This window comes from Eulemur rufifrons, chromosome 18 (genome assembly GCF_041146395.1).
Source record: "Eulemur rufifrons isolate Redbay chromosome 18, OSU_ERuf_1, whole genome shotgun sequence".
NCBI lineage: Eukaryota > Metazoa > Chordata > Mammalia > Primates > Lemuridae > Eulemur > Eulemur rufifrons.
This window is the reverse complement of record NC_091000.1, coordinates 68,799,234-69,952,666: the sequence shown is the minus strand read 5'-3', so window position 1 is coordinate 69,952,666 and position 1,153,433 is coordinate 68,799,234. Positions and strand designations below refer to the sequence as shown.

The 1,153,433-nt window shown below is 42.3% G+C and overlaps 4 protein-coding genes and 2 non-coding genes across 8 annotated transcripts; 3 read left to right on the top strand and 3 right to left on the bottom strand.

Moving 5' to 3' along the window:
• Positions 1-7,817: 7,817 nt before the first annotated feature.
• Positions 7,818-9,032, top strand: FOXQ1 (forkhead box Q1). The gene has a single exon (XM_069493523.1). The coding sequence runs from the start codon at positions 7,818-7,820 to the stop codon at positions 9,030-9,032; it is 1,215 nt and encodes a 404-aa protein (XP_069349624.1).
• A 71,842-nt stretch (positions 9,033-80,874) lies between these two features.
• On the top strand, positions 80,875-86,794 carry FOXF2 (forkhead box F2). The gene is made up of 2 exons (XM_069493486.1): positions 80,875-82,436; positions 85,865-86,794. The coding sequence occupies exons 1-2, from the start codon at positions 81,254-81,256 to the stop codon at positions 86,026-86,028; spliced, it is 1,347 nt and encodes a 448-aa protein (XP_069349587.1). The 5' UTR covers positions 80,875-81,253; the 3' UTR covers positions 86,029-86,794.
• Positions 86,795-252,553: 165,759 nt separating this feature from the next.
• Positions 252,554-256,539, top strand: FOXC1 (forkhead box C1). Its single transcript, XM_069493416.1, has one exon. It carries the CDS (start codon positions 253,106-253,108, stop codon positions 254,753-254,755), a length of 1,650 nt encoding a protein of 549 aa, XP_069349517.1. The 5' UTR covers positions 252,554-253,105; the 3' UTR covers positions 254,756-256,539.
• A 9,943-nt stretch (positions 256,540-266,482) lies between these two features.
• Positions 266,483-869,463, bottom strand: GMDS (GDP-mannose 4,6-dehydratase). Of its 3 annotated transcripts, none has more exons than XM_069493190.1 (11): positions 869,296-869,463; positions 745,161-745,205; positions 737,030-737,117; positions 734,086-734,195; positions 593,045-593,237; positions 592,131-592,235; positions 560,273-560,400; positions 384,603-384,721; positions 367,677-367,773; positions 267,233-267,301; positions 266,483-266,967 (listed from the first exon to the last, which is right to left on the bottom strand). In XM_069493190.1, exons 1-11 carry the CDS (start codon positions 869,395-869,397, stop codon positions 266,905-266,907), a joined length of 1,119 nt encoding a protein of 372 aa, XP_069349291.1. In that variant the 5' UTR covers positions 869,398-869,463; the 3' UTR covers positions 266,483-266,904. The 3 variants fall into 3 exon arrangements, with proteins under 3 accessions (XP_069349291.1, XP_069349289.1, XP_069349290.1); XM_069493188.1 differs by lacking the exon at positions 869,296-869,463 and adding an exon at positions 836,707-836,752; XM_069493189.1 differs by lacking the exon at positions 869,296-869,463 and adding an exon at positions 830,245-830,290.
• An 82,431-nt stretch (positions 869,464-951,894) lies between these two features.
• Positions 951,895-952,026, bottom strand: LOC138399250 (small nucleolar RNA SNORA51). The gene has a single exon (XR_011236140.1). It is a non-coding gene; the product is annotated as a small nucleolar RNA SNORA51 (small nucleolar RNA).
• A 54,986-nt stretch (positions 952,027-1,007,012) lies between these two features.
• LOC138399236 (U7 small nuclear RNA) lies at positions 1,007,013-1,007,075 on the bottom strand. The gene has a single exon (XR_011236126.1). It is a non-coding gene; the product is annotated as a U7 small nuclear RNA (small nuclear RNA).
• Positions 1,007,076-1,153,433: the final 146,358 nt, after the last annotated feature.

The following is a 1,153,433-nucleotide window of genomic DNA, read 5'->3' as shown; positions in this document are numbered from 1 at the left end:
ATCTTTCAAGTAGAAATATATCTATAAACTGCCATGGAGTGATCTCCAGGATATTTTATAAAGTTAAGAAGATAAAGCAGAGAGAACTAATTGTATATAATATTTTAACACTATCTACATGAAGGGAAATATGAATACATACCTGTGTGTGTACATGTACATATATATATGTGTGTTGGCTTAGTTATTTTAAATATAAGTGTATTATGGGCTGAATTATGTCCCTCCCAAAATTTATATGTTGAAGTCCTAACCCCCAGTACCTCAGAATAAGACTGTATTAGGGGTAAGTTCTTTAAAGAGGTAATGAAGTTAAAATGAAGTCTTTAGGGTCGGCCTTAACCCAATCCGGCTGTTGTCCTTAAAAGAAAAGGAAATTTGGACATACAGAAAGATGCACACGAACAGAGGGAATACCATGCGAGGACATGGTGACAAGGTCCTGCTGCAAGCCAAGGAGGGAGGCCTCAGATGAACCCAACCCTGCCAACACCTTGATCTTGAATTTCTAGACTCTAGACTGTGAGAAAATAAATTTCTGTTGTTCAAGCCACCCAATCTGTGGCATTCTGTATAGCAGCCCTAGTAAATTAACATGAAGGGTAATTTTAAAACTATTATCAAATGGTTACCTATAGGGTAGAGGAGGGAGCAAGACAGAAAAAAAAGGATGAGAACTACATTTCCCCGAACATGTCTCATTCTATAACTTTGACTTTAAAGCCAGGTCAATATTACATAATTATGAAACAAACTCAAAATAAATGAAGGAAATAAAAACCAAATGCACCAAATGATGCTAACTGAACACTATGGTTTCAATGTGCTCCCCTAAGTGCATGTTTTAGAAACGTAATTGCCACTGTGATGGTGGTAAGAGGTGAGGCCCTCAAGCAGCAAGCAGGCCATGAGCGCTCCTCCCTCAGGAATGGATTCCTGCCGTCATTGTGAGTAGGTTCCTGGTAAGTTCGCCCCCTTTCCCTCCCTCCCTCTCTCTCCCTCCACGCGCCCCTCACAGCTGCACTCGCGTCCACCTTCCTCCCCTGCACTGTGGGACAGCTGTCACCAGATGCCCGCACCATGATCTGGGACTTCCCATCCTCCAGAACTGTGCAAAGTAAATTTCTTATCCTTATAAATTACTCAGTCTCATGTATTCTGTTATAGCAGCAGAAAATGGACCAAGGCACTGACTCATCAAGTTGGTGGCTTAATCACTAGAGGACAATTATCTCAAATTATTTTAAAATTTGGTAATATGTGAAGATAATGGAATATATGAACTAAAGGCCAAAAAAAAAAAAAAAAAACAAACAAACAAAAAAACCCCAGCAAGTAAAACTCAAACTGTTTTCCATTATCATATTGTTAGTAATAAAACTGGAATCGAGATCTTGAAATAAAAATAGATTGAGAGATATATATACACAGGAATGATAAAGCAAATCAGTAATTTCACTGATACGATAGCATAAGGAAAAAGAGACACACACACAAAATCAAAAAAGTTAAATAAAAACCTTTTAATCTTATAATTAAATAGGAAACATCATGTATATTCTTTTTTTTTTTTTTTTTTTTTTTGAGACAGAGTCTCACTCTGTTGCCCAGGCTAGAGTGAGTGCCGTGGCGTCAGCCTAGCTCACAGCAACCTCAAACTCCTGAGCTCAAGCGATCCTCCTGTCTCAGCCTCCCGAGTAGCTGGGACTACAGGCACGCGCCACCATGCCCGGCTAATTTTTTCTATATATATATTTTTAGCTGTCCATATAATTTCTTTCTATTTTTAGTAGAGGTGGGGTCTCGCTCTTGCTCAGGCTGGTCTCGAACTCCTGAGCTCAAACGATCCGCCCACCTCGGCCTCCCAGAGTGCTAGGATTACAGGCGTGAGCCACCGCGCCCGGCCTACATCATGTATATTCTTTAAGAAAATTTTTTCTTCCTACCACTGTAAAGTCCTAGAAACAATAACCAATGTCGAAGAAGTGAACACTATTCTCAATGAACACTATTTATTGTACTATTCTCTTTACTTTTGTATATGTTTGAAATTTCCCATGATAAAAGGCACACAGATGGACAGATAGATAATTCACTTCACAGTTCTACCACAGTCTTTCCTGTACGATCTGCTAGCACGGGTTTTACCTGCTCTGTATAACCCCACCATGCAGTCAACTCCTGCCCAAATTTTGAACAAGGAGCTTGTTCAAAATTGAACAAGGCCTTCTGAATTTTCTTTCTTTCTGCAACATGGCTAGGTATTAGCCAGAGACTAGGATTAAACGGCCCCAAGAAATTTTCCATTCACCCAGGGACTTTTTTTTCACTTTTCCAGTTTTCACCTGGAAAGTTTACTTGGTTGATTAATGCCAGCAAATTTACCTATCTGGGTTAACAAAAACAATCTATCCATCCAAGATGACCTTCCAAGTACGAAAGGGAATGGGAGACCCAAAGAACATTCAATAAAGGCCTAGAATCTAGTAGTTCGGTTTTTAAATTTCTTACAACTGTTCTTTATCTAGATTAAAAAGAAAAAGTGAGGTTCAGTAATGCGCCTGACAGAGCAGAACTATAAACCCAAGGTTATCTGTCTCCAAAGTCCACACCTCTCCAAAGAGTGGCAATGCCTTCTCTGGAGTTAAATGTCCCCATGTCCACCCCATATGCACAAACCCAGACTGTGGGCCCAGCTGCTGGGGACTACTGGCCAAAACACGGGACACAAGACCCTTCTCTAGCTCCATGGGAAGGGCTGACAAGAAGCCCTGCAAGGACTCTATTTTGTTTTGTTTGTTGATACGTCTTGATATTTAAGGATACCAACTAGATCTCCTCTGCCACCTGTCCCTCTTTGGCCTGGATTTGTATGAGAGTGTGATAATGGAGCTCTCCTCAAGTGTGCGAGAGTCAGTTCTCCATACAGAAAGACAGTCTCCTTCCCCTGACAAACATCAGGAAGGGTCTGATTTTTAATTTATTGTGGAAGGTGACAGCTTCAAAGTAAAAAAGAGAAGACTGGGCAACTCATTGCAAAGGGAAGTTAAATTTTTCTTGTTCCACTTGTAAAACTCAAAATTTAAAGAACTTCAGGTAATAGTGAAACTGGACTAAACCGAACCACGAAGGTCCCTCAGATCTGTTCAACTCTGAGGCATGGACTCCATGACCCCAGTTTCAAAGCTGTCATCTTGCTGTAATAAATCCGCCCTGGGGCTTTCATTCTCTGATGACATTTTCACGTGCAGGGCCAGAGCGTGGAGGATTTTGTCTCTGAGCTACGGAATCAGGCAGCTTTCTCAATGGCCCCAGTGTTGCACAGTGGATGACCTAGTTTGTATCCTCACATCTTCTCTCCTCCTTTTATCCTTCCCCATTTGCCTTTAGCTACTTTCCCTCTTCTCCACCAGTATTAGGCCTGCTCCCCGCCACTCCCCTCTCCCCGGGACCCACCACCTAGAGATAGCATTCATTTAGCCCAACAATTCCTTAATTCAAGGGGTGCCTGAAGGGTTCTTGGAAGGGTTTCTTGCTGGTTGTGGTCCCTGGGCTCTTAAAAGGGAACTTGAAGCACAGTCTTGGGTTTGCACCTGGTCCACAATGCCCAGGCAGATCCTGGGATTCTTTGATTAAATCATGCCCACGGGCCAGAGGACCAGAAGATGACTGTTCAAAGAAATGTGGCAAATGTGCAAGCAAATGAGCGAGATCCTATCAAAACATTTTTTGGAAAGAAATGGAAATACAGATATGTAAAAATGCCAAGGTTTTATCTAACTATTCCCACGCCCCCCCTCAACCTCTGCAGGAATCTTCCAAAGTGTTCAACATGTATGAAAGAATCAGCCAAACAATGGAGATGTGGGTTAGAACAGAGGACAAAGTACTCCTTTTCACCTGACTTCTAGGCCCCAAGTCAGGCCCCCCTCCTGCCCCAAGAAAGACTCCGTGCTTTCAAAGCCATCCATTTTGCCCTGGGGCTCTCCATTTGCCTGTTCTCTATGCATGGGGCTCTTCAGTTCTTAACAGCAGTATACTGTAGACTTATCCAGAGACCTAGGGCCCCAGGGGAAGGTAATTTTAAGTTTACCTTCTCTTTAGATCCAGAGGTCAACAACAGGGCTACTGGCAGACGTTAACACGGCAAGAAACTGACAGCTTTGTCCAGATGGCCAGGTGGGTGCTGCTATCAAGATAGTTCTGTAGTCCCTTTGTGCTGGGAAGCTGCATGCTCTTCTAATGCATGGAGCAAGTCATCAATATTTCTACTGGGAGGCCACGTCCAGTCTACTAAATCACCTTAGGTATTTTAGAAATAAAATTATTTCCTTGTCAGATTAGTGTTTAGGAACTAGGTCAGTGAAGCACTATCAAATTATGAAAGCTTTAAATTTGCAGATAGTTTCCATAGTTGATTAAGATAGCTCTTGGTGCCTGGAGACATATGCATTATCTTCCTTTGCCTAAAACCACTTCATAGAGGCCACCAGAAGTGTGAACTGATCCTTTGCCACAGTTTACTCACTTATCTCCCTGGAAATTAAAGGGCAAGGGGGAAAATGAGCTAACAGGTCTTTCTTACCTGCAACTATTTGGTCAGCTCCACCTACAGGCATTTATGATTAACCCATCAATGGCATACTCCCCAAGGATTGAGAATTAGGGAGCAGAAATCTCCAAGCATTTCTGGGAAGTGTTATGAAGGAACACAATAATCCAAGTGACTTTTTTGCAGTGTCTGGGCTCTTAAACTGTACTCAGCCTTCAGGGCATTGTGGACAGACATGCAGGGAATGGATGCCTTTCTCCATCCTTTCCTGGTTTCTCTCATAGCTGCAAAATGGGAATGATTTCTGGGCTCTAAAACAACAGCTAAAAATGATAATACCAACATCAACTGAAAAAGGAAAGAGCAGTTTTATTTCTGATTGTAACTGAAGACAATGATTTTATCCTCAGCAAACGGCATATTTGTGTGGCAAGGATCGGGGAATACAGCCACGAAGGAAAAAAAAAACAAAAACTGCACTCCTAGAGGTTACATTTTAGTTGGGGGGGGGATCCTTTCCAGGTAGCCCACCTCCCACCGTTCTCACCCAGGGACCTTCCTTCCCAAAGTCCACTTAGATGGCTGCACACAGCTCTTCACCTGACCATGCCCTGAGTCATTCTGAAAATAGAATTGGTTTTCCTGCTGAGAATTCTCCCACTCCACCCCACTCCCTTGGCCCCAAACTTTTCAGGTTCCCAACCTGCAGACAGCAGCCTACCTGATAGGAGTGACAGGTGGAGCAGAACTTTGCCCCACCTGAGATCCACGTAAGGGGAGGCCCTGCTGCCGCTGGAGAGGGTAAAGGAGCTAAGTAAGAAAAAGGAAAAGTGAGACATGGAGGGGGGTAGTACCTTCCCTGGTAGCAGCCAACACTCCTTGGCCACAGGACACACTGGCCCTGGAGTCTCACAGTGGCCTCCCTTAGACTATGTAGTGACCATGGGACCCCACCTCAACCCCCCTTGGGCTTATCTCCCTCATAAAATAGGCATGCACCCTCCTGTCCTGCCCACCCCTGGCGTTCAAGGAGGATGACACACTATGAATGCCTTTTATCCCTGGCCAAATCAATGCCTCTTCACCTCGCTGATTTCTTTCTTGTCGGAGCTCACTTTCCTCCCCAGGTCGGGGGACCACCAAGTCTCAGGGCTAGCGCTGAGCAGACCCCCTGTGGGGCAGCTCATCTCCCTAGAAGCCACTCCCCACCCTATCCGCCAAGCGCAGACGTCATAAATGTCAGTGTAATCTCCAAAGGCGATCATTCCCCCCAAAACACAAAAACAACAGAGCCGCGGATGGCTCTGTCATTCCGTCTGCCCCATTGTGAATGCCTTCAAAACTCCTAGAATAAAGACAAGAGAGGACTGTGTACGTTTTCTACACAAATGGTGGAAAGTAATAAAATAAACATCAAAGGTGAGCTCCCACCTACTCCCGGCTCCGTCGCTGTTTGCAACAAAGGCAGGAAAAAGGAGGAAACTTCGGCGTGGTAGGGCAGCGGGTTAGAGTGCACCCTTCCCAGAGGGCGGGGCGTCCTTTCCCTGGACTGTGGACTCTCCGGTGGGATCAGGCCCCTAGCGATGGAGAATGGTTTCCCCTTTCGATACCTTCCAACATCGGTGTCACTGAAGCCACAGCAAAAGTTCTAAAGGAGTTTTGGAAAGAAATGGCCATTAACACGTCTCGCTCTCGCCCCGGCCCGGGAACACGCCCTCCCAGTCGTTCCTGTTGACCGTCGAGACCGGGAAAAGCGCGGCTGAGCTCGGCGGCTTCTGAGGCTTCCGCAAGGGCCCAAGCGTAGGCAAAGCCTGGCACCCGCGCCAGACACAGCGGCCCCACGGGAAGAGGGGGATGCTGCTGCCCTGCCCCAAGAGCCACCAACCAGGTAAAGAAAAAGGTAAAGTAAGACAAAAGAAAAGTGAAAGTCAGAGCCCATTTAGTGAGCAAGAATCAAGGTCATCCGAAAGGCGCGCACAATTTCAAGCCCAGTATTTTAGAAAACAAAGATAGATAGTCTCTGAAATGAAAACATATGAAGGGGCAGCACGTGGCTCCGGAAAGGGATCACTGCCAAGTATGTCCCGCGCGGTTCCTGCTGTTCGACACCTGGCGGAGACCAGGGAGGTTGGGTTCCTAGGAAGCACCATTTCACTGCTGGAGAAGCAAGCAACGCCGCGCGCGGCTTAGGCCCAGCCCTTTCAGGTGTCCCCCTAGGGGTACCATGCAGTTTTCCTGTGCCAGGCACACACGCCCAAATCGCCTCCCGGAACGCCAGGGCGCGGGAACCTCCCCCCTCCCCCCCCCCCCGCGGGATACCAGGGGCCGGGCGCTCTCACCTGAGCGGAGGAGCGGGCGGGCGGGGCCGCCCCGCGCGCGCACACGCACACTCGCAGACACGCGCACAGCCCAGCGGCGCGCGCGCTCCCCATTGGCGGGAGGAGGAGGGCGGGGCCGGCCGGACCCAAAACAAACACCTGCGCGGGGCGACTTCGTCGCCGCGCCGTAGCCTGGCCTCGGCCTGGTGAGAGCCCGCGTGGGAGCCGCGGCCACCTTGGCCACCTAGTTCCGCCAACCGCTTGCCGTCGCCGCCCAGGCTCCGCCCCCGCGGTGCTGCCGCAGGGTTATATTGGGCCGGGCCGAAGGTGGAGGCGACACGCAGCCGCGGCTGGCCAGCGCGGATATGCTGCCCCGGAGGCCGGGGGCGGGAAGGCGGCTGCGGGCGCTGCGGCCCCGCGGACTCGGCTCCGAGGGTGCTCAGGCCTAAAAGCGCCGGACCTTTCCCCGGCCGAGGCGCGCACGGCATCCAGCACCATATCCGCGCCCGAGGACGCCTGCACGGGACCTGGGACTGCCAGTGAAGAACCCCTCCTAGGCTCTTTTAACGAATAGCAGATGCGAACGCTTCTTCCCTCCAGCAGGAAATTCTAAGCCCGGAGCGCTCGGGCACCAGAGGGTGGAACCGCAGCCACCCTCAACTCACCTCAAAGTCTCTAATCCTCGAACTGAAGGTGGCACCCACCCAACTCCTCCCTCTCCGCTCCTCTCAGTCCACCCAACACTCACAGGCCCTCCAAAGAAAATTTCTAGCGGAAGACGACTCTTCTACGGAAAAGTGACTGTCTCGCAAGACCAGGGAAAGCTCCCGGGAGAGAAAGTCAAGGCCCCCCGGCCCTGGGATCGCAATCCCAGTCCCGGGCGCCAGCTTCCCAAGACCGCGCGAAGGAGAAGGGTACGGCGCCCGGCGGGGACTGGGTGCGCGGGCATGAAGTTGGAGGTGTTCGCCCCGCGCTCGGCCCACGGGAACAAGCCGGGCAGCGACCTGGAGGGCGCGGGCGGCAGCGACGTGCCGTCTCCGCTGTCGGCCGGCGACGACTCCTTGGGCTCGGACGGGGACTGCGCGGCCAACAGCCCGGCAGCGGGCGGCGGCGCCAGCGCCGGGGATCTGGCCGCCTGTAGCGAGCGGAGCGCGGGCGGCGGGACGGGCGCGGAGGAGGAGGGCCCCGCTGCGGCGGAGGAGGGGGGCGCGGCGGCCGGCGCGGCGGGGCCCGGCGCTGGGGGCGGCGAGGGCGCGCGCAGCAAGCCGTACACGCGGCGGCCCAAGCCCCCGTACTCGTACATCGCGCTTATCGCCATGGCTATCCGCGACTCAGCCGGGGGGCGGTTGACGCTGGCCGAGATCAACGAGTACCTCATGGGCAAGTTCCCCTTTTTCCGCGGCAGCTACACGGGCTGGCGCAACTCGGTGCGCCACAACCTCTCGCTCAACGACTGCTTCGTCAAGGTGCTGCGCGACCCCTCGCGGCCCTGGGGCAAGGACAACTACTGGATGCTCAACCCCAACAGCGAATACACCTTCGCCGACGGCGTCTTCCGCCGCCGCCGCAAGCGCCTGAGCCACCGAGCGACAGCTCCCGCGCCCGGGCTGCGGCCCGAAGAGGCCTCGACCCAGCCCGCCGCGGCGCCCCCGCCGCCCGCGCCCACCGCCCCGGCCTCGCCCCGCGCGCGCTCGCCCGCCCGCCAGGAGGAGCGCGCCAGCCCCGCGGGCAAGTTCTCCAGCTCCTTCGCCATCGACAGCATCCTCAGCAAGCCCTTCCGCAGCCGCCACGACCGGAACGCGGCCCCCAGGGCGCAGCTACCGTGGGCCGCCGCGCCCTGCCCGCCGCTGCCCGCGTACCCTGCGCTCCTGCCGGCGGCGCCCGGCGGGCCCCTGCTGCCGCTCTGCGCGTACGGCACGGGCGAGCCACCGCTGCTGGGCACGCGCGGGGCCGAGGCGACGTCCGCCGCGCCACCGCCCGCGCCGCACCTCCTGCTCGCGCCCCTCTCGGCCCCGGCCCCCGCCAAGCAGTTCCGAGGCCCGGCGGCCGGCGGTGGTCCGCACCTGTACTGCCCCCTGCGGCTGCCCGCGACCCTGCAGGCGGCCTCGGCCTGCGGCCCCGGCCCGCACCTGCCCTACCCGGTGGAGACGCTCCTGGCCTGAGCCGTGCTGTGGCGGCTGAGTCCCGCAGGGGTGGCGCCGTCGGGGAGCCGAGGAGCGCAGGCTCCCGGGCTTTGCACTTTCTATCCAGAGGAAATGGGACTTTTAGAAAAAAATCTCCATCAAACGTGCCTTAAAGCTAAAGCATTTTGACAGAAATGTTATAACTTAGTCCAGAATATTTTCCTTCAACTTTCATAGCTTTACAGAGGACCAAAGCAGTTCTTAATTGTTTTAGTTTCTTGGCCAAGCCTGTTCCTTCCTCCCTTCATAAAGATTTTTCTCTCTCCTTGCCGCCCAAGATCCCTTTATTCCTACTATTTTTGTCCCACCCTTATTGATTTATCCCCCTCCTCCCCAAAAAAGTACATCAGGGAACCATTCCATATGATAAACGATATGACTACTGTTTGGGGTTTACTGGGCCCCATCCGTGTACGTATGTGGCATTTACAGGTATGACTGAGCGTGAGAAAGGTGTCAGAGAATCTTAGGTCATTTCTCTGCTATCGACCAATGCTTCACTGTGCCAAAAGGGAAAAAAATGTTGTTGGGTTTTGTAATTAAATTATTTATATATTTTTGAGACCTGAATTGAAAATGTTGCAGGCAACGGGCCACAGCTTTATTAGTGGTTCTCTAACTGTGGTCTCCTTGGGCCAAGTAATCTCTTTAAAGGAAAAGTTAGCATTATGTGTGTGGGGTGCCAGGACCACTGCCACTGAAAAGCAAGTGTGATTTTTATTTTTAATATTATTTTATTTGTGTCTGTGTATATATTCGTGTGTGAATTTTATGAAACCCAAGCATAGTGCTTATTTTTTAATAAAACGTACAGCTGACTTAAACACTTTGTCGTGATAGATTGGAGGTGGGGAGTTTTTACCTTCCCCCAAAATATGGGTTCAGGTTTGGGTCTCAAGAGACTTCCTTTGGGGATCAAAATATTTTCCTGAATAATTTAATAAAAATAGAATGGCCCTCCAGATTTCCTTACCAGACACATTGCTGTACAAATTTCCAGGATAGGACTTCCACTAGTGGGATTTCTTAAACTGTAAACCAGTTACCTCTGTAAGTATTCACCTAAGAATTACCAGGAAAAAAATGATAAGGTAAGTGTCCCTCTGTCCCCCAAGCATCCTTTAGCAGGCAAGCTGAGCTCTCGACAAGCCTATAGGCAAGCAGACATTTTCAGGTAAATTGGTTAGGATTAAGGGCTCAAAAAGCTAGAAAGTTAATCTTGTGGTAAGACTATCTCAACACACCAAAGATGTCTTCAGAGCAGTTTTGAGAGCAACTTGAATGTCAATGTTTTTGTCAAAACAAAACTACCCACCATTTTAGGAATGCAAAATCCAATTGGTTGTGAACCAATCCGTAGTATTTTTTTTTTTTTCATTCTCCTGCTCATTTGTGAAGGTATCCTTTGTAAAGGTGGAGGTGCCCCGCATATTTCACTTGAGGTCTGAAGAGAAAATGCCTCTTGCAGAGGAGGAGGAGGAGACAATTTCCCATACTAAAAATGTAAGGGAAGCTTTTCATCAGTGTAACTACTAGAAAATAGTGTGAACACCTGTTTCTCAGTAAGTTCCAAGCAGTGGGGCTCCAACAAAGTATGGACTGCAAAATTCTAGAGAGTAATGCAAACTGAGCAATTCAGAGACTGGAAACTTAGGCCTCAATGTCATCTCTGCCATTCTTGGGTAAATCCCATAGATCCAAGACAGGAGGAGGATCCGAGTTCTACACATAATGAGGTGGGCAAAGAGAGTGGTGCTTATTTCAGAATGCTGCATTTTGGCAGGAATAGGGGAGAGAAGATCATCCTAAGTCTAGTTAACAAGTAACAAGTCTTGACTGATTTGGGTTATATCTACTTAGTAGTCATAAAGAATGGTAATAATAGGGTTGAATTATGACAAAAGGTGGACATTTGCACCCACAAGGCCAATAATTAGGTTTCAAAACAAACACACTGGGCGGCTGGGGGCAGGGGACAACAGGTTGGCTGGGCTGAAATGATCAGACTGGACACCGCTTTCCTCTGGAAAACACTCTCAGGCTGAGGGCGAGCGCAGTCAGCAACGCCAGAGGCTGCCCACAGCGCACTTTTTCTCTCCAACCATGTGCCTGGCCTCCAGACGCAAAGTGCCGCCTACTTTTGACTCTTTTTTGAAAAGCCACTATTTTCATTTCTACATAGACATGTGAAGACGGTCCTGCTTCTAATTTATTCATACCGAAGAACACAGAAACAGCTACGTAAAAGAGGAAAAGAGAAAGGTGGTGTTTTAGAAATCACAGGCGTTTTCCTCTTCCCTCAAAATAGAAATCCTCCTTCCTAAACCATGGAGCCTGGCAGACTGCGGGCCCTTCCCTGGCTTCTGGTCTCCTGCTGTCTCCCCAGGACTGTAAGGTTTTCTAGAAAAAAGGAGCCGCCTGAGCTTCGCGCCCCTAATTAGGGTTACAGGACCAGCCCCAGGCCCCGCCGCTGGCCCAAAGGACAGTCTCTCGGCTGTCGCCCCTCCCCGGCCCTCCTCGCGCCCTCAGCCCGGGGAGTTTCGGTTCCTCGGTGCTGGGCCCGGAGGCCGCTCACAGAACGGCGACAGCACAGGCTCGTGTCCCCTCCGTGAACGCGGAAAGGTGCACAGACGCTTTTATAATGCTTCAGGCGACGCTGGGATTCCGCAGGAACCGCACGTCGCGGCGGACAGAGACACGGGTCTTCCGAGCTGAGGCTCGCTCCTGCTAGCAGGACCCAGGCCTCGGCAGGAGTCTGGACCGTGTGACATCGCTAGCCCGCCAAAGACAGTGCCTTCTAGCATCCGCTCAGAAAACCGGATCCCTCGCAGGCGCCGGAGGAACTCTGGGGCTCTGAGTGTCTAGGCCAGCAAGCCCAGACGTGTCCACGTGGCCCCCTCCGCCAAGGGCAGGGCGCGCCCCTCCCCCAGTCCCCAGCCCCCAGCTCCCTGCCCGCCCCAACTCCCTGCCACCCCTCCTCCAGCCCGCTCCTCCCCAGACCTCAGCGGGCCCCTCCCGGGCCAAAGGGGCAGGGGCCCAGCTGTGCAAACACCAGGCAGTGGGGCAGCCGAGCTGACCCTGGGCCATGGCGGGGATGCTGGACTGGGGGGCGGGGGTGAGAGGCCTGTTTGGTTTGGGAAACGCCCTTTGACACCTGTCAGTCCTGCCTGGAGCAGGAGCTGTGGGCGGAGGGCTCGGTGGGTCAGTTTTCAAAGCACTCCACTCCAGGACCCCCACAGTCGCAAGCCAGCTCGCCCTGTGGGCGCTTTGTGGCCACGGTTCCCTTCAACCCCCTAGAAAAACTTCCCAGGCTCCGGCGGGCAAATGAGTGGAGAAAAATGCCCAGCCACGACACCCGTCTCAGCCCAGCCTCTGTTTATGGTGCGGAGACCTGCCCTGGTCTGCCCTGCCAGGCCCCCTCGGCAGCCAGGGACCAAGTCGGCTGCCTTTGGGGACTGGAAACATCTCTGGGCCGCAGCACACACGTTGTGATCAGTCTCCTCAGCCTAAAGCTCCCTTTCTGCAGTAGAGCACTGTTCTCATCAATACGAAGCTGGGGCTCGATGGTGACCGTGCCTGGTTATCAGCCAAGGGAAGCCCCGGGCTCCCCCAGGCTCTGCTGTCCGCGAGTGAGCCAGAGCCGGGAAGAGCTTCAACCATCGCTGGGATGTTTGACTCCAAGCCCCTCAGCTTAAGGATGAGAAACCTAACTAACGCCCCTTCTAGAATTGTGCCTCAGATTCTTGATCCCACATGAATTTTCCAAAAAGAAAAAAAAAAAAAAAAAGCAGAAACTCCCCCGACCCACAGCAGATCAGGTGGGTTCTCCTAGGGGCAGCCCTGAGGTTGACCTTACTGATCTGGAAGTGATTCATCCCCGAGGAGAATCACCTGTGCCCACTCTGGTTCCACGGTTGCAGTTTCACAAACTTAACAGTTTTTTTCTGCCTCAGGGAACATGTGTTCACACACAAAATACAAAGCTAAATTAATTGAGTCTCTTGGATAGACTCACATACTTTCAAGCTAAGTAAGAAACCTTAAATTAGAAAAAAAAATTTTTTTTGAGACAGGACTTTCTCTATCACCCAGACTAGAGTGCAGTGGCATCATCACAGCTTACTGCAACCTCAAACTCCTGGGCTCAAGTGATCCTCCTGCCTCAGCCTCCCAAGTAGCTGGGACTATGCGCACTCACCGCCAGGCCCCACTAATTTTTTTTTTTTTTAATTGCTCAGGCTGGTCTCAAACTCCTGGCCTCAAGCAATCCTCCCACCTCAGCCTCCCAAAGTGCTAGGATTATAGGCATGAGCCACTGCACCCAGCCAGAAACCCTAATTTTACACATGAGAAATGGGATCCCACAGAGTGTCTTTAAACACTCTTTAGTAGCAGACGTGGGTCTGGAACCCAGAGGTTCCAACTTGCTTGCAGCTCAGAATTCTTTCCACTGTAACACAACTGTCAAGAGACTTCAGACCCAAACATACTTTGGCCTGAACTTAGTTGAATTGTTCAGATAATTGTCTCAATTCACTCTTACTACAGTTGTCAGCAGATTACCCATACTGGTAAATAGCTTCTTCCACTGCTAGGAACTTGTCTCCCCTCACCACCCAAAATTGCCCTTTGCCAGAGGACATTTGCCTGGGAGACCTGGATTCGGGCATCTTAGACCCTTTCGCTTCGCTTCAACATGTTAAGCAATGCAACCCTCTACAGTGGAATGTGGCATCGCCTCCTCTCACTTCTGCAGAGTGTCAGATATCGCTGCCAAGGGCAGCAAACAGGATTCTGCTTAGAAAGAAGGGTCTGCAAGGAACTGAGAGTGACCCAGCAGCTCCTGCTCTCTGGTGACAAGCACTGCTGTTTTCCCACACCAGGCCCCGAACAGCAAAAACGGCCTCTTTCCCATGATGGGGACAAAGTAGAACTTCTTACAATAATTCATGTTCCTTTTTTAGCTTTAAAAATGTCAGTTCAATGCGCTCACATTGCTGACAGCTTTCTTAGGTGTCAGGGGCTTGGTCAGCATCCAACACATGAGGATTTTCCTCCTCTTTTTTACTGTTTTTAATTTTTTTGACCACAATAGCTGAGATTTGCTTCAGTTCTAGAAATTAGACCCTGAGGAGTCCTTCAGTAAATCTTTCTTGCTTTCAAACAGCATGATATTTCTCCCTTAAGTAACAGACTTTATAGTTCTCTAATGAAACCATTTAACATTTTATCCTTTAAGAACATAATTTGTTAATTCTTAATGTTGTCAACAAATGGCCCTAATAAGTATCTTCCAAGAAGATCATGATCGAAAACATAAAAATGTAACTCTCCCTGGATACAGGGACCTCTTCAAATTGGCAAAGATTCCTATGTCATGAAATGCTAGTGGTTGTGCAATAGTTTCTGCACTATATCTGTTCAACATTATTAAGATGGATGGGTGATTAGAAACAAATGTTGTTCCTGTCATTTGCCAAATTATACACAGCCTGGAAGAGAGAACTGGATCAACCTTCATTTTTGGAGAACTACAGCCAAACATAAACATTAACGGAACGCCACACTGCCCTGACCATTGGACCCTCTTTGCCACTCTTTTCAGGAACACTTTACCTTTGTAGACTTGCCACAATTGAGTTTTTTTTTTTTTTTTCTTTTTTGATCACATCTATTTGAAGCCCAGAATAATATACGGATTCAACATCCTTGACATGTATTTGTTGTTTCCGATCGCCAATTTGTGACCACTAAGGAAAAGGTAGGAAAGTTTTGCAGTCTTTGGCTGGCTCTGCCCACTGTGGTTGAAGTGTCTGCTAATGTCCAAAATCACAGAAGTGGCCCATTCAAGAAAGAACTGAGAATGAAAACGTAAGCAAGGAGACCCAAGTCTGAATCCCAGCCTCGTCTCACGCAACTGGTGACCTCAGGGAAGTGGGTGATTCCTCTGAGCCTCAGTAGGACAAGGCTTGGGCTAGAACATGTCTCACACACCCCGCTTCACAGTTCACGTCCATGAAAATTCTCATATAATGTCAGAGATGACATGCTAATGAGTTTTTTCTTTTCTCTAAACTCAATCAATTTGGAATCAAGTCTGTATTCCAGGGACAAGTTTCATTGTGGCATTCTCCAACACTATTGAGGTACTCACAGACACAACAAATTATATTGGAGGCCGTTAAGGTACAGTGGACACACAAATTTGTCATTCTAATGGATCATAACATGTATTTCCAGTGACATTTCTCCCAGTGTGCTCTCGCCAACTTAAGTTTCTCACAAAATCCCAGCTTTCTGAACCAGACTAACGTGCTTATTTTACAGGCAGGAGACAAAGGTGAGAGAGGTTGGGCTACTTTCAAGAGATTTCATCATAAACAAGGCATTTAGGGCTGCTTTCCTCAGTCGCGTGGTGGCTCCCAGGTCAGTGCTCAGACCCTGGGCTCAGAGGATCAGATCAGTCTTCATTTGTTTATTTAAGAACAAAGTCCAGAGGCAATTCTCAAGGTAGCAGAGCTGATATAACCTAAAAGTGCAACTAGCACTGAGGAACTCAAGGTGTGGAAACAAGTGTTGTATATGTGTGGGTATAATTATAACATGAAAATACTAATACTAACTACTAAATGTGGAAACACTAAAGGAAGATGAATCTGGAAATTAGAGAGGAGCTCTGAAAATAACAACTCAAATAATAATAGATAACATTATTTAATAAAAATGTATTCCAGGTAAATTCTCAGGCCCAGGGAATGCATGAATAGTAAAGATTACACAATCTACAGATAGACCCACCCTTATTTGGAGGAGCTGGTAATTTTCTGGGAGAGTCAACATTTGTAGCTGGCATGTTCTGGTGCCAGAACCCCAATTTCCTCTGGTGGAGCCCCTCTCCGTGGCATGCATGGTGCGGCGGGGCCCTCCTAAACCGGTCCTCTCTTCCCCAGAACTCTGAAACTCTGGCATTAGTACTGAAGGGCCAGATACAGCCGGGATTGATTTGTTCCCGGTGCCCCGATGAAATGGTCCATCGGGTCCTGCTGCAGGATTCCTGAGCTGCCGCAGCTCTTCTCTGTTCTGGGGAAATGCTTCCAATTCTGCTCATTTGTCCTATTCCGTTTCTGCCATTGGTTAGCTCCTCACCACCCTCGCTGTCAGCCAGGCATAATTCAAGGAAGCCAAGGTGGTTTGCAGATTCTTGCCTGCTGTCCTCCTGCTGGGCCTCCTTGGCACCCTCAGTGCCCCAGCTGGAGGATGCAGGGATGCAGAAGCTGGGGGGAGTGTGAAGCGGGAGCAGCAGCTCTCCCCATCTCTGGGGACAACCCTCGCGGGCTACTGCTCCCCAATACAAAGGATGCTTGGCCACATGGAGGGCTCTCCAAAGCACTGAGCTGAGTGAAAGGTTACCTCCAGAGAATGCCATATATATGACACGCTGGAAAAGGCAAAAAAGACAGAAATCAGATCAGTGGTTGCCAGGGGCTGGGATGGGGGTGCTCTAAAGGGCACAAGGGGACTCTTGGGGTGATGGAAACACTACGTCTTGAAGGTGGTTCATGACTGTTTATGCTGGTCAAACTGGGTACTGTACATGTAGAAAGTGGAAGTTTTTGCTAATATGTAAATTATACTTCTGTAACCCAACTTCACAAACTCATTCTTAGAGAGAATGAATGCTAACACTGTGTTGCCCAAACCAGGGATCTTTCCCAATAACAGCTTACATTACAGGAACACAGCTTTATCTGTGGCATTTCGGCCATCGGGAACTAGCTAGAGGAGTGTTTTCTGGGGACAATACCCCTTAAATCATACACAGTGTCTAGCTGCCCCTTTGCACCCTGGGCAAAGCCATCTACAGCCCTGGTGCCCACTGCACTTCAGTGCCAAGGATCACCATCTAAAGGGACCCTGTGCCAGCATGTGGCCTACCTCCACCCTCCCCACATGCAGACACGCTGTCTTCTCCAGCTGGCATGTTGGCTGAGAAAGGACGAAGGGACAGCCTAAGTGGAAGGGGACACAGCACTTCCACATGTTTCCTGGAGCCTGGATTTGTTCACAAAAGGATGCTGCCAACTTTTAAGACCTGAATCAATGCTCAGCACCCTGCAAGGAAAAGTCCCCAAAGAGGGCCCCGAGATTGAATCAGCAGGACTCTGTGGCCCCACCCAAATTGTCACACACACCCACCCCCCACACCAGGTTTTCCAAAGCAGCTCCAATTTGAACAAGACCATGCAAAGGCAATTCCCTCTGCTCCTGACCCCTACCTGCACCCGATTCCGTAACTGCAACCGTAAGAATGACGGGGAGCTGTTGCGTAAACTGGGCACTTCTGACCCCGCCGCAGTCACACATCGTCAGCAATCTGAAACAAGATAATTATTAGTTCTCCTATTTGTTAGCTGAACCCTTTTGAGTAATAGCCTCTGGGGACATTTATAAATGCAATAAAAGACCTCATCATGGCCACATGGGAAGTGATGCTCACCCTAGATGTTGGCTGAAACAGCCCCTCAAGCCCAGGTGGTGCCTCTCTCCAGATTCAAGAGGGGCAAGGGCCTCGGTGTGCACCTCTCCGCTCCTGTGCGTGAATCCGGCACCTGCTTCAGAAATACCCGTTGAACTCACGCAGGAGTTCGAAACTAGGAAGATACATGAGCAGACTTGAATCCAGCAGAGAGAATCTGAGCCCATGTTTTCCAAAGGGTAGCCTCAGAATGACTTGTGACTGAAAAGAGACGGCTGGTGGCCCAAGTCCCCTCTTCCAGTTGTGTTCATGACCAAAGCTGAAGGGTTTGGGCCAAAGATTGGGGCCCAGAAACAAGTCTTGCCCAACAGGGCTCTTTCATGAGTCACAGGAAATTAAAACTACCATATCTTTTAGTCACAGTCGATTCAATAGACTCAAGACCCAGCCCACATGCAGGCCCAGCGGCTGGGTGTTTGCACAAAGTGATTCATGAAGGGGCCCAAATTCTCTGCCCGATAAGATCTCTCTCCACACACTTTTCTGTTTCCCTCACCAACCTCCAACCCCGACCGCAGCTCACTGGATTGCCTGAAACATCACCCTTTCAGTCATTGTTAGCAGTTATGTAATAAAAAATGGGACATGAGTTCTACCAAAAGAAAAAAAAACGGGAAGAGGAGACACAGGTAATCTTTGTTCCATTACAAACGCAACGTCCCCTTCCTCACACCTCTGCTGACTGCAAGGTCCACGTGGCCTGGCTTCCGGCCTTGGTGAACCCAGTCTCTGTACTGAACACATCAGTCCACAGACGAACACAAACGACAGTCCTCAAAAAAAACTCCTACTGCCAAGCTAAACCTTTTACCTTCTGTGCCTCACTAGCAGAGAGAGGTATTAGGTCTTAATGAAACAATCCATGACATTTCTGTTAGCCAGCAGTGAACTGAATTCATACAGAGAAGACAGTGTTTAAGTTCTGCAGCCCATTGGTCACAATCAGCCTTCCCTTCCAGTGGACACTTTTCTTTTGTCCCAGGACATGAGATAATGCCACAGTATGTACAGACATTCCACGACTTACGAGGGGGCCACGCCCCATGAAGCCAAAGCAAGTCGAGAAATTGTAAGTCGAAACATCACAAGTCAGGGACCGTTTGTACTTGAATAAATGTGCTTTCAGATTCCTTTGACAGATCCTTTTTCTCCTGCCTACAGCTTTTTACTGCAGTTAGAAGGCACATACAGGACTTAATAAAATACGCAATCTGTCTTTAGAACTCAGGCTTGAGGAGGAATGGGAGTGGCACCAGACAAAGGAGGTGGGATTGCAGCGAGTTGGGGAGGTGGGCCCCCTGCGCACCCCTCTAGCCCAGCTCTGGGCTCTCGGGTCGGCCAGTGCTCTGAGGTCCTGGTTCCTCCATTCCTCCCCTCACTTCCTCTCTTTGCCCTTTTGGAGAATGAAACCATGTTGTCAGTGCCGAGCACACCCAGTAGCCAAAGCCAGGCTTTAGCTCTAAGTCAGAAGGATTCTAAAGGATAAACGAGATCGCTGTACTCAAACATATCAGCTCCAATCTCTGCTCCCTGCAAGACCCAGGGAACAGGCCCATTCAAACAGCTTCTCTGGAACGTCCTGCTAGAAGAATCTGTGGTTCTGACACTTCCAGCACTGTTTCTCTTGCCCTTCCAGGGGGTGTCCAGGTGAAGTCTACTTTAGGGCTGAGAGCCCAACCCCTCTCAGCCATGTCAGAATGACGGCAATGAGTGCATGTCACCCCTTTCCTTGAGGGTAACTCTTTTAGATGCTACCATATTTTCCCTGGGAGAAAGGGCTTCTCCCCTGGCCTGCCGGTGGGCAGTCAGCCATGCAGTTGTCTTGGAGAAGGAAAGGAGGCATGGCGGGCAGACAAGGTCCCAGCAGCAGGGCCAGCAAGGCCGCAGAATCGATTTTCAAAGGGAGCAGGGGGCCCAGGGGCAGCCTTGGCACTGGGGAGGAGCGCTAAGGCAACCAAGCTTCGTGGCCCCAATGTGGAGATGAAGCCAGGTTGCACCCCCAGCTGTCAGAGGACTCCCTGCCTTGGCATGCAGAGCCCCAGGGCCTGCCCGCTCAGCCCTTCTTAGTTGGGGTCCCCCCAGAAGCAAAGTCTCAGAAAAGAATTCGAGTACAAGTTAATTTTGTAGGTGCAAGAAATACCAGTAGGGGAGGAAGTGAGCCAGTGAACAGAAAGCAGCAAATCCAGAGTGAGTTATCAAGCCAGCTGCTGCTATGACCAGAGCTTCAGGCCAGGAGGCAACTCTGGGAATGGGTGTAATGTGTCTGCTCAGAATGACCCCCCAGGGACCAGAGGGACAAGGGGTTCTGCAGTTGGTGGGGACAGAGGGAGGTTGGTCCCTTGCAACATGTGGGCTGCCATGCATTAGGCTGAGTGGCTTCCCAAGCCTCCAAAGAGAGCCTTCGAGCAGATGCCAGTAGTTGAAAACATCTCACAGAACCCCGGCCCCACCCAGGCTTGCCCTGCAAGCCCTCTGTGCCACATCAGGCCCTTTCGGTCAAGACTGGGATCCTCCAGCAGGGACACTGATTTGGGATGTGGCTTCTGACTTGTAGCATTTGCCAACTTCCAAGGTGTAAATACTCCCACAATGGCCATTCTCAAGCCATCCGCAGCCAAACTCTGGATACCGCATTCCTAAACATGTAACAGCTGGCAGTTGCACCGTGAGCTGGGAGGAGCCTGCTCCAGCACACTGCAGAGGCTGCGGGCATCCCCACGCCTTGAGGCTCAGGTGTTGAGTCACTGGCCTTGGCCTCATCATGTGCTGTCATCTGGGGACAGGGGCCTTTGGTCACAGTGACCCTACAATGGATCCTCAATCCCGTAGTAGCTCTGTGTCTAGAGCTGATTTCTAGAGTGCAAAGGTTGACTCTAGGGTTAAGTGGCTACACAGTTCGGTGATTAAGAGCACACACTCTGAACCAGCCTGTCCAGGTCTGACCCTCAGCTCCACCAAGTTACCATCTGTTGTGGCCTTGAGCAAGTTATGTAACCTCTCTCTGCCTCAGTTCCCTCACCCATAAAATGGGGATAATAATAGTAATGACCTCACAGGTCCTTGTAAAGGTTAAAGTCATTATATGCAAAGTTCTTAAGCCAGTGCCTGACACATGATGAGCACTACTTAGAGTTAGCTGTTATTATTTAGGGATGGAAATGAGCAGTTGATAAGCCTGGACCATCACAAAGCTGTCTTATTCATCCTGAATGAAGATTCTGCATTTCCCTCAGTTATACCCAGAATTAATTCTGGAAGAGAGAAGAAGATACAGGGAGATGGAGAGAGATTACCGCTCTCCTTTATGAGAGAAATTTTGAAACGCCACCGCGAACGAAGCAGGGACCGTGCAGGGCAGCCCTCCCCTGCATGGGCGTTTACAGGGCACCAGGCTCAGATTAAAGGCTTGTTGTTTTAATTGTCTATATCACAGTGTACTAACTGGTGATCTGATAGGTGTATGCATCGCGAAATGATTAAATCAAGCTAACTAACATGCCCATCACCTCACATACTTATCATTTGTTTGTGGTGAGAACATTTAAGATCTACTCTCTTAGCAATTTTCGAATATACAGTGCGTTGTTATTTACTGTAGTCACCATGCTGTATAATATTAATAGATCTCCAGAACTTACTTTTCCTGTCTCACTGAAACTTTGTACACTTTGGCCAACATCTCTCCAACCCCTCCTCACCAGCCTCTGTTAACCACCATTCTCTTCTCTGTTTCTGTGAGTTCAACTTTTTTAGATTCCACAGGTAAGTGCAGTACTCACCTTTCTGTGCCTGGTTTATTTCACTTAGTGTAATGTCCTCCAGGTTTACCCATGTTGTCTGAAATGACAGAATTTCCTTCTTTCATAAGGCTGAATACTATTCCATTGTGTGTGTGTATAGCACATTTTCCTTATCCATTCGTCGATTTGTGGGCACAGATTGATTTCATATCTTGGCTATTGTGAACAGTGCTGCAATGAACATGGGGTGCAGACATCTCTTCAACACACTGATTTCATTTCCTTTGGATACACACCCAGCAGTGGGCTTGTTGGATCACATAGTAGTTCTGTTCTCAATTTTTTGAGGAACCTCCATACTGTTTTCTGTAATGGATATACCAGTTTACATTCCAACCAGCAGTGTACAAGGGTCCCCTTTTCTCCACACCCTTGCCAACATCTACCTTTTGTCTTTTTGATAATAGACATTCTAACAGGTGTGAGGTGATATCTCATTGTGGTTTTAATTTGCATTCCCTGATGATCAGTGATGTTGAGCATTTTCTCATATACCTGTTGGCCATTTGTATTTGTGTCTTCCGAAAAACATCTATTCAGATCCTTTGCCTGTCTTTTAATCTGGTAATTTGTTTTCTTGCTATTGAGTTGAGTTCCTTATATAGTTTAATAATGGATGCCATACCTTTCTTTTATATCTATGGCTTTTTAGCCTGTCGTATGCTTTCAACAAAATAAGATGACTCCAGTTGGATTATATGAGAAGGCAATCAATCCAAGGGTGAGATGAAGTTCTTCCATGGACCTTAGCTCAGCTGCAAATCTTTGTGAGCACCCACTGCATGCCAGGCACCACAGCACTGAAGAACAAGCAACGACACAGCAGACGCCCTGCCCTCCAGATCTCCCTGTCAACATAACAGAGGCGAGTCTTGGGTATGATGTGGGCAAATAAGAGGTGAGTTGCTCCCAGGCTCTAGGGATTCACAGCAGGCTTCCTGGAAGCAGTGGTTTTACAGCTGAAATCTGAACCACGAATCAGCTGCAGTCAAGGGCCAGGGAGTGGAAGCTTTGCAGGTGGAAGGAACGGCACACACATGGGCGGAACCAAGGGAGAGCAAGGCACATGCAGGGAGGAGCTGCAGAGCCATGGAGTGCAGGAAAGGAGGCCGGGCTAGAGGCAAGCATCAGCCAGATCTTACAGGACCCTGGTCACAGTCTGAGGACACTGTCCCCTACAAAGATGACTCCAGCTGCTCTGTCAAGAACAGACTGGAGGGGACAAAAACATTGGCAACCCTAGAGGCTGCTGCTTTGAATCAAGGTGCCACAGTGGGGAGGAACAGCAGGCAGGTTCCCAACAGGCTTTGGAGGCGGAGCCCCAGGACTAGGTGCCAACCAGATGTGGAAGTCAGGAGAAGCCTGGTGGGCAGTGAGGCCCCTCCTCAGCCTGGACAGCAAGGAGCAGCTGGCTTTGCTTGTGTGTGTGTGCACGTGAGTGCAACTGTGCAGGTCGTTCACGCAGTGCACAACTAAGAGGGGTGCCTTTCGTAACAGTCATAATAATTCTGTGTATCAATTACAACAGTTTCTCACCAATGAAAGCAAATATTTTGAGGAAAGCATGAAATTAGCAACAAGCAGACTGTAGCACTGATGAAGGGGGTGTCGGGGGAACAGGGAAGGTGATAGATTGTGACTCCTTAAGCTAATGTGAAATTAAACTTTCCCTGGAAATTGCCCTGCCTCTCATTGTGTCTGGGCCTGTCTTTGGGGGAAGGGACAGTATGAAATCACGGGAAGAGCACAGAGTTTGGGGCCAAACGGTCCTGGATTAGGGCTCCAGTCTGCACCCAGCAGTCACCTGATCTCACACTAGGTGCTTAGTCAACTTGAGCCTCTGTTTCTTCATCTCTAGTGGACACAATAGACTTGGGTGTGTAAGCCTTGTAGGGGGCATTAGGATTAAATTCCAATTTGCATATTAAAATATAAATATGTATTTTAAACTTATGTAATTTATAAATGTATATACCGTATACCCATCCCTATTTGTTGGGTACGGTACCTGGCACAGAGTGGATACTCACAAACGGTGATCAGTAGTAGTGGCAGTGACAGTGCCCCTTAGCCTTTAATGATGAGACCACATCCTCGTCAATCAACATGTAATTATTATGCAAATTGTGCCATTCACCATGAGGTAGACACTTGGGGGGAAGTAACTTCAGTAACTTTTAACTAAATTACCTGGAATTTGATTTCCAGGGTTATATTATTTATGCTGCAAATCAAAATCAGTAGGTCTTTACCAACACACATATCATATCACTCGTGCCAAGAAATATAAAACTCTAACGTTATTCATTGTGCAATTAACTTTTAGTCTTTAAAAACAAAATGCCCCACACATTTAGGAACTATGGGAGGAACATTAAAACCCAGACTATTTACTGAATGAGAATTTTCATCTATTAAACGAAGAAAATATACTGCAGTATTTTCATCTGTTAAACCAGGAAAATACACTACAGAAATATTATTTAAATAAGAGTAACAAAAAAAGTTGTACGTTCCTTTTATGTTCCTGATTTCCTTTTCCAGCAGAACTGGATGAGAAAAGATAGAGAGAGCTCATCTGCTTGGCTGTTTCCGGCCCAGTGACCCTGTCTTCTGTGCACATCGCTACAGTGGGAGTAGGCACTGCCAGCCCCAAGGCGTGTGCACGAGCGAGGGTCCCACTGACATCTGAGTGTCACCCTTCCCCTAGAAGCCCTCAGTTTCCACTTTCCCCTCACCATCTTCTTGCGATCTTTCTCTTGACTCTGTGAGGCCTCCTTCAGAGGTCAGCCAAGTATCCTTCTGCCTGGAAAAGGGCAGAATTTTTGACCCAGGAAGGAAAGAGAATGAGGTGAGCTCCTGCCTGGGTCTTGCAAAAAGCCTGTCTGGGCCCGTCTAACTTCCAGGGGCTCACACCACCTACACGCTGCAGCAGAGGCCCCGCAGCAGCAAGCTCATCTGCGACACCGCGTGGGTCAACAGCACCTCCTCAAACCAGTCCCAGCCGCACTCCCTGCACCAGAACACCTGTCTACAATAGCAATGGCAAAGACGTGCATGTGCAAAGCAAGCCGGAAAGAGAACTAGGAAAAAACGTGAAGAACTGTAAGGCTTTCTTGTCCACGCAGGGCTCAGCTGAGCACGGCACAAAGCCTAAATGCTACGCAAGAAAATGTGGGTAGGTGTGACTCCACAAGTATTGTAAACTTCTGTTGGTTTAAAAACCAGACAAATGGGGAACGTATCTGCAGCCTGTCTGACAGATAAAGGTAGTGGCAAATCAAAGCTTTCTAAATCAATTTTTAAGGTACAAAAAACCCAATAGAAATGGACAGTAGTCAAGACCAGATCATTTCCACTAAAAAAAAAATAAGAAAGAAAGAAATGCAAATAGGACATAAACGTGAAAAAAGTATTCAATCTTTCATAAGTGACATGTGAATTAAAACAATAATGATTGGCCATTTGTTGCCTATTGGCAAAGATTTGAAAGTCCAATAGTACATGGAGTTGGTGAGGTTTTGAGGAAACAGGCAGTTCCTGTAATGTTAATGGAGTTGTAAATTGGTACAACCTTTTTTGCAGGGCAATTTGGCAATATCTATTAAAATGTAAAACGTAGGTACCCTTTGACCCAGCAATTTCCACTGCCAGGAATTTATCCTGAGGGTGTGTTCTCTCAACTGCAAAACCTGCGTGTGTGCTAGGACACGTGTTGCAGGATCTTCAAACGGGGATTAAAAAAGCAAACTTGTTGATATCAATTTAAGAAACTGGTGGAATGAACTAGGAAGCGATCACACAGTGGACCACTAAGCAGCTAGGAAGTGCGTGGTGGACCCCTGTACGCTGTGGAAAGGTGACTGAGAGCTGTCACGTGGGGAAAAGCAGGTTGCAGAACACACCGGGGACAGCCCCGTTCACACCAAAGCTCTTTAAATAAACGAATAAACATGTGTGTGTATATATCCATATGTTTGAATGTTTGCACAGGCAGAGGAAATTTTCAGAAAGACTCTAAATTGAAAGAAAGGCTTCAATGGTAGCTACTTCTGGTAAGGCTGGGAAGGCCAAGGGTGTGAGAAGTATTTTATCTTTCACTTTACACCCTTGAATTCTATTTGGAAGGAATGGGTTTGGGGGGTTTGTTTTTTGTTTTTTTTTTTCTTTTTGACGCTTCTTACACATTACTTTGCAATTTAAACAAATATTGTCTATTAAAAAGGAAAGAACACAAAAGGGGAAAAGGGGGAAAACAAGAGAGGGAGGGAAGGAGGGAAAAAAGGAGTGAGGGAGGATAGAAGGGAGGAAGGAAAGGAAAAGAGAAGAAACACCCCCCTTCTGTGGGGCAGAAGCCCTTTACCTGTTTCCATGGAGACAGACTAGTAGCACATGTAAAAACTAGCAATTTCACCCAACTTCACTAACTTGTTTCTTTTAGAAATTACAACAAGGAAGTATTCTACAGTTGGCTTTGTCCACACTTTTCCTTAGTCTTTGCAAACCGCCCTGGGATAAAGTCCTTATGCAGCAGAAGCCAAGGGTGACTCCAGGGAGCCAGGCGCCGTTTCCTCCCATAATACACAAATTCGTATTTTGCCTGATGTTTTTGTCTCTGAGCCTAGATCCCACAGTGATAGGCGCCACAGAAGTACACAGCCCACAGAGGACGCGCCCTGGCTTTGCAGAGAGGAGACAGATACCTGGAGGTCAAGAGGCGGCCTCTCTGAGGGCCAGGGAGTCGGGCGGGGAGGTGGTGGTCTGGGCAGATTGGGGCAGCAGGCTGTCACCAGTGGGGGAGGTGTGTGTTTGGGGGTGGGATGCGTTTGAACCAGATAAAAATGTTTCTTTCTTCCCTTTAAGATTCTGGTAGCTGACCAGAAACTACCTGAAATTTTTTTACACTTACTTTTGAAAGTTAAAATCATATTTGAGGTCTATTTTATAAGATAATGGGTTATTGCAAAGGATTTTTTTAAAGAACTGGTTTTTAAAATTTGAGACACTTTAACAGGGCTTTTATAATTTTTGACTTCTTTTCCATGGTAAAGGAGGAAAGTTTAGACCTACCACAGGCCCAGCATCTGCAGGACAAAAGTCTTCTGGAAGCAAAGGGACCCCCTCCTCTGTCCCTTCTCCTGCCCACCATTCCTCGTCCCGCCCGCTCTGAACTCTGCAACCATTACGGAAGCTTACAAAATACTCTGCTACTACTCAACTGCTTAAATATTAACAAGCATGTAAAACTACTGGGGGTAAAAGCCCAGAGCCTGTAGCGAGCAAGCCTCGGCTGGATTCTGTAGTTATTTCTTACGCAACTCCCGGTCGCAGTCACAGCCTTCTGAAGATCACACACTCCAGGGCTGGCTGGGCTCAGGCAGGAGGGCCTGACTCTGCCAGAGTTGCATAAGCCTCTCATAGCATCCTAATTAGTCACTAAGACGCAGAACAAAGGGCCATTCTGACCAAGGTGGCACTATTGCATTTATTTGCTTTCAGGAAAGAAGACATTTCTCGCACATTCTGTACCGGGAGGATGTGAATGGGATTAGGAAGGGAAGACGGAGATGTGGAGAGAAGGGGAGGGCCAAAGAGTTAGTTGCGGAACACGACTTCCTGGGGACTTTCTGTCCTTGTATTTCTTGTTGCTGCTGCTGCTGCTGCTGTTTAAGCTCCCACCAGGCCAGCCTTGGCTGTTCAAGGGAAAGACACCTCCCGTAGGGCCGCCATGTCGACCTGGTTTCCAGCTCTGTCCCAGGCTTTTCCTCATTGGTAAAATCACCGTTCTCGCGTCCACACATTTTATGTTTCATCAGACTAAATAGCTATGAGATCAAGGTTCTAAACTACGGATGCTCTGGTTACTTTAAAAGAAATGTACACATAGAACCTGAGTCTCAAGGGTAGAGAACTAGATTAAAGAAATAATCAGGGCGAGTCTGGGTGGCTCGAAACTGCAGTCCCAGCTATTCCAGAGGCTGAGGCAGGAGGATTGATCGCGTGCACCCAGGAGTTTGAGGCTGCAGTGAGCTATGGCGATGCCACTGCACTCCAGAAAGATCCCGTCGAAAGAAAAAGAAAGAAGGAAGGAGAGGAAAGAAAAAAAGGAAGGAAGGAAGGAAGGAAGGAAGGAAGGAAGGAAGGAAGGAACCAACCAAGACTAGTCCACTGAGTCTACAGATGAGGAAACTGAGGCCGGAAAGCCCAGAGGTGAGCTTTCTCACAAACACTGTGGGGCCCTAGCAGAGGCACTTGGCTCTACTCTGTTTTGGAGCTCGGAGCTAACCTGGCGAGCTTCCTTTGTCTGCTCTATCAGTGTCTACCTGAAGCCTCCGCCCAACCTGTCAGCAGTTGGAAAGCCCCGCTGGCTGCAGAGGCCGGGAGATACTCATGGCAACACTGCAGCCTGCAGGTAAGTGTGCAGATAACAGCAGGACGCCCGGAGAGGCCAGGCCGGCCCGGTGCGCCCAGCTCATCCCTACGCAGAGAAAGATGTGCCCCCGAGAGGAGGGAGTTCAGTGAAAAACTGGGTTCAGGCTGAAATGGTTTAGCCAGAGGAGTGGTTTGTTATCCAGAATTACATTTGTCAAAGTTTACAGGGGAAAAAATTTCATTTCCCACAGTATTGCCAAGAGGATTGAGTCTTTCTACCTGTGCTTTAGAGATCAGTTCCCTGAAGATGGAAAATGGCCCGAGGGTCATCGTTCAGCCCTGCACACAGCAGCCTGCCAGATCAATGGTGGCACTTGGCGCTGGAAGCTACTCCAAGTGGACAAGGGAAAAAACAGTCTTTTCACGTTAAACTCACTTCCCTATGTGAGAGTTTTACTAGACGACATCAGAGAAATGCCACAGATGCTAAATATCCAGTTTTAATACATCTCAAAACATCTTTTAAGACAGTATAGAGAAATGTAGGCTGGACAAGAAAGTTACAGAGAAATTCAGGGCATTAATCAGTTGTAACCCAAAGATGCCAGGAATGGATTAATGTCAACCTATGTGGGGGTCCCTAGTGACACATCAATGAATTCTTTATCACCACATGAAGTAGGTAGAAACATCCAATGAATTGAATAGAAGGAATTGCATAGAAACATCATCAGATCTCTGCTCAAATGTTACCATTTCCGGTGAGGTTTTCTCTAGCTGCCATATCTAAAATTGTAAAAACAATCCTCCCCTCACTTCCCATCCCTCTCTCTGCTTTCTTTTTCTTCTTGGCACTTGGAGTTACTAAATATATCATACATGTAGCTTATTTATCCTTAGTTAATGTCTGTCTTCCACATTTGAATGAAAGCTCCAGGAGAACAGGGATTTCTTTCTGTTTTACTCACTGCTGTCTGTCGAGCTCAGAACAGTGTCTGGCACATCGAAGGGCCCTCAGTAGATAGTCACTGAATGAGCCGATGGCTGGAGATAACACGCTTATCAAATGTAAAGACAGCACAAACCCAGCAGGGTTGGAGAAAATATTAGACGGCAAAGTCAACAACCGAAATTATCTTGACAGGTAAGAACAATAGTCTGAAGCTGGCAAGATGGAATTTAACAGGCCATGTAAATCAATCCCACACTTAGATTTCAGAAAAACAATTGCATAAGAACAAGATGGGAAAGATAATGTGGCGAAATAATAGCTCGTGCAAAACTGACAGGGCCTCGGATGACAGCCAGCTCAATCTGAGTCAAAAATAAAACCATCCCGTCCAAAAAGTGTGATCTTTGCTGCCATCACTAACTAAAATAATCATAGTTTTCAGTACACGTGTGCTCGTGTTCGTTCCTTCATCAGAACTCGCATCTTTTCTTACACACAAGCAGTGCGGCTGCGAACAAGGTGACTCACTGCAGCTGGCTCTGCAGGGGCACGGGGAGAAGCCACTGCAGCGCCCGTCCTCGGGGAGCTGATTGAGTGAATGAGGGAAAGGTCTGGCACGGAAACGCCACAGCCCTGAAACAAGAACAGGGAAAGCCTCCATCTACTGATATGGAGAGATCTTTAAGGTAAAGATCTGGGAGCAGGGGTGCCGAGACTGGTGGATTTAACAAAAAGAAAATAAATGCCAAGCTTTATTTAGATTTGACTTAGAGCCTTGTTACTCAGGGTGACCCTTGACCATTAGCTTGGGCATCAGCTGGAAGCTCGTCAGACGTGCAGAGTAGCAGGACCAATCTCAGACCTACTGACACAGAACTTGCAATTTATTATAATAAGATTCCCAAGTGATTCCTGTGCACACTGACATTTGAAAAGTGCTGTTTTATTTTTTTAAATTTCTGAACATTTTTATAGTGGCAAACTATATATGATATAAAATTTACCATTTTAACTATTTTTAAGGGTACAATTCAGTTGCATTAAGTATGTTCATAATGCTGCTCAACCATCAGCTAGCTCCATCTGTCTCCAGAACTTACATAGATTATAGTAGAGGCTTTGAACTACTTGGGTGACCTTATATATAATTATAATTACATCTTCCTTTTTTGTTCCTTGAGACACATCTCCCATTTGTTGATTCCTCATTCATTGAGTGTGTATCTCTTGAGTGTTTATGCTACTCCAGGCATAGTTCTAGGCACAGAGGACCACAGCGATAACTGAAAAGACATGAGCTTATACCCTAGTTACTTGGCTGGAGTGATTTACGGGTCTTCCTTTTATCCAGCTTTATTGAAGTATAAGGGCAAGCAAAAAATGGAAAACAGTATAGTGTTTCCTCAAAAAATTAGAAACAGAACTAACATTTGATCCAGCAATCCCACTACTGGGTATACACCCAAAGGCAAGGAAATGAGCGTGTTGAGGTGTTTGCACCCTGCGCTCACTGCAGCACTATTTATGACAGCCAAGAGACGGAAGCAACCTCAGTGTCCATCAGTGAATGAATAAAGAAAACGTGGTATGTACACAGTGGAATACTGTTCAGCCTTTAAAAAGAAGAAAATCTTGCCATGGGCACCAACACGGATGGAACTAGAGAAACGGGCGAGGCCCAGAAAGATAAACCCTGCATGATCTCACTTACATGTGGAATCTGAACGGTCCAACTTGCAGAAGCAGAAACAGCATGGTGGTTACTGGGATGTGGGGGAAATGGGGAGATGCTGGTCACAGGGTACAAACTTGCAATTGTAGGATGAAGTTCTGGGATCCGCATGGTGACCATAGTTAAGAATGCCATACCGCACGCTTGAATGTTGCTAAGAGAGTCAACCTGAAGCTTTCCCACCACGAAAGGAAAAAAAAGGTAACTGTGTGAGGTGGTGGATGTATTAACCAATTTGATCGTGGTATTCATTTCACGGTCTATACATGCATCAGATCATCATGCCGGATAGTTTAGAACAGAGATGCTATTTCAGAGAAGAAATTTAACCCAGCCTGTCTCACACCGTCCACACACTTCAGAGGATGCAGCCACCCTTCCCCCCACCTCACTTCTTGTAGCCCTCCCTCCTGTTCTGGAGGCCAGGGAGCTTGTAACATTTCTGACAGCCTCGAGTCCCTGCCCAGGAGGTTCTCCGGGATGTCAGGGAACACTGGTTTTGCGGGGTCCTCCTCCTTCATTCACTCAGAAGTGTTCATGATTGCACTGATGCCAATGCCAGCTGAGTTTGCCCAGCCAAAGCCTGCTTACCAAGGGATGTCTGTAAGCGTGAGTCTTTGCTCATCTTTGGTCACCCTGCTCACATCAGGGGTGAGCAACTGCTGCAGTCAATCCCTGCTGGCGTGGGGTAATTTCCAGCAGCTACCGCCTAAGTGTTCAGCCGGCTGGCAGAATCCTGGCCTTAGCTGTGCATTCTCCTGCAAGGGCACACAGGGTAATCTCAAAACCAGCCCAGGAATTCTTTCCAAATTCAAGGTCACTGACACTGCAAGCAGCATGACACCACCATCACCTGGCAGAATTAGGAACCTGATAAGGGCACTGAGCAATACCGTCGTCAAGTGGGAACCTACCCATCACAGAGCTCCTGCGGGTTACCTCCTCTTCCAGAATTGTGATGTCCACGGTCACCTTCCCCTCCTTCAGCCATGTGGCCAGTCTCACTCCTTTGTCCTCTGCCTTCTCTGCTACACACCCAACCCAGGCAACCATGCTTCCTTGCCTGTGATCCTTACCCTGTCAGTATTTCAGGGCCAGAAGCACCACACAGATGGCCACATGTATGAAGAGCTTGCCTTTGGGTTGTGTAGTATGGGGTGTGGGTGGGATTTGGCTCGTGCCGTGCAGCCACTGGCCAAAAGGATGAGGTCCACTCTGTTCACCAGCTTGCTGGGGTGTTCAAGGTCACATGAATTTGGCTGCGTCCTACAGGATCTGCAGCCCAGTGATGAACAGGTCCCCATGCTGCCCACACTGGCTGCAGCTTCCCACACCATGTGCTCTTCAGCCGCATGTTGCCTCCCTTCTTTACCTTCAAGAGGTATTTTTAAGTTAAAAAAAAAAAAAAGAAAAGGCAAGGTGTAGAATAGCACGTCAGTACAGTGCTGTTAGCATGAGGGAGGGCAGAGGTGTATTATGGGCACACAGACGTGTGTGGCCACACGCACAGAGCAGCCCCGAGAGAACACACACAGGGGTCTTGGCGACCCCACAGATGCGGTGGAGGGAAGAGCGGGGCCACGGACACGCCGTCACATGCCTGCGATCCCTTTGTATTTGGCACTGTGTGCACATATTGCTGAGTCAAAAAATTAAATTTGAATTGTAAATAAATGAAAAGACTTTTCTACCGTAACACCTATACTTTTATACTTTATTTAACCAACATACAGTGCCTAAAGAAGTTATTGCCCTGTTTTTTACAATGAAGCAGTCAAGCCTTTCTCCTCATGGAATGTTCAAATTTTAGTGCCGTACTTTCAAAAACTTATTTTTGGTGTTTATATAATAAACACAGTTTATGTGGTTTCTTCTTCCTCAAAACGAGAAGCAGGCCAAGGAAGCTCTCATCTCCAGGATCAAATTATTTCTTTGCAATCTGTCAGCACATCTACATGTCATCCTCGCCTGTACGACTGTCATTTCTGCACATGGCCCCACGGTGCGGCCATCCTATAAGAAGATCCTGCCCCAGCAAACGACACATGAATTCAAGAGAATATTCTAGGTATGCATCCGGTAGTAAAGGTATCTGTTAGCAGCGGGGCATTTCCAGTTTCCAGTCCAGCAGGTGGGGAGATTGGAAGTCATCGCTTCCATCCTCACAACAGGAAAAAAGCTGAACAAACTAAAAATCAGCAACTCTTCTTAGATCCATGAGGGAACTGCAGTCCCAGGGCAGACTGCTGGCCTCAGAATGGGAGCGATAGATAGGCAGACGCGGAGACTCACAGTCTACAGAGGCAGAAGCAGCTATAGGAGCCTGGAACAGTGCCTTTTCCTCAGTGTATCATGTCCGGCTTTCAACAAAAAATTACAAGGCTTATTAAAGGACTAAAAACACAGTTTAAAGAGACAGAGAAAGCATCAGAAACAGACCTGGATACAACAGAGATGTTGGAATTATCAGACCATGAATTTTAAATAACTACAGTTAATATGCTGCATGTTCTAATGGGAAATGTAGGCAACATTCAAGGAAAGATGGACAACGTAAGCAAAGAGATGGAAACAATAAGAAAGATTCAAAAGGAAATGCTAGAAATCGAAAACACTACAACTGAAACGAATGCCTCTGATAGGCACATCAGTAGACTGTATGTGGCCAAGGAAAGAATCAGTGAGCTTAAGGACATATCAGTAGAAACTTCCAAAACTCAAATGCAAAGATTATATAGAAAATGAAAAACAAAAAAGGAACAGAATATCCAAAAACTGTGAGACAATTACAAAAGCTGTAACATATACATAATGAGAATACCAGAAAGAGAAGAAAGAGAGAAGAGAGCAGAAGAAATATTTAACTGAGAATATTTCAAAATTAATAATAGACATAAAACCACAGAGCCAAGAATCTCAGAGAACACCAAGCAAGATAAATACCAAAAACTACAATTAGTTATATCATATGCAAGCTGCAAAAAATCAAAAAGAAAATCTTGAAAGAAGGCAGAGGGGAAAAAAAAACATCTTACCCACAGAGGAGCAAGAATAAGAATTACATAGAACTTATTTTTAGAAACCGTGCAAGCAGGGAGAGAATGGAGTGAAATATTTAAAGTGTTGACAGAAAAACAGCAGTAACAACAAACTAGAATCATGTATCCAGCAAAAGTGTCCTTACAAAGAAAAGGAGAAATAAAGACTATCTTAGACAAATAAAAATTGGAACTCCTCTCCAGTAGCCCTGCCTTGTACTTCATGTTGAAAGAAGTTCTTCGGAGAAAAGGAAAATGATATAGGGCAGAAAATTATAAAGAAAGGAAGAGCATTAAAGAAGTAATAAGTGAATGTTTATTCACTTTACTTCACATTAAAGAAGTAATAAGTGAATGAAGTAAATAAGAAAAATTTTTTTATTTTTCTTACCCTTAATTTCTGTAACATTTAATAGTTTGTTCAAAAAATAATAGCAAAATGTATTCTGTGATTATAGCTTATGGAAAAGTGAAATGAATGACAACAATGCTATAAGGAATGGGAGGGAAGAATCAGGAATTCTCTGTTATAAGGTACTTGTACTACCCATGAAGTGGTATAGTGTTACTTGAAGAGGACTTGGAATAGTTGTGCATATATTAATATATTGCAAATTCAGGGCACCCACTAAAGAAAGTTTTAAAAATAGTATAAGTGATATGCTAAAAGGAAAAAAAAAAACAGAATCCTATAAAATGCTCAATTAAAGCCAGAGAAGGAAGAAAAAGAGTGGAAGACAAAAAAAGAAAAAAGCAAGAAATAAAACTATGGCAACAAATAGAAAACAGTAACAAATAATATGACAGCTATTACCAGCCATATCAATAATTACTTTAAATGTGGATGGCCTAAATGCACCAATTAAGAGAGAGAGACTGTCAGAGTAGACTAAAATACAAGACCAACTATATGTTGTTGCTGCTGTTTTTTTTTTGTTTTTTTTTTGTTTTTTTTTTTTGAGACAGAGTCTCACTCTGTTGCCCAGGCTAGAGTGAGTGCCGTGGCGTTAGCCTAGCTCACAGCAACCTCAAACTCCTGAGCTCAAGGGATGCTCCTGTCTCAGCCTCCCGAGTAGCTGGGACTACAGGCATGCACCACCATGCCCGGCTAATTTTTTCTATATATATTTTTAGCTGTCCATATAATTTCTTTCTATTTTTTTTAGTAGAGATGGGGTCTCGCTCTTGTTCAGGCTGGTCTCGAACTCCTGAGCTCAAACGATCCGCCCACCTCGGCCTCCCAGAGTGCTAGGATTACAGGCGTGAGCCACCGCGCCTGGCCATATTGTTTACAAGAAACCCACTTTAAATACAAAGATACAGATAGATTAAAAGTGAAGGGATAGAGAAAGATATACCATGCTAACACTATTCAAAAGAAAATGGGAACAGCTATATTAATTTCAGACAGAGGAGACTTCAGAGCAAGGAAGATTATAAAGGATAAAGAAGGGCATTACATAATGATAGAGGGGCCAATTCTCCAAGAAGACATAACAATCCTTAACATGCATGCATCTAACAACAGAGTGTCAAAATATGTGAGACAAAAACTGCAAGAGTAGATAGATAAATTCACTATGATAGGTGGAGATGTCAACACCCCTCTATCAACAATTAATAGATCCAGCAGACAGAAAATCATTAAGGACATAGTTGACATGAACAGTACCATCAATCAACTGGATATAATTGACATTTGTAATACTTTATCCAACAACAGAATACAGATTCTTCTCAAGCTCATGTGAGTATTCACCAAGATAGACCACATTCTTGGCTATGAAAGAAGCCACAAAAAAGGTAAAAGAATAGAAATCATACAAAGTCTGCTCTCAGACCACAATTGAATTAAACTAGAAACCAGTAACAGAAAGACAGCTGAAAGCCCAAAATCATATGATAAAAATCAATAGATGCAGAAGAAGCGTTTGACAAAATCCAACAACCATTCATGATAAAAACTCTTAGCAAACTAGGAATAGAGGGAAATTTCCTCAACTCAACAAAGAACAACCACAAAAAAGAAAAGAAAGAAAAATCTCCAGCTAAAGTCATGCTTAATGGTGAAAAACTAGGTGTTTTCCCACTAAGATCAGGAAAAAGGCAAGGATTTCCACTCTTAATACTCTTATTCAGCATTGTACTGGAAGTCCTAGCTAATGCAATAAGACAAGAAAAGGAAAAAAAGGGGTACAGATTGAGAAAGAAGCAATAAAACTTCCATGATTGTCTATGTAGAAAATACCAAAGAATCAACAAAATACTCCTGCAACTAATAATGAATTATAGCCAGGTTGCAGGATTCAAGATTAATACGCAAAAAAACAATTGCTTTCCTCTATACTGTTAAGAAACAACTGGAATTTTTAAAGTTAAAACACAATACTGTAATACCATTAGCATCTCCAAAAATGAAATATTTTGGTATAAATCCAGCAAAATATCTATAAGATCTATATGAGGAAAACTATAAAACTCTGATGAAAGAAAGCAAAGCAGATCTAAATTAATGGAGAGATAGTCCATGCACATGGATAGGAAAACTCAATATTGTTAAGGTATCAGTTCTTCCAAGCTCGATCTATGGATTCAATGCAATCCCAAACAACATCACAGCAAGTTTTTTGTGAATATTGACAAACTGATGCTAATATGTATGTGGAAAGGCTAAAGACCCAGAATAGCCAACACAGTATCAAAAGAAAAGAACTAAGTCAGAGGACTGACACTCCCTGACTTCAAGACTTACTGGAAAACTAGTAATCAAGGCAGTGTGGTACTGGAGAAAGAAAAGACAAATAGAACAGAGAGCCCAGAAGTAGACCCCCATAAATATAGTCAAATGATCTTTGACAAAAGAGCAAAGGCATTTTAGTGGAGCAAGGATAGTTTTTTCAATAAATGGTGCTGGAATAGCTGGACAGCAACAAAAACAAAAAATAATAATCTAGACAGACCTCATATCCTTCACAAAAATTAACTCAAAATGGATCATAGATCTAAATGTAAAATGCAAAAAAGACTCACAGATGATAAAATAGGAGAAAATCTAGATTACTTTGGCTTTGGTGATGACTGCTTAGCAATGACCACAAAAGAATAATCTATGAAAGAAATAATTGATAAGCCAGACTTTGTTAAAATTAAAAATTTCTCTGTGAAAGACACTGTTAAGAGAATGAGAAGATAAGCCACAGACTGGGAAAAAATCTTTACAAAGCACATATCTGATAAAGAAAAAAATATATAAAGAACTCTTAAAACTCAATGATGAGAAAACAAATAACCCAGCTAAAAAATGGGCAAGAGATCTGAACAAGCACCTCATCAAAGAAGATACACAGGTGACAAATAGGCATATGAGAAGATATTAAACACCATATGTTATTAGCAAATTACAAACTAAAACTATGAAATATTATTACAAACCTATTAGAATAGCCAAAGTCTGAAACCCTGATGACGACAGATGGTGGCAAGGATGTGGAGCAACAGGAACTCTCATTCATCCCTGGTAGGAGGCAAAATAGCACAGCCACTTTGCAATACTGTTTGGCAGTTTTTTACAAAACTAAATATACTCTTACCATGTCAGCAGCAATTACGCTCCTTTGTATTTACCCAAATGAGTTTAAAACTTTTGTCTACACAAAAACCTACACATGGATGTTTACAGCAGCCTTATTCATAATTTCCAAAACTTGCTAACACCAAAATGTCCTTCAATAGGTGATTGATAAACAAACTGTGGCACGTCCACACAAAAGACTATTATTCAGCAATAAAAAGAACTGAATCATCAAGCCACAAAAAGACATGGAGGAAGCACAAATGCATATTACTTAATGAAAGAAGACAGTGTGAAAAGGCTGCATACTCCATAATGTCAACAATATGATATTCCAGAAAAGGTAAAACTGTGAAGACAGTAAAAAGATAAGTGGTTTCCAGGGGTTAGAGGGAAGGGAGGGATGAATAGGCAGTGCACAGAGGATGTTTAGGGCAGTGAAATTATTCTGTATGGTACTGTGCTGGTGGATACGTGTCAGTATATAGTTGTCAAAACCCAGGGACTATACAACACCAAGAGTAAACCCTAATGTAAGCTATGAATTTTGGTTAATAACAAAGTATCAGGACAGGCCTGGTGGCTCACACTTGGAATCCGAGCTTTCTGGGAGGCCAAAATGGGAGGATTGTTTGAGGCCAGGAGTTCAAGACCAGCCTGAGCAAGAGCGAGGCCTTGTCTCTACAAAAAATAGAAAAATAGCCCGCGTGGTGGCGTGTGCTGTAGTCCCAGCTACTCAGGAGGCTGAGCCAGGAGTGAGAGGTTGCAGTAAGCTATGACACCACTGCACTCTAGCCCGGGTGACAGAATGAGACTGTGTCTCAAAAATAAAAATAATAATAATGTATCAACACTGACCCATCAGTGGTAATAAATGACCACACTAATGCAATAGTAATAGGAGAAGGGTAAGGAGGTATTTGAGAACTCTGTACTTTCCACTCAATTGTTCTGTAAATGTAAAACTGCTCAAAAGAAATCTATTAAAAAATGAGCCCTGGCCAGGCACGGTGGCTCATACCTATAATCCTAGCACTCTGGGAGGCCAAGGCAGGAGGATCACTCGAGGTCAGGAGTTCAAGACCAGCCTGACCAAGAGCAAGACCCTGTCTCTACTAAAAATAGAAAGAAATTAACTGGACGACTAAAAATATATATAGAAAAATTAGCCGGGCATGGTGGTGCATGCCTGTAGTCCCAGCTACTCGGGAGGCTGAGACAGGAGGATTGCTTGAGCCCAGGAGTTTGAGGTTGCTGTGAGCTAGGCTGATGCCATGGCACTCTATTCCAGACAACAGAGAGAGACTCTGTCTCAAAAAAAAATAAATAAATAAAAAATGAGCCCTCAAAATAATTAAAAATAGTATTACCACATGATCCAGAAATTCCACTTGTGTGTCTGTATTCAAAAGAATTGAAAGCAGGGGCTCCAACAAATATTTGTGCACTCACGCTTATGGCAGCTAAGTTACAAGAGCCAAAACGTGGAGGTGGCCCAAGTATCCACTGAAGGAAGAGTGGACAAACACAATGTGATACAGGCACACAATGGAATATTACTCAGCCTTCCTTCAAAAGGAAGGAAATGCTAGCACATGCTACAACACGGATGAACCTTGATGACATCATGCTGAGTGAAATAAACCAGTCACAAAAGCACAAATGCTGTAGGATTCCACTTATGTGAGGTACCTAGAATGGGAAACTGATAGAGATAGAAATAGAATGGTGGTTGCCAGGGACTGCGGAGAGGAGGAAAGTGGGAGCTGTTCCATGGGTGCAGAGTTTCAGTTTTGCAAGATGAAAAGGTTCTGGAAACGGCTGGTGGTGATGTTTGCACAGCAAAGCGAACGCACTTAACGCCACTGAACTGTAAACTTAGAGTGGCTGATATGGAAACCTTTATGTTATGTGTATTTTAACAGAAAATTTTTAAAAATAATGAGAGTATAAGTAGATATTTGGCATAAATTTTTCTCCTGACAAATTATTCCTGGGGAAAAAAAACGCTGACAATGTAGTTATTATTTCTGGGGAGAAGGACTCAGAGCCTGAGCCGGGGAGATTTTTCATACGTTTTGAACTCTTAGCACTTTTTAAACATAAGCATTTCTCAACCTTTCATTTCAAAAAGGGTGGGGGCTGTCAACAACTCCACGTCCCTTTCAAACAAAAGCAGGGAGTTCAAAACCAGATAGGGTTTTTTTTTCATATACATTTGTCAATTTTTAAATGGAGACCCTATATTTAGGGCTTAATTCTTTTATTTACATCACTGTAAGTGAAACTTTCTCAAAATTTAGAAAAGTCATTTATTCATAGGGATCCACATTTGCCGCCATTGGCACGTGAAAAGAGCAAAGCTTGTCTGTTATTTTTAATGGCAGTGATGGATTTTTGCAAATTCATCCCCACCATGTCCCCAGGCATATCCAGTAATAACAACAACTAGTGTTTATTGAGGGTTCTTTAACTGTTAAGCCGAGCTCAGTTCTTTCACAAATGTGTTTTAACATATCTCTTTAATATATCTCCTTTCATCATCTAATAATCCTAGGATCTTGGTGCTACCATGCTCTCCATTTTACCTGTAAGGAAGCTGGTACCTACAGAGGTTAAATAACCTTTCTGAGGCCTCACTGCATCGGGATACAATTTTGTAGCAGCTTTGCTGTGAATCCAAAGCCTGTGTGATAAACCATTACACTGTGCTGCCTCTGATGGTTTTTAGGGCAGGGATGGATTTAAGCCTATTGCTGCGAGACCCACCAGGACAGCTGCGTGCAAGCCTCCCACCCTGCTCACGGCGGCATCCCTAGCAAACTGCACGGCACCTGGCACGAGGTACTCAAATGACTAGATAAACTAACTGGACTCACCAGGACCAAGAGCTGTTCACCTGACAGTGCAAATAAGAGGACGACTCCAGAGGAACTGAACATACGAACCCCTCTGATGTCCCGAGTAACCGAGAAACCACTGCTGGAAAGCACCCCCGGCATGTCTGGAGGCCTTTCCAACCCCCAGCTACTTGCTCTAACAAGCAAGACATTCTAACTCCCGAGAGACTTGTACGATCCAACCGCGTGTTGGTAAGGTGTGCCCTTAACTCCTGTCACCAGTGAGTGAGCAATTACTGATCACCGATCCCCACATGAAGCCAAGATGCCTCTTAAAGGAGTCGCTAAATATTTCAGCAAATGCTGTCAGCATGTTTAACAAAAGTAATCTACACAGAAGGACACACGCATCACTGCCTTCTTCTCGTGCCCCACAGAAGGCTCCCAAGTGGGATCCTCACCTGAAATATGAAGCCTGCGATCAACCTCCTCCCCCACGGCTTGTTAATAACACGGTGCATCTACCGAGTGTTCCCAAACATGGATGGACACACACATGGTAGTATGAACACTCAGGTTCTCATCGAACCCCCTCCCCCTCTGCTCCTCCACTCAACCAGTCCCCTAGTGTCGTCAGTGACTCTTAAAATAAAATTCCCAAAGCAGCAAGTTAAACATGCCAAACACATCATCAGTGCCGTATAGACCTATACATTTGTTAAAGTCACAGCTTGCAATCAATGTATTCTTTTAAATTATCATTACTGATGGCAGATTATTCTGCATGATAATCCTCTTTTGTTTGAGGTCTTTTCTCTGACAGAGACATACTGAAACTCTAACTTATCTAAACAAATCTATTCATCACTGTCCAGGGAGTTCTGTTCTGATGTTTCCAGGGGCATAGGTTTACTCCTCGTGCCCATTAGCTTATGAAACACCAGTGCTGCCAGCCTCCCGTTGTCCAGGGCAAGACATGCTTACTCCTTCTCACTTCTTCATAGATAGATACATAGCTAGACATAGACATAGACATAGAGAGAGATCACAAATTCAGAATAGAAAATACATCACTGGTCTGCCATCTACACCTTGTTACTTTTCACTTTAGACCAATAGCTCTCAAGCTTAGGCTTGCCTCAGCACCACTGCCGCGAAAACACACTGCGGGCCCCACCCCAGAGATTCTGATTCAGCAGGTCTGGGGGGGCCTGAAAACTTGAATTTCAAACAAGTTCCTGGGTGACGTGGATGATGCTGACCCGGAGCTCACACTTTGAAAACTGCTGCCTGGGTGTCGTGGCTTCAAAATCCAGCAAAATGGCTGACAATGCTGAACAGAGAGAATTAAAAGAAATTGGAAAAAGTTCAAAAGCATGTTCAACTGTTGGAAGAACATTGTCGAAACAGTGAAAGTTACATAGTACTGAAGTCACTAAGACAGAAGGGCTTTGTGGTGAACTTTCAAAGTCATCATCATCCTCACAGTCGCTGGAGCTCTCCCGACAAGGCTCCTCTTAGTGTGAGTCTGCGACTTCTGCTCAACTCGAACCCAACGCAGGGGAAAGCTTTGTGACTTTGAAGGTAAGATGGACAAACTTGTGCATCTTTCTCTGAGCCTGGGCCTTCTTCCTGGGTCCTCCTTGCTCCTCACTGTTAGCTTGCGTTTCCTCCTCGCATCTCCTCCCACCCAAAGTCGGAGCACCAGGATAGGTTCTTTGCTCACACGGAAACCTGCTCTCAGAAGAAAACAGGTGTAAAATGGCTGATAGGTTTCAATATGTGACTTCTCTTAAGAGAAACTGATTTAAAATTTATTGTTTTCTCACCTACTTATAAATGTTATAGATGTTTAAAATTGACACTGGTGTAGAAAATCTGCAACATGTGGTTGTCCTGTTCATTGGTCCCCAAAATCCTGAGGGCAGCCCTGTCCATAAGGAATGTGCAACCAAGCTGCCCTTTCACACTTTGTGGACATGACTGCTGTCGCGAGAGAGAACATCACACGGAACAACCCATAAAGGCAGGCCCCTTCGCCAGGCCTGCAAGGCAGCACATGCCACAGACTCCGCCTTCAGAGGGTTCCCAACCTGGCTGTGCCTCCAGGGACCCATCAGATTCTTCTGAGGGACAGTTGAGCAGCAGCTCTGACGTGCTCACAGTCCTCCAGGTGACGACGGGCCTGAGACCACGTCCCCATATATTCGCGTCTATAGTGCAGCCTACGCACAGGTGACGCCACCTGCATCTTCTCCAGATCCGAGTGCGGTCTTCACTCGTGCCCCGAGCAGTCGGCCGCACCGAGCCCGCCCCACAGCCCAGCGCCTCTTCCCCCTCTCACAACACCACGGCCTTGGGGACAAGCTCCAGGCAACATAATGAAAACATCTGCAACCTGAATACAGTGACCTTTAAATCATCTATTTGCTGTAACAAAAGGAAGGGCATAAAAGAGCTTGGAGGGGAAAAAGAGAAGGAAAAGCAGCAAGAAAAGCAACAGGCAAGAGTAATGGCGTGGAACGTGGTCCCCAAGCAAAAACACCAGGCCGCACACGCTGCCCTGGAGCCTGGGACACAGTGGGTGCCCGTGCGTGTCCTGCTAAAGACGAAGCGTCAGGGGTGGCGACACTGCCGGGAAGTATTACTACGCTTACCAACTGTCTAGGGAGTCAGGGGGAAGCAGAGAGCGCTCAAGAAGCCGAGCAAAGACCATCAGTCAGGGGGGCAGAAACCCTCGGTGCGGTGCCGAGGCTGCCCCGGGCATCCCTGAACCTGCACGTCCCCCGGCACAGGCCGGGCCCCGGGCAGCGCGGCCGGAGTCAGACCGTGGAGGACTTCGGGCTCCTCCTGCAGCCTCCCCTCCAGGGCAGAGAGCATCTCCTGAAAGTCTCGGGGGACTACAGACTTTAGAGTGGTCACTTGAGAACTGAGTACACAAGACAACACAGTCCAGAAGCTTCCACAAGATACAGGCAAGCGCCTGTAACGCTCTGCCTTCCCTGTCGTCACCCCCGGAGCGTTTTGAGTGGCTGGAAGGGGGCGAGAGCTGCAGGGCACCCCTCCACCACCACACCGCATGCAAGCACAGCTGCGGGTCCCGGCATCGCCGAACCGCACATCTCTCTGGAGTCTGAAAAATAGTCCTAGCAAACATGGACAGAGAGTGCAATATTTAATTTTTTAAGCTACGAAGTCTTGCAGTGCACATGAAAAAGAATACAAATTTATTCATGCTGTGACTGAAAATGTATTTATATGCTGTAAAAAAAAAAAGTACAGAAAAAAACAGAAAACTTTATATGTAAAATTCTTTAGATTGTAAAACAATGAATGGTTTTGTCCCCATAAATATTTCTTAAGATAACGTCTCCTTTAGAAATGAGGACTGTAACGCGTGCTCACCACAATCTCTGAAACAATGAAAGATAATAGGGAAAAAGCTGACTGGCTTTTCCGCATATCTTCTTCTCTGTTTATTCTCAAAATCTCACTATGATCAACCTTGACACCCCAGTATTATCCTTACACACCTGTCCCCATACTTCAAAGAAAACACAGACATGTAGGAACTTTTGGTTGTTATGTTTTTTTTTTGTTTGTTTGTTTTTTTTTTTTTTTTTTTTTTTTGTTGAGACAGAGTCTCACTTTGTTGCCCAGGCTAGAGTGAGTGCCGTGGCGTCAGCTTAGCTCACAGCAACCTCAGACTCCTCGGCTTAAGCGATCCTACTGCCTCAGCCTCCCGAGTAGCTGGGACTACAGGCATGCGCCACTATGCCCGGCTAATTTTTTCTATATAGATTTTTAGTTGTCCATATAATGTCTTTCTATTTTTAGTAGAGACGGGGTCTCGCTCAGGCTGGCCTCGAACTCCTGACGTCGAGCGATCCACCCGCCTCGGCCTCCCAGAGTGCTAGGATTACAGGCGTGAGCCACCGCGCCCGGCCGGTTGTTATGTTTTTAGGAAAATTAAAGATATATACATACACACATACAGGCATACGTGTCCACATACACGCACACACACGTGTGCACTCATGCTCTCTCTCTGTCTCTAATTTTTCTCATTTAAAACATCATGGATCCATGTAGAACTTTGAAATAAAATAAATATTAAATAAAAATTTTAAATTATCTATATCCCCCATAACAATAAGATGAAATAAAAAAAATTTTAAATTAAAAAGAAAATTTTTAAAATAAATAAAACATCATGGACACCCCTCCATGTCAAGCAACATAACTAAAACTCATTCTTTGAGTAGTTTCACAATACTCCATGGTATGGATGTTCTTGTTGATGGACCAACAAGTTGTCAGCTTGTTTTCAGGATTTTACTGTTAAAACCAATGCAGATATCACTACGAATGGCAGAGTAATGACCTTCCCAAATCCTTTTCTCCATAAAACATCAGCACAAACTGTCATAATCAACCTTTCCTAATCTCTGGAAATTAACCAAGGCTTGCAATAATCCAGGGATGCTTTGTTCAAGCAAAATAGCTGGATCTCAGCAAGAACAGAAGCTTTGTGGAATTTTAACTCATCCTATTCCCATCTCCTCCCTGGATCCTCAGTAGCCTTGAAAACCACAGTGGAAAGCAGCAGCCTGCAGCCTCCAAAGGGGAAAGAAAGGAACTTAGAGTCCTTCAAAGCCCTGTACCCAGAGAATTGTCATTATGTGACTTCTTAGGTGGTTCACTGAAAGATCCCTCTCACAAGGCTTGTCTTTATTTGACCTGACTGAAATAAAGTGCAAATAGTGCAAACAGCTTTTTCCTGGGACATGGGAGAGAGGTGGTTGCGGAAAACAGATGGGTAGCAATTGTTTCTCGTCCTGACCGCATGGGGCAGTGGTAAAGGGTGCAGCAAAACACAAGCTAACCAAAAAGGTGAAAGTAAGAGCAGGGTAATGAGATGTCCAGAAGCCTCTGAAAAGCTCTACATATTCCCAGGGCTCTAGAAGGCCACAAGTGTGTGCAGGGCTATGTACACACCCAGAGCTATGAGCATGTTCAGAACAGACTTGACATGTTCCCATGTTCTCATCTCTGGCTGACCTTGAGGCTCCGTGTGAGCAGCAGGTGACAGGTAGGACAGACATGACAACTGCACTGCTGAGTTTTAAAGGCATGTCCCAACACACACCAAACCCTTTGGCAAAGACTGGAAAACTTATTGGTTCCAGATATTTAAGGCAATTGCTGTCCAACCATTAGCTGCTCACTGAGATAACTGAGCAGAGATGTCAAGGGCCATGCATGACAGAGAACCCAGACTTGACAGAATCTGTTCAGAAAAGGCACTAAACAAACAAACAACAAAAACAACAACAAACCCTGGGTGAGAAGGAGGAAATAATTTGACTTACAGAGTTGCTACATTATATTATTTTAAATGTTCATTTAAAAAAAATTACACGCCATGCAAAGAAACAATAAATTATGGCCCAGATATAGGAAAAAGAATAATCAAAAGAAACTATATCTGAGGAAGTCTGACATTAGACTTAGTAGACAACGACTTTAACTGAGCAATTTTAAATATGGCCGAAGAACTAAAGGCAACCATACTTTAAAAAGTAAACGAAAGTCTAAGAATGACATCTCATGAAATATAGAATACCAACAAGGAGATAGAAATTATTTTTTGAAAGAACCAAATAGCAACTCTGGAATAAAAAAATATAAAAACTGAAATGAAAATTCACTAGAGGAGCTAAACAGCAGATTTGAGCAGGTAGAAGAAGAAATCAGGACTTTGGAAGATAGGTTAATAGAATAACTTCCAGTATGAGGAACAGAAAGAAAAAAAGAATGAAGAAAAATAAGCAGTCTCAAAAGCCTCTAGGACAGTATGAAGCATATGAACACATGCATAATGGGAGTCCAAAAAGAAGAGGAGAACAAGGAACAAAAAGCATATTTGAAGAAATAATGACCACAATCATTCCAAATTTGATAAAAAAACATTAATCTCCACATTCAAGAAGCTCAATAAACTCCAACTAGAATAAACACAAAGAAAGTAAGACCTAGATATATCATAATCAAACTGTCAAAAGACAAAGAGAGCATCTGAAAAGCAGCAAGAAAGAAGCAACTCATCATATACATGGGCTCCTCGATAACATTAACAGCTGATTTTGCATCAAAAACAGTGGAGGCCATAAGGCAATGGAATGACACATTCAAAATGATGAATGAAAAAGACCGTCAATCAAGAATCATATATAAGAGCATTCAAAAATAAAGGAGAAATTAAGATGATTCAAAACCAAGAGAATCCATTGCTAGCAGACCTGCTTTACAACAAACATTACAAGATGTCCCTTGGACTAAAATGAAAGGACACCAGACAGTAACTCAAATCTATGTGAAAAAATGAAGAGTTCAGGTAAAGGTCACTACATACATAAATATAAAAAAGAGTACAGATGTATGTTTTTGTTGTAACTCTTTTTTTGCCTACCTAATTTAAAAGACATTCATAAAGCAATATCCATAAACCCATGCTGATGGGCATACAAAAATAGAAATTTATAACAATAACATGACAAAGGAGAGGCAAGTGAATAGAGTTATATAGCAGTAAAGTTTTTACATACTACTGAAATTATTTGGTATTAATCTGAAGTAGATTGTTATAATTTAGGGTGTTGATTGTAATCTCGAGGGCAACAACTAGGAAAACAGCTCAAAAAAATGTAGCTAAAACAATGACATGGGATTTAAATGGTACACTAGAAATGTCTACATAACACAAAAGAAAGGGTTACTAGTACAACAGAGGAACAAAAAGATATAACATAGAAGAAATAGACAGTAAAATGGTAGACATAAATCCTAGCTTATCTTTAATTACATTAAATGTAAATAGATATTAATAAAACAATCCAATTCAAAGAAAGAGATTGGCTGAATGAATTTATGTACACAAAGGAATATTACTTAGCCATGAAAAGAAGGAAATTTTGTCATTTGCAGAAACATGGATAGATCTGGAGGACATTATTTTAAGTGAAATAAACCAGGCACAGAAAGACAAATATTTCATTTTGACACTCAAATATGGGACCTAAAAAAAAATTGATCTCAAGGAAGTAGTGAATAGAATGGTGGCCACTAGAGATTGGTCAGGGTGGTGGGATGGGGTAATGATGAGGTGTTGGTAAAGGGGTAATTCTGTTTAATAGAAGGAAGAAGTTCTGAAGTTCAGTGGTACAATGGGGCAATTATAGTTGACAATAGTTTCCCATATTTCAGAATAGCTAGAAGTTTTCAAATGCTCTCAACATAAAGCAATGATGAATGTTTCAGGTGAATCTTGCCCCAGTTACCCTGATTTGATCATTGTATGTTGTGTGCTTGTTTCAAGATGTAACATGTAATCCATGAATATGTACAACTAGTATGTATCAATAAAAAAATTAAAAAAAAACATGATCAAACTGTATGTTGTCATATACATCACATATAAGTGCATCACACATTGTGTGTCAGCCAAGTATATGCTCACACATTTTACATTCAAATACACAAATAGTTTGTAAATAAATGTATGGAAGAAGATGTAACATGCAACAATAAAAAGAGAGGCTGGGCGCGGTGGCTCACGCCTGTAATCCGAGCACTCTGGGAGGCCAGGGCGGGTGGGTTGATTGAGCTCAGGATTTTGAGACCAGCCTGAGCAAGAGTGAGACCTCATCTCTACCAAAAATAGAAAAAAAAAAAAATTAACCAGGCATTGTGGTGCACGCTTATAGTCCCAGCTACTCAGGAGGCTGAGGCAGAAGGATCATTTGAGCCCAGGAGTTGGAGGTTGCAGTGAGGTACAATGATGCCACTGCACTCTACCCAGGGTGACAGTGAGGACTCTGTCTCAGCAACAAAAAAAAACAAGGCAACAATAAAAATAAAAAGAGCTATTGTGACTATATCAATATCAGACAAAAATACATTTAAGACAAAAATGTTACTAGAAGGAAAGATGACATTTCATAATGATAAAAGTCAATTCATCAAAAATACATAATAATCATAAACATATGTGTATCTAACATATGCACCTATCAACAGGGTCCCCAAAATACATAAAGCAAAAACTGACAAAATTGAAGGGAGAAATAAACAAATCAACAATAATGATTGGAGACTTCAATACTCTAATTTTAATAGTGTATTTAACAACTAGAGAGAAGGAAATGGTAGAATTAAACAACCCTGTAACCTAACAGACATCTATAGAAAATTCCACTCAACAATAGAAGAATACACATTTTTCTTCTCAAATGCACATGGAACATTCTCCAGGACAGACCATATGTTAATCCATAAAACAAGTCTCAATAAATCTAAAGTAATTGACATCATACAGAATATGTTTTCTGAAAGAAATGCAATAAAATGAAAAATCAATAACAGAAGGAAGTTTGAGGAATTCACAAATATGTGGAAAGAAAATAACACATGCCTAAATAACCAATAAGTCAAAGAAGAAATCACAAAGGAAATCTGAAAATACTTTGAGATGAATAAACACAAAACCAAAATATACTAAAAATTATGAGAAGCAGTGAGATCAGTACTTAAAAGTAAATTTATAGCTGTAAACACTTATGTCAAAAAATAAAAAGATCTCAAGTCAAGGCCAGGCACGGTGGCTCACGCCTGTAATCCTAGCATTCTGGGAGGCTGAGGCAGGCGGATCATTGGAGCTCAGGAGTTCGAGACCAGCCTGAGCAAGAGCAAGACCCCGTCTCTATTAAAAAAATAGAAAGAAACTAGCCAGACAACTAAAAAATATATAGAAAAAATTAGCTGGGCATGGTGGCGCATGCCTGTAGTCCCAGCTACTTGGAAGGCTGAGGCAGAAGGATTGCTTGAGCCCAGGATTTTTGAGGTTGCTGTGAGCTAGGCTGACGCCACAGCACTCTAGCCCAGGCAACAGAGTGAGACTCTGTCTCAAAAAAAAAAAAAGATCTCAAGTAAACAACCTAACTTTGCATCTTAAGAAACTGGAAAAAGGAGAAAAAAACTAAAAATAAAGCAGAAGGAAGAAAATAATAAAGATTATTTATTGGAAATTAATTTAATTCATTAATTTCCACTAATAATTTATTAGTGGAAATTAATGAAATAAAGGATAGAAAAATAAGACAAAACAAAAAAAGAAAAAATTATTTATTTGAAAAAATCAACAGAATTAACAAACCTTTAGCTAGACTGATCAAAAATGAGAGAGAGAGAGAGAGAGAGAGAAAGAGAAAAGGCTCAAATAACAAAAAAATTAGGAATGTAAGAGAAAACATCACTATTGAACCCCTTCCTTACACCATGTAAAAAATGTTAACTCCATATGGATCATAGGCTAAACGTAAGAGCTAAAACTCTAAATCTCTTAGAAGAAAACAAAGGAGAAATCTTCATGACCTTGATTAGGCAAATCCTTCTTACCTACAACCCCAAAAGCACAAGTGGCAAAAGAAAAAAACAGATAAATTGGACTTCATCAAAATTACAAACTTTAGTGCTTCTAAAGACACTATCAAGAAGGGGAAAAGATAGCCCACACAGTAGGAGACAATATCCATAAATAATGTATCTGATCAGGGACTTGTATCCAGAAGATAGATAGATAGATAGATAGATATATGAAGAAGTCTTACAACACAACAAAAAAATTAAAAACTCATTTTTTAAAATGGGCAAAGTACTTGAATAGACATTTCTCCAAATATGTACAAATAGTAAACAAATACATAAACAGATGTTTGTTATCACTAGTCATTATAGAAATGAAGAACCACGCTGTACACCCACTGGGATGGCTAGAATCAAAAAGAACAGCAAGTGTTGGTAAGGGTTCAGAGAAAGCGGGACCATTTACATTGCTGGTGGGAATGGAAAATTGTGCAGTCACTTTGGAAAAGTTTGTACAGTTCCTCAAAAACATGGAGTTAAATATAGAGCTACCATTTAACTGAGCAATTCTCCCTCTAGGTGTATACTCAAAAGAACGGAAAACATATTTCACACAAAAACCTGCACATGAATGTTCAGAGCAGCATAATTTATAATAGCCAAAAAGTAGAAACAGCCCAAATGACTGTCAACTGATAAGTAGATAAGCAAAATGTGCTACATTCATAAAATGAAATATTATTGGCCATGAAAAGGAATGACGTACTGACACATGCTAACACGGATGAACCCTGAAAACATTATACCAAATGAAAAAAGCCAATTATAAATCACCACATATTGTTTTATCTCATTTATATGAAATGTCAAGTATGGGCAAATTCCTACAGAAAGAAAGTAGATTAGTGGTTCCCAGGGGCTGGGGGAGGGAGAGAATGGTGAATGATTGCCTGCCAGTGGGTACTGGGTTTCTTTTAACATGATGACTATGTTCTGAAGTTAGATAGTGATGATAGTTGCACAACTTTTGAATATAGTTGATCCTTGAACAACACAGGTTTGAACTGTGTGGGTCCACTTGTAAGAGGATTTCCTTCCACCTCTGCCGCCCTTGATAAAACAACACCAACCTCTCCTCCTCCTCCTCCTCCTCCTCCTCAGCCTACTCAACATGAAGACACGAGGATGAAGACCTTTGTGGGGATCCACTTCCACTTCATGAATAGTAAATATATTTTCTCTTCCTTATGATTTTCTTAATAACATTTTATTTTCTCTAGCTTACTTTATTGTAAGAATACAGTGTATAATATATATAACAAACAAAACATGTATTAATCGACTGTTTAGGTTATCAGTAAGGCTTCCAGTCAATAGTAGGCTATCAGTAGTTAAGTTTTGGAGGAGTCAAAATTATATGTGCATTTTCAACCGTGCAGGAATAAGTCCCCTAACCCCCATGTTGAGTTAAGGGGCAATGGTTAATAAAACCACTGAAATGTACACTCTAAATGGGTGGATTTTATGGAATGTGAACTATAATATACCTCAACAAAAGGAAAAATGTAGCAATAAACATCTTTGTACATGTATTGTTGCATACTGGAGACTTTCTTTCTCAAGGACAGATTCCCAAATGTGATATTTCTGTGTCAAGGGTCTACTGGGTTTTTCTCCCCCTAAATTTTTAGACATTGCTAGGTTATTTTTCAAAAGTGGTACATTAATTCACATTCACAACAAAAATGTATTGACGGTTTTATTTCTCTAAATTCTGTCTGTCCCACTGTTTGAAATATTTGCCAAGAGGATGGGTGAAGACAATACCATTATTATTTAAACTACATTTTCTTCTTTCATTTTCTTCTTTTCATATTTCTGTGTAATTTGGATTTCTCCAACTATAAAGTGCCAAACTGATTCTCTGCCTATTTTTTTATTAGGTTGTTTGTCTTTTTCTTAACAATTTATGAGAGCTCTTTGTACATTTGAGGTATTAACCCTTTATATGTCTTATGCATTGCACGTTTACCCCTTTTGCTTATGTTATCTGTATCTTTAAATGTCCATTGAGATCATTACAATATGGTTTGAGTAATTTGAAGAAAACAAGAAATAACCAAGACTACTTCATACCTCCTCTTTCCTTAAACCCCCATACCCTGCTCTTCACTCTCACTATTAAAATAGAAGCCTTCCATTCTCACTGGAGATAAGCGATACCTCATTGTGGTTTTGATTTGCATTTCCCTGATGATTAGTGATGTTGAGCATTTTTTCATATGTTTCTTAGCCATTAGTCTGTCTTCTTTTGAAAAGTTTCTGTTCATGTCCTTTGCCCACTTTTTGATATGGTTGTTTTATTTTTTCTTGCTGATTTTCCTGAGTTCTATATAGATTCTAGTTATCAGCCCTTTATCATGTGAATATTTCCATTTAGCATGCAAATATTTCCTCCCATTCTGTAGGTTCTGTTTGCTCTCGTCACAGTTTCTTTGGCTGTGCAGAAGCTTTTTAATTTGATCAGGTCCCATTTATTTATTTTTGTTGTTGCTGTGATTGCCTGTGGGGTCTTGTTCATAAATTCTTTGCCTAGGCCAATGTCTATAAGAGTTTTTCCAACATTTTCTTCTAGAATTCTTATAATTTCACAAAAACAATAAATCCTGGTGTGGATGAGGAGAGATAGGAACACTCATATATTGCTGGTGAGACTGCAAACTAGTGCAACCCCTGTGGAAAGTAATGTGGAGATACCTCAAAGAGCTACAAGTAGAACTACCATTTGATCCAGCAATCCCATTACTGGGCATCTACCCAAAAGAACAAAAGACATTCTATAAAAAAGACATCTGCACTCAAATGTTTATAGCAGCACAATTCACAATTGCAAAGATGTGGAAACAACCCAAGTGCCCATCAATACATGAGTGAATTAATAAAATGTGGTATATCTATACCATGGAGCACTACTCAGCCACAAAAAACAATGGTGATCTAGCACCTCTTGTATTATCCTGGATAGAGCTGGAACCCATTCTACTAAGTGAAGTATCCCAAGATTGGAAAAACAAGCACCACATGTACTCACCATCAAATTGGAATTAACTGATCAACACTTAAGTGCACATACAGTAATAACATTCATCGGGTGTCAGGCAGATGGGAGGGCGGAGGAGGGGATGAGTATATACACACCTAATGGGTGCAGTGTGCACCGTCTGGGGGATGGACACGCTTGGGGCTCTGACTCAGGTGGGATAAGGGCAATACACGTAACCTAAACATTTGTACTCCTGTAATATGCTGAAATAATAAATAATTATGAAAAAAATAAAATTGATTTATAATAAAAAAAATAGAAGCCCTCCAAAAAGATGGCCCTTCTCTCCCCACCACCAAATACACCAAACTGCCTGAATCTGTGCTCCCCCTTAAATTCTCAAAGTGGTCTTTCTTGGGATCCAAGGAGCACTCTCCCCTTTGCATAGTTCCTTGAGATTTAAATTCAAACTTCTGGCTTTGTACCATCAGTTACCATACCCCAAACTTAGTAGGCATCAAAAACACTGGGTGAATTGAATGGACCAGTTAGGATCAAGACAAGTTAGGGACTGCTCAAAGATATAAGAAATCCATTTCCTGAATTAGCAAGACTGGGCTTGATGGGGTCTAGTCAAAACTCTAGAGCAGTGTTTCTCATACTTTTTTTCTGGTCTCAAGACCTCTTTACACTCTTAAAAACTGAGAACCCAAGAGATCTTTTGTATACATAGTTTATACCCACCCATTTTTACTATATTTGAAATTAAAACTAAGTTTTAAAAATATTTATTCATTAATTTATTTTAAAATAACAATAAGCTCATTACATATTAGCATAAATATTTTATGAAAAATAACTGTATTTTCTAAAGCAAAAAAATTAGTGAAAAAGGTGGCATTGTTTTATATCTTTGCAAACCTCTTTACTGTCTGGCTTGCCAGAAGACAGTTGACGTCTCATATCTGTTGTATTTAATCTGTTGCAATACATTGTTTTCCTTTAGGTATTAGAAAACCCAACCTTACAATAGATATGTACTTGGGATGGGGAATATTTTAATTGCCTTTTCAGGTAATTGTGAATATTCACCTTTGATACTATATCAAAACTTGACAAGTGGCCATTTTTTAAAGATTAGTTACAAAGTGGAATCTGAAACCCTATCAATGAACTTTTTAACTCTTTGACAAAAATCTACTGGTCTATCTTGCATGATTTTGTGACATTATACGCTGGTCATTTGGAAAAATTAGTTCAATGAAGCATAGAGATTTTCCAAATTTGACACATTCCATTATACAAAATTTTTCACAAAAACATTTATTAATATCACCTCTGATTTGAGCTGAAAAGCCTGTAGTAAGTTTTAGTAATCTGTCAAGCTCACAGTGGTAGATACAAGTCTTACAAAATTCTATTTTTTACTAGAATTCCCAAATTTTACCGCTGGCAACAAATACAATAGGTTATTGTTTCCCTTGAAGTGACAGGCTCACTTCATTGGTTTTTAAAGAAAAGTCCCCTAAATATCTGAGTCAGAATAACCACAGTTTTTCAGTCATTCTTTCAAGCAAAAATGGTGTCCTGTGAAAAAGCAGCTAATGCAGCTAGCAACTCAAACAACTGTACATGTGCTTCGTTGGAGACAAGCCCTGTAGCTGAACATGCAGTGGAAGGGACTGATGTGTACTTCCTTCCCATTTTGTCACATAGAGTATTCAAAAAATGTTTCATAAAATTGATGGCTTCTACTTCTTCACCAAAATGATCGTAAGGAAAGCTGGCTTTTCTTTACTAGGACTGCGTGGTCGTGAAGGACACAGTAATTACAAGCACAGCACAGTTCAGCCTGGCTGCCTTGGTGTGTGACATCCGCCACTTGACCCACCACTGCACACACACCAAGTGTCAACACAGTCGTTCCAGAATAAACCAAGAGATCCAAAAAGATTACCCAGCAAGCCTATCAAAGAAGCTTCCTTTGATGAATCATTTATCTGATACCAGGTGAATACAAACGAGGGAGTAAGTCCAGCCTTCATTTATCAGCTGAAACGCACAACTTTGCAGACTGCATATTAACTCGGGCTTCATGTTTGCAGCTAAGGACTTCATTCAACAGGTTGTAGTACTGCTGGACAGTGGCAGCCCCACACCTCTCTGCAGGCCCTTCAACCGGCAGACATCCAGCGAAGCCGGCTGCGCAGGGTTCCTGCTCCCTTCAGCTGCCGTGTGTGCTGCCCCGGCCTGTGCAACACGGTCGCTTACCCAGCGAAATGCTTCCGAGGCCCCTTCACGGCTCCTTTGAAATACTGTAACAAACAGTTTTGCGGTTTTAAAGGAACTCATCACGTCTATGTTTAAAATGCTCAATTCTGGTTTTCTTTAAACTCTGAATAATTGGTCTAAAAATGATGTCATAATTATGTAACTAGCACCATGATACAATTTGAATTACGTTCCCTTGCATAAGACACAATAAGGTAAATTCTTAACATCTATAGAGCTGATGTTCATCTCATTTTCATTTCCAATTTTACCCAGTTTCTTTGATTAGATTTCTCCTTTAATGAGTAAGACAATGCCCTGAGACAATGCCCTTCAGCGTAATATAGACAGTACAGCTACACACTGAGAAAGCAGGTCTTCCAAGCTCCCTTTTTAAAGCCAATGATCCACCCTCAAGTGCAGCAAAAATGCATTAAAAATAAATTTCATTTTATTTTAGAAAAAGATATTAGATTCTAGAATACTAACCATTTTAGATAATATTATAAAATTTAGGAAAGTCTTCAGAATTAAAATATTATTGAAACAAGACAAAAACTCTACTTACTTTTGGTTGCATTTCCGCATAGGTGCAATGAAACTGTTGGGACTTCCAAATAACAATTTATAAAGATGATAGTAGGTTTAGGGAAGATAGCAGGAGGAACACAGTGGAAGTACTGAGAACAAACTGAGGTCATCCCTGAAAATGCACATATGTGCACGTCAACCCCACTAACTTGGAAAATTCTAGAGAACATAAAAATACACAAGCACACATTCCATTAGCCATCGTCCCACACCATTTAGCCTCTGGAAAGCCCTGCTGTGATAAGAGAGTGATGGTGAGGGGGGCAGATATTGTCTTAGTATCATTATGAAAATAATTTCAACCTTGCAGACCACCCAAAAGGGTCACAGAGACCCCAGGGATCCACAGACCACATTGTGAGAACCACTGTTCTAGGTGACCCCCTTTGGAGGCTTAAAAGATGCTGGATTGTACTGGTCTTGAACGTGGAGTCCAGGAAGGGAAGGAAGAAAATCAAGGCATGGGAAGCTGGGCTTTCCTACAGCCTGTGGGGCTCTAACCAGGCTTAGGGGGGTGATTCTTTGAACAGGAAAAGTCTCCTCCACGCTCACACGCTGCTGGCCTTCTGCAGCTGCAGGCATCCACGACAGAAAAGACGTTCAAGGCAGCCGGCACGTCCTTCCTGCTTCTCTGCAGCTTTTCCCTCCATTCCTGGGGACATGTTCCACTGCACTGTCAACCTCTCACATGTGCACGCCATTCTGGAGATGGGTCATAAACATTTGAACTGTATTGGCTCAATAATGGGGACATTCTGGCTCCAGACTGTGCTGAACTTTGCCCATTCCAGAAATATCCCGTAAGACATTCCCAAGGCACTGAGTGATGCAAACCACATTTATCCACTTACCATGGACAAATATGCGACTGCAAAGCAGAACCTGAACTTCTTCCCAGATGAAAGAGATGACGTGAACGGCGTTCACAGTACAGCGTCTCCCTTTCCCTCACTTGAGAATGGCTTCCCATGGCCAGCGACGGGCTCGTTCAGTGTTAACAATGATGTTGTTTAGAATTCATATCAAGTATTAATAGCTGCCCTTAGCATGGGGTTGGGGCAATCAGGTGCAGCAGACGGTGTCATTCCCATGCTTCAGGAGTTTGCAAATCATCCCAATAACAGGCGGCAGGAAAAGCAGTAACAACACTCTGCCTCATTTATCGCAGCACGGTCGCCAAGCATTAGCATTATCCCGCACATATTTTTAAAAATTGTGTTGTATTTGGCCCTAAAACCAGATGACAGTAGGCTGACATTTAACCCAATCTCCGTAAGCACTTTTCCCCTTTCTGTTTAATCAGGGAGCTGTCTATCTGGGTTAGCCTGCTCGGGCTGCAGTAACACAGCACCGCGAACCGGGGGCTTCACAACAGACACTTAGTTCCTCACAGTTCTGGAGGCTGGAAGTTGAGATCAGGTGTCTGCAGGGCTGGTTCCTTCTGGGGCCTTTCTCCTTGCCTTGTAGATGGCCGCCTACCCGCTGTGTCCTTCCTGGGTGTGTGTCTGTGTCCTCATCTCCTCTTCCAGTGAGGACACCTGTCAGATGGGATTACGGCCCACCCTAAAGATCTCATTTTAACTTAATTGCCTCTTTTAAGATTCTGTCTCCAAACACAGTCACATTCTGAGGTCTAGGGGTTTGGGCTTCAACATGTGAAGTTTAGGAGGACACAATTCAACTCAGAACACTGTCTGTTACCTCTTTGTGCTCCCTTAAATTTTTTCAGTGAGGGCTGGGGCAGTAAATATGGACGCCTTGTTTACCCCTGAATGGACAGCCCCTTAGCAAAGATTCCTGGCATGTAGCAATAGTTCCATAAACATTTGTTGATGATATTAAAGCTTAGGGGTTTTTTGTCTTTTTTTTTTTTTTTTTTTTTTTTTTTTGATAAAGAGTCTCACTCTATTGCCAAGGCTAGAGTATACTATGGTGTCAACCTAGGTCACTGCAACTGCAAACTCCTGGGCTCAGGTGATCCTCCTGCCTCAGCCTCCCAAGAAGCTGTGACTACAGGCACGTGCCACCACGCCACACCCGGCTAATTTTTTCAGTAGAGATGGGGTCTCACTCTTGCTTGGGCTGGTCTCAAATTCCTGAGCTCAAGTGAACCTCCTGCCTTGGCCTCCTAGAATGCTAGGATTACAGGCCTGAGCCAAAAATATGAAAGTTTTATAAACGTTCACTTGTAGATCCACCAGCATCGCAAAGATGAAAAATATTAAAACCCAAAAATCCTATTCTGAAGTGACTCAATTCTATAATTTTATTACAACAAATAATCATTTATTCTCACACAAAGTACCCCAAAGCATCAGACCCAAAAGATTATTGCATGATACCATTATTAAGCCTTAAATTATTTTCTGAATGGCAACTAAAAATAATTCTGTGAATATATTTAATGTCTTTACCGTTTTTTTGAAGATAAGAGAACTAAATAAACTTCTTTCATTTCAGAATGAGGTTTAGGACCAATTTACCATCTTGCTTATTTAGTATTGTTTATTTTAAATTGTGCTGTACGTGGATTTAAGCCTTCCATATTGATAAGCAATTCTGTGTATGAACACACACTTTCAGAAACCACAGCATGTGCAGATTAAAGGAAAGTGGTTTTTTGTCAAAATTTCTCACATATTACTATCACATGATTCAATTTCATACATAAATGAGCTCCTTTAAAGCGTAAATGTTTAAAGCAGGAAATTAAGCAAATCTGGATTGTTGGGGTTTTTTTTTTTTTTTTTTCCTCTCTCTCTTTCTAAATAGAAAAACGGATGCTTCTCAAGGCATACAGCAAAGTCAGGACATTTATATCTTCCATTCCATGAACTCATAAACATCTGCATTTGCATCTGGAGTTATATGGCCTGCGTATCTAAACTCAACTTCATCCACACACTGTATCTGGAAAATTATTCATCAAAAGGGAAAGCATCGCAAAATGTAGCTGGCTTCTTGAAGGTCATGGAAAAATTCTTTAAAAAAATAAATAAATAAAAAGTTGTTCTGAACTCTGCAGAATTGGCAGGAAACTTAAGAAGTCCAGGATTTTTCTCTGCTGACTTTAGTCTTCTTAAATACCATGGAGCCTTAAAATACCTTCACGGGGGGTGACGGGGAGAAACAGAAACAGCAGCGTTGTCGGCCTCGGCGGGCCTGCTCGCAGAGCCGCCTGCAAACAATCTCTTGTGCCACATTTAGAGAAAAGCACAATTTTAGGAAATCCAAACAACCTGTAAACCCACTGACCTACAGATAACCTATTCAACAACAATGAAACTTGAAAAAAGATTTCACTTGAAAAAAGTAAAAGGGAAAAGAAACTCACAAAGGAAAAAAAAGGCTTCCCTATCTCAGGAACTAAGTCGATGAAATCTCAGATATTTTCAACCCCTGCCTTACTGGGTCTGCTCTGGTTTTGAAGTCTTGTTGGGGTAATTGTCCTGTGCTATGTAAGCAGCTGTGGAGGAGAGCTCAGCACCGCGGTTCCAAGTGCAGGAAATGCCACGGGTGCAGCTGGCACAGAGAAGCAGGTCTCCACCACGCAGATGGGCTGTGCCTTGAATTTCACCTCAAAGCACAGAGGAGCATCGCCAAGACTGTCTGCGAGATGCTCACCCACTGCAGGAAATCATGCAAGGAGAACCACTGTGGAGCCTGCAGCTCTTTCCCAAGCTAAGAGGACATCTCAGAGAGAAGAGACCCATAGTCGCTCTCAAGTGCCGTCCACAAGAGGCGAAGATCCAGGCACGAGAGGGGAAGAAACCCAAACGCATGTGGAGTTCTCCTGGAATCCTCTCCTGCTTTATGAAAAGGCAGGTGGCCAGACGACCATGCATCCAAATTTCATTTAAAACAGAAAGCATTTGAAAATCTTGTTTCCACATCCAAACTGTAATGACCTAGAAAAGCAAGAAAACTTTTATTTGTTTGTCTGTTTGTTTTACTTTTCTCTTCGTCCTAAGGACAGGGGAAACTCTTTAAAAAAAAATTAGCAAACTTTCATCAAGGTATCTAAACCAAAGCAAGGAGGGCAGCTCTAGGCCTTGGAATAACACCCCGAAGAACCGGTGTTCTCTCCAAATCAAAACAGGAAAACAGGAAACTTTTTTACATGAGAAGAGTTTGAAGCAAAGATGAGGATGTTGAGCAAAGTTTGTCCAGCAAAGAGAAGAAGCTGGACAAACAATCGTTGGTTGTAGCATCAGCAGCCCAAAACAACAGGACAAAGGAGGGAACAGGCCCCTCCAGGCTCTACCTCGTGGGCAGAAGCCCAGCACCAGTGACCCCCCCCCACCCCTCGTGACCCCTCACCCCTCCAGGTGTTCACTTGTGGAGGAACCAGGCGTGCAAGCTATGACCCAGCCCAGGGAGACCCCACGACGGCCCAGTCCACAGGGGCCAGTGCCGAAGGGGGACCCCAAGGCTCCAGTGTCCCTCACCTCACACCCTCCCATACCCCCGACACCCTCATTGTGGTGAAAGTGAGTCCTGAGCTAGGCGACCTCCCATCCACACTTCACCAAGATGCTGTCTGGCCGCAGCCCCTAAAGCACAGGCCCTAGGGCAGACATTTCCTATTTTAAAAGGAAAATTGTAGAATCTCGGGAATGTAAAACACAGACCTTTGGGTGTCATTTTAAATAAACACTCTCAGGTTGGAAAGGACAATTTATGCTCGCTCAACAATAAGCCAATGTTTATATTTTAAGCAGTTTATATGTAATTGTTGGACATTTTGTGACCAATGGTCTGCCCTATGTAGAGGAACCATAAATCCATTCCCTTAATCCCCCTTAAATTATAGTAATTAAACCAGGTGGGTCGCCAGTGCCTCGTGGATACCAGTGAGACCCACTTGCACACATTCCAACCCGTTGTTCCAGCTGTCCTCGTCAGCGCGCCAGACCTGGGGACAGGAAGGCCGAGCTCGACACAGCAGAAAATCAACACTTCGGTCCCTCTGTGCCTTCATCACTGTGGGTTCGAAAATGAAGCTTCCTCTACTCACAAGAAAACGATATGTTTTCTGTCCTAATTTCTTTGAAACCTTTTCAATCTCACCAAAAAAGGCACATTAAGAACTACTGCTTCATCACCAATCCCCAGCCCTTTCTCCTTCACCTATTTTTCAGCTTATATTTTCTTCCCTCATTCATATAAAATTTCCAAAATTTCACAGGTCCTGGGTTGGGGACCAATAGCAAGAGGAAACGTAGAAGTCACCAGGCTTTGTCAAGGAGATCTGAAAAGCTGGCCCTTACTCTGTCTTCCTCCTAGATTAGGACTACATAGCTTCTCCACAAACCACCTTGCACCCACAGCCAAAATTGAGAATGTGCCTGCACCAGGCTCGTGTAATCTGACTGCATCTGATCCTAACAACGCTCAGTGTGGGGAGGGGGTGAGGAAATTACTTGGACCATGAAAAAGCATCCTCACTGAAGACAGAGAAAGGCTAGGAAGGTTTTATGGTAAGGTTTATAATAGCACTTTTGGACAGGGATGGGCTAGTTGTTGGCCCCAGGCTGTGCTGCCAATAAAAGCGCTGTTTGGCCTGCTGTTTTTAAGTGCCACAGACCTATGATGTCAGAATTCATTATGCACACAGGGGCTATTTACTGTCTTATAAACTAGTAGACCAGGAAATTGTTGGGCAAAAAAAAAAAAATGGTCTCCAAAGCCTAAATGCACTCATTTCTTGAGCAGTACCCTCCAAGGACCACCAAGCACATCTCCAAGGATCTCTCCAGACAAAAGCAAAGTACTGTGTCCAGAGTAGTAAAAAATCTTCCTGCACTAGTTCTATCTTGAATACTTATGCTGCATTTGAGCCAGGCCTGGGCCTGGTCAAAGGGTGCTTAGTGTGTATCTCTAAGGGAAAGACGCTTGTCCACACCGTGGCTGCACCCAGCAGACACTCAACATGGCTAAGGTGAGAAGGGGGAGGAGGAGAGATAAGGGGGAGAAAGGGGGAGACCAGAGAGACCAGAAATCCCCACATCATTAATCCTCTTGGCATGGGGGCATGCAAATAACCTCACACGAAGGCCAACTCTCTAAACCCTGGCTTAGATTGACAATGTTTATAGGGCACCACCATGTGCTAAATACTGTCAGAGACATAGCACCCAAAACTGAGGCCTGGCACCTAGCAGATACTCAAAAACTATTTGCTGAATGAATGATGAATGAGGAAATGTCATCCCTATTCTCCAGCCTATAGTAAAGATGGTAAACAAATCCAAACACCACCCTTCTGGGAGAAATGCGTGTGCCTTTCCCAAGCGCACAGCAGGCCCGGGGTTGTTGCATGAGCACTGGGAAGGATCCCCAGCCCATCGCAAGTATTGTGTGTTTACTGAACTAACAGCCCCCCATTGAGTCTCCCCCCTCCTTTGAGGAGTTGGTTTCTTTGTATTCGACATCCATTTCTGGTTCTGTAAGGAAGAAAATAAGAAACAAGGGATTCTTCTTTAAGATAAAAAGTAATATCTGTATCTATCTTAAACCCATGGCCAACATAATACTTAACGATTAAATACTAAGAACATTCTCATTAAATCAAGGGGGCAATAAAATGCTATCACCAATATCATTTACCACTGTCCAGATGTTCTAGCCAATGCAATAAAACATGAAACAAAAATAAGAGGTACAATGCTTGGCATTATTTCCCCAAAACACGTTCCTTGGAACACTAGTTCTCTGGAATGTTAAACAGAGTCAAACAGTTTCTTTGCTGTAAGACTTCTCAATGACTTAGATACCCTGATAGTCAATATGAGTCTCTCCAAGAAGTAAAACATTATCTGGTGTTTCTCAATTCTTTAAACATTGAATTGTTTTGGGTTGTTTTTTTTTTCCAAAAGGATTTCAAAAGTCCCATGTTCCTTGGAACACTCTTTGAGAAACTCAAACTAAATCTATTTTTGATCTTCAGATATTTTCATTTATGAATTTAATCAAATATATTAATAGCTATTACCCATGAATGAGAGCAGTAGTTTCTTAAGGGCTTTAGAGTCAGAAAAACTTGGGTTTGAATCCTACATCTTCTCCTGACTAAGGGACTGAGGGAAGGTGGTTTTGTCTTTCTTGACCTTCAACTTTCTCATCTGTAAAGTGGAGATCATGATATCTACCTTATAAAACATTGTAAATATTAGATTATGTGATATATGGCAAATTGCTCACCGTTAGGCATTTTTCAAAATTCTAAATACAACAACGGTGAGGTACCACCTGTTATGAAGTAAAGCTGGGAGTGATGCCGGAAGATGGAACCTCTCTTATCACGGCTGGCGAGGCTGTAAATGATTACAACTGTCCACAAAAGTAATTTGACAGCTTAATCAAAAGCCTTAAAATTACAGATGATTATGATCCAGTCATTTTACTTCAAAGAAACAAAAAGATGACAAAGACATTTATTGAAGTTTTTATAGTAATGAAATACTGGAAAGAATATAAATCGATAACATACTAGTGAAATCACTCACATTATAGGTACTAGATATTTGCCACTTGTTGGATGCCCGTTCGGGTATTTCCTGTTGTGTATAGTCTAAAACTGCTGCTATTTGGAAGGCTGTGCCTGCCAATCCAGAAATCAGCAGGGCAGAACCCAGAATGCCCGGGGGCAGACATCCAAGGCAGCCGGGCCGCCACTGTCTCTACCCCAGCACTGGGAATCTTGTGTGAGCGAAAAATTGTTAGTTTATAAATTATAAGTCTTCTAGCTATTTACTATTTTGGGGGTGTGTGTGTGCACACACACATGTGTAACATCAATTTTTTCTAACTTTTACCAGAGGTGTGTCTATCTTTGGATTTCTTTCAAAGAAAAATCATTTTGTTCTGTGAATTACCTCAATATTGCAGCGAGATTTGGCCATTTCATTGATTTCTGCCTGTATCTTTATTACATCCTTCCTTCTTGAATGCAGAAGACATTTGCCATGCACCCCTACCCCCTCCCTCATGTCTTGGAAATTTTCTGTATAATGAGCTCTGTCTCCCAAAGTGAAAGACAAATACTCATCTTCCCAGTCTCCTGTAGTTAGAATGCACACAAGCAACCCAGACTTTGCCAATTGGACCCACCCATGTGAGACTTCTGTTGGAGAGAGAGCAACATGAGGAACTAGGCGCCATGCCTGGCTTGTAGAATCTCCTTTCTGACCAGGTTGACCTCAGGGAACCCTGGCATCTGACAGCCAGTGTTGGGTGGTGCTGGGTGGTGCTGGGTTGTGGCAGTGACTGTGGATCGGGGGTCTTTCTGCAGCTGTTTTGTGGTGGAGTTCAGAGTTACTCATGGTGATGCAGATTCCGAAACTGACTCTATGGCCCTCCCAAGGAACCAGAGCATCTGTAAATGTCTGGTAATAAATGCATCTTCTGCTGAATCCAGCCAGTGTGGGCTCTGCTGCTTCTAAGTAAGAACTCAGGCTAACATATTATTTCTTTGGATTTGTTCTACTGTCTTTGTTCTACCTTCTGGAGAGGAACATTAGCTTCTTTGTTACCATCTTTCTTACTTTCTGATCATTGATTTCAAAGCTATAAATTTCCCTGTAAGTAATGCTTTAGCTGCACTTTGACATGGAGTGCCTTCTGCAACTCTCTGTATTGCATAATTTCCCTTATGAAAAGCTTCTTAACTCAATTGTTATTTCACAGTTTTGTTTTGGCTTTTTTTGAGGGGGAGTGCTCCCAAACATACTTTTAAAGCTATGCTTTTTATGTCCTTGTTATAAGCATCCAAATTTGTGGCACTGTGGTGAGTGAATAAGGTTCATATGGTGTTAATTCTTTGGGATTTATTGAGACTTCTTTTATGGCCTAGGACAGGGTCAATTTTTGTGTATGTTCCTCATGTGCTCAAAAAAATATGTCTATTCTGTATTCATCACCCGTGGTTTCCAAATGAGGTTCAGCTGACAGGCTAATCAGACTCATATGAACTATTGTTTAGAAACAGAGTGCCCTAGACCTCACCCTAAACTACTGCATCTGGGTGTTAACCAGCACCTAAGAGAACACTCATGGTAATTTTAGGGAGCACTCACCTTTGCTCCTACCCCACCATGCTCCCCACTCACACAGGATCAAAGACATAGAATCCTATCTTCCTAAACAAAGAGATCCTCATCCTTCCATGTTATGTTTTTCCAACATTTAATATCATCTGTACCAGATTATTCTTTCTTATCTCTACCCTAAATGCTTCATGCAAGGATATCGACCCACTGTCTATGTGTAGGATGCATACTCCTTCCTTCCTAAAGACCCAGACTTCATTTCTTAACCACGTAAGACCCATGAGCCCATATGATTTAGGGAAAGTTGACCCCATTCCCACCGTCAGAGGCGTGTCCTGAGTAGCCCAAGTGAACTCTACTGCACTTGCCCGTGATTGGCTTAGATAATCTGTAAGTGACTTTCCCCTGGAAACTGTCACTGGTTCAGGGAGAAGCATGGATCTAAACTGGTCCAAAAAAATAAAGAGAAGAATTTTCATTCCACTGTTGGAAGAGAGGATTTTTTTCTCCATGTATATCCTTTTTGGTACAATGAAGCACATACTCCTGCTGATGCTACCTTACAAAGGATACATAAAAAGTTCTAGGATGAGGTGGATTCTGTAGCCAGAAAAGTAGAAAGACAGAAAGAATTTGGGTCCTTGATGACATCATTGAGCTGCTAATACAACTCACTCCAAAACCTGCCCTCCTCCAAGATTTCCTGTTACAGGAGCTAATACACTTAGTGTTTGTGTCTCCTTGAGTAAGGATTTCTGTTGCTTGCAGCCTAAATCATCCTAACTGATAATGTTCTTGGTTTTTATTCACTGTAGGTTAAAAATTAAATAAACCACTTTTGATATGGAAAGTATGAATCTCTCATCTACTGAAAGACCACAAATAAAATCCCTCTTTAGCTTTCTCGAAACCTAAGGCTCCTCAACCCTGTGAGCTTTTCACCATGAGCGCCATCCTTCATCCCTTTAATCAGAGGCACCATTCTCTTCTGAACCCACTCCAGGTCCTCCCCTGGCATTCTGAACTCCAGATTGGATGCACCTTTTGGAAGTGCTGAACCTAACAAGAATTTCCTCTGACCTGTCACATACCTGTAATAATCCTACAGCCAGATTTCAGTGGCTACAGAGTTTAGGAATAATGTGACTCTGTGACTGAAATGGAGAAAAACAACATATCTACAAACAATGCCACTCAAATGTGAGTGTCTCATAGAAAAGTGGGGAAAGTCAGGTAGTGTTGAAAGCATGGCAACCAAGTGCACTATATCAAAAAAGTCTGTGGCAATGTCATGCGGCTGTAACAGAATGACCAAGAGTTCAAAAGTCAGACTTTACTGCTGTTTATTAACACTGTTTGTTTCATTCTGAACAACCGGCACGTAGAGTGGAGAGGGGCAGTCCAGGCTCCCTGGTCCTCTGATGTCCTTTGAAAGTGCCAGGAGCATTTCTTAGGGCCTTGGCATCTTTACCTCCCTCTGCCAGATCTTCCCATAACTGCCTTCTCTCACCCATCAAGCCTCAGATCAGCGTCACCCCAGGGGGGCTTTCCTGATCACCCCAACGTCCACTTCTCTACCGCATCGCCCTTGTGCAGCATCAAGGTGGTACTCATTTTCTTGTTTAGATGTTATCTCTCCTCATGCCACTTCTCTCTGTCTGGAAGTTTTCATGTATTGGCTCATCATCAGTCTCCCCATTCCTCCAAACTGAGCTTTGAAAGCAGAGGCCCCAACTGTCCTCCCTGAACATTTCCCCAGAATCTAGAATAGCACCTGGACCTAAGGAATTGGATGATAAAGTGAGAGCTACCAGGCCCAGGCAGTCCCAGCCTCCAACAGTGTTGTCAGGCCAGCGTCTATGTCTTCTGCTTCCTCTTGTAAGTGGGCTTCCCCTAAGAAGCCAGAGAAGTAATGAGACAGCCACAGAGAGCTCCGAGTCTACATCCTTAATGCTCATAATCTAGGAGGGAAAAGAGTGAGCCTCTCTCTTGTTATCTTCACTAACAATCCCAGGGAAGGACTGTAAGTGACAGAGGGTGATCATGTGCCTATACTTGGCCAGCCACTGTGGCCGGAGGATAGGTGATGCAGACAGGCATAGATCACATGACCCCCCCATGTCTGGGGTGGGGATCATAGTAGTGTGATGCAACAGGATGACACTGAGTGGGAGGAACAGAATTCTCTGCAAGGAGACAGTGATGCTGACACCAGCAGAAGGAAGGAAGAAATGCCAGGCAAACCAATGAAACATACTTCTACAAAATTGTGTAGGTGTAGCAAGGTCCTTACATTTTTATCATATCTTACAACATATTGCTCTCTTTCAAAACTCCCAATTGTTAATGACAACATCAAACTGTATTGACCTTAGGGTTTAATCTTCCAGTGACTCCATTTTCCTCATTTCAAACAGTGAAGATAACTTTACCCTCTCCCTCTTCGAAAGATTAATATGAAGGTTAATAGGAGATTTGTCAAGTTGTCTGTGTTCTCTAGAAAAGACAAAGTGAATGGCAAGTATATGCGATGCAGGTTATCACATAAAAAGAAGAGTGAAATTTAGAATCTTTTAAAATCACTTACATTTTTGAAGTTTAATCCTTAATGTAATATTTAAAGCTTTAAGAACTACCTTAATATTTATGATATTTTGTTATGTAAGAAAAAAAGCTAAAGAGGGATAGAGACAGAATAATTCCACTTTTGTAATATATTCACATTTATGCCCAGAAGAGCAAAAAATATAATCAGGGCTATGTTGTAAATTCCATGGGCCTGAGGCATTTATGCCTTTGTAGGCCACTTCCTTCATTAAAAAATATTAAAAGTTATATTTTTGCAAAGGCATTACTATAAGGACAAATATATTAATCTTACATTTCTTTTTTAAAAAGACCTAGTTAAATGGCAGCCTTGAAGCTTACTTTAATGATGCAAATGAACTTCTCTGCACTATTTGAGTAGCATGATTTCCTCAACTGAAATTCCACTTTTAACTTAAGGTATGAAAGAAAATTGCACTATGTCATTATATTAGAGAAGCGAGAACAATCAGAAAAATGAATGAAAATTTGGAGAAAAAGTAAAAATAATACAGTCCAGAAATAAATGTTTTTATGTGGCGTTACCTATACTGCCAACTCTGATCTTCACTTTGTGGACACATCCAAAGTCCAGACATCAATCAAAATTTGGCTTTGCAATAACTTCCTAGTTAGAAAGCAATCAGGAACATATCATAATTAATTCAAGACACCCAAAATTGCTTATTTTCACGTTGCTATAAACTTATACATTCTGATGTTAGAAAATAAAAGCAGAACAACACAAAATGAAAAATAAAACTTACTCTCCGGTCATGCTTACCTAGCATATGCACCTTTATTCTTTCCCTTTTTATTAAATCTCTGTGGCCATAAAACACACAACTCAACTGCATTTTTTGGTAACTGATTTACAAATGGAAAGGTTTTCCATTTCTGATCTTTTCTGAGAACCTCCAACTGCAGAAAAGTTTTCCATAGGTAGAAACCACAAAACAAAAGAAGCTTATTAAATTCCTTCTTAGCTGAGCTCAGTAAGGCAGACTCCCTCAGCCAACATACACCCTTCCACCTACACAAAGCATCTTACCAGAGATGGGTGATGGATGCTTAAACCTGCTTTCCAGATGGAAAATTCTCCTAAACAGAATCTGTCACTCCCTGCCTTCTTTACTTTGCCCTCTCTCTGACGCCAGCACAGCACCCCAAATGTGTTCTGTCCCCTCCTTATTCAGATGGGCACCACTGTCCAAAAAATCTACACAGTGTCCTGCCTCCTCCAGCCTCCATCCCACATCCTGTCTGCCCGATTGGCCTGCTTAGCTTTCTGTGCCCATTTGGTTTCAAGACATGGGTTCTGGAGGTTTAGTTTGTATTTTCATGTCCCGGAACAGTCTTCCCTTTCAAGGGAGGGGAAAACACTTTAAGAGCTCCCCACTTTTGCTGAATGAAAAGTTGACATATGGAAACAGCTAACAGCTTCTCAGATTCTTAACATATTTTAACTCCAGAGACTTGAAGAGTAAATAGGTGAATATCTGGCTCATCAAGTAGGTCAGAGTCTTTTTTAAAGCCAAGAACTAATCACAGCTGCGACTCTCATTAGGGTTGCCGCAGCCAAAGGCTCCACCGGCACTAGTGAATAACCAACAAGGGCCAAACAAAAGGGACATTTGCTTTTTCCAAAAAGATATTATCCATCCAATTGGGAAAATAAAATTCTGAATCTGCCCTGTGTCTACCACATCGATATACTCGGTACAGTACAATAGAACAGCCAGTCGAGTGACACATAAAAAGACTTTGGCCACCAGCCTGGAGATGAAACCCAAGCTGCAAAAGCCAATAAGTAAAAGGCAGGAGGTGCTGGCAGGGGGGATCTGAGATAAAGGAAAGCTATTTTGTGCCAGACCCTTTCAAGAGTCTATATGAATGATTTATTTAAATAGTTATTGAACTGCAAAGGTGTTTGTACATGTAAAATATGCATATTGGAGGAAGTCAGGTGGTAGCTCCACCCTCCTGAGGGAAAATCCGAAGTTCATTACCAATAGTCGGTCTACCGCAGAGAGGTATGCAAACCCCAGGGGTCTGGAACTCTTAAAAGGCCTTTCAAGCCTCAGGTGGACTCCGTGTTTCTCCATTTCCCAACCCTTCTGTTTCTTTCCTTTAAAAATTTCTTACATCATTTGCATTTGATGAGGTTCAAGAGATCACTTCCCCTCTCACTCTCCCCGCTCCTGGCCCGGCGGAGCCGCAGCGTCCGTACCGCGAGCGCCGTCCAGGCCGGCAGTGCCGCAGCCTCTGCGCTGCCTGAGGTCCCGCGCCCCGCGCCGCCGCTGCTGGGGCCGGTTTCACCCACGGCGGGTGAGGTCCTCCTGCCCGTCCCACTCGGCCCGGCGCCGCTTCTCGAGTCCTGGAGAGGCCAGCCCTGATAAAAGGCCGACGGCCAAAGGGGCCGTTTATTGCCTGCCCTTTCCAAGCAATATTTGGAGACGGGTCCTAGCCAAGGACGAATCTGGCCAAGGGTCAGACATGGAAGAGAAGCCACTAAAACGGAAATTCTCTCCCCGCTTTCCACCTCCAGTTCCTAGAGTTGCCCTCTACGATACTCTACGCGCCCAGGGTACCGCTCCACTCGGGTCCCCACGCAGCACTTCTGCCCAAAGCACTCCGCACCCCCAAGCAATTCCGGGCATTGAGCGAACAGGGTGGCGCGCCAAAGCCTGGAAAGGCAGCTCTGACCAAGTCCGACAGCAGCCACCAGGCCCCTTCTAGGACGACCAGAGGGGCCCCAACACACAGGAGCCCTGCCGAGCCCACTGTGCCCCTCGAGACCGCGCGCGCGTACATGCTTGGCGCCGCCGCTGCTCCCGGCTTGACCCTTAGGCCCCGGGCTCCTGCCCCTGCCTTTTCGTACTTTCTCCCTGCTTCGTTTCTAACTCAGTTCTTCATCAAATCCTAAAACAAAGCGCAGGAGTTTGGTTGGGGCTGGGACAGGGGCAGGGGCCAAATTCTCCCCAAACCCTGCAGGCCGCAGCCGCAAATCACCCCGGGGAAAGCCAGCCCACGCCGGCCCATGCTGGCCCACGCGGGTCCAAGTTCAAAGGAATCTGCCTCAATTTCAGGGTTGCCATTTGTTGAGCGCTTCCCACGTGCTGCACGCTGTGTTAAGCGCTTGGCTGGTATTAAGTCGTTTAATCCTCCCAACAACTTTACTAGCTATTATTATGATCCCAATGATAAAAATGACAAAACTGAGGTAGAAAATGATAAGGTAAGTTGTTCAAAGTCACGTAACTAGTAAGTTCAGGGTGTGTTGATAAGGGAAGGGAGGGGAAAAGCACCCACAAAAAAATTAAATGGGCACAAAGCATTTACGACCTTAGGATTTCGTACTGCAGGTTACATTTTCAAAGCCAGAGCTGCGAGCCTGCGCGAATATAGTAGGGGTGCCCGGCGGCAGCCCCTTGTGCCCTGGCGCACTGGGGGCTGCGGACACACACCGGCTGCCCGGGCTCCTGCGCTGCTGTGTGCAGGTGGACGGTGCGAGCTCTCCGCCTGCCCCTCGTTCGCTCCCTGGGTGATCCAGACCCTGCGTCTCTTGGCAAAAGGAAGTGGGACCGAAAGGACGAAAATCCCGCTTGAAACAAACAAGCGCCGAGTGGCTGCCTTGCGGGCGGGGTGTCTGCGAGGAACCCTCTAGGCGCCCACGCCGCTCCTGCAACAGCGTGAGGAAAGTTTCGTTCCGCGACGCTTTCCGGGATGGAATCTCCTCGGGGGCGAAGGATTCTTCCAATGAAGACCCACTGTCTGTTGCTCCAGCCCGGGGCCCACGAACGCGGGTCGCCAGCACGCCTGGCATTGTAAAGCGGTGTTTCCGCTAGGCTCTTCGCTTCGGAGCCGAGACAAGTAACGCTCTACACTGCTGCTTCTGCGCTCACACCCAGTGATGAGCCGCTTTGATGGAGCTCAACTGCGCACCACCACACACACACACACACACACACACTCACACACACGCACATCTCACCCTAGCCACCGTGTCCTGAGCGAGTCTGCAAGAGGGAGCCTCGCAGACACCGCGCTGCGAAGGTTCGAGTCTCCACCCCGGTGCTGCGAAGGAGTTCGATCCGACCCAGGGAAACAGCCCCCCTTCCTCCCCCAGAATTCGCCCTTTCTGGCGGAGCCCACCTACAGCCCTAAAACACAGGAGAGCAGGGACCCCAGTATTCCTGGGTAGGCTTAAACTTGTAAACAATGGATCTATCTTTTTCTTATGAAGGACAAAACAAACGCCCATTTAAAAGATTGCTCAGGTAAGGAAAGATCCCAAGCACACAGGCAACTTAGAGGGTGCCTTAAAACTAAAGTGTTTTTATTAAACTGGGCCAAAAATAAAAGTATGAAAGTTCATATGTCAAAATGTTAATACCTTTTCATAACAATGATTTCATCTTTATAGTCACTGTGGTAGGGGACATTACTATTTTCTTCTTCTTTTTGTTTTCCTGATTGCTATTTTACATATATATATAAACAAACTTAGAGACATTAAGTGACTTACCCAAGGTAACTGGGAGCAGGTGCAATTGTCAAACCGTAAGTCTAAGGCGACTTCTGACCACTATATCGCCATTTACCTGCTCAGGGTTGCAGTGAAGATGAGGGAAATGCTAAGAACCATAATATGTATTGTTTGGGGGAGCAAAAAATCAGGTAAATCAATGAGCAAATATTTGTGAAGTATTTCTACACTGTCCTGGGAGCAGGGGTCTGGAGATAAACCAACCACTGCCTCCAGTGTCTCCAGGTCCACTCCCCAGGACTCCTTCACCCCTCCAGCCTGGTCCAAAATTCTCCCACAGGCACTTTCATATGATATGAAAAATTCTTCCATAGCCAGCCACGGCCTGAATAAATGATTTGGAAAGTACTGTATGGTCCACATGGATGAACATATACACATACATACCTATAGATATTTTCAAAGGACATGCGTGATCTTGCAATAAACTCCGTTGTCATGTACATATGGAAGGCAATGTGGGGTTCACTCTGGTAGCTGAACAAAACAAAGCACCCCTTTTCAGAGCTTACAGTCACTGCACACATTCTGGCCTGCAGTGAGGGTGGGGAGGGAAATTTGTCAACATCTCCCAAGGTCCAGCAGCCAGAGGAAAGCCAAGAAACGCAAGGCTTAAAGTCACTTGAGGGAAGGAAACGCCAGGATGGAAAGTTCTGTCTGTAAAATACACACCCAGAACAACATCCTAGTCCTGTTTTCACCTTCCCCAAGGGAAAGTGTGCTTGTTTATACCAAAATGTAATCTTAGGTATGAGAGAGCTAGCACTGGAGGGTGCTGGAGGAGTAATAAGGTAAATTTTAAAACATGAGATCTAGATTTGCTCTAAAACAGTTCAGCAAGAAATGAGAATAGAAAAGGGATGAATGAAGCAAGTGTGGCAAAACCTTGGTAATTGTTACGTCTAGGTGATGCATATAAGAGGGATTACTGGACACTCTCTCCACTTTGGTGTACTATGAAACTTTTCATAACAAAAAATATAAAAAGATAAAAATGAAAATTCAACCTCCTTACTTATAAAAGTTTTATGGTATGTAAATTATACCTCACCTTGATAAAACTACTTTTTAGAGGTTTTTTTTAAAAAAGTCAGTTTCTATGGAGAATGTCCTCTTATAAAAGACAAAGTCCAGTTCATTCTCAGACACCATGTCGCAGAGAGAGGTCGGTGGGAGACATCTTGGTCTCTGGTTCCAAATCCTGCAACCTGATGGAGCCTGTTACCTCCCTTTTGTATGAAACTGGCCCCAGGAGGTCCCCCAAGTTCCTTTTACCTTGCAGACTCTCACCAGGACAAGTTTAGAGAGCTGCAAGGCTTCACCTAAGGTAAAAGGACTGAGAAATAATAAGAGTAAAGGAGCTTCCTCGGGGGCAAGAACGATGCGGTCCAGAGACGAAGGCGCGTTCCCCAGGCACATCGCTGCAGAGCCGCCTGGACCGACTGCTCCGGACGCTCGGTGGTTTTGCAGACAGTTTGTTTTCTGCTGGACCGCAGGAGACCTCCGAAAGCTCCAGGAGTAACTTAAAAATGAAGACACAGCGCCCCTGTTCCTTGCTTCGGGAACCAAAACAGCAACTGGACTCTGAACTTCTTCCAAGAGGCCCGAAGAAGCCTGTGTACTGCGACGGGGCGTGTTCCAACGGGGGGGGGGGGGGGGCACCACGCACGTGACTGTCTCCTCTTCCCCACCAGGAGCGGTTAGGGCAGGAAAGGTAGAACGTGCCCGGGGATGGACAACGGAGGACAAGGTTAGCGACAATCTTTGAAGGATTCTGTCCACCTGAGGGCCAAACCCCGGCCGGTCCAGGCCAGGGCTGGTGCCTGGCCGCGGACGCTGAGGGCCCCAGAGCAGGTGGCCCCGAGCCGCGAGGGACCGACCGCGGGCCCTGCAGCCCGGGGGCCGCGATTCCCGAGAGCCTGGCGCCACCCAGCGGAAGCGAGAGGAACTCCTGCGTCTTCCCGCGCCGCGGCCAGAGGGAAAGGAGGGACAACCCGCAAGACCGCAAAATCCCAAGACGCTGCGAGGAGGGGACGATGACATATGTGAGGACTCCAAAAGGCCACTCCCGGCCTTGCCAGTCCACCCCTCTCCACCAACAAGGACACCGTAACCAGGCCCGGAAAGTACGTTGGCCAGGCCAAGACGCCTTTCCCCGCGAAACCCCAAGAAGAAAAGCACTTTCTCCTAAAATACAAACTGCCCACCCGGGAGCATTAGGGTAGAAGCTCAACGCAGAGCATGGGAGCGCGTTGACAGTGTGGGCCGCGCGACTGCAGGCGCCGGGCAGAACTTAACGGAGGGTGGGCGAGAGGGGCCACGTAAATCATTTGGAGGGATTTTTGGCCCGAGGCCCTGTTTCCGATAGGTTGCGGGACGGCTTTGACGTTGATTATATAGCTGTTCTCTTTTCAAGTGCGCGCCCCTCCCCACCGCAGCCGGTCTGGCGTGCGAGGATTGTGTTTGAAAGGGAGGAAGCATTCTTGAAGTGGTGGGTGATGGATTGTCTAAACCCTTCTGGGACGTTTTGGGCGGGGGTTTCAAGGCAGCTCATCAATAAAGACCCCCCCAGAGATAGGGGGCGGCTGGAGAACAGCCCCGCAGTGCAGCCCCAGGCCTGGAAACGAGCCTTTGGTCAGCAGGGCAGGGAGTGAGAGGAGGGAGTGTGGGGACGGGCAGGTGGAGACTTCTTGCCTGGATCCCTTGGCCCACCAGAGCCTTTTCAGATTGGCCTCGTGGGTGCCACCGGATGATTGATTGGGGAACGGGGCCAGCAGAAAGACTGGTTCGCTCCCAATGCCATGGTGTTAGGGGAGCAGGAGGAAGGGGCACACCTTCAGGCCAGCTTGCTCCGCTAGGAGTATTTTACCTTTACTTCATCTCCTTTAGGCTCCTACTAGTTTCTCAACCACCCTTGCTGTATGTGGTTTGCCTTGCTATAGATTTCTTTTCCAAGCCCCTACAGAAAACCTGTTCACCTCTCCCAAGTTGGAAGAGAGAGTTCGTGTGTGTGTGTGTGTGTGTGTGTGTGTAAGAGGGGTGCTTAAGGATGAGCCCGCTGAAGCCATCCCCAGAATCTGACCAGCTGAGAGCCGGGAGGACCAAGCCCCTGGCAGGCTGCATGCTTTCAGGCTGCAAAGCCCTCTGACTGCTCGAGGAGGAGCAGCCCTCAGAGATGCCCCAGCCTCAAAGAGGAGGCTGCCCTGGGGTCAGGAACCCCAACAGGGAACGAAGGGGAGAAGGACCCACAGTCCCAGGGACAACCTGGAGAGGCAGCTTTGGGGCCCAAACCCATCTAGGACTCGGGCTCCACGCAGGACCGAACACTGCCCTCTCGGGCCAGCCTCAGGAGCATTTCGCCCCCCAAGGCCCAGGGTTCCACCGAGGGTCTGTCTTCCTCCCTCCTGCGGCGGAGGATCAGCTGCCTTCCGCGACCGACCGCCAGGCTGGGGGGGAGGAGTAATGGGGGTGGGGACTCTCGAAAGGCAGCTCCTCCAAGGCGGCGTCTGGACGCCCCGAGGTCCCCAGTCGGCCTCTGGGCGCCGAGCACGTTTTATTTATCCCCACAGAGGATGCTGGAGGACAAAAGAAATATTTGGACGTCAGACCTGATTTATATTTTTGGAAGAGCTACGTTTCCTTTTCTGAAGAGAAGCGAGCGCGCCCCATATCCTGAGCTCGGCGGGAAGACTGGAGGGGAGTTTTGATGCTCCAGGAAGTTCATCTATCGCTGAGCGCGCAGGGCCCGGCGCCCCGCCGAGTTCGCTGCCCTTGGAGATATTTATTTATCTGGGGGGAAGGGAGGGCCGGAAAGAGGAGACCAGCTAGACAAGAGAAGAAAACCCGATCCGGGCTGGGTTGGGACCTTCAGGGTTCTTCTCCGTATGCGGGCGCGCAGCCGGCTGGCCTCGGGTCTCTGTCGGCCGCGCTTGGTTGGTGCCTTCCGCAGCCCTCAGCGGGCATCCTTCCGCGATCTGTGCGCGAAATGACCCCTCCAGCCCCTCGGGCGCTTCCCGGGTGGGCCCGGCCCGCACCCCGGCCCGCACCCCGGCCCGCACCCCGGCCCTGCTCAGCGTGCGACCAAGACCTAGCCCTCTGCCTCCCGAGCCTGGGAAGGCGGGACGCTAGGCCTCCCAAGGCCTGGGTCCACAGAGCAAGAGGCTTGCGGGTCCCTAGGCGACCCTAGGCCGCTGGCACCTCCGAGAGGGGCAGTGAAGATGTGCGGGGCTGGAGGGGTCCTCAGGGCTCCTGCGCTGCAGGCCGGTTCCCAAGACGCAACCTGGGTCCCACCGGTTCCCATCGCATCCGCATGTTCTGTCTTGCCACCTAAAGCATGGGGACTTCCCTTCCAGCAGCACAAGTGGACGCAAAATTAACGCGCTGACGAGCACCCACACTTGCTTCCCAGAGTGTGTGGCACAGGCTTCCTTACTTATTTTCTTTCGCCGCTGGGAGCCGCTCGGTCGGGCCTTCTCCCCCGCCCCCGCCCCCGCCCCCAGACACACAGACCAACTCTGTTCTAACCCAGGCCTCTTTTCTCTGTCCTTTTAGGCCATTGCCTTGTCCCTGCCATAGAAACCCTCTTCTCGAGCTCCACCCCCACCCGCCCTCTCGGCTTCTAACCGAAGCAGGCTGTAAGCGAAACGTAAGCCGGGCTTCTCCAGGTACTGCCGCATCTGCACCTGGGTCGGGGCCTGCGGGCCTGGCTCCCGGAAACATCCCAAGGTTTCAGTCTCCCAATCAAAGGGACGGGCCATCTCAGATTCTGAGAAGTGCGGAGATAGGATGAGAGGGGTCTGGTAGGTTAGACCCCTTTCTCCTCCCTCCCCAAGCACCCTCCGACCTGGCCAAGTGGGTCATCAGGTCATGCCTACCGCCAAACCCGGGAGATTGGGGGGCAGGGGGGAGCAGTTATCTGCGGATGTCTCAGGAAGGTGGCTATAAAAAGATCCGCGCCCGGGACACTAGTGCTTGGAGAGCGGAAGACTCTATCCAAATAAACATTTGGAATTGGGTGGCTGGTGTTCAGACCCGGAGGTCTGGGGGTTTCTGGACCCAGGGAGGACAGCAGATGCCAGGAGAGGTGTAAAATTCCCATTCCTCCCCACGTTCCTCTCTCCAGTCCCAACCTCATCGTGGCCTCCTTATGCTGTTTCCGTCTGCATTTTCTGTTGTAACTTGAAGTTGTCTCTGTGGCGTGCAGGCTGGTGCTTTTCCATCCTTTCCTCAAACACACTGACACCCCTAGGCCCCAGCACACAGTTCCCACCATCCACACTTAGGCCTTGCAGGAGTTGGAGGATCCTCTACACACATTAACTTTGTACCTAAACACAGGGCGCAAACAGTGGTCAGTTTCATACTGAATTGGGAAGAGACTCTCCTCGCCCAGGCCCAGGCGGAAGGAAGGGAGGGGAGCAGCGGGCGTGAACTGCCCTGAGGAGACATCTTAAATGGCGGTAAACATCTCAATCAAATGCGCCTCTCCCTCCTGTTGGTAACTGGTTTAGTCTAAGCCATTTCATGTAAAACCCACGAAGCAGAGGAAGCATGCTAAGAACATAAAATTTAAACCGCAATAATGAAGAGATTTCCTAGAATAAAATGCCAATTAGAACAAAATCGGAGAAACCCAAGCTTGCCCAAGTTCACATTCCCTTGAGCTGGAGCAGGGGTGGGACCTAAGGGTTTGGAGCAGGAAAGGAACCCACGGCCCAGACGGAGACAGCCACACAGGGATGGACGGGGATCCACGGCACCAGAGGCTATATATTTCTGGTTAACCCAGGAGTGCCTGGGATGATCTAGAAGAATCATTTAAATGAACCATAACTTTCCTTACCATTAAAAAAAAATCAAGATTTTTGTTGTTTATAGGGAGAGAAAGTCAGTGGAGAAGAGCTCACCGCCATAAGGAACCTCAGAGAGAGAGGGAATCCACCCTAAGTTAGGCTGTGTTTCAGAGACAAACACAACTTTCCTTTTAAACCCTGCCTGCTTACCAGAAATTAAGATATTCTTGACACAAATAAGGAATCTGAGATAATTTGTTATCACATGTATTCTTACTCAAGAGATTTGTGTAAATCAGTGATTAAAACAAAGCTCAGAGAGATTTTGCTATAACCTAACGGAAGGAACACTGAATTTGGAGTCCCAGGCCCAGACTACAGGCCAGCTTTGTCACTTGCCTTTGCGTGACTCCTAGCAAGTCTTCTGGTCTTTCTGAGCCTCAGTTTCTTCACCTCTAATGGGGGATGATGGTACCTGGGCCACATGGTAATGACCTGATGTGAATGGAATAGCTCATACCTGTGAAGTCTATAACAAACAGATGTAGGGCTCTAGTAATTCTAGACCTGGGTGGTCTCTGCCAGGGGAACAGTTTCCATAAGCAGAAGTGGGATCTCCAAGAAAGAGTTTTGGAGAGGTGCCTTCCTGCTCAGATAACTTAAGAAGGCCCCCAACCTCCACATCTGTCTGGAGTTCAGAAGCTACAGGGGCAGTATATAGACCCCTGGAGAGAAAGAAAGCTGCAAGTCTGCAGGCCTCCTCCTGGCTCTAACTAATCTCCAACACCTACCTGGCTGGGCCCCCATAACACTCACCAAACTGTAAGTGGAATTTCTTACCATTTTAGAAAGTTTAGGTAAAATGGATACCATTGTCACTTGGATGGAGAAGGAAGCCTTTAGAAAATCTCTCATAATTTAACCAGCTAAACTGGTAGAAGCCAAAAATATGTAGAATACAGGTTTTTAAAATGAGTATCTGTGGACCGCCTAAAACCCTACACAAAGTGGAAGTATTTTTCTGGACACAGAGTCTGTATCTTCCATCATATTATCAAAGAGACCCATGATCCCAATACTAGAAGCTACTGGCATAGAAGGCTATCGCTGATCCTGCCTGGATTTTAGGGCGAGTGCCTTTTATTCTTCAGTCTCTGGGTCCTAAAACCTTATAGGGCCTGCTCTTAAAGCACGTACTCCCTGAGATCCAACACACACAGAATTTCCAGGTGCAGAAAATCAGAGAAGTTCCATGGCTGAATGGCAATGATATTGACTTGCTTGTTGAAGTTCCCCCCAACCCACTGACCACAATTCCCCCTTACAAATGAGATGGTCTTCTTTCTTCTCCCCTGAGTTGATGCTCTTCTCACTTGAAAACACACACACACACTTACACACTGAACTCTATGTCAGTGGAGCTCCTTTTAGATACTATCTGGCCTTCCCCCCCACCCCCGCAGTTTCTATTTTATTTAAATAAATTATTTTAATTAAATAATTACTTAAAGCATTCGTTTAGTGAACACATTATATTTACTTCTATATTTACTTATTTTTAAATTATTCCACATAAAATGACAAATGGAGGCAAGAAAAAACAATATCATGAAATAGAGACCCATCCCCAAAAACCATTCACTAGTCAATCAGAAAGAAATTCTTAGAAAGTAGAAACAACTGAAAACGCCCTACCCCAACCCAATCAAAACATCCCATCCGGAAAAGAGCGACTTGTTTCTTTTTTCTATTGGAAATGAGTGGTAAACTGAGTTCGGCTTGGCGGTGTTTTCTTAGCTGACTCTGGGCTACAATCAAGCCATTTTCGGACACATTCCCATGTAGGTACCAGGGGTGCTCTGGAGGAAGCTGTCGACGCCTGTTCAGCTAATTTAGGTTTGCTTTGTCTAATTACTGTGGAGCTTAGGAAAAAGGAGCCGGCTCAGGGCAGTAAACTGACACTCGGTCTCCGTGTGTGGTATCCAGGCAGGGTTTGATGGAAAAAGCCTGCTTCCACTCAACTTCAGGTCACTGTCTGGGGCCAGCCCCGGCCCAGCCCCCTCCCACCTCTCCCTCCCCACCCCGCCCTCTCCTCTGTGCCTACAGACCCTTCAGCTCACTCAGCCAGGAGCAGTCCCTGGAGCACTACAGGGACACTGAAAGCCAGTGCCAGCCTCAAGGGGCCTGCCTCAGCTCTGTCCCACCAAAGCTCTTTGCTTCTTGCCTCCCTCCAGATCCCTGCACAAATCTCCCTTTCTCTCGCCTCCCCCATCTCCCCAGCACACACACCCTGTGCCTTGGTCCTTTCAGGGGAGACGCAGCGGTGCGCCCCGCTCTGCCTCCCATTTGGTCCTCTGGTCTGCAGCGCCTCCTCTCCAGCCCTCCCCTCGGCCCTTGTGTGGCCCCACCAGTCCCAGCCTCCCGCTCTCCTCCCTCTCCCCAGCCCCTAGCCCTGCGCAGACTACATTTCCCCGCACGTGTAATCCAATCACTAACTGTCGGGTCTCATTGGAAATGATTTCTCCCCAGGGTACATCTCTCTCTCTCCTCTCTCTCTCTCTCTCTCTCTCTCTCTCTCGGAGCCTGACTCGTACTTAGAGAGGAATTGGCCACAACTGGGGTGACGTGACGAGTTCTCGGATAGAAGTTAGCTTAGAGATGGTACATTTTTTTGGTGGGCAATGTTGAGACTGGGGATGTAAACCTAGTGACAGTTGCACACCCCTTCCGGACTGAATATAAATACGGCTATCTCGCTTATCTCGGGGTCGGCCTTCTTTTTGCATTTTTTTCCCTACAAAACACGAAGTGGAAAATGAAAAGTGGAAGCGAATGCAAACTTGAGTCCTGTATGACCCAGGTTTCCAGAGTCTGTAAAACTTGGCCTAGGTTTCTCGGTCCAAATCCCTCTGCTCAAAGTTCGCAAACGTCAGTGAATGTCTGGGGACCCGCAACACTGCTCCCACACCCGGCGCTCTCCCTCTACTGACAATTGTCGCGAAACCTGCAGGCCCTGCCAGAAAGGGAGGATTGGCGCGTTACCTTTGGGCGTCTGGCACCCCGGCGTGCGGCTGAGGGCGGCAACGTCTAAACGAAGTTGACAGATGGAGTCAATGCGGGCACTGGGGAAGGCGGCTTAGGAGGGTCCGGTGGCGGCACCGGCCGCAGCACCGCTCCGCCTGGGCTGGGCCAAGACAAGTGGGGAGGGGAGGTGGGGGAGGGGGAGAGAAGAGGCTGGGGAGGAGAGAGGCGGAGGTGGGTCCACTGGTGGGGGGGCCCTCTAGTTTCTGGAACCAGAAGCCCGGGCTGCTGCAAGGGATAAAGAGAAGGAAGATTTCACAAAGTCAGAGGTGGTCGAGTTTGGCTAGGGGTGGGGGTCCTCCTTAGCAAAACGTTAGTCCGCGATTTGCCTCTGTTAGAAAGAGGCTGGGTGGGGGAAAGGGAAAGAGGCCGAGAGAGGAATTAAAAGCCGAAGAGGACCCTGCGAGCTAGGACCACGATAAGAGAGGGCGCCGGCCGCCAGGTTGGGAGGGGGAGGAGTGAGCGCGGCGGCCGAGCGCGCCCTCCCCGCCGCAGCGCGACGCGAGGAGGGGGCAGGGGGGAGGGGGAGGGGGGAGGGAGGGAGCAGGGGAGGGAGGCCGGGGGAGGGAGCGGGAGGGAGGAAGTCCGAGAGACAGAGCGAGGAGCTCTCCTGAAGGGAGACGTCGGGCTCGTCCCCGGGGTCCGGGCCGAGGTCCCAGCTCGCGGGCGCAGTTGCCCGGCGTCCGGCCACCTCGGCTCCGCGGCCTGGGAGGCCGTTGCGCAAGGCAGGGGCCCGAGGCTCGGGCAGTGATGCGCCGGGCGTTGCCTCCAGCCCGCCGCCGCCGCCGCCGCCGCCAGAAGCCCCAGAGAAGCTGAGGGAGGCGACGCCGAAGCGCTGGCCCGGAGTGGCCACGGCTGCAGCCCGGGCGGCGGGCTAGGGCGCACGCCCGGCTTCTGGGCCGACCCCGCTCCGGCGCCTCCGCTCCCGGCCCGGGGCTTGCCCCCGCGGCCCGGCCTCGCTCGCAGGTCCCAGATGACCACCGAGGGCGGGCCGCCGCCGCCCCCGCCGCGCCCGCCGCCCGCCCCGCTCCGCCGTGCGTGCAGCCCGGCCCCCGGCGCGCTCCAGGCCGCCCTGATGAGCCCGCCGCCTGCAGCGGCCGCCGCCGCCCTGGAGACCACCTCGTCGTCGTCGTCCTCCGCCTCCTGCGCCTCGTCCTCGTCCTCCTCCAACTCGGCCAGCGCCCCCTCGGCCGCCTGCAAGAGCGCGGGTAGTGGCGGCGGCGCGGGCGCGGGAAGCGGGGCCACCAAGAAGGCGAGCTCGGGGCTGCGGCGGCCAGAGAAGCCGCCCTACTCGTACATCGCGCTCATCGTCATGGCCATCCAGAGCTCGCCCAGCAAGCGCCTGACGCTCAGCGAGATCTACCAGTTCCTGCAGGCGCGCTTCCCCTTCTTCCGCGGCGCCTACCAGGGCTGGAAGAACTCCGTGCGCCACAACCTCTCGCTCAACGAGTGCTTCATCAAGCTGCCCAAGGGGCTCGGGCGGCCCGGCAAGGGCCACTACTGGACCATCGACCCGGCCAGCGAGTTCATGTTCGAGGAGGGCTCGTTCCGCCGCCGGCCGCGCGGCTTCAGGCGGAAGTGCCAGGCGCTCAAGCCCATGTACCACCGCGTGGTGAGCGGCTTGGGCTTTGGGGCCTCGCTGCTGCCCCAGGGCTTCGACTTCCAGGCGCCTCCGTCGGCGCCGCTGGGCTGCCACGGCCAGGGCGGCTATGGCGGCCTCGACATGATGCCCGCGGGCTATGACGCCGGCGCGGGCGCCCCGAGCCACGCTCACCCCCACCACCATCACCACCACCACGTCCCGCACATGTCGCCCAACCCGGGCTCCACCTACATGGCCAGCTGCCCGGTGCCCGCAGGGCCCGGGGGCGTCGGTGCGGCCGGCGGTGGCGGCGGCGGCGGGGACTACGGCCCAGACAGCAGCAGCAGCCCAGTGCCCTCGTCCCCGGCCATGGCGAGCGCCATCGAGTGCCACTCACCCTACACGAGCCCTGCGGCGCACTGGAGCTCGCCCGGCGCCTCGCCTTACCTCAAGCAGCCGCCCACCCTGACGCCAAGCAGCAACCCGGCGGCCTCTGCAGGCCTGCACTCCAGCATGTCCTCCTACTCTCTGGAGCAGAGCTACTTGCACCAGAACGCCCGCGAAGAACTCTCAGGTAACGCAGTGCGCCCAGGAGCGGCCCGCTGGGGGCGTCGCTGCCAGGCCTCCAGACCCCGCGCCTACTGCCAGTCCCACCCGGACGCAGCAGTCTGGGGTCCAAGGGCACTGGGAGAAACTGATGCTGGGGGAAGCTAACACTTTATTCATGGGGGTGGGGATCAGGGTCTTACTGTCCTCCCAAGTACCCCGTGGTCAGGAGCCTGGCCTCCAGAATTGCCCGGCTGCTAGGAAGATGGTGCAAAGTCGCCCGCCTTGCTGGGGTGGATGGACTAACTGCAGGTCTCCCATTTCGAGCCTGACTTAGCTTTGACTGAAGGCATTTGGCCTTTGGGGCCCTTAGCCAAGGAGCTATGTCTAGTTTCTTTTGTCCTTTTTAAAAAAGTTTGTTTGCTATACTTTTGTATGTTCTGTATGCTGAGGTGTGAGTGGAGAGTTTTTAGCTGGGCAAGTGTTGTGAGGAGGGAAAGGGAAGAGCCCAGAGGAAAGCAGAGTGGGGTCCCAGGATCTTTCACTACAGGGACATATTGTGGGTGGAGAGGGATACTCAGTTGTTGAGTAATCTCCTCCCGCCTCTGCCCCCAACAGTGAACCCACAGTGATGACACCCCACTCTGTCCTAGGCAGCAGGACTTGAGGGCCCTGATGTGACTCCTCTGGGAAGTGTGCCTGCCCTTTGGGTGCCACTTGTTCTGTGGCTGGTTTAAATCGTGTTGATCGCAGACTATGAAAATGTATTGACTTGCTAGAGGTGGTGAAAGGTGGGAGGGGATCATGGGGGTGGAGAAAGGAATTTGAATATTTGGCTGGGTTTATCTGGAGAATGGAGATGCACCCTTACATTAAACCCCTCCAAAGCCCCCACGGGCTGTAGATTGAAGTCAGGCTAGCCTTCGAGACAAAGGCAAGGGCCCAAGATGCTCTATCACACTTACACACTTACCTCCCACAGCAGTTAGAAAACCGTTGAAGGATGATGCATATTTTCTATATAATGTTCGTGAGTTGGTGAGCAACAGGAGCATGGGGACAAAGGAAGCTCAAAAATGTGCAGAAGATGTTGGTTCCCTGGACGGTGAAATTTCCCAAATAGGCCTTTTAAATGTGGGTCTCAGAGGTTAACTAAACAAAGACAGTCTCGGCAGGACCACACCGGAGAGGATTTTAGCCTGACTTAACCCACTGAGAGTGAAGTCTTGTTCAATTTTATGGGAATTTCTCCAAGTAACCAATACAGGCGCCCTCCCCTCTTATTTTTGTATCCCCTCGGGCTGGCTTGTCAATCACACACACCCGCAGGCCCCATGGCCACACTCGCCTCCTTCCCTTCTCGCAGCCCTCTCCAGACAGGCCCTTCTCAACTTCAGCCTAGACTCTGAGGCCTCACAGCCGCAGCGAAACAGTACTTTAAGAAGAAAAAACGCAGGAAAGAGACTCCCTGACCTTTCTTCGAGGCCACCCTCGCCCCACTCCACACACTAAGTGCACGCACAAGCCCCCCAGAGAGTCGGGGATCTGGAAATGCGACTCTGCCTTGGAAAGGATGACAACTCCGCACCCCTGCCCACTGGCCTGCTGCGGCTGGCCTTCCCCCGAGCCTCGCACGAACTCCCGGCCGAACCTCCGAGTGCTCCGGAGGCTACGGCTGGGGCCTGACGCCCGACCGGGACGCTCTGCCCCCTCCTTCCTCACCCTCTTGCTCCTTCCCCTCTTGAATACCTCCGCCCCCCTTCACACTCTCTCTTTCTCTCTCTCTCTCATGCCCCTGTTGGCATCTCTTGGGGGGCCTGAGGCGGGGGCTCCCAGGGAGCCGGCCGGTGCGGAGGCCCTTTGGGGCCGTCCCCCAGCACACCGCCCAGCGCACGCACTCACACCCAGCACCCGCTTCTTCCCCAGCACACCCGCCGCGCCGATCCCTCCCACTCCTGTGCGGGGTCGCCTAGGCCAGGCCCGACCTGCGCTCTTCATTAATCCCTGGGAGCGTTTTAGAAAGGAGCGCGGACTCTTAACGTCCCGCCCGGCACATCAAAGCACCGACGGCAGCCTTCGGTCTACAGGTGTGAGTGCAGGCTCTCTGTGCTGCCGAGACCTGCCATGTTGTGGTCCGGGAATTGGCAGCAGGACGTGCTTTAACGCGATGAGCGAACGCACCTGTGTGCAGAGTGGCACGCGTGTGCCAGTTGCTGCTTTATTAGAGCAGCGCAGCGCATACTAGGTTAGGTGTTAGCGGGCAATAAAGTAGGCTGGGTCACTGGCCACTGAGTAGCCTGGTCGTTCCCTAAATGTTGGGACCCGAACCGGCCAAGGCAACCGCAACCGAAGCAGGGCCCGAGGTCCTCTGCCCCGGCCGGCCGACGGGTACAGCTTTCTTGCACTGAAAAAGCGAATCTGGCCCAGCACAAGTGTGCGTTTTATGATCCCCACACCGCTGGTGTGACTAGAAAAGACCCAGGCGAACTGGCTTAACCCAGCCAGTAGCAGAGAGGGGCCCTGGTCCAGGAGATGCCTGAGCCCAGCAACCGGTCACCCCAGGCCGACTGCGCCTCGGGGCCAGGAGGCCCCAGAAAGCAAAAGCGGGAGGCGGGTTGGGCGCCGAACAGCCTGGCTAAGGCCCTGGGCGGAGGAGCCACCGGAGGGAGTGGGCGACAGGCCGTCTCTGTGCTTCCGCAGCTGGGGCTCTCTCAGGGACTCCCCCGTGCTGCGGGATGCCTTGGACTGAAGGGCACTTCTCTTCGCCCTGAAGTCCTGGCTTCTCTAGACTAAGCCTGAGACCTTGGGAACCTAACGAGATGCCTGCAGAAGGAAAAGAGAGGTGCGCTTTTATTTCCTATCCCTTTCTCTTGTGATGAGGTTGTTTCTATCACCCTCTTTGGGCACAGGTAATATCCCTCTGCACCTGTTACTCAAACCGGGCTAGTTGGAAAATAAGGCTCAAAACAAGCCGTGAAGGTGGCAGTGGTGTTTCTGGGGCAGGGTGCTTGGTGCTCCCTGCAGCGGGAGCTCAGGCCTGCACAGGCCAGGAGCTCTGCACTGAGGAACCCGGCCAGAGTCTGGGTGTTGTTCCTGCTGCGGCAGCCCATCCTGAGATTAAAGTACTGACCCCAGCCGCAGAGAGTAATATTTGAATTCAGGGACATAAGCACCCCCCTTGTGGGGAACTTGCTCTGTATCTGTGTGTGCACAGCATGGACAAGAGACAAAGCATGATGAGTCCGAGTTGTCCGATGACCTAGGGTTGGAAACTTTGAGACATTGGCTGGAGCTAGGTTTTGTCAACCAGTTTGATAGTAATGTGCCAAAAGAAACGCCAGCACCTTTTGTCTTGAGTCAAAATCGGTCTCAATGAATTGAAATTTTAAATATAATATACCCAGTCATCAGCTGGACGATTTTGTTTCTGAAAAATCTTTGTCTTTCTTCTTTCAGTGGGACTGCCTCGTTACCAGCATCACTCCGCTCCAGTGTGTGACAGGAAAGATTTTGTCCTCAATTTCAACGGCATTTCTTCTTTCCACCCCTCAGCTAGCGGGTCGTACTATCACCATCACCACCAGAGCGTCTGTCAGGACATTAAGCCCTGTGTCATGTGAATGGAGGCCCTGCCGAGGAGGCCCTCCCCTCTCCTGTCCTGCCCTTGGTGGGGCAGATAGGAGCTGGGACAGACTCACGTAACGTGCATGCAGATAGCAGGAAGTAGCACACCCGTCACTTACCCACAATGCCCAGGAGAGCCTCGTTCACCATTGTTTGCCGACCCGCTGGCAGAGGGACAGACCTTGGCAAGGTAATGCCCCAAATCTGAACACCTGCAGGCTCCCAGATGAGGGTGAGAGTGAACTGAGATGGTAGAAATTACCACGTGTAAAACATGAACATGCAACTCTGGGATCTTCCTTGCCTTCAGTAATCAGGGTCTCAAAAAAAGCAGACAAGTTGTTTGTGTGTGTGTGTGTGTGTGTGTGTGTGTCTGTCTATGAAAACTTGTGTGCTTTTCAAAAAGGCAGTGCTAAGCACAAGATTTCAAAAAGCCTCATAGTGTCGCCTGGCTAAGTAGGAGACTTTTGTTTCCCCCTGAACAATACGTTTGGAAACAGGTGCCAAAGAACATTACTAAGAAAATATTTAGAAACAATGTGTCTAGTTTAAAAAAGTGGTCTTCAGTATTGTGACAATACAACATTTTTACAAGGTTGTTTTCTATCACCATATTTTAAAGATATTTTTATGATCTTCGTGTATACTCACACTTGGCTTGTATTTTAAAAGGAGGATATATTTGCACTTCTGTATACTTTTACAGTTTGCCAAAATATTTTGATGTAAAATTTTTTCAATAAAATGTATATAACAAATAGTTGTTTTAGGGCCTGATTTCCTCTGCGGGCACCCTTGGAGAAATCTGTGGCGGTCCTAGTCCTCACCAGGCGGCGGTGCAACTCTACACTGCCCCCGCCCCACGGTGCATAATTGACGTGGTGTGGGGTCTGTGCCTGAGTAACACAGGCCAGGTTCTGATTGTGGGTCTTCTCAGGAGAGAAAAAGAAGGAACGTTTTCTGTTATTTCTTTCTTTACTTCACCCTAGCTTTTTCTGGCTAAACAAAAACCAGAAGGTGAAACTAACTTAAAAGAAAACCAGGCAAAATAATGAGAGGCAAGGGTTTGATTTGAGGAAACCAAGTTTTGGTGCCCCTTTTGTTTTCTTTCCTGTGCCCAGGGAGAGTTCTGCCCTTTGCCCTTTCCTCTTCCCCACGCTGGTGGGGAGGCAGATGTGGGGCACAGTAGGAGGCCCCCACCGCAGCCCCCACCGCAGCTCCCCTGCTCTGGGCTTCGCAGCCTGGGGAGGATTAGGGGCCGGAGGAACGAGTCCGCTTCCCGCTTCCCGCTTGGCCGAGGAAGTTTGGCTACGGGTGGGGAAAGGTCTGAAAAGTGGTAGTGGGGGAGGTCTGCTGAATATAGTAAGCAGTCTCTGAGCCTGGGGGGTTGAAACTTCCTTGGAGAATTTAAGACAGAAGCTGGACCCCCCTCCACACACACACACAAACACACGGCTGCTGACTGTCCTCACCCTCCAGCTGAGAGCCTGCCGGCCCTGCCTAGCAGCTGTACCCACCAACCTCCTTCCTCCCTGATCTCTCCGCACTCCTTCCCCTTAACAAGGGATTTGATGGTTTTCCCTCAAGGATCCCTCAGCCCCTTTTCCCTTTCTTGCTAGGTTTCCCAAGCATGAGTGTTACAGGCAGAGCTGGTGAGCTCTCTGTTAGACAGAGACAACACAGACCAAGCAGGCAGGAGGGCTGTTTCCCACCCAGCCCACCTTCTATCTGGCCAGCCCTTCAAACTCTCCGGCGGTGTCAGCCACCATAGGTCTGAGCAGGGACAGAAATTCTCAACCACAATTATGCTGTGGTGGTCCTCTCCAGCTCAGGGCTGCAGCTTTATTTTTTGTTTTTATTTTTTATTTTATTTTTTTTTTATTTTTTTGCGTTTTCTTTCCTGAATGAAACATTCACCTTTGTCTCTCATTCCCTAAAAGGTCTTTCTGGCAATCAATCACCAGGCACTTAATACCACTCAGGAGGTATCTCATCCCCGTGCGTTTTGTATTCCAAGTGAATTTCAGTCCAACGACAGTCTCATAAGTAAAATATCTTGTTTCAAAAAGTCTTAACCATGTTCCTAATCATTCCTTAGGCTTCCTTCCTATAGTTTCCAAAATTAAGCAGTGATTTAAACATTTTTTTGTCTCTCCATTATCGTATTTACAGTGAAATAGGGCCTTTTTTTTTTTCTTTTATAGTGAGCTACTCGGGGGCCTGCTATAAATTATGAAGTCAGTTTCAGAGTTTGCTCCGACCACAGTGCTGTGTTTACATTCCTTCCGAGGCAGCCGGCATGGTCGTAATTTATATCCTAAACACTTGAACGTAACTTGTTTATACAGAGAATGACAGGACCTCAAAGACGAAAGCTCCGCGTCTGTCCGGCTGGCCGCGTTGGGCGGCCCGGCGCGCCCCCTGGCGGCGGGAGCGGACCTGCGCGGGGGTCGCGGTTCCCGCCAGCGGGGCCAGAGCTTCACAGAGCACCGCGCTTGGCGGCGCTTGGTGGCGCTTTCCCAACAGGCGCATCCCTAAGTGTCTCGCTCTCAGGAATTATGCTTTCCAGTTTCAGCAAATATTTTTGCTGTTTTCTATTTTACTCTTTCCATCTCATGTCTCATCCTAAAACCAGATCAAGATGCAGTAACAACAGGCCTGACCATACTTAGTAGGTGCTAAAATCCCGACTTGCTACTTTTATTTCTAGATTTCTCCCCAAACAAGGGAGAATTTGTTTTGTTTCCCTTTGAGTCAAAACTGCTTCTCTCCTAACTGCTCCTCCCTCAAAAACACATAGGTACACGGACACATTTACATTTACCTCTCTCTCTCTTTTTTTTTTTTTTTGTTGTTGTTGTTGTTTTGTTGTTGTTGTTGTTGTTGTTGTTTTTGAGGAACGGGAGAAAGTGCTTAGCTTTAACTGTTGCCCAAATGTTAGTGATTCATTCTAACACAAGTGTTGCAGTGTCTTTAGAGGTGAAAATAAACGAACTGATCCAACTGGGGGTCAATGCCTCAACTATTTTTTTTTTTTTTTGGTCAAATGTATTTTGAGCTTAGAGTTTCTGCTCATTGGCAGAATAAAGTGATATATGAAAAGACCTTGCATTGTTTTGTGTAAGAATTACTGGGTTTTGTTCATGTGTTCAATTAGGGCTATATAAATAAAGAAGGAAGAAACCAGGTAAATGCTGAGCATGGATGGACCAAGTGCTGGCACTGTGATCATCTTATTACGCCTCATGTGGTTCTCTTATTTAATCCGTTCAGTATCTCTGTGATCTGAGGATTTTGATTTTATTTACAGATCTGTACCAGGTCTTGGCTTTCAGGGGTTTGCCCCATGTCTTCTGATGTCAGGTCATTCCATGCCTCCCCCCAACTTGCCTGTAAGAACTCTGCACCTGACGCTGCAGGCATGTGACAGGTGGCACTCTAAAGCAGCACTTCTCAAACTTGAGTGCACATCAGAATCATCTGGAGGACTTGTTAAACAGGCTATGGCGTCCACCCCCAGTTTCTGATTCAGTGAGCCTAGGATTGGGCTCAAGAATTTGTATTCCTAATAAATTCCCAGGTGATGATGTTGGTCCAGGGATCACGCTTTGAAAACCACAGCTCTAGAAAGGCAGTTGGAATTATACATATTTTTATAGGTTCCGATGAGTAGGTATTAAGGTTAGCCCACTAATTAATTAAGCAAGGATCTAAAAAAGTTTTTGAAATAGTTTGTCTGTCCAAATGCCTCTGTGATTGATTACTGGCCCCTGGGAAAATGCAAGGCCTAATTTTGAGCCCCATGCCAGAAAGTAGGACCTCCCATTTTTATTCAAAGTAAGGAAGCTTCTTGTTTTTTGTAATAGACATTGCAAAGAACAGTCAGGTAGAATCACTAAAGTCCACCTGCCTCAGTGAAACAGTAAGTCTGGTACTTGCACACAGCAGCTACATTGGAATTCTCCAAACAGAAGGAGGTGGCCATTGGAGCAGGCAGGAAAAAAAATTCTCTTATGGGTTATAAGGCTTTTGAGGGTGGAACAGAGAGAGGGCAAAGAAAGGGGGCTGTAGTCTCAGAGTACAGCAATGGTGATCCCCAGACAGAACCCCAGTGGGGGAGGGAGAGAGACTTAGGTAGGGAGAGATGGAGACAGAGAGAGAGAAACATAGGCAGAGAGAGAGAGAGAGAAAGGAAGAAAGAGGTGACAGGGAGAAGAAGGGAGGTAGAGGGAAAGAGAGAGGAAGAAGGGGAAGGGAGGGAGGGAGGCAGAGAGATAGAGAGAGGAGAAGAGGGGAGAGGGGAAGGAACATACAGGGGAGAGAGAGAGAGAGAAAGAAAGAGGAAGAGGAAGGGAGAGAGAGAAGAGAAAGGGAGAAAGGGAGGAAGAGGAAAAGAGAGAAAGGGAGAGAGGGAGGGAGAGAAAAGGTCTAGGGAGGAGCCTAAAACTATTTCCTTCGCTGCTGCCCCAGGGAGCAGGAGTCCTGAACGCCGGATTCCTGTCCCATTCTCTCTCCAGGTCTCTGGTGCCAGTGCTTTGGCAGAAAGGCCCAGGGACTTCTGTTTTACTTGGCTTCTGCCTGAATCCTGGGGAAGTAAGTGAATTCTCTAGTTGTACATGCTCAAATTTTCTGAACTACTGCAGCAACTTCTCGAGAATTTAGGGAGAATAATCTAGACTTACATTTTAGAAAGTGGAAGTCTGATTTCTGGGAAAAATCTTCAGGCTCCTAGGACTGGCCACTGTACAGCATTCAATGGAATTAGTGGCTCCTTCCCGAAAGAACAGCTCTCTTTGTAGATTCTTATATACCTAATTACTGTGCATCATGGTGATTAATTCAAAACAGGCACCAGACTTATTTAGAATGGAAATATATTGTAATATATTTTATCGAAGCGGAAATACATTTTACCAAACCTGCCTCTATGAAACACTATCTTAGCAAGGAAAACACCACAGATATAGACACTGGGCCAGGGAGGGCCACAGCACACAGACGTCAAGGTCATTGGGGAAAAAATGAAAGTTCTGGAAGTTCTTTCAGAGTTCAGAGTGCGCCAAGTCTACAGCAATCCAACTGATAAATATTCAGCTCTTCATTTCCTGGGGGACGTGTGTGCTGCGGAGCCCTGGCCACCCCACGCTGGGCGGCCAGTGCTCTCGGCATAAACGTGTTCATGAGAGCACGGAGAGGAGTCCTGAGGAGCAGAGGAGGCCGCCCACAGCAGCTCTCCCTCCCAAGGGCCCTTCTCAGCCCAGGAACAGCCCCTGGAGCCACTCATGTCACACCCAGGGAGCCTCAGCCACAGCTGGGCGTCCGCCAGGCAGCACCGTACCATGCCACCTCCCAGAGCTGGCAGGGCACCTTCACCATCTAGAATCTGAAACAGCTTTGAATTGGGTTGAGTTTGGGCCTGGACCGTGAAGAGGAGGGACCAGCTTTCTTGCTGCCCCTCAGCAGGTCCCCCTGGCACTGAACCTGCAGGAAGCGTAGACCGTGTGGATTCAATGGCCAAAGCACAGGACCACCGTGTGCCCATACACCTGCATAGCTGTCCTTCAAGCAGGAGGAATGGGACTGGACCTGCTCTGAGAACAGAATTGCTGTGCTGGGGGGAGACATAGGGAACCCCACCAGGATTTGGCGTCTGAACAGGGATTCCAAAGACACCCAGTCGGCTAATAGACTCACTGTGGGGCCCGCCGTGTACTGGGCCTTGCATTTGCGTGCACAGCACTGGCTCCCAGCCCCAGTGAGAGTAAGTCACCTGCGGAGCTTTGGAAAAATACCCGTGGCTGTGCCGTGGCCACCACTGAGTCAGTCGTCTAGGGTGGGGCCTGGGCTCAATGTTTTTTGAAAGTTCCCCAGATATGGCCAAAAGGCGAATGACAAAAGGCTCAGCATCTCTAATCATCAGTGAAATGTAAATTAAACCACAGTGAGATATCAGTTCACACCAATTAGAATGGCTGTCATCAAAAAGACAAAAAATAACAAATGTTGGTGAGGATGTGGAGAGAAGGGAACACGGCACACTCTTGGGGGTGATGTAAATTGGTGCGGCCATTATGGAAAACAGAAAGGAGGTTCCTCAAAAACCTAAAAATAGAACTACCATGTGACCCAGCAATCCCACTAATGGGTATTTATCCAAAAGAGAGGAATCAGTGTGTGGAGGAGACACCTGCACTCCCATGTTCGTTGCAGCTCTGCTCACGGTAGCCAAGGTACGGAGTCAACCCCAGTGTCCCTCGGTGGATGAGTGATAAAGAAATGGTGGTGCCGGGTGTGGTGGCTCACGCCTGTAATCCTAGCACTCTGGGAGGCCGAGGCGGGTGGATTGTTTGAGTTCAGGAGTTCAAGACCAGCCTGAGCAAGAGCGAGATCCCATCTCTACTAAAAATAGAAAGAAATTATATGGACAGCTAAAAATATATATATAAAAAATTAGCCGGGCATGGTGGCGCATGCCTGTAGTCCCAGCTACTCGGGAGGCTGGGGCAGGAGGATCCCTTGAGCCCAGGAGTTTGAGGTTGCTGTGAGCTAGGCTGACGCCACGGCACTCTAGCCCGGGGAACAGAGTGAGACTCTGTCTCAAAAAAAAAAAAAAAAGAAAGAAAGAAATGGTGATAATATACACAAGCGAATACTATTCAGCCTTAAAAAAGAAGGAAATTTGTCATTCAAGACAACATGGATGAAAGTGGAGGGTGTAATGTTAAGTGAAATAAGCCAGGAACAGAAAGACAAATACTGTGTGATCTCACATGTGAAATCTAAACAACTCGATCTCGTAGAAACAGAGAATAGAGGGGTGGTTACCAGAGGCCGGGGTGGGAAAGGGGAGATGCTGATCAAAGGGTACAAAGTCTCAGTGAGATTGGAGGAATACCTTTTAGTGAGCTCTTGCACTGGATGGTGACGCAGTTAAAAATAATAGGTTTTTTAACATTCTCACCACAAAAAAAATGTGAAGTTGGTGAAGTGATAGATATGTTAATTACTTTGATTGACGCTTTCTACAATGCATACATAGATCAAAACATTACATTGCACCCATAAATAAACACAACTATTATCTCTCAGTTAAAAATTTAAAGAACAACAGAAGCTCCCCGGGACTCCCTACGCCCCGCCAGGACCCCTGGCTGGCAGCAGTGCCATCTCTGCAACTGACGAGCCCCCTTCAAGGAGGCAGCTCACAGGTGCACAAGCGCAGCCTCAGTGCTCACAGGCGCACTCTCCCGTCCTAAGGCACGACCTCTGCACCCTGTGGGCCAGCCGGACGCCCGCCTTCACCCAGGCCATGACTTCAGGATCTCTGGGCGGCCTGAGGGGGCAGAAGTTTCTGGGGTCCCCCAGGTGACGCCAGTAAGCGGAACAGCTGCTCTAGAGCCACGGAGGGTGCAGCTCCAGACCCTCAGCCCCTTCCTTCCTGCCAGGGCAAAGGCCACAGAGAAGGCGGCACAGCCCAGCCGGCTGCCGCATGTAACTTTACATTAACCAGTTACTCGGGCCCTTTTCTAAGAGAAAAGTCACACCGAGGGGAGGGACTGAGGGTGAGAATAGGCAGCAGGAGCTGGGAGGGACACAGAGAAGGAAAAGCAAGGGAGCACTAAGGCGGGGTCACCTGAGTGAGGCTGTGGGGACCCCAGGTCCCTGGGACATGTCCTTTTGCACCTGGGATGTCTGGACAATGAGTCCAGCGACCCGGCCTCACCTGTCAGTACACTCACTGTGCTCAGACCCTCGCACTACGATACAACCGTCTAGCAGTGGTGGCCACGCTGCAGGCCCCACGCTAAGGACTGGGAGAGAGCAGAGCCAAGGAAGCAGGGGGCTGTCGAAGCCACAGCTTAAAGAAAACATATGCATGCACAAACACACACACACACTCACACTCACACAGATGTTCACATGCAGACAGAGACCCAGACACCCAACACACACAGACTTGGGGACACACAAAAACATGCACACATGAACAGATGCATAGACACACATGCATATAGACTCACACAGAGACCCATGCACACAGACATACACCTAGACATGCAGACACGCAGATGCAGAGACACAGACACACCCACACTTGCACACCATCTCCTATCCAGTGGTGGGTCTGGCTCCAAGCACCAAAGACTGATGTCCTATCACGCCTGCCGCCTTTCCAAATCTCCAAATCCATATGGCAGTTTCATCGCCACCTTATGAAACTTCCTTTCTTTTCTAATGGCAGGACTTTCCCCTGCTCTAATCCCAGAAGTGGACAACACTGCCTCTTTTAAATTAAAATGTTGCTTTTGTTCTCAATGGCCAAGCCAAGCCCCCAGCCATGGACAAGGCCACCAGCTGGAATCCCCAAGACAGTACTGGAGACAGTTGCTCCTCCATGAGCACTGAGAGGAGGCGGGCTGCCTGCTGGCACAGGGGTGGAGAGGGCCCGGCGGGCCTGTGAGGTGGCTGGGTCCGGGCTCTGACTGAGCCTGTGAACGTGGGTGTGCCCCTTGCGGTGAGAAGAGCAGGGTCTGGTCAGCAAAGGCAGCCCGTCTTCCTTTGGGATGACCCCTTCTTTCCAAGCAGGCCCAAGGCCCAGGAAGAACCAGACAGGTGACGAGGCTGGGAGTCCTCAGTCTGGACGTGAATCTCAGCCAAGGAACACCTGAGCAGCAGTGTGCTCGCCAAAGAGGCTGCTCTGGCCTCAGGTCTCGCGGTGGAGGCCAGCCTGCAGGTCAGTGAAACCCATAAACAGCCCACTCAGGCTGGAGGGAGCCCTGTTCCTCCTTGTGCCCTGGGAAATAGCTCATGGGGAAAGCACCTGCTCTACAGAAAACGTCCCAGCCCTCTGCCCCATGAGTCACTTCCAGACAGCAGCCTGTTCCCTGACATCCTGGCCCTGACACTGACAGCAGGACCTAAGTAAGCTCTGTGCCTCCATTTCCTAAACGGGGCAAAGGGGGTTACTGACGGGATGATCAACTGGCCTACAAAGCAGGTAGTTGCTGGCCTAAGGTTGCAGATCGCAGTACAGTGCCCACACACGGTTTCTACAGTCACGGAAGCCTGGGATGGTGAAGTCAAAACAGGCCTCTCCCCTGTGATATGCATACACAGAGTCCTGGAGAAGTCCTGGATAGAGGCAGGACATGGGTTGCGTCACCAATGTGCACAGGTGGAGGAATCGAGGCACAGAAAAGCTGTAAGGTTATTTGGTGTCTGCCAGGACTGCCACAACAAAGTGCCACACGCTGGGTGGTCTGCACAACAGAACTCTATTGTCCCAGTCCCAGAGGCTGGAAGCCCTAGATCACAGTGTTGGCAGGTTGGTTCCTTCTGAGGCCTCTCCGTGGCTGGTGTGTGTTTTCTCTCTGTGCCCTCACATGGTCCTCCTCTCTGCGTGTCTGTGTCCTCATCTCCCTTTTTTACGGGGGCCCAGTCATGTTGGATTAGAGCCCACCCTAATGACTTTATGTTAACTTGATTACCTCTGTAAAGAGCTTATCTCCAAATACGGTCACTGGGAGTCAGGACTCCAGCATAGCTTTCTTTAGGGGAGGAGCAGAGGGGACACAATTCAACACATAGCAGTTATAAGCCAAGCTCCCTGCTAGACAGAAATACACCCGGTTTCTATAGTTCTCAGCCCATAGCCTTCTGCAATGCCCTAGATGGCTCCAGGTTAAACAAGCTCTCTGGGGAACACCAGTGAGGGCCAGACCATTGAGGCACAGCCTTCTCTGCATCTCTCCCTTGAGCATCAAGTGGCCGGAAGCTAGAATTTATTTCCTGCAGAGAAAGCCCTCTAGAGCCAGCGTGCTCAGCAGCTCCAGGCTCCAGTCTGACTGCATACTTTTGAGGAGGGCAACACCTATAGTTACAGTCCCTGGGAGAAGCTGTATTGTCCCTGAGACTACATCAGACCTAGTCCCTGCATCAAGGATCACACGTGCCCGAAGAGAAAGAAGAGCAGGACAAAGATTGTTTCCCCTTTTTTGAAGTGGGGAAGAGCCAGTGCTATTGCACAGCATTGGAAACACCGAGCGTTCACAAAAGCAGCCCTCTGCCCACTGTCTGCGTGCAGGATCTCGGCCAGCGTAGGAGGTGGGCATTGCCAACCCACCTCCTGGAGGAGCAAGCTCATTCACGGCCCCACAGCTGGGAACTAGGATTGCTGAAACCCCAACTTGAATCCATCAGACTCCACACATCAGAAATCAGGCAGGTCCGGGAAAGGATGGGGTGGCAGCCAATGCAGAGGAGGCTTCCTAGAAGGATCTGTGTGCCCCAAGAGCTGGGCAGCCACCATATTCAACCTGGCAATTCATGAGATGCACTTGGCCTGTGTCTCCACATGTCAGGGCATTTGTCCCTGAAGCTCACAGATGGCCCGAGACACAGCCCACAGCATCCACCCTCATCCCACACAAACAGAGTAGACCCCAGCCACCAGGTCCTCCCAGGAAGCCAGGCAAAGGCAGCATGCATGGCCTCCAGGACTCTAGCACTTTCTCCTAAGGTCTCAGGTGGAAACCAGCTCTCTGAGAGCCCCCAGGCTGTGCCTCCATCAGCTTAACCCCAGCGGGAGCCAGGCATGTCCAGGGCACAGGCTGGGTCTGCTGGAGAGAAGCAAAGCAGGAATCCCCTGGCAGAGATCTGGCCTGGTGGGAAGGGACTTGGTAGGAAAAGCCACCCCAGGGATGCCTGGAGAAGGGGGGGACTGGTCTCTGTGTCCAGAATGAGAGCCTGGCCCAGAGTCTCTTACTAAGGATTGGAGCTTCACTCCAGCGGGAGGGTGGGGGGTGTCATTGTCCTATTATCTCTGGGGAACTAACTGAACTATTCCCCACAGGCTTCAGGGGAGACAAGCTCTGCCCTCCCTTGGAGAGGGGATGGAGCAGGCGCTTGCGGGGCCTGCAGTTTTCCTGAGCTTCCCTCCGATCTCTGCAGCCTGAGCATTCTCTTGAGTTCTGATTTCTCCTGCTAGACTCTTTGTTTCTCAGACCGCAGCAGAAGCTGAGTCACCGAGGGGTTTTAATTTGGAAAACAAGATTACAAAAGAAAGAAAGAAACCACAATTCTATTAACAATTATATGCAGAACAAGGCCAGGGTTACAACTTTCTTTTTCCTTCCCCAAATTCAGTGCTGACATTAGATGAGGCTTTTCAGAATTTCCAAGCAGGCTCTAGTCTCCTGGAACAAATGAGAGGTGACTTCGGGGTTGCAGGGCTGGGGAGGATGGTTTGATTCTATTACTTTTATTTTTGTTACCATCAAAGCCCAGATGAAAATGTGAAATCTGATTAAACATTAGGGGCAAGAATAGCCTTTTTTAGACTGAATTAGAGTAGAGGGATGCTCTCTGAAAAACAGGGATGCTCTCTGAGAAACAGACATTAAAAACCTGAGAGCGAGTGTTCCTGGGTGAAAAAGAACTGGTACAATAAACTGAAATCCTCAAGGTCACCCCAGGTTTTTGTTTTGGACCCTGGAGGAGGAATGAGGGACCCTCAATGGACTGTGACTTGAAGACCATCCCACGTTCTTGATTTTGCAGTATTTAACAGCAGCCCCCGACTCTGAGGGTGGCAGCTCAGTGCCGTGGCGGCCGCCAGCTCCGTCTTCCTGTCCTCCCTGCCAGTCCTCTGCAAAGCCCAGCTGCCTCTGTCACTGCGTTGTTTGATATTTTCAAATCCGGCCTGAAGCAGATGATGGGGCCACAGGAGGAGAGTCCTTCAGGGTGTCTTGTTTGGTTTGGAAATATTTAAATGTCTGCTGCATTTCCTCCGAGAGGGGAGAAGCCAGGGCCTGTGGGAGAGCCCGGCACTCCGGCCATAGCCCCACAGGGTCCCCAGCTTCTGTGCGGCCCCCTCCCTGGGACCGGATCTTTGGTCCTCCGCCCCCACCCCCACCCCTGCCCACCACACTCCCACCCTGCACCATGAGAAAGGCAAGAAGAGCCCAGACATTCCCCACCACGTGTCTGCAGTCAAGTGACTCTGCTCAGCACGGATGGAAGCCCACATAGCGATTGTCCGTGATTACAGAAAGCTTCTCAGCTCCTGGAAGGATCGCCAGAGGCCAGACATGCGTTTTCCACAGATTTATTTAAATGCTAGTGGCCGCCGCAGATGAACATAGCCTTTTAGAATGAAGAGCGTGTAATTAAGACATCTTCTCTTCTGCTTTGTAATATATGGAGCAGCAAATGGCTACTGAGATTAATTAAATATTCCAGCTTCCCTTTGGCACCTGTGCAACCCCGAGCTGTTGGGACACCTCATGCTCGAGGTTCATGGCACACGGGGGTGTGGACCTGCAGCAAAAGGCCCTCCTTGGGGGTCCTGATGGGGACAACCTGGAACTGACACCGAGGCCCCTGGGAGCACGGATGCGTGGACAGAGGAGCGAGGAAGAGCAGGACAGGGCACCGATTCACGGATGGGAAGGGGCTTTGCTTAGGCCAAATGCAGACCGGGCAGGGGCTTGCGGTGAGAGGAGCTTTGATTGTGTGAACACACAGCTCCCACCGAATCCTCCTACACTGGACCCAAGCTGCCGGTGTTGTAGGGGAAAAAAAGCACAGCCTGGTTTTTACATGTTGTCAGGAGTTTTCTGAGGCCTGCCCTTGACAGGTTAAAAAACTGAACCCTTTTCACCTTGGATTCCTCCACTTGAGAGAAAACCCAGCAGTTTTACACGTCTGTGTGCAGAGAGTGGGCACGAGCTGCGGTCAGTCATCCAAGACGTGGCTTTGCCCCTCTCTGGCCAGCCGGGGTCTCTGTGCTAAGGTCCCTGCCAGAGGGTATAACCTTAAGCTTTGCTGCTCAAATCTTATTACAAAGCTAACTTTTAGGAAATAGCATTCATGAAAGGTCACCCCAGGACATGTAGCCCACCTACTCCGAATCCGGGCGTAGCTCACCAGTGCACCAGACAGCTGCGTATCTGGGGCAGAGTTTGCGGCGCACATGGTTGGCCGTCCACGTGGAACCCAGCGTGAGCCTGAGCCCACACTGAGGGGCGTTACAGAGAGCAACTGGGTGCTCACTGGGGGTGTATCGCGGGAAGCTTATTAAGGTCACACTCGCTTTCATCAAGGCTATCGCTTAGGCACCAGTTTGCTTCTAACTGAGGGACTTCAAATCACGTAAGTGACGGCCACACCTCACTAGTAGTTCTGGCCATGAGAGCGTTTCTGGGCTCAGCCCCCACAACCATAGGGCTCTTTGGTGTGCCCCTCCCATGCCGGTCCCGCCAGTCTTGTCTCGCCCCCGACTTCCTCTCTGCTGTTAAATATATCTCTGCAAGCTGCGGCGACCTTTCTTTCTTTTTTCCTCTTTATCATAGAAAGCTTCTGTGTCAATTTTCAGTTCCTTTGATTTGATATTTTATGTTTTGAATTTTATTCTACTTTTAATGAATGCGTGCGCATTGCTGAGCTGCGGTGGTTTACACGCGCAGACGTTGAGTGAAGCCACAGCGTCCTGCCTCCGCAGCAGCGGCAACCTCTGCATTGTCCCTGCGCATCCTTCTGAGATGATCTGCGGGGCTTCAAGCCTATACTTGCACATTAATTTAACTTTTTTACTAGAATTTTGATATGTACTAAAACTACGTAACAATTTCCCCAACTTTCCAGTTAGTTGTTTCCTTTTTATGCACTTATGATAAGGCCTTAGATGTCTTGCTGAAAAGAGCTGTGAATTTTCTTAGACACACACACACACACACACACACGAATCATTTTTTTAGTGTGTAGAAATGGATAACACTTTTTCTGCCTCAACTGTTACCCAAACAAGATTCCAAATATAAGAGGGAGGAGAGAGGAAGCCCAGTGGCCCCGGAGCCTCCACGGTTGAAGGCAGATCACGAGAGCAACCCCATTTCTGAAAGCTCGGTCGGTCTTTGAATTCGAGCAGAGGACATACAAGGACATGTGCAGCCTGGTGCATTCATCCCCTCCCTCAGGCCGAGGGACCCAACTGGGACAGAGCAGGGCTCTGCCGGCCGCCTGTCCAAGTGGGGGAAGGAGAATGCGCCACGGGAGGAAAACCTCAAGTCATTGGTTTTGGAGCTTCAAACACGATCTTGTGGCTTTGGGTTTTCTTACAAGAATCAGAAAAATAAATACACTTTATTTATATGTAGATGCAGAAACCACCGAACTGCATTAGAAAATGGCAATCTCGGGAGAGTGTGGGAGGGTGGACAGCAGAGCTGTCTGTGTGCCCAGGGGCGCCGGCCTGAGCGCTGAGTCACTGCGGTCATTCAGGTGAGGTGGGCAGAGTCCTCACTCCACCCTTCTAGACAACAACACACAAATCTGCCCAGGTTTGAGGCGAGAAGGGCTCCAGGTCTCTTTGTCTGGGTGGCCAAGTAACCAGGGTACCACGTAACTCGAATGCCTGGAAGTGGAGACAGGACTCTGTGGTCTAACCCAGCGGGGCTCGTGTTCCACTAACAGCAGATCATTCCCGCGTGGGAGCTGACTGGGGGCAGGTAGGGGCGGAGCGAGGGGCACCCAAGCCCTCCGTGTGGCAGCCCATCCACGTATGTTATCTCTTTAGTCTTTAATTTACCCTTAGCAGACGGGTCTCATGGTATTTAGGCATGAAAAATAAAAGATGAAAAAGGAAAGGAAGCTGGGAAAGCTGAAGTGACTCGCCCAGCAGCAGTAGGACATGCTCCGGAGAACAGAGAGGGAAGCAGCTCTGTGTTTTGATTTTGCAAATGAGTCCACTGCCCTTCGGGGATCCAGAGAGAAACAGTTTTTCTGACTTTCACGTCCCTTTTGAGATCTTTGATGACAAAATCTGAACTGTTCTTGCCAAATCAAAAGATCGCAGAGGGTCAACAGCAGGGGTTCTCAACCAGGGAGAACTTTGCTCTCCAGGGCCCATTTTGCACTGTTTGGGGAGGTTTCTTAGTTGTCACACCTGGGGTAGGGGCCGTGGGTTTCTCCTGGCATTTAGTAGGTAGAAGCCAGGGATGCCGTTGAAAAACGCGTCTATTGGCATAAAGAAGCCAAACCTTATAACTATTTCAACACTTTTTAAGCAATGTTGAAAATCTTTACGGGGAGCATGCCCCTGTAGCCACCTGGTACCACCAAATTAAATTTTCTGTGTCTCTTGGTGAAAAGTGTACTCCTGTTGGTGCCTGTCACTGGAGACGTTATTGACCAAATTAGTGTATTTTCAATAGCTTCTACCCAAAGAAAAATTCCTCGTTTTGCTACAAATCTACGCAACATGATGAAGGCGAAGCTCTGCAGGATATGGATGCCACCTGGCAGTGATCTGTGTCACTCTGCAAGAGAAACGACGGGAGACACAGACAACAGGGCATTTCTTGTGCCAGAAGCGTAGGGACTTTGAAAACACTGAAACCTTAAATGTGAGTAATTGTGTGGGGCTCTTGATGAAATGATGTTCCCAGAGTGGTCTGGGCTCAGGGATTTTAGCCTCACTTCTCAGGGCAGCTAGTTCACCGGCATTCCCATCTATCCCAGACACGGATGCGGCTCGAGCGGAACAAGCCCACAGGGGACCCACGAGGAACTGCCGCACAGTGACAGCTCATCCCCCAGATGAAAAAGGAGATGTTTGTGACGCGGCTGCTTCCCCGCCTCGGCACCCCGGGGCATTCTTACATCTGGCAACACTGGAAACCACAAGTCAAACACAGAATAACTCAACTAGCTAACAAAGAAACGATCAAGGAAGACTTTGGTAGTCTAATCGTCATCATTTCATTTCTCTTCCTCTTACTGTTCCATTCCAAAATTTTCACTAATTCGCAAAGTACAGTTTGAGAAGAATATATACAGATTAATCCTCAAACCAATAGCTGAAGCTCCTCTAAAGCTATTTTTTCTTCAGTATTATAAAATATCTTTGAAACAACATTAATTAAAACTTGAACAAAAAAACACAAATCACGCCTAGTCCCACACTTCCAGGATTCAAATACCAGACACCGAAGGCACGAGGAGCAGAGAGCTGAGCCTGCAGGCCGGGGTGGGCCCAGCCTGCGGGGGCCCCACTCAACCACGGTCGGCTGGGGACATGCAGGGATGTCAGTTTTCTAGAAATCTAGATTCTTATGTAAGATCTCCTGATTTTTAAATATTGGCTCATATTTTTTAAGCACTGTGCTAGCTAAATAAAACACATCTGCAAGTTAAATGCAAGTGATAGGCCACCAGCTAAAAACCTTTGTTATAGAATTTGTCATCCAAACAAGGTGAACAGAAGAAATTGGTGTGAGTCTGTATATTTTACACTTTTAATAATTAGAACACATTTGAAGGAATATTCTCAATAATATTAATGGGTCTTAGCCTTTGAACATATTAAGAGAATATTGAAATAATAAGGCAGCTAAGGAAAAGATGTCGGTGAATCAAAACTCCTTATCATCTATTTTTACCAGGAAAACATGTCTCAACCCACCATAGTTGCATGCATATAATTAAAAACTCATCTTCACCAAGAGGATCTATTGGTAATGTAAGTGTACATCAACAAACGATGAAATTGAGAAGCTTCTCGGGCAGGCACAAAATCACCATAATACCACAGAGCCAGGGCTCCTGGTGCCAACACAACTGGAAAGAACACCTTTGAAGGATTATTAAGTTATTAAGAATAACAGAAAATCCCTTTTTAATGCTCTAGCCGTAGCCCATTTCAGAAGTGCATGTAACCGCGGAGAAAGCCGAGGTGTCACGAGCCCGTCTGTATGGTAGGGGACGAGGCTGGCCATTTCAGGCACTATCTGCCATAACCTACAGTTCTAAATTTATTTGTTCATAACCCAAGCTCACTCAGGTGCTGACGTTTACCTGTTCATTACTCTTCGAGCACCTCAACGTCTTACACCCCGGGAATGTAGACAGGAAGAAAGCAGACATGGCTCCGCCCTCGGAGGGCTCACGGTCCGGGAGAGGAGAAGCGAGATCCTTCCGTAAGGATCCACATATTTCTACAATTGTGAAAAAGTGATAAGGCAATGAAGGCGCCAAGCAGCCTGTAGAAATGCCCGTGGGTCCCGTCTGCATAAGCAATCTTTAAATAAGTGAAACCAAGTCAAGACAGCCAGCCGTGGGGCTGTGATGTGCACCCACCTCACAGCCCAGGACTCTTGCCTGAAGCTGTTCAAGGCGCAGGGTCTTTCTGGGGAGAACCCTGGGAGTATGAAGGTGAGGGTCTGATGATGGATTATTTAGATGCCGTCCTTAAAGGCGATTATACCACGTGAAGGAGGTAACTTACAGCCACACTGAGATGAGTTCGGGATGCCCTAATCAGGCGATATCAGGACCCTCCCGTTCACGGCAGCGGCATCGCAGGCTGCAGGTGAGGAGAGAGAGTGACTGTGACCCTTGCTGCCAGACCTGTTAAGTCCCCCCATAGACCAGTATTTTAGAATAGACTGCTAGTCCCGAGGGGGTCTTGGAGGTCATCCCCCACCCCCAAACTCTAGGACGAGGCAACCTCCATCCAACCCCAGATGATTTATGAAGTACCTGTTCTTCTGAGGCAGTTTCCTCTTGAGATAATGATCTATCGTCACCAAAATGACTTGCCACGAAAGACGCACAGACAACTAACCCTGGACGTAACAGAGGAGCACACCCAAATGAAGATTTATTGCTGTTTCCTGCCGTGCACTCTTTGAGCTGGGGATTGTTAATGACGTGCTACCGAGTGTCAGACCTGTAGCATCTCCTGATGCCTGTGAGGGACCGAGACCCGAAGTTCTTTCTGTAACTCCTCCATTTTCTTCATGAATGGAAGCGAGAATTAGGCTGTGTGGTTTTCACAAGCAACACGGATCTTAAACAAGAGTCTAGCTGCTTCCTCCCTGGGCTGTTGTGTTGCCAATCACAATAGGATCCTCGCAGGGCTGCCAGAGAACATGCAGGTCACAGCTTCTGGGGCCACAGCCACAGCCGACTGTGGACTACAGGAAGGCCGAGCAAGGAGCGGTAAAGACTGGCGGCTGCTGCAGATTTGTGTGCATCTCCTGAACACCCGCAGTGTGTGAGTCCCTTCCACACAGCTGGGCGGAGGTGACATCTGTGATGGAAAAACACGGGAGCTGGAGGCCAAACACTCAGCTGTTCCTACTCCTTATCGGTATCATGGGGACAAAACAGGCTGCAGAGAAGACTCAATGAGAAGATCCAAGTGAGGTGCTTCCCACAGTGCCTGGCACATAGTAAATGCTCAATAAATTTGGCCATGACTATGATTTCCTGCACACTAATCGCTTAACTTCTCTAGGTCTTTCCTTATCGAAAGCAAAGAGAGTGGGCTGGGTCACCTCTAAATGTCTTTCTGGCTCTAAAACTCTATAACTTGAAGACAAGAGCTTATTTCAAGGACTTTCAGAACAGAAATCTCTTTTGAAATTATAGGAGCCCACCCCACGCCCCGGCAAGGATCCCAAGCTCCAGAATAAGATGGGGGCGGGGGCTGGGAATCAAACAGCTTCATTTGATGCCAAGGTTTGGCACAACCCCAGACTCATGTGGGAGTATAAAGTATCTCGGATGATGCAGGTAGCAGAAATCATCTACTGGCCCTACATTCACCAAGCAAGAAAAATGACTAATTCATAATTTGTCACACTTGCATATATAATTTTTATCTTTTATAATAGTTAATCATTCTTAAAGGCTTTTACAGGCTAGATGCCATAGTAGGTGCTCTCTCTATATTTTCTTTAATCCTTCCAATAGTTCTGTCAGGCAGATTTTTATAGATGAGGACACAAGGCTCGAAAAGGGCAAGCATCTTGCCCAAGGACGCAGAGCTATTCCCCCCACGTGCAGCCTGGAATTGCACTCAAGTCTGTGAAGCTCCCAAGCCACTCTCTTTTCACCAAGCCACGTGCCTCAGGTGCTTGCTGAGTGTTTTCACAGGTGGACCTTTTACTAACGTGCACTGAACAATGCCCTGGCCGCTTCCATCCTGCTCCCCGAGAGCGGGTACGGGTGAAGGGCACCACGCCCCACGGACCGCAGGGGCAGCATGGTCTGGTCAGACCTGTCCCAGGGGGCAGCCGCCTCGGCAGGGCCACGCAGCCCCTGGGGAGCTGTCATCGTCACGCAGAGAGCAGGGAGGCCGGCGATGCTGCTTGTGCAGTGAGGAGAAGCCCCTCTCAAATTTCTATCCCACGTAGCTTCTCACGGTTAGAAAAGCCAAGGCTGCCAGTATCATCCACCACTGAAGAGAAAAGCGCCCCAAGGCCCTGGGAGATGGACCACCCACCAGAAGGCCTAATCAAGATCAGGCTTCCCAGCACCGAGGACACGGGGTGCACAGAGATGAGAAAGTCACCGCTGTGAAATGCCTTCCATGCCTCCCCTCTGAGCAGAAGCCCACGGCGCCCACACGGGCAGGGAGCTCGCTGTCAGGGGCCTTCCCCCGGGTGCTGCCCCCGAGCAGGTGGCTCCACCCAGCTCACCAGGGCACTGTCCCACCTCTTCGCTCAGAACCTCGCTCTCCTTCCAGTGGGCAGCCTCGCGCTGCTCTTTGCCCTTTCCCCAGCTCAGTCATCGTTGGACTCTTCCGCAAACACCTGACTGAGCCAATCCTTAGGAAGCACCTACTGTGTTGTGCTGAGGTCTTCCGCCCACAGAGGTGTCCCTAGCTGTGTCTTACAGCCGAGCCAACTGCGGCTCTGTCTGCCCCCAGCCACAGAGCAAGCAAGTGGTAGAAGTGACTGTTGGCCACATCCAGGTGCCTCACTTCTAGACCAAGGATGAGCAGATACAAACACATGAGAAGCTGAACAGTTAAAAAAGAAAAAAAAAAGACAATTTGAAATCAGAGACACGCTGCAGGCTTGACCCAGTGCTTCCCTGAGATTCCCATGAGGCTGGGTGTCCAGCAACAGAGGGGACTCGGGGCCTGGGGTGGCCCTGGGGTTATTTGAAGCGTTTGCTTCTTAGAAAAGGGATCTCTGCCTTCATCTTTGTCCCCTTGGCCTTATAGACGAAGCCCTGTTGCTCCAGGTTTGAGGAGGCGCAGGTGTGCCCTCTCCTGTCCTGCACCCCAAACCTCCATCCCAGCCCCAGCTGTGCTGCGCACAGGTCGTGCATCACACGCGTCAGTGCGCAAATGCTCCCGGTGGTTTCTTCCCTGTTGATTCGGTCCCACTTAGACTGTTAGGTAACCTGATTTTAGAGAACACATTTTATATATTTTAGAAGCTACAGTGCTCAGTGCCTAGTAACTACAACTAACTAGTAGACAATTTTGTCAAACTGCCCTAAGCCAGTATCTACCAAATTCTGTCTACAAACATTTATTAGCAAGTCTCTTTGAGTTTGCTGTAGCCTGATAAGGTTCCTACATTCTGTCCTTTCGGAGACTTGAGCAGCACACTGGAGGGATGCGACACTCTCAGGCCTAGCACATCAGCTACCTGTCCAGTGGCATCAAGAAACAGAATCCTGAGAGATTGGGGGCATGGGGTACAGGGCCGACCAGAGGCTAGGCCGGGGGTGCTCCTTCAAGAGGCCAGGCCAGTGGCCTCACCTTATGCTTACAGTCCTTTCCTGCACCTGTAGAATCTTCCCAGCTAACTCATTTAACTAGGGAAGCTTATTTTTAACATTCCTTATTGCTAGCTAAATAACAAGCTCTCGGGTGCAGATTTGGACGGCGGCTTTTGAAAGACTTACTCTAGAGCAGGGTTTGGCAAACTTTTTCTGCAAATGATCAGATAGTAAATAGTTTAGCTTTGCAAGACATATGGTCTCTGTTGCAGCTAGCCAACTCTACCACTGTAGAAGAAAAGCAGTCTTAGACAATACATAAATAAATGGCCTGGTTGCGTTCCAATAAAGCAGGCTTGCCAACCCTGCTCTACAGTGTAGATGTTTGATTGAGATCTTTCAAAAGTTAACCAGTGTAAATTACAGATTAGGGTACTTCAAACTTAACTAATTGCTGCTAGGATGTAGTTTTTAGGCACACATACCCACAAATCACAGTGGGGACACTGCGGGACCTGAGTAAACCACAGACGACACTGCAGTGACGCACTATCGATAGGTAAGATTTATTGCATGTTGACCGTACGCTGGCTGAAGCACTTTAGAGGACTTACTCTTTTAAACTGCAATAACAATCACCTGAAATAGGTACTACTGTTATTACTCCTATTTTACAGATGAGGAAACTGAGGCTCCAGTGATGACAACTGGCTTGCCCGGCATTACAGAGGCAGCAGGGGTCACGTCAGACAGACAGGCTGCAGAGTCCACATGCAGGCTGCCCCCTGCCCCCAAAGGGCAGGTGAAAGCCAAGGTCTGGCTCCCTGCCCCCCACACTAGCTGTGGGACTCTGGGCACATCACTCTGAGTCTTGTTTTCCTCGTCTTCAAAATGGGGATGATCGGGGCTCTTTGGGGGAGCTTTTGAGTGTAATATACAATACACATGAAAATGCCTGAGCCAGGCGGTGGGTGTCAAGTACAAGCTCGTTGAAACTGGCTTGTTTCACAGCTTTATTGATATACACAGTAGTCCTCCCTTACCCACGGTTTGAGTTACCTGCAGCCAACTGTGGTTTGGAAACAGGTGAGTATAGTACAGTAAGATATTTAGAGAAAGAGAGAGAGAGACTCGTTCTTATAACTTTTATTACAGTATATTGTTATAATTGTTCTATTTTATTATCAGTTGTTATTATTAATCTCTTACTGTGCCTCATGTATAAATTAAACTTTATCATAGGTATGTAGGTATAGAAAAAAACATAGTGTATAGTTCGATACTATCCTCAGTTTTGGGAATTCACTGGGGGTCTTGGATTGTATGCCCCACAGATAAGAGGAGACTACTGTAATTCACCTACCACACAAAGCACACAACTGAATGATTGTTAGTATATTTGCACAGTTGCACAACCATCACCACAGTCGATTTTCGATTCATCCATCACCGCAGAGGGAAACTCCGACACCCTGTCTGCTCTGACACCTTAATCCCAGCCCCAGGCAACAACTAACCCACTCTCTGGCTCTGCGGGTTTGTCCGTTCTGGACCATTCCATGTGGAATGGAATCATACACTACGTGGGCTTTTGTGTCTGACATCTATCAATTTAGCATAACATTTCTGAGGTTTATCCATGTTGTGTGCACCAGCACTTCACTTCTGTTTACTGCCAAATAATATCCCACTATATGGACATACAATATTTTATTTATCCATTCATCAGTTGTTGAACATTTGGGTTGTTTCCACTTTTGGGCTATTAAGAGCATTGCTGCTATAAATATTCCTGTACAAGTTTTTGTATGAACATGTATTTTCATTGCTCTTGGTCATATGCCTAAAATTGGAATTGCTGGGTCATATGGTTGCTAACCTTTTGAGGAACTGTCAGAAGGATTTCCAAAGTGGCTGCACCACTTTACATTCCTACCAACAATATATGAGGGTTCTGATTTCTCCACAGCTTCTCCAACACTTGTTATTGTCTGTCTGTCTTTTTACTTACAGCCATCCTAGTGGGTATGAAGTAGAATCTCATTGTGCTTTTGATTCACGTTTTCCTAGTGGCTAACGATTTTGAGCATTTTTTCATGTGCTTATTGGCTATTTGTATATCTTCTTTGGAGAAATGTGTATTTAGTTCCTTTGCCCATTTTTAATTTACTTTTCTTTTTATTAAGTTGTTCTTTATGTAATCTGGCTACAAGATCCTTTTCAGATACATGGTTTGAAAATATTTTCTCCTATTCTGTGGGTTGTCTTCTCACTTTCTTGAAGGTGTCATTCATAGCATAAAGTTTTTTAACTTTGATGAAGTCCAATTCATCCATTATCTTTTCTTGGTTGTATTTTTGGTGTCATATCTAAGAAGGGTTTACCTAACCCAAAGTCACAAGATTTACACCTATATTTTTCTTCTGAAAGTTTTATAGTTTTAACTCTTACATACAGGCCTTTGATTCATTTTGAGTTCAGTTTTAAAAAATAGTTTGAGACGGGGGTCTAACTTCCTTCCTTTGCATTCTTTTGCACTATTTGATGAAAAGACTGTTCTTTCCCTCATCCAATTGCCTTGGTATTGTCCACAAATGTGAGGGTTCATTTCTGGATTCTCAGCTCTGTCCCCCTAAACTACATATTTGTTCTTATGCCAGAATCTCACTGTCCTGATTATTGTAGCTTTGTAGTAAGTTTTGAAATTGCAAAGTGTGACACCACCAACTTTGCTCTACTTTTTCAAGAATGTTTAGCTATTCTGAGTCAGTACTTGCATTTCTGTATGAATTTTAGGATCAGCTTGTTAATTTCTGTAATGAAGCCAGCTGGGATTTTGATAAGGATTGCATTTAATCTGTAGGTCAACTTGGGGAGGATTGCCACCTTAAGAATAATGTTTTCTGATCCATGGCCATGGGATGCCTTTCCATTAATTTAGATCTTTAACTTTTTTCAACAATGTATTGTAGTTTTAAGAGTAAAAGCTTTGTGATTCTTCTGTTAAATTTACCCCTAGGTATTTTATTCTTTGATACTCGTGTAACTGAAATTATTTTATTAAACACATTTTCAGATTATTCATTTCTATATAGAAATATAATTAATTTTGTACATTGATCTTGTACACTACAATGTCTGAATTCCCATTTTAAAAAAAATATCAAAAGAAAGTAAACTGTATTATCAGGAGGCTAAGGAACAATTTCATTTTTATAAGGAAAAAAAGAAGTGTTACCAGTGGGGATTACTCAGCAGAAATTCTTCCCTGTACTGAGAGAGCCCTGCTGCAGCAAGAGAATTAAGAAGTTCATCTATTTATTTGTTTATTTATTAAACAATATTTATTGAGTACCCACTAGGAGCCAGTTTGCCTGGATTTAAATACCAGCTCTGCTACGTAATAGCTGTGTTACCCTTGGCAAGTTACTGAACCTGCCAGTGCTTCAATTTCCTCATCTGTAAAATGGGCATAATAGTACCTACCTCACAAATTTTCTGTAAGGAGTAAACAAAGCCCTTAAATGGTCGCTGGCTGGTGATAAGTGCCAGATATTATTTGCATTATGGCCAAACACTGGGCACAAAGTGAGGCCTGGTTCAGGGTGTGCTCACCAGGAGGTGGGGCGGCTTCTGTGCTCTAGGCACCCAGGAGGCCAGGAGGGGTCGAGCCAGGGCAAAGGGCAAAGGTGGGAGGCACAGAGGGGCTGGGTACAGTCACACAGGGCCTTCTAAGGAAAGAACTTTTTTTTTTTTTTGCAGATATAAATGCAGCTGATATATTCAAACTTTGGATTTGGGAGTAGGTCTAATCATTTTTTCCTTGTATTTTTAGTTGAAAATAATTGTACATATTTACAGGGTGTACATATTTTGACAGGTGTATACAATGTGTAATGCTCAAATCTGGGTAATGAGCGTATCCATCCCTTCTATCATTCATCATTTCTTTGTGTTGCCAACATTCAAAATCCTCTCTTCTGGCTTTTTAAAAATATACAATAAATTATTGTTAACCATGTTCACCCTAGGGTGCTGCAGAGCACAGATCCTCCGGTCTAACTGTAATTTTGTGTCCGTTCACGACCTCTTTCCCTCCTTGCCTCCCCCCACCCCCCCAGCCCCTCCCACTCAGGGAAAGAACTTTGCCTTTTATGCATCCCAGACTTTCCCAGCAGGGAGGAGGGTTAGTCATCTCCCCATGTAGCAAACCACATCAAAACGAGTGGCTCACAACAGCCACAGTCTGGCCTTCCTCCCGTTCTCGGGATGCCTGGACTCCCCGGGAGGCTGCACTCCGCCGGGGTGGTCCCCAGGGCCTCACGCCCAGGCTTGGGCCTCGCACCTGGCCTCCTCCACGTGTGCTCCCGTGGCTGCTGTGTCTGAGCTGCGGCTTCACGACCCGTCGAGAGAGCGTTCCTAGAAGTTACAGGGGGACGCGCCCCGGGAGGCCCAGGCTCTGAGATGGGCACGTTGCTCACGCTGCGTACAATCCATCGGCCAAAGCGCATTAAGGCCCAGCGCCATTCGAGGCAGGGGAAGGGCCCAGAACGTGCCCGACGCGGGCTGCGCGTTGCGGGCTGCGGGCTGCGGGGTGACTGCTCGGAGACTTGCCTCTTGGGCGTGCGTTAGACGAGGCAGTGAGACCCAAGAGTGCAGCCATGGATCCGTGATTGCCGCAGGCCTTCACGGTGCAAGTTTTGCCCAAGACTCTCTCTTTTTTCCAGCCCTTAGTGGATCGAAGATGCGTTCTTTGGCTGGGGTCCTTGAAGAGATGCCGTTTCTCTAAGCCCACTCCTTCCTTTTGAGGTTTTGACAGGTCGTATTTTGCTATTTTTCCCCTGAGTACGGTGACCCAAGTCATGCCACGGAAGTGATCCCGATGTTTGGGCTGGAAGCCTGGGCGCGCTCACTGCTAAGGGGACCCGCCATGTGACTCCCTGTGACTCCGGGGCCCCCAGCCGGCCAGGCTGACACCGCAGTCCAGCGGCGGTGCCCTTAGCTGGCGGGATTCCGTCCGGGTGGGCACTGGCCCAGTTGGAATGTGGAAGTCGGGATAGAATTTTAATTCAGTTTTCCTTGAGAGGCAGTAAAGAATTAGTTGGCTGGGACTTGGGTCTGGAGTCTGACTATTGGGTTTGGGTCCCAGCTCTGGCGCTTAACAGCTGTGTGGCCTTGGGGATGTTAAGTAACCTTTCTGTGCCCCGATGTTCTCGCCTAGGAAGTGGGTAGATAATAGTACGTGATTCACAGGGTAGCTGTGCAGACTAATGACCTGACACATGTTGAAGTATCTAGAATACCGTGTGCACATAGCGCCATAGCAGTGTTAGCTACTGCAGGTAATTACCGCTAATCTAAAAACCCCAATCCAAAACACTACAAAATCTGAAACGTTTTCAGTGCTCCTAAGTGGAAAATTCCTCTTGTGACAGGTCACAGTCAAAATGCAACTGCACAACACACAGTTTATTCAGCGTCCCCTGGGGCAAAAAGACCCTCCCAGCCCCCTTCAGCTGTGATGTATCTTTTCCACACAGGCCAAACATATATGTCAGGTTTTTTATAATGTTAAGCACTTATATGAGAATAAGTGCCAGAAAATGATTGTTTATTGGTAGAGTATAAATTCATAGTCAAGAATGGTGGTGACGCCAAACAACCACAGATTGTCCACATGGGTGGCTGAGAGTGACACCTTTGCTTTCCAATGGTTCGATGTACACACACTTTGTGTCAGACACAAAATTATTAAAAATATTGCATAAAATTACCTTTAGGCTATGTATGTAAGGCATATATGAAAGCTAAATGAATTTCGTGTTTAGACTTGGGTCCCATTGCCAAGATATCTCATTAAGGATATGCAAATAATCCAAAAAATCTAAAATACTTCTGATCTCAAGCATTTCAGAAAAGGGATACTCAACCTGCATTAGTAATGGTCTTGAAAACACAGGTGGAAAATTATTATCCCATGGTAGCGTAGGTGTGCGTAGCTTAGCAGTGCTTACAAGAATGATCTGAACAGCACTGGTGAGGCTGTGGAGAAACTGGAACCCTTGTGCATTGCTGGTGGGAAGATAAAATGGTGCAGCCGCTGTGGAAAACTGTATGGAGATTACTCAAAAACTGTAACCGTACGATCCTGCAATTGCACTTCTGGGTCTATATGCTGAAGCACTGAACGCAGCGCCTCAGATAGATGTTTGCACCCCCCTGTCCATAGCAGCATTATTCACCGTAGCCCAGGAGAGGGGGCAGCCGTGTCCATTCAGAGATGAATGGGCAGTAAAACACGGTCTAGCCATACAATGCAATGTGATTCAGCCTTAGCAAGGAAGGAAATCCTGACACACGCTAGAACATGGATGAACCTGGAGGACATTATTCTAAGTGAGACAAGCCAGTCCCAGAAAGGACAAACACTGTATGATTCCACTGACGTGAGGTACCCAGAGGAATCAAATCCATAGAGACAGAAAGGAGAATGGGGGACGACAGGGCTGCGGGAGGGGAGTGGGGAGTTAGTGGTAATGGGGACAGAGTTTCAGTTTTACAAGATGAACAAGTGCTGGAGACGGATGGTGATGACAGTTGCACAACAGTGTGAATGTACGAGGGGATGACCCCTCCGTTCCTGGCACAGTCCGGTGCTGAAAGGAAGACCCTCTCAGACGCCAGCTGGGCACCTCAGCCGGGTGGGCCCCAGGGTGCAGGGAAGTCTGCAGGTCCAGTGGCCACAGTAAAGCCTATGTCTGCTCCCCAGCACTCCAGAATTATTTTCATTAGGGCAAAGAGACAAGATTATCCTCAGAAACAAAACAGCAACAGAGAAGACATTGAGGAAACGGTGGGAACACACTTTGCAAACAACTAGATTCAAGAGAATGTGTGCAGTATAAACATTGGAAAAAACCCAGGTGCCTGCTCAGAATGCGAGGTTAGAAGACAAGAGAAGTAGGCTCCTAGTTTTATGAAAAATTAAGGGAGGTGTTAGATGGGGGAGGATGGTTTCTTTGGGGAAAAAAAAAAAAAGTTGTTCTTGGGTTTTTCAGAGCAATAGTTATTAAGAAGCGATGTGTTTTTTGGTGGTACAACAGCGCCACCTCATGGACAAAGTGTATATGGCGCTGTTTCCCCGAATAGAACGTGTATTCTACTGGGAGCTCCTTGAGTTGACCCACTCCTTACATTAAATGTCCGGTATTTTCAGAGGGAGTCCGTTGAGTAAAGTTCCACCTTTGAAAGCCAAATTTTTGGGGCAAAAATCAGATTCTCATGCTGGCTCCACTTCCCCCTAAAGGTTAAAAAGTCCTTTTTCGGCACTTGGATTTCAGGTGAGTGGTGTGGATTTGTCTCACACCAAAACTTCCCACTGAAGTGGGCACCACAAAAACGTTCCACCCTGGCTACAGGAAAAGGCAAGAGTCAACTGTATCACATTCAGCAAAATGAAACACTGTGTAAGGAAAAATACCCCCTCCATCCTCATCACCATTAAAAGCCAAATTTCTCTTATTTTCCAATTTTAAACTTTATAGGATGTTTCTAAGGGTCTCTGGTCTGCCCTTATGCTGTTGTTGAGTTTTGTTTTTTCCCTTTTCTTTCTTTTTTTCTTTTTCTTTTCTTTTCTTTTTTTTCTTTTCTTTTTTTTTTTTTTTTTTTTTTTTTTTTTTTGCCTTGTTTTAAAATTGCTGTGTGGAAATTTATTTTGGAATATCTTGGATGTGTTTGTCCAAATGAAGGCTTGTCAGGGCTTAAACGAAGAACATGTTTTGAAAGTGAGCCCTGCAATTGGTTCGGCAAAGACGCCTGCGCTCCTGGTCTGCACCAGGCACGCGGCGAGCTGCCCCGGAAGCAGCAGAGGGCGAGCACGCAGAGCCGGCCCCTGCCCACAAAAACGAGATGGGGGAGAGTCGGTCTACAGTCTGAATCTGCCCCGTGGTAACTCTGCCCTAAACTGTAAGCAACGCCCTGCGGGCAGGTACGGACGCCGGACCCAGTGCGGGCCTGGTCTCCCAGGACCTCGATGTGGGGTCCCTGGGGAGAAAGGCAAAATTGTCGAAGGTGCTGGAGGCAGCTGTGTCTCTGAATGACTTCGGTGTCTCTCTTGCTCTCTCTGGTGAGGTCTCTTGGGCAACTTGGAAAGAATCTGGAAAGTTCTGCGAGTCCAGTGGCAGAGACAGTGGGAGCTCAGGGTGTGCGGGGTGCCTCACATCTGGGCCCTAAGCCTCCCTCTTTGTAGGATTATTCCCATCAACACACACTCATGCTGTCATTTCTCCTATCTTAAAAAAATAATTTAAAAAACCAACCAGCCCGCAAACAGCCGCTCTCTCCTCGGCCCGCCCCACTGGCCTGCAGGACTCCGCGGTGGCTCCTGCCTCGCCTGCCCTGGGGTCTCCTTTGCTGCTTCTTCCCCAGGACGCCCCGGAGCGCCCTAGGCTCCTCCCCCCCCCCCCCCTGCGTGAGACTGGGGGGCTTGTCAGGCCCTGCATTTAAAGACCCTCCACCTGCTAACGACCCCCGACTCCTGGTCCCCCGCCCCCAGCTCAGCTGCCCGCCCACCCGCGCCCCGACCCTAAATGGAACCGGTCCGCGACTCCACTCCTCCCTGCCCGGCAAAGCCCGTCCCTCGCGGCCCACCCGCCTCCGGGCACAGCAGCTTCGACCCCTTTCCCCTCGGGCCACGTCTAAGCCGCCAGAGAACCCTTCGGCTGGATCTTCAAAATAGCCCAAATGCAGCCACGGTCCCCGCACGTCCACCACCCCGCCCGGGTCGTCGCCAAAGCCTCTCAGGGTCGCCAGGTCAATCCTGCCACGGCTCGGAGCCCCCCCTCGGACCCCCATCACCTGCTGGCCACCCCTTCGCTGCGCGTGTCGCGCCCCACCGCCGCCAGCCAACGCGCTTTTACCCGGGCGTCTTTGTGCCCCGGGGGAGCGCCGGCCGCTTCACCAGGCGGTGCTGTCGCTGGTCGTGTTCACCGCTGCGTCCCCGGTGCCTGGCACACGCTCCCGTCAACACTGCTGCCAAACTATGGGCACAACGTGGGCTGAGTGGGGTGGTGGAAAGTGCTCGGCCTTTGGAGCCGACATAGAGGCTGGAGACCTGGCGTTGACCCTTGTTCAACAGATATTTCTAAGACACAACACCGAGAGCACGATCCTTCAAATTGCAAGTTAATAAATTGGATTTTATCAAAATTTAAGACTTCTGCTCTTCAAAAACACCGTGAGAATGAAAAGACAAGCCACAGATTGGGAGGAAATATTTACAAGTTATATATCTGCCAAAGGACTTGTATCCGGCATATTTAAAGAAGTCTCAAAACTCAATAATTTTTTTTAGAAACCCAAGTTTTTAACGTGGGTCAAAGAGATAAACAGACATTTCACCAAAGAAGATATAAGGATGGCAAATAGGGAATGAAAGATATTCAACAGCCATAGTCACTAAAGAAATACAAATTAAAATGCAATAATCACCACTGAGATGTACCTTAAAAATGGTAAAGATGATAAATTTTGTATGTATATTTTACCTCAATAAAACATTAAAAAAAAAAAAAAGAAATACAAATTAAAACTACAGCAACGTACCACCACACACCCGTCAGTAGCTCACTGAATAGGCCGCAGCCGGCGGTGACGAGGCGGTAGAGGAACCAGAGCGCTAAGACATCGCAAATGCCATGAAAATGGTGTGGTCACTTGGGAAAAGAGTTTGGCAGGGTCTTAAAAATCCAAACAGACCCCCGTCATGTGACCCAGATAGTAGTCCACCCTTAGGTTTTATCCGAAAGAAATGACAGTATACGTTCACACAAACATTTGTCCTTGAAGGCTCATAGCAGCTTTATTTGTAAGAGCCGCAATCTGGAAACAACCTAAATGTCCCTCAGTGGATAGAAGGGTAAACAAAGTGTCATTTATCCGTGCAGTGGGATACTACTCAGCAATAAAAAGCAATGAACTATTGAATACATGCTGCAGTAAATCTCCAAATAATTACACTGAGTGAAAGAAGTCAGACCAAAAAGAGTATATACTGTCTGGTTCCATTTTTATGAACTTTTAGAAAATGAGAACTAATCTTCAGTGAGCGACAGCACATGAATGGTCGCTGGGCCTGCGGCGGAGGAGGCCGGGGTGGTGGGGTGAGAGGGTCAGATTGCAAAGAGGCCCCGGGAGGCTTGCGGAATGGCGGACGTATTCGTCCTCTCGACTGTGAGTTCAAGGCTCTACCTCTGGCGAGAATTTGAAGTTATCAAAAATTTAGCAAGGCTTTGGGAGTGACAAATCTGGCTTTACCCCACAGTCATTCTGGTTTGGATTTACCACGGTCATAGTTCTTTATGAGCCCAAACACTCCCCAAAGCAAGGCCAGCTTCATGGGGCAATACCCACCCAGTCACATAGGGCTCCGAGCTTGGAAGGCCCCCACACTCGGTTTAATGCTCTGTCACCATCTCAAAATGCTTCACGATTTTTGAACAAGGTGCCTCACGTTTTTATTTCACACTGGGCCCAACAAATTATGCAGCTGGGCCTGCCTCCAAGTGTGCTCCACAGAGCGACTTCATTAATTCAGGTAAGTTTATGTTAATCGGTGTCATGAAAAGGGGGCCATTTGGGAAATGCTGATTTAAACAAAATTAAATAGCTTCCTTTTCTGCAGGACAATTTGTAGCAACAGTTCAGATGAGAAACTAATATTTAGTCATATTATTGCTAATGGAAAAGTCCTAGTCAGTCTCACACGGAGATATCCGCAGGGGATTGGTTCGAGGACCAGGCGGATACCGAATCCCAGGGATGCTCAAGTTCCGGACATAAAGTGGAGTAGTGTTTGCACAGAACCTAAGCATATCCTCCGCATACCTTAAATCCTTTCTAGATTACTTCTGATACCCAACACAACACCTACACATCACTTCACTGGCGCGGATTCCACCTAGCACTCTACACGGCAAATGCAAGCTTTGCTTTTGGAACCTTGTGGAATCTGCAGCTGGGTGAATCCGTGGATGTAGAACCCCTGGATGCGGATGGCCAACTGTACTATCAATCAGACTATGTCCCATAAAATCGTGCTTCTCCCCCTTTGATGTGCACACGAATCACTTGGGGATCTTGTTGAAGTACAAATTCTGTTCAATTAGATTGGGCCCGTCTGGGGGCTCGACTGCCCACTGCCTTTCTCAGGTGGTTCTGGGTGTGCCGGTCGTCTGGCCACATTTTGAGAAGCAAATCTCTAAAATGCACCTGTGCATAGGTGGATGTAACCCTCAGAGGAGGGTTAGTTCCGTCTCTCCCATTTATATCTTTTTTTTTTTTTTGAGACAGAGTCTCACTCCATTGCCCAGGCTAGAGTGCCATGGCATCAGCCTAGCTCACAGCAACCTCAAACTCCTGAGCTCAAGCCATCCTCCTGCCTCAGCCTCCTGAGTAGCTGGGATTACAGGCATGCACCATCATGCCCGGCTAATTTTTCTATATATATTTTTAGCTGTCCAGATAATTTCTTTCTATTTTTAGTAGAGACGGGGTCTTGCTTTTGCTCAGGCTGGTCTCGAACTCCTGACCTTGAATGATCCTCCCGCCTTGGCCTCCCAGAGTGCTAGGATTACAGGCGTGAGCCACCTTGCCCGGCCCCCATTTATACCTTGATTCCATCACTTAGTGACCGTGTGACCCAGGGGAAAGTTATTTACGTTGTCTGACCATCAAATTCTTCAAGGTATCCAAGGTAACTTTTCTTAAAATTATTGCAAGAATTCAAGCAAAGTCATTTTACACTGATAGTCAAATTTTAACAGCCACTTTTGGCGAGTGAGGCAAGGTAGATATTATTATCTCCATTTTACAGGTGAGAAAACTAAGGCTTAGGGAGGTTAAACAATGTGTCCAATGTCACAAATCAGGTAAGCCACAGTGAGGGCTCAAACTTCTGCCTTTTTACTCTGAACCTCTTGATCTTTGGTTCACTCAAACATTTTGAGGTCTATTATATACCAGGCTCTTGTCATTACATCAAGCTGACTTACAAAAAAGTTTTCTTTACAGTAAAGTTTTAAGTTACTCTTATAACATTGGATCCTTTTTCTTCCTTTTGAAAACAGGTGTATTATTCTTTATCAAAATGATAAATGTTCATTGTTTAAAGAATTCAAGCAATACAGAAGAGTACAAAGAAGTGAATAAAATCTCACCATCTCAGATTTGGCCTCCATTAACATTCTAATGACTATTGTTCCAGCCATCTCTTTATGACCTATGAGGGACCCATATGGGGAAAAGAAAAAGGTAGGAAGAGGGGTTCCTCTGGTCAAGTAATTTTGAGACCCTTCTGGATATGATATTCCCCACCTGGAAGTCACAGAGAATATTAGCATTTTAAAGGCTCACAAAACTATTACAGCAAAAAATACTGATATTGCAAGCAATGCCACCACAAGTATCCTTGACCAGTTATTTTTTCAATTGTATTGTTACTTCCTCAGGGGAAAGGAGGTAGAATGCATGATGCCTTTCATAAAGACTGTGCAACTTTACACTCCCACATATTGCTCATGAAAGTTCTCATTTTATCAACCCCTTTGGTCTTTGTCACTCTGACAGTGCAGACAAAGCTACCTGCTGTTTCTGTTTCCTCAGTCATTAATGAGGTATTTATTGGTTAATTTGTAAGTTGCCTAGTTATGCTCTTTCTAAATTTTTATTTGTATATCTTTTACTTTTTTCTGTTTTGAGTTCTTTGTTTAATAGGAAAATTGATCTTTTAGTATGTGGGTTGCAATTATTTTCACCAATTTAGTTTTCAACATGCTTACTTTATTTTATTTTGCTATACTGTAGTTTTCAATTTGTATATCATCAGATACACGGATTGAGTGATTTCTGAGGTGCTTATTTAAAAGAGCTTTCTCAATCAGTGTTATAAAAATATTCACCCATGTTTTCTTATGACATTTTATAATTTCTATGTTTATCCCTCTAGACTTTATTGTCATGTGCGATCTGAAATACGGGTCTGCCTCTATTTTTGTCTAAGTTGCTAGCCTGTTATCACACTTCATATATTGGATAATTTATTTTTTTATACCAAAGATAACAATGATGTCTTTTTTTTTGAGACAGAGTCTCACTCTGTTGCCCGGGCTAGAGTGCTGTGGTGTCAGCCTAGCACACAGCAACCTCAAACTCCTGGGCTTAAGCAATCATTCTGCCTCAGCCTCCCGAGTAGCTGGGATAACAGGCATGTGCCACCAGGCATGTGCCACCAGGCCCGGCTAATTTTTTTCTATATATATTTTTTAGCTGTCCAGATAATTTCTTTCTATTTTTAGTAGAGACGAGGTCTCGCTCTTGTTCAGGCTGGTCTCCAACTCCTGACCTTGAGCGATCCTCCCGCCTTGGCCTCCCAGAGTGCTAGGATTACAGGCATGAGCCACCGCGCCCAGCCTAACATCATGTCTTCTTAAATTTATTTTATTTGTGGTCAATCCCCACCCCATTCCCAACTCATGGAAACCTACAATCTCTTCTCCATCCCTATAGTGTTGCCTCTTCCAGAATATCATAAAGATGGAATAACATGGTGTGTGGTTTCTGAGTATGGCATCTTCCACTTAGTATAACACGTGACATCCATCTGTGCTGTCGGTGTGTAAATCAACAGTTCATGCTTTTTTACTAATGAATAATATCATATTACACCACAGTTTGTTTATCCATTCATCAGTTGAAGAACACTTGAGGTGTTTCTGTCTTTTGTGATTAGGAATTAAGTTGCTATGAACATTTGCCTACAGGTTTTTGTGAGAACATACATCTTCGTTTCTCTTGGGTAAATACCTAGGAGTGGGATTACTGGACTGTAACATATAAGAAGTGTTTCCTGCCTCCCTAAGAGACTGCCTCGCTGTTTCCAGAGCAGGGGAACCACCGTGCCTGCCCAGCATTCTCATTGGCACTTGGTGTTTTCAGTTGCTGTGTTGTTCCGGGTTTTATCTTAGTCCACTCTAATAGGTGTGTAATGGTATCTCATTGTGTTTTTAATTTACGTTTCCCTAACAGCTAATGATGTCGAGCATCTTTTCATGTGTTTATATTCCATTTGTAGATCTTTGGTGAAGTGTCTCTTTAAATCTTGTGCCAAATTTTTTATTAGGCTGTTTACTTATTTCTGAATTGACCTGGTCTCTTTTCTTCTGTGCTGCATGTTCAGATCTGTGTGAGTCTACTTCTGGGTCCTCTGTTCCAGTCCATTAATCTACCTGTCTATTCCTGAGCCAGGACTGCACTGTTTTTATTACTGTAACTGTTTTATTACTCTAAGAATGTATTTCATTTGTACAAGATCAGTCTTCCCTTTTTATTCTTTTTCAAAATACTCCGTTATTTTCAAATATTTGTTTTCCAGCTCAACTCTAGAATAATTTTGTCAAGTTTTCCCCCAATTCTATTCAGATGTTTACCTGAAATGATATTGAATTAAATAGAATAACTTAGGGAAAATGACCCTTTTGTCTTCTAGTCCAAGAAAAGAAAGATCCTTCCCTTTATTGAAGTCTTTATCTGTGTCCTATAAGTTGATTTCTTTGTAGGTGTTTCTATTTTGTCTGTTTTCATAGTCAGCGTGCACAGAATCAGGGATAAAATCAGAAATGAAAACAGGACACTCTTTGGCAGAGCTCTGGTTCAGTTGCAGACTGGATGGGCTTGAGACCAGACAATGTCAATGATGTTTTTACATTTGTCCTAATTTTAGCTATTTGTAAAACTCAGAGCATTACATTTGAGGATTAGGAAAGCAAATAGCCCCCGTTAAAGTTCAGGCTCCACCCCTTTAAGCAGCCCATAACTCTTTGCAATGAATGAAAACTCTTTCAGTTCATTTTTCACCCAAGGGAGAACTGGACTCTTACTGAGGCGTTTCAGGAGGCGTCCACACTGCGGCTGTGGATTGCAGCCCCGAATATGTAGCCACACGTGTGACACACACAAATGTCACTTTCTTGGTTTTTAATACAAGCATCACCCCATGGGGATACTTTTTTTTTTCCTTTTGAAAAGAGCTATTTTAGCCTGATCTGCAAAAGAATTCTTGTGATTAGAAAGAAGGCCAGTCATCAGCCTGCCCGCAGAGCTGCCAAAGTGATCAGTTCCACCCCCAGGCTCCTCTTCCAGACCTTCCCAAGTTTAGCCCCTGCTTCATTTTCAAGAGACCAGTTTCTGTAGTCTACAATTTTGGAGGAAGAAAATGACTCTTACATATCTGACTTCAAGTGTCTTGGTAAACTTTCAGTAACATAAGCGTTCTCAGCTTCTCTGAAGAAGCTTGGTCCCAAGACATTTTGCTTCCTGGAGCCTTCCCATCTAACAAATTCTTTACAAGAGACCCAAAATGGCAATGGCTTAAATGAGAGGGAAGCTTATTTCTCTCTTACACAAAAATCCAAGCTTATGTGACCTGTCATTCAGCTCCATGAAATTGTCAGGGGCCAGGCCCCTTCTGCCTTGGAGCTCTGCCATCTTTCAGCATTCTCCCTTGTGTGCTTGGTCTGATGGTTCTGCTAGGACATTCTAGCCATTGGGAACACAGAGAGGGGAGTGTGTGCCCGTTCCCTTTAGTGGCATAAATCAGAAATGGCACATGCCACTACTATGTGTATCTTTTTGGCTGGTTCATTAATTCTGTATCATGTAACATATTGCCCCCCAAACTTAGTTGTTTGAAACAACAAACATTTATTGTTTCACAGTTTCTATGGGTCGGAATCTGGGTGTAGCTGAGCTGGATGTCTCTGGCTCAAGGTCTCTCATGAAGTCACAGTCAAGCTGTCAGTCAGGATAGCAGGGTCAACTGGACCTCTGACTGGGAGAGGATCTGTTCTGAGCTCACTCCCATGGTGTGGGCAGGGTCAGCCCCTTGTGGGCATGGGACTGAGAGCCCAGTTCCTTGCTGGCTGTTGGCCAGAGGCCACCCTCAGTCTCCTGCCACTTGGACCTCTCCACGGGGCAGCTGACAGTACAGCACCCGGCTCCCCTCAGAGCCAGGGAGTAAAAGAGCCCCAGATGGAAGGCGCTGTGGAGGAGAGGAACTCCCCTTTTCCCCCAACAGTTCACTGAAAGATCAACTCATAATTAAGGCAGATTAATAAGAGGAAGAGGTTTATTTGCTGTGTGCACGGAGAGAATCACAGTGATTGCCCAATACCCCAATGGGATCCAGATATTTTTATGCACATCTTTTAGAGGGGAGGTGGGGCATGAGGAGTATGGTAATTCTGTTTAGGGGCATTAAAGGGTTCCTAGGGAGGATGAATAGATACTTGGGAGAATGAATAGATGGGAGTGGGGGAAACAGATTGATTTGTAAATTAATCTGAGACAGGTATTATATTTAAAATAATTTGGGCCAGGTCTGGTTGCATTCTTCATTATTTTTCCTGCAATATATTGAGATAACAGGGAGGAGGGGGGAAGTCAATTGTTCTTTTGATGGGTCCGTCTGGTTAATGCAGATAGAAGGAATAGCCCCTTCTAATGCCTTGTGATCTCGAAGAGTCTTTAATTTAAAATATTCTTTATACCACAGAGTCATATTTTGGGGTGAAATTTCCTGAGCTCCTTCAGCACCATCTTATAACCTAATCTTCTAAGTGACATTTCTTTCTGCTTCAGATACAGGAACAGGAAGCCAGGTGGCAAAGCAGGGCACAGTGGGGACATACCTAGTTCATCCCAATCAGCTTGATTTTTGCTCAGATGACACAATGATGAATAGGAAAGACATAAAGCATGGCTGCATAGGACACAGCAGGCTGTCCCCGTGAGGACTCAGTTATGTAGCCATGTCTGGCTCTGAGGGAGGTTGCAGAATGTCATCTTTATTCTATGCACCTACATGCCCAGCTAAAAATTCTCTAGTAACCTGAGCAAAACAAGAAGAGCAGATGTTGGGGGACAAGGAGCAGTCTCAGTACCCAGTGGGCATTAGGAGGCGTTTGCAGGGCTATGTTGAGCTTTAGTCAGGATGGGCAAAGTTAAGCAGGAACTAAAGAACCCCAAAGTCTCAGTGGCTGAGACCACTGCAGGTCTGGGACACCTTCTCAGACAACTGCCTCCTCGAGGGAGCTCAGCATTCCAGGCTGCTTCACTCGCACCAACACGGGCTCCACCGTCACCCGGGCCAGGAAGACACGGCAGGGTGAGCCAGGTGCTGGCTCCTGAATGTGCCCACCCAGAAGTGGCATTCCCATATGTCTGCTCAAATTTCACTGACCAAAGCAAGCCACAGGGCCACGCCCAACTTCAAGGTGGCAGGGAAGCACAACCCCCCTGTGAACTTGGAAGGAGAGAGAGCCACTGGCACGACAAAGGGTGCTGTGCCTGCGATATCTTGAGGGGCTTCAGGTCAGCCCTGCAATGCAGGGTGGTCCCGGAGAGGGGGCGAGCAGCCTGGCACCGGCAGATGGCTCCACACCAGGGCTCCGCTCCCAGCTGGCCACACTGAGGCTGGGTGCTCGTGGGCTCCCAGGCGTGGGCGTCAGATCATTCATTCACTCACAGCAAAGTACAGTTTTTGGTTTTAGCTCCAGATGAACTTCGTGAACACAGAACTCATTCCAACAGCAGGAACTAAAAGGACCACAGATAAATTCAATTGTTTACCCATCAACATAGGCCACCTACCTCTTAATTACTCGGGTTCTTTGGTGCATTATTACATAACTTGGAAAAGGTCATACACAATACACTCAGCGGGAAAAGCCCCAGCGGTGGAAGCCACCATAAACACGAACTGCGTGCCCTGCCGTGGCTGGCGAGCGGCAGCATGGAGCCCACAGTTTTTCAAATGAGAATCATTCCCCCAAGGTTTCCAGTCCCGGGCGGGGCCATGGTATCTTCCTTGCGGTATCCTGTGGCTTTGGCATTTGCTTCCGCGCCACTCCCAGGTCCACGTGGTAGGAAATGAGACACCTTGTTCACTTTAATCCATCCCTCCCAGCGCGCCCCCCCCCCCCCCCCGCAGTGCTCTGTGGCTCGGGACAACAGCCCATTGCTGCGGGCTCTTCCTGGGGTGGCCGTCAGGACCTCAGCCCCGTGGAGGGCTTCCCCGCTGGGGAGAGTATCTCTGGCCATCGAATGGATAGACCTCAAAATCACCGTGGCGTCACATGATCCACGTTTATTTCTCATTTACTTAAAATCCCAGATGGATGTTCCTGGTGGCCATGGACAGCAGGCTCCAGTCCACGGAGGGGCCCGGAAGCCCCGGCTAACGGAGGATGCCCACCTTCGGCAGCGCTTCCGCGTGCCTCCGGGCGCCGAAGCCCTCCCGGCGGGGATGGGAGGAAGGAGAGCAAGCGCAGCGCCCTGTGTGTGCCGGCCGCTTCCATCGCAAAGGCCCGCAGACGAGAGGCTTAAATACAGAGGTCTGTTCTCCCGCGGCCGCGGAGGCTGGAAGTCCAAGATCAAAGCGTCAGCAGGGCTGATTCCTCCGGACAGGAGGCAGGGCCGCCTCTCCCCCTGGCTTGCGGGTGCCGTCTTCTCCCCGAGTCCTCGCATGGTCTTTCCTCGGTGCCCTAATTTCCTCTTCGTATAAAAACATCAGTCATGTTGGATTATGAAGGAAACCAAAATATCCTTCCTTTGACATACTTTGAGGTGGCCGTTCAGAGGGCCAGCAGACAGAAGTAGCCCTGCCACTCTGGCTTTCGCGGGGAGGCTGGCATCTGCAGGGACTCTGCACCGAGGCGGCCAGGCTTGCTCTGAGGCCCCCCTTGTCTGAACCTAAGAAAGACTAGCTGAGAGTCTGACCCTTTAAAGAAACTGTCCTGGCTATCCTCTCTGATGGCTGCTCCTGCCAGGTTTCCTCAGCATGAGAGGACCCCTCTGCCAGCCAGGCCTCCTCTCCCCCTGGCCGCAGCCTGTCTTGCCATGGCAGCCTGACTGCCACCGCACCCTGCTGGGGCCACGCTCCGAGCCCCCCACGTTCTGTAACCCCAGGACGGTGTGCAAGCTGCTGCACTCCATCGGAGGGTCGGGGCAGCCACTCTGTGATTCCCCCTGTGAACGTTAATAAATGTTATGCCATTTGCCTAGTCATTAGTCTTTCGTCTGTTGATTTCTCAGTGAAACTTCAGAGGGTGAGGAGACGTTTGCCTTGGCCCCGGCAGTTCTGGTGCTGTGACCAGGAGCCCAGATCCGCGGTCAAGGGAACCAGGACCCGGCAAGCCGGCAGAGGGGTCAGAATTCTTACCTCTCTCTGTGGAACTCCGTCAAGCAGACAGCAAAAATCACTGTCTCTTTTCCTCTGCAAAGTTTTGATTGATGGGAGAAAAGGACGTGTGAGTAGCCTTGGTTGTAGCAACTCTGCTGTACCTTTTGGTATGAATATTCATATTGTTTGATCCCCTTTTTCCCCCAGAAATAGTCCTTTCCTTTGTCTATGTTGTTCTTTCACAAAGAAGGGTGCCAGAGGGTAGACCATGGGCCTAACCCCCTGCCCCACAAGCCCCTTGTTCAAGCCAGTCCTGTCCACTGGTCAGTTTTCATGTTTGAATCAGACTGACATTACTTAGACAAAATCTCACTGTGGGTTCCCAAAATAAAAACCGAAAGAAGTTCCCCTCAGCTTGACTTGTGGCCAGGTGGGAATACTCTCTCTTGTTCTCTGCCATCTGGGGGGGTGTGAATTTTGGGTCATACCCCCTGGCCAGTCTGGAAATGGTTGGGAACCTGAGACACTGAAGATTTTAAGCAGCACATTTTTTGTTCTGAACATGTCAAGCTGTCAGGGAGTTTTGTCTTAACAGGAAGTCCTATCCTTAGGGCCTTGGTCATCAGGCTTGTTGCCTGACTGGTCCTGGGAACATTCAGTCCCAGGAGGGCCTGCCTGGCGTGGCAGGTCACGGGGTCTGTGGCTGCACCCGCCTCCCCGTTTGCGGGGTACTCAGTGCTCTGTATGCACAAAGCCCGCCCTTAACCTTGTGGGACGGAAACAGGCTTTTGCTATCTTAGCCTGTTCCTGACAGTGAATTTTTGGGTGAAACTGCCTCTTCTATGCCTTATCTGGTAAACACCCCTTAGATGCTAAAAACTTCATCTAAACCTGGAAAATTACCTTCTGGTTTTCCAATGAAGAGGCTATTGGATTGTGTCTCTATTAGAAGAAGTACACCATTGGAAATTCTAAGCATTAGTGGCCAAAGGATAGAGCCTTTAAATTATAAAGACTTCTAAATTACAAAAAAAAAAAAAAAAAAAAAGGATTTTAGAGATCTCTTATTCTAAACAATTGCTTTATTTGTAAGACTAAATTAAATAAAAGACAAATAATAGTGTCATGGTTAGCCTTAGACATTCTCTTGACAAAATTGAGAGCAAAAATCTCACCTAAAAGCATTTTTAAAATCCTTTGTGTGCTCAAACTTCTTGCTTTGGATCTTCCAGGGGAGTCACAGTGGAGGCCACTCCGCCCTGCAGTCTGGCAGGCAAAGAGTCCTGCTTTCACCGCCCAGGCCTGTGCTCGCCTCCCACCAGGGAACCAGTCCTGGCTCAAATCTGATAATAAAATATTTGAAAAGATTATTTTAAAAAGCTCTATGGTCAGAAGTCAGCTTAATTAAAAGCTGGTATTCAAGCTATATATATATATATATATATATTTTTTTTTTTTTTCTTCTTCTTCTTCTTATTCTTAAGCCTTTCTGCTTTTTTTCTTTTGGATCCTCTTTCTGGGAACTTTTTTTTCAGTTGACTGAAACCCCCTTTTTAAAATATGTTTGGTCCTTCTGATGGCTTTCTTTCTTGTTGGTGTGATTTTTGTTGAGAAAAATGTAAAATTCTATTGGCCTTTTAGAAATCTAGCTTAAAATCTCCCCAAATTGCCTCCTCTGAGAATTGATCTTCCATTTTCTTCCACTTCTGCTCCTTCCTCCTTTTGCCATCCTCAGTACCACATGAAGGGATCAAGAGGGGACTTCTAACGACTCTGAGACCCGTTGAGGAACACAGAAAAAAGTGTCACTCACTCTCTTTTTGGCATCTTCTCTCTTCCTTGTGAAGTCCAAAGAGTTGTGGGCAGGTTCCTCTCAGGTCTAAAGCTCTGCTCTCTTGTGTATTGTCTATTTCTTCAGCTTGCGGGGCACCAGGGATTAGTTTGTGCCACGTGAGGGCACTTAACCTTTGTGTGTGACAGCTGGCAGGTCACGGGCAAGGGCTGCAGTTTTGGAGGTGGCTGACAGCAGCTGCAGTAAACAGTTATCACTGCAGGGCTGCTCGTTTCTCTGTGCACTTGGGTAAGAGAAGCAGGGTCTGAACACGCAGAGGCCGTGGGAGTGCCCATTGCCAAGGACTAAGACACCTGTAGGGGATGAGCTGCTCACACAGGGGGCTGACTGGCACTGGGTCATCTTTGCAGCTGGGTTCACTGTGGGCGCATTGTGCAACCCAGCCCCATGGAGTTGCTCTCTTTTGGGGGGATTCAGGATTCCGTGTAAAAGTGGGATCCTTGATTTTTAAATGTAGACACTCTACCTTCTGGCTGTGCCTGCGTTTCACATTTCTAAATAGTAGGCCCTGAAAACTGCAGTCACTTTCTTAGCTCTGCTGGTTAATGAGCTCAGTGGCTCAGTTGGAAAGCAGACATTAAATTAGAAGCTAACTATCTAAATAAAATTAGTCTGTTTATAAAACCCTTTGGCGAATTTCTATGACTTTTTGGTACCTTATCATCCATTCTTAATCTTCCCCTAACACACTCAAACTCCTTCTTGAAAAAGCTTCTTGAAAAATACTCTCTCTGTGTTTTGAGATATAAATTTGCTACCTTGTTTCCTCTAAAACTTGGTAAGGGCTTTGGCCATGTATGACAGATTAACTTCTTTCATTTACAGAGACACAGTTTAATCCAATTGCTCTTTTATACAAGTGATTTTTACGGGTCTTAATGACTAGCATTTTAAAATCAAACCTATAAAGTATTTGTGTTTGTATTTTTATGTATACATATCTGTGTTTCTATATTGTCTACATGGTACCAAATTAACATAAATAAATGAGTACCCATAAATAAAGTAAATAAGTACAAATGCTTTTCAAGTTTGGGGGACTTTAGTAATCTTAGGAAAATAAAAATAGTTTTTAAAATTGTTGCTAAAATAAAATAGAAATATCTTCAGAATTTAATTATAAACATTTTTGCCTGAGTCTATTGGTTAGACAGGTTTGTACTTTTCCTAATAGATGTTTTAAGGTCATAAAACTGTTGCTTCTGTGATATTTTTTTATACTGGCTTTATTTGTCTGTGAGCTTATATCTTTGGTTTTGGGCTTTTAGATTCCAGGTTCTAGACAACTGGTCACAGTGAGGCCCAGGGACCCCCCCCCCCAGCTCAGCTGTGCCTCTTGGCCATGCTGGGAGGGGTCAGATCCCCCAGGGATTGTCTTCACAACTCTGTCCTTTATTCTGGGCTCTGCATCTTGTACATAACAATTAAAATTGATTACTTCCTAGGTTTTTCACTGAAAATTAGGGTTGCTAAAGGTTAACATTATAATTAATATATGTAATTAAAACTGCTAGATATAAGAGAAACACTGCTGTATGCAAAATGTACAAGAAAAGTAAGATGTATTTTTGGTAAGGAAGGTTATAAAGAAGGCATGAGAACGTGGTTTTTGTTAAAGAAAAGGTAATTTTGTCTAGTTCATATGGGAAATGTTGTCAAATAAGAAATGGTGTTTAACTTTCTTTGAGTTATATTTGTATAAATGTGTTATTAATATATGTTCCAAAATTGTATGGGATTCCTAAAATTCTGATATGTCTTGGTATATGTTATCATTATGATTATTATATTAAATTGATGTGTGCCACAGAAATAGCCAAATTTCCTTGTCAATTGTGTCCTTAATCATGGCTATGCTAAGTCTTTTGTCATCCACAATTATTGCTTTACTTTGATTCATCTCAAAAAATAGTTCATAATCAGCTATAGTTCAAAATTTGCTTCTTCTTCAAAGCAATTCATGGAAAGGACCCTGACAAGCACTCTTGAATACAAGTTTCTGATAACTTTGGAGATCATGCCATTGGACTAGGCAAAAACTTACAGGACTCTAATTTAAAAGCCGATGTGTTCATGAGGATTGCTAACCCAACATCAAGCAAAACAAAAGTTAATTACATAGGACTGAACTGATAGAGGACTTAAATGGTTTTGTAAGACTTTTTATTTGAAACATTGCTGATTCTTTTTATGTTTTATTTTCCAGAATCAAGAAAACTTTTTTATGAGATACTTATATCTTACAACAGTTGGGTAAAGTATACTTTTGTGAGCAAAATTGAAACATTTACCTTTATCTCTACCTGATTTCTCCAGAATTCAGAAAATATTTGTGAGTATTCTTATTTTATGGCAATAGAGTTATTTGCATAACTCCAGTCAGAATCTGCAATCTGTTTTCTTCTAGAATAGAATACAATTAGAGACACTGGTTATCCTACCAAGGCTTTGAAGGAATGGCATATTTTCAGATATAACCAGACTGCTTTGAGGAATTGAGGTTGACTTTATGGAGCCAATAAAAATCTTCTTAAAAAGACTGGCTTGGCATCTTCTCTACATGGTTCTGTTACAAAGTTCCTGACCTTGCAGTAAGTAATGAATGTCACTTTCTGACAAGCCTAGATACCTCAAGATATTTGGGAAACATTGAGAAGAGAATAATTTACCGAATTCATACAGGTATTACAGGCACAGACTGATGACAAATCCTTGGCTTAGCTTCCTAGGCTGGAGAGGCTTTTAAAAGTCTAATTTCGAATAGACAACCTATAGAATAGGAGAAAAAATTTGCTTTATACACATTCAATAAACGGCTGATAACAACAATCTATATAGAACTTAAGAAATCAACAAGAAAAAATCAAACAACCTCATCAATAAATGGATAAAGGACATGAACAGAAACTTTTCAAAAGAAGACAGACTAATGGCCAATAAACATATGAAAAAATGCTCAACATCTCTAATCATTAGGGAAATGCAAATAAAAACTACAATGAGATATCACCTAACTCTAGTGAGAACAGCCTCTATCAAAAAGTCCCAAAATAACAAATGCTGGCATGAATGTGGAAAGATTGGAACACTCTTACACTGCTGGTGGGACTGCAAATTAGTACAACTCCTGTGGAACGTAATTTGGAGATACCTCAAAGAGCTAAAACTAGAAATACCATTTGATCCAGCAATCCCACTACTAGGCATCTATCCAAAGTAAAAAAAGACATTCTATAAAAAAGACATCTGCACTTGAATGTTTATGGCAGCACAATTCACAATTGCAAAGATGCGGAAACAACCCAAGTGCCCATCAAATCATGAGTGGATTAATAAAATGTAGTACATGTGTACCATGGAGTTCTACTCAACTACAAAAAACAATGGTGATCTGGCACCTCTAACATTATCCTGGATAGAGCTTGAGCCCATCCTTCGAAGTGAGGTATCACGAGGATGGAAAAACATGCACCACATGTACTCGCCATCGAATTGGTACTAACTGATCAACACTAAGGTGCTCACATGGTAGTAACACTCACTGGGTGCTGGTCAGGTGGGGGGGTGGAGGAGGTGGGAGGGCAAACCCACAGCTGATGGAGACGGAGCACACCGTATGGGGGAAGGACAAGTTTGTAGCCCCGGCTTGGGCGAGGCAAACACATTTCATGTAACCAAAATGTTTGTACCCACCTAATATCCTGAATTGAAAACATAAATAAATTTTTAAAAAGTCTAATTTGAGATTCCTTATGAAAACGTTCCAGCAAAGCCAACTTAAAAAGAACCCGTATGACCAGTTACTATTCTTGCTGCACTTTAGTAAATAATCAGGCCAAGTATGATTAAAAACTTATTTTGCAGGTAAAGTAGTCTTACTATGACTTATCCTTGGTAGAAAGGGGGCACTGAGCAGAGAAAAATTACTTTTCAGAAGAGAACAATAGTGCATACCTTCTATTAGATTTTAGCCTTGTCCATGGTTTTTGAGTTTTTATTATTTGCCTACAATTTGAACTGAATGCTGAATTATTTCCTGGCTACAAGTCTTCAAACTAACATTTTCAAATTTTTCTCCCATTTTTTCTGTCTTGGAATCACTAGAAATTAAAACTGTGCTTTTCTTGAAGCCCAGCAAACTGAAGGTAGACAACTTGATGTAAACTTCGAGAGAAATCACCACAGCAACTTATACATCAGCAGCCTTCACTCCTGTTGATGTATGGGCTACCCAGAAAGTTCACTTGAACTGCAATCCAGAAAAATCTGTCAGATTGCCCCTGCAATCTGAAGGTGTTTAGAGGCTCAAGGAAAACTAGCCTATAGACTACTCCACACATTAACCTTTGTTTTTCTTCTGTTTCCATAGAAATGCCTCTTATTTCTTTTTTTCTCTTTTTGACCTCATTCTTTTTTTTTTTTCTTATTTCAGCATATTGTGGGGGTACAAAAGTTTAGGTTACGTATATTGCCCTGGCCTCCCCCACCCCCTCGAGTCAGAGCTTCAGACGTGTCCATCCCCCAGACAGCGCGCATGGCACTTGCCTCTTAGTAAAGATCTGTTTGCTGCGTCACAGACAGAGGTCCAGCTGTGAGAGTCCATCTGCAAGGGCAAGGCCACTTCCTGGGGTGAGACGTCACTGTCTGCCTGGACTGATCTATCACCAGAACTAGGAGACTGACTCCAGAAGGCATGGGGTGGTGTATTTACATTTGCTCTTTCCTGCTCATCCCAATTTGTTTTCCCCTCCTTTGACTCTTATCTAACAACCTCTAACCCAATTTTCTCCACAGCTACCAACTTGGATTTTATGTGAAACTTTCTGAATGTAAAGTTTCAGAGTAGGGACTAGAGGAAACCAAAATATTTCACCCTGAAATATACTTCTTTGACGTATGTTGAGATGGCTGTTCGGAGAGCCAGCAAACAGCAGTAGCCCTGCAAAGCTGTCGCTTGGGAGGGAGATTTGCATCTTGCATCTGCAGAGAGGCTGTGGTGATGCAGCCAGGCTGTCTCTGAAGCCTCCCCTGTCCAAACCTAGGGAATATTCCCGACAGTCTGACACCTTAAACGTCTGAAAGAAACACTTGCCATCTATTTTCTCTGATGGCTGCGACCTGAGTTTTCATCACATAACGAGAGAATCATTGCTAGCCAGGCCTCCTCCTCACTCTTTCTCAGAACCTGCCTTGCCACCATAAACAGAGTTCCCACCATCGCTTGTTTGGAGCCATGCTCTGAGCCCCCATTCTTTCGGTAACCTCAAGATGGTATATAAACTTCTGCACCCCATTGGAGGTTTGGGGTAATTACTCTGTGATTTTCCCTGCATACACATTAATAAATTTGTATGCCTTTTCCTATTAACATGCCTTTTGTCAGTTGATTTTCCAGTGAAACTTCAGAGGGAGAAGGGGAAGTTTTCCTTTGACCCCTACAATTAGGACCTGCCCTGATGACCTCCTTTAACCTCATTTAGCTTTAATTACTTCTTTAAAGACCCCCCTCTCTAAATATAGCACAGTGACATATGGAGATACTGGAGATTAAGACTTCAACATACAAATTTTGCAGGCAATGCGTTCAGCCAATAACTTGCCCTGAGTTCCGTTAGGCCAAGAAGCGGTTTCCCACTGGCCAGAGCCAGTCACACAGCCCAGCTAGATGCAAGGCCAGCAGTGACATCTGGCCAGCTATGCCACAGCAGGAACACTTTCCGTTGGGCCATTTTATCCTAATTGTCACAACCATCACAAGCATGTCGTCCAGTGCAGGGACTTTAAAGCCTCAGAGGATATCACAGAATGCTAAAATAAGCCAACTCACTGCACACATTTCTTTACTTTATCGTGTGATGAAGACCAGGCACAAGTTCCAGTTTTTTCCATTGCATGCTTAATGCAGAATAGACTTTTAAAGTTTTTATTTATGCACTGAGATAGTAATTACTTTCCTGGGTGTTATCATCAAAAAGAACAGCAAACAGTGTGGCTGAAAGAGAGAAACCTAGGAGAGGTGGACGCTGAAAAAGGCCATCCGTTAATCCCACCCAATAGGCAGGGTAAGAATGTTCCAAATGCTGCCCTAATCCTAACCCTTATATCCCGCCTCACAAAAATGTCAGCCCTCCCAGAGCTCCAACTTTCCAGATGTCTGTGAAACACCAGCCAATGTCAGGATCAGCTGCGTGATCCTCTGACGAGCCACGGCTTACCTGTCAGCTGAGAGGGTGCAGGTATGCACGAGCTCCCATTCGAGCTCACGGCCAGTAAATGGAGAGCAAGTCTCAGAGATGCATCAGGGCAAGTTGAAATGGCTGGGGCCACGGTCCATTTGTTTACGCTGAAGCCCAGCTTATTAGATGCCACTGCCTGTTCTGTGAACCTCCCAGTCACACGTGAATTGTAACACAGAACAGCAAGAAAGGGGTTTCAACCAAAAGAATGATCATCTGTCAACACAGGACCCTGCCTAATCAATTTTTAGTAGCTGTTTTATCTCCAACTTGAGGACTTTGTATAGCGTCTTTTTTCTGGGCAAAATGGTCAGATAGTGTAGGGGCCAAGGTAAAACTTCCTCTTTATCCTTTGAAGGTTCACTGAAAAATCAGCTGACTAAAGGCAGATTAACAGGAGAAAAGGCATACAAATTTATTAATGTGCACGAGAGTCAAAGAAAATATAGGAGCCCTTTAAATTCCTATGAATGGACAAATGGTTGATGCTTTTATACCATCTTGAAGTTACAGAAAGAATGGGGGCTTGGATTGTGGCAAAGCAGGTTATGGGATGCAGGGAAAAGGAGGCCTGGCTAGCAAAGGTGGTCTTGTTCTGTAGGTGAACCTCACAGGTAGCAGCCCGGAGACAGAATAGACAATGAAGTTGCCTTCAGACCTTTAAAAGTGTCAGACTGTCAGTTATCTAGCTCTGGACAAGGGGGGCCTCAGAGAAAGCCTGGCTGCACCGATGCAGATTCTCTACAGGTGCGAATCTTCCCCGCAAAAGACAGCTCTGCAGGGCTACTTTCGTTTGCTGGCCTTCTGAACGGCCATCTAAAATATGTCACGAAAGGATACTTTGGGGTTCACTAGTGAGGGGAACTTTTCCATGTGCCTCAAAAGACCTCTATTTCGGAAGACAAATGTATATTAAAACAACATAAGGCTGCAGTCTCTGACCCCGGTCCTACCGGTGGCCTGTTAGGAACTGGGAGGGCCACACAGCAGGAGGTGAGCAGCGGGTGAGCAAGCGAAGCTTCCTCTGTACTCACAGCCGCCCGTGGCTGGCATCGCTGCATAAGCTCCACCTCCTGTCACATCAGCGGAGACATTAGATCCTCACAGGAACGCCCCTAGTGTAAACTCACATGCGAGGGATCTAGGTTGTAAGTTCCTTGTGCGAACCTAATGCCTGATGATCTGAGGTGGAGCTGAGACGGTGGCTGGGGAGCGGCTGCAAATACAGATTATCATCAGCAGAGAGGTTTCACTGAACAATAAATGTAATGTGCCTAAATCATCCCCAAACCATCCCCCTCACCCCCAGTCCGTGGAAAAATTATCTTCCATGAAACCGATCCCTGGTGCCAAAAAAGGTTGGGGACTGCTGCGCTAAGGCACCCTTCTTAAAAACCTGATAAACATGTCTCCACAGTTTCTCCTTGCTTATAAACAGATATAAACAAATATCTGTATAATAAAGATATTGTTTGTTTTTATGGATCTGGATTCATTGTATACATACTAATTTGCAATAAGCCCTTTTGACTTAATATATTTGACTTAATGTATCTCCTGCCAGTTTGGAGAAATCAAGCTCCTTTGTCTAATTTCTTTTTGCAGAAAGATAGATGACATTTTACATGAATGGGATCCTATCATATAGATCAAGTTTTATTGTTGATGTTACCAAAAGTTCGGCACTTGTCCCCGAGGCTGCATCAGAAGAACGAGGACAAGTGGTTTGAGGAGAAGGAAAAGGAAGTTTATTATTAATAATATGCCGGCAAATGAGGAAGATGGAGACTTGAGTCTTAAAGTACCACCATCCTATCTATAAGCAGAAATACAGAGCTTCAGTTGTTAAACTGCTGTTTAACTACAGTTGATGGTTCTGACTGATCCCATCTCCAGCGAAGACAATCTCATGACCTCTGCCTGGAGAGTTCTGTGAAGCCACCTCCTGTGGTACAAAGAACAAAGGATACTCCCCCCCCCCACCCACCCCAACCACTGGCCTGGGGCGGGGATGCAGATTTTAATTCCCAAAAAGAGTGGGGGAGGTTTTAAAGAGATAGCTCATAAGACATTTTTACCCCTTTCAGGCCGTTCCCTCTGTGACGTTGGCAGTGTTCTTTTTCTTTCTTGTGTGCTCCTCTGCCTGTCTCTTTGCTGTGGCACCTCTTCCCTGCCCCCTCTTCAGGTGACAACCTGGCAGGTGTCCTTTGGGACTCTGCCCATGCTGTGTAACCATCTGGATCTATGAAATGGCCTGTGTACACACATGTCAAGGATTTTCACTGGTTATTTTTTTTTAAATAAATATGGGATCATAGTATTCATACTTCTCCATACCTTCTTTCTTCCCCCAAATGCTCCTTGTGGAAATAGCTCAAGGTGAATTGACAGGATGACTGTCATTGTTTTTAGTGGCTGCATAAAATTCCACAGTGTGGATGTATCCCAATTTATTTATTCATTCTTCTGCTAATGGGCATTTACTTCGCTTACATCTTTACCACACAGAATAATAGAACAGTGATACTAAATTTTCTTTAACAAGTTAATTTTCGGAAATTTCACAATATATGCAAATACATATTCATTGTGTAACAAACAAAGTGGAGATTTTATCAGGCCAGGTGAACATCTTTCTTATTTCAGGGCTTTTCTACCCCAGGATTCCCTCAGGTGCTGCGAATGCTGTGAGCTCTTGAACTATGGCACCCCAGCCACACCTCCATCTTACATCCAGAACCCTCACTTCTTTCCTTGCTCTCTCTTTTAAACATCTTTGGGTGTGCCTGTTGTGGTCTGAGACTCGAGAAATGACCACCTAAAGACCAAATTGAGCCAAATTAGGAGTCTTTATTAGCTGGCCAGTGACTAAAGGTGGCAGCACAGAGAGCAGTCACTGGCCAGCTAATAAAGACCCCTAATTTGGCTCAATTTGGTCTTTAGGTGGTCATTTCTCGCGTCTCAGACCATAACAGTGCCAAGCTCTAATCTTCCTCTTTCACTCCTCTGACCCCAAAGATTTGCATTATTGAATTCTAACATAATGGTTTGGTTCCAAAAAGCATCTGGAACAGTAATTTTGAAAAGTGGGACTCTGGGAAAGTTTGTATTTTTCACCAACCGGCTTCTTGAGGAAAGAGTAGGGATTTCATCAGAGCCCTGGGTGGAGGAGGGGACAAAGACAGCATGTGGTGAGTTGAAATTGCTCTTGTTTGAAGATGACCACCCAAGGACAACCCCAGAAAGTCACAATGAAAGTTCTGCTGCCCGGAGCCTCTGCCTCCCGCCCACCCCAGGGAATGGGAAACGGCTCAGGAGCGCCCTCCTTGTCCTTTAATGCACGGGGTCTCCCAAGCCCATTCCTGCCGGGTTCCAGCTGGAGCTCCTCAGGAGGCCCCCAGATCGATTCACAGAGGGACTTTTCCACTGGTTCTAGTACTGGACGGATTAACACCTTTCTCCCTGGCTCATATTCTTCTCTTTTCAGTCTGTCTTAAACGTTCCTGGTGAAGTACCTTATTTTTAATTCACTTTAAACCTGCAAATTTGCTCCTCTCAAGTCTTCACTTGTTTCTGTTTGCTGAGTGAAATTCCAGCAGACACCAACCGACCCTATCTCGTTTTGACTTTTTTTCCCTGAGCGGAAATGATCAAAATGAGCGTCCGGATGAAAAGGCACAACCGTGTATACAATGGAATATGACTCAATTATAAGAAACGACGGGGATCTAGCACCTCTTATATTTTCCTGGGTGGAGCTTGAGCCCATTACCCCAAGTGAGGTCTCACAAGATCGGAAGCACAGGGTCCACAGGTGCTCGCCATCAAACCGGCACCGACCGGTCAACACCATGGTGCTCACACGGCAGTGACATTCTCCAGGGATTGGGGGGTTGGGGGCAAACTCACAACTAACGGACGCGGTGAGCATTGTAGAGGGAAAGTGAATGCCTCTAATCCTCGCTTGGGTGAGGCAAAGACACAGAATGTCACCAAAATGTTTGTACCCTCATAATATTCTGAAATGAAAAATTTAAAAAAGGTAAAAAAAAAAAGGCACAACCGGGCAGTAAAGCGACGCAGGTGTGTGAGGAGCGATGACCTCGTTCGCCGGCAGCGGAGGAACAGGGAGCGAGACGACGGTGTCATTCCCACGCACGACGGCTCTCCTGTGGGAGCAAACTTTGAAAAATAGGAAAAAAAGTTATATAGAGCGGGCAAGGGAGAGAGCGACACGGTACGAGCTGAAGGTGGTAAGCGGGTCTCAAAATCAACCTGTGAGCGGTGGGGTCCCGTGCGAGCCCCCAGGTGCCCGGTGCCCACCCCGAGGAGGGTCTCCGGCCTGGGGTCCGCAGGGCCATCTGCGAACGCGGCCCAGGACCGAGAGCCCGGCGGCTCTGGAAGACGCTTTCCTGGCCCAGCGGGTCCCCGCGCCCTTGCGCTGAGCCTCGGCACAGCCCTGGGCAGGAGCGCGGTGACGCGTCGGGTTTTACAAAAGAGGACACTTGAAGGCGGTTAAGGGCTTCGCAAGGTCGTGCTACTGCAAGAGCACCAGCACTCCAGCTCAGACCCATCCTCCACCAGAGAGCCCTGTGCGGCAGCGCCTGACTTTCCAGGGTTGTTGCAAGGAGTAAGGGGAATAATTCCGTGGCGAGAGCTCTCCAGAGAACGCAGCCGCTCCCTGTAGGTGACACGCCGGATCTCCGAGTGCCGCCCTCGGCCTCCTTGGCCCTCCGTGTTCGGCCTGCACCCTCAGGGCTGTGCTCTGGGGCTCGGCCCCCCGCACATCTCTGGGGTTCAGCCTCGCCCCGGCACAGGCCTCTCTCTCACACACGCAGGCCACTAGAACAGCCCTACGAAGGTCTCCCTGGCCCCCAGGTCCAGCCCAGCAAGAGTCTCCTCTGAATACCGTTTTACCGTTTTCCTTTACTCCCTCCCTACCAGCGTGGCTGCTCCCCGCCTGGCTCCTGGGGCGGGGTTTGACCAGCTGCTGCTCCAGAAGGCGAGTAGAGCAACTCTCCGGTGACCAGACCGACCGAGGGGAGCTAAGTCACTCCAAGAACATGAGAGGGGTGTCTGGGAACACAGCTGAAGCCCCCAGAGCCGACGTGAATCCAGGCCTGGGACCCCTCACTGTCCCCTTCCCACTGCGTCTCCATTCTGGGAGTGCGTCCCCAGAGCTGGGGACAGAGTTGCAGGTGGGGAGATGGAAACGCCCTGGAGAAGGATGGTGTGATGGAGGCACAACAGTGTGAATGTGCTTAATGCCACTGAACTGTTCACCTTAAAATGGTTGAAATGGTGAATTTTATGTGCGTTAGACCAGGGTGATAGACAGACGGACCCTCACACCTGCCTTCTGGGCCCTCTTGGCCAGCCCTTCCCATCCCGTGCCACCTCCCACCACGGGCCCACAGTCCCAGTGTCCACACCGACCCTCGCCATTCCCTGCCCACCCCCTGCTCAGAGGCCTCCAGGCATTTCCTTCTTCCTGCCCGCTTGCCTTGAAGTCACACACTTGCCTCTCCAACCACTACAGTCCCCAGGGTTCCCGCCAGGCTCAGTGTACAGCAGACCTCTGGGAAGCCTCCTGCACTGCTCCTCCTTGAGACAGGCCTTCCACTCACGCCGAGCCCCGGCGACCCTGCTGCATGGCCTCCTCCGCACCACTGAACATTTCACCATGGTTAAGTGGACAGTTCAGTGGCATTAAGTACATCCACATTGTTGTAGAGCCATCACCACCATCCATCTCCGGGACCCTTTTTTTATCTGCCCAAAATTGAAACTCTGCTCCCATTAACCAAGAACTTCTCATCCCTTCCTCCCCTGGCCCCTGGAAACTACCATTTTGTTTTTCTGTCTCTCTGAATTCGACCACTCTAGGTAACTCAAATAAGTGGAATCATGTAGCATTTGTCTTTTTGTAACTGGATTATTTCACTGGGCATGATGTCCTCAAGGCTTATCCATGTTGCAGCATGTGTCAGAATTTCCTTCCTTTTTAAGGCTGAATAATATTCTCTTGCATGCATACGAAACATTTCGTTTAGCCATTCACCGTTGATGAATACTTGGATTATTTCCACCTTTTCCTATTGCAAATAATGTTGCTATGAACATGAGTGTACAAGTATCTGTTAGAGTCCCTGCTTTCAATTCTTTGTGGTGTATAGTTAGAAACAGGATTGCTGGATCATATGGTAATTCTATGATTAATTTTTTGAGATCAAGAATTTTTTAGTAACCCAAGGAGACAGAACCAACATACACAAGACCACTCAAGGCTCAAGAGCAGAAGGAGCTTTCTGGTCAGGCCAGACCCTGACAGCTGTGCAGAGCCTGACTCTACCATGCATACATCCAGGGGATGGGAACCTGTGGCCTCAAGGCCATATGTGGCCCTCCAGATCCCCAAGTGTGGCCCCTGTTCTGTGAAGTTTGGATTTAGTCAAAAGGCTGTATTCAAGGGTACAGAAGGCCACATGTGGCCGAGCCTTACTATAAAAGTGATGTCTACATAATATATCCTCTTTTCCTATTCTAAGATGCACATTGCCCTCACATTTTAGCATCTCTAAAATAAGCATGTGTTCTCTTGGATGGTGTGCCATATTTTAATTACAACATTCTTTTCTTCCTTTAATGGGACATAAAAGAGTAGTGCATTCTTCTTGCAACTCTTGGGGACTTAGACTCCAAATACAGCACCATGCATGTGAAAGCAGATTATAGAATAAGTACTCAAAACCTTAATTTTCCCTTATATAGTGTGGTAACAACTATATAAATGCAATCAAAGTCAGGAAAAGATCAACGTCACAACCTACCCTAACTGGAACAGACATTTCACCAAAGAGGATATTGCAAATATGCAATGAAAAGTTGTTCAAAGTCATTAGCCATTAGGGAAATGCAAATTAAAACCACAATGTGGTATCTGAGATATCACTGCACACCTATTAGAGCAGGTAAAACAAAAAGTAGAGAAAATACCAAATGCTGACAAGGAGGCAGACATACTGCATCTCTCAGACGTTGCAGGTGGGAATGCAAAAAGTTGCGGCCACTCTGGAAAATATTTTTCCAGTTTCTTATAAAACTAAACATATGCTTGTCACATAGTGCGGCAATTGTCCTTCTCAGCATTTATCCCAGAGAAGTGAGAAGTTATATCCATGCAAAAACCTACATACAAATGTTTGTAGAAGCTTTATTTGTGACAACAAAAACCAGGAAACAATGCAAATGCCTGTCAAAGGGCAAATAGTTAAAGTGGTACACCCACACGGTGGTACGCTGCTTAGCAATAAAAAGGAGTGAACTGCTGATACATGCAGTGACTCGATCGGATCTCATGACTTTATGCTGAGTGTAAAAAGTCAATCTTGGAAGGTTCCATACTATATGATACCACTTGTATAACATTCTTGAAATGACAGAATTATAGAGATGGAGAAAAAATATAGTGGTTGTCAGGGGCCAGGGATGCAGGGGGAGCGTGTGTGTGCGGCAGCATGTGATTACAAAGAAGTAGTGTGAGAGAGCGACTTTGTGCAGATAGGACAGTTGGGAATTCAGTTGTGATGCTGTTACATGAATCTACACATGGGACCAAACTGCAGGAGTTATACACACACATCTACACAAAGGACTGCAGGCAAAAGCTGAGGGAACATGCCTCGGTTCTATAGTCTAGTTAACAGTATTATCCTAACGTCAGTTTCCTGGCTTTGTATTACGCTCATGTAAACTGTTACTATTGGGGGAAGATGGGGGAAGGGTACACAGGACTCTAAAATTTTTTACAACTTGCTGTGAGTCTATGATTAATTTAAAGTAAAAAGTTAAAATATTTTTCTTTAAAAAAATCTAGGAGATAATTGGCTAGATAATCAAGACTCTGTAAGTATGTCCAGATCCTTTGAGTCAGGGACCCTATCCTGACGAAGGGCATCTCCTCCAGGACTCCAGAGGAGATTCTTCACTCTTCACATGAGTTCTCTTAACTCCTCTGAAGCTGCAGGTAGTTCATGCCCACTCTGGGCTGGCCCAAAGTCTGCCTGCTGGAAGTAGGGACTTCCTACCCGCCAATCCTAGTGCTAGCAGGAGTTGTGAAGAAGCCTTGGCCTCCTGGGGAGGAGAGAAAGGCAAAACCTAGAGATATGGGGATGGGGATGTGGCTGCGTGTGTGTTTGTGTGCAAGTGTGTGTGCATGTGTGTGTATGTGTGCACATGCACGCACGTGTGCAGGGTATGGGAGAAGGGAGCTGCCAGTAGATAACAGTGGCTCCAGGTAGATAACAGTGGTACCAGGACTAATCCAAGATTCCGGGTCCACTTCCTCCAGTCTACCTTAGGGCGACATTTCCTCTCGCTCCACTTTTCTTAAAGGGTCCTGGGAATGGAATAAGAGTGGATCCATACTAGTCCCTTGATAACCCCTAGTATAGGTGTGTGATCTGTCATGGGGGGAACATCCCTGGTGAGTTGGAAAGGTGAGTTTTAGAGTCACATAGACCTGGATTTGAATTCTGCCCCTAACACTCACTGACTGTGGCACCAGGAGCGTGTGCTGTAACTTCTCTGGGCCAGAACATTATAATCATAGCTTATATTTCTCCAGCACCTTCTATGTATTAGGCATTGTGCAAAGCACTCACCAACCTCATAATTTTCTTGGAGAACTAAATGAGCTTACGAATCTTAAATTGTCTGGCAGAATACTGATATCAAGAAGGTGATTGATAAACTTTGCAGTTAAATAACTATTACCCCTACCATCATAGTAACCAAGAGGGAAAAAGAAGCACACTTCTCAAAGGGTACAAAGAACTCCGAAAATAGCACCAAAGGCTCATTTTCAAATGTTGAAAAAAGGCTAATTCTGCTACGTGATTTCTATTTATTAAGTGTGCTCTGCACTAGACATTAGTCATGATCCCTGAAAATTTCGGCACAGAGAATACATGTGTTCACTGACACGTATCTTGAACTTGGATTTCTCCTCATGATACTCAAAAGATTAAATGCTCCCCTTAGCGTCAGCAACTTAGAAGACACAGAGCTATTTCCTTTCGTCTAACTATGTGGCGTGGCATCAGCCAAAATAAACACGGAGAACACAGTCAGGTAAGAAGGCAGAACACCAGCGAGATGTAGACTTGAAATAAATTAAATTCCCCCAGTAAGGGTTTGGCTGAATTGTGGACAAAAATGCCAAACAAGACCCGACTTTGATGTATAATCTTGACATAAGAGAAGGGATGGTTTGGAGGAATTTTGTAACAGATGGCTGGTAAATTGGGATTTTAATCCCCTTAAGCAGATCGAGTAAATATAAATCCAGGGTGGGCTGACTTCTGCATGCTAACATTTTTTGTCCTCATTTTTTGCCTGGGATGTCCGGCTTTAAACACTGAGGGTGGTGTTTTGGTGATGGTGGTGGTGCTGATGATAATTTCGATGGCGGTGGCAGTGGTGCGGGTGGCGACGGCGATGAGAACGGTGACTGGTGACGGTAGTGGTGTGGGGGTGTTTTAGTTATGACCAGCACCTTAGAATGAGACACACAACATGGCCAGCCCTTACTACAAAAGACCCCACGGACAACATAGAGTAAAATACCAAGTTAAACAGACAAAGTCCAGGGCTTTTCAGGTCTTTCCCTCAAATATTCTACCCTTTCCCTACCTCTCCCACCTTCTCCTTCTCTGAAGTTCAATCACATCTGCGAATTACCATGTTTAATTTTGCACTCAGTTTTTATGAAACTCAGTACATGTTTTCAAAGCCATTTGCGGACAACTTGATTTGGGTTTGAGTCTTTCCCAATCTGGAGGGAAATAAGATAAATGGCGCTATCACAGAGGGGCCCGGCTTTCCGGGGGTTATGTGTCACTTTCCCCTGCAGAGGATCAGGCGTGGTCTTTTGGGAGAACGTTTGAAATCGAACACATCTGTTTGTAGTTATTTGGAACATAGAGGTTCCAAGCCCTAAGTAAAATGGAAAAACTATTTTGTGTGGTTTTCAAAGCAAGTAAAGTGGCCAGAATCACTCATGTCCCTTAATCCCCAGCACCACCAGGCCCTTCCATCTTCATGTGAGCCTTTTCCAAGGCAGCGACTTGAAGTTTGGTCTCTTTAATCTTCTTCTTCAGCCATGCCTTCAACGTGATTGGAGGGTCTATAGACTCACCCAAAGTCTCTGCACCTAGCTACATCTATTGACAAGTACATGCCTCCCAATTTGTTTCTTAAGTTACATTCTGGGCCCTTAGGCCCAGAAAGAAAACACCTGGAAGGCAGGAGCATCTTAGAGATTCACCGAGCAACTTGAAGAACAATTCGAGTGCGCTTGATTCCTGCGCTGAGGCTGTTACTAGCCAATGTTAGCGTCTCCCTCTCCATCTATTTCTATACATTTTCTAATAGACTCAAGTACAAGTATATTGGCGTTTACGTACCAAATGCTTAAAAGAAACTTTGAACTGCAATGGCTTATCCCACTCCACTTTTAGGAAAAACAAGAAAAACAACAAGACGAAAATCAGCTAATGTTAGGGATTTTTGTGAGAGGAATTAGCAAGAAAAAAAAAAAAAAGAAATAATCTCCTAGGGAATTTTCTAGAGCCCGTATATGATAAGCCCAGTCTCTTGTGCCTGCTACTCCTCCAGTAACAAGGCTTTAAAAAGAGAGTTACTGCTCGGAACAAGAATCATTGAGGCCCCTCAAAATCTTCAACTATGAAAACTAAAGTCTGCTACTATGTAGCAAATCAATCTTTATTCACTTGACATGTGACTATTGAGCGCCTGCCATGTCCCAGGCCTGGGGCTAGGTGCTCAGGACAGAGCGGTCCTTTTCGTGGTGGGGCTAGGTCCGAGAGAGGGGTTGGCAGGCTCCCTTCTGCCTTGAGGTCTGGTCCTAAGCTGCTGACTGGGCAGCTCCACCTGGTTCTGCAAACTCCGCCTGCCTAAAGCTAAAATCATTACTTCCTCAGTGTGCCCCTCTTCCTTTCTTTACAAGTAACAGAAAGGCATTACAAATAGATTGAGAAAAAAAAAATTGGTTCCCATAAGGATACAGGGGGAGCCCCATAGAACCCCAGGACAAGAGGTATAGTCTCGCAAGGGATGAGAAGCAAGAAATGGAGAAACTCTAAAACCAGGACAGTCACCTTCCCTGTTCAGCTCTCTGGAATCCCATGGTTCTCTTGTCCCTGCTTCTCTTTCTCTCTGCCTCTCCTTTCTCTCTGTCTCAGTCTGTCTCTCTGTCTGTCTCTGTATTAGTTTCTAGGGCTGCCAAAATGAAATACTACAGACCATGTGGCTTATATTTCTCACAGTTCCAGAGGCTGGAAGTCCAAGATCAAAGTGTCGGTGGGGCTGGGTTCATCTGAGGCCTCTGTCCTTGGCTTGCAGACAGCCTCCTTCTTGCTGTGTCCTCACACGGTCTGTTCTCTGTGCGTGTCCATCCCTGGTGTCTCTTTTTCTTGTTACAAGTACTCTAGTCCTACTGAATCAGAGCTCTGCTCTTATGACCTCATTTAATTTTAACTACCTCTGTGAAGACTCCGTCGCCACATACACATTGGAGGTTAGGGCTTCTACATATGAATTTTGGGGAAATAGAATCCAATCCCTAAGATTCAGTCTCTCTCTCTCTCTCCCCCCACCCCCATCTTTGCCCCTCTCTCTCTGCCATCTTTCTGTGCTTATCAATGCATAGGACAAAGGATGGCTGCTTCTCTGGTCCCAAAATTTTATGTCTTTCCAATTCAAGTTGTAATCAAGTCTTTTTAGTCCCTCCAGTTTCAATTCCAAATTCTGAAGAGGGAAACTCTTCCTGGCACAGTACGGCTATGGAGCTGTGGGCACTGACCAGCTGTGCCCTTAATGAAAAGGATCACACATTGGTACAAACACAGCCACAGGCTGGGTGCGCTGGCTCACGTCTGTAATCCTAGCACTCTGGGAGGCCGAGGCGGGAGGACCGCTTGAGCCCAGGAGTTTGAGGTTGCAATGAGCTATGATGACACCACTGCACTCTACCAGGGAGACAGAGTGAGACCCTGTCTCACAAAAAAAAAAGAAAGAAAGAAAGAAAGAAAGAAGAGAAGAGAAGAGAAGAGAAGAGAAGAGAAGAGAAGAGAAGAGAAGAGAAGAGAAAATATAAAGGCCATTCTCACTGGAGTTAAGTGATATCTCATTGTGGTTTTGATTTGCATTTCCCTGATGATTAGAGATGTTGAGCATTTTTTCATATGTTTGTTAGCCATTCTTATATCTTCTTTTGAAAAATTTCTATTTATGTCGTTTGCCCACTTTTTGATAGGGTTGTTTGATTTTTTTCTTAATGATTTTCCTGAGTTCTAAATAGATTCTTGTTATCAGTCCTTTATCTGATGTGTAGTATGTGAAAAATTTTTCCCATTCTGTAGGTTGTCTGTTTATTCTCGTGACTGTTTCTTTGGCTGTGCAGAAGCTTTCTAATTTAATCAGGTCCCATTCATTTATTTTGTTGTTTCTGTGATTGCCTTAGGGGTCTTCTCCATAAATTCTTTGCCTAGGACAACACATGTTGGCGTGGATGCGGAGAGACAGGAACATTCATACACTGCTGGTGGGACTGCAAACTAGTGCAACCCCTATGGAAAGCATTATGGAGATACCTTAAACAGATTCAAGTAGACCTACCATTCGATCCAGCAATCCCATTATTGGGCATCTACCCAGAGGAACAAAAGTCATTCTATAAAAAAGACACCTGCACCCGAATGTTTATAACAGCACAATTCACAATTGCAAAGATGTGGAAACAACCCAAATGCCCATCAATTCATGAGTGGATTAGTAAAATGTGGTATATGTATACCATAGAGTATTACTCAGCTGTAAGAAATAACGGTGATATAGAATCCCTTTTGTTCTCCTGGAGAGAGTTGGAACCCATTCTATTAAGTGAAGTATCCCAAGAATGGAAAAACAAGCACCACATGTACTCACCAGCAAATTGGTTTCCCTGATCATCACCTAAGTGCACATTTGGGAATAACACCAATTGGGTATCGGACAGAGGTGGGGGGTGGGGAGAGGGGATGGGGGTATGCCTACATGATGAGTGCGATGTGCACTGTCTGGGGAATGGACACGCTTGAAGTTCCGACTCGGGGGGATGGGCGGGACATGGGCAGTGTATGTGGCCTGAAGTTTTGTACCCTCATGATGATAAACTGAAATAAAAAAAAAAAAAAAAAGAAAAGAAAAACCACACAGTCTTATTCCCACAATCAGGGAACAGGAGGGCTGAAGAGGGGGATGCACAGAAAAAAACACCCAAATTCCTCAGACTGATACAGAAGAGCTTTGGGACCTTCATGCCAGTCTACCTCCTCAGGCTTCCTCCTGCGCCCTCTGACGTGCAGCCACTCTCGGGTCCCTGTCTGACCCTCACGCCCTCACACGGTCCCACTCTTCCACCTTTCGAGCACCCGAGGAGCCCATCTTCGCAGACGCGGCTGAGACACTGCTCCTCTACGAAGTCTTCCAGAATGTCTCCAGATGCGTTGCCATCCTCCTTCCTCTGTGACCCGCTGTTGGAGCACACGAGGACACAACTGTTTGTATTGCCTTCCCGTTGGCTTATACATCGTATGCGTTGACTGCTTCTTATTATTTGTGGTACTTATGTCCCATAAAGTCACTGCAAACACTGGATTAGTGAATACGGAAGCATTGCTCCTAGAGGAAATGCAGGCTTAGGTTCCTACGAGCTCCTGGCCACAACACTTTTATCAGCTGATCAATACATAACCTTGTCTTGTATGTGTACCTGTTCAAAGACACCCTACTTAATATATAGCATGGACTCATTAACGTTGACCTCACGGCCAATAGCACTATAGCTCATACTTGAACAAAGCTCATCTAACACACACGTTACCTCCCTGAGGAAATCACAGCCTTCTCATTCTCAGAAACACTAGCCGGCACTTCAGTGCTATGCCTGGAGGCCATTTTAAACAGCTAAATCACCAAGAAAAAGTCCAAAAAATGTAAAAATGTGACACCAAATGGATCGCAAAAAGGCCACTTATTTACAGTACAAGAACTGAAATAAGAAGGCAGAGAATTGCCTTGTCCCACCCCAGCTGGGTACTTGTGTGCTGGTGACTCCAGTTTTTCGTTACTCCACACATGCACATGTCCATGAATGACCATGAAAGCACTTAAAGCACTGATTTGGGGATTTTAGCAAGTAGGTAAATTCACAAATACAAAATCCACAAATAATGAGGAAAAACATACCCTTAAAATGTTATATTACATGCTATATAATAGACTCCAGGGATGAGGCATATAGCTCAGAATAAATTAATCAACATATTCCTATCCTTAGTGAGGTTACTAGTTTAGACAAGAGCATATGGCTCAGTTTGGGCCAGCATGTAATAGGAAATCCAAATTAAAGTAATATGAACAATAAAGACACCTGTCTTGTCTCACACCAAAAGATCTAGATGTAGGTCAGTTCCTGAGTTGCTTAATTCCACAATTCAGGAATGTCATCAAGGACCAAATTTCCTTTCTACTTTCAATTCTGTCATTGTCCTCATATTCTTACCACGTTGTGATTTATCCTATGCAAACAGCATAACATCCAGCAAAAATTAAAAAAAAAAATTTCTTCCTTGTATGCCTTCTTTTAAGAGTGCAGAAGGCTTTCCTAGATTCCTACACACTGTGCATTGCCCAGCATTGCATGACAAGCCCAGGACTGAACCATGACTTAGGAAAACAACAATCTTCCCCGCAGAGCAGGGACCTGCCTCCCCAGGAGCACAGAGAATGTGATAAACTGCGCCACATCAAAATATTCTCAGCAAGGATGAAGGGGAGGACCAACTTTTGTGTAGAAGTTGGTCTTCTACACAATGTCTGCGACTCTGTGTGATACCATTAAATATTACTCCAGGCTGAACCAGCTCAGAAATGTGACCTTTAAATCATTTTATGTATTATAATTGCATGGGGTGATGTGTGATAAGGCTTCAAAGGTTGATATGTGCATTGATAGGAATTTTCATCAGGTGGCTGTTAAGGGTGATGAGAAAGGCACTTCAGACCCAGGGGACAGTGTGTGTAAAGGTACAGAGACTTAAAACAGAAAGCCATAGCCAAAGAATTTCAAGCACTGTGATTCAGCATACCTGGAGTAAAGAATGCAAGCAGAGAGGAGAGGCAGATATAGCTAGAGAGGTAGGCAGGGGCTAGATCATGAAAGACTTGGAGCACTCTGCTAAGGAGTTGGGATTGTACCCTCTGGGCAGGAGACTGCTGTGTTGGATGGGCACTTTAGAAAAATCACACTAGACTGGTGTGGTGGCAAGCACCTGTATTCCCAGCACTTTAGGAGGCTGAGGTGGGAGGATTGCTTAAGCCCCAGAGTTGGAGACCAGCCTGGGCAACATACTGAGACCCCGCCTCTACAAAAAAATTCACAGAATTAGCCAGGTGTGGTGGTGCATGCTTATAGTCCCAGCTACTCGGGAGGCTGAGGCAGGAGGATCGCTTGAGCCCAGGAGTCTGAGGCCACAATGCGCCATGATGACACCACTGCACTCCAGTCTGCACAACAGAGTAGGACCGTGTCTCCAAAAAGCAATAAAGAAAAGAAAACTCACACCGGCACACTGGTAGTGGTGTGGAAGAAGAGTGAGACCGGAGGCTAAAAGATGAGTGGGAAGCCCTGCCGATGAGACAGGTAGGCGAGAGGGGGAAGCGGGTGGAGCGGAGCGGGTGGGTTTGAGGGATATCTAGTAGGTGGGACCGACAGAACCTGGTGGCCGATGAGACAGAATGGGCTGCAGCTATGTGACACGGGAAGTACCTTTTTTACTGAAGGAGAAGTAAGATTTTGTTTTAATCTGTTTTTATTCAAATGAAATGGACTAAAAGCATTGGTTCGAGCCTGTGCTTCATGACTGGTAAAGTTGGCCTTAATATCACAGGACTTGGCACAAACTCTTGACAGAATTGTGACATTTAACTGCCAATGTTGCCAGTGTCACCTTCCTGTTTTGTGGTATCCTCACCTTCAGGAAGCACCTATACAATCAGTCAACCACTATTTTTCGAGCATTTCCTCTGCGCTGATGTCTTACCATACAGTACTTAACACAATACTCAGTCTCTTTGGTGGGGAAACACAGCAGACTGTCTGAAAGGCGGCGCCCTGAATCCTCCCGCCTCTCAACGCACGTGCACCTCTCCCAGCAACAGGTGCAGCCTCTTCCCCTGCGCCAGTCCTGTGGCATCCTGACTCGTGGTGGCCACCAGAGTGCAGCGGAAGTGATGGGGCAGCGTTCTGGAGCCCAGACCCCACAAGGCACTGCAGCCACCACGGCTGCCCTCCGAGTCCGGAGCTACCGCGGTCAGCAGTCTGGGAACCCCGCTGGAAAGAGAACTGCTGGAGAGAGAGTGGGGCTCAGGCGGCCCCAGGCAGTCCCAGCTGGGGTGCCGGCCATGCCCGTGAGGCTCGCGTGGATCATCCAGCCCCAGTCAAGCCACCAGACCACTGTCCTTCAAAAGTGAGCCCAGGGGAGACCAGCAGAAGCCCACCCGGCAGAGCAGGGGGTTAGGGTCAATCAGCGCAGCGTCTCAGCCTGAGAACAGGAAAAGAGTTCTGGAGACGGTGGTGGTGATGATAGCACAACAGTGTGGATGCATCTGATACCACTGAACTCTACATTTTAAAATGGCTAAAAGGGTACCTTTTATGTTATATGTATTGTACCACAATTTAAAAAGTAAAAAATATAAAAATAAAAAAACATCAGTAGCAGCCCATTCATGATGAGATGGATTGCCCACAGCCTCAGCAGGATAAGGATTCGGAGTCAGGTTTGATTGAGAAGTAAAGAAAAGCGACCTCTCCTTCCTGAGTTCGTGTGGCCAGGTTCACGCTTGTTACAAAGCTAAGGACCCTCCCACCCCCTCCCCAGGCCTGAGCCCCCCATCCACTCCCTGGGGGTGGGCCTGGGTGGGGCGGACAGGCAGGCAGGGAGGGAGGACATCGTTCTCATTCATTACATTATAATAATTTCTTTTGTAAGATGAAATCTTAATGATTTGTGTTTTGGGTCACTTCAGAATGTCCCCAAGTCATCCCTGGAGCTACCTAATAAAGGTCGTTCTCCATTACAAGGTGGATGAGTTTGTTAGGGCTGCCATAGCAAAATACCACAGGCTGCGTGTTTAAACAGAAATTCGTTTCCTCACAGTCCTGGAGGCTGGAAGTCTGAGACCCAGGTGTCGGCAGGCTGGTTTCTCCCGAGGCCTCTCTCCTTGGCTGGTAGGTGGCGTCTTCTCCCTGTGTCCTCGCATGGTCCTGCCTCTGTGTGTGTCTGTGTCCTCACCTCCTCCTCTTATGAGGACACTGGTCAGGTTGGAGTAGGGCCCACCCTAACGGCCTCGTTTTACCTTATGACCTATTTCAAGGCTCTGTCTCCAAGTCAGTCGCATTCTGACGTACGGGGCGGTGGGGGCGGGGCAGCAGGAACATCCAGATGGGAGTGGGTGGGGACGCATTTCAGCCCACAGCTCAAAGAGGATGGGCACCTTCATCCAGAGCCCTGAAAGTCCCTCCCTGCGCGTAAACCCAGGTCCGGTTGTGCCACATCCCACACCAGCTGAGTCCTTCGCAGTTTTAGGTCCCTGAACTTGCCCCGCCTTTGTGTTGAAGGAAATCCGCAACGTGTCTGTCTGAACGTTCTCATTGCTGGACAGACCGCTGCACAATGGTGGGGCCTCTTCAGACCTGTGGCATGTTCAAAACGAAAGGCTCTCTAGTTTTCCCAATGAAATCTTTACAGTCAGTTCTGAGGCCGATCTTCCCAAAAGCCTTTGTCAGCACAAAGCCTCTGGATTTACATAGGGGCCCCTTGGGAAGGCCGCATGGTGTCAAGAAGAAGCTGGACTGTGGCCTCTTTTTTGGTAACCAGATTGATATATAATACCCTTCATAGTCTTGTTTTTCAGCTTAAATTGTATATTCCCCAAGACCCCGGCTGAATAAATAAGCCGGGTGGGGTGGGGGTGTCCGACTCCGAGTCCGATGGCTCTGAAACTCTAGATGGCTCTGTGTGGTACCGAGGCCAGCTGTTCCTGCTTGGTAACGATGGCTTGATTCTCACATCAAACTTATTAGTTTGATAAAGGGCCAAGAAGCGCAGACTGAAGAATCTGAAATGACCCATTTTCCTGCGCAGAGCCAGTTATCTGCGGGAGGCGGAACGGGGGATATTTTTGTGGTCTCCCCAAGGCACAAGCGTTTCTTTTATGTACACTTTGATGTAGAAATAAAAGGGTACTTATGCATCACTGATGCCTTAGCATGAGCATTCTGTGTCTGCCCAGGTATTGAGGTCTGGGAGAAGATGACTGGCCCAAGCGATCCCCGGAGCACGGGCGGAAGGGCTCCCCTGCGGCTCGGCCCGCGGCACAGGACCCTCTCGCCACTGGTGCGGCTGCTCCTCTGTGTCCTCCCTCCCGGGGGGGGGGGGGGCACTCACAAGGGAATTTCCAGGAAGACAGGAAGGAGGACTTTCTTGCGAACTGCACAGGGTCCCCACTAATGTGCATTTGGGAATCAAGGTGAGACACTGGGGAAGGCACAGTAAAGCCACCCAAGCTGCCTGGGTCAGGTCCCAGCCTGAGCAAGGGCTGTGTGTGCCCCACAGGCCTGCGTGCCGAGCTGCTGGCCCTGCCCCGGCTGGGCTGCCTTTGCCCGCCCCAGCGCGCAGAGGGCGGCACAGAGCAGGGCGGGGGATGCAGACTGGGCCGGGAATGCTAAACCCCACCCCCACGGCCTTCCAGCCAAGGCTCAGTTTCCTTTCGTGCTCCTCCCTTCCTTGGGAGCCGCCTCAGACCCCACCCATGGGCAGGGCTAAGGGTTCGAATCCTAGCTCTGCTGTGAGATCTTAGGCAAGCCGTGCCGTGCTTTGCGGGGCCAGGTGCACCCCGGGTTAGCAGAAGAGTTTTCCCAGGTCTGGGGGTGGTGTCTCGTGTGCTGCAGCCCCTCTGGGTATGTTTACTTTATCATGCTGCAAAGGCTTCACCTAAAAAACAAGCTCCTGAGTGAAAAGCCCAGACCCACATAAGCCTGATATTGATTATTTGAAGGTAGAGAAACCACAGTTAGGACTAAATTGGTCTCCTCTCAGGGGACACATAAACACATACCCCAGAACCTTTTTTTTAAAAAAAAATGGCAGGCAAGGCCTGTAGTTTCCACGTGAAGGTCTTGGATCCAAAGGCTTATCTTCGGAGGAGAGAAGCTGAGGCCTGGATTATAGAATCGCAAGCTCTTGGAATAAGGCAGAACCTCAGAAATCACTGATCAGCCCCACGCACAATCCCCTTTGCCAGGTCACCTCCCAGCTAGGGGGTCCTGCTTCCTGCCAAGACAGCCCATTCCGCTCTGATCAGCAATCACTGGGCACATTTTTTATTTGAATAATTTATATATTTTGCATTTTATCCAATACAAAACCCCGCTTCTATCACTCTCAATTATTGATCCTAAAAGCCACAGAGAAAAGAATTCTGTTCCCATATAAAATCCTTCATCAACTTATTCTAAAAAGACGTATTGACTTAAAATTTTTTGATAGCCGAGTGGCTGCACAACCCTCTGAATGCAGCCCTGCCTGTGTCATCCTGAGGGGCTCGATCCTAACCCCAGCTGTCCTGCGGCCAGCTCGTCTTTACCGTTGGCTGTGGTTTTACAGAAAACAACAAGAGTCACAAAGCTGAAAGGGCCAATACGGGATGTAAGGAAATCAAACACCCACAAAGATGAGCTTGACGGGCGCTGCCAACGTCCAGCCTCCGTCTCGCTTGTGAAGAACTGAGCTTCTGAAGCCCCAGCAGAGAAGGGCTTCGGCAAGAGATCACATCTCCAGGTGGACAGAGGAGCTGGCTGCGTGGCCCCACACCACGTATGTCCTCCTTCCCCGTGGGGGCTCCGTGCCGACTTCCGCTGCGGAAGCTCCCCCGTCTCCGCACACGCGGCACTGCTCACCCCACGGCCCTCCTTAAGCAAGCGCAAAGCACTCTTTCCTTGGATGCTCTGAGCACTGGAGAGCGAGGAGTTCACCCCCACTGCACAAGAATGAAACAGGAAATGGACTCGAGGCATGGCTGCTGGCACTGCGGGGCCCTAGAGTTCTCAGGCCCGTCTGGGCCCCGACTCTATCCAGTTCTGCCCAACATGACACCATCGATCCAGCCCCTGCTCAATCCTGAGTAAGGAAAGCACTTCCCTTTACACCCTCAAAGGTTCCGTGTGGTCTCCGGGCTTCCCCATCCGTCCCGGACCCACTTGTCCTGCATCACTGGCCAGCTGGGTCTCCTCTGCAGCAGCCTCAGCTCTTTCTCCTACCAGCTCAGCAGGATCTAGGTCTTGCCGCACGGGTCACCGCGGGACCCTGTGGATGACCCAGCACTGTGATCCAGTGGCCTTGTTGCTTCACTTCCTCCCTCTGCTGCCATAGAAGGTGGAAGGCTGCCTTCTCCAGGTTTAAGAAAACTGCTGCCCACGTTTCTGTGTTCACTCTGAGGGACCCTATTGGGCACATCCTTCCTTACTCAGAGACACCCCCTGCCCCACTCAGATGTCCCTGGGAACCCACCTCAGCATCTCCCCCTCCCCGAGCCCACCAGCCTAACAGTCATCAGTCCACCCTAACCCCTTGTTCTGGGGCTCACGTTTGCCCCTCTGCACTGTGCCCCAGAGCCCCAGGCATTGTGATGGTGTCCCAGGTTGGCTACCTTTGTCCTCACATGGGACCCTCCCTTCCACCTTCCAGCAGCACATTAGCCACAGACCCAGAGAGAACCACATAGCAGAGGCTGCCCAAAATATGGTCCCAGTCACTCATTCAGCCACAAACACAGAGCAAAGTGCATCCCTCCACCTCAGAGGCCACACCCTTGACTTCCCAGGAGACATTACGCACTTAGCGTCCCATTTGAATAAGACTTTCCTAGATGTATATGCCATTCCTAGAATCTTAGTGTTGGAAACATCCCTGAGATACTTTGATCTAATCCTATCTTTTTTACAGGATGGTAAACTAAAATCCAAGTGATTTGCCCAAAGCTATTCTGCTTATTACTGAAATGATGAGGGCTACTACACCCTGAACACCAACGCACCTCCCATGTTCTCCCCAAGGTACCACACAGAGAATTCGGAAAACACGGCCGCACATTCTTGGCCCTTCTTCCTGCTGAGAGGTGGGGACTATCTACCACTCCCTTTAGAGCTGGGTAGGCTTGTGGCTCTTCTGACTAGGAGAGTATGGTGGAAATGATGCTATATTTCAAGGTTAGGTCATAAATGACTGTGCGGTGTCCCTTTTGCTAGCTGAACACTCACTCTTAGATCCCTGAGCCACCATATAAGAAGTCCAGCTACCCTGAAGCTGTGGAGGCCAAGTATACTCACTCCAGGCTTTAGGCCCAGCCAAGCCCAAATGGCTCACCATCTGCAGCCCACCCTGGGCATCAGACATATGAGTCGTAGACCATCCATACCAGCTCAGTCACCCACTGAATAACACCAAGTGACCTCAGGCAATTCCACATGAAGCAGAAGAATTGCCCGCTGAGCCCTTCCCAAACTCCTGACCCGAAAAGTCATGGGCTGTAAAAAAAAAATGGTCATTGATTTAAGCCACTAGGTTTTGGAGTACTATAGATTGTTGTGTGTCAATAAATAACTAGAACACTGCATGACCTGCTACATTAGTTTGCTAGGGCTGCCATAATAAAGTACCACAAGTACTAGTGGGTGGCTTAAACAACAGAGATTTATTTTCTCACAGTGTGAAGGCTAGAAGTCCGAGATTAAGGTGTCCTCAGGGTTGGTTCATTCTGGGCCTCTCTCTTTGGTGTGTAGATGGCTGCCTACTCCCTGTGTCTTCACATGGCCTTTCATCTGTGTATGTCTGTGTCGTCATCTCCTCTTCTCATAAGGACACCAGTCATATTGAGTTAAAGCACACCATAAATATCTCATTTTTACTTGATTACCTCTGTAAAGATCCCATCTCCAAATAAGGTCACAGTCTGAGGTACTGGGGCTTAGGACTTCAACACAGGAATTGCGGGGGGTGGGACACAGTTCAACCCATAATACCTCCTTAAAAGAACGAATGGCCTGGCTATAGTCTCCATTCCCAAATATCCAGTTATCCCTGCTCTGATAGGAATACCAACTCACTACATATTCTTGCTTAGATTATTCAACAATAATATGTACTGAACTCAAAATGAAATGATACACAGGGACAAGAATGAAAATCAGTTATGTGGACTCTTCCCTTGGGGTACCGTGGAAACACCAGTGCCCAGCTTCTGTGATGGTGAGAATAAGAGAAGCCCCAGGGGTGTGATGACAACTGGCTCAGAAGGCTGGACCCCAGAGCCAATTCTGCAGGATACTGGGGGAAGGGTCAAGCTTGTCAGGGGGGTCAGTGGTTAGGCACCAACACAAATGGCTATGCTGTGAGCCTGGCTCCAGCCATTGGGCTCTTAGGTGAGGCACGAGTCCCACCTGCTGCAAACAGGGACGCACAGGACACTCAGTATTCCATTAAGAAGCCCGTGTTTCATTCAGCAGCTCTGCAAGCTCTCGTCCTGAATGATGTGTGGGGTGCTTGCAGCCAGCTGGGTGGCAGCAGAGGGGCATGCTGACCTTCCCTCTGCTGGGCCTGCATTCGAGCCCCAGCCCCTGCCCCCAGCCCCACAGCAAAAGTGGGCTTGGCAAGCAGAGCCCACATCTGGTTTATGTAGAGCAAGAAAACCACTGGCAAACAGCTGTCTTAATCCAGGCTGTGGGAAATGGCCCAGACCCAGATTGCAGGGGTGTCCAGGACTAGCCACGAGGGACTCTGCCATAGTCTGCAGGGAGAGCACCTTTCCTTGGAGTCAGAGTTCCGACCAGTGTTCATGGCAATGGAACTAAATCCCTCTGTTTTGGCAAAAGCTCTGCTTCTTCTGTCAGGCCGCCTCACAGCATCCTACCTACCTACCGGTGTGCTTGTTTCCAATAACCAAGCTTCCCCAGGTGGCCCCTTGGCCTCTGGAACTGAAGTTCTGCCATGCTTTCACCCTGCTATCAAACTCTTCGAGAAGAAGGGAACTGGCTGGCTCTGACCTCAGCTCAGTCTTCTGTGCCCAGCCCCCGCTCCTCCTGTCAGATGGCCAGTCCCACTGTGGGGCCTGGAGACCCCTGTCGCGGTTTGGGATGCCCCTCATTCTCTGTCCATGCTACCTTCTCATTCAAGGTGGGCAAGATCCTGGTTGTCGGTCCCCATTCCTCCAAGGCCCTTTTCGCTGCAGCAACTTGTTAGGCACAGAGCAGACACGCTTCGGTGTGACTGGGGGAGTTGGTGTCATGAAGTATGCCTTAGGACAGGAAAGGGGCTGAGACACCGGCAACGGACGAGCACATCTAACTCCCTCAATTACTTTATTTAATTCACAACATTACTTTCCTCCACCATGGGCTCTTCCTCAGAAGCAGGAAGCCATCCGTCAACAAAGACCACCCCGGAAGCTCAGTTTACTAGTATTACTAGCAGGAAATAATCATGCCTGTAAACTGCTCTCTCGTCGTCTCACTTGACAGTTACCTGGGACTTAAGAAGACCAGAACCTCTCCGCATTTGACAGAGGTCACATGTCCAGCCCCTGCAAGGTCATTGAGCTGGGTGGGAAGTGGCCAGGGTGAGGAGAGGGAGGGATATGGATTCATAGTCCAGTGCTCTTTCCCTGACATCTACCACCTGGGGCCCGTGAGTCAATGACTCTCACAGCCTGCACCCCTGGGCAGCTCTGTCTTATGTTCCTTCACAGAGGGGGAAGGGAGTCTGCCCACTCCACATGCTTCCCTCTGGCCCAAAGTGTCCACAGCACCAAGGTGACTCAGCCTCAGCAGAAAGCAGAGATGTGGGCAAGCACAGGGATGTCGTCACGGCATGAGCCCAAGCCGCCTGCATATCACCTATGCCCACTGTCAGTTTACCAGCAGCTCCAAGTGCACCCTTCATAGCCTGCCTGTGAAAACATAGTCGGGCCCATTAAATCTTCTTTTGCCAGCTGGCATCACATTGAGCTTTATCAGCAGAGGGTGTTAGAGAACAGTTACAGGAGGAAGGGGATTTTCCCTCCTGGTCCCCTGTGCTCTCTTGTCAGGCTCCTGCAGGGCATGATGGCTAGCAGCCCTCAGTGGTCAGGGGTGCCCCTTCCAGATCCCCACCTTGGGTTTCAGGCCTCTGGCAAGATGTCTCCTTGTGAGCAGCTTTTCCTGGCTGGGAGAGGGCAGTTTCCATCCTTCAGCAAGCTCTGAAGGATGGATTTCCAGAAAGTCCAACTCATGCAGCACTGGGACAGCTCTCTGCCATTCAGGGAGCCACACCAGAGCTGGTTAGATCTTTCTAACCAGGTCTGGACCTCAGGCTGGGCACCAGAAGCCCCTTCTGGGGCATTCCATCTCAGCCTGAGGAGTGGTGGCCACTCCTCATACACCTGCAGTTTCCTTATTCTTTAGCATTCTCTTCACTCCTAACTAGCCAATCCTTCAGGACTCCAATCTTCAATTATATTTAATACTGCTTTATATTAAACTTTCCCTGTTCAAATTACTAAGCGGCTTCTGTCTCCTGGTTGGGTCCTGACTGATACATTGCCTGAGTGGCTCTCATTTTCCCCCAGAAAAACAGTACAGATTTCCTAGACTCCAAGAAGAGAGACCAAGCCAGTGAAGGCGGTGGAAGATCACGCCACGCTGGGGATGACTGGCTAGAAGCAAGAGCAGCTGAAGGACACTCAGGACCATGTGATCTGCTGCCTTCAAATTCCTGGTGAGCTGGCATGAAGGAATGGTCTGGGCCTTGCTCTGCTGGACTCAGACGTCACGTTAGAGAGAATGCCAAGAGGCAAAAGCTGTGGGGCCGGGGGCAGATTCCAACTCAACATGAGTGAGGACCTCCTAGTCATTCTAGCTGCCGGGGCACGAGGTCTGCTGCTTCCACCAGGCCCAGCACCCACCAGTGAGGGGGTACAGGCTAGGTGACCGCTTGGAGTGGGGCAGTATGGAGGGGACTGGGGTCCATGAAGGGGATATCTAAGAGTCAATTATTCTGAGATATTTTAACAAATAAAATATAGGGCAGGGCATTGCAAAGATAAAACAATAAGAAAAAGCTAAATAATAATATTAGACATCCCTGACCTAAAATCTGGGCCTCCATGTCATTCTAACATAGTTATAACTAATAAAGTTATTATAAAATTTGTTTCCTCTAGGTTTTAATATTTTGGTATAATATATCTAGCTGTATCAATAATGTATCAATAATCACACTACAAATATGGTTATGTTAGTACTCTAAATATATTAAAACATATGAGCAAAATATATTTTCAACTAAGGTAAAAATAGTTGCCCGAATTTATATATTGTATAGTTCTACAATTTAATTTTCAATTTGATCATAAAATCCCATTTGCTGTTTTTTATCTTAGGAACCCAAGGGCTGTTTAACTTAGACATTTATGATGTACTAAAGTTACTGTAAGACTATTTAAATAGTTAGCATTAAGTGCACGTGGATTTATGGTTCTATAAATGTCCCCTTGAACTGTACAAGATATAGTACCCCTGGAAACCTAGCTGAGAAATGCAAACCCAGTTTCACACTGCCAAATAGCTAACTTGCAATCAAGAAGCAATATTTTCATCTTCACTGATTTAAGTTAATGAGCTTGGCCATTACATAGAAAATGTCTGATTAATCAATCTGATAATTTAGCAAATATTTACTGCTTGTCTGTCACCAGGTACTCAGCATACAGCAGCGAGAAAGACAAATGCAGCCCCTGCCCTCTTGGAGCGAGAACATCACATTGCACTATGTAAGTGATGCACAGAGTGTGAGAGTTAGTGGGGTGACCTGAGCTGAGGCTGGAGGGGAGGGAGTGCCAGGCGAGGCCTCCCTGAGAGGGCACATTTAAGATAAGCCCTAAGGGTTGGGGTGAAAGAGGTGAGGAGGATGCTTGGCAAGGGATGGATGGGCCCTGTGGCAGGTGGAGGAAACCCCGTGCCACACCACGTGGGAAGACAGCACATGCAAGGACCGGAAACCCCCCAGACCTGCATGGAAAGAGGCCAGAGTGGACAAGCGGACAAGACCTGTGGGGAGAGGGCTTTACTCTTTACCTTACTAATTTATCTTTATCCTATTCATCCTGATGCTTTATGATAGCATCACAATCCAATGAAGTGTGCACACATGTGTGTGCGTGTGTGTGTGCCCATGCATGTTTCCATGTGTTTATTGGGTGTAGGTGTGAGGAATGTTGGGTGGTCGAGGAATGAACCTAGAAGGCAGCCAGGCAGCTGCAGTGGACGGAGCAATGCTGCCTTGCACGCAGGCAGTGCCAACCGGGATGGAGCGACGTGGGCAAGTCCAGGAGGTATTTAAGAAGAACAATATATTAGTAAAAACAAAAAATGTTAACAATATATTAGTAAAAACAAAAAGGTTCTCTATCACTAGTAAATCAAAAAAAATCTATTAAAAAAAAAAAAAAAGAAGGAGGAGCAGCCAGCTGGAGTGACAGATTGAATCAAAGTGAGGGAGTGGGCCAGGAAGCTGGCCCGCACAGTGGTTTATGCAGTAGGGACATTTTCTAAAACAGGGACCCTGGAGAGGAAGCTCACTGGCCCGGGAAATGAGACGTTCAGTTTGGGAAATGTCAATTTTGGGGTTTCTGCTAGACGTCAATTTGGAGATGTTGAGCAAGTAGTAAGATACCTGTTCTGGAGCTTGAAGAGAGGGATGGGTATTTCCTGAGCTCTGAGCGTGTGCCAGGCACTGTGCATTATGTCCTGGAGAGGAGTTAGGAAGAGAGCAGAAATTAACACTGCCCCTGGGATGCAGAGCAATTGCCAATGAAATGAAATGAAGTCATAGGCATGGATATGTTTACCTAGGGCACGAGTTTTAAATCAGAAGAAATGGGCTTTACATCTAAGATTGAAGTAGAAGGGCAGTCAGCAGAGCAGACCAAGATAGGGAAAAACCAGCAGCACTTTCTGCCCTCAAGGGCCGAGATGACAAAGCACTGCAAAGAGGAATGTGTTGGTGCCAGAGTCAATGCAAATCAAGTTGAAATGACACAGAGGTTGCCCCCTGGACAGAGGTGCTACCACTTTTTCTCTCCTACTTCCTAGGTATGCTCTTAGGGTGAACAAAGGAACAGATATTAAAGTTCTATGAGTTCAAGGGTAGAAACTGCTTATAACATAGCAGTTATCATCACCTTTATTATCATCATTATAACAGTAACATCAAGGGTCAATGCCAGAAGCCACAACTGCAAAAAGTTAAAGTGTCACCATCCAAAACGACTTTTGTTTTGGAGATTAAAAACAGAGCAGGGGGCTGTACGAAAAGATAAAACATGAAAGATAGTGTAATTGTAAAAAGAGGAAACAGAAAAATAAACCGGATGCATATGTCGCGGCATTCCTAGTAAACTGTAGTTATTGTTTGTTGATGTGTTTAATTATTTGCTGTTCTCTCTATGAAGATGTATAGAATGTAATTAGTGCTTTTCTGATACTGAATGGCATCACAAATCGAAGAAATGCCACTCTCTCCTGATAGCTAGCAAGTCTCACGAACACAGGGAAGCTATCAGAGAGCTTCATGCCAGAGAAGCTAGCTCCCAGAGCTTTGCCTTCCGAGATGACGCACTGTGATATGGAATCCTACATCCCTGGGGCGAAATCTAAGTAGTACATCCCAGTGAGGTGCAGTGGAAATACAAAGCATGATGACTGTCATTGTTATTATTAAGGTCTCTGTGATAATTAGAAGAGACGAAGGACATGTGACAACTAACTGCAATGTGGGACCCTGAGTCACAACTTGGAATAGAAAGAAAGGACATAATTCACAGAAAACCAACTAAGGGTCTGTACTTTAGTTAATAGTATTAGACTGATGTTAATTACCTGGTTTTGACTGTTTTAATACAAATGTGTCAGATGTTAACATTAGGGGAAGCTGGATGAAGGGTTTACTGTACAGGAATTCTTTTTTTTCAACTTTAAGTGGAAAATTATTTTTAAATGAAAAAGTGCTCAAATTTGAAGAAATTTTTAAAATCATTCAATAAAATTCTAGTTAACTGAGACTCTCTAAATCCTCAAAGCAGGTTGCAAAGTCTGAATGTCTGATAACTATTTCCTAAGGAATTTTCTTAGTTTGGGTCCCCATGATAAGCTTAGGGGAGGGTCACCTCACATCTATGACATCAGTCTAAGTCTGCAAAATATTTTGACACTTCAATTGGTTTTGGTTGTTTTTTCAAGGTTTTCTGCACCCCCATATAGCAAGTCACTGCATTCAGACCCAATTCCACACACAAGCTTACAATAAGAAATAAAATAGCTTCACTGGCTCCTAAAAAACATGAATCTGTCTTTTTTATTTTATTGTTTCAAATCTACTGCCTATTACTTCCATAAAATATATTTTGTGTACTGATTTTTAAAATATCTACATTAAACAATTCTCTGCACGTAGCCACTTTCTTTGTACCAATCTGCAAATGGTCCAGTGTAGTGTATAAACCATCTCAATTGTGAAGAATTTGTCAGTGCATATGCCTGCACCCACACAACACTCATCCCCATTTGCTACTAATTCATTCCCCAAAAACTCATTATCAAAACCGTGCCTGATGTGCACGACACTAGATTGCCTCTTATTGTGGTGGTATCGTACACAATGAAATCTGACTGTATCATCAGGAAACACTCGCCCTCCTATCTCAGCTCACTTTATTATTTGTAAATGCACTAAGTGTTCTAAGTGGAAGCATTTGCCAAAATCAGCAAAGTCAGTTAAAAAAAAAAAAAAACCTAGCTATTTGGCTCTGAAAATCTTCTCTGGCCAGATCCTTAAGATTTTTTCCCAGCCCAGAACTTGCATGAAAACCACAAGAGGATCTGTGCTGAGGCCTGTGGGCTGGGACCCCCGGCACAGAGCAGGGGATGGGCTAGCAGGGACCCTCAGCAGCTGGGAGGCCCCTTTATCTAATCTCTCTTAATGTAAACGCATTTCATCAGCACATAATGCACTTCAACATCTCACTCAGACACAGAAAAATGAATTCCAGAGGGAAAAGCATTATTCAGAATAACCTTGATTTAACAAGAATGATTTCATTGGACAAGCATTGACCCATCCATCTAAAGGATAATTTGCTCAAAGAAACCACCAATAAAGAACTACTCCAGTCAAAACACTAATGAAGTAAGAAAGGAACCTGTGCCCTTTGGGACGACGAAGGTGCAGAGCACCAGGGCCAGCTATGTGCCAGGACAGTGTGACGGACGTAGCATTGACGGATCAGCATATCCAAGGCACAACTACAGAGCCTCCAGGGAAGACAGCGACTGACCTGGAAGCCACAACATGTGGTTTTCCTTACAAGGCTTTCCACCGCGGAATTCTCACTTTTCCACTTAGCAGAAAGTGTTCATGTTGCAGATTTTTCAGGGTGCACAAGGTGGCCTAATCCTGTTCAGTCACCAAAAGTACGTCGTTTATTTTTCAGTGAGATTTACAAGAGAGACTCCTCAGCAAACTCACCTTGCAGAGCGTGCACCCCTCCACGCACAGGCAGAGCGCTTAAGGACGGCGGGGCGGGGGCGAGGGAGCGTCGATGCAGGAAGCGTTGCAAACTGAAGGATGGAATTCTGTTGAAGCATGTTATGGAGAAGCTATTAAAGCCAACAGTCCACGTCTGAATCCCTGCAAGGGCTCATTTATTTCTGCTAGCTACATAAAGATAGTCCCTTCAGAGCACAAGTGTGTAGCGTTTGTCAAAAACAGTATCATCGAAACTAGACTGTCAGAAATGGGGGGAAATGGGGGCGCTAGCTTCATCGCCGCCCCTCGCAGACATCCAGCCGGGTTGAGCCGGGAAGAACCGGCGTTACCGGCTCCGGCGCAGCCCGGGCGCAGAGCCCCTCGGCGGCGGGCGGCGGGCGGCCGGCAGGGGGCGGCGTGAGCACGCGCAGCCCGGCCGGGAAGGCGGGCGCAGGTCGTGCGGGGCTGCCTTCTGCGCAGACCCGCGGCGCGCAGGCCGGACGTAGCCAATTGCCCCGCTCGCTGTCCTTCGGCTCAGGTTAAGGAAGAAAGACCTCCCGTTACCTAGGACGGAACAGCTCGCCTCGCAGAGAACCAGGGCCACGCGGACGGCTCGCGGTGGCCCAGAGCGTGCGATTTAGAACGAGAAGGGCTCCATCCCGTGCATCTGCTCCAGTTCCCTCTCCTGCCAAAATCATAAGTTTGTTTGTTTGTTTGCTTTTTTTTAATGGGACCGGGATCTTGGTCTGCAGGTGCCTTCTATTTTAGTGGAAATGTCTCCCTCAGCCCTAGCAGCTAAGATTATGTTTAGTGGGATGAGACTCAAGCTCCTTAGTGTTGGAGGACGGTCCGGTCTGTGACTCCTGTCTTTGCACCCCGTGGCCAACCCGTGAGCAGGTCCTGTCAGCTCTGCCTTGAAAATAGATCCTAATGCCACCACCGCTCCCGGTTCTGCTGCTCCCACCCTCGTCTCCCCTGAACGGCTGCAGAGCTTTCTAATTGGCCAGTCTGGGTCCTTCTTTGCCCCCCTTTCAGTCTAATCTCCATGGAGCAGCCCTAGTGATCCTGTTAAAATGTGTGTCAGATCCTGTCAGCCCACTACCCAGAACTCTCCAATGGCTTCTCGTCTTTTACATAGCAAAAGCCAAGCCATCTTACAGTGGGCCGCAAGGCCCTGTATAACCTGATCCTGTTATTTCTCTGACCCCTCTCTTACTGTTGCTCCTCTTGCGCAGTTCACCCCAGCCATTCTGTCCTTGCTATTCCTTGAACTTTCCAGGCATGGTTCTACCACAGGGCCTTTGCACATGCTGCTCCCGCTGCCTGTAAGGCTCTTCCCCAACATATTTTTGTGGCTCATTTCTCACCTCTTTGTGATCTTTACTCATATGCACACCCACAAATCCCCCCATCCCCATTTCCTGGCTTTATTTTCTTCATAGCGCCTATCACCATATAAGAAGTGATAAATTTCACTTATTTACCTTGTTTAATATCTGTCTCGCTCAACCAGAATGTAAGGATCATGAGAGCAGGGACCTGTTTGTTCATTTTGTTCAGTGATGTATCCCCAGAGGTGAGAGCAGTGTTTGGTATATGGGTAGTGCTCAGTGGTTCATTCCCTGGTGAAATACATGAATACTGAATGCATCGCACAGCTCAGGTGAGATAAAAGAGCACCAAAAAGCAGGCAAGAGATGCTGAGAACATGCTGGCTCTGCAGGGCAAGATGTTTCTTAATCTGTTGGTTCAGAGTGGGCGAAGCATCCCCTAGCATAGTGTTTCTCATCCAGCAAGTTGCCCAGTAGGCGATCGTGAGATAATTTCGGTGGACCATGACCATCAGTATAAATAATATTTTAAAAGAAATAGCCAGGCATGATAGTGCATGCCTGTAGTCCGTGCTACTAGGGAGACTGAGGCAGGAGGATCGCTTGAGCCCAGGAGTTCTGGGCTGTAGTGTGCTGTGCCATTCAGTGTCCACACCAAGTTCAACATCAGTATGGTGACCTACCGGGAGCGTGGGACCACCAGGTTGCCAGAAGAGGGGTGGACCAGCCTGGGTCAGATACGGAGCAGGTCCCAACTCCTGTGCTGACCAGCAGTGGGACACAGCCTGTGAATAGCCACTTACTCCAGCCTGGGCAACGCAGTGAAATCCTGACTCAAAAAAATTAAATATAAAAAATGTAAAAATAAAAATAAAATAAAAGAATTACAAATAAAACTTTTAAAAATTTTAAAGAAATAGAGTTTTTTAAACTGAAGCAAATTATATGTAGTAAGAATAAGTATTATTTCATGAAATCTCTGTTTCTGAGCCATACACACACATACACGCTAGACTGTTGCAGTGTAAAAATGTTTTGCTTATTGTAGTTCTCCGTCAAAAAAGTTTGGAAAATCTGTTCTAGATAACACCCCCTGGAGTAGCTCAAATAATCTCAATTTGCCAGTCCTACAGAGAAAGATCTCCGGCAGCCGCGCTGGTGTTCCTGGTACGTGCATGTTGCGTACTTTCCAACATTCCTCTGAGCCTCTGTTCAGTTTGCTTCATTCTTTTTTCTTTGTGTTCTTCAGGTTGCATAATCTCTCCCTATCCCCCTTCAAAGTTTGCTGATTCTTTCTTCTGCCAACCCAAATCTACTGTTGAGCCTCTCTAGTGAATTTTTTTTTTTATTTTTGTCTTTGTGCTTTTCAACTTCAGAATTCCCATTTGGTTCCTTTCTTATACTTTCTGTCTCTTTAGTGATATTCTCTGTGTATGAGTCATTGTTACCGTACTCTCTTTTAATTCTTTACACATGGTTTCCTTAGTTCTTTGTACAGATTTATATTTCTTGCTTCGAAATATTTACCTGCTTAGTCTGACACCCGGGCCCCCTCAAAGGCAGTTCCTATTGCTTGTTCTTTTCCAGTGTATTGGCCATACTTTTCTGTTGCTTTGTATGCCTCATAGTTTTTTGTTGAAAACTGGACATGTGAGATAGTATGTTGTAGTAACTCTGGATACTGAGGTCCCATTGATGGCTTGATTTTCTTATTTAGTTGTTTACTTGGTTAGTGACTTGGCTGGGCTAAATCTGAGATTTTATTTTCCTTGCAGTGTGATGTTCCTGCTCAGATATTTTCCCCTTGCATATGTCCCTTAGCCTGGCTTCCTAGGGGTCACCCTCGCGCTGCATAAACCACTTGTTGGTCAAAGGTTGTGCTTAAGCCCCTCAGCCAATTGGATTTTCACCCTTGTCCTTGGATCTGTGTGTGGCTTGGAGGCTGCTTTCACTCTTCTGAGAGTTGATGATTTGGCCCTGTCTTCAGCCAGGGCCTGGTAGCTCATGGTTTCTCTTTCCTGAAAGGTACATCCTTGGGCATGCGCACAGTCTTTCAGATGACCAGGGGTAAGTGTGATTTTATTTTTGGACTTGGCTTCCTAGGAGTCGCTGTTGGGTCAGAGTAACTTCTGTTTAGCCAGTATTTGGTCAGAGGTTGTGCTTAAGCCCGTGGAGCAAGAAAGGCTCAAGGCCTTTTGATGATGGTCTGTGTGTGGCTTGGGGGATGCTTTCAAGTCTGTCCCTTGTCCCGGAGTGGTGCCCATGACTGTACGAGCAGGCACCGGGAGGATGGCGGCCCCTGATTTCCCAGCTAGCCTCTTCCTGTGCAGAAGCTCCTTCCTACCAGTGAGCTGGAGGGAGGCAATCGGTCCCTGTGTTCTTGCTCTGTTGCTCTGGGCCAACCCTCGCCCCACCAGTGGAGGCCATGTGGGGGAGGGACCTCCGTTCTCTAGGCTGTGCCCGCCCGATAGCACTTCCACAACACAAGCCTGGGGTGAATGAGAGACGCAGATGACCTGGCCCTCCTGGGGTGGAGTTGCAGCCCTAGGCTGGGAGCTGGGGGAGAGTGAGACCCCATCTTCTCTGCTCCGCCAGCCCAAAGAAGAGCTGGTGGGAAGGGCTGTGGGGAAGTGGGGACAAGTGTGGCTCTTGCTATTCTCATCAAGATTTAGTAGATTTTCTTGAATGCTGATTCTCTCTGTGCTGTATGCCCTTAGAACAATTATTAGATGCTTTAAACGGTTGGTCTGCATTTTACTTTAAAAGATTGTTCTGCTGGGGGGTAGGTCTCCCTCCTTCCTCCCAGTGCCTTTCTGGAAGTCCTGTTCCCAGGCCTTTTGTGCAATCCACACCACGGTCTTACTCTACGAGAGGGGTTTTCCGTGTGGCACTCGAGGCTGATGTGCCCGGGGCCATCCTGCCACCTTTCAGCAGGCGCCTGTGCAATGGGGTGTGCCCAGCCTAAAATCCCTCAGGCCTGCCTCAAAGGGGGGCCAGAGGAGAATGAGGAGGAGTGTGGGTGCAGAGCTCTGCTCAGGGGTGGTGGGGCCCTGTGGTGGAGAATTCGGTCCCAGACAATGAGTATTATTGATGGAGTTTCTATACTTCAGTCCTGATGGACGGTTTCCTTCCATCAGATGTGAGGACCAGGAGGGTGGGGATCTTTGTCTTGTCCAGTGCTGTGCCCCAGGGCCTGGACAAGCGCCTCATACACAGTAGGGTACCCACTGACTGGGTGCAGGTCAGGGCCACCACCCCTGGCTAACTGTGATTGGAGACAAGACAGTAATGAGGCCAGGATTCTTCAAAAGTACCTTGAACTTCCCGACACAGAGCTGTGCAGCCTGTTCTCTGACCCTGTCATTTACCCCTGTCCCAGCGCCAGCCCGCAGGGCTCACACACCGCTCCATGGCAAGTTGCACAGAGCACCAGACTCGCGTCCATGTGTGTCACCAGAAAACTGAGAAAGACGCTTCCCCTTCCACTATGTCACTCTTGCCTTGGTGCCCCACGTGTAGGAGGGGACAGCCAAGTGGGGGAGACCCTTCTGCCCCCAGGCCAGCAGGCAAGGAGAAAGGAATACCGTTGACCCTCGAGCAACGCAGGTCTGAACTACAGGGGTCCACTTCCAAGTGGGTTTCCTTCCGTCTCTGCCACCCCGAGACAGCAACACCAACCCTGCTCCTCCGCCTCAGCCTGCTCAACGTGAAGACGATGAGGATGAAGGCCTTTATGATGATCCACTTCCACTTAATTAATAGTGGATATATTTTCTGTCCATGTGATTTTCCTAATAATATTGTCTTCCCTCTAGCTTACTTTATTGTAAGAACCCAGTATATAATACATATACATACAAAATCTGTGTTAACCAACTGTTGATGTTAGGGGTGAGGCTTCCAGTCAACAGTGGGCTATGAGTACTTAAGTTTTGGGAGGGTCAAAAGTTATATGCACATTTTTGACTGCACAGGGGTCAGGGTCCCCAATCCCTGCATTGTTTTACAGTCAACTCTATATCCACTGCACTTTATAAAATGATCATTGGGAAATGCATTTTGTGCCACACATACTGGGCGAATTGGGGAAAGGCTCTTTATGTGATAGTTCATTTAAGCCTTGATACCACCTCATAAGATAAGAATATCAGGCCATTTTCAAGACAAGGAAATGAAGTTTAGAGGGGAAGTAATTTTAAAATCACAAGACCAGCAAGTCGAAGACCCAGGATAGAATCCAGACATATGTGACTCCAAAGCTCATGTTCTTCCTATTGTATATGCTATAAAATGTCCTCATAGTTGGAAAGGACCTTATGGATAATCTAGACAGAAGGCTCTCCATTTTTGCATTAAACTACATAAAGTCTTCCTTTAAAATTATCTAAGTTTCAATTATGTTAACTGTAATAAAAAAATCATCCATCATCCGATCAGCGTTATCATGGGACCCGTATAACTTGCTAGACGCCACCGCAGCCCTTTGCTGGGCCCTCTCTCAGCCCCAAGCCCACCTCTAATCATCACGTGGCCTTATAGTTACTTGTGAACTTCGTTTTTTACAAATTGCAATTGTAGCTTTGGTAGCTTTGGTGGTTTTCTGTGACTTATGCTCAAAAATACTCATCTGAAGCCACTGGCATCCATTACATTCATTACTGTCGCTAGAAAAGTTGGAAGCTGTTATTTTTAATTCAGATAATAGGGTCTAAATGCCCGAGTCCTCAGCAGCATGCACATTAAGTAATATTTCTAAACAACCATTAACTCAGCATTTCCCCCATTAAAGATGGTTTTTTTTGGTTATTTATTTGTAATCATGTCACATCTATGAAACACAATTTGCCAAAAACAAGCCCCTTAGAGGCTTCTGAGCCCTGAGCTGGGACCACAGAGGAGGGAGCTGTGTAACCACCCTGCATGCTTTCCAGGATCCCAGAGACCTGCCCTTCTGCTCTGAGCAGAAGGTTCCCTCTGCTGGGCCAGGGGCCTGCCAGCCTCAAGGCACAGACGCAGCAAGGGCCCCTGTGCACACTCAAGTCTGGTGCTGTGGCCAGAAGCATAGGCTGCAGGTTATGCTGAGCTGCAGTTAATTAAGTAATAGTTTTATGAGGTGGAGGGCAATACCCCAGGGGCCAACTCAAGGCCACAGGATTTACTGAGCTCTAACTGCAAGCTGACAGTCGCCAGCATGCACACAACAGAGCCTATTTGACGGGAAAGTTAATGTTGCTAGAGAATTCTTCCAGGGTAACACGAGGGACCCATCTTTGTTCTGCGGTTAAGGTCTCTGCCCCATGAAGCACCAGCTCTTCTGACAAGAGCTTGGTGGACACCAGCTGGAGATGCGAGGAAGGAAACAGAAGGAGCAATGATCCAAAAGCATGTTTAGGTCCCGCCGAATCGGGGAAGGCAGAGGTGGCGGAGTTCTGAAAGAGGAAGCCGCCTTACCGAGGAACACCAAGAGCAATGGGACTCCAGAGAAGAGAAGACAGGGAACGGGCAGACAGGGAACGAGCAGAGGCACGATGATTAAGTTCTGCTTCAAGAGTGAGAGGACCAGGGTCAGTGGGCTCCAGTCTCCACCAGCCAGATACGCGGAAGGAAGCAGGAAGGAATGATGCAGCAACTGAAGCTGGCAGCTCACCCTGGGAGCACCACGTTGAGCTGCGGGGAACGTTCTTGAATGTGGATGTTAGGATCCAAAGAAGCACACTGGTAGACTCACAAGTCTACAAATTTTAGACCATAAAGGAGTCAGAAACTCCATTAGGATTTAAAAGTATCTGCCTTTGGGAATTTTATACTTATCTTCCTTGCCACCACTCTGGGTAGCTCTCCCTGCAAGACCACAGGAAGAAAGGCTAAACGTAAACAAAGCATTTGTTTGCTTGGGACACTTAATGGAAATATGAAGGCTTTGTGTATTCCTTTTGTTAATCTATAACATTGCAACCTGACTCAAAGCAAACACATAAAGAAGCACAGGGCCATTCTGTATGGAAAAGACATTAAGGAGGGGTCCTTAGAGGTGCTCACAGGTTTAGGCCAATGTGTCAAGGCGGAGACTCTTGTAGGACCCGGGGACGATCCATCATAGCTTGCCTGAGCAGTATCATTTGACCCGTTTGTCTCAGGTCACCGTGAATATTGCTCCCTTTCATTCTGAAAGGCATCCCAGTTTGGACAAGATGTTATGCAGTGGCCGGGAGCTGGGAACTAGCTTCTCGCCCTTCAGATGAAGGCTCCAGCCACCACCACTAGCCTAGCTCCCTTGACTGGCCTCGGCTGCAAAGCAGGCAGTGGGAGAGCAATAGTCCAAGGCACCCCTGAGGCCTGAGGTCCTGTCAGCCGCTGTGCTTGCCTGGAGTGGCTCTGTCTGCCCGGTGTACAGCAGAGGCCAGCCATGTGGCCACTCTGCCATGGCCCCCAAGCCTATCGTTTTGGATGGATGTCATCATGCTGACAGTAAGAAGCATTTCCCCAGCTTTGTGATTTGAAGGGCAAGACGTTGCTTTTTCCCTGCCCATCTAAGGAGCACTTTTTAAATTTGCGATACCTCTCAGCCTATTTAGTAGCCATGGAAACCAAAACGAAAGATCCTCATTCTCATCAGGATCCCATAACACTCAGACATCTTGAAGACAGGCTTTGGGAATCAAGTTTCCCAGAAATCCTGAAGAACTGAGCATGGCTCACATGGAAGGTAGAAGAGCCAGTGTACATGACCTGTGCCGGGTCCCCCCGCATAGGTACTGTGACTGGTAGGAAGACCTGCAACTCGTCTACACTGCTTCTCTGGGGCATGAGCTGTACAGGCCACATGCTCTTCGATCACCTCCACTCAATGGCAGGACTTGCTTCTCGCCGCTCTCAGCAGGCTGTGCTTACAGGGCTGGCTCTGACTTGGGCCCCGCACACTCCACTGCCGCAGTCTCCCTCTCAGTCTTTATTGGTCTGATCCAACAGATGGGCCCAGGTTTTAAAATTAGATGAGACAATATTTGGATCTTAGCTATGTGCTCTTGGGTACCTTATTTAACTCCTCCCAACACCCATGAAATGGTAATATTACATACCGCAGAATAAACTGCTGTAACAAAGAAACCAACAGAATTCAGGAGCTTAAAGAACAACAGAGTTGATTGCTCTGTCACGTGATAGTCTGACATGAGTGCTACAGCTTGGCAGGTGGTTCTGACCCGTGCAATCAATGAAGGTCCCTGGCTGAGAGCCATCTTTGGCCCAGGGCTTCCAAGGTAGCTGTGGTCATTGCCATTTTTTTCAGTAAGGAGGGGGCAGAGAGTGCAGACGACGCACTCGCACTGTCTTACGGGCCCCAGTCTGGAAGTGGCCCCATTACTTCTACTCACACTCCAGCTGTTGGCCCACGTACCGCAAGGAGGGCTGGGAGAGGTAGTACCCAGCTGGTATCCAAATCCCAGGTAAAATTTACTTCTATGAATGAAGGGAAGAGTGGATCTTGGCTTACCATTAGCATTTTCTATCACAATGGTACACTTCCTACCCCTTAGGCTGTTGCAATGACTAAGTTAGATCAAAAGCACCCAGCACACGTGGTATTCAAAAGACAGGGACTCTTCCTGTTTCTAATACGCTCTTGTTGGGTCTTGAGTCTGTAAATATCATCTACATGCTGTTAATTTCTAAGTTCTCCCCTGAGCTCCAGATCCAAATATCCAACTGACCTCCTGTCATATCCACTTGGATATTTAACAGACATCTCAAATTTAGTAGGTACATAAGTCAAAACTTATCAAATCATGCCTTTTAAATTTGTGTGGTTTATCATCTGTCAACCATATCTCAGTGAAGTGGGTTTGGAAATGTTAGTATGTACAAAAAGGAGGACTTGCTTATTTCCTGTACTTCATCCCTTCCCCAGCTGCCACCGTGTCAACAAATGGTACCACATAGTTGTATGGATCAAAAACTAAGGCCTCTCTTTGGGTCTTGCTCCTCCTCACCCCTGCATTCGGTCCTTGGCCATCCTGTCAACGCTATGTCTCGAGTCCATCTGCCCCTGCCCTGTCCACTGCCACCTCCAGCAGCCTGCCTGTTTGTTCCGGCTCCAGGCTCGCTGCTCTCCAATCCTTTCTCTGTGTGTGTGTGTGTGTGTGTGTGTGTGTGTGTGGTTAACATATATACACACCATAAAATTTACCATCCTAACCTTTTTTTTTTTTTTTTTTTTTTGAGACAGAGTCTCACTCTGTTGCCTGGGCTAGAGTGCCATGGCGTCAGCCTAGCTCACAGCAACCTCAAACTCCTGGGCTTAAGCAATCCTTCTGCCTCAGCCTCCCGACTAGCTGGGACTACAGGCACGTGCCACCATGCCCGGCTAATTTTTTTTCTATATATATAATTTTAGCTGTCCAGATGATTTCTTTCTATTTTTAGTAGAGATGGGGTCTTGCTCTTGCTCAGGCTGGTCTCGAACTCCTGAGCTCAAACGATCCGCCCACCTTGGCCTCCCAGAGTGCTAGGATTACAGGCGTGAGCCACCGTGCCCAGCCCATCCTAACCATTTTTAAGTGTACAGTTCAATGTCACTGAGGACATTCATGATCTTATGCAGCCATCACCACCATCCACCTCCAGAACCGTCTCATCCTCCCAGACTGAAACTCTGTCCTCAGCGAACACCAACCCCCCATCCCCCCCAACCCTCAGCAATACCATTCTACTTTCTGTCTCTATGAGTCTGACTACTCTGGGAACCTCATCTAAGTGGAATCACATAATACAACATTTGTTTCCTTTTGACTGGTTTATTTCCCTTAGCACAACATCCTCATCCATGTTGTAGCATGTGACATAATATCCTTCCTTTTTAGGACTGAATAATATTCCACTGCCAGTATATACCACATTTTGTTTATCCATCCACAAACTTGGGTTGTTTCTACCTTTTGGCTGCTATGAATAATGCTGCTATGAACATGGGAATATAAGTATCTGTTTGAGTCCCCGCTTTCAACTTTTGTGAGCATATACTCAGAAGTGGGATTGCTGGATAATACGGTAGTTCTAGGTGTAATCTTTTGAGGAACCACCATACAGTTTTCCATATCAGCTGTCCCATGGTACATTCCCACCAATAATGCACAAGAGTTCCAATTTCTCCACATCCTCATCAATATTTGTTGTTTTCTGGTTTTTTGATAGTAGACGTGTGCGAGATGGTATCTCATTGTGGCCTGGGTTTGCATTTCCCTAATGACTGGTGATGTAGAGCATCTTTTCACATGGTTATTTACATATCTTCTTTGGGGAAAAGTCTATTCAAGTCCTTTGCCCATTTTTAAGTGATTTTTTTGTTGCTGTTGAGTTTTAGGCTATCTTTTAAAGCATAAATCAGACCACATCATCTCCCACCTCAGCCCCTATACTGGATTCCCAGTGCGTTTCAAATGCAGTCCCAGCTCCTCCTCTGGCTGCTGAGCCCTCCAAACCACCTCTCTCCACCTCCTGCTGGCTCTCTGGGGAGCCCCAGGGTTTCCTTTCTCTTCCCCAGTCACACCGAGCTCGTTCCCGGATCTCTTCTCCGCAGCCCCCTCCTGGCTCTCCCTTCTGTCCCCTGCCCACCTAGGTACCCACCTACGTAACCACCTTAAGTTATTCTCAACGCATCGTCCTATTTATTACAACCTTACGGTCTTGCTTATGGTTACATCATTTTGCTCTTTCATACATCACCTCCCTCTTCACATGGCTCCTCAATGCAGGCCTCTTGCTTGTCCTCTCACAAACCTTTAACACCTCCCCCGGTGCCGGGCTCACAACAGGCCACAATAAGTATTAACATTTGTTAAACGAACAAACACATCTTCTATTACTCTCCTGCTACTATTACACTATTTCTACTTCTACGATTTCTACTATTTCTTGAGAATCCCCTAAATGCCAGGCACTGTGGTAGGCACTTCAAATACATTAACACCCTCAAAAATCTGAAAATCAGGCACTAGTATGTCCATTCCATAGATGGGAACATTGTGTCTCAAGTTATTAAGTAATATGCCCAAGGTTGAAGAGTTCAAAGCAGCAGAAAAATCCAGATCTTTCCAATTTCAGAGCTCATGGTTTTTCTTGATACAGCACCACAAAATTGGCTTTCTAAAGTTCCATGCAAAAGGAAACCTGATCCGTGAGAAAGCAGAAAGTCACCTTAAACTGTCCATTTCAGAAAGATCTGGAAATAAATATTCACTGACTGTGAGGGCAGGTTGCTGCTCACCTCCCTGCTGCTTGGCCTGCCCTGTGTCCTCCTCCCCCACCAACTCTCTGGCCCTCCCCCTTCCAGCTGAAGTCCTGCGGCCTCCTCTGAGAAGTGCCCCCAGCCCCCGGGTTCCCTCTAGGGCCACAGAGCTCTCTCCTTTCTGGGAGCACCTGTAGCCATGAAGAGCTGGCCTGGCCTGTCTAGGCACAGTCCTGTCGTGTTCACTGGACACGCGGCCTAGGCTCAGCCCCTCACTGGACTGCAGACTCTAGAAGAGGAGAAACCCCCTGAGGCAAAGCCACGCAACCCAGCAGCAGAAGGAAGGGAGACCACATTTGCCTGGCTGGCTTCTCCAACGCACCCACAGTAAGTTCCACTTCCTCAGTGGTCTTCTAGGCACATATGGAACGTGAGCCTTGAAAATCAAGGAAATCCCGTCACACACCACAACAAGGATGAACCTTGAGGACATTATGCTAAATAAGCCAGCCACAAGAGGACAGGTACTGTGCGACTCCACTTACCCGAGGTGTACAGAGAAGTCAAATCCCTAGAGAAAGCAGAACGGTGGTTGCCAGGAGTTGGTGGCGGGTGACGGGGAAGTGGCAGAGCAGAGTTTCAGTTCCGGAAATCGGAAAACTCTTGGAGATGGACGGTGCCGATGGTTGCACGACATTGAATGTTGCGCACTTTAAAAATGGTTAGGACGGTGCCTTCTATGGTGTGCACATTTTATCGCGCGCGCGCGCACACACACGCTTTCTTTAAAAACTCCTCTGTGGAGCAGGGCTTGGCTGCCCAGTGGCGGTCTGTCCCTGCCGCCCCCGAGCACCCGCGGCCTCGCCCTTCTGCAGGGCGCCCCGCACGGCCCTCGGGCAGGAGCGCTCGCCAGCGGCTCCACTCCGGTCCTCCTGCCCGGACGGGGCGGGAGTCTGCCCCGCGGCCGCGTGCTCTTTCCGTCCTTTCAACGGCGTCCCCAGGCCTGCGGCCCGGGGGCGGGCGCGGACGGCCATGGCAGCCCAGTGTCTCCAGTCCCTGCTCACCTGGCTCCCACCCCAGCCCCCTTTCCTTGTCAAATTTCACCCCGTTGTTTCTGGGCATTTCCAGGGGTGTGTGACGTGAATGAGAGAAAAGGAACCTTCGGGATGGCCCGCCCAGGCGCTCACCTGGAAGGTACCTGCCGCACCCCTGCGCGCAGGCGTCACCGGGGTCACCGGGGTGGCGGCGGCGGCCCACCGCCGGACGGAGGAAAGCGCAGCACACAGACATCATCAAGGTCTGGCGTTAAGTGAGCTGTTTGAAACCATGTTCTCTAAAATACTTAATGTTCACTTATGAAAACCCAGGAAAGACGCTTACAGCCACACCGACATTCTATATCTTACGAGAAAGTGGGGCAAGCCCCACCTTCAGCAGCTTTCTCCTCCACGCAGCGGGGTCCCAGTTCTTCCTGTGCGAACCGGCAAACTGAGCAAACCGCGGAGGAACCCATTGCTCACCCACCAGCTCAGAGCCAGGACGCGAGGGGCGCGGAGGCCCAGAGGCCCAGGGCTGCGCCAGGGCTGCCCTGGTCCCGGGGATGCCAGAGGCCCAGCGCGCGGCGGGCGAGCGATCGGCTGTGCTGCCCGCGGTTCTGAAACTGCCGACTGGCGAGAAAAAGAGTCTCCAAAACATGTGGCCCCCCTAGAACGTGGTTTTTGTCTTTATCTCTGTGTGGGCTCTTTTTTGTTTTGGTGGATCTTCAATTTGGATATTTGGAGGAATGAACATCATTGTTCCGGAGGGAAGTTCTTGATGGTCTTTCTTTCCTCCAAAATTGACTTAGACATTACAATTTGGTGCTTGTAAGAGTTTTAAAAAATGAATAATAATGCGTCAATTAAAATTACAAAAGAGACAAAAAAAGTCGAGTTTAAAATCCAAGGCCACAGGGGCCTGACAGCTCCTGCCGGTCATCCCAGCACTTCCGGAGGCTGAGGCAGGAGGATTGCTTGAGCCCAGGGGTTGCAGTTCAGCCTGGGCAACATAGTAAGGCCCCTTGTCTCCACTAAAAATAATAATTAAAAAAAAATTAGCCAGGCGTGGTGGTACACACCTCCCGAAGGTCCTACCTCCTAAATACCATCACCATGGGGGTTGGGATTTCAATATATGAATGGGGGACGGGGGCTGGGGTGTAGAAACATACAGTTCATTGCACTAGAGCAGTCAGACTCACAGAAACAGAAGGTAGCTTGGTGGTTCCCAGGGACTGGAGGAGGCGGAGACAGGGAGTGTTTAATGGGTATATAGCTTCAGTTTTGCAAGATGAAAAGAGTTTTGAATACAGGTAGTGGTGATGGCTGCACAACAGTGTGAATGTGCTTAATGCCACTGAATCATCCACCTAAAAATGGTTACAATGGCGAATTTTATATTATGTGTATTTTGACAAAGTAAAAAATTGAAAGTGGCTAATTCCCATTCTGCCCCAATTTCAGAGAAACACATAAGCAAATACAGGGAAGGGTGACTGTCTACACCGCCTGAGTTCTGCCTTCCAGACCGCTTGCACCAGGGCCCTTTCTAGCTCCCTCTCCAGAAGAGGACATCAGCGACCTGCACAGGCCCCTTCCTGGGTCCACCTGGGCTGCCACCCACAGCAGTGATCATGTAGAGAGCCTAGGTGTGGACAGGGAGTGGCTCTTCCCCATTTCCCTCCAGCTTATCACTCTTATTGTTGCCAACACAGGGTATTTCCACACTTTATTTAATATTCTCGTGCTGCAGTGTGCTTCCCTGAGCTCCTCAATCTCCAGGACAGCCTAACTCCAAGACTGGTGGCAAAAAGCTGCAGAAATAACAGGGCATCACCTGGGGATACCTAGCTCCCTGGTCCAGCTCACTGTCCCTTTATTGCCCTACAACCTCCCTGAGCCTCAGGTGCCTCTTTGGTAAAATGAAAGGTTTGGACAAGATGATCCCAGAGAGCCCCCGGAGCGCCACCGTTCTGAGAAACGGCCTGGCACAACACGTGCGGTTCAGCACATACAGAGCCAAACATCGAGGAAAAGCGTCCAGGCAGGAGGAGGCAAAAAGCCAGCTCAGAGCATGCTTCTTAGAAAAGGACATAAGAGGCAAGGGGCACCGTGACCTTCCAAGTGGCAGGAAGGGCACAGAGCTCTGTAATTCCTTGCTCTCTTTCCAGTAGAACATCTCACTCTCCCTGGGAGAATATTCAGGAAGTGCAGAAATACACCCGGGCCCTGCCTCCTCAGCTCCTGGCTGATTCCAGAGGGCCTGCCCTCTAGCAGCCGTGTAGGCACCTGCCCACCCACCAGCCTGGGGATGGCCTCTGAGCCAGTCCCACCTGCAGGCCCTTCAGGGATGCTCTGGCCCCCAGCCCTCCCCGGTCTCTCCGCTTGTCCTGCCACAGTCTCTGCCCACCTCAGTTTCACCCTCCAGGCCTCCCTGGGTGGCCGATGGGGAACAGAGCCACACCCACCCTGGAGCTGCACTGCCTTTGACTAGGCAGCAGTTTTATGAGGGGGACGCATGTGAGAGGCCTGATTTACGGAGCTTTCCCTCTGACCCATCCAGCTGGCTCCCTGAGAGGTGCCCCAGGGCCCTTTCCGCCTGGCCCTACCTCTCTGGGGCTAGTCCTGCCTGAGGAATACCCAATACGCTCATAGCATGGAGAAAAGAGCCATGAGGATGGGGGCATCCAGGAGCAAACCCACCACTGGGCCCTCGAAACCCCACGACTCCATATCATCTTCTCCATTCAGGCCCCTGCTGAAGCATGGTTTCTGAACCAGCCAACAATGACCTTCTTCACTTACCAGTAGGATAAGCAGGGAGTTCCTTCTCACAGAAGCCTGTTGCCCTGCTCAGAACCAGTCCGAGCAGCCGTTCCAAGTGCGGCCTTCAGCCCATGCCAAACTTAGCTCAACTGCAGGCTCAGAGCTTTCTGAGGAGAGAACAGAAATGTGCGTGCCATGGGTAGCGTATGCGTGTGTGCATGGGTGCTTGTAGGTAGGGCGTTGGCACACACCCAACGACGGGCATGCTGACCTGTGTGCACACGCTGAAAGCTTTGGGAGGCAGCAAGCGCTCCATGTGCAGAGGATGGAAAAACTATCACATTTATTGTCTGTCCTTATGCGGTATTTAAAATACAACTTCGAATGTGTGTGCAGGTTTTTAGATGTTATTAGACCACTTGGGTTTTTTTGGAAACCAGGCTGAGTCCAAGCCAGACTGCATCTGTCTGCATTCAAAGGGACCATTCTTTCCTCCAGCTCTCAGCCCTGCCCCCTCCACACACCCTCCTTCAAGTGAAACCCAAGCGTTTCCTTTCCCGTAAGGCTTCTTCTAGAAGTCTGTGCTCAGCACAGGGGCCAAGCCCTGCGGCTCAGGCAGGCCCATGTGACTCTTGAATTGCAAACTCAGGTCCCAAGGTGGGAAACCGTTTGTCAACAGCCCTCATATTTACGACGATGAGGCCAGCCTGGTCTTGGGGTGCAAAGCTATTGTTCAAACCACCACTCATGTAAGGAGTTCCTAGGATTTTTGGTTTTCCTGTCCAAAAACCTCCTTTAGCTTTGAAAAAGTGCTTTTTTTTCCCCCTTGGATACTTCTGCCCAATAATCATTCTGATTTGTGGATTCAAGCAAGGTGCGGACCACAGAGCACATTCTCTCTGTGTAAGAGGGCACCCCCTTTAAGAAGGATGGCTGCAAGTGCCTGAGTTTTTCTCAGTCCTCATCGGCATGATGGTAAGCCAGAGAGTTCCCTTTGGTTAGGAGATCAGTCCTTCTACTTTCTTCATTAGACACCATGTGCTGTATTTCCTGAAATATGTTTTTTAATCTTCTATTTTTATTGCAAAACAATTTTGTATCATTAAAGAAATCTGTGAAAAAAGGAAAGCTATAACCCACAATATTGCTTTGTTAACCCCATGATTTTCATTTGCTCAAATTTTCCGATCCTGACCATAGGAACGCGTATTTTACCAAGTTTCAACCGGACATCCAATGTTTCCACTTAACATATTATTTAAAGCCACTTCCATTTTCAGTACAGGCCGAACAATTATAATTTCTAATGCTTAGTTACTGTTCCATTCAAAGAATGTCCTGGGATTTATTTTCCTTTCCCCTATTGCTGGGCATTTAGGTGCAACATGTGTAGACAGGTTGCTTTTTCCATTGAATTATTTCCTTAAGATGAATTTCCATGAACAAGATGATTGGATCGACTAGTATAATCATTTTCAGGACTTGGTATATTCCAACTTGCTTTCTGAAAAGCTTTTAACAACTTGCAATGCCACCAAGAGTGATCATAATTTTTTTCTATTGCAAAGTTGCCAGGAATTAAGTTAGCTTTCACTGACTTAGTAGATAAAAATTGATAACCTCAAAAGGTTATTTTAATTTTCATTTCTTTGATGACTAGTGAAGGTTTTGTTGTTTTGGTGGGGTTTTTCTTCACTCCATGCATTTTTAAAATAGCCTGTGGCTACACCTTCATCCTACTTCTCTGGACTCCAACTTCAAAGCGAAGGATACAGATGAGGGTGGAAAGGCAGCGGGATTGTGGGCATGGCCTGTTCTTTGGCTTTCCAGTGCAAGTGGCACACTTGGTCCTCCCAGCTGTGAGAGAACGAGCGACTGAGCTAGGAGATGGGGGCTGGCGTAGGGGCCGTGCAAAGAACTAACTTCGGGGAGAGCAGTGGTCAATGGTCGTGGCATCTTCCCTCCCCTTCTTGGGTGATGATAGGTTGTTCTGTGCGGACACCTGCTTCGTCCTGAGCTGCTTCTCACAACCTGGCGGCCTGGGTACCTTCCTAACCACGTGGCCCCAGCACTTAACGCGCTCCATGCAGCTGTTGTGTATTGAAAGACAACACTTCTAAACCACCAGTAGTGGTGACAGGTTTACGAAGTCCTTCTCCCTCATGAAAGGGAGGCTCAGGGCCACCGGCCGAAGCCTCCGGGGGTTGTGTGTTGGGAATCTGCTGGCAACCAGGCCTCCGGCTTCTCCGTTATGACACAAACACACGTGTCAGGCCCAGAGCGCCTGCAGCCATCAGGGGCTCTGTGGGTTGTCCACATGGAGCTGCCTTCTCAGTGCCCCCGAATGGCTCTTCCTGAGGCCTGCGGGGACTGCTGTTGTCTTTTGAGGAAGTTAAGGGACAGTTTTCAGTGATGAGAAAGAGAAACTGGGCGAGAAATTAGGGGCAGGGTATCCGCCACATTCCCCGGATGTTGGGGCATCTAAGGAGATTTCTACTTGTGAGGATCTTAATTCAGACATTCAGGGCTCTTTATCCTGATATTAAATAAAAAGCTTCCCTGCTGTCCCAGAGGATATTTCCCCCTGTACATCAGACGTAGTCCCTGGGACGGTTTTGTTCCTGAGCTCCTGGCAGTTCCTGTGCTGTGCCGTGACTTTTCCCTCGAGCATGGCAAGAACCACCCACATTGCACGTGTCTGCTGGAGTCTCTGTTTCCCCATTAGACTGTGCTGAGAACCAAAAGCATCTCTTACTTTTCATATTCCCAGCATGCGGCAGGCGCAGGTATGTGGAATGAATGAAGGGCTTTGGGCAGACAGACCTAACCCTGACCCTCCCCGAGCAAGCAGGTGGCTGCGGAGCAGGGGCCACAATCTGCCACAGAGAAGGTAACAGCACCAAGACCCTTTCTAACCATCCACCCCAAACAGCTCCCTTGTTCAGAACCCCACGTGACAAAGGGCCCGAGGGAACCCAGCACAGCCCATAGGAACAAAACCCTTGACACCAGCTTCCTGGGAACGAGCCTGCCACCTCCTGAGCCAACCAGCCACCACCTGGGAATTAGTCCCTGGAGCAGTGGTGCTCATGGAGGGGCTTCCTCAGCCCCAGCAGGGTACTCACACCACCCCAGGGGGCCTTCCTGGGATCAGCAGTGACAACCTGATAACAAAATTACTAGGCCCTGGCTGCAACAAGCTTCCTTGAGGACCCTAGCCCACTCTTTTTATCTATTATGAGAGATAATCATTTTCATTTGGTTTTGGGGTTTGTTTTTAAAGGTCCCCCTGCCCTGAAACATTCAGATCATCATCTGTACCCTGTGCCTTGCTTCAGCTTTACCCAATTGGTCTTAGAGACTGCTGTGTGTTCACCAAGCCTTGGATAGCTTTTCAAAGACGTTTTATGCATATATAGTATAGGCATGTATATAGCTTTTATTTTTTTGCATATGGTAGCATAATATTACTTGTTCTTTTCACTTAGCATTATGTCTTGGAGCTCATTCTGTACTAGTACATTTAGAGCTGCATTGTTCTTTTTCATGGCTGCGTAGTATTCCCTGTGTGGATTTACACATTTAACATGCCCCCCTTTTCATAGACATTTAAGTTGTTCCCAGCCTTGTGCTGTTATGAATAATGCTGCATATTCTTATGAAATTATATCTGTAGGATATACCCCTGAAGTGGGATTGCTGGGTCCAAAAGCATGTGCATTTTTTAAATGGGTAGGAATTGCCCAGTTGCTCTGCATGGATGTTGTACCAGTTCACACTCAAGTTGAACCTGTGGGAATGTGCCTGTCTCCCCTCATACTTATGATATTCTACCACCTGTTTAATCTTTGCTAATCTGACAAATGAAAAAAATCTCATTGAAGTTTTGAGTTTTATTTCTTACATTATGACACTGGGTGTCTTTTCCTAGGCTTCTGGGCCACTGGTTCTGCTTGGTCTTTAAGGTCTCACTTCACCTTCTTCATCCATGTTTCTACTAGGTTCTTTTCTTACTAATTTGTAAGAACTCTTTATGTATCAAGGGCATTAGATCACTGAATGGTATGAGTTCAAGTGTTTTTTCCCCTTTGACTCCTAGGTATGTGGGGAACTTTGCTGTGTTGTTTTCTGCCGTGCAAAAGGTTTTTCTCATTTACATTCAGCTGGGTTCTGTATCCACAGATTCAGTCAAGTGAGGATTGAAAATATTTGGAAAAAAACAATTAAAAATAACAAGACAACAATAAAAAGTAATACAAATTAAAAACAATAAAGTATAACAACTATTTACATAGAGGTGATTGAAAGTATACGGGAAGATGTGTATAGGTCAAATGCAAACATACTCCATTTTATATCAGCATCTCGAGCACCCACAGATTCTGGTATCTGCAGGAATCCTGGACCCAATCTTGCAGATACCAAGGAGCACTACTTATTTTTCTTTTAGACATTTTGCATTTCTGTCATTCTTACAGCACAAATACTAAATTCTAATATGTATTTGGGTGTTTCTGTACTTTTTAGACTATTCCTTTGAGCTATGTCTCCACATCAGAAATTTAGTTTTCATTACTGTAGCTCAATGTATGTTTAATATTTGGCACAGATAGTCCCCTCCCATTATCCCTTTTTTCCTAGAACTTTCCTGCCTATACTCACTTATTTATCTTTCCATAAGAGCTTTCGCATTAACTGTCTAGTTCCAAAAAAATTCTATTGAAATCTTTAACTTATAGAAAATTCACCTCTAAACAATATTGAGTCTTCTACAATAACATGGTATGTGGGGTTCTGGTTTTTATTAATATTATTTGATTCTGAGGGGGATGTTTTGTTTGTTTGGGTTTTTTTGGTTATTCGGATGGTTGGTTTTGGTTTTGGGTGGTGGTTGTTTGCTTTTAGCTAAGTCCTATTTGAATTTCTTCAGTAGCATTTTGATGTTTTTTTTGCACATTTCTGATTAAGTTTACCCCTAGGAGGCCTTTTTGATGGGTGTGCTATTGTATGTGGAGTATTTGTTTCATTATGTCTGAGACTAAGTAGTTTTCATTTGTATATATGACAACAATGACTGCAGTGTGTAAATATTGGATCCAGCCACCTTACTAAAGTTTGTCACTGTTTGTAATTCTCTGAAAACCCCAAGAAAATCTGCTAGGAAAAAAAACTATTATAGAAGCTGCAAATGATTAGTTTGCTTTCTCCTTTTTTATTTTTATATATCATTTCTTTCTTGTGTGTTATATTGATGATTGATCTCTAGAACAGTGTTACATGATATTTGTGAAAGTGTATATATTTGTCTTACTCATTACTTTAATGTCAATGATGCAAGCGTTTCTGCAATTTTAAGTATGATACTGTCTTTGGGATTGAAATATATGTTTATATCATGCTAAGGAAACATCTACCTTTATTTTTAAGAGATTTTATCAAGAATAAATAATGGTAATGAATTAATGGAGAAAAAATGGCTGCTACCATCTCAAAAGAGCCAACCAGGAACCATATAGCTTCTGATGGAAAAACACACAACACCTAAAAAGTAGTTTTGCCTAAAAATATCAAAGCTGGATCTGATCAAGTCTTGGGATCTAACTATTAATACCAACATGCAAACACAGAGGACAGAGAAACCGTCTACACTACACCAAAGGGAAGAATTCAGCAAAATCCAGACTATGGGAAACTCTACAGGACACATAACCCATGTCTTCCAACAAATAAATCCCAAGGTGGGGGGAAGAGAAAGGTGGAGGGAGATACCTCTAAGTGAAGGGAAACTTAAAATGTATCAACCAATCACAATGTGTGGCCTTGCTGGGATCCTGATTCAAATAAACAAGAGGTCAAAAAAGTATTCGTGAGACAATTAGAAATTGAACACTTACAGAATATTTGATGACATTAAGAAAGTATTATTAATTATTTTTGGTGTGCTAATGTCATTGGGGTTATTTTATAAAAATCCTCATTTTTAAGAGACATGTACTAAAGTAATGATGGATAAAATTATATGGTGTCTTGGATTTGGTTCAAAATCCTATGAGGGGAGGGATGTGTATGGGTACAGATGTAACAAGAGTGTCCATGGCCGAAGCTGTGCAGTGGGTACCTGGGGGTGCATTATACTGTCTACTTTTGTATTTGTTTGAAATTTTCCATTGTACAAAGTTTAAAAAATTAATAATGCATTTTAATGAATGCCTTTTGGAATCTGTGGAATAGCAAAAGTATTTTTCTTTTGTGCTCTATTAATGTGTTGAATGTGATTAATAGGTTTCCTATTATTGAGCCAACCTTTCCTTCCTGGGAAAAAAGCCCCTCAGTTATGGTCCATCGTTCTCCTGATGAGCTTCTAGGTTCTCTTTGCTGCTGTTTCGATGAGAATTTTTGAATTGTTATTTGTAAGTGAGATTAATGAAGACTTTTGTTTCAAAGTAAATCCAAGGATGGATGCCTGTATGGCACCGTGAGGTCCTTTAGAATTGTAATAGTAATGGCGGCAGGTATTGATTACAGGCCACTATGCTGAGATTGGACATCTCAGCTAGTCCTGCCCTTCATCTTAGGGATCCCGACTGCCAGGGACAAGAAGACTAGGGCAGAGCAGCACACACTAGGGGGCCACACGCCCTCCATGTCTGCGTCATTCCCAAAGCCAACCCTACCAAAGCTGCTGAGTGCCCTGCACACTTTCCTAGTCTCAGAGTTGTACAGCTAAAGACACTCCGGTCCTAATGTGAGATCTTTGCCTAGAAAGTGACCTAAATCAGGATAGAAGTTGTTCCTTGACAGTCTTTTCCTTGCCCAATCTCCTGCTTCATTCACCAATAATGCCATTTTAGTAAAGTTGAAAATAGTCCATTGGAATATCTTGAGAATCCTTGAAAAATGAAATGTACTTGGAAATTAAAATTCCTATCCTGGCACAGTGTTGTCTCTCATGAAAAATAGCATCAGGCTGGGCACAGTGGCTCACCCCTGTAATCTCAACACTCTGAGAGGCCAAAGGAGAGAATCACTTGAGGTCAGGAGTTCGAGACCAGCCTGGGCAACATAGTAAGACCCTATATCTACAAAAAATTTGAAAATATTAGCCAGGCATGGTAGCACATGCCTGTAGTACCAGCTACTCAGGAAGCTGAGGTAAGAGGATCTCTTGATCCCAGGAATTCGAGGTTATAGTGAGCTATGATCGTGCCACTGCACTCCAGCCTGGGTAACAGAGCAAGACTCTGTCTCTGGGGAAAAAAAAAGCTTTATTCAATATTTGACCCAAATATTTCCCTTACATAGGCAGTTTTTTCTGTTTTTATTCTTACTACTTTGTGATGTGCTTGTGTTAGCTATTTCTCTGTATGCAGAAGCTGCACACAGACACTAATGCTGTCTTGAAAACTGTACAATAGGTAGGCACAAGAACATCTGACATTTCCTTTTACCTCTCTTGTGAGCATAAATAATTGACTAGGGAGCACACTGAGCTTTCCGATGTCTTGTTCTCAGGAAAACCTCCTCTCTCTCCGCCCTCAACAAACCCGGCATGTGCAAGCCATGAGGAAGGGCTGCTAGGCTTATTTCCTGTGTCTGCTTTTATTACATAGCATGGACTCTGCTCCAAAGACACCTCAAATCAACTGTGGCCACTATTGTTTCAGAAACATTCACATCAAGATCAAGGGTCAGAACCAACATGATGACCCCAAGAGAGCCCACACCTTTGAGATCGGGGAAACTAGCCTATGTAAAACCAATTACACACCACTTACAAATACACAAGCCAAGGTATATAACAGATACTGCCAAGTAAATAATCCCCTTTTAAAGAACAGCTTTCAGTGGTCTGGAAGAAATGAAGGTTCGCCTAAAAAAGGAAGAAATGAAATAGTTTGGCTTTCCTCTCAGTACCAACTATGCCCTTTATAAAAATAACAGAGACCTCAAAATTGTTCTAAGTTCACTCCTCTGGGTTGCCGGGGCAAGATTCCAGGCACTTGGGTGGTCAGCTTCGCATAAAGCCAAGGGAAATTGTGGGAGGAAGTGCTTCGTACAGACCAGGGAGGACTATTTGGGAACATTATTAGGAGTTATGTGGTGATAATAGGTTGCATTTAAACCAGGCCATGGGAGCTTAAGTATCTCCTGAAGAAGCTCGTGCACTTTCAATAGAAAGAGAGTAGTGTTTTAAGATCCATTTTACGGAAGAAGTAATGGATTTTTCCATTGTCTGCAAAGCACAGAGTAGGTGTGATAATTATCTTTTTTACTTGATTACTCTGTAGTTTGTTGCAAGACTGTTCATTTGATAAAATCTATTTTGAGGTCTAAAGCAGCCAAATAGGCAGTGGAATAGGATCAAAATAACTGGTGGATCACTGCCCCGTTCTGTTTTTAAGTTTGTGTTTGGTGGTCATGGCTTTGAAGAATTGCATGTCTACTTAATAAAAGATCAAGAATTTTTAAACAAACAAAAAATAGACCTTATGATTGCCTTAATTTACAAAGCAATGAATAGACAAAGACCAAAGGAAAGGCCTGCCCAGGGAGGTGACAGGGAGTGCACCCCGGGTCCCGCCTCACTCCCCTGGCCGCCGTCTTCCCAGTGTGCAGATCCGACCTCATTCACGTTCTCAGCCCCTCGAGGGCAGAGGCTGCTGAAGTATATATGTTAGTGTGACCGGTACCAGATGAAGGGCACCAAAAGGCTTATTAGATATCAATGACTAGTGACTAATTTCCTAAGATGAGTTTCCCTTTGTTGGTGAAAGACTTTGACACAGATGCCCATGTTGGTCTCCTCAGAGCCTCCCTGGCCTGCGCCCATCCCACAGACATCAGCAATCCTGCCCGGATGAAGTGTCTCCCCAAGTAAGGTGGGCTCAAAGCATCCTTTCCCAAACTGACTGGATCATGGGGGAATTTTTCCCTTTTCTGATAGGAATGACTCATTTCCCTGGAGTTGGTGTCAGAAGGAACACATCCTGGGAAGTGCTGTGCCCGGCTGTGTTCCAACCTAGGAACCCTCTGACAGCCCGGGTTCTGGGTGGGGCGGGTTTGCCGCCAGCTGAATTTTGCTGGAATGCGCTGATTGGAGGCACTGGGGGAAAGAGAGATGAAGACAGGATGATTGCATTGCAACCACAGGGACACGTGTACACAGGCAACAAGGCAGCCCTGGGGAAGTTTTGTGCAGATACACTTGTCCCCATCCTCGTTACTTGCGAGTCCCTGGGTAAAAATCCTTGGAAGAGCCAAGATCTCAGAGCCAGAGAGCTGAGAGGCCTGTGGTTCCTCTTCCAGAGCAGTAGGCTGGGCTTGAACAAGGACCATGAGCCCAAATGTTTTTCCTTACGTAAGCCTGAGGGCGTCCCAGGCAGCTCCCTGTGTCTCGGTTTCCTGGCTGACGTCTGACAAACCAGAAAGATGGCCAGAAAGCAGCTCTGATGGGCCCACAGAGACAGCAGGCCCACTTTCAGTGTTACGGCTTCGATGTCGAAACCATATGTACTCGAAGGTTTGCAAAGCCTCTAGACAACCCAGTAAAGACATGACGTCCTCATCACTGTGCATGATCATGCACGTAAACACACTTGGATGACCTCCCAGCATCTATTAATCCATGGCTGCTGCAGAGGAAAACATAGAACACATCCATGGCTGTCGCACTGCAGTAGAAACTGTTAGTGAATGTCAAAGGCCAGTGTCATTACAAGCTGTCTTTACTACTATGTGACCCAAAAGACTTCACCGAACGTCTCTAAGTTCAGCCTACACAATGTCAAACTCTCCAGATGTTCCCAAGTATAAAGATGTAAACCATGTCGACACAGTGTACTCTCCATATCCAGATGTTTTGCTGTACTTAAAATATAGTGCTGAAATTATAACTTTTAACTTGTTTTAATAGTTAAGGTACTATTTGCTGAGGACCTACTAAGCTCTATGAATCCTGCTGCGTGCTTTACTTAAGCATGATTTCTCATCTTTACAACCAACTTACAAGGCAAATATGATTTGTCCTTTTCCTTACCTCAGTCTTGCGACTAGGAGGGCGCCTACCATTTTACGGGGACAAAACCAAAGTCAGGAGGTCCATTATTCACCTCGGATCATGTGTTCAGCCACTGACAAGAGCAGGATTGGAGGGCAGGTCTGCCAACTCCAAAATCCACTCTCTGACCCTGTTTCTTCCTCAGTACCACGGGAAGAGTGCCATCTTTGCAAGCTTGTTAAGAAAATAAAATAAGGTATTTGTGTTTGCCTGGACTAGGAGGCCACAAACTCAAGGCCTCTTTGGCCAATTTAGCAGGACTGTGTTTAATTTGGCCAGTGCAGTGCTTTTAAATATATTTCAGTCTAAATCAAATAGGCAGGGGCTCTTGTCTCCCATGAAGCACAACTCCCTCTGCGCCATGATGTCCCACCCCGCTGACCCGCTAATTCACCTTAGCCCGTGGCCCCCAAAGTCACAGGTGTTTGCAAGCCCCCACCACACAGAGCACAGGGAGAAGTGGAGAGGAGGCGCTCTGCTCCCCAGTGGGCTGAGGATGGGGCTAAGAAACACAGGTGGGGCTGCGAGACAGGGACTCTCTTCCCCACCCTCCACTCCCAAGCGTCTGCTTTCCCAGTAGCACGCCGGGGACCACAGCTGCTCCTCCCCTCACAGAAGAGAGGAATCTCTTTTTTTATTTATATTTTATTGTGGTAAAATATACACGACATAAAATGTACCCTCTTAACCATTTTTGAGTGCACAGTTCAGTGACATGAAGTTCATTCACACTGTTGTGCAGCCATCACCACCATCCATCTCCAGAGCCTTCTCGTCTTCCCAACCTGAGACTCCGTCCCCATTAAACACCACCTCCCCATTCCCATCCCCACCCCCACCTGCAGACTCTGGAAACCCTCATGCTACTTTCTGTGCAAAACACAGTGAGCTTCATGTAGAAGACTGAAACAGGACCCGCACCTTTCACCTCTCACAAAAATCAAATCACGGTGGATAACAGACTTAAACCTTAGGTGTGAAACTATTAGAATTCTAGAAGAAAATGTGGGAAAGACTCTTACAGACATTGGCCTAGGCAAAGAATTTATGAAGAAGACCCCAAAGGCAATCACAGCAACAACAAAAATAAATGAATGGGACCTGATTAAATTAAAAAGCTTCTGCACAGCCAAGGAAACTGTCACCAGAGCAAACAGACAATCTACAGAATGGGAAAAAATTTTCGCATGCTACACATTCGATAAGGGACTGATAACTAGAATCTATTTAGAACTCAGGAAAATCAGCAAGAAAAAAATCAAACAACCCTATCAAAAAGTGGGTCAAGGACATGAATAGAAATTTTTCAAAAGAAGATAGAAGAATGGCCAACAAACATATGAAAAAATGCTCAGCATCTCTAATCATCAGGGAAATGCAAATCAAAACCACAATGAGATATCACTTAACTCCAGTGAGAATGGCCTTTATCAAAAAGTCCCAAAACAACACATGTTGGCGTGGATGCGGAGAGACAGGAACACGCATACACTGCTGGTGGGACTGCAAACTAGTGCAACCCCTGTGGAAAGCAATATGGAGATACCTTAAACAGATACAAGTAGACCTACCATTCGATCCAGCAATCCCATTATTGGGCATCTACCCAAAAGAACAAAAGTCATTCTATAAAAAAGACATCTGCACCAAGATGTGGAAACAACCCAAATGCCCATCAATCCATGAGTGGATTAATAAAATGTGGTATATGTATACTATGGAGTATTACTCAGCTATAAGAAATAATGGTGATATAGAATCTCTTTTGTTCTCCTGGATAGAGTTGGAACCCATTCTACTAAGTGAAGTATGCCAAGAATGGAAAAATAAGCACCATATGTACTCACCAGCAAATTGGTTTCCCTGATCATCACCTAAGTGCACATTTGGGAATAACACCAATTGGGTGTCGGGCAGATGTTGGGGGAGAGGGGATGGATGTATACCTACATGATGAGTGCGATGCGCACTGTCTGGGGAATGGACACGCTTGAAGCTCTGACTCGGGGCGGGGGGGGGGGGGACAAGGGCAATATATGTAACCTAAACTTTTGTACCCCCACAATATGCTGAAATAAAAAAAGAGAGAGAATGAGCTAACTCACTCTTCCCAAATGGGAGCGCCCTGGTTAGCAATTAAACAGCACCAGGACTTCCCACGTTCCCCTATCTCATGCTGAGTCTGTGAAGGGTAAGGCTGTTTGAGAAATTGAACATTTTGGCCCGTGTTAGAATGTGCTGTATTCACATAGATGATGGAGTGGGGTGATAGTTTTTTTAATAACTTTATTCTTGTATTCCTCAACTACTCACCCTGGAGGAAGACCCCTGGGAGCCAAACTCCCAGGATAGATCAGGATTGCGGCCCAAAAGCCAGAGCTCAAATAAGCCTGAGATGGGAACAGCGGAGGGGGCTGAGAGTCCCTCCTCCATCACGGGGGATGTGGTCTGTCTTTGCTCATAAGGGGAAATTCTATATTTCTGGGTCCCCTATTAAATGCTCAGAATCACCCAATTAATTGAGCAGCAGTCCGCAAATATTAAAATATATTGTGATTGCTCACAATATAGCAGCAATATCTGCAAGAAATAGAAGACCTACCTGGTTCCAGGCCTCAGAAGCTTATAGCTCTGTCACTGGGAGATGGACCTCGAGACCTCCTCCCCAGGGCACTGCCACCTAGAACGGCGTTTCAGGAAGTGTGTTCCATGGAACGGTAATTCCAGGAAATGCTCAGGGAGAAAGCTTCAGTGGTCAAACGATTTAGGAAAACATTATCTGTGGAAAGTCACAGAGCCCAGTAGCATATTAAAGTTTTGGAGAAAATCAATTTAAAATTTATTTGGAATTTTCTTTTCAAGTTGCATCATTGACAGCCCATGAAACTAGGTGTTGTCACAACCTCCTCTGGAAACACCATCCTATAACAAACAGCTGCCTAAGAACGGTTCCTTCCTTAAATTATGAAAATCTTAGAGTTTAGAGCCAATGGACCATTTTCTCTATTGCCAATTTAGTACGCTTGAAGATTTCTGACTATACAACTGAAGTCAGTAGTCATCCCATAGACAGCAGATGGAAAGTATAAAGTGGCAGAAGCTCTTAGTTGCCTCATAATATCCTTTCTTCCCTTCTTATTTAGCCACAGAACCTTGATTTTATTTGGGGATTGCAACATGCCCAACTTAAAAGCCACATTTCCCACCCTCCTTTGCAGATGGATACCTTTACAGATATTTTCAAGAACTGTGGATACATTCTGGCCAATGAGGCAGTGCTGGTGGGACTTCAGGGAAGACTTCTTAAAAGGAGCTAACTCAGCTGGCTAGCAAGCCCATTTTGCCCTTTCATGGCTCCTTTTCTTCTGTCTGGGATGCAGATGTGATGATAGGCACTCCGTCAGCCACTTCGGACCATGATAATACCCTGGAAATGGAAGCTATGCACTGAGGACGTGGGATCAGAAATGCAGAAGGGGCCTTGGCCCCTGCCGACCTCGTGAAGCTGCCGTGCCAGCCCAGGAATGCCTGTATCTGGACCTGACGACACAACATTCGTATGTTTAAGTCGCTCCGACTGGGGATTTTCTTCTACATGCAGTGGAGCCAAATCTTAACCAAAGAAAAGAGAGTAACTCCTGGAGAGAGTTTATTAATATTTCTGGTGCAAGAGATCTGACCATCTCTCCGATAAACTTCCACCTTCCCAGCTGTTGATCCAAGCGAACCCTGATCTATTACCTGATAGGATCTCCTCCTCACCCCGGAACCTTGGCCTGTGGCCCTTGTCCTTTCTACACGACAAGAATTATGTTTGCCTTGCCAGACTCCTCAGAGTTTCACACGCCTTCCCGCCGATCTTTGCTTTCATGGTATAAATTTCATCTGTAAATCTTATTCTCATTTTCCTGCATGCGTCTCCCTTTTGGATGGAGGCTCTCACCACAAGGTTGCATGTCACTGGGCTGTGATATTTTCTCCAGGTTCCTACCCTTTTCTCTCCATCTGTCAGGAATTGAGTTTCCAGTAAGAGGAAGTTTCTTTTTGATTCAGTAAATTGATGTAAGAAGAGGAATAAAACTATATTGATTAGAATATGTTTGATCAGATACCTTTTCCAGCTGTCTGACCGAAATTCAAGAGCTCCTTATTTAATTCCGTGTGTAAACAAAAATGAATCAAGGCCCCCCAGAGACACAAAAGGTGTTTTCAGAGTGAAAATATTTGATTCTGCTTCATCTCAGAAATAATGTCATCTAAGAAAAAGTCCAGGACAAAGTTTGTTTTCTTCTTTTTTTTAGAGAGAGAAGCGTTCTCTTGCTCTGTCACCCAGGTTGCAGTAGCACGAGCGTGGCTCATTGCAGCCTCAAACTCCTGGGCTCAAGCTATCTTGAGTGGATGGATGGAGAGGTGGAGGGGTGGCTGGGTGGGCGCAGGGATGGGTGCACGGATGGTGAGTGGGTGGATGGTGGGTGGATGGGTGGAAGGGGGAAAGGAGAGAGAGAGGGAGAGAGAGAGAAACTATTAGAATCGCAAGATGACTGAGAGAAAATCTAGTTCAATTCCCTTCATTTACTGATGAGGAAACTGAAGCCTAGAGAGCTCCCCCAGTGACACCTAAAATCCAAGACTCCTGACTCCTAGCCCAGAGGTCTACCACTGCTACTTTGCCTTGTTCCCAATGCAATTAACCAGGTTAAACTAACTTATTCTGCAATGCGAAGAAGCAACCACCAAATCTAGATGGCTCAAAACAATAATGGTTGATGTCTTGCCACACTGCACGTCCACAGCTGGTTGGCAGGAGGGGCTGTCATCTCAGCCAGTCAGGAACTCAGGCTGACAAGGTTCCACCATCTGAGGTCACAGCCATGTCCACAAGTCTTCAAGGTCACAGCCACAGGGAAAGGGGGGGTGGGGCGGGGGTTCTCTCACCAGCTCTTCCATGCCTCTGCCCAGGAGTGACCTGTGCCACTGTCACTTCCATCTCATTAGCCACAGCAAGTCCCTGGGCAGCTGGGGAAAGGTGGTGCCCCCTTATGTCCAAGAAGGGGAGAATAAAAGTATCGGGGAGCACTAGAAATATCTTCCTCTAGCCTTGTCTGCAGTCACTATCTAATGACCCACAGGGCAGCTTTCAGAAAGGTCCACACCTGCCACGTGTGTCTTACAAAGGTGGGGGGAAGCAAAGGCAAGACTGACCTGCAAAACTTATCAAGATGACGTGGACTGACCTCCGATGGAGGCTTGGAGAAATCACAGCCCAAAGCCACGGAGACCCCTCATTACCTCTGGCTCTTTGTCACCAAACCTGTGAATGGGGAGATGGAGACTGAAGGCCTTAACGCACGACCCCACAGCCATGGAGAGCCGTGTTTTTAGAGCGAGCCGTGTGGCTGAGCTAGATGGTCTTTGGGGAACGTTAGAGCTGGAAGGAGCCTTTGCCCCCTTTATGTCCTTTGACTGTAACCGGCTCTGCGAACAAACCTCAGTGACCTCTACCTGTCCTAGGGTCCCCTCCCTCTCGTGCTCTACACTCTCAGGCCAGCAGGGCTTGATGACCAGAACCCGGGAACTTCTAACTAACTACTTGACCTTTTTCAATTGTTTCCCAGAAACAGCAGAATTTCTATGAGACAAAGGAGCTGAGATTCTGAAGGGCCCAGAACAGACTTCCTGACACCAACACGCTCCTAAAAAGTTCCAAGTCCGAACTTCCTGTGAGCCCAGAGATGGGTCCGAGGCTGCCCCTCCCGCTGTCCCGGCGCCACCAGTAGCAGCAAACCCTTCCCTCCCTGCAGCACCCGCCCGGCAACTGGCTTTCCGTGCCGCGAACAGGGCCTAGGCCACACCCCTTTGGGGTTTGGCAACATCCCCATTAATAGTATATGTTATTGTTATCATTTTACAGATTAAAACTGAGACTCAGAGCATTGAATAGAGTTGACCAAGTGCATCAGTCAGAATAAGCTGAGTTGTCCTATGGTAAAAAAAAAAAAAAAAAAAATTCTAAAATCCCGGTGTCTGAACACACGTGCGTGTGTCCTTGCTCACAGTGTCCGACGTGGGCTGACAGAGAATTCTACTCTCCGCCCCCGCGGCGGACCCAGCGTGACGGAGCTTTGCCATCCTGCAGCCCCAGCGTCAGAGCACACGTCCTTCTGCGTCACCAGGGCAGAAGAAAAGGAGTAGACCAGCGGTCAAAATGTTTCACCAGCACGTGACACAAGTCATTTCCACTCACTGCCCATTGGGCAGAATTGGCTGTGTGACTCCACCAGCAGTGGCCAGGAAGTGCATTCTCTGTGTGGGCAAGACAGGAGAGAGGCTGGCAACGTCCACCAAGCCAGGGCGGTCAGGAGCAGAGCTGGGTCCGAACCCAAGTCGTGTATGTTTCCTTTCAGTGTTCCTTTTAAGTAGGCAGAGTAAATGGCTTAAAGTAAAAATTCAGCTAGGGTCTAGTGCAATGACCTTGGGTCAGTTGCTTTACTTGCCTGACATTCAGTTTGCTCACTTGTAAGTAGGAATAATAAAAACTGCCTAAAGCTTGCTGTGTTGCGAGGATTACACTAGCTCGTGAATAGTAAGCGCTGCACGTAGCACCCAGCACACAGTAGGCACACATTGTTGCTGCAGTTGTACGGGAGTCAGAGTCACTCTACCCCCGGAATCTCCTCTGTGGACTCTTGGGCTGGATCTAGAAACCAGACTGACTCCAGGCAGAGGGACAAGAGGAAAGCTGACAAGCCATCTTCACAGGAGAGTGGAGTCTGAAGGAGTAGCCAAAGCAAGATGTTTTCACACTTTTAGACGAAGAAAGAGAAATTGGAGAAGAAACGACAGGACAAAGGGGATGCAGCCAGAAGCAGCAAATTTCTAGGGGAGTCATAGGAGATATGTGGGGAGTGTAAACAGCTGGTAGATAAGCATTGCCTCATTGAGCATGTGTGTTCGGGTCCACTGTAGCCTTCAATGCCCAGTCTCTGGTGATGGGGGCCATTTTCTCACCCTGGTATGGGGAGGGTGCCCTCCCGGAAGAATCTTCACGGCTTGCTGCAGGCAGGAAGAGAGAGGTCAGCGCACTCTTTCTAAAACTACAATTTCTCCAATGTTTTCACCTCGACATAATCAATGCACCAGTTGGGCATATTTTGGGATGGCACATCCTTCACTCCTTCACTGTTGAGGTTGTAGTTTCGAAGCCATACAGTACCGTTGTGGCCTTTTCTTTGATGTCAGGAGCAGACAGTGTTGGTGTTGGCCGGGTGATAAAAACACCATAGATCTCAGAGCTTGTCAGAATGACCCTCTGATGGCCTAACTTTACCTATGACACCCTGCTGGAGCTGACAGTTTGTCACACCATCACTAAGGAAAACCTTCTCCTGGATGCACCAATGAGTCTAGGTTCCTATGATGAACTCACTATTTTATCCATCAATTTAGCATGTACTTCTTAAGCACCTCCCTGCACTAGGTCCTACTCTCTGTGCTGAAAATAAAGTGGGGGAGAAAACCAACAAGACTCATGCTCTCATGGTGCTTCCAGTTGAAGAATCACAGAGTTCTCTCGCAGTGGCTTTGGAAATACTGGAAGAGAAAACACCCCTTGCATGGGAAGTGAACTGGGAGCTCTCAGGCAACCACCACTGTCATGTTCTGTATCCATGCTGGAGTGTGGCTTCGGGCCCACTCATCTGGGGCATCTTGTGGGTGAGTCCTGCTGCAGCGCGCTGACCACCCCGGCCCCCCGGGAAGCTGCACTCGCCCAGCCTCAAAGCATTCACCCTCTTCTAACTTACCAGTCACAGAATTCAAATAAACCCTGGCACCTTCTGACCCTCTGCCAAGTTACCCTCCACCCCAGCTCGGTGGATGGCGTGTCCTCCTCTATGCAGTGGCCGGAAACCTAAACCCCACCTGGCTCAGGTTGGTGGCTTGGCGGAAGCAGCAGCTCCGGCAGCAGCTCTCCCAGTTGCCAGAGACGAGCCACAAGCTTCCTGGCTGCACGGGACTCCGGGAGCCACTTAGGGGAGCTCAGGCTGGAGTCTGTTTGCTCACCTTCCCCAGGGATTCCATGAGCCATTTAATATCCTGTAATAAATCCCTTTCTTCCCAGGCTACCAAGAGTGGATTCGGTGCTGTAACCGAACCTAACCGATTCTGAGCATGGTCTCAGGAGGGGCTGGAGGAGAGAGCCTTGGGAAAGAAAATCTAAGATCCATTAGCTCAGTGGTTTTCACACTCCTGGGTCCAAATGTATACAGATATTTTTTTAATGACTCTCTTTCCAGATCCTCACCTTCTATATATACTCTTGCCTCAAGGATGTGGTTGAATGCATACTTTACAAAAGAAAGCAATCGCCCTGGGCCTTCCCAAACTTATTCGAGGGTTTAGAAACCTCAAATGCCGAACACAAGGAAAGGCTTTCCTGATAACTAACCAGGCACCCTACACCCTCCTGCCTGTCCGTCTCTCCTTGTCTCTTGGTACTTCCTGATAAGGAAGGGGCTTGGCTTTAGTAACTGAGTATTTTTGCCTGTGCTGGGCTGTCCTGAATTCAGACACACAATAAAGTGAGGTGGCGAGAGGAACGACCAGCATTGTGTAATGACTTCATCTCTGACGCCCTTCAACTACCGTCTGCTGTCAAAGAAGGCATCTTTCCAGAGGAGTCCTGTGAGTACTCAGCTAAGAAATGCTATGTGATTTTGGAAATAGAACTAGAAAAGAATTGGAAGAATTGACTGACATTTCTATAACAAAACTCTTCCCATTCCCATCAGCTTTATATTTGTGATCCGGTCTTTCCAAAGCACAAAAAGTAGGAAAAGACTCGATGCAGGACCACATTGCATTCTGGCAGGGTGTATTTGTCCTGCTACCTTTTTTAAAATTCATCACATAAATGATGCATTTCCAATAAAATTTTGTTCCTTGTATTTAGTAACACAATTGTGTTTCATCAATATGTGTAATAGACGTATGTCGTTCTCATTAGTTCCGTATATAGCAACAATTGTAGTGACGACTCAGCCTAGAAGACACCTTACACTCCTAAAGTCTTTTGGTCACAGAAAATAGAGAACATTTTAAAATTTCAGTTCACATACAATTTTTGGTTGCAGAAAAGGGTTATCAATAAATTTTTCAAGCATAAATCCAAGATGAACCTTGAAACCATTACGCTTACTAACGGAAGCCAGTAACAAAGGACCAGTAACACAGTGTATGGTTCCATTTACATGAAATTTCCAGAACGGGCAACTCTATAGAGACGGAAAGCAGACCGGTGGTTGTCTAGAACTGGGTGAGGGAGGAGGAGAGATGGAGGAATTGTGGGTGACTGTTAAGGGGTGCAGTGCTTCTTTTGAAATGAAAATGATCTAAAACATATCGTGGTCGTGGATGCACAGCTCTGTGAATCCACTAAGACCCATTGAATTGTGCACTTGGAGCGAATTCTATGGTGTGTGAGTTATATCCCAACAAAGCCGTTTGCAAATACACAGTGCATTAGGACAGAATTCTGAGGAGAATGCGGAATGCAAATATAAGCTCAAAGGGTAGAAAGAAAAATGTAAAATTTTCAAATACTAAAGAGATGGTTCAAATATTTTTACAGTGGATAGTAAGTAGTATATCATCATAGTGTTTAGGTTCCATGGATACTTTTTTAAAAGTTACATAATATTAATAGTTGTGTCATAATGTCACTATTTACAGTTCAGAGGAAGATTTGCCATGAAGCTAACAAACCCTAAACTTCAGTCTTTCACTGGCATGGGCCACCTACCTCCAAAGCCTAGAGATGGCCCTTCTGGGTCCCATATTTTAGTAAAATTTGCAGGAGTAAGGTCTTTCAACCATGAAGGATTAATACCTCCTTTTATACTTTCTTTTGTCTTCTCCTCACATGAGGTGACATTGCTGGCTCTTTTGAAAGTCCACTGACTGAATCGGGATAAATAACTTAGTTTGGATTTAATGGGCTGTATTTATTGGTTTACAGTCACCTACACACATAGAGTTGAGTTACTGCTAGCCACCCTGGTGTATGAGCAACTTCCAGAAACATTTCTCCTGCACCTGGTGCTGAGGGCCAGAAGTTATACTGTGATGCTCATTTTCTCTGGTACCTGCATCATAAACACATGGACAGCGGAGACAAAATAAGGGTGGAAATGTACAAAACCAGAAGTAAGTCTGTACAAAAATAGTATAGAGATGCAGCAGGCAGATCATGAAAAAAATATATTTTTCTTGGATTTTTGTCATGTCAGATTTTTAAATTTTATAATGTTCTGTGATCCATTTTAACTATTTACATTTAGAAAAATGTGAAATGTCAAATTAAAAATGTGTGAAGGGTACTTTGCTTTTCAAAAACATTTTCAGGCATATATGAGGGGGAAAAAAAGAATGAAGACCACAAGTCATCAAACTTGGCTGGTTTGAAGCACTTAAGGTCCCGTTCACATCAGAAGATACGACACTGGTGCTCCGTGGCAAGGCCACAGAGCAGTTACTTGAACTTTGCCTTTCAGAGTTGAGTTATGGGAGTCAAGTGACAAATGGAGTTTGAGCTCAAGTTATTTTCATTGTTAACCTGGTAGGTCTATAAACTTATCCCATGATTATTTCCCTAGCTTCTGAATGCAGAGCATTCTCTAGGGAGGAACCGTGCGTAGAGAACCACCTCAACTGCAGGACCCCCACTCTCATCCCTGGCACGAGAAGTGAGGAGGACTTCTCACTAAGGTAAGAAGGTCCACGTGGAAGACCCTGGAACTACTTCTTCCCAGCAAAACAGTCAATCAACAGCAATATCGCATCCCTGGATGAACCGCCAAAGACTTGAAAGGTGTAGGGATGACGATCTCTATTACATCCACTTAACTCACCTACTTGGCCTACGTAGGATACAGATAGTTGTTGGAGGGTAACAGTGGTTTACTACTAATGTATTAATAATAAGCTGATGGCTCCAATTGTAGCTACTGTTCTACATATAGTTTCATGACTACAGCAAATTGACACAGCCTCTGCACCCAATATGCAGTTTCTAATTTGGTAAATGTTTCTTCTATTTCCCAATAAATCCACCAGAAGCAATATTCTTTTACCTGGTAGGGATAGCAATACATCTTCACAGCCTGTTATCAGGCTCTGCCTTCTCTCCTAATTACATCTGCAGGGAACCACATTCATGTCACTGTCCCAGAAGATGCCACATTGGTGCTGTCATTCTTACAGCATCTAGTGAGCAGGAACAAGTATGTTAGGTGCCTGGATGTTTGTCAAAGAGTAGAATGTTATGCCACAAGAAGTCAAGGACCTGCTCTCTCAGCAGAATTACTGTGCACAGGAATCTGGGGAGTGGTCCCTTTATTAGCATCCCCTACTGCTAATAAAGAGCCAAACCACTTGATCCAACACTTCAGATTGAGAAACTAGTCTGTCTACATGTGCATTGCAGCTCTGACCCATTTTCTGAATAATCTGTTAGATTGCCAGCTTTGAGAAGACCCCAGGGCAAGTTGTTCAAGCCATGTTCAAGCAGCTTTACCACTTGGACCTACGATGGCTCTAACAGTGCCCGAAGTGTCTATGGCAGATCAGGATTCTAATGGTGCCTGCAGAAGCCCTAAAGGAAACCCTCAGCCAAGGCCATAACCCAGTCATAGACCTTAATGGAAGACTGAAGCATCTCAATACAAGAAAAATTGTACAGAAATAGGACCTCTCAGGAATGTAGACTTAGATCACTCTGCTAGATAAAGAGCTCTAACTGGCAGAGGTGCTGGATGACGGGAAAGGGAAAAGATTATTAAAAAAGTAAAGGATTTTGAAGAGTCCAACCTCAGACTCACAAGTGTTGGAAAAAAGAGGACTCTAATAGCATTATTTTTTCTTCTTTTCTCCATTACATCCAATTTACGGTTTTCCTCCCCTTTTCCCTTAATATTTTATATTGGATGTGTTTTATATAAGATGTGACTTTATAATTTGGTCTGTAGCTTACATCAAGGTAGGATTAAGATGGAAATAGAATAGAATGCAGAAGAGAGACTAGACTGTAGAGGCTCCATGAGAAAAGGATACAGTGGCTGAAGGGACTTATGTCTCCACTTCTGGGAAGAAAATGAGTTAAATTTTTCATTGCATGAGGAAGTATTGACATTTGAAATCTTAAATTTGGGAAGGAGGGAGTGTGTGGGAGTTGGCTAACCCGGAGGAAGACTGTGCTACATGCTGTGGATTGAGCCAACCAGTGGCCCTGCCGATGACCTCCCAGTGCACCCTCACGTACTGCAGGAGCTGGAACACCAGAGAGTTTTTACTACGTTCCTTCAACACCCTTGCGTCTAGGTTCACATAGCAATTTAAGTTCCACTACTCAGGAAGAGTAATGCAAGATTAGGAAGACATGTTTCTAATATTTTGCTGACAAGAACCATCATGGAGGCATCAGGCTTCCCCTGAAAGCATGAGGAGGGGTCTCGGTGTCTGCTTTGTGGGGTATTACAAAGCACTGCTCAGGGAACCTATTTTGCGGGCGTGCATTGCACCAGGCACGGCACTAGCAGCAGCTTCCTCCTCGTGGGAGTTTGCGGATTGTGCCAACTACCTGGGCAGCTTCCTGGCCATGGCAGGTGGTTCTGGAGCTAGCAGCTGTGGCCGCCATCTCCCTAACTGGTTGGTGTCTCTGAATTAGAGAAGAGGCAATAGCTTCTTCAGTTCTTCAGGGTGGCTTTGAGTAGTGTCCTTAAAAGATCAGTCTGGAATCTGAGTCTTCAGTCTTCCCAAGGAGTCTGTAAACCACTTAATATCCTGCCATAAATCCCTCTCTGCTTAAGCTAACTAGACCGAATTCTGTTCTCTGCAGACAAACCTGGGCAATAGACCATGTAACCCTCTTTGCTATTCCTTTCCCTATATAGCATTTCTTCCCCCAAACCAAATCACTACACATGGATCTAGAATATATTATTAATTCTTCTTGGCCAAACCACAGGCCTCTTTTAAAAATTTCAACTTGAGATTTGCCCTCTGTGAAGCCATTTAAGATGGGTTCAAAACACACCCCATTTCCTCTGAAACTGTAACCCAGACACTCAGTAACGACTCCTTGGGGGCTCTGAGAATTATAATCAGTTTCAGAACCTGAGTCAGAGTGCTTCCCTTGGGAAGCATTTTTCACATAAAGTAAAAAGTACTTTGACCTTAGCGGGGCAGACGAGGACTTAAAAACTGAAATCTAAGGCTGGGATGGCAAGAGATGTGAACATTCCTTCCTGTAGTCTTTCAAACTGTTTCTCTTCTGCTTTCCTTCTCTCTGGGCAATTGGCAGCAAAGCTAGATGGTAGTTTATCGCCAGTGAGGATGTACATTGAGGGGAAAAACGTCCAAATCTGTCAGCAAAGTATCTCCACCTTCCAGGAGACCTGGGCCCAGAGCTAGCCTCCGGCACACCGGCCACTTCTGCGACATGCAGGCACTGGAGCACCTACGGGTCGCACACCGCCCCTGGGGCAGGGCCTGGCATCGCTTCCACCGTGCTGACCGTGTTCAGGAAAACTAATTGAGGAGTGGTCATTCCAATAAATACAGCACGCGATGGCTCAAATATGTGAGAAATCATTAGAAAATGCATCAAATGTATTTCCCTTTATCTGCCATTTTCATTCCAACTTGTTGCTTTTTTTTAACCTGTTCCTGCCCTACTCCAAAGCTGTGTCATGGCCCTTCCGTGAACACTAGCATCTCACTGACAGCGGCACCAAGAGACTTAGAAATTTAAAAGAGATGATAATTGGCAAGTAATAACATCATCTATGTTTTGATATATTTTTTTAAAAACTAAAGAAAAATGCAAGGCAAACTAGCTGGCGAATTCTGTGTGTCCACGTGTTGTTTCCAAAACTCAATATTCTTTAAATAATAAAACCAACACTTTCTCTAGCAATTTGTATGAAATGTCCTTCAATCAAAATTTAGGATTTGAAACTAAAACATATTTGAAGAGATCCCTTAATTGGAAGGTTGGCTTCCTTGTTCCTACTTTAGTCTCTCCTTTAATGAATGGATTGTATTACATCCCTTTTTGTTATATTTTGTATTCACATATGTATAAAACGCTTGCCTCACCAGGAATCAACCAGATAGTAAAAGAATGTACACATATTCTGGCCATAAATGATAAAAGCTGTATTTTTGGACATTCTAAGCATATTTGTTGTTGGACGCTTGATCATGTTGTAAACATGGACAAGGAGAAAGGCTCTAGTGCACCTGAGCTCGAGAATTCCCAAGAAAAGTCCCTACCTGTTTGGAAAAGCTGACGGAGTCTGTAACCTGGAAACATCACAGGCACTGACCACCCTAAGTATACTGCCTCCTACAAGATGTAAAAATAAATGGTGGGCATCTAGAAAGTCAATGGCTTCCCACTCCTGCAACTTTATCTTTAAAAATAAAAAACCCTGAAAACCCTTTAAAAGGTATCCGTGATTTTATGCAAAAGTCACATGTGACCAAAAGGCACTCCAAATTATGTTTACTTAAAGGCAAAGGTCCAGATATATTTTAGTATCCTCTTTTTAAAAAATGAAAACAAAACAAAAAAATACAGTCTTCTTAATGAAAACTAAAATCTAGACACAAACATGAACGTGTGTCTTGACTGCTACCTAAAATGTGAGTATATACATGATTGAAATCCCTTCTTTTCATCCTTTTCAGAGGCAAATTTTCAATTTCCTGCTCTGAAACATGTGGAATATCGTTTTAAACAGAAGCGCACTCTCACGGACTCACGGGCTTGGTGTGGCCGGCCGGTGCCAGAGAATGTTCAGAACCTGGTGTCTCACCTCGCTGCACGCGAGCCTCAGACACAGCAAGTGCCCTGCAGAGTGATCCCTTGCTTTTCACTTTAGGTGACAAACCAGAAGATGGTGCTGTGTCTTCCATACGCTTAGTAACTGCCCCACGGTTGCCTGTATGATCTTTATAACACACACAGGGATCCCAGAAATTAATAAGAGCTGGTACCTGCAGAGCATATTCCTTGTGCCAGGCATGCATTATTACATGGACTGTCACAGAATTCCTGGGATACAACATCTGCTTTTGTCTCCATTTGCCACCTGAGCACACTGAGGCTTAAAGATATTACTGCCCAAGGCACCGGAGCCCAAGGGTCCAACCCAGGTCTGTCTGGTGCCAGTACACTTAGGCTTAACCATGATATTGTTACCTTTTAGTAACCGCCTGTAATTAATTAATCAGACACATCATTCTTCTATTAGGCTTATATGCACTCAACATTCTGTAAATGTGAAATAGGATTGATGGTTACAAAGCCAAATAACACCAATATGCTGAAATAAAAGAGTTTTTAAAGTGTAGTTCTTACTTGAGACATTTCTAAAGAGCTTTACAATTAACTTATAAATTTAGACTCTCTATCAACTTAACTCATAGTCACACATTTCAGCAAGTATTTAATTATTTCAGGTTAAATTAAGTCTACATGGATGAGGAAGTATTTATGCTTCCCCTGCAAATCAAAAATGGGGTCTGCATATTTTGTACACTTGAAAGATTGAAGCTTTACAATGCCGTATAACAAAGAGATTTCCTAGCCCAAGACAATACCTCCAAGGAAATTAAGCTTTCCCTCCTCCACCAAAATGATTTACCTTTAAAAAAAAAAACAAAAAACACTAAACTTTAAAGAGAGAAAAATAGGTTAAAAAGAATGGAAGAATGGATGAGTTCACACTTCAGAAAAGTAATACTCCATAAAGGGGCTTCAAGCATCAGTGAGAGAATTAAACAAGATAATCTCTATTGCCTTCCCATTTGTTCTAGCTTTTTATGCAAAAAGATGTCAAATATATACAAAAAGTAGAGAGAATAGTGTAATGATCCCTGAACTCTTCACACAGTTCGACAGTTATCAATACATTGTACACACTTATACATAGCCTTACCTAATACCCATCTCCCTCAATGACTTTGAAGCAAAACAAGATATATTATTTCATATAAAAATATTTCTGTGGGTATTTCTAAAATATAATGACACTTTTGAAAAACATAAATATAATATAATTATCACACGTAAAAAAAAGTGAGAGCAATTCCTAACATCATTAAATATCCTAACATTATCACACTTTTTTTTTTTAAGTGTGATAATTTCATCATTTCTTTGTATGGTCTGTTTAAATCAGGCCCAAAGTCTGATGAGGATTTTTTCTTGTGGAATCCCTTGGTAGGAAGGATACATAGGTCTTGCATGGTCTAATGCAAAGAGCTCAAAATTGAGAGCCCAACAGACCCCAGGAGAAGACCCATAGCCCATGAGTTACGTGATCTTGAGCAAGTTGTTTAAACCTCAGTTATTTCATTTATAAAATAGGAACAATAATGATTGACTTAAAAGTTTGCTGTATGAGGAAGACCCCAAAGGCAATCACAGCAACAACAAAAATAAATAAATGGGACCTGATTAAATTAAAAAGCTTCTGCACAGCCAAAGAAACAGTCACAAGAGCAAACAGACAACCTACAGAATGGGAAAAAATTTTTGCATGCTACATATCCAATAAAGGACTGATAACTAGAATCTATTTAGAACTCAGGAAAATCAGCAAGAAAAAATCAAACAACCCTATCAAAAAGTGGGCCAATGACATGAATAGAAATTTTTCAAAAGAAGATAGAAGAATGGCCAACAAACATATGAAAAAATGCTCAGCATCTCTAATCATCAGGGAAATGCAAATCAAAACCACAGTGAGGTATCACTTAACTCCAGTGAGAATGGCCTTTATCAAAAAGTCCCATAACAATACATGTTGGCATGGATGCGGAGAGACAGGAACACTCATACACTGCTGGTGGGACTGCAAACTAGTGCAACCCCTGTGGAAAGCAATATGGAGATACCTTAAACAGATACAAGTAGACCTACCATTCGATCCAGCAATCCCATTATTGGGCATCTACCCAAAAGAACAAAAGTCATTCTATAAAAAAGACATCTGCACCCGAATGTTTATAACAGCACAATTCACAATCGCAAAGATGTGGAAACAACCCAAATGCCCATCAATACATGAGTGGATTAGTAAAATGTGGTATATGTATACCATGGAGTATTACTCAGCTAAGAAATAATGGTGATATAGAATCTCTTATGTTCTCCTGGATAGAGTTGGAACCCATTCTACTAAGTGAAGTATCCCAAGAATGGAAAAATAAGCACCACATGTACTCACCAGCAAATTGGTTTCCCTGATCATCACCTAAGTGCACATTTGGGAATAACACCAATTGGGTATTGGACAGAGGTGGGGGCTGCAGGGAGGGGATGGGTGTACACCTACTTGATGAGTGCGATGTACACTGTCTGGGGAATGGACACGCTTGAAGCTCTGACTCGGGGGAGGGGCATGGGCAATATACATAACCTAAACTTTTGTACCCCCATAATAAGATGAAATTAAAGAAAAACCTGATTCCCATTAAAAAAAAAAGTTTGCTGTAAAGATTACACAGAGTAACACATACAGAGCATTGAGCACACCATAAGTTCTTCATAGTGGCTGTTATTACCCTAATGCTCTAGTGTGATCAGTCATGGCTCTATCTTCTGCCTGAATGTCCTTCCCCAATCTGTCCTCCTAACCCCATCTTGCTTTTTGACACTCCATGCAACCATTACCTCTTCCAGGACACCCTCTCAAACCCCAAGGCTGAGCTGTCAGCAGCTCCTCTCTCTGCCTTTTGTGTATCAGCATTTATCAAACCACTATTAGTTTGCTTGTTTCTCTTCCTCACTAAAATGCAAATTACTTACATATAATACCTCTGTGTTTTTTATTTAAATGTTGCTTTAATTATAAAATATTTCGTACATAAAAATACAGAAAAAATATGTAACTGACACTTAAGTACCCACCACCAAAATTAAGCAGCTTTTAATAATTTATCTAATTGGCTCCATTCTTCTCAAAACAAAATAAAGATTCATCCCTATACTTCCCCCATTCTTTTGTTCCCAGAGGAAATGCCCATCCTAAAATATATTTTTGTACTTTTATTTCATATACATGAATTCCTGATCAAGATGTCCTATTGCATATGTTGGATCTTTAAGGTTTACATAAAAGGTTTCAGTTTTATGTATCCTTTTGCTATTTGCTTTTTTTACTGGTTTGTTTTTGAGATTTGTCCATGGTGTAGTATGTACCTTTCTTCAGTTATTTTAACTTCTGTATAGTATTCCTTTATACAAATAAACTACCATTTATTTAGCCATTTCCCTACTGTGGGACAGTTGACTGGTTCCTCCTTTGTGCTACCACAGTGTTCCAGTGGACAGCAGTGAGTGTCTGTCCTTGTGAGCAAATGTGTGGGAGCTTATAGTTGTTAGGGTTTCTCTGGGGGAGGAGGAATAACACGGGGCTCTAATCTCTGCATGCCAAAGTCCCAACACAGTGCCTGAAACAGCAAGTGCTCAGTCAATGTTTGCTGAAGGAAGAAATGAAAATATGAAGCTTTTCATTCATTTATTCAATACTGAAACACTGATGGACATAAAACTAAAACATTACTAGGGCCCAATTATTAGAGATATAAAGCTATTTAGGAGCATTTACAAATGTGAACAGCCTGCTATTTCTTGGCTTATGCCACAGAAATTCCCATTCAAATGAATTGCAGGGGAAATGAAGACATAATACCAGAGTGAGGCAATCACTCCTTGAGTTGACTTTAGCTATGTACTCTGTTCAGTTCTGAAGACAGAGCTTCAATTGTTACCATGGATGAAACCAGAGGGCCAAGTCAACAACAGGGCTCTGATTTACGGCAGCATGAGCTGCAGAGGGATCTAACCCTGCATCACAATGAGGCCTTATTCACGTTCACAGGAATGATCAAGAGCTGGGTCGGACATAAACAGATACACTGCACCCTAAGAGGATACTTGGGGCACATTATGCCACATGTTAGAAGCCAACACTGAGACCACTGAACTGCCTAAACTAAACACTACTCAGCTTCTGATATTGCTTTGAAAACTAAATTAGAAAACCTCATAACTTTGTCAACCTTCCCAGCTATGAATCTCCTACATGCAAAGGTAGCTTTAAGAATCCATCCATCACAAACCATAGAACATGCTGTGTTTTCCTTAACGAAATCGTTGGCAACAGAGAGGAAATTATACTTAGACTAATTAGACCCACTCTATGGAGCTAAGAAGGGAAATAGCTTTCCTAAGACATATGGTAACATGTGGGAAGGTGGATGCCTGAACAAATCTAAAATTCTCTTTGGAGGAAAGCAGCAAGGAATAAATACCGAGTAGACAACCAACAGTGTCAGCTACAGTCCACCCCTTTAATTCCCAATATCCATACACTTTCCTCTTGCCATAAAGTAAGATGTTCATGACCACATAAAATGTACTCATGATAACCCCAGAACTCTGTGTGATGTGCAATCTTATTCATCAAGTAGTTTTCACATTCAAACAATGCACAGAGAAAAACCAAGAAGGCTGCAAATAAAAACAAAAACCATTTGAGTATAATAATGGGAAGCCATGATAGGTCAACACTTCTGCTGCAGTTTGAAAAGCTAGGTTGCAATGACCACATTTTTAAAGACATTGGAGAGTCATAGAAGCAACAAGGACTAGATGAGTTAAATTTCAAATAGAAAGGAGCCCTTTCGAGGTAAGCCAAAGATCACAGGTCATTTTCTTTCCTAGGAACATTTGCTGACTCTGGGCCCTAACAGAAATACTGGGCTGGGGTAAAAAGAAGCCATCAGGGCTTTGGGCAGTTGCATGGAACCAGCCCAAAGAATTGAAAATGAGAGAAGGCCAAATGCAAGTTGCTTTCCTCACTAGCCTTGGCTGAGTGCTGGGATGGTGTAGAAGTCTGGGGAGATTGACCAGAAAGACAGAGGGAGATCTTCCACAGTCTCACAGTGCTTTTAACATAATGTACAGCTAGAGAGAAGGGGCCTAAAAAAATGAAAATAAAAATAACAGGTTTGTCAGATGTTTGTTAGATTTTGAAGCTGCATGTAACAGTGGGTTGGGTCGGGGAACTAAGCTAAAACCTTAGAATGGCAAAACTTCCAAGGCTGAAGGACAAAGAACAGCTAGACTCAATTCAAAGCCTAAAAGGACCACACCCAAGGAAGACAGACAAACTAGAGCTGAACCAAGTTTTACTGAAACTGCAGCAATCCGCAACCCAGCTTCATCCCTGATTTCACTGAGGTCACAATTCCTTTATCCTATATGGTACATAAAAGCAAATAAAGGTTGATGCTAATGAAAAATATTATATGGAGCTACTGTAGCTCTTTTATACACAATATCCAGCATACAACAAAGAGGCAGGAAAATATGGTCAATAATAAAGACAAAAACAATAGAAGCAGACTGACCAAAAATCTAGATTTTGGCATTAGAAGAGAAGGGGATGAAAATAAGGAACATTATATTAAGGAAAGTAGAGGAAAAGATGGACAGAAATCAATGGGGAAAATGGTTAATTCAACAGAGAATTAGAATTTATACAGAACAATCAAGTGAGCATGTTAAAATTAAAAAACAGAATACCTGAAATTAAGAATTCATTGATTGGGTATTATCGCAGGCTAGAAACAAGAGAAGTGAAGTTGAAGACAAATCAATAGAAAACATATAAATTGAAACACAGAGAGGGAAAAGAATAATATAAGAGGCATGTGGGGGACATAGGGGGAAAATATATATATATATATATATATATGATCAAAGTCCCAGAAGGAGAAGAGCAAGAGATCAGAGCAGAAACAATATATATGGCAGAAGAAATAATGGCCAAGAATGTTCCAAAATTGGTGAAAAGACATCAAACCACAGATTTTAAAATCTCAGAAACCCCAAGCAGGATAAATTAAAAAAAAAAAATGATGCCTACCATACCATCATCAAACTACTGAAAAACATGAGGAAAAGTGAAAAATCACAGGAAAAGGGACATATTACTTTCAAAGAAGCAGAGATAAAAACCAATGGTTGACTTTTTAACATAAACTATGGAAACCAGAAGACAATAGAATGACATGTGTACCATGTTGAAAGAAAAAAAAAAAAAAACTGTCAACCTTGAGTTCTATACCCAGTAAAAATGATCTTTGAAAATTGAGGTAAAACAAAGACACTTTACTAACAAACAAAAGCTGAGTGATTTATTACAAGTATACTGGCACTATAAGAAATGCTAAGGAAGTTCTTGGGTTGAAAGAAGATTATTAATATCATAGATGGAAACATAAAACTGCAGTAAAGAATTCAAGAGCATTGAAAAGGGTAAGAACTACTCACAAGAGACCAGCTTTGAAAGAATGGGTCCTGGCTCACAAAGCGTAAGTGTGAGGAAGTACTTCACTGATGATGAACTGAACCACCCTCTCAGGAAAATAGTGATTGCTTCCTGTCACCCAATGGCTCCTCCCCTTTTCAGGACCTTGAACAAATGCAGAAGCATCAAAACCTTATCACAGGCATCATAAACCTTGCTAATAGGGTCTCCCGGAATATTCTCCAATGTGCCAGATAATTAGTTTCTTGGGGAAAAAAAAAAGAAATCAAAAGAAATTCATGTTAAGCCTTCTGTGTGTGTGCTCATTTAAAAAATTTTTTCTCTTACATTTTTAATGTAACAGCACCATTGAGATATAATTTACATGCCACATAATTCACTCATTTAAAGGGTATAATTCAAAGGTTTTTAGCTCATTAACAGAGTTCTGAAAACACCACCAAAATCAATTTTAGGACATTTATCACTTCAAAAAGAAACCCCATACTCATTAGCAATCATTGCTCATCCCCCCGACCCCATGCTCACCTTTCCAGGCCTAGGCACAACTAATTTACTTTCTGTTTCTACAGATTTGCCTATTCTGGACATTTTGTACAAACGAATCATACAATAGGTGTTATTTCATGACTGGCTTCTTTCACTTAGCAAAATATTTTCAAGGTACAGCCATGTTGTAGCATGTACCAGTACTACTTTTCTTTCTTTCTTTTTTTTTCTAATTAGGATAAAATACACATAATATGAAAGTTATCATCTTAACCATTTTTAAGTATACAGATAAATAGTACTAAGTGTATTCACCTTGTTGTTCAACCAATCTCCAGAACTTTTTCATCTTGTAAAACTGAAACTCTGTACATATAAACAACAATTCTCTATTTCCCTCACCCTACCCCCAGCCCCTGGTAACCACCATTCTACTTTCTGTTTCTATGAATTTGACTGTTCTAATACCTCACATAAGTAGAATCACATGGCATTTGTCATTGTGCGACTGGCATATTTCATTTAGTATAATGTCCTCCAGTTTTGTCCATGTTGTAGCATGTGTCAGAATTTCCTTCTTTTTAAGGATAAGTGATATTTCATTGTATGTATATGCCACATTTTGTTTGCCCATTCATCTGTCAACAGATAATTAGATTGCTTCCACCTTTTGGCTATTGTGAATAATGCTGCTATGAACATGGTTATACAAGTATCTCCAACCCTGCTTTCAAGTCTTTTGGATATATTCTCAGAACTTGAATTGCTGGATCATATGGTAATTATATGTTTAATTTTTTGAGGAACTGCCATACTGTTTTCTATAACAGCTGCATCATTTTACATTCCCATCAGCAGTGCAAAAGAATTCCAACTTCTCCACCTCCTTGGCAATACTTGTTATTTTCTGATTTTTTGATATAGCCATCCTAATGGATATTAGATGATATCTCATCATGTTTTGATTTATTTTTTCCTAATGATTATTTATGTGGAGCATTTTTTCACATGCTTGTTGGCTATTTGTCTCTACTCTTTGAAGAAATGTCTATTCAAGTCCTTTGCCCATTTTTTAATCAGCTTGTTTGGTTTTCTTGTTGTTGAATTATAGGAGGTTTTTAAATATATTCTGGATATCAACCCCTTAGCAGACATATGATTTGCAAATATTTTCTCCAATTCAGTATATTGCCTTTTCATTCTATTGATTTTAACTTTTGATGAATTTTAATGTAGTCTAAGTTAGGGGTGTGTTTAATTTCCACATATTTGTAAATTTCCCAAATTTTCTGTTATTGATGTCTAGTTTCATTTCACTGTAGTCAGAGAACATACTTTATATGATTTTAGTCCTTTTAAATCTATTGAAGTTTGTTTTATGGTCTAGTATATGGTCTATGATGGAGAATGTTCCATGTACATTTGAGAGAAATGTGTATTCTGCTATAGTTGGGTCAAGTAGATATCTGTTAGATCTAGTTGATTTATAGGGTTGTTCAAGTCTTCTATTTCCTTGTTGATATTCTGTCTAGTTGTTCTATTCATTGTTGAAAGTGGGATATTGAAGTCTCCAACCCCTATTGTTAAATTGTCTATTTCTCCTTTCAATTCTCAGGTTTTGCTTCATGTGTTTGGGAGATTCTATTATTAGGCACATATACATTAATAATTATTATATCTTTCTGATGGATATTATCAATATAAAATGTCTGTCTTTCTCTCTAGCAACATTTTTTGTGTTAAAGTCTATTTTGTCTGATAATAGTATAGTCATTGCTGCTTTCTTATGGTTCCTGCTTACATGACATATATTTTTCCCTATTCCTATTTGTAGTTTTGATTCTAAGATGAGTTTCCTGTAGGCAGCATATGATTAGATCTTGGTTTCTTATCCAGTCTACAATATCCACCTTTTAATTGGATTGTTTAATTCATTCACATTTAATTTTATTTTAAAATAATTTGGATTTACATCTGCCATTTTCATTTTTGTTTTCTACATATCTTATGTATTTTTTGTTTCTCTATTTCTTCTTTAAAAATTTTCTTAATTTTTTAATTTTTAATTATCATGGGTACAAAATAGTTTTATATCTTTATAGGGTACATGTGATGTGATGTTTTGATACAGGCATACAACATGCATTAATCAAATCAGGGTAACTGGGGTATCCATCGCTGTAGGCATTTAACATATCTTTGTATTAGGAACATTCCAATTCCACTTTTTTAGTTACTTTACAGTATACCGTAACTTATTATTGATTATAGTCACTTTGTTGTGCTATCAAATATTGTTCATTCTATCTAACTATATTTTTGCACCCAATAGCCATCCCCACTTTATCCCTACCTCCCCACTACCCATCCCAGCCTCTGGTAACCATCATTCTAATCTCTGTCTACATGAAATCAATTGTTTTAATATTTAGCTCCCACAAGAGTGAGACCACGTGAGATTTGTCTTTTCTGTGCTTGGCTTATTTCACTTAACATAATGTTTTCTAGCTCCATCCATGTTTCAAATGGCAGGATTTCATTATTTTTTGTAGCTACATAATACAGCCTTGTGTACATGTGCCACAATTTCTTTATCCATTCATCCATTGATGGACACTTAGGTTGATTCCATATCTTGGCTATTGTGAATAATGCTGCAATAAACACAAGACTGCAGATATCTTTTATATATACCAAACTCACATCTTTTAGATATATACTCGGCAGTGGGATTGCTGTGTCACATGATAGTTCTATTTTCAGTTTTTTGAAAAACCTCCACACTGTTTTCCATAGTGGTTACACTAATTTGCATTTCCACCAACAGTGTACAAGGGTTCCCCTTTCTGCACATCCTCATCAGCATTCATTATTGCTTGTCTTTTTGATAAGTGGAGTGAGATGCTATCTCATGGTAGTTTTGGTTTACATTTCCCTGATAATTAATGGTGTTTATCATTTTTTTCATATACCTTTTGGCCACTTGTATGTCTTCTTTTGAGAAATGTCCATTCTAATCCCTTGCCTATTTTTTAATTGTATTACTTGATTTTTTCCTATCAAGGTGTTGGAGCTCCTTAGTATGTATTCTAGTCATTAATTCCTTCTCAGATGAGTAGTTTGCAAATATCTTCTCTCATTCTGTGGGTTATCTTTTCACTTTGTTGATTGTTTCCTTTGCTGTGCAGAAACTTTTTAGCTTGATGTGATCTCATTTGTCCAATTTTGCTTTGGTTGCCTATGCTTTGGGGCTATTACTGAAGAAGTCCTTGCCCAGACCAATGTCCTGAAGTATTTCCCCAATGTTTTCTTTTAGTAGTTAAGTAGCATCAGGTCTTAGAATTAAGTCTTTAATCTATTTTGATTTGATCATTTTATATGGTGAGAAATAATGGTTCCAGTTTCCGTCTTCTACATATGGATATACAGTTTTTCCAGCACCATTTATTGAAGAGACTGTTCTTTCCCCACTGTATGTTCTTGGCACCTTTGTTGAAGATAAGTTTACTATAGATGTGTGGGGTTATTTTGGGGTTCTCTATTCTGTTCCATTGGTCTATGTGTCTGTTTTTATGTCAGTACCATGCTGTTTTGGTTACTACAGCTCAGTAGCAGAATTCAAAGTCAAGTAGTATGATTCCTCCAGTTTTATTCTTTTTGCTGAGGGTAGCTTTGGCAATTCTGGGTCTTTTTTGGTTCCATACAAATTTTAGGATTATTTTTGCTATTTCTGTGAAGAATGGCATTGGTATTTTGAGGAGGATTACATTGAATCTGTAGATTGCTTTGGGTAGTATGGACATTTTAACAATACTGATTCTTCCAATCCATGAGCATTACTGCTTTCTTTTGCATTAAGTGATATTTTCCTATGTAACATTTTAATTCTTTTAATGATTTTTCACTGTATTTTTGAGTTATTTTCTTAGTGGTTTTTCTATGGTTTATTACGTACACCTTGACTTTCAGAATCTACTTCAGATTTATATTAACTTAATTTCAGTGAGATAGAAGTGTTATGTACTTTGCCCCTTTTGTGCTATTATTGATATATGGATACAGACATAAAATCTATGTATATTATAAACTTAACAGTACCTTGTTATCATTATTATATTACATAATTTTATCTCCTAAAGAAGTTAGCAGAAGAAAGGAGAACAAGTATATAAGTATAGAGTTTGTTATATTAACCTTTTTATTTACCATTTGTGGCTCTCTTCATTTGTTTTTGTGGACTCCAGTTGCCATCTGGTGTCATTTTCTTACACTAATACAGCTTTGCTCATAATTATTTCCTTGGTATGCTCATGTCAAATAAATTACATTTCTATATGTTATTGTCTGAACAACATAATTATGTACATATTGTTTTATATCACTGCTTTTTAAATAGGCTAAGAAAGGATAAGAAATATTCATTTATATTGTCTTTCATAATTACATAATTACCTTTATCAGTGCCCTTTTTTGTCATATGAATTCAAAATTCCATCTGGGGTCAATTGCTCCCAATCAGAAAATTTTCCTTTTAGTATTTCTTGTGAGGTAGGTCTTTCGGTAATGAAATCTCTTAGTTTTTGTTTATCTGGGAATATTTTTGTTGTACCTTTTCTTTTAAAAGATAATTTTGCTGGATATAAGATTCTTGGTTAACTTTTTTCTTTCAGTACTTTGAATATGGCCATTGCCTTCTAGCCTCCACTGTTTCTGATGAAAAGTCAACTGTTAATATTTTGGGGGTTTGACATTTTTAATATGATGTGTCTGGGTATGAAACTATTTACATTTATCCTACTTGGAGTTTGTTGGGATTCTTGGGTGTGTATATTAATGTTTTTCATCAAATTTGGTAAATTTCAGCCATTATTTCTTTGAATTTTTTTTCTGCTTTTTTTCTTCTTCTTGTACAATCGCCAAGTATATTGGTTTACTTTATGGTGCCCCACATTTCTCTGAGGCTTTGTTTATTTTTCTTCATTTTTCATCTCTTTGTTTTTTAGGTTGTGTAGTCTTTATTAATCTATTTTCAAGTTTCCTGATTCTTTTTTTCTGGAAGTTCAAATCTACTGCCAAGCTTTTCTAGTAAATTTTCTATTTTAGTTATTATACTTTTCAACACAAGAATTTTCATTTGGATCTTTTTTGTAATTTCTCTCTATTGGTATTCTCTATTTGATGAGACAGCATAATCATATCTTCTTTTACTCCCTTAAGCATGGTTTTCTTTAGTTTTTTTTTTTTAAATATATTTGTAATGGCTGCTTTGAAGTCTTTGTTGGTTAAATCTGATGTCTGGGCCCTCTGGCAGTCAGCTTGTGTTACCTGCTTTTCCCAGTGTATGGTTCACACTGTCATGTTTATTTGCATGTCTTATAACTTTTTGTTGAAAACTGGACATTTTAGATCATATATTATAGTGACTCCCTCTGGGGATTATTGTTGATGTTGTTCGCTTGTTCATCTATTTAGCAGTTTGGGTGGCCCATTTGAGTGAAGTCTACTTCCCTGCAGTATAAAGCCACTGATATTGCCCCACAGAGAGCATAGCCTTGAGCATGTGCGTGGTCACTGTGGATGACAGTGGTTTTAGCAAGGCTCTCTTTCACTGTTTCTTTTCTTTTCTTTCTTTCTTTCTTTTTTTTTTTAAGAAACAGGTATGTCTCACTATGTTGCCCAGACCAGACTTGAAGTCTTCAGTACGAGCAGATCTTCCCACCTCAGCCTCCTGAATACCTGGAACTGTTCCACCATTTTTTTCACCTGATCTGTCTGTAAGATGTCTGCCTCTGTTGATGCCACTTCTGGATGTTAGACTAGACCAATTGCCTGCTGATTGTTTTATTGTTTTCGATAATGTCCTGTTGCATAAATTTGTCCACAGTTGCAGGCAATCAAGTTCAAGTCCCTCTGCAAGGATAGTTTTTAAGGCTAGTCTATGAGATTTTTTTTTTATCCCAAGAAGGCCCTTTAGTTGTCTATTTACCTGGCTCTTCTCATTAAACTAGCCGACCTACGAATTAGCTTGTTGCTGTCATGGAGCTACCAGCTACTAGCTTATCACTAGAATCTCCATGTATTGGACAGTTCCCTCAGGTTTGAACTTCCCCACCCTCTTTTCTAAATAAAGTCAGTTCATTTAAGGAGAGCTTCAGAGTTCTCTATTCTTAAGGTCCTCCCTCCTGCTAAGCAAAACCTCTGCCCACTGCTATGGAGCTGAGGACAAAGACAGTGGCCTATTTCTCTCTGAGCAACACCCCATCTTCGTAAGCAGTATGCTGGGCTGGGAAGGTAGCCTCTGATCTTTTCATCCTGCTTCACCCAGCATGGAATGTCTACACTATGAGTGAGCAGGGTCAAGGACAGCCGGGGCCCCAGCAGTCTTTGCCTGCTATACTTGGGGTAAATCTTCCCCTCCATGAATGAGAGCTGAATGGAGAAAGGGAGCCCCCAACTTCAGCCACATCATTTGGAATTTAACCTGTTCAACACAGAACTGGAAGAACTGAGAAATGCTAGCGTTCTGCCCCTCATGGAGAGACACTGTAACCTTTGACTGCGAGCTGATAGGAGAGGAAGCCCTATGTTCTCGGGCACACCCACCTACAGTGTAGCTGTTGCCACACTGAGCTGATTGGGTGGCAGGGGCAGATTGTGGCTTAAGTTCCACAGTCTGTTGCTCTTCTTACAGAGACTTAGTAGAGTTTCTTGAATAAATATTTGTTAATTTACTCTATTCTTAAAACAACTTCCAGAGATTTTAAATGGTTAAGGTTTTTAAAAATAATTTTCATCAATTATGGTTGTTTTGCTAAGAAACAGGTCCATGGAGTTCCTCACACAACCATTCCCAAAGTGAATCAATCATATATGTTCATTTAAGCATGATTCTTAGGGAAGAAAATTCAAGAAATTATATATAGAAAAAGATGAAAGCAGAGATTAAATTGTTTTCATTTAATACCAATTTGTATCGGAATATGCTTTTTCTTTTAAATATAAACAATAAAAATAACCAATTTCAAAGCTAGATTATAACATACTATGCAGATTCTGTTTGTTTGGTGAAGACGTGCTGTAGCAGTGCTCAGCCATCTTAGAGGAAGTCTGTCTGTCCTGAGGCTGCCATGCTGGGAGGGAGCCCAAGCCGCAGGGAGAGACCCAGCACAGCCCTGCTACCAAGGCATCCCAACCCAGGAGACAGCCACAAACATTCAAATCCTCCCCACCTGTTCAGCGAAGGCACCAGACATTGTACAGCAGAGAAAAGCTGTCTCTGCTGTGTCCCATCCAAAATCTGACGCACAGAAGGTGTCAGAAAAAAAAAATGGCTGTTTTAGGCCACAGCGTTTGGGGTGGTTCATTACACAGCAATAGATAACTAGATCCAGAGAGAAACATTCAGGATGTGTTCAAATAACAGTTCTGCACTCAGATTTGTTTCCGTCTCTTATATCTCTCGATCAGCAAGTGGAAGTTAAGAGAGCACTGTGAGCTGCAAGGAAGGTCCAGGACCACTTGCCACTGTGCTGGGGCGTCTCCCAGGCCAGGGAGCTGGCATGAGTCAGAGCCATTTTTTCAAGTGGCGTCAGTCTGGGCCCCTCAGATGCCAGACAGATGCCAGTTCCTACAGTTGTGGATACTAAAAGAAAGGGGCCCAGTGAGGCAGGCAGCTGATGAGTTTCGAGAGGTGGAGTGTACCCCGCTACATTCACCACCATGCAGAGATCTGAAGCCTTCTCTTATTCAAGGTGGTTTGGTGTTGAAGCCAAACTGTAACTGGGAGATTGTTTCGTGGACAAAGGATCAAAGCAAGGGGTAGGATAAGTCACGCAAACCTTCCGTGGGGATCAGATTCAAGCAGGCCGGCAGACCCAGCTGCACAGAGCACAGGGGCCAGGGGCAGGCGCGGGCCTCTCTGGTAGCCCCATCTGAATGAGGGTCACCTGTGGATGTGTTACTGCCTCTCCCTGAGTTCACAAGGGCTTCCCACAGCTGTCATGAGGAACACAGGTGCCAGATCTTGCCAGATCTTCTAAGTTTTGGAACAGAAGCCAGAAATTCAGACTATAATTTAAAAATTCCTGATTTTTAAATAATGACTTAGAATGTTTGGAAACACTATGTGGATCCAACAAAACACATCTGCAGAATGAATCCACCCTGTGGGCTGCCAGGCTGCGATCCCCAGCTGAAAAGTCAGGTCTCCTACGGTGGCGTGGGGCACAGGCAGGCCTGTGCGTGGAAAGCCCAGCAGCCATCAGAGGGACACTCCTGGGCCCGGAGAAGGGAGGCAGCCCAGCACGCGCTCCACAGAAACCCCGCGCCCCTTACACCAGGTGCAGGGACACGGCTCTTGCCTTCTATGGTTGTCTCTGCTTTTTCCGGAGCTGGTGTGGCTGGAAACATACACGGCGTGAGCACACAGTTCAGGTCCTCCCGACTGGCAGACAGCCCGCGCTGTGCGGCCTGCACGGCCGGGGAGCTCTGCGCCGGCGCTGGGAGGCTCAAGGGGCAATGGGGAACCGCTACCCCCATCTGCACCGTCTCGCTTTTCCTCTCTTCACCGCCATTCCTACGTCCAGAGCAAAGGAAAGGAAAGCAGTGTTGCACCGACTAGGCCCCATTCTTGCCCATCCTACATCCCGGGCCAGATCTCACGGCCAGGGAACAGGAACTGGCAACTCTGAATACTCCTCACCCAGACTCCCCGCCTGACGCGGCTGCCCCCGAAGCGTCCACTCTCAACTGGACCCGCTGCAGGCCTCGCACCCAGAGGGGCCCGCGTCCACACCAGCGGCCTTGGCACATGACCGAGCCCTATCCTTTTCCCATAATCACAGCCTGGGTTTCTGGGACAGTTTCAGTTGTAAACAATGGTTCCTTTATCAGATCACAATCAGATTTGTTGGTTCAGAAAATTTCTCCGATGGCCCTAGAAAGGCAGTTCCCATAGGGTAACGGGCAGGGCGGCGGTCAGCCTTTACCAGCTCTGTGCCCCCCTGGGGTCTCAGCTTCCTCACGGTGAACACATACCGCAGCACCTTCCCGCACAGTTGCTTGGAGAGTCTGGGAAATGCAGGGAGGGGTGACTTAGCATTTGCGCTCACTAGGTCTCCCCTTGAAGTGTCAATCATGGTCCCTACCTGGCAACTCCATAAACCTGAGCTCCCTTCCTCCTAGTCCCCTCACAGGTCTTATCTCCGCGTGAACCCTGGCCAGTTCCTCAGGGCAGAGCCGAGTTAGGGCTCTGGGCTCGCCCTGTGAGTCAGGGCGACCACCCAGCAACACAGCGGCCTGCAGCCCTCCTGCCGCTGGGGCCGCACCCCCAGTGCCCTCCCCTTGCCCGGGAGCCAGGCCCCAGCAGCCCCAGACCCGGCTGGGACTACAAAACTCACAACCTCCGAGTTCCCAGGCTCTTTGTCAGCCCACAGAGCCCTGTCACCTCACACCTAATGCGGACTGTGGCCGGCAGTCCCCTGGGAAAGGTTTAAAAGCACAAGTCTGGTTTCTAGAAAACGTAAGCAGCTGACAGTTCCCTGCGGTTTCCAGCCGTAAGCAGCAACGCGACAGGAAAGAGGGCAGAGCGCCTCCGGAGTGGCATGCTCACCGGAGACAGTGTTCCGGCCTGTGCTGTTCTGCCGGGAAGAGGCCCAGGCCCCGCTGCATCCCCAGCCCTGTCCCCACACTGACCCCACACCGGCCCAGTCGGCCTCAGGGCTTCAGGCTCCATTTGCTCCTGTCACAAAGAAAGGGACTCGAGTAACACTGGGAGTTCTCTCTCCAAAGCCAGCAAGCCCAGATGCCCTATTCTGAAACACAGCTTCACACCCAGACCCGGGCCGACGCAGGGCAGACGGCACCTCTCTACCCCGTGCTCCGCCGGGAATGAAAGGCTGGCCTTGTTCTGACGGGAAGCAGGGCTGTGGCTCCCCACAATCTGCAAACGCAGTTTTGGTGATTAAAGTGCACATTTCAACAGGCTTTGTGAGGGAAGTTCCTGGCAGGGGAGGCCTGGGAAGAGGAGGCTGCCCGTGAACTGCCTGCCAGCCTTGTTTTCTCTGAACTTCTGGCCTCAGTGGGAAAGGAAATTAAAACTTCATTTTTAATTTTCAGTTATAACCCACAGTGCCGAAGGTCACGGCCTGGGTTTAGAAAATCTAGCCGTGAGATGCTATATTCGAGGTCAGTTCACAAGCCAAGGGCCCCTTCTAGCTCGGAAGCACCGAAGACACAGGAAGGACAGGATTCGTGTACAGGACAGAGACCTTGCTCCGCTAGGAAGATCCCAGAAACATCCGGAAAGTCATACATGTATGTTTGCAATTTGCGTAATGATTTCTACAGTTCTTTTGCACTCGGACTGACAGCCCACCCTCAGCTCTCAAATTCTGCCATGTTATTTTAAGAGCAAGCACGGGTGTTTATTGTGCGTTTCTTAAAGGTCAGTTTATGAAATGACATGCAGAACAACGAGTCCTGGCAATAAATGAAAGAGGAGAAATTGGAGAGAGAGACAGCCAGGCTCGGATGCACTCACTGCTCAATGGATAACTTAACTTAATGGGTAACTTAACTCCCAGTAACTTAAGAAGACAAAGCTCTTCAAAAACGACTAGCTGATGTCTCTCCTTGGATCACGAATGGATGCTAGGTGACCACAAGGAAGCAGACAGACCCCAAATGGTCTTGTTTGGCTGTCAGGGCATTTTTTTTCTTTTGCAAGAGTTGGAATTAGTTGCCACCATCCCAAAGACATCACACTTAGCAAATCTGTTTCCTGCTCCTCTCTGGTAATCAGAACAGGAAACTTCACTGGGCCCATTATCCTACATGGCAACAACCTGCTGGGGCCCAGAGCACCTGCCCCCAGGTGAGCTGTCCCATCCCCAGTCATTACAGCCACCATGCCAGTTTGCCAGAAGCTTCCACACTTTGGAATCCCATTCTGGAGCAAATGGAATCTACTCTACATACTTGGACCAGAGCAATTGAGATGGAAAAATTTTAAATGCACGTTAGAGTTCTCTGAGGAAATTCCTTAAAATGCATTCTTAGCCATGCTTAATGCATAACAGGCAAGGAGCAGACGGCAAAGAGCACAGGGCCCCGGCATCCACCCCCAGCCTCCAGGTACACCTCGCACCACTGCTTTCGCATGAGCATCCCCTAATTCTGACGCTCCTGGTCAGCAGCCCTTCCAGCTTCTGCCAGCAAACACCTCCTAGGGGACCTTCTCCCTGGACACTCACTGCCCGGACCTCCTGGGCCTGCACTGCAGCCAGGGCCCTGAATCAGTGTCTGTCCGCTGGCCTGTTCAGGCCACGGGAGCCCCTGCCCGCTGCAAGGCAACTCTAGGAAAGACCCGTGGAAACAAAGTTGTGCCCCCAGCTGGTTGTTCACTACTGTCACAAGGTGCTGCACCTGGGACTGAGACCCAAGGCTGCCAGCCCCTCCTGCCTCCCACCTCAGCCGCAGCACTCCTACCAGGCCCGGAGCTGGAAAGTCCCGGATAGGGGTGGGTATCTGAACATGCGCACCAAAGGGAGAGGAAGACACGATTACAGAATTGCATCTAGCTGTCAAAGCATTTGGAAGCACTAACAGCAGCCTCAAAGCCCGTTATGTTTTCACATTGTGGTCTTCAAAGCATAAGAAACTGTATGAGGAAGGACGAAGAGAACCTTGGATACCATTCATGTCAAGATATCCCTGGAACAAAGGAACGGAGAGTCCTGAGGGCAAAGGCAAGGATAAACACCAAGACACAGTCAGCCCAGGGAAGTCTGGACGCCCGGCCTTTGACAATGATGTCCAACTTTTAGAAGAGAAGCTGGTGCTAAGGTACACAGCAACCTGCTTCAAAAGCCGTCGGTGGGATTTATTTTTGCATTTATGTTTTATGATCTTATGTAGAACATTCTGGTTTTGAACAAACCAAAAAAGGACTAGCAAGGAAAGACTGGGGAGATGCAGGGAGGGATGGGCGTCACTAAGCGAAGCACCTAGCATTTTCGAGAAGACAGCTTACCGCTCTGCTTTCTGCATTTCTTTGCTGGAATTTATTACTCATCCAAGCACAACTGATAATTGAGTGGGCTATTCCACCATCTTTCCAAAAACAATAATGCCACATGTCCAAAATTCCATGGTTGCAAAAACCTTGTATTCAACAAATTATAAAGAGTCCCTCTATGGTAACCATCTCAGACCAAATAAATCCTGCTGTTGTCACTGCCATGGTTCTTTCCATGTCTTACGTGGGCTTTGAACAGACCATAAATCCATTGATGAATTAGTCAGATTTCGACCACAAAGTCTAGGCTGTGTATGATGAATTTAAGCCTAGTGGCTATGCACAGGAAAAATCATACAAATTCTCTCTTCATAAATTGAGGATGAGACATTGCAGGGAAATGCCCAGCAAGTTCTCACTTATATCCAAATTAATCGATCATTTATTAGCTGTTTGGACAAATGGCAGGGAAAATTCATGCTTCGTAGGTTCGGATCCAGTGTCCTAGCAACTAATCTTGCTGTGGTCAAGGCACATCTCTGGCATTCAGATGCCTGGTCTCCAAAATCAGTCCCTAATAGGCGTCTGGCTCTGAGACTCCACGATTTTACCTTGTAATGTGCAAGAAGCAGAAAAAATAACCAGGTAAGATCTCGGAAGAAGTGAGCAGAAGAGATTGAAGAGAAACTGTGATGGGAATGGCAGACAGACCTCGCTCCCCTAACGGGAGGGAGGAAGGGTCCCTCTGAATTCTGAAATCAGAAATTCAGCCTTTCTGATTTCTGGAGAGATTCTGCAGCCTGACTGTAGCACCCCAACAAAGAGATGTTGGCCTGAGACACATCACCCCAGGCTGAAAAGAGACCCCAAAGGACACACGCCTTTGCCTGGGAAGAACACATTGCCACATCGAAGCCCCCTGGAAAGGAGAGAGGCCACGTTATTGTTAGTTAACTTCGATCTGTAGCAGATATAGGGAAACAGTGGTGAGATGACAGGGGCAGCAAGGTTCCAGGCAAGGTCTGGGTGTCTCTGTGAGCAGCGAGGTGCTCATAAACACATGGTGCAATGCAATCACGAGGAGCACATGTGTGCTGGGTGCGCAGAGATGCAGAAACACTGTGGGCGGAGGTAACAAGGCGTCCTTTCTTCTGCAGATCCCAACCAGCCCGCCCGGTAAGGAGACCGCAGACAGTTTGGAGCACCCCAACTTCAGAGAAACACTGAGACACTGGAAGCCTTCCAGCAAGGAGCCGCAGAGTTGAGTTACAGGCTGCAAGGGCTGAGCAGCGCAGAGAGGGGCAACGGCCTGAGACGCTAAGTACAGCGGCTGTCAGTCAGCTGGGGCAGGCCCGGCCTAAAAATAACCCCAGGGCCTCCGCCGTGAAGAAGGTTTCCATTCTCCTCAGGACGGGGACCTGGGCAGCTGCAGACCACACCCAGGCCCTTGGCCAAAGCACCAACGGTGTATTTATAACCTGCAGCTTGCAGGGCCCGTGGCTGCTGGTCTGCCTGTACCCGGATTAGCAGAGTCAACTGTCAGGGCCATTGTCCCACAGAGGGGTGACAAGCTCACACAGAAGCAGTCCCTGGCACAGAGGAATGAGCCCCAGTGGGGTCGAGTGTGTTCACCCCCTCCTCATCCCTCCTGCATTGAGCCCTCTTCCTCTTGTTCTTGTCCCTTCCTCTCTCCTCCCCACCCCCCTGCAATGATCCTTCAGTGACATCAGCTTCCCCCAGTCCAGGAAGACAATGAGATGACAAAACGGGTCCCCCTGAAGGTGCCAGCGCCTCTGCAGACTCACCTCCAAGGGGGCAGCGTCCGTGGAGACGGGCAGGCCGGCAGACCCGATGGCCCTGGGAGCTGTCGCGGAGGTCGCTGCCGGTGCCCCGGCCCGGCCTCCCCGGCGAGAGCTCCCGGCTCCCAGAGCCGCAGCAGCAGCTGACTGAGGCCAAGGCCTGCAGTCTCTGGGTACGAGCTGTCCATCCTCGCCACTCAGCCAGCCCGAACCTATCCTGGCCTGAAATTAACAACCACTAACTCTAAATTTAAAAAAAAAAAAAAAAAAAAAGACACAGAAAGATGTAGGACAGTTACCTGCCACTGCATAGCTTTGAAATCGGTGATCTGAGAAAAAGCGGCTTTCTGGTGCGCTGATATGGGGGTTACCTGGACTAGCTTAGGGAGGGCTTACTCATGCTGAGGAAAGCTCTCTTGAGGCTACTTAAAAATAACAACACTATGTTGACTAAAAACAAGCTACGATCTTCTATGAAGTGATAAGACCAGTGTAGAGAACAACCCATTAGCCGGCACACCTGGGGGAGCGGGCCAGCAGGAGGTTAACGGATAGCTGGGTGCCCAGCCTGAAGGGCAGCCGGGAACCCCCTTCCCCCATCCCCACCCACAGCCTGCCTGTGACACTGGGGCACGAAAGGACTTCACGCCCTGGGAAGCTACAATTCTTTCAGACTCTTCCGAACCCACATCCACTGTTCTGCCTTAGAAACAAATCTTCATAAACATGAGAATTCTCCTGAAATTCACATTTGATCAAGAACGCAGGTCCATCCCACTGTGGTCCCCCGTGATGTGAGGACACACACAGGAAAGGCATCTACTGACCCCCAGACACAGAATGCGCCGAGGGGAGTGGGGAGCGGTGCAGCGGTGCAGCGGGTCAGTGACTCCAGGCTGCCGCCGCGCTTCCCAGCTTCCTCTGGGCCCTGCAGCGCCCTCGGCCTCCTCCCGCCGGAGCCTTTGTCTTGTAGGCTGCGGTGGTGGTGAGGGTCTACACCCCTCCTTCTCCCGCTGGAGCCTTTGTCTTGCAGGCTGCGGTGGTGGTGAGGGTCTACACCCCTGCTTCTCCCGCCGGAGCCTTTGTCTTGCAGGCTGGGGTGGTGGTGAGGGTCTACACCAGGCCCCTGCTCACCCTTGCACTAAAGCAGCCGGCTGCGGGACAGATTCCAGCATGCGGCAGGTGAGGGCTGATGTCCTGTGGGACCAGGTGAGCAGGTAAAGGCCCCAGGGCCTGGAGAGGACACTGCCTGCCTGGAGGTTCCTGGGATGCCTGAGGAGCTGAGGCTGGGACAGTTCGTGGAGGCTAAGCCCCAAGGACCCCCGTGGAAGGCCAGGGGCAGAAAGCCCCCAGCCACCCCTCTGTCAGGGCTGGCCACCTGAGCGCCCTGCAAGCACAGCCGGCGCCTGAGGTCCTGTAAGGTGCCCGCTGCTGGGGGCAGCTCTGCGCACGCGCCAGCTCTGCGCACGCGCCCTCCCCCTTTCTGCCTTCTGAGCAAGTCCTGTCTCACCAGCTCCCATCCTTTCAATGTGGCGCGTCCCTAGGACAATGGCCGAAGCCACTGTTGCCTCCCTGACCACGTAGCTTTCAGGCTGGTGAGAAGCCCCCAATGGGAGGTGGGACCATCCAGAGAGGGGACAGGTGCAGGACTCGGGAGCTGCGGACACACTTGGCATCGAGGTGCGCGAGAGAGGAAGCCGGCTGTGCGGAGGCCCCACCCGGGAGGGCGTGGACTGTCAGGACCTCACCTGCACTGCTCCTGGGAGTGTGAAGCATTGGTGACATCCAGGACGACGCACACGCCTGCGGCCCAACAACTCCACACCCAGCGTACTCTCAGCACAGGATTCACACTCGAGGATTTCACAGGCGGCTGCTCATGACGTCCCCAAACTGGAAACAACCCCAACATCCGGCAGTGACGGAAATGACTGAATAATGAGTGCAAAGGAATAGTATAAGCAGAGGAAACAATAAACGGCTGCCCACAACAAGAAGGCATCCACCTCACAAGCAGGACATTGAAGAAGAGGAGCAAGCCCCCTGACAACGTGACACCGTTTATGTAAAATTCAAAGACAGGTACATACACAAAAAACACCCTATATATACAGGTGGTAAAACTAGCGAAAGAAAACCAACCGTCTCCAGAGAGGGGGACAAAGATGTGATTGGGAATGGCCCATGGCACCCTCTTCCCGGGCTGTTGGCAATGTCCCACTTCCCGATCAGGGGTGGTTTCGGGAGCTTTACATACACAGTGTCCCCTCTGAGTGGATGCTTACAAAGCCACCTCTTGTGTTGTCACAGCCCCTTGGGCATGACCAGGGAACGGCAGGCTGAGCCCCAGCCCCACACCTGCTCAGCCAAGTGGTCTGTGCCGGGACACAGGTACATACAGGCTGCGTGCAATGGCTCATGCCTGTGATCCTAGCTCTCTGGGATGCCAAGGCGGGAGCATCTTCTGAGACCAGGAATTCAAGACCAGCCTGGGCAACATGGTGAGAACCTGTCTCTATGAAAAATTAGCTGGGCATAGTGGCGTGACCCTATAGTCCCAGCTACTGGAGATCACTTGAGCCCAGGCATTTGAGGTTACAGTAAGCTATGATGATGCCACTGCACTCCATTTGGACAACACAGCAAGACCCTATCTGGAAAAGAGAGAGAGAGAGAGAGAAATTAACATATAGAAATTGACGGCTTCATACATAACAAGCAGCACTCCTTTAAAAGAGCCTGTGAAAGACAGTGGGAAAGGCAATGCCGTTTACAAGAGCGACAAAGAAAGACAAAGCATCTAGGAAAAACTTAACAAGAAATGTGCAAACCTTTAGGATAAAACTTCAAAATCCCCCCGAAGAGTACAAAGGCAGAACTTTGTGAGTAGGAGGACACACCTTCCTAACAAGACATCAGCCCTCTCTAAATTCATTTCTCAAACATAGATAAAATCTCAAGTTCTAAAAGGGAATTTTTCTGCAACTAGACAAGTAATTCTAAAGTTTATATGAAAAAAAAGAAATGAGCAAGGAAATTCTGAAAAGTAAGAAAAATTAAAATGGACCAGCCCCAAGAGGTATTAAAACATGTCTAAAGATCTACTAATTAAAACCAAAAGGCAGACTGGTGGGAAAGGGTAGGAAGCTGGGCAATGGAGTGAGAGGAGCGCGTGGGATACAGCAGCCACACCTTGAATCTGTGGCACCGGTTCGTCGCTTGGAAACAGGTGAACAGGACCCACCCTCACAGAGCGGGCCAGAATGAACCCCAAATGTTTCATAGATTTAAATATAAGAAAATTAAAGTATAAAAAGTACTAAAAAAATTCAAGGGCAGATATCTTTATAACCTTGAATAGGGAGATCTTTTTAACTAAGACTCAAAAAGTCAGTAGCCATTAATCTAAACATGTAAAACTCAAAAACTTCTATAAGGCAAAAATACCACACATAGTGTGGACATTAGATGATATTAGGGAATTGTTGTGAACTTTCTTGGCTGTGATAGTGGTGCGGCGATTGTGTAAGACGATGCGACTTTGGGGAGCTGCATGCTGAAGTCCGTGCGGTCTGTGCACACAGAGGCACGGCGCGCGGGAACGGCGGTCAGCGAAAATCGTTGAATTTAGGGGGTAGATTCACAGCTGATTTCTTTCAATGATTTATGCATAATAGAAAATTGAAAAAAACCATCAGTAAAATCAAAAGACAAATGACAAGCTGGGAAAAAAAATTGTAATTCATATCAGAGACGAGGGCGAATCTTCCTAATACATACAGAACTTCTATAAACCAAGAAGACAATGTCCGATAACCCAACAGAGAAATGGGCAGAAGAAGAAATAGTTCTGGGAAAAAGAAATACGAATATATAGAAAACTGTGCAATCTCACTCAAAGGAAATTCAAATTAAACTACGTCAAGATAACATTTCTCACTTATCAGATCGGCAAAAAATGCAAAAGTTGGTCAACACCTTAGACTGGTGAGGCTGTGAGGAGGGCCGGTCTCCTCACAGCTGGAGGGAGGGCTGGAGCGAGTGGTTATAACTATCGAAATCAGATGTGCATTTACCCTTTGCCCTGGCAGCCTGACCTCTAGGAATTCACCCTGTGGCTGCGCCTGCGTACACAGTGATGACTTATGTCCACGGTGCTCTGTTGAGGCGTGGTTTGTTATAGTAAAAGGCCCAGGCCGGCCACAACACAAGCATCCAACTACAGTGCACTGGTCACCCCCGCCTGGGCGTACCCACGCCCTGGAGCTCCAGACAGCTCTGGAGGAGAAACTCCCTGTGTACTAAGAAGGAATCAACAGGATACAATGTTAAGTAAAAAAAAGCAAGGTGTTTTTGCTTATGACAAGAAGGAAAATAAGAATTTTTTAGCAATTTCTTTATATTTTTGTAATGAATGCACGTGCTCTCGCCCCCTCCTCCCAAAAAGCTAATTCAAGTAGTTATGTTTGGGGTGGTTTGGGGTCAGGATGCGAGTAAACTTCCCCATGTCTATCTTTTACCTTTTTTTTTTCTATTTAAACTGCATTCATGTTTTGCCTAAACAATTTAATTTAATTTAAAAGGAAATAAGAGAAGATCCTCAAGAAGTTTTGATTTTTAAATAAGGATTTCCTAAATGTTGGTAATACTTATTCTGAAGATTGTTCTATGGGTTACTGGTGGAAACCCTTATTCTCAGCATTCTTTGTCATCCCTTCTAAACTGTGCAAAATAACAAGCCAGCTTTTCACCTGGTGAATTTGGTCCATGCGGAGAATTCAGAGCAAAAAGAAACCCCTTTCTTCAGTGACTAGGAACAGGGGATTTCCTCTGTGCCTTCCGGCTGGCTGTCTCGCACGGCTCTGCCTGGCTTCTCCCGGGTGAGCCACGCAGCCGCCTTCCCCGATCACTCACAAACAAACATGGAGGTGAGAAAATCAACAGCGCCAGGGCGCTGGCAGCTGTTCAATAAGCAGAGGGTAGGCACTGCTCCCTTGGGTGTCCTCCAAAATGCCAGCCCCAAACACATCCACACCCTTCCGAGCCACCCAGATGCCAGAAGGCCACACGCACTGGCTCCATTCATTTGACTTCTCGTCTTAGGAAGAAGAGCCCAGGTTTCGAATGACTATAACATGTGCAGGGGCCTCTAGGTCCATTTGAAACCCACCAGCCTCTCCCAGAAGTTTCCGGCATGAAAACAGACTATTTTGCAGAATGTAGCTGCCTGCTGAGATGCTGTCCCTCATCTGCCATACTCCCCAGGGAGGGGACAGGACTCAGGCAATCCCATTGGCTGTCTCCATGGCCTCCCCACACTCTGCTGTGTGCTTTCAGGTGAAGTCAGGTTAAAAGAAACAGCTTGGAAGGGAACAAAACATCCCCTAAAGAGCACCTGCAGCCTGAAGGAAGCGTCCCGGAAGGGAGGAGGTGCATGTGGCGGGGGGGGGGGGGGAGCACTGGCTTGGCTGGCTCGCTCTAGGGGAGCTGACTCGCTCTAGCTGCCACGGCTGGAGTGGCAAAGGCCACTGTGTCAGGCGACCCCAGCCACCGCCCAGTGCAAGGGAGCAGGACCCTCCCATTGGCTGCTCCCTGGGCCAGCTTTGGGTTGTGCCCTTCTCTGCAGTCTCAGTTCCCCGCCCCGGGGACAGACCAGACACCGGCTCTCTGGAGGGTGAGTGCAGTCTCTGAATCCCCAGTGAACACCCTGCTGTGCCAGCCAGTGCCCTGGGACAAACCAAACCGACCTCAAATTGTATTTTCTTCTTCAATTCATCTTCCTAAATTCTTTGGCTTTTTTCCTTCCCATGACTTTTAGCTTTTTCTATTTTCCTTTTGCAAAATAAAAGCATACAGGGCAATTAAATATTTAAAGAGAGAAAATGAGAGACTTCAGTTTTTCCCAAATCAGGTAATGTTCATATCCAATTATTATCCAGAGCCCTTCCAAAGAGGACTTGGAGTCATAAAAAGAGCTGTTTAAAAAAAAAAAAAAAGGCTATTAATTCTGATGGTAGCTCTTCCAGAACCAGGACACTGACTAGAAGTCATGTCATTAACAAGGCCAGCCCCGTTTCCCCCAGAAAATTGGAGATAACAATTGCTACTGATGATAGCCATTGACAAGTAGCATCAACTCAATCTAGTGTTGAGGCGTTGAGGATGGTCCAGAGGCAGGTTAGAGGCAGAGTGGTGGTCCCCGCACGACTCTGCTCTAGCCAGGTGTCCCCTCCTTCCTCTTGTTTCCAGGGCAACTATTTCCTATCAACATAAAAACACAAGTGCTCTGCAACTAGAAAGGGGGTGACAGAGAGCAAGATGGGTGAGGGCTGATGGAGTGGCCTGTGGCGAGAGAGCAGACCCTGCCCCTCTCCCCCTGCCCTGCGCAGCAGACACTGATGCCCACTGTCAGGACTGACCTTCACTCCCCTGTCACACGAGCAATGCCGCCCATCAAGCTCCTTACCCATTCTGACTTCACACTCCTGCTTTTGAAGCAACAAGCGAGTGTATTTGTTTATGCTGAAAAGTGACATGGTCATGGTCTGGTGAGTCCATCTGCCCCTCCAGTCTCCCTCTTTCCTGTCACATATGACCACGCAGGGAGAGCCTTTGGTTCCCCCGTGGGGAAAATGACCCTTTGGTTCAGGATTTGCCTGGGTCAGTCCTGTGTGTGTGTGTGTGTGTCAGTGTGTGGTGTGTAAGCATATTGGATGCACGAGTGTGAGTGTGAGTGGCGGGGTTTGGGTGTGGGTGAGTATGTGGTGTGTGTTGGGTATGTGAGTGAGAGTGTGCACGTGTGTGCATGTCTGTAAGTTGTGTGAGTGTGTATTAGTGTGTGTCTGAGTATGTGTGTGTTGGATGTGCATATGTGTGTCTTGGGTGTGCATATGTGTGTTCAAGTGCTGGTGTTTTCCTGGATGTGTGTGAGAGGGAGGGAGAGAGAAAAAGAGAGAGAGAGAGAGAGAGAGAACATCTCTTAGGTGACTGGGCTAAGTTTTGAATTCCTGGAGAACTGAAGCCAACCAAATCAAATGAAGAATTTCTTTTTTCATTGACTCATGAAAGGCTTAATAGCTCTGGCAGAAACTCTCCAGAAAAATTTACCTTTGGGCAGACATGGCCCGGCACCAGACAAGAAAGGTTTCAGCCCCAAAGAATTTGGCAGAAAGTTATGAGCAAGTGAATAAAGAAGCTGGGAAATGAGGCTCCATAGATCGCTGTAGCGAACCTGTTTGCTCCTGTTGACACGGGGCAGCGCTGGTTCTGCACTCGTGACTCGGGCACAGTCCCCGGCCGCAGGACTTGGCAGCTGCAGGCTTGCATCCCATGAAGGTATGGGTGATCTTATGCTAAGTGACCTTTACGGGAATTTCAAATACCACAGACACAGACAGACAAGCCTATCTACATATCCTAAAGCTCTCTCCTTTGCGCACAACCTCGCCTGCTCAGAAGACCATGACGATGCTTCCTGCAAAATACAGACCCACAGACAAGAGCGTGTTTGTCTTTAAGTTGGTGGGAAGAGCTTATAATGTTCCAGAACATCTGAGTACCCACAATGTGAGATTTCACAACATAAAAGTGAGGACTTTTTCAAATATATGACACCAAAACATTTGTGCCTGAATTATGTAGATAATTCACAGAAATGCATGGTACTGGCTTGATTTATCTTGCAAATTGACTCAAGTCTCCACTTCAATGTGCATATGTCATTAGTTCCCCAAATGAGCAAAAAGAACAAATCTTCTAAAAACTAAGAGTGCAAAAGTGACCTCATATCTACTCTGTTCTGCTGAGTAGTCAATTACGTTTCTTCTTGGAGTCACCACTATTTGTTTAACAAACACTGGCCCAGCATGTGTTCTGGGCCAGGTGTAGAGAAGACAAAGACGAATAAGAAACAGATGCTGCCTGTGTTATCATTACAACGCACAGTAAAAGTGACTTTTCCTAGGACCCTACCACGAGACAGACGCGGTACCAGGTACTTTGCAATTTCATGTATTTCCCTAACAATTATAGTCAATCCCAATCAAAAAAAATTTGTACCAAACATTGCCAGAAACATCAGAGTCATTGTTCAGAGCAAACCTGCAGGGGTGTGGCACAGAGTGGGTATCTGAGGAATGGCAGCTGCAATTGTTACTGTTTACTTATAATCGCAAGCCCTTCCTCCAGCTGGGAAAGGAACTGAACCACACTGGCCAGCCACTGTACTTAGCACACGCCTGGCCCATGGGAGATGTTGGATAACAACCTCATCGCGCTTTTCTCATGGACAGAGGTGATCGACATCGAGTCGCAAATTGATTGCACAAAGCTAAGGAGGGTCGTTGAGGACCCATGTGACGGACTGATTGACTCCCCTTCCAAAAGCCCATTTGGGGGCAATTTTAAAAATGAATTACTATTATCTGGTGGCTGTGCACGTGACGCTGTCTACGTGAGAAATGTGAAAGCAGAAAGAAATGCCACAGTATTTCATCAATGGTAATTAAAAGACTGGCATCGGCCAGCGGTGAACTTCTGCCCAGGCACCTCCTGAAATATTTGTATTGGTAACTGAGGTTGAGATGATTATCAAGGCACCACGAAAAACAAGATCAAAGGCAAGTCACTGTGAGTTTCTTTCTTATTTTGAAACTTTTCAAAGTTTCATTTATCTTTGCGCTGCCCACCCCAAGCACAGTGTCTCTTCACACTCAGTGGTTCGTAAATGTTTCTTGCAAAATCACAAATGAGAGAGCAGCATGTCCATTTCGGTACTTAAAAACCGTGAAATGATCCCCCAATGTCTACATACTGAGCATAAACTCATTTACACAAGACAATGGGAGGAGGTTCTTTAATTTCCATGTGGCTGCCCTCCATGGGGGACGAGGGGGAAGCAACCCCCAAGCCCAGGCACCAGGGGCAGCACCTCAGTCTCAGACACTCCCTGTATGTAAGTGTTTCCCAAAAGGATCCCAGAGAACTCCCGTCCAGGAGGTCATTCCATGGTCAACTCAGTGTGGGACACACTCCATACCTCATGGGATTCAAAGTGTACACCAGCTGCTGAAGGCTCTGAGAAGGTCTGCAGCAGAGAAACAAGTTCAACTTTGCTCAGAATTTCCCAAGTTTAAGCAATTGCATGACCCACATTACTGGTATTTTATGGCACTCAGCTTAAGCAATGGTGCCCTATTGAAGGGACAGCTTCATAATCTCACTCTGAGAGGACCCAAAAGAGGTCGTTTACTTGAAATATTTTTCCTAATATAGCAAAAAAGGGCAAAAACATCACTGATAAGTGAAATTATTTACCCCTTCTAATATATTGAACACATTCACATTCATAGTGCAACAGTGATGAAATTCTGGTCTTTAGGACATCCCCAAACCCTGTCACTGTTGACGGGTAAATGAAGCTCCAAACCCTGTCACTGTTGACGGGTAAATGAAGCTCGACACCAAGGCCTGGCGCACCCAGAGATGCAGAATGTCTTGTGAGTGATTTTCTTACTGGGTGTGGAAAGACAAGCCAGAGAGGCGCCCTGGATTTTGAGGGAAGAGTGGAGTAAAGAGCTATTTCCAAAATCATGTGTCTTCGTTAACAAAACACTGTATAAATGCAGTTAATTTTTAAATGATGTGACATCAGATAAGACCAAAAATTAAATTATGAAGAATTACCGTTGTCTTTAAGATGTGTGCTGGCTTCGTCAGTATACTGTCGGCCCTCATTATTCACAGATTCTATATTTGCAAATTCTCCTACTCACTCACATTTATCTGTAGCCCCCAAATGGCACTCAGCCTGCTCTCGTGGTCACTCCCGGGCACACACGGAGCGGCGCAAAGTTTGGGTGGCCGGGTGTGCGATCCCAGCCCCCCTTTCTGTGTCAGCTCTCATGCTACAGACAAGACCCCTTCCTCGGTCTACTGAGTGCCCCGTTTTCACACTTTGTGCTTTGGTTGGTTTCGCTGTTCAAAATGGCCCAACCACAGAGCTGAAGTGGCGGCTCGTGTCTCTGAGCGCAGGAGGCTGCGGTCCCTGCAGAGAAAGTCGGTGTGCTAGATGCTTCCTGCAGGCACGCGTCACAGTGCTGTTAGCGGTGAGGTCCACGCTAACGAGTGAACAGCATATGCTGACTAAGACGTCTATAAACAGACACACACGGAACAAGGGCACGCATTTATCGGTGGATGAAAATTCCACCAGAGGCTCACGGGAACCTAACCCTGTGCCCCCCCAGGAGCGACAGCTCAGCATTCGCTGATCCAGCGTCCGTGGCGACTCTCCAGAACACAACTGCCGAGGTCGTGAGGACCGAGGGTTTTATTTGGATAGCAATGAGCAAAGTTGCCATTAAGAAAGTCTTAATGGAAGTTGAACGGCATGATGTCAGGAAGGCGAACAAGCGACAGAGGAATCTAGGTGCTGCAAGAGGCCAAACCTTGGGACACAGGGAAATAGAACCTGCCACAGCAGCCAGCTCTTCTTCTTCTTGGTCCTTCGGACAGAGCAAGCAGGGAAACACACTGTTCACATTAAATCTGCAGCCGGTTTGTTGCCTCAGCTCCACGTGTGACTCTGTCTTCCTAATCCTACCTCCAGCAAATTTTTGTTCAATTCCTAGTTGAAGCAATCAAATGGTGCCCTAGAAGGCAAAATTTCATTCTCACCAGGGAGTCTGCAACTCTCAAATATTGTTCTTTCCTTGGCTTATTTGAAGTTGAGATCTACTGTGTTTAAAACATCATGAAAATTAAGTACAACTGTCACTTCAAGTAACTTTATAAGGGTCTGCTGATTCATCAAACATTTTTTTCATGCTACAACTTCACTCTCTTCTCTAAAGAATCTAGGAGATTGCTCTTTAATGAGGCCCATGCTAATATAACATTGTCTCCTGTCCCCAACCGTATTGCCCACAGCTGTGTGCCAGGCCAGGCCACAAAGCCGCCATCAACTTCAAAGAGAACTTGCCAGCATGGAGGAGCTGTCTGGTCCACAAGGACAAAGCTCGAGGACAATATCAGCTGTTGCAGTTCAGCCACCTTGGAGCTCCACAGCTGCCAAAGGGGCCACATTCGGTTTGAAGGAGGAAACGTTCGAAATCCATACTCCTACTTCCTTCCTGGCCCCTTCCGCACACAGAGAGATTAAAAAAAATTCTCAGCAACATTGATCTTGTTCAAACTTTAAAAAAATACGTGCTCCCATGAACAGAAGTTTCCAGCCAAGTAAGCCTGATTTCAAGGTATATTCAGTGGAAAATATACTACCCAAAAGAAACCCACTTTATGATCATCCCCTCCCGCCCCCAGGTGTGGCATTCATGCTGCATGGCGTGACAATTCTCCAGCTGTAAAGAGATATGCATAGACCAAAATAGCACATTTTTCCTTTGAACTGATGAAAAGATCCTTGGGCGATGTAGAAGGCTGTGCTGAGCATTTGCTAGGAGTGAAGCAATTCACAAGGGGTTTTGCTAGGCTTGTGCAAACACACAAAGGGCGCGGGAAAAACGGGCACGGAATCAGCCTCCTCGGTTCCATCAGCCTGAGGAGGAACTTTTTCTTTGGCCAGTTTTCTGGAAGCCCCGCCAAGGCTACTCTCAACCCACCCACCCATCTGACCCACCAAGCACCTGTGCTAACCTGTTGCATCGGTGCCATCTCTTTGCTAAACCAAAGGAGCCCTGGACCCTGCCATCCTTGTGCAGAAGAACTGGCCTCAGAGGGCTGGCCACGCAGCCCCGCGCCCAGGAGCAGAATCACAGGTAGGTGACACCCAGCCCTCACCGGCCCCACCCGCTGGCAAAGGCAATGCGTCCTGGCTGTTCTCCAGGGGGCAAAAGGGGACTGTGACAAAGAAAGGGAAAAGACTTTTCTTTGGGGAAGAAACACATGAGGAGAGTACTGGAAGTTTTCGTTCATTTGGAGTTTTAACAAAAGCAGATTCCTGGGAGGAGGTGCAGGAAAAGGAGGCGTTCCCTGGCTTCATTGTCTTCATTTTCCTGTCCCTTGAATCCGCTTGGTAGCGGAGGGCCACAGCATCTCTCCAGTGTGTGTGTGTGAAAGAGAGAGAGAGAGAGAGAGAAAGAGATGATAATTAAAAACGTTGTTTTCGTTTTTGCCCTCCTAAAAAAAAAGTCAGACGAAGGTACAAAAATGACTGTCTGGCCAAGAAACTGCTGGCAAGTGCAGACTGCTCGCTTTCTTGCAGCTGCTTAACCTGCCTCCAGAACACTTAGATCATCCGCGGGACAGATTTGCTTTCTTGCTGAGGGCTCTCCCTGTTAGGATGTCCGTGGAGCGAACTGTGACCTTTCCCTGCGAATTGCAAACCGAAAGTTGAGAAACTACCTGCATTTAACGTTTCCATTTGAGTGTGTCTAAACACTTCTGATTAAAAAAATAAATTTTCAGGTTGTATGATGAATTACATACGATTCGAAATGCCAAGGAAACAAGGAAACTTGTCATTTTGGTCAGCCTTCAATAGAATACTTTTCTAAAAATTGTAAGAAGGAGAGAAAGCTCTGATTTCTCTTTCATTCTGAAAGGGGTAGAGTTCTGTTGTCTCAAAACTGCCTCGAGGAAGCCCATGGAAAGTGTGCCCGTGGCAATGAGACCAGGTAGTGAGGGTTCGTACAGGCCGACGGAGCCGAGAGTAACACACAGCTGAAGGAAAACAATGAACTTTATGTTCTTCCAGAACAAATTGCACACTCTCCGCAGCGCATAAAGACTTTTTATGTAACTCCGCTCTAGCAATACCTGGGCAGGGAGAGTCTGCGGGAGCTCCCGCGTCCCGCCCGCGAGGCCGCACCCTGGCTCAGCCCCCGGGGCCTTCCGGGCAGGCCCACTCCGGGCCCTTCTCCCGTCTGGGATCCGGACTCCTGCTGCCCTGGGCCAGGGCAGGCCAAGGAGAGAGGGCAGACACCGCGCAGGGGAAGGCTCTCTGCGAGACTTGGTGAGGCAAGGTGGCCTCCTGGCACACAAGCCGGTGGTGCCGAGGACGACAGCATAGCCAGCTGTAAGGACAGAAGCAGCTTTGGGACTTAGAAGTCAGAATTCAGAACGGGCACCCTGAAAGCTTCCACTCGAGCTCCAGCCTTCTCACGGGAGACGTTAAATTAGTCGCGCTCTGTCCTCCTCTGGGTGGATGTCGCCATTTCCTCCCACGCCACCGCCACCCCAAGCCTTCCCGCCCCTCTGGCCACCCACCGGGCAAGCAGCAGCCTCCCCCACACTGTCGTGCTGTGCAGGGGTGCCTGGCCATGGGACACAGGAGCGCTGAAGCCCACGGGCTTTATTGAGGATTCTGTGTTGAATGAACCAGTGGCCAAGAGAGATGAGTTCATGCGCTGGGAGACCAAGGTGAGAGTTCCGCAACCCCAGGAGTCACTTGGGACAGTTAGGAACATGGTGTTTTATTAGTTAATTTGGCCCCTCGGGGCCCCTGGTGGTTGAGGTCTCTCCAAGGGCTGGATTTTCAGGGGACACATCCAACGCCAAGGCTGCCGGGATGGTCAGGACATGTCAGCTGGCTGGACAGGGCCTCCTGAGAAGCACCCATCTCCCATGGGAGGCCCTTGCCAGGGCACCACTGGCAGGGGCGAGTGGCTCCTTCTGGGCACGGCATGTGCCTGTCCCCCCACAGCAGGGCCTGGCACCCCAGGTCCACTCTGAGTTCAGAAACCAGCCCTGCATCAGGCGAGGTAAAAAAGGCACCTTCCTCACTCGGATGGCCTCTCCGACAGCCCGTATGTCAAGGATCTGTACCCTGGGGAGCCCGGGCCCCACCCAGACTTTCCCGGAACAGCCTGGGTGTGGGTAACGTTAGCAAACACAACCTCTAGCTCCTGAACTTCTCTACACACTGTCCTCTAAGCCTCATCTGCCTGGGCTGCCCGGCAGGGCTCTGCTTCCCCTCCCTCCATGGGGCCGGCCTGCGGGCCACCAAGAGGCAGGGACCTCCCGCCCCTCCCACCCGCCCTGCACACACTCGCTGGAGCTTACCCTGCACCAGACAGAGGCACAGCTTGGTTTAAGGCGCCTTCTTCAAGGCCGGGCAACTAAGTGTCCAAAGTTAGTTCAGGAACTAGTGTGAGCCGGTCTGTAGCCCGCAGAGCGCTGTGAGCGCACTCGCCCTTGGAACCTGTCCGGGCCTCGGTTGCGTTTCGTGGGTATATTTGGATTTGGAAATGGAGATGACCGAAGTACAAAGCAAGGGAATCCAAGTTCATGTAAGGCTTTTTCCCCACAATAGGGAAACAGGCTCACCCAAACAGACCCCAATTTGATACCATGACATTTCAGCCGCTCTCTCTCCCTAATCAGCTGAAGTCTTTCTAAGGAGCCAGCAGCAAAGCCCATGCGGTATATTGCTACCCCAAATCCTGTGGTAAGGCTTTTGGCTTGCATATACTTAGTCACAAAGCTCAGGGACTTCACCTGGCCAACACACCTCACCTTCCTGGGGTCAACCCGCCTAGACTTGGAGGTGGCTTCGAAGTGCACTTCTCCATTCTTGCCACTTGGTGGCGCCAGAGCTCCATCACAGTCCCCGCAGACTGGCTTTTTAAAGGCCCCCTCCCCTCCCGCAGCCTGCGTGGGGGAGGGGGAGAAAAGAAAACGAAGAAAACGACAGGGGATCCGGCTTCGGAAATATCTCTGTTAATACATTCTTATGATGTCAAGAAATAACTGAAACTATCGGTTTCAGTCTTCAAACTCGAGGTCCGATTCTAGTTTATTTTGAATCAAAAGAGAACATTAAACCCATAAAAACTCAATTTGCAACAAATAAGTACAAAAGATGGAATCTATCTTTAATTTTCAATCCCACATAAAACACCCCTGATTGCATTCAGCATGTTTAAAATAAGCTGATAATGGATCTTTTTAAATGATTGTTTTTCTGTAAATGCTAATGGGCAATAAAAATCATCTTGGCCATCACTGACCACAGGAATTTTGGTTCTTCTCACACTCCGCTAGTTGCTAGTCGCAGAGCCTCTCCTCTGTGTGACAATGACATCCCAGGAGAGCCCGTGCTCTGCCTCCCCCTGGTAACAGTGCACACAGTGGAGCTCCAAGTCTTTGCGAAAATTCTTCTCTCAGTGGGGAAGCCAGAGCCTTTTGCCCTGGAGGCTCACAGGTACACACAAACACACGCACACACAGACAGGCCCAGAAAAACCAGAACTGCAGCCACCTGCCCTCCCCGGCCAGCCTGCATCCTCCCAGCTCTGCCCTCACCCCTTCCCGCCTCACTCCTGTCTGACAAGCCCAGGAGATAAGAGTCCTGCAAAATGACAGGGGAAATCCGTTCTCCCTGAATCCTCCGTCCTCACCTTAATTCCAGCGCCTCATTTTGTGAACCAGCAAATGTTATATAAGCGATTTACCATTTTAAAGGTGAGATAACATCAGGCCAGAGGGAGATAAGGAGCTTTGTGTGAAACTCAATGCTTGTCTTGGGAGTAGCGGGAGGCTTTCCTTCTCTGCCTCCCCAGGGGCTTTATCTCTTCCTCTCACCAAATTACTCTGGGCCATTTTCCCCTCTCCTTCCCCCACCCGCTTATTTCTCTTCCCACGCCCCCAGTGAGGCCCTGCCTGTCCCACAGAATGTCCCACCCTGGTTCACGGGGGTCTTTCTAAGAGGCTTCTCTGGATGTGATCTGATATCTCCAATTGCAAACAGTGTTTTCCCAATGCCGTTTTTCCACTGTGTAATTTAAAAACCTTCACATTCACACAGGCATTAGCCCCTTACATGACGGCCATTTTCATTCTGCATTTTCTTTAACGATCTCTGTCCAAACGAATCCATCTGGAATCCACACTTTGCAAAGTCCTCATTATTCTTTTTCATGATCCCTTCAAGTTGATGTTTTTTGGTAATGGACATCTAGTTTGCTTCAAATATTTCACTATTAAAAACTCCACTTGTGTTTAACACTGACTCACACTGGACTAAACAAGGATATTATGTATGCTAGTAATGTACGTATATTTACAGATCTAAGTATCTATTGCAACACATAAAGGACTATTTTTCCTAGACTCAGAGCCTCCTTGTTTCCAACTGTAACGTTACTTCTATAAAGCTCCGTGAGATGTTTATACACAAACCATGACAAGGAGGTGCAGGCAGGTGCCCTGAGCAGGGAGCTCTTCCCACCCACGTCTGACCTTCCCCCCATTCAGGCTCTGTGTGGCGGCTTCCTTCCAGGCAGAACCAGACTGGAGCACAGAGCTCCCGTCCGGGTAGAGCACGGCCCTTCAACTCCAGCGGAGTTAGCTAGAACTTCAGAGCACTACGAGCTCTCTCATTTACTATTTATACTCCTCATTTTTTAATTTCCTGTATTTACACAATTTCTTTTTTCAAAGGCATTCCAAAGTTTCTCCATTAAATCCTCTCATAAAAACCCTTCTTAAAAAAGAGTTAAGCCTTTTTAGGTTAAGAGACAGATAGTATTCATTCCTTTGAGGAAAGGTAAACTGAGGCACGACTGAGCACCTTCTGCCAGCCCTGTGCCTGAGTGGTGGGCAGGGCCTTAGCACCCGTAATGCAAGGCCCTCAGAGAGCCTCGAAGTGCCCCCCTCTCCGGGACCTTAGAGAGGGGGTTTCGTTTCTCAGTCAGATTTTACTTGGAGAGTCCAGCCATTTTGTTCCATTGAAATAATTGAGAGAAGTTCTTTCTTTCCACGGGCACCCTGCCTGCACTTCATCATGTGTATTATTTTGGATCTGCTTCAGAAAGAAAAATGACCTTTCATGGCATATACTGAATGTGGGCAGAAATTGGACCAGGCAGATACAGAGCTCCGTGTAGGGACGGAAAGTATTCTCTGAGCACACCCACGCTCGCAGAGGGGCGAGCGCAGGGACTCCCAGTCCCGGTGGAAGGTGAGGCCCCACCTGTGCGGGAGACCCCCGCCCCCTCAGGCCAGGTGGCCAGAGGGTGGCTCTCCCCTCCCCAGGACGGCCTTCGCACAGGATTTAGCCCCCCTTGGGTGGCTGAGAAGGCCCCAGGAGTTTCCTCCACGTGTGCACAAATACGTTTTCTCCCAGGTGTGAATACCTGCCCTGTGAGCCTGAGCTCTGTCGGCCCTGGAGAGAGACAGCTGCCGCCACTCTGGCCTCCTGTGCCTCCCTAGAAAGGGGGAGCTGCCCTGCGCTCAGCTGCTGGAGGGCTTGGGATGCCCCAGCCCCGAGGGTCCCTCTTCTGGGCCTCCATCTGGCCTTCTCTCCACTGCCCAGCTCTCTGGCCTGTCCAGTCCCCTCCTCGGGGACACAATGTCTCTAATGAAGAAAAACCAAAACAATTTGCACTAAAGAGTTACAGAGTTCATGTATCTTAAAAAAAAAAAAAAAGAAAGAAAGAAAGAAAAAAAAAAGAGAAGGCATGTTTGAACAGCAATAACTCTACACTCTCTCCAGCAAAAAAAAATCCAGCCAACAGACAGAAAGACCACCTGTGTCTCCCTGTGCACCAAGGGGCATGTTGGGGAGGGGGATTTCGGAGGGACCCCCAGCCAGGAGGGGCTTCCCTGCAACACTCCTTTCAGACGTTTTGCCCCACAGGAGCATTAATAAACCCTTCAAAATATGAGAGAGTTAATAACTGCAGTCCTTATGCTTTCTAAGAGAAAGGGTTATCCATAAAAGACCCATCAGACTTTTTCTTCAAAATTTTGGACCTCAGTTTTGTCTCTTTTCTGGTCCCACACCCATTCTCTCCTCCGGCCCCTCCACACCCGCCTAACTTCGGATTTTTAAAATAATATTAAATGCCCAGCAATGGAGCTCAGTGGGGGAGGATGCATTGAAGCCATAATGACACACATTAGCGTGAACTATTCAAACTTCCATAAACTTTTCCTAAGAGAAGGAACAAAGTATGCATGCATCATTTTCTTTTTCCCTGAAATGTAGACACTTACCCTATTTGTTTGTCTGGTGGATGAAACTGAAAGTTATGCTAATGTTGGAAAAGCACATCTGGGCATATCAGAGAAATTTGTTTTTGAAGGGGCATTGCCAAGAACTCTGACTCCAGCACTTGACCTGGATTTAATATTACTCTGGTCTGTTCAGGGACACCTTCTGGGTTCTAAATACCTACTTGGAAAATGTCTAGCACCGTCAGAAAGTAAAGTACTACTCTCCTTTTATGAGATTTACAACAGACTGTCGATACCATCTGATAACCAAATCCCCTTGAAATCCGCAGCGCTGTGTAGACACCATCAGGAAAGCTGATGTACAAACCGGCGAGGAGGAAAAACAGAGTGAGGAAAACTTGTTTATTTTACTCCATTTAATGCATAGTTGAAGGAAATTCAAAATTTGCTGAACTAAGAAAAAATGTGAAATCCAATTTTCTGAAACTTCATTTAAAAGTAAAAGGAAATGTTATTGCAATGCACCAGCTCTCCCAGAATATCCAAGGGCGAGCTGAGACGAACAAAGCCCAGGACCTGCGGAGTCTGAGCCCATTCCAGAAAAAACAGTTGGCATCAATGAGAGTGTGTTTACTAGAAAACTAACCTGCTTCACCAGACGGTAGACACTGCGACTGATATTAAACAAAATACGCGCATGTGTTTGCCTTGATGCGAGGAGGGTGGAGCTCCGTTTGTTTTCCTATTATGTAAAACCCCTGCCCCACTCCTGCCAAAACATTTTCCCAGTGACACGTCTGCCTGCCCTTGGACGTGTTCCCTACCAAAACAAATACGCCTAACAGATCATCTTTGATAGCAAATACTCATAAAGGCAAACAATGAAAACTACTATGGAGCGTTTCCTAAGATGGCACGATGCACAATGCCACACACAGAAGCAAACAGCTCTGCCTTGCGACTGAGCCAGTTCCCAGAAGTCAGCAACTTTTAGCAACTTACTCTTTCTTGGCGAGTAACTGTTAATAATTTTCCCCATTTTGGGCAGTAAATGGTCCTCCCCCTAAGAAGTCACAGTGTGTATAGATGCAGTCTCTTTGAGAAGAGAGATAACTATAAAAACAAACTGTTATTGTAAGTGCACACTGTCACAAATGAAGGAGAATGTCTCATAGACGATACTGGCACTTTATAAAAGTGTAATTTAACCTCATCTAATCGGGTGCCTGTTTCATCCTGGGGCTATCCAATACTGTCAGCCTTTGTGTTAAAGGAATAGGACAGCACACAGGCTGGGTGGTGGTGGACCGTCCCGTGGCCTGGCCTGTGCTTTCTGCTGCTAAACACTCAGTGAAGACTTTGCCATCCTGGGGACAGTAGGTGAGAAAATGATGGATGGGCTAGGGTACGGTGAAGGCAAAAATGGCTGAGAGAATCATTTCCTCTTCCCATCTGCTCAGGAAGGACGTCAGTGAGCCAGACTAAACACAGGCCTGCTCAGGACTACATGTGCACGCCTGTGTGAATAGAGCAGCCCAGCTCTTAAAAGAACCTTCCTCTGCAGGCCGGGGAAAGACAAAGCCAGACCAGACACCCTGACCGGCTGGTCTTGAAGAGAAGCAGGACAGTCCCAGACTGTCGCCATGGCCAGCAGGGGCTGGGCGATCCCTGAAGAATGTGGCTTTTTTGCCCCTGACTGAGCTGGCCACCAGCGGGGAACACACCCCAGCTGGGGCTAGGACTCACTCCTCCACTGCTGCAGGGAAGACAGGGCACAGAGTGGCCACGGGCACCCCTGTTGTGGGCTGGGACCCCAATGCTGTCCTGTTCCCTGGGAGAGCAGAGCTGCCCCGAGTCCCCTGAAACACCCCCAGGGAATTGGTTTGCTGCCCCAGGCCTGGCGGAGGTCTTAGGGCCTCCTCTGGCTCTGCGCCCTAGGTGCTCTCTTGTTGCTGCTCGCCTTTGGATCAACCCTGCAGGTCCGGACCAAGTCTGGGTTGGGCAGGGGAAGAGATTCCTGGAAAGGAAAAGAAGCCCTGCCACCCTTCACTCATCTTCCCTCCCACCCACCTCTCTCCCCTTGCTCCTACCGCACCCTCACCCCCTGCGAGGCAACCAAGCCAAAGGCCTCCATCACTTTTAGATGATAGAGCCCCCATAGGACATGAGACTGAGGAGCCAGGGCCGTGCTGGGGGGAAGCTGGGCTGAACTCCGCTCACCCTGTGTGGGAGCTCCACCTCTTGGGCCAGGGCTGGTCTGCGAGCCTCAGTTTCCCTCTCTGTGATTCCAAGGTCTTAAAGTTGGTGGCCTCTGAAGGGTGCCTGCGTGGGGTCCACAGCTGGAAACCCACCTTCCACAGCCCCATCCCTCCCCAGCAGGCTTTGCTCCAGTGTTGTGATGGGAACTGAAGGGAGATGCCCCTGTGTCCTCCCTGCGGCCTGAGCGCTCCTGCCCTGCAGGATCCCGTCTGGCTGGGCCCTCAGACCAGGGGCTGGAGCTAAGGGCAGGTCCCCCACGGAGGCAGGGGCAGAAACAATCACCTCTTGTTTGTTCCCTGCGTTTCCTGGAGAACCATCCTTGGGGAAACTAAATGGAAGGAAAACCAGGAGAGCAGCCACCAGATTGCACACAAGAAAGAGAGAAAAATGCATCAGCTAGCAGGACCTTTATTCATTTATGCAGAATGTACATGCCCAAATACATACCATTTTCCTGTGCATGTACTTACACGACTTCTCCTCCTATCACTGCTGTGAACATCTCTAGAGTCATATGTAAGCATGCAAATAAACCAGCCCAGTGCAAGTTAAATATATTTATGTGTATGTAATAAATTCAAGGATCCATGTGGATGAACCTTCTTCCCGTAATCACTGGTATTTACCTTCACATGGATGTCCAGCAGAGGGAATTCTTTTATATACCCAGCTGCTAGAATAATGCCAAACACAGAGAAGGTCTCCATGTGTTTGCTCATTAAGTGGACAAGTAAACGTATCATTGATCTGAAATGCTCGTTTTTTACATGTTAACATCTGAACTAGAGATGAGACTTATCACTGATGATATTTAATCATTTTAGTTTTTCCTCTCTTAGTGACGTACCTTATCATAAATGGTATCTTAGAACCAAGGAGACACAGCAAAGTAAAATTGTAAGGGCTCCAGAACCTTGAGCAAGTTATTTATTCTCTTTAAGCTTCAGTTTCCTCAGGTATAAGATGCAGATAGCAGTATCCATGTCGGCAGCCTTGTAAGGATGAAAAGAAGTGACTAACGTATTAGGTGGAGTGAGGACACCTTGTGTCCTTATTATCGTGGTCATTAGTGTCTGTGCTTATGAGCAGACGAATACCATGTCAACAAGTGCACCTTTTAGTAGTACATATGCTCTGCCCAAAACCAAGCTTTGGAGAGGAAAAGGAGTTCCCCGTTTTGTAAGTGAAGAGACTTTCTAATTCCAACTGGGACATTTGTGACCCCAAGCAAAAGGGCCATTTGGTAAAAGTAAATTTTGGATTTGACTGTTGCCTTACTGTATAGTTTAATCCTAGTCAACTCCATTGGCCTAAAGAAACCTACTAGGGAAATGATAGCTAAATACTATGGAGCAAGTGCTTCCTTTTCTTGCATACATTTATTTCTGTTTAATATTCTGTGGAAATTTGTCTCTCTGTTTGCCATAGTTTGTATTTTCTTGTACCTTCACTTCCAAACTAAATAGCACTGATCCGAATGCATACCTCTCCGTGTGCCAGCCTGCAGCCCCAGTCTGTCTGCGGCGTATGTAAATATGGGCAAGCCTCTCTGTGGGTAAAGCTGTAGGTGTGCGTGGTCTGTGTTCTCATACGGTGACTTTGGGGTGTGTAACTGTGCGTGGGGGTGTGAGACTTCACTAGCAGCCACTGTCACTGCCACTGACTTGTCCTGTTCTCCAAACCGGTTCTTTGGAGGTTCAAAGAACCTTTTTGGTAATTAAGACTAAGGAGTGGTTAAAAAACAGAAGTACATTTTTCCTGGAAACCAGCAGTCTTTATTTGCAACTTTTATTGGCAAACCTGGCTGCCAGTAAATACATTCCTTGGCATCTCCCAGAATGTAATTCACTTGATGAAGCGGCCTTGCTTTTTCTGTAACATGTTCATCAATTAAAAGGGGCCGCCTGGAAAGGAATGTGTAGCCAGTGGCTAAAATCCCCAGTCTCAGGTCACCTCCCTCCATTCCAGGAACAAAAACGTCCCCGGTCTGTACCTGGGAGCCTGAGATGGTCTTCCCGATGAGACTATTCCCGCGTGGACCTCGGGTAGATGAGAGCTGCATGGTGTGAGAACAAGGAGCCAAGCTCTGCGGGGTCCCACTCCAGCGGCGTGGTCTTCCCGAGCCCCCTCCCCCAGACCCCTTCCCCTGGGGTGGCTCCAGGGCCCACCGGCGCTCGGTGGAGCCCGGCGGCGGCGGGGGCGCCGCGGAGATGAGGCCGCGGCCGGCAGGGGGCGCGCGGAGCACGCGCAAGGCCCGGAGCGGCCGGCTGGCCCCAGGCCCCCGAGACGCCGGGCTGGCCCGGGATCTGTGCCCCTCAGCCGGGGCGCCCCAGGCCCGGTCCGCCAAGCGCCCTCGGGGATTCCACACCCTCTCTTCTGTGCCTGGGCTTGCGGGGAAGAGGCGGGAAGCCTGTGGAGGGCGGCAGGGGCGCCGGGCCTCCATGCCACTGCTTCCAGGCGGCGTCGAGCCTCGGGCCCTCCCGGGAGGCCGGCTCACCAACCCAATTGCCAGCCTTGTTTCTGCTCCGAGAGGTGCACACACTCAGTTCCAGGACAGAGTCCCGAGCCCGCTCCCCAGGAGGAGCGGGTGCGAGGCTCAAGTGTGCCTTACGCACAACAGGCCCAGCCGTGCGTCCGCGCGGCGGGACGCCCTGGGCTGGGGTGAGGGACATAAGGAGGAATGTCCTAGAGCTCAGGCAGGCAGGGCGCGCGGAGGGGCTGAGGGCGCTAAGACTCGGGTACCACGAAGGTCGCCGTCGCAGGGGCGGGAAGAAAGGCTCATCGCAGCCCTAGCGCCTGGGTCCGCGGCGGCGCGGGGCCAGAGACGCGAGAAGAGCCCGCTGCCTGCAAGGTGCAGCCGACCTCACCCTCTGCAGTTCCGGAACTGTCTGTGGGTCTGTCCCGCGGATCAAAGGTTTTCCTCCAACACTCATAGCCAGGGCGCATCCGTGCTGGAACGCACGCTTTCCGCTCCGGCCCGGGGAAGGCGCCTTTGCCCCACTGTCTTCCGACGGCTGGCGCCCGCCGGCACCCGCAGTCTCTGGTTTGGTAGTCCGTGGGGCCTGGGGACCGGGCTGGCTCTGCGCGGCAGGCGCCCCAGGTGAGCAGAGGTTGGGAGGCAGCCGGGCCTCAGCTCTTCCAGGCCCTGGACCGCGACAGCTGCCCTGGGTCTGCTGCGGACCTGGATGAGGAGAAACCCAGACCCGCGCGAACACGCACGCACACAGAATTTGTCCTTTCTGACCATTTACCCCTCTACAAATTTTATTATCCCGGATTGTTAATAAAGGGTGGCAGTTCAGATCTTCATCTACCTCTGCCTGGACAAAGCAAGTCCTGAGTCCTTTGTAGCCGGCACCAAAGTTTAAGATTCACTTCCCTCATGCCCTGTGGCCTCTTCTTGCTGCTCTGCTCTGCTCTGAGCCCGGGAAAGCTGAGGCTGGGGCTTCCCTGCAGAGGGGCGACAGACAGGTGGGCCGACCCGAGGGGGAAAGGAGCAGGTGTCGGCGGCTCGCTCTCTCGCGTGTAATTAGGGGAACGCCCGTCTTGGGGACTTGGAGGAGGATATTAAATTATCCCATCATACAAACCTCCCGTGGAGGGCCGCCGCATCCGATTAAGTCAATAATATAGATAGGCAAGATGGATTACTTTGTCTTTAAAACAATCGAAAGCCAAACGCTCTTTTCGTTTGTTGTAGAATTATTTTTCTGCTAAAGAGGTAGCTGCATTGGAGAGACTGCATTAACAAAACTTCTACTCGAAAACCCCCCAACTAAGAGAAGAGGAAGTCTCTGCCGGAGTCGAGGTCACCCAGACGTTCGGTCCCCGCCTCTCCTCGGTCCGCTGAAAAGTCACACCGATGACAAACGCTACCTGCCGGCCTGGTTTGATAACGAATAACGGGTACTGACAAGACGATATTCTCCCCTACCCCTGGGCTTCTGGTCTACGCAAACGAGGCCAAATGGAGAACTAAACAATTATCTAAATAGTGCAAAGGCACCCCCTAAACGGACTTGGCTCCAGTTGTTTGTGATGGCAGCCTAGTGGGAAGTCTTACAGTCGCATTGTCGGATAATTGCCTTAGTCTTCCACTTCTCCCCACTTCGGAGGGAAAGGCAGTAGAACCAGGGTGGACAAACAGCCTCCCTCCTGGGTGCGCAGAGCCCCCAGGAATCACTGCTCCGTGCTGAGCAGGAGAAGCCCCTTCCCTCATCTTCTAAGCCCGGCTTTCCTGTGTACCTCAGCTCCTGGGCCAGGCAGGGCCCCCCGGAGCCGCACGCGGCGTCCTAGCCCGGTGATGCTGGGCCTTCAGCGCTGAACCCAGAGCTCCGGGCGCGGAGAAGCCAGAAAAGTGGGGAGGAGCAGTCTGGGCACATTACGGGAGCGATTTGGCCGGCCTAGGCTTAGGGGGACGCTGGAAGGTTTCCGAGGGGTCTCTGACAGGGAGGACAATCTTCACCCTTCGGGAGTGATTTTCTGGACTCGGAGCCCCTACCCTAAACCCCACTCCCTCTACTTTACTTGAAGAAAAAGAAAAGGAGCTCCTTCTGGCTCCTAGTGACCCGCCTTAGGGCACCATCCCTTCCCCCACACCCACCCCCACATTCCTGCGGTGTCACCACGTCCCCAATCCGGGTATTTCCTGGAGTGCTCGCCACCTCCCCCTTCCTGGCACTTTTGTGCAGTAGGGCCCCGGGGAGGCCTCGTTTTAAACGTCGCTGTGACGTCACGCCCCGTCCTGGCAGCTGGGAACCCTTCGGTGGGCCCTGGGAATTGTAACCCCGCCTGGTGGGTCGGGGAGAGGATGAGGGGGGCGGGGTGCAGGCCCAGCGACGGTTCCACCAAACATCCATTACTGCTGTCGCCTGCAGGGCCTTCAGGCTGCAGTCAGTAGAGGTGTCAGAAAAGTAGCCGAAGGGTTCCTGCGAGGGCATTTCTGCCAGTTGAGTCAAGAGTTGTGGAGGAGACGGTTGATTGAAGTGCTCTGCAGAGCAGCAGAAAGGGGCATCAAAAACTGTAACCTGAAAATGAAAACTTTAACCTGTTCCCCAAAAGACTTCGCGTCTGCGTCTTAATGTTCAAATAACACCACTAACAACAATTATAAAATAAGTAAAATGGTTGAAATACAATCGATCCGTTTACTGGAGATTTCCTTCCGAGTAAGCTTATAAAACACAAATGCAAATATCTTTTCCTGGCGAATATCCATAGCTAAACCAGTGGAAAGTTGATCTTTATAAAACTGCAGCCCTCCATCCCGCCCCCCGCATGCCAGATACTAATTTTACAACAGCAACTTTTATATCCGAAGTGGGAAGCTGAGAACACTGCTGCTGTTCGATTTTCAATTTACATAACAAGCGGGGCTGGAGGAGGGAAGAGGTGAGGGAAGGGCAGGAGGCGAGGGCCAGGGGTGTGGGCGATACTGCGGGGGTGGGCTGGGATTGGGGGGGGGGGTGCACAAGTATCCATTGCAAAGCCCGGGGCCCGCTGGCGTTTCCGGATTCGGAAAACAAGTCGCTGATCGCTGCGTCCATCTCCGCGCACCGCTAGCAGCGCAAAAGCAGTTTAAAGAGCGAATTCACCAAATGCTGAGGTGTTGAGAAAGACAACTTAATTGTCCTCCAGGCTGAAGCCAAAGGGCCACTAAAAGCCTCGAACAGGGTACTGATAAGACCGTCCGTGTGCAGGGCTGAGGGTTGAAGACAAATTCCTTTTAAAATCATGGCGCTTCACTCCCACCTCCTCCCCACCCACTTCGCCCTGTGTTTTGGGGAACCAAGTTCTAAGCTTCCTGCTGACAAATCTGGTGTGTTTCCCAACTCACCAGTGATTTGGCCCTGCCAAAACCTGGAAAAGGATCTCAAAAGCCCCTTGTGCACAGCAGGCCAGGAGGTAACTGCCTCGGGATTCGGAACTTCCGGCACCCCTCCCTCAAAAGCCTAATTCTAGAAGTAGCAGGTCTTCCTTTTCTCAATGTAAATGTTCATTCTGAAATACAAGAATTTTGCAAAAATGTTCCAGTGACACGGAGCTGTGCCTACCACAGAAGTCAGCGTCCTTGACATCTAACTACCAAAGCTGCAATTTGAATTTTCCTGCAGAAGTGAGGAAGCCACTATTAGAGCCAGGCAGCCAAAAGGGGCTCCCCACACGTTTTAGAGCTAATAGATTGCCACAAATCTGAGGAGCCTAGGTGTTAAATGCGTCACCCCACTTCTTCACAGTCTCCCGAACTCTCCACTTCCCCTGGGTTCTAGTAAATGACCTGGGGTTTAGTCTCCCCGGGGGTCTTTTCTAGAGTTGCCGAAAATGCAGAATCGCGCTGCAGAAGAAGGGAGGCCCGCCCTCCCCCCCCACCCCGCTTGTTCATTTATTTCCCTCTCATTTCTCTTCTTCCTATCCCATGCCAGTCACCCAGCGCCTGCAAATCTCATGCCTATGCGCAAGGCGAGAGGTCCTTCTGTGCTTATCCTCCCAGAATCCTTGGGCCGCCCTGCAGGTGCGATCCTGAACATTCCCCCAGACACACCCGTTATCTCCGAGAGTCGGCAGCCTCGCGCGTGTGGAGATGGAGATTATCTCGGGGAAGCGTTAAGCTCTTGGACGTATTTATTAGTTTCTTGTCATCACACCTGCTAATGTCACAGAGCCCGCAGCCTGACCCCTCCTCTGAGTCCAAACGTGTCAGGCCGGACAAGAGGAGGCTGTGCCGGCGAGCTAATGAGACCCCTCACGGGCGAGCAAGGGAAGCCGCCCGGCTCGGGCAGCCCGCGTCGCCCGCACCCTCGGGCCGCCAAGGACCCTGGGGCCGAGGAGCCGGGCAGCCCGTAGCGGGGGCGGGGGTGGAGGCACAGTCTACGCAGGCGAAGGACGGTGGGATGCTCCCAGCAGGGCCCCGTATCTCCCTCCCTTATTTCGACAGGGGAGGGGTCACGGCGCGGGCGACGTGGGGCAACAACACCTTCTTCCCCACCAGCAACAGAGCGCGGCTGTAACTGAGCCCTCCAAATTGTGTCCTTTGTAACTGAGTTCAGGACAGGAGAACCTCCAGGTGAGGAAACACTGGAGCCATCTGTGAACCCAGTGAGATTGGCGATCGGAAGGAGAGGGAAGGGGAGGTGAGAGGAGGAGTGGAGCGAGAAGAAAGGTGAGGGGGATAGGTGGATGGGAGGAGAGGCCCGAGAAACCCCAGCGCTGGAGTCGGCGGGATCGGCGAACGAACGGAAGAGCCAGCGCGAGGCAGGGCTGGAGGACTCGGTGGACATCTTGGAGCGGTGGACGGAGGAAGGGTCTGCGTGGGGCCCAGGAGGACCCGGGAAGTCTGCGCAGGGCTAGGGGAGGAGGGCAGCGCTGGGCGCCGGCAGCAGACAGGGAGGGTGCGAGGGTTGGGTCGACTGCGGGCGCAGGCCCGACGCGGGCGCGGGCGCGGGGCCCGGGCGGCCGGCGCGCGTGTGGTCAGCGCGGCGTTCCTCTGGCCTCCGGGCGCGGGCCGGCGGGGCTCGGCCTCCAGCTCATTCAGAGGCGGTTCTCGCCCGCTATTGGCTGCCGCCGCCGTGGCGGGGCGGGGCTCCGCTGCCCGGAAAAAATGTAACTGCGTAAAAAAGTCCTCGCCTGGGTGACGGATGCTTCAAAGTTCAGAAGTTTTCCCAATGCTTCCTTAAGCGGCTGGCGCGCGAGAGACTGAAAAAAGGTGACGCGGGGCCCGAGAAGGAGGCCGGCGCGCTGCCCCCCACCCCCGCCCTGGTTATTTGGCCGCCTTCGCCGGCAGCTCGGGACAGTCTCCTGGAAGGCGCAGGCAGTGTGGCGAGAAGGACGCCTTCTTGTTCTGTGTTTTTGGCTGCTTTTTCCCGTCTGCGCCTAGAAGTGGTTCCTCGAGTTCCTCCGAGGCGGTCTGCTGTGTCCGCGTCGGCCCTCTCCCCTTGCAGCGACCCTCGCTCGCGCCCGGCGCGGGCCCCGAGGTAGCCGGAGGCGCGGAGGAGCCGGAGCCAGCGCTGGGAGAGGCCGCGCACGGCCGGCGGCGGGGGAGGCGGCGGCCGAGCGGGGCGCAGCGCGGCGGGCCGGCACCAGCTCGGCGGGGCCCGGACTCGGACTCGGCGGCCGGCGCGGCGCGGCCCGGCCGGAGCGAGGGTGGGGGGCGGCGGGCGGCGCGGGGCGGCGGCGGCGGCGAGCGGGGGCCATGCAGGCGCGCTACTCCGTGTCCAGCCCCAACTCCCTGGGAGTGGTGCCGTACCTCGGCGGCGAGCAGAGCTACTACCGCGCGGCCGCGGCAGCGGCCGGGGGCGGCTACACCGCCATGCCGGCCCCCATGAGCGTGTACTCCCACCCCGCGCACGCCGAGCAGTACCCGGGCGGCATGGCCCGCGCCTACGGGCCCTACACGCCGCAGCCGCAGCCCAAGGACATGGTGAAGCCGCCCTACAGCTACATCGCGCTCATCACCATGGCCATCCAGAACGCCCCAGACAAGAAGATCACCCTCAACGGCATCTACCAGTTCATCATGGACCGCTTTCCCTTCTACCGGGACAATAAGCAGGGCTGGCAGAACAGCATCCGCCACAACCTCTCGCTCAACGAGTGCTTCGTCAAGGTGCCTCGCGACGACAAGAAGCCGGGCAAGGGCAGCTACTGGACGCTGGACCCGGACTCATACAATATGTTCGAGAACGGCAGCTTCCTGCGGCGGCGACGGCGCTTCAAGAAGAAGGACGCGGTGAAGGACAAGGAGGAGAAGGACCGGCTGCACCTCAAGGAGCCGCCGCCGCCCGGCCGCCAGCCCCCGCCCGCACCGCCGGAGCAGGCCGACGGTGCCGTGCCCGGACCGCAGCCGCCGCCCGTGCGCATCCAGGACATCAAGACCGAGAACGGTACGTGCCCCTCGCCGCCCCAGCCCCTGTCCCCGGCCGCCGCCCTGGGCAGCGGCAGCGCAGCCGCGGTGCCCAAAATCGAAAGCCCCGACAGCAGCAGCAGCAGCCTGTCTAGCGGGAGCAGTCCCCCGGGCAGTCTGCCGTCGGCGCGGCCGCTGAGCCTGGACGGTGCGGAGTCCGCGCCGCCGCCGCCGCCGCCGCCCGCGCAATCCGCGCCGCCGCCGCACCACAGCCAGGGCTTCAGCGTGGACAACATAATGACGTCGCTGCGGGGGTCGCCACAGGGCGCGGCCGCCGAGCTCAGCTCCGGCCTTCTGGCCTCTGCGGCCGCGTCCTCACGCGCGGGCATCGCACCCCCGCTGGCGCTTGGCGCCTACTCGCCGGGCCAGAGCTCCCTCTACAGCTCCCCCTGCAGCCAGAGCTCCAGCGCAGGCAGCTCGGGCGGGGGCGGCGGCGGCGGCGGCGCGGGGGGCGCGGGCGGTGCCGGGACCTACCACTGCAACCTGCAGGCCATGAGCCTGTACGCCGCTGGCGAGCGCGCCGGCCACTTGCAGGGCGCGCCCGGGGGCGCGGGCGGCTCAGCGGTGGACGACCCCCTGCCCGACTACTCTTTGCCTCCGGTCACCAGCAGCAGCTCGTCCTCCCTGAGTCACGGTGGCGGCGGCAGCGGCCAGGAGGCCGGCCACCACCCTGCGGCCCACCAAGGCCGTCTCACCTCGTGGTACCTGAACCAGGCGGGCGGAGACCTGGGCCACTTGGCGAGCGCGGCGGCAGCGGCCGCGGGCTACCCGAGCCAGCAGCAGAACTTCCACTCGGTGCGGGAGATGTTCGAGTCGCAGAGGATCGGCTTGAACAACTCTCCGGTGAACGGGAATAGTAGCTGTCAGATGGCCTTCCCTTCCAGCCAGTCTCTGTACCGCACGTCCGGAGCCTTCGTCTATGACTGTAGCAAGTTTTGACACCGCCCTCTCCCCCCAGCACACACACCCTCAAAGCCGAACTGAATCGAACCGCAAAGCAAAAACAGCCAAAGGACCCCCATCAATGCAAAATCGAAACTAAAAAGATCCAACTTAAAAAACTTGAGAACATTCACCACTCCAGCGAACAGAATCCTCCAGAAATTCAGCTCACCAGCACAAAGAAAACTCTATTTTCGTAAAAGGTTAATTCGGAGCCACCTCCACTTTGCCTTATCTAAATAAACAAAACCGTAAACTATTTTGTACAGAGACACGAAAAGCATGGTTTATTAAAGGACAGTGTTACTCCAGATAACACGTAAGTTTCTTCTTGCTTTTCAGAGACCCACTTTCCTCCTCTCCTCTCACTTCCCTGCCATCTTCCTTGCCTCTCACCTGTAAGATATTATTTTATCCTATGTTGAAAGGAGAGGGGAGTCCCCTTATATGACAATCGCATTCTTTTTATTCATGGACTTGTTTTAAAATGTAAATTGCAACATAGTAATTTATTTTTAATTTGTAGTTGGATGTTGTGGACCAAACGCCAGAAAGTGTTTCCAAAACCTGACGTTAAATTGCGTGAAACTTTAAATTGTGCTTTTTTCTCATTATAAAAAGGGAAACTGTATTAATCTTACTCTATCGTCTTTTCTTTCTTTTTGTTGAACATATTCATTGTTTGTTTATTAATAAATCACCATTCAGTTGAATGAGACCTATATGTCTGGATACTTTAATGTAGCCTTAATTATTGAAAAAGATTTCAGAGATAAAACACTAGAAGTTACCTATTTTCCACCTAAATCTCTGAAAAATAGAGAAACCCTCTGACTAGTCCGTGTCGAATTTCACAAAAAGTCTTTCTGTTTAGATTTCTTTTCCTCTAGCATCTTCTGCAAAGTGTACTATTATAGTCAGCTTGCTTTGTGGCTAGTAAAAAAAATATTTTCCTAAACCTATCTGAGTTGGCATATAAAGAAATAAGTTTTCTCAGTCACAACAGAATCTGATTTGGAAATTTTAAGCCCATGAATCAGTAGCGGTCTTTCCACAGTGATACCTGTGTGCAGAGACAGGCGAATGTGCCTGCAGATATGCACAGATCCGTATTTGGCTTGTGCATCCCATATAAAATTGCCATGCATATTATACATCCCTGTGAGCCAGACGCTGAATGAATTTTTTTCCTATTAATTTCAGTCCTTTGTAAGAGGAAAAATAAACCAGTTTTTAAATGTATATATATAACTGATCCACATTTACAGTCCTTCATGTATTACATAGAAGGATTCATTTTTTAGAAAATATATTGCGGGTTGGAAAGGGATATTTAATCTTTGGGAAACTATTTTAGAAGATATGTTTGTAGAACAATTATTTTTGGAAAAGATTTAAGGCAATAATAAGGAAGGAAGGAGAGAAGAGCAGAACATTTTAGTCTAGGGTGGTTTCTTTTTAAACCAATTTTTCTTGTTAATTTACAGTTAAACCTAGGGGGCAATCCGGATTGGCCCTCCCCCCTTTGTAAATAACCCAGGAAATGTAATAAATTCATTATCTTAGGGTGATCTGCCCTGTCAATCAGACTTTGGGGAGATGGCGATTTGATTACAGACATTCAGGGCCTTTCAGTTTGTTTTCGAGATAATACAGTTTCCTGCTATCTGCCGCTCCTATCTAGAGGCAACAATTAAGCAATAATTGCTGTTGCTTGTGTCAAAATTTGATCATTGTTAAAGGATTGCTGCAAATAAATACACTCTAATTTCAGTCAAAAACTGCTTTACGTGGCCTCTGATTCGCTCGGTCCCCTCCCCCAGAGTGGTAACCTAATAGCCAGGGAAGATCGCGGCGACGCTGGCGCGGGTGTCTCCTCGGGTCAGGTCGGCTGGGGCTGGCCTCGCTGCCGGTTTAAATCTTGCTGGCTGTCGCAGCCCTAGGTCTTGGGGCTGCCTTCAGCTTCCTCGGGTTACCTCTTTTGGGACGGCGGGTGGGAGGGGGTCGTGGGGGTGAAGGCAAAGAATCCGTCCCCACAGCCCGTGGAGTAGTGCATTGCTCCACTTTTGAGAGCCGAGCATGGAGCTGCGATTTGCGAATAAGGGTCCGGTGGCCAGAGCCGGGTTGTCTGGGCCCAGAAGGGGAGCTGCAGCAGGTGACCCACGGCCACGTCCCCGCGGACGGGATGACCCACCCGAGGCCGGGCAGCCAGAGACGGTACTGTTCTCTACTTGTCTGGTTCAACTTTTTGGAGTAGGGGGTGGCGAGTGGAGACCCGTGGGCCCCCCCTCCGGGCTTCCCAGCTGGGGCGTTTCTCGGGGACCCAGACCTTTCGGAGTCCGGCCCCGACGCCGGCCTCCCTGCCGCTTCCAGGCGGGAACGCTCTCCAGCTAATTAGCTGTAATTGCCCGCCGCGGCCCGGGGCGGGCTTCTGTTTGCGTTTGGGGCTCCTTCCTCCCCCCTCGCCTGCCGCCCCGCCGCCTCCCTTCCCAGATTCCAGCTCCGGTCTCCACCGCCTCCTCCCCAAATAGGTGACTGGGGGATAAAAGAGTCACTGCAGACCGCTGCTAGCTTGGACGGTTCCGCACAGGGTGGGGCGGGTGCCGGGAAGACCGCGCTGAGGGGAAGGTGGCGAAGGGCAGGCCGTGTGCGTGCAGGCGACGAGGGGCGTCGCGCCGGGAGAAGCACCTTCGGGGCTCTGGCCGCGACGCCCAGGCGGAGTCGAGAGGAGCCCGCCGGCGCGGCCCGCCCCACTGTGGTCCCGTTTCCTCCTCACTCGCCGTCCTTGTTTTGAAGACACACGTGTGTTTAGGAGCCCAGCCGGGGTGGAAAGGTCAGAGGCACTTCATTGCTCACGGGTGACAGCTCGCCCCGCAGCCTCAAGGCGCGGGGCCCAGAGCCGCGCGTTTGCAGGATCCCCCAGCCCGCCCCGGCCCCCCGCCCACCGGTTTACCCGCCTCGGCCGGGCCAGGCCGGACCTGCCCAGGCCAACAACGGGGTAGCGGCCTTCTTGGCAGGGCTGTGTCCCCGCGCGGTGTGTGAGGTCGGTTTGCAGAGGCCACCAACCACTGGGCAGTAGCCGTGCGGGGAGTCGCTCGACCTAATGGACGGGAGAGGCCTTTGGGCGTGCGTCGGGCTTGGTGTGTTTGGGGTCCACGTGCCCACGGCCCTCCGCGTCTCCTCGGGCCTTGGCTTTGGAGCCCTGAGGACGTCGCATGGTCTAGGCCCAGCCCAGGCCTGAGAGTTCGGCCGGCTTTCTGCTCTGCTGCTCCGCTCTGAGGGGTGGGCTGCAGGGCGGCCGGAGCAGGGCTGCCTCGGCCCCGCGGTCCGGGGAGCGCACGCGGCCGGCGCCCCAGCAGGCTGTCGGGGCGAGCTTGGCGAGGGGAAGAACCGGCTCACTCCAGGCTGGATGCAGAGTGGGCTGCATGCCGGCCTTTCCTGTCCTTGGAGAAAAGAGCGGTGTGAATGCGGAGCTCCAGCTTGTGCGGGCCGGCCGCGAGGAGCCCAAGAGCTTGTGGGAGGAAAGCTGCTTAGCAACTACTCTCACCCTCTTTGATTCGAATGTTTGACAATTAGGCATGGAAGATATATGTGTCCAAGAAGGTGCTTGTGTTATACATATCTAGAGAAAGTAGTTATTTCTGCACGAGTTGCCTGCATGGTGGTTCAGAAGCTGTATTTGAGTGGAAAGAGAGAATCACTATTCCGATTTATAAAAAACTATGTCTATGTGATGTCTTCCATTATCAATAGATTAGCTTTTGGATTCTCACCCTATTTAAGAAAACCAACTTCTTGCCTACTTTATTTAACCTGGAACTACTTATTCCTTAGAGGTTTGCATGTTTGATTTGTACTTTTTTTTTTTTTTAGAAATAAGGATAACTTTTCTGTGAAATATTCTGAGAAAAACTCCTTGATATTTTAAGTAATAGCTGGTACATTTTGAAATGAGCTTGTGATAGCAGTCCAGACCCAGGGTGGGGCATCAGCTAATTGGGAAAATAGCCTCTGTAGAAAGCTTTAGGATAATAAGTATTTTGTCCTTTATGTAGAAGTAGGAGCATTTATTTTCTTAGCAATTTATACCATGAGCACGTAAATGCCAGCATGTTACATGCCGTATAAAATCTTGCATTTGGCATATTGCACGTGTGCTAGGAACGCGTGCTGTTTTTCAGAGTTATGTAGTTAGCAGGCCTTTTAGACCAGACTGCATGCAAACAAGCATGCATTTTACAATTTATTATTCCATGCAGTTTGTGTCATTAATAATCAATGTTTGCAGAGGAATAAGGCTGGATTGTACTGGTGGCTTGTAAGCTCTTGGCTGTTTCCTGCGGGGTCAGAAACAAGGGTCAGGAAACAAGAGTGCCTTATAGCCCTTTTGGGCTCCCCCTAACTTTGATAGGTGAGGAAGGGACTTAGGACCTTTTCTCTCCCACCCAGTACACTTGGGGCGAGGAGTTTCAGTTTTTAAGGTGGAGTGTCGTTCATTTTGTTCTTAATGGGGTAAAATCTGAGAGTCCCTGAACCCTCTGCTGGTTCATGCCGCCTGGCTGGACTGCCCAGGAGGGACAGGAGGTGTCCATCCTCCATCAGGCCTCAGGCACCTACTCCAGTGCTCTCAGCAGCTGGTAGTGGCACCTGAAGCAAGGCCAGTTGGAGTGACAGTTTCTCTCTATCTCCGCCCCACATCTTGGTGCTCTAGGAGAGGGGCCCCATTTGCTTCTGAGCCCAGCTGAGTCCCCTGCCACTGAGTCCTGCCTGGTGTTTGCAAGGCCTTCTCTATTTCCCTCTACTCATTTCACATTTCATGGCTGGTTCATGAAGCCATTAGCCCTTCCCACCCGATGTAAACAAATGTCGTGTTAGGGGCAAGATTGATGGTGGCCAAGTAATGAAGCTGGCCAGGCAGGACAGAATATGATTCTGTGTGGGCAGCCATTCTTCAGCCTAGCAGAGGGACTGGGGTGTGGGGAGAAAAGGGACCAGAAGACTATGTCAGAGTCATCACCCCATTAAGGTCGGGGGAACACAAGCTCAGGAGAGCTCCCAGCAAGGGAAGTCCAATTTATTCAGACAAAGGTCACTTCAGCAGGAAGAGAAACACACTGAGATTTCCTATGGGGCCCTAAATGCCAGCTTCAGAAACCTCACTTTTCTAAAATCTCCTATGTCAATTTATAACATGGCCAAAAGATTCCCCGCAAGGAGCTTTCATTAATGGAGCTTTCACTACCACCTTAACAGAATGTTTTCCTTTGCTGTTGGGCTCTATTTTCAGAGCTGGGACTTCTGTGGCCCTGATTCCCCAACCCCTTTATTCCCTCTCTTTCTTTTAGAGTGTGAATCCAACATAACCATGAAGTTCAGTGTGTCTTTGTGTCTCTATCCCTCTGTCTCTTTGTCACTTTCTTTCCTTCACCCCTTCTCCCTCCCAGCCCCCCAAAAGGCCCTGGGGCCCTGAAATTTCTCCAGGATGTCCCCACTCCCAGCTTGCCACCCTGGTGGTCTGCACGCCCACCCTCCACTGGGCCAACTGGGGGATGGGCCGGATGTGGGCCTGACCTGAGTGAGCTTATGTCCAGGCCTTGGACAGACCTGGGGCCACATGGGAGCAGCACTGGCTGGTTCCAGGTCTGAGTGGAGTCCCACTGGGAGAGGAACAATACTTAAGTAAATGAATTTCAGCTCCAAAACTCATTTGGGAGAATGAAAGCTGCTTCTCACGAACATTCTCAACATGATTAGGAGTGGAAAATTGAGCAAAATGTACCATGTCCGCCTTATTGGGAACCAAAATAAGGCACAGACAGCGTAAGGCTCAACTCAAGACCTTTATTGTGCTCCTTTCCCATCTTACTGTGGCTCCAAAGAAACCCTCTGTTTTTTATTATTATTGGTTGTTTACTTGATTTTTTTCCCCCTCACTGATTTTAAATTTGCAGTATATTGAGCATATTATGGGTGATGCACCAAGATCTGGAATTTCTTTGCATATGGACCTGGGCCTGTCTTCGTGTCTCAGAGAAGGGTACTCCCAGTGGGAGACATAGCCAGAGAGAAGAGGTCAGATCTGGCATTGCATCAGCTCAGAATCCTGGTTGAGGTTGGGAGGTGACCCGGCAGGCCTCCTGGATCTTCCCTAGCCCCTCACCTTTCCAGATGATGCCTCCTTCTCTTCTCCCAAAGAGCATCTTCTTTCTCTGCCTGACCTTGGGCCCCTCCAAGCCTGCTGGTCCCCACGTGTGTCATTTAGACTAGATTGCCCACCCTCTCCCCGCAGCTGCTCCTGAAAGTTGCTCCCAGGAAGGGGACTAGGTGGGCTGCTCATTTGTCCTAAGTCAGCACAGCTTGGTGCTACTTGGGTGAGCATGGGAGAGCAATTTGTGAGCTCAGCAAGTGAGCTAAGGAGTGGGTGGCAAGGGCCTGGCAATGTTGACCTAAATGGTGGGATCCCAGCCAGGGCCAAGGGTCTCAGAAGTGGCTCCAGTGAGGGGCTTGGGCAGGGACATGGAACTCAACCTTGGGGAATGAAGGCGTTTGCTGAAAGGCTTTGAGGACGACTTAGATCCAGTGATGGAGGGGGAGAGACGGAGAGGGAGAAAAGACAGACATCCCCCTTCCCATTACCTACTCCAGGGGAAAAGCAGGAAAACCAACACATTTAGTGCCATTAACTCTTAAGGCCTTTGCATTTCCTTCAGAATAAAAGCCGGTCATTGGTCCCAGAGGCTGGGCTAGGGTTCCTTTATGGCTACGGAGATACAAACTAGACAGGGATGGGGAGCACATGATTCAGCGGCCATTGAATTGTTTAAAATCTGCTGGCAGATGGAAAACGCAAACTCTGTCCTCTGACTTAGCAAATTGGCATCCCGGAAGGTGCGCAGGAGGGCCCTCCGAGGGTGTCCCCGGAGCCAGGTGCGTGCGGGGGGTCACAGCGGTCCCCTAGGCCTGGCTGGGCACGCAGCAGGGAGATTCACGCGCGGCGGGTCGGCGCGGGGCGGGGCTTTCCGGAGCCCGGGCACCCAGGACAGCAGCGGCCGCGGAGCCAGGGCTGGGGCGAGGAGGGTTCCTTGCGATTCCAAGGCTGATTCTTACTATCGCCCACAAAAAATCCACGCGGACTAGGCCGGGCCTCACAGCAGCTGTGCGGACCACGGCGAGGAGGAGTGTGGGCCTCTGCCCGAAGTGTCCCGGGGAGAGCTTACGGGACGAGGTTCCACCGTGGTTCCCACAGCCAGGGCGGTGTAGGCGCTAGAAATTCCCAGAGAGAACTCAAGGGGTTGACGTCTGGGTCGCCAGTCTCTGGTCCCTCCGGGGGCTTCTCCCGCCCTCCCCAACTCCTGCTCGGTTGGACGGATTATCAGGTTGTAGGGAGGTGTAGGACAGTGATTTAGAGTGTGTTTGGTGCCAGAGGAATAATGTGACATTCCGCTGCATTTGCCCGCTGGCTCCTCGGCGCAGGCCCCAACCTCGCAGCCGGGTCCTCAGAGAGCCAGGAGACGGCCTCCCTCCCTCCCTGGTGCAGCCCCGCGCTGCCTGTCCCGGCGCTGCCGGGGAAAAGTGGCACAACAGGAAAGCCTCGCCAAAAGGCCCTTCCCAGTCGGTTTCCTCGCCATAAAAAGCCAGACTCCAGCCGAGGTCCTGACCCCTTCCAAATATACATTCCCTCGCCCGGGGCCCGCCACTCCCGCCCGGGCCTTGGGCCGTGCAGCTTCCTTCCAGGCCTGCCCGGGCCGGGTGCCTCACTCCGACTTCGATTGCCTTTCCCAGTTCACCAACCCGCCCGCACTCCTGCTAGCGACCTGGAGGCTGCTGCGTGCCTGTCTCTGCGTGCGCCCTAAGCGCACGGCGCATTGGCGAGGCCGGGGCTGCGGACGGTGAGGGCTTTGTTTTTATGGACGGTGCTTCGTCACCACCTCAGCTCTACGCCTGAGCTTGGGGGTCTGGGAGCGCTTGGTGGCCAGCGCTGGACACGTGCGCGGGCTGGAGCCCGAGCCTGCTCAGGGCTACGCCGAGGCACTCGCGACCAGCGCATGCGCACGCGCGGCAGTGGCGGTCCGCTGCAGTCCGCGGGCCCAATGGCCTGGCCTCCTCCCTCAAGGCCGAAGCCGAGAAGCAGGGAGACTTAGAGCCTCGTCCGAGGTCGCAGAGCTAGTGAGCGAGGAGCGAGGGCAAGGTTAGGCCTTCCCTCCCACCGTCGGGGCTCTTCACCGCAGCAGCAAAGTCCGGGTGCCAGTGGCCATAGAAGCCGGCTGCCTGCCCAAGCGGGCACCTTGGCGCACTAATTCAGAAATCAAAGGGGCAGCTGAGTCAGGGGCGTCCGCTGTGTGTGACCCCTGACCTGGAGGAAGGGCGGGAACCGGGGAGTGAGGCCTGGGGTCAGGCCGCGGTCGTCCGCTTCCAGCAGAGACTCAGTGACCGAGGAAGCGGTTGAGGGTGGGGTTGCCCAGCCGTGTAACCAGGCCGTTGGAGAGGTCTCAGAAGTGCGCGTCCCGCAGCCGGCAGCTCGGGCCTGGGGGTGGCAGTGGAGGCCTTGAGCCGTGTAGATCCCTGGACCAACTCAATACAGGCAGGACAGAGAAAGGACTCTTGTGGTCCAGTTGTGGGTAATGACTCCGATGGCACAGCCCCTGAAGATGTGTCTAACTCACTGGGAGTGAGAATGGGGGAGGCCACGGCCTTCAGGCCACTTGGCACAGGGCAGGGGCGTCTCCTCGACTCCTGGAAGAAAACAGGCTCAGACCCCGTGTGTTCTCAAAGGACGCTGTGGAAACCGGACTGCGGAGCGTGGGCCATTTCCCAGAACCGCTTTGTGTCCTAGCTGTTACTGCCGCTTGTGAACATTCTCGGCGCCCCCAGTGATGAAAACCCACAATTTCTGAAGAGGTGCGGGTGGCATGTAGGGATGTGTAGACCTGTGTCTAAGACACATCCACCCGCACGCAGACACAATTGTTTTGTAAAACCTGGATGGGTGCTGCCCCCCACCCCCATGCCGTGCACTGGCCAATCAAGGTAGCAGCGCAGTCCTGGAAAATACATGAGTGAACTTGGACTCTTTGGGATACACCTTAAAATTGAGAATACCCCGTTGGAATTTCCAAATACAAATAAGGTGTCTTTGAGAGTTCTTTTGGGAGCTTAGAAAGTTATTTGTAAACAATACATTTAAGGTTATTATTTTAAAATGAAATTTTAAAGTATTGCTTCCTGCTCCAAGCTTTAAAAACACAAGAAAGGTCGCATTTGCCAGCTGCTCACCGACTGGCTGCCAGGGATTCCACGGTGTTTGTGGTGGTTGGTGTTGATAAAAGGGATGAAAAAGGACCCAAAGTAATTTCTGTACCAGTTTCCAAGTGCTGGACCCACGCCTGTCCCGCGCACAATCCACACCAGAAATCGGGCTTCCCGAGGAGCCATCTTGCTGGAGCATTATCTACCAAAACCCTCTAGCACTTCCCTTAAGGTCGCGCAGCCTGCGCCTGCTCCTGCGCCCCTAAACAGCTGCAGAGGTGTGACAGGTTTATTGTGCTGGGCCTAGCTCGCTAGTAATTCCTTAAAGACAAAGGGCAGCAGAGCCCAAGACAGGGTCTGGCAGGCATGTCAGATGGAAAGCAAGGCTGCTGGGAGGCTGGGTTCTGTGCACCTTGTGCACAAACGCCCGTGTGACTGTTTTGCGTTATATCAGAGTGTACTGCAAGTTTAGCTTTCTTAGTTTTTAACAAAAAAATCAAGGTGGAAAATGTCTTATAGCACTTGAATAGCCAAAATTTGCAGAGCAGAAGAAAATTCACTAAAATTGTGTTGAGATTTAAGATAGAAGAAACCCTTTAATAAGAACAGTCTTGAAGTCTGCCCAAATGAAATTTTCTCAGCACAGAAAGGAAGGAAAATATTGAAGCAAATCTGTTCTCTTTTTCTCCTTTTAAACACCCTCTCCAGGCCAGGCAGCCAAATGAGCAACCCCCCCATCCCCACCCAGGATGCAGAAATACTGAGAATGTTGCAACCAAAAATACTTTTTGTTTTCTTCAAAAGCTGATGCTCCAGTCCATCTTGATAAGTATAATTCAACATTATGGCTCCACTGGAGTCACATCAAGTCCCTGCCTAGAATCTCGCCTGATCTTCACGCAGAGGCTTATTATGGCTTTGGGCTAAAACGCCAAAAAACTTTGAATTAAATGGGGCCACTGCAAGCCTGAAGGCCCTGCCAATGGCCTGTCCTGGGTGCAGGGTTGGGGGTTCAGGAGGTCAGAGGAGATGGGGTGCCTGTCCATCAGGGTCAAAGCTAAAGAGAATGTGATTATTTGTGGGAGTATGTGTTTGACAGTGTGTTTGTGATCATGGGTTTGTGAGTTGTGTTTGCAAGTATTTATGAGAATGTGTGTGACTGTGTGAGATGGCATGTTTGTGAGTGTATGTGTATTTGTGAGTGGATGTTTGCATTTGAGTCCATGTGTGACAGTGTGCCTGTGTGTGACAGTGTGTATGTGTGAGTGTGCGTGTGCCCACCAGCCCACCCAGTCCTGGAGGCCCAGACTCTGCGGAACCATGTGTTTCCAATTAGCAGCATCCCGCTTGGGAGTGGGGGAGAAGGCGCGTCCTGGGGCAGCTTCTGAGGAGCCGGTGGGCCAGCTGAGGCCGCCCCTGGCCAGCATGCTTTCCAGCGACTGGGGCAGCCACACAAAGAGCCCTCTCTCCTGCGCCAGCCATTGGAGCCTCGGTCCTCCCCCAGATCATAAACCTGCCTGTGAAGACGTTCAGAAATAGTTTACCCGCACTCAGGCATGTGCAAAGGCTGCAGTTCTATTTGCTATAAAGTTTTATTTTACTTTGCTTGGAAGAGGAATGAGGGGGAGAAGAAGAGTACTGACCTAATTTGTTCTAGGGCAAAATATTGTATTTCATGCAGAGGTGTACACCTGTACACAAATCCCATTTGCTTGCTGCCTGTGGGTGTTCTGTACGTTTGTGTGTCTACCAACCTATAGCTGTACACTGGTACACACATGTCCTCCCCTCAGGAGCACATACCTGTGGTCATCCCAGGCCACCTAAATGATGCACTTAATGAAACCGAATCTAGTGATCTGAGGTTGTGCCTTAAACCCTTTATTTTAACTTCTAATTAACGCTGATGGAGTTCAAGTGTGCAGCACAATGTCTGGCATATATTAGGCACTTAATATAAATTGGTTAAATGAATAAATCAAAATTAGATTTAAAAGTGATCTAGTACTGATGAGAAGAGGTAAGAAATAAGCACTGTGTGAAAGATTCTAGACGCCAAGGAAAGGCATGGGCTCAGAGACCTCTGGGTAACCCAGGGGCTTTGGCATGGAATGTTCTAACAATATTTACTTACTTTTCCTAAGCCCCATTTCTCAAGCCTTCTTTTGAGATAGCCAGAGCCCTTGGGTTCTAATTATAGTCCCCAGAGACCAGAGGGGGTGTGAATGCCTCACTTCTGCAGGAACTGAGTTTCCAGAGTGACTTATTGTCACCAGGAAAGGAAAGAAATGTCCCAGCAGACACTTTGGCGGAGGATCCGCCTAGCAGGGCTCAGGCCTTGCAGGGATCCTTCTAGCAGGGCTTTCTCAAAAGGCCTGAAGAAGCTACCTCACTCCAAGGCATGGATTTTGGAATTAGCGTCTTTATCGCGATTTTATAACTTGGAGAAAACATCAACACTGACCCTGTTAATGCTAGTTCACAGAAAGGCCATTTTTTAATAAGAAAAGAGAAAAACAATTTGAAGGCCCCACAATTTGTTGTCTAACGACATAATTTCAAGTAAAGTGAGTATGTGATTAAAACATCTTGATTTCAACTTCAAGTAAAATGAATATGTGATTAAACATCTTGATTTCCCAAAACCATTCAGAGGAGGCTTCGACAAAAGCAAAGAGGCCCAAACCCCGGAGTGTCACGTCCCGGCTGCTACAAATTTCGGCGGTCCCCGCTCCGGCCGGCTGGGACAACGCAGTGGCGGCGGGGGTCGCAGGGAACCCGCGGGATCCGCGCGTCCCTCCCCGGATCCCCGCAGCGTGCGCCCGGGCCGGCAGCCCCGCACCCGCAACTCCACGCGGGGGCCGCAGGCGGGAGGGCGGCGCCGGGCTCCGCAGCCGCGCTCAGGCGTTGGGGTTGGTCCTCATGAGCTCCACGTCGGCGCGCACCATCTCCCTCACCAGCTCCTGCGACCGGAGACACGGGGTGGGTGTGAGGGAGGAGCTTCTGCCACTCTCTCCTGGTGACACCCCCACCCCGGCGGCTGCCCCGGAGAGGCCCCCCGGCACCCCGCCCGCGGACCCCTCCCCTTCCCTTCCCCTCCCCCAACCCCTCCGGGCCCGGGGGACGGCGGGCTCCTGGCCCGGCCTCAGCCGGGGAGCTGCGGCCCAGCCGCCCGGGGCGCCCAGTTGTCCCGCCCGCTCCCGCCCGCTGCGGGAAGGCCAAACTTACATCAAAAGCGACCCGGGGCTTCCAGTTCAGCTTCTGTTTCGCTTTGGTGCAATCTCCCTGCAGAAAGTCCTGGGGGGGAGGGGAGGAGAGAGGGAGGTGAAGCAGGCGTGGGTCGGGGTCGGCGGCGTCCCGAGTCGGGGGACCCCCGCCCGCCTCTCTTGGTGCCCACGACTCCCAGTTTCCCTCTTTTCCGCCCCTGCTGGGCCGGCCAGCCGCGGCTCGGGGAGCCGTAAATCTCCCGGAGGTCGCGGGCAAGAATGCGTGAACGCGCTGTACAGGCCGGGGAGGTCTGCGACAGCGAGCCGTCCCCAGCTCGCCGCAGCCACCTCCTCCCGTCCTCCCCCTTCTCCCCACCGCGTCCCAAAGACTCTTAATGACTTTTTTTTTTTTTTTTACATTAAGTTGTCAGGGACGCTACTGTGAGAACTGTTTCGAATTACTGCACTTCTCAGGCAAGAGAAGAGAGTAAATCACCAGTCCCCCGCCCTCGGCCGCCTTCGCAGCCGCAGCCCCGGGCGCGCGGGAGGGCCCGGCCCGCTCTCGGCACAGGGCACGGTTCCTCCCGGGCGGTAGCCCCGAGCTCTTCGGACCCACGGTAGAGGCAGTCACGCTGCCTCCGCACACCTACAGGCTCATAAAACGAAACCAGAGTTTGAAGAAGCAATACTTACCCTTACTGTCCAGGGGCACCATAAACACTCTGTTCTACTCTACTATTCTATTCTGTTCCTTGGAAAATGTGCTCTCGACCCACTTACTTCATTCCACGGCCCACAAGAGTTGCACCAGCACTTGCAGCCAACGCTGCTCCCCGGGGCGCCCCGCAGCTTCCTCAGCTACCTGCCTTCTGGGGGCTTCTTCCCTCTGCTGGGTCCCCAACAGCTCCGGAGGATCAAGGTAATTTTCTAAAGAACCTCCAGCTCCTACCCAGATGCTGGGGCTGCCATTTGCTTGATCCTTGAGTTTCTCATCCCATCCAACAGGGCCTTACCAAAATATAAAAAACGAGGCCAATGACTCTGTGGCTTTGCTCGCCCGGCTGTTCTCTACAGGGAAGGGGATGAACGCGCCGCCGGCCTTGTGGGTAGCTTGAGGGAAGCAAGGGGAGTTCATTTCTATCCACTTGAAAGCTGTTGTCCTTGGAAGGAAATGGCCCCAACGCCACCAGTCCTGCACCTCGGCCCTCACTCACCAATTATTTTTATTACAGTTCTCTTCAGACTGATTTAGATGAAAATGGAGATGAGAATTTCAAGATGAGTTGCAAAAAAGAAGGAAGGAAGGAAGGGAAGAAAGGAGGAAAGGAGAAAGGGAGGAAGCAATGAAAAGAGGGAAGAAAGGAAGAAAAAGAAGAAAAAAGACTTTGAAATAATGTCATCTTTAGAAGTGAGATAAACATTTAGCTTTTCCATTCACAAATGTGTTCATCAAATAGTGCACAAGATGTGAATCCTCAAAATAAACAAGAGAATGTGAAGGCCGTATGAAAACAGCCAATCTTTCATGGCGATAAATACTTGATAAAAATACTCCGTGTCAGCTATGCACAATATAAAGAACAATCTAAAAACCAGTTACATCATGTGAAAGTAACAGATAATAAAGCTGCAATCGAAAGCCTTTCCCTGTTGTTTTCTTCAGACTCCCCGGAAACTCGGCAGGCAAGCGGAATTTGTTCTAGCTTCAGGATGGAAAGGCCAGGAGTGCCTGTGTTGAGCTTGGTGCTCACCTTCTCTGCTAAGCCTCCTATCTCAGGATAGAGGGCTGCATTCTCCTGGACGTCTGTAGTCAGTACCGCTGGCTTGAAACTGTGCTCTAGCAGACTGCATTCAGCCACTCATTCTCAATCATCCATCATTACTTTTTCAAAGGCGTTGCATTTCACAATACACTAAAGTACCGATTTCCTCCCCAGAGTGTTAATAGTAAAACAAATTATTTCTGCTGGCCCTAAAAGTCCATATACAGATTCTTCAGGAAAAGTAGAATACAAAAATTAGTAATTAACAATTTAACATAGAGACAGCAATATAAGTGGGAAGACAAAGTCATTTATTTCTCTTACCTTTCCCTAAATAAATTTGTATATACTTCTACAGTGCTTCTATTTTACTATAAGCATCACAGAAAGATATTCATTCTTTTTCCTGCAGAGGCAGCTGTGCAATGTGCAGTCATGAAGCTCGTCTCTCCCCTCCCTCAACCCTATAGCAGCTTGGAGAAACATGGCTATTGTTTAATCACATAACACTGGCTGGCTGCAAATCAACCAACATGGCAGAGGGTGCAATTCATGGCTGTGCATTTATAGTTAGCAAAACCCTAAAACCCACTCTAGCAAAACCCTAAAACCCAAATAATCTTGGTAGGCTTGGGAAAGGGAGCTTCGTATTGTAATTATGTTTCCTGTATTTTTCTACAAGTAGCTCATAATATAAAAACAACCAGGGAACTACAATTAAGGAAAAAGAAAAATGCTTTTCAAAAGCTTAGAAATAAGCATTGCTACCGCGCACTGTCAAAGTATTTCATTGAAACCAGAGACGTGCGCGTGCCCAGTTAAACTTCCCAATTTAGTTTTGAGCCCAGCTCCTACACTGCAGTCTAGCAGCTTCCTTTAACCTTCTGCCAAGGCTCTGTCTCCCTGAAATTTAATTAGACCAAGAGACCTTGGGAAGGAAAAGGATAAGGTCCCATCAGAACAAAACAGCGGCTCCCTATGCCAGCGGCTACCGAGCTGCATCTGGACCAGGCAACATGCTTGTGCTCCGGTCAGCTTTTAAGGAGAGATTAAGGACATCCCAGCTTGTCTTACATTTAACTGTTCCTGAAGGAGTTTCTTACTTCTTCCCATTGTGTTATTTATAGAAAAGAGATGGTCGATGGTTCCTTCTGTAAGGTTCTGGGCACAGAGCACACTTAAGGGCTGGCGTGGGGCAGGCCTGTGTGGGAGAGTGCACGCAGCTCTGCAATGAGGGCAAGGACGTGGAATTGCTTCTTTAAAAGACTTCCTCCGGCCTGAAGAGAAATCAGACAGTGGAAACTCCTCTTACAAGGAAGTCAAGAATGCTGTGCTCAGACAGGGGACTGCGCGGAGCAGCGGGGAGTGAGAGAGAAGTGTGAGGCCACAGTGTATGCTCTGCTTATGTGTAACTCTCTTTTAAACTCTTTTGAACTCCCACAAACTCCCTCCACTGGAGTGTGATCAGCTCCTAAGGACAAGAGAGAAAAATGAACTTATCTAATTTGCTCTTTTCTTCTTTTTTTGACAGTTCAGTTCCTTCATTATTTATAGAGTTTCAGCCATAGTATGACAACAGGGGCAAAAGCTGAATTAAAGTGATGATTTTATGTGGAGTTTCCAAAAAGGACTCTGTGCATTGGGTGGTCTGGAGCTTTTCTTGAAAAAAGAGACAATAAAGCTCTGAGAAACATTTAAAGCATTTCTATGTGAATATGACATTTCCTGAACTCTGGCTTCTGGTGTCTTCACTGTTTTCATTGCTATTCCTTAGGTGAACTATTCGGTTTCAATATGTAATTTATTATTGTCAAATTCAATTACGTTTAACTGAGCATTTTACGGCAGCAAAACAGCATGAGCGAAATGTCTATGTCCAGACCCCCCCTTGACATTTCTCTGAATTGCCAACTACTGTTTATTCATTTGACCTTCAGGAGTTGTCCCTTAAACTGCATCACCCGGGCATACCCCTCAAAAGCTCAACACCGATGGTCGAAGTTGCAAACAGCAGCGTGGTAGGAGGCATGTTTTGCTACAGCAGTTTTTCAGGCTTTCCTGGCTTATGTTCATTAGAGTGAACTGATAAAGCGCCAGACCAAATTCTGGAAAAGTCATTAAGCCAGTTCCTGAGCCCATAGTAGTTAACGTAAAGTCCAGAAAAGGAGAGAGCAAACCGTGCCTTGATCTTCCACCCTAACTACAGTTCTCTTTCCTCAGCTCTCTTCCATCAAGATGACAACACATCTTTGAATCCCACTGGTCAGTTTTCTTTCCTTCCCCCGATCTTATTTTGATAATTCCTTAACACATTAAATCCCTTTGATGCCCCACCCCCACTTTCTCCAAAATCATTGTGGGGAATGCTATTAAATAGACTGTATAATTTTTAGAAGGCCACAGTCCTGTTTCTTTTTCTTCCTTTTTCACTGAGTTTGCTTTGGGAAAATTTTAATATTTAGTTGAAACTATGTGTTGGATACCATGTTTCCTCAACAGGTCTGCAAAGAACATCTGCTTAGGTGGAGAAACGCTGTACGAGTGTGAGATCTTTTGGCAGGATGTTGTTAAATTTCTAGTGTACATCTTGGAAGGAATCAACTCTTGAGTGCTATGAATAGAAGGTGTATGGGCAGGGCATGCTAAAGAAAACCAAGACTGGTGAAAGCCCTGGTGAAACATCTTCAGGAATTTAAGGTATGGAGCTGTGAGTGGCACTCAGTATTCATTTTTTCCCTTCTACTTTTCTTGGAAAAGCAAAATGGAGGAATAGCTCACGTTCCAAGAGAATAAAAGAATGCCAATGAATTTGGTTCTTGATCTAACTTTATGCTAGCGTTGAGTGAGTAGAAAAGTTGACTCGGGATAATGCTTCTTTTTTAGAAAGAGCTGCTAAAAACACATAAACACACACACACACACACACAAGAAAAACCTCAGGGAAAAGCTTTAAATTTGCACACAATATCATAGTCAAGATACAAGAGAGGCAGCTGAGAGTAAGACTGGGAAAAACAAACAATGAAGTCTGAAAGTTCCCCTAGAAAGTTTCCAATATACTATCTCTCTTACCGGTTGCAGTTTAAACTCTTACATGCTTACAAATTTATCCTATGGTTTAACCCTTCCTAAAGAGGGAGTGAATGTCAGAGCAGTAAGAAATGTGGCGGTGTTAATAACGGTAATGAATATTCCCCTCTCTCTGCCCCTTGACGGCTGGCTGTGTAGCAGCACAAACTGCAGCTGAAGCCAGGCCTCTCCTTTAATGACAAGGGGTGATAAAAGACAAGAAGAAAACAGCAGGCAGTCTCCTCTGCTCAGGAAGCGGGACTGTCCATCAGCAAGGGCTGACAGAATGTCAGGGCTCAAACAATGCTGGCGCAACCTCAGGGAAATGGAGCCATCAGCGCTGGGCGAGGAGCAGTGGCAACGGAGCAGGAGAGCGAGCAGGCCCTGAACCATGTCCTTGGCTTCAGCCACCCGTATGGGGGCCTCGTGTGGCAATCGGCACAGGGCAGCCACCGCACATGTGCCTTGGCCTAACACCATCACCAGGCACTCCTACTGTCACCACTGTCACCTCCACTGGTGGCCTCACATATGAGCCCCATTAGCATGACTCAGGACATGCAGTCCTGTCCTCCTGGTGGTGCCTAAGGGGTCTTTAGCGGGACCCCCTCACTGATCCTCCTTTTCTGGGTTGGGGGCCACTTATTCTCAATTGGCAGAATTTGTCCTTTGGGATCAGCAGCTATTAAAAGCTACTAAACAAAGGAAAAGAAATGTACCCATCCCACGTGTGCCCCAGACACCCGTGAGGAGGCCTGGCCAGCATGGCGGACCTTTCCTGGAAAGTGAATGAGAACACCGTCTCCTTATCTGTCTCTTTGTCAATATGGCTTCAGCGTGGTGAAAAAATTAAGAAGTATTCACTTTGAAAAAGGATAACTTACTTAATGACACTTATAGTGCAGCCTTCATATAAGTGCTTCTTTTTTTCACTTATATTTTAAAATATGGTTAGCATAAAAACAGAAATGTAATTAGGCAAAAAGGGCTCTATAAATTATACAAACATGATTATTTAGGAAATACACTGCATTTAAGCATATGAATTTACTTTTAAACAGAGTTTTAAGAAATAACTTGGAGAAAGCCCTTTCTGGCGGGCATACTTGGGCGGCGTGGAATGAGGGCAGTGTGCTCTCCACGCCATGGGGCGCACCGTGTGTGCTGTGTGCAGCTGGGGCCACCTCGAGGCTCGCCCCTCTCCCCAGACGGCAGCCCACAGGTTGCCCTGGCTGCCCAGCCTTTGACTGGGGCAGAGGAGTAGGGTGCCCTAGAGTGGGGTCTAGCCCCAGGAACATGCCTGCTGTCTGCCCAGTCAGCCCTGTGTGATTTTGGGGCCCACCCTGTTCAACCAGGCATCGGTCTGAGCCAGCTGAGCAGAAGAAAGCAGTTCTTAGAAGCTGTGCCAGTAGCTCTGCGGAGGTGCCCACTAACAGATAGATATCTAATAGGTTGCATTAAATGAAATCAGCATAGACGACCTTAGGCATGTCGTCTTGCATCATATGTATTTATGAGGTGCTATGTCTTTCTGTACCTGTTCTACAATTGCAACCACAGAATTAATTTTTTTTTGTTAGCTTTATTTCTTGATCCCTGGTGATTACAGTAGCATCAACACAGGAAAAGCTAGAATAATTACTGTAACTGGAGGCACTTGGTTCTGATTACTTCACTGATCTCCATTCTGACCAGCTGATATTGGGGGGGGGAGCTGCTGACTCACAGTTGTAATGTGGGGGCCACTTCAATGAAAGGGAGATAAGATTGTTAGCGACCTCAGCATTCCAGGCTTCAAAGCCAGCACCATCTTTGTCGGAAATTACTGGTTGCTGTTAATAGCTGGATCTAGGGTGCAAAGATTTACTCATTCTGGTAGGAGGTGACACAAACCCTGAGGACAGGAGATAAAGCACCTTTAAGTGGACTGATTAGGGACTGTTGTGACATCACTGGCAAGTGGCACTCTGGACACAAGATGCAGGCTGCTTTGCTTCTGCCACTTAGTGCTTTCTGTCCTCCAAGCACTTTACAGACATCATCTAATTAAACCTCAACACAATCACATTCAAGATGCAACTCAAGAGATTTTGTATCTATTCAGGTGGCCTCTTTCCTAGAGATGAAAGTTCTGTATGTTGTTTTGGAGATGGAAGCCAGGCTGTCATCTGGCTTATCTTTAGCCTGGGCCTCCTCATCCAGGAAGGCCGACCCAGGCCAGGGGGATCCGGAATTGCACAAGATAAGGTAATTTGTTTCCTTCTAGCTTGTTAGGAAATCTAGCCTGCCTCTTAGAAAATGCCTCCCCCACCACCCTGGCTTTGAACATTACTACTACAGAGTACAATATGGATGGAATATTTTTTTCTTTGTGGTTTTTCTCAACTTGTATATTAGGTTCTCCAAGTCAAAAACCTCACTTCAATAATTCATCCATCCATCCATTAATCCATCCATCCATCCCTCTGCTCAACCCAAATAAAAATAACATAACGGGGCCATTCAAACATACACCCTACATGTTCATTCAAACACCTCATTCCCTCAGTAACTTCTTAAGAACCTACAGGACTAACTAGGCAACTGACCGCATCCAAATTCTCGGTTTTTGGCCATTTCTCTGGGGACTTTTATATTTGAGGAAAAATTGAAACAACTGCTGTGACATTTGTTAGTAAGTTTTTTGAGAGGCACAGAGAAATGATGAGCATTAAGATGAATCTTTTGGTTTCCTATCATTCTCTTGTCCTTTCATCTGGCTTCCTGTTGTGGTAGGAAGGGTAACAGAATTCTCCCAGGCTGTGGGTATCTACACTACATGATCACCTGGCATTATTTCTTTCATATCTTCATGAGAGGAAGAGTCCTACACCTGAATGCATCTTTAGAGATAGTTAAGCCAAATAACTTGATGAATGTCACAAAGCCATCCAGCGGTAGGATTCTGGACTAGAAGTCAGACTTCTGATTCTTAGTCCAGCAGTCACAACGTTCAGGACAAAACCCTCTGTAGAAAGTGCTGTAAGTAATATACTTTCGTACGCTGATTTGAGTGGCAGAGAGGTCTCTAAATAATAAAGACTGTATTAACATATAGGATACCAACACACCACAGTGCTGGATGGAGACCAACACAGAAGAGTCCATATGGTATGATTCAGTGTATGCGAGGTTGCAGAACAGACAAACTCATCCATGGTGACAGAAATGAGATCAGTGGTCACAGGGCAAGAGCACTGACTGTACACCAAGGAACTTTCTGGGGTGATGAAACGTTCCTTATGTTGACAGGAGTGTAGGTTACATAACTGCATGCATTTCTTAGACTGATCAAACTGCAGTTAACATCTATGCATTTCACTGTACATAGATTGTATCTCAATAAAAAAATTCTTCGAAACCACTGGAGAGACCTGGATCTGTAACGTGGCTCAACCACTTAGCTGTTTCTTAACTCCTCTGAGTCTCAGGTTTTAAACCTGCAAGGTTGTGAGAATTCAAGATTACATATGAAAAGTAGCTAGCACCCTTTCTAATTCACCCTACACAAGTCTTCTGGTAAGGCTAGGTATTATTCCTTTTTATTCACTAAGATGTAGGAAAAATTATTCTTTAGCTGCTGTAGTAATATCGTGGATGAGGATGTAAGTGGCTGTGGGTGGGCTGTCTCAGAGTTTTTCTATAATACTTCTGTGCTGCTTTTTTTACCCTGTACCCTGACTCAACTTCTCCTAGTTTTAGATCATCATTTTCTAAATAGCTGTAACCAGAGTGTAGAGGGTTTTGTATTCTGCTTTTCCTCAGTTATTGTCCACATTTCACACGCTGCTGTTTGTTGCCAGCATTTACTATTTCGGGCACTGGGGAAGCAACCGTGGACGAGATGAGGCCCTGGATGTCCAGGGAGAGACAGCGGGAGAGCAGGACGCCTGCTGGGGTTGTGGGGAGGCAGCCTGCAGAGGGGCTGCCCGGCGGGTGAGGGAGGGCGCTCTGGACTGGCGGGAAGGAAGGCCCTCCATCGAGGTCTGAATGACACATAGGGGCCAGTCATGTGAAGATCTGGGGTGAAAAGGTTTCTCAGGGGACACCACAGGGGCAAAGGCCTTAGGAAGCAGCACACTGGCTCCAAGGAGCAGGGAGACACGTGACAGGACACCTGCTGGGGTGCCTGGGCAGGTGAGCCACAGGGAGAGCAGCCCACCACGAGGCTAGAGAGGGGCAAAGATCCCTGCCAAGGAGCCCAGGCCTTTGCCAGCAAAGGCCATGTGGTCATGAGACTCCACTGTCTAGTCACACCTACTGTGGCATAGAAATCCCGCAGCCTGCAGGGGTGGGAAAACGGCAAGCTCAGCTTGATGGAGCCCACAGTCTGATTTTCTAGTGTCAATTTTTGGAAGTATGGGGCTGACTATAAACTGACAGCTAGCTATATGTTTTCAAAAGGTGGATGAGTTATTTTTGCCTTGCCTGCCCAACTCTAAGGCGTAAGTCCTCTCCCCCATGGAAAATCTGCCACTCTTTGATGTGTTTGGGCCACTCTTGCAGGGATTGGGTCTGGGCTACTACAGTGAGAGTCAGGACCATGCCCAGCTGGTCCTGTAAGACGCAGGGGCCAGGGACCACCGGAGGCCAGAGGCAGGGGCCTGGCTGTGCTGAGTGGGCACCCGCTGGGGTGTGCGGTGGAGGGTCTGTCCCTCTTCTAGACAAATGAGAACACAGCCAGCGTCCGTGGGCCGCTCAGTTGATGTCCCCCTACTTCCTCCTGGCTGGGGTGACACTACAACCCTGAGCTCCTGAGACTGAGGACCTCCTCCTTCCTCCTCACTGGCTCTCAGGAGGATGAGACACAGCATTTATGCTTGCTCCAGTTTTTAAAACATTTTCACCGTACTCTGTGTGTGTGTGTGTGTGTGTGTGTGTGTCTTTGTAGGTGTGTCTCTCTCTGAGTGTGTGAGGGTGTGTCTCTCTGTGTCTGGCTCTCTGGGTGTGTGTGTCCCCTTCTCTCTCCGTGTGTTTGTGTCCATGTGTGTTGTGTAAAAGCCCACGCATCTACATGGAAAGAACCAGCTGGACTTTGACCCCCATCCTTCACCAGCCTAGAACATAAAGAATGGAGTTTGGGTTTTGTTCTGAGCCCCTGGAGGGTTTCGAGCACAGGGGCAGACAGTGTCGTGTGTCCTCAAGGACAACCGTGACGCTGCCCTAGACTGGAGCGAGTGGCGGCAGCAGGACAGGAGACCAGCCAAGAGACTCCAGCCGCAGATGTGGGACGAGGTGCGGGTGGTGTGCGCACGTGGCGTGGGAGGCCCGGGCGGCTCCGGAAGATTCTGGAGGGAGCGCAGAACAGGACGTGCCATGGGACGGGGTAGGGTGTGGGAGGCGGATTCACAGAAAACCAGGATTTTGGCTGGAATGAGAACCTTCTTGTTGCTTTCAAAGGCATTATATGAATTTCCAATGCTACGAGCAAAGTTCTAGCAAAGTATGAGCCTGACCTCTCTCTACAACCTTGCCAGCATTACACAGTATCTGCTTTTTAAGGAAACCTCTCATTTTCATGATTATAAAACAAGACTCTTTCAAAAGATCACTTTTTGTGAAATTACCTACCCTCTCTCCTATCATTCCATGGAACTCACTTTCTTGTTTTGAATCTCGATTTGACGCCACAGGCTCTCAGCCGAGGAAGCCTGCTGAACTCGGAGAAAGGAGCCCTGTTTCCACACGCCCGGCTCCGCGTGTGAAAGGAAGGCCTAGGGCAGACAGCGCCAGCCGCCCTCAGGACCAGCAAGGCAAGGGTTAAGTCAAGCCGCGTCCCCTGCCCCCACCAGCACAGCCCACTTTCATCCTCCGCCTGCGGGAGGAAGTCCGAGAGGTGGCTTTTCACATGACATCATAAAAGGCTGATTTATCGCCGGCCACCAAACATCTAGAAAATCATAACATCCTTTCAGGAAAATGCAGTGGAAAATAATCAGGTTGACTTTGATGGCAGCGCTGGTGGGGGCGCAAGCGCGACAGTCTGCGCCGTGACTCCTGGCAGGTGCTTTGTTTGCCCGGAGCCGCCTCGCCGGCCAGGCCGGGTGTCCGCGCGGCCCACGGCGAGCGCGGCTTTCATGGCCACAAATCAAGCGACACTTGGGTTCGTACTCTGCCCGCGTGCCTCAGATAACACATCAGTGTATGTGAAAACACTTTGGAAATGATAGTTCTGTCCAAATATGGGAAATTATTGATTATAAGAATATAAACATCACGCTGTGTCACACAACCCCTGGCCGCCCGCGGAGCCCGGCGTCGCCCGGCGTCGCCCGGCGTCGCCCGGCGTCGCCCGGCGCGTCCTGACTGCACCTGCGGTCCGCTCGGCCGGGGCTCGGCCGGGCGTCTTCAGAACACTGCCCCTCGGCTGGGACCCGTCCTCGCAAGGCACTTTTCCCGACGCAGTGTTTCCGGAGAACTGTGCCGCTGTGGCAGTGTTCACTAACAAAGGGCCCAAGAGATGCCAGAGAAGAGAAACCCCGAGACGGCAGAGGAGATAAAGGGATGAGTCCTCATGCCACCAGGAATCTGTCCCAGCAATCAGGAAAGTGATCTCTCTGTTGCTTCTCTTGCTCAATAACTGGATAAAACCACCAAGCAGGAACCTCTTCTTCTTTGATGTACACAACATGTTCTGTAAATAAACACAGGAAAGAGGGACGGGGTGGCCTACAGCGCCAGATAGTTCTAGAATTCTGGCCACATCAATTCTACAAAAGTCTGTTGTTGTCAAAAGTGGGCCTATCTTTGCAAAGTAATGCCCACTCTGAAGTTCTTGGGCTTCCTGAATTGAGGAAGAAAAAAAACGTGATAAAGATTGAGCCCTGGCTGACAAAGGGTTAAGTCTGGGTTTGAAGGTTGGGAGAATGAGCACAGACTCAGTTCAAAGTTACTTTCACTTCATTTTACTGCTACCCCAGCAAGCATGCAGCACGAAGACGATGAACAGGTCAAAGACCCAAGTGAGTAGCACAGCTGCCAACACCCCTCGCCAGGAAGCTCCCAGGAAGGTTGGTGCTGACGCAGCCCCATGCAGGGAGGAGCCCCCAGGCTGGGGAGCTCAGAGCCTGGGCTGACACCATCGGCCTAGGAGAGGGGCCACCCACTGCCACACAGGCAGCCTTTACCACGCCACCATCACCTCCTGGTGAGTTTGACTTCTTAACGGCATCGCTGGGCCCTAGGAGGCCCGCCCATGCCTTATCTTCCTGACGTTCTGTACGGGGAAGGGGAATGACATGGAAGGTGGCAGGGAGGAGAGGTGAGGCCCAGGCCTGGCCCTGCCGCACAAACTCTGACCTTGAGCTTGCCTCACCTGCACGCGAGGGATTGGTGGGTCTAGAAGAATTTGAAGGCCCTTCCCCAACTCACTGCTTGCCATTCTTCTAGGCTTGCTGGTTTTCCCATAGTGCTCTGGGCCTTCTCCCATGCCTCAGGAACCCCGCACTGGGACCCTGCCCTGTGTCACCTAGCCTAATGCCAATCATCACTCCGTCGCGGCTGTGGCAGCAGAGCAGCAGGACGCAAGCTCTGTTCCAGCTGGGCTTGGTCAGGCTTGTTCTCAGCACGGAGCCTGAGTCAGCCGGTGGCCAGGGGAGCTGGGTGACTCAGCACACAGCCAGGTGGCAGATGGTGGCTGAGAGGCCTCTCCTGCCCCAGTCTCCCTGAGCCTCTGCTCAGTAAGGCCTTTACGGCACCTGGCTCGAGCCGCGGCGGGGCGCGTGCTTCCTGGAGAGCTGCATGCAGACAGCACTCCTGTGGAGGTCGGTGGCCGGGGTGGAGGCCTGGTTTGGGTGCCAGTGTGATGATGCACAAGGCCCTGAGGAAACTAGAGCTTCACACTCTCCCCAAGAACACCCCTGGACATTTGGGGAGCTCCTACCTGTGACAAATCAGGCTCTCTGAGTACTTACACTGTCTCATGGCTGCAGACACTTGTGGCACCTCATTGCCCTGGAATGAAACCTGTCACCGAGGCACCTGCATAATGAATAAATACTGGCAGAAGGGGCTGAGCCAATTCCCCACTGATGCAAACCCTAATCAAATGGCCGGGCCTAGTGGAGACTGCTGTGGCCTGTACTTGGGGGGCTTGTAAGTGAGGTTCCCTCTGCAGTGGGCCAGTGAGGACCCCCTCTCTCGACCCCTACCAGCTTCTCAGGATGGGCTCTCGACTGGTTTGGGGGGTGGGAGAACTGGATCCTTTAGAGTCAGCAATACCAACATCTATTTGTTGGGCTCTTCTTTGGGCCATACACTAAACACTTTGCACAGCCCTGTTGTTTAACCTCCTGACAATCCTACAAGGCGGGTGAGGAAACTGAGGCACCAGTAAATTAGGTGACTGGCCAGATGCCTCTCCCTGGGGGAGGCTAGATTCAAACCAGGCTTGTCCAGCTTCCCACACTGGGCACAGGCCAGGTACAAGCCCATTGGTCCACACCACCTTCCGCAGGGCCTTCTCCCCGGCCCAGTGGCCGACAGCGGAGAGCGAGAGCTCCGCGCTCCTGATGAGGATGGACTGCGTACCCTGGAAAAGAGGAACTTGGGCAAGACACAGAGAGAAGGAAGAGAACACGCTTTCACGCTACGGAGGTCCAGAAACACCAAGCCGTTGGCTAGACCGCTTGTGTGGCTCAGACGGGGGCAGAGATGGGAGTGCGAACCTAGGAGTGAGGAGGCGGAGGGTGCCTGTCTCGAGATGCCGCTGAAACAGCACAGGGCTTCTTCACGCCAAAGCCTCGGCCTGTGCAAAAGCTGGATGCGGCTTGGATTTTAGAACAAAAAAATTTCATGCTCTTTCTCCAGGCGGAGATGAACAGTTTATAGAGGGAAGCCTGGCTAAAGAGAGAGCATTTTTGATTTGGCTGATATGATTAATACAGCTTTCTCAAAAACAGTGATTGATTTCTGAAGTGCCATTTTAGGAAAGGCCATGATCTAAGACTTTGGAGCTATGAGCAGCTAAAACACAGACCAGTGGGCCTTTTGCCTGTGGAAGGGCTCCCGTCTATAACCCCCGACGCAACAAGCCATCGGACTCCCAGTGGACTTCGGCTGGCAGATTTGGGCTTTGGGCAAATTCTTCAAGGACTGCTGCTTTCTAGGATGGCAAGGAATGCCATGGGAACTCTGGGGTTTGGGAAACTTCCAAGGGGCCCTGCTTGGTGTCTAGCCCCTTTCCAACGCCCTTTTCTGTGAAAAGAGTTCAATTTAAAGAGTTAAAAAGAACTGTCTGGGTCTTATTTATGCCACCACCGTGATTACTACTAACAGAAACACAAGTATTCCTTAGAGCATGTATTTTTTCAGTCCTTAGGGTCTGAAGAGTGAAGGAGACCACATTATCAGCCTCTGCTGGACCTGGAAATAAGTAGAGCAAGTCTGGAGAACACGAAGTTATCTAAAGACTTTATCCAAATCTACCTAGTTCATGAGTTTGGATAGTGAGAGTTCATCAAGAAAGGGATACCTCAAATTATCGCCACCATAGCAACAGTGGTAATGATAGCAATAGTTACCACAAAAACAACAGCTGCATAGCACTTTGCTATGTAAAAAGGACCTTCCAGCCTACTTCTCATTCAATGCTGGCAACATTCACTCATTCGTGCTCTCAGCAGCCATAAACACCTGGCCCCCAGAAGCTCAAGGTCAATGGGGGTGACTGGCACGCAGAGGCTGATCTCCAACATGTGTGCACGTCTGGGGCGGGCGACAGAGAGCAGGCCAGCAGAGGAGGAGGGTGCCTATAGGTGTAGGGAGAGGGCTGAGCCTTGGATGGCCCGGGGGGAGGAGGGCGAGCTCTGTGGAGGCCGGAGCAGCTTAAGCATGTCACTGAAGCACTGGCAGAAATCAGTACTAAATGGCTGTCTAGCATTTTCCCACTGGGTAAGGTGCCAGGATTAAGCTACCTTCACAGGAGGGGCGCAGAGCCCAGGGTGGCCTGGGGACTCCAGAAATGCTTCCCAGAGTAGACGTTCTCTGGGCTGGGCTGGGGGCATGAGCAGGAGGTGGGAAAGCAAAGTGCAAGGGCAAAGTGGTCCCAACACAGACAGGTGTTCAAGGGCAGGAAGTGGTAGAGAACCTCCCAAGAAGTGCAGTGTTTGGTAGGGCTGGGGGATGGCACAGGGACAGAGCGGGACCCTCCCTCTTGCTGGGACCCCCGGGTGCACAGCAGTTATCACCAACTAAGCCGGAACTTGGGAGTCACTCAGATCTAAGCTGAATCCTAGTTCTGCCACTTCCTTCCTGGGTACCCCGAACCTCATTGGGCCTATTTCATCATTTATAGAGCTGTGGACTTGTACGTACCACTGACAGGGGTCAGCAACAATGGAAGTGCCCGACGTTGAGTAGGTACTCAATGAACGGCAGCTACTGTCAGTGCCATCAGTGACAGCTCAGCCAGGGCCCAGGGAGTGCAGTCAGAGCCCTGGATGCACTCGGGGCCTCGGCACTAGCTCCGCAACCCAGCCTGCGGCCGAGGCTCCCGACAGCATCACCCTTCGATTCTAGTGGTCTGCAGCCCCATAGCCTGGAATATTCTTCATCTATGTAAACTGTGCTCATATCAAAGCACATGGGATTTAGGGTGGCAGAGACCTAGGTTGACATTCTACAGTCCCCACACACCAGGTGAGTCTCAGCATCCTCACAGGTGCCACACCTGCAGGCACAGTAAGGACCTGGGTGTCTCACCTGTCGTGGAGTAAGGCCCTCTGCACAGGCTCGCTCTCCCCTGCGTGTCCCTCCTCCCGGGCCGGCCCTCTCCCTGCCTCATGCTCACTCCGACCTCCTTCTCTGTCGAGCTGCTCCCTTCGCCTTACCCTGGGCCCGTGGCACATGTCAGATGTGGCCGTACCTTCTGTGACTGTTTTGGAGGTGACATATTACTAATGAACTGCAGGGTGGCCGCCTTGGGAGGTGGTGTCAGACCACATGGAATATGCCTTTGCATCTCCACAGCACAGGTCCAGGGCTGCTGCCACAGCAGGTGATGGGGCAGCCCGGTGGCTCTGCTCTACTGCGGGGGTCCTGGCCACAAACAAACAAGCCAGGGAAAAGCCAGGGAGCTCCAAGGGCCATAATGGAGTAATTCATTTCACTGGGGGTCAGGAACGCCGACAGGTGAGGTTTAGGCAGAGTCCTCCGGGGAAGCCCTCCAGGCGTGGGGAGCAGCCGGGCTGGAGCCCACGGGAGCTGCTGCTCAGAAACCCGGGAGGTTGGGGTGAGGGAAGTTGTCACAGGGGGCAGTGACTCCGGGATGTGATAATGATTTCTGACTTTGCCAGGAAAGATCCCTGGATAAATTTCTTCCCCTGGGTGCTCGTCAGACCCTCTGCCTGCAGGTGGTCTTAGGTGCTCCTTTGGGGAACCTGGTGGCCACCCAAACACTGGCGATCGGATGGGACTCATTTTGGGATATCCTGGGACAGGCTGCCTCTGTCAGGAGTTCCAAAGCCCAGAAGACCTAAAGGGAGCCACTGGGGCTCACTTGGGCCCTCGTCCATTCCTGTGCACCCAGAATCCCTCAGGGACAACCTACGTCACTGTCACTATGTTAGCAAAGGCAAATGGATAGAACTACGCTCTGCCAGTTGACAGCACTCAGAAAGTGCCCGGGAGCCACCCCTGGGTCATGGAATGGAGGAGGTCTTCTGGGAGAAAAGACTTATCTTCTTCCTGTCAGAGGAGGGGGAATCCTTTGTGGAACGTCAGGGTGCGGTGCAGCCCAGCCAGTGGCAGAACCTGAAGGGCCACTCTGATCTTTATGGGGTGACTCAGCTCGCGGCACTGGGGCCTGTGCGTGGCAGGCCACCAGCTCTGCCATCGGAGCCTCTCCTTCAGCAGCCAACTGCTGACAGCTCGTTTCTCTTGGGCGATTCCCCGTCTCTCCCAGCCCTCTTCCCTGTCTCCTTTCCCTCTGCAGGATTCGATTAACAAATGGCTGCCACACAAGAGAAAATTTTTTTCCTTAGGGGCCATGGTGTTTTATTATGAAAATAAAATAAAAACTTCGAAAACAAAACGATCCTTTCTAATTTAATAAAAAATTTGCTATTTTTTATTGTTTTTTTGTGCATGAGTTATATGCAACTTGAAAAATAGGTCTCATGGTTCCCAAGGTGAAGAGATGTGTGAGTTACACATGCTTCGCGGGGCCCCGGGCTCAAAACTAGCGTGAGTTAAATACAACTCACATGGCAGTTAATATGTTAATTTAAAGGAAAGGTTTCCAGTGTTGGTCAGCCTTCTGTTGAACACTCTGTGCCTGTCCCGATGGGTCCCTAGCATCCCTCTGGCCGACCTTCGTGAGAGGGGAGATGAAACACTCTCACGACCTTACGTTAGGAAGTTCCTCAGAACCCAGAAGCAGGCCCTTCTTCCCCTTCCCTTCAGGGTCCCCATCCTTTCTTACAGGTCCCCACAGCTCGGAAAGTGCCCTGCACAGCGCTCTCCTTTCCCTCCTGCTCTCTCCACCGGGAGTCGTGCTCTCCGGCTACGGGTGGATGGCCCCAAGCCCCATCTCTGTTGACATCCGGGTGGTTTCCATCCTTAAACCTTCCCCAGAGGCATTAGTTTTTTTAACTGTTACTCTGGTTTGCCTGAAAATTTTGATTTTGTTGCGGAGAAAATGAATCCCTCCATCAAAATCCTCCCTTATCCTGAGGTGAAGGTCAAGCTGGCCTTTGTCCTCTAGGCTGGAGGACGGGGTTTCACACTGACCATACCCTGAGCTATACACGGAGTGTTTATACATCCCTACCTATAAACAGGGACACGAGTGGCATCTTGACTTCATAAAACCTGCCTTTAGCATCTGTCTCCAGAGTCGCGATGCCTGGCACAGCTGGTCCGCTGCAGTCAGAGTGTGCAGGTCGGCGGCACCCAGGGATGGGACGCGGGCCCCCGACAGCTGGGCCTCACGGGAGCCCCTTCACATTGCTACTCACGTGGTCCCCATTCTCACTGTGTTTTTCCGTCTTTTCCTGTCACTTAGTTATTTTCCTGCTTTGAAGTAGCTGTTCACAGGGACTGGCCCTCACAGCGTGACACACAGCTACGTCACGGGGCGCCTGCCGACACCTCCCTTCACTGCCTCCCCTTGGTCTCCTGAGAGAAATGGGTGATTCTCAGCATGTCTTGTGGGGTTTGTGAAAAACAGAGTTGGGGACTCCTCAGCCCAGTGGGATGAACCAGCCCTCTGGGGGAACCCCCAGAAAGAGCACCTAGAATGGCTTCCTCAGACCACACGCATTTTGAGGGCAGGGCGACATCTTGCTGGCCTTGTCTGCTCCCCGCTGCTCCCACTCTCCACGTCCCAGGTCCCGCCCTTGCTGTTTGGGCTCTGTGGCAGCAGGGTTTTGGAGGCGGCCCCTTCCCGCCCACGATGCCAACCATCAGCTCCATGTGGGGACACCACTGTCTCCATCTTCCGCCTTCGCCTGTCTCCAGTGCCAGGGCCCTGGGCCCCCAGGAGTCCCGGCAGAGGGCGCTGCCTGGGGAAGTCTCTCCACGTACCACCCTGCTGCTCACTGTCTTATCCTCGTCTTCTCCCTGGGGGCTTTCCCAGTCTGTGATCAGCTGTCAAGCCACCTGCTGCCCTGTCCTCTGCCTCCCTAGAACTCAGGTCCGTGGGGGCTGGCGCTGTCTGTCTATGGACATCTGTCTTCAGGACCTGGCGCTGAGCCTGGCACGCAGCAGGCACTCAACCAATGTTTGCTGAGTGGATGAGGGGATGTTTCAAACACCCCCCCCCCTCCTAAATACACCTGTCCCCTTTCCTACTGCATTGTCACCATTCCCCTCATCCCAACCCCCATCACTGAGGCTTAAAACCTTGGTTGCCGTTAGCACCTTCTCCTCTATTTTGCCCACTTCCCGTGTCTTCTGCACTCAGGCTCCGCTTTTGCCTCTCCTCCCTTCTGTTGAGGCCCATGCCCTCTGCTCATGTGTCCTTGGACGATGACAGCATCCTCCTCCTTCACAGACCAGCCCTCTCCTGCTCTGGGGTCCCTGCTCTTCCTGGGGCCCTGCCCATTCTTCCTAGGGCTCTTCTGGGACATTCTCCCATCAGAAACCTCAATTACTTGCCAAATAAAAGCCAAACTCTCACCCTGACTTTCTATATCTTTGATTATCTGATCCCAATCTATTTTTCCAGGTTTATTTCCCATTACTTTCCAACCACGTCCTGCATTCAGGACAAGTTGGATTAAACAGGGATCAAGCGCAGGGGGAGGACTCCCCACCTCTGCATATTTAGAAACTCACTGAAGAAGCATTAATCAAATGCCTGCCACCTCCCAGGTCCTGGATGCTAACACACCCAGCTACATGTGGTGGGGGTGGGATCAGAGGTTAGTTCAAAAGCCAGGTCAGAGGGAGCCTGTTGGCCTCCATCAGTCTCTCTCCAGAGAAGCACCTCCATGGATCCCCTGGGCATGGGGGCCTTGGCCTGGCTCGGTGGGGGTCAAGGAGAAAGGGCTGGGCTGCTTTGCATACAGGTGACAAGAGTTGGTCAGGGCAGCTGGGCAGATACAGTGGGAGAGGAGTGCAAGCCCCCTCCAGGGGAACCAGTGTTCTGCAGGAAACAATGACCAGGGATCTTCAAGAATGGGCCTGTCCACCATGTGGCTTTAGAGTGGTTTATTAGCCAAGATGTAACCCCTCTACCAAAGCCCTGCGATTACAGAGCATCTTAGTTGCTCTGCCATGTGGGAAATGAAAGTTGTAGGACATCCAGAGCATGGGCTGGGCTCCGGCGCAGCCAGGTACTTCTTAGAGGCACAGACATGGTGCTTCCTGCTGTATGTGGGACAGGAATTCAAACAGCTTTAAAAAAAAAAAAAAAAAGTTTTAAAACACAGTGTCCCCAGCAGGCTGAAGGGTCTTGAAGCATCCATGTGGCTGATACTTTGGCTTCTGAAATAAGCCAGAGGTAACAGCCCCAGCTGCACACACAGTGGTAGGGGACACAGGGGCACATAGCTGCAATCCAGTGTGACAGGACACTGATGGGGTAGTTACTTTGTATGGTGGAAGGGAAAAGGGAAGGGGTGGTGGATCCCCACTCTTGCATGGGGCAGGCAACACTCTGCAGAGGAGGGGTGTCTAGCCTGAGTCCTGAAGAGTCACAGAAACCTTCTCAGGCCAGGCTGGGGAAGGACAAGCCATCCCTTCTTCTTGGCCCACCCATCTCTCCATCCCGACCTACCAACAGTGCACCCCCCAGGGCTGGCCTAACGCCCCTCCTCCCCGAGCACGCCGTGCAGCGCCAGCCTTGCTTTGCACCGCGCAGCTCTCGGCTCATCTCACTGTCGGGCAGGTGTCCCGCATCCCTGGTGCTCAGGTGTTCTGCGCTTGCAGAGCCCTCACCATGGTAAAGGAATTCTGTCTTAGTCATTGGCCACCCCATTCAGAGCCTAGCACCTACTTTACCTACAGTGAGTGCTGAAAATATACCTCTTGAAAGAGTAACCATAGTCATCATTCAAAGCTCCTCCTTATTTGATGAGAATAGGCCTGAAGTTCTGTAATTTGGGCACTGGTTCATTTCATCCACTGTTTTCAGATCTCTTTACTATTATTCCTTAGAAGTGACAATATAAGCAGTGTGGTCCATGGGGCAGAGTATCAGTGGATGTTATGCTGGACGGAAATTCATGTCTCCAGCAAATCTGGACATTTCAGCATCGACCTCGACCTGCAGGAAACCTTTCTCTCTAATGTCAGTCATGCCTTCTGGTGTGGCTGCCTGCTTACCTGAAGCTGCCCCTGAGCTGTGTTCAGTGACACTGGAGGCTCTAAGGGTTATTTTACATCACCACTAAGGGCTGCTCCATAAGGTGTGGCTTCGCTTCACAACTAGCAACACAATGTTACTGTAATGTATGAGAAAACACACAGAGCAAGCATCAATCTGCTAAACTCTTATTCCTTGCTATTATAGTAAGGGATCGTTGAAGCACACATTAAGAATATACAATTAAATTTTCCTCCACACACGACAAAGCATGGCTTTTGCCTCCTCCATAAAAAGGCAAAGTAGTTTTGCATAGAGAACTGTCAGATTTGTTAGTTTCATAATACTTTAATTCATAGGTCATCTAGCTAATTACCACTCCCAAATAATAAAATGTTGTAACTATTAACAATTTTAAATGAGATCATTTTTGTAAAATGGCTACATTTTATTGGTCTAATTGTAAAAATATTTGGTAATCATTGGCCAGGTGCCTCCCTGCTTAATTTTTCTGCTGGCTGTCCTGAAGACTTGCTGATAAAAGATCTAAAACAAAAACAGTCTTCTCCTTGGAGCTCTTATCTGAAATTACTGCTCTAAATTTCCAGATATAACGGTTGTAAAGGCAACACTATACAGAATCAGAAATAAAAAGAATATGAGCTTATTTATTTATTTATTTATTTGAGACAGAGTTTTGCTCTATTGCCCGGGCTAGAGTGCCGTGGCATCAGTCTAGCTCACAGCAACCTCAGACCCCTGGGCTCAAGTGATCCTTCTGCCTCAGCCTCCCGAGTAGCTGGGACTACAGGCGTGCACCATCATGCCTGGCTAATTTTTCTATTTTTAGTAGAGATTCGGTCTCACTCTTGCTCAGGCTGATCTCAAACTCCTGAGCTCAAGCGATCCTCCCAGAGTGCTAGGATTACAGGTGTGAGCCACCTTGCCCGGCTTAGAATATGAGCTTATTTTCAAGGCAATCTTTAAAATTTACAAATGTAATTATAATTTTCACTTTTAAAAAAGTGTTAACACTGTCCTCAAAATATGATTTACAAGCTAGGTGTTGGGTTATGCTGCATATCACTTGCCGTAAGGCTGGGGTTTACGGGCAGGTTCACATTAACCCTCTCTAGCCATTAGGGCCGGTTTTAGAATAATATTGCACTGCAGTCCTCCCAGGAAGTAAATGTGGGCACTGGGGAGGAAAGAGCCCATTATTCTTCTGGGGGTTTAGATAGTCTTGCCATGACTCACCTCAACCCATGTTCAAGTACACATTATTAACTCTTCTTAACAGATAGGAAAACTCAGTCTCAGAGGTCAATGGACTGGCATGTAGTTCAAATTCAGGAGGTCAGAATATTTGATAATTTCTTAATCTGTAAATTTACCACATTATACTTATGCTAAGAGCATTACAAATGTCTGTAACACTGTGTGTCTAGTCTCTTTCAGAGAACATTTAATAATACACTTTAATTTTCTAACAATGCACCCACTAAACTAAGATTCCTAGAGGAACTGAAATCCTCTGTTATTGCACCTTGTAACATGAAAGCACATTACACAAGGCACGGATGCAACAGATCCAAATGTTCTCACCCTAATTACTACATCTTCTTTACGTACAGGCCAAAGGGCTTTGTTTTCCTTTTGCTACATTCCAACTCATTCTCAAACACAAGGTCAATTACCCCAGGTTCTTTCCAGACCATCTCCTCCTTCTTTTTGAAGAAAGTTTATTGCATCCTTCTCCAATCAAGACATATTTACTGTGCTCCAAGGTATCCCTCAGATATCATGCTCCTAATGGCCCTGTAGGAAAACAGTTCTGACAAGTCTTGTACCCTTATGTGGGTGACCAGTGCCTGGTTTCACAGAGTTTTCCAAATCCATCTATCACAGAACCCTAGAAAGAGCAGAATGGAGCTTTCCAGCAGGTCTCCTGGCCAGCGAATCTGCACCTCACCTTGGAGAGTAACTTCCTAAGAGACTACCTAGCGGTCTGCCCTTGGGCAGGAATGACTTCCGCGGGCCTCACTCTCTGCAGCTATAAAGTGGCAACGTTGGATTTAATCATCTGGAGCTCTCTCAGCCACACAGCTCTGAGACTATGGCCTTTTCCTTTCCTCCTCCATCTCATGGAGACTGGTGTCAACAGCACCAACAGCCGCACTATAGCACAGAGTTTTAATTGTCAAGGCAGCCACGGCCCAGGAGAGACGGAAAGATTAACTCACACGTGCAGCCCCAGCACCTCTCCTCCGATCCAGCTCATGCCAAGGAAAAAAACCAACCAGGAATTCTATGCTAGTTTCTTTTTGTAAAACATAAGAGACTCCTTTAGTCCTACAGCACTCTCCCAAAGTGTCCCATCAGATGGCCTGGTAGAGTGGCACCCTTTTAAGAAAAATGCGTGAAATATGCCAGGGTCCATGAGTAAGGGCAGAACCTGAACCACTCAAAGGATTCTCCTACCAATTCTTACTTCATTTCTTAAAACCTTCTTAACCCTCACTGTCCACTGATTAAATGATTGAAAGAATCTTCTTATTAATACATTGAAAAGCAAATGAGATGACTGAAACAAAACTACCCAGCCACCCTGCCGTGCCCCGTGAGAGGCAGGGTCAGCTCCACCACGAAGACAGGTGAGTGGTTTTCCTGAGTCCTTCCCGGGACGAAAACTGGGCTCGGCCTTGAGCAGGTGCGCCCACCCCTCTGTGCAGCAAGCTGAAGGACGATGGCCACGCTAGGCCACACGGCCATCAGGAGTCTGGCAGTGTGTTCGGTCTGACTGGGCAGCCCTGTGCCTGTGGCGACACACACGCTGTGGCTCCTTCTCACCGTGTCTTCAGCCCATGCCTGTCAGGAGGGCAGGAAAACTCAGTGACAAGTTCAAAGAGTGTCCAAGGGAGCAGAAGCCTGGCCTGGCTCACTGTGGCCAGCACGGCATCGCCCATGTGCCCTCCTGTGCACACTGTCCTGGGATTAGCATTTCTAGACCTTCCTCTCCCAACAGAGAAGGGAGGTAGACGTTCTCCTGGAACGTCCTTCTTAGCTGCACAGTGAGTTTTGATTTCTGGGTCCTGTGTCACCAGGGCTCCAGCCCTTCTGTGTGTACACCCTCCTTAAAGCAGAAGAGCAGCTGTGGGGGTCTGTGCCCAGGGCTTGGACACACTCGGCTCACCCTGTCCAGGAAGTCAGTCTGAAGCCAGACTTGTACCCTTGCTCCATCTCTGACCTGGGAGAGAGTAGACGAAGATGTGAGCCTTTGTTTGGTTTCACACAAGCATTGACTGTTCAGTTTTTACTACTCTGAGGTGATCTCTGTGCTGACCTCTTCATCCCTGGATGGAACCGAGATTCCTACCCTGCAGAGTTGTAAGTAGGGAAGCCTCTAGACCTGACACTTGATAAACGACAGTATTCATTCTTCCTCCCTGTTCTAAACGTGTAACTGCCCAGACGCCTTGTTTTCCAAGCATGCATTAGAGAAAAAACTATGAACTTCAAAGTCACATGCTCATGGGGCTGTCCTCCGCACGGCACATGCTGGGGACCGAAAGTTCCTTGTATGGTGCTATCTGTACCGGCAGCAGTGCAGAGCTGACAAATGTTAATCTGAGTTTTATCTTTACAGAACAGAGAGATCTGAGATCAGGAGACAGCTTCGAAGAAGATTAACCTTAATAACCTGGATGTTTCTTTGGCCAACTCAGACACCGTTCACGGCCTCCCTCCTGTCTGCATTCTGCTGCAGCCCTCCCTCTGGGCGTTGGCTTGCGCAGGCTGCTGCACTCACCCAGGTGCTGCCCGGGCCTTCTTCGCACCCTACCTAGGTTACCCGTGTCTGCTTTAACTCCCCCTTGGTTTGTCTGTGTTGTATTTTGGCCCTCCAGGCCACTTTCACTTGTCCAGGTCACCAACCCACTTGGCTTGTGCCACCCCTGTTGGTCTCCCATGGGTTCTAATACTTGGCAGCCTCACAGAGAACAGAGACATGCCTTCCGTTTCAGACACCCACGGCATGGCCTGGAGGTGCAGGTGTCACTTCCTTTGTACACTCTTGATCTATGCCCATAATTTGTCTTACCGTTGAACCTGGACTATAAGCTGCTGTAGGATAAAGATTAGAGTTTTCTTTTTTCCCTAACCAAAGATCATGCTGCGCTTATAAAGGGCCTTCAAAACCAAGTGCAAAAGACCCTGATAAATGGAAAGACATTCTGTGTTCATGGACTGGCAGACTTACTATTGTTGGGGTAGTAAAGCTCATACCCAAAGTGACCTACGGATTCAAAGCAATCCCTATCAAAATCCCAGTGGTGTTTTTGCAGAAATAGAAATCCATCTTAAACTTTACATGGAATCTCAAGGGACTCTGAATAGCCAAAACAATCTTGAAAAAGAAGAACAAAGTCGGAGGTCTCACACGTCCCGATTTCAAAACTTACTACAAAGATACAGTAATAACAACAGTTGTACCAGCATAAAGACAGACGTATAGGCCAACAGACAGAACAGAGAGACCAGAAATAAACCCTTATATTCATAGTCAATTGATTTCAACAAGGGTTCCAAGACCACACAATGGGGGAAAGAACAGTCTCTGCAACAAATGGTCCTAGGAAAACTGAATATCCACAAGCAAAAGAATAAAGCTGGACCTTTGCCTTACTCCATATACGAAAATAAGTTGGAGAAGGAGAGGCAAGATGGCAGACTAGAAGCCGACCATGCATGCGACTCTCAAGGAGAGGATCGGAAGTTGTGGGTGGATGCCCACCTATGGATAGGCCTTCTTGAAAAGAGCATTGTGAATCACTGGAGAAGTGACAGGGAACATTCAGAGTGAAGGAGAAGGTGGCGGGGGTGATCCACTTGGCAAGATCACAAGGTACCTGGAGGAGGCGTCCACATGTAGGGAAGGACAGGACGAGAGTCCTGGGGCAGCACACTCCCCCCGCAGACACTGCAGCCCAGCTGTGAGGGGGCCCCCACCACCACTGCAGACCTCCAGACTGATCAGGAAGCTTGGAGTCTGTGTAGCAACATTGCACCAGAGAGTGGGCACAGCAGGGACCTGGGGGCTCCTGTTCCTGGGTTACTACAACTGATGCCATTCTGGGCTTTCAGGTCCAGAGCAACAGGTCTACACAGGGCTTGGCTTTGCTGTAGCTGCCTCTGCATTGCCCAGGCTGGCTGGGGACGGAGCAGGAGAGTGGACACTCTTGTACATCCCATGACAGGGAGCCAAAAACCCCTTCCCCCACAAGGGATCTGAACAGACTGGGCACCACAGATGCCACCTGAGAAGCCCTGTGGTGGCTGCCTCCACAGGACTGGCCACAAGAAAGCTCTGGCTGCCCAGTGGCCCAGCCCCATGGACTTGCCCCTCTGATCCCTAAGCTGCCACCTGGCCCATGGCTCTGCACTTGTGGTTCTTATGCTGTTGCTTGGCCCTGATCCCAAGGCTTCAGCATTATCATTGGGCTGTGTGGCTCCACCCCTGAGGTTTTAGCACTCCTGCTGGGCATGTGGCCCCAGCTCACAGGCGGCCCTGCTTCCTTGGGGCCCTAGGCCCTCCCCTGAGGCTTCCCTGCCACTCCTGGGCCCCGTGCCCCACACGCAAGGCTCTAGTGCCACTGCCATGCCTCGTGGCTCTGCCCTGTGGCTCCCACCAGCTGCCTGGTGGGAACTACCCCCATGGTCCAACGCTCTGCCAGTGACCTGCTAGCCTTGAGCTGCCATTGCACCTGGACCCAGTTGGTGTGAACACCCTCAGCCCTGACACCCACGTCCACTGCCTAGATAGCCTTGTCCAGCTGCCACTGTTACCACTGCATGGAGACCTAGGCAGAGCAATCTCCTACAACATCAGCCTTTGTGGAGAGGGACTCGCCTAACTCCCAACCCGAGCTTCCAACAGTAACCTGAGGAACAATTCACCACTCCACATGACGATCACCCAGCATCAACTTAGATTGTGACAATCACAGGGGAACAGAACAACACAGATCAGCTGCATTACAGGCTCTCAGTGAATCCACCCCTCCCCTGCTAGGTCAATCTTCCATGGTAGGTCACAAAAGCACCATCTAGGGACCTCTCCTTCTTCTCACTAAGTAGGTGAGTTCTCAGCAAAGGAAAATAGGTGTGCTGCAAACCTATCAGCCCTGAGCTGAGAGAAGAGGATTCAGATGAGAATAAACCAGCAGAACTCTGGCAACATGAAAAAACAAGCTAGTTTGACACCCCCAAGAGATCACAATGGATTTACATCAATGGACCCCAACCAAAAGGCAATTAGCAAAATATCAGAAATGGAATTTAGTATATGGATGGCAAATAAGATGAATGGGATTGAAGAGAAAGTTGAAAATCAACACAAAGAAGCCCAAAAAATGTTTCAGGACATCAATGAAAAAAATGAAAAAGTCACTAAAGAGCTAGACAACATAATAAAGAATATAATAGAACTTAAATAAATGCAAGAGTCATTTAGATAATTTCAAAATATAGCAAAAAGCTTCAGCAACAGAGTAGACCAAGCAAAAGAAAGAATTCCAGAGCTTGAAGATAAGGTTCTTGAACTAACCCAGTCAGTCAAAGATGCAGAAAAATGAATAAAGAGTGAACAATCACTCAGAGAAATATGGGACTATGTGAAGTGAACCAATGTACAAATTATAGGTATTCCTGAGGGAGAAGAAAGAAGGCAAAAAGCATTGATGACTTATTTGAGGAAATTATTGAAGAAAACTTCCCTGGTATCAACAGAGATTCAGATATCAAGAAACAAAATGGTCATCAAACACCAGAAAGATTCATAGCAAATAGGACATTGCCAGGACACATAATCATCAACCTGGCCAAAGTCAAAATGAAGGAGAAAATTCTACAAGCAACAAGATGAAAGCAACAACTAGCCTACAAAGGAAAACCCATCAGGCTAACTGCAGACTTCTCAGTAGAGACCTTATAAGCCAGAAGGGATTGGGGCACCATTTTTAGTCTTCTTAAACAGAACAATTGCCAATCAAGATTTTTGCATCCTGCAAAAATAAGATTCATAAATGATGGAGAAAAAAAGACCTGTTCAGACATGCAAACACTAAGGGAATTTGTTACTCCTAGATCTGCTCTACAGGCAATACTCAGAACTGCATTATACATGGAACAACACAACAGATACCCATAGGTATAGAAACACCCAAAAGTTAAAGCTCACAGATCTTATAAAATAGTAGTACAAGAGGGAAAACAAAACAACAAGGTATGATCCAACATGATGAACAGAATAGTATCCCACATATCAATATTAACACTGAATAAGAACAGTCTTAATGCCCCACTTAAAAGACAGAGACTGGATGAATGGATGAAAAAACATACACCAAGTAAGTATGTGCTGTCTCCAAGAAACATATCGAACTCACAAGGACTTGCACAGACTCAAGGTAAATAGATGGGGAAAAAAATCCACACAAATGGAAAGCAAAAGTGAGCAGGTGTAGCCATTCTCATATTAACATTGTTAAAATGTTAAGAATCAGCATTGTTAAAATGTCCATACTGCCCAAAGTGATTTATAGATTCAACCCAAATCCCCATCAAAATACCAACATCATATTTCATAGATCTAGAAAAAATAATCTTATGCTTCATTTGGAACCAAAAAAGAGCCCAAATAGCCAAAGTAATCTTAAGCAAAAAGAAAAAATCTGGAGGCATCACATTATCTGACTTCTAATTATATTATGGGGCTATAGTAACCAAAACAGCATGGTAATGGTATAAAAGTGAGACACAGACCAATGGGACAGAATGGAGAACCCAGAAATAAAACCATCTACCTATAACCATCTTTGATCTTCGACGAAGATGACAACAACACACACTGGGGAAAGGAAGCCCTATTCAATACATGGTGCTGGGAAAACTGGGTAGCCACACGCAGAAGAATGAAACAGGACCCCTCTCTATCACCATATACAAAAATTAATTCAAAAAATGTATAAGAGACTTAAATGTATGGCATGAAACCATAAAAATTCTAGAAGAAAACACAGAAAAAACTCTTCTTAGATATCAGCCTAGACAAAGAATTTATGACTAAGACGCCCAAAGCAAATATAGCAACAATAGAAACAAATAAAATAGACTTAATTAAATTAAAAAGCTTCTACACAGCACAAGAAATAATCAAAAGAGTAAATAGACAACCTACAGAAAGGGAGAAAATATTCGCAAACTATACATCCCATAAAGGGGCTAATATCCAAAATCTACAAAGAACTCAAAAAAACCAACAAGAAAAAAATGAACAACCCCATTAAAAAGTGGGCAAAAGTCTCAAAGTACTTCACAATCTGTACATGGCCTGGTATGCAGAAAACCAGTCTTAATTCTGGTGTCAGAGGATATATCTTGGGGCTGGCAGAGCAGCTGGAAAGTTCAGGGAGAAATTCTGGAAAAAAGGGAGCCACAAGGGGTATATATCAAAAGGTATATAGGTTTCCTTCAAATAATTGCTAGATGTTTGACGTACACATGGGCAGGACACCCCAGTCTAAAAACAGCATTTGGAAGATGAAAGAACTGAATGAGTATTTCAGCTATGTTCACCGTAGGGTAGATAAAGATTGGAGTTTAAATCCTGTCAAGTTAATTCCCTGCTATAAAAAATAACAATACTCTTAAAAGGAATACAACAGAATCCAGAGTCTCTATAAATATCATTCATATTTTCTAATATGCAATTTAAAAAATCATGAGCTATATGAAGAAACATAAAAATGTAATCCATTCATAAGACAAAATGCAGGCAATAGAAACTACTCCAAAGATGTCCAGGATGTTGCAATTAGCAGACAAGAATTTGAAAACAGCTATTATAAATATGTTCATAGGGGTAAAGGAAAATATTCTTCATAATAAATGAACAGATGTGGAAACTCAACAGAGAAATAGAATTATAAAAGAGAACCAAATAGAAAGATGATGAAGTTAAAATATTTCCCTTTGGGCTTATCAGCAGATAAGAAACAGTAGAAGAAAGAAGCTTGAAGACACAGCAATAGAAATTATCCAATATGATTCACTGATGACCGCGAAAATTGTGGGTAAAACTTAAAGGAGAAACAGTATATGTCCATGGCCTTGAAGTATATCCCTCCAAATACTTCTAAATACCTCTTTTCTCTTAATTTATTTAAAAAACCCGTGACTAAAGCAAAATACTAACACTGTATTGCGGGGTTTATAACGTGCAGATGTAAAATTCATGGCAACAGCAGCACAGAGGATAGGAGATAAAGGTACTATTTTGTAGTAGAGTTTTTATATTTTACATTTATTAAAATAGTACAACATTAACTGTAAATAGGCTGTGGTAACGTTAAAGGAGCACATTGTAATCCCTGGAGCAACCACTAAAAAACTGCAAAATGGTGTCACTTCTATTAATAAAGGAATTAGGCAGAATATAAAAAAGTATTTGTATGAGAACGTTCACAGACTCTTTAGGCATAATAGGCCCAAACAGGAAATAACCCAAATGTGCCGCAATAGGAAAATGTAGGAACAAATTGTAGGGCATTCACACCACAGAATACCATTCAGCAATGCAAAGGAACAAACTTCCAAAACACACACTATGGGTGAATCTCATGGACATGCTGAGGTTGCTGGACACAAAATAACACATATCGTGTGTTCTTTCAGACACTGCCATCTCCATGGCGAGCAGCCCACGTTGGCCCGCTGGGGATGACACAGCGGATAGATAGAACCAAGGATAGGTAAGTTCATAAGGCAAATGAGTTTCAGGTAAAAAAAAATCACAACCTTCCTCTGGGGGAGGAAAACATTGGCTGGGAAGGAACACAAGGGAATTTTTTTCTGGGAATGATGAAGGTTATATGGCTACGTTTATTTGTCGAAACAGTACAATTAAGATTTGTGCCTTTCAATATAGGTATATCTTACACCTTATGAAAAAAAAAGAACTAAAAAAGTAATAAAGTGAGGGGGTAGGGAATGGGTTGAGGTACAGATGAAACAAAAATGGCACGTGACTAGTAGTTGTTGAAGCTGCGTGACAGGTCTATTATACTATTTTGTTCATTTTATATTTGTTTAAAATTTTCTGTAATGAAGCACTTGTATTAAAAGCCAAAACTGATCTACAAAAAAAGTGGGCAAAAGGCATGAACAGAAGTTTTTCAAAAGAAGGTAGACAAATGGCCTACAAACATATGAAAAAATGCTTAATATCACTAATTATAAGGGAAATGCAAATTAAAACCACAATGAGATACTACCGTACCCCTGTCAGAACAACCATTATTAAAAAGTCAAAAAACAATAGATGTTGGCTTGGATGCAGACAAAAAGGAATGTTATACACAGTTCATGGGACTGTAAATTAGTACAACCTCTACAGAAAACAGTATGGAGATACCACAAAGAAATAAAAGTAGACTTACCATTAGGATCTAGCAATCCCACTACTGGGTATCTACCCAAAGGAAAAGAAGTCATATTACCAAAAAGACACCTATACCCAATGTTTATCACAGCACAATTCACAATTTCAAAGATTTGGAACCAACCTAAGTGCCCATCAATTCATGAGTGGATAAAGAAAATGTGGGCGGGGTGTGTGTGTGTATATATAAATACATATATATGTATATATACATGTATATATGTGTGTGTATATATATGAATATATACACTGTAAGGCTGGTGGCAGGCACCCCTCCCTTTCCTAATGAAAAAGAAGCCCCTCCTATTCCTGAATACCCACCCTAAAGCTGAAACAAAGAAATTCCTCACTCCTCGCCCCGACATCTCCTGGCCAAAGAAGCTCCCATCTCCCATCCCTAAAAAACGTATATAAACCCACTCAGACTTCTGGGCGGGGCGGCTTCTCTAGTTCCACTCGTGGGACTGTGAGACTCGCCTGGGTCCCTCTCTTGGGACTCGCTACCCCCACCCGGGAGTGCTCGAATAAAGCCTCTTTACTTATCCCTTTCAACTCTGCTCGTCTTTCTTTCTCTGGCGCTGGCTACTTCAAAAAAACCTTACATACACCATGGAATACTACTCAGCCAGAAAAAGGAATAAATTAATGTCTTTTTCAGCAACTTGGATGGAACTGGAGACCACTAACCTAAGGTATCTCCAGAATAGAGAAACAAACACTACATATACTCTGAGATAATTGGGAGCTATTTACTGGGCACACATGGGTGCAATGAGATGTAAAGGCCATTGGGTTAGGCATGGTGGCTGAAGCATGTAATCCTAGCACTTTGGGAGGCGGAGGTGGGAGGATCACTTGAGGTTAGGAGTTCAAAACCAGCCTGAGTTAGAGCGAGAGCCCATCTCTACCAAAAATAGAAAAAAATTATCCAGGTGTGGTGGTATGCATCTGTAGTCCCAGCTACCCAGGAGGCTGAGGCAGGAGGATTGCTTGAGCCCAGGAGTTTGAGGTTGCAGTGAGCTATGATGACAACACTGCACTCTACCCAGGGAGACTCTGTCTCAAAAAAAAAAAAAAAAAAAAAAAAATCATTAGAATCCGAGAAGGGAGGGGGGTAGGAGGGAGTAAAGGGTGAAAACTTACTTTTTGGGTACAATGAACACTATTCTAGTGATGGCCATACTAAAAGCCCCAACTTAAGCATTTATATAAGGTATCCATGTAACAAAAACATTTGTACCCCTTTCACATTTGGAAATTAAAAAAATCAAGTCAAAATATATTGAAGACCTGAGTGTAAGATCTAAAACTATAAAACTATTAGAAGAAAACAGGAGAAAAGCTTCATGATGTTGGATTTAGCAATGATTTCTTGGATATGACACCAAAAGTATAGGCAACAGAAGTAAAAATCGATAAATTGAACTACATCAAAATTAAAAACTGCTGTGCATCAAAGGATACAATCAATAGAGTGAAAAGGCAACCTATAGAATGGGAGAAAACATGTGCAAATCACATATCTGATAAAGGGATGATATTCAGAATATATCATATAAAGAACTTCTACAACTCAACAACAAAAAACAAATAAAAAATGGGCAAATGACTTAAATAGACATTTCTCCATAGAATATATACAAATGGACAAAAAGCAAACAAAACGATGCTCAACAGCACTACTCATTAGGAAAGAGCAAATCAAAACCACAATGAGATACCATCTCACACCCATTAGGAAGGCCATTCTAAAGAAAAAACAGAAAATAACAAGTGCCGGCAATAACGTGTAGAAACTGGAATCCTTGCGCATTGGTGATTGGAATGTAAAATTACGCAGCCATTATGGAAGACAGTATGGTGGTTCCTCAAAAAATTAACCATAGATTTACCATATGATCCAGCAGTTCCACTTCTGGACCTTTAACTAAAAAAACTGGAAAGCAGAACATTGAACAGATATTTCTATACCCATATTTATACGTGCATCATTCAAAATAGTCAAAATATGGAGGCAGCCCACGTGTCCATCGATGGACAAATGAATAAACAGAATGTGGTCCATATATACAATGAAATATTATTCAGCCTTAAAGAGGATGTAAATTCAGACAAATGCTACAACATAAATAAACCTTGTATACATCATGCTAAGTGAAATAAGGCCATTACAAAAAGGCACATACTCTATGGTTCCATTTATACGAGGCGCCTAGCATGGTCAAATTCATAAATAGAAAGAATGGTGGTTGCCGGGGCTTGGCATAGGAGAAATGGGGAGTTAGCGTTTAACGGGTAGAGTTTTAGTTTTACGAGACGAAAACAGTTCTGGAGATGGATGGCGCTGATGCTGCACAACAAGGTGAACATACTAATGCCACTGAACTGCAAACTTGAAAATGCTTAAGATGGCAAATCTTATGTGTCTTTCACCACAATTTAAAAAAGTGCTCCACTAATATTTAACTTAAAAATAAATAAATCTTCATTATACCGAATCACTAACTCTCCTTTATCTATTCAAAAACGATTAAAAGTATAAGTTTTAGAAAATACATCTTTCAAAAAATATCACAATAGAGCTACTTCTTTAAGGGGTATCTGAGCCTTAATTGTTGTATCATTAGCACCTAGCACAGTGCTGATTACATCGTGGGAACTCAATGAACTGAATTAAAAAAAGAAGTGTAGGGGGCCAGGCGTGGTGGTTCACACCTGTAATCCTAGGACTTTGGGAGGCTGAGGCAGGAGGATCGCTTGAGCCCAGGAGTTTGAGGCTGCAGTGAGCTGTGATGATGCCACTGCACTCTACCTGGGAGACAGAGTGAGACCCTGTCTCAAAACAAAACAAAACAACCTAGTATTTTGAAGACAATAATAAACCTGGAAAATCTCTGCAAACAAATAGAAAGCAAAAAACGTATAGGGATGAATGCATGGATTCTGCTTCTGATACATATACTGACATGTATATATTCTTTAATTGAAAATTTTCCTACTTATGTAAAATATTTACATTAGTTTTTTTTTTTTATTCGGGTTGAAGGCCTGTAACATTTTTTACACAAAACTAGAAAGAAGAGCATACATAATGAACCTCCATCTACATCCCCAGATTCAACAATTCAGAGAGTTTTTCACTTGGCCACGGTGCAAGTTATATGCGTTAAGGATACAGTCCTCAGAGTCAGGGTCACACTGGCATGTCAAGCACACCCCACTGCCCAGGGTACACATGCAGAGGCCAAAACTCAGGGAAGTGAGCAACTAGACTGAGGTGACAGGGCCAGGGAAACCAGGGACATTGGTCTCCATATGACAGCATCTGCAGACGCATTAGGTTAAATCTTACTTATGCAAATTAATTATCTTAACTGATGACATTCATTTTCTAAGACAACTTGGCCAATTTCTCAGCTAAGGTTAATGAAAATTTTCTAAACACAGAAAACTAATGCCTTATGAGTCAGTGGTCTCCTGGCACTGGTGCTTGAACTTCGGAGCTGTCGGAACTGTCCCCAAGAGCACAGTTTTGCTTGGGAGCAATGCCGTCTCTGAAGCAGGTGCTGGGGGTCTGAGGGGCAGGAGAGAGTGCTGCCACCTCCACAGTCTGGTACAGCTGGAGCTGCTAAATTAGACCCAGATTTACCCTTTTTTTGGTCAATGAGGAAGCAATTTATTCATCTTGGAAAATTGTTTTATGCCCTACTCTTTTCGTTCACTCTGTTCCCCAGACAGATTTACCACCACATATCACAAAATCAGGCTGAAATGAGGTAACACCTGTGAGTGGTGAATCAGTATACAGAGGGAGGGGCTGACCTGACCGCTAGACAACATCAGTCTACACCCTGCGGGTCTGGCCATGCTGCTGGCTGCACACTGGGCCCCTTTCCACTGTGTACCCGAGACACCGCTGAGCAAGGGCTGGAGGTCCTCGGCGTGCACTGTTCTGGAGAAGGGCTGAGGATCCCTTCAAGCGGCCCCCTGCCAGGAGGCAGCCTGTACCTGCATAAGCCCCTGGCCTCCAGAGCACCCTGCTGGAAGCTCCCTGGGGTGGAGTGGGAGACAACAGGTGCAGGTGTGCAGCCCGCCAGGGCCACGTCTCACCCAGGGCCCCTCTGCCCTGCCCAGTTGCAGAGGGGGCTCCCTGGGAACCGGGTCCTCTTGACTGATTCATGCATATCTGACCAGGAAATCCTCACACAGAGATCTTTGATGCCACCAGACTCCTGACAGGCCTGAAGTCCATGATGATGGGTCTCACAGCCCTGGTGGAGTCTCTGCTTGACAGATGTTCTTCCCCAGACACACCTGAGAGTGAGGTATGAAGGGAGAAGGACACAGGGCGGGCCCGGGTGGACAGCGCCACAGCCGAACTGGCTGGCACAGGCCTGCAGACATAGCCCATTAGCCTCGGTGCTGGAAGTGGCGCTTACGCACTTAGGCAGGTGCTGAAACGAGAGAGGCTGAGCCTGAAGATGGCTGGCCGGGTCTTAATATGACAGTTACATCGCAGATCATAAAAACCAGATGAGCCAGCAGATAACCACTATATGGTAACTCATGTCACAATAAAAATGCCAGTTTTCTGTATTATTTTACAACATCGACTGGCTTAGGAATGCTTTCAAGCAGGACATCGATAGCCTCTATTGTTAGAAACAGCCCTAGGCATTTATTAACTGGTATTCACACGGCTCCTGCACCACCCGAGTTTGTGGAGCGAGGCCAGATTTCCTGTCCTTAGTATTCCTTCAGGAGCAGCAGCCATTCGGGAGCTGCGAGGCATTTGCAACAGATGTGGACAGACACCACAGTCGGGGCAGCTGCCGCACCTTCACCCATTCCTATCCCACTCACTTTCTCTCTCCCTGGAGAGCCAAGCAAAGTTCTCTGTCATTAATTTTATTCTTTACTCATGAAAAGGTCCCTGTAACGAAGAACTAAAGTACATACACACAAAAATCACATGGTTATAGTAAGCAAGCCCTCCTCTTTTTCTTTTCTAAAGGAAGGCGAGCTCTGGGGACAGCAGGGCACCGGCCTGGGCCACTCTCTGCAGTCCTGCCTCGCACAGCGCTGCGCTCAGTGTTTCTGGAGCATTCTCATGGAACAGCTCAGAGGCTGGGAGTGCCGGGGTGTGTGTTTGCAAATAGATACCTAAATGATTATCTAGAAAACGTGTCCCTGAATTCTAAACGGAAAGACATTATTTTGAGGGTCATTTGTCTTCTCTCCAATTAAGATGGTCTGACTTCATGCATGGGACTGTTCCTCATACTGAAGCTGTACACGATGCCAGCTCTTTGTGTGGATTTACGGGAAAATGCAATTAATACCCAGCAGTTGCTTCTCCAGCGAGGATTCCTCAACGTGTTTATTGTTTCAAAGCTGAAGCTTCAATTTGCGAAGTCTGGTTTTACTCCCGGCTTTTCCCCTCGCACCCATGGAGGAACGTACAGTACAGCCCTGCTGACTGCCGGCCACTCCGCCCCGCCCGCAGCAGAGCCCAGAGCCGCGACCACCTTTGCCAGGTGAGGACGCATCACGGGCAGCACCGACACGTGGAAAGCGAGCTCTCCCCTGCCGTCCAATGCTTCCTCTGCCGTAGGATGCACGCACTCACACGAAGTCTACTGAGCGTGAAGAAAAGAAATCGATTTCTCTGAATGGCTAATTATATTCTTTTTTTAAAGAATACTTTAAAATAAAAAACATACTTTTAGAGTAAGATTAAAAAATCAGCATATACATCCATCATTCTTTGTCTGAAAACATAGAATCGGGAATGTTTAAAGCACCTGGGAGATTATTTAGCTCAACTTTCTGCTCACAGACAGGGCCTGAGGCACAGGCTCGGGAAGGACGTCTTGACTGAAGTCACCTTGCCGACATGGCGTTGTTACCCCAGCCAAGCTTGCGATTAAAGCATGCAGGGAACAGGGAGGTGCAATTAGAGTTTGCTCAGAGAAGAGAACCCCAGGGCGGGGCATGGGGCCACCTGAGCGTCGTCCTGGGATACCCAACCACTGCCACGAGGGCAGGGATAGGCCTGCATGGGGTGGACAAATGCAGAAGTTACATGGAGGCAGGTTTTAGTTTAACAGAAAAAACCCCAAACAACTTTCTAAGAACAACTTTCTGAGAGTGGAAAGGGCTGCCTGGTGAGCTAGTGACCAACTCCCTCATCACTGGGGCAAAACAGACGCTGTGGCTCTGTGGGGACATGGGGCAGGAGGCTGGGAAGGCCACTGCGGACTGGGAGATCTGTGTGCTGGGGGCAGGGCTTTGTCCTTTACAGCGTTACGGCTGCATGTGTCACATGTCATATCATTCACTCATTTCAACTGTACAGTTCAATGGCCTGTATGTAGTGACCTTACCAAGTTATGCACTCATCATCATAAATAAATTTTAGAAAATTCTGAACATTTTCACCCCAGTGAGATCCCACTGGGACAGCAGTTTTAACTAAAGCACGTCTCTCGGGCAGTGGCTATCTTATAGGATCATTAAGTCCTAATGATCCTCTCAGTCACGCCTGGGTACCCTGCTTTGGCCATGCTTAGGTGCTGACCAACGAGCAACATCCACGGTGCCTGCCCAGATAGATCCAGGGGCTGGACGGAGAGGAAGGACTGGCCAGCGGTGACAGCAGGCCCACGGTGGGCCACAGGGAAGGCACCACAAGAGGGCAGCAAGGCAGGGGCAGGTTCCTGTCACTGGTCCTCCTCCAACCCCATATGATGCTCTAGTCATAATAAATCTGTTTAAGGGAGTGGACACTTTTCACTCTGACAGTTTACCATAGTGAACTTTAGAAGGCCTTCAAGAATACTGAATCACTTGAAAAAGACTTTGTTATTCAGGAAACTGAAGATAGCCTCTAGCAACGGGATGGTCATAATTATTGCTTAATGTCCATTTTAAAAAAATAACATCTATTTTAAACTCAATTTATTTCTCCGACAAGTTAGCACATGTTAACCAGAAAACGGGAGTCTTCCTTAAACTTGGGCTCTCTCTGTGGTGTACCCTGAAAGGAAGTCTTGATGGCCTGGACTAGGACACTCGGCCAGAGTGGAGCATGCCAGGCTGCGTGCCCTAGCTGTGTGTCACTCCGGCCCGCAGCCCAAAGGGCCTGTTTGTGTTCTTAAAGCAGGTGCTTAAGTAGCACCTTGAAGACAGCGAGGTGCTCGCTGTTGTATGTACGTGCTCGGACTTCCTTGCTAAAGCTTGCCTGGAAAGCTAATCAGATCTGGGGCGATAAACACGGAACAGGCAAGGTAAAGCCACCGACTCACAGGCCAATTAAATCCCAAGGGGTCCTAATGGGACCAGAATAATTTTTTTTAAGGTAAAGCCTAGGACTTCAGCTATGGGAGTTTGAATACTTGGGAGTTAATATTTCCATACGAAACTTGAAGAGTGGGGCTCCTAGTGTTCTAGGTTGGTAGCACCTGACATCCAAAACGAACAAAAACAACACAAAGGACCCAGAAAAACTAAGAATGCCAGTTCAGCTTTCTGAAACTTTGAAAATATTGCAGACATAGGATGCATTTCTCCGGAGAGGCTGGGAGGAAAAGGACGTAGGGGCGCGTGTGGCACGTCCGGCAGGAGAAAATGACGTGTGCCAGCAAGGAAGATGCTCGGGAATCGCCACTGTGGTTCATCAGGCAGGGTGTGACCACAGCCGCCAACGCCGGGTGCGGCCTGCTCTGTGAATGCCCACGTCAGTCAAAAGCCAAAGCTCTGCCAAGACTTGCGAATGGATTATTCTATTTTGATTAGTAGCGACTAGTATCTGAGTTCATCCGATCTATTTGTTTTGTGAGATATAGGCAATATGACATCACAGAAGACAGTGGTCACAAATCTAAAATCCAAATCCCACTATGAAGTCTTTTAAAAATAGATGCAGCCGCGCCAGAGAGGTGGCAGGAAATATCACACACGGCACCTGGGGTCTTTCAGAGCTGCCTAGAAGACAAGTCTGTTAGGAACTCTCTCTCTTCCCAGCGTAGTTCCACGGATTCATAAGTAACTCGGTGCTGGTCACACCAGATGGCCTCCATTGTCTCCCGTCTTGACCTTGAGATACGGCCTGAGCGGCCCACAAGCCCCAGCAAGGAGTTTTCAATCTGGACTCGAGCAGCACCACGTAAGAGACGAAAGCAAGTACAGCGAGCACCGTTCGCAGCAAACACCATGACGCAGTCCTCCCGGCTTCTGGAAAATTGCTAGGGAGCCCTGTAACTGGTCTGATGTTTTGGGCACAGGCCTCACTGACATCTTTTTCAAATTATAAATCCATTTGAGTTAAATTCTTGGGGTAGTACCTTAGATCCCTGCTGGATTGCACAGCAGGTGCTATTAGATCCTAGTTGTAATCGGTGAGTGATGGTCCAGGAACCTGGGAAGGTTCTAATAATACACAGGGACTATCATCAGAATACTTAAACACTTAGGCAGCTTTGCATCTTCAAAGCTCTTTACAAACATTAATTAATTACTATATACTACACCCCTGCGATGTCGTTAAGTATTATTATCTCCATTTGACATATAAGGAAAAAGACAGGTTAAGTGGCTTGCTTGAGGCCACACAACAAGCCTGAGTGGGTCTGGGAATGTCAATTAGAAGCACCTGATCCAACGTGCGCGCAGGTGGCGAGGGTCCACGGGCTGGCCCCCTCCCCGGCCCTCGCAGCCCCAACCTGCTGACAAGCTGTCAGAGGGGCCAGGCTGTCTGCTGAGCCCTGTCCCACTCCTCCTCAGTCACGTCCCAACCAAGAAGAGTAAGAGTGTGACCGACAGCAAGGCGCTCACTGCCGAGTCCAGCCACCGCGCTCCCTGCGACCCGGGGACGCCCACTGGCTGGAAGGCACGGGGCAGGCAGGCCGGCAGCTGGACGGTCAGAAGCCACGGCTGAAGGGCGAGTGCCTGCAGCAGGAGAAAATGGAGGCGATGTGGGCAGGAGGAGCCTCTCAGTCCAAGGGTCATTAAAAAAAGACAGGACAGAAACCTACGCCGGGTAATGAAGGACGTGCTCCAGGAGGCCCCGTCCGCCGTGGGTCGTGAATGGCAACTTGTCCTGGCAACCGGAGGCGCTGGGAGGCGTGTGCACAGCCGGGAAAGGGGGAGGAGGGACCCGGCACCTCTCGTGTGCCTTCCGTGCCCCGACACCTCACCACACGCACGCGGTCCTCCAGTCAGCCCCCAGGTGAGTAGCACTTCATTTCTATCCTTATCTTAAGAATGGGAAGTTGAGGAAACGGTGGTCAATTTTCAGGCAGAGTTAGAATCAAAGCCAGGCCTGGGTGACAGTGACCATCCCACGCATGTGAGTCAGGTGAGGATGCCGGGCACTGTGACAGACATCACGGAACAGGGGCCACCGGGAAAGCCAGAGAGGGTGCAGCCTGGGAGATGCCGCAGCAATGGCAGCAGCACTGCGTGCTGGGGGCTTGGCTTTGAATTCTGGAAACTGTGGCTGGGGTGACTGGCATCCAAGCATTAGAGTTCCCAGACAAAGAAGTGTGTTGGCTTGAGGACAGAGCCTCAGGGAAGCGGAGTTCCCGGGGGGAGAAGGGCAGTTCTGGCCCATGGCAGGCAAATGCCTTCTCAGGAATCTAGTCTGAACCTCTTGGGGTAACTCACTGGAACATCCGAGGAGAAAACAGAGTACACACGACACACACCGCTGCCAGGAGAGCCAAGGAAAATGCCTTGACTTCTTAAAAAAGATGAAAGAAGTCACCGCAACATTTTCCTGGTTATTTGACAGAAACAGAAATTTGGGGCTTACTGCCGCATACCATACAGTGTTCTCTCCTGCCCGGATGCTCAGGCGATGCGAGGAGGAATGCTACTTTGGGGATGAATGGAAGTTTACTGAATATATGAAAGAGCAAGGATTCAGAAGCAAAACCTCCACAGCCCATGACAGTCTTCCTCACAACAAGACAGTCAGAATAAGGATATAGGTTTGCATTTATTTATTTTACTAAAGCCTTCCTCATTTCCCTCCTTTATGGATATTGTGTGAGAGGTTGGACCCTTTCCTTTCAAATATGATCTTTAGGGAGATGTCAAACCCAAAACCGAGTTTCTTATTTTCATAGAATCCACTGCTGAAATATAATAGAGTGTAGCTTTTCTAGAACATGCATGGAAAAGGAAAAGGGAGAGAAATTCAACTCAGGATGTCTTTGAAATTTATTTATTTATTTATTTATTTTTGAGACAGAGTCTCGCTCTGTTGCCCTGGCTAGAGTGCTGTGGCGTCAGCCTAGCTCACAGCAACCTCAAACTCTTGGGCTCAAGCAATCCTCCTGCCTCAGCCTCCCGAGTAGCTGGGACTACAGGTATGTGCCACCATGCCCGGCTAAGTTTTTCTATATATTTTTAGTTGTTCAGGTAATTTCCTTCTATTTTTAGTAGAGATGGGGTCTTGCTCTTGCTCAGGCTGGTCTCGAACTGCTGACCTCGAGTGATCCTCCTGCCTCGGCCTCCCAGAGTGCTAGACTTACAGGCGTGAGCCACCGCGCCCGGCCAGGCTTTGAAATCTTTGTTAGGGATACTGAGAAATGATGGGAGCAAGGAGGGCACGGAACCTCTGCAGGGAGGTCACACGGGAGCAGCTAGAGGTGGTTGGCTCAGAAAAGACAGCCACTGCTTTCCTTCCCAGCTGAGTTTAACTGTGGGACCTCCTCCACCAAAGCACCCTCAAATTGCCCTTCTCACCTATTTAAGTGAAACGTCCCAAAATTCCCTACAAGAAATTTTACCCTCTCTTCTAGAATAGCAGGAAACCTGCTTCCACTGTTTCTCCTACAGAGTTCTTCCCATAGCACCAGGGCGATGCTTTTATGAATTGAAGTCACACTGCAATGCTCCCCCCGAAAGCAACTCCAAAGCTCTCCTTCTCACCCACACTAGAACTCTAAACCCTAACGCTGGCCTGCTACACCTTATGTGACAAGCCTGTGGATTTTTCCCCCACTCCCTCTCCCCCTCCAGCCCTTGCTCACTCTGTGCCAGGCACACTGGCCCCACTGTCGTTCCTTCAACTGGCAAAGCACACACCTGCCACAGGGCCTTTGCATGTGTGCCCCCTTTGTCTGGAACACCCTCCCCCTGAAGATCTATCTGCGTGGCCTGCTCCCTCACACCCTTCATGGCTCTGCTGAAATGTCTCATTATTAGAGAGGCCTTCCTTGACCACCCGCACCCTGCTTTGTTTTTCTTCATGGCACAAGTCCCCACCTGATGTGTTACTCCTGCATTTGTGGTCTGTGCCCTCCCGCTGGAATGTGAGCATCCTAAGAGTAGGCGACTTTGCAACCCCAGGCACCCAGTAAGCTTCCAGTAAGAATTATTACGTATTCACCACCTATTATAGTTTCTTTACAATAATTATTAATATTAGGCTAAAAGTTGCTTACAATAAGAAAAAAAGTAATCCAGTCGAATTTTACTTTGGTGATTCTTTTTTATCAAATTAACTGTGAAATGTTACCTATTCTTACTCTAAAAACTAACTCTTGGGATCTTTATAATTTTTTTAAGATCACGAGTCTGCTCTTTGCTACTTGACTCATGTATCAGCCTTTGGTAAAACTAATAGAAGTCTGGGCCAACCTGTTGGCCTCAGAGATTTCTGGATCATCCATGCATCTCTGCTGCCCCCAGGACCCTGGCCTCACCAGCCTGGCCCTGTAGCCCACTGTGTGTGTCACCAAGCGTGGGGCTGGGGTGAGCTCTCACAACTTCATCACTCACGCACGGGGAAGACTGGGAGCTTTCTCTCCCAGGGGAGAGGAGTCACTCTCCTTAGAGAGGCCCGAGAGGCATGAGTGTCCCCTCTCCTGGGCGTTCCCAGCGCTCCTGTCCGGCCAGCCTCGGCACTGCAACACGGCAGCACACAGGAAGCTGCACGCCAGGCTGTTTCCAGCGTGAGGCGGACAGATCAGTGACTTCCTGTGCGAGTGTCATACTGAAGTAAACTCACGTAAACTGTCCCCTGGTCAGCTGCAGTTCTGTCCTAACAATTGGGAGAAATGCTAATGTTTAATATTTAAGCATAATATTTAACTGGGAAAACCCTAGTGCCTGTATAGCAGTAAAGAGGCTGCGCATATAGGTAGAAATGTTTTTAAAATCTCATTGATATCCAAGGTATAGGGAAATCATCCTAACTGTAAAACTGACATACTTTACTTCACTAGTGTTCATCAGGATCACTTACACAAGACACATGTGCTGTGTGAATATATTTAATATATATCCTTCTGCACACACAGTCCGCTTTGCATGTCCCTAGCACTCCCAGACAGAGCCTGATTCGTGGAAGTGGCAGCTGGCAGTTTATCTTTGGCCACTGTATTCAAAGGTGGCTTATGCTTTTAAGGGCACAAAATGTGTAACCACAGTTAATTTAAATGGTTTCAATTCCATGTGTGAGCAGGGTAATGGGCCAGCCTGAGGATAATCAAAAGTGGTGGTGCAACAGTAACGTACGTGGAGAAGGGGGCCAGAGCCTTGGCCTGCTAGTGCAACAGAGAATATGCACTTCTCTTTGGTTTATTTTATATATTCCTTCCCTGCTTTTTTCTTCCAGGGTAGGAGTGAGATTCTGACAGGGATATGTATAGGGCAGAAAGTTTTGCTGTTGTTTTTGGCATCTTGGTTTTTCTCTTTCACCAGGACCAGAACAAGAGCTCTTCCCTCCTCTCTCTGACGGCTGCATATTCCTGCGTCCACAGGCAGTGCCTGGATGAAGGCGAGGGCCACACACGTGCCTTGCTTCGTCCAATGGCTATGGCCCTGGAAAACCTGAACCTGTGTACATATAATTATGTCTTAAGTGCGACGAGGAAGCCAGCTCTGTGGAAAAGATCCTACTGAGCTCAAATAAGCACTGCTCTATAAATATCATCTGAATGTATCTGTTTGGTGTGTCTGGATGTGGTATATCAAGTTGAGTCCTAAAATAGGTAGACTATATTTCCTTCTGGGAACTGTATTCTAATTTCAGTGACTTACAGGAGTTAACCTTGACCTCTGGTCACACTAACAGGTGCAGCCAAGTTGGCCATCAGTGGAGGAGTGACAATGGCACTTCCACTGGGGCAGGGCATCCAGTCTGCAGAGGGGCTTTCCCATGCCTCCCTTTTGCATGTCCTAAGATGCAGGGATAAGCACATGAAGTCAAAGGTTAGGCGTCTGCCCCGTGTTATGGATAAAGAAGCAAAGGCTCTGCGAGTCCCCAGGGCTCAGACAGCGATGGGGCCTAGATGAGGGAGCTCGGATCTGCCCTCATTCCTCTCCCCTGCACCACAACGCCCACCTCCTTCCTCTCTTGCACGCTCTTTATTTGACCTGTGCATCTGGTGGGCTAGGCCTCCTCTCCTGTTGGAGAAGGACCAAGACCAAGACCATTTCCTTTTGAGGAGCAAACATGGCAAGTTCTAAGTGTAGACAACTGACCAACCTCCCCTCTCTCAGCCTACCTGTACCAGGAGGTAAACCCTTGCTTTAGTGTTTGTCTACCTGCTGGTTTCTGTTAAAAGGAAGTTCTTACAAATGTAAAAGTTTATACAGGTAGTCAGTGATCCAAGGGTAAATCTGGGAAGACTATAAAAGACCTTAAGCAACATGAAATTGTACTTATATAGTCAGCGTTTCATGTGATAGTGATGGCGTCAGTAATGGAGTTTACCGAGTTTCCACAGAACGCAAAGGACCCTCGGACCCTGGGGTACAGTCTGAATTGCTCCCTCACTGGAGGAGTTGTGCAGTAGGCTTCTCCTATAATGTCTACAGCTGACTTATGACACGTTTGCATTTTGTTCCTCAAGGTCACATTGTCCTTGTAACTGGAACAATGGTGGAGATTGGGAGCTAACTTTCTCACTTCTTTTCTGTTGACAACAAGAACTGCGATGAGCACCAGCTTTCTCCCCACCTTCTGTCTAGCCGTAGGTGTAATCAACTCTCCCAGCTGGTCAGCAGCCATCTAGGAAGCACCCCCCAGGGCAGGGCCCCGTGTTTTCTGCTGAGCTCTATACCCTCGGCGTCCTCACAGAGCAACGAGTCAGAGCTTAGTGAGATGAGCAACACCAAACAGCAGGCCCTGAGTGTGGACTGACACGAGCCTAAAGCAGCGCTGCCCACACTGGGCCCCTGCCATGGACTCAGAGAGGATGGTCATCGTCGAGGGTGGTGGCAGGTAGGGATGAAAGAACAAGTCTGCTCAACGGTCTTGGAGATGGCCAGACCCAGATTGATCAAAGTCTACCATTTTGCCTTATCTATCTGGAACCATAATTCAACAATGAAATTGCCCTAGGTTTTCTCCTCCCACCATTAAATTCCATTCAATCATAGGAGGCAAAATGCAGTCACGCTCAGGCAGCCAGATGTTATCATCACAGACCTCTCTTTATAAACCCAGGCTGAAACCTGAGTGGTTGATGAGACCAGCTAAGCAGTTGTACCTTTGACCTGATTGCATTAAACTTGCCCTATCAATTTAAGCTCAGTATAAACACCATTTCCCAGAGCCCCTTGTGAAGTCAGCGGTGAGAAGAAGCTGACTAAGCCTAAACATTTTTTAACAGCAATCTTGTCTTACAACACCAAGGGGATTTGAGGGTATCTGGGGCTTTATAAAACCATATGAACATGCTGAAAGAATTAAAATCCTTTAAAAATGAAAAATTGATGGTGACAGACCTTTCTGAAGACTAGCTGGTATAATGGCAGCAAGGAATGGGCAGGAGTTGGTCTGAAACACTTTCACATTTTTTAAGTGACATATTTTTATTGATTTTTTCTTCTTTCTCAAATGTTTAAGGTGGTCATTCCAATCAAAAATGAAGAAAATGTGTCCCACTTATCAGTAACTGGACATTTTAAGAGGAATTGAACATATTTACTATCCTGGTTAAGTTTCTTTCTAATGAAGTTGGGACTCTCTTCCCATTCAAATATTTTAGGTACTGCTATCATAAGTCTTTCCACATCACACGTAGCTGACATTCCAGCAAAGTCTGCACTACACACATGCCCCAGGACGAGTGAACGCAGTGACCATGACCTTGTTATTGGTTTGTTAATATTTCAAATGAATGAAACTCAGATGTTCGATAAAATGTAAAAATATATTTATGTTTTATAAACAAATATACTTCAATGTAAGGCTATTTCAAAAGAGAAGACCAATGTTGGAAGTATTCATTTACTTTTTGTTTTGTATAAAAAAATTATTCAGTCATTTTGTAACTTAGCTTCCAAATAAATAGGATATTGTTACTTCTGTTAAAATGCTAAAATAGGACATTGGTGAGCACATAAATGTATGATTATAAGATTTATAAACTCATATAGAAATTACTTTGAAATATGTCTTATCAATAGGATAAAGATATCTTTGAATTATAAATTATAAAAGCTACATAGAACATATAAATATTTTAAGAGACATAGGAGGAGAAAGGAACCCAAACATTGAAACAGCACATTCCCCATTAAAAGGAAAAAATGCTATTAATTTAGAAATAACGTTTCCTGGAATATGTGTAAAGATGTATAATTAGAGAAATCAACATATCATTTGATTTTGGCCAAGTCCAGCACCAAGGCATCCACTCAGGAAAACAAAGCCGGTTAGCTGCCAAAGGGAGTTTCATACTGAACTTGACACAGGCTGGACAGACGTGAATGAGATAACTTCTAACGCAATTCAATCGTGTTTTAACCAGTGAAGAACTCTTTGCCACCTTAAAATCTAACACCGAGGTCTAAGAAAACTTTGTCAAATGTCTTGGTAGGCTGAGTAAAAGTATTATAATTCCTCTCTTGAGAAGGAAGAGGCAGAAAAGACAGTAAGCCCATGGGCTAGAGGGGGAAACCCTGAGGCAGGCCTTGGCAGGGCGGGGCTGGGCTTGGAGTGGGTCGCAGGGGGGCTTTTGGGCAATTTCATGAGCATCTATGAGGCTCCACGTGCGCACCTCAGAGGGGGGCAGCTCAGGTTATTTCAGGGTCTACAACTGTGATGCTAAGCTCCCAAGGCACATGTTCTCTCTCAGGTACACTTCAGAATCAATCACCTTTGAGGCTCTTTGCATCTTCAGGATTCAACAAATGTATGGAACATTTGTTTAGAGAGAAAGTGCCCTTGGTGAATAACATCTTCCTCTGTCACGTAAATAAAATGAAACGACACGCAATGCATGTCGTTAAATGGGGCGTTGAAGATGAGGCTGCCACATTCTGCAGCTCTTCATGGTGAGCTCTGCCACCCCCTGTGGAAGCAGGGGCCTGCCACCGAGAGCTGTCACTGCCTTTCCCACGACAGCCAGGTGACCTCATCAGGAGTGGAGGTGGTCAGGAAGGGCTGGGTGGCCACTGGAACGTCTCCTTAGTGTACAAATGAGGGGAGATGTTGAGCAATGTTTGGAGACTCCCATGAAGTCTCCCGGGAGGCGCCAGCAAGATTGGGCTCAGTCGGGACAGGAAAGCCTCACTGCGGTGCTGGCCTCCGCGATTAGGGGCGAGAGGGCAGGAAATGTTTGTAATGAGGACCAGAGGCAAGAAGGGATGCCCTGTTTGTAGGCATTGCACACAACTTTCAAGAGTAATATTTTTCCTGCCTTAATTAGAAAGTGCTATTTCAAAATCAAGTGGTTCTGTTTCTTTGTTTTTTTCACCTAAACTAAAAGCGAGAAGAGCATGCTTTAGGGAAACTTTCTGGTAATTAGACAACCCTTTTCCACTTAAGGTAACATGCTGGCATGTGGAATTTGTGTTTTTGAGACATTGTGACTGGTAACTGACGTTTAGTTTTTCTTAATTAATGAGCAACTCAGATATTTAAAAGGAATGGGTTTATCTATACTAGGATGAGATAGAAAAAAAACACAAAAAGCTAGAATATTTTCCAAGTGGCTTTATAATTAAAAAGGACATTTAAAATGAGGAAAAGTTAATAAACTTATGCTCTATAAAGACGGTCTTCCTAAGGTGATAGTTCAGTAGTACTAGGGAGATAATCATCTCCTCATGCCTTTTGTCTTTACATTTCTAGTTTTCATTCTACATTCCATGGTTCCAAAAGCTGAAGTCATCTGCAGGTCAAACCATGGCCTGAGGTAAGTACCTAGTGCCTCTTAAAAAAATGCATCTTCATTCTGAAAACATGAAAACTCTTGCTCTGAGGCTGGATTCAATGAACCACACCTCTTACAAGTTGTTCATCGCCCCCCCTCGCCTGGGCAGACTCCTGCTCGAGTTTTGCTGTCACCTCGTAGCTGCGAGGCTTTTTGAAATTCTACACAATGAAGCTCATTTCCCTGTTGCTCACCTCCCAGAAACCCTGGGGGCCTTCAGAAGGCTTGAGACTCGGGCCCAGATCTGATAGCAGTTCCCCGGCAAACCACAGTAACCTACGAAGGCCCCCAACAACAGAACTGCCGCAAGGTGTCAATCAGCTGGACCGAGCTTACCTTTCTTAGCAACCTGTGACCTACACAGATGCCAGCCTGTCAGAGCCTGGTGGCAAGCTTATCGCTCTCAATTATGAGTTTACAGACACGTTCGTGTTGGAGCATGTGTTTGAGAGGCTGCTTCTCACTTGACGCCCTGTTGAGAGGAAGCAAGCGACTGAAGACAGCTTTCCTGCCAGGCTGCTCTTGTGGGAAGCCCGACCATGATCAGGCCAAAAGCAACACCCCCAACCCACTCCACCACAAAAGGCTACTCCCAATAAAGGGCATTATTATTTTCTGGGCTTATAGTCACAAATATATACATGTAAGCCACTAAGTAAATAAACAGAAATACTGAATTAATGATATTCTGACAATTTGAGAGGTAAGCATTTTGTGCATTCCTAAATATGTCTAAGATAAATGAAAAATCGGCAAAACTGCAGATCCAACACCACCACACACTTCCCTATTGTATTTCTACAAAACATTTTGTCCTGGAGTAGACGATGCCCAGTAGCCACCAAGACAACTGCATTCTGGTCTGGCTTCGGGGATGATGAGCGTGCGGTAATTTGTGATGTACTAGCAGACTTGAAGCCACTGCTATGCTATGTTTTCCCAAATGATGAAGCGGCCTGCTGCCCAAGCCCTGATGCATGATGAGAGAGGAAGGACAAGACTGGAGTGGAAGAGGGGAGGTAAGTGGAGAGAGAAAGTTGGGCGGCCGTGATAGAACGTGGTCCGTGAGCGAGCGACTAGGTGGTGTGTGCGTGTGTGTGAGTGTGTGTGTGAGTATGCATAAATAGACGCAGACCAAGTGTTTCCTGTAGTTCTCGCAGTACAGTGGTGATTCTCAGAAACAAAAGTCTGTGAAATTTCCAGCTGAAGCTGGAACGTTCTCTGCCAGTGTTTACATCTTTACGATTAGTGTACAAAGAGGCATTTCACAATTCGTGGTTTCCCTATTAAGCAAAATCCTGATTCTGAGAGATAATTCTAAGATTGGTTAAGGGGATTCACATGAGAGTGAGAAATTATCTCATCACCAGACTAAGTATCTTCCCAGAAAGTGAGAGCCCTCCTATTAAAATGGGACTTCCAGAGAATCTAAACACCTCAGCAGGGAACGGAACAGTGGAGACATGAACTTCTGGGGTTAACTGTGCCCTGTCTAATGCTGCATTCTTCTGAGCCTTTCTTAGGAAACTGCCCAGAGATGCTTTCCAGGCCCTGCTGGTCACAAGCCGGAGATGTCACAGGGCTGGAGAGAAGACTGGTCCCCGGCATGCTTTCTGGGAGTGTCAGAAAACACATCTTATTGCTGGCTCTGCGCTCCCTACCACCCCAAGCTGGGCATTTCAGCGGGGATTCGGAACGTGCCAGCCAATTCCTGATTCCACACTGTATTTCAAGCACAACATGAAACAAACCAGCGACCAGCCCACAGCAAGCTGGCAGCAGATCAAGCAGGCCCACCAGTGGCTCAAACGCTGGTGACAACAAATGAGGTTTAGGATTTCAGAGAGGCCTCTCCAATTTTGGGCCATTGCTAACACTGGCTCTATTTTCTCTCTACCATCTCAGGCCACCCAGTCCGCTCACCCCAGCTGACTGACCTGGTACAGACCCATGGCTGCTTAGTTCCAGAAATTATAGGGCCAAGTGATCAGGGTACCACCATATTCCTTTTCCCCTCCCTACTATTTTGTAGCAAGATAAGACTCTCAGTTTCCCAATTCTGACTTTCTCTCAGTTAGGTTACCGAAAGCTTATTTTTTTAAAAAAGTAGACTTAATTTTTTAAAGCAGCTTTAGCTTTACAGAAAAATTATACAGAAAGTACAGAGTTCCCAAGATCCCTCTCCTCCCTCCCACTTCCGCATAATTTCCCTTATTATTAATATCTTGCCTTAGATTGTTATATTTGTTACAAATTATGCACCCATACGGATTCTTTGTTATTAACTAATGCCCATAGTTTACATCAGGGTTCACTCTTTGTATTGTACAGTTCTATAGGTTTTGACAAATGTATAATGTCACGTATCCACGGTTACAGTACCATACGGAATACCTTCACTGCCTAAGAAAACCCCTGTGCTCTTTCAATCATCCCTCCCCCTGAACCATGGGCAACCACTAAGCTTTTCACTCTGTAGTTTCACCTTTTCCAAAATGTCGTATAGTTGGAATTATACAGTAACGAAGCTTTTGCAGATTGGTTTCTTTCACTTAGCAATATGCATTTAAGTTTCCTCCAAGTCTTTAAACAATTTTTTTTAAAGGAACACATGCCAAACCTATGTCCATGTCTTTTTGTGGCTGATTTCTTTCTATATCTGAATAATATTCCATTGTATAAATGTACCACAGTCTGTCTATTCACCAACATAGAGGATGTCTTTTTCTTGCTTCCAGTTTTTATCAGTAATGAACGAAGGCGCTATAGACATCCATGTGCAGGTTGTTATGTGGACATACATTTTCAACTTAATTGGATAAATACCTAGCAGCATGATTGCTGGATTGTGTGGTAAAACTATGTTTAGGTTTTCAAGAAACTGCAAACTTTCCTCCAAAAGTAGCTGTACTATTTTGCATTCCCACCGGCAATAAATGAGAGTTCCTGTTGCTCCACATCCTTGTCAGCATTTGGTGTTGTCAGTGTTCTAAAGTTTTGCCATCTAATAAGTTTGTCATGGTAGCTCATTGTTTTGGTTTGTAATTCCCTAAGGCATATGATGTTGAGCACATTTTCATATGCTTACTTGCCACCTGTATATCTTTTTTGGTGAGGTGTCTGTTAGGGTTTTTAGCTCATTTTAAAATCAGGGTGTTCATCTTCCTATTGTTGAGTTTTTGGAGTTCTTTGCATTATTTTGGATACCAGTCCTTTATCAGATATGTGTTTTGCAAAGATTTTTCTCCCAGCGTATGATTTGTCTTTTCATTCTCTTACCAGTGTCTTCCACAGAGCAGCAGCTTTTAGTTTTACTGAAGTTCTGGTCATCACCACCTTCTTCCATGGATTGTGCTTTTGGTGTTAGAACTAAAACTCATCATCAAAACCAAAGTCACCTGGATTTTCTGTTATCTCCTAGAAGTTTTTTAGTTTTACATTTAGGTCTATGATGCATTTTGAATTAATTCTTGTGAATGGTATAAAGTGTCTGTGTCTGGTCTCATGTTTTGCATGTGGATATCCACTTGTTCCAGCACCACCTGATGAAGACTACACTTTTTCTATTCAATGGCCTTTGCTCCTTTGTCAAAGGCCAGTTGAGTATATTTGTGTGGGTCTCTTTCTGGGCTCTCTATTATACTCCACTGATCTATTTGTCTATTCTTTTGTCAATACCACCCTGTCTTGATCATTATAACTTTATGATAAGACTTGAAGTCAGGTAGTGTCAGTTTTCGACTTTGTTATTCTTCTGTATTATGTTGACTTGTCTTTCCATATAAACTTTATGTTCTTGTCTTTAAAACTATATGTTCTTGTCTTTCCATATAAACTTTAGAATCTTTTTGTTAATATCCACAAACTAACTTGCTAGGATTTTGATTAGGATTGCATCTATAGATCAAGTTGGGATAAACTCAAATCTTAACAATATCAAGTCTTCCTAACCACAAACATGGAATATCGCTCCATTTATTTAGATCTTCTTTGATTCCTTTATCAGAGCTTTGCATTTTTCCTCAGAACTCTTGTACATATTTTGTTAGACTTATAATTAAGTATTTCTTTTTTGGGTGTTAATGTAAATGTTGTGTTTCTAATTTCAAATTGCACTTGTTCATTTTTGGTATATATAAAAATGACTGATTTTTTATATTTATCTTATATCCTACAACCTTGCTATGATTTCATATTAGTTACAGGAATTTTTTTTGTCCATTCTTTGGGATTTTTTATATAGACCATCATGTCCATCTGTGAACAAAGACAGAGTTATTTCTTCCTTCCCAATCTGCATACCTTTCATTCCTTTTCTTATATTATTGTATTGGCAAGGACTTCCAGTATGCTGTTGAATACTAGTGAGAAGGGACATCCTTGCCTTGTTCCTAATCTTAAAGGAGAACATCTAGTTTTTCACCATTTAGTATAATGTAGCTGTAAGTTTTTTGTATATGTTCTTTATCGATAAAGTTAAGTAAGGTCCCCTATATTCCTAATTTGCTGAGAGTTTTTTTTAAAGGCATGAACAGGTGTTTGATTTTGTCAAATATTTTTCCTATTAATATGCTCATGATTTTTCTTTTTTGCCTGTAGATATGATAGATTATATTGACTAATTATCTAACGATGAACTAGCCTTACATACCTGGAATAAATCCTGCTTGGTTGTGGTATTTAATTCTTTTTATACACAGTTAGATTTGATTTATAATATCCTTTGAAATTTCTGCATCTACATTCATGAGAGATAATGGCCTGTAATTTTCTTTCTTTCTCCCGTTTTGGTATTAGGGTAATGCTGGCCTCATAGATTGTTTAGGAAGTTTTCACTCTGCTTCTATTTTCTGGAAGAGACTGTAGAGAATTGGTATAAATTCTTCTTTAAATGGTGGAATTCACTAGTGAAACCATTTACCCTCATTCTTTCTGTTTTGGGAGGCTATTAATCATTGATTCAATTTCTCTAATAGATACAGGTCTATTCAGATTATCTATTTCTTCTTGTGTTTTGGTAGATCACATCTTTCAGGGAATTGGTTTATTTCACCTAAGTGATCAAACTTGTGGGCATAGAGTTGTTCATAATAGTCATTTGTTATCCTTTTAACATCCATGGAATTAATATCAGCAGGGATTTGGAACATACCACTCAATTCCTGATTCCACACTGTATTTCAAGCACAGCATGAAATAAACCATCAATCAGCCCACAGCAGCTAGCCCAAGCAGGCCCACCAGTGGCTTGAATGTTGGTGACAACAAGTGAGGTTTAGGATTTCAAATGGGACCTCCCTCATTTTCTTTTTTTTTCTCCCTCCCCTCCGCCCCTCATTTTCTGATATTAGTAATTTGCATCTTTATTTTTGGTTAGCATGACTAGTGGTTTATCAATTTCATTGATCTTTTAAAGAAAAAATTTTTGAGTTATTGATTTTTCTACTAATTTCCTGTTTTCATTTTTATTGATTTCTGTTCTAATTTTTATTTCTTTTCTTCTGCTTACTTTGGATTTAATTTGCTCTTTTTTTGTCTAGTTTCCTAAGGTGGAAGCTTAGATTATTGATGTTAGATATTTTTCTTTTCTAATATATGCATTCAATGATATAAATTTCCTCTTAAGTTCTGCTTTTATATCATCCCACAAATTTAGATTAGTTTTATTTTCACTTTCATTTAGTTCAAAATATTTTAAAATTTATCCTGATAATTCTTTGACCAATGTGTTATTTAGAAGTATATCAGTCAATCAATGAATATTTTTGGATTTCCCAGCTATTTTTCTGTTATTGATTTCTAGTTTAATTCCATTGTGGTCTGATGGCACAGATCACATGATTCCTATTCTTTTAAACTTGTTAAGGTGCATTGTATGGCCCAGAATGTGGTCTCTCTCAGTGAATATTTCATGTGAGTTTGAAAAGAATGTGTATTCTGTTGCTCTTGGATAAATTATTCTATAAATGTCCATTAGATCCACTTGATTGATGGGTGACATTCAGTTCAATTATATCCTTCCTTATTTTCTGCCTGGCGGATCTGTCTATTACTGGCTGAAGTGTATTAAAGTCTAAAACTATAATAGGGGACTTGTCCATTTCTCTTTGCAGTTCTATCAGTTTTTTGCCTCATGTACTTTGGCACGCCATTCTTAGGTGCATGCATTAAGGATTGTTATGTTTTCTTGAAGAATTCACCTCATTATCATTATGTAATGCCCTTCTTTGTCCCTGATAATTTTCTATTCTGAAGTCTGCCTTGTCTGAAATTAATATAGCTCCTTAAGTTTTCTTTTGATTAGTGTTAAAAACTGTCCACAAAGTGTTCTCCATCCCTGTACTTTTCATCTATCTGTGCTTTTACTTTAAAGTGGGTTTATTATTGACAACATATAGTTGGAAAATTCTCAGCCATTTTTTCTTCAAATATTTCTTCTATTTTTTTCTCACTGTATTCTCATTCTAATATTCCCACTATGTATATGTTACATCTTTTGTAATTGTCCTACAGTTCTTGGATATTCTGTTCATTTTTTTCCATTCTTTTTCTCCTTGCTTTTCAGTTTTGGAAGTTTCTCCTGACATATCTTCAAGCTCATTGATTCTTTCCTTGGCCAAGTCCAATCTACTGATGAGCCCATTCAAGGCGTTCTTCATTTCTGTTACAACGTTTTTTATTTCTAGCATTTTCCTTTGATTCTTTCTTAGAGTTTCCATCTCTCTCCTTACATTACCCATCTGTTCTTGCATGTCATCCCCATTTTCCATTAGAGAACTTTTCATATGTAATCATAGGTATTTTAAATTTCCAGTCAGATAATTCCAAAATCTCATCTGTATCTGAATCTGGTTCTGACACTTGCTTTGTCTCTTCAGCCTATTTTTTTTTTTTTTTTTTTGCATGCCTTGTAGTTGAAAGCTGGACTGATGTATCAGGTTAAAGAAACTGAGGCAAACAGCCCTGTAGTGTGAGGTTTTGTTTCTCTGGCTAGAAGACAGGCTGTGTTTACTGTTTGCTACAGCTGTGTTAGAGGCTAAAAGTTCCTCCAGTGTCCTTATTTTTGTTTCCCTTTTTGTCTTTGCATTTCCCTAGAGATCCCTTCTTAAGCAGTCTGAGCTGGCGGTTCCTTCAGCTGTGATCTGTCACCCTACAGGACGCTGCTGACTGGTGACAAGGTGTGTGGGGAGGGCAAGTGGTCTGTAAGCCTACGATTAGTTCCCATTTTTTTTAGTGAGTCTATATCCCTAGGCTGTGACCTTCACAAGCACTTCTCAGCTTTCTTGCTCTCCTCCTCAAGTGAGACGAGAGGGATAGAGGAGGCTGGAGTTAGGTATTTCCCTTTTCCCATCAGTTAGGCTCTGGTAAGTAGCTTTCCTTGAGAGAAGGCCTCTGTTAGGGAGAACAGAGTGCTCTGGGTTTACTTCAAAATGGTTACTATTCTCCTCCCCCTCCCAGAGGCACAAGGCGATTTTTTTTTTTCTCCTGATCTTCACCTTGAGAACCTAGTAGGAGGAAAACTTGTGCTAGTAGGGGTCCCCCCCCCCCCCGAGGGCTGGGCTCCTAAGAGTTTTGATCTCTCAAGCTGGTCCACACTCAGTCTACAGCAAGTAGTCAATTATCCTCCCAGTGTCTCTGCCCCATGCTGGCTCCAGGGGCAGTTTCTGCTCCTGGTAAGCTCTGATTCTTTGTGTTCATCTCTCTCTCCAATCTGGGGGGAGAGGGAAGCAGTTTGCCTGGTAACCTGGATTATCTAATGGATCTAGGAAGAGTTGCTGATTTTCAGTTTGTTCAGCTTTCTCCTTGCTCCTTACATGGTGGGCTGCAAAGGGAAGTGAGTTCGGTGGATTTTTAATTTCTTTTTCTCCTCAAGTGAATGCAACTCAGATCAAGCATGGAAAGGTAACACATAAGGCAGTAATAGTAGCAAAACCCAGACTGGATTCCAGATAGAACATTTTAACTTAAGATGCAGTCAGAGATAAAAGAGTAAAATAAATTTTGTAATTATCTTTCCACATGACACATTTATAAATTCCTGTAAGAGGGATTTCCCTGTGCCAAAATATATTTTCAAGCATCTCTTTTGATCATGCAAACTTACTAAAAAAAACCTTTAAATATTTTCACTTACACAAGCAATGGAGCACAGCCTGGTTAGCTGCATTGCTAAACACTACCAGCATATCATATTCGTCTTAAGTAAGTATCTGCCTCTGCAGTTCTGATCCCTGGAATATGATTCTGATAGCAAAAGAGCATATTGATTAAATGAGCGACTTTTACCAAAACAACCCCAGACAAAAGCTACTTCTCAGAAGATTCACATAACCATAAACACGCACGTGCACACACAGAGTATTCTCTCTCTCTCACACACACTCACTATGCAAACCAAGGAAGATACTGCTTTGCTTGTGCCTCTGTGTGGAGAGCAGACAGATGGTAGTTATCAATACTTCTGCGCTGAGGTACTGGAGGCAGGAACCTGTGTGAAGCCTAACTTTGGCACTGGCTTCAAACCTGTGCAAACAGTCCGCGAAGCATATGGATTGTTTCAGGTCATGGGGGGGTGGGGGTAGGAAAGAGTTTTAAAATGTAAATAGAGACCAGTACAATGACTGTATTTATTTAGAGGTGACAACATCATTAAATCATTTAGGTCAGCTGATACAAGAGCTGAGAAGCTGAACCTTTACAACTGACATGGTAGGGCCGGGCGCGGTGGCTCACACCTGTAATTCTAGCACTCTGGGAGGCCAAGGCAGGAGGATCGCTCGAGCCCAGGAGTTTGAGGTTGCTGTGAGCTAGGCTGACGCCACAGCACTCTAGCCCGGGCAACAGAGAGATACTCTTGTCTCAACAACAACAACAACCCCCCCCCCAACAAAAACAGAAACCCACAAAAAAACAACTGACATAGTGCTCTATCTGAGTGATCAGGCCAGGCAGTGTGCCCCGCTAATCTTGTCAGTTTGTTCAGATTTGCTCTCTCTTCTTACACTTGCTGTGTCAACCTTGCAAGGAGGTTCAGATCCACGAATGGCCCGTGGAGTAATGACTGCACAGCAAACAGAGGTGGGAAACAGCTCATCCTTCTGTGCTATGCGCTCCACTCACGCAGGACACCCCTACTCCTGTCGGGGTCCGGCCACTGCAAGTTGCTACAGTTCGGTGTGTACCATATTTTGATAATACACAGAGAGTGTTTTATTGCAGTCAAATAATATCTTGAGCTCTCACAACAGCAAACTGCAGGAACTTCAAAGGGATTCCAGTCCAACTGGAACTGTCATTACAAAACAAATTTTAGCTTTATTGTTAGCCAGACCACAAAGGGGCAGAGATTGTGCCAAAGTAAATGCTCTTGAAATCTCCTCTATATATTACCTTTGAACAATTAATTGGTCTCCTGGAGACAAGGAAAAAAAGGAAAGAAAACAAAATAAAAGATTGACAATGGAATATATTGTTCTTGGATGTCATAGCATGGATAAGCCACAGCCATATTGCACGAATACCTGCCAGATTGATCATGAATTTCAACTAGTCTGTGATTTCACACATCAGGCTAGGTGTTGCAAGCTGAAATTATGCTTACTTTGTAGATTACAGTTTCAGTTGGTCACAAAGAGAAGATCCTACCGTCTAGGAGAATATACTGTATTCAACATCCAGATGTTCAAAAAACTGTCATCACCAGGCCTCAGAGGTGAATTTCACGCGTGAGGCATTTCTCTGTGGCAACACAAATACTCGACACGTGTGCCCTTCATCAACCTGCCTCCGTCCAGCACCTCGCAAAGCAGTAAGACATGGCTCTGGGTAGTCAGCTTAATAAACAGGACGGGGAGGAAGCTGAGTGACAGTGAATAAATGGGATCTTGACCCATAATCAATATTTAAATGTTTTGGGGTTCCACCCCCAACTATCAGAATCCCTTTGCCTGGATTGCTATTTCTCCTCTCACACCTTCTGCCTTCCAAAGTACCAGACAGCCTAAGCCTCAGACAAGACTTTGGTTCTGATGCTGTACTAGGGCCTGACTTGTCTCATTTGGGAACGGTGCCTGCCTCCCTTGGTAGCTGGGCAATGAAAAGCAAAGTCACACTGATAAGGCCCTTTGAGACCTTCATGGTAAAGGGGCTTGTAAAGGCACAGTGTCTGTTCTAGGTGCATCACTGGAGCTGCCGGAAACATACAATGGTTTCCCTGATAATTACTTTTGCCCAGGATGTGCCCTACTGGGCACACCACAGAAATAAGACTGCAAAGGCATCTCGTTATAACAGGGCCTGGTGCCCAGTGGGTGCCCAAGGGTGCTTGTCATTTCTGAAACTGATATATGTAATCTGAAAGGCTACTTTTCATGACAAATTATTCTGGATGATGTTTCCTACAGAAAAGTCATACGTGGGCTAGATAATGTAACAAGTGGTCTGCTCTCTCTGGCAGCTCATGTTTACCATGTTTCCTTCTTAGAAAGAAGCTATACATACTCACATACATATACATGCACACATGCGCGCTCACACACATATGTGCACAACACAGTCTCTCGCATACACACTCTTACTCCCCCCCAGAGGTGATGGACACGGGGTGTGTACCGATGCAGGAGATGAATGTGTCTGCGTTTCTGCCTCTTGGCGGTGTGCTGCCACCCTGTTACCCTGCCACCCAGACACGCCGGTACTTGTCATATTGTGACAAAAGCTTCCACTTAACTGACATGCATGACATCACACTGCAAATTCTGTCACATGGTTGTATAAGTCATTTATTTTTTGATCTGCTGTGTTCTAGCATGCAGGGTCCCAAAATAGCACACAAAGAAAGTAATCCTACCATGTTCAGAACCTTAAGTTGTTAGAAATTATGAAAAGTTCTCCACTCAGGACAAAGATGGAAACCAGAGTGTGGCTCTGGGTGAGGAGGACTGACCTGGGCACGCAACAGGAGCAGCCTGTGACTGTCAGACAGGGCTTCCTGCAGAGAGCGATGCTCCACCAGGCCCCAGGTCAGCCCCAGGCAGTGGGGCCATCGGATCCTACTAGTGACCCCATAGTGAAGTGCTGGAAGGTGACCACAGAGCACGCTGTGAATCTGATGTTCAAAAAACCACTTAGTGTGTCTGTATGGAAATTTCTCTCTCTTTTTAATGTGGAAAGATTATGGTATTTAGATTTAGAAGACTGGCTCCAAGTTACCGCCCCTTCGTTTACAAGCCTCCAGCCTTCCGTATTGCACATGAGATGTTCTTTCCTTCTAAAACTTTGATGTTTGCTAACCATCTACAAGTCCCCTTCCCAAGATGCAATTATGAGTAATTTGATGGGTTTCACTTATTTTATTCTCTAATTTATTCTAAGACAAATATGGAAAAAAAAAAAAAAAGAGAGAGAAAAAGGAGTCTATGTCCCAGAAGATCCCTGCATACTTCTCAGCATGTCACACCTCTGACAGGAAAAGCCAGCAGGGGCTGAAAGCCCGAACAAGCTCCACTCCACCCCTACCATCTCCAGCCCTCTACTCCCACCACGCTGGCAGCCAAGCAGCCAAAGAGTGGCCTTTCTGGCCAGGCTCACAGACAGAGACTTGCAAATTAAAGGAACCCAGGTTTTCCCCCTTTGGCTGCTCTGGCACCTTTGCCGTTGGTGGGGCAGGATCACAGCATGGCCGCAGCGCCAGGCCAGCAGGCAGACAAGCCAGCGACGAGTGCGCACCAGCGTCAACCGGCTTCAGCTGTTTCAGAAACAGGAATCTGGATTTCTTGTGAAATCTGCTGACATCTAAATTCAATTAAAGGTAGCACCTCTGTTGGCCTCGTTGGTCCTAGAGGACCCCAATTTGAGACCTGTGGGTAGACCTGTGTCCTTGTGACTGGTTCCTACAGCACATGTTTTACCCCACTGATGGCTCTAGTTTTAAAGGTCTTAGGACACCTGCCTTAAACCCTATCACAAAGGAGAAATCATTGTAACCCAAGAAATTCTAGCAGGAAGGCTAAGGACGGAGGCCCAGGAAGCCTGGCTGTAGTGCCAGATTTTCTCCCAACTGCAGCAAATAGGATGTGACTATTTACCCTCTTGGCTTTCAAGAACAGAGGTCAGTTATTATATAGAAATGACATGATATGCTAATTTGGGGGGACAAAAGCTTTAGACATGAGAGGTGTTTTTGTCTCACTTGTGTTTTCCATAAACTTGTTTTTCAGTTAATTAAAAAGAGTTCCTTTTTGCATATTCAGCTTTGTATTTGTAACTTATGACATGAAGTAGATTTGGCTTTTGACATGTAACTAACCATCTTATACCTGTCCAAAAATCCTCTAGATTATCAAGAGAAGTTTTTCTAACTTTAAGTACGAGTTTTATACTGTAACAGAAAGAGGGTGGGTTTTTGGCATCAATAAACCTGAGTCTGTCATCTATTAGCTATGCATTCTACAAAGACATTTATTTTCTTTAGGCCTCAGTTTCCTCATCTGTAAAATGGGAATAGTAGCAACAGTGCCTAACTTCACAGTACTGATGTGAGGATGAACTGACATGATGTGTAAGCACCAGGCTGCGGGACGAGTGGAGGTCCCCCGTGCTGCCGTGCGCGTGCAAAAGGAAAGGCAACGTTGCAAACAGACTGGCAATGTCCTGTAAAGTTACAAATACACCTCCCGCATGAACCAGCAAACCCACTCACAAGGATTTACCCAAGAGGAATGAAAACGTATGTCCACACAAACCTGTGTGTGAATATTCACAGCAGCGTGTTCACGTCATCCCAGAGAACCCAAATGACCTTCAGGCGGTAAATGGATACGCGGTATCACGCCACACGGTGGGAAACCGCTCAGCAATGCAAAGAAATCGACTACTGACGGCCTCGGAATGTGGGTGAGTCTCGGACATGAGGCTCTGGCGCATGCTCTCCCTTATACGCGGGAGCTAAGCCGTGGCTATGCAAGGACACTGGACACGCAGGAGTGGTGTCATGGACACTGGAGACTTAAAAGGGAGGAGGGGCTGAAGGATGAAAAATTACCGATTGGGTACAATGTACACTGTTTGGATGGTGGGTACATTAAAAGCCCAGACCTTACCACTATACAATATATGCATGTAATGGAATTCAACTTGTACCCCCTAAATCTATTTTTAAAAAATTAGGCCAGGTGAAAGATTCAAACACAAAAGTCACATACTGAACGATTCCATTTATATGACGTTCTAGAAAAGGCAAACTTATAGTGACAAAAAAAAAAAAAAAAGGGCGGTGTTGGGGGAGGGACTGACTGCAAAGGGGGAGAGAGTTGTCTGTGGTGCTGGCAATATCCCGTCTTGGCTGTGGTGGCGGCTACACAGTGAGTTTATACATTGCCAAAACTCATCAATTGTACGCTGAAAGTGGGTGAATTTTATTTTAAGTAAATTCTACCTCATTAGAGCTGGGGGCTCACACCACGCACAGCACCTGGCACCAAGTAAATACACACAGTAAACTGTTGATCTCTCACTGTCAAATGTCATTTAGAATTACAAACCTCTGCCGATCTGTGTCAGTGTTACCTGTCACCGAAGCCACACTGATCCTGGGTTTATGTGCTGCTTTTCTCCTTCAAGTACTTATGACATAAAACTGCCTCTTTCTCTCTCTCTCTCTCTCTCTCTCTTTTTACTACTTAGTTACCTAAAAAAAAATGTAGTGAGTCTTAACGTCTGTAAAGCACCTTGAGATACTTGGATAAAACGTGATACAGGAGGGCCAGGCGTTGTTATTACTCTTCTGTTTTCAACTATACAAATAGTATAGTTCTTTGTTCTCTCAGTGACTTTAGTAATAAAAGAGACCTGTTTAATCTGAAAGTGTAATTAAAGGCCATCCGATGATATAGTCCTCACCTCCTTTTGTGCTGACAGACCACTGTGCTCTCATTGGCAGAGCGATGCCCGTGGGCTCCTGCACGCAGAGCTTAGTCTCCAGTGCCCACCCTCTTGCACTGGCAGCTCCAGGCTGGCGGCCCCGCGGTTAGTCTGGCGCTAAGCACAGGGAGGTGGGCTGTGCAGGTGCCTGGGCGTGACGTTCCACAGGAAGGACGGAGCGCAGAGGGAAGATGAGAGGAACTGAGGGGCATGACATAGAGATTTTAGGATCAAGTTGAGAAAAAGTATGACGCTCAACATTTCTTAGCCTTGCTAGTTACTAATGCGTTTTTGTTTTGAGATAGGGCTCGCTCTCTGGCTCAGGTGGGAGTGCAGTGGCAAGATCGTAGTTCACTGCGGCCTCCAACTCCTGGGCTCCAGCGATCCTTGGCTTCCCAAAGAGCTGGGATTATAAGCATGAATCATGGCTCCCAGCCGAATGTTTTTTAAATTTTTAACAGATAACAATTTGCAACAATCTTCTCAAGCTTATCAGTAAGTTTATGAATAGCATATACTGGTCTTCTTTTGGCACAGAGGGGCATGCCCACGTTGCAATTTCTCTTTGCTATCCTGGGTGATCACGCATGGAGAAGATATAGTCATGTTCTGAGACAAGAAGTTGCTCCACACTGAGGACTTTCTGGCTGGTTCTTTTTGGCCATGGGTCTTGTATGGAGGTGGCAGGAGAAGAGGCGTCTGTAACCCTCATTACAAACCCTTTCCTGGCTGGAGGCGCACGGCCGTGAGAGCAGAGCGGAGCTGAAGCAGGTTTCTCATGCTCTGCACTCTGGAACCCGAGATGACGCGGCCTCTGTCCTGCACAACAGCGCAGAGTGTTCAACTGGTGTTATGACTTGTCTGGTTCCCACAGAGGAGGACTCCTGCCAAATATTTGTTAATCTGCATTTAAGTATGCAATCAGGGAAACCACACCCAGAAGCAAGTGCATGGCTGCATAATTAAAACGATCTTGCTGGAAGACCAGCTGGAAACGTGGGTCAGGGCTGGACGTCAACGGGGTCTCTGGCACTCTGGCTGTCGTCTTCTGCAAAACACTTTCTCCTTAGACTCTGGTAGGCTGCATCTTTATCCAAGCCTACTGACTAATCATAGTATTTTTCTTAGTGCCTGTAGCCATTTAAGAAAATATTGGTGTCTATTTAAAGTATCCAGATAAGTAGATTCCCCAGGTTGGTTTGTATTTGTCATAGGCCAAAATGAACTGTACTTACATACGAATGATCTTTTCTTTTCCTCTAAGTAAAGCATTTTGGCACGTTTTCTGAGAGCACTGGGGGGAAGTGCACGATATATTAATGCAGATGACTTTAGAGACTGAGCTGCCCAGGTTCAGGGTTGGGTTTACAAAAGGGTTAAAACCATTTACTCTGTGGTATCGGGAAGATGACTGACCAAATTAATGTATCACCTCAGGATGCAATAAAAGTTTTAAAAAATGAATGATTAAAATTAGTAAAGATTAAATTTATTTTTATAGTCAGATAATAGTTACCAGCAGCGCCATCTGTTGAAATATTGCAAAACTTCATTTCCTCCATCCCAAATAATATTTACTTAAAGTTAAGGAAGATAAAAATGTTTGGAATCACGGTAAGACTAGAACTCCAACCCCAGTCTTAGGCAAAATCACGACTATGATATTCTCCAGGACAAGAGGGGCACCCCATTTGTAAAGCCCGGAGAGACATCCCTACCTACACGGCAACCTCCAGCCTCCTCGCTGGCAGAACCTCCCACAACAGAACCGCGAACAGCCCGGGCTTCGTCCCCTGTACACTCGGGAGCTTTAGCATCAGGGAAGACAGTGAGCAGCGGGCAGCACCTGCTACCCAGACTCTCCCGTACGTCACAGCCTCCTTGGGTTGCAGAGCTGGAAGCGGCCCCGGCCCCATCTCACAGGGGAGGAGGATGAGGCCCATGTTCTAGGTCTAGGTCTTGCCCAAGATCAGGCAGGTGGTAAATATCAAGGTCAGCACTTGAATTCAGGCCCCAGGTGTTCTGAATTTCAGCCTAGAACTCTTCCCATTGCATTCCAGGCCTCTCCTCAATGGTGTGTAGGGGTCCATGCAAACTCAGCCCGGCTCCACAAGTAGCCACGGAGCACCTCTGTGTTCCTGGCACAGGCAGGACACTACGGAGGGAGCCTCGAGCATGTAGGACAGGCTCTGACCTGGCAGCTGGCATGGTGGCAGAGACACAAAAGGCAGGCTGGGGGTGAGGTGGGGTTCTCTTTCCTGAGGTTTCTCTGATACAGGGACTGAAGGATCAAGGGGGCAGCCCTGCCCTCCAGCTTTCTGGGGGCGGAGCAGGTGTCTGTGCCCTGAGGCGAGGTCAGGGTGTGGCTGGAGAGAGGTCAGCTGGGGGCGGGGGAGAGGGAGCAGCTCAGTGAGGGGCGTTCACAGAGAACACCAGGCTGCGGGATTTCATTCTGAGTGAGATGGAAAGCCACAGGAGGGTTTTCAGTAAGAGGCAGTGTGGCCTTGCTTCACGTAAGAAGTGCCACTCTGGCGGCTGTCTTGAGAACGGGCTGTGGGAGGGCAGGGCAGAGGCTGAGGCAGCAATGGAAAAATCCACAGCAGGGAGGACGGCAGCTTAGTCCTGGGGGATGGTGACGGTGGCCGGCCCTGCTGGATCCTGGATTCATTTCCAAAGGCAGTTTCTGATGGATAAGATGTGGGGTGAGAGATGGGGGGAGTCAAGTTGATGCCAAGGTTTTGGGGGTTCAGCAAAAATAATCATGCCATTTGCTGAGCACCTGCTATGTGTCAGGCATATTATTTCTAGCAGTCTCAGAAACTCTGAAAGGTGGGTATTGCCCCCATTACACAGATGAAAAAAGGCTCCGGGAAACCCAGTAGCTTGCTGCGGTCACCCAGGTGGGACGTGCCTAGTGGAACACATGTCTGCCTCCAAAGTGCTGTCCTTTCTCCTCCTTGGATCTGCCACCAGCAATCAAGCAACTTCAATTCCCTCTACCTTCTAAAGTCTGTGTGTTTCTGCTTTATACCCTCTGTGGTTCTTTTCTGAAACCTGTCCACGCTCCCCAAAGTGCACCTACAGTTGCTGGGCCACCCACAGATCCAACACAGCTCTCCTGAGGTCTCCATCTTAAACACGAGCCCAACAGGGGGACTCTATACGCCTGTGTGTTCTGTAGTTTATGTTAAAGATACTGCAGCAATAGTCTTCATTAGGGGCACCAAGGTGGGATATGATAGCAATTCTATAAAGACAGCCAACTAACACTTTTGAGGTTTATGCAGATTTTTTGGGGTAGTGCCTTTTCCAACTTCTGGCATCTATTTGGGGAATGCAAGTTTATAATAAGTCAGCTCTCTACAAATACACATAAGTTTTGGAAGGAAAATAAATGACAGGACTTTAACATATTGTCATTTGCCCTAGGAAGCACTTAAAACTGACATTAGAGAATGTATATGTGTATGATCATTGCTGTAAAGATTACTTTCCTTTAAAATGGTCTTGTTATGAAAAATGATGCTCTAAAACTATAACTTTTGTGCCATCACCAGCACTAGTGGCCCATTACGTGGACAGACAAGTGTCTGGTCTTTTTATCAAGCTGAGCTGCTGGTTGTGTCCGATACATATTTTTAACCACCGTAGAGATGCACAAAGAACGGCCTGCAGTGGGATCCCAGAGTTCACATTTGGTTGGCTGCAATCAGAGAAGGATTCGTCAACCACTTCCCTCTTCCTCTCCATCTGACTGCTCCACGCCCAATACTGCAAACATGAGCCAAGACAGCCCATAAAATTACTTAAGTGTAGGCCTTTAAAACTACCTTGCAATGAATACTTAAAAGCTTTCACTAGCTATTATAAAGTAACTTTTTATTCTCTGAATGACCTGTCTCATGATTAATGTCACCTAGCAATGTAGCAATCAAGGACACTCCCCCTGAATCACAAACAGTATAGAACTCAAATAGAGATATTGTGGTTAAAAACTGCACCCACCTCTTTGAATCAGATACATTTGTATCTTCTGATATAAGACACCGGCTATTAGGAGTAACTATGTTCCTGGCAACCCCACACAGGTAAACTGGAAACTCCAGGGCAGCGACCGTCACTCATTGACACAGAAATTTTCCTCTTTTGCTTTTGTGTCCCCTAAAGATTTCATTTTCCAGGGTTTTTGTCCAAGTTGCCTTTCCCTTGTCCACGTATAATTCTAATTTGAGGGATGTCTCAGCACAGGATTTATATATTGTAGTATCATGCAAATGGACACTTCATAAATGTTTTCTGAAAAAGTATAATAAAGTTAAAGAAGAGCCATTATTTCCTCAAGTGGATCATACCTGGCTTAATCTTAAATGAATATTCAAACTGGCTTTCGACAGCACAGAAGCCAGGTTGCAATACATGTAGGGAATATACAAAGCATGACCACCAAGTAAAAAGATTGCCTTTTTTTTTTTTTTTTTTTTTTTGAGACAGAGTCTCACTCTGTTGCCCAGCCAGGCTAGAGTGAGTGCCGTGGCGTCAGCCTAGCTCACAGCAACCTCAAACCCCTGGGCTCAAGCGATCCTCCTGCCTCAGCCTCCCGAGTAGCTGGGACTACAGGCATGCGCCACCATGCCCGGCTAATTTTTTTTCTATATATATTTTTGGCTGTCTATATAATTTCTTTCTATTTTTTAGTAGAGATGGGGTCTCGCTCTTGCTCAGGCTGGTCTCGAACTCCTGAACTCAAACGATCCGCCCACCTCGGCCTCCCAGAGAGCTAGGATTACAGGCGTGAGCCACCGCGCCTGGCCTGCTTTTGTTAATCAAAATAAACCTGGACACATTTATACAAAGGAATTGAGCATTGTTTCTTTTAAAGAACTCATCTTGGAAGTCTAACATTACTTATACCAGGCTTGATTCAAAATATGTCTGGAATGTCTCTTTGGGAACTGCCTTAACAGTGAGTCTACAAGTCACATTAGAAAATCAGTTTTATATGGTACAGTTACAGTATTTTTAAATTTGTTTTGCTTTAACAGCTTCACTAAGGTATATAACTGTCATACAATGGAGATCTGGCACCCTCATCTTTGTTCCCATGTAAGTTCTGTGTCCTTTTTCTCTGGCCACCTTTAACAATTTCTCCTTATCGCTGGTTTTGTGCTATTTGATTACAAGGGACCTCAGTATAGTTTCCTTGATGTTTCTTGTGCTTGGGGTTTGTTGAGCTTCTTAGATCTTTGTGTTTATAGTTTTTATGAAATCTGGGAACACTTCACTCGTTACTTCTTCAAATATCTTTTCTGTCCTCCCTTCTTTTTCGGGGACTCCAATTACATGTATTTTAGGGCACTTGAAGTTGTCCCCAGAACTGATTCTCTGTCCATTTTTTTGAAAATTCTTTTTTTCTGTGTTTCACTTTGGACAGTCCCTATTGCTGTTTCTTCAAGTTCACCAATCTTTTCTTTTGCAATGTCTGATATGCCGTTAGTTCTATCCAAAATAATTTTCATGCCAGACATTATAGATTTCATCTCTGTAAGTTCAAGTGTCTTCTTTCTATCTAACTTTCTTAGCATATGGAATAGAGTTCAAACATTGGTTTAACATCTCTGCCACTAATTCTAACATCTGTGTCAGTTCTGGGTTGGTGTTGATTAATTCTTTTTCTCTTCCTTCAAAGGTAAATTTTCCTGCTTCTTTGCAAGCTTGGTAACTTTTCATTGGATGCCACGAATTCTGAAATGTGCCCTGTGGGTGGTAGATCATTTTGTATTCCTGCATATACTCTTGAACTTTGTTCTGGGACACAGTCAAGTTACTTGGAAGCAGCGTGGTCCTTCTGGGTCTTCCAGTTACGATTTATGAGGCAGGTGTGGAACAGTGTCCAATCTAGGACTAATAAATCCCTACCACAGAGGCAAGACCCTTCTGAACACCGTAACCAATGCCCTGTGGATTTTTATCTTTTCCAGGCTGGCAGAACAGGCGACACTCCCAGCCCTGTGTGAACACTCAGTGCTGTTCCCTCTAATCCTTTTGGGTGGCTCTTCCCCGCCGGAGGCAGTTTGCTCACCGGCACATGCTGATCAGCACCCTCCTGGCTACGCTAGGGACCTCTGATGTCTCTGGAGCAATCTGTACAATTCTCCACTCTCCTCTCCTCCTCTGTCCTTCGCTCTCTTGCCAGTCTGGCCGCCCTGAACTGATCTCTCCGCTCTGTCTAATGCTTGTTTGTGCCCGTTAACTCTCCCAGCAGCGAGCTGGGCCAACTGCACGGCTCACCCTGTTTGTTTCCTCTGTTTCAGAGACCATGGTCCTCTGTTGCCTGATATCCAGTGTACTGAAAATCATTTTTCCCATATAGTTTGTATTTCTCGTTTTGTCTTCTTTCAGGTAGGAGGGTAAATCTGTCCCTGTCACTCTGTCTTGGCTGGAAGTGGATGTCCCCCATGCTTAGTCTTTCTTATCACTAAATGTGGCCATCAACTTGGCAGGGGTTGACTTTGGATTACTTTTGCTTCTTTCAAGAAAATTAAATAAAACGGCAAAGAGTAAAGGTCTGCCACTAGCAAGCATGGTTACTAGTTTGTTTTTCCCCTTACCATTTGCCTAGCATGTACCCGCCCCCCAAGTAGGCTGTGTTTTATGTACATTATCTCATTTTAATCTTTATAACAACCCCACAAAATAAAGACTATTACTCCCATTTTATATATGAGGAAATGGAAACCTGGGGAGTTGAATAACTTGCCCAAGGTTATACAGCTAGTATGTAATAGGGCTGAGAGCTGAAACTATGTTTCTCCAATTCCAAAGCTTGTGTTCTTATTCACTGCACTTCTGAATGCACTAAAGAGAAATTCTTGGGCCACAGAAAATACGTTGGGAGAATGGTAGCGTTATTAAAACACATATGTGCACGGCACATTCTCTGATAACTTGACAAAGCATAATGATAACAACTACTCTTTTTCATTGATTTTAAGATGCCACTGACTGTCAGAGGTACCGCTATTTTATCTACCCTAAGAAAGAAAAAACCTGCCCATTAAACCATGGCACAGTGTTTTAGATGTCATCAATTTTAGGATGGATTTCAATTTTAGGGTTGTTAAAAAATGAAAAGGTTTCCATGTTAAGAATAAAATGGTACAGTATCATTTACTGGGTACCTATTATGTACCACTATTGCATTTGATTCTTTCAACAACCCTAAAAAGTAGGCATTACAATCTGCATTTTATAGAAGTAGAAACTGAGGCTCAGAGAGGTAGGTGACATGTCCAAGGTCACATAGCCAATAAATGGCAGTGCCAAGCTTTTGCTATTTCTTAGCTGCTTGTTAAAAAAATAATCTTATTATATTAAAATCTAACATATATTTTGTAATGGCCTGTTAATCCCATGTGCGTACACATACATGTGTCTGCACACCCATGTTCCTGTGAGCTCCGTGGAATTAGATCTGCTTTAGTAGGATGGGGAGCTGGAACTGGGATTAGTGAACGTTGGCAGAATGAAATTTCTCATCTGCCTGCAATTTAGTGAATGAACAATTATGCCATGAATGTTACATAAAGCTTACAGGGTTTTATAATTGTGGCAATAAACTAATTTTTAAATTAGGACATACATCTGTTCAAATGAAAAATATCTATTGCTTTTATAGATTCCTACCTAGTCTGAGTGCACCAGGACTCAAGACAAACTCTGCTTTGTGAGTACAATTGTTCTTGGGATAGGGAATGCCGCTTCACAACACTACAGAGGAGGATGCCACTAAAGTTGAACTTCTTTTTGTTTTCTTGTTATTTTTGTATAAAAAACAGTTGGAGAACAGATTCATACTTTTGTCTATGAGCAAATGGGTTTTTTAAAAACCCAATCTTTCCTAAGGGTAAAAGTGAGAGGCTGATCATTTACTCTGACAACTGTGGCCCTCCGTGACCCATCCAGGACAGCTCATCCACAAGACATCACAGTTCAGTGAGCGAAGACTGAGGAGTCAGCCTGCTACTCAGGATCCTCACATCTGATAAAAGTTATCAATCTCCTCAGTGAGTTAATCTCAGAAGCAAATGCCATCTGAGCTTTCTGTAGAAACTCCGAGCCAATGAATAGCTTTGAAGCAGTTTGAGGCCTCACATCAGTAATGCCCTTACGGAATTATAGGTATCTCAATGCAAAGACTGCTATAATCTGGGCCTAGCAACACCTTGAATACGAATGGTTCAATTATGTGCCCTATTTCAGAACAGGAAGGGATAGTGACATCCAAGCCACAGCTTTTCTGAACGTGAGATGTGGTAGTGACAGAGCCTCACTCTCACGGTCACAGACGATGTCTAACATGCCAGTTCTTTCTTGACCAACACCACCGCCATGGCGAATGGAGTTTGAGGGCAGCTCTTGGCAGAGTCCCCAGGGTTGCGAGCAGGAGATGCATGCTTTTCCCTCTAAGGTCCCTGTGCTCTGAGATTCTGGCACCTCCTCTTCTGAGCCCCACGTGTTCCTCTCCTGACTCTAATTCAGACCTTGGCACCTAGTGACTCAGCCCTGAGAGCAAGCAGTGCTGAGATGAAGCCTGTGGCTCCGAGAGCAAGCTACAGCTGACGGGAAGACAATCGCAGTCTTCCTTTCTTTCTTCTTTAAGTTGAAAGTTTGATGACGAAGACAATGAGAGGGCCCATGTGGACCAGCTTTGATGGTGAAGCTACAGGCAGCCACTTACAGAGAAATGGAACATACAACACACATACAGACAAAATGGAAGCAGACGTGAAAACACGCAGAAGAGGGCGATGCTTGGTTCAGTGCTCTAGGGTTCCTAAGGTTTTAAGTAAAAAGAAAATAACTGTAATGAAATGTAATGAGGCCCTTTGACATTGAGCAGGTGATAGCTCAGGCCTGGCCTTCTACCACACACCTGTAATGTGTGACTTGGAAAGGAACGTTTCCCAGAGAGGGCCGTCCTCCCCGAACACGGGCCACGACCAGTCCCCCGAGCTGCTGCTCGGCAAAGGGGTCACGTGTTGCTAATCCTTGTAAAACCAGCTGAAGGACCATCTTTCCCCTGAGAATTTTCTTCTGTTTCTTGCTAATTCTGGCTACTTTCATTGCTTTGTTTCTCCTCCACTTAAATAAATATTCCTTCATCTGATGTGTCCAATCTTTCTTTTGGAGCAGCAGCAGCTTTGACATGTGTACGCACATTCGGACAGGCTTCCGCAGCTCACTGACAGCTTCGCAAACAGCGTTTCTGTTTCTCCTCAAGACAAGCTAAGGCAGGGCAGCCATTATTATGCCCATTTCACAGATGAGGAAAGCGAGACCCAGAGGGGTTAAAAGGTGACGTGACCCAAGTTACATAACTGGGAGCTGGAAGAAGCAGAAGCATAGAGCAGGCATCCTGATGCCAACTAAATCCACCGCCTCCACTCTGGGGCAGCTTCATCTCCAAGAGAAGAAGAGTCATGAGCGGTTCGAAGAACAAGCAGTTACAATAAAGAGACTCAGATTTAATGTTCTTTGGGGTCATATGGTAAAAGAACAAGTGTTTGGCCTGTGGTTCTGCCATTTACGGGATCTGTGACCACGGGGTAAATAAAAGCATCTTTACGTATCGGCTTTTGAGAGACGGAAACGACAATGATGAGCCGGCAGGGCTGCGGCGGGAAGGGGCCGGGCCAGCGCACGGCAGGTGCGGAGCAGCGGGTCTGTCATGGCAGGTCCCCGGCGGCCCCTGCGTCCCTGACAACCACGGCAGCTGTCTGGCTGCGGGAGCCTAAATGCCACAAGTCCACGTACATACGGTGGCTGTGGTTCCTGTGTACTCCTCAGGAGTGTGACTGACATCTCTGAGGACTGTCTCTGTGTCTTGAGGGCAGGTGGCCCGCACATTCTGAGTGTCCTGTGGAACCCGAGGGCGGCACACTCACTGCCCTCGTAGTGGGGCTGGCCAGACACCAGCAATGCCGATAAAGCATTTTGGGACGCTAGATCAATAATTAAGGTGACCAACTCATCTTGGTTTGCCCAGGATTTCCCCCCCCAGCATTAGAAGTCCGATGTCTCAAGAACCCCTCAGTTCTGGGCAGAGTGGGAGCACTGGTCACTCTTTCAATCAGAGAGACTGAACTAGTACCAAAATAAAAAAACCCAAAAATATATTTCTTTTTAGCTATTCCTTAATAGAAAATGTAAAAACCTTGGACGGCTGCAGCCCCATGTTCTAAACCAGTGGTTCTCAAAGTGTGGTCCCCAGGCTGGGCCAGCAGCAGCAGCAGCACCTGAGAACTTAGAAAAACAAATCTGGTGGCACCACACCACACTTTACATGAGTCAGAAACTGTGGGGATCAGGCCTGGGAATCTGGTGGTTTTTTCTTTTTGTTTGTTTTGTTTTGTTTTGAGACAGAGTCTCACTCTGTCACACTGGGTAGAGTGCCGTGGTGTCAGCCTAGCTCACAGCAACCTCAGACTCCTGGGCTCAAGCGATCCTTCTGCCTCAGCCTCCGAGTAGCTGGGACTGCAGGCATGTGCCACCATGCCTGTCTAATTTTTTCTATATGTTTTTAGTTGCCCAGCTAATTTCATTCTATTTTTAGTAGAGACGGGGTCTCGCTCTTGCTCAGGCTGGTGTTGAACTCCTGAGCTCAAATGATCGGCCTCCCAGAGTGCTAGGATTACAGGCGTGAGCCACCGTGCCTGACCTGATTTTTTTTTTTTTTTTTTTAAATACAGTCTCCCTCTGTCACCTAGGCTGGAGTGCAGGGGTGTCATCATAGCTCACCACAACCTCAAACTCTTAGGCTCAAGCGCCCTTCCTGCCTCAGCCTCCTGAGTAGCTAGGACCCCAGGCACGCACCACAATGCCCGCTAAGTTTTAAATTTTTTGTAGAGATGTCGTCTTGGTCTTGCCCAGGCTGGTCTTGAACTCCTGGGCTCAAATGATCCTCCCACCTCAGCCTCCCACAGTGCTGGGATGACAGGTGTGAGCTGTAGGTGAGGGTTTTAACAAGCCCTTGGAGTGATTCTGATGGTCAAGTTTGAGAACCACTGGTCCAGACCATAAGTAGAAGTTAGACTAGATGCCAAGTAGAATTAAAAATGGTAAAAGTTCATGAGAGAAAACTTTTTTCCTTTGTCCATTATCACTTCCATTTTTTGCTCGTGTTCAGACTGAACAGGGGACTTCTTGCTCCTTTGTTCCACAAGAATCTAGTGCGACTTGGAGATTATCAAGTGTAGAGTGTCTCCAGAAGGTACCATGCGGACGAGAAACGCATCTCTGGGGGCAAATCATACATGTTACGTCCCTTGTGGTCACATGAATGCTATTTATATGCATGTGCTCTGAAAAGAAACTGACGGACAAAGCAGGGCTCCTCCCAGTCTCCGAACGCCAGGGTCTAGTTTCCTCTCCTCAGCTGGCGTGCACGGCCTGACTCCAGTAATAACAGCCTCCTGGGGAGATTAAAGCCCCGGCAAACACGGTTCATCTTAGAGGGTGTATACTCTAGCTTTGTGTATGTACACACGTATAACGCACTGCAGTATTTGTATGTGATGCACGTGTGAATATCACTGGCGGTGAGCCTGGAGGGGGCACACCTACGAAGTTGGGACCGACATTTCTTAAACGCAAACTTGGTTTCCCTGAACCGTCCTCCGCCCCTGTGTGGTCCAGACACACACAGAGCATCAGGAAGAACACCCTCCCTCCCTGCAAACAAGGCGGCAGAGTCTTTCTTCTGTTTCCAGAAAGAGTGGAGTATTTTATGGTGGCTTCTTTTACCTCTAGGGACTCTGCATATTAGAAAAATACATGGACTCACCGATCTCCTGCATAAGGAAATGATATGATCAGGAGATGAGCTGACTCAGATCACTGCCTTAAGTCAAGCCCACAAAGCTGGGGCTGCAGCGGAAAAGCAGTGAGCGCCCTCGAACCTGGCACTGAGAAAGGCCAGCGCAGGCTCCTCCGGGCCACAGCGCCCGTGTGTGCAGCCCAGGCGGGAGGGCCGTGGCCTGGTGGGGGTGCAGCCTCCTGGTTTCCTTTTTGTTTTTGGCCGGGGCACATATTCCCTCAGGAAGCACCCTCCTTAGGCTGTGGGTGCTTTCTTGTCACCTGGCCAAATAAAAATTACAAAAGTCTTCTGAATAGGCAGTGCCATTAGGATTCACAGTACATGTGCGCAACAAGCTACAATCACTGGGTGATAAAAACTCCCAATCTCCACTTTCATGCAAAGCTGAATGGGTGGCGTGGACCTTTACACGATGTTGTATAAATGCTCTATGAGCTCTGTCTGCCCAATGGACAAGATCCCAGTCTCCGTGCGTGACTGAACAGCACACACTCGCCTGTGCTAAGCAAGGGAGGCCGCCCCGCGCGCAGTGTGGCACTCCGCTCTCGCGGCGCAGCTGCTCAGAGGCTAAACAGAACAGAGCAGAGGAAGAGGCTGGGAAAATAAGCCTGAGGGTTTATGTTTCAAAAATGGAAAGAAATGAGAAAAGCGAAGATGAAGGCAGAGAGAAGAAACAGGTGCTCTGGGGGGGGGGGGGGGTGTTAGGGACTTCGGGAAGGCAGGGCCTCAGGGCTGTGCTGGAGTGGGCGGGGGAGCCAGGGAAGACCTGGCTTTTGGAGGGCTGCCTGCCCTGACCAATTGCCACAGGCTTAAAAGGATGCATGTTTATCCTCTACAGTTCTGAGTGTGGGCAGGGCTGGTCCCCTCTGCGGGGTGTGGGGAGAATGTGTCCCTTGCCTTTTCCAGCGTCCAGCGGCCGCAGCAGCCCTCGGCTCACGGCCCCTTCCTCACGTCAGTCTGACCCCTCTTCCATCCCTGCCCTCCTGCCCTCCTGTGGGCGGGACCCTGTGATTACAGTCAGGGCCCACCTGCATTGTCCAGGACTGTCTCCTCAGTTCCTGTCCTTAATTTGATCCCATGTGCAAAGTCTCTTTGTCATTTAAGGAGACACAGTCACAGGTTCCGGGATTAGGATGAGGACATCCTTGCGGGCGGGGGTTGTCACCTGTGTCCCCTTCTCCCTGGCAGCTTCCCTCTGCTCAGAGGCGGGCGGCCTGAGGCCCCTTACCTACTGCTCTCCAGGCTCAGGCAGGGGCCAAGAAACAGTATATGCTTTTGCGAAAAATCTGCAAAAGTGAGATACTTTTGCATTCTTTTTCTACAAGGGAGGATCCCCAAATGCATGAACTCCCACAAAAACTGGGTCTTCCCCTGCTTACCCATTTTGTCCATCTATTCAAAGACTCTCAGTTGGAAGCTACTGTTTAATTTGAAATATCTTGTATTTAATAACATGGCAGAAATAATACAATGTCTAGAAGTGCAGCAAAAGGAACATTTCCTTAGGGAAGAGTCTTCATGCTCTTTTGAATTTATTTGTGTATGAGAATTTTTAAAATTATTTAAGAAAACTTCTTTTATTCTCTTTGAAAGGTTTTATTTTTATTTTGAATTTTTTATTATGATCGTCAATCCCTTAATTCTATTTTCATATGGTAACAGAATCATCAGAAGAACATGAACTTTTCTGTTCAGATTACGGGGGGCTCCCAGTGCCACTTAAAGCAGGGGGAAGGGGAGAGCCTGGGCCAGTTTCATAAACTACAGATTATTAGTTTCTCCCTTGTGGGGACAAAGCACATTTGTGGTCTTCTGGTTCCTAGCCACGCTGAACTGAGACAGAAGCTGCATAGGAAAGATTCTACATCACATTTAAAATTCTTACCGGTGGCTAAGAAAGGATGACCTGAAGTTTGCTTGGGTATCGGGGACGCTGACTTGCGGAGAAAGATGGCGACGCAGGGCAACAGCGTCTGCTTTTGGTGTCTTGTAAGCCCAGCTCTTTTGTCTGATGCGTGTCTACAGGACCAACAAGAAAGAAGACCCCGGGCCCAGCACAGCTGTGTCGCCCCGCCCCGCCCTGGCACTGGGACTAGGCTGAGCAGCAGCTCACCAGGCACAGACGTGCCCAAGACTCTCACTCACCACAGCCCTCTCCTGGAAATCTGAGGCCCTCACTGTACTTTAAAAGATAATTGACAAAAAGCAGCAGGAGTCGAGAGTGGCAGTCATAAGTTATCCTGTTCATAAATCACAATAGCAAAGCACAAAATGCCAAGAGGAAGCCAGCCGAGGCTGAGGATCCTGGCAGGGTTACAGAGCAGACTCTTCACAAGTCTGGGTTCGGGAAGCTTCAGGTAATCAGCTGTGTGTTGACCAGAGAGCCCTTCCTCATATTTACAGTGTAGGCCTTTGTAACCCATTCTCCCGCCCTCCCCTCATGGGGGGCGCACCATTTTGTCTAACGGGAGAAACTATATTTGTGTTAAGCTCTGGTTTATAATTGACCAGCTGACCCCAATTCTTCACATAGATTATATTTAACATTAAAAATACAGATTACCTTTTTTTCATTGTTGAACGTTTCACTATACACACATGATGTTTTCTTCCCACAGAAAATGAAATACAAATGACAGAAGTTCTGTCCTGCAGCCCCAATGTCTCCACAGTGTCCCCACCCAGCCTGGTGACACACTGCCTGCCGGGGCGGCGTCAGGGTGTGCGGCCCACGTCCACTTTGACTCTCTCCCATTCATCGGCAGAGCAACTTCACTCCTTAGCTAGGGCAATGTTTCAATTTAAAGACAAGTCTATACAACTGAAAAGATGCATACTCAAATTTAGGATAGAGTCATCTCTTGGTCTATGATGACAAATTAAAAATAAAATAATTTGGTACATTTTATTTTCCTACATTAGGCTGTCAAATCTAAAATCACTGGAGCAGAGGTCTTATTACTTTCAAATGATATATAAATATTGATTATAAGTAATAAATTTATTTATAAATAGATTTCTTCCTTTCCATACCTCTATATTATGCTCTGGTTTCTCTTCAGGTAGTATAAATCTTTTGCCTTTTACCAAACCTCTATAAATGTCTTCCACTTCTGTAAGCTTAAATTCCTTAGAACTAATTATTTTTGTTTACTGATGGTGCATATGATAGATAATTTTATTTGGAGCAATAAATATTCTGATTCAAAGAGAAACAGTTCTTCCAAATTAGCTAAGAGCAAATTCACAACATGTGAGTTTGCCTTTTTCAGGCAGACGTGATGTTATAAAATGTCAGCTATCCAAAATTTTTGAGATGGGGGTGAGAGATTCCTGCTAAATGACACATCACTCTCTTGGGTATTATTGGACTTGAAACTGGAATGCCCCCTTTAAGACCAGATAGATTGGGAGAAAGGCGCCACACACAACATGGTCAAAGTTGGCTATTTTCTCAGCAATGCCTGACACCATCTCATGTTTTGGCAGGAGGAGCTTGAATCTGACTTTTTGTAAAGGTGCAGCTTAACTCAGGCACCCGCTGGAGATCCTTCAAGTTTAGAGTGACAGGCACTCCCCACAGGGCTCTGCGGTTATGCAGGCAGGACCACAGAGATAAAGAAATACACACTTAGCTGCTGGCAGAACCAAGACTAAAACATAGAGTGCCTTCTGCTCTTTCACCCCAAATCTTGATTAAAAATACCCTTTGCCCACTCAAGAGCTTAATGTGCCGAACCCTTTCCCGATAGCACTGATGCTGGTTATGTTCTAGCGTTTCGCTGTGGGGAGGGGGTAGTTAGCAAGGCAGAGAAAGGAGCACCGAAAGGGCAGCACTGGAGAGGCATTAAGAGCTTCTGGGAAAAACTTTCTGCGGGTTTCTAGGCTGTTGCATTGAACATGAACACTCAGGGTCTTAGAGCTCAAGAATACGGCATGGTAGATAACCACACTGCCTCACTGCCCTTCTGATGACCCCAACCTCGATCTGGGAAAATCACTTCTCGGGGAAAGATAACTTCGTCTCTGTGACAATTCCGCCCCAGTCCATGCTAAGAAGAGAGACGACCAATCGTGTTGACTTACGATTGCTGCTTTTTGTGTTCCAGATCGCTATCCGCAGAGGATTTCCTAACGCAGTTGGACTGGAGCCCATATGTGCAAAGACAAGTTGAAGTGCTAAACAAAACGCATACCCCGAGTTACAGCTGCGGCAGTACATTTTGGTCGAGGAAGCTGGAATCTTTCTAAAGTGTAATGAGGACGGTACATGTGTAGTGGGTCCCTTGGTGGTGGTGACTCCTCGGTGGAACGACGGGGCTGGCAGCCTCCCGAGGCATGAGGCACAGGGAGCACGGAGCTGGGGTGCGGGGGTGTGTTCACTTTGATTCCGCTCGTCCCTCCCTCTCTCCTCCCTCCCTCTGGCTCTCTCTCTTCCTCAGGGAGGGCAGATGTTTCAACTGATAGTTTGTAAATATTCCGAAGGCAGGCGGTTGTTACCTGAGCTCACCTTTGCTATCTCCAGTCCCACCCTAAAGTGATTTTACAACATATCTAAACATGTCTTGTCATACCACAGAGGAGTCTGTAGCTCAACTAGTTAGAGGGTTTCATTCAAAAAGTTTTTTTTTTTTTAAAGTTGCTTTCTATATTGCCTTTTCTGTACTGGCTAGAAGTCCATTCAAAGATATTTTGTATCAGTAAAGAAATACAACTCTCTTCCCCGTTCCCCAATACAGCTGTGGTGCAGCACGCCGGCCACTGTCCCTGCCTGCGTGTGTCAGAGCCTCTGCCTGCCCTGTAACTCCCAGGGCCGCCGTGAGGGCCGTGGCTCAGCCCCTGAGCCTCACGCTGCTACGAGAGCAGCCCCGGCCTGAACCGCACTCTCGAGGGTCCCACGACACACTCTGGGCTCACGCTCAGCTCACGGGCCACTACAGTGCCAAGGCTCTTCCCATGTGCAGTGCTGTTAGGTTGTGTCTCTTCCACAATTTCAGGTCCACGTTTAGGACTTAAAGTCGTCATACTCTTTTCTTTTACTTTTGGCACAGGCTTCTTGAAAAAATGAATTGAAGAACGTGGTCCTTGCAAGCCAGATGTGCCTTTGAAAGTCTGTGCACTACAGCTCTCTAAGATTCATCAACTACCGTATCGATCACCTGTCATTTGTCTACCACAGTGATAGGCACCATGGAAGATTCAACAGCAAGACCAGACACGGTTCTTGACTCCAACAAGGTAACATTTTTGCTAGGGAGAAAAGATCAACATTGATGATGCAATTAGTTAACAACACAAGGTTGTCTACAGGGCTGCAGTGGGGGATGCTGTCCACAGGACAGTGCAATCAAAAGGAGGTGAGCCCTCCTTCTCGGGGGTCAGCCTGAGCGAAGGCACCGGAGACGGTGGCACGTCTGGTGCACGGGATGCGTGTACCCACAGGGAAATCAGAGTCTGGGGAGCTCTAAAGGCGGGTGAATAGCGTGGGCTCCATGGGGTGGGCAAGGCGGAACCTGCAGGTAACCAGGCCAGCACGTGCCTGTGAAGGAGGGCCGGCAGGGTAGCCCTATGCAAGATGCTCTGTTGGAAGAAGAGGCTGAAGGCAGCAAGAACAACTAGAAAGAAACGCCAGGAAATCAGAGGGCCAGGACAGGTCAATGGTGAGCATACAATTATCTGCCTCGGAACGTCACTGGGAAGATTAAATGAGCAGATGCACACGGAGTGCTGAGCACAGCGCCCAGTATGCAGGATGTGCTCGGCAAACGCTACCTACTGGTCATGTTGCTGTTGTTGTTATTTTCATGTGTGAGAAGAGAGACAAACAAATAGGAAGTAAATAAACATAGTCCCTGCTTGCATGGAGCCTGTTTTGTGGACTGACATGAGGGCTGCCTGGCCGTGACAGCCTTGCTGCTGCTTCTCAGGGTCAGCCTGTGCAAGGGCACAGCAGACAGGTGGCACGTGTCTGGTGCGGAGGATGTGTGTATCCACAGGGAAACCAGATTCAAGAACACTTGTCCTACCTAAAAAGTACCTTTAAAACGCAATCCTTAAATGGTTTTGGTATTAAAGCATTTAATGACAATACTCATGGTTAAAATGCTGGACAAAGCCCATGTGGACATTTCCTACATCAGTGACTTTTGAGGATGTTAGTTCAATAGATAATTATTAAATACCACTAGACTACAAAGTGACGACTATTTAAGTTCAATTCAACCAGCAAGAACTTGTAGCTTTCTGTAAGTCAGGCAAGGCACTGGGGATACAAATTTTAAGCTCATTTAAGCCCAATACTTAACGAGCTTAAAATACAGTGGTGGAAACAGATACATAAACCAGCAATTGGAACACAAGTGCACAGTCCCCTTTGCAAAGCCTCTCGGAAGCATTTGGAGCGAGATGTTCTGGTTTGCAGAAAGACAAGGTGACTGTCGTAGCACACACAGCCTGCCAGGACAGTCCCAGTTAGACTTGCCCTGGTGCTGCATCTGACATGTTCCCCCTTTACTGTCAATAGTTAGATGGTACATTTATGGTTACTCTAATCTCGTCTCTCTGAGCACCCCAGGCAAAGTCTAGGCAGCACCCCATAATCAAACATGAATATTCCTTCAGCATATTCAGTATGAGTAATCACAATAAATGATAAAAACACAGATTATAAGTAGTCTTGTGTCAGTTCAGGCCAGGTTTTGAGGCCAAATGGGTTACAAGAGAAGTTGTGATGTCCCCTGAGCTCTTTGATTGTTGGCATCATGGATAAAGGACTGCAGAGGGCGTGGGTGGGGCTGTAAGTGCAGGTGTGGGACGGGACAGAAGAGGGACCGAGGTGTCCTCAGTCCTGGGAAGTTGGGGGAGTTTCCAGAGAAAGTACCAGTATCCTTGAGACCGGGGGGAGGAGGAGTAGGAGCTCGAGGAGAGTTTGGGAACTAAGGAGGGCTGGAATGACTGTCAGGTCCAAGTCCTGGGAGTGCAGATACCCAGCGATCCAGGGCTAGAGCCAGACAGAGACCTGGAAAGGCAGGTGGCGTGGCAGGAAGGCCCTTGCTCGAACGGTGCGGCTGGGGCACTGGGCATGGGGGACACGTCAGATCTCGACGTCTTCCAGCAGTGGCTGCTGCGCCTGAGGGAGGCCGGCAGGACCAGCGAGAGGCCAAGGTGCTGCATCAAGAGACCGCCGCGGCCGGCGGTGAGGGCAAGGGGGCACGAGGGTAGACAGTGGGTTGCTCTGCCCACTCGTTCTGGGCTAACCTGAGTCCTGTGAAAACTACCTGTGTCTTCCTCATGCTCTTCTTTATTCTAACTGACGAAAGGAACGCTGAGGCCGGACTAGCGTGTTTCCTATCTTCTTCTTTTCGTTTTAAAGCAATACACGTTCACAAATGAACATGTGAAAATGCAGAAGACTGGGGGGAGCCCCCCCTGCCACACCTCCGCCGTCGGCAGTTCTGCGGGCACGAGGCCGGGGGCACGGGGGGTCTGCAGAGCACGGCTGGTGATCTTTTCCCTCCAGCTCTTTCTTACCAGTGTGTGGCTTTCTTATGTGCTTGTGACCACACTGTCTGGACAATTTTTACACTTCCTTTTTCACTCAGCATTTCATCTCAGACATTTTCCTGAGTCACTCCGTAGTCTGAATGAAAGCAGTTCTTAATAGCTTTGCTGTATTATGCCACTGTGAAGCACCAAGCTCCGTTATCCCCCCTGGCTGGACATAGTGCTGCCTAACAGATCTCTAAACCCAAAGGAAATTATTTTAAAGGCATAGTCTCATGCCAATATTTTAGGGAAGGCAAGGAAACATTTGGCATCTCTTACTGGTTCCTAGCTTATGACTTTCCAAATTCTCTTGCTATCAACTGAACTGGGCATGGAAACATTTATAACTGGTGGTTTGTGGATAACGGAGTAGTATTTTAGCAGTTAAGTGAATCTCAAGTTTCAGTGCTTCTCAAATGTTGCTTACCCCAAATTTCAATATTATTATTGGTTGGGAATAGAAGGAATTAAAATTACATCTCCATTGTGCCCACCAGAACCACGTCTCTCTTAACCATACTTTTTTTTTACATGACTTTAAGAAAGCAAAATCCAAGTCATAAGGTTTCGAGGTCAAGACATGGGCTGAAAAGATCCTGATTTTTTAAAATATCTATCTGTTCATCCATCTACCTACGCATTGCTTAGAAATACTTCTCAGTCCCATAGAAGGGGAGGAAAGGCTATAATGGGAGATTGAATACCCACATGGTTGAAAGTAACGACAGGGCAGGAAAGGCGGGCTCAGGGCCCTCTCACACTGGGCCGTCCAGGGGACGCGCCAGGCGGAAGTGGCCTCCTGCCTTCCTCTCCCGGGCAGCCCGGCACAGCCAGCCACAGCCAGCCACGCGAAGGGCTGCGGGGAAGCTCTGCCGCGCCTGGTCCCCCCTCACCCACCCCCTCTTCCTGAAAGACACGTGCTACCAGCATTCAGATCTGGAACGTGGACCCGGCACTTACACAGAAAACAATTTCATGTACGGTAACCAGATAAAGTTAAAATGTTTTTATCAGTATTTTAGCTATGTCATATTGGGAAAATAGACGTTGGTTGGCAGGGCTAGGACCTTAATATTATTTAAAACATGCTTTCTGAGATAAAAATGTTTTCAAGTACCAAATCTGTTATGGCACTAAAGATTTCACAAAATAGCCTGCACTTTTACCAGTCATATGGATGATTAAATTTTCTTAAACATTTTCTGGAATAAGGTAAGCCATAAATAAATGAAATAAGAATAAATTAATAAACAAATGCACTGCTCATCCAAATTTCATGGCATGGAAAGGAAACATCCAACAGTACCCAGCGGGAAAGGGGCCCGTCCACACCCTCCTGGGGCACGGGGGGGCCACAAAGAGCGAGCCGCTTGTTCACCATCCACGGAAAAGCGAAACAGAATACGGCTTCTTTATATATCTCAATGGTATCTGTAACTAGAAGGCTGTAACTTTTTCGACACTTGAAACGTCACTGGCTTGCGAGGCAGCATTCCCAGCGAGCAGTGAAGCGTGTCCAGAGAAGCTCCAGGCAGATGCGGAGGACGGAGGGATGGGTGGGAAGTGGGCTTGCAGTTGGAGTCCCCTCGGCGGGGCTGTTAATACTGCAACAGCAACAGGGGCGGACAGGCCACACAGGTGGTCCAAACCCAAACTGCTCATGGATAAATAAGTCATTGTGCATTACAGTATGATCTTAATAATACAGTTTAAGTCCAAAGAAAGTATCAGGGAGAAAGCCTCAATATATCAAATAGCCGGTAGACAGAATGGTTTAGACCCTGGGAAGAGTAGTTTTGGGTTTTCCTCAAACTATGCCTATCATAAACTCATTAGTAAAATATTCCTTTTAAATTAAAATCACATCGTCTCGTCTAAGAAATCCAAGGGCACATGAAGGCCAGGCCAGTGACTGCCACGGGGGCCTTCTGGGCCTTGGCCACACTCCCCTGCGCACAGCTGCCTGAAACGCAAGAGGCCAGCGGCGGTCACCTCTCCCTCTGCTGCATCTCCCAACTTTGGTTTTTCTTTTCAATGCAAACCATAGGCACCTCGATGTGGTAAGTAAATGTGTGCCAATCACACACTTTATAAACGGACACAGAGCCAGTGTCAGGCTGTGTGGTGACACCCTTTAGCTGGGCCCTGACCCTTCCTGCTCCCAGAGAATTCTTCAGAGGCTCCTTGCTTGGTGTCTGCCCCGCTGGGGGAGATGGGCAGCAATGTGCCATGTTGCCTGAGCACGTTTCACACTGCTTCCACTCCGCAGGTCGGCAGGACAGGTTTATGTGCCCTGAAACTAGTGGCGGGTCTCTGACTGCTGGTTTATAGTTTCAGGCCATTAAGTAGGTGCAAACACACCCACTGCAGCAAAGACAAGCTGCACTGTGAAAAGGCAGGGAGGTTCACAGAATCAGAAGTCAGAGGGCCAGCTGCCCTTTCTGTGCTGCAGCTGAGGGCCTGGCTAGAAGAGGCCAAGCGCAGGTTTCCCTGAAGGCCAGGGGGCAGCAGGGCAAAGTTTTCAGGTGACCTAGTGCACATGATCCCAGCAGAAAGAGAGGGAGCTCAGTGGGAAAGCGTAGCCTGGAAACCAGCCGAGCCACTGCCACGCAGTGCCACCTCAGGCAAGTCACTTGGTCTCCTGGTGGCCCAGTTTCCACATCTGCGCTCCATGAGCTGCTGGCGGAAATGACAAAGAGGCTTTGTGCTGGGGAAGTTGCAGAGATGACTGGCAGCAGATGCCTCACGCCCACGAAATGGCGGCAAAAGGCCGACAGCCTGGCAAGGACCAGGGGGAAGCCCTCGATGTTCGGAGCTGATCATCACAGAAGCAAAGAGAAGTGAACCAGCGACGTGGGCCAAGGCCCCGGCTCCTCTCTGTTTCCCAAGGCAAGAGCTCAATTCCTGGCTACCCTCACGCAGCTAGTGAGAGAGGGGCTTACACCAGAGAATAAAGGAAAAGGGGAATTTATTGAGAATTAAGGCTGTAACTAGGATTTAGAGCTGGACTGACAGTTACATTGCAAAACCAGAACTTGACGTGTGGGGAGAAAGAAAGTGTCTTTTCTCTCAATGAACACGATCCTTCAGCTGAGCTAACCCTGCCTGGCTGGACCGGGACAGGGAGCCTGAGAATGGAGACTTTGCACCTCACGCAGCAGCTTCTGGCTTAACTGCAGAATTATTTCTGGAAATGGTCAATAAAAATTACATACGTACATAAACCGATAACATAAAACCCAAAACCATACAAGTATACTTAATGTAAATGACTTCAGATCTTAAAAAATTATTTTTATACGGCCTAAGTCCCTGAAGTCGGAGCCCGTGCTGCAGCTGGATGCGTCCCAAGAATCACTGCTTGTCAACACCACTCCTGCCGCAGGAAGCCTGTTTACCTCCCCTCTGCCTGTCAGGCCGACTCTGTCTCTGAGCGCTCTGCTTTACGTCACCACCCCTACCCCTGGGAAACACGCTGTCTGTGTGTGCATTCCCGAGAAGGTTAACCGCACGGCAGATTTATTCATCAACTCAGTAACGCAAATCAATCACACTGATTGATCAGATGCCCGAAACAGCTAGCTCATTTTCTCTTCCAGGGTTTTCTTTTCCATGTAAATCAGGGAACTCATTCAATCATCAAACCCTCAGTGGCCACCTGCTCTGGGCCTGGCGTGGCAGGGACAGGCACGGGGTCAGATCCCACGGAGCTTCAGCCTGTTGGAGGACCATGTGGGGGCCGTGCCAAGCGAGGCCTCACCACAACACGACCGAAACGCACGTCCACCCAGACACGGCAGCACAAGCCTGTGATGCTCTTGTTGGAAATGGCCCCCTTGGACCTGGGGCTCCCTGAGGATGAGGTTGAGGAAGCCAAGGTCATCTAAGCACAAGACTGACTTTTTATTTCTATCACCAATTTAACTTTAATCAGTAAATAATCTAGTGACGTTGCCTAGTTCAATGTCTAGGTCCTAAGCACACCCGTGAGAGGTGAAAGGCCTTGATGTTCCGTTGCGGAGGGGAAGACGTTAAGTACTTGTTAAGTACTTCCAAAGCACCTATGTGAGTCTGTGGTGAGTTTAACAACAGATTTGAAGGAGTTGACTACGCATGATCAGAAATTATACAAATGAAAGTTTTAATCACTCAAAACAAGCATTTGTAAAATAAGCACACTTACAAAAGGATACTCCAAGCCAAGCTAAACTTGGGACAGGAGAAGAAAGGAACCAGGCTTTGAATTCAGTTTGATTTTCTGAGCATGGATGGCTGGGTAGGCATGATGTTCCCTACAACTGCATTCACATGTTGTATTCTAAGCATTTTCCCCCTGGTAGAATGAGCTTTTGTCTAATTCTCAAAGAGGTTAATGAAACCAAAAACACTGGGGGCAAACTGAACTGTTTGCATCACACCCTGACTACAGACCAAGGGTGTAGCTGCCCTCAACTCTCCGCCAGGCTGAAAGCTGGCCGCCTCAGGGTCCTGCAGAGTCCCGTGTTTCCAGAGACCACTGCTCAGCTGGTTTGAGGATGAGCCCTGGATCACTATATTTTAACAGCTTTCCTGATGAGTCTCATGCACCAGGCTTAACACTCACGGACTATGGTGGCCACCCTTAACAAAATATGCCTGCAGATTTGCTGAGTAGAGATGGGTCTCTGCCCGGGCACAGTAGTTCATGCCTATAGTCCCAACTACTAGGGAAGCTGAGGGGGAAGGTCACTTGGAGCCAGGAGTTTGAGATCAGCCTGGGTGATGTAGTGAGACCTTGTTTCCAAAAAAAGAAAAGAAAAGAAAAGAAAGGAAAAGAAAAAAGAGAAGAGAAGAGAAAAGGAAGGAAGGAAGGGAGGGAGGCAGGGAAAGAAAGAAAGGAAGGAAGGGAGGGAGAAAGAATGAAATGGGTGCCTTTGGTTGCTTCTCTAAGAATGCAATTGGGAAACCCATGTATCCACAGTGACAAATGCAAGGGCTCTGATTTTTACAGGCAGAGTGTACACATTGGTGGGAAATCAGCGGAGAAGCTCATTTTGCCACTGTTTGTACTGGACCTGTCGTGCATGTGGCCCGTGGTTTCGGAGGTATTCCTCTGCCATTTTCATACACATTAAGGTCTGTTTTTCATTGACCTTGCTCATCTCGGCACTATCCATCTGCCTTTGTCTCTAACACCCTGGCTGTCTGAATCCCTCCTTCCCCACCCTTAGGTGACTTGGGAAACTTGTGAAAGCCATCTTTTCAGTCAGGTTCTGTGCAGTGTGGATGAAGTCCCTGCTGTCCACATGGGCAGAGTCAGGTGGAGGGACTGTTTTCTTGGCACAGCAAAGACCCTCTCCCGCCCCCGAGCACTCAGGGCTGACGTGCTGTGCCAGACACCCCGCGCCTGCTAAGAGCTGCACTGCAGTCACCAGCAGAACATGTCCTGAAAACTAGTCCAGTTCCTCACCTGGGCCTTTACTAGCACCTGACACATTTCCTCTGTTTATGATTCTGTGACTGTGACCTACTCTCTAATCCATTGCGACAGCTGGAAACAGGCTCCAGGATCAAGAGAGAAAACTGCAAGAGATTGGAGGTTTGGGGCTTCATGGCAGATATAGAAGATGCTGGATAATTCAGACTCCTTGTTTGAGAAGTTCCTTTCTCTGATACTAATCACATCAGTTTGCAATAATATGGTATCTCTAATCATAAGATCTCAACATGTTTCACAAACACTAATTTAACCTCCCACTACTTTTGTGAAGTTTATCATAATCATCATTCATTTAGGAGATAGGGAAACTGAGATGATGTATAAAGTGGAAGATGTAGATAGCTAAAGGTGGAACTTTCAAACGCTGTGTTCTTCTCTTAACGCCTAATTATTTCAACCAAAGTGTTTTTCCTTGGTTCCTTCAAATGAATAAACTAATATTATTGCCAACGGTTTACATAAATAACAATAACTGCAAAAAACCACATTCCTAACTTACTACCTGTGGCTCATGATGAGACACAAAATGTCACTCACATGGAGAGAAGATGTGGAAGAAATAATGACAGTATCAACTCATGTTCTCAAACAAATATCCGCTTTACTTTGAAGTCTCTGATGCCATCCGCAAAGCATGAGGCTATCGGAAAGTTCAGAAGTTCAGACAGAAGTTCAACTGTCTGAAAAAATTATAAAGGTGGAGAATGGAAGAAAAAAAGAGGTTGAATTCTTAAAAAAAAAAAAATAGTAAGATCATGAGAAAGGCAGGAAAGCAAAGGAGAATCTAGTGAGCAATGGGTTACTCGGCTTGGATTTTGATAGAGGTCGGTAGTGGAACCGTACAGGTATTATTTAGCTGAGACGTGAGTCAAGAAGTCTGACAAACGCACGCGGAGGACGGGGATGACGGCACGGACAGGAGAGGCTGTTTCTGCTGCAGAAAGTGAGAAAGCCACGGCCGTCATACCTGTGTTTATCCCCGCGTGGTCACGCTGTAAACACAAGGCTATACAGCACCCAGCCGCTGACGTGAGCCTGACAATGGGAACAAACGTGGTGGGGCCACGGTGGAGTCTCCCCACGGACAAACAACTCACTCTGTGTTATGTTTTGCCAGATAAACCAAAATGCCAGGGAGCACGCACCAGCCTTTTCATAAATATGTTAAATCAAACCACCATTAAGACCCTCCCTCGGCCACTGTTCTCCAGTGGGCTCTTTCCAGCTCCCTTCTGCGGTGGGAGGGAGGCTGCTCGGCATCACACGTAGCGCCGGGCACAAGGCCCGGCCACGCCCAGCGCCCACCGTCTGCCCACGCCAGGAGCCGGGCTCGGCGCTGTGTCTTGGCGTCTCCACCCTGCGGCTGCCTCCCACTGCCTGCCTCGCCACCTGACAGGAGACAATGCACTGGCACCGCCAGCCACCTTCAGGGCCGGTGGGAGGAGCTGACTCACGGAGATGATATTTCATTTCGCCAACAGCACAGCAGGCTTAAAATCAACGGACTTCCCTCAAGCATACACCCCCCACCCACACACGCACACACACCCACATGCACACACACACGCACACACACCCACATGCACGCGCGCGCGCACACACACACACACACACACACACACACGCTGCCTTCTACGGATGTGCCAAACTTCACAGAAACAGCTTTTCTCACGTCTCATTTTGGCAGCACAAAGCACAAGGATCTCAGAGAAAAGTCAGTACCTGTTTTGATCCACATTCTCTTCACTTTTTCTCATCCTTCTGAACCACAGACCCATTAGCATGCTTATTTCTTCCTATCCTCGCTATAAGTTAACATTTTTGGCAAGAGAGCCATTTCTCTTCATGTGGGAAACATAATATTAAAGAAAACTATATTTTAGATACCTGTTTCCAAAGCCTCTTCCGGGGAATCTGACTGAATTTTTCACCAAAATGAACACGTAAAAAGGAAACCATTGCAAGCCTTATTAGGAAAATCTCTGTAAGCCCAACACTTATTTCAGAAAATTTAAAAACATTGTTCTAAATGACTGTTATCTTACACAATTATATATTTAGGTTATTTGTCTGCACTTAAATAAAAAAAAAAAAAAAACCCAGAAGATTCTAAGTGAGGAAAAGAAGTGGTATCCTGCCATTAGGTTTCTGGCAGACTCTGGCTCCATAGCAAAGACACCAGCCATTACAGCCATTCACTGAGTGATATTTATTTCTCACTTTTTTATCCAGAAAGTTCTAGAGCTAGAGTAGCAGAGGAACACATGCCAGGGACAAAGCCAACAGCATGTTAGGTGATACTTTGCTCCACGAATGCAGTCTCAGAGTGGGTAAAGGAAAGAAAGATGGCAGCTGCCAATGGGACATTTCTTATCGAGGCTCAGAGCTGGAAAAGCCATGTGGCAGGTGCGCTTTCTTCAGACAGAGGCAACCTAGGGTGCCTTTTGCACATGCATTGCTATTGGTGCAAACTTCTAGGACACTGTAAGTTTTTTCATACAGTGTGTACACAGCGTGTGGTGTGGGTGCTGGAGGAACCTGGCTCTATCGGGTCTAAAGGGCAAGCCAGGTGTGCTGCAATACGGCCATCACCAGCCCTTCCTGGAAACTCCTCAGTGCACTGAGCTCGTGAGATGGTTGGGATACATTAACACGAAGTTGCAAGGAGAATTTATGAAAACAAGAGTTTCAGAACAGATGAAGAAAAGAGGAGGGAATACAAGGGAATAATAAAGGAGAAGAAAATGAAAGAGCTAGTAAAAAGAGGTGTATAGAGATAAGGGAATAGAAATGGATTAAGAATTCCTTTCAAGGTTGAACATACAAGTTTACGCTGTGAATGAACTTAACACTCATCTTGCCATAGAATCTCAAATAGAAACAAAAAGAAGAACATTAGCATTATTTTCTTTTCTAGTTAGCATTTACTTATAGCTTAATACATTGGTTTGAGTAATTTGGGTTCCACCAGATCTGGCTGGAAAGCAGGAAAACAATTCTTTGATGATGTGCACATGTCCATTCATTGATCCCCTCCTGCAGGCCAGGTACTCTCCAAGGCCATCGGATGTCATTCTTGCCCCCCAAGCTCCCAGGTGGAAATTACATATCACAGTACAGTGGGACAGGTGGTAAGTGCTGACTTTGCCCAGGGGAATAGGAGCAGGCTTCACCAAAGGGCTGACATTTGTGCAGGGTCTTGAAACTAATAGTTCATCAGTTTCTTCAATATAACCATTGAGATCAGAGGGAAAATATTCACTGTTACGTTACAGTGGGAAAAGCAGAAGTAAGTAGGGGTTAGGAGCTTTAAGAAGACTTGTAAAAGTCTGAGAGCTGGAAATAAAAGGTGTTGAGATTTATCCCTTTTAAATTTACAATGCAAGCCCTTAGGCCACATTCAAATTATCACTGAACTTTTTTTTTTTTTTTTTAAAGATTTTAGAATTTCAATAAGGGAATATAGCACTTTCTAATCTTCCAAAATAAAACCTAATTCAGAAACAAATACATCCTATTAACTTCAACATCTTAGTAACTTGCCTTAGAGAAAACTTGACATATTTTTCAAACAACTGGTTGTAGATGATGATGTTAGGCACATTTTCCCTGTTGACTTATTTTCAAAAAAATAACAGAAACAATCTGAATTTAAAATGTACAGTCTCTTTCTAATACCACTGAGAAACACTTCACAAAAAATTCATTTCATTCTGAACAAAATCTCTGTAAAATAGGGAAACATTTCATTATTAAGTTGAAGAAAATGTAAAAAAATAAAAATGAAAAGCATCTTTAGATTTGTTTTCTCAGACTTGCTGTTAAGGATCCATGTTTATGAGATAAATAAATGTTTCTTATGAAAGTAAGATCCTCCCTACTCCTGACTCTGCCCTCTGATCACTAAAACAGCTGGGAACTGTCTAAGAATTTGTCTCAATCACAAAACTGGTTTAACTAACTTAATGCAACAGGTGAGGAGACACTCTTCCTGCATTTGAACCCACCAGGGGTCAGATGACAGGTATCAGAAAACAGATTAGTGCTCTCAGAATAGCGGCTATGTGGAGTTTAAGGATGATGTATGGCTGGCTTTAAGAATCATGACAGCAAGAAAGGAGAAGGGAAGAAAAGAGGAGGTAAAAATAAAGAAAGGAAAATACTAGAAGGTGAAAATAACAGAAGAGAAGAGAAGAGGAGAAAGGAAGAGCAGCTAAGCCGCTGCTCAGACAGGCTGGAGGTGAGGCAGTGCGGAGCAGAGGGCACTGAAGGCAGCGCCACGCAAGGCCCGGCCAGGCAGGTGGTGACATTGCTCCTGCCATCCGCCATGCTCCTTTCTCAGGGTTCCCCACGGGGCCCGCGCTCTCCAGGACAGGGTCCTTGCCGTATGTCCGTACATGTTGTTGGGCCATTCTCATGGCACCACCTGCCCCACCGGAAACAGCCCCCCCCATCCCTATGCTCTCCCCGCCCCTCCCCAGATCTCTCTTTTAAGCACAAATCTTTCCTAAACCCTACTCCAAAACTCCCCTCCCCTAGGAAGCCTGTTCTCATCCCTCCGCCTGGTGTTTCCTCAGCCCTAAGCATGGTCTGTCCTCGCTTCCAGTTGCCCAAGTGCATGTTAGTGGTGTTTTTTGAGCGTGTACGTGATGAAACTTCAAATAGATGACGAGTCAGAGTCTTCCATTCATTTTTCTCCTCAAAGTGATTAATAACGTGCTTCCCAATTGATAAAGAACACTGTGGTCCAGCATCAGTTCAAAGTGATTAATTCAGTACTCTCTGCCAACAGAATACTTTATAGTCCAAGAACCCTTGAGCCTCCAGAGGGAACGTAGCTCTGCCAACACCTTGATTTTAGCCCAGTGGAACTCAGGTCAGTCCTCTGACCTCCAGAACTGTAAGATGATGAATTTGGGTAATTTTAAGCTGCTAAGTTTGTGATAATTTGTTATAGTAGCAACAGGAAACCAACATAGATTTCAGACTATAAAAGTGGCATCCCGCTGGATCTATGGAACAAGTACAAAGACAGGTTTCTGCAGGAAGATTTCTTAGGCAGGAGCATGGGGTGGGCGGCAGGTAAACAGGGAAGCACATGGCAGCCTGAGGTCTGCTCCTAGGTGGCTGCACTCCAGCCTGCTGGGGGTACTGAGGTTCCAGGAGGAGTCACAGAACATGCTACCTCTTGGGGCCTGTCACAGCCCGTAGGAACATATAGTTGAGGCAGAATCATCAATTCAACACATCTCAAGCTTCCACCATGATCATCATTTCTACCACTGGATCAAGAAGTACAGAGCTGGCAGTACTAAGTGGCAAGTAACTATCTGCATGAAGCTGTATAGGTACAAAACAGTATAAATATTTAAATAAAAGAAAATCTCAGGAGTTGAAGAGCCCAAAGTATCCCTTCAGAAGATGTCTTCTGATAACTAATGATTTCACAGGAGTATATGATGATGCTTATAATTAGTTATGATGACAGTAATAAAAATGATAATATATAGCACAAAGTACCTTATACTTATATAAGCCCTTTCATCTTTAAGAATTCTAAAATGCTTTGCAACCTGACTTCTAGGACACATTAATTTGAAATTGGGTCTCTGCTTGCCCCTGAAACTCAGTTTTGCCTGGATTGAGACGCAGTAATCATCTGCCAGGTAATGTAAACTCTGGTATTAGCCCTTTAAATCTCGAAGAGCCCGAAGGCAGGGAATAATTATCTAGGGTGGGAGACACATTAGTCTGGCCCTAAGGCTCTTGGATATAAGTGCTTAGTTTGTGAATTCTGTGAATTCTTAACCTAGTTTTCCAAAATGTGTTTCTGAGACCTACCTCCTGGAATTCAAATTTGCCTGGTTTGGTGACCAGCTCCCGGTGAGCGCTCTCCCCCTGCGGAAATGTTCTTTTGGGGAGCTCAGCTCAGGGCTTCTGCCCTCACATCTTGCACGTCTGGCCCCGGCCTTGCCCTCTTTCCTCTACACCCGGTGTCCAGCTCCAACTGCCTCCTCGAGATTGCTCCATGGACATCCCCAAGCACCGTGACCATGACGGAACTCCTCAAAACGTCCCCTGCAAAGTCAGTCCTCTCTCTGGATCTCTGATCAGGGCTGTGGCCTCATCACCTCCCCACCACCCTGCAGGTTCAGCCTGTATCCCAGGAGTCACCCTCAGCTGGGGCTTCTCTTCCATATGTCTCTGCCCAATCTGATTCCTAATTCTGTGGTTTTCATCTCTGCAATGTCCTGGCATCTGTCACTGTTTCTCTTGCCTTCATCTGCTGTTCAGTTAGCCCCTCATTACACAGCCCCCCAATGGTCCAGGAGCTCCAGAGCAGTTCCCCTGCCACTTGGTTGAGAGTTACTATTGGACAAAGACCTTAATTTATGCATCTTTCTTTTCTTTTTTTTTTAAATAGAGACAGGGTCTTTCTCTTGCCCAGCCTGGTCTCGAACTCCTGAGCTCAAGCAATCTGCCTGCCTCGGCTTTCCAGAGTGCTAGGATTACAGGTGTGAACCACCACACCCGGCCTCATGCATCTTTCTATTTCTTGGTATTAGACTGGGACTTACCTCCACAGTAATGAAATATTCAATAAACCTTCTGTTCAAACTGAATCTCTAAGACCTCAATCATATATTTTATTTTTATATATACTGATATATTTCCGAGAAGCTGAATGTAAATCAGAATTATATCTTAAGGTACATGGTGAATGTACTATCTAAAGATTCCTTCAATGAATCCTAGCAATTGGAGAATCTTTTAGTACCTACACACCTACTCATTTTCAGTTTAGATATTTTTGTCCCAAGTTTTCATGAAGCTGTGCACATCTGACTTACCCAGGAACCTAGCAAATTTATGACAGTAATACAAACTGTAAACTGGATTTTGCTATTAAGGGCAGTTCCTATTTCTGAACAACAGCTGTTTAGAACCAGGTATTTACCAGCATGCCAAGCACATTAAGCATTAAAAATGACTAGGAGGCAGATCAGAGCTACTACGTTAGGAAGTAAGACCATAAGCTGTGGACATGTCACCTTGGAGGTTTATGACAAAAGTAGCCAGATGAGTTCTCAACTTTTGCTTGTAGATGTCACAGTGAATGAGGAAAGAGGTCTGGCATGAGCTGCTGGTGTGGGCAGTGAGGCAAGAGGTGGTGAGTTTATAAAGGCAAAGCAGAGCCCGGAGGAGATGTACATGGACTGAATTTTGGTAGACCCAGAATATTTTGTGACTAAAGAGCAACTGTGTCCAAGTAAAGAATGTGCTAGGAAAAAAAATCAAATTTGGTAAGGAATAATTAACCTATTGTGAACATGAGGCAGAATCAGGTGAAGGAAGGAAACTACAGACAGTATTGTCTATGAAATCTCCTTGAATAGAGATTTTTGAATTATAGTTATTTTAGAAGATAAGTATGGCTTTATAGAACAGGAAGAACATTGTTGATTTGTTAAAAAACAAACAGCAAATAGAGATTTTAAAAATTATGAATGGGTACGGTGCATACTGTCTGGGGGATGGGCACTCTTATAGCTGTAACTCAGGCAGTGCAAAGGCAATATATGTAACCTAAACATTTGTAGCTACATAATATATGAAATAAAAAAATTAAAAAACAAGATAAAATAAAAATAAATTCAAAGAAAATAAAAAAAAAAATTCCAGAATATAGATCTCATTTATAAGGACGAAAATAAAGATGGAAAAGATAACCACATTGGAGCTGGATGGATTTCTCATAAGTAATTCTATACTTTGGGTATAGAATTATGACCTGCATCAGCACCAGTTTAGGCAGAAGCTGAGCTCAACTACTAATTGTTCTTCCTAGGCAAAATAGCTGCTGATGCTAAAACAAATTTCTAAGATAATAAAAAGATTTTAGAAGTTACTTTGTAGATGTTAAGAGGTCAACACTATGATTATAAATGAGGATAGTTATTACCTGGATAGCTTTTGAAAAAGAGGTATAGATTTTATAGGAATTCCCTATTGGGGCAAGTAATGAAAGCATCTATATTAACAATACCAGAGAGTCTTAAGGCTAAGTACAAAAATATTTTTAAATAAGAGAATGTATATAGCTATGTATATTTATAAAGATTTTTGAGTCTTTAATGACATCATTCTAATTCAGATCTGATCATAAGAGAAGAACCTTCAAGGGAAAAAACAGAAAGAAGTTGCGGGTATTATAATCAGCACACAATTACTATTTCATTAGATGTGAAATGCTCTCAAGGCGGACAGCAGTCAAGGAAAGATCGTAGGCTTCAGGAGAAATGTTATACACCCCTGGGGGTTTCGTATGGGATCCCATGACGTATGGAAAACATACAGCAGAATATTTGAGAATCAACGAAGAGACTGAAACTTAAAGCTCTCTTGGTTAAGTCCAAGGAAGGAAAAGGGCAGGAAAGGCCAATGTGATTAAGGAAGGATATAAAGATTAGTATGAGGAGACTAAGAGGGAGGCTTAAAATTATATAAACAGTGATTTAGAGATATAAACTATTTATAAAATACAAGTAGTAAGAAGTTCAGAGAATAATTACAAAAGAGGAAGCATTATGACCGGGCATTAGTGACAGCATTCCACACCATTGTGGTCTGATGGTTCTGAGAGCAGAGGATGCGAGGGTATCGCAGTTGGAAGGAACCTTACAGAACAAGTAGCCCAGCCGCTCTTTCTGTAGGTCCAGGAGGGCAGGAAGAAAGGCACTCGCCCTCAGTCTGCTCTCTCGGTATCCTCTGACCTCCGCTCCCACCGGCCCCCACCAGACAGAGGAAGGAACAAAGAAGAGCAGGAGTGGAGGGAGGGTTAGAGCCTCAGAGGTCAGAAGGATCAGGATGGGGAGGGACGACTGGCTTCTAACGGAGCCGGCACAGATGCAGCTAGAGCAGGGGATCCAATTTCCTGCTTTGGGAGGGGAAGTAGGAGAAGGCGGTGAGAACAGCTATGAGCGAAAAGGGGGACACTTTGAGGACAAAAGACCAGCCTGGTAAACACATTGAGGGCTTTTCACCCCCAAATACACAGAGACAGTGCTGAGGGAAGCTCTAACTGGTATTTATATAAGTCCTCTGATGACAGATCAGATTCCTGAGGTCTGGAAAGTGTTACATATCATTATTCTAAACAGGGCTATGAGATAGAGCAAGCAATTATAGGCCATTTAGCTTAACATCATTTACAGAAAAATATTAGGAAAAGTTTGCAGGGGGTGAGGAGGACAACTCCACAAGCATATGGTAATTTGATCAGAAACAGGCTACATGTTTTTACCGTAGGAAGGTGTTTTAACTAGCTTGTTGGGCTTCTTTGAAGTTATTGTTGTCTTGCTCTAGATTTTAACCATGATTTTTTTCTAGTATCTATAAAGATTAGGAATATATGTAAGTAAATAAAAGAAAAGCCAATCACAACTGAGGACATTAGAAATAAAATGAGAAGAAAAATGAATGTTAAAGACAAATTGTATAGCAAGAAAAAAACTTAGTAAATATTAGCTAGTAGAGTTTGAGCTATTTTTCATGAAAAATACTTCATTTTGATCAGTGAATGTGTCCCTATACCATTTCCTAAAATGCTCTGCATTAAAAACAGTGGGCTTTTTGTTTGTTTCACTGAAAAAAAAATGCTTAGTGTTTTTTTTTCTTTTGTTCTTTTTTAGTGGATTGATCATTTGATGTGGTTAAACATTTGGCACATTAGGATGAATACTTCATTCGTCTTTCCTTTGTGAATTTTCCAAGTTAAAAATTATTAAAAATACATCTTTGTGGTTATTTTACATTAAGTAACAGGTCAATATCAATTTTCTCATATTTACATGATATTTCTGTACATTGAATAGCTATTGAACCTTCAGAAAGAGGATTAGAAAGAATAAAAACCAAGATCAAACAAACATAAAAAATCAAATTACATATTAATGTTTACTAGAGGCCCGGATTATCCCTTTATTTTCATTTTTGACTGTTACTCTGTGCAATTCACTAGTGATGCTATTCTCCTTCTCCAAAGGTCCTGGGTTCCAGCAGCTGGTATCAACTCTACATTTCCAATCTCCACAAGGGTGGAGACTGTGTCCGTCTTGTTCACCACTGTGTTCTCAGGGTTTAGCACAGTGTTTGATAAATATTTAGTGAATTATTAAGCCCATTTTTAAAGATAAGGAAACAGAGGCACTGAGAAGTTAAGTAACTTGCCTAAGGTCACACAGTTAGTAACTGATAGGTTTTGAACTCAGGCAGTCTGGCCCATACCCCCACGTTTAAGCAGAATACTACTTCCTCCTTCTCCTGGAAGGAATGCACAATGCAATAAATCTGTGCATCATGTATGCATGTACAGAAAACTATACACAAGGCAGGAGTCTTCACTGGCACATCATTCAAGTATTAATACTGTCATCACTAAATACTGAATGGAATTCAGGAGCAAACGGAAATTTAAAGTCTAATTTCCAGGATTAAACTCTCTGCAGTAGCTCCACAGGTAGAGTACCAAAAAATGTTGCTTGATTCAGCTCTAATTGGATGCTTAGTCCTGAACAAAAATTTTCAAGACTTTTCATGTCGATATAGAAGCAATATTTAAGGTTTTGTGGTGGCCATATCGAGGAAAAACACCAGAGGTGCGTGTGGAACTGCGTTCTCTATGGAATCACTGGTGGCCTCTTTCAGGCGAGGACCTGCCTTTGCTGTGTCAAGGGCCTTTCTTAAGACCAGCCTGAGTGTTACTCAAAACACAACATAAAGCTCTATTTTCCTTCAGTCTTGCTTTAGGATATCGATGTTCTGAAACCTGATATGGCCTCATCACTTTTATTTTTCCAAATTTTCTTTTTGGTTTTCTTTTCCCTGTTAGTCATTCTGGAATCATTTGACTCTAAGATTTAGTTTTTGGCTTCAAGTGTTCCTATGTGCTGCAGATCTTGTGGGATACATGGCCAAGGCTGATCAGGAGATTGCACTTTTCTGGAATCCTGGAAATCCTATGGAATTCTATGGACTGAGAAGCAGCCTCTGGCAGGCTGGCCTGACACCGAGAAGAGAAGGATGCAGGTTGGGTGTGGGAGAATGCCACATCTACGCTGCGCCAAGGGCTGACAAACCTCAGAGAAGCTCTGTGCCTTTGAGGACTCCTACAGAACGACTCTCTAGATGCTACTGGCTGTTAGAACCCCGCACCCACAAAAAGCTCATTTACAACGTGGTCTCCAGTTCTGGTCACCTTTCAGCTGGAAGAATATTCTCACCCCTCAGGCAACTCAACAGAAGACTGTCAAGTTGATCCAAGTTTTGGGAAAACTGCTTGTTCTGAGGAATGAGGTTAAAAGTTTAGTCTCACTATACAAGGAAAGCTTGCCCAGGTGGAATATTAAGTTGAAGTAGAGTGAACAAAATTAATGCAGCCTAGAGGCTCAGAAAGATGAAATCCAGTTCAAGATCCAAAATCTGACAGTAAAGGGAATCCCAGGGGAGAGCTTGATCGGTGGAAAAATAAAGCAAGCACATGAAATTAGACACCACTCTCACATTCAAGCAATGCTGGTGTCCACAGACTCGCAGAACAGGTATGATGATACCACTTGAATGAACAAAGAAACGGGAGGGATGCAGTGTCGGTTTGGCAGGAAAGGGGGTCGATAAGGATTCAAGAACAGTCTCGTTAGTCCGAGGGTCCTTTTCCTGTTCAGCGAATTCTTTTGTTCTGTGTCCTTATCAATCCCACACCTTGCCTAAGTAAGAATGACAGACAAGCCATTCTTAATGACTTCCTAGCTTTTGAAACTATTTTGGTGTTGGAGAGGGAAAGAGCCACATTTTAGCTGTTGGAAGAACTGAGGTTTCTGTTGGCTTAGTAAATTTTCCACTCTGAGAGGACCATTTTTGCTTGGGAGCACAGAAATGCATTTGCCCATATAAGTCATCTGAGCAATGTTCCAGAAAAATGACACCCCTGTGGTATCTCGTCAGGCCTCGGAAACAAATGGCGGCATGGCCTGGGGCTCCCGCGGCAGCCCCTGCTGTGTCAGCAGTGTGGCTGGCACCTTCCTCCCCCAGGGCCAGCGCACATCCTCTCCTGGGCACACCCACTCCCCATAAGCTCGGGAACAATGGTTGGCTGTGTCAGAGCCCCGGCCACGCCCTGTGTGGGGACAATGCACAGCCCCACAGCCCTGCCTCTCCCAAGCACTGGCTACTTCCTTTCCTTCTTATTCCCTCCTGTGTGTGAGAGTGCCCAAAACACATTCTTTCCTTCTGTTTGGAACCAGACATTTTAAAGGGTGGTTAATGATGACCTATTCACTTTTCAATCTCTCTTCACTGGGGGTTTCCTAATCTCTGAAAGATCGTACAACAGATAAGAATTTGGTTCAGGACTCGGGGAAAACAGGTTCAAAAGGATTCTGTTTTCACAGTTAATGTGCACTTCATTAGGTAACCGTCGTGTCTGAACATTTCTCTTTAAAGATGATGCCTTCTATTATTTTTAGGTGTATTTAATCTGTTGAGTTTTGTCACCATAGTGAGGGTGGACCACATTAAAGTAATAACACCAAGGGGGCGGTTCGGTTCTAACAATCTACAGGTCATTTTTAAATATAGGAACTTCTGTACTTAGAAATTCATCCATTTATCTACCAATCACTCAATATTTATTAAGCATCTACCTTGTTATAATCTAAGATATTTTTAAAAGATCCCTGCTTTCAAAGAGCTCCCAGTTTGGTAATGGTAGAATGACACATAACAATGATAATAAATTGTAATAGGTATTATAATAGAATTATGTAGAGCATACAATACGGATATAAGGAAGGAGTGGAAATTTCAGTGGTAGTGGCACATTGGCCAAGGAAGGGTTCCTGGACACGGTGGTTCCTGAGCTGAGTCTTAAAAAATGTAGGCGAGACGCTGTGTGGCTTAGGTGTGTGTGAGCGTGCACCCACGAACGGGCTGTGTGTGCACAGGCCGAGCTGGCGAGGTAGGCAGGCCCTCCGGGTCCCGGAGGTCTGCGGCTCTGGGAGGTGTCAGGAGTCGGACACCCTGTGGGTATCAGGGACCAGGCACCAGAACAGGAGACTAGCATGATGCGATCTGCCTACGACATGAGTCTCCATTTCTGAAATCACCAACTTCCTTGGGTGTGTTTTACTATTTTTTTCCTTTATAGAGCAATGAATTTTGTGGTGAGAATAACATCTCAAATCTAATTCACCGTGTTCTGGTTTGGGAGCTGCCAGAGAGCGAAACAACTCGGCAGGCTGCAGCCGGCATTCTGCGAGAGCCCTTTCCCAGCCAGCCGCGGGGGGTCCTTACCACTTCAGTTGGCCGGTAGTACTTGAGATCCACAGTCACGTGAACTTTGCCGGTCTCTTTACATCTGCCCACTTCGTTTTCATTCTTTCCTTCCCACCTGTAAAGAGGACAAACACCTAATCAGCTCCTAATTGCTTGGGAGCGTTTGGCACCTCAGGATGGCTCCGCCTTCTCCCTGCAGAAGCCCAAGCTTATTAACCGGCAGCACAGGCTGACAGGTAACTTTATCATTCCTGCAACAGGGACTTTCACAGCCTCTCTGGATCTGTTTTGGAGGGGTAGGGTTCTTTCCCCTGTCTTTTTAAGAAAATCATGATGAATTCAGAAGTGAGGCATTAGAAATGAACAGATTAGCCAGTAAAAGGAATTGGACAACTTTCAGAGATTTCACAGATTTTGCATTTCTTTAGACTATTCTTGATACAGTCAATTATTGTGAATTCATTAATGAATGTCCTTTGTCCTTCCCTTTCTTTCTTTCTTCCTTTTGTAGTTTTAGGGATATTTAGTGTTAATTCAATGCATTCCATTTGAGAGTTTCATGCCCTAATTAACCATTCAATTCATCCCTAGATTACGTACACGTTCCCCTGTTCTCCCCAGTCAGGGTGGGTCTCGTTAATAAATATCAAGTGATGAAACCTCCAAAAAGTACACAACTTATTGTTCATATCTTGCTAAGAGAGGGCATATCAGCATCTCTCTACCATAACCTCCTGTGACTTAGCTAATATGTTAAGGAAACTTGAGTTTCCTTTCCTGAACATCCACAGGTGACATCAGTGAGGGTACCAGGATTGACTCCTCAAGTTTACACAGTGCAGGATACACTCGTGTGCCTTAAGACCAGCTTCTCGCTAAAATTCGACTTCTCCATTTTATGTTCTCATTTTTTATAAATCAAGCCACTGGCTTAATGTTGACTTCTGGATCTCTACAATCTAATATCCAAATGATAGCCTATACTATATAATTGGAAGTACTTATTTTTACAAATGAAATCTTTTGGCAAAGAAAGAAAAGAAATTAAAAAGTATGACTTATATTTGACCTCAATGTTTGTCCTTAGAAGGACTTTGCTTTATCAGCTGGAGACAAATCCTAGAACACAGGACAGTTCTGTGTGCTCCCTGGATCCCAGTCACCATGGGGGACCAAAGGGAAGAACAGAACACTAGACTCGTTACTGAACTATGGAAGTCACAGGTGCCATTGAAGATGAACATTAAATTTTGATCACAGTTATATTTTGGAATAGGTTGAGAGACATAAACTGGCCTCACAAGTTTATTTCTGATTAATCATCTGAATGTTCTGTCAAATCACTTCTTGACAGCAAAGGCAACTATTTCATGGTTGGAAGAATAATCAGTTTATTAGTGTGCTGAATTTTCCAGTGGACTCAAGGCAAATATGAGAAATGTCCCATGACACAGAGATTATACCAGAATATGTCAAACAATATAAAACTGCACAACTAGTCATTTTCCCAGGCTTTTATATTAATTAATTAACTTAAAAAGGCGTGTTTGTTAATTTATTTATTTGGTTCAACTTCTTTCTAAGTGTTGATTAGATCAATTCAACAGATCATGTAGGTCTGAGAATTTCAAAGCAAAGGGACTGGTAGGATTAGAGCTAAATTTTTGGAAGATTCACCTGAAAATGATAAGTGAATTTTTGGAGCATAGAGATCGAAAACGTTTTAAAATGAGATAACCTAAAGTAGTGATGACCCTTGCCCATCATTATGGGCAAAGACCATAATGAACAAAGACCAAATGTTGGCTCATGTGGCCAATACCCACAGCAAAGGAGGATAATTGGTTAAATCATGATTTAAAACAAGTTACAAATTTAATTCTAAAAATTGTTTAAGTAGAACTTTTCTTTGGTTAGGCTTTCAGTAAGTGAAAGGATATCTGTATTTCTTAGGCATGTTTTAACTTTATTTTTGTTCGCATTTCATACTTCACAAAGAGAAAGGAGCTCGGCAGAGACCTTCGCTACAGTGTCTCCACCTGAGCCACAGGGCGAACAGGATCACTATTTGCAGCTGGCTGACCGGCTTCTCCATTTGCAGCAGGTGTTTAGTCCACGATGGGCCATGCTGACTTACGTGCACAAATATATCCCACTGTCCTTCGTATTGGCAAATCTCCTCAGATGCCACAGATTTGAGACCTGGTGATTCAAATCTATTTATGATCCGGTTTTTAAAAATCACACACAAACACACACACATTTAAATTGATAACGCCTTGGTAAAGACGTGGAGAGCTGTCCCTTTGTGGGAGGGAGTGGCGGGTCAGGAAAGGACTGAGGCCGTGCCAGTGGGCTCTCCGACTTCAGTGGGGTCTGCAGGCTTTCTGTGAAGAGCCAGACAGGAAATACTTCACGCTTGTCAGGTCACATACAGTCCCTGTTATATATCTTTCCTTTTTCCTTCTTCATCATTGTCATCTTCTTTTTTCTTAACTATTCTTTTAAACTGTAAAACCCATCTTTACCTCTAGGACAGCAAAAAAACCAGGTCTCAGCTGGGATCTGGCCTGCAGGCCACAGGTGCCCACCCCGACTCTGGCCCATTAGGTTAAGGGTGCCCCCTCACCCTCAACTGCAGGAAAGTATTTAATTCCTGTTTATACCAACAGGATGCAAGGTTGGACCGCTTCACTGTGTCTTCTACTGGTTCTCTGATTGTTTTGCTAGTCACAGGCTAACACTTGGGGTTTGTAACACTAGCTGAAATGGGAAAAGGCTGAAGGAAGGACATTTCCCCTCTCAGGGGCTTATATAAGTACAGCCTGCAAGTCAGACTTGGGTTTCATGCTACTTTGGCACTTACAGGCACGAGCTCCCAGCAAGCCTTTTTTGCTGCTGTCTGAATGCTGCTTGCCATCTTGCAAATGCTTGTCCTCGGTCAAAACAGTCTCTGAGGGCATGGCATTGCCCCCTACAGTTAGTATAGCTACACTGAGTAATCAAATGTAACCAGGAGATGGCTCAAAGCAGAACTGAGTTGGCAAAAACCACTTTCTAATTTACACCAGGTCTGCATGAGGGCAGTAAGCAAAAGTTTCTGCCAAGGGCCAAAAACCACTCAGTTACAACAATACATGAAACACTTGTATTAACAAATAAAAGGTAACAGCTAACTTGTCCTAACAAGTAGTGTTATGACTCAGGGCAGAGCTGCAATGTTAATGAAATTACGGTGGCTTGACAGAGAGGAGAGGATTCGACTAATTAACAGGAATTACTGCCCCTAATTTAGATCAACAGCTCGCTGAGCAGGGATCCTATATAATTCCATTTTTAAAATAAATTGTTGGCTCCTAGTAAGCACTAAACAGCAATAGAAAGCACTGAAGAATAACAGAATCAAGCACAATAAGGCAAGATAAGGTGCTATTAAAATCTACTCCACTAGGAATCCCTTTAACGGAACAACAAAAGCAAAGTCAATCGCTTACTTAAGTCAAGTTTGGGGAACTACTGGACCTAAGTGGGAGGCGGGCAATGCACTCCTTGCAGTGAGCCAAATATCACAAAACCTCTCGGGAATTAGTCTTAAGAAAGCCTACTTTATTAGGGCGTGGATATGGAAGTAGGAGGCTGAAGTAGGTGAAATTTAGTAAACGGCATAAACTGGTCCTGGAAGAAGCATCAGCTTCTGGATGAAGACAGTGGTTTGCACACTTTTGCTCCCTCCGCAGACCCCTTTCAAAAAAGGAATAAACTCACAAGGGCTAATAGAACAGGAAGGAGATGAGAGACGCCAAATTCTGGAAGCTTGAAAGCAGATGGATGAGTGTTGAAGGACTTAGCAGAAGCCCTAGAAAAGCCTCCTAAGCCAACAGTGGGAGAGCTGAGACTGGGCCCAATTTACATTTGCAGAAGCCCCCAAATGTTCAGGAAGTGAGGGCTGATTGCAAGTCTCCTTGGGAAGCAGTCTGGTGCCCAAACCCCTTCCTGACTTCTCATTTGGCAACTGTCTCACCCTTGCTGGGGTAGAAGGTCGCTGGACTGAAGGCTGCAGGCCCAGTGAAGACGGGTCACCATGCTGAAGATGGCGGAATTCAGGGAATGTATGCATGCTGAATGCTGAGACCACCCCCAGCCCCAGCCCCTGGTGGGCTGGCAGGCCTACCTCCCTCCAGCCAGGACACTGGGGCGTCTCCTCTGGGCATCAGAGATTCTTCACCTCAATGGCCCTCTCTGGTCATCCTACAATGACATAGTCAACAAGCTCTAACTATGCTCTCAAAGCTCCTAATTAGCTTTTTAGGCCCCCACCTTTAACCATAAGCAGAAAACCAAGTATTACCAGATAGATGAGGAAAACTGCGTACATGAAAGATAGAAATCAAAACAAACAAATTGAAAAAAGGCAACTTGAAGGAAACAGAACAAGCAGGGGGAAGAGAACTAAAAACCAAAACAAACTGAAAGCCACCACACAAGCCACCTTTAATATCCCCACGCGAGCGATCAGGAATGATATCAAAGAAACAAGAATAGGATGTTACATAAAAAAAGACAATGTGAAACAAGAGACTTTAGAAATTTAAAAAGGAAAACCAGAGAGCTGCTTGGATGGCGTGTCCGAAGCTGAACAGGGAAGGCAGGCAACACGGGGAGGTGGCTCCTGGATGCCTTTTAGCAGAGCAGGGGGGGAGAGAGCCGGGCAGTGCCCAAGGGGGCATCTGCAAGGGAGGGAGGACGCTATGGAGGCTGGGTGACAGCTCTCTTGAGAGGAAAGAGGGCTGGAGCCACAGGTCAGGAGGAGGCTCTGCCCCGAGGGTGTCAGGAGCAACCTGCTGTTGAGCCAGGAGGGTGAGGAGTGGGCAATCTTTATGCCCAGGGACCACTGTTTAGTCATAAACCCTGCTCCAACGTTGACAAGACATCACTAGTCTAAAGGGTGTACCCTGGACCTAGGAGCATCAGTTTGTACGGCGCCCTTGTACTGCTGTTGAGATGGGGACTGGTTTGCCTCTCCCCATGCTCAGAATTCTGCCATTTTATTTATATTAGTGATGATAATAGTTCTGGCAGCAACAAGCCCAGCTGTTATGTTGTGGTTAATGAATAATCAACTACAACAACAACAACAAAAATGTAAAATTTCAGTCCACTATACAGCTGTTCACATAGAAGGCACTTCTTAAGATTGACATCTGCATTAACTGTGTGCTTCCAGATCATGGGCCCTTATAAACGCTAATCGCCGAATCTGGATGCCAGGAGTCAGGCAGGCAGCATAACCTGCAGTTTATGACGGGAAAGAAGAAGTGTGGCGGGCACAGCAACTCACAGCCCCATGGGAGGGGGCTGCAGCCGACACTGCCAGGCAAGGCCCCAGGCGGCACCGCTGTTTCACACTGGACGTGAGCCCAGGGGTGTGGTATCCTCTCCAAAGGGTGCTGCCATTGTTATGGGGAAGCCCCTCCCAACATAAGTTTCGGTAAGAACCGTCCACGGGTCAGTGTTTCCCCGGCTTTCTTCTCTGTGTCACTATCACGGAGACACTAACAGAGAGGCTCTACTGGCAAACAGTCTTTTCTTACGCGTTGTCTCTAGGAAATCAACTGGCGAAATGAACGGAACGGAAAAAGCCTTGTGTGGTGGTGCCTACTGAGGGTGGCTCAAGGGATCAAAATGAAAAAAAAAGAAAAGACTGGAGGTGCCTCTCAGCTGTGGAAATGGCAGTGAAAGAATTTTCAGATGCACAGCCTGTGTTTCAATGAGCCCCGGTCTCCCTAGGCTACCCTTACATGGATTGCCAGATGTGCTTCCCCCGCCTCCTTTGTCTTTATTTACTTCAATGCAACTGGGCATACTATCCACCCCCAAAGGACATGGGTGGAGCGTCTCCTGCTTTGCAGGAGAGGGTGAAAGGTATGGGGGCCTCACTCCAGGGCTGCAGTCAGGAGGCAGCGCTTTGGGCTGCACTCAAGCCCCTGCGGAGTGGGGAGTGGCAGCCACGCGCTGGGCCTGCGGCAGCTCCTCCACCTGGACAGCCGTGTCCGTCCTCCTCCCTCCCTTCCACTCCCATAGTCTCCACCGAGCACCCACCAAGTGCCAGCCAGTAAGCCAAGCCAGGTGCTAAGGACACAGGCATGAGTCAGCTAGACGTGGTCTCTGTCCCTAAGAAGCTTAAAGTCTGTGGCCCCCACAATCTTGTGGGGGGACGATGCAGAGAGCCAGGGTGCTGTCAGAGCCCGGGGACTCAGTTGAGGGAGGGTGCTGGCCGGAGGCAGGATGCCAGAGCTAAGACCTGCAGGAAGTGGGAAGTGGTAGTGGAACTGCAGGCGTCTCTGGATGAGCCCAGTGTGGTCAGGCTGGTCCACCCCAGCTCGTCAGCTTGCCCAGCGCCCACACAGTCCCCTAACTCCCGCCTCCAGCCTCCCACCTGGGATGCTTTCCTTCTTCCTGACTATCTCGGTCTCCCACTTCAGGCAAGGGCCAGCCTGCATCTACCTTTCTGCAGACGCCACTCGAGTCTTCAGCGTGGCACTTCTGCTTTGGTACGGATACAATCAACGTGCACAGTGCCATCATCTATGTGCAGATGGTTGTGAATGATGTGTTCTTATTAATTATCATCCAGTTAGACTCTATACTTCTCAAGGGCAAGGAAATGTCTTTTGAGTCTCTTCAGTGAGTTTAGCTTTGAGATAAAACGAGGTGGGCAGAGAGCACACTTACTGAGCATCTGCTAGGTGTCAGGTACGAGGTGTCAGGCTGCTTAATTACGTGATTATGAAGCCAGCAGTTATTTTGAGGCTCTGCTAGATCCTTAGCTAAGAACTAAAGCGGACCTGCTACCTAGTGAGTTCATCAGCTGCGTCTGAGACGGAATGAGGGCTGCCTCGGACGCCACAGGCCAGCACGACGCCCGGGCTCGCACGGGATCCTATGCGTGCTAATAATTCACAGCCTGCTGCTTCCCCAGAGGCACACATCACCCAGCTTACTGTAGTCGTTTCGTTCTTAAGGGTTGAACATTCAAGTATCTTAGAATTTCATAAATGTAAATGACAGTAGGGCTTAGATTTCCAGGGGGACAGGAGAGAGGGTAGGAGGGAGGGAGACAGAGAAAGCGAGAGGCGAAAGGGGCAGAAAGGGACCCCCTTTAAATGGTGACTTGACGCTTATGTGATAAGTCCAACCTCTTTACTATGACTAAATAGAACGTGAATACTCTTGAAGGTCTAAGTCTACTTAGAGTCTCTCCAGAAAGCTCTCATGGTACCTACACTCAAGAGTCGGCTTTACTGTGCAGGTTTTCTCACCAGGACTGATTTCTGTAGCTCGAATGGCAGACTCCGAGAGGAGAGTGCAGGCGAGTTACTTTTCTACCACGAAGTCGCGCAGGTTTCACTCAGCCCATCACACAGCACAGACATCAAAGGAAGGCTCAGCAAGAGATTGAGGTGGGAGTTAAAGCCATCAGCGGGCTCAGAGGTGGCTGAAATTTCCTACAAGGAGAGTGCAAAGCCACAGTGATCGTCCCTCTCCTGACGTTCCCCCTGCAGAGGCCCCCTTGGACGTGCTGCACATTGTGGGAAAATCCTGTCTGTCCACAGTGGCTGACCGGAAGGACCTGTTTTCCCACAGTGCAGCGTCCAAGCCCCACAGACGCTCAAGGAACGCCTTCTAGCAGCTGTGCTGGCCACGGGGATGCTGGATTCCTGTCCTACCCTGGGGCCTGCATCCAGTGGCTGTCCTTTCATACCGTGTTTTCAGGATCAGCCTCCAAGGGCTCAGGCGCAGGTGCCGGGTCCAGAAATCCCACCCACCAGGAAACAACATCAAGTGAGGGAGGATCGTGCATGAGCACAAAATGGCTTGTTATCTACGCCAGCAGGATTTTAGAAATGAGCTTCTTTCTTAAAGTATAATAAGTTTACCCTTCTTGTTTTTACTGAAAATGTAAATACAATACCACAAACTATACTAAATATTTCCACCATCTGAAACATGTCCCCCTCCCTGCAAGCGGCAGATGTGGGTTCTCACATGGTTGCAGGCTATTCTTACAACTCTCTTCTTAAAATTTAACTAGATTAATGACAGAAAATTAGTCAAGACAAGTATTTGCCTGTTTGGCTTATCCTACTGTCACTCTAATTGTAGTGGAAAAGTGTTTCCTTTGCACATTTTGTATTTAGCAATAAACTGGTGGGAAAGTGAGAAACAAAACAGATCCTCAACAATGCAACCTCCTTCAAACAGCCGACTGGCAATGCTCTTAGAAGAACACAGCTGTTGTCATGAGGCTGCCTTCTCGATACACACGACTGCATGAGAATTTAATTAACAAACACTACCTTAAATTTTATCAGGATTGTATGTGGTACTGACCTATTCCCTTGAATATCTTCTACTGACCCAAACTCAAATTAATTAATGTACTGTTTTCTGATAAATTCAAAGCAAATATTACTCAAATTATGTCAAGACTTCAAGAGGGAATATTTGTGCAGATTCTAAATATATAGATGGCAACACATTTGTCAAGCCTTTTCGGTGAACATTACAACAGATATTTTTAAAAATAGTCGCAGAAATGGGAAGAGACAACAGATCTTAAAACAGCAAAAGTGAGACTGTTTCAGATATCGACTTGCCTGTCTCATAAAGCAGGTAAAAACTATGACAGGACAGAAAGCTTTCTATCTTAATGGCACCACTAATGAGCTAGAAACCTTGGTGCTCCTTCACCTTCTATTAATAAGTCCAATTGTTCACCAAATCCTGTTGATTCTAAGTCTCTCTTGAATCAATGCCTCTGTTTTCCATGCCCTTTGCTGAATTTAGGTCCTCGTCATCCCTTCTTAGTAGGACAGCTGACAGCCCTCTAGGGAGGAAGCATGGTGGCTTCTCTCTAGCTGTCACCGCCATGCTAACTGTGAAACCGAGGGAAATCAGGGTGACAGTGGGCATTCTTGGAAGGACTTTCTGGACCAGCTGGCTTTGGGGATAGCCACTTGTGCTCACTTGAGTGTTTACGGAACACCCACCGTGGACAGACCGGGAACGAGACGCTGTTTCTATCTCAACTGCTCACAGCTGCAGACCTGCAGCCCCAAAGGGGTGGCAGGCGCTCAGGGAGCTGAGAGGTGCTGTGGTTTAGGAGAGAATTTGTTTCTGACAGGGCTTAAGACCGTTATAGTGAAAATTATCACTGGCAAAATCCTTCAAATCTTGCTTTATTTCATCAGAACTTGGGTTTTTGAAAGCTCAAAAGCCAAGATTTAGGTGCTTTTGTTCTCTTTGCATTTGGTTATGGCTTCCCTCTCCCCAGGCATGCAGGCCTGGGTCTGTTTTCACTGCAAATGCCACATCACAAAGGTTTTTGAAAGGATATGAATGAGAAGGATGAAAAGTGCAACATAAAGGAACGAGGGGCCTCTTGGGTCAGAAAACACTCATTTCAGATCCTGGCTCTACTCCTCTCTGGCTTAGTGATCTGGGGAAGACACTGAACTGCACTGTGCCTCAGTTTCCTCCTCAGTGCAACAGTGCCCCAGACGTGGAATGAAACTGGGTAGGCGCACGGCTCCTGGCACGCTTCCGGGCCCACACTGCATACTGCAGGCCGCGGGGAGCTCGTGCTGTCTGCCTGCCTCACAGCCCATTTGCAGGGGCGTCCCGGGGTGGTGGGGACCCTGCTCCTCCCCCAACGCACCCCCATTCAAACTGGAGACTTCCAGCTGCGCCTCCCCGCCCCAGAGGTCTCTCTCCCCGACAACAGGCCCGCGGCTGGGGATACCGCCACACTAGCTACAGTGGCCGGTCTGGACATGACGACAGGTCTCCCACGGGGCCAGTCACAGTCCTTCCTCAGGGTCTTCTAAATGGATTGCTCTCAGAGGCTCTATCCTCTCTGACTGTGCCAGGCTGTGTCCCCAGAAACGCAGTCAATGATGCCCTCCGCCCCGAGGAGCAGCTGCAGGACGGAGGCGACGCTGCAGGCGCAGGGGAGCCCAGGAGGAGAGGGCCCGACGGAGGCCATCCCAGACCCCGGTCCCCGAGGCCACTCTGACTACCGAAAATGTCCACTCACTTTTCTTCCTTTCTTAATATAAAAACTTTCATTATGTTTAAATCTTTGTTTTATTAGCATAATAACATGTCACACATTTAAAAATCATTCATATATATCATCCTTCACAACTTTTGGAGCTTAATAGAATACTCCTAATAATAAAATACCATGTTTGATTCCTAAAGAAAACACAAACAAAAATGCACATATTTTTAAAGAATAAGATGTTATGCTTCCTACATCTTATTTTTCTCATTAGACTAGCTTAACTATAAACTGTGATAGTTACATATATAATATAAATTTGTTAAATTATCTTTGGGAGTTTCTTCATTTAAAAAAGTGATTACTATAGAGTATTGGATGTTAATTTCTGTTAAACTATACATTTTAATAAAAATTTGGGGGGTTATTTAGAAGCAACATAAATTTTAATAAAAATATGTAAAAAATCTCAATCACAAACACAATCAATCCAGCAATATGTTTTTAAGTCCACAAAAGCATATGGACAATATTTTTGAAACATGAAATAGTTTCTTCAAAAAATAAAGGGCCTAAACATAATCTTCATGACCAAATTACACTGCAAAGATTATTTTACATCCTCTTGGTTTTTATTTTTATGCCATTTTTCAACTCCCCATATTGTATTTAACGTTTGAAAAAAAAAAAGCTTATTTTTGCCTTCCCACTCTTTATTTTCTCTAATATAGTTTCCTGAATGATGTTTTTATGCCAAACAAATTTATTTATTTTTAGGCCATGAATTGATAACATTTATTCATAAACTTGGATCTATATTGGGACAAAATGTCACAAAATAATAATTGGGCAGTATCTCTTTTTATCCTGAGTATTCTTATTTTAGTTTCCTTAATTTTTTATGTGACACATTATAATTATATATTTATGGAGTATAATTTGATATTTTGTTATATATGTATATTGTATAATGATCAAATCAGGGTATTTTATCCATCACCTCATGCATTTATCACTTCTTTGTGGTGGCAACATTCAAAATCCTCCCTTCTAGCTATTTTGACGTGTACCACACAGTACTGTCAGTTTTAGTCACTCTGCTGTGCAACAGAGCACCAGCACTTCTCTCTGCTGTCTCATCGTAACTTCTTGGACATTGAGCAGTGTCTCCCCATCCTCGGCTCCCCTCCCCCCACAGTCTCTGGTAGTCACCACTGTACTCTCTGCTTATATGATATCATCTTTTTGTTTAAGATTTCGTAAGTGATATCATAGAGTATTTCTCTTTCTGTGTCTGGCTTATTTCACTTCACATGATATCCTCCAGATTCATCCATGTTATGACAAAGGACAGGACTTTATTCTTTGTTATGGTAGAATAGTATTCCATTGTGTATATATTACCACATCTTCTTTACCCATTCATCATTATTGGCCACTTAGATTGATTCCATATCTTGGCTGTTGTAAATAGTGCCACAATAACATGAATGTGCAGAGACATCTCTTTGAGGCACTGATTTCATTTCCTTTGGATACACATCCACAAGTGGGATTGCTGGATCGTACGGTAATTCTATTTTCAATATTTTGAGGAATCTCCATACGTTTTCCACAACGGCTGCACTAATTTACCTTTCCACCTGCAGTGTGCGAGGGTTCCCTTTTCTCCACACCCTCGCCAACAGGTTTCCTAATTTGTGAGTCAGCTGGCTCAGTAAGGAAGAAAATGTAGGTGAATGAAAAATGACTTTTATAAATTGATTCTAATTAAAAGTATTTGCTGTACCTAATTACAATTCAGAAACAAAATTACCTTAAGACTACTAGAAACAAGGATACCAGCTGTGGCTTTATGGACTTTCACTTATTGTTGGGATTTAAGCAATGTCAAAGATTTTAACATGCAAAACATTATAGGAAAGCATGTTAAATGTTTTCCCCAAAATAAGCTTTTGGACATTCTCTCATTTCCAAGGCCATTTTTGACAGATTGCCTACTGTAATTTTTGAAGTAAGCAAACTACTCAATAAATTAAATAGTTGATTTGAAAACACCTGGCTCATCAAGACCTGGTGGGATTGGGTACTTAATGATTGCTGAATAAACCACGTGGTTCCTCCAGCTCTGGGTGACTTGCCTTATCAGAGCGTAGCATCTCTTCTCACATTAGAGACCAGTTCAGTCATGGATGACAGAAGAATTTCTGGAAACTGTGGCTGTGTACTTGGGAACTCCCAGTTATCTTTTAGCCTGTCTCTCTCCAAACCACAGGAGGAGAGGGGAGGTGCCACTCTTGCTTTTGTGGGTCTCTTTGTCTTGCCCGAGAGCATTCCTTACTGATTAATGACAGAGACAGGAAGTCCAGAGAACTCTTCTTACCTCTATTTATCAGATGATAAATTCAATTCAACTGCAATTAAATTCAATTAGCACTTAAATAATCTTATGAATACTGGAGATGTGAGGAACAGACACAAAACAAGGGAAGGGAACTAAGCCAGTTGCAGATGCCCCCTGACCTGTTCTCACAGGAAGCCCTAGAATTTGTAAGTCTTTTCATTTTTGAGCAACATTTCCCCCACCAGAAAAAACCTCAAATCACATTTCCCAACTTCCAAAAATTCTATTTCCATTATTGATTCACTGAAGTCTCTATTTAATTACCATATGTCTGACACTGTGCTAGGCACAATAAAAGGTACAGAAAGGAATCAGACACCAAATTCTGCCCGAAAGAGCCTATTTTCTAGTCTACCAGGAAAGGTAAAATCCCAAGTGACAAAAATAAGGTAGAACAAGAAAAAGGTAACTGTCAAGGTTCATTTCGAACTTGAGGCTCTATAACTCTCTCAGGCCTGGCTCCTCAAAACATGGTCCCCAGACCTGCAGTGTCTGCATCACCCTGGATTTTGTTAGAACTGTGGAGTCTCAGCCCCACCCAGACCTGACTCAGCACCCGCATCTTAACAAGATCCCAAGTGATTCACAGCATACTGAGGTTTGAGAAACCCTGCTCTGCGGGAGATGGATTCGCACAAAGGTGTTCTAACTCTAATAAATGGCCAAGTCTTCTCCGAAGGAGTCAGCTGTTACAGAGGAAGAGAAGTCTCACCAGATCCACCACATTTACACAACAAAATCCAAACAAGCTTGTTCCTCCTCCTGCAATTGCCTATCTTTCCTAAGTGTGTTAAATTTCTTCTGGTCATGCAGGCATGAAATGCTAGTCTGATTTTTTTTTTTTTTACACTGTTTCTTGTCCCGAAACATAATCAGTTGCCCAAATTTATTGTTTCTGTATTTTCTTGACCACTTGAATTCACTGTTGACAAATGTTTTCAATCAATCACCCACTTCATTAATAGCAAATACTTATAGAGAGCTTACGATGTGTCAGGTGCTGTTTTAAAAGTGATTACATATAGTTACCTATCTAATCTTCACCCCATTCCTGGGGGTAGGGACTCTTCTATCGCCCATTTTAAAGTTGGGAAAGTGGAGAAACAGAGAGGATACGTAAATACCCTAATAAGAAGTTACAGAGCTGGGATTCAGGCCCAGGAAGGGTGGCGCTGGACGTGTGCTTTTAACCACGGTATTATACCATATGGTATAGAGGACGGAATTGGCCAAGTCAGGAAATAAAGAAATTAAAGGAGTGTCCTTGGGAGAATGAAGCATGTGCTCCTGAAGTTCTATAAAAGTGTGTTTCCCCAAATGGTCATAAAACTGAGTTTCACTGTAAATAATTATTTTTCTTTTCTGGCTGCTTTTAAGATTTTCAGAATTTTGAGTATGAGGCATACTGGTGTGACTTTCTTTGTGCTTATTCTGCTTGAAGTTTATTATGCCTCTTAGATCTATGATTTTATTGTTTTCATTAAATTTGGGAAAAATTTGGCTATTATTTAATTCTTTTTCTGTGTCCCTCCCCTGCTTCCCCTGGGACTCCAATTACACATGTTAAGTTGTTTGGTAATTGTCCCATAGGTCAGTGAAACTGCTCTTTCTGTGCTTCATCTTAAATCATTTCTAGTATTCTGTCTCCCTTCACTAGTCTCTTCTTCTACAGTATCTAATCTTCTCTCAATGCCAACAGTGAATTTTTCATTTCAGATACTTCATTTTTCATCTCTATAAGTTCCAGCTGGTTCTTTTTAAAATATATGTTCCCTCTCTCTCTTCAATATATTATTGTCTTTCTTAAAATACTTGAACATAGTTATAATAGTTATTTTAACATCCTCATGTGCTCAAATCATCTTTATTATTTCTCAGTCTGTTCTTATTGATTGATTTTTCTCTTGGTTATAGGTCATGTTTTCCTGCTTCTTGACATGCCTCTTAATTTTTGACTGAATGCTGAACATTGCAGATTTTACATTGTTGAGTGACTAGATTTTCTGTCTTCTCTTGAAGAATATTGGGCTTTGTCATGGCAGGAAGCTAAGTTATTTGTGCCCAGTTTGATCCTTTTGAAACTTATATTTAGCCCCATTACTGAGGCACAGCCCTTCCAGAGTCTATATTGCAATCTCTGAGAAATCAACAAGGCCTCCCCATCACGGCTGGCTGAAACCTGGATGCCTTCCAGTTTGGGGCGAGCTCTAGGAAACACTCAACCCCCAGCTCCCAGGTGATTCTCTGTCCAAGCTTGGGGAGTTTCTTGCATACATGCATCTTACTATTTTGTAAAGACTCAAGGGTACCCCTATGCAGATTTCTGGAGCTCTTTTTCTTTGCAGAGCCCATCTTTCTAGAACTCTGCCCCACAAAGTCCAGGTACCTCAGACTTGACCCCTGAATTCTGGTTGCTGCCTCTTTAACTCAGCAAGACAGTAGTTGTTCTCTGCTTGATGGCCTCTTCCCTGCTACAGGGTCCAGACTGTGCCCACAGGAAGAAAGCCAAGGTGATTGCAGGGTTCCCTTGTTTCTTTCTTTTCTGTCAGGGAACACAGTCCTGTACTGCCTGTTGTTCTATGTCTAAAACAGTTGCTTCATGTATTTTGTCTAGTTTCCTAGTTTTTTAAAATAGAAGGTTAAATCTGGTTTCTCTTATTCCATCATGGCCAGAAGTGAAAGTCCTTTTTATGTTTTTAAAATGAATCCTGGAAAATAATTTGGTAGTTCCTCAAAATGTTAAGCTATAGAATTACCACATGATCCAGTAATTTCACTTTTTTTTTTTTTGAGACAGAGTCTCACTCTGTTGCCCCGGCTAGAGTGAGTGCCATGGCATCAGCCTAGCTCACAGCAACCTCAAATTCCTGGGCTCAGGGGATCCTCCTGCCTCAGCCTCCCGAGTAGCTGGGACTGCAGGCATGCGCCACCATGCCCAGCTAATTTTTCAATATATATATATATTTTAGCTGTGCATATAATTTCTTTCTATTTTTAGTAGAGACGGGGTCTCGCTCTTGCTCAGGCTGGTCTCGAACTCCTGAGCTCAAACAATCCACCTGCCTCGGCCTCTCCAGAGTGCTAGGATTACAGGCGTGAGCCACCGCGCCCGGCTAGTAATTTCACTTTGAAGTATATATCCCAAAGAACTCAAAGTGGGAATTCAAACAGGTATCTGTACATGCATGGACACAGCAGAATTATTTACATTAGACAAAAGGAGGAAACAATCCAGTGTCCATCACCAGATGAATGGATAACCAAAATGTACATGGTATACACATACAATAGAATATTGTTCAACCTTTAAGAAAGGAAAGAAATGCTGAAATATGAACTATAAAAACATTATGGTAAATGAAGTAAGCCAGACACAAAAGGACAAATATTATATAATTCCACTTATATGAAGTATAAGTGGACGAATTCATTGAAACAGCAAGTGGAACAGAGGTTACCAGGTGCTGGGGGAAGGGAGAATGAGGAATTATTATTTAATGGGCACACAGTTTCTGCTTGAAATCATTTTTAAAAGATATGGAAATGGATAGTAATGATGGTTGCATAACACTGTGAATGTACTTAATACTACTGAATTATATACTTAAAAATGGTTCAACTGGTAAATTTTATGTAATCTGTATTTTACCACAATGAAAAAAATCACCAAAAATGAAAAAGAATCTTTTATCTATAATCAAGGATTTCCCACAAATCTTTCAAATATTTCAATAAAAATCTGACTTCAAAATTCATATACTGTAACAAAACAAGTAAATGTAGTGCATGATTATAAACTGGATCATTTCAATATAAAGTATAACATTGGCCCAACTGCCAAATCTCAAATAGAATCTGTGGATTAGACGATAATAATTTATCTCTGTGAATTTCCTGAGTTTGATGGTGCATTGAGTTTCTGTAGGAGAATGTCCCTGTTTGTAGGAAATAAGTCACAGAAGTTCAGGGTGACGGGACATTAGGTAGGCAAATGAGTCTCAGTGGTTCAGAGAAAAAAGATTACAATGTCTCTGAAACTTTTTTGTAAGTTTTTGATGATTTCAAATTTTAAAAATATCAAGTGAAGGTATTAAAAAGATTGTTTAATGTTATGATATTGATCTGGTAAGAGTAGAATGAGCCACAGTAAAATCACAGAAGATGGTATTTACACCAAGATAAAAAAATTTAAAACTTAAGAAACAAAAATAAAATTTAAAAGTAAATAAAAATTTAAAAATATTTTAAAAATAAGAAAGATAAAAGAAATTTTAATAAGACATGGTTTAGACGCTGACCAACATTTAACATATAATGTAAGTGGGGTTGGATGCAGCGAAGAACCAAGTCCCTTTTCCGCACTGGAACTCCCTGTATTGCTTTACAAAGGAAGGAACCGGGAAGAAGACGAACAGAACCAAGGCAGAACAGCAAGCATCTGGCCATCAAGCAGCAATCAACTCTCAGGTATACTTACACGATGGTTTTTCCAATGTGCAAGAATGATTTCTCGACAAATTCCCGGACACTGTGGACTTCCCCAGTAGCTATGACAAAGTCCTCTGGCTCATCATTCTGCAACATCAGCCACATTGCCTAGGGACAAAAAGAGGCAAATTCATGTCAAAGTTGCATTCAGCAGCCACTTTGGAAATACAATGTTATCCACTGCACGTAACTGGATATGGACGTGTAGCTAGAAAATAAGTGTGATTTTATTACAGTATTCTAACCACTGTCACAACAGTTCTCAAACTATCATGTGCATCAGAATCATGTGGGGAACATGTTTGTTCCTAAAAATCAACGAGGCAGAGGAGTGAACTCAGAGACCTGGGAAATGGGTCTTAGGAATCTTTATCTTTAACATCCCAGGGGATTCTCATGCAGCAGATCCTCAGACCACAATCTGGAGGAATGTGATGTCAAGCAGCATCTCTGGCTAATAACCTTTTTATGGTATTATTTACAAAAAGAACAGTTTTAAAAGTATTGTCTAATTTTTTTTATATAATATATGGGAGGCAAGGAAAAATCATTTAAAGACAGATGTTTGTCCTCAAAAGTTAACCTAATTTTGAACAGTAAATTTGAAAATTTACCAATCAAAAAGCAAAATAAACAAGATTAATAGAAAAAGGATCATGCAATGAATAGTACTAGTATTTTTAAAAAGTTGTCTGAGAATGAAAACATTTACACCAGAGTTAAGGGTTTCATACGGCAGCATTTCAGGGTAAGGTACTCAGTCTCCACACTGTGATCTAAATCAGTGGTCCCCAACCCCCGGGCTGGAGCCTGTTAGGAACTGGGCCACACATCACCATCACCACCTGAACTCTGCCCTTCCCCCCCTGCACCCTTCCACCCCACCTCCCCCTGCCCTCCATGGAAAAATTATCTTCCATGAAACTTAGGAACACGGCTGCCCAGCAGGAGGTGAGCAGTGGGCTAGCAAGCGAAGCTTCAAAGCTTCATCTGTATTTACTGCCACTCCCCATCACTTGCATCACCGCTGGAGCTCTGCCGACCCCCTCCATGGAAAATTGTCTTCTACGAAACCAATCCCTGGTACCAAAAAGGTTGGGGATCACTGATCTAAATGGATGTATCATACAGGTATACGTTCTCCACAAGAACCAGGAATCCGGTTGGGTAAAAATGCAGCTGTGTGTCCAAGACACAAACTGGTGGTACCGTCACAGCCTGGCTCCCCCTGGTTAGAAGACTGTTATCAATAGCACACAGGTGTATTGTTTCTGTATCTTGGAATTTCACATTAATTATGAAGATTTTTTTAATGGATAGGAGATACAGATTTTAAAAAATTAAGTGCAGCAGCCATCCAACAGGAACACGTCTCTAAGAAAAATCCAAGCCAAATTGAAAAAAAAGTCAATATTTTTTATCACTGGCACCCACTTCTCAAAATAAAAAAGGTAAAAAGAATACACACTTCATTATAACACAGACCCTAATGTTATATGCATTGAACTGTTGTCCTAACATTTAAACGAAACTATTTTGGTTGGTGTCTGCCTAGCTGCTACTGGATAAGTTGAAAACAGGTTGCTAAAATCAATGAGGCAGCCTATTTTCTCCTAGAAAATGCCACCAAAAAAGTTTAATCCTGCTTTATTCATTTGAATTTGTGGCAGCTTTCTAAAAAAGAAAAATAAATCTTTTTTACTTGAAGTTACTTCTTATAGATATTTTTGGCCTGTTACAAGACTGTTTTAAATTATATTTTTTTCTGTAGAAGATGAGATCTTAGGCAATTTTACATGCCTTGAAGATATGGCACGCTGCTTGGGACAATGACAATAGCTTCAAGTTTAGTGATATACTGTAAAGTAACTGACAGATGAAATTATCTTGGCTGGGAGAAAGTTTTGCTCATATTAGTGAAATATCTATAGTTTCATTTTGCATTAAGAGATCATGGTTGATGAATTAAGTCACAGCACTCTTTAAATGTTATACCACTACTACCACTGTTACTAATAAAGTTTGAGCAGTTTTTAAAAGGCACATAATACAAGCTGCTCTCTTTCTTGGGACAGGCCACCCAGCAGGAGTCTACAATGGCTTGGTAGCTTCCTGAATGCCGTTAAATGCTGGGGGCCAAGAGGAGGAGCCGGGCCTGGAATGCAGCGCAGGCCCTGCTGCCAAAGCCCCTGGCCAACACCACATGTCACGAAGCCCCTCAGAGGGGTGCTTTTTTGGAAGGGGCGCCAAGGCCTGAGCACTAGCGGGGGCCCAGTGGGGTGGCTGCTCCGCAGGTCTGTGCCTGCGTGTGAAGTTCCCGCGGCCTGGCGCGCCCCATCCCCTCATCTGTCTGGGAATGCCGATCTCGCGACTCCGCACCGGAGTCCCAAGTCTAGCCATTGGAATGAATTCCTGCCGTCTCGCCGGGTTTCCCTGTGACCAGCAGCACACAGCATGGTGGCTTCCCTGGGACCCAGCCTGCCCTCCGGCTACCCTTCCCAACTAAGGCAACCTTCCCACCGCACCGGCGAGAGCGCATGCGTGTGCCCATGCGCGCGCATACACAGGCACGTGTGCGTGCACACTCACACAAACTGATTTTACCAAAATACTTTCAGAGTTTTTAGGAAAAATTAAATTATGCGTCTGGCTAGAATTTCTATTTGAACATTCTTCTGCAGGGATTAGATGCAAGGGGGTAAATACACTTAAATGTGTTTGACTCAAATTTCCATTCTAAAAATAACATTTCAAATAGGTCTTTCAGGACCACTCAGCTTATTTTATTTCTTTAGAAACACTCTGCTGTGCTAGAATGGTCTCAAAAAATAAAAATCCTATTTTTAGTCATGCGAAAGAAAGCAAGGATTTGCTAAAAAGTGAAAGGAGAAAATATGATTGCTGGTTAATGGTGGACCACTTTAAACATGGGCATCGGGCCCCTGGTGCTTGTCGTGTTCCCGGCAGGAATCTGGGGATCAGTAAGGAGCCTCTCTTTGCAGGACAGCAAGAGCCAAGAATCTGCTCTTTTCTTCTCCATCAGACTATCTGTGGCCTTTGACCTATCAATTTCTAGGCATTTCCTCTCAAGTTCATATTGTACCAGACTCCAGTCTGGGAATGGGAAGGGAAAGGATATACAACTCCAGATTTATTTGTTATTACTGAATAGTTTACTGGTTTTAACAGAGGGAAAGGGCTTTGTTTAAATTTCCACTGAGCATAATTAATGGTTATTGACTGGTAAATGAAGAACAGGTGACACTCTGGATTAGAAGATAAATGATCCTGTGTTCTGGTGTGATAATGGGTTAGTAATTTGCCACAAAGCCCAGGCCGAGTACATCCCGCCGTAATGCTAGATCATGTCCCGGAGACAAAGGCCCCTGTGTGAGAAGGACGCAGCCGTCGCCGCCTCATACAGCTGCACCCTCGGATCTGCTCCATTTATCCTCTGATGGATGGCACAACTGAGGCAAAAGTTGCCCTGCTCTCACCTTCCTGTTCACAGGCTGGACCACATGACCCATGACTCGGCCAGACCACGATCTGTGATCACATCGCCACCCAGCTCTGGCTTCTGACAGAAGAGCAATTTTGAGGTTACATGTTTTAGATGTCAGTCTTCTCTCTTTGTCTCTGAAGGAATGAAGGAGGAAAAAGACAGAGTCTTCCCGCATTCCTTCAGTGCCCTCTGAGGATGTGCCTGGCTTATCCACTTCCTCAGATACTTATTTACTTTTAGTCCTGACCTGATTACCACTGCACATGAAAAAACTCTCCTGCTTTTTAATCCAGCTCACAGGGAGGAAAGAAAATCAGTGAAGGAATGTACTAGGGCTTCAGATTCTTTCTGCAACATAAAAATGTCCCTTAATGGCCAACGAACAGTGCAGTTTTTAAATCATGTCTTACATTCATTTTGCTTTTAAGGCACATGAAGTTTAAGGAAAATGTGACTCCACACTATCGACATTTGACAGCCACGTCGAGATGGGCATAAATATTAAATTTGGACGTGTGCTCTCCTGTAACTATATAATTGACCTGTCTGCTTTACAAATCGAATTTAGAGAAGTCAAAATAAAATTTTAATTAAAAAATTTTCAAATAAAAATACTCCTCTCTCACAGTCTCCCATTTGGCCATTCAAATGTTGAATGCGGAAATGCCACGGAGGTTCACGGTGAAGTTCCTCTTTGCTTGACAAGTCGCCAGCTCTGGAGGCTGTTCACAGCTGGACCAGTGAAGGAGAACACCCAAAGTACATCACCACAGCCGACTGACTACACCTGATTCCATGCATGCCTTTCGTGGCGTGATGTGTGTTTGTCTTAAAAATCTGGATTCTACAATTGCTTATACCTTGCCATTAACCTCCAGTTCAGCATCCAAGCCACAAACACTTATTAACTGAGCTGGCATCCATGAATAACAAGAAATGTTAATCAAGGTTATGTTTAACTCTGTGTATTTGACTGCTGCTGCTTTTTCAGCCTTGTGCTTTTGTGCTTTACATGCTACTGTCATAAAAATCTTAGAATAGTAGCTCTATATATGTTTTCTTCCAGAGGAGAAAGTCCATGAAATAATTCCAATAAAAATTATGGGAATTTGTTTATTGGCCATTAGTCTATCTTCTTCTGAAAAGCTTCTGTTCATGTCTTTTGCTCACTTTTTAATGGGGTTGTTTGATGTTTTCCTGCTGATTTACTTGAATTCTTTGTAGATTCTGGTTATTAGCCCTTTATCAGATGTGTAGCATGCAAATATTTTCTCCCATTCTGTAGGTTGTCTATTCGCTCTATTGATTGTTTCTTGGCTGTGCAGAAGCCTTTTAATTTAATCAAGTCCCATTTATTCATTTTTGTTGTTGTGATTGTCTTTGGTGTCTTCTTCAAAAATTCTTTGCCTAGGTGGATATCTATAAGAGTTTTTCCAATCTCTTCCTCTAGAGTTCTTATTGTTTCATGCCTTAGGTTTAAGTCTTTTATCCATCGTGAATTAATTTTTGTGAGTGGTGAGAGGGGCAGATCCTGTTTCAGTCTTCTACATGTTGTAATCCAATTTTCCCACACCATTTATTGAATAGGAATTCTTTTCCCCATTGTTTTTGTCTGCTTTGTCAAAGATCATATGGCAATATGAAAATGGTTTTATATCTGGGTTCTCTGTTCTGATCCATTGGTCTATGTCTCTGTTCTTGTGCCAGTACCATGCTGTTTTAGTTACTATACACTTGTAGTATAGCTTGAAGTCTGGTAAAGCGATGCCTCCCGATTTGTTCTTTTTCCTTAAGGTTGCTATTCGGGGTCTTTTCTGGTTTCATATGAAGCATAGAACTATTTTTTCTTATTTTTTCTAGATCTACAAAAAAATGACATTGGTATTTTTGCTTAACGTCTCTAATCGTCAGGGAAATGCAAATGAAAACCACAATGAGATATCACCTATCTCCAGTTAGAATGGCTTTTATCAAAAAGTCCCAAAACAACAGTTGCTGGCGTGGATGCAGAGAGAAAGGAACACCTATACACTGTTGGTGGGACTGCAAACTAGTTCAATCTCTATGGAAAGTAGTATGGAGATACTTCAAAGAACTATTAATAAAAGTAGACCTACCATTTGATCCACCAATCCCACTACTGGGTATTTACCCAAAGGAAAAAAAAGACATTTTATAAAAAAAGACACACGCACTTGAATGTTTATAACAGCACAATTCACAATCACAAAGATGTGGAAACAACCCAAGTGCCCATCAATACATGAGTGGATTAATAAAATACGGTATATGTATACCATGGAGTATTAATCAGCCATAAAAAAGGTGAACTAGGCCCCGTGCGGTGGCTCACGCCTGTAATCCTAGCACTCTGGGAGGCCGAGGCAGGTGGATCGCTTGAGGTCAGGAGTTTGAGACCAGCCTGAGCATGGGTGAGACCTCGTCTCTACTAAAAATAGAAGGAAATTATCTGGCCAACTAAAAATATATAGAAAAAATTAGCCGGGCATGGTGGCGCATGCCTGTAGTCTCAGCTACTCGGGAGGCTGAGGCAGTAGGATCGCTTAAAGCCCAGCAGTTTGAGGTTGCTGTGAGCTAGGCTGATGCCACGGCACTCACTCTAGCCTGGGCAACAAAGTGAGACTCTGTCTCAAAAAAAAAAAAAAAAAAAGTGAACTAATATCTTTTGTAACAACCTGGATAGAACTGGAGACCAGCTTCCTAAGTGAAGTCTCAGAAGAGTGGAAAAACAAACACCACATGAACTCACTGTTAAATTGGAACTAAATGATCAACACTCACATGTACATATGGTAGTAAAATTCAACAGAAATCAAGCAGGTGGGAGGGGAGTGGAGGGGATGAGTAAATTCACACATAACGGGTACAATGCACATTATCTGGGTGATAGACACACTTATAAAATTATATTAACAAAATCAAATGGCATAAAACCAAAGTCTAGCTTTATGGCCCTCTCAGTCTATTAGTTTTCTTCACTGGCAAAAATGCTGTGGCATGTGGACTCCTTAGTTTAAGGATGTTTCAGACATTTTAATGATATAAAGTTACTGAACAGAAAAAAATTAGGTAAGAAAAACACCAAAAATAGAACACAATATAGAAAGCTATAATAGCTCTTTGCTTCTTTTTTTGAGGCTAACATATTCTTCTGCATTGACACCACATGTACTGACAGAGGCTATGTCAAAATCCGCCTTGCCCTTTATCTTGTTATTCTCGCCAGGTACTCTCAGCTACAAGCTCCAAAGCTGGGGTTAACTTTTCTCTTTCCTGGAACAATACAAAACCTAAAAGCTCCTAGTCTTGTATTACTCTGAGTCAACTTTTCTGAGATATCATCTGTTCTTTCAATATGCAGATTCTAACTATGAATTTATTTCTTAAATTTATCTTCGAATATATTTTATCTCTTTGTTCCATTTCTGTTTCAGGCACACCAATTATACATATGTTGTACCTCTTTTTGTTCTATCTTCTCCATCATCTCCTATTTAATCTTTTTTGTTTATTTTTTCCCATATGATTTTATGTGATTTCCTCCAGCCTGTTCAACTGATTGTTTTAGTAACATTTACTTTAAATTTTGGTGCCAATGTGGCTTCAATTTCTGTAATGATTTTCTTTTTCTCTTCCATACTTTTCATTATCACTACCAACTTACTTTTTATCTCTTTCAGTTATTTTATTTAAGCGAGGGTGACAGTAAAGTTTTTTCTTACCGGGCCAGATAGTAAATATTTAGACTTGTGAACCATATGGTCTCTGTTGTAACTACTCAGCTCTGCTGTCAATAGCACGAAACAGCCATGGACAATATGGAATCAAATGGCTATCACTGTGCTCCAGTAAAACAGTTACAAAGCCCATGGACTGCAATTTGTCCGCCTTTGCTTTAAGTAAACCTAAAAAAAAAAAAATGCTGCCTGTAATTTCTTTGAATATGTGGAGGACAATTATCTGAGCTCCAGCTACTTACTCTATTTGAATGATACCCTCCATGATACATACTGTTCATCTGCTTCACTTATTCTCCTTTTCTTCTCCTGGCAATCCTCGCCCCACTCCCATCCGGGCGTAGGTTCTGCGGCAGTGCCTTTCTTATGGTACTATGCTTGAACCAGGCTGGCTGTTTGCTCAAGAATCTCAGGAGGAGGATCAGGAAAGTGCACTGAGGGAAGCCTACAGCTTCAATTCAGACTGCTCTAAACCCTCCCAGCAAATTCATGACGTGCTTTGCCCCAGGACATAGCTGCCATAACCTCAGCATTTCGCTAGGTAGTGTGGCTCACAGAAGAGCCCATTAATCACAGGGCGCTTTCATGCCATCTGGCGATGTTTGCTTTCCCTCCAGATCACAATCTGCAGTGTCCCTCACCTAGGAGGCTGTGCTAGTGACAATAAAATAGGCTTCTCCTTCAGCAACACCTTCCTGCCATTCTGCAGTGTAGAAGTAGATGTCGCCACTTCAATGTGGCATTATTTTGTGGGCCTTTTAGGATTGAAATTATTTTGAGCAAAATCCACAGCAGAGACTCTCCCCTTTATGAGGGGAGGGAGTGGTACAGTCATACTGAAAAGGGCATGCAGCATGGGAGAGGTTACTGCTGCCGCAATCTACCACAAAGCACTATCTTGTGACGACTACCACATCAGCTGATTGTTTCAACATAGCAATGAAACTACTATATTTGTCTTTAATATAAGCATTATTGCTTCCTCTTGCAGTTTCTATGCAAAGCTCCATCTGTCTTTAACACTGTGCAGTGACAGGTTTACATGAGGGCAAAAATAATTCACTGGCTGACACCTGGGATATAGAAGCTCACTTTCAAGTCACTATAATTTAACAAACGCTCTAACTGGCGCTAACATCACCCTCTGTCACAACATACTTCCCAGAAGTGGTTGTTTCCTGGAGCGTGCCCAGCCACCCACCTCCACCAGGTGTTTTCAATTACCTGCTCCCACTCAAGTGCCCAGGTAAGCCATTCTAGAATCAGTTCCTGGCCCAGCAGGAACAATGTAAATGCTCTGGGTAGGCAGGAGGAAGTTTCTTTACACTCATGACCACCTGATGGTCCATCTCCTGCTCTTGGTTCCTGGTCATGCTGCCTAAACCTGTTCCTGGGAAGCCAGTTCTGACCTTTGGATGACTTTATTCTTCAAGCTTGTCATCCTGACCACCTGATTCTGCCTCTTGGTCTGACTCTGACCTTGAGAATCTAACTTCTAGGCTGGTTGTGGGCTCTTTTGAATAGCAGGTCCTAGCCTTGCCACAGGTCTCTCGAATCTAATGCTGACAATCATTGTTACCAGTAAATAAAACCTACATACACATCGTATTACATGCATTAAGGCAGATGTAAACAGGACCTTACAGGATTAGTCTAGAACAGCACCATGCAAATACAATGCAAACCACATATGTAATTTAAAATTTCCTGTTAGCCACACTAAAAAAACAAAAAGAAAAGATGAAGCTAATTTTGGTATGTTTTACTTAACCCAATATATCCAGTATGTTATCGTTTCAATATAAAATATTATTCAGATACTTCACATTCCTTTTCTATGTACTAAGTCTTTGAAGTCCAGCGTGTATTTTGTCTTTACAGCGCATCTCAATTCAGAAGAGTTACACTTTGAGTGCTCAGTAGCCACATGAGGCTGTGGCTACTGCATTGGGCCATGCAGGGCTAAAGAACCAGCCTTGTGTTCAAGAGGGAGACTAGACCTTGCCAGGTGACACACCACCCCAGTCCTGTTCGCTCGACCTGCTGGGAGGCTCTCTGGTGCTTCATGGAGGAGGCCTCCTCGTCTTCTCCTCCGTGTTTGCAGTTATCTCCACCACCTGACTTCGTCCATAGTGCTTTCAGCAGTGATGACAATGGGCAGAGAGAGCTTGATCAGTACAACTAGCTCCTAACTTACAGGCATTTGACATCTGAATGCCTGCCTCATTCTTCCATGGGCCGCCACATCACACCCTCTCCCCAGTTGGAATACCTGGGGGCAAACACCTAAGAAGTACTTAAGGATTTGGTGAAATGTAGCGCTGAAGAGAGGAGGCAGGCATTTTCAAATTTTAGCATGCATTAGAATCATCTGGAAGGTTAGAACACAGATTGCCAGCACCTTTTTAGCCCCAGAGTTTCTGATTCAATAGGCCTAGGTGGAGCCAGAGAGTGTGCCTTTGTCACAGGTTCCAGGCTGAAGCTGGGGCTGCCGGTCTGGGAATCATTCTGAGAACTACTCAGTGGCCAGGGCTCAGGCTTGGCATCAGACACCTGTGTGTAAACCCCAGCCCCACTACCTACTGGGTACCTTCTGGAGCATTACTGACTCTTCTATTGCCTCATTAAAATGAGAATAATAATAATACCTCGTGGGGCTGTTTTTAAGATTAAATTAGTTAACATATGTAAAGTGCCTGCGACATAGGAAGTGCTCAGGAACTATAATTTATCATCAGGTTGATGACGGCAGTGATGATTACATATCTTGAGAGAGTTATTGGTGCCTGGGAGAATGTAGTTCATCTCCATGACCAAGCCTCGCACCCATAAATAGCATGGGGAAGGAAGACTGATAGGGTGGGGTGAATTAAGTCCTGATCTGTTAGTCAGAGCCACAGAACTTTATAGCTGGAAGGGGCCTCAGAGATGCTCTTATTCAATTCAACTCATTTTAAAGATGAAGCAACTGAAACTAGAGAAATTAAGTGGCTTGCCTAGTCACACACCTACTAAGAAAGTGCCAGAGCTAGGGCTAGAACCCAGACTCCCTTTCTGGTGGTCCTCCTACTGCATCATGGTAACAGGCATTTTCCTGATGGCTGGGTCTAGGAATGCATTTTCCTGTAGAAACTCTGTTGTACATGGTGGTTAGGAATAGCCGCATAGACTCCCGTAAGCTAGCCTGGGGGCCTGGCCAGGCAGTTGGTAAATATTCAGGGTGTGCCTACTAGGTGCCAGGCACAGTGCTAGAGTCTGGGCATATACTATGTAGGGACAGATAAAGAAGACACCGTGCCTGGCCTAGGGACTTCCAACATTTATATAGGAAAAAGGGTTTTAAAAGTTCAACATGTGATTTAAGAAAGAACTTCTGGGACAGAGCCACCAGGTAGTATCAGGGAGCCATCAAGCGTGGTTCCATTCTAAAACCTTCCTCCCAATAAGTAAGACTATCTCTGCCCGCCCCACCCACCACTCTTGCTAAAGGGGTGAGTCACGGCAAGTGGATTTCAAACAGGTGATCTGTCCCTGTGCCTGCTGCTCCCTGGTCCCTCAACTCCTTGTCACAGATGGAGACCTGACACATTCTGGATCAGTCAGAGTCTCAGGGCATTTGCAGTAAGAGACACAGACTGAACCAGCAGGACAGTGCTGAGCACTGGAGCTGTGGGCCTGTCAGCAGGGTCAGAGCCGGCCAGAGCCCAGTCCCCGCCGATGCTAATGAGAGGCACGCAGGGCCCAGCCCGAAGGAGACCCTGTGTGGGGAGAGGAGTGGGGGGAGTAAGCCCACAGAGAGGGGTAGTGAGGGGAGAGACATAGAGGAAAGCAGATCTCACGCCCTCATTCCTGTGAAGTATCCTGATGCTCCTTATGGTAAATCCCATTTTCCTTGAATTTCTTTTAGTTAGTTTCTGCTCCTTGTGCCAACAAGCTCGGATGAAGACAGCTAAAGACCAAAGAAGACTGGCCCACAGGCCTATGGGACCAGTCCTGCACCAGCTCTGTGCCCGTGCGGAGGAGGCAGTTCCAAGGGGGATTGGCACCACCTGTGGCATCAGGATCCAGTGGGAAAGACTGCCGCGGGCCCAGCCAGCCGCCAAAATAAGCTCGGCCCATGGGAGAGGCGACAGCATGAAAGGAGGGTGGAGCGCAGAGAAGACAATCAAAGCACAGCAGAGGTGGAGCACCCAGAGATTCCCCACCAGGGGCCGTTAATCCTCGGCCTCCCTCAGTCCCTGCCACCTAAGACCACCCACCCTTCGGTGCCTCTGAGGACAGAAGGCCAGGGCAGGCGCCACCTCTGTTATTGTAACCCAGTGTCCCACGCAGCTTGCTCGTTGAGACACATTTCAAATGTGTTTCCCCAGGTTCTCATTCACAAAATCAGGATGGCAAGTTAAACATCACCCTTCCACTTGGTACTCCTTAAAAATATACTTGAACAGAATTAGATTTAATCATTCTTCCTTTAATTTTTGTTTGCTAAATGTAAAAATATCCCACTATAAAGAGCATATGAGCTTTGTTCTTTTGGGCAGTCAAATCGCTTTTACTGACTTGATCTTACCCATGACTGTGATGTTTCTGTCGTCACGGTGATTTCCTAGATGCTGACTCTGCAATGTCCTTGATCAACACAGATTAAAAAGGAAGCTGGTTACATTTAAGAAAACATCAATTTTAACAGTAATATTTGAGTGGAGACGTACAGGAGGAAAGAAATTCTACTGTATGTGTGAGTACACACACACACACACACACACACAAGCAGTGATCTCGAGAGAACTCCCCCGTCCCCACAGGGGCCTGTCCACACTACTGAAAACCAAGCAAAAGCCCCTTTGTCTGCTTTAAGATTTAAAATAAAAATCAAGAGTGTCCTAGAAGTTCAATTATTTTAAAAGCACATAGATGGTCAAAGGAGATTTTTTTTTATTAAGTTTATTTAACTCTAGATGAAATCTAGAAAAACAAGTAGAAAAACAAGCCTATGATTAACAGTTTCAAAATATTTAACTTATCACGTATTTAAAAACTCTCAAATATCCAAAAACATTTTTAAAAAGTCTTTAGAGAAACTTAAATTATCAGACTCTGAGAATGAACATTTATATTTTGGTGACTAAAATTTTCAATAGTCCGACAAGTATCAACAACTGCTCAAGATTGTTAACAAAAAAACTTGTCTATTGCTGTACAACGCCATAAGTAATGTCATCTAGGCAAATGCTAAAGGTCGAGTTCTGAGGAGCAACCTTTCCTGTTAATATAACACTACATTTTCCACATTCATTTCATGTGAATGAACAATGTCTTCATTGTTTTCCTGAACACTAATTTAGTGTTGTATTTTTTGCTTGTGTCAATGAGTGTCAAAATATTGTTCTTTTAATACATGAAAGTATTTGCATAGAGCTTTATTACTGATCTTCAGATGTTAGCCAGAGGCAAAATAAGACAGACGCTCCAGTTGGGAAATCTCACAGGCAACGAAAAGCAAGAGTCCGTCGCATACTCTGCTTTCCTGCCAATTCTTCTCCCAAGTACAAAATTCTTTATTTACCTCACAACTGGTGAAATTAAAAGCAACGTTCCAGACAACAAAACTATAAAAATCCCTTTCCTTAAAAATGAAACAAAACATTAGCAAGAAGGAATATAAAGACTCTAAGAGGAAGTTATAAGATCTCAGTTCCTGACACGAATTAAAAGATAGTATGATATAAACTAATTACAGAATAGCCAAGAAGCGTGATATGTTTTAATAATGAACTGAGAAACATGGGGGCAATTTTTATTAACTTACGCTTTCCTGTATCAGCTCATCATTAAATGCTTAATTGCTTATGATTGTTTGCATTTATCCCAATTATTCAGAAAAAGAAAGCCAGCACATTTTCTGTCTCCTCAAAGCTGAAGAAGAGTCCACAGCCAGGTATTGGATGTGGTTTTCAATTCTGTTTTTTCCCTCCCTGACACTAATTATCCTGCCATGTGGTACTGTCTGAAAAGACAAAATGCCCTTTCAGAGAAGCGCGGCTCCAGCGGATGGGTTACTCACAACGAAACTCAAGGGCTGTACCCAGGTTGCGGTCAGGAGCGAGCAGTCCCAGCGCCGGCTGCCAGGCGGGCTGGAAAGGCCACGCTCGCACGGCAAGCAACCAGACCAGCCCTTCAAGTCAAGTGTTGGCTTGTAGACATATAAGTTAATCAGCTATGAAATAACCACCACAATGTACTTATTGATCACACAGGGCTTATGACGCAACTTTTGGCCCCGAGAGGATTTGTGCTTCATTCTTTCAGCCTCCAACCTTCAGAGAAAGAGCGCTTTGAGGACGGTGTTTATGAAAAGGCAGATGTTAACTTCGTGACTGGAGCCTTCCTAGGGAGATGAGCAACGTGCTGGGTCTTCAAAATAAAGCACAGCAAGCTCATCACATTCACATCCCTGCTCGTTTTTCAAAGAACGTGATAGTGCTTTCACTGCTCTGTACTTAGTGAGAGTATTTAGAAAGCCTCAAACTGATAAATTTCGAAACTAAATTTAAAATGTAGTCCCCTAACTTTTTTCTTTGCTTTGAAACCCTCTGGAATGTTAATCATCTTGCTTGTAAATCAATAACATCAAAGAACAGCTATTGAATATTTGCTACACAGATCATAAATTAATATTTTAAGATGCTGGTATTAGTAGCTTTAAAATACTGCTATGTGTGCAGGCAGAATATTTAGTGCACTTTCACTGCTTCTGACAATGAGTGGGGAACACACGGGGTAATCAGGCTTTCTGCTCCATCTTCGGTTCCCATTTCTACTAAATTCTTTCTAAGATCACCGAGGGAACAAGGTGGGTGAGCGTGACTTGTGCTTCTGGAGCTTGAGGACTTGTTCTAAGACGCTGGCCAATGTGAGCCACGGGTCATCCAGACACGTGACAGTAAATGAGTCTTTTCCTATTAGGCCAGCTTCTCTGCCTGAGCTGTCCTCTAGAGTGTGTCCTCTTAACCAAAAATGAAAAAGAACAAATTCGGTTCTGAGTTCAGTGAGAGGACTACACAAGTGGGCGGAAGAATCAGTGAATTAAGTCTTTGAGAGAAATATTCAGGAAATCAATTCTCCAAGGGCACAAAGATAAAACCCCAGTGTCTCCCCGAGAGTAAACCGCCTGCCAAGTGATAAATCCCCCACTCCCAAGGCGCTATCTGGCTAGGCCCACAGACTGCGTGTGGACAGATATTCGAGAGCTCGGTCAGTGTGAGAATGAACACACGTGATGGTATGACAGTTACATAATTTCTCCTTCCTTTCTTTTTTCTTTGACATAGATTGCCCTGTGTGTGACTGACTCCAGAAAAAACAGGGATGAAAAAAAAATCCAGTATTGTATTTCTAACAGTGGAATGGACCGCAGGTTTGCCTAGAGGGAATAATGGGACGTCCCAGTCATCATGGTGGCAGGAAGATCCAGAAGGCAGTAAGAACCAGTTTCTTAGTTTGAATGACTCTTTCTGTCTCCCACTCCATAGATTAGTGTAAAACTTTGCTAGGCCCACTAGCAAAACAATGAGTACTGAATATCTGCTCCCAAGAGTGAACAGTACCCCCAGCTGGGGGCACAGGTGTGCGGCTCGCCTGGAGCAAACAGCGCCACCTGCCGAAGCTGCAGTTCACTAGAGCTGAGACACCCACGCTTGCCAGGCTCCCCCCTTCCAGTTTGGAGGGTCTGTAGGGGACAGTGGGGCACTGCAGACCTTCCTGATTCTCATCTGGTCCAAATCCTCACAGCTCTACTGGGGCTGAGGGTTAAGAGTGAAGGAGTGAAGGAAAAAAAAGTTGGGTTTGTTTGTTTGAAACGATCTTGTTCCCAGCAGTAAAAACAGTGCTGGTAACTTAGGAGGTCTTTCTGTGATCACATGTATACTTTTATACAACATGGGAGACAACTCTTTAAAGCTGGGAGTGTGCTGTGAGGGTGAATAAGAAAACACATCCAGAATGAGAAGCTGTATGTAGGACATGAGAGCTGAGAGACTCACAAAGGCAAGAGATTAAGGCCTTAGGTGTTTATTTATATTTCCAGATGAATTATTTTTACAGGAAAATAGGCAACGATAAAAGACAGTCTTAATGTTATATAGTGAATAGAACTCAGATTGAAGTCCTAAGAATCTGTGCCCTGCCACCAAATAGGCTTGTCACTTTAGACAACTTACTTATTTCATCCTTGATTTTCTTACACAGGCTCCAGGGTTTTAGGTATACCATCAGATAATATATTGAAAGCACTTTGTGATCTACAGAATGTTATTGCTATTATAAATGATGGTGTTATTGGAGAAAATTCCTGGGTCAATGCCTACAAGATCAGTGTTCCAGAATGATCATTGAGACACGACGTGATAATTCCATGGGCTGTTATCATACTAAACATAAAAATGCAACATTTTTCAGAGCACTAATTCTTTTTTAGAAAGGTGTTTTAGGATGGAATCTGGGGTTTCAACATTTCTCTCCTTAAGAATTTCTGATTTCCTGCCCAATATTCAAGTTTTGAAAGAGTATAAAAATTCTGGGAATTTATATATTTGTCTTATGTGTGGGTTTTTGTCATTTTGAGAAAATTAATTTGTATTATATAAGTAGATATTTCAGAGGAGCTGTCTTTTTTTCCCCAAATAGTTAGCTTCATGGGAGTGTTCCTTTGTTTAATAGTGTTGCTAAATAGTAAATAGCCGTGGGCAATTTTTTTTCCAACATGACTTCTCAATGAAGAAGGAAAACCCATCAGTGGAGCCTAAACTGAAGAGTGATCAGAGATTGAAACAAATTAAATCTTTCAAAAAACAAAACAAAACCAAAAAGAAAAAAACTTTTAAAATGGATCAGTTAACTGGAGGATTGTGCTTTTGGGAATCAGATTCTAACTTAAGCATAATAGTAATACTAATGCAGTCCTTTATTCAACATCATTTTCCTAATTATTTTAATCTACGTGTTTCCAAATTTTATTGTTTATTTTGGCATAGAGAGCTCCCAACTCCGCAGCCTCTCTTCCTAGAGCGGGGGATGGTATTAACAGAAAGGCTGGGTGGGAACACACCCAGTAACAGGCAGCAAGAAACCCCCTCCAGCAGGTAAGGCAGTAGACAAGAGTGAACCCAGGCAGAACCCCATGAAAATATTCATTTGCCATAGTTTCGGTGAAAATAATCAGAAGGATTTCCCCAGCATTTCTTATAAACAGCATTCATTTCATTGTCTAATTTTACAGATGGAGAAACTGAGACATGCTTGGAGGACTGACCTGCAACGGGGTCACACGGCGGCTGAGCAGGAACAGAAGTCAAATTTCCTGGTCCCTGAGCCAGTTTTCCACCCAATCCACCTCGTCTAAATGAAACGGCAGAAGCTTAGTTTTGATAAGCAGTTCCATGAAAACACATCCTGTGCCAGATTCTCTCCGGTGCCCAAGACACTCCCCGATGGTGGGTGAGGGCTCGGGCCCTTTAACTCCTTCGGAAACAGCAGAAAAACAAGGCCTTGGGAAGGCACTTCCGAGACCCGACACGGGACCTTTCTCTCTGTCCCACCTTTCACCCCTGATGCCAAGGGGTGAGGGTGTGGAAGCCTCATGCATAGGCCCCCAAAACATGCCTGGTGCCCCTCTTAACTTCTCTACTTCAGACATGGACTGCACGCCTCCTAACGGTGGTCAGACTGGCCGCACTACGGAAACTAGGTACGTGAAATGGGAGGTGAGTATATAAGTACAGAATGATCCTTATCTCTGCAAAGAGAGTCTCTGCCCGGTCTGTTTAAATATAATGTTTCTTCAGTGCATCAAAATGCTTGGTTCTATGCTTAATGCTTTTGTGTGACCGGGAAGCAACGGGGAGCTGGGACGCCGAAGCCGACGTGTGCTCAGTCGCTGTAAACTGAACAGCAGCAAAGGGCACAGGACTCCTGAGAGCTGGCAGGTTCCTTTGGGTTTTAGAGATAAATAAGGAAACTGGGGTCCCAAGAGTTAGTCGTTCCAGATGGCTGGAGACGGGCCCCTCATTAGAACCCACTCGTTCCATCTTCTGGGCCAAGTCTCTTCCCAGGTTCACCACGGAGAAGAAAAGCATCTTAAGAATCATAATGTAAGCAAACAAAGACATGAGTGCCATATATTTATATATCTGCTATAACTAACTTTCTAATGAACAAAGTACCGTACTTGGAAAAGTGATTTTTCTCTTCTATATGGTACCAGGAAGAGGGTCTAAGACAGGCCTCACTACGTGGGTGCCGCCAGGGCCCGCTGGGCTCACCTTAGTGGCCTGTAGGGTCTCTCCCCGTCCGGAAGGCACAGTGAGCCCCGCACTCCAGCAGACGGCCCCCCACGTGGGGATGTGGGACCCGTCTCACTAGATCACCTGGCTACACAGGGGAGCTGCACATCGAACATGCTAAAAATTGAGAGTTACGTTCAAAAAACCCCCCCAAAACTCTAAAAATTCTAACTATTGGCTGAAACATTGACAGGACGAAACAAAGCCAACCAATGGGCCAGATCTGGGCTGGTAGGGGTCCCTGCTTCGCAATATTACCCAAAAGAGTACTCTGATAAGAGTTATTTTTTTCCTTGAGGAATCTGACAAGTGTAAAAATTGAAAAGGGACCCAAAACCTTCTTCTCACGCCACCACTGCAGGGCACACTGAACTTGATTCACTTCAGTAGAAAATAAAATGGACAAATTATAAAATGTGGCTTCTTGGATTTGTTTACAATATAAATCCAGTATGTAATAATACTCTTGTTTTCTTGCTTTTCTGAAATTCTTCATACAGAAAATGTAAACCACAAAGGGAATATGATTTTAAAACCGGAAACATATTTTCCAACCCCCTCCCCCAATTTCATTAAATGTGCAAGAGAAAACATCCTTTGTAAAATAGCTAATATAATTATAAAATAATTAGGCACAGAGGTCCTATATAATAAAAACAACCACCACCACCCTTAAATTTCAGTCATCAAGAATCAGGGAACTCATTATTTGAGAAATAAAAATACCAGTTCACCTAAAGCAAATGTTTTTAGTAGTAAAAAAGACAGTCAAACAAAATCAAGTATTAGTTCAACTTTATGCTCTCTCCGTCTTTTTGAATGTTCTTCAGATGACAACAAATGACAAAAACAGAACGTGCTATTGCTGAGCCTCCCTTGAATTCTTTTCTGAGCTGCCACCTCTCCCCAGTCCCCAGACTGACCTCTGAGTCAAGCCAGATGGGACTGAGAGAGACGTCAGGCAAGTGCTGAAAAGGTGACTTGAGTCTCTGGCAGCCAAGTCTGGAGCGAGTTTCTCTGCAAATTCTCAGGGGGTTGCTGCTTTCCAATTTCTCAGGAATGTTTAATTCTCCTCATCCCTTTGCTGAATCTCTCTCTGGAGAGGTCAGGGAAGCCTGTGACATCCCCGGAGGGCACTGCCTAACTAAATTAGCATGAGATAACTTTGGACTCTGTCCCAAACATGAAAATACAAGGGAGAGAATTTCATTAAAAGCAGAAGACTAGGTGATCCAAGTTAATCCCGGCTCTAAGCTGCTGTAGAAAGGTTCGGTGTTTATATTTTGACTCTCCTCTCTGGGACAGTTCACTGACTATAATGCCAGCTATGTTATGTGTACAACTTGACCTCAGCTGACCAAACCTTAGTTTCATAATAAAGGTAAAAAGTGGGTTTGGTGGTATTAAAATAAGTATTTAGCTTGTTTATGTGTTACTATATGAAGCAGAGGATCCAGAGGACAAAAACAAACATTTTAGTACTCTGGCCTTTAAATATCTTTTAAATTAGGAAACAGGAAACTTTAATAGGTAACATGAGTCACTAACCATATATATGTGTGTAAACAGGGGTTATATCTAATATCAATTTAGTAAGGCATATAATGTCATGGAGCCATGCTTTCTATTATATCTACAAATATTTGAAAGAATACATTGTAAATATTTAGAATGACAGTATAATTAATGAGATATGTTCAAAATGTGCAAGAATGATGATGTCATCATTTGCTTCTAAAAAATGTAATTGGAAGGATAGCTCCAGAAAAGGTGTCAATGTAGCCAGCTGTCTACAAAATATGATAGATAAAATATTAAAGAATTCAAACTGCAGTGCATATCTTAGAACTCTTCTGCTTCAACCAAGGAAGTACTATATTACTAATTCTTTGATGAATAAATATTTCTTGTTAGCCACCATCCCATGATGTACAGGCTGAGTATCCCTAATCCCCAAATTTGAAATCTGAAATACTACAAAACCTGAAACTTTCTGAGTGCCAACTTAACACCCAAAGATGTTTTAGATTTGGGATACTCAACCCATAAGTATAGAATAAGTATTCAGAGATCCAAAACATTTCTATTCCCAAGTATTTTAGATAAGGGATACTCAACCCATGTGTTAGGTTTTGCTTTGATTAAAAAATCTCTTTTTCTTTTGAATAGTAATAATTTGTAAAAATTGGCACTTCATTAACTATTGTAACTGTTATTCATCTATTTATACTTTACAGACTAAGAGTTAAACTTGTATTACTAATTTTTGTGTACATTTTTCATTTTGGATTCCTTTTAATATTCCTTGCTTATCATTAGAGATAAAAAATACAGAATAGTATGCCCAGGATGAGGGATCATGATAGACTCTGTCAGATTATATTCATATTACATTCCACAATGTAATATTGTAAATATAATAAAGTATTTTGTGATAAAAGTTATTTGCTAGCATATTATACTTTAAATTAGGTTATCTATTGATGTAATTAGTTTCCTAAAAAGTCCTCTGTTTTGACTTGGTGGTTCTGTGTAATATGCCCCCAACTATTTCACTAAAGCTTCACAATAATAACTGGCACTAACTGAACACATGCTATACACTGGCATTGGGTTTATAGAGACAAAGAGGAAATGGACCTGTCTCTCAGAAGCACCCAGTGTGGTAGAAGGTATGCACTCTAACCTGTGGGCAAAGAAAATTCCTGAATGTCATACATTAGGTTCAGAAACTCCAAGCTGGGGGATATAAAGAAAATGATATTTTAGCCTGTGGTGAGTTACTTCCTAGCTAAAATACCAGTTATATTCAGACTGAAGCCATGAAAACACAAACTATACAGGAAACACAGTGATGGAACTGATTGGCATACTGTAATTTCTTGCCTTTTTTTTTTTAAACTTTCATGGGCATTTTCAAGACGGCTGGTGGGCCTCACTGAAATCCCCCTGTAGAACTCGGCTCTGCTATTACTTTGCCTATAGGAAGACTGAAGTCCAAGCTTCAACCTCAAAAGTTTTAAGCTCTAAGAAACCAAAATCAATTAGCTCAGACATAAAATGTTGATACCCTTTAGGTAATACAGAGGTTAATCTAACTTTTTAATGATTTCTATCTTTTGTTATGAATGCTAAATATAATCTTAAAACAGTTTGTGGCTATCTGTTTAATTTTTTAAAGCAGTCATTATTAACTTTACATGAGTCATGGAACCCCCCTTTGAGAATCTGATGAAAAATAAACAGGATATCTTCCTCCCTGAGAAATACACACGTACATAAGCCTGCACTTGGACATATTTTTGACTAAGATTTCAGTAGATTCACATACATTTTTAGACCCCGGGTTAGGAAATTTTGATTTTCAGAGATAAGGCCACAATTTCTACTGATCCCTCACTCATCCATGCTTCCGTCTTGTACGTGTTTACTGAACGCCATGTTTAAGACACTGTACTAAAAGCTGTGTGGGACACCAGGGAATACCGAATCTAGCCCTGCAGTAGCGATTCTGCCCGGGGAGCAGACACAGGGTGACGCTGCAGCAGGGCTGCACGGCTACTGCCCCTGGGACGGCAGTTTCTTCCTGGGTGATCTGGAGTCCTCTGACACAGGACAGGCAGCGAGACAATGAGAGTGAACAGGGCTTGCTTTGTAAATGGGAAATCACTGTGCAAATGTTAGTTGTTGGTTTTACAAAGTCAAACTTGCCTTCCTGTTTTGAGAGCCAACCACTGAGTAGTAAAGCAACAACATATACCAGGAAAGTGAGAGCAAGATGGCCGAGAATTGCTCAGATGCACCCATAAGGGCCTTCTTGATGAGAAGATCCTTCACTCCAGGAGTCTAAACACCAAGAGTATCCAGCTAACAGTCCTGAAAAGATCGTTCAAAATGATTATCCAATAAGAAAAAAACTGCCAAGGTAATAATGGAAGAAGTATTTGCTAGAGAGTGTAGCATGGAGCTCTGCTTGTGATTTTACATAAAGTGTTATTTTTGTTTCCATTTTTAGGCAATCCCAGCCATTTCTGGCCTATGTAAAATAATGAGTTATTTATGTATTCTTCATTTGTTTCATAGGATATATAAACTAAAATTAAATAAATTAAATAAGTGAAATATTTATAAGACACAGTCACTTTTGAAGTCAACTTATTTCTTGTACCTTATATGCTAAAACACCAGCCCTTCCCTGGTACTCAAATATCATATTTTTTGGAGCTAAGACATCTCAGCCCGAAAGCATGATTTATCTGGAGCATGTCAGCTACTAGACAGTGAAGCAAATCATACTCAGCTCCAGCTGCAACCAACTGAGGACGGCTGTGCTGGGGGCTTCTTTTGCCTTCTGTTCCTCCTAACTCAAGATGCGGACAGAGGCCGTGAGGAAAGCCTGGGCCTCAACAGACCCTGGTTTGAATCCCAGCTCTGCTACTTAATGACTAGGATGCTGGGCCAGTCAAATCAGCTTTAAAATAAAAATAACAATGTCTCCTTTGCAGGCTTAAACACAAATGAGAAAATGAGTGTAAAGTGCCCATAACAGTGGCAGGCACATGGCGGTGGCTAAATAAAACGGTAGCTGCCATAATGCACACTAATGATGCCATTCACTCTGAACAAATCAGTTGCAAATAGCCTACAGTTATATAGCACTATATGTTTTGCAAAACACCCTCACAATATGTCATTTGCTCTTCAAGACAAAACGCTTGAGTTTTATGCAGGTCTTACTGTTTCTCTTTTACCTGTGAAAAAACAATGAAGGAGAGATGATCGCTGATTTGCTGAAGTCACAGAGTGTAGAAATAAGAAGTGGTCCAACTGAAAACTGATGGTTTTATAATATCTGATATGCCCAGGCAAGAGAGCATCCTATGTTAGCAGCATCTACTGGTACAGTCTGATATCCGAGCCCAGCTCAATGAATATTGTAAAAATTCAAGAAAAGGAAAAAGAGAAGAGCTACCTGGGAAATGTGACTGTATAATAAAGAGGCAGTTAGTCTCGAGAAACTTCTTAAGAGTGTAGGAAAGAAATAAAAGAGCAGGCAAAGAGGGTTTTGCTGACTTTCAACAGCAATGGAAAGGACAGTTCTGCCCGTGGAAACCTGTGGGGTTTCCTGCAAGCGCTGGGCTCACAGAAACTAAAGGAATGATATTTATGAAGACAGTATAATAATGTGTCCAAGTACACACTGCCCTTTTGTAAGCTCCAGAATCTCATGCTATGTTCAGTTACTGTTACAAGGAAAATGAAGTAGGAGACAATGAATTGAAGACCACAATCAAAACCCAGTGCTCTTTCTTTTTTATACTCTCGAGGGTGGGGCAAGGAAGAAATACACAAAGGAACAAGAAAAATATGCCCTTTATAATTGGAAAGTGCTTATAGTATATATAGAGAAATTTTGATGTACATAATTTCCCAAATCTCTCTTTCCATCCCCAGTGAAAAGCAAGGCACGCCTGTTGATGATTTGAATCTGTGTGTAAAGAGAAAAGGCAATTTTCATATGCAAAGAGGGCTGTTAAAGAATTTCAGCGGTTGAGTATTGGGACTGCATCCCGAGAGACAGACGTTTTACAAATTCTATACAGCTCTTCCATTAAAATGAACACAGCTTGAACAGAGATGCACAGCAGACAGACACGCATTTGGGGTCCACAGTCTACCATCACATTCCAGCTGATGTAGACTGAACGAAGCACAGAGGATTGCACATCCCTGGGACCAGGTTATAAGAACTTTGAAAACAAGCTGGTGACTGTGGAAGAGCCTGAGAGAACAGTTGGTAGAGGCCTGTGATGACACCAAAGGCAAAAGCTGAAAAGAGCGTGGACTCGGGTCCCCTTCGTTTCCTCTCCGCCACTCTGCAGGTGGCAGCTTGTCAGCCACAACTAGTTTCTGGAGGGAGAGTTTTACTGAAAACATGACCTCTGTGTTCCTATTTGATATTCCTCACGTTTAAGCTGGGATGTATGTTTCAGGGCGAAATAGAAGGTAAAGAGATCACACAGGGAAGCTTTTGATTGTCACTAGCTGGGACTAATACTGCAAAATCACATTCTTCCTCCTTTGTGAATGGCAGCGCCTGCTGACCCCTAATTGCAAACATTAGGCTCCAACAGCAGGGTTAAAGCAAACCACAAGGGCGAAGGAGGCTCTCAGCAAGGAGGGTTTAAGACTATCTCACTGGAAAATGGAAAAATGCAGGAAAAATTCAAGGGAAAAAAGAGTGTGGGCTTTAAACTTTATATGAATTCAGGGCAGTTAGAGAACAGAGGGTCTTCTATTTTAACTTCAAGGGAAGTATACAATTTGAGAGAAATATCTAAGTTATTTGGTTAACCAAGGTCTTTCTCAATACTTATGATATCCCTTGAAAGTATTAGCATCAACTGAAGTAATAGTTCCTCCAATACAACTCTCTTAACAAAATAATTAATGAAAGCTCTGTCCATTGCTCAGAATATGTAGCACTCAACAATGTCAAACTGTTGGGCAGGAAATACGTATCTGCGCTCAACCGTTTCACAAAGGTTATGGGTGCCTGGGACTACAGTAGGCAGGGCGGTACTACCGGAGAAACAGGGCAGGTGTGCGCACCGCAGAGGGAAATCCGAGTCTCTCTGGGGGACACCTGTGCAGTGTGGGCAAGAGGAGCATGCGACTCCCTCGGACACGGGCCAGCCGTGGACCGGGGACCTGTGCTGCGCAGCTCAGGCTGCCGTCTGAAGGGCTGGCCCAGCTCTGCATCAGCAACGTCTGGCGGAGGAATCGTCACCATTTGTTTCAATCTTCTTGAGAAAACGTGGGGAAGAAACGACTATGCAGGTTGTCACATCTTATTCCAAGAAGGAAAGAGTTAGACTTCGTTCTCCTTGGGAAGCACAGAAGAGAGTTTAACATAAAAGAGTGCAGGCTTGTTTTGAAGAAATATCAAATCCATTAACAGTTTATAAGTGTCTCAGACTTCAAATATTCATTGTTGGGTCAAAAGTTCAAACCACTATACACTGTACATTTTTGAAAAATAGAAACCCTAAACTGAATTTTGGAGTAGTAGCTTCACTTTAAAGCACAGAAATGACTACGACTATTTGAAATCAACATTAGAATGACATACAAAAAATTAATTAAAGGAAATCTTGAAAGAAGGCAGCCATGGCCGTTGTTGCTTTTTGCAAAATTCCCAGAGAGCACTGAATATATCAGAAGAAAAGCCTTATAAATAAATGAATCAAAACTGTAAGAGTTTTCCTTCCCCATCTCTTCCCTCAGCTGTGCTGCCAGTGCAGACGCAGCTGCAGGATCAGGGTCGTCTACCATTTGGTGTGGAGACATGTGCTGTCTTCTCTGCTCACTGGAGCCTCATCACTCACGTGCTGCGGGCCTCACTGCCCGCTGTGGGAATGACATCCTTGTTTCGCAGCATCTGTCATGCGATCTTTCTGCATCCGCGGGGCACACACAAAGCAAAGAGCTGAGATGAGATACGGAGGATATCTCACAAGTAACAGAGGCAGGCTCTCTGATGAATTATGAGGGTTATTCCTTCACAGCTGCAGATAGTTTTCATATTTTGTAAAACAAAACATGATGCAATCTCTCACTATGTTATTAAAGTGGATTAGGGCCCATCAGCATCCCCAAATGATGGCTGTGTGTAAATGTGCAGACACAGACAAACACGCATGTGAACACACACACTCAGTCCTTCCGTCTCGCCAAAAATCTAGGAAAGATGTTTCAGGCTGTGATCACATTGGAAACACACGTGTGCAGCAATTTCTGGTTCAGAAAGACGAGCTAACTCATGTCAGGGTGGAAATGAATTGACCCAAACTAAAAAAGGAATAGCTTCCAAAGTTCTCCTTTGTGATTATAAAGAAGCCAAACTTTCATATTTCATCACTGCAGCTATCTTTACCTGCCACTCTGATTGAATCAGTGATGCGTAATAATTCCAAAGGATGGAAAGACCTTAGAAGACTATAGACTGAGGAAGGGAAACTGAGTTTCAGCGAGCTGAGGTGAACAGCCCATCAGAGGCACAGCCGGGCTGACTGATGAAGAAGGCCTCTGGGACTAGACGAATGACTCCCTGTTCCCTGAGGAAGTCGAAGGGGACGAGGGATTTGCAAGTTTAGGCCACTCAACGGCCTCTTGTCCCTCTTGTCTTTGGCTCCTTCCAAAGGACAGTCTGTTAGAGGCAACTGCTTAATTCCACCACTGCACAACTACTACCAAAGACATAGGGTGCTGCCAGCTCAAAGGGCATCTTTGTGTGCATTAGAAAAAGGTGCCTTTTCCTTCTACTCTGTTGAAAAATTGTCTTACTATGTTGATAGTTACAATAAAATGCTTTACTGTCACTTGCTAGAAAATATACAAGCATACAAATCGAAGAGGTAAGAGTGGCACCCATACTAGACACGATGTGCTTGAACCTATTGTATTCTGAAGCCTCCTTGCCCTCATGTTTAGCAGGGTCAAAGCACATCACTTTGAAGCCTGTGTATATGGAGCGAGTCACAGCTGGCCCGATGCCCTTCCAGGAATCCAGGGACAGAAGACAGCAGTGCCTGTCAGATCTTCTCCATGTTGCTGTGAAATGAGATGCAAGTTGTTTTTTTTTTCTTTCCCTCTAGAAACTTTTGTGGATTGCAGTTTAAAATGGTGTTCTTTAGATTCAACAATTTTCAAAAATATGAGTGACAGATGGCTACCTTTAAGTAATGGGTATTTTCTTCAACTTATCTAAATCTTCTAAAAAGAATGTGTACTCTTTTCTGTCTTTATAGTGTAAAAGAAAAGTTTATTTTTAAGAAATAAAAAGGGGAGTCATGAGGTATGTGGGGTTTTATGGCCATATTCTACTGAGCAATACAGTGTGCGTTTTGTCACCTCCCTTGTGCTTGCATAGGCCTTTGTGCCGCCACCATCATGGAAATACACAGGCAGCCAGGAAGCAAACCAGCTGGACTCCGAGGCTCAGTACCTGCATTCAAAATCTGGAGTTGCTATGCGCCAGGATCAAGACGACAGAGACTTTTCTTAGCCATTTACGGCAGGGCAATGAATAAATACTATTTCTCTGTTTCCTTTAAGTTTTGAAAGTCATGGGACAATTGTTGCCTCTTTAGACAAATTACGCTAAAATGCATAGAATTTCCATTTAAATCTAAGGCATTCCTATTGTTACGAAGACTTAGGTCCCACACAGAACTTGCAGAATCTTATATCCTTGGTACTCAAAGAATGGTCTGTGGCCCAGCAGTGCTGGCATCGCCCGAGAGCAAATATGTGGAACCTCAGGCTTTGCTTTGAATTTACAAAATTGAAACCTGCACTTAAATAAATCTTTGAAGCACTGTCTTATTTCTTTTCTGTCTGGGCATTCAACCTGCCCGCCCATTTCAAAGGAAATACATAGATATACAGGTGAAGGCTGACTCTCTTTTCCATCAAGACCTGCCAAGTAAATCCTGGGGGACATGAACCAAACCTCATCAACTGAGGAAGCAACAATAAGAACATCTGTGGGCAGTGATCTGTCAGTGGGCCACAGATGACAGATGAGGTGACGGACAACCACCAGTGTGAAAACAAATGGCTTCAGACACTAATTCTGGGCACCTTTTTCCCCAGAAGCCCCTCACTGATGAACGCCTGCCCTGGGCTAGGAACCACACAGGCATTTTCCATACCCTCTAGTCCTCACACCAGCACTGAAACAGGTTGTGCTGCTCCTGCTGGGTGGAAGAAGAAACGGAGGTGAGACGCGGCTCTGCGCTGACATCACACGACTCCCATCAGCCAGGGACCCTGCCCGCTCCAAGGCCAGGTCTGCTCCTCCAAGCTGCCCCCTTAGGGTTCACGCTGCCTTGGGGGGATGGGTAGAACTTCTTTCTTTTTTTAACATGGCAATTCTAGAAAGAAAAATAACCTGCTTGCATTTCTATTTTATATTATTTCTGTATTTCTTCTTGATGTACTTCCAAATTTATTGCTGAAGGCTGAAGTCACTTTGTTTTGAGAAATTAAAAAAAAATAACACACACATGTACACCATCAGCTTCATGCGGGAGACGCTGCTTCAACAGTGTATCTTATACCATCACTCTCATAAGAGTTTTCTAAGACTGTAATGACATTAATACTTCTAGAAAAAAGGGGAACGTTGAGCAAGTCTCTGCTTCTGAAATGCAATAATGTGCATTCAGCAGCCATGCGCAGGGGACAGAACTTGAGTTTAATTAGATGTTCTTTGGATGAAATTTACATTTTAGGACTTTCTTCTTTGGGGGATGAAGGAGGGATAGCAAGAGAGTATAAAATGCCTTCTTCATTATAAAACACAAACTGTTCTCATCAGATGGCTCACCGTGAATAATGAACCAGGGAATTAAAAGCTTTAAACCTGTTAAAGAAGCAATATTAAGTTTGGTATAAATATAGCCGAAATAATCCAGACAGTTTTATGATCTTACACCCCAAATAAAGGTGAAATGCTGAATTCTTTCTCTAGAAATAGAGGTAAACACAGCTAACAGATGGAAGAGCTGAATGGAAATTTCAATAAAGAAGGCCACAAAGAAGCATTTGTAAGCTCAGGGGTGCACGCATTAAAAAAAGAAGCTGAAAAATGGAACTTTGTTTTATTTTGATAGAGTGCCAAAACAGTGCTGCATTCCTTAAAGAGCTGAATAAAGGATTGAGTTAGACTGGCCTTCTCAACACCTCACCAAAAGCCCCCTTGGGTCTCATTTTGCTGGGATGACTATTTATATGACAGGTAAGGGAATAATTTTGGTGGATTCTGTTACACTAGGGCCTCTGTGACCCCTGGGTCAAAAGAGCAAATGCAAAAGTGACAATGTGGATAATTGCCTGTTTAGGATAATGGAATACTGATTGAAGTCAATTATTATAACACCTGAAAGATAAATGAGCTGATGTGAAAGGTTCAGTGGAGATAGCGGCCGGGTGGAACAGCGGGCCTGGCGCGGAGCAGTGGCCGAGGAGCTCTGGAATGCAAGAGGGGGGCAGCTTTCCTGACCTGGAGCTCACTCCAGCCTGGAGCGTTCCAAGATCTAAAATAGGTTAGTTTGTAAAACATGCCATAAAACAGAAATTTAGCCCAATGTCCCAAACTGCAGGATTAGAGTAACATTAGTTAACGTGGCCCTCCATTAATTTTCACTATAACCTCTGAAGGCCTAGACTTGCCCCAAATCCATTATTTTTGTCTGTCACTGGAGGAACTTTCCCTTCCTGCCAGCCAGGAAAAAGCCTGCTGACGTTTGCAGCTCAGACCTCAAAGTGCGTGGACAGCAGCGGCCTGATCAGTGTGGGCCAGGGCTGTACCAGCTCCGCAGTCAGAACCTGGTCCCTTGGATTTTCTCGTTTTTTCTCTTACGGCCAAAAAATGCCTGAAAATGTTTTTCCAACCCCAACAGCCCCGCTGCCCTCCTGGTTCAGGTTTCTTGTTGCTGCGCCTGGCCCCTCAGAGGTCTGCCCCGTCACCTTCCTTAGGTGGCACGGCCTCCCAGGCTGTTCCCTGGGCTGGCCCTGGCTGAGTGGGAGTGAGGGGTGAGGAGGGGCGCTCACTGGGGCCTTCCAGGGAAGAGCTACATTCTGTTTACAGATCACACCAGAGGAGTCACCACCATCGCCATGCTGCTGGGCACAGAGATGGCCCTCTCCCAGCAGCCCTCCCTTGGTGTCATGCTGGGGCCCCGTCTGTGCAAGACCCGAGGTTCCACTTGCTAGAAACCTTCAGAGGTGGGTCTCTTATCCCCCGGTGCTCCCTTCTGACCTAGGCCCAGTTTGGACCCTTTTTGCCCAGGCCTGATGATACGGTCTCCTGACCAAGGGCGGTCACAGTGCTTCCGAGCTGGACACCCTCCCGTGGCTCCTGGGTCCCAGGTTTGGTGAGTCAGCACTTTGGAATCTACCCGCGCCCTCTGCCTCCAACCCTTCTCCAAGAGCCAACAAACATAAAGGTACTTTTACTACTGAGTGGAACCATGAGCGACTTGAGAAGCTTCTGGAGGTGATGGCTCTGGAAGGAGACCGCAATTTTCCAGTGAGAGACAATGCAGCTTACCCCCACAGAGACATTCCATCTCCTCTGTGTAAAAGGAACGTCCCCTGACGGGAAGCGTCCCGAAAGTGCTCTTTGGTTTCTCGCCGCCCTGAGAACCGCGAGTGAGCCGCTGGGCGAGCCTAATGCCTGCTGCTCTGCTTCTCGTCTACACTGGCAAAGTAAACACCACGGATCAAATTCGGTCTCTTTAATTCATTGAGGGCCACAGATTTAATTAAACTAAGTATCAGTGTTAACTGCCGGAACCCTGAGGGGGCGCCGGCCCTATAACTGTAACATCAGGCATATTCAACGAACAGCAGACGCAGCCAGGCTGGTTCCGAAGCCGCTGGATAGAACCACATTTCCCAGAGAGTCCTGTGCGGTTGGTTCAAGGCCACCATAGGCACGGTGTGACTGCAATTCTCAGTTTAGTTTTTTGAGGACACATTCCACCAAACAGCTCCCTCAGGCCAGGAGCCACAGATAAGCATGCCTGAAGAAGAGCTGGTGATGGGTGCCAAACATAAAAGGATTTGATACACTCCCTCCATTTGCAGCCCACTGTTGGCATATATGAAAAGGTATGTTTTGGTAACAGCATTGGGCATATATGAGTAAAAGCTTTGTTTTCCAAATAATGATTTCTAATCCTTTGGAAGTGCGTGACTTTGGGCGAATCACTTCTCTGAGTCCTTAGTCTCATCATCTGTGAAATGGCGATGATACCATGCAGTCAGTACCACAGAGATTCTTATTAGGATTAAATCACAGTACTTAGCATGGCAGGAGACACACAGAATGTATTCAATAAATGGCAACGATGGTTGTTACCATGAACCCGCAGCCTCCTAGGAGTACCGCCACTGGCCTGTGAGAGGGACAAAGGTCTCCACCCCTCTGCCCCATGGCTCCCTGCAACATTCAGCCTGTCTGCAGCACCAAGAGCCTGTACTGGTCAGCCATAAACCCCTCCTTTTCCTCCTGCTCCCCAGCCCATGGCAGCGGGGCGTCCCTGCCTGCCTGCTTGACGGGAGCAGTGCGCTGCACGCCAGGCCCAGGAGCTGGCTGCCTTTGCTGCGCTGCCCGTGTGCACTCAGCATCAACGTGGAACCATTCCCTGCCATCTCCCGAAGCTGTGTGTCTTGCTTGTGCCATGACAGTAGTCCAGGTGCTCAGTGGTATGTCAGACGCAGAAGGACCTTGCCGTCTTTTTTTTGCATGATTACACACCAACGTGACGTTTCCATTTGATCAGAGACTGAATAGCAAGCCAAGATTTACAAGCACAAAGCCCGTGAACAGATCTGGAGTGGTGCAGACGTTATGAGGTAGCATCGCTTCTCCACATCTTTTTTTTCCATGTATAAATTTAAAACCATCATATCAAGGAACCACACTCTAAGGTTTAAAGACTACAACCAGATTTTCCTTTTTCTTTCACAACTCATTCCAAACACAATTTGAGTTCAAAGAATTATCTGTGGGAATTGAGTTTTTCTCTGCAACTGTTGCAGTTGGACAAAAACTGATTTGTGCTGTAAAACCATCAGGTTCACAAGTACTGCCTCGAGTGGGAAATCACATGATCTGAGAGATGCAGGAATCAGAGAAGGCATTCGACAACTTGCCGGCTAGAAGAAGCCCTTTGCTAACCGACAGTAAGAACATGGGCCATGGTGCGGGCACCAAGGCAGTCCCTCAGAAAGGGGTCTCTCCGGGTGCCCGGCTCCCTGCCTTTGTGGGCCTTCCTCTAGGTATACTTGCTGCCGACTCCAGTCCCTGGCAAAGGACAGAGCTCGGAATGGGCTCTGTTCCTGCTGCTGGTCCTTGCCTGGTACGCAGGCCTGCCCCCGGCTCCTGACTTGCTGCGTGTTCTCTCTGGCGTGGGCTCCCGGTGTTGTGTTACGCTGGAGCTTGGCGTGGGCTCCTAACCCTTTGCTCCTCATGCTTACTCTGCAGAAACTTTTGCCTCTTCCTTGAGAGCTTTGCTCCCACAGGGCTTTGGGTGGCTTGAGTGCCCCTGTGGGAAGACCGAGCTCCAGCCTCGTCCCCTCTGCTGTCCCCTGCCCTCTCATTCCCAGGCGGGGCTGCCTCATTTAGAATGTGGTGGTGGCTCTTCCACGGGGACTTGAACCCTCTGAATTGTCAGCTGGGAGAATAACATCCCACGGTGAATATCCTCTGGAATAAACCCTCCTGGTCATAACTTCCTTTCCTTTCAACTTAGTACTGAAAGATGAGTCACCAGATTCCAATATTCTTAATGGTTGTGGGACTTTTCTACAATTTTATAGTATTGTAGAAATAAAATAATAATTTAGAAGTGGTGCAATCCTCTCAAACCAATTTTATTTTATTTATTTATTTTTTTGGCAAAAGCTGATTTTCAGAGAATCCCAGCTGTCCTGAAATACTGATGAGCAGGGGTAAAATGGGCCAACTTCAAACACAAACGCTGGTCCCTACGCTTTGCCGCCAAGTTCAATAGACTGCCCAGCAACAGCCTGTTGTGCTTGGATCAAAAGCATCTGAGAGTCTTGAGGCAGGTTGGAAATACAACGGATTTGATTATGAGTAAAATTAATTCAATGGAATTCTATTGAAACTGCATGGGGGAAAGAGAATTTGGCCCAGTTTTTTCCAGGCTCACAGAATTTGATCTAATTCCTTCACTTATTTCCTTATTCCAACTTAGCCCCAAAGAAATTTCTAGCAAAAGACCTAGTTACATATCTAAAAAGCAAAGAGAAAAAATAAGAACACCCAAACCAACACACTTAAACCTAGGTGTGCTCTAAGAGTCACTGTTTTGAGATGCACATACCAAATACACTAATCTTCAATCAAGCTTTGTGAACGTTGATTTTTCTTACTTATCTTGAGTGAGGACAAATAGATAACTTTTTTTATTATCTCACCAGAGGGCATAAAAAGCCCCAAAACCTTAATCTTCTAATAATGTCTTTCAAGTCCAAGCCTTAAGACCAACTTTGTTAGGACCAATAAAAACCTGATTTCAGAGCAAATAGGATCATCATCAAATACAAATTTTGTATCAACCATAGGAGGATGAACGTTCTTTATCAAGAGTCTTTGGATAGGAATGCTCCATGGCTAAATGTCTGATTCTTAGAACTTACTAATTTTAATTCAATTTTGGCAAGAACAAATATTAGGAGTTGTTAGGAAGGAATGAACAAGGGTGAAACGGCCATGTATTAATATATCAAAATGAAGAACACAGAACAATTTGCCTTACTGCCTGCAGTAGGCCAGACACCATCTATACCCACATGACAACCTGTCTGACTCTCAGAACAACACTGCAAAGGAGGCATTATTAATCCTGTCAAGAAAGGATCAGAAACTGGCTTAATTGGCGGAGTAACTGGGAAGTTGCTTTAACAAGTCTTTTTAACATCAAACTTCAAACAGGACTTGGTCACTCAACTCAAAGTGCTTCAACATCCCCGCCTTTAGGAAGTTTTGCCCCTGAGTTTGCATGGGTGCTGGTGCAACTCTTACGGGACTCTGATGTTTTAATCATCTATTTACTTGGGTATGCCCCACAAAACTGTCTGTGCCCTGAGGATAGCATGTGTGTTGTTGACCATGGTATCCCTAATGCCTGACTCAAGAAAAACCGGATGAACAACGAATACTGAAGTCAGGATCCACATATCCAAAAGAATCCAAATGAAGGGGCACGTTTCTCTTACTCTTTAGAATACAAAATCTGAATAAAGTTTGTGAATCAAAATAACAAAATGCATATTGAATAAACTTAACTTTTCCTTGTTGCTTAAGAGAAGCCATGATATTTTACACAGCTAATGAGCAGAGTCTGGGCCCGAGATGAATAAACAGAACCAGGAAACATTTGGGGAGATGGATGGTGAAGAGGGACTTTCAGACTCACTGCTCTTTGCCACTTCTTCTAGAGACTACCGCAAAGAATAAAACCATTTTTCCATGTTTCTATGGAGTGGGGTTTATGCGTCTTTTGGATGCGACACCAGACTAAGACTGACCACGCAGCAGCTGAGCCTCCCTTGCTCACGGGTAAAGTGGCCAATTACATTCTCTGATCTGTTAGATATGCCTCTGCAGGCCTAAATAATGAATCGCTGCAGCATACCAACAATTAAAATTGAACAATTAAAACTTTACAAATCTATTTTGAACTTTAATTTAGAGAGCATGCAAAAAGAAAAAGTTACTTAGAAAGTTTTCCAGAGCAGTTCTGATATAGAAATAATCTGTGTTATAACATACATTTTTGTCTAAAAAAGCATAAAGGATGGCTTTTTAGTCTAATAAGGCAAGGATCAACATAAAAATGTGCTGGGAAAGCTGCAGTAATACCTCAAAGTCCTAAGAAGTTGACCCATTATTTTCTAGCTGAGAGTTATATTAGCCAAACAGGGTTAGGGGTTTTATTCATGAAGCTCTTTGTCTGGCTCTAACAAATCCAGATGGTTAATAATTGAAAAACAAGATTAAAACATGTTTTTATTTGTACTCCTAATAAATCTTCAGCATGGAGTACAAAAATATAAAAAAAAGCTACAGATGACGGGTTACGAAAAATTCTAATAAGTAGCAAGCACAAATTTCCCCAAAACTTAGTGGCCATTTTTTATGGTCCTGAATTCTTTGGGTCGGCAACTTGGACAGAGCTGTCGCCTGGGGCCCGAGCTGGAAGACGCTGGCGGTCAGGCTCATTTGAAAGACAGTTCACTCCTGTTTCTGGAGGTCAATGCTGACTTCTGGTTGGGAGCCCCAGGCCCTCTCCAGGTGGCCCTCTCCATGTGACCTACTGTGGGCTCCCTCCCAGGACAGTGGCCGGATCACATGGGAGAAGCCAGGTTGGGCCCCACCGCCTCCACGACCTGTCTCAGCACTGGCCCTGCCATGTTTTCTTCATGGAGACAGCCATAACGTTTCACCCAGTATCCAGGGCAGGGGACAGAGGCTCTACCTTTTGATACGGGGATGGCAAGGCTCTGGAAGAGCATGTGGGACTGCCCATACGGCTGTGGCCATTTTTAGAACCACACTCTGCCGTGGTGACTTGGCCAAGCTGATATCTCTGGGAGCTTCAGAAGGGCTCTGCTCTCTGCTCCTTGCTCAGCGCCCACTTAATCCCAAGAAAGGATGAATTATCCTTTGTAAAAGTATTCCTGGAAATAAAGCCAAATGCAAGTGCTGATGGAGGAGGTGAAGAGGTGCAGCAGAGATGGTTCTTAGTAAAAAACCTGAAATATTCTAAAGAGTGAGATGTTAAATATGATGGTGGTAAAGGAAAAAAATCCACCTAAAACCAGTGTGCTGCTATTTCAGCATGATGTTACGGTGCTGTCTGATAATTTGGAGACCGAAAAAGTCTTAGAAAGTCTCTCTAGTGATGCTCAAGGTCATACCATCTATCCTACACAGAATATTATTTTAATAACTTTACAAAAATGGTAAAATGATGAGGCGATAGTACAGTTCAATTCAGTTCACCAAAATTCATTAAACCACAGCCATCAATGAGGTTCATAAATATGGTCCAGAAAGATAGAAATGGCAATGCCTCGGCAAAAAGCATCCAGTTGGTCTATAGCCCCGGCTGAGGGCAAGTAGTGCAAAAGTAGAGTCGGCTGCCAGCAAGCCCTGATAAGAACCCAAGCCCAGCAAGCCATGGAAAGCGCAGGGCTCTCGCCTGGAATGCAAAGCCTCAAGACAGAGGTCAGGCGAGCAGCCACGGCAAGTGCAGTGGAGGATTCGTGTGCAGGAGGGGCCTCAGCATCCACACTCGCCGCCACGCACTGGGGCGGAAGGGACCCAAGCCTGGCCCTTGCCTGTTGGTGCGTGTGTGATCGCTTAGGCACTGCCTGAAGTGGGAGCTGGGCAGGCTTCTTCCTGCAGCCTGGGCACAGCAGAGGCCAGCAGCCTCTGGGCCCAGGAGCGCAGAGAAGTGCCACCCAGCGCCCCAGGAGACTGGTTTTGTTGTAAGAGCAGGGCTGGCATCTCCCAGATGAGAGAGTTACACAGTGAAATTACTACAATTAAGGAAATTTTTCAAGAATTTGTGGCATTTTTATCATTACAATAAGTTGAAAATTATGATTACATTGGAAAAGAAAAAAGAACAAAAGAATAAGTACCAACTATTCAAGAAATAAGATGGAACGGGGTGCGCTGTCATGGCCCGCTGTGGGACACGTCTCCCATTATTCCACCACCTGCACCCCCGCAGCAATGTGCCCATCGGCAGACACAATCCTGCAGTCATTCGCGACTCTCCAAACTCATTTGTGTCAAAACAAAACTAAAGTTTCCCACTTAATAAAAGCGCAAGGCTAATAGACTTGAACATTTACTGCATGTGTTTTGGGTCTGCCTTAATCTCCCCCTTGGCTAGGTTGCCATCATATAAATCAGAGCCTTAAGTTATCATTGTTATAGTAGCAATAAAAATAATAATAAAAGTACTGTGAGGTCAGAAAATGTCAAGAACAGTCAGAAAAATGAGAGAGACATAAAACAAAGTTAAAAGACCAGCTAGGATTGGAAAAATTCAGGTACTGTACCTCCAAGTGTACTCCAGCAGGAGGTAGCTGCCACTGCTGTTTTATTTAATGAGGCTCCACATAAATCCCAGCTGCTAACCATGTGATAAGTCCATCTCGGAACACGAGAGGCCCCGTTCTCTATCGCGTTCAGTCCTGGCTGCCACTAATGGGAATTTCACTCATAATAAGGGAAGAAACAGATCTTGTGTTGTTCCTTCGGATTTAAGTTGGTTTTTTAAAATTTTTATTTTAATATTTTTTTTTTTTTTCTCCCCAGCAAAACCAATATGCAAAGTCTCTCAGTCCAAATACATGAAAAAGGAAGGAGAGCAAGCCCTAGATATTTGGAATATTTTTAATGTGGAGAAGGCAGAAAGACATTTTCCTGGATACCAGAGAGAGAATTTAGACTCTAGAGTAGAAATAAATTTCATAAGCTGCCTGAAATGAGTGAATAAAGAGGGAATTTTGTTTGGAATATCTTTTGTGGGGCACATACACTTTTGTAAACTTCTTAATCCTAAGGCTTCGGTGGCCAATGCATCATTTTTCCCAGGGAAGTGTGTAGGGGACCGAAATGTGGGCTTCCAGCTGGAAAGCGAGGCGCGGCGGTGGGAGGCGCGTGGTTGAGAGGAGAAGGCGGCCCGGGGGTGCGGGGAGCCCAGCCTGCAGCCTGCGTGCCCGAGGCTCAGTCGCCCCGGTGACAGATCGGAGCGTTATGCACAGGAGTTAGGACAGGCAGCGAGGAAAGGCCTGGCGCGCAAGGCAGAGCAGGCACAGGGGGGCCGCCGTGAGTCACAAGTAAGGGAGGCAGCAGCAAGGACTGAGCCGACCGAGGCCACAGTCGGGAGGGCGAGCCAGAGTTCAGACAGGGAGGTGGAGGAACAGGGCAGGCTGGAAGGACCCAGAGCAGAATTACAGATAGAGGATGCCTTACGTGTACTGTGTAGTCCAACAGATTCTTCTGTTTCTTCAAAATTAAAAAGCAGTGGGGGGAGGAGAGGCAGTAGCACAAGAATGGCCTCATCTGGGGGCTTTTTGTTGGTTCCTAAGAGGTGCGGCATGTTTCTGGGGATTCTTGGCAGAAACGCCTGAGAAGATGTGATTAGAAATGATGGGAGAAAGGAAGAGGCCGTTTCTGATACTAACCAGCAACGGAGGGAACAAAGCCTGCAGGTGATGACTTCACTACGTCAGAGAAGAGAGCAAGAGCTTCTGCCAGAATTCCCCTCTTTTACCAACCTCTAATTTGGGGCCAAACTTCAATTTAGCTCATTAAGAAGTATCCAAGTTCTTTAAATGCTAAAATTTGGTTCAAATGCTGTTAGTGGAAATGAGTACTCTATATTTTAGGTCAAATAGTTTTAACTCTTTCAAAAACCATGCGTTTCATTTTAATTAAAATCAAATTAAAATTAAAATTAATTGATTGTTTTAGATTTCTGGACATCCTTTCATTTGCCTCAATGTGTTAGTGTCATGCTGCAACGCAACTCTGATGCTAACCACCTGCAGTTAGTGTCCGATTCCACACATGAAAGGACACAGTCCCCACCAGACAGCCCTCATTTCTGACACCAGCCACACGTTCGGGGGTTCCCAGGTCATCTGTACAAACAACTAACTGGCCACAAACTTAGTGGGGAGGGTCCCTACAACTGTCTCAGGTTTGATAACTATCTAGAATGACTCACAGAACTCAGGAAAGCGCTACATGAATGGAGACTGTTTTATTATAAAGGACACAAGTCAGGACCAACTAAATGAAGCAACACCAGGGCGTAGTCTGGGAGGCTTCCAAAGGCACAGCTTCCAATTACTTGAGACGTGTCACCGTCTTATTACATCATGTGTTCTCCAACTAGGAAGCGTGACTGAGCATCGTGTTCAGTTATTTTTGAGGTTTCATTCTGCAGTCGTGATTGGTTGAAACGCTGGCCATGGGGCTGAACTCAGTCTCCACCCTAGCCCCTCCCTGGAGGTCAGGAGGCTGGGCTGACCTCACACGCTCAAAGCCCTGACCCTCTAAGCACCTGCTTGGTCTGTCTTTCTGGCATGACCAGCCCTTACTCCAAAGGGCCCACCATGAATAGCAGAGACACTCCTATTATTCGGGAAATTCCAAGGATTTGGTCTCCCTCCCAGGAACCAGGACAAAGGCCAAATTCTTTATCATACAAGTGAGACAGAACTGGATAAAAAATATTTTCTAATTGTATCTTACTGCTGGTAACATAGCTAAATATGCCAGAATTTAAAAGAGTGGCATGTAATTCCACTGCTGTTTAAATAATATCACCCAATGTTATTAGCTTCTTATCATTAAGATAATTTGTGATCTATTCTGGTATATTTTATCATTCTTACCCCATCATTTTTGTTCATAAAGATACATTTTTCTGTTCACAAATATATGATTTTGCATTTGTTGCTGTTGAAGTTCTTATTATTTTTGATGAAATGTTTCTCCCATTTTCAAGGTCATTCTAAAAACCTCACTCTTTCTGTCAACATTCTTATTAATCCTATTCACTTAGTGACAGATCCAGACATAAACAGCTTCACTCCAGCGTGACAGCTCAGGAATAAACTTTCAGGGTTTAGGGGTTATTAGATAAGCTCCTCTTGTCAAAAAGAAGATGAGCCAATAATAATAATGATAACAAAATGAGTAAATTAGAGCTCACATTTTTGAACGCCTCCAATGTGTCAATGTGTTAGGCATGGTGTTATAACAACCAGCGAGACAGATACTATTATTTTCTTTGTTTTACCAAGAAGTAAACTGAGATTTAGAGAAGTTGAGTAAATTATCCAAACTCACATAGAAAGTGATAGAGTTAGCTTTTAAACTCAGTTGTTTGACTCTAGCACCTAAACTCTTAAGTGCCATTGACTTATCTACCTCTAAAGAAGATAATTTATCATTTCATAAGGCAATTTTTCCATGAAGTTTCCTAATTTTCCAAAATATCAAGGTTTTCTATAGTAGTTATGACTGAAATTAAATTTGAATTTTCATTTACATCCAAATACAACAAGGAACATTTGGTTTTAAACTAATTTCAATTCATTGACAACAATCCTGATTCTTTGGGACTAAGTGTAAAGAAGTTCTCCCGATGCCTCCTGTTATCTCTTGTAGTAGGCTGAATAATGCCTCCCCAAAGATGTTCCTCCCCTAATCCCCTAATCACTCGATATATGACCTTACATGGCAAAAGGGGTATTGCAGATGTGACGACAGATCTTGAGTTGGGGAGATGATCCTGGTTGTCTAGGTGGGTCCAGTGTCATCACAAGGCTGTAAGAGAGGTGAGAAGTCAGAGGAGGCAGAGAAGATGAAGTGATGATGGAAGCAGAGGACGGAGGAAGGAACAAGTCAACGAATGCTCTAGAAGCTGGAAAAAACAAGGAAACATATTCTCCTCTAGAGCCTCCAGAAGAGACGGAGCTCTGCTGGATACCTTGATTTCAGCCTTAAGGCTTATTTGGACTTCTGACTTCCAGAATTATAAGACAGTAAATTCTTGTTTGTCTTAGTTTGCTTGGGCTGCCATAACAAAATACCTTATACTGGGTGGCTGAAACACAAAAAAATTTATTTCTTTTCTCAGTTTTGGAGGCAGGAATTCTGGGAGATCAGGGTGCCAGCATGGTCGTTTTGTAGTGAGAATCCTCTTCCTGGTTTGTAGACAGTGGCTGTCTTCTCACTGTGTCCTCGCAGGGTAGGAGGTGGGAGGTGGAGCTCTGGTGTGTGTCTTCCTGTTCCTATAGGGATGCTAATCCCATTATGGAGCCTCAACCTTCTCAACTCACCTAAACCTAATGATCTCCCAAAGACCCCATCTCCAAATACCATCACACTGGGAGTTAAGACTTCAACATGCAAATTTTGGGGAGACATAATTCAGTTCACAGCAGTGATGTTTTAAGTCACTAGGTTTGTGACAATTTGTCACAGCAGCAATAAAAACCTAATATGACTCTTTCCCTTTTTCTTTCTCTAGATAAATTAAATTAAAATCTTATTTTCTATTCCTAGAATACACTGTGCATGTTGCTGTTTTTAGTAAAGATGAATGCTTAGTATATTTTTTAACTTTACTACTATCTATAATAGTCAAATTCATTTTTACATTTTTAACCTAATCAAAAATATTACATGTAAATAATATAAAAAGTCAAACAGTGATGAAAGACTTACAGTAATAAAAACCAGAAATCCCTTGTTCCCTGTTCCTCCTACCTTGTCAGACTCTCCAAAGTCCCCTTTCAGCACTTATAACAGCTTGCTAAATGATGTGTCTATTCTGTTATCTCCTGATTGATCAATTTGAGGCATTAACTATTAACTTCCTATTATAGCACTAGGGGATTTTTGATATATTTATACACTTTTTTATTCTACTTCTGCTGTATAATTACTTCTCAATTTTGGGGTAAAACTATATTCATAGTAGCCATTATTAATTTCTAATTAAGTATTAGTCATGCCTGAATCAACTAGTATATCATGATTTCATTCCTTTCTTTAAAAACCATCCCCTTCTCCCCCACCAGACTTAGTAACTATTGTTGTTTTTTATTTGACTAGTTTTCCTTGTATATCAGTTTTCTCACACCCTCCTACTCTCTATAACACATTGCAATATAATTTCCAATGTCCTCAAACCTGTCAGAGAACTTGCTCCTTTTTTTATCTCCTGGAGATGTCCCGCACAAAGCCCTCCACCTTTGATACTGATTTTTTGACCTAAACTTTATACTGTTGTCTTTTTGGGACTATCTTTACTGGAATCCCAAGAATTCCCTTCTTTTCTCTGTGTTGGATCCCCTATTCTTAAATACTATACTTTCATCTTTCTTGGATAATTATGTTAAAAACGATGCATGTCTGAAATTGTCTGTAATATTTTGACTCATTCTAGAATTTCAAATTAAAAACCATTTTCAAAATTTAGACTTTGTTTCACTGGCTTCTCATTTTAATATTGATAGAATGCTGTATTTATTACTGATCATTTATCTGAAATCTGTACTCCTGGAAGTTTTTAGGATTTTTTCTTTAACCCAATGTTGAAACTTCACAATAATGGTATTTGTTCATACACTGAGCTGGACATTCACACAGTCTTTGCAATATCAAGATTCATATTCTTTGGTTCTGGGAAACTTTCTTCAAATATTCATTTGATAATTTCCTTCTATTTTCCATCTCCTCTCATTATGAAGTTCTTATCAGGAGCTTTCACTCTTTGATGGATCCCCTAGTCCTCTGTAATCTTTATCCCTTTCTGGATGCCCTTTCTCTCTCTCTCTCTCTCTCTCTTTTTTTTTTTTCTCTGAGATAGAGTCTCACTCTGTTGCCTGGGCTAGAGTGCCATGGCATCAGCCTAACTCACAGCAACCTCAAATGCCTGGGCTCAAGCAATCCTACTGCCTCAGCCTCCCGAGTAGCTGGGACTATGAACATGCACTATCATGCCCGGCTAATTTTTTTTCTATATATTTTTAGTTGTCCAGATAATTTCTTTCTTTCTTTTTTTTTTTTTTTAGTAGAGATGGGGTCTCTCTCTTGCTCAGGCTGGTCTCGAACTCTTGAGCTCAAACAATCCACCCGCCTCAGCCTCCCAGAGTGCTAAGATTACAGGCGTGAACCCCCGCGCCTGGTAGATGCCGTTTCTCTACTTACACTCACCCCAGTGGTGATCTCTTCCAGTCTCAACAAATGATTACTGGAGGTTTCCTCTGGAGGCACTGTGGGGCATTTTTCTGGGTCATTATAAATTCCCAGATGCCCTGTGTTTTATGAAAGCCTCAGAACCCATGATAAAATGACTATGAATTTGTGATGCACTTCTCTACTCTAGAGTGGCTTTAGGAACCCATGAGGCTGTTCTAGGGATACAGATATGGGTTAAGGATGACCCTAAGAGTTCCAGCTCACTTCAGAACAGTTATAAGAAAATCAGATGAATGAATAAATTCCTATGTTCTTTTACAGTGGGTCTGATCTAGGGTGGAAAAGTATAAAGATGACCTCTTTCTAGAAGTTCATGAAATGAAAATCTGACTTATGACCTTAAGTTGTCCTTGGACTTGAGTCTGCTCTTACGTCAAGTGAATGACATCAGCTCCAGGTCATCTGGGTGATTCTGAACCACTCCAGGTAGAGGCTGGGGTATCTCGTGCAGAGGTGATAGATGCAGTTTATTGTGAAGGCAGCTAATCTTCCTACTGTCAAATGCCAAAGGGAAGTCAAAAGCCCTGTGGGGGATAATAACTATCATTTCTCTTCATGCTCAGCCATTTTATGGTCACCTGGAATTCTCGTCTCTCATTTTACTTAGTATTCCTGAATGCACACAAATTCTCCGCCAGTATATCTCAAGTCTCAGTGCTTCTCTCCAACGGCCAAGTCTTAAAAGAATAGTTTGATAGTTCAGGACCCAAAATGAAGACGTCTCTGCTCAGCTTGAAGTAAAATGTGCCTGAGTCTAGCAGGACAAGGAGTCCCCAGTGATGGCAGAAAGTGAAATAATGGAAAAGGCTTTAAATGCTTGAGTGGGAATGGCTTAGTTTTAAAAGGATGGGAGACGGAGGTAGATACTTCTAAACAAAGGGTAAGGCAGTGAACAACGATCCTCAGAGGGCATGTATGATGAGAAGAAAGAAGAAACAAGAACACAAAACCCCCCCCACAGAATTTAGATTGATATGAGTTTATCCTAACCCTCTAAAATGAATTTATCAGCCACTTTCCCAATGCTGTATCAACACCTAGCGGGTTCTTTCTTCTTTTATGATAAACCCATGGAGATTTCCACAATTAAATAACTGCATTCCAAACCCCACTTCTTTATATTCATATCTACTACTGTACTCCAAGGATTTCTCAATCTCAAATATTCTCTAAGACTAGTACATTGAGGAAAAACTTGGAAAACTGCAGCACAATATAAACCGCTGAGGTGGTGCAAAACATTTAAATAAACAAAGACACATGTATATCAGCAAAAATCACAGGGAAAGGAAATTGTGGCATTATATAGAGAGCTGGGTGTTTGGTGGTTAAAACCATGGAATGTTCTATGTCTAGGGATAGAATTAGAGGTCAGGTCTGGTACCAAGAAGCTGCAGGAAATGTACTAGCCTTGGGAGAATTTGGCCTCAGTTTGACTTTATAAAAGAGTAGGATTAACACTGTTGTCTTGGGTTGAAGGAATGATTACATATCACTTTCAAAGCTTATCAACTCTGAAGATTAACAATACAACCAAATCATTTTATAGATTGATTAAAAGCTGTATGTATTTAGTGAAAGAATCTTTATGTGTGTACTATTTGGGACATGTCATTCTTACCATGGAGACATAAAATTCATTTGGAACTTCTGAAAAGGAGACAGAAATTTCCTATTCTAGACTAACTGTATTTAGACATTCATAATATCCTAGTCTAAAATGTATTTTCATACACAGATTTCTATATGCTACCAAAGACTCTGAGGTAGAAACTTTTTATATTTTAAGGAACTCTCAGTTATACCTAAAATCTACAAGGCATCAAAATTACAAGAATGCACACAATGTTGGTTTCATGGGTAAAATGACTATGTGGAGTCTAACTATTGATTTTCCTTTGGAAGATCTCGATTTCTTTTTCTATATAAGTGCATGTATGTATATGTGTATATACACACACATACATGTATATATGTATATCTTTTAAATCAGCTGTTAGAAAGAGGGATCCATATACACTTCATAAACTATATTTCCTCACTGGAGAACAAGTAAAAGCTGAACAAAAACCTTATACATTTTAAAAAAAAGAATCATGCAGTGACAAATGGATAAATCAGTAGGAACTATGCCTTGGATTCAAATAAAATTTAAAGATCAAGTATGTCAAAATATGAAATTCACATGAAATGCTTTAATGGTGGAATGAACTTTGTGATTTAAGGAACACGTAAACAGATGCTCTTAGTCTGAAAGCAGTTCATTCACATTAACAGCCATCTATTAGACATTTAAACAACTCTTTAATTTAAAGATATTCAAGAAATATTTGCAACATGACCCTAAGGAAGCACTCAGATAGATGTTACTGATTTATCATAAGTATATAATCTGTATTTCCAATGATCTAATAGCCAGTGGAGCCAGAGGTGGGACAAAGGCAGGGCCTGGCCAGTTCGCTTCTCTCTATGTACCCTACCAAATGAGCAGGATGTCTGTTCCCCAGAGAGAAAGTGGTGGGCAGAGCTGTGGCTTCTGCAGTTCCTCTCCCCGTATTGAGCACAGGCGTGCACGTCTGCTTCCCTATGTATGAGAAACAATCCCCTAAAGACCCGGGAGGGCTCTGGGGAGGGAACGCTGGCTCTGGAAGTCCACCCAACCTCATCGTTCCTCCTTGTAGGTGTTCGGAGAACAGGGATCCCCGGTCACTTTATCTTATGTAAGAAGATATGTAGGGAAAAAAAAAACTTATGAAATTTGTTATTTTTCAATAAGATCTATTGATCTTCAAAAAATAGAATGAAAAACAAAGCTGGTCTGGGTTATAAACTATACTCTTACCATGTGTGTTTTAAATCCCTTCTGGTGCTTTTAAAAAATACAAATTCTCAGGCTTCACTCCTGCAGATTGCAATTAGGTAAGCTGGAGAGGGGCCTAGGAACCTGTAATTTTATAAAGCTCCCCAAATGCTCTTAATAATCAAGGCATGTTTATTTCAGATTTGAGGCTGTTTTGAAAAATTTCCTTGGGATAATACGACTTACCAAATCACAACCTTCAAGTTTTATTTCAGTTTTGAAATACTGAACTCCTACATATACTTGCTCCTCTAGCAATGTAGTAACTCACTGATTTATCCTCCCTCACTTCAGTTAAAATTAACAAATATATTAACTTGCTGTGCCTTCCATACAAGTGATTACTTTGTTTTAGCAGTAAAAAACTTGAGAATGCAGAACAAGTTTTTCCCTTTCTCAGCACTTAGTGCAGATCTTGCTCCCTCAAAATGTAGTGATTTTTACTGATTTGATATGCTCATCCGATTCTTTGCCCATTCATGCATAAGTCAGAAAAAGTTATCTTGTTTCTGATAAGAAATGTTTATTCATATGGCTCAAAAAAGTAGGAAGAATGGTATTTCTAAACATACAACAAATGACCCCTAGATCATGATTCTGCTGTGAAGGATTTAAAATTTAAATTTTACAGGTAGCATGATAAATGCATAGGTGTATCTAGTAAATTCCATATGCGATAGAAAGGCAAAAAGAATTCTGTCACTTCCCTCTTTAGCGTAGGTCATGAACAGTATAATAGACTTGTCTCTATCTTTGCTGACTTTCTATGAGATTAAAAGCTCCTCTTGAGGAAGTATTTTATGATGTTCTGATTTGTACAATGCAAAACACAGTGGCAAGGCCATGGCAACATTGTCCCCATTATCATCATCATAGTTGCTAACATTTAAGAATATTACTAGTTCCAAGCATTTTACATACATTAATGTGCTTAATCCCCCATTGGAGTCCTGTGAGTTATGTACTAATATTATCTTCATTTTACAAGTGGAGAAACTGAGGCACAAAGACCTTAATAGACTTGGCCAGCATTTCACAGCTAGGAAGTGGCAGTGCTGGTCTCTGAACCTAGGAAGTCTGGTTCCTGAGTTGATACTCTGAAATTATGCTCCAAGGGACATCATTTACATAGAGTACAAAAGAAGTTGTGCAACTGGGGCCCCAGGGAGCACTGCCTGGAGCGTCCTTTATAATCACCGGACCCCATGCCCTGGTGTTTACCAGGACGGGTTTGCTAACATGTCAAGGTACTTGTGCTTTGACGACAGGCAGGGCACTCTAATTTTCTGTTTGAACTTTGTCTCTAACTCAATATTTGGTTCTAATTCTAGGAATGTCACATAGTTATTTCCTGGTTTTATATACTCAAAAGCACTCCTAGAAAACACCTTCCTGCAATTCTTGAGCAAAGTCGTCAAAGGAGAGAAAGTTTTCACATTTTCCAAGTTTTGGTTTCAATCTTCGTTTGTACCAGCTTCAGACAAGCACTCATTCCATAATTCTAGAAATTTCATTAACGGTGACTGCACACTGAAGGAGATCAACCTTGCCTCAATTTTGATTTATGAGTTGACTTCGAATTACACAGCAATCACCACCCCCCTCCCACAAACATACACGCACACCCCTGCCTTAAGGTAAAAGTTTTAAGGATTTAGAAGCTATCATTGCAAAATGCAGCTCCGCATTTTGTTATGATTTTCAAATAAGTGACTGTAACGGCTCATTTTAAAAGAAACCAGATTTTTAAGGAAGTATTAAGAAACCTTTTCTGTACTTAGTGCTTCTCGGGTGAGAGTAGAACCTGTAGAGCCACTGAGTCTTGTGCAAGCCCTTTGTGTGGGAGGCTCTGCAACAGCATCCGGGCTCTCTCGCAGCTGGAATGCGAGCGGGGCACCTGGGAGGTAGGAGCCTGAGTCTCCTTTTGATCAGAAGGGCCCCATAATTCTCCCCCAAGCCAGCAACCCACTGAATCTCCAAGAGAAGGCGTTCCTTCTCTTGGCATACTATGAGTTTGGGAGTCCTCCAAGTGAATGTCCCCTAAATGTCAAACAGAACCAAGCACTATAAAGTTCTGTTTTGCCAGCGCCTTCCTTGCAACCAGATCCCATTTTCTGGTTTTGGCACCGCATACCACTGGGGAGCACAAGACAGCTTTGTTGACACCTACACTGGGGGTGTGAACTGCAGGCTATGACACATATGTGGCAACACAAACCTGCATTTTGCTTGCTTCAAAATATGCCTCTTACTTATAGGAAGTAGTCATAAGAATTTAGTAATGCAGGAAGCTGGATACAAATAACTTAGAAATCTCCAAATTTACTTCTGTCAAATGTATGGTTGTTCTGGGCCTGGTCAATACTGGATAAGCCAGCAAAGAGGCATTTCAATCACCACTACTTATTTTTAAGTACAAACTTTCAAAACCTACTCCTCCCAATTCCCAGGATACCTTGTAGGTCAAAGACAAGTGAAGGGAGCATCTAGAGCCAGGGTGGCCGGCCCTGCACTTCCCTCTGGTCGAGGAGTCTGCTGTTCCCTCTTTCTTCCCCTCAAAGTTTAGATAATTAAAAACAGGTTCTGTTTAAAATGTCGAATTTATCACAGATTTAAGCCCCAGTGAGAAAAGTGAGTGGCCTTGCTATGCTGGAGCAGACAGTGTGTACTACGAGGGCCAAGCTTCGGCAGCCCAGTCCTCTGCGGAAGGGTAAGGTGTCACACACGAACCCAGCCACTTACCTTCAGTCTAGTTTTCATTTTCAAATGGTTGTACCTCTGATGGGAGAATTTTTTAATTAGGAAAGTTGTAATCAAGATACAGTTTTAAGGCTGAAGGTCTTCATTATTATCAAAATAGCCTAAAGAAGGTAAGAAAATAGGGCTGTGGTTCTCCTTCCTCACTTTCTAGTCACATTCTAGAATAAGACAAGTCATGTCCCCCTAACAGGAAAAGAAGGAGGCAGGCAAAGTAGAAACACCAACAGCAACTGGCTGGGGAGGTGGGCAGGATGGAGAATGGAATTAGAGAGCGACACCAGAGAAGAGGGTTCGTGGACGTATGTGCATGCTACCCACTTAATGCCGTATCATTATTAACACACACCGTTGATTTCAGGGTTATATCCTACCAAGCAAACTCCATGTACTTTATTCCTAGACACACTGATTTTGGGACTTTCTCTCTGAACAGACAAGAAAACCCAACCACTACTTCAAATACTTCCCTACACATTTATATGAGTCGGGAGATTTATTTGGATAACAAACTCTCCATCCAAGGCATAAGCTTGTAGGACATTCATACATTAGTGTCTCTTTTATTTTTTTTTTAAATAAAAATCACAGCTAGCTGAGATGGGCTCAGCCATTCAGAGCTTTGTGCCAGGGAAGAGAGCAGAAGGCGGAGGGGCGAAGAGAAGGATGGAGAACTGCCCTGTGAGGGGCCGCCGTCCTGCCCACCTGGAGCAGGCGGCCTGTGCCCCTGTAGAGGCTGGCCTCCACGCCATTCCTTCTTAACAACAAGGTCTCCCGAAATAAAGTCTAGGTTTTAAAGGTAAATAAAGTCTAGTTTAAGTAAAGTGATATATGGAAATAAAAAGGCTCCTGATTCTGAGAACTCTGTGTGACTCCTAGCAACCCCAGGTACAGAATAGTATTGATATTGGTGAATTCCTTAAACTCTCTAAGTTTCAGTTTACTCATTTGTAAAAAGTGGATAATAATACCAACCCTTCTCAGGAGGGCTGGCCATCTGTATCATCTATAAAGGCCCACACAGCGCTCTTACAGTTCCTACTAACGCTCATTTCTTTATGGCACTGCAAGACGGTCATCAACTCCTCGGAACCTGGGCAAAGCAGGCACAGCCATATAAACAACTGCAAGGAGCAGATGACTTTGCATCTGAATGCACAGGCTTGGGTTTGGGCCTTCAAGAACACAGTCTCACCAAAAAAGGTCAAGCATTGGACCTTCTGGGAAGAACTGCTGAAGGAGGGAGCTCTGAGGACTGGTGATGCCCTAAGGGTGTGTCCTGGTTTAGGGCTGTGAATGACACAGATCTCTGCAGCAGGCAGCTGCCACTTCATCCTTGCTCCTGAAAAGTGATGCTCTGGGGACAAAATCTGCTTCCAAGTGCTCCTTGGAACAGTTGGAACCATGAGAACCAGCGTGGTTAGAATAGCCTGTCCTGAGCTGTAAAATATCCTCATTCTTTGAGACCAATGTTGAAATTAGCTTTCAGGAATGGAGAAATATTCTTTCTGTGAGGAAGTCATGCAAGGTAGCCTTTGGGCTAAGGGGACAAGTATACATTTCCAGTGTGTTCCTTTGAGTTTTAAAAATGCAAGCTATGCTCTTTACAGGAATGAGAATAATGCCTTGTTGAAGAATACTAAGTATATAGATTTTGTTGTTGTTATTCAAGTTGCCGATCCTAGTAGCTATTCAGTAGATAAGTAATTAGTAACAGTTTTGTTGGACTATGACTATCAGAGATTCATAGCCTTTGCGTAGAACTGTAACACAGCAGTAAAGGTTTATAGCTGCATAAAGCTGTCCAGCTGGAGTGGAAGCAACCCACAACATTTTCCATGCAAAACCCACTCACATGATGCATTCCCCGCCCCACCTCGCTCCCATCCGAGAGGGAGGGCAAATGAAGCAGATGTTTGCACGGGAATTTTCCCAGGGCTTAATTCAAGAAGCTAAAACAGTGAGCACACCTGAGCAAATGAGGCCTGGCTCTGGCGGGCAGCCCTGGGCAGAAACCCCACATTTCTCTAAGACTATGGTTCACGCACACAGAGAGCCACAGAGAGTAGGAAAGAAAGGTGTTTTCAACCTTTAAAGTTGGAATTCTATCCACTTGCTATAGTTATGTTTAACTTTATCAGCTTTCACGAGGGGACAATGAAGACCTATAGTACTTTTTAGCTTGCCAAATTGTGTAATATGTGTTTATACTAATACATCTCAGAGAAAACACCTCGTCCAGTGTCACCCCTCCCACATACGACACTGGCTACTATATGCTGACATGGGCACTGACCTTAAAAAGCAGTGTCTCTAGCAGTGCCCACAGCAAACTCTGGAGTTGGATATTTAAGCAAATTGTGTTTAAAAAGGCCATCTTGGCCTAAATAGAAAAACTGAGATAGAGTACCATATAAGGAGGGTAATAAACAAAATGCTGAAACAGTTTCTGTAGATTATTTGAATGCAAAATAAAATCTACTTTCTAAAATATTCAAGCAAAGGATAACTTATCACTTGAGAATTTAAATTGCATATAGGTTAATATTATCTTAATGACGTACAAATATGCAGACACCAATTAGCCCCAAGCCTTGCATACGGTCGGTACTCAATAGATGTCACCTGAACTGAAGGACAAGACAGCATTCTGTGAGATCAAAAGGAGAAAAAGAAAGTTTCTGCAAAGCAAGCGTTTTCTATAATAGGCATATCTCAAACTAATAGGCAGGAAGTATATTTAAAAAAATGTTTTTGCTTTAGGTCTAAAAGATTTTCGTTTCCAACTATAAAACAGCTGAAATCATGTATCCTCAGCCCAACATAATTTCACGCCTAATTTACGGAAATAGAATACCAAAGGCCTCTGAGAGGGAGAGGGCAGGCAGGAGGGAGAGGATAGTGTGACTTTAACACAGGGACCTGCTCCGTTGTTGTTTGGCAGGAGAGAGGCCTGGGCGAGTCTGCCCTACAGGGCGGCAGAGTGAGATTCCAGCAAAAACATGTGTTATGAGGGGAGGAGGGGGCGCTCTGCTGAATGAACTTACTGTTACCTTTTTCCCCCTCTAACATAAGTCTTCTTTTTCCTGATACTGTCTGAATTTGAAACATCTAATTTAATCCATTGGAGGGCCAGTCTTCCTTTTATTTCCTGTCTGTACTGCAGCAGTCGCCTGTTTCAATTACGACTTTCTCCAGCTCCTACAGTTCTCCTGCTCCAGCTGGCTCAAAGTGCACTTCCTTGGAAGGTAAAATGCACTAACTGTGCTGATCGGAGACTGATAGCTGGAAAGCCACAATATTTAATAGCTGCACTGATAAGAAGGTTTAAAAAAATCCATTTTTGAGCCTAAACAAAAGGATATTATGTAGCTGTATGTTCAATTAAGATCTAGTTAAATTCTTTTTTCCCATAATGTGGAACCTCATGCAGGCAGCCGACATAATTCATAGTGTTATGGCAAATTTCATCGGCACTGTATGTTTGAGAAATGTTACCCTCCTGCTTTTCAGTTAGTTACTGCTGATTTGGGACCAGCTTGGTGCAATTATTTCAAAGAACAGAACTGTGGGATTGATACGGCATTCTTGCAAAACCTTGGCTGGCTAAAAATAAGACTGTTTTGTAGTTGAGAAGGCAAAAAAAGGTCTCTGGGCTGTAAACACCAGTCAATGTATTTCTTTTCTGCTTTACGAAAACCACAATTTTTTTCCTTTTTCCATCTCTCCTTACTCATAGTGTAGTTTAATTACAGTTTAATCTCTTTCAGCAAGCAGCCTTTGAGACCTTATTGTTCAACCACAGTATTATCAAGGCTATAGCTACAATTTATGGCAAAAGGTAGAGGCTCCCTTTAGAAAAACCAAAACGCTCCCTCTTGGCCCCAAATAAATAAATAATAAATAAATAAATAAATAGTTACTTTATTACTAACTCACATTACAAATTTTTATTAGGCCCCAGAGATGCCAGGCCAATAATTAAAGAAATACCTGAGAGGTGTTGATCAACACTTACCCTGTTTAACTCTGCTGGGTCAATAAATCTGCAGGAAAACTTTTAAGTTAACAAGATTGTTTGGGCCTCCAGTTGCTGAAAGTATTTGGTTACACTGAGGGGAAATGAGGTGGGAGAGAGTGGAGGAGAGGTTCAGAGGTAAAAAAACGAACTCTCCACACGCCTTAGGTACAGGAAACAGACAGTCAAGAGTTTGCTGCAACTGAAGGGGTGAATAAGGTCAGTAAATAATTTTTGCTGCTTTAAGCTCACAGGTGTAATTTAGTGTCTCTGAGTTTTAGTACATATTTTGAAAGAGTGGCTAAAATCCTGGGGGTTTCAATTAAAGGAAAGGTAAAAGTTGACTGTTTACCAGGAGAAGAAAAGAGATTATAAGCATAAGGTGATGATGAACGAAGTTCAAGATGGAACTTTAACCATCACTTTGTCTGTTGTTTCTTCTATTGTCTTCATCATATTTGATTTATGAATTCATTTGTTCTAAAGAAGCAAGAACAATCAAAACCCTGTATGCAGTTTGCCAGTGCTCACCCGGACGTGGACAGTTTAACCTTTTGCACACTCACTTGGCTGTAGTAGAAGCCTTTGGAATGCCACGTGCTCCCCTTCGGTCTGAAACCAGGGCTGGCAACACAGGGCACACCCGGGCACACTGCAGCCATCTCTGAGGCTTGTCCCCACCATTGGTAACTGTGGCCTCTGCCACCTCCACTGCTACTGTCATTCTTTGCTTTTCTCTCCAGTGCTCAGATTTTGGGTACAAACCACAGGCTTTATGCTAATTTTGCCGGTGAGTCAGAAGTGCAGTGCATGCTGGTCCTCTCAGCTGATGACACCAGGCTGCCAGGTTCCCCTGCTGCCACAGAACACTTATCTCTCTTATTGATCATGAATTGTAGATATTTTCATTTCAAATGTAGAACTTCATTATAGACTAGCCTTTATGGAAAGAACCCTACAAACAGAAAATTCTAAAAACTTACTAAACTCCCTTTGAATCCTTATCAACAGAAATGTGTTTATTCTATTTTGTGTTTTCTAAAAATCTTTAGCATCCTACACTCATTTCAAAGGTAGCCGAAATAGTTTATATTTTCTAGGCTAAAGTCATCTCTGCCAAACTTTAAGGCACAGAACCCTAGGATCTCAAAGGAATATTTTTCCCAGTGCTTCAAAAGAATCAAAGCTTTTGTCTGAGGAAAAACACTGGTCTCCAGGTATCGCTATTTCAAAAATAGAACCATAAATACCACTCAACTTTAAGAATCAGCTAATGGTTCTCCCCTTGAGTTGACGGATACTGTTCAGTTTGCATACAAGTTGTCATGTTTAGGACAAAGAAATCTCATTGTTCAAGCACATCAGCTTTGTGAATTACTGTAGCCAATTTTCTAAAGAAGGTGAGTGGCTTTCTAGTTCAAAGAGAAATTAAGACAGGTATCTTAAGGTCCACAATAGAGTGTCAACTTTCCTCCCTGTTTTATCTTGTTTTGGGAGCTGATGGCTCTCTTCAGTAACATAGAACTTATAGCACTATCTTTATATTGTTAGATTTCCATAAGGTAACTTATTGGTTTAGCTCTTTGAGACGGCTCAATGCTAAGCTGTTTGATTTTTTTAAGTACTGATATAAGAAGGGCTCTGATATGTATACTTTATCTTTATTTTCCCTGTTGTGGTCTATATGCATTTAAATATATACTATGTATGGTTTGTTTACTGAGAAGGAAGAACATGCATTATTAAAAGTTAATTTTGACATAATGGCAGGTTCCACATACCTGCCATTTTACAGGGTCATATGGCATTCTGTTGGACTGCTCCAGGCAGTTCACATAAACATTCCAATAGCAGAGGGCAGCAGTTCTCAAAGTGTGGTCCGGGGATCCCTGGAGGTCCCTGAGACCCTTTCATTTGCAAGAGCAAAACTATCTTTATAATAATACTAGGACCTCATGCCTTTGCCATTCTCATGGGAGTTCTCTAAACACTACCTGAGTCATGACACTGCAGGAGACTGAATATTGAAGCAGATAAGAGAATCCAACTGTCTTCTATTAACGTAGACATTAATGAGATTTTCAAAATTGTGAAACAATGCCACTTTTCTTACTAATTCTTTTGTCTTGGAAAATACAGGTGTTTTTCATAAAAATATTATTTATGTTATGCTATTTTTAAGTGAATTAATAAATGTCTTTTAAATATTACAGTTTTATTTGTTAATATGGTTGGTAGATATAACTCACATAAGCAAAAGTGCTTTGGGATAGCAGTAATTTTTAAGAGTGTAAAGGGGGGTTCTGGGACAAAAAAATGGTTTGAGAAACTCTGGTTTAAGGTATTTAGGTTGTTTCTAATTTTGGGCTACTCTATTGTGCAGCTTCATTGTATATGACAATGCAGATACATGTAATGTGGTGTGTATAAAAACGTATCTGGGTAATCCACTTTTCTCCAAGTCCAAATTAGTCCCTCACACAGTGGAGAATTTAGCTATTCGAAAATCAACTTTAGGAGTTTGAAATAGAGTTATTCCCATTTAAAAAATAGGTGGTCCTAGTATTTGTTTACCATAGACTAGTTAAAATATTGACTATTACAAAATTACTTATAAATTGAGGACTCAGTTTTACACTAGAGAGGCAGATTCCTTTTGATTAGCGTTTATGCTGTCAAGGTAATTCAAGTCAGAAAAAGACTGAATTTGGGGATGGTGCTCTAGCCATCGTCAAAAGACCTTGTACACGTGGACACACACATGCAGCCGCACACACATTTACACAAAATCCTAAGTGAGACCTGAGTCTGGCAGGCACTTGTGTAACTGAACAAATTTTGGACTTTGGAAACATTATTTCTAGCTCTCTCCATTTTATTATTTGGCACCAAAGCCTTCTGTTGTTACAGCCATTAGTCAGTGACATATACTGGATTTGCATTTGCCTAGGTTAGAATTTAGGATTCTTACATTTCAAAACAGGAAAGAGGCTCTTCTGATATTTTCACACACTGATACCTATCATCGAAGCACAGGGTTTTATTTAAGCAATGGTTATCTTTCAAAAATAGAACCACAAATACCACTCAACTTTAAGAATTAGCTAATGGTTCTCCCTTTGAGTTGACAGCCACTGTTAAGTTTCTATACAAGTTTAGGACAAAGAAATCTCATTGTTCAACCACATCAGCCTTCTCAATTACTGATATATTCTGTCCCTATGATATAAATATAATCTGCATACCTGTCTTAATTCAGACCAGTACATTTCAATATGGGTGGGGGGAGAAAGGCAGTTTGGAAAAGCATTTTCAGAAGTATAATGTTTTGTCTTAGTCACAATATTTAGTTTAAAAATATAAAGAACAGATTAGAGGCAGTGAGATGTAGTGACAGGCATCTTATGCCTACAATGATAGATTTTTTACTCTCCTACACAATCCCCTCCCTGCTTCAATCTTAATAAAAGGGCAGAACCATGGACTGTGAACCCACAAGGGCAAGGAACCGTGTCTGGTTTTCACCCTTGTTTTGACAATGACCATACCAAGAACTCATTAAAATTCATTAGAAGAATTTATGAATGAAAGAAGAAATTTTAATCATGGAACTAGTATGCTGATTTTTAACCGAGCAAAAGTACCAAAGCAATTCATTGGTGGAAAGGAAGGTATTTTCAGTAAGGTCCTAGAGCAATTGGATGTCCATATGGAAAGGAATGAATCTTCATCCCTACCTCACATCATAGACAAAATCAACTTGAGGTGGATAATGGAGGTATATGTGAAACTGAAGCTATAAAGCTTCTCGAAGAAATAATATCTTCATCACCATGGGGATAGGCCCACGTGCCCGTCCCTGCGTGCCGCTGTGTGGGCGGCCGGTCTCTCTCCTCCGCACCCTTGGCTACACTGAGTGAAGTTTTGGGTCCTTGTCTTCTTCTTTCTCAAAGATGATTTTACATCAGTATTTTCCACAAACACATCTGGTGTTTCTTTATAACCTGAATTTACTAAATGTCATATCTAATGAAAGAGGGATTTATGTTTTTTTGGCATAAATTCATTTTATTTTCTCCAGGCTCCTCCCTCACTACTCAAAGCTGCTGACTTCTTAAACCAAAATGGTTGGTCAGAATCCAATCAGGAATATAAAGGCAACTGAATAAATAAAACCATGAAGTAAGTGTAAAATATTCGTGTGCAGACATCCGAGATGTATGTGGCTCCTATGAAACTTCCACAGCTGTAGCAGCCTGGAGCTCACGTGGTTCCTCAGATTTAACAGAACCCATTACCAGTAAGAGTTTTATTTGCTTAATAAATTACATTCTAAAGCACAATAGCCTAGGTTCATAGCTGCAAAATTGCCAAATATTGTCAATGACCACTCTGGTCATAAATAACAAAATAATCTATGACTCACTGGATTTTTGATTCCCAGGGCAATTCTTTCTCGCCATTACTCAAAAAATGTAAAAAAGCACTTCTACGTGGCATTTTATGGAGGTTATAAATTACTCAAAGGAGATGACATAGGACAGATTTGTAGGCCGAGTAACAGGAACCAGCCAACCAAATGTGTAAATTAAAGAACTAGTGACAAAGAAGAGTTTTAGTAGAAGAATTCTGAAAGCCTAAGAATAGATCAGGATTAAGACCCTGAAGAGAGAATCTCTTCTCTTTTCAGGGGAGGGGAAGGAAAGTGATGCAACAACCACTCACGCAACATTTATGTTGATTGGTAGAGCAACATATTAAATAATTGAGCTATCACCTGGTGATTTCAAAAGGCAAAACTCAGGTTAACCTTGAAATATATTTTACGTTCGGTCTTATCTGAACTCATCAAAGGGAAAACACTGGTAAACTAACAGGTGCCACAGAGATAAACCTTGGGAGGTTATTTTTTAATAACTGATATAAATTCTTAAATATGGTTAATAGTTTTTTCATTTATGCAACTAAACCATACTGCGAAGTTGCGGCATGCTAGCCCCTTGGCCCGGGGCACAGAAATTAATAAGGCATAGTCCCGCCCTCCCTGGAGGAGCTCACATTCCAGAGAGGAGGGAGCTGGTTAAATCAGCTTGTCACAGTGTGTCACTGTGCACTGTCACCGGGCAGTCCCCCCAGGCATGGGATGGTGTACGCTAGAGGCTTCAGGCTCAGCTGGAGACAGGTGGACAGGACAAGTGGGAGGAAATCAGGGGGAAAAGGAACAGATGAAGAGTTTTCCTGGCAGATGGAACAGGGTGGGTAAAAGAGGCATGAAGAGCCTACTCTGTCTGGGAACAGACGGGGAGAAGGGAAGGTGGGGGAATCACCAAGGGTCTCCTTAGCTACAGGAGGCGGTGAACATCACCTTGCAGGCAAGCGGGCCAATGACAGGATCAGACTGGCATTTAGAAAGATTATTCTTTCAGCACTGTGGCTAATTTCATTAGAATGCCATTTAATGATCAAAGTCTAACATTTTTAGCTTTTAAATAGTATAATCATGGAAACTAAAAATGTATTTTTGCAGCAATTATGGCATTTTCTGTGGAAATGGAAGGCATCTGTCTCACAATGATAATTAGGCAAGAGCTTGCCCTCTCTCTTCTTTCATTGTGGTTTTCTAGGGTTTTTTTTTTCCTCCACCAGTATTCCGTAGAATGATTTATAACAGTTTTAGGAAGAATCTGACAACATGAGATAGAATCTTGCTGATTAGTTGGTTGCATGTTGAGAGGATAGATTTTTTAAATCGTCTTTTAGTCTCTTGATTACTTAATTGACTGCAAAAGACAATGCTGTGCCAGGTAAACTTTCATTTCTCTCTAAGGTTGAAATGTCAAAGTAGTTATTTAAAATCTTTTACCTTTGTCAAAGAGAAATATGTTCTCTTTCATAGAAACCATCTAAGAACATAGACTTGAGGTCTTTTCTATTTTAATAATATTCAGTATGATGTTATGAAATTTGAACTCCCATGAACAGATACTCTGACAAACAAATCATGTGTTGTCAGCTAAGTTTTATACATGTTTATGTTACCATTATCCATAATATTATGTACAGAGTAGGTGATTAAAAACACCTTCAATAAATAAAGAAATGAGTACTGCTTTTAATTGTAGTAGATTCTTACATTTTGATATAGCTTTAATATATACAATTTTATTTGTACAATCACTAAAAATATTTTGATTGTCCAAACATTTTTTTTTTTTAAACTGAAGACCTTCACAGCGCTTTTGGGGGGCTTACTGGAAAGAGGAGTGTTGCTTCTTGTTACAACAAACATTTGAAACAGCTATGGGCACGATCTTTGTGCCTCACTAAAGATGCAAATACTGCAAATCCTCTACTGTCATTGCACACAGTGGGCACTCATTTCTTAATGATAGTGACACACTGGCATTCTCTGAGTGACTTTGATGGTCCATTAAAGTAAGGACTTTGTCCATAGAATTCAATTTGAATATTTAACACAAACGCACTGTAAATTAAGCACCTAATTTTAAAATGCTCTGTTTCCATAATTTTAGAATTGGAAACTCTGATATTCATTAAACTAACCTTTATTGTGAACCTACTATTTTGTAGGTACCATGCTGGAAATATAAAAATAATGATACCATCTACTGTCCTGGGAATCATAGTCAAGTAGAGGAAGAGAATTATAATTAAGATCTGATAAATGTTAAAATACAGATCTGCTCATAATGTCATGGAAGCACAGTGAAGAAAGAAATTAGTTTTGAATTCTATAAAAGGTGGGTTGGAGCTAAGCTCACAGAAGTAAAATTTCAGGACCTTGTAGAAGGAAGAGGAGTTCACAAGGCAGAGAGAGGCTGTGCAGTGCAGGCAATATAAAAAGGACCAGCAAAGATTTACAGGACTGAGAGCACAGAGTAAGGTTGAGGAGCACCAAGTTCTCCTGATGGTTTATATGAAGGGTACATGAGAAGGGAGATCTGAGTCAATAAGCTGGGACCAGAAGATTACGAAGGCTCTTGACTTTTGTTACTAATAGTTAATTTAGAAAGGTACAGCAAACTGGAGGCTCCTGGCATTGGCAGCTACAGAACATTTTAGGAAATTCAGGAGGAGGATACAAGGGAGAAAAAGAAGAAAGGGCAGAGGAAAGGGAGGGAAGGGGGAGAGGGTGAGATGGGGGCATAGGGGGACAGAGAGGAGAGGGCAGAGGAGGAAGACAGCAGATCAGAGGCAGGAGAACAGGAGGAGGACAACCAGATCCTAGGCCCCAATCCCCAGGGACTGAACCAGGATTTGCAAGCCAGGGGCCAAGGAGGCTGCAGTCCCCGTGTACCCGAGCAGCCAAGTTTAGGGTCTGTTGGTATAAATCTCCAGTCTCATCGGGAGGGAGGCAGTCTTCTTTCTAAATTTGTTTTTGAAAAGCAAAAAAGAAAGGCCCAGTTTGATGTAGATTTGTTGGACTCTAGTACGAAAAGAATGTACACTGAAAATAGAATTTTATTTTTGTTAGAGCTTTCCTTGCTTTATGTCTTTGATAATTCTCTGCATCTATGTGTTTCTAAAATGAGATATTAAGGATCAATATATGTTTTCAAGAATCTTGGGAAAGAATACAAAACCATTTTCTAAGCTAATCATTTTAAAGGGTTCTTTAGATAAAGGTTCAGAAGGGAAACCCAGAGCTCTACAGCCAAAGTGAGGTTATTTTAGAAACTGCTATTTCTGAGCCAATCCTATCTTCATCTGACTTGAGAAAAATAAAGAATTTTGGGGGGCTTCATTTTTCATCTGAAAACTTTACATGATGTCCCAGGAGACAGAGGGAATCATAAAATCCCTAAAGTGGGGCCTGGAGAGTAACTAGTTCTAGACAGCTAGTAGTGAGTGGCGGAGAAAGCAGGGCGGGCTCCAGAGGATTCAGTAAGAGCATCTTTCCAAGGATTACAGCATCCCCATGAGACACTTACGATCTTTAAGTAAGAGAGAAAAGGCAATTCACTGACTTTTCTTTTTGTAATGAAACCTCTACTAATTATGCTCGTCATGTATGATTTAAAACAAAAACTCCTTTTAGATTTGTCTTAGCACAGGTCAACCAAATACAGAATTGTTCATCCTGTTGTTTTATAATCAGAAACCGAAACATTAGAGGGAGGAATCAGAATAAATTCCATACATTGCTTAACATCAACAATACTATTTGGTTTCAAATAAAGAAATGCAGAGACAATGATAAAGCCTGCTTGCTGCCTGCGAACACACTGTGAGCTCCGGCGCGTGGAAGCCGTGCGTGCGGACTTCAACACCAAGCTTGGGGCTCCACGGCGCCCTGGCACCTACTCATCCTTTTTGTGTTCGTTTCATTTCAGCAGATTCTGACATGTTGATAAGAGAAACAAACACTGACCACACAATTTTAAACCAAATCAGAATGTCCATCCTGGCATCCGAGTCTGAGGAAATCCACCGCCGCTACAGAGAGGCTTTGCTAGCAAACTGGGGAGGTTTCCATTCTCCTCGGCCGCAGGACTGCCCCTGGCAGAGAGGAACTTTCTCCACAACAGGAAAGAGCACTCCACACTCAAAGGACCACAGCTAGAATGGGGTGTTTTGTTCTTTCTTTCGAACGGAGGTGTGCATTTTGGGACCAGAAAGCCCATCAGAACATTCTGAGAAGTCTTACAATGTTTTCAGCCCAAGATAAGGGTACCCAGAGGATGAAAGAGGGAAGCTGCCTTTGGAAGCTTTAGGGACCACACAAGCTGCATTTTTCTAAGTTTGTGATTATACCACATGAGTCAAAAGAGCAATTTAAACATGTGTGGGATATTAAGAAGACTTAAATAATGTAAGATTTAATATAAAAGAGCAACTTAATGTCTATCGTTTTAAAGAACTCGGAAGTGGAAGATGAACAGATATAATTTGAAGGCATTTTATGTTTTTATAGAGGAATAGCGCATGAATGTGATATATATATTTAATTAATGATAATCTAAAATTATATATTCACATTTAATTTAATTATACTAAATCTTTAGATGCCACATATAAACACACAGATATATTCAAAATTAACTCATATGAAACAATTCTCTAAACTTTGTTATCCAAGCCAATTAAACTACTGGCATTTATTTCATGATTTTGTAAAATTTCCTGATATTTCAGTTTCCAATTAAAAATGATAGTAGTAACAGTTCCGTATTTAACTGACTTGTACTAAGAAAAATAGGTGTTTCTTTTAATTCAATGAGAAAAGAAAACAGGTCACATTTGGGGACAATAGGCCTACAAGGAAACATCATAAATTCTAAAATAAAACAAATAACTATGTTCTAAAATACCCCTCTTTGAGATGAAATAAATTTTGTTGCGGGCAAATCCCTCATGTACATAGTACGTCTTTTTCACATAGAAAGCTAGGGATCCTCTGTAGGCTGAGTCATTTAAGATTTTTTTCTACAGTCCATGTTTTGTCTGCAATAAAAAAGCAACTCATCTACTGAAAACATTCAGCAATTCACCTTAGGTTTGAGGCAAGCTTAGAGTCTCAGTCAGCCCTATAAATAACATCTTTACTTTAACAAGTTATATGCAAACGTGTAAAATAAGCAATACTTTCACAAAGTAAACATCAGATAACTTCTTTAATTCTGGAGAAAAATAGTTATGGCAAAAATTTTCAATGCCTTTATTTTTGCTGTTAAATTCTAAAAGCAGGCTACTTGTGGTCCCAGCCTTATTGATCACAAATGAATAGGTACCTGGACAAGGGCAACAGCTCTATGTGGACATGAAGGGGAACCTTCCACTCAGTGAACAAGGCCAGGCAATAATTCGTTTCTTGGAAAACCAGAAGAAAAAATAGTCTGTATTTTTGTTTTTCTCCTTTGTGATATGCCACATGTTTGCAAACATCTTATGTTAAAAAGAATCTGTAAGGCTGTCCCAGTGAGATTTTAAAAATGAACCCACTCCCATTCACACAGGCAAAGGATGAGCCTGTCTTCCTTTCTTTTTTCTTTCTTTTTTAATGGAAAGGAGCACCAGTAGTAAGAAGGCCAAAACACACTACATAGACAGCTTGCTGTGATGAGCTCACCTGTTTCTCATGGCCCTCCACCTGCTTTACACCTGTCAAGTCCTGTCTTCAGATTTGGTTCACGAGAAAACACTGGCCAACAGAGTATTGCAAAATAGAGTCAAAAAGAAAGAACTTCAGATGGGAAAAAAGTCTTCATCTATGACACCAAATACATTTCCCACCTCTGATCCGCTATGTTCACTAACAATCCTGGCTATTTGTGATGAGAAGTAAATGAGTAAGATCAGTAAAGAAGATGGCTCACTGTGCCACCAGTGAGGGCCCTGAGCCATGTGGCGGGCTGGGCCTCCTGCCGTGATCTGACCCTGTAGGCAGTAGGACCGGGCAGGCGGAGTAGGGTGGGAGGAGAAGTCACCACCCACTCATCTATTCACTCAGTATTTAGGGGAGCCTACTATGTGCTTGGCAACAACCCAGCTGATATTTTTGGAAGATCTGCTATGTGATAGCAGCTTTAATTATCTCCATTCATCTTGTATGACCTTACAGAAATGATATTTTTATGACTAGTAGATAAGGAAACAGGTTCAGAGAGCTTATTTACTAATAGCTGTCTTAAATCACATCAAATAAGGACTGAGCTGTGACTGGATCCCAATTCTGTCTCGTTCCAAAGCTCAGGTGTTTTCTATACCATGGGGGGGCCCATGAAATACCATTAGCTTTATTCATATACAATAACAGCACCTTCTTTTAAAATACAGATATTATCAAGAGAGGCAGACTGTTGGTCATTTATAGTATGTTGTAAACCATTTCAACATGTTTTTAATGTTTTACAAATTTAATATAACATAATACATATTCACTGTAATTAATCAAAGTAAACAGAAGTGTAAATAGAGTTAACAAGTTTTCTTTGCCCCTTTCAACCAATGTTCAATTGAACTATTAACCAACATCTAAAGTTTGGTGTATTTTTTGTTGTTGTTGTTCCATATCTTTCACTCTGCTTATAAACTGCAACACAGATACATACAGATTTGGGATTTTTATAATAAGTTGTGGAAGTTTTTCTTTTTGCCTCTTGACCATAAGGTGCTGCTTGGATAGGCGTTTCAACGGGAGGGTGGTGATAGTGTTTTGGAGGTCTGGGGAAACCTCGGGAGGAAAGCAGATCTGGGTGGGGTTATCAGAGTTCAACATTTCATCAAGAAAATATATTTTTCCTGTCTTCTAAAGCAGTACTTAGAAAATTAGTCATTAGTAAATTAGCAGTGACCATATCTAAGAAAAGCAGCACTACTATAAGCTGGAATTTACATGTATATATTTAATATATCATGCTCCTTTGTACGCATACACACGTACACAAGATGCTAGTGATAGATTGCAATCTAGAACATGCCTTCCTGTTCTAATACAAATGGGTCTGAATTTTCTTTTAACTTGGCAGGGTTAAAAAACAGACTCGTCATAAGTGTGTAATGTCTTGAACCAAAATAGACTTCCTTAATGATTTGTTTTCTCCAATTTCACCACAAAATGTAATGCAGCCAACAAAAGAACTATTCTTCCCCCACGTATAATAACATGTTATTCAACAATCATGTAAGAAAGCCTATACATAAGACTGCCAAGGATCTGAAATTGAGTTTCTAACTGAAATGTTTGGGAAGAAATCTTTTTTTTTTTTTTAAGTTTTACTCCAAGGGTTTGAGTGAAGTGATATAAATATCTAGGAATATACAGTTTTGCTTTACTACTGTAACATGCTTACAGAAGTAGTTATGGTTTACTTTATAACATGGGTCACTGAAAACATTAACCATAAAAACATATAAAAGTACAAACAAGTTCTCAGTAGGCCATTTACTCTGTAGCAGAACAAACAATTTAATTGCTTCTGTCCTTGTCAGGGCAAACAGCTCCTGATGAAGCTGGGTCTGGAGCACCCCTTGAATTTGTGGCCTCTAAAACCTGCATGCTTTTCACCCTGACTCTCAACACATCAAAGGGGCTACAACTTGGGACAGAGGTAAAAAGCCTGGTTAACAGGAGAAAAAGCAACCCATGCCTAGTATACTGTAAAGGAGATTATAACAGAATGACAAACTATTTTTCTTTTTCTTTCTTTCTTTTATTAAAGGAGAACTGCAAAAGAAAGAAAAATTTTAATGCTGTAAAAAGCTAAAAAAGGGAAAAAAGCGAATCTACTATTTAGCTTTCTGAAATACAGAGTTGGTTTTAAAAGTATACCTCATAATCACTAGCTCAACAGAATACTATAGAAACTACATAAGACTCAAGAATGTAAACACATCATCTGAATATACCTTGATGCATGTGTATTCAGATGCATATTGCACATTGATGGTATCAAAATGATGATGGGTATAAATATTACAAAAAATGAATGTGTCCTATATCTGTTATATTTCTGGGAAATAACTGGGTAAATTAAAACATGTTAGCCAAGACAAGGCATAGCTAATGGATTGAAAAAATTAGGATATCAAGGACAGATTGTTGTAACAACTGAAAGTTAAGCTTCTCTAAATAGAAGTTTTCTTCCTTGAGCAAGTGGGAGAAGGAATGCTGACTATCTGGGGAGAAAAATACTAGTACAGCACATATATGTGTACGTCTGTACATAAATACACATGCACATATATACTATCACATATCATATGTCATACATATAAACATACACTAGATCATCAAAATAAGTGGTATATTTTGCATTTTGGAGTTAGGTGGGCAGCCTGGATTTAAATCCCAGGTACACTATTTATCATTTATGTGGCCTTGGGTAAATCACTTCATTTCTCTTTGTCTCAAACTAGGATAAATGCCACTCACCTTACAGGGCTACTGAGAGAAAAAGTTAATGTAGGCAAGGCCCTAGTGTTGTACCCTACAATGAGCAGGTATTTATTTTAATAAACTCAAGATGGAATAATTCAATGGATTTCATTATTTTATGTGAAAAGTATCAAGATGTACCTTGTCATATCAGGAAAGTCACTTGGAAAAGTTCTGCTCCTTGAAAGATATTTCTTTATTTCCATTTAAAAATCTGTACTTTGGGTTAGGTTTCTCATACAGACAGCATATTTTGGGGTTAATCTTATTGCTCCACTGTGATAATAAAGATATTAAAGAAACAAAATAGTATGATACAAAATAGGAATCTTCATGCTAAGCAAAAAGTATTACTATAACTTTGAGTGTTTATTTTGGCAATCTGCACAACAATAAATATATATATCACATAAAAATTTGTGTCTGGTACTAATCTGTTGTTATAGTTTATAAACTACATATCTTTGACTCAACATTAATGAAATGAAACTTAATATCTTTAAACATTTAGTATAAATTGTAAATACAGGAAAAGTACTTAGGGTAGTTAGCTACTATTCATATGTTACTAAAAGAAGAGGAATCAACGGTATTATGCAAAAATAAAATGTGGATAAAGAATCCTTTGGTAATAAAAACACACATACAAAAAGTGTTGGATTTCACAATCAAAATCCAATGAGAATTTCCCCCTTTGGCAGTCAAACAAAAATTCCAGGAAAATAGTTTAAATTCCCTTCACAAAGTTCAAATGTAGCTGTTGGTTATTAACTTGCAAAAACAAGAAATAACATTTTGGTATGGAGATCTGACCAATGATTGCTTATGCAACCTATAAAATTTAGAATAATTTTTACATTTGATATATTTAATATGCAATTATTGATTGTTATAGTACTCCAAGATCTACTTACTTAAAGCAATTCCATACAGATGTAATTCCATACAAATGTATTATAATTCTAAATAGAATCCTAAAATTCTATTTAAATTTTAGGGTAGACAATTTGCCTAGAGGAATAAGCAGTGTTCATGATTTTTCTACAGAAGAACAATGTTTTAAAGAGGGGTAACAACTCATTTATGCAATGAAGAATAAGTTCATTTAATTTTTAAAATTCTGATACTATAATTTTACATAATGCTTTATAAAAGCAATCCTGCAGGTTTTTAAAAAATCATGCATTTCCCTAAATTCGTATCTTACAAATATGAATTATCAATTAAGATTTCTCTGCCTGTAAGCCTCATGAACACAGAGATCTGGTCACCTGGTCACTGGGTGGTTCTAGCTCAGATCTGACTGTCATTAACTTTTTTGTAACTTCAGGGAAAGTCACAGAGCTAATATGTTCTAAATAAGATTTTTAAAAAAAAAGTTATGGAAAGTGCTTACAAAATGCCACTTCATTGTGTCTTATATATGTGGACTCTATATATGGACACATATATTGTGCCCAATTATAGCTATCCCAGAGCAAAAGGATATTTGAGAAGCAATTATTACAGCAAATGAGACTGGAAACATCCTTTTTCATTGCTCAAGGAACACAGACATTTGTTTCTTGTCTCCCAGCAAAAATGGGAAAACTCTCTAGCATTTCAGAAGTTAATAGGTCTCCCCAGAGGTTCTGAGAAGGGTCTATGCTAAATAATCCTAACCTGAGTAAACCCTCCTGGCTCCTTTTGAGCTGGGAGACGCCATTCAATATGAGTCTTGCATACTGCCAAGAGCCACCGCTGGTGAGTGGTGGACAGGGACAGCCCGCTGCAGGCTTCAGGGAGCCAGCTCCACCAGGCTGGGACAGGCAGGGATGAGGAGGGAGAGACGGCATTTCTTTGGTAATAAAAATGCAGTTTAAATAAACTATAGGAGACTTGGTGAGAAAGTAAAAGAGGTAATTGTTCGCATTCCAAATGTTTTAATGTATAAACTGTGTAACCATCACTCATGAACAGCGCAGCTGCTAACAATTTATTTCTTTTTTTTTTTTTTTTCCCCAGGATAAAAATCATGCTAAAGCCAAGAGATGTTTCTCTAGTGAATGATATTTTGAAACTCTGGTCAAAACATAACTGTGACATAATAAATTTTTTACGAAGTCGTGAAAGCTTATAGTCTGAAATTTGAAAGAAGACTCAGTTTTTTCTCCAATTAAGAAGGACCACATTTCAGCTTTCAATACAGTGGCAGCCTCAGTCTTCGGAGGGGGAAAAAAAGGCCAATTCTGCGTGCACATCTGTTTCCAGTGTGATGTTGGTATGCAAACTATTGTCTATTGGAAGTGTGTTGTGGTAACGTTTGCCAGGGTTAAAGGCTGGGTCAATTTGATCAAGAAGCTAAAATTAGCTTCTGTGTGTTTTCCTGAAAAGAAAAAAAAAATACTGTAAAGCTCTTTGTTTTCCTTCAAGTGCCATTCTCAGATTTCAGTTTCTGGTGTGTAAACTACTAGGAAACAGACAGCTATGACAACTGACTTCTTGTTCATTGAGTTCTGCATAATGAAGTGGTGCCCACGTCACCAAGCTGGAGGACACAGGGAAAGAGCAACCCTTCTGACCCAACTCGCATTTTCTCATTTAAAAAAATATTAACAATATAAAATTATTTAATGTGAATGTATTTAGAAATTCAAAACCATAGCTATATTTTAAAGTGTGTGGATGGCTTGGCAAAGCCCAAACTCATTAAGAAACTCATCATTCTGAGAAGTATTGGGGTAAGATTTAGGTCACATATTCCTGGTAGTCTTGACAGTGCTCTGATTATTTTCACAGGAAGTGAGTTCCTTAAGACAAAAAAAGAGAGAAAAGATACATACAAAAATTCCAAAGCAGTAATAATCTGACGAATTCAAAGCGCAGAAGGGAATCGTGGAAACAATGCACATAGTCATGAGATAGTTCAAGAAAAGTATCACTACATTTCTAGATGAGCAAAATTACTTAGAAAATTACTTAATAGTTAATGTTCCAACAGATATGAGATGAAAAAAGGAGAAACAGAATTATTTGTTTAAGCCTTTCTGATGAGTATATACATAAATCAAAAACAGAAGCATGTTTAAAATTTATTTGCATTCTCAGAGACTTGCTTTTTGTTATATTAAATGCTATGTTAGATTACTATGACATGTTTTTTATTTCAGCAAAATGCCTCTTTAAAAGTATTTTTATGTGTTTTACTACATATACTTCCCTGATAAAGTCTGAGTGAAGAAATAAATAGGTTTTCCCCAAAATATAAAATATGATAGAAAAATACTTCACCCTAGTTACAGCATGGTGAAATATTGTGTATTTGGGTCATTTATACCACAGGATTTCCTTCCTTCCAAACATCCTCTCAATTTCGGTGACTTTTTGTACTTTTGATATTTAGAGTTCATTAAAAAGATCTGGTATGGATACTAGAAGTGTGTAAAGTATTTGGCAAAACTCATTTACAAATAAAATTTACTTATTTGTAGAATATATATAAAATTACCCAATTTTTCTATTTAATGCCCTCTAGAACCTAACACAGCATGGTAGGTACCTACTAATTGCTTGATTTTTTTCTTGGGTCAGAAATTAGTGGAAAAATCTATTCACCATATATTTTGACATCAACTTAATAAGATTCTGTTTTTTCTCAAATTTCATCTCATATTTATTGGAACATTAGGTAATTTTCTAAATAATTTTGCTTATCTAGAAATATAGCAATATTTTTCTTAAACTGTCTCATGACCAGGATCCTGGGGCTCCTAAGACACCACTGAGTGAGGGTCTGTCCTCTGCCACCTCCTCCGCGCTCCCAGTGATTCCCCCACCTGGTACCTTAATTTCCTAAAGTTGTGACCTTATGTCCCATTCTTTTCCTTTTACATACTGTTTTTCAGTCAATTTGTCTACTAATATGGCTTCAAATTATCTATGTTTCTAGCCAGGGATCTATAACCTAGGCACAGAAGGCCCATGAATAGACTTTAGGGGATTCATTAGACCCCTGAAATGTTAAAATGTATGAGTAAATAGGTGCATTATTTTATAGGGACTATAAAATTGTCGTTGAAAGTTGTCCATGACTCAAAAACAAACAAACAAACAAACCAACCACACAAACCAAAATCTAACACTCCTACCATTTTTCCACAGCAGAATGGCTATTTCTAATAGCCTAATTGAACCCTTGGGTGTTCCCAGCGTCACCAGCACTTCAAAGGCAAGCCCTTTCCCCCATCTGCCTTCTCCTGTCTCCTATTTGGTTACAACATTACCATCCTACCATCTCTCAGACTCTCCTTTCTCCCTCATCCACTCTAGTTAGCTGTAAGTCCAGAGGATTCTCTGCAATATTCTTGCCTGTTCCCACCACCACCCTTTACTTCAGCACCCTTGAAGTATAGTAAGTGATGATTTTGTCCCCTGTCTCCCTGTCCAGGGTGGCCACGTTGCACAAGTTGCAGGGGCTGCAATTCAGGTCACACTCTGTCAATTCAACACATCTTCATGCAAATGTGACAGATGCTCCAAGGCTGTGTGCACTGCCAGTAAATCCAGGAGTATATGTCTATACTTTCCAAAACATCAGTCTCACTTTCCTCTGCAGCCTATTTTCAGCTACACCCCCTCCTCAATCCACAATTAACTATTCACATTCCCTGAATATGTCCACACCTTTAAAAAAAAAAAAAAAATCCTTTGTGCCACTTCTCCCGCTGATCTCAGTGTTTTGGAAAAACCCACCAAATCCCCACCTCTCATAACGCCCCGTGTTCTTTCTTCTCTTCGTCTCTCCCACGAGGCTTTCAGCAGGGCAGAGTGTAAGAGTGTGGGTGATCTGAACCCCAGCTCTAGCATGGATGACGCAAGTAGCCTTCTGTAAACTATTTAACACATTGACTGCCACACTAGAAAAAAATTTTTCCCTGGGGCCATGGTGTCTAATTACAAAAATAGAATAAAAACTTTGAAAACAAAATGATCCTTTCTAATTTGATGAAAAATTTGTTACTTTTTATTTTCTGCGCGTGAGTTATATGCAACTTGAAAAATAGTTCACGTGGCTCAAGGTAAAGAGACGTGTGAGTTACATACGCTTCACGAGGCCCGGGTCTCCAAAACTAGCGTGAGTTAAATACAACTCACATGGTAGTTAATGTGTTAAATTCTCCACACTGAGGGTCTCCTTTCAAAGTACAGATAAAATTTAACAGTCAGGATGTGAGTATTAAATGGAATAATGCATGTTAAGTGTCTGGTACATTTTAGGCTTGAAATTTTTTACTTATTATTTTAAAATCCTCACTCCCAGTAATGATTTCATTCTCCTCTATCCTCTGCTTTAGACTCTGGTACTATACACATGTTTTCTCATCTTCCAAATATGACTTTGGATGTCAGGGGCATGTATTATTATATTAAATATTTAAATCACCTTGACCATCAAGCACGGTGCCTTACACATAGTGGGTGCTTACCAAATACGTGGTTGTTTTTCTAAAGTCACTCTTTCTTGGGCCAGAAGCTACTAGAGGGCAAAGGAGCAAAAGGATAGGAGAATTACTACATGGGGTTTTTGAAAACTTTTTTTTTTTTTTTTTTTTTTTTTTTTTACTTTTTGTTGTTTTACATCTAAATTCTTTACTTGCAAATAAATAAATCCCCGTGTGGAAGTCAGTCACAATTTCAGAGTTGCACGTAAGACAGAATGCCTGGGGGTCTCTACATGTACCAAAGCAAAGCATCAGCTGAGAATATGGCTGACGCAGTTTAACTTGTACAGCATCCTTCGAAACATCCTGATTTTGTGAGGACACGTTCATAGGAGGTACAGAAAACCTTAAAATTTCACAAAACATTTATTAACTTAAAAAAAAAGTACCAAACCAAATGCATTACAAAACATCAGGTTTGCAAAATAGCAGACAAATAAATTAAAAATTGGCCTAATTAAGCTATGTTGAATAAATAAAGCCAGTTTAATTTGAGGAACTAGTTTGAACACAGTCATGCATCACTTAACAACGGGGATATGTTCTGAGAAATGCCTTGTTAGGTGACTTTGTTGTGCCCACCTCATGGAGTGTACTAACACACCTAGATGGCATAGCCTCCTACACACCTGGGCTATATGGTATGGCCTGTTGGTCCTAGGTTACAAACTTGTCCAGCTTCTTGCTGTACTGAATTCCATAGGCAACTGTAACACAATGGTAAGTATTTATGTATCTAAACATAGCAAAGGTACAATAAAAATATAATATAAAAAATAAACAAGGCTACACCTGTATGGGGGCACTTACCGTGAATAGAGCTTTCAGGACTGGGAGTTGCTCTGGCTGAGTCAGTGAGTGAGCGGTGAGTGAATGTGAAGGCTTAGGACATTCCTGTGCACTACTACAGGCTTTATAAACACTGTACACTTAGGCTACACTAAATTTATGAAAAAAAAAAAAAAAAAAAAAAAAAAACCCAAGGTAATTGTACTACGATGTTATGATGGCTACGACATCACTGGGTGATAGGATGTTTTCAGCTCCATTATAATCTTATGGAATCACCATTATATTCGCAGTCTGCCATTGACCGAGATGTCACTATGCAGCACATAACGGTATCGGTAGTAAGTGGATCATGGAATGTTTCTAAGTAGAGACCCTGTGACATCTACCTTTATAAACAGACATAACATTTATATTAGCAGATTGTTTTCATGAAAATGGAAGTTCCTAAAATTATTTTAGATGCTTAAAAGTTTGTTGTGGGTATGCATTATTTGTACTTTGTTTAAATTGTTAATATGCTAAACAAATCCTTTCTACAGATATTGTAAAGGTATAGTTATAAACTCCAAGTTAATGAGGTAAGGTAAATAGCCTGGCTTTAATTATATGTAATATCTGACTGCATTTTCAATTCTGAAGTCTTATCAAGAATGACCTAAGGCCCTATATGACCTTCAAATTGCTATCTGAAATCAAACCTAATATGTACAAAATGAAGAGTTTGTAGAGCTATTGTTTACTATAATTTAACAAATATCTACTGAATACACACTGGCTTCAAGGAACTGTAGTATATGTTTTGGAAAAGAGTCCTAAGGTAGAATCCTTGGCTTTAACAACCTTGTAAGTTAGTTTTATTAAAAGATAAGGCTTTGTCACCACTGTTTCAACCTCCACTGGCTGATTCAGCTTCTAGGGGATTCGAAAGAACTGCACCTGTTTTTTTAGTTATTCAAAAACAACTACATACATGAAGGGATTTAGAAATCCACTATACACAGCCAGGGAAACATGCAGGCTGAGAAAAGACCTCAGAAGACCTTAAGGTTTCACCGCAGGATGGTCCCCAGCACAGACACAGACATACCCTATAATAATACAGAAAAAAATCCAGGCAAATCCCAGAAAAGGGGAAGAATATGATTTCCAGAACTATTATATTATGAGATTAAAATGTTCAGGTTTCAACAATGACAAAAATCATAAGACATAAAAATAAACAGGAAAGTATGGCCTACTCAAAGGAACAAAATGACAGAAAACATACCTGACAAAGCCTGCACTTTGGACTTATTAGACTCAACAACTATCTTAAAGAGCTATGATCTAAAGAAAGTCATGGAAAAAGACAAGAAAACAATATATGAACAAAATAAGAATATTGACAGAGATAGAAATTTTAAAAAAGGAACCAAAGAAATTCTGGAGCTAAAAAATAACTGAAATGAAAAATACAGTAGAGAGGTTCAAAAGCAGATCTGAGCAAGCAAAAGAATCAGCAAACTTGAAGATAGGACAATGGAATTTTTGAATTTGAAAAACAGAAAGATAAAAGGATGAAGAAAAGTGAATAGAGCTAAGGGGACCTGTGGGACACCATCAAATGGACTGACATACACATGGTGGGAGTCAGAGAAGCAGCAGCAGAAAAGGGGCCAGAAAGAATATTTGAAGAAATAATGGCTGAAAATTTCCCAAATTTGATGAAAGAGATTACAAATCCAAGAAGCAAAATGAACAAATAGGATAAACTCAAAGGTAACTAGCCTGAGACCTAATCAAACTGTTGAAAGACAAAGACAGAGAATCTTGAAAGTCGCAAGACAGAAGCAATTCATCACATACAAGAGATCCTCAATAAGATTATCAGCCAATTTCTTATTAGATATCTTGGAAATAAGAAGATGTTTCTGGCTTTGACTATATCAGCACTTGGCTGAAAGAAAAACATTGTTAATCAAGAATTCTATATCTAGCAAAATTGTCCTAGGAAATGAGGGAGAAATTAGGGCATTCCCAGATAAATAAAAGCTAAGTTCATTATCACTAAACCTGTTCTACAAGAAATGCTAAAGGTAGTTCCTTCAGGTTGAAATGCAAAAAAAAGCAGTAAAGGTTACCCTTAACACAGGGGGTTTAGGGGTACCAATCCCCTGCAGAGTTGAAAATTCATATTCAGCTTCAAAAACTTAACTACTAATAGCTACTGCTAATTGGAAGCCTTCCTGATAACATAAATGTCAATTAACGCACATTTTGTATGTTGTATGTATTATATACTGTATTCTTACAATAAAGTAAGCTACAGGAAAGAAAATGTTATTAAGGAAATCATAAGGAAGAGATAATATATTTGCTATTTATTAAGTGGAAGTGGATTATCATAAAAGTCATCGTCTTCTCTGTCATCTTCACATTGAGTAGGCATAGGGGGAGGAGAAAGAAGGGTTGGTCTTGCTGTCTCAGGAATGGCAGAAGTGGAAGGAAATCCATGTATAAGTCAACCTGCACAATTCAAACCCATGTTGATCAAGGGTAAACTATATATATATATATATATGTGTCTAAATGTATATGTGCACATATGTATATATGCAGGTGCATATATATTTTAAATGTGTATACAACTAAAATTTAAAAAGTTAAATATTACAAGTAGACATTTTCCTCTAAAAGTTTATTTATTCATGTTGTCCCTCCACCCAATCATTTTAGTGATTCTTCTCATTAGGTAATTAGGAAAATCATCTTACATCATCTTTTATTCCGAATCATTTTTATGTATAGTCATGCATGGTACTTTTAAATTCTTCAATATTCAGCTCAAGAATCACTCCCTGTATGATACGTTCCTAAAAAGCCACCTCTTGCTTCGGCCTTATTCAGATTTCTTTTTTTCTGTGTTCTCATAACTCCTCTCACGAGCCTTGGTTTTAAGAGTTATCTGACACAGAGCTATGATCGCTGGTCAACTCATTAGTCTCTTCTTTTAGATTGGTTGTCCAATATGGTAGACATTAGTAGCATTTTAAGTTGAAATTAATCAAAATTAAATAAATTTAAAAATTCGATTCCTTAGTTATACTAGCCGCATTTCAAGTGCTTGAAATCTGCATGCAGCCAGTGGCTGCCATCTGGGACAGTGCAGATATAGAACATACCCATCATCAGGTAAAGTTCTATTCAATATAGCTGTTCTAGATCAAGGTTGGTCAGCCTTGGTACTACTGACATTTTGTGCCAAATAATTTTTATGGTGGGGTCTGTCCTATGTATTTAGGATGCTTAGCAGCTTCTACCCACTAGATGTCAATAGCATTCCCTAATAGTGACAACCAAGATGTCTCCAGACATTGCCCCTGACTGAGAACCACTGTTTTAGACTCTAACATCTTAACAAGAGAGAATATGTTTATTCAGCTTTGTATTCCATATAACCAACCACACAGGGGTTCAATGAATGTCTAGGAAGAAAGAAAAAAAGGGGAGGAGCTGGGCACAGTGGTTCACTCCCCTAAGCCTAATAACTCAGGAGGCTGAGGGGGGAGGATCACTTGAGGCCAGGCGTTCAAAACCAGCCTAGGCAACACAGTGAGGCTCAGTTTCTTTAAAAAAAAAGGTGCGACAGAAAGCAAGCCAGAGAAATTAGTATTTTTTACTCTAGCAAAAACTCTAGTTAAAAAAAAAGCCAACAATAAATACACTTTGATATAGTTATTTTTGCCTTGAACATAAGCAAATGATAAACTATAACTGGTGCCTGTTCAGAAATCTATACTGGATAATTATTAATATTATTAATAAGATACTAAAGTCTGATATTGATATAAAATCAAATCCTCTGCACTATACCAGGGCATTTGAGGGATAAGAAAATAGAGATAACTCTTGTAGCCTCTTTGAGCATATGCCTACTTTTTATGCTGATATATGAAAATTTACCCAAACACTCCACAAAATATAGTCCCTTTCTCTCATATCTAGGAAACTATTTGCCAAAATCATTATAATTTTTAAATTGTTCTTCAAAAGCAATTCCACAAACATAAATGTGTTGATCCTATTGGCTTTATTTTGCCAATGTAGATGCAGGTTTCATGTTTACAAATCAGAATGATCTAGCAGAGTATTGTGTCATGGCCATTTGTAAATTGTTTCCTGATTGGCTACAAAGGTAATACTGCCACTGTAGGATTAGAGTAGGTCAGCGTCTTTCTTCCCTCTAAATCATTCCACTGGTCACACTGGCCTCCTACACATTATGCAAAGCCTTCCCATTCTAAAGTCAAGGAGAATTCAGTGGCTCTGTTCCTTCTGCCATTTGTGACAAGTGATAAAAGCAAGAAGGCCTTATATTCTGGATCTGCCACTCACCACTGTGCCATTTCTCAGTTTCTTTAGTAATATGAGGAATTGAGATAATTCCCTCTTTACATGGGTGGGTAAAGGGAAAGTCTGTATGAACGGCAAAACACTAAATACATGCAGATTTTCATTTTATTTTAGTATTTCAGGTATGGTTATAAAGTTTTTCAGATAGGAACTAGAAAAGAGCACTTCTCAATGAGAATTACAAATCCCAGAGGCAGTTTTTAGAGAAGCATGATATAGTAAAATAAAACAAACAATGTAGAATGCCATCATATAGCAAAAGAAAGTTTTTTTATTCCAGCTTTCTGAGGATCCATCTGAACAAAGATATTCCTACCCTTTTTAAGCTTTTGATGAAATTTTGAAAGCTCCTTAAGCATCTGTAGGGATTATTTATTTGAGGCGTTGAAGCCTGCTTCTGGAGGCACTTGCCGCAGCAAGCTTGCACGTCGAAAAATCAGATGTTCCATCTGTAGAAGCCCAGTTCAGGCCCACCCTAACCATCTATCCCCAGGTCTCTACACAGCCCAGGCACGAGGGCCACAGGGTTGTTTTGGCTACATTTACCCTCCCCCTGAGAGTTTTTATAAATAAGTAATTTGAAGGAAGAGTTTCTTCATGGTTGCAGTTGATCTGTCCCAAAACAAGTAACTACACGGTGGTTTTGAAAATGTGTTCAGAAATTTAATAAATATATGAAAACTACCATCTTACATGGTTAGGCTAGAACTAAGTGAAGGTTGGGGTGCAGAATATAAAAACTACTTAGCAGTTAGTTTTTATTTATAGCATTTTGATGCAATGGTCTAAGTGGTGACTTTGTGTTGTTTTGAAGAACGTGCAGATGTGCTGACATTCATGAAGTGGCCATCTACTGCCTTTTGTGCAGACTACGCGAGCAATACCTGGCTGTTCAGGACTCACTGGCTGTTCAGAATGAAAAAACGGAAAACTGGAAAAGGATAGGTAAAGCTAAGAGAGAGCCAAAGACTCTCTGGTCTTAAAAATAGTCCCCCACGTGAATTGTTAGCTTGACTATAAACATTCAATAAGAAAAAGAACTAACAAAGGGAGGCCATCACATTTCAGAGAGCACTTTTGTAAAAAGCCTGCAAGGGAAAAGTGAACTTTTCATTTTCTCTCTTTTAAGTTGAGCTTTGTCTGCAATAGACCTGACGAGTTTCAGCAGAACAGTCCGCAGTGGACTGTGAGCACACAACGGACTTTATCAGGCTGTGTCTCTGTGGCGACTTTCCAAATCACACATTTACCCAGCAAAAATGTTCAGGCTGCACGAGGAAGGAAGTCTTCGGCTACTGAAGATCATTAGTAGCACTGAGCGCAGCCACTGTCAGTTTCTTGGGGTTGGCCTCTGATCACTCATACAAAGGACGGAAAATCGCTGGCGCCGCTGGACCTGTGCCCAGCTCACCCGGCAGCGGAGCGTATGAAAGCCTCCTTTTTTATAAGTAACGCACTAGAAGGGGGCAAAGGGTGGCATGGACCCTCAGGCACATTAATCATCGGGGGAATCGGCCAAATGTCACCTCCTGCTGGGCTTCAATGCCAAAACTACACATGTCAGTGACTCCCAGAACGGGGGAGGCCCCAGAACAACACTGGACGCATCAAATGTCCTCCCTTTCTTCATATGGAAAGCTCATCTCGGAGGCGTTAGGATAAAACATGAGAACAGCATCTGTCCTCAGAGACCAACAAGAGTGATTCACTGTTTCATGGCACAACGAGGGGAGGAGGACACTGTAATAAAAACTTTATAAGGTGAAATCTAAATCTTGAGTGCAGTCAGTACACATTTTAAAAACCTTTTATTTTTTGCCTTTTCTTCCTTTCACTTCTCCTCCCCTTCCTGAGGGAATATAATACAATGTAATTAAACAGTAAATTACTTGAGAGAGAAATGTTTAGACTCATGACAAATCTTTGCGCAGAATACAACCTTCATGCCCAAGACATATTTTAGATGACCTAGTTCTTCTAGCAAAGTTTAAAACTATAGCCCAGGTTGTTTAAAAAATCATTTTCGGAGGGAAGGGCAGCGAGCTGAAAGATCTTCATTATTCAAGAGTAAGGTAATTTATGGAGCCAGAAAACAACACCAAACCCAAGCTACTATCAAATAAAGTAAATTAAGAAGCCGTTGGTTAGCTTTTCTCTAGTTCTAGTCAATGTCAAAATACTCTGTCCTTAAAATCACAATGCATATATCCCGTCAAATCCTTAGATCCATTCCAGCATTCTTATTCATTCAAAAATGAAGACTTGTATATACGAACATGACTAAAATCAAGGCAGAATTTAGGTTTTGGCTAAAATTTAAATAGAAATTATTAAGGATTAGTATTTTAAAATCCAGTAGTTAAAACTGCAACCAAGAAAGTTGCAGATACGCAAGTTAAAATGTTTGAAATTAAACTAGATGATATTAATTTCATCAATTAGCAAGAAACTGGAAGATATTCTACAAGGTTTCATTAAGTATCCCTTGAAGGTTAAAAAATATTTAAATCTAAAAGAGATTCCATTTAAAATGTTCTCAGTGCTGGGGGAAAAAGTTGGGCTATTTTAAGATACCAATTTCCATCTAGCAGAACAGATCCAGACCTACAGTGTTGCATTTCCCTGAGCAATTGCTCTGAGGTCCCGAGGGCTCCAGGGGGTTACGAAATGTCAGAGGCACCATGATACATCTTCTGCCTCTTGGCTCCAGTTGGGATCCATCTTTTCTTAGTGCATGACATCTATGTGGAGAGTCAGCAACTCCCTCTTTCATTAAATAACCAAACACAACAAAACCCTTTATTTACAGTGCTTTTGTAGGATTTGGTTTAAGCACTAGCGTTTGGTTTTGAATATACTTCTAATTTATACATACTAGATTAATCTGTTCTTAAAGAGAATTGATTGAAGGACAATTTTTTTATTAAACTGTATCATGCAATAATTCCAGAATACCTCATTTTTAAAGTATATATACATAATGACCGCAATGCGCACCGTCTAGGGGATGGACATGCTTGAAGCTCTGATTCGGGGGTGGGGGGGGGGAAGGGCAATATATGTAACCTAAACTTTTGTACCCCCATAATATGCTGAAATAAAAAAAAAAAGAAAAAAAAATCAGATATCGCATTCATATGGTCAAAATCTCAGAAATGAACAAAGCATACGCTGCATTGTCCCTATGCAGTCCCTGCGAACCCCCTTCTGCTCAGTCCCCTGTCCTCCCCCAACCAAGCAACCACAGTAACATTCTTATCTCCCTCCGTCCACCCTTTTACTACTATGCTAGAGACACTAGACTGATCTTGTTTCTTCAACTTAGCATCTCTTCAAGGTGTTTCTCCAGTTTCATGGAGAATGTTCTTGTACTCTTCTACAGCTGCAAGCAAATCATATTATAGATTTATCAAAATTTACTGAATTATGTTTTATTTAGACATTAACTATTCCTCCACTGACAGAGAGGGAAGGAGGGAGGGAATACCAAGTGCGCGCTAAGTGCTAAGATGGGGTGAATGCTATGGGCAGGAGGGGTGCAGAGCCTGTGTTGAGTAGGGGGGTCTGTCAGGGAAATTGCCCTGACAGTTGACACATTTCAACTGGCTGAAGACTAAGGAAGGAGTCGGCCATGCAAAGAGTACACAGGGCCAACAAATGGGGACAGGGTAGAGAAGCTTGCGCTGACGCAGCTTGGAATCTAGCGTGGCGGTGGACAAGCTCCATCCTGTGGAAGTAAATTCCTACCTGGGAGGGCAGCAGCATTCTTTGTGGAGGGTTATTATATCAAATTTGGGGAATTTTTACTCTGCTTTTATAGGAAATAATGTGAAACAAAGTTTAAATAAAAGAAGATATGTTACTACGAAATAGTAATAATAAACCTAGTAATAGTCACATTTAAATTACTAAATTAGATTTACGTCATTTTAGGCTCGATGAATCCAACTATTTTATAAATTCTTAGACATTTTTTATATTTCTAATTCAAAAACTAAGTGCAGGTAGGTGGGCATGTATCATCTGAATAGTTAATTGTGAGGAACCATGAATAAAATTAAATGTAACAGGTGCTTTTTGATGACAACAATTATTTAAGGTATCAATTTGCTAATATGGTTAAAAAAATACCTATCATATCAAGGAAAGAAGAGACTTTCAATTTAATGTTCATGAGGATCATTAGGAATATTTTCATTTGCTTTATTTTTTAATATATTTTTTCATTCCCTAGTGTCCTGTCATGGCGTAATAGATTCAAGTCTCTTTTCTGAGTGGTTTTGTTGTGTCAATGAAAGAACAATGCGTAAACCTGAACTCAAATTTTTATATATGAAAGCTAGTAGAGGCCAAATAAAATACTTACAGATTGGCATATGTATCTTACCACACCATCATCAACTTAACAACTGCTACGCTATCTTGCTAAACTGAAGAAAGCATCTTGCTCTAATTCTGCTTATGGCTAGATATCTGTCACTGTATTTTCTATGATGTTTCCAGGTAAAGACATTTTAGAATTTCACTGAATCCTCAAAGCATTTGGAGAGTGCTGCTATGTATTTTATGATAAAACAGCTGATGTCCTTTCATTAGTACAATGAAATCTATTAGCTATTCCAGTTTGCAGAGAAATATTCTTAGGAAAGTACCTATAAAAGGGAGTTTGAGTAAAAGTGGTGGATGAACTGGTTATGTTAACATGTGTTTCTTCAATGAATTTTGTAGCATTTGCCCGTTTCTTCTTATAAAATTCTATGGACTCTTGCAAACTCTTCATTCTTTGCAGCCAAGCTCTCATTCAGGATAGGGGACACCTGAATTACATAAATCTCTATCACAAAGTTACATTTTCCGCGCAGAGCAAGAGCTGTCAGGAAAAAGGTAATGAAGAAGAATAGCTTAGACAGAGGGATTTAATGATATCCAGCTGCTACTCCATGTTACTTGCTGATAAGACTTTACGTTTACAATAGAGAAAAGTTTGGGAAAAGGCTAAAAATTCATATACAGGAAGTGGAAGTCTTTATATTTCATTTGTTCAATTTCCGCTAACTCTTGCAGTTATGTTCATAAAAGTTTTAATTTTCAGAATGTTCAAATGTGCCACTGTAAGACTTTGAAAATAAAATTTAAATTGTATTGAAAATGTAGAAATATTGCACCTTAGGGGACAACCTTTTTGAGCTCACCACGTGTTAGGAGGATAACATAAACTGGGAAAGCTCATGATTGTTAAATGTTTACTATAATTGTATGCCATTATTGTGGTGAGTTTTCTGCATTTACAAATGAGCATGAGGTGGGTGAAGAGAGACAGAGAGCTCTTTTTCAATGGAGGGCACATGGCCATTTCTTTATAACATACAATTAATATAAAATTAGACAAATGCAGTCTTTGCAGAATATAAAACCCCAAATAAATTATATTTTATTCAGGATTCAGATCCCAGTAATAATGTGGCCTTTTAGTTTCCTAATTTATTATTTGCATGCACAATGCTTAATGGTATTACTCAAAGTGCTGATCAGTGTGATAGACTCTTGTACTGAAACTTGAATTTTCTATGGACAGGAATGCATTATGGTAAACCTTTGTCCAGTAAAGGAAGTCACTGGGAAAATTCTCTGTGGGAGCTGAGCAAGGATGACTCTCTTAAGAACTTCAATGTATTAAATGCAAATACTGCACTCAATGGACTGGCTGCCTGCCATAGGAGCCAAAGAGTTAAAGCGAAGGCTAATGAAGCTTTCCTGTGGGGAGTTCCTTCCCCAGTGAGTGGGAAAGACAAGGGATGAATGGCTGGGGCTTTGTGCGCTTTCCCACAGGTCTGGACAGGATCTCCAGCTCAGCATCTACACTCAGAGAGGAAGGAGACCCAGGCCTCACAGGGAGCAGACGAGAGGACTGGGGGGATGCAGCTGCCCAGGCTCAGGCTGCCCAGAGGCTCCACTGCCCGCTAAGCACTCTGAAAGGCTTCACAAAGTAAAGCACTGCTCTTTCTTTCTTTCTTTCTTTTTTTTTTAAAGGGCAAAAGGTGCATGAAGGTCAGTGGCAGGTACCTGTCTGGAGGCATTTTATGCTATTGGTGCAAACCTCCCACGAGTTGAACTTAAAGGAATGTTCCATCCGTGCAGGAAGTCTCCAGATACAGGAAAAGCTAATAAAAGGAAAAGGGAGGAGGCTTTGCTCTCCTTCCCCAACTCAGCTCCTACAAAATCTCACATTACAAATTTGCAAACTAATTACTCAGAGCCAGACGTATTAAAAAATTTCCCTTTACAACCAAGTGAATACAGAGAGATTCAAAATAGGGTATTTGGCTCCAGACTTAGATAGGGCTGTGAATTTAAAAGTCTAATTAAGGCGAATCATGTTTGCTATGTAGTTCTCTCAAACACTAGCATTACTGAAATTACTCCTAACAACTTAATTGATTTAACCAATACCTCAAGTAAAGATTATGCAGTAATTAGTTCAGCCTGCAGAAGCTGAAATATTAGAGATGACGAGGTTTTCTATAATGGCTTTGGCTATTTTTTTTCCACATTAATTTATCTCTGTGAAATTCTGGGTTAGACAATTTTACTTTAAACAGAATTAGCGATGGAAATAAAATATCAAAAACAGCTGAAATGATAATGTAGATGGGATGATTTCTTGGTTAGTATTAAGAGGAGTGGTGGAATTCCGTTTCTGTCTCTTCCCCTTGGAGCTCTCTTTTGGAAGGAGATAGAGGAGATGGCAGTATTTTGTGACTCATTCTTTGGAACAGCATCCCAAGTGTGATTTACTCAATATAGTCCTATAAATCACCTAATGCAGAAATAATCTCAAGATCTGCATGTAAACATAGCTATTAAAATATTACAATTACTTTGTTTGCTTAGTGCTCATGAGGTATATCTCATCTTAAGGTAAATAGCTTTTTCCCTGAGGTGGGGCATCCAAAGTAGCGTCCAAAATACGCACTCATCTAAGAATGCTGAACTTAAGTAAAATATGGTAATGCCTAAGTACAGGACAAGTGCGTGGCTAGGAAAGGTACTAATAAACCCTGAGCTGACATTTTTCTGCCTTTAATTTGCTGTACCGGTTTGGAAATCCAATTCATCTAATTTCATAGTTTACTACAGCACCGGTTGGTAATTATTAATCACAGAGAAAATTTTCAGCTCAAGGAAAAAAAGTGAGCCTGTCTTTTGACTACATTTGTTTTAGTGATTTGCTCTGCAACAGCCAGAGGGCATTTATTTTTAAACAAAAAGTGAGCCAGGGGACCCAAATATATATTCCTTTTGGTAATACTTATTTTTGGCTCACAAGACTTAACTTTGTTTAGTGTGGTAATCTGTAACTGTAAGCAATCATCCTCCCGATTAGTACTGGGTTAAAAACTGTAAACCACCTACAATTACTAGCATGATCCCTAACCTCTGTAAGGTGGTAATCCAGTATTGGTTGTTAGCTGTCAAATTTATTTCCCTTTGGTGAAATATACCCTGGATTTAATTAGCAGTCATTCTTGATACTTTATGGAGCTGAGCCCAAGTACTGTGGCTTTGACATTTAACCCCTGACCCTTAAATATTTACCAGCTTTTAAACTGGTTGTGTACAATTATCCCTTCAAGGATATCTCAGATCCATCATTCTGACCACTCTGGTCAATTCCAAGTCAGATGTACTCTTCCAACTGATGCTGTAATTTTCACCCTGGAAGGGGAAATAAACTCATGTTGTTCCATGGTGAGCTCTGTCGGGCAGAGCTGGAAGCGCTTGTCGCTAGACACTGCCCACGGAGGGGACAGGCTGCTACACTGCTGTCAGGAGCCACGATGACAGCCAGACAGGCAGGCAGCGGGCAGAGGCGGACGTGGGCTGCTCTGTTGGCTCTGGCCAGCCCTCGGAGCCTCTGCGGGGTTGCTTTAGAACCAATTTCATCTTCAGCTCACAATAGGGAAAGCAGTATTTTAGAAACTGTTTTTGTTTGTTTGAAATCCACTTTCAAACTCACTTTGGTTGGGTTTTACCCAACCAAACAGTGATTGTTGGGTAAAATGCCTTAGTGGCAGTTTGGTGCTCACCGGATCTGGAAGCCACTTACTGCTTTATTGAGGTAGAATTTGGGGGTGTATTTTTAAAAATTTCCCTGAGTTTTACTAGTCAGAAGATGCCCGCATGGAAGCAATGTGAGGCTAGGACTGTGTTTTTTCTACCATGGTGTAAACCTCCTATGGCATCTAATATACAAAAGGATGCTAGAATTTTAGAAATGGTCTTTAACCCAGAAGACTGGGGAAGAAAGGACCTTCATTAGGCAATATCCGATGTAAACAGATAAATGGATGCTGTTCTGTTGAGGACTTTGCAAGACCTTCCACCTGGAAAGTGCACCCAGGCCTTTACTTCAGGAATGACGATGCTGCTCCCATGCTCCGCCTGCCCTAGCTGCTTCCAGAACATACACAATGTGCCCGGCACATAGTATGTCCTCAATAACCTTTTGAATGTGTGTTAAATAAACATGGCAGTCATAAAAACAGCTTACAAAGGCAAATGTGACAACCAGAAATGTCAACTAGGCTCGTGCAAGTAGAAAGAAGAACCCTGGAAGTGAGAGAGACGTAGCTAGAAAAACAGGAGCATGTATCACTGATACCGTCCCCCCTCCACCACCTCCTGGCAGAGAGAGAGAAGGAAGAGAACAGGAGATGTATTTGCTGCTAGTGGGGAGCCCATAAGCTGAGTCTAAATTAGGGCCAGATGCTAGTTTTTGGCTACTTTAAGAAACCAAAGTCTGGGTCAGCTGCACTTCCAAGTAGAACACACAGCGGAGACGCTGGGCTCTGGTGGCCAGCTGATCCAGAGCTCTGTTTTCTGAAAGGAGCCAAAACCAGCATGTGAATCAGCCGGATTTAAGAAAAAGAAAAATCTGTAGAATAGCCGTAATGTGTGGTCTTGAGTGTAATCTCAATAAACAGTGATCTGGTTGGGTAAAATGCCTTAGTGGCAGTTTGGTGCTCACCGGATCTGGCAGCCACTTACCGCTTTATAAGCTTGGACTGCTGCATCCTTAAGCTACACGGTATGCATAATACAAGTTAAAAACGAATAGTGTGGAGTGAGGCTTAAGAGTCAGCGCCCTTTTACATTTCTGGCTGACACACTGGATAGACAGTTACAGAATTTAGGTATCAGAAATGAGCAGGCTAGACATTTTAAATTCTCTGGAATTTTTTCAAGCTTTGTTGACTAATGTTTTGGTGATATAAAAAGATCCTAAGTAGTAAAAGAATAAAGCTGATAAGTCATGGGCATTTATGTTTAAGTAGTGCTAAAGTGCTAAAAATCCAATGAACTCCCCCTCCTATAATCCTTTGCTTTCAGAACATCCCGAAATATTTCAAGGCGTTCCTTGTTTCCAGTTTGGTCTTAGTTCAAAGGTGAACTTTATAAAGGGAGGAGGTTGGCTAAGCATATTTCAGCCATTTGTAAGAAACATGATACCAGAAAGTAGTATGTTTCCTCCCAAACTCTAAGTGCAAAGTGAAACTTCCATGGAACCCAACAAATTCACAAGTAGCTGATAACCAAATGCTGAGAGTTTTGAAATGATTGATTCTTACTAAGATCAGTGTCATAGCTAATTAGAAATCACCACATCCTTTTTTTTAAAGGAGCCTCCTTTTTGTATCCTCACATAAGTACAATTGTTCATTTAAAATATTTCCAAAAATTGGGAAAGGGGAAGCTGTTAATACTAGAATGGGGAGAACAAACTAACAATTAATATTTTGCACATATGTCCCTATTTTTGCTGTTATTCACTGACATAGAAATTCATTCTGACTATACAGGTACAGGTACAGGTGTGGGTGTGTGTGTAAGACAGAGAGAGAGAGACAGAGAGGGAGGAAGGAAGACCATGGGCATGAGGAAGGATGCTGGCACAGGTGGGTACAGTGGCTGGAGGACCTACGACTTATTCAGATCCATCACCTGACTCCTTTCTTCTCACTCATATCCTAACACCTATTTCCCTAAATACACTTCTTCTCCATTTCCCCACCATTGTCTTAATTAAGGACCTGTCTCCTATTTGAATTTTCAAATTTAACACTTGGCATATTTCTTACATTTAGCTTGAGATTTCCTAGAATCAATGACAGATAGCCTTCATTATCATAAAAAATATTTTAAAACTTTGTATCAAGGTATATAATAACCTATACTTTTTTCTTGAGGGATCTAAAAAAAGTCAGACTTTAGCAGTGTCTTTTGTTGCTGTTTAAAATATACTTTGGCCTATAATTATGGCAAAGAAAATGGATGTACAAGCTGCCTATATTATATCTATCTATCAACTTTTAGTGGCATTAGTACATGACAATACATTGCAAAATAACTTATGGCCTAAGTCCAAACATATACTTCTATGAATAGGGTAGCTTCTTTCTCAGAAAACTTTAAGTAGAAGAAATTAACAATAGAGAGTTGCATTTATAATCTTAAGGTAATTTTTCTTTATGTGAATGGAAAATAACTAAACTAAGTGGCCCTCTTCAAACAAAAGGGAAATTTGGCCTCAAAAGAAATCTTTAGGTTTTACGGTACCAGTAAGTAAATGCTGCTAATGCTCAATGCATTTAAATCATGTATTCTTAATATTTTGCTCATGTTCAAACTGATTATGAAATGTGACTCCGGTTATAAGAGAAAAGTAGAAACATCTGAAATAATGGCAAGACAAATTGTTTTCATGTCACATAGCATTTTACATTTGAGGTTGAAGCAATTTGTCAATGTCATGATCTGACTCTTTAATGATTTCGCTATTATACATTAAAAGTAAAATAAGTGACTTATATAATGTCACAGACTGAGTTAATGGTGCAAAGTATAATAGATTTTACATTCATAGTTTATTACCCCATACTCAAGATTGTACTTAAGGCTTTTAGGAGAAGAAAAGTATATCTAGATTCTCTTTGCATTGTTCCTCGATGATAAACATAGCTACATACACATATATACATGTATATACATAAATAACATAGATCTCACAGAAAATGCACATAAAAGATTATAGAAGAATAATGCTCTGGCCCATAATTTTGTTTATTAGCCAACCACTTCATTGCTTATAAACAGTACCTGCATATCTAACATATTTGAGACCTTCTCAGATAGCTCTCTATTGTTTTAAACTGTTCATAGGATATCCTTCTTTTGAATGCTCTAAGTCATCACAGTGATATTCATGCATGATGACACAGTGGAGTGAGTTTGAACCCCAGGCTTACAGTGTGTGAATCCCTGGGAAGCCACTTGTCCTGTGGTCTCCTTGATAATATTAGGTGGGAGTCAGGGTATATGGCCAGATACCATGATTTCTAATGCCCCTTTAGCTCCAAAATTCTCAAAACCAATAAAAAGAAACAAAACTACTACAACACTGGGTTAAAGTGAACCATAGTTTATAAAAAAATAATGAATACATTTCTATCCATAGAGAGTAGGAAAGATGGGAAAACTCTGAGTCTGGAAGGGATGGGGAAACAGAACTTAGAAGGAAAGGGAACACAGACAGAGAAGACAGTTTCTATAGTCCTCAAAATCCTAGATTGTGAACCACTATTTTCTCCACAGAATCATTGAAATTGCAACCTGTAATCTGAAAACCTAAGGCTGGGCAAGGCCGAGCTCTGAGGAGGGACGCGCTCAGTGAGAGTCGGAGACGTGCCCAGCAGCAAGACCACATCTGCAGCAGAGCAAAGGCCCAGCTAGAGCACCTGAGCAGATAGTTTTAAAAACTTAGAACATTTACAACTCATATCTTTTAGGACATATCAAATTTATCAGTGTGGACTCAGCTAAACCAAGAAGGCAAAAACTCAGGCAAAATAAATGATGACAAGCATTAAAGTGGAAAAGACTCTTCGTAATGGTTAAGATCCAGGAAAAAATAAAGCGTATGAAATCATGCTTGATCTTTCAGATGTATTCAATAAGCATTACCAAGTAACTTTTATTGGAGAGAGGGTAAATAATCTTGAAGAAATATAGAAGATGGTGAAAAAGATCATAGGGGCAGCAATGAAATCTCCATTCTTGGCAATGTTCAGAAGATCAAAATAGCAGACACCTACCTGCTCATTTTGTCTTGGAGCGGTTTGAAATACCACCACCTCAGTGGATTTTCACATCTAAGTCTGCATCTCTAGTTCCCTTGGACATATCCTACGCTTGCTAAATCTCTCCAAACTAATACTAACCAGCACTTCAATCTCAGCATGTCCAATACGGAACTCAGCTTCCTTCCTGCTGAACATGTATCAACTCATGTTTCCTAGATAGGAATATTAATGTTAATATTACTAATGCACCACACGCTCGCTGTTAGGAGGGCTTAAAACCTTGGAGTCAATCTTAATTCATTCTTGTACTTTGACCCAATATCAATTAGTTGGTAATTTCTACAGCATCTACCAAGGCACCATCTCTGTCAACCACGGCTAAAATTCTGGTTTGCGCAGGTCAGAGTATTTGGGCATATCAAGACGGACCTGCTGGGTGTACAGTCTAAGGGGAAGATCAGTACTTTAGGAGGGGGAACGTGTGAGACAAGAGTTATGGAAGAGCAGCGAAAGACACCATGGGAGTGCACAGCAAGGGCACTGAGCCAAGCCTTGGGTGCTGGGGAAGCCTCTCTGAGGAAGCGACATTGAAATGGAACTTGAAGGACGCAAGGTGGGAGGCAGGGGGTGGTCCAGGCACTGCTGTGAGTTTAAGCCTCCTGAAATCCACAAATCATGTCGACTTCCAATCTTTGTGGCTCCCCACTGCCTACAGAGTGACTTGCAGACTTCTTACCTTTGTATTTAAATCCCCCACAATGAGACGCCAGCGTTTGCCCCCCATTTCATCATCCACTGTGCTTCCTTTAAGTATAGCATGCTGCAGTCAGCATGCTCCATTGTAGTCCCTGCTCACCACCCAATTTCCAGGCTCTGTGCCTCTGTTCATCAGTCCTCCACCCAGAATCCCACGTGTCTAAATGCTACATATCCTTCATGCCCAGATCATAGGGCACCTTCTCTACAAAATCCTCATGCATCCCTGGCCTCCCACAGCACCCCGGCTCCCCACTGCCCTTAAAGTGAAAAGTGCTTTATCTTTACCCTGAACTCCTAGTATCTCCCTTGACACTGACTACTCTGCCCTGGGTCCCTTATACAATTTGATATAACAGAGCTTTCTTTTTCTTTTCTTGTAAGTACCAACCATGTGTCCAGCAGAGCTCTGTAAACAAATGTTTGGGGGAAAGATGGTGAATTCCATTTTAGTTGCTCCGTGCTTGAGAAAGCCTTTGAAGAAACCAGGGTGGGATGTCCGGAGGGCAGGGCTATACAAGGCTGGACTCAGGGAGAGGTCTGGGCTGGAGACAAAAATCTGGAAATGACTAGAGTGCATACGGCTGTTGAAACCCCCAGAAGTAGAGGAATCACCTACGAGGCTGTGTGAAGTATGGCAAAGACGGCTGATGGGTGGACAGGGGTGAGTACATGTTGTCTGTTCTAGTAGAGCAGACTCTTCCAGCAGCAGCAAGCACTACTGACATTTGGGGGCGTACGGCTCTTTGTGGGGGAGGCCGTCCTGTGCAGTGCAGGATGTTTTCAGCAGCATCCCTGACCTCAACCCACAGATGCCAGTAGCACCTACTCCTCCCTGCACCACCCCCACCCCTCAATTCCCCAGTTAAAATAATCAAAACTGTCTCCAGACACTGCCAGTTGTCCTCTGGGAGGCAAAACTGCCACCAATTGAGAACTACTGGCCTAGACCTATAAGTGCAGGTTCTAATTATGTTTTTTTTCTTCCAGTGACTTAGTCACACATCGACTGAGTTAATTATTAAGCAAATACTCATTGTCTATTATGCATAGGGCACACTGGAGGCCTATGCTAGTTGTTAATAAATATTTGGTAAATAAACGAAAAAATGTTCCATTTCAGGAAAAAAATCTGATAATATAAATCTGGGGTTTCATAAAGGAATATGACCACCATAAGCATTTAAATCAAACTGTTTCATATTCACGCATCTATAGGCCACACGTCCTAAAGAATGAACAGCATGGGGGGTTGGACTAAGTGGCAAGTATATAATGACCTTTCTTAAAGGAGGTGACAGGGTGAAACAGCAAACGACACTGCTATTCCTTCTACTCTCCAGATACAAAAAGTTTATTGACTTGCTAATAAGCACACAAAATATGAAGGCTTTTAATTTGTGAATACTCGGTAAATGTTCTCAAGTTATATGGAATAAAATAATTTGTCATTGCAAAACAAATCCTAGAATTACTGTTACTGTAGCTTTCCCTGAATTTGACTTTCCTAAATCTTTATTATAACCTCCTTATTCTGAAGAGTATAAGAATTACCCTATTATGTCCAGAGAATCAACAGTGCAGATTGAAGCTCTTTGCCATATTATGTAAAACAGCAACACGTCAGTATTATTATGACACAGTTTTGCAATCCCTTCTATCTAACAAAGAACTTTTCAAAACCCTTTCGTGGAGCTAGAATTGCTCAGAAAAAGTGGGTATTCTTTGCAAAATATGAAGTTCATTTTTCACAATAAGGAAGCTAGGTCTTAAAGAGCTTTTTGTACCTAAAGATATTCATTGCATGTAAAATACCATTTGTTTCCCTCTAAATGATCCTTATGTGTCCCAGTGTAGAGTATCAGAGACATCCTCTTTCTCCCGGTGCCTTTTCTTCCTAACCCTCCTCGTGCAGGTTTATGGTTCTTCTGCTAACTACCTCCAAATAAGGGCATAAACTGGCAGCAAACAGATGGCCAAACTTCTGAATAGTTTCTTCCTTGTGCCAAGCTGCAGTATCGGATGTAAATACATTCGCAGACTGTGTTAAGAGCCTGAAAGCGGGCTCTTTTTGGCTGAGCTTCAGTGTCTGTTATCTAGGTTCTGTTCATTAGAAACTCATTACTATGGAAGCAAGTGTCAGACTATGTGTTGTAGTGAGGCTCTCTGCATGCACACAGTAAAACTTTTATCTCGGCCACTAAATATTGCTTTTTATCTTTGTCAGTTTTCAATTAATTTACAATGCTCACTTGTTTATCAGAACTGGAAAGAGGCCAGGCGTTCAGTGTATTTGATGAGCGTTACAATAACCCTGAATGCACCTGTTAATTTTGCCTCTGGGTAAACAGTTGAAAACTCCTCAGCTATTTCCTCAAATTGGGTGGAAACAAAGAAACATGAGATTAAAAAAAAAAAGTCTAGATTAGGGAATTGGAGATGCATTAATTTAAAAAGGGAACAGGGTCAAACGAGGGCTAGGAGGCTAATAAGCACAGAGCACACAGCAAAAAAGCTCCCAGCAGGGTAAGAGTTCACTCAATTTATCCTGCGATCTATTCCAGACGCAGGCAATGATACGTTATTGGATCCAGACCTACAACCGCTTCCCAAGACCAACCTCACTTAAGTGTCACTGCCCTCCCTTTCAGAAATATTGCTATTACCCAAATCCATTCGCAGGGCGGCTGGCTCAGCTGGCAGCCCACTGACTTTTGTTCTTTATGATGCGCCCTCTAACTCCCCTCTCTGCTGTGGGAATTAGGCATAACAACCAGCATGCAAACCGCAGAACACCCAAGTTGATCCTACTCTAAGAGATTTTCAGTACTTTATTACACGGAAAGCCAATCCCAGGGATAACAGACTATAAACAACAGCAAATGCTCTATCAGGCAGCCTGTGCAAGGTTAAGGACTTTGAGAGATTTACTGGAGGAGTTGTGGACGAGGATGGCCCATCAATCAAACATGCTTTCTTACACATTAGATAAACTTTAAAAAAAAAAAAAAGAAGAAGAAGAAGAATGGAATTTAAGACATTCTGGTTAAGATACTTAGAAAACTGTGTGTGTTTGTTGCAAAAATGAGGGGAAAGGCCGAGTGATTAGTTGTAATTAAAGCTGTCTTCTAACCTTTTAATTATTATTAATATGCAGAGTTGTAAGACTGAGAAACCGTATTTTATTGCAACAGGAAATAAGTTTTAGGTGTTTGCTGATATCATTTAAACATTTGAATATTTAAATGCATTTGGCATACTATATAATAATATCCTCATATTAAAGGGGTTTATTGGAAGTAACATACTACATTAAAGTTAGTTCTTTGGGGCAGGAATTCACTTCTTGCCTATGCTATCTAACTGTTTGAAAACACACACACTGTACCACAGACCCCACAGTGAATGGCAGAACACAGGCATTTAATAAGGGACCGTGTTTGTAGGGCTATAAATACGGGTCAGCTAGTGAGGAACTGATCAACAGTACTCAAGTGCTGGGGAGCTTCCCTTCACCCTGGATTTTGCCACTAAACACCATATTTAAAAAAAAAAAAATTAAACAAAAGAAAACCTGGAATCGAGAACTGTTTGCAGAACATGGGATGGCAATCCGAGACGACTGTGTTTCTTATTCAGAACAAGTGCCTTGTATGTGTTGAGATGAACCCTGAAGCACGTGCACGCATGGGCATCCCATTGTCGCCTGGGCTTCTTCTATTAACGCACAGCACCACCGTCTCCCTGCCCTTGTCCACAGCAGGCAACAGGGAAGAAGAGAAGCTTCCAGACACTAAATTAGGTAGCACCTCAGAAGGGAACCAGAGATGTGCTTCTGCATACTGTCACCTACTCTGCTGTGGGCCATGGCATAGGCTCTAAGATATGTCACTTCCATAATGGTCACTCCACCCACCACAGTTTTGGAGGCAACTGGAATTCAAAGATTCGCGCTGGCTCTGCAGTAGCAGAGGAAGACTCCGGGCATTCTGCACTTCCTGCAAAGCCATGGGCCTCAAGAGCTCAAAAACACCTTTCGAATGAAGGAATAGTAGTAGGTATGACAAGAACTTAAAATCAAACAACAAATTTACCTTCCTTTTGGTCAAAGCCTTTCAAGTGCATTTTCTCTAACAATAAAAGTTTTTGCTTAATAAGTAAACTAAAAAATGGAAGTCAATATTCATACGGAAAAGCTTTAGTAGTCTTTCCATTCTCGACACAGTGATACATTTTCTGCCCCGTGCCTGACAGTAAACCGCTTTAAAAGGACTATTTCACTAATTCTTTTATTTTCCACAAGCTTCCTCCTTCATTAAAAAGATGTGTTTCCTCATAATTCTTGCTTTGATAATTTAGCATTTTATTTTTCTTATCCTCATTTTTTTTCTCTTAACTTTTGCTAACTACCCTGAATTATTGCTATTATTTTTTTGTCCCCGGGAATGGTGGAAGGATGGTGTGAAGTGGGATAAGCCATACAGTCTGTTATGTCCTGGAGAATGTTCTCATTTCTGCCCTAGTTGAGAGAACAGGGAAATGCAGGTGGGCCCTGCTAGGATAATTCCTTCCGTTTTTTTCCTTTCTTCCTCACTAAGTGCACATAGGAAACTCTGAAAAGTATCTGAGACCTGCAATGTTGCCAACACTAAGCACAAAACATGGTGCTTTTTTTGTAAAAGGATGTCTCAAGATTGCACAAGTAGGGGTTTGTGTGTGTGCGCATATGCACACACTTGGATGACACATGTATGGGGCAAGACGAAAAACATTATTTCAATCTGTTTAGAGCTATAGAGCCTGCCAAAATGTCAAATATTAAGTTAGACTACAATAAAGTGATTAGTTTACTGATGGGAACTCTCATAACTGGGCAGTCATTTTAGCAACTCACGACTTAGCTAAGATAGTCTGGAAGATGTAACCAAAAGGCATTATTATCAGTTTGGGTTACCCACATGTGGTGAAACATATAAATCCTATGTGGATCAAGCCTACTTATTCATTCTAGAAAATCCCCTGAGTTGAATGAATGAGTCATACATGCAAGGTGTATTTTTTATTTTAAGTTATTTCCCCACTCTGATATCAGTGCCAAATCCTTCCCCTCCTTGCTCCTTCAGCACTATTCAGAGGCAGACAATGCTACCACTGTTTTCAGAACACGGACACGGGCAAGAGTGGAATAATATAATGATGCCATTTGAAGCAGGGCAGCTAAGGCTGTGTCAGCATTTCCATTATAAAAATCTCTTTTTAAGGATTAATATCTCAGTTGTAAAAATTCACACCCAGGCAAAATGTGGTAGCAGAAATGATTTCATTTTGTTTAATAAAACTGGAAAATGTGTTTGTCTTAAAAGTCGTATTTTTAATGTGCACCAATATTCCACCTTCAGATATGTGATCGCAGAGCTTAGAGAAAGACAAGTGTGTGTCTGTGTGTATGGATGAGGCCACTGGTGCTGAGGCTACCTTGATGGTATTAATTTACCAAAATCAAGGGCAGAAATACCATGTACGAAATTGGAATTTTAGACTTAAAAACTCAGATTTTGTTGTAAAAATCAAAATACAAGTCTAATGACAAACTTCCAATATCTTCTGTTAACATCATCCTCCAGCACTATCTTGTCCCTACTGGTCCTTCTAGAACAGTGGTTCTCAACTGGGAGTGATTTTATCGCCCAAGAGACATTTGGCAATATCTGGAGACATCTGTGATTGTCACAACTGGGGTGCTCTGGGTGCTACTAGTGGGTGGAAGCCAGGGATCCTTCTGGACAGAACAGCTCAAATTGTTCAGCACAGCCTGTCAGGGCCTGCCCGCAGGGCCACCCTCGCTCTGCTGCGGGCACACCAGGGAGCTTCGTCCCCGATGTCCTGACATGGTCATTTGTTTTCTGTTTTCCTTTTTAAGTTTAGAGAGGAGATACTTCAAAATCTCAGATTAATTATCCTGGAATATTTCCTTTATTATTGTACTTTCTTGCTAAGGGATGACTTCTTCTAAAGTACAGAGATAATTAGAAAAAGGAAAGAAAAAGAAAATGAGAAACAAGTGACCCTGTGCTGGGAACTGATGGGTATTTCTGTGTTTTCCTCAGAGAAAGAGGGAAACGCTGAGGGGCTGGAGTGTGTAGCTGTCTGAAAAAAGCAAAAGTTCCTGGTTTACAGTTGGCACACATTTGGCATTTAAAATCCCTTCTGCATTCACTTTGTCTACAACAAATAGATAGCTACATCCCATACTTTATGTGTTAGTCAAGCACACAGTCTGTCTCCCCACACTGTGTCAGTACAGATGGCAGGGGGTCCCGGGCACCTGGAAGCTCTACCCTGGAGAAGCAGGTAGAGGAACAGGGGGCTGCAGACAGGAACACTCAGGGGAGACCCCAACCGTCAGGCACTATCGCGGGCATCTTCTCTAGGCGCCACCCATTTGCTCAAACCAGTAATCGAGAAACAAATTTTGGTGACTTAAATTTCAACTCATTTTCTTTCTTACTTCTGAAAGCAAGAAGCTGCAGGCTGGGCAAGGATTTTTCAGTTAACGCTAAACAGAATAGAGTTGTCTTCCGGAATAGAGACCGTTGTAGACTCCAGAATTCAAATGTTCAGAGGTAGCTGGCACCATTCTTCAAAAGTGTCAAGATGGTGCATGATTCATTTGTTATCTAGACAGTTGGCATGAGGGAGTGGCAAATACTGTCCCATATCAGAGAAAAAAAGAACTGAAGGATCTGTTGAGAAAAATATTCAACTGGATGAAGCAATAAAAAATTACTTTCATTAAGCAAAATACAGTCGGAGAGCAGGAGGCTGATGAGTACATTGACAAACAATATTTTTCGGGGAAAAATGTTCGCAAATTCATCCTTCTAGAAACAGAAATATTTGAAAACGGAATTTAAATTTACCTTCTAAACAAATCTTAGGCACCGTATCTCCTATCCTTCTCCTTTCCCTTACTATAAATATACACAAACACACAAATGTATGGATAGAACGTGTGCATGTACATTATGGGAAAGTTTTGGAGGTGAGAATTTGGATTTATAAACATATATTCACACATACCGTGTGCTTGTGTATCTAGTCCCTCAACTCCAAAATCTCCCCATGTTGGTTTCAACATCCTCCAGAATTCTGAACGTCTGAACAATGAACAGCTGGGTATCTTGGGAACTCTAAACCCTCCTGGAAGGGCATAGACTGCCTTGGGGGTCAGTTTTGTATTTTGGAGTCATGGCTAGTGAGGATCAAACACGTTAGCTGTCAGTGGTCATGGTGATAATGATGGCATATGTGTGTTTAACTTTTTCATCTCCTAATTTTGGTGAATAAAGTTGCTGAAAATGAAAACCTTTTTTATAATTCACTTGGGCCTGCTATCACGTTACAGAAAACAGCACCTTAACCTACCTACGAGAGGGTGCCTATACCTGTTCCTACTTACAACTCAGCACCTACACTCTCTCCCATAAATCAGAAAACTCCTCCTGGCCCTAAAAACATTAGCTACCATATGGAGTGCCAAGTTCTGCCACCGAGGTAGACATTAGCTCTTTAAATGGCTGAGAGCTAACCTATGTGTGCAATTTGCATTTTAACAGTCTGCAGCTGCACTTGACTCCATTCGCTTTATGACGGGGATGTCCCAGGTTTGCTCAGGATAGGCTGTCCTGGCATGCTGCCCAGAGCAGGAAAGCTGTAGCTCACTTGGACAAAATGCAAACGAGTATAGTGCCTCTCATGTACAAAAGAGTTCAACAGGTAGGGGGCTCCACTGTGGACCCAACAGCTAGCATAGAATAGCTTAGAGTAGAAAACCTTATTAGACTGCATAGTTTTGATAGTGCTTCCTAGATATCCTACCCTTGTGACCAACCATTTCATTCTCTACAGAGCCATGTGGCAGTGAGCAGACACATTCCTTAAGTCTATCGTGGAGGCGAGGGATATCAATTCTTAAGTGAGGGCAAAATATTGAAAACCCTTCCTGGGAAGACACCCTGTGAGTTCATGAGTTGTTTTTTCTTTTTTTTAGAGAAAGGGTTTCACTTTGTTGTCCCAGCTGGAGTGCAGCAGTGCGATCATAGCTCACTGCAGCCTTGAACTCCTGGGCTCAAGCGATCCTCCTACCTCAGCCACCTGAGTAGCTGGGACTACAGGTGTACACCACCACAGCCAGCTAATTTTTTTATATTTTGTAGAGACAAGGTCTCGCTACGTTGTCCAGGCTGGTCTTGAATTCCTGGCCTCAAACAATCCTCCTGCCTCAGTCTCCCAAAGTGCTGGGATTATAGGTATTAGCCACTGCACCTGGCCAGTTTATGAGTTTTTAAGCACACTCATAATCTGAGGAACTAAACAAACTTAGTCCCAAAATGCATGGAGTTGCCCCACATGCTAATAGATTTCTGCCTCTCTTAAAGGAGTTCCCTGTGCTTTCCAGAAGGAATGAGCACACCATGCACACACACCACAGCATCAGCACTTGCCATTCTAATTTGTCCTGGACATGCCCCAAGGCTTTTGTCTTAGAAAATATTGACTCCATTACCAAGTTACAAAGTATAAACAGACTGGGTTTTAGAAATGGTACAGAGGAAAATGCTGGCGAAACATACATGGTAGTGAATGTAACTGAGTCTTGCTGTTTTCACGTGTCAAGAAATCACTTGAGGGCTGGTCGAGGTGGCTCACGCCTGTAATCCTAGCATTCTGGGAGGCCGAGGTGGGCAGATCGTTTGAGCTCAGGAGTTCGAGACCAGCCTGAGCAAGAGCGAGACCCCCGTCTCTACTAAAAATAGAAAGAAATTATCTGGCCAACTAAAAAATATATATAGAAAAAATTAGCCAGGCATGGTGGCGCATGCCTGTAGTCCCAGCTACTCGGGAGGCTGAGGCAGGAGGATCGCTTGAGCCCAGGAGTTTGAGGTTGCTGTGAGCTAGGCTGACGCCACGGCACTCACTCTAGCCTGGGCAACAGAGTGAGACTCTGTTTCAAAAAAAAAAAAAAAGAAATCACTTGACACTCTATATGCTGAGTTTAGTTCCAGCCATCATAACGGGAAGCACAGGATGGGGCAGCAGCTTCCAATGCCCATGAACAATAAATGAGGCTGGGGATTCGCAGAGACAGCAGACTCTGTGGTGTGCTTATGCTGGATCTGGGCTGAGGGTGGTTGTCCATTCCAGTATCTTTAGCTCTTCACACCTCGGAAATTACCATTTGGCTCTGGCTAATAGTTCACAGACTTTAGGGTCACAGTGGGGGCTAATTTGGAAAGTGCTCCTAAAATCCTTTTTATCAGGATGCCTACTAAGGTTAAATATATTTGCTGCCTGTTTGTGAGTCTGAGGACAGTCAAGCAGAATGCAAATGTCCCTAAGCCTTGAGAAGATGGATGTCTCTACCTTTTTTGTATTCCCACCGATAAGATAAAATGTATTTGTGTTATTCAGTATATTTTATAGCAGGAGTGAGCCATGGTCCATGTGCAGACTTTTGGTTTTATTTATTAATAAAAGTCATAAATACGGCTGCAACTATTCTGATACTCTAGAAGTTGCCACTATTGTTATGAATTGCATTTCTGTGATTACAACCAAATATGCTAAGGCCATCATTTATAATCATCATCTTGGAAAATTCATCAGACCCATTCTAAGATAAAGTACTGCCATATCCACCATCAGTTTGTGCTGTGCTGATGAACATCCGTCACACCACGTAAGAGTAAAGTGCATACATTTAAGAAGATCAATGTCACCCTATATGAGCAAGGTGTGTATTATTATGCTTATGAAAACCTATGTCATACTACGTAAGAGTAAAGTTACAGAGCTGAGAGTTGGGAGTATTATATCCAATTAGCCTACAACTCCAAGTATCTCAGTGCCTTAAATAAAACATATAAAAACAGACAAAAAGGAGCCATAATGTAAAATCTTAGAAGAATAATAAAATCTAGAGAAAAGCGCTTAGACGTTACCCCTCATTTCTTGCAAAGTAAGCTCATATTTAAGTTCAGATGGACCGGGTTAACAATCACTATTTTTAATGTTAAAATGCCCTAGGGAAGTTATAAACGCACCAAATATGCTGTTAACCTTACTTTATATTGTGTGCAGCTGTATGGCTTTGTACCAGGGACCAAACTTCCTAACTGAGCCAGCAAAGTGAAAGAGGCTTTTTTTCCAAAATCTTTCAATAACAATGCTTTGCTTGTCACTAGATTTCCATTTCATTTTTTCTACTACTTCACACTAGTATTTGGTTTAGATTTTATTAATATTTATTTCCAATTACTTTCACTGGTTGTCATTTTCACTGAGAAGTGCATACTTTATATTACTGAATAAGGATAAAAACAGGCAAAGAAACATATAGGAGGGAGGGAAGAAAATTCAAATCAACACCCAGAGTCAACGCTTTTTTAACTCCTGAGATCATTCTACCGGCAAGTCTAAAAAGACATTTTAACATTTCTATAGCCCTTCCTGGGACTATTAATATTGAGAATCATCTATTGATCTAAAGATGATAATTTTTTCTTTTTCCTTACTGTTTACATGAGAAGTTAAAATCTATTCAACTCTTAAAAAGAGAACTTTAATGGTTTTAGATCATTTACAAGTGCCGGCAGCATATATTAAAGGGACAAATCTTAGCCATATCTCAGTGCTAAGATGAAATCAGAAGCGCTGTGGTCAGGTTCTCAGGTCTGAGCCGACGGAGCCTGCCCTACGGGTCTGCACTTCGTGAACCTTGTACTCCGACCTGTACAGAGATGGCGCTTCCGGCCAGCCCTGGCTCCCTGGCAGTGATTAATTGACTAGCACACTTCGCATGATTCTTGTTGACATCCAGACACAGTACTTCCCTAGGAGACTGACTGTAGATATTGATACCTCATCAGAAAATAGGATTCCAACTAAAAACCCTTGGCCTATTTTTGTGCTGCTGACAGAAATGATATCTTCAAATGCTCCTGCTTGGACGATGGCCCCCTACAAACTATTTATTAAAATGTCTTTCATGAGAGAACAATTAAAACAAAAATCTTCTAGACAGAAGATCAAATTGGGCTAAGCTGTAGTTTGTTGAATGAAAAAAATTAATACAATAAATTAACTCAACATAAAACTACAACATTTTAGTTGTAATGGCTGTCAAAAGTGCAATGAAATAAATGCAATTACCTTAACAAGTCTATGCCTCATTATGATGCTGAACTTAAAACTTTGCCTTTTTTGTTTTTGATTTTTTTAAGTCAAGGAGAAATGATCCTAAAGCTCTTGTTTCTAAATGGTCTGTCAAAACACCGGCAGCCTGGGAGAGAGCTGAAGAGCATCTGGACGAGGCAATCTGGACGAGGCAGCCTGGACTGGCAGCCTGGATGGGGTCTGCCCTCCCCGAGCGACGGCTGCGTGGCCCTGGCATCCCCGGAGATTCACTCCTGCAAAAACGGGGGACTGACCAGGAGATTTCTTCAGCCTTTATAACAGTCACATTTCAATTGTCAATCAGAACACTCGACTGTATCCAGCGAACAAAGGTCATAATTTACTTAGTAAATTCAAACACATTCAGTCCTTATTTTAAGAACATAATACTTAAGTAAAAAAATTTAAAAAATTAGAAAATCTTACTTTAATACTATTGGACCAGAAGCCTGTAATACAGATTGACCTATACGTTGACCTGAAGTCTGTCTTGTTCCCCTCCCCCCTGCCCCATGGCCTTCAGGACTTCAGATTGTAGTGAGGAAGTACTGAGAAAATAAAACAAAGCAGTAAAACAAAATAAAACAGTGAAACCAAACAAAACAAAATTCTACATAACAATGGTGTTAAGAAAAGGAATACAGGAATTATAAACTAACCATTGTATCTCAGCTTTTAATTGTATGTAATTTAAAATGTTGAAAATATATACGAATTTGATATAAAAGTTATATAACGGAGTTCTGCAATTCTGGTTTTTCAGTTTAAAAAAGTTGATCCACACAACAGATTACTACTGAGCAATAAAAAAGGAATGAACTACTGATATACACAACATGGATGAATCTCAGATGCTCATGCTAAGTGAAAGAAATCAGACTCCAAAAGGTACCTGCTGGATAATTCCACCTCTATGACATTCTGTAAAAGGGAAAACTGTAGGAACAGAAAACAGATCAGAGATTGAAAGGGAAGAGGGGAGAAAACCGAATATGAAGAGGCTCAGAGGAATTCTGTGGGTGATGGACTGTTCTACATCTTGATTATGGTGGTGGTTGCACGCCTACATGCAGGTTTTTTTTTTTTTTTTTAGACAGAGTCTCCCTTTGTTGCCCGGGCTAGAGTGCCGTGGCATCAGCCTAGCTCACAGCAACCTCACACTCCTGGGCTCAAGGGATCCTCCTGCCTCAGCCTCCTGAGTAGCTGGGACTACAGACATGCGCCATCATGCCCGGCTAATTTTTTGTATATATATATTTTAGTTGTCCATATAATTTCTTTCTATTTTTAGTAGAGACGGGGTCTCGCTCTTGCTCAGGCTGGGCTCGAACTCCTGACCTCGAGCGATCCACCCGCCTCGGCCTCCCAGAGTGCTAGGATTACAGGCGTCAGCCCCCACGCCTGGCCTACATGGAGTTTTAAGATCATAGAACTAGTGTACTAAAAAGCGTAAATTTAACTGCATATAAGTTACACCTCAATAGACCTGACTTTAAAAACAAAAAAGCTGATATTTTTCACTAATAGATGTATAGTGCCCCAGAAAAGGGACAAAAAGAGTCTTCCTTCTTATGTTGTCAGCTGGGAAGGAAGAGAGGGCCTGATCCACAGGTTTGGATTTTAGAAACTTGATGAGGAAGGCAAAAGCCAATGGTACTTTTAGAAGATTAAATAAGTTAAGAAGTTCTCCGACTAGCTGAGTTACACGGCAAGCAAACCCCATGAGAGGGAGATCGGAATCTGCGTCCATGACGCCTGCCCACGTGGGCAAGGCCTTTCCGCAACCTGCTCTGCTAGCGGTTGGTCAGTTAGCAGCACACTTGCACGCACACACCTGGGCCCCGACGCCACAGTGGGAGCAATGAAACACCATGTTTCTCGATTCAAGAACATGACTTACAGAAACAAGATCTGTCTTTTCTCTGCCTTCCAGGTAGTGTACTGTTAAGACGACTGCTTCTGAGCTAGATCACTGGAGGAAAGTTTTACAAATCACCTGGAGGGTGACATGCACACACGGTGAAGGCACCCTTAGTGAGTGAAGGACCGGGACACCAGACTGATGACACTGAAGTTCTGGGCTCACATTCCTGTGTTGAGTTATTGTTTACTCTAGAAGGATATATGCACATAAAAATGGGAAGAGATGATGAAACAAATTTAAACAAAACCAAAAAATAATGAACAAACAGGCTTGAGAATCACAGGGTCTACGGGGCGGTGCAACTGGGGATGGTGGGGAGGTTTCATTTTACCCCATAGCCAGTGGAGAAGCATTTTGGGTCCTGCATTTTGGGGGGAAATCAGGAGAGCCTGATCCTGTGGGAATGCCAGCCTACAGGGTCAGATTGCTAGCACTAACCAGGCTGATCAAATTCCTCTAATTTCAGGGCATGAAGCAGAAATGTCAGTGGCTAAAGGTCATTACTGCTTTTTTCTCCTCTAAAAAAAGTTAAAAACCAGGAGGTATCCCACAGGTCACAGGGAAATTGGCTAATTGGCCAAGAGTGGTCTGGCCTTCCATCGTTCTCCTGACTTGCTGTTGTGGCCTCTCCTACGGAGAAGCCAACAGAAGAGAATTTGAACAGACACACTTTAGTTCCCAGTCACAGGTGAGTCTAGCGGTCTTATAAACATACTCTGTCCCTTTCTGACTTCACTTTGGAAAAAGTTAGTCTAGATTACAAAGACAAAATACATATTATCTATTGCATGAAAATTATTTTTGCTAAAATCCAAACTGAAAGCAGGTTATTATTGAATAGGAACAGAGAACAATGAAATTACACAAACCTTAAAATAATAAAAGAACTTCAGAGAGACTATCCACCTCAACCACTTTCCCAACCATATAAGTTTTAGTCACACTTTAAACTTTCAAGTATTTAACTGGGATTTACAGAAAATAACTTGAACAGGAAGGCAGATAATGATGATGAAAGAACAGATACTTCTACACTAGGACTTCTCATCCTTCATAAACCAGACCAACAAAAACAATGTTTTGTTTGATGACTTAAACTCATTTATTTATCTTTGAGGCTGTGGGTGATCCATCAGTACTGAAATAGAAATAAAAATTATTTTGTTTAATATTTTAAACTAAAATAATTGTTCTCCCTTTATAAAAACACACCTTGAACAAGAAGCAATAGGAAAGACAAAGGATCCTGCCGGCACAGCTTTGGATCCCAGCACAACAGCAGCAAAGTACAATGTATCAGCAACACACACCATTGCTGTAGTAAGTGCTGGGTGCATCACATCAAGCTATTAAAAAGAATTCGCAGAATATACCAAAAGTGTGTCTCAAATTCTTTGTGTTAGCAAGAACAAGATTAAGAAATATTAAAAGCTTTCATAAAAGGATTCTGTGATTGATATATTTCCACAACTTGCTAGAGCTTGCATTGATTAATCTCTGCCAAAGAATCTTTCCCAGCTGTACTCAGTGATATCCTGAATTGACAACCCTGTCAACTTAACTTGAAAGCACCTAACATTTTATTCATATAATATTTCCCTAAGTAAAAAATATCTGGATTTATCAGTTTGTACTTGTTAGCTATATTCTTCTTCTTTGTCTTTTTTTTTTTTTTTTTGAGACAGAGTCTCACTCTGTTGCCTGGGCTAGAGTGCCATGGCGTCAGCCTAGCTCACAGCAACCTCAAACTCCTAGGCTCAAGCGATCCTCCTGCCTCAGCCTCCCGAGTAGCTGGGACTACAGGCATGCGCCACCATGCCCAGCTAATTTTTTCCATATATTTTTAGTTGTCCATATAATTTCTTTCTATTTTTAGTAGAGATGGGGTCTCGCTCTTGCTCAGGCTGGTCTCGAACTCCTGAGCTCAAACAATCCGCCCGCCTCGGTCTCCCAGAGTGCTAAGATTACAGGCGTGAGCCACCGTGCCCGGCCCTATATTCTTCTTTAGGATAAATAAAAGGCATAACATAAAAGCTATTGGTGGAAAGCTATAATTTTTATGCATACAATATTTATAACACTGTTAAGAATAAGTCTTTCCAAGCAGGAATATCTCTTCCAAATATAAAACCTGCATAAACAACTTACATAAAACACTGAAAAAAATCCCTAAAATTAGAGTAGTTAAATATTGAAGGTACAGATAATTCATTGAGTAATAACTGTTTAGAAGCTAAATTAACTGCATTATTCTATTTTTTAACATGTAAAAAAAGTTTGCATTCTTACCTGTAGAACAGGAAGAAAGATTTGTTTAGGAAATCTGATTTTAAACATTAAATTCAAAAGCTTCTCACTGTTGTCTGCTGCTTCAATAATCTTTATTATCTGTTTGACTGTAAGGGAGGCGGTGGGGATCTTAACAAATTGATGATATCGATTAGCTCCCAGGAGGTGTTAAAATCATACACAACCATTAGTTTCTTCTACATGTTAGGAAAACTCACCATAGGGAAAATTCTAGCAAGCAAGAAAGAAAATGTCTTAGGATTTCACCTTAGAGGGTATATTTTTCCCTATTTAAGTGCATATTTGTGTATAAGAGTGGGAGTGGAAACAGTACCCACAAATGCTTGGCTGCAAAACTCTACGGCATTATGTAATGTGTCCACATATTAATCCTTATATAATATTTCTAAACACAGAAAAACATTTGTGTGTGTGTGTGTGTGTTTTCCAATATAAATAGGAGGGAAAAAGTCTCCTACTAATTTTATTCAACACCTCTAAATTTATATGAAGTACCCAGCTTTTTTTTTAATGGAATGAGAATAAGATATTTTATTTTATTTGTAGTAATTTAAAGATTCTGACACCTCCTAAAAGCTTCTTTTAAATCTTATAAGTTAAATTCATCTTTAAGTTAAAAATTTAGACAGGTTTACATGTTGTTTCATATGTAATAAGAACATCTTAATATACATGTCAACAGTGTAACAGTTTGATAATCTGGAGATCACTTTATCTTTGCCACTATTACAAAGCCAATGAAATGCAAACACCTCACATACATATACATTTCTTCATATCTGTGCATTTTAGTAAACCTCAAATTACCAAACTTTAAAGTTATCACATATTTATCTCAAATTAAAAAACAAGTTTGAGAATATATTTTCTATTGTGTCATTTAAAGAGACAATTAAGTGATTTCAAACAAATTAGCCAATATACCAGCAAAACATACAAATATCAAAAGAGTTATTTCAATAAACTTTTCCCATTAGTTACTGGTACTACTACATAGGAATGACACTTGAATTAATGTTTCAAAGCAGGGATTTGAGAAGCTACTGTTAACTTCTGCACTGGAAAAAAAAGAATTTCAATACCATGCATTTCTACATATTGTAGATCCTAACGGCGCTTTTCAAAACAGAAGAATAAATTTAAAGAACCATGACAAAAGAAAAATGATGAATTAATAAAACAGCACTCAATTCTTACTTTCAAACATTAAAATTATTAAATTATTTACTTTAACTATAAATAAGAAATAACTGGACATTTTAATTACCAGACTACTTATCAACACTATGAAGCAAGGGCCACTGCTCAATGACATGAACTTTTCTTTCCAGGTACGGATGCTCTCGCATAACCAGGAAGGCAAACAAACCCATGATCCCATTTCTGGTCTTCATTCATTTGCTAGTGTTGACTAAATGCGACAAAGGCAGATTTGCTGGTGAGGAACTCAGGATAAAATGGGAAAAATCTGACCCCTGACCTTTTTAACACCACCTAAAAATCAGAACCAGATCCGTCAGAGCACCCCCCATTTGCCTACAGCCTAACAAACTGCAAAGCTGACTTCCCCTCATCCAAGCAGAAAGTGCGCTTGCCAGACGCTAGGCTGGTGACGCTGGCTCGCTGTTGGCTGCGTCCTCCAGACCAACAGCACAGAGACAGCTTGAATAAAGCTGAATTCCATTTGGTATCTAGAATTTCCAACAATGTTGAATGCAAAAAAATAGTTTTGAACTCACTGTTTCCTTTGCTTTGTTTTCATATTTCACTTGTAAAGCATAATATAAAAGATAGAAATTTTGATTGAACATGAAAGAATGTTTAAATTTTTATTGCTGGCGCACAGAAACTGCATCCTCTGTGCTTACTAGCTGCACTCTTCAATCTCACTCTCTTCACAGCATCTCTTTTGGTCCATTATTTTAAATGGACCAAAATATCCTAACTTAATCGGGCGGCACTTGCCACAGACATCAACCGCTTTCTGTAAGAAATATTCGTCCCCATTTGTCCTTGAATATAGAATCTTTTATTGTATATCTCCTTTTCACTTCTCTGACCTGGTAGATTTATAATAGCAGAAAAAGTACTACTAGAAAGATTAAAACTAATTGGTATAAAGTCTAGTACAGAATTGTGTTTGTGTTTATTTCAAGGAAAAACAAAGACTGCTGAAAATACCTGATGTCCTCTATTTTTTCAAACTGCAAAACCTGGTACTAGGCAAAAAGGGTGTGCAATTTTACAACAAATTAAGCTAGAGTGATAAAAATCTGTGGGGAAGAGGAGGGAAAAGCAAATTAAACGACATTAAAAAATATCCAAGTCTTCATTTGATTAACTTTAATCTAATTATAGAAAGTCACTGCTCAGTTCCCCATCAAACAAGGAGACTTCAGAACATTTAGGTGAAAGAAAAGAAAGAAAGAAAGGAAAAGAGAGGCTAGAGAAGCAAAAATAATGTTGAATTAAAGCACTTGGAGGCCAATGGCTTTGAACCTGGTCTCCACCAGTCATTCCAACCAGCCACGCAGCCTGCAGAAGTTTGGGCTCTTGCTAACAGAGCCCTCATTGTTTTCAAAGGCAGTTAGAAAAATGCTGCTTTATATCTCCTCACACCACAGGCTCTGCTCGCAGCCCCGAGAAAATGCGGCTGAGAGTATACAATCCACAGGAAGAAAAAAAAAATGCATGGCTATATATACACAACCCCCAATCTCCCCTCCACCACACCAATACAGAAAAACACATTTTTCTGCTATAAACTACCCAAAACTCAATTCCTGGCTGGCAAACTGTGGTAAAGGATGTTATGGTGGTGCATAATTTATAACTGGAAATTTCTGATTCATGTGGGACTTGGGGCATTTCTTTGCCCTCTACCCACCGCCTCTCCATTTCCACCTCAAGCGCAGGGAGGTGAGAGCTGTCAGGCGCTGGGGCCGATGCCATCAGGCAGTGAGGAGATAAACACTGCATTTTTGAGAGTGCAGTTATTCCACACCTGTTTAAAATGTTTATATAGTAATTAAAGATTAATGCTTATTCCAGACCAGATAAATATTAGACAGTGCATGTGTGTATATACATATATGAATCTGCAATGCTGCAGAGAACAAAGATTTTATTGTATCAAGCTTACTTAGTGAATGGTGTACGTTTTTAAAAAGCCTGAGCTTCACAAAGTTTACATTACAGAGGGGAAAAAAGGCTTAAAAATGTTAAGTGGTTGGAACTACCGAGTGCCATACAGAAAGCAGGTAGTTAGTAGTGACTATGAGCTAATTCTGCTGCTAATCATTTGGTTTTCTATTTATTGAGGGGTGGGCCTCAGTTCACTCCTACAGGGCAGTTAGTTCAATGGGTCACTAGGAATTGCTTACTGAAGTTCAACGCTTAAACCTGCTGACCAAGAAAAAGAAAATATTTAAGCTTTAGAATAATTAGTAATTATGTGTTTTTTATTTTTAATTTTTGAAAAGGTAATGCATGAACTGTGTTCAGTTAAGAGGTCTGGGCCATACTACAGCGTCATCATCGTCCCAGAAAACAGAAGCCTGGTGCCCCAGGGCGCCTCTAAATTCCTACGGGCAGCATGTCTTGGGCAGTATGACCTGCTCATGTCCCTTCCGGGAAGGAAAATCCGCCAACACACACCACACTCATTGAATGATAACATAAATATATTTCTTAGTTTATAATATATTGATTGTTTTGTTAACTTTTTAATTAACAACAACAAAAAAGTTAAAAGAATCAATCAGTGTTGTCTTTCGGTTTATGCAAAAAATAAGTCTCTGACAAATTGCAGGGATATATTTTGCTATATTTCCCAATTTACTTACAATAATTTACAGATTCTTTGCATTCCCTTCTGGTGATATTAATTCTGGTAAAGTCCTTAATAAATGCAAAAATTACTTTGAACTTAAAACACTTGTCAATTATTAATAATTTTGTAAAGTTAAAATATTCACATACAGCATTTTCTTAAAGAACATGCTAGGCAGATCAACGAAGGATGACTTTAAAAAGTGATTAAATAAATCCCATAAAATAACCTTCAAATGTTTTCTATAGCGAAAAGAGGTTTTTCTCCCCTCATGAAATGTTAACCAAGACATATTTTACTTATACTATTATATGGCAACACAAGCAATTAGGCATGAGTTTAAAAAGGTATCAATAAGGTTATGTCTGACAAATTTGATAGAGTTTGCCGGCAAATACAGACAGAATAATTCTGCCAAACCTAGAATCCATTCATCTGGATTTTAACACATCGTGGACACAGACCACCAGAACACTTTACATCCTAACATCCATCACTTACTGACACTCAGCCAGCCCCTAACTGGAACTCTGAAAGCTCCCTGAGCATTGAACAAGAAGGTCCTGCCACAGAGGTCTCTAGGAATAAGTGGACACGTATGGTGGAGGATGGGGAGACAAGAGGAAATTTCCCTCTATTGCTTGAGTAATTGTGAATTATTCATAAGCATGACTAAGATGTTTAATAAAAATAAGTCAGTAAATCAAAAGACAAATCTGAGAAAACAAATCAGAATACAGGTTAAAATTGGCTGAGAGGTGAAATGATGAAGAAAACACACATTCAGGAACACTGGCAACAGAAAACAGAATTTGCGCAGGTGCAAGAAACATATCGCTCTGTTATTTGTTGGTGTCCCTCCCTCATGTCTGTGGATTGATGTTTCCTCCTGCAAGACAGCCTTGGGAAGGGAGGCTCCTCAATGCTCTCTCCTTCTCAACAGCTGTTCTGCCATCTTAGATGTTTACCTCCTAACTATGTTTATTCACCAGTCTACTCTAAATGGTTAATCAGGTAACCTGGGGAATGTCTTCCTGTACTGATGAAGTACATATAGGGTGGATGCATGGAGGACCTAAGCCAGACAGCAGTGATTTGCACTGATGGCACTTGGTTTCACAGACTGAGTATACTTCATCACAAGACTTCCTCTAGCCCAGGGAGCAAAAAAGGGTGGAAGAAAATTGAGAGCCACTATTTTGCAGAGCACTGAGGTAGGCATTTCTATATTCCTTATCTCATTTAATAATTTTTAAGATTCTTTGACTTTAAGAATTTTACAGATGACAAATTATATCTCCGAGGTGTCAAAAGTGACAGAGTTGGGAATTCATTCCTAAATCTTTGAATTCAAGTTTAGGGCTCTTTTCTAGTATATTGTGCTGCAACGGTTACAAATAAATGCTTAATAACTCTAGAATGTGCAGGATATAATATGTATAATTGTGAATTCAGAGGCTCAATATCCATGTAAAGTAGCTCTATAACTCAGAATCTTACAAAGCAATATTTGTGTATTATTTAAAATCATGAGATTCTTTATGGATATTTTAAGTTTAAAATGTTCATTTTTAATTACTCATAATTTATATCCATTTTCCTTCTAAAGCTGATTTATGACATCTTACAATGTGTATGCCTACAACAAAATAATAAAGTGCAAAAGAAATGTTAAAATAGGGATCTGGAGCCCCACCGTGACTGGGAAAACGTAACAGGGCTTCGAGTACTCTCTGAGCAGATGAGGCAACTGAAGCAAGAAGGGAGCCCTGCTGGGTTGTATAGTTCACACTGCTTGGATAAAAGAAAAACACTAGTTCTCCAAGAGTGCTTTCCTCTGGTACTAAGTGCATGAGTTGTCATACACGGACTCTGAGTAACACAAATGGGAAGGTTTTCAAAGGTGTGCTATAGATGCAAGTGTTGGTTTGTTTGTGTTTTGTTTTTGTTTTTTAAGTAACATCCCTAAATAAAAGACAAAGGCTTAAATTACACTCTAGGCAGGCCATTCTAAAGGGAAGAGCTAACGCAGCTATGGATCAGGTATGCTTCTCTATCTTAATCTACTTTGAAGCAGGTAGAGGGATTAGAAAGCAAAGAAGATGTTGGTATGGTATCATTCTTTCATCAGCAATGACTGCAGGCTCACATTTGGCATAAGGGCCGTCAAGGTCTTGCTCCCTGGTGAATGTCTGGTATTTAGGTATTCGGAATTGTTGATCTACGTGCAAGCCATAGCTTTTATAATAGATGTTCATGCAGTGATGTTTCTGACAATGGTTACCAACAATGAAAACCCTGGGACCATCTTACCCCTGCTTTCTTAGCAGGGGAGGAAAGGAGATAGCAGAAATGCTTATAGGCAGAAAAAACTTTTAAAGTTTTTTTTTTTTTTTTAAGCTGAGGATTTATAGAAAAAGAAACTGGCACAGAACCCAGTGTTTGGGATCACACTGCAGAAAAGGAACACTTTTAGTGGGTGATTTCCCCTTCACACTCTGTGGAGGACTCACTAAGGACAGGAGGGAGTCTTTAGATTTGGGGAGCCCCACTGTTCCCTGGATCTTTCTCCTGGATGTGCTACTGTCATAAGTACAAGCAGACTGATTTCTTGGGACATTTTCGCTCACTCAGACATAGGTGCAGGCAGCCAAGTCGCCCTGCATGCCCTGGAGGAGTCCTGCTGCTGCAGGGTGGGCTGGGATGCAGGGACAATGACCAGCTTATCTGCCGCCCACTGCCCCTAAGGAAGTGGTGCTTGCTCTCTCCCAGGTCATGCCTGGCACCTGCTTTCTTGGACAGAGGGGAGGACAAGGCCATGGCAAGCAGCCACATGTGGCTGGGTGTCTGCCAGCATGCTGTCTCTGGCTCTCGAGTTGGAAGGTTTTAATTCAGTGGCCACTTTAAGATAATTTTTCTTGAGGAATAAGCAGTGAAATCAGCACTGATTTCTTTCTGTCCCTCCTGGCTGCTCAGTGCCGGATGACAGCTGGTGGTTGGTAGGGCAGGTTTGTACAGAGACATGCACTTTGCAGTGACTACTATGTCAATGGACAATGAAAAAGAAAACTAGGACTTCCGTGAGAAGAGCTAAGGATGGGCACTTCATCCAGTTTGTACCTTCACCAGTGATGCTACACCCAACCCTTAGAAGCAGGATATATACGTGTGCCGATCAATCCATAATCTCCATCTTTCTCTGCCCCACCATCCCTGTTCCCAAACAACCCCCACACGTATACACAGCACAGCAGCAAAACGACCCAAGCCAAAATCATCATAGTGGCTCTTTGCTTGTGATTTAGAAAGTCTCAGATTGGCTGTGTGAGTACAATCTCAGCACATTTTATCTTTTAAGGGAGGTAACTATTTAGTTCAGTGCCAGTTACCTTGAGATAAATATCTTTAAATATACTTCCTTACACAGACTCCTTTTAATAAAATAATTATTTTCGTTACACCCAAGACACACCTATGAAGTTTAAGAAGTCACTTAGAAATAGTATTCAAAACAAATGCAAAACACATACTATTCAGAGTTTTATTTTTTTATATATTGCTTCTCACAGAAGGCAGAAATGATACATTTGCACCAACTGATTAACTTATATAAGCAAAAATAAACATGAATAGGGTCCAGAGAACTAAGAATGTCACCTCTTCCACAAGCTGAATAAGCCTCTGGCCTGGCTGAAGACATTCACTATTTTGCATATGAAACAAATCCATGCTTGGGTGGCTTCCCCTAATTAGAGTAAATGTTTCCCTTTTCTAAACTGAATACACCCATCCACATCCCATCCCCTCCACCCCAAACCATTATCTAATCACACTGAGCATCCGCAAGGAGAGTTAACAGGTATCAAGGGGTAAAAGAAGCGGGCCAGGATGGGGGAGGGGGAGGGAGAGCACGCTGGGGACCCTCCAGCTGGGATCTGTTGGTGACTTCTGGGCCTCACTGTTTGAGACTTTCTGGCATTTTTATTGCCTGTTGTCTCAGTGATAATGTGCAAGCATAGAGATATATTAAAATCCTAAGTAAATATATTCAAAGAGAGAAAAAGAATAGGTCATTAGAGAAAATAGCAAAAAAAAAAAAACCCATTAATTTTGAAGTGACATGTACAGAGAATGCAATATTTTAATTTTAAAAATTGCCATAAAAAGTATTAGTTAAGGCCATTATTATTTCAACTGAGTACTTTGGGGAGCACAACCAAATAAATAATTATAAATGATGTCCCCTGAAATGAAAAGCAGGAAGAAACATTTGGTTAAGCTGGACTTTTCCTATTCTTCTTTGTTACAGAAATTACTTTTCTCAAGAAATTGTAAAAGGCTTCCTCTACCAATTTTACAAAAGCATAATTATCCTTGTTTTAGACATACTTGTTCCATGCTAAACACAATAAAATTGCTGTTCTAAGCTGCTGTTGCTAATAATAAGGAAAGCCAATTGCAATGTATTCTTTAAAAACAAATACAAACAGTTCAATTCTTTTATTAGTCACATAATAGTACTTTCTACAAGAACACAGTCCAGATTAACAGCACGGTAAGCTACTTGCCTTTTTTTTCTTTTTCTTTTCCTGAATGGAGATAAATATATCATACTGACGCCAAAGCCAGCCCGCCCAGATGTGCTGGCACCATCCTCTTTCCGTGAGATGCTCTGAGCACCTTTAGGCAACAGATTATTTATTGTGCAAATGAAGCAATTAATTCTAACTAGCATCCTCCCTCCCCTATGACTAGACAATTACCTTTCCAGATCCCTTCTTACAAATCATTCTCTCCCTGATCCGTGGTCCTGTCTCTCCCAGTTAGCACCCTCTGTCTTCTGACAGCAGAAAGCAATGCCCTCCCCTGGCACAGCTCACAGCCCAAACGCCGCCGCCACTGGCTGGATGCTGAGCTGAGCTGAGGACATCCACCAGGATGGCTAGCAGGGATTGATTATTTTCAAAAAAGGAATAAACACTATTTAAACTGTAATAATTCAGCCCATATTAACTAGAATAATTCAATACTTATTATTTATATTCTTTCATCTATGACTTGCATGACGTGTGATGTATGTGCCTAATATCCAAAAAAATGATGATTCATGCTTTATGGAAAGGCTGAAGTAGTGAACACATCTGCCTGTAACTGGACTCCTTTTAACATTTCCCCCCCAGTTGCTCTGTCAGAACTTACTCTTTTTGCAGGGATATGATAGTCCTATGGATAAAACAGCCCACATTAGCTGGCTACATGTGACAACATCCAAACAAGGTACAATATATCACCGAAACAGCTCACAAACTGGCTAGTCACATTATTTATTACGAGCCACACATGTGACAAATTATTTAACTCAGTTGATCCTAATAAGTCAAAGAGCAAGCAATTAGCTAACTCAGTCAGAGGGCTGTTTGTGGCAATTTATAGATGCGCTCAAGCTGTCCCAGCACTTCAAAGCCCCATTAAGGGGAAACCTTTTAATGACTCACTTGAGATGACAAGTATTACACAGCACATATGGCAGTCAGGAATTTGGCAGCCTATTCTGTTACACTGCACCCGCCCCAGCCCCCAGCAGCTGTTTACAAGTCTCCAGTCCCTGCCTGGCCTTGTAAGCAGCCACAGAGCTTGCGAGCAGGAGAGCAACAAGTGGCGTTAGATTCTCGCAGCACGCAGGTTTCTGGGAACCAGTGGAATCCCCACACCTTCGTGGGTTTGCGCAGTTGTTTCGCAGCAGGGGAAAGGCAGAGGCACCTAGACAGGGAGGGATGGCTCCGGCACTTTCGGCACGTGGCTCACTGCTACGCTGTCCTAAGGTCTCACGGGCAGTGCGAAGACAATAAAACCTACTGCACGGGGGTGTTGGCAGAATCAGCTGCACAGTAAGATGCTCCGAAGATGAAAGGCTCATCTGTGCGAGTCCTAAGGACTATCATGTATTATGGCACTGACTGTGCCTGTCAGAGGTGTTTTGCATTTTGACCTCCTCCTCCTACTTTTCCTTAAGAAAATTTTCACTTGGGCTGAGCAACAACTTCCCAGAGGTATGCCAATATTGGGGTCACCTTTTCCCTAGAAACAGGGCACGCAACAAGCTTAGACACTGAGACATGAAAGACCAGCTGACACACTCGTTAAATTTATAACACAATATTCAGACAACACTGAAGAAATTAATGCTAAGAGAGAAGAGCAGAAAAAGACAGGAGGTTAAAGATGTTTACTATGTAAAAAGCTGAGAGACCCAAACACCAAAGCAGTATACTTCATTTTTTAAGGGGTAAAAATCTGTGGTTATCTGTGGTTTCAAGTACTTCTGTAAGGCCAGCTTGGTGAAAGACAAGCTTAATTGACAGAAGCTGGTGACAGCAGGAAAACACAACACCCTGCCTTGTTTGGATGGGACCACAATTTCCTGAGAAAAGACAAGTCTCAACCTCTTCCAAAGTATCGACAACCACCAGAACTCATCAAATCCTTACACCATGCACTCCAGGTATTCACATGTAACAATCGATTGTGCTTTTGCATTCCCCAAGAGCCACAGCTGTACAAGAGCCACGCTGTAATTACAGCTTACAGGAGGCAGACGGACCAGCAAGAGGAAGGGTGACCACTGTCTCTGACGGGGCACCAGGCCCCTCGTGACAGCATGCTTGGGGGTGTGCCACCCACAGGGGCTGCCCAGCACGCAGCTTCCAGTGCTGGGAGTCACTTTGTTCTTGAGTTAGATTTAGTTTTTCACTTTGGCTTGATAGAGTTCCAATTTTATTAATTTCATGATATAGAAAAGCTTTGTGATAAAAGAATTGTGAAAATCCACAGGGGATATAGAAAAAAACAGCTGAGAGGTGAACATTTTTTCTAAGTTGTAATTGAAACTTTCAAGTCTCTCTCCCAAAACTCCTTAACAAAAAGAGAGTCACCTTATATTCAAGTACTAACAAATTCCCATGTATTATGGGGTAGTCTCTCAATCATATTATTTTGAACAACTAAGTCCTGCGTTTGGGTGGTGGAGAGGGAGGGTGGACATGTGAGTTTGAAATGACATCCATCAATATTAGTTTCCCTGCTTCCAGGGTCACGTGAGAGAATCCGCTGAAAGCAAGAGGTAAAAATTTAGCTGTAATTATTATGGGTATGACCTCATAATTAGAAGAGTTTCATGTCAACAACTCTTTAAAAATCACTTTGAAAAGCAACATATTAGGAGGCTGGAGGAGCATAACTGTGTATGTATATAGTTTATACACATAAAAGCATGCACTGAATGAAGTAGCAGATGTCCTCAAGTTACACACTGGAGAATCCTGGCTTGGGACAGACATCCCTGTGGCAGCACCGGCAAGGGATTCAGAAATTGCATGAAAATGTGCTCTGGAAAACAGACGACTCGAGAAAGCGCCTGGCAGTAACAGAGACATCGATGTCAAAGGTCTGTTAAAGGATATTGAATGAAATTGTTTTAAAAAATGTGAGTAGGAACAAACCCCGATACTTGGAAATATTTTAATGTTATTTAAAAAATATATGTGCTTAACTAATTTAGTAAATTAAACATTTATAGTCACTTGACCATTTTGTCCACATTCCTAAATGTTTAAATATTCAGTTGGCTTAGAACATTTTTTGTTTCTTCTCAACTGGAAAACATGGGGCTGCTTCATTATTTGAGGATACCTATTCTTGGGCATATAAAATTCAAAATACAAGGAATACTGAACTATGAAATAGTGTAAGAATATCCAATAAAATTTTATTCAAAGAAGTCCTTTGAAGTTAATACATTTAAAGAGAACATCAATTTTGATGTTTATGATTGAAATTTTAGTTACAGAAAATATTTAAACAACTTTGATTTAACCAAATGTAGTTTATATTCCAGTAGCTTTTCTATTTGCACATACACACATACACACAGACTGTAAGGATATGTACCAATCCTCTCTGAATGTTAGGATTAAAAAGATTTTTAAGTGTAAATAAGTGCCATAAGATATGTTGTAGAAAAATCTGTCATTAACACACATACATACACGCACAATAAAACCCACAGCACTCTATTACTGTTTCAAAACCTTTAAATATCAGAATTGCAGGGGTAAATTTAAAATCTTAAGAAATAGAAATTGTCAGAATATAGTATCCTTGTCATCTTTCTTTTTTTTTTTTTTTAAGAGATGAGGATCTTGCTCTGTCACCCAGTCTGGAGTGCAGTGGCATGATCATAGCTCACGGTAGCCTCAAACTCCTGGGCTCAAGCGATTTGTCATTATTCTTAAAGTCCCTATGTGGTATTTCAAGATGTTTTCAATGATTTCTTTCCTTGTAATATTGCCAAATATTTTCATAATTTCTATTATCAAATATTATGCCAAAGTAAAATTTGCACAAAACAAGAATATCACATTATTAATCGCATGTTTTAAAATATGTGAGCATAAATAACTTTATGCAGTCTTCTACTATATCTTCATTTAAAAAAATAAAAAGAATTCTGTTAGTAAGGCTAATTAACTGTGCTTTCTGTTGTGCTCAAGAACGGACGGTTCTTTCTTTATGAGAAAAGATGTTTAAAGTGAAACACAGAAGAGATGATGTATTGATTTATACATTCTTTAACCTAAGGATCTTTAACCTCATGACATAAGAAGTAGATTCTCAAAATAAATGTGATGATTTGTTAAAGAAACAAACCTATACTCAGATTGTTGGGAGGCTGTGGTGTCAGGCCATAGAAAACAGAGGAGGTTGGAGTAGTAAGTTATTCATAGGAAAGATTTCTGGAAACTCTGACACACAATATAAATCCTAGGTATTACATTTCCATTTGTTCATTCAGCAAACTTTTATTTGGTATATATCATAAAATCAAATAGTTTCCTTCTTTTTAAATTTTTTAGTAAAAAAGAAGATAATTCTCCTACGTGAAGAGGTTCTCTGAACATCTTTGCCTCTCCCTGTGGTGGGCAAACCAGGAGAAAGTGACTGTTCTGTAGGAAAAATGCCCTGGGGAACAGAAATGGCTCAAAGGCCAGTGTGATTCACTGTTCTGCTCCTACTTTGTTTCAGAACCATGGTCCTCTTAGAAGCTCCAGCTCTGGTTTCTGCAATGCTGATAGCCAGCAGAGCGAGACTTTCTTCCCTCTTAAAGGCTGCTTTTGCTCCCGCCCGTGGAGGGAAGGGCTGAGTTCATGTAACTTTTCTTATGTCTTCCAGCCAGAGCCACAGAAGAGTGGTCTCAGCCTGCAGTAGATTCCCAGGCGTTCAGCAGAACTACTGATGGAAAGTATTATATGGGGGCCTAAAAAACGGGAAGGATGGAAGGTAGACTTCTTCTGTCAAGTCTCCAGTTTCCCTCTCTAGACCCTGGATACTCTGTATAAAGTACATTTTGGAGGGGGAAAAGCAGAATTAAGACACATCCATTATAGGTCATTTGTAATATACAGAGAGATTTAAAGACTAAAAAGGTTGGCAGGTGTACTGTTTCTTTGGCCACACGGTATGAGGGATCTTTATCAAGTACATCCTAGGATGTGGGATTTAGAGGAATTTCACATTTTCTGAAGGATGCTTCATTTGGGGAATAAAATTATACAAACTATATGATCTCTAAGCAAAAAACTTTTGCTTTTTGGAACAAACTTTTACGATTTAGAGGTTAGCCACACCTATTTGCTCCCCTCAGCTCTCCTGGGCATGTGATTGGCTACATCCCTATTCCCAGGAGCTGTAACATACAACTATATGCAGAAATGTCATCTCTTTAAAATGTGCATAAATTAGCTAGGCAAAATAATCTACATTAATTTATTCCCCAGAGATATCCTTCCATTTTTATAACCATGGATGTTCTAATGGATTATTGTGATGTGTTAACCCTCAGAAATGTAACTAGCAACCAAGGGAGAATTCTTGGCTCTACAGATGTACCCTGGGGTACACAGATGTAGACATGTGATTTTGATTCCTGTAGGCTAGTTCAAACATTTCTGCTGGCCATGTGGGACTTTGCTTGTGTGAAAAAAGAAAGTTACATTTAAGGAAATGCAAATGTACACATGTTAATATTCTTAACAGATATTATTTAATCCTTAAAAATATGAAGTATAGGCAAACAGAGTATATTTTCTGCAGAATCAAGTGGGGTAAATGATTAGATATATGGAAAATAGCACTTAACAATATAATTTAAAAGACTTTAAGATGGTGAAGATTTTCCCAGCAGATATATACTGAAGAGGGCAAATGATAAAAACTAGGGTTTGAAAAAGGCCTAACCTTTTCTAAACATGCCTGGGCCCAGAGCTATCATCATCCTGCCCACCCCTTATTATGCTGGTTTGGGTGAGCATGTTCTGTGCTACGCAGGGGCCTCGTCAGGTCAGAGGCTCTGTTGTATTTACCTTGTCATCGACTCCAGCGCAAGGCAGTAAAGTCTCTAAAATGGCTGGTATTTTAGTTGCTAAATAGATAATTATACAAAGTCATGAATAAAGAAAAAGAGGAAGAAGAATAATTCAAGCATTATTTCTAAAATTTCATTATAGACATAGAAAACAATTAAGTGGTTATTTTCTATTTAAAGAGAAATTGGGTATAAAATTTAGATATAAGTGAAAAGGACTTCTTGACTCCAGGAAGGGCAAAACACAAAATAGGCTACCAAGAAAGGTAATGAGATTTCTCAGAATCCTCAGCACCTTTTGAAGTGCATACCTTGGACAGGCTGGATATTGACCTGCTAAGGAAGCTTGCTGGGAGGGTAAACTTCAAGGGACTTAGAGCCAAATGTGGGCCAATATGAGCCAATGTGGGCATTTTTCTGATGAATAAAACTCAATTACAAGCCAATATGTGCATTTTTATGTTAAATTAAAAAACTAAATATTTCTTAAAGACAGAAATTTCTTCCTATTTCTCAGCATATTACCAGATTCTTTTTTTAAAATATTGAGATAATATAGAGAAGTTCCTTCCGCTATAGACTTCCTCTCATTTTTACCTTTCTGTGTTTAAGCAGCAAAATCCCTAGTACTGGATGACAAACGAATCCAGATCCATCCACTGGCTCTTGCCAGACGAGGCGGTGTCAGTGTCTCAATTCAGAAATCTGCTGTATTTTTAAAACATCTGTAAAAACTGTCCCCACACTGAGTGAGCTCTGATCTGAATATTGTATATGAGACCTCAATAGTGCTCTGAGACATGGAAAAGTACCATAGGCATCAGGTTCATTTCTAAACCCTAATACTATATTTAAGGGTCCGGAGAAGTACTACTTATTTTGCGTCAAGAACATATGGCCTTGTTCCACATACGAGATGTGGAGAGAACTTCGTAAACATGAGGAGAAAGATAATGAATTGATTTTATTATTCAATATATATTTGATTTGTCATGTGGGAGAAGAGTGAATAACAATGAGCGATGATGTATGTTCTTTTTTTTTTTTTTTTTTTGAGACAGAGTCTCACTCTGTTGCCCAGGCTAGAGTGAGTGCCGTGGCATCAGCCTAGCTCACAGCAACCTCAAACTCCTGAGCTCAAGCAATCCTCCTGCCTCAGCCTCCCGAGTAGCTGGGACTACAGGTATGCACCACCATGCCCGGCTAATTTTTTTCTATATATATTTTTAGCTGTCCATATAATTTCTTTCTATTTTTAGTAGAGATGGGGTCTCACTCTTGCTCAGGCTGGTCTCGAACTCCTGAGCTCAAATGATCCGCCACCTCGGCCTCCCAGAGTGCTAGGATTACAGGCGTGAGCCACCGCGCCCGGCCGATGTATGTTCTTAAACAGAGTTTATATCACAGGGGTAGAAAGGCACAGCATGAAAATAAAAAGGAGGGGAAGGAAAAGTTGCTGAAGTATTTTACTGCTATAGGAAATTTTTTAAAACTTAACTGGACTAAGTTGGGGGCTCAGAACTCTTATTTAATCCCACATTGCTCAGTATTCTTGCTCTACCTAATACTGTAAGTGTACTGCTTTGGATCCTAGCCATTTTGGTTAACATCCAAGTAGCTGCTAGAGTTGGTTATTTCTGCCAGGATAACCAGCAAGCGTGCACTTATATGGTATCTTTCAATGCAAAGGCAAAAGGCAATATAATGGGTTCTAGTATTTTCCCAATTCCAACAAAACACCGTGAATATACTTTGCAAATATTCAGAAACAAAGATAACTTTCAGCGGAAGCAATGCCCATAGCCAGTTGGAAATCTCAAACACTGCCTACCCACAACCTTTGTCTGTATTCAGGTGAACATTAAAATAAATAAGTAAATATATATCACTATCAGACAGAGATGGGTATTTGGTGGAAAATTAAACTAGAAAGAATAATATGAATTGTTGATGAAACATGGAAGTAGAAATCAAGAAAAAAGAACCAAAAAAGGAACATCCTGTTATCTTGAAAATACTAGACTGCACCAAAAGTAGTATCATTCCTGAAGTATATTTCTGAGATGGAAAAAGAGGAAAGTTTAGAAATGAATATTTTTTCTGTTCTTGGTAAAGAAGGCATTCAACTATTAATTTAAAAAGTAGGCAGGAGGGCCATAGAGAAATAAAAATTACTAAACACAATTAGAAAAGCAGCCTTTACCTACAGAAATAGAACCACTGATACAGAAAATAAACTTGGGATGTATACCCAAAACATGGGAGAAACAAATAAGCAGATGAGATTTAAAAAAGAGAAGCTATAATATTCCACACTGTATTTTAACCCATCTGTAGCCAACCCTTTGTCTTGAAAAAAAAAAAATCTAACTCATAAGAACTATCCTCCCCCTGCTAAAAAAATCATTAAGAGATTAAAAAGAGAGAGATTGAAAATTAAAATGAGTTACTTTCTAGGAAAAAAGAAGGCTGAATATAGGTTTAAATAAAGTGACTTTGAAGAACTGCCTAAAGTATGTCATCATACATCTCTGTCACGCAGCCTTGCAAAGGCAATATTAATATAGTCAAAAGAAGTGAATCTGAAGAAACAATGTGTTCTACCTAAAACTGCAAAGATGTGATTAAAATAAGAGCCAGATAAAAGAGACAAATTAATTTACGAAAAAAAGCCTGTTCTGTTTTCAGCAAACCTCTCATCTCTCATCCCAGTTTTCGGCAGGACTGCTCCAACTCTCATCCCAGAAATCCTACTGAGTTTACTGGAAATAACAGGATTCAGGTTACTCAAATGATCAAGAGCATCTGCTTTCCTGCAAGATGCACAGCGGGATGAAGCAAAAGACATCACTCAAGATCTGGCAAGTCAACCAACAGTCAGCGAGAGATCTGGTAAGAATTACCAGTGGAAGGAGGCAGACAAAACCTTCCCGAACCACAGGCAGCAGTGCGATTCAAAGTCTTGCAAACTAGGGTAAAAGTTATACAACTTTTTCCCAGACAAGGTCCTATGTCAATGAACCTCTGTTCACAAAAGATCATCAAAATGATTGTTTTTGAATACACATATAAGTAGGTTTATTTATGGTGAGTATTTTATTTTTAGAACTTCTTTTCTAACACAAAGGAAGGCATGAGCTTAAAAACATGGTATGGCATTTTCAAACTGGAACAGATAGTTTATGCTGTCTAAATTAAGCATATTTACCAGCAGCAGGGGTCTGAGAATTCTTCATAGCCCTTGATCCCTTAGAACTGGAGGGAGAGAAAACTCATGTGCAGTGGTCTCAGTACGGTTGACCAAAAAGCTATTTATCTTTTTAAAGTAAAGATAAAATACTGCTTAGAAATATAAATATTGGTTATAATTTAAAATCATCTCCAGTTTCCATGAAGATGTATGAGGAAATACATATGTATGTGCACAGATAAGCATATACATGTACAATCAAATATGAATAAATGGCTAAAATGAAATAAACCAAAATATAATCAGGGATGCTCTTAGAATAGGATGGCAAGTTAACTAAAAGATTCACATTTTGCAATTAGAATGATCATGAAATAGAAGCAATTAAAAGAGAGGAAAATAATGAAATGAAAGGATTCTATGTTTTGGGTTAGGAGGAGACAAAAACTCTAAAATTCAATCTTAAAAAACTGAACACCAATACACGACCTAGCTGGAAGCCAGTGATCAAGAGAAAACTAACACAATTCTTGCTGCTGATTATTTAATAAGCACTAACATGGCTACCAATAGGATCTTTAAATTCTTCATCATATTCTTGTGAGGTTGTTATTTGATCATGTCCAAGAATGGATTTATAAGGACAAGGCAACCTGATAAATAATAGAAAAATCACAGCCTATCTAAGTTCAGAATTCCCGTTTTTATACTTTTTGGGTTTAGCTCCATTTTTTTCTAACTGTAAAACAGAGCTAATGATAATCTATCATGAGGGATTGCTGTAAGGATAAGATGAAATGGTGTACATAATTTGCCCTGGTTCCTTCTAGGAGCTGGCAGTAGCAGTGCTCTATTATATAGAGAAAAGAATTACTCTTTCCACACATATGAAATCTATGATAGTAAAATAAATACATATGTAGGGACTTAATTTAAAATCATAATTTGGCTGGACACAGCGGCTCATGCCTGTAATCCTAGCACTCTGGGAGGCCAAGATCGGAGGATCGCTTGAGCTCAGGAGTTCGAGACCAGCCTGAGTGAGAGTGAGACCCTGTATCCAGTAAAAATAGAAAAATTAGCCGGGCATAATGGTGTGAGTCTGTAGTCCCAGCTACTCAGGAGGCTGAGACAGGAGGATCACTTGAGCCCAGGAGTTTGAGGTAACTGTGAGCTAGGCTGACACCACGACACTCTACCCAGGGCAACAGGGTGAGACTGTTGTCTCAAAAAAAAAAAAAAAAAAAATTAATTCAACCAACCGCCCTCCTCACTCCCCCACTTCATATTCTTAAAGAAAAATCATAATTTTATGGAAATCACAATTGTCCATTGACCTAAATTTTTCATACATTTATCAATAGGTTTTAGAGGTTAGCAATAAAAAATTAAATATCTTAAAGACTATTTGAATAAAAAGAACTTTCAACATATATTACAAAATCATAGATTTTAAAAGCTAGAAAGACTCTCAGATATATGATCTGTTACTCTAAAACCCTGTTTTACCGAAGCACATTTAGGTAAGTTTTTCACTTGCACAAAGACACATATATACTCAAGGGGCATACATAGGACAAGTTAGCTCTGCGGCACCTAAAGAGAGACTTTTCCTCTTACTTAAATACATACAAATTATTTTGTATACTGAGCCAAGTGATAAAAAAAACCTTCATTAAAATATCAACATTAAAATTTGAACATTAATTTAAATAGACCAAAAAGGAATTTTGACCCCATGTTTTATGTTTCATTATTAACCAAATACAATTTGTGAGACTCAAATATATTATTACATGTTTATTTAATCAAAACTAAGTATTTTCCAATCATAATAAAATTTACTACCTAGTTTTCATTCCAGTTCATCTAGAATTGATGGATAGAACGTGGTCACCTAAATAATATTTAGTACGCAATTTTCAACTAACAAAGATTTTGATTTAATGGAGCTATAATTAGAGTGAGAGCCTCAATTAAGAAAAAGAGCTGTGATCAAACTACATATAGGAACTTGAATTACTCATTTTCCTTCCACCCCATGCATCTTACTTTTCCCACCAACTGGTCCCAAGTATCAATCAAATATTTATGTGAAAAACAGATCAATACAACCATTCATTACACTTACATAGTTGAGGACTTCCTTTGGGAGAATTATCCAAAGATCAGAACACTCCCAACAAAGGAAATATAAATGATATAAGAGGACAATTTATATATAACTCAAATGATCACATTTAATAAAAAGCACAAATCCCAGCGTTCTGGGGGAGGAAATGATGCGGCATCAACTAGGGAAAGTCTACAAATAGGACTGGTGGGCAGTTATGTCTTCACCAAAGTGGCATTTTTGCCAGCAAGACTCTTGGCAGCCCTTAAGGGGCTAAGCTAGTACAATTTGCCAAATATGGTGGGGAATGTGAAAACTTCCCAGATATTAACATTTATTTTTGAGGCTAACATAATGCAGTCCACAGGCCTGCCACCAAAGCCTGCAGCCATTAAGTGATAACTGAAGCAGAGGAATGCAAATAATCCATTGGTTCACATTAGTGTCATGCTCATTTGTAAATGTTCTCCCAGTCCCCTTCTGGCCCACAGGGTACCTCACTTGCTTTTTAGGGGCATAACCCATGGGCAGTATATTAAAAAAGGAGTTAAATTACAAGCACACCAGTTAGCAATGATTTACTCATTAAAAAGTGCATTAGGCTACAGTGCCCTGAGCTGCTCGACCTTGTAGCTGATCACTTCCAAACTGCTTGAATAGAAGGTATTTATCTACTGACAGTGGCCCAAGATTTATCTATTTAAGTCACAAAGTTCTACAATTTATCTATAAGGTGCCTACTCAATGTTAAATTCTGAAAAGCTGATTTAACTATAGGAAGAAACTATATTGAAATGAGTGAAAAATGAATGTAGAACTCTGATAAAACAGGAAATATTTAAGCAATCTGGCACCTCTCCTCTGAGAAGTTAAAAGGATGTTTCAAATAATTTATGGATTTAAGGGGATAAAGCCTTTGTTATAAAGAAATAAGGTCAGAAGGCTCAGAGCACTTGACCCAGAGATACCATATTGGACTTCTGATTCTGGAAAAGAGTAAAACTCTGTAATTTATTAGAAAAGCATGCACGGAAATTAATTTACAGCCTAGTTATCTCCATTCTACAGAGATAAATATAATTATTTCTCATTTTGAAGTTGAAAAAGAAAAGCTATCTTAAAATAAGTGGATTCTCCCACTCACTCTCTGGTTCTACTTGTTTATCTTCATCATATATCAAATTAATGTGTCTGCAAATCCAAGTAAAGAAGTGAAATGTTTAATCTGAACTTTATGTCACTTTCTCATACCAAGGAAGGAAGAGTAGGAGAAATGCTAGGATACATCTAAACTGATATTGACTGGAGACTACACAGGCAAAAGGACAAAGCAGTGTTTCCACAGTGTTAAGGCACTATGTTTCAGTTTATAAAGATCACAGTGGAAAGTGAGGAGACAATGTCGTGATTGTTTCCTGGTCTCTGGGCTCCCCCAGGGTGTCCAAGGGCAAATAGTTCATGGGCTGCCAGGTTCCCTGCAATGTTTCCCATCCTTTTTGTCCTCCTATGTTACCATCCACCTGCCATTCCAGGAGACACTGCTCCTCCTTTGGGATAGAGAGCAAAGACTGCAGACCTTGTTTAAACCATGGCATCAGCGGGCTGGCCTGGGGCGCTGTGCCACATCCAACCACAGCAAAGGGGCCAGTTTCACTCTTTCCTCCTGTTCTGCATCCCAAAACAAAGGAGACTTCTGAACCCACTAGGCTATACTGACACAGACTGTGAGTGGCTCCCATACTGCTCTGATCACTGCTGTCTGCAGAAATACGAAAGGCAGGGTGTAATAAAGTGACGGGGCCGGAAATCACAGTATGCTATTCAAACTAAATGTTTCTATAATTTACAAAAAAATTTCCCAGTTGGTCATTTGTCTGAGAAAAAAAGAAAAATTTTGATCTTCCTCCTTCTCCCTGCAAAAGGTAAAAGCAATGCCAAGAATGTCCCCTAAAAATATAACATTAATTTTTAACTTCAAGAAGTTAGCATACTGCTTTCAAGTTCAATCTCCATCAGAAATCCATTAGGGTATATACTTCTAGGACCTACCAGCTCATTCTTTCTCAGTTGTGTAATTCTGTTGGAATTTAACTGTAACAACTAAAATATCAATGGAAAAATGATAATGAGCAGAAATGGCACAGATTTTTTTCTGTGATAAATCAAATAATTTCACTGGATATCAGAGTTGGAAACATACATAGAGACCCTGTTGTTGCAAACACAAGTAGGCTTTATGTTATTAAGACATATCATTTACAGAGGTCTATAAATGTGATAGTTACTTTATTAATAGCATCCTAAGTAAGAAATGTACCATTAGGATTACTTGTTAGTGCATCTTACCTTCCCTGATCCAGGCATTTTGCAGCAAACAATGACCACTTTACTAACTTCATTTTAATTAATTACACTGATTTTTTAAAAATCAAGAAAACAATATTTATTTTATTATATTTATCAATACCAGTGACTGAGGGAATAAAGACTAAAGTTTCCAGGTCAAAGGTAATAATGTCTGGCTACTGTAATAGGAAACTTTATCATAGCAGCTCCAGGCTTTAATTTGAATAATAATTAAGTCAGTAAAGCTAATTCTTATTGGTTAGTTTTCATTAACAACTGGCAAAATTTTTCCCATTTATTTTCTTGTTTGTTCTCAGCGTTTTTACTCTGCGTAGTAGTAAAAAATGTGTTTCCAAATGTGTGGCCTTTCCAAAATTACAAGTTAGCATCCATGGGTATATTTTTCATTAACTAGAAAAACCAAATTTCCACTGTACTTTTTGCCTGCCTCCAAAATGGGAAGAAGGGGCCACAGAGGCGAGGGTGGAGTATCAGATGTTTATAATACCTGGATCTAGAGTTTTATTTTGTTGTGAATTTTCTTCAGCTCTGCTTTTACTATCAATGATCCTTCTCTGCTGGCTCTTTTCCCTCTGCCTCTAAATCTTAAGATTTGTCCTTCTAAACAATATCATTATCATTACCAACAAGACTTTTCTTCAACCCTCTACATTTTCTTCTTCCTTTTTCCACCCAAACTTCTTGAAAAACTAGTCTGTACACTTGTCCCTTGGTATTTCTGGGTGCCCTGCACATACCAAAATCCAAGGCTGCTCAAGTCCCTGATATAAAATGGTACAATGTTTGCATATAACCCACGCAATACTCTTGTATACTTTAAATCATCTCCAGATTACTCATAATACCCACTACAATGTAAATGTTATACAAATGATTGTCATGCTGTATTTTAAAATTTGTATTTTTTTATTGTTATATTATTATTTTTTACTGTTTTCTCCCCAATGTTTTGGAAGTACCAGTTGAATCTGCAGATATCGAGGGCCAACTACACTACTTTCCTTAAGCTGTCACTCATTTTCAAGGCATTCAGTAAAACTTTGTATTTGGCTTTCACTTTCACTGCACTTAACTGAAAAATTACCAACTCCCAAACATCACATTCAATGCCATGGTTCACTCTCATCTCCCTTTGTAACTGCCTCTTCTGTAACTCTACCTCTCTCCTTTATTTCCATTATTCTGCACCATCCTGGTTTTCCCTCATCTGTTAGACCATTCTTCATCTAACTTCTTCCTGGTCCTCAAAGAAAGCGCTGTGCTCGCAAGCAATGCATTCCAATGACTTCACTATCCCCCATGGACGTTCTCCCTGCACTTGACTCACTTCCATGGCTTCACCTACTCCTCTCTGCATGAGTGTCACACGTCTCGCCCAGCCCAGACCTCTCTCCCAAATTCCAAACATCCACTGGACTTTATCCTGGCATGTACTCTGGGTTTCTTAAGATTAATAATTTTATTACTTTTAAAACATCTTCATTGATATATATATAATTCACATACCATAAAATTCACTCAAAGTATACAATTAAAAGGATTTTAATATAGTCACAGAGCTGTATAATCATCCTCACAACCTAACTTTAGAACATTTCATTACCCCAAAAAGAAACCTTGTACCCATTGGAAGTCATTCTCCATGTCTGGTACCCAGCCCCTGGCAACCACTAATCTACTTTTGGTCTCTATGGATTTCCATATTCTGGACATTTCCTATCAGTGGAATCACATAATATGTTGCCTTTTAGGTGTCTCTTCTTTTACTTAGCATAATGGTTTCAAGGTTCATCTATGTTGTAGTGTGCATCACTACCTCATTCTTTTTATGACTGAATATAAGCCATTGTATGGATATACCACATTTTGTTTACCTATTTATCAATTATTCCACCAAAAGTACACTTTTTGGCTATTGTCAAGAATGCTGCCATAAACACTCCTGTGCAAGTTTTTGTGGGGACACGTGTCTCCATTTCTCTTAGATATGTAGCTATATCAAACATTTTGAGAATCTGCCAAACTGTAAAAGTAGCTAAGCCATTACATTACCTATGTGCCAAGGTTCCAATTTCTCCATGTCCTTGCCAATACTTCTTATGGTCTGTCTTTTTGGTTACAGCCAGTCTATTGGGCATGAAGTGGTATTTCACTGTGGTTTTAATTTGCCTTTCCTTAATGACTAATGATGAACATCTTTTCATGTGCTTACCGGTCAACTGAATATCTTCACTGGAGAAATGTCTATTCAAGTCCTTTGTCTATTATTAATTGGGTTATTTGTTTTCTTATTATCGAGTTGTAAGAATTCTTTAGATATTCCGGATACTAGTCCCTCATCAGATACCTGATTTGCAAAAATCTTCTCCCATTCTACAGGTTGCTGTTTCACTTTTTTTATGGTATCCTATGAGACACAACAGTTTTTAATTTTGATACAGTCCATTTTATCAATTTTTTTCTTTTGCTGCTTATGCTTTATGTGTCATATCTAAGAAGCTTTGCCTAACTAAAGGTCAGGAAGACTCTCTCCTAGGTTTTTCTCTAAGAGTGTGATAGTTTTAGCACTTGAATTTGGGGCCATGCTCAATCCATTTGAGTTCATTCTGAGTTAATTTTTGTGTATGGTGTAAGGTTCTTTCCCCACTGATCTGCCTGGGTACCCTTTTTGAAAACCAAACAATTACAAATGTATTGGCTAACATTTTAAAAATCAATACCATTTTCTTTCTCAAAGCCAACTTGTCACTTTTCCTTTTTTTAGAGACAAGATCTTGCTTTGTCACCCAGACTTGGGTGCAGTGGAGCGATCATAGCTCAATGTAACCTTGAACTCCTGGGCTCAAGCAATCCTGCTGCCTCAGCCTCCTGAGCGGCTGGAATTAAAAGTGCATGCCACCAGACCCAGCTAATTTTTTAAATTTTTTGGTAGAGGTGACGTCTTGCTGTGTCGCCCAGGCTAGTCTCGAACTCCTGGTCTCAAGCTATCCTCCTGCCTCGGCCTCCCAAAGTGCTGGGATTACAGGTATAAGCCACCATGCCTGGTGTCACTTTTCCTTTAATGGTACTGCCATCTACACTCCTGGTCTGATACATGAAATCGTCTTTGATTCTTCACTTTGCCTCCCATGCACAAGCATTTGTCAAACCATGTGGTTTCCATTTCTGTAAGATGTTTTCATTCATCCTTTCCTTTCTATGCTATTATGCCGTATCAAATCCTTACTACTGCTACCTTCAGGAGAGTTAAAAGACAAATTCACATCCAACATGGCATACTGTGCTGTCACAATTCCAGCTGTCATACCTCTAACGGCCAAGGCAGAGGAGTCAAATGCGCTGGGATAGGAAATAAGCCAGTTCTATGAGTGGACTGTGTTAGAGCAAGGGCCACTCATATTCCAGCCTAATCCCTGAACTGCTAGGACACGTTATGCTAACCTGGAGAACTTCCAGGGGTAGTACTGTAGGGTCAGAAAACGTTCAGTTTATTTAGGAGAAACTGTCAATTTAGTATAAACATATGATCCCCTAATTTTGCCAGAGAGGCTAATTTTTAAAACTTGGCTAGTACTTCCTTACTGTTGGGTCAGGACAAGGATGAACCATTAGGACAGTGGTTCTCACAATGTGGTAGCGAGAGTAGCAGCATCACCTGGGAATTGTTAAAAACGCAGATTAAAAATCAGTGTTTTAACAAGACTTCCAGGTCATTCCCATGCAAGCTAGAAATTCGAGAACCACTGGGCTAGGATGATGGATGCGGATCTAGGGCCTGAGGTTCTATGACAACATCAACACCTCTTCCAAATGCTGAAATGGTCAATGAAACCGAAGAACTCTGAAAATTCAATCAACTATCAGCATTCAGGAGTTTTAAGCCTTAATGATATGGCTAAACATATAAATTGTTATCATCAGTGGTTAACTTCTGAAGGTATTAGGCTTTTGAAATTATTCAAAATTTAGTGTTCTTTGAAGGAAAAACTATAAATAATAAACTTGCTTATTTTGATACTATAAATCCTATGTAACAGAAACAACATAGTAGTGCTATCAGTAGCACCCATTATTTTAAGTATGACATTTCTTTTCTCTTGGGAAAGACTGAAGTATGTAACCAAAGAGAAAAGCAATGCCACACATACAACTTTTACCTAGAAATATGTCCTTCCTAGACTTGAAATCAACTAGCCTTAGGAATCTAAAATCTGCCCACATGCATTTCAATCACATATCTTTTACCAAAGCCCACAATAAATCCACTTTCAATTAAGCTTTTGTCACCTTGAATGAATTACTTAAAAATAATTTCAGATCTAATAGGCAGACTCAAATTTAGCAGGGTGGCTTTAAGTTAAATTGGTGTGTTTGCAACGGGCTGATGGCTCAGCCGGGTCTGACTGGACGTGCATCCTCACTCAGCTGCACACGGCCTTCCTGTCCTCCGGCGGCTCCCAGGGAAGGCCACGCACCGGGCCTCGTCCTGGCCACCGCGGCCCGCTCCCCTCCCGCACCCCCGTCATTCCACACCAGTCCCTTGTTTCTATCAGTCCTGCAACGAAACTGGGGCCAAGAAGAGCAGTGCCAACGAGGGTGACAAAAGTGCAAGGCTAAGAATTGACTTGGAGCTTTAGCTCCCGCTCCACCTCATCCCCACCTGACCTTGATTTAAGAGGACGGAAGAGGGGGCCTGGTGGGGAAGAAGGAACACTGGAAGAAAATGACAAAGTTTCCCATCTCTGCTTCCCCATCCCAACCTTCTCCATCACTTTTCATTCTCTGTTGCCATTTTGGGCTTTCCTCACAAATTGGATCCTGTTTTCCAAATTGGCCAGTGAAAAGTTTTTGCCATGTTGAAATCATTTCCAGAGCTAAATCGGGAAACCTGAGGCAGGCGGGCAGCCTCCAGCTGGCTGGAATGTGGCCTGCAATAAAAGGCAGTGTGAATAAGGTGTATTGAGGCTAAATTGGATTCGTGTGAAGGGCCGTTTATTCAGAGGGGGGTGGAGGTGAGAGGAGAGGAATTAATGAACATAAGAAATTAAATTAGCTCAACCAAGCCTTTAAAAAATATACTGAAACATACTTGACCTGCCATGAACCTTTTTACCAAACGGAGACCTTTGGGTTTACTCCTTGCCCAAGGGAAGCCCCCCGGCAGGAGACGCCCTGAGTTAGATAAGACAGAGCCCAGAGGGCTGGGGAGAATCTGGTTTCTCTTACTGCAGCCAGGAGGATGGAAGGCACAGTTGAGAAAGTCAACGTGCAGCTGAGAGACAAGAGGTCACCGGAACTGATGAAAATATTTAATTAACTAATCACAGAATGCCTGGCACAAAAATAAACATGTCTTTTCATCTTAACTATCACATTTTTCTTCAATAAAATGAAAAGACATCACGACTTATCATGTTCTTGAAAAATTACTGATCGATTTATGAGCCTAATGCTTTAATTCGTTGCAATAATATTTTACTCACACTTCTAATCTGATCTTACTGCCAACCTGAGAAAAGCCACGGGAAAATTCCACTGGAAGGATGCTGTACTTACGAGCAAAAGCGTCTTTATACTAGAGGTGTATTTAATATTTTATATTGGAGGTATTTATATATTTTGTATTAGGTATTTATATATTTTACATTATAGGTATTTAATAGGACAGTATATTAAAAAGTAACCATCTAATTTTAATATTAAGACATTTAATAATATTAAAAAATCACTAGAATGGGAGTGAATAATGGTATTAAACATTTTAAATATTGCTTAGTGCTTTCTTTGCAGTTTCAAAGAAAGAATATAAATTTATCTCACCTAAATCTTATTACACAGAAAGTAAGATATTACACGTATTGTTTTATGTCCAGAATCAGATATCCAGTAGGGGAATAAACATATACCAAATACCACAGGCCATTTTGCCAAAAGCATTAGAGAAAAATAGGATAGGAATAAAAACGATCTTATCTTTAATTACATTTTATGTAAAAGATTGTGAGGCTCACGGAGTTTGGGGTTGTGTCCAATAGCGCTATGTCTGACAGTGCCCTAAACGTTCCCCAGTGCCTACGGATACTGGGGCCACAGTAACAGGCATTCAGTTGGTATTTGTTGGTTGATGTATGAGATTTTACTTTATGTATCACCAACTGAAAAATCTTAACAAAAGAAATCATATCTCATCAAAGTAAATTCCAAACAAAAGATGTTCTTTTCTCCACATTAGGGTCTATGATTTATTGACAAGTTGGGTCTCTTCTAGAATTAATTTATATTCACTCCTGTTTGAACACAGCACACCGTGAACCCAAAGGTCAGAATGGTTCCTGTAGTCCTTGTAACACATCGTTGGAGCACCGATTAGCACTTGGGGTAATTCCGCTCCATGGGCTATGAGTTTCAGGAGTGCCTGAGGCTGGTGCCTGCTTACGGCTGCCTGTGGTCCTCCTTGGATGGCTGCGTAGCTAAACCTGCCTTCCATGTGCCACACACTCACCATGTGACTCAGAACAGTTGGGGTCTCTAGGGAAAATGGACTGTTTCTCCACTGCATTTTCATTTCTTAAAATTTTGTGTCAATTGTCTTTTGCTGCCACAAATGAACCATGATAAGAGCAACACAACATTCCCAAGACCACCATGTGTAGTGGGTCAGCCTAAAGACAGACTTCAGTTCTGCACTGTCCATTATGGTAACCACTGGCCATATGTGACCATTTAAGTTCACATTAATTAAAGTAAATAAAATTAAAAATTGAGTTTCTCAGTTACACTAGCCACACTTCAAGGGCTCAACAGCCACATGTGACCAGAGCTATTGTATTAAATAGCACTGACAGAGAACATTTCTATCACTGCAGAATCTTCTATTGGGCAGCGGTGCTTTAAATAATTATCCCTTTTGTATACTCCTATATAAATTCTAGTTAATACAGAGCAGAAATGCATAACAAAATGAACTTGCATGCCAATTATCCAGTGTCCCTTTGAAACTAGTATCCTGGCCAATAGGTTCTTGCATGTAGTTCTCGGTTTACTCTTCACCTGGCCCCGCTCTGTGTTCTAATCAGAACCACGAGAGACAGATATACAATTGACCTATATTTAAAACACTTGAGAGGTGAAATATGCCATTAGCTTCTTCTCCCACTCCTTTCTTCCTCCATTCTTCTACTCAACCATTGCTTACTGAGCCACAGTGCAGGCACTGCAGACACAAAGCGGAGTGATTCATGGTTCCTGACCTCAAGGAGCACCATCTAACAGGGGATATGGAAAAGTAAAGTGATGATCAGAGAGGAATTTCCCAGGAGCTACAATAAAGGCACAAGCAGAACTGGGAGAGCAAGGAGTTTGGCTTGGAGGACGATTACCCAAGGGACGAAAGCTAAGGTGGAGTTTCTCAACCTTGGCAGTATCGACATTTTGGACTGGATCATTCTCCGTTGTCATGTGAATTGGAGGAGGTTTTGTGGCATCCCTGGCCTCAACCCACTAGATATGTGCACCTCCCTACAAAAATATCTCCAGACACTGGCAATGTCCCCTGGGTGCAAAACTGACCCTTTTAGAGAAGCACTGAGCTAAGGCCTTTTGGGTATATTCATTTATTTACTCAGCAAAATTACTGGGGCAACTGCTAAAAATTAGGTGGTGAGAAGAACCAGAGGGAAGGGCAAAGTCTTCACACTAAGGAGGTTAAAGTCTGGTGGGAATTAGAGTGGACAGGTGGGGTGAAGGAAGAGGTTACTTCAAAACAAGGGGACAGCAGAGGGCTGACAAAGCCTGTGGAAAGCAGCGTGGTGCTGTCAGGAGGTGTGTGTGAGGCAGGACCCACGTGAGATCAGAGCCGGATCACGAAAGTGTACATATTTTGTGGGCTGTCATATCAACTTTAGATTTTGCTGTGAGGGAAACTGAACAAAGGAATAAATGGCCAGAATTTATTTATTTTGGATTTTCTGCCATCAAAGTGTGACCCACAAACACAAGTGCCATCAAATACCTAAACTGCAGACAGACAGGTTGGGAGCCTTTGTCCAGTGTGATGGTAACAGGGATGCGCGGGGAGGCAGTTTGGCTGATGTCTCTGAAAGGGGAACTGACGGACTTGGAGACTCACTGCTGGGGTCGGTGGGAGCAGGAGGGAGGATCTCTAGGATGACTTCCCCATTTTTGGTAAGGACAACTACATATACGGTGGTCACATGAACAAAGGCGACAGACTCGGGAGGAGGCGCAGGTGGTGGGCGGAGAGTCGTCTGCACCAGTGGGGCAGATGCAAGCTCTCAGCACACAGTGCTGGGCGCAGCCAGGAGCGGCGCTCTGTGAATGGAGAGTGCCCAGGGCAAGAAGGCTGCATTAGTCTGCGAGGGCTGCCGTGGCGACATGCGGGACTGGCCAGCTGAAACAACAGAAATGTATTTCCACACAGTTCTTGAGGCTGGAAGTCCAAGATCAAGGTGCTAGCAGGTTTGTTTTTTCCTGAGGCCTCTCTCCTTGGCTGCCAGATGGCCACATTCTCCCCGTGTCCTCACGTGGTCTTTCCTCTGTGTGCATGTGCCCCTGGTGTCTCTTTCTCTTCTCAGGACACCAGTCCTATTGGATTAGATTCCCACCCTAACAGCCTCATTTTAACTTAACCACCTCTTTACAGAACTTATCTCTAAATATGGTTACATTCTGAGGTATCAGGGGTTAGGACTTCAACATCTGACTTTTGGGGGGATCTAGTTCAGTCCAAAACAGAGGCCAAGGATAGAATCCTGGAAATATATTAGTGCTTTCTTTACAGTTTCAAAGTAAGAATACAAATTTATCTCATTTTCACCCAAATCTTTCTTGTTACACAGAAAGTAAGATATTACACCTATTGTTTTATTTCCACAGCCAGTTCCATAGCTGCCCACAGCTTCCCAACCAGCCTCCCTCTTTCCACAGGAGTTTGGTGTGGGGTTGAGAGCATGGCAGACTTGGCTTGAGTCCAGGTTTTGTCTCCTCTAGCTTTGGGACCTTGACAAATCGCATGCCAATATTTAAGGGACAGTCAGAAGGAACAAAGCTTGTAGTAAAGATGGAAAATGAGAGGCCCAGAAGCACAAGGATAATGGGGAGGCCTTGGCATTACAGAATCACAGGAGGTGTTTCAGGAAGCTTAAACCCTCATGTCCAAGAGGGACACTTTATTCTGTCTCCCTCAATCTCCACTACCTCAGCAATACACCCACCATCCAACCTTAGTTGTTTAAACACAAAACCTGGCAAACAATTCCCCTTACCCCTAACTCCCACATTTCAATCCATCATCACGTACACCCAGTTTTACCTTCAAATATATCCCCATATGCTCACATCTCTTCACCTCCACTGCTATCATCCTGTTCAGCTCATTATAACAACATGATAGCAGCTTCCCAACCGGCCTTCTTCTTTCCACACTGGCCCTCCTGTAATCCACAGTCCCCGTGGAACTAAGAGTAACCTTCTCGTAACATAAATCAAATGATGACACCCCTGCTTAACTTCCTTCAAGGGGTTTCTGACTGCTTGATTTGGGTTCAGCTATAAAGAGTAGGAAACCTAAAAAAACTTTGGCTCATACAACATAGAAGTTTTCTCTCATGTAAACGATGCCTAAAGAGAAGCACAATAGAGCTAAGCTGGCGGTTTGCTTCCATGACATTGTCATGGGCCCAGACTCCTATTTCTTTTCATTGCTTCCCCATCCCCCAAGTAGGGCTCTTATTTTCTCACGGTCCAGCATAGCTGCTGGAGCTCTGGCCATCACAGCCACATTCTACATAGCAAGCAGCAGCAAAGAATGAAGACAGGGCAATGGACAGCACTTAACAGAGGTTTCCTAGAAGCTGCCACCCAACTTCTGTGCTTACATATTACTAGCCAGAACTTATCCACAGCCACACCTCTCTGCAAGGAAGGCAAGGAAGTGTGATCTTAATTCTGGGTGGCTGGCACCTGGCTTAAAATCAGGGATTCTGTGAAAAAGATATAAGGAAAAAAAACAGATATTGTGGTGGATACCTGCAATCCACTACAGTTTACCACGGTGCTTAGAATAACATTGAAACGTCTTACACGACCTGTAAGGCTCAGCCTGGCCTGACTCCTCTCACCTCCCAACCTCATTCTCTAGCACCTTCCTCACTAATTTTTTCCCAGAAACTATGGCTTATTTTATGTTCCTCAAATGAAACAACCCCACTCATATTTCAGGGCCTCTGTACTTGTCCATATTTCTGGAAAGTGCTTGTCCTGGTTCTCTGCTTTGCTGGCTCCTTCTCATCATTGCACTTTCAAGCAAAGTGGCAGCTTTCAGAGAGGCCCCCACCGCTTTCCCTGACTACCCAGTGCCAGCCACTCCCTGTCACAGCACATACTTAACTAACTTCCTCCACAGCTCGGGCAGGACTGATCTCTTAGTGTGAATCTCCTCTCATTAAACTGTGAGCTCATGGGACGCAGTGCTGAGAACAGTGCTTACACAGCAAAGGGGCTCAGTGCGCTGCTGGGGTGGAGGGAGGGAGGGGGCTGAGAGGGAGAGGGAGAGAAAAGGATGCAGGGGAGAAAGGGGCCAAATGCAAATAAGTCAATGAAGACAAATCCTAGATGTGGCCACTGGGAGGTCCACTGGGGACACAGCTGAGCTGGCGGGACAGAAGCAGCACCAGGCGGACGGTGCAGGGGGTGTGGAGCTGGAGACTGCACTTAAAGGAACCCGGTGGGGAAGAAAATGAGTAGCAGATTAGGCTAAAGGAAACTTAATCTGAGAGAATCACTGCAATGATTTGGGCTTTGATCTCATTCCCACTGAAATTACTCTAACACTGTTGTCTCTTGCCTTCCCTCAGGCCATCACCAGCTTTCCACAGGAGCTGCGAAGAGTTTCTTCATTCTCCTCAAATAAGCTATACGCTGTGCCTGGCAGACCTCTTTTGCATCTTCAACGTTTGTCTTTAATAAGAATTAAAGAAATATGAATTTACAGAAATTTAATGGGAGGGGTCATTAGGCTGCTAGAATGAAGCTGCCTTCCAGTGCATTTCTTTAGAGCCAGTCTAATGGTAATAAATTCCCTCAAGGTTTTGCTCGTCTAGGAACAACTTCATTTCTCCTTCATTAGTGAAAGATAACTTTGCTGGGTATAGTATTCTTGGCAGACAATTTTATTATTAAAGCAATTTGAACATGGCACCCTATTTTCTCCTGGCCTGTAAGGTTTCTGATGAGAAATCTGCTGTTACGCTGATGGGAATTCCCACATATGTTAATTGACATTTTTCTCTTGTTGTTTCGAGAATTTTGTTTTGGTCTTTGATTTTTGACAGCTTAACTATAAGGTGCCTTGGAGAAACCTTTTTGAGTTGAATGTACTTGGGATTCTTTGAGCTTCCTATATCTGGATGTCTATATCTCTTGCAATACTTGGCAAGTTTTCAGCTATTATTTCATTAAATAGGTTTTCTATGGCTTTGCACATCTCTTCTCCTTCTGGAACACCCAAAATTCTAATATTTGGTTGCTTCATAGTATCCCATATGACAACATAGGTTTTCTTCATTTGTTTTTGTTCTTTGTTGCTGTTGTTGTTGTTGTTGTTGTCTTACTGGGATATTTCAGAAGACCTGCCTTCAAGTTTAGAAATTCTTGTTTCCCTTGATCTAATCTATTGCTGAAGCTCTCAAGTGCATTTTTTATTTCATTCACTGAATTCTTCAGTTCCAGAATTTCTGGTGTTTTTTTTTTTTTTTTAATATCTCTTGGTTGAATTTCTCATTGACATAATTAATTGTTTTCCTAATTTTGTTGTATTATTTATTTATGTCCTCTCATTTCTCACTGAGTTTCTTCAATATCATTATTTTGAATTCTTTTATGGGCATTTCACAAATTTCCTTTCTGCTTGGATCTGTTTTTGAAGAATTATTGTGTTCCCCTGGAGGTGTCATGTTTCCTTACTTTCTGATATCTTGTGTGACCTTATGTTGGCATCTCTGCATCTGTTGTTACAGTCATTTCTTCCAATTTTATGAATTAAATTTCATATGAAGAGACTTTTTCCTACAGAAAAATCAATAGTGTTAGTTGAAAGAGGGGCCATTTTTGTCTTTTCTTAATTTCAGAATATTATGGGGACACAAACATTTTGGTTACATATGATGCCTTTACTTTGCCTAAGCCAGAGCTACAAGCATGTCTGTTCCCCATACAGTGCATTCTGAACCCATTAGTTATGGTTTTACCTACCCCTACAACCCCCCTCCCACCTGACTGACACCTGATGAATATTACTTCCATGTGAGCAGCTTAGTGTTAATATGTTAGTACCAATTTGATGGCAAGTACATGTAGGTGCTCGTTTTTCCACTCTTGTGATACCTCACTTTGAAGGATGGACTCCAGCTCTATCCAGGATAATATAAGAGGTGCTAGATCACCACTGTTTTTTGTGGCTGTGTAGAACTCCATGGTGTACATACACCACATTTTATTAATCCATTCATGTATTGATCGGCACGCGGGTTGGTTCCACATCTTTGCAATTGTGAATTGTGCTGCCATAAACATTCAAGTGCAGATGTATTTTTTATAGAATGTCTTTTTTTCCTTTGAGTAGATGCCCAGTAGTGGGATTGCTGGATCAAATGCTAGTTGTACTTTTAGTTCTTTGAGGTATATCCAAATTCTTTTCCACAGGGGTTGTACTAACTTGCAGTCCCACCAGCAGTGTAAGAGTGTTCCTGTCTCTCCACATCCATGCCAGCATTTGTTGTTTGGGACTTTTTGATAAAGGCCATTCTCACTGGAGATAAGTGATATCTCCTTGTGGGTTTGATTTGCAGTTCCCTGATGATTAAAGATGTTGATTACTTTTTTATATGTTTGCTGGCAATTATTCTGTCTTCTTTTTATTATCAGCCCTTTATTGGATGTGTAGCATGCAAATATTTTCTCCCATTCTGCAAGTTGTCTACTCGCTCTAGTGATAGTGTCCTTGGCTGTGCAGAAGCTTTTTAATTTGATCAGGTCCCATTTCTTTTTGTTGCTGCTGTGATTGCTTTGGGGGTCTTCTTCATAAATTCTTTGCCTAGGCCAACATCTATAAGAGTTTTCCCAACATTTTCTAGAATTCTTAAGGTTTCATGTCTTAGGTTTAAGTCTGTTATCCAACGTGAGTTGATTTTTGTGAGAGGTGAGAGGTGGGGATCCAGTTTCAATCTTCTGCATGTGGTTATCCAGTTTCCCAGCACCACTTATTGAATAGAGATTTTCTACCCAGTGTATATTTTTGTCTGCTTTTTCAAAGATTAGATGACAATATGAGGATGGTTTTATATCCGGGTTCTCAGTCCTGTTCCAAAGGTCTACATCTCTGTGCTTGTGCCAGTACCATGCTATTTTGGTTACTATGGCCTTGTGGTAAAGCTTGAAGTCGGTAGACTGATGCCTCCCAATTTGTCCTTTTTGCTTAAGATTGCTTTGGCTATACGAGGTCTTCTCTGGTTCCATACGAAGCATAGAATTATTTTTTCTAGATCTGCAAAGAATGATGATAGGATTTTGATAGGGATTGCATTCATTCTGTAGATTACTTTGGGCAGTAAAGACACTTCAACAATATTGATTCTACCAATCCATGAGCATCGTAGGGGTTTACATCTTCTACAATTTCCTTTTGCAGTGTTTTGTAGTTCTCCCTATATAGGTCTCTCACCTCTTTTGTTAAATATATTCCTAAATATTTAATTTTCTTTGATACTATTATGAAAGGTGTTGCATGTTTGATTTGATTTTCGGCTTGAGTGGTACTGGCGTATATGAATGCCACTGATTTGTGTGCATTGATTTGTATCCTGTGACTTTACTGAATTCATTTTTCAGTTCCAGGAGTCTCTTGGTTGAATCCTTGAGATTTTCTAGATATAGTATCATATCACCAGGAAAGAGAGAATTTCACCTTTTCTGCTCCCATTTTGTCACCCTTAACTCCCCTCTCTTGTCTGATGGCTCTGGCAAGGACTTCCAGCACTGTGCTGAATAGAAGTGGAGATAGTGGGCAACCTTGTCTGGTTCCAGTTCTAAATGGGAATGGTTTTAATTTTCCCCCATTGAGTATGATATTGCCTGTGGCTTTATCATATATGGCTTTAATAATTTTAACGTATGACCCATCTATGCCTATTTTGTTAAGAGTTTTTATCATAAAAGTGTGCTGGATTTTGTCAAATGCTTTTTCTGCATCTATTGAGAGAATCATATGGTCTTTGCTGTTGCTTTTATTTATGTGGTGAATTGCATTTATAAATTTGCATATTTTGAACCATCCTTCAATCTCTGGGAAAAGCCCACCTGGTCATGATTAATTATGTTTTTGATGTGTTATGGAATTCAGTTTGCTAAGATCTTGTTGAGATTTTTGCATCTATATTCATGAAGGATATTGGTCTGTAGTTTTCTTTTTTGGTCGTGTCCTTTCCTGGCTTTGGTATCAAGGTGATATTGGCTTCACAGAATCAGTTGGGGAGGATAACATCCTTCTCAATGTTGTGGAATAATTTCTGCAGGATAGGTATGAGTTCTTCTTTATAAATTTGGTAATCCGGTGTGAACCCATCTGTTCTGGGACTTTTTTGTTGGAAGACTTTTAATTCCTGCTTCAATTTCTGTGCTTAATATTGGTCTGTTGAGGAATTCTGTTTCTTCCAGATTGAGCCTAGGGAGTTTGTGCATTTCTAAGAATTTGTCTATTTTCTCCACATTTTGTAGTTTGGGGGCATATAGATTTTTATAGTATTCAAAGATAATGTTTTATATTTCCATGATGTCTGTAGTGACCTCTTCTTTTTCCTTTCTAATTGAGCTTATTAGAGTCCTTTCCTTTCTGGTTCTAGTCAATGTACCAAGAGGGCTGTCAATTTTGTTTATCTTTTCAAATAACCAACTTTTGGTTTTATTGATCTTCTGTATAGTTCTATTATTGTCAATTTCATTTAGTTCTGCTCTGATCTTAATTATTTCTTTTCTTCTGCTAGGTTTAGTATTGATTTGCTCTTCCTTTTCCAGTTCCATGAGATGGTTTTCTAGTTTTTTGATTTGTGAAGTTTCTGTCTTTTGGATGTGAGCATTTAATGCTATTAGTTTTCCTCTCAGGAATGCTTTTGCTGTATAACTTTTGATAACTTTTGTCCCCGGGATCATTTAGTTCAAAGAATCTTTTGATTTCCATCTGGACCTCATCCTTGACCCAATAATCATTCAGCAATAGATTTTTAATTTCCATGACTTTGTGAAGTGGTATTTCTGTTGGAATTGATTTCTAATTTTATATCGCTGTTGTCTGAGAAGATATATGGTATAATTTCCATTTTCTTAAATTTGTTGAGATCTGATTTGTGGCCTAGGATGTGATCGATTTTAGAGAAACTTCCATGAGCTGATGTGAAGAATGTATATTCAGCTTTATTTGAGTGAAATGTCCTGTAGATGTCTGTTGGACCCAGTTGTTCTAGAGCTCTGTTTAAGTCCATTGTTTCTTTGCTTATTTTCTTCTTGGAGGATCTGTCCAGTTCAGTCAGTGCAGTGTTAAAATCCCCAGCTACTATGGCATTACTGTTTATTATGTTATTTAGATCAAACAGCATTTGCTATATGTATCTGGACACTCCTGTGTTGGGTGCATAAATATTAAGAATTGTTAAGTCTTCTTGTTGGATTTTTCCCTCCACCATTATATAGTGACCATTTCTGTCTTTCTTTACTTTTGCTGTTTTAAAGTTTATGTTATCTGATATAAGAATAGCTACCCCAGTTTCTTTTGGTTTCCTTTTGCCTAGAAGTTGTTTTCCAACCCTTCACCTTCAGTCTGAAAGCATCTTTGTAGGTAAGATGTGTTTCCTGGAGACAGCAGATACTTGTCTTGTGTTTTTTTAATCCATTCAGCCAGCCTATTTCTCTTCAGTGAACGATTCAAGCCATTCACACTTATTGAGAGAATTGACATTTGGGGTAGATTTCTGTTCATACTGTTGGGTAAATTCTTATTGTTTTGTTTTACTTCTTGAGCCATGTGGAATCACAGTTCTGGACTTTATCTCGAGTGATTTTTACTTTGGTGGGTGTCTATTGTGTTGTTCAGTGCATAATGCAGGTCTGAGTACTTCCTGCAGGGCAGGTCTGGTTTTCACAAATTCCATCAATGATTGCTTATCTGGGGAAGTCTTTATTTGTCCTCATAAATGAAGCTTAGCTTTGCCAGGTAAAGAATTCTAGGTTGGTCATTATTCTGTTTTAGAAGATTGAGGGTGGGTCTCCAGTTCCTTCTGGCTCGTAAGGTTTCAGTTGAGAAGTCTGCAGTTACTCTGATAGTTTTTCCTTTGTAGGTTATCTGCTATTTTCCTCTGACTGCTTGAAAAATTGACTCTTTCATGTTTACTTTGGCAACCCTAATAACTATGTGACATGGTGATTGCCTTTTCACATTGAGTCTCCCAGTAGTTCTGTGTGCTTCTTGTACCTGGATATCTAGATTTCTGGCCAGGCTAGGTAGGTTTTCCTCCATTATTTAACGAAATAGATTTTATAGCTCTTGTGTATTTCTTCTTCTCTCTCTGGGATGCCTATAATTCTTATGTTTTGTTTCTTTACATAATCCCACATTTCTTGTATGTTTTGTTCATGTTTCTTGCTTCTATTTTCTTTTTCTTCATCTGGTTTGTTTAGCATATAGGCATTGTCTTTAAGTTCTGAGATTCTTTCCTCTGTGTGATCCACCCTATTCTTAAGGCTTTCCACTGTGTTTTGTAGTTCCTTGAATGCCTCTCTTTCATTTCCAATATTTTTGTTTGGTTCTTTCATAATACTTCAATGTCTTTTTTTTTTTTTTTTTTTTTTTGTTGAGACAGAGTCTCACTTTGCTGCCCAGGCTAGAGTGAGTGCCGTGGCGTCAGCTTAGCTCACAGCAACCTCAGACTCCTGGGCTCAAGCGATCCTACTGCCTCAGCCTCCCGAGTAGCTGGGACTACAGGCATGCGCCACTATGCCCGGCTAATTTTTTCTATATATAGATTTTTAGTTGTCCATATAATGTCTTTCTATTTTTAGTAGAGACGGGGTCTCGCTCAGGCTGGTCTCGAACTCCTGACCTTGAGCGATCCACCTGCCTCGGCCTCCCAGAGTGCTAGGATTACAGGCGTGAGCCACCACGCCCGGCCAATACTTCAATGTCTTTAGAGAACTTTTCATTCACTTCCTTTATTGTTCTTGTGGCTTCTATGTGTTGGGTTTCTATTTTCTCTTCAATTCCACTGAGTTTTCTTACAATCCATATTCAGAATTCTTCCTGTGTCATTTTAATCATTTCATTTAAGTTGGTATCCATTGACAAGGATCTAATGATTTCTTTTGGGGGTGACTTTTCTCTCTGATCTTTCATGTTTCCTGCGTTCTTTTGCTGATTCTTTCTCATCAGACTATTTGGTCAAGAACTGGGAGTGGTATGACTAGTTTATGGCCCTATCTCCAAGTGTCTACGGGTCATTCATTGACAGTGCTGGCGGGTGCTGGTCCTGCATTGCCTTAGGGGTATTTTAGCAAGTTGGGTTACCTCTGACTTGTCTTCACTTCTTGCCAATGGAGACTAGTGAGTTTGGTACCCCAGCTTAAGCTCCCAGCTGGGGTATTACACTTGTGGGTATGACTCCACTGCCCTCTAACATCTTGAAATGGAAGGCACTGTGTTAAGCTATGGGGTTACCCTCTCTGTCATTGATTGTAGTTTGTGCAGAGGAACCAGTTATCGAGGTAATCTGATGTCTGTGTGGTAGGCTGTGGTCCCCTGGATGGGGTATACGATGGGACCATTTTTCTTACCAGAGTGTCTTCTGATTCTGGGAGGGGCACCTGAGAGGGTGAGTCATTTTTATCATTTTTTTTTTCTTTATTTTTATTTTTTAAGAGACAGAGTCTTGCCCAGGGTAGACTCAAACTCCTAGGCTCAAACAATCTTCCCACCTCAGCCTCCTGAGTAGCTTGGAGTATAGGTGCCACCACTGTGACTAGCTGACTGTTTTTAAGTGAGAATTCAGTTGAAGTTCTGCTGTAAGACAAAGATGACAAACGTTACAAAAATCTAAATAAAAAGCAGGTTGCTAGCAGATGGCAAAACTCAGGTAGACAAAAGTTATGGAGGACTGAGTTTCATCTGCAGCTTTAAAGCACCAACACATGCAGAGAAGACAAGACTATCTGACTTGCTGTGGACTCTGGGCCCATGACCACACCACACAGCATGCAGGTGTCAACGTGGGGAAGTCCAGGTCAACCACAGGCTCAGGGCCCCAGGACCACAAGTACCCTGGAGTCTTTCAGGGAATTAAGCTCCTGATTACTGAAGTGGGACACCTTCTGTCAACTACTGTATTGCAAGACAAGTTTGGTAAGTAATTCCTAAGGCATGATGCTTGCTTTTACTAGGCCACTAGATGTTTTTACAGCAAAATGGGGAGCTTTAAATTTCATGAAAGTCTGATGCATCATATGAGGCACAGAGAGAAGCAAGGGATATGTGCTTTAAAAATGTATGTAAATCAAAGGGTATTGCTTTATATTTTTACTGTACTGGGAGAGCTTATGATTTCAAAGTACCCTGCAGTGAGTCCTTTTGTAAAATGAACTTCCACTCCCTGAGACATATAATTTTGAAGTATGAATTTTTATAAATCAAGTGGTTGTATCTTTTCCCTCCTCACTCCAGGAAACATTTCTAAGTATTCATACTATAAAAAGAAAGACCTTTTGAAGTCTCAATGCAAATGGCAATAGACAGTGTTGTCAGAAGACAATCCCAAGCTTCCTATGGCAAAGCACTGGTTCATGAGGAGCCAAAAATGAATACCTCCCAGAGATGACAGGGACCCCGGCACAATTCCCTGCACTCAGGATCAATGTTCTCAACCTGTCCAATGCTGAATGACCATCAGACAACCTTTGATGGAAAAGAAGCTCCTAATACTTAGGCTATCCGTTTCTTCCTGCAGGCCGGATTCACTCCATGGCCACCCCTCATGCTCTGGACACCTATCTCCTCCACTGTCCCTCTTCTGCTCAGGGCTCACTACTGACCAATAGACTCCACTCCACAAGAGACCCTCGAGGACTTTCCCCTTGCTTCAGCCCACAAGAAAACTTACTAAAAAAATAAACCTCTTAAATTAAATTACTGGAAACTTTTACAATTAGAATTGCAAGATAACTTTAGAATCTACCTAGTTCAGTCTTTTTACTTTACGGTGAGGAAACTCATGCTCACAGGTGTAAACAGTTTTTGTTCCAGCGCCAATAATGGGTCATACCATGTCATGTGATCACAATCAGCCATCTCACTCCCCAAGGTCCAACCTCCTTTTTTATAGTATGGGCAAAATAATAGTTCCACCCTCCGTGTCTAGAGGGCATTTACTTGCCCCTAAGTCCCTAGGGACTCAGTAATGAAGAATCACATGCTAGCCAAGCCCTCCTGAACCTTACAGCTTAGCACCAAGGAGAGATTTTGTACAACTAACTACAAGATAAAGAACCAGATGCAATGAGAGTTTGCAAACAAGGTACCAAGTTAGTTTGGGGAATCAGGACAGCTTCCTAAGGGAGTTACACATAGAGTGAGGGTGCTGTGAGAATCAAACTTCATCACTCATGATTTAAGAGCTAGTACCACCAGCCCATGCTGGGCCAGGAAGTGTGCCAGTGGCTGGGGATTTCAGAGACGTGGCCCCTGCCCTGATGGAGCTTGCAATACAGTGAACAAGAAAGAACATCACAGATTACACAAATAATGAATTAATGACAGCTGTGATAAATGTCATGAAAGAAAAGAACATACATAAAAATGCTTCATTACCTTCTGTATTCCTTAAAAATGCTCCTCTCTACTGAGAATACTAGTAATAGAATGGCAATGGGAGAGAGAATAAAGTTAGAAGGAAAGCTTCCTTATCCCCCTTCCCTCTGACACTTCCTCCATTTTCCCATCCATCTACCCTGTCTGTCTAGGGAGCTGGCAAGTCAACTATGGTGAAGATACCAGGTACACGGTAAATAATTAGATAGTCATTTGTGGTGTTGCTTTTATTCTCCAAGCTCTATTTTTACTTAGATTGTCAGATTTCAATGTTACCAATGTTATTTTTTTTTTCTGAATGCTTTCATCCAATGCTGATGCACTGGCATAATTAATAATATCTAACTATTACCAGTACAAAATTTAAGACCATAGTCCCCATGCATCCTGGCCATGTCAAGAGGAGTAAAGTGAGTAGGGGTTACAACACTCAATATGACAAAGTAGGATAAGGTTGACTGTGAGATTTTTAAGAAGTAGCCTCCCCTTGAAAAGAGAAAACCTTCACCAAGAAAGCCCAGTGCTAAAGCTGCACAGAACCAAGAGAGAAAAGCCTCAGGCCATTCCAGGAAATGAGGGAAGAAAGTAGAAGTCTTAATAAGTTTACTATAAAAAATATTATATTTCAAAGCCAAAAAACAATCTCCTAAGGCTTCAGTAGAACCTTAGCTCAGACTGTTTTGTAAACATGACCTAATCTTTATTAAAGACTGCATCAGTTGGGATTTGGCAGCAAAGTGGAGCAAAGAGAACACAGTCACCTCTCTAGGGCCACATGGAAACCTGTGACAGGGCACCCCATCCTTAGTTGCTGGAGAAAGTCCATATATCCACCCACACACTTTGAGGCAGTGTTCAGGGTTTAAGTCACCCTATTTTCTATATAAACTGTCCTTTCCCTAGAAAGGAGAGCCCAGAAGAGCAGGGAGCCCTATCTGTGCCAAAGGAGTCACTCTGAAGTCCTGCTCAACAGATGGGGGAGCCTGGGGTTCCAGCATGGGGGCAGACGGCCACCCAAGCGGAGGCAGTTCCTGAGCAGATGCTGCTAAAATAGAACAACATAATACTTTTACCATGCAGAGTCTATGAACATTGTCAACAATGTGTGAAGGGAAAAACCTTTAAAATGTCTGATATTTTAGCGCATAACACATAGTGACAATCAAATCCATCTTTTTATAACCACCTCCTCAACTTTAAGAGCTAAGCATTTGTTATTATTAAAAATGTGTTCATAAAGAGTGCATGTTGGTTAAGTACGATGTCAAATTTCATAAACCATGAAGTTTTTAAGATAACTTATATTGCAGTATAATATACAAATTAAAAGGTACACATATCATGAGCACATGGCTTGATGTATTTTCAGAAACTAATTGTGAAGTTTTATGGCCAACTTCTACTAATCTTTCAAATAACATGACAATAAGAAGCCGTTTGGAATAGTGGAAAGGAAAGAATAGTAGCCAAAGAGGCTGTTGGTTCCTTTTATTTCATTCTGGCTATCTAACATTGGATAAATCAGTGACCTCTTTGGTTTTCATTTCTATATCTAATCAGAGTAGACAATGTCTAAGTGCAACTTCTAGTCTAAAATGTTATACTTTGAGAATGCAGGTTGTCTTAACTTCGAACAAAGTACTCTAGATGACATCACTTAAAGGGTGTCTCAGACAACTCAGTTATGCCAACACATTATGCTAACTCACTACTGTGCTAGGGTGAAAGTAAAATTATGCTGCAATCTTTCTTTTTTCTTTCCTAGGCCATTTCCCCATACATTTACTAGCAAGAAATGCTTATCTTCAGCAACCATCAAAATTAAAGAGAGGCAAAAGCACTAGCAGCAGAGCCCAAGTAGGCCCTTGGCACCTGTGCCAGCTTCCTAGTGAGCTGAGTGTCAAACGCCTGGGCTCCCTGGTCCTGGGCTCCCAGCTCTCAGCCCCCAGGGGCAAGCAGGCTGGAGTCACTGCCCAGTGCCCGGTATTCCGGGCCACAGGCAGCCTGTGCTCATTACAGTAGGTTTCACTCCTCAGTTGTGGAATATGATTCTGATTTTGACTAAAGCAAGCTCTTACAGTCGGTCTTTTCTGAATTTTAACCACATATTACTATTAATACTTGGGCTCAGTACTAAGATGTTCTTGCTGGCACAGGTAGTGTTAACTGTAATGGTGCACGTACTGACACTTACCAAAACCGCATTTAGGTCTGTTAAGTCAGCTTTTCCCCTCACTGTGATTTAAAAAACGTGAAAGAAAAATATATAATGAAAAAGATTATTCTAGGAGTCAGACCATCTATTTTAGGGAAGTGCAGTAACCCCTTCAGATCAGTTCAGGACCACATACTACTGTTTCCACAACACATCTTTCAAAAATACTTTATGTACCATAAGAATTTTGTTGCTCTTTCCTGCAGGGCTGGTTTTGAAGGGCTGTCAAAGGACTCTGCGGTGGCCCATGATATGCTGTAGGTGTGATGATATGCTGTAGGTGTGACACCCCAAACTGTTCCTCACTAGCCTGAAAAGACAAATGGCAGCCTTTGCCCATTCAGTCGCCAGTATTTATTGAGTTCATCCTATGTCACTGAGTTAGACTCTGAGGAAATAAAGTGAAATACACCATTCTTGCCCTTGAGGAATCAGTACTCTATGTGGATAGGCAGATACGTAAACATACACGTAAGTGATAGACTGTTGCTATGGGGGCCATGTGAACAAAGAGGTGAGACAGGGAGAAGGGCTACTGGGGGTGCTCAGAAGACTTCAGCCCAAAGGTAAAGGGTGAAGCTTTATTGAAAGGTGAAAACACTCCAAAATTAAAACACAAGAGAACAACCTAATGGATTAGAAAATTCTCCCTGAAGCACCACATATGCTATGCCATTTACCAAATGACAACTGGCTCAAAGTTCTAAAAGTGTGTAATTAAAGTCTGTCTATTGAGAGTTGAATATGCGAGGGTGTTTAAAATGGGCAATGGGGAAGGCTTATTTCTCTCTGAATTTCCTGACTCTTAAACTCAATCCTCACTTTGGAGACACATTGCCCTAAGCCCTTCAATCTTAGTGCATTAAAATTAAAATGTAGAATAAAAGGCAACGGTAAATATAAAAGTTAGTTATGGACAAAGCAATAATGCATGAAATGGCAATTCTTCTGAAAACATCAATTATCTGAACTATTAGAAATGTAAATTCGCAGTAAATTATTTTTCCCGGATTATTGACTAAAATAACTAAAGGGTCCTTGACAAGAGCCCTTAGAAAACCAAATATCATCCTAGTAGATAATTAACAACTCAAAATAATCTATTAATCCTCAATAATCTCAATACAAATATGTGGCAGATCATCTGGAAAACACGTGAAATTGCTATTTCTGAGAAATTACACAGGTATGTTAAAGCTTATTTAAATTGCTACTTCAAGATAAGCAGATTATAGGATAAAAAATACTAAGAAGCTACATATGACCATTTATAATGTGACTATTAAAAGGCGAATGGATTGTTAAAAATTCTTTACAACTGGACATGGTTGTACATTTAAATACTTGGGCCACATAATGGATAAAAACATTCAGATCACTCAAATTAAACCACAATATTTCTGTTAAATCTGATTAACATATATGCTATTTCATTAAGTTTGTAATAAAGCAAAATTTTCATGTCTAGAATTTAAACATCAACAAACATTGTGAGGAAATATGTCATTTTTAAGAAAAGTTGAATTTTCCTTGTTAAAAAGCTTAACATTAACATAAAAGTATGCTGTATAAAACAGCAAGGTCTCCTAGTCACAAAGAGCTTATTTTTCCTATCAAAATATTCCAATTAGTATCAATTGTCTATAACAGACTGCACAGCAATCAGGAAATTTATTTATGAAGTCTCCAAATAGCTGAATTTCAGATATTCAGTACAGAAATTATACACATTACCATAAGAAAGGACTGCTAATGTGTTAGTCTTTGACGGTGTCTTTTTTCCTTCCAACTTCAGCATCACATTTCTACAAACAGTGGTAAATCTTAAGTTTAATGCCACACAACATGGCCACTATATATGGTTTTGGACTATCAGTTATATCTTGTACATATGGAGAATTTTAGCTCAAGTTCTGTACTCCTTTTCATATAGATTTGTTCAATGGAAATTTAATCAAGTACCTTTTTTGGATAATTATGTGGAATCACATAGAACTAAAGGAATAACTGGGAATAAATCCTAATACAAAGGCTATCCCTGTCTAATTCAACTTTCTGTGAATAAAAATACCTCAAAAGTGTTTTATCTACACGGCTTCCCTGGTCTAAAAAATTTACAAGCTCAGTGCAAACCAGGCATTAATCTCATGTTTCTTTTAAACAGTGAAACCTCTTTTACTTAGTTTTCTTTTGTCTCAATTAAAATACAACTTCTGATAGGTAGTCATTTTCCTTCGTTTAAATACTGTGTACACATAGCCTGACAGATTTTATTTTTTGCCTTCTTGGGTAGCTTGTCCTGTTTTCTTCCAACTGCAGAAAGCCCACTCAGATGCACTGATGGGCGCCTCCCTCCCCTGGGTGCCCTCCAACCCTGGATGCCTTTCTCGTCCTCCCCCTCCATACTCTTGGGTGGGCAGAAACCTGGGGAGACGCAGCCACCGGGCAGCTCGCTCCTCTCCTGAAGCACATCTGGGCTTTATATCAGGCCTTTAATTAATCCTCAATGAAAGCCAAGCTATGACATTTTGACTGGGCAGGCTCCAGTTCTGGACAGGTCTTGATTTATTGCGACTGAGTCTCAAGCAACTTTGATTTATTTCAGCTTCGGGGAGGAGGGCAAGCTCAGAACAGAAAAGCGCTGTTGAATGTCGAGCACGTGATGTCAGGACAGGCCCTCCAGACTTCCAAGGGCCGCGGGACAAGCGGTTCAGAAGAGAATGGCCTCTGAGAAAGCTGTTTTAAAAACCCTAAGATTTAAAAAACATGAAATTGCACAAAACAAAATAAATGCAATCATGGAGGACAAAAATGGGTCCTGAAACAACTGGTTGATGGTGGCAGGGTAAGAAGTCCCAGTCTTATCTCTGGGAAAAGGATGAGTCCCTGGGGGCCTCAGTGTTAATCAGGACTCTCATTTGCATTCAGGGGCTGCTTCAAGAGGCCGCCCCTCCTTCCTGAGAGGAAAGGTGGAGGAGAACTGCTCTTCTCTGCAGCAACACCAACTGTTAGCCCACTGGATAAGGGCAGATTTCCTTTCTTCAGGCAGACAGAGTAAGTCGAAAGAAGGCAAAGTTATTTGATTAAGCAAAGGCAAAGGGGTCAGGCCCTTTGTCTTTGCATAATCAGGGTTTCTGTCCTAGGCAGGCTATGCCGATTGAAGCCTTGACCATGCGCGGTGCCCTGGGCTGCGTTCTCGAGCCCGGCCACCCAGCCTCCATCCCAGCGCTGCGCAGCATCTGCAACCAGCCAAGAGCTTGCAGGTCAGCACCCTGCCGATACCTCTCTGCGGCCTTCAGTGGGCCTGGCTTAATTGTTGGGCACACAGCAGGAGCCCCCAGCCCAGCATCTCTGACTGCTGGCAAAGCCCCTCCAACCTCCCTGGAGGGGACAGACTGAGTACATGAGATGGATCTGTCCCCAGTGTCACCGGGTTGACAAAAGACAAGTGTTAACAATCATTAGAGGCAAAGTTAAGTTCCCTAAAAGGGAGATAACAGTAGGAAAAATGAGTTGCAAAAGAAAGAAGAGGGGAAGTAGAGGAAAAGGGAAAGGGGGAAAAGACAGATAGAGGCAGGTGGCCTAAGAAAGTGGGAGGAGTGTAAGTGCAGACATAGGCGGCACAGAAACTCAGACTGCGTTACAGCTACCAACCTGGCATGTGCTCTGGGCTGGTTAATTAAGGAAGATGAGTCTCCTACTCTTCGCGTGCAAAATGGGGATCAAATACTTATTCTACAGGGCAGCTGTGAGGACCAGAGGAAAGGCCTTCAGAGCTCTTACCACACTGGACCTCATACTCCTGGGGCCAAGGACGTAGGCTGGTGTTACTGGAGGTGGGGACCTTGAGGTACCTGTGCACCTGTGTGGTGCCAACACAGCTGTGGGTGCTGGCATGGGAGAATCCCACAGATCACCTGCGAACATGTGTGCAGGTGCCTCTGAGAAGGAGCACTCAGGTGACTCCATGCCATCTGCCTGCTCATATGGAAATGGAAAGTACTCACCAAGTCTTTCTTCACAGATCCACAAAGAGTGGCTGTTCCTAAAGATACAACAATCTTTACCTAGAACTACCAAATGAGTGACTCTTGTGACAAATATTAATGTAATCATTAACTCTGTGACTAGACTTAAAGGCTGATCAGCACGTTAGGGACTTCAGAGAAGTGCTATTGCATTTCAAAGCTGGCTTCATGACAACATGCACATGTACATAAACCATCTTGTGGGTGGTCAATTCCTCATTCTGGCACATAGTCAAGTGCCCACTTTGAACAGTGGTGTGCCAGGATTCTGTAAGCCAGTTCCAAACACGGGGTGAACCTCTGAACTACAAAATCCACAGACTCCCCAGATTCTTAGGTATTATTTCGCCCACACCAAAACAAATTGCCGTGAAGAAAATAACCAGGGTCAAAGTCAACAACTGCACAAAATGCAATTGTTTTGTCATTGAAGTCAGCGTATTTTAATTTTTATTGCCTTTTTTTAACCTAAAGTCAAAGTGATTAGAATATCATTTATTCGCTGATTTTGGGAATCAAACTCTTTTCACATCTCTATTATACTCTAGTTTCTCAAAGAGATTCTAAATAGGTTGGGTGGGGCGGGGAGGGGTGGAGTATAGAGCCCAAAGTGCTAGGCATTCACAAGATCTGTGAGACCTAAGAATCCTGGGTCTGCACACCAGGGGGCTTCCTGCAACTCCAGAAGCTTCTGTGCTGGAAAGCAGGGAGGGAAAATGAGCCAAGGACCAGGAGCTTTCCCCGCTGTTCCCATGAGTCCCAGGCTACCCAAAGTATAGGCTGCAAAGTCCTTCTCAACACCACGTGTTCCTTAATAGCACTTCCGACAATAGGAAGGGAGCAGAAGACGCACTGCGGGGCTCCCTGCACACAGCCCCAGCTTCCAGGAGGAGAAGGAGGGGGAGTCAACAGCATTCATCCTTCTGCCAGACCACAGAGGGTGAGGGCACAGATGCAACACGAACTGGTCAGTCCTCATGCTACCAGGATTCCTCATTTTTCTGTCATTTTGTGAACAGGAAGATGAGAGTTGAGGGTAATGGGTACATGTATTTGTACCTGCAAGCACACATCCTGACATTATTTCATGTTTCACATGGGCATCTTCTCTACCCATTTGATTGCTGGCTTACGGGGAAGGTGGCTGGGTGTGCATGTGTGTGCCTGTGCCACCTACATTAACTTGAACACACACACGCATAGGCCATAAAGCTCCACGTGACACAGAGAGGGAAGATGAGAAACAGTGGATGGGTTCTAGCAAATCAAGGGCCACGCAGTCCTGTGTACCAATTATTAAAGGTGAATTTACAGAATTTAAATAATCAAATAAACCTGGCACAAAGCAACATACTATGACCTATGAATAGAGGTAATTTTCTAAAAATATTTAAAAAGAAGTTTTGTTTAGGAAGTCCAAAACTGATACCTACCTTTGGCCAGTATAGTAGTGAAACAAGGGAAGTGATGTGAACCTTCTAGAAATGTCCTACCTTGAAAGGATCTTCTAAATAACATAGATGAAAATTTCCCTTTAGGACACAATACAGTGTATTTGTTTTCCCAGATGAGCAGGCTAATAATTTCATAAAGCACATGTCAGTGACTCATTCAATGTTATAGAGCAAGTCTGCCACAGAACTGGCATGAAAGCCTTCTTCCCTGAGGAATCCAGTGGGCCTCTGGAGCAGACACACATTTTACAAAAGCACCAACAAAGGTTTAAGGTAATACGGAGTTATAAATAGTAAGTTACATGCCCATATAATAGAGACAATAACTGACCAATAAGTGAGCGATACAGTAAGTAGTCTCCCTTTTATCCTTGGGGGCTATGTTCTAAGATCCCTGCAGTGCATGTCTAAAGCCACAGATAGTACTGAACCCTATATACACTATGTTTTTTCCTATACATACATACTTACGATAAAGTTTAATTTATAAAGCAGATATAGTAAGAGATTAACACCAACATGATATTAATACATTAGAATAATTATAACAATATGCCAACATCACTACTCTTGTACTTTGGAATCATTATTAAGTAAAACAAGGGTTACTTGAACATCAGCACTGAGATACCTCGACAGTTGCTCTGATAACCAAGATGGCTACTAAGGTTAATGGCTTGGGAATGCCCACAGCGTGGACACACTGGACAATGGGATGATTCACGTCTGGGCAGGACAGAGGAGGATAGCTCGAGATTTCGTCACACTATGTGCTTTGGTACACAATTTAAAACTTAGGAATTGTTTATTTCTGGAATTTTCCACTCTATATCTTCAGATCACAGCTGACCATCGGGAGCCGAAACCATGGAGAACAAAACTGTGGATAAGAGAAGACTACTGTACCATTTTTTATAGGTGCCCTTTCTTATATTTTTCACTTAAAAGCCTCACCGGATATTTTTCTTTGCCAAGTACCAGTTTTGTTCTGAATTTGTCTTGGTAAAAAATATTTATTAGAATAAAAGATTTCTTTGAGATACATATAATTTGGGTTATGCTATAAAGTTAAATAAAGACGGTATCATTTTAATGTCATCATTTCAGCTAACACAGGAGCAAAGAGGTCATGGAAAGTACATCACTCCATTCAGCCACGCTCCCTTTTCCTTCTCGACTTGCTTCTGACCATTACTCTGATCTTCAAACAGGTATGTGGCACTTTAAGGCATGAATTGCTGCTCCTAGTCTTGAGGATTCCAAAAGAGACATGGAGAAGTACAGACCTTCCTATGGCTGTCTGCTTATAGACCAGTGAACGTGTATTTGAATAATTCGCTACATTTTGTTTCTTTACAGTATTAAATGATTAAAGATTACAGCAGAAATCCCAAAATCAGGAGTCCTGGATTAAAAATCCCAGGTTTGCCCATGACTCCTGGCTGACCTTAAAGGCAAGCCATTTCAGCCCCATGGGAGTTAGAACATCCATAGCTCTGTAATTAGGATAACTATACCAACTACTTCAGGAAAATGCTTTGAGATCCTTAGGGGAAAAAAAGGTATATACATGGAAAGGATGACATGAGAGCTGTCCAAAAACTTAGGATATTAGTGACACCAGTAAAGTTATAAAGGTTTAACTTATTTGTATTGCTGCTACTAGGAATAAAAAGAGCAAACCATAAGCCTTGATGAAGTTCCTTTTAAACAAAGAATTTTGGTTTTTATAACCAGTGAACTTTGGCAGTCTTCAAAATTGAATGAGATAAACCACACAGAAAGGTGTAGCTAAAATGCTCTCCACAATGAAATGGATTCTTAGTCCAAAGACAAAGTACTTAAGTAAGTTTATCCACAATTCCCACTTGACAACTGAGGTTCTGACTACTTATGAATTACCTGTGTAAATAACAGAGTTATAAAGACTGTCTATCCTAAATCAGAGACTCAAAGGTATGTACTCTGTTCTTATGGTTAATCCTAGGTCAACAAATTGATGCTTTCTTAGGTAATTTACTTTATTTTTTATTTTTTTTATTTTTTTATTTTTTTGAGACAGAGTCTCACTCTGTTGCCCAGGCTAGAGTGAGTGCCGTGGCGTTAGCCTAGCTCACAGCAACCTCAAACTCCTGAGCTCAAGCGATCCTCCTGTCTCAGCCTCCCGAGTAGCTGGGACTACAGGCATGCACCACCATGCCCGGCTAATTTTTTTTTCTATATATATTTTTAGCTGTCCATATAATTTCTTTCTATTTTTAGTAGAGATGGGGTCTCGCTCTTGCTCAGGCTGGTCTCGAACTTCTGAGCTCAAACGATCCGCCCACCTCGGCCTCCCAGAGTGCTAGGATTACAGGCGTGAGCCACCGCGCCCGGCCAGGTAATTTACTTTAAAAATTCTAGAATTCTCTGGATTGCAAAAGGATCTTGCTGTGAGGCATAAGCTGCTCTCCGTTAGTCTGGGGCCTGGTAGTCACTCAGGGTGATTCTTCTGTGGTTGCTTTCCTCCAAGGATAAACTGTATTCCATAAGGTTGAAGGTGTCCATCTGTGTGTGGTGCTCGCAACAGCCACTCCAAAACCTCCCTGAAAATTCTCCCTTTGGGGAGAAGACTGGGAAGAGTCTTCTGACTGTTCCTTCAGCATACAGGGACTCCATGACGTTGCCCCATGAGCTAATCAGTGGGGACAAGGTGAGGATCACACGATCACCACAGAGAAAACGACAGTGTACCTCTCCAAAAAGACTGCAGTATACAACATCCCAGTTTCCCTTTTCCACGCCTGCTCAACTTCAGGATTCCATAACTGTAGTTATAAATGTCGGATTCAGAATATACACTTCTTGGTATAAGAAAGCAAACTCCAAATCAACAAAGATCTGGAATCTCACTGCAGTGTTCACAGTGGTAGGGGACAGCTTGGAATGTGACCTGCAACATGGCTCATTTGAGCTGAGATGTGCTGTGAAATGTTGAATGCACACTGGATTTTGAAGACTTAGTATAGAAAAAAGAATATAAACTGTCCTGATAATGTTTCTGTTTTTACATGTTTAAATGAGAATATCTGGGATTTACTGAGCTAAATTAAATATATTATTAAAATTAATATCACCTGTTTCTTTTTACTTTTTTCAGTGTGGTTACTACAAAATTTAAAATTTCATAACATTATATGGCTTGCATGTATACCCTTTAATTGTATTTTTAGTAGATAGTGTTTTCTATAGCATCTTTTGTCCTGGTATGTAAAAAGAAATAGATGTTAGCTTAAACAAGCTCAGAATAATAGATAAAAATGGGGAAAAAAAGATGACACTGCATAAATAATTTGTTTCACTTAGGGCTTTCACAATGTTAAAACATGGAATCATACTTTGTATCACAGAAAAGTATGTTCTGTTAGCGGATATATTTAAAAACAACATAAACTTTATACTAGATGGTAAATAATGCTTATGTGGACAAAGTGTATGCTGGAATCATATTCTCAGATTATGAATCTTAAACTACATAGAACTCTAGCCCCTTAAGTATGAGGATGAGAAAATTAAGATTTGGAATGGTGAAGTGATTTGTTTGTAGCAGGACAAGAATGGGGACCTGAAACAGAGCGGGAAGATGCTGGGCACCATAGCACAAGGCCCTTTTGAGTCAGGGTATACATTCAACCGTCCTTACCACAAAAACCTTCAGTCTGAGAAAAGAGTAGGTACAAATATCCAAGATCCAATGTTCCATTTAGAGATAAATTTCACAAGTATACATATTTTTTAATAAATTCAAGTGACGTGATTAATGGCCTCTAGGAAATATAAGATAGAGGGTTTTCTCTGCATGAGTTAAGCATTAACTTTGAAAACTTGCTATTTAAAAAAAAAAAAATCCCTGACATTGTGCTTTTAAGAAAAATCTCTGGAAAAGGGGCAATTCATTAATTCAACTTATCATAAAAAAAGTTCACTACACTTGCCAAGGTGGTTTGATGTGAGATCTGTTCCTAGGCCTGGACTTCTGCAGTCAGAGATAGACTGAGGGTCTAGTACATTTCTAAAGCAAAGAAAACAGCAATGTGCACCATACATTTGATGTGGGTAACAGACAGGGCCAACCAAGAGTAACGTTTCTAAAAGTAATAAGCTTTCCCTACATACTGATTCATGTAACCAGAGCTAGGGAAACTCTCTCCAGGGACATGCTAATGTCTCCCAAAAAAGAGCAGTCAGAAAGTTCAGCTGTTCTATCTTTGGACCATTAATACTGGATGTTGAGTCAGGCTATATCCCAAAACACCTACAACTGAAAAGTAATTCTTCTCAAATGAAAACTGGCATATTAAGTGTACCCTCTGGGTTTGGGGAATGTTTCCCATCCCCAAATAAATTTTTAAGCACAAAGAGACAGTTAGAAATGGCCACTGTGCTGATAACCATGTTTTACTCAGTAATCTGTCAAATAGGAAAAAAATGGCAGAAAAAACAGACTTTTATATTTTAATTTCCTTGTGCCTGTTCTTTCCTCCATTTGAAAAAAAAACCCATGGAATTTGTCAAAAGAATGAACAGTAATCATGAGAGTATGGTATGCCTTCCATGTTGCACTGGCTCGTTTTCAAGGGAAAAGAATTATAGCAGAGAGAGGATGTTGCCACACACATATAATAATGGCATTAACCATTCTGACTTGCAACATAAATTGAACCACTGAAGGATTTAAATGTTCCTCATTAACTTTTATTAGCCTCAATTTTTAACTTTTTTCCTTCCTCTTAAAATTAAAAATGAGCATTCCCTTCAAATTTGCACACCTTCAAGCAGCATTCAGACTAAGCAAGTTCTTCGAGGGATCACAAACTAGTCCACAGGGGGAAAAACACCTCAAAAAAAAATTGAATCTTCTGGTACAGAGTTTCTTTCAAAGTCTCTAAACCCTTCATAAAAAATAATAGGTCTGAGGCTACTTTTTTAAAACTTTTTCAAACTTAGAAGAATGAAGGATTTCATAATCCTATCATTTTACGATCTATCACTCCTGATCACTAAAATGAAGTGATCTAATCAAAGGATTATGGAGAGGGCTCCAACTTTTTAAGAGTTCTTCCTATGTGGTAGGTACTAGGTTAAGCATGATAGCTACTAAGTTAAGCACTGTACCTTATCTTATGCAGTAAAATCTGAAAGCTTTAAATATAAACACTTATATTAAAATAAAACACAGTCTTATCCAAATGGTAAATGTAACGCCCGCTGGTTGATGAATATGATACCAAAAAAAGAGAGAAGAAAATACTAAGGGGTCTTCCTCTCTCCATAACTTGAATATCTCAGCCACCTGTGGGATATGCACAGACCAGACAAAGAAACAGAGAAAAAGAATGAAACACATACACATATGCAAACAAAACCCTTTTACTGTTTGTTTCTAAAAACAAAGATGTTACAGTAAAAAGTAGCATTTCACAAAATGGAAAATAAGTGTACATTTAGTCAGAAATGTTTCAAAATCTGTAGGAATGTTTATAACATAAAAATACGGACTCTTCACCTTGTACATACACCTCTGTGGAAATATGTCCAGTGACCAGCTTATCGTTTGTGTGAGCACTAAAAGCCCAAAGAATCATAAGTTGCCTTTCAGAATGATACTGACCTTACCTCTGCCATACAAACTATGAACTGAACAGAGTCCTTCCGTTATATAATTTGCTTATTGTTAATTTGACCCTTTATTGTTATTTGATCCTTTAAGGAAACTAGTTAGCTGACCCTTTGAGAAACCCTGAATGTGATTTGCATGTCTTCACCATAATCTCAGTTACTTCCGTTTGCTGCCACACAAATTTAGTAGCCCACTAAAAGACATTTTAGAAGCAAGTTTTCTTCTTCAAAGAACAGAACGGTGTAATTTTTTTAAAAGACTATATTCTAGTTACAGAGAAAAAAAAATAACGCTATGTCAAAGATGACAATAATATGCATTTTTTTCACCTTGGAAACTTTAGACTTGAAAGAAGCCTAGAGTCTAAGTTTTCCATCACTGCAGTTGAACTCTCAGACCACCAGTGTGACACCACCACTCAGAAACCGCAGGGGTGGCCTTGCTCGGATACACATAGAGCTGCTGAGGAACAGGAAACGAAGCCAGATGGTTCTGCTGAGGGAAGCACTATTTTTCTTTATAAAACCAAAAAAGTACTAATAGGTCAAACACAAAAATGCAGATATGGTAAAACGGAAAGCTAACAGGAAGATTTATGTAAATAAGACAAGCTTAATTTTGCATTATGTTCCCATCTACATCAGTGAATGGATGTAAGGGGAAAAAAAAAAAAAAGGAGAAGGAGTAAGTGGATTGTCCCCCAGACCTGAATGGTTTCCGATGGGAACAAGCTACTGACAACGCCACAGGGGCACTGCTGCCACAGCCTGGAAGCCAAGAGCAAGCCTACGATTTGTGTTACAGGGAACGTTGACAAATTATCATTAAAACTTTTTAAAAAGTGAGAATTTAAATACAGAGTCTGAAGTAACTACAGCCTAAAGTCTGGCTTCTCACACACCGGTTTCATGTGCTCACTCACAATCGCACGAAGTCCCGACGCGACACAACACCTGACACGCGCGACCGGGGCTTCTGGGGAGAACCGCATGCTCTGGGTCCCCTCCGTGCCCCGCGCACGCCCCGCGCACTCAGGCGCAGGCGCGCATCCCCCAGAGCAACTGGTTTGGGTGGCAAATCCCGGATACTCCCTTGTCTTGCCCACTGTCCTGCCTTCCTTGAACCTGCCAAGCTCAACACAGGCTGCCTGGCCCGCTTCCAGCAGAGTGGCCGGCACCCCCGCGGCCCTCCCTTCCCTGACACAGGCCTGCGCCCCGCAGAGGCCAGGCCGGAAGGTGTGCAGGATGCTGGGGCTGCCCCTAGAGACCTGGCCCTGGTACCTCTGAGTCACGCGGCGGCCAGCCATCGCCTACCTCGGACTCCCTGCACCCCTGCTCACCGATACTTTCACAAGGGATGGCCGCACTTCACAGCTGAGGGAAAACATCACGGAGCTCATCATCTGACAGCCGCTACAGCGGAAAGGCCAAGAGTGAGGTTAGCTTCTCAACTATCTACTTTGTCTCAAGTTGATTATTAATAGCATCTCTGAACAATGAACTGCTTCACCTGTCAGATGAAGGGGCTGGATGGGACCCTGCGTAATGTTGCTTCAGCTCTTACATTGGATGAATCAACGAGGCCGATCTGGCTTGAGGTCTGTTCACTCTCTTAGGTAGTCATTTAATAAACACGCACTGGGCACCCATGTTCAAGGCACCTAGAGGGGCACAGGGGGCCACAAAAGAGGGTCAGCCAGAGGGCCCTGGAAGGGATGTGACGGAACTGTCAGGCCCTTGGGAAATGGCCAATCCTTCAGTTAAGCAGCAGGCAGAGAAAGGAAAGGATGGTCAAAAGGGGTGAGCCCGAGAAAGGCTTTGCAGGAGGCCACGCAGGGCCGGCCCTGAAGCAGAGCAGAACTTGGAGAAGAGAGCAGCAGGGCAAGGGAGGTCCTGCCCAAAGACAGGGGCCGGGCACAGAGCAGGAATCCAGCCCAAGGAAGCATGGCCGACGTGGGTGGTGGGCGCTGGCACTGCAGAGGAGGAATGACCAAGAATGTCACACTCCAGACACCTGCCTTTATTCTGCAGTGAGACACTGATGGTTTTTAGGGAGAAATAATATCATGGTATCTACATTCCAGAAAGGTGATTCTGGCAGCAGTGTGGGTGGCACAGAGAACAAAGTGCACAGCAGGGGAGGACTCAGCAAGGATCTGCCTAATACAGAGTAAAGGTGCAGAGCAAAGGACCAGGCCGGACCTGAGGCAAACTCGGGGATCTGATCTGCTGCACAGCAGTCTGTTCCTGAGGGGAAGTGTGACAACAGCACCTGTCTCCCTGGACTGTGAAAGTAGGCGTGGAAAAGTGCCAAGTGGTTTATGCTTTGTTAGTACTCAATAAGGTCTTAAACTTGAAAATAAAAGCTAAATGGATATTTTACTTAATGGTGTTTCAGATTCAGCAAAGTCTTTTTCTTTGAAACAACAACTGACAATCAGAGATATTCCTAAATGAAGGGCCCTCTTGGGAGGTGTCTTCGTTAATCAGGCATACTCCGCCCAGCTACCTCTCATCCAGGCTTCCCAGGTGCAAGATCTTGGCACAACTGGTGGTATAAAAACTGTCATTAAGTATGTTTTAATACCAAATTACGGTTTTATGTAGCTTAACTCTTCATTATCATGTTTTGGCTGTTCCACTCTCCATGGACAACATGGCAGTAAAAGGCTGCCCACACAGTGACCAGTGCCAGAGAGACACAAAGGCACAGCTGAAGCCAAAGGGGCAAACCACCAGCAGCCCACCCTGCGTTACGGGGCCTTCGTGTGCAAAGCCTGAGGGTTCATACTTAAGGTGCAGTCAGCCCCATTACAGAGGCTCTGAAGTGAGAGTTTTTGATGCCTTCCTGCCCTTCCACCCACCATCTGGGAAAGAAGGAGTGAAGAGGAGGGGGGCTGGAGAGAGGGAGAGAGGCAGCAATGGAGGGAGGGACAGAGGGGGAGGAGGACAGAAAGTAAATCAGTCAGGGTACAGTGAGGAGCTAGGAGAGATCCTACTGAAATGCTTAATTAAACCAAAGCAATTTCTTTGAGCCCCACTAGACTTCTAACATCCGAGAGCCCAACACCACGCGCAATTAAACAAGCAAACCAGTAATTCATTAGGGATAATTTTAATAGATGACTCATTTGGCCCAGCCAGTCAATGATGCTTAGGTTTCCCAAAGGCCCTGGCAGATAGTTAACAATGAAGCTTTCAGCTGCCACTGACAAAAGGCAATGGAATTTAAACCACCTAGGCCACTTCTTCAAGTTTCTTTCTTCAGTTTTTTTTGAAGATAAGGATCAAATGAAATGATTTCTGTTAAACTTGTATTTCCTGTACAGAGTTGATATCTTCTTCAAATTATATGATTGTACAACCATTAAATTAATACTTACTGCACAGGAAGTCTCCTATTTAGAATACAGGGCCTGGCCTTTTAACTTTTGGCTCCTCAACTGTTTTAGTTTTTTTTCTCACACCAGAGTTATTTCACAGGATGATCAGAGATCTTAGAAGGCCAGTAGTAAAAATGCTAGTTTATTCATAATTCCTAGTGAGAGGTATACATTCATTAGATGGTCAACATTTGAAGTTACTGAAAAAATGGCTTTAAAATCTCATAAGAATGGCTGAATATACCAAAAATATCCCAGAAACATAGTGTGTATCACATTAAGGCAATTCATTGAAGAGCTGGTGGGCAGGCTGGCCCCCACCGCTTGGTGCCAGGCAAGGACCTCAGACAGGGTTTCTCCTTTCAAAGCCAGCCTTTTCCTAGGAAAACTACAAATAATAACTCCTGCTCTCTTAACCATGGTCAGAGCTTTGCTGGGAGAATCAAATCCAAAAATGTAAATGATAAAGCACTACACAAATACAAGAGGACAACCTTTTGGGCTTTAAAAAAAGGTCTGGTGAAAGCTCTTTGTATTTTGTTTTCAAACTTGAAATTTAAGACCCAGTGAAAATCAGCCAGTAATTCTTGACCTAAAGGAGATACTGTAAGAAAAAACACATAAAACCACGCAGCCCTTGGGATCCTGATTTTTGCCCTTGCCTGGTAAGGAGGTAGGTACAACTGCACTACTACCTCGGAGTAAAATCTACACCATGTGGACATGGAGACAGAATGGCCCAAGAGGCAGGAGGCCACAGTCACCTTCCTGGAATGCAACCTGTCCCCTCCAGCACAGGTTCCCACACACCATCACTCTGCTTTGTGAGTCAGAAGCTGGAGGATGGACCTGGGAATAGGAAAATGTCCTCTGAGCAAGTGAGCGATGTATGACTAGGGAGGAAATGAAATCGCACCCATAAAGAACTGAAAATGGTACTGCAGAATGCTTCTCTTTTCTTCTTACTGCAGTTTGCACAGATTTTTCTATATCTACTGTCAAATAACTCTTTATAAGAATCTTTAAATAAAATTTTACATGTATTTAAAAACAAAGTCCCATTATTAGAACGTGACCTCCTTCTAATTTGTGTATGTTGGTGGAGGGTATGGGCTGGGAGGCAGGTTAGGAAAGGAAGAGGGAAGGAATGGAAGAATCTGAAGGTTTTCCATGACAACAGAATCTGCAATGGTAATCCGGCTCCATTTAGAAGAATCCTCTAACAAATGAGACTCTTGAAAATTGGGAGGAAATAGAGTGATGCTCAGACAAATAAAAAGGTTTCTAAATGAGTGGATGTCAGTGTCATCAGGTACTCCCAGGGATGCTTGGTCTTGGAAACTACTTTGTGATTTTTAAATTTTGATTTGTAAACGAGGGCCAGTGTATCATTCTTTCTATTTTTCTATGTGCTCAGATATCCTTCTTTTAAAAATAGGAATAAGGTCTAATAACAGTAGAATGTAGAGACAATTGGGAAACTTGCCACTGTATATGTAAAAGGAATAAAACACTGCGTATGTATATGAAATATACATATTTCATTTTTATAAATTTCATAAAGAAATGATTGGATAGGGAGATTCAATTCAAGTATTTAATAAGCATCTGTTATGTACCAGGCATACTGGGAGGTACAATTAAAGATTAAGACAATTAACATTTTCTTCTAGAATTCTTAAGTTTTCATGCCTTAGGTTTAAGTCTGTTATCCATCGTGAGTTGATTTTTGTGAGAGGTGAGAGGTGGGGATCCAGTTTCAATCTTCTGCATGTGGTTATCCAGTTTTCCCAGCACCACTTATTGAATAGAAATTCTTCTCCCCAGTGTATATTTTTGTCTGCTTTGTCAAAGATTAGATGACAATATGAGGATGGTTTCATATCCAGGTTCTCAGTCCTGTTCCAAAGGTCTACATCTCTGTGCTTGTGCCAGTACCATGCTATTTTGGTTACTATGGCCTTGTAAAGCTTGAAGTCTGGTAGACTGATGCCTCCCAATTTGTCCTTTTTGCTTAAGATTGCTTTGGCTATACGAGGTCTTCTCTGGTTCCATATGAAGCATAGAATTATTTTTTCTAGACTTGCAAAGAATGATGATAGTATTTTGATAGGGATTGCATTCATTCTGTAGATCACTTTGGGCAGTAAAGACATTTCAACAATATTGATTCTGCCAATCCGTGAGCATCGTAGGGGTTTACATCTTCTACAATTTCCTTTTGCAGTGTTTTGTAGTTCTCCCTATATAGGTCTCTCACCTCTTTTGTTAAATATATTCCTAAATATTTAATTTTCTTTGATACTATTATGAACGGTGTTGCATGTTTGATTTGATTTTCAGCTTGAGTGGTATTGGCGTATATGAATGCCACTGATTTGTATGCATTGATTTGTATCCTGAGACTTTACTGAATTCATTTATCAGTTCCAGGAGTCTCTTGGTTGAATCCTTGAGATTTCCTAGATACAGTATCATATCGCCGGCAAATAGTGAGAGTTTGTTCTCTTCTGGCCCCATTTGGACACCCTTAACTCCCCTCTCTTGTCTGATGGCTCTGGCAAGGACTTCCAGCACTATGTTGAATAGAAGTGGAAATAGTGGGCAACCTTGTCTGGTTCCAGTCCTAAGTGGGAATGGTTTTAATTTTCCCCCGTTCAGTACGATATTGGCTATGGGTTTATCATATATAGCTTTAATAATTTTAATGTATGATTCATCTATGCCTATTTTGTTAAGAGTTTTTATCATAAAAGTGTGCTTGATTTTGTCAAACCTAAGATGTGAAACCTTAAGAATTCTAGAAGAAAATGTTGAGAAAACTTTTATAGACATTAGCCTAGGTAAAGAATCTATGAATAAGACCCCCAAAACAATCATAGCAGCAACAAAAACAAATAAATGGGACTTGATCAAATTAAAAAGTTTCTGCACAGCCATGGAAACTATCATTAGAGCGAATAGACAACTTACAGAATGGGAGAAAATATTTGCATGGTACACATCTGATAAAGGGCTGATAACAAGAATCTACATAGAACTTAAGAAAATTAACCAGAAAAACATTACCCTCGTCAAAATGTGGGCAAAGGACATGAACTGAAACTTTTCAAAAGAAGACAGAATAATTGCCAGCAAACATATAAAAAAGAAATCGACATCTTTAATCATCAGGGAAATGCAAATCAAACCCACAAGGAGATATCACTTATCTTCAGTGAGAATGGCCTTTATCAAAAAGTCTCAAACAGGCCTGGCGCAGTGGCTCACACCTATAATTCTAGCACTCTGGGAGGCCGAGGTGGGAGGATTGTTTGAGATCAGGAGTTCGAGACCAGTCTGAGCAAGAACGAGACCTCGTCTCTACTAAAAATAGAAAGAAATTATATGGACAGCTAAAAATATACATAGAAAAATTAGCCAGGCATGGTGGCACATGCCTGTAGTCCCAGCTACTTGGGAGGCTGAGGCAGGAGGATTGCTTGAGCCCAGGAGTTTGAGGTTGCTGTGAGCTAGGCTGATGCCATGGCACTCTAGCCCAGGCAACAGAGTAAGACTCTGTCTCCAAAAAAAAAAAAAGTCTCAAACAACAAATGCTGGCATGGATGTGGAGAGATAGGAACACTCTTACACTGCTGGTGGGACTGCAAGTTAGTACAACCCCTGTGGAAAAGAATTTGGAGATACCTCAAAGAACTAAAAATAGTACTACCATTTGATCCAGCAATCCCACTACTAGGCATGTACCCAAAGGAAAAAAAGACATTCTATAAAAAATACATCTGCACTTGAATGTTTATGGCAGCACAATTCACAATTGCAAAGATGTGGAATCAACCCGCGTGCCCATCAATACATGAATGGATTAATAAAATGTGGGGTATGTACACCATGGAGTTCTACTCAGCCACAAAAAATAGTGGTGATCTAGCACCTCTTATATTATCCTGGATAGAGCTGAAGCCCATTCTACTACGTGAAGTATCCCAAGAATGGGGGAAAAAAGCACCACATGTATTTCTCGTCAAATTGGAACTAACTGTTCAACACCTACGTGCTCAGATGGAAGGAACATTCATCGGGTACCGGGTGGGTGGTAGGCGGGTAGTGGGGATGAGTAAACTCACAACTAATGAGCGTGGAGCGCACTGTATGGGTGGAAGGGCATGCTTGTAGTTCTGACTTATATGTAACCAAAATGTTTGTACCTGCATAATATTCTGAAATTTAAAAAAAAAAAAAAAAAAGAGAATTAAAATCCAGGTCCTGTCTACGGAGATAGAGACCAACACAAAGTCCTATCCTCTGGTGGTGGGTGACTGACTTTATATCCTCAGAGGTCTCACTCACTTCCCTACAGAGAGAAGCCCAACCATTCTCTCTACAATATGAGAAAAAACAGCAAAAGTTATCTCAAGTATATTACATAACTCTAAGAGATACTTGGGGAAGGTATCCTAAATTTGATTTCTTTGAGAACTTACTAATAATTTCCAATTAAGACTTAAACCAGCAATGCAAAGACAATTTCTCAAAGGATTTCTCAATTTTGCCTTTAGGTAATTCTGCTTCTGTTAAACTGTACATGTGAATTAACTGGGTTTACTAGACATCCGATTCTTTTTCTTTTCTAAAAGGAAAAGGAGACCTTCACTTAATTGTACCTCAAATTCATCTGTTTGAGGAATATTTGGCTTGCAAGTATAATACAGCCACAGTTTTGGAAGCAACTTTAATAAGCCAAAAGTAGTTTGGAAATTTCATACTAAGAGGGCAGTGGTTTTTGAATATTCTTTAACTTCAATAAGGCATAGAGTCGGAGGGCATGGAACAAACCCATTAGCCTATTTTTAAGTTATTTCACTAGCAAATTAAAGTGTCAAACATCTTATACCTGCAAAATATCTATTCCATTTCCTATAATTTCTACTCCATGTTTCCTAGTCTCACCCTTGCTGCCCTAGGCCATCAAACAATGAGCTCGACAGAAACGACAACGTCAATTGCAGAGATTTCAGAATCAAATTGGCTCTACAAAGCCATGAATTATCCCAGCTTTACTGAAGTAAACAGGAAGAAAAAGAAGGAACAGATCTTAAAAATGCAAATAACTGAACATTCACAGGAGGGATCAAACTTTTTTTCTTAGGAAAAAAGGATAGAGAGAATCTTTGTGGCTTCATTGCTTTGATTCCTTCCCAGAGCACAAGCAAACAAGATGTTTTCTAGCGTGGAGTAAACGGGGAGAAAATGAAATGGGTGGGTTCCTTTTTTAAGGAACATTCAACTTGGAGAAGGTTTTTTGTTTTGTGGCTTTGGATGAAAAAGCAAAATGCACACGTTTGTATCAGAGAGACCCCCTGAGGCTGAGCCTGTGAACCTGGAGCCTGGGCATGGGCACGCATATGATCCAGAGAGGGAAGGAGAGGAGCCCCTAGGCCACTCCTGGGGCTCTGAGAGGAGGAAACCTGCAATTTTAGTAAACGATGTCCAGTAACAAAGGTATTGATAAGTAGGATAAAGCCAAATAGTATTTCAGAATGCATTTCTTTGACTTTTAGCTTGTTATGTGTGTGTGTGGCGATGTGTGTTTGAGAGAGAGATTTATGGTGTTAGCGTGCATAAAGCACATAAAATAAGAAAAAGACTGCTCTGATTGCAAATACCTTTTGCCCTTTCCAGAGTACAGCAGCATAAAAATGAAGCATTGCATATTAAAGAGCTATACCTTCTACAACCAAAATCATCACTAAATTTAGTTGATATCATATTTTGTAAGAGGCAATTACATCTACATGACATGAATAGTCTTGTTATTAAAATTACATAGTCAGTTTTCCTTTGTGGGTGGAAGTTGTCATGAAGTGGGAAACACCAATGAAGGAAGAGACAGCGGAGGAGGAGGGCAGGGACAGAGGAGGGGGGCAGGGACAGAATGACCTGGCTAGCCGGGAGGAGCAAGGGCAGACCTGGCTGGGTGGGTGGAGAAAGCTTAAGAAGTCTCACGTATTTGGTGAACATAAAAGTGAGTGTGAAAAGAAACTTCTTATACTGTTTTCCTAGGACGTTTGTTCTCAGGATGAGCCCCACGGTTTTCTTAGGTACAAAGGGTCACTTCATGATCCACAATGGTATGATGACACTTCACATCAATGGGAGTAACTAAAGGGTGGAGTGTAAGCTTCCACCTTAATATGGTTAATTGCTACCCATTAGAACATAAATGGCATTTATACAAAGTTTCATAATCCATGTCCACAGGCATTGTGCCGACTCAATTCTACATGCATTTTCATCTTCTCCCTCTCTCTCTCTCTCTCTCTCTACCCCCACCCCCCACACACGCCAAGAACCGATTTCCTAATTTAATGTCATAACTTCAATTTTGTATGTTTAAAATCAAACTGAAAATGTGATCTAAAAATGCGCCAACTCTCATGTTTCTAAGTTATCTGTGGACAAAAAGTTGATGAATAATCCATCCTAGAAACATGGATGGTATAGGCATCTTTCTTTAAGAAAACAATTTAAACAGGGAACACGGTTTCTGATCTGGGAGCATGGTCACTCCTGTGGTATCACTTCAACCAAGCAAGACCTGGCCAGATAAAATAGGCAACTCTGACCTTCTGCATTTTTCTTAGCTGACTTTATGTAATACACGGAAAACTTGAAAGTCTTCTGCAAAACATTTAAAGCACAACCATAGATGACCGAATGAAGATAAATGGGGGAAATGGCAAGTTGAATTTGTTATGTAGAGTTTTCTACAGCCAGACCAAGGAAATGGGATTTTTCTTCACTTCAGTATAAATACTACACTCTTTTGGAACAGGAATAGTTGGACAGTCTAAACATTTTAGGTTTCAAAGATGTAGGAAACTGTTACAAGCTTTTCTTTTCCTACAAATAAGACTGTTCTTTCCTTTTTCTTTATTAGGTTAGTCCCTTGAGTTGCCTTTCTATAAATGTTTGGTTTATTGGAAACAACACAGAAACCATGTTCTTCTAAACACAAATAAAGGAGTAACTACTCAGTTATTTTTATTTTTTTTTCTTGGAATATTTTTAAAAGACTACATAAAATGGCCCCCCAGAAGGGTAGAAGACATTTCCCTGCAGTGGAAAACACTGTGAATACCTCACCAGTCAATATAAAAAAATCAGTGAGTGCTACAACACATTCAATAAGCAAGCCACTGACATATTTTCCTCCCAAGCAAGAACACTGTAGGCTCCTAAGTAAGACAATGGGATTAGACTTGGGGAGTGAGGAGAAATCCTATTACTGACCTTATTCCCCAACTAGCAGTCAACTGACAGATTCTACTAGAGTAGGCTTTCTAGGAAACTCTCCATGCCTTCCTCTGTACCACGAGAGTGGGAGTGACACTGTTAAGACCGAGAGCTCTCAACAGAGCCTTGGTTTGTCTGGCCCCCTGTCACTTTATGAGATAAATATAACCTCACCTTCTCTTTTTGTTAAGTAAAGCCTTACTAAAGAATTGATTCTGGAACCATGAGCACTTTAGATAACTGAAACAGAAAGATCCTACTTTTATATGCTACTCTCTCTCCTGCATATAAACAAAAACACTTCGTTGATGGTGATGTTGCAACACGCACATTTCCCTTAAATAAGATCTCAGAAAGTTTAAACAACACCTCTTCCTTCCAGATTTGCGTAAAACAGGACGCAAAATGCTAGCAGCAAATGGACAGATGAGAAAGGAAGGATTAGGAAACCGTGGTCAATTCTCCCAGCTCCGTCTGCCACCCTTGCCAAACCCGCCAGAGGCTTCCCGCTTCTCCATGTCTCTGCATGTGTGTGTGGCGGGGGGTGCAGGGGTGGAGATCTAACTCCTTATTTTCCCCAAACACACCCTTTGCATCTTTGCCTGACACGGCCAATATCATGGCTTTAGGGAGATCTGACAACTGTCAGCCAGACCCTTGTCTTTCAGATGTTTCTCTTCCCCTTGGACCATAAAAAGCAGGAAGAGAAAAGGGAGAGAAGCTTAATTTTCTGTCTCCCTGGAGGCAGAATGTTACCCAGATCTTCCTGCTAACATCCACACTCCTCTCATATTGACATAAATCAGTGGGTATGAGCATGGTGCAGGTGCTGGGCCTCGGCTGGGGTTCTTGCTTCATTCACCTTTCCTGGCCATGGCTTTGAGCAAATATGTAACTGAAACTCTCTAATCCTCAGGCCCTTCACCAATAAAATCAGGTTGTACAATCTATCTTTCAGGATTTTTGTGCCTTTTATATAAGATAGTGTATATAAAGTCCTTAAAAGTTTCTGGCAGGAAATAAGCACCTAACATTCAGCAAGTATTATTTCTAAAAGTAGCTTTATTGTTATTCAGTCTGTCTTTGTTATCCAAAAAAATGTGGGAGAATACGATGTTAAACTCAGATGAACTTCCAAGCCCGCCCCTAATGATGTGCATGTCCCTGGATTGCCTGGGGAACTCTTCAGGAGCATTTGTGGGGTCAGCTCTTGCCAGGAGAACCTCTTGCCGCCTTAGGAACGGCTTTTGCTGAGTCCTGGCAAGAGTTTAGATTTAATGTCTCTTGACTACCTGTGTCTCACAGGAAGAGCAAGGGACCTTTCTGTAAGTGGTAAAATCTTAAAGGTACTTCTGGCCAGCCTCTACCAATTAACTTATCTCTCAATATTTTCTGGTTATAATTGTGTTCCAGATACTTTTATCAAAGTGGGACCACAGCAGGACCTTGTAAACCAGACTGTTACCGCAAATTTTATTTAAGCAGATGGCACCACTTTCCAACTCTTTATTGCTAGATGTTAATACTAATTTTTCATTCAAAGAATTCCAAGGCCAAATAAGTTTGGGAAACCCTATATCAATCTTATCTGGCTATAGCATACATTCACATATCTCATATTTTGGCAAGTCAGTCCCGTGATAAAGAAATCTACTTAACTTTGTGCAATATAGCATTTTCCAGGATCATGTGTCTTTCAACAATGCTTAGAAGACTGTTGTTTATAGCAACTGGAACCGTGACCATGGCAGGTGCTCGACAGAATATACATTGAATGAACAATGTCACCCTGAGAAGTTAGAGGTTCTCTCCTTTGCTGTTTTCAGCCACCACTGCTACAATACCGACTGTTCAAGTTTGCTTGACTCTGGCATGTGTGCCCCCAATGTGTTCTCATCAACACCAGGAGTTGCTTCAGTGTATATGGAGGGAAGCAGCCATGCAAACAGGTGGTGGAGGGACCAGGAAAATATTTAAGAAGAAAATATTTTAAAAGATTGAATTGCTATCTATCTATATCCCATAAGAAATGCAAATGATTGATAACTTATGTTTGTGTAAACTGAGTATTTACAGCTGTGAGTCATTTGCACCATAGCAATTGTTTAACTAGTACTTATTTTTCAAAATGCAACAATAATTGTAGATGTTAATTATAGAATTTGGGTGGTGGGTATTCATGGTAAAATTTATTCAATTATTCTGTATGTTTAAAAATGTTTGTAATAAAACATTGGAAAAGATCTGATTATGACTTGTTTATTCTGAAGTACAAGATAATTTAATATAGTTTTTATATATTTTTTTCATTTCAAGTTGAAATACTTTTTACCAATTTAAATAACTTAAAGCATTTTGATCTAGGAAGAAAGACTGTAAATGGATGTTAATGAATCAGAATCAACAACAGGAAATAACTTGGTGTAAATTATTGCAAAAATGTTTACAAGACAGAGGTAAACTCTAATCATATACGTATAGCACATTAATACTATTTGTTTACAGTGCTGTTATTATGTCCTTTCCACAGGTGGGTAAACTGAGGTATAGCGACTTGTCTAAGGGTCAGGAGCAGTTCCCTGGCACAGCCAGGATGGCCTGCACCCCACCTCACAGCACAAGGAGAAAATGCTGTCTGCTCTTCATTAGGGAAATTCATCTAAAAGTAAAAAGTATAAGTACCTTAATCTAAAGATTCACCAATATTTCTGTGTACAAATCAGAAGGATTATATTTAATACAATTAATACATGTATAAATGAGACGTCGTTATGGCTTGTTTGATCCATATTTGCAAACATCTTTATTCTAAAGCTGCTTACAGTGTCAGGATACATATGTTTTAAATAAACAATGCTTCTCTTTTTTCATTTTTATGACCTTGACTTTAATTTTGGCAACAAATTTACTTTTAGTCATAAATCTCTGAAGTAACCTTATTTTAATACATTTAAAATTGCAAGGAATGATAATTATTTCTTAAAATGGAGAGTAGCAAATTATAAATTCTTACTTAATAATGGTACCTTTTCAGAAATCAGGAAATTCAGAGTTCTTTCAGAACACATAAATGAGACCTATAAAATGCTTCTTACATCATCAACATATTAGAACCCCAGGAGAATCCTTAATACACAAAACCCACTTACTTGTATTGTAGAGCAAATCAAGTCTTGGATGCCAAGAAGAATGACTTAACTGTCTACATGTCTCTCTATGGAACCTGACAATTTCACATTTCTATTAAAAAGCTACAGCGTCTTTACTCTTGTGTGGAATTTTGGCTTCTGGGCACACTGTACTGACATCATCTTGTCAAGCAATAGTAAAAATGACTTAATTTGGGATGACCTTTTTGAAGTATTTGAGCCAAAATGTTTGTAAAATATTTTTATTTTATATGAATTCAAATGTGGGCCCTTTGTGCCAAGATTTGGACTACACCCTGCAGCAGTGCTAGCCTGGGCATTTGAGAAGTGAGAGGGCAGGCTTTCTTTCAGATCCACTGGTTCACAAAAGACTTTCTCATTACTTAACAGTCTCATTCTTTTTGTTAGATTTTTTTGGGTCTATTTTTAAAATGTCATTCTTCCCACCCCCATTGCAAAGGTTTATTTTCAATATATGGAAAATATAGACAGCATAAAGAAGAAAATAAACATAACCAGTGACAAAAATCTATCAACATTTTGGTATAGTATTACTCTACAATCAAAATCTATTTGATTTCTGAATTCCAACACGAACTTCTTTTTCACCTAAGTGCAAAAAAAAAAGAATGAAACTTAATCTATTTGGTTCTTGAATCTGAGAAGACTTTGGATAGAGGAGTACCTATATAGCTTACTATATAGCTCTAAGTATATGCTAAAAGGCCATATAACAAAATGATATTTCTGAAAAAACAACGTATTTATTTTCACAAAACTTGCCTCATATTTTTCGGTAGGAAGGGCTATTAGGTTAGACAAAAGAAAGTTTCAGCTTTTCCTGCCAACATTTCCTTTCTCTTATTCTCTTATAATTTCTACAAGGGAGGACCTATATATTTTTTGATGTAATATTGTTAAAATATACCAAAAGACTGCCGCCATCAAATTTGCTTCTTTGTAATTATAGGTTAGAAGAACATATGTAAAAGATCTAAATGTTGCACTGCTCAAAATTTAAAATCAGGACTTTTCTGTCCATAATATAAAACAGTATTAGATGTTCAAGTACACATACATTTTTAATTGTTATAAACAAACATAAAATCACAAGTGAAGCTAACCCCTCTATGAGCAAGAGAATTTATTTGCTTTCTTTTCTAAATGTTCAAGTTTCTTTTTGAATCACATGGATGAACAAGGAAGCCAGATCCAAGGAAACAGATCCGGTTTCCCACAGAGGAATTATTCAGGACAGAAATAGTTGTCTGAGCACAGGAAATCTGTGAGCACCTGAACAAGGACAGGCAATACCAGGAAAAAGGACATCACTACCATGCTCATTCATGTTTGGCCACAGAACCAGAATCTATATAGAACTTAAGAAAATTAATAAGACAAAATCAAACAACCCCATTAAAAAGTGGGCAAAGGACATGAACAGAAACTTTGCAAAAGAAGACAGACTAATGGCCAGCAAACATATAAAACAGTGCTCAACATCTCTAATCATCAAGGAAATGCAAATCAAAACCACAATGAGATATCATTTAACTCCAGTGAGAATGGCTTCTATCAAAAAGTTCCAAAACAACAAATGCTAGTGTGGATGCAGAAGAGAGAGGAACACTCTTACACTGCTGGTGGGACTGAAAATTAGTACAACCCCTGTGGAAAGTAATTTGTAGATATCTCAAAGAACTAAAAATAGAAATACCATTTGATCCAGCAATCCCGGTACTAGGCATCTACCCAAAGGAAAAAAAGTCTTTTTATAATAAAGACATCTGCACTCGAATGTTACGGCAGCACAATTCGCAATTGCAAAGATGTGGAAACAACCCAAGTGTCCATCAATACATGAGTGGAGTACTAAAATGTGGTATATGTATACCACGGGATACTATTCAACCATAAAAAACAATGGTGAACTAGTACCTCATATTATCCTGGGTGGAGTTAGAGCCCATTCTTCGAAGTGAAGTTATCGCAAGGATGGAAAAACAAGCACCACATGTATTTGCCATCAAATTGGTACTAACTGATCAGCACTTAGGTGCTCACATGGTAGTAACATTCATCAGGTGTCAGGCAGATGGATGGAAGGTGGAGGATGGGTAAATTCATAACTAATGGGTGTGGAGCACACTGTCTGGGGGATGGGCACGCTTGTAGCTCTGGCTTGGGCGATGCAAAGGCAATATATGTAAACAAAATGTTTGTACCTCCATAATATTTTGAAATTAAAAAAAAGAAAAAGAAATGAAAATTAAAAAAATAAAAACATGCTGATCAGGGCAAAGTAAAATGTAATCAGCTATTTATAAAAATCACACTACTTGTATACATATGTATGTAACCAAAACCAAAACTTAATGCATATAGGAATCCCAAGAATTAAAATCTAAATTTCCCTTTAATTCCATCCATTATTCTGCAATAGTATCATTATTGATACCTGTCTTTCTCTCTCTCTCTGTCTCTAAGGGGCACAGCTCATCAGCGTGCAATGTAACACGCTGAGAAGCATGGGATGCAGTGGCAGAAAACAGGAGTTCCGTAAGAGCATTACTCTGGGTAGAACTTAGTAGAATAACATAAATCTGAAGGACTTGGGTTACATAAATTGAAATTGTGTAGTATTTCTTAAAGATCTGAGAACTAATACTTTTATACCCCCCAAGTTCTTTCACAGTCAGTCATGTGTGTATTAGGGAGGGACAAGGGAAAAGGCGAAATGGGATGAGCGGCAAGAAGCTTTAGGAAGGAGGGAGGGGCACCACTCAAACTTCCTTCCATCTACCATCATCCACAGCACTGAGCAGCACTTTAGTTTTTAAAAAATAAAAGAATATTTGTGAAAGATTTCCTCATCCAAGTAACATTCGGTGTAAGATACATGTGCTCCTAAACCATCAAGCCTTAAATTGAAAGCAGTGTAAGTTTCGACACCTGCATCTGCAAAGGTTTGTGTGCCACCTCTCAGTAGTCCTGCACTGTGGTCCTGGTACTGAAAACATCAACCAACATAGGTATATTAAAGAATGTAATGAGTCAGTTCCTACCTCCACATAGTCCTTGGCATGGCCCCAATCTCTTTTGGCATCCAGGTTTCCCAAACTGAAGCATTCCAGTTGTCCAAGGTAAATCTTAGCTACTGACCGGCTAATTTTTCGAGTAACAAAATTAGCTCCTAAAAAGAGGCAAAAGATGTATTATCAGTGGAGTACATTTGACATTTAATGGTTTGGTAAACCAAACCCAATCTCAGCCTCCGGGCATTTCTTGCCCGCCCGCCTCCCCCCCCCCAGCCCCATTTAAAATAATAACAGAAAAGAAAAAGATCATTAACTATCATTTAGACAAGAAGCTCTAGTTCTAAGTGTCACATCAGCTCTACTTTCATAACAAATACTTTTCTTTGGAGGATGTCTTAACATTCCTAATTTGCTGCTTCAGTATGCAACTCAGGCACTAGGCCAAAGAAAAGTGGTCAGAATGCCAGTTTTTAAACAGAATATTCAAAAGGACTGTATAAAAGGAAATGCCAGAATGGACGACAGACATCTAAGACCACCCTGATTTTTTTTAAGAACACAAACATCATAGATTCCTATTAATAAAACTATTTGGGGCTCATGGGGAGAGGGAGAAAGTAGCTTAGTTCACTGGGTATAACTAGTTAAAGGAAACAAAAAAGGAATTTATTTGAGCTGCCTTTCTCTTAAAATAAGTGGTGATCACTCTTACTTAGAAACCTATATAGCCATCCAAGTAAAAAGCATGACATGGTTCCTAATCAAAAGTTTCTCTTTTGCAATGCTATACTTACTGCAATGCCACCTTCGACATTCATTAAAGTGTTATCTACAGAAATGGGTGTTGAATGTTGTATAAATATTTTGAAATGATTGGATGAGAGGTACCATACACTGAAGAAAGTACAGAAATTGTTTTAATATTTTCTGGTCTTTAATGAAAGCTTCTATCTGCTTTTATAAGATCACAAAATTAAAAGACACTTCTGAGATAGTTTTATCCAAGCCTCTATACCTAGGTAAGGTTATCAAAGAACTCCATTCCATTCCAAATTCTCAAGGCAATATACATATTTGAGCTAGTTAAGAATGGCTTCATGCAGTTTAGATACATTAATATCATAATTTATCATATGTCAATTTATCATTTGGTTCTTTTGCAAAGGAAGCAGGGAGGCAATGTGACGATGAAAGCTTCTGGCTTACGGAGTACTGGCATGAGACTAAGGGGGACACAGGTTTTCTAAATTTTGGCAAGAATATGACCTAGCGAAAGTTCAAACATGTATCGGATTCACCTAATACACAAACTCAGTATACACATTTATACCAATGCTATGTCATTGAACAATGCAATGAGACTACCATGGAAATCCAAATTTTCAATTTCCCTTATTAATTCATAGGGTACATTAAGAAATCTAAAGTTTCAACTTTCCATAGAAGTTAATAAAACATACAGAGGTACTTCAAAAAAGAGCCTTTCAAAATGAAGAAATACTTATTAGATACAATTCTTCTAAATCTATTACTAACAAGTGAATTTTTTATTTTCCAACTTCTGTTAACTTGTAACAATTAAATTTTAATGTATAATTAAATTTAGTTTTTTTGATATTTATCTTTATTTCAACATCACAACTATACTATCATCCCAAAGTAAACTAGGTAAACTAGTATAGTAGTGATGTCAAATTATTAGGTGAAGTTCCCAACACAAAATAATTCAGATTAACCTATTCACCAGTAACCTAATGTTTAGAAGTCCAATAAAAGCCTGTGGCATTTGGGTAGATGCCCAATAATGGGTTTGCTGGATCAAATGGTAGGTCTACTTGTATCTGTTTAAGGTATCTCCATATTGCTTTCCACAGAGGTTGCACTGGTTTGCAGTCCCACCAGCAGTGTATGAGTGTTCCCGTCTCTCCACACCCACGCCAACATGTATTGTTTTGGGACTTTTTGATAAAGGCCATTCTCACTGGAGTTAAGTGATATCTCATTGTGGTTCTGCACCCGAATGTTTAATAGCAGCACAATTCACAATTGCAAAGATGTGGAAACAACCCAAGTGCCCATCAATACATGAGTGGATTAATAAAATGTGGTATATGTATACCATGGAGTACTAATCAGCTATAAGAAATAATGGTGATATAGCATCTCTTGTATTTTCCTGGATAGAGCTAGAACCCATTCTACTAAGTGAAGTATCCCAAGAATGGAAAACTAAGGACCACATGTACTCACCATCAAATTGGTTTCACTGATCCTCACCTAAGAGCACATTTAGGAATATCATCAATCGGGAGTCAGGTAGATGTGGGTGGGGGAGGGGATGGGTGTATACATACATAATGAGTACGATGTGCACCATCTAGGTGAACTCCATCTAGGTGAACACTTGAAGCTCTGATTCGGGGCGGGGGGGGGCATGGGCAATATACGTAACCTAAACTTTTGTACCCCCATAGTATGCTGAAATAAAAAAAAAAAAAAAAAGCCTATGGCTTGTTCAAACCATTTATTATTCTTTCACCCAGTATTAACTGAGCACCTGCCAGGCACCAGGCACTGAGCCAGCCGTTGGGGATCCGGGAGGGAGGCAGCAGCTCCAGCTCTCAGGTATCACACAGAGGGGTAGATGGGCCCACAGCCCAGTGCTGAAGCCAGTAAAATGACTGGTTTGCAAGGAAGGAAAGACAAGGGCCTGTAACATGGTAGCAGGACACAGCACCTGAGAAATGACCACTGGATTGAATCTAATAGTGAGGGCATGAAGGCATTAATCAAGATGTGAAACAGGATGGTATCCCAGGCAGAAGGAACAGCAACTGCAAAGTTGTAGAAGGGCCTTTCTCGTTTAACCCTTACCACAACCTTACTGTGATTATGGCACGGCCAACGACAGCTATCCCTGTTAGTACTGTGCTAAGATCTTCAGATGGGGTAACATTTAATTTTCAGAGCAATCCATGGGCTAAGAACTATTAATATTACTACTGCCATTTTGTATATGAAGAACCTGAGGTTCAGAGAAGCTATGTAAACTGGCCATTCTAAAACAGGATTCAAATTAAGATTTATGTTACGACAAAGCCTAAGCTATTACATTATCGGCACTACGATGTCGTGTTATAAGTATGTATTCCTTCTTATCTGTATCCAAAAATTCTTGGATAACTAGACAAAATTAATGAAAATTTCTAGTACTTAAAATTTAATTTTAACAGCTATTAATAGAACAGCTATATTGAGATATAATTCACATACCATACAACCTAAAATATATATTTCAATGGCTCTCAGTATATTCAGAGTTGTACAGCCATCATCACAATCAATTTTAGAACATTTTCATCACCCCAAAAAGAAACCCTGTACCCTTTAGCAGCCACTCATCATTTCTCCCCAAGCTCCACAGCCCTAGGCAACTACTAATCTACTTTTTATCTCTGTAGATTTGCCTATTCCAGATACTTCATATAAATGGAATCATATAACATCTGGTCTTCTGTGACTGGCTTCTTTCACTTAGCATAACATTTACAAGGTTCATCCATGTTGTAGCTTGAATCAGTACGTCATTCCTTTTTTTATATCCAGATAATATTCTGTTACATGGATATACCACATTTTATGTATCCATTCATCAGCAGATGAACACTGGGGTTGTTTCTACCTTTTGGCTATTGTGAATAATGCTAAACATTCATGTACAAGTATCTGTACTTGTACGTCATTCCTTTTTTTATATCCAGATAATATTCTGTTACATGGATATACCACATTTTATGTATCCATTCATCAGCAGATGAACACTGGGGTTGTTTCTACCTTTTGGCTATTGTGAATAATGCTAAACATTCATGTACAAGTATCTGTGTAGCCATGATTTAATTTGTTTTTGGTATATACCTGGAGCTGGAATTATTGGATCACATGGTAACTCCATGGTTAACCTACTGAAGAACTGTAGACTGTTTTCCAAAGTGGCTGCACCACTTTACATTCCTACCAGCGATGAAACAGAGTTCCAATTTCTGCACATCCTCCCCAACACTTGTTATGGTCCGTTTGACTGTAGTCATCTTAATGGGTACCTAGTGGTATCTCATCGTGGTTTTGATTTGCATTTCTCTGATAACTAATGATATGGAGCATCTATCTTTTCATATCCTTATTGGCCATTTGTATATCTTCTTTGGAGAAATGTCTATTCAGATCCTTTGCCTATTTTTTTAATTGGGTTACGTATCTTTTTTATAGAGTTGTTGGAGTTCTTTATATATTCTGGATCCAAGTCCCTTATCAGATATATAATTTGCAAATATTTTCTCTCATTCTGTAGGTTGTCTTTTCACTTTCTTGATAGTGCCCTTTGAAGCAAAAAAGTTTTTTAATTTTGATGAAGCCCAATTGTCTATTTTTACATTTGCAATGTGTGTTTTTGGTGTCATATCAAAGAAGGCTTTGTTAACTCAAGGTAGTGAAGACTTATCTCTATATTTTCTATTGTGAATTTTATAATTTTTGTTCTTACATTTGGATTCTTGATCCATTTTCAGTAAATTTTTGTGAATAGTGTGATGAAACAGTCCAACTTCATCTGCATGGGGATGTCCAGCTGTTTCAGTATTATTTGTTGAGGTTATTCTTTCCCCACTGAATTATCTTAGCACCTTTATCAAAAATAAATTGATTATAAATGTGAAGGATGATTTCTGACTTTTGATTCTATTCTATTGATCTTTATGTCTGTCCTTAGGCCAGTACCACACAGTCTTGATTGCCGTAGCTTTGCAGTAAGTTTTAAAATCAGTTAAGTATGAGCTTTCCAACTTTACTCTTTTTAAAGATTGTTTTAGCCATCCTCTGTACCTTGAATTTCCGTATGGATTTTGGGATTGCCTTGTTGATTTCTGCAAAAATGTCAACTGGGATTTTGATAGGGATTATGTCGAATCTGTAGATCAATACGGGGACCATTTACATCCTAACAGTATTATGTCTTCAGATACATGAACACAGATGTCTTTCCATTTATTTAGGCTTTTAAAAATTTCTTTCAACAATGTTTAGTAGTTTTCAGAGAACGAGTTTTGCACTTCTTCAGTTAAATTTGTTCCTAAAAAGTTTACTCTTTTTGATGTTACTATAAATGGAATTGTCTTCCTAATTTCACTTTCAGATTAATTTTAAACACTTTAGCAATCATATGTTTCTCTAGTTAATCCTTAGGAGAGGCTTAGAAGGATTTTTTAAAAATTCACTCTCATTTTTACTGCGTATAACATAAAACTGCTGTTTGTAGGAAAGAATTATATAAAAGCATAGAATATGAGGGATGAGAGCACAGAGGTAACTGCCCAGCCATCCAAAGTGAGAGGTGAAGAAAGAGAGGCACAGAGGGGCAGAGCCCCTGCCTAACTCAGGACAAGCTCCCAAGCTAAACTTGGGCCTGTCTCACTTGCTTTCCAACCATGGGCTGTTCCACTAAGCCACAATGCAATGCAGGAAGAATCCCTCCTGCAATGAGATGACATCAGTGGTTGTGAATTATAACACATATGGATAATGCAACCCCCATAATTATTTTAAATACATATTTGCTTTCTAAGAACCTTAAACTAGAAGACTCCAGTTAGGCACAGGACTAAGAAAGGTTACCCAGTGAACTGCAGGAAGGCCAGCTCTGTTAGTTACTAACTGTGCTATCTTACACAAACTATTTAATACCTCTGAAGTTATAGTCTCCTTTGTAAACTACTTGCATATTAATACTTGCCAGGCCAAAGCACAGGGTACACTAATGTAGATGAAATGGCATGGCAGAACATAAATCACTATGAAAATATAATATGCTTTTTTGTAAAATAAGGAAAATAATGGTAATTAACAGGTAGGTTTGATGTTTAAAGGAAAAAAATCCAGGTAATGATTTTTAGTAAGTACTCCATAAGTGTTAATTAACTCTTATTAAAAGTATTACATGAAAATGTTAATGGTATCTATAATTAAGTCTAAATGAAAAGTTAAGATTTCTTAGTTCTTTTATGACTATGTCTCTTAATTCTCTGATTTTGAAAGTCTGAGATTGAAAACAGATCTAAATAAACAACCATTGACCAAAGCAGCTTCGTGGACTCACACACAGGAAGCACTAAAAAAAATTTCTAAAATCACTTTGGGGTCACTTTTTCAATATAAACTCATTAACCTATGAAAAAGAGAGCACCCAAATAAATGTATACACATAAGAAAGAGAGCAATTGAGAAGGTTTTTAGTTTAAACAGTTCTAAGATTGAGATCATGAGTTGTGGTAGCATTGATGGAATAAAAAGAATAGAACTTCAGTTCAGGCAATACAGCAAGCAAGAATAACTGCCACATTAAAAAAACACCAATATATGCTGGGTAAAATATTACTGTTACTATTTCCTTAAATCCAAAGCTGAGACTCAGGGGAAAACCCCAGGCGAAGGGGGAACTGCAGAGCCCAAGTGGCGGCTGAGCGGAGGATTCGGGGCTGGGAGTGAGAGTGGAAGGCCTCCGGAAACAGGTCAGCTCTGCGTCCAGGCTGAGACACAGGACGAGATCTTCATCCAAGGAACTAAAGCTAACACACTATGTTATTCATAATTCTGTTGCTTTTGTCAGTGTTATTATCTCAAGCAAGTGTTTTTAAGTTGTCAGTTGTCTTACTCATTAAGTGGGATCATAATCCACACTGAGGATCAAGTAACTATTACCTTTCAAAGACTGTAAAACACTGAATCAACATAAAGTACTTCTTTCATTATAAATGTTTGCTGCCATCGGATATTTTTATTGTAATAAATATTTTAAACAGTGAGGCTTTTTTTTTTTCTTTTGCATTTTCTTTATATGACCTTTTCCATAGTAAGCCCAAGGTTGGGGAAAGCTACATTAAATTAAAAAAACATAGTTACTATTGAAACCCATCATTCAAAATAGGACTGTGTAATACGAAATTAAATTTGAAAGTAAGGCTTCACGGAGGAAAATAATTTTCTACATAATTTTAGAAATTATTCAGATGCAAAGCTGGGGCAGCTGCATCACGCTACACTAAGCAGTGAAGCGAGACTTTCCCATGGGCACAAACAGTGGCAAGAGGGCCAGCTGGCCTGCAGGGACCCTCAGCTGGTTCTGAAATGTGAGGGGAGGGTATCCTGTAGTTGAGGCTTGGAGGTGAGACCACCTAGGAGTAAAGCTGGTTCACCACAGGATCTTGGGGAAAGCAAAGCCCGTGAATTTTATCAACGGCAGACACAGGAAGAGCCAGGCCGGGGACTAAGTCTTATGTCCTCCATGGCTGCCGGGCAACGGAGGAGCTCAGACCAGCGAGTCTGCAGTGAAGACCAGGAGGCATTCAGAGTGTAACACATAGGCCTGAGGATGCCAGGTGCCCCTTTGTCCAAACCAGGGCATATAAGCCACATCTGTGTCACTTATATAGTCATGTGACACATAATGACGTTTAGGTCAAGGATGGACTGCATTAAGGACAGGACCCATAAGATAACAGAGTTGCCCTAAACAGGTGTACCATTTTTTACCTTTTATACAGTATTTTTACTGTACTCTTCTATGTTTGGATACATTTAGATATACAAATACACAGTTGCCTACAGTCAGTAACAGTGCCGTGCAGCTTCGTAGCCAAGGAGCAACAGGCTACACCATATAGCCTAGGTGTGGCGTAGGCTATGCCATCTAGGTTTGTACAAGTGCACTCTACAATGTTCACACAACGAAGAAACTGCCTAACAACAAACTCCTCAGAAAGTACCCCTGTCATTAAGCGACATATGACTATACCAAGATGCAGTCTTGAAGAGAAATGAAGGACGGGACCATACCTAGAAAAACTAGCTTCATCATGATGTTATAGCAGACATTCAACCACCCCTTTAAATTAAAGTTTTGCTTTTTGAAAAAAATATAAATTAACTTTTAAGGACTGCATTGGTTTCCTAGGGCTGCCACAACAAACTGCTACAAACTGGGTAGCTTAAAACAACAAAAAGTGGCTGGGGGGGGGTGGCTCACACCTGTCATCCTAGCACTTTGGGAGGCTGAGGTGGGAGGATCGCTTGAGACCAGGAGTTCAAGACCAGACTGCGCAACACAGCGGGACCCCGTCTCTACAAAAAATAAAAAAATTTAGCTGAGTGTGGTGTACGCTTGTAACTACTCAGGAGGCTAATTAATTGCTTGAACCGAGGAGTTTGAGGTTGCAGTGAGGTATTATCGCACCACTACATTAGTCTAGCCTGGGTGACAGAGCAAGACCCTGCCTCAAAAAAAAAAAAAAAAAAAAAAAAAAATTGTCTCACAGTTCTGGAAGCTAGAAGCCTGAAACCCAACAGGAGATCTAGGGGAGAACCTTGCTATGCCTCTGACATAGGTGACGGCTGCAAATGTCCCTTAGCTTGTGGTCGTATCTCTCTCTCTTCACATCGGCTTCTCCTCTGTGTGTCTGTGCCTTTGCCTCTTCCGTTTATTATGAGGACATCTGTCACTGGATCAGGGCCCACCTTGATAATCAAAGATGATCTCTTCATCTCAAGATCATTAACTTAACTATAACTGCAAAGACCCTTTTCCCAAATGAGGTCACTTCCACAGGTTCCAGGAATTAGGATGCGGACATATCTTTCAGGGGGCTACCGCCCAACCCACCGCTAAGAACGAAGGGTTAGAATATTTGAGATATATAATAAAACATAAATGGGGCATTGTTTCCTTTTCCTTACTTAAGTATCATCTTAAGGGTAATTTATCTGTTTCATGAACACAATAGTCAAACAGGGTTGCTACTTACACAACACTAACTAAGAGGTGATAAAATAAGTTTCCCCTCTGTTTTAGCACTGCAAGTTTGCCCCAGTTAATCTGAATGGCTCCCTGGGTCTCTGCCTTTAGAGAATATACATCTATTCATAATTTCAGACTGAAAGTGCTGTGTGTATTCCTGTGTTTACCAATTTCCTTTCTTATCATTCATTCTTTTTTTTTTTTTTTTTTGAGGGGTTTAGGAAAAATTTTTATTGGCAGACAATCTGGATTAATTTAAGAAAAAATGTTGCTGTATGACTATATGACTAAATGAAACAAACATCAGACATCAAATCTGCTCTAGAAGGAAGCAGTATAAAAAGACTTTTATCATTCATTCTTGAATCTTTCTTCTGACGTAATTTCCCTTCTTAAAATGCATTCTTTAGAAGTTCCTTTAATGTATAGAAATTATCTGGCTCATACTTGAAAGATAGTTTTGCTAAGTGCATCTAATTGTCCTTCAGCAATCTAATTTAATCTTTAGGTCAGCCACGTAATTTTTTTTATTTCAATCATTTTTTTGCATATCTAAAGTTCTCTTTGGTTCTTTTTCAAACATGCCTGAGTATTTTTAGATTCTGTTGTTGTTTGCTTCTTATTTTTTCTAATGTCATTCTTATTTTAACATGTTTTAGCAATTTTATATCCTGAATTTAATAATTCCAATATTTGAAGTTCATGGAGGAAAAATTTCTTATTTGATATTTCTGTTGACTTTTACGGATGGTGGTTTGTTTCCTTATGCATTGGGTAGGAGTTCATGTTTAGCAGTCTCAATTTGCTGAAGACCAGAGAACGATGACTTCCTCCTGAGAGGGTCAGTATGTTCATCAGGGGAGCCAGGATGTACTGATACCTGAGATCTTCATCTCCTGCTTCCAGAATGCCCAGGTTAACAGTGCTCTGCTCTTCTACCTTATTGCCATCTACTGATCAAAGAGGCTGAGCGTTCCCTAAAGGCCTAGGAGAGCTACTGCTTCACCCTAAGGGAGCGTGATTAGACTCACTCTGGTGTCCTTAGTGCTCCACCTACCAGCAGGAGGGGGCTGGGCAGGAAGGTAACGACAGATCTAAAGAAATAAAGAAACTGCATTTGCTCTGTACACCTGGATATAATGTGAATAATTGTGCCACCACGAACATATTTAGTTTTATTTTCACTTTAGGCATTCAGAAAATATTGATTTTCATATTTTATTTTATGTGGGGTATGTGTGTACAATGAGTCTTTGTGTACATATATATAAACCTAAAATTTGTCTCACTTTTTTGCTCACATACAATTATTTGTAATGATTTTTTTCCACATACCAGGCAAACTACACTTTTTTCTTTATGAAATTCTTAATCATAAGATCATCTTGTCTTTGTGCTTCTACCCTTTACCCGGGGCCTCCCTTCCTGTGAAGACACATGATCAAGACTGCTGCGAGACCTTTCAGCACCAACACTCCAGGAGGCGGCTCAGATACAGAACCAAAGCCAAATTCCTGATTTCCTGGCTTTGTTCTTCTGTTTAATCCTCACATCAGTGTGTGTGCACGTGGCCATATATATACAAAGTCATTGTTAATTCAAACTTTCTATTATAATATCATAAAGTACACCAACATAACATCCCCACAGTGAAATATCTTCTACAACAAAAGTTGAAAGAACTGACTGAATTTATGAAACATACACCTTAAATTGCCAGCATTAAGCTCAAGACAATGTAATTGCCTTTAAAACATGAACAGTAGCATGCTTATTAAAGTAAGTAATGAATTTGATCAGCTGTTACATCACAATCTTTTCCACAATTCATTACTTCACTAGAGATTATTTTTCTTAAAGACAAAATGCACCCTTGGGTGCCCTGCGGTGACACAGGAGAGATGAGGGAAGAAATGCTGGAGGAGGCACACCAAGTCCTCCTGGGGACAAGCCTGCTGCCTCCCGCACTGCACAAGTTTACGTCTTTGTCAGTTGTGCATTTCTTATGGCCCTAAAATTATGCTGTCTAACCCGTAAGAAACTGTGGCGTGCTGAGCGCGCGGTCTTTGTATTTTCAGCATGTGTGCGTGTACACACGATTGTGCATGCACACGCACACACACGTATACGGGAAATTCACCCCTCAGCATCCAAATGGTATTTGAAGTAACTGGACTTGCCCTAATAAAAATTCTGTTCCATTTCACAGTACTGCATCCAAAAGCTTTTGATTTAAAGATATTTTTGGAGTTAGATAAAGTACAAAGACAGTTTGGATGGTATTCACGGGAAAACAGAAATCATTCCAATTTATCCTGAACCGCTCATGAACCTCTGTCTTGGGGCCCCGCATTTTTCCCTGTGGTGCTCTCTGGCCTCCCCACTGAGAACTGCCTGGGCCATGGCTCAGGGCAGACGCGGTGTAGAAAGAAGAGACACTGAGAAGGTCATGGCTGACTGAGCAGACTGCTGAGATCAGAGCGATCATACCTCATTTGCTCACCAAGCCCTGCCAAGAGCAACATGACTTAACTGCAGGTACTCAAGATCCAGTGGGCAGTTTAAAAGGATCTCAGGCTTAAAAGAGGACAATTTACAATGTACATTTGTTGGGGACAGCCACCACCTTTTGGCAACTATTTAAACCTCTTTAAATATGTGTGTAAAGAGAAAGGTTCAAACTACTTTGCTATTTGCATCAAATGTTCAATGCACTTTCTGCTAGATAGTGAGATACTTCCAATTCATAAATCTTCATTTCAGGGTTTCTCAAGTTTGGCACTAGTGACGTTTGGGGCTGAAGAATTCCTTTCTGTGGAGGGCCATCCCGTGCATAACGGAGTGTTAGCAGCACCCCTAGCTTTTACCTACTGGAAGCCAGGAGCACTCCTCAGTTATGACAACCAAGAATGTGTGTAGGCATTGCCAACTTCCCCCTGGGGAGAAAAAACTGCTCCAGTTGAGAACCAACGCCTTAGTCAAACAAAACAACCTTAACAAAGACAAAATTCCACAAAATCAAAACAGATTTATACAAAAGCTAACCTTACCCATAGATACACTGTGTTATTATAAGTATTATAGTGTATTTGATACACTAACTAAAATATCAGGGAATAAACATGAAATATTTAAATCATGATGAGACAAGGGTGAGGCTTCATCTGTCGGAGTGAATCCAGGAGCCCGGCCTGCAGAGGAGGGTCTGGGCTGAAAGCTCCTGTGGGAACCAGCCACGTGGATGGTGTTTCCAGTCCTGACACAGGCTGAGACCACCAAGGAAGGGACCTCAGCAAGAAAACGGAAATGGTCAAAGGACTAAATCTATAGACACCACGTTTAGAGGTCAGGCAGATGAGAGGAAGTGGGGACGAAGCTGGGGAAGGAGAAAGCAGTGAGGCTGCAGGAAAACGCTGTGTGCAGGGATCCTGAGAGTCTGGACAGCCGGTGTCCGGGAGGGAGTCATCGCCACGCCTGCCAGGTCAGAGCAGGAAGACGGAGAAGTGACCGCACAGTACAGCAGCATGAAGGCAACCAGGGACCTTAGCCAGAGAGCTTCCCAGGAATGCAGACGGAAGTCCAAGGTCCGAGAGGGTTCAAGAGAGAAGGGAGGCAAGATTTCAGAGACATCAAGCACAGACAACTATTCTGAAAACTTCTGCTGTACAGTAGAGAAGGTGTGAGATTAGGAGGCTTTTATTTCAAGACAAGAGAGAAAGCAGCATCTTTATATGGTGCGGGAAAGATCTAGTGATGAGGGAGAAATCCCAGGAGAAAGGTGAATACTGCTACTGTCTAGTCTTCGATGAGGCAGTAACAGATAGAAGCTCTGCAGACAGCTCATCCCAGGGCACAGGGGAGAGGGCAGGGAGAACACACATGCAGGCAGGCAGTGTCTAGATGTTCTTTCTGAGGACTTCGATTCTGCCCTCAAATCCTAAACAAGCACCCGACCCTGACTGCACAATCCGGCCTTGTCTCCACCATATCGCCTGCTGCCTTGCTCTTACGCTGTGGCCCAGGCTGCGGAGAACCCCACACACCTGCCCTGACCACTCTCTCCCTCAAGCTAAGTTCTCACAGCCCGGTCATCACATTACATAACCTGCAACTTCCCAGGTAGGCCGCCCTCCTCTTCCCCTCAGGGGATGTAACCTTTACTCTCATTCACTTCTCCTTTTACTCCGAGTTGACAGGACTTTCTGGATGGCATTGCTTGGTGAATGGTCCCACCCTCCTCCCCATGGCCTGGGAGTCTCCTCTGGTTCCTTTCACATTCTTCCATCAGTCAACTGCTCATGAAATCCACGGACTCTATTTCTTAAGCAGTCCTAAATAACTCCCATATCCAGGCTCTAGCAGGCCATGATTGGGGTGGCTGTCTAATATGTAGATTCCCCTGAAGGGCACTGTTGTGTTCTTCCCTTCTATGCATGGTCCTAATGGGAGTACCCGACCCTGCCATTCTGACCACACTGATTAATTGAAGAGTATAAGCTGGCTCAAAGAACCACGCTCTCCTGGCTACCATGAATGGTCGAGGGAGTGGGTACTGGTCAAGGCAGGCCAATGAAAGCTCTTCCCCAGGCCTTTTCCAAAAGGAGCTCCCAGCACTTGAAGAGGCCAATGTGGGAGGATTGCTAGAGTCCAGGTGTTCCAAACTAGCCTGGGCAACATAACAAGACCCCAACTCTACAAAAAAATTTAAAAATTAGCCACATGTGGATATGTGTACCTGTAGTCCCAGCTAGTTGGGAGGCTGAGGCAGGAGGATCGCTTGAGCCCAGGAGTTGGAGGTTGCAGTGAGCTATGATCACACCATTGCACTCCAGCCTGGGCAACAGAGACAGACCCTGTCTCTAAAAAAAAAAAAAAAAAAGAAAGAAAGAAAGAAAAAAAGAAAAAGAAAAGAAAGGAAAGAAAAAGAAAGAAAGATGAGGCCAAGACAGAAAATCAAATGGAGATAAGAGACAAAGAGGAGGAACCCTGAAGAAATCTGAGTGTCTGCCTGGTTCCAGCTGTTCCTGAGATCAGATACCCCTGCCAGTCCCATACTTGAGTTACACCCATACAACCTTATGTCTATCTCTACCTATTCTGCATAAACCTGGCATGAGTTTTTTGTCATTTCTAAACCCAGAGTCCTGACAGATGCACAAGTCTCAACTCTACAAGCGAGTCCATGTGACCCAGGTCCTGATTGTTCTCTTTTCTGGACTGTCATTGCTACCAAGGGCTTTTCTTGCCCTGAGTCCCTTTCCAGCCAGAATCTGTACTAAAACTTTATGATTTCTAAAGGCAAATCCAACTACAACCCTCTCTTTCTTCAGTGGCTATAAACTGCCAACCGAGCTGGGCGTGGTGGCTCATGCCTGTAATCCTAGCACTCTGGGAGGCTGAGGCAGGTGGATCGTTTGAGCTCAGGAGTTCAAGACCAGCCTGAGCAAGAGTGAGACCCTGTCTCTACTAAAAATAGAAAGAAATTATATGGACAACTAAAAATACATAGAGAAAAAATTAGCCGGGTATAGTGGCACATGCCTGTAGTCCCAGCTACTTGGGAAGCTGAGGCAGGAGGATCACTTAAGCCCAGGAGTTTGAGGTTGCTGTGAGCTAGGCTGACGCCATGGCACTCTAGCCCGGGCAACAGAGTGAGACTCTCTCTCAAAAAAAATTAATAAATAAAAAAAATAAATTTAAAAAAAAAACCCCAAAATCCAGCCAACCGGCCATAAGGTTCCTATGTGATCTGTCGCCTGCCACCTTCCCAGTGTCTCCTCCTGCCCTGTCCCCCTCATAGTCCTCTCCAGTGACAGCCTATTGTGTGCAGGGTTTCCCGAGCCCTCCCCCGCCGGGGGACCAGCTCTTGCAGAGCCCACCTGCTCGTACTGCACTCCACTGCAATTTTTAGCTTACGCATCACAACTGTGAGCTTCTAAAGACAAGTCTTATGTTCTGTCTCTTTCACCAGGGTCTAACACGGTACCTAGCACACGAGAGAAGTTCATTTTCTGAAGAGGTAAGGAGGGAAGCTGGGCTACTCCACAGTTAGACAGTAAGATATGTTTTCATTTATAAATTTAGCACATAATGAGCCTAGGTATTTTATTCCTTCTGCCATAATTCCAGATTCTCAGAAATGATTAAACTCTTCAACTGATGTTTGTTTTTCAAGAACATGCATACTAGCTAAACATAAAGAGAACAGCACACATGCCAGTTAAGGAGACAGAAATTACCTGGTCATACTAGCTTGTCTCTCTTCTGACACAAAAGAGTTTCTTCTCTGCCTGCCTGTTTGTAGGGACCTCTGTGTATGACTTCGCCTCTGTGATAAGAGGTGGTGTGGGCAGAGGAGGGATGTAACCGAGAAGGATCAAGCTTTCCATCGTGGGAGAGTATCAAATTCCATACAGTCAATACATGGAAAAACGAACAACTCATGGGAATAATATAGAGTTATGTATATCATCTTTTGAATTCTACTCCTTTTTGTAGAAATTACTTAGTAGCATTTAAAAAAATGACTTATCCCACATCATTTTATATTATGTTTGTTCTTTGTTTCAGAATTAATAGCTATTTCACAGAAAAACAATGTTTGTACTTCTGTTTGACAATGCTCAGACCTAAGCCCCTTGGATTAAAATGTCTCTTCAGCTTCCATCTCAACTCAGAAGTGCAGTGACATTTACAAAGCAAAGCAGGGCCACTCCATACAAATTTCACGTTCAAAGTAACTTTAAAAAACAGTATTGGCTTAGAGCCATGCTAGCATGAAGACTGTAAAGTAAGAAAATCTTCAAAAGGCCTTTGATTCAAATTCTTCATATGACAGAAAATAGAGACAAGATAAATGTCTACAAAATGAGGCAACTGTATCTCCTTCCACAATAGTCTTACTTGGCTCTCATGATACAGTCTGTTATTCTCTTCTATCACAGAAAAGTAAGTACATGCCATACTCTGAAAACAAATGAGCACGAAAGATAAATTTATTCACCTAAGGAAAGCAAGTAACCTTGTCTTATCTGTAATAACTGTTGCTGACACTTACTTGATTTGGACTTCAAACAGTTTTCAAGAAGGGTCAGATTCCAAAAGCAAAAATAATTAGAAATAAAGGATGACTTCTAAGAATTGTATGCCAGTTAGCAAACACTGCCTTAGTTGTTTATACAGAATACATATATGAATGAAAAACATAAGAAAGAGAAATTAGGACTTTCTTTCTTGTTACTTAGCCTCTCTCTTTAAATAATATCTACACCTGCTTGAGGTTCCTTATCTCTTGGGGGTTCTCAGCCAGAGGCCTGGGAGATGCAGGAGCATGCGGGAGGCAGCGGTATGCCTCTCAGGCTCGCCAGACCAGTGGCAGAAACCGTGCCTGCACTAGAAGCAAGAGTGAAGCGTGAGGTACACTTGCTGGAACAGGTAGGGAGCAAAAGAAGCGTTTGGTCAGTGCTAGAAGAGATGTTTTTATGACATGCTGACACTAGACCATAATTTGTAGGGAGATAAATTGTTTCACAAGTTTTTGTTTTCCTTGTTTGTTTGTTTTTGGTTCTAGAAGCCTTGGCTTGAATTTGAGTCTGCACATATGGCCCTTGAGGGCCTTATTTGATTTGCATGAAAACAATGTCTGTTAGCTGCAAAACCCAACATTCTTCCAAGCAGCTAAGAACAAATATTGTCAACAGATTCACAAAAAAGCTGATTTAACCATCACAGGAAACATACAAATGATATAAATAATTCTTAAAAATTAATGCACTTTATCATCCAGCCACATCATTGACATGGTACCTACGGGACAGCTTCTATAAACTAAACACCATGAAACAGTTTTAAAAGCTAACAGACTGAGTTATGAGATGGCTTAGTCCCAGTTTCGATGTGAACTATGTGACAAAATGCAGGTGAATGACTTGCTTCCATACTTTACTTCATCATTTCAGTTTCAGATAAAAAGAACAACCAAGAAAGGGAAGAAGAAACAACAAAAAGGCAAACAAGAATAAATGCCTTGAAAAAAAAATTAGTCAGTCAAGAAAGGGAGTCGACGTGACTGGAACAAAGCCCACTCTGGGAAGCGAAGTGTAGTGGAAGGGACAGGCCACCTCAGGAGCAGCCACAAACTGTCACATGGTTGGTTCTAGAGTCAAGCTGCCTGAGTGCAAATCCTACACCCTCACTTATGATGGGAAGGCAATTTAACCTCCATAAACTCCTGTAAAATGGACATAACCATACCTACTTCACAGTTTTATGATGAGGATTAAAGGAGATGAGTGACAGGGTGGTGATCAGAACTAACTAAATGTTAGCTGCTGTGGAATCATCACCATTACAACCATCACTAGCAGTCCTGTAAGCGAAAATTAAAAAATGGAAACTATCAGCTTAGGAACACTTTTAACTTCTCAAGAAGCCCTTGTGTTTAAAAATTCTTAGATGCACTTAGAATCCAACAAGGAAAAAGGAGTATGCTGAAGACATCAAGCAGATGTGGGAGGTCTGAGGAAGGCAGCACCAGAGGGCTCACCCACAGGCTGGAGAAAGGAGGAATGTATGGCAGGCACAGCCACCATGGACGTCAACTAGGTGAGGCTCGATGTGCACACTCGCCGCCACCCACAGATGTGTCGGTCGGTGGCCCTCCTCCAGGCAGTGGTGCCATCGAGCTCCTAAGCCATACTGCATGGGGAGCACTCAATTCCTGCAGTCCCCACACCCCAAATTGGTCCAGAAAAGCAATTTCATTTTCATAACCAACCATCTTAATTAACGGAGTACAATTCGGCCCTGTCCAGCAAGTCTGTTCATGTTTTAGAGAGAAATATACATGTCATTTTTTCACATACTGTATAATAGCTCATTTTAGTGCTGGGCATACCAGAGTAGATTGTCTTTTTTATATATATTTTCAGTTCTCTATCTTATATTTGCTTCCTTTAATACATATTTCCCTGTGTTTGCAGATATAGGAAACATTCCCTAATGTCTAGCACTTGTGATCAAATGTCCACCGTGAACTTCTGAGCGTGCAGTCCTATGGCTGCCCACACAGGGATACATTAGTACTAAGGTTCTTGGTGACCTACGTTTTGTCTTCCTCTAAGTGCTCCTCTGAGAAATGTATTCTTCCTTTAAAAAAAAAAAAAGTTTATTCCTTTTGTACAAATTAACTGTTAGGATCCTAAGAGGTCCCCAGGCCAGGATCGAGCTGTTTCCTGTGCACCTTTACCCAGCCTTCTTAAACACTGTGTGGGTACTGGGGCTCCCCTTTTCCAGTGATAAAATCATGCCGCACATCTACCTATCTCACTGCCAGGAAGCTATCCTTGTGACCAGGTTGAATTTTCACCTCCTTACTTGCATTCTCTCAAGGGCTAGTTATCCTGTTTTAGCGCTGTTTAAGAAATCTTAACAGCAGAAACAGAAAGAAAGAAAGACGGCAGAAATAAGCCTTCTGTAACATAAAATTTGCTCACTCTGGGAATTTTTTATTCTGTTCATCATTAGGGTCTGTCTATGCCAGGAATGTCTATGTAACAATTTCTGGGAATTAAATAGTCCATAAACAACAAAAGCACAGACCATTATTCTTCTAACATTTCATGCTCAATATCAATAAAGTAATAAGTTACTTTATCATATCTTATCCACTTTAATTATCACATACCAAGCTCTGAAAGCTTAACTCTTTAACTTTTTCAGGGAACACAAGTCATGTATCCCTTTATTCGTTTTCCCCTTTACTATTATTACATTTTAAATTGCAAGGTGGCACAAACCAAACCCACATCTCTAGGTGACACATTCATAGCAGTGGTGTTAATGACTTTACTTACACTATTTCCTTTAATGCTCATAACTATGATTATCCCATTTTACAGACAAGAAAACTGAGGGTCAGAGAGATTATAAAACTTGCCAAAAGTTACTCAGCTAGTAAGTGGTAGAACTTGGATGGACTCTAAGTAGTTGAATACTTCTATATCCTTATCTAAACCAATTAAAAGGGAGAAAAAAATTCCATAACAAATAGCAAAAAAGAAAATTCTGACTCAAACTACATTTTGAAAAAAAACCCAAAATGTTATCTTGAAAAAATTTTGCAATTTATCTTATAATTAATGAAATTTAAATTATAATTATACCTATGTATTTCTTATTAATATAGCCAAAAAATAAAGTTATTTTTCTCGGTTATAATGTTTTTGACACAACTATACATACTTCATGTAAGATTTTCACAGAAGCATTAATAAAAGTACAGGAATCATTTTAAAAATTTTCTAAAGAGTTTTTCATAGGTCTTTGGTATTTATCCATAATCCTTTCATTCATCATCATCTTTTTTTGACTTCCCTAACTCAGATGTTAACTGGTTTACCCGGAAAAATCTCTGTAAATGATTTTCCTGTGATTCCAGCAATCCTCTAATACTACTTACATTTTATCTATTCAAGGACATCTCAGTAACAACTCTAATTCATCTGCAAACATCATTGATAGATTCCTGGCTTTTAGCTCAAGAGCATCTCCAGTTGGCTGGCCCTGTAGCATTCACATTTCTCACTGTCCCCGTGTTACACCAGTAGCCACCAAGTCCCCGAACAGAGCTGCTCCAACAGGGTCTTTCATCTTGGAAGGGGAGGAGCAAAGAAACTAATTCTCTAGGACTCAGCAATGAAAATGTAAGAAGAGGGAAGAGAAGATGAAGGAAAAGGAAGCAAACAAATGTTTCAATGCTACCAGGCACTGGATTAATCTTTCCAGGTGTGCTCTCCCCCGAGACCTTCACAGTGACCTGATAAGAAAGATGATGCGCACATTGCCCCTGTCAGGTGAGCATTATCATCCTCTCCATGTGCAGATGAGGAAACTGAGATCTGAGTAAGTAACTCACCCAAATGCACAGAGCTGGTGAGTGGCCAAGCGCTCTGTGTACACTGCCTGGTTATACTGCAGGGAGTGTGCTGTGTGAGATCAGACAGTCATCAGTTTTGTTTCAAACATAAATGTCACATAAATTATGAAACATTTTAAAGAAAAACCTCGAATTCAATTTTAAAATCCCAAAAGTCGCACCACACTAGGTAGGAGGGACTTCATATTGTTTGGTGGTAATAACCACCTCCATTAGACCAAGGATTGCTTCAAAAGTCTTTTATGTTTAAGCAATTACACCTCATCTCTCCACAGAGAATAACATGGGCCAGACAGCTTTGCAATCGCCAAGTGTTCATGTCATCTGTGAAGTATCATAGTCTACAAATGCAATGGTAAACCAGATGATGTCACTTTGTGCCCCAACCAGAAAGGCCACCCAGAACCTGGTGGGTCCAGGGTTAGTGGCCAACAATCTAACCATTTATGAACAGACAAAATGGTATTGTGTAAAACCTATAATGCTCTACTGAACTCTAACAGAAGATTACTTCATCCCCTGATTTCACAATGGGCAGCTGAAATTTTTTTCAATAAGTTAAAGCTCTGATGCTCACCTAAAAACATCACAAAGCACCTCTGACAGACAAATACAAATAAAATATCAAGCTGTTTGATATTGATTTGCCTGTTTCTTGATACTTCTATAGCAGCATGATTTCAATTTGCTAGTCAGACTAGCAAATGCTAACTTAATAATTTTTCAAAAGATTATTTTATTTATATATACATTATATATGATACTTATACAGAAAGAAGTGTTTCTTGCCTCTTGTGATTAAATAAAAACAAGTTCCAGTTATTCAGTTTCTATCATGCATACTACTTCCTAAAGCACTAAAATATCTATGAATTCTAATTAATTTTAAAAGAAAATTCTCCTATACAGTGAACCTGTCACACTAATATTACTATAAGCCTATGCATTGAAAGATAATGAACCAGTTTTAATTGTTGTTACAAAGCTAGACTCTAAAACTTAATCCCAAATGAAAAATTTGTTCCTATTATACCTAATAACAAAAAGCAAACATGTTCATTGAATTGGGAGGTGAGAGATGGCCCTACACCCACCTCAACTTAGCTCTGTAGATCAGTGTGTTGCTAAAGTGAGGGTTCGGCCCCCAGTGATTAGAAGAGTCCTGAAATTTCAACTCTGCTCTCTGGGTTTCCCAGAACTGGGTCTGACCTGTAGCAGACCAGAACACCTAAGGGCTAAGAGCTTCACAGGGAGCTATGTAAACCAGAAGGTTTTCCTCCTCTGTTCAGGTAAATGTTTGCTACAGTTCTTCGAAGAATTTACTGCAAAGTAAAAGTGATATATAAAGAAAAATAAGATCCTATTACAGATGGCATTCATATAGATTCTGTGATAACAATTTGAGGGGTGAAATTCTAAGGTAGGATTTCTCGTCCTCACCACTATCAACAATCTGGACGGGATAATTCTTTGTTGGAGAAAGGGAGGGCGGAGTTCTATGCATTGCAGGATGTTTGGCAGCATCCCTGGCCTCTGTCCACCAGATGCCAGTAGTAGCCCCCTCCTCTGTTCCGACAACCAAGAATATTTGCAGACATCGCCACATATCCTCTGGGAGGGGCAAGTCATTCTCTCCCTACCCTTCATTCCCACACCCCCACTTGAGAACCACTATCCTAGAGCATTAATCTTATCTTTACAGCAACAAATAAAGAACAATCTGTGGAAAAAAATCAAGAGGAAAATTATCCAAAATTTTACTATGAGTTATCTAGTTAATTTTTACATGAATTACAGTTTAAAGATTCTGAAGATTAATTTATGATAATAAATGTAGTGAGACATTTTACAAAGTAAAATGCTTGGCACCTAAAAAAAAAATGCTCAGAACTAAAATTCAAAACCACAAGTTCATGAACCTTAAAATGTCATATTCTCTCAGTCAGGTGAATACTGTGTTTAGACTGATATACATGATTTCTTATGAAGCCCATATTTAGAGGAATATGCTATATCATCTAAAAATGGCTCCGTATCTAAACAGTGGTAGTACACTATCCATTTGTGGTAGTCTCAAACTGTTAATTATGGGTATATTTAAAGTACTTTATAACTTCTTATTGCCACATGATTTTTAATGTATCTTACATTAGTTCCATTCCTTCTCACTGCCAAATTCTTGATGAAACTCATATTTTTATCACATTTATATTTTAATTCATTTCTAATGTTTTATTGTGGTTATTTCTTCTAACCATCAAAAAGGAACACTGCCTTTAATCAATCTAATTATCTTTTGCAAAGATAACAGCAACTGAGATGTTAAATTTTCAACTTGTTCACTACCTCATTGCAAAGTCCAGTTACCCACTTTGCCTCATAGGGGTCAGTTTGCTCCAGTTCCAACTCTAAAATTCATACATATATTATTTCCACCATATGAACAATGCTTACGTGACTTCTTCCTCCAGGATTATTTCTAACCTCAGTGCCAGCACTTATTAGGTTTATGACCTGGGACAACTCAATATCATGCTGCTTGAGTTTCTTCATTTATGAAAAAAATGAGATGGAATGATCTTTAAACTCCTATCTATCTCATAAATTCTGAGGATATTTTGGTAGAATACACACAAGTGGATGTGAACTGGCTGTGTTCTAGAAGTTATTTCAAAGAAAGAATAGTATCTGATGGGTTAATATACATTTTTAAAATTAAAAGAGAGAAAAATAAATGTATATATGAAGTTAATTTCCACACAGACATAAAGAAATGTTTAGGTTAAACAAGTTAGTCAAAATGTCTCTAAAAGTACCTTTAGAGTATTAAATTACTATGCCAAATGCAATACAAACAACTGATGGGTATAACATTTTTCACTGTTTTGATGATGATGATGATGATGATGATGATGGTAACAACCAAATTACTCTGATTCCTCAAATGGTAAAAAATACTTCTTGACTAAGAATGAAATATAAAATAGAATGATCATGTACACCAGCCTCTCGGTGGCATTTACTAGGTTCTTGTCGAATTCTAAACAGAGCTCCTGGGGGAGGAAGGTAGTGATGGAGTCTTTCCTAAGGCCCCACAATCACAGAGAAGGTCGCACAGTTACACTTGGCAAGAAGAGAGCATCGCCTAGCGGTTAGCAGAACTTGGAGGAAGAAAGAGAAGGAGAAAACGTGGGGAAGAAGAGATAATACCCTATCCAGAGCTGAGTAAATGTCCCATCCTTAAACACTTAAAAAGGAGAAGAAAAAGAGTGGGAGGAGAATGGAAGGAATGCTCTGTCAACACGGAGCATGATTTCTTACTCAGGCTACAGGTATCCAGGGATGAAGCCAATCGCTGTAAGTGACTCACCGCTGGTAACCAACGGCCTGTGAGGTAGGCTCACTAGCCAAACATTACCTCTTCAGTCAGTTCTGGAAGTGGCGGTCACAGTATTACCCAGACTTTCCTAATGACTGAAAGACTAAGATGAGTCAACATAAGAAAATTATCCTCATCGAAAGACTGGAAATCTTCAATTGACTTCCTTTTGCAGAGCCAGTGCCTTCAGGGTGAGAGCCGGGCCTGCCCACACCCAGCAGCAGCGAACTTACTCTTGGCCAGGGCTTTCTCCTCCAGGATGTGGACCCTGGAAAGTCAGAAACCTTGGCTGTAGGAAACCTCAGCGACTAATTCTACATTCACATTGAAAACTGACGATTCACATTCAAAATGAAAAAAAAAAATAAAACAGAACCCTGATATTATCTATTTTACCCTTTATTAACAATGGCTACGAGTCATCAAAGTCAGGAAATCAAGTTTAATTTAATCATTTTTTTGAAATTTCCTGAAAGTAGAATGCAGGATACCCTTCTTTGTTTCCTCAAATATCATTCAAAATGTTTTCTTTAATTTAAAATATACTTACATTAATGTTATTTATAATTTTTAAAGGTCACCAATTTGTATTCATAATATGCCAAAGTACTCTGCCAACATGTTAGGAATTAGGACATAATTAGCAAACTGATCACACTATGCAGGTGATGAATAGTAGTTTTTCTTGTCATTTTTCTTTTTAATATAATGAACCGGAACTAGAAATGTTATTATTGGCTTCGATAAATAGTGTTGATTTTGATGCTTCCATATGTAGAATAATCTTAAATTTAAAAGTAGATTTTATTACAGATAAAAAAATGTATTTGAAAAAATTCCAAATCCCCATTTATGAGCTATTTTAAAATAATTAAAAATCTCTTAGTATTATTCCCATAGTTGAACTTACATAATTCACATCCTTGTATATCAGTCTTACTATTTAGTTTTTCAAAGAAATTTAACAAGAAAGGCAAGAAAGTTTTGTACATGTCAATTTCCATACAAAAACTGAATGGTTCTAGATAATAAACAAAACCTTCTTCCCTAAATAGAGAACATATAGGCCGGGCGCGGTGGTTCACGCCTGTAATCCTAGCACTCTGGGAGGCCGAGGCGGGAGGATCGCTCAAGGTCAGGAGTTCAAGACCAGCCTGAGAAAGAGTGAGACCTGTCTCTACTAAAAACAGAAATTAATTGGACAACTAAAAATAGAAAAAATTAGCCAGGCATGGTGGCACATGCCTGTAGTCCCAGCTACTTAAGAAGCTGAGGCAGGAGGATCCCTTGAGCCCAGGAGTTTGAGGTTGCTGTGAGCTAGGCTGACGCCACGGCACGCTAGCGTGGGCGACTGAGTGAACTCTGTCTCAAAAAAAAAAAATAAATAAATAAAAAAGAGAGAGAGAACATATAAATCTGCATTTCCAGTAGAAAGGGATCACCATATCCACATTTTTGGCAAAAGGAATACTGGACTTAGGTAGATATAAATATAGAAATACGTAAATGACACAGCCAGGTACACACAAAATTTCAAGCTTGAAGAAATAAAATGAGAGGAAAAGTTTTTCAGATACATGTCCAGCTTTGTGCAATTTATTACTGAAATAAAACATTTACAGTCGTCCCCTCTTATCTAAGGAGGATACAGTCCAAGACCTCCTGTACCGAACCTGACTGCCATCAAATCAGAACCCGTTTCTGTCCCTGTCTTCCACCCACACAGATTTAATGCCTTCACCATCTTCTCACGCACTGTGGCCATAACTTTTGCAGCGTGAAGTGCGACAGCAAAACTAGTACAAATTTCCTTTTCCTTCTTCACAATTTCATGGATAAAAGATGCATACGATTTTTTTCTTTCCCTATTAAGTTGAGAATGTTCGCCTTTCATTTAAAGAAAACATTTTACAGGTTTTCTTTTGCATATCTGAACTGTTAGCATCACTACTGTTGTGTGTTGGGGCCCTTAAGTAAAATAAGGGTGACTTCAACACAAGCACTGCAATAGCAGGACAGTCCATCTGATGATGAAGACAGCTACCAAATGACTCACAAAGGGACTCATGAGATTTCATCAAGCTACTCAGAATGGTGTGAAATTGAAAACCTATGAATTGTTTACTTCTGGAAATTTACATTTAATATTTTCAAACTGATCTGAACTCAGGGGGTTGAAACTGTAGAAAGCAAAACTTCAGATAAGTAGATAGACTACTATACTCTTTTAATTAAAAAATATACAGTACTGTCATGTGCTGCTTAATGACAGGGATAAGTTCGGAGAAATAAATATTTAGGCAATTTCATCACCATGCTAACATCATCCTAACACAAACAAGATGATATAGCCAAATACAACAGGCTACATGGTATAGCCTATTGCTCCTAGGATACAAATCTGTACAATAGGTTACTTTACTGAACATTGTAGGCAAGTGTAACACAATGGTAAGTATAGACATACCTCAGAGATATTTTGGATTCAGTTTTCAGACCATAGCAATAAAGCAAATATCACTGTAGCCTATTAAGTGTACAATAGCATTATGTTTTAAAACACAATGTACATAATACCTTAAATAAAAAATACTTTTTGCTGAAAAATGCAAATGCTCATCAAAGTTTCCAGTGAGTCATAATCTCTTTGCTGGGGGAGGGTCCTGCCTCCATGTTGATTGCTGCTGACTGGGATGGTGTTTGCTGAAGGTTGTGGTGACTCTGGCAATTTCTTAAAATGAGACAAAAATGAAGTTTGCCATACTAATTGACTCTTCCTTTCATGAAAGATTTCTCTATAGTATGTGATGCTGTTTGATAGCATTTTACTCACAGAACTTTTTTCAATATTGGAGTCAATCCTCTTAAACCCTGCCACAGTTTTACCAACTAAGTTTATGTAATAGTCTAAATCCTTTGTTGTCATTTCAAAATTATTCACAGCATCTTCACCAGGAATGGATTCCATCTCAAGAAACCACTTTCTCTGCTCATCCGTAAGAAGCAACTCCTCACCCATTCAAGTTTTATAATGAAATTGTGGCAATTCAGTCACATCTTCAGGCTCCACTTCTAATTCTAGTTCTCTTGCTTTTTCTACCACATCTGAAGTTAGTTCCTCCAATGAAGTCTTGAATGCCTCAAAGTTATCCATGAGGGCTGGAATCAACTTCTTTTAAACTCTTGTTAATACTGATATTTTGATTTCCTCCCATGAATCACAAATGTTCTTCATGGCCTCTAGAATGGTGACTCCTTTCCAGAAAGTTTTCAATTTACTTTGTCCAGATCAGAGAAATCATTATCTATGGCAGCTAATAGCATTATGAAATGTATTTCTTAAGTAATAAGCCTGCGAGTTAAAATTATTTCTTGACCTATGGCCTGCTGGATGGATATTGCATTAGAGGCAAGAAAAGAACATTCATCTCCTCATATATTTCTATCAGAGCTCTTGAGTAACCAGATACACTGTCAATGAGCAATAAATATTTTGAAGGCAATCTTTTTCTAAGCAGTAGGGTCTGAACTCTGGGCTTCAAATATTCAGTAACCCATGCTGTAAACAGATATGCTGTCACCCAAGCTTTGCTGTTCCACAGATAAAGCACAGGAAGTGTAGGTTTAGCTTAATTCTTAAGGGCCCTAGGATTTTTAGAATGGTAAATGAGTATAGGCTTCAACTTAAAGTCACCAGCTGCATTAGCCCCTAGTAAGAGAATCAGCCTGTTCTTTGAAGCCAGGCACTGACTTCACCTCTCTAGGTATGAAAGTTCTAGAACGGCAACTTTTTCCAATAGAAGGCTATTTCACCTACATTGAAAATCTATTGTTTAATGTAGCCACTTTCATTAATGATCTTAGCCAGATCTTCTGGATAACTTGCTATAGCTTCTCCATCAGAATTTGCTGCTTCACCTTGCACTTTTATGTTCTAGAGACAACTTCTTTCCTTAAACCTCATGAAGCAATCTCTGCTAGCTTCAAGGTTTTCTTCTGCAGCTTCCTCACTTTTCTCAGCTTTTATAGAATTAAAAAGTTAGGGCCTTGCTCTGGATGAGGCTTTGGCTTAAGGGAATTTGTGGCTGGTTTGATCTATCCAGACTGCTCAGACTTTTTGGATATCAGCAATAAAGCTATCTTGCTTTCTTTTCGTTTGTGTGCTCACTAATGTTGCACTTTTAATTTCCTTCAAAAACTCTTCCTTTGCATTTGCAACTTGGCTACTTGTTTGTCACAAGTGGTCTGGCTTTCAGCCTGTCTCAGCTTTCAACATGCCTTCCCCACATACCTTAATCGTTTCTAGCCCTGATTTGCAGTGAGACACGTGCAACTCTTCACTTTCACTTGAACACTGAGAGGCCATTGTAGGGTTATTAATTGGCTTAATTTCCATATTGTTTTGTTTCAGGGACTAGGGAGGCCCGAGAAGGAGAGAAACAGGAGAATGGCTAGTCAGTGGAGCAGTCAGAATACAGATAACATTTACCGACCACACTCACTGTCCTCTATGGCTGAAGTTTGTGTTACCCAAAACAATTACAATAGTAACATCAATGATCTCTGATCATAGATCACCATAACAGACATAATGATAATGAAAAAGTTTGAAATAGTGTGAGAATTATCAAAACATGACGCAAAGACAGGAAGTGAGCACACGCTGTTGGAAAAATGGCATCAACAGACTTTCCCAGGGCAGGGTTGTCACAAACCCTCAATTTAAAAAAAAATGGGGGAGTAATATCTATGAAGCGCAATAAAATGAGGTTATCTGCATTTGTGTATCTAAGCAGACCTAAACTTAGGAAAAGTACAGTAACGGTATTGTCCTATAATCTTATTGGACCACCATGGAGTCTGCTGTTGACCAAAAACAGTGCTGTGTGGTACGTAACTGTCTATTCTTTCTTTCTAACAAACTGACTATATAGGAATACAGTCACCTTGTTAATGTCTGTGAAGATCAGCATATAGCACATAATAGTTATTCATAAAACATACATTGATATATACATTTTCATGCCTTATGGACATGTAATTCTAAAATTTTAACTATTATTCACTATTTTGTAGTAAATATTACTAAAGTGCCTCCATTTTATAAAAAGCAAGCCTACAGCATGAGTGTATCCACTGTCTTGCATTCAATGATGGCTGATAAGGGAAGCAGAGGACAATCATTGGATTATCAGCTTCATTCCCTACATCAGTGATTGCTGACTGTTGGTTTGATGCTAACCATAGATACTTAAGGCAGTCAAAAACATCATGAGAAAGAATCCAAGCTCAGGAGCTGTGGTTGCTGGGATGAACCATGCTGCAAATGTGTGGTCAGTTACTAGCTTGTTTGATTCCACACCTCACTGACAATTAGCCTTCCCTTAGAGCACTTGGTCACAGTGCTTGGTCCTTCAGAGGATTTGCTCACTTAAGTAGAGCAGCAGAGGACAACAGAACTCCAGCTGGCCAAAACCCTTCAGGAATTCTGCTTAAGGATTGGTTCACTACGGACGCTTTGACTTTAACATTTGTGGGAAATTTTTCTACAAGACTACCTTGCTACCTTGGGAGAAACCCACAATAAACACCTGAAAACTTCTTAAATTTTGAGGGTCTAACTGGCTAAAGCTGGGACCAGCAAATGTTTTCTTAAAGGCAAAGACAGTAAATATTTTAGGCTCTGCTGGGTACAGGACTCTACAGTGAGAAAGCAGCCACAGACAATATGTAAAGAAATGAATCTGGCTGTGTTCCAATAAAACTTTATTTACAAACATGGGCTGGTGGGCTGGATTTGGCCCTTGTGTCATAGTTTGGCAATCTCTGTTGTAGCCTACCTTCACATTAAAAAAATACCTATTCCATGCTTTTTGAAGTCAGAAATTCTCATGGAATGTTATTCACACAATCAAAAGGGATCCTGTCAATTATTTTTTGTTAGGTAAAAGTATATGTCCCCCCAAAAACTGCATCAACTTTGGCTCTACTAACTGGACATTTGTGATCTTATGCCTAGGACTGGATTGAGGTGTACTACTGTACCACCTAGAAAAAAAAGTGTCATTTCCCTCTAATAACAGTGCATAAAAGGATTGATGTAATAAATGCTCAACCAATGTAAGAAAATAAACCCACTTAAAGTATCATAGCAAATTGTAGGTATACAAACTAAGATTAACTATAAAAATAAGTTTATCTGTTTTTTACTGTATATCAGACTGAATCTTTACTTTAGAATACTTTATTAGCTTTAATTACTAATATGCATATCAATGAAATAATATTTATTAAAACTATCTCATAAATTTCTACTGTTCTCTAACTCAGATCACCTAGCTGTCAAGTTAAACTTTTATTGAAACAGGAGATATTCGTTCATTCATTCATTTAAAAATATTTACTGAATGATTACTAGCCAATTAGGCACTGTTTTAAAGCTGGAGATTTAAGAACACAACACAGTCCTGCCACTAAGGAATTCTCAGTCCGCCAAAGAAATCTCCCAAGGGAAAAAAAAAAAAAAATTAATCTTGGCAAACAACTTTAGTATCAGATAAATTTAATTTAAAAATTAATTTTTAAGTTTCAAGAAATGCTGTAAATATTAGGTATTAGATATAAAAGTATTAAAATCATTTTCACATGTACCTCTATATTTTTTCATTATTTGATTACATAGAGTAAAAATGAGATATCATGGATTTCCAGATATATAATACAACAAAACAAAATGGTATATACTACAAAGTCAAGTTCTTAAATATTTAACAGAAGCTCTAAGTTAAAGAACAAAATGTATAGGATAACCCTCTTTGTATGTCTAAAGATACATGGAACTTTCTCAAGGAATGTTAGCAGTAGGTTTGAGGTTAGTGTTGACAGGATGAGGGAGAGAACTTTTTCTCCTTATACTCTCCTCTACTTTTTGATTTTCTTTCAAATGAAGTATTACTTCTAAAATGTTTTTTAAAAGAAAGTGATTAATATCCACAAGGATAAAAAGCAGTACACAAGTAGAAGGCTGGGGAGAGTTATATTTAAATTTATTTTTTACTCTACAACCTAAGAAGGCTTTCCCCTAGACTAACTTGATTCACAACAATTAACTTCTACTTATATTTTTTCCAGGTGGAAAAGCTGAGGGGGGAAGAATACAGAAACCCAAATGGTGTGTATAAACATGTTTGTGAGTAAAGAGGCAGGGATTACCGTTTACCAATGGATTCTCTGAGCACCCTGCAAGCCAAGTGCTTCTGGCAAAGACAGCTAAGATCTTCCTTTTCCTTTTCCCCTTATTAAAGGCACCCAGAAACATAAAATTAATTAAAGAAATGTTTCTGGCTGCTCATTAACTTGTTTCTTTTTGGGCAACCAAGATGACAGGATAGGTTTTTATGCTTTAAATGCCCATCACGGGAATTTTTAACTTAAGCAATTATAAAATAAAAATGTACTGACATTAAAGATATTTTCATAAACCTGTCACTTTAATCTTTTCTCCTGACTTGTTAGTTTAATTAGGTAGCTATACAGTCACATAAAATTTCACTGAAAAAATTATAAGCATTATTAGTTGGGCATGAAACAACTTATATCATTAGACTTCTCACTTGTTCTCAGACTGAAAGACTAAATGATAGTGAAATTTAATAAAACTTCTTGGGAAATTATACAGATAATTTTTACTTGGGAAACAGTGTGCCTGCTTTGTAATGGGTTCTCATGCTTCAGTAAACCAGAAGTAATAACAGGAGTATACATTTTGTCATTTAGAACCTAACACTGGGAACAGGAGAGCTATCAGATTGCTACAGTCCCATCAACAACTATGAAAAGGCAACAAGCCAATGCAAACAAATATGGTTTTCAAAAAAAACCTGATAATGCTTCTAAATATAAGAACTGATTTCAGAGAAAAGGGGGGAGAGGTGGTTAAAGAATACAAAATTACAGCTGGATAGAAGGAATAAATCCTAGTGTTCTACAGCACTGTACAGTGACTATAGTGAATAATAATTTATTATAGATTTTCAATTATCTAGAAGAGAGAATTTTGAATGCTCCTAACACAAACAAGTAATAAATATTTGAGGTGATGAATATGGTAATTACTCTGACTTGATCACCATACATTGTATGTATCAAAACATCACTATGTACTCCATAAAGATGTATAATTATTATGTGACAATTTTTAAAAATTAAAAAAAATAAAAATAAAATGACTTCACGTTTATTTTAAAATACACTCAAGATGCATAGTACTTTCCGGGTGTCTGTTTAATTGAATATAAAAAAAAATATTGAATATCCGACTGATTCCAAGTAAAAAATAATACAGATTCTACAAATTTAGTCTATGTGATTAGCAGTAACTTCCAGAACCAACCGTTAGTTTACTACTTATTCCTTTGTGTTCATACGGAAGCTTCCTAATACTTAAGTTGAAAATATGCTTGATAAATCCTACTAATGAAAATGGTAAAACTGGAACACTATTTTAGTTCTACATGTTGAATTAAAACCCCCCACAAATTTAAAATAAAATTTAAAAATTAAGGCTGGATTTACATTTCTTCATTTACAACTTCTGACATGCATAATAGAAACCATATGCAAAATTTTTTGCAGGCTCTATAGTATACATACCGAACAAACATACAACTTTTTGTTGTTGGTGTTAAAGTCTGACATTCTCTTTTCAATTAGTGTATTTACTAACCTCTTCTGGGACTCTCATGATTGAAGAGAATGCCATTCACTGCGAAGAGATTATATGCCTCACGGAAGTTTACCACAATCCAATAGGCATAGAGTTTTGCTGCCCCTGTTGGAATAATTTTTAAAAAGCAATGGAGTTTACTATAAAAGACAGTGATTTTTCACTCACCTTAAACAATAACAACTCACCAAAATTATATTTGCAATGTATCAAAATAGAAAAAAATACATCAAAAGCAAAAGACAAAATAAAGGTTCTTATGCCAGGTAATCCGGTTCACCAGAAAAATATCTAAGAATTTCTTACTTTTGTAATGCCCATAGTGCATTCTTTCACAATCTAATAGATTCAACTATAATGTGCACTATATCAAGCTGACTTTTCTTAGGTCTTATTCCCTTTTTTAAGAATTAGAAAGTAAAAAATTGGGGAGCTTAACAGTCAAACTGCTTTGAAATTTTATCACTGAAGTCTTCCATGAACATATTCTTTACAAGTACATTGCATGTAATAGTCTTTCTTTGGGTTCTTTTTTTTTTAAAGGTTTGTGCTCAGGGAAACTTTTATCAGGGAAATAAAAAACATGAAACCTTATCACTTCAACACAATCTCACAATAGTTTAGGAAAAGAATCATGTTGAGTCTAATTTTCCTTTTAAAGTGATCTGTATGGAAGGGTTGAATGAACACGGATTGGTGAAGTGAGGTGGTAATTTCACCCCGGAGGCAATGGCTGCAAATACTTGAGTTAGCAATGTATAAAGGTATGCTTCTCAACAAGTCTAGTCACTTTAGCCTATCTTAATGTTAATCTCACGCCCAAATGACTTCAGCCGTGAGACATGTACAGAACGAAAGAAGAAACGCAGACACCCCCAACGCCCACAAAGAACGCTGTGCACGCGCATTCTCACCATAAGGTGACCGGGGGTAGAAAGGGGTGGTCTCCTTCTGGGGTATTTCTTGCACTTTCCCATAAAGTTCACTTGTTGATGCTTGGTAGAACTTCACAGAGTTGATAAGGCCACAAGTCTTAACTGCATCCAGGAGCCGTAAGGTGCCAACGCCGTCAACATCCGCAGTGTATTCGGCTAAGTCAAAGGAAATCTGGAAAGAGCGGGTGGACACAGGGCTGCGTGAATGGGCCGGCACCACACAGGTGCTGGCAGGGTGGCAAGACTGTGTTATGCTGGTGAGTAAATGCCATCGTTTTCTAACAGAATAAGAGTGTGGATGTCATCTATTTCTATATCGGATGGCCAGAAAATATCTTAATACCTATTAACTGCCTATGGCAATGTGAAGGACACTCTAACCACACTCCTATTACCTGCTAATTCTGGGCTGGAGTCCGCAGGACACAGTTTATCACAGGGCAAACCCCTGGTCCTCAGAACTGTCTGAGGCGTTCCTTACAATTTCAGTTTGAACCAATCCCTTGGGGTTGGCAACCCAGGAAACACATTTCTAATGAGCCCCAGTTGATTTTTATGTACAGAAGACTGAGAACATGTGTGTTAGAACACAGCTGATTTTTAAAAGGATTGTTCTGTTTTCTACTTTTAAATTAAGATACAAGAATAACTTTGTAGTATATTATACACACATGTAATCTTTTTGTATTATGAGATACAGTGCATACAGCAAGATATTAATGTGTATATATGTAAAATGACTAACTTCTAAATGGATGTTGAGGAATAAATCAATGTTTTGTAGTTCTTTAAAGTACTTTTAAAAAATAAATGTCACTGATATGCTTTCTTCTTAAATTATCTCTATGTATACATAATGAACAAATTAACCTAGTATTAGATTCCCTAAAATAATGAAGCTAAAAATTTTTGTCACTGGTTTACACACACACTAAATACAGCCAGGCACAAGGCAAACACGCTTCCCTTGCTGCACTGTGAATAACCTCAAACGTCACCTGGAAAAATCCCTCTTTGGGTGAGTATGGCTACCAGCCTTCATTACTGCACAGTCCTGAGTGTCCCCTGAGCAGAAGCTGTGTCTCTGTATATGCCCATGGCATTCAGGCAGTTGCTCACCAGGGACCCCACTGAGACCACTAAAGTCATGTCATCTAGGCCTGTGAATAAAGCTCATGTGGCAGGAAAGATAGAAAAGAGAAGACAAAAGAAAACAAAAAGGAAAAGAAAAGGAAAGGAAAAAGAAAATAGATTTCACTTTTCTAATCTTTCAAAGCCAAGAAGGCAAATTTGGGACCATTTCGGTCTTTTTTATAACAGTTTAGTGAGATATAATTTACATATCATAAAAGTCACCCTTTTAAAGTTTACAATTCAGTGGTTTTAGCATATTCACAACCTTGTGCAATCATCACCAGCATCTCATCCCAGAGCATTTACATCATCTCAAAAAGAAACTCTGTACCCATTAGCAGCCATTCCTCAGTCTCCCACTCCAACTCCCACTCTGACCCTGGCAGCCACTAGTCCTATGCATTTGCCTGTTGTGGACATTTCATACAAATAAGAATCATACAATATGTGGCCTTTCATGATTAGCTTCTTTCACTTACCATGTTTTCATTTCTGCTGCGTATACACCTAGGACTGGAGTTGCTGGGTCACATGGTAACCCTACGTTTAACATTTTGAGGAACTGCCAGAATGTTTTCCAAAGTGGCTGCACCATTTTATATTCTCAACAGCACTGAGTAAGGGTTCCAATTTCTCCACATCCTACCCAACACTTCTTGTGGTCTGTCTTTTGATTACAGCCATCCTAGTGGTGTGAAGTGGTATCTTGTGGTTTTGATTTGCATTTTCCAGATAAGTAATGTTGAGCATCTTTTCATGTGCTTATTGGACATTTATATTTCTTCTCTGTAGAAAATGTGTATTTGAATCCTTTTACCCACTTTTAAATTGGGTCATGTCATTTTGTTGAGTTATAAAAGGTTTTTATATATTTCAGACATAAGTCCATTATCAGATGCAATTTTTCTGCCCATTATGATGGTTGTTATTTTACTTTTTTTTTTTTTATTTTAAGAGACAGGGTCTCACTATGTTGTCCAGACTGGAGTGCAGTGGCTATTCATAGGCACAATCATAGCAAACTATGGCTTCAAACTCCTGGACTCTAAGCCATCCTCCTGGCTCAGCCTCCAGAGTAGCTAGGAATACAGGCTTGCAGCACCTAATGTCTTTTCACTAATATCTTTTCACTTTCTTACTGGTGTCTTATGAATCACAAAAGTCTAAGTTATCTACTTTTTCTTTTGTCACTTGTGTGTGGTGTTATATTTAATGCTTTGCTTGACCCAAGATCATTAAAATTTAATCCTATGTTTTATTCTAAGATTTACATAGTTTTATTTCTTGCAGTTAGTTCTCTCATCCATTTTGAGTTAAATTTTGTGCGAGTTCAGGAGACCAGCTGCATTGTTTGCAAATGGATACCCAGTTGCCCTAGTACCATTTCCTGAAAAGGCCAATTTTCCGCTGTTGAATGGCCTTGGCACTGGAAATTTTGTTGTCAGGAAAACCTGTGGTCCCATGTTGAGGAAACAGTGCACCGAGAAGGCCTTGGGAGATGGGGTGTAAGGACTCTGGGACCACCTGGTGGTGTCCCTTGAGCAGAAGCACTCAACTGCTTCTTCTGGTCATAGTTTCTTCACCGTAATAATGCCACAACTATATATTTGTATGACACATTATAATTTAAAAGTGCTTTTGTTCGAGCTTTACAACAATCCTAGGAGAGAGAGAAACCAGGTAGGTCCTGAGGCTCAGAGAAATGGAGTTGCTAGAAGTCACACTATCCAGGAGGAGCAGAACCAGGACTCAGAGCAGGTCTTTGCTCCTGAACAGTGCTCACTGCAAAAGCAAGATTCAGCTATGCTGAGTCTCTCCGCCCCCCCCCCCCACACACACACACAATGTTGCCTGCAGGTGCCAGGGATTCATGGATTGCAGATTAAGAAACCATGCCCGAAATGATCATTTTCATAAGTTCGTATCCAGTGATATTTGCAGTCTTTTTCAAGGGATCAGTCAAGTCTGATTAACAAACAGAATGTTGTGGGGTTTTTTCTTTCCTTCGCTAGTTTTTCATTTACGTACATGATGCCTAAACAGCTCCACGAAAAGAATAGCTAGTAGTTTTTAAGTACTCAGTACCAGGCAGAAATCATTCTAAGCATTTTGTATGTGTATATTACTCAATCCCAAGAACAGGTAAGTATTTATTTAAACTAAGACAGTGAAGCTACACCAAGTGGTGGTTATCAAGTTATACACATGATGAATGTTATATATACTGGCTATATTATATACGCATATGTTATATTCACAGTGAACCAAAGGTTCCTGTGTAAGCACCTCAAACACTGGAACACAGAATAAGGAAACTCTTTACAACTTAAAAGCTTTTACTTATGCTAGGGAATCCAGTTTAGCTAAGTAGTAGGTTGTTATTCACAGGACAGAACTCATGGAAAAGGAGTAAAAGCAGTGAGGCTGAAGACAGTAAACAAGGCAGGGGAATACGAGCGGGAGGGTGGAGGATGGCTGCGCGTCTACAGATTTACAGGTAATTCCATCAAGAATTAAACACATGTTTGATACTCAACATGCTTAAGGATAAGATTGACTGATTAAATTCAATTGTATACAAAGTGTTTTATAATAAACTAATGAGTTGAGTGGCTTCCTTTAAAAAAAAAAAATCAGAACAGCACTTTATAACTGATCAACTCTTAAAGGTTAGAAGTGTGATCCTGAAACACATGAAAACATCAAGGGTTTGGACAACTACAGCCTATGGACCAAATCTGGCCCGCTGCCTGTTTTTGTAATAAAGTTTTACAGGACACAGCCACATTCATTCATTTACGCGTTTTCTGAGATTGTTTTCACACGATCATAGCAAAGTCCAATAGCTGCGATATAGAACGTATTTCCCATGAAGTCCTGCTGTCCTCAGCTGGGTGCCAGCATGTCCCTGTGTGGAGCCTTGGCGCTGGCTGTCCCCTCTGCATGCCTGTGCTCCTCGCCACCTCTCTCCCTCCCTAAGAACATCTGAGGCTTATTATGTCTGTCTTTATCCTGCTTCATTTCTTCACTTGAGACTTTTATTTTTTTATGTTTACTTATTTATTATCTGTATCCCCTATGAAAATGTAAGTTCTGTCAGGGTAGGGTCTTATCTTGTTCTCTGCAGTGTCTACAATGCCTGCAACCTTGCTTGGCACCTTATTTGCTGAGTGAATGAAGATAGCATGTAAATGCTGGAATTTAAATGTCCAGTACACAAATATCAAAATAAAAGCACAAAAACTAGAAAAGAGGCAATGAGAATGATAGGAGGATGATCATATTATCTAAATAATAGGTAAAATTTTGAAGGGAAAGACAGAAAAAACATTTAATGTAAATTCCAAAGCATTAGCCTAACAATTATGACAAAGTTACGCCATATAGAAAGTCAGAATTCAGAAGGAGAACCATCTTAGACCATCATCAATGAAGCAGGGGTGGGAGGAGCTAGTTACTAAAACATCCAAAAATAATCTTAGAGAAGAGTAGTAAAGCCAGAGAAATCAGAGACAGAATTCACATAAAAGGCAAATAGGAAATTTAAGTTCAAATACAAAGCCAATTGCACTTATCAACATTCAAATATAAAAACAGATATTGAAAGGATTATCCTAATTTACTTATGCACAGTAAATCATGGCCTTTCTCAAAACAAACAGAAAATTAGAAATGATCCCCTAAATGGGCTGTGGGTGACACACATATAGATGCTGAAGGTTTACATTTTGATTCTGTACAATCTACACATTGGGACGTAAATCGTAGATGCTTTTAAAATTGGGTGACGGCTCCCTCACCACATGAAGCCTGTGCTGCCTCAGGGCTCTTCAGAGTCCCCACCAGCAAAATGGCTCTCACCAGATGTGGTCCCTTGACATGGGACTTCTCAGCCTCCCTAACTGGCCTGGACCAATATGGGCCAGCTGTCTGCAGCTCACCCAAATGCCGGGTGCTAGACCACACAGAAGGATCGCATGAAACTATGGCACCTGATGCATGGATGATGTAGGTTCCCATCAGAAAGAAGGAAAGGAAAGAGAAAGAAAAGGGAAGGAAAGGAAAGGGGAAAGGAAAGAGGAAAAGAAAAAGGAAAGGAAGAAAGAAAGAAAAAGAAAGAGAGAGAGAGAGAGAGAGAGAGAGAGAGGGAGGGAGGAAGGGAGGGAAAGGGAAAGGGAAGGGAAGGAAAGGAAAGGAAAGAAAGAGAGAGGAGGCAAACCACACTCAGGCTTTTAAAGCTTCTACCTTTAAGAAGTACACATCTCCACTACTGCCACTGCATAGGCCAAAGCTGGTAACATGGTACCACTCTACCTCAGAAAGGATGGGGAGTGCAGCCACCCTGTGCTTGGACAGTGGAGAGCCAGACGTGCCTGGCGAACAACTCTAACAACTGCCACAGTTATCACCATCCACCGAGCACCTACTTTGCCTGCTGAGCTTCTGTCTTCACTGGCCATAAGCCTACAAAAGTGGTTAAAGGGTGACTTCCGTGAGGATGTCCATCTGGTTGGGGGGGTATGAGAGGGAAATACACAGACGAATGTGTGAATAACAACAAAAAAAGTTGTATCAGGTTATTATGGAAGGCTTGAGCTCACTGTGATTAGGTCTCACAACAAATCAAGCAAATAATGATGAATTCCACTATCCTTAAAGCCCTTTTACCTCTTCAAAGTCAAAATAACTACATGTTATTTAATAACTAAATGAAAACTGAACAGAGATGGAAGAGGGTCTTCTAATCAAATAGGATAAATTAACTGTATTGATAACAGTGACAGTGAAAACATTATTTATATGAGATGATTACAAGAGAAAACAAACCGAGTCTGATTAGCAGAGTGGTTGCCATGTGATGGTGACTATAGTGCTCACATCTTTATCTATTAAAAATGATCCCTGAAATTGAATCCTTGAGGTCAGAAATGTCACCCGTTGCAATTCTTTACTGAAGAAGCGCAGCAAGTAACACGCCAGCTCCCAAACCTGACCTTGCATGGTGCCTGAGAGACTGTTGATCAGACACCACTCGGGAGGCTCACCACCCCACGGGGGCTTTTAGTGCTCCACCTCCTTCCGTTGCCCTCGACTCTCATGGACAAATCTTGAATCTCCCAGGACAAATTCCCTTTTTGAGAATGGGAACCCCAAGGAAGAATACTGCACTAAACCTTAGTCTGGGGGTTAAGTTTTGCAGCCCAGAGCAAGGGAGATGGCTCAAGTCACCAAAGGAAGTCCAGTGCAAGAGGCTTACCAGGACTGCCTCGCTGGTTCTCCCTCCTCCTTGTCCCTCACAAACAGTACTTTTACCTGAAAATATGGTTAAGGGGAAACCTACTAAAAGCAAAAGCTGAGGCAAATGAAAAGGAACAAAAATAGCCTCCCCTCCCCACACCCCCACTAACTGGACTGTAAAGTAAACTGCATAGGGGCAGGGGCTTTAAACCCCCTAGAATGACACAGAGGTCAAAATACACCTGAAATTTTAAAATGGAAAGCCATGTGAAGAAAAATTCCATTTATTTACAGCAAATTAGATGAAATGCACATTTAATTATGCTACAAATTTTAATAGAACTATTATTTTCTAAAGTGTAAATGAATTGGGAAAAAGTATTTGAATAACAATTTTAGCAAGGAAAAACATTTCAAACACAGCAAAAGAGAAGTTTACAACAAAATGATGAGTAAGGCTGAACTTCTTTCAGGCTTTTCAGCTGAAACAGTAAGAATATATGGAGGAATTTAAAGACAGGCAACACGGCTTGTAACATATGTTGCCTGCCTCTTCAGACCCTTCTGGTTCACTGGGCGGCCTTAGGAGTCCCACAGCTTTTGGCCTTTCCAGCCTGCCTTCCTCCCTGCCTCCAGGCCAGCCTTGCTCAGGGCCTGGGTGTTTGCCCCTCCCTCTGCTCAGAAGAGCCCCCACCCCTTTTCTTCCCAAGAGCCTCCCTGGAGTTCATCCCGGAGAACAGCTCCCCCCACCCCCAGCTCTCCTGGCAGCTTCACCTCAGAGCACCCAGCATGCTGGACTCTAAAGTGAGGTCAGGGGCTTTGTTTGTTTTTCTCATTGTTCCTGTTCCTACCACTTAGAAGAGTGCCTGTCACCTGGAAGGTACTCACTTGAATGAATAAGATAGCATTAACTCTGAAGTTTAGGCAGGTAATTTCCTCAATGACCTTATTATATTAATACAATCAATGATGTAACAAACTTCACATATGGAGCAAATCCCATTTAAAAAATCTCAACGAGTAAACTAAAGTTTCCTGATTACAATGTTGCCTTAGAAAAGAGATCTGTCTGCAAAAGAACTAAATGTGGTAAAAGATAACCAAAGACCAGAAGTCTTCCTTTAACATTTGATTTCACAGACACATAAGGAGGCTTATGATACCAACTAGCTGGAAATGCCTAAGACCACACAAGCAGCCCAACTGTTTACTGTTCCTCTGTAAGTGAAAGTTATTAATCAAGGAGAGCAACAATAAAACATTACTTTCCATGTGAATCAGTCTTTTCTAGTTAGCAGGAGCCCAGCAAAGCTGACATTTACTTAGCAGCTGGTCCCAGATGCAAATCTGTTTTTCCACGGCTAAAAGTCAGGCAGGTGTGGATCTAGAAGCACTGCAGCTCAGCAGGCAGGGAGAGCATCTAGAGAGGGTGCAGGGGCAGGTCCTGACTACAGGAAACACAAAGGTGAAAAGAAACAGAACCCTGCCCTCCCAGAGTTTGCTTATGGGTGTAGGATTAGAAAGAGGCACAAAGAGGCTACAAAAGGGAGGCCACAGGGATTAAGGGAGGAGTGGTGACATGGTTATAAAGTGTGGGGGTGGGACTGGGGAATAGAGACTTGAAGGAGGGACAGCTGACAAGGGCAGATCAAAGAAAGGTCCACCGAGGAGACTGGGTGGGGGTGTGAGGCATTCTAATGGGGAGAGGGTCAGTATGAGCAAAAGGAAAGGCAAATGCATGGCCCTGTCTGTGGAATGAGGAGGCCTGTGCCAGTCTTTACTTTGTTCAGAGGGCACTGGGAGCCAGCCATTGCTCAGGAAGAGGACGACATCACTTCACCTGGGCCTTCTGAAGGTGTGCTGTACTCCCAGCCTCACTTCTATCTGCCTGCAGCCCAAGGCCCAGCTCTGTAGTTCAAAAACTTTTATTCCTCACACTCATGATCCCAATTGTGTATGATTTTCCTTGTTCTACGGCAGTTATATTTTTGTTCAAAACATTTCTAATTTGGACCATCATATTATTAAATAATTATAAGGTGGTTATTCCACCAGAGTGATAAACTCTAGGCAGACTACACAAATGTGCTGTCTTCGCCTTTGCATGCTCAAGGTATATTAAGATGTAGTTTCCACTAAATTTTTTGAAATGCTAAAAGTAGAATAAGGGCTTTCATAGGGAATCAGAACATTTGTCATACAGGACAAAGTAACTATCCCTAAATACACCCCGCTCCGAAGACTCCTGAAGAGAGTCACTGCCGTCCCTACAGGCTGCTCTTGTCTGTCTGTCCCCTGCCCACGCTGTGGGGAGCCACAGCTTTCCCTCTTTCCTCCCTATTGTTCAGTACACAAGAGCGCTAAAAAAATATCTGTTGGGTGAGTGGTGCTGATTTTTTTTCCATGAGCTTACATTTTTAGCCATAGAGGCAAATCGAAACTTTTACTAATCAGAGTAGAAAACATAGAGGGTGCTCTGCTCTCAGAGGATTCTAAAGTTTTTGCTTTTTTTGAGGGCTCAGCTCCTGTTCTGGAAGGCCAACTACACTGTAACACCTTGCCAGATCCTCTCATTTAGTGACACCAAAAGGAAGACCAGTTGTCCCAAGGATATTCCTGAGTGTGAGAACCTTCATCTCTAAAATGTGTTTTTGGTTTTTTTTTTTTCCCCCCCACTTCAGTGATAACTTCTTGGTCACAATTCTTTGCTACTTCCATATTCTCTAAGAACCTCTGGTCCCATTCCCTAAAGTCTTTCTTGCTTTTTCAGGTAAAACAAATATTATCTAAGTTTAAAGCAAGCGTTAACTTGTTTTAATTAATTAAAATTAGTTTAGGACAAATGTTAAACTAAGTGTTCTGGGTTTGTAGAAAATCTTAATTTAAAAATACTGTGTGACTCCAATTATCAGAAATTAGCCACAACAGACATCTTTTCTCTGTCCATTTTACAGAGGTTTAGCAGCCAGTGACAAACATAGAAAAACCTGTTGTGATTTCTATGTGAGAAAATGGCACCAGAAGTAACTACCCAGTTATTTCTAGAGCAAACTCACAGAGATTCTTTACAGATAAACAGAAATAACAAGCCAGCTTACCTAATGAAATTAATTATATCAGGAGCACTTAACCAAGCATCCATGAGGTCCACGGATAGAATTCAGGGGGGAGGCTCGGGATTTGTATTTAAAAAAAACACTCCTTCATTTTCACTAAATTCTATCTGAAATTTAGAATTCCCTTCTATTTTGAATGTAACCCACAATCCTCAGTAGTAATATTACTATCTGTGACCTTTTCACCAATAAGGATATAAGCCACCTGGACACTATAGTATAGTTACTGCAGATGCCATGAAGTATTAGTGTTCCCATCACTGCTTTGCCATTCCAGTGGTTACTAGGCCCACTGCCAGGTCTTGTTCTATGATGTGTTATGGCACATTACTGCATCACAAACCTGGCTTTTAAGTATGTTAACATATTAACAGAGTCAGTTTTCTCGGTAATCCTAAGAATTATGTTTTGTATTTTTAAAAATAGTATTTTGAGAACATCCATAGGCTTCTCCAGACTGCTGAAGGAGTCCATGGGATAAGAAAGGTTAAGAATGAACGTCTCCTTTAGATCAAGTGGTAGTGACAGAGTTTCAGTATTTTAGAATGTGCTTAAAGAAGAAAAGTCCTAAATCTTGCTCACCACTTGCATCCAGTAACATTAATAAGCTCTCCTCAGCCATTCTGAATTCCGGAAGTACATAACCTAAAAGCATTATTGTTACATAATCAATTGTTCTACTGTTTGAATCATTCACTAGATTCTTGACCTTGATGATAAAATTTCCAAAGTACATAAGTACACTAAGGCATTGATGTGACACTAGAGTTATACATATAAACCAAAAAATAAACAATCAAATTAGCTTTGAAATATATTTTATGATTTTTATAACTTTAATCTTCTAAGTTATTTTGATCATACATATAGCAAAATGAGCTAACAGTCCTCAAGCTCTATGTTGGAAGAAGATGATGTCACAGGAGTGAACAGAAGGATTAATTGTACCAGGGGTACTTAGCCAAGGGCCTCAAAATATTAAACCAAGGGATTAAAATTATTTGTTAAAGACAAACCAGAGATAACCACAGGATTTAATGTTTGCTGCCAGTTACCACGCAGATTATAGTAACTTTCAGTGTTTTCTGTACAGACAAAATCATGAAAAGTGACTTCAGTTGTGTGTAAGGAGACTGAAACACAGCAAACATCGTCCTCGTTGTTATTATTATTATTATTATAAAGTTGTACTTTTCCTTTTATAACTATAATAATTACATTTGGAATGGCCACTGCTGTAACAATAAGAACAAAGCACTAACTTTGGCATCTAAATAACTAATAATTCTTTAGTTAATAGTTAAAATGACTGAACAAAAAAATGAGAACCTGCTGAAATGGTTCAATGGCTTTGAGATGCTACAAGGTGGCCCAAGGTTCCAACATTATCCACATGGGGAGAGTTCATTTAAGATAAGAGGTAGAGATGAAGCTTCTAGGCAGAACAAATACTCAGTTTAGGGAGCTTTCAATCCCACTGGAGACTGGCACATACATGTGTTTGTAAGTCATGAAACCAGAAAGGCCAAAGCAACCTCATATTACGTGGGTAACAATCTGTTTTCCCTTCTTCCTTGCCTCCATTTCTCTTGACCTCTCTCTCCCAAAAATAGCATATAGCACATCAACTTTAGAAGGAATATTAAGGAAAAAATATTTAAGCTGTGGGAGAAATATACAAAAGGCTTTTTTTTTTTTTTTTTTTGAGACAGAGTCTCACTCTGTTGCCCAGGCTAGAGTGAGTGCCGTGGCGTCAGCCTAGCTCACAGCAACCTCAAACTCCTGAGCTCAAGGGATCCTCCTATCTCAGCCTCCCGAGTAGCTGGGACTACAGGCATGCACCACCATGCCCAGCTAATTTTTTCTATATATATTTTTAGCTGTCCATATAATTTCTTTCTATTTTTAGTAGAGACGGGGGTCTCGCTCTTGCTCAGGCTGGTCTTGAACTCCTGAGCTCAAAGGATCCGCCCACCTCGGCCTCCCAGAGTGCTAGGATTACAGGCGTGAGCCACCGCGCCCGGCCCAAAAGGCTTTTTAAAATAAGTAACCTCTCATGAGGGTCTTACATGCGTTGTAGCAAATATTTTATTGAAAACCCTGGAAAGAAGAACCAGGAGCCTAAAACAAGAGTTGTGTAGCAAGAAAAGAGAAGGAAAATGGCAAAGAAGATGCTTTCATCAACATGGGATACAATGTAAACAACGGTCAAGGTCAAGAAAGTACAGGGTGGGAACACAAAGAGCAACCAGACGCAGACAGGCAGCGCCGGGAGACGCAGGCTCAGGAGGGATGGAGAGGCCGGAGAAAGAGACCCGTACGAGCATTCTCTCTGCTTGCAGTGGAAGACACACGGCAGGTTCGCACTCTCACACTATGGTTTGAAATAGGTAGGCAGGCGCAGTAGTAAATACCAAGGAGTTTCTAGATTTAACAAACTAAAATGCACACAAATCACTAAGACTGACACTGAAGGAGTCATGAGCGATACTGTAGAACTATATGTACTATAATGAAAATGCCAGCAGATTACTAAGTGACTTCAGTCTACAAAAAGGTAACAATAGTTATACTGAAGATGAACTCAAATCACCAGGCTAGCGTTGGATGTCCCTTCCATAGGGAAAAATCTAGCAAATCCATGTCAATGGGCAGAATCAAGAATAAAGATAACGCCATGGCAGAAAATAAAGTGGCTTTGTGAGAATCAATATTTCCCTGCTATTTTTACAAAATTCTTTAAGGGATAAATAAGCACATAAGCAAGGAAGGAAGAGGAAGAAGCCCATGGATATATCTCACCTAGATTGTCACGGCCTTGACAAACGCCATAACAAAGCGCATTTAAGAAAGTAATAACGTTCACTGGGAGAACGCACCAGCTCCCTCCTGATCACCAAGTCCACCTCCCACCCCACCACAATCAGGAACTTTCAGACAGAAAACTAAAAGTAGAAGTAAAAACACCCATGCTAGAAGAAAGAATTATAAAAAGTAAATCCTGTCATTCAGTTAGTGATTCTTCTTATTTAATGTCTTGAAAACAATCTGGGAAAGGGAATACACTATGAAAAATCTTCAAAAGTTCTAATGTTTTTCTAGAAAAGTGGCAAGTCACAATAGGAGTAGTAAACTGCAAGATCTCTTGGGGCTACCCTAAAGGACTTGAAAAATGGCAAGAAACTTCAAATTGGACCATTTGTAGATAATGCATTTAAAATAGGAGGGGAAAAACAGAACAACCGGACCCACATCCTCAGAGTTTGAAATAGCCTCAGAGTTTCCTGAGGACACCCGGCTTTGGTAAGGCCAAGAAAATGTGGAGTCTCAACAAAAAGAACAGAGTATAAACAGGACAGAAAGCAGGATCCCTCTGGAGAAGCCTGGGGTTCTTGCACCTTTGGGAGGCCTAAAGTCCTGGTAACTACACTGGAAGTTGAATATCTACAGCACAAGGAAAATCTTCAAGGAAACAGTAGCTATCACATAAAGAGAGCGTTGAAAAAGAAGTCAAACATCTTTGGTTTGTGAGCCAGGAAGTAGGTACAATGACTTAGGCTTTGTCAAATAACAAAGAATATGGATAGAAAGATCACGGACCAGCTTATTACAAATTCGGAAGACTTGAATGAAGGCATATCCTTTGTTTAAGTATGATTAAATGCTAAATTAACAAAATAGAAGTCTGTCTTCAACTGACTAATATTCGAAGAACAATGTGCTTAATCTGCTCTATTTGCATCAACCCATTCTATTAACAGAAGCAAATTATACATAAAGGAAACCATTAATTTTAGAGGCAAAGTTAGTAACAGGAACTATCTCTATCATGTTCACCACTTTGTGCCTAATCCAGTGCCTATCACAGAACAGGCATTTGGCAATGTTTCTTGAGGGAAGGAATAAATAAGAAGAGAGTGTCTCAATATCACCAAATACAGCAGATACTCTCAGAGAAGACAGTGATTCCAAAATGGCTCATTCTTCTCCAGATGCCTTTTTTCTAAATTCCATGTTTGAGTTCTGATGAGGACTCATTTCCACAATAAACCATGATGTAACAAACCCGATGTAAGCATATGATTAGACAATTCAGCGAGATATATTATTCCCTAAGAGAAAAACATTAATAACAATATTCTATTATCAATGCTTTTAGTATTAATGTTTCGTAGTATTAAACATTAATAGTAGCATCTTTCTATAACAACAAAAGGTATACAAGAAGGTATTTGCCAGATACTTTCAAAATGGAAAAACATAAGTGCTATGTTTTCAAGTTTTTTCACATTTAAATTGCAATGCAATACACAATTTAGATTTTGTAGGAAAACACAAGTCACACTGAGCAGGACATATGTCTTATTTCCTTTTGAATATTGCCCATGATTATTCTGCTGCAATGTAGGTCAGTGTCTGTTTCCTTGGGATTTGAGAGCTGTTGTGAGACAAGCAGGGCTCCTGAGGATGGGAGGATGGACAAGAATGATGCCTGCATCTACCACATTGCAGACAAGAGGAGGTAATGAGAAAAATAAATTAATTACAAAGTAAAAGGGGGAAATAATCACTATCTAAGTTGGAGTTCAGCAAAAAAAACCCTGCAAAGCATTAGAACCTGTGAGTTCTCAGATGCAAAAAAATACTAATTTGCTATGACAGTAATTCTACTGGGTAAGGAAAAAGATGCTTGTATATGTGTGACTAATGAATGAGAAACCAGAAGAAACTGACACTGGAAGTAATTTATGACAATTAACTAAAACTCTAAGGCTGTAGTTCTTATTTTGCCAATGAACAACAGACAAAGAAATCAGCCTCGCTAAGCCCCGGTTTCGTTCTCTTAAATATTAAAGCCCCTTCCAACCCTGATGCTTCCATGCTATTGAGGATACCATACAAGTATCTAGCAAACATTAATTTGAGGATCAGAAGAAGCAAGGAAAACCTAAGTTCAGTATTCTATTCATAATAGCCAGTGAGTAATACAATGAAAAGTATAATTAGGAAATAAGGTTGGCCCTGAGGGTGAGGACAGGAAATCTAGGGATCACAGAATATATTGCCTACGAGACCGCAACTGCTCCTTATGACCCATTAGGGATATTAATCCTTTATAAATCTACCCCCTTAACACCACAGACCTCTCATGACCCTTTGCCCTATAGGTAATATTCTTCAAACAGTTCTCCTGGCCTTTCTACAATCCATCTTCCATGCCATCAGAATTATCTTTCTGAAGTGTAAAATAGAATCAGGTCACACCCTTCTAAAACTAATGGCTCCCCAAAGCTTTCAGATGAACTTCAAACATCTCAGCTTAAATAATTCAAGTCATCATGGTAAACATGCGGCCGTATTTTAAGGCCACAACTCTCCATCACTGCCATTCTAAGCATAGCAATGATGAAGTTTAAAAGGAGAAAATTCAAAAGATATGGCTGTGTAGGCCTGACACACAACAATAGAGGCTACTGAAACACAAAGCAGTAAGTAAAGCTAAAGCTGCAAACATGGTGGATGTCAAGGCAGAGGTGGAATTTCAGCTCTCCTGAGTAATAGGATAGATAACAGGGCTAAAAGCACCTAACGAGGAGGAAACCTTGAGCCAGGCTTGCTGCTTAAAACCAAGGGTGGAGGTAGAATTTCCCAGCCCGTGAAGGGAAGATTAAAAAAGCTGCTTCGTTTTTGTTTAACATAAGCTGTATGTCTAAAGAAGAAAGGCACACAGCAGCAAAGCTTCACATGAGGGTCTGCTCCAGAGGCCTGCTGGCTTTGCCACGGACCAGATCTGTTAGATCTCCAGTATCAAAGCTGGATGGAAACTCTAAGCCACCAATACAGAACTGGTTCTGGACTAGAATGTCTTAGAGGCTGGACGGCGGCAGCCACAAACCATTAACACTATGGGGTAAGAGTGCAAGTTGGGCAGGGCTCCTGTTTAATACAGACTTGCAAAACAAATCTTTCAAAAAGAACATTAATGTTAAGAAAGAGAACCAATGAGATCTACAATTGAAGGAAGAATTTACACCAGAGGAAATAAAAATAAGATAGCAGTCTGAAAATGGCTTTAAAATACCTCCTTAACGCTGATTTTAAAATATATCTCAAAAAGACTGTGAAAAAACTAACATTAGCCAAAAACAAGGAATCATTTTTTATAAAACAGGCCAAAATAAAACAAGAACAGATTTGAAAAAGAATTAAAATTCTGGAAATAAAACATACAGTTAACAAAATCCAAACTATGAGGATTGAAGAAAGGCACAAGTCTTTAGAAAGTGCACCTAGAACCCTCACAGCAAGAATAGATGCTGAAAGAATAGGTACATTTTGTGAAGACTTATGTCCTTCGACCTCAGTACCTAGCAGAGCATCAGGAATGCAGCCAGAAAACATCCAAGTTTAGTGAAAAGAGAGAGCAAGAGAAGGAAGGATGGCTGGTAATCAAACAAGGAAGAGGTGGGCTACCAAAACTGTGATATTCGAGCGCTGCCAGAAGTTTCCTACCTTGACACGCACCTTGCAGGAAGACAGGCAATTCAGAATTTGCACCTGGCACTGATGGTATTTGGGAAATGGTTCGTTTCCGTGTTATAAGGAGAACCACTTTGTTCTTCCACATCTTCATGATGTACAGAGCTTATTACCTTGGTTCACTGGCATATTTATGACTGTTTGAAAAATGGACAACCTAGAAAACTAGTGAGTGCCCATAATTTCAAGTTTCAACATTTCTTTTATTCAAAAGAACACTGCTTTCCTTGAAGATTTATTACAATAAGATGAAGTCTTGAATCACAGGTAATCTGTAAGTGATGTTCTTTGTATTCTTAAAAACAACTAAGAAAATTATCCTCCCCTGGAAGTTTTCTAAAGTCAAATGAGATGTTATTACCTGCTTTCCCTACCTCAAATTACTCTTGGTTCTTTCCAGATTAACCACTCAGAGAAGTATAGGACAGTCTGGATGGGTATAATGTGAAAACAGCGTACCTCCATCAATGCCTCCATCAATGACATGCTGTGTAGTGGCAGAGAAAAACTTATGAAGCTTCTAAACTGATTTATTATCAACAATGACCCAGAACTTACATCTGTGAAAAGTTTCAACCATTTGTTTTTACTTTCCCTACGAAACCTAGTCTTTCACTACCTTAAAGAGACTAGAAAATATATTAAGAATTAAATAACTAAGAAAGTTGCCTTAAGTCCCTAAGAATGCGGTGCTACATAATCACAAATCTGTATTGATAGCTTATCTTCAAACTTCTGCATGAAGGTAGACTTTGCATAAACAAGCACTGCAATATGAAAATGAAAGGAGGGTATAGGAGTGATCTCATGAGACCACAAGAATCATGATGACTCTAAACCTCTGTCAAAAAACTTTAAGCTTGCCATTAGTTTTGCTTATCTCTCCATTCATTGCTATTAATTTAATGGTCTAGGGAGCTGTCAGGGATATTTGGTGAAAGCAATTTATCCTCCAGGATAATCTCCAACCCATTATTCAAAACTTTTTTAGCTTTAAACTACACAGGATTTGAGAGTAAGGGGTCTGGGTGGGGATGGAGGGTAAGAATGAGGGTGAAACTAAGAAGCAATATATAACATTTTTCCAAAGGACATATTTTAACCACTATTCTCTTTATTTCACACCACAAAGCACAATAAACCAGCAGTTGAGCCAGAAAAGGTCTTGCTGTTTGAAGCAATTCTGTTCCCTCCATGGTGAGTGACATGGCGGTACTCTGTGAGTTTGCTTACACAGGCCAGATCCAGCTGTGCCAGAAACTTCAATGCTACACAGAAGTTAAGGGGCAGAAAAGGGACTTGAGAACTCACCAGAGAACATTAGTATGAAGATGTAAAAAGATAGCCCATTCGTTTTTTCCTTATTTGTGTCAAGGGAAAAAGAAAACTGAGACTAAATGTGGGAAAGGAATTTTAAAATCTTTTCTCAACTATTTTTTGTTCTTTTCTATTTATATACATACATTTAAAACATACTAAAAATTTAAAACCTACTGAAAGTTATACTATCTCTTTAATTGGCGTGGAGTTTTCTCTCATTTTATTTTACTTTCACTTTTTCCTTCAGATGCATAGAGTCACAATATTTGCAAAACTATCACTTGATAGACAGTAGTGAAGGGAGCAAGCAGAAACCCCTGCCCTACAGAGCTGACACTGTAGTGGGAAGGGAAGCAAACAGACACTACAAAGAAGTAACATACATAGTAAACTCAATGGCGATAAGCAGCATGGAGAAAATGAAGCAGGGAATGGATATGGGGGATGTTGGGTTGCACTTTTAAGAGAGGTGAGACTTTACTGAGCAAAAGAATTAAACATAATAACAGAAATGTAGTAGGCACCGAAGAAGAAATAGTTGTAGTAGAAGTCATAGTATTTTAAGTGCTTGGAACTTGGCATGTGCTAGGCACTAAGCCAAGTGCTTTATAAGCACTCCGCCATTTAAGTGTCATGACAAGTCTGTGAGTCAGGGACTACTATTATATTTATTTTACATCTGGAAAAAATGAAGCTCAGAGCAATTAAGGAGCTTGCTTACGGTCACAGTTAATAAGTAGTGGAGCTGCGATTAACACTGGGGAAAATATAATAATATAAGGGAAACAACCAAACCACCACCAATACATATATGTGTGCGTGCACGTACATACAACCCATATACATTCTTTAATATTTTCTATAAATAACCACAAACTAGACACAGAGCTGGTAGCCTAATTTTTCTGTGCAACTTAATACCAAGATGATACTTAATTTTTTCTAAAATGACTGTGGTTTAGAATCGGGTTGCCTATAATAGTATATTTTTAGAATAGTTTTTCATAATTCAGAGTATATTTTCTCATAGATGCAATACTGTAAATAGTGGCTTAGCTTTCACATAAGCCTATTTGATTCAGAATGCAGCTAAACAGATACAAAAACACAATTTTAAGAGGAGAGAATGGGCCGGGCGCGGTGGCTCACGCCTGTAATCTTAGCACTCTGGGAGGCCGAGGCGGGTGGATCGCTCGAGGTCAGGAGTTCGAGACCAGCCTGAGCAAGAGTGAGACCCCGTCTCTACTAAAAATAGAAAGAAATTATATGGACAACTAAAATATATATATACAAAAAATTAGCCGGGCATGGTGGCGCATGTCTGTAGTCCCAGCTACTCGGGAGGCTGAGGCAGTAGGATCGCTTAAGCCCAGGAGTTTGAGGTTGCTGTGAGCTAGACTGACGCCACGGCACTCACTCTAGCCTGGGCAACAGAGTGAGATTCTGTCTAAAAAAAAAAAAAGAGGAGAGAATGCAACAATACATCCTCCCTGCAACCGCACTCCCCTTCGCCAGCCCAATCTCACCCTCATCTCCTCCCTTTAGGATAAAAGAGCTTCCTGGCCACTCCCTCTTAGGGGCTTCAAAGTCAAGAGCCCAAAGTGTTCTCTGACTTAGGCTCCCTGTCAATCTCACCGGGAAAGCATCTTCTTCCTTGGTAGAACACCCTCCATGTGGATTTTGGGACTATGCATGCCATCTCCAATAATGCCATTCACATGTATGTAACAGCAAATAATTATTTTGTACTACACAAGCATGCAATCAGAGCATAATGACAATACTGATAGGTTTAAATGCTGTCAATGTTTAAAAAAAAAATAAATAAATATTTTACAATGAGAAATAGATTTTGAAATATTTTAAATGTTTCTTATCTTTTCAGGGAGGGACAGGATGTAGAAAAATGGCTTGGAAAAGGAAAACTTTAGGAAACCCCAAGCAGACCTGGGCCAGCTGTGCTTGTGAAGAGTCGTGCTGGGGGCAGTAAGGGTCAGTAAGGAATGGAATGTGGTCCTCCTGGATTATGGAGGACTTCTAAGAGTCAAGGAGGACTCAGAGTAGTGAGGGGCAGAAGCTCAGAATCTTCTTACAGTAACGTTCCTGACAATGGGAACGGAGAAAGTTTATGAACGTTTAGTCCACGTGACAGAATTGGCACAGTGGAAGGTCGTGGGGGCACAGGAATTGAGGAAACTCCTACAAGTTACAATGTAGTCATTAATGCAATACTTTTAAAGAATTCTGATGTAATGGAAAAAGGCAAGAAAAGAAGTGGATAGGGCTGAATAATTAGAATGTGAGAGCTAAGAATGGGTATCCTCTCGGTGTGAGGAAGAGGAGCAGAGAGTGGGTGACAGGCTGTGATGGAGGAGGAGGTTACATGTGCAAACTGCCACAGTAGAATGGTCAGGCTGGTTTATGGTCATGGTCAGGGAAAAAAGAGATCAACGGTTTGCTCTGGGGCGAGAAGGGAACCCTGACATCCCCAAAGAAGAAAGACTGTGTTTTCACACATTAGTATTTCCACCCAGAGTAACACTTTACATTTAAATTAAAGAGAGAGAAAATTCACTGTAAAAACTTCTAAGGAAAGGTCCAAGAAATTTTATCTACTCTTAAAAAAAAAGTGCTCTGAGTGCCTAGAACACGGGCATGGGATGATGCCTAGCTCCTCCCGAGGCCCTGCCACAGCAGCTGGAGAGGGAGCTTGGGTAGCAGGTGTGCAGGCAGCTGACTTCTCCAGAGAAGAACAAAGGTGGGTTATCGTGTGATGGATAAAGGCTGCTTGTCAATCTCAGGCTTTCCTCCTGTCTCTCTCAGAATATGTGTGTAAGGAAGATTAACAAAATAGCTACTTCAGCTCTCCAACAACTAGAAACACTTCAGCAGGAAGGTACTTTATAAGGAAGTGAGTTGCTTTTCTGGATAACTAAAGATCACCAAGATAGGTACCTTTTAATTCTTTGTGTTTCTAAAATGCTCCCCCCTACCATCTAAAACAGAGCAAAAATAATATGATTTCAGTAATTCTCATATGCCAAAGCTATGGCTATAAACATTAATAATGCTTGGCACTACAGAAATAGCTATGAGTGTTTCTCTCAGACTGAGTATGCTTCGTGCTCTGTGCTAAATCACCATCAGGGACAAACAGAACCAGCAGCTCCTGTATACTCTGCCTACAATCCTCAGTGCACCTGTAACCTGTCCTCGCAGACACCACGGGCCGAAGCTCAGGACTCACTACGTCCCCACAACCCCCTTGGGCATGGCAGGAAGTTAGATGCACAATTAATGATTACTGAATAAGAGGGGGAAAAAAAGAAAAAAGGCTGTTCCTGATTGACAAAGTAACAAAAAAAAAGTTAAAGAAGGAATGTTCACATTTTAGAAAACAAAAAAATGAAAGAAAAAAAAATCAGTGAAAGCACCCATAGTGTGCTATGAAGAAGTGTATTCAAAGGTGTCCAAAGTTTGTGCTATTCTGATTATTAAGCCAGAAACAGAGGTGTTTAAGATTACCAAAGGAAACAAAACATATGTCTTCCTCCATTTAGGAAGACATATGCAAAGACCTAGGCACAAATATTCTTGTGTATTCAAGGCTAACCCTTCCATATTTACGCTGCTTGAATTGGCAAAGTCAGAAACTTTTAAAACTTAATGTGTGGAGTTCAAGTTGTTTCCTTTCTGTTTTTTAAGACAGATAAGATTAAAATACCATATACATTGTGTATGCTTTTATACTTTCTTCATTAATTAATCTTAAACCCAAAGTGGTAGAAAATGCCAAAAGACCAATCATCACACTATAAAAAATAGTTATCTTCAGATGTTTTTTATTATTTACAAATTTTATCCTCTGAGGTTATTTTCCTAATATATATAAATTAGCTTTTCTTAAAAAAACCTTAAAACTCTGAATATTTAAAAAATATTTCACCCTTTAGAAAGAGTGTATAAATTCTGAAAAGTTCAAAAGACCTTGAATTTAGAACCCTGGGCATGGTACGTGCTCATAAATGAAGGTGTCTGCAATAGGATTGCTATAGGGAACAGATTCAAGGCACCTTGGTTCAGAAATATGGAACTTAAAGAGTTTTACTAGTACAGTGGAGAGGCAATGCTTGGAATCTCTACACACCTATGGTCCTATACTGGCAGGGAAAAGGATGTTCAGAGCCTGGCAACATTTCAGCTTTCTTTCCACGCAGTAGTGGAAGTGGACGTTTGTGGTCCCATGACGTTGCTCGCTGTCCTGCCTTCCTCTAAAACAAGAATCCTCCATCACTTGTCCCACGGTTATAAGTGGGGCACATTATAAGCTAACAGAAGGATAAATGGATGCAAACACATTAAATACAATTAAAGGATTATTTTTTAAAAAGGAGCTGAATGTAGTGGCTCAGCACTGGAGCTGGGGCCCTGACCAGTAGAGCTGTTTCTCCCCTGACTTCATCCCTCTGCACCTCGATGTCTGCTTTTCCTGCTGTAAAACAGGAGGAAGAGCATTTTTCTGTCCTGTGAATCTATGTCAGAGCTTTAACACTTATAAAAGTTTTGAGATTCTTTTGTATAATGTGTAATACAAATGAAGTCTTTTTTCATGGGCATCTTGTCTCACAGAGTGAGAAGTGACAGTGGCCTGGAGGGCAGAGCACAGGCAGCTTTCAGGAGGGCCTTTCCTCAGAGACTGCTGCCATCCCAACACTCATTACCTCAGGGCTAGTTTAGGGAAACACCTCCTAAATTTCCCTTCAGCCCCAGTTTCTTCACTTTCCAACTCAAAATGCACACTGCCCACAAATGGTTGCCAAGACATTGGTTCGTTCAAATGTATGCTGTATGCTACAGCAACTGTATGCTAGTACTTTCATACAGATTTCAGGGTAAATTTTAAATTGTTCAGTCTAGCTGTCAAGGTCTTCCATTGTCAGATTCCAACCCACCTGTCAAATTTTGGGGCCAGGCCCCAAAGGGGTTCCTCCAGTGCTAGTCTGGGGGTGGGCAGAGTGGACATATAAATGAGCCTCACTTATTATCTGCAAACTTCAAGTAATGGGTGGCAGCTTTTTCATGGCCCCCTGTCAAAATGAGCACAGAGAAATCATATTTCCAACACATTCTTGACTTTAAGAGATATCCTTCACCCTACATTTTACCATTTCTAAAACTGGGAAGTATAAACCCCTATCTCAAGAGTGTTACCAGTGTGGTCAGGCAGACTACTAAAAGCTGCTTCTTGAGGCTGCATGGCCAGAGACGTGCCAGGCAGGACACCGGATGCCAGCCACCAGGCAGGGGCTGCTTCTCCCCACAGCACAAGAGGAGGGACACCAAGACTGGCACACTCTCCATCTGTCATTCCTCTCTGATCCTACCCCTTGCCCCTCATCTGGCAACTTACAATCACTTCCTGGGGCACACGTTTCTGGCCAGTTGCCCCCTCTGACCCCTATCCAGGCCAGCCGTGCCTAGAGAGGATCCAAGGTGAGGGGCTGAAGGGGCCAGACTCAGCTCTACTTCTTAGCAGTAGTGCGATTTTGGAAATAGTACCAAACCTTTTTGTGCCTCAGTTTCCTCATATGTAAAAAGGGGATATTAATATTACCTATGCTCCAAGGCAACTGTGAAGATTTTTCACATAGGTACTTAAGTACTGTCCTGATGTGTCCCCCTCCCCTTCTGGCCTTCCACTGTGACTTCCTGAAGCCACATTCTGGTTTGAAGAAAATTCCCCACTGATTTGACCTTTTGCTCAGACGTTGTCTCTACTTTCTTTTGGTATTCTGACTGGTTCCTGGCTGGTCAACTAATTAACCTATATTCTTAATAATACGTACCAGAACACACCCTCTGACAAATCCCAATCCTTATCAATTGTTTCTGTTTTTTTCTCCTACTCTAAATCCTTGGTGGCCAAAGAATGAGCTCCAGTGGATGGATGATATAAACGTATGGATGCCAATATTAGGAAAGCAGTCAATGTAGTATTTAATCACTCCACGTATTTGTAATTAGCTCCCTTCTGGGTTACCTACCACTCTTGTTGACACCCCCCTACCTTTTCCTATCCTCCCATTCTCCAGCAGATTACCTCCTATCTCACCCAGAAAACAGAGGAGTCATTGAGCTACAAGTGTTCTCAGATGTTTTGCTCAACTTAGATAAATGCCATTAGTCTTCCCTCCTTTCCGCCTCTTAGTGGGAGGGGTATCCACATTTCTTTCCAGGGCCAATCTTTCCCCCATGCCCCAAATCCCAGCCCATCCTACCCCTCCGCTACCTTCAACGTCTTCCTCTCCTCTCATAAACGCGCTCAAGTGACCACTCTAAAAACACACCTCTTTCCCTCCAACCAGCCTACTCCATCCGCACAGCACCACCCACCCCGCCTTCGCTTCATTGTCAAATGCCTTAAAAAGAACAGTCTCCTCACTGTTTCCCTTCTTTACCACCAATAACTGTTGGTCTCCTGTGACCAAGGACCTTAGGGAAGTCACCAGTGGTAGTCCTAATTGCCAAGTCCAATATCCTCTCTTGGACCTTGTGTTCCTGACTTCCTGGGTACCAACATCACTCTCTTACCATGGCTTTTATAACTTTATTTTGGCCAAATTCTTCTCTGACCTCTCCTCCGATCGTTCTTTCCTCATTTTCCTCACTGGCTCTTCTTGGTTTTTCCGTTCTACTTTCCCTCTGCCTAGTGTTAGGGGCTGAACACTGTTCCCCCAAAAAGATGTGTGGCAGTCCTAATCCCTAGTACTCAGAATGTGATCTTATTTGTAACTAGGGTATTTGCAAATGTAATGAGCCAAGATGCAGTCACACAGGGTGGACCCCTACTAGTGCACTATGACTGGTGTCCTTATGAGAAGAGAATGGACACAGAGACAGAGGCAGAGGGAGAAGACCATGTAGGGATGAAGACAGAGGCTGAAGTCTCGCAGTTGCAGGGCAAGGAGTGGCAAGTCCCCAGCCGCCAGGAGGTAGAAAGGGCTCCCCTGCAGGCTTCAAAGGGAACACAGCCCTGCTAGATACTTTGATCCCAGATTTTGAGCCTCTGGAATGGTGAGGCAATAAACTTCTTTTGTTGAAGCCACAGGGCATGTGGTACTTTGAGACAGCAGCCCTACCTGAGCGTGCACTTCCAGTCTTTTTTCCTCTTATCCCACTCCCCTACTCCTGCTGAAGAATGACTGCACCCACCCCAAGTTTCTGAGAATTCCTCAAGGTGGATTTCTAGCCCAACACTGATGCGGAACTCCAGACTCACCGTGCGATAGGCTGGCTCTCACCTGGACGCTCCTAAAGCCTCTCATTCTCAGCCGCCTACAACCTCCTCGCTGACCTGTCTATCCCTCCGCCTTTGCTATCCAGGGCCTCCATCCCACAGAAGAGCCAGAAATCACTGACACCTGTCCCCATTCTTCAGGCTAACGCTTCAGGTTTTCTCCACTCCCACTGCCATTTTCCCAGGCTGAGCCTCTCAGCCATTCATCCACAAGGGTGTCCAGCTGTTCCTCAGCATGCCAGGCGCATTCCTGGCCTGAGGGCTTTGCATTGCCTGTTCCCCTAGAAAACTGCGTGGCCAGTGCCCTCCACTCTGTTCAACTTCTTGCTCCAAACGAAGCCCTCACCCCTCACCCCTTACCCCTCACCCCCTTGGCCCCCGCCCTGGCTCTCCTGATCTCCTGGCCTATAGGATTTATTGCCTCCTAAAAGAACACACGACCTGCCTGCCTGCTGGCTGCCTTCCTCGGTATTAGTCTTCCCTCATGAACACGCTCCTCACCGGGGCTTGCCTTGTTCCCCGATGTGTCCAGACACCTAGAACAGCACCTGGCACAGAGAAGGCACTCCGTAATCGCCTGCTGAGCGCACCAGCCTGCAGGCTCTGTCCCACTGAACACACCCCACACTGCCCACAGAAAGCATGGAGACCCTCAACAGGTCTTTATTTGAAATATTCCATGAATAAAAAGAACTATTAAAAGGAAAATATCTGGCACCACAGATGCGAGCACACCGTCCAGCTGCATTCCCTACACAGTAAAGGCCAGGTTCCTCTGGGACGCTGACAGCCCTGTGCCAGGGGATGCCTGTCTCCTCTCATCCCCACATGACCCCATCTTAGCCCGGCCCATACCACCCTCCGCATTCAGCCCGCCAAGCCACTTTTCCTTCTCAAATGGGTCATGGGTGTTCCCATTCCTAGGACTGCTCACAGTCTTGATTGTTTGCGTCATTGCTGCTTGATTCACATAGTGAATTCTTGATCAACTCATCCTTCTTTTGGTAATCCCTAAATCTCAGACACTGAGTTAGCTCCTGCTCTATCACTGTCCACATTATTTTCATTATCAATTTTAATATAAGACCCTACTCACCTCTGTTGCAGGCAGTTGCCGAAATTAAACAGAAACTCTTACCACAAAGAGTTAAGGATTATCATCAAGCAAGAAAGGAAAATACAGTGCTGGGGCCTTTCGGTATTCATCTCTTCAGAACCATATTCTACCATTTCTTCATTTTGCATTCTTGAACAACCACAAAACCCTACTTTACAAATGTTTGCAAAGTTTTAAATTAAAGCTAAAGTTAGAGCACTTCTTTTCACTTATTCTGAAGACCTTAATCTTTAATAGTTGCTTCTCTAAAAACAAAAAAGGGTAAAGAGGTTTGCATAAGGTCAAGAGAAACTTTTTTTTTTGTTTTAAATCCAAAAACTTATTGTTAGTCCTGTCTGGAATTTGAGACTCTTCTAGCTGTAGCTGCCAACTTCTTATGTTCTCCCTGCACCAATGGGACCGTGACAAGACGACTCACTGCTCCATGGAGCTGCCCACTCACACCACACTCCCGCTGCTCTCCTTCTACTCCTCATGGTGACCCTCGGTGCCTGGCTTAAAAACATTTTTCAGCGCCTGAGGAAAATGAAGATAGTAACTTCTGCCATGTGCCACTATAGCAACTGCTTTGTTGTGGTGACGTATGGGGAAGCTTGCAAAGGAGGTATTTAAGTACTGGTTTTAGAAGTCTATTTTATTTTCTTGTTCTTTTTACACTAAAAAAAGTTTAAATTATCATATCCCCAAACACACACACACACACACACACACACACCCCCTTTCCAACCACCTCTTCTCAACCAAAATAAATATGGATACAATCACGATATAGAGTTGGCATGTGAAAGTAGATGGCTACAATCTTAGGGGATATTAACATCACTTCTGTAAATAATTCTTGGTGTTTCCGTTTTCCCAAGAGGAAAATAATATGCTTTATTCCATAATTTACAAGCCTTTAATTTTCACAAAGCATCAAGAAGGCAAGCCATGAATAACTCTTCAACAAACATTTATGGAACATTTACTCCGATCAGGCACTCTTGCTAATGTTGGGACTAGAAAGATGAATAAAGAGCAAACTGTGTCATTAAGGAACCCATGACGTATCCCGGACACAACTATGCAAAGAAATAATACTGACATCTATTTACTGCACAATCAGAAGTAGGGCTAATGGTAAGCACAGAAGAGGGAATGGAGCAAGTGCACATGCCCCGGGGAGCCTGGGCTTCCAGGAGGAGGTGGCGATGAAGTGGGGCCATGACAGAAGGTGGGTCTTCACTGGACAGGTTGGGGAGAGGGCATGGGGACACAGGGCATTCAGAGGCACAGAAAGACTTCCACTTTAAAGAAAGGAAATTGATCGTTTTCATTTACCACTCCTACTTTAAAAAGCCATATTGAAATCAGCAAAGCAATATAAAATTAAGAAAAATATCAATAGTAACCCTAGAAAACAGAAGGGCACATTTAATAAAGGAAAATTAAAGAATTTTTGAATACTATAAAGCATGTATGATTGGATTGATCAGGCAGAAATAATCCATGCTAAGTTAGTATCAACACAACACAGACAGAGGCAGAAGCCACCTCATGCACCCCTAGAAACCTGCAAGCCATAGGAGCAGCCACCTGGCTGTGCACTGCAGCCAGGGAGCCGTGGGCAGCAGACACTGAGGGGCCACCACTGCGATCCTGCAGAGGACAGCTTATCACATCCTTAGAGGGGGGCCGGTGCCACACAGCTTTTACAGCAGGGGACATGGAACCACAATGGTGTAGAGGGAATGGGGAGACCCTGGCTGTACCCCAAATCCACATGCCTTTTGACCTACTTCTCTTCTGGCTACAGCTCTGACTGGACACAGGCAGCCGTGACCCCAACTCTATGCCATCCATAGATTCTAGTGGCACAGAGGGAGGAGCATTAGATGAAAAGCAAACCAACAGACTTCAGGATTACATCATGGCCCCCAAATACAGAGTGGCTGGCCACAGTGTTCCATTCCCATCTTGCCTGTGGGAGAACAAAAAACGAAAAATCAATTTCCACCCCCACCAATATTTCTATACATCCCTGCATAACCGGTTTACTGAAGATCTTGCACTCAGGGAAATACAAACATGAAACATTTATTTATTTTCCCACCACTGCCCCCAGCTGTGCCATATCAAATACTCCTCCTCCTAAGGAGAGCCATCAGCTACATGCGGGCAGATCTTGCAGTTTCCTGGTTACTTTCTGATATCGTCACTCTAATTTCTAACTCCTCTTCCTCTGCAGGTCAGCCTTATGGCTCCGGGCACATGATTTGGCAAGGGCCATGCTCTGCTCAGATCCCTCGTAACCATTCAGCACCTCTGAATGGGAGGAAAGCAGTACCTAGTTCTGGGAACACCTCTTCCTGGTCCTGCCTAACTGCTTGGGGCTACAATCTCCTGCTTTTTAGTGATCTCCGCTTCTTTACTAAACAACAACCAGGTTGGTCACTGGGTGGCAAGTAGACACATGCTAACTCAGGCATGGTTTGTTGGAGCTGGTTCTGCAAGAAGGCTGGGGCAGGAGGAGCTGTACCACTGCACGGTTCCCTGAGGGAGAAATCTGCCCTTGGGACAGCCTATTCTGATACACTCCTTGCCCCCGACAACTGCTTCCAGCCAGCAGCACAACCTACGGTGTCCCACCGCTGGAGTTTCCTCATGGAGGGTCAGGTCTTCCTGGAGGTGTACCAGTAAGAGGGTGTCTACTGCACTACCACCCTTTCTCTCTGCCCTGCCATTTCTCTGCAGTTCTCTTCTTCCTGCTTCAGTAGACTGCCTCTATTGGTTAGGACTGGGTTCATGTGAGTGGTGGAAAAGCCAGAAAAGAGAAGCTTAATAAGATGAAAGTTTGTTTCTCCTTCATTTACGTAAGTGTACTGGTAGACAGAAAGGGTTAATATCGTATCCCCACAATTATTAATATTAGGGAAGATATTTTTTTCTATTTCTGCACTGTCTGCATTATATGGTTCCCAAACCTTGGTCCAAAATGACCACCAAAATTCCTGCCATCACATCTACCTTCCCATCAAGAGGATTCTTTCCCTTCCCCTTCATGAATTCTTCCAAGCAACTGAACACATTGTATCTTTTTGAAAGCAATTTCTTAGAATATACTCGCATGTCCACCCTAGCTATATAGGAAGCTGGACAGTGTAGTTATTCTGAAAGAACATGTACCCAGATAAAAGTTAAGAATTCCATTAATCAGAAGGGAAGAACAGAAACTGAGGGACAACTAACAGCTTTTGCCATACTACCTACACAGATTTCCAACTAAGGAATAAGATGCCTGTTTTTTGTCCTTCAAGTACCACCAATATTTCCTCATAAGTCTTTTGATGCTCACCCCTTCTTAGCTTGGTACAAGGAAGGAACAGCCACAGCACTCCCCAGTGGGCCGAGGATTCTCAGCCCCTCTCCCTGTCTTCCTGCTCAGTCTACTCTGACAGATAGGGACAGGAGGGTAGGGAATGAAGAGAGAAAGTGCTGGGAGATAGCAAAGCTGCTTCTGAGCTTCTGCTGCTGATTCCTAAGCCCTCAGGAAGAAAGGAGGTCTTAGTTGTTGATGACTTCCTTAATTATCTAAAGATGTCACATGTCTAGGACCTCTGCTCTGGACACAAATTACCAGTATGCAAAAACAGAAAATGTCCCATTCTACACCCTGTGGTGCCTTCCTAGAGGAGTCATGACCTTGTCATCTGTTCCTAGGAGATACACCTGGAAGGGAAGGCACCTTCTGGCCTGTGGACCCCTGTAACGTTCATCCCCAGTGGCCATTTGGTGGCAGAGCCCCCCTCAGAGAAAGCAAAAAGAGATTTCCACAACTGCTGTGAGGGCACTTGCCCACTACCAACACCAGTCAGTTTACACCTCCCTGTATAAAAATCGCAGGCCGTGAAAAGTCATTGAACACTGGATGAAGACTGGCATCCCAAAACGGGAGAAAGGCCAAGCTGAGTGAGCAGGGGAAACAGCCCTTCCTCAGTATCCTCAGCGAGATGTGAAGACACTGCCTCTCAGAGGCAGGACAAGAAGACTATGAAAAGGAAAGAGCAACTGAGGACTGAGAAAGAGCTCTAGGAAACTAAAACCCAGTTGCTTCAGTAAGATACTCTCTGGAGATCTTAGGTAAACAGATGGACATAGGGTAAGACTGAATTCTTGACTCAGAAGATGACCTGAAAGCACTAGTCTGTAGCCTGTTAGAAACAGGGCCGCACAGCAGGAGGCGAGCGGCAGGCAGGCGAGCCAGGGAAGCTTCATCTGTGTTTACAGCCGCTCCCCGTCACTCGCATCCCCGCCTGAGCTCTGTCTCCTGTCAGATCAGTGGGGGCGTTAGATTCCCATAGGAGCGAGAATCCTACTGTAAACTGTGCATTGGCGGGATCAGGTTGTGGCTCCTTATGAAAATCTAATGCCCGATGATCTGAGGTGGAGCGAGATGCAAATACAGATCACCATTAGCAGAGAGGCTTGACCGCACAATAAATGTAATGTGCTTGAATCATCCCGAAGCCACACGCTGCCCCTCATCTGTGGAAAAACTGGTCCCTAGTGCCAAAAAGGTTGGGGATCACTACTGTAGAACACAGAGGAAAAATAATGAGAGAATAAATGAGAAACATAAATGCCATATCCAGGAGATCCCGTAACTGTGTAACTGAACGGATGAAAGAGAAGGAAGAATCAACCAAATGGAAAATTCCCCTGAGGACAGAGAGCCCCCAAAGCACCAGACAAGGATACTGACAGATCACGTGCACCCAAACTCCTGCTGGGCTTCCCAGACACAAATACAGAGAATATCACCACGAGCTCCCTAGTACGAAAGAAGGGAGGAAGAAAATGGAGAGAAGAGAATAAAGGGAATGAAAGGGGTATAAAGAGGAGGGAAGAGAGAGGAAAGACAATTCTAAATGCTAAAAACAACACAGCAACAATTACACAAATCTGAGGAAAAGGATTATAACTCCAAATTGGAAAGAAAATATTTAAAAGTCAGCCCTGTGTATCCACAGGTTCCTCATCTGCAGATTCAACTAACTGTGAATCAAAAATATTTGGAAAAAAAAATTTTTAAATAATGATGTAAGAATAAAAGTATTATAAATTTTTAAAATGCAGCATAACAACTATTCACATTGTACTTACATTGTATTAGGTATTATAAGTTATCTAGAGATGATTTAAAGTATATGGGAGGATATACATAGGTTATATGCAAATACTACACCCTTTTATATAAGGGACTTGAACATCAGTGGATTTTGGTGTCCAAGAAGGGTCCTGGAACCAATTCCCCTTGGATCCTGAGGGATAACTATATTAACTGTAAAAATAAAGGAAAATCATTTTTTTAAAACAAAAAGATGTGGAAATTATACCACCAATATATTACTTTGGAAGTACTTCAGCAAAAAAAAAAAAAATCCAAATAAATAAGCCATGCAATGACTGGTTAACAATAAAGATAATGACAATTATAACTAGCCCAAACCATGTTTAATAATGCAGCTGAAGAATTAACTACAATTGTTCAGAAAGATATTAAAAGAGAAAAGCAATACTGTACAATCTGATCTAGTATTTAAAATATAAATTATTTCTATAAAACCTAGGATTCAAGTAGAAGACACCACACAAGCTTAAAAGCATGTACAAGATTTCCTTATATCCTTGGCAAGGATGCAGTAGGATAAAGATACTGTTAAATTCTTGAAATTTATAGGTTTAAATATTCTTATGAGAAACAACCAACAAACTACAGTTGGAATGTAGAACTCTAAAACAACTGGAGGTGAAATATATATTAAAGAAAATTAAATCAATAACAAATATCAGAAACAGGAAAAAAATGAAAAGAGAATATAAATTTTAAAAACAGAAAAATGCAATGATAGATATTAGGGCAAATACATCCATACTCTAAATAGATGTAAATGCCTCACATTATTTTATTAAGACACACAAGTTATTTGAGTATTAAAAAAATTAATTGGATGCTACTTTCTAGATACATGTCCAACACAACATGAAGCACAAAGACTAAAAACAAAGGGATAAAAAATGCTGATAAAAGTGGTAATATTGGCATCAAATAAAGTGCAATTCAAGAAAATGGCATTAATCAGGAAAAAGATTTTATAAAGTTAAAAAATGTAGGCTATAAAAAAGATAAAACATTATGAACACAAAGTACCATATTAGCTTCCATATGTATAAAGTGAAAATAATTAGAAATTCAAGCAGAATTAGACACTGCAATTTTATTTGGAAGATTTCTAGATAAATCTTAGAATTTGAAAGATTAAGTAACCAAAAGCAAACAAAGGAAGGTGGGAAGGCAGTGAGGGGGGAGAACGAGCAAAGCAAAGAGCATCACAATTGCAGAGGGCACTGTCCCAGGCTCCAGGAGAGCCTGACTCTGGAAGGTGTAAAGGCTCTGCCTGCATTAAACCGGACGGCAAAAGGAGAGAGGAGAAAGGAGAAAGCAAGCCTCAGACACCCAGTTATGGAAGAGGAGGCATGATCAGGACACAAGGCGCATCTGGCAAATCAAGAATACAGATACCACAGAGTGGAACGAGAGGCAGCCTCTCAGCGTGAGAGGCTGGCTGGGGCCCTGGATGCCAGGCCAGGTAATGTGGATTTTCCCTATTAAGGGAGAGCCACTCCTTGGTGTCTCTGTTAGATGCACATCTCTGAAAGTAGTACACACAACGCAGAACAGCAGCAGGAAGCTAGGCCAGCCCTGAAAAGCCACAACACGACTCCAGGCAAGAGGCCCCCTACTCAGATGTCTCCTCTTCATAATTTACCATCCAATGACCCCCACTCTGCTCCTTGGCTATAAATCTCCATTTCTCCTTGTCGTATTCGGAGTTGAGACCAATCTGTCTCTCCCGCTGCAATACTCCCACTGCAATAGTCTTGAATTAAGTATTCCTCATCATTTTAACAAATGTTTCATACTAAGAACATGAAGTCTATAAAATAAGAATTCAAAGACAGGATGATCAAACAAAATTCATTCATTAAGCAGGATTTTGTTGTGTATCTACAATGTGCCAATCATTATTCTAGGCACGTGGAATACTGTAGTGAACAAAACATACAAAGTCCCTCACCTCCTGGAGCTTACACTCAAGTAGGGGAGAATAGACAACAAGCAAATTCATGTCAGCTAGTAAGCACCATAGATAACACTTAAGACACAACTAACCACATGCCAGCCGTCATTCTCAAAGCTTTGCCTATATTAACTCATTTAATATTCATGATAACTCTATGAAGGAGATACAATTATTGTCCTAATTCTATAGACATAGAAACTATTGCACAGAGAGTTTAGGAAGCTTGTCTAAAACATCCAGGAATCAAACCCAGGCAGTCTGGCTCTGAAGTTGTGCTCTGCACTACACAACAGTGACCCTCTAGGCACAGAAGGGAAAAGACAATGATGTTACAGTAGGAGACTAGGAGACAGGACTGAGATGGGCTGCAGGGGCTTGAAGATTGGGTGCAGGTGTTAAAGTAAATAACCCTCAAGCAGAAGCTAACTAGAGGAGCTGATAACCACGGGCAGGAACTAGCTTCAACTACCTTGTCAGTTCTGTTGCCTTACATGAACTTTGGCTAATTACAATATCATTTAAATTATAGTTTTTAAATTTCTCCACCCTTGAAATCACCATAACAGTTCCAAGACAACCGTATAAAGTATAACAATGGGAAGGAACCCAATTCTAGAAATTACTACCCAGATTCTTAGTAAAAGCCACCCCTTAGCCTTGAATATTCCTTCCGTCTATTAGTAAGATTTCAAAAGACCAAAAATCCCTTCCTCCCGGTGCAGTTGCTCTTTTCTTCTCAAGCCTGCCCACTCTCTTTCTCTTGAGTGTACCTTTGCTTTCAGCTAAAAAAAAAAAAACAAAAAAAACTCGCTTGCTTGGCTTATGTGGTGTGTTCTGAAACTCTTTTCCTCCAATGATCACTAAGAACCTGGAAAAACCTCCACTCAGAGGCTAAACAGTGACATCAGACAAGGTCGTCACAGAAGGCCTCTTTGATGAGATATTATGTGAACAGAGATCTAAACATGTGCAAGAACAGGCCCTACAAATATCTGGGGGAAGTGTGGAGGGCACAGAAGTGCAGAGGCTTTGTTGAAGCCAGTAGCAACAAAGAAGTTAACATGGCTAAACAGAAAGGAGGCAAATGCAGCCAAGGCCAAGGGTAATATGCTATGAAAGGTAAGGAAATCTCCTCTTCCAGTTTGGTGAGATAATATTACTCCCCTCTTTTTTCTTTTCTACATAGTTAACCCTGACATTCTTATCTGTAGCCATAGTTCACACAGTTGTTCAGCTTGCTTGCTTGCTTTATTGAATGATTGATTGATTGATTGACTGAGATAGGGTTGTGTTCTGTCACTCAGGCTGGAGTACAGTGGCATTATCATAGCTCATTGCAACCTCAAACTCTTGGGCTCAAGTGACACTCCTGCCTTGGCCAACTAAAGTGCTGAGATTACAGGCATGAGCCACTGCCATGCCCGGTCACAGCCTTACTTTGTTTTTTAATATCAGCTTTATTGAGATATAATTCACATATTCACAACTTGAGAAATAATTTATAATTCCCAATTTACAGTGTACAATTCAGTGGGTTTTAGTATTTTGACAGATGTTAGCACCTGTCAACACAGTCAATTTCAGAACATTTTAATCATCCCTAAAGAAATTTTATAGCCATCACTAGGTACTCCTCTCCTCCCACCCCAATTCCTCTCCTTGCCCTCCACAACCACGAATCTACTTTATGCCACTATTTTTTTATTTTGGACATCTCATGTAAATATGGTCTTTTGTGACTGCCCTCATTAGTGTAATGTTTTTAAGTTTCCTCCATATTGTAGCATGTGTCAGTACTCCATACCTTTTTATGGCCAAATAATATTCCATTGTACACCAATGTATAATGCATTTTGCTTACTCATTCACTAAGTAATAAACATTAGGGTTTTTTCCTATCTTTTAGCTACTGTGAATAATGCTGCAATAAATATTCTTGTACAAGTTTTTGTGTTGATCTATTTTTCATTTCTATTGGATAGACATATAAGAGTGGAACTGCTGGACCATATGGTACCTCTGTTTAACCATTTGAGGAACTGCAGACTGTTTGCAAAAGTAGCTGCACTATTTTACATTCCTACCAGCAGTGTTCTTCAACAACACATATCATTATGTGACTTTTTGAATCTATACATCCTAATGGATATAAAGTGGTATCTCCCCTGTGGTTTTGATTTGCATTTCCCTGATGACTAATGATGTGGAGCATATTTTCATATGTTTGTTAGCCATTTTGTATTCCTTTTTGGCAGAAATGTCTACTTCGATCCTTTATCCACTTTCTAATTGGGTTATGTGACTTTTAATTATTGAGTTGTAGGAGTTTTTTATATATAATGTAGATATATCCATTATCAGGTATATGATTTGCAAATAGTTTCCATTTTCAATTCATTATGTGAGTTGCCTTTCACTTTCTTCAAGGTATCTTTTGAAGGACAAAAGTTTTTAATTTTGATAAAGTCCAATTTATCAACTTTTCTTACTTGTGTTTTTACTGTCATATCTATAAATCCATTAACAAATCCAAGATTATGAAGATTTACCTCCTATGTTTCTTCTAAGAGTTTATAGTTTTAGCTCGTACATGAGGTCTTTGAAATTGACAAGCTCATGCTAAAAATCACATGGAATTGAAAAGGATCCAGAATAGCTAAAACAATCTTGAAAAAGAACAAAGTTGGAAAACTCATACTTCCCAAATTCTAAGTTTATTAAACAAGCATTAGTAATCAAGAAAGTGCTGTGCTGGCATAGGATAGCTATATTAATCAAGAGAATGAAACTGTGAGTACAGGAATAAACCCACGTATCTACGATCAACTGACAAGAGTGCCAAGACCGTTCAATGGGGAAAGAATAGCCTTTTCAACAAATAGTGCAGGAACAACTGGATGGTTACATGCAAAAGAATAAAGTTAACTCTTACCTCACACCACATATAAAACTTAAGTGGATCAAAGCCCTAAGTGTTATAGCTTTAGATTTTACTTAAATTTATTCACTATTTACCACCAATTTCTTTTAAAAATGGTTTTGCCATTCCAGTTTTCTTTACTTGCTTCATAAATTTGCTGGCTGGATTACATTCTCAAATGAGTTGCAAGAGGAAGTGCATAGGTGAATAACCAGAATTGTTCAAAAAATTTTTTTAAGTTTGTTTAAAAATGGTCTTGAAGAGAAAATTGGATTTATATAAAGTTCTGGAATCACACTTTCCTTGCTCCATCTTTTCTGGAACCAAGGGTTTATTCATTTCATTCATTTAACAAATAATGTTGAGTACCATATGTTAAACAGGGGTGGGAAAAAAGACAATGTCTCTGCCATCGCAGTTCTTTTATCCTATTGGAAGGGACAATCAACAAAAATGATATATCAGTTGGTGACAAACATTATGAAGACAGGGCAGGATGGATGAAGGATATGGTTATAGATTGAATTAAAAATGGAAACATACTGTCAAAAAATGTTCCAGCTTTAATGCTTTTCACAATCTTTTTTTTCCTTCGTCATCAAGGGATATTTTAGAAACTAACGTTGAATATAATGAAAAGGTATTAATTTGAAGTTGAAGAGTCCTATTATTTGTTTCTTAAATTAAAAATATCTTGTTAAGAAATCTTACCTAATTTCAGGGATTTAAATTTTTAAGAAGGTTCTAGGCCATACAGCTCTATTTCATAATTTCAAACTACATCAAAGACAAACATCATAGACTTCTGAGCCAAAAATCCATAAATGATACATTTTTCAACAGTAAAATAGAAATCACAAATATTATACTTAGAATATAATTAAATCCAACATCTACTTGTTGAGTATCTAGCACCTTCAAAGCATTACAATTCAAAAGGATCCCAAACTCAACAGAGTTATTCTTGTCTTCACAGATTAAACAGTACTTTAAAATAATGCCAGAAAAATCTGTCACTCTTACCTGGGTGTGGAAAAGTTTTTGGTGCACAGGCTATTTTGAAAAATAGTTATTTTTTAACATGTTTTCCAACTATGAAAAATTAGGAAAAAATAATTTAACATGAAGAGTTTCTATCTGAATGTGCAGACCCTTCAATAGAGTACGTGATAATAAAGTAAACGTTTCCTAAGCTAACAGACTCTAAAGGTACGTCAGAGTGAAAATCAGAGTCCATACATGGGATTATTTGCTAATTAGTCATAATTAATTTAGGTATAATGAAAGCGATGATGATAATGTTTGCTGATGGATGATGACGATGATGATTCCATATATTAGTATCTATAACTAAACTTAATAGTGGCATCAGAATCCCACTAAGGTTAAAGATGTTAACTTATTCATATCCTTTATATCCATCTGCTGTAAGGAAAGAGCACATATTATTTTAAGTTTGCAAATTGGAAAGCCATAAACAAAATAATTTATTTAGAATTCCAATGAATCAAAGCAGTAATGATGCCAATCTAATGACCAGTGCAAGCATTCTGCCTATTAAACCATAAATTTAGAAAGCACTGGCCATTTATGCTGCACCCACTCCCCAAAAAAAATCTGTGACAAAAATTAAAGCAGAAATTTCCAAGTGGCAGCAGCAGCAAATTCCAACAGCACTTCTTAGAGTAAGACTTGCTGGAAATGTGGAGCTGCACAAGACCTATCATTTTCCTTAATCACAAAATATTTGTTTTATGATCTCAAAATAGTCAAAGAGGAGTACAGTAGAATTTTGCAAGTTCTTAAATTCTGAAACCTGCTTTGCAATGGGGAGGGATGTGATCAGCTCAGGAATAAATCTTTACCTTTCAAAGGTCAGGGAATGCACTGCCCTGGACTGGAGCCAGGGCCCATCATTTTAAGCTGCTACTGCACCAAAATCTTCTTTATTATGACTCCTTTTCTAATACTTTGTTGCCTAAGAGGGTTACTTTACCCTAAATGTCTGGTAAAGGATCAATGTAGGTACTTATATTTTGACATTTAGATATCTACTACATGTTAAATTAAGAAATGTTATGTTCATATAACATCCTACTCTACACACCACATAGTTAAATATTCCATGGCTACAATTCAGCTTGTGCCAAAGAGGCTCTTCTCTTCGAGAGGGTACAAAGCATTCAGAGGTCACTGAAACAAAAAGTCATCTGGGTGTATATCTCAACATTTAAAATTATTTAGAAAAGCTTTTAGAGTATGCCCAGTGCCATAAGGCTACAGGGCAAGCCCCTTCCCTTAGGCCAACAATTTAGAAAGTATTTCCTGGTCACACAATTCCTGCCCCCTAGAAGGACAGATGCAGATTTCAAGCAGCAGCTTCCAGAGCACTCTGCCTCGCTATAGAGCTCAGTGGAAATCAGGAGCTTACGGAGGCCAGCAAGAGGCCGCCATTTATTACCCCTCACCATAAAACAGCTACCTGTTACTACTTCGAAACGAGTTAAAATTAGAGAACAATTTTGGCCATTTTTTGAATTTTACAATTTACTTAGTAATTTACTACAATATCAGCTAATTAAAAAAATAAAAGTTTTTCTCATCTTAAGTCCTTCTAGATGATATGAGATATTTTACCGGGGACTCTTGATAAGCCCATGAGCTGCTAGACACAGGGGACTTGATACAAAGACTCTTCCCTCTGGCTTGGTCTGATACTCTTAATGACCGAAGCCTTCTGGACTATCTGGGCCTGGTAGTTTATACCAAACTTCTATATTTCTGGTGCTATCAGTCTGGAAACAGGAAGAAATCCTGAACACTTCACCCACTGACATTTCTTAAAATTGTGTGGGGAGAGAGGAAAACTGATGGAAATAAGGAGGATGGGATAAAGTAGCAGAGAGTACAAAGACCCTAATTTTAAGCAAGTTTTAAGTGGTTTTTTGATGTTCAGATTTAATACCACTCTTTAGAAAATTATTTGAGCTAATGTTTGACATGAGCTGCTGAAAACTGTCTATAAAATAGAGCAACTGGAATTAAACTAATAAAACCTTACACAGTATCAATCCATAGATTTAATAGCTAGATAAGGGTGATTTGCAATGAGTATATAGATAGTTTATAAGTAAGTGAGAGCTTCTCAAGTACTTAAGAAATACTTAAGGGTGCTTATAAACAAAGTCCTGTTTTAAGTAGTTTGAACATTCTTCCTAAAATCTTGTTTGCACTATTAGTTTGCTTAGTGGAACTTTTTTCAGAGACTGTTATGGTGAGTTTTAATAAGGCTTGTGTCTGGAATAGCTCAAATCCTGACTCAATGGGGCCTGGATTAATAAGGTTTTAAATTACCTCAAAATGAATGGCCTCATGCAAGATGTTAAGTATCACTAGGATTCAGGGAATTCAACTGTATGGTCCAAGCCAGGGGTAAGAAAATGCTACTCAGAACCAGTCCATAATAGCCACATACCCCTCAGAAAACAATGCCCCTTTATGATTCAACTTTGTAAGGGAAAAACTAGAGACAAACTTATGTGTCCTGGAATGGACAGAGACTGCAGTTACATCCTAAATCAACTGACATTTTGACATGTGAAATGTAGTTTAACAGTTTTAGTTTTTGTTGGCTCATTTTCTATCAGAAATCTCGGTACAACCAAGGAAAGCCTATATCTCATAGTCTGTCACTTGACTCACTCTATCAGGACAAATTTCTCACCTTCTAGATCTTCCATTAATTCAACATAACCTAACTATCTGCCTTCTCCATTTCTAAACCTCATGGAGAAAACCACAGAGGTACACCAATGGCACACACTTTAGATGTATGGCTTCTACCCTCCGCTGGGTCCTCAACACCACAATGCTTGGTACTCCTCACTGGATTTGCCTCAAGAAGAGCACACCACGCTTGACATGCACTCACTTCCCTTGGTTTCTATACACAACCAACTCCTAATTCCCCTCCTACTTCTCTGATCACTCCTAAACAGGCTCTTTTTACCACAAACACCCTTAACTCTTGGTGTTCCCAAAGGCTAGCTTCCCCCTACCCCCCCATAGAACTCACTCTTGACAGACTGATTTCCTCATATTCAGTTACCATTAATACACTAATTGTCTCCAAATAGTCATCTCTAACTCAACCAGCTTCTGAGCCCCAGACAAGAAAGAATGTCTGTGTCCAGCTGCCTCCACCTAAACGACCTCCCCAACAGTCACACAGTGGCAATGACAGAAAATACAGAAAACATCAAATCCATTGGTTTCAGGGATGATGGAAAAATAGCTGAGTTCTAAATCTCTGCTCATAGTTACTACACATTTCTTTTTTTTTTTTTTTTTTTTTTTTTTTTTTGTTGAGACAGAGTCTCACTTTGTTGCCCAGGCTAGAGTGAGTGCCGTGGCGTCAGCTTAGCTCACAGCAACCTCAAACTCCTGGGCTCAAGCGATCCTACTGCCTCAGCCTCCCGAGTAGCTGGGACTACAGGCATGCGCCACTATGCCCGGCTAATTTTTTCTATATAGATTTTTAGGTGTCCATATAATGTCTTTCTATTTTTAGTAGAGACGGGGTCTCGCTCAGGCTGGTCTCGAACTCCTGACCTTGAGCAATCCACCCGCCTTGGCCTCCCAGAGTGCTAGGATTACAGGCGTGAGCCACCGCGCCCGGCCAACATTTCTTAGCAATTTTTATTTATTGCTTAAATAAACAAAACAGAATTAAAAATAAGACAAAAAAAGAATAAATTAAAATAAAACAATTTTTACTTGACAGGTAATCCTAATAATATTTATATAATATTTATATAGTTTTATTTATGTATATACTCTATATTAACTGAAAACTGAAAACACACTTTTCAATATCATTCTCCTGTGTCTCCCTATCAATAATTTCTACCACCTTTTCCATTCTGTTACCAAAAATCTAAGAGGGTATTTAGCTTTCCCCCTAAATAAATCAATCATCGCAAAATTACTTTATAATACTCTGCCCTTTAATTTACATGAATATAAAGTACCTGAAATTTTGCAATCATAGTGTTCAAAGCAATTAGGAGAGCTATTTTCAAATACTTTGCCCTCAAATGCAGGAGCGTTTTGAGCAATATGTTTAGTATATGCTTTATGTAGGGGGAAAATACCAATCGGTCATATAATTTTCTGTTTTGTAATTTTTTTCTAGGAATACAGAAAAAGTGCTATAAGATAAAAAAAACTGCATATAGAGTACTCTTTGTACCCTTATAAATACAATGGAAAATAACAAATTACTCTAAAGCAGACTGATTTGAGCAGGTTTTGATGGGATAGAATAATTGTGTAAAAATCTCATCCTTCCATAGCTTTAAGGCATGAAATGCAAGGAAGTGTCTCAGATTCCCTTAGGCATGCAATTATCCCATGAAACCATATCCTGAAGAGCTTTCTTTTTGTTTTGTGTGTGTGTGTAGTGGGGGGGATGCAAAGTGTGTTACAGAATGAACAGGACCAAAAGCAAATATTATAATACTATTATAATACACTATGAGTCTTCCCCTAACTAGAAATGATATTCTTTTACAATTATAAGCATGTGCATCTCTGGAGAACATTATCTCTGCAGTTATTTATAATGAAAAATTTTATAGAAATTTAGCCTTTAAGTTAACTAATTTCCTCTTGCTACTTCCAGTTTTTTCTTTCACATTCAAGAATATTACACAGCTTGGTACTGTTTCCTTACCATGTTCTCAAATTCACTTGGATTTCTCTTTTTTTAATATATATATTTATATTCACAAAAATGTTTATTGTAGCAATGTTTATAAGAGGGGAAAAACTGAAAACAAGTGGAATGTCTCTTAATAGGTGATAGCTGAATGAACTATGATTTATAATAACCAGGGATATTAAGGAAGCATGAGTGAGCCCTGTGTGATCAACCTCGAGCCATGCACACAGTAGATAGCTATGTGAAAAAAAAGAAGCTGAGTAATTATACAGTATAATGCCATTAAAATAAAACCCAGGCCGGGCGCGGTGGCTCACGCCTGTAATCCCAGCACTCTGGGAGGCCGAGGTGGGCTGATCGTTTGAGCTCAGGAGTTCGAGACCAGCCTGAGCAATGAGCGAGACCCCACCTCTACTAAAAATAGAAAGAAATTATATGGACAGCTAAAAATATATATAGAAAAAATTAGCCAGGCATGGTGGCGCATACCTGTAGTCCCAGCTACTCGGGAGGCTGAGACAGGAGGATCGCTTGAGCTCAGGAGTTTGAGGTTGCTGTGAGCTAGGCTGACGCCACGGCACTCACTCTAGCCTGGGCAACAGAGTGAGACTCTGTCTCAAAAAAAAAATAAATAAATAAAACCCAAACCCCTAGAGATGCAAATATGTATTTGTGCATTATTGTAGGCACAGAAAAAGCCTGCTAAGTTTGGTATGTTTGGGGCTAGGTATGTTGTGTTCTAGTATTTAAACGAAAAGAAAGCAATTTTGTCTTAATTTCAGAATATTATGAGGAACAAACATTTTGATTATATTTCTCATGGAAGATCTTGATTTTATTTCGTAGCTTCTGAAGTGTAAGGTCATTTGCACTGTTGAAAATAATCTTCGAGCTGTTCAACATTGAGTTCATGATACTATGAAGTGTTACATTGTTGGTGGAGCAGGGTAGGGGTGTTCAAATAATAGGAGGATTCTCAGCAAAGCAGTTCAATCAGCTGTGCCAATAGGTACATTCTCATTTCTTGGGTATTTGGTTACACATATCTTTTTGGGGTCATCTGTAAACTAAATATCAAAACTTAAATGCTTATCACCATTTATTATAAAAATATATACTATTACCTCATTTTATTACTTTGTTTAATTTCAGAATATTATAAAATTTATAATTCTACTCCATATATTTCCAAAATACTTTTTCTAAAAAATACTTGTAATTTTACTCTATTCACATCCAAAATACTTTAGAAATAAAATATAATAATAACCAGATTAGAAACCATACCATCTTTCTCATCGTTTGATTGAGAGGATGCATATCAGTTCTTCGTAAGACAGAAACATTTTCTTGGCAATAAATTTCAGTACAAAACTATTTTTAACATCATTTTAATGAATATAAAATGTTCTTATTATGATCGTTTCTTATATTGATTCTTGATAAAAAATGAAAAAATACAGTTTTAATTTGTAGCTATTTCAACCAATGGTTTTCACACATCCCTAATTATGACACTTTCTTCTTCCCTGACTGTAAAGTTAATATGTTATGGAATGCACTTTGGGATTTGCTAATCCAGTGGGTAGAATCATCAGTGTGTCCCCTGACTACCTCTTTCAAATACCACTCAGCTTTTCTAACTCCTGAGCTGAACAGCTGCCAGTTCACTATTGAGCTTGTTGATGAGTGACGGAAATGCTAATATTCTATATTGCTGGGCAAAAAGACAGGCGTTCTTGTGGATAATGGACTAAATATTAAGGAGCTTAGCTTGCATTTTCCTCAAGCCATAACTATAGGCCAGGGTTGTAGGAAATGACTCATTTCGGAAAAAAGACCAAACTATTTTATAAAGATCTTAAATGAACCTCAGAGATCGACTAATGCTTCATGCTTCTCCTATGAGCCCTGCTGTAGTTGTTTCACCTCCCAAGGCATGTGCTCCAAGGCATTCATCCAGTTCGTTAGATACCCTTACAGGCCACTCATTTTCTGGTTTCGTGTTTTGGCTTCAACTTTCTGTCTTATCCACTGCACTAACTGCTATATGAAAAGCAAGGCGCAGCACTGGTGACCAAGTTTGTAAAAATAAAACCAGGAAGCAAGATGTAAGTGCTATCTGTTTTTACTGCCGTTGTTTTACACCCAGCATTTCATTTAATGTTTATACCAATCCAGTTAGTATTTTTATTCTAATTTAAAGGAGAAAAATGGTTAAGTTTGTATTTAATTCCACTTCTTGATTGATCAGTCATATTTGGGAATACATTTTGGGCTTTCTGTTCCCCAACTAAACTCCCATATGCACATTCACTCATCCTGAGGACTCTACACTCTGTATTTCCTCACTGACACTCAGTGAAGCCATGACAAGAAATGACCTGCCAACTCTCAACAGTGACATGGGCCCTACTTAGGTGACTTCTTATGCATACAACTTTACAAGTCCCACATTAGACCCATGAAATCAGACACTTGAGGAGTGGGGCCTGAGAACATTATCTTTAAATGTATGGCCAGATTTGGGAGCCACTGGCTTAGAAAACTACACTTCAGAGATCTTAGGTCCTGTAACAAATTGCTGGCAAAGCCAGACTAGAATCCAAGATTCCCGACTTGAAGCCCCAGGAATTTTTCACAATGCCACAGAGATATGCTTTTAAAACAGTACAAGGATCTGTTTCACAAATATGTTAGATCTGAGCACAGAAAACCTTTCAATCCTATTTGTTATCGTTCATTTTAAATAGTACCCTGGTAGTTCGTTGTGTTGATAGCTAAAAGAGCTCATACATTATATAAAGGCTGGGGCTGGGTAAATAAATAAACTGGATAATAAATAGCATTTTGCCCCCCTCAACTGTCTGAATTTCCACAATTCATTTTTTTAATTTAAAAAAACCATTCCATTCTGTTGTCCACGGTAACTTTAAAATCATCTGCAGAAACAAACCAGCAGGTTTACAAAGCTCATGGATATACATAGACACAGAACATCACAATGAAAACAAGAAGGTAATCAACACACTTCCAAGGATTGTGTCACCTTAGTGAGTTCTTTCAAAATGTGCTGAATGCTGATTAAAAAAACATATTGGGGGAGTCTTCATATCACATTAAGAGACGAGGTGAAGGTAAATGTATACATTAATCAGAGTCCACAGGAGAAGAAAATGAGCAGAACATCCAAATCAGAGTAATTACTGGCCCATACTCAAATAAATGACATCACACAGATGCCCAGTTATAAAGAGGGATCCTTGTCATTGAGTATGGGAAGTTTTAACTCTTGAAATGGTAGCATAAATGAAGCTATTTTTCTACCTTCCACATTTTAAGAAAAGGAAAAATAACTCATAACTATGGATGATTCAGAGGATTTTCTGGTACTAATATTACAAAAGGAATTCTAATTTTTGTATTCTTGAAAAAAAGAATAGTTAACGAAGCAGATAAGCCCTAGAAACAGCTTTGAAAGACAGAAAGAAAAAGAAACTCTACCTGAAGTCTCTCTTCTTCTAACAGAGGTGTTAAGTATGAACCAAGACAAGGAACCCAAGGAAGGAAGGAAAGCAGGAAAGAGAAGAAAAGTAAGAAGGGAGAGGGAGTAAACATAATCCAGTAGGATTTAAAGAGAACCTTAAGTTAAACCTGGGAATCTTGGATTTAATTCAAAGGACAGTGAAGTTCTTATAAAAGGCATTGATGCATTCAAAAGCAGCACAAACTGGTAATCTGAACTCAAAAATTAGAAATGAAAAAGAAAATTGGTAAAGATAAGACACTAAAAATAAAAAGGGAAAATGACTATTAGAAGGTGATAAAAGCTGCTAATAATGTCAATTAAGAATGTGGTCTTCATCTCTATCAGCAGAATTCTACAGAGTACCAGAAAATATGTTAATGTACTCTCCAAAGGAGATTGCTTATATTTATTTTGAACACAGCCTCAATGACCAGTGGAAAATGTCAAGTGGTCTAACATACGTGTTATTGAAATGAAAGAAAAATACTTGTAGATATGATAGCTGAAAACTGTCATAGGTTAATAAAGATTTTAATCCTTCTGCTCCAAGAAACCTAATGAACCTTGAGCAGGATAAACACCACGAAAAGCACATGGCACATCATAATCAAATTACTAGAAATCAGTGATACAGAGAAAATGTTAAAAACAGAGGGGAAAAGACCTACAGAGAAACAAAGACAAGCGTGACTGGAGATTACTTGTCAGATATGATGTAAAACAGAATATAAGCAAAAAAGATTGTTACAGTGCCAAAAGTCACTAGCATCCTATGCCCACAAAAATAACCTTCAAAAAAGAAGAAAAGACTTTGGTTCAGACAAACAAGAGCTGAGAAAATTCATTGAGAGGAGACATAAACTACCTGAAATGCATATGTTCAGGCTAAATGAAAATTGTATCAATTGGAAATTTGCATCTATGCAAAGAAGTGAAGAATGTCAGAAGTGATAAAGATGTGGGTAAATAAGAAAAATACAGTTGAGATTGGCTTACCTGAAGCAGAAACACTAGAGCCATAAACTTGCAAGAAAATGTAAATGGTAACTTCATCGAATTACTGGAGGCTGAGTATAGACTAGCTTGGGAGTTAAAAAGTCCTGGGATCTCTGTCTAACAGGGATTCCCCACACTTTTGAGGACTTTACCTTCAGGAACTCCATGAGATTCTCATGGTGAAGATCAGAGGACCTCTACTCACCCCCAATTTAGTTAGGGGGAGGGAAAGAGTTGAAACATTTTGAAACACACGAAGAGTGCTCTGGTCTCCAAAACAAAAACTTGTCTTCTCAGAGAAAGTACTTCAACAGAGCCTTATCTCACCTAGGGGAAGAGAAAACACTCAACTTCAGCCCTATCTATCTTTCCTGTCTCCTCTGAAGAGAAAAAAGAAATGCTAAGAAACACTTCTGAAGGACATAGGCCAGGAACTGAGCCCCATTTTAAGAAAGAGATTTAATAATATTACAGAAAGCCTCCCTTCCACAACACCTTACCAACACATCAAACAGGGCTTCAGTATAGTACGAGTGATTATAACTGAGAGTGTAGAAAGCCATAAACTCTATTTAGGAATGAGTTCTCAGAGAATCACAAAGACAGTAGGTGATGTTGAGGGGAGGAGGCAACGTCACAAGCAAACTAGAGGAAACTAAAGCCTCTGGCACCCACAGCTACAGCAAATGTCAGATTAACATAAAACCTCACCCTAAAAGCCTACTACCGCAGTTCCTATTACTTGATATGGCATGTCCAACTTTCAACAAAAAATGACAAGGCATGAAAAAAAGCAAGAAAAAACACCATTTAAAGAGACAAAGCAAGCATTGGAAGCAGATTCACATGACACAGATTTTTGAATTAGCAGATGGTGAAGTCAAAATAACTATGATTAATATGTTAAGGGCCCTTACTGGAAAAAGTAGACAACAGATAAGAACAGATGGGTAATGAAAGAAGAGAGATGGAAAAAAGAATCAAAGGAAATGTTAAAAATCAAAATACCGTGACAGAAATGAGGAATGCCCTTGACGCACCTATAGAAAGAGTCAGTGGGCTTGAAGATGTATCAACAGAAACATCACAAAATGAAATGCAAAGAGGAAAGAGAATGAAAGTAATGAAATATAATTTCTAAGAACTGCAAGACCATTGTAAAAGTTATAACCTACATGTAATGGAATACCAGAAGGAAAAAGAGGAAAGGAAGAAGTGGAAGAAATATTTGAAGTAATAGTGACTGAGAACTTTCCAAGAATTGTCTTAAGGACAATTACCAAACCAAAAATTAAGGACACTCAGAGAACACCAGAGGGGATAAATACCAAAAAATGTGTACATAGGCATATCATATTCCAACTGCAGAAAACCAAAGACAAAGAGAAAATCTTGAAAGATGCTTCATGTCTTCTCAGAAACCAGGAGGACAAAAAGAGAATTAAGTGAAAATATTTAAACTATTGAAAGAAAAAAAAAACCCAAAAACTATAATTTTATATGCAGCAAAATTATTTCCTAAAAAGAAAAATAAAGACTTTCTGAGACAAACAAAACTGAGGGAGTTTGTTGCCGTGAGACTTGTCTGGTAAGAAACGTTATAAGAAATTCTTCAAAGAAGGAAAATTATATAGGTCAGAAACTTAGATCCATATAGCAAAGACTGTTAGAGAAGGGATAAATGAAGGTAAAATAAAATTTTTCTTATTCTTAATTGATTTAATAGATAACTCCTCAAGGTAATAATAGTAACAACATAGGAGGTGATTATAGCATACGGATAAGTGAAATGACTGACAGCAGTGTTATAAGAGATGGAAGGGATGAATTGGAAATACTCTAAGGTAACGAACCACTGTGAAGCAGTACAGTGTTACTTAAAAGTGGACTTAGATTAGTGGTAAATTGTAAACTTTTTTTTAAAAAAAAGTAGTTCTGGTATTCTAAGAGAAGAGAAAAAAATGTAATCATAAAATGCTTTATGAAAACCAAAGAAGGCAAGAAGAGAGGGAAGATGAAAAACAAGAAACAAAATATAAATGCAACAAACAGAAAAAAGATATGAATATAGTTGATATTAATCCAACTATATCAATAATCACTTTAAATGTGAATGGTCTAAATATACCAATTACAAGACAGAGTGACAGAGTAGATGAAAAACAAGACCCAACTATATGTTGCCCACAAGAAACTCACTAAAACACACAGGTAGATTAAAATTAAAGGGATGGAGAAAGACATATGCTAACACTAATCCAAAAAAATGCTGTAGTAGGTATATTAATCTCAGAGAGAACAAAGTAAGGAATAAAGAGCTATTACGTAATAATAAAAGGGACAATTCTTCAGAAAGACATCATAATTCTCAATGAGTGTGTACCCAAAAAAAGAGTGACAAAACTCATCAGGAATGAACTGATAATGCAAGAAGAAATACACAGAACTACTCTTAGAGATAGAGACTATACACATCCCTCTATTAGTAATTGGTAGATTCAACAGGCAGAAAATCAGTAATGATATAGTTGAAGTGAACTAAAAGGATCTAATTGACATTTAGAGACTACGTCATCCCAAGAGCAATAGAATACACATTCTCTTCAATGTCACATGAAACATTTACCAAGATAGAGGAAAGATCTAAAATCAATAATCTAAGCTTCAACCTTAGGAAACTAGAGAAAGAAGGGCAATATAAATGTCAAGCAAAATAAAGGAAATACAGTATCCCCTCCCTTATCTGCGGGGGATATGTTCCAATACCCACAGAGGATGCCTGGAACAGCAGATAGTTCTGAACCCAACCTCTGTCAATTGGAACACATTTTTGTTCATGTCTTCCACCCACAAACTTAACGCCTTTTCCATCTTAACTGAGTACTTATCAGACACTGTAGCTGTAAAAACTTTTGCAGTTTGAGGTGTGCGACAGCCAAACTAGCACAAATTTCTTTTTCCTTCTTCACAATTTCAAGAACAGAAGATTCATTCTTACCATAGATCTTACCAACCTCAGCTTACAATTTTTTTTCTTTCCTTATTAACAACTTTCACCTTTTCACTTAAAAGAAGCTCTTTACAGCTTGGCTTCTCTTTGGGACATCCAAATTGCTAGCATCACCACTCTTGCACTTTGGGGCCGTGATTAAGTAAAATAAGGGTTACTTGAATACAAACACGGTGATGCCACAACAGTCAATCTGATAACCAATAGGGCTACTAAGTAATTACAGCATGGAGGTGCTGGAGGAAGAGATGATTCACATCCTGGATGGGACAGAAAGGGGAGGAGATTTCATCAAGCTACTCAGAACCATACACAACTTAAAACTTATGAATTGTTTATTTCTGGATTTTTCCATTTAATATTTTTGGACCTTGGTTGACCACAGGTAACTAAAACCACACAATGTGAAACCACAGGATAACGGGGGGCGGGGGGGGGGGGGGGAAGAGGGAGGGTTCTATAATAAAAATTACAGCACAAACCAATGAAATGGAAAACAGAAAACCAATATGTAAAAATCAATAACACCAAGGAGCTGGTTCTTTGAAAAGGTCAGTAAGATTGATAAACCTCTAGCCAGACTAACCAAGAAAAACAGAAGACACAAATTACTAACATCATAAATGAAAGAGAAGATAACATTAGTGATCCCAGGGACTTTAAAAAGGTAGTAAAGGACTATTCTGAGCAACTCTATGCCCATAAATGTAACTTAGATGAAATGTACCAATCCTTTAAGATACAAGCTACCAAAACTCACACAAAAAGAGAAATATCTGACTAGGCCTATATCTCTTAAAGAAATTGAATCAATAACCTTCCAAAACAGAGAGCACAAAGCCCAAATGGCTTCACTGGCAAATTTTACCAAACATTTAAGGAAGAAATTTTAACAATTCACTATAATCTCTCCTAGAAAATAAAAGCAGAGGGAACACTTCTTTACTTATTCTGAGGCCAGGATTGTCCTAATACCAAAACTAGATAAAAACATCACAAGAGGGAATGGTTGGCAATTTCTTAGAAAGCAAAACAAAGTGTCCCCCAGGTCCTTACCCAACTGAGTTGAAAACTTATCTCCACACCAAAACCTTCCCATGAATATTTATAGAAACTTTATTCATAATCACCAAAAACAGGAAGCAAAAAAAAGATGATCTTCTACAGATGAATGGATAAAACAATGGTATATCCACACAATGGAACATTATTCATCAATAAAAAGCAATGAGCTATTAAGCCATAAAAAGATAAGGAGGAATCTTAAATGCATATTGCTTGGTGAAAGAAGTTAGTCTGAAAAAACCACATATGGTATGATTTCTATTACATGACATTCTGGAAAAGACAAAACTATAGAGATGGTAAAAAGAGTGGTTGCCAAGGTTGAAGTGAAGAGGGGAAGAAATAAAAAGATGAAACATATAATATTTTTAGGTTAGTCAAACTATTCTGTATGATATTATAATGGTCGATACCTGACATTATGTATTTGTGAAAGCCCACAGAACTGTATAACACACAGAGTGAAACAATATAAACCATGGACTTTAGCTAGTCAATATTGGTTCCTTAACTGTAACAAGTACACTACACTGATGCAACATGTTAATAACAGGGGAAATTACCAGAGACAGGAGGTGTATATGAGAGCTCTGTATATTCTCTGCTCAATTTTTCTACATATATAAAGCTGTTATAAAAGACCAACTCCATTAGTTACAAAAAGAAAAAGAAAGCGGGGTACCCATAATAATAGCAAACAATAAAAACCAAGCAATTATCCAGGTAAGAAACAAACAACAGAGAATAATCAAAGAGTATTTCCAGAGATAAAAAGGGATCTAGCACAATGAAAAAGTGGTCCATTAATGAAGAAGGCAAAACAATCCTAAATGTGCATATACCTAATAACAGAGCTACAAAAGTAAAAACTGTCACAACTAAAAGGAGAAATAATCAACTTCAGAGTCTTTATTGCATATTTTAATAGTTTTCTCAGTAATTGCTAAAACAAGAGGACAGGAAATCACTGAGAAATGAACACTATCAACTAATTTGGACTAATGGACATTTAATAAACACCATGTCTATGAGCAGAAGATTGTATATTCTTTTCAAAATGCTCATGTAATAAGATAGCCTAGGGGTGGGCAAAAACCAAGTTTCAATAAATTTAAAAGGCTCAAAATACAAAGAAAATATTCTCTAACCCCAATAGAATTAAAATATGAAACAATAAGAAACAATTTCTAGAAAATACAACAATATTTGGAAAAGTAAAGAACATATTTCTAAGTAAACCTTGGGTGAAAGAAGAAATCACCAGAGAAATTAGAATATATTTTAAACTGATTGAAAATTACAATACAATGCATCAAAATTTTGAATCAGCAAAAACGGTGCTGAGAGGTTAATTTACAGTTTAAATGCTATATAGAAAGAGCAGAAAGATCCAAATACATAAATCTAAGTTTATACCTTAAGAAGCTAGAAAAAGGACAATTTAATACCTACATAAGTAGATGGAAAGAAATAAAGAGCTGAAATTAATGAACTAGAAAAGAAACAAACAACAGAGAAAAATCAATCAAGCCAAAGCTAATATGTTGAAAAAAATGAATAAAATTGATAAACATTTATCAGAACTGGGCAAGAAAAAAAAGACGATACAAAATTATCAATATCAGGGATGAAAGATGGCAAATTATCTACAAATCCTATAAATACTAAAGATAAAGAAATATTATAACTATATTCTCATAAATTTGACAACTAGAAAAAATCTAAAATTTCTTAAAAGCCACAACCTGCCAAGGCTTACTCAGGAAAAAAATATATATTCTTAAATAGCCCTATATCTATTAACTTTAACTCACAGTAAATAACCTTCACCCTTACACGCACACACACACGCACACACAAAATTTTAAATGAAAAATAATATCCACGCCTGAATGGCTTTCAAAGATCGGTGAATTCCAAATAACATATATAGAAGGAATAATATAAATATTATACCAATTATTTCAGAAAGAAGAGAATGAAGGAACATTTCCCAATTCATGTTATGAGGCCAACATAACCAAAACAAGACATTGTAAGAGAACTACAAACCAAAATCCCTGATTAATATATTCTCAAGAAATCCTAAACAAAGTATTATTACCATATTGAATCCACAATATATAACAAGGATACTACATCAGGACCAGGTGGGATTTATCCCAGGAATGTAAGGTCAGTTTAACATCAATCAATCTAATCCACCATTTCAACAGACTAAAGGTAAAAACATACAATAATCTTAATAGATACAGAAAAGAAACCAGAGAAAATTCAATGCCCATTCGTGATTTTTGAAAAGTTATCTGCAAACTAGATATTGAAAGGAATTCTTTCAACTGCGTAGTGACAATAATGAAAAACCTACTAACATCAAAATGGTGAAAAGCTGAACAATTTTACACTAAGATCAAAAATGAAGCAAAGACATCCAACTTCTTTAATAATCTTGATTCAGCATTGTATTAGAGGTACTAGCCAATGTAACAATAATAATATAATTAATAAATGTCATACAGATTGGCAGGGAAGAAGTAAAACTGTGTTTATTTCCACACAACAGACTGTGATTATATATGCAAAATATCCTAAGTAATTTCAGAAATCTTATTAGAACTAATACCTAAATTTAGCAGTGTAATACTAAACTAGACCAAATGTACAAAAAAAGACTATTTTACTTCTAAACACTAGCAATAAACAATTGGAAATTTTATAAAACTGAATTTTCATATATTAACAAAGTAACAAATATGTAGTACATGTCTTCTCAATTTACCCAAAATAAAAGAAATAAGAAAAACTCTAAAATGCAATCTTACGAAGGTATTGTGACAACTGCCTTAAAACAAGGCATTCCTGAATGCACAACCAGTTAGTTGCTGATGGATTAAAAATACATTTAATTGGTATGAATTTGATTTTGATCAAATTCAAATATTATTTCAAGTCAAACTAAATATAATCTATGTTACATGATTATATTAAGCATGTACTAGTTATAAGGAAATACAGCCCAAAATCTCTCATCCACAACTCAAAAATCCAGAAAACTGTCAAATCCAGTCTTTTGTTTCCAAATTACTAATTGAGTAATGTTTTACCTGATTTCAATTCGCATGGTGGCAAAAAAGCTGATCTAAATAGAATGAGGCTATCCATAATAACTCACATAATTTAGGTGCAAATATTCCTATGTTTGACTTAAAATATAATAAAATGCTTGATCCAGACCCCACTGAAGGTTAAATTAGTGAATATAAACATATATGCTAGTCTTCCTGATAAAGCTGTGGCAGAGGGCCTCGGAAATTCCCATTTTGACAGGTTACAATCACCACGTGTGCATGTGTTACCATGTTAAAACTTTTTTTTTCAAACTTAGTCATGCTGTTTTACAGTTAAAATATCTATAATCTGGAAATATTGTTAATCTAAAACAGGTCTGGTCTAGGACAGTCTAGATAAAAAAATCTGCAATTCCTTTTCCAAAAAGTCAGGAAAGAAACTACATGAACATATTGAAACAGTGTAATAAAATGGTACAATAGTAACACATTACATCTTTGGCTATTTATTGTACTGACTCATTCATTCATTCATGTATTCATTCCGTAAATATTTGTTGAGTACAACTTTATAAAAGACACTGGGAATGGAATGAATATAAAGGTGAGTCAGACATATATATTACACCCCATAAAAGAAGTAGAACACTGGCTTTAAAACAAGTGGGAATGTCATTTTTGAAAACAGCAATAAGAAGAAAGGTACAAATAAAATATAGTTTGAGTAGAAAATGACTTGTTACTTACCATTAGGGTGACCTGGAAACAATTTTGTGAGAACTGGGTAGTTTGTATGTTAACTTAGACTACATGAAACCATAGAGTTTTTAGACTTATAAGGATGGGGAGTTGAGGAAGGTCTATCAGGCACAGAGAAAAGAATGAATTAGACACAGTCATGGACAATGCACGGAGTTAAGAGGTTATGTGCAAAGTGCACACACACCATTACATGAAACTTTAGGTCTCAGATTTAAGATTTAAAAGGGGTGTCCTTACATTTCCAAAAAATCCAAATCTAAAATTGGGCCATATTGTCACCATTCAAACACTACTGAAGATAACTGCTTATGCAGCAGACACACTAGACAAAGAATTAAGTTAATCTCTTTTTTCATTTTTAAAAATAAAAATAATTTTAAATATTAAAAGTTAAACTTAATGAAAAATGTTTCCTGCTATCTGCAGCCTTCCCTACCCTGCTTGCCATCTATAAAATCCTTTACATTTTTTGTTTCTTCATTAAATCTTCAGCTATAGTTTTGTATAACTTTTATTTTCTCCAAGTATCTACTAGTATTTATTTTCTCCTCTGTATCTGCCAGCAACAGTCTGACATATATAATAATATGCCTTAAATTTTAAGGTATATGATTTTAGATATGAAACCTGACTGATTCCATGACCCAACTCATATCTAAACATACAAAGCTTAATATAATAAAATGGTAGAGGTAATGTCTATTTTTTTTGGTAGCAGTTTTATGCTACCAAAATTCACTTACCACATAATTCACCCAATGAACATGTACAATTCAATGGTTTTTAGTACACACACAGTTGAGCAACCATCAACTCAGTCAAGCTTAGGAACATTTTTATCACTCCAAAAGGGAACCCTATACCTTTTTTACCAGTCACTAGTCATTTCTCCCTAAACCTCCAACCCTAGATAACTGCTATTTGGCTTTCTGTCTCTATAGATTTGCCTATTCTAAACACTTCATATAAATGGAATCATATAATATGTGGACTTTACTAACTGGCTTTTTTTATTTAACACAATGTTTTCAGAGTTCATCCATGTTGTAGTGTGAATAAGTACTTCATTCCCTTTTTTTGTGCTGAATAATATTTTATTGTACGGATGTATCACATTTTACTTAAACATTCATCAGGAGATGGACATTTGTATTGTTTCTATCTTTTGGCTATTATGAATAATGATGCTATGAACATTCATGTATAGGCTTCTATGTACATATACATTTTAATATTTTTTCTAGTATATACCTAGGGATGGAGTTGCTGGATCACATGGTAACCCTACATTTAACCTTTTGAGGAACTGCCAGTCTCTTTTCCAAACATCACTTGACGGTCACACCACCCGCATAGCAGAGTTCCAATCTCTCCACAGCCTAACCAACACTTGGTACTGTCTTTTTAATAACGGTAGCCATCCTAGTAGGTGTGAAGTAGCATCTCACTGTGGTTTTGATTTACATTTCTCCAATGATTAATGATCTTTTCATGTGTTCATTCACCATTGACAATGTACAGAAATACAAATGATTTTTATATTGATCTTGTACCCTGAATCATTGTTGAACTTACTTATCAGCTGTAATAATTTTTACTGTATTCCTCAGGATCATCTCTACATAACAGAGAATCAAGTCAACTCCAAACAGACACAGTTTTACTTCTTCCTTTCCAATGCGGATGTCTTTAATTATTTTTTTTCTTGCTTATCACACTGGCTAGAACCTCCATGCAATGTTAAATAGAAGTGGAGAGAGCCCATAACCTTCTCTTTCCTTACCCTGGAATGAAAGCACCCAGTCTTTCACCATTAAGTATGATGCTAGCTGTGAGTTTTTCATAGATGCCCTTTTTCAGGTTGAGGAAGTTCTCTTCTATTCCCAGTTTGTTGAGTATTATCAGGAATGGGTGTTGGGTTTCTTTCTAATGTCTAATTTTTTCTGCATCTACTGAGATGATTATGTGATTTTTTTGTCTGTTCTACTGATATGCTGTATTACATTAGTCAAATTTTGTAAGTGAAACCCACCTTGCATTCCTGAGATAAATCCCACTTGATTGTGGTGTATAATCCTTTTTATTGATTCGGTCTTTGAGTATTTGGTTTAGGATTTTTGCATTACTCAAAAGAGACATTGGTATGTAGTCTTTTCTTACAATGTCTTTGCCTGGTTCTTGATATTTGAAATAACATGTTGAACCTAAAATCTTAAACTGGCAGATGTCCAGAAAACTGCTATGAGTCTTAGAAGTTTGCATGTAGGACTGATGCTGTATACATTCATGACCTTCATCCCCCCAAAATGTTATTTTGATAAGGTTATTGTTGGAATAATAAGTATGCATAAAAATTATTTGTGAGATTTTATTTATATGTCAACATTCAATATGTATGCCTAAAGCTTATAATTTAGGGGTAAATATAATAGACATATCAATTATGAGAGGTAACATACAAAATACTAAACACCAAGATTTAGAAACTAAAATAATCTAAAAATATTCTTAAAATTTTTAATGCTTTCTCAGTTCCACTATTTAAATTAGCTTCCAATTTTTTTAAAACTTATTTTTAGGGAAGCAGAGTTTTAGATTAACTTTGTAAAAATATAAAAATAGCTATAGATAATACAGATTGCAATGCTTTAATACATCCTAAGAATATACTACAATGAATTCAGAAGTATATATTTTTAAAAAATCAAAATCAGAGAGCCTTTTAATGGCAAAAATATGCTCAGTAAAACAGAAATTCACTGGGAGGAAATCATTAATTTTAATGTAAGTGAAATTGCTTTCATAGTTACAATAAATGCCTAATGAGAATTTGGTAGAATTAGGATAATACGGAATTATCTAAAAACAACACATCTACCCGGGTAAAAAATTTTGCTTAAACTATTCATCAATAGATTTATTGCTTTCCTTAAATAGTACATGGAATGTTACTTTTAAAAAAATTTAAAACCTGCGGCTGAGTATGTGCTTATCTACTAAGCCTATCTGGAAAATAAAACAAATGTGGAAGGTTTTTTAAAAATCATTTTCCTCTAAATTTCTGTAGCTGTTCTACCCCCAGCTGGGATGGTCTTGAGCTTCCTCCTGCTCCCAGCTGCTCCTCCTTGCATTTGGCTTTAATCAGGTACAGAGCAGGAACTCAACATCCTGTTGCCTTACTCTGATTAGGAGGAGTCAAATTCTACAAATTGGCAGGTTTCTGCTTGTAGTGACTCTATTTGATGAATCATTTGCTTTTAAGTATTTGAAAAGGGCCATTAGTGAAGGAGCAGCCCAGCTTGTTGCTATTTTCCGGTCTATTTATAACCAGCCACTCCAAGAAGCCAAATGCTGATCCTTTTTATCTATTGAACCTAAAATTTAGGAATGCAACAGAGAAGAATGGATAGCCAGCTAATTCTGAAATAAAAACAGTAGAGATCAACAGCTGAGACATTAGTTGTAGTGGTCTTAAAGCTACTAAAATGGTGACTTTTTCCTTATAATCAAGAGGCATGAAATGAATATTTAAAGGCTTAGTCCAAAAACTTGAGGACTCAATCACCAGAAATAGCAAATTCAGAATTAAAGGTACAAAGTGAAAAGGAGTCAAAAATTAATATAATAAGTAAAATATCTCTGACTTTCTTAGTATCCAGGTCTTGTCTTAATGACAATTTTTAAATCTCTAATCCTAGATATAGAATATTAAATTTATCAGCATCTTGGACAGGTAAAACACAGCAGTTATATCCACTAATGACATTCCAAGTAAGTTCCCATCCACACTCACCCATGGGAACAACTACCCACCACATGACACAGTCTGCACTCCTGAGCTCCAGTGGCTCTGCAAGGTGACACTAACACTGTCTATACCAGCCAGCTGGTAGGGTGGCAAGGAGCCAGACTTCCTCAACTGGATGGTATTGATTTATAGGTTGTGAAATGGCAGTCTCGTTAAGATTTGACCACTGTCTCTTTCTCAACATCATTAAATTGCTACCACAGCAGGCCCAACATCAAGTGGCCTTTGTGTAATCCTATTAATCCAAAGGATGAGAAAGGCCGGACGTGAGGATGAGGGAATGCTTCTCACCGAAACCTGAGTTTTATAGCCTGACAGACTCCCTAAGCCTAGCAAGGCAACATGGTATGGAAAAATGACACTGAAAACACTCGTAAGCTGTACTAAAATCAGAAGTTGCAACAACAGAAGGACAGGGAACAGGGTCTAAAAAAACCAAAGTGGAGTAAAATTTAAAGAAAATCCTATGGATGTTAAAGAAAGTTTTAAAGTAAATGTATCAGCCAGCGTATGAAAGACAAATCTTGAACATACTAGATGTAAAGGGATGGACATAAGCACATATGAATAGGAGCAATAGTTCTTAATCCCCAACTGGCATCAACTCACGCTCTGAAAGCCAAGCAATGACCCTGTGGTGTTTTTCTGCTATTCTTTTGTATTTGTGAGATTCATAAGATAAAGCTGCATAGTGATGTTACACAATATTTAATGTAATACTGGGCTTCAATCATTTTTAAAACTTAGAAAAGGAGGGGAAAATATCACAAATGAGATCCTTGTTAAATTTGCTAACAATAATGCACATTACAAAAGAAAAATCACCTCTACATTTAACACAATACAAAACTGAACTTCTTAGCTACATGAGATTTGTTATGACGTATATTACAGGTGCTCGTGCACAGAAAAATTTTAGACTAAAATCTGTATTTTTTCATTTCATTCTACTGACTATGTATTTGATTAAGCAAGAGATCAGCATTCAAAAAAAAAAAAGGTAAGATTTTACTTTATATGTAAAATATTTGGAAATCAGTGAATTAGAAAGTGCCCCAGCCAAGTAATAGTGAAGCTTTAGAACACACATAGAAAACCTCTAAAACTCTAACAGCCTTTTAGGAACTGCATGTTCAATGTAAATTCACATAATTAGAGGGTTTTTAAAATTATTTATAATTGACTTCCATAATTTATTTCCATAAATATCCTGGGCCTCCTTGGTAAACAATGTCAGTCAATATTGATACAGGCCCTAGAATCTAGGTAAAAGGTTATCAGACTGTGTTCCCAGAGATGTTTGGGGCATTTATCAAATAACTAACTTGAACTGCATTTTAACTATACTGAAAACTATATTTAAACTCACATGTAAATTACACTGATATTTAAAATTGGTAGTAACTCCCTAAATATGTATTTGTGCTGTCAAATTAAAATCATGTGTATTCAGACTTTAAAGTTTCTCCTGCCATCTTTACATATACTTGAACCTTTTTAAAATGTGTCATTAATGAAGATGGTGACAAGCTACAGGAGGACAAGACTTCTGTCTCTTCCTTATAATAAGTATTTGTTGGATAGACTGTTTTGTGCTGCAATTTTCAGAATTCAAAACATAAAAAACTTGTTTAAACCTGGTGCAGCCTTGGCAGACGCAAAGGTGAGACCCCTCTTCAGGGGCCTTCTGCAGCCCAGGTTAGAAAGGCCTTCCACAGAATGCAGAGATGCAACACTCAGAAGAATGTATATGCCAAGAACTAAAAACAGGAGAATATAAAGGACTCTGTAAATGTATTGGAAATATTCAAAAAGATAAAAGAAGGGTATAAAGCCACAAGGTAAAAAAAGGTAAACTTGAAGGAAATATTAAACAGAAATTTCATATAGTTACTAAGATGATAATAAAAGGCATTAATGGATTAAGTTGAATAGCAGACAAGACAAAGCCCAACGGAGAACTGAATGATAACATGAAAGACAGAGATATCATCCAAAATGCAGCACAAAAAATCAGAGTTAAAAATATATAAAAGGGAATATTAAGAACATGGACAAAAGGCTGAGAGGCTCCAAAATGTGCCTAATAGATGATGCATAGGAAAGAAACAGATAAATTATGAGTAAAGGAGATAATGGCTGAGAATCATTCAGAACCAAAGAAAACCACAAATGCTCAGATTAAAGGAAGACACTGAGCTCCACCCATGATTAATCCAAATCCAGATATACTGTAATAAAACTAAGGCACATAAAATCAAGGACAAAATAAATCTTAAAAGGACAGAAAAGAAACTAGTACAAAGGAGAAACAATCACACTAATAGCAAAAATACATAGCAAGAGATATTGGAACATTTTCATATAGCTAAAATTACTGCCAATTTAGAATTTTGTAACTAGACAAAATTCCATTCAAGACTGCAGGCAAAACAGGGATATTTTCAAACAAAGATAGAGAGTTTACAACTCACACATCTTCACTGAAACTATCAGCAAAGGATGTACTTTAACAAGACGGAAATGAAACTCAAATAGCAGGAACAGGATGGAAGAGGTAATGGGAGGTAAGAAACTGGTGAACATGTTGATAAATCTAAGAAATTACCAGCCTTATTTAAAAACAATAAAAATAACAATGATTATTCTGAAAAACATGCAAACAGGGTAGAATTAAATTACTAGAAAGCAATAAATTGAAACAGGGGATGCAGCAGATCAGAGTTCAAGAGTTCTCGGTAAGGCAGTGAGAACTATTAATTAGATTTAGACTTCATGAAGTATGCATGTTATAATTAAGCATTATAGCAAAAAGAATACAAAGAGAAAGTACAAAATCTGAACCAATAGTTGAGGAAAATGAAATAAAGAAAATTCAATCAAACTAACCAAAGGCACGAAAGAAGAAAAAAGACAAAACACAAATTAACTAGATAGAAATAAGCATCTCTACATCTATACCAACAGTAAATATAAACATGTTAATTATCTATAAAGGTAAAAGACAATAAAATTGAAGTTAAAGAAATATCTAGTCATTGCTTATAGATATACATTGAAAGCAAAAGGACACTGAATGGTTGAAAGGAGTAGAAAAGGAAATCCCAGGCAACTAGTTACAAAAAGAAAGTTGACTTAGCAATAGTAATCCTTTTTGTCCTTTAAATTGTAATATTAACAACAATATTATACCACATACTGATAAATGAATACATGAAAAAGATATGATAATCATACAACAAACAGAAATAGATAACTGAAATCTCTCACTACCATGACAGTGAGAGATTTCAATACTTTGTAGGAATATTATAATAAGGTTATAATAATTCCTAACTTTGTAGGAATTATTATAATCTTCAGTGCAATCATTTAGAAAAAGATACCATTAATAAAATAAATGAGCTTAATATTCAATGGAAAAAGAAACAGAAATAACACAAAGAAAGAAGATACTAAAAATGATCTATTTATTTCTATTTGTATTCATATGTTGTTATAAATTAAGGTTTGACAGAAGATATCAGAAGAATTCAAAAAACTGAACTATTAGTTCTCTAAATCTGATGATACATGTGTCTCTCTGTGTGTGTGTATGTGTGTTTTGATAAATATTTAATGAGTGCCTATTAAATGGTTGGGATAAAATGGCCATGTCAAGAGCTTACAGCCTTATATTAACAGAAATATTTAGACCCCTTAACACATGCATACTCACACATACACACACAAGTGAGGATTTCTTTCTGCATTTGAACAAAAATTCAAATCAAGCATTCACTTAACTTTATACATGTTATTATTAGCCAAGTAAATTAAACTAACATATTCCATGAATGATGAAAATAAAATTACCTTCTACTGCTTGTACCTTAACCTGTGTATTCTATAAAAGAATGACTAAAGATGTACACCATGTAGCCAGCTGTAAGGTCAAGACGTTCTCTGGCAATGTAAATACATGCTTCAAGCTGAAGTCAGTATTTGGTGAACACAAAATGGGAAAAAAAAAAAAATAGGCAAGTTCTTGGTCCTAAAAAACCTATAAAGGAAATGATGTTTGCTTGAATGAATAATCAGCTCTGTCAGTTAGATGATTTTTAACAGTCACATGTTAAAACATCAAGTTTCCCTTACTCTAAGATGTCACATCTTTTTTACAAAACAAAAATTTTTAAGTGCTAGTTGGTCCTTAGAATTTTTTGACATGACAAAATAACTTTTTAAATTAAATTTAAAACTTAGCACATTTTACTCAAAGGCTCAAGTTTTGCTATTTTTTTTTTTAATGCAAAAGGTTTAACCCTCAGAACAGTTATTTTTGTTCAATAGATGCCCATCAAAAATAGTGCTCCAAAGGCAAAGGGAGGTCAAAGGGCCACCACCTGGGCTTGGGCCAGAGACCCCCTGGGCTTTCCAGCCATGTGGCTCTCACTTTATCTCAAGGTGTGGAAAGCTTCATGACTTCTCTCACTTCAAACTCAAAAGGCTCCATCCAGCCTTGGTTCTCAAGCACACACCTTCACTCTCCACTCACTGGGCTCCATTTGTTCCACTTTCCCACTCCCCGTACAAATATCTTAAGTATGTATCATGGGCTTAATGAACTGGAAAATAAGGATAATAAGGTCTTTTTCAAACTCAAAGTCATGCAAAAAGACCTGTGCAATTTACACGTGTGACATAAAAAGAAAGTTTATTGCAGAGACCATTTTTCTTAGCAAATGAGAATACAGTATTCAAAACTACCAGCGTCTGAGTCGTCATGCTTACTTTCTACATCACTGGCTACAGAAGTAAGCTTGTGAATCTCAGTTTTGTCTTTTGCATGAGCTGTACATGTTACCAGCAAAATGTTAATTTTAGCATTAACGTTTCCTAAACTTCACACAGGCACTTTCTATATTTCCTAGAAGTTTTTCCCAGTCTCTGGTGTGTTTAATGCCTAAGGATACACAGCAAAGGGAACGTCATGAACCCAGTGTCTGTAGATGAGGCAGTCAGCTGCCTGGCCAACAGGGAGATGGGATGTTAGGGCATATTAATCAAGTCTATATTATTATCAGCTACTTTGTAACATGAATGGTGTATCCTGATTAGTTTATTGAACATGGTCTACAATGAAGACCTCTGTAATAATTCTGAGATGTCGAGAAATAGGAAATGAGATAAATACATTTTTCCAAGGACGGATACAGACCATGTAAGAAATAAGATAATAATGTCAAAGAAAACATACCCCCAAAATGCCTCAGAAATTAGGGAATACATATTAACATGAATATAAGCAAAAATATAATGGTAAGCTAAGAGATCAAACCAGAGAATATAGCGTAAAACGAGAGGATTTGGTCTATAATGGCTCCATGAAGAAGGTGACCCTTTCTCAGTACATTGCAAGTTGAGCATTCTGATCTAATGAGGAGGAGAAGACTGGCACCCTGGGAGGGGAAACCTGGGGCGCACGGGCAGGGCCAGCGGCAGGAATGGACAGACCTTGACCACAGAGGTTCCCGGGCTTAGCTCAGTTGTATGGGGAGAACAAGTGAAGGTGCTGGGAGGAAAACAGGCAGTCAGATAGAGAGAGATTAACAGGTAGGAAGCTCTGAAACCCAGAGCTTAATTATTTTTTCTTTTCCGTGATTTTAGTATGCTCAGAAGGGGGCTGAGGTGACTTTTTTCCTAAAGCAGGGTATTAGAAAAGATGATTTTTATTTGGATATATAAAATTACAACAATAGAGGGGGAAATTCTTATAAGAAAAAGAACATGTAAATCCAGGGGAAAAGTGTTATGGTCTGGAATAGGAATAGGAATGGTCAACATAATGATAAGCATATTTGGTGTATTAGTAAGAACTAACAACAGAGTTTATACTGCTCTACAAACATGGCAGCTAAAAGGCAAAGAGGACTCTTCCAGAAACAAATGTAAGGAAACAGATAGCAGAGTACGTGGCAGTTATTAGAAAACAGGGTAAATGTCATGTCATAGTATACACATAGTGATAAGCCATATATATTTCATAAAGTTTATGAAAACAGTTCTTTATTAAAAATAGATTTATAATGAAAAGCAAAAATGCTGGAAAATTATTTGCATAATTTGAACACATATGAGAAAACTGCGGTTTTATTTTATCATACTAATCAAATTGGCTATCTATCATGATACAACGTATAAACTTATTACCACTGCGGAGTCCTTTTCTTCTATACTTTGGGCTCTTAAAAAAAATTATAGGTTTATAGTTTTTTGAACAAAGGTTTAAAGAAACTTCAAATCTTTAAAGAAAAACAAAGAACTCTTGGCAAAAGAATGACCTTAAAGACAGCTAGTATAAAAGGGCCTAGTTTTAAAAGTCTAACTTGTAAAACAATTTTACATATTTCAATAAATTCTGCTTTAGATCTCTATTTTAGCTTCTTTTTAAAAACATCTTTAAGTGTAAAAAGAATATTTTCCTTCAAGCAAACAGCATGTCATTCCGTTTAGTGTAATTAGTAAGGATAAGATTGCTTCATACATGACATGGATATAAAAGACTCTTACTAGAGGAAAAGAAGCACAGACAAGAAGATCATTTAATTGAAGTTAAATATGTTTTAAGTTTCTCTGAGTGGAGAAAAGGTAAACATATTTTTAAACCTTAAATCATTTACCCTCTGCAATTATCTCATCTACCAGAACTCCAAAATCAATTTGACTGGATGTTCATTTATGCTTTATAATAGGAAAAAATGACACATTTCCAAATTTAATTAACCAAACAAAAATTCCTAGGACACCCCATGTAATTCTGAGTGGACTAAACAATACATCTTAGTGGCTCAGGACAAAAGGTCATTTGGAAGGGATGTGCCTTTAAGGGTTTACAAAGGCTTGGTCTTCAGTCCTGTAATAAAAGAGGAAGCACATCTCAGTAGAGGAAGGATGCCCACTTTAAATAAGGAAATGGGTTTGCAGGATGCACACATGCTGCTTTCTATTAATGATAAGCACAGTCTACAAAAAGAGCCCCAGACTGCTTTAACTTTCATGTTGAATACCTGCAGAGAATGTCTAACATAAACAAAATGACAAGTAATGTGTCTACTCACAGTTTTATTAAATGATTTATGTGTTCATAATAGAGGTTAGTAAATACTGAGGACTATATTCCAGTTAAGAGCTGTAATTACTGGTGTGATGACTGCATGCCAGGATCGACGCCAATAACGTTTTGGGATAGAAGCATACTACAGGGGTTTATGAGGATAATTATACAAGGCAGATGGCTCTACTGTGTGATATTTTTTTTAACCAGAGGGAATGAGAAAGCAGAGATTTCCTTAAGACCTTTACCATAACTTTTTAAAAAATAGTTCATGTATATTTTAAGAACTGAAAAGCATTTTGTTAAAGTTTGGTCTCTTCCAAGACAGAAAATAAATCCAATCAACATCCTAACAAATATTGATGTAAACTTAATTTTGTCCATAACTTTTTGGCTTCTTCCATTTCTCTGCGTCTGTCCGGCTATCTCTCAGACACACATATATGTACACTCACACACACCCTATTCAGTTATTTTTCAGCTACATTAAAATCAATGATTACCTTTGTTTAATTACTTGGCAGATGACTACCCAGTTTGTCAACTTGCCCTGCCTCTGACTCCCCTCAAGTTCCCTCTTATCACCTGTCAATAATCCTTGGGGCATTTTGCTGTTTCTTAACAGCTCAATTAAGAGATATGCAAATGAAGATACACTATCTCTGGCTGGCAAAAACTCACTACAAACTATCCAGGGTATTGTAAATTAACAAGAATCATCTCGATAATAAAGGCAGACAGTTTTACAAATTTACCTACAGTCCAGCCCAACCTCTGCTCCCAGTGTAAGTGGAGAACTTTAAAAGCCCAGAAAACACTTCGCTCATTCTACAAGACTTGTGCCAAGCATCACTTCCATTATGAAATAATCTTGAATTGTGTTCTGGAGGGATCTGGGCCCAACCCCAAGCTGGATCACATAACAGGCTAAGTACATGCTTGGAGTTCCATGTGTTACCCCAAAAGGAAAAGCTTATTTTCAATAAATTTATCTAGAACTTTGACAACAAAATATTTCAAAGAAATATTTTAAATATTAATATTTGCAAGAAACTCTTTTAACTTAAACATAAATTTGAATTTTGTGTCATTTTGAATTACACATTGGGGGATGGCGAGGCAGTGTGAAATACTATCTTCTGTGTTTGGGGCCTCCTAAGGATTTTACTCTGGTCATAGTCAAACTTCTATGATAAAACAGATCGCATGCATTCTATGCAACTGTTGAACTGTCTTTCTCCCGGTGCTGCAAAGACAGTCCAGAGAGGTGGACAGGCTAGAAGAGGAGGGAAGCAGGTGTCACAAAGAGACCAGGACACCCCAGCTCACCCCCTCAGCATCCTCCACACACTGGGCCAGAGTCCCCGTCACTGCTGGTTACATCTCCTCCATAAGAGTCTGCGTCTTTGGTCCGGATTTGTTTAAAAGATAATTTCAAAATACAAAGTGGCCAAGGATAAATACATACTATCCACATGTTCTGAAAGTATGAGTGTGTGGTGGGTGTATGCATGGGAATACCTCAAGTTTGTGAGGCTGGAAAGCCAAGAAAAAGATGACTGAGGCAAACTTTAATCTGGTGCTTGTAAAGCACCTGAAGGATATTTCTTTTTTCAGCATCTGAGAATTTGTAGGGAGAGGTTAAGAGGGGGCACACAACTTTAAATGTTGCTCCAATTTCTATTTTACATGGACCTTGTTCCCTATATAAAATGCATATAAAATGCTTTCTTATCTAAAATTTCCCAAGGATTTGCAGCAATCAGTTTGTACAACCAACTTGACCACAATAAGTCTCAGGGCTCTAACTACACCCTGGGGATGAATGACATGTGTGCAGAGAAGAATTTATAAGACTCACTATAATAGTTCCCTTGGAACTATTACTTTCTGATGGTGAAGGTAATAGATATTTTTTAAAAATAGTACACTTGCCAAAATACGTATTGGCTCCAAACAAGGCAACGTGCGTTAAACAAACATAGTAAAACTGTTACAAAGTGGTTCACTAAAATGTGGATATACTGTAGTTCAAAACATATTACTTGGAGACACAGTGATATATAGCCCACGTTTCACTGAAATGTGAAAAGCCTAGAACTTAAGTATTATCCTTGTGATTCAACACCAATACAGTAACAAGGATTTTCTCCAATTCCTTTATTATAAACAAAATCAATTATTACTATGTCAACTCTCTCATATGTAAAAATGGCCATATTATTCTACACCAGGATCACAAACTCAAATGCCTACACACGAAGCATGTAACATAAATAAGGAAAGCAGGCCAGGTGTGGGCTCTGGTAAACTCAAACAGTGCCTCTCAAACTTTAATGTGCATACAGAAATCACCCTGTTAAAATTAGCATCCTGATGCAAAAGTTCTGGAGTAGAGCCCAAGATTTTGCATTTCAAACAAGCTCCTCAGAGAAGCAAAGGACTAGAGAATTCTCTTCCCTTTCTGCTACTTTGCCCAGACCGACACCTTCCACACAGGAATACCACCAGACTGGGTGCTGCCCGATTTCTCAAAAGCTGGAAATTCATTCAACCAACTTCCCAATCTCATGTGTTGCAGGTATTCTAAACACTGAAGAATAGCAGTGAACCAAACAGATAAAAATGCATGCCCTCATGGAGTTAACGTAGTAATAGGAGGGGAGAGACACCTAGTAAGATAAATAAGTAAAATGTATATGCTAGTGCTAAGTGCTTAGGGGAAAAAAATCAAGTGACAGAGAAACAGTGTGTGCGTCTGGGTGGAGGCAGGGATGCAATTTTACATAGGGTGACTGGAGCTGGACTCACTGACGATAGAACATTTGAGTCCCATGAGGAAAGTGAAGAAAAAAGCTATGAGGCTGTCTAGGGAAAGACCAAAGGAGAGGTAAACAAAACAAAACAAAACAACAAGCAAAAAAAAATAGGATTCAGAGCACTCCTGGTGTGGAGCCCAGGCAGCTGAGGAGCAGTGGGAGCTGGGAGGGGCTGGGAGGACATCTTAACGCGCAAAGCCCTCCTGTGTCTCCTCAGATTGTCAAGTGCCAACCATTACCTTTGGAAAATGAGGCCCACGGACACCACTTTCTGGCCTCTAGAGTTTTAAGAGTTTGAAAATACAGTTAACATTTTAGTGAAATGCTTTATGAAAAAAAATTATTAGCCATTTTTATCACTGCCTAATTTCTTCTCTTAAAATATACTAAAAATACGTACCTGTATCATCAGAACTTATTATTGAAAATGTGCACACCAAAGATCCACAAAGAATTAGTGCGGATGTTAGGACCTCTCAGTGACCAAAGGGTGGAATAAAATCTCAGCAAAAGACAATATTCAGTTGTCCTTCATCTGTGACATAGCTGCCCCTAGGTCATCTGGAAGACAGACTAGGAACTGTTTTCCTGGTGCTGGGGGCAGGTTTGCACTGGAGACGTACAGCTATTCCTCAGTCTCTCCCTTAAGCACTTGAAAGGGAAGTGGCCCAGGGAAAGGACGCTTTAAGAGACAGTAAATTTAATTTGCCTTTTATCTTCTTGATACGGGATCTTGTATAGCCGGAAATCTCAGGAACAAATCTGCAACGCTTCTCAGGAAATCTATAGAATTTCATGTATGTAATCTGTACATATGCTAACCTCATTCTTGGTGCCATCTTACTTTGCTCTTTATACTTTTCCATTGTCTCATTTTCTTAATAATATTAAATTTATTTTCTCTTGGCATATTATATGTATCTTCACAATCCTTAAGTCTCCTTAAATCCTTTTCAAAATGAGGTCTGGAATCCATTCATTCATTAAATATTTACTGAATTTCTACTATGTGGTAGGTATTATTTTAGGTGCTTGGGAGTATTAGCAGAGGAAAAAAAAAAAAAAAAAAAAATCCCTGCCCTTAGAAAGCATACAGAAACACAAATAGAGAAAGAGTCAAAGAAAAAAGAGGTAACTTGCTGACAGGATTCTGATTTAACCAGCAACATAATTGGTTATAATTGTGTGTCTCCATTTATCATTATAAAACTGCTAATTCACAGACAGCTGAAATATCTTCCACAAAGTCACAGTATGAAACAAAGGTAGCATTTGTAATACAACCCATGTTAACAGACATGATATAGTTCCTCTTATTGAATTGCTATATAACTCACTGATTCCTCTAAGGAGAGGGTAAAAAGAAAATGTTTAACACCAATTTGGAACTTCTCAATTTTCATTTTTAAAAATTCTAAATGAAGTCATAAAACTGCCAATAAAATAAAATCAAACCCATGAAACATGTAGTTAAACTCAGTCACAGGTATTTATTACAAGGAAAAAGTATGTTAAATCATGCAGTTAAATGAATTATCATGCAGGAAAATAACGTCTTTGCAATTCAAGTAGTTTCTATTGCTGGATTATGTTTTTTTTTTTTTTTTTTTGAGACAGAGTCTCACTCTGTTGCCCGGGCTAGAGTGAGTGCCGTGGCGTCAGCCTAGCTCACAGCAACCTCAAACTCCTGGGCTCAAGCGATCCTCTTGCCTCAGCCTCCCGAGTAGCTGGGACTACAGGCATGCGCCACCATGCCCGGCTAATTTTTTCTATATATATTTTTAGCTGTCCATATAATTTCTTTCTATTTTTAGTAGAGATGGGGTCTCGCTCTTGCTCAGGCTGGTCTCGAACTCCTGAGCTCAAACGATCCGCCCACCTCGGCCTCCCAGAGTGCTAGGATTACAGGCGTGAGCCACCACGCCCGGCCCATTGCTGGATTATGTTAAGTTGATATTTCCTTCATTTGCAGTTTGAGCCAAACCATATGACCAATGGAATAATAATTGCATAATCATTGAATCAACAATGCAATGATTCATTAATCAATGAATAATAATTACTGAAAGATACCACAAACCCAATCACGTTGTTAAAGACAAAGAAACTCAGTGAGAAGTTGCCAAAGCATCACGTTATTACTGCTCTTAAATTGATAAGCTAGAGCATTATTTCCCTCAAAAATTATCATATTATTTGATGCCAGGGAGGTCTCAATTATTTTTGTCCTAGGGCCCAAGGAAACCTTTCCAGACTTTCTGGAAAAGATGTACATTGAAACTGGTCAGGCATGGGCCAAATCCTTCATTTTATCAATGAACCAAATGGTCTTTTCTTAAACCTTTTGCAGAGCAAAGGTTTTTTGTTAAGGAAAAAGTGGCAATGTTTGATTCATAAGAATAAATTTATTTCTTAAAAGAATGCATTTAGGATATAATAAGGCTTCTGAAAATTAATTACTTAAGGGGTTAACCACCAGACATTCACTGCTATTGCTTTTATTGCACCATTTGCTCTGTGATGTAGCTGTACTGATATCTTAGATCCTAATAGTACAGAAGAGTAATTCCTAAATCACTTAGTATACTTACTAAAATATAGCCTATTTGTAAATAAATATTTTGTAATCATTGATCCAAAGCAGAATGTACCCCTTAAGAGGAATAATGGTCCACAGGGAGGTGGAAGAAACATTGAACCTTTTATATTTATTATTATCTCATCCATTTCCATTTTTGAGTTGGATGATTTATAACATACAAAATATATTGGTATAGGATTAAAGGTATTCAATTTATAAATATAATGTATATGTGTATATGCATGTGGGGGGTACATAAGGTATACATGTTCAAAAATATATTTCCAATCAAAAATGTGCGTTGGTCTTCTATAACAGGGGGCAGCAAACTTTTTCTGCTAAAGGTCAGACAGTAAATATTTTAGCCTTTCCAGGCCATATACCATCTCTGTTGTATATTATTCTTCGTTGCTTTTCTTTTACAACTCTTTAAAAATACGATGACTGCCAGTAACAAAAGATTACATATTGAATGATTTCATTTATATGAAATGTCCAGAACGAGCCAGTCTACAGAGACAGACAGTACATTAGTGCACTAGTGGTTGCCAGGGGCTGGGGAGCAGGAGAGAAACGGAGAATGAGTGCTAATGGGTATGGGCTTTTTCTTTTGGAGTGATAACATTGTTCTAAAATTCCCTGTGAAGATGGTTACACAACTGTGTGAATATACTAAAAACCACTGAATTTTATAATTTTAATGGGTGAATTATATGGCATGTGATGATATGTCAATAAAGCTGTAATAAAAACTAAAAACTCCATTCTTACCTCATGGCTGCATTTGGCCCACAGGCTGTTGTTTGCCAACATGTAATCTAGAGCAACAGTTCTCAAAGTGTGGTCTGGGAACTCCTGAGGGTGTCCAAGACACTTTGGGAGTGGGGTAAGGAGGAGGCTGGAAATCAAAACTATTATCACAAAAAGACCAAGACATCACTTGTCTTTATCGTTCTTACATTCTCACATGTATACAGTGAAGTTTCCCAGAGCCTACCTGACATGTGGTATTAAAACAGACCAAATGCAGAAGCAAATATAAGAATCTGGCCAATCCTTTTTCCTGCCTAGAATGTGGGCATAATGCCCACGGTGAAGCAACCACCTTAAGACCATGAGGAACAAAGTCCAGGCTAAGGATAACTGAGCAGGAAACAGAAGAAGCTGCCACCCTTGCTAGCACTGTGGAACCACTATACCATCTCCAGTCCAGATTTCCTACATGAAAAGAAGGACCTGTTTTCAGGATTTTGTAACTTGTAGCTAAATAAAAGTCTTTACATATACAGCGTCACATCGCTCCGCTATTCATACATAGAACACTCCCCTGGCCACTGCCTCATCTCAAATAGCATCAATGCAGCTTACAGGACGCGGATGGCAGGGCCATTGATCAGCAAAGAGGGCAGAGTAACTGCTCTCCCTCATGTGCCAAGTTTTCTCTCCTCGGTGCGTTTGAATGCTTCACTTGACCTGCCTGGATGTCCTTCTCCCGTCTCCCAAAGTTCAAAGCTTATCCATTCTTCAAGGCCAACCTAACTAATGAGTCACCTCCTCAGAATACATCTTCCTTTATTTCCCAAGGAATCACCAACTACCTCTCCCACATCTGTGCCTCAAAGGGCGCTTACTCTCTATTCTATATTTTGTTAATTTCTGTCATATAATTCACTTCTGTATCCCCCGTCATATTTACCAAAGGATTTTGCACCAAATAAAAACTCAAATTTCTGTCCGTCATATCAATATTACTACCCATAATCAAGTTCTTAGAAAACACCATAGGAGGAAAGAGTGTTTAAAAGTCCCCTCTCCACAAGTAATCTCACGTCCTAGGCCAAGCTGCCCAGATTGTCTCAGTCGTCAATTTATTGTGCCACTAAGAGTTAGACAGCAGTATTCTCCTTTCACCCAATTTTAATTTAATGTAAGAATTTATGTGTGTCTAATGAAAATCAACTCAACCCTGAACTCCCTTTTAAAGTCAATAAAGGAAATCAGGGAGACTTAATTAAATGGTGAAATAAAGTCCTTTTAAGGAGGATTTATGACCCTTCTGTGTAAAGCATTTAAGATAAGAAGGTGTTGATAAATTAGGTCTTGGCTAGATAAAAATTTAAACATATGAGTATAGCAGATTATGAAGTTGCCTTTCATAAATGCACATCCCAGGAATAAACTGGTTTATTCATTCTTTATTATGTTTGCTAACTGGAAAAAAAATCACTTATTTTCAGAGCCTTATTGTTTTTTGGCACCTAGAAATCTAAGCTATGCCTCACAGGGAAGGTCCACTTCACGTGGCTTAGTATTTTGACTGTTGCGGGCTTCAGCCATCCATATCAGGCATACAGATATTCCCAGCAATGAATCTTTATAGTATTTGTCTATTCCAAATAGGCAGGGCTCCAGGAAAAATGCCAAAAAAGTGTTCAACAATAGGACCATACATGCTGATTAATGATAATTCTCTTCCTATAAATGTCAAGAAGTAAATATAGGATACACTGAGGATAAGCAGTTATCCTCATGAAGAGTATTCTATGGGAAAATAAACCATAAACAAAGTAAAACAAGCTGCTTTACTGAAAGATTTCAGAGCCTTTTCCATGTCAATATATACTATGATACTTGCAAAGTAAGCAGTATTCCTCAAATTAATGTGGCCCAGCTCACCTTATGATATTTTGAGCCATAAAAATACACTTTCCTAAGTAAGGTTTTTAAGTGAGTACTCACTAGGTACTCCAATTCCTACTTCTGTTCTACCTGGAATTAGTTCTGGAGTCAGAAAGATATTAAAGTAAGAACAACCTGAACTCATGAGATAAAAGGAGAGAGCCTTGGTAGCATCATGATTATCCGCGCTATTTCTCTAAAGTATCCCCATTGAGGGAGCTGGAGAAATGGTTCAATCAGTCAAAACGTCTGGTTACTGGCACTGAATGTGCTTGGCGCTCTCCCGTGAACTGCTGGGGCCGCTTCAACCTCACCCTTACGTCTCAGTCCTGGCAGCACATGCCTCTGAGCACTGCTTTTTGTAAAAAGAACAGAAGGTAGGAGAGAGATGAAAATCCTAGCAGAGAATTACAAAATGGTCCAAAGGAGAGGCAAACCAAATTAATTTCCTACTCTGTGGAATCAGTCAAAAGCTGTGTTATGCTGTTCTAACAGGAGCCTACAAGTAAAACATTCCCACTGAAATGTGCCGGTTCACACTGTACGTCCTTCAAAACTCAGCTGGGCACAGGGGTCCTGCTCATCCTAGACTTCCAGGGACAGAGAAGTGGCACCTGACACATGCGTCCATAATGAAGGGGGGGTGGCTGGCAGGCAGAAAGAAAACTCTGGCTTAGTCTGAGTTCAAATGGGCAGAGATACAATCCTATCTTGCACCAAGACAGGAAACCTGAACATCTGTAACAGCATCAATGTCTATGACATTGTTCAATTATATTTATTTATTTTTGAAAATGCTACAAATTAAGCTGTGATGTAACAAAGTGCCTGGATTTTGTGACTAGGAGAACCTGCTTGGGATTTGGTTCTGCCGCTGTCTAGCTTTTACAAACACTAAAGTTGGGCTTTCCTTACCACTGTGATCTAAAAGTTGTTGGTAACTTGCACATTATTTCTAAAGTAGCCTGAAATGAAGATAGAAAGGCAATGAATAAATGAAGACAAGAGAGCAGGGGAAAGAGAAAAGGCAGAAAAAAGGTAGCATAAGCAGTACAACAGCAGTTTCCAAAGATAAATGTTTTAACCAATCTTTGCCACAATATATTTCTAATTTACCTGCCTTTAAGTCATACTTTTCAAGTTAACCTTGAACCTTGAAATATAGAAGGGAGCAAAAAAACCCAGTTACCAAAGAGCCCTTATAAATTAAAGCCTGAAGTTGGGCTCAGTCCCTTTTCATTGAAGACTGACCCCCCTTCCTGCACCCGCCTCCTGACACAAAGCTGGTTTTGTCCCCAGCCCTGCATCGCCTGCACAGGACAGAGCGTACATGTTGAAAAACAGCTGTTTGCTGACAGACTGTGAGCTGGGAAGCTAGAGCTAAGTGAAGTGGTTAACCCACATCCCTTCCCTACCGATAAAGTGCTTTGATAAGCAGGCTACACTGGCAAAGCTGGATAGCCTGCCAGAAGGGCCCGTTCTCAGGAATGAATACAGGCTTGTTTGAGGGGAGCTTATGCTTTCACATGGTTGACTTTAGCATTCACTCCTGGTCCCCACCTCCGCTGGGCCCATATGCTTCAGTGTTCTTTCAGCTAGCAGCAGCAAGACCAATCAATTCTTCGATATGTCAAAGCAATATCCTGTTCATACAGGAAAACAAATATATATTTTTAAAAACTGTAAGAAAACACCTCTTAATGTAACTTTTCTCAAAAGTATTCTTCCTAATTTAAACTCCTACTACAAATAAAGCATTAAAGAAAACACTCCCCCTGAAATATGCTCCTCGGATCAGTGACTGCTGAGTAACACAGGAACATAAATTTTTCTCCAGCTTTTATTAACAAAATGAGATTTGAAGTTAAAAAAATATGTGGTTAATTTGGAGTTCCAACTACTAAGCACCTTTGGACATACAGTTGCTAATTAAAGGCAGAAGGCAGGAGCAATGTGAATGCACACTAACTTTAATGAATGTTTTTCTTCAAGAACGAGTCCCTCGTTGAGATTTGTGGACTGGAGGGCTTGAATTCCATTAAGATACAGACATGCGTCACTTAACAACAGGAATACCTTATGAGAAATGCATCCTAGGTGATTTCGTTGTCACGTGAACATCATAGAGTGTACTTACACAGATCTAGATGGCATAGCCTACCACGCACCTAGGCTGCTGTTCCTAGGCTGCAAACCTGTTACTCTACTGAATATTGTAGGCAACTGCAACATAATGTTAAGTATTGGTGCATCTAAACATATTCAAACTTAGAAAAGTACAGTAAAAGTATAGTATAAAAGATAAAAAAATGGTAAGTGTGTACAGGTAACTTACCACGAATGGCGCTTTTAGGACAGGAAGCTGCTCTAGGTGCATCAGGGAGTGGTGAGTGAATGTGAAGGCCTAGGACATTACTGTACACTACTGTGGATTTTACTGTGTACTTAGGCTACACTAAATTTATTTTAAAAATTTCTTTCATCAATAATAAACTTAGCTTACTATAACTTTATTTGATAGACTTTTTAATGTTTTTTAACTTTCTGACTCTTTTATAATAACACATGGCTTAAAAGACAAATTCTACAGCTACACAAAAATATTTCCTTTCTTTATATCCTTATTCCATAAGCATTTTTCTGTTTTCAGTTTTTATTTTTACTTTTTTGTTAAAACTAAGACACAAACAGACACATTAGCTAGGCCTACACAGGATCAGGAGCATCAGTATCACTGTCTTCCACCTCTGCATCTTGTCTGACTAGAAGGTCCTTAGGAGCTGTCATCTCCTGTGATAACAATGCCTTCTTCTGGAATGCCTCCTGAAGGACCTACTGGAGGCTTTTACAGTTAACTTTTTTTTTAAAATAAGTAGAAGATTCTAAAATAATAAGTACGGTATAGTAAATACATAAACCAGTAATAAAGTTTATTACCATCATCAAGTATTACGTACAGCACATAACTGTACATGCTATACTTTCATACGATTGATAGCACAGTGTATCCGCTACCACCATAGCAGCATCACCACAAGCGCGAATCATGTGTTGTGCTACAATGTTAGGATGGCTACAACATCACTAGGAATTTTTCAATGCCATTATAATCTTATGGGACTTTTGTCATATACGTATGTGACCGAAACGTCCTTATGTGGTACATGACTGTACTTTCTCTGAGCCCCAGACATAAGTGAGAGGGCACACCAGACCACGCTTGTACCTCTCTACAGACAAAGTGGAGTGAGAGAGGGCAGGCAGGCCAAGCTGTCCACAGGAGCATTTAAGGCAGAGGCCCAATGGCGATGCTGGGCCAATGTGAACATTCATCAACGTTAATCAGTACCAAGTCCTATACATATCATACATTTGGCTGAAATCCTGCTTAATGAAATGGAATTTTATTAGCATGCTTTTAGAGACAGAATCATGAGTGTAAAATTAGAGAGTGGTTACTATTCAGAATATGTGTTAGGAAACAGTTATATAATCTACTTGGCTTACTCATTACCAGAAAGGCTTGCTCTTTATAGCAAACATTAATAATATTATCTTTGTATTCACCATTCGTATGTCATTTTCAAGCAGTGATGCACAATACTTTTTGAAGTAAACTATATCAGCTTTGTAAAAGCAGTAGAGGACTCTATGAGGTGAAATAAAAGGTAATAGGAGGTGAGAGGGTTTAAGATCAACTACCCCAAAATATGACACCATGGCAGAAGCAGGAAGGTCACTGTCACCTTCCCCTTGCCCTTCTCCCCTGAAGGGGGTCATAAAACTCTCATTCCAGAGGGGCTCCCTATACCAGAGGAAAGGAACATTCTTATCTCTGAAGACACAGAAAAGAATCAAAACAAACAGGCCTTGGTAAGTTCCCCTGCACCAGCCTCTTTACTACCAATAAACCAGCCCTTTGTCCTCCAATCACATTGCTCCAGACTGTCCAGTTCTTCATTAAATTTAGCATTAAAGTACACAGGTTTCTCTGTTTCTTTGGGTCTTCTTTCTGAATGCTCTTATGTCACTTAAAACTTATAGCAAATAAAATTTCATGCTTTTCTTTTGTTAATCAGTCTTTTGTTTTAGGGACCACAGCCATGAACATTCCAATGGGTGAAAAAAGACCTAATTTTTTCTCCCCTATAGAGTAAACTTTACTTGGAGAATTCTTGCTCTGTGGTTCTAAGGTGGAAAGCTGACCAATGCTCAAAGGATACTGCACTATGTACAAATGCACATACACATGTATACAAAAACGCACACATACATATGTGCCCATATATATAAGCAAAATTTCTAATGCCTGCAAAGCCTGCTGTAAAAGGCAAAAACGATTAGAGAAATAAATGTCTAAAAGAGTATTGCAAGCTGTAAACAGAAAAAAATATAATAAGTGAAAAAAATGAAACACAAGAGAACGTGAATATTTGAGTCACGTGGAGGGTGGGGTCTTAACTAATGGACCACAAGTAAAAATAAAAGCATCCGTGAGATTTACTTCAGACCATTTATTTAAACTATTTTGCCTAAGACATTTTTACAGAGCCTTTTTGACACCAAGGCCATTTTGACTGGACTTAAAGAAAACAAACTATTGAAATGTTTTAACTTTTAAAACGTTCTCCACTAACATGCGCCACGTTGATCCTCACTGATCCTCACCTCCCACCCCGGGCCTGAAGCAGAGGTGGGGCACGGACACGGGAGCCGGTTAGGGGCAGCGGGGTCAGGACTGCACTAGGGCTCAGGGGTGTCTGCTGAACACATTGCTTGGTACGTTTTCTTAAACATCAACTTTACATCAATTTGACTTTGTAAAAATATGTATATTTGGAAACTACTAGAAAAGTTTCAGGTAAAAGTGGTAGAAAGTATACTACAACTAGCAGTAAAGGTAAGAAAATAAAGAATACCTTTTTAGAAAGCATATACATGTCCAAAAGCAGAGGTGACTGTGTCACCCGTGAATGTGACCATTCCCCACGTGGCAGATGCACACACGTTATTCGATGCCCCACCCAACCAAAGAAACCACTTTAATGGAAGGGGTGCCACTTAAATACCCTCACGAGTAAGCCTTTTTTCTGAAGGAGATTATGAGACAACTGTGTAAAATCATGATGAACTGACGTACAATATTTTAAAAGACGTAGTAAAGGAAAATTTTAAAAGTTTCCTTGTTTGAATGCTACATGAACTTGCATTTATGAGTGTTCCCATCTGTTCTACTGAACTTTAAAAAGTATTGCCTTTAATAGCAAATACTTAAAGTATTCTACGGTTAAGGAAAAGAAAAAATGTCAGAAATTACTCGCAATGGGTAAGGAAACATCCCAGTCTCCTTTCTCCTCCCTAGGGCACAAGAGCTGCGCCACCACTGGACCTGCTCCATTGGCTTCCGCACAGCCTCTCAAACCCACCTCCTCCTAACCCTACCTGAATTGTATACTTCGCCCTGCCCCATCCCCCATCCACCCTCCACACTGCAGCGGAGTTAAAACACAGTTTGTACACCTCTCTCAACAGCTTACACCATACAAATTACATGGGAAAATTATTCCAAAACAGATTTATAGGGCTCATCAATTGAGATTCTAATTTTAAAAGTCTGCCTTAGAACCTAGGAACTGAATTTGAATATGGATCCCAGGTGATTCTGACGTAGGTAGTCTTCAGAACCTACTTTAAGAAGTGCTAGTTATCAGATTCAAATCCTTCACCATTTCCAATGCAAATCTACACCACAGGAAATTTAATATTTTTTAAAAAGCTAGGGATAACTAACAAAGCCTGTTGGCAACTGTAATTACTTACTTTCCACTTGGACTCCTTTCCTTACATTAAGACGCCACACAAATTATGGTGTGATTCACAAGAACTCCCCCAAATGCTTCGGTCATAATCAGTTTTCACTTTGCTAAATCAATCACCCATATGACACTTTCTATACATTCCCTTGGTTCACTAAAGTACTAATAAAGACAGCATTACGGCTAAGGTGACATTTTTGGAGTTCTCTGGGGTTTGATCAAGACTCGTGAGCAGAAAAGAGTGCCCTGAAGACAAAAGGGTCCTGCAGGAAGCATAAGTTTACTGCGGTCACTCAGCACCTGAGCCTGAGGAGGAGCAGACAGCTTTGCCCACAGGGACAGCTGTCCTCTGGAGTTAGCTTACTTGGCCTCACAAGTCAGACCTTCTCTGTCCAAGGGAGGGAAGGCTGCACCACTGTCCAAAAATCCTGTTTTTTCTGTGCTTTAACAGGGCTCCTGCAAATCTTTACTAGTCAAGCAATCTTATGGAAAAGTACCCAGGTATTAGTATATCTCATAAAATCCTAGTTCCTGTCCCAATTTCATCTCAGTAGTCTTAACACCTTGATAAGCTGGATGGAGCTAGGCAGAAGCACAGCCAGAGCACTGGTTGCCACAGAGGCTGCCGACAGGGCAGGCAGCCTCGCACTGTCTCTACAACTTGCACCTGGCAGTCCACAGGCCAGCTACTAGCAAAGGAACACGTGGAATAGGACCGCTGCCACATGCATTTGGTTATTTTGGATTAAATAAAATACACCATTAACACTAATTTTACCTCTTTCTTTTAATTTTTTAATGTGGCTGTTATAAAATTTAAAGTTACATATGCTCACATTATATTTCTGTGGGACAGTGCTCACTTACATTCTTACCTATGACATAAAAAATAAAACTGTTTTTAAGTACAGCATAGTGTCAAAGTGAATATTAAAAAGACCATTTTTAATGAGAACACAGGTGTTCCATGGTTAAATATGTAAGTTGATGGCTTCAGACAATTTTTATGTTTGAAACATTTTTAGCCTATAATTTTTTCTCTTTCATGCTTTTTCTCAGGCCTCTGCTAACTTTTTGATTCAATTAGAAATCATTTCACCTTTTTCCAAAGCTCTCCAAAAGCTAAATGGCATGAGACTCATCCATTTATTAAAGACTCATAAACTCATCTAGAAAAAGAGCCTTTGGAGACTTTTTTTTATTACAATTGTTACTAATGTTTTACAGTTGTTACTTCTATGGTCACTAGTCTATTTAGATATTCTTGAACCAATTTTAATAATTTGTATTTTCCTATAAAATTCATTTTCCTAATTTTTTGATATCTTGTATGTTATGGTAAAAAACTCTTACATTTTAAAAAAAAATATCCCCTCTAAAAGATATTTTAAACTCTCACTTCTAATATTGCTAGGTACTCATTTCTTGTCCTTTTTTCTTGACTAGCAATGTCAATCAATAACCATATTTTAAATTCCTTAATTCTATTGTTTATATATGACTGCTTAATGTTATTGTATTTATATGCCAATAAAGTTCCTTAGTATATTTTTTTTTTCAGGTGTCTTATTTTCATTTTTTCCTGGGCTAGAATTGAATACTTAGCTGCCACTTATTATTATTCTTTCCTGTTTAATGATAAAATTTCAGTGTGATTTATAATTGTAATACCATTGTTATGGTCAAAATAATCAGTTCCTGCTGTTGTTTTTAAATTTCACTATAATTGGTTTGTTTTAGCGAGAGGCTACATTGCATGGTGGTAGTTGGGCTTATCAGCCTTTCCTAAAGTAATCTTAAATGAACTCCTAATGATTAAGTTCTTAACCAGGCTTTGAAATAAAGAATAGCCAGCCCCAGTCAAAAAAAGTCAAATTAAATTTTACTGTGAGCTCGATTTCAACAATCCCACTTTGTAAGCACTTACTATAATACCACTAGACATGGATGAAAACTATGGTTCATTTAAAACAATAAAATATTCATATATTAAAACAACTATCATTTTAAAATTACTAACCCAAGAAAACGAGACAAATTTGTTTTGTAAAATTTCTGTGATTCAAGCTCACAGATTTCTGAAAGCATATTTGTTTAGTACAATTTTAATTTTGATCTTCATATAGAATAACTAGATCATTATGGGAGGTATTCTTTAATCAAACCTAAAAGATAACACATTTGTAAATTTCTGTCTTAATTAAATAGGCAAAATATTCCTTCTACAATGTTTCTTGAATTTGCACATCATTCCCATGCAAAGGATAAGCTAATGTCCATGTTTCCTATATTTGGATGTTATTTGAATAAAGTAGTGCTAGTCTGCTTATTTTCTGACACATTTTTCAAACCTGTTGCAGGAGAGTGATAAAGAAATACGAGCAGTGATGGCAAGACTAAGTTTATCCCCCAAATCCATCATATTCCTTACATTAAATGATGGTTTGAGGAATTAGTTTTACATTCAAGCAAAAATATTTTTCTACTTGTGTGTACTCATGAATTTGTGTAGCAGATAAGTATGCTCAGAAATACAGGAATTACTAGAAATTGTGACTATATTGAGCACAAATTTCACTTTTCAGTTTTGTTTGGAAAAATCCCAGACACTAAAAACTCAGAAGCAGCTTAAATATATAATAAAACCAATACCCAATTCACACCCTAGATTACAGTCTTATTTAACTGACATTTGATATAATCTGTTAGGACACAAATCTTTTGGCAATTCTCTTTAGATTGTCCTGCAGAGTTCAAGTTATATTAAGAGTTGTGAGCACACAACTCTGGCAATAGTCTGGTAAACTGGATTAACCAATGTAACTTTACAGAACAATGGAACTGGAAGAGTAGGAAAGAAGGTGTGATTACTGGGGTCACAGAGGAATCTTTGGCTGTGCAAAGCAGATTTAGTGTAGAGTTCCTCTAAAATAGCCAATTGCCAGGCATGATTTTTAAAAACTGAATTACATTCAAATGACTCACATACTTTTAAAAATAAGATTACATTAAGTAAAATTATACATACTGAATATTTTTTAAAATGCATTGTTGGGGCAAAGTACATATAGTGTTAGAAAACCAGATATGAAAGTCTGATAATTGAACTTTAATTCCAAATACTTTTAGATGAAGCTATATCAATGTTTCCTCAATGCTTTTACCCTTGGGGTCACACTAACTAACAAAACTAAAAGTATATCGTACAAATACTCTGAAAACTAGTATCCAAGACGTCAATAAACATTGTTCAGGTTTACACATCCTCACCTGCCAGTAATGTTTGAACACCAATAGTAGCAAACTCGTTCTAACTACAAAGATCAAAAAACTGCTTAGGCTTTTTATGTCCTATATAAGAGATCTTTTCCTACCTTAAGGTTATGAAAATGTTCAACTATATCTGTTCTGGATGATTAATTATTTTCCCTTTCACATTCACATCTATAATCCATATAGAATTAGTATATATGTTGTAAGATTTTTTTCCATACAGCCAGGCGATTGACACAGCACCAATTAGTGAAAAGATGAGTCTTTCCCAAGGCACTGCAGAAAGTCCTTACCACTCTGTTCCACTGGTCTAGTTGTTACTCTTGGGCCAATGCCTCACTGTTGTAATTAGTAAACCTTAAAAATAAATCTTAATAACCAACTGAGCAATTCCTCTGACCATGCCATGTTTTCCTTCAAGAGTGTGTTGTCAATTCTTGTCCCTTTGCATTTCTGTTTATATTTTGGAATTAGCTTATTAATTTACATACCCACACATAAATCTGCTAGATTGCTCATACATCTATACATGATTTAGGGGAGAACCTACATTTTAATGATATTGAGTCTTCCTACCTGTCTCTATAGTGTTACCTACTTTTGCTTAGGCCTTCTGTAATTTCCTCTCAATAATAATTTTTCCTCTTGTGATATTGGACATTTTTCACTGCACTTGATACTTTTATGCTATTGTAAACAGTATCTTTATTTTAATTTTTGTTTTCTGTTTGTTGCTGTTGTACAAAAATATAACTGATTTTATGCACTGTATTGACTTTGTATCCAGCAACATTCCTGTTAAGATCTGAGTGTTTGTGTGTACCCTCTCCTCCAAATATCAATATAATGATAACTGGAGATGGGGCTTTTGGGAAGTAAGTAGGGTTAAATGAGGCATGAGGGTGGGGGCCTCAGGATGAGATTGGTGCCCTTACAAGAAAACACACCAGAAAGCTTGCACACATGCACGCTCTCTCTTCCTCTCCCTCTTGGCCATGTGACGACACAGTGAGAAGGGGAAAGTCTGCAAGCCAGGAAGAGAGCCCTTCCCAGGAACTGAATCTGACTTGATCTTGTGATTTCCCAGCCTCCAAAACTGCGGAAAAATAAATTTCTATTGTTTAAGGCACCCAGTCTATGATATTTTGTTATAGTGGTACAAACTAAAATAATGCCCAAAATTACTTATTAATTGCAACAATTTATCTACAGTTTCTTTTGAAATGTCCTTTGTCCACAATCATAGTTATCCACAAATAAGAGTGATTTCTTCATTCCCAAGATGCTTTTATTTATTTGTTTACCTATTTGCCTAAATGAATTGGATATGTCTTCCATTCCAATGGCAAATACATATATTGTTAGTGGACAACCTTGTCTCGTTCCCTCTATGAGAAAGATTTTCATAATTAAATAGAATGAATATTCTTTGTATACATATTTAGCTACAATGTGCTAAACAGACTAATGCTCCCCCATCAAGATGTCTATGTCATAGTCCTTGGAACCTGCGAATATGTTATACTTTATAGCAAAAGGGACTTTGCATGTATGATTAAGTTAAGGATCCTGAGATGGGGAATTTGTCCTAGAGTATTCAGGTGGGACCAGTGTGATCACTAGGGCCCTTTTAAGGGAAAGAGGGAAGGAGGAGGGTCAGAAAAGGTGCTGTGATGATAGATGCAAAGGCTGGAGTGATGCAGGGCCATGAGCCAAGAGAACACAGGCAGCCTCTCTCTAGAAGCTGTAATAGACAAGGAAACAATTCTCCCCTAGAGCGTCCAGAAGGATACAGCTTTGCCAACACCTTGATTTTAGCTCCATGAGACCTATTTTGGACTTCAGATCTACTGTAAGAACTGTAAGAATAAATTTTTGTTGTTTTAAGCCAAGTTTGTGGTAATTTGGTAAAGCAGAAATAGGAAAGTTCCCTTGTCAAATTGTTTTCTGCTTCTGGTAAGAGAATCATATAATTTTTCTCCTTTATTTAAATAATGTGGTGAAATACACTGATTGATTTTAAAATGTTAAACTGTCCTTGCATTCCTGGAATAAACTCAATTAGATAATGTTATATTAGCCTTATTATATATTGCTGGCTTTGGTTTGCAGGTTTTTTGTTTGTTTGTTTGTTTGTTTGCATAAAGGTTCACAAGTGAGATTGGTCTGTAATGTCCCTTTCTCGTAATATTCTTGCTAACTTAAACTATCAAAGATGTACTGTTTCATAAAATATTAATAAGTTGGGGAGCATTCCCTACTTTTATATTTCTTGGAAGAATACATGTAAGACTAATGCCATATATACCTTGACCTAAGTATATGTTGAGCCACATGATTAGCTCAAATAATAATCATGTCAATCATGTTGTTCAATTCTTCCCTATTTTCTATTTTCTTTGTCTGGTTCTAGCAGTTACTAAGAAAGGTGGGCTAAAATCTCCTACTATGATTATAATTTGTTTACTTCATCTATGAGTTCAGTCAACTTCTGCTTTATATAGTTTGATGCTAAGTGCAAATTAATTATTTCTTCCAGGGATTTGAACCTTTACGATTATAAAGTATCCTTCTTAACTTGTAGTAGTAGTTTTTACTTTAAAGATTCTGTATTTTCTGATATTTAGGAAAAGAAGTCATATCTAAGCTGGGAGTAAAAGGATGAGAAAAAGTCTGTTGGATAAAGAGGGGAAAAAAAATTCCACATGGCAATGGTAGGTCCTGGAGGCAAAAGTGAATATGGCTCCTTCAAGAAACTAAAAAACTTTGGTATCTAAAATCTGTGTGTAAGAACAAGAGTATCCATCCTACACCCCTTCCTCGATGACAGCCTGAGTCCTAATTTTGTTCTGGTATTCACTCTCCCATACGGTCAGGAAACACATGGTCTAGACCAAACTTCAGGAAAAGATTTTCTCCCCCAGTAATATGACATTCTCAGAGGAAAACCCAAATGTCTAGAGTTGTAGCAACCACTTTGTGACAATGAAGAGACTAATCCTAGGACCAAGATAATATAATAAGGAGGTCAGGCAAAGATGATGGAAGGAGCCTTTGTCTGCACTGATACTTCTGACCTGGCCCTGTATCCAGACTTCCTGCTATACAAATTTATTCATTGTTTAGAGAACTTTTACTTGGGTTTTCTGCTCCTTGCAGCTGATGCATATCCTTTTGTACCATTTCTTCATTTTTTTTAAATCACCAATTTTAAATAAGAGATTGCTGAAGAATAATTTCCAAAATTGAATAATCTTTACAAGAAGATATTTTCCCCTTTCCCAATAGACTGACATATACATATTACAAGATAGTCCAAAATATTTAGAAATTTAAATTTTAAAATATTAATATAAAAATATACGATTCTATAGTCCTTAAAAATTAATGGTCTTACAGAGATTTTATTTGAAAATATAGTTTCTATGTCCAGTCCTGAGAAAGTGGAAGTATAAAGAATTAAGAAATAATATATAAAAATGAATATAAGTAAATCCCAGGGAAATACACATACACTAACACATACACCTCACATATACACGACACAGACTAGCATGAGGCATTCCATAACGAAGCTCTTAGGGCTTGATATGGTTTGGATGTTTGTCCCTTCCAAATCTCACATTGAAGTTTGATCTCCAGTGTTGGATGTGGAGCCTGGTGGGAGGTGTTTGGGTCATGGGGGCAGATCCCACATGAATGGCTTGGTGCCCTCCACTGTAGTAAGTAAGTTTCAGCTTTGTTGGTTCATGTGAAGGTTGGTTCTTGAAAGGAGCATGAGCGCCCTCTCCCCTGCCTCTCTCTCTCTCTCTCTCTCTCTTCCCCTCTTCCTACCTCCCCCTCCTTGCCATGTGATGTCCCTGCTCCCCAACTTTGCCTCCTGCCACAATTATAAGCTATGTGAGTCCCTCACCAGCAGCAGATATTGACATCATGCTTCTTGTACAGCCTGCATAACTGTGAGCCAAATAAACTTTTTTTCTTTATAAATTACCCGGACCCAGGTATTTCCTTTATAGAAATACAAAACAGACTAAGAGCTTTTCTGAGAGGTTAAACAGATTACTAAGTACAAAAACAAATTAAAATTTTTGCATTTTTACATGATTATTTTCCATTCTCACTTTTACATAATCATTTTTTATAGTTGTATCATCAAATATTTGTATAATAGTTCAAATGATAAAATTATAGCAGAGATGAGGCACACATTTCTAATCTAATAAAGTACTTATTCAACGAGTAAAATTTCATAGAAATTTTTCATGAGAAATAAGAGATTAAATACATTGAGAAAAAATGTTTTCAAGTTCAATATGATCAAGGAAGAAAATTTAATTTTGCAACTATAAATGATCACAGAATAACTCAAGATAAAATATTTCTACTGATGGAGTACTACTAATTAGGTTAACATTACATTAACCAAATAAATAGTTGGGCAATTATCAAGGCAAATTAAGCAGAGTTTACTTTTCTGCCAATTATATACACAAATTACACAAGAGTGAATTACTTATATGTATGTTCCCCTCCACAAAATTACTTGAATAATCAAAGCTTATGTATCTGATTCATGAAGACTAGTATCTTATTAACAGATCAAATGTTTCAATACATTTTTTTTTTTTTTTTTTTGACAGAGTCTCACTCTGTTGCCCAGGCTAGAGTGAGTGCCGTGGCGTCAGCCTAGCTCACAGCAACCTCAAACTCCTGGGCTCAAGCGATCCTCCTGTCTCAGCCTCCCGAGTAGCTGGGACTACAGGCATGAGCCACCATGCCCGGCTAATTTTTTCTCTATATATTTTTAGCTGTCCATATAATTTCTTTCTATTTTTAGTAGAGATGGGGTCTCGCTCTTGCTCAGGCTGGTCTCGAACTCCTGAACTCAAACGATCCGCCCACCTCGGCCTCCCAGAGTGCTAGGATTACAGGCGTGAGCCACCACGCCCGGCCTCAATACATTAATATTAAAGAAAATATTCTAATTTCTACAAGAAACACAACAAAAGTGTTCATTCAAAATTCAGAGCAAATTATACCCATGAAATGCACCAAAGTGCCAAAAGAATACATTCATTTCTCAGAGAAAGTGAAGCAACAGCTATAAACCTCCATTCTAGGGTGCTGGAAAGCAGAAATTTCACTATTCTTTCAGCTGAAAATGTAACCTTTACACACAAGAAACACTTGCAAATATTAAAAATAGCCCAGAAAAATCTCCTTCCTAAGAAATAAAAAAAAGGCTATTTTTTTAAAGTGTCTACATACAGTAACTATAAACCATGATCAACATCAAAAACAAACAAACAAAAAAACAACTGCCTAAAGCCATTTGAGTACATCCAAAAGAAGGGAGATTCTGCAGAGGAAGTGACACTTGGAAAAAAGATAAAGGAATAACTCTAGTGAATTTTCTACATTTTATGAAGTTGTAGGCTTCACTTATACCCAACTCTCCAATAGAAAGCCCACTGTCTTATTGGCCTAGAGAACCAAAGGACAGAGTTTAGGGCAACCACAGCTACTGGAAATGAGGTTGGCAAAAACAGGGAATCCCAGTAAAGACAGAAACAGAGAAGATGATGCATAAATTCTGTGAATGAACTCTGCCCAAATCTCTGGCTGACCTGTAAACCACGCTAAGACCTAAAGAACTAAAATGTGATTTCAGTTTACCGCCCAGGACTCCAAGTTTGAAGTTTGAGTCATCCAAATTAATTTTTTGCAAAAACAAAAGCAAAAAAGTCACCACTGTTCAGAGAAATGCAACAAAATCCAGAAAAGAAAACATAAACCATTCTCAAAAGAGAACACAATACCAAAGACTGACCTTGAGATGACCCAGATGTCAAAATTAGCAGATAAGCAGTTACTGTAACTTTGATCAACGATATATAGAGAAATAGGCCCATGACAAATAAAAAAAAATCAGAAAAATAAAGCCTATTATAAAAAATAACAAAATAAAAATCATAAAACATCATATTGAAATAAAATGGGCATTGTTAAGCAGTAAATGGGCTTAGCAGCAGATTGGTGATGACGAAGGAAAGAGGAAAGATGAAGATAGAGCACTAGAAACCAGTGCTCTATCTGGTTTAAAAAGAGAAAATATCAAACAAAATGAAGAGATCTTAAAGACTTGTGGGCAATATTAAAACAATCCTATAATTGGGCTCCCAGAGAGAAAAAAAAGAAAAGAAAGAAAAAGGCAGAAGAAAGAAACTTTTCCAATAGGATAATAGTCATAAATTTACAGATTCATAAAGGTCAGCAAACCCCAAGCAGGATAAATGCAAGGAAAACTACATGTAGGTTGTCAGTCAAATTACTGACGGCCAATGATAAAGACAATTACCTAATTATTGCACGCTCCACCGTTTACTACACGACACTGGGAGTCTTCCTACACCCGTCATGTCTGGGTGTGACGCCTCTGGTATTTGCACTGTCCTGAATCTTGCCTTACTTAAGGATGTCAAATTATCTTCTCTCTTTCCCAACCAATTCTTCCTTCAACCTCACAGGACTACGTGTGGGCTTCTAGGTCCTTAAGAGCAGCCTTTTGAATGAATCCAAACTTTACAGAACAAATCTTTTCATTAAAAGGGGTACAGCAGGCCAGGCGCGGTGGCTCATGCCTGTAATCCTAGCACTCTGGGAGGCCGAGGCGGGTGCCTCGCTCGAGGTCAGGAGTTCGAGACCAGCCTGAGCAAGAGCAAGACCCCGTCTCTACTAAAAATAGAAAGAAATTATATGGACAACTAAAAATATATATAGAAAAAACTAGCCGGGCATGGTGGCACATGCCTGTAGTCCCAGCTACTCAGGAGGCTGAGGCAGAAGGATCCCTTGAGCCCAGGAGTCTGAGGTTGCTGTGAGCTATGATGACGCCCCGGCACTCTAGCCCAGGCAACAGAGTGAGACTCTATCTCAAAAAAAAAAAAAAAAAAAAAAAAAAAAAGGCACAGCATAGAAAGATGAAGCTGTTCTTGCCTCCTTTGGTGCTTAAAAAAGAACGATCTTGAAATCAGAAGGCCGCAGGTTCCCCACCCCTGTCATAGGTAGTCATGTGAGCATGTAGGGCCGAGTGGTTGATGGAGAAGAACACTTACTTGGATTTACCTCAGTTTAAAGGTTTCTTGCCACATTAACTAAAAAGAACTAACCAACTCTGAGGATTAGACATAGATCTGTAGATTAAATGTTGGGCTAATCAGTATGGCCCAGTGGTTAAAAGGCCGGGTTTTGAAGTCAAGCATGTTTGAATCTTAGTTTTACAATCTTCTAGCTGCCTCAAAATCACCCCCAAAAATACATACTATTATTACTGTTATGAAGATTAAATTCTTAGCACTGTTTCTGACATATAGAAATGCCCAATAATTGTTTGAAATTGTAATCATCATAATTATTAAGTTTAAGGAAGAGACCTACTAATTCTACGTTATTAAAACAAAACTTAACACATCTAATAATTTGCATTTCATAAAATAAATCAATCTAAGGCGTCATCGATTATAAGATGCATACGTATTTTATGTACCACACAGAAAGAAAGAACATTTCGTTGTGAAGTGAACCAGAACACATTCTAAAGCTTGCATTTCACCTCTTGATTTCAGAGGTGGTAACAAGTACATCTTAGAATGAATGAAATAAGGTGCATATACTAACTCCTTTCATCGTCACAAATTAAGTTCTACAAGACAGATACCATTATCTCTATGTATCAGAAGAAGAAATTGAAGTCCACAAAGTTAAGTAACTTGCCCAAACTCACAGAGGTGGTAAATGGTGAAAAAAGATTCAAAGACAGGCAACCTGGTTTCAGAGTTCTTGCTATCAGCCAATGTACATTAATCAATGCCGCTGTTTTTCTTGGGTTCTGTCTTTTTATTAACTTTAAATGTTCACCAATCCTACAGGGCTCAAATCTGCACAGGCCTAATATCAGGCTCTGACTGGTGAAAAAGAGCCATTCTGTGTCCCAGGAGACAAAATGTGGCATCTATTATTTATTACAAAATTCCACACAGAAGACCAGGGGTTTGCAACCCTGGCTGCCCATCAGAATCACTTCAGGTGCTTCAAAAACCACAGATGCCAGGAAGTAACCCCAGATTTACTGAGTCAGAAGCTCCAAGGTTGGAATATAGAGATCTGCACTTCTTTAAATTTTCCAAAACTGACTCCGCCACACAGCCAACCTTGAGGACAAATCAACCTCGTTTTTGATTATTTAATTTTTTCCACCAGTACACTCTCCATTACTCTTACCACCAATAACCTGCACCCAAGTAATAAAAAGTTGACTGTACACCAAAGTATTGTGATGTTAATATGATCTTAGTTTAACCTCATTACATTTTTAAAAATAAAAATTTATTTATATACTTGGGATTGCTGAGAAAGGGAATTTCTGTTTCTGTATAAATGCAGCATTATCACCCAACATTTAATACATGGTAAAATGATCACAACACGGCAGTTCCTAACATGACAGGGGAAATGAAACAAAGTGCTTTTGAATGAAACATTCTCTCTGTCCAACTTCCACTTCAGTGACGAACACTGAAACTGCCTGTTTGGTAATGCTCTCCCAGGCCAGTGGTCTCGCTTCCTCCGGACATACTACAACAATGTGCTTCTGGGTGTGTCTCCCCCACTGACTGCTGAGCCCCTTCAGGGAAGAGACCCCATGATGGTATCTTCCATATATGGCTCAGTGATAAGAGTAGAAACTCAACACATAAGTGCTAAGTGAATGAACAAACTCTTCCTCAAATTCATACTTCACACTTAGTGTTCTAATATGTGTATATGAAATAGAACTCAATCATGTCCTCAACTTCCTTTTCCAGCTACATCTCTAACAATAAAACCTCACACACCTTAATCCCCAGTAATGTTGAATTACTCATGTCTTTATGTATTACCCAATTTTCCCAAGAAACTGACAATTCCACCAATATCTATTCTCAAAATCATATTTATCCTTCAAAACATAAATTTTACCCCTTTCATTAAAACCTGCCTGATTCCCTTAAATAAAATGTGTCGCTTTAATCATCAGCTACAGTAAAATTAAAGGAATCAGTGTGAGGAAATATGGAAAAATAATTCATGGCATTCTTTCTATGTTTCAGAGTGCTAAGGGATCAATATCAGATGAGAGCCATACTGTCCAACAGAACTTTCTGCGATAATAGAAATATTCTATATTAGTATCAATACTGTCCAGTAGACAGACGTGGCTAGTGAGTACTTAAAATGTGGCCAACGCTGTTTGGGAGCTATACGTTTAATTTCATTTGACTATAATTAAAATGTAAATGGAAACAGTCATATACTCAACACGGCCACATTGGGTAGTGCAGGCCTAGAAGCATACTGGGGTACGTTTGCAGAGCACTACCTTCAGCCTCATCCTACCCAATCTTTATATTAATACCTTGGATCATGCATTTCAGTGTTAAAAAGCTGGAAAGGGAGGTTAATAAGTTAGAAGGAGGAATAATGGCCCTAAAAAAAAGGAGACATCAAAGTGCTGGTACCAAGGCCTCTATCCAGCACATTTAATGAAAGCAAATATAAAGAGACTAAAACACCAAACCCAGAAAACAAACACAAAAAGCCTCATGAGTACAGGAGGAAGATGGTGTGAACTCACTGGTATACAAACAAGAAAAACAGAACAAAACAGTTTTTAATTAACTGAAGCTTAGCATGCCAACACTATGACACTGACTACCCAAAGAGGCTAATGGCATCATAGCTATATATACAGACAGAAGCCACTTCCAAAGTGAGGGAGAATGGCCACTCCACCCTCTGCAGGCTGGGGAGCTGTGCCTGGTGCATGGATTAAGTCAGGGTGCCACACCAAAAGCAAGGCCTGGTCCAACTGAAGCGGGTTTCATGGAGAGAGCCAGGATGGTATTTGTGGGCTCAAAATCAAGAGAAGAATCTGATTTTTCTAATACTGTCGTGTAAATCAAAGGTGTGCCTGGGAAGCAGATCTAGCTCTTCCCTCCCACCCCCATCCGTTCTGTCCACTAGAAGACAGGCATTCACCACATATTTCAAAGTTGTTTTAAAGGCCCTAGATTTTAGCTCAAAATGCTGGCAGGGACATCTGTTAAACATGTCATCATACCCACCACTTTGTCATGCACCCAATAGAAGGCTATATTTGAAAATGTGCAATTGATTATAACTATTATTGTGTTTGAATTTGAGGCAGATTGATAATCTGATTATTAGAATGATATAAAATATTACATAGCTTTATTTACAGTACTCGTTATCTTCCTCTTTCTTAAGTGATGTTCTAGAAAATTATTCATTTGTTTAGCAAGACTTAAAAATGCATTACTATTCAAGTCCTAAGGAAAAAAATGTACTTCATCTTTGAATACTTTTTAAATTTACCAACCCCAAATATATACTAAATAATTCTGGTAGGGCAAAGCTCAAAGAAAGCCATTGGCCTGAAAAAATTTATATATTAATAAATATGAATTTTTAAAAAAATGAAAACAGGACTACCCCATTTTCAGCACGTACACTAGAGTGTGGCTTGAATTTCTTTACATTTATAAAATAAACTTTATAGTTGAAATGACACCAAATAATACAACCACATTTTCAAAATACAAACAAAAGACTACATAAGTAGTAAATATGAGCCTTCTCATTTTTTCATTAGACTATGTTTTCTAAACGGTTCTCTCTGGTCACTAAACCACAGAAGGAACACTGGTGACATAAATATCCACATTTTACAGGTGAAAAATTGAGGTCACACAACCAGCCTCCCCAAGTGAGAGAGGTATCTGGTATCCTGCCTCCTGGGTCTTCTCTACTCCTAGGCCTCCATCAAGACTGCTTCACTGCTCTGACTCTCCGGGAAAACTAGGGAGGAGGCTGCCACAGTGTTCATTTGTTTTCCTTAAGTACCCAACAGGAAGCACAGCTTAAATACTTGTATTTTATTTCCAGGTTCTTGATAAATGGAGGTGAAAACAGCACAACAAAACAAAGCTAGTTTCTAAGTTTTGTTACTATATAGAAAATCGTCCATTGATTCAAAAACTACTGATTAAGCACCTACGAATGGGCTATAACCATTCAGGGAACCATTCTAGTTCATCCATTCTAGGAGGTGCTACAGAGACAAAATCTCTGCCTTCCTGTATCTTATACTTTAGTGGGGGAAGAATAAACAGAAACAAGGAAAATATATAGAGTTTGTTAGATAATGATAAGAGCTATGGAGAAAAATAAAAACAGAGAAGGGGGTGAGACATGGGTAGACTGCACATGAAACAGGGTAATGGAACACCTCACTGAGAAGGAGACCTCTGAGAAGACCCGAGAAAGAAGGAACCAAGCCGTGAAGGCCTCTGGGAACAGAAGGTCCTGAGGGCGGGAGAAAGGCTGGTGTGTTCCGGAGTCAGCAAGAAGGACAATGTGGCTGACACTCCGGGGCAGCGGGAGACAAGGGTGGAGCCAGGCCCTGGAGACCCTTGTAGAATTGACCAACTACTTGCTCATCAAAGCCTTCATCACCCACCCACCCTCACTCACACCCTGTGTCCCTGAACCTCACTCCTCTGAGATGAGACACAATCAAATAGAAGTCATTGTATTTTAGAAATAGAGGAAAACATTTTTTCATGGATTGACAGATTCCCAAGATTTATCCTCAGGTATAGTGTGTTACTCTAGAAAGTGAAAATAACATTATGTATTGATCAATATTAAACATCTTAAGTGGCTACCAACTCACATTATTTGAAACTATTAAATACCTCTCTTGGGATGATTATTACAGACACTTATTACAGCCCCAAATAAAACATTAGGAGTTAAGAAGATAGAGGAAGAAATATGTGTGTTGATTTAAATTTTATCTCGTTGGTTATTATTTATCTTTACCATACACTAACTGCTTTCAAATGTTTTTATAGCTATAAATTTTGACTTTAAAACCTGAAATCCTAACCCACGGCAAGGTAGTTGGCTTGGTACTATGAGTTTGGCAGCTGAATAAAATTGAGAACTATATGTTAATCATACATTCAATATTTTCTTGACCACAATTATGCCCAGATCAGCACAAGAAACCAGAGAAAGCATCCTGCCAGCAATACTCCCTGCAGCTGGCCCTGAAGCAATTTTCCTACCTGTGGTCACAGGAGGGAGAAGCTTCCCCGGAGCCCAGGAGAAGCACCTACCTGAGGCACTGGAGGTGCCTCTGAAAAGTCTACACAGTTGTGTGCAGCAGTCACTCTTCTGGGTCATTGACTTCTTCAATACATATGTCTATATATTAGGAAATCTCACAGAACTAGTCAAGTAGATCCAATTCAAAAACAAAATTAAAAATATATTCTGTATTGTTCTGCATCATTGACCTGGAACATTTGCTGCTTTTAACAAATATTGGGAAGAAAGGATTCCTTATACTTAGACCACTGGGACTGACATGGTTATTTGTGAGGATCACAAGAAGAACTGTGACAGGCACATCATCGCTCTAAAATAAGAAAGAATATCCTCTTTCTTTAGTGAACATATGCATAAATTGTATTCAAAAATACGTGGCTGGTAAAATTTTAAGGCCAATCATTCTTTCTCCATTCATTAAAACAAACCAAATATCAAGTTACAAAAATAACCATTTTCTTTATTAATGATCCAAATTACCAAGTCTTAAATCTCATGCCTTGATTTCATCCTAAAAAATTAACAGCATTATTCTATAACCTATATTAAGAGATGAGTTGTAATAAAAAGGATCAACTGGCAGCAAATAGACTGGAGTTTTAAAATTCCCAACACTAGCTCTGAATTAATCAATTTTCCTGAGCCTTAGTTCACTCACCTATGAAATGAGGATACCCTTTCTCATTTGTGAGGGTCGGAGATGACAAACACAAACCATCTAGCTCTCCATAAATTGTAGCTATAGAATTATTACCACCAATTTGCATTAGAATTTGTTGTTGGTGAGACCCTATAACCATGGCATCCGCCCTGATGAACCATGGATGTAAGCTGTGGCACACAAGCCCAGGAGGACAGAATTCTGTCGGCTTCCCCTCTACTTCCCCCATGCATGGCACAGTGCCCAGAATTTTAAAGGTATTGAATAAATATCTTTTTATTGGAAGGAAAAAAGAAAGATAAATCACTACCCCTGTGGAATATTTTAATAAACCTCAAAGTTGAGATCAGCCTAAATGTTTTGCATCACTTCCTGCTGTAATAGTACACTGTGAGATTTCCAATATTAAAGATGTCCAATAAGCAAGAAGACCTTTAATTTCTCACGGAGTTCATTTACCTGAAATAGTGAAGATTTGTTGTATTTTTTTCAATTTGCAAGTAAGTACATGTCAAGACATTCCATACTTGAGACCTAAAAGGCCAAGGAATCAAAAAGCACAAATATTCACAACGATAAACACAGTGATTGTATTTCTCATAATGGGAAACTATGTAAAAACAAACAAAACCAAGCCATAATAAATGCTAAGTATAATACAAATACCAAAATCAAACTACAATAAATGCAAATATATGAAATGTTTAAGAAACTGCTAACACTGTACCTAAAACCTTTATAAGGCTAGCTCTTGCAGGCATGTTCCAAACTCAATAAAGGAGGCTGATGCCACAATGGCTGTCTGAAACATGCAAGTCAAAACACAATCCAGAGGCAACAAAGCACTTGTGGAGCCCAAGGTCTCAGCAGCCCTAAATAATATACCACCTGTCATTATGTCAAACAATTTGGCCCACTTCCATAATAAGACAAAAGTCACTTTTGTTGCATGTCAAATGTGCTGAGAGAACAAGCCGGGAAAAGCTGTTTGAAGGTTAGAAGTACTCCAAGCAGTTTTAAAGAACAGCAATAAATAAAACTTGTTAATGCCCCTAACATTGCTTTTCAAAAATAGTCATGAATTAACATATTTTACCAGTATAGCTACATGCCCAGGTGATGGACAAATTGAGTTATATAAATAGGTGATCTACAAATAAACATATCAGGAATGAATAATTAATTACAGACCATGTGGAAAAGATATATCACAAATTTAAAACATCAACAAAAGACACCCAATGAAATGAATTTCAAACTACAAAGAGTAGAACTCATATTTTCCATCACCTGAAAAGTAGACCCTGTCATAAATTATGTTTTCATATATCAAATTGATACTAAAAGGCAATTCAAACTTAGAGAAGCACTTCCAAATTCTAGATTTTTAAAAATTAAACTTAGGTAATCACAATATATAATTACTGTATTTTTCAGTTTATCAAAATTTAGTAAAAGGATTTTGGACATAGGGATAAGAAATAACAAGGCCAAGGGAGGTTTAAAAGAAATCTAAGTGGGGGAGGGTAAGGAAGAACAGAGAAAGAAAAAATATATTTTGGCCAACCACACTTACATACTTGAAGCAAATTCCTTCTTTGCTAAATATTTTCCCATTATTTTTGTCCCTAGGGCTGGCTGACAGAGACATTTTGTCCATGTGAAGGGAAAACCTGTTTTTTCCCCTACCCAGGATCTCAAGGTACCTCTTCCCGTGCCCCAACCATTCCCTATAAACAGTTTCTTTCACCTTTATCATCCCATTCTGGCCAAGTTCCTCAGGTTCTCCAAGCCTTGCTGCCACAGCCCTGATACCGAGGTGAGGGCAGTGAGCTTGGGCAGTAGAAAGAGAAAAGCAAGCCCTACCTCACTTCCAGAAAAGCTAGGCTGATTTCATATTAGCTGATTCTTTAGGAATGTCACATACTCCACTTAGAGAGTGCTGGGAGGGGAGGGGTTACTGTTAGTATTTCATTTATATTCCTACAAACTGCACAAGAACCCAATGAAGTAGGTGCCATTACCATCTCTGTGTTACAGATAAGGAAGGAAGCCAGAGCACAGAAAGGCTTAGCAGCTTTCCCAAGGTCACAGAAGGCAGCAACTGGCAGAGCCAGGGCTTCAGCCTCGGCCATTTAGCCCCAGTTCCCACATCTGAACCACTATACCCTATTACCCTGAAATTCTCCTCTCTGGAATCCTATTTAGAGCCCAGAAGCAGCAAACCAAGTAGGAAAGTACAACAAATAAAATTTGAGTGTAAACAATTCTCTATGAGAATTCCTAAAATATTTATTTGATTACAGATTGATACAAATCTCATAATAAACAGATTAGGAGAAAAGCAAAACAAATTAAAATAAAATTATAAATTCACAAAAAGTCCGGGCTCTCAAAAAGGAGGTGGTTATGTGCTGTTTTTCTCTGGGTTTCAGAGTAGTCAAGGAAACCAATTAATCAGTCAATCAAACAACTTTAAATGGCTTTTGGAACAAAACAAGGAAGGGAAAATATAACATCAGACATTCATAGCTACATAAATTTCCACATGTAGGAAAGGGGAGACATGATTTGGAAGCAGTTAATGTGTTAAAGACCAGAGAGCCTCAGTTGTCCACAGCTTAGCATGCACTATTTGAGGTTGGTGGAGCAATTTTAAATGCTAAAAAGATGTCGGGCATACAAGCACAGGAATACCTGCAGAGGATTAAGGGAGGTACTTGCACTGCTGGGTGCCCACAACTGACCATGGCTGAGCAGACACTCAGGAGCACAGCAGAAAGCCCAAGGTGTACATTAGGGGAGGGGGTTCTGGGTCACTGTCTTATAAGAAACAGATGCAGGAAGGAAGTATGTTTATGTTTGGGAGGAAGAAAGGTTTCAGAAACGTTCTTCAAATATTTTCAAAGGAGAAAAACTAAAATGTGTTTACTCCAAAAGTCAGACTACAAATAAATGTCCAAAGCACATCCAAATTTAACACATGTAAAAATTCTTTAAAAATAAGAAATAGCTAACAATATTAAAGCTGCATGCAAATTAGAAAGCTTGTTTACTGGAAATACTCCATTATATTGTAGACAAAAACAATTCACTCAAAAGTTACAAATGGTGGCCGGGCGCGGTGGCTCACACCTGTAATCCTAGCACTCTGGGAGGCTGTGGCAGGTGGATGGTTTGAGCTCAGAAGTTTGAGATCAGCCTGAGCAAGAGAAAGACCCTGTCTCTACTAAAAATAGAAAGAAATTATCTGGCCAACTAAAAATATATATAGAAAAACTTAGCCGGGCATGGTGGCGCATGCCTGTAGTCCCAGCTACTCGGGAGGCTGAGGCAGGAGGATCGCTTAAGCCCAGGAGTTTGAGGTTGCTGTGAGCTAGGCTGACGCCACGGCACTCACTCTAGCCCGGGCAACAGAGTGAGACTCTGTCTCAAAAAAAAAGGTTTACAAACGCCCACCAGTACTAGCCACTACAGGAATTATTGGGGGTAAAAATTTATCTACTTAATTTATCTGTAACAAAAAGCCCATATTTTTATTCTTTTATTATTTTTATTGTATATATTTAAGGTAATAACAAGATGTTTTCATATACATAGTGAAATAGTTACTACAGTCAGGCAAATTAACATATCCATCATTTCACATAGTTACCCCTTATTTTGTGTGTGTCGTAACAGCACTGAAAATCTACTCTCTTGGCAAAAAATCCCAAATACAGTGCCAAGTAGTACTGACTATCATTCTCACACTGCACATTAGATCTCTAAACTTGTTCATCCCACATATCCAGGTCACATTCTATTTTTTAAAAAAATATAGAATTTGTAAACAGTCACAATAAAGCATGCTATTATAATCATAGTTCAAACAAAATGTTATAGGTACTCAAATCAATAGTTCTAGAGAGGCACTGATAGATTGGGACATAGCTTGAACTAGATGAACGAGATTATACACAAGGTCCTTTTCAATTACATAATCCTTGAAGAGGGCTATTATGAAAGTCGAAGTCCAGTATATCTGTATTTCAAAAGGTCGCAGGCAATTGTTCCCAGGTTACCATCTCCCACCTCTTCAAAATAAACTCCTACTTTAGCAAGTTCATCCATGAAAACTATGGTTGTAACTCCATTACCATCAATTCAGCAAGAGGCAGTCTCTTCCATTTTATATATTTTTTAAATGCTATAAAACATTTAAATGCATAAAATATACACAATATATTTTATATAGAAGTAGAAAGTAAACATATTAATACATATTCTTACCACTCCAAGCATCATATTTACTTCCAGTTATTTTTTCATAACCATATAACATAAGGTATCTCCAATTTTTATATCCTTTTCTATTACCTTTTTTATGAAAAAGAAAACTTAAAACTTAAATACAAAACGTTAAATACCTTGTGCAAGCACACTCAACCAGGAAGTTTACAAAGTCCAACTTTGAATTCAGGGGGCCTGGCTTGAGAGCTACGCTTCTAACCCCTTCCCTATACTGCCTCTTGACGATTAAAAAAAAAAAAAAAAGAGCCTAGATAGGGAGATGCTGGTAGACCCAAGCTCAGACTGACATTGTTAGAATGCGACTGTAACTAAGAGAGGTGAGACTTAATCAATGATGTTATGCATTTCCTGGTGTGAGGAGAGGCTGAGTGTTTTCATTTGCCATTCCTTAGTCGTTCATCAGTATCTATTCAGCACCTATACACAGTCACTGCTAAAGACTCGGAGATGTAGTCCCCAGGGCAGTGTCCAGGACCATTTTTGTGCCACGGAGCCCTCTGGCAATCTAGCAAGCCTGCAGACCCTTTCTCAGAATAATGTTTTGAAAGATACAAAATAAATTGCATAACATTACAAAGGAAGCAAATTATATTGAAAAACTATTATCAAAATATTCTGATCACTTGGAAACACAGGGTTTGCTTGATTTAAAAAAAGAAAAAAATACTCTGAAAAGAAAATTGATGATGTACTAAGATATGTCCTTTAAGATCTAGAAATTTGATGGAAGATGTCACAAGAGCTGAGGCTGGAAAGGTAATAAAATTTATCAACTGAAAATACTTCTTAAACATGTTTATAGACATCATCAATACTAAGACCACAACATGACAAAAGTCAGATGATCTCAAAAGAAGGCTCTAAATACCCCTACTCCAGAGGCTTTAATCAGTCCTGATTCTCTTGACATCATCGGCACTCTTGGGCCCCCAAAATTCCTCAGCCTTGGCTCCTAAGACCCCACACCTACCTTCATCTCCCCCTACCTTCCCCACCACTCTTTCTCTGCTCCTTCTGCAGTTCTTCCAGTTTCTGAATACAGATGTGTCCAAAGGTTTCCTACCAGAGCATGCATCATAGAACCAGCATCTTGTGGAACACTGCTTGGTAAATTCTTGACTGGCTCTCCTGGTCTTCATCTTCCACTACCACATACCACAGTTAGTCTTATGTGATGTTTCTTCACTCTTGCCTACCCACAGAAGCCACGCCCTTGCTCCAGAAAGGACTCCCTCTGCCCCAAAATAACAGAACAGATTCCAGCCAGAGCCCTATCTTTTTCCCAAGGTTCGGTCTGCCCATTGTCCACATACACATAGCTGCTCTGAAGAATGTGAGTTTCCCAGCGAGCGTGTCCCACCAACCCCATTATCCCAAGTGTCAACTGGGTAAAACCTACAGTTATAAACCTCAAGTCCTAAATTCCCTGTTCAATTGGCTACATTATTCAAACTAGAAATTTCTAAGATATAGTGTACAGAGAATATCAGCAGTATTTTTTTTCCACATACATTTGCCATTTCTTATTCTGGTGAGTTGAACTTAACTAAGAAATCACAAAGATTCCCTTTAGTCTATTAGCGTAAGAGCAACAAGAGACTGGCCTGAGTGAGGCACTCCATTAATCCTTTCCCTGAATCCATCTGCCCTAATAGATAATGAATTTCTTGAGGACAAAAACAATGTTGTATACATTTGTATATCCCACAGGGCTACCGTGGCTACATCATACATATAGGAGCTCAATAAATGTTGAATGAGTAACAGAACAACAAGTTAAATATACTAAAGATGTACCAGAAGCTGCCTCTTTAGTGAAAGATAAACATTCCATTTTCCTCAACAATTAAAATGAAGACTGAAAAAATTATACAAAACAATGACATATGGGATATTTTACATTTTAAAAAAAGGAACTAAAATTCTAAACCCTCAAACCCCAAACCTCAATTCAGCCACCTGCATTGCCACATTTGAAATTTCTGACACAGCAAAATGGCAAGTGATGGTGCAGACTGAATACCTGCCCAGCGATGAACCAAGCTCAAGCTGCTTCTGCCTGTGCTTCTTACTTTTAATATGATCTTGGGAGATTCACACTACATACCCAGGCCTCACTTTCTCCATCTCTAAAATGCAAATAGTTCCATTAAAGCCACAAAGAAAAAAATAGTAAAAATAATGGAAAAGCCTTCTTTTTATGTAGAGCAACTCTTGATTAATGAAGAAATCAATACACAAATCAGAGTGTTCCTGCAAGGCACAAAAGAGTGTGTGTGTGTGTGTGTGTGTGTGTGTTTGGCCATGAATACGTTTTATATTTTGGACGTTTAACTTTTTCTTTATACAGTAGGAAATGCATGCCAGAGGACAAAGCCACCATTAATTTATTTAAAAAGCAACCTACTTTGTTTCTAGAACTTGCAACCCCTAAAATGTTCAAAATCTGAAATAATGGGGGCAAACATCCTCTTAAACGTCCCCACAGTTACCTGGAGGCTTATTTGAAGAAAAGGAACACATCTAGAGAGGCTTAGGATATCTAAAAGTAGGCTGCCTAACTTTTTTTTATTGTTATAGAACAGATCAAACATGGAAATATTATTGCTCCAAAATATGCTGGAATTTCCAATTCTCTCAAAGATACTAGGAGCATGAACTCTAAGTTTTGGTTTCACAGCAGTAGAGAGTGGATGTGGGAGTTACGGTTTTATTTCTAAGTGACCAATTTCTGCAAACTGAAGTTCAAGGAAAGATACTGGAAGTCATCCAAAATCAATCTTCTCTCAATTTCATCATTTTAGGACAAGCAGTAGATCCTCACGCTGCATGGAACAAAATCAATAAAAGCCAAGAACAACAGGCATTGCTCTTTCAAGATCATTTCATCAGGATTTAGCAGAGGCAAACACAATGAGGTATCTGTAAGCTGCTAGAATAACAACATTTTCACTTTGTTATTCACTGTGCTCTAATCTGAACCCTATCTTCCTGTTCCAAATGCCATTTCAATATTTGAAATTGCTATAGCTGGTAAAATCACAAACACATCTGTGAGTTTCTATCCGTTTAAATTAGAGGAGAGTGTGACCTTTCTCTATCTCGGGTTCAGATATTCTGCATTAATATACTGTTTTCCTTTTGCATATATTCTTTTTATCCATGTGAGTCTCGATGACCCTTCCCTAGAAATATCAACTAACAGTTTTGTTTTCAACATTGGAATGTTTAGATTAGACAGTCAGTGCACAGGGAAAATTAATACAGCCCCCACCTGCTGCAATTCATACTAACTTCTGCCATGCTACTCCTGTGCTAAATACACCAGTGTGCCTCAGGAATAGCTCTGGGCCTAGGGGAGGCACCTTTTCTAAACATATCGAGTTACTCTTCGTCATTCTGGTATCCTGGAAGCACAGAGCATCAGTCTGTAGGATAGGAAGAAGTCACTAAGCAGATGCATGAGAAAGGAATTTATTTAGTATTTGGAAAATAACATTCTGCTTATGAGGCTGTTTTTTTTAAAAAAAGAAAAATTTTTTCTTCTATTGATACATAATTTTTTTTATATTTACGGGGTACATGTGAGTATTTGTTATATGCATAGAATGTGTGATGATTAAGTCACAGTATTTGGGGTATCCATCACCTTGAGTATTTATCATTGCTATGTATTGGGAACATTTCAAGTCCTCTCTTCTAGCTATTTTGAAATATACAATATATTATTGCTAACTAAAGTCATCCTAGTCTGTCATCCAACATTAGAATGTATTTCCTCTATCTAACTGTATGTTTGTACACATTCACCAGTCTTTCTTCATTTCCATCTCACACCCTCACACCCCTTCCAGCCAATGGTATCTATCATTTTATTCTCCATCTCCATGAGACCAAGTTGTTTAGCTCCCAAGTATGCAGTATTTGTCTTTCTCTGTCAGGGTTATTTCAGATATAATCACCTCCAGTTCCAACCATGTTACCACAAATGACATGATTTCATTCTTTTTTATGGTCAAAGAGTATTCCATTGTGTATATACACCACATTTTCTTTATAGATTCATTTGCTGATGGAAACTAAGGTTGATTTCATGTCTTTGCTATTGTGAATAGTGCTGAGATAAACATATGAGTGCAGGTATCCCTTTGATTATACTGATTTTTGTCCTTTAGAAAGATAACCATTAGTGGGATTGCTAGATTGTATGATAGTCCCATTTTCAATTTTTGAGAAATCCCCATCCTGTTTTCCATAGCAGTTGTATTAATTTACATTCCCATCAACAGTGAATAAGAGTTCCCTTTTCTCCACATCCCTGCCAGCAAGTGTTATTTTTTGCCTTTTTAGTGATAGCCATTCTAACTTGGGTAAGATGATAACTCGCTGTGGTGCTGATTTGCATTTCCTTGACAATTAGTGACCCTGAGCAGTTTTTCATATCCCTGTTGGCCATTTGTATGTCTTCTTTTGATAATTGTCTATTCATGTCCTTTGTCCACTTTTTAATGGGATTATTTGGTTTTTTATTGTCGAGTTGTTTGCATTCCCTGTATATTCTGGATATTAGTCCCTTGCCAGATGAACAGTTTGCAAATATGTTCCTCCATTCAAAAGGTTGTCTCTTCACTCAGTTAACTGTTTCCTTTGCTGTGCAGAGGCTTTTTAGTTTAATATAGTCCCATTTGTCTATTATTGTTTTAGTTGTCTGTAGTTCTGAGGTCTGTCATAAAATTTTTGCCTAGACCAATGTCCTGAAGTATTTTCCTTCTGTTCTTTTCTACTAGTTTTATAGTTTGGGGTCTAATGGTTAAGTCTTTAATCCATCTTGAGTTGATTTTTGTATATGGTAAGAGATAGGAATCCAGCTTCATTCTTCTGCATTTGGATATCCAATTTTCCCAGCACCATTTATTGAAGAGAGTGTCCTTTCCACAGTACATGTTCTTGGCACCTTTGTTGAAAAACAGTTGGTTGTAAACAGATAGATTTATTTCTGGGATTCCCTATTCTGTTCCATTGGTCTGTGTGTCTATTTCTATACCAATACCATGCTGTTTTGGTTACTATATCCTTGAAATATATTTTGAAATCAGGTAGTGTGATACCTCCAGCTTTGTTGTTTTTGCTCACAATTGCTTTGGTTATTCTGGCTATTTCATGGTTCCATACAGATTTTAGGATTGTTTTTTCTATTACTTTGAAAAATAACCTTGGTACTTTGATAGCGACTGCACTGAATCTATCGATTGCTTTGGGCAGTATGGTCATTTTAATGATGTTCATTCTTCAAATCCACGAGCATGGGATCTCTTTCCATTTGTTTGTGTCCTCTTCAATTTCTTTCATCAGTGTTTTACAGTTTTCCTTGTAGAGACCTTTCACCTCCTTGGCTAAATTTATTCCTACATATTTTATTTCCTTTGTAGCTACTGTAAACAGAATTATCATCTTGAGTCTTTTTTCAGCTATTTCATTATTGGTACATAAAAATTACAAATTTTTCCATGTTGATTTTGTATCCTGCAATTTCACTGAATTCGCTTATCAGTTCTGGAGATTTTGGATGAGATCTTTTGTTTTTCCTAAATAAAAGATCGTGTCATCTGTAAAGGGGAACAATTAGACTTCCTCTTTTTCAATCTGAATGGCTCTTGTTTCTTTCTCTTGTCAAATTCTCCAGTTAGAGGACGTCCAGTAGTATGTTGAATAGGAGACATGAAAATGGGCATCCTTGTTTTGTTGCGGTTCTTATAGGAAAGGCTTTCAACTTTTCCCATTCAGTAAGCAGTTACCTGTGGGTTTGTCATAAACAGACTTTATTATTTTGAGGTATGTTCCTTCAATGACAAATTTATTGAGAGTTTTTATCATGAAGGGATGTAGAATTTCATCAAATCCTTTTTCTGCATCTATGAGATGATCATATGGTTTTTGTCCTTCATTCTGTTGATGTGATGTATCACATTGATTTGTGTATGGTAAACCACCTTTACACACCTGATATAAATCCCACTTGATCATAATGTATTATCTTTTTGATGTGCACTTGGATTCAGTTTGCTAGAATTTTGTGGAGCATTTTTCCCTCTATGTTCACCAGGGATATTGGCGTATAATTTTGTCTTTTTTTGTTGCATCTTTGTCTAGTTTTGGTATCAGGGTAATGCTGATATTGTAGAAGAAGTAAGGGAGAATTCCTCCTCTTTGATTTTTTGGAATAGTTTAGTTCTTCTTTGTACAATTTGGTAGAATTCAGCTGTAAATCCATCCATGCTTTGCAGGGAGATTATTACTGATTCAATCTCACTACTCATTATTGTTCTGCTCAAGTTTACTATTTCTTTCTGATTCAGTCTTGGTAGGTTGTGTATCCAGGAATGTATCCATTTCCTATAGGTTTTCCACTTTGTCAGCATATAATTTTTCATAACGGTCTCTGATGAACTTTTGTATTTCTGTGATACAGCTGTAATATCTCCTTTTTCATTTCTGATTTTATTTGGATTTTCTTTTCCTTTTTTTTTTTTTTTTGGGTTAGTCTAGCTAGTAGTTTATCAATTTTGTTTATCTTTTCAAAGAATCAACCTTTTGTTTCATTGAGCCTTTTTATTGTTATTTTAGTCTCTATTTCATTTAGTTTTGATCTGATCTTTATTATTTCTTTCACTCTGCTAATTTGGGGTTTGGTTTATTCTTGCTTTTCTAGTTCCTTTATATTGTTAGGTTGTTTATTTGAAATCTTTCTACTTTTTTTGATGTAGGCATTTATTGCTATAAACTTCCCTCTTAGTACTGCTGTTGCTATCTCCCAAAGGTTTTGGTATGCTGTGCTTCCATTTAAATTTGTTTCAAGAAATATTTTTATTTCCATTTAAATTTCTCCATTGAACCAAGGGTCATTCAAGAGTATGTTGTTTAATTTCCATGTATTTGTAGAGTTTCCAAAATTTCTCTTGGGATTTATTTCTAGTTTTATTGCATTGTGGTCTGAATTGATACGCTTACTGTTGAGATCTTACTTCTCCCTCTTCCAAGCAAAATGATACCCACATATCCACAAAGGTAGGCTCTCAACTATCACCCACTTCATAAGTATCTGAATCCCAGAAGCAGCACAAGCAAACAGAATGTGGTATTATTAACTCAATATCCAGCTCAATCTCACCACTGCCACAAATTTCAGGAGATTAAGCCACAACAGGAAACAACCTTATTGTTCTTACATGATGGAAAACCATTTCTACTATTCATGCTACCTATGAAAAAAAGTCATATGCATAGGAATAACAAATAACATTCAAGATGAAGAAATGAGTAGTGAGATCAAAGTAGTGAGATCAAAAGACATACGATATAATGTGTATTCCCTACTTCCTACAAATAGATTTTATAAAGCATTCCACATACATACACACACACAAACTCAAACATATAAAATCCATGGAACCCTCACCTGATTAGCATTTACCACACAGGTTTTGTTCACTTAGCCACTTCCTTGATGCACTTCAAGTACTTTCTTTTCACAATCACAGAAAGTTGGGTAGCACAAATGTAAATGCTACATACCTCTACTCTTCCCTGAGCAGTTGGCTATTCTAACCTTGCTTTCTGAGTTCTGATGACTTCAGCTCCAAGGAACAAGGTCATGACAGCGAGGCGCAGTCGATAGAAGAGGAGGGGAAAGCAGCACGTGACTGCTGCTGGCCCAGCCTACTGCCCAGGGCCTGGCCCAACAGATACTCTGGGAGTCCAGCTACCAGTTCTTCTCACAAAATTACAAGGTACAGGTTCCCACCACATCTCTGGGACTCCAGGTTATGGTAAGGATTATAGCTCATCATCGATTAAAACTCAACTTGCTTTTTCTGGTCAAAAATAGTAAAATTGGGCCAGGCATGGTAGCTCACGCCTGTAATCCTAGCACTCTGGGAGGCCGAGGCGGGAGGATCACTTGAGGTCAGGAGTTCGAGACCAGCCTGAGCAAGAACGAGACCCCGTCTCTACTAAAAATAGAAAGAAATTATCTGGACAGCTAAAAAAAAATATGTATATAAAAAAAAATTAGCCAGGCATGGTGGCACATGCCTGTAGTTCCACCTACTCGGGAGGCTGAGGCAGGAGGATTGCTTGAACCCAGGAGTTTGAAGTTGCTGTGAGCTAGGCTGACCCCACGGCACTTTAGCCTGGGCAACAGAGCGAGACTCTGTCTAAAAAACAAAATAGTAAAATTGAATCCTAAATCTCAATTTTAAATCTTAAAATTGAAAGAGCCATCTGAAAGCATCTAACCCAGTATTTCCAAACTGAAAGTGATGGTTTTGAGTCATGAAATCAATTTAGTGTATGACATTTTTAAAAAATAAAGAATATATTGTACATTGTAAGGACATGTGTTATTTAATAAAACTTTTATTTTCAATATACATGTGTGTGTTGTGGAATGCTTTTAAAAATCTATTTCTTATTGCAGGTTGGAGTCCAAAGAAAAAGAGGTTTGAAAACATTGATACAATCCAATAGGCTTATCTGACAGATAATAAAATTGAACCCCAAAGTGGTTAAAAGACTTTCCCCCAATTATACAACTTATTATTGACAAGGACTCAAACCTAATCATTCTTTATAATAAGATGTCTTTTAAAAAAAACACCACAATCCCATTTTCTGTAATTCTTTTTTGAAAAGTATTACTAAATATCATCATTTATAAAACACAGAAGGCAGGTATTTGCAAATTTTTCAGACCACTGAGTATAAATAATTTTAAAAATTTCTCCAAATCACTTGACAAATCTGGGCTCTAAGGGTAAAATCAGACAGTGGGGTCAGAAACCAGACACTGTGGCTTTTAATCAATACAAGATTAGATACCTTTAACATACTTCAGCATAATGTTAGGCACTTAAATGCTAGTATCTTCCTTAATCATACCTCTGTTAATTTTCCATTTATGTAGCTTGAGCCTGGATTGAGCCCAGATCATCCAAGACAACAGAAAATCTCCCATCTAAGTTAATTGCCCAAAAGTGGTATCTAGCATTATTAAATAATCTGTAACTCTTCAAGTAGCTATGGCAGCCCAAAGAAAACACAAAAACCACATAAACATCCTGAGTTATTTCAATGGATTATAAAATTAAATGAAATTGGAAGAAAAACTAGACTCAAAACATCTAAGAAGGAAAAATGAATCAAATTCATTTCAACTGAAATGCCATGTCAAAGTATTAGCCATACATCTCTTGTGACACTTTGACTAACTCTAACTACCTCGAAAGATTGGCCCAAACACCTTCTAACTGTTAGGAGTTGAAGGCCATGCCTATGCCCTCAGAAAGCTAATTTTTGCCTTGATTTTAAAATAAAGTCTCTGATTTCTCATAAGTCTTCATGACATTTTGGTATTCTTAATACAACTACAGCTCATTCGGCAAGTCCATCATCAAGTAATTTTAAAATTATAGTATATTTATCATTTGCTATTGATTCCTGAGAGATACACTCAAGTGGAGGTCTAATTTTACCAAAATATTCCAGTTGATTGAGGGGATGGGCATTCCAACATCCCACGTTAGCAGAAATTACTTCAACTTGAATAGAAAGAAACAGCTAAAGCTAAAATAAACAATATTCAAGAATAAATCATAAGTAAGACAGTTAAAATTATATGTGTCAAGGACAGTTCTGGGTAGAAAAAACCAAATTAGCAAATATTTCATCAAATGCCCTCTATATGCAAAATATGGTACTGGACTCTATATTTTAGGTAAATGCAGATTACTTACCTTCCTGGCTGAGGTCGGATTATGAAAGTTACACTTGATCATGTGACACTTAATCTTTCCCTTCACGCTCATAAATACTTTTCATATAAGCTTATGCATTTGCAAGTACCTATACCTATAATGTAGAGGTAACTGCATTTCTGGGTTTGAGAAGTTTGAGGTAGGAGAGACATTTTTTAAGTCATATAGACTTTAATAAACAAATGATTAAGAGGTAGCCCCATAAACGTACTCATCTGCATCAACTGGTAGGGGTTACAATGGCAGGTGGAGATCTAATTTTTCCAACCTCTTAAAATACCTCCCAGATTATAGATTAGTCAATTACAAATACCCTTCATTTCACAGCAAGTTGCTATAATAAAATAATACAAATAAAATTCTTGAATTCAAATTTTCAGAAGAAAGGCGGCTGGTTTCCATATCGTTTGAACAGACCAGAGAGAGCCATCGCCTTCATCAGAGACTTTCTAGCACTACTAAAAGGAAAGAACCAGCCTTTCAAGTAATCATACAAAAATCACAACCAAATCCAGCAGTCATTACAACATTGAGCAACCCTATCATTTTTCAAGGTTATATCAGTTTTTGCTAGGCAAAGCAATTGAAGCCTAGGAAAATACCCTGAACGTGTCAACATTCAGAAAAGTTTGCCACTTCTACAACCACGTTTAACTAATGTCATGGGATCATTAAATTTATGAAAGTATTCTCTCTCCCTTGAAAGATGCAAAAAAATTATTTTTCTTAGCTTAGAAATCTTTAAGACAACCCCAGGCCCACTCCCATAACCTATCTTTTTCTCTTTCCTTTCTATCCCTCTCTGTAGTCATCCCTAACATGGATCATACTGTTTTCATTATTCTCTCACTTTTGTTTCCAGAATCACCTGTAGCTGTCTAGCCTAGCATATTAGTCATGTTTGTTTTCTCACTAAGTAAATAATTCTGATTAGAACATCTCCTCTTGAATTAAGAGCATTATTCTTCAATTAACTACCCATGCACCATACATTTTTAACACATGCTTTTACTTCTAACTTCTCTAACGTTTTCATACATCTGTCTCACCAAAAGAGAAAAAATCTGTCATGAAATTTAAGCATTTCTGGAGTCAGACATACCTATATTCAAATCCAGGCTCTCCCCTCATTCATTAATTCTATGGTCTTAAGACACTTATTTGAGCTTCTCACCAATATAAGGAGGAATATAACACAGATTAAATGGAATTATTGAATAAAATAATGCATGCACACAACTCTTAACACAGAATGTGGCACACAGCAAGAGATCAACAGTTACACTGGGGTTGCTCTTACTCCACTGGCTTTGGTGGTCCCTCCTGCCTGGCCCCAGATGAAAGCATTGTCCCAAAGATATGCTGTATTTTCTTCCAGAGATGACACCTAGAAAAAAACTCCACTAACAAAGAATCTAAAACAATCTCTGCAGTACCATTTACCCAGCAATTGTGCATCTTGGGGCCACAACTCTTTATGTGCACTGACCCTTATCGGCTGGCAGAATCTGTGAAAACACCCGAGTTCCCTTTCCTCTTTTCATCCCTCTACTGGAAGCAACACATTAGTTCTAAGGCACACCTCAGAGAAGCAGCTGATCTTACACAAAAGAAAATGACGGCCCACATATCTCAGATTCCCATCATTCTAATACAATATGGATACTCTAGTAAGATCCAGCTCTCCCTAGGCACACTGGCAAGGTAATATCTCCACTTACACCAGGAGAGAAAACCCAACCACGAGCGACCAGCATGCGGCTGCTCCTCCCCAAAGCTGCTGTTCTGTGGCTACCTCAAGGCCTTGAAACTTCTTCAGTAGTGGAGAAGGCTGCTTCCCAGCCATTTGCATACTTTCCAATTCATATAATAGACATTTTACAGAATGTTGTTGATAGGCGTGATTCTGCCTGTGCACATCAGTTAACTGTGTTTTATTCCCCTTCTGGGCTTTGTGCTGGCAGAGAATAACACAATGAAGAGGTGGCAGTGTGCATTTCCAGGCCCTTTATGGCCAAGATTATGAAAGAAGGGCTTTGACGAAGAATGTTCAGGGCCGACTATAATAGTTTTCCTTTTAGTACATTATTGTTGCCATGTGTTTGCTGCTGTCTGGAGCAATAAAAAAGCTCTGAAATATTTGTCTGTGTCCTTCATAGACTCAAGAGTTTCCATAAGAGAAATCACTTGGAAAATCACAATATTGCTCCAAATAAAATATTAACATAAAAAACTTGTTGAAATGTTGAGCTAAAATACTAAAGAATTATTACCACACATGTAATTTATGAGGATCTGAGTGCCTTCGCCTCATAAAGGCTTTTCCATTCCCACCACAGGCACATGTTTAGTATTGTTCTTCACACATCACTGATGCTGCCAACCAGAATGAACTGGTCTGAGGGGATCCTCAGAAGTTCTGACAGGACAGATCAGAATGACAAGGAAAGACACCATGATTCAATCTCTGAGTAAAAGGACATTTAATAAATCAGGAGCCAGTCCTTACAATTCTATTTGAGTAAATTATAATTATTTCTTTTGTATATGAAAAATGCAGGTACTTTTTTTTTCCTTCCTGTCATCCTAGTTGTAGATTTATTTCCTCAAGTTAAAGATTTTGGCCTTACACATGTAACAGGCTACCAGTAGTGGTAATAACCTACAGGAGAGGACATTAGCCCAACATTGGTAAAGTAAATAATCTATGGGTATATATAAACTCAATCTTAGTGGTAATATTCTCATTAAGAAAATCTCCAACAGAAGAGACTGAATTTGCAATTAGGCCCAAGATTTCAGCTTCACTTTTCAAATTTAAGGACAGATTGTTGTGTTTGTCCTCAGTACCTAGAAACAGTAGGCACTCAGTAAATGTCAGGCTAATTGATCTACATATTAGCACTTTGCCACATGCATCTTTAGTACTCCCTGAGTGCCACTGCCTCTCTATGGAACTGAAAAATAAGTCTTGGACTTTTAATTATTCCAAGACCTAACACAGTGTGCTGATCTGTTCTTAAACATTATCAGCGTCAAAGAAGTTTTTATTTTTGTCAAAATTTTAGAGCCCATGAAGTCTATAATCAAGGCAGATTATCTGCATCGTTCAAGTTTTGTGTCCTCAGATTTTTATGTGTGTTATTAAATATACTCGGTTGACATTTTGTTTCCACAAGTAGAGTATTTGTTTTTTCCTGACACTGAAAGAGCTGAAAGAGGAGCTCTTGATTTAACTAATTCAGGGTTAATCTATTTTACTTGCATGCAAAGTAATCTAATCTACTCATACACTAGAGTAGAGGAAAGAGAGGTGGCTAGAAAGAAGGTCGAAATGAGATGTAGACAGTCATAACAAAATGTTGTAATATGCGGTATAGACTTTACAAAGGAGAATGTTGTGGAAGAAAAGGGTCAGTGTCTTGCTGAAGCTAAAAGATTAAATTAGTGATAGTAGCAGACAGAGATCAGGAAAAAATGTAGTCAAGAATAGAGTGTGGGCTGGGCGTTGTGGCTCACGCCTGTAATCCTAGCACTTTGGGAGGCCGAGGCGGGCAGATTGTTTGAGCTCAGGAGTTCGAGACCAGCCTGAGCAACAGCGAGACCCCATCTCTACTAAAAATAGAAAGAAATCATATGGACAACTAAAAATATATGTAAAAAATTAGCGGGACATGGTGGCACATGCCTGTAGTTCCAACTACTAGGGAGGCTAAGGCAGTAGGATCGCTTGAGGCCAGGAGTTTGAGGTTGCTGTGAGCTAGGCTGACACCATGATACTCTAGCCCGGGCAACAGAGTGAGACTCTGTCTCAAAAAAAAAAAAAAAAAAGGCCGGGCGCGGTGGCTCACGCCTGTAATCCTAGCACTCTGGGAGGCCGAGGCGGGTGGATCGCTCAAGGTCAGGAGTTCGAGACCAGCCTGAGCAAGAGCGAGACCCCGTCTCTACTAAAAAAAATAGAAAAAAATATATATATATAGAAAAAATTAGCCGGGCATGGTGGCGCATGCCTGTAGTCCCAGCTACCAGGGAAGCTGAGGCGGTAGGATCGCTTAAGCCCAGGAGTTTGAGGTTGCTGAGAGCTAGGCTGATGCCACGGCACTCACTCTAGCCCGGGCAACAAAGCGAGACTCTGTCTCAAAAAAAAAAAAAAAAAAAAAAGAACAGAGTGTGGGGGATATGAAAGGTGTTTAGTTAATGTTCTGGAAATGACCTAAGCAATTTATTTGCAAAACGAAATGCTGACTAGATATTAACTTGCCTGTACAATGGCGACAATAGGAATCTGCTTTGCCTATAGCACAGGACTGGCATAAGGGTAAAAGAGATAATAAATGGGAAAACATTCTGCAAACCATAGTGCACCGTGAATGTAGGTTCCTCCTATCAACCTTATCCTGTCTAATAATTCACGCATTCTTACAATCTGAAAATTCCTTAAGCTAAAATCTTTGGGTTACATAAAACAAATAGTTCCCTGGTTTCTCTTTTTTGCAAGATTTCAATTCTATCTGTGGTTTACTTAAAATAAAGAACACCGTTACTGGTTCTGGAAATTATGTATAGAGAAAACTGGTCATTTCTGATCAATAACTGGATCCTAGAGATATAACACACCACCCAGCAGGAGAAGAAAATTCAGGCCTCATGCCATCCCCTAGGCATGGCTTACGTCAGCACTATTCTTTCCCTTCATCCCACTGCCAAGAGAGCTGACACCAAGAATGCTGATAAGATGTGTAACTATAAGGGCACTGGTGACACACTGAGGAATGGAAAGGCCAAAGGACAACCCACAGTGTGACAATAGGCATATCAGAACAGGTCCTTCTTCCTTTATCCTTGATGGGGGCAACATGTACCAAGGGAGGCAGCTGACTGCAAAGTGATCTGTGTACTCTTGGTCATTAATGCATGCAGGGAACATTTATTGGGCAGCTATTATGTATAAACCACTATCTGAAAAACTAATGGTAATGATAAAAGAATTCTAATTCCTCAAACAACTGATAGATTAGTTGAAAATACATCACTAGTGATCTATTTAATAGTATGGAAATGAATCATGAATAAACTCTGCTTAACCATTTCCCCAGCTTCCAATACCTCGGGCCCTTTTAGCTAGGGCTAGATCACCCAGGAATCAAATGTTATGCTTAGGAATTTTCATAGAGAAACACTGAGGGCTTGTGAGAAGGCACTTAATTAGCCCGAACTTCATTTATTATTGATTTTGGGAAGAAAAATTAAAGTCGACCAGAAGGCTCTAACCGTAACCCATTGTGAGATGACGAGGAAGGACTTAGCCAGAGCAATAGAACTAAGCATGAAAAATGAATGGTTTGAGAGTCTACAAAGCTGAGGATGATTTTCAGTGAAAATATACTAAACCACTACAAAACTGAAGCAGGGACAGCAGGGAGTAAGAAAGAAAAAAAGAGAAGAAAAAAGAGAAGCAGCATACAAAGGAGAAGAAAAAGAAGATGGGAGAAGAGTGCTCTAATTAGAAACTACTTTTTCCTTGAATGCTTGGTTATTTTTTAGTATGTGCTGCTCTTTGTTTGAAAACTTATTTTGGGGTCTTATTTGTAACTTTCTTCAGATAGGAGTTTTGTTAGCTTCTGTCAGGAAGCTATAGGATTCTACAGGTTCCTGAACTCCTAAAACTAAATCCTTGACTTCAACTTTTCTAGACTACCCAAGTGATACGTATTTGGCTTACAATATCCCTTGAGGGTCTACTGTGGTTACACCTTCTTAGGAATCGTCATGTACCCCTGGTCTGCTTAGCACCAAAGCAATTTTCATATGGAATACCCTGGGGGTAGAGAGAGGGTTTTATATCTAACTCACCCTAAACCTAAGCATGTGGACCTTCCTTATCTGTCCCTATCATCACACAGGACGTCAAAATAAAGTTCCAGTTTACCAAATGCCTTCCGGATTAAAACAGCTGGAAGGTGTGGCTTACCTCCCCTACTTTCCCATAAGTATTTGTCTGATTACAGCTTACTATCTTGTTAGTTCCTCAATTATTTTAAGATTTTAAAGGATTTCGTATCTTTCGTATTTTTAGTTGTTTTCAATATGATTTGATCCAAATAATCTAGACTATAATATTCCTAAATAAAGAACAAAACAATGAGTTCAAATCTGTACAAACAAAAAGTATTCTGTCAACTAAGGAAATATCTGGTCTGAAATGTGCTGGCAATGAGTAGAGAACAAGTATAAGATCTTCCTACACTTAGCAAAAAAATAGGTAGTTGCAAAACTGAGATTAACATATTCATTTGAGAGTTATAAACAAAGTTACTTACCACTAAAAACTATTTTATTAGGCCAGCAACCAACAAATACATAGAAAATATTCTTAATGATATTCCTTCTCAATATCAACAAATCTCTTAAATTTTCAAAGCAACATTCAACCTGAGTAAACAGGAATATATTTTAAAAACTCATAAGCTTATAAAATGACCCCTTTTACATTGCTTTCTAGGATACCAATCACAAACTAGAACAATAAAAACAACCACACAAAAATCTTGTTTCTCAATCTTAATTACAGTGGTATAAAAACCAAAAGTTTTTGGAATGATACTTTGATTTAGATTGAAATCAGCTGAAATTAAAACACATATTTTAAAATACTTAACTCACTATGTTTATAATGGCATGGAATAATTTGAACAACTCCTCCACAGCTGAAGTAGAATATATGCTTTAGAATATCAAAGAAGGGTTTAGCTGAAGTTTCAAGGTCTCATCACTTATTAGTTCAAGCTATCAGCATAACAGAACTAAAAGAAAAAAAAAATGACACTATATTCATTATGTGATTTAAGAATAAAACACTGCCATGATAAATATTTGGAAATTCCAAGCTTTTATAAAAGCACACTTTATGTACAATATCAGTATTCATCCCTTTAGGGTGTACAATGTAGACTGCCTCTGGGGGCGAATTTATCTCATTTCATTTTCATTCTACATTCCACTCTTGAGTTGCCAACTAAATTGCTTCTTGGTTTACAGTATAGAAGACTTCATAATGTTTAGCTGGAATTGCTTACTTTTAAAGTATGCTGATAGAAAACCCAATGTGGTCTGAAATATCCTCACCAGATGTTTGGATAGATGTGAAACCAACACATATCAAAAGGAGATCCAAAATACCATTAGTTGTATAATACATAGGCTCATACATTTAACAAGTTCAACTGATCAAAACACATTCAAACTCTTCAAGGGAAATGAACTTAGTTCTTGCATTTTCCATTACTAGATGCTCAAATTCTATCCAGCTTTCTTTGGACTATGAGGATCTCAATAAATGACAAGTAATAATACGCCACAAGTACAGTGTAAGTACATTTAATGTGACTGGACAGTGAGACAGTTTGATATGGTCGCCAAAATAGGCTTTCATATTCTTAGTCAGAGAAACAGAAATTTAGTCACTAGAACAAAGAAAATGACAGCCTTTATTTCTTTCCACACCAGTCAGGCCACATATAGTATAAGGTGTTTAATTATGAGCATTACACCTAGAGAAGGATAAAGACAAATGGGATGTGTTGGGCAGACAAGAATCAGGAGAGTTACAGGATCACGGTTCCACATCATGGGAAGGAATCTACAGGAAATAGGGCTATATGATCTTGAGCAGAGAAAGTTGGGGCCAGGTTGGGGGGGGTATATCTTCATGTGAATCATACTTTCCAAATATGTGCAAAGTACAAATGTAACAAAGTAATTGGATTTTACATGGATTCCCAAGGAAAAAAATTAGAAACAATGGATAAAAAATATGCTACAGGGAAAGATTTTCAACTAGAGTTGTTTGAGGATGGAATGGACTAGCATGACTAATTAGTAGCAGACTAGTTAAATTCTTCTCTCAAGGAATACTTGTTAATCCTTACTAAGTATCCATGCACTCTCATATAATCATGACTCAGCTGTACTGTTCCCTCTGAACCAGTTCCCTTCTTTGACCACCTGGCAAAATATAACTTCAATCACTCTAGTTCAAATGTAGCATTTTCTGCAACTTTCTCTGATACCACCCTTTGCCCCAAGCTCCATCTATCCTTAGAATTAATCATTCCGTCATCCCAGATTATGCAGCATTTTTTGTGTTCTTCTATTACTATATTTACCTAAAGTGTGATAACAAAAGATAGAGACTATCATAATTATCTTTATATTCCTTGCATCTACATAGTATAGTTTAATGGTATAGTTTTAGTGCCTGTCATATTACAGGTAGCAGATATATTTTGAAATGCAGATAACATTCGAATATCAGTTGCAAAGTCAGGCTAGATGACTTTTTATGATATTTAGATTCTATTCTACTAGGAAATGTAGAGACATGTTTAAGGCTTTTTAGTAGTGAACACAGAAGAAGATGTTCTATCACTGATATCCTTTAAAAAGTACTATAAATGTACCTTTAAGCAGAAACAGAAAGACTTAGAATCCAGTGCATTTCTTTCCACAGTAAAAACAAAAAACTCATCCAGAAACTCCATAGGTATAAATCGGGTACTTTAGACATCCAGAAAAAAAGGAACAACTTTTAACTGAATAGTAATATGAACGATATTCTAAATAAAGCAGAATGTGTGATGGACAAGGAAAGATAATGGGAGGTTGTCAGGAAATATGGAGAGGTGTATGTATTAAGCCAATAGTTATCAGATTATAAATTTACAAAACAAAAATTCCTCTTTCTCTGGGCTCTATTTTGAACTTTCTCATTGAAATAGGCCAAAACTATAAAAGTAAGACAAAGCAGGAAACCTACAGTCTCACCACCAAGTCAAATTTTTCCAACATGACCAGTCTTTCCAGAGGCAACTAAATGGACTGAGAAGTAAGTCCAAACATATTTAGCCTATGCCATTCTTTTTGGGCTTTTAGAAATCTCTTCTTTTAAAGAAAAATAGGTATATAAGACCATAAAACATTCTTTCCTCATATTTAAGAGAAAACACTTGAAAAAGTACAAAGAAACAAGCTAAAACCCTTTCTCTTTTTTTGAATTACGTATTTTTTTTTTTTTTTTTGTAAAATAAGAAAGGAAAAATGATGAGAAAAAATAAACATGGATTTCTCCTAAAAAGAAATATCCAGGGCATTTCATATGGTCAGCAGAGATTCAACCTAATACCCTAAAACTAGTGGTAGTAGTTAATGACTATATATAGTAAGACCTATTATAGATAGTTGAGGAGAGGATCCAAACAAATAAGAAAAATGCATGAAAAAGTATTTTAATTATAATGTTCAATACAAATGTAAAGCTAAAAATCATGACTTTGTATGATTCTTCAAAGTGAAAGACTCAAGTACAATCAGGCAGCCACTGAAATGTTGCTTACTGCAAAAAAGGATTATTTTATAAAAATGTAATTCTAAAAAAGATAACAGAATTGAATGCATATTATGATTCTGTGTATGTAAAAAAATATATGACAACAGACAAGAAAAGCAGCAATAAAAAACAGCAAAACATGGATTCCAGTGTTAATATTTTAAGAAGTTCTTTTGGTTTTCCAAATTTGCTCTCATGTTACATTACTTCTATAACTTAAAAATGAAATTTCATTTAAAAATTTTAGAAAGAGCTGGTATAATGGGAAAACAATGCTTACAGTAGGAAACAGATGTCTCAAGAAATAATCCTGTAAGAATTTACCAATAATCTTGAAGCCTCAATAAAGTTCTTTGTGATATTCTTGTAGACAGGATAATGAAATATAGGTCCTGGGAGGAAACAGGGAGATTATAAACTGGCTAAATGACCACTCTCAGAGTGAGCTGAAGACCAATGTCAATGAGATTCTACTGGACAAAGCAAGTGCTGTCTGTCTAAGTCTGCCCTGTACAATACACGTGTCAGTAAGGCAGACACATGCTTAGAAAGCATGCTGCCCACATTAGAACACAATAACCCTAGAAATGATTACAACAGCAATGGACATTGTCTAACAGATGAAGTCTGTTTATTTAATTTCTACAGATTAGAAGCATTTAACCTAGATCTACAGGATGGCAGCGTAACAAAGGTAAATCTGCAGTCTTCCCCTAGGTCCAAATATTAACTATAAAAGTGGGGCAAAGGAAACATAATTAACAGGCCAAATATCTGAGAAAAACTTGAGCATTTAATTGCCACTCAACAGCATGGAATGAGTGCCAATAAAACAAATATGATTCTACAATGCTGACAAAAGATGGTAGTATCATGTGCTTTTGCTCAGTGCCACATTCTACAGAGGACAATAATGAACTAAGTACTTGGAGAAAAAGGAATAGATTTAAGGATACACTCAAATTTTTAAGTACAAGTTATATAAGGAGGCAGACATATTTGGTTTAGTTTGGGGGTGAGGGAGAGCTAGAACCAATGGTATGGATATTGAAAAAAAGCAGATTTGGGTTATATAAGCCAAATTTTATACAAAGAAGACTTTTCTGACAAGAAAGCAGTACAAACACAGATCAGGCAGAAACAAAGGCAGTCAGTTTCACTTCCGCAGGTGAACACTCAGAAGCATAAATGAACTCTTATAGGTAGTCAGGGAAGCTATAGAAAAGATTTCCGCACTAGTATGAAAGACACGAGTAGACTACCTGTAAAATCTCTTCCAGCTACTGGATTCCACGATTTGTTAAACCAGCTGAGGTACAGTATGGGAAGGACAATTATATCAACACTAAAAATGAAACAGAATTCTACATAGAATTTTTTCAGTAAGAATCAGAAATGGTTATTTCCTCTGGTAATCTGGAAACTTTGGAGCAGATGGCACACTCCCCAAAGCAAACTAAACACAAGCACCTAGCTTTACAACACAGCACAGAATGTCATATGTTCTACAGAAGGTAATTTCTCACACTCTAGTATCTCTGGAATCAGGGCATACCTTACAGTCACGGTCAGCCAGGCGCTCTAGTTGTCATTGCTTGACCATGTGCACGCCTGATCACTGCTGCTCATGCTCTCGCCGCTTCAGGTCAATAGTGCACACTGCAGGTACTACACATCCTAAGTTTAATAACACTATCATTTGGCATTAAAACAAAAAGTTATCATACATAGAAAGGAATTAAAATACACAGTTGGGCACAAATTTGGTATTAACTTAAGCAAATATGTGCCACTAAAGAATGTCCACAATTTCATATTTTCTTTAAAAGTAACCAGTTCATTTTGCTTATATTTTGTTTTTGACATGCACACAAGAGTAAAATATGATACAAATCTATGTCTCAATAAATCTAATTGAGCTTATCAATAAGCATAAAATAAAAGAATCTAAGTGGTGCAAAAGAACTGTGTCATGGTTCAATCAGAAGAGCTTGTTCTTTCCTAATGGTACATAAAATAATGATACATCTGAAAACCTGTGGTGTCACAGAATCAGTGAAATATAGCATGTTTCTTGCAAATGTAATGTATCTTTTATACTATACAGCACCTTACTTTTAATCTATCGGTAATACAATGGAATCTTGGAGTTGTAGAGTTGGAAAGAACCTTGGAGGACAATAGGACCAACTCAACCTAGAGTATGAATCCTTACAATAACGTATCTAACAAACCAGATGATAACACTTAAGGAAGCTGAAAGACTCCCAGTAATTATGCTATCCAAAAGGGGATTTCTCAAACAAGTCACATATAGCACCACAAAAAAGGGGGGACAGGGGTCTGATCCCAATGAAATTTAAGATTTATGTTCTGTGAAGGACACCACAGACAAAGCTAGAATAGAAGTGACAAAACTGGATGAATGTATTTGCAACATATATAACTGATAAAAGATTAGTAGGAATTCCTACAAACCACAATGAAAAAGGTTGAAGAACTGAATGAACAAATGATAGGAAAAAGCATTTCACAGAAAGAAATGCCAGAATATCTAATAACCTATAAAGTGAGTTTGAGATATAGCTATGACATTAAATAACCCTCCTCCAGTTTACAGAGTCAAAGGGTAGATCTTAGCATTTGGTAAAGTGACACAGAAAGTTCATTAAAAAGAACCCTAAAATGAATGAAGTAAACATTCGTTTGTTTTTGAAGTTAAGGTGTTTAAACATCCAGTTGTCTTAAAGTAGAATAATAACTGAATAGAGCAATAAAGTATATTTTGTGATTTCCAAATAAAATATATATTAAGTTCATTTTTCTTTTATTAGAATTTATTTTTATTTAAGAAAACAACACATTTACAAACTTCAGAACTGTTTAAGCACAACTCAGTAAGGGAAACATTCACTGTGTCTGTTTCAGAAACAAGAAAATGTTGGACAGGTGTGGCAGCTCAGGCCTGCAATCCTAGCATTCTGGAAGGTCAAGGCCGGAGGATGGCTTGAGTTCAGGAGTTTGAGACCAGCCTGAGCAAGAGTCGGACCCCTGTCTCTACCAAAAATAGAAAAATTAGTTGGGCATGGTGGCACACACCTGTAGTCCTAGCTACTAGGGAGGCTGAGTCAGGAGGATCGCTTGAGCTCAGGAATTTGAGGTTGCAGTGAGCTATGATGATGCCACTACACTATAGCCTGGGCAACAGAGACTCTGTCTGAAAAAAAAAAAAAAAAAAAGAAGAAGAAGAAGAAGAAACTTAATGTCAACTGATGCAAGAAACCACTACATCAATGGCTTGCCATTTTAAGGAAAATGACAAGTTGAGTAACAGCTGTTAGTAGGTCAAATGCAATTCAAAATCATTAAGAGCAATGCAAGGTTAGTTCTAGAAGATATTTCAATAGGTTATCTAGCTGTGAAGTCCACATATTATTCAATAATTCTAGGATTAATCAAAAGCAAGGGGAAAAAACAATTTTCACTAGCCTGGACATGGTGAAAACCTATTTGACCTGTGCCAAGCAAGGAGGTTCCCAGTTCAAACAGATGCATAACAGTTCTAAAGTATAATTATCACACTAAAAGCCCAAAGAAGTCACATTGAACACATGACATAAAAAGCCAATATCACCTTTATATTTTAGTTGTGTGTGTGTATGTGTATATAGACACATCTAGAGACTACTTAAGTTAGTGATTGCAAATTTTATATTTAAAAATGCCCATATATTTAAGAGTCAAAGAATAAGTTGTCTTTTTAGAACAGGTAGTTACTTACGATAGATACATAATGTGAATATATATTAACAGACAATGTGATTGTAACACATATCATCTTAATGATATTATGCTGTGCAAAAAATATTTCAAAGAATGCTATTTGAAAGGAAAAAGAAAAATAAACCATAAAAGTTTACAAGTTCCAGGTAATGAATGAACGGAAGAATTGCAAGAATACCCAGAAGTCCAAAAGAGGCTGTTACAGATCACTGGATTTTTGGAATTTGAAAACTCTGTAGTTTTACATTTTATTATTGTAGATAATTGTATACACAAGCCCCCGTGGAATAATGCCTGGTCTATTGTTCTTGAGAGCAGAACAGATGGTTCTAGTCAAAGCCCTTCTGTACAAGTTACCACCTATCTGGGAAGGGTGTGTGGGATGGCAAGGAGCAGGATGAAGCCTCCTGGGAAGAGAAAGGGGGGACAGCTTAAATAAAAAATGGACAGATAGAGCAACGAGGGGTGAAACTGAATGTAAATTATGTTGGGCTTTAAATATAAGACTCTTTGTGTTTTATTAGTAATAAATTCACCTTTTTCCCCCTTAAACTGCTGTCACAACATGTATTAGTGGCCCCTGACAAATGCTTAAAATCTTTGCCATCATTACATAGGAAACACTTTGAAACAATTCCAAGCAATCCATCCATGTCATACACCGACACAGCAAGTAAGAGGCCATGGGTAGCGGAGAGTTAGCTCTGAGGAAGAGTAAGAAAGCAAGCCTTTGCTCGAGCCCTTGGTCTGCCCCTAGAACCTAGCCATTTGACCTAGGGCAACCCAAGGTATGGGACTTAATTTCTTTGAGATTCAGTTATCTAATACACAAAATGAGAGAATTAGAGTAGCATCTTCTAATTGTAACAAGGTAGTCACCAGTCTACATAGTTAGGATAGCGACAACAAAAGAAATATGTTAAACAAATAAATTATTGCCATTAATTACATTCCATAATTAATTTTCAGGTACTTTCTAAATTTAGTGTCACAGCTCTAAAAAAAACAAAAAAACTTCAATAAGCTACCAAAAGCATGAGAAAACAAAGATAAAGCTTATTAAATACTACTTAATGTTCGTAAAAAAAAAATCTAAACTAGGACATTAAGACTATTATATACAAGCCATTTTTATAAATGCTTTCCAAATAATGAAAATTTAGTTACAAAGAAAGTAAACTATTTGAAATTTTTTTAGCTTTTATTGTAGATAGCAAAGGATGAAGACCAACCTAAGAATTTGTATGTAATTTATAGCTTTATAGAAATAAATTCTTAAATCCTTTTGGTAATTTTCATAGAAGAAACATGGGGAAAAGTCTAATTTTTACATGCTTATTTGAGATACATTTACAGCAAACCTTGTACAAAACTTTTAAAATTTCCACAAGACATATAAGGAAACACGAAAGCTGAGAGTGAATATTTCAGGAATGCCTTAATTGGGGTTAAAACAAGATTGATAATAAGCTTAAAAAACTTAGAAACAAGCTTGCCACTATGACTGCATGAAATGCCACTAGATTGAAAATTGAATCTGGATGACTTAAAAATAATTGAATCTATTCTAGTTAAAATGTTGGAATCTTTCACTTGGTAATACAAGGATTAAATGCAACGATAGTTAAGAGGAAAAAACTTCTTTCTTACTAGTATGAAGTATTTTTCTTTGACTTTTATAAACTCTAGGAATAAATAGCAATTTCTTATTCAAATAAAAAGTTATCAAAAAATAAACACCTTGAAAAATAAAACTTTTAATTTTTTTTTCTTTCCAGCCAGATGATGAAGTTGTGCTGTCCTTGGGAAGTTATAATACTTTCTTTTAAAGACACATTTTTAAAACTTTCACTTTTTGTCCTCTAAAATCATCATCAACACTTCACCACTATATTTCACCTTACAAACTGTCACTTAGCATACACTAGTAGAGCTGTCTATACTGGCCGATTATTCTGCAAATCAGATATGCATTTTAAACTTAACTACTTCTCCAAACAAAAAGCTTCCCTGCCACCCCTCGCCTCCCCCAAAAAAGCATGGATTCATTAAATAGATATTTCTGGAGAGTTGTACTTGAATAAAAGCTATTTAAAATATTCAGAAGTTGAGTTTCCATAACCACAACCTGTATATTAATATATTTAGGGTATGAAAACAGGCTTGTTTCTGTTTTTCTCTCAATAAGCAATTCTGTGGCACAACAGATTCTACAACAATTGTCTAAATTTTAAGAAATAAATACACAATTACTAAAGCGAAATGTAGATACCAATTAACACTGGAACCTAAATTTATTTATATACATGTCTTAGAATCATGGTCTAAATTTTTGACATGTCTTAGAATCAATTTAAGGAAATGCACATGCATTGATTTTCCCGTAAGAAAAATCAGCATGTATTATTCAAAATATCAACTTATTCCTTCAGATTTCTATTTTGTGGAAAATATTCACATAATAATTTTCTTTAGATAAGATATTACCATGGTAACAGTGAGACCAATGGCTTATAGAGCATTCAACTTTAATTTGTATTTTCTGACGAAATATTGTTTCCCATCCCAGAGTTTCTACTATCCTGCATTAAATTTTCAAAAAGGTATAGCCTACTTTAAATAAGGATTTTAAGTATTGCTTGAGAAAACCATTACACACTAAAATCTTTCCATTGTTTCTTCCCAGAAATTATTTTTAAAAGAGACTGAACTTTTCATACTTACGTTTTACTAACACTTATGTTTACATTAGATGAGACACATAATTTATATTGATCACCATAATATCACATCAAAACAAATCACATAATCACAGAATTTTAGGGTTGAAAGAGATCTTGAAGAGCATGTAACATAACCTCTTCCCTGCTTCCCAATGCCTCATGCCCCATTTTACACATAAGGAAACTGAGATCTAGAAAGTTTATATGTTTTGTTTTACAGGATCATAAAGACTCTGACAAGTCTAATTCCCCTTATTTCTCATCAGAAAGAAAAAACACCCTGTACTAATATTTAGAAGATTTTATATTTCAATATATCAATCACAGATGTAAGTCAATGAGGCTTAAATCATAAAATAATTATATAATTAAAACTAGGTTCAATAAATGTAAATAAATTGTCAATATAGTGAAATTCTTAGTTCATGTGTCAACCTTACAGGTGTCTTTTAAATTTACTACAAACTTCTGAGATACATAACTTGTAAATTTTCAGAAGTTAGCCACATTTGTGTTCTTCTAATGTCCTAAATGTTGTAACAATCAATATTTTTATCATTATATTGATGTTTCATTAAGATATCTGTATATGAAACAAACTATTTTATTGAATTTTATGAAATTCTATTAGTAAAGGTCTAAAGTCACAATATAATTTAAATAAACTACAAATTATATCATAAGGAATTTGATATGTGGCAACAAACATATGTCTTTGACTAATACAGATGGAAGACTGTAAATAAAAAGTAAATGACAGCAACAAAATCTGTATCACTGAGAAACACAGACACCACACATAGCAATCAGACATAGAGCTAATATTAAAAAAACTCAAACAAACATATGATAGGAGTATTACAGAAATGTCACATGCTAACATCTGGAATTAAGATTACTACAGTGGGGAAAATGAAACGTCCCTGAAAAGTAAAAGCAAGCATTAAATCTTGGCACTATTTTTATACTTGTTGTTTTACACATAGAAATGAAATTCTTAACCAGAGAACAAATTTCACTAAAAGTTTTCAATTGTACAATTATTTTTAGTAAGAATACAAGAAAATGAGTAAGATGAGTCAAAAGTCTTTGACAACTTCTATTTTATTATGAAAGAAGATAAAATTAACCTACAATGTTTCTATTGAACATTTTATAAGCATATGAGCTAACATTATTGAAATTTCTTTTTTTAAAAAGTGGCAGTGTTTAAGTGTCAAAATTTCATTTAAAAGTTTTTACTGAAAATACTAATCTAGTATGTCATTTATGATATATTATAAAAAATAAATTTTTACTGGTTTGTGATTAACAATCTCTTACCAGATAATTGTTTAACCAGGATGTTTATACTATCAGTTAAAATACATCTTTTCCCAAACGATATACCTATAAATTCTTTCAGAATTAGCACAGCAGAAGAGAAAGAAAAGAAAGACAAGAAAGGAAAGAGAAAAGAAAAGAAAAGAAAAGAAAAGAAAAGAAAAGAAAAGAAAAGAAAAGAAAAGAAAAGAAAAGAGAAGAGAAGAGAAAAGAAAAAAGAAAGTGAAATTTCAGTATAGCCTCTCAGCAGAAAAAACTCAAGAAAAGAGGACAAGCTAATATTTCACACACTGGAAACTCTGCAACTGTTTTATAGATTAGTATCTGGATCCTGTGCCAATAAAGATGCACCACCAAGATTCACCGTCATACATGATGATTCAACTTGATAAGAGGAATCTCCAATAAGAAACTGAGAGAAAAAGAAGCAGATAGAGGAAGAAAGAGAAAAGAATCTCCCACAAAATGAGAGAGAGAACACATGAAACCTATGTGAAATCATCCCTCACAAAATACAAATTATGAGCAAAACATTTATGAATTTAAGTGTTCAATATTAAAATAAAGATGCAACCTGTGGGAGGAAAAACAGCAATTAAATTTAGGGCCAAAATTGAAGTTTATGGCATTCACATTAATTTTTACACTGATATTAATAATTCGTGAACAATGCCCACATGAGAAAACATACTTTGTGATTGCAGTTTCAATCACCTATCAATTTAAATAATCTTTAAAATATTTATCTATGTTTAAATATCTTATATCAGATAAAAGAAAACATAATTTGCACATAAGAAAGAAAAGCTAAGAATTATAAGCACAATATTTTGCCAGTATAATTCTAAACAATAGAGTACACTCTATTTTATTAATGAACTGGAATGCTACTTAATTAACTACATGAAAGTTAAGATGATTAAGAAAAACAAGATAAGCATTACTTAAGGCGTTATTCTATTTTACTGGAAAATTTTTCAAGTATCTAAGATTTTGTAAGATTTGGTCATGTAAACAAATGTAAAGCTGTCATAAATTAAAATTGGTTATAAGATGCCACTAAAATATTTAAGTCCTTGCTAGCTCACACAAAATCTGTTTTTCTAGTTTAAAAAGGGCATCAAAAATTATTTATAAAGTATATTCCATTAAGAGGTTATAAGCAAATTGAAAAAACTATTTCATTTATGTAAAATATTTATGTAAAATATTTATAAAACATTATCAAGGAAAATTAATCTACCAGTGTTAATATGAAGAAAATCAACATATTGGTTTAAAAAAAAGTTTTAAAACAAAGTCCTTTGGCAACACAAATCATTTAGATTTGCCTACTTGAGACATGATTCTTTTGAAACCAAGCAATTGGAGGAAGTGGTGTTGCAATACTGTCCTTTTTATAAAAACTGTGGCAATGAAAAGGTCACGTTAATAATCTGGACGATGCTATCCCCATTAAGAAAAAGCACATACTCTAAATCTAAAAGAAAAAGTATTCAGTCACCTAGAAAACATTATATTCTCGTTAAAAGTTGTTTTCAAACAGCATATGTTAATCTAAAACCCCTTAAGCAAAATATATTTGATATTTCAATAATCACTTATAAAGAAATTTATATATAATAGTGGCTAATTTGTACATCTTATACTTTGGGTTTAAGAAATGTATGATGGTGAAAGTTCAACTTATAAATTTCCATTTAATTAATTAAATTGAAAACGCAAAATTATAAAACAATTACATATTTATAAATCAAATTTTCCTTAGTTCTTGTGTTTGCACAGCCCACACTACGAAAAATGTTAGAGTAACACAGACACATCTATGCATACAAGTTGAAGTTAACACAACAGATTGGTTAAAACAGAAAAACTACATATATATGCATATTCTTTTTCTATTGATATATGACAGAGTATAATCATTTAATCATTAATAAGTAACAAACAGCAGCCAAAACATGTTTTATGCTCCATTAAAACAATATCGAGGCCTATTACAGTACACAGCACGTGATGCTGGAAACCACCTTACACTCTTTCAAACCACATTCCCTTCTGGCCTCATTTGGTGGAAGCAGCGCTAGAGGGTGAACGGCAATATACTCTCAAGTAAGCCTTTATTAAGAATGAGAAATAAATTATATTAAGTGTTGTTTTTTGAACTCAGAAATGAGGGAAGGGGTTGTTAAGATATCAAATTTACTAAGAAAATAATTATGTGAGAAATAAGTTGCTGTCATAAGAGAGACTTGCCAGATATTGCTTTTAAGCAAGTTGTTATACACACCTTTAGAATCAATTCTGCGACACAGAGATTAGTCTGGGGTACTAAATTGCCTGAGAGTAGACCAGAAAAAAACTAAGGGTAGGGGAAATGTTTTCCTGAACAATGTTACCATTACTTCAGTGGCATTAAGAAGCCCTTATTATAAGTAGTAAGATACTGAGGTGATTGGATTGTTCAGGACATGTTACAAATTGCTTCTTTATAACGCACTTCCATAGTTCAGTTCCTAATAAAAACGTTTTTACTTCTTTAGATCCTCATGTCTGTGATTTCACCAAATGCAATTCTAAAACTTGAAAATTACCTTGAAAATTTGTGAGAAGCCACAGAAAGGTCCTTGGAAGCAGCCACATTAAATATTCATTATAATGATGACTGTCATCTTTTATAGTGATTATGTCATTATTTAGGAACGCTAATTAAGACATAAAATGACTTGTTAATTATAAATGCACTCTGAAGAAATACATTTGTACTTATGCATTTAACAGCAAACCCAGCGTGGGGACCAGACTATAATAGACTCCAGTTCTGTTTTCTAAAACGCTGACATTTGAGCAAATGTTCCCATGGAATGTTTGCCTGATTCGTGGACTGACATTTCCTCTTTGTAACTTGCTTAACTAAAAAGGAGACATGCAGGCCAAACTCTACAGTGCCTGCAGGCAACAGGCCATTACTTGCCGCTGCAACTTGTGCATGGTTTCTCTTTTACTTCCCTCCTGCCCTGCCACCCCTCAGCCGTTTACTGTCTCTCTGTTTTGACATGCATATTATCTTAGCTGATTTCAATCATCTTACAGGAGTGGATGACATACCTTAAAAGATTAAGCTTTACCACCTGGGATTTGTCCTGAAATTCAGTATATTATAGCTTCTCATAGCCTTCTTCACTCTCCTATACTCTTGTGTTATCAATAGTAGCTTTCTTTCCTATTTTAACTATGGGGCACAGGCAGCTACGCTGTCACTCATCTTTCATGATAACTACAAGGTTGACTTCCCTTGTCTGTAACACTTTGCTGCCATCTATGTGTATAAAAGAGCACAACAGTCTTACACTCAATAAACTTTTCCTCTGTTCCAAAAAGAATCATGTCCCTTATGTAGACAGATGAAGAAGGAAGCTTTAGGAATAATTTGCTTCCCCACCCAAATGCAGAAGCTTATCAAGAATTTCTGTTTCTTTCTCTGTAAAGCAACTTTATAAAACTGAAAAACCATTGAAAATGTATTATGTAACATTTTTAACATAACCAATAGATTTCCCATTATTATTGATAAATTTTAATTATTAATAACATAATTAACTTTGACAGAGTTATGATTGAAAAAGAAAAGATAACAAGAAAAGTTGAAGTTTTAAGTCACTTAAGTAAACAATTCCAATTATATAAAATAATTTTTGCCAAATTGCAACCTAAGTATCCTGTCAAATGATAGGATGAAATATCACTAAGCCAAAACACTTTCACAATATTTAATATAAAGTAAATGCAAAGCAAACAGACAATATCATTTACTCACATTATTAATATTTAAACAGCAAATGATTCAAATATTTTGAGGTAATAATCAACTAGCCTCGGTCAAACATTCAAACACTTTTCTTGAGAATATGGAGAAATCTATCAGACCAAGCTAGAGAGCCTCTCAACCTCCCCTGTAGTACTGACCATACTGGCTCTGAGTTGCCCTGACAAATGTCAGTGTCAAACAAACAAACCAAAAACCCGCTCCAGTGTGAGCCACATGGGAATGTTAAAACAAAGAAACAAAAAACCTGTCCTCTACACCAGCAGTCCCCAACCTTTTTGGCACCAGGGACCATTTTCATGGAAGATAATTTTTCCATGCACCAGAGAGGGGGGAGATGGTTTCGGGATGATTCAAGTGCATTACATTTATTGTGTACTTTATTTTTATTGCTATTACATTGTGATATATAAAGAAATAATCATACAACTCACCATAGGTTAGGGATCCCTGCTCTACACTATTTAAGAATTAATCCACACAGTAAAGGTAAAGATAGATTAATTACAATCAGGACTAACGACATGTGTTAATAGTTCTGAAGAATGTCCCTTAAAGATTTATTTTGTCAACACCACTAATTTCTATAAGACTTTTTACTGTTAAAAAATTGGCACCAATAAAGTATATAAGGGATGGGAGTAGAAAAGAGACTCAGGAAAAGGGTTTACCTTGATACACCAAACAAAATGAGAAACTCAAACTGTCTGCTCCTCTCTACCAACTGGCATTTACAACAGCTATACAATTACAACATTCTTTACCTATGGTAAGCATTTCATTTTAATCATCAATGCAATAATCACACATAAAAGTTGAGCTAATATTCTAGAATATAACATTTTCTAAGGAATTCTCAGTCTAAGTTATTCTAATGATGAACTTAACATAGTTTTAATATGTCAAACCAGGACTTTAGGCATAGTTTCATGTAAAAAAAAGTCTAAATTCATTGTGAATTATTTTTTTAATTAACATTCCCAAACTATGAATATATTATATGACTATGTTTTAAAAAGAATAAAAATTGTACCTACTAATCTTTGATGTTAGACATTTTTCAAGAAATGGAAATCTGATATATTAAAACAGTTTTCTTATAATTTATTTCTTGCTGGCACTAGTAAGGTAGCCAATTAATGATTTACAGTAGAAATTAATAGAAGAAAATTATATGTATTAAATTTCTTTGAACTAGAAAAGGTTTCATCTTATCTTACTATACCAACTTTAAGGCTCCAACTTTAACAAAGCAAATTTTATAAACTCCTTTTATACTAAAAGGATAAAGTAGAAATCATATTTAATATCAAGCTTCATTAGGTCTTTTAAAAGAGAAGCTAAGTGTAATTTACTAAGTTTACACACAATCTTTGGGGAGTGGGGAGAGAGATATCTAACTACAGTGTTAAGCAAGGTATTATTACATTCTACATCTTAATTTATGCAAATTACATATGATAATCTAATTGGTAATCCTAAAAAGTATCCATTCATCATTAAAACTGCAAAACAAAAAGTTTCACTCACAGTACATTTACTTACTATTAGTTCACCATTTGTGTTTATAAATACATCTAGAAATTGATATTAAGATAAACATATACATTTAGCTATTTGAATTTTAGCCAAATATGTATAAAATAACTGTTGCAATAGTAAAATAATACTATTTTGGATTTTATTCAGTAAACAAGCCATATAATAAATAGATTAAGGATACAAAACCCAACAAATATACCTTTGTGTGGTCCACTAATTATAAGCAAAATTCCAAACATTATTAGCTGTTATCAAAATTACAATACCACCTAGATCTAATAAAACACAACAATCTGTTTGAACAGGAGAGGAGAACTTTCATAGAGTGTTCTCTCTCATATAAATTCTTAATGGACCATAAAGAACTTTTTAAGTGGTTTTAGATTTGAATTCAATTGCTCAAATCTGTAACAGGCTTCTAAGAAAAATTTGAGCCAGATGACACACAGAGACCCACCAAAAGTGTACATTCCCACCCACCCTCATGAATATAAGATGCAAAATGCTTAACTTCTGCCTAAGAACCATGGGAATTGAATGGCCATATTTACATTAGTGAGATTTATGCATCGTATACATAAACATTTATTAAATTATAAAATGAAAAAGGTTTCATATTACAATTTTGCCCTGTACCAAACTAAAATGGTTACCAACTGTATTAAAGATTACAGAGACGGTGCCCACATAGGTAAGGAGACAACAGGATTTATCAGAAAGAAACAGGGGCTTGTAGAACAAAAACAAGCAGACAAAAACACACCTTTACTTTAGCACGGAGGTTTGTTCCACCCATGCCAACTATCTACAAAGACTAGAAGCCTCCAGTTGTTCCATTCACTTACTCACTTCACCTGTAAGGGAGCTAAGTTTTCCAGAAACAGACACACTATAGTAAGCATGGGTATTAGGTCTAAATGCAAACATAACCTTATTACTCAGGTTCTGAAAGTTGCACTCACTGTTCTTTACCAAGAAAAGCATTCTGCTCATAAGGAATCTTTATTATTTCAAGATTCATAATATACTAACAGAGTAGAGTGATTTTATGTTGCTCTGAACACATCTAAGAATTACAAATGACAATATATTAATAACAATTATGTTAAAACTCATATATACTATATATAGCTATATCAATTTAGATATCTACTAAGCAAAATAAACTATCTTCAGAGACTCAACATTGAGTTATAGTTTGTGTATACTAATACATGGACCAAAATGTACTTGCAGTATTAAAGCAGAAATATTATTTTTAAACCTTAGAAAATAGGTTAATATTATAGTTATATAATTCTTGTCAATTTCTTTTAAAATAATAGTTATACAAATATGGCCAGCACAATGGCTCACGCCTGTAATCCCAACACTTTGGGAAGCCAAGGCAGAAGGATCACCTGAGGCCCGCCTGGGCAATACAGCAAGAACCATCTCTATAGAAAACTTTAAAAATTAGCCAGGTGTGGTTGTGTGTGCCTGTAGTCTCAGCTACTCAGGAGGCTGAGATGGGAGGATCGCTTCAGGCCAGGAGTTTGATGCTGCAGTGAGCTATGATGGTGCCACTGAACTCCAGCCTGAGCAACAGAACAAGACTCTGTCTTTAAAAAAAAAAAATAATGATGATCATACAAATAGGAAGAAATTTCTCATTCTAATTATCAAGCAACAAATTCTTCTGATTCCATGAGTAGCAAATAATATTGGCCTCCCATAGATTTTAGGGAAACAAACTTACACACAACCATGGTATAGGTATTCAATATTAAATTTTTTATATTGAATTGAGTTGTACTATCCTAACCAAAAAGATTATTATTATTCCTGATGAGATAGTATTGTGGATTTCTATTTTCCCTACGTATTAATTTTATTTTTGTATCACTGATATGCTGACATTGCACCTTGCATTGTAGTATCTGGAGATCTTCCTAGCTATGAAAGCACTGCCCACATGGTATTAATTAGAATCACTTCCCTTCAGTAAGGAAAAAACAATGTTTTTAACTCTAACTTACTGCACCAAAACTTTGTTTCACTGTAGTAAGAGGTAGGAATGACAAGAGAGGTAAAACTTCAAACGTCAGAGTCCTGTGGTACCTGCCCAACACAGGTCAAAGACCTCCTTGGTCTTCTCAGCTTAACAGCATGACAAGAAAACTGAGTGGCGTCAGATCAGGGTTCTAGCTTGGCTGCTCATCAACTGGAAGTCCCAGGCAGGCACTTGTGAAATACCGACTTGCGCTGGCTCATTGCCAAGATCTCCGCCACCTCAGAATTCTGTGGCTCATATAATAAAAAGCAAAGGGTCCAAAACATCATTTTCCCCTTTAGAATAGAATAAGGAAAACATTCTTGTATATCATTTCAAACAGCAGCTAAGGTAAACAACAGGCCTCCTTCCAGGCAGAAGCAGCAATAACTGGCACATTGACCATGTTAACCTTAGCCCATTCATTTCTCTGGACAATGTGCCTCGAGTTAGCCTCAACTGTGCACAGACACCACGTGGGGATTAAAGTAGGGGGGACACAGAGTAGCCAATCTGAATTTTCTGCCCCTTTGCCTACTGCCTTCACTGCTGGCCAACTCCATTCCCAGGAGAGTCACTATTGCAAATAGGATGGTCAGGACAGCCTTGCTGAAAAGCTGGCATTTGAGTAAAATTTGGGTAAGGGAATGAGGCAGATGGACATCTAGGGGGAGTTACAGTCAAGTACAAGTGCACAGGCCCACAGGTAGAATCATGTCCTAAGGAAACACAACCTAAGGTAGATGCTCACTGGACTGATGGGAAAATGGGAGCAAAAGGCTGAGCACCCTGCCGAAGTTGCACAGCTAGCATGTGATGTGACCAGGATTTGAAGCCAGGAAAACCCCAAGGCCCAGGGTCTGGGCTGCACCTGGACATGAAGTTTTAGAATGTGTCCTGGGAATTCGGATGTGCACCCCTGATTTGAGAACCCTTGCTGTACTACGGTTTCTCATGAAAATTCCTCCCTTCTTCCCCATGGAATAGTCATCTATTCCAACACAAGTCACATCTCCTGACTGCATCCTGCAGGCACAGGGCCTGATAAAAGGCAGCAAACACAGTAGACAGGCAGATGGCTGTATACACACGCACTGATTTAATAAACTCTAATATGCAATTGTGTGGGCCATGGAGCCAGGTCCTCACCCATGTTTAAGAATGTTCTGACAGCTCCCTTTCCTTTGAGTAGCAATAGCTATGTTCGCAGTCTACTCTTCATTTTCCTGCTCTACTCACACCTCCCTGTCAGGCTCCCCAGGGTCCAAAATAAATAAATGAATGAGCAAGAACACAGAAGAACAGTCCCTCTCTGCTGTTTGCTCTGGGTTTTTAATAGGCCACCCCCTACCCTTGCTATAATTACACAGTAAAGAGCCACATTGTTGTGATTTTGTTTTGTTCTGTAATTGGGTTAGGCAGGCACCAACCAGATGTTCAGCCATAGGCACCCACCCTTCCCTACATAATGCATTTCTCCCAGTGCATTTAGTCACTCACCCCCTCCCCTCAATTAGAACAGCCCCAAGAGACTCAAGCTTCCTGGGGATGAATATGGAGTTGAACTATAAAGTTATAAATTTCGACTATCAGACACACCAGGAAAAAGCCACTAGAGATGACAATTCTTTAACTTGGGTAACTAAATTGCTTGAGCCCTTTCCTGGGGGCTACAGGTTTAATTCTCAGGCCTATTTTTATTCCCACCTCCATTCCCTGAACTGGGTTTTCTGTCTCACCTCTCCCCATGCTAACTTGGCGCCAGGCCACTACTACACCAGCCCCTTAGCTCACAACCAACTCTGCTTCTTGACTGGCGTCCTAAGCTTGAAGTCCCTCGAAGAGGACAGTTTAGACTCAGCCCCTTTGGGCTTTGATGTTCAGAGTCTGCTGACTGGTCCAGCACAACTGTGTGAGGAAATCGCAGCTCCCACCCACCGGTCCTGTGGCAGCTTACCATCCCAGCACTCAGGCCTCCTAGTTGTCCTGAAACAAAATTAAACCAATAACCTACAGAGCCTTGAAAAGGAAAGTAATAAAGATAATTAAAGGGTTAAAAAAGGAATGGAAAGTGTGGAGTTATTCAATTTAAATACGAGAAAGCTAAAGAAAGACATAATAATGGCTTTTAACACTGAGAAGGGGTTTAAAAATCCTTCTCAAAACTATTAATAAAAAAAGAAAACTAAGTGACTTTCTGTATCCACTAAAAACACAAGGAGGGGGAAAAAAGGAGCTTAAGAAGAAACTTGGATATCTGGGGGAAGAGGACTATTTTACATCAGAATTATCACTAGTAGGGATAATCTTTTTTTTGGGGGGGATGATCTTTAAAATAAATTACAGAATATGAAGATCTGAGTGCCAATCCTGGATCGGCCAGTAACCAGATGTAAGATTTTGAGCAGGCAACTTCATTTGTAAAAACGAAAATCATATTACATTATTTCTAAAGTTCCTTTCAGCTCTAACATTCCATGATTGAATAATTTTCATTTCTTTGAAAAAAAAAAATCAAGGCAATTCCAACATGACATTATGAAACAAAAGAAGAATTACTGGACTAGGTTTACTATAGAAAGATATCAGCCAACACTATGACTTCAAAAATGACGACTTTAAGATCATCAATAAGCTGCAAGAAATGGTGTACAAATCCAAAATCTGACAATAAATGATAAACAGACAAGAAACACTATTATTTTATACAGTAAAACAAACAAACCACACAATAACAACAGAAAAGCAGTTTCCTAAAACATTTTCTCCATCAAAATGGGTAGGACTATATATTGGATAATTTGTTCCCATTTGGATGATGTCATCGTGCTAGGTTTAACTGCTTTTAATAAATAGTACATTTCAGTCATCTCTCACTTTCTCCCACATAAGATCAAATCAGCCTTTCAATGACCTACTTCATGAGTCATAATTTTTCTGTTTATGATTCAGAAAAATGTCTTCAGTCAGTATTTCCCAGACTGCTGTGGGTTTATTCCAAGAACCAATTTCATCTCCATTGGTTTCCTACAGGAAACCAGACCAACTTCCTATTATTTTATTTTCCTTACTTTTAGCATACCATAGCCCACATCAAGTTAACTGGAAGTGTGAGTGATAGAAGACTTTTTTCTGCACAAAGGGAAGCCAACATAAACAATGCCCAGTCTAGAAGTCATGGATTCAAAATTAAATACAAATTGTGCTAATATTAGAACCTTTTTTCAAAAGAACACCAAACTAAATAAGAAATTTATTTTAATTAATCTTATTGCAAATATGCCACTGTCAGAAAAAAAAAACTTTTTAAAAAATCTATTATCTTTAAATACAATAAATTCTACAAAGCTGATTAATACAGAGAAATTTTAAATCATAAGGAAGAAAATACATATTTTCCATCCAAAATCCCTAACAAGCTACTAGGAAAATGGCAGACAACTGAAACCCAATATGCAGAGTGTTGGAGCAGTAAGGAACAGAGCGGTGTGCCCCCAGCAACCTGGAAGGTGAGCAGCCTGTTACCAGGAGGTACCATCATCCCAGCCCCTTCCCTACCCACAACCACTCTGCCATAACTAAGCACCAATTTTCCTTAGATCACAGCATAAATAGTGGTATGGAACAAGAGATTTTTAAAGGACATTCTAACAGGGGCTTGTCCTCATACTATTTCTCTAAAACACAGAAGAACCAAAGAAGTATTTACTCTCATATACTACACACTGCTCGGAAAAAGAGATTTCTGAATGTGAAGTATATTAGCATAAACATATATCAGATTCTCTTCAGACTCTTTCCATTCTTGCCACTTCTGACTACAGATGTAGTTTTGGGCTTTACCTGGCAAGTAATAGGACTATTTTAACATCAAACTCAAAAGTTGATATATTAAAGGAGAAGGTCTAAGAAGAATGCATTTAAGGCACATATTCTACATGTGTAAATCAAGAATTAGAGCAAGTGTTTTCAAGGTGTGGTCCCCAGACAAGGGTCAGCATCATCTGGACACATCCCAGAAATCAAAGTTCTCAGAGCCCACCCTAGACCTAAGGAATCAGAGATTCTGAGGAGGGGCCCAGCAACCAGCAGGTGATATTGACGCAAGCTGTTATCTACCATATTCTCTCTCATCCTTCCACCAGGTAATTTCCAGAAAAGAATCCACTCAATTCGCATTTCCTTTGTAACCTCTTAACTCCTTAAACCCCTGCACTCTGGCTAACTCTGTCACATCACTAAAATCCTCTTTTTAAAAGCCACAAATCATCTCTAGCCTAACTGCCCAGGCCAGTGACTTTTTCCTGGTCCTCATTCCCTAGCTTCATCCCCTCCTCCTTGAAATGACTACTTTCTTGACTTCCATGACACAATTCTATGCTCTGGCTCTCTATCTCCTCTCCTCCTTCATCAGCCCTGCTCTTCTTCCTCCTACCCTCTCACTATAGGCATGTCCCCAAGGTTCAATCTTCAATCTTTTGCCCCTCTTTCTCCAGATGCTACTTGGCACCTTAAGGACTCCAAGAGCTAAATTCACACCTCTGTACCTGCATTTCTCTCAAACCTCACAACATATTTTAAGCCACCTCATGTCCTGCTTCACCTTAATATCCTTCAAGTACTACCAGTAAAACATCTCCAAAAGGGACCTTCTCATTTCTGCCCCCGACCCCAACTCCAACAGTTCCTCCTTGACTGCCTGTTTCCAGTATTGGGTCCATCGACTGTCTGGTCACCTGGGCTCTGGAACCTCAGTATTCCCTCTTCCCTGGTGACCACATCTAATGTGCAGAGGAGTCAGTCCCAAAAGGCATCCTGTTTTGGCCTCCTCCTGCCCATTTCTAGTGCCACCATCCTCATCTAACAACTTCCTATCTGTTCTCAAGCCTTGCCTCTAGACTCTTACCTCTAAAAGTCATGACTGAATATATTTCTTCCCTGTTCAAAATACGGAGAGCTGCCAAGATGCAGCCCAGCCTCCTGCCTAGCTTCATCTCACATTTCTCCTCATATTCTTTCTGCACAGCTAATACAGAATGCTTCTCATGCTGCAAACATGTCCCAAGTTTTCTTACTTCTAAGTCATTGTTTTCTATTATTACCTCCATTTCAACTATCAGCTTCCCCTTATATCTGCAAATGCCCTCTCTATGCTTCAAGACCAGGGCTAGTGTCAACTCCTTGCATCATACATAATCCCCTCAGTGGAAGTTCTCTCTCACCCTCCTCTAAAGACTCAAAGACATTTGTGTGTATCACCCCTACAAAATTAAACCCCCACCCCCAGCATAAGTGGATTTGATATATCTTTTCGTCCTCCACCATACCATGCATGACACCTTGTACTAGGTATGTACTCAAGAAATATCTGTTGAAGGATGAAACGACTTTCCAAAACAAAATTGTTATTTAATGGACACCATTCCTGCCAATTAACTGACCTTTAGAAGAAGCAGCCAAAATACAATAAAAACAGATAAACTTCACGTGCACAGCAACCTGGAATCAACTCAATCTCCTATATTTTCTATTACTTACAGTACAACCACTCCAAAATGATAACCAAACACTATCATGTACACAGCAACTAAGAAAAATACAACATATTTTTTAAACTACAAATACGTTTTGGAAAAAAGAAATGACCGATTCCTTCAATACTAAAATGACAGTGGGCAGGCCTTCTGTAAATAAACCTTTATAAAATTTCCTGCATCTTCCCACCATGTCAGTCTGTAGCTTCTAGAGGTGATAAACTATCTATAATCACAAAGGAAACTTCTTAATCTGCAGGAAATTGAATAACAGAGCGTTTGTTCCAAAACATTTTGTTTTGTCTGGAAGATACTCTCATGGCTGGTCAGGAAGGTTAAGAAGCAGCCAGATGAATTATAATGTGGAAGACAGACAGACTGACTGCCTCAATTAGGAAAAATAAAGTCTTCATTTCTGGAATGGTAGAGAGTCGCTGCTTCCCTATAAAAAAAGAGGAGATACAATCTCTGAAGTAAAGTATGCAAAGAGACCCTTCAAAATGGGAAAACACACTGGAAATCATATAGAAAAATAGCTCTGTTCTAACCTAAAGACCTTGATACCTTTCACAGACCAAATTTCAAGCCGAGATACAGAACAGAATCATCATTAAGAAAGAAAAAAATGCTTTGTCCTAGACAGCCCAGGAAGATATGAGGTATCTTCATTGATCAATATATGGTCATCCTTCAAGGTTAACATTTGGAGAAAAATGTATAATATTATGAGGATTGACACTCAATTTTGAAATTTGCTATCAGTTATAAAACTGGACTTGATGCTGTTTCTCTCACTATGTTCTCCATTTGGTTTCATTTGCTCTAGTTCATGATTTCTTCCCTAAATTAGCAAAGGTATTAATATATAAAACAGGCACACAGCTTCCATTCTGTACAAAGTTGGGGATATGGATAAATAGCAAATCACCTAAAATACTTTCTGAAATAAGACTCCTATACTTGTTCATTAAACAGCAAAAACTGCTCATAAATTTTCTGAGTTTTTTTGGGGGGGTGCTTTTTAAACTTACAGTTATTTGCTTTTATTTCTAAGCTCTACTAACCATCTTGACTAAGAATCTAAATAGAACTCATATCATCCACAGCTTTAGATTTCACTCCTCATGTGAACAGTAGGACACAGAAATAAAAACTTGAGTTAAGCAAATCACTGGAACCCTGGGGATGGTCCCCTAGGGTCACTGTGATCCATTTCAGAAAGAGAAACTAAAGGGAGGTGGGCAGACTACCAGAGAATCTGAATAAAATATATATATATATATATATATATATATATATACACATACATACACATATACACACAACAACATTCTCGCTGTATTACACTGAGGAGGAAAGAGGCTAAGAAGAACTTTTCTTACAATGATTTTTACAACTCACAATAAAAAATTCATTCAGCTAATTTTAACATATTCAGCTAGTAATGTAGCCACAACCAAGAATTAATATTAAAACAGAGGTTTTACTGATTTGCATCTTTCAATATTTTAACAAAATATTTCATTCACAATCTGATTTGAAATGGCAGAAAATACATTTAAGAGGGGCTCATGACCATGGGGAACAACTCCAAATTAACAAATACTGCTATTTCAATGTTAGTGGTAAGATTTTATCGTATTGTTCAATAACAGAGAATATACTTTTTAAAAAATCTAGTATTTCCATTAGGATTAATACTCAAACTAATACTGACGATTAAACTTGGAGACTAGGAGCAGTGGTTCTATTAATGTACTGAGAAGCAACAGATACAAGTAAAATACAGAATGCTGCAGGAACACAGCCAGAGAAATCATCATCATGAAAATGGCTTACTTTGACGTGGCTCTGGGCTCCCAGGTTGTAGATCTCTGTAGGCTTTACTTCATTAATGATCTTCACAAGGCAGGTACTGTCGGTGAGATCACCATAGTGCAACTTCATGTCTTTAGGATTCAAAAACATACCATTAGATAGAAGAAAACAACATAAGCTCAGTTCTTTAAAATACTGAAATTGAAATGCATATTTTGAAAGTGTGAAAAACCAGGGTCAAAAGAGAAATGTTATATTTGATGGTTCTAGAGTGGAAGAGTATAACTGTCATCTTTAAATAACCTAATAGTAGAAAGATATTTATATATGTTGCCTGTATCTATAAAGGATTTGTGGGGGTAAACTCAGATGAACTTTTTAGAAAGCAAAATATCATGACAGATGTTATACATTTAAACCTTAGAGCTCCAGATGGTTATAAGATATGCTATAAAAGAGTGAGATTCAGAAAAAGAAAACCTTACAATAATGTGCATGCCCCCTAAAGAAATCTATAACATTCTGGTGATGGTGAAGATAGCTCTGTATTTCTTCAGATACTTTTATCTAGCAATTTTAAGTACATATAAACATCAAACCTTAAACCACCCATGAAATGCCTGATGTAGTTATCATAATTCATTAGAGGACAACTAGCCTATTCCAACTCCTAAATCTAAGCAGATCCTTACAACGACTTCATTAGTGTAAGAATTTGATACATGTGAATGGGTGATTTGCTAACTTGATAGTTCCATTATTTTTACAAAATACTGGTCTATATATCTAGATCCAATGGCAGTACCGTTCTACACTCTGCATAAAAAAAAATAATAATTTTCAGGGATGATGCATTTAATAACTTGAATATTAAGATGGAAAGCCTTTTCTTTGGACAACTGGATTATCTTCCTGATAATATCACCGCCTTTATAAGTAACCCAAATTTTCAAATATTCAGGAGTGATCCATATCTCTCACCACTGACAAATATTAATTCAAGATGGATAAAAGACTTAAATGTAAGGCATGAAATCATAAGAACTCTAGAAGAAAATGTTGGAAAAACTCTTCAAGATATCGGCTTAGGCAAAGAATTTATGAAGAAGGCCCCAGTGGCAATCACAGCAATAATAAAAATACATAAATGGGACTTGATTAAATGAAAAAGCTTCTGTACAGCTAGGGAAATAATCAACAGAGAAACAAACAACCTAAAGAACGCGAGAAAATACTCACAAGCTAAACATCTAATAAAGGGCTAATAACCGAAATCTACAAAAAACTCAAACAAATCAGCAAGAAAACATCAAACAACCCCATTAAAAAGTAGGCAAAAGACATGAAGAGAAGCTTTTCAAAAGAAGATAGAAAAATGGCCAACAAACATATGAAAAAAATTGCTCAACGTCACTAATCATCAGGGAAATGCAAATTAAAGCCACAATGAGATGTCACCTTATGCCACTTAGAATGGCTTTTATGAAAAAGTCCAAAAACAATAGATGCTGGTGTGGATGCAAAGAGAAAGGAACACATACATTGTTAGTGGGACTGCAAATTAGTACAACTTCCATGGAAAACAGTATGGAGATTCCACAAAAAAATAACAGTAGACCTACCATTTGATCCAGCAAGCCAGCTACTGGGTATTTATCCAAAGGAAAAGAAGTCATTTTATCAAAAAGACACCTGCACGCAAATGTTTATTATAGCACAATTCACAATTGCAAAGATGTGGAATCAACCCAAGTGCTCATCAATTAATAACTGGATTAACAAAATATAGTATATGTATACTATGGTATACTATGCAGCCACGAAGAAATATGGAATAAGGCCTTCTGCAACAATTTGGATGGAACTGGAGACCATTATCCTAAGTGAAGTATCTAAACAATGGAAAAACAAACACCACATGTACGCGCTATTAAACTGGAACTAACCAATGAGCACACGTGCACAGAAGGAAGTAAAACTCAGCAGAAATCAAGCAGGGGAGAGGGGGGAGCAGGGGAGGGGCGAAAACCTACGGGTACAATGAACACTATCTGGGTGATGGGCACACTTATAACCCCTGACTCAAGCATAACAAAATCGATACATGTAACCAAAAACATTTGTACTCCCATATTTTGAAATAAAGAAATTAATTAATTAATTAATTAAAAATACTCAGGGGCTCAGAGGTAACTACAAAAGGTTTACAAGCTAACTGTATCATCCTTGCTGGCCAGAAAAAACTGGTCTGAAGCTGAACTTGGCGTTAAAAGCTCTGTGTTCTAATCCCAGCTCTGCCTTCTTCATGGTGGGTGACCTCGATAAAGTCACAACCTCTCTCTGTCTCCATTTCCTCATCTATAAAATTGTCTCCCTAGAATCCTCAGGAGTTGCTGTAAAGATCCAATGAGAAAACACTGTAATTGTGCTATATAAACTGTACAGCACACACAGGCAAAATTATTAACAAAATTAACAAAACAACTGAAAATACTGATAATGATCAGTAAAGTAATTTAAATATAATTTTGATTGCCATCTTTTTTTGGACTTCTCTTCACAAATTATTTTTAAAGTGTATGAAGACTGTTTAATTAAATGCACAAAAACTGTTTAACTTGATTAAATCAGACAGAACATAAAAAGTTAAGGGATGCTCTGTCAATATGGAACTGCTCTTACTTAAGGGGACAGGGATACCTGCAGTGGGGTGACCAAAGGCTCTTCCTCCCTTGGTCTCTCCAAGCCACTTACCCAGTATCTTTCTAAAAGCCAAACCAGATGACACTACAGCTGAAGACAGCAAGCAAAGACGGGTTGCAAAGCATGCAAATTGTATTCAATGCACTAATTCATGGGTAAATAATTGTGACTTGATGGGCTTTAGGGAAAATGACATTTGAAAACATCTTATCTGAAGATAGGAAGTTACAGAAAAAGATTTTAGAAAGAGAAAATGACTTACTTCCTTCAATATGAGCCTGGGGATTCTTATACAGATGTTCAATTCGACCTGTATTGAATGAACTGGATCGCCGTACAATTCCATGGACCTGCATTTTTACAGTATGGAAAGATAAAAGTAAATAATAAAGATGCAATGAGGATTCATAAGTAACTTAGAAGTTCTTTAGCTAATGTTAAGCTTTATGAAAAAAGCAAAAATATTATTTTAAATTATTAGAAATAGTTCCACTGCTTACATTCTCCCCAACCACTGCTCACCAGCTACCAACACCTAACCTCTATCTTTCTCCAGTGTTTTTACTGCCAATATCAACAAAGTAATTAGATAATCATGTGACTTAGTTGTGGATACTCAAATATCTCCTTTTCTAAACACACACACACTTACAGCCTAACTGCTGAAAAAATATCTCTTCCATTTGAAACTGAAGACAGATTATATGAGGCTGTATCAGTAAAACAGCTTGTGGCCTGTTTAACGCGGGCATGAGGTCATCCCATCTTCCCAGGATCCTCAGAGGTATAGCACTTTTATCTACCCTATATATTTCTGGAGCCATAGATATTGTCAGAGAGCAGTTTCTATTAAGCAGCTGTGTGGAAAAGTCAGAAAGCTCAACAGAATGAGTTAGAGACAAGATTTATGCACTACTGAATTTAAGACATAAAGAACACGCAAATGAAGAGAGGATTTTTAAAATAATTTTTATCTTGACTTAACCATGGTAAGCATGAGGGGAAAAGAGTTGTTGGGACAGGAATGCATACCTGTCTGATACTGAAGAAAAGATTATTTGTGTCAGATACATAAGAGAAATTGTTCCAGACCTAGTCACACTTCCTTCTTGTGTCAAGATTACTCCCTTTGTGCTGCCAATGCTAACACCAGCTTATGTCACCAGCTGTCCAAGTTCCAGTTCTACTGGTGGCAGTTTTAATCCTTGACTTATTTTAGAAGTGTTCCTTCTAATGTTGGATAGGTTCATTTGCAGCTGAATACACTTCTATATTTTAACTCAATCGTTTTCTGTCTATTTCAAACCAAAATTAATCCTTGGCATGACTCAAATATTCCGAATGCAAGGAGGAAATTATAAGCACATAAGACTTTCTTTCAAATAGAAAAAAATGTCATCATCATTTTATATGGCATACATGAGAAACTGACTTCTGCAAAGGATACAACATACCCACAATTAGTAATTCTGTTGGTTAGTTGCTTTAGCCAACGAGAAAAACACTCGTCGACACTTTTCTAAAAGAACGAAACCCAAGAAAAGTTGGTAAACATGAAAATATTTTAAGAAGGGAACATGCAAACTTGGTTGACATTTTAGGAGGCAAACATTAAATAAAATCTAGGAAACGTTAAATTGAGATTTGGCTATACATATCCATTTCTTAATTTAGAAGTGGAGAAAACAACACTAATATTAAGCTTAGAGTTTGTTCTACTTCCTGAGCTCCAATTTTTCATGTTGTTACTTAATTGTAAAGTTGAACTGCTCTACAAACTTAATTTTGTTTAATAAAAAGCAATTTCATATATATACTTATATATAGCAAAATTGATGTTTACTACCAAAGTTATTTTTAAAATACAGATTTCTTAGATGTAAATACTTTGTTTCATTGAATAAAAAAGAATTTCTATGCTCTAAAAACAGATAATTTAACTTTTGACAATGAAAAGAATCATAATATTTAAACTATCGTCTCTTGATTGCTGAATTCTGGGGAAGTCACATAATATTGCAACAGCCCAAAATACAGAGAAGTGCCATATACATAAATATTACATATAAACATAAAAGGCTTTGATAAAAATATTAAATGATCTTGATTGAGTCAGTGTGAAAAGCAGACAACCACACAAAGTTACAACCAATCAGTTTATTACGACTTTATTGTCACACTTAAAATCAAAAGTATTAAGTACTGCTTTTTTTTTAATTAAAAAAAAGTATTTTAATTTCCCCTAATTCCCAACTTTTGGTATGTGTACACAGGGAAAGAAAGATCTGCCAAATGCTTAATCCATGACAGCAGGTATTATTTTAAGACCTAATGAAAGCTGAGTCTGTCTGCTTTTGAGACAGGTGAAATACAAACTTTAAAACAAGCCAAAATGTGTGCAAACTGCATAATCTAGTTAAGAATTTGAGATTAACGGCTTTCTCTTTACAGAAGGGAAGTAGGTAGGACTCCTTTGTTTGTTTTTATAAGGATTTGGGAGAAAAGAGATGAACAGTTAGGAAACCAAACAGAAAAGACAAGTGAGTTGAATCTCACTTTGTACAAACTTAATCAAAATTGTTATTAATATAGTAGTTCAAAACCAAATATAATTCTGAAAAACTGAGGTCTTAATAAACGAAGGGGGTTTTTGATAAATTTCATGTTCCATTTAACTAGGTGATGAAAAGGAAATTTCAAGTTTTCTTAATGTCAAAACAAAGTTGGTTTGATTTCAAAACCTAGAGTCAGATTAGGCAATATAACAGAAATGATTTATTATTTATTATGATCAAGAAAATGGAAAATTACCACTGGATTTAAAATTCTTTATTGTCTAGATTTCTCTTGAAGGCAAGGATGCCTCCATGAGATGGTTGATGCTACTCTCCTTTTGAAAAGTATAGATCATCTAGATAATATTAACTGCCAACATTTACACATCAGTGACCACATACGAGACATTCTTTGTACATATTAAATCACTTCATCTCACAACAACCTTACTATTACTTTTACCTTATTATTACTATTACCTTACTATTTCCATTCTACAGAGGAGGACACTGCCTGAGATCAAACAGCTGGCAAGTGGCAGCATTAAAGGACAGACGTGGTCGAGTCTGATAACACTCTACTGAGTTGTTGTTTCAAAATGAAATACATAAAAAGCTTTGTCTTTTCTCAAATCAAAGCATCGAGGCTTATGGGATAAGAAAAAAAAATATTTCAAGGATTCTCACAGATCAAGAAAAAGTGTACGAACTTCAGGTTCTAACAAATAATTTCCCAGAGATAACAATCGAACAATCCTTATACCCCATTTCTCTTCTATTCTGACAATTCACATCAGAGCTGGTGGTTATATCGTTCCTTTCCTGGAAGGAAAACCCACAATTTACCTATTTTTCGATTTTAAAGTCTGACATGCTATGTAGTAGTTTTACCAAGTTATTTAATATAGATTTTTCATACATTCCAGATTTTAGCTTTTAAAAGGTTCAACTTTGTCTTTTATTTATCTGGTTTTCCTCTGTACTCAATGCAAAACGGGTACAAAAGTATGTCGTTGGCTTATATGCTAACAAAGGCACTGGGAAGGCACTTAAAACTATTAATAGAATGTGCCTTCATAAAAAGCTTCACTTCTGTCCATTTTCCTTTTTCCCATATGAAGGGAAGGAACATGCTTAGCTCTAGCATCCTCGGCAACAGACCACGCTTGCTATTCAGTAATGCTAATTAATGACTGGACTAGGCAGCCTTCTGCAAGACCCATGTCCACTAGCTTGTCCACATCAGACACTGTATCACTCTGCCACTCTTGATCAATAAGTCTCATGAATTCCACAGAGTTCCACTGGGCTGTTTCCCGTGTATTGTCTTATCTAATCTTCACAACTACCTCAGGACATAGGTGTGCTTATCATCTCCATTTACAGATCAATAAATTAAGTCTTAGAGGGGTCAAGTGGCTTGTCCAAAGTCACAAAGCCAGAAAGTGGCAGAAGAGGATTAAGGCACAGCTACCCAGCAACCAAGGGCTCCCTTGCCACAGCGAGCTGGACCACCTTGTCCACTCACTTGTCTACGCTGGTCAACAGAATGTAAAGGAGAATGATCCTTTGCACTTCAGCAATGTGTAGAATTAAGTATACAAAGTATTTAAAGGGTGACTTTCCATAAAATCCGAATATTCTTGGTTTTCCTCATCATCAGATGACATTTCTAGGCACTCGCTTAAGAATGAACAAGTGTTAGATCCATTCTTGTTATACTCTACTAAATGTTTAATTCTGAACAAAAATTAAAGAAAAAAGCAACATTAAAAACTGTCATTTTAAGTCTTTAAATTGAGTCTCTTCTCAACGAGAACCGGACCTGGGATAAAGCAATCCTTTACTTTTTCACTTTAAACGGTTCATTCAGAGCATGATCAGATATGTGGATTTCAGTAGCCACATTTGATGGCCAGGCCCCCCGGCTTCAGGAATTTAAAAGCATGGGAGGTCATTACAAGGGAATTAACCATAACTAATCAGTATAGTAGTATCTGCTATTTCTTTTCAAGTCATCCACAAATACTTTTGCTTTAAGGTTAGCTAAGCTTTTTGTACTTTTATTTTGCTTTTTTGGCACTAATTCTGAACACAGGGTCTGTTTTTGCCCAGGCCATCATCACCCCATCAACCTGGCTCCACTCTCCATGTATTAATAATAGTCAATGCACCCCCAGCCTCAACAAAAGGCTGACCTTGCCACTGCTCGCCAAAGTTTGCTCTTTCTCTTCTAGGAAGAACAACTCAGACTCAGCATCAAGCCTCTTCTTCACAGCGTTTCTCTGTTCCTGGCTTGCACTTTTCTACCCCAAAGTATGTTGTTTTCAGTTGTCCCTTATCTTTCTGATATGCCTTATACAAAGACTAGATTCAAAACAACACGATAGTTCGGAGAAGCAAGGCCCCACAAATTTAAAATTTAAAATACCTTAAGGTACCTTGTCCACCTTCACCATATGATTAAATCTGTCACCTGATCCCATCTGGACTTCCAGTTGCAGTGGTTCTCTATCTGGCAAACTGTATCTGCAACACCTGGGGACATTAGAAAGGACAATTCCCAGACCTCTGAATCAGCCTTCTGTGTCTTAACGGGGCCTCTGGAAGATTCTGATGCATACTAAAGGTTGAGAACCTGCTGAGGTAGAAGTCTGTATTCAGCCAAAACCGTGGACACTGACCCTCTGAGTTCAGGTGTGAACAGGTATGTACCTCTCTCAGCTCACTTCATGTACGCTACCAACCTTGTTCTTTTACTCACGGTCTTGAGTAACCAGAGACTGTGGCAGATAATTCTAGAAATTTTCCAATCCAGCCAATCTGAAAAATCACTCTAACATTTACTTTCACCTAAACAGACAAAGATAAAGCCTGTGCCACCATCAGATTCCTCTTAATGGCTTATTCTCCAATCATATCAATGTCTTAACATTGAGGACAGCAGCCTATTAAAATTGAATACAATGCAGATAAACACACTGTCACTCCCACTGTATGTAGAGAGCTCACATTTCCCCTGTACTATGAGGACTCATTTCTGCTTATGCTTTGCAGCTCTGTACCTTCCCCCTATATTGTCAGTCATGTTTCCCTCTAACAATTTATTGATCTCACTCTTAAACCTGTCTTCCCTTGCCAATTGTTTCAGTGATAAATTCTTCCCATTAACTGTGATTTGCCAAGTGGGCCTGCTAGTGTCTTTTTTTTTTTTCCAAAATATTAAGGGGGTACAAATGTTTTTGTTACATGGATAGCTTTTATCATGCTTAAGTCAGGGTATTAGTGTGCCCATCACCTGAATAGTGTTCATCGTATCTGTTAGATAGGTTTTTACCTTTCCCCTTTTTCTCCTTCCCCACTTCTTGATTTCCAATGACTTTTACTTCTCTCTGTGCCCATCTGTGCCTATCAATTATTTCCAAATTATTAGAGAGTACATATGGTGTTTGTTTTTTCATTTCTGAGATATTTCTCCAGTTCTATCCAAAATGCTACAAAAGACATTAATTCATCTCTTTTTATGGCTGAGTAGTACTCCACAGTATACATATACCACATTTTATTAATCCACTCATGTATTGATGTGCACTTAGGTTGATTTCACATCTTTGCAGTTATGAATTGTGCTGCAATAAACATTCAAGTGCAGGTGTCTTTTTGATAATATGACTTCTCTTCCTTTGGGGTGATACTAGTACTGGGATTGCTGGGTCAAATGGTAAGTCTATATTTATTTCTTTGAGGAATCTCCATACTGTTTTCCATATAGGTTGTACTAATTTGCAGTCCCACCAAAAGTGTTTAAGTGTTCCTTTCTCTCTGCAGCCACACCAGCATCTACTGTTTTTTGACTTTTCAATAGTAGCCATTCTGACAGAGATAAGGTGATATCTCATTGTGATTTTAATTTGTATTTCCTTGATGATTAGTGATGTTGAGCATTTTTTCATGTTTCTTGGCCATTTTTCTATCTTCTTTTGAAAAACTTCTGTTCATGTCTTTTGCCCACTTTTTAATGGGGTTGTTTGTTCTGTTCTTGCTGATTTGAGTTCTTTGTAAATTATGGATCAGCCCTTTATCAGATGTGTAGTTTGTGAATATTTTCTCCCATTCTTTAGGTCATCTATTTGCTCTATTGATTATTTCCTTTGCTTTGTAGAAGCTTTTTGATTTAATCAAGTGCCATATTGTCTTTTTGTATCAGAATCAGATCTACTCTTACAATTTCAAATATTCAGAAAACATATGCAGCTCACCAAACAGCCCCAGGTTCTCATTACATCTATTTCCAAATCTCTCATCCTACCTGTCTTCTGAAGTCTGGTAGTTCCTTAACAAGAGACACCTAAATGGAGGTTTGCTTTTCCATGCATGTCTTCTTCTTAGCCTTTTCTAGTAACACTAACAGCATCACTTGCCTGAAAATGGCTAATGTCTACACATCCAACTAGCCCTGTCACTCATCCACCCATTACTGCAGCACAAGGCCATGCTCCCTTGTCCTCTGGACTAGATACAAATGCTGCCTGTTGCCACCAACCTCATCTCCAGTCTCACCATCCCCCACAACCTCCTAGAAGTAGATCTAAACACCCATGCATTTTGAGCATCACTTCTGACATGCCACCTTGCGCTTCACAACTGCAGTGACTTCTCAGCTAGCTTCTTTTCTTGGTTCACTTGATACGCAACCACATCAGTAATTCCTCTCTGGCCACCAAACATCTCTCAGCTGCTCCCAAACATCTGAAACACAGCACAGACATCTCTCTGCCAAATCTTTTCTTTTAATATTTATTAAGGCATTCGGTTAATCTAGCCTAAATAAATATCAGTCTTTCCCTAAAACCAACTGTTTGTAATAATTAATAATTTACTCTAAAACTCTCTATTCTGTAGATATGTGTTCCTTTCTTAATTATTACAGCAACATATCCATACGGACATATGTGTGCATGTCTAAAAGTCAAAGCTCTAAGAAAAGATTATGAACTAAAAGAAAATTAATTTCCTTTGCTTCAAATGCTGTTGGCATTTTGATGCCACATTCCTTGCTGTAATTTTTCCATTTGCCCAGACTACACATTTGTGAAACAATATACCTCCAATTGGAATAAACAGACAATCCAAAATTATCTATATAAAAATTTATGAAAGTCAGAGCATATGGGCCACTGTGAAGGTTTTTGCTCTCTGTACAGTATGAATTTATATATGTATATATATCTGAAAAATGGTTCTTAGCGAAGTAAGGTGTACACACTGAGCTACATCAAAATTAATATATAAAACTCTTGTTTCTTTTAAGAAAGGGAGAAAATGTTGAAGATGACAACAGCAGCAGCAGCAGCAAACCTAAGTTTCAGGTTCCATAAAATATACGGCTGCCTATTAGAAAGCAAAAACCTCCAGGTGTAGATATTTCATTCAAGCTTGCCAAAGATCAGCTTGGGTTTTATTGCTCTGTGCAATTTCTGAATTAAGTGACTTCACTGTGAGTGGGACCTTTTTGTGTAACACATTACATCATAAATTAACCCTAACAACATTACAGCTTCAGCTTGCACAGGCAGCTGCTTTATCAGAGAATGTGGGAAGCGTGCGAAGAGGCTGAACACTGAGGTGCCGGGGAGCCACCAGTGCTCACCAGCAGATAAACAGCACAATGAGCTGGCAGGATCACAAGCCCGGAGGCACATTCTTCCCTGGATTCTGATTTGTTATCAGAGTTTCAGTGGAAAACACACACAGGAGGACAGCAGCAAAGGAAGCGTGTGGCCAGTGTGTCCAAGCGATTCCGCCATCCTGAGCTTGCTTGTCCACTGAGTCACCCACCTCATAGCCTTTCTCCAGCAGGAACTCGGCCAAGTATGAACCATCCTGGGAAGAGGAAAAAAAAAATGAAAACCATCAGTCCCATCCTGACTGGTATAGTAAGGTGGCCTAGGCTGAGAGTTTTAAGAAAAGCTTTTAAAAGTCTACATGAACTTAAATTAAGGATCATGGCAACCAAAATAAAAATAATACCAATAATGCCAATAAACACCACATGGAGTTACACTATACACAAAGCATTTTCACAAACAACATATCATTTGAGCTCACCAAAGACAGTAGGAAACTGAAATCCAGGGAAGTAATACGGGGCAACAGAGAGAACATGAAGCTCCACAATCAGGTGGCTTTGGGTTTAGGTTTTGGCACTTACTAGCTGCAAACTATGCAAAATATGTGGGCAAAACACAGAATGCGTTGGTGCTATAGAAACATAAAACAGAAGTCTTACTAATTCTGGGAGGGTTGCAAAAAAGGAATCACTGGGGAAGGGATAAGATGGGAGCTAGAAGGGATTGGGGAGAGGAAGGGCAAATGTGAAGAGGTGTTAGCACTCCATGGTGGAGTGGAGAGGGCCAGGGGACAGTGGAGGAAGGTAAGCACCTTTGGGGGGTTGGCCTCTGGGCACTGGCAGGTGGTGGCTGCTAAACTAAGGGTTTTGGAAAGTCATTCATGGCTTTAAAGGGTTTTGAGGTCAGGGCTGGGGGCAATGATTAGATTTGTATTATCATCATCACATATGCACACACATACACATATGGAATTTTTAAAAAGAGGATAGTAATTTTCATAAAATAGTAAATACTTCATTCTTTTTAATCTTAAATCATGTAGTTAATAACTTAACATGAAGATGCCTAACTAAATATAGAGATTCTCAACTGAATTTTAATAATTCTTTTAAAATTTTCTGGTGAGGGTCTTTATATAAACTATTTCATCTTCCACTTTTAGGGAAAGAAAGAGTGAGAGACATCTAATTAAACTTTTAAGAGGTAAAATTTGGGAAATCACCATTCTACAGGTACCATAAACAGTCGCCAGCCTTGCTCAGAAAATGAAATGATTGCAAAATAGACGTTTTGCAATCAATCCTATAATTGCTCTTCAGCTTTTAGCTCACGTGAGAGGTCTCCCCCCATCTCATCTGGACTTAAAAATGGAAATTTGTGTCTTCAAAAGTAGTTGTGGATGTTTGGGTTTTCTATGGTTTCTTTACTTTGAATAAGCTTAAAATATCCCTTTGAGCTTAAAAAGTTCCTACTAGATATTCCAGGAAAAAAAAAAATGAAGCAAGCCTTATTATTATCTTTACTTAACCGAAAGCTGGAATTGGAGACACCCTATGGGTCCTGAAAATGACAGGGCTGCCAAGCGAGAGTTTACTACATTAACGCAGAAGTCGTGCATAAATTCAGGCAGGATGACAAGGCAAGGCATACAAGGGACACATTCTGTGGTTCATTAAAACCTCCAGCAGATTTCTTCTGACTTTTTGACATAAATATTCTGGTTTATAGACTCATGTGGAGAAGATTAATTGTTTGGCATATTCCTTTTTACCCTATTCTCACAATTTTCACAGTTTTACATATCTAATATACAAACTAAGTCAGATAATGAGACTGACCAATTCAGACCAGAACAAGCCAGGTTGGTCTACATGACCACTGGCAATGTTAGAATAATCAGTAGCCCTATAAATCAAGCAATGAGAAAATAGCTTAACAGAAAAATATTTGCAATATGAATGATAATTTGACAGTAGGTTTGAAAGTATAAAGTTTTGATGTTGTTTTAAAGCAGGCAACACTATACTATTTATGTTTTATAATTCTCTTGGAATAAAAAGTTAAAATGCTTTGTGTTCTACCACAGTTGCATGAAATGTTTAAAAAAAAAAAAAAAAAAAAAGACGGAGGTGAATGTGCTAGAGATCCCTGGGGTGGGGAGAGCTGTGATTATTTAGAAAGCTGATGTGAAACAGACCTGACCAGGACTGAACCCTGTCAATAAGGTCTTGTTCTTCTCACCCAGGCCACTTCTCAAACTTTCCAACCGCACTGGAACATTCTGAACCAGCAGTGGCACCCGCTTCCTCCTTGCTTCCTTGCCAGGCCTCTCAAGTGATAGGGCCCGGGCTGCACAATGAGTGGGAAACGAGCCCAGCAAGCGAGGGCTCCTGGTCTCCGGCACTGGGGGCCCAGCAGGCCTCCCCCTCATCCTCTTCCCAGGCCCCTGGGGGGCTCCAGGGGAGACACGGTATCTGAGCAGGCAGAAGTCCGCCAAGCCATTGGGATGGTTGTTTCTGCCTCCTCTTGAAGCACAGGGCTGATAGAGAATGGTCCAATCAGACTAATGACTGAACTGTCACGGATACTAAGAACCTGCAACTAACATTAAGTTCTGACACTTGACTCCTCTGAAAACAAGGAACGAATAAACTAAATCTCCAACTTGTTCACTATGAACACAATCTGGTATAAATTCCTGTCTGGGTTCAATCCTTGTTACAGAAAACTTTTTAATTAGAAAGATAATGTCTCAATGTGACCTTTTAAAATTTAATTTTATACTTGGTTATTAAGGGTATCCATTTCATATTAAATGCCATATAGTTTTAAGCAATCACTATGGCTTTAACATTTTCAAGACAGAGAAATATTTTCTATCCTGCTCTTACAAGAACTCAGCTAGAAGTTAAGCAGCCATTTGGCATCACAGGTAACTAAGACATGGAGAGGTTAGTTGAATCGCCTAATATCACACTAGTTTACAGACAAAGCCAGGACTAGAATCCAAGGCTTCCACAATGTTGAAATAGGAAATAATCTCCTTCCTCGCCCTCCTCTACCTGGGACCTACCAAAACAAATCAAAACCCAACAAAATAATCAAAGACCATAAAAGATTCATTTTCAAACCAAATTGATTTAGTCATTTTCCATTACAGGGTGTTTTATGGATTAGACAGCGCTTCCAGTTTTAACCAAGTGATCTAAATGCAGAAAAGTCATGTAATTTTAGAATACTCAGAGGAGGGAGAAAGGATATAGTGGCTGAGATTTCCCAGGTCTCGGTTTCGGGCACTTGCAGCACTGCCCGTGAAGTGGTTCAGTGTTGTCTGGAGGTGAATTTGGATCGGTGGTAGTTGTATGTTTCCTTTGAGGCTGAAAGGGCAGGGCCCCTGCCCAGGGTTCAAAACGGCCAGGTTTCAGTGTTCCTAATGCCCATCCTGTTCTTCAGAGGGGGTGGGCCCTCACTTTCCATGGAGTACTCAGAAATGTTCCAGATAGTCACATAAAAACTAAGAGTAATTCCAGAAATTAACAGAATTATATTTTGACTATAATATGAAAACTAAATAAAATTCCACAACTATAAAAAGCTGAAGGAAACACAGAAAGTTTCCCTCTTCTTTCATCAGCCGACCCTCACATCCACAAACACACTGTCCAAACATATATGTGCCAGGGCATGCCATCCTCCTGCAGCAGAGAGAGACTAGTATTTCTTTTCTCTCTTCCAACACGGATCCATGTATAGCCCAGACAGGCAAATGAAAAAGGAATTTTCTTATAACGCAATTTGAGAAGCTGGCCCCTCTGAACTGCATGCTAAATCATAGTGTATGTTTCTACTTAAGCACCCTTTGGCAGCCTCTTTGAACAGGATAAGGTAAGTAGTATTAGGCTAAAGAAACCATGTCACTAACAAAATGAATGTCTTTGTTTAGATCATCTCAAGCAACAGGAAGTAGAACACCCCTTCTACAAGAAGAGAAAGCGCTCATTTGCATTGTCTTTTATGCTCTTTAACTCTATGTATTCTAATTACTTTTTTTAAAAAGCATGTTTCCAGCTAATCACAAGTACAATATCAAGGTAATCTGGACCTCCAATAAGAGAAATACAAACACCTCAATGATTAATAGAGAATGCTGTTTGAATCAGAATGAAAACTTTTATGATTTAACCACTGTGAAGAATCCAGAGGCAGAATACATTCAAAAAGTATTTACAACCAGCTCATGTTTCTTACAGAAATCATTGAATAAAATCTGTCAGACTCACAGAATTCAAAAGACCATGGGGATAAATTAATCCAACTCTCTCATTTTACAGATCAGGAAATTGAGATTCAAAACAGGTAAATGTTTAGTGTACAGTCACAGTTACGAAGTAGCAGAACCTGCACCAAAAAATAAAAATAAAAACCGGTTCTCTGGACTCCAGACCTCATAATTTTGCACTAAAAAATACTGAGCAAACATCTAAAATGCAGAGATTGGACTAATGACTATGGTTGAGAATCAAGGAAAACACACTAATGCCTTACCAGAGTGAAGAACAAGAGCAGAGCCAATAATTATCAATAGAACAATAATTAACTGATTGGTAGAGAGGAAATGAGGACACCAACAATATTTAAAACATATAAATAAGTCCCATTTCCTACAGTCTTTAAAGTTTAAAAGTATTTCCCCATAAAAGCTGCTATCACCAAAGAACTGACTCTCACTCCTTTTAATTTACCTCCTGGTAGAGAGGAGCACAGCAATCCAGAAATGTAATCAACAACCTGTGAATAATAAAGAATTGATTGTGCCCAGCAGCTAAGATAATCTTTACCTAACCACCCCCTCCTTCTTTTCAAGGAAAAGAGCTTCCAAGCAGGTGCTCAGAGGTTGCACATATACCTCTCGCACATTAAGAAGCGAGAATGGCCCTGCAGCCAGACACAACACCTTCCAGGAAAGAGGGATGAGTGTGAGGCTAATTCAGGTATCCATGCTTCAGAAACACGCCAGATATTTTCAATCCTCCTATGTATTAGTATACCATGACACAGAATTCTCTCCCCCAAACATACTCAGTTCCATGAGGTTACAATGTTAAAAGAAAAAAGATTTACACATTAAAAAAAAAAAAATCAAAGAGGGAAGAAATGACCTTAAAGATTAATTTTAAAAAATCTCTTTCCCAATTTGAGAGGTTAAAAAAATCAACTTTGTTTTTTCATTGTTTTCCTTTTTTTTTTTCTTCTTAGCCTTCACAGAACATTGAAGAATCTTTTTTTCATTTTTTGACTAGTATTAAAACTGGAGAGTATTTGGTGATTGTAACCTTATATATTATTTCTTCAGGGAATTATATATACTTTACCTACTTTTTTAGTAGGCCGTGTTTTGCCAATTATTTTGTTTTCATTACATGTATAAAATTGACTAATTTTTATCTCCAATAAAAGCCACTCAAAAACTGATCAAAGCAGGTCAGCAGATTTTTCGTTCCTTTCATGTTGCAAATGATTATTTTAAACTCTCAGTTTAACAAGGAAGAATGCAAATACCAAAATGTGAACTCCAGGCATATTTGCACAACCTAGGATTTGTGATGACATTTACTTCAACATATTAAAATAAGTTTCTGTAATTTAGGCAAATGCTATAAATAAAATGGGACTAAAGGGTTTAAAACAAGCAGTTAGAAAGGAAGCAGTTGTTTGTTGATAAGGTATAGAAAGATAATTTTTAATTAATGATTAGGAGAAAGACAACACACATAGACACTCCAACACATATTGTCCTAGAAATGTTTGAAAAGCCTCAAAAGTACAACGATCCCTGACTTACAATGGTTCCACTTATGATTTTTCAACTTTATGATGGTGCAAAAGTGATACATATCCAGTATGTTCCTCGACTAATGATGGAGCTATGTCCTGATAAAGCCATCAAAAATTGAAAATATTGTACATAGAAAATGTACTTTTGACTTTCAATATCTTCAGCTTAACGAAGGGTTTATCAAGACGTAACCCCATGGTTAGTTGAGAAGCATCTGTAAATGCAAAGGCACTCATTAACAGCCTCTGTGTGTGCTGAGTGGTACGTAATGTAGATAAGTAAAGGGTCAGTCCACCTGTTCACTTTCACATGAATAAAAGTATGCCCAATGAATACTGTATCCCACTGGTTTTCTTTCTTTTTTTATTGTAAGTTTCTTTAATTTAAACTATTTTTCTCTCTTTCTCTCTCTCATTCTTGCCACTCATGCTGAAGTTTTTATCCCTCAGATAAAAACATTAGGATGTGACCTTCTATTACTACAAATGATGATGCTAATAGTAAGAACAAGAGTGTGCACTTCCATGTACTTACTATTTGCCAGGCATGCTGTAAGTGTTCTACATTCACTAACTTTTTAAATCTTCAGGATAACCCCATGTACTTGGTACTGTTCTTGCTTCCATTTTACAAACGAGGAAACTGAGGAGAATTGAGACTAAGTAACCTGCTCAAGGTCTAATAGTAGGTAGAGCAAGAATTTAAACTTTGTATATTTGTAATGAATTATTTGTATGGCAATTTGCTTCACTAAAAGGATCAATGACTCCATATGATGGGCCTAGAGATATTTTAATATAAAGTTTGGTTTCCATAGAATTATAAACAATGGAAAATGAGCCAGATTAGTGGATATCCAACACCCATTTGGGCCATAGGTGTTACAGAACAGTGGACAGGAAGGAAATAAGAGATTTAGTCCCTGCCCTATTGCTCTGAGAAGTATCTGGGAAGCCAGGCATTTCCTGGCCTAGATAGGATTATGCTTCAACATTGGCTAGGACCTCCAGATTTCACATACATCAACACACCCACACGTGGACAGGATGAGAATAATAACCAGGTAACCTATACAGCTAATCAAAATGTCCTGCTATCAGGGAACAACAGTCGATGCATGAGTCATGGACAGAAGGTGGCAAGGCTTTGTGGATCAAAGAAAAGCTATGAAATGCTACCACAATGACCTCTTCTATACTGGATGGCACAGTGCCCTGGAGAAATAAATCACCACACTTGAGCATGAAATCAAGGTTGGGAAAAAACAGAGGAAATACAAGAAGCATATCCCTGTCAAAATCCTTTTAAAGATCTGCCTAACTGGCCAGTTCAGTGCCGGTGTGAATAACTCCTTTCAGGTTTAGAACAATACACTAGCTGAAAGTTTTTACAACTCAGGGCTCCAAATACATTGATAAAGATTTGTATAGGTCTGTAGGTACATATTACCAACAAACTTCATGCTTAAATAGTAACCTCTTTGCAGTAAATAACTATACATATATAAAAATTACCATAGTACAAATTTGGAAAACAGCGTTTTTCTCTTTCCCTTCCCCTTTCTCGCTATCTCTCAGAGTGACAGTGCATACAATTAAAGGCTGTTTCTTTGCAAAGTCCATGCTCACATAGTTCTAATGGCTGAAGTGATTTATAGAGGAAATGACTTTTTTGCAGGTACTCTAAAACAGAGCTGCACTTTGTCCAGTGTTCAAGGCCATGCTTAATGAAAAATGTTAAATTTGGAAGGAAAAAACTGCAGAAGAGAAGAATTATGAAATTTTAGTATTTGCCTGATTTATTAATGTTTCCTTGTACATTTCTTTTTATAATTTGTGTCCTGGCTCAGGCAGGAAGGTAAAACAAACGTCCTTTTGTTTATGGCTCTAAAAGGTCATAAGAATAACAAAAGGATACACAAATATTGGTGACTATACCTTTCCCCATTTTAGCGTACATTCAACAGGTTGCTAACCAAAATGTCACTATTGATTTCACACAGAGTTTAACTATTGACAAATATTCTTGCTCTTGTTAACCCAATTTCTTTCAAGGATATAATTAATTAGTATGATCCAGGTAAGACTGTTCTTAAAATATGTACATGTCATGACAGAAATGCCACTTAACAGCTCCCTGATGCATTTCAGAACTGCTCTGCAAGAGTCCCCACCATGCGGAAAACATCATAAATCACTGAAGAAAGATGCAAATTGAGAACTATGATTGGGTAACTTAAAATCACTGAAAACAGACAAAATTCAAGCACAAGTACAGGAGTGTAAATGCAGAGATTTGTAAGCACTTACCCAGAAAGCTGCAGATCGTTAAACTAATAAAGGTAACTAATACTCAGCCCCAGGACAGATAGAGTGTTGTAAGAATTGCAAGTCACTGAAGACAAGCAGAGCTCCTAGTGAGTACAAAGAATGCTGGCTTCACTGGAGTGTGGCATGTGGAGTTAGATTCAGCTGGTAAAACTCAATTTTGTGGGCCAGTAAACCTCTGTATTTGTTATGTTGTGCTATATTGTATAGTGGGGTTCTGCCACCCAGAGAAGGTATACAAAACCATTTGGGGCAGTGGGGGGTGGAGGAGGGGGGTGGAGGCAGAAGGAGTGTCACATATTTAAAAGTCTGTGCCTCCACCATACTTGCAGCTGTCAGCTGTCTTCTGGTGTCACACTGCTTTGCAGGCTGAACAAGCCAGGCATGTTTCCAGATAGCTCCAACACAGAAACAAAGGGGGATAAAACGTTGGTGAGATACTGAGACTACAGTTCAAACCTACACAGGGCTAATGTTTTCAGTTTTTATTTTGTTGTTTTAGTCTCTTTTGCTTATCAAACCACATGCTTTTTAAAATATCAACTCAGTGGGACTGAAGAAAATATTTTCAAGATTCTACTGAAAAAGACCACAGCTTTGTAAGCGGGGTGAATTTCTCTAAGTGAAAAAATAACCTTGTGTCCTACTAGGGATTGGACACCATCCCCCAGCTTGGTCTCAGTAGCACCAAATTCTAAATTACCAATGTGGACACGGCCTTAGGCTGAGGCAGAGGTGAGCCTTAACTTCAGTGTAGAAGCTGAAAAGTAGGTGTCTCTAACTCGGTCTATCCTGACCACATGCACTTTGTGGTCTAATCTTAAATACTTAAATTTCTAACCACTATTTCTGTTTCCCTGCTCCTATATTTATATATTTGGGGCTATTTTTACCATTTTATAGATTTGGGTCATAAAGCACTTTTTTATAGACATAGTTAACTCAACTTTACATTATAGCATATATGTTCTTCAAAGTATTTATTATTGTTTCTATCAAAATAATATCTTACAGTTCTATAATTCCTTATAGTTGCTAAGTACTGTAAGATATTTTTCTCATTTATGTCTCACAACATCCTGGTGAGGTAGCTGATATTATCCCTATTTTTCCGGATTAGAAAATTGAAGTTAAGAAAGCTTAAATTCCTTGTTCAAGGTCATAGAGCTAGTTAGAAGACTTGGCAGAATATGAAACTAATTTGTCTAATCCTAACTACAGTGTTTTTTCAACGATACTTCTCCCTCAATCAAAATAAAAACGTTTCAGCCAAAATAAGATGCTATAGCAGTTTTTACAGCTTTTCAATTAACTAATAAATTTACATAAAAACTCACATAAAGTTACTGTAAAATAATTTAAATTTAAGTATTTTCAATTATCTTTGCAATCATCTACTATTAAAAACTGTTGCTTAAATTAATCTCTTCTTCAAGCATATTAAACAAAATATTATTGCGTGTGTATCTACTTGTGAGTGGGTGCATGTGTGCCTGTGTGAACTCACTCAAGGGGCTTTCTGTATCTTTACCCTGAGGTTTTAAAAAAGCTAGATCTGTACTCTGAATGTTAAAAGCAGACCCTGGGGCAATGAATCAACTACTAATCATCTATCAATATCTAAAGCACTATGCAATGTGATATGGTAAATAAAAATCAAGACAAGATGCATTTCCTACCCTTGAGGAGTTTACAGTCTAGTTAGAGGATAGGGAAACCATACAACTACATCATCATCATCATATTAGCAATAACATTAATGCCAACATTTGTTCACTATATAGTTACCATATTTTAAGCCAGTGCTAGCCAATAAAAATATAATGTGAGCCATGTGTAATTTCAAATAGGCTAGTACTCAAATTTTAAAAAGCAAAAAGAAAGAGGTAAAAAATAATTTTAATAATATATTTAATCCACTATATCCAGAATGTTATAGCAACATGTTAATGAAAAGCTATGGAGATATTTTATATTCTTTTTTGTATTAAAATCTTTAAACTCCAATACAGTCATATGTCACATAACAATGGGGATACATTCTGAGAAATGTGTCATTAGACTATTTCGTTGTTACGTCATCACAGACCACTCTTCCACACATCTAAATGGCATAGCCTACTGCACACCTAGGCTACATGGGATAGGAGGTTGCTCTGAAGCTACAAACCTGCACAGTATGTGACAGTACTGAATACTGAAGGCAACTGTAAAACAATGGTAAGTATTTTTGTATCTAAACATAACATAGAAAAAGTACAGTAAAAGTATGGTGTTATAATCATATGGGACCACCATCATGGATGTGGTCTGTCGCTAACCTAAACATTGTTATGAGCACATGACTGTATTTTACACTTACAGCAGATCTCAATTCAAAAGTAAATTTTCATCAGAAATACTTGATCTGTATTTAGATTTCATAAAAGTGACAACTGAAAAAGTAGATTCACATACCAAACTTGTATCAAATATGCTTAAAAGTTTTCCAATAACCAAACTGAGTAAAAAAAATCATTTTCCTATAATCTTCACATATATATTGACAAAACTGGTTCACTTTTGTTTAGAAGGACTGATTTGACTTTGAAGTAAAGGTGTGTCAGTTTCAAATCCACATCTGTTCAAGTTAAGCAAACTCACTAACTCTTGTGTCAAGTCAGTATTAACATCAAATTCAAAGGAGTATTTACATAAATTAGAAAGCAACTCTAAATTTATCAATAGCCACAAACTGTCTTCAAGTTCTTTCTAGTCTTTGTAGCCAATTTATGTAATGGTATTTATAATTAAAATCTTCTGTATATTGATTCATGTTAGAAAAATGCGTAAAATCATTATTATTGACTTGTAGTATGAAAACTTTCAGTTTCAACATAAATTCTCAGACCTACCTTGCTAGGTCACAAATTAGCTTTTCCTTTCCTCAAAGTTTCAAATTTAGCTCATTCAAAAACAGTGTGATCTGTTTAAACCACAGTGTGATCCATAAACCACACTGCCACATTCTCTTTTTAAATACTGAATATTTGGGAAGAGTTCCTTTTGTTTCAAAAAATAAAAAAAGATCTTATATTGGAGTAAATATTACAGAAAACTTAATAAAACTCATCCACAATTCCACCAATGAGTGCTAGTAAAGAGTATAAGGTTATTGCCTTTCTTATCTTTCATGTCTTTCAACAGCTCTATAAACTATTAGTAGCAATGATGCATGGACTTACACATATAGACAGAACAATTTTAACTATTGTATCTATAACACTTTTTGCAGAGTCAACTATTATATCTATCATACTTTGTCCAGCTTCAGAATACAGTGGAATAAAGCAATAAGAGAAATACCAGCCTTTTGTTTAAAAATTCTGATAAATGCAGAATTTGGCCTAACATAGCTGGAGTACTGTCATGATAGAAATTAATTTTTTCATATCCATCTGAAAATCTTTGACATATGTAAAACGTTCAAAAATATCTCTGGCACAAAATTGGTATTTTGGGCCACAAATTTACATTTCTTTAAAATCTTATGTCCTTTGAGATAAAGGTGTCTAAAATATTAATAGTGAAACATTTCTTGTACAAATTATCTAAAACTAGAGAAAATTACCTGAAATTTTTAAAATTTCAAATCAATTGATCTTTGATATTGTTAGAAAGGGCATGTATTCTACAGGCAATTGTTTGGTGATTTAAACACCCTTAAGTTTTTTTAAGATACATTTTCATATCTTAGAATTTTCTAATAAAATTTCGATAACTGAAATCGTTTCTTTTACCATCTCTCCATCTTAAAGTGCTTTCCTCTTCTGTGCATGAATTCAAGCCATTTTAGAGTTGGCTAAAGACAAGCTCACATTCTGTTAAAAATTTTAAATCTGTTGGACATTAAATTCTGATTTCAGACAATTAATTACATCAATTCTTTTTTGAACTTTGAGAGGAAATTTCTAATCAAATACATTATGGATTTGTTGAAAATGTCTTAATACAGCTCACTTTATTTTCTTTAAAATTTTTTTACACAGCAAACTGTTTTTGTTTTGCTCTGGCATGGCTAATTGCCAATGACATTCATCACAAAATCCCTAGTCTCTTTGTTTTCACTGCTTTGGTCATAGTACTAGTTTCTTCATCTGCAGTCATTCTACAGCATTAATATGCCTTCATTTCAAATTTTAGTATTTGTCCATGCTTATTTTCACTAAAAAATAATTAAATTATATATTAATTAAAATAATAAGCATTTCAATTTGCTTACCAATATAATGTATGTGCATGTATCACTATAAGTAGTGCTGTCTGCATAAAATATTCAAATAAACACACTACAATGTTAGAACACAGAAAAAATTACTCAAAGTGAACAAATTAGTTGACATTAATAAGATCAGTGGTATGTTAATATATGTTAATGTAGTCCTACCCAAACAAAAAAGTTGTGTTTAATAGAAATATATTTTGTATTTTTCCCATCTTAAAAGTTCAGTTTCTCAGGTGCATTAACCAAATTTTAATTGTTCAATAGCCATTTGTGACTTATGTCTATCATTTTGGACTGTGCTATGAAAGGACAAGCTCTTAGCAGTCTGCATTTATTAATTTATGTAATTCTCACAACTCCTTAAAGTATTTACTCTAATTATCCCCATATTATAGATAAGGGAACAGAGAAAGAAGCAATTAAGTGACTTATCCAAAAACACAGAGCTATTAACTCAGGAACTGGGATTTCAACTCAGCCTGACTCCAGAAACTCTTACCCACTATTGCACATTGTCGAAAATCCAATGACAACACACAGTTTAATGAGAGATGAGACAAGAAATGTACACTGTGCATTTTAATGTGTTAAAAAATATAAACCATAGTTCCAGCTACTCAGGAGGCTTAGGTAGGAGGCTCGCTTGAGCCTAGGAGTTTGAGGTTGCAGTGAGTTATGAAGACACCACTGCACTCTAGCCTAGGCAACAGAGTGAGACCCTGTCTCTTTTACTTAACTAATTAATTAACTAAACCAAATTACTTTGCAATTAAAAGAAGGAAGTCAGGACTCAGGAAGACATAGTGAAAGCGGAGAAAAGACTTGAGCTGGATAGAAAAAGATAAATGTAGCAAATGAATGAACCAAGAAGCTGGGTGCAGGGGAGAATGGGTGTGGAAAGCCTAAGCTAAGTGTTTTTTAGTCATGAACTAATAAAGGTGATCAGCTGTTTGGTTGCTGCACCAGGCCAAAAATGGCCCCCAAAGATATGGCCACGTCCTAATCACTGAAATCTGTGACTGTTACCTTATATTGCAAAATAGACTTTGCAGATGTGATGAAGTTAAGGATCTGCATTGGGGAGATTATCCTGGATTATCTGGGTGGGCCCTAAATGCAATCACAAGTGTCCTTACAAGAGAAAGGCAGTGGGAGATTTCACAAAGACAGAAGAGGAGGCCACGTGACCACAGAAGCAGAGATTAGAGTGATGTGACCACAAATCAAGGGATGCCAGCAGCCACCAGGAGCTGGAAGAGGGAAGGAACATGTTATTCTCCCCTAGGAAACTCTGAAGAGGACACCTCTCTGAGCTACGCCTTGATTTTGGACTTACAGAACTGTGAGAAGATAAATCTGTTGTTTTAAGCCACCTGGTCTGTGGTAACATATTATAACAACCACAGCAAACTACTACAGTTACCATAGGACCTCTGAAAACCTTTAACATGCAAAGGTACCTTGTGAATCAGCGAGAGGTGAATCTAGTAAGCTGTGTTTCCCAATTTATTTAATGACAGAATCCCCACTCCCCTGAGGGGAGAGCTGGTGGTGAAAGCAAGCACCTGTTAGCATTTGACATACCTAATATTCCTCTAACAAAGTATGGGAAATCCTGACCCAAGATATATTCTGGAAAGCATGTAATTTAGGCAAATAAGTCTGAACTTTATTCAAATAACAATGTATAACTACTGAAAGTTTCTGAGAAATGTTGCAAGAAGTCAACCATTTGGGGTGAGGAAATCCAGGGCCTTGGGCCCCTGGATTCAGGGTTGCTTTGGGAAATTAAAGAGCTAGCCACCCCAGCTGACAATACTACACTCTGTCCTGATGAAACCACATCCTCTGAGAAGTACCTCCTGTCCTGAGGGACGCTGACAAACTAAGGTGGCTTCACAGGGTGAAAAGTGAGAAATGACATAAATGAAATTTATGAGAATGAAAGAAAGTGCTGTCCCAGAGAATAATGTACAAAGGGGAAACAAAATAGCAGTACCTTCAAGTAAGTGTAGGGCTAAAACAGAACAGAAAAAATGTTCAATAAAAGCCAAAAGTGAAAGTCAAGGTGAGTGGGATGAGGTCAACAGGTAAGCCATTCACAGACGTCTGCAGTAAGAAGCTCCTTGTCAAACTATACTTTCTGTGGAGACTGGAAGACAAGTTATTAGACTTATAAGAGGAAAAAATCCACACTGGGTAGGAAGCTGTCCCCCAAAACCGGTGAGCTTCCTCCAACTCTAAAATCCCATGCCCGGAACTGGCCCACAGACCTGTTTGTCACACTTACATGCAGAGCTAGAATAAAAACAGAATAACAAAAATATTGCGTTAAACTAGGGATGAAATTCAAAATATTTAATAGCCTGTGTAGCACAGGCACTAACCCACCAGAATGGCTGCCAGTTTATGTGCCTCCTCATTCACTGAATTTCAGCCTTCATAAAACTGTTAACACTGTCCTGAAACTGAACATAGATTCTGAACAGCCAGGGATACAGAGGGAAAAGGGAAAAATTTATACCATTTAAAAACTGCTTATTTGAACTGACAATAGGTCTCCCAGCTTGGGAAGCCACAGGATGGAAAGAAAAGGTGACCAAGTAGGCTGGAAGCCACTTTCTAAATACTAGATATCTGACCACAAAGAGCCAGCGGCCACACACTGTGGCACTAGTCTCCAAGGCTGCCAGCTCGGCCCTTCTGCAAACTCTAATGACATGCCAGTAAGTCTGGGTTTGGTTTGGTTGTGTGTACGTTCTTATTCTCATGTTCTCTCTCTCGCTCTTTCACTCCCTGCCCCCTGATAGCCTTGTCTCTCCTCTCTCTCTACCCGCCTTCCTATAGCATAAATTTGGGTTCCATTGGTTTGAGGCTTATCCATTTGGCAGCAACTGTCTAACAGGTTAATGTCCAACAATGCACACTTGTATTTTCTTATATGGGGGAGGTAAATCATGGCACTTGAACAAAGACCTTATTATCTAAGTTTTACTGCACGTTTACTACAAGCCAGTTTCAATTTTATGTTTTTGTCCCTAGGTCTTAAGACAAAGGAGAGTAGGTTCATGTTCATATTAGAAGGGGCTATTTATTTAAAAAAAAATTAACAATATCAGGCTAAAAGTAGGACCTGTCATGGGTTTGACTTATGTCCTCCTGAAAATTCATATGTTGAATCCCTAATGTCCAGTATCTCAGAATGTGACCTTATTTGGAAATAGGGTCACTGCACATATAATTAGTTAAGATGAGGTCACAATGGAGTAGGGTGGCCCCCTAATCCAATATAAGTGATGTCCTCATAAAAAGGGGAAATTTGGTACAGACATGCACAAGGGGACCCACCACGTGAAGATTAGGGCAGAGATTGGGATAATGTTTCTACAACCAAGGAACACCAAATACTGCCAACAAACCCCCAGAAGCTAGGTGAGAGGCCTGAACAGATCCTTCCCTCAGAGCCCTCAGGAGGAAGCAACCCTGCGAACACCATGACCTCCAGACTTCTGGCCTCCAGAACCATGAGACAATAAATTTCTGTTGTTCAAACCATGCACTCTATGGCACTTTGTTACGGAAGCCCTGGCAGAGTAACATGGACCAAAAGAATCAGGAGAGTGGCAACAGAAAGGCCAGGCAGGGCTGGTGGGGAAGGTTTGGAAGAAAGAGTTTTTGCTGTCTGCACCTCTAGTTACCTGTCAGGAACCGCCAGGTCTGAGGCTGACCCGATCCTCCATCACCTGCCCCTGCTGAGCTGCACATAAGCTGCTGCTCCTTCCTAAACTCTCCTGACCGTCCTGTCCCTCATGCTGACACTTAGCAAAACTCCTGTAATTCTTCCTCAGAAAAGCCTTGCAGAGCCCTCCAGCCTGTGCGGGTCCCCGCTGTTCGAAACAGCCCAAGCACACTGCTCTCTTCCTTCACAGCCATCGTTACAAGGGCTCATCGTGTCTTTATCTGTGGCAGTGACAATGCATGATGAGCCTTCCCCACTGGTCTGTAGGACCCACAAGGACAGGGCCACAATTAATTTGCTCGTCAAGACCTAGCACACGAACCGTTGTTTGGTGTGTAAAACATATTTATTCCATAAATCAAAATCCACTGTCCTTGAGTTTCTAGTCTCCAACAACGCCCTGGTGATATGTAAAACTGTATTATTCATCAGTGTGGCCTCTTTGTCTTAAAACATAGGATACCAGGCCGGGCGCGGTGGCTCACGCCTGTAATCCTAGCACTCTGGGAGGCCGAGGTGGGCGGATCGTTTGAGCTCAGGAGTTCGAGACCAGCCTGAGCAAGAGCGAGACCCCATCTCTACTAAAAATAGAAAGAAATTATATGGACAGCTAAAAATATATATAGAAAAAATTAGCCGGGCATGGTGGTGCATGCCTGTAGTCCCAACTACTTGGGAGGCTGAGACAGGAGGATCCCTTGAGCTCAGGAGTTTGAGGTTGCTGTGAGCTAGGCTGACGCCATGGCACTCACTCTAGCCTGGGCAACAAAGTGAGACCCTGTCTCAAAAAAAAAAAAAAAAAAAAAAAAAACATAGGATACCCATGGGCTCTAATCTCCCACACTATCGACGGAGGGACACTGCTGGCCCTTTTTCTGCAGGGCTACATGGGCTCTCTCCGCTCCCCTACAGCGCCCCAGACTCACTGCTGCCATCGACTCCCACCCACTGCATCTGGGCAATGCCCTTGGTCTTCCTGCTCCAGCATCTGGATGGCCACATACCCAGCACACCGGGGTAAATGAGTTGTGCTACTACTTAGATAAAAATCAAGCCGATTCCCATTGTTGATCCCAGAGTTGTTGGTTTTGTTTTTTTTTTAAGCAGAAATCCAACCTATGCAAAGGATTACCACAGAACTGTCTGATTTCAGGGTGGGAGAGCTGTAAAGGGAATGTGGGAAAGGCAAGGGAGCGCCCCCCCCCCCGACTCTCCCCTGTATCACAACCCCATTCTACCCCTTAGCCAACCTCAAGGCATCTCCAGGCAACCCAGGGCTCTCTACAACTTGGTGTACAAACTGCAGGCCCGTCTGATTAATCCTAAACTTTTCAGGAAAGGAGTCAAGGTTTTCCATTGAACTATCACCTCCCTTCTCCAAAGCCTAACAAAATAGAAGCAAACATCTTCTTGTGAATATTCCATATCCTAGCTCCAATTCTGCCCTTCCATATGTATTTTTTCATTCATTCATTCGTCAGACATCTGTTGATGTTCCAGCAGTGTTTTAGGGTTACAGAGACAAGCCTTCCCCTTCAAGAAATGGCAATGCAGTAGATGAGAGGTGTCCCTCAATATATGTAATAATAGTAATAGTTATAATAAAAGTTAACAGGCATACTTACCGCAGGCAGCACGGGTAGAAGTATTCCATAAGCATTAGCTTTCTAAACTACCCTATAGAGATGGTTCCTTAATTATCCCAATTTTAAGGACAAAGAAATAGAGTCTTGAGGAGGTGAGGTCAGGTCCCACAGCTAAAAAGAGGCAAAGTGAAGGTTCACAACCAGATATTTTGTGGGTTTTTTAGGTGAGGGGCGGTCAGGTGCATCCATAAGAGGAGACGCAGGCGAGGCTCAGGAAAGCAGTTTGTGACCTTCACAGGCCCTGGGGACAGGAGGCACGCCGTGCAGGGCCACATGGGGAAGCCTTAGCATGGGCAGAGGAGGAAGCAGCAGGAGTGAGGGGAAAGCCGAGTTTCCAGGAAAGCAAAGGCAGGGCAGGTGAACAGCTTAGGACTGGCTCGTTTGAATCATTCCAGCAGGCTTTGGGCTATAGCAGTGGCCTCGGGATGGTTAAGGCCGAGGAATAGTGCCTCCTGGGGTGGAAGGGCCAGAGGGGTCTGGCTTGGACGGGTTAGTTTGCACATCGAAGGCACGCTCCTGGCTGAGCCCAGCCCATTTCTGAGAATTGGCTAGCTCCAGGAGGGGCAGTCTCTCCCCAGCCAGAAAGGTTTCTAAGATGCCAAAATATCATAATATAGAGGAAATAAAAAACATAAACAATACACCAGACTACCTGACTTCAAGCCTTCAACCACTGTGCCTGCTGTATCCCCAGTGCAGCAACACAAAGTACAGCTGAGTAGGAGAAAATGAGGCACCACGAAAGTTAGAAAAAAATCCACAAAGGCACTTGAAGTGGATAAGTAATGAAGGAAAAGTAGAAACTTACAAGAGGATAAAGATAGAGGAAGGACTTTCCAGGCAAAGGGACAGACAAATGAAAAGGCATCCTGGCCAGTCCAGTTGGCTGCAGTGCCTCGATGCCGCTGGAGCCAGGTTAGCAGAGCACAGCCAATGAGGATGGAGGTGAAGGCAAGGACCAGGGCTTCAGGGGCCTTCAAGAATCCCCAATTTTTAATTAGGTATGTAATTACAGGTGGGATAATGACAGATCTACATTTTAGCTCAGTTTCTCAAGGTTTATTAAGTGCCAAGTAAAGTAGACTAAGCACATGTGTAAGAGAAATATTTAGGATCCAGAATACCTCAAGAAGTCCTAAATATCAATTTAAAAAAGACAACCCAATAAAATATATAGTCAATCCCCCACATCCTCCAATCAACCAATTTCAAATGCAAAATATTCAGGAAAAAAATGAAAAAATAATAATACAACAATAAAAAATACAGTATAAGAGCTACTTACATAGCATTTATGTTGTATTATGTATTATAAGTAATCTAGAGATGATTCAAATTATATAGAAGGACTAAGGTCCCATCTACTCGGGAGGCTGAGACAGGAGGATCCCTTGAGCCCAGGAGTTAGAGGCCAGCCTGGGTAACATAGGGAGACCCCAACTCTAATTAATTAATTTTAATACAGGAAGATGTGCATAGGTTATGTGCAAATTCTACATCATTTTATATATGAGACTTGAGCATCCTCAGGAGCTCCTGGAACCAATTATCTGTGGCTATCAAGGGACAACTGTACTGGCAAATGCATGAGCAGGTATTATAGAAGATGAAACATGAATTGTCAGTAATCATATGAAAGATGCTGAGTCTTCATTAGCCATCAGGGAAATGCAAATTACAACACAATGAGATAACATTTTACATCCACTAGATTAGCCAAAGTTTAAAAATCTACCAAAATCAATTATTAACAAAGATGTGCTAGGAAGACATGTTCTTGTGCACCACTGGTGGGACTGCAAATTAGTAAAACCATTTTAAAATGTAACAGTTATTTTCCAATGCTGAAGTTGCTCATATGCTAAGGTATAGGAAACACCCTAGAGACACATGAAGGTGGGGAAGTTACTAAACAAGGGTGGTGATATAACCACATAAAAGATGAGGAAAGTCAACAGTTATGGAGCAAGAGGAAGGAAATAGCAAGCTGACTGAAAAATGGTAAAAACTGGGTTGCCTGGTTTCGTAGGAAAAGATGACACTTAGTCTTGGGCATTTTGAGTCTCAGGCATTAACAAAATACTCAAATAAACACGTCCAGCAATCTGTGGTCATATAAGACAGGAATTTTATTAAATTACATAATCTCTAATAGCTCCTGGAGCTCTAAAGCTCTATGATTCTATAATAATATCAAAAAAGGCCAAGCTCACTGGCTCCTTCAAATATTCTACCATAATAACTTCTTTTCACACTTTAAGTTCTTACACACTCAAACATACTTTTTAACACCCCCTCCAAAAATGTCTTTATAGTATGGATATTTCATTTTTTTTTCTTGGTTCTTTAACCAGACAATAGGATCCTGAAATGGTATGAAAAATTGTTGGTCTTCTTTCCTCTCAGACTACCTTCTACAACACTGTTGGTCAGACAATAAGTAGTTAATTTTTCCCATCTCCCCCCACCCCCCCAATGGAACAGAGGAATAGAATTAATTGTTAGGTAGAATCTGCCAAGAAAGTCTTCCCAAAGAAAAATTTTCAGCCAACCTGTTGAAGATGTAAAATAACTTAATTAGCAGAGCAGAGGAAAGAGATATTCTCAGCAGAGGGAATGGCATGTCCAAAGGGTATGAAGACAAGACAGAGGAAGTCGTTGATAGATCTGGTATACTATGAACTGACACTGAAGGATCAAAGACAAAAGAAAATAGGAGTCCCATTTGACTTATACTTACTCAGTTGATTCTTAAACTTAATATGTCTATTTTATTATGATATTTTAGAGTCAAAGAGAAAAACATAACTATTCAGAAAACTGTTTGGTTTTTATGAAACCTTAAAAAAGTTACTGGTGAGCCAAAATGTGAGGGTGATGGTCTGAAACAAGTCATGAGGATAATCGAAATGGTAATCATTTAAACCTCTGACACAGCAGACCCTGCCAAGAGTAAAAACCAATACTAGCTTCCCCCTACTCACACACGTTGAAAGTCCCTAATTTCAGTGGGTACATGACATTGGTTGCTAGCCCAGAAGAGATGCATGAGACTCTGAACCTAAAGTTTCCAGTGACTAGGTCCAAAAGGATATTTTGATAATATTTCAAATGGGGGAGGAAAGATCTAGATATATTAGACTCCTGTAATTTTGAAACCTTAGCATTAATTATCTCTAGTCTGGCATTAAGACTTTGGAAACCTCTGTATCATTCCCAGATCATCACTCTTGAGTCCCCTATGCTTATCAATTTATCACTCCCCTCCCCACATATGTGCCACCACCATCCATCAAGTGAAGATAGCAAAAATCTCGTACTTTTCACAGGGATTCATTTCTTAATGAGATGCTTACAAAGCAGACCATGCTACAAAACAGAGCTATTTCTTTAAGATTCTCAGAAAAATATGAAGATGTATCCAAGCCTAGTAAATGCTTTCAATTTAGAGCAATTCCCCTGAGCATGCTAGATAATTCAGCAACTTAGAAACTAAAAGTAGTTACATTTTAAGCATAATGAAATAGATGTGTTGCTGACAAGTTGTCTTAACAAAATATTTATATATTGACTCACATCTGAAATATGTTAGAAGCATTCCCTATTTAAAAGAATCCTGTGTAAAATCCTCTATAAAGGTGGTTGTATATCAGACATTCTCAAAGTAGGGCACCCATAGCATAGAATTAAACTCCCTGTTTCAGTTCAGTGTTTTGAAACACATTTTTACTATTCCTGGAAACACTTTCACATTTTTGTCAGATGTTGAGTGGGCAACAGGGTAAATAACTTTTCAAAAGCATTTTTAGAGTAGTAAAACCTTAAGTTCCCTGCTAGAAGGGCTGATCCAAAATAAATTAAAAACGCTGGTGTGACTAAGCCGAGTATGGCAAATTCTGATTTGTAGTGTGAAAACCTCCAGTTAATAGATCCATTCAGTGATTCAACCTGTACTTCGAAGTCCTAAATAGGGCAGCAAAGTATAAATATGAGACTTCAAAGCATCCTCTGGTCTTTGGGTTTGTGTTCACATCTAAGCTGTTAGTAGTCTTGACAGCAGGTTCTCAAAGACCTGTTATCACATGTTGGTGTGTTGCATCAGCTTCGGGAAAGAAGTGAAATTTATGGAGTTGTATTTCATGAAAACCCTCAATCTGAGTAAGTTCACAGGAGCACCATTTATGGATGTGTAGGAATACAGCAGAAAAGAAGGTGAGAAACTGCTTGTCTGGATTATACTGAAACACAAGCACCTCTACACCTCAGATGCAACACCTAAGGTACTGCTAATAAACTGGGCTTCCCTAGTACTATCAAAACATTGTTATGAATCATCAAATTAGACTTGGAGAGGGCCCTAGAGATCAATTAAACCTAATTACTTTACCAATGAGGAAACCAAGACCTTAAAGATATAAAATACAGAAAGGGATACACACTCACCCCACTTCTTTTGCTTGCCCAAAGTTACCTCAAACATTATAAGGTGGTCAAGGGCTTTATCTTAGAATAATTAACTATTAATAATAGGGAAAAGGTAGATAAGTATTTTATTAATTGGGAAAAAAATCAATGAAGAGTCAGTGGTTTGGTTTGAAGAGATAATTAGTTTAGCTGATTAAAATGGATGTAAAGAGAACAAGATGTGTTCCTTATTTTTCAACCAAAGTGCTAGCAAATATTATATGCATTTCCTTCTGTTTGGACACCTAATAGGTAGACAATTTAGCCACCATAAAACTCCCATGAACAGGCACACACAATAAACGTGCACATAAGGATTATGTAAGGTGTCTACCACAGAATGGCTTTTGTAGTCACCTGAATTTAGGCCCATTAAAAGAAACTGTGCCTAGCAGAGCAGCTGTCCTAACACAAGCAGTAACGGAGCTGAAAATATTCCCACGCCAGTTCTCCTGAATCCAGTCTATTTTATGCTCTTGCGTGGATTCAAGGAAACAGAACTACTATTTAAAAGTGCATTTACAAAGAAGCCTTTAAAAAGCGTCAAAATAAATTACTTTGAAGTGTATTTCTACAACACGCCTCCAGCTTTCCTTCTTTTCCTATTTGCTGGTCCACAGAACTCAACTGGGACTATATTTAACGGAGTTTACAAGCTGTGGGGAGACTGAGTACACACAGCAGATTCCAACCAGAGTTGTGTGCATTAACTAAGTCCCAAGATTTTTTGTTTGCAAGTTTTCTGTTTCTTTTTTCTTCTGTCTTAAGATCACCTTTTATCCCAGAAATAACAGGAAATACTGAGAAGATCCTCTACCTTGGTTTGTTGTGTAGGCTGAGCCCTGAGATTTATTTATTATATTAACAATAACATGCTTAAGGCAAACACTGGCATGCCACAGTATTCTTAAAGTTTGTAAGTATTTTATTATTTCTTTCAAAAGACACCAATTCCACCTAGTATATATTACAAGAGAAGATAAAGTACTTATCAAATAATTTTCATTTTGGAACAGGTATATACAGATTAATAGTCTTAGGAACTGACTAGGGTGATAACAAAATGAACAACTTCTGATCAAGGTGAAACAAATTAAAAATTTCACTAAGTGGGATGTCTTTGACTCTAAAGTCCACTTCTCCCACTAATACAAAACTATCTCCATGGAATTCCAGGGATATGGATTCTGGCATCAGACTGGCTTTACCATGTATTACACTGTCTTGTGGGAAAATCACTGACTTCTTTTGGCTTCAGTTTACTCATCGATAAAATTAGGGCTTGAAACCCTAAAGTAACCCTGAAATTATTTTCTTCCATAAGACACAATTATTTCAGATTAAGAATCTACAATAACTGAAACTAAAGAATATTCAAAAGATTGGATGTTTCGGCAAACTCTGTAGATACTGGCCATAAATTGAGTTCTAATCACTCAGTAAATTTAAAAGTGCTTTGGTTGACTAACATTTGTAAGTGTTATCAACACCACTATTTTTAATTGTGTGATACCTGGCCACGCACGGTGGCTCACGCCTATAATCCAGCACTTTGGAAGGCCGAAGCAAGAGAATCACTTGAGGCCAGGAGTTCAAGACCAGCCCGAGGAACACAGAAAGACACTCCACCCCCATCAGCACCCTCCTTTCCACAAAAAAAAAAAAAAAAAAAAAAATTAGTCAGGCATGGTAGCACACACCTGTAGTCCTAGCTACACCAGAGGCTGAGGTGGGAGGATCCCTTGATCTGTGATTGTGCCACTACACTCTAGCCTGGGTGAAAGAGCGACACCCTGTCTCCTTTTTAAAAAAAACTATGCATTTATATGTATGTGTGTATACATATATAAAAAATATATAGTTCTATGTTAATATATAACACATATATAACAAATATATAACATATCTCTGTTATATAATATATAACATCTATTATAAATAATGCATAACATATCTATTATATATTATTTAACATACCTATTATAATAATATATGTAAGATGTTATATACATGCCCTATCTCTTTCTATTCCACAAAAATTTACACAGACCACAGTTAAAGTTCATAGTTTCTAGCTAGTCTGAATATTTGGAAATTTTGATGTGAATACCATTAGCCTTCTTTTGCACTTGCAAATGTCCCTTAGAGACACCTGAACTATTAAAGCTACTCCTGGATGTACTGAGACAGAATATTTTCATGTGTTTGTCTATAAGGTAAAGTTAGCTTTAAAATATTTAATTTAATTTTCATTGAAGATCCTCAAAAGTATAACTTTCAAACATAATAATCTCATGTAAATATGAATGAATCAGAGTGAATTTGGAGTAAATAAAATTTATAATAAATGTGCAAACTAGCCACTTGCTAGCTATAAAATCTGGTGCAGGTAAGTTGCATAACTTCTTTGAGACTAACACTAGGAAGATAAATTCTTGTAATCAATGCATGAGATAATGTAGAAAAGCTCTTAGTGTAACTTTTTACTCATAGTAATCTTCAGTATTATCATCAGTATTATTATTTACTAAGCACTGTTATTAACAAAATACACAAATAAATGGCTCTTTATCTTTGAAAACTTATGTACTTTAATATTAACACAAAACTGGGTTTTCCATATTTCAATCAATTTGTCATATAGTTTTAAGACATTTGTGTACTGTTTTCACATTTTTCTTTAAATCAGTTCAATTTATCTTTATTTAACCTCATTCTAAACAAATGTCAACCACAAAAACACAGGTAAGAAATGGGTGTACAATTTTTTCCTAAGATAAATTAAAATAAATACATAAATACTAATTTAAAATATACCCCTTAAAACATTTCATGTTATCTCACCAACGGTTTTAAGAAATATTGATCAAAACTGGCATTTGGTAATTTGTACTAGGTTTTCTAATTAAAATTCACATCTTATGGTAGAAAGGCTACCATAATTAAAGGCCACATACAAGTTGACAAGTCAATCTCATAAACACAGTTCCCTAATCTGAAAATATTAATGTAGTAAACAAATACCTGCATTCATATTTTTTATTTCCTTATAATTTGGCTTTATTTCTTTTAAAATGGTGTTTAAAGTCCTTTATTAAACAGAAAACTAAATTGAAAAGTGCTTTTCTTTAAAGGCTTTTTAAAATCAAATTTAATTCACTCAAGACATTTTATGGGCTGGGTTTGGTGGCTCACATCTATAATCTAGCACTTTGGGAGGCCGAGGCAGGAGAATTGCTCGAGGTCAGGAGTTGAAACCAGCCTGAGCAAGAGCAAGACCCCATCTCTACCAAAAACAGAAAAATTAGGCAGGCACGGTGGTGCACGCCTGTAGTTCCAGCTACTTGGAAGGCTGAGGCAAGAGGATCGCTTGAGCCCAGGAGTTTAAGGTGGCAGTGAGCTATGTCCATGTCACTGCACTCTACCCAGGGTGACAGAGGAAGACTCTGTCTCAAAAAACAAACAAAAAAAAGACACTTTAATGGCCAATTTGAAGGCATTTAACAGATTCAAAACTGGTTCCTGCTACTAGCCAATGCAATTAAATGAGAAATAAGGAAAAGGCAAAAATTATTATTTTGTAATTGATATAATTTTATACCTAAAAATTCAAGAATTAACTGTTTACAAAATTATTATTCAAAATTAAGAGTTTTCCAATTTAACAATAACAAATAATTAAGAAAATTATACTAGGGGAAATATCCTACTTATGCTAGCAATAAAATTTGAATACCTAAAATAGAGTTAAGATAGGAATAGAAACTAAATAAAGAAAATTTTAAGCTCTTCTAAGATGTATAAACACAAAATATTTTAAAATATTAAAGAACAATCCTTGCTCTTGGATTGGAAGATTCAGCACTAGGGTACAGACATCCACTGTACCCTAGTTAACCTTATATTCAGTTCAAAAACAGGTTGCAGGGATTTAAACAGAAAGTGACAAAATTATATGTTAGATATATAAACACACAAGAATAACCTTGAAATCCTGAAAAAAATAAGAGGAATAGAATCATGTTAGTATGAAAATTATGTATTATAAAAACATAATAACTATAGCAGAGAGACATCAATGTACACTCAAAATCTAGATATAGTCCGAAATACATATAGGAACATAGTATAAAATAAAGGTAGCATCTTTCAACCAATGGAGAAAAAACGGATTATTCAATAAGTAATGCTGGAAAATAGGACACAAGTAAAGCTACAGACCTACTTCATTCTTCACATCAAAATAAACTTCAGATACAATAAGGGTTAAAAATGAAATCATAAAATACTAGAAAAAGCATAGATAAATGTATTTACAATGCTAGAGCAGGGACTATTTTAAGAAGGACACAAAATCCAGTGATTATAAAGGAAAAGACTCCTAATTTGACTGATTATAGGAAAATATTATAAAACCTTCTATAGGGCCAAAAAATACAAAAGAATTAAAAAGCAAATGACAAACTAGAAGGGAAAAAATTATCTTCAATATGACAAAAGAACTAGTGTCCATATGTACAAAGAACATGTCCAATAAGAAAAATAAACAGACCAACAAACCAGTAGGAAAAAATGGCAGTTGATGAACAGGCAATTAACAGAAAACTTATATATAAATGGACTCATAAATAAATATATATGTAAAGATACTGACCCCTACTCAAAATGAAATAAATATAAATCAAAATGAAGTAGTGTGCTTTTCACCTATTGAATTGACAAAAGCTAAAAAGTTATATAAGCCCCACTGTGACAAAGTGCTTTCATATGTTACGGGCAGAGATACTTTCAAACAACATTTTGGAGGTTCACACACCCTCTGACCCAGCAATTCCACAGCTAAGAATTTTACACTAAGGATATACTCAAAATTTATGACAAGTTACATACATGTACATGAACAAGAATGTTCATTCCAGCAAGGCGTAGAACTGTATATAGAATATAACATTATGTAAATTTTTAAAGAATGTATACTGATATATACATAAAATATTTCTGAAAGATAACACCAAAAACTGTACTCTGAAGGGAGGACAGAGCACTAGGGATAAATGTGCTGAGACAGACTTTCTATACAGTTGATTTTTGCCTTGACCATGTAATACTTTTATGTAAAAAGTAAGAAAGGATACAGTAAGGCTGCTTCTCATGTTTTTGTATGTAAGCATTCCCTAACAACTCTTCCCAATGATACACACAACTCCAAGTCACAATCACTTTTACTAAAAATTTAAATTAAAAGATTTTGATATTTCATGTTACATTTTAGATACAAAAGTAGAAAAAATCATAAAGTATTTAGTCTTTCTTCTTGAGCTATTGGCTCAGTTCAGATTTTTCTGAACTTAAAAGAAAAATGGTTTGTAAATACATACGACAATCCTCTTTGGGAACACTTTTATCTCTATTGCAGGTAAAAGTTCTATTCAACATCAAAATAACATCTTAAATAAACTTTATTTTCTGTTCAGATTGCTGGTAATAAGTAATACATAAAAATAATGTTCAAAAAGCACTCACATTCAAAATTAAATTAAGATACTGGGAAGTGGCTGGGATCTATAATTTGGATTTTGGCACATAAAATAGGAAAGAAAGGCAACGACCACAAGTATGCACCAACTCTTTTCCAACTCAAATTCAGTAAAAGATTTTTTCCACTTAGGCCACTTGATTCCAGACATTCATTGTCTGGTGCCACCCAAAACTTGTTCTCTTAACTAATTCTAAGGTTTTATAGTATTACACTAATAATTATATCAATAAACGTATGCATGGAGATGCAATTTTATGAATGATCAGGGTAAAAGATAGATTTTTTCAAACTGAGGACCTGAAATTCTGGCCAGACCCAACTCTGGCTAAAGGCAAGTTCAATAAAACCCTCTCATTGAGGAGATAAAATTTAAAAAGTTTAGCTTAGACTAAACCAGTACATTCCAAAAGAGTAATAAAGTAAGTTGAACCATATGAAATTGCCAGTGTTCAACAGTTTACCTATTTTTTTTTTACCTATTTCATTCATACTGTTAAACTTAATACTTAACTGGTGAATCAATTATTTCACATTTATCTTTTTTCAACTCATAATATATACAAAATCATACTTTATTTTTAAAATATATTTCCCAAACCAGAGGTAAGGCTCTTCCTTGAGGACACTGCATCATACCCTCCATAACATTAGTACAGTATTATGCGCCAACTATAAATGTGGACAACTTCTCAAAGGCAAACTAACTTCTTTAAATGAGATTTTATATGCCCAATATAAAAAATGCAAATAACATCAAATCATAGGGAAATTTGTTCTTACCAATTAAAAGATTATCTATAACCAAGTTTATCTTTACTATTTCCCAGTAATTATATTTAACAGACAAAACACAAAAGAAGCTGAGAAACTGTAAGCAGGACAATGGTTTTCTCCCTAATTTGACAATTAATTTTAAAAAATTGGACAGTTTCCAGAAATGACGTAGATTCACAGCCTGAAATGAAAGGTAATTACCATTTGGGTGGATGTCTTTTGTGGCTCAACCTTGTGCCCAAATACCCAACATTTATTTTGGATCTCTCTAATTAATAGTTCCCCCATTTAAAAGGAAGCATTTTACTTCCTTACCACCAATATATGACAGGTCAACATTTCAACCTAATTGTATCTGACTGACAGGAGAAGATTAGCGTGTCTCAAGCAACAGATAATAAGAACATCATTGTTTTAAATTTTTCAAATTCATGCACCACGTTCACAAGAGTTCCCTATTAACTGAGCGTTTTGGGATACCATATCCTCAAGAAAAATGAAGTGCAAGAAGAATAACCACAATGCCAATTTCCTCTTAAGCAACAGCTCCAGCAAGTTTGTTGCTCTTTCTTATAAGGACAATAAGAATCAGTATCTCTGCTGAAAGGTAATTTTTAATCAAGTTGTAAAGATTTTACAAACGCGAGTTCAAAATTATGCAAACGAAACCAGATATAATGGCCATAATTTGAAAAGATATTTTAAACTAACCTACTTACAAAATAAAACTGAGATGTAAAGAAATAACGCAACAGCAAAATAAAATTTTTGGCATTTATTACAACATGAGTATTTGGGTTACTTTTTTCTACTGATTCAAGAAAGGCAGAAATACTTAACAAGTGTGGCTAAATGTCAAGAAAAATCTAAATAGATGGATGGTATAATGTTTTCTTGCTTTAAATCTTTCCAGTTGATATCATTTCCTAATTCAAGGCTTAGAAAATTAAATATATTATACAGCACCTTAGAAGCTATTTCTCCTATATTTGTAAGGTATGTATCATAATTTCAAGGCAAAAGTGTGAAGGAGAAAAAAACAGGCAAGAAAAATTGTAAATCACTCAAAAAACATCTTCCTGTGGTAATGCAATTATCTATATGTCATTATTATTGCAAACTTGAAAAAATGTTTTTTCCAAAAAATGATATTCATTTTTTAAAGAAAATCTAATGAAGACCTGCCTTGCATACTATCAGCCCATAGCACATGCTCAATAAATAAAGGGTGAGATCAATGAGCAAACAAAGGAGAATCAGACAAACAACCAAATACTGACTTTCACAACAAACTAAAAAGCCACTGGTTTTTAAAACTATAGCTTTAGAACATATCTTTGATAACTGTTAAAACAAGATTGTACTGATATTTTGTTTTTTGGAAAAAAATGTTAAAATTTAAAATTTCCTAATATGACCAATAAAGTAAATTATTTTCTCCTTATCCTAAAGTCAGGAAAAAATATTTTGAATAATGATTCAAAATATCACTATTTTTAAAAGATAAATATGCTTGGGGTAGGTGTTATTAATATTTCATCTTTGTGCATGAGAACTTTAATTCCTACTCTGAATATACTTCTATTTTCTTTACACAAACCAAACAGCAACCCATACTTTATTCAATGTCCTGTTAAAATAAGAAGAAAGCAAAAAGCACTCAAGATTTTAAGTAAGAGAGCCAAATGCCATGGTTTTCTCTGAACATATTGCTAAACTTGTAGAACATAAAACTATCACCAAATTATTGTTAAAGAAAACCATGGAAAAACTATTTCATGAGTTTTTTTCTCTAGATACGCATATAATAAACTTTTATTCCTTCATATTCCAGAAGAATATAGCTTTTGTGAAAAGTACTGCAATGATCCACTAAAAACCCTATTCGTAACTTCAATACAGCACAGATTATCTCTGTAGATTAAACATGTTCTAGGGCAGAGCTTCTCAAACCTTACTGAGCATCCAACTTGACATCTTATTAAAATACAAGTTCTAACTCAGTGGAATTGGCCAGAGCCAGAGACCATGCCTGTTTCACAGACTCTCAGGGGACACTGTTTAACTGTGAACCATACTTTGGGCAGCAAGGTTCTAGAAAACTCCCTTAAGACAGTCACTCAAATGAATTCAAATTCTTGGTCTTCTGAATGTAGGCACTGTGATATGCTGATTTTTGTAGTGGAATGCAAGCTACCACACTCAGATTCATTTTAAGTTAGGAAGAAAACAAGCAAATGGTAAGAAACCTATGTCTCAGCCCACTGACCAAGCACAGCTAGTCTGCTGACCCACATAGAAACAATTACCTGGCTGGGCACAGTGGCTCATGCCTTGTAATACCAGCAATTTAGGAGGCTGAGGCAGGAGGATTGCTTGAGGCCAGGAATTCGAGGCTGCAGTGAGCTATGATCAAGCCACTGCACTCCAGCCTGGACAAGAGAGCAAGGCCCTGTCTCTTAAAAAATAAAAACATTTTTTAAAAATAAATAAAAACAAATGATCACCCATCTATGGCTAATCTCAGCATCCAGATGTTGTCTCAACCAGACCAGAGATGCCAGTGCTCATCTTGTCACATGAGTAAACATTTTTGCTGCCAAAAGGAAATCTACAGACAAAGGAGAGACTTGCCAAAGAAATTAGGGCTTCAATAATTAGGAAACCGCAAGGCACTAGGCATCTTGCATCAGCTGGAGATGAATGGGAACACTTGCAAAAGTATTTCACCATTAGCCTGCTTTGTGAAAGAGACCCACAGGAAAAAACAGGAATTTTTAAATTCCTTTATTACCCAACACAATTATGTGTTTCAGCCTAAACTAATGCTGGCACCATTCAGCAGGATTCCTTCATTCCGCAAGGGTAAAATGAGAAGCAGAACAAATATAGATGGTCTATATTTCCCTGTGTATCTAAGAGAGACAGACATCTTTGTTTGGAAATGGGCATTAAAATCTGCCTCCCTGATACAATTCTGATTCACTATTGTCTCTAAGATGGTAGCTGAAACAAAAACAAACCTCAGCCCCCAAAACCACATCAATATCTCCCTCCTTATGAAAGTACTATTCTTTCATGTTCAATTCCCACAGTGGCCTTTTCATCACCTTGCTAGCTCCAATTTTTATTTTCCCTTCATAGTTCTAGTAATGTTAAAAAAACAAAAAATTAAAAGACAACAGCCAAAAAATATATGTATACACACACACATAATGGAAACAGAAACCAAAGGCTATCTCAATTGACATTCAAATAATTCCTCTGGGAAGGATTCCTTAATTTATACCAAGAAAACTCTCCATAAACAAAACAGGCTGGGCCTGGTATTTCATGCCTGTAATCCCAGCACTTTGGGAGGCTGATGCAGGAGGATCACTCGAGGCCAGGAGTTTGAGACCAGCCTGAGCAAGAGCAAGACCTCATCTCTACAAAAAATAGAAAAATTATCCAGGTATGGTGGCATGCACCTGTAGTCCCAGCTGCTTGGGAGGCTGTGGCAGAAGGATCACTCAAGCCCAGGAGTTTGAGGTTGCAGCGAGCTATGATGACAACACTGCACTCTAGCCCAAGAGACAGACCAAGACCCTATCTTAAAAAAAAAAAAAAAAAAAAAAAGTGAAACATGATTATGTCCTGTGACAATTGGTTTTTCTAAAAAATGGAAAAAAAAATGGCAAAGCAAAATTTCCAATCAACCTCAAATGGATACCATCTAGATGCCAGAATAAAATGGTGCTTTCCATCAGTTAAATGGACCTGATAAAGTTTCAGAGGACCTCTACGTAGGAACTTCCAACCTTGATAAGAATCACAGATGAAAACTGCTCACTCATCAGTAAAAACCCCCTTGGCTATCTGCTAGGTTTTTTGTTGCTTTTTTTTGTTTTTGTTTTTGTTTTGTTTGTTTTGTTTTGTTTTTGCTATTACGACAGTTGGCCTGATTTTCCTTCTGTACTATGGGAAGGGATGGGAGCTTAGCAGATGCCTCTGGCTGATCCCCCTAACCTCACTCAGACTCATAGTACACCCAGATATGGTGACTATGGCTTTTTCTTTCCCATCTAGCAAAACCGGTGCTTCCTTCCATCAGAATTAATTCCTCACACTGCCCTCTAGAGGTAGCAAGGTGAGCCAAGTCCTTCATTGTTTTTGACAACATGCTCCTGGCATCAAGCATTGCCAAGATTGATCCTTCCAGGAAAAGAGTGGAGGATAGAAGGAGAACCAGTAATCATGTGATCTGGTAAGCAATACCTAACATAGGTACTTGGCTATATTCTAAAATATAGATAGCATTTTTCCTCGATTTTTTAGAATTTTGACATTTTACAAAATACAACCAAAATCTTTCTACCACATGTTAAGTTAAACTAAGTCCAACTTTGGGTATACATATTAAATTTAGGCCAAAAAAATAATTTTTTAAAATTTCTTGTAAGAATAGTTGACCCTTGAACAAAGCAGGGGTTAGGGGCACTGACTCCCCAACACACAGTCAAAAATCTGCATGTAACTTTTGACTCCCCAAAAACTAATAGACTACTGTTGACCAAAAGCTTTACTGACAACAGTAAAGTCAATTAACATATTTTATATGTTATATGTATTATATACTGTATTCTTACAATAAAGCAAGAGAAAAGAAAATGTTATTGAGAAAATACATTTGCAGTGCTGTATTAGTGACATTATAAATTTATGTCATCTGTTTACAAGATGAATCATCTGTCTGAAATGGAGAGCAACAATTAAATCTACAGGACATGTCAAGCAATTCAACTTTTCCTTATAATATCATTACTTTTCCCTGCTTTTTGGGAGCAATTCCAGCATCACTAGTGGCATTTTGTATGGGTCCAGTGGTATTATTCAAGGTTTACAGATTACATTAAACATGAAAAATACGTGAGAAGCTCAAGAAATCACTTTTTACTGCAATAGATGATTTATTGGAGAAATGAACTGTTGACGAGGACAGGATTAGCATCGCAGTGTTTTAAGCAGATACTCGCAACTTGAGCTCATTGCAATAGCAACAGGAGGAGGCTACTAAATTATTACAGTATGTACTATAGTTAATTTTACACAGTTATTACTTAATACTGCACCTTTACATCTTTTTACATTTCCCTCACTGTGAATGGTGCCATGTACAGTCTGTGTGTGTAAGTTTTGATAAATTTTAACTTTTTATAATAGATTTGTGTCTATTTTATGGTAGCAAATGATAAAAAGACTAGTATCTACATATATTTTATACATTTGTGACATATCTTTTTCATAATTGTTTTCAATATTTCTAAGCTACACAGTTCATCTGAGTTTTTTTTTTTTTTCAAATTGTAACAAATATCCAAAAAATTTCCAGTATATTTACTGAAAAAAATCCACTTGTAAGTGGACCCATGCAGTTCAAACCTATTTTGTTCAAGGATCAACTATAATATGTAAAAACATGTAGTTTTATAATCACATTTTATAACACCATGCATAGAAGCATAAATGAACAAGGAAGCCAATAAAAAAAAAAATCTCTGGGCTAGAACTATAATTTACTCCTTCTAAAGTTAATAAAAAGCAACTATGGACTATTTAAGCCTAAATATTTTAACATATTTTACAGAAAAACAAATGTAAATTTCTCCCCCATTAAAGGAAAGTAGTACTCTATTTTTGAACAGATTTTTACTACATACAATAGTTTTTATCTTTATAAATTTCAGCTCAAGCCAAAATACTACATCTGCACTCTGAGAAGAGTGAATTTTGGATAGTGACTTTTCATTATAAGAATGACAGCAGTTGACATTTGTGGAGAGTGTCCAGGCCTGTGCTAACATATAACATGACTTCTTTCATTTAATTTTCACTAAGCCCTAATAAACAAGCACTACTATGACCGCATTTCACATGGAGACCCTTCTCGGCTATATAGACCTAGGAATCAACCCAGGTCTGAAGCCAAACTCCAACTTTATTAATTCTTTTTTTAATTAATTCTTCAAGGACAAGTTTTCAAATTACAGAAGAAATTCATTCAATTGTCACTACTGTTATAAGTCAATGAAGATTCTGATGTATTACAGGTCAAACTCAATTTAATGAGCCAACATAGATTATAAATATTCCAATGAGCATCATTTCTCTAAATATGTACTTTTACTTATTTTTAAAACCTAATTAAACAAAGATTGTACCTTCAAGTTTTTTGAAAGAAATATTTTTAATAAAGTTTGTCAAAACCATTATGCTACAATACTTTTAAAGTATAAATTAATCTTCAATTTTGTGTATATGTTGGTTTTGCTCATTGACTGAAACAAGCTGTTGAAACAGTAACAAATGACATGAGTGATCACAGGTGCCAACAGAGCACCTACTGTACCCACTGTCCTGCACGCTATGAGTACTGGGACAAGAGTTATGAATTAGGCAGAGGATAGACAGCTTCTCTCAGGAAGCTTCAGAGTATTTTTCTGAGGTTTTTTATTTCCATTTGGGTGTACTTGAGGATCTGGAAATTCATTTCCAACATCTTAACAAAGCCGGGCTGTGAAACACTGACCCAGACGGGGCAGCTGGGGAGCCTCCAGTTCCCCATCATGACTCTCAGACCAACTTCTCTAGGACCGAACAAGAACCCACGTGAGGCTGGTGATAAAGACAAAGGACCCAACAGAGAAACCAAAGCACCCCTTTAAGCAGTTACCATTTCACCAACTGTCCCCGAAACACAAATAAGGGCTAAGGGTTTGGTTTCAAAGGACTTCCTGGCTGTGACTCAAGCTGCTAAAAAGTCAAAATAAAAGGAAAGAAAGCCAAGACCTCATCCAACCAAGTCACTAATGACAGGAGTCACTATCAATAAACTCAAAAGCAAGATTTGCCACAGATAAGCTACAATACAGCTAATTCACTCAGGAAAAGCAGAGCTGGCTCTCCATGCATGCTTTAGACCACAATATATTCACCAAGAAAAATAATATTCTGCCAAGGAACATCTTAATGACACAGGAAATTGTCTGTGCCTGATAAGGTCAATGCTTTCAGAGGCAAAATCTCTAGAGACTAAACTGGCCTCAGAGTCCCACCAAAATATACATTCCAGTGCCTATTTAAAAAATAAAATAAAATAAAATAAAATAAAATAAAAGAAGCCCATTTTATAAGGAGTGGAAAGAGCACCTGAGGGCACCTGGTTTCTAAGCCACAGCGTAAGAAAATCAGCTTTTGCACTGGTGAAAAGGAACTGACTAGACAAATTCAGTGGTTCTAAGATGCTCCTCCCATGGAACACCAGGGTTCCACAAATTAAAACTGCGGTTTTCTGTAGCTAAAATCAAATGATAGACATCTGTTCCCAAAGTTCTTTCCCATAATTTTTTTCTTATACTTCTGGGGCTTGAAACTATAAGTAGGCTTATCTGCTAAAAGCAAGCAGAAACTGATTGCTAACAGAAAAGAGTAGATCTTGTTTTTATTTTCTTCAGTCACATGTGTTCAGGATTGGAATTTTAAACTTCATACCTAAAATAGTCACACTTACTGCTAATAAAATTACTCCTGGTTCAAATGATAGAATCAAACATAATCAGGTATTCATAATGTTCCAACAAACATACAAACCCCTTCCTGGTGCCTTGCTACATGACCAGATTTGAGACCCAAGAGGCTAATAGCGTCTTAGAAGTGGCCCTAGGTTGAGAGGAAACAGCAGCAGTGATGCCTACTTCTTCCCACCCACACTGCTTCCCAGGGGGACTGAGGTCCCTTCTGCTCTCCAAGTTCTGGGACCACTGCAATTTTACTTCATTCTCTTCATCCTGTGTGCCTGTGGCCATCCCTCTCTATCACCCTACCTGCTATAGGACTGCATCTAAAAATAAAAAATTAGTGGAGCAACAGCCTATTGATTTAGACAGCTCTTTAATTCTCTCATTGACCCTAGCATGTAGTATAGCTGATATAAAATTGTTGTAAGGAGAGTCTGGGCAAGCTCTTGAGATGTCCAATTAAGAATGATGATGTGCCTAAGAGGCTAGTTTTATAATATTGAATAATGGTGTGTGTGGCCCAGGTGACATTAACAAACTGGCCTAACAATAAACAGGGACTATAAAAATTGCCTACAAGCCAGGGGAAGTGTACGAAATCACGTTCTCTGCCTTGAATCTCAGGTGGAAAAATAATCACCCATGAAAAGTCCTATTTTTAAGCCTACCCATATCATACGGGATTCGCAAGCTGGTCCACAGAGTCAAGAAGAGGCAAACACTAAATAGCTATATTAGTCTTGGTTCTCCAGAGAAACTGAACCAATAAGGGGTGTGTGGGTGTGTGTATGAAGAATTTTATTATAAGGAATTGGCCCATGTGATTATGGAGGCTAGAAAGTCCCAAATGTGCAATCAGCAAATTGGAGACACAGGAGAGCTGATGGTATAAGTTCCAGCATGAAACTTGGCACGTTTGAGACCCAAAAGGAGCCAATGTTTCAGTTTGAGTCCAAAGGAAGGAAAAGACCCATGTCCCAAATCAGCTTAAGGCAGTTCCTGCTTACTTATAGGAGGGTAGGTCTTTTTGTTCTATTCAGGCCTTCAACAGATTGAAGGATACTCACCCACATTAGGAACACCATGATCAACTGGCCAACACTTGGCCCCTGCCACCCCAGAATCCAGTTGCTCCCACTGCATTTAGGTTTCCTAATTCAATGACTGCAGTTCCTACAGTGGGGCCTGGTCTACAGAGAAGAACAATCACAGAACTCCTTAGGGATGCTGGGCTCCCCTCACAAATCTATTTCTTGTAGTTGTGGTGAAAGGTATGTCTTCTGGACCTTCCCAGAGTGGGCAAGTAGGTCTTAAATGACAAATCCACTCTAACACTCCAATCTCCCTAAGACTTTGAGTCCTTTTCTTTATATTAAACTGAGGCAAATCCATCATTTCTAACTCACTCAGTGTGGGCCACCTTTTGGTCAATGTTTCAGCTATCCCAACCAACTGTTAAAGCCCTTTCTAACTCCGTGAGCTGCAACATTACATGCAGAATGTTCAGTGAACCCATGTCAATAAATTCAGCCTGATCCAACATTATGTTCCCTCCACCATTATCCCACACTCTTAATATCCATTCCCACACATATTCCCCAGATTTTTATCTGCGTAAGTTAGAAAACTTAAGTAGTTCTTTTACAGTGTAGTATACCTCCTCATGGGTCACACTTTGTAGTCACCTTTAGGGGCCTGCTGAAGTTGCTGATCTAGAAAAAAGAATGGTGGGGAGGGTGGGTCCTAAGTACATTCAGCATTATCTTTCAAAGCAAGGACTTCCTCAGACAATGCAGGGTTAATCCCCTAGTCAGGAATGAAGAGGCTACTCCCACTGGGAATGGAGAGGCAAAGAAGACTCATCAGAATTTAGGAATTCAATATGCCCAGCTTCATCAAGTCTTCCCACACATCCTCATTTTCAACTTTCGGGATCTCATTCCTTCCTAATCAATGCCTTCTCTTTAACGGCAGGCACTTTATGAGGTGGGGACTTCAACTTGCATTGTAATTCAGCCAGTCGCAGATAAGATGCTGCCCTTGATTTTCAGCACTCTCAGTTACAGGAGATAAGGTTGTCCTTTGGGGCACATATAAAAGCCTTCATATCATTTATGTGGTGCTTGAGCTGTGAATTCAAATCCCTGAGCTAATCCTTGACTTTGCCACTTTGTACAGTGATATTAAGAACAACCAGCCAATCTCATTATATTTGTTTGCCAAAAGTGTTCAGAAGTATCATATACACATTACCCAGATCCTTGATTCTTATTAAGTGTTTGATTAGGAGTAACTAATGATGATATTTTGTGTGTCTCTATTGCTAGGTCACACCATGGCCTATCAGTGCTCTCTATACTACTGGAAACAGAGCCATTAGCATTTTTCGATCTAATCAGATTAGATAGCCAATTTCAGAAACCCCAGACGCAATTCAAAAAACCCATCCTTAAAATTTTGTTTTAAATTTGATACCAACCACTCTTGGTACCAAAATCTGTATTATTCAGAGTTCTCCAGAGAAACAGAACCAATAGGCTGTGTGAGTATGTGGGGAGGTGGAGAGGAGGATAATTAAGATTTTGATTATTTATTATAAGAAACTGGCTCAAGCAATTACAGAAATCCCAAGATCTGAGATGGCAAGCTGGAGAGACAGGAGAGGCAATGGTGTAAGTTCCAGTCCAAAAGCCTGTAGATTTGAGACCCAAGGGGGAGAGAGGCAAGATGGCAGACGAGAAACACCTCCAGCCAGAGCATCTCTGCAAGAAGGAGAAATTTTAGATAAAGGAGAAAAAAAACAAACTGACAAACAAACATAGATCAGATGAGGGTCAGAAGGAAGGGTGTCTAAACCTACAGGAGACTCCACGGGAAGAGGTTGCAAAGCAGAACTGGAAGGAGAAAGGCATCAGTGGGGATTAAGCCCTGAGAGTCTTAGAGACCAGTGACAAGGATAGATGGAGTGGTTAAATTTTCTGTCCCTTGCATCTCAGACTGCTGGTGGGCTCCCAAGCTGCAGAAGAGACCTACCAAGACCCAGAGACTGCTGCTGCCAGTGAGCGAAGAGCCTCTTCCAGATAGGGCACCAGGCTCCCAGCTCCCTGAGGGTGCCCCCTGCCCCACAGACTCAAGCTGGTCAGCAAGTGCCATATTACTTCTCTACCCACTGGGTGCCTTTATCCTCCCTGGGTGGCCTCAACTCAGGATCCATCCTGCTCGTCCCCACACAGACAATTCCCAACTCTGGCCCAGGCTGCAGGAACCACAGTGGTCCAGTGGGTCCCAGGAGATCTGTGGGACTCCAGAACCTGGTCATTCTGGGAGGACTGCCTTATAGAGAAAGGGTCAGAGACTACCTGGGTGCAGCCCATCCTCCACTTAGTCCTTCATTCTCCCTAACCCTACCCATGGCTGCTGAGAGAGACAATTTAACCGCCACCAGAAGGCATCCACAGGCAACAGGACACAGACTTCTCCTGTTGGGGCCCTGCAGTGGACTGAGGGGTGCTTGGACTGTGAGCTCTCTACCTGCTGGCCCTTCCTGGTGCTGCTTGCCCAGTGACCAGCAGAGCGGGGCAAACCCCAAGGCAGAACGACATTGATCCAGCTAGGATACCCCATGGGTGACTTGGGACCATCATTCTTCTCCCTATCATGATCGGGGATTGATCTCCGGGCCCAGGGACAGGCCTCAGGCCAAATCTCATACACCCAGGTCTCGATCACATTGCCTGGGGCCACAGAGGGGATATTTGTGAATTGGTCTACTGAGGTATATGTGCCTTCAGAGGCAGATGAGGATGGGTCCTAGCTGTAGTGGACTCAAGGGGCACCCTTCCTCCCACAGTAGGGCCCTGCTCCCAACTCTGGCCATGGTCCACAGCATGGAACCTCCCGGCCTGCGTCAGTCATGGGGGAGGTCAGCAGACCTGAGGTTCTGCCTACTGGCAGAGGCCTGGGACAAACCAAATAATAGGTGAAGGTGAAAAGGAGCAAGGCCTGCTCAAGACTCCCAGACTGTGGGTCTCAGACAGACGCACCTCCACACGTAGACTTTTTGGTTGAGTGGGGCCACTTCAGCCCCTCCCTGGCCAAAGGTAGACAACAGACCTTTGAAACCTGCTAAAAGCATTTGTGGAGCTAGAGACCAGGCTCACCCAACCCAGCCCTGCCCTGCCTCACTCCCCACCCGCCCCTGCTAGGGGCAGAATAAGGGCACACCTGGAAGTCCAAAGGCCCCACCCACTACGTGGGCATTAGAGTGCTTCTCCAAAGGAATGAGAGTTGGTTACAGGTACAAAAAACAACACTGCAGCTTGCTCCTCCAGGCAAGGGCCAACTACTGACGGGGAGGTCAATTTGCACTCCCTTTTAAGGCATTTACTGACTCATCATACAGGGTGTGGTCAATTCTCACCCACAAGTACCACCTACTGCCTCAAAGACTAAACTGGGCCTGTCATTATCTAAATGAAAATCCAAAGATAAGAAGCAACACCTGCTCCAGATGGGAAGGAATCAGCAAAAGAATGCTGGAAGTATGAAAAATCAAATGGAAAGAACATCCCCAAAGGGGAACACCAGCCCTCTAACAATTGATACCAACCAAATTCAGAACACTAAAATGACAGAAGAAGAATTTCAAACATGAATTGTAAGAAAACCCAATGATATGCAAGAGAAAATGGATACCCAACACAAAGAAACCACACAGACACACACACAAAAAAAAATTCAGGACTTGGAAGAAAAATTCACTAAAGAAATTGAAATATGAAAGAAAAATCAAACAGAACTTCTGGAAATGAAGAATTTATTAAAGCAAATACAAAGCACAGTGCAAAGCCTCAAGAACAGGGTAAATAAAACAGAAGACAGAATCTCAGGGATTCATAACACCTTTCAATTAAATAAGTCAGTTGCAGAAATAGAGCAGAGAAATAAGAGAAAAGAAGAAACCCTACAAGAAACGTGGGATTATGTGAAGAGGCCTAACATGAAAATTATAGGCATCCCTGAGGGTGAGGAAGAAAATACACAAGGGTGGGATAAACTATTGGAGGATATAATGGAGAAAAATTTCCCTGGCCTTGCTAAAAAGTCTAGATATCCAGGTACAAGAAGCTCAAAGGATTCCTAGGAGATAAATTACAAACAGGAAAACACCATGACACACAGTCTGGCCAAAACAAACACGAAAGAAGCCCTCCTACGAGCTGTAAGGTGAAAGAAGCAGGTAACCTACAAAGGAAAACCCATCAGACTAACTGCAGACTTTTCAACCCAGACCTTACAAGACAGAAGAGACTGGGGGCCGATTCTCACTCTTCTCAAACAGAATAATGCCCAGCCTAGAATCTTGTACCCTGAAAAACTAAGTTTCTTATACAAAGGAGATATAATGAGCTTTTCAGACAGGCAAAGACTGAGGGAATTCATCAAGACAAGACCTGCTTTCCAGGAAATACTAAGAACACTGTTACACAAGGATCAGCACAATAAACACTACCAGTGAAAAATCATCCAAAAGCTAAAGGTCAAAGGCCAGATTACCACAATGGCTCAAGAGAGAAAACAAAGCAACAAAGTTCAACTCTAAACCACAAGGATGCATAGAGACTCAAGGTGAAGGGATGTAAAACAATATTCCATCCAAACAGAAACCAAAAAAAAGCTTGCGTAGTGGTTCCGATTTCAGATAACATAGTCTTTAAATCAACAAAAGTAATGAAAGACAAAGGTGGTCACTATATAATGGTGAAGGGTCCAATTCAACGAGAACACGTAACAATTCTAAATATTTATGCACCTAACTCAGGTGCATCCAGACTCATAAAGCAAATCCTACTTGATCTAAACAAAATGATGCAAAATAGTACTGTAATAGGCAGGGACTGCAATACCCCGCTGACAGAACAGGACGGAGCCTCCAAACAGAAAATAAATAAAGAAACAATGGATTTAACCAGAACTCTAGAATAAATGGCCCTGACAGACATTTATAGACCATTCTACTCAAAAACCACTGAATATACATTTTTCCCATCAGCTCATGGGACAGTCTCTAAGACTGACCATATCCTAAGCCACAAAACAGGTCTCAACAAATTTAAAAAAATATAAATTATACCATGCATCTTCTCAGACCATAGTGGAATAAAACTAGAAATCAACTTGAACAGAAACACTCATCTCTGCGTAAAGTCATGGAAACTAAACAACTGCTGCTGAACAATTATTGTGTTAAGGAGGAAATCAAAAAATTCTTTGAACTAAATGATAAAAGAGACACAAGTTATAAAAATCTGTGGGACACAGCTAAAGCAGTCCTTAGAGGAAAATTTATATCCATAAATGCCTACATCCAAAGGACAGAAAGATCATAAATCAACAATCCAATGAATCATCTCAAACAATGGAAATGGCTGAGGAAACCAATCCCAAACCAAGCAGAAGAAAAGAAATAATGAAGATCAGAGCAGAGCTAAATGAAATCAATAATAAAAAAACTATATGAAAGAGTAATAAGACAAAAAGTTGGTTCCTTGAAAAAGTAAACAAAGTTAACACATCTCTTGCTAGATTGACCAGAAGCAGAAAAGACAGGACTCTAATAAGCCCCATCAGGAAGGAAAAAGGAGAAATTACAACTGACACCACAGAAATACAAAATATCATATATGAATACTATAAAAATCTCTATGAACATAAACTTGAAAACGTGGAAGAAATGGACAAATTCTTAGACACTTAAAGCCTCCCGAGTCTCAATCAGGAAGAAACAGAATTCCTGAACAGACTAATATCAAGTACCAAAATTAAAGCAGCAATTAAAAAAAACCTTCCAAAAAAAAAAAAAAAAAACAGGTCCTGGATCAGATGGTTTCAAACCCGAATTATACCAGACCTGCAAAGAAGAATTGGTGCCTACAATGCAGAAATTATTCCACAACATTGAGAAGGAAGGAATCCTCCCCAACACATTTTTTGAAGCCAACATCACCCTGATACCAAAACCAGAAAAGGACACAACAAAAAAAGAAAACTACAGACCAATATCCCTTATGAATATGGATGTAAAAGTTCTGAATAAAATCCTAGCAAACTGAATTCAGATGCATATCAAAAAATTAATCCATCACAACCAAGTGGGCTTCATCCAGTGATGCAGGGATGGTTCAACATATGCAAAGCTATAAATGTAATTCACCACATAAATAGAAGTAAAAACAAAGACCATATGATCTTCTCAATAGACACAGAAAAAGGTTTTGACAAAATTCAGCACCTTGTTATGATAAGAATGCTTAACATAATAGGCATAGACAGGACTTACCTCAAAATGATAAAAGCTATATATGACAAACCCACAGCCAACATCGTACTGAACAGGGAAAAATTGAAAGCATTCCCACTTAGAACTGGAACCAGACAAGGTTGTCCTCTGTCACCACTTCTATTCAACATTGTGCTGGAAGTCCTAGCCACAGCAATCAGACAAGAGAAGGAAATCAAGGGCATCCAAATGGGGTCAGAAGTGGTCAAACTATCACTCTTTGCTGACCATATGATCTTACATCTAGAAAACCCCAAAGATTCTGCCATGAGACTACTGGAATTGATAAAATTCCCAGGTTACAAAATCAGTATACACAAATCAGTAGCATTCCTATACACCAACAACAGTCAAACTGAGAACGAAATCAGAGACTCAATACCCTTCACAATAGCAACAAAGAAAATAAAATACCTAGGAATATATTTAACTAAAGAGGGAAAAGACCTCTACAGGAAGAAATAAGAAACACTGAGGAAGAAAAAAGCAGAGGACATAAACAGGTGGAAAACCATACCATGCTCAAGGATTGGCAGAATCAACACTGTTAATATGTCCATACTACCCAAAGTGATCTACAGATTCAATGTAATCTCTATTAAAATATCAGTATCGTTTTTCACAGATCTAGAAAAAATAATTCTACACTTAATATGGAACCAGAAAAGACCCTGTATAGCAAAAGCAATCTTAAGCAAAAAGAACAAATTGGGAGGCATCAATTTACCAGACTTCAAGTTACACTACAAGGTTACAGTAACTAAAACAGCATGGAACTGGCACAAGAACAGAGCCATAGACCAATGGAACAGAACTGAGAACCCAGATATAAAACCATCCTTGTATCACCATATGACTTTTGTCAAAGCAGACAAAAACATACACTGGGGAAAAGAATCCTTATTCAGTAAATGGTGCTGGGAAAATTGGATAGCCACATGTAGAACACTGAAACAGGATCCAGACGTCTAACCTTTCACAAAAATCAACTGATGGTGGATAACAGACTTACACTTACGGCATGAAACTACAAGAATTCTAGAATAAACTATAAGAATTCTAAAGAAAAACTCTTATAGACATCAGCCTAGGGAAAGAATTTATGAAGAAGAGCCCAAAGGCAATCACAGCAACAACAAAAATAAATAAATGGGACCTGACCAAATTTAAAAAATTCTAAAGCACAGCCAGGAAACTATGATGAGAGCAGACAACCTATAGAATGGGAGAAAAGATTTGCATGCTACACATCTGATAAGGGGTTAAAAAAAGAATCTATACAGAACTCAAGAAAATCAGCAAGAAAAAATCAAACAACCCTACCAAAACGTTGGCAAAGGACATTAACAGAAACTTTTAAAAGAAGATAGACTAATGGCCAACAAACATATGAAAAAATGCTCAATACCTCTAATCATCAGGGAAATGCAAATCAAAACCATAATGAGATATCACTTATCTCCAGTAAGAATGGCCTTTATCAAAAATTCCCAAAACAATAAATGTTGGTGTGGATGCAGAGAGATAGGAACCCTCATACACTGCTGGTGGGACTGCAAACTAGTACAACCTCTGTGGAAAGTAATTAGAACTACCATTTGATCCAGCAATCCCATTACTGGGCATCTACCCAAAGGAAAAAAAAAAAAAAAACATTCTATAAAAAAGACGTCTGCATTTGAATGTTTATAGCAGCACAATTCACAATTGCAAAGATGTGGGAACAACCCAAGTGCCCATCAATACATGAGTGGGTTAATAAAATGTGGTATATGTATACCATGGAGTTCTACTCAGCCACAAAAAACAATGGTGATCTAGCACCTCTTGTATTATCCTGGATACAGCTGGAGCCCATTCTACTAAGTGAAGAATCACAAAAATGGAAAAACAAGCACCACATGTGCTCACCATCAAATTTATTGATTGATCAACACCTATGTGCACATATAATAGTAACATTCATCGGGTGTCAGGCAGGTGGGAGAGGGGAGGCGATAGGTAAATTCACATATACTGGATGCAGTGCACACCATCTGGGGGATAGACACACTTGTAGTTCTGACTCAGGTGGGGCAAAGGCAATATATGTAACCTAAACACTTGTACCCCCATAATATGCTGAAATTTTAAAAAAAATTAAAAAATAAATAAAATTTTTTTAAAAAGAACAAACAGAAAAAAAAAACCGATTTGAGACCCAAGAAGAGCTGATATTTCAGTTTACGTCCACAGGAAGGAAAAGACCAATGTCCCAGCTCAAGGCAATTAGGCAGGAGCAGTTTCTCTTATTCATGGAAGAGTCTGCCTTTTTGTTCTACTCAGGCTTTCAACTGATGGGTTGTGGCCCACTCACATTAGGGAGGGCAATCTACTGTCCAGTCTACCAATTAAAATGTAAATCTCATCCAGAAACATCATCACAAACACACCCAGAAAGTTTGACCAAATGTCAATTTGTCACACAAAATAACCATCAATTAGCACTCCTGTGGAAGACAGTCCATGTTAAAAATTACCAAGTATGCTTCGTTATCCAACTGCATAAAATAATGTCAGCTCATGTAGTAAGTAACAGCCAATAGAACATTCTCCAAGGGACTTTAAAATAAATATATTTAAGAGATAATGGAAGGAATCAAATTCATAATGCACCAACATTATGAAACAAAAACAGGAAATTCTGGAATAGAAACAGAAATTCCAGATATGAAAATATATAGCCATTAAAATTAAACTCAAGGATAGGTTGAACAGTAGACCAAAACCTTTGGCAAAGACCAAAAAAACAAAAATCAAGGCAAATGTTGGAAGAAATCATCCAAAATGACTCATAAAGCAAATAAAAATAAAATAGGAATGACAAGTTATAAAATGTGGATAACAGACCAAGCAACTCCAACAAGTATTCAAAAGGAGTAGCTCGAAATAGAAGTGAGAAAATGGTGAACTTGAGTATTCACATAGACACTGGCAGAACATTATCCAGTAGTGAAGATAGTCCTGGGGTTGAAAAAGCATACTGAGTACGAGGCAGAATGAAAAAGAGCAAGTCCTTTTCTAGACGTATCTTACTAACGCCATAAAGTAACTGACACAAATTCTCAGAGAAAGAAAAGCCCCAACTGTTTCCAGGGACTAAGAGCAAAATAACAACATAATAAATGGCTGTCAGTTTGTGTGATGTTACTCCGTGTCTAGCCTTATACTAAGAAAACTATCTCTTTTAGTTTTAGGCCACAAAGCAGCCTGTGAGAATATCTGCATTTTACAGTTGAAGAAACAGGCTCAGAGTTCAATTACTCAAGGTCCTACATCTGAAATTCAAATTCAGATCTCACTCTGAATCCTAGAACCTTATTCATACTACTATTAACAATTACCCACGAATAGCTGCTATTAGTTTCTTCATCTTGAATGGGAGGATACGAAGATTTATATGGACAAAGATTTTAATATAATTTTCCTGGGTCACAGAGTCAATTAGCAAATCTAGATGTATTTTACTCCAAAAGCAGTGCTTTTTCTGCTGTGATAAATCACTTATCAGCAGGCCTCAGCTTCTTCATCTCCAAAAAATGCGGCCAGTGCTATTTTCCCAATTGCTTCAAGATCCTAACACCTTGACACCCTAACACACCACGGAGCAACACCCCAAGCCTACCATCCCCCTCTTTCCTCTTCAGCTTGCTTAGAGTCTCTGTTCCTAAGCCCAGGCAGGTGAGATTGGCCAAGGAAAATCCCAATGCAGACTGTTGCCTCTACTAATAAAGATATTCCAATCTCAATTGCATCATCAGAGCTGCCCAGCAATCTGAAAACATCTTCCAAGCCACTGTTTCTCCCAGGAAATTTTAAATTGTGACTGAATCATTAAGCTTTCCCATTTCAGTGAATTCACCAATGATTTCCTAGATACCTAATTCGTGGACATATTTTCAGACCTTATCTTCCTTGGATTTTTTGCACCATTTTTTTTGGTTGACCAGGCAGTTACTGGTGCTAATACCCAGTCATTCAAGGCAAAATGGGAAAGTGATCCCAGATGATTCCTTTTATGTCCTCCAATCAATCAATAAACTCTATCCATTCTGTCTCCTTGAAACTTATCAAAGCCATTTCTTTTATCTTCTCTATACTGCCTTATCTAGCTTTTCATAATCCTTAATCTGACTATTATACCAGTTTCCTTACTGGTCATTACACCTGTAATCTCATTCCCCACTCCAGTTCACTCTCCACTAGAACACAATCTACCAGAATGATCTTTTAAAATTCAAACCTGATCAGAGTCAACCCCTCTTCAACTTTACAGGCTCCTCTAAACCAAAAGAAAACCTTAATTCTACAAGAAGACATACAATGCCCTTACTATTCCACCTAATCTCTTGCCATGCTCCCTCCCCATCCCCCACATATAATATGTGCTTTCATGCTTTTACATGTAGCCTCTTCCTCGAATACTTGCCCCCAGGCTAGTCTGTCTACAAGGACTCAGCCCAGGGATTCCTCTTCTGAAAATTCTCCTAGCTGCTTGGCTCCCTGCTCCCATCACAAACTACAAATACTTTCATCTCACCAACATCCTACTCCACTAAATTGCATATACACTGGTCTCTTCATCAATCTATTAATCCGTTGAGAACAAAATTCTTGTCTTTTTCTCTTTGCATCTTCAATGCCTAGTAAACTTACTGGATTCACACTGTAGGCAGTTTGCTTCTTAAATGAGCAAACAAATGACTAGATGACAGGAGCCTTGATTAGAGCATTTATAAGGTCTCACCACAGTCAAAAATTCCTTTAAGGTGAATAATGTTAGCAGATGCTGAGGCAGGAAGCAAGACAATACCATGGCTCTACTTTGTGGGTGTCATTTCACACCTCTGCACTGAGTAGGCACAAACTTTTCTGGGGTGCCTCTTCTGTCTTTATTTTTTTCTACATTTGTCTGCTGTTTTCCTTTCTTCCTCAAAAGGGTAGCTGTATCAGCAATCATCATGTTCTAATTCTTTGTGTTCCCCCTCTTTAGCTCTCTGAGGGTCTGCAAACTCTAGGAAGGGGAGAGTGCAAACCTTGTTATTTACCATTATAGTAACCAAAATGAAAACTACCTTTACAACTGACCACTTCACTAATACCATTTGAAGGCCTGAGATTCACAAGTAGAATTGTGAGCAAAGCAAAAAGTCATTTTACTACAAACAAAAAATGTGAGCCTTGGAATGTGGTGTCAGAAAATTTTACATAATTTGAATATCAGAAGTCAGCTTCAGCCTATGGAATTACTAATAAATATTACATAACTAGCACATTATATTTATATATTGATTAGAGAGAGGATATGCAGTAGAAAAAACCTTACTGTGCTTCATTTCACAAACCACAAATTTAGAGTTCTACTATGCTTTTTCTTTTCTCTGATACACTTTCTGAAGTTGAATGAATCAGTTATATCATTCTTCAAATACCAGCCAGAACACATCAATTACTTATTTTAAAAGAAATTCCCAAAATGGGGCAAAGTAGATGCCAAATAAACATTCTATTTCTAAATGTAAATTTAATACAAGCACTGTAAGCAAGGTCAAAATTATTAAATGGAACTCTAGTTCTGAATACTTAGAGGAAAAAAGTTCACTTAATTTTCATGTATTTCTAAGTCTTTACAGTCAACAAAAGAATAAAAATATTAACTGATATTTTTAATTCCATCTGGATATATGTTGAAAAGTTATGAAATATATAATGAGCACTATATCATGTACATACTGAAGGTTTTAAGTCATAGGTAGAAAGATATTTGAAAGAAGACACTAGGACTCAGAGAGAATTTGTGGATTTTATTTTAGACTCCATAGACAACTTTGTGGGGGGGGGGAGGGACTAAAAATCACTTTCTTAATATCTAGGATAGCCTCAAACACAGACAGTGTTAAACTCACCCAACATAAATCGGAGACAAGTTAAAAACTGGAAGGCACTTTGTAAAACTGAATAGTGAAACGGAAGTTACCATTACTATAAAAATAGTAAACCAAAAGTCCCACTGATATTAAAAACAGTTGAAAATCTCATAAGAAATTGCTCTCAACACTACATGTAACAATTTAAAGCAACCCGGTAGCAAAAAAAAAAAAAAAAAAAAAAGCAATATAATTTTAAATCTTCTGGGAAAACAGAGGCCATTGAGGGTAAGTTACTTTCTCCCTTTACTTTCATAAAATATTTGCCAGGATCTCAGGTTTTTAGCCTACACAAACTCCTCCAGCAGAACACCATCCTCAAATGCAGACTCAAAAAACAGATTCAGGCCGGCGCGGTGGCTCACGCCTGTAATCCTAGCACTCTGGGAGGCCGAGGCAGGTGGATCGCTCGAGGTCAGGAGTTCGAGACCAGCCTGAGCAAGAGCGAGACCCCGTCTCTACTAAAAATAGAAAGACATTATATGGACAACTAAAAATCTATACAGAAAAAATTAACCGGGCATAGTGGCGCATGCCTGTAGTCCCAGCTACTCGGGAGGCTGAGGCAGTAGGATGGCTTAAGCCCAGGAGTTTGAGGTTGCTGTGAGCTAAGCTGACGCCACGGCACTCACTCTAGCCTGGGCAACAAAGTGAGACTCTGTCTCAACAAAAAAAAAAAAAAACAGATTCAGAGAGAACTCAGTCATATGTTCACTTGGCAATACCTGATTCCCAATTGCTGCATGAACAGTGCTGGGTTAGTTCAGAATGTCTATCTGGTGGTATAACAGAAAAGAAGGTTCTACTTTCTCCATGTAATTTTAAGAAAATATTTGTTACTTCCAGATTGTTTTAATTCCTTCATCCTTGTTACTATATATTCTAAACTAAGTAAAAGCATACATTAAACTCACTCATTTGTCCGATTACTTTTTTGGCAATTTAAAACACTAAAATCAATTATATAACAGATGGACAAAAACTACTACTATTAAATATCTGCCAGTCAAAATCACGGTACTAAAAATTACACGGACACATTGGTAAGTGAATTCAGGAACTCATGAACTCATGAACTCAAATTCAGGAGTCTGAGGAGTAAAGCATTTCAGACTGTCACACAAGTTTCAACGGTCTCAGGGGCTTCATAAAACAGAATGATGAGTTCTTACGCATAAAAGTAAAAGGAACAACAACAAGAGGAAGAGAGAATGAAGCAAGAACTTAAGTATTAATAATTTAACAGTCCATTCAGGCTTCTATAACAAAATACCATAAATTGTGTAGCTTATAAATAACAGAAATTCGCTTCTCAGAGTTCTGGAGCCTGGGAGGTCCAAGTCCAAGGTGCTGGCAAGACTCAGGTTCTGGGGAGGGCCCACTTTCTGGCTTCTAGATGGTGTCTTCTGGCTGTGCCCTCATGTGGTGGAAGGGGCAAGGCAGCTCTGCGGATTCCTTTATGAGGATAGTAATCCCATTCAAGAGGGCTCCACCTTCATGTACTAATCCCCTCCCAAAGGCCCATCTCCTAATACCATCACATTGGGAATTAGGCTTCCACATATGAATTTATGGGGGAACACAAACATTCAGATCATAACAAACACAGTGCCCCTTTAGCAAGATAAAACATTTCTAAAACAATCTACCAATTTAATGGATAAATTCCCCTAAAATTTTATTTTAAAAAAAGTAAATAAAGAAACAGCAGACATGCTCGGCTATACCCTATAAAACTGAAAAATATAATGCACAGAAGACTATTGTAGAATAAAGCACTATGATTTTAAAACACCACTTAAAATTAAGCAATCAAAATTAACAAATAAAGCTACGGTGAATGTACCAAAAATCACAAAATACACATCCAGGAGTCTTGCAAAAAAGGATGGGAGGACAGTGATTAAAGAAGGATTATACTAAGAAGGTAAGAAAAAACCTCATATTCAGATTGGGAAATAAGCATAAGGTAGTCATCACCAATATCATAATGACCAATATTTATAGCTACATCTATCAATGCTACTTGTCAGGAAACAATTCTCCATGGGTCTCTCATGTCTCTGCACATCTTACAAGCACGGGCACTGAATGCCCTCTTGCCCCAAACTATCTTTTCAAGGATGCCTGTGCAATGAAAAGCTTTAGAAGATAAAGTATCTCCCTCTGGAATAAGTTTGCTTACAGTACATTATAAAAGGCTAAGGTATCCTAAACTCAGGGTACCTCTCCTATAACCTAGCCCATTGCACATACAGATATCACCTTATCATCATATTGCCCTGTGAGAACTGGAGCTCAGGAAATGTGAACAGGAAAATGTACTACTTGGTTACTGCTATTGCTATGAGTAATAAAGTCCTTTGTCCCTGACTGAAGAGTCTCATGTCTTTTGCCAGTAGACATGAAACTTGTTAGCTTGTAAGTAGGCTCAAATCTCAGACCCTTCACAGTTCTTGACAAATAGAAGCATTTTATAAGCATTATCCATAAGTATCCTTATAAGAAGAAGAGATTAGGATACAGACAACACAGACACAGGAAAAACCACGTGGAGACAAAGGGAAAAGACTGCCATCTACAAGCCAAGAAGAGAGGCATCAGAAGAAACCAACTCTGCTGACACCTCGATCTCAGACTTCCAGCCTCCAGAACTGTGAGAAAATAAATTTCTGTTGTTTAAGCCACTCAGTCTGTGGTATTTGTTATGGCAGCCCTAGCAAAGTAATATACTAGAAAACCACCTCCTTAATTTAAAAGTTGGTAAATAAAGGAAAGAACCAAGCAATTATTCCATCTTTCCTATATGATCTGTGACTTAGGGTAACCAAACAGTTGATAAGAGGAAGTTCCTCTTATTTTTATAGAAGAATTACAACTAATCAATCAAGAAGGAATGACAGACTTAGAACATTATCATTTGCAACCCTTAAAGAATTAAAAGATCTAAACAATGAATATCACTGGCTGAAACATCACAAAAACAAAAAAGACAACCATATGTTATATACCTCCTGATGAGAATATAAAACACTATCTTGAAGTTTTGAAGGAAAAAAAGAATCTAATTCTGATCAAACCTCTAGCTCTAACTACAAATTTATAGGAAGTATAAAGGCTATAATTAGTGAAATCCAGATGTGGGAAACCCTCTAAGACAGCACTCCCCAACCTTTTTGGCACCAGGGACCGGTTTCCTGGAAGGCAATTTTCCTACGGACAGCAGGGGCACAGTGGCGGGTGGTGCAGAGCTCAGGCAGTGATGCACAGCCCAGTTCCTAACAGGCCACTGGTACCAGGCCGCAGCCCAGGGGTTGGGGACTGTAGCTCTAAGACAGTATATGTGATTTCTTCAACAACAGTAACAAAAAATTCACATCATTCTAACATTAATGTTGGAGAAACACCAGTCTGGAGGTCACAGACCTGAGGGCAAACAGGCTTCAGGTATTAGGAAATGCCTGCACCAAAAGCACACACAGGCTCCCTGTCCCCCAGCAGCCACGAGGTTGTTCAACAACAGCCAATGCTGATCCAGTCTGTCCTCCCCAGGGTGTCAAGAAAAGGGCCAAGGATTGGATCTACCACCCACCCATGAAAATAGGCCTAACATGATTAATCCAGTTTTTCTTTCACAACAAACCTTATGAGTCTAATGTATTTCCAGGGGTCTCGCATCCAGTCAAGCTGTATCCCCATCAGACTGCAATACAAAATGCAGCCCCTGAGACACTCTCACCCTGCTTTCCATCCACCTATGAAAACAAGAGAAAATGACAACAACTCACAACTACACTGAGAAACAAGTAAATGCCAGAGAATGGTAGAATTAAAAATAGGTACCTTCCAAACACCATAGACGACATCAAAGACAGTATGTATAACAAAAAACAGATCTTCCAATCCCCAAGCAAGGCAAGAACACATTAAAATCAAAAAATAAGGCAGAAGCATGTCCAAATTTATCTGTTCTGATGACCACTATAAATGAATTTAACTCCCCTCTATTAAACACAAAGTCTCTCATATTGAGGAGAAAAAAATGAGATACCATCTCTCTCAACAGCCAGATCAGGTATATATCAAGACAGATAAAAATAAAAAGAGGGAGTGGCAATATTAATATGAGATGAAGTAGAATTCAAAGCAAAAATATTAAGTGAAATAATTAAGATATAATAATCATGAATTGCTGTTACAAATATCATTACATTAAAAGAATAAAAAGAAATGAAAGAATAAAATGCAAAAATTATGGGCGATAATGGACCATTGACCCCCCAAAATTTACTGTCATTAGAAGAGCACACACCTCAGCCTGACCTATTATGTAGAAAAAACTTACAAAACACAGACTACTAGTGTAAGGCTGGTGGCAGGCACCCCTCCCTTCCCTAATGAAAAAGAAGAAGCCCCTCCTATTCCTCAATACCCGCCCTAAAGCTGAAACAAAGAAATTCCTCACTCTTCCCACCGAAACCTTCCCTCCAGAGAAACTCCCATCCCCCAGCCCTAAAAATGTATATAAGCCCACCCAGACTTCTGGGCAGGGCGGCTTCTCTGGTCCCATTCCATGGGTCCCATGAAGCTCGCCCGGGTCCCTCTCTTGGGACTCGTTACCCCCACAGGGAGCACCCTAATAAAGCCTCTTTACTTATCCCTTTCAACTCTGCTCATCTTTCTTTCTCTGGCACCGGCCACTCCAAAAAACCTCACATTTGGTGCCAAAACCCGGGAGGCTGCTTTGACTTTCGGCTGCACCACCCCTCCCATGGACTCCGGTCTTAAAACCTTACAACTAGAATTATATAATTGATAAAGTTAATGGAATTATATCAGGCTTTGCATGTACAAATAAAAAATGTATCTTCCTTCTAAGCATCCATGGAACATTTCTAAAAACTAAAATATATATTAGGCCACAAAGAAAACCTCAGAAAGTTCCAAATACAAACTGCCATATTCTCAATTTCCAAAGCAAAAAAATTACTAACTTAAAATAATAAAAATTATTAGAAATTTTAAAATACTAGTGTAGTAATTCATGGATCAAAAAGGAAATCTGCAATTGTAGGTTATTTGAAAAACAAGACTACTGCTTATCAATACTTGGGAAAAATAATCAGATACAGTCCAAACAAAATGTATAGCTTTAAATCCTTTCAATATTAAACAAAAAATACAAAAATCTTCCTGCTCATGTGCTGATATCTATAGTTTATCCAAAAGGTGGGGGGCACGGAGATTTTTTTCATTCACAGTAAGAAATTGAGGGCGTTAAAGTACAAATCCATAGTTTAAGATAACATGCTTCAGAAAGAACCAGTTTTAGACCACCCGCATCCAGCTGATGAATTGATAACATTAACCAATACCAGATGCTTCCGTGTTTTTTTAGGGCATGGAGGGAAGGAGGGCAGCAAGGTAGAGAAAGTCATGGGTTTAGAAGGGTTCGAAAATGTAAAGACTGGGGACATAGAAAACAGTGTAATATGCATCCATTTTTTAATGTCATTTTTTTAATTCTAAGTGGGCATGACTTGAAGTCATACAGGGAGGCAGTGCAAACAGGAAGGTCTATTTTGCATGAGTTATGTAGAGAACATTAATTGCCCTGATTGCCTATAAAAGTTGTAGTTGCTCACAGTTCTGATAATCAAGAGTAAAGGAAAATACTATAATAGCAGTTTTCACAAGAAAAATAAGCCCTGCACTCAGAGATTATAAAGCAGACAGACAGTTTCCACACCCACTAAGTCTTAGGCTAACATTTCATTAGATTAGTTTTAGTAATAGCCATCATTCCTCAAGCACCTGAGTGTATCAGGAACTGGGTAACACTTCCTCTCATCCTAAGGACAAGTAAATGCCAGAAAGGGCAGGTTGGCATTGCCAATTTACCTAGGAACAAACCAACTTCCAAAACAGGCCCAAAGGCCCAAGTCAGGATTCCAACCCCAGATCCCAATACATCATAATTATTAAGTAGAACTATGAGACTTAGGATCAGGTTATAGATGAACTACAGGCTCCTGGCTAACAGTAACCAGTCATGTGACCTTAGGCAGTATCGCTCATTCAATAAATATTAATTAAGCATCTTCTGTGCACAAGGCTCTGTGTTTAGATGCTGGAGGCTCTGAGTTCTTGAATTTAAAAAATATGAACAACTACACAACTACTTCAAAAGGTTTTGGGGATGAAATGAGTATAAATGCCTGCATATAAAGAATACCATTCTTTCCTGTTATCTTCAGGTCTCCCATAGAAAAGTATAGAACTCTATGTTCAAATTCACCCATTTCATTTTTTTAAAAAACCATGCTTGCATGGTATTTCACATTATCAGGATAAAGAAGATTCTTCTGTTTTAAGAATGTCCTAAATGTTTTTTAATTGTTTTTCATCTTAATATTGTTCAGATAATCAAAGAACATAATGAATGGGAAGAAAATTCAAAAGTGCCTAGTTTCTAAAGGCTCGATGAGATATGCAAAAAACAGGAACTAGCAAAAGACCTGTACCTGGGAGGGTAGGAGCATCCAAGACTTGGGGGCCAGGTCTCCAGCCACCGGTGGGCTCCCTGGGCCAACCACATAGATCACATCCAAGAACCTAGTTCATCATGGGGCAGCATGAGGGAGGGTGCAATTTGAAACACAGCATACAGCACAAAGAAATTATTTTAAAGACCTTCTCCAGGAGTCTGATGGTTGGACAGATTTCGGGATTATGAAATAATCACATTTTTGCTTCTTGAAGAAAGAGATATTTTAATTATTAATGTAAGTTAACTCACAAAGCATTAACTCAAAAAGAGAACAGCACACATTAAGCAGTATAAGAACAGTAAGTTCAACATAGATAAAATATTATTCACCTTTAAAAGGGCTCAGTAAATTTTCAGTCTAAGAATAACAAAAACATGGTTCCTGAGCCCGGTAGAACTGAATCAAAAATATTACTGGACTCAAAGAAGAGACTCTTTTCCTAAGAGAGACCTGCCACCTTGGCAAGGAGGCCAAGTTTCCATGCAAAAAACGGTAAGCAAAAGAAACATCAGACCCACCGCTCTGCAGATATTTCTGAGGGAATTAATGTGGATAGAAAAAAAAATGAGCAGCATTACTAAACTTCAGCTCTATGAAGAAGCAGAAACAATAGTTGCATCATTTTGCTCAATGAATAGCCCCACTCAAATTCAACTTTCCTATCACACTCAACACTAATTTTATCTAAGCCTCGGGAAACAGAGCTCCTGAGAAATGAGCCTGTTTTTGTTTTAACACACATACAAAGATAGCCACATTGCCCCTCTCAAGTTGTCATAAACAAAATAGCCAATAACAATGTCTATTAACAGTAATAGTAATGATTTATTTTTATAGCTAACAGTTATATGGCCCTTAAAATGTAGTCTAAGCACTTTATATAAGAATCCACATAAGCTCATAAATTAACAAAAACCACCCTATCAAGCTTATAGTACTATTATTATTCCCATTCTGTAAAGTAATACTATCTTCACCCTAATTTTACAGATGAGAAAACAGAAGCAATAGCAATGTTCTACCTGTGCACATAACCAATCACACAGAAGTGTCTTGGAGCACAGTTGCTTGACTTGTCCTCAAGAGGCTGAAGGCAGTAGATGCAACCAGGGCCAAATGCACACTGACAACCACTGACTCTAGTGTCACTAGCATCCCCTTCTATGACCAGGGACGACTGCCTCCTTCCGCTAACTGACAAACAGTATCGAAACAGGGTAGATTCAAATTCACTGTATTTATCGGTGAATTACATATTAGTAGTTTTCCTAAACATGTGATCCAAATTTTTTGTCTTAAAAATTTTATCTCACTGTTGAAAGAATTACAAACACTTATGGCAATGCAACAGCAGTTAAAAAGATTTTGAAGTCAGAGATTTGGCTCTTACTATTTACTTCAGCTAAGTCCTTTCGCTTTTCTGCACCTCATCTCTGAAGTGGACAGAGTTCTTAATGAAGGGGGGCAAAGATTAAAGCATGAAGTTTCTACCCCAGTGTCTGGTAAAACAACTTGACTTGGAGGAAATCTGGGGTTGGGTGGGAACAGACCAAGAAGGAAGCACAGGAAAGCTCATAGAAACCACATAACAACTTAACTCAGGGCCAGATATAGAGACAACCTGATCTGCTGGTTGGGGTAGGGGGGAGGGCACGTGGAGAGTGCAATGGAAGCAAGAGAGGTGAGAGAGAATAACCGCAAGGATAGATTCTTCATCCCTCACTCCTCTCAGAAACCCACCCTAGGGAACCCCAATGAATGAAGTGGGAGGTGGCCTAGAAGGAATTGTGGAAGCCCCTTCCCTGCCCACTGACAGCACCTCCAGGCACTTAGGGCTCCATGCAGCCCGGCACATGGGCTGCACTGCGGCGCCAGGGAGTGAGAGAGGGTGGGGCGAAAGGCCAGGCACAGATAGGACACCTTGGAAAAAGGTATGGCCATCAAGGTAAGCAAAAGGTTAAGAAAGCAACCTAAGGAGGTAGGAGAGGCAAGGGGAAAAAATCTCTTCTTTTAGGAGGGGGTGACTTCACAAAATTTGTAGGCAGGTGAGGAAAAAAGGAACAAGAAAGGGGACAAAATAAATGGAGTTGGATTCATTGAGAAAAGTCCCTCGTACAAAGAATGCAGCTGAAAGGGCCAGCCTTGATGAAGAAGAGGCACGCTTTCCTGTTCAGTGACTAGAGAAGAGAGGGACCATCAAATCACATTGAGAGTTTGAAGGGATGAAGGTGTGATTTGCCTAAGCATGGGCTTAATCTCACTAAAGCAGGAAAAAGATACTTTGTTAAAGGGGATAGGTCTGTGGTAAAATCTGGAGAGATCAGAAAAGTGGAATAGGCTTGGAGTAGTAGGAGCCATGAAGGCAAAAAACACCTGGATGATGAGATGAATAAAAGCATAGCTGGCATTGTACGTCAGGATTTAATAGAATTTCCACATACTCTCCCTTCACCAGTGCCTCTGAACATCCATAATCCCTGATGTCCCCCACTAGCAATGATGTTCTGATGCCTTTTAAAACATCCTTGGAAACATTCTTTGTTAAAAAATGGTCTATATCAGAGGTCCCCAACCTTTTTGGCACCAGGGACTAGTTTCATGGAGGACAATTTTTCCACGGACCAGGGGTGGAACAGCAGGGTGTCGCGGGTGGTGGGGGTGTGGTGTGGAGCTCGGGCAGTGATGCGCAGCCTGTTTCCTAACAGGCCATGGACTGGTTCTGGGCCGTAGCCTGGGGATTGGGGACCAAGGTCTACATAACAAATAAGTACAGAGAAATAGAAATGTCATTATTAGAACAAAATAATCTGAACTCTGTCGACATTCTTTCACTGAATAATTACTTTGTGCAAAAGATAATTTCATTCTCTGTGTGGAATATAACAATGAATAAGAATGCTTCCTGGGAAAGAATTTATGACTGAGATACCAAAAGCAAATACAACAAAAACAAAAATAAATAAATGGGACAGAATTAAACTAAAAAGTTTCTGTGCACCAAAAGAAATAGTCAACAGAGTAAATACACAACCTACAGAATAGGAGAAAATATTCGCAAACTATACATCTGACAAAAGACTAATATCCAGAATCAACATGGAACACAAACAAATCGGAAAAAAAACAAACATTAAAAATTGGGCAAAAGATATGAACATTTTTCAAAAGATATACAAATGGCCAATAAACATATGAAAAAATGTTCAACATCACTAATCATCAGGAAAATGCAAATTGAAACCACAGTGACATACCACCTTACCCCTGTCAGAATGGCCACTATTAAAAAGTCAAAAAACAATAGATGTTGGCCGAGCACAGTGGCTCACACCTGCAATCCTAGCTCTCTGGGAGGTCAAGACCGGTGGATTGTCTGAGCTCAGAAGTTCAAGACTAGCCTGAGCAAGAGTGAGACCCCCATCTCTACTAAAAAAATAGAAAGAAATTAGGTGGACAACTAAAAATATATAGAAAAAATTAGCCAGGCATGGTGGCACATGCCTGTAGTCCCAGCTACTCGGGAGGCTGAGGCAGAAGGATTGCTTGAGCCCAGGAGTTTGGGGTTGCTGTGAGCTAGGCTGACGTCACAGCACTCTAGCCCGGGCAACAGAGTGAGACTCTGTCTCAAAACAAACAAGCAAACAAAAACAATAGATGTTGGCACAGACACGGTGAAAAGGGAGTACTTATGCACTGTTGGTGGAAATGTAAGTTAGGACAACCTCTGTGGAAAACAGTATGGAGATTCCTCAAAGAGCGAAAAGTAGACCCACCATTCAATCCCGCAATTCCACTACTGGGTATTTACCCAATGGAAAAGAAGTCATTACACCTAAAAGACACATGCACTCATGTTTATCGCAGCACAAATCACAATTGCAAAGATATGGAATCAACCTAAGTGCCCATCAACTAATGACTGGATAATGTGATGTATATATATACCATGGAGTACTAGTCAGCCATAATAAAAGCGTGAAATAATGTCTTTTGCAGCAACTCAGATGAAACTGTAGGCCATTATCCCAAGTGAAATACCTTAGGAACAGGAAAACAAATACCATATGTACTCACTTTTAAGTGGGAACTAAACGATGGGTATACATGGTCATACAAAGTGGTATTATGAACTCTGGAGATTCAGCAAGGTGGGAGGAGGGATCAAAAGTTACCTGTCAGGTACAATGTACACTCTTTGGGTGACAGGTACATTAAAAGCCCTGACTTCACCACTATACATTCATCTATGTAACAAAAAAACCACTTATACCCCCTTAATCTATTAAAGAAAGAAAGAAAAAAAAAAGAATGCTTCTGTCTTCAAGAACACTATCACCTAGTCCAAGGGATGAGAAATAAATGCAAACTCCTGTAGTACATGTACAAAAGAATCATAAAGGCAATAAAACATGGCACAAATATTACAGAACAATCCACCTTAAATCCAAGATGACTCCTTCATAGAAAGAGGCAGTTGGTCTTCATAATAAGAAATTGCAAAAAGCTGCTATAACAGGGTCCAAAGAGAATACAAAAGAGTTATGCAAAATAAAAAAAATCACTTGGTGTTCTCAATTTTGAAATTATGATTAACTGTCTACTATGGCCTCAATGCCCCCCAAATTCATGTGTTGAACCTTAATTCCCATTGTGCTGGTTAAGAGGCAGGGCCTTTTGGGAGGTGATTGAGTCATGAGGGCTTTGTCCTCATTAATGAATTAATGTCTTTATAAAAGAAGCTTCAGAGAGAGTTCACCTTTCTTGCTCTTCTGTTCTTCTGCCATGCGAGGACACAGTGTACCTCCCCTCCAGAGGATGCAGCAACAAGGCACCATCTTGTAAGCAGAGAGCAGCCCTCACCAGACACTAATCCTGCCAGTGCCTTGATCACAGCACAAATGGACTAAGATACTGCTGAAGCAGGTAAAATCAATTGAATCATCGTTTAGAAACAGAAGTGAAATTTAAGGTGATATACTCATCTGATCACACTTAAAGCTGAAAAAAAAAATGCATTACAGCAGCACAATTTCTTGACAAGGGCCAATTGCGAAGCACAGGTTAACTGCAGGTGGGTCAACCAGCATTTCTTCTGGATCTATGCAGTCTAAATGACAGCAAATGGGTGCTTCAGAACTGCTCAGGGATGCAGGAGGAAATCAAACAAAGCCAGAGGCTTGGCAACCAGCTAGCTGCCAATGTAGGCACAGATACCGGAGGTTGGACAAAGTCAAATGCATATTTCAAATTATCAAAGGAACTCTCTCATGGAAATAAAGAAGAACGTCAGGATCTCACCTTAACAGAGCCCAGACTAAATATGAAACACCTGGATCTTTCTGGCGTGCCTCTACTGCTGGAGAGAAAGGTATATACCAGAACTAATCTGTTTTCTCAGTTATCCTCCTGACCAGGGGCTAGGTTCCAGTGTGGTAATCACAAGTTAGATAACAAATTTTGATTTTTTTATCTTTTGCATTTAATAAAAAAAAAGATGTTAGCAAACATAAATATGGTTTGGAAAATAAAGTTCAAGACTTAAAAACTAATATGAAAAGTTAAAATTTTCCCTTTTTCTCTCACTGCCTTAAGAAAAGGAAAACTGTGGTAAGGCTGTATGGGGACCCAAAAGCTCTATCTACACTACACTACTTGAGTAACTTCTTCCTTTGTGGGATGAGTTCAGACATAAATAAAGCCTAAATATAATACAGAGCAAGATACCACTTTGGAACAAATGATAGCTAATGTGAACACATTCTCCCATTAATTACAAGGAAGTTTTTTGAAAGTTTCTAAAATATGTGATAAATAAGATTTCTTTCTCCAATATTTTTAAACTATTAGAACCAGCTGGAGACTCCAAGAAGCCTACTTCATTAAGTATTTCCTCTCCAAGTCATTTGTAACAGTACCTAAGACAGATCCATGAAGTTCCACTTTTAAAAGGCTTCACTTAAAAGGTACATAGGAACAAGGAATATAATTAATACCTCTCAATTCTCTTTCCACTCAGTAAATGGCATCTCTATTCATCCAAAGAATAGAGACAACATTTAGGATTCATCCTTGGCTCCTCTCTTTCTTTTACTCCCAAAATTCAATCCATCGGTAAATCCTGTCAATTCGGTTTCAATATAGGCACACCTCATTTTATTGAGCTTCACTTTATTGTGCTTCAAAGACTTTGCCTCATATATTATATATATATATATATATATATATATATACACACACACACACACACACACACACAAACTGAAGGTCTGTGGCAACCCTATTTGTTAAGCAAGTCTATTGGTGCCATTTTTCCAACACCATGTGCTCACTTCGTGTCTCTGTGCCACATCTCACATTTTGATAATTCTCACAATACTTCAAACTTTTTCATTATTATTATATCTGTTGTGGTGATCCATGGTCATTGATCTTTGATGTCACTATAGTAATTATTTGGGGCACCATGAACCACTCCCATATAAAATGGTGAACTTAATTGAGAAATGTTGTATATGTTCTGACTACCACACCAACCAACCACTGCTTTGTCTCTTCCCCTCTCCTCAGGCCTTCCTATTCCCTGAGACTTAACAATATTGAAATTAGGCCAATTAACCCTCCAATGGACTCTAAGTGTGCAAGTAAAAGGAAGAATCATATGTTTCTCACTTTAAATCAAAAGCTAGAAATGATTAAGCTTAGTGAGGAAGGCATGTCGAAAGCTGAGATAGGCAGAAAGCTATGCCTCTTGTACCAGTTAACCAAGTTGCGAATGCAAAGGAAAAAGTTCTTGAAGGAAATTAAAAGTGCTACTCCAATAAACATACACATGATAAAGAAGTGAAAGCAGCCATAGCGCTAATATGGAGAAAGTTTTAGTGGTCTGGATAGACGACTGAACCAGTCACAACATTCTCTTAAGCCAAAGCCTAATGCAGACCAAGGTCCTAACTCTCTTCAATTCTATGAAGGCTGAGAGAGGTGAAGAAGCTGCAAAAGAAAAGGTTTAAGCTAGCAGAGGTTGGTTCATGAAGTTTAAGGAAACAGGCTGTCTACATAACAAAAAAGTGCAAGGTGAAACAGCAAGTGCTAATGGTAAAGCTAAAGCAAGTTATCGAGATCTAATTGGTGAAGGTGGCTGCATCAAACAGCACATTTTCAATGTGGACAAAACCACCTTATTTTGGGACAAGATGCCATCTAGGACTTTCATAGTTAGAAATACGACAATGCCTGGCTTCAGAGCTTCAAAGGATAGGCTGACTCTCTTGCTAGGAGCTAATGCAGCTGGTGACTGAAGTCGCAGCCAATACTCACTCACCATACCGAAAATCCTAAGGCCCTCAAGAATGAAGCTAAATGTACTGTCCCTGTGCTCTATCTACAGAACAACAAAACGCCTGGGTGACAGCATTTCTGTTTATAGCATGGTTTACTGAAGATTTGAAGTCTACTATTGAAACCTACTGCTCAGAAAAAAAGATTCCTTTGAAAGTATTACTGCACATTCAACAATGTACCTGGTCACCCAAGAGCTCTGAGAGATGTCCAGAGAGATTAACGTTGTTTTCGTGCGTGGTAATACAATATCCATTCTCCAGACCATGGATCAAGGAGCAATTTCAACTTTCAAGTCTTATATTTAAGAAACACATTTCACAGCTGCCATACGGCAATTCCTCTGATGATCTGGCAAGGCAAACTGAAAACCTTCTGGAGAGTATTCACCATTCTACATGCCATGAAGAAGATTCATAATTCATGGAAAAGTGGTCAAAATATCACATTAACTGGAGTTTGCAATAAGTTAATCTCAATCCTCATGGATGACTCTGAGGGATTCAAGACTTCAGTGGAGGAAGTAACTGCAGATGTTCTAGTTCAAAGGAACTAGAATTAGAAGTAGAGCCTGAAGATGTGACTGAACTGCTAAAATCTCATCAAAAATCTTGAATGGATAAGGAGTTGCTTCTTATGGATGAGCAAGGAAAGTGGTTTCTTGAAATGGAATCTACTCGTGGTGAAGAATCTGTGAACACTGTTGAAATGACAACTAAGGATTTAGAATACTATATAAACTTAGTTGATAAAGCAGCGGCCAGGTTTGAGAGGACTAACTCCAATTTTAAAACAAGTTCTACTGTGGGTAAAATGCTATCAAACAGCACTGCATGCTACAGAGAAAGCTTTTGTGAAAGGAAGAGTAAACCAATGCAGAAAAGTTCACTGATGTCTTATTTTAAGAAATTGCCACAGTCACCCCAACCTTCAGCAACCACCACCCTAAACAGTCAGAAACCATCACCCTGGAGGCAAAACTCTCCACCAGCAAAAAGGGCTCAAGTCACTGAAGGTTCAGATGATGGTTAGCATTTTTTAGCAATAAGGCGTATTTTAATTAAGTTAGATGCATTTTTTGGACATAATGCTATTGCATACTTACAGACTACAGTAGAGTGTAAAGATAACTTTTATATGCACTAGGAAACCAACAAATTCATGTTACTTGCTTAATTGTGATACTCGGTGGCCTGGAACCAAACCCGCATATATGAGGTACAGCTGTATCATACAGACTGGTCTGTCCATACTCCTATCCAATCTCTACCATCTCTTGCCTGATGATTGTAACAGCTTCCTATCTAGTACATTGTCTTCCACTCTTAACTCCCCAAAATCTATATCTAGCAAAAGTGATCTTCGTAAACTATGAATGAGATCACACCACCTCCATTCAACAACTGCTACACAGAACAAAACCCTAACTCGTGACCAATAAGCTCCTAGAGGACATGGCCCTTGCCTACCTCCCACAATCTCTCTTATCACTCTTTCTGGTCCTGTCCTCTTTCTGTTCCTAGAACATGCCAGCCAGGCTTTTTGCCACTTTGAGGCCTTTGCACTTCTGTCTGGTTTGCCTAGAAATGTCTTCTCTGATGGCTTTAGGTTTCAGTGCAAATCTCGGGCCACTCTGACCTAAATAGCTACCATTCTGTCACCATCCTGTCACTCTCTCATACAGTGCTTCCCAAACTATCTGTGATGAAGGACTCATTGTTTTTCATTCCCAATCTATCATAGAACTATTCTTTTATCTAAAAAATACAGTAAAATGATTTTTTTTTTTAAGTGCAATTTAGGCTGCTGTGGTGGCTCACATCTGTAATCCAATTACTTTGGGAACCCAAGGCAGGAGGACTGCTTGACGTAAGTAGTTCAAGATCTGCCTAGGCAACATGGCAAGACCCTATCTCTAAAAAAAACTTTAAAAATTAGCTGGGAATGGTGACAAGTGCCTGTAGTCTGGCTACTCAGGAGGCTGAGGCAGAAGGATTACTTGAGCCCAAGGGTTCAAGGTTGCAGTGAGCTATAATCATGCCACTGCACTCCAGCCTAGGCAACAGAATGAGACCCTATTTAAAAACAAACAAACAAAAAAAGGCAATTTCAAAATACAGGCCCACATTTTTAATTATGAGCATGAACAGTCAAAAAATTTCTCTATCACATTACTGTAAGAGTCTGTCACTTTTTCTGTGTTTATGCCATTGGGGACCAGTGAGAACCAGCAGATCAGACTGTTACACTGCTCCAGCGTACCACCAGATTCATTCTCTTCACTGCACAGAGCACACTCTAAAATCACTGTTCATTTATGTGTTGAAAGGCACTAGACACAACTCTGGGCACTGGAGTTACAGCAATAAATGAAACAGACGAGATCCCTGCCCTCACAGGGTTCACATTCTATGGGAGAAGCCCAGGGAGGGTGGGCTATTGGTCAAGTGCACAAGGCAAAATCAAATTTGAACTCAGGTCTGACTCCAAGGCTTTTCTTGGGTTCTGAAAAATGCTCAGCACTTAGCTAAGCAGTAAGGTATGCAGAATGCATCCCAGCCAGGGAGGAAGAAATGAAAGTTGGGATATATTATAGAATAGCCTTATGTTTTTTCAAGTTTGATGTCAAGAATAACAATATCCTCCTACAAAACATGCCTGTGGTCACTACCAGCTATTGAATAACTGGCATGCATCTGATTGAACATGGTACTTCTCAAGATCATGTGCACGATCATTTGTTCCTCAAAATAATTGTACTTTTCATTGTCTATCCTTTATATCAGACAATGACCATATGTTTTGATCAAAAGAATTTCTTCTAAATCAGTGTCCTCATCCAGATACCAACTTTGAGGATCCAACAATGTAGAAGAATTAAACATCTTGAACTTGTTTCTGGAGCCAACAATAATGACATGTTAACAGCCATTTCACTCATTTTCCACAACTACACTGCCAAGATATGTATGAAGTCTGTGCTGCTGGCGTTATTATACCCCCTATGCAAGTTCCTTCACCCACATCCCAGAGCAGCTATTAGAACTCCCAGAATTTGTCTCAAAATGTAATCAATGCCTCAGCATTGCCACCTCAGCCCCATCTACATAACTCCCAGATCTGGAGCTGTATTCTGAATTTCTAGGACATGCTCACATTCTTTCTACTCTCATTCATCCAACTCACCATTTCCCCCAAAAACTCTCCATATTGTTATTATTCTCATTTTACAGATGAGAAAACTGAGAACCAGAGATGGTAGTAAATATTTGTCAAAAAAAAATAAATTGGCCGAGTGCAGTGGCTCACGCCTATAATCCTAGCACTCTTGGAGGCCGAGGCGGAAGAATTGCTTGAGCTCAGGAGTTTGAGACCAGCCTGAACAAGAGCAAGACCCGGTCTCTACTAAAAATAGAAAAAATTAGCCAGGCAACTAAAAATAGAAACAAAAAAAAATTAGCCAGGCTGTGGTGGCATGCACCCGTAATCCCAGCTACTTGGGAGGCTGAGGCAGAAGGATTGCTTGAGCTCCAGAGTTTGAGGTTGTTGTGAGCTAGGCTGACGCCACAGCACTCAACTCTAGCCCAGGCAACAGAGCAAGATTCTGTCTCAAAAAAGAAAAAAAAATTAACATATATTTGTTAGAATTTTATCCTATTAAATACACTGTTATTAAATACACCAGTGAGTCCCAAACTTGAGTAGGCTTCAAATCACCAAAGCTGTGGTACTCCAAGCTGCCAGGTGGTTCTAATGAAGCCAAACTTGCACTAGGAATCAATGAGCCTCGCCATGTAAAAACCAATTGTACATACGGGCAAAAACACAAAGGGAATGTAGGAAAATGAAAACTGCTCATTTTCAAACCTATGAGGACTGCCGTGTAATATTGTAACATACAATGTTAATAGAATATCATTTCTGTGGCAATTCAAAAATCACTTCAGGTGTTTATGTTATTGCAATCAAGGACTAGGCCTGTCCCTTAAAAATAGCAAAAGTACCAACCAATGAAACCTGGCATAAGTCTACCCAAAATAAAGCTAAGGCCACTGTTTAAAGATTTCCATGAAAACACTTGAATATCTGAAACAACCTAGATGGAGGGGAAGCATGTAACAAACCCCTACAGTTACTTCTCCAGAAACAATACGTTAACTGGCCTTTCCATAATAAATTAAACATGCTATAAGAACTTCATCTCTATATTTAGTGTCCCTTCCAGTTGCCCGCAAGCATCTAAAACAACTGAAGACCATTGTTTAGATTTGCTTATTAATTTAAAGAAAAAAATTCATTCTGTCAAGCAAGGACTAAAAATCACACCACCGCCTACATAGTTTCACTTATCAAGATGTGACTAATCAAGGTGAGGGACAGAAATTACTGAGTGGATATGTACTAATACTCTCTAGTCAGCATTTTAAGCCAATTGAGCACCTAAAAAGAAGTCTTTATTTGAATTTGCCTCATTTCACAAATAAGTATATATGTGTGTGTGTGTGTGTGTGTGTACATATATAAAATTGTGTGATAAATGATACTTTCAATGAAAAAATTCTACTACTAAAAATTATTGATACTCTTCATTCAAAAACAATAAATGTTTTTAAAACTTTGCCAGATCTTTAAAACATCCTAAATGATTCCTGCTCTCTAGGCAATCACTCTTAATATTTCACTCCACACCACATATATTTTATAAATTTTACAATGACATCATTTAGCTCCCAGAGATATTCTTCATTCATCAGCCAAATTCACAAAAGAAATGGATAAATAAGTTAGTTTCAGCTGGCCCTTTCTGCAGTGGGGCAGGAAGAAGGCACCTCAGGCTGGTCAGCTGATAAAGTGATCCTATCTCAGGCCAAGCAAGGGCCCCAGCATGTCTTCAGCTTCTGCTTCACCTCCTTCACCTGTTGGTCTGGGACAGAGTCACATGACTAACAAGACCTGTGACATGCTTGGGAAACAAGTTTCATTCTTTTGTTTATCACCTAAACATTCATAATTCTCTGGATTTGATTTACCTGTGGCCCCATTAGTCACAGTCACAAGCTTGACTGTCATCCAAGTAGACCTAAGCTGCTCCTTGGAGAGATACCAAACTCTCAGACAAAATGGAAACTGGAAGAAGTACCAGAAAGTACCAGAAGTACCAGAAAATAGCTCACAGTGTTCCACTGAGAAAACACTTATAAGATGAAAGAGACAGCACTTGCTATGCTTCACTTCATTTAATCCACTACGAGATCCTATCTTATGAGGGCAGTACTATGCCCATTTTCCAGAAAAGAACACCGAGGTTTAAAATGAAGAAAGCTTTGCCTAAAGTGGCATGTCAAACAAGTAAAACAGTAAAGATTTAAATCCTAGGCTGTGACTTTTATCTACCTTTCTTTCATAATAGACGATATAAAATGGCATCTACATTAGGAGGGTACAATGACGGTTTTCAAGCTGAAATTGTTTTATTCAGCGGAACTATTATTAAATGGGTTTTCTATACAATTACTAAAGAGTAGAAAATTGTGGACTCAAATCAGCACTCATTTCAGAATCATTGTTCAATTCTTAACTCCAAACCCCCAGAAAACAATCCCCATAAGTAATTTGCCTACGAAAGCAGAAAAGTAAAGTCTTCAAGTTTCTTGCAGAGCTTTCAGCTTAGGATACAAATGATTAGCACCCTAATCCAGGTCCATCAAGAACTGACCAGTCAGCCGGGCACAGTGGCTCACACCTGTAATCCTAACACTCTGGGAGGCGGAGGATGGCTTGAGCTCAGGAGTTGGAGACCAGCCTGAGCAAGAGCAAGACGCCATCTCTACTAAAAATAGAAGAAGAAAAAAATTAGCCAGGTGTGGTGGTGAGCGCCTGTAGTCCCATCTACTAGGGAGGCTGAGGTAGGAGGATCACTTGAGCCCAGGAGTTTGAGGCTGCAGTGAGTTATGACCACTGCACTCTACCCAGGGTGAGAGTAAGACTCTGTCTCAAAAAAAACAAAAAAACTGGCCAGTCAATCCCCTACAATCCCCTACACACTCAGGCTTATTCCCAGGTCCCAGGCTGACAACTTGCCACGTTCTTGGAGGCAACATGCCAACATGCCCATGCCCACCAAGGAGGGGAGATTCAAAGTGAGGGGTAACAGGAGTGCACATAGGTTCCTGCTCTGGAGACAACTGGAGTATGGATTTGGTCATTTTATCTAAATGCTCAGAATTCTCTCCTTAGGCACAGTCCAATTTAGCTGAAATATACCAATGGTCAAATAAATAATTTTAGCTTTCCTATTTAACATCTTAATTCTAAAACCAAAGTTAATTTAAAGCTGCCTATAAAAACAATATCAAACCTTCTTTTAATCTCTCCAGCTGCCTCATCTGAGATGTCTGAAACTATTCCATGGTGGTCACATAATTAATCAACCTCCCCTTGAGATCTAAAAAAAAAAAAAAGTGCTATTTTGATATGGATGAATTACTGAGGTAGGGAAACATACTAAGAGATTTTAATTCTTATTCTTTGCAGCAATGGAATATTTTCCAGGTAATTTCACTTCTAAAGAATCACAGTTATTGCCTCATCTACAATGGTTGAAGTTCCTCACCAACGGCCACAGCGTTATCAAGATGACAAGTATTGGTTCTCAAGCAGTTTCAGGTCCAATATTAAGGATAAGCCAATAACTGATTAATTGTAACAAATGACAGGGGATTCGGAGGCAGGCAAAGGCACATGTGGTTAAAGGAGGTACCAGGAAGCCTTCCCCACGGACAGGAAATGAGCTGGGTTATGAGGAATGGTGGGAGAGGCCATACGCGAGAAGACACCATACTCAGAAGCAACAATGTGGGCTCTCAAGAAAGGTGAACAGAGGAAGAGAACAGTCAATTTCCCACGATGGCCAAAGCTTGCCATACACAGGAGAGAGAACTGGGATGACAGCGTGGTAAGGCTAGAACGCTGGGCTAAAGGGTTGAACTCACAATATCAGCAGGCTGCTCTCAGAAAACAAATCTCATAGTTATGTGAACTGGTGGGGAAGACTTAATCCAGTAAAATCAATGTGACTGCAAAATCCCAAGTGAAGCTTAAGAAAAACACGGACAGGAAAGGGACAAGAATGGATCAGAAAAATGAAAGAGACAAAATGCATAGTGACTGACTGCTCTGAGGGAAAAAAGGGAGCAGAAAACTATTCAAAGGAAACTGGAGTTTCGAGCTTGGGTATCCAGGAGAAACATCAAGCTAATAATAACTAGGAATGGGGGAAGGTGAGAGGGGTGGTCAGGAGTATAGGTGTTTCATTTTACAGAGAGCAACTGGGCAGAGATATCAAATGGAAAACTAGAAATACAAGGCAATCTTATATTTGGAGCATTAAGTTTTTAATCCATAATTGTGATTCCCAAATCCATACAGAAATAACAGGGGAATCTGTTCAAAGCAAAGATGCTCAAGGCCCCACTCTAAGAAATCCTAACAGAGATCTAGGATGGGACTCAGGAATCCATATTATTAATATTTAAAAGCCAAGGGTGGGAGCCACTGTTCTTTGGCACCCTGCTCAATTTGCAGTTCATGATCTCCTGCCTTGATAGTTCTGAATATACTTCCAGAGGATATTCACTTTGATGGTATTTGCAGAATGTGAAAGGAGTACAACTCTCTGGAGAATTGGAAACATACTTTCACATCTGAAAATAATTACTTCTCAGTCTGTATTCCACTGGCTGTGGGGAATGGCTCTGATATTCTACTATACACCTGATGGTCTAGGTCTGCAAGTACCAACTACTACAACACAAAGATCAATTCGGCTCAAACTTTTTGTGACCAAGATAACTCATGATTCCACAAATACTGGGTTGATTACAATGTGCAGAAAGCAGTTCTTTTGTTTTAAATGATGGAGTTCATTGAGATTATAGGATAACTTGTATAATCAAATGTGAACCTTTTACAGATGTCAATACCTTTAGCATGTATTTCAACAGACTCCTTACTCAAAGTCCCTCCCTACTCACTCGCCTTTTTCACCCCACAGAGGTGAACTCATAAGCTCAGGAAGACAACTCAGCCAATGGAAAACCTTCAACCTTCAATTTTTATTAAAAGCACTAAATGCTTTTTATTTTATATTTTATTTCTGAAAATAACCAGAGATGCAGGGAAAAAGAGCAAGTATAGTATGGAAACCTGACTTTGCAAACTACAGGAATGTTATTTTTTTAAATGTTTCTAATAAAAGAGTTAGTATTAGACTAACCCTTACCCTATTAGTTGATTGCCTGTTTTGTTTAAAAAAAAAACAAAACAGTAAAAGGAAATCTTTTACACGTTCATTACATGTAAAACATCATGCTATCTTTACACAAAATTTCTCATTTAATTCTCACAGTTATTCTACTAGGTAGGTAATATCACGATCTTCACTTCTACAGATGAGAATGCCAAGGTTGGGACAAGTCAAGTTTTTGTTCAAGGTCTCCCTTCTCATGAGAAGCAGGGCTGGAATTCCTACCCAGTGTTTCCCGAGGGCAGTTCCCTCTCGGCCAGGACCTCAAGGGGCTGCCAAAATTCTGAAAAGAATTTTTTTGTCTGGATCCCACCTGTGGCCAAATTACCTCACGTTTCCTGACATAGTGTATGTGTTTCTTACACATGAATCTGAGCTCTCTCAGCGAGAAAACAAGCATCACCATCCTTGATTCTGCACCACCTAAACACTGCCTGCCACGAAGAAGGTTCTTAACAGCGGTATTGAATGAACGTGCCTGAGTAATTTGCTATGCCTTAACCACTGGCTCTCACAGCCCTCATCCCCAGAGCTGTAAGAGGGTTTGGGCATTTGTGGAGGCATTTTGGTTGTCACAATCACTTGGGGATGTTACTGGCGCGAGTGGGTGCAAGAGGTCCCAGGATACCCAGGACAGCCGCACAACCAAAGACTGTCCTGCATTCCTCACAACTTTCTAAAGACATGCTGGATGTTCAAGTGGGTAAAAACCTCTTTATAATTGTTTGAGCGTAGAACCTAACTCAGGTTTTACCTAGGCACAAAGTATGTGCTAAGAAAGACTATTTTATTCTAAATTTAACCAAAGTTGGCCATTTCAAAGAATAATGACAATGACAGCATGCCACTTAGTGCTTGTTGAGTCTCCACTGCCGCCCATGTGTAGCCATCACATCAATGTGCTCCTCGAGCTTCAGGCCCCTGAGAGCTTATTTAAATGAGGGCAGCAGTGTCTACACACCTATATACTGAAGCACAAGTGCTCCTGACAAACGACTTTCTTTTCATTTCCTTTTTTAGTTGTAATAAAAACATTATATGGATTTTTTAAATAATGTGTGTAGTTAAGATATGTTATCCACAAATTTCATTTTAAGATTGTAAAGGTGGCAAATACACACAAAATGGCCAGATGGACCCGTGGAATAGTTGAAGCTTAGTGAAAGTGCTATAGAAAAAAAAGCATTGTAAATATTACCTGTCTTTCTCAATTCAGCATAATGCAAGTCAAGTTAGGTAGTTCCCATGCCTCAGGAAATCCTGACTTAATCTCAGCTCTGTCAGCAGTTTGGACTGTTGTATATGAAGGGAGGGAAAGCCATCTATTGATCAAGGAGCTTTTGTATTCTATACTTGAGTTCTTTTTGAGTTCAAAGCTTAATTTTTAAATTCATAGTAATCTTGGAGCTAGCAAAGTAAAACTAATTAAAACAAACTTTAAAGCAGGAAGAAATGGCATTCAATATTCACAATGCAAAAATTTTTGGAAAACTTGTAAAGAAATAAGAGTAAAGTTGGGGAAAACATGCTTCATGATCCTTAACGGTCAATTTCTTGTGGAATATATTTTAAACACACACACACATAGCTATTTACACACAATAAATAAACATTACAGCTAAGAGTATTATAGCACTAAATTATATCTTTAAGCATTTTCTACCAATTACTCCCTTACTTTATCAATCAGCATGTTTCACATCTCCAATTCCTTTATCATCGTAACAAAAAAGATTCCATTGTTATACCAAGGCACCAATATAAATAAAAGATAACTAGGATTAAAAAGTGTTACACACACATATTTTCTAGTTTTATTTTCCCAATTACGAGAGAGGGGAAAACACACAAACAGCTTCCTCTACACAGTTCATACACAGTAATAGTTCTTTAAAACCACATCAATTTCCTTGACAAAAATTAATACCTTAACAGAGATCCACTGTTCAAGACTCTTGGTTACTTACCACTCAGCCAACTATGTATAAAGGGGGAAAATTAGTATAGTCAATTTGAACATACATCAAGACTTTCAGACATAGCAACACTGCTTCCAGCCAAGTACAGTAGCAATGTTCAATAAATGTTATTCTGTTAGCCACAATCACTCTAAGCAGTCGTTGGAATTATCAGCCTTTACTTCACTAAAAAGAAAAAAACCATTATTTTTAATAACATCAATAAAAACCTTGGATTCCTTTCTGAGTAATTATACTTGCATGGAGTTTAACAAAAGTAAATAAAATCATGGTAATTTTAAAACATATTCTTCAAAACTTATTTTACCTTTTCTCCAGAAAAAGCTTTAACTAGAATACAAAGAAAAAACTGATTTGAATTTCACCTTCTCCTTTTTCTTCTGTAACAGAGGTAATGATACCTGATGACTTTGTTCAAAAACTGTGAAGCAAAATGAAAAAGACTGAGATAAATAGGAAACTGAACGTTACATTTTTGAAAAAGTACTTTATTTTCCATTATGCTTTAAGCTTACCAGGAAAAAAAATTCTAATTCTAGGAACTCTGTGATTAAAAATAAAAAATATGAGAACCAAAATTAAGATGCTGTGTCTTGGTCTGCTTAGGGTAATTGGGATAATTTAATTGAACTTTATTGCATGTATATTCTAAAATAAAACAAATACTTTGGTATTTTATTATTTCCATCCTAATGTAAGTGGGAAGTTGTAAACCAGCTTCCTTTTCAGGAAATAAAAACAATTGTTTTTAATTCTTTTTGGGAAATACTAAGTCCATAAAAATGACATTTATTTCTTAGGCATTAGGTGTCCTTCTTTATTTTCTAAAGAATAGAGGTATAAAATAAGACAATATAAACCACGCTGAAAGTTAAATTTCAAAAGTCAAATTAATATCTATTAATTTTATTTGCAACTATGAAAAGTATATGTCAAAATAAATTTATCAATACATAAATTATCATAACATTCCAAGATGACAGTGAAAATTCAAAACAGTCAACCTTCTGCTTTAGCATTCTAAGACTGTGTTTAAAAAACAATAAATTTTTACAATGGTTTATACTAAATGGTTTTTCTGAAGTACAAAGCAACTGCAACACCTAAGTATAACTATCAAGGACTAAAAACCACAGATGCTATATACTTGAGCCACCTGGTGGTTTATTTTTATCACTGCACTGATAAAAATATCTCGTGCTAGGCACACAACCTTGAATTGAATTCTACATGTTTTACTTTGGGTGCCAAGACCAAAGAGAATTTACATTTATTAAAACATAGTAACAGTATGCATCACAAGGGGTGAGTCCACTCAGAAGTACTTTAAAAAGTTCACTGTTGCTAAATACAAAAGGTACTCCTGAAAATCTACCATGGCAGGTCTCAAGAATGTTTTTTCAACAATTTGATGCCTACCAAACATGGAATCTGAAAGAAATTCAAAGAAACTGTAGATCACACCATGGGCTTTCCTGCGGTTTATTTACCTCTTGCCTAGCTCTCGTCAGTTCAGGACAGAGAAAATTTTAACTTCTAAAGGATGCTGTCTTAACTGTCAGCAAGGCAGTAATAGGTGCTCAGAGACATTGGTTAAAAAACGTGGAAAAGAGTTAAGCAAGAGATACACACTGTCACCAAGAGGAAAGCTACAGAACAACTGTTGTTTTTACATCAAATTATGCCTACCAAAATAATTCCCAAAGGTAGTCTTGGGAAGACCAAGTTTTTATAAAAGCAGAATATGTCCAAAGCATACGTTTATCATCAAACTTACTAGCCTAACACCTAGAGTCTATTAGAAGACATAAGAATTCTAATGATAATGATGGTGATGTTTATATAAAACTTGATTCTAAATGGATACTTGTAAAACAGCCAGAGACACTTTAAGCCTTTTAACGAGTAGAAGGTTTGGGGAGGTAAACCTCTGTGTACAGGAGCAGTCCCACGCCCTTCCTAGGAGAGGCAACTTCCGCACTCTAAATTTCAGTAATCTCTTCCCTGAAGAACCAATAAACTCAGCATTAAAGGAATGTGATCAGCACACTCACACACCCATTATGATGACTGCTCCCCATTGCTGGTTTTACTGGGAGGTGCACCCAGCACAGCTGCCAGCAGCTCTCAGGCTCTCCTGCACCCTCACGTGGAAGCACTCCACATCCCTGACTCACCCCAGCACCCCCAGGACGCCCAGCTCACCAAATGGAAACGCTGCATGGAAAGCAGGCTCTCAAAGGATGCCTCTATTCATCCCCCGCCCAGGTTCTCAGTGGAGGGCAGCCTGCTATTAAAAGACTAGTTTCCTGAGGAAGGTAGATAGCTTTAGGGAAAGACCATTTGGCTGGAAGGAGAAGGCTTTGTTGCCAGCTGTTCCTCTGGCTCTGCTGCCTGTGTGGTCTCAAGTAAGTTGCTAAACCTGACCACGTCAAGGGCCAGGTCTATAAAAATGATGACATTTCCCGTAAAAAGGCCTGCCTGGCTCTGCACCATTTGCCTTCACAGGGGAGCACCACAGCTAGAGAAGCTCTGGCTTTGCTGTGAACAAATCAAAAAGTGAGACATGGGCTCGAGACATTTTCCTCAGTGCAAACCAAAGTGTCCCATTTCCTCGAAACACTCTAACAGGATAGCATGGCTTTAATTTTCCACACTTCCTAATTCTAGGTGCTACCATGACACAGCCAGCCTTGTGAGAGGAACAATGGCAGCTTTCACGTGAGGTCTGCAGCACAGCAGGGATGACAAAGGAAGACATCTCTCACAGAAGCCACCCTTCTTGTAGAGTGGCCCATTCTGGAGGGCCAAAAGGCAGATTTTACTGTAAGTCTTTCATCCATCTCTTCAAGAAGCTGTTTTTGAGAAACATGGGTATCAGTGGAAGATACGTGCTATGGAGTCAGAAGGCCAGAGCTCAAATTCCAGCTCTGCCACGTACCACTGCAGAGATGCGAGAAGTCACCTCTCTGATCATTTCTGGCCCCATTTATAACATGGAAATAATGCTCATGGCCACACAGGCTCACTGTGAACAAATGATGAGAAGGTATGTGGAATTTACTAAAATAAGCAGCCACCCAGCCAGGCATAGAGGTTCACACCTGTAATCCCAGCCCTTTGGGAGGCTGAGGTGGGAAGATCACTTGAGGGCAGTTCAACACCAGCCTGGGCAACATAGCGAGAGCCTGTCTCTACAAAAAATAAAAAAATTAGCCAGGTGTGGTACGCATGCCTGCATTCCCAGCTACTCAGGAGGCTAAGGTGGGAGGATTGCTAAAGCCTAGCAGTTTGAGGTTACAGTAAGCTATGATCAAACCACTGCACTCCAGTATGGGTGATAGAACAAGACCCTGTCTCAAAATAAATAAAATAAAATATACAAAATAACATAAAATAAAATAAGCAGCCACTGACGGGGAGGCCAAGACCAGAACCAGACAATAAGAGCAGTCACAATGCAGAACTTGTACCAGGAGCTATAGGGTTAATTTCCTGGCCATGATGAGAAATCTGGAGATGTATAAATACATACACATATACAAATACATGTAATTCCTGAACAAGGGGCTCTGTTAACAGGTGTATCATTACTGTCTGCCTCATAATAGGAAAAAAGATATTTGTTAGGAAATAAAATATGTCCAAATTATTAAGAAAGGCCTTAAAGAAGCTGCCATAAGCTAATATACTTTGTGTCCCTTCAATTCTGTTTTTCTTTTCTAAAATGTGATAGCATGCTGGGATTGTTCAATGACCATAAGGTCCAAGGTTATATGAATTTTTAATTATGCTCAGAGATCACCAGATTAGAATCATAAAAAACAAGGAACTAAGCAATAAGGAAAAGTAAAGCTGAACATAAGAACTGAATAAGGAAAATTTTATTTTACTGCTATATGGTATTTTACTGATTTGGAAAATTATCATTGCCTGTGTAAAAACTGGAAAATATTAGAACTGTTAAGCTTTTATATTACATCAGACTTCTCACCAAGATCAACAGAAATTAAGCATTTGAAGCGCATGTCTGGAATAGAAAGGGTAGAGATCATGGATCCTACACCGGCAGAATTATACTGGTCTGTGGAGGTGTCTCTGGCCTGTAACCTCTCTTGGTTACAACAGGAGAAAACAGAAAAGGGACCACTTATGAAGTCAGTAATTGAGGCTTGGCCATGGCTTTGCTGCACCTATGACGATCCTTATACCAAGGGTTTGCCATTGCTGCCCTAGACAGAGAACACAGTTATCCTTACTCATACTCTCTAATTTCTCTTCATTTACTCATTCACTCCATCTATTCATTTTCCTACCCTAAAATATTTGAACTTTAATTTCCCACTTCATATAGAAGACTTTATAAGCCGATATTGTTCATTTCTTATTGGTCATAATGGTATAAATATTTAGACTACCTTACTTTGTGTTTTTAACTGTCATGTCAACAATACATGGTGTTATTTATTCAATAATTGAGATTTTTCTAAAAACCATTTAATGAAAATTTCTAGTTTTATGGATGGCAATAAAAATTAAGTATTATATTAAAATCTCTCTGTCAGACCCTAACAGGAACCCAAAATAAATTAACTCTCTGACACAACAACTCACAGGCAGCCAGAGATCTTTATATAACGTAAATCATATGTCATTCCATTGGCTTCCCATTTCAATGAGAATAAAATGTAAACTTGATACTATGGCCTACAAAATCTAACACAACCCCCTATTTACTTCCTGCCCTCAAATGGCTCCACTGTCCTCCTCCCCTCCAACCTCCCCATTCACTGCCCCTCCCCTAAGTGTACCGCAGCCACTTGGGCCTTCTCTGTGTTCCTACTCAGGGCCTTGGCACCATCATTCCCCCTGCCTGAAACACCACCTCCAGGTGGCTCCTTCTCTCCATTTTCAGCTCCTATGCGTCCATCTAACCAACAATCTAATGGAATGTCCCCACCCCAAGCCCAACTCAATCTCTAAAATGATTCTCATGGTATTTGTCATTTGCTAAAATTATCTTCATGTATTTCAGTCTTCTTCATTCAAGCGTAAACTCCTTAACAGCATGACTCTTATCTCCTTAACCACTTTTCAGCAATACTTAGAAATAATACCAGATACAAGAAATATTTGTCAAAATTAAATAAATAAGTGGAAAGTATGAGAATTAAGGATTGCTAAAAGCATATAAATCCCAAGCCATATAGTAAATGCTATTCCAGATCACAGCAGATTAGAAACACTATGGGATCGTCTATTACACATATGAACATTTTCATCTGCAAACTTTAGCCTAAGTACAAACAGCTCTAGAATGCAATCACTTACTTACTAACCAAATATTTATTGCACATCTACTGTGTGTCAAATGCTATTCTAGCAGAAGAGATCCCAGCAGTAAATGTATTAAAGTGCCTACACTGAGGAGGTTTACACTCTAGAAAAATACACGTCAGGTGATGAAAAGTGCTATAGGGAAAACCAAAGCAGGGTGAGGGAGCAAGAGGGAGAGGACTGCTATTTTAAGGGCGTAGTGAGAAGACATTTTACCAGAGACATGAAGGATGGGAGAAAGCACACCACATGGACATCTGAGATAAAACAATCTAGGTGGTAGGAGCAGCAAGTGCAAAGGCCCTGAGTAAAGACCATGCTTGACGATTTTCCAGAGAACACCAAGGAGGCCAGAGTAGCTAAAGCCAGCAGATGAAAGTGGAAGAAAATGAGGACAAGGAAGTAGCAGGAGAGAATGGCTGAATGCTCTCAGAAAGGGGACTTTGGCCTTTTCTGGGTGAGATGAGAGCCACTGGATGATTTTGAGAAGAGGAAGACATGACTTGACTTACTTAAGAGATTACTCTGGTCACGACTAGGGAGGTAAGGGTAGGAACAGAAAGACCAGTTGGGAATCTCTGCAGAAGAGAGGGTCTTTGCTAGGCATTAAGTGCTTGGGGCATATAGAACTTACTTTAATCAGGGTGAAAAGTTCTGGTTTTTTCTTTTTGTTTGTTTTGTTTTGTTTTTTGTCAGTAAGCTATTTCCCAAATAACTAAGACTTCCAGGAGTCTAACCTCTAAATAAATAGATTAGGCTATTAGTGTGCTATTATACTCAACAACAAGCATTCTTAAATATGTAATGCAAACACTAACCATAAGAAAACTGAGTGGCTACTGAGTATCAGACAAAGTAGACTTGAAAATGACATTACCAGGGATAAAGAGGAATATTTCAAAAAGATGACAGAGAGAGGTAAAATTATCAAAAAGACATAACAATCTTTCCTAAAAGAGTGTTGTGCATGATGTATGAATTCATGCAAGAGACGAGCATACCCACGAGGGAGTGGGTGCAGCTCCTCAGTGCTCCTCCAGTGCCTCCCAGGGAGCATCCTGAAGTGTGTCAGGCTCACTGTGTGTCCAACGCAGGTGAGAACTCCAGCTCTCGAGGAACCCAGAGCCACAGGCTCTATTATATTCTAAGCTGGGGAGGTGCCACTTCAGAGTTCAAGGGTCTGCCGCCGTGCAAGGATCTGAGGAGCCTCCAGTTCTGATGATCCACGCTTTTCGCTTGTCCTCAGGCCAGCGGCAGGCCTGGCCATGGCCCACCATGAATTACACCTGGGCACGTGGAATACTGAATTAAAGCTGGGCAATCTCTTAAACGAGTAAACATAAAAGCAACCACCTGAAATCTTAAAATAATATTTTATCTTGAGCCATTATGATGCTGTCATTTTTGTGGGACTAAAATGGTTGAATACTGGTAAGTACGTATGATTTAACCTGAAATGTTACAAAGAACAAAACATAAATCAGTTAATAGTAATTTCATTTTTTAAAAAAAATTTTATAGGCTTTATTTTTTTTTTTTTTTTTGAGACAGCGTCTCACTCTGTTGCCCAGGCTAGAGTGCCGTGGCGTCAGCCTCACTCACAGCAACCTCCAACTCCTGGGCTCAAGCGATCCTCCTGCCTCAGCCTCCCGAGTAGCTGGGACTACAGGCATGCGCCACCATGCCCGGCTAATTTTTTCTGTATATGTTTTTAGTTGTCCATATAATTTCTTTCTATTTTTTTAGTAGAGACGGGGTCTCGCTCTTGCTCAGGCTGGTCTTGAACTCCTGAGCTCAAACGATCCACCCGCCTCGGCCTCCCAGAGTGCTAGGATTACAGGCGTGAGCCACCGCGCCCGGCCAGGCTTTATTTTTTAAAGAATTTTTAGGTTCTCAGCAAAACTGAGCAGAAGGTACACAGATTTTGCATATCCCTCCTGCCCTCTACATGCAACAATTTCCCCTCCCCTGTTATCAGCAATAATTTCATTTTCAACTGTAAACAAGCACTCACAAAACTTTCTTTTGATGTGGCAATTTAGCAGGACTGACCCTACGTAACTATTACTTAGGAGATGTCCTCAACTTTACGTGGTCCCTGTGTTGGGACTAAGCTCTTTTCGTGTGTTTGTTAACATCAGCTCAACTCATTGTACAGGTGTTCAATGTGGTGACAAGATTAATATGGACTAACTCAGCACAGAAGATACTTAAATATTTTGAAAATGAAAAACAGATGTAATTTTTCAAAAAATATATATATTAATTAAGACTTACAGAGAGTAGTTTTATAGAATAAAAACTTTAAAAAATAATATTTGTTTACTCAGTATATATTATGGGGTACTTTCCAATGCTATCTCTGTCAGCCATTATTGTTGTTGTTAACTGATATAACCTTATAATAAACAATGACACTATGGCAAAATGAAAGTTGCACCTAGCTGGCTCAGGGTGACCTGGATGTGGACTTTGCACAGTCACATAATACTATCTCCAAGTTCTCAGTTTCTCTTTTTTTTTTTTTTTTGACCAAAGACACAATTTTCTCTGACATTGGTGTGCTTGAATGTCTGGTTTCAACACAAATGCTTGCTTGACTACCTCTTAATTCTCAATGTGCCCTCAGTTTGAAAGAAGGGGACAGGTTGATGCACAGGAATGAAGGTAAGTGGTAGAAACTGGATAAGGGGGGACCAGTCATGGTAGCTCACAGGCTCAAAGACTGGACTGTGGCCTATGTCCTGGCAAAAGAAGGGAGCTTCTGCTTGAAGGAGCTACTGAATCTGCCATGGTACCAAGTTTGTTGTGGTTTAGCTGGATAGAATATTCTGCTTCTGCCCTAAAATCCCTCCTGCTCTAATAAAGATGAGCTGTGCCACTAGTCCTGGACTGTAATGGAGAGAGTAGACAGAGCAGAGGGGGAAACGAAGAAGGTCCCAGATCATGAGCACGGTTCTGGAGAAGCAATCGTGGCCTCTTATACTCGACAAGGTCTGCAGAAAATCTCCTTGAGTGAAGTAACAACAGCTCCTGCATGGGGCTGTGCACCCCCTTTTGACATGAGTATTCTGCTGTATTTTCACTTGAAAGGTTTCTAAGAACTTTTCTTGGTGTGTCTTGAATGTTTCATACTTGTTAACTTTATAGGAATGTGTGTTCGTAGGAAGCCTGTTAATCAAATTGCCAACATAAATTACTTTTCCTCATTTTTGAAGGCTTGTCCAATTAATAAAAGGCTGATGCTTATGTACTGCAGGTATTTTAGGCCACTGAGGGGCTAGGGGGAGTTAACATTTATTGATTCAATGTAGTTTTTCCTGTCACTTTGAGGACATTTATTCAATTTTGAAATGAAAAATGATGGTAAAATTGGAAAAGAATATGTAAGAAAAGAAACTTATGAAAAACAATTCCCCAATTTAAAAATAATACTGCCTTCCCTGTCAGGCTTTGCTGCCAGCTGTTATTTAAACTTGTGTGCTCATGCCCAGCGCAAGTCAGCAGCTGAGAGCCCTGTATTAGCAGGAAACCAGGACATTTATGATTGAGTTCCTGTTATTGACTTATTCTTAGACAAAATGCCAAGTTTCTTTGGACACAGTACAGTAGGCCCACTGTGGAAGTCCAGTGTGAATACTGTTGTGACATTTAGGCTATGATTTTTGTTTTAGGTGTCAAGACTTTTTTAAAACAATGTTTTCTGTAATGATTTGAAGAAAGTGGTTATTTCTACAAAGAATTGTGTTTTTAAAATAGATTTTAATTGGTATGCCAAAGAAATACTAGTAGTTTAGGTTGATCCCAATGGCTCTGCCAGGTTTTCTTCACAGGTAGGTACACTCTGGTAGGAAACCTTGCAGTGAGGTGGAGGGAAGGCAGGGGAAATGTCCTTACAATAGCACAAGGAATGAAAAACTGATCATATGATTTCTTAGAAAACAAATGCATTTTGTAAGAATAAAAATTATTATGGACCAACACATAACAGCATTTAACATTTTTCTTAATGAGGGGTTGTCATTTCCCTTGAGGCTAAGTTGAGGTATCTCTAAAGAACCTAACTTTCAAACCTTCCTTAATGTGGGTGCATTGTGTTCTTAAGGAAATTTGTTTCTGGCAACTACAAAACTAGAACCTTAGGTTGTCTTTGTTTTGACAGGCTTCTCCTTCCCATCGTTTTCTCTAACTGCCAAGTATACATCATGATGAATCACATTCCCAACACCAGAACTGTGGCCTGGCCTGTGATAGAAGTCATTTTCCTGGCCCTCTTTATGTTGGCCTTTTTGCAAGTAGAGGTCATTTCTGTATCAGGAAGTACCTTTGCCCCCACTGCTGTCTCCTTTCTTCCCCCAAATCTTGGTCGGTGCTCTCTCAGCCCTCTACTACTATAACACAAGAGTAAAACAGAAATAATTCACAGCTTACTCTTTTACTGCATATACCCCTTATGTTTAAAGAACACCTTTTCATTCATTCGATAAGCTACTTACTGAATAGCTTATATGCCAAGTGCTGCTTTAGGCATTTAGGTACAATAACATGAGACCAAGTCCCTGCATTTATAAAGCTTACATTCCAGGGCTGTGCTGTTTGATAGAGTAGCCACTAGCCACATGTGGCAACTTAGCCACTAGCCACATGTGGCAACTTAAATTTCAATTAAAATTAAATAAAATTAAAAATTCAGTTATTCAGTTGCACTAGCCATATTTCAAGTACTAAATAACTACATGTGGATAGTGGCTATTATTTTAGATGGTGCAAAACAGAACATTCTCGTCATCACAGAGTTTTGTTGGACAGCACTCCCCTAGTGGACAGGTTACCTTTATCACTGATGGTTTTGAATCAGATTAGAAAACCAGGAATCATCATAAAATCTGCCCCACTATTCTACTGGCAAAAGGTGGCAAACTACTCAGAAGGTTCACAACTTGACTGAAGTACTCTTTTTGTAAGTCCATGCTTCTGTTAAGGACCATCTGTCTGTTATCTCCTACATAGTTACCATAAAGCCTAAATATATGAATACCATTTGTTTCTGTAACAAAAATCAATCCGTAGCAGGTATGGTTTGACAAAGAACTTTTTCTAATATTTTTTTGTGTACAGTTTTAAAAGGAAAATAGTAATGACTAATATTTATTGCGCATTTATTATACTGGGTAGTGTTCTATACACCATAGCATATTTTTTCTCATCTAATTCTCCCAGTAATCCCCAAAATGGATTTGATTTTTTTTTTTTTTTGGGACAGAGTCTCACTCTGTTGCCCGGGCTAGAGTGTCATGGCATCAGCCTAACTCACAGCAACCTCAAACTCCTAGGCTCAAGTGATCCTCCTGCCTCAGCCTCCCAAGTAGCTGGGACTACAGGCATGCACCACCATGCCCAGATAATTTTTTCTATATATTTTTAGTCGTCCAGCTAATTTCTTTCTATTTTTTTGGTAGAGACGGGGTCTCGCTGCTCAGGCTGGTCTCGAACTCCCGAGCTCAAATGATCCACCCGCCTCAGTCTGCCAAATGCTAGGATTACAGGCGTGAGCCACCACGCTGGGCCAAGAAGGATGTTAATATCACCATTTTACAAACGAGGAAGTTGACGATACAGTATAACTTGGCTAAAGCGACACTATAATAAGTGGCAGAGCTGAAACAACCAACTCAGAGTTGTAGGTTCTATGTTTTTAAATGTTATTATTATTCATCCTCTACTTAAGTTCACTTAAGTTGCATATAAAACTCTCTCACTGAAAAGTTCATCTCCTCAGGTTCAATCCTGTAGCAATTCCCACACATTCCACCTCAAAATATATCCCAAACCTGACCACTTCTGACAATGTCCTCTAGTCCAAGTCACAATTTTCTTGTGTCCAGACTATTCTAACAGCATTTTAACTGGTCTCCCTTCTTCCACCGCAGCCTTCTAGAGTCCAGCTTCCACACAGCAGCCAGAATGGGCTTGTGGGATCACAAATCAGATCATAATTCTCTTCTATTAACATTTTCCATTTGCTTCCAATTCCAATTATAATGACACCCAAACACCAAGTTCTTGCAGGTCTTGCACAGCGTGATGCTTGCACACACAGAGACCTCAGCAGGGACGTTCTTGTGCTGGTGCCCTACATCTCTGCTCTCACCTCCTGCATCTGCCCCTCAGATCATCACCCAGCTGACTCGTTCTCATTGTTCAGTCTAAGCCTTCAGAGGTGTGTGTGTGTTGGGGGAGGGGGGTATTTGTTTTGTTGGGTTTTGCATGTATGTGTGAGAGACAGGTCTTTGATAATAATATCAATAATTAATAGATATGCTACTACTCACATGTTCTGTTTTCATGGTAAGTCAGTTTGGGTAGGTTGTCTTTTTCAAGCAATTTGTCCATTTTTCACTGAAAGAGTTTGGTGGCAGTAGAGAGAACATACAAAAAGCACAGATATCAAAATCTGAAATCAGTTTTCCCATTAAAGCAAAGTGTTGTTTCCTTTAATATTGGATTGGCTTTAATATTGGATTTAATATTGGATGGCTCTGGCTTCTCACCCTGAGTGGGCTTCAATGACTGTCAAACTTCAGGGGTGCCTCTGAAAGGCACTGGGAGGTACTGAGGAGCTGTGCTCACTCCTTAAAGGTCTCCTTTTCTCTTGCTTGAATTCATGCATCTTTTGACCTATTCATTTGTCTGTTCAGTAGTAAGGGGAAACAACTAGAGCAAAGTCCAAGTGGTCATGTTCATCAACTTCAAACCCAACCAGCCCACTGTCACCTGGCCAAGCTCATATGCACACACCACTTTGTTTGAGTGACAAGGTGCAGAAGACCGAATAGCAGTGGTTCTTAAACTTTAGCCTGCATCCAGATCACTCATTAAAATACAGATTGTTGGGGGACATCCCCCAAAGTTCCAATAGGTCTAGGGTGTGGCTCTGAGATTCCTAACAAATTCCCAAGTTGATGCCAGTGCTCCTGATCTGAGAACGCACTTTGGGAACCACTGTTTTAAAGTATTTCCATGTATATTTGTTCAGGAACAGTGAAGGTGATACTCCTTAATCTGAGGATTTCCTTAGCTGCAATCTGGAATTACCATCAGGGCCATGAAGGGAGACTAGGCACAACTATTAAAAACCACACTCCCAGAAGTCTGCTCAGTGATGGCATTCACAGTCATGGTGCAAGGTCAGAGATGGCCATGAAAACGTGGGCTTATACTCTGTTAGGATTAGGTGCAGCTGCATACAAGTTAGAACCCAACACACATCACATAACACTCATCTGGTCATAGTCATTTGAGAGCCATTGATTACTGGGTCAACAATAATCAGTGACCTAGGCTCCTTCTATTTCTGGCGTCTATCCTCTAACTTACCTCATCACCCAAAATTGCTACTAGAGATCCAAACATTACATGCACTTATGAGACAACAGAAAGGAGGAAGGTAAAGCTCAGGGGGGCACATCTCCCAACTCTCAACTTCCTTTAAGCAGCCTTTCCAGAAGACCCACAAAGCATTTCCACTTACATTCATTGGCCAGAATTTAATCAGAGAGTCACAGTAACTACTAAGGAAGCTGGAAAATGTTATCTTTTAACTAAGCACAGAGTTGACTCCAAATAATATAGGGATTGTGTTTATAAGGAAACAGAGAAGAATGGTAAACAACTAACTGGTTGTCCATGCCACAATGAGAACAAAATAGTGAGCTTAGAATTGGAATCAAACTTACAAAATTTGTATCAGATTCAAATTGTCCACTGATTTGTCCACATTATTCCTAGAACTGTTTTGTTCCTACCACCTAGCAGATGCTCAATAAATATTCATTGGAGGAATGAATACTATGCCTAAGAGCAATTAGCATACCATCATTATATAAAAATAAAGGTTGTTATCATGTTAGGTCACTCCTTTCTCTCTGTATATTACAGTCCTGCCCATGTGAGGGCTCTCCTGGAAAGACTGCAAGGGTAACACTGCCACAAGCAACTTTCTTAAGGACTAAAGGGAGTTACACAAGTAAGTTTCTCTGACTAGGAAAAAACTGAGAACCTTTCTCTAAAATAGGATCTTGAGAACCAGGAAGTTAAATATATGTATGTTTGCCAACTTAGTAGCTTTTTCCAAACATATCAAAAAGCTGGGCAGGAAAGGTAAGGTAGAAAAGGTAAACAGGTATTCCCTTTCTCAGATTAGAGAGGATCCATCCATCATTTTCAGGAGCCCTGTTCTGTCACCACATACATCAAAGCTGAACAGTGTGGCTTGCTTATCAGCATTCAATATCCTCAGTTTTACAGATGACAAAATAGCCGCAAAGAAAGACTAAGCAACTCACCTAAGGAGAATTATCAAATCAGTAGCAAAGCTGAAACAGAAGCTACTGATCCCCAGTCCACACTTCTTGTAGTCACAGGAAAACCGTACAGAATGTTGTATGCAGGCTGTACATACAATTTTCCCACAGCTTTACAGAGCCACAAAGAAGCGGTACTAATCCAGGCCCACATATCCTAGATGCTTATAGGGAACTGTCTGCATGATTACTCAAAACATTTTCTCTCAGATTTATGGCAGCCCAGACTGTGGAAGAGCTCAGTGCAGCTGAAATACCCAACAGGAAGTAAAAGCACTTTAGAAAATAGCATGCTCCAGATGTGGTAATTTGAGAAGCTGCAATTTTAGAAAGACCATTTTTTACAATTTTCTTCAAGTAAAACCTAGGCATTTTGCTAAATAACTATCACTAACTGAATTCTAAGGCCTGTACAGTAGGCTACATTAACCATGAAACATCTATCTGAAAACTCACGTCACCAATCTTATTTAAGGAAAAACAAGGATGTCTTGGGTTGGCAATCTAACTTTCTCAATAGCACAGGTAACAACTATGCATCTGACTACTGGCATAGACGTTAACCTGACCCAGGAAGCCCTGTCCCAGGACGTGAACAGGATTCTTACCAAACTAAATTAAATCTCAAGTTTGGCCAGGCACAGTGGCTCACACCTATAATCCCAGCACTTTGGGAGGCGGAGGTGGAGGCGGGAGGATCACTTGAGCCCAGAAGTTCGAGACCAGCCTGGGCAAAATAGTGAGACCCAGTTTCTACCAAAAATAAAATAAATAAATTATCCAGGTATGGCGGTATGCACCTGCAGTCACAGCTACTCAGGATGCTAAGACGGGAGGATTGCTTGAGACCAGTATTAATAGTTTGAGGCTGCAGTGAGCTATATGATCGCACCGTTACATTCCAGCCTAAGTACAGAATGTGATCCTGTCTCAAAAAAAAAAAAAAAAAAAAAAAACTCAAGCTTGATTTTAGAAACCTCTTCTTTCACTCAAAGATCACCATTTTGTATCTCCACCTCCTTAACTGTCCTTAACTGTTAAGAGTACAGGTACGTCATTAAGTGCTCGCCAAACCATAACAAAATGAAAACAAAACAAAAAAATCAACATACCATTAGATAAGCCCACAACTCAATACTCAAGAGTTCTTATAAGATCTTCTCTTGAGATTACTTATTAACTATTCTAGTATTTAAAATATCCTCTATATTAAATGAAGGCAACATTTAGTATGAGTATATATTTTTTGGGTTTTGTTTTAAATATTCTTAGCTGACAAAATAAGAGCACTGGTCACCCCACACCAAACCCAAAATTAGTATATATTGGGAGCTAGATGCTGCTAGTTAAGGAAATCAAAAAGTCTGGGCTGCTGAACAAGGCAGTCCCTTCCAGATCTGACATTTTACATTTCCCCAGCTCTACGACAAATTCCTGAACTGGCCAACTAGCTCATCTTCCCCCTCTAGGGGGAGCAGTCCCAGACAACAGACCGGTGTCTGTGAGCCAAGACGACACCTCAGTTACAACAGGCACCAACACACCTATCATCTGAGAGTTTGCAGATGCCAAGTAAAGCTATGAAAACAATGATTCAAATCCTGCATATAACGTTCTTTTTAATACACACATACACTCTCCAAGGACTGAATTTGAGGAAAACTGCTTATATTACTTATATTTAGTATTAGCAACCATGTGCATTTATTAAAAGCTCTAGAAATGGTAGTAAGTGGTCCTAAAAAAGGACACGGTAAGATGAAACAATTTAAAAACTGGGGTCGGGCGCGGTGGCTCACGTCTGTAATTCTAGGACTCTGGAAGGCCAAGGCGGGCGGATCATTTGAGCTCAGGATTTCGAGACCAGCCTGACAAAGAGCAAGAGCAAGACCCCCGTCTCTACTTAAAAAAAAAAAATAGAAATTAGCTGGACAACTAAAAATATATAGAAAAAATTAGCCAGGCATGGTGGTGCATGCCTGTAGTCCCAGCTACTCCAGAGGCTGAGGCAGGAGGATCGCTTGAGCCCAGGAGTTTGAGGTTGCTGTGAGCTAGGCTGACGCCACAGTACTCTAGACCAGGAAACAGAGTAAGACTCTGTCTCAAAAAAAAAAAAAAAAAAAAAAAAACCAAACAAACAAAACCTGGGAGGAAAATCTATCTTGGGGGTCGTAACACATGATTTACCATGAGGTTTAATGCAAGGCTTAAGGTAGATTCTTCAGCTGCCTCAGATGAAACAAGGGGCTCACTGACTCACTGCCTACCTCAGCGCTGCCACCACAGCCAGGCAAAGGAAGATGGAACACACACTGCTCATTCACCAGGACCCACAAGCCTAGCTGACACATGTGAAATGATTTGTAAACTGTAAACGAGACCACCTAAACATGCATGAAGGTGACATATTCTGTTGTACGTAATTAGTGAAAAGACAATCATTCCACAGAGAAACAGGAAGCTTCATATAAATATGTTTTCCAGCTACTTGAAGGTTACCAATTTAGTTCCTGGATCCTCTTTTTATAATTAACAATTTTGTATAGAATATTTCAAAAATATATTTCCTATTCTCCACAGAGTATATTTTGAGGATGCAAACTGTGGAACCAGAATACTGGGTCAGCATCCCAGGTCCACCATGCCAAGTCAGCCAAGGTCATCTCCGTGAGCCTCAGTTTCTGCACCTACCTTAGCACACCGTTAAAAGAATTAAAGGAAATAATGCACACAAAGTACTTAGAACGCTTAGCCTGGCACACAGTAAATGCTCAATACATTTTAGCTATTATTAAACAAAACTGGAGTGGTCAGAGTTTAACTACCAAGTTTTCTAACAAAATCCCAGATGTGCTTACCCAGCCTTCCTCAATGAAGGGGAGCGGAGACGAAGAGAGAGAGAGAGAAAACACTGGCAGAGCCATCTCCTCTGAACCTGCATGTCTGGGTACAGCACCAGAGATGCTATAGCCACCTTATGTGGCTCATGACACTTAGCAACTACTCAAAATAACTCTCTTTACTTGTATATAGTGTCTTTCCTTCCCCACCACACCAGAAAAGTGAAAGGAACATTGTCTTTCGCGATGTATATGCAATGTCCTTACACAAGCACTTGATATCTGGGGCTTTGTTTACTAAATTTGCATCTACCTGAATATAGTGGGTGTTCAACAAATATCTGCCCTATATGTTTTTTAAATAGAGCCTATGTCAAAAGATGCTCAAAATAAACAAAAAAGATGCTAAAATAAATAGACCTATTTGAAATGCTCAAATAGTCTCACTATCTTTGGTAGTGACACCCCTCCCCTCAAAAAAGCAGTAGGAAATTTTTTAGGACTCCCAAAGGACATGAAGAAAAGGCAGGAAGAAAAAGATTTTTTTCATGTTGGGAGGAAATCATCTATGCTGTAGGGTCAGAAAACAGACATTAGTGAAAATGAATCCAGAAAGTTACTAGAGAATTCTAAATTCCCACGAAATATTTATTCGATTTGAAAACATGACTACCAAGTTTACAATTCTAATCTTTTAGGTAAGCCAAAGTAGGAACTAAAATTAAGTACTCTTGTAAGACACAATGCATAAGCATTCCAAAAATACAACTTTCCTATCACTTTTCCCAGTTTAATCACCTAAAATTTAACTAAACTTTCAACAATTGGTAATAATTTAACCCATCCTTTTTGAATTACAGTTCATTCAATTGCTAAACATTTTTGTGTGGGGAATTTTAACGTTATAGGACCTACTTGTTTTCAATTTAGAACCTGTGTTACATTTCTCTGTAATTCAATTCATTAAAAAGCCACCTAGATGTGATATTTTGTGGTGTGATAAAGAAAATTATACTACCTCAAACATGGACATTTTTTAACATATGGATTCAATTATAAAAATAGCAATATCTCAACTAACTCCTTAAAGGGCTCTAGTGCTATTTTCTACTTACGAAAGTCAGAGTTCAAGAAGGTCTTTCTCAAGGACTTAAATAGGCAAGCATATAAACATGTTAACAATTTAGAATCCACCTAAACTTAGAAAAACACTGCTTCAGCAGTGAGAATCTGCAGGACTACCATTTCAAAGAATTTTGCCTGGCAGGAAAAAGTAACAAAATTCAAAAGGACAAAATTTTAAGAACAACAACTTACAGATCATAATACAAGTTACAGGACACTCCTGACACACTTAAAATTTGCACCTAAACAGTGCATATTCTCTGAAAATTACATAACCCCAAACCCATGTTTAGCAAGAGAATAAAAACTATAAAGTTACTATGAAGAACATAATTGCTAGAGAAAACATCCTTGGTAGCCTTTGTTTTAGAAAGGGCCTGCCTACTCTTTTTCTTTTAGTTGTCACCTTTTTCAGTTATATCAAAACTATATTAACTTTTTGAAAAACCAAATTAAAAACACTAACCTTACTACTTGAGAATAACCGTACAATCATCTTGTACTTGTGCGGGCCCATATGGATTCTGACTATAGACCATAACAGCACGTTGTCACCCCCTTAAAAGGTAAAAAGAGCAGTTATTTTCTCCAAATAGTTAATTCTATTTTTTTAAAAAAATCATTGTTTAAATTTTTAAAAAGAAAAATACCGCCTTTCTTATCATTTCTTCTGTATGTTCATGTCATTCTTTCCCTTAACTTCTGGTCCTTAAGGTTACTCTCTCTTCCGGTGACTTAAGAATCTTAGTCTACCCCCTACTATACATTCTTTATGTCCCAATATTTCAGAACTCAATAAAGAGAGCGTGGGCTCTCACTGCCAATCTCTGTACACAGTATTACAAATATAAAACCATAATCCAAAGCAAAAGCTCACCATAAGGGGCAAATATCACTCAAGAAAGCCCTTTTAGACTGTCTTGACTCGAATGCCTCAAAATATGTTGCAAGGAGTCCTTTGATTTATGGTTGGGGGTGGGAGCATCATCAACTCTGCAGCTTTAAATTCTAATTCCAGCTGCTCATTAATCTGTCATTTACTAACGGTGGGACCTTAGGCCCATTAAGCTCTTTGGGTTTCAATTTTCTTCACTGGTAAAGTGAAAATAACAATACAGACCCAATGGTCTTGACACAGCAGTTGTAGGAATTAAATGGGTTATCTGATGTGAACTTACTTTGAAAAAGGAAAGCAAATAAAATACAAATTGATTTTGTCACAAAGATACACAAAACAGTTCTACTATAGAGCAGGGGTGGGGGAGGGGGAACAGACACATGTGGAGTAAAAACAGAACAACACAACAGTGGTTCTAGAGCAGTGCTCCAGTGTGGAGGCAGCTAGAAAGCATGCCATTTGAAAACTAACCTACATCAGGAGACAACAGGACCAGATGAAAGCACAGTGGGGTCATTATGAAAATAAGGATGAGGAGGGCTAGAACTAAACCTTAACTGAGGAAAATGACTAAACTACCACTATTCATAGGTAAATATTCATAGATAAATAAAAAGGTGAACAAGATAATGCTCGCTACATGCTGCAAGGCAACAACCAAAATTAGTACTTTAGCAGAAAGATCATGATAAAGTACAGTGTTAATTTTTTATTTAAAGATTTTAAAAATTAAAATAAATCTGCCCTTGGACTCCTTGGGAAAAGAGCCAATTCCAGATCTGGAGCAGGAAAAACGCATGGATCAACTTGTCATACCAGAAATGAAGCAAAGACTACAAAGCTACATCAAAAGAATGCAGAGGCCAAATGGAAAAGATTCCCCGGGGCACAGATTAGGACAAATAGAGGGTCAAAAAGGTACAATGGACTGAAACACATCAAAAATATTTAATTCTGTGAGTTCATAATGATATTTTAAAAAGGGGTCACCAATGGAGGATGGCATGGAACCAAGTCATTAAAAACTGGAATGCAAAAAAACTGATCATTTATTTTGCCTTTCTATACCTCAGAGTAATCAAAAACAGTCAGTCCTCAATATCCATGGGTTCCACATCTATGGATTCAACCAACCAAGGATCAAAAATATTCAGGAAAAAAATAATGGTTGTATCTGTACTGAATACGTACAGACTTTTTTTCTTGTTATCATTCCCTAAACAGTACAATGTAACAACTATTTACAGCATTTTCATTGTACTGGGTATTATAAATAATTTAGAGATGATTTAAAGTATATGGGAGGATTTGTGTAGGTTATGCAAATACTATGTCATTTTATATCAGAAACTTGAGCATCTGTGGATTTTGGTATCTGCAGGGGGTCCTCTATGGATACCAAGGGACGACTGTATTTACAACCTTCTCCTTTTAAAAGCATTTCAGCTAATCACTGAAGAAAGATATACAGAATTAGATTATCACCACTTCGCAATTTCTAACAAAATAACAGATTGTAACAATGATCTTCAAGAGTTGTTGGTATTACACAGAGAAAAATAAGATATCGCAGACCTCTTAATGTAAATACATAATAAGACCAACTATGAACTACTTTTGTGCCCCTCCCTACCAAAAATCAAGACTGAACCTGATCAAGCCTTTAAATATAAATACTGATCTACAGAAGAAGGGATGAAAGAACATCACTGAATGTAATCAGTCAAATTCAGACTATGGAAGAAACAAGACACAGCAAATGGCCCAGTTTCCTGATTATGGGGGAAGAGGAGGTAGAGAGAGACACACACATACAGAGACAGAGACACAGAGAAAGGAGGAGGGGGAAGAAAGAGACAGAGACAGGGGAGAGAGGAAAGAAAGGAGGAAAGAAGAAAAAGGAGGCAGGGGGAAGGAGGGGATTCAAGCTTTAAGTGACATCAGCCAATTATAATATGTGGACCTTATTTGGACCCTGATTCAAACAAATTAATTATGAAAAACAATTATGAGACAACTGGGGAAATCTGAACACTGATATGTATCTGATAATATTAATGAACTATTATTAACTTAGTGTAAAGGTAGTGTAGTTATTTTTTAAGAGAACCAATATATATCTTTACATGTACTTTAATAAACACAGCTGAAATAATATGATGCCCAGAATTTATTATAAAAATCTTGGGGATGGGATCATGGAAACATAGACCTATATATGAAATAAATTTGGCTATATGGTAATAATTGCAGTTAGGTCATAGGTACATGGGGGTTCATTATACTATGATTTCTACTCTAGTATACATTTGAAAATTTCCTTAATAAAAAGTTTAAACTAATACATAAAGCTATCTTGAATCATTTCAAGGGATAAGACAGAATATAAATAAAATTTAAAAGATTTAGAATTAAAAGCTTTTTTAAAAGGGACAATATATGCTGCTTAGAGACTCATATAATGAAATAATTTTAATTTCTAATTACACTTAAGGTTCAGAAATATGTACACAATGTTCTTTAACTCTATAAAGAGAATAACAGCCAATCTCATTTCATAATTCCTATAACAAAAACATGATCTCTACTGGCTCGAGTTAGTATGAAACAGATTTTACCTTAACCAGAGGAACAGGCATGTGCTTCAAAAGACCTGTGAACCTCTAAGATTATAAGGAGGTATGTGAGCATGCATGTGGGCCTATGGGTGAGCACGAGTGTGTATGTAAGCCTGAATGACCATGCATATGAGCCTGTGTGATAGCTGGCAGGCATTCACGCTTCTCTGGGGGGAAAGATCCAGGCTTTAGTTAAAAGGGTTTGTGAGCCAAAAAGAGTTTAAAAATTTAAAAAGAACCTGGCTCACTGAGACCTGCTTAACTGCAAATTCTCATACATAAACATTTTATTTCTAAGGATGAGGTACATCTTTAAAACAGAATCATTCTTCAAATCCCTCTGTGAGAGGCCCTTCCATACTGCACTTCACACATGCTCCAAATACATCAAACTGCTTTAATTGGCTGAAGGAACCTCACGTGTTTCTCACCTGCCTCTCCTGGTGCAGTTGCCTCTGCTGCGCAGGACCCCAGCCCGCCCCCTTTGCAGCTAATTGCTACTGCTCCTCATAGCAATGGAATTCAGTGGTCACCTGCTCCAGAACACCTCCCCTGGCCACTGCTGTGCCCCTAGGCCCCAAGCGCTGCCCCCACCGCACCTAGTCGGAGCCTCCCCTCAATGGACTCAGAGGCCGAGGCCGCTCCTGGCTTCAGTTGTTCACTGGGTCTGAGCACGGGGCATGTGGACAGAGCTCAGAGCTCACCTGTGGTAAGCAACAGGTAAGGAGCTTAGCAGTAGTCAGTAGAGCGACAGAGATCGTTAGATGCCAGTTTCTGTGAAGCCCATGCTGGGACACTCGGCTTAAAGTCCAAATCTCACTGCATTGTCCGCTCCCACCTGACCCTCCCCTTCCTCATGGCTGACCTTCCTCTTCCCTTCACCAAGGACCCCAACCCCCTACTATGAAAACCGCCCCTCCCCCTGCCTTCTCTTCTCTGGAGACCTATTTCCCCTTACCTTAACCTCCGCCACCTCAAGAGCTCTCTTGCTGTTACTTGTGTTCTCCCATAACATAGACCTGTGGTATATTTTAAACATACTTATAATATTTTTATAATACAATATAATATTTATATAGTAAAGCATAATATTTTCAATATTAGGTGAAGTTTAGATTTGAAGTTTGTTGTTTAATTTTAAGGGAGAAACATAATTTCACTCACTTGCTTTTGAACTATGCAAGTTAGGAGGCAAGATAGGAGAAAAGCCTCTCAAACCTGTTTTAAATAGTAAACATCAAAATATGCTTATAATAATGTTGCAAATGGCTTATAAAGTGATGGTACCTTGTGAGGATTAAACATGCAAAGATCTTAGCACACACAGGGCCTGATACACATAGGCACTCAATATGTTTTGGCTGCTGTCATTAATCCTTGCAGCTTTTCAAGTGTGAGTAAAATGTCTTTCAATGTTAATAACTGAACTTTCAGAGCGTCTTAACACAAGCAAGAGTGCCCCTCCTACTCCTCTGACAGCCCTCGCAGGGCCCTGGATGGATTGAGTTAACCGGAGTGAAAGCCTCCCAAGAAACAGCCCTGCACAACCTTCTTTGAAAGGAGAAAAGACAAAATTTGCTTTGCTCTGGAAAGTAAAAAGCCAAGCAGTATTTTACCCAAGGTAATTTGGACTCTGAAATTATTCTGGCTGTGTTTGAAGGACAAAGTGACTGACAACAAGGCTCTCAGACTCCAAAGGAGCTGAGAAGTGGTTTGCCAAGCGGGTGTCCACCATGGTCTGTGAGGGGTGGCTTTCCTAACTGGCTTCCCCACCGCACCATCTCGACCCCGTCAGGCCATTTTGATGACATCTGTAGAGCTGCAGTGAACACATCAGGGAAAAGAAAGAGAAGAAAGTCGGGCATTATGATGAAATCAGCTGAATAAAGATACCCAGGACCCACCTCTGGAGATTAGCAGGTTAAAGGAAAGGAAGGCAGGAAACAAGAAAAACAAATCTCATGTTTCCCTGTGCCTCAACTCCGCAGAAATTCCCTCTCTTTCTTAGTTTTAATGAAGAAAAACAAGGAATAGAGACATCTTTGCCCACAGGAAGTAAAAGATGAAGTCAAACCAGTTCGATCAGATCCTTTGGGAATTATAAAGTATTTGATCATACATTGTTTCTTGGATTAAGAGCCTGTCTTTGCCAGAAACTAATGCTTCGCTTTTGCAAATACACTATAATGCCATACTTTCACATCCTGCAATGGAAAATAAGCACGTCTGTAAAATTTACCTCAGAGAGTACAGCACTAACATTATGTTAATTTTTATCCTTCCCCAAAGATAATTCTTCAATTAAGTACGTACTGTTTAATATGTAATATTAATTCTTTATATTTAAATATGTACATCTGTAATTTTCAATCTTTTATATATTTTAATGTGTATATATTTTAAAGTGTTTCAAATTATAAATACCATGCCATTTATTGAGCGCTATGCTGTATGTGCCAACAACCCTGCAAGTAAATGTTAATTATCCTCATTCTATAGGTTGTGAAACAGGTTTGCAGGGGGTAAAGTTTATTCAAGGCTACAAGGTCTCAACATTTGACCCAAAGCCTGTGTCCTTTGTATCACACCATGCTGCTTGCTGTTCTTTCTATATCTCTGAACATGCTTTATTGGCCATACTTCTCCTGTTAACTTATCATCATAGTCATTAGGACATTTAAGGATGTAGTTAAAACATTTAAAAACATAATTGTTGAAGAGAATATCTAACTCTCCTATGTAACAAGTCCATGCCTTCAGACACCCAGGCTACATTGTGGAAGTATCTCAGAAGATGAACAAGAATTTAATTGCCCAAAATTAAACGCTCTATGGGTATCTGCTGAGATTATTTCATGGACAAGACAATGTAATGTCCACATCAAAAATCTTCTAGGCTAAAATTATTACAGCTATATTCTATGAGCCAAACTCGGGGCCCATATTTCTATTTGCTGCAGTGGAGACTTACAGAGAACCTGAGACCTACCCTTGAACCCAACTCCATATAGAAGGGAGATGCCCTTTTACACGGCAAATTGTCCTGGTTGACCTCATCAGCTTGCACAGTCTGTCATTCCACCCCAATGTGTTAAATCAGTAAACATAAAAGCCTGTATTTTCTTTCTTCTCATAATTTACATTAAAAAAACATAAAAAAGACAACTGATTAAACAAAAGAAAATGCTCTGTGCTCAATCAGCAACACAGAAGAGCTGACTCCAGATTACATTTATTCAAAACTCAAAAAGTTCTCACAGAGGATTAACCGGAGGATATACAGTATATCCACTCTTTGACACGGAAATACAGCTAATACAAGAAACAGGCTATGGGTGGCTCCTCCGAAAAGAGGAAAAGGGGGCAGGGGGGCAGGGAGGAGAGGAAGACTCACCTGAACATTGATATGCATCTTTATGTTTTAAATTAGGTGATCTATTATCTACTCAGAAAATAAGTAAAAATTTGAAAGTAAAGCAAAATCTAAGTAAAAGCCAGATGATCTGAGAGCTGAAACTTGAGTAATTGCTTTAACTGAAGAGCACACTGACAAACATGCCATTAGGCAAGTCTAGTATGTTAAATGAGAAGACAGCGTGGAATGTACTGTATGAATATAATTAAGCAATCACTTTACACAGGATCCTCTAAACTAGAGCTTCTCAAACTGTCTGTGGTAAAGAACTAGCGGTGGTTGTTGTCATCCTCATTTTAAAATCTAATTCATCATGAACTGGTTCTTTTATAAAATACAATTAAAGAGGAATTACTAGAAAAATGATCAGTTGTGACTGTCTCAAGAATGTCAACTTGCTACAAAAGCTTCTAAACTTACTCTCATTTTCTGTACCTACTTTGTCACAGACAGGTAACAAACAAAGTACCATACCAGTCAAAAGACCACACTTCTGGCACCAACTTAACAGGGAACTCAAAAAAAAATTCCCTCTGATTTCAGCATTATGAATATTGCTCCTAAGCAGCCTGGTTACTTTTGTTTTCTTCAAATACCATAAATTAAGTATAGGCTGAGCATCCCTAATGTGAAATATGAAATCCAAAATTCAAAATGCTCCAAAATCCAAAACTTTTTGAGTGCCACAAGTGGAAAATTCCACACCTCTGGGTCTCAAGCATTTTGGATAAGGGATACTCAACCTGTAAGAGTGATAATGTTGCTGCTGTTGTTTAGCAGCTGATATGTGTATTCTGCTAACGCACTGTGCTGCTTAGTTACTCTGAACACGTTATTTTTTCACTGTATTAATGGTATGTTTTATTTTTCACTGCTAAGTACTCATAGGTGAATAAGTATAAGAAAATGATTGCTTATCAGTAGCATATAAATTCAGAATCAGGAGTGATGGTGATGCCAAACAAACACAGACTGTCCACACGGGTAGCTGAGATAGTGACACCTATGCTTTCTGATGGTGCAATGTACACAAACTTTGTTTCATGTGCAAAATTCTTTAAAAATACTGTCTAAGCACAAAAAGACAAATCTCACATGTTCTCACTCATATGTAGCAGCTAAATATTAAAAACAACTGATCTCATGGAGACAGAGTGTAGAATGATGGTTACCAGAGGATGAGAAGGGTAGAGGGGAAGCGGGGAACAAAGTGGGCATGGTTAATGGGTGCAAAAATATAGTTAGTCAGATAGAATGAAAAATATTTGATAGCACAACAAAATGACTATAATCAACAATAAGGTAGGGTATACTTTAAAATAACTAAAAGATGTGACCAAAACATTTGTACCCCTGTAATATTCTGAAATTTAAAGAAAAAGAAAAGAAATAAAATAAAATAACTAAATGAGTGGAACTGGAATGTTCCTAGCACAAAGAAACATCAAATGCCTGAGGTGATGGATATCCCAACTACCCTGATTTGATTCACTGACGTTGGATGCCTGCATCAAAACATCACATGTACCCTATAAAGATATACAACTATTATGTATGTACCCATAATAATTAAAAATAAAAAACTTAAAAATAGAGATACCATATAAAATTACCTTCACGCTATGTATACAAGGTGTATATGAAACATAATGAATTTCATGTTTAGACTTCGGTCCCATCCCCAAGATATCTCATTATGTATATGCAAATATTCCAAAATCCAAGAAAATCCAAAACACTTCTGGTCCCAAGCATTCCGGATGAGGGATACGCAAACTGTAATTGTATTTTCTTCTATTTGTTGGTGACAATAAAGCTTAAAGACAAAACTGTGGCCTTCTAAGAAAGGATATACAGGACTGTGACAAAGATTACCTCTCAGCTTTATTCCTGGCTTCACCTAGCTTCCAGTTCTCATTTGTAATGTCACGATTTACCCATCTGTTTGACTTGAACTGAATTTTATCTTATTATACTATTAGGCTCCCTTAAATACAATATTACATTATTAAAAAGTGTCATCTAAAATATTTTAACAAAGTGACCACAGTGAATTTTACAACTTGAATAAAGAATCAGAAACTCTCATTCACATATAATAATCCCAACCAAAAATAAAACAAACAAAAAAAACCCAGTTACTTTCAGAATGTGCCATGCAGTATAACAGAATTAAGATGACACCAATCTGCAGCCACTGCCCATCGGGCAAGCTGGAAAGTCAGTGCTGCCCCTTTAAGAGGCAGCCAGGTCAGCAGGAAGAAAAAGAGAAAATGAAAGTTGAAGGGGCCATAAAGAAACGGGATTTCTTAAATAAGAAATTTTAAAATCATACAGTTAATTCCACCTAAAGCATTCTCCAAGATAACGAAAAACAACAGACAACATGTTTCTGACAGGACTCCCTTGTATGGAGGTGACTGGCAGGAAGCATCCAGAACGCTGAAGTTTGATAAGTGACAGCTTTTGCATACTCCAGCAGAATCACGGTATTAGAGCTGCAACTTCCCAGGCCACCACACACTGTAAGAAGCATGCTCCGGTATTGAGTTGTGGAGCTTTTCAGAGGTTCACTCTGATCCTCTCTTTAGTCTGACTGCAGAGCTACTTCCCTTGGCATCTATAAACACTCCCCTGGGGATTACAGATCACACCCCGGTGCTGGGTGCTGCGGCTCCAAAACGTCTGCTTTCCACCTCAACTGCTTCCATTCTCAGTGCTCCTCTCAGACCCTTTGGCCTAATCATTCATTGACTCATTACACAATTATTAGGCATTCATCATGTGCTTAAGCTATAGCGAATGTGAACAGAATAGAAGCTTGGTCCTTGAGGCATTTTTATTCTGTTAGGGAAGAAGGACAATTTAAGAATACTCAGAGCAAGGGAATAATACTGTAATAAAGGTAATCACAAGCCAATTAGGAACAAAAAGAGGAAATGCCGCGCTGCCAAGGAAGGTCAGGGCAGGCTGAGAGTAGAGTTTGAGTGGCAGGTTTCCAGGCAGTCAGCGGGCACCACAGTAGGTGTGGGGGCAAGTTGGACAGAGATAAACGTAAGCCAAGTTGTGATGCTTAGTTTTATGTGTTAACTTAGCTACTACGCCACAGTACCCAGATATTTGGTGTAGATGTTGCCACAAAGGTTATTTTTTACATGTGATTAACATTTCAATCAGTAGACTTTAAGTAAAATGGATTACCCTCCCAAATGTGGGTGGGCTTCATCCACTCAAGGGCCTTTCCCTAGAGAAAGAAGCAATTCTGCCTCCAGGCGGCCTGGCATTTGGTCTGGAGCTGCAACATCAACTTTTCCCTAGGTCTCCAGCCCTGCAACTTTCAGACTTGCCAGCCCCCACAATCACATGAGCCAATTCCTTAAAATAAATCTCTCTCTGTCTATATGTATATATTTGTGTGTGTGTGTAGCCTACTGGTTCTGTTTCTCTAGAGAACCCTGACTAATGCAGATATGGTCGGTTCAAGAAACTATCGGTACAAAATGGCTAGATTATAAGGCACACACAGAAGGTGAGAGGCATGTGGTGCCATGACAGGAAAGTGCTAGTCACAAAGGGCCTGGGATGCTGGGGAACTTACACTTCTCCCCAAGGCAAGAGACAGTCACCAAGGTTTGAGCAACAGAGTGACATGATCAGATGGTCCTTCCAGTCAGAAGTCACTGGCAGCAAATGAATGGAAGAGACCAGCAGCAGAAAGACCACGTAGGAGGTGACTTCATGAGCCCAAGCAGGACCAGGTGGCAATGTGAACAGGTAGAGGACCAGAAATGCCACAGCTACCAAAGCCATTGGAATGGGAAAAGTCAACAGAACGTGCTGGAGAAGACATGAGGGCTGTAGGAAGAGGAGAAGAGGATGACTCCAAGATTTCTGTCTTTGGCTCCCGAATGGACTGTGGTGCTGCTCTGAACTAGGAGAGGGAAAAACGAAGAGATGACAGAAGGGAGTGGGAGGACAAATTCATCTTTGGACATGTGGAGTAGGAAAAGCCTAAGGAATACCTACACAGAAATGTCAAGGCATTTGGAATTAAGGGTCAGGAGCTTAGGAAACACATCTGGGATGAAGACAGTGCTTTGGGGCTCACAAGGGCAGAGTAGCTACAGCTATGGACACAGAAAATGCATAAAGTAGAAAGGAGAGCCAGCAATGGTATCTTAGGATGTGCCAACCTTCAGAGATCGGCAGAAGGAGGCAGCACTGACAGTGAGGTAGAAGGAAAGCCAGCAGAGGAGGGAAGGTCAAGAAAAAAGTGCCCAGCAGTGACAACAGAGGCCGACAAGCAGGAAAGACAAGGACCAAAGTTACACTGGGTTAGCCATGAATGGTCACTGATGATCTTAGATACAACGTTTCAGGGTACAATGGGAAGAATAACCAAATACAATTTGAGTTGAACACTCCCTGAGAGGTAAGAAAGTAGACATAGTGGCTGAAGTCCCTGGGCTGTGAATCAAAGGCTAGGAGAATAATGAAAAGGGTAGCTTTTCTGATTGCCCTTTGTAGAACCCTAGAAATTGTCTGTCCTATTGACACAGATGCTGGATTACTGCACTTCATCTTTCATTCAGCTTTCACTGCAGGGATCTCTAATGCAGAATACTGACCACAGGGCAATACTGACTTCTGGACGTCAGACTCAGACAACATGGCATTTTTAGCTTGGCTATGATGTTGGGAACCCTGGAAATATGCCAAAGAGTTGAAACCTATTTTTAATTTGCAATCTAACTGCTTCCCAAATAAAAGATCTCGATACTTCTTATAGGAGAAATACATGTATTCTTATAAAAGAGTGTATTCAGTAGTTTTTAACCTGTTTTACATATAATTTTATAATTATAAGAGCAAAGGGGATCAGTGATCAGAAATATTTTGTATACAAGTTTGGTATTGTATCTCAGACTGAATGCAGTAAGGAAAAAATCAGGCCGGGCAGTGGCTCACACCTGTAAACCCAGCACTTTCAAAGGCCTAGGCAGGAGGATCTACAAACAAAATTTTTTTTAAATTAGCGAGGTGTGGTGGTGGTGCATGCCTGTAGTCCCAGGTACTCAGGAGGCTGAGGCAGGAGGATTGCTTGAGCCCAACTTAGTTCTAGGCTGCAGTGACCTGTGATCAAGCCACTGCCCTCCAGCCTGGGTGACAGAGCAAGACCCATCTAATATATATATATATATATATATATATATATATGTACATATAAAAAATACATTTGTTAACTCACACCAAATACCTTCATAAAAACATGTTTATCTGTTTGTTTGTTTGTTTGTTTGTTTTTGAGACAGAGTCTCACTCTGTTGCCCGGGCTAGAGTGCCGTGGCATCAGCCTAGCTCACAGCAACCTCAAACTCCTGGGCTCATTCGATCCTCCAGCCTCAGCCTCTTGAGTAGCTGGGACTAAAGGCATGCAACACCATGCCCGGCTAATTTTTTATATATATTTTTAGTTGTCCAGCTAATTTCTTTCTTTTTTTTAGTAGAGACAGAGTCTTGCTCTTGCTCAGGCTGGTCTCCTACTCCTGACCTTGAGCAATCCTCCTGCCTCAGCCTCCCAGAGTGCTAGGATAACAGGCATGAGCCACCGCACCCAGCCCAAACATGTTTATTTGGACACACAAAGAATAGTTAGTTATCTATTCTGTCAAAATTATAGCATGTCCTCAGGAAAAGAATTCTGGGTCAAAGCAGACTAATGTTCAGGACAGTTAACAGTAAAGCATTAATGAATATTTATTATGTGCCACATACTGTGTCTTTTAACACTCACCTATGAGGTAGGTAGTACCATTATCCTCATTTTACAAAAGAAAAACTGAGACACAGGTTGAATAGTTGCTTCAAAGCCACAGAACTAAGTAGTGGCAGAGAGGAGATTTGAATGCAAGTGTGTCCACACAATTTCAGACATTGGCTGGGGTGATAACCCTTTATCCTATCGATCTTATTAATGACAGAGGTGCAGAGCAACTGCCCTTCTAACTTGTACTTCCTCCTCCTCCTACACTACAGCTCTCTTCATTCTGGTGGGTCCTAAGCCGCCCTGGGCAAATGATGAATCATTTGCTAACCCGTAGATTTTCCAGCCTGCATCCGGACCAGTGTGTTTGCTATAGACCAGCCAACAATGATGATCAGTATCATAGCACGAAGTACAAAAGCACCTGCAATTACAGTATAAACTGGGATCAGAAGGGAATGATTGCAAAACCTTAACACAGAGTAGTATAAGGAAATGTTTCAAGGGTGAAATGAAAGGGGTAGGTCAGAAAAGTATCAGCTTCCATCTGGACCATGACCAACAAACATTAATGCTCTTTCCAAACTATTTAAATAAGATTCCACTGTTTGCTCTCTGAAAACTCCTGGTACACAATGACCACCCACAAGACAATCAGACCCAACTAAAGGAATACAAGGGCTGCCATTCTAGCTCTCCTGCCATTCTCACTTCCTGGCTGGTGGACTCTGACCCCAAATGACAAGCTGTTCCCACGCCAACCCCTAGCTCACTTCAGCAGCAAAAAGTGACTTTCTTATGTTTGGAGAGGATTGAAATCGAAGGCCAAATCACCAAAAAGAAGAGCCAAGTATTCTTTTGGAACAAGCTCCAAATCTAGAGAAATAGCTGATTCTAGTGAGAAATTCAGTAATTTCTAGAGAGTGACTGGGGGAAAAGCAAGCTCAGCAGGAAACACCCAAGATTGGACTGGACACGGTGAGTGAGGTGAGAGCCTAATCATTTTTGGCACTGAAGGATGGTGGTGGACAAGCCAGGGCTTGTTTCCTTGGGGTTCTAAAATAAAAGGCTGTTTCACACAGAGGCTCCTTAGATCACAATGGCAGCATAATATCAGTGGCCCCACAAGTGAGAAGGCAAGGCCAGATCCCCCACTGGGTCGTGCCTCTGTGGCTATCCAGAACTCCCACTACTGTCGAAATGCAGTCTCTCCCACCTATTTCCCCCTTCAGTTCTGTGCAGCATTTCCAGGCTATACGGGAAACCGAAACATGCCCATACACAGTGAAAGCCAAGACACAGCTGTAGCACGTGTCCCAGGCCTGCGGAGGGTCCACCCTGTGGAGTCGAAGGTGAAAGGAAGGCTAGCAGCTCCTTAAACCTCCCTCTCCATGCTAAATCTGGACAAAATGTGCCCCTCCTAGCAGCAGAGGCACAATTCACCTTCAGCACCTTTTCCTAGAGAAACAAGAATGGCAAATACCTGTCTGAACGTGCTTGGCTCTTCTTGGATATAAAGAGCAAGGCTATGTCAGCAGGAGTGGCACTCAGGATTAAATGTTTATGACATCTCATCACTGATCTAAAAGGATCCATTCACAGAGGAAAATGAAGACCACAAAGCCACACCACCCTTTCTGTGCTTCTTAGCACTGATGGGGCCTTCAACCTCGTCCTTTTCCTCCTCTACCTCTATAAGCTCTGCCTTTTACTTCACTGCCCACTCCAACCCCTCTCCACCCCCACCCTAAGTGATCTGCCTTGAGCTGAGCCCATTCTTAAACAGGCAAACTGCTTTCAAGAGACAGGAACCATTTACTGCAGAGGACACTCAAGAAAGCAGCCCTTCCCCATCTCCTGGGCAGTCATGCTTCTACCCAAGCTTGGTGGCTTTGGAACTGAAGGTACAAACTGATCAAAAGCGTGTGCTTTAACAAATCCCTCCAAAAACATCTGGAAACGAACTGTTTGAACTTGTAGCCCATTTCTCCATAGGAAGGAAGAACAGTCAGTTGAACACAAATTAGATCCTGAGCCCATAATGTGTAGTGCTAAGAGTAATGGTTAATAATGCTTTTGCTGCATAGGATAGCTTTCTTGGTCCCAACTGTGCAGTGTTGTAGAGCTCCCTTTCTGCCCTCCAGAATTAGACCCAACACCTTCTGTTGAAAGCTTCATCAGGTGGGGCACAGGTATGACATCTAAGGAACAGGACAAAACAAGGCTCCAGTGGACAATGGGGGAATGGCAGCACCTGTACCAGAGGCTGACTCCTGGGGGCAAACACTATGGCAGTGTGTAATGAGTGGCAAGAGGTGAGGAGGAGAAGAGAGGAGAAGCAGGAGTCCCCAAAAAGAACTTCCAGTGGTGGGGGGCTCCACTGCAGATGGGGCAGGAGAAGGGTCATCAGCCAATCAGCTGTCAGGAAGCGGGGCACTGCCTGCATCCAGTCTGGTGCATTGGAAAAAAACACGGGATCCTCTAGGAGAATGATGCTCCCATTTCCTGAACCCCATTACACAGGGCACATTTCCTTACTTCCTGGTACAGATATGGTTTTATTACTTCCTGGTACAGATAAGGGTGGCTCAGAAAGATTCACAAGTTTGCCCATGACTCCCACTAAATACTAAGGTCAGGAATCAAACTCATGTTCATGTGGCACTCCTCTTCCTCTTCCTTTAGGAACAGATTCCTCTCCATTCCAAGGCCAGGATTCAGACACCAGAAATGGGAACTTTGCCCAAATCATCCCTGACAAAAATGTTTACTTACTAACACAATCTTACTGCAGTTAAACAGAAAACAAAAACTGCCAAGTTATACAGGTGAGTTAGTCTTTCAAAGCATATTTCGTTGTTCTACCTGAAAAGGACTAAATTGTAACCCAGTCGTCTTGCACATGCCTCAAAGTAGCCTCTGCCGCCACATTCCAAGGGGTTAAGAGAACATTGCTTCGTCTCTCCCATGACAGCCTGACTCCTCTGAAGACCCCTCTGCAGAGCCAACAGTTGCCTTTCTCTTCAGAGTCCTATCAGCAGATTAATTCCTGAAATCTTTCCCAAACCCAAATATTAAACATTATCCACATGAGTCAATGTCCTACTAAATTCTAGTTTCCATCATACATGCTGTAAATTTTGACTTAGGAAAGCTAAAGGAAAATTCAGATGTCTTTATTCTCTATGTATATTTACACCTATTTCCCGAAATGTATATTTAAAGAAAAGAAAAACCAAAGCCCATAAAGGTTAAGTAATCTGCATTCTTCAAAGAGCTACCCAGCAATTTCAGGTCTCCTGGACCCGCCCCAAGCCCTCCTCTAACTGCTGGGCCCTATATAGAGAATCTTCCAAGATTTCCACCTGGGCTCCTAATTATTTGCCTGGGCTACATTAAAAAAATTCATTTTAAAACACACCCTTGTTTTCAGCAATTAAAATCAAAATTCTCATAAAAACAATCTGGCAATAGTGTAAACTTTTGATTATGCTTAAATAGGTTAAAAACTGTATTTCAAACATCAGTAAAGATTAAAAGACAACTCAATGGAAAGAAAATGCTACATAAATTAAAATAATTCAAAACTTCCTAAATTAGTCAAAATAGCAAAATGAAAACCCGTTTCATCCACAAAAATGCTAAAAGAAAAAAAACAATAGAGGGACTTCAATACTTGATTAACTCCTCCTATTTCTCCTTTTCAAGGTTTATATTTTAAGGGTAGAATAGCAAAACTTTGCAAAAATCGATCATGCGTTATCACTTCCCCTCAAGAACAAGCCCCCAAAGTCTTGCCATCCATGCTGAGAAATTCACTCCATACATTGAACATTGTTTTTTCTTCCCTCTCCACCCCCATATACCCAGGGTTAACCACCTCACAAAACCAGCTGGATGCCTAAGTCAACACCATAAGGAGAGGGGGACAAGAAAGAGCACATGGTTGAAACTGCAAGATCTGCCACGACCCACAAACTCCCCAAAACCTGATTTTAGTTTCAGGTTCCCAAGTTAAAGCTGAAACAACACAACAATGATTTGAATATTCTTTCCAATCACACTCAGAGACTAGAGACAGCTGCAGAAACAGAGCTGTAAGGATTCCCTCAGGATCCTGCTCTACTAGCTTCTGCTGGTATATTCTTTGTGAGGTATAAAAATTGCCTAAGCAATCTGCCCACCATGCCAAACGAAGTGGCCAAAAATGAAATCTCAAACAACAAACTAAAGCTTACTAAGCACCTTTTATGATGCTTAATATCAAATGGGATCAAATGGGTACCAGGAAGGATGAAGTACTATATAGTGACTCCAGATCATTTATATGAGACCATGTTTCCTACCTTGGAGCCCAGAAAAAATGGTCACCAAAGGTACAAGCCATGATCCCTAACCCCAAGAAATTCATATTTGAGTTCTGAGGATCAGACAAGTGAATTAAAAAAAAAAAAATGTATTCAATGGTGGTTCCTAAATGTAGTCTATGGACTAATGCCAATTCATGACATATTTCCAACCCATTCTTTAGCAAAATGAGAAAAAAATGGATAATAAAGTAGTTCACATAGCTAAAAGTATATAATTAGGTGAATATTCTCTATTATGGGAGCATGACCTTGTTATATTTTAGAGTGTATAATTTTTTTTAATTAACACATTAACTGCCATGTGAATTATATTTAACTCATGCTACTTTTGAGCCTAGGGCCTCATGAAGCATATATAACTCACACATCTCTTTACCTTGGGAGCCTCTTGGTGTCCAGGCAACTCACACTGCCATGGTAGCATACATGCTATGTGATGGGTGCCCCCTCACCCCCCGGACAAAATCCTACAGTTGGTTTGTGACAATCTTACTTGTTGATGTTCTTATTGTTATAATTAATATTGACAAATTAACTCTAAAAATATGGATTAAATGAATAGAAGTCAGAAAACAATAAAAATAACAAATTTTTCATTAAATTAGAAAGGATCGTTTCATTTTCAAAGTTTTTATTCTATTTTTGTAGTAAAACCCTGAGGCCCCAAGGGAAAAAATTGTTTTTCTAGTGTGGCAGTCAATGTGTTATCAGTGGTCCCCAATCTTTTTGGCACCAGGAACTGGTTTCATGGAAGACAATTTCTCCACAGACTGGGGTAGGGAGGTGGGGTGTCATGGGTAGTGGAAGTGGGGGTGCGGAGCTCAGGCAGTGACACCACACCCCTTTCTTAACAGGCCACAGAGTGGTACCAGGCCACAGCCTGGGGATTGGGGACTGCAGTGTTAAATGACTGTGACAGCAAATAGTTATTTGCTATTCTTAAGGTTTTTCATAATAAAAAACTTGGCCATATACCAATCTCAAGTTTTTACCTATGTAAAATCTAAAAATCTGGGAGCTACTGACATTCAGGAACCCTACTTATTCATTCTCCCAGATCCAAAAAAGGGCGGAAAGAACACGTTATCCTCAACTCCTGATGCCACTTCTGAAACATCACACCACAATATTCTTTGCCTCTCAGCACTTGTTTACCCATGAAATTTACCTATACCACCCTAATCAAATCACAGCCTCGCTGGTGTGCTCTGCCCACCCCCCACCCACCATCATATATTATCACTTTCCATCATAGTTCAGTTAGAGATCTAGAGACCATACAGGCAAGCCACTGAAATCAGAAAAGAAATCTATGCAAGCTACTGTGCAGATCGAAGAAGCTGACTGAGAGGCTTCACAACCAAGAACAGCACCCAAAATCACGCTGTGAAGTGGCTCCCAGGAGGACAGCACTGCAGTTGACAGAGACGGCACCTCTGCAGCACCGGCCCCCAGTGCAGACCTGAATGCTCTTGAGCCCATCTCAGGCCTTCCAGTGCCCGTGACCTTCTCCCCTTCAGCCTCTTCTGTAACCACACACTCCTTTCCTCCACTGCCTTCTCCTGCACATCAGCCCCTTTTCCCTCTGTCTAAAAAAAAAAAAAAAAAAAAAAAACCTTTCCTAGACCTAGGGACTAGGGAAATCCATGGAGACAGAATGCAGATTTGTGGTTGCCAGGGGCTAGGGAAAGGAGAGGTTGGGGAATGACTACTTAATGGGTACAGCTTTTCCTTTTGGGGTGATAAAACTATACAGTGGTAATGGTTGCACAACATTGTAAATGTACTAAATGTCACTAATGGTAAATTTTATGTTATGTGTATTCTACCACCAAAACCAAAACAACAAAAACACCTCTGGCCTCCCTCAGATTCTGTGAGTTTCTCTCTCTCTCTCTCTCTCTCTCTCCCATTCTCTCTCTCTCACACACACACACACACACACACCCCTTCCTTCTCTTCCAATCCTGAAATGTAAACATTTTCTCCCTCTCGCCCTCATTCCTTTTATCTCCACATTCTTCCACATGGAGACATCATCTACATCCCCAGCAATTCAGCTATCCTCTCTAGGAAGACAGCTCTACAGCAAGGCTTGGCAAATTTTTTTATTAAAGAGCCAGATAGTAAGTATGTCAGGATTTATAAGCCACATGGTTTCTGTTGCAGCTATTCAACTTTATGTGGAGGCAGCCAGAAAAAAAGTAAATAAATGAAGAAATAAGTGTGGCCATGCCCTAATAAAACTTTATTTACAAAAACAGGTGGCAGCTAGATTTGGCCCAGGAGCTATAGTTTGTCAATCCTGCTCTACAGTATGATACACTGCACACCTACATTCCGAGTCCTTTTCCTGTGCAGTATATTTCCTCCAGGATTTTTATAGAGTAAATATTCAAGAAATATTTACTGAGAGCCCACCATATTCTGACTACACTAGAGACACAGCAATAAAATATAGTCCTTGTCCTCATAGACTGATCTTTCTTATTCTTTCCTATCATATGAGGTCTCAATTACCAAGAAAAAAGCATTCCTTGCACAAAAAGCAGATTCTCTCTAATAAAATAAGCAAATTTCTAGCCCCTATTCCAATGATAGCATCAAAACTCATGAAAATCAAAACAAGACCTTAGGAACACATAAAAAAATCTGAAAAAACCTAAGTTTTCTTTCCTTGAGGGCAGAGCTTATTAGAACACGGTAGACATTAGATAAATGTTCTCAAAAAATGACAGGAGAACACTCTGGGAGGCCGAGGCAGGAGGATCGCTTGAGGTCAGGAGTTTAAGACCGGCCTGAGCAAGAGCGAGACCCCATCTCTACTAAAAAATGAAAAATTAGCCAGGCGTGGTGGCATGCGCCTGTAATCCTAGCTACTTGGGAGACTGAGGCAGGAGAATCACTTGAGCCCAGGAGTTTGAGGTTGCTGTGAGCTAGGCTGAGGCCACAGCACTCTAGCCCAGGTGACAGAGCAAGCCTCCATCTCAAAAAAAAAAAAGAAAAATGACAGGAGTAATCTCAAAATGAAGATGATGAAGTTTAAACTAGGTACAATTTTAAAACAAAACAAGAGAAGGCATTACAATTAATGAAAGAATTAACAGTCACTCTGTGAAAAAAATCAAAAACAAGTGATGCCATGTGTTCACACATGGGCCAGATACGGAAGGGAAGATTTTAAGCCAACTGAGTTGGAATCGCCCAATGGGAATCACATTCATTCGAATCATGGACATGGGTTCTTCTTCAGAGCTAAAAAACATCCTTCTGAGCTGAGGTTTTTCTGGCCAACTGAGACTAATGTATCAGATTAAACTTACTAAATGTTTCATCAAAGGCAAGCCTACTATACTACCCACTCTCATACATACAGTGACATATAAAATGTCTCCCTCAGAGGCAATGCTCATTCATCCATTCCACCTGAGTCCAGATCTCACCATTTTGTTCTTCAAGCGAAAAGAAAACAGGGATCCAAAGCTCAAGCTTCCCATAGAGACACATGGAGAAATGAGAGGAAAACTAGTCTGTGTTGTCAACCTGGTAAGTTTCAATAACACACCAAGTGTGTTGGGAGGCAATTCTCCATGAGTCTCGCCCATTTCTGTATGTCTTATGAGCAGATGCACTGACAGCTTTTGTTCGCTACTACTTTTTCAGTACAGGGTATCTGTAAACTAGACAGCCCTTTAAGATAGAAGTAGTGTCTCTCTCTGGAGCAGAGGGAAGATTAGTTTGCTATCCAAAATAATAAAGATAATGTCTCCCTCGAAGCAAAGGCTGGGCAGGTTTACTAGCAGCCCCCTTATAAAAGATGGGAGTTCTCTAACCTCAGGTTTTCTCAACTGTGATGCATACATACCCACTGCACTGGGCAACATCCACCTGGGCCCAACACTGCGTTGCCTCTAGGGACCCTGGGAGGCAAGAGAATGCTATACAAACAGAATCGCTTCAAACATCACAAACATGAAGAAATCCATGCTGCCCGCTGTGCTGTGAGTAAAGTCCTTTGTGTCTGACCCAGGAGCGTTGTCTTCTGTCATCATTCATAGAAGTGTAGGTTAACTTATTAATTAGCCTGCAATTAGTCTTTCTCCTTAACTGGGTCCACTCCAACAGGAACACATTCCACACTTGCATTTTGGCCTGCAGCAGGTCTCTTGCAACCAGATTCCATTATGAGATTCCACTGTAAACTATAATAAATATGTTCATGTTTATCAATACTGATCACCAAAAACCACTAGCACTTGCATATACTTGCAAAATTCCAATTCACCACTTTTAAACAACAGGTGTAAAAATACAGTTTGAACAAAGGAATACTGACAAACCAACTTCTTTTGTGAAAGGTTATATAGAGTGCCCATCTAAAAAACATAGCAAATCATGTTTTAATTTAAAAATATTGCTAAAGGTTCCAATTAGAGGCTTTTTCATTCTGCATTATCGGACATTTTCCTGTTAAACATGACCAAGCAATTCATTTCACATTATAATCAAACCCAATGCTCAACCATAACATAGATATAACATGACCAAGCTTTGGTGGTTCATTTTCCAAGTGTAATTAGTGGGTATAAATAAATACTTTCTCTATAAATACCTAGCAAACACATCTTTTACCCTTAAGTTAAAAAAAATTAATACAAAGGTCTGAGAAAGGATTCCCCTAAAATTCACATGTAGTGTATTTTTTAAAAGGCAAATATGAACAGTTTGAAAAAACAAGGTAAATACCCTAACCTCAATTCTGTGTAACTCAGATTGACATAACTGAACGCCAAAATATCCTAGAAAGCTGAGTCATTTCAATGAGTGAATTTATATAAACAATTGGGTTACAACTTATGGTAAGGCACAAGATTTGGCAGGAAAACTGCTTACTGGCTTGCCAAGGACTAGGTTTGGCACACTGGTGCCTCACTCCCAAGAATATTACTGATAATCAGCTTTCTATCCTATAGTCTCCAAAATTAGAATAATCTTGAGATCTCTAACTATTTCCTTTCTCACATTCCCTATACTTACCTTATCACAAACGTTGTCTCTTTGATTCCCTTTCCTTTTCCACAATCACATTTGTTTGCATCCTTCATCTCATATCCTCATAATTACAAGAGCTGTTCTTCCTGCCTCCATTCTTTCACTACTCACATTCATTCTGCATACCTACCCTAACTGCACTCCCCAAACACTTCTCCTTCCTTTTCTCATTTCCCCCATCCTGAGAACTTACTATATGTTATAAATAATAAGAACTATCCTTTCATACATAGTATTTGTCAGGCACGGTGCTAGGCCTTATAATCATCATTTCTAATCCACACTTCAATTTGTGATGTAAGCATAATAAACTTCATTTTAAAGAAGAGTAAACGAAAGGCTCAAGGTGATTTAAGGAGCTTACCTAGGGACATCCAGCTAGTAAGTGGCAGACATTCTTTAAAGCACTTATCTTTGAGAGCAGGACTTGAGTTCAGGTTTCAGCCTGAGCCAAGGCTAAACTGTTTGCTACATAGCTGACTCCATTCGGCTTATTTTACCAAGTTCAAACACCTCTATCTGGTTTTCAAGGCCTTCTATGACCAGCCAAACAAAAATTTGATGTATCAGTGGACCTTCCCACTCCATTATGCCATCACAACAAGATGACAGTTCATCAAATGCGTTATATAAGTTATATATGTGACCGTGAACTAGAAATAAAATCCTAAGCCCTCTGCTAACTGAATGGACCCCTCTTGGCCAAGGGGACCCCAGAAACACCTTAAAACTGAGTACCCAGCCATGATGGGATGAAAGAGATAAAACACAATTGCATGCATATGATTTCCCTTCATAAATATTCATGACTCCTGCTATAGCTTGTTGAATATGTATATCTGACCTCCCACTTAGTATAAAATCCTGTTCCCTTTTGTCTCTCTTCTTTGAAGCCCATGTACCTAGCATCTGGCAGGGGCTCTGCTTCCCAACCTGTTGGAATGGCCACCCAGCAGGTTGCTACCCTTTGTGAAAAATAAAGCTCTCCTTTTTGCAAAATATAAACCTCCATATTTTTTTTTTTTTTTAGTTAACATGATCAAATCATTGGTAAGGCCTCCAATGCAAATAAATGTTAAGGGCAAGAAATATAGTTTGTATGATAGGAAAATAAGAATGAAAACAGTAATATCTTTAATCAGGCTTCACTAAATAAAGGACTATGCAAAAGATTTCTGTCTAAAAGAAGAATAAAGTAGCACACAGGCAGTCCTACAAAAAGGCTTCATCATTAGCCCTTTTAACAACATGCCACTTATAACCAAAAGCTTTCATGGTAAGAGATGCTCAATTAATCTGTTGAATTAATGGGTTTGTGGAATATTTTTATTTAAGGGCAGATCTTCCTGTAATGCAGTAATTCATTTATCATGATTACAGCACTTAACGTACTGTATAATTACCTAACTACTTATTCCCCACAGACTATCAAATCCGTGAAGACAAAAACCACGTCTTTTTCATCACCGTACCCCAGTCCCTAGCTTACGACATTGTCAATTTCAACAAATATTTGCTGAATGAATAAAACCTCAACTATATAAACCCTAAGCTCAAAATACAAATGTTTATATATTTTTAATATTTCTACCCAAAAAATAACAAGAATAAAAATATACTTCCTCTTTCCTAATTACCCTGATTTGATCGTTACACATTATATGCATGTATCAAAATATCACACGTACCCCATAAATATGTACAATTATGTATCAATTTTAAAAATCCTTCCTCACCAAAAAATCATTTCATTCATTTGTTATGTCCTACAAAAATTCACAGCTCAGACTTTTCACTCTAACCTTACAAATTCTGACAAAATACAACTCATTGGTGAATTTCTTCTTTAGTTTACACATTTAATTTTAAACTCAGTGGAGTTAATAATTCATTGGTTTTGTTAAAAAAAATTATCCTGTTGGCCTTTTATTTAAACGATTTATATTACATGATTGTACTGCTTAAATATAAACTTATTTATATAATTTTTTTTATTTTACACATAAGCAATTAGTTCAGCATACAATTGTAAAGTCACACCACTTTAGACTCAGAGTGGACCTTAGGAATCACTGAGTAATACCTTCACGCCACAAGTTAAGAAATAGACTCAAAAAAATTTAAGGTGTTAATCCAACCTCTGATTCTCAGTCCAGAGTTCTTTCAATTAATTGCATGTAATGTAAAGACATAAAAGACTTCCCACCACATAATAGTCTTCGATCAAAGTAGAACAATACTCAAGACAGCTCTCTCATCTCCAATAATGCCAACTCTTTTATCCCAGGACTGCAAATCCCAGCAAGGAAGATTTAGAATGGAAGTCACTGCCCTCAATCCTCTTATATGAGAAGATAAAACCGGCTCCCAGATCTGCTTTACACGTTCAGTCCTGTAAGACTCACTGGACATCAAATCTGTTTGCCTCCCGGTACTTTATGGCCTCATGGTTGATTCCAAATACTGTGCAACTGCTCCTAGATGATGGACTCCCAGCTAGCCTAAAAACCCAACTCATTCTCCTCCACTCCACTCCAAGACAAAGTCTCAGTCTTCAGGGGTTTGCAAGATTAGTAGTCATCCACATGGGCACTCCAAAGAATTAACTAAAGGTATGACCCAAATGACACAGCAAATGAAATGCAGGCATATCATGTAGTAATTAATACAGGCTTATTTCATTACTATAACCTACCTTTCTAAAACTGCAAAGAACTCTTGGAAATACTTTAGCTTTTAAATTTGGTATATAATTATTTACCTCTCCTTAGAATTTATTTGTTGATGCTAATTACAAACTTAATAAAAATTAAAATTACTGAGATTTAAATTTGAAATCTGACTCTGCAAATGATGACTCAAATGACCTCAGAGCAATAAACTTAACCTCTGTGTTCCCCAGGAATGACAAGAAAACTGCCTCAGAGGAGCGCTCTGTTGTTCTGTTGCTTTAACAACTAATCCACTTTGAACAAAATGCAAAGCACTTTGTTGGGGATTGTTGTTGTTGTTATTATTTTGGTTTTGGGGGATTATTTTAAACAGAGTGTCGCTCTATCACCCCAGCTACAGTGCAGTGACATCATCATAGTTCACTGCAACCTCAAACTCCTGGGCTCAAGCAATCCCCCTGCCTCAGCCTCTCAAGTAGCTGGGACTATAGGCACATGCTGCCACGCCCAACTAATTTTTCTATTTTTTTGTAGAGACGAGGGTCTTGCTCTTCCTCAGGCTGGTCTCAAACTCCTGACTTCAAGTGATCCTCCCACCTTGGCCTCCCAGAGTGCTAGGATTATAGGCATGAGCCACCACGCCTGGCCAAAATGCAAAGCACTTTGAACAGTGCCTGGAACAAAGTAAATGCTCAATACATGTTAACTATTGTAATCTATCATCATTAATCACTAGAACATCAATGTCACAAGGATGATAATTTTAGTCTGTTTTGTTCCCTGTTGTATCCCCAGTGCCTGACACATAGTTGGCACTCAGACATTTGTTAAATGAATTAATTATGATTACTAATACTTCTATTATTAAAGCAGGATAATTTTACCAAAATGTGGTATCCTCTGGGAGAAAAGATAACTTTAGCATTAAAAAACATTGTTGCCTAGAAATTTATGAGAGGTGAGAAATAAAGAACTGCTAGTAGCCCAAATGCAATGTTTATTAGAAGAGGGAAGGCTACCGTCAAGGCAAGGAAGCATCTCTTCAGATTAAACTAACCTACAAATCCAACTCTACAGAGAGCGTAAGCACTAGAGAAAGGAAGGAACAGCAAGCACCCAAATCTGGGGGTGCTCACTCAGACCCGTGTGCAGGTGGGAGCAGGCTCATTGAGAACAATTTGTAGTGGCCACACAACGAAGCACCAGCCACTCAGCCTCTCACCTGCCTCTCTCCACCACACTAGAAACTCCAACTGTCCATGCGCTCTCAGGACTCAAGGGCAGGCTCTCCAGGAATAACTTCGTCCACCTAACCAGCCCTGAGGATCACATGATTTGGCTACTGATTCTTGACCTTCTGCCAGAAGCAGCAGAGGTTCATTGACAGGGAAAGGTACTTTGCTCTAACCATTTTCATCTCTTAATTGTAAAAACCCTCGAAGGAGAACTGAGAAAAATGCTGAGGCTTCATCAAACCTCATAGAAAATAGCCCTCCATTCCCTGGTTCACCCTTACTCCAGACTTCTACTAAGACATACACAGGCTAACCATGTGAACATCACCCAGTGGGCATGCTAAAGCACTTCTCAAACACAGAGCAGCCTTTAAAAACAACATATTTCTTGAGAGCAGCAAACTTCTACAGTTTGAACACAAACTGACTCGCCAACAGAGCTAGTCTGACTTGACCTGTGAAAGACGGTCCTAAGAAAAAGCTAGCGCAAAGTCCAAAGTCCTTAGGCAAGTTTGAAGTTCTCCAAGTTGTGATTTCCTCATCTGATATAACATAGACAGTAAAAGTGCACACTACTTGGGTGACAGAAGACAATTTATACAAAGTGTTTGGCATACTGCCTGGTACACGGTGATCATTCTGTAAATGTCAGGAACTTTTGTTCTGTGCCCAACTCTTCAAATAATTATTTACCAAGTATCCAAAATCCTGGTTAAAGACAAACATTTTGCCTCATCCCTTACACCCGATTTTTTATATGGAATCACAGCCAAATTATTCTGGTTTGCCTACGTTTAATAATCACTTTTGTCTAACAAAGGTTCAGGAAAGGCTACTTCAAAGGATAGGCAAGTTGAGGACTCCACACCTCAAAGAAAGCCCCTCAGGATCACAAGGACAATTAGGAGAGTGCTTTTAGTCCACCTGAGAAATCAAATCAGTAACTAGTAAAACTCAGCCTCAAATTCAGCATTGGAGTCCTGAAGTCAAACATGGAGATATGCAGCCCTGGGTGTCCCCAGATCATGAGTGGACATGGCAGCACTCAAACAACTATAGAGGAATTGGAGACAAACCACCAGCCAAGGACAGCACATGGCCTTGAATGAACATGAACGTTTAAGTGTTGTCCCCAGTTAATCCCTTTCTTTATTCCCAAAACCTTGCTAAGTTTCCTTTCTAGATCAAATAGTGAAAATTCCTAATTACTTTAAGTCCCTCAATCTTTTCAAACTGCAAATATTTTGTTAAAATAAGATGCTAAAGGTTATATGAAGTCAACATAAAGTTTTTCCTTGAATACTGAAATAGAGTCAACTGACTTATTCAGATGTTCATTTATTATTCAACATTATAAAATACTATAATATACAGTTACGAATACAGGTAGTCTTTTACTCCAATTCTTCTGGTTCATAGCAGTCTCTCTTTCCTGTTGTTAGTGGGGGACGGTAATGAGAGTCCTAAAACAATAAAAAGACCAATGACCTAGCAGACAAGAATCTGGGGGTCTAATCCTAACTCTAACGCTAACTTGCTGAATAACCTAGGGAAATCATACCTTCTCAGTCTCCTTTCCTCCTCTGTTATGACAATGGTAATGTGACTCTAGTTCTGAAATCACAATATGTATGCCAAGGGAATATTTGTTAAATTCTGTGATTAATATGAGTATAAAAACAGTAGGAAATCAAATAAAACTGGACATGTTATTTTTTTGTCTTAAATGTGTACATCCAAGTCCCTTAAATCTGAAGTTATAATAAATCATTTCTTTCCCTAAACTTCAACTTCTCTGTCAAGTATATACTATCCAATTCTCCCCAGTACCCTGACAATGTCTCGCTTCTACCCAACCAACAAGGATTGCATTGTAACATTTTATTCCATCGTTATAGACTTGTATAACAGGCAATTTCCCAGCAAGTTTTCTGCATGAGAATAAACATTAGTAACTATGGACTAATTTAATTATCAAATATTTCAAGTACCTAGCCTGTACCAATCATGCTAGACACCAAGATAGGTAAGTGACATTTTTTCCTATGTCCAAAGAGTCACAATTCTGTAAAGAAATAGCATGAGTGCCATCACTCCCACCCCTCTCTCAGGCAGATATCACTAATCGATCATGGGCCTCTTTCCCTTGAATTGGATACAGCCTTGGTGCCAGGATTCCATGCATCCATTATCAATCAAATGGACCTCATTTCCCTAGATGTCCATCTACACAAGTGATTATTCTGATACCTACATTGGAATGTACAAACTTCTGGAAAACTGAATATGTATTAGAAAGTTAAAACCACTGAAACCATATGGAAATGTCCCTGTCTTCTATTATAATTCAATTGAAGCACTATTTAAAGAGGTTAAGGAGAACTGTGGAAAGAATAGTACTCCTTACCAATTCTAAATTACCATTTTCTCACATTCTAAATTAATTCATAAATAAAGAAGATGAAGCCTGTGTGAACCACCTGAGTCTAATGAACCAGGTTATCCATTTTACATACGTTTTCTTTAAAGGCCAATGTTGTTTCATGGCAGCTGGAATATGCTCAAAAGAAACTTATAAAATTAGTGACAATAAAAAGTAAGGCCATCAAAATAAAATTTTGAAATAAAATATTAATGTCTTAAATAACCTGACCTTGATAAATCAAAGAGTCCATCTCTTTCATTTATGTAAGACCTACCTACCTTTTGTTGTCTTCAGCCTTAAGACAAGTTACCTCCTCCTGACCATGATTAGCTAGTTCACTGACTAAAGCTTTGTCTTTCATTCTTCACAGTACAGAACTCCTTGAATTAGTACTTGTTTAAATGTTCAACTGGATCTAAACTACTTTCTAAGAAAAATCAAGGCCTACCGACAGGCGGGAAGGACCTCATCGTGTCAAATTCTTTCATATTTAAACACCAATATTGGCCCTACTATCAAATGTGCCTGGTATTCAGAGTATAAGACTCTCTTCCCAATAAACAACATAAAGTAACATACAGTTCCAACTTGCCACTCTCCTGGCAGAGACCAGCTTGAGACAATAGATATTTGAAAGGGAAAAATCCACACACACTCTAACCATTCAACCCTCTAAAGTCTCTACCTACCAAAAAATGTGCTTTTGCCTTTCATTAGGGAGTTATAAAAGAGCATCCTAGGAAGATGTTTCTCTTGTCTTTTTTTAAAACTCTATCAACTATACTGTGTATCGTGTTGTTCTGATTTTCTTGTTTAAAAGTTTAACTTTAATCCCTATGAGAGTTTAGTACTATTAAAATGTTTCATTCACCTATCCACTTTGTCTTGCTTGTCACCAAGCTCAAGCTCAACTAACAGCAGCTGTCCTCAGCCTTGGGTTTTTAGCATACTTCTTCCATCTTTCTATTGCCTTCATAGTGGACTCCTGGGTTTTTTTTTTTTTTTTTTTTCACTTTTTTATGATGGTCCAATGATGTGTTTTTTATTGAGGCTACCTCAAAATCTTTTTTGGAAGTGATATAAATAATTTTTACAATTTAATTTTCCTCCCATTATTGCTATAGATTTGTCCTCATTGTCCCCCCAAATTCTCCTCTCTGTATTCCTCCATATGCTATTCACCCAGAACACAGTTCCTTCTATTTCTCGCATTCAACAACTTCTCACAGTGTCCTGAGGTTGGGTGAACTGCTCATTTGGCCCCTAACATTCTTGTACGATACTAAGCTTTTCATATACTTGGTCTTTTCATGTGCATCATCTTAAGCTCCTCGAAGAATGAGAAATCCTAGTGGGCAGAGAGTATATCTTACCCATCTTTGTATTACCACCAGCATCAAAATAAGCCTTGCACACTGCAGATATGCAGTAAGGATATGCTCTGTTAATGGAAAAAATAAATTGACACTTTCGAAAGCCCACTAGGTGAAGCCATGTGGGAGGTGAAAGGCTGAAAATGAGATTTCTATCTTAAAGCAGTTTATGATCTGAAGACTGAAGATACATAAATTACCTACACAATTAACAGGGCTTGCATACATGTAAATACCATAAAAAGTTCCTGGAATAGCTTCATTGGGCAAGATTAGTCTGAGGATACAGAGGCTTTAAGTCAAATTAAAAGGAATGACTTGTAAGACTGAAGATACATAAATTACCTACACAATTAACAGGGCTTGCATACATGTAAATACCATAAAAAGTTCCTGGAATAGCTTCATTGGGCAAGATTAGTCTGAGGATACAGAGGCTTTAAGTCAAATTAAAAGGAATGACTTGTAAGTCCATTCAGCCACAAATAATGACTCCAGAGATGTACAAGGCAACAGTATTCAAAGAACAGCAAGAACATTTCCAAGAGTGCAGAGAAGAAAAGCAAGCATCATTAGACAATAGAGGTGGGTTGTGGGGGTGCCTGATAGAGGGCCTGGAGGCAGCAATGCAAAGCCAGAGCTCGGGTTTCTTTAAAGATGTTTTAATAAGGTTCACACATTGGAAAAGAAGTCACAACTACTGTGTAAAGAACAGATAGGAGGGGAAAGCTAGAATAAGAAGCCTGACGGTATATACTAGAGACACACAGCAGACAGGACACCTGGCTGCACTACTCTCAAGTGGGAATTTGGGACAACCCATTTAAGAGCCCATCCTGGCACGGCTGCTATGATATTTCTAAGTGCCAAAGCAGTGGCACTTGAACCTGAGACCTCTTCTTAGAGTAAGACAATTTCTGTCTTTCTCTGTCTCATGAGGCTTACCACAGAGGCGGTACAACAAAATGGCCTAGAGCAGTTGCTCTGCAGTCTGACTCCTGGGTTCAGATCTCAGCTCTGACACTCATCAGGTGCATGACTTCAGGGAACATACTTAACCTTAATTTAGCCAGGTAGAAAAAGGGATAAAAATTATACCTGCCTCTTAGGTAGGGATATATAAAACGCTTAGCAGAGTGAGTAGCTCAGTAAGTTCTCAGCCAGTATTATTAAGAAAATGTACAATAAGGTATGTATTTTCAGACCCTTTGCATCACAGTCTGCCAGAGATCCTTGAAACCCAGGTTGGGAGGCATTGTCCTAGAAGATAAATAAACAGCATAGAAGAGTAGTAAATTCCATCAGTAAGTATTTATGTGGCAGTCACAGAATTCAGCACTGTGCTACCCAATGCAACATCAAACAAGTAAGGAGACAATGCAAGGGGCAGATGTTGGAGGGAAATGGGGAACACTGGAGCAGAGATTAAAAGAAGCCTGAAAGTCAAGTAGGTAAATGAAGTGAGCAGCCAAAACACTCTGGTCAGGGAGTGGTCTGCTGGGCATGATGCTTCAGGAAGACTCCTCTGTGGCAGCCTGTGGGACAAACTAGAATGGGGGTCACTTCCATACCTTTCTGGCCATTCAGCATCAGCCAAATGACTACTCTCAAAGGTCTAAATAAGTTTCCATGTCTAATTGGCACTGCCGATTCACATCACTGATCACTTAAATTGGTATAAGCCGCACCAGTATAGCACATGAACATCTTAACTAATTTCTTGATTATCCAAAAAAAAAAAAAATCTCTACTTTCAAGAGATTATGTAAACTAAGTAAGCTCCAGGTCCAGTGTGAAATCAGAAAAAGGGAAATCATCTGCAGAAAGGTTCCCAGCATTAGAAAAGGGGAGGACAGTATATGGGCTCTGACCTATGTCACTGCCTGAATTCAAGGGTTCCCCTCCTCAACCTCAGATCCTTGCCCTACCCACTTCTCTTACCAGTTTTCAAACAGTTGTCTACTGTAATTACTTTAAACAATGCAAAATGCATGAATAACCAGAAATCAATCATGTATTCAGCAGTTGAAATTGTCTGTCCAATATATTCTGTGACTGTGTGTCTGGCCAATTTCAACTTCTTTTTTTAAATGTAGAGAGCTTCGAGAGCAGAGCTTCATTCCCAAACGGACACTTCCTAGCTGTTAGACCTCAAGCAAATCAAACTCTCATGCCTCAGTTTCCACATCTATAAAGTGGAGATAATGAAAGTACCCCCTCAAAGAGTTTGTTGTAAGAACTGAGTTGATATTTGTCAAATGACTGGAACATAATAGGCACAATATGTATTAGCTTTTATCATCTTTATTTCAGTGTTATATTGGCCACTACCAAGAGATAGCCAGGGGCATGCACATCACATTTTTTCTACAGCAATACGTTGGCATGATTATTTCATCACCACTGAACCTAAAACTTTGATAAGATAGAGTTGTACGGCCCTACCTACTGCAATGCCTCTAAGAGATGACTGCCACAAACTAACTATGCTTAGCCTGCAACGTGGGGTTCCAACATTCAGGACAGCTCCTCCTGATTACTAGAGGAACTTGTTTCTTTGGAAACGGAACCCTAGCCTCACTTCTGGACCAGTCTGTCAGCTAACACTTCAAAATGTGTGAACATTAATCTCAGAAGTTCGTGGGATTAAAAAAAAAAATTGAGAGGTTTTTTTTTCCCCACACATTTCCTAGTTGGTGACTCCACAGCACTACTTTCTTTTTTTCTTCTTTTCTATCTGGAAATCTGGAGAGGGGAAACGAAAACAGCAAGGCACCCCTTTCCTGTGTCCCAAGCATTAGCAGGTAAGCGACTCCTGCGCTGAGAAAAATGAACAGGATCCCCCACACACATATTCACTGATAACCGGGCGCTAGGATCTGCGAAGACGAAATTCCAAGTGCACCCTCAGGGAAGAAACAAGCGCTGCGGTCACCTGATGGACACATGAAACAGGGTAGTCCTGCCCAGGTGAACAGACCACATCCCGCGCAAAACACACGCCCAGACCCCCCCTCCCCAGAGGAAGGCCAGAAGCATTCCGTGCATTCGGCACACTCCACAGGCAACACACTCCCCCCAACCATATTTTCTGTCCGACCTCCCGGCAGCAGACACCTTCCGGGACACCCGGAGGGCTGTTCCTGGAGACACAGACAGCCCCGAACGGAGCGAGAGCCGGGACACGTGCCCAGGCGGCGGCAGGCCTTGCTCGCCCCCGCCTCCGCACTCACCTGGCCGGTGATGCCAGTGATGAGCGCCACCTTCCTGGGCTTGTCCATCTCGCCGTCCCCGGAGCCCCGGGCGCTAGGGCAGCGTGCCGGCGCGTGTGCCATGTCCCGGCAGCTGGCGTGCGGCCGCGGGCGGGGCGGAGCGGAGTGCAGGCGGCAGCGCCGGCAGGAACGTGGGGGTGTGCCCGCGCGGGAGCCGCCTCGCCAGGCTGCAGGCAGAGGAGGAGCGCACCGCGGGGCTGGCCGCCACAGTCTGACAGGGGTGCACGGAGACCGCGCGGGGAGGGCCGGGGGCGGGCCGAGGCGGGCCCAGCGGCCGGGCGGCGGGGCTGCAGCCTGGCGGGAGCCGCGTCATCCGCGTCAGCCGCCGTCGCTGCGGCGGCGCCCGCGGCAGGCCCCGCCCCTCCGCCGACGGCCGCCGCGCGAGAGGGGCGGGGCCGGGCGGCCCCGCGGCCTGACGGAGCAGGAAGGGTTCCTGGTGTGGCGCCACCTCCCCGCCGGCCTACCCTCGCCTCTCTCTTGGCTGGGCTGAGGGCGAGCCATGGTGGCCTCCATGCCCTCCCCTCCGCCCTTCCCAATCTCCCAGGAATCCTAATGTCAGCCGGGGATGCTGGGAGGAAGTGTGGGCTGACCTCTCCGTGAGGAAAAAGCTCTGAATTTCAAATCCGGGCCTCAGAAGTCCAGGGTCACGGACTTTGATAAATAACTCCTGGAAGCCTGTTGCAGTGCCTTTTCAGGAGTCTGGTTTTATGTTACTTGAAGGGCACTAGCGTTACAAGGCCCCTAAGTGGGGTCACAGCTGTGGGGGAATGGCGACCCTCAGGCTCTTCTGGCACTTCCCTGTGCCCCGAAGCCTGGCACGAGGTTGGAGCGACCCTGAAAGCATTCTAGTTCAGGAGACTGCGGTGGGTAAGAAAGTCCCTGGCCCCACGCGTTGGAGCATTGGGAAATGTTGAAAGACTGCACGGATCAATAGAGCTGGACGTGGCAAATTTTAGAGAGAGGAATTCAAACATAAGGTGGGGTCCCAGCTTGATGTCTGTTGAATTTGGCTTCCATTTGACAGCTGCACGTTGGGCAGGGCGAGGAGCGGAGGTGACTCAGACCCAGGGAGGGTAGCAGGTGCCTAAGCAGTTGGCTGGAATCCAGAGGAGACACCGGTCTCCGTCGCTCTGCTCATCCGTGCATATTCCTCTCCCCGGTAGATGACCTCACATCATCACTTGGAATCACAGAGTTCCCAGGAGAGTGCCCAGGATAACATGGAGGAGGTAATGCAGACCTAATCCCAAAATCAGAAAAGCTCAGGATTAAATTAAAAACTTCCCTCTCCCCCAAGCCCTTAGGAATACCCCTTAGCTTTATAGATAAAGCGACTTGTCTGGTTTCACAGGTACCCTCTCCTCTTTGCATTCTATAAGGAAAATGACTGAATAGACAGATGTCTGTTGGGCCAGAGGAAGTCTGCATCTGAGTGGTAAGTGAAGAGGCCCTGAAGCAGAGGAGAGTAAACACTGTCAGAGGACTTGCTATGAGCAAGAACTGTCTTTAAATTCACTAGGTTATTTTAAAACTTCTGTTTGTTTTCATGTAAATATGCTTTATTTTTTTTCTCTTTTTAGGTAGATAACATTAAAAAAAAAAACATGTAAACATCCTTTAAATTAATGGGTGAATACATTCTTTAACATTGCCTCAGAAATCACTGAACAAAGGTGATACTTTGGTAGATAAGCCACATTTATTCTGTAGATTTCAGATCACACCACTGAGCACTAGAAATAGACACCATTCAACTTCCGATCACACCACTGAACACCCGTCCCAGTAAAAAGTATGACAGTAGAAGAAATTATACAAATAAAATCAATATTGTTAGGATCTGAAAATAAAATATTCACAAAATAATAGGAAATGGTAGGTCAGAGATACTGTGGCAGGTTAAAAAATGAAGGATATTTCTCTAGAAAACTTCCCTGAAGACAGGTGTTAGGGCTGCTATAGCAACATACCATTCATGGGGTGACTTAAAAAAATAGAAAGTTATTTTCTCACAGCTCTGAAGAATGGAAGTCCAAGATCAAGGATTGATTTCTTCTGGCCACTCACCTTTGCTTGTGAAGAGCTGTCTTCATGTTCACATGCCATTCTCCCTTGTTATTGTCTGTGTCCAAATTCCCTATATTCTTATAAGAACAGCAGTTATATTAATATTTAATTAGGGCCCACGCTAATGACCAAGTTTTTACTTAATTACCTCTTTACAGCCACGTTTTGAGCTGTCTGTTAAGACATCAACATATGAATTGGGAGAAGGATATACTTCAACCCATAATAGACAGAGGGAAAAAGGTTTTTCATGTTTGTTTGGGGGCTGGGAGGGAGGAAGTTGGTGATGGGGTTTGTTGCAATTTTCTCAGTGACATTAGGGCACTTTGAACAAAGTCAGCACAGGGTCTGGGGTAAGCATAAGATTACCTTAACTAGCAGCAAATCTACAGGGTACAGTATAGTGGAAAGCCCTAAGGGTGCTAGCCCTACTTGTGTTTTACTCTAACACTGTGGTCCCCAACCCCCTGAGCCATGAGCTTCAACTCCACCCCCCAACCCCCACCCTCCATTTGTGGAAAGATTGTCTTCCATTAAACCAGTCCCTGGTGCCAGAAAGGTTGGGGACCACTGCACTGGTTATCAACCATAGGTGATGTTGTCCCCAAGGGGATATTTGACAATGTCTGGAGACAGTTTTGATTGTCACAACTGGAGTTGTACTATTAGTGAATGAAGACCACGTCAACATTCTATAATGCAGGAGAGCACCACAACCCAGAATTACCTGGCCCAAAATGTCAACCATGCTGAGGTTAAGAAGCCCTTCTCCAAGAGGTGATAAAAGGCCAGTGAAAGATGATAACAAGGCACTCAGTCAAACCCACAAACATGCTGGCTGTAATATTCAGTGACTAGATGGTATGTTATAAAAGAAACAAATAAATTTTGTAGCTAATTGATAGTGCTCATCTCTTCACTCACAAACATTGATAAAGTCTAAAAACATACTACCTGCTGAGCATACAGAAATAGAGAAGAAATAATCTTCAAGGAACTATAGTCTAAAGGTGATAGGATAATGCATAATTTTATGACTTTCACAGCATTTTCATATTCATTTTAACATGATATAAAGTATGGAGACAAGGCCAAGGCCTCCAACTCCAAGTTCTCTAACTGGATAAAAGTCAATCATCCTATACAAAACTTATTATGTTGAATAACTTTTCTCATGTCTTTATTTCCCTTCTCTTTCCATTGAGTAGAAATGCTAATTATTCAAGAATCATTCCTCTGCTTCCCCCTCCACATTATCTCTTCTCTCCTTTTTTTATCTTTCCTTCCTTTGCTTTTCACTGGTGGAACATTTACTAATCTTCTTTCACCTTACCTAAGATTGGACAAACAATGGTAATGGCTAGCATGGATTGAGTAAGCATCTAAGATGTGCCAGGCACTGTACCATATCTCAGTTAATTCTAAGAGGTAAGTATGTGATATTGTAAATTATAAATTTGGTCTTCAACCCCATTCACTGACACACAACCCCTAAAATCCTTAGACTACAAATGAATGGTGTTTTGTGTGCTAATGAGTTTACTGGTGGCTGGTGGCGCTATGTAGCTTCAGAGTGATGAGGCTGGTCACTGGAAAGACCAAGGCAAGAGTAGAGGGCTGGGACTTTAAGCCCCACTCCCCCACCCAACCTCTGGAGAGGAGAGGGAGGCCAATGGTTACGTTGATCACCACCTTTCCCAGACCATTTGCATGTAACATATTGGAAGTAAATTGAGCTTTTGCCAATTAGATGTGTTCCTGCTCAATGTGGCAGGTGGAAGTGAAAGAGAAACCATTGGTCTGCTCCTGGTCCAACTGATGTGAAGGTTTGTGGCAGATAGATTCCAAGTTTGAGTCCAGTCACCAGTTTCATGGACATGAGAGCCACTTGGGTGGTGACAGTGGGGCGGCAGCAGGAGCAATTTACTAAATTCTGGCCTTCAGCTATGGTGGTGTGTCATTGACATCAGTAGCCAGTGATGGCCCTCAGAGTTCTGTTCTTCCATCCTTTATAAGACATTTTTTAACTGACAATTGGAGATTCAAATGTATTTGTAAGAAATAATACAGTGACATTGTCATGTCTTTGAAAACTATAGTGCAATACTTTAAGTAAAATATTGACATTGATATAATTTGTCAATCTTATTCATAAGTCCCGTTTTTGTACTCAATTGTACAAGCATGTGTATATTTAGTTCTATACAGTTTTATTGTATGTGTACATTCGTGCATCCACCACCACAGTCAAGATTTCAAAACCACAAAGATGCTTATGTTGCCTTTTTATAACTATACCACCTCCCTTCCTCCCCCATCCCTAACTTCTGGAAACCACTACTCTATCCTTCTTTGCTAAAATTTTGTCATTTCAAAAAGTATTATAAATGAAATCATACAGCTTCTGATCTACTTGGATTGGCTTTTTTTCACTCAACATAAGTTTCCAGCACAGTCATCCAAGTTGTTGTGTGCATTGATAGTTCGTTCATTTTTATTGTTGAGTAGTATTCCATGGTATGGATGTACCATCATTTACCAATCACTTATTGAATGATATCTGGGCTGTTTCTAGTTTGGAGCTGCTACAAATAAAGCTACTATGAACATTCGTGTGTAGGTTTTTGTGGGAACCTAAGTTTTCATTTTGCTCAAGAGTGCAATTGCTGAGTCCTCTGGTAATTGTATCTTTAGTGTTTTTTAACTGCCAATTTTTTTTCTTGCAAGGATTTTGTATAGCATTCCCTGCACTAAGTCCCTTTCTGCTTGAAATGCTTATAGCAGTTTCTGTGTCCAGCTCTAAGCCCCAGCTGACACAGACAAGAATCAAACTCCAGCCCCAGTGCTTTTTACCAAGACCCAAAGACCATTGAGATGGTCCCATGGCTGTGTGATTAAGAGAGAAAGGTAGGGCAACAGAAAACATACAGCAGAGAAATAGAGACCTTCTCCTTTTACCTTCTCTCCATTTCAAGATTTACACCAGTTTTCCTATTCAGGAAATAAGCAGGATAGAAGCACTGGATTTTTAAATAAAATCTTATAAAATCCAATATTTTTGGACATGAGACAACTTATATCCCTTTCTTTCCCCTGGAATGAAATGACATTGCATTACTCTTCTTCCTTAAAATGCATAGCAAAAGCAGCAGCATTTTAGAAGCAGAATTGGAAAGCAACGAGATAGCTCTGAAATTCCTAGGGGGAACTCCTAAAATCTGTCACTTCACCTGTGGAATATACCATTCTACTGATGAAATCACACTACAGCAAGTTTTTTGGATGGTGTGTTTAGAAAATGGAAAAAATATATTCAAAATGATTGAAGACATTCATTTCTCTTACATCTTCACACATAATTTTCCATCAGACAGCTCTCTGTCCTCAGACAAATAAGTATAGCAAGTATGAGTTCTGGCCCCTATATATACCTCTATCTCTAGCAGGGCATGTCTGTATGCCTAAAGTCACTTCATCTCTAGCACCTTCATTTTTTAATTTTCATTTTTTCAATTTTAGTTGGACCAATGGTTTTCAAGCTAGAAAAACTATTTATTGGGAATGTTTTATTAGGAAAATTTTCCACTCTGGTAATCTCAATTTCTTAACACACTAAAACCTAGGGAGCAGAGCCTTGGAATCATTGCTAATTAGAATCTCCTCTCAAGGAGCACAGCATTGTTTTTCCATTAGTGGCATCAAACCCAGAGGGGAAAAGCACGTAAAGGTTTAAGTCTTCCCTGGCCCTTAATTTCGGTGTTCTCCTTTCAGGATTTGAGAATATATATGTGCCCATTCCTCCTTTTGTGACATTGCTTAAAGCCTTGCTCAATAAAAGTGAATCTCCAATAACATAAAACATTAGAGTTGAAGTAATACATTGTTCTTTAAATTAGATGAGGTAATAAAACACCCTTGACTGCCTATGGAAACTTTCCAGTTCCTGGTTACTAGTCTGATCTTTATAATATGTCAAAATTGCCTCAAGGTTAAGATATTGGTCTCATTTTTAATTCTAAGCACTCTAATGCCAGAGAAACCTTACCATTTTGTATTAATATGTTCAAGATGCTGTCGTAAGTCTCAAGCTCCTCCAGCCTGAATCCACTTTAACTAGTAATGGTTTGCAATCTTCCTTCTAGCATTTGGATGCCTGCTAAAGGGCTTGGCTAGGGGCCTAATCTGTGTAGCTAACAGAGGAACGCTAGGATTATACAGGCAAGTACCACAAATCCTGTGCATTAGAGAATTTGCTAGACCCTTTGGAAAAAAACAATAGAGAGAACTTTGATCCTAATGAATTTTTTCAATGACCCCCTCCTTACCACCATCAACCTCTGGAGGCATGTCTTGGGGAATTCACCCTAGGACAGAAGGATGCTGAAGAGTATCTGGGGTCTGTCCTGGATTGTGTCCCAATCATAAGTGAGAAGACTCACTTTTGACTTGACAATGTCTAGGACCACAAATAACCCTCAGACGCAGCTCTGTCCCAAGTTCTAAAGCAAACTGTAAGCCCTAAAAAAGCAAGCTGCTCCTCTAGGAACCTCACCGAAGAGCAGTAAGCACTGGTGGGGACAAAACTGTCAGTCACCAGCAAGCAGTAGAGTTAGTTGTGGCAACATCAGTATCAGCTGTTATCCTGGCAAGATGACCAAGGCAACAAATAATCATTACAACAGACATTAACTGTGGCTTGACTCCTGGCACAAGGAATGTTCAGCAAGTGTTCAGTGAAAGTAGCACCAGGGGGTGAATGCGGATTAGTCTAAAGCCATCATGATAATTCCATTTCCCTTGTCAGTGAAGGACTTAGACATAGACATTTTGTACAGCCCCAGCCACTGATATGTTATGGGTGGAATTATTCTGCTATTGAGTCCCTCCTTCCCACATCCTGTGAGAGATATCCTCAGGTTAGTGTTGATGGCATTCTGCCTTTCCTGGATGAGATCAAACCAGATCCTGCCTGATTGCTGTGTAACAAGCAACTCACAAGTCTGTGGGTCAGAAGTTCAGGCAGGGCTCTGCTGAGCAGTTCTTCTGCTCCTTATGACATCAACTGAGGCCACTCATTGGTATTCTGATGGTGGCTAGTATGGTCTAAAGGGTCCAGAAAGTCTTCACTTACAGTCTGGTGCCTTGGTAGGGAAGGCTGGAAGGCAGGGCTCCGTGGTCCCTTCAGTGTGGTAGACAGAGTACACAGTGGGTGAGGACTACTAGGCATAATGATTCTAAAACACCAAGGAAGAAACTTCAGGCTCCTTATGACTTAGACTTGAAGTCTCAGAACATTATTTCCCTCTCATATTCTGTTGGTAAAAGCAAGATAGTCCAAACTTAAGGATAAGGAGGAGCAGCATGAATATACAGAGAAGGAAAGATTTCCTCTTTGGAAACTATTTCAAGCCATCCTTAGACCACCACAATTCACATCCCTTCATCATGCAGAATACACTCATCCCTTGCATTAATATTCTATGCTGCATAACAGATTACCACAAACCTAGCAGCTTTAAACATTTATTATCTCACAGATTTTGTGGATCAGGAGTCTGGGCATGGCTTAGCTGGGTCCTCTACTCAGGGTCTCATGTAACTGTAATCAAGGTCTCAGCTGTGATCAGAATCAGTGGCTTACACCTATAATCCTAGCACTTTGATAGGCCAATGTAGGAGGATCACTTGAGCCAGGGAGTTTCAGACAAGCCAAGGCAACACAGCAAGACCCCATCTCTGCAAAAAATTAAAAAATTAGTCAGGCATGGTGGTGTGCACCTGTAGTCGTAGAACTTTGGTAGGATGAGGCGGGAGGATCACTTGAGCCCAGGAGTTGGAGGTTGCAGTGGGCTATGATCGTGCCACTGCACTGCAGCCTGGGTGACCTAGCAAGACCCTGTCTAAAAAAAAAAGTTGTCAGCTGAGCTGTGTTCTCATCTGGAGGCTTCCCTTTTCGGGAATAATCTGCTTCCAAGTTCATTAAGTTCGTAGCAGAATTCATTCTACTATGAATGTATGACTGAAGGTCCTGGCTTTTTGGTAGCTGTCAGAAGGGACCGGCCAGCCTTGAGTCCTAGAGACCACGTGTGGCTCCTTACTATGTGAGCTTCTCAACATAGCTCCTCACTTCATCAAGCCAGTGAGGAGAATTTCTCCATCCACTATGCTAAGATGGAGCGCTGTACAACATAACCTAGTTGAGGGAGTAATACTCATCACCTCTGCCATATTCCACTGATTAGAAGCAAGTCACAGATCCCACCCTCATCCAGGGAGAGGAGACCTCAAGACAACATGAACACCAAGAAGTGGGAATTACTGACCCTAGGGTCTGTCCATCACATCCCCCCTTTCAAGGCCCCAAATTTGGTGGTTTAAATAAAAAATTGTCTTTATCCCTCAAGATTCTGTGTGTTGACGGAGCTCAAATGGGGAGTTGTTACTGGGGATTGCAATTCTGGCTGCAGTTAGATGGCATCTGGGGCCGGAACTCTCTGAAAGCTTGACTGGGGTAGAAGTCCAAGATGGCCTCTTCTCTCACAAGTTCCATGCCTGGGTTGAGATGACTAGGATACTAGGGCATAGCTGGGTGTTTCTGCCTCTCTCCATGTGGCTAGCCTAAGCTTCCTCACAATGTAGGAGTCTCAGAGTAGTCAGACTTATCACATGGTAGCCAGCTTCACAAGAGTAGACATTCCAACAGTCCCAGGTAGAAGCTGCAAAGCATCATATGGCCCAAGCGCAGGAGTCATGTAGTCTGACTTCTGTCACATTTTATTGGTCAAGAGCGAGTCACAAGGCCAGCCTGGATTCAGGGGTGTGAACTACACTAGAGCATGAACCCCAGGAGGCACAGCTCATTGGGGGAACTATTTGTGCAGACTAGTACTAAAACTTAAAATATATCAACCTAGAAAATCAGCATATTATTATATATGGTTTCAAAAACTACCTCTCATAGGCATGTTATCCAAATCCACATTCATATTCCAGGTGTAATTTTTGACTAGTCAACCAATATATTATGGTGCATTATCCACTAATTATTTCATAAAGCCAACCATCGAATATACATAGTCACATTGAAACTGTGTACTTAAGGCAAGCCATGGACATGCATCATCCATTATCTCTGACAGCTCAAGACCTAAGAGATTAGGGCTAGTCACAGGAGAGAGTCTACTGAGAACTTCTGGAAAGAGATTCCCTCCTTGAAAAGAGATGGGAAAGACAAACCTACCTTTCTAACTGTGGGTATTGTTCTGTATGATGCTTGGAGTTGCAGCAGACATCCTGTGACTATAAGGAGAGTAGAGAAGCAACTCAGAATGCTGACATAATTGAGCTGCTGTAACAACCAACTGTGAAACTTCTTACCTCCAGACTTCTATGTGAGATAGTAAGTTCTTTATTTTTAAAACTGCTTTAACTGGATATCCTGGTCCTTGCAACTCAATGCATTTTTTGTTTTACCAACTCGTCTAAACTAATTTTGATCAATATATTCATATTGATACATCTCTGCAGGCCACCAAATAGTAGAGAAGAAAAGAACCTGACAGCCACAGTAGAAAAACTTTAATGGCCACTAAGAACATATAATTTCCTGGCACCGTGCCAGGGCAATGTGGAGCCCTTGGAGCTTACTGATTGGAATTCCACACCTTTATCCTCCTTGAGAACAAGTAGCCTGAGAGAACAAGTTTGTTGTTTTGTTTCCTTCAAATTTTTTTAACAATCTAATCCTTAAACATTGCTAAGGTTTGAATGTATCCCCTCTAAAATTCATGTGTTGGAAACCTATTCCCCAATGCAATAGTATTGGAAGGTGTTCAGGTCATGAGGGCTCAGCTTTCCTGAATGGATTAATGCTGCCATAAAAAGGGCTTGTGGGGGTGGGCTCTCTCTCTCTCTCTCTTCTGCCCTGCTGCCATGTGAGGACACAACAATAAGGCACCACCTTGAAACCAGAGACCAAAACTGTGGGTGCCTTGATCTTGGACTTCCCAGCCTCCAGGACCATGATAAATGAATTTCCATTCTTTATAAATTACCAGTCTGCAGTACCCTGTTATAGCAGCACAAAATGGACTAGGACAAACATTCTACCCCCTTCTAAGCCTGACTTGATATGAGAAAACCAAGATTATATTTTAGGAGATTCATCTATAATTATTCAAAACCTGATGTTATCTCCATCTGTTCCACAGATTATTACCAAACCCAGGATTAGAGTCACATGACCTTTTGTATTCGTCTCCTAGACCTGCTGTAACAAAGTACCACAAATTTGATGACTTAAAACAGAAATGTATCCTCCCAGTCTGGAGCCTAGAAGTCTGAAATCAAGGTGTCAGCAGAGCCATGCCTTCTCCAAAGGCTCTGGGGAAGGATCTTTTCTGCCTCTTTCTAGCTGGCAATTTTTGGGGTTCTATGGCTTATAAACAAATCACCCCAATCTTTGCCTCTGTCATCACGTGGTGTCCTCCTTATGTGTGTCTGTGTCCAAATTTCCCTTTTTATAAGGACACCAGTTGCATTGGATTTCAGGCCCCACCCTACTCTAGTATGACTTCATCTTAACTTGATTACTTGATTACATCTGCAAAGACCCTATTTCCAAATAAGGTCACATCTGACATTGAGGTTAGGACTTGAAAATATCTTTTTAGGGGACTCAATTCAATCCACAACAGGCAAGTCTATTAAAGGACTGATGGTAATGAATGCCACCCTCAGTTGGAAGAGTCCAGTGAGCTGTGTTGGCAGCACAAAAGAGCAGAGCCTCAGGGCAGATCTGAGAAGTCTGGATGAGGAGGAAGGAGAATGTGAAAAAAACCTGGGTAAAGTTTTCTGAGGAAATAAATTTCTCTTGGGTTGCCAGAGAAATCATGTGAGAGAGAACAAAGCCTTTTGTTCATTGAGCACTTATAGCCTGGGCGCCATTGGATGAAACACTGCATGTATTGTTTCAGCATTCCTCACAACCCTACACGGTAGGAAGTAGCTCCATTTTTTAGATAAGGAAGTTGGAGCACAAGGAAGTTAAGTCAATTGCTTGAAGATTATTTAGTAAATAAATGGCAGAGCCAGGAATGAAAACCACGTCTGTCAGTAAAGTCCATGCTCTTTCCATTCTGGAAAGTAACCCTGCACTAAGTCAATAAGTAATTATCGCATGCCTCATACAGGCCAGGTGCTGGGCCCAAGGGCATGTCAAGATAAAGGCTGCCAGGCTGCCTTCAACAAAGGTGATCACAGTTTACATTTCCATGTTCAGGGTATGAAAGTACTCTATTCCACAGACCATTCCCAACGCTGAGTATTCGATGTGGAATTCTTCAAAATCAAATGGTAACAAGTGGTATCTTGTTTTAATTTGCATAGTTTTGATTGTTCGTGAAGTTGAGCATCTCTTCAAATAGCTATCTTACCATTTCTGTTTCTTTTTCTCTGAATTACCCTGTCACACATTTTGTCCATTTTTCTTTTGGGATTGTTTATCTTCTTACAGATTTGTTGAAGCTTTTATATATGATAAATATCAACACTATGTCATTTTATGTGTTACAAATATTTCCTGCCATTAAGTTGCTTTTCATTTTTCTTTGTTTCTAGTAGTTTACGTAGAAAGACATTCCCCACAGCAAGATTATAAAACTGTTCCCCTATTCTCTTCTGTATATGTATTTGTATATAAAATGTAATGAAATATTTTTTCTCAGAAGGACACTCAATGATCTCAAAGCCATCTATTGATTAATCCTTTCCCTACTAATTTGATATTTTACCTTTATTGTATCTTGAATTGGAATTTATATATAAATCTTTTACTAGTCCCTCATTTGTTTTACTGGTTTAATTATCTAATCCTCTTTCAATATCAAACTTTTAATATAATAGCTTTATCGAATAGTTTACATTTGTCATAATATTTTCCCCTTTATAATTCTTCATTTTCAAAATTTTTTTTTATTCTTATACATTTTCATGTCCTAAAAAATATTAGAATCATCTTGTCAAATTTTTTCCACTAGGTTTTTTCCTTTGGAGGTAGCATAACATTAAATTTATAAATTAATATAAAACACTTATATTTCATATTACATTTGTATTACTTACAATACAATTTGTATTACTTACAATTACTTAATAGGTATAGAATTATTTTCCACCAATTTATTTAGGACTTGAAGTTTTAAAGTTTTGTCACATAACTCTTATAGTTTCTTATTAGATTTCTGCCAAACTTTTATAATTTATGTTGCTATTGTGAGTGGGAATTTATTTTTACTGATATTTCCTATTGAGGATTGCTAAAAAAATAGGAAAGCAAAATATAGAAACCACTCGTTCCTATATCTTGATATTTTCTTCACACTATTGGGTTTCATGATAATCTGGTCTTTACAGCTTCCTGAAAGTCCTCTCTTTTCTAAAAGCTTTTTCCACCTCTCTTGCCTTTCTAGTACTCATGGATTTTTAAAATTAAAATACATATATATATAAAATAAACTTGATTTTTTTATAGCAGTTTTAGGCATACAACCAAATTGAGCAAAAGATATAAGGAATTCCCATCCACCCCTTTCCCCCTCACAGCACAACCTCCCCCACTGTCAACATCCCCCACCAAAGTGGTACATTGTTATAATCAATGAACTCATACTGACATATCATTATCACCCAAGCCCATAGTTTACAGTGGGGTTCACGCTAAGTGTTGTGCATTCTATGTGCATGGACCAATGTATAATGGCATGTGTCTATCACTGTGGTATCATACAAAATAGTTTCACTGCTCTAAAAATCCTCTATGCTCTTCCTTTCTTTGCTCCCTTCCCACAACCCCTGGCAACCTCTGATCTTTTTACTGTCTCCATACTTTTGCTTTTTACAGAGGTTACTTTACTGGAATCAAACAATATGTAGCCTTTTCAGATTGGCTTCTTTCACTTACTAATATGCATTAAGTTTTCTCCATAACTTTTCATGGCTTGATAGCTTATTTCTCTTTAGCAATGAGTAATATTCGATTGTCTGGATCTACCACAGTTTATTTATTCATTCACCTACTGAGGGACATCTTGGTTGCTTCCAAGTTTGAGCAATTCTGAAAAGAGCTATTACAAACATGCCTGTGCTGGGTTTTGTGTGGACAAAAGTTTTTAACGCATTTGGGTAAATTCTAAGGAGTACCCAGGTGCTGTGGCTCAGGTCTGTAATCCTAGCACTTCAGGAGGCCAAGGCAGGAGGATCACTTGAGGCCAAGAGTTTCAGGTTGCTGTGAGCTAGGATGACACCATTGCACTCTAGCCCAGGCAACAGAGCGAGACCCTGTCTCAAGCAAACAAACAAACAAACAACAAACGAAAACAAAAAATAAAGAGCGTGATTGCTGGATCATATGGTAAGAGTATGTTTAGTTTTGTAAGAAACTGCCAAAGTGTTTTCCAAAGTGGCTGTACCATTTTGCATTCCCACCATCAATGAATGCAAGTTCCTGTTGCTCCACATCCTTGTCAGCATTTGGTTTGGTCAGTGTTTTGGTTTTGGCTATTCTAATAGTTGTATAGTTGTATCTCATTTTTGTTTTACTTTGCAATTCTCTGATGGCATATGACATTTATCATCTTTGCATGTGCTTAGTTGCCATCTATATATCTTCTTTAATGAAATATTTGTTCAGATCATTTGCCCACTTTTAATTGAGTTTTTTCTTTCCTTATTGTTGAATTTTAAGAGTTCTTTGTATATTTTTGATAACAATCCTTTATCAGATATGTGTTTTGCAAATATTTTCTCCTAGTCTGTGGCTTGCCTTTTCATTCTCTTGACAGTTCTTTCAGAGAGCAAAAGTTTTTAATTTTAATGAAGTCCAGCTTGCTAATTATTTCTTTCATGGATTGTGCCTTTAGCATTTTATTTAAAAAGCCATCATCGCAGGGTGTGGTGGCTCACGCCTGTAATCCTAGCATTCTGAGAAGCTGAGATGGCAGTATTTCTTGAGGTCATGAGTTGCAGACCAGCCTGAGCAACAGTGAGACCCCATCTCTACCAAAAATAGAAAAAATTAGCCAGGCATCCTGGCGCATGCCTGTAGTCTGAGCTATTTGAGAGGCTGAGGCAGGAGGATCCCTTGAGCCCAGGAGTGGGAGGTTGCTGTGAGCTATGATGATGCCACTGCACTCTAGCCAGGGCAACAGAGTGAAACTCTGTACCCAAGGACATCTAGATTTTCTCCTATGTTATCTTCTGGGAGTTTGATAATTTTGCATTTAACATTTAGGTCTATGATCCATTTTGAGTTAATTCTTATGAAAGATGTAAGCTCTGCCTCTAGATTCGATTTTTTGGTATATGGATGTTCAGTTGTTCCAGCACCATTTGTTGAAAAGGCTTTCTTTTATCCATTGTATTGCCTTTGCTCCTTTGTCAAAAATCAGTTGACTGTATTTATGTGTGTCTATTTCTCTCTATTCTGTTCCACTGATCTCTTTGTCTGTTCTTTTGCCAATACCACACCATCTTGATTACTGTAGCTTTATAGTAAGTCTTGAAGTCAGGCAGTGTCAATCCACAACTTTGTTCTTCTTGTTCAATATTGAGTTGGCTTTTCTGGGTCTTTTGTCTTCACATAAATTCTAGAATTAGTTTATTGATATTCACAAAATAACTTGCAGGGATTTGAGTGGGATTGTGCTGAATCTATAGATCAAATTGGGAAGAGCCAATATCTTGACAATATTGAGTCTTCCTACCCATGAACATGGAATATTTCTCCATTTATTTAGTTCTTCTTTGATTTCTTTCATCACAATTTTGCAGTTTTCCTCATATAGATCTTATACATATTTTATTAAATTTATACCTAAGTATTAATATATCATTTTTGGGTGGTGCTAATGTAAATGGTATTGTGTTTTTAATTTCAAAACCTACTTGAAATTTCAAAACCTATTGCTGGTATATAGGAAAGAGATAGACTTTTGTAAATTAACCTTGTATCCTGCAACCTTACCATAATTACTTATAAATGCCAGGAGTTTTTTAGCCGATTCTTTTGAATTTTCTATATAGGTGATTATGTCATCTATGATCAAAGACAGTTTTATTTCTTCCTTCTGCATCAGTATACCTTTTATTTCTTGTGTGTGTGTGTGTGTGTGTGTGTGTGTGTGTGATTACATTAGCTAAGACTGCCAGTGTGATGTTGAAAAAGAGTGGTGAAAGGGGATGACCTTGTCTTGTTGCTGATCTTAGCCAGAAAGTTGCTAATTTCTCACTATTAAGTATGAAGTCAGCTGTAGGCTTTGTTATATATGTTCTTTCTCAAGTTCAGGAAGTTCCCATCTATTCCTAGTTTGCTGAGAATTTTTATCAAGAATGGGTGTTGGATTTTGTCAAAAGCTTTCCTGCTTCTGTGAATATGATCATGTAATTTTTCTTTTTTAGCCTGTTGATGTGATGAATTACATTAATTGATTTTGAATATTGAACCAGCCTTGTATTAATATATGTTAGATAAATCCTTCTTGATTATGGCATAGGATATATTATTATATATTGTCAGATTCAATTTGCTGGATTTATTTTTTATATGAAATTTCTTCTCTAATTTCATTAGTATATTGGAGTAAAAAGATATAAATGCATATATTCAGTCATTCCTTTTGAATCAGTTATATTTCTAAAAACTTAACAAAAGGATGAAAAACTTCTTTTATGTTCTGAGGAGTTAAAAATTATATTGCAAGAAGGTGATAGAGAAAGGATTTGTCCTTGGTTATTCCTGGCATGTATTAATACATAATAAACCACCCCAAAACCTTAAACAATAATGGTCATTTATGTTGCCCATGAACTGCAATCTGGCAGGGCTCTGCTCTGCAGGGAAGGCTCATCTCTGCCTCACATGGCATCGGCTGGGATGGCTTGACTGAGGGCTGGAAGGTGCCCTTCCAGGATGGCTAACTCCATGGCTGACAAGCTGATGCCCACTACTGCTGAAAGGGAGCTCAGGCACAGCTCAGAGCTGGGTGTCCTCACAGTACAGTGGCTGATTCCCAAGGCCAGGTGTCTTGATAGAGAGCCAGGTGGAAGCTGTATTGACTTCGGCTGTACTCTCCTGGTCCAGACAGTCACAAAAGCCCATGCAGGCTCAAGGGCAAAGACGTAGACTCCACATTTTTATGGGGAATTAAGTTTCTGAAAGAGCAAATGGGGTGGGAATTTTGTCACAGACCTCTTTGGAAAATATAATCTGCACATTGATAAAGACAAACAAATTATTAATGGAGCTATCTTCCTTGAAATACTTTGGGAGAAGCTCATACTGCTTCTATATATATGAAAAATAGGAGGAGTAAATGTAAATGTCAAGGGATCATGATGAAAAGGGACAGTCATGATATCTGGACTGGCCCTTAATAATCTTGCTATGGATTGAATTACATCCCCCCAAAATCCATAGATTGAAGCCCTAATCCCCAATGTGACTGTACCTGGAGAGAGGGCCTTTAAGGAGGCCCTAACTAAAGTTAAAGGAGGTCATAAGGGCGGGGCCCTATCCAGGAAGACTAGATATCCTTGTAAGGAGAGAGACAGAGAGAAAGAGAGAACACATGGAAAGCTCTCTCCCCCTCGGCACACAGAGGAAAGGTCACGTGAGGACACAGTGAGAAGGCAGCTATCTGCAAGCCAGGAAGAAAGGCCTCACCAGAAATTGAACTTTCTAATACCTTGATCTTGGCCTTCTTGCCTCCAGAATTGTAAGAAAATAAATTCTGTTATTTATGCCACCCAGCCTGTGATATTTTGTTATGGAAGCCTAAGCAGATTAAGACAAACTCCATTAGGCCTTGAATACTAATGTTAGACAAAAACCTACCATATTAAGGCAGTGTTATGACAGAGAGTTTTTTGACTGCCACAGTGGTAAATGGAGCTCGCCAGCTACATAAAGAGGCCCAAAGGGTAGAAATAACTGCTGTCCTATTGCTCTTATAACAAGCCGACTATATGCAGGCAGAACAAAGGGAGAGATTCCCCTCTAGTGACTAAGAACCAGTGTGCCTTTCAAAGGCTGAGGCAATGGAAGGGTATGAGGCCCTTCAAATGGGTAGGCTTGGATTCCAGAAATCCTTACGTACGTGGATAGAGCCCAGATGATCTGCACCTCCACTTATGCACAGGATCCATGCCTAAAAGATACAAATCATAGAGTCTAAATCTGCTATTGGGGTCTAGCTCTTATCCCTGTACGAACATGGGTAGAGCCTAAGTAAGACCATTCTATGAATGTTCAGGAGTCATCTGTGCCCGTGAGTGGAAGCTGAGATTGACCGTCAGCCAAAGGTATTTACTGAGAACCCAATGTGTGCCAAGCTAATGGTGAACAAAACCACATCTGAGAAGGAGAAGGCATAGTGAATGCCCTGGTGTTAGGAAACAGTCGTTACCTACTCATCCTGTTACAAGCCAACTTCTTTCCCCCAAGGCAGTACAGGATATATCCTGCAGGAGTACAACAGAAGTCCTGTCCTTTCTCTCTTTCAATATCACCTGTGTTGTCACAAGTAACTTTAGCCAGGCTCGACAACCAGAGGGAGAAGAACCTCAGGATGGCAAAATGAGGCAGATAGTGGCAATAGGAGGGTGGAGGTGGAGAGGAGCAGAGGAAAAAGAAGATATTTAATGTTTTTATGCAGGCTTCATTATTTGGATATGACTTTTAAAAATCATTGGCCTTTGGTGATTAACTTGGTCTTCAGCCCCTCTACCCTCCCTGGAGGTTGCAGGGTGGGGCTGGAAGTCCATCCCTCTGATTATACTTTGGTCTATAGCCACCAGCCCCCATCTCGAAGCTACCTAGGACCCCTGCCACCAGTCATCTCATTAGCTTACATAAGACGTTCCTCACTCCAGAGATTCCAAGGGTCTTAGAAGCTCTTGTGTGAGAAACTGGGAACTAAGACTAAACATTATAACCAATAGATGATCCTATCGCCCCTATCGCTAAGGCAGTTACAAGAATTTTAGGAGCTCTATGTCAGGAACCGGGGGCAGAGACCAAATATATATTTCTTGTCATGTCACACGTGAGGATGCAGAAAATCTGGGATTGTAACCCTTGCTGGTTATGTAATCTCAAGTAACTTTCTTGTCCTCCATTGCCTCACAATTAAATGGGGAAGATAGTACTTCCCTTCTCCTGCTCTATTTCCTGAGCACTTGTGCCAGAAATGCCACAACCCCTAGCAGCTGAGACATAGCCCTCAGCCCCAAGGAGTGAAGGTTTTAGGATGCTGGGGAAAATCACCACTTTGTTCCCTACTAATGCTGAAATCTGTGATCATTAAAAAGTATGGGTATATCTCCTGATTAAGCCAAGTTCCCTTTCCATTTTAATTAGTATGAATTTAAATCAAACCAGGCATAAATGGGACCAAACATTACCATTATTCATTGATATCCTACACTAAGAATGTCACTGAAACTTTCCCTTAATGCTTATTATACATCTTCTAAGTCAATCCTGAGAAAATCCATACAACTCATCTGTAGGAAATCAAGCTCAACTAACAGGATTTCAAATAAACAACATTAATGAGTGAATAACATTAACTAAAAATAAATATAATCTAAAATACAAAAACCAGATACTTTAAAAATGTTTTTTATTTTATAACTGTTTCTGGTTAAATGTGTCATCTAAGAATAGTTGTTGCAACTTGTAAAAAGCTGCTGCCAGTCTTTTTAAAAATCCCTAGAAAAAACCTTCACATAAAGGGCGAATTCATGGCATGTAAAGGGCAGTGAGAATGAGTAAAAGGAAATTGTTATTGAGCGTTTCTTCATAGTGGCACACATTCCACTCTCCTATGCTGGGGGTTCCACTGACAGATGCAAAGTTTCTATAAACTTCTTTGGAATCCAGCATAAAGCTTTGATAGTATTTAGGAAAAAGGGGAAAACAAAACTATGAAATAGCAAAATGGAAACAGAGAATTCAAAGTGAAGGGAAACTCTTGGTCAGTTAAAAAATTTCCCACTTCCCTGACTTGTCTGCCTCTTGCTTCAAAGCTCTATGGCAAGTAAACACTAGAAATTAGTGTTTAGCCTAGAAATTAGGCTTAAAAATCCTTCTTGGGTTATGCTAAGTCAAAAAGGAAGTCTTAATCCACGTTGTTGAGAAAGTAGAGCAACTCTGGAGTTACAAGCTCCTCAGAAGGACTGTGCATTTTACTTCTCCGAACACACTCAGAACACATCGCAGAGACATTCAGAAAATGCTTACTGAATTGAAGCTTGATGAGAAACAGATCACACTCTTATTCTAACTATTAGTTCTATTTTATAAGGGGAGCTTAACAATTAATGAATTTAGATTATGACATTCAAGGTCAAGAACGTTCTTCCTCCTTCCACACTCTGTATTCCCAGAAGCCTTTGTCAGCTCACTGTGTTCAGTACCCCTCCCTGCACTAAATACAGACTGGCCACCAGAGCTGCTGTAAGAATACAAATAAAAACAACTACTCCTACTGAAAGTTTTAAAAAGTCATGCTGTCAAGAGAAAAGTCTTCTTTCGTGTTTTCTTCAAGTCCGGTCAAGGGCTTTGAGAAAAGTGCTGAACAATTTCCTTTTTGCTGAAGTTCAAGGAAGACAAAAGAGACTTAAATTTAAATTTGACTGGACATTTTATTATTCAGCCTTCATTCAGCAAATCCTCGAGTGCCCACTGCACATAGGCACTGTGATAACAGTTCTCCATGCTGGCATGGCTGTGGCGTGACCTTCTGAGGCAGGTGGTGGAATGTGGACAGTGACAGATCTCTGACGAGAAGCGAGACCACACTCTCTCTCGGAGGGACAACAGGAAAATAGGAAATGGAACTAGGTAAAACTCAAAGTGCTCTTGCCTTTCTAACTTGAACTTCATACCTATCACAAATTTCAAGACCAAGAAATCTCAGGGCATTGTGGCTTCAGTGGTGTTAAAAGATCATCAAGTTTGACAGGGTGAATGAAGCCACGGGGACCATTCTCTTCCTTCACCTTCTGGCAATGAAATTCAGCATTAATGAAGAATAACATAATGTAGTTTAGCGAGTCCGCAATTAGCTATATCTCCACAGTCACAATAAACCTAACGATGAAACCTTTCTTCCACCCTCTCATAAACCCAGAAGGTACAAAACTAGATCAGGTGTGTCTCATTCTACTGCAGCTCTGGAAGTCTCATCGAGAGACGTGGCTAGACCCAGAGGCTTCTCTGAGAATCTCTAGATCTCTGGATTCCCCCGGACCGTTCTCAGCACGGATCTAGGAATTTTATTAGGTAGGTATAAATGATATCATTTTTCCCACTCTGAATTTAATCTAGAATGACAGAACTAGGATCTAAAAATGAAATAAATCTAACAAAACTGACATCCAAAGGTAAAACCAGGACGGAACCTGACACGGCAAGCTGGAAATGAGTCGAAGATTTCCACTGAAAATAGACACTGATGGGTCTTGATTGCCATGCACGGAGCCAGCCTGAGCTGCTGGCATTTTGGGTGGGACAATCCTCTTTGTGTTGTCCTTTCCCATGCGTTGCAGGACAGTTGGCACAGCTGGCCTCCTGAGCCCCAGTTGGGTGACAATCCCCAAATGCCCTGCTTTTTGGTTAGGATTCCCCCACAAGCAGATATTGAGACAGGATTTGAATGCAGGTATTTTATTTGGGAAGTGCAGGAAATACCAGCAGGGGAGTGAGAAAGTGACATGGAGAATGGAATGCAGCCAGTGAAGAGTGTTGTCAAGCCAGCTACTGTGGGCAACAGAGCCTAAAATCAGGTAGGAAAACTTGGAAATAATATAGAACGGTACTTCCTAGTTATCTCAACAGGGTAAGCGAGCAGTGCTATTTATTTATATACCAATTTCTGTCAGGTTGGTTGAGGGCTTCTGGTGTGTTTGGAGTGTGTGGAAATTTCCTTCACAAACAGGTAGAGTTGGAAGGGCTGGAGCTGAAGCCCCAAGAGTTAGAGTCGGAGAACCGGCATTGCCTGCTACGGAGCCCGTGTATTTCCAAGTGTCCTTCTGAAGGTTGGCACCAATCTTAGTTTGCTCTTGTCCCACCTAACAAGACAACTGCTTCAGACAATCAAGAGTCACTGAAGGGTTTTAGAATGTGAGTCAGCAATTGTCAGATTTGCATACTTATTTGGTTGTGGAAGGAATTTGAAATTGAGGGTATAGAAGCCAGTCAAGAAGTTGTTGCTGTAGTGGAAGGAATTAGAAAATAAACCAAATAAGTAAGTAAAAGATTAATACATTAGATAGCAATCAGTGCTGTTGAGAAAAACAGAAGAGAGACGGTGACGAAGAGAGACGGTGACAAAGGGTGTCAGGAGGTTGTATACAGGGCTGTGGTTCTAAACAGTGTGGCCAGCGAAGGTCTCACAGTGAAGGTGACATTTCAACAAAGCTCTAAAGGGTATGAGGGCATAATTGCAGAGACGAGGGTGCAGGGAGGGACAGTGCCCAGGGCAGAGGGAAAGCAGAGGCAGAAGCTCCAAGGGGAGCACACGCTTAACTCCACAGAGAACAGAAAAGAGGCCAGACGACCTGGAGCACAGTGAGCTGGTGAGGGGACGGGAAGTGTGAAGGGACGCTTCCATGGGGACCCCAACGGCCTCAACTCCTGGATTCCCTCTTTTGTGTGACCCCCTCCCTTTGAGTGTGGCTGCATTTATGAACTCGCTTCCAACACATAGAAAATGGTACAAGCGATGGGTTGTGACACTTTTCGTTTTCCATCTTCAATTGTGCTCTCTCTGTCTCTGTCTCTTTTGAATCACCTACATTAGGGAAGCCAGTTCTACGGAGAGGACCACATGGCACGCTGAGGAGCTGAGGCTCTCAGGCCAGTGTCCTGTGAGGAACTGATGCCTGCTGACAACTACACGGGTGAGCATGGCAATGGATCCTTCAGCCCTAGCAGAGGCTCAAGAGGACACAGCGTTGGCCATTGGCGTGGCTGCAGCATCGTGAGAGACGTTGAGCCAGAATTACTCAGCTGAGATGCTCCCAGATTCCTGACTCACAGACTTGTGAGATAATAAATGTTTGCTGTTTTATGCTGCCAAGTTGTGGGGTAATCTGTTATGCAGCAATATATAGCTCATAAAATCAGGTAGAGAGCACGATAGCCCACACTGTGACTTTGGATTTTATTCTAAGTGAGAGGAGAAGCCATTGGAAGGTTTGAGCAGAAGAATGAATTATCTGCCTTACTTCATAAAAGGTCATTTTTGCTGCTGCGTTGAGAATAGACTGAATGAGGGGAAAGTACGGGGCAGGGAGAACAGGTAGTGGCCATTTCAAGAACCCAGACAAGACATGATAACATTGGCTTAGACCAAGATGGTAGCAGTGGAGGTTGTGAGAAGTGGCAGTAACCTAAATGTATTTTACAGGTAGAATCATCAGAATTTTCTACAGGGTTAGAAGTAGAGTGGCTGACATCTGTAATCCTAGCACTCTGGGAGGCTGAGGCAGGAGGATCACTTGAGGTCAGGAGTTTGAGACCAGCCTGAGCAAGAGCGAGACCCCATCTCTATTAAAAATAGAAAAAATTGGCTGGGCATGGTGGCATGCACCTATAGTCCCAGCAACTCAGGAGGCTGAGGCAGGAGGATTGCTTGAGCCCAGGAGTTTGAGGTTGCAGTGAGCTATGATGATGCCACTGCATTCTACCAGGGGTGACAGAGCAAGAATGTCTCAAAAAAAAAAAAAAAAAAAGTAGGGAAGGAAAAAAACCAACGTCAAAGATCACTTCAAGGCTTGAGGCCTAAGTAACTCGAAGGATAGACTTGCTTTCAGTTGAGTTGGAGAAGACGGGGAGGAAGCAGGTTTGGGTGGGAGATAAGCAGACAGTTTGGGATGTGTTATGTTCTAAAGGCATCTAAAAGGAGCTATTGAAGAGGACATGGGCTATACAGTCATCCCTCAGTATCCAAGGGGGATTGGTTCAAGGACCCCTGAGGATACCAAAATGCACAGATGCTCAAGTGCATTATATAAAATGGGGTAGTATTTGCATATAACATATGCACATCTCACACGCTTAAAATCATCTCTAGGTTACTTATAGTTACCTAATACAATGCAAATGCTATATAAATATTTGTTATGCTGTTTTATTTAGGGAATTATAATAAGGAAAAAAAGTCTGTACATATTCAGTACAGATGTAATTTTTTTCCAAATATTTTTGATCCTTAGTTGGTTGAATCCATGGATGCGGCACCCACCGACACAGAGGACCAACTGTCTAAATCTGGGCTTTGGAGGGGAGAAATTGGCTGGGGTTACGACTGAAAGTAGTCAGCATATAGATGACATATAAACAGAACAAATGTAAACAGAGAAGAGTAGCCCGAGACTTGAGGTCCTCCAACATTAAGAGGTTGGAGAAGTGAGAAACAGGCAGTAGAAAAAAATCAGGAGAATGTGCTGTCCTGGAAGCCAAGGAAAGGAAGTGTTTTAGGGAATTGGGAGTGATCAACCGTGGAAGGCTGCTAATTGTTCAGATAAGATGAAGACTGAGAATTGGCCACTGGGTTTAGTAAGGAGGAGGTGAAGCAGTTTCCGTGGAATGCGCTAAAGAGAAATGGGGGGATGGGAATTGGAGACAGCAAAGGTCAGAGGTTTTGAGGAGTTTTACTGTAAAGGGAATGTGAGAAATGGAGCACAGACTAGAAGAGGATGGGGTTCGTGTAAAATAAGAGCGTACTTATAGTGTACAGGAATGATCCAGTAGGAAGGACCAGACTGATGATGTGGGCAAGAAGGGAGGTCAGCTGGAGTGGAGTCTTTGAGCAGACAGGAGAGGATGTCATCCTGCGAGCAAACAGAGGCACAGGCCAGCCTCAGCCGGCAGCTCAGATGACCGACCCACAGTGACAAGGCTGCGTAAGTGAGCTTGATTGACAGAGAGGACTTGTGGGGGTGGGGCTCGTGGAAGTTCTTTTCCAATTGCTTCCATTCTCTCAGTTAAGTAGAAAGTAGGGTCACAGCTATATTAGGGTTTTCCAGAGAAACAGAACTAATAGTGTATACATATACTAAATATACATGTATGTGTGTGTGTGTGTATATACACTATATGTAGTGTATATACACACACACACACACACAGAGAGAGAAAGAGATTTATTATGAGGGATTGGCTCACACAATCATGGATGCTGAGAAGTCCCATCATCTGCTGTCTGCAAGCTGGAGGCCCAGGACAGTGGTGGTGGCGGTGGGGGGGGTGTGCAGTTCCAGCCCAAACTCAAAGTCCTCAGAGCCAGGGGAGCCAATGTCTGAGGGCAGGGGAGATGGATGTCTCAGCCCAAGCAGAGAAAAAATTTGCCCTTCCTCCACCTTTTTGCTCCATTGGGCCCTCAACAGACTGGATGATGCCTGCCTACGTTAGTGAAGGCGATCTTCTTTACTCAGTCTAATGATTTAAATGCTCATCTCTTCTGGAAACACCCTCACAGACTCACCCATAACAAAATGTTTTACTAGCTATCTGGGCTTTCCTTAGCCCAGTCAAGTTGACACCTAAAATAAGCATCCTACCAACAGAGAGTGGGGATGGGGGAGGGCTGTGAAAGCTTGAGGAGGGAGTGTGAGCTAGTCATGGAAGAGAGTGGAAGAGAACATAGACTAGGGGCTGGCCTGGCAACACTAAGGGATCACTTGGTCAACAACCCCTGTATTTAAAGTAAGACCAGTGAGCATAGTTACAGGTTTTCTTGGATTATGTTCAACTGCATGGTGTAGGTTGAGAGTTGGATGCACCCAAGAGGGGATGACCAAAAGAGAGAGGAGGGCCGTGTATGGAAGAGAGAGTCTGAAGGACAGTGAGACAGTGGTTGGGTCAAGGTATTGTGGGTCCTGGTGCAGTAGGAGGACCATCAGAGTGCTAGAAGGAGTGATGAGGAAAACAGGAAATGTTGGCTAGAGAGTGGCTGCTTGAAAGTGAGCTTATGGTGAGAATGCAGGGTTTTTGTTTTGTTCTGTTTTGATTTCCATAATGAGAAGGTCTGATGTCTAATTGTGGAAGAAAAGCTCTTTGGAGGAGAGGAGGGAACTGAGGGGCCAGGACATTGGCTGGATCATCGGATACTGAAATCGTCAAATCATGTTTGAATGACAGAGAGCCAGTGACCAGGATCAGTCAAGGACAGCAACAACGAGAGCAAGAGGGGGCTATGACCTGCTGACATGAGAGCCAAAGCTGTGAGGGCCTTGGCAGGTGGGAGGAATGGCCACGAGGGGCAAAGAGGAGCAAGGAGGACACCTACCGCACCTGTAGGCCCACTGGAAAGCAGGCACCACCAGGGAGCTGCAGGGGAAGTAGCGCCTCCGCTCAGAGCCAAGTTGCAGTAAGACCAGGCAGGTGAAGGGGATGTTCATGAAAACGTGGAGGAGGATATGGGAGATTTTACCGAGGACTGCCTGTGTCTTCAAGACCAGAGCTTCTCAAATTTTAATATGCAGCCGTAGCACCTGGGGGTCTTGCTAAAATGCAGATTCTGATCCAGCGGGTCTGGGTAGGGTCTGAGGTTCTGCGTTTCTAACAGGGTCCCAGGTGATGCTGCTGCTGCTGCTCTGTGGACCACACTCAGCGCCAAGGCCCCATGTGGTAGCCACTAGCACATGTGGCTACTGAGCACTTGAAATTTGGCTCCTTTGAATTGAGATATGCCATAAGTATAAAATATACTTTGAGGATTTTGAGGACAAAAAAATACTTCATTAATAATTTCTGTATTGATTATGCTGTGGACAGAATGTTTATATCTCTCCCAAATTCATATGTTGAAATCCTAACCCCCCATGTGATGATCTAGGGGGATGTGGCCTTTGAGAGGTGATTAGGTCATGAGAATGGAGCCCCCGTAAATGGCATTAGTGTCCTTATAAAAGGGACCCCAGAGAGCTCTCTGGCCCTCTTTCCACCATGTGAGGATACAAGAAGTTGGCAGTCTCAGAAGAGAGTCCGCACCAGACCCCGACCCTGCTGGCACCCTGATCTTGGACTTCCAGTATCCAGAGCTATTAGAAAAAAAAAATCATTGTTTAAGTCACTCAGTCTATGGAAATTTATTATAGTAGCCTGAAGTGACTGAGACAGGTTACATAATGAATTGATAGTATTTTTGATATATTGAATTAAAATGTATTAAAAACTATTTTAGCTGTTTTCTTTTTACTTTTTAATGCAGCTATTGGAAAACTTGAAATTGTGTATATAGTTCCCATTATCTTTACCTTGTATAGCTCTCTTCTCCAGGGCACATAGAAAAGGTTTGAGGAACTTGAAAGAGTGAGAAATAAAGTCAGATGAAAGGATGTGTGGGGGCCGGATGTGGCGGCTCCTGTCTGCAATCCCTGCTACTCCGGAGCTGAGGCAGGAGGATCACTTGAGCCCAGGAGTCTGAGGTTGCAGTGAATTAAGGTGACACCACTGCACTGTAGCTGGGGTGATGAGTGAGACCCTGTCTCAATGAAACAAAACCAAAACAAAACAAACAAAAAAAAACACAATAGAGTGACAAGTATAACAGTGAGTATGCTGGAGGGAATGACTCGTTATTATTTTGGAATACTTGATATAAAAAAGTTCAACCGAATTGGAAATCTATTTGCATTATGATTTAACATTTGTATTTAATAATAGATGTGGCAATGAACCTAAAGGAGGAGCCGCTAGACTTAAAGAAGTATAATTTAAAGGAGTGAATGATCTGAATTCAAGTTGAAGACCATAGAGGAGCTTCTTTTAATTGCAGAAAAAGAATGCTCTTTTTGATGCAACCGGTGGCGTGATGTAGTCCCAGTGACTTGGAAGGCTGAGACGGGAGGAACGCTTGAGCTCAGGAGTTTGAGGCTGCAGTGAGCTATGATCATGCCATTGTACTCCAGCCTGGGTGACAGAGAGATGAAAGAAAGGAAAGGAAAGGAAGCAAGGAAGGAAGGAAGGAAGGGGGGGAGGGAGAGAGAAAGGGGAGGCGACGGAAGGGAAGGGAAGGGAGAAAAGAAAGGAAAAGAAAAGGAAAGAAAAGAAAGAAAAGAAAAGAATAAAGGAAGGAAGGAAGAAAGAAAGCTCTTCCGTGGTGACAAGGCATTGAAGGCAGCCTGAGTGTCCCTCAACAGAGGAGCTGGTAGGTGGACCACGTGCATGGATTCCACTGCACGGAGCACTGTGCAGCACTGAGAAGCAGCAGAAGAAAAATACACTGAACAATATGGGTTGTGCTTAAAAGACAGTGCACGTTGAAAATAAACAGAATGAAGTATATGTATAACATAATGACGTTTACATAAATTAAAAGTACATCATATAAACCAACAATGCATATTTTATAAGAGCACATACAAATGAAAAATACACAGAATAGAGTTGTTTGTCCATAGAAAGGGGCCGATGAGCATGAGAGACGGATAAGTGAACCATAAGCCTGGCAGGAACCAATGATACGACTGAAAGGTATAAAAATACCACTGAGGTTCAGAAGAAAAAGAATTATGCTAAAGAAAACAAGTTCAATTTTCTCATTAAAATTTTGACCAGATTTTATTTGGAAATTTTAAAACAAATTCAATATTTAATATTTTCCTGAATATATAGCATTTTATTCTTCTTTTAATCATGTAATCACTTGATCTCTTAATCAAAATACTTCACATTTTATTTTCTTTGTATTGATACAAAGAAATGATTTTTTTCCACCAGGTTCAACACAGATGCCCTCTCGCCATCAGCTGCGGTTTGTGCGGTGTACGGGGGGCTACGCTAGCTTCTATGCTGCCATGGGGAGAAAAGGTCAGGGAGCCCTCGTGTACTTTGGTTGCTAGAAACTTGACTGGCACATCTGCTCCAAGAGGTAGGCCTCAGCTTTATGTTTGGAATGCAAGTAGCATGTATCTGATGGTTATTTTTGCCCAGGAACCTCCTTCCGCTTCCGTCCTGGTCACTTCCCATGTGATTAAGCTGCCCAACCTGATGGTCTCCCCCGGGACAGTCTGAAGCAATAGGATTTGCAGAAATGTTATTGCTGCTGCTTTTCCTGCGTGGCAGTAGCTGACCTACCCTTTCTCCTGCTCTGAGAGTAAAGGCCTAGCTCTCTGAGAACCTGTAGCTGTTGCAAAGACCCACCCCTCTTCTTTGTGGAACATACACACCTGCTATACTCTGCCAGGAGTAATAAAAGCAAATTCTCCTCTTTGACCAGGAATTTTCTCTTTCCTTTCATGCTGGATCTCTGGAGGGAGGAGAAGGGGCAGAAAATTTGCTTGTGTATTCATCACAGGCTTTGAGGTTGAGTTGGTGTAAAGAACCATTCATCTAGCAGTGATGACTACACATTAGAATTACCTGAGGAGCTTTAAAAGCATACCAATGCCAGCGCTGAACCCCAGACAAATGGAATCAGATTTGCTGGGGGAGGGGGCATGTGGGCACCAGTAGGTTTTAAAAACTTTCCAGATGCTTCTAATATGCTGCCAAGATTGAGATCCACTACTCTGGGCTGTACATTAGAAACTAGAAAATAGTCTTTAATTCATAATGCAAGAATTAACTTAGAAAAATAAAAATTTCAATCTTGCATAAAATCACACTGTAGAATTCCAATCAAAAATTTTCAAAAGTTTCCCTTTTTTACCGACCAACTGTCTCTTTTTCTGATCCCCAAATCTTTCAGGGTTCTTTGGGCAATTGTTGTACAGCTTCTCACCACATCCTTATAGATACAGTCACTATACTAATCCAAGTTAATGCCAGGGCTGTGTCAGAGAGTTAAAGACTCATTCCTTCTCTTCTTAAAACGTAACATCGGTTTATGCCATGAGTATCTATTGGCTGTCAATGATGAGCAAGAAAGTATTCTCAAAAATTATAGGAGATAAAAAGATACTTAGGACACCACTTCAGATTTCAAGGTACATTAAGTCCAGTTTTCTACAACTAATGAAAGCCAAGGCAGTGGATAATGCCTTGAGAGAGGTTCAAAATTGTGTACTTCAGGAGTGGTAGAGATAAAGCTAAAAATAGGCTAGGGCTGCATCAGGAAAGGTCTTAAATGTTTGCAGCTTGGACTTCACAGGCAATGGGAGCTTATGAAATGGGATGGAGTGGGATGGTCACATGACAGAGTGGTGCTTTAGGAGATTATTTTAGCATGTGGATGAAAGATGAATTATGACAGGTAAAGAGGAATTCTAGTTAACTCAGGGAAACCAAGTTGTACACTGCTTAATAGTCTAGGTTGTTGTGAATTAATAAGAGCCTGACAAAACTCATCTATCTATGGTGGAAAAAATGGGAACAATGGTTGCTTTTGGGTAAAAAGGTGGATATTGACTGGGAGGAGGCATGAGAAAAACTTTTGGGAGCATAGTAGTATTCTATATCTTATTAAGGATTTGGATTCAAAGGGTATGTTCATTTGTAAAATCAGTGAAGGTACGCATAAGATTTGTTCACTACGAACGAACATGGAACTCTAGTTAAAGATTGCATACTGAAGTATTCAGAAGGAAGTGCGCTGATGTCTGTGATTTACTTTGAAATGTATCAGAAGCTAAAATGGATTTATGGATGAAGAGATGTGATAAAGCAAGTGTTGTTAACATGATTGTGCTAGAACCTGGGTATTGAGTATATGGATGTTTGCTATAAAGTTCTTTCAACTGTGCTACGTGTTTAAAACTTTTCATAATAAAACATGGGAGAAAGAAGGGTCTGAATAAGAAAATGAGGCCAGTGGTATTTTACAATTTGAGTTGGTAAAGTTTGGTATAATTGAATGTAGGGAATGAGGGAGGCAGAGAAGTGTGAGTTGCCATGAGCTCCAGTGATCAGAATACCAGGAGAATAAAGGCATTATTCTTATTAGTAGGAACCATTTATTGTGCCCCAACTATGTGCCAGGTTTTGTGGTAGGCGTTTTGCATAGTTTTTTTCATCCCCACAACAATTCTATATGGAAAATAGTATTATATCCATTTTATAGATAAGAAACAAAAGCCCAGACTGGGGCTGAGACAGACTTCACACTCCACCCCCAGCGATTCTGATTTTATTTGTCTGGGGTTCAGAACAGCCATTGGTATGTTTTGAAAACTTCACAGGTGATTCTTACATGTAGTCATCATTACAAGATGAATGGTTCTTTACACTGACTTATTCTAAGTATGATAACCAGACTGGTTAAATAGTAAAAGAAATAGGGAAGTTAGGAGAGGTTTGAGGAGGAAAGCAATGAGTCTGATTTTTGAGTTGATAGGTGGACATTGAGACAATAATTTTAAAATTTCATATATTTAAGGTATGCAACATGATGTTTTGAGATTTTAAATATATATATATATATATATACACATGCATAGTGAAATGATTACCATAGTCAAGCAGATTAATATATTTGTCTCACATAGTTACCCCTTTTTTTTGTAGTGAGAGCACATGAGATATCTCTTAGCAAATTTCCAGTATACAGTACAGTATCATCAACGATAATCATGCTGTAAATTAAATCTCTAGACTTATTCATCCTACATTAGTGCAAGTTTGTACCCTTTGTCCAACATCTTCCCCTTTCCCCCAACTCTGTTCTATCCTGTTTCTATGTATTTGACATTTTTAGATTCTACATATAAGTAAGATCATGCACTAGTTTTTTCTGCATCTAGCTTGTTTCACTGAGCATAATGTCCTCCAGGTTCATCCATGTTGTTGCAAATGACCGGATCTCCTTCTTTGTGAGGCTGAATAATATTTCGTTGTACACATGCACCCATTCATCCATCAATGGACACAGATTGTTTCCATATCTTGGTTATTGTGACTAATGCTGCAATGAACATAGGACTGCAGATATTTCCTTGAGGTATTGATTTCATTTGCTTTCAGCATGTACCCAGAAGTAGAATTTCTGGATCATATGGTAATTTATTCTTAATTTTTTGAGGCACCTCCATAGTGTTTTCCGTAATGGGGCTATATCAATTTACATTCCCATCAACAACATACAAGGTTCTTTTTTTTCCAGACCCTCACCAACACTTGTTATCTGTTGTCTTTTTAATTACCAGCCATCCTAACAAGTGTGAGGTGATATTTCCTTGTGGTTTTGATTTGTATTTTCCTGATGATTAGTGATGTTGAGCACCTTTTTATATATTAGTGGGTCATTGTATGTCTTCTTTGGAAAAATATCTATTCAAATACTTTGCCCATTTTTAATCAGGTTGTTTTGGTTTTTTTTTTTTGCTATTGAGTTGTGTTTTATACACACACACACACACTTTAGAGCCTTTCTCCTAAGTTAGCTTACAGGAATTTTACAGTTTCAAGTCTTCCATTTAAGCCTTTAATACATTTGAGTTGATTTTTGTGTATGGTATAAAAAAAAAGGCTTCTTTTGCATGTGAATATCCAGTTTTCCTAGCACCATTTATTTAGGAAACTATCCTTTCCCTATTGTGTCTTCTTGATGTTCTTGTTGAAGATCGGTTGACCATATGTGCATGACTTTATTTCTGGGCTCTCTATTCTGTTCCATTAGTCTATGTGTTGTGCTATTTTTATGTTAGTATCATACTTTTTTGATACTATAGCTTTGTAATATCATTTGAAATCAGGATATATAATACCTATAACTCTGTTCTTCATTCTCAAGATTGTTTTGGCTATTCAGTGTCTTTTGTGGTTCCATACAAATTTTAGAATTGCGTTTGCTATTTCTGTGAAAAATGTCATTGAAATTTTGATAAGATTTGCATTGAATCTATAGGATCACTTTTTGTGGTATGGACATTTTAACAATGTTAATTTTCCAACCCATGAACATGGAATATCTTTACATTTATTTGTGTCTTCTTCGATTTCTTTTATCAATGTTTTATAGTTTTAAATGTACAGATCTTTCATTCTCTTGGTTAAATTAATTCCTAAGTATTTTATTTTTTATGCTATCATAAATAGGATTGTTTTCTTGATTTCCCTTCAGATAGTTTGTTATTGGCCTTTGGAAATGCAACTGATGTTTATATGTTGATTTTGTATCCCACAACTTTAATGAATTCATTAATTAGCTCTAATAGGTTTTTTGGGGCATCTTTAGGGTTTTCTACATAAAGGATCATGTCACCTGCAAACAAGGATAATTTTGCCTCTTCTTACCATTTGGACACATTTTATTTTTTTTCTTGTCTGCTCTTGCTGGTATTTCTAACACTAAGTTGAATAGAAATCGTGAGAGTGTACATCCTTGCTTTGTATCAGATCTTAGAGAAAAGCTTTCAGTTTTTCTCCATTGATTATGATGTTAGCTGTGTGATTTTCATAAATGACCTTCGTTATGTTGAGGGAATTTCTTTCTATTCCTCTTTTGTAGCGAGTATCATGAACGGATGTTGAACTTTGTCAAATGCTTGTCTGCATTTATTGAGATGATCATGTGGTTTTACCTTTCTTTCTGTTGATGTGGTGTATCACATTGATTGATTTGCACATGTTGAACTCACCTTGCATCTCAAGGATAAATCCCACTTGGTCATAGTATATAATCTTTTTGATATGTTATTGAATTCAGTTTGCTAGTGTTTTAGTGAGGATTTTTGTGAGATGGTAATATTTAGTAGGAAATTAGAAATATGTGGCTTTTTTTTTTTTTTTTTTTTTTACCAAGGATAAGGCTAAAGATGTAGATTTGGTGATTGCATAGACTCTAGAAGGCAGAAAAACAGAGACATCTTCAGAGATGATAATTGAAATCAGGTGGGCAAATGAGACTCTTTTTTTTTTTTTTCTTCCCCACAAAAGTTATTTGCTTTTGAAAGAGACTCTGAAGAGAGGTGACGGAAAGAGAAGAAGTATAAAGATGGAGAATGTAGGAGAATGCCCACAGTTGGAATAGGAGGAAAGAAGAGGAGCTAGAGAAGGTTACATGGTGCCAGAGCCTATCTGGGGAATCAGTTGGGTAGGATTGGGAGCACCAGTTGGCAATTTCATGTCTAGTCACTTTGAGATCAAGCAGTTCCTTCTCCTCCTTCCTGATTTACTTCTGATCCTTGTGACTAGTGTTCAACTTATATTTATGACCAGTCTACCTTTTAGGTCATCACCTAATGCCACTTCTCATTTTTGGTCTTTTTCTTCTCTAACCCAATTTCCCAATAGTTTGAGTTCCACCTGCTATGACTCCCAGCCGAAAGAACAACATGGATCTTCACTCAGTAATTTCAGGTACTCATATTCCCAGCCCCTATCTCATATCTGTTAACATCAGAAAGATTGAAACTGTCTCTGACAGTCACAAACCTTTGTGATTATGGTGAAATCCCTGTTGCTGTCTCATGAACAAAGCCATAGTGGCATTTCTCATTATTCAGCTGGTCCTATCCTGCTTAAATGCTTCCTCTTTGGGCTACATCCAATCATATTTTTACCATTTACCCTTTGAATTAACTTTAAATCCCACCTGATTTAACACAGAGAAGAAGTAGAGGTAGTATAGTATCAAATGGGGGTATTTTAAATTGTAACAGGTTGAGGGAAAGAGATTTGAAGAAGAGGATAATTAGCAGTCTTATCTGATACAGAGGAAATACGGAGGGATACAATTGTGGTAAGACCGTTGAAGATGGCCTTCATTCATTGTCTGACTTACTAAGTGTAAGACTTTTTTATGATATTAATGTGCCACAAAATATTTACTGAAATTTTTAATAGTTTGTCAGAAAAATAAGTTGTATGCCAATGATTTTAAAACAAGGTATACAATGAGAAGGAAAATTTGGGGAATTTCAAGGGTGTTGAGTAGGTAAAGTTGTAAGGGAAATTGCCAAATTTTAGTAGTAGAAGTACGGGATGGTGAGGAAATCAAGGTAATTAACAGAGTTGTAGACCATTTGTGGCAAAAGTTTGGTTATGAAAAGAAGGCGGGAAAGTGGGATAGTTTGGATGGAAGATAGAAAAAAAATATCCAGGGCTCTGGGTGAAAACTATATAATGAGGACTCTTTTTTTTTTTTTTTTTTTTTTTTTTTTTTTGAGACAGAGTCTCACTCTGTTGCCCAGGCTAGAGTGAGTGCCGTGGTGTCAGCCTAGCTCACAGCAACCTCAAACTCCTGGGCTCAAGGGATCCTCCTGTCTCAGCCTCCCGAGTAGCTGGGACTACAGGCATGTGCCACCATGCCCAGCTAATTTTTTCTATATATTTTTAGCTGTCTATATAATTTCTTTCTATTTTTAGTAGAGATGGGGTCTCGCTCTTGCTCAGGCTGGTCTCGAACTCCTGAGCTCAAACGATCCGCCCACCTCGGCCTCCCAGAGTGCTAGGATTACAGGCGTGAGCCACCGCGCCCGGCCGAGGACTCTTAAACTTGAGCTTATTATATGCCAACCACTATGCCAGACATGGAAGATACAAGTAATCATATTATCACACTCTTTCCTTCAAATATCTCACAGTTTACTGGAGAACATAAATGGATTAACATAATTATAACAAAGAAGTTGTTAAAACAGCAGCATCAACATAGATATATAAAAGGAGGAACATCTAACCTTGTGTTAGAATACTGGCAAAAGCTTCATAAAGAAAGTGGCATTTAAGATGAGCTTTAATGATCAGTAGTTACTTGGGAAGAGAAAAAAGGGAAAGGCAATTTCTAGCAAGAGATATAGCTTGTGCAATGGCATAAAAGGATGGAAGAGCATGGTATATTTGAGGATTGATGCACAGTTCAATTTGACAGATTTATAGGATGAACGAAAGGAAGCAGCAAGAAATGAGGATAGAAAGATATACTAGCACCAGGTGGTAAAGAGGAACTTGTCCAACCTGGTAAGAAGTCTAGGTTTTGTCTGGGCATGGTGGCTCACGCCTGTAATCCTAGCTCTCTGGGAGGCCAAGGGGGGGTGGATGGTTTGAGCTCAGGAGTTCAAGACCAGCCTGAGCAAGAGCGAGACCCCGTCTCTACTAAAAATAGAAAGAAATTATCTGGCCAACTAAAATATATATATATATATATATATATATATATATATATATAGAAAAAATTAGCCGGGCATGCTGGCGCATGCCTGTAGTCCCAGCTACTCGGGAGGCTGAGGCAGTAGGATAGCTTAAGCCCAGGAGTTTGAGGTTGCTGTGAGCTAGGCTGATGCCACGGCACTCACTCTAGCCCGGGCAACAGAGTGAGACTCTGTCTCAAAAAAAAAAAAAAAAAAAAAATAGAAAGAAATTAGCTGGACAACTAATATATATATATATATATATATATATATAAAATTATCCTGGCATGGTGGCACATGCCTGTAGTCCCAGCTACTCAGGAGGCTGAGAAAGAAGGATTGCTCGAGCCCAGGAGTTTGAGGTTGCCGTGAGCCAGGCTGATGCCACGGCACTCTAGCCCAGGGAACAGAGACTCTGTCTCAGGAAAAAAAAAAAAAAGAAGTCTGGATTTTATTCTGTAGGCAATGAGGAACTTAAGCTGAGTAAAATATAATAAAATTTTTTGTTTAAAAAAGGTAATTAGCTTCCAGGTGTGATAGCATAGCTTGGACTGAGCAATACTTCTTCCAAGAACAGCTAGAAAAGTTAGATAAATATAGATTTTAAACATGTGTTTGAAGCTATCACAGAGCTGCTGAGGAAAATAAGAATTAATGGAACAAAATCCTGGAAAGGGGAGAACCATACAGAGAATTGAGCTGACATTATACAAGTCATTTTTTCCTCAGGACATTTTTCAATTCTGGGTGTAGTGTAGGAGACCAAGAATTCAGGCAAAAAAGGCAGAAAAAACAATGAAGCTTTTTGCCATTTCACTCTAGAAAGGCAAAATTAGAGACTTACAGGCTAGATTTTTATAAGAAAGAGAGGTGGAAAACTGATCCCAATACTTTGTTGGATTTCCCTCAAGGCGTTTTCTGAATTCTCAGGTTGTGCTGAGACAGAGGCTAGAGGACAAATAAAAACCTTTGAAAAGTAGAGAACGGGTTTTGGTAAGTGCCCAGTGCTGAGAAGGGAAGTAGTAGAGATCAGGCCCCTATAAACCCTCAGACGAAACATCCTCCTGGATGCTGTGCCCCAAGAGTGAGTGAGTATCGACCTAGAGGTAGACTGAGCCCACAGTCACCTCAGCCTCTAATTGTAAGAAACTATTAATTTCCTACTTTATCTGCTAGCAAAGGAAAGAGTAGCCTCTGCGGGAAGATAAAATCATCCAGAACCCCCTAAAATTTTCATACACGATGCCCAACATTCCATAAAAATTTTCCAGGCATGGCATATCTTATGATTAAAAAATAACAATAGAAAAAAACAGACAATTAAAGTAGTTCCAAGGAAAGCCAGGTATTGGCATTATTAGAGACAGAAGAGTTATGATTAATATGTCAAAATAATAGAGAAAAGAATGGAAAATTTTACTAGAAAATCTGAATTCATAAAAAGAAGCAAATAGAAATACTAGAACTTAAAAACACAACTGAACTAAAGAACTCAATAAATGAATTTAACAGCAGACTAGTCATGCAAGACAAAAATGTTAGTGAACTAGAAAAAAAGGTCAATGCAAAATACGCAAACTGAAGCGTCATGTGTAGAAAGAGTGAATAACATAGAAAAGAGAGTATTGTGTATTCTCGAAATTAAATTCTCCACCAAAGAAAAGCACAAATATGGTCAGAAGCAATATTTTAATAAATAATGGCTGCAAATTATCTGAAATTAATGAAAGGCAAGGCTCAGATTCAAGCCTACAAAGCCAAAATGAGTTTGTTTTTTTTTTTAAAAAAGAACCTAAGCATATTATAGCTGAACTGTTAAAACTGAAGACAAATGAAAATCTTTGAAGCAGCTGGATAGAAAACCACTGTACCTGTAAAATCAACAAAAGACTTCTCATCTGAGATGATGGAAGATGGAAGACAATGGAATAACATTTAAAAAGTGCTGAAAGAAAATATTTGCCAACCTAGAACTCTACATCAAGCAATACTCTTCAAAAATAAAGGCAAATTAAATACATCTGCAGACAAACAAGACTGAAGATATTCATTACTAGGAGATGTTAACTAAAAGAAATACTAGAAGTAATTCTGCAGGGGAAAAAAAAAAACCCCATACAGAAGCACAGAAACACAGGAAAATAATAAAAAGAAATGAAAAAGAATGATATGAGGATAAATGTAAACAAATATTCACCACCTAAAGCAATAATTTAATGCCTTATGGGGATTAAAAGGATGGAAATAACATAAGAGCAGAAATTTGTAAAAATAGATGTTCAATAGGGAAAATAAACAAAACCAAAGTGTATTATTTGAAAAGAATAATAAAATTGATAGATCCTTTAGCCTGACATCATAAATAGAAAGCAAAGACACAAATTGTCAGTATCAGGGAAAAAAATGGGAACATCCCTGAAGTTCTACAGGTATTGAAGAGATAATAAGGAACATAATGAATAATTGTATGTCATTTAAAATTTTGGTGAAGTTCAGAAATCCCTAGAAAAACAGAGCTTACCAAAGTGAACACAAGGCAAAATAAAAATTCATATATCTATTTTAAAAACTGAACCTATAGGGCCGGGCAGGGTGGCTCACACCTATAATCCTAGCACCCTAGGAGGCCGAGGCAGGAACACTGCTTGAAGCCAGAAGTTTGAGACCAGTTGGGTAACACAGTGAGACCCCACCTCTACAAAAAATAGAAAAAGTACCCGGGAGTGGTGGCATGCACCTGTAGTCCCAGCTACTTGGGAAGCTGAGGTGGGGGGGGGGGTGTCACAAACCCAGGAGTTTGAGGTCACAGTGAGCTATGATGATGCCACTGCACTCTACCCAGGATGACAGAGTGAGACTCTGTCTAAAAAACAAAACAAAAACTAAAACTAAATCTATAATTAAAAAATAATTAAAAACCTTCACACAAATAAACCTCTAGACTCAATGGTTTCACTGGTGAGTTCTTCTAAACATTAAACGAAGAAACAGTGATCTTACATAAATTCTTATAGAGAAGAGAAAGAATACTTCCCAATTCTTTTGAGGCCAGCATAATCTTAATGTTAAAACATATAAGAAAGGGAAAGTATATGCCAATTTCTCAAAAAAAATCCTTCAAAAAATTAGCAAATAGAAGAGACAAATTAATATATCACAAGTGAGGCTGATTGCAAGAATGCAAGGTTAGTTTCCCACTTGAAAATCGATCAACATAATTTGTCACATAAACAAAGAAGAGGGATAAGAAAGAAATTTTCCATCAATAAGATGTTGTACTTATAAAATTCAAAAGACTACAGAAAATCTATTAGCATTATAGTCATTAATATAGAATTATTAAACTATAATTAAATTGAACAAATTTGTAAAATGAAGTCAACATACAAAAATCAATATGTTTCCTTAAATTAGCAACACACTAACAGAAAAATGAAATTTAAGAAAATGATACAGGCTGGGTGCAGTGGCTCACACCTCTAATCCCAGCACTTTGGGAGACTGAGACGTGAGGGTCATCTGAGCCCAGGAGTTTAAGGCCATCTTGGGCAACTTAGCATAAATCTAAATGTTAAAAGTTAAATTAACAACATTTTTAGAAGAAAGCATAAGAAAATACCTTCATGACTTTGGAGTTGGCAAAGATTTCTTTAAAAAGCACTAACCATATGGGGGGATGAGAAATTTAAAATTGGGCTGCATGAAAAATTAGAGCTGCTGTTTCTCAAAGACACTACAATGAGAGAAAAAAGCAAGCCACTCACTTGAAGTAAATATTTGCAGAGTATATACTTGGCAAAGGACTTGTGTCCTATAAAGGATTTACAGCCTCATAAAATCAATAAAGGAGAAGAAGACAGTGCAATAAAAGTCTGTATGAATGTGGAGGGCAAAACTATCTTTGGAAGCAAAGGGTCTCTGCCGAGAGAGCGCGAAGGGGTTGATGAAGACCCCGGAAGGCTCCTGAGCTGACCCTGCGAGGGACGGAGCCGTGCGGAAGGGGATCCAGTCCGGATTTCAAGCTGGTTTGAAGAGACATTGCGGTTTCATGTGACCAAGCTCCAGTTCTCAAGTGACTCCAGTTCCACCTTCCTTGTGGGATCGCACTACAGTGTTAAAATGAAGCTACTTGGTGCTCCATCCCCTTGTTCTTCAATTTCTATGAATTCTCCTGTCTTTCTTCTTTGTCTCCTGTGTCCCTGCTGTACTCTCCATCTCACTCCATCCTTACTCATCTTTCCATCCTTTTTCCAATTAATGTGGAACACAGCTCTGGTCTGGGTGTTGTTTTAAGTCTCCACAAACTACCACTCACTAGCAGATGTGGAGAGCAGCCTCTACCAAAAGTCTCTTGGGGCAGAGGGCAGGGCAGTGGTAATGGCAGAGTAACGAGTGAGTGCTAACTAACTATTAGGCCATCTTCTTCTCACTTCCCCAATCGCTGTCATCTCCCCAAGCCCCTTTCCCACCATGGGGTCTAGTTTTCTGGGCTTCAAAGTCCTGTTCCCCTAACTGAAAGTTTTCTAAGAAACTCCAGATTCTTTATAATGTAGACTAAAACTATTAGCTATCCTCTTCCTTTGTCTCTCTGCCCTGCCTTTTGTGAACATGTCCTGAGGCTGATCTTTCACTAAACTCCACAGAAGTATTTCACCACACAGAGGAGAAGTACCTAGAGAGGAATTTGAGGGCAGTCTCAATAATAATTCTTTAAAATTCTGCCAGGCATGGGCTCCTGCCTGCCTACCTGTAATCCTAGCACTCTGGGAGGCCGAGGTGGGAGGATTGCTTGAGCTCAGGAGTTGGAGACCAGCCTGAACAAGAGCAAGACCCCATCTCTACTAAAAATAGAAAAATTAGCCAGGCATCCTGGCTGCGCCTGTAGTATCCCCTACTTGGGAGGCTGAGGCAGGAGGATCACTTGAGCCCAGGAGTTTGAGGTTGCAGTGAGCTATGATGACACCAATGCACTCTAACCTGGGTGACAGAGTGAGACTCTGTCTCAAAAAATAAAATAAAATTCTTTAAAATCCAAAACTGAATGCACTAATGTAAGATACAACCTCCTCTCCTCCCAACCTGGTTCTTATAACAAGTTCTGCCTTTTCTTTTTCCTTACAATTGCTCAGGGAGTTCACACTGCATTGCTCAGGCTCAACCCTCATTGTAGGAAAATCCTAAACAATTTGTCTCTTATTTTATAAAACAGTGGTATGAGTCTATTAGGCTTATTTGATATGTTAAATTATGAGGGCAGCATTGTCCAATAAAAGTGATTTTTAACCTTCTTTACATTAATATTATATTTGTATAGGTATATGTTACTAATATAAATGTTTGTTAATGGGAAAAAAACAAATCCTGTAAAATAATTTAAAGAGGTTTATTCTGAGCCGAATATGCGCAGCAGGGGAACATGGTCTCAAGAGGTCTTGAGAAAATGCACCTGTGGCCATCAGGTTAGTTTGGTTTCATACATTGTGGGGAGACAGGAACTGCAGGTAAAATCATGTATCAGTACATGGAAGGTGAACATCGGTTTGGCTTGAAAAGGCAGGACATCTCGAAGGGAGGGGGGCTTACAGGTTATAGGTAGATTCAAAGATTCTTTGATTTGTAATTGGTTAAAGAAATAAAACTTTGTCTAAAGGCTTGGCATATTTTCAGTTAAGGGAGCCTGTTAGAAATAAGCTGCAATACGCTGACTTATGTGATCTGTTAAGCAAATTGATGGCCTGCAGGTGACTCAAACTTTGCCCTGCGTGGCCTTCATTCCTGTAACAATTTAGTATTTTATTGTCCAAGGCGTGGCCACCATCCCTTCCCTTCATGGCCAGGAACTCAGCCTTAAGGTTTTTCTGGGGTCCCTTTGGCTAGGGAGGGGTCTGTAAAATTGGCGGGGGGCTTTGGATTTTATTTCAGTTTCCACGTTTCAGAAATTATATGAAGTTTGTAAAAATTTGCCAATGCCCTCACTGTTCATAACATGTCTGGTATAATGTTATCAGCCATAATTTCAGTTATTATGTTAAAATGTGTGTCACAGCAATAACCAAATTTCTTGGTTGCAGGGAACCATAGTTGCGTTATAGTGAACTCTTATCAGAACTTTAACCATGGTTATTTTAAGTCTTTTGCCATCCAAAGACAGTTAATTTTTTCACTCTGATGCTTTTCTGAAAGTTTTTGAAAGAAAAGTATAATCTGAAAGTGTTTTATCTTTTAGGCGATTCATGAAAAGAACTCTGATATGTACAGGTTTCTCATAACTTTAAGATTATACCTGGGACCGGGTAAGAATTTCCAGAACTCTAATAAAGAAACTCTTGGGTTCATAAACGGCTAACCCAAGATCAAGCAGGATAAGAACTAATTACATGGGACTAAATGAACTTATGAGGATGATAATTTTTATTACTTTTTATTTGAAACATTGATGGATCGCTGTTGGTTTTGTTTTCCATATTTCAGGAAATTTTTTCTCTTCTCTCTTTATATTGTTTACAGCATTTGGTAGATTATACCTTTGTAAACAAAGTGAAACAATTCCTTTTTCTCCCTGCCTGCCCTCCAACCCCATTCGGAAACTATTAGTGAATATCCTTATTTTCACGGCAATATAGTTATTTATGCAAGTGCAGTACGAATCTGTTCTCTTTGCAGCAGAACACTGTTGGAAACATTGGCTATATTACCAAGGCTTTGACTGGAATATTATTTGAGAATGTGAGTAGAACCTGATATGACCAGGCAGCCTTAAGAAACTAAGGTTGACTTTATGAAACCAAAAAAGCCCTCCCCGCTTTGGAAAGATGGGCTTGCTACCCTGCTTAAAGGGTTCCTGACCTTCGAGGTAAGTAAGGAATGTCACTCCCAGGACCCACAGGATATCTTGGGGATTTTGAGAAGAGAGGAATTCACCCAAATCTGTAGGTATTGCAGGTGAAGTCTGGTGGCAGGTTCTTGGCGTATCTTCCTAGCCTTGAGAGGCTTTTAGAAGTCTAGTCTGAGATTCTGGGACAGTATAGGGTCAGGGCTCAAGCCTCGCTACTGACCAAGGGAGGCAACATGGGACAGCATGTCCCAGCCTAATTAACTGGAGAAAAAGAAGGAAAAAACCCACAAATGACCTCCTGGAATGCAGCCCATGCTTATATGACGAAGGTGCCAAACTGTCTGTCTCTTGAGTGAGGTCTTCCAAGACCACTGAAGCACAATGCTGACACCAGCTGACAAGGACCCTGCAAGGAGACCACACCTATCCACCTCCAGCCACCTCAAGCCAAAAAGGACCCCCACGCTAACCTTGCCCTGAGTGATTTCCTTTGTGCGGTCTCCCCTGTGTTTGAACGTGAGCCCCAAGAAAGTCTTGCCTGTGACTCTAGTTTGGCCTCTTACTAATTTCTATTGCATGGAGACCCCGAGGGTCTGCACTGACAACAATTCCTTTCCAGAAAAGCAGACTTAAAAGGAGCCTACATGTTCAATTACTATTCTTGTTGTACTTAAGTAACTAATCAGGCCAAGTTTAATGAGATGAAACTTATTCTGCCAACAAATTGGTCTTACTGTGATTATCTTTGGTAGAGATGGGAGTGATTGTAGAGAGTAAAGTTATGTGTCCGCAGAAGATACAGTGTGCCCATTATTAGATTCCAGTTCTGTTCATTGCTTTTGAAGTTTTGCTGGCTACCTATCGATTAGACTGGATCCTGCATGCTAATTCACCTCAGTATCTGGCTATGTGTCTCCAAGCTAACATTTCCAATTTTTCTCGCACCCTCCTGACTTGACATCAGTGAAAACGAAAACTGCCCTTTTCCCTGCAAGCTGAAGCTGGACAACATGATATAAAGTTCAAAGAAATCATCATTACAGATCACGTGTAGACAACTTCTGTGGCTGCTGCCGTGCAGGCCACTCAGTTTACCAAAACACCCAGTGCCAATCACCAAAGACCTGCAAACTGCAAGGCAGAAAAATAGTCAAATTGCAACTGCCACCTTCATTCTACCATCAAAAATGCCTTGAGCCCAACATCAAGAAATAGTCTTGCCTGGCTGCCCTTTGGCCTCAAAAACTGGGTTTCCAACCATTAATCTTTGTTTCTTTTTAAAATTTTTATAGAAATTCCCCTCATTAAGTGCGTATTTGTTGACACCATCCAGTAAACATCCTTGACTACCAAGCTGCGGCAGGTGGTTCCACTGGTCTGTCTCAATGTTTTGTGCTGCTGTGAGAGACCACAGACGGGGCGGGTTATAAAGAGCAGAAACTTCTTTCTCACAGTTTTGGAGGCTGGGAAGTCCAAGATCAAGGTGCTGGTGAAAACTGCTGTCTGCTTCCAAGGTGCTGCCTTGTTGCTGCATCCTCTGGAAGGCGGACGCTGTGTCCTCGCAGGGCAGGGGTAGAGGGACAAGCCACCTGAACACTCACGAAGCCTTTTTGTAAGGCCTTCATCCCGACCACGACGGAGGAGCCCATAGGGTCTAATCACTCCTCAAAAGTCCCTCCTCTTAATAGTGTCACGTTGGCAGCACCTGCATTTTGGAAGGAAACAAACATTCAAACCGTAGCATGGTCTCTAATGAACAAAAGGCAACTAAACAAGAAATGGACTTACATTGTTCAAAGGAAAGAAGAATGTCACTTTATTTCTTGAATAGGAGGGAGCTGATAAAAACTTTATCCTTTGATGAAAACTTTAGTCAGGCTAAATTAGAGGACTCTCTGAGTTCTCTGATTGACTAGGCCTGACCTTGGGCTTCTTTCTCTGTCTTTGAAGAATCCAGGTTTTTTGTTTGGTTTTATTTTTTTTAGAGATGGGGTCTTGCTCTGTCACTCAGCTGGAGTGCGGTGGTGAGATCCTCCCACCTCAGCCTCCCAAGTAGCTTGGGACACAGGTGTGTACCACCAAGCCCAGCTAATTTTTAAATGTCTTGTTGAAATGGGGTCTTGCTACATTGCCCAGGCTGGTCTCAAACCCCTGGCCTCAGGTGATCCTCCCACTTTGGCCTCCCCAAGTGCTGGGATTAGAATCCAGTTTGAAGAAGAATCCTGCTAAGTCGGTTTAGTGAAAATTCCCCCACCCTTGGTATCTGACCACACTGGATATCTTATCACTCTGGCCTGTCTTCAGCAAGAATCCTATTAAGACAGTTTAGCCAGAAACTCTCCTTTCCTTGTTTTCTCTGAGTCATCTTGTGTCCACTGACCACACCCCGCTCGTTGGTTATACTTGTTAGAGTCAAAGCTGAGCCCAGTCTCTCCCCATCTGCAGGACCCTGTTGCTGTGGACCCTGTACCTACTGCCATGGCCCCTGGAATGAAGTCTGCTTTACCATCGTTAACAAGTGCTTGGATGATTTTTTTCATATTCTTTCTAATATGAGTTTCTGCTCCTCTAGTTGTGTGTTTCCACTTGTGTGGGGGGCAGGGGGTGGCAACTCAGGACGGACGGGAAAAGCAAGCAAGGAGTGCTGGTTGGGAGGCTAAAGGAGGCGGGAACCACAGGCAAGTCTACTGCCTGGAGTGCTACAGAGGCTGTGCTTGGCAAGGGGAGCCACCAAGTAGGACAGGAAGCCACCCATGCTCCGATGGCTCCTCCACGTGGGTGACTGGTCCCTTCCTCTCCTGTGTGATGCCTGCTAATGAAGGGTGCTCCCTGTCCCCCTCTGCCCCCGTCCCCTTTCTTCTATGTTTGTTATTCCATAGCAGCTGCCTCCCTCACCAGCCCACCGAATCACCGAAGGGGAGCCCATTCCATGGAGATGCCAGAATCCTGGCTAAAGTCTATACCAGGCACCAAAGTCTGTGACATATTAGACTGCAAACCTCCCTCCTGCACCCTCCTTTGGGGGTTCCATGTGTGCAAGCAAGTTGTAGATATTGGTGATGAGCTCTAGGCCAAGTGCAGGGTGTAGGTAAATTGCCTCATATGGGTATTTATTGCATTAAGGCATATTTGCTCACAATATGTTAATGAGGCCTTTCATAATAGCACTCATTAAGTTTTTCCTGAAGTATTTAATGTAAGGTTTCTCATTTGGTTTCCCTTTGCTGGGTCTCACCTCCTTCTTATCCATTCTTCATAACTTTGCTAAATTGTCTTCCCAAATTGTATATCTGATAATGTCACTGCTTTGCTTAAAAGCTTTCAATGGTGCCCTTTTGCCTTCAGGATGAAATTCCAGCTCCTTAGCATGGCACAAAAGGCTGTCTGGACCGCGCCCTACCTGACATATTCAGTGTCATCTCCTTTCCTCCTCTTCCCATGCCCTGCATCCTAGCTCTGCTGAAATACCTGCCATTTCCTAAAAGTGGTTTCCTCATTTTCTTTTTTTGTGCTGTTTTCTCTGCCAGGGACATTTCTCTCCTCTGCCGCACTCCACCTCCCATTCTAGCTCCCTTACCACTGAGCTTTGTGCCTCTTATGGGCTCACGTCTACATAATGTTATATTTTTGAATTCTAATATCCTTTTACTTGCCATTCCCCCCCAAAACCCTTACAGAGCAATCACCCTCAAAGGCAGCGATTGTCTCTTGCTCTCTGGATTTCCAGGGGCCTACCTCAAGACCTGGCACAAAGTAGGTGTTCATCAAATGCTGAATAAATAATTCAACAGATTCACCTGGGCACGGATCATGTTTTATGACCCCCCCCTACAGCAAACTTCAGGACCAGGTTGGGATGACTCTTGAGAGTCTGAGGACGTGAGAAAATGCAAAAATCATTTTCACATCAAGTTAAAACTATCAGCCCTACTCTATCTTAGTTTTAGCCTGAACAAGTTGATTTTATACCTTCAAGTCTATAATTTTTGTTGGATTTCCCCACTCCCAATGTATGTCTTTGTAAGCAAAATAATCTTAGAGCCCTTAGGTAGTGTTGGAAGGAAATCTTTTCCTCTGCTATGTTAGGTTCAAAAGGTTGGGAGTCTGAATTAATTGGCAATAGATTAATAGGAGAACAGATAGGGTTTATTTACCTGTGCACTTGGGAGTTGCTTGGTAATGAGTAACTCGCTGAATAGCCACAGATAAAGGTTTATACACCAGCTTAATAAGGTGGAGGTGGTACGTTGGGGTTTCAGCAGGAACTTGTGGAAAGTACTACTGGGCTTTCTGATGCTAATGGAAAAGGTCAGACTGTCCACACGGCAGCTGAATTAGCAGGAAACTTCCTTTGGACGGTGGTTAATGGTAGTTATATTTTGAGGAGGGTCTGCTATAGTCAGAAAAGGGAAGTTTGGATAAGATTTCTTTCTGCATCTTCTGTAGCTCAAATGTTTTCACTTTAAAATAATCTTTATACCAACCCTGGGGTCTAAATGTGTCCCCACAGAAATTAAATATGGCTTACTCACATCTTAGAAATTTATAAATTCAAGTTTTTAAGAAAACAAAATGATTTTATTTAATATCTCCCTAAAAACTAAAACAGAATTTATTCTTTACAAGGAGATATAATATTCCATTCCTCATAAGGCATATGTTTTATTCCCCTTGTGCAATTCAGGTAACAAATTTTAGCAGCTGGATATCTCATCTCTGCCTGGGGTAATGAGGTGCATCCTCAGAATGGACTGGAATGTCTTTTCTTTCTTTCCTTATGGCTCCTTGTAGCCCACCCATCACCAGGTTGTTGATGGCGGAGAATCACTACTGGATCAAGGACCAGATTATCTATAATAACCTAATCATCAGCCTGTTTAGAAAGTTTTGGCTTCACTCCCTGGGGAGTGAGCTCTTAGAAATTGCCTCCAGACTATTGTGAAGTATGTTGTACTGAGCTGTATCAATGTTTTACCAAAAATTCTCTTCCCTGAGTACTAATCCTAATGCTTGCGAGACATGATATTGTCTTGGGACATTTAAAAAATGTTGCCTTCAGTTGTACTATTTTAAAAGATTTATTGAGTGCCATTGAACCAGAAACCTTTGGGAAGGTCTTATTACAGAAAGAGCCTCAGGGTTGAGTACGCCTTTTCCAGGAACAAGAAAATTAAAGATGATGAGGATCCAGAAAAAGCTGGAATGCAATACGAACACGAACACGATCATCAGCCCGGTTTTATTTCAGTCTCGGGGTGGCTCCACCAAAACATCCTCACTGGCTCTACACAAGAATGTCCTCTATCTTTGGTCTTTGAACATTTAAGTTTAATATTTCCACTCTAGTTTTAATGATGTAAGGGTTATTTAGGAGTTCTCATAGCAGTTTTAGATCAGTGTTGAAGTTTTACGGGATAAGGCTTGCTATTTTCCACACCAGAAGTCACTTTATTTGAACACCAGGGTGTGTATCTGCTTGCATCCTGGCAAAGACTATTGGAGGAAAAAAGTGTGGAATTTGATTTTATAGCTACCAGAAAATATTAGCCATAAGGTGGAAATGTGAGAAAACCTCCCACTTGCAAGAGGGAGCCAGTGCATCAAGCCTTTAGGCCCTATGGAAATTGGGAATGAATTCTTGGAATTTTGTGCCTAAGGCAGAGAATCATTAAGCTAGTTGCTATTATAAAAAGAGAGTCATTCCCTTCTTCATCTTTCCCTTCTCCTGGCTGGCCAGGATGTGGAGATTATGGCTGGAGCCCCAGCAGCCTGTGTGAACAGTGAGGTGGACACGGTGTGTTGAGAATGCAGGGACACAAGGCAGAAGTCTGGTTCCCTGGTGGCCATGGAGCTGCCATCCTTGCCCAGGACTACATGAGGAAGAAACTTTCGGTTTGTTTAAGCCAGGTGGCTCTTATCTTGAGGGAGAATACAAGGTAACCAAAATCCATGCATTAATTTTCTCTTTGGTGGAAGATGCTGGCTAATCTGTCTATTCTAAGCACTTGTAAGTTGCTGTGGACTGAATGTGACCCCCATGCATATGTTGAAGCCCTAAGCCCCAACGCGATGGTGTTTGGAGATGGGGCTTTTGCGAGGTAATTAGCTCATGAGAGTGGAGCCTTTATGATGGAATTAGAGCCTATACAAAACAAACAAAAAACACACCAGTTTTCCCTCTGCACTCACGCCACAGCAATCAACACAGAAGACTTCTGTGGCCAAATCTGTGAGGGCTTCCCCCACACGCCGAGGAGACAATCAGTTCCATACTGGACACCAGCTGGGTGTCCTCTAATTCAATTCAGTTCTGACACGTCTACCTGCAGATGGCATCAGATCCCACAGGTTGAGGGTTCTGTCCCCATGACTGCCTCCCATGCCAATTGCAAGACTTGGGATGTTTTCACTGTGCTTCTGACTGACTGGCTATAAGTCGGGGTTCCCACGACCCCCTCCTTGGGTTCAATTAACTTGCTGGAGCTGCTCGCAGAACTCAGGGAAACACGTTTACTGGTATATTATAAATGATATTATGATACAAAGGATACAGATGAAGAGATGCACAGGGCAAGGTATGTGGGAAGGGGTGTGGAACGTCCATGCTCTTCCAGGGCGCACCACCCTCCAGGAACCTCCATGTGCTTAGCTATCTGGAAGCTCCCGGAACCCAGTCCTTTTGGGTTTTCATGGAGACTTCATTATGTAGGCATGACTGATGAAACCAGGAGCCATTGGTGATCAACTTAACCCCAGCCCCTCTCCCCTCCCTGGATGTCGGGGGGGTAGGCTGCAAGTGCCAACCCTCCAATCCTGCTTTTGTCTTTCTGGTGACCAGCCCCATTCTGAAGCTACCTAGGGGCCGCCAGCTGCCAGTCAATCATTAGCATACAAAATGACATCACTTTGGAGATTCTAAGGATTTTAGGAGTTGCATGCTAGGAAATCAAGGTGAAGATCAAATACATATTTCACAATATCACAGTCCACCACTAGTCTTTGAAGCTGGATCCCTTACATCAAAAGGACATACAACTGGGACGATACTTCCATGTCACTAGAATCTCAGTCATTGATAATTAGTCCAGTCCATTATACTGTTTCCCAGGATGGGGCCACACAGGTTTGCAGGCTTCCATTCCATTGCTCAGTTTTCAAAAGCAGGAGTGGTCTGGGGAAGCGTATCGCTTCACCCTTTTGGGATCTGGTATAGATGAGCTAAGAGACAATGTCATCTCTTTGTCAAGAGTCTTCCGTAGTGGTAATGTATTATTGGATTTCCCTCAATTTATAACCCACTTATTCATTTCTTTACCCCCAGCTACTATTCTTCCTTCTCTTCATTTATACCCCAATTTTTCCACCTTTGGAAGTGATGTTAGGTTCAGCCACTGTGCTTGTCTAGACTCAGGCAATAATACTAGTCTAGCAAGAGGCTCCCCTCAGCCCATCCCTACTGAGGTAGTGTATGGTTACATGGGTGCAGGACTAGTGGACTACTTTTACCACCAGGCCATATAGCTGCATTCACAGTTAACCCCAACTATGCCAGATGGAGTGAAGCACAACTCACCTCCATCAGGCCCTTAGGAATTATAATATAAGATTCCTTAGGAATCATCCCTACTTCCAGCACTTGTAGCTGCAGCCCTGGTTCTGGGACCACTGCATCAGGTAGTGGGGAAACAAGGTGAGGTTTTGGGAGAGGAAAGAAAAAAAAGCACAATAATTAGACCACTGTACTCCTCCCTTGGCAAGAATTGCATGGCCATACCAACACCTTCCCCTTCCCCTTCCCCAACCCACCAGAATAGCAGAGGGAAATCGAGTGGAGACATCCTTTAGTCCCACTGATATCGAGTGTGAGCACACACTTGTGAAGGCGTGTAAGCCAGCTCTTCATGCTTTTCTATCCCCCGTTTTAGACAACCAGTGTTTTAATTGCCCATTCTACTTCTCTATCAAACAGTTACTCTGAGGAGGATATCTGCCCATTGCAGGACATTAGGGGCTGAACAGTGTGTTCCTTGATCTGAAGAAATGACAGTTGGCCATGCAAATCCACGTGCTGTCTTCTGTTCCGGTTAACATCTGCATCTCCTTTTCCCCACATGTGGGCAATGGTTTTTGAGGATACTGGAGAATAGAATTAGAATGTTGCATAATTGTTATGCCCTTTAACCCACACAATATGCACCATAGTTTCAGAATAATGGTACTAACTAGCAACAACAATATGATTACTGAAAACAGTTAAATTATTTTTGTTTTTAAACTATATCCCTTTTTGGATGCAATAATATCACTGTGCTTTAAAGTCACTTGGGATAGTTAGTCTCTATGTTTATGCCTCCAACTAGAAACACAATTAAGTTGATTTGTTATATTTTATTTTCAATTTGTAGAGGTTTCAAAAAATATTATCTTTCATTCTATAGTGATGTAAAAGATTAACATAGTTCCACAGTCAAATATACCAAACAGTTTGTATAAACAAAATAATATCTCCCCAGGGATGTCTATGTCCTACACCAGGTAAGAACAGATCCAATTTCAATGTTTTGTATGTGAATGTCCAGTTTCCCCAGCACCATTTATTGAAGAGAGTTTTTTCCCCTATTTTGTCTTCCTGGTGCTCCTGAGTTGGCCATATACAGGTAGGTTTATTTCTGGGCTGTCTTTTCTATTCCATTGGTCTGTTTGCCAGTATTATATTGTTTTGGTTAATGTAGCTTTGTAAAATGTTTTGAAGTCAGGAAGTATGAGGCCTCCAGCCGTGTCCTTTCTCAAGGTTGCATTGACTATTTGGTTCAGCTATTATTTGGCTAACCTTTAACAGTCCCATATGAATTTTAGGATTGTTTTTCTATTTCTGCAAAAACTGCCATTGGGATTTTGATAGGGGTTAATTGATTGAATCTGTAGATTGCTTTTAGTAGTGTGGAAAATTTAAAAATATTAAGTCTTCCATGCATGTACATAGGATGTCTTTCCATTTATTTATGTCTTCTTTAATTTCTTTCATCAATGTCCCATCAGTGTACAAGTCTTTCACCTTCTTGGTTAAATTTATTCATAAGTATTTTATTCTTTTTTTTTTTGCTGTTATAAATGGGATTTTTTTCTTAATTTGGTTTTTGGATTATTTCTTGATAGTGTATAGAAATGTGACTGATGCTGTTCTGATTTTTGTAACTTTATCCTGAAATGTTGCTGAATTCATTTATTAGTTCTAAGTTTTTTTGTGGAATCATTAAGATTTTCTGAATATAAGTTCATGTTATCTGTGAACAAAGATAGTTTTACTTCTTCCTTTCCAGTGCAGATGCCTTTTATTTTTTTTTTCTTGCCTAATTGCTGTAGCTAGGACTTCTAGAACTATGCTGAATAAAAGTGGTGATAGAAGACATCCTTACCTTGTTCCTGATCTTAGAGGAAAAGCCTTTAGCTTTTTACCATTGAGTATGATATTAGCTGTGGGCTTTTCATTTCCTTTATTATGGTGAGGTAATTTCCTTCTATTCCTAGTTTATTGAGTGTTTTTATCATGAAAGTGTGTTAAATACTGTCAAATGCTTTTTCTGCATCTATGGAGAGGATCATGTGATTTTTATCCTTTGTTCTGTTAATTTGGTATATCACATTGATTGATTTTTGTATGTTGAACCATCCTTTCATCCCAGGGACAAATCCCACTTTGCTATGGTGTATAATGCCTTTAAAGTGCTGCTGAATTTTGTTTGCTTGTATTTTATTGAGAATTTTTGCATCAGGGATATTGATCTTTATTTAGTTTTGTCTGCTTGTAGTGTTTTTGTCTGCCTTTGGTATCAAGGTAATGTTGGTGTCATAAAATGAGTTTGGAAGTGTTCCCTTCTCTTCAGCTTTTTGGGAGCGTTTAAGAAGGATTGGCATTAATTCTTCTTTAAATTTTTGACAGAATAAATTCATTTGATCCTAGGCTCTTCTTTGTTGGGAGATTTTTGATTACTGCTTCAATCTTCTTACTAGTTTTACGTCTGTTCAGATTTTCAGTTTATCTTGGTAGGCTGTATACTTCGAAGAATTCATTTATTCTAGGCTCTCCAATTTGTTGGCATATAATTGTTCACAGTAGTCTCTTAGAATACTTTGTATTTCTGTGTTATCTCCTCTAATGTTTCCTCTTTCATTTCTGATTTAATTTTCTTGAGTCTTCTCATTTTTTTCTTAATATAGCTAAAGGTTTGTCAATTTTGTTGATCTTTTCCAAAAAGAACTCTTATTGTATTTGTCTATTGTTTTTCTACTCTCTACTTCATTTATTTCTGCTGTTATCTTTGTTATTTCTCTCCTTCTACAACTTTGGGCTGCTTGTTCTTTTTCTAGTTCCTTGAAGTATAAAGTTAGCTTGCTTAGTTGAGCTTTTTTTTATTTTTAAAGTATAGGTATTTACTATTAAAAACTCCCTTCTTAGTATTGCTACTACTGCACCCTATGAGTTTGGGTATGTTGTGTTTTCATTTTCATTTGTCTGCAGATATTTTCCAATTTACCATTTGATTTCTTTTTGACCCATAGATAGTTCAAGAGTGTTGGTTAATTTATATATATTTGTAAATTTTGCAGTTTTTCTATTGCTATTGATTTCTACAGTAGTTACCTCATGTTGTGGTGTGAAAAAACACTTGGCATGATTTCAGTCATCTTAAATTTGTTAAGACTTGTTTCGTAACCTAATATGTGATTTGTCCTGGAGAATGTTTCATGTGCACTTGAGAAAAATGTATATTCTGTTGCTGTTAGATGAAATGTTTTGTATATGTCTCTTAGGTTCATTTGATCTACAGTATTGCTCAAGTCCTCTGTTTCCTTATTGATCTTCTGTCTGATTGATGATCTATCCATTATTGAAAATGGGGTATTAGAGACTCCTACTAATATTTTGTAGTCGTCTATTTCTCCCTTCAGTTCTGTAAATGTTTGCTTGTTATATTGTGTGCTCTGATCTTGGGTCCATATATATTTATTATTATTATTATTTTAGACTAGTCAAGTGCAGTAGTGAGGAGGGGCAAAAGTAGTAAAACAAAGGAGTTCAATCTGTAATTGACGGTGAACAGTCAAGTGAGATAAGTCACTACCTTCGGACCAGCCTATATTTATTATTGTTATATCTTCCTGGTGAATTGACCTTTCTATCATTATATAATGGCCTCCTTTGTCTCTTGTGACCATTTTTGACATACAATCTATTTTATCTGATATAACTATGGGCACCCTGTTCTCTTTTGGTTACCATTTGTGTAGAATATCTTTTCCCATTTTTCATATAGAGTTTCTTTATGTCCATAAATTTAAATTAAGTCTCTTAGCCACATGCAGTGGTGTGTGCCTATAATCCTAGCTACTTGGGAGGCCGAGATGGGAGGATCACTTGAGCCTAGTAAGTTTGACACCAGCCTGGGCAACATAGTGAGATCTTGTCTCAATAAAAACAAGTAAATAAGTAAGTAAATAAATAAATAAATTAAGTAAGTCTCTTCTGATATAGCCGCCAGAGTCATAGACAGCATATAATTCGATCTTGTTTTTTTTTAAATCCATTTAGCCACCCTATTTCATTTGATTTGAGAGTTTAATCCTTTAACCTTTAAAGTAATTACTAATGGAGAAGGACTTACTATTGCCATTTTTTTTGTTGTTGTTGTTGTTTTTTGAGACAGTCTCACTCTGTTGCCCAGGCTAGAGTGCTGTGGCATCAGCCTAGCTTACAGCAACCTCAAACTTCTGGGCTCAAGTGATCCTCCTGCCTCAGCCTCCCAAGTAGCTGGGACTACAGGCATGCACCACCATGCCTGCCTAATTTTTTCTATATATTTTTAGTTGTCCAGTTAATTTCTTTCTATTTTCAGTAGAGACAGGGTCTCACTTTTGCTCAGGCTGGTCTCGAACTCCTGAGCTCAAACAATCCACCTCCCTTGGCCTCCCAGAGAGCTAGGATTACAGATGTGAGCCACCATGCCCGGCCCACTATTGCCATTTTGATAATCGTTTTTTGTTTGTTGGTCCATTTTCCTGTCTTGCTATTTTCCTTCATGTTTTGTTGACATTTTGTATTGATATGCTTTGATTCCTTTCTAGTTTTTGTGTCTTATATAAGTATTTTCTTTGTGGTTACTGTGAGACTTACATAAAACATCTTATAGTTATAACAATCTACTTTAAGCTTATAACAACTTAACTTCAATCTCATACAAAAACCACTCTTTTACTTCTTCCCTCCACTTGATATCACAAATTACATTTTTAATATACTTGTTATTGATGTCACAGATAACATTTGTGACAATTTCATTTGTATAAATTGTTATTGATATCACAAATTCCATTTTTAATAATGTGTATCCATTAACATATTTTTATAGTTATGCCCTTTTTTCTTTTAATGTATATACTAGGATTAAAAGTGATCTTTGTACCACCATTAAAATATTACAGTATTCTGTTTTTGTCTATTTATTTACCCTTTCCAATGAGATTTATATTTTCAGATGCTATTGTGTTGTTGTCTAGCACACTTTCTTCTCAACTTGAACTACCCATTTTAGCATTTCTTGTAAGGTAGGTCTAGTAGTAATGAACTCCTTCACCTTTTGTTTATCTGGGAAAATCTTTAGCTCTCCTTTATTTTTGAAGGATAGTATTTTGGGTTGACAGGTTTTTTTCTTTGTAGAGTTTGAATATATTATCCTACTTCCCCGTCCCATAATGTTTCTGCTGAGAAATCTGCAGATCATCTTACAGAAACACCCATGTATGTGACTAGTTGCTATTCTCTTGCTGCTTTCAATATTTTGTCTTTGACCTTTGACAAATTGATTTTAATGTGTCTGGGTGTGCACTTCATCAGCTTCATCTTGGTTGAAAGTCTTTGAGCTTCTTGATTCTGGGTGTCTATTTGCTTCTCCAGATTTTGGAGGTTTTGGGCCTTTATTTCTTTAAATAAACTTTCTTCCCCTTCCTCACTTCCTTCTTCTGAGACTTCATAATGTGTATATTATGTGTATATTAGTCCACTTGATGGTCTCTCATAAGTCCCTTAAAATTTTTTCACTACTTTTCTTTTTCTTTCTTTCTTTCTTTTTTTTTTTTTTTTTGGTTTCTTTGCTGCTCTGACTGAATAATTTCAAATGACCTGTTTTTGAGTTTTCTGATTCTTCTGCTTGACCAAGCCTGCTGTTGAAACTCTTGAGTACATTTTTCAATTCAGTTTTATTTTTCAGTTCCCAAATTATTTTTGGTTATTTTTAATATTTTCTCTTTGTTGATATTCTCATTTTATTCTTGTATCATTTTCCTGAGCTTGTTAAACATCTTTATGATGGTTATTTAGAATTTTTTTGTCAAGTAGTTTATATACCTTCATAGTTTTAGGGTCAGTTTTTGGAGATTTATTTTGGTCCTTTGGGCCATGTTTCCCTGTTTCTTCATGTGCCTTATAAATTTGTGTTGAGATCTATGCATTTGAAAAAATAGCTACCTCTTCAATCTTTATGGATTAATTTTGTACAGGGAAAGACCTTCAAAATTAGCTTGCTTATAGATTCTGGAGGCCTCATAAAGCTTTTCTGTAGATCTGTCTTCTCTGGATTTATGTGTGTAAATTCTCCATTAGAAGGATCTGCTATTTTCTTTTCAGACACTCTTGCTTTCTCTGGTGTCAGTCTGTGGCACTGCAAGTTCTCTGGACATTCCACAAGCTACCCAGCTCTCTTTTCCTTTCAATAGCTCCCAGGCTTCTAGAGTATACCAGGTCTTGTCAGCTATTCAAGTTGGGCTATACAGAAACCAGTCCCTCAGGCTGCTTCCCCAAAAGCCAGAATGTTGGAAACATGCTGCATTCTTTTCTTCTCCTGTCCCCTAAGGAGAAGTCACTGAGCTGTATCAGTGTCTATCTGCTCTACTGCAGGACCTCTGGGAAAGGAGAAAACTGCCCAGTTTTCTTTTGTTCTCAGGAACTCCGAGGCTTCTAGAGTATGCTGGGTCCTATTAGTGTTCCAAGATGGGTGAGATAAAAACCAGTCTCTTCGGCAGGCCCTAAAAGCCAGTTGTCATAGAAAAAGCCTAGTTTCTAATAATAGTGTGAAAATTGGAGATAAATATCTGGATAAAAGAGAGGAACAGAGAGAAAAAGTGTGTCAAATTCTTGGTCTATATAGGAAGATCTCTAAAAATTTTATTCTGTATTTTTCTCTGACGTGTATGTATGGTTGAAGTATAAATAATACATAAAAACTTACTCCACAGTAATTGGTTATATCTATTGTTATTTTTATTTATTTTCCAAATCAGATAAAATCTGTGTTTGAGTTCACATGTGGCCAGTTGGCAAGTAATTAGATTTATTGCGTATTTGGATTACTCTACCACAACCTAGTTTTTACAAAAGTAGGGGGTGAGGTAATGTTTATGCTATCCAGAAAACTTGAGGAAATGCTTCTGGTTCATAGAATATTCAGGCATTTTCTGTCCTAACACTATTTTCTGTGGCCCTTGAATCTGCCCTCTGGCGTATTCTTGTTTGTCATTATCTATGATCCCCTCTGAAGTGGAAATTGTGGTGTATTTCCAGTTTATAGGAAGTACAGGGCACAGAAGAACATGTTAAACTGTACTACAGTGATACAACCAAGATTTTTTTTTTTTTTTTTTTTTGAGACAGAGTCTCACTCTGTTGCCCGGACTAGAGTGCTGTGGCATTAGCCTAGCTCGCAGCAACCTCAAACTCCTGGGCTCAAGCGATCCTCCTGCCTCAGCCTTCCAAGTAGCTGGGACTACAGGCATGCGCCACCATGCCCGGCTACTTTTTTATATATATTTTTAGTTGTCCAGCTAATTTCTTTCTATTTTTTTTTTTTTTGGTAGGGACGGGGTCTCGCTCTTGCTCAGGCTGGTCTTGAACTCCTGAGCTCAAACAATCTGCTTGCTTCGGCCTCCCAGAGTGCTAGGATTACAGGCGTGAGCCATCACACCCGGCCAATAGCCAAGAATTTTATTGTCTGAGCCCATGGTGTCTACTGGAGCCCTAGCAATTCTGCTGCTTAGGGTTTCCACTTGATTTTGTCAGCCAAACCTTGAGACCGAGTGTTCAGCGCCTCTGATGTTGGCAACCATCAGAGCGTCCAGCACCGCCTGGGGCACCTGGTGTTCTGTCTTCATCCCTGGTGGTTTTCAGTATACTCACCACAGTCTGCCACTGGGATTAGGTCTTCCCCCATTATTTCAAATTAATGAATTCTTGCACAGAATAATCCAGCACTTTTTCTCTACTAGTGTGTTAGTTTCCTAGGGCTGCTGGAACAGAGTACACAAACTAGGTGACTTTATAAAGCAGAAATGTATTCTCCCACAGTTCTGGAGCCTACAAGCCCCAAATACGGTGTTGGCAGGGGGGGTTCCTTCTGAGGGCTCTGAGGGAGAATCCGATCCCTGCCCTTCGCCCAGCTCCTGGTGGTGACTCAGTCATTGGCACTTCTTGGCTTGTAGATGGTGTCACTCCAATATGTAGAGTGACATCCTCACGTGGTATTCTCCCTGTGTGTCCCTGTCTTTATCTCTGTTTTCTTATGAGGAACTGGTCATATTAGATGAAATGCCCACCCTACTAAAGTGTAATCTCATCTGAACTTAGCTAATTACGTCTGCAAAGACTCTATTTCCAAATAAGGTCATATTCTGAGGTATGGGATGATAGGACTACATTTCTTTTTTGGGGCCACCATTCAACCCATAGCAACTATTCTGATCTTGTGCACGCTACCCTGGGTAGCTCTCCCGCCCTCACCTCACATCTAGCTTCAAGACACAAAACTTAGCTTGCCCTTTTAAAGAGAATAGGGAAAATCCTTTTCATAGTTTTCCATTATGAGCCTACATGAGAATAAAGAACAGCTTATTTTTAGATAAATTTAAAGATAGCCACTAAAATATTTTTTCAAATTAGAAATATATTTATTATTTTTGCTGATTATAAGCGGAATACATACCCACTATAAAAATTCAAACAATTTAGGAACATGCTTAGAATATAAAGCAGATCGGTTTCTTGACATTACAGAGGAGGTGAAAGAAAAGAACCATTGTCAGTGTTGACTGAGTTATTGGAACCAACCTTCCTTTTGAAAACACTTAAAATTTTGGGTAAAATACAAAAAATATTTTCTTAAAATCATCAAAAAGCTGCCAAGGTGTTAGAAATTCCCAGTCTAAAAATCTAAGGGAAAATGAAAGCCCAAGGACATAAGCAGAACGCAGAAGCCTCTTGGGTTCTAAGGTCATTTGCTGATCTGGTAAACTAGATCTTTGGGTTTGATGGCCTTAGGAGGTGACAGAAGGAAAAATCCCATAATCTGCCAAAGAAGGGGAGACCATACCCACATTAAGATGGGGTAAAATTATTTTACCCTTATGGGAGAAGTGAACTCTCATCAAATATCTACAAGAAGCGCTGCCCTGAAGCTGGATAGAGGAGGTGTGGAGTGCAGGGAGGCCTGTCCTGGAGAAGCAGGAACATGGCACCTCCCATGGATATGCAGCGTCAATTCATATTTCTTGCCTGGTGGGAATTTTTTAAGCCTTGAGTTTATTTAAACTGATCTTGGCATAATCACTTTGGAAGACATTGTGGTAGTGTTTGTGAAGTTAATCCTGTACCTACCACCTGACCCAGCAATTCCATCCCCAAGAGAAACAGAAACATATGTTTACAAAAATATTTGTAACTGTTTATTATATGAATAAGACTGTTCATGAATAGTAGTCTTATTCATAATGACCCACATCTGGAGACAATTCAGATTTCCATGAACTGGTGAATGGATAAATAAATTGTGGTATATTTATTTTTTTAAATTTTAAATTAAGCTTGCACAACCCAGTGGTATATTTATATCATGAATTACTGCTCAGAAATAAAAAAGAAGAAATTACTGATACATGCAACAACATAGATGATCTAAAAAATGTTATGCTGAGTAAGAGTAGGCAGACACAAAAGACTACACATTGTATGATTTCATTTATATGAAATTCTAGAACAAGGTAAACTAATCTATAATAAGCAGAAAGCAGATTGGTGGTTCCTTAGGGCTGAGGGTGGGGCAGCTGGCCTACAAACAAACACAAGGTAAATTTCGGGGGATATATGTTTTATATGTTGACACTGGTGATGGTTATATAATTATAAACTTTTTTTAAAAGTCACTGATGTGTATGATTAAAGTATATAAGTATTGTTTTGTGTAATTTATATCTCAATAACATTATTTAAAAAGTTAAAATCTCATAGTGGGTAGAGATATCTTTAGTGTAGTCCTCCAAAAAAATCTCCACAAATAATTTTTCATTTTCCATTTTTCAATTACGTGCCTAGCACATAAATTTTTAAAAATCAAATGTACATAGATACACTGCATCATGGGCAAAAAATAAATAGCAGGAACATCAGTTTGCCCAAACAAACCTGCACAGACTTTAGGCAGTGAAACTATCAGACACTGATTATAAAACAATTATGTTCACTCTGTTTAAAGAAAAAAATATACACAGGAATAGAACCCTATGAAAAGTGACCTAGCAATCTAAAAAAGAAACAAATAGAACAAGAAATGAAAAATAGAAACACTAAACTTTAAAAATGCATTGGATATGTTAAGAGAATATTCAACTCTACTGCAGAGAAAATTAGTAACCTGAAAAATAGGTCAGAATAAACAATCCAGAATGTAGTGTCAAGAAACAAAAAAAAAAAAAAAGAAAGAAAGAAAGAAAAGATACAAAATATGGAGGAAGGATTAGAAAACAGGGACAATAAAGTGAGCTTTAACATGTCTAATTGGAGTTCCAAAGAAGCAGAAAACGAGAATCAGAGAGGTGATATTTAAGGAGATAATGGCTTAGAATTTTCTAGAATTAATGAAAGACCACCAATTCACAAATACAAGAAGCCCACTAAGTTAAAAAAAAGTCCTCATCTAGCTTCAAACAAATAAACAATAAAATAACACGTAAAAATAACAATGATGACAGCCAAAGACAAAGAGAAAATCTTAAAAGCAATGACTTTCAAAAGCTATCAGAGTGTTTCCTCCACTTCGGTGACTCCCTCTGCAGCTGTGTCCGCCCTGCTATGACGCGTCTACCGGGTCTTGTCTTTCAGTGGCTGTGCTTTTCATTTCGGAAGGTGTAGTTTGTTCTTTGGAAAAAACCAGTGTGTATCTTCTAATAATCTCATACTGAGTCTTTTTCTTTAAGGATTAAAGATTACTTCATCTTCATAACCACTTTCAACATTCATTTGATGCTCCTGTTTACACTGTTGCCGAAGCAGTTTAGTCCCTGTAATGCTAATACTTCTGCTTGTTCTGTTTTGCCAATTCGGGTGGATTGTTTTTCCCACGAGTTTGTGATGTTTCAATGCAAACTCATCTTAAATGCGTGTGTTGGCACTTCTATTAATATGAAGACTCCCAGAGATATCACTGACATGAGACCAGGTTTTCCATCAACTTCTTAAGTTGAAGTTTCTCATACACTGTAGTCATAAGAATTTGCATTCCAACCAAAGTTAGGCCCAAGGTTTAGATTTTTATACGAGATTTTTTTTCTCCACATATTGTCCAACGGAGACGAGCTGCTTCTTTGTCCTCCTGGGCCAGTGGCTGGAGGTGTTCAGTCACTGAACTAGAAGAAACACGTAAGAAAATCCTCCAAACACACACAGCGCCGCGAGGACAGCACCAAAGGCACTGATGCATCTCACCCTCACGTTAAGTCTGTGAGGACAGTACTATACCATTCCCATTTTAAAGAGGAGGTAATTGATGTCCAGAAAGGCCCAGAAATGTGCCCGCCCCCCCTCATCAAACTGGTGGGAGAACGGCCACCGGGAGCCGGCGCCGTGCTGCAGAGGTATGTGGCGTACTGTGCTCTCCTTTAACGGTCACGTCTGAATTTTACACAAACTTTTTATATTTTTTAAACAAGTTGCAGGTACACAGTATTTTATTTTTCTGCAGAACATAAGGAACTGAAAGTTTAACCATGTACTTAAGATATTCATCAAGTACCGACTCCCTCCATCTTAATGTTGCTTGGAAATGTGCGGAGGGGATTAATTTTTTAACATTAATTATTGTACCTATAGCAGAGTCTGCAATAAATGTGTATTGACATTTTATCAGTAAAAAAATACTGTCAGAGTGAAAAGCAGACTTCTCAATGGCAACAGTTTAAACCAGAAGACAAAGTGCTGAAAGAAAATAATTGCCAATCCCGTATTCTGTGAGTGACAAAAAATGCTTTTTCAAAAATGAGCTTAAAACGAGAGATATTTTCAGATAAATGAAGACTGAGAGAATTCACTGTCACTTGAGCCTCACTAAAAGAAATTTTGATGATGATACTTCACGCAAAAGAAAATAATCCCAATCATTCCTGATGGAAGATCAAATGTACAAGAAAGAATGAGGAGCAATGAAAGCAGTAAATACCTGGATGGACCTAAATGAACAATAAACAAATAGTAATATTTCATGGGACTGAAAAAACAGGATAGAGTAAGTACCATAAAAATAACATATAAATTAGGAAGGAGGTAAATGGAATTAAATTTTGCTAAGGTCTGTGCATTGTCTAGGAGGAGGATAACTTTAGATTTTTAAAGGTATTTACATTTTTACTTCTAGGATAACCATTAAAAGAATAGGCTCAGGCTGGGCGCGTTGGCTTACTCCTGGAATCCCAGCACTTTGGGAGGCCAGGGTGGGAGGATCACTTGAGAACAGGAGTTCGAGGTTACAGTGAGCTATGCTTGCTCCCCTGCACTCCAGCCTGGGTGACAGAATGAGACCCTGTCTCTAAATAAAACAAAATAAAATAAAACTGAACTCCTGCTAAGTGCCCAGCTTTGGCCTAGGTGCCGTGAATAATATTATGATAACAATTCCTTGAATTTGGATAGTGCAAGTTATATCCCAGGTATTATTCTAAGGGCTTACCATGTATTAATGCAACAAAGACAAACAAGCTGGTCTTTGATCCCAGGGAAGATACTTACATATAGTGCGCTAAGGACTATGATAAGAATTGTCACAGGCTAGCAGGCTTAAGGAAGGCTAATAAACCAAACTGAGCACCGGAATCTGCCAAAAAAGGATCTGACCATCAAACTACGTTGGGCCCTGTTGCCCTTGAAGATTGACTTAACTAGTTATACAGGTACTGTCAGCTGTCACCACGTGACATGAACGCCCACTCAGGTCAGCAGCCTTTAATGCCAGTGCGTACTTCAGGGAGGGGTACAGAAAGTTGTCAGTTCAAAAGGGATCACACTCCTGGATTCTTGCTGTATTCTGGTTCCAGAGCGGCTCCTTGGTGTGCTGCTGGTTTGACAACATTCTTCTCCTTTTGTCCTCAGAGTTGGGTGTGTCTGTGGACATTTCAGTGTGACAGCTACAAAGTACCTAGTATAATGGCAGCTAGGAGGGCACTTAATTCCCAGGGGCTTTGCTTGCAGGGATGAGAAGTCTCATGACACGGCAGAGGAAGATTATGCACAAAACAATGATTTTGGAGGCTTCTATTCTCTCCAGCAGTGGTTCTCAAAATGTGGTCCCAGACAAGAGACGTTGGCATCCCTTGTTAAAACAGCAATCTGGGTTTTAACAAGACTTCCTCCTGGAGATTCTGATTCTAAAGTTTCAGTAGTCACTTCAATCTCTTTTCTTGTATCAGTACTTTGCCTAAAAAAGTTCGTTTCCTACCCTTCCAATATATTTAGATATTTCCCCAAAATGGTCTCTTAAGAATAGAAAGACAATGAACTTTGGTTCTTAGACAGCGGTCTGCAAACCCCAAATCCAGCTTGTGACTTGTTTATATACAGCCCTTGAACTAAGGAAGGTTTTAAATTTTTAAAAGTTTATTAAAAAAAAACAGCCAACAACAAACAGGTGACAGAATGTGGTTGTCAAAGCCTAAAATATCCTCTTTTAGAAAACCGTGTGAACTCCTTCTTCTACATAATGTTTCATGAACCTTATTTCATTTGAATTAAGCAGCCATATTTTGCAAATGTAGTCTAACATCCAAATTAATAGTAGAATAAAATTTTTCCTCAAAATTTTTTAAAAAAATTTGCTACTGAATTATTACTGTGTTATTTTTATTAATGAAATTTAAACTCTGCACTGCTTTTTATGACGGCCTATGCGCTGGTTGGAGAGGAGCAGGTACCCTGTATTTCACTCTCAACTGACAAATATTTTTTGAGAGGACACAAAGATGAATAATGTGAGATTCTGCTTTGAGTCCTGGGAGTGCAGTAGAGGAACTGGACGTGTTACTGGATGCCATGCGATGAGTGCTGTCATCAGAGCTCGCATAGTGGGCTTTGGGAACACGGATAAGGGGACCCTTAACCAGCATTCCATTACAGGAATGCACCCTCATTCATTTATCTGCACCCTATAATGGACATTTTGGTTGTTTTCAATCTTTTTTCTATGGAAACAATGTTGCCATGCATAAAGTTGTACCACAGCTCATTTCATCCACGTAGGAGCGGAATTGCTGGGTTGAAGGCTTTGTGCTGAGAGACTGAACATACCAATGGACACTGGCCAGTATATACAGAAATACAATTCTCACCCACAACCTGCAGCATTCAGTCCAGCAAGCCAAATGATAAGCTCTATAACAACTGGCCCAGAATGTCCAGAACTTGATTAATGACTGACAGCTTCCCTAAATTTTGTTCCGGCTTCCAATTAAGGGCCAGAGAAAGCCAAATATGCACCCCTAACCAATCACATGGGATGCTCCACTTTTAGTAAGCTGTCTCTAGCTTCTCCAAGCCAACGGCCTCCAATCAGGGCTCACCCGAAGCCCTCCCCTTTTTTCTACTATAGAGCTTTCCCACCTCTCTGTCTGCCTTTGAGTGTCTGCCAAAACCCAAGTGATGGTGGCTGATTCCTTTGCTCTGAATAAGTAGTCTTTGCTTGTTCCCATTTTATTGGTCTTCATTTATTTCCACACTTACAGTGGAGGGTGCACCAGGATATGTGTACACACCCTGCTGTCCTGAACCCCAACCTTCAACCAGGCCTTGCACCCGCAGAGGCCCCTTGGGTCCTGCTGCTCACAGTGTGGATGTGCTAGGTCAGTGCTGGGTCTAAACTCCACTCTCTCTGAGTTCCTTGACTACTTACGCTGAGTTAGGTACCCAGGTTTTATTAATAACCGGACATTGGTTCCCATTTGTTTGGCATCCTTGGTGGAATCATGCCATTCTTTGTCCGCCTCTTTTGCTGTCTTTTGTGTTACTTTTGTGTGCTTTCTAAAAGTGTTGTTTGTCATAAGAAGGAGCGTCCCAGGGTGGAACACAGGCACAGGCCCTATAAGCCTGTTGCCTGAGCTGACCACACAGATCTGTGACCTTGTGGTTCTCACCAGATGTGCATCCACTTGGACAAACTTTGCTGTGCGTCTCTAACAAATTCAGATGAGGTTTTCCTTCTGTCTCGATTTTGTGTCTTGAGAGCTTGGCTTTGACCCATAGACGGGGTTCTCTCTAGTTTTCTGCCTGCCAGGAAAGCGGATTAAGAGGTGGCCAACTGTCAGTTTGGGGGCCCGAGGATTACATTCCTATCACGTGCTGCCAGCTCTCATGCGGCCGTCTAAGTCGAAATACTCTCCTTTACCTGGAAAAACCCCTTCTTACATTCACTCTGATCACAATTGTAATTCTTGCGCCCGTCTCTCTAAATGGCATAACTTCACCAGGGAGGATTTGGGCCTTCCCTGGCCACTCTGCAGAGCATTTAATTTGAACACAATTGTTCATTCACGAAGAAGAAAGGGAATAATGTTTCTCAGGCACGATGGGTGGCATTTGTTGATGGGTAAGCCTCTAAATAAAATTCTGAAATAAAAATTGCTTCACTAAAAGATTCCTTCACCAAGGCTAATGAGCAATCAGGTAAACTTCAGCAAGAACACACTAGACTCATTTTTCTAGGAAATCCTCCCCCTGCCCCCAGGTGCCTCCCAATGTCCAGCTTTTCCTTTTCCTTTTATGCCCTGATCGCTCTCCTTCCACAGCTCTCCCTTCTCTCCCCTGGCCCGGACCCTGTACCCTTTCCAAACAACCCACTCACACTGCCCTCTGCCCCCAGGAACCTGGTCTGCAGGATTTAAGCCTTGGACCTGAGCTGAACTAAGAGCTATAATTAGATATTTCCCTAAAGCCAAATAAGACCAGCAAATACTCATTAGAAGAAGTCAGAATTCCTTTGGAGGTATATGACCCAGGGACACCTGGCCTATAACAGCTTGTACCCATGTTGGTCGGAGCCTCAGATGCACAATCCTGTAGCATAAAGCTGATTGGCCTGAGCTGGAAAGGGCACTACAGGACCCTTCTTTCCACAATAAACCTGAGCGTCAAAAAAGGCCAAACATGTAGGTCAAAGTCTCCTAAAGCCATATCCAAAATATTTCCCATAAAGACCTTTGGGATCATTGTTCAATCGTGCAAACAAGAAAATGAAAAAGATGAAACTCCAGGAGATTTCCAGGATAGACTAGAAAGCACCGTGGGACAACTTTTGAGCGTTAAAGAAGGTGCAGATGCAGCAACAGCCCTTTCATCTCATTTCGTCGATGGAGCTAAACCTGAAACTGGAGATCTAATTTGAAAGCAGACCAGCCTGAGCAAGAGCGAGACCCCATCTCTACTAAAAATAGAAAGAAATTATATGGACAGCTAAAAATATATATAGAAAAAATTAGCCGGGCATGGTGGTGCATGCCTGGAGTCCCAGCTACTCGGGAGGCTGAGACAGGAGGATCCCTTGAGCTCAGGAGTTTGAGGTTGCTGTGAGCTAGGCTGACGCCACGGCACTCACTCTAGCCCGGGCAACAGAGTGAGACTCTGTCTCAAAAAAAAAAAAAAAGAAAGCAGGAATCACAATAGGAAATCGTCTGTCTAAAGATGAACTACAACACAGGACAGAGTGTGTTGAAAGGGCTTAAGAACAAAAACGAGACAGGAGCCAAAGTAAACTGTGGCCCTGCAGGTGGAACAGCTCGGGGGTCTGCTTCCCAACCAGCCACCCTTGGACAAGGACACTTCAGGTATCTTCAAGTGGAAGAGATTGTCCCATCGTACATGGGACACATGCCCGCACATGCAGAAAAAAACAACAAAAATGAAGACAAAGAAAAACCCTTTAGAAATTCAGAACAACAAATGTGCTCTGATGAAAGACAAAGGACCCAATATCCTGCCATACCGTTAAACACTCGAGGGGAATTAACTAGAAATCCAGATGGCCATCCTCATCAGCTGCTGGTAGATACTCTTTCTCTGACACATTGACTCCGGCCGCCTTTCGCCAACCTCTTCCTCGGAGTGGATCGTAGTACACAGGTGGTCGGAATTACAAATAACCCACAGGTTTTCTGCATCTCCCAGGCCTTAACCTACCCCTTGGGCCCTTCCTGTCCTCTGATACGACCCCTGCAAATTTAGCAGGGAGAGACCGAGCCTGCACATAGAATTCTAATATTAAATGCACACCAGAGGGACTGTCTCCCGAGCTGTCAGAGGACCCCTCTGTTCTCAGTCTCGCTGTGTGTGCTTGGCCGACTGTAGGCCTTTGCCTTTTGCATTACGCCGGATGCAGACCCCAGGTAAGGATCATGGGGCAAGGTAGGGCTGGAGGACATTTGCTTTAGAATTTAATAGAACACTGAGCTTTTGGGAGAAAAATGAGAGATATAATATTCTCAATAATAGCTAGTATAGTATACATACAGCATCCCAGGAGAAATATTTCTAAATATTTGTCAATGTTAAATTTAGTTTAAAATAAAAAATTTGGGGCCCCAGCAGTCAGCTGAGAAAACAGCCTAACCTTGCATTTTGAAGGTGAGAGTGACATTTGTGTTAGATGATAATCACGGGCACCAGCCTCGCCAGGGCTGACTCCCATCATCTCACTCCTGCGTGGGCAGGGGAGGGCGTTTCCCAGGTCCCCAGACCACCACGCTGATTCTACAGGCTTGGGTTTCTCTTGCTGTTGTGGTGCTGCCGGGCAGGGCAGCCGCCTCCAGCACTCACGGGAGAGCAGTCTGTGCCCAGCACCTGCTCCCCAGACCAGGTGCTTGCTGTCAGCCAAGAAGCCAGCCCAGGCTGTGCCCTCGACACAGTCTCCCTCCCTCCCCCGCTGCCCTCTCCTCTCCGTCCCTGACTTCTCTAAGGGCACCCAGAACTGCACCTCTGTCTTCTGCTCCAGGCACACTCCATCACAGAACCAGGGTCAGCCTAGGAGAGCGAGGCTCGCTTCCCAAGACCTTGCAACCAGTGAAGGGAAAGCTCTTCCAGGCTATCTGCAGTAAAGAAATTCTGGGATGGGCTCTGGTCTGTCCCCACTACAGCCATGTGGTTTGAATGAGCATTTTCTAGGAGCAGAAAAGCACTATTCTGGACATATGGAATAATGGAAGTGAACTTTAGGAGGCACTAGTGGCCATGTGTGGTGGCAGAGGTGGGAGAGGATCACCTGTGGGGGGAGGGAACGTTGTGGTGTTTGCTTTCTAGAAGCTAGTTTGCAATTGCTTATGGCATAATTTTGTCATTTGTCTGCTTTTACATGGAAAGAAAAAAATTTAAAGAAATCTAAAATAAAAAAGTCATTGTCCTATTTCTTTCTGGAATAAATGGGTGGATGAGTGGAGAGGCTGAATGGCCATGAGGTTATGGGTCATAAGGTGGCATGACTTAGCAGAGTGAGAGCTATCCTAATCACCTGGAATCCAGACATTTAGGCTGTCTTGGGAGGGGGACCATGGGTAATCCCACTTGAGCAGCCGGGGACCCCCTGAGCAAATGCCACTTTGTGATGAAAATTTACTTTATGGGTCACAGAGTATCCCATAAAGTAGGAGCCTAAATCTTAAAAGCAATACTGGTTCTGGTGACTTGAGGAGAATACAGCAGTCTGATATGTTTGTAAATGAGGATATGAGAGGCTTTTGGCTTTGTATGTTTAAGGGGTTGGTCTGTTGTCAATGTTCTGAGACCCCAGCCTTGAGATGTCTGGTCTCTCCTGATGCTTTCCTTTGCTTCCACAAAGGGAGCCTGGTGGCTGGCGAAGTGAGACAATCAGAGGCAATGCTGCTGGTCTATGCCACCATCAGAGACCCTTAGACACAGTGTGTCTTGTTCCCACCTGAAGGAGGCAGGATTTAGGTGGCATGTGCAGGCGAGCTGAGCAAACCTCCTGCCCTCTCCCCTCTCCCCAGCTCTTTAGAGCTTGCACCATACCCCTGCTTGGAGTAGTGACAGTTCTATTCCTTCGTTCCAATTTTTACAGGGTTTCTGGACAATGCTAGAAGGCATTTAAATTAGCTTATATTTCACTATTATCTTGTGATTCTAAGACTCATTCATTGAAAGAAAAATAACTTGCATTTAGCCCTACCCCTAGGAGGAGAAAGCTTGCTCTTAAGCAGCCTGACTGTGCATGAGCCAGTTCCTTGCTGTGTGACTCTGGGCAAGCCACACCAGTGCTCAGCTGCGAAATAAGGGGGTTGGACTGGATGGTGCTGAAGGTCCCTCCTAGCTTGAAGTCAACGCATGTGTGTTCAAGTCTCTTTTCTTCATTTTCAAAAAGCAAGATTCTAGGAAGATATTTGATCATTTTGCAAAGTCAAAGACAAATAATTATTGAGTGGGTCTGTTATTTCATGTCATTCCTCTCCTACTAGCTAATCCACTTTGCAAAACACCCTATGCTGCTGGGGAAAAGGAAGAAGAAGAAATTGTGAACCTGAAACTTGCGCTTCATTCTAAGTTAGTTCTATAGATTAGTTCCTCATTCCTTCAGATCTCCAGGGAGGAGAGATACCCAGACCGGCTCACCTCCAATGCTGCTTTGTGCTGGCCTCAGGAGAGTTCTCTGTGCGGTCCAAAGTCTGCAAAAAAGGGAATCTTTTCTTGAAGACCGACAGTGCTGATTCTCAAAAAATTATAAATTTTAAATTGAAATTGAAAGTGTTGAGCCATACTGAGTGTTCCCAGCACACAGAAATGGTAAATGTTTGAGGTGATGGGTATGCCAATTGCCCTGATCTGATATATATGTTATATATATAGAAACATCACTATGTACCCCATCAATATATTCAATTTTATCAATTAAAAAAATTTAAAAACTAAACAAAAATTGTTGGATCATAAACACTTAAGTTTTTAAAGGCATTTACTGAAAAGTATCTGCTGTGATTGGTATGTTGTCCACAGCATCATGGTTATTTATTTGGGGGCATTTCTGGTTGTTTTCTCTCACTTCTGTCACCATACTCGGCCCCCTGTGCAACATCACAAATGTCTTTTGGACCAAATTTTCTGATCTCAGGTCCAGAATTTTTATTTAATTATAATAATGTGTATTTTAAAAAATGCAAAAGACCAGTATCTGTTTCTATTATGGAGATTTAAGCAGGAAAATTTTTTAAACAAGAAAAAATTAACATAATATACAGGGCTAGAGTCTACCTTTCTGACAGTCTTTATGGACTTTGTTGGAAAAATACACACACGTCCCGTGATAGAGCTTTTTCTCTAGAAGGTGGGTGGCAAACTTCGGTGTATAGGCCGAATCTGACCTGCCTCTGGGGATTGTATTTTTCTTGGGCTAAGAATAGTTTCTACATTTTTGAGCAGTTAGGTAAGTGCCCACATGATATCCTCAACTTTACTTCTTGGTCCTCAAGGCCTAACATGTCTATGAGTTGACACTTTAGGAAGAGTTTGCCAACTCTGCTGGAAAGGGATGAGTAACTAACTCAGCAATGCCCAGCAAGAGGAATGCATGGAGTAAACCTAAAACCTTTGGTAATAAAAAAAAGAGAAAATTTTATTCCGACAATACAGAAGTACTTATATTTATAAGTGTGTCTTTGACAATGTGACTGATTTCAATTTATTTTGTTGGTGTGATTTGGATTCCTGATGTCAGAGATTGTTCCATTAAGTAAGCAAATTAAAAGGAACACAGATAAAGACACATCAAATAAAAATACAATAAAATACACTTAAAGAGACGTGTGGGAAGATCCTGATTCGCATTACTATAGTGAGTCTGTATATAAATTAATAGGACAGCAGCCTGTACTATTTTAATGTTTCTAAACCCACATGTAATCAAGTTAAAATGAAGTCATTAGAGCGGGCCCTGATCCAGTGTGACTGGTGTCCTTATAAGAAGAGGAGATGAGGACACAGACACACTCAGAGGGACGACCATGTGAAGACGCAGGGAGATGGTGGCATTTACAAGCCGAAGGGAGAGGCCTCAAGGCTGGCACAGGAGAACAGGGACGACACCTCTTCCTGCTCACCTGGGAGAGCCTGAAAGCCCTGTGGTCACTGTTGACGGGCTGCACGCTGGGAAGGAGGGAGTGGGCAAGAAAGGCCAGAATGGGGAGCGGGTGCCACGGGGTCCTCAGGGACCCGACTGCACCGGGCAAGGCTGGGAAGCTCTCCGACACATGCCACTCTGTATTCTTCCTGTAGGAAAATTCCCATGCAGTGTCAAACCTCTGTCCTGGGCAAGGTAAACAGTGGTGCTTTTCTAGCTGTGAAACAGATAACGTGTATATCCATAGATTAACTAAGACTTGGAAATAAAACACGTCCCATCTCTTGAATGCTGTACACGGAGCCAACAGAAATAGATGGATCATCGGGCTTCACAAAGGGAGTTCACAGTAGTCGCTGATAGGATAGAATAATATCTTTGAAAGTCTCAAAACACAGATAAGATGAACTCATTTGTATTTCTTGGGAAATACTCTCGAAACAATGAGAAGTTCCAGCCAGGTTTAGGCTGCTCTGGTATGTAGTCAGCACCGCCACCTGCTGGCCTCATTGAGAAAAGCTATTTGTGTCAACATTTCTGTCATAGAAATTACGAGATAAAAATAAATTACCTGGCAGGGGGGTGCTAAGCTCTGTCATTTCAAATTTCAGTCTTTTTTCTTTTCTTTGACAATAGCTTCCATAGGAATGTGCCTTTATGTGTGACTGCTATTCTTTGTTATGAGTGGATACGTATTGGTATCCCATACAGCTATAAACCATTTCCAATGTACTTATATAACAGCAATGGGAGTGATGAATCTTTGTGGTGCTAGTAATTACTTTTGTAAATAACCCTGATTCCCACTTTTTTGTCTTTTAATTTTTAAAATACACACATAATGGAGACAGACTAAAGAGAAGAGGATGAAACTTACATTGACCAATTGTATCTCATACTGGCAGTTTTCTTAAAGTTTTAGACTTTAAAATAACTTTTGTAATATTGAAAGTTGGGAACAGGGAACTAAAAGTGTGTCTGTGTTAGCACACAAATCAAATATTTTGGTTAAAAATACATTTTGGTTCCTATCCATAAGGCAACACAACTTATTTTCAGCATTATTATCTCTTTGGGCTCTACATTTTAAGATTCTTGGAGAAGAGCCCAGGGTTTCTTACTTAGTGGTTAAAGTCTAGTTGGAGTGCTTGGCATTTGTACTACGTTACCCATTAATTCGAACTACGGCTCACTCAAACCATAGTATTGAGTTTTTGAACTGAGAGACGCCATAACAACCGCCTGACCTAACCCTCTGGACGAGGAGGCAGGTTTGAAGGGATAGTAGCTACCTGGGCTCTATGTCCTAATTGAATGAGTACCCTTATGTAGCACTAAATAAGCCTTTTTTTCCCCTCTTACTGATGTTCACACAATAATTTGTCCACTCTGTGTCCACCATGTCTTAAAACAATCTTTTGAGTCTATACATTTCTAAAATTTATATTGTGTGTTGATGCATAAAATCTGCAGAATAAATCAATAGCACCCATGTGATCAAAATTAGGGCCTTCATTAAAAGATGAGGTCACCATGAGACGTTAGCAGTCTTTACAACTGTTAGATCTGCTTAAGGACAGGGAGGATGTGTGGCTGGTGATGGGTGAGGAGGAGGAGGGAGATAATTGCAAACTATTATGCTCCTGAATAACACCTCATGCTTTCTTCACTACCCTTCGTAGACATGATCCCAAATGCTGGGCCCTTCTACTCGATCATTTGTTTTCTCAATCATTCATTCCGTATCTGCTATGTTTACTGAGAGTTTATTTTGGCAAAACCTTTCTTAAATCCTAAGTAGAAATAGAAAAGTTGAGAGATTAAATTTAAAAAGTCCTATTGTATTTTTTTCTAATTCTTATTTTGCTTCTTGTGGACATTTTTGATCCTCCTTTTGAGCAACACAAACTCTGAAGTTTTCTTGCCTTTTTCTCTTTCTCAGGGCTGTTCCCCAGGGCTCTTTTCTGCTTAGAGCAGCATAATGTTTTATTAATAAGAACTTCTGAGGCATCTAGTTGCTCTAGAGCAAATTTAGAAGGAGCTGGCACACTATATTGTCACATTAAATTAATGTGGATTAAGCAGCTGCACTTTTACCACAACCTCTTAAATATATACAGGAAGTCTTTCTTCCTTTGCAAAATGTACTTTAATAATAAAGAATAATTTTTAATGCTCCAAAGTAGTGATCATAATTTGGTAGACTGCTCCCAGACAAGCATTTTTTTCTTTGTTTATCAGGGCTCTTTGCTGTAACTCACTTGAATATTTCATCTGGTACTTTGGTGTTCATGAATGTAAATTTAATATGAGAAGTTCCAGGGGGACAAAACTATATGAAGCATGAAGATGTTGCTAATATCAGTTGGAAAACTACAAAGTAAACTAAGATATATGTATTTTTTGGCTTAAACAATTTGGAAACTTATTATTTTATGTAATGAGAAATCCAGAGGTCAGGGATTCTGGGTCCAGCAGCTCAGCTGTCGTGGAGAACTCACGTCCCCCCACTCTTCACCCCAGCGTCCTCTGCACTGCTGCAGGCAGGACAGCAGCCTCCAGAGACATCCATGCCCTTGTCCCTGGAACTTGTGAAGACGGCAAATGGCAGTGCAGTACAAGAAATAGCTTTTCTTTAATTGTAAATTTTTGTCTGCTTTTTTTCCAGCTAATGAATTCATGGCTGTGTGTTGTCATGGCCCATTGTAAACAAGATGTTTACGCTATAGCATATAAGCTGTATTTAGTATTGCCTGCAAATCAAATTAACATGGAACAGCACGTTGATTGTTTGGATATCAGGAAATGATGTTTTAACCATTTCAATCCTAACATTATAGTTTATTATTTACAGGTAGACATTTCACTGTGTTGTAGTTATGTTTTAGGAAATTGGTTGGGGTTGTGGGTTGCCGTACAATGTGGTATAGCTTTTTTCCATTTACAAACAATGGGAAATAAGTTCTTAGTGTTTTTGCACAGAACATCTAATATTCAGGAAAAAATTAATGATACTAACTGGGAAATGCTGGGATCTCCCAAATCTACTCCTAATCCCCACCAGCACCCACCAAGCCTCGGTTATCACGGTTGCCTCCTAACATGTCTTTCCGCTCCCACTACTGCCTGCTCCTCCTCCAGCCTCTCCTCCACAAAGCAACCAGGATGACTTTTTAAAATAATTGTAAAATTTACATAAAAATGGAATTTATCATCTTAATCATGTTTAATTGTACAGTTCAGAGGCATTAAGTACCTTTGCAGTGTTATGAGCCATCATCACCCTCCAGAACTCTTCATCTTCCCGAACTGAAACTGTCCCCATTAAACAACAGCTCCCCTTCTGCCCTCCCGAGCCCCTGGCAGCCCCTGTGCTACTTTCTGTCTCTTGGAATTTGACCATTCTAGGTACCGCACCAAGTAGGATCATACAATTGTCCTTTGTGTCTGTTTTTTTTCTCTTAGCATAATGTTTTCAAAGTTCATCCACCTTGTAGCATGTATTAGAATATCATTTCTATTTATGGCTGAATGAATATTCCACTGTACATATGGGCCACATTTTGTTTATCCATTCATCTACTGGTGAACACTGGGTTGCTTCCGCTTTTCATCTACTATGGCTCCTGCAGCTATGAACATGGGTGTACAAGTATCTGTTTGAGTCCCTGCTTTCAATTCTTTAGGGCATACACTCAAAAGTGAAGTTGTTGCATCATATGGTAATTCTATGTTTGACGTTTTGAGGAGCCAATAAACCGCATTCCGGGACAGCTGCAACATTTTATATTTTTACCAGCTTTACACAAGGGTTTCAATTTCTCTATATCCTTGCCCAAACTTGTTAGTTTCCTTTTTTTTTTTTTTTTATAATAGCCATCCTAGTGGCTGTAAGGTGGTATATAGTTGTGGTTTTGATTTGCATTTCCCTAATGACTAGTGATGTTGAATATCTTTTCATGTGCTTATTGGCCATCTATATATCTTTGGAGAAAAGTCTGCTCAAGTCTTTGCCATTTTCGAATTGAATTTTTGTTGTTGTTGAGTCGTAAAAATTAAACAAATGCATTTTTATTGTGTTTTTCTTGGTTTCCAAGCCAGGCTACCAAATCAAATTATTGAGTTGAAAAGGAAATGTCAAGATTTAGCCTATGTACATTATAGTCATTCTTTTTTTGTTGTTGTTGTTGTTGTTTAAACGTTTTTATTCTAGGACTGTATAGCCTACAGAGTAAAAAGAGCATAAAATGCATGAAGCATACAGCTCAGCCAACTTCTATTTATCAATACACCATGTAACCACCACCTGGATCATTTTCAAGGTTCCAGAAGGTTCCCTTGTGACTCTCTGGGAGTTACTAATTCCTCCTTTGCCAGTCTTCCATAATATATCTTGAGCCTTTTAACTTTTCTCCACTGCCTTTGCTTTCACCATGATCATCGTTCACCTGGACTATCCCAATAACTGTCTCTCCATTTCCACATTATGGTCATTCTTGATAGTGCTGAATAGAGTATGGATATAGTTAACATTTGCTTTAAAAAAATTCCATCTGAGACAATTCTCAGAAGAAGAAATACAAATGGCCAACAGGTCTATGAAAAAATGCTCAACATCATTAGTCATCAGAGAAATGCAGATCAAAACTACAGTGAGCTATTATCTCCCTCCAGTTAAAATGGCTTTTATCAAAAAGACAGGCAGTAATGAATTCTGATGAGGATGTGGAGAAAAGGGAACCCTCGTACGCTGTTGGTAGCAATGTCAATTAGTGCCAGCACTGTGGAGAACAGTATGGACGTTCCTCAAAAAACTAAAAATAGAACTGCATGTGACCAGCAATCCCACTGCTGGGTATATATCCAAAGTGGGGGAATTCAGTATATTGCAAAAATATCTGCACTCCCATGTTTATTGCAGTACTATTCACAGTAGCCTAGATTTGGAATCAACCCAAGTGTCCATCCGTGGATGAACAGATAAAGAAATTGTGGTAATATACACAGGGAATATTATGTAGCCACAAAAAGAATGAAATCCTGCCATTTGCGACAACATGGATGGAGTTGGAGAACATTACGTTAAGGTAAATAAGCCAAACACAGAAAGACAGATCTTGTACATTCTCACTCATATGTGGGAGCTGAATATTAAAAACAATTGATCTCATAGAAGCAGAGAGTAGAATGATGGTTACCAGAGACTGGGAAGGACGGTGAGTGAGGGATAAAGTGGGGGTGGTTAATGGGTGCAAAAATACAGTTAGATAGTTAGAGAGAATGAACAATATTTGATAGCACGAAAAAGTGACTATAATCAGCAATAAGTTAGTATATTTTAAAATAACTATTAATAAAGAGTGGAATTGGAATGTTCCTGACACAAAGAAATAATAAATGCTTGAGGTGATGGATACCCCAATTACCCTGATTTGATTAATTCACATTGTATGCTTCTATCAAAATATCAAATGTACCCTACAAAGATATACAACTATTATGTACCCATAGTAATATAATAAAAAGTTCCATCCAAGGGGGAAAGATTGATAAGGGGTTTATAACAGTTTGATTTTATTTGATCCATATGTGCTGTCATTTGCCCTCTTTTCCTTCCAGACTTGTTCTTCCACTGGAGCATTAAGCCTCCTGAGCACCTAGGCCTCTGCTTTTGCTTGGACGCTTTTCCCTCCCTGGCCTTCCGTGCTGCAAAGCCATGGTTGTCTCAGAAGCAGCCCGTTGCACTTTGCGAGTATCTGCATTAGCTACTGCTTTCAGTAGCATCAACTTTCTATCACCCCCTTTTATTTTTACCTTTCACAATTCTACACTGCTGGTTTGCACATGAAACCGATTTAGTTCTTCTATGCAACATGCAAAAACATTTAATGAAATGTTTCATGTAATTCCCTTTTATGAATTTGGAAGGATATTAGCTGTGTTTTATTGGGTCACAGAGAAGCATCAAGTCCTTGCCTTCCCCGACCTCAGAACCTGCTCTGATCGCCGCTGTCACTGGAACTTGCTTTGCAGAGGATGGCGCAGCCAAGGGAGGGGCCAGCCTGTTCCTAAGCCTACCACTCAGCTCCCGCCTCTCTGCTGTTAAGAGAGGAAGGTATAGGGAAATAAAAGTAGATAAAACTCAAACGAGCTGCTTTTCCAGTTTGCTGTTGGCTTGGATGACTTTTTTATTGCCAGATGCATACCTTCATCCGACACCTGACAGCATCTCCTTTGATTTGCTGATGTATTTTAGCCACCACGTGTTGTCTCCTTGTTATAGGCTCAATTGTGTTTTCCCCAAATTCATATGGGATCATATTGGGAGAGAGGGTCTTTACAGAGGTAATCAAGTTAAAATGAAGTCATTAGAGCAGGCCCTGATCCAATGTGACTGGTGTCCTTATAAGAAGAGGAGATGAGGACACAGACACACTCAGAGGGACGACCATGTGAAGACGCAGGGAGATGGTGGCATTTACAAGCCGAAGGGAGAGGCCTCAGGCTGGCACAGGAGAACAGGGACGACACCTCTTCCTGCTCACCTGGGAGAGCCTGAAAGCCCTGTGGTCACTGTTGACGAGCCGCATGCTGGGAAGGAGGGAGTGGGCAAGAAAGGCCAGAATGGGGAGCGGGTGCCACGGGGTCCTCAGGGACCCGACTGCACCGGGCAAGGCTGGGAAGCTTTACTGTGTCCCTCTCTCGCTGCCCACACACGGCAAGGGGCTGTACTGCGGGCTGAGTAGCCCTGCCCGGGGATGCTGGGGGATGAATGAGGGTGACCGGGACTGTGTGTTCAGGCACTTCTAGTAGCATTATCCCAGTATGGAGTTAGCTTTGTTCCTCCTCCAGGAGACGGTGAGTTCCTCGAAGGCCCTCTGTCATCTGCTCCATCCCCTGCATGTAGAATCATGCCTGGCGTTCCATAAGTGCTTGTTCGTAGTAAGTGAAGGTAAGAAAGGGATTGCAGTATGGAGAATGTAAATAATTGGTCCAAATGAGATTGACACTGAATTCAGTGCAAAGCTTGTGCTGTGCTGCCTGCTGTCCCATCCCTCCGCAGGACCGTCTTCAGAGGCACCTCGCCCACCCGCAAGGGGAGTGTGCCGTGGACAGTGCTGGACTCCGTGACTACGAGGGCCCAGAGGGTGATGCATTTAGAGGGGTTTGAAAGAACTAATATTTGGGGAGGGGGTTGATTATCTATTATCGGTTATCCTTGAAATATACCATACAGATTAAGCATATTTCCAGTTACTCACTAGGACAGAGGGCCTGCTCTCAGTCGGCTTGGGCTGCTATGACAAGTTACCATAGACTGGGCGGCTTATTAACAACAAATGTATATTTCACACAGTTCTGAAGGCTGGAAGTTTGAGATCAGGGTGCCAGCACGATTGGGTTCTGGTGAGGGTCTCTTCTTGGTTTGCAGATGTCTGTCTTCTTCTTGTATGTCCACATGGCAGGGAGAGGGACAGAGGGGGTGCACTCTGTCTCTTCTCATGAGGGCACTAATCCCATCATGAGCTTTCACCCTCACAGCTAAGACCATCACTTTGGAAATTAGAATATTAACATCTGAATTTGGGGAGGACACAAACATTCAGACCACAAAGGTTCATGACCAAAACAGACTATAAATGACAGGAGCCCCATGTCACACATAGTCCAGCTCTAGAAATAGTAGTAATGGAAACAACTTCGTACCTGTTTGGCAGCAACTAGAAGCAAGATGACCTAAGTCTTGACAAGGATGTGGAGAGACAGGGCGTTGCTAATGGAAGTACGAAACGGGTACAGTCATTTGGAAAACCATCAGTTTCTTTGTGAAATTAAGTGTGCATCTGTCCTCTGACCCAGCAATCCCCCTCTTGAACTTGTGCAATTTGTAGCTTACACAACTGTAAGCTGTGGCCCCGATTCAAGACCGCAAAATGAGCTGCTGGAACATCCGAGAAGAGGACCTCCTGCTTGCCAGGTAGTTCAAAGACCTGGGTTTGTCACGGCAGCGGTGCCTGGAAGAGAGAAGAAATAAAGCCTTTGTGTTTCAGGGACTGAGAAGGAAACCAGCCAGGCCACGGGGGCAGTCCTTGAGTCTGGAAAGAGGATTAGTCATTGCGGATTCCACGGAGGCTCTGCCGGAAGGGCATCTGGAAGGACCGAGTCTTTAGAGCCACAGCCCTGGAAGGCCGGGTGATGGGGACACATAGGGATGGAGGACAGAGTGGTGTAGAAACCTGCCAAGAATCCCTCTTTTGAAGGACGCTCTGGCTGTGGCACAGGTGAGCAACGCTGACAGGTGACTCTCAGAGCTGGTGGCAGTGAGAACCAGGTTAGCAACAGAAGCAGCATCCTGGGAGACATCGGGGCTTTCCCTCACTTGGAAGAAGACTATGGGGGAGCCTTCCAGGCCCCTGAGATGATCCAGGAGGACAAGAAAGTGCAAGTTTGGGACTTTGGAGTTGCTGCCAGCCTGCAGGTGGAAGCTTGCACCGGTTCTGATTTCATCTGGAACTTAACAGGAATGCGGCTGCGTTCGCAGCACTCGAGCAGCGGGAGTGGCTCCTGCCTGCCGCGCTCACTGGCGTATCCATTTTCCTTGCTGGATTGTCACGTTCTCAAAGGAGGGTCTATGTTTGATCCGCTTTGTATCACCGTGACTTGGCACTGAGTCTGGTACACTGCTCTCAGTAGACAGGAGCTGAAGGGGCAAACAAGGGATGACACGGTAGGAGCCAAAGGGACCCTTAGCCCTCTAAAAGTTCACTGAAAAATCACTGACAAGATGCAGAATAATTGGAAAAAAGGTGTACAAATTTATTTATCCTGTATACACAGAAGCCGTCAGAATAAAGACCCAAAGATATAGGGGAAATTGTCCTCTTTTTTTTTTTTTTTTTTTTTTTTTGAGACACAGTCTTGCTCTGTTGCCCAGGCTGGAGTGCCGTGGTGTCAGCCTAGCTCACAGCAACCTCAAACTCCTGGGCTCAAGCAATCCTCCTGCCTCAGCCTCCCGAGTAGCTGGGACTACAGGTACATGCCAACATGCCCGGCTAATTTTTTCTCTATATATTTTTAGTTGTCCAGCTAATTTCTTTCTATTTTTAGTAGAGACAGAGTCTTGCTCTTGCTCAGGCTGGTCTTGAACTCCTGAGCTCAAACAACCCACCCGCCTTGACCTCCCAGAGGGCTAGGATTACAGGCGTGAGCCCCTGCGCCTGACCGAAATTGTCCATTTTTATGCTTAGGTTCAACAAAGTGTGCACAACAGTGTAGAAATACGACTGGACAACAAGAGTGTGGTCTAATGCTGACAGACTGAGTTAGGAAACCCAGCAGGCCCGTCTGTCTAGATTCTTCTGGGCCTCTCTGAGTGCATTCCTTCCTTCCGGGTGTGGGGCAGGACCCCTCTGGAATGGGGGTCTATGGCCTGCAGTCAAACAAGGTAGATCAGATAATTTCTTTATGGCCAGTTTTTACACAGAATAATTTTAGATTTTATGAAAGGCTTTTGGGGAAAAGGTTCTGGTTTCTGTGACCTGCCTTGAGGAAGAGGGACTGTAGTTTCTATGGCTGGCCTTGGGAGAGAATGAGACTGAGACTTCCTTAAAATAAAAGATACCTATTTTAATCTCAGACCAGCATCATGCTTAATGGGGAAATACAAAGTATTCCCGTTAAAGTTAGGAACAGGGATGTCCACTTACCATTGCTATTTAGCATTGTTCTGGGGGTACCAGTCCATGCAATTAGACGAGGGAAAGAAGTCATAGGTTTCAGCTATCCCAGATGGACCGTGGGAGGCTCTGGCCTGTGAACAGGCTCTGATACCTGTAGAGATTCAGTATCTGACAAAAGGGATATGAAATTGATGAAGAATAGACAGATCATATAATAAATGATGCCGGGACAACAGGACAAACATCTAAATAAAACTGGATCCCTGTCTTAAATGTTAGTGCCATCAACATTGTAGATATGCCAAAGCTTTAAGTGTAAAAACAAAACAAAACAAAAAACTCAGAAATAAACCTTGAAAATGCATAGAAGAATTTACAAAATAATCTTGGACTGAGAAAGGCCTTTCCAGTTATGATACAAAACTCAGAAGTCACAAAACAAAGATTGTTAAATTCAAATATATTAAAAGAATTCCAAAAGTTAAAAGACAAAGTAGGAAAAATACTTAGTAATTGTTTTACAAGAAAAGGGCTAATTTCCCTAATACTTAAATTACGTCTTATAAATCAATAGAAAAGTTTCAACAACACAGTAGACAAATGGGAAAAGGATATGGATAGACAGGACCCAGAAGAACAAATACATGTAAATGGCTCTTTTATCAAGCTTCTTACTTTGAAAAACTTTAAACCTATACTTAAATAGAATAGTACAATGAAATTCCCCCGACTGTATCTATGACTCAGTTTCCACACTGATTGAGGCATGGCTAATTTGTCTTATCTAGAATCACCCCCTAAACTTCCCTCAGAAATGCCATTTTCTACCTATCAGATTGACAGAGATTTAAAAATTGATAGACTTTGTTGGAGAAAAAGTAAAAGAAAGAAGTATGTCTTACATATTACTGGAAGGAATGTGAATCAATCACAATCTCTTTAGAGAGCACTTTGTTCTTACCTACCAAAACCGTAAACACTTTGGCCCAGACATTTCACATCACGGATTTTATTACGCAGCTCTACTTGCACACATGCCAACGACATATCTACAGAATTATTAATTATAATGGCCAACGATTGGAAATATCTTAAATGTTAATACTTTGTAGACTTGAAACCAAATGAGGAAACTGTGCTGGTCCGAAGTGTCCTCCGAGGTGTGCTGGGAGTGAACATGCAGGGCGTGTCACAGTGTCGCATGTGAGCTCTCCTTTGTGTACAACAAGGGGAAACCGAATGCCAGCAGCAGGAGGTGGCCAAGGGCCTCTCTCTGGAAGGAGCTGGATAGCTAGGCGTAAAGAGGGAAAAGAGAAATTCAATTATTCTTTACATACACTTTTGAATTATGTATTATTTATAAGTCTAACTGTTGAAACACAAATTAAAAATTAAAAAACAAAGTCTAGCAACCACCGCACTATGTATTCAAGCATAGCACAATGTTTACCTCCTGTCAGTCAAAGAGTATACTGATGATGACTTCTCCTCTCTGGAAATTAAAAAAAGTGACTCATTGAAAAGTAATAGTCTTTTGAATTAAAAAAAATTAGTGACCCTGATCTTGCTTTGTAATTCCCGAGGACAATTATTTTGTGAAGAAAATGTACGTGAACTAAGGAAAACATTTTTTAAAATGAGAGAGAAAATATTGACTAATGTTCTGAGAAATAAATATCCTGTGGAATGTACTGTGTCAGCATTCATACACACACATGTGTCACGTGCACACATACAGCGCACACACACACACACACACGCACACTCCTATGTTGGCAACTTGGTTCCTTTCCCAGGCAGAATGAGACAACACACAGAGCACATGAAAGCAAACTCTGGCCTGCTCCGCGCAGTTCTGAGTGCCTCTGCTGAGTCTTGGCACTTGAGAGGAGGCTCTGTTTGATCAAATACCATGTGTTCTGAACTGCATTTTATTTTACAGCTTTCCGAAGAGCTGTCCAAAATGCCACCTCCTTTTCCACAGAGGAACCCAGCCATCTCAGTGTGTGTCCCTCACCCGGCTGACCAAGCTGGAAGGCTGCTCTAGGTGCCAAAAGGCCCCTTCTCCTTTCGGGGGGACGTTGGGGGACATCTGGGGGCGGTTTCCTGCCTTGCCCTGGTACTGAGGGTCGCTGTCTGCTTGCCCTCCCAGCTGTCCCTCACTGGCATTGAGATGCCTCTGCAAATGAAGGGTGGCTCTATGTCGTTTAAAATGGACTTTCTACCTACATTTGCAAAAGTTCATAATGCTCATAAGAAATAATGAATGCATGCAATTTAGTAGAGAAAAATTTCATCCAGAAAACCCAACGGAAAGTCCCTCATGGAAACTGGCATGTTGCAACCAATGCACCAGCGTGTGAAGTGATACCTGCTTACTTCAGTACTAAGCGATGGACGATTGTTTTCTTTCTTTTTTCCTCCCCTCTCTGCATGTTCCTCCCTTCACAATATAAACCAGGCACAGGCCCTGGGCTAGGGTGTGTGTGGGGTAGGTTTACTGCCCCTCCTCTGTCCATACGGTTGGTGTGAGGACACAGTCCATGGTAAGCTACAGGAGGCCAGATTTTTGTCCATCACTAAATGCCACGGACCAGGCTCTGTTCTGGGCGCTAGGATGCAGTGCTAAACAAAACAGGAAAGACCCATGTGCTTCTGAAGCTGACAATCTGTGACGTAAGATTTATAGAATATTTAGCACTCAGTGTGTAACTGAGCTTTCGAGTGCATGCAGTGCTGTGCCGCTGGGGTCCCCCTTCAGGACCTGGCGCTCGTGCCTCCGGCTGCCTTGGTGTTGGCAGCTGATGCCCTTGGCAGAGGAGAACGTAGGTCCAAAGTCTCATCTCTCCTCCGAAGGTTCCTGACTCTAATGACTGCTTGTTCCCAATGGGTATGTTGCAAAGACATAGTCCCCCTCTGGCCGCTGGGACTGATTTTTCTTTTTTTCCTTAGCTCTGTAAATGACCTTTTTCTTGCTCTGTAAATGACCTAACTTCTTTGCTAAAAGAGCAAAGGATAATGACCTTGGTCACTTCTAAGAAAACATAGTGGCTTTGGTCATTTCTTAATCTTGCTCTTTCTTCTGTATGGATTGATTATTTTCTTAAAATCTGTGTCTCAATTACAAACATACGTCTTTAGACTAATCCTTTAAAACTTGGTATCCCTTTTTCCAACCATATTGGATCCTGAAACCAGGTCAGTATTTCAAAGGTGATCTTCCAAACTAGAACATTTTCTTACTTTTAGAAAATAAATGTTTGAAAAACAAGCATCCATGAGGTTCACATGAGACTCACTGGTGGAATTTGAATTTATGGTATCCCACTTTAAAATGTTTCTAGGAGACAATGAAAGGCTGCCCTTCACATGTGTCAGTCACAGGCTTCTATAGGTTGCAAATGACAGAAAATTGTTGGAACTGGTTTTAAGAGAAACCAAGCTGGATCTTAGCTTGGGCCTATTTAGCCTCCCCAGGGGACATGTGGCAATGTTTGGAGACACTTTTGGTTGTCACAACTGAGGAGGGGGTGCTATTTGCAGCTCCTGGGTAGAGGCCAGGGATGCTGCTGAACGTCTTGCAATGCTCGGGCGGCCTCTATGACAGAGCATGGTCCCGTCCCAACGTCAGAGCTGAAGGTGAGAGCCCTGATGTGAAGACAGCGGCAGCTGCGGGACTCACATCCTCAGCACACCGTCCAGAGGGAGAAAGGAGTTCCCTTCTGGCAGCCCCTCTGAAGGCAGAGAGCGGATTTTTGCTTCCCAGAAGTGCCAGCCCCACTGCTCCGGCAGGTCGTGATCCCCGCAGCCGAGCCGCAGCATGGGACGTGCGGACGGAGGCGCCTTCATCGTGGCCTGCGACCAGAGCTGGCGAGGGAGGCGGGGACTCTAGGAGAAACCGAGGTACTGTTTCACCGAAAGCAAAGTTGAGCGTGTGGATGCTGGCAGGGAGAGAGAGAGAGTTGCTTCCTGTCCTGACTGCAGACAGGGTTTTGATGGAGGTGTTCAACAGAGCGCACTTGGCGTGTTTCTTCGCGCCGTCAGTGGAAGCCCGGGAAGAACGTGGAAGCCGTGCTCCCGGCGGGGCAGGGTGCTCCCGGCTGGGCAGGGTGCTCCCGGCGGGGCAGGGTGCTCCCGGCTGGGCAGGGTTACTCCCGCGCCTCGAGAGCAGCCTGAGCTGGGGGGTGTGTGGGGCCCAAATAATCCTGGGCCCAGCCGGCTATTCTGATTGGAACCAGGACAGATTCGGGAGCCACGCCTGCGGAGACTCCTGTAGAACCCCACATTGTGCGTGTGTCCGGACATGCGTGTGTCGCCGTGGGTGTGTGTGTGTGCGTGCGTGTGTCCCCGTGTGTGCGTGCGCGCTGGGGCGGTGATGGAGCGAAGAGCTTTGGTTTCACCTAAAACCCCCAAACCTTTAGAACAGTGATTAGCAATCTGCTCTTTTTCTTTTCTTTTCTACCCGCCCCTCCCCCCGTTAGGAATTACTGCACACAACGGGAAATGATGTCACAGAGCGCTGACTACGAGGCTGGCACCTTCAGTGCAAATCGCCACGGCCCCCAGTGGCGAACATAATCGTTTATTCCCTTAGCAGGCGAGACGCAGGGCTCGGGCGCGTCGTCTGGGGCTGGCGCGGGGCCCAGGGGACCGCGTCCATGCGGGAGAGGGGGAGAAGCGGGCTCTAGCTCGGATTGCGGACGGTGGCTCCAGACACATTCCTGCTCTGTCCTGCTGCCGCTAACCGCGCGGGAGGGAGGTGCCGCCCGCCGCTCCCGGCTGGGCTCTAGGAGCCAGCGCGGTCCTCCGCCCCTGTTCACCGTGAGGGCCACGTGCCACTGCGCTTTGAGGACGCTGCTCGACGCCCGGTGACCTGAAATGGGTAAGAACTGCGGGCAAGTGAAAAAATCTGTGATGGAGGAAGTCCCTGAAGTCTTGCGGTTGATCGTCACCATAGCAGAATGTAGTTATTTGGACTGATAAGGGGGCCCTTGGAACTTTTGGCCCAACGGGATTTGGCTCGCTCCGACAGCACGTGGCCGAGAGGAGCACGTGGCCGAGAGCAGCGCGCGCCCAAGGCTGCTCTCTGGCCTGCCATTCCTCATGTGATGGAGCCGTTGCTGTGACGCTGTGGTCCTGTAGGTCCCGGCTTCCCACACCCCCAGGGCTGGGAGGGGTCACGTGGGGGTTGCTCAGAAGGGCGAGAGCTCCAGTCTATAATCCAATTATCTAGGTAGACTTTTGCCCTATGGTGAAATAGATGAAGCGAGGCGTTTTAGGATCCTTTATATGAAATAAAATTAGGCCCAGATGGTTTCACTGGTCAATTGGTCTAAACATTTAAGAAAGAAACAATAACAATGCCATGCAAAGTTTTCCTGAACATAGAAAAAAAGGAAAAGTTTCTCTTTTTATGAGGCATCTACCTTGAATATCAAAACCTGACAAGGATATTACAAGACAGGAAAATTACAAAATGCTAAATTCCCTAATAAAATCTTAAACTAAACCTAGTGATGTATAAAAAGGATGGAACATCATATTCAGGTATGGTTTATTCTAGCAATTCAAAGTGGCTTAACTTTTGAGAATCAATCAATGTAATTCTTTAGATTACTAGGAAAAAAGGAATCATATAATCATCTTGATAGATGAAGAAAAAAAACGGATAAAATTCAACACCTCTTCATGATAAAAACTCCCAGAAAACTAGGAATACTAAGAAACTGGACAATTTGATAAAGAACATATACAAAAGTCTTCAGCGGTTCATGCCTGTAATCCCAGCACTTTGGGAGGCTAAATTTGGAGGATGGCTTGAGACCAGGAGTTTGATATCGACCTGAGCAACATAGTGAGATCCTGTCTCTACAAAAATTAAAAAAAAAAAAAAAAATTCCCGGGCATCCTGAGCGTGTCTGTGGTCCCAGCTACTCGGGAGGCTGAGGCAGGAGGATCCCTTGAGCCCAGGAGTTTGAGGTTACAGTGAGCTGTGATGACAGCGCTGCACTCCAGTCCACCAACAGAGTGAGATCGTCCCCCCCCCCAAAAAAAGAGTATTTAAAAAAAGACTTGCGGCAGCAAACATCATACTCAATGATAAAACAATAAAACTCTGGAGAACGCTGAGGCCTTAAACAGACAGACTTAAACAGAGTCCCCACAGGCTCTCTTTTACTTGTGGCGCAACTGTGTGTGCGCACACGCCCACTCACACACAAATGGATCGGCTTCACAAGCTCGGTAATACTTTTCTTTCCAAAAGACCCTGAAGACAGAGCATTTGCTTACTTCTGTGTGGATTGAAATGCCATCTGACATGTTGAAATCTGAGGAAACTTTGGCTAAACTCACAAAAACAAAAGTAAACAGGCCAAAAAGAAATCAGATATCTGATCAGGACTCCTTTCATCCTCTGGAGCTGTTTTTGTGGTCGCACAAATAGTGCATAGGTACCAGTTCCCTATATGAAGCCTCGTCTTCGAAACTTCAGCGGTGTTTTTGGTTCTTGAGCTTTCTTGAGTTTTGAGGAGGGTCAAGAACGTGTGCATTTCCTATAGGCCAGGGGCTCTCAACCTGGAGAAACATCTGAACAGACCTCTTTTAAAGAAAAAAATTTTTCCTGACGGAATCCCCCAGTGTTTACATAAATTCTTTGTTGTGATACTTAAGTGTGTACAGTCCGTAAAGCTGTGCATAGACTCCCCTTACTTATAAATTCTGTAAGGACATAGATTCTGTACCGAATCGCTGCTCTTAGTGTGAATATGGTATTGACTGTTAAGGTTTAGGGTTTTTTTTTTTTCTTCCCATTTTTAATTCAGTATGACCATTTTATTTTCTGTAAAATGATTCTATTCTTCTACCATTTCTCTCTATTCAAACCATCAGGCAGTTTTCCTGTGACACTCTGATATGCTGTCTGGCTAGCACTTGGCTCAATGCATCCCTTAGATCAGAGCGGGCAAGCTGTGTCCATGGGCCAGACTCAGCCTGCCACCAGTTTTTGTAAATAAAGTTTTATTGGAAGACAGCCATGTCCACTTATTTATATATAGTCTATAGCTGCTTTCATGCTACATTGGCCAAGTTGAGTAAATGTGATGAAAACCAAAGAGCCTGAGAAGTCTAAAATATGTACTCTCTGGCCCTTTACAGAAAAAGTTTGCTGACCCCTGATTTATAGGATAAGCTCTATGCTTTTATTAGCTTATTGCAATTAAGGTAATACCTTTTGGTGCTAATGCCCTCAAAAAGCCCAATGCACAAGCAGGCATGGATTTCAAGGGACAGTCCTCATTCAAATACATCAGAATTGGTTTACTGATTGTGGATCATGTTTCTGGAGTAATTTAGGCCACTTCACACGACCAGATGCTAAATGTTTATCACTGACATAAAGTTAGAGGTGCTACAGTTTTGAATGTGTCCCTTCCAAAATTCAAGTGTTGCCAAGGTGATAGAACTAAGGCTGCGAGGGCTTCTCTCTCGCAGATGGAATTGGGCGCCCTTATGAAAGGGCTGGGCAGAGGGAGTTAGTCCCTTGGCCCTTCTGTCTTCAGCCATGTGAGGGTGCAGCAGGAAGGCCTCACCTCATGCTCGTCCCTTAATCTGTAACTTCCCACCCTCTGGAACTGTGCAAAATAAATTTCTGTTCTTTGCAAATTATCCAGTCTCAGGTATTTTGTTGTAGCTGCACAAAACAGACTAGGACAAGAGGGAACAATTTATCATCAAGGCAAACTAATTTATGGTTCATCTAATTTACATGTTAGTGTTCTGTAAAGGTGTTTTCTTGGTCTTTGAGTAAAATGGACATTATTCAACAAAAGTTTATTGAAAACCTACTAGGGACCCCAGAATGAATCAGACACAATTCCTGACTCAACGTTTTGTGGAGCTAGAATGTGTGAGTCCATTTTATTTCTAAACGTGGGTTTAAGGTAATTCAATGTGTCTCTGAACTCCTATATATCAACTATTTCTTAGCCAACTGAAGTTAAATTCTTGGTCAGTGCAAACCGCAGCCAGTTTGCCTTCTCTTCCCCACTCCTATGTTTGTGTTAAAAATGACTTCAGTGGAGAACAGTGGCCAGGAAAAGAAGGCTCAAGGAAAAGAAGGTCTTTTCCTGCTGTGGTTTGAAAAGAGGTATTTTGAATACAGCTTCTGACACTAGGAAGGGCACACCCCCACCTGCCTATCAAGCAAATGTTTGCTGAGCTTCCCCAAGCGCTAAGCATCTGCCAGGTGCTGGGGGAACAGTTGCAGACAGGAAAAACATACTTCCCACCCTCGAGTGAGCCCAGCAGGGTGGACGGCTTTACACAAGTGTGGAGAGACGCCACGAGCACCGTGAGATCCCACAACAGCAGGAACCATCGTGGGAGAAACCATGTTCGAGCTGAGACCTTACGTATGTGTGGGAGTTGGATAAGTGAAGAAGATAGGAGGAAACTTCCAGGCAGGATACAGAGCATGTGCCCAGGGATGTTAATACAGACTTTTGAGAAATGCAAAAATGAAGGTACCTATGTCACATACGCAGTGGTCATATACGGCTGAGGAGTTGCAAACTCTGCCTTTCAGCGTTTTTCCTTTTTCTTTTGGCCAGCGGTCCACATTAAAATGTCTAGATGTCATCTCTGGGAAGGTTTGTTGCTTGAGGTTCACCGATGTTCAATTTTATACTATTTTCTTAGTGAGCACAGGGAGAAGGTCCACTTTCCCACCCACCTTGTTTCTACATAGCCTCAAAAGTAATAAAGCAGGCAGACCCGTCTGTATCTGCCAAACTCTTTTATGCTCCGAGCTTATAATATATTGGCCTATTTCTCCTTTCCCCCAAAGAAGGAAACTTTGCTCTCATATTTCTTTTTATGGGCGAGACAAACTCATATGCACATATTTCACGGGAGGTTAAAAATGCCTAATTTCAAGTCTCAGAATGTTCCTTAGTGATCCTTTCTCCTCATTCCTCACCTAGGCCAATTAGATGCAGATGCCCTCAAATGGGAGTGGCAAGGGCGTCCTGTCCTGCGAAGGGTTTATTTCAGAGGAAATGTGTTGCGAACGAGATCTGTTCGGGCAAACCCTGCTTAATGGCTGTATGCAACTCACGACAAAGCGAGCGGTCTCTTTCCTGGGGCTGGCATGAGAAGGTGCGGTGGGGTGGGTATTTGCAAGCTGGTACCTCGTTAAATGAAGTTCGTGTTAAAGAACCCCCCACCCTCCCCCCAGTGAAACAGTGCTGAGCCCGCTGGCTCTCTGTCACACATGCACCCCTGTCCTGGACGGGTGCTTGTGGAAGGCGGGGGTGCAGAGAGCTTGATTCTGGTTCCACATAACCTGCTAAGGCCACCCCGGGGAATCTTTTAATACCTTGGGGCCTGAGGTGTTTGCACCAGATGATCACTAAAGTCCCTTCTACCTGTAACATTCTGTGAATGAATCTATTGAATGGGTTCAAAATCCCTAGACAGACGGAGGTGGAGGTTAGAAGTTTATTTAATACAGCCTTTTATGGGGTTTGCTACCGCCATTTATGTCAGTCGACAGTTTGGCAGTAATACTGATTTGATTGAGTTCGGCTTAAGGATAACTGGGATGGAGGGGCGGTTGTGAATTCGAGTGCAGTGTCTGGTTGGGTCGCATCCCATGTTTGCACCCCTCTCCCCCGATGCTCTTATGTGAAAGGCCACTGTTCCAGAACACCTGGGCTTCTCTGTCCGAGTATCGGGTTACTCTCGTTGAGCACAAGAACATGCAACAATGATGTGAAAGTGTGCACGTGGGGAAATTCAGCACATTTCACAAGGGAACGGCAGAGAGGTGGGAAGACAAAGCCGGCTTTGAACCTGCAAACCCGGGCCAGCCAACATGTCCCAGGTGAGAACGTGTTAGTGAGAGGGTGACGACAGTTCTGGAGCCATTAATTCACTTATCCTCAGATACACTCAGGCAATTGTTCCAAGTTTCCGGTGGCTGGAGGGTGTTCCTGCCCCACGCCATGTGCAGGCCATGCCGCCCGGCTCTGCGAGCCCTCTCCCAGTGCTCCTTGCCACGTTTCTCTGTCCGTCTCCTCTGCCGTACTCTCCGGCCCTTCCTTTCTTCTTGCCTCTTCCTCCTTGGCTCCAAGGTGTTGATTATGGACAAGTTAGAAAGAAGTAGTAAAAAAATGAAGATAAACTATTTTAATACTTGACAGTCACCAACATAGCACAATATGAAACGCAGAAAAAACGGTGGCTTTTGTTGACTTGCAGGCCTCGCTGCCCCCCGAGTGTCCGCGGTCAGTGTAGGGGGACAGCTGCTCCCACGCTGTGGAGGAAGCACGAAGCTTTGGCCCGGGCAGTGACCACAGGGAGTGGCATCAAAATGAGTTACCATCTTTTTGTTCAGGGTAGAAACCCTTCCTATTTGTGCTTGTTATACACACACCACACACACAACCCTCCGCCACCCCGCATACTCAGCACACACACCACACCCACACCCAACACACACGTACACATATGCACACATGTGTACACACACCCAACACACCACACACACCATACCACATATACCCAACACACACACACACACACACGCGTGTGCAGCCACCCACAGCTGGGTGGGGAGATTCAGGCACCTCTGGAAAGATAGAGGCAGCCAAGGACGAGGCCACTGAACAACAGTGGGGGCAGGGGCCACCTGAATGGACATGAGTTTAATGAGTGGGAGGCTCTTTTCAAATAAGGAGTTTTCCAAACCGCCGTTTCCATATTCTAAGGCTTGACAGCTTTTACAATGATGAAAAACAAGTGTACATGCCAGAAATCTTTTATGTAACTATTTGCTTGGTTTTAATACTTCGTGATTTTAGAACAAAGCAAAATAACCCCCCCCCTCCAAATCCATGCATACTCTTACTGATGGCTGCGATTGAGCAGTTGGATGCAGGCTTCTGTTTTGGAATTTGCAGCAATCAAGGAAGGAGATTTTCTTCCTTACCGAGTTGAGAAGGCCTGTCTTTTCAGTACCAACTTGTTTTCTGGCCACACCAATAGAGAAGAAGCCACTGTGAAAAAAACCAATATTCTCAACAACAGGCCAATAAACCGTTCATGGAAATGCCCCACATGGCCATCCTCTGGGATGGGGCAATGTGTTTGAAGAATTACCATGGTAATGACATTTTACGAGCATGAGTCACTTTTCTGTTTTTCAGGGAGCATTTCTTTTGCCCGTCTCTTTTAGTACATTTCCATTTGGTGTGGTTTGGCTGCTGCGTGCAGTGTGGCAGCAAGTTACTTGAAAACATTTCACAAAAAGCCAAATTTCCCAAGCCTGGCATACCTGTGGACCACATACGGGACTACGACTGCAAACAGCTGCCCGCCCGTCATGGAACAGTGCAAGGCCATTTAAACATGTTAAAAATAGCATTGGGCTGGGCATGGTGGCTCACGCCTGTAATCCTAGCACTCTGGGAGGCCGAGGCGGGAGGATCGCTCAAGGTCAGGAGTTCGAGACCAGCCTGAGCAAGAGCAAGACCCCGTCTCTACTAAAAATAGAAAGAAATTATATGGACAGCTAAAAATATATAGAGGAAAAAAAAAAATTAGCCAGGCATGGTGGCACATGCCTGTACTCCCAGCTACTTAGGAGGCTGAGGCAGAAGGATTGTTTGAGCCCAGGAGTTTGAGGTTGCTGTGAGCTAGGCTGACGCCACGGCACTCTAGCCCAGGCAACAGAGCGAGACTCTTGTCTCAAAAAAAAAAAAAAAAAAAAAAAAAGTAGCATTGCCCCAGGAGCAGCCAGGTCATTTGTTGATTCAGAAATATTTGCCACCAAGGAGAGTGTTCTGAGCATATGCCCCAGTTAACATTTCAAAGAAGGTTCGCTGAGGACTAGTCCTAAGGTTAACCCTAGTACAGCTGGCCTTCTGTATCTGCGGGTTCTGCATCCGCGGATTCTCCCAACTTTGGATCGAAAATATTTGGGGGAAAAAAAGAACACAAATTAAAACAGTATAGCAACTATTTGCATAGCATTTGCATTGTATCAGGAGTTATAAGTAATGTAGAGATGATGGAAAGTGTATAGGAGGATGTGCACAGGTTATGCAAATACTGCATCATTTTATATCAGGACCTTGAGCGTCCTTGGGTTTTGGTATCTGAGGAGGGTCCTGGAACCAATTTCCTGCAGATTCCAAGGGACAGCTGTAATTAATAATAATAGTAACACAATACGTTGTGTGTGGTGCTGCTCTCAGCATTTTAAACGTACTAATCAGAGAATCCTCACACCCCATGAGGTAAGTACTGTCCTGCTTCCCACGGGAGAAAGCAGACACCAGCATGGGAATTTCTAGGAGATGCTAGGAAGCCTTCACTACACAAAAGCATCTCCTTTCTCCATTGACAAGTCATGTTAGGTGAGAACTGGCCCCAATAAAGAGTGTTCCTTAACTAGTCTTCAGGTGCCCTGAACATAGAGAGAAGGAGAGAGAGAAAAAGAGAGGGAAAGAGAGGGAGGAAGGGAGGGAGGAAGGGAGGAAGGGAAGAAAGAAGAAAGGGAATGAAGAGGGAAGGAAGGAAGGTTCTATAGTCAATTCCATTGTTAAGGACTGTTAAACAGGTTTGTTGCTGTAGGACTTGTCAGAGCCTTTACTGTTACTTAGAGGAGGTCATCACACATAGCGTTTCCCCAGCGTGACCTCAAATCCATTATTTCCATAGCTGGTCCTTTGTTCCAAGGTGTTGATGATGGACCAGTTAGAAAGAAGTAGTAAAAAGACGAAGATAAACTATTTTAATATTTGACAGTCACCAACAGAGTCAGCATAATATGAAATGCAGAAAAAAAAGTTGGTGACTTGATAATCCCATATTAGAATTGTCCCTGTTGTACATCCCTGCATTTTATGCAATGCCCTCAAGAGGAAGGCCTCTTTTAGAAGCATAGAATCCTAGGGCATTCTGAACACCTGTGAGGCCACTCGTTCTATAACTGTTTTTCTTCACAACAGTAGGGACATGAGATACTTACGGAATATTGTCCATTCCTCCTCGCAGTAATTTATTAAGCATTTACTATAAGCTAGAGGATTTGGAGAAGATATTAATATACCACAATGAGGTTTTTAGGCATGTGGAGATGCTGAAAAATAAGCAAAGTTATGAAAAAGTAATAAAAGGGCATTCCTGGATCTTAGTGGATTTTTGTTAGCATGTGCAAACAATTTAATAATCTATAAATCTTTGTTAACTTATAAAGGATTGGTATCACCAAAGCATACAGAAGAAGTTCATGTAAAATATTTTAATTGAAAGTATCATTACTTTTCAGTATCAGTTATCTGACCTCTTATAAGTTGTTGATAATGATGATTATGATGATAAATGAAAACAAATAAATGATAAATATAAATATATAATTTTATTTAATTTCTCCAGTCACCCTCTGAGATAGGACAGGTGGTGAACTCATTTGACAGGTGAGCTATCACAAAGTTATTTACAACAAGAACCACTTAGGATAGAACCGACATGTTCTATGAAGCACTGGAAAATCGGCCTGCACGTCTGTGAGACTTACAGCTTCTCCTACTACATTTTCTCAAAGCCACTGTATCTTCTAGTTCAACATACACATAAACAGAACTTAATGTGTACCAGATGCCCGCTGGGGGCTTGTTGACCCATTTTATTCTTTGGTTGACTTGGTGGTGCTCACCTTAAGAACTATTTTGACTAGTTCCTTAATTTTGAGATAACTGCATTAGATCCTAATCTAACTTTCTGCCTCAGTGCATGTGTTTGGGATAGAACTTACGAAAAACACCAAGGAAAAAATAAAAACAAAAATAAAAAAGACAAAAATCAAGGCAGCAAGAAGTCCTGGTGGCTCGAGTGCTGGTGACAGTGCTACCCATAATGGAACAGAAGCATCTTCATGCCACTAACTTCCAAGTAAGCTATCGTGAGTCGTGGGGAGAAATGAACTGCTGGGAACTGGGAGTGCTACGGATAGAAAGAAGGGATGTGTCCATGAAGGGACCAGGGTGTTTATTCCCCTCCTGAACTTTCAGGTGATGTTAAAAATTTCTGTTTAAATGCTTATGCTTTAACTTGTTTGTTCTTCAGTCTTTTCTTGCTGAACCTCGTTAAAAACAAGGGCAGAAAAATGGCCAAGTTATGCAAACATGTTGTCACTCTAATAAAATCCAACATAAGACTCATGCAGAGAAGGGACTTGTAGAGTGGGGAGAGCCCTGACCCCGACTTTTTTGCCGTGTTGACGTAAGCTAGTTGACTGGCCTCAAAATTTCCACTTTCTTATTAGAAAACAATCCAGGCTTTGTCTATCTCACACGGTATCTGTGAAGATCCAGTGAATACTTAGTGAATATCCTGCTCTGTTCCAAAAAAATAAAAAGAAAGATGTAAAGCGACTGCCTCAGCACATGGATGTGCTCGAGCTCACTGTGGACACGCAGAGCGTTGTCACCGACCACGTCAGGGGAGAGACAGAGTGCTGACCAGGACTGGACTTTAAGACCCGGAGCCTTCGACAGTGGAAAAGACAGTCCGATTACAAGCCGGCCTCACTCCTGCTGAATTTCTTAAGGGTTTCTCCAGGACACCAAAAAGCAGAATGTTTTGCATCGCAGGCACCAGGAAGGCTTGAGGACTTAGCACCGGGGAGGAGCCGGGGAAGCACAGTGCTCTGGACTCACCGCAGTGCTGCTTTACCAGCGCATTGGCTGTGATGCTGTTTAGTGTCTGTCTCCCCTGTTGAACTGTGGAGTCATGAAGGCAGGGGTCCATGGCCGTGTTGCCCACTGGGGGGTCCCTGGAGCCTACTCTGTCTGGCATGTAGTGGGCCTTCAGTAGCACTGCTTGAATAAAGGACTGAATGACGGAGTGACTGAGCAAATTTGCACTCTCACCATTCTTAATTAGCAGTGCTGGAGTAAGGCAGCAGGCGCCATCAAGGAAAGCTCACTGCTAAGAGGTGGGAGGCGAAGCCCACCAGAGCAGTGCGCAGGCAAGCTGGAAGGCGCTCCCTGTCTCTGCATACGCTGCCCCTGGCCGATGCCCTTCCTTGCACTCTGGGTTATGTGCGTCTGTTCTGGCCATGCTCTGTTGAGCTGGAATTATAGTATCTTGTTCCCTGCTGCAAACACAGAGCCAGTGTGAATGGCTTTCCCAATGGCTTTAGTCAGTGGAAAGACCGAGCAATGCAACCCAGCTTGTGGCCAGTGAACCCTCAGGACAAGCAAATCCAATAGATAAAACCCAGATTTTATCTACATGGCAAAAATGCATGGGGATATATTAATATATATCATGTACACATGTATTAGGTCATTAAATATGAAATGTTCAATTTCAAATCAAAAGTTTAGTTTATAGTATCTCAAACAAGAAGCAGTACAATTAAGCAAAGTATGTGCCTAAACTATTGACACAGTTTTGCCATCTTAACCATAGCTTGTTTACGTCAACAGCTAAGACGCTTGGAGAGCGAGTGGCAAAACATGATGAAATTGCAAAAGGCGTTTTCCACAGCTTGTTGATAATTGAATATTTTTTCTTGCAAGAAGTGATCCAAAGCCTAGAAGAAGTGGTAGTCGGTGCAAGGTCTGGTGAATACAGTAGATGACAGAAAGTTTCCAAGTCCAGCCTCTGTAGTGTGAGCAGCGTTGTTTGTGCGACGTGCGGCTGAGCATTGCCTTGCAAGAGGATTGGCCTGTCTTTGTTGACCAATCTCAGCTGCTTAATCTCAAGCATCCTCATTATTTCTTCCAGTTGGTTGCAGTAGACACCGCTGTAAGTGAATGACCAGCTTTCATGAAGCTGTAGTGGATAATATCAGCACTGGACCACCAACCAGACACCATTAGTTTTTTTTGATGACTACTGGGTTTTGGACTGTGTTTTGGCACTTCATGTTTATCCAACCATTGCGCTGAATGCTTGTGATTGTCAAAAAGAATCCATTTTTCATCAAGCATAACAATATGATGTAGAAATAGTTTGCCTTTATGCCATGACAGCAAAGAAAGGAAAGCATCCAGCTGATTTCTCTTCCAGTGCTCATTTAACTCATGTGGAACCCATCTATCCAGCTTCTTTACCTTGCTGATTTGTTTCAAATGGGCCAATATTGTTGGAATAATAACATCAAACTTGGTGCTAATTTACAGGTAGGTTGAGATGGATTCGCTTCCATTACACCTTTCAGCTCATGATTACCCACCTTGGGCTCAGGTTGCCCACATGGCTCATTTTCAAAATTGAAATCACCAGAACAGAACTTCTCAAACCATCCCCGTACTGTGCATTCATTAGCCACATCCTTCCCAAACACTTTGTTGATGTTTTGAGCTATCTGCACAGCATTGGTTCCTGGACAGAACTTATATTAAAAAATGTGAGTATTTTTTACTTATTCATGGTTTCACAAAAATGCCTCTAAAAATATCTGAAAGATAATCATAAGTCAAACCTTGCGTTTGAAAGAATGAGGACGTACCTTCACAATAAAAGTAAAACAAGAAGTTTTGAAGCGAAATATCAACTATCAAACAATACTTAAGGAAATGAAACATTTCATACTTAATAACATATATATATATACACACACACACACACACACACATATATATATGCCTACATACAGGAATAGTTAAGCTACATTAAGGACTCAATTAAGTGATGGAGTAACATAAACATTCAGAAAAATGGTGACCGGTTCTCCTGATGTAAGATTAGTATGTGATGTACATACACACTGTTTTCTTTCCTTTCCTTTTCTTTCCTTTTCTTTTCTTTTCTTTTTTTGTGGAGACAGAGTTTCCTACTGTCACTGCAACCTCACACTCCTGGGCTCAAGCCATCCTCCTGCCTCAGCCTCTCAAGTAGCTGGGACTACAGGCACGCGCCACCACACCTGGCTAATTTTTGTATTTTTTGTAGAGATGGGGTCTCGCTCTTGCTCAGGCTTGTCTTGATCTCCTTAGCTCAAGCAATCCCCCTGCCTCGGCCTCCCAGAGTGCTAGGATTATAGGCGTGAGCCACCGCGCCTGGCCACATTGTTTGTGATTTAGGAAAATAACAAATATGGAAGGTGAAACAGATGCTTGGGGAGGGGAAACAAATACCATGACAGTATTTCTCTTTGGGTGAAAAAAAAGCTCCTAATTTCACTAAATTTTTTAAGCATCAACAATATCTAGTAGTTATGCATAAATAGGTATGTCTATCTAATTTGGGTAGGAAAATTTCCCCAAATTGAAGCAAAAGTTGATTTAAAACTTTTTTGAATAAAGAATTCACTCTTCATATATTCTGCAGTTTCCAAAACCAACATAAAAATGTCATTGAGGAACATAACCCAATTGGATGAATAAAGTGGTCACTACCTAAGTAAGTATTACTGATCACTAAGTATTACTGATCCTTTCAGAAGGAACATTTAATCTTTAGATGTTTATTCTAAATTTGACAGCCAGTTCCTTTCTGAAGACTTAGGCTCACTGCCTGGTCTTCTCTTATTATAATTTGTTTTAGAAATGAAACTACAAATTCTCTGAAGGAGTACATTGCACTGAAATGAACCAGGCAAAAAGAGTCTAACAGTTGCTGTCTTTGATCAGGCACTAAATATTGCTTTATGCTAAAATGAGAAGTTTAAGATGTCTTTACTTACATGAATTAAGAAACAAACGCTGTGTTGAATCTCATAATGTAATTAAAAGACATTCTTGGATTATATCATTTTAGGAATGTCTTGTTGCAGGCAAATGTCAACTGCCAGAGAAATGAAGACGGATTGAATGGTCCAGGAAGTGAGCCAGCGCTATGCCGACCAAGGGCCAAGCTAGACACCCTAATTTGATCCTGGCCTAATTCTCCCTAATATTCTCCCCACCACTCCGCCATCCTGATGCCTTAAAAAGAGACATAGATTAATATGTGGCCAGTCTTCTATTTGGTTCTTGGTTTCCTAATTTTCTCTTTTTTCCCCCCACAAAAGCTATTATCCTAATTACTTCTGTCTTTCCTGACTAGTCAGGGATAGATAATTGAGTGTGCATCTAAACCCTTCTCTCTTGCATCCTTCCCAAACATCCATCCACACTACAGGACAGCAACATCTCATTACATAGATTAAAGTGTTGGGAAACCAGGTATTGGTTGTCAAAACAGCCTTGTCTAGGAATTGACTAGCAGCCTAAGTCTGAATTACTGTTGGCAGACTTTGCAAGACTGTTCTGTTCCAGGAATAAAGGAGACGTTGACCATGAGACTAGGAAAAATTGGTTTGGGGCAAATGATATGATACATGATACATTTTCCTGTTATGGAGAATGGCGTGAACAGAAAGAGAGGGAAGAAAGGTAATCCAAATGGTCTTTGGTTGAGACTTAGTCTCCAAAACCATGGTAAGATATGTGTTCAGGGTCTGAAATCCACATGCATGAAGCAGATGGTTCAATTTCTGTATTCATTTCAGGAATGTGAGATTGAAAACAAAACTGCTTAGAAATTATTTTTGAGATTTTTATGGTAGGAACACTTACTATGCAGTCACACTTTGTGGGAAGAAATTTGAAAAATAGATAAATGTGAAACTTAGAGAAAAAGAATTCTTATTTCTTTTTCTTTCTTTCTTAGCAATTTGGTTTTTATCATGATTTTCTTTTAGTTTGACCATTGGCCTTGTTTTTGTTTAAAATTATAAAATTTCTAAGAGCAGTAATTTCACACCCATTGAGCCCATATCTGAGATCACATCTGAGATTTCCAATCAGGACATTTACTTGGGCCAGGTTTTGTGGTCAGTTTCCTACATTACCTTGGTTAGCTTATCTAGAGTCCACTAAAATGCTTTTTAAATATGCTCAGCTGTTGGATGCTGTTAACATTGGGCTCATGTGGGACTGTAATTGATGAGATATAATTTACATATCCTTGATGAATAAATTCTCTTTTCCATCCATTATCCCTGCTTTTTTTCCCAAATAAAGGGCTTATGTTTTACATATATTTGTATTCAACCAGTTCTTCATTATATCTCATTTGTTGTTTGTTCATTATAATACGTTCAACATGATTTTGTTCGTTACTGATTGTCAAAGGACTCAACTGGGCAAACACCAGGTCATAGGCATATTAGCCAGACAGGATATGTGCTTATCTTTGTATTACCAGAAAGAGCAAGCCCACATTTCGTCTCATCCTAAAATATGTAGGTCATAGAGGTAATGTCACAAAAAGAGATCCAGGCTGGGCGTGGTGGCTCACACCTATAGTCCCAGCTACTTGGGAAACTGAGGCAGGAGGATTGCTTGAGCCCAGGACTGTGAGGCTGCAGTGAGCTATAATGATGCTACTGCATTCTAGCCCAGGCAACAGGGTGAGAACTTGTCTCAAAAAAAAATCCAGATAGAAAACAATGTTAATAGTCTCTCACTTTTGTGCATGTTTGAAAATTTTCATGATAAAATGTTTAAAAGTGTATTCATGTCTCATATATAGCCGATCCTCATTGTTTGCTATTCTATATTTGCAAATTCACCTGCTCACTAAAACTTGCTTGTAACCCCCAAATCAATGTTTGCCGCATTTTTATGGTCATACGTGGACAAGCAGCAGATAATATCAGTTGTTTGACGTGCGTGGTCTTGGCTGAGGGAGAACAGATATTGCTCTGCCTTCTTGTCTCAGCTCTCATGCGTGTGCTTTTGGTGGTCTATCTAATCCATGTTTTTGCATTTTTTTGCTTTTTCTTGTTGATTTTGCTGTTTAAAATGGTGTCCAAGCTTAGTGCTACAGTGCTGTCTATCGTTCCTAAGCACAAGAAGGTGGGATGTACCTACTGGAGAAAATACGTGGGTTAGATAAGCTTTGTTCAGCCATGGATTACATTTTGGCAGTGAGTCCAATGTTAACGAATCAATAATATATGTTAAAGAAGGTATCTTAAAACAGAAACACACATAAAACAAAGTTCTATGTTGATCAGTTGATGAAAATGTTGTGGCCAGAGGCTCAAAGGAACCTAAACCTGTGTTTCCCTTAGGAGCAGTGGTTTGCTGTTCACTAATTCAGTGCACCTTGAATAACCAAAATCACCTGTATTCACACATAATACATCTCATCTGCACCTAACTAGCACTAAGGAAGTGCTGATTATCTTGTAATCATGGAATCTTGTAATCACAGTCCCACATCCTATTCCCTTAGGTCCGTGGTGGATGGAACCTGATTCTCTGCTGTTCCTGATGTTTTCCAGATCCTATTACTATTTTCTCTTAGTTTTGGCAGTTGGCATTGCGAACTCTGGGGTTAAGAGGTTCTGTTTAAAATGATCCATAGAGTAAAGCTGGTGGGTGTGTCCCCATCGCTCGTTTCTCAGGTTTCAGTGTCTGACAGGCTGTCCTGTCCACAAGATCAGCAAACATGTGTTTTCCTTAACTGGTGAGATCTTATTTATCCCCAGACCTGACATAGCACCTGGCACCCAGCAGGTACCCAATCGGATGACTGCACAGATACTAATGAAATATACAGTTATAAAACACGTTAAATTAAAAATCTTACAAAATAAGTAGTGACTAATGTTTAACGTAACAGCTGGAAAACGGTGCCCTCAGGGCAGAAGCTGTCTTTAGATGTTTAGAGACTTAGTATTGGTTACAGAACCTATAAAATGCATAGAAAAATAACCATATATGTCTATAAAACCACACAGATTTCTCGTGATAAATAATAGAGTTTATGTATTTTATTGGTTTGGCAACTGACAGCAGTGACTGTAAATAAACAACTGAGGTAACTTTTATTAGTTAGACACAGAATAGTAAAATATTGCCCAGGGGACAGAAAAGCAAAATTTAAAAGCTGATATCCTGGCTTGGGAATTATTTCACAATTAATGTAACTTCTATCAAGAGGGCAATATTTTCCAGCTGTTCCCTGCAACCTTTACCATTTATATTATGCTTTGTGTTTTTGTTGAGTAACAGAAGCAATTAATTCTAAGCATTATAGTTTATTCTGCATTGGGGCATCACAATTCTTAGGAATGGATTTTTTAAATCTGCCCAATTGAACAGGATATAAATGTCATTTTAATAATAGGAACTGAGAATTTAATAATATGGTATTAAACTGTAAGTATAAGTGAATAATGCTAGTACTAGCTTACTTTATTTCCTACATAATTCTGGCTTACTAATGGAATTTTTATTCAAAGGAATGTTGTATTGCAGGATTTTTTTAAGTAAAGAAGTTTTCAACAGAATCACAAAGGAAAAAAATGAAGATAAAAGTTGAGATACGTACATGGATTGTTGGAGTAAAAAAATTCTCCTTGTCTGAAATATTCAGGAAAAAACCCAGAGAGGTAAATGTGGTTTTCCCTTGGAGCATTTCCTTAACTCTTCATGTAATTTGGTTATTTCAGTCAGTAAATGAATAAATATGGAACTACTTGAGGCCCTAATATATATTTAAAAAAAAAAAAACAAGAATACATTTGGAAAACCCAAAAAGTATTTGCATAAAGTGAAAAATAAAATGAAACAGAAACTTTTCCAACCAGGTGTAAGCCAAATGTTGGGAAGTCTCCGGAATGCGGAGGGCCGGGGAGGCTTGCGTTCGTAGCTGTGCTAAGTGCGTGCTGACACGGCTGCAGACCTGACACGGAGTTAACTCATTCTTTTTACAAAAGAAAACGACAATTTCTTTTTTTTTTTATTTATTTATTTATTTTTTTTTTGCACATTGAGGCAAATTTGGCTAGCTTATGGCAATAAAAAACACTATTAGCTATTTTAGAGCTTGAGTTAGAATTTGCACCGAAAGGAAGAAAAATGATATGTTATAAATGAAGGGAGACGTTTGATCAATTAAAATGAAAAATATATTTACTATACTTAACTACCATATATTTATATGTTATTGTGCTACAAACTTTTTAAATCTTTCTCTTACCTTCCCAGTCCTTTCTGCATTGTTCCCTTTCTTCTGGGCTTGGGGCCTTCTGCCAACCGAGCCACTATTTAATACGTTTTCATTGAAACAAACTTCTGCCCTGACCAGGTCAATCTGGGATGCAAAGAGAATCAAAAGTCTTCTTTTGGCTCTTTGCATTTTGGAAATTAAACACAAAAAAATCCCAGTATTCTTCTCCCATTGGCCCAAACAAATTACTTTTTTTTTTTTTTTTTAAGTTCTTTCAGCAACAAGGAATGGAAGATTAGGGAACTGGGATACTCTTTAAAAAATCTACTTTCCATAGACGTGCCTTATGTGACGGCTGTGACCCTAGAACGCATGCTCTTGGGGCTGTGGACATGGTGACTATTTCTTGGCAGAAAGACAGATTTCAAGCAAGTACTCACTCTATGTCCACGCAAACCGGTTCTGGGACCTTTTGGCTCACAGGTGACAGGGTCTGTGTGCACCTGAGCCTGTGGAAGGCCAACGGGAAATACACACAGTGTTTTTAGTGTAGGACTGTTCTTCCTAAAACACAGCCTGAGGGGCCCTGGGTTGAATTATAGGGTGTCTCATGTGAAGTTCTTGCATCTGGTTTGACAATCTTTTTAAAAATGCAGTCTTTTGTGAGCTTGTGACCCAAAACGATATGGTAAAATGAACACAGGAGACTCACAGTTGCTTCAGTTGCAGTAGATAGAAAACTAAGAGGAGGTAAAAATAAAATTGGACACTGGGTGCAATTTAATAAAGTCTAATATCTAAATGGAAGGCAAATCTATTGTCTACCTACCTGCGCTGGGCTGAATGGTGACTTCCCAAAAAGATACGTCCACATCCTGATCCCCAGAACCTATGAATGTGACCTTATCTGGAAAGAGTGTCCTTGCGGATGTAATCCAGTTGGGGATCTTGAGCTGCGAAGGTCAGCCTGGATTAGATGGCTGGGTCCTGAATCCCTTGACAAGGGTCCTTGCAAGAGACACCTAGAGGAGAGACGGACAGAAGAGGAGGAGGCAACGTGACCGCTGAGGCAGAGACTGGAGTGATGTGGCCACAAGCCAAAGATCACCTGGAACCAGCCGGAGCAGGAAGAAGTGAGGAATAGATTCTCCCCTAGAGCCTCTGGAAGGAGCGTGGCCCTGCCGACACCTCGAGTTCTGACTTGTGGCCTCCAGAGCTGTGAGAGAATAGCTTTCTGTTGTTTTAAGCCACCCAGTGTGTGATCTTGTGTTATAGTAGCTACAGGAGACAAATTATTTATTTATCTGTCTGTCATCGGAATAAACCCTCTGTATCTCTGCCTTTGCCAGCCCATTCTTATTTCTGTAATTATACACATTTAATTATCCTATGTACTCTAAAAAGAATTTACCTATTAACTAAAAAAATGATAAATTGTAACCATTCTTAATGTGAGGCAATGTTTGATCTCCGTGATCCATCTTCATATATAATTAAACCGTGCACATATATATCAAAAGCAAACTTCATTTTGTGTCTGTGCCACGTCATGGTGCTCTTCAGTGCTGTCTGTGTTATTGCTCAAGCCTCGAAGGGAAGGGAACTGTGTGTCGTAGCTTCCTTTATAGCAGCTGTGATGACAATGTCGTTTATTGATGACCAATTTCAAGCACAACCTTTTGACTTAAATTAAAAGTAAGTGTGTGTCAAGATTAAGAAAACCAGGAAACTAAAGGCACAGAGCAAACCTTCTACTCCCTTATTCCTCGTTTCTGTCACTGCCAGCGGGGCCACAGCGAGCCTCCCCAGCCCGCACCCTGGGAGTTACGTGGGCCACTTTTTTTTTAGACTAATCAAGTGAAGCAGTGAGGAGGGGGAAAGTAGTGGAACAATGAGTTCAGTCTGTAACTGACTGCGAACAATCACGTGAGATAATGCACTGCCTGCAGACCAGCCTCAGGCCACATTTTATGTCACCTGTCACTAGTGGCTCTTCGACTTTAATGTCTCTCCACCATCTCCGTCTTGCTGCCATCCTCACTGAGTTGTCATTGCAGCCCTCACTTGCCCTGACCCTCCTGTCTTGCCACCCTGCCCACCCAGCGTGCTTCGTCACACCCAGCTCTGACCAGGTTCCTGACCAGGACCCGAGGCTTTACCTAGCTCCCGTCCTCCCTGCTGCTGATAGGCTTTCCTTTGGAAACTGTCTCCTCCTCCCCCCTCCACTGCTATACACACAGACACACACCCTTGCACACGTACACACACCCATGCAGTCACACATGCACACCTACACCCACATATGTACACACATGTACACACACAGCCTGCACACCCCATCATATCCCCCACAGCCACACAGGCACACTCATACACATGCTTCCTCAACACACACCCCAGGCCCACACACACTTGCACATGATCTCACACATGCACGTGAATCTACACACACCAACACATGAACACACAAAGTCTGCACACACCTTCCCATACTCCCACACCTTCACACGCCCCCGCGATGCACACTCACCCTATGCAGACACAAGCACACACTCCACGTGCACACAAACACGTGCACATACACAGACACCCATGCATGTACAAACCCCCTTCACATATGCACACTCCCTGACACACCCACATCCCGTCCCTCACACACATACACACACCCCTGCATGTACACATGTGCACACACACGCACAAATACCCCACATGTGTGCACACACAAGCATACCCCCATCACTATATTCCGTGCAATTCTAACGGGCCCTCAATTACTTGGACCAGCCTCTGCAGGCTGGATAGTGTCCCTGTGGCGTGTCGGGGTGATACCCGTGGATGTGGGGGAAAAGCAGAGACTCTGATTTTCCTGGGTACACTGGCCGAAAGGATCATGAAAGCCTGGAACTTCCACTGGCCATTTTACCACTGAACAGAGAGAATTCAACCAAGAATAAAGCTAATTCGGGAAAGAGAGAAAGAGATGGAGGAAGAGAGTGAGGAAAGGAAGGAAGGCAGAAGGGGAGGGAGAAAGAGAGATTCATCTTAATTCCTGGATCCCACGGAGGGTGAAGCAACCTGCTAATTTGGACTTCAAGCCATACGAACCAATAGGATTCCTTTTTTGCTTAGGCTAATTTGAGCTAGAATTCCATAACTTACAACTTAAATTGTCCCCATGGACCTAGTTGCCTCCCAGTTAAAATCTTTCTTTGTGTCCTCAGCCTGTGGCCATCCATGCTCCTTAGCAAGTTCACTTGTTTCTTACCTCTCTGACTTCAGTGTTGACCTTGAAACCTCTGTGTCCTACAGTCTCGTCATCCTGAACGACTTGAGGCGTCCTGAATGCAAAGGGAGGTTTCACTCACAGGCCTCTGCACATGTATTTAGCCATTTAATCCAGAAATCTTTGCTGAGCACATATTTTCTAAGCACTGGAGATAAGCAACAAACGAAACGGACAAAACTTGCTGGGCTCGTGAGGCTTGCGTCCGGCAGAGGTGAGGAAGGAGACGGGGTATAGCTACAATAAATAAGGAAGACATGGAGCATGTGCAGACACTTACAGGGGCACCACGTGGCCCAGCAATTCCACTCTTAGGTATATATACCCAAGAAAAATGAAAGCACACACCACAAAAACTTGTGTATGAACGTTCATAGTAGCATTATCCATAATGGCAAAAAACAGGAAACAACCCGATAGTCCGTGGATGGGTTGGATGCAGGTTGTGAGTACAGAAGGAGTCAAGAATGCTGTCCCCTTCCACCTGAAATGCCTCGCCCCTGTCGTCAGATCGTCTGCCGGCTTGCGTGTCTGCTGAGTACCCTGGAAGCACAGGGACAGCAGGGACACAGCAGCTGGACAGAGCAGGGGCTCGGAAATGTGTTTGTGGATCAAATGTACAACCCAGTTGCCCCAAGGCCATTTGCAGCATGGCGCCATGGCTCAGGGAAACATACACAGACTTCTAAAAACCCTGGAGCGTCCTGGCAGGCCTTGGCCAAGGTCTCTTGATTGTTCAACACACAGCGAGAATCTTGCAAAGCCTCTCTTACTCACCACTTTTGAAAGTCTCTCTGGATACTTCTCCCTTCACCCCAGCTCACCTCTCCTCCTTCCACCCCCCACCTCCCTATCTCACCCGAATTCGGCCTGCCATCTGCATCTGACGTTCTCCTTGCCCTCTCTTAACCCCAGCAGTGGGACAAAGCTGGACATCTGGCGTGCCTGAGCAAAGGGTCCTTTCTGTTTAAAAGACAAGGAGGGAAACAATTATAAGCAACTGTGTTGTAATAATTAATTTTCTTTTATTCTTGTCACATATCCAGGAATACTATTACATGGTTCTTCATTTGGGGTATGGAAAACCCTGATTCATGTCCCTGTGTGTTTGCACTTACTGTTTCTTGTGCTTGGAAATCCTTTCCCTTTCCTTCCCCTGCAGTGACAGTCCTCGTCAAGCTCCCTTACTCCTCAGCTGGGTAGAGCCAGGGGCAATGTAACACCAAGGGAGACTCCAGGAACCTGGCGCCAGCCTGGGTATGAATCTCAGTCTCAAACTCAGGCAGCCTTGGCCCACCGTTTGTAGAGCTGCGAGGGTCGGTTGGTGTAACGCAGCACGTTCCGAGCAGCTCTGCGGCACAGGCGCGTTCCTGAGCATGGGTTAGATGTCCTGAGATCCGACTCCCTTGGCAGATGGGGGCTGGAGCCTGGGCAGGTGGCCTCCTGCTGAGAGTAGCCCCTTGAGCTCACCTCAGTATCGAAGGGCTACAGTCACTTTCCGGAGGAGCAGTGATGTGAACAGGATTAGGAAGCAATGAAAGAATGTGCATAAAGTACTCGGCACATAGTAGGAGCTCTCTCCTCTTGTCCGGCTGTGCTTCTGAGCATGCTTTTGTCATAGCAAGTAGGCTAATGTGCCATCATTCTTCACTGCATGTTTTTCCCTCCCTCTAGACTCTAAGTTCTTGAAGCCCAGCGACTGGTGTTGCTCTCACCTCTGTAGCCCCAGGACATAGCACAGGGCCTCTCCCTCTTACAGAATAGATACTCAGTATTAGCCAAATGAATGGATCCCTCAGTGGATGACAATTTCATGGAAGAATCACTCTTTAAAATTTCCAGCCAAAGACCAAAGAAAGTCAAGATGAAGACATCATGTCTCTTGCCCAATTCCCACCACACTCTTCAGCGCCGTCATGCACGGCATATTTTCTCCAGGATGGATGAGCTCATGCCAAAGACAAGGTGTAGGTTTTGTGTCCTGGGTGTGGGAAGAGAGGATGCCCACAGAGAAGGAGGGAGCCGAAGGCGAGGAAGGAGCCCAGGAGGGGCGGTGTGCTCTGGCCAGGCCCTGGCTTGCAGCTGTGCTCCCTGGTCACTTCCAGTCCTGTGCGTGGGGCTGGAGCCTCACAGCCAGCGATGTCTCTGCAGCGTCCCTCTTACAAGTGCTAACCACACTCTCAAGAATCACCTCCTGATGCTCTCAGTGAAAATAAAAGTCATCTTCCATGAGGTGTCTCCAAAAAACTCCACAGGGAAGGAAGTGCCACTGAGAAGTGGGCACCACACCCAGGTGAGAACCATGAGCTGAAAGGCCCATTCCAGGCCGTCTTGGCTGACCTTGGCTGACCTTGGATGACCTTGGGGTATCCTTAACCAGAGGCAGCTCTCACTTTCCTTTTACAGTGTGTGTGGCAGAACACATGCAAGCTTCCAGGCTTACTCAGTCACAACTCTGACCTTGGCCCCAGGTTTCCTCTTGGGGGAAGGAGTTTGACCAGTTCTTACTCCTGGAGGTTGATTTCTTGAAATAGAAAATTGGACCAATCTGTTGAGGTCCAAGTACTCCAGAAAAGATACATGACAGAGATACACAGAGCCTGAATTTAGTTCCTAGATAAGAGCTTTCCTGGTTATTGACTTTGTGGGTTTCTTTTATTTATTTATTCTTAATTTCAACATAGTACGGGGGTACAAATGTTTAGGTTACATATATTGCCTTTGCCCCACCTGAGTCAGAGTTTCAAGCATGTCCATCCCCCAAATGGTGTGCACCACATCCATTAGGTGTGAATACACCTATCCCATCCTGCCCCCTCCCATCTGCCCAACACCCAATGAATGTTAGTATTGTATGTGCATTTAAGTGTTGATTAGTTAATACCAATTTGATGATGAGTACATGTGGTGCTTGTTTTTCCATTCTTGTAATACTTCACTCAGTAGAATGGGTTCCAGCTCTACCCAGGATAATACAAAAGGTGCTAGATCATCATTGCTTTTTGTGGCTGGATAGAACTCCATGGTATACATATACCACATTTTATTAACCCACTCATGTATTGATGAGCACTTGGGTTGTTTCCACATCTTTGCAATTGTGAATTGTGCTGCTATAAACATTCAAGTGCAGTTGTCTTTTTTGTGGAATGTCTTTTGTTCTTTTGGGTAGATGCCCAGTAGTGGGACTGCTGGATGAAATGGTAGTTCTACTTGTATCTCTTTGAGGTATCTCCAAATTGCTTTCCATAGAGTTTGTATTAGTTTGCAGTCCCACCAGCAATGTATGAGTGTTTCTATCTCTCCATATCCACGGCAACATTTCTTATTTTGGGAATTTTTGATAAAGGCCATTCTTACTGGAAATAAGTGATATCTCATTGTGGTTTTGATTTGCATTTCCCTGATGATTAGAGATATTGAGCATTTTTTCATATGTTTTTCTTTGCCATTAGTCTATCTTCTTTTGAAAAGTTTCTGTTAATGTCCTCTGCCCACTTTTTGATAGGGTTGTTTGATTTTTTTCTTGCTGATTTTCCTGAGTTCTAAATAGATTCTAGTTATCAGCCCTTTATTGGAAGTGTAACATGTGAATATTTTCTTCCATTCTGTAGGTTGTCTGTTTGCTCTTCTGACAGTTTCCTTGGCTGTGCAGAAGCTTTTTAATTTGATCAGGTCTCATTTATTTATTTTTGTTGTTGCTGTGATTGCCTTTGGGGTCTTCTTCATAAATTCTTTGCCTAGGCCAATGTCTATAAGAGCTATTCCAACATTTTCTTCTAGAATTCTTATAGTTTTGTGCCTTAGGTTTAAGTCTGTTATCCACTGTGAGTTGATTTTTGTGAGAGGTGAAAGGTGAGGATCCTGTTTCAGTCTTCTACATGTGGCTATCCAATTTTCCCAGCACCATTTATTGAATAAGGATTCTTTTCCCCAGTGTATGTTTTTGTCTGCTTTGGCAAAGATCATATGGCTATCCAAGGATGGTTTTATATCTGGGTTCTCAGTTCTGTTCCACTGGTCGATGTCCCTGTTTTTGTGCCAATGCCAAGTTGATTGAATGACTATAGCCTTGTGGTATAATTTGAAGTCTGCTAAATTAATGCCTCCCATTTTGTTCTTATTGCATAAAATTGCTTTTGCAAAACAGGGTCTTTTCTGGTTCCACATGAAGCATAGAATTATTTTTTCTAGATCTGTAAAAAATGATGTTGGTATTTTAATAGGGATTGCATTGAATCTTTAGATCACTTTGGGTAATATAGACATTTTAACAATGGTGATTCTGCTGACCCATGAGCAGGTTTTCCACCTGTTCATGTCCTCTGCTATTTCCTTCCTTAGTGTTTTATAGTTCTCCCTGTAGAGGTCTTTTACCTCCTTAGTTAAATATAGTCCTAGGTATTTTATTTTCTTTGCTGCTATTGTGAACAGTATTGAGTCTTTGATTTGGTTCCCAGTTTGACTGTTGTTGGCATATAGGAATGCTACTGATTTCTGTACATTGATTTGGTAACCTGACACTTTGCTGAATTTGTTTATCAATTCCAGTAGTCACATGTCAGAATCTTTGGGGTTTTCTAGATATAAGATCATATCATTGGTCAGGCACAGTGGCTCACGCCTGTAATCCTAGCACTCTGGGAGGCTGAGGCGGGAGGATCGTTTGAGCTCAGGAGTTCAAGACCAGCCTCAGCAAGAGCGAGACCCCCGTCTCTACTAAAAATAGAAAGAAATTAGCTGGACAACTAAAAAATATATATAGAAAAAATTAGCCAGGCATGGTGGTGCATGCCAGTAGTCCCAGCTGCTTAGGAGGCTGATGCGGGAGGATCACTTGAGCCCAGGAGTTTGAGGTTGCTGTGAGCTAGGCTGGTGCCATGGCACTCTAGCCTGGGCAAAAGAGTGAGATTCTATCTCAAAATAAATAAATAAATAAATAAAAAGATCATATCATCAGCAAAGAGCGATAGTTTGACATCTTCTGCCCCCATTTCTATGCCCTTGATTTCCTTACCTTGTCTGATTGTTCTGGCTAGGACTTCCAGCACTATGTTGAATAGAAGCAGTGATAGAGGCAACCTTGTTTGGTTCCAGTTCTAAGTGGGAATGCTTTCAATTTTTCCCCATTCAGTATGATGTCGGCTGTGGGTTTGTCATATATGCCTTGTATCATTTTTAGGTAAGTCCCATCTTAGAAACACACAGCCTCCCTAGGCTCGATCAGGAAGAAATAGAATTCCTGAACAGACCAATATCAAGTACCAAAATTGAAGCAGCAATAAAAGAGCTTCCTAAAAAGAAAAGTCCCAGACCAGATGGTTTCACATACAAATTTTACCTGACCTACAAGGAAGAATGGTGCCCATGATGCAGAAATTATTCCACAAAATCTAGAAGGAAGGAATCCTCCCTAACACTTTTTATGAAGCCAACATCACCCTGATACCAAAATCAGGAAAGGACACAACCAAAAAGGGAAATGACAGACCAATATCCCTTATGAATATGGATGCAAAAATTCTCAACAAAGTCCTAGCAAACTGAATTCAGGTGCTTATCAAAACAATAATCCATCATGACCAAGTGGGCTTCATCCCAGAGATGCAGGAATAATTCAACATATGCAAATCTATAAATGTAATTCACCACATAAATAGAAGCAAAAACAAAGACCATATGATCTTCTCAATAGATGCAGAAAAAGCACTGGACAAATTCAACACCCTTTTATGATAAGAACACTTAACAAAATAGACTTTGTAGGTTTCTTAATTGTCAGGTGTGCATTAGGGCAACTGTCCTTAACCTTTTTGGTGCCAGGGACCGTTTCGTGGAAGACAATTTTCCCATGGCCAGAAGGTGAGGGCCAGGCAGCACTCAGGTGGTGATGCCAGCACTGGGGAGCAGCTGTGAATACAGCTGAAGCTTTGCTCACTAGCCCACCACTCACCTCTTGCTGTGCACACCCCCTTCCTAAGTTTCATGGAAAACAATTTTTCCTTGACCCAGTCCCTAAAAGGCCATGGACTGGTACTAGTCCGCCGCCCAGGGGTTGGGGACCACAACATTAGAGGCAGGATATCATTTTGTGGAAGGAAAGGGAGCCCCTTCCTGTTCCCCCCTTCTCTGCCCGCCTCCCTCTCTCCCATGTGGGTGCACCATGGACACAGAGGTGGAATATCATGTAGCTTGTCACTCCTCCAAGTGTGGTCTAAGACCCGCAACATCCGCATGCCCTGGGAGCTTGTGAGAGATGCTGAATCTCAGGCCTCACCCTAGACCTACAGAATCAGAATCTGCATGTTGACAAGATTCCCGAGCAGACTCGGATGCACATTAAAGTTTGAGAGCCTTGATATAGTGGTTGAGCTGAGTGTTTTGTGATCAAACAGTCCTCACTGGGATTCTGGATCCAAATCCAGTGACATATTAACTGTGTAACTGGGGCAGGTTACCATGAGACTCTTTGAGTCTCAGCAGCCTCCTTGGTAGAGTGTGCTCAGAAGTACCTATTCTATAGAGTTGCTGATGGATCAAATGAGTGAATGGATGTAAAGCTCTTAGTACCCAGTCTTGGGCACGGTAGCTATGGGGATGGTAACCATTCCCCTTTGCCCTCCTTCCTAATCCTGGCACCTGGGGTCCAGGCTAGTGTTCTTCTCAAGAAAAACACGAGAGTCTGACCCTTTGATGCTCAGGACAGGTATCCCTGAACAGGCCTTCCAATCCACCTTGTGTTTAATGTGCCTCTCTCACCCACTGAACCTGATAGCAACGGGTACAGTTGAGTAACGGCCTACTTGTATTACTTCATTACGTATTTTTATTAATGCTATTATTTCTATGCTATTGAAGGGATTCATGAGTTTTCAACTTGTAAAAGCAACACATTTTAAAATTGCAGTCTTTAAAAGTTTTAGGCCCCCTGAAATAGTGTCCTCTGGAGCAAGATGCTGCCCTGGGTGACTTGGTCTGAGGCCGCAGATGCCACACAGACTGTACCTAGTGGAGTGGATGTGGCGGCAGCAGGTTTCAGCTGGGAGTGTCTGTTGGGGCAAGGCTGGTGTTGAAAATATCCTGGTCTGGCCGCAGAGCCAGGCACCCACATGGTAAGGCTGCACATGGTAGGGGGCAGTTGGAGCACCTGTAGCCTGGGGACATGCTTGGCACAATATGAATCCCTTTTGATTGATTTTACAGTTTGAAGTCTGCTTTAATAGGTCTCTTTGTCTTGAAGAGAATTTTCCATCTTTTCTGCTAAGGTCCTCAAAGTTTTTGGCATATTACTTGGATCTAATGGTAAACTAATTGCTTTGTCACTAAGCACTTGAAGCTTATCAGAACTGACATGTTTTCCCAATGTGCAGTCTTAACCCAGTCCCCTGTGCCCATTCATTTCACTTATACTGTGGGAACTCAATAAATATATGTCTGAATGGACAGTTGTTTCATCATTCTTGGTTTAATGGTCGGGGCCAATGTGGGGAAGGGAACAATGTCAAGAAATGTGAATTTGAGGAATTTTTAATGAAGAAAATAGGAAATCAAGAATGTAAGTGAAATGAACAGGAAAGGATTTTTTTTTTTTTTTTTTTTCATAAAACTCTTCATGTTTGGCTTGGAAATGAAGAATTCTAAGGCTACTCCATGAATTGTCATCATGGTACCTACTCAATTATTCTTGGACAAAACCAACTGTCCCTAATCTTGGATAACAGTCAGGAATAATGTCAGAGAAGTCAAAATGATTTTTTTCTGTGCTTTGGAGCATTACCCTTGGCTTTGTTCCAGGCAGCCAGACCACACTGTCCTGTGGTATCACCTTGCAGCCTGTCTATGACTTCTTGCTCCAGTGAGCCCTGTGGGCTGACAGCTCTCAGTTGGGGAACGTCCCCCCAGCTTCCCACCAGTTCAGTCTCTCACCTCCCAGTCATTACTGCATCTGTGGGCTGTTGTAGGAATCATGTGCTGTGGGGAAGCCACTTCAATTGCTTCTTTGTCTACAGGATGCTCTGGGAGCTTTAAGCAATTTTCCATATAATTAAATCCATAAAAGACTTCACTTTTTCCTCAATGATTGGAATATTTCAAGTTGAACATGCTCTCTTTGGCCAAAATTGTATTGGAATTGCCTCATTTCTCCATTTCCCTGGTCATATATCAAAAGAGAGTTTCTGCTTCTTCTATGTGGGGCTAAGTGTCCATGCTATGCAATTCTCCAGAGACTCTTGGGAGAGCTTAACTTGGTCTCCATGTATTCCAATATAAGATTGCCACTGGTCTAAGTTAAAAAATAATTATTCAAATAATTATTCAGATTTGGGGCTCCCAGAATATACAATTATTTATATAGACCCCACACACTTTTTTTTAAGGAGAGGAGTCTCTGACTGAGTTAGGGAGGATTTGGAAAAATGGTCAGCAGAGAACAATAATAATACTTACCAGCATTTATTGAGTACATACTATGTGTTAAGTGTATGAAATAGTTTTCATCTAAAGCTCTTGGCAACCTAAGGTTGATAGCATGGAAGTTTTGAGAACTTAAGTTCCTTGCCCAGGGTTTTATAACTAGAAAGTAACAGAATCTGGATCCCAACCTACACCCAGTGGACACTAGAATGTCTATTATGTGTCTTTCCAATGAGTGATGGTCCACGCTTACTGGAAACGTGAGTGTCATTGGAACATACTCGTCAATGCGATGCTGAAAACAGTAACAGAAGGAGCACGGGTGCTGCGTAAGTATTCCTTTCACGCAGGAAAGAGAGATGGTGAGAAGCTGGCATGTCTTCCACGCTATCCCAACCCCTTAGCTGGCCTCCAGGAGTACCTCTTCTCTCTGTTCCCCCTTCTTTGTCTCTTTGAGAGGACCATCCTTGAAAATTCACAAACTTTTCACAAGTTTCGATAGACTAGCTGTGGCTTTTTTTTTTTTTTTTTTTTTTTAAATACTCATAGGTAGTCAGGTCCTTTAATAGCCCTCTAATTTTGCCAGCAGACTGAAGAAGAGAAACTCAAGTCACCGAGACCAAGGGGCATGGGCATAGGCTGGCGGCAGAGGGAGAGAAATGGCCTGTGACCAGGCCGCGAGCCATCTGTGCTGGCTGAGTGACAAGATGCTCTTGCTCCAACGACCTTAATTGGCTGATGGAGTGACTGTTTGGCCAAGGTTCCAATTAATACCCAAGATTTGAGGATTGGTTTTCCAACCCCAGTTGGATGAGTTTCCTGGCAAGGAAATGTTACCACTGTAAATTCAATTCATTTCCTTAGCTCTGCACCCACTCTATAATGTAGGATATCACTCTGTCTGGTTAATTCCAGACAATACTTGTGAGCAGATGGGGAATTTGGATTTTCAAATGTGAAAGGAAAAAAAAAAAAGCCTAAGTGAGTGTGAGTTTTATATAGTTACCTTGATGCTCCACCTTGTGGAAAATGTACTGAATCCTGATACAGTAGAGGCAGGATTGCAAAACGGAAAGAGTGGTTAGCCTAGAGGCTTGTGCTTGCCGAGAATGCTTAGCCTGCTGTGACTGGCCATGGATCTACTGAAATCACCGTGGAACTAGAAAACAGAGTCCCTCAGCCCGCGTGTGGAAAGTGGCCTAAGACGGCAGCGCAGAGCCACGGTCTGACGGCAGCAAGGCAGCTATGGAACGATGGTGGGAGTCCCGGGTTCGGATCGTGACTCTGAGGTTGACCATCTGTATGTGCTTGATTAAGTTGCTCAGCCTAATTCATAAAGCAGGGATGATAATTCCTCCTTACAGCGTTGTTGCAAGGATCACATTAAAGAACATGCGGAGAAGCACAAGGGCGTTCAGTTACGTTGCCTCCCTTCCCTCCGGCCAGGCTGACGCTGCAAGTGCTTCTGTAATGATGCTATCTTGGAGCGCCACGTGCAGCAGAGTGCTGGGCTTCCAAATAGTGGCCACATCATAGCAGATTCCTAGTAAAACAGTCTTCCGAGCATGCAGTCGCTGCCGTGCCTGCCCGGCGCCCGAGCAGAGGGCGGTCTCGCCCGCGTCTCCGAGAGCTTTACTCACCTGCACGTCCTGCTGCCGCCCTTGGCGAGGCTTCGCCTGCCTTGTCCTCCTTTCTCTTGTTTACCAGGTGGAATGAGGTCTGTTTGTCAGAACTCCTTCCCCTCTATTTACTTTGACCTGATTTTGAAAGCAGCAAGTCACTTTCTTTGGGCCGGTGGAAAGAGCACTAAACCAGATGTCGAGGTGACTGGGGTTTCTGGAAGACATTCTTCTCCTGGTCTCCAGCAAGACGCGAGGCGGCAGCGGGGGCCTCTGGCCGGGCGCCCGGGCCTGCGCTGCAGCGGGACTCCCTCCTGCGCCCGCCTTGTCGGCAGAGCTGCCCCGCCGCCCCTGTCGCCCCCGCCGCCCCTGTCGCCCCCGCCGCCCCTGTCGCCCCCGCCGCGTGGCCCCCAGACTGCGGCTACCTGCGCTCGCGCGTGCGGGCGGCTAGGCCGGGAGCCGAGGGCGGAAGCTCCCTGCCGCAGACAACCTCGCGTACTGGAGTTAGTCAAATGGCCAATCCAGGTCTGTGTCATACTGTTTTTCAAAAGAAGGGAAGCTCATTCAAGACGCGTTACTTTTATCCTTGACTTCTTAAGTGAGCCATGAGACAGAAAGCAGGGCGTTCTTTAAGAGTTAGGACCTCACTTGTCCCTTGCCATGGGACAGGCGCACCCTGATGCTCAAGTGCTGTCACTTGCTGTCTGTCCTTGGGCGTCCTGTGCAACAGTGAGTGCACGAGCCGCTGCTCCCCCCGCCCCTGGCTGGCATATTAGTTCTGGCAACTGTGGCTTCTGAGAGAGCAAATGGAGCATTTCACTCCCTCCCCAGATGTCAGTCTTCAGAAAAGCAAAGTGGTGGAATGAGAGGCGTTTATTTGTGCATTTATTCATTGCAGCGCGGCGGGCACTGAGGAGAGAAGGGGACAAGCATGGTCCTGGGCTCCAGCAGGTTGCCCGCAGGGATACTGCGGCTGGACGGTCCAAGAGGCAACTATGCCATCCCTGTAGAGCAGCACCTGCAGGGTGGGCATCTGCCGCCACGTGCAGCTCCCTGGGAACTGGGGAGCTAAGAGGCGGCAGTGCCTCAGTGGAGATCCAGAGGATGACAGGGCGCTGGTCGTGTGTGGGGTGGGTGGGTGGAGATGCGCACTGTACAAAGAAGCCTGTGGGAGAGACCTCCAAGCAGAGCAGAGGGCGGGGGGTGAGCCCCTCAGGGCAGTGGACTCTGCAGAGATTGGTAGATCTTGGGGCCTTCTGGAGGCTGACTGTGGGCTGGCCAGGGACCCTGCCTGGAAAGGGCCTCAGAGGCAGGTTTGGACTTAAAAGGAGCCATTTCTAGCTTCGGTGGAGTTGCATTTCCCCTTCTGTGCCCTTGTCCTTCAGCAGTGTCTGGTGAGATGTTCTAGACTGGTCTTGTTTCTGGTGGATCAGGCCCTGCTGCATTCTTCAGGAAGAGCGGTCCCAGACACCTGCACCCAGGGTGGGGCAGGCAGCAGGCCCCAGCAGACCAGGAGTCTCCAAGGGCACTGCGGGACGTCTATGACACACAACGTTACGTCTTTCCCGCGGCCCGGGAATCCGGGTCTCACAGATACTGTGATGGAATCTGACAGCAGGATCTCCTTCACGTGTGGGTAAGTAGGGCGTGGGGTGAGTCTATCCTTCTTGCTCTCCTGTCTGACACTGACATCTTTCACCTTCGTCCAATTTTCAATGACTACTAAGGTGACCAACCACCTTAGTCTTCCTGGGATTGAGGGGTTCCCGGGATGCTGGACTTTCACTACTAAAACTGAGAACGTTCTGGGCAAACTGAGATGAATTAGTCACCCAAAGAATGCTGACCCCGCGACAAGCACTTCTGTGTTGTATGATCACATTTACTCTTTAAAGCAGTGCTCTGAGGTAGGTAATAGAATATTATTTCTGTTTTAAAGAATTTGTAAATAAGAGATGAAGTGTGTTTCCCAAGGCCACTTATCTAATAAGTGCTAGGGCCTGGGTTTAAGTTAGGTTGTCTGAAAGTCAGTATATCAGTTATCTATTGCTGCATAATGAATTACTTTTTGGTGGCTTACACCAACAATAAATGTGTATTAATTCACAGTCCCTGTGAATCAGGAATTCAGGAGCACTTTAGCAGGGTGGTTCCAGCTTCGGGTATCCCATGAAATTATAGTCAACATATCATCTGGGCTGCAGTCATCTGAAGGCTTGACTGGGGCTGAAGGATCTGACTGCAAGACAGCTCACTTGCATGGCTGCAGGCAGGAGGCCTTGGTTCCTCTCCATGTGGTCCTGTCCATGGGGCTGCTTGAGTGTCCTCACATGGTGGCTGGTTTCCCTCAGGGTGAGTGATCCAAAAAAGAACAAGGAAGACATCACATGTCTTTTATTATCTAGCCTTAGGAATCATGTATTGCCATTTCTAGAATATCCTATTATTTACACAGGTTAGCCTGGCTCAGTATGGCAGGGTACTACACAGGACAGTGGATGCCAGGAGGCAAGGATCATTGGGGGTGTCTTAGAGACTGGCTACAGTAGCCACTATGGATCTTACAGTTCCACAGCTACCTCTTTTAGGACTCCACCTAAGTCCTGGAGTTGGGACTAGCACTGGGAATTGAGGGGAGTCTGTTAGATGAGACTAAAAATATACACATATGAGCATGCTTGCACATGAATATTCACTGTATATGTAAATACCTTTATTTATATACAGGCCTACCTTATTTTATTATGCTTTGCTTTATTGCACTTTGCAGATACTGTGCTTCTTACAAATTATGGCAACGCTGCGTTGAGCAAGTCTATTGGTGCTATTTTTCCAACAGCTCGTGTTCACTTTGTGTCTCTGTGTCACGTTTTGGTAATTCTTATAATATTTCAAGCTTTTTCATTATTATTAGATCTGTTTGGTGATCTTTGATCAGTGATCTTTGATGTCACTATTGTAGTTGTTTTGGGGCACCACGAACCATGCCCATACAAAATGGCAAATTTAATTGGTAAATGTTGTGTTTATTCTGACTGCTCCACTGACTGGCCCCTCATCTCTCGCCCCCTCCTCAGACCTCCCCATTCTCTGAGACACAACAATATTGCAATTAGGCTAATTAATAACCTTACAATGGTCATGCGAAAGGAAGAGTCTCATGTCTTTCACTTTAAATCAGAAGCCAGAAACGATTAAGCTTAGTGAGGAAGGCATGTCGGCAGCTGAGATAGGCCAAAAACGAGGTCTCTTGCACCAAACAGTTAGCAAGTTGTGAATGCAAAGGAAAAGTTCTTAAAGGAAATTAAAAGTGTTTCTCCAGTGGAATGATAAGAAAGGGAAACAGCCATAGTGCTGATATGGAGAAAGCTGTGGTGGTTTGGACAGAAGATCAAACCAGTCACAACATTCTCTTAATCCAAAGCCTCATTCACAGCAAGGTCTTAACCCTGTTCAATTCTGTGAAGGCCGAGAGAGGTGAGGAAGCTGTAGAAGAAAACTATGAAGCTACCAGAGATTGCTTTATGAGATTTAAGGAAAGAAGCCATCTCCAAAACATAAAACTGCAAGATGAAGCAGCAAGCGCTGATGGAGAAGCTGCAGGAAGTTACCCAGAAGATCTAGCTGAGATCACTGGTGAAGGTGACTACACTAAATAGCAGATTTTCAATGTAGATGAAGCAGCCTTCTGTTGGAAGAAGATTTCATCTAGAACTTTCATAGCTAGAGAGAAGTCAATGCCTGGCTTCAAAGCTTCAAAGGACAGGCTGATTCTCTAGTTCGGGGCTAATGCAGCTGGTCACTTTAAGTCGAACTCAATGTTCAGTTACTATTCCAAAAATGCTAGGGCTCTTAAGAAATCTCTTAAGAAATAGGCAAAATCTATTCTGCCTGTGCACTAACACTGGAACAACAAAGCCTGGATGACAGCACATCATCTGTTTATGGCATACCTTACTGAATATTTTAAGCCCACTCTTGAGACCTGCTACTTAGAAAAAAAATATTCCTTTCAAAATATTACTGTTCATTGACATTGCACTTCATCACTTAAGAGCTCTGATGGAGATGTCCAAGGAAATTAATGTTGTTTTCATGCCTGTCAACACAGCATCCATTCTGCAGCCCATGGATGAAGGAGTAATTTCAACTTTCAGTCTTATTATTTAAGAAATACATTTTATAAGGCTATAGCTGCCATAGACAGTGATTCCTCTGGTGGATATGGGCAAAGCAAATTGAAAACCTTCTGGAAAGGATTCACCCTCTAGATGCCATTAAGAACATTTGCGAGTCATTGGAGAGGTCAAAATATCAACATTAGTAAGAATTTGGAAGAGATTGATTCCAACTCTCATGGATGATGTTAGGAGTTCAAGACTTCAGTGGAGGAAGTAGCTGCAGAAGTGCTAGAAATAACAAGAGAACTAGAGTTAGAAGTGGAATCTGAAGATGTGACTAAATTGTCACATTTTCATGACAAAACTTGAATGGATAAGGAGTGTTTTTTATGGATGAGCAAAGAAATGGTTTCTTGAAATGGAATCTACTCCTGGTGAAGATGCTGTGATCATTGTTGAAATGATGACAAAGGATTTAGAATATTCCATAAACTTAGTTGACAAAGCAGTGACAGGTTTTCAGAGAATTGACTCCACGTTTGTTTGTTTTTTTTTTGATTTTTTAATTTTTAATTATTACGGGTACATAATAGTTGTATATCTTTATAGGATACATGTAATGTTTTGATACAGGCATACAATGTGAATTAATCAAATCAGGGAAATTGGGGTATCTATCACCTCAGACATTTATTATGAGATTTCTTTGTGTTAGGAACATTCCAATTCCACTCTTTTAGTTACTTTTTGACTCCAGTTTTTATTTATTTATTTAATTTTTTTTATTTCAGCATATTATGGGGGTACAAAAGTTTAGGTTACATATATTGCCCTTGCCTCCCCCCTCCCCCATCAGAGCTTCGAGCGTGTCCATCCCCCAGACGGTGTGCATTGCACGCATTATGTATGTATACACCCATCCCCTCCCCCCCATCTGCCCAACACCCGGTTAATGTTATTCCTATATGTGCTCTTAGGTGTTGATCAGTGAAACCAATCTGATGGTGAGTACATGTGGTGCTTGTTTTTCCATTCTTGGGATACTTCACTTAGTAGAATGGGTTCCAGCTCTATCCAGGAAAATACAAGAGGTGCTATATCATCATTGTTCTTTATAGCTGAGTAGTACTCCATGGTATACATATACCACATTTTATTAATCCACTCACGTATTGATGGGCACTTGGGGTGTTTCCGCATCTTTGCAACTGTGAATTGTGCTGCTATAAACATTCGAGTGCAGTTGTCTTTTTTATAGACTGTCTTTTGTTCTTTTGGGTAGATACCCAATAATGAGATTGCTGTATGAAATGGTAGGTCTACTTGTATCTCTTTGAGGTATCTCCATATTGCTTTCCACAGAGGTTGCACTAGTTTTCAGTCCCACCAGCAGTGTATGAGTGTTCCTATCTCTCCGCATCCACTCAAACATTTATTATTTGGGGACTTTTTGATAAAGGCCATTCTCACTGGAGGTAAGTGATATTGTGGTTTTGATTTGCATTTCCCTGATGATTAGAGATGTTGAGCATTTTTTTCATATGTTTCTTGGCCATACTTCTGTCTTCTTTTGAAAAATTTCTGTTCATGTCTTTTGCCCACTTTTTGATAGGGTTGTTTGATTTTTTCTTGCTGATTTTCCTGAGTTCTAAATAGATTCTAATTACCAGCCCTTTATCGGATGTGTAGCATGCAAAAATTTTTTCCTATTCTGTAGTTGTCTGTTTGCTCTTGTGACAGTTTCCTTGGCTGTGCAGAAGCTTTTTAATCTGATCAGGTCCCATTTATTTATTTTTGTTGTTGCTGTGATTGCCTTTGGGGTCTTCTTCATAAATTCTTTGCCTAGGCCAATGTCTATAAGAGTTTTTCCCACATTTTCCTCTAGAATTCTGATAGTTTCACACCTTAAGTTTAAGTCTGTTGACTCCAGTTTTGAAAGAAGTCCTACTGTGGGTAAAATGCTATGAAATAGCATCACTTGCTACAGAGAAATCTTTTGTAAAAGGATCAATTGATGGCTCAAACTTCATTGTTGTCTTATTGTAAGACATTGCTACGGCCACGCCAACCTTCAGCAACCACCATCCTGATCAGTCAACAGCCATCAACATTGACACAAGACCCTCCACCAGAAAAAGATGAGTAGCTGAGGCTCAGATGATTGTCAGCATTTTTTAGCAATAAAGTATTATTAAATTAAAGTGTGTGTGTTGTTCTTTTAGACAGAATGCTATTGCACAATTAATAGACTACTGTATAGTGTAAACATAACATTTATATGCACTAGGAAGCCAAAAAATTCTTTATTGTGGTAGTTCAGAACTGAACCCGAATATCTCTGAGGTATGCCTATACTCAAAATAGGCATACTTTCAAAATAGTATACTTTCAAAATATTCACCATCTTAGTAGGATATATATTTATCCTAATACTGTTTCCATTAAACCAAGTTTTTTTGTTTGAATATTAATTATGGGCAATAATTTATTCCTGATTTTCTAAACTTTATAATATAATATGAACTAATTTATTACTTTATAATCAGAAGAAAGGTATTTTTCCATATATATATTAATGGATATATATGTGTATAAATACATTTATTAATTTTATAACCAGATGAAAGTTATTTTTAAAAACATTTTTATATATACATGTTAACATGCATGTGATGGATACTGCTTGGAATTCTACTTAGGATCTTTTAGAAAAGCAGCCTGTCTGCTCAGATGTCTCAGAAGGCAAAATATATACTGTTACTAACAGACATAATTACATATGGAATTATATATTCCATTATGTGTGCAAATATATATACCATTTCCTGGAATTCAGACCAGTGGGAGGGTAGGAAAGGGAGGGGGGTTAGGAAACCAGAGATGCCAACAGTAAGACGTTGGACAGAAGATAAATGGGAACTACTTGGAGTGAATTTTACCCTGTCCTAGCTCAGTGTTGCTGGGTGGTCCATGTTAATTTGAAGGGGCTGGAATGGCACGGTCACAACTATCCTTTCTGAACCTTAATTACTTCATTTGTAAAATAAGAGAAGATGGTCACACTTGTGCTTTCAACTCCATAATGTTGTTATAAAAACTAAATGAGAAACTGTATGTGAAAATGCTTGGAAAAGTGTAAAGTCCTAACCCAGAGGAAGGTGTTCCCATCACCATCATTAGAGCTGTTATCTCTGGAAGTGTACCAAGACCTCCTAGGGGCAGGGCTACTGCTCCCAGAGCCATGAACTACTGCTCTGCAGCCCCTGCGAGCCCTTCTTTGAACAGTAATAGCTACACGTCTTGTTCCAGTTGTCAGACACCTTAGCCACTGTGTTTTCTTAAGCTCTGCTTCCATGTGCGGCCTGGAAGTGCATGGTTCTGTGGGTGGAAACAAGGCTGTTGGCAGGGCTCTTTGCTCGTGTCTTCTTGCTTATGCCTGGATGTGAGGTCAGGTGGGGCCAGGTGTGCACGAGACCTGCCACCTGGTGCTGGTGTGTACGCAGGGCTGGCGTCAGGCCACAGAGCTCCTAAGGAAGCAAGTACAAATGGTCCCAAAGGTAGTAAAGGGAACATGAATATAAACCTGTAGCACTTTTTTCACATTCCTTGCCACACCACCAAGGCCAAAAATGGGAGGAGAATTGAGTTTCTTTGACAAGCATTTCTTTTTTACTCCTTTGCTTATAAAATTATCCCCAACCTATCCGAAGAGTCTGGCAGCCATTCACATGTCAATAAGAGGTGGTTTTATGGGGATGGCATGAACAAATTCCCTGCTAAGACTTTCAGCTCTGTGTGAAAATTGAGTTGCTGCTTAATGAAGCACAGCTGAGAACTTCCAGCTGCCTTCCAGTGATGCCCAAATTTTATATCTCTACATTTGACTTCTTCTCTGTTACCCAAAGAGTAGTGTTTAACAGCCAGTTCTCCAAAGAGAGGGGAAAAAAAAAGATACCGTGAATTGTCACTTTTGCTAATGTCCATGGTGTAAATACTCTCCCCACAGCTGACATCAAACGTCTGACCTGGTGTCTCTGAATGTGGAGTTGGGAAGAAACACAGACAATTGGCTCCTGTGAGCTGGTGTGAGCCAGCTCCGGTCACCACTGGATCTGCATTTATATATCAAATGCATCCTTGTCATGTCCACTTGGAGGCAAAATAAGCACTTCAAAATCAACATATATAAAATTGAACTAATAGTCTCTCTCGCCCCACACCCAACCTTGTCCTCTTCCAAGGTTTCCTATGAGAGTGAGTGGCACACAGTGCAGCTGGCTTTGCAGCCCAGACCCCAGATACCAGTAGTAATCTTTTATATGCTCCTTCCTCTTCTTCACCATACCCAAACAAATCTATTGATTTTACTGACTAATATTCACAATCTGCCCGCTTCCCCCTTGACTATGCTGTCCTTACTAATCACCTGAATTATTGCAGAGGCTCCTGGGTGATGTCCCTGCATCCACTCTTGCACACCAACACGTGCACTCAACCCACTTTCCTAGTATTGACCAGAGTGATCTTTGAAAAAATGCAAATATGATCACATCCCTCCTTTGCTTAGTAAACCCTTGACTGGCTTCCCATGGATCTTAGAATAATAGTCAAAATCCTTAGAGTAACCTGAGACAACACAGATGACTCCTGGCTGCCTCTTTAACCTCTTATATGGGCTGCTTTGGACACACTCCCTTCGGTCTTCTGCCTGGCCACACTGGCTTTCAGTTCCTCGAACGGGCCAAGCCCTTTACCACTCACATTTTCCTCAAATTGTTTTCTGCCTAGGATTACTTGTTCTGACCAACTCCTTCTCATTCTTCAATCTCAGCTAATCTTTTTTTAGAAAGGCAACCTCAAACCTCTCAACTTGAAGAGACCCCTCTTTTCTTATTTTCCATGACACCCTGTTCTTGACTGACACCCTCAACAGCAGTATGGGAACGTTCCAGTTGTCTCAGCTCCCAGCCGACATTTGGTATGGTCAAACTTCAAAGTTTTTGACAACTTAGTGTAGCGGGATCTCATTGTGATTATAGTTTCCATTTTCTGGATTACTAATAAATTTGGGCATCTAAAAATATGTTTATTGTCCATTTGAATTTTCTGTGTGTAAAATGCCTGTTCGAGTTGGTTGCCCATTTTTCTCTTGTGTTGTATTCTCCATGATGATTAGTAGGGCCCTTTACATATTGTGGATCCCAGGTTTTGTGGGTTATATGTGAAAGTATCTTCTTCAAATCTTTGCCTTGTTCTCTCATCCTCTTCAGGATGTCTTTTGATGAACATAAGTTTTCAATTTTAGGATTATCAAATATTTGATCTTTTCTTTTAATTGCTAATACTTTTTGTGTTCTTTAAAATTTCTGCTTGTAAGAATCTATTGGGGTAAACTGTCTCAGGTTTTGTCAGAAAAGGTTATTTTCTCTTCATTCTTCAAAAAATAATTTGACGTGGTATAGGGTTCTAGAATGACAGTAATGTCCTCTCAGCAAACTGAAAAAAGTTCCATTCTCTTTTGGCTCTGAATATTATGGATGAGAAGCTAATCTTTAATATAATTCCTTCCCTTTGAAGGCTTTTGTCTTTTCTCTTTTGCTTGCATTTAAAACCTTCTGTTTGTCTTTATTGTTCTTTGGTTGTTTTTATGATGCATCTGCTTTTGAATTTGTCTTATTTAGCTCCCAAGGAATTCACTTGGTTTCTTTACTCTGAAGGTTTGAGTCTTTCAACAAATCTGAACATTTTTCAATCATTATCACCTCTCCTTTACTCTCTCTCTCTCTTATCTTCTACTGAACTCTAAATGTATATTACATATTTTCGTTCTCTCTTCCATCTGTTTGTTTCTCTGGGTTGCATTCTGAATGATTTCTTCATGTGTACTTTCCAGGTTAGTAATTCTTTATTTGGTTGTGCTTAATCTGCTGTTTAACATGTCTAATGATTTTTTAAATGCAAATATCATAATTTTCATTTCTAGAGGTTCTACTTTATAAACTTGGTTCTCTTTACAAATGTGCTTGGCCATTTTCAAAACTCTAAAGGAGCGTTGGTGGTATAGTGGTTAGCATAGCTGCCTTCCAAAACTCTAAAGGAATGATATAGTTATTAAAACATTAAAATACTTATTTTATATTGCTTGATAATTTCTATATTGAAAATCTTTACCTGGCTTATTCTGATATCTATCATCTACCTGCCTACCTACCTACATATCATTTAATCATCTACCTATCAGTCTGACACAGGTATGTGCCACCTATGTTCCGCTTCAAGGAAAGAGTTGATATTTGTGCCCAGCTATGGGGAGAAATGAAGTCAGCAGGCAGCCTCCCTCCACAGAGAGCCGCCTTGCCATGGCCATGCCCGCACCTGGGACTGACTGAGGTATCCACGTCGGCCATTTAGGCTGCTGTGGGACATCTCTGATGGAAAATATTCTGGCCAGTGCTTTCTGCTGCTGGGCTGGACAAGGTTTTGTCAGAGTTACATTGCACTTCAACTTCTGCATAACCTTGCTTTCTCCTCCTCATTTTAACAGTTGTTGATCCTAATAAATGTTTTGTATTCCAAGTTCTGGCACTGTAGCTGCTTCCAGAGAGTCCAATGGGCAACATGTGTGAGTGACTGTGTGTGTGTGTGAGAGAGAGTGTATGTGTGTGTGAGTGTGTGTAAGTGTGAGTGTGTGTGGTGTGTGTGTGTGAATGTATGTGTGTGAGTGTGTGGTGTGTGTGAGTGTATGTGTGTGTGTGTGGTGTGTGAGTGTACCTGTGTGTGTGAGTGCAAGTGTGAGTGTGTGTGTGTGAGGTGTGTGAGTATGAGTGTGTGTGTATGGTGTGTGTGAGTGTATGTGTGTGTGGTGTGTGTGTGGTGTGTGAGTGTATGTGGTGTGTGTGTGAGTGTGAGTGTATGTGTGTGGTGTGTGTGAGGGTGTGTCAGAGTGTGTGTGTGAGTGTGTGGTGTGTGTGTGAGAGAGTGTGTGTGAGTGTGAGTGTATCTGTGTGTGAGTGCACGTGTGTGTGTGTGAGGTGTGTGAGAATGTTTGTGTGGTGTGTGTGTGACTGTGTGTGTGGTGTGTGTGAGTGTATCTGTGTGTGTGTCTGTATGTGTGGTATGTGTGTGAATGTGTGTGTGAGGTATGTGTGACTGTATGTGTGTGGTGTGTGTGTGAGTGTGTATGAGTCAGAGTATGTGTGTGTGAGTGCACATGTGAGTGTGTGTGAGGTGTGTGAGTATGTGTGTGGTGTGTGTGTGTGTGAGGTATGTGTGACTGTATGTGTGGTGCGTGTGTGAGTGTGTGCGTATGTGTCAGAGTGTGTGTGTGTGTTGTTCTGCTGCTGCTTGCTCATGGTTCCTTGTTTCCTTCAGTGTTTATGTTTCTTGAGAATTTGTCTGTTGGAATTCTTTGAGACCGTGTTAGGGTTGGATTCCTTTTGATGGTACACGTGGTCACGGTGTCTGACTTAGCAAGTATGGGGCTTCACCACAGTGTGAAAGCAATGTGCATCCCATAGAAAGCTGTGCTCTCCTCTTTCAGATGGGGAGTTTCAGGAGCTGCCGCTCCCAGTCAGCCATGGGATCACGAGGGTAAATAAGTGATAAGCTACAGTGTACTATGTTGCCAGATGATTTACAATGTACTGTTTTGCCTGCTGCTCAATTGTAGGGCAATGTAAGTGTTCTGAGCACGTTTAGGTAGGCGAGGCTAAGCTATGATGTTGGTAGGTTAAGTGTATTAAATACATTTTTGACTTACAATATTTTAAACTTAGAATTGGTCTACTGGGACATAACCCCATTGTAAGTCTAGGAGCATCTGTATATGAGATTTCTTCTGCTAGTCGCCTGGCGCACGGCCAAATGAGAACCAGTTTAAGTTAAATTACCTGCTTTTTCAAAACACAAATGCAGTGCGCGTTGGCTGAAAACCCATATGAGTGGGGATTTTAGTTAAGAATTCTCAAGATAGGCACGTTCCTTACTTTTCCTTCTCTGCTGGGTTTGTTTCCCATTTACCCTCATACTAAGGCTGTAGGTCTCACTTTATGTGGCAGTCTCTCCACCTTGGGTGGGCTAAGGGCTTAATTTCCTGTTTCTCATGCCACTCTGTAGCTCTCAAATGGAAACGAGAGGTCACCAGAGTTCAGCACACAGTTTCGGGTGAAGGCTGGTTTGGATCCTGGTTACTTTCTGTGGTTCCCAGGCTCAACGTCTTACTTTGAAACTGGAAACTCCTGCTTCCAAGTTTCAAACTAAGATAGGCTCTTCACTGTATTGCCAGCATGTTGATTTATTAAAATGTTATTTTTTTTGGTTTCATATTTATCCAGACTTCATTTATCTTCCTTTTCTGAAATTGGGGCTGGGTTATTTAGGGTTTCTAGTCCACCATACTGAGAGAGATAACTGTCTGGAGTCGAGTTTAAGTGGACTTTAACTAAGAGGGCCACTTCTAGGGCCCAAGACTCCAATAGAGACAGAATCTGTACTGACTGGACCATGAGAAACGAAGAGTTCATGGGAGCTGGAAGTGGCAAAACAGAGGAAGCACAGCTGTTTGTGAGGGATCCATGGCTATGTAGAATGCTTCTGAACAACCCACAAATGTGCTCCAAGAAAAATAGTCAGTTTTGCGTGTCCCCAATACCAGAGAGCACTCCTAGCCAGAGGAGGATCTGTGAGGAGGGGTCTGCGGAGGAAGCACAAAGCTTAGAAACAGAGAAGACAGACCCCCACCCACCCCAAGGCCTCCAGGACAAAGCTAACAGAGAGAAAAAGCTTAAATACAGTTCAGAATTTTGATTGTGACAGAGGAACAAACGCACCAATGTCTAAAAGAAGACTAATTTTGTATATTCTTACAACTATGGTGTTTGCCCAGTCTTCTGGGGGAGGGCAAGAACACACTCCACAGACAGGTTGAAAGGAGGGGCTGGAGAGAACAATTGGTATTTCCTGGTAGACGCTTGTGAATCAGCTCTTTTAACATAGAAACTGCTTAGGATTCATACTAGGATACCAAGCGGTTGGAGGGGCAAAAGTAGGGGCCGAAATGATGGGGTTAAGGGTGGTTTTTATTTAAAGTAAGAGGGATTTGAGTACATTTATATGTGGTCAGACATGAGCCTATGCGGAAGGAGATAGTGAAAAAGGAGAGGTCACCTTGGCAGGGAAATTCCTTTGGACACAAAAAGGGTGGGCTCCAGAGCACAGCTAAAGTATTAACCTGAGGCTGGGGGGCTGCCTGCTTCATTTTAACAGCGAGGAAGAGGCAAGGATGAGTGTGCTTTCGGGTTAAATCTGTACATTTGGTGGTAGAAATTGGAGGGATTTCCCATCTGATGACTTTTCTCTTTGAAGTAAGGGCAGGGTCACTTTTTGAGAATGAAGGACCAGATGATTGTGTGATGAGTTTTAGGCAAGTCAAGACCACATGGAAGAGCTTCTCTATAGGATGGAGGAGCCACCAGACTAAGCACAAGTAGGAGGGTGGTAGGATCCACTCACAGTCCAACCAAGGCTGAAAATGAAGAATTCGCAATGGCACTCATCTGTGCTGTTGTGGGATTTCCTCCGGCAGCATAACCAGCTTGGACATAGGAGGGGAAGGTGACAGCTGAAGACCCCTGTCTAGAAGCAACTCAACCTTTCCAGTGTCCAGAATTCTTAGCCTTTTGCATAGAATCTCTTTCTTCCCCTTCCCTTTCTTCCTACACATTTTCTCTATTTTGAGACTCATCTTTTTGATGTAAGTTGTAATTTGATCAGTTACAGTGTTGTTTTTCTCAATTAAGTCCCAATCCTGGGATTTGATTGAACAAATATATTCCATCTTTATCTCTCGCATATACACATAATGCCTTTCTTACGATGGGTTATTTCTGAGCATGACAAAACTGTCTCAGTAAGTATTCATTTCTGTTGAATTCATCTTCAAAGTTTAATAATCTTAAAATTTGAGGAACCTCCTTAGAACCTTTGGTCTGCTAACTGCAGGTACAAGGAAATAAAAAGACTCAGGTGCTCGATGTGGTGCTACTGCCGTGGTCATCAAACTTCAGCATGTGTCAGAACCACACGGGGTGAGGGTGGACTTGTGAGAAAACAGGTTGCTGGACCCTACTCTTCAAGTCTCTTATTCAGGTGGTCTGAGACAGGGACAGGGAATTTTGATTTCTTCCAAGTTTCCAGGTGATGCTGCTGGTCTGGGACCATACTTAAAGAGCCATTGTGCTGAAATAATGAGACAGGTGATAGCAAGCCTTCCTAGTAATAATCAGGTGGGCTTCATCTTTAATCTGGACAATGCACTCAAAGTCAAGTTCAAAAGGAAATGTATCCAAAAGAGATCATCTTTCTGGGTTTCCCAATTTCTTTGAGAAATACACTGTGTACTCATTTCTGTGTTGCACTTACTTCATCAGGTCTACCTGGAAGAGCAAAGTGGAAGAGACAAGCAGATCTGGGGCCCTAAAGGTGTGAAGGATCCCATTGGAGTTGTGCCATCCCAGCTTCCTATATGCAAAGGAGGATGAAAAATGGCTACTGGGTTTTTGCTGGCATTGTTTTGTCAATATTATGGATCTTAATGGGTAATGAGAAAGAAATGTTGCAATGTTTCAGTGACCCAAATCTACAAAGGCTTTAGGCTTAAGTACACAGACTAGGTCTTACTTAGAACAAGAGCTAAAAAGGGAATTTGATTTTTTCTTGCTGATTTTCCTGAGTTCTAAATAGATTCTTGTTATCAGTCCTTTATCTGATGTGTAGTATGCGAAAATTTTTTCCCATTCTGTAGGTGGTCTGGTTTATTCTCGTGACTGTTTCTTTGGCTGTGCAGAAGCTTTTTAATTTAATCAGGTCCCATTCATTTATTTTTGTTGTTGCTGTGATTGCCTTAGGGGTCTTCCTCATAAATTCTTTGCCTAGGCCAATGTCTGTAAGAGTCTTTCCTACATTTTCTTCTAGAATTCTAATCGTTTCACCCCTAAGGTTTAAGTCTGTTATCCACTGTGATTTGATTTTTGTGAGAGGTGAAAGCTGTGGGTCCTGTTTCAGTCTTCTACATGTGGCTATCCAATTTTCCCAGCACCATTTATTGGATAGGGATTCTTGTCCCCAGAGTATGTTTTTGTCTGCTTTGTCAAAGATTAGATGGCTATATGAAGATGGTATCAAAAAGTGGGCAAACGACATGAATAGAAATTTTTCAAAAGAAGATATAAAAATGGCTAACAAACATATGAAAAAATGCTCAACATCCCTAATCATCATGGAAATGCAAATCAAAACCACAGTGAGATATCACTTAACTCCAATGAGAATGGCCTTTATCAAGAGGTCCCAAAACAACACATGTTGGTGTGGATCCGGAGAGACAGGAACACTCATACACTGCTGGTGGGACTGTAAACTAGTGCAACCCCTGTGGAAAGCAATATGGAGATACCTTAAACAGATTCAAGTAGACCTACCATTCGATCCAGCAATCCCATTATTGGGCATCTACCCAAAGGAACAAAAGTCATTCTATGACAAAGACACCTGTACCCGAATGTTTATAGCAGCACAATTCACAATTGCAAAGATGTGGAAACAACCCAAATGCCCATCAATTCATGAATGGATTAGTAAATCGTGGTATATGTATACCATGGAGTATTACTCAGCTATAAGAAATAACAGTGATATGACATCTCTTTGGTTCTCCTGGAGAGAGTTGGAACCCATTATATTAAGTGAAGTATCCCAAGAATGGAAAAACAAGCATCACATGTACTCATCAGAAAATTGGTTTCCCTGATCATCACCTAAATGCACATTTGGGAATGACACCAATTGGATATCAGACTGAGGTGGGGGGAGGGGGGAGGGGATGGGTGTATGCCTACATGATGAGTGCGTTGCGCACCGTCTGGGGAATGGTCACGCTTGAAGGTGCTGACTCGGGGAGGTGGGTGGTACATGGGCAACGTATGTAACCTGAACTTTTGTACCCCCATAATAAGCTGAAATAAAAAAAAAGGGAATTTGTAATGGATATTCAATGAAGATAATACATGATAAATAAGCACCACTTGGATATTGATAAGCTGATTACAGTCACAAAAGGGCAAAAGACATCACATTTTCCAAAGCCAATAATAGGAAGAATTTCTAATTCAATTACAACTGTAACAAGGGGCCTGGATAAGGGACTCGACAGCATTTCCTCAGAAGCTGCCTAAATCTTATTTTTGGTTTCAAAACTCATATCTGTAATCATGACTAGTCTAAGAAGGTAAGCCTGGCTTTCCTGGTTAAATGAGTGAAATTTGTACTCTAGAAAGAAATTAGAATACAAACAAGAGTAATAATAGAGAAGCAAATTTGAATTTATCAAATTAAATCTTTAGTGAACCAGTTTGTGTGTCGGTGTAGCGATCTGGTTTGTGTTGCTTGTGCTGTGTCTCCTTTGTATGGGTTTAAAGCATTCATAAGGCTTATGCTCATTAAATCTTTGGAGGAGTCTGAATAATTTTTTATATCAATCAATGTTTAAAAGTTTAGAGGAGTCAAATTTGTTAAATTCACAGCTTTTTATTTAGTAGTTATTTAATAATTTAGCTTTTATTTAATAGTTAAGTTTATGAAAGCAGAATGTAAATATTTAGAGAAATGTTAAATGTTTAAAAAGTAATCAATGGACAATAAAAAAGCGCAAACAATGGTGAGCATGTGTTCCTCTCCAGACATGAAAGCTGCTCAGCTATTAAGGAATTTGAAGATCATACAGCTTGGCCGGTATAGGAGTCAACTCATTTCTCTTAAAGAAAAAAGAACATCATTCATTGAATACAGAATACAGTGTGCTGTCTACCTATCAAGAGATTCCTTTCTCTGTGACAACTTTTGTTCATGTGATTACTGTCAGGTTCCGACAGTCTATGCTTTCCACATAGCTCACTGCTGAAGCTGTAATTTTTTTTCTTTTTGAAAAAAGGGGGTGATTACTTATTATCTGTGACCATTTTTCAACCCTGTAAGAGAACAAATGAGCTGCACAGCCCCTGTAATCTTGTAAGGGCGTTGGGCCTGAAAGATGCTCGCTGGCCGTATGCCAATAACAAAAGATCGAGGGACAGAGTTTAGTCAGTCCAGAATGAGCCACTTGAACCCTTTCTGTGAAATATCTGCTCCAGATATACTCAGAATTGCCTCCACTGTCACCATAGGATGCAGTTTATGTCCAAGGAAGGAACAGAGATCACTGAGAGGTTATAGTATGAAGGATGAAGAGAAAAAAATCTATCCTAAACATATTACTAATTGTTGATAATTATTTAAAAATACTTAATGTAGTCTCCTACGGGGCGACTCCCAATCAAGCCACTGAGTTCACACAATCATTTGAAGAAGCCAGTTGGCAGGCAAACCTGGAAATTGCTGGCTCCTATCTTGGTGAGAAAACCAACAGATAGATGGTCATTTTCTTCTGTGTTTTATTTCCCCTTTCTCCTCTCCTTCTTTTTCTTCGTTCTTGCCTTTCCCTTCCTTTGCCCACTTTCTTTTTTGGCTATGGAAGATTTATTGCCTTTCAGTACTTACAGATGATGTTTTCATAGGCTCTAATGAGGTCCCAGCAGTTTTTAACAATAACAGGACATTACTGTTCCTAAGATATATTATGTGTTTTCCCTCCATCTTTTTCCCTTGAATGAAATGCTTAGAAGTATGTTAACCCCCAATTCCCTTCCCTTTACTATGATAAATGGCTCAGTTACTTAACAGGGATAAATACCTTGCTGTGACTTTCATACTACTCATTTGGATAAAATCTTAAGAAGAGCATTTGTGTGCTTTCCATGTATTTTCTAGTGGAGTATCTGAGCACATACATGTGAACACCTGTTTATTATCAGCCTTGGGGATCCTCTCTAATGCCATCCTTGCTAGTTGTGTATCTTGATGCGATTTTTTTTTGCAGCATTTCCTAATCCTCTTTGAGAGCTAGTTGGGGAGAACACTCCATATCGCTCCAATTCCCTGATTCTGGGGCAATCCACGTAATCATCACCTGTGGCTCCAACCCCACGTGACACGTCCACCTATAACAGGGACTCACATTCTTATGTGAGCTGTCTGGGAACGTCAGACCTCCTCCAGTTGCCTCAGTGTGACCCATAACCATGGGGGTATTTTTTTAAAAGGAATCTTTTTTTTGAGAGTCTTACTCTGTCACCCCAGCTGGAGTGCAGTGGCATCATCACAGCTCACTGCAACCTCAAATGCCTGGGCTCAAGTGATCCGCCTGCCTCAGCCTCCTGAGTAACTGGAACTATGAGAGTGTGCCACTGTGCCGGGATGATTTTTCTATTTTTAGTAGAAATGGGGTTGTGCCCTTGCTCAGGCTGGGGATTTTAAATCTAAAGGGATTTTTTTAAAAAGGAAAAGAACATTGCAATGAGCAAGTGCCTTATCATTGCAAAACTTAACTTGGGCGGTCCCAGCACTTGTTCTTCCGTGGTGACAGTGTTGGGAGCCAACTCTAGAGGTATTTTTTTCTTCTTCTTAAAGGTCAGATAGATTAAATGCAAGCAACAAAGAAAGGAACCAAGCTGTGTCCCATGATGTAACACACAGGGATTTCAATAAAATCAGGCATTTTCCTTTGAGGAATCGCAAGCTTCAGGGAATGACTTTTAGCCAGAAAGGGCTTTGAGCAGGAAAGCTCAAAACAGTCCTGTATTAGTGTGCTCTGTTTTGGTTCTGGGCTAGCTCTGGGTTAGTGGCTTTCCCTCTGCCCTGAAATTAACATGTTATAAATGGATGGGTTGGGTCTCAGACCCAGCAAAGAAGCCAGCTTGAAAAATCATTCTGGGAAATGCACTGAATCACTTGCTCCAGGCACAGAAAGGCACTGTGCCTTGAGAAATGGGACGTCAGCAAAGGCCCTGAGACAAGCACCCTCAGACTTGCTGTCCAACAGGCAAGATTCTCCCTTCATTCTCCGGCTTCCTGTCACTTCACTATTCATATTATTTAGGGCTTGATTTCTGCTAATGGGTTCTCTTTAGAGACTATCTGGAGACAGATTTTTAAGAGCCTTCTCTTTCAGATCCCTTTGGGATAGAAACCACAGAGCTATTTAATAGTCTGCGATAACCCTTATTTTCCATCCACTGTTTTCTGGGCAACTAACTGCCTTTGCTCTTTGCACACGCAAGGTAATGACTGAAAATGAATTCCAGGCGAGAGCAGAAATCCCCATGTGCTGTGTGTCATCTGCTCTGTGCAGGCCTGAATGTTGGTCCTGCCCACTGGCTGTTCTTTGTGCCACTTCAAAGTCTGGCTCCCTTGAGTCCCAACCAAGATATGGTTCATTACACCCTTGGGCAGGAGGGCAATGCTGCTGAGGCTGTTTATAGCTTCGGTTCCCGGGCACTCCATTTTATTTAGTTGTTGTTCCTCCACTTTTTCCAAACAAGCAGTCTGCCCAAAAAAAGGATCAAATGGAAAACTTTATAAATACTCCAAATGGTGGAAACAGGAAGTGGAATAAAAATGATGTAGCTATTCACAGAAAACATGCTGTCATTTTTTTCTCTGTAAATATATACTATTCATTTTCAGAAGGAGGCTGTGCCTAAAGAGGAAGGGAAAAAAAAACTCAGTGTGACTCGGCTGACTTTGGAGACTATTCAGAGAAGCTGCCTCAGGGTGCCCTGGGGTGGGTGCGGCACGGCTGCACTGCCTGGAAACCTGGGGAAAATGGGTGTGGTTTCTACTGTGGAAATGCAAAGTGAAGTCTTGTTGGGTCCCCAGGTGCCAGTATCTTGTGACTTATGTAACAGCCGAAATGTTCATCCATATCAACCATGTCAATGGTACCAGTCCCAATTCCAGTGTTCTAATCCTTAAGCCATATCCAATTTCTTCTTGGTAACCTTGTTCATATAATAATAACTACCATCTATACAATGCTTTTATGTGCCAGGCACTATTGTGAGTGTTTTATAAATATGAATCCTAAGTGGTAGGATATTATTGTTCCCATTTTATGGATGAGGAAGCATGAAGAAACAACTAACTTTCCTGAGAACACATGATTTAGGAATGATGGAGCTGAGGTTTAAACCTAGGAAGTTTGGTTCCAGAGCCCATACCCTTACTAGTATCCCTTTATTGTGGGTTAAGGAAAGACTAGAAAAGCAACCACAAAGCACCTTCTTGAACAAATCAAACATTTCTTATTGACACTGTTTGGACTTCATAAAGGAAGATTTGATGAATATGATTATGAAGGAGTTGCTCAACCTATAAAGTAAAAAACGGCATCCAGTCATATGTGTCCTTATAAGAGAGAGGAGGAAGGGGACTTCACACAGATGGAAGAGGAGAAGGCCAGGTGAAGATGCGGGTGGGGACTGGGGGGATGTGGTCACAAGCCAAGGGATGCCGGCAGCCACCAGAAGCCAGAAGATGTGACAAACATTCTCCCCTAAAGGCTCTGAAGGCTGTGCAATCCTGCTGATGCCTGGATTTCAACCCAAGGGTACTGATGTCAGACTTCTGGCCCCAGAATGGGATTGTTCAAACTCTCTCTCAAGTAAAACTTCAGTCCTTTGAGGGCAGGGAAGTCAGAAGAGGAGGATTAAATGCTTTATCCTCTGTAATACAGTCATGTAAGTCAGTAGTTCTCACACACTTTGGTCCTGGTACTCCTTTTCACTCTTAAAAATTATTGGGGACCCCAAAGAGCTTATCTTTATGTGGAGTATACCTATAGATATTTACCATAGTAGAAACTAAAACTGAGCAAATTTAAAAATATTTAATTAATATAAAAATATTTATTAATTCATATAATAATAAGCCTATTACATGTTGACATAAATGACATATTTATATGAAAAAAGGCTATATTTTCAAAAAAACTTAGCAAGTACAGTAGCACTGTTTTACACTTTTTTCTTTTTTTGCAAATCTCTACTGTGTCTGGCTTAATAGAAGGCAGTTAGACTTTTCGTATCTGCTTTGCATTCAGTCAGTTGAAAAACATTGTTTTGATTGAAGTGTATGAAGAAAATCTAGCCTCACATAGATATGTAGTTGCAAAAAGAGGAGTCTTTAAATAGCCTTTTGGATAATTATAAGTATTTGAGTCTTCACAAAATTAAACAAATGATAATTTTTTAAGATTAACTGTAATGTAGAATCTGAAACAACAATATCAATGAATTTTTGGTACTATCTTACATTAAAATTCGTTGGTGGATTTTGTACTTTGAATGTTTTATCCATGGATAAATTTATTTATTTATTTATTTATTTTTAATTGTGGTGAAACACACATAACGTAAAATTTACCATTTTAACCACTTTAAGTGCACACATCAGTAGTGTTAAGTACATTCTCATTCCTGTATAACCATCACCACCCCATCCGTCTCCAGAACTCTTTTCATCTTGCAAAGCTGAAACTCTGTCCCCATTAAACACAAACTCCCCAGTCCCTTCCCCCAACCCCGAGCCACCCCCACTTTACTTTCTGTCTCTATGAATTTGACTATTCTACGTACCTCAGATAAGTGAATCAGATAGTATTTGTCCTTTCTGTGACTGGCTTATTTCACTTAGCATAATGTCCTCAAGGTTTATCCATGTTGTAGCACGTGTCAGAATTTCCTTCATTTGTGAGGCTGTATAATATTCCATTATTCCATTTTATGTGTATACTACATTTTCTTTATCCATTTATCTGTTGATGGACACTTGAGTTGTTTACACCTTGTAACTAATGCTGCTGTGAATATGGGTATGTAAGTGTCTGTTTGAGTTCCTCCTTTTGATTCCTTTTAGTACATTTCTAACAGTAGAATTACTGGATCATATGGTATTTGTATTTTTAATTTTTTGAGGAACTTCCATATTGTTTTCCTTAATGGCTGCAGAATTTTAGAATGCCACCAATAGTGTGCAAGCATTCCAGTTCCTCCACATCCTTATCAACATTTGTTATTTTCTGTTTTTTTTTTTTTTTATATAGTAACTATCCCAGTGGGTATAAGGTGATATCTCATTGTGGTTTTGATTTGCATTTCCCTAATAATTTATGATATTGAGCATCTTTTCATTTATTTTTTGTTTTTTAATTTTATGAGGTTTTCTGGCAAGGACTGGAAAACCCGCTAAATAAATTTTAAATAGAGCTATAACACTTTTTTCATATATTTTTTGGCTGTTTGTAAATCTTCTTTAGAGAAATGTCTTCAAATCTTTTGCCCATTTTTAAGTCAGATTATTTGTTTTCTATTGTTATTGTTGAGTTGTAGGAGTTCTTTATATATTCTGCGTATTACCCCTTTTCACATTTGTGATTTGCAAATATTTTCTCCCATTCTCACTCTGTTGATTGTGTCCTTTGTGGCACAGAAGTTTTTAATTTTTATGTAATCTAATTTGTCTAATTTTATTTTTGTTGCTTGCACTTTCTGTGTTGTATCCAGGAAATCCTTGTCAAATACAATGTCATGAAGTTTTCCTCCTAAGTTTTCTTCTAGAGTTTTATAGTTTTAGGTCTTACATTTAAGTCTTTGAGGAATTTTGAGCTATTTTCTGTATATAGTCTAAGGTAAAAGTCCAACTTCATTCTTCTGTATGTGAGTGTCTAGTTTTCTCAGTACCATTTGTTGAAAAGACTGTCTTTTTCCCATTGAATGGTCTTGGCACCCTTGTCAAAAATCATCTGACCATATATGGGAGTGTTTATTTTGGGGCAATCTATTCTATTCAATTGGTCTATATGTCTATCTGTATGTTACCCATGCTTGATTTTTTAACATCATTTATTGATCATTTTGGAAATGTTGGTTTATTGAGTTTTTCATGTCTTCTAAAATATTGACTTATTTTACTTACAATATTAGTAAAATCATGTTCTTCGACATCACCACCAATCTCATTTAAAAAATGTCTTTAAGTGTTGGTAAGCCATCAGGCTCATGGTGGTAGATACAAGTTTTCTGAAATTCTAATTTTTACCAGAAATCTCTAATTTTATCATTGCCAACAAGAGTGACAATTGCTCTCCTTGAAGTGACAGACTCATTGCATTCATCTAAAAATAATTCATGCCAGTACTCAAGTCTGAATAACCACAGTTAAACAATTAGACAATTTGTGAAAATAAATCATTTCCTCCATTTTAACAATTTATTTATTTATTTTTTCATTACATGCTATCAACACTTTCCTGGTTTTCTTTCTCTATTACTGACCACTCACTCATTTTTTTTTTCAAGCATAAGTTTTATTTTTAACTCAAGGCAAATCTTAAGAAAGCATGAGAACTTGTAAAAATAAAAAGTGCATTAAAATATTTTTAATAATGATCTTTTAAAAACCCGCATGAATAATTAGGTAACCTGGAACACTTTGGATTCTGTGGTTTGATGTCTTTTTTTTAAGTAATAACTTAAAAAATGTTTACATTGATACATTATAATTATACATATTTATGAAGTACAATCTGATGTTTTGATACATGTACATGTTGTATAATGATCAAATCAGGGAAGTTAGCATATCCATCACCTCATGCATTTATCATTTTGTTGATAAGAACATTCAAAAGCCTCTCCTCTATCTGTCTTATAATATACAGTACCTTACTGTTAACCACAATCACGCTACTGTGCAGCAGAACCCGGAACTTATTCTTCCTGTTTGTCACTTTGTAACTATTGACCAACCTCTCCCCACCCTCCCCTCTCTCCTCTGTGCAGTCTCTGGTAACCAGTATTCAACTCTGTACTTCTAAGATGTCAACTTTTCTTTAAGATTCCACATATGAATGAGATCATGCAGTATTTGTCTTTCTGTGCCTGTCTAATGCCACTTCAGGTCTATCCACATTGTTGCAAATGACAAGGTTTCCCTCTTTTTAATGGCTGAATAGTATTTCACTGTGTATATATACTACATTTTCTTTATCCACTCATCTGTTATTGGACACTTAGGTTGATTCTATATCTTGGCTATAGTAAATGCTGCTGCAATAAACATGGGAGTGCAGATATCTATTCCACATACTTATTTCATTTCCTTTAGATATATACCTTGTAGTGAGATCGTTGGATCACACAGACCACTCTTGTTTAGCTTTTGCTGGCTGTTATTCCTCTACTCAAACTCTAATGGTGGGGCACACCCAAGTTTTGATCCTGGGTTCTCTATATCTCTTGATTTGCTTTCTACCTAGGTGATTTCATCCAGTTTTGTAGTTTTAGATGCCATCTATAAGCCAATTCTTTCTGTCTTCTTTCTATCTATCTATCTATATCTATCTATCTATTTTCACCCTCCAATGAGCTCCAACTGCTTTGGGGACAGCTCTACTTGGGAATTATATAAGTATCTCCAACTAATGTGACCATGACAGAATTCTTGCTTTCATTTCCTCAAACTGTTCCTCTCCATCTCAGTAAATGACACCACCATCCAAGCAAAAAGTTAAAGTCATTTTTTATGTTTTGTCCTTGTGCTCCACATCCAATCCACCAGCAGCACCAACAGGCTGTACATTCAAATACATCCAGAGTCCAGCCACTGCTGTCACCTTCTCAGCCCCCGCCCTCGGCCACCCTCAGGGGAGTGAGAGTATTGGATGCCTAGTATTCCTCTCTTTTAATAGGCTTCCAAACATCCATTCCCAGATTTATTTTACTACATGGTCCTTGGGGTGATGCCATCGGTTTATGGGAGGGTCTTCATAAGAAAGAGTCCCATGAACTTGAGGCTGTCTGTAGTAAGGTTATTGTTATATCACATGATGCATTCTCCTTGAAGAATCCAAGGAGAAATTTATATTCAATCTAGTAGAATGCGTGGTTTGTATATTGGCTAGAATTCTTTGGTTCTAAGTAGGATAATGATGTAATTATCAACTATCACCAACTAAGATGCTTTATGGGGTAAATGGGAGCCCTCCTGGTCTTTAGGCTGGGGCTGTCCCAAGCAAACCAGGGCACATGATCACCTTAGTAAAACAAGCAAACTCTAGCTGATTAATTGAAAAGGCGGGGCCTTGATGTAAGGACCATGGTATCGCACAGAGATAGAGAACAAGAAAGCAGCACCACGCTTCAGCAAAGGACTGGCACCAGGCACCAGACAGGCACTCTCACTACTCTCTCTTTGTCCTGGGGAGGTTGCTGCTTTCTCTGCAGACGGCTTTTCCTCAGGCTTAGTCCACTTCGAAATCACAGTCATGGCCTGGTTCCATTCAAGAGACTAGATCAGGCTAAACAAGAATACCGTCATTTTCCCCATTTTTTTTTTAGCATTCCTTTATTTCATAAGTTCACATTTATAATACCTATTAAAATGATATTCAGAACAATTAGATGTTTTGATGACATATATCAGAAATCTGGGGTTTGAGATGGCAATTCCAAACTTCCCCACCTTAACAAGCACTTTTGTCTTTTGTTTTGATGGCATAGAATTAATAAAATTCTGATTCACACAGAAAATATCTAATACCTTAGCCATCTTCATCATAATTGTAATTATCACACACCTAAGAACTCGCTACAGCAGGCCACGCTGCGACTGCGGCCACTCAATCCGCTATCTCGGTGGGATCCTCTTGTCTGCGTGTGTGACTGAGCTTTGCCTGCCCTCCCGGAGTGCCGCACGCATGTTGTGATGGGCCTGCTTTTGTACAATTTTGTATTATACAAAATTCACACGTGTGAATTTAGATATATAACTACCAGTGCAGAACATCCTCCTTCCTCATCAATGACACATTTAGGTGATGTCAAGTAGGTACAGAAATGACAGAATTGCACAAAAGTGAGTTCCCTGGCAGCACAAAGCCAGGAGGTGGTTAAGGTCTATCACTGGAGTATTTCAAATTCCTGGGAGGGAATTCCGGGTCCAGCTCGGGGTCCTTTTTACCCATGGCCAAAGGGATAGAGTTACATGGAACTTCCATGGATGCTTGGGAGAGGAGAAGGGGTCAACAAAGAAAACTGTCAATTGTTCAGAGAACTAGCAGGAGAACCGAGAGAACAGTGAGAGGGCAAGTTTTAAGGATGCAATTAATAATGCTAAATGATTTAGGTAAGTGAGCAGAGTCATGTATCCATTAACTCAACAAAAATTACTTGATCGCTTCTTCGGCACCAGGCATTGTCTTAGGCATTGTGCTAAAATGAGACCGATAATATTCCTGTCCCCAAGAAACTTACTTCTTAGTACAGGAAACTGACAGTGAGTAAACAAATACATGTATTTGAGGAGGTGACGTTTGGGTAAAGTCCTGAATGAAGTGAAGGAGTGAACCAAGTGCAGACTTGAAGGGGAGAGTTCCAGAGTGGGGAGACCACGTGCGAAGGCCCCGGGGCAGTAACGATGTGGATATTTAAGAACAACAAGAAGACCATGGTGGCAGGAGTGGAGTGAGCCTGGGGAAAACGGAAAGAAGGTGAGTCAGGAGAGGTGTCGGAGCCAGATGGTGTAGCGCTTACAGACATGGAAAAGACTTGTAACGTCTGTTCCCCACATCTTTCTCATGTTTTGAAAAGACCTCTCACACTGACATGCGGAGATTAGACTGTAGGTGTCAGGGAGACAAGACTTAGTAACAAAAAGCAGTTGTATTTGGAAAGCAGGAAGTCATTAGGAAGTACTTTTACAGATATTTATCCAGCTTACTATGTGAGAGTCAATGGGCTAGGTGCTAAGGATTCAGTGTGGAAGTAAGAGTTCTCATTTTTTTACTTAAATTTTTAATTGATATAAAACAATTGTATGTACTTATGGGGTACATGTGCTATTTCAACGCATGTATACAATGGGTAGCAATCAAATCAGGGTAATTGGGATATTCCACACATAAAACATTTATCATTTCTTTGTATTGGGAACATTCAAAACCCTCCATTCTAGCTATTTTGAAATACACAATAAATTACTCTTAATTATAGTTACCCTAGTGTGCTATGGAACACCAGCACTTACTGCCACCGTCCAGCTGTCATTGTACCCATTAACCAAGCTCTCCTGACAGCGCCCCCAGCCTCTGATCACTACTGTTCTACTCTCTCTATTCAAGACTCCTGTGATAGCAACTTTTTATATACCACGGAATACTATTCAGCCATCAAAAGCATGAAATCCTGTCAACTGTCACAACTTGGATGAGACTGGAGGACATTAAGTGAAATAAGTCAGGCACAGAAAGACAAATACATCCCACTCATATACGGGAACTAAAGAAAAAAAAAGATTTCCCATTTTTGAGAAAGCATTTCTTGAAAGGCCAAGGACAAAAGTTAGTTTACGTTGGCTGAGGAGTAAGCAGGAGGTAAGAATGTAGCGATGGCCACTTGCAATATTTCATAACGGTGGAGACAATAGAAGGAGAGACTCGAAGCAAGGAATGACTTGAGGGAGCCCACAGTCCCGAGGGTGTTTACTGTGTGCATTTTCTTTTTGTTTTCGTTTCTGGCTGCAGAGTAGAAACAGTGGAAAGTAGGAGGTAGAAATACCATAGGGGGGACATTCTAGGAAGGGGATATGGAATGAGGGGCATGGGAGAGACTATCTTGAAAGGAAGTGAGGACATCTTTTCCCAAGAGGCGAGGCAAAGATGTTGATGAGGTCAGTGACAGAGTGGGGGGAACTGGGGACCTGGGGGAGCACCTGCCAGACGCTTCAGTTCTGTCCGCTCAGAAGGGAATGTTATCTACAAAGCCGTGCGAGGGAGTGGTCGCTTTAGGCAGAGCCGGGTGTGGCCTTGGGGGGAGAAGGGAAGGGAAGGGGCACTGCCCCACGGCCGGGGGGCTTATCATGCAGGACTGTGGTCCCAGCGGAGACTCAACGACACGCATTTGTGATGGAGCCAGTCCACAGGGGCGCACCATTTTCTTTAGCGATACTTGGGAGATTGAGGGAGAGGACTGGAGAGGAGAGTTAACCGAGGTGATCCAGGGCTGGAATCAGCTCAGGCCAAGGCGCAGACGGTGCGGGGCTGCTGGGAATGCGGCCAGCACAGCCCGAGCCAGGCCCGCAGCACGAGGGCAGGGGCTGGAGCCACGCTCAGGCGGGGTCGGGGTGCGGGGGCTGCAGAGAGGGGAATTTTATACTTCAGCATCTTCAGGGTGGAGTCCTTCAAAATGGTAGTGGACTCTATTCTAATGAAGAGAAGTTGAGGCAGTAAAAGTTAACATTAAAAAAATTTCTTAAAAGAAATAAGCCTCGAGCCACACTTTACACCAGAGGCCTTTGCTGTACTCTGTGAAGCCCTGGGAGGCAGCGTGTCCTTCAGAGGCCACCACAAGGAAACAGGGTTTCTAAGGACCCCCCGACCCACCTCTGTTGGCTTAAATCAGGTTTTGGGGGGGCTTATCTGTCTGATCTATTAGGATCTTGCAGGCTGACATTTGAAGAAAGGATACAAAGGCTAAAAGGAAATCTGAAAGCCACTGTTGGGAAGTGCAAGGGGTTGAGCACGTGCTCCTCAGGGATTCTGCTGGACACGCTGCCCTGAGGGACTCTCAGAAGTGCAGCTGCCCCTGCTCGCTCCCGGGGAGTCTGCTTCCCTAATTCCCGTGGGGCCCCGTCTGCATTTTAGCAAGCACACAAACACAACTTTAGGAAGAGTGGGTTTAGTGGATCGGGGAAAGTTGGCTCAATGGATGTATTCATTCAGCGTTGGTCAGCACCTACACACACAGGAACTCTTCTAGGTGTTTGGAGAGCAACACGGAACAAAACAGATGGGGACCCTGCCCTGTGGAGCCCCTGTGCTGTGAGGGGAGGCAGGTAGTAAGCACAGGTGAGGGGATGATACAGTCTATTGGAAGGTGAGGGGGCCTCGATGAGAGAGGGCCGTGGAGGGTCAGGACAGGGGCAGGCTGCAGTGTCAAAGAGGAAGGGCAGGAGGTAGAGTCAGAGGCAAGGATGGGAGCAGGGTGGGCGGAGGGGTGACGCTGGCTTTTGCTCAGATGCCACAGGACAGAGAGTGCCGAGGGGAAGAGGGAACAATCTGCAGGGCATTTTCTGAGAGTATCTTTGGCTCTTGTGTTGAGGGTAGACCATGGTCAGGGTAGGAGTGGGGTAATCTATTAGAAGGTGATTGCAGGAATCTAGGTGAGAAATAACAGTGGGTCGGAGCCCGTGGCAGCAGGGGAGGTGATGAGGAGAGTTTGGTCCTGGATATATTTTGAAGGTAGAACCAGCAGAATTCCCAGCTGGATAGGATGAGGAGGAATATGAGAGAAAGAAAGACATAAGGATGGATCAGGCCTGGCGAGGTGGCTCACACCTGTAATTACAGCACTTTGGGAGGCTGAGGCAGGAGGATGGCTTGAGCCTAGGACTTTGAGGCTGCAGTGAGCTACGATCACACCACTGCACTCCAGCCTGGGTAACAGAACCAGATCCTATCCGCCCCCCCCCCCAAAAAAAAGAATCAGCATCAACTGAGTGATGGGAAAGGTTGCTGCTGGTTGGGGAAGGAAGATCAAGAGTTTGGTTTTAGACACATTGAAGTTGAGGTGCTTACTAGACATCCCCGGGCTCTGTGGAGTGGATCGCTGGAGTCTGGAGGGGGGTGGTCTGGGGTGTAGATGCACACCTGCGGGTCCCTGGCATGGGGATCGTGTTTACAGCCACAGGACGGGTGAGATCCCCGGGGGAAGAAGCATCACTGAGAGGGGAAGAGGAGTAGGCACGGCTCTGGGGACCTTCAGTGTCGAGGTCAGCGTGTGGAGGGGAACCAGCAAAGGAGACAGGAAGGGAGGGGTCAGTGAGGCAGGAGGGAAGGAGAGTGTGGTTTCCTGAAAGCCAAGTGGAGAAAGTGGACCACGAAGGGAATGATTGGCCATGTCCAAAGCTGCTGCTGAGTCAGTATAAGATGAGGACTGAGAACCGACCATTGAACTTGCCAACTGGAAGGTCAATGGTGACCTTGAAAAAACCAGTTCCAGCTGAGGGATGGGGGACAAATCCAACTGGAGTAGGCTCAAAGGAGAATAGGAGGAAAGATAGTGGGTGATGATGATAGACAACTCTTTCAAGAAATTCCACTGCAAAGGAGAGCAAAGAAATGGGAGCTTTTTTCCCTTATAGTGAAAGTGTAGCATGATGGTATGCTGGTGGGAAAGATGCAGCTGAATGGGCAAAAGTGGCGATATAGGAGACAAGGCAGCGATGCCCTTGAGTGGACCGAAGCTGTGATGCGCAGCAACACAGGGACTGTGCTCTAGCAGGAGGCTGGACAGCTTGTCAGCAGCGAAGCAAGGAGGGCAGGATGCATGGGGCAGGTGGGGAGACGGGCAGGGGGAGCCTGCGAGTGTAGGGTTCTCTTCCGAGCGCTGTGATTTTCTCAGTGAAGTACAATCACGTTTCTTGAGAGTCGGACATTATTGAGATTATGTTTTTGTTAAGGAGGCACAACCAAGCCAGAAAGAAGGAGGATACAGAATTGAGGATACATGCAAAATAGTGATTATACCAATTCACTGTGGGATGTAAACCGAGTAGGTAAAAGAGCATGGCATGAGTGTGGACCATGGAAAGCCCGGATCACGGGGTTGGATGTGCCAATGAGGGGGTGACATGATTACGCTTAGCGACCAGAGAGATGGAGCAAGAAAGAGGTGGTCAGAGGTAGCCATTTTCCAAGCTATTAGAAACTGCATTTTCCTTAAGATAAGGTTAATTCTTCAGGACACCTTCACAGCATTGGTTCTCCCAGCTTCTGCAGTCACCTTCCTTTCCTGCCCTCCACTTCGTGTGCTTACGCTGTACATACATACACATTCAAAAGCCAGAAGCGTAGGGGTTGTGACCCTGGCATTTCTGGGTAAATTTACCAAGACAATAAAACAACCAATTCCAAATTCAGTGTCCAGAATATTTCAGGACACTTGGCCAATGTTCAATAAGGAAACCCAATCACAGTGAAGAGTTCATTCCCATTCTGTTCCCAGGGGCACCCCGGGTCCATGGTGTCCCTGGACCTGTGGCCTGTGCCTCCTGGGAAATAGTCCCTGGGATTTCGGAGCTTTCCGAGCGCAGACAGCGCAGCAGCTGGGGTCCCCAGAGCAGGCGAGTAGACCACTCACTCCCCTGGTCTGCCCTGATATTACCAGTGCTCTAGAGCTTTGAACCACAGGTGAAAACAATGTCATTGTTTCCCATAAAGTTTTTTTTTTTTTTTAAATCAGGCTGTTTTCTAAACAGCCTGAAACCCTCATATATTGTTAACATGAGACCACAGAGCAAATGAGTGTGTCACTGTGTTTAAGCTGACAACTGAATGAGAGGAGCTGGGTGTTGAGGGAGACATTAGTTTAGTCCCTCTGGGGCAGACCCAGCCCGAAAAAGCCTATTCTGTCTTTGTGTGCGTTCTTTTTTCAACAGGGCCTCTATTTCTTATCCGGGCCAGTCTGCCAGCCACACACGATTAATGGTCTTGAATTCACCCTCACCAGCACCCCTCGCCTGAATTATTTCTCTACTCGTTTTGTGTTGATATTTTAAGCCAGGCAGACAGGGGGTCATTTCCCCCCTCCTTGGACAGATTTCCAAGGGGACAGAGGAGACCCAGAAAAACACCAGTAAATCCTGTTGGCTTCAAGCTTGTATCTGAGTCCTGCCTCAGGGCGTTGGGCAGGGGCCTGGGAGAAGGATTGAGAAGGAATGAAGAAAAAGGCTTGTGTCCAAACCAGAAGTCTCATTGTCTTGCAGTTCCTTTTATCCTTTCTTTCAGGTAAGAATTCACTTCTTTTCATGCAAACTCCGGCCAAGCTTGTGGTCAGATTCTGTCCCTCACGGGCAGGTGGAGAGAAGACGGGGCAACAGGCTCACACCCTGGCATTTCCCAGCAGAGTTCTCCACGAGATGAAGGCTGATTTCTCCTGCCTCCTGGGCTTCTCATACCAGTGAAAACTGAAGTGGATGCTGGCACTCCCCCCACCTGACACCGCTGGTATCCTGATTGGTGAGGTCATTCCTGGGGCATTTGTTGAGGCACCTGCTGAATGTTCCTGCTCAAACATATTTTTCGTGCAAAAAGTTACATTGACCCAGCCCTCCTTCGGCCTAGAGTGGAATGTGTGTCCCACCCCTCCTCCTCGGCAAAACGGCACGTCTTCCTCCCGATTCCTCCTTGACATCAAATTCTCCATATTCTGTTTTATTCATTACAAAAGCGGTTTACTTTATTCATTGAAATTGTATGTCTATATTTTTCAACCAATTTGAGCTTATGACTTCTTTAGGAAGGAGGGCTTATAGCTTCTGCTAATTGAGCTTTTGGTCTACTCTTCAGATTTTGATACCCTTACTTGGGAATTGAACCAGAAACATTTGTGGATGATGCCACAAAGACCTTAGTAAGTACCGTTAAATGTAACTTCCGACAAGAGATTTGTTGAAAAATGGATTATGATTTCAAGAGCAATTTGTGCTTATTGGGTATTGACTCTATTGGCCCCGTGTGTAGGATAAGGGGAGAGCGCTGAGAAAAAGCTCAAAGGACAGCCCAGGGCTGCTGGGCACATCCCTCCAAACATGAGTTCCATGTTCACTAAAATAGGGGGACCAGAGTGTCCACAGCAGCCTTGTTCTTCACAGCCACGCTCTGGAAACAATTCAAATGTCTGGGTACAGAAAAGAATGGATACATAAATTGTGATCTATGTATTCAATATAGAGCAATGGAAAGGAACAGATTACCATTATGTGCAACATCCTGGATGACAAAAAGTTGAGTGAGAGTAGACAATACCAAAGAGTACAGACTCTATGATTCCCTTTCCATTGAGTGCAAACCCAGCCAAATCTCACCTATGTGATAGAGGTCAGAATAGTGTTGACTGGGAAGTGTCATGGGGTAGGAGGCTGAGGTCCTAGAAATATGTACCTCTTGATCTAGGTGGGGTCATACAGGTGGCTACAGGTGTACAAATCAATTGAGCTGTATACTTAAGATGCATACATTTTGGTAGATGTAGGTGATACTCAAATTCAATAGCTTAAAAGAGAGAGATGAGCACCAGAGTCCCTGGCCTGGAGGAGCTAATAGTCTTGTAAGAGAGAAAAATGTGAAACGAGAATCATTGTCCTGCAAGTGCTACACGCTGCCATAGAGCATGTGCGAGGAGGAGTGACAGAGACACTTAACGGGCACAGGGAAGGAAGAGGGGAGAGAGAGACGCACAGAACCCTTGGAAAGAGGTGGAACAGCTTTTCAGGGGATGGACAGCTCAGCGTGTCCAGTGTGGTTTATGCTTCTGTCACACCGATGAAACTGCTCTCCCGAAGGTCACCAAATCCAGGGGATATTTCCCAGCTTTTCCACTTCTTGAACACTCCGTGGCATTTGGTTTTGCCAATGGCTTTCATTTTTGGAAACACTTCCAAACGCTTAGCGTTGATGCCATTTCCTACTGGTTTCCCTTCTCCCTCTTGCCGGTTCCCTTTCTTTTCCTTCCCGGTTCCCCCTCCCCCATCCTGCCCTTGAAATGGCGCTGTCCCACCAGGGCTGTCCCACCAGGGCTGTCCGTGAGTCTTCCTCTCTCGTTCCTCCCTGTCTTTGGGCCGCCTCACCCATCCCTGCCTAATCCCCCTACCTACCTCACCACCTCCAGCCGACCTCATCACTTCCTCCAGATTTGTCATCTCCAACCTGCGTTTCCACCCCTACCTTAAGAATTGTGTCTGACTGGACACCACCGCTCGGATGTCCTGCAGACAGCTCGAAATTTCACATTCCTAAAACTGAGCTTTTCAGCCCCCTCGTCTGCTTCCCCTGCCTCCCTCCCCCATCTAGCCCGGACCCTGGAGAACCGTCTTACCCCCAGCTCAGCCAGGCGTCTCTCCCCGCCCTCACACATACCTGCACCACCGCGGTGGCCACGCTTGGTGGCGCGAGTGGGATTAGGCTTGACCTTGTTCTTTGTTGACAGGACTTGCAGGGGCTTCAGAGTTTTCCTGTGCTTGCCCGTAGCTCTGGGAGGACACTGGTGTATGAACTTTGTCCAGTGACAGAAGGGTCACTATTGACTTAAGCAAAAAGGGATGTACTGAACAGCACTGGGTTTGACCCTGGACACAGTTGAATCCGGGGGCTTCCAGGATGGCGTCGTTCAGAGCTGGTCTCTTCCCTTCGCTCTGCCTTCTGTGCCTTAGCTCTGCTTTCAGCCCGGCTGGCTTTGGGTGGGCCGCTGAGAGCTTTGGCCTTACGTTACCTTCTAGGCCGGCAGTTCCTGCAGAAAGAGAAAGCTTTTCTCCGTCTCCCTCCAACAAACTTCCCCAGAGTCTCTTTGGCCCAACTTGACTGGCGGAGTCAACCCTGAGCCCGCCACTGAGGCTGGGCAGGTGGATTGCTCTGAAGGTCCCACCTATGTCCTGTGCCCCCTCGGGAGATGGGTGTTCAGCCAACCCTCGAAAGACCTGAACCTGGGGTAGAGAGCACCCACAGGGAAATGGAGGTGCTGTCAGCAGAAGAGGGAATTTGTGGTGGCCAGGCAGAATAACACTCGTCCACCAGAGGCCCTCCGTGAGGAGCAGGGGGCACCCTGGACTCAGGCAGTGCTCTGTGTTGGCAGCAGCACGGAGCTCGGGGGGCCCAGCCGCAGCTCCTTGCCTGTGGTTTAGCCTCTGATTCACGCCATCCGTCAGCTTGTCTCTCCTGGCAGCCTCCCACCTCCTAGTCAACAGGTCACTGTCAGGGGAATAGGCATCAAAGAAAGGGAGCCTTTTAGCTTGTATTCTCAATCCACCCTCTGTCTTTACCTGCCACGTCCTGCCCTGTGTCATGGGAATGAGGAAGGGTGGCGCAGCCGGCCGGTTGTGGCCAGCCTGCGTGAGTCACCTGTAAGTCGTGCAGAACGCTGCTCCGGTGGGGTCGGGCTTCCAGGCACTGCGGCTCGTGCACCTCTCTTATTCCACGCAGGCTCCTGCCCCCACTGCTTGTCCCCGCATTGCTCAAACTACACACTGAAGGGATGTTGGAGAAAAGAAAGAGCTGCTGCTCTGAAGCCAAAGCCACCGGGGATGCAGACAAAGAGCCACGCACTGGAGTGGCCCGGACCGCCGCACTGGCTTCGAGTTTATGCCGTGCAGCGCGGGCGCCAGTGCTGTTGAACAGCATCCATGCCTGTGGCCCTGGCTCTGCCACCACGTTGACTTGTACACGCATTGGGTCACCCACCCCTCCCCAGGCCTCAGGGTTTTTGTCACTAGCATGAGAAATTGGGACGCAAACACTCCTTTTTCATGATCCTGATATATTTCATTTAGAGAGAAAACCCCACCACACGCATACACACACGCGCACACACACACACACACACACACAATACAAACACTATATTCTGGGCGTAGGTTTGATAAAAATCACCATAAACCACGTAAACCATGTAGAAATTTACTAGCAATGCTTTTCCCGGTGAGGGGGTGGAAGACCGCGGTTTCTCTCTCTCCTACTGATTCAGTGTGTGCTGTTCCCTAAAATAAAAATCAGCTTCATATAAAGCTGCTGAAAGTTTTATGTCGTCTTAGCACACACCACACCTAAACTCAGCGGGACATTGTTTCCTTGTTAGAGGATACATAGCAGAGGGTTCCAAATAATAGCTCAGTTGTCCAACGTCTACTTAATGGATTAGCAAAGTTAACAAATGATACCTTATTCCTGGCTCCTTCTGCCGAAATGCGATACTTCCAAAGGCGCAGAAACCGCTCCCACTTGGTGACCTTCCTCCTTTCAGGGAATGAACATATTTGCTTCTCTGAACCTAGGCCTTTTCCTCTCCCCACAGAATAACCCAAAACATCTGGAGATACTGTGGGGTCTCTCTCAAGGAGATTACACGTTCTCTTCGGCTTTTACTTTTCTGGGAGATGAATCTTGACAACTGGAAATTAGCAGCTGGAGTTGAGGCAACGAAGAGGGCCCGCCCGGCCGTCCCCTCCCCCTCCTGGCCTTGTCCCTTTCCCGTTCACTCCCTGCTTACTCTCCCTCTCTCCTTCCTCCGTATTTCTTTCCTTGAGACGTTTCCCTGAACCTTGAGGCTGGAAGGCCAATGACACTTCCTCCTCCTCCGCTCCCATCTCCAACACAGAACGAGGCCGCCTGGAGCAGGGACTGGGGGCGCCCGCCTGGAGCAGGGACCGGGGACCCCCCACCTGGAACAGGGACCAAGGACCCCCTGCCTGGAACAGGGACTGGGGGCCCCCACCTGGAGCAGGAACCAGGGTCCCCCGCCTGGAGCAGGGACTGGGCTCCCCCCCCCTCCTGGACCAGGGACTGGGGGCGTCTGCCTAGAGCAGGGACTAGAGACCCCCACCTGGAGCAAGGACTGGGGACCCCCCGCCTGGAACAGGGACTAGGGACCCCCCGCCTGGAACAGGGACTGGGGAGGCCTCCGTCTGGAATAGGGACTGGGGTCCCCCGCCTGGAGCAGGGACTGGGGACCCCCACCTGGAGCAGGGACTGGGGGCCCCTGGCTCCCGAACATTTCCTCTGGGCTTGGCCTGCAGCCAGGGCTGCTGCTCAATGGGGCGGTTTTGCCTCATCACCAGATACCCCTGAAGGCCATCGGCTCTGGCCTGGGGTAGGTGTGAGCCACAGCTGGAGACCGGGAAGGCAGGTGGAACTTGTCCCTCTGTCCCTTCTGTCATTAGGGGCTCTGCGTGTGATCTCTAATCACTCGTTTTATTTCCCTTCATACTATTCTGACCATCTATTCAATGAAAGGGACCTGGCTGAGTGTCTGCTATGTGACAGGCCAGAAGCTCTCTGCCCAGCGAAGCTCTAGGACCATTTTCCAGCAGAAATAAAAGGAAAGAGGCCGCGTGGGAGACACCTACAGAAGGGAGGTGGGTTACTTCTCAGCTTGCCGCAAGCCGTCCAGCAGTCTGTCCTCCTCAGCTCCCAGCTGACAGCTGTGAGCTGGGCTCTTGAAGGCCAACTTGGCCAACGTTTGGTTAGAGAGAAAAAGAGGAATAAACCCCGCTTTGAGTGCTCGTGGGTCCCCAGGACCCCACTGCCATGCAGAGCTGAGGCTCTGGGTCACAGGACATTGTCAGGATGGACTATTTCAGGAAAAGGCATATTTTCCCTTGGGATATGGACGAGTGAGTGTGCGTGTGTCTGGCAGAACGAGGGTGCTGGGTGCACACGGAGAGTGTGGGAGACGCTGACAATCGAAGTGGAAAGAGGTCTAAAGAGGCTTCCTTGTCTGCTTTGGCTGATTTTGCTGCAGGTGGAATGTGGAACATGAACCGTTTACACAGCTCCTATTTCCACGTACTAAGAAAAACAGAGAGAGCTGGGCACAGGGCTGTATAACTGAGCTCTCTTATTCTTAGCTCCAAACCACTTCTTTAAAATGGACCGTTAGATCTTGGAGGAAGCCGTTTTCCACTAGACCTAGTGGACCTGGAGCAGAGCATACGCCACCAGCTGAGAAAACAAACCCAAGAAAGAGAAGCGTACTCAGGTTAACAGGCCCTAGGCAAAAAATCTCCCTCCCCAGCCTCCCGCCCGGCCTGCTCCCCAGGGGCTGGGATCACGGGCTTTGGCAAGAGAGGTCGTCAGGTAGGGGCTGCATGCTGGCTGCCCTGAGCCACAGAGAACAGAAAAGATTTACAATCTTCTATTTTTGACTTTTATTAAATGAAAACCAGAGGTATAAAAATGAGGCAGCAAATAACACCATCACAGGAAACAAAAGGGGAGACAGGGGAAGGCCACACCTCAAGTATGGCATGTCCATTTGCGACACAGGTATTCATAACCTCAGTTTTTATCAGCGTGTGACAGGACAATGGGGGAATGCAACCAGGCACGGGGCCATCCACACCAGGGGCCCGTGGGTCTAGACTTGACCGAGAAAGGTCTAAGCGTTGGTGAAATCCTAAATGTGCCCTGCTGAGGTTTTTCCTCTCTTGCTTGGAAATCTTTGTTTATTCTAAGTAACATTTCATACATTTGTTTCTGGATTTTTTAATCTTAATACCTTCCTGGAACTAGTTGAGTTAAAAGCCACCTTATGCTGAAAACCCTTTACGCACCGTGCGTGTGATTGTGTCTGTGTGCATGTGAAAGAGAACACATTCCTACCTTTTCTTTTAAGTAGCTACCAATTGGAGCTAAACCTGACATCCTGAACTCTTATCTGTACTTTCTGAGTGGGCTTCGTTTTTGGAGGCAATCCGTGAACCTTCCTAATGACAGAACCATCATTTTCTGGGCAAGTCCAAGCACCAAAGAGTAAATCCTGTTTTGGGAGCCGCAAGTATTTCTTCTCTTTTTTCCATGTTCATACCTGGGCTCTGATTCATCAGCTAAATTCAGGTGGAAGATATCAGATGCTTATAAAAATATTCAATAGTCATGTCTAACCTTCAAGAGGAAAGGTCTAGATGTTTCATTAAACATTTATCACTTTTTTGGAGGGAAAGAAACTTTATTTTCCTCTCTTGGGGAATTACCCAGAAGCAATAAAATGCTGTTTTATAACTGAATATCCCAGTTTACATCTCATGGAACGAAGCAAAATAAATACAAACTTTAAAAATATGGTCACAGCCCATATATTTTAAAAAGTGTTGTCACCACGGACCAGTGCAGCTCAAATATGTTTCTTTCATGTTTAACCATATGGGGTGGGTAGATCTTCCCCAGTATTAGTCTTGTTTCCCTGTGAACCGTCTGATTTCTTCTGTGGTGTTACTTCAGTGAAAAGAAGTGGTAATGCAATCTTATGTCTTCTTTAAAAAGTAAAATGTTACCAAAATCCTAAAATAATTCCTAGGGATGACTACCTTTCTCCCTTTCCCACTGGGCTCTTCAAATTTTTCTTCAATGGCTTTACTTTTGCTTTTTTTCAAGTTTTGCTTTCCATTGGGTTTGTATGAAGGAAACGGAAAGAGGTCTGGGATTTGCTTTAAAACCATCCCATGGGGTTGAGACCTCGGTGAGACCAGCGTGGGCCTGAGCTAATTATGACTGAAGCTGCATATTGGGTACATGGATGTTTATGATGTTATTCTGTTTTAGTATGTGTTTGAAATTTTCCATAAAAATTGTCTTCCAGGATTCACTCTTCTCTTTTACTGGGCCCTGGTTTGTTGATGCGTAATTCTCTCCTCCAGAGCCCAGATGTTTTTTCTGGAAAGGGCACCATTTTGCCCGGCTCGCTCCCTCTGACAGTGGGATTCCTGGATCTCTTTCTGAAGATATCTCTACCTGATAAGGCAATGCTTATCACGTGGCATGTCTGTGTGTCGGTATTCCAGCTCTGTCGGGCGAGTGTAGCAGACGCGGGCCCCCCAGGAGCACAGGCGAGAGGAGCAGGGCTGGGCTCTGCTGGGCCACAGCTCCCTCCTTTCTGGGCCCAGTGTTGCCTCCTTCTCTCCCCTCCCGTCCCCTTCTCTTTGTCTCCCTTCAATAATTCCTCTTCTTCTCCCTTATCTTTCTTTTCTCAGCACCAATTCAGGTCTCTTTCCCATGTCTCATGTGGGGAAGCTGTCCTACAGCTGTTTCTCAAATTCACACCCCTCGAGGGTGGGTGGGCCAGAGCTCCCGGCCACGGCAGTGCGTCCATCTGCTCTGGTCTACAGAACCTACTGAAGCACTTAACAGATAGAAATGGCTGTCTAGACATGGCCCTGTTCCACATGGGGCAGAGGAGCTCCAAGAGAAAGAACTTGACCTCTGTCTATAATTGGGGATTAGACATGTTCAGGCAAAGCTAACGGGATGCGTTATGGGGAAACATTACCGACTAAAGTCAGAATGCAGAGATGGACTTTGACTGTTGAAAGTCTTTCTACTTTGCCAGGCTCCTCGGAACGTAATATAACTTGCTTCTGTTCTTGCTACATAAAGCTAGGATGGATAATCTATAAAATAGATAATAGTATCAAAATTCTAAATCGTTTCAATCGACAAGAATGACAAACCAGAACCGATAAGGTAAAATATGATATTAACAATTCTAAATTCCTGCACTGGGCTGAAAATGACCAGTTGCACTAGTGTGATGAAGACCTGACATTATTCACATGCAAAAGAACTGGGATTTCCAAAAGTTTAATCTGGGTCAATAATGAAATGCAATTACTGAAAACGCTGACACACTTTCAACTGCATTATAGATTTACGGTGTCCAGATGGAGGGAGGTAATAGTTCCATATTATGAGAACCACACTTTAAGAAAAATAATAATAAATTTGGGAAAATCCAGAGGCAAGTGAATGAGATGAAGAGGAGTCTGGAAATGATAAATTACAAGGAATTATTAAAGAAAACAGGGATATTTCTCCTAAAGAGAAATAGGGGAGAGATGGGGCTTCTCTCGGAGGGTGGAAGGAGAGCGGTGGACAGCAGCCGCAGGGTGCTCCTGACGGGGCAAGCTCATTGCTCCCCGTCTCCCCACACGTCGCTGCGGCTGCAGGACAGAGGCAGGGAGCAGCTGTTGCAGGGCCGTTGCAGCAAATAGTGGGAGGTGGGTGGAGAAGAAGCCAGAACTGCAAGCACCCCTGGGCAGGCAGGGACCCCCCCACTTCTTTCCTGCAGTTCTCTCATGCTTGGCCCAGGCTGCGGGCGCAGCTGCAGAAGGGCTCAGCAGAGTGGGGTAACTGAAGCTCCAGCTTTCCAGATGGAGGATCAAAGAGGGGAGCCCCAGGGAACTGGCGAGTACTCACGAGAGCACAGGGAGAGGGGGTTTGGGAAAGCAGCCTGCCAAGCTGTTTATGGAAGCCCGGGCTCCCCCTGCACTGCACACAAATGAATCTGACTCTAATCAGTGCGCAAAGGACTTTGAGAACTGCAAGAACAGAGAGAGCACCGTCCAGGTCCCAGGTAGTCACTGCATAGCACAGAAGCAGACAGATCTAAATAGTGCTGCAAAGGCACTGAAAATTGAACTGATCTTGAAACCACAGACCAAAGATGGTGAGTTGGAACTTAAACCTGAACCCATCCAGGTTTTGATTGTCTCCTAAGACAAAAATATCAACATTTTCCATAGGATTTAAACAAGACCCAGAGACTCATAGCATAATAGTCAAACTATCTAGGATACAACCTCAAATTACTTGGCATAGGAAAAATTAGAGAAATTTTAACTCAGATGGCAAAAAGCAATCAACAGACACTAATGAGATGACACAGAGTTTGGAATTACATGACAAAGATTATAGACAATTTTTTTTTTCTTTTTGAGATAGTGTCTTGCTCTGTTGTTCTGGCTAGAGTGCAATGGTGTCATCACAGCTCACTGCAATCTCAAATTCCTGGGCTCAAGTTATCCTCCTGCCTCAGTCTCCCGAGTAGCTGGGACTATAGGCACGTGCAACCACACCCGTCTAATTTTTCTATTTTTCTGTAGAGACAGTCTTGCTCTTGCTCAGGCTGGTCTCAAACTCCTGGCCTCCCAGAATGCTAGGATCATAGGCGTGAGCCGCTGCACCCAGTCTAGAGAAACTATTATTAAAATGTTCCAAAAAGTAATTGTAGACACATTTGGAACAAATGGAAAGATAGAACTGAAAAAGTACAATAACCGAAATAAAAAACTCACTGGATGGCCTTATTACCTTTGTTTTTAACAGAATTTAATTGTAAGCTTATGTAATTTATTTTTTAACAATGACTGTTTTTAAGAATCTGTTTGCAAATTCCTGAACATTGAGCAGCCAGCGCTCGTGAACTGTACAAGCCGGCTCTGCCACACGACTGACATCACAGTGGTTGGTCTGTGGTAAGAATAGCAAAATGCCCCACACCGTAGGTCTTCTCAGAGAATTTAATCTAGAAACAGACCTTGTTAAACACCAAAGGAGAGGTGAATATATATTTCTAAACACAGTTAACTTACGGTCCAGGGAATGTACTTTGGGAAATGCTGATCTTGAAAAATTCAACCTCAAGACGCTCTGACTCTCTTGACTGCATTTCATTCTCTCTCTTGCCCCGTAGCCGCCTACACTCCTTCATCCACTGCAACTCGCCTTGAACTTGCTCTGCAGTCTTTGTCTTCTTTCTACACCTCTCCTCTGTATCTCAGCTCTTGGCACAAAGCAAGCCTTCATTATTATTATTTATTATTATTATTATTATCCATAGACAGTAGCCAAGTTTAAAATCTGGACTTGCTAGTAAGAATTTTGGAAAGGCTGCGTTTCCTGTCTTAGTTAGTGGAAAGGGGCTTCTCCCATCGCCTTTTCCCAGCCTCCTTACAACACTCACGCCCTCGAAGTTGCCTCTCACGATATTCATACTCTTTGCAGCTATTAAATCATAGAGAAGATGGAGACTTTCTTGTAAGTTTGGCAAGGCCAACCTCTGGGATACTGTCAGACATCAGCTCCCTTTTTGGAGGTCATGTGCATGTGATTTGCCATCTGTGGTGACCTCCCTCCCACCACTTAATTGCCAGAGTCCCACACCCTCATTAGCAAGAGTCGGAGCAGCCAGACAGAGGTGATGTGAGTCCCCTTCGTTCTCAGGTGGACGATAGATCACAGATACGCTATCATCAGCATCCCTGGATCTCATTTGGGAAACACTCCTTTTTATTACTTTAGACTATGTTTATGTCAATGAAAATCATCCCCAAACTACAGGAATTTGACTCAATAGCTAATTTCTCTTAATTTGCACACAGCTGTTTTACCTGTGTTGACAATTTTCCTGAAGAAAAATGTTGCCCCTTGTGGAGTTAAAGGCTCGTTCAATTTTGCCAGCATTTCAGAAATAAATGGTGTGCTAGCACGAAGTCGCCTTTACGTGAACCACGGGCTTGCCAAAGCTGCGAGTCCTCCCACTACATCATGGATGTGAAAGTGAACTTTTGAAGCAAGTGGTGCCTGAGGTTTAAGGCCGGCCGGAGACAAAAACAAATGGAAAAAGCAACTGGTTTGAAAAACTGCAACTGTGCCTATCCCTGTTTGGGAATCAACATTTTTAAGATAAAATGGTTAAAATACTTAATTAAATTCAAAGTAGAAACTATCACCACAAGACGCCACCTCACCCTTTCTCTATGAGCACTTGAAAGTTGTCATTTAAACTTTGGCAACTTGGTTTTCAGGCAGATTAGTTAATATACTTGCGGATGGCCAAAGCCAGGCTGTTGGTTTCCTCACTCCGAAGGGTAGAAATCGTCTACACACACAGTGTAACTGGGCTGTGATTCATAGTCATTGTGTGCCTGGTTTCTCTACTATAAATCACAATACTTTGTCTCTTTAGACATGCTAGGTGTTTTGGAATATGGAGATTTATTTACTTTTTCATTATTTCTAAAATTTGTGGTCTCATTAGTGGGATGAATGAATTCAAGTTAAGTGTTACTCATCTTTGCATCTTTAACTGCTAAGGTAGTGCTTGCTGGGCAAATAAGTGAATAGGTAAATGAGTGAATGATAATGAACAACGGGTGAGGTGGTTTTTATGGTCATATTCAGGCCGAGTAGCAAAGGTCAACGTTTTCTTTCAGTCAGTTAAAGATTCACTGTTATTAGACAATAATGAATATTTTCAGGGGAAAAATTCAGCTTAGAAATGAGGATTTCTCTTTCCCCACCCAAGCTCAGAAAATGATTTTGGATTTATACTGATTTAGGACCTTTTTCTTTTTTTTGGCTCTGTTTCAAGAAAAGTAGAACAAACCTCTTTCCAAGTGGGAATTTGGGGGCTGCTATCTTTCTCTACATTTTAAAATCCTCAAGACCAACAGAGGTAATATTGCCCCCAAAGGAGTAAAGATTGGTTCTTAACGTGGGGGGTGATAAAAAAATTTCCTCTTTTTATGTATAAGTCACAGATATACATACATGTAGAACATAAACACTATCTCCCTGGATCCCTGGTGTTAGAATTTCATTAGGAAAAGTGGTCTAAGAAAGACTTCTTAGGGAGATGATGACGAATAAAAGGTTGAGAAGTACTGTTCTAAGTGGTCACATTTTTGATAACTTGCTGCTTGTAACACTAGTCATAGTTTCAAAATCTGTGACTCTATTTAGTGATAAAGAGATCATCTAGGTAGGATAGAAATAGTATGTATATCAGCTGTTCCACTTACATATTTGGCAATCTTGCTTAACAAAAGGTAACTGTTTTATTTAAACTATCTTCAATGTTGCTAATAATTTATAGATTTGTATCATATCTGTGTTCACGTTAGTATAGTAGCTATGTAAGTAAAATATACTCCCACTACAATGGATAAAATCTATATAATCTTTTTAAAAAAGAAAGAATGGCATTTATTTTAGGCAGTGTTTGGCCCAACACAACAATAATTTGTGATCAGTTAAAAATTAAGTTATCTTTATTATAAAAACATCACGATGAAATATATTATTAAAACTTCTTAGATTTCATTGCTGCTGTTATTGTTAAGAGCTAAGGAAAATCTTCCCTTTTGTGTATAAAGAATTATATCTTCTTTTAATAGGCGATATCAGCATTTATCCAAAAACAGTTCTGTTTTCCAAAGAGGAGTGTCCAGGCTAGGCATTAGAAAAACAGAAAATTCTATTAAAAAGAAAACATAAATCTGAGCTGTGTATTTAAATCAAAGAAACCAGCATGTTCCAAAGTAAATGAAAAAGAGTTTATCTTATTTTTCTCAGAAAAGGAAGGTTTGAAGCTAACCCATTTATGATTTCAAAGTCACGAACAGATTGGTGAAATAGTGATGGATCCAGTGTATATTTTATAGTAGCAAGGAATTTAAAAAATAGGAACTCCCATGATATTATTTTATCCAAAGCATAATAAATAGAGAGTAAAGTCACTGGAGTTGATGATTTAAACAAATACTGTAGTTCAAGAGGCACCTAACATTGTGAGGAAAAGTTTGAAAAATGGCATTAATCTGCTGGTGTTTTAAACACACTCCTCCTTCGTGATTAACATGAAGATAAACCAAGCAAGGCCAGCTTTGCATTTTTCTTTTGGGTCAAAGGAAGTCACTGAGATATAATTTCATGTCCTACTTTGAAAATTTGGGACTTAGTGTTATCATGATTTAGGCCATGTTTTTGATGGATTATGCTGGGAGAGAAAAGTTGCTACAGTGCTCAGACCCTTTAATTCCTTAGGAAAGTAACATGATAGTTTCTCATGCCTCACATGAAGTCCACACTGGGGAAAGGCGACCTTCTGAGCACAAAGGTGGGCCTGAGGTCCTGTAGGAGCTCCTCCGCAAGGAGCCTGTAGCACGCAGCTTACAGGTAGGGAGGGTCGACACCGAGTTAGATGGTTAAATGAACTTCTCTTGGAGGGAACTGTGACTTTCTTAATTTGAAAGGGCATCAAAAGGAGGAAAAGATTCTAGACAGAGGTTGAGGGAAACAAGCTTCATGTCCTTCAACATTACTCTAGAATCATTCCAGAGGGCTGCAGACTTTGGTCAAAACCTTTAGACTTGCCTCAGTTTCTGTTTATGTCATGTAAGACTTGCTTCTCTGCTTTTTTTTTTGTTTGTTTTTTCAGAAAATGATGATCCAGAAAGGTTTTGCAGATGATTTACTATCTTTTAGATTTGTTTCTTTGTCAATAAATGGAGGATACCAATACCTACCATCATATGTAAAACACGCAGAAAGTGCATGGCATATAGTAGGTGCTCGTTAAGCAGTAATTCTCCATCAGGGCTCAACGAAACCCAAAGGTTGCTGTGTGAAGGCAGAATGGAGACCACGCATGCCAACATGATTTAGGAGTTTGTTCCAGAGACACTCTGCCCAGGGAAGATAAGGCCATAAATCAAAAATTAATTTCACTCTTTGCTTCAGGAAATTCCTGCAATCAATAAATTGGAGAAAATAGTCTTCTCACCTGGGCAAATGGCTGGCTTATTAAAGGAACAGTGTACTTACCCACACTCACTTCCGGACAGCCGTTTCACCTGTCCCAACCCTACGTGCCCAGTCCCTGTCCTTCCTCGCTGGGGAAGACCTGTCTTAAGTGACCTGGGCTCGGAGCACAAAGTCAGGATGTTCCACTTCTGAGTTTGCTCTGCTGACCTCTGCTAAGATTCTGTTAAGGTGACAGTTTTTCTTCCTGCAGTGAGCTCAAATAAACTGAATTTTGCTTAACTAGCAGTCAGTTGACAGGTGATGTTTTGCGAGATTCAACGATCACCATTTTTGATCATTGTGATCTGTCATTTGTGCTGGTGCTCCTGGCAGCAGCGGTGGGCTTTATTCTGCTTCAGTCCTTGGGTTACTCTCTTGTATTCAGTTGGGTTTATTTTTTTTAAAAAAATCTATAATTTTTTTATTAGAAGCTTTTTTTGCATCTAGATTAGAATTTCATTTTTCTTTTAAGTAGCTTTCATTTTATTTATTTATTAAATTTTTTTTAATTAACAAATTATACTTTTATATATTTATGGGGTACAACGGGATGGTATGATATATGTATAGAATGTAGAATGATTAAATCAAGTCAATTAATAGATCCATCACCCCACATACTTATTTTTTTTGTGATGAAAATACTTGAAATTTACTCTTTGCAATTTTGAAATATATAATACTTTATTATTAACTATAATCATCATGCTATGCAATAGATCCTAGAAACTTATTCCTCCTGTCTAACTGGAATTTTGCACCCTTTGGACCAACACCTCCCCAGTTCCCCTCACCCCCACATCCTGTCCCTGGTAACCACCATTTTACTCTCTACTGCTATGAGTGCAACTGTTTTAGATGCCACATATAAAGGAGATCACATGGTATTTTTCTCTCTGTGCCTGGCTTATTTTACCTAGTATAATGTCCTCCAGGTTCATCCATGTTGTCACAAATGACAAGATTTCCTTCTTTTTTAAGGCTGAATAATATTCCATTGTGTACACATACTGCAGTTTCTTCATCCATTCACACATTGATGGGCACTCAGTTGCTTCCACATCTTGGCTGTTGCGCAGTGCTGCAGAAAACATGGGGTGCAGCAGTCAGCACACCGACTTCACATCCTTGGATACAGACCTAGAGGTGGGATTGCTGGGAAGTTCTATTTTTAGCTTTTGAGGACCTTCCACACTGTTTTCCATAATGGCTGTACCAATTCACATTTCCACCAACAGTGTGCAAGGGTTCCCTTTGCTCCACATCCACGCCAATTAAGTTGGGTTCCTGAGGGGGCAGCCAGCAACAGCAGCTTAGGAAGTGTAATATATTTCAGGTTGTCTTTTGTTTGCTTCTCATTGTCTGAAAGTCTAATGGGGCATCACTAAATGCCTAACTTATTTGGCTGCTGGGGACAGCCTGGCATATTATGTTTCCAGTGTAGGAAACCCTGCTTGCTGAGCATTTCACACCACCTGCTTGGTGGTTCCTGGGAAAAAACCAGGAAGCAGCTAGGGCTGGTTGTTCTGCTCAGATGGCCAAGATGGAAGCAGGTTAATGAGTAACAGATGCCACGTCAGGCATTGCATTGGGGTGGGCTGGTTGTTCTGACCCCAGGTTTCTACCTGGGTTTGGAAGAAGAGCAACTAAGTCTTTGACTCTTGTTTGGTGTGATTTGGGCTGAATTTTGTTGTTAGCTATCAGCCGGGCTTCACAAAAACATTACTCCCTGAGTTTTCCATCAAACAGAATATTAAATCAGCCAACTAATCTCCATCTGGCTTTTGGCAACTGTCTAGGTTAGGAGAGAGAAGAAAGCACTTCTCCTATCTTCTCCAAAAGCTGTAAAGCGGGCACATTTAAAACTATACATAAATTGATAAGTTTTTCTTTATATTCTCATGCAATATAGGCAAATAGGATTTTAAACGTGAAGTTCTGTAGAGACTGCCTAGTACAGTCATTCTCAGTTTGGGTGTCCCTGGTGCCTAGGGGTTAGGATTGCCAGATTCAGCAAATAAAATTACCCGAAGCACAGTTAAACTTGAATTTCAGATAGAGAATGAACAATTTTTTAGCATAGATATATCCCAAATATTGCATGGGACATACTTATACTAAAAAAACTGTTGTTTATGGGAAATTCAAATTTAATGGCACGTCCTGTATTTTATCTGGCAACCCTCCTGGGGTTCATGAAAGTGTGCTTAAACTAAAGCCAGGTTTCCTTACTTGTCGTTATGGAGTCTTCTAAGCATGCCATAAGCATGCTTGTGCTTCTCAAATTGATTTAGTAAGTTATCTATCTGTGTGGCACGCAGCAGTATCCGATTAGCGAGAAGCTACTTTTAAGATATTGTCATGTGGAAGTAGAAGTTTACTGTGGGAAAGGAAGAGGCAAGGATGACGTTGAGTTGTTGGAGCTCAGGACTGGGGAGCAAAGGAGGAGTGCCTAGCACAGATCCTAAGTGTGGTGGCTGAAAATAACATTCAGTTGTCACGACTCAGTTTGAAAGTGTGTCTTTCTTTCATTCGCGCTTGCCAGGCTCATGCCCTGCGAAACACAGTCAGGGAGGCTGTTTTATGAGACTGCGCTGATTGTGGCCAGATGTTAATCTTGCTGTTCGCTATATTTTATTGCTGTTATATTATCTTTAAACTGCTGAACGATGACATGTAATGAAACTCTTAATATACAGTAGTCAAAATCATCAAATTACAAGGTCTGGGAAGCCCATGTTCATCTTGAAAGTATTTTTCAATACCTTCCACACTTCTCTAAAGTCCATTCATTTATCTTAGTATCTTAGAGCTAAGAGCTCTACATTCTCACTCTGAAAAAAAAAAAATCCAACTTCTGGGGAAAATATGTTCATGCAGTTATTGTTTTCATTATCATACATCATGTTCATATTACTATGGGAACGAGCCCTTTTCCCTTAGAAAGAAAAAATGTTGAGAGAGGCTGGTATGTGGAAACACACCAAATACAACAGCACCCTCCACTGTTCATTAGGGGAAAATGCGTGCTTTTTGTGGTACAGACAGGAAGACAGGGCTGGCTAAGATTGGGCAGATTCGGTTGCTGTTTGAAGCACAGGTTTATCTGGACATAAGTGAGTGATTGGAATTGAACCTTTTTTTTTTTTTTAAATAGCAAGAACGAGATAAAGAAGTGTGCATTGACTCTTGCTGGCAACTAAGAACGGAACTGTAAATCATGGCAAGTGAGGGTTTCACTATGACACCATCACAAAGGATGCAAAGTCCTTACCGTGATTGTATTTTCCCTCTCCTTTGTGTTGGAATAAATTCTGACGGCTGAAAGCAAACTAAAATCAGATGCAGTTCACAACAGTCTGAAGAGGAAGCTGGTGTGTGCAGCTGACCCTGGAACCACAGGCCCTGTGAATTTCAAAACTTCAGTTTGCTTGGGCGCTTGACCCAGAAGCACCTGAGTGTGAACTGCTCGTCTCTTGTCACATCTTAGAATTCTAGGCACGTCCTAGAAAGTTCCGGTGTTAGAGGTGTGAGGATCTTTGGAGACCATCTACCCTGACCACTTCATTTTACACTTCACAAGTCCGAGGTGACTCACTGAATCATCTATACACAGATATTTTATTTCAACTAGCTGCAGTGTTACTAATAACTTACTCTGTTTTTAAACTTCTCAGTCTTGGTGGCAAATCAATTTCAAAGAGATGTTACATAAAGGACCCATTATGGTAGAGGAACTTGGGATGGTGGGTATTTGGCTTTTTGGCTAAGGCTGCTGAAACAGTTTGTTTTATTGCTTTTAGAGTCTGTTTTATTCATGGAAATGTATGAAGTCACACCCCAAACTGATGAATGGTTAGTTTTGGTCTGTTGGTGAATTATTCTTCCATAACACTGGTATGTGAGGTGGTGGGTGAACCATTATACTCGAGGCAGGTCTAGAACAAGTTCAGAGCTCTTTCCTGGCTCCTACAGATACTGTCAGATCAAGCTGACTTCATGGCCAAATTAATATGTTTAATAAAATTGAGCAATATTTTAGTATAATTAAATAGGAGAAATAAGCTAAGAATATCTCAGACACTTTACTTTTCTTTCATAGACCAAAAAACTCCACTAAGTTTCTAAGTTTAATTCTTCTGAGCCTTAGGTTTAGAAAACTGAAAAGCCACATGAAATAAAAACAAAGCAAAACAAAACAACAAACTTGAGTTGACTCTCTTCAAAGATCTTTAAAGCAACTTCATAATTTGGGCCATGTAGCCAAATGTTCCTAATAAATTGTAGTAAATAGAGCTAAATAAACTAATTGTGTGTTGATGGTAGTCTTTCAGAAATCTCGTCTAGAAGTCTAGTTAGAAATTGGTTGCCAAGCCGTCGCCCTTCACCCTCACTGTTTGTTGGGTTTATTCTGTCACTACTGTTACTGCAAAAGGTAGCCCAGGGGCACTGTGGCCTCTGGTTTTCTAAAAGGTGCCGCATAGGCTGCTTCTGTGACCAATTTCCATAAAGTTCATTTAGCAGTTCAAACTTTATTAAGACTCTTGACAAAAACAGCTGCTAGAATTGCAAAGGAATGTAATAAAAAAACATAGAGTCTGAAACAACCAGAGTCTATAAAAGCAATGTCCACAGTGGCCAAGCCCCCTTGGGGGCGCAAACTGATCCCGGCCTCCATGGTCCCACGCGGCCTGAGCGGGCAGACAGCGGGACACCCAGCTTGGCTGAGGCTGTGAGGCTCGAGGCTGCTGCCGGCCGTCCCCAACGGTAACTGGTTAAGGGCTGGGCAGGACGCCAAGCCGAGAGCAGCGTAGGCAGGAGGAGGCACGGTGGTTTTAAAGAGTGAGGAAGCACTGGAGCAAATTCACTTTATGTTGGTTTTATTATGTAGTAAAAAAAATCTCCAACACATACTCATTTACTAAAAAGAAAACAGTAAACGTTCAGTTGATTGTAGTTTCCATATTAGCACGGAGGGGCACGAATTGGAGTTAGCCAAAGACGCTGAGATGCATTTGGAAATCTCAGTGGAAAATTTCAGGTTTGAATGTAAATGCATAGTAGGAATTAGCGCTGACAATCCGCGATTGTTAAGCGGCTCTGATTTGGGGGGGAGGGAACTCTTTGATTCATACTTTACATACTGTTAAAATGACCTCTAGACATTTCAGGGAAAAACAGGAACACAACCACCGATACTGCTTTCCACATACAAATGTAACATTCAGAGAATGGAAAATTAGAAAATATAGTTTTTTTTGTGGTTTTGACTGAAATCCCAAGTGAGGCAATTTGAAGAGGCTGGTGTGACCATGGAGGAAACAGAATTGAAAGCTGGTTCCCTCCCTCACACCCCACCCCCCAACACACACATGCACCGAGTGAGGAAAGGAACTTCTCTGGAGACCCTCAGAGGACAGAATCAAACCTTCAAAGTAGGAGGCAGGAACCGGCATGGCTGAGACCATCCAGTGACAAATCATGGGCCTTGGACAAGGGACCATGACTAGTGGGGCCATGATTTAGTGTGAAAGTCGGGGGAACCACACCCTGCATAGCATCTCAAGAGGTCACTTGGGATATACAGGGGCAGTCATAGAAGATCTCCCAGCTGCGCAGCTCCAGGCCTACTTATGTTCTCTGGGAATGCAACTGCTCCCTGTCCCCCTCAATGTGAGTGTTGTCCCCTTGGTTGTCCAGTGCCTTGGCCCTGCCAGTCACTCATTCATTCATTCTACAAACATTGAGAGCTTAGTATGCGCCAAGCCTGGGGACGCAGAGATGGGACATTGCCTCTGTCCTGCAGTACTTTGTAGCTCGAAGAGAGAGACAAGGACCAGGTGAGTTCCGTGTGAAAGGTGGGCGCACAGAGGTAGGCTAACTCACTCAGACCTGGGGGTTCGGAAAGGGTTCCAGGACGAGGCAGCAGTGGACTGAGACTCGGACACCAAGTAGGAGGTGGGCAGCGGAGAAGGGCAGCGGGTGTTTCCAGGAGGAAGGAGTCTTGGACAGCCCGAGGCTGGGAGGGCGCAGCGCCTGTGGAGCGCTCCGGCTGTGAGCTGGAGCGCAGGCCGGGGCGCGGGGCCACGGCCGGGGTGACACAGCCGGCTCCTCCAGGGGCTCCGGCTTATCCCAACTTGGGCTGCAGAACTCGCGAGGGACCAAACCCCTCTTGGGGAGGTGTCTACTCTTCCCTCTTGTTGCTCATCCTGTTTACAGACAAGTGAATGGCTCAGCTGTCCACATTCACCAAGAATGTCCACATTCACAAACCGGGGTTTGTACGTGCGCAAAGGGGCTGAGAAGACGCTGGCAGAGGCCTTTCCCCGCGAAGGCTGGGAGATGTGGACCCACAGACTGCAGCTGAGATCCAGCTGTGCTGGCATCCACAGGAGGTGGCACCGTCACCCTTGGCTGACCCAGGTGACGGGGAGGTGCCAGCGATCAGAAACAGCGCTGTTAGGGCTGACACCGCGTCACTCAACACTGGGCGCGGCGGCTTCATCCGCTCTCGTAGCCACATCTTTGGTGGACATCAGCGTGACCCTGGGTGATGACTCACACCTTTTTTTTTTTTTTTTTTTTTTGGTTGGGGTGCATGTGTGTAATCTTTTTTTTATTTTTCAGCTTTATTGATATAATTCCGAGACTTTACAACTCACCTATATAAGGTGCACAATTCAATGGTTTTTGGTATATTATCACTTTTTAAAAACTGTGATAAAATGTATGTAACATATATGTGCCATTTTAACAATTTTTAAATGTATAATTCAGTGGCATTAATTGCACTTACAGTGTTGTGCAACTGTCACCATATCTATTTCCAAAACTTTTGCATCATCTCAAAGAGAAACTCTGCTTAGTAGTTATTAAACAATAATTTCCCATTCCCACTTTTCCTAAATCCCTCCATTCCCTCAACCCCAAACCTCTAATATACTTTCTGCCCCTGTGAATTTGTCTATTCTAGATATTTCATGTAAGTGGAACTGTACAATATTTGTCCTTTGGTGTCTGACTTATTTCACTTAGCATAATGTTTTCAAGGTTCATCCATGTTGTAGTGAGTATCAGAATTCATTGCTTCTTGTGGCTGAATAGTATTTCATTGTACAAATGTACCATATTTTGTTTACCCATTTATCTGTTGATGGACACTTAAGTTATTTCCACCTTTTGGCTATTGTGAATAATGCTGCCATGAACGCTGGAGTATAAATATCTGTTTAAGTCCCTGCTTTTGATTCCTCTGGGTCTATTCCTAAGAATGGAATTGCTGGGTCATATGGTTATTCTGTGTTTAGTTTTTTGAGGAGCCACCAATCTGCACCATTTCACGCTCCCATCAGCAAAGTATGAGAGTTCTAATTTCTCTATATCTTCACCAACAGTTATTTTCCATGTTTTATTTTTAAATTTTTATGACAGTCATCTTAGTGGGTGTGAGGTGATATCTCCTTGTGACTTTACCTGCATTTCCTTAGCCACGAATGGTGTCGAGCGTTTTTTTCATGTGCTTATTGGACATTTTTATTAAGTATATCTTCTTTAGAGAAATGTCTATTTCAGTTTCTTTGCCCATTTAAAAATTGGTTTATCTTTCTTTTTGTTGTTGAGTTGTAGGCATTCTTTATATATTCTGGATATTAAACCTTTACAGATATATGATTTCCAAATATTTTTTCCCATTCTGTAGGTTGTCTTTTCACTTTCTTCTTCGTAACGTCCTTGGATGATTCACAGCCTTTTCTAAGCAGGTGAAATGGCCTTATCCCTCCTCTCCCCCTGCCTCCTCGCTGCCCCATCTCTGAGGCAGACAGTCAAGTGATTGTGGGAGGGAAGAGACTTTGATGTGCCTGGACACCAAGGGAGACGTTCTCAATTTGGCTTTCTCAAAGAGGCCTTTCTTTCCTGAGGGTATCGCCCTGCAGAATATAAAATTCCTCATGATGAATTAATCATTTCCCATCTACAGAGGCTACTTTTCAAAGTAAATATCCCAATCATCTCCTCACTCCTGGGCAAAGTCCTAAGCTCTGCTCAGCCACATCTGCTTCTAACCTCCCACGTGTCAGGACGCCGCATTCCAGGGCAGAAACACCGCCATGCAACCACAGAGCAGCGCCGCTCCTAAGACCTTCATCTCTCCGCTGCTTCATAATGGGGAAGAGAAGTGTGTGAATGTTTCAAATTAAGCCAGGGTGTGGGAACCTAGTCCTGCAATGAAATGACAGGGACCTCAAAGCTGGGGTCATTGCAAAGGATGCCGTTCATGTTTTCCATGTGAGTCCAAGACTGAACTTGGCGTTCTGGGGAGAGTAGTCAAGTTTCATTAACAGGGTTGGGTCCACTCCCACTCTCTGAGTCCCCTCTCAGCCCAGTTCATGCCCACACCTGCTGCCAGCCCTCCCTCCATCAGCCCTGCCCAGCATGATAGGTCCTGTGGACAGCAAGATTGGATTCCTTCCCTGGGACGTGCCAGTGAAACTTGGCCAGAGCTTTGGGCTTTTTTTTTTTTTTCTTTAACATTTATTACAGAAAATTCTAAGCACATGCAAAAGAAAACCCCCAGGTTTCCGTCAGCCAGCTTCAACTATTATCCATGCATGGCCAATCTTGTTTCAGTCTCACCCCACCTGCTCCCTCATGCCTAGTGCCATTTTGAAGCAAATTTCAGGCCTCACATAGTCTCATCTGTAAAGGTTTCAGATTATGTCTCTCGAAGATAAGGACTCATAAGTACAAAGATGTGGATTCAATATCACATGTCAACAATGTTAACAGTGATTCCCTGCTATCATTCCATATCCAGTTGCGGCTCATGTTTCCAATAGCCTCATCAGTGTCTTTCAATGATCTTTCTTTTGAATCATGGATCCATTGGTTGATGCATTGTATTTGGTCGACATGTTTCTATTCGTCTGTGGCTCCACTGGGTTTTCAATAAGCTGAATCTGGTCCTTGGGAGGGTATAGTTCTAACCCCTGCCCTCCTCCCTTTCCCCCCACGGAGAGAGCAAAGAAGGACCCACCTACCCCTTCTGCAGATGGACAGCCCAGGTGAGGAAGAGGTTCGCTTGCACTTATTTTCTTCTCTCAAATCAGCCAATTAAACTAATGTCCCCATTCTCTGGGGAGAAGGAAGTGAGAGATGGAGAGAAACTGAAAGACTCCTTCTATATTTTTCCCTCCAGAGGAGTGTAGTGGAAATTCCATTCTCCCTTGGCAAACCTCAGGAATAACGTGGCCTCCAACTTAGCCTCTATGCTTCATTCAACTAACCGGGAATGCCCTCCCCTCTCCTGGGACTCAAAGGAGAAACAGTCCTTTAAGTGCCTCATCCCAAACATGCTGTACTACATGATACGGTTCTTCAGGGCTGAGTATGTGGCCAGTGCCATGACCAGACCCTGCCCTTAGGGTCTTGGGATCTGGTGGGGAGAAACAGCATAGACTTCAAGGTGAGCGACCCAACGTATATGGCAGCTTGAGCATTGTGGAGAATGATGTCCTAAAGCTGTTAAGCAGGAGAATAGCAGAAAGCCCCTGGTTTAGATGTCCTATTCTGATTCAAATGCCTTATTTCTAAGACAAGTTATCTCCAAATGGAAGATCCAATACTGTTCTGTTGTGTGTGGACAATGAAATGCCAAATCCTTCGCTGTGGCAACATGAACCCCATTGTATGTTCTGGCCCGTAACTACCCCAAGTGTAGGCTGTGGGGGACCAGGGCTGCTGAGCTTGAGAATTTAGGAGCACCCAGGCTCTCTCTGGGACCTGCTGGTGTGTTTTGTCACCCCATAAGGACATCAAGGGCTCAACTTTCATCTGAGGGAAATCTGGCCTGGTCCTGTGGCTGCAGCTGAGCAGCACACCGAGTCTCTCTAAAGCACGTGTGAGCAGTGCTCAGACAGACATCAGAAATGAAAAATCCCATGCCCTATGCTTTTTAATATTTCTTGAAGATATTAAAACTGTACTTCATAATATTTCAAATAAAATTTAAAGCAAAAATTAAATATACCTTTGTATATCTATCAATCTGTTCCTGTGTCCTTGAACTCTGAGTCCATTACCTACTTGAATGTGGATTAGATTGAACTTCACTATTTTTCTTCAGTGGATATTTTTTATCACCCTGAAGGTCTTTATAAGATTTAGTTGTCTACTAACTTCCACTCCTCATCTTATCTTTTAAATTCTATGGAATTTTCAGTTCAATGGCCATTTTTATATTTAATTAACCAGTTGGCTTTTTTTTTACACTTATTATTATTATGGAATGAATACATGAAGTAGTGAATAAATTACAGTTTTATATTACTATACAGAATTCCCTACTGTACATGAAATGTACGTCTCCTATATAAACTTGTACCAATTCTTCTTTTTATTTTTTTGGCACATTTTTGGCTTATTCTGTCAGGAATATGATTAATTTTTTTAATAGACTTTATTTTTTAGAGCAGTTTTAGGTTCACAACTTGGGCAAAAAGTACAGAGATTTCCCATATGCCCTCTCCCCCCCGACACTATCAACATCCCCCACCAGAGTGGGACGTTACTTACAGTCGAGGAGCCTACATGGACACGTCCTTATCACCCAGAGCCCATGGTTTACATTGGGGTTCACCCGTGGAGTTGTACATTCTACGGGTTTGAACAGATGTATAAGGACATGTGTCCACCATTATAGCATCATACAGAGTAGTTTCACTGCACTAAAAATCCTCTGTGCTTTTCCTTTCTTCCCTCCCTCCTCCCAACTTCATTATCAAAAGACAAAATTACCCCAAATTTAGTTTGAAGATCTAATTGGCTTTTATTTGCAATGATAGGATAGAACAACCCTTCATTCCATTAAATAGAATGAGTGCTCTGGTGAGCTGAGCTGAGCAGAGATTTATAGACAGAAAAGGGCTGAAGAAAGCAGAAATGGGACAAAAAGTGGATTGGGTGTTTCAAGGTTCCTTCCTTATAGGGTTAGAAACAGAGGGGACTTCCTTGTGACACAGACTCAGGTTGACTGAAATCTCCTGTTTTTCTGGGGTTGGGGAACTGACCCATTTCAGAGTTCAGTTTGATGGTGTGGCACTTAGCACAAGTGACTCCATTCTCATTTGTTCTGGTCTCTTGGAGCCTAGTGCAGGAGCTTGGTCCAAACTAATGGCCTCCCATAAAATTGGTTTAACACGACCCACTGGCTTTTCAGGTCCTTGGATTTTCACTTGTCTTTCCAGGCTCTGGCATCTCTTCTGTCTTCCAGACCACTAGGGCTCTTAAGTTTCCACTTTTAGACTCTTGAGAATTTTCCAAGAATTTTTGATCTTGAGATCAACTGCCTGCAACTACACCCCCTTTCTTTGTCTCATTGACTGCCATTGTAAACTAATTTATTCATGTAAATCAAGAAATCACAAAACAAAACATACTAACTGAGTCAGGGCAGAGCAGGGAAATAAAAGAAAGTATGGTAATGTTATGGTAATAGCATTTTGATTGCTCAAAGAGCATTATTTTTCCCCAAGGCTATGAACAAAGGTTGTTGATTTGTATGATGGGCAGTACTCTGTTGGAATATATTTATTTTAATTTTATAATTGCAACTTCTAGTGTTAAGTCATCTCAAGGCACAATTACAGAGGAATAAGAATTAGTTCATTGAAATATGTGAATGGTATAAAATTACCAGTTTAAAAATCAGTAAAACATATGAAGCTCTATCTTACTTATACAAATTAAGACTGAAAGGTTATGTTGTCTTGGCCAAGGACCCAGTTGCAAAAGTAGAGGGTAATTCAACTTCATGTAATTCCCCAGTTCAAGCTGTGATGATGGATGTCCACTACACTTATTTTATGTTGACACAGAGTGGTTAACCTAAGCACAAATGTTTGATAATAACAGTGTATATATCAGGCCTGGAAAAATGAGGCTTGTTCACTATTTCAGAATTAACTTTTGCAGTGATAAAAGCCAGGGAAGGAGGTAGAGAAGAAAAAGGAGAAGGAGAAAGAGGAGAAGAAAAGGAAAATTCTTGGCAAAAATTTGTCATCAACAGGTGATTTTCATTAAAACAGGGCTAGGATCAACTCAGGAAAGCTTGATAAATCCCTGATAAGGTGCCCAGATGTTCTGATGAACTTTCTTGGGGGTTTTGCCATTTCAAGTTTATGTGTTTTGCCCAAAGGCCAAAGATTGGGATGGTCCCAGCATCTGATATGGAATGTTCAAAGAAGCACCCCTCCTCGTCTCTGGACACTGAATGGCCGCTGGGGAGACTGAAAATTGGATCAGCCTAATAGAAACTGTAGTCAAGCCTGGAAGCAATATTCTGGCTCACTGTTCCAGGAACAGTGTTCCAAGAAAGAAAGGATTCTTGGGATCTTTTCACTGCCTAACCATGATGGGTATGTTTTTCAGAGTGCAGGCTGCCTTCTAAAAACCCCATACATTTTCAAGTTTGGTTCTTGAAGGCCCGGGCATAGGAAGATTCACTCAAAAACCATTAATCCACAATTGCCTGGTTGATGTCCCAGGTTCTAGGGATTTAGAGATGAATAAAGCAGGGTCTCTTTCCTCGAGGAACTTACAGGCATGTAAAGTGAGACATATGTAAATTGACAAAGACCATGACATGCCTGAAGCACAAGGGCACTATTTTTCTAAGGTTCTGAGATCCTCAGCCTGTTGTCAAAACCACAAGGGAGTTTCAGTCTAGGTCCAGTTGCTTGTCCCACAAAAATCCAATTATTGAGACAGCGAGGATTACCAAGGAAGAAACGAATTTTTAATTAGACAGATGTCTTGTCGGGAGAATGGGAGAAGCTGCCTCAAATCCATCTCTCCAACAAAGGTATATCCTGGGCTTTTAAAGGAGGGGGCATGTGCCTTGGGGACAGGTTGTGGGGGTCTTGGCAGCAGGAAGTCTGGTCTGGGGCCTTCAGAATCTCAACTCCTATGTTGTGCAGAAAATCCATCATTTCAGGCTGGGTATGGTGGCTCTCGCCTATAATCACAGCACTTTGGGAGGCTGAGACCAGATGATTGCTTGAGGCCAGGAGTTTGAGTCCATCATTTCTAGGAAACAACGCAAAGGGTCAGGTAGTTAAGGGAGAGGATTATAAAAAACACATAGCGGGGAGGCTGGTATGGAAGATGGCGGGTGAGAAAAAACGCCAGCCAAGCGTCTCTGTAAGAAAGATAGATTTTAGATGAAAGTGAAAAAAACAAACAAATCAGATGAGGATCAGAAGGAAGAGTGCTTGAAACTACAGGAGACTTCACTGGAAGAAGTTGTGGAGCAGAACTGGAAAGAGAAAGGCATCTGCAGGGTCTAAACCCTGAGAGGCTTGGAGACCAGCAACAAGGGTAGGTAGAGTGGTTAAATTTCCCCTCCTTTGCATCTTGGACTGCTGGTGGGCTCCTGAGCTGCTGGAGAGACCTGCCAACACCAGCTGAGAGACGGCTGCTGCCAGTGACCAGTGAGCCTCTTGTGGATAGGGCACCAGGCTTCTAGCTCCCTCTGGCACCTCCCACCCGCAGACCCAAGCCAATCAGCAGGTGCCATATTGTTTCATTCTCTCCTTCCCCTCCCCTACCCTTGGCTGCAGAGAGACAATTGAGCCACCATCCAGAGGCATCCGCGGGAAATGGGACATTTCCTTTTGGGGCCCTGCAGCAGACTGAGGGGTACTTGGACTGTGAGATTCCTACCCACTGGCCCTCCCAGGTGCTGCTTGCCTGATGACTCCAGCAGAGTGGGGCAAATCCCGAGGCAGAGAGACATTCATCCAGCTTGGGCACCCCATGGGTGATTTGAGACCAGTACTCTTCTCCCTGGCAGAGTCAGGGATTGATCCCTGGGCCCAGGGGACAGGCCTGCAGGCCAGATGCCTTACACTCAGGTCTCGATCACATCACCCAGGGCACAGAAGGGATATTTATGAGCTAGTCTACCGAGGTGTGTGTACCTTCAGGGGCAGATTAGCATGGTCAAGGGACAACCCTCCTTCCATGGGAGGGCTGCGCTCCCAGCTCAGGCTATGATCCTGGGCAGGGAACCTCCTGGCTCGCATCACAGTCAGGGTAGATCTCCCTGCTGGCAGAGACCCGGGAGAAACTGCAGAATAGGGGAGGGTGGAAAGGAGCGAGGCCTGCTCCGGACTGCTGGTCTCAGACAGCACCACCTCCACACGTAGACTTTTTGGCTCAGTGGGGCCATTTCAGTTCTTCCCTAGCAGCTTTGCCCAGAAGCACAGAACAGGCCTTTGACCCCTGCTAAGAGCATTTGTGGAGCCTGAGGGCAGGCTCACCCAACCCAGCCTCACTCCCCCATCTGCTCCGCTGAGGTGGGCATAAGGACACCCCTAGAAGTCCCAGGGCCCCACCCACCAATGAGTCACTAGAGTGCCTCTCCAGAGGAATGAGAGCTGGTTACAAGATCCAAAAACAACACTGCAGCCTGCTCCTCCCAGAAAGCACCACCTACTGACAGGGTGGTCAATTTGCATGTCTTTTTACTGCATTTACTGACTTATCACACAGGGTGTGGTTGAATTTCACCCACAAACACCACCTACTGGCTCAGAGACTAAACTGGGTGTGTCACTATCTAAATAAAAATCTAAAGGTAAGAAGCAATAGCTACTCCAGATGGGAATAAATCAGCAAAAGAACTTTGGAAGTATGAAGAATCGAATGGAAATCACAACCCCAAAGGGGAACATCAGCTTTCTAGCAATGGATATCAACCAAATTCAGAACACTAAAATGACAGAGGAAGAATTTCAAACATGGATTGTAAGAAAAATCAATTATATGCAAGAGACAATGGATACACAACACACAAAAAAACATACATACACACACAAAAATCCAGAACCTGGAAGAAAAATTCACTAAAGAAATTGAAATATTAAAGAAAAATCCAACAGAACTTCTGGAAGTGAAAAATTTATTCAAGCAATTATAAAACACAGTGGAAAGCCTCAGGAACAGGGTAGATCAAACAGAAGAAAGAATTTCAGGGATTGAAGATAACACCTTTCAATTAAATAAGTCAGTTGCAGAGATAGAGCAGAGAAATAAGAGAAAAGAGCAAAGACTACAAGAAATGTGGGATTATGTGAAGAGGCCTAACACGAGAATTATAGGCATCCCTGAGGGTGAAGAAGAAAATACACAAGGGTTGGATAAACTATTTGAGGATATAATGGAGGAGAATTTCCCTGGCCTTGTTAAAAATCTACATATCCAGGTACAAGAAGCTCAAAGGATGCATTGAAAACAGGAAGACATCATGACACACAGTCATCAGACTGGCCAAAATAAACACAAAAGAAGCCCTCCCACAAGCTGTAAGGTGAAAGAAACAGGTAACCTACAAAGGAAAACCCATCAGACTAACTGTAGACTTTTCAACTGAGACCTTACAATACAGAAGAGACTGGGGCCCCATTCTCACTCTTTCAAACAGAATAATGCCCTGCCTAGAATCTTGTACCCTGAAAAACTAAGTTTCTTATACAAAGGAGAAATAAAGACCTTCTCAGACAAGCAAAGACTGAGGGAATCCATCAAGACAAGACCTGCCCTCCAGAAAGTACTCAGAACAGTGTTACACACGGATTAGCACAATAAACATTCATCAGTGTAAAATCATCCAAAAGCTAAAGGTCAAAGGCCAGATTACCACAATGGCTCAAGAGAGAAAACAACAAAGTTCAACCCAAAAGGATGAACAGAAATCCGCCCCACTTATCAATTGTTCCAATAAATGTGAATGGCTTGAACTGCCCACTAAAGAGAAACAGGCCGGTAGAATGGATAAATATACACAACCCAAGTCTCTGCTGTCTTCAGGAAACACATCTAACTCACAAGAATGCATTCAGACTCAAGGTGAAGGGATGGAAAACAATATTTCATTCAAATGGAAGCCAAAAGAAAGCTGGCATAGCAGTTCAGATTTCAGATAACTTAGTCTTCAAACCAACAAAAGTAATGAAAGACAAAGATGGTTACTATATAATGGTGAAAGGTACAATTCAACAAGAAGACATAACAATTCTAAATATTTATGCACCTAACTCAAAATGCACCAGATTCATAAAGCAAATCCTACTTGATCTAAACAAAATGATACAAAGCAACACCGTAATAGCCGGGGACTTCAATACCCCTCTGACAGAGCAAGAGAGACCCTCCAAACAGAAAATAAACAAAAAAACAATGGAATTAAACAGAACTCTAGAACAAATGGATCTGACTGACATTTACAGAACATTCTACCCCCAAACCACTAAATATATGTTTTTCTCATAAGCTTATGGGACATTCTCTAAGATTGACCATATCCTAGGCCACAAAGCATGTATCAACAATTTAAAAAAATAGAAATTATACCATGCATCTCCTCAGACCACAGTGGAATAAAACTAGAAATCAACTCAAACAGAAACTCTTGTTTCTACACAAAGTCATGGAAACAAAACAGCCTTCTGCTGAACAATTATTGTGTTAAGGAGGAAATCAAGATGGAAATCAAAAGATTCTTTGACCTACATGATAAAGGAGACACAAGTTATCAAAATCTGTGGGACACAGTTAAAGCAGTCCTGAGAGGAAAACTTACATCCATAAATGCCTACATCAAAAAGACAGAAAGATCACAAATCAAAAATCTAATGAATCAAATCAAAGAACTAAAAAAGGATGAGCAAACCAACCCCAAACCCAGCAGAAGAAAAGAAATAACAAATATCCGAGCAGAACTAAATGAAATCAATAATAAAAAACTACACAGATGATTAAGAAAACAAAAAGTTTATTCTTTGAAAAATAAACAAAATTGACATACCTTTTGCCAGATTAACCAGAAGCAGGAAAAAGGACTCTAATAAGCTCAATAAGGAATGAAAAAAGAGAAATTACAACTGATACCATGGAAATACAAAGTATCATCTATGAATACTATAAAAACCTCTATGCACATAAACTTGAAAATGTGGAGGATATGGACAAATTCTTAGAAACACACAGCCCCTGTAGGCTCAATAAAAAACAGAATTTCTGAACAGACCAATATGAAGTACTGAAATTGAAGCAGCATTAAAAAAACCTTCCTAAAAAGAAAAGTCCTGGACCAAATGGTTTCACACCCGAATTTTACCAGACTTACAAAGAAGAACTGGTTCCTATGCTGCAGAAATTATTCCATAACATCAAAAAGGAAGGAATCCTCCCCAACACATTTTATGAAGCCAACATCACCCTGATACCAAAATCAGGAGAGGATGCAACAAAACAAGAAAACTACAGACCAATATCCCTTATGAATATAGATGCAAAAATTCTCAAAAAAGTCCTAGCAAATAGAATTCAGGTGCTTATGAAAAAAATAATCCATCACAACCAAGTGGACTTTATCCGAGAGATGCAAGGATGGTTCAACATGTGCAAATCTATAAATGTAATTCACCATATAAATAAAACCAAAAGTAAAGACCATAGGATTTTCTCAATAGACACAGAAAAAGCATTTGACAAAATTCAGCACCCTTTTATGATAAGAATGCTTAACAAGATAGGCATAGATGGGACTTACCTTAAAATGATGAAAGCCATATAAGACAAACCCACAGTCAACATCATACTGAATGGGGAAAAACCAAAAGCATTCCTGCTTAGGGCTGGAACCAGACAAGGTTGCCCTCTATCACTACTTCTATTCAACATAGTGCTGGAAGTCCTAGCCAGAGCAATCAGACAGGAGAAGGAAATCAAGGGTATCCAAATGGGGGCAGAAGTGGTCAAACTATCATTCTTTGCTGATGGTCTGATCTTATATCTAGGAAACCTTAAAGATTCTGCCATCAGACTGCCGGAATTGATGAACAAATTCAGCAAAGTCTCAGGTTATAAAATGAAAGTACTGAAATCAGTAGCATTCCTATATGCTGTCAACCATCAAACCAAATCAAAGATTCAATATCCTTCACAATAGCAACAAAGAAAATAAAATACCTAGGAATATATTTAACCAAGGACGTGAAAGACCTCTACAGGGAGAACTACGAAACACTGAGGAAGGAAATAGGAAAGGACATAAACATGTGGAAAACCATACTGTGCTTATGGGTCAGCAGAATCAACATTGTTAAAATGTCTATGCTATCCAAAATGATCTACAGATTCAATGCAATCCCCATTAAAAGGCCAACATCATTTTTCACAGATCTAGAAAAAATAATTCTATGCTTCATATGGAACCAGAGAAGACCTCATATAGCAAAAGCAATTTTACACAACAAGAACAAAATGTGAGGTATTAATTTACCAGACTTCAAGCTATACTACGAGGCTGTAGTAACTAAAACAGCATGATACTGGCACGGGAACAGCGACATAGACCAATGGAACAGAACTGAGAACCCGGATATAAAACCATCCTCATATAGCCATCTAATCTTAGACAAAGTAGACAAAAACATACACTTGGGAAAAGAATCCTTATTCAATAAATGGTTTTGGGAAAATTGGATAGCCACATGTAGAAGACTGAAACAGGATCCACACCTTTCATCTCTTACAAAAATCAACTCACAGTGAATAACAGACTAAAACCTAAGGCATGAAACTATAAGAATTCTAGAAGAAAATGTTGGAAAAACTCTTATAGACATTGGCCTAGGCAAAGAATTTATGAGGAAGACCCCAAAGGCAATCACAGAAACAACAAAAATAAATAAATGGGACCGGATCAAATTAAAAAGCTTCTGCACAGCCAAGGAAACTATCACAAGAGCAAACAGACAACCTACAGAATGGGAGAAAATATTCACATGTTACACATCTGATAAAGGGCTGATAACTAGAATCTATATAGAACCCAGGAAAATCAGCGAGAAAAACTGAAACAACACTATCAAAAAGTGGGCAAACGACATTAACAGAAACTTTTCAAAAGAAGATAGATTAATGGCCAAAGAATATATGAAAAAATGCTCAATATCTCTAATCATCAGGGAAATGCAAATCAAAACCACAATGAGATATCACTTATCTCCAGTAAGAATGGCCTTTATCAAAAATTCCCAAAACAATAAATGTTGATGTGGATGCAGAGAGATAGGAACACTCATACACTGCTAGTGGGACTGCAAACTAGTACAACCTCTGTGGAAAGAAATATGGAGATTTCTCAAAGAGCTACAAATAGGACTACCATTTGATCTAGCAATCCCATTACTGGGCATCTACCCAAACGGAAAAAAAAAAAAAAACATTCTATAAAAAAGACATCTGCACTTGAATGTTTATAGCAGCACAATTCACAATTGCAAAGATGTGGAAACAACCCAAGTGCCCATCAATACATGAGTGGGTTAATAAAATGTGGTATATGTATACCATGGAGTTCTACTCAGCCACAAAAAAACAATGGTGATATTATATTATCTTGGATAGAGCTTGAGCCCATTCTACTAAGTATCACAAGAATGGAAATACAAGTACCACATGTACTCACCATCAAATTGGTATTAACTGATCAACTGTGCACACATAGTAGTAACATTCATCGGGTGTCAGGCAGGTGGGATGGAGGAGGAGGGCATGGGTATATTCACATTTAATGGGTGCAGTGCACACCGTCTGGGGGATGGACACACTTGAAGTTCTGACTCAGGTGGACCAAAGGCAATATATGTAACCTAAACATTTGTACCCCCATAATATGCTGAAATAAAAATTTAAAAAAAAAAAACACATAGGAGTTCATGGAGCCCGTTACAAGCCTAAAGCTCCTATGTTAGGTTTGATAGTTTCTGACACCTAGAATTCTGTGCTCCCTTGTTTCACGTAGGTGACTAGGTCTACTTAATTCATTTCACTGAAGAAAGGTTTGTCATTAGTTGTTTGTCCTTATCTGGTTGCTCTAAATTTTGTAAAATTCACAACAGGGAAGAAGAAAAAGGAATTGGATAACATAACTGATTATCAGTCACCTAAGCTATGAAATTATTATTTTTTAAAAAGGTAGTTCTCACTGGCAACAGGTTCAAAGTACATGACCAAGGAAATTTCTATTGTCCTACCCAAAGAGCATCAGGTTTCATTGAATTTAGAAATATTTTACTTCAAATGAAGGCATGTGCTGGTCTCATAAAGTTAGGTAAGCTTTAACCTAATGTTAGTACCAAAAGATAGATATATACATATGGGAATCAATTGGTCTATCCCACTATTCTTAATGCTATACTGCTGTTGCATTCATTTAATGCAGTAATAGATTGCTAGAGCTGAAAGGAAACAGTCCCAGAATGGTAAATAGTTTTTATTAAAAAAGCCAATAGCAGTTGGTTGGTGGTGGCTACCTGGAGCCCTGAGTTGAGTAGGAGTCTGAGTTCCTATTGGAGCTCAGAAACATGACTGATTAATGATGTCTGCTATTGACATGGAATCGGGTAGGATGGCATGCCTCATATTTGCCAACTTATTTTTCTTATGAACAGGGAAACAGATGCCCAGAATCCATTGACTTATAATAAATCCCAGTGAGCTTGAGTTGCAGAGCTTAGAGAAGAACCCCATGTTTTCACCTGGAAGGGGAAGTCAAGTCAGCAGAGGAACCAGCAGTAGGCAAGGATATATACACTGGTCAGCCCCTGGCTGTGCAATGGCACACTGTGGACCTGCAGAGGTGTTATGGCTCTAACTGAATTTCGTATTCACTGGAAGCATTTTCCTGGAGGAAGATGGGGTAAGGGGGAGCAGGACTTGACCCAAGCAGAGAGTGGGGGAAGGCAGATGCTCTGGCATATGCAGGAGAAGAAGGATTCCTTGCATGAGTGGCCAGCGATTAATCACACTTGGTTCCAGCCCTGGTTCCTAACCTGGCTTATCTTTAACACCCAGTCTACTTCAAGACAAACAATATAAAGGAGAGGAAAACATTTTGGGGTCATTTGGAAATACCTGCATCACAGCTCCAATGACAAAGGCAGTGGTCACGCCGGGGAGCAGGGAAAGGAAGCTGGGTGCCAGGTCCTCTCTCCCTTGTGCAAAAAGTGCTTTTGTTACACGTTCCTCATCAGGATTTAGAAACAAATGTTTTATTCCAGAAGTTCTTTATCCTGACATAGCTCCAAACCAGGAAGCTTGCCTTGAAATGTCAAGAAACATATGGAATTCCAACATCTGAACTGAGCTCGAAAGAATAGTATTCTTGGGAAGAAGAAAGAATTTCATTGTGGGGATTTCTATGCTAAGTAAACAGTAAAATTTGAGGCCTGGAATAAAACAACAAAAATTTTTGTTGGATTCTGACAGAACAAAAGACCAAACTGAGACAAGCAGAGCAAACACCAACAAGCACCCACTGAGCACAAATCCCCAGTATTATAACCTGCCTGGTTGCAATGATATTTCTGAATTCCGCCCTGAAGTCTTAAGAGGTTCCCAGAATTTTGCTTACTTCCGATCCAAGAGTGGGGTATTTCAGGTGTTGGTAGCCCCTGTGTTCTGACATGATGCACATTCCCACCTCCTCTCTGTTCTCCATGACTTTGGCTGAGATTCGCATCTCAGTTTGGAACGCCCTTGCCCACCATGCCATATATCTAAGCCTGACCTGCCCTGTCAGGCCCTGATCAAATGTTCTCTCTTTTAGGAAGCCTTGTCTCATAATCTCACTTGCCGAAGCTCTCTTTCCAGGTTGTAAACATTTGCCATTCCCTTCCATTTGCCCTGCACTTATTTCCAATGCCCTCATCACTTGTATGATACAGTTTTCTTGGCTACAGATCTGTGGTGCTTCCCTCCAACCCTCACTCCCTCCCTCCCTCACTCAGGCTCAGACTTCATCGTGGTCTAAGGGCCCTGCCAGGCTTACCTGGCTCTCCTCACTCCTGGAGGTGCTCCTCCTTTGCAGTCCTTGCACATTTCATCTGCCTTGGCACCTGCTTCTCTGCGGACCTGGCAATCCCAAGGGTTTGAAATTGATCTTGAACTCTGTGGCTAGTCAACAAATATCTGCTGTTTTCCACTCCTGGGTAGTAACTAAATGAATGGCCAATGCCTGTAAAGCTACAAGATGAAACAGGTTGGCAAGGCAATTAAAAATTCCTTAAATGTGCATAAGAAAAATGAGATGGAAAATAATAAGCATGATCTGATGTTGAGGCAAGAAAAGGATTGATACAGAGTTATTTTGCTAATTATCCAAATATCTGATTTTCTTTTTAAGCTGTGAAGACCCATCTAATTGGTTAAGATATATGATAAACATGTCACACAATTTTTTTTACAGCTAGCTCAGGCAATTCTACTTTATAAAAGCATTGCAGGAGTAGCTGTTAGGAAATTCAGATGATCAAATGAGGACTGTCAGGAATTCTGTCTGGATACTAATACTCACCATCCACTAGGCACTCTGGGAACTGGTGTTGGTTGACATGGTAATTCTAAGTTATATGGTGCAAATGAGAGGCCCAGCATGGGATTGCTCTAACAGGGGCTAACCATCTGTTCGGTGGAGTGTGGAAGAGTTCACAGAAATGGGGACTTGGGAACTGACTTAGCCACCTCCTAGGTGTGGTTCTCACACTATCTTTATATAGTATTTATAACCCCCATTTTGCAGATACAGAAACTGAGGTTCAGGGTAGTTAACTTTCACAATCAGTCAATGGAATTTGACGCCAAGTCTGTTTTGTCTAGACCTCCCTGCATTCATACCTCCGAGGGCCTTTGTAATCTTGCCTCACCAGGGAGAAGATGTTACGTAGCATTGTGCAGACAGAAGCTGTGCCCATTCACTTCTCTGCCGTCAGCACCCAGCCTCTGCCTGGCACAGACGAGATCCTCCATAATGTAGCAGAGCTGGAGTGAACTGTGTGAGTGACAGTTTAATGAAGGGCCATCTTTTCAGCATGCAGAAACCATGTTTGCTCATTTGTTTTACTTCAGCTTGGTCTTCCTTTAAGCCCTGCGCTGTGGGTCTCTGCTGTTTTAAAAGCTAGAGTAGTTCAGCTACAGGATTGCCCTGCCCTGGGACAGTCTTACTTCCAAAAAGCAGGCATATTTACCAAAGTCTGACCCCATTCTTTGGCCTAGAAAATACAGTCACTCAGCAAAACAGGTTGGGGGTCCCTGACTTGAAGGAATCCTGATAGTCCTAAAAATGGAACAAGTTATTCTCTTGAGTGAGTTGATCCTTCTTTCCATACCTTAGGAATGGCTGTTTGAAAAATGTTTCATAAGTATATTTTTTCTTAATATAAAAGATATGCTCATTATAGAAACATTAGACATACAGATAACCAAAATGAAGAGAATTTTAAAATACTCGTGATTTCATCATCCAAAAATAACCATTCTTTGCATCTCAGTGTATCTACTTCCAGTCCTCTTGTATGTCTGTCCTTGGTGCCTTGATACCATTTCAGCAACCCTTGGGTGCTGACGTTGCTGTCCACGCACTTCGGTGCTGGCGGTGAGGATTACTGATTTTGAGATATTCAGAGCAGATATTGGCTAATACCTGTTTTTCTACTTGTCAGAACATAGGGTGATAATCATATCTTTAATTGGGATACTCTGTACTTAGACATAATTATTTTTTAATTGTATCAGTTTATAAAAGCTGTTCTGTAATATCTTTTTTTTTTTTTTGACTTAAAATTATGTTGTGACCATTTTTCTATGTTAACACACCTTTTCTGTAATGGCAGATGGCACCCCTTGTTCTGAGGGTACCATTACTTACTTAACCAATCCTCTGTTAGTGGGTATTTAGCTGTCAGTGTTTCCTCTACTCTTTTCAATTACAAACAACACTTTCAAGAAAATCATTTTACTAAGCCTTTTGGGTTTTTTCCCCCTAGGATATCGTCTTCAAAGTAGAATTTCTGGGTCAAAAGGCATGCACATTTTTAAGGCTGTAAATACTTTGCCAAATAGCCTTCCAGAAAAGTTGTCTTACTAACATTCCCACAATAGTCTATGACAGCACCCATTTGCCTAGAACATGCTTTTGCAACTATGTGTGTATGTGTGTGTGTGTTTAATTAACAATTTGATAGATGGGAAATATTTAATTTTTTAAAATTTGGAATGCTATTGGTTCTTGTTACTGTTTTTCATGGTTGGTTTGCTAGAAAATAAACCTGTCCCTCCTGAGAAATGAATTCCTAGGTCTTTGATGTCTCTGGCTGGAAATATCTATGTTTTAAAATATGGGTTTTATTGTTTTTCAGATTTGGTGAGGCCAACAGATCAGGGGACAATTGTCATTGAAAAGATAGCTTATAACTCACAGTTCCCAAGAGAAGCAGGCACACCATGTCATGGAGGGGAGGCACATGTGGACAGGTCAGGAGGGGGAACTGTGGCAAGAGCCTTTACTGTGGTTTTTTCGGGAATGAACAGCTGAGACAAGGTAATCAGATTTAGGATTGTGCAGTTTGACTAATTTCAGCAGGCTCCGCAGCACAGGGGCTGTCCCTAGTCGTCTGGTACCCCACCCTGGTGATGAGGCAGGTAGACAGTGGCCCAGAGTATGGGAGCTCAGTAAGGGAGGAGGTTGGGGGTGTGGGCTCTGGATTGGTTGGTTTGCATGTGAAAGGTTGGCTTGCAGGTGAGTTGCTTACTGTCTCCAGGAATTAGCTAACTGAGAGAGAGGCAGTCCCTCCAGGGTCAGCAAGGCCTCAGATGTGGAAGCAATAGAGTACAGAAAATAAAAAATAAAAGGCATGGTTAATACAGTGTGCTGCTGGCTCATAGATGGTGTTTGTTGACAGAATGCATGGGCAAGTGCGTAAAATGATGCTGTGTCTAGTGGGGCAGCTCAGGCTGTAACCCCCTCCCTTACTGTTGTCGTCACCACTGCAGGCCCAGGTTGGAGAATGCACGACAACTTGTAGGCATTCCCTGTACACTCCTGCACACCTGGGTGGAACCAAGGCTATGCCCTGCCTTCTATCACAAGGATCAATTAGTGATAACAAGAGGGAGCCTCAGAATACATCTCTTAAATTATAGACAATGTTGCCAAACTCCCAATTACCATTTGAGTGCTCAGAATCTCAAAGGAGGGTGAAGTCTTGCTATTTAGAGTTCCCTTTTTCCTCATGACATACTCTATTTTCGAGACCTTTCATATATATTTTATTTAGCCAAGGCTCTTTGCCAAGGAGTTTCCATTCACCCCACAGCTATTTGAGGCCATGCTTGCTGTGAGCTTAGTTTCTCCAATTCCTCTCCCCACTTCACCCACTCCCTCTGAAAACACAGCTAATTGATGGTGAATTTGGCCACAGATGCCTATTATTGGAAGTGATGGAATACAGGAGGATTTGTGGACTACATTTTTTTTTTCTTCTTCAAGAATTACGAGCTAACCCTCAATTATGGCAAGAATTCTTAAGGTTCAATAATTAAAAGCAAAAGGCAGTCCCCATGGAAAAACAACTGTGGTCTGGAAGATATCTTTCAAATTGAAGCAGACTGTGTAACTGCCAAATATTATGGATACAAATTAGCTATATTTGATCACTGGATCTTTTTTATCCTAATTGTCTTCATTTCTGTGGTTTCCTCATACATTTTGTTTAGAGCACACTTGATTTTGCAGTTCAGTGTCAGAGTCTGGGCTGCAGGAGTGGTGAGAGTGGGCTTCAGGTGGGAGTGGGAAGGAAGCGGGTGGGGGAGAGAGAAGGATAGACAAAGAGGAGAGAGAGAAAAGTGGGTGACAGACAGATGGGTAAGAAGGAAGGAGAGGGAGAGAAAAGGAGAGAGACAGAGGAGAGAGAGAGACAAAGATAGGAGAGGAGGGGAGAGAAACAGACAGGGGAGTGGGGAGGGATGAAAGGAGAGGAGAGAAGAGAAGAGAGACAGAAATAGAGAGACAAGGGGGGAGGGGAGCTTTTTTTTTTTTGGAAATATGTGTTTTTCCTCAAAGACGTGGAAGTCTTAAACATTCAGCCCAAAGATATGCTAAAAGCCAACACATTGTGTTATGTGAAATGTTTTGCTTGTCTCTTGGAATGACAGATGTGAACCTGAGAAGAATTTGAAATCTGAGCAGCCAAGCAACCAGGAATTAAGGCCTTATCTAAAATGCAGCAAAAACTCCAGACCACTGTAGTTAAGAAATCGGGTTGCAAATCTCCTGAGAAGTGGCTTTCCCACAAGATTTCGGAGGCTCCCTAGCTCTGAATGGATGAGAACTATGACAAAAATGTACCATTGCTTTTAGTGTCTTTTGTCCCTTTTTCTGGTTTGGGGTAAAAGTAGAAACCAAGGGATGCAAACAAACGAATCAACAACTGTCCCTCGAGGGAGCCATTTTGGAGTTTGGGGAATGTCGCTGGCCAGCTCCCTTCTCCGAGTGTTCCCTTCTGTTCCCAGAACCTCTGCTGCAGTGGATGGGGCACTAGTATCACAGCGGATGTGGACAGCTTGGCACCCGCTCCCCTCTGGGGGCCTGAGTTCACATTCTGGCGTGGTTCAGAAGGGAAAACAGGTCTGGTGGTCTCCACCGCGTCCTCATGGGCCTCTGTTCACACAGCCCTTGTGCACACCCCAAGCCCACTCCTGCGCCTTCAGTTGCTGGACAGCCCGGGCCGGGACAGGCTGGCAGCAGCCCTGCCTACCTCACGTTCGCCCCGTCAGAAATGAGTCCCTCGGTTCGACGAGCACGTGTTTCAGCTTCCCCGCACCAGGCCCCTCCACACACTCAGCAGGCGCGGATCAAGGCGGTCAAGGCGGTGGGACACAGGAGTGGCGGAGACCGCGCCACACGAGCACATGGAGGAGAAGCGGGGCGGAAGCTGCCGGGACTCTGTGCGTGCGCATGCGTGTGTGCCTGCGAGCCTGTGCGTGTGTGCCAGCAATTGATTTATTATGGTTTCTGTGTAGTCAGACCTCTCTGCTAATGATGATCTGTATTTGCAGCCGCTCCCCAGGGCTAGCATCACCGCCAGGGCTCCATCTCAGATCATCAGGCATCACAGTCTCATAAGAAGCACAGCCTAGATCCCGCGCACGCGCAGTTGACAGTAGGGGTCAGGCTCCTGTGAGAACCTAGTGCGGCTGATCTGCAGGAGGCGGAGCCCAGGCGGTGATGCCAGCCATGGGGAGCAGCTGCAAACACAGAGGAAGCTCCCCGCCCCACTCACCTCCTGCGGTGTCGGTGGGTGTCGCGGGTTCCTAACAGGCCAGGACCCATCCGGGGTGGGGGTGGGGGACTGCACAGCTACGGGATTGCTGAGTTCAGGGTGGATGGGGAGTAGCCAGTTGCATCTCTGACAAGCTAAGAATCCTCGTACCACCAGTCTATTCAGTCTACGGCTCTGACAAATTGGGTTACTCCCAAATGGTCTGTTCCTGGGGAAATGCATTTCATTTCTTCATCTTTAGACAAATGTTACAGTAAACGCAGCTCTTTCTGCATCTGGCCATAGAGGTGGGCGCAGCCCCAGGGTCGCCCAGCTGCTGCTCTGGCAGTGCGGGACGGGACCGGGATGGATACCTGTGAGGGAGCCTGTCCACCTGCAGTGGCTGCCGGTGGGGGCTGTGGACCCGGCTTGCTCTAGTGACTTACTTAGGACTGGAGGCCCCAGTGGGAGGAGGAAAATGGGGGAAAGTTTTGGGTAGATAGTCATTTTCTTTCTCTCCCCAGAACAAAGCCCCAATATTATAGATTCAAGGAAGAATTTTGTTTTGTTTTTGGTTTTTCTGCTCAATATAGGTCAGCTGGATCTCACAAACTTTTCTGACTGGATTTTAAGGCATATCTTTTCGATTTGAATGAGATTTGTATTGTTCTCTTCCTTAGAGATAGGAGTGAGGGAAGAGTTTGTTGGGGAAAAGGAAACAAGAATTGCTTAAACTGGTTAAGAAAATGGGCACTCAACCTTTTAGGTCTCCCATGGCTTTTGGGGAGCAGAGAATTCTATAAAGATCATGAGGCTTGCCAGGGCTTTCCGTCTGTTTCCATAAGGAATTTGTTTAAAGTCATCTGTAATTTAATAATATTTCACTTTAAGATGGCAATATTTTGAAATAAATCACCCTGTAGTTATTATTAAACCTTCTAATTTTTTTTAAATTTTTATTTGCTAGAAACTTTTGCTTGACTTCCTCATAATTTATTATTTATTTGCTGTATGAAAATAGTCTGTTAAAAATTGTTTTTTAGTTTACTTTATAGCCCAGTATCCAGTAACAACAACTATCAACACTTGATTAGTTCTATTATTTCAGGCTGATGGCACTTATAAATTTATTTGACTCTTGCTTGTGTCCAACTTGCGGTAACATAATCTTTTATAAAAACAGATCTTTAAAAGTTTATCATTTATAGCTTCGAGATTTAGAGCCATCACAAAACCAGTGATTTAAGTGCATTCATTTTTATTCTAGATGTGTTTCTGCCACTCAGAAGCTTATTAAATCAATTACTACAAAAGGGTCTTTTCATTCATTTTTCCATCAAATGCACAGCCCCAGCATATGTAAGTGCATTAACTATGTAACTATTAATTATATATTAATACATAAATACATGATTACGAAAAGTACATAAATACAAATAAGCATATATGCCTTTATGCATCACCACTCAGATATGAATGTCCGTTTGAAATTGAGTGGAATTGTATCAAAATTACATTTCACTTCTACTGATTCAACTTTATGAGTTTAGCAAGAAGGAAAAAAAATATTAAACTCTGTGGTCAGTTACAAACCACTCATGAAGGTACTGTATATCCCAGAGTGAACCGAGGTGGGTGGTTCTGGATGCACCATTTCCCCTGTTGGTGGCAGTCCATGTGTCTCTCATGGTATAGTATCCCATGCACTGTGAGTCTAGGGCTTAAAGAAAAATGGCCTCTAAACCCATGTGAACAACTTCGTTTGGTGTTCAATCAAAGACACAGCCAACACTTCCAACAATGAAAGAGATGACCAAAGACATTTATGAGTGGGGCTTCCTGAGGATTGTTCAAGATGATACCCTGTTTCCCTTATGTACTGATATTAGAAGCTACCCTGTGGATGAGCTGCAACTCCACTCAAAATTAACGACAGATGGATGGTATTTTCAGCACAATTTGAATTTCCTGGTTTCTTTCTCATGTTTTCCTCCCTGATGTTTCTGTGATCCTTTGCTGAACTTTAGCCTGCACTCAGCATGTGCCACTGCCAGCTGAGAAGACCCAAGGGGAAGAGATGAGTGTGTTATAAAGTCAGAACAAAAGAGTCAGCAGGGCATATCAGTCTTAGTATGGTTCAGGGAAGTAGCTTCCCTTGGAAAGAGCTGTTTATGAAACTATGAAACAAAATAATTCAGTTCTGTTATGTGTGCAATTCTTAACAACCCCCCCCCACCCCTGCCTCAAAGGCCCCCTTTTTAAGTGTTTCTAAGAAGGCAGCTATGTCACATTTAAATGTTGGGTAGGCCTAACCTGACTGCCACTTTTCAACTTTACTTTTAAAAGAACCATTTTATGAAAATACACTCTGCTATAAATTGAGCTGGGATGTGTGCATTTTTATCATTAGCTATAGTCGTTATACTGTGAAATTAATTGCCTTCAAAAATTGGAAGATTCTTTAGTCATGAACCAAACATTAAAATAGATTGTTCAAAATTATAGAATGAATTTGGGCATTTCTGAGCACACACAATAATGGATTTCCTTTGGACTGAGTGGTTTGAGTTGCCTTCTTATGGTATAATTGTGTATGTGATAAATTGAAATTCTCCAATTTTCTCTTTGATGCAACCAACAGTCAAGTGAATCTGAAGTTCTGTTTGCAGCTCTATTAACAAAAGGTACACAAATGTCATCTGGCCTTGCAAATTTCTCTTGTACTAGATCATGGTGACACCGAGATCAGAGGTTGAGCCATGGCAGTGGTTAGTCCTCAGTTAGCCTGACCCTTCCCAGGTCTCCAGGAGAAGATTTCCAGCTGTTGCCTTGGCCTGGCTCATTCCTGCTCTGTACCACTGAGAACAGAACTCTTGGAACAGTATGGTCTTTCTCCACTTCCCATCCACAGTTTGTCCTGCAGCTGTGCTGGGTGAGGCAGTGCTGTAGGCACACTAACCAAAAAAAAGAGGAACTTACAGAGAAAATCACAACAGACATAAAATTTGTATCACAGATCCACCAAAAGTCTTACACAGTTCTAACTAATAAGTATCGGTGTATGTCTCTTCACAGATAATCTACTCTCCTGAAGTTGGGTGTTCTGGACTGTCTGTAAGGAGGCTACTGGTGAATGTTCATTAGCTCCTAAAACATAGGAAACCTGTTTATTCCTGGTTATAAGTATTTTCCCCTTTTTTGGACAGTCCCCACTCAAGGTTTATGAGCTAGTTCACTGTGCTATAGGACCTTGGCCAACGTTATCAGAGGCTGTCCTCTGAGCTTTCTCCCCCAAGCTCCTGCCTCCTAAGTTATGGCAAAAGAGCTACATGTATCAGGGAAGGGTCAAGAGCCCCCTCTCTACTCCCAACTCACATTCTTGTTCCAACTTTAGGATCGTTACATATATCCGGGTTCCCTTTGTAATAGCAAGAATTATGCTCTGGACATCTGCGTGGGAGGAAAATTCATACTTAAGGTTATGGGAAAAAATCATGTAGGAGGTATACTGTGTCGAAAAGTGACCCCCCCATCCTCAAGTTCATGTCTACCTGGAACCTGTGAATGTAACCTTACTGGAAATAGGGTCTTTGTAGATGTAATCAAGTTAAGATGAGGTCATACTGGAGTAGGGTAGACTCTAAATCCAACATGACTAGTGTCCTTAAAAGAAGAGGGAAATTTGAACACACACACAGGGAGAACACCATGTGAAGACAGAGGCAGAGACTGGAGTAATGCAACTACAAGCCACGGATGCCAAGGATTGCTGGTAATCGCCAGAAGCCAAGAAGGAGACGTGAGACAGATCACCCCTCAGAGCCTCCAGAAGGAACTGACCTGGCCAGCACCTGGATTTAGACTTGTGGCCTCCAGAACTGTGAGAGAATAAATCACTATTGTTTTTATCCACTCAGTTTGGGTAATTTGTTATGGCAGCCCTAGTTTGCCGTATACTAAATACACGGAGTTACAACTGTGAATAAATGTTAATAGCCCTTATTAAGTTATCTATACTATAAAATGAAGCAATAGAGATTAAACACCAGTTAGATCATCAATAGCATTAAATGCATCTTAAATTGGTACTAGTGGGGGCTATACAATTATTTCCCATTGATCATTCCTAATTTGATAGAAACTTCTCAGGATTTCCTTCTCCATTGTTCCAGTAAGATGTCTGTGTCTTCACTTTCCTTTGTGACAGATAATGTAACATAGAGGCATTTTTCTTCCAAGTCTGCTTGGCATGGAGCAAGCCCCCTGCCGTCCCCACAGCACACAAGACTGAACGCCCTGAGGCCAAGGGCTCACTGTGCCCTGCTTCTTTGATTGTTCTCAGATTCACTCTGGAAATCTACACCACAGCTTTGCCGTGTACTTTATCTTCCTTTCTCTTCCCCAACCCCAGTTTCCTCTCTGTCTGCCCTGAAAAGTGCTGGCCAAGATGGAGCGTGGGTTGGAAGGGATTGGCAGGGAGAAGCTGGAACAAATCATGGTGCCCAGACCCTGACTGTTTGCATGTTGATACAAATTCTGCTAAACAATTTTCGCCAGTCTGCTGGGGGTCTGGAAACATCTTTTCATCAGGCCCTTAAACCAGGACCTTTCCTTGGTCTAGAATCCCAGTAGGAGAGGTTCAACATATGCACATACTCAGGAAATGATTAAAAAGATGAGTCTACCTAGAGTGAAAATTAATACAATCACTCCAGAGAACTGTTTGGTAATATCTCTTAAAGCTGAACATAAGCATTACCTAAGATTTAACAATTCAGTGTATCTGTGCAACAGAAATATCCATGGTACATTCAGTACATTCAGACGTGTAAATATGTTCATGGCAGCACAATTTTTCATATTCTCCGACATGGAAACAACCCAAATATTCTTTTAGAATAGAATGGATAAATACTCTGTGATGTGTTCATAGAGTGGAAAACTATACAGCAATGAGAAGGAACACATGCAACTCGTAGATGAATGCCACAAACACAAGGTAAAACAAAAGAAGGTAGACACAAAACGTACATACTATGTGATTCTACATCAAAAAAGTTCAAAAAGAGCAAAAACAGGACTATGGTGTTTAAAGTAAGTGTAAAGCCTGCTGCTGGCATTCACTCAGGACTCCCTATGTGCCAGCCTTCCTCCTTCAGTCCTCTGGCCAGGAGGCCAGCCTTGTTCAGTTCAGAGTGTAGACCAACCAAGAGCCATGAGATAGACCACCAAAGACGTTGACAAGAGCTTTCCAGAAAAATTCTTCTGATATGTAGAGTCCTGATGACTGCTTTGGAGGGCAGCACAGATCGTTTCTTTTCCATAAGCCACAAAATGCTCCTGAGCCTGGGAACATTCCAGTCTACGGTGTGCGGCTCCCTTATGTGCTTGACCAGAGCTTCCCTTTAAGACCCCATATCAAGTCAGGGTCTCCACAAGAAATATATGACATACACAAATTATAATAATTTGAGAGGCATTTAATGAGGGGACTAATGACAAGTGATAGTAACGCTGGGGCTCTTGGGTTCCTACACCTGGCAGGGTGAAGGTGGCTGGCAGTTAGAGGAACTTGAGAGAGTCCTGTGGAGAAGGCCACCTGGAGAAGAACTGTCACCTTAGCTCAAGGAACATGGCTGGTCAGAAGCAACTTCTCAGGAAGGAAGCTGGGGGAGAAAATACCCTGATCTCACCCTCCATTGCAAACCCACCCAGAAGTTCGAGGATGGGGAGCCCCCTGGGGAGGCTCCTGGCCATGTGGAGGAGGATGCAGAGTGGATCTGAGAACCTCGCAGAAGCACCTGGTGCAGACGCTGTGTGTGCTGCACGGGACGTCACGGGGAGCCGTGGGGCTGCACAATCCATGCCCAGGCCCTCTGCATCCTGACTTTGACAGCCCAGAGCTTTGCCTGGATCACAAAATAGGTTTATATTTGCCTAATTCATTAGCTTTAAATACCATCGCAGAAATGCATTGATTACTGACATGGTCCAAAAGGTATACCTAGATAAGCTAAGAAACTGAAGGAATTCCTTTGCACAGGATTACCCTGGAAGAAAAACATAGCAGTAAGACTTTTTTTTTCTTTTTTGAAACCTTTTTCCTTAAAGTTTGTTAAATACAAATGTGACAAGATTTAAAACCTGCCAAGTAGAAGTTGTTGAATGTGAGCCCAGGGTGGGTGAAGAGATGAGGCCTGAAATCAAGACAGGAACAGGCAACAGCACATTAAGGGGCGTGAGACGGGACTGTAGTGTCTGCTTCCTCCCAGAAATCTGCACGCTGTCTTCTCTGAAATGTAACGTGTCATGCCCTGAAGCTCTAGAATCTCAGTGCACATTGGAGGACCTTTCATTTATCTGCTTTGTACTTAACTTAGGCTTAATGATGGAGAAAAGACAGGGAGAGCATTTCTATGGTCATAGTTTATGTTTTTAAAACATGAATTATTTTGTTGGGGTGTGGCATATACTCAGAAATGTGCCGACATAAGCAAAGAGCTCAACGAATTTTCAACCACGGACACATCCAAACAGATACCAGGGTTTGACGTCATCTGGACCCTGTGTTCCCCCAGCTGAAAAGTTAGGCCCAGCACCGCGGGAGGGGTGCATGGCAGCCACCACGTGGATGAGTGGGCCGTATATCAGACCAGCTGCTTGTTGCTGGTGCACTCGGAAAATGATGGATTCTCCTGAGGAGAAAAATTATCACAGAACAGTGCTTGTGTAAAGTTCTGGAAAGGAAAGAAAAACAAGACAGCTAAGTGGGACAGAATGAATGGAAGATTATGCAGGAAGCGTTATGCCATTTTTTATAGAAATAATGGCTCATCGGTCATTGCTGTCAAACCTTTACTAGTCTGGAAGAAGCAAGAACCATTAAAAATGTCAAAAGTGACGTAGTTGATTGTAAGGCACGACTTGCTCGAGAGCAGAAATGTTAATGTCAGGGATGGTTTTAGTGTAAAAAGACAATGTGTTTATACAAACTTAATTGAAATCTTTGGGCTGACAATGGGCTTAATAAAAATGTTCAGCCTATCTTTGCTACTCTATCACCTGAAATCGGGTAGAATGAATCAGAGGGAAAGTGATCTAATGCATGTCGCCACTCTGTCCAACCCACTGTCACAGTGGGCTGCGGATTTCATGACACTGACCAGACTTTACAAATATTGGGTTCTTTTGGTCCATTAATAATATTTAGGGTACGTGGTAACCACAAATGAAGTTTTGGTGGCGAGGCCTGTAGTAATGAGCCTTCAGGTCTTGGGGCTTATCCTGCTTTCTGGCTGTGTTTTCCATATGGGAGCACATAATTGGCCAGCAAACATATGATGGCTTAGATGTAATAATGCCATAGTCTGACTTCCTAAGCTGTCCCTCACCTTCCGAAAACCAGATTCATCCAAAAACTTAAAAACCAAATAAATATTCCTGCAAGTGATTACTGCATTCCAGTTGTCATCTGCCTTGTAATGACTGGTTTTCAGTGTTCAGCAATGGCCTGAGCATAAAATAAATCTTGTTCCGATCCTCCATGTCAGCACAGGCATTAAAGCCCATAAACCATCCCCTGCCTTGCTGTCATTGCTGTGGCGTGCTCAGTACTGGCTAATGTAAACCTGCCTCCCTGGCCCGGCAGTCACCAGACAGACATTTCATGGTTGCTGTTCCCTAAGCCAGATGAAAATGATTATAAACTACAAGGGCCCTTTTGGTATGACCTATTAATAGCCATGCTATTTTTTGATGAGGGCAGCAGGGAGCATTGGCACCAGTTGGGTGAGAAGCGGGTACTGCCTCCTTCCCTGAGGGTGATGCCTTGGGTCACTTCTCCTCCTCAGCCCCCCTGCCCAAGTCTCCCACACTGCTGTTGCACTGGTCTCCCTCATCCCCCCACTGAGAAAGAATGTTCGACATTCAAGCTATTCCAAGCAGCATCCTTAACGTCTCGTTTCACGGGTCCACTTCACACTGCGGTGATTGTGAGCTGTTTGCTCTCATGCCTCGGCTGTTTGTCTTGGCAGCTCTCCTTGTCTTGCCAACTGGACAGAGTCAAGCAGCGGCAGCCTCCCCTGCATACAAGGGAAGGGGCGACATCTGTCTTCCTTCTGGCCATGGGACCCCCACAGAGGCCTCTGGGCAGGGCCAGAGGGAAAATGTCCTTAATGTTTCTCTTTCTCCCTCTCCATGTTGTGAGGAAAGTGTTGGAGGAAAGATTTTACTCACAGCCTTTTGGGCAAAGGTTGAAGCAAAACACGAGGACGGTCGGCAGGGCTGAGTCAGCAGTGTATACCGGGGGAGGGGAACCAGGATCTAACCTGCCACGCCGGCCACTCCTGTGTGAGGTCTCACTGTGTGCACCGTCCATACCATGCAAGCGCCTTCGTGGGAGGTGGCAGGTGGTGTGCTTTCCAAGTGCTCATTGGGCATGGCCCCCGGGCTCCATACAGGGGCAGGAGCATCAGTCCAGCCAACCTCCTCATAACTTCAGACCTCAAGGCTCAGCAGAATGGACAAATGCTACCTGATGCCAAAGGGGAGGAGAGTGGGCCAGGGAAGCACAACTTCAAGATAGAATTTCCCCTGAATGAGTGATAACACAGAATATCAGACTATAGAGTTTGAAAGACAGAATGTAGAGGACTGAAAGATGATTGAGAATTTGGAGAATGAGTTCTAGCCTCATGTCAAACAGAGTTTCCTCACTATTGGCCTCTGCTGAGAGATGCAGGGATGAGAAACCAGCTTCATCCACAACTGGCTGCCATGTTTCTTTGGCTCTTGGCCTGTGTCTGGCACTGGCTTTCTATAATGGAAACGTTTTCCAATGGCTCCTAAATTGGTTCCTTCACTGACTTTTACTGGAGGTTTGCATATTTGACCACATGTTCATTCAAATATCTTCCAGGGTAGAGAGAGCCTTGGACGACTTCAAAAGAATCTAACAAGACGATATTCTGTGGACACCACCTTCTGTGACCCCCTCATCTCTGATGCATCTGGGTGGTACTGGGACGAGACCAGCATGACCTTGGCTCAAGCAGGAAGGAGTCAGAATAGACCGAGTCACAACAGGAAGTGGAAGAAGAAGGGACAATGAAAAAAAATGTTTAATAATGTGTCAGCTTCAAGCATTTGTCTCTGAGGACTGGGCAAGCAGGTTCCATCTTTGGCACTCACATGAAATGGTTAGAGAGTTCAACCCAAATAGTTATCTCCACTGAAGAAAATGTCACCCAGGATCTTAAGTGATAACTGAAAGCCAAAGAATGCGTGACTCTAAAATGCTTGTCTTAATAAGGAGAAATTAATTTTTTAAAAAAGCCACAAAGAAGTGACAATTAAAATATGTAGTCACTTTGGGGCAGTGTTTTGGGGGTTCTCTTATCTTGATTGCCCTTGATAGGGACACCCTCTCTCATTTCCTTCCCATGGGGTGGTTCTGCAGCTGTTTCTCACTGGCCCAGATCATTGGCCAAATGGAGCTTTGCTCTTCCACTTCCTGGACACAGGGTCTGGAGAAAGTCGTTTGACCTTATCGAGCCCCTGTTGATTCATCCGTGAATGGGAAGAATATTAATTCCCTCTTGGATTTCCTATGATTCATAAATGAGATAATATCTAGATAAAATGTGTGCAATTGAATTTTCTGTTTTGCATCAGACTCTGACTTTTTATTTAGGGAAACAGGAAAGTGTTGAACCAGAAAAACAATTTCATTCCTCTCTGCCTGTTACATCAAAAACTCTTAATTTCTAGAGGCAAACACTTCACATCTTCCCTTGTAAGCGTGATTCAGTACCTTAAATCATGGACAGCCAGAAAGTGTTATCTGGCCCGTAAACCAGCTGCTCCCGACCTGGCGGAAGGAAGCGGCTGTTCAGTGCTGCCCGGAGCGGGGGCCTGGGTGCTGTCGTAAGGCCGTGGCTCTGGGGCGGAGCAAAGCTTACATTTTGACAGGAGAGAATGAGCAATGTTCCAGAGCACAGAGCAGCCTTCCCAGGCTCTGGACGGACACCACAACAGATGGAGGGAACCTTCCAGAACACATCGCAAGTGTGAGCGTCACCGGTGCCCAGGGCCTCAGCCCGAGAGGTGTCACTGTGCTTTTCACCTGCCTGGGTCTCAGCCCTGGATCCACTTGGAACGGCTGTAACGACGGCCGCTGAGGCTGCCCCGCACGGTGTCGGTGTCGGTGTCGGTGTCGGTGTCGGTGTCGGTGTGGATGCGTGCTGCCCCGGCTTGCCTCTCCGCACGCTCACTCGGGGCTGCGTGCTGCCTTCCCACTACGGGGAGCGCCAATTTCCTGCTTTTATCACTTTTCCCTTGCCATGTTCTCTCCTTCTCTCTCGTGCACTGGCACAGTACCCTACTACTATCTAAAACGTCGTCTTTGGCACCTCTCAGGCCCAGCTATAAAAAAGGGCCGCCCTGCTTTGTGAACTGTGAGGTCGGAGCTATGGCGCGGGGCTGGGATCACCGCGGAGGGACCCGAGCACGCGCAGCAGAGCCCTGGCTGAGAGCGCAGCCTGCCCACCCTTCACTGCGGGAGCCCCGGGGGCGCTCGTCTTCTGGGGCAAGAGCAGCGTGCAGCCCGGACGACCCCGCCTGGGGGGCAGTGGGGGAGTGTGGGAGACAAGATCATAGGGGAGCCTCGGGGTTGCTCTGAGCACTCCCTGTGCCAGAGGGTGGCACCTGTCGTGACGCGGATATCTGACAAGAAGGAGGTAAGTTGCGCACAGACATAAAAATAATAGAAACTACTTGCCTAAGGCTGTGCCAAGTATCAGTCATGTAACATCAGCAGCGTCCCTATGAGATAGGTGCTGAGGACACTGAGGCACACCGGCTAAGTGACTTGCCCAAGGCTGCCCACCTGGTTAGGTTCCAATCCCGTCCACACTCAACACGAGGGTCGGGCAAACTGGCCTGCGGACCCGTCCGGCCAACTGGCTGTTGCTGTGTGGCCTGGGAGCTAAGAATGGTCTTTTACATGTTTAAATGGTTGACAAAATTAGAATAAGGATATTTCATGACATCATGAAATTCAAATTTCAGCATCCACAAATACAGTTTTATTGGGACACAGCCATGTTCATCCATTGACCTACTCGCTGTGGCTGCTTCTGTGCTGAGGAGCTGTGTGACAGAGACCACATGGTCCACAAACCGAAATATTTGCTTCTGGCCCTTTGCAGGAAAAGTCACCAAACCCTGTTCTACGCCAGCGATCCTCAAACTTTGGCATGCATCAGCCTCCCCCGGAGGGCTTGTTAGAAGGAGATTCCTGGCCCCACCCCCAGAGTCTCTGATTCAGTGGGCCGAGGGCAGGGCGTGGGAACTTGCATTCCTAAAAATTTTCCAGGTGATGCTGCTGCTTGGTTTAGGGACCACTTTGGGAGCTGTCGCTCTACACCTTCGTGCTGTACTGCCTGTCGTCAGGGTTACTGGATGGGCCGAGGAAGGTCACCAAGTCCTTAGTGCCCCTGGAGCCACCCTTTGAGGAAGTGCCGCAACTGACCCTTCCCAGCTTGGCTGTTGTGGCTTGGGCAGCTGGCTTATCAGAGATGTGCAACCAGCCCCATCTTCAGAGTGAAGACTTGCTCACACCGAATGCAACCACCAATGGGCTGCACTCGGGGATTGCAGGGTGGAGACACACCTCATTGAACTCGGCCCCAAAGCGCAACTACATCTGTCTCTTTAGCGAGTGTAGACTGCAGAACCGCAGGGTTAGCAAGGCTGCTGTCGGCAGAGCAGCGCTGCCCGCCGGTCAGGCTGTGAGGCGTGGCCAGGACGCTGGGTCCACATGCTGCTGCTGATGCGGTGACGGCTGTGCACCCCACGTTCCTCTGCGGTAGCCACTCGCCACTGTAAGCACGTTAGCTATTGATGCTGTCTGTTTTGATCCTGAGGAATCCCTGGGCAGTACTAGAACTTCTAAAGAATGGTCCAGTGTTCCATTTGGCATCCCTGGGAAGCAGGTCTTGAGATTAAATGGAGGAGGGCAGTTTGGTGGGGCGTCCTCTCTGGGGCCATGTCTTTGGTGGGAGGGAGGGAGGGGGCTGGGGAGAGGGAGAAGATGCTGCTGAAGGCATGACGCAGAGATGGCCGCCCCTGTGCGGTGGGCCTCGGTGGGCAGTCCCCCGCCGTCACCACTGGGAGATACGAGCATCCCGGGAGGGGATGTGGCTAGCTTCTGTGTGTTCGCAGGGTGTGAAAGGAAACTCTGCCCCGTTCCTTCTAGGTGGTCCATGTGGAGGAAGGGGTGCAAGTGCTACACCTCCAGCTGGTGGGTGTCAGAACTGTTCCTGAACTGCCCGTTCTGGAAGGTGTGAGGTGAAAGAGCGTATCTTTAACAGCTGCAACTTTGGTACTCAAATAGAGAATACTGTTGGTGGAAGCAATATACTCAGGAAGGGCTGGTCCTCCCTTGCAGATCACCCAGAGGGCTGTGCAGGATTGAGCCTCAGCAGCACCACCACGTGGCAGCAGAAGCGATTGCAGTTGTGCCTTGACAGGGTTCTCTCTTGAGCTGCCTCCACCCTTGGGTCCAGTGAGTCTCTGGGGTTCATGGACAGTTATGAAAGGGGCTGCCTAAGAGAGTGATGTTGTAGTTTTATGTTTTGATTTATTATGTGAGAAAATAAAAGAGACTGACTGGATTTATATCTCAGTTTGTGGTTCATATCAGTTTAAATAGCTTTGAAATACTAAAAGGACCATGATGGTTTTTTGGGGGGGGGGTTGCTGAAATGCCACAACCAAGCAATACCTCAATAAGCATTTAATTCACAGCTCCCACACCCAGGCCTATAACGAAGTTTTTACTTACCTATGGGGAAAAACAACTATGAGGCAAACATTCTTAAAAGTAAATTTATTACATAAAGGTAAATTTATTATTTATTATTTTTTTATTCTGCTAGTATATCATTACATCTTTTCCTACTTTTTTGGTATGAACATTTCTCCTTCTTATGAAATGTTAGTGATTTTAGATGGTGGGATTTTAAAATAATGTTTTTGCTTGGCAAAATAAAGATTTGTTAACCTAATACCAACCTCTCAAAATGTTTCTAAATTTTGCGTATCTATGAAATCTGTTGAGTATGGAATTCATTGATCTGGTGACTCATATTCAGAATGTAATTCAAACTACAATTTGTAAAGCACTGAATAGTTTACATAACATTTCTGGCTCAATATTTCTTAAGCATTAAGACTGGAACTTAATGACAAACCTAGAGCACTTTTATGCTTTTTCATAACTGCCCCTGCAAGCCAGCTATGTTGCTGCTTCTTTACCCAGGATAAAATCTGGAATAAATCCTGTGATTTATCTAATCACAATATATATTTTTTTTTTAAAAAAAAAAAAAAAGCAAAGAAAACCTTCTCTGGTCACTTCCAGTCATCACAACAGCTTAATTTGAATAATTGGAAGCCATACTTCTATGTAAAAATACTAACTCCAAACCTCTGGGTATGGAAAAAGAAAATGGCATTGTACCCTAAAAACTTTGTCCAAAGAAATTTCCCCTTCTGTTTTCTTTGGTTAACCATTTTGTACCCTTGAGATGGTGTTGAGTTGAGTTGCAAAGCCGTCCTTGGCCACCTTCCCCCAGGTCCTGCCCAGACATCCCAGCACCTTGCCCTGGGAGGTGGCCAAACTGGCCATCTGCTATTCTGTTCACCCCTCTGGTTTCTGTCTCATTTGTCCCCTCATGGAGTCCTGCAGTTGTGTGTGTGCTGTTTTTCATTCTGGGTCATTTTCTTCTCATCTGTCAAACGAGGACACATAATTTTACCAGGTTGCACAGTGAGGAAAGCCCCGCTAAATCCCGCCTCTACGAGTCACAGCATCACAGAGCCGCTGCCTTGAGAGCTGCAACAGATCTCAGACGTTTTAGGCTAATTCCTTCATTTTATAGATGACTAAAGTGAAATCCAGGGAGTTTAAGTGGCATGACGAGAGCCACAGAATCTCTTCTCAAATAACTGTGACAAGAAGCCTTTACAACACACATGTTGGTTCGGATCCAGGCCAAGAGGGGCCCGAGCTTACACAACTGGGGAGTCCTCTTTTACAAAGGAGAAGTACGAAATTAAGTATAAATTTGTTATCATTTGGAAAGATTAAAGAAATCACAATGAATTACAAATCTCTAAAGCATACAAAATACCACAAGCAGCATGAAATCCAAGAAAATATCATTTCTATTTTATTATTTAATTGTCCAACCCACCTCCATACTTTCTTTTTTCCTGATATTTTTGGCTGTGTACTCTTTGATTGCCTTTTCCTGTTTAAACAGTTTTATGTCATTACTGTAGAGAGAATAGTGAGATAATTCAGTCTTTCCTCTAGCACAATAAATCAAAATTTGTTTCTTATTGATATTTTGGAAAACTTTCAGTTTTCCAACTCACTGTTGATAATGTCATGTAAATTTTAGTGTTGTCATGAAATTTTGGATAACTTCTGTCAAATCTCTTTCACACGCAAGCTGTAAGATTTGGAAAACTTTTCCACAGACTGGCTTCTGACTCCATTCTTTTCAGACTTTGATTCTCTTTCCCTCCCCAGGTGCTTGCAGTCCCGGCACTGAGGACCGTGTTTAGACTGAGATGACCTGTGACTCTGCACCTTGGGGCCACCACACTGGGCGTGGCAGCAGAGTGGGCTTTCTGAGCAGTCCTGGAAGCCGTGTCTGCACCAGGATGGCAGCAAGGATCTCACCATACCTGGAAGTGGTGAGGAAATGTGTAAATATAATTTAAACTAAGTGCATCCCAGTCTCCACCTGCTTTGACTTGGGGCCCGGAGGGCTGTGTCCTAGGTGCACAGGTACACATACACACACACACACACACACACGCACACACACACACATGCTTGCATGCACATGCACACATACACCCCTTCACAACTCCATGTGTGTCTCCTTGCCCCATGAAGCTGTTAGTGGCTTCACTCAGCCTCTCAGCTCCGCCCTTAGCAACAGGCAAATGTCTCCAAGGGAAAAAGGGACTTCCAATGCTGAGGTCAGTTTTTTCTTCTGGAACCTGGCCCAGTGATTCCTCACAATCTTGTTAGCACCTGAGCCTCAAATTATTTCCACAAGCAATTTTGGGTCACAATATCTAGCATTCAATAAAAAAAATAACCACACTTCTTAGGAGATGAGACAACATGTACAAATATTAGTTAAAACAACTAACAATAGCAACAGAGCCACAAAAACCTCAGAGAGTGATAGTACAAATTTTAACAGAAATAGGAAAATTAAATAGAAAATGTGATAGAAACATAAACTTTCATATAACTACTTTTACTATGTTCAAGGAGATAAAAGACAATATTAAGAACTTTGGCAGACATGGGAGGCTATAATATATGCTACAAAAACCAAAGGCAAATTCCAAAATTGAAACATTTAATGATCAAAATTAAGAACTCAATGGATGGATTTAACAGCAGATTAGTCATAACTGAGGAGAGATTTAGTAAACTAGAACTAAGGTCAGAAGAAAATAAAATAAAACGTCATAAGACAAAGAATGGAAAAATACAGAAGAGTGGGTGAGAGAGGATGTGGTAATAAAGTTTAACATCAGCAAAAGAGGAGAGACTCAGCAAAAGAAAATCTGGAAGTGTAAGGATGTAGGAAAAAACAAACTCGGTTTCTCCTACTGTACTCTAACATAGTACACTTTTGTGACCCCAGGTGTGTGGGATTTTCTCTGCAGTTCTGCAGGGAACACCAGCTGGTTGTCCTCTAATTCAGTTCAGTTCTGGCACTGTCTACCTGGAGATTGCATCAGACCCCACAGGTTGAGGGCTCAGTCCCACAAGACCGTCTTCCACTTCTGATTCGATGGCAAGCACGGTGCGGGGCGGGGGGGGGGGGGGGGGGAGTGGCCTGTACTTCTAACCAAACAGCTATAAACCCACTTTCCCAGGGCCCCCTCCTTGGGTTTAATTAATTTGCTGGAGTGGCTCGCAGAACTCAGGGAAACACGTGACTTACACTTGCCCATTCATTGCAAAGGATACAGACAAACAGCCAGACAGAAGCAACACAGAGGGCAAAGTATGGGAGAAGGGGTGCAGGGCTTCTATCTGAGTACGACACCCTCCAGGAACCTCCCCATGTTCAGCTGTCTGGAAACACCAGAACTCAGTGCTTTTGTGTTTTCATGGAGGCTTCCTTACATAGGCGTGATTGATTGGATCATTGGCCATTGGTGAACAACTCAACCTTCAGCCCGTCTCTCCTCCCCAGAGGTGGGGGAGGAGGATGTAGAGTGTGGGGGGTGGCGCTGAAAGTTCCAACCCTTTAATCAGTGGCTGGTTCCCCTGGCAATGAGCCCCCACAATAAGGCTATTTAGGGGCCCACAATCATCTCATTAGGAGACAAAAGGCTCTCTGGTCACTGCAGAGACTCCAAGAATTTTTGCAGTTGTATGTCAGAAATTGGAAAGAAGATCAAATATATGTTTAGATGTTTCACCATATCATAGGAAGCAATATGATTAAGAACTTTCCAAACAAGTTACAAATGTAAAAAATCTGAAACCTTAAATGTTATTTTCTATACACACACACACATATATAATCTATTATCTTCACGCACGGCTATAAAAACAATTTTCGATACCTATTTTGGTTGTCCCCTCTTTGATTATCTCCTCATAACATAAGGGTTTTGTAGCACTAGTTTCTATGGAGAGAACAGAAAAATAATTCAGACTTTCTTCTAATGTGGTTGATTAAATTTTAATTTTTATTGTTGAAGGTTTATAATTTTTTTTTTTTTTTTTTTTTGCAACAGAGTCTTGCTCTGTGGCCTGGGCTATAGTACCGTGGCATCAGCTTAGCTCACAGCAACCTCAAACTTCTGGGCTCAAGCGATCCTCCTGCCTCAGCTTCTCAGAGTAGCTGGGACTACCGGCATGCGCCACCATGCCTGGCTAATTTTTTCCATATATTTTTAGTTGTTCATATAATTTCTTTCTATTTTTAGTAGAGACAGGGTCTCGCTCTTGCTGAGGCTGGTCTCAAATTCCTGACTTCAAGCAATCCTCCTACCTTGGCCTCCCAGGGTGCTAGGACTGCAGGCGAAAGTCACCATGCCCAGCCCCTAGAAAAATTGTTTTACTTTCACTTTTCAAGTCAATATTGGTCATATTAAATAAAGTTTAAGATTGTTGTCAAAATTGGGGAAAACTTTTATCATATATGAACTGTAAGATTTCAGGGCATTTCAGTTATTTTTTTTTTTTTTTTTTGGTCAGTGACTAAGCATATTCTTTGAATTGATGACTTGCAGTAGCTATTTTAGTCAATGGCTTGTTATAGCAACGTTTTGTAAGTTTTATGCTATTTTTGACCTAAAAGGAAGAATCTGACAACCTAAAATAAGTGATTGAGGCAAACACCTCAATCAATGGAGGTTTATTAAGCCGAAGTTGAGGACATGCCTGGGAAAAACCCAAACCACAGACAAATCTGTGGCTATTTTTCTGAAAGTGAATTTGGAAGTTTCAGTATTTAACGGGAGTAGAGGGTACAGAAAAGAAAAAAAAAAAAAAAAACAGCAGGAGGTGGGTGGGTGGTGAGACAAAATGGTTATATTCTTATGAGGCCCAGGAAAATCCACATTTTACGTAAGATAAGGTGAATGTTAGAAGAGAAAAAGGGAGTGAAGGAAGCATCAGTTACGCAGCTGTCCCTGGGTGGGTGGAGCAATGTCTGATCCTATCTTGTCTCTGTTCTGCACCTGGGAAGATAAACTTGTAATTCATTATCAGCGTGGAATCAACAGACTTTAGTTTCGGGAGCTAGACTTAGCCAGCAGATCTAAAGTTACAATTTGCACATCCTTGCTTATGGGAAGCCAGCAAGAAATTTCTATAATGAATGATCTGTGGGCCCCTTCACAGGTGCCTGAGGCCTTTTCCTCCCCTTTTGCATAGGGAGTTGAGAGGGGGTTCTGGATATTTTTATTTTCTTTTACAAAGCTGAGGCAAATTAATATAAGTAGAGAGTTATGTTTATGTAGAGAGTTTATTTGGGCAAAACTTGAGGGTTGCAACCTGGGAGCATAGATTCATGTTGCTCTGAGTATACACTCTAATTAGCAGCAGTTACAAGTGGATTTTTAAGGGCAAAAAAGGGGGACAGGGAGTGGGCTGATACAAAGTTGTGTGTCAGGAATTCTCATTTGTTTACAGAAATAACATTGATTAATGATTGGCTGTACGTTGTTCGGCTATACGGTGTGGGTTATAGTGTCTGGTGTGGCATTATTGGCTAATTTACAGTTAATTGTGGCAATACCAGTTTCAAGAAATGAATACGTAGCTCAAAGGAGGGGAGTAGGCCATGATTGCAGACTCATTTTAATGTCTCTCCAGGCCTGATAATTAAAAGGATTTGCATTGTTCAGTTAAAAGTTCTCTTCTTTTCTCACTGTTTTCTTTGATGTAACTAATTTGTCTCAACTTAAGACATTTAAATCTTATATCTTTCTTTTCTTTTTTTCCATTGGCTACGATACTGCCACTGCTCAAAGCTATGACATTTAAATCTTATCCCCAATATATTCATAAGATTCTTGCATCTTTGTTGATTAGATTTTCCAATAATCTAATGGCTTATTCATGATTTTGACTCAATTTATCTGTTCTTTTTGATGAATTACTTTTTGAATGATACGGACATTTCTTGTTAAAATTCAGTTCTCTAAATCAAATAATTCCTGTTAATTCCATCACATATCCTTCTCTTTACTTTTGTTCATATTCCATTGAATTTAATGTGAATTTTTCTCTCAGTTCCTTAATACATTGAAGCTTGACAGAAGAAGACATCTTTCATATACATCCAAATCAAGGCTTCATTTATTTTATTAAAATGTTTCATCTTTCTAAATTGCAGGGAAAAAAATTTGTTCAAATTTTATCAAATATGCCATTCCCATCAAAAAAGAAAAAAAAGCATAATGAACTTTTGTTTTGACAAGATGTTGATGGCCCTGTGCGTACAGTTTTACGTACGATGATTGGAGGAATGTTCTTCCTGCCCTACTGCCCACAGCAGGGAGCTGTGGGACACACTCTTACCTCTGTGCCTGCATCTGTAAGTGTCACTGCTGTGTGAGAGACACAGTGTGCAGCAGGGACATTCCTAGAAGCCATCCCTGCATTAGAATAATTAGCAATCACTTAACAGTGCAGAGGAGTGTCTGGAAGTCACATGAAGTTATTTCCTCAAATCCAAACTAATTAAATCCCCAACTCAGCTGTCCCCTAACCAGGTCCCATGTGGCCTGCAGCCACCCCGCTTACCCTGCAGAGGTGAAACATGATGCGTGGGAAGGAAGTAGGCAAAAGACCTTAATTCATTGCTGTTCAAGTATCTTCCTTTTGAAAATTCTATTATGTATGAACATCCGAGCACAGTGCGAGGGGCCAGCTCAGGAAATACATGCTCCTGTGGACACTTCCCCACGAAGCTGGAGCTTTGTTTGTTTTATAGTAAATTTACTTGTACACCTACTTATTCATTCATTTGGTTGTTTTTGTTAATTTTTTTAAAAATTCTCTTATGTGCCAGGCACCGGGAGCATAGAATACTGCGCGTGAGTAACGCCTGTTCTCTTTTGCCTCCTCCCCGGTCTTAGCAGCTCCTGCCACGTTGCAGAGGAGGGCAGGCCTCGTCCTGCTACGATGGCACATTGCTGGGGGATGTAAAAGTCCTCGGGCCAACAGGAAACAATTCAAAATACTGGCAATGGGAAAGTAAATGCCAAGTCAGATTATTTCTAATATTATAACTTGCTTTTAGTAAAATCAAAGGAAGATTTAATCAGATAGGCAGCTAATGGATCATTAAAAATAAAGCTGATTATTGATCATGACGTGATTTTTGGCATACAGCTCAGAAGAAGTTCAGAGAATCAAATGGTATCGCTTTAACAAATCCTTCACTTAACCATCTACTTGTTTATGTGAACAAGGTTTCTTTATGTTTCATGTATAAAACCAAAATTAATAAAAGAATAATTGCTGAGTTCTTTCTTATTCTAACAATAAGTAGTTTTTGCCCAGGGATGCATAAATTCAACTAAAAATTACATGCCGACACATATATGAGATTTGTCCAGAAAGTATCCAGCCATTGTTAATATAACCAGAACGGTTTGCATGACATCAGTGCACCCTGGCAGCCAAGGCGCGTGCACTGGGGTGCGCGTGCGTGAACAATGGCACCTTCACAGCACTGGTCGGTGGGCGCTAGGCGCCGTTGCGTGAGCGCCTGCACTGTGTGGCCGCACATTCAAAATGAGCAAGAAGAGCAGCAGAGCTGCATCAGATTTTGTGCTAAGCTTGGACACGCCTCTGAGGAAACTATTCGGACGATTCCGAAGGCTTTCGAGGTGATGCTAGGAGCGCAGCGCAAATAAAAGCATGGCACACACGCTCCAAAGATGCTCGAGAACCTGCTGGAAGTGACCCACGTTCTGGAAGGCCCGCAACAGGCAGAACACCTGAGAATGCTGAACGTGTGCGGGTCGGGTTAAGAGACGCTGGGAGAATGTGCGAGGTCCCAAGTTGCCTACTTTCAAGGGGACTGAGGCGTCATTGTCCTATGTGCAATGTTTCTTGTATCTTCTTCAACAAATGTCTCTATTTTTCATACTACATGGCTGGATACTTTCCAGACAGACCTCATATATGGAAAATTTTTTGAAAAGTTTGAAATGGGCAAAAAGATTCCTGGTTGTCCTGTGTAGCTCACCCTTCCAGATCATCTCTGCCTTTTATCGTCTTTGAGCTCCTTTAGAACTCTGAAGAACTTCAGTTGAATAGTAATGCAAATGAATATTGACCAAAGAAAGGAAGAATTGTGTCCAGTGGTGATGCAATTAATTATTGGCCCTGTGGATACTGACATACTTTATATCGATTTATGAGTTCAACGTTCGTCATTCTCTCTCTCTTTCTCTCTCTGTTAAATACCATTTTGAACTGGTTGTAATAAATATCTCACTGGTTGCCTCATTGGCTAATGATGAAACAAAATCTCTGATGTGTTCATTTAATGAAAGTCATGAGGATTTTGACTTTTAAAAATTCTCTCTCTCTCTCATGCACACACACATGACAGATAACAAACCTGACCTGTGTTTCTATTTTTGGAATTTATTGAGGTTTTATTTTTACCTAATGGCCACTCTGGGGGTTATGCTTTTTCTACCATAACACAGTATTTTTAAGGTCCAAGATAAATAACATTATGTGCTCCTCCAAATTAAAAAAAAAAAATCTTGATTAAACAACTTCAAGCAAATCTCCAGGGCTATTTGGAGCTGTATGGATGAAAACAAAAATTTCTGTTAATAAAAGGCACCTGCTCAGGTGTGTGTATGGACGTGGAGGTGTGTGGAGAAGTCCTAGCCCTTTAATTTGACAGAGTTCCTTCTGCCCAGGACCACCCTGCTGTTGCCCCCCATCCCTGCTTTGGGCCGATGGCAGCACGGGGCTTTCTCAGCAGCCATCAGCAGAGCCACCCACTGTCTTCTCAAGTCACTGTCCAATGTCCCCACAAGCATGATGGCTCCGACTTTCTATTTCCAAGAACTGTTTCTGAGTAGAAATAGTCCAGATACTATTTGTTGACGGTAATGTTTTGCTTTTTGCTGTTTTCCTTTTTTAATGCATCCAATATCTCTTGAGGGAAACACGCTCCCCAACAGCCTTCCTCCCCACGCCGCCAGCCCTAACCATACAGAAGAAAGACAACAAACTCGTCCGTTTACAGAAATCACACTCAGGAGTGCTTGATTTTGTCTGGAGCCAATCAATCGTACCCACAAAGTAACCAGAAAATTCCTTACAGTGTGTCAGCTCCACAACTAGGCAGAGGAATCCAAGCTGCTGTACAGTGATTCAGACCCTCCCTCCAGCACTGTGGCCCTACCAGCACGGCGGCATCTCAGACAGACGTCTCTTCTGCTCAGGTGGGACTGGGCTGAGACGGGGGAGGAGCACCTGACCTCAGATCCCTTTCTGGGAGCAAGTCTTCCGGCGGAGTGGAGAGGGCGTGAGGATGTCTGCTGGGCCATGCCGGAGGGAGGCGAGGAGGCCACAGAGGGAGAGGAGAGTGCAGAGGACCCCTAAGGGGGCCACAAGAGAAAGTTCCCCAGACCCAGGGCCTGTCCCAGATGCCTGGAAAGTGCGCATGCCTTCTCCCTGTGTTGGGAGGATCTGTAGGCTATAGAGTGTCTGCATTTATAATGCGAATTATGCCCCAGGGCACACTCCTCGTTACACGTGGGTTTTCTTCACCTCCCAGGCCTGCAGTCTCTGTTTGGGAGCCTGAGGCCTGGCCCCTTAACATGTTTTCCCCAACTCTAGATCTGTTCATCTGCGTCCCACCCAGTGCCGGAGGCTTCCAGGTGTGAATTGAAGTGATGTGTCGGCACCGGGTTGAGGTGGCGCGGCTGACTGTGATCTGGTTGGCTAAAACACTTGTTGGAAGTTTCTTTCTTAACTCTCTCATGCCAATGGAAAACAAGCCTACTGCCAACCCCATTCGGCAAGAGAGCGCTAATGAACTTCCAGCAATCATACCATCGATGTCAGACCCGTGAGACAGAGCCTAAGTTTGTTAGCTTTGACTTCTAGCCAGCTTTCACACACACACACACACACACACACACGTGCATGTTTGTGTGCACACAGCACGTGCATATTTGGTAACATTTTACTTCTCTGCCATTCACCTATTCATGAACCGATCTTTTTACCAGAAAGCTTTTAGAAAAGGTCAGGGTCCTAGTATACATCTCCAATCTTCTGTTAACAGAGAAGCAGATTCTCATATTCAAAATAAAGCTACAGTTTATGTGAAATTGTAAGAACAAGACTGCTCAGTGCAAAGTCTGGGCACATCTGGGTGAAGACGGTGCCCGGTCCCTCTCTGGCAGTGGTGTGCTGCAAATATTAAACAACCGGCTTTCCAGGAGCGAAAAGCCCTGCTCTACAGCATTTGTCCATTTCTGTATAAACATTTCCTCCATGGTTGATTTCAAGCTACTAATACGAAGTCATTCGATGTGGAGTTGTGAAGAGAAGCACATAATTGTCTCTCAAAGCCAGTGGAGCATGTGACTGGCTTTGGGTTTATTATGCATCTATCTCTAAGTGCAAATCAGCTTAGACAGAAGAGAAGCGGAGTTTATGCCAATTATTTGGGACAGATTTGGGGGTGGGGTTCCAGGGAATCTGACAGTGATTTTCCACATTCAGATTTCCCAAGAACTATCTTTGGCAGAGTGAGAGGATGGTCCAGTAGCATGAGACAGAATGATCAGTCTTTTGAGTCAGACTATATTTGTCAAGTGTCTTTTCACTTAACATACTTCAGTAAAAGTTCAAACTGAAACAGGCCAACCTATGCTCTTTATGGAAGTTGTTCACCTATTTATAGTTTGTGGCCCAAGATTCTTTATACAATAGTAATTGTGTTTTCTGAAATTTGAAGATTTGGGAAAGACCTCATGGATTATCTAATCTAGTGGTTTTCAACTTTATCAGACCCAAGACCCCACTTTTCCCCAACTTTATGGAGGTATAAAGGAAGTGTATATTTTAGGTGTATGAATGTACCAGTTTTGTATGTGCATACACCTTTGTAACCATCACCAGCTTTTAAAAAGATTCTGTAACAGCCCATGGAAGAAATTCACTGATAATATAACCCACTTACACACATAATTTAAAAAATCAATATAATCAGTTACTAAATGCTCAGGTAGCTCTGTATCAGGAGGCACAGTGCAGAAGTCAGATGGTGCATTTGTACAGAGCATCATTGGAAATCAACAGTGTCAATGTGAACAAATGAACAAATATGGTGGACTGCATTTGGGACCCAAAGGTTAGCAGCTTTGCAAAATGTGAGGTGGTTTTCCTAAATGGTGCCGAAGTCTTGTTATTGTTCTAACAATAAAAGGAAAAGAAGTCCCTAGATTTATGTGATCAGAGTGTATTAAGCCTATGCAAAGATACTTTGTGCTGGCTACCTTGTACTTTGTGGTTGCTGTATAGCAGAACATTCTAGAATCTTGCAGAATGTGAGATAATGATTTTGTGGCACAGTCCTATGCATCGCAGGACATCTCCCCACCAATTTTTATGACAATCTAAAAGTCACATATCCATGCCCACTGTTCCTGGTGAGGCATGGATATAATCTGATACATATTTTGCAGAAATAGTTCTCCTCTGGCTGTGTTAGTCAGGTTACTTTCAGTCATAACTAACATAAAGCTCTGGCTCACACTGGCTTGAACAATGTAATGTATGATTTCACAGAGAGCAGCACAGCAATGTCATGGGGGACTGAAGTTCCCCCCCAATCTGTCCTGCCACCCTTGGGCCAGCTGCAGGCTAGCTGCACAGTCCAGCACCTGTCAGACATGGGCACCACCTGAGCAGAAGGGGACATCTCAGAAATGCCGCTGTGCAGGCTCCTCTCATTTGCCCGTCCCTCTCAGGGGGAGATGGGGTGAACGTGATTGGTCAGGATGAATCAGGATCTTCCCTGGCTGTCTTGTCTGTTCGGACTGCTATAACAAAACACCATCGACTGGTGGCTTCTAAACAACAGAAATTTATAAACAGCTCTGACAGTTCTGGAAGCTGGAAGTCCAAGATCAAGGTTTCGGCAGATTTATCATCCATTGACACCCGCTCCCCTCACAGACGGTGTCTCCTTGCTGTGTCCTCACGTGGCTGAAGGGATGAGGGGACTCCACCGAGCCTCTTTTATGAGAACAGTAATTAATCCCATTCACGAGGCTCCACCCTCATGACTTCATCTCCTCCCAAGGGCCCCACATCTAATACTATCACCTTGGGGATTGGTTTCAACATGAGAATTTTAAGGGGACACAAACATTCAGACTACACTATTAGGGCAGGAGATGATGTCACTGTGGGCGGAGAGGATTCCTGAATAACATGGGGGTTCTGTAGCAAGGAAAGGGGGATCTGGGATGTGGCTTAGGCAATGATGGTGTCTACTACGTGGAGAGACTGGTGAAGCGTTGCTGTCTGATTTTGCTGGTGGGGCAGACAAAAAGCAGAGGTGCATGAGCGTGGAGAGTCTGCCATCCTGAGATTTCTGCTCACCTTTTTGTTTTCTATGACAGCAACAGCAGAGGCCGTTCGTTGCAAAGAGAAGAAACCCAGGGCTTCGATGGCTCTGGTGTTTTGTCACTTTCCAAGAGCAGTCTTGGCAACACAATGAGGGTGCCAGGACCTCGCTGGTGCCTCACAGAATTTATGGCACTGAAAACTGTGTTTCCCATATGCCCACAGCAGTGAGTGCCTTGAGGGTGAACTGGATTCCTGCTGCATTTTAAGCCCAGCACTTACCCGTGCCCATCACATACGGAGCGCTAGATGGTATTTTACCAGCCGACTGAAAGGCAGCTTTGTCCCTGTCTGGGCTGGCCGTCTACTATTCGGGATACTTGTGGGTCCACAGCCTGAACTGCTGTCAGACACATCTCCCTCCACATCCACCACTCATCCATCCGCCTTCCTCTCTATGCCAGGGCCCTGTAACTCCTGCTGGGAAATGCCGGGGGGAAGTGTTACTTTAAGAACTGACTGCAGAATTCCACTCTTGGAGAGGGCTGACTTTGCTTAGGAATATATCTAAATGGGCATGTTTGTTTATGAAGATGAGGGCCTAGCCCGTAAGGGCCAGGAAATGACCAAGAGATGGAGAAACTGCATGGTATTAAAAAAAGAACAGGATATTGTGGGTGGAGAACAACAACACACAAAAGAGAGACTCGAGGAAATGTTGAGAGCATTTCCCATGTTGGGAGACCAGAGACGCTCACTGGAGCAGGCATGGAGGAGGGATGCCTAACTCTTCTTCCTGAATCACCTGCGCCCCACCCCATCTTCCTTAATCTTGAGTAAAGGTCTCCTCTGTACCCACTGATTGTGTAAGTGAAATGTGGGGAGATCAAGGAAAGGTCTGTGGCCAGGTCAGGGTGACATGGGACAGAGAGAAGGAGGCGGTCATGGGAGGCAAGCTGTGAATGAGACCGCGAGGTCAGGAGGACACAGAATTGGAACAAGAGGTGGCCATGGGAATGTCACCCCCACGGAGTTTGCAGAAATCTTGGGTAGGGCCCTGGACTTCCCACAGGATGTGGGAAGGAGGCTTAGCCAATTCTATCTGAATTAGAGGACCTGGTGGCCCCAGCTGACTCCTGCATTACACAATCTGCACCCTTCACTCTTCTGGCCAAAAGTTGACATGGGATAAACTTAGGATCTTGACACACCAAAGTTTAGTGTTACCGTAAATGCAAAACAGTATGTGACAGGCAAGTGGCAGCTGTGTTGGCATTTGCCCACATGCTCACCCCATCCCTAACATCCGCAGTGCTAGAGACTGTGCCAGGCACCAGGAATATGAAGGCACGTGGGTTCTAGTCGTCTGCTCTGAGGGATTTCTCACATTGGACCAATACCCTACAGCTCTCTGACCTCCTCAGGCACTGCCCCCACTCTCTGCGTTACAAACAGCCTCTACTCATCGCCTTGTGACTGGTGGGGCTGACCTGCCTTGGGAGGCTGGAAGCTTTTCTAGAGGAAGGGGCATTTGGGCTGAGACTCAAAGGATGAGTTGGTGTGAGCCGGCAAAGAAAGAAGAGAGCCGCCACCGGTTGATGAGTAGTGAGCATCCCAAAATGCCCCACTCTGCTCGTCTCGACCTCTGCTATGAGTAGATCGGAGGTGAGATACCCCAGAAAGGAGAATAACCTGAAAAGTGGCGTGGATGCCGCGATTTCACACTCTTAGCTGCCTGCAGACAGCCCGTCTGCACGTGAGTGCGCACACATAGAAGTGCACATCACATGTTTTCCGTGTCCTCGGGGCGGGGGGAGGGGGGTAGGAATCTCTGACGCACGTGTGTGTGTCACTTCTCTCATTTCTTTGCTGTATGAAGAATGAGGATATGGTGGGGAGGATGAATAAAAGGTGCTCTTATAAGTACACATGTGAGAAACTTCGCTTGCTTATGAGACAGCAGTCTGGATCGCAACACGGGTACAGCAGCGGTTGAGAATGCAGACGCCACTCAGCCTACGGGGCTGCGTCCCAACAAACCCATTGAAAGTTCAACATACCATGAGTGAAAAATGTGTGGCTGACTGGGAGCTTCTGCCGCTGCCCAGCATTCCGAGAGAAGGATGGTTTGTACTGAACGCATGTGGCGAAGCCATGGTATTTGGGGACTGTGCACTACTTTGAGGCCACACCATGTGTGTTCAGAACCGGGTCTGCCAAGTTCAAGCCACACAAGTGGCCTGGCCTCCCTCCTTGTGACTCACATCATCTGTTTCCCATGGTTGCCATCGGATACTATCCATTTCGTGGAGAGTTCCAGAGGACGGACTGAGATAACGCAGGCGAAGCCCTTCAGAATGGTGCTTGTCACACGCTAAGTGCTCAGTAAATGCCAGTAATTGTTACTGCTTTCACCAAGGGGAGTCTGTATGTCAAAATGACTCCTTTAACCTTCTACTCATAGAGGAGCAAGTGGCAGTAAACATTTACCTCTGGATCATAGAGCAAAAATCCTCTTCTTCCTACCACCTCCCTGTCACTGCATGCAGCACCTATAGGTGGGTCTTGAGGGTGAATCCAGGGTTGCCCAGGAAAACTTAAAATGTCCCTAGGAAATTTCAGGCTAATGAAATCCCCAGGGCACCTTTATACACGTGTATCTGAGCAAGCACTGAGTCAAGAGATTGAGATTTGGGTTGGAATCATGGTGCTTCAGGGCCTCAGTTTTTTCACCTCTCAAATAGATATAATTTGCTATTCTTTTGTGATTTGTGCAGTTAAATTGGGAATGCATAAAGAAAAGTGCTTATGAAAGTGTGATGCGTTCTATAGATAAAAATCATACTGATGTTCATTTCCCATTTGGTGCTATTCTGTTAGGAAGCAATCATTTCTGTAAGAATTTCTCAGGCCACGTGGAGGAAAGGTGACTGAGACAATTTCTCGATGATTGCCAAGCATTCTGGGGATAAAAGGTGGTTTTAAAATGTAATATACTACTGCCGTTGTCTCCAGTGATTGACAGTCCTAAGCTACTACAATTCAAAAGCAAGACAGCCAGTCCTGGGCGCACCGTTAAGAGTTCTGGAGCAGAGGGAAAATGAAAGTCATTCCCTTTAACTGGTGTAACTTTCTTTCCCAACGGCCCCTGGGACGAGTCCCGCTGGAGTGATTGAGGGGGCACTTAAAGAAGGCATCGCCAGGTCTAGTTTCTCCATAAAACGCCCCTGGAGCAAAGTTAGCCCCACGTCTCTCAAACTTGCCACTTTGAATGGCTCTGTCATTAGGAAAGAATTTAGTGGCCTTATGTTAATATAAGCTAATGGTTTCTGGAGGATTTTTGAGCAGCAAATAATAAGTTTAAGCAGCCTCCTGAGAAGTTTGAATAGCGTACAAACTCTAGGGCACTGAGGGCAGCGTGTCTGCCCCGTCCAAGAATGAAGTGTCGGTTACTGAGCTTAGTTAATTTGTCTGAAAGCCGCTAGCTCCAGGCCTCGTATATGTACTTATCCTCTTATTTCTCCCTCCCTTCATTCTCGTCTCACAGCGTCTACTGTAGAAAAGCCTGTGGGCATGTGTTTCTACATGTAAGGAAATTGATAGAGAGTTTGGTTTTGATGGATGCACGTACGGTAGAGAAAAACTTCACATCAAGTGAGAATAGCATGCCCTCAAATGTGGAAGGAATACTTTAGTGGGGATCCGAATTTTTTTTTCTAACACTACAATATATATATTTTTTATTTCAGGATATTATGAGCGTACAAACATTTTGATTACATTTTATGTCTTTGCCTCACCCAAGCGAGGATTAGAGGCATTCACTTTCCCTCTACAATGCTCACCGTGTCCATTAGTTGGGAGTTTGCCCCCAACCCCCTAATCCCTGGAGAATATCACTGCTGTGTGAGCACCATGGTGTTGACCAGTTGGTGCCGGTTTGATGGCGAGCACCTGTGGACCCTGTGCTTCCGATCTTGTGAGACCTCCCTTGGGATAATGGGCTCAAGCTCTATCCAGGAAAATATAAGAGGTGCTAGATCCCCATCGTTTCTTATAATTGAGTAATATTCCATTGTATACATATACCAAATTTTAATAATCCACTCATGAATTGACGGGCACTTGGGTTGTTTCCACATCCTTGCAATAGTGAATTGTGCTGCCATAAACATTCGGGTGCAGATGTCTTTGTTATAGAATGACTTTTGCTCTTTTGGGTAGATGCCTAATAGTGCCATTTCTGGATGGTATTTCTATTTTTGGCTCTTTGAGGTATCTCCAAATTCTTTTCTACAGCGGTAGCACTAATTTGCAGTCCCACCAGTGTAAGAGTGTTCCTGTCTCTCCACATCCTCACCAGCATTTGTTGTTTTGGGATTTTTTGATAGAGGCCAATCTCTCTGGGGTTAGGTGATATCTCATTGTGGTTTTGATTTGCATTTCTCTAATAATTAGAAATGCTGAGCATTTTTTATATGTTTGCTGGCCATTATTCTGTCTTCTTTTGAAAAGTTTCTGTTCATTTCCTTTGCCCATTTATTGATGGGGTTGATTTTTTCTTGTTGATTTTTTAAAGTTCTAGATAGATTCTTGTTATCATCCCTTTATCAGATGTGTAGAGAGCAAATATTTTCTCCCATTCAATGCAATCCCTATCAAAATACCATCATCTTTCTTTACAGATCTAGAAAAAATAATTCTATGCTTTGGATGGAACCAGAGAAGACCTCGTATAGCCAAAGCAATCTTAAGTAAAAAGAACAAACTGGGAAGTATCAGTCTACCAGACTTCAAGCTGTACTACAAGGCTATAGTAACTAAAACAGCATGGTATTGGCACAAGAACAGAGACATAGACCTTTGGAACAGGGCTGAGAATCCAGAGATGAAACCATCTGCATATGGTAATCTAATCTTTGACAAAGCAGACAAAAATATACACTGGGGAAAAGAATCTCTATTCAATAAATGGTGCTGGGAGAACTGGATAGCTACATGTAGAAGATTGAAACTGGATCCCCACCTCTCACCTCTCACAAAAATCAATTCAAGATGGATAACAGACTTAAACCTAAGCAATGAAATCTTAAGAATTCTAGAAGAAGATGTTGGGAAGACCCTTTCAGACATCAGCCTAGGCAAAGAATTTTTGAGGAAGACCCCCAAAGCTATCACAGCAGTAACAAAAATAAATAAAAGGGATCTGGTCAAATTAAAAAGCTTTTGTACAGCCATGGAAACTATCATTAGAGCGAATAGACAGCCTAACAGTACAATATTTTGAGTTCTACACCAATGGCATAAGAACAAACCATAATCTGACGTGTTCGTATACATGACATATAATTTACTGTTTTAACCATTTTTGAGTTGACCATTTTAAGTTCTGAGGCATTAATTATGTTCAAACTGTTGTGCAAATATCCCCACCATCCATCTCCAAACCTTTTCCATCTTCCCCCACCGAAACCCTGTGCCCACTAAGCTGCTTTTAGTTTTACTGGAAAGCAGGCAGACTGTTGAGGATGATCGATCACAGTGACATGCTGAAATGCACGGACGGTAGCCCTGGAGGAATGCTGTTCTGGGTCATGTCTCCCTGGGAAGGTAGTCATTAGGCTTGTTGGGGACCCCAGCAGGCTTGTTGGGGACCCCAGAAGAATGAGGGGGCACTCAGACTAGTATCCCACCCATTGGGAGAAGCTGCAAAGGTCTACGTCTTCTTTGATTTTGCCTCTTGTAGTAACAATATGAAGGAGGACAACTCGGCATCCCCAGTGGTGCTGGCAACTTCTTTCATTTCCTTCAAGCTGATCCACTTACCAAACCCTCTGCAGAGTACAGGAATTTACCAACACAGCTCCCATGTATGGTTCACATGGCTGACCCTTTAAGAAAAAATCTGAAAATGTGGCTATTGCCAAATTTCCCCAAAGAAATGGCCTTTGAGCGAAGGGAAAAGCATTTGTCACTCCTAGCCTGGTGAGTTTTCTCCAAGGCAAACAGATGTACCCTTCCAAAAATAACCACTCTGCCCATTGGGTCATGCCAATTTACTTTCAGTCGGAGCAGTCAAGAGCCAGGATGTAAGCCAGCAGCACTGTGGAGAGGGCATCTCGCGGATGAGGTCTCTTGTTTTGCTCTCCAGAACAGGCCCCCGGAGAGGAGGAGGCAAACGCAAGATTGAGCAATGGCAGTGCAGTGCTGGCACCTCCGGCTCAGTCAGTTCACCCTGCTGTAGGCCTGGCTCTGGTGGTCTGCGAGGGTGGCCCCCAGCTGCTGTGGGTCTGCTGAGTTCACTGGGCTCACTGGGGGGGGGGGTGGGCCCCAAAGGTGGGGTGTTTCTGGGGAGTTAAAGACATTTAGAAATTATTTTCTGAAATATAACTCTAATGTTTCCTGTTTTCACGATCTGGAATTGCCTTGGGAAACTTTTAGGGTTAGTGAAGTCCCGGAGGGTGCTTGGCGGCACGATGTGTAGAAATTGTGGTAGCATTCCAAATGCTTACCCATGAGCAGACCCCACCAGCATTGTGAAACAGCTCTCCCTAAGGCGGAGTGCTGACATGGCTGGAGAGACTTGGGGGAGGAAAGAAGGAGAAAGGAAAAAGACAGTGGCGTTCATGGAAAGCCTGCTCTGTGCCAGGCACTCTACTGTCCTGCCCAGGTCTTCTAAGGTGAAGTTACTGTAAGGAAAGTGTGGCTCAGAGAGGTTCAGCGACTTGCTTAAGGACACACAGCTAATGAGTGTGTGCAAGTGCCTGGCTCCATGTTCTTTCAACCACATGGTGCTGCATAGACAGTTGAGCCCTCTGATTCCTTCCAGCTAGGAGTGCGGATGATAAAAAATATTTTAGATAGATTGGTTTGAGAAGAAATACACATGCAGAAAACCACAGAGAGTTTTCTTGAAAGTTTTAGCAATAAAAATAGCTTGCTTTCATCTAGTAACAAAATGATAGATTTTTGTGTGTAAATGTAAGAGAGTTTATATAGACGTGCAGTTTTTAAAAAGCAATCCTACGAAACGAGATACTAATATTCCCATTTTACAGATGAAGATACTGAGGTCCAAAGAGATTAAGGGACTTCCCTATAGGTTCATAAATGAAGAGAGAGGAAGAACTAGCTCTAGAACCAGATCTTCTGACAGTTAAGTTCTTTCTACATTTAGATGATCAAAAGGTAACCATGAGTAGTTAAATTATAGTTTTGTTTGTCTGAAAATCTTTTTAATTTTTTTTAAAAACTTAAAAACAATTATTACTCCGTAAATTTAGATTTTGAAATGTCCAACTCTTCCTGAGTAAAGTCTCCAAGTGTCTTGGATCCCCTGAGTAATTTTTGGGATGTTAAACATAAAGCAGGATTAATTTATGCTATTGATTGTACAGGAGGGGAGAATGGTTAAGAAAAGTCAGAAGAGTTAGGCAAGAGCACAGAAAACTGTCATTTTATTGGAAAAACATTACTAAGTTTTAGGTGATCCAATAAATACTGTATTTCTTGCAGTCATTTTGTCTCATCCACCATGTGCCAAGTACTCTAAGAGCTAGGGACGTTCCTTGCACCCAGCGTAGCTCAAGGTCCTGGGGACATTTAGCAACAGGCTGTGCTAGAGATGATCAGATTATAACTGTTGCTAACTGAAAGACCTCAGTTCCTGGTTCCCAACCAGCAAGGAAGGAAACGACTTCTATGTGTGAGAGGAAAGTCAAACAGATTTCCCAGAAGCATTTTGACTGTCCGATGAAGGGCTTGTGGGAGTTACAGCGAAGGAATAAGCCTGGAGGGAGGCAGGGAGGGGAGGAACCGTGATAGAGTGATCCATAACAGAAGTGTCCAGATGTTTTTATTATTTAAATTTTGCTCCCAGTATTGTGTTTGTAAAAGACTCATCTGCGTGTGCATCTGGCCTGGATCTGCCCTCTGGGACTAGGCCCTGTGTATCCCCCTCCCTGCCTGACACTTCCTCTGACACACACAGAAACCTTCACTTTCCACATCCCCAGACCAACATGGCTTCCCAGGAGGGCAGGCAGCTTCCCAGCTCCTTCTCCCCTGCAGTGGCAGGGTGACAAGCTCCACCTGGAGAAAGTGAGAGGTGCTCCTCACCCACTCACTTCTCCTCATCCCTGCTCACCCCTCCTCACCTCCCTCACTTTTCCTCGTCCCTTTTCACCCTCCTCAGCCCCGCACTTCTCCTCATCCCTCCTCACCCCTCCTCACCTCCCTCACTTCTCCTCATCCCTCCTCACTCCTCCTCACCTCCCTCACTTCTCCTCATCCCTCCTCACCTCCCTCACTTCTCCTCATCCCTCCTCACTCCTCCTCACCTCCCTCACTTCTCCTCATCCCTCCTCACTCCTCCTCACCTCCCTCACTTCTCCTCATCCCTCCTCACCTCCCTCACTTCTCCTCATCCCTCCTCACCCCTCCTCACCTCCCTCACTTCTCCTCATCCCTCCTCACCTCCTCACCTCCCTCACTTCTCCTCATCCCTTCTCACCCTCCTCACTTCCTCACTTCTCCTCATCGTCCCCACCCCCCACACTTTTCCTCATCCCTCCTCACCTTCCTGATTTCTCCTCATCCCTTCTCACCCTTCCTGACCCCCTCACTTCTCCTCATCCCTTTTCATCCTCCTCACCTCTCCTTACCCTCCTCATTTCTCCTCATCCCTACTCACCCCCCTCAGTTCTCCTCATCTCTCCTCATCCCCTCACTTCTCCTCGTCCCTCCTCACCTCCACACTTTTCCTCATCCCCCCCACCTTCCTGATTTCTCCTCATCCGTTCTCACCCCTCCTCACCCTCTCACTTCTTCTCATCCCTCTTCACCCTCCTCATTTCTCCTCATCCCTCCTCACCCCTCCTCATCTCCCTTACTTCTCCTCATCCCTTCTCACCTCCTCACCCCCTCACTTCTCCTCATCCCTCCTGACCACTCCTCACCTCCCTCACTTCTCCTCATCCCTTCTCACCCTCCTCACCCTTTCACTTCTCCTCATCCCTCCTGACCACTCCTCACCTCCCTCACTTCTTCTCATCCCTTCTCACCCTCCTCACCCTTTCACTTCTCCTCATCCCTCCTCAACCCCCACACTTTTCCTCATCCCTCTTTGCCCCCCTGATTTCTCCTTATCCTTTCTCACCCCTCCTCACCCCCTCACTTCTCCTCATGCCTTTTCACCCTCCTCATCCCTCCTCACCCCCTTACTTCTCCTCATCCCTCCTCACCCCCTTACTTCTCCTCATCCTTCCTCACCCTCCTCACCCTCCACTCCCTCCTCTCCCTCTTCATCCTTTTTCGCTCCTCACCCTCCTCACTTCTCCTCATCCCTGGCCTACCCTCCTCACCCCATCACCCCACATCCACCACCTCCCCAGTCCAGGCCATCAGGGTGTTTCCCATCAAGGGGTTCCTTTTGGACCCCTGAGATAGCCCTCACTCTGCTCTACCCATACGCTCTGCTGCCCATTCCAGATGGGTTCTCACCCTGCAGCCAGAATGAACTCGGCAAAAATGAAACTTAAAACACACATCAGTAGATGGTGGTAATCATTTCACAATATGTACATAATCAAAACATCACATCGTACACCATAAACACACACAATTTTTATTTGTCAATTATACCTCAGTAAGGCCAGGGGGAAACACAGGAAACCGTCAGAGGCTTGCTCTTGTTCTTAGGAGAACATGTTGTTCCCCTCGTCCCCAAGACCTTGGCGTGCTGTGGCCCCCGTATCTCCAGAATCCCCTCACTCCTGCTTTCTTCCCAGACACACAGGAGGCTCAGACTCCCCTGCCAGGCCGGCCCAGCCCACCTCTGCCATGCTCCTTTTATGTTAGTCTCTCTGCCCTCACGGGTCTTTCCTCCCGGCTTTGCCTCTTCAACTCCTGCCTGTCCTCAGCCTTCAGCCCTCAGCCAGAGGAGTCCTGTCCTGACTTCCCTGTGGGGTTGAGTACCCTGTTGGGAGACCTTGGAACTCCACCCTGTCTCTCTGCTTGGAAGCCCTTTTCAGAATTACAGTTTAACTCCTGCTCACATGATTATTGAATGGCTGTGTCTATCCCCCTGAAGTGTGAGGCTTTCACACACAGCGACAGCTTCTGGTTTTGCTCTATATTTTTGAATTGAAAGTACAAATAGGTGAAATCCTAACTCAGTAGGAAATTGTTAATGGTGTTTTTGTGGCCGCAATGCCTACGAGAAACCTGACCATTCAGTCCCCAAGCGTAACTATGTCACCCTAGACAAGATAAGAAATAGGGAAATGGGTATGCCTGGGATTAGCCTTGGAGGTGCAAACCTAAAAGACTGTGTTAAAAAAAGTCACTCTGCTAAGTGGATCTTTAATATCATGAATAGAATTTGATTCTGCAGAAATAAACTTTGAAAACACTTAGCCAGACCTCTTAATTCCCCCCTTTTCATCATTTTAAGGGGACGACAAAGACAGGGGTGCATTCTGCATATGATAATTTTCTAATTTTCCAGTGATTCATCTTCTTTCTTCCTTTATTGTTATTCTGAGTTCTTGGCTATTCCTGTACCATTAGACCTGACTTTGGCATGCTCTTGGAGAAAGAATTCTCACAAGTTTGGAGAATGCCAGGTTCGAGGAGAACTTTGAACGATAACCGGCTCTGAAATATCTTGAAATTCAAGGTGATTCAACTCAAAGCCATCTCTACCTGCTCTTCATAATTTCCATGGGTTTTCACCAAAGCCTTTCAATTCACACCCCTGAAATTTTATTAAACCAATCAAATCAGCAAGCCTACGGTTTCCCCAACTTGCTAGAGTTGGGAGTTAATCTCTATCCAGAGATGTTTATTAAGTGGAAATATGAATTTTAGGTAAAGCTCCCTGATTCGTGAGTATCTGCTGATGCGTCCTACTTCATATCTGCATTAACATTCTTAAGTTACACAAAATTTGTAAAGGCAGTGGAAACAAGAAGTGGTTACACATCCGTGGGGATTCAGGGGATATCGTAAATCAGCCCCTCTGGCTCTGAGGACTGACTGACATCGTGGCCTTTCGATCTGGGGAACATAATTCAGTCTCAGTCTTGGGTTCATCTATGTGTCTTCTTCCCAGAAGAGCTTGAAGAACATCTTGAGAGTTTTCAGATTACAGTTTATTAAAATTCTTAAATCATCCCCAAAAGGGAAACAGAACCTGAGTAAAACAAGTATTTTTTTAATGACCATCAGAACAAAGCCTGTTGTTTTATACTAAACAGCTAAGTGTGACTTGGGCTGCAAAAAGCCATGGAGAACCATTTCAAGCTTCGGTTGAATTTAAGTTGCATACTCATTGCTGTAGAATAAGTATATTATGCTTAACAAACGTGTCAGCATTCACCATGTAATACAATATTAAGAAACTTGAGGCCAGCTTTCAACAGCTGAAGCAGAAGTTTCAACAATTTTCCTGTGAATTAAGATCATTCTGAATTAGCAGCTTGGTCAGACAGCCAATTTGGACAATTTGGACCCCAAAGTGGTGTCTTAGGTCTGATTTATTTACTTTGGCTGTCTAGATAATTCCAAGTCACTAGATAATCGTTCATGGAGAAAATAGGGAAATGCCCTTCTTGTGGGTATGTTTCCTTTCTGGGCAAGAATTTCAATGTGAGTTGGTAAGAATTTGCCTTTCCTGTGATTGAAGGAATGGCTTCAGAAGGCCTTGCATTTTTACTTTTCATTCTTGAAGTTCAGACAGCAATGGAACCTCGTGAGCCCTGGAAAGCCCCTGATGGCAATTGTGGGATGACATGTTTTAATTGACAAAAAGAGCCCCTTGGCTAAATTCTCAGCTTTGTAGAACTTGTCAGAAGTGTTCAGTTTCAAGCCAAAAATCTGCCAGAAGGAGGGCCAATCATTAGTGACGGAAAGATTAGGAGAGCAGAGATCGGCTGGCTGCTCAATGGCTCATAATGAGACAAAATGCTGGGGTGGGGGGTGGTCAAGTTGGAGAGGTTGGCCCACGGCCAATACTAAATAGGAGAGGCCTTCGATATCACATGCCACTGCCTCACACTGGCATTTCTGACACCCACAGCAATGGCTTATCTGTGCCTTATGGTGCTATAATTATGCTCTGAGCGTATTCCTAACTTAATTTCTTTTTATTTGTTGTGCATTTATGCTGTTTCAGGCATGGGGGAAGATGGAAGACTAAAAAAATACGTACCCAAGTTATTTACTGAGTAAACCCTCCAGAGTGTATCCTGCATATTCCATTGGTCAACACACACTCACACATGCAGAGTGGACCACACGTAATCCACTGTGGCTTTTCTCCAGGCTGTGGATTATCTCCAAGAAAAGTTCCTGAATTTCTGAGTTATGCATGGGGCCAGACATCAGCTCTTTCAGTTCAGCTGATGGAAGCTTTAACAAGAAGACAATGTGGAGACATCTGTCAATGGATGTGAAGGTAATTCTGCACTTGCTTTGGTCCCTGTGGTTTTTGTCTTGTTCTTCACTATTGAGGACGGCTGTGTGCAGCTTTATGTTAGATACAGATGGAGGGGGAATGTTTTCCCAGTCACTTCCCTGAAGCCACCCCTTCCATGGTACCAAGTCAGCACAGCAGGTGGATGAAGGAACTGGACTCCAGTCTATCAGTCTCGGGATTTACTGTTAATTCTGGTTTCATAGAAAAGAGGTTGGAATTTGCCTAGAGAAACCTTTCGAATATTCCCCTAACTGTGGAAACTTTATCCTCATCAATATAAACATGAAGGGAAAAAGGGTAGAGAGAAGGGCTGGCCTCAGTTCAGACTGACCCAAAGGAGTGTTTGAAAGAAGTAGGAGCGAGAGTTTAGGGGAAGTGGATGTGTGATTGGAACACAAAGAGAAAGAACAATGGGGATAAACACTTTCCTGAGTCCTTTATGTGTCTTTATTTTCTACTTTGGTGAATAGAATCCCCTTTTGCATTTTAAAGAGACTCCAGTAAAACATATTTTAATTGTTTTTCCAATTAAAATTGTGGACATCAGTGTTTCTTTGTATTGAAACTTTGCTAGGAATGGGTGACAAGGTGTCTGGGTTTATGTGGGTGACGTATGTAGCTGAAGTCATGCCCAAAGATGCTGAATGTTAGTGATAAGAGGGGCAACTATGTCAAAGACCCACACGCCCAGGCGTTCGCACGGTGCAGAGCTCAGCTTCTCATGCTTGAGTGCAAGGTGCTGGTCTCAGAGACACCCGAGCATCCCAGCCCTGTGCCCGAGAAACCACACCGGCCAAGGCTCGTAATAGCTGGAATGAACGATTAAACCGGAGACATAAATACTAGCATGTTCACTTGTGCCTGTTTCAAATATGTACATTCCCTGAAATAAAATGGCTTGTTTTAAAACTTGTGTGTAACTAAGGCAGGGCAAGAACTTTAAAGCTAAACAATGCCATTTTCTATTTTTTTAAAAAGCCACTATTTTCAAAAACAGCAGAGGGCAAAATCATCACCGCAAAGTGAAACAGTCAGTGTTTGGTAATTTTCTGTCTGTGCCATAGCGACTTTCACTAGCAATTTAGAAAAAAAAAAAAAATCCCTGTTCTAAGCAGAAAACAGATTTGGCCACGAAAGTAAACTCCCATCCTGCTCGTGATTGAATGTGACTTCCAGATTTATAAGCTCACAGCCCACTCACATCGCGTCAGCTGTTGAAGTGGGCAAAGCTTGGCTTTGAAAGATGTTTACAATATTTTTTAGGTTCTGTAAGAAGCAAGTGTCCAGTGAAATTTACCATGTGGACCCCAGAAGGCGCCGCCTGACAGTTTGCTGCCTGCGTTCCCAGCCCAGTGCTGCCGCCTCACTCGATGACAGAGGCTTAAACAGTATCACAATGACGTGGTGATACTTAGTCATAAGATGTTGAAAGACCTTTATCTGAAGTGTCCTACATACCAATGCTAAGTGAAATCATCCTTTTTAAAGGTTTGGCAGGTTAAAGTTTTACATGTGCCACGGGCAGGAAGCCAGCAGTCTCTGGGAACATGGGAAAGGTGCGGAACTGTAGCTCCTCTCTGTTTTCATGCAGTGCGAATTCACTCTGCTCAAATTATTACATTTAAACCTTGTCTGACAACCTGGGGCTGGAAAGGAGTGGGGAAGCCTGCAGAATAACTTAGCTGTCCTAGTTTCCTATAGCCTACGGACTCCCCGCCACTGTCACCACGATGTCTCTGGGCTCAGCATTTCATGTATTATAGTTACTCCCAAACCCAGCATTTGGAGGCCCATATAGCTTTGTCTGCTGGGACTAGGAGGGAGGTGGTTGGAAGCTGGGTGCAGAACGGCTGGAGGGCCTCACGTATACCCACACACACAATTCATGTAACCTTAGGGCTGCCTGTCTGGCAACAATTTCCCCTGTCCTGTCCACAGCCCTCCTAGGCTGCTGTACCATGCTCTCTAGGACAGCTTCTCTTCATTTCAAGCCTGCCCTTTGTGTTTCTTTTAACCAGATTTGTACAAATGTTAAGGAGGGCAAAGGAGGAACAAGAAGAGATATATTGCTTTATTTTTACCGCCCCCAAACACACACACCTGTTCGACATTCTGTTTAGTTGTGTGATGTTCCTCCTTTCCTCCTTCTTATTCAAAGTTTTCAACACAATGCTTAAATTAATGTGAATTAAAATAAAGATGTTTGAGAGCTGAGCTAAGTGTGTGTTTGGCTGAATGTAATAGAAAACCTGAAGATATTTAAATAATAAGGAATGTATGTCGGCTGACAAGAAATCTTAGTGTTGCTGGAACAGGGATGATATCCAGGCTCCATCTGTCTTCCTGCTCTGCCACCTTTGGTGTGTGGGTTTTCATCCTCTTGGTTGCAAGATGGCTGCTGCACTTCCGGGCACTGCATGTACATTCCAGGCAGAAATAAGGGAGCCAAAGGAAGAAAAAGGAGTTCAAGGCTGAAAAAGGGCAAAAGGGGCAAGCCTATCAACTCTTTCCTTTTAAAAAAGCTTTCTGGGATGGTCAGCACTAAGACATCCATTCATACGCATAGCTCAGAACTGGCTCTCACCTTTGCTGCACTGATTCTCTGCCTTCTATGTTGGAGTAAGGGGGGTGGATGCATGGCATTTGTGTAGTTTTATGAGGATTTTGAACACTTTTTAAGATAATTTGGAGGAAATACAAATCTTAGTTCCATGAAAGTGGCTTTGAGAAGGGTTTAAATCAAGAGTTTGGATCACCTATGCCTGAGGTGGCCCTGTGTCCAAGCTTGCCTGAGACATTCCCAACCAAAGCCTGGGCTTCTGGCCTGATCCCAGTAGTATCTCCTTTCACTTCCCCCGCAGCTTGTTGCTGTGAGAAATGTCATGTTATCATGAAGTTGAAAGTATTTTATGGGGATAGCTGTATATCCACAGCCTAGATTCTACCAGTAACAACTTATTACACTTGTCTTATCTCAGATCTCTCCATCCATCAAGCCATCTTATCTTTTGGATGCATTTCAGAGTAAATTACAGACATCAGTACACCTCTCCTTAATTACATCATTAACCAGAGTTCTATATTTATCAACAGTTTTTTTGCTTTTGAGGTAAAATTAACAGAAAATGAAATGTACATCTTAAGGGTATATTTGCTGAATTTTGACAACTGTATCACCCCTATCAAGACAGAAAGCATTAGCATCACCGCAGAATATTCCCTTGTGGTCTCTCCCAGACAGTCCTCCCTCCCACCACCCAGGTGACCCACTGTTCTGATTTTTTCAATAAAGATTATTTTGCTTGTTTTAGAGCTTCAGATAAGTGGAGTGATACAGTAGGTGCTCTTTGGGGTAAGGTTTATTTTGCTCTGCAGAATATTTTTGAAAATCATCCATGTTGTTGTATGTATCATTACAGAAACTTATTTTTCTACTCTTTCTATAAGAAGCAAACAACTTCTGAATCACAGTTAAATTAGAATCACTCATTTTCAAGGATAAGTTTTAAAAAAATCTCCATAGGGAGCAAAGACCTTTAAAACTATCAAAGAAATGCTGCTCCCCTCTATGACAAAGTACATAAACTCCTAGAAGTAAAGTTATGTTTGGTTCTTTATTTCACAAAAAGGAATGTGTGTTTTGGAACTTCTAAATGGTCCATTTTAAATTTAACGTCTCTCTAAGAGATATAAATTAGCAGCAGGAAAATATCATGGCCCTTTGGATGCTTCAGCCCCTGAATTGTAAATGCAAGTGGGTTTAGCTGTGTGGCGGGACGTCACCATACTAGAAAGAGCTGTTACATATTTTATGGTGTCTAAACGTACTTACAGCCATGGGTACCGTTCCTGCCCCCTGACACATTTTCGTTAGAGTGAGAAAGGGAACAACTGAGAATGCACATAAAAATATTCCCAGTTAACAGAAGTTGAAATGAATTAGAGACATAAAGAGCACACATGTTTGCACTTAGACATGGTATACGGCCAATGTTTTCATGAAGAGCGCCTTATTACTTCTGCTTGGCGCGGTGTCCTAAATGGCCAACATTTGACAAGGGGAGTTCCCCTCCCCTCCTTCCCTTTCCCTGCAGTATATATTAAACTAATTGCTTTATTTTAACAAGGGGGACCCTGTTTCCCTAACCATCCTCCGGACCCCCAGCTTGACCTCCAACTCCAAGGATCTGTGCTGAGAGATAATTGCACCGCCGGCGTGATTTAATGCGCTCTGGCTCGCGCGCTCCGCGTCCTCTCCGTCTTAGCAGCGTTTTTACCTCTCGAAGGGTCGGTCAGGTTCCCATCCTCTATAATTCTTGGAGAGTCACATAAAACTTAAATTTGGCCCAGAGTTTCCTTATCATTTGCAATTTCCATAATACTCTCAGAGTCACAGAACTATCTAGTGTTTCAGGGATGAACGATTTGCTGTTTTCCATGAACAAAAATTCTCTGAAGAGTAAGGTCAGGAACGCCGATGGGATTAAAACCGTCAAGGGAAACTGTAAATAAAACTCCTGCCATCACCTACAGTGCCTTCTTTTACATCTGCCTTTACAATCCCCCATGCCTTCAACTGCTTCTCAAAAATTCCCCATGATTGAAGCAAACACGCAAGAGAAATCTGCCATGAGATGGGGGCCGGGCCCTCCCGCCGGGGGCGGATGGCTGTGCCGTCCTTCGTCCTTCGTCCTTCGTCCTTCGTCCTTCGTCCTTCTGGCCGGGCCGGGACCACTTCCCTCGGGTTCTTTGGGCTTTTCTGGCAGGTTGCTTTGTCTTGCCAACTCTATTGTAGTTCTTGAACACAGAGACCATGCACCAGCATTTATTTTTTATATCATGCTATGTTTATGTTTATTGCAATGTATCTTACGGCTTACAGTGTTTTCTGAGTCTCAGGGTTTTGTGAAATGCAGAGTTGGGGGAAAATAGATCAAATGATCATTAAGGTATCTCCAGCTCCCTGAATTGACTCTGTAATTTTAATATTACTTAAGAGACATTTCAGCATCTAATCACACTCTCCACAACAGCCCTCACTGGTTTCAATGGGTTAATATCAACATTCGTTCTCTTCCTCCCCTGGTGGACTGTCTTCATGTCATTCATTCATCTGGAAACTATTCCCAGGTTAGCACACCTGAGGGTCAGGCTTGGCTTTGAACATGAACTCGGACTGAGATCGTAGTTTGCCTGGGCTCAAATTTCTGCTCCACTCCCTCTTTTCACCGTGGGCGAGTTACTTAATCTCTTCCTGCTCTGGTTTCCTCGTCTATAAAATGGGAATAACACTGATCTTACCTCATAGGATTAGTATGAAGTTTACATGAATTAATATTTGCAAATTGCTTAGAACAGTGTTTGGCACGTGGTGACTACTAAATAAGTGTTGTTAAAAAGTAGCTCAGTGTGTCTACTAGCTGGCAAGGGAGCCATTTGCATTCCTCATGCTTCAGGTGTGCGAGGGTGGGGACCAAGCAGAGCACAGCAAGGACACTGCCGGCAGGACAGAGTGTGTCTGTGTGGGAGTTGTTTAGATGGTGTGACTTTGGGAATCTTCCTGCTTTTCAAAATACTTTCCCCTTGGCTCACTGAGGCCTGAAATTCCACAGTCACACCCTCCTATGCCTTTGATGTCTGCCAGGCATCATCAAGGACTTCGTCCTCCACTAGCAGAGAGAAAGAGGGAACACATTAAGCCCTGTCTGGTCATTTTCATTCCTTCAGCATGTTTATCAGATCCTTTCTGAGAGGGGATTTCATCAGGTGGATTTGGTAAAAGAAAACAAAGCAAGAGAACATCGGGTGCCTGCCTAGTATGTGGAAGTTAAGAGGGAAGAAGAAATATGGAGAGCCTTACCGGGGACGGCCACACCCGGGAGCAGGTGGACAGAGAGCCCGCTTTCCTCCATAAGCGCCGGTGTCAGGCAGAGCAGGCTGAATCCCAGCTCCACCGCTTACTAGGTGGGTGCTCTCGGGCAAGTCCCTTTCCCTTAAACTGCAATCTTCAGGTTTCCCACCACAAAGATGGAGGCCCCATAAGGTTGTAGTAGGAATTAAACCTGTCCAGTCAATTGAAACCATTGGTAGTGTCTCCACAGAGCAAACACTCAATAAATGGTATGTGTCATTGGCTAGTTTGAAGCTTTGAAATAATCTGCATTTCAAGATTGCTCTTTGACTCTCAGAAGGCATATGACATTTAAAAAAAAAACAAGGAAGCTTTAAAATAGTTACCTATTCTAGAATCCAGAGCTCCCAGTGGAATTTCTTAAATGAAAAAAACAAAAACCATTGCTAAATCATGCACTGTAGATATTTCCAAAGAAAATTGTTGATAGCTCCCAAGTTTGCTTTAGGTCGTTCCCCAGCTAACAGAATATCTAATTCATGCTGGTTATCAGCTTAGACAATTATGATTCTCTGGTTGTCAGATGCTAGGAGATCTTACTGAGGAAATTGGAAACAATGGTATATTTTTCCATCCAGGGGCATTGAACATTTAGATATGGCGAGTGAAATACAAAAAATGCTACAGACTGGGAATGTATAAATATGAGACTTTCAAAATGAGTGGAATAATTTATTCACTTTCTGTGTAGTCCTTACTACTTAAAGGAGAATCTTGCTCTCTGGGAGTGGCTTAAGTGAATAACTCCTGATATTAACTCTTCTGTAATGCATTGGGTCAGCCAGGGATTTTATTCGCAGCATATATCCAAGCAGCCTTGGACAATGGAACACTGAGGACTTGGCTTCTGAAGATCCAGACCCTGCCTTGGCCCCCTCATTTCCTACCTAAACCATCTGGGACAAGTTTCTTAGCTTCTCTGGGTCTCAGTCGTCCCGTCTGTAAAGGGGGAATAGAATGATCCTCCCACGGCATTACTGTGAGGCCATATAAGATGGAAGCATTTTAAATCTGTAAAATGCTATAGAGTAGGTATCACTGCTACACATTAGCTGTCTCCTCTTGGGCAAGGACCAAGTCTGAGCATAGTTCCTTGACAATCCCATGGCAAAGCGCCATGGGTCCAGAGCATAATACACATCGGTCATGAGGATGAGAGTGAAATAGATCTCCCGGGAAACAGAAATGAACCTGAGCTCTGTGAAAAGATTCCTTTAGCTCTTTACCATTCTGGCAGTTGGAAAGTTGGGCTAGAACAGCCTGGCAGGAGGTGTGTGGGGGCGAGCAGTAGCTTGGCCAGTGGGGATGCCAGAGACTCAGCTCCCTGCCAGGTAAGCAAATGGCAGAGTGGTGGGCTGTGCAGGGGATGGCCCTTCGAGCTCAGGCAAAGGATGAGAAGGCTTGTAAACACCTTGAGATCTCTTCCGATTGAAACTGTGAGAGATGCAGGGGCTGCCACTCAGAGCCCGGCCAAAAGACACAGCTAACACACAGAGGGCAGGGGAGGAAAGAGAGGCACTGGCACCCAGGCACTCTCATGGAATACTTCTTTTGCCAGAACCACCATTTGAGATAAGTCAGTGGCATGGCCTTCTTGCTAATGTCAATACATTTCATTACTGGAATTTGGGGGGAGGACATGGGCCTACCGCAGGACAATGTGTGATTGGTGTGTTATTTTTCCAAGGTGCCCCTTGTGGCTTGCTCCCCGGGGCCAGCCGTTCACCGGGGCCCACTGTGCCTCAGTCCTCCTGTGAGTGGGAGATGGTTTTTCTGAAGGTCTCGGAGTTATCCCCCCGGTTATGGGCCAGGATTTTCAACCTAATTCGTTTTGTTATTTTTCATCTTTGAATAACTTCCAACCACAAATTCCTCATTTCTGTCTGTGGCTAGTTAGTGTAGATGATGGCAACCCGTGAGTGCATGGGCTGCACGGTTTCAATTCCTGAGCAAGTCAGTTGTATCAGGGTGAGATAGAGTGTCTCTAGATCCAGCAGGCTAGAGGGTGCTCGGTGTTGGTCACCAAGGGTGAACACTTGGTGAGATCTGTAGAAATCCACCATCAGCATTGAGAAAGTGCTTTTTGGAGGAAGTCCTGTTGACGTGTTCATTCATTGGTATCATATGGATTAGTGCAGTTTGCCGGTGAGAGCAAATGTTGCTCGCATGGTGTTGCCTGGGCTGGAGAGAAATGGCTACTCCGGGGCATGATCACAGCCCCGACTGCACCTCTCTAGTTATACGGCACAAAAGCCCCCAACTCAGAAGTCAGGATCCCTCTCCTGGCTACACCAGATTCCCACGATGCCTCAGAGCATGCTGGATGACAGGGGACCACACGTTGCAGGGGATGCAGTGTCTCTCTCTCAGGGTTCCGCAGGGCACATTGCTCCGGCCGGGTCCTTTGCTCTGGGTCGCACAACTCTGTGTGTGTTTTCTCCGTGGGTATTCATAAATGAGGCTGGCCTGTAGTTTTCTTTCAGGAGATAATTTCTGGGAAGTTTTGTTATCAAAGTAATGCTACTTGCATGAAAAGAATATGAATGCTCTGAAACAAATTAAGTACTGGAGTTACCTATTCCTCAAGATTTGGTAGAAATCTGTGAAAAATATTCAGATTTGGTGCTTTTAAGGGAGAAGATCTTTAATAGTTTTAATTCTTCTATGTTAATTGGTCTGAGTACATTTTTCTATTTTGGGATCATTTTGATAATTAATACATATTTATTTGTATGAAGTTTTAACATTAATCTATTGTAATTTTAAAAACTTACTCTGTATTTTACATTATCATTTCTAATTTTTTATATTTGTATTTCCCCCCTTATTCATTCTAATGGTTTTCGATATGAGCTTTACTATAACCAGCAGTTGGGTTTTTTTATTGGTATTATTAATTTTCTTTTTTTTAATTTTTTAATTTCTGTTTTTATCTGTAGAAATTACTTCTTTCTGATTTCCTAACATGCATTCTATTATTTTTTCTCAAGTTTTTAAGCTGTATGCTTAATTTATTCATCTTCCATTCTTTCTTTTTAATTGTATAAATATCTAAACTCATTATTTTTCTCTGTGAACTGCTTTAGTTGTACCCCATAGGTTTTTTTATGTACTGTTTTTATTATCATTGTTTTCTAAAAATTCTACAATTTTGATTTTTCAAATTAAGAAAGAGTTTTCAAAATATTTCTAGGTGGTAGTTTGGTTTGTTTCCTAGTTTTTAATTTTATTATTAATTTCTCATTGCATTATGATAAAAATGTTATTTTTACTTTTTAATTTTAGAAATATTTATTGACGATTTCTGTCTGGCCAACTATAGTCAATTTTTATGGCCATTACTAGATCATTTGGAAAAAGGATTCATTCTTTAATTTCAGGGTATAGTACCTGACATGTAACAGTTAGATTTATTTCATTACTTATTTAGGTTTTCTGTTTTGTTTTGCCTGTGTGTGTGTGTGTGTGTGTGTGTGTGCACGCGCGCGCCCATGCCATGGTAATTAGATCTAACATGAACCAAGTTCCTGCTGTCAATGAATTCCTGCATGTTTCTTCCTGCATTTCCTGTGGGCTTCACTCCACGGACGCCGGTGTTGCGCCACAGGGTGCGGATTCGTGACCCTTCTGTCCCTGCTGGGGACTGCAAATTCCATCATTTGAAAGCGCATTTCTTTGTGAATTCTATGATCTTACCACTTAAAGCACATGTGTTTGAGGCATATTTTTACAGCACAGCTGTTCTGCAAACACAAACCAACCAAGGCCACAGAAAGACAAGACCTTAATTCTTTTAAATTTATGATGCTAGCACTAAAATTCCTGCTGCAAAGTGCACTTCCCTAGGCCTCAAAAAATAGCTTGCTTCAGTTTAGGTAGCAGTATCTTTTAGAAAGAATTCTCTATCTGCACATATTTGAACCTCCCTGAACAAAACAAAACAGAACAAAACAAAATGATGTAAAGAGTCCATTCCTCATGGCAAATCATCTGACCACAGATGGAACTTCCCTCCTCACCACTTTCACTTTTCCTATCAACCCTCACCCCTTCTACCTTCTCTCTTCCTGTCCACTGACATATATCCCTTCAAGAAATGTGCTTTTTCTGGGGAAGACACCGCCTGGCTCCTGCTCCCTCGCAGCTACGACCCATCTGGACTCGGGACACTGGACTGACTGGTAATGAGGTATGGGATCCTAGAGGGGGCAAAGAGCCCGTTGCTGGCCACGTGGTCTTTCAACCCTGCCACTGCACACATTCAGCTTCTCACCCTTGAGAGTCTGTTACTCCACTTTTTATTTTCTTATTCTCACTCTGTGCCACTCAGTCCTGACACTCATTTTGCAGAGGCAGCAAAACCCGAGTCTGACGGGTAACCCCATCTCCCCAGATCAGATGGGCCCGGGGCAGCTTCTCGGCCCTGACATGTTGTGCAGAGGCACAAGGCCAACCTTTGAAAGTACAGATGGGGGAAATTTGGGGAAAAAGAAAAAGTGATGTGTCAGAACAATTTCTACAACTTAGATGAGCACATCTTTGGCTTGGGCCCTGGTAGTTGGATTTTCTTATAATGTGGGCATGTATCAACACAGCGCCTGCAGACACGTGACAGCAGAGAGTGGACAGTGACCAGGAAGGACAAGGGCCGCGGGCTGCTTTTAGCTGCATCTCCACCTTATTGCTTCCAGAAGACGTGAAGACTCATGAATGCAGGGCAACATTCTACCCCAAGGCACATAAATACCAGAGGAAGAGAATAGAGTGGCTCTGGGGTACTTCAGAGCAGGCCAGGGCACCACAGATTTTGGGCAAAATTAGTATCTTGGAGTTTAAGATGACTTGGTTATAAATGCACCTATCAGGAAAATAGCCTAGATTTATTTATTTATTTATTTATTTTTTTAGAAACCAGAGGCACTTGAGGATTGCAGATGTTTTAGTATTTTATTACGGGACATTACCCATTGGAATTTTTATTGTGGAAATTTTAGCAAGATGTTAACTCAAGAATAGGCCGGGCGCGGTGGCTCACGCCTGTAATCCTAGCACTCTGGGAGGCCGAGGCGGGTGGATTGCTCAAGGTCAGGAGTTCGAGACCAGCCTGAGCGAGACCCCGTCTCTACTAAAAATAGAAAGACATTATATGGACACCTAAAAATCTATATATAGAAAAAATTAGCCGGGCATAGTGGCGCATGCCTGTAGTCCCAGCTACTCGGGAGGCTGAGGCAGTAGGATCGCTTAAGCCCAGGAGTTTGAGGTTGCTGTGAGCTAAGCTGACGCCACGGCACTCACTCTAGCCTGGGCAACAAAGTGAGACTCTGTCTCAACAAAAAAAAAAAAAAAAAAAAAAAAAAAAAAAAAAGAATAGATGAACATGCAGATTATTGAAAATCCTTGGTGATGTGATTTCAGAGTCACTTTTGTCACGTCCACTCATGGAACGTCATAGCAGTACCACCAGAAGAAGGGAGCTGGGAAAGGTCTTGCTTGTTTACCTGTTTAATTATAATGGCTGAATTTTGGAAATGATGACCCAGTAAGCTTGAAATCCATCCCCAGATCATTCTAGAACAGATCACTAAATTAATGTTTGCCAGTAGAGGTCACGCATGGGAAGAGCAGACCACATTATCCCTTTTTCTGGTGGGCTTGCGATGAAGGACTTACGGATGAGAACAAAGAGCAAGTGCCTCGCCTCAGGACCACCGCTAAACATCGAAACTCTTTTGATAGTGTCAAAGCACAACCTGAATGAGGATACAGAGAGATGATTCCAGAGTTTGCTCAATATCTCTGCCTAATTAATATTGGTAACGGCCCTTTGTCAACTGGAAGAGATGACCTAACTCGCCACCTAACTGACTATTGCAATTGGGAAACAGCAGATTAAAGGGATTAACAGTTCGAATGATTTGGATTTTGAATCACTTGCTCTGTGCTCTGGCATTGAGAGGTAATTATTTCATGTCTTCCTCCTGCAGTGCCCTCTGCTGACGAAGCTGGGCATCGTGCCAGGAGATTAGCAACGGGGACCAGTTCCAGTATGGCCAGGCAGGCAAAGAAGAACACATTTGGAGCCAACAGTGACACGTGGCACAAGAGGTGCTGAGGGCCTGCTTTCATAGTACCTCATACACCATTGTAAGGACTTTTACTAAGAGCAAGACGGGAAGGCGCTGGAGGGCTTTGAGCGGGAGACTGACACCATCCTATAGCACTTTCAGCAAGCCGATTCTGGCTGTTGAGCTGAGTGGCCTGAAGGAAGGCAAGGTGGCAGCTGGAAAGGAACTTATTGTGAAAACTCATAGTGACAATATTGCAATGACAATTTAGCCTGTTGTTTAACATTTATGTAATAAAGATATTTTTATTGGGACTATTATGATATATCTTGGCTAACTCTATCACTGCTAACTCTAGGTCTAATAAGGAATAAAAAGTATTTCTTAAAGAACATTTTATAATAAAAATCAATCACTATGAAATGCTTGTTGGTTTTTTGTAGTAGGTAATTGTAATTATATTGCAGTATAAACTCGAAGTAGACCAAATCAAACAGATATTCAGAGTTTTGATTTTTTTTGGCAAAGTGATTCCTTAGTGTCTCTGTTTTTAAAATCATTTAATCTTTTTGATTAGTAATAAATTCACATGGTTTTCAAAACAATACAAATATACGAAAAGATTTTCAGTAGAAAGCCTTCCTCCTACCTTTATCCACTATCTGTCCCATTCCCATAAAACTTTTGTTTGTTTCTTGTGCGTCTTTCCCCAGTTTTTAAATATAAATGATAGCAAACACAAGTATACATTCTTACATCTCCTTTTAGTTTTACACAAAAGTAATACACCATGCATGCAGGTGTTTCATCTTGCTTTTTCCACAAAATTATATATCCGGAGATACTTTCATACCGGTATGAAAAGAGCCTTTTCATTTTTTAAAAAATAACTGCATGTATCACACTGTATTTAAGTATTTAAGATTGGGATGTTTCCAATCTTCTGTTATGAAGAATGCTGCAATGGATTACCTTGTGTATATGTTGGTTTTTTGCACATGTGCAGGTATAACTGTAGGGTAGTTAAGAATAGAATTACTGGGTGGGAGGGTAATTTCGGCAGCTGTTGCCAAATAGAACCTCACTGGGGCTGTAGCAGTTTACACTCCCACCAGCAATGTGTGAGAGCATGTTTCCCCACAGCCTCACCAACGAAAAGGATTAACGACTTTTGGATTTTTGCCAATCTGATTTATGAAAGATGACAGTATAGCTTTACTTTGCATTTCTCTTACAATAAGTGCAGTGAGCATCTTTTCTTCTGTTTAAGAGACAATAACTTTTCCCTTTTTGTGAATTGTCTGTTAATATCCTTTGCCCATTTTTCTATTGGATCATTGATCTTGGCTCTGTGCTTTTAGCCCAACTGAGAAACGTTAAGCACTATAAATTATTTTGAGTCTAAAAAACCCCATTGCATTTTTAATGTTGTAAAACTTACAGTAAGTCTGCCATTTTAATACTAGTAAATATGTCTTATTATACTACAAAATAGTCTTTGTTCAGAGGCTGAAATTGGAAATTTTGAACACGGCTCATGTGCGTGTGTGCATGGGTATAATGATGCCCTTCTTATAAAGTCCCATGAGGCCGTAAAACTTTACTCCAAAAAAGGGAAACCAAACTCAAATGAGGTCTCTGGAATACAGCTATTCTGAGGCTTAAAAATAAGGTCCCAGATTAGCCCAAGCACTGCTCACTGAAAGGGGATAACCTTTTTAATTATTTTAAGCCCATTTGTTGAACAGTTTCCAGTCTAAATCATTAATACCAAACCAGATTCCTGCACTGGCTGTTTGACTGGTGTACAGTACATTATATTTATATTAAACTCCATCTTATTAATGATTTTAAAAAGCATAATAGACATCATGAAATAGAATGTCAGAGCTGGAAGGACCTTGTCATCTTGTCTAATCCTCTTGTTTTCATGGGCCATTAATATGGACTTTGGTTTTCACCCCTCTCCTTTCCTTTATCTTTCTTCAACTTTTTGAATGCATTCAACAGTTGTCATCATCACATCTGGTTATAAGTCCACTCAACTTCCACGTTGTATACATAAAGTCTTCCTTGCCTAGTTCTTGGATACTCTAAATTTAAGTGGTCACTAGAAAAATTCTCTAGGGCAGAAGTTCTATTTTATTTACGTTGATAGGCTCCAGTTTCCCCAAGGGTCAATTAAGGATTTTGGATTAGAGTCCTCTAAACTACCCAAAGATCCAATCATCTGTAGGTTAAGGAGAGAATAGGAAGATGGGTGATGGAGTCTTCCACTTTCCTCAAGGAAAAGGCTGCCCTGCCTTGGGGCACAGTTAATATTTCTGCATAGCTTTGTTACATTCTATTTCCTGAGGTCGTAACAGTCTGGGTTCCAATTACATTCCTAGAATAATGAGCCTGTTACAGTAAATGAACATTTTCAAGTGCAACTGAATAACCATCTATTGAGTGTGCCGGCACCTAATAATTTTCCCTTTGGCAGAGGAAAGAAGTGGGCATTTGGGTAATGGGAGGCGGTTTGTGAAACATGATAGAAAAAAGGAGGATGAGAATATAGAGTGGCTCTCCACACCTCTCGGGTCCTCTGTTTAGTCAAGGCAGTGGGAGATAAACATGAAGGACCCTTTCTGTAAGTGCGGAGACCCCTGACTCTGAACCACCTCAGGGTTGGCGCTAACCTGACCCCAGAAGTCATCTGATCCAAGTTCGTCTCCTTCCTCCTCTGTAAGGCTGTGATGGATATCAAATGACAAACCAGTATTCTGACTCGGACGGGTTAGAGCTATCACAAAGAAAGGGGTGGATCAAGTAGCCTGTGCTGAGAGAGGAAGCCTTAGGAAGAGATATTTTTAGAAATGTTGAAACTATGGTTAACAAAGCATGTTCTATGTAACAATATTTATTGCCCTTTGGCTTTGTGGTATTTTCATATGGTTTTTATCACAGCAACTTTGTGACTGGACATATACCAGGCAAGTGTTTCTGTGAAAAAGGCCACGAGAAAACTGGTCCGTGACTGTCAAGCAGCAAGTCCTGATGCAGAAACCCCTCGATGCGAACTGAGGCCAGCCCCCAGCAGGGATGGATAGGAGGAACGGAGGTGAGGCATTTCATCCACAAGTATCTACGCACGTCTTGCCAATCTCTCAAACGTCCACATCATATTGGAAACAATATTCTATTTCTGGCCCCATAATTTTCTACCTGAACTTGCACAAGCTTCCTACCTGTTCTGTGTCTGGGTGAACTTCCCAAGCTCCACCAAGAAGCAGTTCCATTTGCAAATACTGTGCTGGAGGCCAGTGTGGTGCTGTTGCTAGAACAGTTTCCTAAGGCCTCGGGCACATGGGATCCATTTGGTGGTTGTGTTTTCTATTTCTACTAGAAAAGAGGGATCAGAAACCACTTGCATTCGCATGAAATAGACAACAATATGCGTTTAGAATTTTGCCCCTGAACTGTGTTAGCTTTCCTGCCCTCTGTATCAGTCCAAGGAAATACGGACCATTGGATGTCCTGCAAAAATGTCATATTGATTCATTAAATTGATGACATCATGCTGACTAGCCAGGACAAGCAAGAGGCGGCCAGTATGTTGGAGGCCTTGGCAAGATACGTAATGTTTCAAAGGGTAGGGGATAAGCCACATAAAAATTAAGGGATCTGCCATTTGAGTAAAGTTTTTAAAGGTCTAGTGGCCGGGGGGTGGAGGGGGTGCTCAGATATTCCTTCCAAAGATACACTGCTGCACCCTGCATCCCTACCAGTAAGAAGGAAGCATTGCCTGGTTGGCCTCTTTGAGTTCTACAGGCAACATTGCATACCAAGGATAAACGCTGGCCCTATATGGCAGAAGGGACGGCACAGAAGGCTCCCAGCTTTACGTGGGGACTGAAGCATGTCTAGAACATGGAGTGTTCAGTCCTACCATGGTGGCGATATAGTCTGGCAGACTCTATGGTGTCAGAGGTGTCAGTGGGGCTGGATGTTGTGTAATTTGTATACAACCCCAGTGGAGGAATCAAAATGTGTCTCTGGGGTCCTGGAGCAGGGCCATGCCGATTGCACTGCAGTGGCACTGCACACCTTGGATGAGACAGCTCCTGGCATGTCACCAGGCTTTGGTAGAGATGGAACACTTGACCAAGCGGCAACTGCCTACTACGAACTGGTTCATCAGACCAGATGTAAGTCAAAAAGTCGGATGGGCTCAGCAGCCGCCCATCATTGGATGGAGGTGGCACATCTGGGTTGAGTCTGAGCAGGACCAGAGGGAACAGCGAGCTGTATGAGCAGGTAGCCCAGACCTGCATGTCATGGTCCACAGCTGTCTATGTCCCCCCTCATCTCATACCTATGGCCAGTGGGTCCTCCATGACCAGCTGGAGGAGGAGCTTAGAGATCATTCAACTTGGAGTGTGGGTACAAGCCAAAAATGGGTGGTGGCTGTGTTGCAGTCACATTCGGGGATGGCCCCAAAGTCAGTGCAGAGAGAAAAGCCTCCCAGTGGGTGAAGTTGTGAGCAGTAAACCTGGTCATCCAGTTGATGTAGAAGGAGAAGTGGCCTGAATTGGGAATACATAGCTTTCTAGGCAGTGACAAATGGTTTCACCAGATGTTCAGGAGCATGGGAGGAGAAAAAAGGCAAGAACAAAGACAAGGAGGTCTGGAGTTGAGGCATGCAGCTGGGGAGGGGACACAGGGAATTCAGATTCAGTATCACATGTTGGTGTCCATCATAAATCACATACTGCATAAGTAGACAGATGACTCGATTTGTTCAGGTTGACCAGCCTTTGTCTCTGAAGCTAGTCCAATAGGACATGTGAACAAAGAGGCCACAATAGGCACAGTGCTTAAATTATCACTTAACAAGACCAGTCTTGCTCCTGCTGCCTCTGAATGGCCAACCTGCCAGCAACAGAGAGCTCTTCTGAGCTCTCAGTATAATACTATTTCTCAAGGAGATCAATCAGCCCCCTGGAGGAAAGATGCACATTGGATCCCTTCCATCCTGGAGGAGCCAGAAGTTTGTCTTAACACGGGTAGATGCCTCTTCCAGATAGGGACTGCCCTTTCTGCCTTCTGGGCCACAGCCAGTACCACTATCCAGGTGCTTGCAGAATGCCTGGTGCACAGGCATGGACCCCATACAGTAGAGCATCCTACTATGGACCCACCGAAGAGCAGAGAAGCTACAGACAGGATCACCACCATGCCCTCCAATAGCATCCAGCCTTATAAAGTACCAGAATAGACTTCTAAAGGTAAAACTGAAGCATCAGCTCAGAGGAGACACTGGAGGGATGGGGTGTCATCCTTCAGGACACACATAAGTATTAAGTCAGCAACCCTTGTATCGTTCATGATGTTTTCCCAGCAGGAGGAGGATGGGCTGCTGTTACATACACAAGGGAGGCAGCAGAAATACATGCGGAGCTCAGGTGATCCACCCAGGTGTTCAGTTGTCACTGGGAATGGACGTGTACAGCCACTCTGACCTCAAAAGGATATGATTATCAAGGACTCAGACACCTCAGAAATGAAAGTTTGAGTCATACCACCAGGCCTCCAAGGCCACCACAGCCAACATGAAGCCAAGAATGGAATTTAGAATGGATGAAGGAGAAGGGATAAGTATAATTGTGGCAACCAAAAACCCACTGCAAAGGTGGGAATTGTGGCTCACCTTGTGTATTAGTCAGGGTTCTCTAGAGAAACAGATCCAATGGGGGGTGGGGAGAGACAGAGAGAAAGAGGGAGATAGATAGATTATGAGGAATTGGCTCACATGATTGCAGAGGCTGAGACGTCCCACGATCTGCTGCCTACAAACCGGAGACTCAGAAAAGCTGATGGGATAATTCGCATGAGCTGTTCCAGCTCAAGCAGTGAGGCTTGAGTGAGTTCCTCCTTTCTCTGTCTTTTGTTCTATTCAGGCCCTCAGTGGATTGGATAATGCCCACCCACATGAAGGCGAACAATCTACTGAGTCCACCAATGCAAGACACACCCAGAAATAATGTTTAATGTGGGCACTCTGTGTCCCAGTCAAGTTGATACATACAATTAACCATCACACCCCAATAACCTTCCTCTCTAAGTGTCCTCTCAGGACTAGCCACAGGAACCACAGAGTAGCTGCTCCCCAGACAGGCACGGAGAAGGCGACTCATGTGGATGTCTGTCAAGAGAACCTGCTGCAGAAGAAAGCACAGTTGACCAATAGCCTCAAGCCACAGTCCCTTTGGACCCACTGTGGTCATGCCAAAGCTGTGTTTCCCCCAACTACACCTAGCTATTGACTGAACATGGCAGAGTTATGAAGCCTGGCTCATTCCTGCCAGACACAGGATCCCAACAATGGGCAACCTTCACTCAAAGACTCTTGACTGGCCTTCCCAAGACTTTCTCTGTTCCATGGAGGACCTGAGCTGGTGCAGGTTACAGATCTCTACACAGACGAGAAAATTAGTTAAAGATGAAGTCAGTCTTCAGCTTTGAAAGAAAAGGGTATTATCCTTTTATATCTTGCATGTGTAGCGACCAATTTAGTACGATTTTTGGCTTGTGGAGATGTGGTCATGTGTTGCAGTTAAGAGCATGACTTTTAGAGTCACACTGCCCCAGCTTTGTTACTCATGAGCTCTTTGACTTTGGGCAAATTGTTTAATTCCCTCCATGTTTGGTTTCCTTATATGAGAACTCAGTGTATCATCCAAGATTCAGTTGAAAGGTATGAAGTACACAAGGTATTGATTTGCATTTCCTTGATGATTCATGATGTTGACCATGTTATACCTCAACATAAATCCCTGATGGTTCATGATGTCAAGAATAATATACTTTTTGGCCATTTGTATCTTCTTTGGAAAAATGTCTATTTAGGTTCTTTGACCATTTCTAAATTGGGGTTTTTTTTCTACTGAGTTGTATGAGTTCCTTGTATATTTTGGATATCAACTTCCTATTGGATAGATGGTTTGCAAATATTTTCTGTTACTCCATATGTTGCCTTTTCATTTTGTTGATTTTTTCCTTAGCCATGCAGAAGACTTTTAGTTTGAGGTAGTCTCATTTGTTTATTTTTGCTTTCCTTGCCTTTGCTTTTGGTGTTATATCCAAAAAAATCATTCCCAAGAACAATGTCAAATGTTTTTCCCCTATGTTTTCTTCCAGAATTTTATGGTTTCAAGTCTTACATTTAAGTCTTTAATTCACTTTGAGTTTATTTTTGTGTATGGTCTAAGATAGGGTCCAATTTTATTCTTTTGTGTGTGAATACCCAGTTTTTCCAACACCATTTATTGAAGAGATTATTCTTTCCCCAATGTGCATTTTTGGTACCTTTGTTGAGAATTAGTTGACCAAATATGCATGGGTTTATTTCTGGCTCTCTATTCTGCTCCATTGGTCTATGTGTCTGTTTTTATGCCAGTACCCTGCTGTTTTGATTACTATAGCTTTGTAATGTAGTTTGAAATCAAGAAGTGGATGCTGTCAGCTTTGCTCTTCTTTCTTAAGGTTGCTTTAGCTATTTGGGGTCCTTTGTGGTTCCACACAAATTTTTGAATTGTTTTTTCTATTTCTGTGAAAAATGTCATTGGGATTTTGATAGGGACGGCACTGAATCTGCCGATCACCTTGGACAGTATGGACATTTGATAATATTATTTCTTCCAATCCATGAATATGAGATATCTTTCCATTTATTTGTATCTTGTTCAATCAAAACCACAATGAGATAGCACTTCACACCTGTTGGAAAGGCTACTATCAAAAGTCAAAAAGATAAAAAATATTGGTGAGAATGGAGAAAAGATAACTCCTATATACTGTTGATGAGAATGTAAATTGGTACAGCCATTATGTAAAACAGTATGAATATTCCTTAAAAAATTAAAAATTAAATTACCATATGATCCAGCAATTCTACTTCTGGGTATAAAATCACTATCTCGAAGGGATATCTATACTCTCATGTTCATTGCAGCATTATTCATAATAACCAAGATACAGAAACAACTGAAGTATCCGTCAATTGAGAAATGAAGAAAAAATGTGAGATACATACACACACACACACACACACACACGCACGCACGCACACCACAATGCAATTGCACAGCGCAAGAAAGACTAAATCCTACCATTTGCAATGACATAGATGAACCTGGAAGACATTATGCTTAGTGAAATAAGCCAGACACAGAAGGAAATACTGCCTTATCTCACTTGTATGTGGAATCTACAGAAGTTGCATTCACAAAAACAGAGAATAGAATGGTGATGCCCAGAGGCTGGCGTGGGGAAACAGGAAGAGGTTGGCCAAAGGGTATAAACTTCCAGTTATAAGATGAATAAGTTCTGGAGACCTAATGTACAGCATGGTGACTATGGTTAGCAATAATGTATATTTGAAATTTGCTAAGAGAGATCTTAAGTATTCTCATCATACACATATGCACACACAAAAGCAACAATACGAGGTGATGAATTTGTAATTAGCTTGACTGTGGTAATCATTTCACAATGTCTATGTGTGTCAAAACATCACATTTTACATCTTAAATACATACAATTTTTATTTGTCAATTATGCTTCAATAGAACTGAGGAAAAAAAGAGAAAGTACACATGGTATTTAGTCAGATAAAACATAGAATCTTCAGTATGGCATCAAATGTTGTTGACAAGGTACCTTAGGTTGTCTCACTGCAGCCTCCTCCCTGGTCCCCCTGCTGCCACTCTTGCCTCGTGCAGTTCACTCTCCCCACAGCCACCAGGACAGCGGTTACATTTCATACATTGGATCATGTCTCTCATCTGTTTAAAACTCTCCCAGAACTTCTCCTTGCTTTATACGAAAACTTGAACTTCCTACCTGTTGCCCTAATTCAGCCCCGCCCTCCTCTCTCAGCTTGTAGACCAGTGGAGGAAGAACGACAGGGAACAATAAGACACCATGGAGAAGGTAATTTCAGGATTGAGAGACTAAAGGGCAAAGGTTGGAATGATTAAATTCAGAAGTTTAGAGGAAGGGCCCTGTATCAGTTTGCGAGGGCTGCTGTAACAAAGTACCACAAACCAGATGGCTTAAACAACTGAACTGTATTGTCTCACAGTCCTGGAGGGTGGAAATCCAAGGTCAAGGTGTCGGCAGGGTTGGTTCCTTCTGAGGACTGTGAAAGACATGCCCCTCCCCTAACTTCTGGTGGCTTGCTGCCACTCTCTGGCATTCCCTGGCTCACAGAAGCATCATCCCAATCTTTCCTTCAGCTTCCCAGGGCAGCTCTTCCTCATGTGCATGTCTCTGTGCCCAAATTTCACCTTTCTACAAGGACACCAGGCATATTGGATAGGGGTTGATCTTAATAACCCCATCTTAACTTACTAATTATAGCTTCTATGACCCTATTTCCAAATAAAGTCACATTCTGAGGTACTGGAGGGTTAGACTTCAACATAGGAATTTTGCAGGGCACAGAATTCAACACACAACAGGTCACACAGAATCAAAACAGACCGCTAAGGGGGATGTGATACTTGTCTGGTGCTAATATCTCTGAGTTTGGGGGGCATCTCTTTGGCCTGCAACCAAGACTCCTGGGGGGACACCAGCTGGCTGTTGACTCAGAATATATGCAATGACACTGGCTCTGCAAATGCTGGGGAAACTTCAAATCTGGTTCAGCTGCTGCTACAAGAAGAAACTGCAGCTTCTGGATTGAAGAAGGAATGTTGGGAAACCCACAGGAAGGGGTGCATCCGCTCCCCTTCCCCTATCCTCCTGGTCTCTCCCCAGCCGCCCTGGTGGGTGGAGAATAGCTGGGGCCAGCTGCAAGGCAGACAGGTTTGCAGAGCCCCAGTCCCAGCATGACAGAGAGAGGGTGCAGGGAGGAGGTCAGTGCCGGGAGCCAAGCACACAGGCCACCCCGTGTCTGCTCGCCATCCAGGCACACGCTGCTTCTGTTTGGGTTTCATGCTACACCAAAACCAGCTCTGTGTTTCCACCTGAGGAGACGCAACTATGCTTGGAACAAACAAAGATGTTTCTACACTTTGCTCAATAGGAGGAGACACGACAGTCACATCCATCTCGGGGTGTAGGGGAAGGCACACCATCCGTCTCCATCCCTGCTAATTAGTCCTCAAATTCTGCAACAATCCCACCCGAATGTGTCGTTACTTAATGACTAGATTGTAAAGTTGCCTTCCATCAAAACTCATATAAAATAGTAATAATATTTGTACAAATGTATAGAAAGTATGAATAGCTGTTACCATCCCTGTATCTGTACCTGATCATGAGACCATAATTGGTATGTTTTTGAACACTTTTAGCAGTGTATGTTTCACATACCATAAAATTCATCCATTTAAGTGCACAATTCAATGGTTTTCAGTAGCATCAGAAAGTTGTGCAACCACCATCACAAACATTTCAATTACCCCAAAAAGAAACCTTGTACCCACTAGTGGTCACTTCCTGTTCAACACTCACCCCAGTCCCTGGCAACCACTGATCTACTTTCTGTCTCTAGAAAGAGATCTGTCTATTCTGGACTTTTTACATTTCATATAAATGAAATCCCACGATATGTGACTAGCTTCTTTCACTTGGCATAATGTTTTCAGAGTTCTTGAGTTTTCTTCATAGTTGACGTTTATAATAGCTTAGTAACGGATACAGCATGTAACAATAATATTCATTCCTTAGAGCTGTTATGAGAATTAAATGAGTTAGTACATGTAAAACTCTTGAAACAATGCCTGACAGAGTTAGTGCTTAATAAATGAACCATTATTGGTTGTTTCACTTGGCATAGAAACATTTATGGAGATAACATTAAAGTCTTATATTCTTTCTGGCTTTACTGAAAAATCAGGTGTTTTTATAAATCATTTTCAAAAGAGAAAGTGGTGATCACCAGGGTCCGTGATGTGAAATGAGATTTTCCCTTTGTTTCTTCCTGTTTGATGCCACGTCTCATCCTGTGTCGTCTAGCGTGGCCTCCTACGGGGACCCCGAGTCTCATCCTGTGTCGTCTAGCGCGGGATATGGTCAATGGGCAGCTGTTCCCCTCACGGTATAATAGGGAGACATGGAGGAAAACACTTCAGGTTATGGTACTTTTATATTTCACTTCAAAACTCAGGTTCCCCAAATGTGTTCTATATACTGGAATCAAATATGTGTTACACTGTGCCTGTTTTGTCTTGTGTGTGCTTGGCGTGCTGCCGTCCACGCTTTGTGATACTAATATTAGAGGCTGAGGATGGTGCTGACGGCATTCCCATTGAAAAGGTAACTGGGCTAGAAATCATCCAAGTATTCCTGCTCTCCACACCCCTGATTATTCTGTCTCTAACTCGGGTCACATGGGAGGGCTCCTCATTTCCTGTGCAAGAATTCCCAGCCCGCGTGGGAGCGTCCTGATGGCATTTCAGTGGCCTGTTGGCCTCTGAGGAGAGGAGACTTGTTGTGTTCCTGAGGGAGGCCATTCGACCTTCTCAAGCAGGACTGGGGTGAGCCCAGGGCTGAGGTGAAGCCGAGACCACCACGGAGCCAGGGGACCCCCAAGCTCTTGGAGAGAGAGCTGTGGCTGGGGGGGTGGGGCCCGACCGCCCAGGCCTGCACTGTGACAATGGCTCTGTGTGGAGCAGGGATGGCTTCCCTGTCACCTGTCCCGTGCGTGCGGCGGCTGTGTGGTCTCCTGAGTCTTGCTGTTGAACACCCAGGGCACCCAGGAAAAGACTGTGACCTCGCATGCCTGGGAGGGGACACAGCCAGTTTTCATACCTACTATTTGTCTTGTTTATCCATCTCAGCACTCAAGACTTCAGGGCAGTTGTCCTGGCATATAATTCTTTAAAAATAATTTTTAGTGAGTATTTTCTATTTTAGCAACATTGCCAAAAATTGCCTTGCTCTCTTCTCTTTAATGTAATAACTATTTATATACGGTAAAGGCAGTTTGATTTGTTTTTATAAATATAATATATTTGTGTATTTAAAACAATTAAATTGGAAAGTTGTACTTTAATGGGGACAGAGTTTCAATTTGGGAAGGTGGAAAGTTCTGGAAATGGACAGTGGGGACGGCCGCACAGCACTGTGAATGTGCTCACCGACACCGAGCTGTTCACTTGAAATGATTAAAATGGTAAGTTTTGTGTTAGGTATGTTTTACCACACGAGTTAAAAGAAGAGATTTAAATAAGGCAATTGAGTCAGACCTAGATATGAACGATTGCTCCATTCATTAAATTGCTTATACTTTCAAAGGCCATTTCCTCATTTGTAAAATGGAATAATAGTTTCTCCTTCATAAGGCTGTTGCAAGGATTAAGTGAGAAATACATACACGTAGCAATGAGAACAGTCTCTGGGACCCAGGTAAATGCAGTGTTACTGGGAACAAGCCCACCGGTCCTACCAGCATAGGGGAGAAAAAGGAATGTCTGCCAGGTTCATGGTTGAGACCCCTATAACAAGACACAGACCAACAAAAGAGTAACAAATATCTAATGCAAGTTGCGCGTGACACTGGAGCCTTTAGGAAGGAAGACCCAGAGAGACGGGAAATCTGCGTCTTCTATGGACAGTCCCGCCAAGGTGTGATCGCAGGGCAAAGGGTCCCATCTAATGGTCATGAACTGGGGGAACTTGGCAAGGCCACTTGTTCACATGCCTCGTGGTGTCCCTGTGTGACGTTCCTTCTTCCCGGGCAGAGAGCAGCACTCCTGTCATATGAGGGTCTTCAGGGGAGGAGGGGAGAGGGGAGGGAGAAGGTCAGACAGTAGCCTCCCTTGGCCCCTGGCCTGCTTCAGGGAAGAAGGGCAAAGTGAGGGGTACCTTCCCGGGGGCTACAATCTGGGGCAGCGTGTCCTGGACCCTGTCGCTGTGGAAAGTCAGGCACTCGGCCTGCGCCCTGGTCCCCCCGTGCTCACTCAGGGGCATCATCCAGCACCCACAGAGCTGCTCTCTCACACTATCAGAGCTTCCTGCCCCACCGGCCCACTCACAGCCGCGCACGCACATGCTGCTGTTTCTGCTAACAAAAAGGGGGGACCCCTCTCTCTGGACACCCACTTTCACGCCAGCTGTGGCTCTATTTTTTCCTGCTGTCTTTCATAAGGAAAGTCCCCAGAAGTGCGTCTACACTTGCCATTTCCAATTCTCATCCTTTCATTCTCTCAAGCTCCTCCACTTGGGCTTCTGGCACCACCGCTCTGCTTACCCTGCTGCTGTTGAGGTCCCCCGTGACGTCCACATTGCTAAAGCCGGTGGCAAATTCCCAGTCCCATCATCCAGCTCCTCCTTTGACCCACTGATGACTTCCTCTCCGACACACTTTCTGCCCTTAACTTCCAGGACACGCGAGGCTTCCTGCCGGCATCGACTGGCCACTATGTCTCAGTCTCCTTTCCGGGTTTCCCTGCTTTGGGACACAACATGTTCGCGCTCTGGGTCTCATTCCTTAGTCTTCCTCTGCACTCACATTCGCCCCAGATGATCTGATGGCGGGGTGGCAGGTGGCGATTCCCCAGTGTAGCCCAGTCCTCCCTGAAGACTCCTATATCTAACCCTCCATCTGAATGTCTAACAGACAGGTCCAACGTAGCACATCAACACCTGAACCATGGTGAGTCTTCACCATCTAGTTAATTGGTGACTCCATCCTACCAGGTATTCAGGCCAAAACCGTTGGTGTTGTTCTCAACTCTCCTGACCCACAAAATCTGGTAAGAAATAATTTTGTCTCTCCCTTCCCTTCAAAGTATATCCAGAATCTGAGCACTCCTAACCATGTGAGCCACCTCCATGACTTCCTTTTTTGGCCTCATACGATGAGCTTCCCAACTGGTATCCTGACTGCCACCCTGGCCCCTAAAGTCTATGACCATGACAACAGCCCTCACAGTTCCTTGAAGATGGGGCACAGACCATGCCACTCCTCTGCTCAAACCCTGTTCCAGTCCACAGAAAGGTTCTCAAAGCCCTGAGCCCACTGCACTACCACTCTGACTCTCTAAGGTTCAGCGTGTTGCTCTACTGCTGTTTCTTAGCATTCCAGAATTCTCCGTTCTCTACTAAAAATAGAAAAATGAGCTGGGTGTGGTGGCATGTACCTGTAGTCCCAACTACTCAAGAGGCTGAGGCAGGAGGATCGCTCGAGCCCAGGAGATGGAGGTTGCAGTGAGCTGTGATGACGCCACCACACTCTAGCCAGGGAGGCAGATTGAGACCTTGTATAAAAAATAAAATCTTGGCTCGGCCACTTAGTAGTTAGTTGGACCTTGGCCAAGTATTGACAGGGCTCCATTTCTGCATCTGTTGAAGGTGGATAATGATATCTACTTTATGCTGTTGTCAGTGTGAAACAACACAAGGCAGATAATGTGCTCAGCATGGCAGTGCCCTTAGAAAGTTAGCCGGTCTCAGATCTAATTCATTCTGTGAACTGTGTGACACACATGCACTTTTTTTCCCCAAAAATTTCGGACTTTTTTGATGACTTTCCTGGGCTTTTGAAATTTTCAGTTTAAAAAAAATTTGTTACTTTCAGATAAATTTTTTTCATTTTGCCAAAATTCTTGAGATTTACCTTGTTGACACTTTATGGCAATCAGAGATTTAAGATAATTTTGTTGGCACTTTCTGGTTTATGGAGGAGAAGGTCTCAGTGTTGCTGCTCATGTAGGCTCCACCCTGTGGTCTGTGAACTGGGCGGTATTGGCTACCGCTCCAGGCAAGGTAGAGAAGGAAACGAGCAGGTTTAACTGGGAAAGTAAGGCGCTTACCCCTCCTGCAAAGCTTCAACGCTTCCCAGGGGAGCCTACATCTAAGCTGGGAGGCAACCATCGAGGTAATTATTTAAAAATGAGGGCCTTAGGCAGGAGGATCGCTTGAGCCCAGGAGATGGAGGTTGCAGTGAGCTGTGATGATGCCACCACACTCTAGCCAGGGAGACAGAGTGAGACCCTGTCTAAAAAATAAAATCTTGGCCCTAATCCAGTCTGACTAGCGTCGTTGTCAGAAGAGGAGATGAGGGCACAGACACCCACAGAGGGAAGACCACATGAGGACACAGGGAGAAGACACCAACTGCAGGTCAAGGAGAGACTCCTTAGAAGGAACCGACCCTGCCCACACCTTGATCGTGGACTTCTAGCCCCCAGGACTGTGAGGAGGTAAATTTCTGTTCAAGCTGCTCAGTCCGTGTACTTGTTGCGGCAGCCCGAGCTGACCAGCACGCTTACCCAGCCACCCCACTCTGTCTTGCCTGGGTCATTGCAGTGGGAGACACCTGCTGTCATGGCGGCCACTTGGCTGCCGAGGGGGTGGAGCAATGGTTTTAGGCGTGGACCCCAACACCTCCTCCCTCTTGAGCCTCCGATCCTTCAGTGGCTCTTCAGAGGAACACGCTGGTCCTGCCTGCTTCTCTGGGTTCCTCTTGTGCCTCTTTCCTCTCCCTCCTTTATGCCTCTGTGTGTTCCTAAAATGCTACCTGCCCCTTCCCCTCGGGACCTCAGCTCAAGCTGCTCGTGCTCCCCAGACGGCCCTCCTCCCTGCAGCTCCCTGTGCGTGACGTGCTGCCTGTCCTCTCCGTCTCAGTCAGACAGCCCTTCCCCAGAGAGGCTTCCCCCGTTAGGTGATCTCCTAACTTTTTGAATGTCTATTTGAAGAGATGTAGCATCGTTGTAATTACCATAAGTAATAAGTTGTGAAATTAATCATCCGTATTTCCCCCATACACCTGCACTGTCCCACAGGACTGTCGGCACTGTGGGAACCGTCCCACAACCCGTGCTGTCTAGTAGAGTCACAGTAGCCCCATGTGACTACTGAATACTTAAAATATGGCTAGTGCTACTTGTGACTTTTATTAATTTAAATTTAAATTCATTTGGCCACAGTGGCTGGCAGCCACCAGACTCTGGACAGGCAGGTGGCAGCCTCTCTGGCTCCCCACCATGTCTAGCGTGGAGACTCCTACATAGGCATGCAAATCTGTGAATGGATAAATGAGTTTGACTAATCTGAATTCAACTAAAGGGGCTGTGTATTGGAAACCAAATGTCCTGTGTAAAGAATATTGCTCTGATGGGTATCACGTCCTCAGCAGGACAAACTCTGCTATTATTCTTCGTGTTGCTTTTTCTCTCTTTAGCAGAGAAATTTGGGTTGATGATGAGTAATTTTCCAGGGTACTATGCAACGCATCACCCGATTAGAATTCACTAATTTCCCCCGTGGCACCTTGATGTGAATTAAGTGTAACAATAGTTCTTAGAAAATAAGACCAGGAACATAATTATTAATCTGATAGAGGCCACATGAAAATTAAAAACAATGAGAGAAAGCTAGGTATAAACTCAAAAATGCTCATAAAATTCTTCAAAGAAGCAGGCAAAGGTTTTTGGCTTAAATCAAAGCCTGATAAGAACAAAAGTTTTAAACTGCAAGACTAAGTGAATGCAAGGATCTAGAGAGAGCTTCAAACACAGAGCTTGCTCGGAGGGAAAACAGGCACAGCCCAGAACCTGGCACGTCCTTTCTATAAATACAGAGTAGCTTCGAATTAGCGTTACCAGATAAAATTCATGACACTCAGTTAAATTTGAATTATGGGTAAAGAATGAATAACTGTATCTGAAATTCAAATTTAACTACATTTCCTATTTTGTTCTTGGCATTTATTTACTTATCTTTGCAAAATCTTGCAGCCGTATTTCGAACACATGGGAATAAAACAGCCGCAGAAGATGAAAGTGCACCAAACCAGAATCTATATGTCATAATTTAAAGTTCAACGCTAAGGAAATGACTGAGTGTTTTTCTTCATTTTGTCTCTCCATTTTTCTTTGCTAGAATCTGCCTTGTCTATGTGGTTTGTTCCCCTTAATCACCTTCCCAAATAGCTAGACCAAGTGTTAGCATCTTTCAGAGTTTTGTTCCTGTACTGTGTGATGTCTTTTTTGATCCTGAAAGTTTATGTGCTTCATAAAGCAGCAAGAAAAAAAGGCAATAGACATATAGTTTATGAGCTCCTAGGGATGCGAGCCTTTTTTTAATAAGTGCCTGGCCCAGAACTGGTAGTCAGTGGCTGTCTGCTCTTCCCGGAGGTGAGGTTGCCACTGTGTTTTGCTGGAGGCACAGAGGGACAGAGTAGCCACTAAGGGGACCATGTGTGATTCATCTCTTTACTCCCACAGTTTCCCACAGTGCCTCAACTATAAAAGTATCTCAATAAATGCTCGTTGAACTGAATTCAACTGATTTAAGATCATGAGATTCCTTCCTATTAGGGTAGATGTTTCTTAAGAAATGTTTTTATTATTTAGCATATAATGGAAATTTGGATTTGCTAAACACCTCATAACCATGATTATTATTTGATTACTTTTTCATTCCTTCGGGCTTCTTGTTCACGGTACACAGTGCTCTCTAGTGTGCAGATCTTGGCGTTAGTAATTCCAGACCTCAGCGTTCTCTCATGATCTAGCCCCAGCGCAGTTATGTGAGTGTTTGTGATTCTGCCCAGTCAGGGAAGTGGATATAAGTGAAGCAGACAAGGTAGAAATGAACAAAGCGACATCTGGAGAGGACCCCAGCCAGGACTCCAGTCTGGCCTGTCTCCAGCTCCCCTCCTCCCTCCCTGTCACCACTTCGTCCAAATCGGCGTGTGATCGGTCACAGGACGACTGACGGGCATGCTGGAGCCGGCCCCCACAGCCTTCAGCCCCTCCAGGTAGGCAGCACCAAGGCATGGTGCTCACCGTCGTTTTTCCAATCACTGTGGCTAAGTTTGGTTCTGGCTGGATCCCTTGAAAAATGATTCTATGTGTAAACTCTTAAATAATCTTTAAAAAATCTCTAATTTCTTTGAATTTTATACACTCAGTTCACACAGGAATTCCAGCTTGGCCATAGCTGCTTTAATTAAATTAAAGATGGAAAGAAAATGAGAATACTGGTCATCCAGGTGGTAGAATGTTTGAGTTTAAGGTATGCACGCTCTTTCCTGGATGTCTAAGATAGATTTTTATGGTTTTAATCAAAAGTATAAGCTTTCAGGATAATGCTAAGAGATGGTCCATTGAACTACATTCTTAAACTATGAAAGACGTCCAATCAGCCTACAATTCCTATACTGTAAAACTTTATGTCTCAACTATATTTTATTTTCCATCACCCAAACTCTTGGCTGGACTTCCACATTTTCTCAATAAATGACTTCTCCGACTTGGCTAGTCATGTTACATTTAGCAAAAGCTGGGATGCTGATCACCTCTGCCCCGGTCCCCCTCTGTTGGGTCATTTATGATGCTGCCTTGGACTTCTCTCAGCACGTTGTGGGTCCCCGCATCACTGCACTCCATGTTCATGAGAAATTTCTTATTTGGAAATCCATCCAAGCAGCCCCATCAGATCTTTTACATTAACTCACCAAAATCTACAATCCGAACCGTTGGCTGCAGGAAAGAGGCCTTCGTGTTCTTGCGTGACCACAGGGGAGTGGAGTGCGGGATCTGTTAAAATGTTCGTGCAAATGCCTCACGGTGCTTGAATGTCTTGCGAGTTGGAGGTAGAAACACTCCTCGTTCACATAGAGTTTATGGCTTCAGCAGAAAGAGGCCAAGCTCTCCAGTCTCATACCTGCCACGCTTGGGTCTTGTTGGGCCTTCAACAGTGATTGCACCAAGCAGGAAGAACGGCGTGAAAGCAGAGTTGGAGGCTCTTCAGGTTCTAGCCGTGAACAAACCACTGCAGACTATTCCAGGGGTTGCTGTGCTAGCTGAGGGTGGGGGAGGAGAGGCGGTGTGGCGCTCCCATCCAACACGCGGGCCTGGGAGGGGGTGCTCACAGGTCCTCGCGTCCCACATGCAAAGCTGCGTGCCTGCTGAAATAGTCACCTTGGGCCTTTGATACACCTTTTCCTCTGACTAAAACACCTTCCTTCCTCCTACACATTGCCCGGCTCCATTCCAAGCCAACTTTCAAGTCTCAGTTTTGGTGTCATTCCTGTGGGAAGCCTTCCTTTAGCTTCCGAGACTGGGTCAGGTGGCCCTCCCACGCGCCCCGCAAGGCTCTGTGCTTACCTCCACTGTCCTCTGACATGCAATTGTGAGGACCCATGTTCATCTGTCCACTCTGTGCACACTCTCCCTGTCTACACACTCATGCACACATACACACACATACTTGCTCACACGTGCATTGGGACAGACATGCCTATTTAGATACACACACACACAGGTGCACACAGACACAACAGCTGTTTGCACCTTCAGGGCCAAGATAGTGTTCACTACTCTGACCAAGATTCTTGCTCATAGTAGGTGGTCAATAAATAGTTATTGAATAAATGTTAAATGAGGAATGGCATACCAGAGTTTGCAGTTCTTACGGTCAACTGCTATTAAATATTTGATCAGGAGTTTTCTGTTCATCTTGATTCTAGCTGAGAGTCTCCTGATAAAAACCTGGACTTCGAAGCCCAAAAACCTCTCCCTAGTTTCTGAAATACACCTAATCAGATAAAGTTGTAGGTGGCTGTTAAGAGCAAGGTAATCCCATCCCCTAAATAGTTTCTATCAGAGACCCAAACAAATAAAAAACAAACCGTTCCCACTCTTGGGCAAACATTGTTTATATTGATAGGTCAACAAGAACATAAATAGGTCAGCATACACCAACAAGTGAAGCATCCTATTAATGCTAACTGTCCAAGATCAACCCACAATATAGATAAAAGCAACAAAATAAAATAAAATAAAATCATGAGCCACATGCAGCAACCAAGACTGAGACATTTCTATCTCATGAAAAATGTAAATGCAGAAAGAATGTATATACAACCATACACATATAGATAGATAAATAGATGGACAGATGGATGGATGGAAAATTTAAACTATAATAGGGAAACCAGCCTGTCTTTTTTTTTTTTAAGGTTGATGATGAGATGGGCAAATTTACTCTATGCTGCACTACTTTGTGCTCCAGGATGAGCAGGGAATGAGAGGCATCAGATGAGGCTGAATGAAAGCTGCAGAGAAAATCTGAGTAAGCAAGAGAGGTCCAGCAGCTCATTCCACTCCTCTGTGCTGGGGCAAGCTTGGAGCTTGTGGGTAGGAACAGGGATGCAGACAGGCTGGAGGAGAGGAAGCAATGAGCTGATACGAAGGCAAGGAAGAGATTGAGGGTCGGCATAAACCATCTGATCCCTTCCCCATGCTGTGGCCAAAGCCTTATTCTCAAGAAACCTTCAGTGATCCTCAGTTCCATCCAGTGCTTTCTGGAACAGGAATTATGTTTCTTTTATTTTCCACACCCGCCAAGACTGTGCCTCAGGACCCAGTACATGGTGCAAAATAATGATGATGATAATATCACCCGACATTTATATTGTACTTTGCAAAGCATTTTCACACTTCATCTCTCACTTGGCCTGCGTATTTGAAGACATGTTGCCTCCATGCCCCACCTGCATGGCTTTGTGCTGCCAAACCATCCTTATTCACTGCAACTCCCACCCTCGAGGCCCTTTGTAATGTGCTCAACTCATGGCAGTAAGAGTGACTCAACCAGGCATGGCCTTCCAAAGCAGCGTCCGACACACACACCTCAAAGAATTCCCTGAGGCATAGTATCTTGCTCCAAAAGATTTCTTTATTTTTGATAGCTCAGAATTTCCCTCCAATGCTCGTATTTCTCTCTATGAGATAAATCTCAAGACCCTTGCCACTCAGAGTGTGGCCCATGGCCAGCACTAGCAACATCTGGGGGCTTGTTAAAATGCAGACTTCTAGGGCCCACACAGAACTCCTAAGACCTGCATTTTAACACGGTCCCAGGGGATTCCTGTGCGCACTAAAACTTGAGAAGCTCTGTCCCAATGAACGTACATAGTACATACATGACAGATGTTTAGCATACACAGGAAAAATTGCTTTTTAAGATTTTGTTGATAAACCGAGTATTTGTTACAAACATTCAACAAATATATTTTGTTGGCTTTGTTAGCTTACTGAATCCTAACTGATACTTTTGATACTTTTAAACGTATAGTAACTTGGGGAGAGGGTTTTTGTTATTGACTGTCATCCACCTCTGATCCATAAAGGACATTGATTCTGAACCCCAGAATCAATGGCTGGACCTCAAGGAGTATTCAAAAGCAGGAGTATTAGGAAAAATCATGGGCTGATTTTGCATATTGTTTGGGATAAATATTTTAATTCTCAAGTGATCTTGCTTCATCTAATATTAACATATCCAGAAAAAATGTGTATGTGTGTGTGTGTGCATACGTGCATGTGTGTGTGTATGCATATGTGTATGTGTGTTCGTGTGCATGTGTGCAAGTGTGTGTGTACTCAAATTTCAGACTGATTTATTGTCTTTATAGTATCTCCATGAGGAGTAGGGTAAAAGTCACCTTCATGTGCTGCAAGATGGAACTGAAACCAAGATTGATTAATCAGTTACCAAGTTCACCAAGAATCTTAGGGAAGCTGTGTAGAAGTGGGGGTGAGGGGAGCCATCTAGGAACCAATAAATAAAGAAGGTGACCTTGGAACTTAATCTTAAACCTCATTATTCTCAATAGCAAAACTGAAGTAATATTGGCCATGCCCAATGTTCTGTTATTATGACTGTCAAAAGAGATCATGCTTGCAATATGTTTTATAAACTTCAAATTACTATCCACTTGTGTATATCATTACACATTATTATGTATATGTTTGCAAATGTATTATAGTATATATAAATATATATTAGGTAATTAAATATGAAATGTCCAATTTCAAATCAAAAGTGAAGTTTGTTATATCTCAAACAAGAAGCAGTACAATTAATCAAAGTATATGCCTAAACTATCAACACCATTTTGCCATCTGAATGGTAGCTTGTTTATGCCAGCAGCTAAGACGCCTGGAGAGCAAGTGGCAATGAAATTGCAAAAGATGTTTTCCACAGTTTGTTGAGAATTAAATATTTTTCCTTGCAGGAAGTGGTCCAAAGTCTGGAAGAAGTGGGAGTCAGTTGGTGCAAGGTCTGGTGAATACGGTAGATGACAGAGAGCTTCCAAGTCCAACCTCTGTAGTATGAGCAGTGTTATTTGTGTGATATGTGGTCTTGCAGGAGGAGTAGCCTGTCTCTGTTGACCAGTCTCAGCTGCTTAATCACAAGCATACGAATCATTTAGTCCAATTGGATGCAGTAGACATCCAGGTTTCCTGAAGCTGTAGTGGATAATACCAGAACTGGACCACCAAACAGACACCATTAACTGTTTCTGATGAATATTCAGTTCTGGACTGTGTTTTGGCACTTCATCTTTATCCAACCATTGTGCTGAACCATTGTGCTTGCGATTGTCAAAAAGAATCCATTTTCCATCACATGTAACAATACGGCATAGAAATGGTTCACCTTTATGTTGTGACAGCAAAGAAAGGCAAGTTTCAAGACAATTTCTCTTCTGATGCTCATTTAATTCATGCAGAGCCCATCTATCCAGCTTCTTTACCTTGCCAATTTGATTCAAATGGTCCAATATTGTTGGAATAATAATGTCAAACCTTGCTGCTAATTCACGCATAGGTTGAGATGGATTCACTTCCATTACAGCTTTCAGCTCATCATTATCCACTTTGGTCTCAGGTTGCCCACGTGGCTCATTTTCAAGATTAGAATCACCAGAATGGAAATGAAACCATCTACATACTGTGTGTTCAGTAGCCACATCCTTCCCAAACACTTCATTGATATTTAGAACTGTCTTGCACTGCATTGGTTCCATGATGGAACTCACATTTGAAAAGAACAGTGACAATAATAATAAATGAAATGATAGAGATATCAACTGTCAAACTTTGTACTTAAGGAAATCGGACATTTCTTACCTAATAACCAAATACATGAGTATATATTTAAATAATGCATTCTTACTAAAATGGGGGTGGAAGCCATTTCATTTCAGAAAGGACAAATGTGTTTTCTAAATGTGGAGGAAATGGACAAATTTTTAGAAACACACAGCCTCCCTAGGCTCAACCAGGAAGAAATAGAATTCCTGAACAGACCAATATCAAGAACTAAAATCAAAACAGCAATAAAAAACCTTCCCAAAAAGAAAATCCCCAGACCAGATGGTTTCACATCCAAATTTTACCACACCTACAAAGAACTGGTGGCTATCCTGCAAAAGTTATTCCACAACATCGAGAAGGATGCAATCCTTTCCAACACATTTTATAAAGCCAACATAACTCTCATACTAAAACCAGGAAAAGAAGCAACAAAAAAAGAATCTACAGACCAATTTCCCTTATGAATATAGATGCAAAAATTCTCAATAAAATCCTAGCAAATTGAATCCAGGTGCTTATCAAGAAAATAATCCATCACGACCAAGTGGGCTTCATCCTAGAGATGCAGGGATAGTTCAACATACACAAATCTATAAATGTAATTCACCACATAAATAGAAGCAAAAACAAAGACCATAGGATCCTCTCAATAGATGCAGAAAAAGCATTTGACAAAATTCAACACCCTTTTATGATAAAAATGCTTAACAAAATAGGCATAGATGGGGCCTACCTAAAAATGATACAAGCCATATATGACAAACCCACAGCCAACATCATACTGAATGGGGAAAAAATTGAAAGCATTCCCACTTAGAACTGGAACCAGACAAGGTTGCCCACTGTCCCCACTTCTATTCAACATAGTGCTGGAAGTCCTTGTGAGAGCTATCAGGCAAGAGAGCAGAATCAAAGGTGCCCAAATAGGGACAGAAGAGATCAAACTCTCACTCTTTGCTGATGATATGATATTATATATAGAAAACCCCAAGGATTCAACCAAGAGACTCCTGAAACTGATAAATGAATTCAGGAAAGTCTCAGGATACAAAATCAATACACACAAATCAGAGGCATTCATATATGCCAATAACAGTCAAACTGAGAATCAAATCAAAGACTCAATATCCTTCACAATAGCAACAAAGAAAATAAAGTACCTAGGAATACATTTAACTAAGGAGGTAAAGGACCTCTACAGGGAGAACTATGAAACACTGAGTAAGGAAATCACAGAGCACATAAACAGGTGGAAAACCATACCATGCTCGTGGATTGGAAGAACAACATTGTTAAAATGTCACTACCCAAAGTGATCTACAGATTCAATGCAATCCCTATTAAATTACTAACATCATTTTTCACAGATATAGAAAAAATAATTTTATGCTTTGTATGGAACCAGAGAAGACTCCATTTAGCAAAAGCAATTTAAGGCAATAAGAACAAAATGGGAGGTATTAATTTACCAGACTTCAAACCATACTACAAGGCTGTGGTTATTAAAACACTTTGGTATTGGACACAGACCAGTGGAAGAGAATCGAAAATCCAGATATAAAACCATCCGCATATAGCCATCTAACCTTTGACAAAGCAGACAAAAACATACTCTGGGGAAAAGAATCCTTATTCAATAAATGGTGCTGTGAAAACTGGATAGCCACATGTAGAAGACTGAAACAGGACCCACACCCTTCACCTCTCACAAAAATCAAATCACGGTGGATAACAGACTTAAACCTAAGGTGTGAAACTATTAGAATTCTAGAAGAAAATGTGGGAAAGACTCTCATAGACATTGGCCTACACAAAGAATTTGTGAAGAAGGCCCCAAAGGCAATCACAGCAACAACAAAAATAAATAAATGGGGCCTGATTAAATTAAAAAGCTTCTTCACAGCCAAAGAAACTGTCATGACAGCAAACAGACAGCCTACAGAATGGGAAGAAATTTTTGCATGCTACACATCCGATAAAGGACTGATAACTAGAATCTATTTGGAACTCAGGAAAATCAGCAAGAAAAAATCAAACAACCCTATCAAAAAATGGGCAAATGACAGGAATAGAAATTTTTCAAAAGAAGATATAAAAATGGCTAACAAACATATGAAAAAGTGTTCAACATCTCTAATCATCAGGGAAATGCAAATCAAAACCACAATGAGATATCACTTATTTCCAGTGAGAATGGCCTTTATCAAAAAGTCCCAAAACAATAAATGTTGGCGTGGATGTGGACAGCAAGAATGCTCATACACTGCTGGTGGGACTGCAAACTAGTGCGACCTCTGTAGAAAGCAATATGGACATACCGTAAACAGATACAAGTAGACCTACCATTTGATCCAGCAATCCCATTATGGGGCATCTACCCAAAAGAACAAAAGACATTCTATAAAAAAGACATCTGCACCCGAATGTTTATAGCAGCACAATTCACAATCGCAAAGATGTGGAAACAACCCAAGTGCCCATCAATACATGAGTGGATGAATAAAATGTGGTATATGTATACCATGGAGTACTACTCAGCTGTAAGAAATAATGGTGATATACACCCCTTGTATTTTCCTGGATAGAGCTGGAACCCATTCTACTAAGTATCCCAAGAATAGAAAAATAAGCACCACATGTACGCACCATCAAATTGGTTTCACTGATCATCACCTAAGAGCACATTTAGGAATAACATTAATCATGTGTCAGGCAGATTTGGCGGTGGGGGGGATGGGTGTATACATACACACATAATGAGTGCGATGCGCACCATCTAGGGGATGGACACGCTTGAAGCCCTGACTGGGGGGGGGAAGGGCAATATGTGTAACCTAAACTTTTGTACCCCCATAATACGCTGAAATAAAAAAATGCGTTTTCTAACTTTAGTAAGGAAAAAGCTTTTGTTCTAGGTCCCTTGACACAATGTTACTGATTTTTAAAATAATTTTATAATGAGATTCTCATTCAAGTGAAAACTATTTATAAAAATACATCTTAATTACCTCCAACAAAAGGTTGTTGTAAGGAAAAAGCACATTTTATGAACTTGAATAGGCTTCAAATTAATAGTAGTCCTTCAAAGATGTGTGGGATGAGATCACATTGCTGAAAAACATGGTACTTTCTCTTTCAAGGAATAATATACTTTTTCCTCCTTTTTCCATTAGCTTATGGAATAAATATTGAAGAAGTTCCTTCTCCTTCAGAAGCCAGGAAATTTAAGAAACTCTAAATGAGAAGCTCAGTGGTTTGACCGGCCTGGGTCCAAGGCCTGCGGGTCCCTCGGGAGCCTGAGTCGCTACAGGGATCGTGCCCTGGAAGGTGGGCTGAGATGACGCCCAACCACAGCTCTTCTCTGGCTTCCCGTGAAGGCATGAGTGTGGTGCTATTCTTTTGTGAGCCTTTTCTGTTTTCTAGAAAACTACCCCAAGAAAATAATTAGAATGTGGACAAGATTTATGTACAAGGATAGTTATCAGAGTATTCTTTAGAAAGGTAACAACAGAAAAATATTTAAATATATTTTTATATGCATATGTGCAGTCATCAATATGGTATTTTCAAGGAATGTTTATTAATATGGTAAATGCTTCATGCTGCAATATTAGATGAAAAGAGTAAAATATAAAATCAGTAATGCAATGATTCCAATTTTATAAATGTATATGAGCATAGGAAAAAAAGATTAAAAGAAAGTATATCCAAGTAATACCCATGGTTATCTCGCAGTGATGGGTACAAAGAAATTTGCTGTATTTTGTACATTTTCTACAATAAACATATATTACAATTAGGAGAAAACAGCTTATTTTTCTCAAGAAAGTCTTTTCCAAAGATGCGAGTTCTGTTCTGACTCAGCAATAAATATGTGTAGAATAAGAACTTCAACATCTGGTTTATCGTTGGCCCTTACTTTGAGAAAATGATTCAGTTCCTGATTGTCACTTCTGCCAGCCTCTGTGCTGTGTCTGTAACTAGCCCAGCAGCCACGTCCACCGGACTCCACCAGGGAGGCAAGAACAGGGACTTGGAAAGATCAACACACTTGTTCGCTGGCCCAGCAAATACCTAGTGATTGTGCTGTTCTGCCGGGCACACTTGTAGGTATTTTACATTCAGGAGCTCAGTATAATGTGCATGGAAGAAGAGATTAGGGTCATGGTTTGAGGCTTCTTTCCTTTTGGAAACTGTGTCCGGCTAAACATTTCTCAAATATGTCAGTTCTTCTCATTTTTGACAGATTAGCAAAACTCTCTGAAAAATGACTTTGCGTTCTTAAATTCAAAAAGTATTTAATGAGCATGTTCTGTGCCAAATACTGTGCTAGGGTCTTGGCTGTGGAAAAGAAGTATAATGCAGTATAACGCCTGCCATCAAGACAGCAGTGTCTTCCTATTGCGTGGACTGCTCAATTTGAGCGTCATGGTAATTACTGTTTATTGTGTAGATAGAAGGCAATGTTATTTGATTCCCCATGGATGCTTCGAGCTGTGCCATTATGAATTTCCACTCTGTTTACTTGATAGTCAAGTACCCTCTTCCTAATTCTTTCGGTAAACTTTAAATGTACCCTGACAAATATAAACAATGGTCTTTTCTCTGTGTTTACAAATCATGTGAAACCTATGTGTACAAGAGAACATCCCAATCTCTAGTCTTCTGGCTGCTGTAAATGAAGAGTTGGAACCCATTCTACTAAGCGAAGTATCCCAAGAATGGAAAAATAAGCACCACATGTACTCACCAGCAAATCGGTTTCCCTGATCACCTAAGAGCACATTTGGGAATAACACCAACTGGGTGTCGGGCAGATGTGGGGGGGAGGGGATGGGTGTATACCTACATAATGAGTGCGATGCTCACTGTCTGGGAAATGGACACGCTTGAAGCTCTGACTCGGGGGGCTGGGTGGGCATGGGCGATATGCATAACCTAAACTTTTGTACCTCCATAATATGCTGAAATTTTTAAAAAAGCAGAGATTACAGTAAAAAAAAAAAAAAAGGTAAGTGTCATGCATTGATAAAAATGTGAAATAAGAAGTACCAAAAAAAAAAAAAAAAAACCCAAAACAAAACAGGGTTGCTGTGCATGGGATGAAGAAGAGGAATGATTCTGTGGGTGACAAGATAAGTACAAACTCAGGGGTCCACGTTTCCAAAGTCAAGCTCAAAAAATAATATGTATAAATGCTACTGAAAGCTTGAATTTTCCTGAATCTTGATTTTTGTTATCTGTAACAAAAAAGCAAATGTATTTAATGGGCTGTTATTCAGAATTTGGATAGGTTACATGAAACTGCTTTGTTAAATTACTTCAGCAATTTTACCCAGCAAGATCTTTTAAATAGTAAACCTTGGAGAAAACTAATACAATGTGAAGGACACAGCAAATATAAAGTGCAATGTAAATGCTTCCTGATGGGGTGATGAAAACACAAATGATGTCTACAGATTGCCAGTTCTACCTCTGACTAAGCCCCTACAGAGTGAGTTTGGCAACTTTAATCTTGCGAAGTACAGATTTTAAAAAAATGAACATAGAACCCTTTCTGACAGATGTTACCTCTCCAAGCAACACCTGATACATAAGTCTTAAATAATGTGAAGACAAATTTGGCTTCTTAGCTATCAAGTCTGAAACCAACATGCCTCTCCTCTGATCACTTGCAGCCCCATGGGGAGAGTGGGGCCCCTTCTCCTGCAGGGAAACTTCATCCTGCTCGGCTGAAGGCATGACTAGAAGCAACTTTTTTAAAATTTGTTTTTAATGTACATAAGATTTAAGATGTACAACATGATGTCAGGTAGGCAAATTAACATATTCGTCACCTTCATGTAAGTGACAGAGCTGACCACGTGGTTACCTTTTTTTTTTTTTTTTTATAAGAACACCTAAAATCTACTCTCTGCAGCTTTCCCAAAGGCTTCCAGATGCAGCTATGTTAAAGGTTCTTTGGGGAAGAGCACATGCCACCAACACTGGGGCTTACATTTTCACCAAGTTCGTTGATTTCTAGATACACCTTGCTTTTAAGTTCTAAAAGCGAATTCCTTCTCCCTCCCTCCCTTCACCCTTCCTTCCTTTTCTTTTTTTCCAAATTGAAAAATAGCAGATCACTTGAGCGATCATTTTGTCCTTGCTGCTTGCCATAGGATCGCGGGCACCCTCTGTAGCTGAAGCAGGGTGGTTACTCAGTTCTGCTAATCCCTCCCACTTGTCGTGGGAAAAGAAAAGTTATTTTAACTACTGCACTTAATTTTAATCAATAAAGACAACTAAATATCCTCACAGACAACACACATGCACACACACACACACACACACACACACTCAATAGACACACTCAGTAGGTCTCTTCCAGTTCCCCAGATCAGGTTTTCTGGCTAAATTCTGAGGTTTGTCACAAATCCAGTCTTTTCCTCATCCTTGTGCTCAGCTGTGACCTGGCTCCTTCTCGCCTGCTGTACCGTTTGTAGGACCCCTCTAATCCCTGTGCTGTCCAGAAGCTCTTAACCCAGCAGCTCGATGGCATCATGGAGTGGGGACTTTAAAAAATTTCCCAGGAGCTCAAACAATCCTCCTGCCTCAGCCTCCCAAGTAGCTGGGGTTACAGGCTATGACACCAAGCCCAGCTAATTAAAAAAAATTTATAGAGGTAGGGTCTTGCTATGTTGTCCAGACTGGTCTCAAACTCCTGGCCTCAAGAAATCCTCCCACCTCGGCCTCCCAAAGTGTTGGGATTACAGACATGAGCCAAGCTAGTGGTTCTTAACTCTGGCTGCTCCTTCCACAGGTGGGGGAAACATTTAAGAATGTTGAGGCCTGAGCCCAGGTCACTCAAGTCAGAGTCCTTTGTCACAGGGCTGGCATGGGGCAGTTAATACCAGAGACAACAGGCACTCCCAGAACCAGAGCATGAGTGCTAGGAAACAGGCACATGTGTCTGCACACACACAGATGTGCACACACATGTATGTACACATACACGTTCAGACATCCCAAAATGGTTGCTTTAACAGCCTGAAGGATCAGTAATGGAGGCAAGGGTGTGGCTACTGAAATAATGGTCTATCTGTTCTCTCCTCTCTACGTCACTCCTCCCCCTCATGACAGGGGTGAGGCGAAGGTGTGGGGAACGTTGAGGATGGAGCAAGTGCCCTGAAACGCCATATTCTCGGAAGAGTGAGGACTTAAAATCAAGGTAAAGTCAGTGCTTGCAGAGTGGGCTGGGCTAGGTTTGGCAAGGGGGAGCCAAAGCCTCAGTGTGTCCGAGGCCTCCGGTGGCTCCCAGACTCTGCTTCACAGGACCAGGAGGTTCCCAAGGCCTTTGTGGGTTTGTTGGGGTAGGTGACTAGGAGACAGGGCTGAGATGGGCTCCAGGGGCTTGAAGATTGGGTGCAGGTGTTAAAGCAAATAACCTTCAAGCAAAAGCTAACGAGAGGAGCTGATAACCACGGGCAGAAACCAGCTTCAAGCACCTTGTCAGCTGTGTTGCCTTACATGAACTTTGGCTAATTACAATATCACTGACACTGCAGTTTTTATATTTCTCCACCCTTGAAATCGCCATGACAGTTCCAAGACAACCATATAAAGTAAGAAAATGGGAGGGAATCCAATTCTAGAAATACTACCTGAATTCTTAGTAAGAGCCAACCCCTTGGTTGTGAATATTCCTCCCCTCAATTAATGAAACTACAAAAGATCTAAAACCACTTCCTCCCAGTGCAGCTGCCCTTTTTGGAGCCTGCCTGCGCTCTTTCCTGAGAGTGTACTTTTGCTTTCAATAAAAAGCTGTCTCTTGCTTGGCTTACATAGTGCATCCTGAAATATTTTTTTTCCCCAATGATCACTTGCATAGACCTCCACTTAGAGGCTGGCAACAGGTTTGCCAAGGAGAAGTGGCTGAGGCGCAGACAGTGTCGGCGATGCTGCCAGACCCCACAGTGCACCTTGAGTCAGGATGACCCGAAACCCATGTCCCAGGCAAACCACCCCGTGGGTCATAGCATGAGTTCAGCCCAATCCCAAAGCGTCCCTTAGCTCAAATGTTTAGAATCCTACTGTTAGAGTATACCTCATTTGAGTTCTTAGTTTAAAACCTCTCTGTAACTTGTCCTTGTAGGTCTTGGGGTGCATCTGGAGCTAAATGTGGTAAGAACTAGCCAGTAGTTCTTTGTTTTTTTTTAAGAGAAGGGTCTCAGTCTTGGCCAGGCAGGGGTGCAGTAGCATGATCATAGCTCACCACAGCCTCTAACTCCTGGACCAGCATCTTGGGCTCCCCCTGCGCCCCCAGTCACCCTACCTGTATCACAAAGAAAATCTGGTCAGCAAATACGGCCACCCAAGATGTTGCTGGCCACCTCAGATGGACGCTGAGGAATGTGGTTGCAGAGAAGAGTGAACAGTCTGGAGTCAACTCCTTCATCTGCACAGATCAGCTCCCAGCTCAGGCAAGTCACTTTCTCTAAGCCTCAGTACCCTGTGTGAGTGAGTATTGCAACAGCTGCTGTGAGAATCCAGTGTAACAGTGTCTGTAAAGTGTTTAGCAGAGCCCTGGCGTGAGTAAGCATTAAATAGAGGTCATGAGCCAGAGGGAGACTCATAAACTCTTTAACAGGAATTCGCTTCACCCCTCACCAGAGCAAAGGACTGCCCTTTGTGGCCCCTCCTTGGCCATCCGCATGCAGGGGAACTGCTAGGCCTCGAGTTCTGTGACGATGTGCATGCTTTGTGCAAAGGAAAGATGCCCCCAGGCGAGTGCAGCTCCAACTCTGGGGAAAGCCGAGCCTGGGAAAGAGCCCGAAGCCCGCCTGGGGAAGGGGCTGCTCATGATTCTGGGCGCTCCAGCCCCGCGCGTCTTCTTGGGTGGGCCAGGGGCTGCTTCCCTTACTCCTCGCTTGTCACCATACAGTGACTGGGACAGAGAGAGGACCTAGAGTCCCACTCCAACCTGCCTCCTCCTCCAGGGGGGAGCAGGCCGCGGGTCGCCTGGGCTGGAAGGGTCTGACACGTGCGTGGTGCTCGCTGGCCCACCTGGCGTCAGCAGGAACTCCACGGTGACTTGCAGCCGGAGCAGGTTAGAGCTAGCACTATAGAAACAGATGCGAGTCAGAGGGATTTTATTCCACAGTCTGAGTGGATGTCTTGTGCCTCCAGGAGAGAAATGGAAACCGACCTCCCCCCGACCCCCACGCCCCAAGGGCTTCCCAGCTTTGTCGTCAGGGCCCTGGGGATGGCAGCCTGGGGCCTCCCGGGACTGCTCAGAGCCGTCCTCGGCTTCCAGGATGAGGCACGGAATTTAATAATAAGGTCGGGAGAAAAAGGTGCACTCTGGTAATGCCCCTGTGCGTAGGGTCTTGAAATCCAGTCTCTAAAAAATAATCCGTGGATCCCTCTTCTCTCTTCAAAGGTGATTTTAGAAACTTCTTGACATCTAAGTCATCCTTTGCGTACAGGGCCCCATTTCACGGTTAGCTGGAAGCTAACGTGTCCCAGACCCGCGTCTGGACGCCAGGGCAGAGCCACCTTTCTCGGTGGGCGGGGCCTCGCCTGCGGTGTGGGTGGCAGCTGCGACAGCCGACCGGGAACACAGGCGCAGGCGCCCACCCAGGACCCCGGGTCCCCGCTGACCCGCGAAGCTCGGGTCTCAGCGCCGCGGGGTCACCTGCGCGCCTGCCACAGCCAACGGCCGGGCGCGGGGACGGCCGGGCTCAGATTACCGGGGCGCGGCGCTGTGGGGGACAGGGCGCCCAGGCTCGGCCCGGACCCGGCCAGCGTTACCAGGCACCGGACGGCTTCCGGAGAGGAGCTGCTGCGCTCGGGCAGCCCTCGCTCGGCCGCTCTCGCGGGCAGGACTCTGAACTGCTGTTTGTTGTCATTAGTCCCGAGAAGCCATCTGGTTTTGATTCAGGTGGCCTCGGGCTTGCCTCAGGGGTGAAAAGGGTGCGCACTCAAATTGAATTTCTCACAGATTTCAACCCAGAAGAATCCAGTCTTCCCACACAAAGCCCACTCCGCTTGGGCAGCCCTTGAAGCCTGGCATAAATCAGTTTCACCTGTTTGGCCACATGTGCGCATGTTAACCTAGTGAAGCCACTGGCGCAATCAGATAGTTTCTGCACGTGTTGGGGGGGCGGGGTACTGACCTCTCCCTGACCTCCTCTGTCCCTGCTTTTCCTGGTGGGGACAGTGGTTCTGTGCCCTCTGGGGCCTGTATGGGTCCTCGGGCCAGGCTCAGATAGCGTAGTTCTGCATGTGTAATAGCGTCCTAGGTTCCAACTGAATAGGATCAGGGGAGATAGAAGTTTGGTATCTAATTTGCGGAGGGGTGCGGGGTGGGTGCCTAAGTGTGAGCCATTTGAATTAAAATTTTCCTTGAGGGGCTTATATACACTTTTGCCCCTTGTTTCCAAGGTCAAGTCTTGAAAACAGCGCTCATCTGAGCAGAAGATATGGCCAAGTTGAAACACCTGCTTGTTAGGAAGACCATTCCCTGATAAATAAATATTGAATACATGAATATTTGATCTAAAAAGAGGAAGAATATTCCTATATCTAGGCACACCACCAGCATCCTTGGGAACTGTAATTTGTCATCACAGTTACTTTTACTTATTGAAAATGATGAGTCAAGTGAGCAAACAGAAGTTGAATCAACTAAAACAGGGATGGGCAAACTGGCTGGTGGGCCACATCTGGCCCACGGTCTGTTTTTATGAATAAAGTTTTATTGGAACACACCCATGCCATTTGTTTGCATCTTGTCCGCAGCTGCTTTCTCCACGGCAGCATTTAGTGGTTATGGCAGAGACTGAAAACTGAAAATACTATCTGCTCCTTTACAGAAAAAGTTTGCTGACCCTGCTCTGAAATGTTGTGATTGTTTTCCTTTAGTGAGAGGATGGTGTTGGCTTTCTTTTGTAATGATTAATCAAAATCCACAACTCCTCAGAGAGCAAAAAGCAGACAGTATCACAAGGAAGGAAGGGGCTGGGAACCGAAGGGAGAACCCCTGGGTGAGGGGGCAGTTCAGATGTCCCTAGCACTCATTTCATGAATTATTCTTCACCCAAGTGAAAATGAAGCCTGATTTTCTATTCAGAAAAATAGCAATCCATCCCTAAAGTCAACCACACTAGATAACATCTGGAAAGTGCTCAAAACTGGATAAAAATCTTGGACTTGCTCGGTTTTCAAACACACACTGGACTGTTTTTTTCCAGCTTCGTCCATCAGCATCTTGGGAGGGTGGTGGTGTGTCATCAAGAGCCTTTAAAGGTTTCCATGTGAAAAAGCAGCTTGAAATGATACTATCTCCACAGGAAAAACAGATCTGTGCAAGGGTCAGCCATTTGAAGTTCTGATTTCAAGAGGAAAGTAGAAGGAAGTGTGGAAAATAAAGACGGCATCTGCCTCTGGATGAATGCTAATTCTTCTGTGCCTTGGCTCGCGTTTTCCCTTAGCAGACAGAGTACAGCATGATTCTGGGTTCACTCTGTGACAAACGGACCACACAAAACAAAGAGGGGCAGTGCTGTGAGCTAACATTGTTGCTCTTGATAAGCTCTCTGGGGTACGATTTCAAGGAACAAGTTAATGGCCTTAACTACAAAAGAGTCCCAGGGGTCCTGAAGCTTGACCCCTAAATTTGAACTCTACCTGAACTGATTTTTTTCTTTTTCGTTTTCCTTTTTTGAGGTTTGAAAACATTTAATCAATTCCCCTCCCAGGACACATTTGATTTCTGTGTACTCCTGCACTTCTGGGCTCCATCTGGGGGAAGAAGTGCCAAAACCACCATTCGAAAGGCTGCCCCGGAGGTATTTTCGGTCCGACTGGAAGCAGCAGGTAACGGAAATCTTATGAGAAAGCTTGTTCTCAGGAGGTTTTCCTGTCCAGTTTTGCTGACCAAAGCGTTTCCCAGGTTTGGATAAACCTTCAAACAGAAGTGCACTTTGAAACGCTGTTTCTTGGTTCTAATTGCAATTAAAGAACTTGGAAGCCCTACGCACTACCCTTGCATTTTGCCATCCCTGGTTTTGTCCTGGACTCCCTAAAGCATTTAGCTCCCCTCCCAGAAACTCTGACATACAGGTGGGTAGATCATCTATGCTTTTGACTCATTCGATGAGCACCTATTGCGCATCAGCAATATTCCTGTCATGTGCTTGGAGCTGGGGATGGAGCCTGATATCCCTGAATTCAAGGGACTTAATCCGGCAGAAAAGGTAGACACACTTCCATTATGAGGTTACACGTACATTAAGGCTCAGATGAAGTACAGTGGGAGCATACAGAGGTGGTGGAGATGCATAGGGAGTTAATAATTGTTTATTTTTTAAATAATAGATTACAAATTTCTTTCCCCCAAATTCCAGTTGTTTTTTATGTTTTGTTTAAATAAGCTAAACAGATAGACTAGGGAATGGTAGGTAGGTTTTCAATGCTGAGCTCATTTAAAGGCTTGGTGGTGTCTCTCTAGAGCACTGTGTTGAGAAAGATTCTGAGGGTGTATTTGATCTCAGCAGGACATAGCACAGTGATTGGCTGATTGTCATTGATGCCTTGTGTGGAGGGAGAAACAACATGCATGCCACAAACATGCCAGTCCTGAAATGGATCCAGCCCGAGGATGAATCAATGCAGAATTAGAACAGGGCTCAACCATCGCCTCCCTCAGCCCCAGCTGTGAGCTACAGCAGAATGCCCTTGGAAGGGATCCTTCTTACACTGATTTGTGTACTCTGTAGGTCAAATGCTGGTTCCTGAAATATAAAAATGCTTAGAGGAAAAGTCAGATACTATAATACGTCAGAACATTGATGTCCATGTAGACTCCCCCAATCTGTGATTTTATAAAGGGTCTCTACTGCATTTAGATATTCTATCCCCCCAAAAAAGAAGAAAAATAAAACCTTCCCACAACTTTGCTTTGAAAATGAGCCACGACCTGGCACTAGGTGTAGACTCTAGGAGATTTTCTCAAACTTCAGATTTTCCAAACAAGAGGTGAGAATTTCTAAGTAGAAACCATAGTACCCACCTAGAGGTGTGGCACATGTGTGCTTGTTGAGAAGTGAAAATCCCAGTGAATTCTGGAAGATCGAAGGCCCAGCCAGGGCTATCCTGACAGCTGGCTGCCAGGCAGCTGCTGGTGGTGATGCACAAGAACACATTTATCATCCTGAGGGCTCAGAGGGAACGTGAGATACCGTGACCTGAGTGCTATAAAACTGTCTGAGTATTTCGAGTATTATTCTTATTAAATTAAAGTTCTAATAAAGTGAAACATGTTACTATTTAGATTTCTGTCTGCTTGGCAGCATTTGCTTCATAAATCTTGCAGGAGAAAATTGGCCCACTGGACTTGGATGTTGGATACAGCATTTCTTCGACATCAAGAAAACGGCCACACATTTTTGTAATTGTTTCCCTTGCAAATAATTTTTAAACAGTCTTACAAAAATGTTTTCCTTACTTCACTCCCCAATGAGTTAAAAATGCACACCCGAGATTGCCAGTTGGCATAATCTGTTGTGATTCCAGCAGACAGCAATGGGGATGTATGGAGTGATGGTTGGGGGAAGGAGGAACTGCTTTTCTTTGCAGTATGCAAAATGATCCTTTTTGTTTTTAACTGATTCCTTAAAGCAAAAGCACTTTCCACCCATACGTGTTTCTTAATTAGGGGACATGAAAAATGAATGAGAAAACAATCCTCAAACAAACAGTGTTTGCTGCTTCCATTTCACCACTAACTAATTACTGTTGTCAGTAAACTCAAAGTGTACGTGGGAGTACGTGTTCCAGGGTCTTTGCCTGGGCCTAACGCAGGATGTGGGGCATGTTGCTCCAGGCTTCACATGGCAGTGGGGGCACACTCACAGCCAACAGGAGCTCCTGCTCCACACTCCTTTGGTATAAAGGATAATGTGCGTCAGTGTTGGTTTGTGGTTCTAAAATGAGATGCTTTTCGATTTCAATTACATTGTGGTGCATCAAACATTACAAGATAACCCTCAGATAGGGGTGTAGCCTTACCAGAAATGAATGCATGTGTTTGAGTTTCCAAATACAATGGTCATATGCTAACACCTTGAACTACACAGGCTGAGGGAGGGAGTTGTTTTGTTTTGTTTTCGCATATCCAAGTGTTTCAGTATCATTTGTTAAAGAGACTATCCTTTAACCACTGAATTGCCTTTGATAAAAAATCAGTTTCCTGTATCTGTGTAGCTCTATTTCTGGGTTTTCTATTCTGTCTCATATGGCTAATCTTTGGCCAATCCCATGGTTGATGAATCCCTTGATTACTGTAGTTTATAGTAAGTCTTGAAATTGGATAGTTGAGTCCTCCAACTTGCTCTTTTTTTGCATTGCTTTGGCTATTCTCGGTCCTTTGTCTTTCCATATGAATTTTAGAAGCAGTTTATTAATATCTACAGAATAACTTGCAGGGATTTTGATTGGGATTATATTTAATCTATAGATCAAGTTGTGAAGAATTTACATCTTAAGAATATTGAGTTTTCCAGTCCATGAGTATGGAATATTTTTCCATTTATTAGATCTTCTTTGATTTCTTTCATCAGTATTTTGTAGTTTTCTGCATATAGATCATGTATCTATTTTGTTAGATTTATACATAAGTATTTCATTTTTTGGTGCCATTGTAAGTGGTATTGTTTCTTTGTTTTCAATTTTCAATTGCTTGTTGCAAGAAGTTGCAGAAAAGCAATTGATTTTATATATTGACCTTTTATCTAGCAATCTTGCTATATTTGTAATCAAGTGATCTACAGATAAAATTTGTTTTATTTCTTTGTTTCCACTATGTAAATTTTTATTCTTTCTTTTGTGATATTGCACTAACTAGGATTCCCAGCACCATGCTAAAAGGCTTGGTGAAAGAGGACATCCTTTCTTGGTACTGATCTTAGTACCAAGTGTTTATTTTCTTACCATTAAGTATAATGTTACCTGTAGGACTTTTCTTGAGGAAAATCCCTTTTGTTCCTAGTATGTTGAGTGTTTTTAGCATGAATGGATGTTGAATTTTGTCAAATGCTTTTCTGTGTTAAATGATATGATCATGTGGTTTAGCATATTGATATGGTGGGCTACATTAATTAATTGCATTTTGAATATTGAATCAGCCTTGTGTACCTGGAATAAACCACACTTTGTACATAATTGTTTTTATATACTGTTCAATTTGATGTGCTAGGATTTTTTATTTTTGTGTCTATACTTACATTGATCTGTAGTTTTCTTTTTTTTTTTTTTGTAATATCTTTATCTTGTTCTAGAATAAGGATAATGCTGGCCTCAGAATGAGTAAGAAGGTGTTTATTCTGCTGGCTATAGGCTTAATTTGCTCTTCTTTTTCTAGTTTTCACAAGTGGAATCTTAATGTTTTGATTTTAACACTTTTTTCTTTTCTAATGTATGATTATATATGATTTGATGCTATAAGTTTTCCTCTAAGCACTGCTTTCACTGCATCCCACAAATTTTGATAAGTGGCATTTTTCATATTCCTTTTCATTTAGTTCAAAAAATTTTAAATTTGTCTTGTGATTTCTTTTTTGACTCACAGGTTATTTGTAAGTATGTTGTTTAATTTCCAAGTATTTGGGAATATGCCAGCTATTTTTGTTATGTCCACTGTGGTCTGAAAATACACTTTGTATAATTTCTATCCTCTTCAATCTGTTAAGGTGCACTTCATAGCACAGAATGTCATCTGTCTTGGTGAATGCTCCATGTGAGCTTGAGAAAATGTGTCTTCCATGGTTGTTGCACGAAGTCTTCTATAAAGGCACATTTGATCAAGTTCATCAATAGTGCTGTTCAGGTCATCTGTTTCAGTGACCCCTAACCTTTTTGGCACCAGGGACCATTTTCATGGAAGACAGTTTTTTCATAGATGGTGGCGGGGAGGCAAACGGGGTGCGGATAGGGGGATGGTTTCAGGATAATTCAAGTGCATTACATTCATTGTGCACTTTATTTCTGTTATTATTACATTGTAATATATAATGAAATTATTATACAACTCACCATATGTTGGGGACCCCTGATCTATATCCTTACTAATTTTCTGCTTGCTTGAATGATCAATTACTGATAGGAGACTGTTGAAGTCTTCAACTACATTAGTGGCTTTGCCTATTTCTCCTTTAAGTTCTGCCCATTTGCTTCATGCGTTTTGATGCTCTTTTGTTAGGTGCATGAACTTTTAGGATTGTTATGTTTTCTTGGAGAATTGACCCCTTCATTATGTAATGCTCCTCGTTGTCTCTGATAATCTTCCTTCTTTTGAAGCCTGCTTTGAATGAAATTAATGTAGCTAATTGAGCTTTCTTTTGATTAGTATTAGCATGGAATATATTTCTCCATCCCTAGACTTTTAACCTATCTGAATCTTTATATTTAAAGTGGGTTTCTTGTAGACAACATATATTTGGGTCCAATTTTTTTAATCCATTCTGACAACCTCTCTTTTAACTGTTATATTTGATCATTTACATTTAAAGTGGTCATTGATCTAGTTGGATCAGTTATCTATCATATTGGTAATTGTTTCCATTCATTACATTTGTACTTAGTACCCCTGCTGACTATGGTTTCCCCCTCTGGTGAGATAGGAAAGATGGAGGAGGTTCAAGTGGGAGGAATTTCTTTCCCTGAAGTGGGATAAAGCTCCTGGAAAGTCTTTTCTCCAGGAGATTAGGCCTTTGTTATGAGTATATTTCATCATGATTGCTCTTCCCCTACCATCCATGAGAGGATCTTTCTTGGATCTTCACCTTGAGAAACTGGTGAGATTCTTGGAGGTAAAAGTCATAAAAATATGGTGGCCAACTTAAGACCATGACTCCCAGCAATTTCTCACTCTTATGCTAGTTAACACTCAGTTTCCAGTAATTCATCAAAATTACTATTTAAGTGTTTCTACCAGTTTATGGCTTTAGCAGCTTTTGCTCTGGTAAGCAAATCTTGGCTGTGTCTTTCTGCATGTGCCTTCCTCTTCAGATTTTGGGGTGGTGGTTTGCCTTGCAACTGCAGTTCTCTAATGGGTCCAAGAAAAGTGGTTGATTTCAGTTGTTCAGCTTTTTCTTGGTATCATGATGAGAAGATGACTTCCAAAGTCTTTGCATGTCAGAACTGAAACTGAAAATCCTGACACTGTTTATTTGTTTTAATTAAACTTTTAATTTTGAGAAGATTATAGATTCACATGTAGTTGTAAGGAATAACAGAGATCCCATGTACCCTTTACCCAGTTTCTCCAAAAGATAACATCTATCAAAACTATATAGTACAATATTACAACCAGGATATTGATATTGACACTGTCAGATACAGAACATTTCCATCACCAAAACGGTCTTTCATGTTGTCCTTTTATAGCTACATCCACTGGACCCCTGGCAACCACCAATCTGTTCTTTATTTCTATACCTTTGTCATTACAAGAATTTTATGCAAAGGGAGTCATACAGTATGTAACTTTTGGAATTGGATATTTTTTTTTTCTCACTGTAATTCTCTGGAGATTCATCCAGATTGTTGCATGTATCAATAGTTGTTTGTCTTTTTTACTGCCCAGCAGTTTTCCATGGTAAGGATATACCACAGTTTGTTTAACCATTCACCCATGTAAGGACAGCTGAATTGTTACCACTTTGAAGTTATTATGAATAAAGCTGTATAAACATTAATGTATGGGTTTTTGTGTGAACACAAATTTTTATTTCTCTGAAATAAATGCTCAGGACAGTAATTGCTGGTTTGTACAGTAGTTGCATGTTCAATTTTTAGGAAATTGCCAAACTGTTTTTCAGAATGTCTGTACCATATTACATTACCACAAGCAATGTATGAGTGATCCAGTTTCTTTGCATTCTCATCATTATTTGATTTTGTTACTATTTTTTATTTTAGCCATTCTGATAGATGTGTAGTCATAGCTCATTGTAGTTTTAATTTACATTTTCCTAATGGATAATAATATTAAACATCTTTTCATGAGCTTATTTGCCATCTGTATATCATTTTCTGTAACATACCTGTTTATGACTTTTTATCACTTTATAATTGGATCATTTATTTTTTAGTGTTGAGTTTTGAGAGTTTTTTTTTTTTAATAGATCCCGCTCTTTTGTCAGATATGTGGTTTTCAAATAGTTTCTCCTAGTCTATAGCTTGTCTTTTCACTCTCTAAAGAGGGCTTTCACACAGTAAAATTTTTAGTTTTGCTAAAACCCAATTTGTTACTTTTTTCTTTTATAAATAATGTTTTTGGTGTCAAGGGGACAATCTAAGACAAGTCTAAGAATTCTTTGCCTAGCCTTTGTTCCCAAAGATTTGCTATCCTAAGAGTTTCATAGTTTTACATTTAAGACTATGATCAATTTTGATTAATCTTTGTATAAGGGTTAAGTCAAGGTTCTTTTTTTCTCTTTTGCCTATGGATGTCCACTTGTCCACTATTTGTTGAAAATGCTATCCTTCTAACATTGAATTGCTTTTGCATCTTTGTGAAAAATCATTTGGGCATATTTGTGAGCATTGATCTGTGTGCCTATGCCTTTCCCAATACCACACAGTCCTCATTACTATAGCTATATAATGAATCTTCAAATTGGGTAGACTAATTTCTTAACGTTATTTTTGTTTTTAGCTATTCTAGTTTATTTGCCTTTTCATATAAATTTACAATAAGCTTATCTATGTCTATAAAAAATCTTGTTGGGATTTCGATAGGAATTTCATTAAACCTGTATATTAATTTCCTGTTAACTACTATTACTGCTATAACAAATTACCATAAACTTAGTGACTTCAAACAATATGAACTTATTCTCTCACAGTTCTGTTGGACAGAATCTGAAATCAGCCTCACTGGGCCGAAGTCAAGGTATTGACAAGACTGGTTGATTTTGGAGGCTCAGAGGGCAGAATCTGTTTCCTTGCTTTTTTTAGCTTCTAGTGGCTGTCTGCATTGCTTGGCATATGACTCCTTCCATCTTCAAAGTGCATCACTCCAACCTCTTGCTTTCATCGTTACTTCTCCTATTTCTCCTCCTGTGTCAAATATTCCTCTGGCTTCCTCTTAAAAGGACATTTGTGATTACATTTTGGGCCCAGAAAATAACCTGAGATAATCGTCCAATCTCAAAATAATTAGCTTAATCACAAAAAAAAATTTATTTTGCTATTTAAGGTAGAATTCACAGGTTCCAATTATTATGACCTGGATATCTTTGGGGACTTTAATCTACCGCAACCTGTATATCAGTTTGGGGAGAATTGACATTTTGATTTTGTTGGATCTTCCAATCCACAACCATAGTATATCTTTCTATTTATTAATATTTATATCTCCTTTGATTTCTTTTATCATTTTGTAGTTTTTGGCATACAGGTTCTACACCATTTGTTAGATTTACACTAAAGTATTTCTTATTTGTTAGTGGTTATAATTTTATTGTATTTTAAATTATAGTGTCCACATTTTCATGGCCAGTATATAGAAATACAGTTGATTTTTATATGTTAGTCTTTTATCCTGTGACTTTGCGGAATTTTCTTATTAGCTTATTAGTTTCTTGGCATTGTTTATGAGTTTTTGTAGATTCCTTGGAATTTTCTACTTACACAATCACATCATCTACAAATAGGAACAGTTTTATTTATTCCTTTGTAATCTGTATGCCTTTTATTTTATTTTCTTGCCTTATTGCACTGGATAGAACTTCCAGTACTGCGTTAAATGAGAGTTGAGAGAAAAGACATTCTTGCCTTGTTCCTGATTTTAGGAGGAAAGTATTCAGTCTTTTACCATTAAATATACTGTTAGCTGTAGGGTTTCTGTAGATGCTCTATATCAAGTTCTCCTTTATTTATATTTTTCTGAAAATTTTTACCATGAATAGGTTTTGGATTTTTTAAAAAGCTTTTTCTTCACTAATTGACTTAATCATGTGTTTTATTTAGCATGTTAATATGTTGGATTATAGTGATAGATTTTGAAATATTTAACCAGCTTTGCACCATTGGAATAAACCTTCCTTGTTCATGGTGTTTATTTTCATATATTGTCAAATTCTACTTGCTAATGTTTTGTCAAGAATTTTTGCATCTATATTGGTCTGTATTTTCCTTCCTCTATACTATCTTTTTCTGGTTTTGGTTTCAAAGTAACACTAGCTTCATAAAATGAGCTGGGAAGTGTTTCCTTCTCTTTTCCAGAAGAGATTGCATCAAATTAGTGTTGATGTTTTAAACATTTGGTATAATTCTCTAATGAAACCATTTGGGCCTTGAGATTTTACTGTTGGGGTTTTATAAAATTACAAATTCAATTACCTTAATAGTTAATAGTGCTATTCAAATGATCTACTTATTTGAGGTGAGTTGTGGTAGTTTGAGCTTTTCAGTAGCTTGATTCATTTCATCTAAGTTGTCAAATTTATGTATTTAAGTATCATCTTATTATATTTTTGATATCTGTAAGGTCTCTAGTGATCTGTGTCATTTCTCATATTGGTAATTTGTGTTTTCTCTGTTTTATCTTTGTCAGTTTTCATACTGGCTTGTCAATTTTATTGATTTTCTCAAAGAATCAGCTTTTTGTTTCATTGATTATTCTCCATTTTTATTGATTGATGCTCTTGTCTTTATTATTTCCTTTTTCTTCTTGTTTTATGTTTGTTTTGCTCTTCTTTTTCTAGGCTCTTGAGATGACAGCTTAGACCATGAATTTGAGACTTCTCCTCTTTTTAAATTTCAGCACTTAGTGATCTAAACTTTCCATCAGCACTGTTTTAGTTGTATCCCACTAATTTTGTTATATTTTCATTTTCACTCAGTTCAATATATTTTTTAAATTCCCTTGAGACTTTCCCTTTTACCCATGGATTATTTAGAAGTGTGTTCTTTAGTTTTAAAGTATTTGGAGATTTCCCTGTTATCTTTCTGTTACTGATTTATAATTTATTTCCGTTGTAGTCAGAAATACACTCTGCATGATTTAAAGTATTTTAAAATTTTTGAGGTTTGTTTTATGGCCCCAGATATAGTCTATTTTGGTATATTTCTGTGGATGCTTGAGAAGAATGTGTATTTTGCTCTTTTGGGGCAGAGTGCTCTATAAATGTCAATTAGATCCTGTTGGTTGATGCTGTTATTGAGGTTTTTTTATATCCCTAGTTTTCCATCTAATTGTTCTATCAATTATTGAAAGAAGTGTTGTTAAAGTCTCCAACTATAATTGTGTATTTTTCCATTTGTCTATCCCATTCTGTTTATTTTTTCCTTCACATATTTCACAGCTCTGTTGTTTGGTGCATACATTAGGATTGCTATGTCTTCTTGGTGGATTGACCTTTTTATCGCTATGTAATATGTGTCTTTGGTAATTTTTTTGCTTTGTAGTCTACTTTATCTGACATTAATATAGCTACTACTGATTTCCTTTTATTAATGTTTGCATGATATATTTTTCCATCATTTTACTTTCAATTTGCCTCTCTTGTTATACATTAAGTGAGTTTCTTTTAGATAACATATGTAGTCATTTTTAAAATTCAATCTGCCAATCTCTATCTTTTAATTGGTGTATTTAAAATATTTACATATAGTGTAATTTTTAATATATTAGGGCTTAATTGTATCTTTTTTTGTTTAGTTTTCTGTTTGTTTGCTATGTTTTTCATTTCTCTTGTTTTCTCTTTCCTGCTTTCCTGTGGGGTTACTTGAACATTTTTTATAATTCCATTTTGATTAATCTACCATGGTTTTGAATGTATCTGTTTGTGTAGCTTTTTAGTGGTTACTCTAGGCATTAGATTATATATGCATAATATCACAGTCTACTGGTCTACATTTTGCCAGTTAAAATGAAGTCTAGAAGCTTATTTCCCTTTATTTTTTATCCTCCCCCATTTATAATATGATTGTCTTAAATATTTCTTCTGAACATATTTAGAACTATATCAGTTATCAAGCATAATGTAAAGAACTCAAGAGGAGAAAAAAATGTATAAAAATGTATTGTTTTTACCCGCATTTTATTCTTTCCTGGTGTTTCAAAAAATTTTTTTTTACTTGTTCGGGAACTTCCTTTAGCTATTCTTTCAAGGTAGATCTGCTCGTGGTAAATTATCTTCATTTTCCTTTATCTGAAAATATCTTAATTTTCCCTTCACAGGTGAAGGAAACTTTCTCCAGATATGATTCTGGTGACATAAGATTCTGGGCTGACAGTTCTTCTTTTCATCACTTGAAAAATGTTGGCTCACGCCTGTAATCCTAGCAGTCTGGGAGGCCGAGGAGAGTGGATCATTTGAGCTCAGGAGTTCGAGACCAGCCTGAGCAAGAGCAAGACCCCGTCTCTACTAAAAATAGAAAGAAATAATATGGACAACTAAAAATATATGTAGAAAAAACTAGCCGGGCATGGTGGCACATGCCTGTAGTCCCAGCTACTTGGGAGGCTGAGGCAGTAGGATTGCTTAAGCCCAAGAGTTTGAGATTGCTGTGAGCTGGGCTGATGCCGTGGCACTCTGGCCTGGGCAACAGAGTGAGACTCTTGTCTCAAAAAAAAAAAGAAAAATGTTGTGTCACTTTCTTCTGGCAGCCACAGTTTCTGATGAGAAATCTTCTGACATTTGAATTATTTTTCCTCCATATAGGTAAAGTGTCACTTCTCCCTTCTTGATTTTAAGGTTTTTTTTCTTTGCTTCTAGTTTTTAGAAGTTTGACATGATATATCTTGATGTGGATTCCTTTGAGTTTACCCAGTTTGGGGTTTTCTCAGCTTTCTGAATCTATAGATTTAAATCTTTTGCCAAATTTGGGGACTTTGTAGCCATTAGTTCTTCAAGTACTTTTTTCAGCACTGTTTTCCTTGTCCCTTCCTTCTGGGACTCTGATGAGTCTGATACTAGATCT

Bases quoted from the DNA above. Each gene is read 5' to 3' on its own strand.
- FOXQ1 (XM_069493523.1), top strand. From the start codon at position 7,818: ATGAAGTTGGAGGTGTTCGCCCCGCGCTCGGCCCACGGGAACAAGCCG.
- FOXF2 (XM_069493486.1), top strand. From the start codon at position 81,254: ATGACCACCGAGGGCGGGCCGCCGCCGCCCCCGCCGCGCCCGCCGCCC. The intron at 82,437-85,864 runs GTAACGCAGTGC...TTCTTCTTTCAG, and splicing joins CGCCCGCGAAGAACTCTCAG to TGGGACTGCCTCGTTACCAG.
- FOXC1 (XM_069493416.1), top strand. From the start codon at position 253,106: ATGCAGGCGCGCTACTCCGTGTCCAGCCCCAACTCCCTGGGAGTGGTG.
- GMDS (XM_069493190.1), bottom strand. From the start codon at position 869,397: ATGGCACACGCGCCGGCACGCTGCCCTAGCGCCCGGGGCTCCGGGGAC. The intron at 745,206-869,295 runs GTGAGTGCGGAG...TCCTCTTCCCAG, and splicing joins TCACTGGCATCACCGGCCAG to GATGGTTCATACTTGGCCGA. The intron at 367,774-384,602 runs GTAAGTATACCT...TCCTCTTTACAG, and splicing joins CACATTGGAAAAACCATCGT to GTGGGAAGGAAAGAATGAAA.